This window comes from Meriones unguiculatus, chromosome 5, assembly GCF_030254825.1.
Source record: "Meriones unguiculatus strain TT.TT164.6M chromosome 5, Bangor_MerUng_6.1, whole genome shotgun sequence".
In the NCBI taxonomy this organism is placed as follows: Eukaryota; Metazoa; Chordata; class Mammalia; order Rodentia; family Muridae; genus Meriones; species Meriones unguiculatus.
In genome coordinates this window covers 108,840,505-109,810,021 of record NC_083353.1, presented here as the reverse complement: position 1 = coordinate 109,810,021, position 969,517 = coordinate 108,840,505, and the positions used below count along the sequence as shown (strand labels likewise).

Below are 969,517 nucleotides of genomic sequence, written 5' to 3'. Positions count from 1 at the left end.
AAAGCAGCAAGCATATCTGAGGTAAGATATACAGAGCCCTTTGTGTATGTGTGTCTCTTACTTGGGTTTCTATTGCCGTGATATAGGGCCTTCACCAAAAGCAACTTGTAGAGGAGAGGATTTAGTTCATCTTTCACTTCCAGGTAACAGTTCATCACTGAGGGAAGTCAGAGCAGAAACTCAAGGCAGGGCAGGGACCCGGAGGCAGGACCTAGAGAAGCCGTGGAGGAATGCTTGCCAGCTTACCTCCAGGTCCACCTGCTCAGGAGTGGCACCACCCACAATGGGCTGGGGCTTCCTACAGCAATCATTAGTCGAGAAGATTCCCTGCAGACTTTTCTACGGCTAATTCTGTTCTCTTGATCAAGATTATTTCCAAATAACCCGAGCTTGAGTCAAGTTGACATAAAACTAGCTAGCACCATGCTCAAGAGTGGTCTAAGCAGGATCATGTGGTAGCTTTATTTCTAGCCTTTTTAAAGGATTTCCAGAGTGGCTGCGCCTGTCTGCCCTCCTACCAGTGGTGAATAATTGTTTCCCTTTGCCCACATCCGTGCCAGCATTTGTTGTCTTTTCTTTTTGTGTCAGCCATTCTAACTAGGGTAAAATTTCCTCTCAGAGTAGTTTCCATTTACATTTCCCTGATGGCTAAGTATGTTAAACATTTATAAAAGTATTTCTCACCATATGCATTCCATCATTTGGGAACAGCTCTGTTTAGTTTCATGCCGCATTTTTTAATTGAGTTGTTTTTAGCTCTTTATATATTCTAGATACTAACTCTCTGTCAGATGCATAGCTGGTAAATATTTTTTTTTACCCATTCTGTAGGCTGTCTTCACTCAAATGATGGTTTCCTTTGATGTAAAGAGGCTTTTTGGTTTCATGAGGTTCCATTTATCACTTGTTGTTCTTAATGTATGTGCTACAGGGTCCTGTTCAGAAACTCATTTCCTGTGCCCCTCAGTTCAAGCATGTTTCCTAATTTCTCCTCTATCTAAGTTAGAACATCAGATCTTTTCTTGAGGCTGTGATAAACACAACGACCAAAAAGCAACTAGGGGAGGAAAGGGTTTATTTTGCGAACACTTCCACATCACAGTCCCTCATTGAAGGAAGTCAGGGCAGGAACCTGGAGGTGGTAACTGAATCAGAGGCCACAGGGGAATGCTGCTTACTGTCTTGCTCCCCATGGCTTGCTCAGCCTCCTTTCTTACTGACCACAGTGACTCGGGCCCTACCACATCAATAATTCCACAGGCCAGTCTGGTGGCCAGACTGGTGGTCATTTTCTCAACTGAGTATCCTTCTTCCTCTAACATGCCAGGTAGGAAGTACAAGGTCCTTGATTCATTTGGAGTTGTGTTTTAGTCAAGATGAGACATAAGGGTCTGGTTTAATTCTTCTATATGTAGCGATCCAGTTTGACCAGCCCTGTTTGTTGGAGTTTGTCTATTCTTCATTGTGTGTTGTTGGCCTCTTTGTCAGAGATCAGGTAACAGTAAGACTGTGTACTTATATGTGGCTCCTCCATTTTATTCTGTTGTCCAATGTGACTGTTTTATATCAGTGCCATGTTATTTTTATTACCGTAGCTCTGTAGTATAACTTGAAATATGTGCAGGAACAAAAATGGAGCAAAGATTGAGGGAATGGCCAAAAAGACTGACACTACTTGAGACCCATCCCATGGGAGAGAACCAACCCCTGACACTATTACTGTGACTCTGCTATGCTTGCAGACAGGAGCCTAGCATGATTCCTCTGATAGGCTTCACCCAGCATCTGATGGAAACAGATGCAGAGACTCACAGCTAAACATTAGACAGAGGTTGGGGAGTCCTAAGGAAGAGTTGGAAAAATGATTGACAGAGCCAGAGGACTCAAGGAATCTATAAGAAGACCTACAGAGTCAACTAATCGGGGCCCATGGGGGCCTCACAGAGGCAGAACCACCAACCAAAGAGCATGAATGGTCGGGTCCTAGGGACCCTGCACATATGTAGCAGGTACACAGCTTGGAGTTCATGTGGATTGCCCAACAACTGGAGCCCGGGCCCTTTCTGATTCTAATGTCTCCCTTTTGATCCTTTCCTCTAACTGGGCCGCCATGTCTGGCCTCAGCCAGAGAGGATGCACCTAGTTCTGTGTTAATGTGCCAGGTTGGTTTGGTACTCATGGAGGACCTCCTTTTCTCTGGAGAGAAGAAGAGGAGAGAATGGTGGAGAGGGGTGTGTGTGTGTGTGTGTGTGTGTGTGTCTGTGTGTCTGTGTGTCTGTGTGTCTGTGTGGCGAGACTGGAAGGAGAGGAGGGGGAGAGTCTGCAATCAGGATGTAAAGTGAATAAATAAATAAATAAATTAAAAAAAAGAAAGATGGGATAGTGATCCCTCCAACAGTTTTTGTTGTTGTTGTTTTGATCCTTTAGGAATGTTTTTGGCCATCTTTGTGTGTGTGTGTGTGTGTGTGTGTGTGTGTGTGTATGAAACAGAAAATTATTTTTCAGTCTTTGAAGAACTGAGTTAGAATTTTGTTGGGGATTGAATATGTAGATTTCTTTTGGTAGGATGACCATATTCATAATCCTACCAGTCCACAAAAAGGGAGGTCTTACCATGTTCTAGTATCATCCTCAATTTATTTTTTCAGTGTCTTAATGTTTTCACTATACAGGTCTCTTACCTCCTAGGATTGATTTATTTGAAATATTTTATTTGTGGCTACTGTGACTAGTATCATTCCTCTAATTTCTTTTTCAGTGTTCCTGTCGCTTATATACAGGAAGGCTACTGATTTTTCATGTTATTTGTGGTCCTTCTGTTTTGTTGAATGTATTTATCTGCTAAAGGAGTTTGGTGGTGGAGTCTTTAGAGACTTTGATATATAGACCAATATCATTTGCAAAAAGGACACTTTGCTTTTTTTTCATTTGTGTTCCCTCTGTTTTCATTTGGCTTAGCTGAAACTTCAAGCACTACATTAAACAGGAGGGGAGACTGGATATCCGTGTCTTTCCCAATTGTAGTGAAAATGTTCTGAGTTTTTTTTTTTTCTGTTTGCCATTTTCTGTATTTGTTATGTTAAGATATATCTCATTTATCCCTAGATTCTTCAGGATTTTTATGATGAAGGGAAGTTGGATTTTGTCAAAGGCCCCTTCTGTCTTTAATGAGATAGTTTTTATCCTTGATTCTTTTTATGTGGTGGATTGTATTTTTTTATTTATGCATATTGAACCATCTCTGTAATCCTAGGATGAAGACAACTTAATTATGGAATATAATTTTTTAAAACAAACCAACTCTTTGTTTCACTGAATCTTGTATTTTTGATTTCTATTTCATTAATTTCAGTCTTGATTTTGATTATTTCTTCCTATCTAGTTTTTTTTTTTTTTTGGTGGTGGGGAGATTGTTCTCTATTTTTGTATTTATATGCATCGTTAAGCTATTAATTTGAGATTTTGCAAGTGTTTTATGTGGGCATTTAGATCTATAAACCTTCCTCTCAGGACTGCTTTCACTGTGTCCCATAACTTTTTGATGTTGTGCTTTTATTTTATTTTCATTTACTTTAAGGAATTTAAAATTTTCCTTTTTGATTTTTTTCCTCGATCCCATTATTATTCAGTAACGTGTTGTTTAGTTTTCATAAGTTTGTGTGCTTTATGTAGCTCTTGTTGGTATTTAGCTTTATTGTATCATGGTCAGATAGAATGCACACTGTTTTTTCAATTTTCATATATCTGTTTAAACTTGTTCTGTGTCCTAATATGTAATCTATTTTGGAGAATGTTTCACGGGCTAATGAGAAGGATGTGTCTTCTTTGGTGTTTGGGTAGGATTTTCTGTAGGTATTCGGTTAGTCCACTTGATTTATGACATCATATAACTTCAGAGTTTCTCTGCCTATCATTTTTCTAGATGATCTGTCTATTGATGAGAGTGGGATATTGATATTAAAGTCACTCATTGTCCCTGTGTTGTGGTTAATATATGACTTTAGATCTAATAACATTTCCTTATGAAGTTAAGTGTTTTTCTACTTGGTGTGTATATATTTAGGGATGTAATATATTATTGGTGGGTTTTTCATTTAATGAGTTTGAAGCATCACTTCTTATATCTTCTGATTAGCTTTGGTCTAATCTCTATTTTATCAGCTAATATAATAACAATACCTGCCTTTTTTTTAAGAATACCTGTTTTATCTTTTTATCCTAAGGTTGTATCTATCATTGATATTGAAGTCTGTTTCTTGGAGGAAGCCAAAGGATGGTTCCTGTTTTCTAATCCAGTTTGGTAGTCTGTCTTTTACTGAAGAATTGAGACGTTTAATATTCAGAATTGTTATTAAAAGATGTATATTGATTGCTGTAATTTTGTTGGTTTTGTAGTATTTTCTCAAACCTCATTCAGTTACCTCTTCTAGCATGGTTTATTTGTTCTCTGAGCTCTTAGATTTAGTTTGATCTTGGCTAAAGGTTTGCTGTATATTGCCTTTCCTATGTTTAGGTAAGTGCCTTGCATCCCTGATCTCTCCAAGACTTAGACATGATAAGTATTGAATTTTGTCAAATGCTTTTTTGGAGTTTAAGGAAATGATCATGTGGGTTTTTTTCTTTCAGTTTGTTTATATGGTGGGCTACATTGATGGATTTCTGTATATTGAACCACTCCCACATGCCTGGGATGAAGCCTACTTGGTCATGGTGGATATCTTTGATGTGTTCTTGGATTTGGTTTGCAAGTATTTTATTGAGTACTTTCATATCAGCGTTCATAAGGGAAAACTGGTCTGAAGTTCTCTTTCTTTGTTAGGTCTTTGTGTGGTTTAGGTATCAAGGTGACTGTGGTCTCATAGAGTGAGTTTGGTAATGTTCCTTCCATTTCTATTTTGTGGAATAGTTTGAAGAGTATTAGTATTAGCTCTTCTTTGAAGGTCTGGTAGAATTCTGCACTGAAACCATCATGCCCTGGGCTTTTTTTGGATGGGAGTCTTTTGATGACAGCTTCTATTTCTTTAGGGGATAGGACTATTTAATTTGTTTACCTGATCTTGATTCAACTTTAGTAAGTGGAATCTATCAAAAAAAACTGTCCATTTCACATAGATTTTCAAATTTTGTGGTGTCTAGGCTTTTGAGGTAAGACCTAATTATTCTTTGGATTTCCTCAGTGTCTGTTGTTATGTCTCCCTTTTCATTTCTGATTTTTGTTAACTTGGATAGTGTCTCTCTGCCATTTAGTTAGTTTGGCTAAAGGTTTGTCTATCTTGTTGATTTTCTCAAAGAACCAGCTCTTGGTTTCATTGATTCTTTGAATTATTCTCTTTGTTTCTAATTTATTGATGCAAACCCTGAGTTTGATTATTTCCAGCTGTCTACCCCTCTTGGGTGTGAATGTACTTTTTTAATTTCATCACTTTACAGTCTGATACCAGCCCTCTCCCACCCCCAGTCCTACCCTCATGCCCCTCTCTCTCTCATTCCTCCCTCAGGGTGATAAGTCAAGTCCTGATGTGTAGAGTTTTCTTACAGAGTTCTTTTCTAATACTTTATTTTTATTAAAACCATCAACTGCCAATAGCTCCTCTGCCAAGGGCAGAGCCTCAGAGTTTCCTCCCTTACCTATGCTGGAATTTTGAGTGGTTTGATCCTGTGTGGTGACCACAGCTCCTGTTGGTTGATGTGCATAGATGTCATGTCCAGCGGTCAGCATCTCATTGTAATGGAAGTTTTGGTTTCTTTAAAAACTCAGCTAAGCTATGTAAATATATTTTTGTTTTAAACCCAAGGGTGGGATTTTAGTTTGGGATTTAGTTTGTCCACAGCTGATGATGGCCTCCTGTGGGGCATGGTTTTTGCCAGTTGGTAACAGCCTGCCTCATTCAGCATGGAGAGGGGCGTGATCTAGGATTCTGATGGATACAAATACGAGAACCCAGAAAGGTGGCAGTTTGGAGAGACCAGAGAGGTGGTGTTGTGGCTTGGAGGAGACAGATGGAGAGAAATACTTCGATGCAGCGGCTTGGAGGAGATTGTTTGTTGCATTTGCCATTGATGGAGATTGGTGTAGCCTCCAAAGAACCCATTGACCCTAAACAGCTGGGAGAAGTAAGGGGGTCTGTGGCTCCTCTTTCCACAAACCTTCTCTTGAAACTTACGGTTAAAGGGTTGGTGGAAGGGAGGTAGAGGTTTAAATATCACAAATAAAATAGAGTTTAAAAATGAGCACAAGATCGCATAGCTCTCCTCCCTGCCCGCCAGCTCTTTCGTACTTTCTGGTACTCTTCTGTGAGGTTCCCTGAACATTGGAAAGGGCATGGGTTGACTCATCTCAGTTACTTATACTCAGCACTTTTGACCAGTTATGTGTCTGCATTAATCACCGTGCGCTGCAAAAAGAAGCTTCTCTGACCAAAATTGAGAACAACGCATTCTATGAACAGAAACATAAATATTTAGAAGGCAGTTTGACAACATATACATATAACGAAACAACACTGTCTGCTCCAAACCCGCACCTTCATGGGTCTATGAGCATGGGCTTTTGGCCAGGTTTACAGTACCAAACATGACATCTTTTCTGTGGCGTGGGTCTCATAGCCAATCAGAAAGTGGTTGATTACCTCCACAACTTTCATGCCACGGTTGCAGAAGTGGGAGCAGCTTGGCAGGAAGATTGGTACTGTAGCATGCAGGGTTCAGTGCTGAATAAGATCACTGGTGTTTCTTCCACCCCGTTGCAGCCTGTATATAACACGTTTTGACAGTATGCAAGCTAACCAGTCGGGAGAGAACTTTCAGGTCAGTCAAAGTTGATTTCTCTATGCCCTACGTTCAAAGTGTGTGGTACTTTCAGCAATAGGGTATTACCTTATAGTTATTACGGATAACCAAGAGCAAAGGTAATTGCTTGTATTGCTTTCGATGCTTCTGAGGCCTCACTGACCAATAACTCATAGGATACATCCTGTGCCCGACACTGAGATTTTCACTTAATAACCAACATCAAGGAGCAGCCTTGTCTACCAATGTAGAGTAGCTCTGTTTTAACTCCTTTAAATATGTGTCTTATTTTTTATTGTTATTTAAAAATGTTTTAGCCCCAAATAGAATTATATCTCTTTCTCTCCTCCCTTTCCTTTCTCTATCCCTTCCCAGACACCCTCTCTCCAACTCTTCCCACACCCCTCAAACTGATAACCTCTTTTTCTTTGATCATTATTGTTACATATGTATGTGTATGTGCAAATGTATGTAAGCACAACATGCTAAGTCCACATCTGTTGTTTGTCTGTATATGGTTTAAGAGCTAACCATTCTGCACTGAGTAACCCATAAGAGAGTTCATCCCTGGGGGTAGCCAATTCTTCTTCCAGCAGTCGTTAGTTGACTAAAATTCTTTGTCTAGAAGTGGGACCCCACAAAAATTTCCCCCTTCCACTTTAGTATGTCCATTGGAATTTCCATAATTCTGGTCTGCTTTATGTAGCCATTTCACTTTTTTTTTTTAAAACTTAGTTTACAAACAAGAAGATTTCTGTAAGGCCTCATGTAGTTTTACATTTGACCACCCCACCTCCTCTCATTTCCTTTTATTCCCACTTAAACCTTTAATCCCGATAATTGCGTCACCCCAATTTCATGCCATTTTTGTTCTAAAAGCCCTTTAATTAATATTCCCTTGGGTTGGAAAAGCATAGGTTTTCATATAGTCTTTTTATGCACCTGTCGTTTTGGTTGAGCATTCTGTCACTCCATCATCGCCCCAACCCAACCTCTTTCATGCTTGAACCTTTCCCAATCTCACTGTTCTTCTTCTCTACTTCCTTCTACCTGTATTTTACTATCTCTCCCCACTCAATGCATCTGTCAGTCTCTCCCCACTGGCCTGTTTCTACTTTCCTGACTTCTACACTGGCTCCATTTTAAACACACAAAAGAAAAGATTTCAAACTAGGGTGTGAGAGATAACATTAGAGATTTTGTATTTCAGAGCCTGATGACACCACTCAGTATAATTTTTCCCTGATCCATTCATTTATAAATTTAATTTCTCTTTATAGATGAATAATATTCCATTGTATACTTGTACCAAATTGCCCTTATTCACTGATCAGTGGATGGGCATCTAGGCTGGTTCCATTTCCTAGCTTTTGTGAATAGAGCTACAATGAGCATGGGTGTCAAGTGTCTTTGCAGTAGTACAGAATTGTTTGGAATTTATGTCCAGGAGTAACACAGTTGGGTCAAATAGTAGTTCTTTTTCTAGTGTTTTTTGCTTTTGAGGACATTTCAGGCTAATTCCAAAGTGGCTCTGCTGGTTTGCACTATCATTATTTAAGGGTTTCTCCTTCCTCCACATCCACACCAGCGTCATTGTCTTTTGTATTCTGACTGGGATGAGCTGGAACAGTAGAGCAGTTTTAATTTCTATTTCTCTGATCGCTGAGGTTGTTGAGCATCTTAAAATGTATTTCATAGCTATTTGCATTTCTTCTTTGTAGAGTTTCTGTTCAGTCCCATAGCCCCCCACTCTCAACCCTTTTAAAGCTCAAGAACAATTACTAGTTTATTAGTTTAAAAAAGAACCTCCCCCAGGCAGGCATGTTATAAATCTCCAGAGTCTATTTGTTAAGTGGGTTTTTTTTTTTGCTGTTGTTGTCGGTGATGATCAGTTTTTTTGAGTTCTTTGTATATGCTAGTCACTAATTCCCTGTGAAATGCATAGCTAACAAAGATTTTGTCTTATTCTGTAGGAAAACTCTGCAATTAACAATTCACTTTGCAAAAGTCGCCTAGTCTCATGAGATCCCATTTGGTAACTGGTCTCACTTTCTCTGTTAGCTGGGGTCCTAGAAAACAGGTCTTAACCTGTTCTGTAAGTTGGAGACTACACCCCACTGTCCCCTCTAGCTGTTTCATTTTTCAGTACCAGGTTTTATGTGGAAGATCCACGTGGAGTTGAGTTTTGTGCAGGGTGAACGAGAAGCTTTCAGTTTCAGTTTTTTTGCGTATTTGGGTCCAGTTTTCCCAGCACTATTTATTGATGATACTACTTTTTCTCTAAGGAACGCTTTGGGCATCTTCATCATGTAAGGAGTTATATGGAATGTCTCTGGGTCCTCTTTTCTATTCCACTTATGTGAGTGTCTATTTTTGTGCCAGTACTATCCCATTTTTAACATAATAGCTCTGCAGTATGATTTGAAGTCAGAATGATACCTCATGCAATTATATGTAGCTGGCCTGGAACTCACTATAAGGACCAGGCTGGCCTCAAACTCACATAGACCAGCCTGCTTCTGCCTCCCTAATACTGGGATTGAAGACATGTGTCACCATTCCTGGCTTTGCTGTACTCTTTTCATTCTAGATTTCTTTGGCTATCTTTGTTTGGCTACATAAATTTTGAGATTTTTTCCCCCTTGCAATTGTGAAGAATGGTTATCGAATTTTGATTGAGATTTCACTGACTCTGCAGATTGCTTTTAGTGGGCTGGCTATTTTAACAAAGTTAATTCTTCCAGTACATGAACACGAAGGTCTTTCTGTCTTGTAGTGTCTTCCTCAATTTCTTTCTTCCATGTCTTCAAGTTTTCATTGTAGAAGACTTTTGTCTCTTTGGCTAGGTTTGTTCCAAAGCATTTTGTTTTTCTTGTGGCTTTTGTGAATGAAATTGTTTCTCTGATTTCTTTTCAGATGTTTGTATAACAAAGCTGCCGATTTGCATATGCTAATTTTGTATCCTGACATTTTGCTGAAAGTGTCTATTAGCTCTAAGAGTTGTTTTAAGATATTATTAAGATTTATATATTGTACGTGTATGAGTCTTTTGTCTGTGTGTGTGTGTGCATGGGTATGTACGCAAGCACGTGCGCACACGCATGTACCATGTGTGCATCCAAGTGCCCAAAGACGTCAGAAGAGGGCTTCTGATCCTGTGGGACTGGAGTTATAAATGGCTGTGAGGCACCATGTGGGTACTGGGAACTGAACCCAGGTCCTCTGCAAGAACAGTAAGTGCCCTTAACTGCCGATCAGACTCTCCAGCCTTCATAGGAAATTTTCGATTGAGTCTCTCAGGCCTCTTTTGTATAGAATCATATGATGTGCAAATAGGGATACTTTGAATCCATTAAAAAAAAAAAAAGATTTATTTATTATGTATACATTGTTGAGCCTGCACGTATGCCTGAACGCCAGAAGAGGGCACCAGATCTCATTATAGATGGTTGTGAGCCACCATGTGGTTGCTTGGAATTGAATTCAGGTCCTCTGGAAGAACAGCCAGTGCTCTAACCTCTGAGCCATCTCTCCAACTCCACCTTTGAATCCATTTTATTCCCTTCTCTCATCTATCGCTCTCACCATGTAGAGCAGGATTGCGGAGGGTGGACGTCTGGTCTTGCTCTTTATCTTACTGGGCATGTGTTGAGTTTTCCTCCATTTGGCATGGTGTTGTCTATAGGCTTGCAGTAGAAAACCTTTAATATGCTGAGCTCTGTTCCCGCCAGTCCTAGAATCTCCATGAAGTGATGCTGGAAATTGTCCAAGGCCTTTTCTACATCAATTGGGATGATTATATGACTTGTGTCTTTGAGTTTACTTATATAACAGATAGCAGTGTTTGTTTGTGTGTTTGTTTGTTTTTGAGACAGGGTTTCTCTGTGTAGCCTTAGCTGTCCTGGGACTCGCTCTGTAGACCAGGTTGGTCTCAAACTCACAGAAATATGACTGCCTCTGCCTTCCAAGTGCTGGGATTAAAGGCGAGCACCACCACCACCTGGCTATAAATAATATTGATTGATTTACACACAATGAACCTACACCATATCTCTGTAATAAAATCAACTTTTTTTAAATCGTGAATGATCTCCTTGATATGATTTTGATTTAATTTTGCTAGTATTTTATTGAGAATTTTTGTATTTTTGTTCATCAGGGAGATCAGTTTGCAATATTTATTTTCTGTTTTGCCTTTATTTGGTTTGGGTAATGGGCAAAACTGACTTTGTAAAGTGTTTGGAAGCCTTCCCTTCTTTTCTTTTCATGGCATAACTTAAGTAGTATTGGTTTTACTTCTTTGAAGTTCTGGTAGAATTTTGTAGTGAATCCATCTGGTCTTGGGGTTTTGGGGGTTTTTATAGTTGGAAGTTTTTTTTTTAAATTACTGTTTCAATCCCATTGCTGCATATGGACCTGTTTAGATAATTTACTTCTTCTTGGTTTAATTTTGGTATGTGATATGTATATAGAAATTTATCTGTTTCTTTTCAACATTCCAGCCTAGTGAAATGTTCTTGTGATTTTTTTTTTTTTGAATTTCATTGGAATCTATTGTAATGTTTCCCTTTATATGAATACGGAGCTTCTAAAACAGTAGGTTTCCATATGGCTTTTTTTTTTTTTTTAACATCCTTAGCGCTTACTTATCCCATCCTATCCTTCCACCCTACTCTTCCATCTTGGCCCAATTAAACCTCCTTTTCCATTGAGACAATTGGTATTCAGAGTTATTATTGAAAAATGTAATTCCTGTCATTTTGTTGATTTTATAGGTTTTTTTCCCTAGACCTCTATGGCTAATTATCCTAGTATTATTTATTTATCCCTGTGACATCTTTGCTGTGTTTATCCTTGTTTTCAGACCAAAGTATTACTTCCAGAACCCTCTAGATCTGGATTATGTGTCATTAAATTCCTTTAGTCTCTTTTTCTTTCTACTTCTATTTTAAGAGATAGTTTTGATGGGTATAATACTCTGGGTTGTCAGCTGTGATCTTTCAGGGCTTAGAATATATTTTTACAGAGCTTTCTGGCTTTGAAAGTTTCCATCAAATAATCAGGTGTTATTCTTATAAGGTTTGCATTTATAGGTGACTTGACATTTCTCTCTCATAACTTACAATGTTCATTCTTTATTCTGTGCTTTTAGTGTCTTAATTGTAATAGGTTGTGGAGAGTTTTTTTCCTGGTCCTCTCTACTTGGTATTCTGCATGCCTCTGTATCTAAATAGACATGTCTTTTCTCTGGTTTTGGGAAAATTTCTTCTGTGATTATACTGAAAATATTTTCTATGTCTTTAGTGTGGTATTCCCCTTCTTCTATGACCATAATACAAAGAATTTAAGTTTTTATGGTGTCCCAGAGCTCTTCCATATCTGTTCATGTTTTTAAAAATTAATCATTGACCTTTACTGGTTCAATTGCTCTGCTTTGCCATCTACCTCTGATACTTCGTTTTTCAAGATCTGTTCTATCAGTACAGTTTTCCACTGAGATTTTTATTTAGATTTATTGAGTTTTTCATATCCAGTATCATTTCAATTTGAGTTTTTTCCACTGGTGCTCTTTGTTGAATTCTACTTTCATATCTTGGGTTGACTTCCTCATTTTATTCAGCCTTTTCTTTTTGTTGTTCTCTTGTAGTATATTCACATCTTCAAGTTACTTGAATATTATAATCATTTTTATTTATGAGTTTTGTCTAGAATTTCTTCCAGACAAAGAAGGAAGAGCCATGTCTATAGGATTAGAAATTTTTGAAGAGGCAAAATTGTTGTGGCTTTTATGCTGGTTTTTTTTTTTTTTCCTGTGCCAGGACTTGAATATCTTGAGTGGTTGAGTATGTCTCTTTTTTTTTCTTTCATTCTCTTTCTTTCTTCTTCCTTCTTTCCTTTCTTTTAAAGTAACCCTTATCGTAGTTATATATAATGTTCAGGAGGAAAAGTTGTAAGAGGGTTCCAACGTTGTTTTTCTTTGTGGGATTGATATTTGAGGGATGTGAGTTTATCCTTAGACTCCTTTTAATAATCAACTACTGTTTGTGGTAACAGTCACTAGCCACAGCACACCAGCTGTTAGTCCTGTCCTCCGCCACCACTTTGATACCCTACCTTGAGTCAGCTCTGATCAACTGGAACATCATATGTGGTTTCGGACGGCCTAGAGAGGAACAGGAGTTACTTTAGCAGAATGGGGAACACATCTCCAAAGGAGCTAGATGTTCTATGGGGTAGGAAGGGGTATAAACTATCTCATGGTGTGGGGACCTCAGGTCTGTCCATCTGCTGGTGTGGAAAGAGGTGAGCCGGAGCTGGTGGCATGGGGACATGTGATCTTGGAGAAGTAGCGCACCTTGGCATATCAGGGAAGTGAAATCGTGGAGGTAGTTGGTGGCCTATGGAGTGGGAAGGAGAAGGTCCTATCTGGATGCAAGCGGACACAAAATGCCAGAGGATCAAGTGGGTTGGTGGTACAGAGAAGTAAAATTCTGGATAAGCCACTCATGAAGTCTGGTGGCCTTGGTGTGTAAGGAACCCGATAGCCACGCAGCTTAGGAAAGCTGGTTTTCACATTCATTCTTTATTTGTGTGTGTGTGCAACACACATGACACAGCAGGTACGTGGAGTCAGAGGAGAGCTTTCAGGAACTGGTTCTCTCTTTCCTTGATGTGGGTTTTGTGGACCAAACTCAGGTCATCTGGATTAGTGGTAAGAGTCCTTACCTACTGAGCTATCTCACTGGGCCAAGCTTGCTGTCCTTGCAACTTCCCTTGTTATTGCCTGATTTCACAATACTGACGTGTTCATCAATAACAGTAGAAGGCATTTGTGGTAGCAATCATTTCCCACCTCTAGACTCAAAAGATACAAGCACCTCTGAGGACAGAGATGATGGTAAAATAATCAGCAAGCGATGAAATCGCATGTAGTTCTAATATTCCTAAAGTAATTCTGTAATGGAAGTTTTTGTCTCTTTGTAAACTCAGTCATGCTATGTAAATACATTTTTGTTTTAATCCCAGGTGTGGGATTTTAGTTGGGCTTTAGTTCGTCCACAGCTGTTACTTGTCTCGTGGGGGCATGGCTTCTGCCAGCTGGTAACGCCTTCCTCGTGGGGCACGGAGAGGGGCGTGGTCCAGGACTCTGAGAGTAAATGGAGAGCCCAGAAAGAGACGGCGTAGCGTTCCATGTTGGCATGTGGCGTGTAGCACTTTGGAGAGACCAGAGACAGTGTGGCAGTTCGGAACAGACAGACGGAGAGAAACCTTCGGGGCACAGCAGCACGGAGGAGACTGTTTGCTAGCTGTGTCTGTGGTTGACAGAGATTGGTACAGAGCCCTAAAAGACCCATTGACCCTAAACAGCCAGGAGAAGTAAAAAGGTCTGTCCCCTCTCTCCTCACTAACCTTTTCTTTCCATGTAAGGGTTGGGAGGTTGGGAGAAAGGTTGAGCCCTAAACATCCCAAATAATGTAGTTTTTTTAAAAAAAGAGCGTCACATAATTCAGTCGATTTTAAGTTGATATAACTTAGTTTTTGTTCTGGCTCACAAAATTTCTGAAATTGTAAGTCTTCTCTCGCAAGCTAGGATAAACTTGTGCCAGCACATCACTGCTAGGAGGGTGGAATGCGGGGAAGCAGCTGAGATTGAACTGACGTACCCAGGGCATCACCAAGCATAGGCATGGTACACCTCATGGCTGATGTTATAGATCTCGTTTGGGTTTTCTATATTGAGTGTGATTTAACTGATTAGAGAAGAAAATGGTTCAGTTCGACTGAATGGGAGGAAACTTAACTTAGTCTGTAATAAATCTGATTTTTTAAAACAGCACTAAAATTTATGTTGGAATAGAACTGTCTTAGTAAAACAATAGAGATTTTTTTTCTTTACCATAATGTTGGGGTATGTTGGTTATTTTTCTTGTTGCTACAAAACATACACCCACACACCCACACACACAAGAAGAATTTATTCTGGCTTACAGTTAGAGGGGATACATTCCACCATGGTGGGAAAGGCAAGGCTGGTCATGTTGTGTGTCCAATCAGATGATGAGCAGAAAATGAGCAGGAATTGGGACCAGATTGTAAAATGGCAAGGTCCACCCCCACTAGAAGAAGTAATTACGTTCCACCTGTTTAAAGGTCCATCATCCTCCTGGGGACCAATTGTTCAGGCTAGTGGGGATTTCAAGGTTTCCTTCCTAACCTGGGTTTCCTACAAACAGGCAAACTAATGAATCCTCCCAAAGCTGTGGCTCCATCCCTGAATGTGGCCTGTTGATTCTGTTTTTATAGAGTTGGACCCTCCTTTAAATGCAGCCAACAGGGAGTAGGTGGCCTTCCTATTTACTGGTCAAATGGAAATCCTATGGGTGCTGTTGAGGGGAAGGGGGAACCAGGAGCCAAACTGTGGCTCTTAGTCAGCGTACATGAGTCTGTCTTCCAAGGCCCTAGGTGGTATGGGATGGAACCATTGGTGGCTGGGTACAGGAAAGGGGGAAATGGGGGTCGTGCTGGCTAAAGGTCAGAAATGGAATTCATTTGATTTTTCTCACAAACGTGTGTATGGTACCCATGATGTGCTAACTATTATTTGATAGGAAACATGTACCTTAGATGTGTTTAACATTTGCCATGAAATAGCATCTTTAAGGTGTCAGTGGTAGGATGGTTTTATGTTTTAATTTCTTTTCTTTTTTTTTTTTAATGTTCGATTTCTTTTTAAAAATCTGTAAAATGGTTTTCTTTGGGGTGTGTGTGTGTGTGTGTGTGTGTGTGTTCTTATGTGTATGAATACAGGTGTTTGCAGAGGTCAGAGGACAGCCTTGGGTGTCAATCCTCGCATTTCACTGTTTGAGAGTCTCTGTGTTTGCTGCTCTGTTTGCCAGGCCAGTGAGTTTGTCTGTGGACTTCCAGAATTCTTTTCTCTCTGCATCTCACCCCACCATCCGAGTGCTGGCATTACAGACACACACTACATCAGGCTATGTGGGTCCTGGGGATCTGAACTCAGGTCTTCACACTTGCAAAGCAAGCGTTTTCCCTCATGGCGCCATCTCCCTCCCATCCCATGCTTCTGCTTGTATCTTAATTCCTACACTTTCTGCAGAGGGAAGCCGCACCGTATGCACTCTCTCTCCCTACTGTTTACTGTTTCCTACTGTTTTCATCATGATGAAAACATGGAAAGAAATCTTTGCAATAGCATTGAATACAACATAGAAGGGGATAGGATTTTTTTCAAGGTCCTCCCCACAAAACACACCTTAAAAGATAAACAAAATACAGGACTAAGACCCCACCAGAAAATGCACTCAGAATAACTCCATAAATCAGGCCCTGACACTACCCAGATCGTTCAGCTGATACAATAATGAAGCTCACAGAGGTTAAACCGCCCAGGGTCACACGCCATTACCGGGGGCTGACTCGGGTGTCAGGGATCTTTGTCTTTTCACTATACCACGACGAGAGCCCCATCCTTAATGAATCTGCTCGGCGGAACAGGTTTCCTGAGGTGAGGATGAGAGGAGAAGGTTTGAGCACCAGGCACAGGTGGACGGCTGTCGGGCGCACAGAGTGTAACAGGAGAAGAAAACCGCAGGCTTCCTGGGCCTGGATGTGTGCTTGGCTGCAGCGGAGCGGTTGAGCAGGAAAGGAGGAAAGACAGAAGGCTGATTTGGTGGAGGGCCATGGAAGGAATAAAATTAGTCACTGTAGCTACAGAATAGAAGCCCTGAAACTACACAGAATCTACAGAGTCTCAGGGTGGGAGAGAACTTGAGTGCCATCTGCCTAATACATAAATTTGCTCTGCATATTGACAAGGTGGTGGCTCAGCCTCCTTGGATGTCCTTGGAAATGGAGAACTCATTAGCTCCTTTCCACAGATGGCACGACAGAAAATTCTTCCCTGCGTGGAACCTCCATTTGCCAACCGGTAATTTCTACTCTGGCCAGGGGTGGGTTCTTAGGCAACACAGGCCTTTCACAGAGCAGCTCCTGGGGCCAGATCACTGGAGACCTAGTTCACTAGTCAGCCTACAGGCACCCAGGGTACAGTTTTCTTCACACTAGCTACTGAAACAGCTAGTAGGGCTGGTTTTGTGTGCTTTGTGTCAGTGTCTTTGTCTAAGTGTATTTTTCAACATTAAGCATTGACTCTAGGCATGTAGTGCTATGGCCGAGCTATGTGCACAGCGCCACCCCTTTTCTGTTGTTTGTTTGTTTGTTTTTAATTAATATAGAAGTTTAGTTAATGTGACATTTTTAAAACATGAAAGCTCGAAATGACCTTGAACTCACTCTAAAGCCCAGGCAGACCTTACAGACGTGATTCTCCCACCCCAGCCCCCTCCTCCGAGAGTCTATGCCTCTGCCAGCAGACACAGTGTGTATACATTTTCTATGTCATTTCTGTGCTACAGTTGTGCAAGCTGAGGATCGGAGCTCACAGTCACCCAGAGACCTTGCGCTAGGTGCAGTCTGGACTTGAGTACAAGCAGGTTCTTCTTCTGGCTCTTTTGTGCTGCAACAATATAATTCTCAAGATTCGGTATTTTGCAAAGAACATAAATTTATCCTTACATCTCTGGAAGCCGAGAAGTCCAACCCTGAGCTGCTGTAGGCTGGGGTGGGCACAGTAAGTGCCATCACATCGCAGAAGGTGCTAGGGTAAGAGAGTGCAAGCCCACGCCTGACCATTTCTCACGGTGGCTTTAGTCCATCGGTGATGTCACTTTCAAGGCCTAAACATTCCATAGGCACATTTGGAGGATTAACTTTCCAGTGCATCAGTTCTTTGAGAAAGCATTCAGCCCATAGCGGGTACCTAAAAATAAAACGTTCGTTTCATCTAGCACAAAAAGAGGACGCTCTGGAAGGTTAGGGCTACCTAGTACTTGCAGCTTGTACAGCCCGCCTCTAAGAAGGGCTTTGTGTTGGCTTCATACTCTGATACCGCAGCCTGGAAATTCTTAGTATATTTTGAACGGGGAGCCCTGAATTTTCATTTTGCACTGAGACTCAAAATTATTACCTGTTCTTGGTCTACTGTGGAAAAGAAAAAGAAGAAAGCAATCAAGCTGACAAATAGCCCCTCTTTTGGCAGTGCGATGCGTCTAGTGTTCTGCAGGTTAGTACGTGTCTGAGTCATCTTTAAAACCCACGCCTCATCCAGTGGCTCCTACTCCTATCACCAAGGAATTCCTGGGATGGGGCGGCTGTAGGGTTAGAGCATGGAGCAGCAAGTGGTTTTTTTTTTTTTTTTTTTTTTTTGTATCGTCTGTACCATGGGGACAGGCTGAGTTCTGGCAAGAATACTTTCATATTTTTGCTTTTTTGTCACTTTCTTCTACTTTAACATCATGTCTCCTGTCAAATGAAATATATGGACACGGAATAGGAGTTAAGAGGCTAGGGTTTTCCCAGGAGGGGCCTCTGCCTGCAGAGTGGAAGATTCCTCATTGGCTTCTCTCTCTCTCTCTTTCTCTCTTTCTCTCTTCCTCTCTTCCTCTTCCTTCCCCTCCACCCTCCCTCCTCTCATTCCCCCTCCCTCTCACTAGAGGGTCTGCTGCTTCTAGAAATCCCCATAGACTCAGTTTGGTCAGTGTATTCTGCTCATGGCTGGCGAGTGCACACATCCACCCAGCCCTTCTTTGCACATCTAATGCTTGGCATCGCTCATGTAGGCTAGGTGTCACCTCGACTACAGATTCCTTCAAAGTGGCAGGGAGGTATCTGGATGGAGGTATCTTGGATGGAGCAGGGAACCTGGGTTTCTATCCTGGTTGGTCTTTACAGAGTGGACAAAGAGGCTGGAGTAGGCAGTGGCCAAGGCCTGCTGTTAGTATCCAGCACAGAGGTTTGTGAGGCTTTGTGGCAGAGAATGGAGAGACAGCTGAGTTTAGGTTTCCTTCTCTTGGCTCAAAGTAAACAGGCTCTCAATCGGTCAGGATGTGTTTGTTGAGGTCTTTTAATTTGCTACATTGTGAGCACTGTGTCGGAGTGATATGTGGTCTCTCCAGGCATCTGGGGGCTCATTATGAGGAAAGTGCACATGGGCTGATCTCCCAACTTTCACTTAGCCCCCATGGAATCCTCTTTGCCAGACAATATCTGCTTGGTTCAGGCATCTGTCCTTGATGTCCTTAGATGGGAGGGGGGAGTACAGACTCAGCTGCTGTAATAGTGGGCTAGTCACCTCCTTGTTGCTCTCATTGCCTGTGGGCCTGAGGTAATCAGTATGGAATGTTTGACTGATGCTGTTCTGAGGTTTTGGTCCCATTGTTCTGTGGCCAGTACTGAGGCAGCACATCACAGTGAAATTATGTGGTAGAGCTTCCTCTCTCGATGAGAAAGTAAAACAAAGAGGAAGGGGCTGGGATGCCATCAATGCTTTCAGGGTCGTACCCTGAAAATCTCTCACTACTCCCTTAAAGTGTTGCCCAAATGAGTCTTTCAGATCCAAGCCATAGCATCTAACCTATGTTCCCTGCATGTCTTCTGTGGCTGTATTAAAAAGAGGGGGTGGCATTTTGATGGGAAGAATTACTTCTTATTCAGATTCAGAGAGGAAAACTGACCTTCAGCCACATAGAAACATGTTCCATGGTTCCATGTTTCTTGCAACTTGTGGAAGAACTGATTTAAGAGGTATCTCATCACAGCCAAGACAGCGCCGTCTGATCTCTCTTTCCCTCCCAAGCCAACATCTGGTAAGCAACGTGTATTATTCAGGGAGGAGAAGAAGAGGAGGAAGAGGAAGTAAAGAGGAAGAGGAAGAAAGAAGAGGAAGAAGAAGGAAGAAGAAGAGGAGGAAGAGGAAGTAAAGAGGAAGAGGAAGAAAGAAGAGGAAGAAGAAGGAAGAAGAGGAGGAGGAAGAGGAGGAGGTGGAGGAGAAGGAAGAAAAGGAGGAAGAGGAGGAGGAATAGAGCATTGTTTATTAGATTGCCTTCCATAATTAAAAGCTGGATAATACAACATGGATGCCTTTCTTGCTGGAGAGCCAAAGAATCTACTAGCTTCTCAATCTAAGAAGCTGGAAGCTCTAAAAGAAGCAGGACAATGATGTAGTCTGGTCTGAGGCTAACAGCCCAAGAGCTCCCTGAACTGTTGCTAGCATCGCCCATGTGATGCTAGCTTTGTAGGCATGAAGAATGCAAGAACTACAGGGTCACGGAGAGTTCTACTTAGAAGGCCTAGGGAGTGTGACAGGAAATGTGTGGCAGGTTAGAATTCTTGCAGGTAGCCCCTAAGCAAGCAAATGTGTGACACTATGAGGATGAGGCCTAAACTGCAGTTGGAGACCTGTGGTGGTTTTAAGGAAAAATGCCCCGCATAGGTTCATGTATCTGAACACTTGGTTCCAGTTGATAGTGCAGTCAGGAAAGGTATTGAATGTTTAGAACATGGAGCCTTCCTGGAGAAAGTACATCACTGGGAGTCAGGTTTGGGAATGTATAGCCTTCCCCAGCTCCAGTTTGTTCTCTCTGCTTTTTGTTTATGGTTGAAGATGTGATCTGTCAGCCTTGTGCTCTGGCCATCTCCTGTCATGTCTCCATCACTATTATGGACTCTCCCCCTGGAACCGTAAGCCAAACAGAACTCTTTATTCCACAGATTGCTTTTGGTCATGGAGATTTATCACAGCAACAAAAAGTAACTGATACAAGACCCCAGGAAGCTAGAGATGCTGAGATCAAGGAGCATGTGCTGAGGAAGGCTATAGCTAGTGAGCAGAGTCAGGTCAGAAGCAAAGCATGTGGGCTGCAAGTGACAAGGCCACAGCGGCAAGGTGGCAAGGAGACCCACTCCTTTGGAGCTGATTCAACACCACCCTGTGGTTTGGATGGAGCTACGGGATTTACTGCTTGCTCTGCTGTGTTTGGGTCTTACGTTGGTCTGATTTTTCTTTACTATTCTCCAACTCATCCCTTGTGTGTGGGAATGCTTCTTCAGTGTCATTGAGTTGGCAGTATATAAACTGTTTTATGATTTTTCCTTTAAAAAAAAAAGACTCATAGATAAGAGTTTGCTTTGAGTCTCAAAATGTTTTGGAGTTGAACTTTCGAATAATACTAAAACTGTTGAGACTTTTGGAGATGGAAGTAGTTGGTTTTTGGTTGTACTCAGAATGGTCATGCTGTGCAGAATTATGACTTTGTTATTGTCTTTACTTGGAGATGAAGTATAGTATAAGGAGTTGTGTTTGGGTGTTGAGTAGCCACAGGACAGATTTATGACGGTTGACCTTGATTGCCAACTTGGACTGAGAAGAATTTAGGCAATTAGTGAACCCATCTCCAGGTGTCCCTGCACGGGTGTTTAGAGGGGCCTACCTGCGTGGTTTTAAATGTAGGCCGGGCCCCCAGTGAGGCACAGGAGGACGTCTGGAAGTCCAGGCATTCCTTCTCTGGTTCCTGACCACCACGAAGTGACCAGCCCCTCTGCTCGTGCTCCTGCTGCCGTTATGTTTAGCCTCACCTCAGAGTCAAAGTGACAGGGCTGAGGGGCTGTGGACTAAGGTCTCTGAGACCCTGAACCAGAATAGATGTTCTTCCTCTTAAGTCATTTCCTCAGGTAGTTGTCAGAGTAATGGAAAGTTTGACCAACACAGCAAGTGGCACAGATGCTGTATGTGTGAAGTATGTGTGACTATGGGGGTGAAGATCCCATACTCCTGCCATCTGCAGAATGGAGCAGCAGAGCTTCTTGTTGGAAACAGTCTAGTCTTAGTTTCCCAAAGTGGCTCTCTTTTGCTTTTTGTCTCCAAAGCTCTAAGTTTTGAGCTTTCCTTCCCTCTGTTTTATCCTTCTGGAATGCTATTCCATCTTGTGACTTATGACTCAAATGCTTTTCCTGCTCTGATCAGTCAAAGGTCTCCTCCTGGAGAGTAAGGTCTGCAAACATTTCCCTGAAATATGATGACTCCTGTTGACTTATCTCTATTGCCCAGCACTCAGCTTTATGTGTTGTTTTCTTTGCTCAGGTTATAAACTTCTGACTTCTTGGTCTAGGCCTTTATCAGTCACCTTCGCTGTGTGGGGCACTGTCCTGGGCACAGAACACACTTTCACTTCCTGGCCAGGCGAAGGGAGAAGGGAGAAGACGCAGACACTGGGAAACAATAGGAAAGAAAGTTACTTTTCTCATGGGTGCAGAAGCACAATTTTTCCAAGGGTTGAATCAACTGCTTGGGAAGGTAGGGAGATTTCACAGAGGAGCTGGCTTATTTTGTCAACCTCTAAGACAGCAGAGAGGGTAGGGGTAGTTGCTGGCCACATGGGTATGGAGGATGACCATTGGAAAGTCTGACCAAGGAGAGAGATGGTGGAATGTGAGTGTTGGTTGGGGAGGGGAGACGAAAGAAGAGGATGAACAGGGGTGAAACTAAAACGTGAGTTGGTAAGGATCTAGGTTCTGATAAAGCTTTAGATTATCTTCTGGGCAACAGGGATCTTCAAGAGTCCTTTAAGTGGTCCCATATTGTTTTAGAAGGATGATATCAGATTTGGAGTGATGGGGGTGGGGAGACAGGTGGTTAGTCAGACACGGTTCCTGTCAGATGTTGACAGTGGCCAAAGATGAGAGGTGAGGAGTGACCACTTAAGATGCCACCAAGACTATATCTTATTTGCTGGGATGAGGCTCTGGCTGATTTTTAACCATCACACATAAATGTATACTTTTGTGAACATTTTGTTTTTCGTGCAAATCCCTAGAAGTAGGTGACTGTTCGTTTGCAGGCTCATTTATTCAGACAGCCATGAGAGTTCACTGTGGGAGTTGCAAGCCTGTGCAGTGCTGGTCAGTCTAGTTGGTGGGCAGCAGCTGCTCACCAGGGGGGATATTTTGGGGTTCTGGAAGAACACAGTCAAAATGCACATCCTGCCATGTTTTAAAAGAGTGAACGCCTCAAAGGACACTTTTCTCTTGGTTGGTTTAAAAGAATGTCTAACTTTTTCTTGTCACTTCTCCAAGAAAGGCACCGTAGTATTTCATGAAATCCAATCTGTTATCTGTGTTGTTTACTGCTATTCATGGGCCAGTGATATGTACCTGGGGACATGTCATATGGAGAAGGGAAATACTTCCTGATATAGTATTCTTGTAGTGGAAAAGTGCTGTTTTCTTTGCATGGCACCTGCCACCCAAAGGATAGACAGGGGGGCTTGGAAGGATGTCTTCTCCTTCTTGCCTGGCATTGCCCAGATTACATAATTGTTTTTTAAGGTAATTGGTTCAGTTGCTGCATTGTAATCAGTCTTTCTTCTCTCCATCTCTCTCTGCCGTTCTCTCCCTCTATGTGTTTAGCTGCTTTGCTTTAGTTCGTAACTGCTTAACAGTCTATCTGCTGATTCTCTCAGCTTCCAGATACTGAAATAAATTTTCTTTATGTTAAGGCTGCTATTAATATATTCCTGTTTGTCTTCAGCTGAGTTATGAGTATCTCTCTGTCCAGAGCATTGCATCATGGCAATTGTGTAATCTTCTCCAGCACTGCAGTAGCTTCAGGGTAGAGAGGCCTGCAGAGTGAGAGGAGAGAACAGGGCGGGCTTGTGGACATTGAAAACAGAGACCCTTCCCTGTTCTCTCTAGAACAATCAAACAAACTAACTGGTTTCTTGGCCCTGATGTTCTTTATCTAAGATACTCCTTGGCCTCTATTAATTATGGAGATAATTTGAGGCACTGGCACAAAGTTTTGTGAAGAATTAGGTGGTCCTTCCTTGATGGTGTGTGATGAGCAGTCTATCACATTAACTTTAGAGACATGGAAAGCTGAGCAGCCTATCTCCAAAGAAGGTCCAAGTGGGCTTGTAACATGGAGCAGATAAGAGGGGTGACCAGTCCTGCGAAGATTTGGATGCTGAACATTTTTCCTTGTCCTCAGAGGGTCACCTATACATCTTACCTAGGACCTCACTTCTATCACTTAAATCTACCATCTGTCCAGTTTCTATGGGCAAAGCAATGGGGACAGTATCGGTCTTCCCAGTGTTAAAGGATGCCGTAGAAGCAGCATTGGAGGTGAAGGTTTTATTTTTAAAAGGAGTCTCAGAGAATCTGACTAAATAGTCAAGTATTTTCAGCTGTGTTCCAGAGAGCTCCAGGACTCTAGGACAGCAACTTGGGAAGCCTTCCATGAGGGAGGGAACCTTGCATCATGCCTCCTCCACTTAAAAAACATGTTAATGAAAAAAAATTCTCACAATATATTTTGGTCATGTTTTCTCCTCTTCCAATTCCTTCTAGGTTCTCCTCACCTCTCCACCACCCAACTTAATGTTCTTTTTTCATGCTTTTTCTTTCAAAACAACCAACCAACTAACTAATCAACTACCATCACCAACAACAACAAAAACCACACACACACACACACAAAAACAACAAAAACAAAAACAAAAATAAAAACAAACAAAATACCAACATGATAAAAAAAAAAGCCTAAACAAAACAATATGAAAAAAAATTCATAAAAATACATTGAGGTCATTTTATGTCAGCCAGTTCCTCCTAGGCATGGGTTTTGCCCTGAAGTGTGTTTGGTATCCCAGTCAGACTCCATTGGAGAAAACTGATTTTCCCTTTGCTAGCAGTTATTAATTGTGTCAATTATAGATCGTTTCTTGGTTAGGGAGGGGACTCAGTGTTTACTTCTCCCTTTCAGCCCTGGACTCTGTCTGGCTCAAACCTGTACTGGTCTTGTGCAGGCTGCCACAGTCTCTGTGAGTTTCCATGTCCTGTTGTATCTGGAAGAAGCTGTTTTGTAGTGGTCATCTATCATCTCTGACTCTTACAATCTTTCTGCTTCTTCTTCATGGATTCCTGAGGAGAGTTTTGATGAAGACATTCCATTTAAGACTGAGTGCTCCTAAGCCTCTCTCTCTCTCTGCACATCTTCCAGTTGTAGGTCACTGGGTTAATTCTAATCGAATGCAAGAAGAAGCTTCTCTGATGGAGGTTGAGTGATGTCTCCTCTACTTGGGGCCGAAACAGTGATGCACTTCATCTTTTTTGAGGCTTTGTGTTGAGTTTTGGCTATGGTCTGTCATTCTTCATTTTGTGCTACTACTCCTTGAAGAGCCTGGCTTCATGGCTCACACCTTTAATCTCAGCACTCTGGAAGCAGAGTTGGGTAGATCTCTATCGGCTCATGGCCAGCCTCATCTACAGAGAGTTACAGGACAGCCAGGGCCGCACAGACCCTGTCTCAAAAAATAAGTAGAAGAAAGAGAAGAAGGAGTATAAGGGGAAGGAGGAGGAGGAGGAGGAGGAGGAGGAGGAGGAGGAGGAGGAGGAGGAGGAGGAGGAGGAGGAGGAGGAGGTTCTAATTAGATAATTGGATTTTGTTGTCATGTTTTTGGCTCCTCTTTCTTCCCCAACTTCAGGATTGGTAAGGCAGTCATATTGATAGGACTCCATCCTGTCACAGATCTGCCCCCAGAATTTCAGATCAGTCACCTATTGTTCCTGAGAGTCTACTTATGCACCCCTCTGCCTGCCAGTTAGACCTCTCTTGCGCTCAGTCATCTGTGTCTACTCCCTGAGACAGAAGGGATGCCAGAGTCTGGAAGACTTACCCTCGAAAGACACCTGGCTTTGTGTGGAGGTTCTATGGTGACAGAGTGGCTCTCTCTTCATTGCTATCAACCGTGACAGTGGCCACACACTACAATGGAAGCTCTGTAGACATATGGGTCCACTGGGTCTTGGAAACAAGGTCACAATGCAGGTCACCAAAGCACTACATGTTTTGGGGATGTTGAAGAGTCTCCTTTGATAATGCGGAGAATGTTTGCTGCAAAAGATGTACACCCGAATGGGAAAGGACATATTTAAAAACAGGAACACTGGAGTCTGAATCAGGCCCAATAATCCCTCTTTTTTAGCATGCCCTTAACACTGAGGAATCCCAGCATTCTTCCTAAGAATAAGCTGCAGTCAATTTCTTCACATTTACATCTGTTAGAGGAATATTGTCAAGACAGACTCTTTTCAGCATAGTGTGTGTTTTAAAATTTTTCTTATAAACCAAGAGCTTCGTGAATAATTTCACCTACAGCATACTTCTAAGCCACCACTTTTCGGCTGTGTTGATCTTCTGACCCTCCCTGGGAAGTGATGATTCTGGTTTTCCCTATGTGCCCTGCCTGGGCTGTACTTGGTCTACATACAGACCCTATGTCCTGGATCTGCGGCACTAATAGAAGGTGTCTGTCTTGCTGGTTGGTTTATTTGTGGTCCTCTTCTAGAGTCCAGGCATAGCCCGCAGCAAGGCTGGGGAACAGGCCAGGACCTTAGCCAGGCGCCCGATGAGCAGGGGCATGTGACTACCACCCACAGGGCTGAAGGTTGAGCAATGCTATGGTTCCAGATTGAACGCAGGGAGCCTAAGTGAGGCAGAAAGAATCAAGCATATAGACCAGAGGGAGGCAGTGGAAGCTGGAGAGCCAGCCACAAGTGAGGTCATAAAGCAAAGGTCAGTTTTATCCTTTCTTCCAGGATTTTATCTTTCCTTCCTTGTGCCTGAGGGAATCCGCAGGCGAGCGAATGCTCCTGCCTCCGAGGAAAGACCACAATGAGGACCACAGTGGCTTAGACATTCTCAGAGCATACCCAGTGGGGGTTTGCTAAGAGATTGCTCCTGTTCTTGCTTGCTGTTTATCTGCCCATGACCATCTTTGAGTCTCACCAGCGAGAAAGACCATAACACTGCTCCTAACAATGGGATGTCTAGTTCCCTTCAGGCAGACTTCATCATGATCGATGTTATGGTCTCAGGTTAGTGTCCAGAGGCATTTATGCCTGGGAAATGGTGGCCCTGGTTCTGATAGTGAGCCATGACATTTCAGCACACAGAAAGAGTATGTGGACACCAATTTTGAAGTGGCTTAGTGGCTTCCCTTAGGGCCTTCTGATTTCTAAGTTTTTGTAGAGTTCTCCATATCCCGCACAGTCTTTTTAAAGATGCTTGAAGAATCCCAGCTTCCACAGGAACAGCTGGTTTTCAGGAGTGAGAGAGCAGCAGGGCTGTTTATAGTCAACCCTCCATGAGCATATGATGGTTATCTTTGCCGCTTCTCCATATTGGGACAAAAATGTAGTGCGCTCTTTCTCTGTGTGTGCTGTGTGCCCTGTGAAATGTGTGGCATGCATGCAGTGTGTGTGCGGCAAATGAGGCATACGTACACGGTGTGTGTGTATGCACGTGATATGGTATATAATGTCTATTTGCTGTGTGCGTGTGGAAAATGTGTGTGTGATGTATATGTGCTTGTGTGGTATGTATGTTGTGCATGCATTTGTGTGTGATGTGTGCATGTGCTATCGCTACATGCATGTGTGTGTGTGTGTGTGTGTGTGTGTGTGTGTGTGGTATACATGTTGTGTGTCACAGTAACTGGAGATGGGGACATGTTCTGGGTGTAACCTAGGGAAAATTCTTCAATTCCAAATACCCTCTATCTCTGCTTAAGTCATTTCCCTTTTAGATTTTACACATGTGCATACAGGGGTATGGTATGTCAGCCTCACTGTCAAAAACAAGCCCTAACATGGGCAGTAATTCCCGTGCCACCTGCTGATTTTTGAGTGACCCAGGGAATCTGGCACAGCCAGCCGGGAGGCTCACCTGAATGCTTAAAGAGACAAGTGTTAAGAAAGGCCTCTTTGGCTCTTGACAAAAGGATTTGAAGACAAATTAGCATCTGTCTTTGCCTCCATTGCATCTTATTGTCCCTGGAGTTGGAGTGAGGACAGTTGATGTTTCAGAATGACTGACAAGTGTAAAAGCTGGCTGGAAGCAGCAATGTTGTCAGGAGACTGTGTTTGTGGGTGTTCAGATGTGAATTAAACCAATCCATTACACTTGTTTGGTGTTCATTGGGGCTGCAATATTTTTTATGCAGAACCCAAGACACAGTTCAGTAGTGTTTATTAGCGACCTTGTCGTGTCCTCTGAGTTATGGGCGGGTGGCTCAGAACACTGGGGCTGGTGTAAATAACTGTGCCACTATTCCTTTCTCTTCTGTATCCCTGAGGTGATGCTGCCATCTCGGGCCTGGATTTTGAAGTAGAGGATGCGAATGTGGCATTTCACATCAGAAATATTTATAGAATTCAGTCTGATTGAACAATTTCTAAAGCCCTTGTGTTGGAAAGAATACAAGCCAGGAAGGGAGAATCTCTCACTCGATCAAGTACACCCCACGGGGCTTTAGATCTCTTCGCAGTGCTTTTTGGTGAAAAAGTAAGGTGAAAATAATCTGATTTTCTTTTCTTTCTATTTGTGTGTGTGTGTGTGTGTGTGTGTGTAGTATATGTATGCACATGTGCCTTGAGATGAATTTGTATATGAAGGTCAGAGGTTGACATTGGGTTTCTTCCTTGATCGTCCTCCACTGTTTTGAGACACGGTCTCCTGCTTTAACCTGGAGGATTACCGACTGTCTTGACTGGCTGCCCAGTAATCTTTGTGGATGTTCCCATATTTGCCTCCTGGTGCCGTAATTGCAGACCCAAATCACCACACTCAGCTTCTATGTGGTGTTTGGGGAGCTAACTCAAGGTACTCAGGCTTGCCTGTACAGCAGGCTCTTTGCTGACTGAGTCATTTCCCCAGCCTCCTCAAGCTGCTTTTAAACTGCAGAACGAGGGTGATAGTGTCTGGAGAACTCCACTGGTCAAGAGCATTCGTCTGGCTTGGTAATGCACCAACAGTGTCTATGAAGGAGTCTTGCTACCCGGATGTGGTTGGGCTCCCCACCCTCTTCGGAAATGGAGGGATGTGTGAGCAGGACCTCCCGGGGCTGGTCAGGCTGTTTCCAGCTGGATTCCCATTGCATAGCGGATGGTGCTGAGGTGGGAACAGGCACCACCACCTGCCTAAGTGACTCACTCACCCTGTAAGTGCCAACATGAAGGTTTGCACCAAAGGCTATGCTCCTTGTGTGTCTCTCTGGTATCTGGAAAAGAGAGGACAGTTTCTGAGTATGATGGCAGAGAGTCAATGAGAACCACAGGGAAGATGTCCAAGGATCAGACAATCATGAGCTGCTGCCAACATCTAGAGGTAGAAAGGCCAGGACTGGGGACAAGATGAGGGCGGCAGAAAAAAACTGGCATATTATAATAGGATGTCTTATATAGTATATATGTATTATATATCTATATATCTATATATCTATATCCTCCCTCCCCCTTTTTTACTTCAATGTAAACATACAAGTACAAAGGAATCAGTGTGATTTTTCTGGGCCAGTTTCTGATTAGTTGAAAATAACATTACCTATTTTTATTCAAGTCTTTCATTCACTCATTTACCTAACCAGTTATCAATGAAGTTTTCTCCAAGTGCTTCCTGTGCGTCAGGCTCTGGACATGCAGTGTTTGATGACAGTCTCTGTCCTCAAAAGACCCATGGGGTGCTGCTAGGATATGGCTCAGTAGCAGAGTGCTTGCCTAGCAAGTACCAGGTCCTGGCTTCTAATCTAAGCGCAGGGGGGTGGGGTGGGGGGAGGGGAGGAAGCTTTGAGTGTAAGAGCGGAGAGTCATGTAAGCAGGTGTTTTAAATTCTGTGCATAAACTTAATTTTCAAGGTGTAGGATGTGGGGAAAGTTAATCCAACTTTGGAGAAGATTTAAGGGCTAGCAATGTGTGCACGAAAAGATCTTTCTAGTGGGTGGAACCCGAGACCGTCAGGCTAAGAGAAATAAGCCATACTCAGGCAAATATCATGTTTGTTACATGCAAAAATACATATTTAAACACACAGACGCACATGCACATGACATGAAAGTATGAGGGGAGGGGGAAGGAAAGGGCCTAAGAGAGAGGGTGGTAGGGGAAGAATGACGTCTTCGATTTAGCTGTGATATCAAAGTGAAAGGGTGACGATGAACTGGAGGAATGACAGAGGACAGAGGTGACGACGAACAGGGTACAATGGTGTCTGTGTATGAAACTCATTGTTTTGCGTGCTAACTGGGAGGGAAAGCACGGTCCTCTCTGTGGATCCTGCTGGCAGGTGGAGGCTTCTCTGTGCTAGGGGTCAGAGTTTTCCTCTGCTACATCCTAGAGGCTGGTGGCTGTTCCCAGGCAATCTCTTGTTGCTTTAGTGACCAGCTTCAAAGTCCTGAGAAGGAGCTGTCTCTGAAATTTTCACCTGAACAGAGATATTCTGAATTTAAAAAAAAAAAAGAAGAAGAAGAAAAGAAAAAAGAATGGGGAAGCTGTTTCTTGACTCCTACTGTGTGCTAGGCTTTGCCATTGAAAACCGACGGGGGATGCTGCCTGCCTGTGTTCAGTAGAGCCCTTGAATCTGCCACAGTAGCTGCAGTCTGTTGTCCCAGGAGCTGGGAAGCAAAGCGTTGCAAGAGGTCCCTGGCTGGCGAGGACTAGACAGCTTCATTTTCTCTAAATCCTCCTCCAACCCCCAGAAGACCCGGCTCGGAGCCTCCCACTGCGGGTACCTTCCAATTTCAGCCACGCAGAGCCCGGTGGTCTCCTGCTCTCTCGCCAGAAGGGACTCACCTGAGTCCTAGTGGGGACACAACCAGATTTAACCTGGGATCCCCACAGCATATGCGCCTACCTACAGCCAGGTGTGATTATAGAAGCCGGGGTGCGGCAGGTGAGGGAAGTGCCTCATTGTTTTCCTTCCTCCAAGGCAGGACTGTACTTAAATCATCTCAGACAGATGGTTAACTGTCCTATTTTAACAGGGCTCCAGAGAGGAAGATTTCAAAATTCCCTGTGGCTGTCTGTTCTAGTATTTAATCATCTTTATTGCCAGTGAGTTCTGCATGCCCATTCTAAATATCTTTGGCTGTGATTTAAGCCCCCTTTTCTTGGGGGAGAGACACTATAGAACTTTGGCTTTAGGGGAAGAGGCGGATTCTGTTTTTTTAATTTTGCTGCTTTAGGAATCCTTCAGTTGAACATCCTTCGGAGTTTGTTTTCCGTGTTGGTAAACAGGATGGAGTTAGGATGCTCCCCAAGCACTCTTCTAGCTCCAGAAGCTGTGAGTTCTCAAATCAAGGTGCTGCGAGGCGGTTGTGTGCAATCAACTGTGTTGTGGAAGGAGCTGCTTGGCTGTGTAGAAAGCTTGTAGTTGAACTCTGAAGCAATGACACACAGTCCTCGTTCGTGAAGCCGTTCACCTGTGCGGACAGTAGAGCTACATAGAAGCGTGGACAGTGAGGGACAAGGGCACCCTACTCTAAGTCCTTCCAAAGTCACCTTGCAGTGCGCTGGTTGGCAGGATTAGGATGGCATGTTGGAAGGCGTTGCTCCCCACCCCCAGCTCCAGGGGACATCTGAGTAGCTGATTAGAGTTTATCCTCTCTGCCTCCCTGGCTATAAGAACAAATGCTGGAGGAAGGTAAACCCCACCACCATTACCTATCAGGGGATCTTTCAGTGGCCAGTCAACTCTGAACAAGGAGAAAGGAAGCAGGCCATAGAGGCATTGCTTGGCCTACAGATAGCAGGATTAGTACAGCAGGATTCCGGGTGCCCGGTGGAGGAAGCCATGCTAGAGACAGGCTCTCTCAGGAAGCAAGAGGGTGCTCAAGACAGTTAACCCCTTCCTGTTAGTCCTAAAACATTCTGGTATGTCTGTTGTGGGGACCAGGCTTTGCTGCGCACAGCACTTGTTCTTTGTTTAAGGGATGATGCTTGCTCATCCTGGGCAAGGTACCCCCCCCCCCCCACTTAAAGCTGCCAGAGCTCTGGGCCGTGTTGTAGGCAGAAACTACAAATGACCCACCCTGTCATGAGATAGGTTAATCTGTCAGTCATGGTATACTCTTACCTCCTCAAGCTCTTTAGAGGGAGAGAGGAGAAAGACCTTCTTGTTGAGTAGGCTGGTGAGGAATGTTAATCTCCTGCACATGGCAGCACAGGACAGTAGAATTCTACTGCCTGGGCCTGCTATCAATGACAGACATTCTCATGGTATTTCAGAGTCAGCTGGAGGTTATGGTACCTTTGACCCAACTTAGTCTTGAAACTGTTTGTTAAAAGGCATTGGGTTACACCAAAATGACCTTGGGCCTCTGGAGGTGCCATGAGGGAGAGGATTGATTCCAACCCAGATGTGGCTCTCCTGAGAAGGGGACAGAGTTCTCCACTGTATGTAGGGGTGACTACAGAACTGTACCAGGATGCCAGAAAAGATGGATCTACTTTAACTCCAGATTCCAATTATGCCTCCCCAGATGAACAGTACAATGTTTGGACTTCATGCTTGTTCCTGTCATCCCTGAACAGTTGGTTTTTCTTGCCCCCAGGACCAAGTGCCTGACAGCATATTTTTTTTTATTTTATTGAAGATAGATTTTTTCCATATAATGCATTCATATTATGACTTCTCCCCCCTCCTCCCAGTCTCTTCCAATCTCCCCTCCCATCCAGATCCACACCCTTTATCTGATAGAATATTTAAAGGGAAGGTCCAGAGTTTCAGAGGATTCAGTGCGTACAGGCTTGGCTCCTTGGATGGAGCATCTAGTAATGGTATCTTTCCAGAGGTAATTCATTGGCAAGAGTCCTCATGATCTACTCATCTCTGAAGATGCCAGCATGGACACACCTAATCCTCAGATATTTATTTTTTAAATATTAACATTGTGTGTAGAATGAAGCATAATCATATCTGCCTACCATTTAGACTTTCAACATTGTCCTCTCCCAACTTCATGTCATATTGTTACTATAACCCACCAAGTGTAATTAATGCTGCTTATGTGTGTATAGACGTGGGCATCTATTGGAGAATGAGAAACTCTATACATTAAGAAACAACAGCACAAATGATTCCTCCTCTTTCAGCAGGTATCAACTGCCAATAACCCCTCAGTAAGGAGTAGGGCCTAGAGAACACCTCCTCCATCTAGGCTAGAAATTTGGCTGGCTTGCTCATGTGCAGGCCTCATGCTGGTCACCCCAGCTGGTGCGGATGTTTGAGTGCAGTAGCCATGCCAAGCCTAGGCGTGTGCATTCCACAGCATTCTCTTCACCATCAGGATCTTACCTTCTTTCTGCCCCCTCTTCCAACATGTTCCCTGAACCTTGGTCATGGTAGGGTAGAGGTGTTGAGAAAAGTGTCCCATTTAAGACTGAACATTCTCATTCTCAGTGCTTTGATCTGTTACACATCCCAGCATTGACTGTTGCCCACTGCAAAAAGACTTCTAGACCGAGGTTGTGCTGCTTATATACTCATGAGTAGAGGCTATCTCCTGTGACACAGTTGACCTACCAAGGGCCATATCATTAAACAAACTTATTCTCCCCCCCTCCACAAACTATCAACCATAAGTAGCCCCTCAGATAGAAGTGTGAGGCTGTCATGAACCCATTCACTCTCTATGATGGAATTTTTTACTGGCTTGATCTTGTATTGGTCTTGTGCAGGCAACCACAACTGCTATGAGTTCATGAGTTGCATCAGTCTTGTCATATCCTGAAGACATCATTTCACTCTGGTTCTCTCCGACCTCTCTCCTGTGAGAGCCCCTGAACTTTAGGGGGTGTTGTGATATAGATGTCCAACTTCTGACTGAGCACTCCATAGACACTTGCTCTCTGTACTGAGTTTCTGCTATGTACTGTAAAGAGATACTTCTCTGATGAGGTCTGAGAGCTGCACCAATCTATGGGTATAAAGATATAAATTTAGAAGGCAGCTTGATACTTTGTGTCTGTTTAGCAAAATAATAATAGTTGGTTCTTCCATGGGGCCTATGAACTCCCTAAACCAGACATGCATTCCCTTCTGTGCGGGGTGATCCTTAAATCTAATGAGAAAGCATTGGTTACCCACATAACTATCATGCCACTATTGCACCCGTAGGCATGTCTTGTGAACCAATCTTTACTGTATCTCACAGGCATCACAGGTGGATAAGACTGTTCATGGCCTCCTTGTTTTCTCCAGCAGCCTGCATAGCACCTTTCAGTAAGATGAAAGTTAGTTATCCTAGAGGAAGCTTCCTGGTTATTACCAACTTGATTTCCCCATGTCCTGTGATAAAGTGTGTGGTAGCATTGGTAGCATTAGTAATTGGGTCTTACAATGGCGTTCTGGTGGGTGACAATGAGCAATGGCCATACCCTGTATTGTTTTGAGAGCCTCCAGGGCATCGCTTACTAATTCGAGGGGGGCGTATTTATCCCGTACCTAGCACTGAGGTTTTTTCTTTGGTAGCCTTTGGGCTCTGAGAGAAGCATTATCCCCTGTGCAGGGTAACCCTTATAAAGTGGTAAGTTACCGAACAGACTTTGCAAATCTCACTAGTGTTAATTATCCTTTCTCAGAGCTCATCCTCTACCCCATCTCATCAACCCCATCCATCTCCCCACTTAAATCTCCTTCACCACTGAGGAGACCATCAGTATTCAGGGTTATTATCGAACGATGAGTACTGATTCTTATCATTTTGTTGATTCTGTAGTATTTTCCTAGATTGATTTTCCTAGTATTGTTTGTTTATCCTTGTGACATCTTTGTTATGTTTATCCTTGTCTTCAGATAAACTATTCCTTCCAGTATCTTCTGTAAATCTGGCTTACTGGTCATGGATTCCCTTAGTCTTTTTCTATTGTGGAACAATTTTATTTTTCTTTCTATTTTAACAAATAGTTTTGCTGGCTATAATACTCCAGGTTGTCAGTTGTGGTCTTTGAGGCCTTGGAATATATCTTTCGAGACCCTTATGGCTTTAGAAGTTTCTGTCAACTAATCAGGTGTTACTCTCGTGGATTGCCTTTATAGGTGACTAGAGCTTTCTCTCTTGAAACCTTCATTGCCTGTTCTTTGGTTGTGTTTTTAATGTTTTAACTGTAATTTGCTGTGGAGAATTTTCTCTTCTGGTCCTCTCTATTTAGTGTTCTGCAGGCTTCTTTCATTAGGTTTGGAAAATTTTCTTGTAGGTCTTTTCATGTCTTTGATTGACTTCTTTATTTCATTCAGCTCTTGGCCTTGTGCTCTTGGTGCTGATTCATGCCTTCTTTGCATTGTTTGAACATAATTATAATTATTGTTTTAAATTCTTCATCTGAAAATTCTTCCAATTTGTTCTCATTAGGGGCCATTACTCTGGGATTAATAATTTCGGGGAAGGACATATTATCTTGGATTTTCTTACTGTTTTTGTTTCTATGCTAAGACTTGCACATCTGGTGCTAGTTGTTAATTGAGTTTTTCTGTCTTTCATTCACAATTTTTATTTTTAAGTTCAAATATCTTTTCTTCTTTGAGCGGAGGCATTTGCAATGTTCAGGAGAAGGCTAAGCTGCAGTAGAGTTGAGGGGTTTGTTTTCTTTTTGGCGTCGACGTTGAGGGCGAGAGGTCTGCCTCCACTGTTCACCCTGCGTCAGCTCTGGCTTTTTGTCTGCAGCTTCAGTGTGCACAGGGACCTGGGGAACCCCCAGTACTTGTGGGCTTTCCTCTGGGTCAGGTCAGGCTCCACCCTGGGTCTACAGCTTCCACTGTTGCTGCATGTGCCTGTGAGCTTCTATTTGAGCGAGACTACACTAACCCACTAGCACACAGAGTTTTCCTTCTAGGTAGATGTATGTGTGTGTGTGTGTGTGTGTGTGTGTGTGTGTGTGTGTGTGCAAAGGCAGTCTGTTGAGTGTAATCATTTTCTTGTAACCACCAACATTTTTCTTGTACTCTTTTCTCTCATCCATGTTTCCTTCTCACTCTACTTCTACAGATACCTCTTTCCCTTTGCTCTCTGTTGCTGTGGTAAGTGCCATGACCAAAGCCAACTTTTGGAAGAAAGGGTATTTGGTATATACATCTCTGTCACACATGATCCATCACTGGGAGGAGTTAAGCAGGAACTCAAGTAGGGTACAAACATGGAGTTAGGAACTGAAACGGAGGCTGTGCTGCTTACTGGCCTGCTCCTCATAGTTTTCTCAGCTTGCTTGCTTATATTATCCAGAACCACCTGGGACCACTTTCCCAGGAATGGCACTGCCCACAGTGAGCTGAGCCCTCCCATGTCAATCATCAATCAAAGATATGCCTCACAAGCTTGCCTACAGGCCAGTCTGATGAAGGCATTTTCTCCGTTGAGGTTTTTCTCTTTCCAGATGACCCTGACCTGTGTCAGGTTGATGAAAAACTAAGAAGCACACCTCTTCCTACCCCTCCCCCCAAAAAAACACAGACAGACAAATCACCACACAGACTTTCCACTCATTATGGTCCAAGCCCCTTGAGAGGATTGAAATCTACTGAGGTGTTGTGACTTAGAAACAGGAAGAGTTCTTTCTCGAAGGGACACTGTACTTTAAAATAGGATATTTAATGAGTCACTGTTTAACCTAAAGATTATATTTCCATTCATGGAATTTGAGTCACCATGATACTCTGATGGAGACTGTGGATACCTGAGGGGTACTGCGACTTTCCTCTTCATAGGTATGACATCGTGTGGGTAGCCACTTAACCCAACAACGTAACAGCAGACCTTCCCTGAAAGGGTGACCCAAACTTTTCAGCTCCGGAAGCCTCTCTGTCACCTGAAGTCAGTTCTGCTAGCTGCTTCCTGGGTAATTGCCTTTTTTTTTTTTTTTTTTTTTTTTAACTTCTGGTGATTCACTAAGCCATTTAAGATAGAAAGTTCATGGGGCTGAAGAGATGGCTAAGCAGTTTAGAGCACATCACGTACTGTTCTTGCGCAGGACCCGAGTTTAGTTCTCAGCGCCTATGTTGGGTGGCTTCTGACTACCCATCACCAGGGACTCTGACGCCTTCTCCTTGGCCCTGGAGCCAGCCACACTCATGTGCACATATCACCCCCCACAGGCATAATTTTCCAAAAAGATACAAACTTTGTTTTTTTTTGAAAAAAAAATAATTGATGTATTTAAGGCAAGTTTTTGACAAGCCGAAGAAATCACAGAATGAGAGGAGAATTTAGCCGAGATTCAGAACCTGTTCCTGAAGATGGCTGGACCCAGTTTAATACTGTGCTGGGTTTGTTCCTGACATCTTGAAGTCAGGATGCCTGCTCAAACAGCTGTAAGCATCTATTTCCAGTCTATGTCCAGTAGGGACAGGTCTGCCGTCTATGACATTTCTTTTTTTATTGTCTGATCTGATTTTTTTTTTTCTCATTCAAGTCATTTCCCAGAGGCTCAATCCACTTCCACAGCATCGTCCTGGCTGCTTGGGTCCAGGTGCTTAGCGGTACATTCCTCTGTGCGACTTTTGTCAAAACAGAGCTTATAAAAGACAGATGCAAGGAAAGGAAAATGGATAAAACCAGCTCTAAGTGTTATGAAAGTAAACACACATTTTGTGGGTAAGAAAAAAAGAAAAGGACAGAGGCCATGTTTGATGGGCTGAGGTTTCCTGCACACAGTGTGGGCCTCTTGGGAGCAAGAGAAGAGCCCAGGTGTCCATGCAGAGTCCCAGCCCTCCTGCTCCCTCCATCCCGTAAAGGCTCTGTTCAGCCAAGTAACTCACTGAACAATGATGAGAGGACAACCTCCTTTTGAACTAATCTCCCCGATAGCCTCCCAGAGAGATTTTTTAGGAACATTATCTACCAGCTCAAGGCCAGTCTTTCATGTACATACTTCTGTGAAGTGATTGAAGGAAGTAGGGCAGGTCTCTTGGTCCTCACATTTTTCCTTTTTTCAGCCCGAAATTGCACCTGCCACTTTGCATTAACTCTCTACCTCCTTCAGTGGCAAGGAAGTCGTCATTTATTCATTCATTCATTCATCATCCATCCATCCATCCATCCATCCATCCATCCATCCATCCAATGTTTATCAAGCACTTTCTACTTCAAAGGTAAGTAGATCAGGGTTCTTGTCCTTAGGCTGCTCAAAGTCTAGCTGGAGATACAGGAGAAGAATGGCCCTAGCAGTGTGACCAATGTTTCAGTAGTGGTAAGGTTATGGCTGTTTGAGTGCAGAGGAAAAGAAGTCTGAGCCGTGCCTTTTGGGCTGGTCTTAAATGGTAAGATATAAAGGATGGAAGTCGGCAGTTTGAGTGTGGGCAAGAAGAAGGAAGAAGTGATGAGTTTGGGCCTAGAGACTCCTGGGACACTGTGCTAGTGTTGGATGCCAGTTGTGCTCTGAGCACTTGTGAAGAACGGGGATGGAAGAGTCTCTCCACTTGGATACTGGTGGATGTATGGAGGAATCAGTCCTCCCCTCCCCTTCCCCCAAACAGCACCTCCCCAATCATCTTGCAAGCAGCGAGGGGTGGGGGTGGCCCCAGCTATTAACTTTCCCCATGTGACGGTGTACCAAGAGATCTTGAGGTTGGCCATAAATCTGTTTTGCTTTTACTGGTCATAATCTGGACATTTCAGAACTATGGAAGATGGTTCGAGGAAGGCCCACGTGCGATGGGAAATGATTTTAGCCCCATGTTCCCAAGCCTTGGCAGCATCAGTGAGCCTCAGGGGGATAGAGGGTGCTGATCTCTGTCTCAGAACACTGCCAGACTGGGCCCTTTGCCAGATACTTAGATGTGGAAGTGGGTACTAACCCGAGTATCCAGCCACACCCCTGGACTGATTTCAGAGTTTTAAAGGAAAATTTCAAGATCAAATGGTTACTTGGGCAAAATAATTGAAATTTAATTTGACTTTTTGAAAAATTTGGCAGAATTTGGTTGTGAAAGTGTCTCTCAGCAGTGGCCTGGGCACTGGGGAGGTGTCAGCAGTTGCCTGGGCACTAAGGAGATATCAAATACCCTTGATTTTTGTTTATGAAGATTGTTCCAAAGACTCTGCAAATAGTGAATTCTTTTGTTAAAAAAAACACAACTTGGTCATGTTTATGTGTGCGTATGTCTGTGCACATGTGCAGGGGAGTGTGTTTGTTCCACAGTGTGTGTGTGTGTGTGTGTGTGTGTGTGTGTGTGTGTGTGTGTGTAGGAGGGGCTCAGAGGACCAGTTGGCTCTCTCCTATCGTGTGGGTTCTGAAAGCAAATGCCTTTACCTGCTGAACTACCTTGCCAGCCCTGGCTTCTTTCTTTCTCTCTCTCTCTCTCTCTCTCTCTCTCTCTCTCTCTCTCTCTCTGTGTGTGTGTGGTGTGGTGTATGTACACATGCATGTATGGGGTGTGTGCTTGTGTGCTAGTGTGGAGGCCAGAGGAAGAGGTCAGGGGCTCTGCTTCATAATGCTCCATCACATTTCCTTGAGAAAAGGTCTCCCATTAAAGCTGCACTGGTGACCAGCAAGTTCCAGTGATCTTCTGCTTTACCCTCTTGATTTTTTCTATTTTTTTTTATTATTGGTTACATTTTATTAACTCTGTATCCCAGCTGTATCCTGCTTCCTCATTCCCTCCCAATCCCACCTTCTCTCCCTCATCTCCTCCCTGCCCCTTTCCAAGTCCACTGATTGGGGACAACCTTCTCCCCTTTCATCTGACCCTGTTTATCAGGTATCTTCAGGACTGGCTGCAAAGTCCTCCTCTGTGGCCTAGTAGAACTGCTCCTCCCTTGGGGTGGGGTGGGGAGGTCAAAGAGCCAGCCATTGAGTTCCTGTCAGAAACAGTCCCTGTTCCCCTTACTATGGGAAACCAATTGGTTACTGAGCTACCACGGCTACATCCGAGCAGAGGTTCTAGGTTATATCCATAACCTATGTCCTTTTTAGACTCAACTCTTTATGATGCTGGGGTTCCATCCAGCTTCAACCACAGGAAATCCAAAGCCTCCTCTCTGACTTAGAAGTAAAGCAGGGAGAAAGGTTGTGGACAGAGCGCTTAGGCATGGATGATGTCCCTCACCAACACGGGAGAAGTTCCAGGGGATTTGAAAAACCATCATCCTTCTGCTACCCTGAAAGATTCTTGGGACCATAGCTCTTGGGGAGGAATTTTGGCAGGGGAGTAGAGTTAGGAAGAGCGACAGTGAGAGCAAGAGCAAGAGACCAAGGTTTACATATAAAAGCAATCATCTATTGGAGTTAGAGAGGGGATGGCTCAGTGGTTAAGAGCAGTGGCTGCTTTTCCAGAGGACCTTGGTTCGAATCCCAGCAACTTCGTGGTGGTTAACAGTCATCTGCAACTCCAGTTTCATGTCATCCAATGCCTTGTCTGGCCTCTGTGGGTACTGCATAAAACGGAAACTGTTTTTTCCAGGAATAAAAACAAAAACAAAAAAAACCCAAACTGGAATACCTGCCCCACCTTGGCTACATGCCACAAACAGAGAAAGTGTGAAAAAAAGCTGCTACTATGCAAATGTGGAGTGTGGGGGCTGTGTAATGACCCATGAAGCCTCAGGAGACTAGGGCCCAGTGCTTTTGAGTACATGCTATTTCCCACCTCACTAACCCAGTCCCATTCTTGGGAGTGCCTCTCACTTTTCTTACTAAACCGGCTCTATTTCTAATATTTCTATTATATATAAAAAAAAGTCACCACTTGTTCTTTTTTTCTCAAAGGAAAAGAGGGCCAAACAAGAGGGCTGGACCTGTGGTGATGATTTTTAGGTGGGAGGAGGAACAATTACTAGCTGCTCTGAAAGACTGTCAGAGTCATTGAACATCTCATCTTTCTGGAAATAAACAACCCGCTACTTCGAGACTTTTCTCACCAAGCATTTTCATGCTAATATTTTATTTTGTACCCAAACCCTGTTCCTGGGAATTCCCCAGTTTATAGTTAAGGAGAATGATAGTAAAAATACAAGCCAGACAGCAATGGATACAAGCTTTGATGTGAGTGCTCATTCTACCGTGTGACCTTTGGTTTTTCCACCATAAACAAAAACAAGGCCCATTCAGATATGTCCAGTAGACCCCCACAGACTCAAAGAGTTTCATTGGCAGCTTGGAGGACTCAACCTTTGGAAGAGTAGACAGTGAATTTCCAGTGTTAGCTCTGTTTGGTCTTTCTGGATTGAAAACATATTCAAGAATGGAATGATTTTCTCATGATATAAAATATAAGCAACCCAGGGTTCAAGAGCTTCCCGGGAGTTCATGAGTGGCAGTACCCCGAGGATAATGAATTCTGTGTTTCTTGGTACTTTGTTCAGCAAAGATATCAAGGAGAGAAAAATCCTTGACATGGAGGTAAATTGCTTCGATTCATGTTGGGGATAGAAGAGAGAGTGAGAATGAGGAGCCAGAGGTGTTTGTGTCATAAGCACTCATTCACAGGTCAAGGTCTCAAGACTCAACTTTCTTCCTCCAGCTTGGCATCCTGGGGGGTTGTTCAGAGGCGGCATGAGCTGCAGCCTGCTGCTGGGTGTGGGCCGTCCAGGGTCTCAGCTGTGCCCTCCTTTCTCTCACTTTGTTTCTCGCTTTTGAGAGAAAGTACGTGCCCCGTCAGCCATTTTCAAGTTAGCATCTGAAATTCTTCATGACAAATGCAAATGATGCAATTTCTGGTGCTTTGACAGTTCCAGGTAAAACTATATAATTTGTCAAAATTTCCCCGTCAAATGTAAGCACCAGAGCCTACCTGTTATCCTTTGGTAGTAGTTTGAATGATAATGTCCTTCATAGGCTCAGACATTGGAGCACTTGGTCCTAAGTTGGTGGCACCATTTGGGAAGTTTTAGGAGGTCTTGATGGAGGAAATGTGTCACTGGGGACCCTCTTTGAAAGCACACAGCCCCACCCTATTTTCTATCTGTTCTTTCTGCTTAGTGCCTGCTGTTAAAGATGTGAAATCTCAGCCTCCTGTTCCTGTCTCTAAGCCTGTCACTTACTGCTATGCCTCCTCATAGTGATGGGCTCCTATTCCTCTCGAACCATACTCCAAATAAAACCTCACCCTCCTGCGTTGCTTTTGGTTATGGTGTTTCATAACCACAATAGAAAAGTAACTGATGTCCCTTTTATTATCTCTTCAAAAATACATAAAGCCCTACGTTTGGTAGTCAAGGGTGTTACATCATTTTCTTTTCTCCTTGGACATACACTCTGCTTCCTCCTTTTAGAATATCTTTCATTATGTGATGTATGTGTGTGTTCATGTGTCTAAGTGTGTGTGTATGTGTATTTATGTGTGTATGTGTATATAAACGTGTGTAAGTGCATGTGTGTATGTAGTTTGTATTCAAATAGTGTACAGCTACGTAGTATAATCCCTAATAAAATGTTACTTAGAAAAATCTTTCACTGACTGTAGAATCATACTGTATCAAAAAGAGATATAGAAGCTGAAATTAACTATTTTTCAGTGATCATAAAGCTTTCAGTTACAGTTTTTGTATTCAATATTTTTCAATTTTTTTACATTTAAAATTAAAATGTATACATTGATTAAAAGCATGTGTATATGTATTCAATGATCACAGCAATTAGCATCTCCATTTCCTTGAACATTTGTCATTTCCAAGTGTTGGAAACCTCTGAACTCTTCTGGTTATTTTGGGATATGTCATTAATTTTAGACTGTTAATTACATTACTGCTCTATAGCAGTAGAACAAATCCCATCTATCTACCCGCATCTTGGTACTTCTTATCTAACCTCTCCTTTCCTTCCTCCTCTCCCCTTTTTAATCTCCAGTGACCACTGTCTCATTACAGAAATTATTAATGTATAATTGAGCAAAACAATGCACTCACATTATGAGCTCTTAAAAGTAATTAGAATGATAACGGAAGCACACCTTTTGGCAAGATAGATAATTGGAAGAGCGTGGCGTCTGGTTTCAGAGGCTTTCTGGATCCCCACGAGTCAATGTTTCCCTGGTGCGTGTCCATCCACAGGGCAATATTGGTAAAAGGTGGCAACAGAGGGATGCCTCTGAGAGAAAGGAGAGGCAGCAAGTGGGCTCTGGCCTCCTCTGCTTGTCCTCTCCAGACTAAGACGGAGTACAGGGAAATGGTGAGTGTCTGGAAATGAATGCAACCTACATGGAGAGGGTAACTTGCGCACCAGCTTGAAGAGGTCTAAACCACCCATGCAGGCCCACTTGGGAGACTGGTGACATCTCTTGATTCTTTCACTTGAGAGAAGTTTGCACAAGCTACTTCACAGAAACAGGGACCTAAGTGTGTCTGTGTTGTCAGCAGATTTTAAGAGTAAACACATTAAAAAAAAACACCCTGTAGAATAATCAGTTATAATAGTTATTGGCATTAATTTACCTAAAACAAATAAGATTCATATGCTGAAAAAAATAGATGAATATTCTGTATGTGACACTATCAAGAGATCGTCAGGGTTACAGGTTGTCCTCGTCTGAGGAACGACGGAGGGACACTTCACTGATTGGAAAGGAAGTCAGCTTAACAAGGGTAACTTAGCACATGCTCACTGCATGCTGGTCACACATAGAGAGAGCTGTTGTTTTATTCCAGATGGCTGGTCAGAAAGGGCAATGATGACAATGGCTTCCGGATTCCTGGGGCGTCATGTAATAATTCTGACTTTTAAACCTTTTAATTTGAATTTTTATGTTTCTGAGAATTTTACATTTGAGTGCTTGAATATCATGTATGTGTTTTTAAGTAAGCCGATAAAATAATGTTTCCTTATGGCTTTTTCAAACATTCTTAGTGTTATTTATCTCTCTTTTTGTATTACCATCCTTTCCCTACCACAAATAATGCACCCCCCAATTTCCCATTCCTCCTATGGTGCTTGCATCTTACAATTATACTCTACACCCAGAAGCAGCTAGTGGGAGGCTCTTAAAGCCACCACAGGCTTCCAGATGGATGGATGCTTCTCCACTTTGTAGTTATACAGTTTGAATTTCATGGCAGAAGTAGTGAAAAAAAAAAAGCGCCAGTAAGATAGGAGTGCTCATGGTCACACGGACAAAAAAACTCCCATAGAAAAGTAAAATCCCTACCTGTTCCTCACCACTGTGGACTTTGACTCTAAAACAAAGCCGGAATCTTTCAGCAAAGCTGGCTTTCACCCAGGACTCAGTAGCTGGAGGAGAAGGAAGAGGATCAGGAGGAGCAGTGGCTCCCTGAAAAGAACGCACTAGTATTTTGGTGAGTGTGTATGCTGGCTTTACAGCATAAAAGCTGCTGCGTTGCCACCACCTTTCAAATTTCCCAGGAGACCTGTCGTAGACAGCTGTGACCTGGGGCTGCGTGAAGAAGATAATTCTGAAAAAGAAGGTTCCAGCAGCTAAGCTGAGCAGCGGAGTACAGCTGCTCTGATGTTGCTTCCAGGTTCCGGCCTCCGACAGAGCATGCTCTAGAGACCCTTGGCAGAAGAAAACAGCCTGATGACCCTTCTGACTCCTCCCTTCCTTCGCTCTCCTTACAGATCACTGTTATCCTGGTGTTAAGTGTACACGGACAATCCTATGAATTAGGAATTAAATAACAGGATGTCCTCCGAGAAGGCTGGTGTTACACTGTCCCCGTTACCTCCTTGCCCATGGCTCTCTGCCACCAGCAGAGCCACTGGCAACCTGGAGGGAGAAGGGCATAACAGTACATTTGGGCTTGAGACACTGGTCAGGGAATGTTTCAGGCTTTTGGTCTTATTGCTGTGACAAAATATCTGGCAAAGGCAATTTAAGGAAGGAAAGATTTACTTTGGTTCAGTTTGAGGGTACGGTCCATCATGGCGGGATGGGCACAGCAGTAGCAGGTTGAGGCAATCAGCCACAGAGTCAGCAGTCAGGAAGCAGGGAGAAATGATTTCCGCGCCTCTAGCCTTCTCCTTTTCATGCAGTCTTGGTCTCCAGCTTATGGAATGGTGAGGTCCACAGTTAAGGTGGGTCTTTTTCACACCGACTAACCTAATTTAATCAATCCCTCCAGGCACATAATCCAGGAGAGTTAGATCTTAGATGATTCTGTCAGTTTACAATGTGGACCTTCAAAGGGAATTTCGGTAGTGGTGTGGTAACTTGAGGGTAAGCGCTTGTCAGGTGGGCAGGACACCTCAGCTTCCGTCCTCCCCTGCAAGGCAATGGGTCCTAGGCGCCATGACTGCCATGAATCTGCCTACAAACCAGAGTGCCTGCTTGGTGGCCTGGCTACCATACCTGTGGGTTAGACAAGAAGAAAGATGAAGAAAAACTCACCTATTCCGCTAGCTCCCCAAGGGGGTTAATGGGAGTCCTTTGGTGGAACCCCTTACTGTCTTTTTCCTAGTTCAAGAATTCACATCCTTAAAAAAGGAGAACCATACATGATATGCTATTTTGGAACTTTTTTCCTTGTCACCAATATTTCTCTATCGCACTATTTATGTCAGTGGATTTTCACATGTTAATGTGTCCTCGTTCATATGTGGAGTGGCTAAGAGACAGGGGGAGGAAGCCAGACTGCTGGGAGCACTGAGGTTCAAACCCCACACTTGTAAAAACACAAGTGAACAGACTGCTCTGTTTTGCTTTCTCCCTACTGACACGGGATCAGAAGCACCTCACAGAGCTGTGCTAAGGAGCAAGGGACTTCACACACACACGAGACACAAATACTTTTGAATTATTATTATTATTTAACCAACATTTTGTTTTTAGATTTTTTTTCGGGTTTTCCCACTCACACTGCAATTAACTTTTTCACTGCCTACTTAATTGCTTCCAAAGGAAACATTTGTGGTCACAGAGTAGGATCTTATTCTGAGTAAGTCCTACATGAATAGACAGTGAGTGCCCATATGTACACAATGCTGTGTAGAGGAGAGAGCACAGATCCCTTTCTTAAGTCATGGTGTGTTGGGTGGGGATGGGGGCCGTCATGTGCACAGGTCCAATACTGTGTGGCAGGCCTGGCACAGGGAAAGACTCCGGGAGCAGCGGGAGAAGAGGAGACACTTGTAACGAGGGTCAAAGCTCTCAGGGAACGAGAGGCAGACTTGCTGCTTCTCCTCACCATAATTCTAAGTGGTCTCTGGTGGCTGGAGAACTCGCTACCTTGCAAAAGAACACCCAGCGCTTGGTCCAAAAGTTAGAAAGTGGAATATGGGCGTACTTTGAAGACCAAATATTTAGGAAATACCTTTTTTTGGAGGGGGGGGCGAGGGGAAGAAAACACATTAGCAGCTGAAAAAAGAAGTGAAAAATGAAAGTGCAGCAGCATGGAGGTTAACATTTGGCTGCTTAGAGGAAAATAGGTTGTCAGTCAAACCTATGACTCCAACACACAGGTGTTTGGTTCTCAGTGCAACAGCAATTTGTGAAGCATGTTTTTCAGTCAGCTCTTGCAGCTCTACCCCCTGCCGAGTCACCCTTGGTCACCCCCTCGGCAGAGAGCAAGATTATACAAGAAACGTAAACTTGGTGTCAGATGCTCCTGGACTAAGTCCCAGTTGGGTGCCCCAGGCCGTTGAATCTGAGTTTTAGTTTTCCCCATCTGTAAAACAGAGGCAATAATTCCTATCTTACGAAGTAGCAGCATGGAGTCTGCGAGGCAATGCCTATGGCGTATTGCTCCGTGGCTGGCGCAGAGTATGTGACGATATTAGCCATTACTCTTCTTGTGCCACAGGGTGCAAGGGGAATGCAAACCAATTTCATTATGGCTTTATACAGTGGGCTGCACTTGCCCTTGAAATGCAGTCCAATAATCTCCCCAAAAGGGACAGCGTAATTTCTAATATTCTTTCTCAGACTGGAGGTTGAAAGTTGAGCAACCCCATGCCAGGAGGGCAAGGATACACCCCTTGCAACAACAAACCATTGGATTACCACTGACACAGAATTGAGACGATAGAGTTCCATACCTTTGCAGGGGTGGCTTGCATTTTAATCTACTGCCCAAACCACCGCACAAAAGAAAATGAGGAGTGGTAAGGTTTTAGGTCTCGAAGCAGAGGCCAGGGAGGCATTTTGAGATGATGCAGTGAGTGGTGCTGCTGAAACTTTTGGGGCGTTCATTCGTTCGTTCGTTCGTTCGTTCATTCATTCACTCACTCACTCATTCACTCACTCAGCATGAATGTTTAAGGTACCTGCAACCTACTAGACACTGCTTTGTATACTGATGAGCAAAATGGAAAAGACATCTATCTGTCTTTGAAGAGAGAGAGAGAGAGACAGAGCGAGAGAGCGAGGGAGCAAGGTGAGAACTCCTGGTGGGGTTTTCAGGTTGCAGCGTTTACTCAGGGTTAGATCAAGATGGGTGAACTCTGAGAAAGGTCTCCGGGGAGGTGAAAGCGTCTTCTTTAGAAGGAACGCCGCGCTGCGGGGAGTAGGGACATCTAGAGCAGAGGAGGTTTTCGGGCAGGACGAGGGGATCGGTTCTGGGGTGCTTGGAGGAATAGCTAAGGGAAGCAGCAGGGAAGGGTGTGCCACTGTCACTGAGGTGACTGAGAGGCCACTGGAGGGTCTGGGTTAGAACAGGGCCGTTTTAAGTGGGTTGTTCCAACTGCTGTGAGGCGGGAAGGGTGACTGGAGAGCGAACCAGCTACTGCAGAGCTCGGGCTGCGGAACATTTCGCTCAGCCATGGAAGGTGGTGGCAGAAAAAGTGAGGGGAGGTAACACCGAACCCTGTCTAAGGTGAATTCTGCGACACACTGATGTGGGGCGCTGAGAGAAACCAAGTCAAGAAAACTCTAGGGTTCTCACAGGAGCCACTAGAGGAGTCGGCTGAGTTGGGGGAAGGCTGTGTGAGGAGCAGGTCTGGCTTCTCAAGTGGAGAGGCCAGGTTGGCTGGCATCTGGGTCAGAAGAAAGGACTTAACCCTGGCTTAACGCCCTGTAGAGAACAGGGTCATTGAGGGAACCTGGAGGCCGGGAGTGAGGAAGCCTAAGGGCTGCTGCCTGGCCCGGGCTTCCCAGTGGTAGGCCCTTCCAGAACGGGCTCACCAGCCCCACCTAGAGGGTCGAGCCTGCGGGAGGTGCCGTGCGTCTCAACTGTGACGGCGAGAGAAGCGCTTCCGAGCTCCCCGCCAGGGTGGCAGAAATAATTAAGAGAAGTAGGTAAGGATCCACCGGCAGAACACGTGCTCGCCTGCCCCCAAGGAGGGAGCAAACCTGGCCGCGTTAGTCTGTGCAGACATCTGGGCACCACCGCTGCCTTGCCCACGAGGCTCCGCCTCTTGGGCTCTTTCCCCTCTCCCCGCCCATCTGCCCATCCTCGCCTGTCTGTGTCACTTCTACAACCGCTCTGATCGTAACTGATCAACAGGATCACGGCTCATTTGGCTGTTCCGTTCAGTCGATTCACGTGAAAGAGGCCCCGGGAGTTGGGCGCACTGTATTCCTTGTTCCCCGGGATTCCCCTCCCAGGCCTTGCTGGCGTGGCGGGAGCCCACCCCCCCTCCCGCCCCCCAAAGGGACACGCGACGGCCTCCGGGGCTCGGGCGGGTGGGGGTCGGCAGGCCGAGGCCGGTCGCCCGGAAGGTGCGTCCGCGCCCGGGGCTCCCTCCGCGGGGGGCCGGGTCCGGCCAGCCAGGGGTCGCCGCCGCCGCCGCTGCTGCAGCCGGGCCCCGGTCCCCGCCGCGCGCCGCCGCCACATCTGGAAGCGTTCAGCGCGTCTGCTCCGGCGCGCCGGGCGGGCGGGCGGGCGCGGGCAGGGGCGGGCGCGGGCGCGGCGGGGCTGGAGGGAGGAGGGAGGCCGCGCCGCGCTCTCGCGCCCGGTGTCTCCCTCTCGCTGCCTCTGCAGAAACAGCTCCCTGCCAGAACGGCGCTCGGCGCGGCGGCGGCGGCGGCGGCGGCGCTCTCCCGCGGGCTCGCCCTCAGGTGTTCGCGGCTGCCGTCGCCCGAGGAACGAGGGGTCGGGGCCTCGCGGCGATCGCCCCGGGCGGGCCGGAGACGCCTCGGCCCCCTGGCGGCTCGGGGGTCCAGCGGGCGGCGCCGCGGGCCCGCCGCGCTCCCTCGCCTCGCCTTTGCGCCCCTTCTCGCTCTGCCTCTCCATCCATTATCCTCGTTCTTTTTTTTTTTTTCCTTCTTCTTCTTCCAACGGTGGAGCCGCCAGAGGTGCGGTGCTAAATTCTTGGAAGGGGCCCGGATGTACCGAGGATGCATTACCATCTCACGAAAGGAGGCGGTAGTGGAAAGCAGCAGTTTTTGGTGTTTGGTGCAATAATGGGGATCAGGTAATCGGCCGAAGGGAGCGAGAAACACTGCGGACCCACGGCTTCCCGGATTTGCGCGACAGCCGCCGGCCTCGGACGAGGGCTTCCTCCGGACCCGCTCGCGGCCGCGGCCGCATCCTCTTCCTCTTTGTGGCTTCTCCCCTTTCCCGAGCAGTTTTGGCTTTTTTTTTTTTTTTTTTTTTTATTTAATTAAAAAAAAAATTTTTTTTTTTTTGGCCCATGGTCAATGAAAACACGAGGATGTACGCTCCGGAGGAGAACCACCAAGGTAAGCGGGACCCCACCGCCGCCGCCGCCGCGCCCGGCTCGCCCGCGCTGCCCACGGCGGGTCCCCGCGGAGCGGCCCGCGCCGCGTGCGCGAGGGGCGCCGACGCCGCGCGCGGGAGCCCGCGGGAGCCGGAGCGGAAAATTCCCGCCCCTCCCCCCCGCGGCCGGGCTCTTCCTCGGGAGCATGTGGTTCCCATGAAATCCCGGGCGAGGGGGGAAAGTTCCCCCAAGTGTCGGCGCCGCCGGCCCGCCCGGATTGCTCGCCTGCCTCCTGCCTCCTGCCTCGAAAGCCGGCCGGCCGGGTCGGGCCGCGGGCGAGCTGGGGTGGGGTGGGGGGAGGAGGAGGAGGAGGAGGAGGAGGAGGAGGAGAGCGGCCGCTCCGGGGTCCCTCGCTCGGCCGGGGCGCGGCAGGGGACGCGCGCGCGCGCGCGCTCGCTCGCTCGCGCACCCCGCGGGGATCTGCCCCGCCAGCGGGTGGCCCCCCGGGCTGCCCCGCGTCCGCTCCCACCGGCGCCACTTCCCCCCGGGGCAGTGCGCTCCGGGTCGCCGGTGGGGGTGGGGGCGGGGGCCGCAGCTGTGTCTCTGCGCGCCTCCTCTCCTCTCCTCTCCTCTCTCCATCTCTTCTGCTCCGCGGCTCCTCAACGCCGCCCACCTCTCCTCTGCTGTTGACCCTGAGTGAGCCCACGCCGGGCGTGTTACTGCTCGCGCTCCAGTGTGGACTCGCACCTGAGGATGGAAGTGGTTGGGAGCCCGGCGATGTGTGGGCTCTGCTTTTCCATGTTTTCAGGGAATCGTGAAAGGGTGTGACTAGCTCTGAGGCTCCATACTCGTGTTCTCCAAGCGTCTCCATCCTGGGCATCAAGTGTCACCAGCTCCCCTCTGAGGGTGAAAGGCTTTCAGGCAACTCCCCACTTCTTGGAAACTTTCTCCCTCTCTTCCCTGGTCGCCATCAAGTATTATTTTTGACATTGCTCAGTGGTCGAGGTGAGGGAGCTGAAGTGTCCTGCAGTCTCAAGATGCCCTTTCTACGGGCTCTCTGCCCCTTTGGCTGTTCGCTTTCTCTTTTGCCCTCAGCAGCTGTCATTGCTCTGCCTCATGGTGTCCTCACTTGCCTTGCCAGGGCACTTCCTAGTGACTCTCCTGTAGAAGTAGTCTCCAGGCCCGGGACTGGTATCCAACCCCTTCCTCCTCCTGCCCTATTGGCACCATTTGGGGACAGGGCCTTTGCAGATTAAGGCCGGTCTTCCTCCATCCAGAAGCTGATTTGGGGCCAGCTATCTTTCTGCTTCCCATCTTGGGTGGCAGCGTTGGGATTTTGGCCTCCTCAAGAAGAGAGAGACTAGGTCTTTGATGTCGTTAGGGCAGCCTCTGTCTCCCTCATCCTTCCTCTGTCCTGGAATTCATTTCCTGGCTGATGGAGTTATGGGTTGATTAGGAGGAGAGAATGAGACACAAAAGAAAGGATGATGCTTTTGAAGAGTGGGGGGTGGGCTAGCTCTCCCATGCTCTGCCCATGTCCTCAGTCTAAGCAACTTGGCAGGGAAGAACTCTGCAGCCTTGTCCCAGCTCTTACTACCAGGGACAAGGCATCTTTGTAAAACAGGTATGCCCACAGTTGGCAAGGTCTCCCAGTAGTGAGGGAGAATGCCCATCTTAGCTTACTTCCTTACTCTGTTTCTTTTCTTTTGCCACTTTGCTCCCCACCATCATCCCCAAGCCCCTTCTTTTCAGGGAGCTGGCATTAAATGCAGGAGCAACAACCCTACAGGTTCTGGAGAGGAGGGTGTAGGGGGAAGGGGAGGGAGCAGTGGCCAGGAGCTCTACCTTTCCAGCAGGAAGCCAGCAAACACTATAGCAACGGGGATGCTACTCTCCCTCAGAGCTGCAGTGGTTACATAATTCACAGGAGCACTTTCGCCTCCATCCCTAGATGCGGCTCTTAGGTAAAAGAGCACCGGGGTCCTTGTCCCCCTCTGCCTCCCACCTCCCTTTCCTTGATTGGCTGTGCTTCTTTTGAGGAGGGCTGGGGGAGGTGGCAGAGGTGGGAAGGACAGACCTGGAGGAGTGTGAATATTTACAAGAAAGAAATATTGGCTTAGTAACTCATGGGCGATGAAACATAGTTGGGGGCTAGAGTTTCAGAAGGCAGAGAGAAGAGGAGCCAAATGATGACCTCAGAACAGCAGTGGTGACCAATCAGAACGGAGAACCAAATAAGTTGCCAGGTGGCTGTTTTCTCCTCTCCTGACTGGCTTGCAAGGATTGAATGCACATCCTTCCCACAGCTTTTCAGTGCTGTGTGTGCACCTGTGAGCCGAGGGGGCCGGCTGTGGAGGTCAGAGGCCAGTACCTTGAAGCAATTTGGAAGTTGCGGGAAGGAAGGGCTCTGTTGCCAGGCTCCAGGCTGGAGGTTACATCTCCAAGCCGTGACTCACTTCTGGTGCCCTATCAGCTCTGGTCCCATTCCAGCCTTCCGCTTTTCTGGGCCGATTATCCAATGTAGGTTCCAGCTAGCAAGCGAATTTCTTAATAGTCAACCATTTCACACAAAACATCAGAATGTCCCCTATCTCCTGGAGATGAGGCAGGGAGGAGGGGAAAACACAGTGTGCTTTTCTTTAGATTACTTAGCCCTACAGGAGAATAGTAATTATCATTTAAAATAAAATATTAACACATTGTTCACAGTCAGCTCTTTTCAAATGGTCTGAGAGCTGTGCGGCTAGCCCCTCAGCTTGTGAAGGTTAGAGGAAGGAAGGCTTGAATCAGTTACTCCATCTCTGCAAGTTGCCCGGAGGAAGCTGGAGAAAGGGGGCTTTTTTTTTCTCTCCTGAGTTCCAAATGCTGTTCCTAGGAATGGCTGGGTGCTTTTCAACATACCAACACGGCGTCAGAGAATCAGTGATTATTTATTTCCATGGGATACCTGCGATGATGATTAAACGTGTGCACACAGAGAGAATTAGGAAGTCACTGGAAACAGATCACACAGGGCTTAATGCACCTTACCCTGGGGCTTATGCAAAGGAATGTTGACTATACAGTGTCCTAAAATGGTGTGTGTGTGTATGTATGTGTGTGTACGTGTGTGTGTGTGTGTGTGTGTGTGTGTGTGTGTATGCGTGCGCACGCACGCATGTATGTGTTTGATCTCCTATTAAGTAGAGACCCATTCTGGGAGAGTGGATGCCACAAGGATAACTGTGCTTTGTCTACACAGTGGTGAGCCACTACTCTCCCCCACCCCATCCCCCAGCTATTTCTTAGAGTCTTGGAAATGATTTAGGATTCAACTCAAAACTGCGTTGGGTAGGCCCTTCTGTAAATAGTATATTCCAAGGGGATACCAAATGGAGGTACCAAATTGAGGCCTTGCTGGTCTTTGGATTCTACTTCCTAGTGTAAGTAGGAGCTCATTGCAGGGGCTTGAATGCATTATTGACTATCATACAGGAACAGGCTCTTTGGGACCAGCAGTAGCTCTGACATCTGCCTCCCCCAGTAGGTGGCGCTACAGGGCTTAAGAGTCAGGCCATGGTCTCCAGGGCCATGGAGATGGGAAAGACAAGGGGAAGGTGGAGAACCTGTTCCCTCAAGCCCTGGTGCAGAGGACCTTAAAGACCATCCCTGGTCTCCGTGGCACTGTTTACCAGAGGCCTTGTAGAAGGAAGGATGCCCTGGGTCCCTCCACCTTGGATTGTTTGGTTACATCGCACTTTCTTACCTCAAACTTCTGTTTACCTAGGATGTAGACAGTGTTGTACAGAGCCTGGTGGTCAGCTGAACACATCATGGCCGCGTGCTGATTTCCCTCATGATTTGAAAGGGTAGTCTGAAAACTAGTGGGCCCACTGTCCCCTTCAAACCTGAGGTGACCCGAAGATGCAGACATGTGGGGTTACAAAGTTCATCAGCAGCTCTACAGCAATAAGACATTTTCTCAACTTTGCTCAGGGGAGGACTAAGCCATGGGCACATTTCACTGTTGATTTCTGCCTCAGCCATTTCCTGCTCGGTGGTAGCAGGAAGGCCCTGGAGACCTCAGGAGGAAGTCCCTGAAGTTAATTCTGACATTAAGGGCTACCTTCCATCTCCTGATGCTTTCCTCCATCTTTCTGTTGCCCCTAGTCTTTGAGTTGTTATGGTGAGAACTGAGGAACCTGGCTAAGAAATCGTGGGAAAGGCTGGCGGTGCTTTCTTCCTTTTACAGTAATTCTGCCTGCCCGGTATTACAGCTGCGTGTGTGTGTTTGTGTTTGTGTGTGTGTGTTCAGGAACTACTGGTCAGCAGCCAGCATACCAGCTCTTTTCTTTCTGTCCCTCGAAGAATGGAGAAGATGAGTTTACTTCCTATACCCGCTGCAGAAAGCTCATGGCCCTGTTGGGGAAACATGGCTGAAGTCGTTAAGAGCCAGATGATTAGCAAAATAATAACAGTTTAGTCTGCTCTTAGAGTCTGTCTTCTCTGTTGCTTAAGTTAATACTGGGTACCGTAGAGGATAGCATAGCTGAATAAAAAAAAGAGAGAGAGAGAGAAAGCAAAATATCAGGTGCTAAATACTTAGCAACATGCTAAACATTCTGCTAATGAAATGACATTTGGAGTCATGGCTGTCAGCCATTAACATAATTTAGTAAACACTTGTTTACTGTTCCTTGAGGTTAGGTATCAGATAAAATAAGTCGTAGTGACAGGACAGTGACAGAATCCCTCAGGGAATAGGAGACGTCAGTGCCATTTCAAAGCCTGCTGCCTAGGCTTCAGCTGGGCCTCTTGGAGACAAACGGAGAGCGGACATGACGATCTTCGGAACTGAAACCTATGTGTTTGCTCACTAACTGGCTGAAGTTTGCCCATGCCTTGCTTTGGCTGATGCCGTGTAGATGCAGACCAGGGTCTACGCAGAACAGAACTGCTGCCACAGTTTGGAAACTCTTGGAGGTCGTCACTTGTCATGGCAACAAGTGACGTGGGAGACACTCTGTCTTGTCCTCTTTTCCTGAGGAACATGGGGCCTTGGGGTCATCCCAGGGCTTTGCTTGAGTTCCAGATGTGTGCTATGTGGGAGAGGGATCCCTGTAGGGTGACTGGGGGTCCAGGGTCGCCCCACAGAGTGCACAGTTGTGAAAAGACTGGCACTTTAGAAAGTCAAGGACCCAAATTATGACAGGAAGTGATGAGAGGCCCCGCTGAGCATGCTGTCTGCAGGAAGCCTGGGGAAGGTCACAGGGGCGGCAGTTACTGTTGCAGACTTGGACTCAACTTAAGAAGGAAGTTCAGGTTCTATAAGAAGGGAAGTTTGGATCCTGGCATCTGAGAGTCAAATGAAGGCTGGAAATAGAGCCCTTCTTTCCCAGGGAACTGAAGGAATAGTTAGGTTGGCTTTGGGCAGAGGATAAAGAAAGCAGGGGTTGACTAGCAAGGACTTGGCCCCTTTGTCTCTACCCGTCCCAAACCCCACGAAATCTACGTGATTCATTAACATCTAGTCTTATGGTGTGTGCCTGTGTGTGCGTGCATGCTTGTGTGTGTGTGTGTGTGTTCTCTGTGTGTACACAGGAGCAGGAAGTAAGATTTCTGTATTCATGTTCTTAGAAGGGCCTGTCAAACATGGAATGAATATGATATCTCTTTAGAATTGCCCTTCTAGGCTCAGTGTATTTGTTTGATAGGTAAAGGAGCCTAAGGAAAAATTCCCATTTTCATTTGAAAAAATAGAGGCTCTAAAAGAGTCATTTGGTCTGGATGTGATAGAAACCTGTCATGAGGCTCTGTTTCCTGCCTTTTTCCTGACCACTGTGATGGCGAGCTAAGCACCGGAGCCTGCTGTGTAGGGTTTGTGGGTGGGCTTTGTGCGATGAACCTCCCCACCTCTCCCTCTTCTTGGATCTCCTGCCTCCACTTAGATACTGATTTAAATTAATGTCTGAGCCATTAAATTTTAGGAACAGAGTTGAGAGAGGGGGGTGGGAGGTATCTATCATTGGAAAGGTTTAAAAATAATTCTTTAAACTGCAGAGTGAAAGTCCAATTGCGTCCACAGAAACATAGAATTTCATGATTTTGCGCCTCTTTTCCTGGAAGATGTGTCTTTAAGTTTTTGTTGTTGTTTTTGGGAACTTCCCTTCTGAACCAAGCACACTTGGTTTGGAGAAGTACAGAGCACCCTAGTTTGAGAAAGCAACATATTGAAACAATGTTGACAGCATCTCACAAGTGTTACTGGAGAACCGAGATACTCCAGAAATTTAAAGATGAAAAGATAAGAACAGACAAGAGACCGGGTTGGACTGGCTACACCTGACTTAACAAGGAAGAAGTGAAAAAAAAAAAAACAAAAAAAAACAAAAAACAACCCATCAAGATAGATCTGGTCTTTTGACACTGAGAGCTCTTCTTGACAACTGTGAGTCACTGTAGGTGACTTATCATCAAGATGCTGGGGCTCCATCTGTACTGCTATTCTAACCTGAGGGGCAAAACCTGGGGTAGGTGTGTGTGTGTGTGTGTGTGTGTGTGTGTGTGTGTGTGTGTGTTTGTTTGTTAGCTGATGTCAGTCATTATCCTACAGACAAGTACATGGTTCCTTTAGCTTCAGGTCCAAAGCTAAACGGTCCAGTCTTCTGATGCACAGGCTATGCATAGATAAAAGCGCAACAGATTCTTGATGCTCTGCTACCCCTTCCAGTGTTGAGTTCCTCAGCCGTCTTCACCACTGTCCGGGATGGAGGGACAGACAGCCTGGAAAGGAAGACTTTGCTTCAAAAATACCCCTTGCTTTTAGAAAATGGACCAACTTCTTTTCTTTTTTATTAAATGGTAAAAGTTCCGGGTTTTTGTAGACAAGGAGAGGAGATAGCTTCATGCGGTGCTTTGAAACACTTATCAAATAGGAAAGGGCTTAACTGTCCCATTTTAAGTTGCAGGATTAACTTTTTCATTTCCTAAAATAGAAAAAAAAGTCTCATCATCCAAAAGTATGCTGGGAAACTTTTGCACCTACTTTGTACCTTTCACGTCTAGCCTCTGGTCCCAGGGTCGGTTTTAATTTTTATGTAAAGGGGGGTGGGGGTGGGAATCCTTGTACTGAAGCAGTTAACCTTTTTATATTTTAATACAGGCCAGGAGTATTACCCAAGAGTTACTGAACACCTAGCATGTCCCAGGTAGAAGTCTTGGTGTGTCCTATGCTTGTGCTTATGGTAGCTGGCATTTGCTACTTTGTGGTTCTTCTTTCTTCCACCCTTTCAACCCCCTAACACTAGATAGGAGAGAAAAAAAGGATAAAGGGGAAAGGGGGTGACATTATCATTAGACTACTTCCTGCTGATTAGGGACATCCAGTTCCGTGGGACGAGTTTGATCTTCATAGTCAGGAGATCTAATTTCTTCTTCTCACTTCTTTGTGCGCAACTAACTGACAAACTACAACCAACCAACCCGAAACCCGCCCAACAATCCCCTTATAAATCGTACTAGCATTTATATATCCTCTGGAAAAACTCCTCAGAACTCCAGATAATCACGCAATGGCAGCAACTCTCTGCAGCTGGCAAACAGCGTCTCTCCTAGAGCAAATTACAGTCACCTGCTGTGACGCAGCCTCCCCTCCATTCCCACACCTGGGATTAAAATAAAAAGTCATTCCCGTAACATTTCTATGTTTTTTTTTTATTAGTTTATGTGTATGAATGTTTTGCCCACATGTGGCTCTATGCACTGCTTGTGTGTTTGGTGCTCGAGGAGGTGGTGATCCTCCATGTGGGTGCTGGGAATTGAACCTGGGTCCTTTAAGCAACAACTACAAGTGTTCTTAACCACTGAGCCAACTCCCCAAGCCCTCCTCTCTCTCCCCCCTCTCTCTCCCTCTCTCTCCCTCTCTTTCCCTCTCTCTCCCTCTCTCTCCCTCTCTCTCTCCCTCTCTCTCCCTCTCTCTCCCTCCCTCCCTCTCTCTCTCTCTCTCTCTGTGTGTGTTTAAAGAAGCCAAAAATTACAAAATTCTCCCTACAGTTCATCTTTACCTCGAGATGGGTATTCACAATGTTTCCCAGGAGGTTGAAAGCTCTGCCTTTTGGGATTTTAAAGTAGGACAGATAAAAATTGTCCTGTTCCTTCACCATTGTCAGTCAGCTGATGTGTCATCTGTATGGTCTGTTGGCTTTGCCCAAAGCCTGTGGGGAAGCAGGACATCGAGGAAGGGGAGTGTGTGAAGGAGCAAAGATGCTTACCTCTTGCCAGAAAGAGAGGGCTAGAGTCCCAGTACCTCCTGAAGGGGCACATTTCCAATGACCTGACATCCTCCCACCAGGCCCCGCCTCCGGAAGGGTTGGTACCTTTAGGTATGGCGGAAGGCTGGTAAGGAAGCCTTCAACCCCATGACCTTTGGGTACATTTCAGAGCAAAACAGTACCACTTAATGTGGGGGGAAGAACTGAAAGAAAAATCTGCTCCGCGCTTTGGGAAAACATCTGTAGCCTCATGGCGCTTCTGTGAAAGTGTTGAAGATGAAGAACTGAAGGGTGGGTCTTGTCGAACAGGGGCTATGGGACCTTCCTCTGGCCTCTCCTCTCTTCATCCCGTGTTCTGGCTAATGACTTAGTTGAGTTTCTGTCAGCCCCTTTTGAGTCCTTGAGCTCAGTTGGGGTTAGTTCTAAGCTCTGTGGAAGTGTGGTCTTGTTCCAGCCTGTTCTTGGATAGTTCTTGGTGACCCTCTGAGGAGACAGGCACCCTCTACTCTTAGCAGGCTTCTAGTGCATTCATTTGTCCTTGCCATGAACTCCCCAACATCATGCATTATATGTGTTTACTTCTTTAAATTTGCTTGTTTATTTGTTTACTTAAAACAGACTGGCATAGATTTGGTAGGTAGCTGAGGCTAGCCTTAAACTCCTAATCCTATATCTCCCAAGTGCTAGGATTACAGGCATCTGCCACTATACCTGGCCTTATTTATTTATTTATTTATTTATTTATATTTGTTTTTTTTGAGACAGGGTTTCTATGTGTAGCCTCGGCTGTCCTGGACTCGCTTTGTAGACCAGGGTGCCCTGGAACCCACAGAGATTCACCTGCCTCTGCCTCTCTGAGTGCGGGGATTACAGGAGCGCACCACCGTGCCCAGCAACTATTTATTTTTAAACAGCAGCTTTGTTGAGATGTCGTTCACATGGTATAACATATATTTACCTAATGTGGCTTTCAGAGTATTTAGAATTTTGAAATCATCTCTACTGTCCAGTCCCCAAAAAGCTTCATTGATCTCAAAAGGAAGCCCTGTACTTTCTGGCGGGCACAGTTCATTCCTCCTCCAGCCCTCAGCACCCAAGGACTTACTTTTGTTTATGTGGCTTTTTGTGCTCCATTGACAACAATAATAATTCACCATGTAAGTTATCCATGTACATAATACATGGTAATACATATAAATATTGGAATGTTTGTGATAATCTATGTTAAACATAGAATTAAAAGGAGACATGAAACTAGGTAGAGACCTAGGTCATTTTGGAGTGGAATTAACATATAAATAAAATCCCAGGATGGAAAAGGGAAATGGACACAAACTCTCAGCCCTAACCTAGGAGCTATTCCAATGTATATCTGCTAGGAAAGAAAAAAAAAATCCATCATTTTCAACGGAGTGTCCCTGGGTATAAAAACCATATGGGGAAGGTCCCAGGATTAGTTGAACAATGCAAAACAGACGTGTGTGTGTGTGTGTGTGTGTGTGTGTGTGTGTGTATGTGTGTGTGTATGTGTATGTATGTCTGTGTCTGTACTTTTGTTTTGCTTTGTTTTGGCTTAGGGTTTTTTGTTTGGTTGGTTTGGTTGGTTATATTGAGTTTTTTTTGGATGTTATTTAATTTTAATTTTAATTTTTTATTTTGAGAGAGAGAGAAGTTTGGTAGGTAGAGAAATGGGGAAGATCTGGAAGGAGTAGGAAGAGGTAAAAGAATTGGACCGAGATTTGTTGTATGAAAAAATTTAAGTAATAAAAAATAAAAAGTTGAAAAGAAACTGAAGCGGGCTTAAAATATTTTTATGTGTGTCAGAACCGCTAGGTGTGTGAGACTTGGGGATTGTGATGGTCTTTTAAAATCTGTACTATAAAATGTGCTGTTTTAAGTCTGTAACCCAAAATACTGACTATCTTCACAATGCTGTGCAGTCTTCACTATTCTGAACACCGTCATCACCTCCAGTAAAAACTACAGCCATTAGACACTCTGTCCCTAAGCCCTTTACCTGAGGACATTTAAGCAACTTTCTCTCTGTGTGAATTTGCCTGTTCTGGATGCTTCCTGGTACTTCTGGCTTAATTGCCTGGCAAAGTATCTTCAAGGTTCAGCCATGCTGTAGCATGTGCCAGACTCCCTATTCTTGTTCAGTGAATACTCTTTCATACGTCACCACAGCATCTTTATCTGCTCATCTGTTGGCTATTCAGTTGTTTCCACTTGTGGCTATTCCTGTAATTCTGTGCTGTAGGTTGGAACACAGGCACACATTTGATTGCCTTTGGGTCTAAATTGCAAATAATAACAATAATAATAATAATAATAATAATAGTGCTGGCCATTTCTTTATGGCCTTAGGGAGTCTCCCTGTGTCAGGAGTGAGGGTTCAGTGAGGCCACTGGGTGTCCAGCACTCGTATCCTGGACCCGACGTTAAGTACTTGACGGCTGAGCAGCTGCTTTCTGTTGAAGCAGAATTCTGCTTCTGTTGAATTCTGCCCCATTCCCAAAATAATGGAGATCTCACCTTGCCGCCAGCTCTCGCTTCCCTGCCCACTGGGCCCTGTAACTCAATAGGAAATGGGTATTGGCAAGACAAGGCTGTTTGATGTGTTTCTGCTCTCCTTCGGTCTCCGTGATTGTGTGCACCGGTGTTGGCTCAGGGGTGCCGAGTGGCCTGGTTGATGATGGTGTTCTGCCCCTAGCCACCATGCTGCCTTTGGGGAGAACAAATTCTCAGGGCTCTTATACGTGCATGTACGTACAGGTAAGAGCAGGGCAACCAAGAAGATGGGAAGCAGTCAGCCCTCCCCCTTTCTCTGTGTGTGTTCTGTGTAGCAGATCATGAAAGAGGAAGGCATAAACAGAGAACAAGGTTGACAGCCTAAGGCGAATGGTGGCGTGTGCTGTGGGACGATGGCCAAGTAAGTCTGAGAGCTGCTTTCCAAACCTGAGGTAATCATTAAATTGATCAACCATTACAATGATGAAAGGCAATTGTTTTACTTGAAAGTAATAATATAAGTGTTGTACTTCTGTGGGGTGCTGGACTTGGGTGATGAGGAAAGAAGGAAGTACTCATTGCTGCCTTGGCTGTGTCCCTGTGTGTAGAGACGTGTGAAGGCATGTGCATGTGATAGCATATTTAATGCTGGGGGCTCTGCCTTTACTTCCCTCCTGCTCCCAGGTACAGGTGTATCTGTTTCCCTTCAGAGTTGGAATGTGGTTGTGGTGTTACATGGGATTTTCCGGGTTGGTTGTTCTGGTTTTCCTTTCTGGCTTTACCAGATAGATATCCTGGGAAACCAAGTAGATTTCAGTGACTCAGACCTCATGTTTGGTCTACGCTGGGCAGGATCTGAAACTTCTGATTTTCAAATATTTAAAAGGCAGAAAGTTTGACCTGTGTCTAGCTGTCTGGAAGACTAGGAGATAAACCTTTTGAGAGTAAACTGCCTGTGAAATGTTTCTGAAAATGAGGTATCTCAGCCCAATCTTAAACAATTCTCCACACAGAATGGGATGGTTGGTCATTAACAGACGCCTACAGGGCCTCTGATTCTTGCAAGACAGTTTGTTTACAGTATTCTGGCTTCAAGGCCATAGGCCGTAGACGTCCTTTCTACTAACAGACATAAGACATCTGCCCCCACACACAGATTCTTCAGCTGTATGAAAATGCAGACGAGGCGCGATGTTACAAGAAGGTGAAGGTCTCTTAAAAAGCGTGCGATGGCATATAGTGGTAAACTGCCCTCTAAGTTCCCGTCTCTATCCCTATAGATTAGTGTGTCTCTCAGCCACAACCAGAAAAGCTTTTTTTGTTTAGGTATCTGGCAATTATAAGACCTGGTCAACCTGCAGAGAATAAGAGACTGCAGAGTGCTCAGCTCTGAATGTAACAACTGTATCATACCCCTGCCTCCCAGAGTCCAGGGATCATTGAGGAAAAGGGGTTGGGGGTGGGGCGCAACGATCGTAATAGCCAGAGGTAGCTGACATCCTCAGTGAAACAGCATTGCTAGACATGATGACACCGTTACACACATGAACTCACAACTGCTGGGACTGCAAGCGCAGGACCCACAGAGGTTCGAGCCAGCCCACATCCCAGCATGTTAGGAGGAAAGTCCTACCCGTAGCTGAGGAGCTAATAGTCAATTACAGCTGCTGAGGGGAGGGGAGAGTCACTTTCCTTCAAGGATTTGGTGCCTGTGAGGGTATCCATGCTTCATAGGATGGCCTTATACCAATGAGCATGTAGGCAGCACTAAGTAGACTCAATGGTAATAATAATAATAATAATAATAATAATAATAATAATGATGATAATAATAGTTGGGAGTGAAAAGTAGTGGGGGATAGAGTAGCCGATGGAGGGGAGGATTTGGGCAAAATGTATTATATGCATGTATGAGGCTTGCCCCTCAGGGCCCTCAGGAGGAGTGCTGGGTATGGGGGAGGGGATGGAACAGATGGAGTGCAGTCTGGGCCTGAGGAGAATGGAACAGGCAACAGACTTCTAGGGACATCCAGAGAAATCACTAAGGCTTCCCAAGTCCCCGAGAGAGCTGGCTTGTGCTGGAGGCCAGCGTTTCTAGAGAAAGGCTCCCCAGTGCTATGTGTCCAAGTGAGACAGGTGCTAGCCAGGCCAAATGGGCAGAAGATTCTGGCCCTTCTAAGAGACAGGGCACCTAGAATCAGTGTCTGGGAATGGGGATGTCTCTGGCCAGTTGAAGTGGCTGGTGGAGGGAAGGGTTATAGGACATCCAGTGCCGACAGAGGCTTGGGAGTTTGAGCTGTAGAGTCTGCCTCTGTTCTCACAGTCAGTCCCGTGGCGTTCTCTGAGTGAATGTGCAGGATAGGAAGGTTTTAATTGGGAAGCTTGGAATACAGGTTGACAAGCCCGGGCAGCAGGATGGATGGTTGCAGTTTCAGGAGGGTGAGTGTGTCGTTTGAATCATAGCAGTTCTCCAAGGGTCCATGTGTTAAAGGCTGCTCTCTGATGGTACTGTAGGGAGGAGGTAGTCCCTGTAAGAACCCTCCACACACACCAGTAAACCAAAACGAATGTTTCGTCCTTGCAGTTGGTTCTCTCGGGCATTTGTTCTTGGAACGGCCGCCTAGCTGTGTGCTCTGTGGAGGGCAGGATGTGTATATGAGTGTGTGTTTGTATGTGAGCACAGACACACAAAGATGAACTTCGTTGGCCTAACACTTTGGCCTCCCCAGCACCTACCAAGGTGGAGGGGCTTAGAGACCTGAGGCAGTGTTCAGTGTACAGATTGAAGGAAAGTGGTAGCTGGAGGACTGCTGGAGCAGAATGCCAGGCTACTTTCACATGGTGTCCAGCCATGTAGCAAACATGATGTCTTGGGAATATAGGCACGGATCTTGCTCTGCTAGCCTCAGTCACAGGAGTCCTGTGTGACAGGAGAGAATACTGTCCCAGCAAGGCCTACTGGAAGTGCCAACCTTAGGATCGTCCCCTGGAGACTACCCCTCTTCATCTTCTATCCTGGAGCTCCCATGTTCCCCATCTACATTGTCCTACCTTTCAGGCTGGAATATTGGCTCTCCAAGGGACCTGCTAGCCCATGTGACATTGAAGCCCCGTGATTTTATATCCTTATAATTATAGCAGAATATCAAATTCCTGAGAACAGAACATTTTATTGCTTTTTCTTTATCCTTACCACCTTATAACTCTGCAACCAAGATGTTATGACCATGGGAAAATCTCAGTTGGAGCCCTTAAGCTTTACAACACTTGCATTTTCCTGTAATTGAGAAAAATATGTCTGGAGTGTTTCCTGAAAAGGTTTGAGTTTTGGATGCCAAGGACAATATTAGAACTCTTTGGATGCCATGGAAATATATTCTGCTGGATGTTCCTGGGCTTCCTCTTGTTCAGGAGGGAGTTGGTGGTCAGGAGGTACCCCTAAGGTCCTGACTCTAGCTCTGAAATGTGTGCAGGGACCAAAATCATTAGTGGGTGGGAGGAGGTCTTTCCCAGAAGTAGTAAAAAGTGTGTGCTGATACCTCTGAGTTGGGGGAGCTGGTGCCTACACTGTCATCAAACTCTCTGCACGGTCCAGTGCCTCTGGCTTGGATGGAGGGCAGTTTTGTCCTCATATGATGGGACATGTTGATCACTCCAGAAGCCAATCCACATGTGTGGAGTGATGGACTATGTGAAAGAGGCACACAGCCCACCAGCCTCAGAGCCTGGCCGTTTCTCTGTCTTTCTTGGTAGGGAGGAGGCATACTTGTCTGACAGCCTCTCTTGGAAGTGGTGTGTCTTGACAGCCCTCCTAGGAGTTGCGTGGTCGCCGGGAGCTACCATCTCACCCTGTCTGGCTTCATCTGGGATTTTATTTGAAGAACTTAAGTGTTTTGGGATTGTTCTTTCTTTTCCTGACTCTGCCCGAGTTTACTTGGCTTGAAATGCCAAAAAGCATGTTGTCACAGTATAACCGTGTCTGGAATAAGGACATTTATGTTTAGAGGGACCTTCACTTCTGTTTTGGTCTTGTGGTCTTTTGGTATATTTGGTATTTTGGTTATTTGGTATTCTCTCTGTCAATAGTTCTGAATCCTCCTTGCCCTGCCTCCCATTAAGAACCTGCTTTTTTTTTTTTTTAACTCTATTTGAGGATGGCAAAAGGATGGGTTGAAATACAGGAAGAGAAAACCTTGTGCCTGCTTCCTTGTGTGTTGTCAGCTGCGTTGGGGAATTGTAAAATGGGCTCCGATGCCGAAAGAGTACTCCCGAGCTGAGTTTACACTGCGAGCAAATGTTTGGAGGCTGAGCAAGAAGAATGTAAAACATCCCTCTGTAGCTTGCAGAACAGTACCAGAGGGTTTGGAGCTTTAAAGATGTAGGACCCGCAGTTCCTCTGTCTCTCTCTCTCTCTCTCTCTCTCTCTCTCTCTCTCTCTCTCTCTCTCTCTCCCCCTTGTTCCTTTAAGACAAGGTCTCTTGCTGAACCAGAATCTCACCCTTTTGGCTAGACTGCTCTGCTTCTGCCTGTCTCTGCCCCACGATGCTCAGGTGACAGGCATATGCAGCCAGCCCACCCCCCACTGTTTACATGGGTGATGGAGATTCAAACTCAGTTTCTCAAGCTAGCGCAGCAAGCTTTTTACTCAAGGAGCCGTTTCCCTATTCCCCCGACTCATATTTCTGTGGCTTTGTATATGAAACTCCTGAGGGATGTTGATTCAGAGTTGCTTTGTCTTATATGCAGTAGTGGTGACTAAGAAATCACACCCACTTCTTAGAAAGTCGTAGCGAGGATGACTTCCTGCAGCTTGCATTTCTTCCTTCTAGATTTTTCTTCATAACACACACACACACTCATCCACACCCTTAATATATGAAGGTTTGTGTGTATGGAATATGTGTGTGTGGCTACCATGGAGCTCTATCCCCAGCAGGCTCCCTATCCCTCGTCTGTTTTTTGGAGACTGGATTGTTAGATTATGCAGGCTGGTTTTGAACTTGGAACTGGGTTCCTCATGTCTTAGCCTCCTTAGTAGCTGAGATTACGGATCTGCACCACCCAGCCCAGGGCTTCTTTACTCAGAGAATGGTTTAGACAGGTATAGAACTGTGTCAACAGTTATTCCACATCAATTTAAGGATATTCCTCTGTTTTCTAGGCCCTGTTATTTCCACGAACCATCTGCTGTCAGTGCTATTCTGAAAATTTAAAAGATACTGTCTTTGTCCTTATGCTAATGCAGTTTTATAGTGTTGTGTTAAATATGTAGGCTTTGTTGACAGCCTGCTTGGACTTGGCAAGCTATTTCAGTCTGCAAACTCATATTGTTCATCAACTCAGGAAAATTCTTACATTACCCATTTTTTTTTCTAGAAAATTATACATATTAGTGGGTAAAGTGCAATGGGTCAGCACCAGATATATCGTGTAATGTCTAAACTGGGTTCAGTCATTATCTTACCAAACATTACCTGCCCTTAGTTGAGTTTATTCTTCCAAAACTCTACTATTAAACTATAAGTTAGCCAGTTCTGGTGGTCATACCTGTAGTCCTAGGACTCTGGAGGGTGAGGCCAGCGTGGGTTGCATAGGCCTTCCTCAGAAACAACCCCTGCCCCTCAATCTGTACCCCAAATACACACACACACACACACACACACACACACACACAACCAAGAAAACAGTGTGTTTTGAGCATCTTTATTGTTTCTTTTTCTCTTACATGCTCTTTCATGTTCTATTTTTCACTGTCTCTTTTTTACAACTGATACCTTCTTCCTCTCTGTCTTCCAATTTACCAGGTTTTTTTTTTTTTTATTTCCACCTTTGAGGAAGTTTTTGTTTTCAGTGACACTTTGTTCCTAAAAGCTCCACTTTCACATTTTTTTTATATCGTATTTCTCCTTTGTGCTTTCATTTCATATTTCAGGTTTTAAATTCATATTCACATGCATTGGCAATGTTCTGTTTTGTGGGCTCTGGCTCTTGGGGAGCAGCTGTTCAGTCCATGGACATTTGTAGATTATGTGTCGTTTCCTTATGTGATATGAACGCACTGAGGAAATCCTACCTGCCCTGTGATTTCTGCCCCATAGAGTTCTGAGCACCTTGAATTGTGACTGTGTTGTGCTATTGCTGCTTTGCATTAGACCCAGTGGGAGTTTTGGTCTTTTCCCTTGTCTGGAAAGTGCTTTTACTGTTTAGTTCTTGAGTTGGAGTAAACTCACTGGTGCTGTCAGTTTCATCCAGAAGACACTTTCACACAGAACCCCAGTCAGCCTAGGGCAACATACGTCCAGAACAGTCTCATCTCAATCATTGGGACTCCTTTACAGTTAACGGCTCCGAGAGGCTGCTGGAATGGAGGTCCTACTTTTACCTTAGGCCCTGTCTGTGGCTTCAGATTTGGGTAGAGGAAAAAGACCAGGGCTGTCTTCCCCCATTCTGCTTCTTTCCTGTTCTAAAGCTTCCAGGCTTAGGGAGAGGGGAAGGACTTAGAGGAACCGAGCCAAAGTGTTTTCCCTTGGTGTGCTTTTGCCAGACACTGGCTGGCCACCATCTGGCGCTTTCTTAGGGCACCTTCGTGAGTTCTCCGAAGGCTCCTCCTGGACTCCTTGGCATTGCCGAGAACCCTGAAACGGTGATGGTGATGTGGTCTCTGCCAGACCTTGGTTCACTTCTGCAACCTCTTCTTGAGAGACAGCCTTCTTGGGAAAAAACACTTTCTAGTGGCTTGAGGCCAGCTGCTTTTGTATCATCCACTCAGTCTGGTGGAGGACACCATATTTAGTTAGAACTTGGAGTCAGGCTGCTTCCCATTGTTGGCCGTTCTCTGTGCTTTGCCAGACGCCCTGTGCAGAATTCTTGAGGTAGAAAATAGCCTCCATGTTGGTTTAGATGCGTCCTCCAGACTCAGCACATAAGACAGGGGTGCACCAGGAATATGCTCTGCTGTTACATTGGGAGGCTACAGGTTCTGTGGCTTGGAGGTGTCATGCAAGGCTTGAGAGGCCGGCCTCTTTATTGCATCCTAGCCCCTAAAGAGGTCCTCCTTGAGGCCCACATCCTTCACTTGGGTAGCGGGAGGGGAAGGCTGTCTGAGTCCCTCCTTCATGCTTGCTAGCTCCCATGTCTCTAGCTCTGGGCTTATATAGATAGACTACATGGCTGCTAGAGGGATAGTCTTAGGGCTGCTTCAGCTCTTCTTGTCCAGCAACAAAAAAATCTAGATCACGTCCCTGTTGTGTGAGGAGCATGTTATTGATACTTCTTAGATTTGGTACTCCAGCTAGGATTCTGAGATAGCAGGAGAAAGTCCAAGTTAATATCTGCCTGACAATATTTCCTGCTTTTCCTTGGGCAAGGCAGGCAGAGGCTTTAGACCCTTTTATTGAATAGAGGTTGCTTTAGACTCTGGGCTTTATGCCAGAGCTCAGTTCTGGCCCTATGCATTGTGGTCTCACAGCTACATCTCCTGTTTCATGTAGAGCCTGGTCCTTAGGTCGATGACCAACTCCATGCCCTGGCTTTCTCAGCTGCGTCGTTATAGCTCATCACTCAAGCTTTACCTTCTCGTCTCCTTCCTGGCACGGAAGAATTCCCTTTCCTTTGTGCTCAGCTCGCATTGCTCAGCATTTCTATTCATCAATGAAATAATAAATTCTCTGTTCCTTTCTGCCATGTGATTGATATGAGATGGACTGCCACAGTGTTAGGACGGGAAATTTGGATCCGTGTTCTGTAGGCCACTAGCAGTCCTTCTGTTTCCATTACAAAGATGTTGAGGAAACAGAAGACAGAGTGTGGGTATGCTTTGAAAACACCAATGCATTCATGGAGATGAGAGTATGGGAGCCACCTCACTCGGTTTGTTAAGCAGTTCTCCCAAAGACTGGAGGTATATAGAAAATTTGTGAGGAGAAACACAGAGACCAATGTGATGGGAGTTTTAGTAGTTCACTTCCTTGACTCTAGCTCAAACCCAGTGAGTTCCGGTCTGCCTGATAGAGAGTCCTTATTTATAGACTTTTAACCTTGTAGGTTATTAGCTCATTGTTGTTCTTTTCTAAATCATTTGCTATAAAAGGCACACATTATTAGATCTCCATTAAAATATGCACTTAGTACATTAGGTGTGTTCATCAGCTTTTTATTACTGTAACAAATATCTGAGATGATAAGCCTGTAAAGAAAAAAAGAGTTGTTTTGGTTATAGCCTGGGAAGTCTGAAGTTCAGCTGGTTCTGTGACTCATTGGCCCTGCTTCTTTTGGAGTCTTTAGTGATTTATCATATTAAAGCAAGAAAGCTCATGTTCATGGTCAGGAGAGAGAGGGGTGGGTGGAGGAGAAGAATTAAAGAAAGGGGGAAAAGAAGAGGCTGGGGGTCCCAGTATCCCCTTCAAGGGCATGTTTCTAATGACCTAAGATCTTTTACAAGGCCTTGTCTCAAAGTTTTCCTTACTCCATAACAGCACCAAGCTGAAGAAGATTTAAATGTTCCCTGTGGGGAACATTCCTGATCCAAGCTAACCTATAGCATTAGGTAGATTTTGCATGTCAGGTATAGAACATGTAACAGGCATATCAGGTTAACTTATTCTGTGGCTTCGCTAAGGGAACCAAAGTCAGGATATTCCAGCAGGTGTTAATTTTCAGTCATATGCTACCTGTCAATTTGATGAAGGTACACACAGGCCCTGGTGGAGGTATGTCGAGGCAGAATCAGTTTTGACAGTGAGCCATTGTGAGCCAGCAGCTACTAGACAGACGAAGCACCGGGCATATTGATGGGTGAAGTAGATGGGCATCTGCCACGCTAGAGCTGCGGGTGACTGGTGTCCCTTATTGTAGCCGCTTGGTCGGAAACGAGTGGGACTCTGCACTCGGAAGGTCCTGCAGGACTCAGGGCACCATTCTGATACCTCGAGCCTGTCAAGCACCACGTCTGCAAAGACTCAGTTTTGTGCTTTTGACGGTTTTGCAGCTTTTGTCATGGTAGGTGGGACACGGTGGGGGTGACGTTCTGGGGCGTTGAAAGTTACGTATGTGCTGATGGCATTCAGCCTTGCTTGTTAACTCTCCTGCCTGCATGCTTTTCACTTCACTCTCAGGAACCCAGGGCATTTGCCCTTTACCGCCGGGGGAGGGAGAAGGCCTTACAGTGGTGGGCTTCCTCCTCCTGGCAGTTCTGGGCGTGTCTTGGATGAGCTTGGCTGTCCCTGGAGGTCCACTGTGTAGGGAAGAGGAGACCTGTCCTTTTAAGGAAGTGGCTAAGACTCCACTGGGAAGGGCTGGGCCACCTGAGCCCCGCACAGAGGAAGGCTGGAATCATCTATTTATGTTTTCTATAAATTTACCATTTTATCTCCTCTCTGAAGTATTTGCATGTTCAGCCTTTTCTCTAATTGTGAAATGAAAGATTCTGTCTCCTAACCAGGAATTACTGGCATCAGCAAATAAGTTCAGGAAGGATTAATAATATGTAAAATCAAGTTGGGGATGATTCTCCCGAGGCAGGCTTTTCTAAGTAAGGCAGAAAAAATATCGAAGGTGACAAGTAAGTTTCAGATTTGTAACTGGCTATGGCTCCCTGGGCTGCTGTGTTGAAAGGGATTTAGAAGTGGTAGCAGGTCCACAGAAAAGCCCTCAGTGACTGATTAGTGATGTCTGCCAGACAGAGTAAAGATAACAAGTTCTGCCCATTGATTAGTGACATCAGACAGAGTGGTGGTAAGGCAAGACAGATAGCATGTCTACTATTTTGACTATTCCACACAGAGTATGAGGGGAGCTTTGTATAGTTGGTTGAGTAAGTCAAACAAGTAGCCAATTCGATTAAAGTAAAAATCAGTTGAAGTATGTTTGGTATGATGTAGAATAATAATAAAAACCTGCCTCTCTTACCTCTTATTCAGCTAGGTGATATATATAGACAGAGTTTTAAAGGTGAATTAAAGTCAAGAGCTTTTAGTACCTGGTGACAGTTATTTATAGTTTTAGTGTACTTTCTCAGTATTTTTCAGAATATCTCACATGTATTGCCTCACTCTATTCTCACTTGATCCTTGTGACAAGTTTTGTTTCTGGTGTGGGCAGGAGACATGCTCAGATAGCCTGACTTGCCATAGGTAGCACGGAACTCAGCAGCAGGTGACGATGACCCTGGTCTTCTTGCTTGCTAAGAAGTCCCAGGAACCTCCCTGGGGTCTCCTTGAGGGGTGGAAATTTCCATCCTGCTGGTGGTTGAGGTGCTCTCTCCAGGCAGGGCTGTATGCTGGTGCCGTGACTCAAAATAGCCGTCTATTCCCTGCTTACGAGGCTGCCCTTTTTATAGCAAACTGATGAGTTAGACCCTACTGCTTCGATAAAATACTTTGGGGTTTATAGGATGGAAATTTTTGCATGGAAATGAAATCAGCCCATAGCCACTCCTGCCTCGCAGCTAATGCTGTGAGTCACCCCTCACCGTCTCTGGCACCCGTGGGGGGCCTCTCTGTGGTCCACCTAGAGTGGCCTGAGTTTGGCCATATTTGGCTTTCTCCAGCGCTTAGCTTTGGAAGTGTCTTTCAACCTGCCAACACCCAAGTGTGACCCCAAGTGAGCCATGCATTTAAATGGCAAGACCTCGAAGAGAGCTCAAGTGGAGGCTGCCACTGACTTGGGGCCATTTACTTAACATAAAAAATAGCTCTCAGGGTGCAAGAGCCTTAATGCATTCCTTTGGTTCTAAACAGTTTGGAGTCATGTCAGCCAGCAGTTTCTCACTGCTCTCTCTAGCCTGGGCCTTCATTTAGATTTGTTTCTACAGCTGGGAGTCCTGATTGCAAGGCTTGGTGAGGGGTCATGCTCAAGAATAAGGTTCTTGAATCCCATCCTGCACTCCTTGTGTGTTGGGTAGCTGTTCATGGGGACGGACACAGCATGTGTCCTCAGCAACTCTTGGCTAAGTGTTTTACACCTTTCCTTATGTAATCCTCACCTCTGATTTATGGGCTGAGACCTACTGTTAGCCCCAGTTTACAAAGGAGAAACCTGTGGGTCTAAGAGCCTAAGTAATTTGCATTGGTAATATATTGAACAAACAGCAAGACTGGAATTTGACTGGGAGGGTCTGCTCTCTCTGATTATAGGCTTCCTCTTCTTGGATAGATTGTTGTTGAGCTTTGGGATTTTTTCCCCCCTTGGTGTTGTCATTTTTGCTTAACTGGACAGAAAAACCTGTATATACTATGGATCTGGAACTCTGTCTGGGAACTCTGTTAGGCATGAGTGCCCTCATCAAAATGATAGATTTATTCTGGTCCTACCCACGGATGTAGATCAGTCAGGCGGGGGCCCAGAGTTTTAGTCTCTCCATATCCCCAGGTTCCTTGGGAAGCCGTTGTGCTATGGTTTTTGCTAGAGCCTGCCTGCACCATGAATAGCCAGGGAATCCATTTTGGTGTAAACAGGGGTGGGTATATTTAGACACAGTCTCCAGAGACTGTCATATGTGTTTATCTGCATGCTCAGAGATCAAAGTCAGGGAGGGGTCAGGGAGAAAATGCTTGGGTTGACATCCAGTTGACCAATGGCTCTTTCTCAGGGACACAGGGCAGCCCTAGACACAGAGCCTATTTTAGGGTCTTTCTTTATCAGTTGGGAATTGTCACTGTCTGTTCTGCAAGCAGAAGCCTGGCCCGATCTGCCTTTCCTCACAGGAAGAAAAGATCATGCTGGCCAGCATGCTCTACCTTGCTGTCTTTCCCCAATACGCTCACTTGTTACAGCTCTACTTTCCTCTCTAGCCCAGCCACAGATGCAGCCTTCGGATTCACTGTCTAGTTTAGGGCAGAAACTTGAAGAGCAATGTCAAGAAGGTCTACTTTCATGGCTGGATGTTACATACGCTCAATGTTCTTGTTTTGAAGAGGACCTAATAGAAACCAACCGACCAACCAACCAACCAACCAAAAAACAGAACAAACAAACAAAAACATCCCTAGCTATCTCAGTGGCTGCATTGCTCATATGGAGCCAGCTGCTTGAAGGAAGCCCATTCCTTTCTCTCCCCTCTCCTCCTCCTTTCCCTTCTTTCATCAAGCAAAACATTGTCATGCATTAGACAATTTCCAAGATACAGAGAGTGGGTGCAAGGACCTCCCCAGTACCAGGTGTTACGTCTTATAGTCATTTGCTTCCAGCTTTTCTTTCAAGTTGGTTACCATTTATCCTGGAGTTAACTACATTCGTATTGGACAATTCAAACAATATGTGCTTTGTGTGACGTGACTCTTCACTGTTTGGAAGCTCAGGACACCTCCTGTGCTTTGCATGTGTAGTAACTTGTCTTTGGGGAGCGCCTGTGGTTCTGCTGTGCAGCTTCTCTGTGCACTGAAAAGGGCTTTGAAAAGTGGAGCTGGGATCAAATGCCCTTGAAACTAGGAGAGGGATGAAGCACCAGCTGGGGCAGGACAACCTGTCACAATCTGGATTAGGACTCAGCTGGGCCTCGGGTCCTTCTGGGCTGTGCTAGCAGCTGTGTCTTACGCTTAGTCAGAGTCCACCGTGTTATTCACTGGAGGGATGAATGGACAGTTGGAAAATTTAATTTAGGGACAACAGATAGCTGTGTGTGTGACTTTTTGAATGGTAGATTGCCGAGAGCTTCGGGTGTTGCGTTTAATTTGCATTATCAGCTGACCTAAGCAAGAGTTTGATATTGAGATATCTCGCGTATTAAAATGATACTGCTGTTTGGATGTTGCAATTGGTTGTAGATATCTATTGTCTGAACTTTTCCTTTTGCCTCTTCCGAGAGAAAGGGAGCCTTTAATATATGGCTAGACCATGGTATGTAGTGTTGTATTTTACAGTTTTAATTATTATGATTTTAGGAACAAGGAGAATAACACTGGCTACACTGGGCTGAGTTGAAATTTGGAAATAAAACAACCACATTTCCTTGCATATGTATGTGTGATTATATGCTAGGCCTTAATTGGGAATTTTGTGGGAGTTGTTTCACTTCATTCCAATAACAGTCCATGTTGTACGTATGTCCATATATATCTGAACATAGTAAAGACTAGACAAAAAAATAGCAAGTGCCAGTGGCCTGGTAATCATAGGGGTGTGGATCTGGATAGAGGGTACATGGCTCGAAACTTAGAGTTGGGTAAGGGTCATGGTTTCAGGCCTCTGAGGTTGGAGGGAAGGGAATGGAGACCTTGACAAAGGCCTGACCTTAACGAACTTCCTGGTTAAGAAGATGGGAAGAGAAAAGCTGTCTACTTCCCTAGCCTCATAGCCAGGATGCTTATTATCAGTGGCTTGCCAAATCACCCATAAGAAAGAGAAAGCCTAGGCTAATGGCAATTACAGGTGCAGAATGTGTGGGTACATCCCACACTTCGGTTGATATAGGATGGGTCGTAGGTTATGTGGCCTGCTGACACAGGCATGCTTGTGTAAAAACACTGTGATGTTTCACAGGGATGAAATCACCTGTTGTTGAGGTTCTCAGGACATGACTGGGCTTGTTCTTGGCAGGAAGCTTATGATAAACATTCAACACAACTAAATGTAGGCTGTTAATAGAAGATAAGGAAAATTTGGTATATGCATATTACCGTGGGCTGAATTATGGCTCTTCAAATTCCTGTGTAGGAACCCTAGCCCAGGTGTACAGGCATTTGGATATGGGTCCTTGGGAAGGTTATTAGGTTTGCATCAGACAACAAGGAGGAGATATTGTTTTGGTTCGTCTTCACCGTCAACTCGACTGGATTTTGAATCACCTGGGAGATGCCTATTTAAGGGTGAACCTGCCTTGAACATGGGCCCATGGTCTATAGTCTCAGAATGAATAAAAAGGAAAGAGGAGAAAGGCCAATGAGTACTGGCGGTCCCTGCTCATAAGAGCTTAGGCTCTTACGGTAAGATTGCTGTGCTCGTTAAAGGCACCAAAGAGCCAAGCACAGTGGATCAAAAAACAAACAGGTCTGTAGGGAAGGGAGTAGACAAGGATAGTAGGGAGCTGGAAGAGGCTGGGGAAGGAGAGTGTTTGGTATACTTTGTATACATGTGTGGAATCCTCTGAGAACAAGTTTAATAAAAAAAAAAAAAGAAAGAGAAAACAAAAAACTAAAAAGATTTGAAAAAGGATCCAGAGATGTATGCTTCTAGAACTGAACATACTGCAGTAAATAACCTAATGGTTGGGTTAAACATAGCAGAAGATAAAATCAGTGTATTAGAAGATAGATCTGAGGAAATAGCCGCCCCCCCCCACAAAAAAAAAAGCAAAGAGATAGAACGCTGATTTGTGGAAAAGCAACTGAAAGGATTTAAGGAGAGAGGGCAAAGATTCATGGTTTCTTTTCAGGGACTCATGAACAGTATTGGGAGTGATGTAAACACGTTACTTTAAAAGCTGATGCCAAAAATATTTCAAAATTTAGGAAAAGTACCAATTTTTAGATTTTATCAGTACACAGAATATGGAGTGGATAACAGTGTGGAAAACAACTCAAACCTTAAAGGGAGGTGATAATGAAGCAGCAGAGGAGGAGGTGGATTCTCTCCCTACAGGCAACAAACCTTCTCCACCACAGCAGAGGCAGTGGGGCAGGGCCATACATACTTAAAGTGCTCAAGTGAGTTTCAACCTTAAGTTTTGAACACAGTTAGCTTATCATTTATGAGTTAGGATGAAAAGACATTTTTTACATAAAGACCAAATGCAGGGCGTTTACTTCTCAACTGATGCATGTTGAAAGAGCTGCCAAGGGATGTGCTTTGATGCCTCGATCTTCTTTTAAAGAGGGGAGCATTTCAGAGTGTTTAAAAAAATAAGGTGGCTTAAATATGATCAGCAAGTTGGATGATGTGAGCTGGGCTGGGTACAAAGAGCAGAGCTGAGTGTATTCCAAGGTCTTGGTATTTTCCAGAGGGATAATGAGCTACTATTGAAAATATCTCATAATTCAAAAGAAACAAAACAAAACAGAATCTAGACACTGGCCTTTGGATACCGTCATCACCACCGGGGTAACAGCTAACTTGCCCTGAGTTCCCCCAGAGTGTAGGATGTCTCACTGATGTTATTTCACCTGGCCTCACAGCGACCATACAGAAAAGGCAAAGCCCTTCCTTTGAGAGGTAAGAAACAGAGCCCATTCGCCTTTGTACCCAGTGCTCAAACTAATGACCAGCAATGCAATGTGGTTTTTAAATGTGAGTGATCCAAGTGCATCGCCCAGGTCCTGAGTTGGTAGAATGATCATGTGGTGTTCTGATTCAAGCTAGTATAACTTCAAAGTGCCCCGCCCCCACCCCGCCATGCTCTTGGCAGGGTCCTGCCCTTCACTGTTCCTTTCTCTGGGCAAATGCCTTTCTGAAAAAAGTCAGACCTTGGCCTTGTACTCCTGTACGTGGAATGCCGAACTTTCCCCCTCACATTCTTGGGTGTGTGGAACTTGGTTGTGTTCAGATCCAGGGCTCTGATGTGCTGTGTGCTGTGTGGACCAGCTGCGGCTCCTCAGTCTTTGTTTTGAGGTGAACAGGCCTGGGCTTGCTGTCTCCTGAGTTTCTGTGTGGCACTCAGACATTCTCTCCAGCGTATCGTTGCTAGGAAATACAATAATGGTCATGATGCTGGATCATCTTCTCTCTTGCCGCCCGTACACACCTGCCTTTGCCATCTGCTAAGAATACCTCTGGCATCTTGACCCTGCCGTGCAGAGATGCTCTGCTGTAATCGAACCATGGCTATTAGTTTGGCTTTCTTTGGTGGAGAAACTATCAGTAACATAGATTCAGTGATGGGGGGAGGGCTTGCTAAAACCATAGACCTTGTTTTAGCCGTACACTGGAAAAGAGGTGCCAAGGGCATTCAGCTCTATTTTATACCCTAGATGTGTACATTATCTGTAAGTACACATACGAATGCTTATGTTATGTTCTCATACCTGTACATACTGAATTGGCTGGTTAAGTCTGTGAAAATAGTTTTCTGCTGTTTCTTGAGTTTTGCCCCTTGGGTTTGTTTAATCTATGTACTGTTTGGTTTTCTGAATTGCCAGTTAGTTTTAGGCTGAAAAGGTCACTGGGTGGGCCCAGGTGACCTGGTTTAGTTGCAGAATGAAAGGAGAGGCCCTGTTACTGGTTTCCTACGCCATCATTCCCCTGAGGATTTTTCTTAGTGCGTTTGGGCAGACCTGAGACCAAATTCACACCAGCAGGGCTTCTGATTTAAATCACCAGCACTAGCAGGCCCGGGGACAGATGGTGTGGTGAAGGCAAGCAAAGGCTCTTGGCTTGCTGCTAACGGAAGCCGTGGGCCTCTCCAATCTCTGCTTTCCCCACAACGTCCCTCTCTGAAAATTCCAGCGTCACCGTAGCAGCCCGTGCTGTGGGGGCCTGTGTGTTTGGTTATGTGGCGAGCACAGAGCTTTCTTACTTCCTGGAGGTGTGGTGGAGCATAGAGTTGTACCTTTCCTGGGAGACAGCTAAGGTGAATTGAAGTAGAAAAGTTGGAGAGCCGGGTCTCTGTTTTTACCCAACCAGCTACCTCTGATGCATTCTTGGCCCTTGGCTTTTCCAGTTGGAAATGATGCTATTTACAGCTTCCTTGTGAAGAGAACGTAGGGAGAGGCTGCAGGAGAAAGGCTTGGTAAACCCCAAGACAATACAGACACATGGCATTGTTCCTCCCAGTCCTCAGAGGATGGATTGTGGGAAGTTAATGGCTCTTAACTGTGCCATGTTTCAGTGCCAGGAACAGCCAAAGATGTCAATAACTATCCATTAATGATGAGGCAGGGAAGCTGTCTGACTGTGGAAGCCAGAGTTTTATAAATTAAGTGCGTGCACTCATTTGTCATTCACAGGGCAAATATTTATTGAGTATCTACTAACTGTTGGACCCTGGGAATACAGCCGTGAATAGGATAGGTGGCGCGGGGATGGCAGGGGGGTGGCACAGGGGTGAATGTCTCCTGTAGCCTTCCCTAGTTGGAAGCCATAGGTAGTTTTCATAAGAGTTAAATTTGCTCAGTTCTTCCTGTTGCTGGTTTCGCTCCCTGCTCTTTGGTGATAAAATGTCCACTGGGGCAATGATAATGATAGTAGATGACAGTTGATCTTTGAGAACTTCATAATGCAAGTAAGAAGACATGCTACTGGTCTTTGGAGTACTGAAGGTGAGGAGCTGCCTAGACTCCTTCCCAGTGAGGGCTTGGCCTTGGCTTGGAGTTATACACAGGGCATCTAGTTGGGGACCTCATTGTCTCCCAAAAGCAGTCAACTTTAAATAGCGTTTATCTTTAGAACATTCTTTCTTATCCTGAGTAGAAATCTGCCATCCTGTGATTTCTGCCCATCAGTGAGTTCTTCCTCCTCCATTTGGAGTGGATGGAAGCAATTGCTCCTTTAAAAAAAGCCGCACTTCATTTCCCCTCCTTCCTTCTTTTGTATGTGTATGCTATGTGTGCCTATGTGCTTGCATGGGGATGGGCACTCATTTGTATATGGTTTCACACGCACTTGGTGTATGTGGAGGCCAGGAGGTGGCCTGGATTGTTCCTTTTATTGCTTTCCACTGTGTTCATTGAGGCTGGAGTTCACCTGCTGTGGCAGGTCTGGGTAGCCAGCTTGCTCCAGGAATTCTCTGTCTCTGTTGTCTCTGCCCTGTGGGTGCTGGGGTTACTGGTGGGCCTCCATACTCAACTAGCTTTTACTTGGGTGTCATGGATATGAGTTCAGGCCAAGTGTGTCAAGCGCTTAACCCACTGAGCCATGTCCCTAGTCTCTCTACGCCCATTTTCCTGATTCCGTGTCCCTTTATTTATCCAGTCTCCTCCACGTCCCCATTCTCATGCGCAATTCACTGTTCACCCCCCTGCCTCTTCTCTCCTGGTACCCTTGGCTTGGCCAGTGCTCCTGTTGGAGGCTACTGCCTGTGAGGTGCCAGGCTTATGTGTGAGCTGTCTTGTGCCAAGAGCTCAGTCTGCTCTTTTTTTTTTTTTTTTCCTTTCTGATCTTTGAACACAAAATGAGGAAACAGATGAGCTGTACTGCTGACTCACTGAGTTAGAGTCTTCTAACCCTCAGAGTCCTTGTTGGATCCACGGCTACAGAGCTAGTATTCCTCCTACCCTCTGTTTGGACAGTGTGCATTTCTCATGCAAACACAGGCCTTGACAGTGTAAGCCCAGTCTCCTTCCTCTTATGGGTTTGGGCTGTGTTTTCAGCATGTTGAGCTCATTTGAATCCTGACTCAACCTTTTAGCATTAGCTGTTATGTTACTCCTAGATTTATTTGTGTCAACAGCACAGTTGACTTTTCCCCTGGAATATCTTAATTCAGTGTTAAAATAGTGAGAGCCAGCAGGAGCGCCCTTGGTTACATTAGTACAAACCTTCCGAGTTTCAGTGAGCCACGACTCAGCGCCTCATCACCCGTGCACAGCATCAGTCAATCTATGAATGTGTCATTTGTCACCAGTGTGCCTTGTGTCCACCAACTCCACATCTATCTTGCTGGTGCTGGCCATCCTGTGCCTGATGTCTTCTGCCCGGGGATGGCAGCTGTGCCCTTTGTTGAACTCTGGTGGCACGGTTAGGGCTTTTACTGTTTTAGCCCACGTATCTGTCTCCAGTTCAGATACTAGTTATTGATTAGCCTAGGATGTTTCTAATCAGTCTCTCCTCCCCTTGAAACCCCTTCTTTTGTGTCTGGAAATACTGCTTCATACTGCTATCATCAAGCTGGCCAAGCCAGGTTCCCAGGAGGCATTCTAAACACCTCTGTTTTCTTCTCATTGTACAGGTAGTATGGTCTTGTGTTAGAGGTTTCCCCACCTAATGCCGTATAAGTTTTCCTCAGGCTCTGCCTTATTATACCTACATAGCTGTTACAGCCTCTGGCTACAGAGTTTCCATTCTTGATCCTGCTTCCTCTACATGTTACAGACTATGTCATTAGAAAGCAAAAGCACACAACAGATCTTGTCATTAATACCAATGACACTAAGTGCTTTTCTGGCTTCTTGCCCACTGTCAACGACAGTGGGGCCTCTTATCACTAGGTAGTTCTGCCGACCTCGTGTCTTACTGTTTTCCCTACCAGCTCTACACTCTAAGTGTCCAGTTTGTAGGTAGGTCTAGGTAGGCAATATTGACTCATACCTTGGACATGCTGTTCTCTAAACTTGGGGACATCTTTCCACTCCATCTTCTCCTTCTTCTTTTTCTTTGCCATGCTTGTTGCTTCTCTTAGCACTCCTTTTCCAGTTCCAGACCACACTGGGTTCCCTTCATTCAGGTGTCTGTTAAATAGCTTGTTTCAAGGTAGAGTAACTGCTGCCTGTACTTCCTGTTGGTTGGAAGGTTTTGGAGCAGTGCAGCATCATGTTTATTATCCAGCAGAAGCTCTTAGCACATACTGAGCGCTCAGAATTTGAAAGGGCGCCTACCCTATTTTTTCCAATTAATCTAGACCGAGCGCTCATTAATTTCCCTTCCCAGCAATACAATATGAGGCTGTGCCTGTGTAAGCATTGTTTTACTGGCCTTGGCATCTAGTGGGAGAGGCAAAGAGGTACTTTGACATCTATTAGGCTTTACCCCTGTGGGCTTTGTAAAGCATCGACCTCACAAAGCTGCCCTTTCGCTGTAACTACTGTTTCCGTGTTTCTCTTGCCCTGTGCCAGTTAGGGAAGGCTATGAGCTATAACAAGCAGCCTTTAGATGTCATTAGCTTCACACAATAAATGGTTTGTTGTTTGTTTGTCTTTCAGTGTGTCACAGTCTGGGTGGGAATTCCCCATCTAGTGGCCTCTCCTACATGAAGACACAATCCCACCTGATTACCTTTGCTGTTCTTCCATCTTAGCTGTCCAGGGTCTTTCTTGCTGGCTAAGGTGTTGAGGGAGGGAAAGGACTGTAGGCGAGCAGATGCAGGGATGTGTGTGGGAGGGTCTGGGGCCCCACCTAGATGTCATAGAATCAACTCTTATATTTCATTAGCCAGGATTTTGACACACAGCCACATCCAGCTACTTAGGAAACTGGATACACGGGACAGTAGAAATCCTGAAACATGAATACGAAGAACACCAGTATCCTGCTGAGGCTGGCCTGGGGTTTTCTTGGTTGACTTTCAAGCTTCTTGTTTTTGTTCTTTCAACAGAGTTGCAATGCAAGCTCAGGACTCTGAGTGCCTGGAGTCAGTGAAAGGATTCTCCTCCATTGTGCCAGGACTTGGAACAGAGCGGGTTGTCATTCCAGCAGCACCCATGACAATGACAGGGGGTTCTAGGGACCTGATGGTCCCCTTGGTGACATGGGCAAAGCAAAAGGACTCTCAGGCTGGACTCCAAGGCTGTGGGTTTAGGCCTTTGCTCCTTGCTTCTGTTATGTTAAACCTTCTTCTTAGTTGGTGCCTACCTCCCCTTTGCTCACCTGACCCTGACTCCTGATCATCTCCCCTCTGCTTTGTCCACATCACAGAAGGACCCATTAGGCTCCTGGATTTGCATGTCGTGATCACGAGTGCTGCTGGAAAGACCAAACCTTCTGTTCCAAGTCCTGGCACAATGGAGGAGAATCCTTTCCCTTTGTCCAGCCCCACAGAGCCCTGGGTCTGGGCTTGAGTTCTGTGTTGAGATAACAATTCAGGAAGTAGAACTACAGTGAGAACTTTTGGGAAGCCAGAGGGATCACCCCCCCTTTTTTTTTTTTGTTCCCTGAAGACTACAAGTCTGAAGGACCTCTCTGATCCTTATGCGTGTGAGGGCTGTTGGCAGCGAGGAGGGAGAGCACCGGAAGCCATGTAAACTAGGGCAAACTAAAGCCACGAGTGAAGTTCAAGCATACCTTTCTTTGCAAGACTGCTTTGCTTGGTTCACCCTGGGAGCAAGTCAGTTAATCTCTCTGCCTCGGGCTTGTCATCTGTGACATGGCATAGTGATGCCCATCTCAGGAGATGTGACAGGGATCAAGTAGATGGACATATGTTCAGTTGTGGGAAGAGGTCTGGCCCATGGCAACTGTCGGTCAGCGTTGAGTGGCATTCTTAACAAGTGCCGCAGGAAGATGCCCTGTGTCCAGTGCTGCCTGCTGGGCAAGCAGCCTCTAGGTATTGCAAGGCTCCTGTGGGAATGAGAAGCAGGACCCTCCACTGTCCTCAGGTTGGCTGAACTGCTGGTGCTTTCCATTTGTGAGGGTTTAGCTGAGGTGTTTGTTGTGTGGAATCGCAGTGTGTGTGTAGGTTTCCTCAGTGTTTTCATGGTACTAGGAAGACCCAGGGCTGATGTCCTACCACGGTTAGTGAGTCAGGATGGTTTAAGTGCAGAGCCCGTTCTAGGCACACATTACTGCTTCTGGTAGAGTCTGCTGGGTGGAGATTTTGCACTTTAGAGTTGAGACAGCCTAGAAGTTTTCCTCATCCTTGTGAGACACCTTGCTTTAACCTCAGCTCCCATGATCTTGGCATTAACGTGATTAATGCAAATGAGGAAAACCGGCAAGGGCTGGAGGATGGTACGGTAAGGGCACATACAGTATGTCCCTGGCCACTCCTGGTCCTCCTTGCCTGGAATTAGCCATGGCCAGGGTTGGTGGTGAACTGAGTGGCCTTGTGGAGGAATAGGGTTTGTTAGAAGGAAGCAAAGGTCATACTCTTGGAAAATCGAATCAGCAGCCATGTATACAGCTGGGCACTAGTGTGAGGTACTTGGAGAGACACCCAGTGCCGGTACTGGAGGAGTAGCCGGTGGTTGTGGGAGATGAACAGGTGGTAGTATGTTTGGGCACAGAGGTTTGGGCACAGAGGTACAGGCACAGGGTCTGGTTGCACTGTCAGAGTCTTTGAGTCTTTGGTGCTGCCGGGCTGTATTTTCGGTCCAGAGATGTAACATAATTTTACTTTTTTTTTTTTTTTCTTCAGTAAATAGCATGTAGCATGAACTTTACCATCTGGATAGTTAAGTGTAAATAGTTTAGTAGTGTTAACATATTCACAGTGCTGTGAAAAACATCACCAGAACATTTTACTCTTGAAAACCTGAACTCTCTACGGTAGAACTCCTCTCCACTCTCTCCAGTCCCTGCCATGCCACTCGCTGTTTCTAAGAGGGCGACCCCTGCAGGCGTCTCGGTCTTGTCTTCTTGTGGCTAGCTTGTTTCACCGCCTGTCATGCCCTCAGACCATCTCTCAAGTGTGTGGTGTACGCATCCCATTGCTCTTAAGACAGAGCAATATTCCCTCCTGTGCATGTGATCACAGGCCGGGGCTTGCTCCTTTATTGACAGACAGTGGAATTATTTTCACCTCTTCGCTATCGTATGAGCACGGGACTGAAAAGATCTCCTTTGAGTCCCTGCTTTCAGTTCTGTTGGATTCCCATCCAGCAGTGTATTTGCTGGATCATAGGCGTTCTATTTTTATGGTTTTGAGGAACTGCCATATATTTTCCACAGCAGTTGTACCACTTCACATTCCCACCAACACTGCACAAGGGTTCCAACTTCTCTGTAGCCTCCCCAACACTTGTTTTCTGTCTTTTGATAACAGCAGCCACCTTAATGGGCACGAGGTAGTAGCTTACTGTAGAGTATTTCTTTGATATTTTGTGATCCTGGATATTTTTCTACCGTATTTTAAGAAGTGCCTTTTTTAGAAAACAAAACAAAATGAAACATTTTGGGGCCTGTGAAATGGCTTAGCAGATAAAGATGCCTGCCACCAAGCCTTTGGAACTAGTATGGTGGAAGGGAAGAACCAACTTATGCAAATTGTTCTCTGACCCCTCCCCCAACAAATAAATGAGTAAGTAAAATAAATAGTGGGGTTTTTTTTCAGTCATAGGGTGAGCCTAGGGTTCTCTGCATGCTCACATGTGTCTATTATTGAGCTTTGCTCTGTCTCCTTGGTCCATTTTAAATCAATACTGGGAGAGTCTACTTTCTGGTCCACATTTCATATTTTCTCAGACTCCAGGGATTGTTTACTGCAAGGCTGGCTGGCCCAGCTGTGCCCCAGCAGAAATGGAGAGTGAGTGCTTCCTGTTTGAAACTGAAGTTTGAGGCACTCATTTGCTCTGGCTGAAAAACCAGCATCTCTGGGAAACATGACTCCATCCTGCCCTGCTGCTTTTCAGTTTACAGATTTTACACAGAGAAGAGCGGGGTGTACCTTTTTCCCACTGCTGCTGTAACAAATTAGAGAAGACTCAGTTAATAGTACTGAGTTAGCGCCCTTCACTTCTGGAGGGCGGGTGTCTCACATGGGTCTGAAGACCTGAGGTCCCTCAGGATGCTGTGTGGTGAGTTCATTTCCCACCTTTTCTAGCATCTGGAAGGTGCTCTCTGTCTTTCTGATAGCCTAGCACTGTAGCATCCATTTCCTTTTCTCTGGATCCCTGGTAAGGATCTAGGTGCTAACCTCAGGTCCAGTTGGATAATCAGGACAGCACCTTGAGTGTTGACTTTTTTGGGCCTGGAAGGCCACACAGCAATGGGCCTTGGCTAGCTTAAGTCCATTTGGTAGCAAGGTTTCTAATTTTGTGCCTTCTATCCTCAGATTCCACCCTGGAGTGGCATTTATGGATCTAGAGTTCTGACCTTGAGTGTGGATTTTCCTTGGCCTAACTAGAGCCTACTGCAAGAGGATTGCTTTCTCTATACCAAGCATGGAGGGATGGTGGTGTGGGCAGGTGCTCTCTGGGTTCCCAGTTCTGCTATACTGAGTCTTCTCCAAGTCCCTAGCTTCCATTTCTCACCTGGTATCTTCATTATGCTTTCTCTTCTCAGCTCATGGAGCAGTGAAGCTGCGCAGAGCATGTTAAAAAAAAAGGAAGATGAGGCTTGGGAACATGGCTCCTGGGTACTAGTTAATTAAAAGGAAGACAGAGTGGTGAAAACCAAAGATGGCCAGGCAGCTCTCTGCTGCCTGCCCACTTCTTCCAGGTCGTTCAAGATCCTTGGGTCAGATGAACGAGACTGACATTACCCTGTGAGCTACATGTACTTGTGGGTTATGTGTGGTTTGTGCAGTGGCTTCTGGTTATGCCCCAGTTCATGGCTGATATGGCAGAATATCGTAAGGTGCTGACCAGATACAAGAGTGTCTCCCTGTGCCTTCGATGGTCTGTAATGAATTGTGTATGGGGCTTGGGATGGGCGGCTGCTCTAGGGCGGCTCTTGTAGCCTAGGGTGTGGCATTGAGGGGAAGAGCTCCTGAGATGATCTTTGCTCCATTTGGGGCAGGTGGTCTGACCCTGCTGTGCAGGGGCTCTGAGGGGTGGCTGGAGGGCAGCTGGCGTTCTGTAGTGTCCGGGAAGGAGAATGTGACTGCACGTTACCATTGCCAGCTTGGGCCGGTGATGCATAGACCAGCTGTCCTTCAGTAAGCAGGCACGAGCACCAGGTGTTCCCTATCCGATCCTCACTCTATCATGTTGTTCCATTTTACTGGAAAGGATGCTGAGGGTCTAAGAAGTCAAGTTAATTTAGGGGATATCGTGCCCTTGAAAAGTAGAGAGCTGAGACCCATAGTGAGTTGAGTCTGAGCAGATGCCCAACTCCCACATACTTCCTTACTGATGTCACCTGCAGCTCTGGAATTATTCCCTACCTGAGTCAGGGCTTTTGGATATGGGATATAGGGGTCAAGGATGAAGGGGAGGGAATTGTTGTCACTCACACACCATGCCACAGTCTGGAGAGGGGGATGGCCTCAAACTCTGGCACAGCCAAGTTGCAGAAATTCTGGCTGCCTGTAGCTAACTTTCAGGCCAATCTGGACTTGGCTGCTTTGGCTTCCTGTCCAAATTAAGCTACAGACTGAAAGAAAAATGTCCCTGGTTGGGCAGTCGTGTGTATGTGTGTGTGTGTGTGTGTGTGTGTGTGACTCTAGACATCTGGATAGGCGACTGTCTAGCTGTGGTCATTCCTTCCCAGTAGGTTGTGGCCCCCTGAGCAGGGACTGTTTTGTATAGCTACATCATCCTCAGTTTCTGCTGTGAGGGGACCCTGAGAGCCACACACCCATTTCTGGGTCCCTGACTCTGCACTTTGTACTGAGTCTACAGAGTGGGAGGGGACCAGGCTCTCCAGTAGGTTATACGTGACTAGGGGTGGGAACCCACAGACGCACAAGGTAGCCATGCAGAAGGCGTGACAGAGGCCATGAGCTACACAGCGGAGAGGAGCAGCACTCCGTGCCTCTACATCCTTCACTGGTGGCGTGTGTTTGTGTGTGTACATCTGCTGATGAAGACACCCACTCGAGAGTGAATCTGTGGTCACGGGAGGGCCCTGCCTCATTGGTCTCTTTCCTGAGTACGAAGGAGCTGCCCTGTCTTTCCCAAGGGGGTCCCTTTCCAAGGCTGAGTGGTTACTGCCCTGAAGTCTGTGGGTTGGGCCTCCTAGTTCCTCGGCATCACAGGAAAGTTGGACCAAACACTGACCAGCTTGACAATGAGCCCCAGTTACAGTTTCGTAAAGCACCCTGCGTTTCTGTGGTGGTGCTGAGGGTGCACTGGGGACCTCAGGAACCAAAGCTATATTGAGTCCTCTGTGCTTCATGCTAGGATTGGGGTTCCTTCGGGCACCTACTGTGCGCAGAATGGGTGGTCTTTAGTCTACTGCCTCCTGAGGAGGCTATCAGGGAGGCAGGCGATCGCCTGTCAGTGCCAGTGCCTTCTAAGCTTGGGTGGGTAGGGTATGGGTGTTGCTCTCCACTCTCAGGGAATCCTGCCTTTGAGATTGGAGAATACCCTAGGAAGAGCCTGCCTGACATAACAGAGACTTTGCAGTCAAGTTTATGTCAGCATTCAAGGAGGGACTTTAGGGGTGGGTGTGGGCGTGTAGGGGCCTCGGGATCCATCTGGAAAGCTGAGTCCTTTTGACAGCATGTTCCAAACAATAAATTCCTCTACCACCCACATAAGAATTTTAGAATCTGTGAGTGTCAAGAAACCATGCAGGACCTTAGAGATTATTTGGTGAATGTCTGTTTGCAGCTGAGGTAACAGCACATAGGAGGGAGGTGATCCTGTCCACGGTCAAATAGCTACTTACTAGGGGAGCAAAGATGAGCTCCAGGTATCCAGCTATGCTCAAAAATGGACTCAAGAGAGAATCCTCTCCAGGAAGTGGGGATGGCTGGAATTGTGTGCAACTAAGTGGGAATACGGATATGAGTTGCAGACATTGGACAAGACCATGTCTGAGTCTTCCCAGGCTTCTTTCCTAAATTTTCCTTCATTTTTGTAGCCCCAGGCCTTTGAAGTGTTTGTATTCAAAAAACAATGACCAACAGTGACACAGTGACTTCGGAAGATGCTGTGCCAGGCTAAGTGCTTATGATGTTTTTAAATGCTTGAGCAACATGGGGCTAGTGATTGCCTGTTCAGAACGGGCCCTTGAGGCTTTTATGACCATCATCTGTGTTTTTAACCACTAGGCAGACTACGTTTTCTTTGGGAAGGTAATTGCTGTTATCATTTGCCATCCAGTTCCCCTAAACCCAAGTATTTCCACATGCTTCTGTATTCTCTACAGTTTATTTGCTGTTCTCGTAGAACAAGACCGGATACACTTTGCCTTAAAGGTTATAACACTCTTGATTACCATTAGGACACTAAGGAGAGGAGCACAAACAAAGGGACAAAGTCACAGGTTGAAGAACTTTACAGATGGTTTACAGGCCCTGTTTCTGCTTTGTGAATTCCAATTGTTTTGAGATAAAGAGCAGTGATGCCTTTGGATCTCTACTTCCATGTTAAGAGTTGTTTTCTACACCTCTCCTCTCCTGCTGCCTTTTGACTTGGCCTTTAAAAACTATTGAAGTGGAGGAAGAGGCAGCGCTGGGCAGCACTGAGTAGAAGAACATTCTCCTTGGTGGTATGCATTACTTCAAGCCTTGGCTACACCCAAAGATGAAGGCACTGGACACTTCCTCTGTAGTAAAGGAAAAGGGAATGTTGGAGTAGAGGGACCCAGATATAACTGGGTTCAGAAAGTGTCAGAAAAATTTGAGCAGAAATAAGCGGGCATCTGGGAGCACAGGAAGGGTGGGAGAGATAGAGGTGGAGAGAGAGCACCCAGTATCCCAGAGTACATGGGACTGCCAGCGTGGGCTTCAGATACCAGAGAAGTTGGAGAACTGGTGACAGATAAGTCAACCCTTAGTCTGGGTCTCATTGGACAGGGCCACAGCTGTCTCTGTCTCGGTGTTCTGTCAGCAATGGCAATGACAGTAAGCCTTTTGACTTGCAGTTTGTCAGGATGTGGAACTGAAATGGCATTCCTTCATCCATCACTCCCTTTTGCATTTAGTGTGGATCAGCTCTGGGAGAGGTGCCAGAGGGGTAGAGGGTTGTACCGTGGTCTACCCTGAAGGTAGTGTTGGGCAAGACTGAAGCTGGGCAGGTACCCAGCTGAGGCTCTGACATCTGGTACTTAATGACACTTGAGATGTATTTAGGCAGGAGTCTGGTTTAACTCAGTTGTGAAGGCATGTTTGTGCATCTGCATGTATGATTTATTTGATATTTGAAAGTGATTTATAACCAAGATTCTTTGAATCCTTCTCTGGGCCTGTGTCACAGCTGAGAGCTCCTAGGAAGTGTTTTTTGAGGGCAGGGCCTGGGCTCCCTTCAGTACTGGTCCAGAATCTCTTGTCATTCCTGCTGGAAGGATGGCTTAGATGTGTTAGACTGCAAATCTGTACCTTCTTATTGAGTACTATGAGTTTATTGGGCTTACCTCCAGAGCATTGGTGAGGGCTACTAACAGGAGCTTGGATGACCTCGAAGAGTAAACTTGAGAGTCGGTACCCAGCATGGGTGATGGCTTTCCCACAGTTGCACAGATGGATACCCCCCCAATCCTTGTCATCCCCAGCCTATTTGCTCTAGTTCCTCCTTAAAAATTCCAAGAGTAATTAGGGCAGCAATTCAAACAACTGGTTAGGATGAGTATCTCGATTCTCAAGTGAAGGTCTGATGACCATTCCCATTCCCTCTTTCGCTGATGGAATGTCAGCAGTCCTGAGTCCATTTGTGATCTTTTGCAAGTGAGTACATCTTATCTGATGAAGATGGAGACAGTTTGATTTAGAGGATAGTCCTGTATGACATCCAAGAGTGGAATCCTGCTTTATCTGGCTTATTTCATGTATCACAATGCTTTCCTTCATGTTGAAGCATGTGTTAGAGTATTCTTTCTCCTTAGGGCTGAACAATATTCCAGCGTAGAATACATTTTGCTAACTGTTGATCCATTGGTGAGCACTTGTATTGTTTCTGTCTTTTGTCTCTTGAGAACAATGGTGCTGTGAACCCCAGTGTGCACATACCTGTTGGAGTATTTGAGTTTTTAATAATTTTGGGTGTGAGAGACATGTGACATCTGGCCCCGAGAGCTCTGGGGCCTGAGTGCTGAGACAGAGAACTTCTTATGATGTTTAGGGTTTCATTCTGAAGACTGGGAAGAGGGAAGCCGAGGAAGTGATTTGCAAGAGTGAGAACAGAACAGAAGGGAAGGCGCGCTGGGAGTAGCATTCAGAGTGCTGAGTCTTTGATCTTAGCAGCTGGGGAAAGTCTAGATCTAGACAGCTCTGTCTCAATATGGCGTTCATTGTTCACCTGTGGGTTTATTGCTGTTGTTTTTGTTGCCTTCCATTTTGTTGTTTGCCTGTTGGTGGAGGGTTTGGGGGTGAGGAAGACAAAAGGGTGTAACCATTGTAAATGACACTTTGCATATAGTATCATTATTAAATGTCCAGGGAGCATGAAGCAATAGGGAATGATGTTTTCTTCTTCCACCTTAGTGAGGAGGAGAGACATGCAGGAATAAGGCGAGCAGGCCTGTGTGACTCCGTTTCTGTACACGTGTTGATTTTCAGTGTGTGAATGTGAGGGGTAGCACCCCTCCTCAAATTGCCATGCAACCCCAATACTGGAACAATTTCAGTGCGTTTTCTCAATGGACTCGTTGGAAAGGAAGAAACAGTTCTGTGGGGTCTCTGCATCTTGTAGTTTCTGCTCTCAAACTGACACTTGATCTGTGAGTATGGAATGCAGCAATTTTAAGAACAGTTTTAATGGTTGCTTAAACTAAAGGATGGGTGTAGGGAAAATAAAAAGTAACAAAACACTTTTTATGGTTCTTTCTCTTCGTTGAAAGAAGGTAGTCTTTCTCTGTGTCCCGAGGCACTCTGTGTGGGTATTTGGAGCAGCTCATATTAATAGCTGTTGCTCTTTTAGGTAGAGCTTTCAGTTGACTGAGGCCCAGAGAAACGTCTGCTTACTTGGTACTTTATAGAATCAGGGGCCTGGGTGTGTGTTGTGTGATAAAACTCTGGGTGTGTGCAATACACACATCTACTCACCTCAGATGGGGAACCCACAACAGACAAAGTACATATACCACCAAAGCTCAGTTAGAAGAAACAATGAGTCTTGTTGGGGTTACTTACAGGAGTATGGGTGAGGGATTACCTGCAGGAGGGGAAACCACTCAAAGCCCACATGGGCATGGGTGGCAGCTCACGAAGCTGGGAACCTGGAGCACAGTTAAAGCCTGCAGGCAGCCAACAGTCCTGTCTAGGTACCTCAGGTCTAAAGCTCTTCTGGGTAGCGTGGCTAGTTTCTGGTCTGGTCTCAGAGTCCTTGCAGGTTTTCTCCTTTCAGAGTCTTCTCTACAGCTCAGCTTCCTTCTTTCTGAAGGGGACTCTAAGCTTTCATTGCTTATTCTGACAGGGTGGGTCCTAGGGAATCTGGTCAGTTCCAGAGCCTTCCTGGAGCTGATTTCGAGTTGTCTACCTTTCTAATTAAGGAACTTCCCACAGGATGGAATGCTTTAATCTTCAGGATAATGTCACATGGCAGTGTGGGAACCACATGGCTGTGTAGTTCTTGGAAAGCCACTTTCCCTCTCTGATGTTTGGTTCTGCTTGGACTTCTTCCAAATCTTGTGTGAGATAGGCAGTCCATTTGAGATCTGGTTCAACTAGGTCTCCTGACCGATGTAGGAGAGAGCTTCACTTGTGATGGGCGATCCTGCTCTTTTTTCTCAGAAGTTCATCAACGGGAGCAGAATTATCTCTGACCCTCATACAAAGAAAAAGGGAAGGCTCTAGCTTGTTTTCAGCTACTGTTCGATCCTGCTCACCTTCAGCCCACGTAGTTCTGTTCTGTACAGCCACTGCTGGAAATGCCGGGCTATGTGTGGTCTTTTTCTAGAGCCTTGGCTGCCGGCAGCACAAAGTCACTGGGAGTTCATGTAGAGGGGGCATGGAAATTCCCACGCCTCTCTGTGGTAGCAGGAGGTGTTTGCTAGGTGAGACTATGCCTTCCCTAGCGTGGCCTTTGACTAGTTTGGCTGTGGTAATTCTGGTGGTATCTGCAATTTATAAAACAAAATCAGATCTGTCCTCCCTTACCAAAGAATCATGAAAGGTACAGAATTTGGAAAATGCAGATAGAATGTGAAGGTTATAAGGGTTGAACTCTCGGGCATTCTGTCAGGGTTTCGCCAAGCTTTGGCGACACTGTCCCCAGACACCAGCTATACCAAAGACTTCCTGTTTGTCTGGCATCATGTCTACTCTCAGTCAGAGCCAATTACAATGCTTCCCTACCGAGTGAAGTGCTGACTTTCAATAGACTCACCGACCTCACTGAATTTAGGTGTGTCGTCACCAGGTGGTCGCTGTGAACAGCAGAAATGGGGATCTCCCTTGCCTCCGTGCTAGGGAAGGCATGGAGGAGTACTGTACCGTCACTGTGGTTTGCCCTCAGCGATTGAAGCCTGCGATGTAGCTTCATGCCTGCTGATGCTGGCCACCTTCTTGATGTGCTGTGCCGCGGAGAGGCAGTTTCTGTGGTGGTCTGAGAGGGTGTGTGGTGCCACCGGCAGGGCCGCCTTCTGGTCAGCGTGGCTTTGGAGATGCCTGGGGTCTCCACCTGCCTTCCCCACCCCTCTGCCTTTGGCAGGTCATCAGAAGAAGGGGCCCTATTTAAGGCAGCAGCTGATCTGCTGAGTTGGGGGGATGCTGCCAACATCCTTGCCCCTCGCTGTCCCTTTGTCACGGAACAGATGTGATGGCCGAGGTTGTGGGGCTGGTCTCGGAATCTCAAGGACGGGTCGGGTTGGAATGCCGGTTGGTGTGCTCAAGCAGTTCAGGTGCGCAGCTCCAAGGCCAACCCACGCAAGGGAGGCTTTCATTTCAACCACCCAGCTCGAGGGGCAGTACCAGGTTTCTATCTGTCTGTTGAGGAAAATTGTTCCATACTTAGCTTCCGAGTGTCAGACAGGTGAAGACAGTCACGGCCTTGTTGTCTGTCAGGGCTGAGAATCCGTCTGCTTTGATAGGTCTGACTGCAGGCAGTGGTTATTTCAAGATTGGAAAAGCCACGCAGCTATCACATTCAGGCCTGTTCTTGGTTGCTCCCCTTCCCCGCTTAGAACCAAGTGCTTTCTTACTGTCTTTCCTCCCTCACAACCCAGCCTTCCCTGAGTGCATGGTATGACTGTCAATGTGGTTGTCTCTGGACTCATGTGTCTACTTAGATGGTGATTAGTTGAGATGAAATAGAATTTAAAATGTACTTTCTCCATTGTACCAGAGACATTTCAGGTGCTCCACAGACGCATTTGTCTAGTAACTACCATATTGGATAGTCCAAAATGACATACCATTTTCACTACTGTAAATGTTATAATTGGACCTGGGGATGGTGGCTCATGCCTGTAATCCCAGCATTTGGGTAGCTGGGACAGGAGAATTGCTTTTAGTTTGAGGCCAGCTTGGGCTATACAGTGAGTTCAAGGCTCAGCCAGATCTATAGAGTGAGACTGTGTCTCAGAAACCAAAAAAAGCCCCAAACCCAAATAATAGCAACACAGCTGTGCTGCTGCATAGCATGTTGCTGTAGGCTGGCGTGTCTCGAGCTGCTGTGGCCATTTTAGAAAGGAAGGACTCAGGGCATAGGAAGTGGAGAACCTCAGAGTTAGCTGGAAGGGTTGGGTTGGGGAAGAAGGCCCTAGGATTGACATCCAAACAGCACTACAGAACAGGTCAAGGGAACTATGTTTGATTATGAAGTTGGGGAAGTGGCAGCCCTCAGTGCCCCTGGGATTAGGAAGCTGTTGGCAGGATCCTGAAGAACCACTGTACCAGTGAGCAGATTCCTGCCCCACCTGGTTCAGTTTTAGTTTGGGTCTTGGTTGTTCAAGTCTCAAAGCTGCATTAGGAATTCTGGCTTCAGGGAAATAGAGACTTGGCTTAGCTCTTTGCCTTTGTGTTCCAGGAAGGCAATAGAAGGGTTGGAAGAACAGCCAAGCCAGCCGTCTGCTTGTCACTCCATGCCACAGGGTGACCCTCTAAGGCCCCATGGATTCATCTATGGATAAGCTCCTCTGAGCTGGTGATGTGCAGAGTCTTGGGTTCTCCTGATTTCTAGTCACCATGTTTGCAATTGGTTCAAGACAGCACAGCTTATGTTTTAGGATGCTGCTGTGTTCTAAACAAAGGGAAACACAGGGCCTTTGTCACCGTGAGGGGTTGACATATGTAAAGTCCAGATAGGTGGCTGCAAAGGTCTTGGGTGACTCCTGGCCCGAAAGGAGGCTTCTGCTGTGTGCTCAGAGACTCGAGCGACCAGGACTGTGGCAGGACAGCCACTGCAGCTTTCTGCGGTGAGCCGCCTTCTGATCTTCAAGTCGCTAAGGTAGTCTTCAGGAGTCATCAACTCTATTTGTGACAGAAGGTACATGACCACAGAAGGAGTCTGTGCTGTTGAAGCCCATACCTTCTCCATGTTTGTAGCTCATTAGGGATCCTTCTATGCTGCTCAGGATCTGGGCATCTTTACTTAAGGGTGGCATGGAGAAAGGATGAGGTAGGAATACTGGGACCTATTGGTTGGGCTCTGCTTCCTTGGATCAGAGGATTATTTATTTATTTATTTATTTATCCTTTCATATATTACATCCAGACCACAGCTCCCCTCCCTCCTCTCCTCCAAGCGCCGCCCCCACCACTATCTCCCCTCTGCCCATCTACTCCTCCTCTGTTTTCCTTCAGAAAAGAGCAGGCCTTTCGAGGATATCAACCAAACATGGCATATCAAGTTGCAACAAGAGTAGGCAGTTCCCCTCATAATAAGGCTGGGTGAGGCAACCCAGTAGGAGGACAAGGGTTCCAAAATCAAGCAAAAACATTAGAGATAGCCCCTGCTCTCTCTGTTAGGAGTTCCACAAGAACACAAAGCTATACAACTATAACACAATATGCAGAGGGCCTAGGTTAGGCCCATGCAGGCTCCATGATAGTCAGGGAGCCCCTATGAGTCCAACTTATTGATTCTGTTGGTTTTGTTGTGGTGTTCTTGACATTTTTGGATCTTACAATCTTTCTTTCCCTTCTTCCACAGGGTTCACTGAGTTCTGCCTATTGTTTGGCTGTGGGTCTCTATCTGTTGCCATCAGTTGCTGGATGGAGTCTCTCTGATGGTGATCATAACAGACAAAATAATTTCTTTACTTTTTTTTTTTGTCAGGTGTGTTTGATTCTGTTCTAGGTCTCTGGGCCATCTGGCTTCTGGTTTGTGGACCTCCAGGCAATGTCAGGGGTGGGCTCCCTCTTGTGGCCTGGGTCTTAAGTTGGGCCAGACATTGGTTAGTCACTCGTACAATTTCTGTGCTACCTTTACCCCAGGGCATCATGCCAGCAGGACAAATTGTAGGTTGAGGGTTTTGTGGTTGGGTTGGTTTCCTAGTCCCTCTTGCTTGGTTATAGGGGATCAGAGGTTTTAAGGCAGAATTGTTTAAGACTGGGCCTGGAGTATGAAAAGGAATCACCAAGCAAAGAGCAAAGGGAAGAACATTCTAAGCACATGAAAATGCACTGCGTTTGACAGGAACTGGGCATGTTTGAGGTGTAAATGGAGGGTAGTAGCACATAATAAGCTCAGGGACGTTGGCTTGGGCCAGCACACACAGGTTTCAAGAAACATCACTGAAAGTTTGGGGTTGAAGACGATTGAAATAGGAAAACGACAGGGCCTGGTTTCGTATTTGTGTTTCCTAAAAAATCATTGTGACTGGTTGTGAGTGAGGCTTGGGCTGGAGATGTGAGATATTTCAGGGATTCCTGCAGCATTTCTGGGCAGGAAATGGATGGTGGCCTGGACTGGAGCAGTGGCATGGAAGGCAGATATCATTAGTCACCTCTCTTCCTTCAGAACTCCTCTCCTATCTGCTGAGTGAGCAGAAGGACTGAGTGCTTAAGGTATAGATAGGCAGACTTCACCAGGTAAACCTTTAATGTTTACCTGTGGCCTATCTTTGTGTCAGTTAGCTCTCTGTCTCTATGACACTGTACCAGAGGCCACAGCGTGTAAGAAGGAAGCATACTGTAACTCACAGTTTTACAAGATTCTGTCCATTGGCTTGTTGCGTTTGGGTCTGTGGGAGGCACTACATTATGGTCAGGGAGTATGGCTTCCACAGACCTTGCACATCATGGTAGTTGGGAAGCAAAAAGACAGGAAGCAAAAAGACAGGGTTGTAATATTCCCTCAAGGACATATCATCCCAGTGATCCAGGTTCCTTTCGTCAGATCCCACCTCTTGAAGGTTTGCCGCCTTTGTTTACATAGGGACGGAGTATGTGAGCCTTGAAGGGACTCTTATGATAAAGTGTGATGACATTCTTGCTAATAAGGACATCATCCTTATTACTGTCACAAGCAGTAGATGTTGAACATCTTCTTGGGTGGAGAATGAATTTAAAAACTTTCAGTTTCATCTCTGGATGTATTCCTGACTGGGAGGCATGCAGCACCAAGCTACACTTATGTTGATAGTGAAGCATGTGTCCTTTCCCTGACTGGGACTTCTCTCTGGGATTTTGTAGGGTGGGTGGCCTGAGACTAACGGTCTCTGCTGGGACCCTGCTTGTACCCTTGTCCTCTTGAGGAGAAGCAACAGCTGCGTGAAGAAGGCAAGGATGCTACTGTCCTTAAGCCACTGGGCAAATAGGAGTTGTTTTTCTCATGTCTGGAAGAGGCTGGTGCTGTGGAGGTCTTGCATGTTTCCATGTGGTCTGGTCTGCTGAGCTGCTGTTCTGAGGTTCTCCTGGGCATCAGAATATCAGGGGATAGAGCCTAGCAAGGCTGGAGCCAGATCAGACTTAGCCAGTGGCATTAGTTCAGCTGGCAGCCAGGAGGCAAAGCTTTGAATCAGCCTTATAATTTGAAAATTGGTTTTTGCATTGGGTGGTGATTTTGTGCTAATAACAACAATAAAAAAAAATTCCGAGAAACAATGTGGGCTGCTCTACCTTCATGGTGTTATTCTGGGTTCAGAATCCTTGCTACAGAAATGGCAGTTCCCCACTCCTGAGACCTATGGGTGGTTGTAGTTCTCATTGCAACTGTCCTTGAGGTATTCCTAGAACCTCAGGCCTGGATGGAGAAGTGATTTGGAGAAGTCAAGGTCACAGTGACCTTCAAGTATATTCTTCATGGAGACTGACCTTGGAGAATGCCCTTCTCTCTTTCATGCATGTGGACATTTGTGGTGGAAGTGTCCTTCTTTACTCAAAGGCTACAGCAGTATTCTAAGGTAGCTGTATCCATGTCCTCTGGAGAGGGAGAAGTTGACATTGTACTCCTCTGTACTCGCAGGCCCCTTAGCATGCTTTCTCCAGATGCTATGCTCCAGTGCTATGCTGTTGTTCAGGGAATGGGTCGAAATAGAAAGAAGGAACCCTATGGTGTGTGTGGGTGCTCAGGAGCCCACCCAAGTGGCCTGGACGTTGGAACTGCACCCCCTGACTCACTCAGGAAGTCCTTGCCTTATGCTCAAGGACCCCTTGATGGTTTTCACACTGGTGCTTCCGACCTTCCTCTCAAGAGTCACCCTGAAGCCCTCAAAGCCCTGTCCCTGCGTGGTGTGTGAACCGGCAGCTGATATGAGAGCAATGAAAGTGACGTGTTGACACGGATAGGGAACTGGGGTGTGCAAGGCTTACAGTAGGGGAGCGTGGCTGCTTTATAGAAGCAGGAGAAGATAAGTCCAGGAGCTCAGACAGTGTCCATTAAATTCTGTCAGTTCTTACAAAGTCAAGGCTGCGTGCCGCAGACACAGCAGAGCTGGGGAGAATGAAGTTCTGGCAAGCCAAGATGGGACACAGGGTCACTTTGGACTTGGTCACCCCAGTGTAAGAAAAAGAAACAGGGGTACTTTCCACTTTCAGTCACCAGAGGGTACCTTGGGAAGTCCCCGCATGTGTTAGTGTCGGAGACGCTGTTTATTAAACATAACCCAGAAGTCTAGGAGGAGGTGTGGATATGTCCATGTGCTTGTGTGCACACACATGTGCGTGTGTGTGGGGTGTTGAAGAGCTAAGGAGGGAGGAGTGTAGTCTGGCAGTTCACCACAAGCCGCGAGTGCAAAGGAAGCTTCCATTGTGTCATTTTGTGACCTTTAACGAGTCACATGCTCCTTTGTTTTCTTGGGCACGGAATGAAGACACTTATCTTGATGCTTAGGAGGGCAGCTCTGCTTCGGCTGCCTTGACTAATCTGACCCCAGGCTCTCAGTTTTGTGCTCTAGGGCCTTAATAAGAAAGCCTAAAGTTCCCGGCCTTCTTGGGGCCTTCCTTATACTCAGAATCTTTATATTAAGAGCAGGGTGAGTGGTGACAAGCGTGACGCAGGGACTTCTTGGTCTAGGAAAGGTCTGTTCATCACAAGCCTGATATTCTGGTAAATACACCGCGTCCCTGGGGTGCAGGAGCTGCCTGGAGCCACTGGGCAGAGGAAGGGGAGAGAGTGAGGGGAGAGCACGGTGAGAGGAGCAGGCCAGGGAAGTGGCTACACTGGAGACACTTTACCGGGATCTGTGTGAGGCTAAAGTCTTAGGCCACTGGTATCAAGACAACAGCTGTGCAGTTGGCTGCTGACGGCTGGTACCAAGAAGGCCTGATGCACTTGCCTTGATAGCCAATAGGTGATGATAAGTACCTAGCACCTGTGCATTCCTCACTCCTTCCCCCCTGTCCACGGTAGGCAATGATAATCTGTCATGGTGAGCTCTCCTCTTGTGGCCAGGAAGCTCCCAGAATCCATCCTTTCAGCAGTAGTTTGGATACTGATGTCCAAATTTATTGTCTGTTGCAGTTCTGATGGGGGAGGACATAGACTTTGGAAACCAGCAAGTGTGCTGAGCACTGTGCAAGCCTGTTGCTCGGGTCTTTTTGGATTACATGAGGCAGATAACGGAATCATCCTAACTGAGCCGTAGCTAAGTTATCGAAGTCACTTAGTCATCTCAGTGGAGAAAGAATGTGGCTTGGGGGAGGCTCTACCATGAGGTTCTGTCATCTGCCAATAGTGCCTCTCTAGGGCCATACCAGGGTGGTATTGGAGGGGGCATTCAATACCCAGATTACTTCACTGGACATGAGCTTACTGTAGCCCTCACTACATTATCTTTGCTATTGGAGCTTGAGTCAGAGTTTAGAGTTTCGCACTCTTCAGTGTGCCGTGTATTCGCACCATCAGTTCTGTGCTGGCATGACTTCTCGCTCATTCGCATTTCCTTCCTCCTAATTCCTGTATTTTAGCCTCAACCTCTTCCTTTCTTTCTTTAACCATTCTATCTAAATGAGTATTCTTTTGTGTCTCTTATAAATGCATATTCGAAGGCCCACACATTGTGTTAATTTCCCCTTTCCCTGTACTCTTTGTCACTAGCTCAGTGCTATGAAAGCACACTTCTCACGTCTTGTATGCCTAAGTCAGTGAGACCAGAGAAGAGAGTGCCGTGTTCAAGGTCATCCAGCTGACCTAGGTCAAGCAGGGCCTAGAATATACTCTGGCTGTAATTTGCATCATACATATTAGTGTTTTTGTATGTCACCTCCCAAGTTCCTGCAATAGCTTGAAAAAGTATGATTTTTTTGTTTGTTTTTCAGAAATTGTGTCTGGAATCCAAAATGTGTCCCCAGTGCTCCTATTTTCACCATAGTAACCGCTGTCTTTCTTTTTCTCCTTGCAGGTTCCAACTATGGGAGTCCACGCCCAGCTCATGCCAACATGAATGCCAATGCAGCTGCAGGGCTCGCCCCTGAGCACATCCCTACTCCAGGGGCAGCACTGTCCTGGCAGGCAGCCATCGATGCCGCCCGGCAGGCCAAGCTAATGGGCAGCGCTGGCAACGCAACCATCTCTACCGTCAGCTCCACACAGCGGAAGCGGCAGCAGTACGGGAAACCCAAGAAGCAGGGTGGCACAACTGCCACCCGGCCGCCCCGTGCCCTGCTCTGCCTGACCCTGAAGAACCCCATCCGGAGGGCGTGCATAAGCATTGTTGAATGGAAATATCCTTTATGGTCTGGGCTGGCCAAAGTGGTCCTTGGACCTGCACCTAGGGGCTGGCCCTCTGGGGCTTACCAGGCATAGGCTTGAGCTGGTGATTAAGGCTGTCTTATACTGACTGCTTCAGTGATGAAAGTTAGTATTCTAGACCTTTCCCAAGACTCCGTGAGTCACCATCTCATAGGACAAGGTCCCAGGGTTTGTTGTTATGACAAGCATCCTCGAACCAAACATCTGAAATCTGACTTCGTCTAAAACATTTATACTATCAACATGATGCACAAAAGGGAAAAATCATCCACTTGGTCTTATGTGACAGGTTGCAGTCAAAATGCAGGCACTGAAATTTGTGTCGTCTGTATGTGTAAGGTGTATACGGAACATACATGATTTCAAGTTCAGACTTGTTTTCCATCCCCAGGATTTCGGTGAATCTGCAGAGATCCCAAAATCCAGACAGATCTTAGGTATGAAACACTTTCAGTCCCAGGCACATGAGAGAAGGGATACTCAACCTGAGTATCCCTGAGAGAAAACTTGTGTGATCAGTGTGGAACATGAACTCCCATCGCAGCTACCTGGGACCTGCTTGTGTGGCTATTTGTTGTCATTGCACACTGCTTCGTAACTTTCCTTCCCGAGGCATGGTGTTGTGGTAGCTCACAGTCTGACCTCTTTCTAGTGTAACCGGGGCCACAAGATGCATGAGAACATAGTGGTCAGTGGCTCTAGCCCTTGGGTTAGGGCTTGGGAACAGGGCTTCTCAGACTGGGCTTTGCATTGGAATCACATGGAGGTTTTTTTTTTTTTTTTTTTTTTTATCAAATTCTAGTTGCCTCAGGTCCCACAAGTTCCCTGACATTCTACAGAGTTCTCAAGGCAAGGCTGTGGCACAGCCAAAACTTGAAGGTATCATCTATAATAATGTGTATCTGCTTTGAATACACAGAAAGTGGAGGGGCCTTTAGAAAATATGTCTTTGAAAGGCTGGACGGCCACCATGGACACACATGTGAGCAACATGGAGTTACATTGGATAGGAGATCAATACTCAGCCCTGACTCTCAGTAGGGATGGAATAAGCCACATCAAACTCTCCAGGTGATGGGTGGGTTGCTTGTGTGTATGTGCACGTGTGGCAGGGGAGGCAGGGGACAGTGCTAAAACACTTCAAGCTTGCCTCTCCGACGGGGAGAGACAGTGAGGACATTTGATGAGTGGACATTCATGGGGCCTGGCTCAGTCACCTTCCGGTGCCCCCTCCTGATAGGCCACCAGGCAGTGAGAATGGAACCTTGCAGCCTGGGCTGAGAGTCTCTGTCCTGAACAGGTTAGAAGAGAGAATTCGGTAGGAGGGCTGGAGGGATAGCTTTCTGAAATGCCCCAGGGCCACCTCAGACAGATTAGTACAAAGTGGTCTCAGAACTGACTCAGCCACCTACTTCCTGGGTCTGGGTCTTGTTCTAGCTGCTGACTTGATGTCTCCATGTACAGCACAGCCTCTGAGAGCTTCACTTTCCTCCATTAGCAGTAGAGGGTACTGTCTCTTTCTAGGTGCTTGGGGTGCAGTCATCACAGAGCTTGACAGGAAGGCTCTGGAGGAGTGCTAGATTTTGTCCTTGCTGTCACCTCCCTAACACGAAGCCCTGTCTCCATTGCCTTCTGCTCCTGGCCACTTCAGGGCAGTAAGCTGTAAAGGCTGAATGTATTGCTATCCTTGGGCTCTGGACCTGGCTCTGCTTTTTACCCTCTGGGGATCTTGGGCAGGTGTGATAATGGCCATGTTGGTCAGGCTTGCTCACAGGTCACCTTGTGACACCAAGACACATATAGACAATGGCACAGCTTAGGAAGCATCCTCAGTTCTGTCATGGGGCCTCTGGGGGTCCATCATGGAAGTAGTCATTCAGATTCCTCAACCACGTACATATCTCTGTGCTCTAGCCTAGCAAGCCTGTGGATCCAAGCCTGAAGGCTGGTGGCATGAGGTGAACATGGAACATAGTGGTCAGGAAATCTGGCCTGTTATGGGGTTTTGGGGTATTTCTTAGCTTCTCTGGGCCTCGGAGATTTGAACCAGGTAAATCTAGGATCTCTTCCTGACTCAAAGTTTGTTACTTCTATGAGAGTTCATTTAGTTCCTCTACCCTGCAATTTTCATCCATTCCTTTCCTCTTGTTAGCTTCTGTGCAGATTAGGTTTTTGTTGTTGTTGTTGTTGTTTTTGTTTGTTTTTTTTTTCAGTTTGGCACAAGCTCAGGTCATCTGGGAAAAGGGAACCTTAATTAAGAAAATGCCTCCATCAGATTTGACTGTAGGCAAGTCTGTGGAGCATTTTCCTGATTAGTGATTGATGTGGGAGGGCACGGTTCAGTGCCACCCTTGGGCAGGTAGTCCTGTGTTGTATAAGAAAGCAGTCTGAGCAAGCCAGTAAGCAGCATCTTCTGCAGTCTCTGCTTCAGTTCCTGCCTCCAGGTTCCTGGCCTGAGTTCCTGCCCTGACTTCCCTTCCTCCACAAGTTGCTCTTGGTCGTAGAGTTTTATTATAGCGATACGAAGCTAACTAGAAGAGGCTCTGTGCGTGAGGCTAGGAACATGGTTGTGGGAACACAGATTGGGACTTTCTGTGATATCTCTCTTGCTTTCAGTGGTGGGTGTGGTGTGGTCTCAGCAGATGAGTACCGTCACGTTAGCTTACTGCTCACTGTGTCCTGCCACTGTTCCCCTGAAGCGGCTGTGGAGAGAACTTTAGTTCTGGGCATGTGAGGCAAGCTCTGTTACGAGTGAGTGGACCCTGCATTGATGCTTTATACCCCAGGCCATCACCGTGTTCTATGCGGAGCTGAACTGGCAAGGGAAAGATGGACCCTACTTCTGAACCCAAAGTACACATCCTGTCTGGCTTTGGGGTGTCCTAAGCCCCAGGGAGGGGACCATTCTCACTTTGCTTTCAAAACCTGAAAAGCAAAATCTGTAGCTTTCCACGAAGGGCTACTTATTTAAAACCCCCTCCACTGCCCTCTCTTCCCAAGTAAGTTTGGGTCCATCAGTGACCATACATGAGCCATGTGGAAGTGGGGTCCTAGGAGGAGCCCTTCCTGGGGTAGACAGGGCTATTTACCCCAAGCCCACATGAGGGAAAATGAAATCAAATGTAATCTAAATAAATAAAAGAGGAGAAGAAGTATTTAGAAATCTGTGTTTACTCTGGCACGCGACTGGCCTTCACTGCTCTTGACATATTAGGAAAAAATTTTTGGCGGGGGTCCACCAGAAGCACTTGAAAGGCATATGTTTCTCTTCAAAATACAAGGGGCTTGGAATGCATTGTTTAAACAGAATTCTTACGAACCTTTGATTCATTTAAAAATATATAGATGCATGTTTGTTTCACTTGTGCTAACAGTGGGATTGATTTCCTTAACTCCTTTCTCAGACCATTTGAAATAATTATTTTACTGACTATTTTTGCCAATTGTGTGGCCTTAGCAATCTATATTCCCTTTCCAGAAGATGACTCCAACGCCACCAACTCCAACTTGGTAAGTCTTGAGCCTCTGCGTTTCTTACTACTTGTGAGATAACTGAATTTAGATGACATGGATTCAAAGTAGAAAGTGGGAGAGAAGTGAGATTTATGTTTGACAGGTGCCAAAGTCTGACACAGCTCAGATCTTCTGGGCCATTTTGCTTTTTATTCAAATTAGCACCTGCCTTATCACAGTCTACTTTCAGAAAGAATATTCCAATCAGGCAGCCGTGAGCTGTGTGTGCGTGTATGGGTGTGTGAGCAGTGGATCTTAAAGGCAGTGTGTGTTACAAAGTACTGCTTAAGCCTCGAGTGCAGGTGTTTGTTAGAGCGAGCATTCTTGGATCATCAGTTGTGAGTATTTTGAGTGCCATTGTTCCATTGTTAGGCTTTCCTAGCGTGATTATAGCATCCTGCATGATTGCATGATAAATAATTTCTAGGAAGCTTTTAGCAAAGTTTTCTTTTGTAGCCAAGAGGTATCATTGAGTTAAAACGGCTTTATTTTCTTGGGAAAGGTGGCTTTCCATTTGGATCGCAGAGAGGCCAACACTGGTAATTTGGGGTTAGTATTTGTCCATGGAAAAAGTGGAAAGCGAGCGTGTTTACTTTTGGCTGAGTGTGAAGTCATTGCAAATGCAAGGCCCTTGCTGGTCTGGGCATGTGAGGCAAGCTCTGGAATGTATTTGGCAGTGCTGGGGCTGCCTGGAGAGCTCCAGCAAAAGCCTGCAGAGAAATCTCGACTTTCTGCTACCCGACTTTCTCCTACCCATGCCAAGACCTTGGTAGTCTTCACGTGATTTTTCCCAAAGCGTGTTTGGTCATCGAGCCCACTGTCTTCCTCTGTCACCTATGCCTTCTAGCTAGATGAGATTGGACTCTCGGATGAGATTGGAGAAGTAGGAATGTTATGGGATTCTCCTTCTAGTAGTTGTGACTGCAACTGTGGCTGCTGATGCTGTCGGGGGGCGGGGGTTCCTTTCCTTTCGGAACCTTTGACATTTCCAAAGAGATAAAGTCTGTCAACTTGTGGGTCATGGCTCCTTGAGAGGGTTGCATATAAGATATCCTGCATATCAGGCATTTACATTACAGTTCACAACAGCAGCAAATTGATGAAGTAGGAATGAAATAATTTTGTGATGGGGGCATCATGACACGAAAAACTGTATTAAAGGGTCGAAGCATTAAAAAGGTTGAGAACCTCTGAGCACATTTTAGAGTTCTGTGATTTTTCCAGTTTTTGCAATTAGCTGCAGACCTAAAGTGGGGAAAGTGTTCTGTGTATTTGTGTATGGAGTGGGGTCCTTCTGTGTCCTTCTGGTTAGTGTGGGGCCATGTATTGGGGATAGCTTCCAAAGGTCCCGGAGTTAGGTACCAAGTACTGAATGATGGCATGCCTAGACCCAGTATGCAGGGTGTGTTTGCTGTAGTCTGTGTGGCCAATGGTGGTATGACCTTGTTTCTTAAAAATAAAGACATCTTACCCACGTCAAAACAGTATAAGCTAAGGTGTCATCCCAAAGCAGGAGCACCTTCCATGGATTCGAAGTGTTTGCCTCTCCTCTGCTGCCCTCCCTTGGAGCTCTGGTCCTGTCCCTTAACCTGAAGGAGCTTCAAGAGCAGCTCTAGTTAGACACAGAATTCATATCTGTTCTTAGGCCAGCAAGACCTAAAAGATGATAAAAAGGAGTCAATGTTGAACTTGTTCTTGAGTGGCTAGATGCAGGAGTTACTGGGGGCGGGGAGGATAGCAGTTTGTTTTCACCACACAATATTCTAAAACTAGAACTTACAATAAATTAAATTGAATACTCAATGATGGGTAGATTTTTATGGCAAGTAAACAAGTCCTTGATATCTCTGTGGCTTTAACCCCATTCTGTGCCCTTGGGATGGGGACAGGTAACCAACAGGATGGTGGTGAAGGTGGGATGGAGTTGAGGACCCTGCAGACCAAACCACCAAGCCCACAGCAGCGTGTGGCCAAGCGCTCTGCTGTGGAGACACTCTGGGAGTGCTCTGGCCTGGACCATGCTCTTCCTCCTCTAACACATCTTTCCTTGATATTTTCACCCTTCTTTCCCCTCCTGCTTTTGGCTTGTTTCTCTCCATAGACAGGAACGTTGCCAGCAAGTTGATCCTGGGTCTCTCATTTTCTTTCTCTCTCTCTCTCCTTGTTCTCATCTCTGTCCCCTAGCACAGAAGGAAAGCCTTTTCCTAAGGAAGTGACTCCTAGGACTTGCTTCTCCAGTTCTAGACCCTTCCAAACCTGGACGGTACTTCCTACAGTGGAGGCCCATGGGCCTCGCAGCTCCTCTCATGCCGCCTGTCTGGAACTTTTAATTACGCACAGACCGTGTGGATCCCTTTCCCATTCTCAGTCATTTGTTGACATTTTCTGTGCCTTGGTTTCTTCATCTGTAAAGTGGGAAGAATAGCCATAATAGTACCTGCCTCATAGGCTTGCGGTGGCTGTTAAAGGGGTCAGATTGGACCAGTTCTTAAGAGTGTGGAAGGATAAGGATTGGGCATCACCAATGGCAAGTGTTGCTACTATTGTTGTTATCATCACCGTCTTCCTCAGCCTCCCCAGATGAGTCTTCTGCCTAGACTCTCATGGCCGCTTTTCTCTGGCATCCTCTCTGCAGGTTCTTCTTTCAGTGCTACAGCTGGGGCTCATGTCATTTGGTAAACACTCGTACCAAGAGTCAGTTGTTGCATTTGGGATACCTCAGGAGACCGAGCCCATCACTGATAGGGAAATGTGGCATGGGTAAATGTCTTCATAATGAAAGGTCTTGGGAGAGGCTATTTCAAGGTTCAGATAGGTATTTGGAGCGGAGGCCCACATGTAAAGCCCTGTGGTCATACTTTTTATGGCATGTGTGAAGCCCTGTGGTCCTATGGTGCAGTACTGGTCTTGAGTGACTAAGAGCTAGGTGACAGGGGTCTCACCTCACGCCAACAGTTAACTGTAGTATGATGCCAGCGTTTAACTGCAGGCAATGAGGAGTCTTGAGTCTTTGAGAGCAGAAGAGATTTTTTTCGCAGTGTGAGCGAGATGGCTTAAATTGTGCCTTGGTGTTTGTAAAGGGGAGGACGGAATATTGCCTGGACTGGCTGACAGTGACAGTAGGCCCCGAGGCGGGGTGGTGGAATTAGGAGACAAACATTTGTGACTACGTGTATGCCGTGGTCTTGGGATGCTGATATGTGTGCCACATGTCATAAGCCAAAAGGACATCAGGAGAGTCACGTGGAAGGTACATGGGAGCCTGGCCCCGTGAGGATCTGTGTGGATGTGAATGGGGATAGCTGTGGGTGATGTGAGTCCTGGGAACTCCAGCTCAGGATGAGGAGGGAGACAAAGGAAAAAGGAGAAGAGGGAGATGAAGGGTTCACAGGACAGAGAGCCCAGCAACAGAGGACCCATATTAGGCTCTGTGAGTACTGCTGTTTGCAGAGTGGTGGAGGATGGTGAAGGTGAATCAGAAAAGGACCCCTGGAAAGTGAAATCCTTCAGGGGGGTCTTGTAGGCAAAGAAGGAGACATGAAATTAAGAAGTACTCAGTAGGGACTGGTTGGTGGTGGCCAGGCTTGTCATTACAGTGATCAGAGTCTGGTGACAAGAAGACAATGCTGAGAAGCAGAGGTGAACTTAGGCTACAAGAAGAAGTAGACATTAGTCTGAGTGTGTGCTTCCCCTGTCTTGAAATAGTGGATGTATCACAACTGCTCACTGAGGCTCCCTGGCCAAAGTAGTTCTCTGGAAAAATTATTTACTGTCCCTGAAACGAAGCATGTGAGTCCCAACCAACCAACCAACCAACCAACCAAGATTGTTTGTTTGTTTGTTTGTCGTAATAAAGAGTTACCATTTCAGGGTCCCTCAACAAAGGAGAGACAGAGATGTGTCTGAAACCGTGATTCTCAAACTCTCCTGGGGAGACACACGTCCCCCGACCTGCCCTGATTCTGTGAATCTGGAGTGGGGTCCATGGAGTCTGCGTTTTTTAAGAGTTTGCCCTACTGATTCAGAAGCAAGGGAGCCCATGCACTGCTCTCTGTGAACAGTGATCTAGAAAGTTCTCTATTGTACGAGTGGCTCCACCTTCAGCTCCCTACCCAGTCGGCTTCTGTCTACCCACAGCTCTCTCTGGGATCCAAACAGAAAGATGACACATGTCAGCTGCTGAGAGGTTTCCTACTCTGCTGAGTGCAAGAGCAGTCTATTCAGCAAAAGCGTGTTCACCCCAGTACAGAATTTGGAAACTCACATACATGCCCGCGCGAGCTCCTTCATTTCAAGTAAACTTACGTGTCACGTGCCGCATCTAGCCTACACTTTTGTACTCAGAGCATCTTAGTCCCCTCTTTTTGATACCAGTGAAGCGCAGCGAGGCTACCGTGGCCAGTGCCATTTCCTTCTTTACTAATCATCGTCCCGGTGTTGACCACGCCACCCACCATGAAGTGCTTCGTTTATAGCACAGCCACTGTGAGCCCGAACTGCCGACAGCTGTTACTCTGCAGGTACATTCTGTGGTACCTGGCGAACAGCTGCTGCCAGCCAAGAGAACCTATTGTGTGTGCAAAATGGCCAACTCTCTGTGAACCCTGAACTTCACAAAGACTTGGCTGGAGGTTGAAAGTCAAGAGGATGTGCTGGTGTTTGAATTTTTGTAGAGGACATGCACCACGTACTTTCTGAGCAAGTGCCAGGTTCTGAGTGTCATTAGGGAAGGAGGAAGAGCAAGAAGGAGAATGGTACGACGAGGCTCGCCCTTTTCTTCTCCAGAGTTTGGACTGACAAGCTTGGGACAGTACAGTCCCATGAACTATTGTAAAATCAGGGCGATGAGTTGCTTCCTAGCCTGATGTGAAGGTTAAATGCATAGGAAGCGAGCCTGGGAGGGACAGTCCTGCGGACTTCCGTCAGCTCAGGGGCTGGGTGTCTCCCTAATCTTGGGCAGCACTAGATTGAAGACTGGCCTGCATTTGGACTGCCCCAAGTTCTGAGGTTAGTGTGAGTCCTTCTGGTCAAGTCTGAGGAATGACTAACAATGCCTGCGTGGGACTCTCTGCACTCCTCTTTGTGATCTGCACTTGCTTCCATATCGAGTTTGCCAGAGAGTGAGCTGTCTTGCTTTGTGCTTGGATAGCTACAGCAGAGGCATGACAAATGAGTTTTAATGCTGCCATCTGTGTGTCATCCTAATTCGGCCGACGTAATTTGTAAGTACACGAGGCTGTGAGGTACATGCTGCCGAGCCATAGTAATGAGCCATACGACGCCTGCACCGCCTGCCTTTACATACCTCTTTATTCATACAGAGAAGCCTGCCTTTAGGTTAGAGACAGCCAATACACAGGAAAAGACTTTTTACAGAGCAAGGCCTCAAAAAACAAAACAAGACAAAAAACCGGGGAAGTGGGTGTGAGCAGAATCTGAATGGGGGCTTCCGTAAGACCTGTTGTTATGCCAGAGTCAGGACTCCAGGCACTGACCTGGGAGACATGCAGTGTGGCCTGAGGTCAAGCACTGACCTTCTGATGTGTCTTTTTTGGCAGAGAGAATGTAACACCTTAACTGCATCTCCTCCAGATGCCGGGGGATTTGCATATATTATTTATAATCCCCCGGTGACACATGGCAATTTTTATTTATTAGTCTCCTTAGAGTGGGATTGAGTTTGTCTTGCTCAAGCCTGGAGCCCAGTGACTGGCACCTGCCTGGCTCTTGATAAACGGTTGTTGAGTCAGTGACTGGGGAAATGACCGGATGCTGCCAGGCTTTGTTCTCTTTCTCTCTCTCACTGTCGATGAGGCAATGACAACCTGTAGCAGTAAAGAGACTTGGTGAACCAGTAGCAGAAAGAGAATTTGAACTAAAGCTGGAACAAAAATATAGCGCAGGCCCTTTGCTTCATTCTCTGTGAAAAATGCTTCAAAGATGAAACTGGGACAGTGTTAGCAGATACTTTGAAAAACCAAACCAAACTAAACCAAAACAAGATCAAGTTTGTTCCTTTTCAAAGGTAAATTCAATAAGTACATTTGAAGTTAAGCAAATTGTTCTAAGACTTCATGAGCCTACCTAAAACTTTGTGTGTGTAAGTATATGTGTGAGTGTGAACATGTGTGATCGTGTGTGTGTGTGTGTGTGTGTGTGTGTGTGTGTGTCTGTGTGGTGATGCTGGGACTTCTGCCGGATACAGGGACTTCTGCCGGATAGGCAAATGCTCTATACCTGAACGACAGTCCCGACCCCATCTCTGGCTTTTACACAATAGCAACAAATACAGCTAACAAATCTGTGTTATCAGAAATTTTGTGGTACTCATTGCTGGGTGCCACATGATACTAGGAAAATTGGGATCTCTTTTCAGGGTTTTTAGTCTCATTAATTAAAGAATGAGAATGACTCAGAAGGAAGACTGAAGACAATTTTATTAGAGTTTAAAAGCTTAAAAGTTTAAAACCACAGGCAAAGAAAGCTGTAAATTTTGGCAGCTCTCCAGAGGAGGGAGGTGGAGAGGAGGAAGAGAGAAAGCCATGACCTTTTGAGTTCCACGTGGAGGCTCAGCAAGCAGCCACATGGCAAAAGGGGGAGGGGGTTAGCTTTAGAGAAAGAGTAAGAAAGTTCCAAGTCTAGAGAAAGTAGACTTAAGCCGTCGTCGACAATGCCTGAAGAAAAAAAGGGACACAGAAAAGAAGAAAAAGGAAAAGATCTGAATTTAGACAGAAAAGAGGACAGACCTAACAGTGCCTCAAGGCAGCTTCATAGTGACTATGCAAGAGGCAGGAGGATCTTTATGAGTTCAAGGCCAGCCTGATCTACAGAGTTCATTCCAGGACAGCCAAGGCTACACAGAGAAACCCTGTCTTGAAAAACCCAAACCAACCAACCAACCAACCAACCAACCAACCAATCAAACAAGCAAACAAAACACAATGACTACACACAGAGCAAGGATTCTGGGAAGGAAAAGCGTGTTTTCTGATTAAAATAATAATTATTCCTCTCACTCCTTTTGATGAATCCGTTTTCCAGAGGGGGCGGTCTTAGCCAGGTCATTGAACAGTCAAACTGGATTAACCTTGTGTTTTGTTTGGCTTGCAAAGTTAGGTCTCCATTCAGGCCAGAGGCAGGCTCTACTCCCCTGCCAAAGAAGAAACAGCTTTCCCTCCTCGTGTCTCCAGTGCTACTGTGATGTTTTTGTGCGCAGTTGCTGTCCGATGTGCTTTTGGACACACGTGTATTTAGACACCATAGTGATGATATGGGCTAGTTATGACTATTACTCCATTTTGATTACACCACAGCTCAGAGAATATAAGCCGTTTGCCCATGGAAGGTTAGTAGCGTGAAATGATAATGGGGCATGTAGATGCTGTGTGTCTGCTGGTCTGCGTTCGTATCCACTGGGCCACGGTGTCTGTCTCCCTGTGGGTTCTGGATCTCCCCTCGCTGGACCAGGCAGGAGGTGGAAGCTTCTGTTGTCACTACAGCTTGAGGAGGAACGGGTTCCTTAGAAGGTTTCTTGGTGATTTTGTCCTGTTGAAGCGTGGATGTTTAAACCATAGCTTAGGTGCTTACCTAAAGGTTGGTGCATCAGAATAACAGAGCTGGGTTTGGGCTAGGACCCGGTAAGACAAAGGCAGGAAAAACCAGCAGGGAGCTGTAGATTTCTGTTTGACAGTATGGCAGGTCAAGCGGGATGGCAAGAGCCTCGGCAGATGTGTGGCTAATCAACCCTCAGGGCGCCTAGGTTATTGTTCGACTCGGTATTGGCACACTAAATATTTCAGAAGGAGCAGTCAGGTTTTGGTTTTCATTTGCCCATAGATAGAAGCACAGGAGGAGATGATTTAAAGTCTAAGATGATGACCCTTCTTGCTCTATTGTCATCCTTATTCATCTTTCATTCACCCTTGCTCATCCTTAGTCATTCTAGGGGAAATACTATATTAAGTTGAGTCCCCATGTAATGGAACTTTTTTCAGGTATCAAACTTATTGGAACTTACACTTATTTGAAGAAAGCCTTCTAGAATGTAAAATAGAAATCTCTGTATCCTTAAGAGAAGAATAGTGAATGTAATTTCATTCTCTTTGGGGGACTGCATCATCACCATCTAGACCTGCAGCAACACTGTGAAGCCACTGGGGGACAGAACAACTTGCAGCATGCCTTTGAAGTGTGTCATGGTGTAAAAGGTTCTGGGTCCACTGCTCCAGTACCCACCATCATCCCTTGCTGCTCCTCCCCGGTGGACATGGGAAGTCCATCACAGGGTCCTCACTAGCTATGTGCAAAGTAAAGGAGGGTAGATGTTGGTGGCCAGCTGACGTGTGAGTGGGACGTGTTAGCTCTGGGGATGCAGCGTTGGTTTTGGCTTCTCAGTGCCTTTTCCCCGTTACTCCCTCTGTTCCCGCTGGTTCCCGTGTGATTGAGGCTGCTGGATCCGTGCCTTCTGACAACTTTAATGTCAGCACTCGCACTGCTGGCACTGTTTTAAGTACACGACATGTGTTAACTCATTTAGTCTTTTCAACAACTCCATCAGACTTCTGTTATAATTACAATCGTCCCTTTACTGATTTATACTTTTACTGACATACACAGCGTGTGTACGTATTTCCCGTAGTCTCCCTCTTTTGAAGATGAGGGAGAGGCAGAGGGAAGCAAGATAGCTTGCCTGAGGTCACAGTAGTCTTGAGCTCCCATCTCCATAGATGGCCCCCGAGTCTGTACCCTTCAAGGTTGTGTGGCATGACCTCCTCGAGGTGTGGGAGGGAGGGAGTCTCCTTGGAAAAATTGGTGTTTTATTTGAGCCTGTGACTAGTGTGTGTACCATGCACAAGGTTATTTTCCATCTGGGGCACCAACAAAGCGGCTGTGGTTTCCATCAAGAGTGGAGCTCCTCAGGATGTGCTGAGTCTCTGACTATCCTAGGGTCCACCAGGGGAGGGAACAGATCATCCATTGGTTTCTGAGGATTGGGCTTGGCTTTGAAGCCCAACTTTCCCATGGACCAGTCAATCACACAGGGCTCTAGGCCTTTTCCTATGTAGAGAAGATGCTATGAGTTGGAGCAAGGGACCGACTTCCCGAGACAGGTTTACAGTCAGAGAGAGAGAGAGAGTTCTGAAAGCTGCGTGTGAGCTCCAGGCCTTCTTGGGACCTGTCAGTATGTGTGTGGTAGCAGGACTGGGAACATGAGGAAGGGGACTGCAAGGACATCTAGCTATTAGCACCCATCCTGGAGATATTCTCTCCCTGCCTTTCAAGGTATAAGAGGGCACCTCTACGGCTCTCTTATGCAGGAAGTCTTTGCTGGAGATGGTTAAGCAGCCCAGGTTCTGTAGAAATACCACAGAGCTGTAGCTAACAGGCTATGTGCTGGACAGAGAGGAAGGTGAACAAGCTGTTAGCACCCTAGGGTGTATTCTGCCTCTGACTACCAGTTAGGTCTTGTCACTATACTAGTAGCCTTGGACTTGAGAATTTTTTTTTTTTTTTTTTTTTTTGTTTTTTAGTTGTGTAGTACAGATACTAACTCACTGAGCTGTGGCAAGTCCAGTGAAAGGATGAGTAGGAATGCTGGGAAACATGCAAAAATGCCCCCCCAACGGTGCTCCTGTTAGAGAGACATGGATAGTCCGTCCATGGAATTTGCACTCTGTTTTTCTGGCACACTCCTCTGTGAGCCTTTTCCCTTAGCCTCAAGATAACGTAGAGATGGAAATGAAGTAAAAGTTAGGTTCCAAATTTAGTTTCTGACCTTTCTAAGATGGAGGCAGAGCGGTGTGGCTGTCACCTGCTTGCCGGAGAGCTGGCTGGACTGCTCCAGTTGGGAAGGTATTTTTGGTATGAGTTCAGGCGGGAGTGACTGTCTGTCACCCTGTGGCTGGAGGGCTCATCCAGTAGACTTCTTATTTATTCTGGATCCAGCTCAGTTTTCACCCAGTGCATCTGGACCAACCCACACTACACTCCAGGATAACTTCGTTTTTATCCTGATCCATCTGCAAAGACTATTTTCCAAGTCAAGTCACATTCCCAGGCTTGAGAGTGGGATCATAAATAGACCTTTCCGAGGGACACAGTTCAGCATCTGCTCTCAGGAAGTGTGAGCAGGGATCACATGGACACAGAACCAAGTGCGGTGCCTGGCAGCCGGTGGGAACCTCTGGAGTGACCGCCTAGCCTTGGCTGTGCTGCTGTTGGGACAGTGTGGACTGAGAGTGTGCTTCTCCAGGGAGATCAGGTCTGGTAGGTCTTTTTTAGCACCGCTGGTACTCAGTTCTGGAATCCTTCCTTGTTCTCTAACTTGCTGAGTGACATCAGGCTGGCACTTGCCTTCTGTTTGTCCAGAAGAGTATGGTTAAGTGGTTCTTCGATATTTTGGACATCTGTGCCCCCTTTTCTGATGAATAAGCCTGCTGACAAGATTGCCGGTATATCGCAGTACACATTGATTCAGACACTTATTGGCTGGCAGCTGTGTTCAAGGAATGTGCCGGGAATACAGAGTTGCACAAAGAAGGCTGGCCAACGTCACAGGGAGGTCTCTAGTTTCCTCTGGTCGCCACCCCAATAGCAGTCTTGGTTCTTATGCTCCTGAAAGAGGAGAACTCAGAAGAGACACAGTAGTGAGTAAGCAGCAAGAACAATTAGAGCAAGCAAGGACATACTCTTCAGGTAGAGTGGGCTGGTTTGAGCATCTATCCTAGCATGGTGCTTTTAACTCTCCTCCTCTTGCCCGGTCCCCTGTGCCTCTGTCAGCGTAGGCACTTCTAGGAAAAAAAAACTGTGTTTTTCTGGGAAGCCCATTTAATGCAGAATTGTAAGTAAATATATAAAGATGCAAGAATATGTTTAGGGGCTCAGGCACTGTTCGTATGGAAATGTTCAGCTGGGGAAATGGCAGTAGCACTCTGTGAATATTGCCCTGGCTAGGAGGTCTTGACATTGCTTTAATCTGACCTAGCTATTATGAACCATGATCACTCATTATCCCTTACATCCTGTTTTTGAGGCCTTGAGCTGGCCCATCTGAGGTTGACAGTCATCACTATTTTTATACCTTGACCATCATTCAGGCACCCACCCTCACATTCATATCTGGTTTTAGGATCTTGAGCAGGGCCACCTATTATTCTGTAGTCCTTTATTGGGAGGCCTGTTGGATAGTCCTCAGAGCTAACCTTGTGCCTAACACAGGAGTCATCTGTCCTTATGGAGCCTTGATCTGTGATGTTGCCAGAAACCCAGTAGGCAGAGTAGGAGACAAGATAAGCTCAGGACATCACAGACACCACAGAGAAGAAGGTAAAGGAGGCAGTGGGAGCTGAACTTACAGTGGGTAGGGGCAAGGCATGGAAAGGGCTCTCTGAGGAGATGTCACACAAACAGGAGCAGAGATAGAGGAATGAGAAGGGGCCAGATGGGCAACAACCTGTGGATAGTCCTGCATGCAGAGCGCATCTGGGGAAGGTGAGAGGCCATCACAGTGTTTGCTCTCCCGGAGTCAGGTAAAGGAGGACATGAGCTTGGGCAGAGGTACCTGGGCCCTGATGAGGAGTCTCGGGCTTGTTCCAGGGGAGGGGAAGGTGGTTAGTTAGCTGCCATCAGCCTCCAAAGTAGCGGTGTCCCAGTGGCATTGGAAGAAGCTTCAAAAACTGAGTGGCTGCAGGACACTTGGCTTTCCAGGAGAGTGCTTCTATGGCTGCCACTGGGCCTGAGGGGCTCTCATTGAGGGTACACCCTAAGGCCAAGCCTTCTAGAAGGGAAGACAGTGTTAGAGAACGTGCCTCAGTGGAGAGGGACATGGAGGTGAGCTCCCGGGACGAGATTTCCCATCTTCTGTACACTGGGTTTTGGTGACCTAGACCTTGTTCGCCTGATTAACTAGGGGACCTCCAGGTATCTGTGTGTGTCCAGAAGCCCCTGGTTGCCATCCATCTGGCTGAAGGGTGAGGGCATGCTTATGTCACACTCATTCTTTGGCATTTATAATTGTATAAATGAAAACTAGTTGTTTGAACTTCCAGAGTTGCTTTAGATTTAAAAATCACCTCTTTGTTATATCTATGGTCACAGCATACCTTTTTTACTTCAGGTTTATTCATTTGTTTTTCAGCATTCATTGGCCAGCTGTCACTTAATCATGCATCTGTTATGTTCTGGACCCTGGGCCAGTTATAAAAGATATAGTATCTAGTGGCCTGTGTGGTTCCCAGTCTTCTGAGCACAACTGGAGATTCACTCCCACTAGATGGGACGGTCAGTTATCACCAAGCATGTGGTTTGGTGGAAAGCATGCATTTTCCTGGCATTTCTCTTTCTTGTCTCAATTTGCTTAATGATCATTTCTTGCTAATGGTGCTTTGAGGAGTCTGGAGAGGTCCCAAATTGCAATGGAAAGTACGAACAGGAGCAGAAGTGCTGACCTGGCTGTGTGCCCCAGGGCAGGTCTCCCAACCCCTGAGCCTCAGTTTCCATCTGTTAGGGCTAATTACACCTACTTAACTACAGACTTCTGTGAGCAGCATTATCTTATCAGAGATAATGTTCTTAAAAGTGCTGTGAAATTTTGTGTAGCATCTTTCAAACAGTAGGCATTGTCATTTTCATTATTGAGTGCTACAAATTCAGCACCAGAGGTGGTGAAGAAAGAAGAGGCCAGAGTTATCACCATTGCTCCATCGCAGAGATATATTGGAATGTGTTTGATGGATGCGCCACGCAGGCAAAGGCCATGAATCAGCCATGGAAGAATTCATGGTCAGACAGGGAGGCAAGCAGTAGAAGGGGGGCCATGAATAAGGCATTGAGAATCTGTGGGTCTTTCTCGCTCCAACATTCCCTGCCTGTAGTCAGGAAAGGCTTTCCTCGGAAAGAGACACTTGAACTTAGCTGTCACTAACAGGAGAATAAGAACCCTCTTGGGACTATTATTAATCAAATGAATATTTATTGGGTAGCAAGCAGTGTGTGTATCAGGAGACACATTTTTTTTTTGCAAATACACTTCTTGGTTGGGGAGTCAAGTACTTCCTAAGAGAAGATAAGCACAGGTACAGTATTTCTTCTTGAGGACAGAGCATGGAAGTGCTAGGTGCTGTGGGAGCAAGAAGAGGCACCTTGTTTAGGCCTGAGATTTCATGCGAAAGGTGCCAAAGGCAGGGTGTCCCTCCAGAAGAGCCCTCTAGGCTTTGGCTGGTAGTTCCCCTTTCACTCATGGCCCATTCCTAGTAGGCCTGAAACACTTGCTTCCCATATTCAGGCCTTCCTGTCCACATGTTCAGTGGGAGGAGCACGAAGAAGGCAACTTTGCAGCCTCCCCACCATTCCCTTTGTTTTGTAGATGGGCTTTGTAGGGACTTGGCTGTGAATTTTAGAGGTTAGAGGTCCTGAGTCAGAGGTCCTGACTCATTCAGGGTACCCGTGTCAGGGTTTGTGACCCAAGCCAAGGCCAAGGGTGGGGGCAGGGAGAGCAAGAAAAAGACTGGGAACTGGAAGGGTGGAGAAGCTGTGTGCATCCTGAGATGGTTTAGAAAAAGGGGCACCTCACTGCCTGGACCCTCAGCAGGGCCCTCCTGTTACAGCAGGTTGGTCCTACTGAAGACGCTGCTCTGTCCCCATACCCCACCCTAGATCTGCAGAGCACAGGGCTTCAGGCTGAGGGCAGCCGTGGGAAATGACAGTGTGTAGCATGGCTTCGTGACAATCCCTGCAGTGCCGTGGCCTGCTTGTTTAGTGGTTTAGAGACTTCAAAAGGATCCATCTGACTTTCAGGAAGCCAGGCTGACTGGAGAGGAGGAGTTAGAGACAGCCCGCTGCTGAGGAGAGGAAAAGTGGATGTAAGTGCTGCCCTGTGAGCCAGGCTGGGGTGCCCTCCAGCTAGCCTGCTTCCGTGTGACTTTAATACAATGGAAGGATTACTGACAACGGCTTTAGGCAGCAAAATGCCGATTTCAGCTAAGCAGACACTTGGCTTTATTGGCACAGGGCCAATAAAGTATTTAGTCTTTCACTAACTACTTCCCAGGGGCTCAGACCATTTTTTTTTTTTTAATGTTATGAAACATGTTACCATCTATCAAACTTAGAATGGTGATGAGAAGAGATAACCTTATAACTGGAGAGTGGGGATGAGCCGGAGCAGCGGAAGCATGGGCCTCAGGACAACAGCGTGTAGAGAAAAGTGGGTGGAGGCGCTCTTTCAGCGTGGTCACTTCCTACCGTCTCCACCTTTATCAAGGCTGGTTTTGTGGTAATGAAATAGGCAGACTTCCCAGGTGAATCATCTGGGAAGTCTCTCCCGAGTGCTTGCTTTTCATGTTCTTTATCACTGCTCCTGGAATTAGCACCACCAGTGTGCAAAATCACACTGGAAAACAGTGTGCCTCGGCACAGGTGGCAAGGATTAGGATGAAGCCAAGAACAGGGATTTCCTGCAATGTCCGGGACCATGCTATTGTTTGTATGCTTATATGCACAAACAGACACAGTTAGGCACAGGCAGGCAGACAGGCGCGCATCCTTTCACACATTTATTCCTAACACCCCTGGAGTCCCGCAAATAAGGGATTCACTGAAAGGACAGGTACAGGGAGGTAGGGAACGGCCCACATGCATGGCTCTGCAGCAAAGAAATCAGCAGCCCCAAAGCAGAAATCTCTGATGCCTGTTTGTGACCTGAGCCTGAGAGATGGTCTGTGGAGGTGCTGTCAGCGCGTGTCATATTAAAATGCAGCATCGCCAAGGCCCGCCATGAAGATAGACTGATTTTAAGAGCCAGCCCATACATGGACAAAGAAACATCTGAACTTTTCTTCCAGCTGCTGCTCACATTATCATTTTGTGTATTTCACTAAACCCCCTCCAGAGCCAGTTCAGGCTCCTGACTTTGAGGAGTACTGTTACAGTCTTGGGTGACATGTCACATCTTCTCTTTAGCTCCCAATTACTTTTGGTTACACAAATATCACCCCTAGTAGACTTTTAGAATGTACAGTATTTGCCAGGAACCTTTTGGTTTGTAATTTTGTAGTCTTTAATCCTGGTAACAAGTTTGCAAGGGAGATGGTTTCAATTCTTATTCATCTAAGAAGCAATTCAGGCAGAGTGACCTCGCTGGGACCATGCAGCTAGGAGTCTGAGGAGCCAAGAATAGAACCAAGATTCTGCTATTCAAATCACACGGGGCTTATTCTCTCCACTGTAAGGAACTTTTTGTTTCCATGTCTACCACAGATAACGGAGTAAAAAGGGGTTGAAGAAGATGGATGGGTGTTTTGATGTCCGTGGCTGTAAGAGAAAGCAGGAACTGGATGTGCTATTATTGCACCAGTGACTTCTGACCCTGTGCACAACTCAAGGTGGCTTGCTGCTGTCCTGGGGTCCCTTGCTTTGCATCATGTTTGGGTCATCCTTAGCAGTTTCCTCCTCCTCTTCCTCCTCCTCCTCCTCCTCCTCCTCCTCCTCCTCCTCCTCCTCCTCCTCCTCCTTCTTTTCCTTCTTCTTTCTCCTCCTCCTTCTCCTCCTTCTTTTCCTTCTTCTTCCTTCTCACCTTCTTGTTTCCCTTCTGGTGATATTTTACACAGAATTCAGTTCTTCCTGAGATTGTTTGTATGGACTTTGGAAGTGATAGTTTAAGTTTGGGAAGATGTGGTCCTTTTGGCTGGAGGTCACTTGAGCAGCAGCAAAAAGCCTTACAAGGCAACGTTTGGGGAAGTGTGGGATTCCTCAGAAACCCGTTGAGCTTGCTTCATCTTAGGACTCACAGAGGATGCTTGGGTGTCTGAGATTGAGGGAGAAGGGATAGTTAAAGTGCCTTGAGGTTTTGTGCTTTATTCTCTTGACCCTGTAGAAATGCAGCCTGGTGCACATGTTCAGACCAATGATGAATCAGGCTGAGGATTCATCTACCCCAGGCTCAAAGCCAAAGGAATGAGAAAGACTTGGCAAAGTATCATGGGAAATGTCATGGTCCCTTCTGGACTCACTTAAAAAGCCCAAGACCCATTTACTTTTGATCTCAAGACATTTCTATTTATAGTGTTTTGGGAAGCTGGAGTCTAGGAAGATCCTGGCTGTAGCAATTGTCAGCTGCATACAACAGGCTTTGGCCCTTTTCAGGTTTTCACAGAGCTATAGCCTCAATCTTAAATGCTCCCTAATGCCCAGATAGAAAGGGCTGGGTCCTGGAGTGGTCCTTTTGGAAAGTATTGAGACTTCTTAGAAGTATGGCTCAGTGGGACATCATGAGGTCGTGTGAGTGTGCCCTTCAAGGGGGACAGTGAGGCTGAGGCTTTTTTTTTTTTTTAATGCGCTTTTGTTCTTTTATAAACTTATGCTACAACATGTTGCTGAACACATCCCAAAGTCATGGAGCGAACACGCCATGGGTCGGAACCTCCAAAATCCTGAGCGAAAGTGAACCCTCTGTCTTTTGTTCCTTAGTTATCTTCTACCGTTGGTTATAGTGACAGAGAACACAGACAGAAGGTCAGTTTTCCTGACTGCTAATGAACTCCATCATCAGAATGCTTGGATCAGGACTCCCTCTGAGAAGGGACGGTACCTGGGACATTTGGGAGGAAGATTTCCTTTAGTTCAGTGCAGGAAATGGGACCTGGCCATACGTGAGCCAGTCTTGAACAGAGAGAGGGCAGCTCTCCATGGCATGTGCCCAGGCTGGTGCAAATCCCAAAGCAGAGCTGCCAAGGAACCAGAGGCTGCTGAATGGAATGCCAGTGAGCCAGAGGTTCAAGAATGTGGACATCAGGCAGGGCTTAAAATTAAGCTGGCTTTGTGAGTAAGGGCAGGGAAGCAAGCAGGCAGCAAGGTAAAGACCCAGATGTGACCCAGTGACACAACGAGGAACAGAGTCTGCATAAGAGGCAGTCAGAGGTTCAGCAAGAAGCCATCTGGGCAGAAGCCTCCTGGGCGGTCATGTGCTCATGAACTCCGGGGTAGTCTCAGCCCTCAGAAAGGGGCTGGCAGTCTTGTTCAGCAGTGCGGCATCTTTCCATGTTTGTAAGGATGGAGCTCAGTCCTGGTTTGGATAGGGTGGGAGCTTGCAGGTTAAGGTAGGACAGGGTGGGCTGGAGTGCTAAAAGAGAAGCAGTGATTCTGATTCCTTTCTCTCCTTAGGAGATGAGGCTAATTTTACTTCCTCTAAATCCTAATGGGAAAGGCTTTGAGGGAAACTCTGGGATGGCTCACCTGAGTGCTTATTTAAATGGCTGGCATGCACCTTTAATCCTGATACTCGTGAGGCAGAGATAGGCAGGTCGCTGTGAGTTTGATCTACATAGTGAGTTTCGAGCCAGCCATGATTTCTATATTGTCTGTCTCAACACACACACACATACACACACACAACAAAACCCCCACAATGCAGTCATATCACCAACTTAAGTTTTCAGTTTCTTCTTTGAGGAGTGGAGGTGGCAACTATCTTTCCCTCTTGTTTCCTATTCTGTCAATCTCTTAAGACAGTATTTGCACAGAACAGCTTAAAGTACCGAACACTTGGGTAAGCACATCTTGGAAAGATGATGTGTAAGACTCAGTGAGAAATGCTACCTCTGGGCAGGTGCCAAGGGCCTCAGGGAAGCATGGCTTCTTACATCCTGTATGGTTCTTCTGGCTAGCTGTGCCAAATTTCGATAGTTATGGAGAGGATGAAAAATTCAAAGATTTTGTGAGTTCTGTAGAGCTCTTGTGCTCTATTCATACCAAAACTCCACCAGTATTGTGGGCTCCTTTGATCACAGCCAATCTCAGCTGTGGCAGAAATTGAAATTCATAGATAGTTCAGGCTAAGAAAAAAAAATGTATGGTAATAATCCAATTTAGTTTCTTGACTGTACAGAATGAGGAAATTGAGGCTAAGTTAAATTTTGCTGAAGTCCAAATTAAACTGAGGCCACATTTCCTATGATCAGTCTACTTTGTATTCACTGCTGGCTGACCAGTAGGGGCTAGAAAATGGAGTTTGGGATTTCTGACCACCATTTTTTTTTTTTTTTTTTTTTTTGCAGTTGAAAGCTACATTCATCACTTGAACCATTTGCATAGGCTTAGAGTAGCAGAACCCAAAATAGATTTTCCTCTTTCAGGAGCAGCTCTGCATAAAAGACTCCCTGGCTTTGGACTAGGTCCCTGTCACATCCCTTGCAGTAGCCAAACCAAGGGACCTGGCCAGGAAGCTGGGTACATCCCAGCCAGAGAACAAACACTTGTCATAGAATGAGTCCTGTAGTCAGGCAGAGAGCCAGGTTTGCAGAAGTGGCTTTGAATTGATGAAGAAGGGAGATTTGCACTTTGTCTCGACCTCCATCGTGAGACTGCTACAGCAAAGTAGAGATGACACCCGGGCACTATGGAAGGGCCATTAAGCTTATCTCCTTCTTCTCTAAATACATGACAAGTGAACCCTCTGAAAACAGAGGCGAGTGTGAGCAAAACAAAGAGAGCATACAGGATACAAGAAGACATGCTGCCCTCAGGCCCTTGGCACCCATCCAGAGGTAGCGTTCATCACTGGTTTTTGCTTTGCTGTACAGGGTATGGGCTAAAGTTTGGACAGAGAGCCATTTCAATGGCTTGTTATCTGTCAGCTCCCCTAACCTGTGCTGCCCAGCATTGTAGTATGAGATCTGAATGCAACAAGGGCTTGGCAACGCCTGAGTAACTTACACTGACCCTTCCTGAATACACTTTGAACCTAGTGTACTCAGCGCCCTGTTGCCTGTGAGAACTTAGTCTTCCCTTGTTAACTGTGGTGATGTCTGAAAATAGCATCAGATACATAGCTTTTCCAGAAACTCGTGTGCCTGTGGACCCTGTTATGGTACATGTGTCATGGTGGGGTTGTTCATGCAAAAGAACAGACTCTGCTTATTCAGAATCCGGTCTCTATAATCTTCCACAGTAACAGATATTTCAACTGAGCGCACGATTGTCTAGAATAAAATGCTGCAGTTCTTATCCTCCCTCGTAGCTGTATAACCAAGACCTACCTGGGGACAAATTATTAGGAGTGATATGCTTAGGTCCCTGGTTGTACCCTTGAAGGGAAGCCATGGGATGTTTTTATTCTTTCTTGCATGGGTGCAATAACACAGTGTGCTATGTCAGACCATATAGATTAAAGCAGCACCCTGGGGTGCACAGCACAGCATGGAAGGGACCCGGGACACTGACTATGGGTAGAGAGATTTCATGTATGTCTCCCATGTAAGACTAATTATTTTGGTCTCCGTCATCCACAATTTATAATCTAAGTTACTCATGACTTATTGGGAACTTTCACTTTAGAAAAACAAAACAAGATAGCAATTGGATAGGATGGTAAATTCAAGAGACACGGAAGACAGGAGAAGAGACCAGAGAATGGGAGCATCCTATTTCTAAGAAGCCCTCTTTTCTGGCCTCCACCCCATACACAGGACTTGCATGCCCTTAGGAAATACAGGTAGAGCCCACTGATATGGGTGTCCATGGATTCCTGTGTTGGATATTTTTTGGCTCGATTCTGTTGGAGATAACGTATGGTGACAAACACATCAAAATGGAACTAGAGGGTGAGGCATCAGCTAACCAGTGTTGGGTGGCTAGCAATGCATGAGCATGGAGGTAAGGTAGTAAGATGAACAGACTCGAGGGTTAGGAGAAGGTCTCAGATATGACCGACTTTAATCAGCCGTAGTGTCTAAGAGTCAGTGCAGTGGTTGCTTGGCTCCTCTAATTCTTGAGTCTGAAGTTGCTAAAAGAACCATTGCAATTTGTCTGACCTGGCCTTGTTCTATGAGAGCACTGACGGAGTTTCATGGAGACATTGTTCTTATGCAACATGTCCTCTTAGGATGGACGCCACCTTTTGTTGTTGTGCTAAGACATACATGTGGTAAGACTTGCTGTTTTAGCCATTTGAAGGTATGTATTTAATGGCGTTAATATGTGTGTGTGTGTGTGTGTGTATATGTATATACATATATATATGTATATACATACGCACACATATGTATGTATACTGTTGTATAACTATTACCAAATCCCATCTTTAAGCTGCTCATCTCGAAAAACAGAACTCTGGTACCCTTTAAGCAGTAGCGCCTCTCTACCTCAAACACCATTGGGCTTTCTGTATTTTTGAATGTGGTCTGCTAGGACCTCATATTAGAGAGTCATTCAGCCCTTTTGTGAACAGAGGTAGATGGATTCCTTGCTAGTAAGGAGGAGCCAGGGTCCGTGATGACTGGTATTGGGAGAAACTCAGACTGGAGGTCAGCATTTTCCTCCAGGGTAAGATGCAATAGTCTGGTGTCAAAATGCTGTCTGCCGCTTCATTTTTCCCTTTCATTACTTGGAGAGTGGCACACAGGCATAGATCCTGAATAAATTAACTGGTATATGCTTTGCAGGACATTGGGAGGTAGCAAAGAGCTGGAACGTTTGTGGACACCTGGGAGGCCTGGGCTTACTGTCTGAGGAAAGCTAAATGATGATGGCAGTGATGACCCTGTGACCTGCCAGGCCCTAGGTTAGTCACCTCCTCGGCAGCCCTTGGTACTGTCCTTGTTTCTTGTCCTGACTCTTCCTCTGCCCCGGGCTCCTAACATCCCATGTTGAAGTTCTTTTAAAAATCAAGAAGACAGTTAAGGCTTTGCCTCTCACTGCTGAGGTGTCCTCTGTCAGCTCTGCAGTAGGCTCTGTGTCCTGATGATGCATTTTTCTTCACTGGTGAGGCTGTCATCTTTGCTCATGGATGCCAGGAGCAAATGTCTGTATATAATGTTTGTTGGTGACATTATATACCCAAGCCTGGTGCCCACACACAGTCATATTGATGTGTGAGGACCTTGTTCTGCAGCCATGAGGTTTGTGTTCTGTGGCCGACAGTCCTGGGACTGGAGTGACTGGCCTGTAACCAGCAGAGGTTAGGGGGTCAGTATTTTTTGGGACTATTGAAATCATGGTACCATTCCTCCACAAAGGAGCCTTGAACTAGTTAATTTAATGACTTGTATAATTTTTGTTGTTGTTGTTGATTTTTTTGTAGTGCCAAGGGTTGAACCCAGTTGTGTGATAGCTGAGCACTTAGCACTGGGTCACACCCTAGATCTATGTATTAGAAAAATTAGAATTACCCTAATTCATCTTTTGTATTGTTTTTGAGGGTCTGCAATCAGTTTTCTCTCTCTCTCTCTTTCACAACCCCCCCCACATCATTTCGTAAGTGCCATTTACCTGTTTTGTTTTGTTTTGTTTGAGGCAGGATCTCTCATGGTCCTGTAGCTTTCAAAAGAAATAACATTAGCAGGCCAGCAATTCCCAGAGATCCCCCAGTCTTCTAAGCACTGGGATTCCAAGCGAGTGCTACTATATTGGGCTTTTTGCATGGGTGCTGGGTATCGAGCTCAGGCCTTCCTTTTGGAATGCAAGTACTTTACTGAATGTGCTGTCTTCCTGGTCCACATTCAAAGAGTTTTAATGACCGTTCTTCTTTTCACTGACCTTTGGTCTTCGTAAAACTGCCTAGAATGTGCCGTATCCGAATGCTGGGAGAAGAATGTGGCCATGTTGGGAGGAATTACCTACCAGATCCAGCATGTGCCATCTCCTTTCTCACAAAGATGGGCAGACGATGTCCAGACTAGTGTGGGCATGCCCTTGTTGGGGAATTGAGCCAGACTTACCTGGAAAGCCTTTTGGGGGACACTTCTTTCTTGCTCTGAAATGTGAAGTAGAAATAGAATTTTCTCTCTCAATCTTAGAGCAAATAATTTTCTTTTTTTTCACACATTTCCTCCATAGCTTCTCAGACCTTTCATTTTTATCATTAATGTTGTAAAGTGTTCTCCTTAACGTGGAAAATTCTAGAAGCTTACACATAACATTAATAATTCTGACTAACATAGTTAAGTGAAAGAAGACAAAGAGAATATGTTCAGAAGGATCCCATTATATCATGTGAAAAAAGGCAGAACTGCAAGGTCAGAAATGGTTAGCACATGCTTAAGAGATGGAGGGAGGAGGATTGCAAGTTCAAGGACTCCGTGGGCTACAAAGGGAATTCAATATCAGCCTAAGCAACTTAGTGAGCTAAAACCTAAAAGTACAAAATAAAAAAAAAACTTTAATAAGCAAATAAATAAATAAATAAAGTATAAAAAAGACTGGGGAAGCCAGGTGGTCATGAGCACACCTTTAATCCCAGGACTCAAAAGGCAGAGCCAGGCGGATCTCTGTAGTTTGAAGCCAGCCTGGTCTATAGAGCGAGTTCCAGAAAAGCCAGGGCTACACAGAGAAACCCTGCCTCAAAAAACAAAACAAGACAAAAAAAAAAAAAAAGACTAGCGATACAGTTTGGTGATAGTGTACTTGCATATCATTCAGGAGGCCCCAGTATTATTCCCAAATGGTTATAGCATAGGGTGGTGGCATTAGCAGGAAGGGAAAGTGTGTTGATGGGGGAGGACATACAGAAATAGGCTCATTAGATGCTGGCAATACTGTATTCCTGGATCTGGGTGGTTCTTTGATTGAGATTTCATTCCATCATTATTTACTAAACTGTAAAAATGTGTTTTATTTGTTGTTCTAAATGTATGGTACATTTTGTAGGAATATAACAAAGTGATTCATAAATCAGAAAAAAAAATTCCAGTACTTAAGAAATGCAGATAAATATATCATGCTGAATGGTCTTTCCCAAAACCACACTAGAATAATGGCACATAAATCTTTAAAAAATGCTTACGCCACAAAGAGAAAAATACAAGGAAAAGAAGACATTAGCAGCCATACTTTCACACACACACACACATATACACACACACATACACACACCTGCGCACGTAGGCACATACATGCACACACACACATTCTTTGCAGGGCTTGGTTTTCACTTGTTCACCTTTTCACTCGATGTTTACTTTTTGGTATCAGAAATATTCGTTTGTATTTTTATTGCGTGTTGCTTATGCGTCTGTTTGCATGAGTGTATGTGAGTGTGTGGGCACGCAGGCCATGGCAGCTGTGGAATGTAAAGGACAACTTGGACGTTGATTCTCTCCTTCCACCCCGTGGGTCTCAGGGACTGAACTCAGACTCAGTGTCAAGAATGCGTTCCCACTGCAGCCATCTGGACAATCCCCGAAGTATTCTTTGATAACATATTTTGCCTGAAAATTTTTATGTCATCATTTAACAACCAAACAACTGCCAACCACTGCTGTACAGGGAGCTGCTTTCTGCCGCATTTTGCAGAAGATTACTGATCTTCTAGTTTTTTGTTTCGACGGACTTCAGCTAAGTCAATTTGGCTTTTAGCACTCAGATTTTTCTACATGTAGTCATGCACACAGAAGTCCACAGGCCAGGCTGTGTGGAGGGAGTTGGCCTCCAGTGCCTCATTCAAATTGATGTTTGTGTCCATTTTACCCCACAACAATGCCTTCCTTGGCCACGATCACAAGGTTAGAGTTGAATCTTGAACTCACAGGAGAGTCTATTGCTTGCAGCAGCAGCAGAAAAAGATGGCAACGGTGTTTTGAGAGCTAGAGAGTCAATGGAAAACTAGACCTTGTGTATAGAAAGTAGCTGAACCCTAAGCTGCAAAGGGGGAAATTCAGATGTTTAAAATCACTCCTCCAAGCTTTGGTAATTAGTGTTATCAGGCAATTTTGGAAATGGTGATTAAAAATGGGGTTAAATTTTGGAGAATTGGTTTAAGAAATAGACAATAGGTACCCATCCCCCCCTTTTTTGCATCTAGTTTCTTTCTCTACTTTAGCTGGATACTGGAATGCTATTCTCCAGTGAGCATACAGCAGAAGCTCTCTGGCCTGGGCAGAATATGAGTGGAACCCTACAGTGGAACCCTTCCCTTTTCTAGCTGCTTTTTTTTCAGGTGTCTGAGTACCAACCTGTAACCTTCATGTAGAAGGTTTGAACCCCTCTTTGATCGCAGAAGCTCAGCCTGCAGAAGGAGTCCTCAGAGGCACAGACAGTTCAGCCCAACAAAGCTTTCCACAGTGAATTCCAGGAAATGAGTCTCACCTGTCATTCAGAATATTGTCCTAAGTCTTTGCTATTCTACTCTGAATACAAAGATCATTAAATACTAAAGAAAGCCTTTAAAGTGAAATCAGAAGGCAAAGTTAAATACCTTATTTAAAGCAGAATCTTAGGGAAGAAACTTGAAAATAAAAGTGAAATAGATATCTCTCTGAACTCCACATTTAGAAAGAAATGGAAGCTAATTGCTCTATTGAAGAAGCATTCAGAAAACATAAAAGATTTTTTTAAATAAAAAATATGATCACCAATGGCTATGAACGGTTGCAAATCAAAACTTAATAATCTCTAGGAAAGGTCAAAACAAAACCATAGATGGAAACTAGAAGAAAAAAAAAAAAAAAAACACATGACAATTAGACAACCAGAGTAAGAAGTCTCACATCTGAATGCTAGGAATTCCAGAATGGGATAAATGAAAAAAAAGAATGAACATCTCCTGGCTCAGAAAAACATGTGTTTCTTTGTTGAGTGGCTCCCTGTGTGTCCATAGTAATGAACATGCTAATATGATGCATGATTGCAGAGTCTCAGGAAAGAAGGGATAACTGTAACATTGTATCATGGTTAAAAGTAAGAAAAGTGTATTACAAAAGATTAGGAATCAACTGTATTCTACAGGAGCACGGGGTGGGGGTGGGGCTAGAAGAAAATAGAGCAATGTCCTAAAAATTCTGGAAGAAAATGATTTCTAGTTAAGAATTGTATACCCAACTGCACTATCACTCCATCAAGAAGGCAGAACAAAAGCATTCTCAGTTGTTACAAGTCTATAACAAATAATTACTTGGGGAATTATCCACAATGAAAGGTCAATCCTAGGCCAACATCGAGTTCAGGAAGTTAGGCTCCAGGCAAATAGATTCTGAAAAGAGAGTCTCTGTCACAGCAACAAAAACACAACACCCTGGCATGAAGTACTCATTCTCTAATCTGGGGAAGGATGGGAAGAGGTGGGGAAACCCCCTCAATTCTCACCTTACATGATGGAGAATAAGTGAAAACAAACAAACAAACAAACACCAAGAAGTATATTATTTTAAATATGGAGTTAAATGCCAAAAGAGATAGTTAAGGGGTAAAAAGAGATTTGTTAAGGAGGGGAAATGAGAGCGTGTAACAAAGATCTTTTCTTGTTGTTGTGACCAAGTGCTGGACAAGAAGCAACTAAGAGAGGAGGGACTGATTTTTGTCTCACAGTTTGAAGGAACAGTCCATCATGGCAGGGGAGGGATAACAGAGGAGGCAGGGCAGCGAAGGTGTGGAGCTCTGCTTATACTGAATCTGCAGTCAGGAAACAGAGGGAGAAATGCTGATGCTTGACTTATTTTCTCCTTCTTATATCATGCAGTACCTCAGCCCATGGGAGGCACAGCCTACATTGAGGGTTGATTTTCCCACCTCAGTTCAGCTTTCCTGGAGACACTCTCAGACATACCCAGAGATTTGCTTATGTTGTACCCCTAAGTGACAGTGAAGAGTAACAACTATGCAGGAGAACTCTAGTTCTTTCCGTTCTTTCCCTCCCTCCTTCCTCCTCCCCCGTCCTCCCCCATCCTCCTCCCTTGTCCTCCTTCTTGTAAGGAACCTTTCAGACCTATTTGACTTTTATGAGTCTGTCTTATACCAAACAACTGGAAAGAGCCGACAGGTTGTGGCTGATAAATGGCTATGTCCTTTGGAATTATTTTACATAAATCATCTATTCCACAAATCTTTTTTCCCTTTAATATATATTATGTACACTGTAGCAATTTCTTTTTCCTGTTTCCTGCTCTTTTCTTGTTTAATTGTGTGTGTGTGTGTGTGTGTGTGTACACATAATATGTCTGCAGGGGCCATAGGGGAATGTTGTGCGTCCTCACCTTATTCTCTTGAGACAGGGCTTCTCTCTGAACTGGGAACTTGCCTCCCCCCACCCCCATCTTTAGCTAGGCTGTGTAGCAAGCCTCAGTGACCTTCCTGCCTCTGTGCTGTTCCCAGTCTCCAGTCTGGGATCACACCCGAGCCTAGCTTTAGAGGAGGGCGCTGAGGATCTGAGCCAGGTGCTCTCATGCGTGCAGCAACTGCTCTTACCTGCTGAGCCATCTCCCCAGCTCTCCCTTTCTTTTTGTTGCTTCTTTTCTAGACCAACTTGCTAGTATCCCAAGTTTAAGAAACTACTGATTTTCTGTCCTGCACATTCTTAGCCTTTATATATTTTAATTTTTTAGTACTTATATATTTTATTTTATTTTACCATGTATTCATGCATATCATAATGTTTTGTGATAATTCATTTAATTGGTATTTAATATATAATGCATACGCAATGAAATTTTCTTGCTTTAAGTGTAAAGTTCAGTGACTTTTTAGTTTAGCAGCAGAATAGCAGAAGTCACTATAATCTGATTTTAAAACAGTTTATCACTCCAGCATAAGATTCTTTATTTTTCTATTTTATTAAATTTGTTCTTTGACATTTTTCATACATGTATAAGATGCATTTGAGTTATCAGCACTTCTGTCAACCACCCCTTCCCTCTACAAATCCCTTTCTCACATTCCTGCCTTTTGTGACCCATTGGGTTTACCCGGGGCCATCTGTATGATCATGAGTTTGGAACAATCTTTTGGAGCCTGTCGGGCTCCCCAGTGTGTATACAACAGAAGACCTTGACTCCCCATTTTCCAGAATGTATCTATAGCCAAGAGTTCAACAGGAAGTGATAGGGTCCCACGAGCTCCCTGTTCCCTGTCTGGGCCAGTCTTACTCAGGTCCAGGTCAGGTGACTGCCATTGCTCTGAGTTCAAGATTTCAACGGCTATATCATGCCCAGAGACGGCATTTCCCAGCCCTCTCCATGTTTTTTGAGTTTCACATTCCTTCTGACCCCTCTTCTGAGATGTTCCCTGAGCTTGAGAGGTGGTGGTGTAAATGTTTAATTCAGAGCTGAGCACTCAGCTCCCACATATTCTCCATTGACTCTGCAGGGCACTGTAGTTCTCTGCAAAGAGAGGCTTCTGTAATTGAGGCTGAGGCTGGCTCTTGTCTGTGGGTATGAACGCGGATATTTAGAAGGCATTTGGATACGTCAGTTTAGATGAACAATGGTTGTGCGTTCTCTGGTGGGGCCTGTCTCACACTCTCATTCTTCAGTTTCTGCTGCATGTGGCTGTAGCTCTAAGGTAAGGGATGGCAAGTCCCAGGTGTGCTAATCCTGTCAGGGGTGACACATCTTCCTTTTCTTTTAAGTATGGAGAAACACGTCCTGCCCCAAATCTTCCAGAAAGCACACAGCGTGGTTCATTGGCCAGGCATAGTGCTTCACATGTAGAAAATACCCATCAGATGAAGGAGCATGAACACACAATCCAGGACTGTTTTCTGCAAGTGGGCCAGCCATCCACTCTTCTGCAGCCTTACAGTGGTTCTGACATTAGGCAGAATGGGTTTCAAGGAGGGTTTTGCTTTCTGGGATGTAATTATTGAGACTTGATACTTGGAGTCTTGAAGGATATTTTGAATTTTAAGAAAGTACAAACGCCCCTGAGAGGAAACATCCTGCGTGTCATTATAATGATTTCCAATCCAGAGTCCTCACACCCCAGTGTCTCCTTAATGGGCAGGATGGTGGCTAGAGAACTCTTTAATATTTCAAGCCCCCTAAGTGGAAATTGCACTTTTATTCCAGATAAGGATGCAGAGAGTAACTGCAATGTCAAGTTCCTTTGCTTCCAGCTGAAAACGTGTCTTCCCATTTACTTGGCGTGGCAGTTCCAGTACAGCCCTGCCTATGCTGATGGGGTGCTTGGCTCAGTGGCCATCTATCTCTGGTGAATACAAGGACAGGGCAGCTCATCATCTTTAGTGGTTTATTTGGCTGACAGCATTTTGTGGATTGCATTGTTGATATGATGGTCCATGAAAAAGGGCCTTTGGGAGTGAATAGAAGTGGAAACTTGTAGGCTGTTCACCCAACCTTGTTAGATTACATACATGTCAGAGAAGGGGTGCAGAGATCAGGGGGTACAGATCAAGGGGTGCACAGGGCTGTATAGGAGCATCTAAGATCAGTTTCGTTGGCCTGATTTACATTTTGCTCAGGGTTAGCCTGGGGTTTTCAGTTTTCCCATACCTCTGTGTGCAGTCCAGATCCTGCTATGTAGCCTCCTGGCAGCAAAGATAAATGCTCCAGCAAGGCAAATGAACCCACAGGGAATTGGGGCCTCAAACCATGAAAAATGATGGAGATTATAGCCTACTTTTTTTTTCTTTGTAAAAGTCACTTGCACTTTTCTGGGACATTGCCTGCCCTGTAGAAAGATGTGTGAGAGTGCTGTTTGGGAGACAAAGGACTTTCTCTGGCGTCTGGTGGTTGAGCTTTTAAGCACTAACTGCAGCAAAAATGAAGCTGGAAACTGTGTGTGACTTTGTGGGCCATTTACCTCCTGGGAGGCAGAGAGCAGGGACTTGGAACTTAGGTTTTGTTGTTAATTATTAAATGAAGAAGTGCTCAATTAATACACCCAACCTCCAAGACCATTTGCAGCTTCTGCCGGGGGGCTTTGGTGCCCAGCTTTTTTTTTTTTCAGTTTGTTTGGTATGTTCTAATTCTGTTGCCAACCAGACTGTGAGATCATTGACTTCAGTTTATATACAAGCAACCCACAGTTTTCTGGTCTGAGAAACCAGGATAAAAATGTTTGGTAGGTTTTCTGTGAGTGTTAAGGGTTAAGGGGTTTGGTTGTAAATCTTCCCACCCCCCTGTCCCAGAGTTCTTGGGAACAGACCTTACTTTCAAAGAATAATATATAAGAAATACCTGAACAGAAGAGAAGTGGCCATGTTTCCTGTTCTTTGTGTCTTGAGACAGGGTCTTACTGTGCAGCCCTAGTTATCCTCGAACTTGCTGTTTTGACCAGGATAGCTTTAAAATCATAGGTCTGCTTGCCTCTTCCTTCTGGGTGCTGGGAAAGGCATGTGCCACCACACCAGTTGTTCACAAAGAGATATACCCACCACTTCTATGTTAGGCCACTCTGCCCTCTCCAGTGATTCCCAGCAAGCATGTATGGTGATAGCTCACCTTTTGGTCTAGCCTGGATGAAGACGCCTCTGGGGGGAAATGGTTCCTGCCCAGCTTGCTTTCCTCAAAGAGGCTGGAAGTGCGCCATTACAGAGGGAAACAACCCATTATTTCTTATTATCTACAAAAGAAAATCCAAACAAGACAGAAACGAGGGGAGGACCCATCTTTGAGGCCCCTTCCTGACCAGAAACGGGGGGAGGACTCATCTTTGAGGCCCCCTTCCTGACCTGCACAGTGAATATCCATGGGAGTGAAAAAGCAAGAGCTGCTCTCTCTGTACGGAGTCCTGGAGACAGGGTAGAAAGCAGGTGGCGGTCCCCACCCTCCATTAGTGTACAACAGAAGCCTGTGGGGGACCTCTCTTCTTACAGGAAAATTGGAGATAACACACAAAAGACTCCTAATATTCTGCCCTTTGAAGGTGTGTCCCAGAGGGCAGCCATTATTAGCCACGTGCCTTTGTCCACAGCACATGTGCAGTAAACAGGACCTTTGGTTAGATGGAAGGCCATTGTCTTTGTCCTCTTATGGCCCACTTTTATAGGAAAGCAACACAAAGCAATGGTCCTCATGTAGATCTCCATGAAGTGCAATGGTGGCTGGCAGCCACAGCCTCTGTATATGGAAGACATGGGCATGCCTCCCTTATTTAAAAACAGGATGGCTCAAATGTGTGTGATGTTTAAAACTGACAAGTTAAGTTTTCTCATAAGCCAAATGGAAGGCCTGTGTGGCTGGTTGGTGGAAGATCTCTTTCAGGAGAAAGGAATAAAAGGTGTCATGAGAACTAAAAAAAAGTAGATGGCCTGGGGGGCGGGGTGATGGTGTCTGGACCGCAATCCAGTGTTCCTTTGTTGTCACGCTGCTCTGATACAGTTGTTGACATCTTAAAAACAGTCGTGTTACCCTCCTCATCACTCCCTGATGGGAGTGATCACATCAGATGTAGCCTTTCCATTTTCAAGGTGGGAAGGAAAATGGCTTCTGGTTTGCGGTGAAGATACACAGAGAAAACAGGGTCCAGAAATATTTTAAAACATGGTCTAGGTGCCAGGGGAGTTTGCGGGAGCGTGTTGACCATGGCCAGCGCTGCCTTTCCTCCCCATTGCTTGGAGTTAGGTTAGTTTGTGAGGATTCTGGTGGCTCTGTATTACCCTTGGCCTCAGAGCACCCTAGTGGTGATGACGGCTTGTCACGGTCACGGCCCCAGTGCAAGCATGGGCTATTTGTGGCTGATCTCAAACATCACTGGCACCACCTTTGTCCACGGGTGGACCAAAGTGAAGTGACATCTCCCATATGTGGTGGATATCAAGAAGAACATCTTTCCCCCTGTGTTTGCCTGAGGAATTGGAAAAACAAACCATCTACTGCAATATTGGGTTCCATCAAGCTGCTTGGTTTTCATCCCATCCCTGCGACCTCTGTCTTGCTGCATGTCAGCTCTGCTTCTTTAAAAGACCCAGCTTCTGCCATAGAGGCTCGGTGGGTCTTCTGCTTCATCATCCACTTGGTTCTTTGGCAAAACTATACCAGCAGTAACCCTGCTTTCTTTGGATGATACTTTATAGGTAATTAATTTCTGGAAACCCAGGCCTTGCTTTTTTACCTAAGACCAGTCCCTTTCCTTTGACTGGCTAGATAGCCCTTGTTTGTGAAATGAAAGAGATAGCCTGGTGTGGTGCTGAATGCTTATAATCCCAGAGCTTAGGAGGCAGTGGCGTGTGGATCTTTCAGTCTGGGTCTAGCCTGGTCTCCACAGTGAGTGACGGTCCACCTGGAGCTACATAGTGATAACTGTGACAACAAGAAGAGAGAGGTGAACTGGGTGGTCTCTGGCTCCACTCCAAATTTAAATGCTAGAGCTGATTATAGATTATTTATAGATTAATATAGTTATAAATTCATCCGGGATCTTCCCTGTCCTTACCTCTATATGCGTCCGCACACGGCAGTCTGTTAGGCTGTGCTTGTCTTGTCATCTGCTACCATGACCTTGGCTTTATGGAACTTAAAAAAAAAACAAAAAACAGAAAAACCTGTCTTATCAGGGGGATGTCTCAGAAGATAGGAGGGAATGATTAATGCAGAGCCCGGGGAGTCAGACAAGCCCAGCGTTATGTTTTAAGCCCTACCACACAGTTGTGGCACCCTGACCATCTTTTTCTCCCCCTTTTTGCCAGACCTGGGGAGTTAACACCAGCCTCCTTAGACAAGGGCTAAGTGTGATAACATATGTAAGGTGCCCACACACGTAAGTGCTCATGGGTGGTCGCGGTAGTCATAATTATCACAACGGGAGGGAGGGGGCAAGAAGCACAGAGGTGTGTCTTCCAGTCCTCCTGTGGAAATTTCCGATTTGTGCAGTGTATTGTAAGACAATTTCAACAAGCAATTAATGATTTGAAGAAATCATTTCAGCTTCTAATAAGAACACGAGCATTGCTAATTGTGTACACGATAGCGTTTTTTTAATAGAGTTCCGTGATTTATGGAATCGGGAGAGATAAACGTGGATTGACTCTCAGGAGCCTCAGATTACTAGTGAGTGATGCAAACAGTTACTTGTGCTTCCTGCCAGCACAAATAAACCACACTCCAGCCCTGGCTTCTCAATCAAACAGAGAAAAAAATGGAACGGATTCTATGACGAGAAACTGTTTAAAGAGACACCGTGTTCTTCAGGTGTCTGCTAAGGAGGCATCGCCACTTTGCTCTCAAACAGGGTTGTCCTTACATGGCTGTCCCTAGACCAGTGGTTCTCAACCTGTGTGTCGAGACCCCTTTGCATGGGGTCACACATCAGCTGTCCTACATATCGGATATTTACATTATAGTTCGTAGCAGTAGCAAAATGACAGTTCTGAAGTAGCCATGAAATAAGTTTATGGTTGTGGGTCGCCACGACACGAGGAGCTGTATTAAAGGGTCACAGCACCAGGTAGGTTGAGAAACACTGCCCTAGAGCCTCTGCTTTGGACCACCCAAAGCCCTTCAGGCGTTGCCAGTGGAGGGCAGCTCAGTGGTAGAAGCGATTAGAGGAAGGAGAGTTTGAATGGGAGGCAGAAGTTTCTAACTTCTTTTGCTCTGAGATGTTGGCGATGTCACTAGATGTGATACCTTGACCCTGCCAGTTGAAATTAAGTGTTGGGAACAGGGTAGGCGTCACCTGGCTTCTGACACTTTCAGCGATCTTTTTCCATTTAAGTGAAAAAAAAATATGTTTGATGAGTGTTACCTTTTGGAGAACTTCTGGACAGATTCCAGTGTGTGTGTGTGTGTGTGTGTGTGTGTGTGTGTGTGTGTGCGCGCGCACCCAGAGTTCAAGTACTTAAAAGACTTCCAGTGCACAGTGTCCTCTTCGCACAGAGAGAATGGTCTGATGGAAGCTTTTTGTTGCTGATGGGTGAATTACCCTTGGGAGGACTTCTAGGTCTCCTGTCTTTTATTTCGAAAAGTGATGTTTATCATTGACTCTTAGAGTCAGAAAAGGATGGTAGAAGAAAATGAGCACCAGAGTTAAGAGTTTGGAGAGCAAGAAAACTGAATAAATTGGCCTCTAATCAGAGGATACATAGACAGTAAATAAAGAGCTTTTGGTAAAGCAGATCTGGGAACTTGGGGATGCTTCTCAGTTTGTAGAGTACTTGCCTAGCATTCACGAGGCTCCAGGTTCTGTCTCTAGCACCCCATAAACCTGCAATGATGGTGTTTGTAATGCCAGTTATCAGAGGATGGGAGCTGGAGGATTAGAGGTTCAAGCTTGTTTTTTAGCTAGAGATGGGGGGGGCAGGAAGTGGGGGAAGGAGGATAAGAGAGAGAGAGAGAAAGACAAGCCTATGTCTCAATCAATCAAACAAACCACTAACCAGGACAGGATGAAACTTGTAGGAATTGTCCTCTACCCAGCAATACTGTAAGTGCTCCAGTGATTTTAAAAACATTATTGTAATGACTTTATTATTTGATGTATGTGGATGTTTTGCCTGCATATATGTCTGTGTATCACACCCATTCCTGGTGCCTGTGGTGGCCAGAAGAGGGCGTGAGATCCCCTGGGATCTGGAATTACAGACCACTGTGTGTGCTGGGAATCAAACATCTATGGTCTGGAAGAGCAGCCTGTGCTTCTAACCACTGAGCCATCCATCCAGCCCCTGCAGCGATTTCCCCAGATACTCCATCTCTAGGAAATGTGTCCCACGGGCAGTCTGTGAGGCTGGCCAGTATTCTGCATTTTTGAGTGATGATCCTCTGCGCAAGAGCAGGGGGATGTCTGAAGTTCGATGTGGTCAGTCTTAGGGTGCTCACTTGTACTCTCTTGCAGGTGAGAGAAAGCGAGACCGAGCAGGCAGCGAGTGCTCAGCTTATGTTTACGTTGCTGATCAATTCTTCATTTGGCTTCAGGTGTCTTGGCTTTTCATGGTGGTTTGGCATATTGTTTCCTTCTAAAGTGCTTCTTTAGATTAGAATTGACATACTTATGGTATGTTAAAAAGGAAAGAAAAAAAAAACGCTGTTCTTGAGCTCTTTTTCTTTTACTCTTTCCCTCCTCTTTCCTTCCTTCTCCCTTCTACTCCTCTTTTTTTATTTTTTATTTTTTTGGCCTGGTATGATGGGCAAAGGAGTATACCAGTTATCAATCTTGAGAATAATCTTAACCATCAACCTTACCCAGTCTCTCTCTCTCTGCAGGGAGCAGAGGAGAACAGTACTGGAGATTAAACCCAGGGCCTTATACAGGCTGAACAAGCACCACACACTGAGCTACACCCCCAGCCCCGTCGCAGGTTGTCATGTGTAAAATGACAGTGATAAGAACGCTTTCCTCAGGGCTGTTAGGAAAATGAAGTGACTGAGCACGGTGCCTAAGAAGGCAACCAGTAAAACTTATACAGAGCTTACTAGACTATGGGCAGGGTCGGCGGGCTTTAGGAGCTGCTAATGAAGGAGTCAGATTCATCTTGGGAACAGGAGTGTGTATAGGAAAGATTAGTAGTGTATAGATGAGGTCAATAACTTTCTGATTTTGAGAGTCTGTAGGTTGTGAGCGGGTCTCTTCTCTCAAATGTCCACAGCCTCTTTGTCACAGTGTGGACCCATGCATTTCCAGCTGTGAGAACAGCGCAGAAGCACTAGCCCTATCAGTGATACTCAAACTTTAAATATCATTACTGGCTACTTCCTCCTTTCCTCCAACCTACATTTCCCATGACACCCATATACCCTGTGGTGTATAGTGATGTTATGAATAAAAGTGATCTACTCCCTGCTCTTAAGAAAACTGAAGAGATGTAGGAAGGTCACAAGGCATTTAAACAAGAGGCTCCTGGGTGATCGTCAACAGTGAAGTGGGATGGGAGAGCTGGTGCTGAGATGAGTAAGAAGTAGCCAGTGAGAGGACAGGGGGATCCCAGCAGCGGAAGCAGCTGCCTCGAGTGCAGAGGTGTGGATGACAAATCCTCTCTGCTCTCCCGCCTCTGAGTCATCTCAGGCTTGCTCTCCACTACCCAGTCTTGTGAGTGTGCGCTATGTTTTTTACATGTCTTAATGGTTTTGGATTATATTATGGACATTGTCAGTGATACATAGCAGAGCTAATGAATTCTGTTTTATTCCTCTGAAAAGCATTAATTTTTTATTTTAGCAGACACCTAATTTTACTGAATTGAAATCCCAAATCTGTGTACTTCACATACTTCACAGTGGGCAGAAGCTACAAAACGTTTAAAAATAATTCTACTTTCCTATCTAACTGTCTGTCTATCTATCTATCTATCTATCTATCTATCTATCTATCTATCTATCTATCTGTCGTGTGCGAGTGTGTGTGTATGTGTGTGCATGCTTAGCTCACACAAATGCCAACCCATGAGAGTGGAGGTCAGAGGACGGCCTGTGAGAGTCGGTTCTCTCCTTATACCATATGGCTTCTGAGGACCAAACTCATGCTTCAGGCTTGGTGGCAAAGGCCTTTACCATCCGGCCCATCTTTCCTGCCCCGAATTTGGCTAATCTTAGCTGTGTTGCTTGGAGAGTGCCTCTTCCATTTGCCTGTGGCTCAGGAGTCAGTCAGAAATGTGGATGCTGTTTCAATGCAGGATTTGAAGCACTCCTCTCTGATCCATGTTATCTCTTATTTTTCAGCTGCCCCACATTTTATCCATTGATTTTACAGGTTTCTGTGCAGTTTCAGGCTTTTCATAGAGTGCTAGCTGCTACCTTTTCTTGAGAAAAGAAAAATAAAAACTTTGAAACCTAGAAAACTTCCTCAGTGCTCTCCCAGGTTTTGCCTGAATTTGATTGCCCTTTGTCACAAATAAACAGGTATTTGTAATATATATGATCTAATACATATATATTTAACTGAGTAATAGTTACATGCAGTGGGTAGGTCAAGTGTAAGCTACTTCATCAAATAGGAAACAAAGCTCCCATAGGAATAGTTCAGAAACTGTAAGTGATTTTTGTGGTTGAAGGGGAACACGTGTGTATTACAGGGGGATGGGAAGGACATACAGCTTGGAGGAGGGTAGAGATCAGGTCATCCAGAGCCCCATGTGTTATACCGGCCGTCCTGAGTGTTATGATGAGGAGGTTAATCATAACAGTCAACCGATGAGAACTGAGTCCCAGAGTCTTTGCTTGGTAGCTGTCTGAAGGGTGAGTTAGAAGAGATGAAAAGATGGTTTCAGATTCATATATAAAGCAGAGTAGACATTTCTCCTCTGTATGCTGATAATTAATATCTGTTACGACTTGAATCACTTGGCTTTCCTGGAGCTTGGAGTTCTTGCGTGGCTGTCTTTTGCAGAGCCCAACACACAGTTCTTTCAGCCTAAACTTTAACTGATGCCATTAGTAAAAAGAAGGAAAGAAAGAAAGAAAGAAAGAAAGAAAGAAAGAAAGAAAGAAAGAAAGAAAGAAGTACCTGTTGGTGCTGTAATGGTTTGTGAATAAATTAAAGAAGTAGCCAAAAGACAACACATAGAGTTAGCAGCCTTTGCATTCACCAGGCTTTTGCTTCGTACTGTTGTCGTCACTATTGGTGTCTGATTGTGTCATGGCTACTATTGTCTGCTCCCCTTCTGTCCTACTGGAGGATGCGGCCCTGTCAGAACTTGGAATGCACAGTGGTGATTCCTTATACTAGGGTGTTGGAATTGGAGAAGGCAGGATGCACCCCCCTCTGGTCCCCTGGGGAACCTCAAGCAGTACTCCCGGCAGTAGGAAGGCATAGCCATTCATTGCTTCTGAACCAATAGCAAATTGTTGGCTCTGAGTCAATGGAAAAGTAGATTCACGCAGTTAGGAAGCCTTCGCAGGTGGTGTGTAGGCTTCCTGGATGGCAGAGAGCTTAGGCCTTGCCGAGGCAGAGGGTTGTAACACCCTGATAATCTATGTCCGTTGTTTGAGGGGAAGGATACCTTGGAGCCAGCAGTGTCTTTAACACTCTAGTCTCGCCTGGCTTGGTGGGAGTTCAGGTTTTGGGTGCTTACAGGGTTAGGATGCTGCCTTGGAGAGTAGCAGCTCATGCCTTCCCCGGTGGATGTGCGGGCAGCAACACAATCCCCTTGAGCTGCTGCTAACACACATGTAAGCCAAGGTTTTCTTCCTGGAAGGGCTTGGACCAGGGTGGTGACCTGTGAATTACCTTTTTGTGTTTTTATTCCCGCAAATGTCGTTTTTGTTTTTTTTTTTCCCGAGCTGACCGGGTGAGATATTACATGGCTCTAAAATGTATCTGTGATTGATAGACATCCAGTCTGACATAAGTACCGCGGTCCTGCTCTTTATAAGGCAACTGAGATGAAAGAGATAGGCTTTTTGTCCTTGGGAGGCCTGGGTGTAAGTGTCTGCTCTATGACTTCCTGCCCTGTGTACTGAGCTTAGAGACATGGTACACCTTCCCACGTTGGCCAATTTCTTAGATTTTGTGAAAATACCAAAGTACTTGAGATCACGCTTGTGGCTAGGATGTTGAAGTTCGACCACACCACACATTTGTTGACCTGTTGGTTCTGGAGGAACTGGACCTCTGCTTCTACTACCCTCTCTTTGATTGTCTTGGAGGTCTCTTCCAAGTTGATCTCTTGTTTCCTGCAGTCCCTGGCACTGAGAGCTCACGCGTATTCAGACGCTGCTTCCTGGCTTTACCTATTGACAACTTCCCATTATACTGGAAGAAAAGGAGCGAGGAAGCTCAGGCAGTGGCTCATGGTTTTCCATGTGTCCGAGTTCCTGGGGCAAGGGAGAGAGAGCCCGAAGAATGCAGGGGGGGAGGGGTTTCCAGGAAGTCTCCCATTCAGGCTTTTGTAGATTTGGGGCTTGCTTTCTTGTCCCTTTGTCTCAAGCACAAAGTGTGGATATTATGGTAGATGCTTAGGAAATGAAAGCCCAGGCCCTGCTGTGATTGGCAGTTAGGTCTGTGATTCTGCCATGACTTTTGTCTGTGCAACGCTGAATTGTTTCAGCATTCTTTGCAGCTTTGGATCTGGAATTTTTGCTCGGTCTTGTCCTTTTAAACGTGGTTTTAGGAAAAGGGTATCTTCTTCATATGGGGAGGGACAAGCCCCTAAGGAGAAACACCCACTTTAGAAAGAGAGCTTGAAACTGAAGCACAACTTACAGAGAGGACAGGACTGGCCGCCCCGCCTCATGTTCCATTAAGTAAGCCAAGCTTATTTCAGTGCTGGGTCTTGGCCCAGGATGGAGAGTATCCACTAATGAGGCAAGTGACTTCAAGAAGATCAAAATAATTAGTCAGTTTTCACTGCAAACATGAGTCACCATTTAAAGACATCATGTTCTGGTTGGAGAGCTAGGGGGTTGAGATAGAAGACTCCTGGCTCCTACTCCCCAGGGGTGCCAAGTGCCTCTGGGAAGCCTACTAGCTGTGGAGAATGGGGGCAGACTTGAGTTCTGCTCTGCCTGCCTCTAGCTTTTTCTCTTTCCAAATTCAACGGAAAGGAAGATGAGGGGCTTGGTACAACATGCATGGTCTGGGGGTTAGAACGGGTAGACCTGGATGCAGATGGGTAGTCTGGCATAGAGCAAGCTGGCAATGCTTGCCAGGCCCCTCTGGTTCTGGAGAGAGCTTGCCAGGCCTGCAGGAGCTTCCAGGGAGTGTATGACGGATTCTTTCTAGCCAGAGTGACACCAGGTTCAGTTTGGGGGACAGGGAGAAAGGCTGGGTACTCTCTGTGTCTTGGATGGTCTTATCTGCCAGGCAGAGATGCCCTTGGCCTCGGGGGCAAGTTCACATCACATATCTTTTCCCTGGCGATTCTCAAGTGGGTGAGTTGCCCTGGGTCTGGAAGATAAGTTGGCTTCTTCTCTGAAGGCTGGCTGGGTGTAGGGTGACCTGATAGGGTCGTAAGTTCTGCCCCTGTCTAGCCAAAGTCAGAGGTTGGGTCTGATGGAACAGAACCTACTTTAGAAGCATGGGACTTCTGTCCTCCTAACTCGTCCTTCGAGCCAGATGGCAAATGTGATGAACACAGCTGACAACACACCACTGCCACCGCTTGAACAAGCATGTGCTCTCCAAAGTATCCGGCCTGGGGGGGTGAGGAAAAAGTGTGCAGGATCTGCTAATAGAAAACCTCACCATGGGCCTGGCTGCCCTCTGTAACTCTCTTCAGTAGGTGACCACAGGAATATCACTTCAATTCCTTGACCTTTTCCTGCCCTCTCTCCTGTTTTTTTTTTTTTGTTTTTTTTTTCCCCTTTTCCCTGTGGATGTCTTTAGAACTCTCATTGCGACACAAGTGCCAGAAATGCAGCGGGGAGCAATATTGAGAAGGTGGAAGAAAAAGAGAAGTGAAGCAAACATGCTAATTAAACAAGACAACTTCAAATTTCCCTAAGTTTCCCAAAGAAGATAGTGTTATGAGTGGGACATAGCTAGGTCTGTGAGGACTAAAGGCCACATGGGAAAAAGGCCTCCCTAAGGGAGCTCTGTGTGGACTTGATGGGCCCGGGAGAAATCATCGTGTAGAGGAATTGCAGAGACAATGGCTCTCGGGTGAGCAGGACTAATGAGTAGGTGATCATAATGCTTTTGATTGCATTCAAGAGAGGAACTCTGGTTGTGTTGAGCCACAAAAATGTTGGGTTCATTTGCTAGTATTTAGCATCACCCTAACTGATGCCATGTGGATCACTGCATGTAATAATGCGGAAGATCTGAAGCAGATGTGGGACGTCAGCACTGAAGGGTAGATGCAATGTCGGCCTCCACACTGGAGCTGGTAGAATAGCCAAAGGGATGCTTGGTCTCCCCCCAAGCTTAATGTTGTAGTGATTTCAGCCCGACTAGCTATGAGCCAGAGGTCCTGTCGCATGGAATGTTAACTCCAAGCAGCATTTCCAGATCCTTGTCACCGGGAGCTCTTGGCCCCCTAATTAAGTAGTAATGTGCTTGTCCAATAAGTACCATATGGTTGCAATGAATCAAGACAGAATTATCTTAGCTGCAAAAATTAATATTAGTATCAATGACAGTAAAACTGAACTTTGTGTTTATTTTTTTTTCTTCTTGAGAGCTCAGAATGCAAGTATTAAAAATGAATGTCCAGATATTACACCAGTTTAACCTAACGGGTGAAGGGGTGCTCACAGAGAAGGCAGTGATATGGCTTAAGACTCAAGGAGGAGACTCAACTCCTTCCTCTTATTTTATCTTATGTCATTAAAACAAAAACAAAAAACACTTCAGCCATGTAAAGATAGCTGTTCTTTACTAGCAATAAATTGGGGTAGTGGCAGGATTAGGGAAACACACTTGCCAGTGCCACAGAGAGGTGTGGGACATAAATAAAAGACTAAAGGTGATTGTCTTGCACAGCCTTGACAAGAGGGGAGAAAGTCAGAATAGACTTGCACTAGTGAGCCTTTTCTGGAGGGGAGGGCTCAGTGGAAAGAGAAGGGTGGGGGTGGGGAGGGGAGGTAGCCTTTTTAGAGCCTCAGACTGGGCAGAGGAGGTGAGGGCAGAGCGGACAGGGAGAAGAGTCATCGGGGAGGAATGAACTGTGGGTGGCAGGGGCAGTTCCGGTTAAGAGACTGGCATTAATCCAGGAGAGAGCAGGATGTCACATGAGGGCTGAGAAGAGTGAGGTGATGCTGTCCAAGGGAAGGGTGGGGTGACAGGGCTCATGGGGGGGGGAAGGTAGGGTGATAATCTGCCCACGCAAAGAGGGTGACAATGACCAAGTGAAACGTGGGGTGATGGGTGCCCAAGGGAAGGATGGGGGTGACAGTTGCCCATGCGAGAGGGCATGGCAGGGTGTCTAGGTTAAAGGCTTGGTGACTTGCCCAAGGGAAGTTTGCCATGGGGACAGTGGGGGCCATTTTGTACAGGGTTCTTGCTTAGGAGTGACGACAGAAAGCACAGACATTCCATGCACCACTTTGCTCCTAAGGTGCTTCACACTGGACAGAGAGCCATGGCGACTTGGGCTTGCTCGCTGACACAGGCAGGTGAGTCTGTGTTGGGGCGTTAGAGGGCACTAGGAAAGAGCTGCCAGGCACAGACTTCCACACAGCTCCTGAGAAAGCCAAAGACAGTTTCCTCCATCCCTAGAGAGGTCCATCGCCAGAAAGATTTTTTTTTTTTTAATCCACCTGGTGTCTGTGATGGTGATCTTCCCGCTTCAGAGCTTGTGATGAAGGTGTTCATCTTCCTTATTTGAGATACTATTAGTAACGATATGGGAACAACAGGCATACACCCGCTGGCTCAGGTAAGCCAGGACCTGTGGTCACCCTGTTTATGACCTTGAGATGCATAGCACACCAGTGGCTTGCAAGCAGGAACTTGAAATGGACATTATATGCCAGATGCCTTCTGACAAGAGTGGGACTCCCTTCCTCCCTTCCTGAACAGTTTCCTTGTCAAAGGGCCAGCCATTCCTACCTGGTTAGGTTTGTGCCTCAGTTTCACAGCAGCACAGTTGTCTGTCTTCTGCAGCTGAGATGAAGGGCTGGCAGAGTGAGCACCGTGTCCACACTGGCTGTCAGCACAATTCTCCCAGGGACTTGCTAACTTGTGCTTTGTTTCCTCCTCTGGGAAGCAGGGGCAACAATACCTGCCTTTTAAGGGCCTGGAATTCAATGAAAGTTACCCAGACACTGCCCGAAACTCAACACCAGACATCAAAGGATGGCTTTAATACCTTCCATGCAAGTTCACAGATTTACAGCACAATTTATTTAGCTGTAGAATACCTTTCCGCGGTGGCAGGGGAATGGCCCAAGGGGAAGGAAGCAGATGGGAGCAATATGTGTCCTTACATGGGGAAAGAGGAGCAGGGTCCCAGAATCATAGAGAACTGGATCTCTTGGTACCTTCAGGCAGTTTAACTCCCAGGAGCCCAGAGCAGGTGGCCTTTCTTTAGGATGAAAAGCAGAGGGGCTTTCTTTCTCGTCTAATTATTAGCCAGGCCTGCCCCTGCTTAGCCTCCAAGATCAGATTAGATGGTGTGTGCTCAGGGTGGTGTGGAAACGGACCAGATGGGCTTTCTCCAAACCGAGGAGGAGATGCGCGGGGATTTAACCACGCTGGTAAGGTGGCTGGCCCCTTTGCTGCTAGAATCAGACCTCACCGAGAAATGACAGACACTGGCAGCTTTTCCACGTACTTTAAATACTGCCTTTACTTGGTTAAGTTGCACTGTCAGGTGGGAGCCATTTAGAACTGTTTCTGTAATGGAGGCTTTCCAGTATAATTAAAGAGCGGAGACTCACAGGTGCAGACTCCTGGGCTCCCCCACCTAGTCCAGCCCCAGTGATGAGCAACACTTGCCAACTTGGTTTTCAGTATTTCCCTCCAGATTGTTGTGTTTTTTTTTTTTACATTGAATATTTGAAATCCAAATTCAGCCATTATATAATTTCATCTGGTAAATACTTTAGTATGGATTGTTAACAGACAAACACTGTTCTTAAGATGTCTGTATTACTCCAGACAAAAATAACAGCCAAGATCCTTAATATCATTTGATACTTGGGCACATTTATTTTTTTCTTTTATTGAAAATATATTTTTTTCATATGGTATGTCCTGATTATGGTTTCTCTTCCCTCTACAATTCCCAGTTCCTCCCTCTCTCCCCTCCCACCCGGATTCAGCCCCTTTCTGTCTCATTAGAAAACAAACAGGCTTCTAGGAGATAATAATAAAATGAAATGAAATGAAATGAAACAAAAACAAACACACTGGAACAGGACAAAACAAACAGAAGGAAAAGAGCCTAAGAAAAAGCACAAGAAACAGATGTAGACACAGAACCACACATTGGCATACTCCGGAATCCCATAAAAATACAACTTTGGATGCTATAATATATACACAAAGGACCTGTAGGGTTAAAAACAAGAAAAAAAATTAAAGGAAGGCCCTTGTACAGCATCGTGAGACAGGGAACCTCCAAAGATGCCTTAGAGGACCTTTTGGTTGGACATCTACGATCAGGCATGCAGCCTCCCCTTAAGAGTGGTTTGTTTCCCCAATAGGATCCCCTTGGACAAAACTGAACTCTTTTTTGCAAGTGGTTATCAGTTGGAAATAGCTTCTGGGTTAGGGATGGGGGCGTGTGTTCACTTCTCCTTACAGCTGTAGGACCCCATCCAGTACAGCCCTGTCCAGGCCCTGTGCATGCTGCTTCTGTCTTTGTGAGCTCATATATGTACAGATCCTGTTGATTTAGAGGGCCTTGTTTCCTTGGTGTCCTCCCTCCTCTCTTGTTCTTACACTATTTCCGTCTCCTATTCTGCAGGGTTCCCTGAGCTCTGACAGAAGGGATTTGATGGAGACATCCCATTTGGGGCTGAGTGTTTCCAGGTCTTTCACTCTCTGCCTATGGTCTGGCTGTGGATTTCTGTATTTGTTCCCATCTACTGGAGGAGGAAGCTTCTCCGATGATAGCTGAGCAAGGCACCGATCTACGAGGGTAGCAGAATGTCATCAGGAGTCATTTTATTGCTACATTCTTTTAATAGAACAGTAGTATTTGGTTTTACCCTAGTTCTTGGACTATCTAGTCTCAGGTTCTTGGTCACCCAAGCAGCATTAGGTGTGAGTTCCATCCTGTGGAATGGGACTTAATGTTAAAGCAGATATTGGTTGGTTACTCCTACAAGCTTTGTACCACTATTGCTGTAGCATATCTTGCAGGCAGGATACCATTGTAGATCAAAGGATTTGCAGCTGGGTTGGATTAATGTTTACTTTGTTAATGGGCAGAGTACCTTCCTATACCAAAGACTCTAGCCCACACGGGTTAACACTCTAGGTAAGTACTAGTTCAATGAGCTTTGTAGGGGTTGTCTTCACCAATAAGGCCTTGCCATCAGTTTGTGGAGAGCAACATAGAGTCTTGTCATCAGCCTGGGCTGTTTGGGAATTTCTTTTAAACCCTTTGGCCAACAATTCAATTAGATATAACCCATTCCTGATACTGAAATCGTCATTGGTGACAAGAGATGTCCAGTTGGGGCTGTCTCCCCACTATTTGGCGATTTCACTTAGGTCACCTTCATTTATGTCTACGTTTTAGGAAATTTCTACTGTAGTAAGTACTACATACTACCCCTCTCACGGCTCTTAATTTTAGCTGTCTCTTCCTATATTTCCTTGCTTATTCCCCTCTTCTCTCCCCTCTTGATTCGATGTTCCCATCCTATTGTACCACCGTCTCCACATCAGTCCATAACTATCTACTCTAATTCCCTTTCCTAGGGAGATCTGTCTGTCCCCACCAGTCCCTGACTCTCTTCCTAACCTCTGTGTTTCTACAGACTGTTGCTCGCTTGTCACTGACTTAACAGATAATATCCACATATACCATATTTGTCTCTCTGGGTGTTAGTTACTTCACTCAGGATGATTTTTTTTCTACTTCCATCATTTACTTGCAAATTTCAGGCTCTCTCTTTTTTTTTTTTTTTGATGGATGAGTAGTATTCTGTTTTGTAAATGTAGAATATTTTCCTTATCTATTCATCTTTTGAGGGCCATCTAGGTTGTTTCCAGTTTCTGTCTATTATGAATTGGGCAGCAATGACCATGCTTGAGCAAGTGTCTCTGTGGTAGGATGAAGCATCCTTTGGGTTTATGGCTAAAAGTGATACTTCTTGAGGTACACTGGCTTCCATAGTGGCTGTACAAGTTTGTACTCCAGCGGTGGGTGATTGTCCCCTTGCTGCACATCCTCACCAGCATGAGCTGCCATTTCTTTTGTTGATCTTAGCTATTCTGATGGGTGTAAGATGAAATCTCAAAGTGGTTTTGATTTGCAGCTCCTCTTTTGGCTAAGAATGCTGAACATTTCTTCAAGTGTTTCTCAGCCATTTGAGTTTCATCTTTTTAAAACAAAAAGGGGGAACTGTAGAGAGCTGCGGAATGCTATGCCTTAAAGATGGAGCTGGTTTCTGCCTTCCACCTTCCCGATGGTGAGTGCTCTCTGTCATGAACAACTCCACATTTGGCTAAGGCCGAGGATCTGGCTTGCTTCCATGTATGTGGACCTATCTGCATTGCCCCCGTGGCACGCCTGGGTTGGCTACCCAGAGGCTATTTAAGCTGTGGGCTGGCTTTCCCCGGGGTCCGAGGATTGTTCAATGTTCCTGAGAATGTTTAGATCTGTACACCATTTTTTGAATTAGGTTGTTTGTTTTCTTGATACCTAGTTTTTGAGTTCTTTATATGTTTTGAATGTTAGCCCTCTGTTGGATGTGTAGTTGGTAAAAATCCTTTCCCATTCTATGGGCTGCTGCTTTGTCTGAATGGTAGTGTCCTTTGCTGTGCAGAGTTGAGCTAATGGTGTTCTGTTCAGAAAGTCTTTTCCTGTGCCAATGTTTTAAGGCTATTCCCAACTTTCTCTTCTATTGGGTGTAGTTTTCTGGTTTTAAGTTGGGGTCTTTGATACATTTGGAGTTGAGTTTTGTGTAGGGTAATATTTATGGATCTATTTAGAATCTTCTGCATGCAGCCACACAGTTTGACCAGCACCATTTGTTGAAAATATTGTCTTTTTTCCAGTGTGTATTTCTGGCCTTTTACCTTTTATCAAAAATCAAATGATCATAGGTGTGTGGATTTATGTCTGGGTCTTCAGTTTGGTTCCATTGATCAACATGTCTGTTTTTGTGCCAATACTATGCTGTTTTTATTATTATAGCTCTGTAGTACAGTTTGAAGTTAGGCATGGTAATACTGCCAACCATTCTTTTATTATTCGGGATTATTTTAGCAATACTGTTTTTTTTTTCTTTTTTTTTTCCTTCTGTTTTCATATGGAGCTGAAAACTGTTCTTTTAAGCTCTCCAAAGAATTTTGTTGGAATTTTGATGGGGATTGTATTGACTCTGTAGATTCCTTTAGGTAGGATGGTAAATTTTTTTTAATGTACTAATCCTACAGATCGTGAATACGGGGGATCTTTCTATCTGGTATCTTCTTCATTTTTTTCTTCAACATATTAGAGCTTTTATTATACCTCAAGATACTTTATATTGCTATTATGAAAGGTATTGTTTCCCTGATTTCTTTCTCAGTCCATTTGTCATTTGCGTATTAGATGGGTACTTTTTTTGTGAGTTAATTTTGTATCCTGCTACTTTGCTGAAAATGTTTATCAGTTGTAGGACTTTCCTAATGGAACTTTTAGGGACACTTATGTATACTAGTATATCATCTTTCAAAGATACGTTGACTTCTTTATTTTCAATTTTTATTCCCTTGAACCCCTATCTGTTATCTTATTGCTCTAGCTAAGACTTCAAGAACTATATTGAGTAGATATGGAGAGAGTGGACAACCTTGTTTTGTTCCTGATTTTAGTGGAACTGTTTTGAGTTTCTTTCCATTGAAATTGATGTTGGCTATGGGCTTGCTGTAGATTGCCTTTGTGATGTTTAGGTATTTCTGTTGTGTCCCTAGTCTCTCCAAAACTTTTACAATGAAGGAGTGTTGAATTTTGTCAAAGGCCCTTTCAGCATCTAGTGAGATAATCATGTGTCTTTTGTCTTCCAGTTTGTTTTTATGGTGGATTATGTTTATCGATTTACATATGTTGAACCATTCCTGCACCTCTGGGATGAAGCCTGCTTGATCATGTTGGTTAATATCTTTTTGATGCATTCTTGGATTCAGTTTGCAGGTATTTTATTGAGAAATTTGGTGTCTATGCTCATTAGGGATATTGGTTTGTAATTCTCTTTCTTTGTTGTATTTTATATGGTTTGGTAGCAAGGTAACTGTTGCCTCATAAAACAAAATGGGCAATGTTCCTTCTGTTTCTATTTTGTGGAATAATTTGAGAAGTATTGGCATTAACTCTTCTTTGAAAGTTTGGTAGAATTCTGTGCTGAAACCATATGGCCCTGGGCTTCTTTTGGGTAGGAGACTTTTAATTACTACTTCTATTTCACGTGGGGTTTATAAAACAGTTGAATTGCTTATCTAATCTTGACTTAACTATGGTAGGTGGTATGTATCAAGAAAATTATTGATTTCTTTTATATTTTCCAGTTTGTTGGAGTACAAGTTTTTAAAGTATGTCTTTATGATTCTTTGGATTGCCTCAATGTTTTTTTTTTTTTTTTTTGTATGCCCACTTTCATCTTTAATTTTGTTAATTTGGATCACCTCTTCACCTTCTAGTTAATTTGGATAAGGATTTGTCAATATATTTTATTTTCTCAAAGAACCAACACTTTATTCATATAAGTGTTTCTATTTTATTGATTAATTTGATTTATTGATTTGCTTATTGCCATCTGCTCCTTTTGCGTGTGATTTATTTTATTTTATTTTAAGAACTTTCAGGTGTACTGTTATGAGGTCTCTCTAATTTTTTTTATGTCACTTCTTAGAAATTTGCTTCTTAGAACAACCTCTATTGTGCCCTATAAGTTTGGGTATATTTTGTATTCATTGTCATTCTATTCGAGAATGTCCTTAATTTTTTTTTTTTTATTTATTTCTGTCTTGACTCATTTTTCATCCAGTTGCTTCAGTTTCCATGAGTTTGTTAGCTTTCCTCTCGTTGTTGGTACCCTGCTTTAATCCATGGTGCTCAGATAGGTTGTAGAGAGTTAGTTCAGTTTTCTTGTATCCACTGAGGCTTGGTTTGTGTCTGTACAAGTATGTGGTCAGTTTTGCAGAAAGTTTCATCGGCTGCTGAGAAGAAGATGTATTCTTTTGTGTTTGGATGAAATGCTCGGTAGGTAAGCGTGTTTTGTAACATATGTTAGCTCCAGCATTTCTATTTAGCTTTGGCAGGATGACCTATCTGTTGGTGAGAGCTGGGTATTGAAGTCTGCTGTCACTGAGTGAGGGTCAATAGGTGATTCAAGCTATAGCAGTGTCTCTTTTACAAACTTGAGTGCCCTTGTGGTTAGGGCATAAATGCTCAGAATTGAAACATTATCTTAGTGGATTTTTTCCCTTCATGTGTATGTAGTGTTCTTTGCAACTCTTTTGATTAGTTTTGGTTTGAAGTCTAATTTGTCAGGTATTAAAATGGCTACATCAGCTTGATTTTTTTTTTTTTAGGTCCAATTGCTTGGAATATCTTTTTTCATCCTTTTACTCCAGGTGATGTGTATCATTGAAGTTAAAGTGTGTTTTTTGGATGTAGCAGAAGGATGTATCCTGTTTTCACAATCCATTCTTTTAGTCCTTTAGTTTGAGAATGATACCACTGATATTGAGAGTTAAAGATGAGCAGTGTTTTTAATTCCTGTTATTATTAGTTTTTGCTCTCTTGCTCATATTTCTATCTCTCTTTCTCCCTTTTTCTTTGTGTGTGGGGGGGAACATTTCCTCTCTTCTGATTTACTGGTCCGGGATTATTTATTCTGTGTGTTTACTTGGCTGTGGTTAAGTTCCTCAGGTTGAAGTTTTTCTTCTAGAGCCTTATGTAGGGCTGGATTTGTAGACAGATACTGCTTAAATTTGATTTTATCATGGACTGTCTTTTTCCCCCTCTAATTATTGTGATAGAAAGTTTTTTTCTGGAAACAGTAATCTGGGCTGGCATCTGTGGTCTCTTAGAATTTGTAGAACATCTGTCCCGGCCCTTCTGGCTTTTACAGTCTCATTGAGAATTCATGTATTGTTCTAATAGGCTTAGTTATTCTAGTAGTAACCTTTACCTGTTACTTGGTCTTTTTCCCTTGCAGCTTTTAATATTTTTTCTTTGTTCTGTACATTTACTGTTTTGATTATTATGTGACAAGGGGAATTTCTTCTTGGTCAAGTCTATTTGGACCAGAATAGGCATCTTGTACCTTAATAGGCATCTCCTTCTTTAAGTTAGGGAAATATTCCTGTATGATTTTGTTGAAAATATTTTTTTTTATGTCTTTAACTTGGGTTTCTTCTCTTTTCCCTATTTCTATTATTTTCTAGATTTGGTCTTTTCACAGTGTTCCAGATTTCTTGCATGTTTTGTCCTAGGACTTTTTTAGATGTGACATTTTCTTTGACCAATGTATCTATTTTTTTCCATCATGTTTCCAATGCCTTATATTCTCTCTTATATCTCTTGTAGTATATTGATGAGGCTTGCCCACTCTTCTTCTGGTTCCTAAGATTTTCATTTTCAGATTTCTCTCAGTTTGGATTTTTTTTATATTGATTTTATTTCTACTTTCAGGTCTTGAAGTATTTGATTCGTTTCTTTCCATTGTTTGTTTTCAAAGATTTCTTTGTGGTGTTTATTAATTTTTTTTTCTTTAAGAACCTCTAGCATATCCACGAAGTCTATTTTAAGGTCCTTGGTTTGTGCTTCAGGTAAGGTACATTTCTCAGGGCCTTGTATAGCGGTGTTGCTGGGCTCTAGTGGAGACAGTGTCCTGGCTGTTAATGCTTATGATCTTGTGCTGGCATCTGGGGTTGGGATAACTATAATTCTAGGTACTGATATCTGGTTTTGTCTTTGTTGCGTGGGTGTTCAGTTCTGTTGCAGTCTTTGTGCTTAGGAGTGTATGATGGCTATGTGTTACCTGCTAAGGAATTCTGGGATCCTGCCAGGTTTGGCCACTGGGTATTCTGGGTAAAATGTGTTTCTAGGTATTGGTAGCTGACACTTATTCATGGTGGTGGGCTAGGGATGATGTGAGTGAAGGAAAGCAGAGTGTTTCACCAGGGTAAGTCTCCTGGAAATGGGGGTAAAGAGTGAGGAGAACCTACAACAGGTAATCCACTACAGATGTGGAGGTGACTGAGGGATTGGATCTGGAGGAGAGAAGGGAGAGTGAAGCTCCGAAGCTAACCCACCTGCTTTGCTGGCCTATTTGCTTCTCTGGATGCTCCAGTTGGGGGGTTCCTAGGGAATGCCTGCTAGAGTCCAGGGCTGGGATAACAGGATGAGTGGGGAGGAAGATTGGAGGAGAAGATCTGTGTGCTTTGCTGGAGATGGGGTCAGGGAGGAGGTGGTCTGCTCCAGAGCTGGGTGTGAGACTAGAGGATTAGATTGGATGAGAGGAGGGGGATGTAAAGATCTGCAGTTACTGGGCCTCCTTCTCTGTCCATTGTGGCCAGAGGTTTCCTGGGGAATGCCTTCTGGAGTTGAGGGCTATATTTAAATTTCTATTAAGAGTTTAGAACATCTCTCCCTCTCTCTCCCTTTGTGTGTGTGTACACACATATGTGCATGCTCATGTATATACACACACCACACAAACTTGTATTGAGCTACACTCCTACTCTTAAACATGTTTTGAGTGGCTGGAGAGATGGCTCAGTGGTTAAGAGCACTGTCTGCTCTTCCAAAGGCCCTGGTTTCAATTTCCAACACCCACATGGCAGCTCACAACTGTCTGTAATGCCCATTCCAACGGATCTGACACCTTCACACTAATGCACATTAAATAAAATTAAATAAATTATTTAAAAAACATGTTTTGATTGTTGCTTTGATTCAAGACCCCAAGAAAGTATGCATGTGATGTCTGGTTGTGTGCCTTGAAGGTCTCTCTGGATCTGTAATCATCCCCACCTCCTACTGGGAATGTCATTGGTTTGTTGAAGAAATTGGTTAGAATTGCTCACATCTTGATTTAGTTGGTTAGTTCTTCATTTTGTCATTTACTTTGTCCCTTTGTCTTATATTTTTTCTGCACCCAGAAGTTAGGTTCAGATGCTTTTGTTCTGAGGGATGGCATAGGGTGTGTGGTTGCTGCTGTGCTCTATTGGTTAACACTCTGTGACCAGAGTAGGCTCCAGAAAGTGAGGAGGACTGAAATAGTTGTCTGGACACAACAATAAATGAGCTGGTGAGCTGACAGCTGTTGAGGTTACCTGCATGGGACTTATGTAATACTTAACAGTTTTTCAACGTTTCTTCTAACTGTTTCAAGGAGGTGATACAGGCTGGTGAGGGCAAAAATGAGGTTAGAGTTGAAAACGAGGCTTTCTGCCAAATCAGGCTTCCCTCCTCGTCTCAGAGTACCTGGCAAGGGGCTGGAGTGGATTACTTGGCCTGGGAGGGACACTGCATCTAGCCAGAAGCTGGGGAGTGTTTCCCATCTGTGACCTCCCAAGAACACTTTTCAGTCTAGGCAGCCGCCTCAGCAGAGAGCCTTTTCACTGGTGAGAGTGTCTGGCCCCGTGGAGCATGTCATGACACAAAATTCTAGGTTGGAATCCCCCTTGCTCGGGAAGGTGGTGAATAGTGACGATGCCGCCACTTGTTCCTGCTTCTTTTATGTATGTCCATGTTTGTGCAACTTCTACCCGATTCAGTCCAGAGCGAGCTCCCGAAGGTCTCAGACTTAAGTGGCCATTCGTCCATACCGGGTCACGATTTAATTAGGTACCTTACCTGAAAAGCACCCCGAGCTATAAAGTGCGGATGAGCCATGCACCTTCTCCTTGACATCTGGGTGAGGCGGGCCCTCCCATTGAACTCGAAGAACACCTTTTAGTCTTGGCAGTCACCTCAGCATCCAGAGAGCCTTTCACCGGAGAACTTTTTCGCTGGTGAGAATTTATCTTTGCATGGACCTCCATCCCATCTCAGTCTGCTTGTAAATTTCTGGTGTTCAGCAGCCAGGAGAGGGCCTGCTACAAGCCTTGATGCCCTGTTCACAACCTGTTCTTCCTGTTATCTTCTCCTTTCTGGGCTTGTATATGAAACCAAAGCAACCAGAGAAAGGCACACTCACTCTTAACAGAAGAAGGGTTTTAGAAAGTAAAACATTAAACTCAGTCTAATTCAGGTAGAGTTTGCCTCAAAGAAAGCTTGCAAGCTCTTCTTGTCCGCTCCCTGGGTATATATTGTATATATTGTATAGATTCCTTTATGACCTCAGTCTCAGCAAGATGGATGTCTGTGAGGAAATCAGGACCAGAGGCTTAGCAAGAGTCTTAACTGTGAGCCTTATGGGGCCTGAGAGGAAAATGAAAAAACTAGAGGAACTGACTACCATAAACAGTCCTCATCAAGGAAGTTGTTTTTTTTTTTTTTGTTGGTTTTTTTTTGTGTTTTTTTTTTTTTTTTTTTTTTTTTTTTAATTTACAGTGGTATGAACATGATACTGACCTAACTGACCCTGACTCTAACCCTAACCTTGACCTTCCTTCTGATTTTCCTGCTCAGCCTGGCCTTACACTCCTTAGCTTATCTCCCTAGAGGCTGCAGGCATGCATTGCCCTTTTTTGTGACATTCAGACCGAGGTTTAAACATCTTTGAGGTTATCTAGCCCACTACCTTATGGAGTGCTTGGTCAGGAGTTGCTGGATTAAAGACTCTGGCTGTAATTATTGGATTGCCTTCTGTAATACTGGCTGAGAGACCACTGTAATAGACCTGAGACTACAAATTGGAAGAGCATCAGGAACAAGGTTGTCTAGAGGAAGGTATAGGGGTGACTATACTGAGAGTGGAGAATGAGCAGGGCCCTGGGATAGTCAGAGGTTCTGAATAGTGACTGCAGTGAGCATGAGTGGGCCACTAAGAAGAGTGTTTATTCTATATGCGTTACACTCCAGCCTTCGCTCTTAGAGTGCGCATAGCTTCCTGCCTTTGGCTTTAATCTCCAAACAATTGTGTCTACTGCAGCTAGACTCCCCAAGAGCTGGCCTCTTCTGTGTTCCTTGCTCCATCCTGCTTAGACTGAATCTTCTAGTTTGTCTTTGTCTGACAGAAGAAAGATAACAACTTCTTAACTTATTCTTTAGTGCCCCAAGCTTTATTCTCTATGTTATGTGGTTCAGGTAGATCCACTTGATGCCCCATGAACAGGTATTGCCAGACTAGTTTCTTAGTATCCATCATGAGGTTGAATGCATGGTAGGTGAGGGAAGAAGGGTAAAGACGTAACATTCACACAGTACCACATGGCCCTGAGACCTTCCCTGTGTCTGGTATCAGCAGAGGTCAGAGGACCAGGGCTGGGTAAGGAAGACACAAGGATGGAAGCTCCTTTTCTTGTTCCCTCTCAGAACCAGCGTCCACTAAGAACCAGGCAGAGCCTGGTCATCATGGGCTGAGGGGGCCCTTCTGCCTGTGAGGGAGTTGGATGTCCCTGTAGGATGAGTCACTGGAAGACGGAACCAGGGAGTGAGTCACTGGGAGGAGAAGCTTAGGATCTTCTCTGTGCAAAGATGTTTAGGTCTCACTAGGCCTCTTCTTACTGGTCTAATTTACATGAAAGTTGGGGTGTGTGATGTCTATGTATAACTTTTCAGGTCGATTTCAAAGTGCTCCCCTGGACTATCCAGAGTGCTACTTTCAAGAATATCCCCCAGATAGAGAGGCAGTTCAGCTGTAGTGAAGGGGGCCAGGGCCAGCTGTAGAGTCACAGACTGAGTTCCAACACAGCACTTCCCCCAACCAGCTGATGTGTCCCATGAGGTTGTCAAGTGAGATTGGGGACTTGCTTAATAAAGATATCTATGATGACCTACTGTGTGTGGCCAGTGCTGGGCGCAGAGCAAGTGTGATGACAGTTATGAAAGTCAGAGGACCAGCTTCTGGAAGCCAGAGAATATCTTTGCATCAGTTTCATTATCTATAACATGTGGAGCTGAAAACATATCATGTCAAAGAGGGAGGGAGCCTCAAGCCTTTGGTCCCTGGTCTTGTTCATGGAGCTACTAAGATCTTGGTTTGCCACAGATCATCACTGGAGTGATCACAGCAGAAGGGTGCAAAGCCGAGACACAGGAGAATGCTTGAGCCCCATGTATAAGATTCTAAGCCTTGTTGCCCAAATTCATGGCAGGAATATCAGTTTGGAGATGAGCACATAGAAAAACAAACAAAGGAATGCATGTTTTTATCTTATTCTTGTGATCAGTGCAGCTAAAATAGCCCAAGATGCATCTATAGAGGAATAGTGGCTAGATCAGAGGAAGAAAAGTAAGAGCAGTAATAGCCAATGTCTTGAAGCTGTCATAGGATAAGTGACAGATACATGTGGCATCATTTAATCACAGCTTGTTTTCATTCCTTACCACAGCCTATGGGGTAGATATGATTGTTTTTTTTTAACCATTCTATAGATGAGAAATGCATTGTAAAGGATGCATTTGAACATGCATCCAGGGCCCATGCTGAACAGCTGGGGATGCAGGCAAGAAGAAGCATTTCCAGAGCATCCTGCAGAGAGGGAGTAAGCTGAGCCTGAGTAATTGTTGGAGATGGAGAATTGGCCCATATAGGTTACATGTTAGTTCAGTGAAGGGCTGTTCAGAAATGGATCAGAGAGAGAGAGAGAGAGAGAGAGAGAGAGAGAGAGAGAGAAAGAGAGAGAGAGAGAGAGCGCTCACAAGTTTTCCATCCCTGAAAGCATTCAAATGATGGGTGGCTGCCTGAGATACCAAAGGGGAAACTTAATAGCTGGAAGCAATTAGCCAGATGATGTGTAAGTTTCTGTCTGGAAAAAAAAAAAAGAAATGGGGGTACCTGCCTTGTATCCACATAATCTTCCTTAATATCTCCAACAAGAAGCTCCCACCCCCATCCCCTCCATCCCCTTTTCCAGGCACCAGCCTTCCCATGCTGTTAGGTCCTGTCCTGGGCTCTTTGCTGATAGCATCCTTGCTTCTTCTATTAGGTCCTTCCCAATGTATTTTCATAACCTTTCCATCCTTGCTTCTTCTATTAGGTCCTTCCCAATGTCTTTTCATAACCTTTCTCCTTGTTGGGAATTCCCCTCTCCGATGCCACCTCAACTTGAAATTGGCTCATGTTTCTGGAGATTTTACAGTTTTGGCATATTAGTGAGGCACAGTGATGTCACTGGTGTCTTCTATTACCAAGGTCACAGAACTCGCGTTCATCCTGGGAAAATGGCATCTCCACTGAAGTTTCTATAGGGAGGAAGCCAGCCTAGCCCTTCTCTCCTCCACCCTGTATCTCGAGTTTTCCCAGACATCACTGTGGAGCAGAACATGCCAGGGGCTCATTTCTGTACCCTATTCTAAGGACTTTGGGAGGCACTGGTGATACAGTACAGAGGGCCTTGTGACTAAGATATATGAAGCCCTGTGCCAGCTTAGGAAACTACTTACCCAGAAGCCACAAACCCCAGCAGAGGGGGACTTGGGGGGATATTAAGGAAGTGGCTTCAAGGCAGGTACCCGTTTCTTTTTTCTTTTCTTTTCTTTTTTTTTTCCAGACAGAAACTTGCACATCATCTGGCTAATTCCTTCCTGCTATTAAATTTTCCTTTTAGGTTATGGGGAGGGACTGAATAGAACTGTAAGTGTCCCGCAAGTGAACCTGCCAGGTTGGGAGACATGCTCAAGTTACCTATGTGTTCTTCACCACACGGAAGTCAGAGTAGCTCAGTCGAAACACATCGGATCTACCTCGATGACCAAACCTCAGTCAGCTGCTCAGCACACATACTGTTGGCCGTTTCCCTCTGCGGCTTTGGGGCTGGCAGCAAACTATCACATGTTAATACTACCCAGCAACGTGAGAATGGATTGGGCCAGATTTCACTAACCTGAAAATGATGGAAGTGAAAAGTTTGAAGGGTGGTTTCTTCTAACTGTAGATTACTCTTGCCTCGTCACCAAGTTAAAGAATCCAGAGCTGCAGAGATGGCTTGGGGGTGAAGGGTGCTTACAGCTTTGCAGAGGACAGAGGCGTCGAGCATCTCACAAACCTTTGTCTCCAGCTCCAGGGGATTGGACATCTTCTAGCGTTCATGTATCTTTACTTTATCTGCTTCCCACATATACACATAATTAAAAATAAGTCTTTTCAAAATTACACTATGAATCCTAACTCTATTGAAGGGGACTATCTATGCAAAAAAGATCCCTGGTCCCATGTGTGAATGCATCTTTATAAAGAGAGTCCTCCAAGTTTCCATTTGTTCCTGTGGGTCTAGAAAATGAAATGATGTGGCCCCTTCTCCATGGCATCCCCAGGTTGGGACTCTAGCAAGCAGCTAGGGAAATAAAGGTGTGTCATCAGTTGTCCTCAGAGGTTCTTAGGGATGCTCAGTTGTAGCCCATGTGAAAAGTTGACCTGGAAGATGTTTCAACCTGTTTCTGATGAATGTTAAAACTGTTAATGAATGATGTCCTACTGAAAAAGAGGCAGAAAGAGAGATCCAGCCTGTGCCTGCTTTGAAAGCTTTTGTAATTTTCCTAATTGGCTCATTCCTTATCTGAAAGGAATGTCCTCTCCACTCTGTCCCCCCCACTGCCAGCTGCTCTTGATTTCCTGACATTGCAAATGCCAGAGCGGATGTAGCTTCTTTGAAGGATTTTTCAGGTGTGTGTGCGTGCCTGTGCGTGTGCGTGTGCGTGTGCGTGTGCGTGTGCGTGTGTGTGTGTGTGTGTGTGTAGCAGGCAAGAGCATCAGCTCCATGCCTGTAGCTTTTGTAGTTTGTCATCCCCCTTTCCTTACCAGGCTCTGGGGGGTCCACTGAAGGGGAGCACAGAGATTTCCAGCCATTTCTGGTCACTGTGAATGACTGCTCCCTAGTAGGCTCACATAAATTTGTCATCTTGCATTAAGACTCAAGGGTCTAGATTCCGTTGCTGTTTCTAGCCAGAGCTAAGTGTAGACCGCAGTGCCCTGAGACTGTAGTTTGCCTCTGCTATACCTGGAATATGGAAGAGTCAAGGCTTGCCTTGAGTACCTTTCAAAGTGTTGGTTTATTTCTGTGGCAAGCATTTTCTGCTTGTCCCCCAAGCACCGGGCACAGTTGTGGGCTCTGAGAGTCTGGTGGAAGCAAAGCTAAATCCTGCTCTTATGGAAGGAGAATAAAGTGACTTGGCGAAGCAAGCAAAGAACCTTGTCTTTAAGCCCATTCTGTCAGAAGCTCTGTGTCCTCGTTCCTCTCTGTTCTTTATCCCCCAGAGGATTCGTTACTATGAGGCTTTAAGTGACTCAAAGAACTAAATGTCTCCTTTCGCTGAGCGCCCACCTCTTAGCTGGGGTGTACTCTTCAGGAGAAGGAGCCTGAGCAGACTTCCCTGGGGAGCCTGACTCCAGCAGAAGCCTTGGGCTTTCAGGATAAGAGACTCATCTCTCCTGGGCCAGTGGTACTTATAACCAAACAGAACTTAGGTCATTTTATGTCTTGCCAAGCAGTAAATTCAAGTGTCACCATCTCAGCCACCTTCCAAGTTTCCTTCCACTTGAGCCCTCTGGCTTTGTCACTGATACCTTATTGGGTATAGCCCAAATTGTGCAAATGTGTGGCAGACAGGATAGAGCTAGGACAAGGAAGCCCACAGCATGTTGGGGGTCAGCCTCTCTGGCCTGTGGCATCTCTCCTATTTTCCTCTCCACTCTCCCTTCATTTCACGTAATAGCCTGGCTAAGTCCCTGAAGCTCTCTTGTGCATGGCCATGCATTGCTCTGTGGATGAGTTCTGTCTCCCCAGATCTGTACATTGGACCCTGATACTCAGAATGTGGCAACATTTGGGGAGAGGGTTTTGAAAGGTAATTAAGTTGCAGTGATGTTGCTAGGATTGGCTCTAACGCAATGTGATGAATGTCTCTAAGACAAGATGAGTCCAGGACAGAGATATGGGAAGACAGACTATGCAAGGATGTGCAGAGAAGACACCACTTCGAAAAGCCAAGGAGAGAAGCATCAGAGCTAGAAATTGACGACCCTGTCTATATCTTGGTCTCAGACCTTGATCCTCTGGGATGCAAGGAAATCTGTTCTGTGGACTGAAGCCATCGTTTGTCACAACTAGCCAGGATACTACCATAGGCCCTACTCGTGACCCGGGCAGTGCTTCTCTTCTCTTGTATCTATGATCTTGATCTAGTTGATTGCCAGCTCACTCCTTGAGATCTATCCTGGCTTCCCCCTGCAGCACTGGAAACTCTGGCCTTAATGAGAGGAATGTCCACAAATGCCTGTGGACTGATGGAAGTGACAGGCGACCAGTTGTTTCCTGAACATAGTCTGGCTTCCATTTGAAGCACTTGTCTTGACCCTGCTCCCAGGGAGCAGTGAACAAATTCATGTCCAACAGATGTTCCTAGTGTGTCCATGACTGGTTTCTGGGAGCTGCTGTTAAGGCCTTTCCTTCTTATGAGACAGCTGCCCAGCTAAGGACTGGTTAGAACTTGATGGTTGCAATCGAGTTTTCCCTTTCTGTCATGTGCTGAGCATTCAGCCTTACATGCTTTCCTCTGAGCCTTCTGGTTACAGCCTCAGATGCCTCATAGTCTAGAGGGAAAATTTGTCCCTATGTCCTAGACAGGGCAGGTAGATGAGGGTGGGGGCATGGGGAGAGCTGGTTGGTGGGCAAGGGGATCCAAGAGTAGCAACAGGTCATAGAGAGATGCCACTGTTGGAGAGAGTGCTTTTAGGTTGTCATTATGCCCTCTGCCCAAAGAACTTGGATCTTATTTATTTACTTATTTACTTATATCTGTGTATCTATGTATGTATCTATGTATCTATTTATCTTTGTGGTCACAGAGGATGAACCAAAGTCCTTGTATATGTTAGACAGGGACTCTACCACTGGGCCACATTCATAACTTCTAAACTTTTATTTTAAAGAAATGAAGAGAAGAAGAGAGCGCTCTGGGATTCTAGATATGAGAATCTAAAAGAAAGAGATGCTGGAGTTGGGACAGAGTCAGAGAGAAGAAACCTATGGGATCCATCTAGGTGATGGTGATAGGCAGATAAATAGGAGAGAAAGAACAGGAAGACAGATGGCCCGAGAGAAGAGAAGGGAGGAGAAGATGAAGAATGAGGAGGCAGGGAGCTCAAGAGCTGCAAAGTACATGACGCCTGGGAATGTTTTGTTACCTGTTCATACTTCTGCCCAGGGTTCTGTAATTTCAGATATCCATTGTTTGAGTGTATTCAGGATATAAATTAATACTATGATTCTCTGGTTCACTGCTGTGTGCCAGGCTTCATGCCAAGGCACAGAAAACCTTGACCTTTAATCCCATGACAGTACTGTATATGGCTTGCATTAGCCTCACTTCGTGAATTAAGGCTCAGAGTAGGTCACATGACTATCTGGGCACTGAACTAGGACTTTGTATTCAAGTCTGTGACCCCAGTGCTTCTTTGTTCTCTTCTTGGTACTATCCATGTTAGCATTAGGCCCTGTCATGCAAACCAGTTACAGGCATTCCTCAACATTGAGCACCCTGTACCCTGCCACTACTCTGTGCTGTTGCAGCTGCCAGCAGACCCACACACATAAACTGTTGGTACGCTTTTATTCTAGGTTGACGTTCTGTTTGTTGTTTTCAGAGCCTTTCCCAGGTGGTGTTTGCAGTCATCTTGCCACCCTTCTGTGAATGCATATTGTTCTCTGGGTCTTGTAGATGAGGAATTAGTGGCCTCAAGAGGTTAAGTGATAATTTAGGATTACTCTATGCACCGCCTAGATGGTGGGACTTGGATACAGCCCACTGTAACAGAGTTCCAGTCTAGCCTGTTTATCCTGTCCTTCTCTCTGAGAAAGACACCTTCTCCATGACAGCCACTTACCTTGGGTCAGAGGACTTGAGCTACACTGATGATCAGCATTTAGAGTGGCAAGTCAGCAAGGGATAGAGGGGACACACAGAACCTTCTCTCTTCCCTGGCAGAGTGACTGGACCAGAACTATATCTGTACCTTCCCCCGAGTTCCTACATGGTCTTCTCACAAAGTAGAAGGACAGTTCTCATAAGGGAGTGTGAGGCTGAAGTTTTTCAGTGCATGGATCAGTCCTCATAAGCCAGAGACTTGGGCAGGGCCAAGCCAGCCTATACTCTAGAGAATGGGAATGGGCAAATCCTAATAGGCAGAGATATGGCAGGGGCTCATTCCTCTGCTTTAAAGGATGGTGAGACACAATGATACCTTTCTTTTGCTCAGTGAGTTCCTCAAGCCTGAAACAGAGGAGGCTCCATGGCCCTTGCATGTTCTCCTGATCTCAGAGGCAACTCAAGTCTATGGCCCTAGATAGGGCTTGAGACGTTGTATCTACAGAACCTTGGCTTCAGTGGAAGGACCATAACAATTTGGGGCTGCTTCTCTTTCTAGCCTGGCTCAGGTCAGTAAAGAATGCCCGTCAGAGGAAATGGGTACCTAAAGAACAGGACGTCCTCCCACTCACACCTACAAAAACCCACCTTCTTATGGGTATGGATCCCACCCGAATATCCCACCTCGCTCCATGCTTGTTTTAGGCCTGTAAATGCCTACAGCCCTACAGCCTGTGATATTTACTACACCCTGTAACACAGCAAACGTATTACAACGCACCCACAGCCCGCATCAAAAGAATATGTTTACTGTAATGAAATTAGAAGGCATTGTTGTACTCTTTAGATGAATGAGCTTTGCGAAGAATAAATCACCCAATTTGGTCTTTCAACATAATCTCTGTGACATTGATCGATAACTCCGTGAGCGGAGCTGCATTTTCCTAGCTGACACAGTGTTTGTAGATACCAAGTTAAACATTCACTTTGGTTTTGCAGTGTTATATGTTACAGCCAGTCTAGTTTTGTTTTGCTTTCAGTTTTTAAGGGTTTCATAGGACAGCGAGAAGCTTGCTAATACTGGGGTTGAGCCTGTTGCACTAAGGGTTTCATCAGATGGATTAAATCTCGTCTGTTCTATCATTACTTCATATCTTCAGAGGAAGAAGTAAAAAGGTATTCAGTTTAAGTGACTGGATGCTCAGGTTCCAGTCTACGTTATGCCAGATTCACAGGTCTTACACGGTTTGATGTTTTATTTGTAACTCTCAAATGTGGCTGCCGTGGTTTAAATCGGAAATGTAACTCAGAGGCACATGTTGTGAGGACTTGGCTCAAGAACATAGGGTTAATTGGGAGGAAGCTGAGGTACGCCCTTGAAGAGGATATTGGGTGCCTGGCCTCCTTCTGTTTCCCTGCCTCCCAGGTACTGTAATGTAGCTTCTGCCACAATGTTCTGCTTCACTGCAGACCCAACCAAGCACAGGCTCTGAAACCATGAGTCCGAATAAAACTCCCTCCCCCCTTACGTTGTTGAGTGAAGGTGTTTCATGATAGCAGTGGAAAGCTGACTAAGGTAGAAGCACTCTCTTGCGTATTGTATGAATGCAACACCTGTCAATTAAAAAACCTATGGCCCGTGGCTGATGCAGGAAATAAATGGGTAGGACATCCGGCAGCCAGCAGGTATCCTGGGATAAAGCCAGGCCTGCGAGATTCAGCCAGCAAAATGTGAGGAAGATGGGTGAATGGTGCCTGAGCTCAGATAACCAGACATGTGACAGGATGTAGATTAGTATAATGGGTTATCTTAAGTTATGAGCTAATCAGAGAAGAGCCTAGCAATATGGCCTAGGTATTTGTATAATACTTAATGGGTCTCATGAGTCGTTATTCTGGGAGCTAAGGGATGGGATGAGAAACCACCCACAGCAGACTAACACAGAGGTATTCGGGGAGAACTATGGAAAATTGCAAAGAGATCACTTGCCTCAAATCCCTTAAAAGAAGGGTGAGTATAAATTCTCTGTGTGAGTTTATCAGATGGTTCAGATTTTTGGAAGAAAGGGTTAAATAAGGGGTGGTGGAAGGAAAGAGGATGGTTCTCCTTGAGCCTTGGCTCTGTCATGATGGAGGTGCAAGATTCTCCTTTGCCCCACAAAGGAGCCTAATTCAGCTACAATAAGGACAGAGCCCTATTTAGAGGGGATGAAACTGTTGAACACCACTGGTGACCACAGGCACAGGGGAAGGACTAATTTGGGATGAGAGCTTTATTAGAGCCTCCACAGCAGCAGTGTTCCTCTAGCAAATGCATTATTTCCAAAGGCCTCCACGCTCCTCTGCTCCCCTCCTGCTCATCCTCCTTGCCTAAATAGTTGTATTTCAGTTTCAAAATGGAAATGCCTATTTTCCATCCGATCAGTTGCTCTAAGGCGGAAACAGTATTATCCTTATCCTGAATGACTCCCACTTAAAACACCTAAGATGTCTTTTGTCACGTGGAAAAAGGAAACACGAGTGGATGACAGAGTCGAGTTGAGCCAACACAAGCTACTACTGTATTTTAAAAACATTAATGTAACAAACCCACAAAGCCCAAGCCTGGACTCAAGACTAGTTAAACCCTGGCTGGAGGGAATGAAAGGTTCGCAAAACGCAGCGGGCTGGGAATACGGGCCTTTCCCTTTCAGAACTACGGCCTCTCACCAAGCGGGCACACACTAAGTGGTAAACCTTACTTAGGAGCGCACTGCCTGGCGGGAGTTTCTGATGGCTTTCCGTCTTACAGTACTTCCAGGTCTTTTGTTTCAATCCGCTGGCAGTGTTTAAATGGCACATTTCACACAGAAGTACAATATTACTAATGTGGCAATAAGAAGTAAGACATTTTATGGTAATTCATTATGTTAAGAAAGATCCCCTTTCAAGTAAATTTGAAGGGCTTTCATTTACATCATCACATTTTTAGTGCGAAAGATGATCGTATTTCACTAATGAGAGTACATTCTGATGGAGTGTGCTCTTCCATTAATGGAATGACCTGAGAGACACTTTACCTGCACTAGACACCTGGGCTCAGAATCCCCGTGTGAGCATGCTCACTCCATTCAGGACCTCTGCTTATCTTGTTGGTGACTTGGGGTCACTGACTTCCCTGTAATAAATTGCCCAAAGTATTCTTACAGGTCTCTTTCGTCTTTCCTTCTGTTTCTTTAGATGCCACTCACTAGCAGGGCACTTAATGAACATGTCACTTCAGCAGGGGCTGTCACAAACTCGTGCTGTTTTATTTGAACTTTTCTTATGTCAGGTGAGTCACTGTGGCTGAGGCAAGCCAAATGTCCCTCTCCCCTACTGGTCCCTTCTCAGCGTAGGATAATTTTGCAGATGGATAGGAGTCCTTGAGTGTGAAGCAGCCTTTGAAAGCTAGACATGATCTTCTCGGCTTAGACAACACAGCCAGGATCCAACACCAGTCCACAAATAAGAAGCCATGAAGTCCCCATACAACAGTGACTTACATCCTGTGTGGGCTAGATCTTTCCACATGTCTAACTGAAGCATAGATTTCTCCAGAGGACACTGGCCTTGGGCTTTCTGTGGTGGATGGTTTTGTATTAATTTTTAAGTTATGGTGGCTTGTGTTGGCTCAGCTGGACTGTGTCATCCACTCTTGTTTCATTATCCGTGTGATGAAAGCATGTGCTGAGTGTTTCAGATGGAAAGCATGAGCATAAGGAAACAGGATAAGGGCAGTGCCACTACCTTCCTGGAGTAGGTGATCTGATGGGAAATAGGCACTTCTGGTTTGGAATTGACGTACAACTGCGGAGGCCAGGTGGATGGGCAGAAGATAAGAAGATAGCCACGAAAGCCTTGGGAAATAATGCATTAATCAGAGGAGCCTCTCTGCAGTAGCAAATATCCCCAATTGGTGGAGGCTTCACAGGACAACCCAGATGCATTATTGGGATGCCAGAGGGGTAACTCAGGGTTCAAGGCTCCTGCCTCGCAGTTGTGCTGTCTACTTGGGTCTCGACATCTTGCTCTGAATGCTCTTTGACAGATACAGAACAAGAAGGGGTGTGGAAAGTTGCAGCCAAGTTTTAGGGTACAGGCAGAGAACTGGTTCCTGGCTTCCTATGTCAGTGCACGGCACCTCTCTTCCAGGAGATTGAGATGGAGCCCAGCTGTGAGCCCAAGATGTTTGGTAGATATCAGCAGGGTATCTGCTGCAAGGAGCTGTTTACCCACCTGGGAAGGTCAGGAGAGGCTCAAGGCTACTGTGAATGCTGAGGGCTGAGCGGAGCTTACCTGTGGAAGAAGTAGGGTACTGCGTGCATGATGAGGGAGACTAGTGACACAAAGGAGGCAGGGATAGTTTGGGTTGTGCCTTCAGATGCCTTGGCCCTTTGTTTGTAATGGCACGACCTTGCCCTAAAGTAGAGTCTTGGAATCTACTTCAGTCCTGAGACCACATTCCTTCTTGAGATGAAGATGTTGTCTGGGAATGTGTCTTTCATGATCACTGCAAGTCCCACTAGGAGTCTCTGGCTATGCCCTCTTAGCCCTAGGTTAACCAGACATACACCCGACCCTTATTTTCACAGACCCTGTGACTTCCCTCTGTGTCCTCAATGGTTTGGTTCCTTTCTGTTCTTGGGTTGGTCCTTCTCCTGGATGTATCCCTCTTAAATATTTTTTATTAGCTCTTGGCTAATTTTATTTTGATCCTATTTATCCCTAAGTTTTCCCTTAACTCCTCCCAGATCCACTCCCTCCTCCCCACCTCTAACTTTGTGTCTCTTTTCTAAAAATTTAGTAGCCCATGGACTCTACTTTGTGGTGTTTGTACGTTTCTGGATGTGGGGTCACTTACTAGAGCACTGTCCAGCTGCCAGGGGCCATGCCCTTAAAGACAACATAGCTCTCCTCCCCCGGAGGCCATAAAGTGTTCATATCTCCCCAGTCAGGAGGATCATTTCCCCTCCCTGCTTGTTTGTTGACTGGTTTGATTTTGTGCGGGTCTTGTGTAGGCAACCACAGCTGCTGGGCGTTCATTAGTGCCAAGGTCCTGTCATGCCCAGAGGGCACGTTTTTGCTCCTGTCCTCTCCAAGCTCTGGCTTGTACACTCTTTCCTCCTCTTCTCCAGCACTGTTTCCTGGGCCTTGGGGATGGGGTGTGACATCAATGTCCCACTTGTGACTGAGCGTTCCACAGTCGTTTATTCCTTCCCCAGCCCCCGCAAATGCTTCTTATTAAAAATTTTGCAGTCTCTGACTCCTTCTTTTTTTTCTCTCTCTCTTCCCTCCTTCTCCCTTTCTCTGTGAGTGTTCTCATATACTGTCCCAAAGTGAACTCAGGGTTGCAGGGACTAGAAGAATTTGGGAGCTTTGCTGGTTTGAACTGACCAACAGCAGATGTTCCCTGTGGCTCTACTGCATTAGCCCACGTAGGAGCATCCATCCCCAGAGGCCTGCCCTGCCATGGAGGAGCCTCTGGGCCCACCATCCCCAACAGTCTTTTTCAGGATTTTCCCTTGCAGCCTTTCTTTCACACTGGAGGATCTGCAGATTCCATCACCAGAGAACATAGGAATGTTGTCCAAGCTAAGGTCTTTTGAGGACACGGAGGCCATTTTATTCCCAAGAGCGGACACTGACTAGGATTATCTTTTTGGTTCTTCTGGGATCAGGGAGAAAGTCTGTGGTTACTAAAATAGAGAGTGTGTTCTAATGCCTTTAAAATGAAAACAAATGTGTTTCCCTGAATGGAAGAGGTGAGCGTGCGTGCATGTGTGCGTGCGTGTGGTGCTGTGTTTACAATCACTGATAATAATAACAGCCAGCGTACAGTGACCACTCATCATTATGTGCCATGCACTGTGGCAGTTTCTACACACCTCTGTCATCTGGTTCATTCAGGTGGCACATGGTGAGGAGCAGGTCTTAGCCTCCTGTGTCCTCAGAGAGGTCACAGAATCTGCCCTGACCCATAGTTGGAGAGCAGAGCCATGGGGTGAATCCTAGGACCTCACCACATACCTCCTTTTAGAAGTAGCTACTCATAATTAGGAAATCCTACTTTCCAACCCATATACCAGTCAGAGTAAGGACCACCTGGCATTGTGCTGTGTCACTGCTGCCGGTGCTGACAAGTGTCTGGGCTTCAGTTTCTGCCGTGGTAAAGGGAGGTGGTTTAAAAAGTGCCCGCAGGCTTTTCTAGCTCTGCATCTATGATTCCGTGTCCCTATTAATTCAGAAATAGGTTTCTTTGGAAAAGATCATTGTCACAAGAAAAGCAAAACCTTTATTAAAATGCCATTAAAAAACTTAATGAGGTTAAGTGTACATTCCTGTGAGAACCTGGGGCAGGTGAGGGTGAGGGGACAGCATCCTCAAGAAAACACAGTCATGAATTTACTTGACCTTTTAGGAAGCCACAAGATAATACACCTTTGAGTCTGTGCCCTGCCCTGTGTGCTCGGGAGAGGAATGTCGAAGTCAGTGGGGGTTGGGGGGGGAAACGACTGTCTTCTCACTGGCAGAATCTGTATTGGGTCTGGGAAGAAACTCCAGTAACTACTATGTCTATGCTTAAACTTGATTTCTATATCACTGGAAAGACCCAGCCTTGGGAAAAAAGAGACTTTTTGGGCTGTGTGGTCCAGAGTCTTGGAGTATCTACTCTGAGGCCATGCCCAGCAAGTGTTCCTGCCGTATCTTCAGGGGCTTAGTCTTGGCGGAGCATGGCTTACCTGAGGAATGTCTAGCTTAGGAGGATATATTGGCTTCTCCCGATAACTCTGGCTTTAACAGTTTCGATGAAATTTGTCCCAAAACACTTTGTGCTTGAAATGGACAAGGCAGGTTGCTTTACTGCTGCATGCCTGGAGCAGGGATCTGGAACTTTCTGAAGGTTTGGAAAGCTCCTCTTGTCTCTCTCATTTGAGACCTTGTGATCTGATCTGCCAGATCACTCTTTTTTTTTTTTTTTTTTGGTCCTTCTGTTTGAGATAGAGTCTTTCCATGTTTCTTTGGCTGTCATAGAATGTATTATGTAGTCCAGGCTGGCCTGAAACCCACAGAGATCCACCTTCCTCTGCTTCCCAAGTGCTGGGATTAAAGGCGTGCACCACCACACCTGACTGCCAGCTCACTCTTAACAGTTAACAACCTTCTTAGCAAGAGAAGTGGCCTAGGATTCCTTGCTTCTTCTCAGGTTATATGGTGTGATAAAATTCAGTCAGGATTTCCAAGCTTTGGTGTGATGAAAATCTGAATGAGTTTGATTGCTAAGATATTTTGATATTTTCTTCTTTTTTTTTTTACACATAAAAGTAATTTATGTAGTCTTCAGCTTTTGAACTATTTTTTTCATTCATTATTAAGTTGATGCTTCTAACACAGAAATCTGTGACTGGCATTTAGTTTTCCAGGACGGCCTGCCTAGCTGTAACTCAGCTGAAACAGCCTATAGTTGCTATGAATCATACTGGAAGACAATATTTTTTTTTTGCAAATGAATAATGTGGAGTTGTAGCTACAGGCTTCCTCTGTGTCAAAACACCTTGAGAGGAAAGGCTGGCAGCAGCTCCACTGGAGGACAGGCACATCACTAGCAAAGGGTGAAGAGTTCACTAGTCCTCTGCTGCATGGATATGTGTATTATACACAGACATGCATATAATATACAGGCACATGTTATGAATACACGTATATATATGTGCACTATACATTACATGTACATACATAGAAAATAATACATATGTATGTGCATATATACATATATGCATATTATATACAGATGTGTCTGTATAGGTGTGTATAATTGTAATGTAATGCATATGCATACACATACATACATACATACATATTATATACAGATGTATCTGATGTTATATGTATGTATAACTATAATGTATATGTATATATACATAAATATACACATATATGCATATGTATATACATAGATGTATGTATATGTGTATGTGTAATATACATATATGTCTATGTATACATAAATGCACATTTATGCATATAAATATGTATGTGTAATATATGTATAATGTCTATGTACGCGTACATGTATATGTACTATGAAGAGGGAGGCCACTGTGGCTGTAGGGCTGGAGGTGTGAGCAGCCAGAGCTCCAAGATCTGTGTTCTGGAATTCAGGGCCTTGTGTACCCTAGGTTGGGTGCACTCTCGTGTCCTAGAAATGCTGCTCCCTGCCTGTTTCCACAGCACACCCATCTTGCTGTCAGCACGCTGCTGACAGCATGTGAAGGCCATCAGGATGTGTCTGGTCTCAAGCAGGCCAGGGCACGTAAGTCCTTTCCTTTCTACCCCGATTGGCTGGTCAGAAGCTGCTCAGCAAAGGCTATTTTGACACGTTGTAGGTTGGTAAGCCAATGCCCAGCACTGCTTCCACAGCCAGCCCTCCTCCAGGCACAGCTACCTCCTCCCTCCTCATCTGAGGTTAGGGGCTCAGCGTCAGAGACAGGAGCATGCAGTAGGGCGCCTCACTCTGCTCAGTTCTCATGTGAAGCATGCTGAAGACTAAATCCCCTGCAGCCTCACTGTCTCCATGGAGCCTAAGATGCCGCGCTTGAGGGTATATTTGTCTCCTCTGGATGAGTACCACATCCCCTGCCTCACCCTTCTGCCTCCCTGGACCTTGTGCCACTGGAAGCTCTCATGGGCCATTGAGAACATCCAATTAAACCCAGAGTGAGGTACAGCTGAAATCCAAATTATACCCCAGGAAATCTGTCACAGTGTGTGTTTCCCACTGAATTAAGACTCAGTGATATAATGTAATTGTTTATTATGTAATAAAAACCTATTATGGATAGCAATTTTTCAGTGACTAATTTAATTTTACTTATTAGTGTTCATTTAGGCCTCTGCTTATTATATGTTTGAGACAGGTACAGAAACCATTTGTTTTTGTTAAAACTTAGCAATTTGAAGTGTTTCAAGGCTGAGACCAGCTGTCTCCCCAAAACATTTTGATAAGTGAGATTTTCCTACATTTAAATCACTTACTGAATAGAGCAAGTGGGGTATGGTAAGTTTTGACCAGAAGCACCAAACTGAAATGAATTTTATTAATTTCTAAGTCCGAAAGGTTTGAGGATGCCTTTAAAAAATTAGCCCCTGTCAACATATCATGAAAACTAGTTCAGTTCAAGAAAGCCCATGTGGACTGGCTACATCCAGATCCTTCCTGAGCCAAGTGGCCAGTTCATTAGGAGTCAGTCCTTGACTTACCTTTAGTCAGTTTGATTCAGATTTACTTCTTCTTTAATGAAGTTTTATAAGCCCAAAGCTCTCATTTGGAAATGGACTTCCATTCTTGGAGGGACAGCCTCCGGGGTAATGGCTTGGCCAGGCTTGGAGAGTGCTGTGCCTCCTACCCAGGCTGTCAGCAGTGGAGGCAGGGGCAAAGCTGTCCTGGGAAGGCCAGCGCTCCAATGTGCACCTCTGTCCCCCGTGTTTCCATTTCACACCTGGCAGCATGGTCCCCGTTGGTAGGGCTGGTACTACCGCAGCACCTGTTGTCTTCCTGACACCTCTGCCGACCATGCTTCCTGAAGAGACGTGGCTTCTCAGGAGGCTGCTGTTCTGTGTGGCCAGGAGAGTTCCTTGTCTCCCTGGAGCCAGAGGCTTCCCCTTAGAGCTATTTAAACGTGTTCCCCAGCCTTAACGATGACTCGGCACTTAACAATTAATTACAGCTCCATGTATCAGAGAGTTGCCGCACACACGTGGGGGTGTGATCTCGGCATTGCAGGACGTTAATGAGCTTCTCTGCATTTCCAGACTGTAAAGGCTTGAACCAGGTTTGGGAGGGAAAGGCAAGTTCAGCAGCATCTCTGGTTTGTGACTGTATGCTTTCAGCCTAGGGTCTTCTAGGTTCTGCTAGGGTGAGGCAGGCACAAGTGGGAAGTGGGCAGGGCTGGGCCAGCGGTTCTGGGGTACTGAAGGGCATTGGGGAACATTTTGCAAAGCATTGTCACTAGTGGCTGCCAGGGGTGGCATTTATTGTCACAGGCTCCTGGAGGTGTGACAAGCTTTATAGTTTGTCATTGGTTTTTAAGAAATGTTTTCATGGTGAGGATGCGTTTTATTACTATTTCTTAATCCAGTGCTAGGATCGCTTTCCCCAATCTCTCTTCTATCCTATTTACCGTAGCACTCAAGAAGACTTTAATGGTTTAATTTACTTATTTTGTCCTTGTTGTCTTCAACCTCCATGAGTGCTATAGTCCAGCACCTAGTGCCTATAGAGAAGTAGGGTGAAGGTGAGTGAATGGGTGGCTCAGGCCTTCCCTTTGTTTGGTTAAAAAAAAAAAATCAAGTGCACATTCAAGCGGATATGTATCAGCATATCCACAACACAAGACTGGTGACACATTACAGAAACCTTCTGTAAATAGTCTGGCCCTTTTTATGTATGGTTTATAATTTTCACATTCAACCAACTGCAGATTGAAAAAAAATAGGAAAAATGTACAGGCATTTTTTTTTCTTGCCATTATTCCCCAAACTACAGTATGTCAACTATTTAGCTGTCGTCTGCATGGTGGCACATGCTTTAAGTCAGGCGGAGATGATTAAAGGTGCCTGTCAGTTTACGTGCAAAGGTGACAGGACCTGAGTGTCTCTGGAGTTTTGTACTGAGTGTGGTTTAGAAACCAGTTCCCCTTTAGATACTAAGGGGTGACAAATGTCATTCGATACCCTCACAGTGCTTGCCTCAGTTTGTGAGGAAGTAAATCCTCTAGTGGACATTCATGGGAGTGGCTAAAGCAGTGACAGGGGCCATTTTAGAGCAGTGATCACCACAGGTGAGTTTTTGGTTTTTTTTTTTTCCTACCAGGAACAAGTGTCAGAGTCTAGATGTGTTTTTGATGGTCAGCTTGGGTGGCAGATGTGCCAATAGCATCAATTAGGTAGAGGTCCCGATGCTGCTATCCACCCTGATCAGCACAGGGTGTCCCTTTGATGGAGATATATCTGTGGAGGGTGTGAAGTCCTGGAGACCAGGGCTGTGGCAGTGAAGGGACAAGACCCTTCCTCTTCCAAATCTTCATTCCTGTTAGGGAACTAGGATTAACAAACATGAAACAAATTTGACTGTGCCTGTTTTTCTTTTCTTCCCCTTCTTTTCTTTTCCATTCTCTTTCCTCCTCCCTTTTCTCTCTCCCCCTCACTCTCTTTCTCCACCACCTTCTTTTTTGTGTGTGATAGGAGCTCACTATGTAGCCCAGGCTAGCCTTGAACTCTCTATTTTTATAGCCAAAGGAATTCAGCCTTTATAGAAATACTTCGAACTTACTCATCTTTGATATAAATGTAGTATTTTTGCTACTTGTGAATCAGGTGAGTTGTGATGATGGCTTTACACATTCTCATTAGCACCGAGTCAATGTGTCAGGTATCAGCGAGTTATTATGAGAGGGGTTTCCAGGACTGGGTAGGCAGCAGGCAACTTTATCTGCACGGTCTTGTCTTTCTGTTTTGCCACCTTCTTCGGGAGGCTCGATTCTTGGGAGTCAGATGGCTGTGGTGTGACCAGTGACAGCAGAGAGGAACAGGAGGGGAAGTGATAGAATAGGAAGGAGCACATCTTTTCTTTGAGAGTCCTTTAAGGGTAGGAATCCTTTCCAAGTGTCCCACAAAAGACTGCACCACGTTTTATTTTCTAAGTGCCTACCATACACCTCTCTGGTGTGGACAATGGGTTTGTTTGCTTGGTCTGGTTGCATTAGAACTTATATCTCCAGTGCTGGGAAAGGATTTGACACCTGAATGCTCTCCGGGCCCTTCAGCAAGGGAGAATGTGTGAGTGCTTCATGGCAGGCATGCTTCCAGTGTTTTTCTTATTGGGGTGGGGGTGGAGCTCAGAGTACTGACTCAAAGCATTCTTTACATATGCAAGAAAGGGATGGGTTCCTTTATGAGTTGTAATTAGAGAAATGACAATGCTGACCTGGAGCCATGTGCCCCTCATTGATGAGGGTGATAAATTACATTGACTTATAGAGTTCTGGCGTTGACAGCCCTTAGTGACCTGCCAGCTCCATCTCAGGGACACAGGGAGCACAGACTACTGAGTGCCCTGTTCTGTGCCTTCTAGCCTGTCCCTGAAGCCTCCAGCATTCTTGGTGCTCATGGCTCTCACATCTGCTTCCACAGTCTCAGTTCCTTTCCCTCATTGTAATCAATGCTGGTGAGCACTTTGAAGTTTTTAGCTGAGCTAAACCCTGCACAAGAGCTAAACAACTTTATAGAGCAGTCATTTATAGCCCAGCATATTAGACAGCTCACATGTTAAGACCACTGAAAGACAGTTCCCACATTTACTAGCATGCCTGCCCGCCCTAGGAAAGCATCTCACCTGCCATGATCCTCGGAGCCTTCATTTAATTTGCAAGTGTTTTGTGTGTAAATTTCAAGCTTTGTTCCTCTGCCATCAACAGGGGCTGAGGCCCTGAGGATGCTTCAGGGGTCAGGTGTCAGCCCTGCAGCTGGTGATAAGACAACATGCTGTGGAATGCCTTGTGCCTGTTGTCAGGCCAGGAAAGCAGCTGGAAAGAGAATCATCCTGGAATCCTGGCGGCATTTCCTGGGACGTTAGAAAGTACCGTGATTTTCACCCTGGGGTTATGGGCACATGACCCTTGTCTGAAGTGAGCACATGCACTTGAACTACCAGGCCAAAGAAGCAGCAAGCTGGTGGCGTGGGAATGACACGGGGCTCTTTGTCCGGTTCCCAAGCTCATGCTGGGCTCCCAGTGCCACAGGCACAGGTGCAGGTTAAGTTGCAGGTGCAAACCCAGGTGCAGGTGCAGGTGCAGGTATGGACTTATTGCACTATTTCTCCCTTGGGGCGATGTTGAAGTATCACATCTGTAAGGCGGGCCTCTTCTGGGGTGTGATGTCTCTCAGCTGGGGAACTTTTAGGGTATAGTATCTCCCAGCTATGGAGTTCTGCTGGCCCTTCCCCTCAGTTCCAGACCCAGGTATCATGACAACCAGAAGTGGCCCCATTTGATTCTTGCCGTCTGCCGGGAGCCATACAGTTCCCATAGAGAATGCACGCCCTAGACGCAGAGCTAACTGAGTCATAGTTGTGGGGTCATGTGTTCGGCTGGCCTCCTTGCTTCCACCAATCCTCAGGAAACGGAAGTGGCACATGCTGGGAGCACATCCCCTTTGTGTTCATCCAGTTGCCAGAAGGCCCCGGCTTCCTCCAGGATGTTAGTGACATGGACTTGGGGTAAGATGCCTCTCTCTCCCTTCTCCCCACATGCTGTGGTGCCGTTGGATATGTAATTGGGAAACATTTCTGCACAAGGGAGCTTGCTAAACAGAACCCAGGAGGGTAGAATGGGGTGTTGTGACTCAAAGGGTCTGCTTCTTGTCAAACCTCAGGGCCAGAGCCCCAGGCTCAGTTCTGTAGTGCAGTGCAGGCTCTGTGACGTCCGCACAGCTGCCACTTCAAAGGGGGAGAAACAGGGTCGGGGAGGCTGGGCAGTTCCTTCAACATCAAATGGTGATTGCAAAACAATAATTTGGTGAGTTATGAATGAATCAGAAACAGACTGGTTGCATTTCTCCCAGAATGCTTATTTAAAACACACACATACACACACTCATACTTACACTCTGCCCCAAAGAACATTGGTTCCTTCCCAGGGGAGGGGATCTTAGCCACATGTTTTGGAAGATTCTAAAACTGGAGTGCTTCCCCACCCTGCAAAGCTTCCGGGCCTGCTGCCCTTCTCCCTTTCTGCCTGCCATTCCCTAAATAAATCCATTTCTTTTGGCCTTTGGAAGGAAAGGGTTAACACCACACAGCAGGATTATTGTGCGTTAGATTCAGAAGGTTCTTCATGCTGTGTACTAGGTGTCCTCTGTGTCCTCGAGAAGCTAGGTTCTTGGATTTCCACATGGGAGCCAGACCAGTAGAGAGGGCTTTGGGCAGTATCCGGCAGCCAAATTACAAAGAGGACGTAGACCGTCCAAGGTGTCTTCCTGCTCTGTGTCTTTCCAGCTAGGTACGTGCCCCTTCACAGGAAGGGGCTTTCCTCAGCTCCTGCTCTGCACGGCGCTCTCTATCTTGCTGTGTTGTGCTCTGGTCTCCCACTGTGCTTAGAACACTTTGCATCTGTGTTGTGTGTATGCTCGCCATCCCTGTAGACAGGGAACTATATGAGTCAGGATCATCCCAGTGTCCCTGGTTCTTAGCACAGTACTAGCAACTGATGCTAAGTGGACAACTGGTGGTTGTCTTGGGTGGTGTTTTTTTTTGTAACAGGAAGTAGGAAGCGGATTTGGTGCTCTCAGTCTGTTGAGACACCTGTGCTGGAACACTGTGGAACAGGTGGTCCATAAACAACAGAAGCTCGTTGCCCACAGTTTTGGATCCTGGGAAGTCTGAGATCAAGGTGCCGGATTTGAACTGTTTCTTGGATCACAGAGGCTGCGTCCTCATTGCGTCCTCACGTAAATGTGAAATGAGAGGACCTGTGTCCTTTCCTGTATGCAACAGACGGCCCCTGGAGAGGCCCGGCATCACTAGCTCTTCACTCTCTTCAAGGGACAGTTTCACCTTTCTAAGCTCCGTGACCTACTCTGATTAGTCCTGCCAATCATTATGTGGCCTACCTGGTCACTCCATCATTTTGTTATGGAAGTAAAGGTTTATCCTGCAACGTGTCTCCTACAGGTTGGTTTGAAGTACCCCAGATTCATATTTTATGTGCATCTCTTTGACTTAGGGTGATGCCTTTATTAGAAAAACTAAAATTATAGCCTCAAAGCTCATTAGAACTTTGTGAAGACATCCATCTCGAGTTACATTTCAAATATGCTGGTAAAACAAAAGAATCACTGTGGTGATCTGATATCTCCTGGCTTATTCCTGGGCTGCGGCTGATAGCAAAGAAGTCCTTCGCAGTGCTAGGGAGTCCTTGCTTCAAGGTCAGAAGGTTTGCAAAGCTGGCAAAGCAAGTACCTACCCTGCAACGTCTACAGCTTCTCTTCCCTTTTCTTCTGCCTGTTGCTTCTCCTAGGAAGAGCTTATCTCTTGGATCCTCATAAAAGACCAGTGAAACCAGTGGGAAGGATTTCACACATTAAACCGAGGGATTATCAAGTGCCTTCTGAGTCCTTTACATCCAGTGTGACCCTCCATGGGATGGCTTCTAGGAAGCTGCGCCACAGGCACCGTGCTTTATTACATTTGTTATGTCCTGTGTGTCACATTTCAGGAAACGCATTGTAAGTGGCTCTTGTTGATGCTTTAAGAAATGGTTTGAGATTGAAGAATAATGCTTTATTGTTTTTCCTATTTGAGAAAATAAAATAGGTCATTATCTCCCAGAACATCAGAAAAGGATGCTGTTGTGCCGTGTCCCCATCTTAAAAAAAAAAAAAAAAAAAAAGAGTAGTTCAGTTAGGGTGACAGGACAAACTTTCCCACATAGGAGCTTAACAAATTGCACAAGGTGATTAAATCAGGTGGACGGGGTTTTAGAGTAGACAGTGTTGTCTATTGATTTGTGAAATTAGGAAAAAAAATGATTGGAGGAGGGATTACCCAGGAGGATTTTATGGAGGGCACCAGCCCCTGGCAGACCTGGAGGCCTGGGTAGTGTAAGGTGCCATGGCTAGCTAATTTCCAGACCTTAGAAGTTTCTTCCAGCGAGTGTTCAGAAGTCCGTATATGCACCAGGTTCTGTTAAAACACCAGACTGGTAAGTAAAGGAACAGATACCACAGTAGGCTGCCTGCTCCCATTTCCTCTGTGTCTGCGCTGAATGAGGGAACACACTCTCACACGCACATGCACACAAAGGCAGGAAAGGTACAGCTTGCTGAAGGAGGGGATGGCTGGCTGGCTAAAGCACAGTTCAGTGGAGAGGAGAGGAGGGGAGGGGAGGAGAGGGAAGGGGAGAGGAGAGGAGAGGGAGAGGAGAGGGAGAGGAGAGGAGAGGGAGAGGAGAGGGAGAGGAGAGTCTGGTGTCCCGAGGGGCTTCCCTGCCTTTGGCTGCAGGACTTCATTGACTGACTGAGATAGTCTTGGGTAAGATATTGAGGTCCTATGTGATAAGGCCTGGGGCAGTGGTGGTCCTCTGGAACCCCTCCTCCCTCCAGGCAGGGGAACCTGACACTGAGGTTCTCCCACTTTCTCCAACCCCTCACCTCATTAGGAGAGATGCAGGTGAGAGGGGCAGGTGGCTGGGGGCCCTGGAGAGTTAGGGGAATGACTGTTTACCATCCAACGAAGGTGGCTTTTTAATGGCTGTGGCGCCGTAACTCTATACAGCAGCTACGATATGAGTCACATTGGCGCTCTGGTGTCAGCAGCTGAGTGAAGTTTAAGTGTTACCCACTTCCGTCCACCTGGAGAGGCCTGTAACCTGAACACGGTTACTAAGCCACACGCAACTGACCCCGGCCCTTGCTTACCAAACAGAAGGTGTGCACTGGACAGGGGCCAGCCACAGTGGACATCAGGCATTCTGTCACCTCTTCTTCTGAGGCCTTCTACTTCCCCAGTAAGTGACAAACAATGCCAATGTCTAAGACACACTGGCATTTATTTACATGTGCATGATCCTTCATGAAAACAATAATCAGCCATCTCCAAGCATCCCTCCTATCCATCTCTGTGGTTGGAAAGCAAACCAAAATGAAATAGACACCAGTGAGCCTCTCCACAGCAGGCCTGGGGCATGTGTGTTTGTAAGTTGTAGTAATAAGAAATTCACTGAGGGTGGCTGTCATGTGCCTGAGATTTGATGATTCTCAGAAGACAAATAGTTCCATGGTGTGTGTGTGTGTGTGTGTGTATGTGTGTGTGTGCGCGCGTGCGTGCGTGTGTGAAGCAGACTGGGGCCTCTCTGCAGACAGTGTGCCACTTTATACAGTTAGCAGCTGGCTTATGGTGGTTGTCAACTATACTTGTCACAACGCCCTGTTGGCAGTTGTTTGGCTAAGGGTAAAGACTGTACTTTAGAAACACAGAAAAGGAGGTGCGGTCTAAAATTACTGTCTTGAGCTTCGGAAAACCCATCTGAGAAAACTGTGTGGAAGGGTACGTGGTCTTCCAAAGGAGAATCCGATGGGCACAAAGCAAGTCAGGCTCTTTTATCGTCAGCCATCAGCTTCTTAAAAATTATTCGCACATTTCTTCAAAATAGCCATTTCTTTGTTTTCTTAAGAGCACAAATTTCTCACGTTCTCAAACCAAATTCCCAACTAAAACCAGAAGGTTTAAAGTCCAGTTATTTTAATTGACGCATACTCTTAAAATGTGTGTGTCTGCTAAGCCGCTTGTATTGGAGATGCAGCAAGTTACACTCCATAAAATACAGGAACACATGTTCAAGAGCAGAAGGGAGGGAAGAGGAGGGGGAGGAATGGCAGGGGAAGGAGGGCGCCAAAGAGGAAGAGGGGAGGGCAAGGAGAAGATGTAAATTTTACTTCAACCCGGAAATGGCAGATGCAGAGTAAGGAAACAACATTCTCTGTTCAGGAGGAGGAAGGCAGGGCAAGCAGGGTGCCTTGTCCTCCTGGGACCCGCAGTTTCAATGACTTTTTTAGGGTCACTGTGTCTGCTTTCATGGGAGCCTTGACTGGACATAGGACTGTATGATGTCATAGGGAGGGCAGGGTGGTCTGGGATTGATGTAATGACCTCAAGTAGTGACTGCTATTGTGGGAAGGTGGGGCGAGGGCTAGTTCCAATGGCTTTTTGAGTGACAACACTTTCTTTGAAAGTATTCAGGTGGTTTGCCTCGTCTCCCCTTTCCTGTGCAGAAGCTTGGGTTTGGTGGGTAACACCTCCACCCTGAAGCCTGGGAAATTGGTAGCAGGGTGTGTGTGTGTGTGTGTGTGTGTGTGTGTAACAAAAAAGGCTGCAAGTAGTGTTCAGCCAGGGTCACCTATGCTGGTGCTGGCATCTACCTTGTGTGCTAGGTGACCTGTGAGGAGAGTTAGGGTTGTGTTCGAGTCCTCACGATTCATTGGTCTAACGCATATTTCAGGTTTCAGCACATCACAGATGTGACACTTGGCATTGACTTCAGCCAGGTGCAACGAGTCCTTTGCATTTTAGCTTGTGGCTGTAACGGGGATTTTGTGCCATCAAGCTCCTGAACACCAAGGTGGGGGCTTCCTAAGGAGGGGCTTTCAGTCGGGGTGCATCTTAGCATAAACCATCCAAGAGAGGCCTTTTCTCTGGTCAGTGTCAGGCCTACTTTCCTGTGCTCTGTGGTCAAGGGGATGCCCTGTGGAAAGCCCAGGTGGGCCAGGGCAGGTGTTGGCACCATGAGGGACAGCCTCTATCAGCAAGCCCACGGCATCAGATCTCCCAGGACTTCTGCTCAAGGTTAGGGAGTTTGTGGTTGAGAAGATGCTACCCCCTTTCTGAGCATGTGATCACAGGGCGATGGCAGTGGCAGATTGATGGGTCAAGCCTGGGTACAGGGACCGTGAGCTTCGTGGTCACATGGCCTTGCCAGCAGAGGTCTGGAGTGTAGTCCTTGGTAGAGTGTCTTCTCTAGAGACAGGGCTACCAGTAGACCAGCTGGCTTCTCTGTATATTTGTGAAGCTGTGAGCAGCTATGAAGGCGTCTCACCGACAACAGTCTTAGCCATCTTTATAACGTAGCTAGTTGGGCTGCTTTCCACACCCCCAAGAGTGGGAGACTCAGAGGTGTGGTCTCACTTGGGGACCCTGTGAAATGGGCTTGCTCTCCCCAGTAGATTAGCTCCCTCCTTAACCTGCCAGTTTCTCTCCTACTTTTATTTGCACACACTTAGAGAACTTGGGATGATGCAGAACAGAGAACCAAAAAAATTCTCTTTTTCTCTGGGGTGTGATGGAATGAATTAAATTTCCTTCTTGCATGGATGTTAGTAGTCACTGCTTGTTTTTGCTTGGCACACCAGTGGTGATGGGGAGGAAGAACTGAGAGTGAGACTACAGGGAAAGATGGAAGGAAATTAAATGCTACGGCTAGCTTCACTCTGAGTACTGATTCACGTGCACACCTTCTGTCTACACTGGGCTAATGGTATGTTAGATTAGAGAAGCTAGGTAGATTCTGTGTATGAGGAGGTCTTCTTTCTAAAATTACTAGTAGAGGAATCATTGCCGCCCAAATACTGGATTTTAGTCCATCTGATTGTTTAACATATAACACAGCTATATACATGATAACTCACTGTTTGGGGCTACAAACCCGGGCAGGGAGTGGGACTGGGGTCTTAGCATGCAGAGCTTAGACTTTCAGAGAGAATTTCTTCTCTTGGGCCAGATGGCACTGTTGCCCATGTCTTGCTGTTCGTGCCTGCCGTGTTTGAATCTGGTGCCTCTCCCCTGCCCATTTCCTTCAATGTATTTATCATGATGTATCTGAAATGACACCAGACGCTGAGGCCAAAAAGGTGTCCAGCTAAATGCAGTTTCTGCCCTCTTGGAACCCAAGAGGTTGCTGGGAGGGACAGTGGACAGAAGTCACGCTGGGTCCTCGAGTCTTTGCTACCAAATCCAAACCAGAAGACTTAAGATAGGTGTGACTGTTCGTGTGCCCTGCCTTCTCCATTACTACAGCAGTAGCCTCTGGGTGGTAGTGCAGTTACAAAAGGAGCCACAAGCGTCTGATTCCACTGTTGCTTCTTGGACTCGGACCCATCTGACCATTTTTGGAGAGGAAAGGCGTGTGCTGGGGAGAAGAACGTTTGCCATTTCCCGCCTCTCAGAGTAGAGGAGTTGGTTGTCCGTGAGGTTAGCACCCCAGGCTGAGGGAGGAGGTGAGCCCTCTGGCTTTGCTCAGTGCTTTTGGGTGTGGCCTTTGCCTCTGTCAGGCTCTGTCCCTGTTTCAGATCTTCTTGCCCGAGCTGGATGCTGTCTGTCTTGTGTGCTCTGGGGTCAGGCCGCAGTGGGGGTGGCTGGGGAGAGGCTGGGTGGAGAGGAGGAGGCAAACTGGCTGCTAACCGTGGACATCTAGATGGGGAAGAAACAACAGCTTTATTTTTAGGCTTTGCTAATTCTCACTCTTCTAGTTCGCTGCTACCTGGCAACAGCTTACTGTCATGGCAACGCCAATGTTAATGAGTGAAGTCTCCTGTGTGTCTGCCCTACCCAGTGCTCTGTGACAGACACTCGGGTGCAGAACTATCTTTCTGGCCCTGCGGGGCTCAAAAGCCAGAGTCCCCACTCCTCCACAGGTCTCCCAGACCCTGTCTCAAAGGAAGGGAATGGAGTCATTGCCAACAAGGAGCCTGTGGCTCTGTTTACATGTCTCCATTTACTAATGCGCCCATAAGCCTCCTATACCCTACCTCCCAATAGCCCATGCCCTTCATATTCTTAAGTGGCAGCCATAGGCTCAAGAATAGGAACCAGTTTATCTTTCTGGGGTTCTGAGGTTATGCTGATTTTTAATGGCAGTTAGTCACGAGATGCCTGTGTCCTCTGGTGCTGCCATTGAAGAGATCGGAGCCCACCCCACTGTCCTGTCCCCTTTCCTGTTATCTCCTGTTCTTCACTGCTTTGCAGCACTCTTTGAGAAGGGGCCTCTTCCTGCTTCATTGTGCCTCAGTTTCTCACTGCATGTAGCAGTAATCAAAACTTTTGATGGCTCTTGTCTGTCCAGCAGGCCCCCTGTTTTTTATTTGTTTGTTTGCTTTCTATAAGTTCTGTGATGTGGGTGACTTGCTGGAATTTTGATCCTGTTTCCTCACTATAAAAGTGCTGAATTCCGAATCTTATCACATGACCTCCCCCAGGACAGAATGTGTCTGGTGCTCGAGGCAGGATCTAGTATAAAATCACCATTCCACGAGTATTAGCTCTTATTATGTCAGCTTATTACTTAATTTGCAGTCTAAGTCTGTGAACTAAATACTGTTATTATTCTGAATTACAAGGAAGGAAACCCTGGCAAAGAGTGGCTTAACACCCCCCAGGGTCACTGGGAAAGACGGACAGGACAGGACCCAGATCCTAGGTGTGTTCGTACCCCGCCATGTGGTACAGGAGGCCTCGTGGGCTCACATTCCAGCCCCCGGAGCTTCCCTCTTTCTGGAGGTGGCCTGAGGGCCTCAGGAGCATTCCTGATGCCTGTGTACTCTTTAGATTAAAGGTGCTATGCGAACATGGCGTGCTGCCACCATGACTAAGTGTTGCTTCCAGAGAGGTGTCTCCTAACTGTCACGACTGTCTTGAGGGTGATCCTGCAAGGCTCTGCAATGAGCCATGAGTTGGAGCGTCCTACTGCCACTGTTTCATAAGCTCAGCCCATTCCTTAGACCTGAGCTCTCTGGCTTTGCTGCTGTGTTGGCCAAGGAAGGTCTCTTGATACTTGGAGATGCCCACCATAGCTTTGCTTGCATTTTCTGTAGCATCTGAAGGTGGCACATTTCCATAGAATAAAATTTAACACACACACACACGGTATTTGATAAAATGCTGCCCTTCTCCCCTCACCTCAGCCTCTTGAGTGATCCCTGGAGATAAGCTTCTGAGGTGATCATATACACACTGATTCTTTTTCTCTTGTGCCCTACGTGTGTTCAAGCCCCCACAGTACTTGTCAGGGCATCTGTGGAAATGCTCCATGTTAATGCTCATTTTCGGCAGATGAAGCAAACGTTTTGTCACTCCTGGTAAAGGAGGTCAAGTACGCTAATCATCGTGAATAAGCTTAAGAAAGCCTGATGACTGGTTAGTAACAGGGAGTGGCTGTCGCCCCAACGATGTTAATATAGGATTCTTGCCGTCGCAGACAGTCTTTTAATTTCAGCTGTGTTTTTAAAATTAAAATTGAAGACGGTTTTTTTTTGAGAAGTTCATATATGCATATTGTGTTTACATAATTCCCACCTCTCCCTCTCTTCACCCCAACCCCTCCACATCTCCCTTTCCCCTTTCAAACTCATGACCTCTTCTTTGTTCATTTTTGTGACATATATATGTACATACATATATAAATACGGCCTGCTGAGTCCTTTCAGTGTTGTTCATGTGTGTGTCTAGGGCTGACCACTTAGAATTGGATAAGCTAGGAAGGGGCTCATCCCTATGGAAGACTAGTTCTTCCTGTCTTAGCAGCCACTAATTGCCTGTAGCTCTTCCTCTGGGTAAGGTCCTTATGAGATGTCCTCTACACTGGCCTGTCTCCAGGTGGTGTAGATAGGCCATTGCCCAGGTCTTGTTCAGGCAACCACATTTTTGAAATTTCATGGGTGCAGCTTCCCTGTCATAGACAGAAGATGCAATATTGTAGCACATGTTCTCGTTCTCCGGTTCTTACAGGCTTTCCACCCGCTCTGGTGCAGTGTTCTCTGAGCCTTAAGTGTAGAGATGGTATTGATCATCTATCAGTGGGGGTTGGGCACTCCACAGTCAGTTATTTTCTGTGTTTTGATCAGTTGGGGATCTCTGTGCTGGTTTCCATCTGCTGCAAAAAGAAGCTTCTTTAGTGAGGGGTGAGAGCTACATTTATCTGTAGATATGAAGTTAACTGTTTAGCGTGCAATTAGAGATAATGCCTCCGCTTTAGAGCAGTTCCTCCTCCAGGGTCTGTGATTGCTCCAGCCTGAGAGAGTTGACTAGGCTTTTAGCACCGGGCATGAATTCTGTCCTATCGAGCAGGCCTTCAGGCCAATAAGTAACAACTCTTGGTTACTTCCGAGATGTAAGTGCCTCTGCTGTACTCTCGGGCACATCTTGCTGTGCTGGCCGTTGCTGTGGTTCATGGGCTTTGTAGGTGGGTAGGAAGGTCGAGTGTTCCTCCATTGGCAGCACGCAGAGCACCGATGGACAGTCTGAGCTAGTGCTTGGGGAGGCGGCCTCCCAGGTAGCTCGTTCCAGCTCGATTCCTCTAACCCCTCTGTATATGGTGTGTAGTGTCTTCAGCAACGTGGTCTTATCTTCCAGTTCTGGGGATAATCAAGGGCAGTGGCAGTATCCTATATTATTTCGGGAGTCGCTGACTCCCCTGACAACTCAAGGAGAGGTTTCTGTTGTCTGTCAGTGGGGTTTTTGCTAGATAGTCTCTGCCTCTTAAGGAGAGATTATTACCTCCCCAAGTGTGTAACTTCAGTCATACTCTCTGTCTATTTATCTATCTGTGTATTGTACACATGTATTATATATATGCTGAGTAAACATAAAATAATATTTCACTGCCTTGAAAAACTAAGCTTAGTGCTGTTTATTCCTCCTCCTTCCTTTTCTCTCTGTAGTGCTCTCCCTTCACCTCCCCAGTTAAGCTCCTCTCTATTTTACCCCATTTCCCCTTTCGCAGCACTGGCGTGGCTCTGCAATCCTAAGTCAAAGGGCTTCTGTCTACCTGAAGATGCTATCCCCGTGTCCTCTTAGTAACACGGTGTGTTTCTTCTCATCGATAAACACACTCAAATTGTATCTCAAACACAGCCTGAGCTGTGACACAATGATCTTTTAAATTGATAAGTAGCACCTACCCTTCTGCATGGCTTGGTGTTAATCCTTGCGCACACAGTTCTGGTTAGTACCTGGTGTTTACTGGCACGTGGGGTTCACTTGAACTTTGTCTCTTTTGTTTCTGTACTGCTTTTATTTTTTAAACCTAGAGAATCATCAGAAATGTCTCACCCTGCCCAAGAGACACTGAAGAAGAAATGCAAGTAGCACCCGGACGCCTCCTTTTCCCTCTCTAACATGGCAGAAGGGTGAGCCCCTTGTGAGTGGGAAAGTGTGCAAAAGGGTGAGATTAAAAACTGGCCTACAGAGCTAGCTAGGGATTAGACCCATGATGGAATTCATGAGGCTAGAATTCATGAGGCCCTGGGTTCTGTCCCTAGTACCGTAAAGAGAGAAACAAAACAAAGCATGCTGGAAGCGGTCCAGGCCCAGGCCTTGCCACTCCTCTGAAGTGGATGCTCAGGAGGTGTTAGCGGAAGATGGGGAGGAACAAAGTTTGCTCAGATACATGTTTGAGGTTCAGAGACATGCTGGGGACACATTGGGCTGGGTTTCTTTATATCAGTAAGGGCGTTGATCTTCATCTCCCTTAAAACTTTCTCTTCCTCACCTTCGCTAGGAGTTTTTGTGTTTGTTGAGCCAACTAGAGTCTGGTCAGCAGGCATGGCACCAATCATCCTGCTATGCGGGTACTCACCAGTGTGACTGAGAGGCTGCAGGGAGAGCGCAGAGGTGGGTTTGCTCAGGCCTAGCCATTCACAGACAGACCGTGCGTCTGGGGTACAGGCATGCCCCCTCTTCCTCAGCGTGGCTCCATTACCTTCATCTACCTCTCTTTCCATGGAGCCACCCACACTCCCCCTGACAGCTCATGCTCTTTCTGTCTCTCCAACTCCTGCTGTGGTTCCTGTCCCCCAGCATTCCTGGATCCTCTGCTGTATGGCGAGTGTCATAATCCCCTTGTCTGTGTGGTTTCTATGTGTAACACTAAGATGCCTTCTAAGATGGGGAACCAGTCCCAGAGGGGAAAGTGAATGAATAGAAGCAGGCAGGCAGATCCTGCCATTGCCTCCCAAACTTCCACTTAAGTAGCTGGCCATCTTTCTAGGTGAGAATGGGGAGAGGCTGGGCATGGTGCTGCTGGGTGCAATGGGAAGGATGGTCACAGGTTTTTCTGCGCTGCAAGTGAGCCACGGACACAGCACCGTAGCTGCCACACTAGTCATTCTGTCCAGTTGTCTGGTTGTTCCTGCTGCCCCTACTGCCTTAAGGACTAAAGTAAAGTCACCTGAGGACTTAGTAGGCATAGACACTCTTGCTTATCGGCATGTTCCTTCCAAAAAATGCGCAGCTCCTGTTGCACGATAAGAGGCTTAGCTGAGGAGGCAGCTGCCAACCACTTTTTCAGCTTACATGTAGTCAGTGAGGCACTGGGGCAATTGTGTGGATATCAAAGCCTTCTGGGTTTTACCCTGAACAGGAGCAAGCTCACAGGCCAGAGGTTTCCTAGGGCCAAAGCCCAGGGAAGAAGGTTTGTAATAGTGGTCTTCACCCCTTTTATCAGTACAGTAGCCTTGTCAGCTTCTGAAAATAAAATACCCATTTTTGGAGGTTGGAGAGATGGCTCAGTGGATAAGAACTCTTATTGCCCTTGCAAAGAATCCAGGGTCAGTTCCCAACACCCATATGGCATTTCACAGCTGCCTGTTGTTGCAGCTCTCAGGGATCTGACGTCCTCTTTTGACCCCTGTGGGCTCCTACAGGCACACACATGCATATAAAATACATATATACATACCACAACACACACATACCTATTCATACATACATATACATAACACACACAGATATGTATATATACATAGATAGATAGATAGATAGATAGATAGATAGATAGATAGACACAATAGCCATTCCTTCTGCCTCCTAGAGGTATTTAACACAGAGGATACTGCAGAGCTATGGCCTCTGTGTGGTTTAGAAGCATTGGGGATGACTCTTTTGCCTAGCCAGAATGAGACTCACCCGTGTGGAAGTGTTGAGAAATAGAAGAGGAAGAAAAATGCCAACCTCACCCTCAGTGGGAACTTGTTCTGCTTGTCACACAGGGGACAGCAGAAGACATGCCCTGGTTCCAGTGTGCAGAAGCACTGTCTGGGAAACACACTGCAGCATTTTAAAAGCGTGGCCACTCAAAAGATGTTCGTACATTCATGTTCATAATAGCCCCAAAGTAGACGCAACCCAAGTTCCCATCAACAGATCAGCAGGGTCACAAAATGTGGTATAGAGACCCAATGGAAGGCTGTCCAGCCTCAAAAGGAGTAGCATGCTGACACGTGCTCCCACGGAGATGAACTTGAGGATATACGCTGAATGAAATAAGCCGATCACAAAAGGAGAGAAATGACTTCCCTTGCATGATGTCCCAGAAGAGGCAAAGCGGTGACAGAAGCTGAGTGGAGGCTGCCAACGAGGAACTGACGACCAGGGCTTCTCCTTCAGGGTTTTCTGCAGCAGGTGGTGATGAGGGGGGAGAGCAACATGAAATGTGTACTGAAGAGTGGGTGTTAACACCATGTGCATTTTAATGCAACTAATATTAATGTCAGGTTAGCAAGATTGACCTTATTTTAATATTTTAGAGAAAATTATCAATAAGAACATTTAATAATAAATTTTTTTTTGAGACAGGGTTTTTCCGTGTAGTCTTGACCATCATGGACTCACTTTGTAGATCAGGCTAGCCTCAAACTCCTAGAGATCCACTTTCTCCTGCCTGCCAAGTGCTGGGATTAAAGGCGTGCACCACCACTCCCAGCTAAAAAATCACGTCTTAGTGTTTAGACATGCTCGGTTTTCTCTGTGTGCGTGGAGGCACACACCTCAGATCTTGCTTTCCCTGGTGCTTGGAAGCTGGATTTTCACTTGAACCTGCCTTGCTCTCCTACTTGTTTCTTGCAGACTTTGCTGCAATATGGGAGGGATGTGTGAGGTGATTTGGGGGTCTTGATTTCTGCATCTACCTTAGATGTTAGAGACTCAGGTCCTTCTCAGCCCCCACAACCACCCTGCCCTGTTACCTTTGCTTCTCCATCAGCCAAGGTGCCCTTCAGGAATATGCAACAGACACTGGCAGAGAACTTCTGCAGCTGCGTTCCCACAGAAGATACAGCCATCTCCTAGACAGCATTCTTGTTCCTCATGGAAAGCAGCACCATCGTGCACCCACGCCTCTCTTGGGTGTGGATTGCCAGCAGGACAGAACTATGCTCTGTGGTCTGGGGTGGTGAGAAGATGGGGATGGCCACCTTGAAGACAGTGCAGTGTTACGGACAGACTTCTCAGGGTGCCTGCAGGCCTCACCAGAGCAGAGGAAGCCAGTAGGCCTCAGGGGCATGGAAGGAAGTCTCAAGTCCAGCCCATCTTTCTACCTGCCAAGTGCCACTGCCATGTCTAGCAGTGTTGGGAGGAAAATCAAGTTAGGTGGCCTTTTCCAAATACAATGATGTGTTTAATTTCTCTCTGGGAAGCAGTGTCTAGCTACTGTACCACATGAAATATGTTTAAGATCTGTTGTGTTAGAACAACTGAAAAAAAAAAAGAAGCGTGTGTGTGTGTGTGTGTGTGTGTGTGTGTGTGTGTGTGTAGTTTCCATGTCTACTGCAGTTTTCTCAGAGCGTTCAGGTTGTTTGAATTTAGTTTTCAGTTGTTCAGCATCTCCTTGCCAGGGGCCCACTGATCAGTGCCCAGCAACCAGCCTGCCCTCCCTCCCTCCCTCCCTCCCTCCCTCCCTCCCTCCCTCCTACTCTCTACCCCCTCCTCTGTGTCCATAGTCTAGCCTGAACAATCTCCTTTAGGAAAAGCAGATAGTGGATACAACGAGGGGAGTTGAGGGTGTTGGTTTGCTTGGTGTTGGGAAGAGAGGAACCTGCACACAGTAGATTCCGCACAGCTGAGGAAGCCTCAAGGAATCATTCTTCCTCAGACTGCTGCCTTATTGCTGACGATCAAAAGCCAGGTATGATCTTACTACCCCTCGCCTTTCAGGGATTAGGGGTTGCAGGCCATGTAAGACTTGGGTAAGGAGCCTGCCCAGCTGTCTCATTTCTGCATTGCGTTGCCTCTTTTAACTCCCGTTTCCTTCCCAACTCCACGATTTTGTAGAGTGACGTCAAAGTTCTTCCCTCTCCTGCCGTCGTTTTACCACTCAGAGCTCTTGCTGATGTAGAGACCCCCTGTATTGGTTGTCATTCTCATTGCCATGGCAGGACACCTGACAGAAGCAATGTAAGGAGGGAAGGGTTTGTCTTGGGTCACAGTTGCAAGGGCTTCAACGTGCCACAGCCCAGGAAATAAATGGACATGGGTACTGGTTATGTTGAGTCCATTCTCAGGAAGCAGAGCACTGAATGTCTGGTGCTCAGCTAGCTTCCTGATTTTCCACTTTTTAATCAGTCCAGGATCCCAGCCCTGGGGTTACCACATTCAGGGAAGGTCTCTTAACCTCAATTAATCTTCTCTGGATAGTCCCTCATAAATACACCCACGGGTATATCTCCTAGGTGACTCCAAATCCAGTCAGACTGACAGAAATGGTTACATCACGCCCACAAACAGGACTCTAACTACAGCTTGCAGCTCTTTCTTCTTTATCTGGCCAACTAAAAAATAATTGTGGGGTTTGGCCCCTGTTTAAAAAGAAATCCAGAATCAAGTGTTGCTAAGCATATCTCCCTTGAGGTATAAATGGAAAGGTCCCAATCTATGCTGTGTCCAGTTTCTTCTTGAGTAGCTGATGACTGCGACCCTACTGCTTAGCTTTGTCCCTGGGTGATGGCATAGATTAAGATGGGCTCTCCCTTAAATGACTAGGAGGGCTTCTCCATTGGAGTCCTTGGGAACTTCTCTCACACATATGCAAACTGTTGTATGTGAGGGGGTCTCCAGAGGTTATTTCTAAGACCCGTAGAGCGGTGTATTGTCTAGTGACTGGAGTCTGTTGACATGGGGAGGAAGAGCAAGGGAGCTGGCCCTGAATAGCATTCTGTGACCTTGGGTGAGCTCCCATATGTTGTGGCTGTCGTGAGAATCTAAACAGATAGATGTGCAGACAGAAAGCACCCTGCTTCTCAGGCATTGAATAAAGTGCAGTGCTGTATCCTGTACTCAGAGTCAGTCTAAGATGTGAGCCAGAGTCCAAAGACCTAGACACCACTCCCAAATTGATAGTGCAATTAGGTATGTTGAAATTCTGTGATCCTGATAACCTTTGATTTCCAAAGGAAAGGGCATTGCTGAGAGTGTTGTGAATTCTATGCATTAGTGCGTTGCTATGCCAGGTAGAGTGCTGGCCTAGCACAGGCAATTGGCACAGGCCTCGCCTCTGCTTGTTGTGGGATTGCAGGTGTGGCGCGGCTGATGGCGTCGAAAGGGCTGCATGCCCACCCTTATTCTGTCTGAAAGCTAAAGATGTGACTTACACGGTTTATATTTTTGTCTTCCCCCAGCCCTTAGGTGACATTTCAGTGTACAAATTGACAACATTCTGGTCGACAAATAATCCATATATTTTTGTCTCTTTGATACGTGTTGGCTCTTGAAATCCTGAGAAGTAGCTATACCGCCTATTCATAGTTGATCGACCCAGACAAATCATTCTTTTTCATACGAAAATAACTGAGATGATGTTCTTAGCCATTCGCAAATATGTTGTCATTTTTTCCCCATTCAAATGATAAGTTCTTCTTGTGGTATCTTTCTACAGGGCACAGCCCTTCCTGGGGCTGCTAACAGGAGCTTACTTCTTGGTATATAAGAATAGCAGTGTGAAGTTTGGTGGCATTCTTCTAGAACACTGATACAGGAAAGGCAGACAGAGGCTGATTGGGAGCCCAGTCGATGTAGGCTCCCTACTGCTTTCTTGTTTCTTGTCTTCCCCACTTGCTCCTGAAGGTGGTCAGCAATGTGGTTTACAGCCGACCTCATTTTAATATTATGATTGGTGAGGGCACTAGTGAAATGAGCTCTTTATTCCTGTCCATCCACCCACCCATCCATCCATCCATGCATGTGTCCATCCATGCATGCATCCATTTAACAAGTGTTGACCAGGAAGGCTGTGAACTGTGTTTCCAGCCTGTACTGGTGACACAGCAAGTGAGCAGGGCTTTACAGTCTCTCTCTGCCTGGGGAGGAGGGCAGAGAATAGAGATCTTGGCATAAGTAAATAAGAAATTTCGATGTTTTAATGAGTGACAGAATAACTTGGTAACTTAAAATGCTGGCCAGAAAAGTCCCTTCTGGGATTCGGAAGACAATCTTGCCAAAAAAAGAGAGAAAGGGCTTTTTCTGAGCGAAGGAACAGAAAGTACAGAGGTCCAGAGAGGCAGGACAGCCATGGTATGTGTCAGAAAGAGAGAAAATAAGCTACAGCAGGAATGAAGAACAACTCTTAATGTTGTCTACTGTAAGGGATAACTGGGGTGACAATGATTCACTGAATGCTCAAAACCGGCCAGTGAAGAGTATAGTACCCAGGGTGATAGGTACAGCCGTTGCCCTGATCTGACCATCACACACTGTATATATATGTCGAACTGTCACACTGAATCCACAAAACTACGTGCAATTACTGTGCCAGTTAAAAATAAAAATGTCTAACAAAAAAGGGGGAAGCAAGGACTGGAAGGCAGCATGCTGACTGGAGAGGGTAACAGGTGGCCACACTGGACGCAGGGAGAGGGGGGAGCATGGCAGGCAGGATGGTGGCCTGGTTACTGCTGCCGCCTTCATTGAGAGCTCATTCCGCCTGTGGCTTAGGAGGTGGGCTTGGCAGGGCCCTTGACAAGCCGTATGGGAGGCCAGCTGCTTGGGAGACATAGAGGCTGGCCCCAACTGCCAGTAGTGGATGTGGGGTAGATGGATGTAGACATAGCTTTTCCATCATGTGAAAGAAGACCGCTGCTCCGGAGGGAAGTTGCCAACACTCGCTGGTCTGGTCTGTGGTGCTTCCGAAGGCGTCCGGGTGCTGGGCAGTATGGCTGTTGGCCCAGGAGGAATGCCCCTGATGGGAGTGTGGATGGAGGGATTGTGGGTTGGACATTCTCACTCCCGGCTGATGGCAATAGATTGCATTTTAGTGTAGCTTGACCGCTTGACCATACATACAGAAGGGTGAACAATGTTCCATCCATTTGCTTCAGCAATTCTGTAGGATTTATGAAAATAATCCAGGGGGTTGGATTGAGGAGACAAAGGGAGAAATGATGTAACTATATTTTAATTTATCAAAAGTGAAAAAAAAAAATACCGGATTTCTCTCCTGGATTGCAAAAACACAACCAAACAACTACCAATCAGAGATTACCTGAAACTTCATTGACTGGGGTGTTTTGGAAGGCTTATTCATAACGGTACCACGTTTGGAACAATTTGGGTTTTTTTTTTTCTTCTATTTGTTAGTCCCTTGGGAACTGATGAAGTTAGGATGTACCCACGTGAAGGAATGCCGTGTCTCTTTCAGTGGCCATGCGGAAAGACGTGCAGCGGCATGGGAAGAGGCTCAATTGGATTGCTAAATGAGACAGTAGATTATAGAACGTTGATTAATGTGATCTGAATTTCAGGGCCCATATGGGTGTAGATGAGAAACACAATATTTTAGGGAGTCCAAAGGCTATGTGCTGGAGTTCAAGAAACAAAAGGACAGATTATTTTGTTCTCTATTCAGTCCTGCTACATGTCTACAATTTGAAAATTTGAAATAAAATGGAATAAAAGAGGAGGGGGTGGAAAGATAGGTCTGTGGTTGCGAGCACTGGCTGTTCTTCCCAAGAACTGGGATTTGATTCTGATACCTACACGGTGGCTCACAAACCATTTGTAACTCTAGTTCTGGGGACCCCAGCACTCTCTTCTGCCCTCCATAGACACGAGGCACACACATGATGCATACGCGTACACACAGGTAGAACACCCATGCACATTTTTAAAAAAAAGAAAGAAAAAAATGTGTTATTTAAAAAAAAAAATGTGATGGGTCCTTCCTACACCTAGAGGTGAATCTGAATGGGAGCCTGCATGGCCTGTTGCTTGACTGGGCTTCACAGGGAGCAGAGAGGGGTGCTGACAACTGAGGGAGGGTGAAGGAAACAGGCCCTGCTCTCCTTTTAAGGGGGGTGTTTGCTTTTAATGGGCCCTGGCTGTTGCAGTCCGCAAGGCCCTGACCTGAGAGTTTTAGCCGGACATGTGTAGAAATGTGAAGAGCTCATCTAAACAGGCACACGCTGTTTAGAACCTTGAGTTGTGCGATGCCAGGGACATCCTGCCTGCCTACAGGACCCAGCGCCCTGGACAGTATGTCCACATGAGGATGTCTAAAGGAAGAATCCTGCTCTAGCTGTGGAGAAATGAAACTGGGGCTGAGGCAGAAGACTTGGGCAGCCGGAGATTCCTGGGAAAAGGAAGACAGAACACCTTGCCTGGCCCACCTTTGCCATTTATTTTTCTGAGGAATCATTGCTCCAGTGAGGCGTAGAAAATACCTTCTAGCCCAGTTTCGGACAGCTGTAACCATGAGTGGGCCAAATACCTATTGGAAAGGGTCCTGGTGGTCCCCGGTGTCCTCTGACCCCGAGCAGGAACTGACTTGCCATTTGAACTTGCATCCTTATTGCTGCTGAGAAGGTGTCAGGTGTACAGTTCTGGCGAAGCGTTCATTGTCTCTCCTGAGATGCATGGCCCTCCCGACCCTCCTGTTGGTAGGTTGTCGAGAAGGATATTGACAAGGGTGGCACCGTCATTGACTGACACGCTCTCTGGGTGAGCGCCGTGTGCCCCCTGGTTTACATACATCACCTCTGTCAGTAGTAGCAATCTTGCAAGGCTGAGTATAGCCATGCCCATTCACATTTTTAGGAGGCAGGTTGTATCTTCGGGTTACAAAGCTGAACAGTCATAAATGGGGAGGGGGGGCTACATCCTTTTACCGCTAGGGCTTCTGCCCTAATCTCCTCTGCGTTCCTGTCTCTTACTAAAGCACTTCTCTAGCACTAGGGGCCCTTTGGACCTCACGGTATGACCGTGTGCCTAGTCTGTAGCAGCTGAAAACAAGGAAGGCCTGTCTCCTGCCCTCAGGAAACATACTTTTAATCGTTTAAGGTAAGGATCACTTCTCTGACATTACCATTTGGGTTACAGCTCGGGCTCCTGCTTGATGGCTGATTTCTTAGGGCCCACCCTCCGTGGCCCTGTCTCGTTCCCCTTCTGTAGATCCACTTCTTCAGGGTTCACAAACTGCAAGCTCTGGTGGCTACACATGATCTCTGTGAGAAAGTAGGATTTCCAGTTCTCCAACCATTGCTTCTCTGTGAACGAGTCACACGGCTACATCTGTGGTCTAGGGCTCATGCACCTGGCAAAGAATTTAGGCATCATTATCCAACGTTTTCTGAGACAGAAGCTCAGAACACATGTTCCCTCCTGTGCTCCCCTCTGTGTGGCCCCTCACCCCCCACCCCCAGCCCCCTGTATACTTGTCTTCCCATGGTGGACAAGCGATGGTCAGTCCCACTATGCTTTAGTGTCAAGGAAAGAATGGAGTGACAGCCCTTTGCCTTGTGTTAAAAGGTGGCTGAGTGCTTATATGGCCTCACCTTGACATCTTGGGCACTTGTATAGTTTTGCAGTCACTTTTGGATTAAGCAAGGATAACTTGGCTTCCTTTCTATAAGCATGCAGCTCAGAGCTGGGGATAATTAAATTATAAAGTGCCTTGGGGTGCAAAGATGGGAGGTCTGGTTTAGGCACCGCCCTGCCATTGCCAGTGTTGTCACAAGGGGGTGAAAATGTAATGTTTGCTTATTGCAAAGTGGTTTTCTGATGCTGGGTTGAGAGCAAAAGTATGTACTAGAGCCAACTGTAAGTGCTATTTTTCTTCTAGCACAATTTATAAAGTGCTTTTTTTTTTTTTTTTTTTTTTTTTTTTAATAAATCACACCCAAATTTTGCAGGACTGGAGAACTTGAATGTTTGGGGTTGTGGCTTTTTGGACTGAACGAATAAACATTAGCTTTCCAGAGTGAAGAGCACGAGCCTGTCCAGGCGCCATTTCTGATTTGCTTTCTGATCTCATGTGCGTCACTTCACCTCTGCTCCTTTGTTTCTCCATCTGCGAGATGCTGCTCGCTTTGCCAGGATATCTTCAACATGAATAAGATAATGTGTGGAGCCCTTTCATCTGCCGCATCATTAAAAAGCATTTATTCAGCACTTATATGCGTTACACAGGGAGAATGATAAAGGCTGGGATTCCTGCTTTGCCTACAGTACTATGTTCCAATGTCTTCTTTTAAAGGAAGCAACTAAGGAAGTAGTGAGCAATCATTCAAATGTTATGTTCCATGTTACACTAAAACTGACAGCATGAATTATTAACCAGAACTCATACTGAAAGGAATTTGCTCTTGTCAGAGAGTACACAGAGAAATTGCTTAGGAAGTTCTCATGTGTCCAGGACTAAGTCACACAGGGGCCTTGTTTCACACAAATGAAATTGCTAAATGTTACCCACGGAGGCATGAGCAAGGAGACCCTAGTGGAGGAGGAGAGAAGGGGAAAGCTTTTTGGAGAATTTGCCTGGGATCTTGGTGTTCTGGCTTCTGCCACTGGCTTAATCTCCTTCACTTCAACTGAGACTCAGGCAACAGTGGCTTAGGACTCGCTTTCATGAAAGAGCAGGCAGCAGATTTACTGGTCTTTATGGAGCTGTAGGACTTATTGAGAATGAGATCCAAATCAAGCTGGACCTGGATAAAACCCCAGAGAGCCAGGAAGACACAGATGCACCCACTGAGCTGTTGGAATGGCTTCCTTGTCAACAAGACACTTGAAAGTGGAGCCCCGGAGAGGAATTGAGATAACTGGAAGGGGAAAGATTCCCTTTTGCTCACAATTTGGGACGTGTCAGTCCGTAGTTAGTTGGTCCCGATTGCTTTGGACTTGTGGTAGACTTGGCAGGGGCATAAGGTAGAGGAAGATGCTTACCTTATGGCTAGGAGCTACACAGAGGAAAAGACCAGCATCCTACAGTCCTCTTTAAGGACCAGATATTTACAGCTGAATATGACTCACCTTTGATAACATTCCAGAAAAAATATATTCTTGTACCTCAGTGTCAAACTTGGGAACCTATCTAGTGACAGGGGTCATTTCCCATAGTCAAGTGGCTCAGCTATAGGCTTGCGATCAGAGACCTGAATTTGAATCCCAGCTTTACTTTTTTTCCAACTTTGGCCATGTCCCTTCACCTTCCTGGGTGTGCAGAATGATGCTAATGATGCTCTCCTCCAGAGGAGGTGGTGCACACACTCAGCTTGTGGTGAGCCACTTTTGTGGTCCTCTTCTCTCTCGCCCTCTTAAAGAGCCAAAGGACCCTCTCCCTAGAACCTTGTGATGGAGGCCAGTGAGCGACATGTGGGTAAGACATCCTGCTGGTGACTTTGCCATTTGCTCCACTAATGTCTAACAACATATGTTAAGTGTCAGTTTGGTTTTGGTGAGACATACAGGTTGACGCCCAGGTTGAGCATGCTAATCCAGGGCTCGAAATCTGGAAGGTTCTGAGGCCCTCACAATGCCACACGTGGAAAGTTGCTATAAAGCTCTGATCTAGATGCCCTGAAACATCTAATAAATAGATGTTAAGGAGTTTTTCTTTTTTTAAGTGGCAGGATTTTCTCTTTCTTAATAGATTTTAAAATAACAGGTATATCTTACAGTCAGTGAACATGGTTCCTTACTCTGCGTTACCTGCCCACTGTCCATGTGGCACACTGACATCTGGATAAAGGAACAGTAGAGGAAGAGTTTCTGGGTCTCTGGGAAACATTTACACAAGGAATAAAGGACCCTCAGTATTGCATTTTGGTGTAAGAGTTCAGGTGGCTCCTTTTCTCATCCTAAAAATGCCTTTGCAAATCTTTTTACAGGAGACTCTCCATCAATATATTCAAATTGGGCCTTCTATCATCTATCGATCTATCTGTCTGTCTATCTATCTATCATTTATTGTTTTGAGATAGGGTCTAACTATGTGGTTTTGCTTGGCCTGGAACTTGCTGTGTAGGTTAGGCTGGCCATGGACTCACAGAGATGCACCTGCCTATCCCTCTTGAGAGCTAAGATTAAAAGCATGTGCCCGTGCCCAGCCTAGGTTGGGCTTTCTTACAGACATTAATTCAATGCTAACTGTATCTCAGGTGTGGTGTTAATCACTTGGTATATAGAAACAGTTAACACAGTAACTCCATGAAGTAGATGCTTCTTATACGCTGATGAGGAAACCTAGGCTTGGGAGTTTTGCCCAGACCTTGAAGTCACGCCTGTTCTGCCGCAGTGTCTGTGATCTGAACTGCCCTCCCCAATTGGTTCATGACCAGCCTTAAGTCTGCAGAACGATCCTTGAATCCTCAAACGCCACAGCATGGGGTCAATGTGATTTGCAGCCTCGCTCACTGGAGAAGGCTATAGATTTTAGAAGAAGGGAAAAGAAGATCCTGGCTGTGTGCTGAGCCTCTGGTCTCTTTCTCCTTTCCCCTTCCCTCCAGCCGCCTCCTATCTTTTTTCCTCTGACACTGTCTGCATGGCCCCTTGGGTACAGGCAACTCTTGTTGATCCACTTTGCCCATCTGGCATTTTAATTCCCTTAAGACTTGACTCAGATATGCCCTAGTTGCCAGGAAAGAGGGGAGAGCACTTGATGGTCTGTTAGCTCATGTGGGGGCAAGTCAGCTTTTCCAGCAGAGAAGGAGGTGTTGGTTATGCACGAGGAATATTTTCCATGTTTTTAATTTACGAGGAGTGGTAGCAATATGTTAGTTATTTTCCAAATATGACTTTAAATTTTCTAAACCTGGAAAGCAAAGCAACTCTCCTGATAGGATGGTTCTGGATGCCTTTTCTTCCCAGGCCCCTTATTGTGTGACACCTCTGTTCTGCCATATAGTGAGTTGCTGGATAGAGAAACATCAGGGCCAGTGTCGCATGTCACACACACCACACCTACCCACACCAGCTCTCTCCCTGCAGAGAGTCCATCGCAGTTTGAAAACATTAAATAGGAAACTATGGAAAATAAGTAAACAGTTTATAAGCTTTACCTTTCATGGCATTCTGAGAAACACGACACAGTTTTGGGCTTGTCGTCTTATCCTATTTCCACCTGGGATGTGACTCTTCCTCACTCGGCATGCAGCACCTGCCCGGTAGTCAGTCAGCAGCCACCCCGATTACAAAGTCGCTACCCTGCTACCCTGATGTTGCACTGAGGGTGCCTAGAACATCTCATTCTACTCCACAGCTCCAAAGCGGAAGACTGCCGCTGCTGCCGGCAACACTATTTCGGTGTGTTGCTCCAGTGCTTCTGTGTTTACTCTTGATTTCTCTCCTATGCCTTCTCTGTAAATGTTCTTAGAGGAGAATCGGACCTGTAGAGTTCAGTACCGTGCAGGTTTTCTGATTCCCTCCAAATGTCTTGAAATATATCCTCCATGATAAGAGGGTGTGTGCTATGCCTCTGTGAATGTATGTGTCTTCATATCTTTATCTGCCTGTTGATGGATAACATACGCCCTGGAGACACAGATGATTGACAAGGACATGGCTTGTGATTAGCCACCTGGTAGTGTGCACAGTCAAGTGTCTACGTCAATTAGCATTCAGTGTTAAGTTACAAGGAATATAAGAACTGAGATGGTGCAATGACAGGAAGAAAAGGTTCAGGACCGCAACTTATCTTTTCCTTACTGGCTTACTTGACAAGTAGCCTGAGCTCTAAGTTGTAGCTTTTTTTTTTTTTTTGTCTTACAATAATTTTTTTTTTCACAGCCTCATTGAGAAGATTCATTAAGCATTCAGGGTGCCGTGTTCCTTACTATGCCTGTGTAGGAACACATACACATGTGCTTATGTATGTGGACAACACATTTATTGTCTTCTCGGGGTGCCATAGATAGGACAGCAGAGCAGCCCCAAATTCCTGCACAGGAGACTTGGGTTTCAGTGAAGAGAGACAGTAATACTCAAATAATAAGGCAGTTTGTTGGATGGGATCAATGATACGGAAGAAGGCAAGCAGGGGAATGTAGGTTGTGGTTGCTGGGGTCTTACATTTCAATAAAATGACAAGGGAACGCTACTCAGTGGGATGTTTGAGCATTGGCAGAGACCTGTGGGGTTGAGAGGTCTGCTGAGGTGGATCCTGAGGGGATTTATTGCAGGCAGAGGGAACTTTGAGAGCAAATGTGCAGAGGTAATATTCCTGGCAGGATGAGGACATCACATCAGAAGTGGTAGGAACAGGCTGTGGGTGGGATACGAGGCCACATGGAGCAGGAAGGGGTCATTGCGAGCTCATGAGTTCTCATTTGGAACAAGACAGGAAACCTGAGCTGAGGGGTGAGTGGCATGGTCTACTGTGTTATGAGGGTAACTGATATATGTGAGAGAGGTCGTGTGTGTGTGTGTGTGTGTGTGTGTGTGTGTGTGTGTGCAATAGTTCAGAGAACTCTGAGATAAGATGAGAAAATGAAATGTAATCATATTTGGTGTCAAGGCCAAATGTGAGTGGCCAGTAGGAGGAGGAAGAGGTTGGAGAAATATGGTTTGCATTGTGGGTTTGGCTTTTCCTTGTCCCTCTTCTGAACGGCTTCCCATTAGTGTGGGCTTGGAACATTACACAGGAAGTGAGGGGCTGTTGGGTTGCTTTACAGCCCAGGTTTCATGTCCAGATTGTGGCTGAACCTGGGAAAAGGCCTATTGCATTGGCACATGAGAGAAACAAGAGGGTATGCTGAGGACAAAGTGGGGCGGGGGCTTTCCCTCTGGCACCCATGGTGGTTCTCTGAGAGGTGTGTAGCCAGCATATGAAATCTCCATGACATTGATGAAAAGTCATGTGTGTGCCTGGCCCAGTTCCTCTGAAGAACCCATGACCCTGAAACCTCAGAGTTCCCGGCTTGGAGAACCTACTCACACAGTCCCTTGAACTTCAGCAGCCTTGAGACCAGCTCGTTCTCCACTGCTGATATGTTTTCTTCCTTTTGAAGGTCAGGGGGATGACTTTTCCTGAAGCAACATTTGCAACTAGATTTTTTTTTTGTGCACACATGTGTGCGTGCGTGCGTGCGTGCGTGTGTGTGTGTGTGTGTGTGTGTGTGTTTTCCACTGTTCACCAAAAAGCTACAAGAAGTTTATCCAAGACAAGGAAGGTTAATTCTGATGCAGTGCTTTTCTTGTGCAAGGCACTGAGCTTGATTTTGGTTGATTGCTTTACTCTTCAGAACAAGCCTGTAAGGTGGGTACATTTTTGTCCACATTTTTCAGTGAAACACAACAGAAGCTAAGGACCTTTCTTGACCTAGAAGTCTTCTGCTCTTAAGTGATGAGGTTCGCCTTCTTTCTTTCTTTCTTTCTTTCTTTCTTTCTTTCTTTCTTTCTTTCTTTCTTTCTTTCTTGCTCTTTCTCTCTCTCTTTTTTCCCTTCCTTCCTTCCTTCCTTCCTTCCTTCCTTCCTTCCTTCCTTCCTTCCTCCCTTCCTTCCTTCCTTTTTTTCTCTTTCTTCAAACCACTGCCTCTACTCCCTCTCCTGGCATAACAAGATATAATAAAGTATGGGCTAGGCATATCAAGGCTGGATGAGACAACCCAATAGGAAGGAGGAAGAAGGACTCAAGAGCAGCCAAAAGTCAAGATAGCCCCCACTCCCACAATCTGTCCCGCTTGCAAGATGCATTGGGGCCAATGGTGGCTCAGAACTTCTGGTACAGTGGCCAATCAATGACTGGTCTAGATTGAGGGCCATGGCATGAGAGGGAGCCCATGCCTGATACTGCCTAGATGGCCAGGATCCAGAAGCTGGATGGGTCAGACCTAGGGAAGCACCAGACATGACTGTCTCACACACACACACACACACACACACACACACACACACACACAGGCACACGCACACACACACACAAAAAAAAAGGTCAATGACTGATTCCTAATGATATTCTGCTATACTCACAGGATAAGTGCCTAGCCCAATAGTCACTGGAGAGACTTCCTCCAGCAGCTAATGGAAACAGATACAGAGGCTCATGGCCAAACATTAGGCTGAGCTCAGGAGACCTGCAGAAGAGGGGGAGGAAGGATTGTAGGAGCCAGAGGGGTCAAGTGGTGGGGCTATTAGGTGGCTGACTCAGAAGATTTACTTCCTTTTCCTGTGTCAACCTTGGAGCTTTTTCTTGTTTACCATGTGGAATTTTATAAAGAAGTTGGTTTTTTTTTTAATAATTTATTTGAATAAGCACAAAGTTTATGTGGTCAGAACAATGAAGAAAACTGATGTAAAACTTTTTCCACAAGTCCAGTGTGATACCTAGCCATTGCTGCTTCTTGTTTTATGTTGTTTATATTTGTGGACGTACAGATCATCATCCCCTTTCCCAAAGGGTGGAAACGCATTAATCCAGAGTCGTGTGCATCCATTTTTAATGTTCACCGTAGTGTCTAAGCCAATTCCTTCAACAGTAGATGCCTTGGAATGTCCAACTGTTTCTCAAGTTGGGTGGGTGTGTTGGGTAACCAGTTGTTAACCAAAGACTGCAAACAATGAAATGAAACATTTTAACGCTGGTGGGAATTACAAGATAGTTATAGAGTTGAATGCTGCTTTTGTGATTTTCAAAACTTTTCTACATGGTTCATCTTGTTTCATCTTTCAGCCAGTCCTTGTGAATGGATAGAGATCACATTATTCTCCCACTTAATTATGGAAAAAAAAACTGAGTTCAAAGTCAACAAGTGCACCACCTGAGGTAACAAATAGGGCCTTACTTTTGGTTTGGATGTGAAGTTAGAGCAGACACCTGAATGTATCTGATTTCTCAGTGCATAAGTGATATCAGTATGTGCTATGGTTGGGTGCAGAGCTTCGTCCCAGGGTCTAAGAATACTCACTCTTTCTTTCTGACAGCATGCAAACCATGGTGGTACCATGGACATGGTGGTACTTCCGGACATATGATTCCTTGACCAGTTACTTGTCCTTGGTATGATCAAGACTTTTCCAGAGGATGTACTATATCAATAAACATGCTCTTTCGTCAGCCTGACTTTTTTCACTTTTTTGTTGGAGTAATTTTAAAGTCACATGAAGATTATAAAATAGTTCAGCGTTCCTGCATTTCATCTTCAGCCTGTCTCCTATAAGATCAATGCCCTGCAGAACCATATTAAAATGATTAAAACCAAGAAGTTAATGGTGGCTTACCACTCTCTTATGTGAGTTCTCTAGGTTTTCCAGTTGCCTCTTTGTTTTCATCCACGACCCAATCCAGGATCTCACATTGCCTTTAGTCATTGCTCCTTGCTTCCCCTTCTTTCCTGGCCACTTCCCACTGGGGCCAAAGCTCTTTTCCTTTGTTTTCATGTTCTTGACTTTTGAAGATTGCAAATCCATTCCCTTATTTGTTGGTTTGGGTTTATTTCCTTACAATAGATCAAGGATATACATCTTTTACATACTGACCAGGTAGTTCTGGGCATTACAGAGGTGATGTGCCCTTCACGGTGTGTTCTGACAGTGGGAAAAGGATGCCTTTGTCTATGCTGTTGCTCTTTCTCAGGGACTGCTGGTATCTGGTGTCTTCCTTCCCCGTGATGCTGCTGTTTCTCATTTTTAGTGCACATCCTAGGGGAGAGAGCGCGAGGCTCCAAAAGTTTCCTGGCTCCTGTCAAGCTTTTGCATATGATTTTAGAATTCATCAGTGATTCTTGCCCGTAGCAGCTGTGGTCACTCGCCTGCTGATGGAGAGAAGTTTTCTGTTGTCTCCTTTCCTTCTGTTTTTTATGGACGAATCCTCTGATAGAAATAACTGTTGCTTCTTCCATCTCTTTCTATTTGGTCACTATTACTTTGTATCGCTACCGTGGTTATTTGTTTTATGCTGGGAGAGTGATTCAGTAAGGCTGGTTTTGCTCAGATTCTCATAGCCTTGCTCCTGAGAGCTCTACGCTGTGCTTTGACACCTGACAGTCCTTTTCTACTCTTTATTCGCAAGGTCCTCCAGGCACCTCGCGTTTGGCCTGCTCAGCCAGCCCGACAATCCACCGCTGCTCTAGAGCATCCCAGCTCCTTTCATTAGAGAGTGGCACTGGATGCCCTGTGCTTGCTGCCCTGTACGCTTGTCTTGTGTCAGTCCTTTCTTGGTGAGAGAAGCATTGACACGGGCATGGCTTTTTGTCATGTCCAGGATCAGTAATAGTTTGTGGCTTTCCTGTCTTTGTCTTGGTGACCGTTTACGTTCTGCCCTGTGGGTGGGTTCAAGTTGTGAATCAGCGCTGTTCTTTGTCCACGCATCCTCGCATCTTGGCTGAGGGCAGGCTGTACGCTAGGGGTCCTGATGTGAGCTTTCTTTACATTGGTGGTTAAAGTTTCACCCTCAGTTTGTAATACAGACTCTTCTGTGAAATCTGGACGATATTGCTCCTTTCCTTGGTCACTGCATATTTTGAGAAGTCACTTCAGATTGCTTAGCATTCCACAACTTTGAAGATTCAGGCAGAGGAGACCGGGTTAGTTCTGATGTCAGGTCCAGAAGCTGTTAGAATGCGAACCATAACACCCTGGATGCTACTGGAAACTTTTGGCTACAACTTGGTTTTGAAGTATGAGTTGACCTCTTTGTGCCTCTCGCAAAGAAGCTGGATGGATATATAGAGATAATATATAATATGTAACATATAATAATATATAATATATAATTTTTCCATATATATATATATATATATACACACATATATAGTTTTTTTACTTTGGAAACTGACCTTTGGGGTCTCTCTGCTCACACTAAGCAATGTGTAGACCACTGGTAGGGGAGAGCATGTGGACCCAGGACAGGCTCCCTTGTCAGTGTTACCTTCTCAGCCTCCTAGGCCCCAGGATGAGCTCTTCAGCAGCAGTGTAACCTCAGTGATCCTGGTCTGGCTTTCATCTATCCACTTCACATCTGGCTGGACCCGGTTCAGACTGGAGGGACTTCTGAGTGACGTCACCAAAGGTCATGTGAGTGTGTGCTGTCCTTGCTCCCACCGCTCCTGTTACCCATCAGATTCACCTGCACAGTGTTATTCTGGTGCTTTCCCTTGGTAGGCTAATGAGCATTGTCTTTAAATGTTTGAGTATAAATGGGTAGAGATTACTTTCCGAGCTCAGAACGGTGTGGCTTCCAGGGGCATCCTGCTGGGAGAACAATGTAGCCTTTTCAGATGAAGTAGTTGCCTGTAAGCCTCCGCTGCCTACTTTTCCTTCAGAGAGATGAGATGCTGAAAACACATGCTGAGACTGGTTCTCCTTCCTGTCCCTTCCTGGTAGCTGTTAAATTATATCTTTTGTGTCACTGAGCAAATATGTGTGTTCTCAGCATGCAAAAATGCACACATGGTACCGCCGCCCATGGCTACTAGGTGGAAGGAGCACCAGGCTGTGGTGAAGATGGTTGCTGTGCATCCGGCCATCAAAACTGGAGGATAAAAGGAATAGTTTGCATTCGCCTTGAAAGGGTAAGACCAGCCCCAGGCACCTGACGGTCTGTTAGATGTGCCAGAGAAATGGGCAATGCAGAGGTGAGCTCCTAACGAGGCTGTTGATGACTAGGGATCAAAGGTTAGAAATGGCTCTTTGGTGCCATTCTCAGTTCTCATGCTGATGAAATCATCTGTGTTTGTCTTTTAATATATGATATGCAGCCTAGAGAATAGCATTGTGTGTCCCTCCTGTTTGTAATGCACTTCTTGCCCTTGAGAATTTTAAATCAGTTGACCTATATAACCTAACTCATTTTAATTAAAAGTAACAGGCATTATAGATTGGCACAAGGCTGAGGACTGGGGCAGAAGCTCCCTTCCAAGAGCATTGATTCAGGCCAAACAATGGGAGCAGCAAAGAACTCTGGGAAAGAATCATACTAGTTGTCATAGAAACCCCCATACCCTTTTATGGCTGACAACCCTAGGAATGGAGCCTCTTGACATCATCTTTCTAGGGACCCGGTGGCAATTCCCTTCAGGGGAGCATTCCTCCAGCACTGTTCCCAAGCCCTCTAAACACCATCCTTCCCCTTCCTGCTATCTCTGTGTCAGATGCTCTAAGACGCCTCGGGGTAGGAATACGTACAAGGACATGGTACGCCATATAGTCTTGCTTTCTCCTTTCTGTTTTTCCTCCACAGCCCAGGATTTTAGTTCCACAGAAATTGATAATTAACTCAGTTGCTCTAACAAGCCAACATCTGGAGGTACCACGTCATAAAAGCCATATGGCCTTTATCCAGCCTGGAATTTTCTTCTTCTTCACACCCAGATTCGTAGCTGGTCACTGCCCTCACCTGGCATCATGGACAGAGTTGCCAAACATGGGAGCAGCTTGGGCTGGGCTGGTTTGGTTAATTCAGAAACCATTGGCTACTTATTCTTCCATTGCTGGCTTATTTTGAACTGTAAAAATTAAAACATAATTGTGTCATTTCATTCCTCCTCCTCCTCCTCCTCCCTCCAGCCCCTCTCAGGTTACTCTTCTTCTCCTTCTCAAATCTGTGGCCTCTTTTCTGTCATTACTGTTATGATAAATGGACTCAGCAGGCTGCATTTGTATGTTTATTTTCTTATATATTTTGACATTTTTTTTTGCGGTTCTGGTAGGGAAGGGAGGAATGAGTTCATCATGGAGAAATGATCATCCTTATTTATCTGAGCAGCGTTCCTAAGGTTTATTCAGGTGACGGGGTGAGGTATAGTGTTCTCTGGGGTATATCCGTGTGCCTCTTTGGGGACAGGGTCCTGGCAGGGTTATGTCAGAATCGTGATTAAATCTCACAAAGGAATTGTCTACCAGGTTCTATGGTTGTAGTCAGGTATAGAACCCACTTCTGATTCCTCCAGTCACTTTCTCTTAGCATCTGTCTTTCCGTTTATCTGCCTGCTGGATATCTGGCATTCTCAGAGTCAACCAACAATCAGTAGAATATACTTGAAAAAATATTTCATTTCTACTAAACATGCACAGACTTTGGTCATTTTTTCCCCTCCTGAACAGTATTGCATAACACCAATACACAATGTCAGATGTTATAAATGGATGATTTTAAATATATGGGATCATAGGAGTATGCAAATGAAGATGTTATGCCCTTTTTAAAAATAAGGGACTTAGGCACCTGTGGATTTAGATCCTTGAAGGATTCTAGGACTGTGCTTCCTCAGACACAGAGGACAGCTATAATGCTAACAAGATGGCTGACGCTTTTCTAAGTGCCTAGCATATAGGAGCTCCTCTTCTGCTCACAGGGACCCCGTGAAGCAGGTGATACTGTTTTACAGATAAGAATATTGAATTATTCAAGAGTCAATAATTTTGCATATCAGCAGTTGCCTTGTGAATGATGTCAGGCAATTTGGCCTTAGAAATCAGTCCTGCAGTATCAGAGTCATTTTTTTGCCAAGACCCTCCTAGCCCAGAAGCCTTTCAGGTGCGAATTCACAGTGTGACTTAAGACCTCCCAACCTCCTTGTTTGCGTGAATCATCTGGGGATTGTAGTAAGCTGTAGATCCTGAGTCAGCAGGGGTGCAGTGGAACCGAGACTCTCATTTCTGTTCAGGGCCCAGGTTTTGTCTAGTGTGGGGAAGAGGCGTTAGGTACCAAAGCAGAACATTTCATTGTGGGTTTCACTGTCAACACTGTCTGTGACCATGCTCTTAATAGTTGGTTGTTCGAGCAATAGAGTAATGCCAGTAAGGCTTTTATTAGAGAAGAGACCTGTGGTCGCAGAGGATAACCAGTTTTGGCTTGTAAACTCATTTTCTTAAGACTTCAATGCAAAAAAAAAAGCAGACAGCTTATCACACCACCGCTGCCTGCTTCCCGGCATCTTAACCAATACGGTGTTTTTTTTTGTAGTAGTTGTTTTCTTGGGTTTGACTTGGCACTTCTGGGCTCTTTTCAGTCTTTACTTCTTTTGAGTTACTCCATAAACAGTTCTCCCAAACACATCCTGACAGGGTACAAGAGATCAGATACAGTGGTAGATTCCATCACAAAGCAGAACTGCCATGGCAACTACTGGCTTTTGAATGTCCCAGCACCCCAAGCAGAGCTGATAGGGGAATTGAACCAGGTTCTTCTGGAAATGGAGGAGAGTTTTACACCCTGCCACACTATGCTGCTTGACCTTGCTGTGAGGCCTTCTACCCACTGAAGAGTCCACGCACACGAACTTTCTCCCTTGGGGTCCTGAAGCCGGCCTCCATAGACAGCCTTTCTGGCCCTCAGCCTCTAACGCCATGAGGATGCTGCAGTGCCTTGGGATCCTCTTGTTCTTCTGGTTTGAGTTCTGGTGGATCACCACTTCCGAGTCTTGCTGTGTTAATGTGTCGATATTTTGGTTCATCTGCTTATTGGTGGTGTGGGGCTTATGGCAAATGCAGTAGCTAGTGGGTCAAGGGTCACCAGACCATGCCCTGTGGCATTCTTGGGAGAATACTGATGCTAATGCGTGGAGTCAGAGAAGGTATGGCCTTTTGGATTTGTTGATGCAAGCAGCTCTCTAATCTGAGTGATGGCTCCTTTCTGCCCCCTTTTTTTTTTTCTGGTGGCCTCCCCTGCTAGGGGCCTGGTAATGTGGCTCGCTTTGTCTCTCCCGGTCGGATGATATCATCAGAGAAGCACTCTAGTCCTCTCCAGCAAGACCCGAAGATGACTAATGTTGGATGGAGCCAAGGAACAAGAACCCCAAGACCCAATGGCATGTAAATGTTGATTCTACGGCTGATCACTAGAAGGAATGACAGACTCAGTCTCATTAGCTGGTCACTTGATGCCTCTCAGACTCATTCCCATGGGAATGTGGCAGAGGGTTGTATTAAGCCTAAGAAAGCTCAAGCACTCTGTTCCCAGGGGTAAATATCTGACCTCCTTTGAGATGTCGCCAGCTGGGAAGGAAGGATGAGATCTCCTGCTGCCTGCGGAGCCCCATCTTTCATGATGTGTCTTTAAGAGAGGACCTGAACAAGAGCTAGGTGCAGCACCTTTAACCCCACCTCATTCTTCAGCTTCAAAGCATGCGTGCATTCAGGCACACGCGTGCATTCAGGCTAGCCAACAATACCGTTTTCCACAGCTAAGCAGAACATCTTTTGACAGACCACTAACAACAAATTGGCTGTCAGACTGAACTAAGACCAACAAAGCCTTCCTTTCCCCTCTCCATCTCTACTCTTACATATTTACCTCTGAACATCTCCACTGGTGTGGAGGTGGCGAGGATAGGCTGTAATATTCAGGACCTGAAGTAATGAATGCAGTTTTGACTGACCTTCCATGAGATCCTGCTGGCTCCATCGACTCTCTGTTCTAGCTGTCATCAAAGGGAGACAATCTTGTTTGGGATCAAGGCTTAAGCACTGGAAACTGGGAAGCCTGTTAATAAAGAATTTTTCTGCCAGAGTAACCTGTGTAAGAGTATATGGTGCAACGTAAAGCAGGTGGTCCCTGTGAATGGGGTGGCTTGATGATGAGCTGGTTGTGATGTGCTCCCCTTATAGAAACAGTGGTGCTGACCTATGTATGTATGGGATAAGCAAAAATGTCTTTTCTGAATTTAGAAGTAACTGGAACAGTACGGAAAGGCATCCTGTCTCCTCACCCGTGCCTTCTGGGTTTCTGAGCTTCAGCCACAGATGTTTCTCATAATGCTGTTACGTGATGGTTATGGTGAGGGTGACTGAAAGGTTTGGGAACTGGGGAGTTTGGTGAGAAATTCCACCAAGATCATGGGGCAGCTTCAGAGACGTTAGAAAGTCTGACTCCTTTCTGATGTAGAATCAACAAGTTGCTCCAGTGGGTCTTAGGCAGTCCAGGTAAAGCAGACAGGGTTTTGACCTTGAGCCATGAAGTGTCTTGTGTGAGGTCATTCTTTTGGAGGAGAAAGAGAGAGAGGGGGTCTGAATTACTTGGTCCTGTGGGTAGTTTAGCCACTTATGTCCAAGGATGGTTGTTGTTTTTTGTTTTTTTTTTAACCTCTCCACATACCTCTCCCTCCCACCCCCGTTTCTGTATACACGTGTATTTGTATGTGTGGATGTAAACCTGTACGTTCCATGGCATGAATGCGGCGGTCAGAGGGTAACTTTAGGTGTTGGTCTACACACCCCAACTTATTCGATACAAGGTCTACTGTAGTTTGCTGTTTTGTATGCCAGACTGCTGGCCCACTCTCTCTTCCAGGGACGCTCCTGTCCCTGCTTCTCGTACCACCCTGGAAGCACTGAATCGCAGGTGTGTGCTGCCATGCCTGGCTGCATGTGGATTCCGAGAATCTGGTCTCAGGTTCTCATGTTTGTAGCCCACTGAGCCACCTCCTCCGCCCTCGCGGACAGTCTTCTCAAGAAAAAGGGTTCTCCATCTCTTCTCAGTGAAGCTGGGTAGGAGGACTCCTGTTGTAAGCAGAGAGGAAGTAGAGCTATGAGAAAAATCTCCCTGGCTGTGGCTAAGATGGGGATTGATGACCCAGAGAAAATGGGAGCCCCTGGCTCTGGTTTGGGAAATCAGAACTTTTCATGTTGCCTCGCTGGGCTCCCTGGCTTGTTAAATGTCCTTGATCAGATTGCTTGGCCTGCGAGTGCTGTCCCCTCATCGGTGCATGGGAATAATGTGGGCAGAACGCTTGTTCTGGGATAACCCTAGTAAAGGCCGCACAGAAGAGAGCAGCAATCAAAACTGTAACCATCACCTTAAATTCAATATTGAAATGTATCTCTGTTGCCTTTGTCCATCTGGAATAGAGATGGGGAAGGCAGAGAGAATGGAGCTCTGTCATGCTGGTCACTGTAGCTCTTGAAAGTCTGGAAGTTCTAGGTTCTGTGGCAGGAGTGCCACTGTGGGTCCTCAAGTGGGCAGGAAGGGAGCTATGGGAAGAGGGGTATTGGACATCAGAGGGAATGCTGAAATATGAGGAAAGCTGTTGGGCGTTTCGGGGACAGTGACCTGCACAGCACCCAGTTGGTTGCCTCCACTGAGATACAGTGGCCTCTTTGTGTTTCAGAAGTTGCCAGAATGGCAAGCCAGGGTTGGAACAGCTCTAGCTTCCAGTCCCCAAGGCTTTCCTTCCTTTCATTTCACTTAATTATCTCTGAGAGACAGGTCTCACTATACAGCTCTCACTGTGGATGGCTGGCCTGGAACTCACCGAGATCTACCTGAGTCTGCCTCTGAGCGCTGAGGTGGAAGGCGGGTACTCCCCACCCCCTGATTCCATGAGTTTTAAATCCATGCTCATCTCTTCCTGAAGGGTCTCAGAAGCTGGGTTTCTGGAGAATGCTTAGTTCTAGTGTCCCTGATACCATGCATTTCTGGGCTCTTCTCACCAGCCACAGGCATTCTCGTTTCTCTCCGAGGAAGCTCAGGTCTCCTCTGGCACATCTTATTCTTCTAGGCCGTCTTCTTCCCTCTCCGTTTCAGCCTGTTCTTCTTCCCTTCCACCAGCCTCCTGCTTTTCTCCTGAATACTCCACCTCCTTTCCAATTTCAGCGGTATTCCCAGAGCAGGTTTTTGGGCTGCTTCACTGGCTCCTGTCCGGCTGTTTCCACAGAGGCTGGTTATGCAGGTGCCATTCACCACAGCTCAGCAACTGTGTCCATCTGTTTTCCTGGCTGGGGCCTTTGAGCATCTGCAGGGGTGGTGCAGGCTGACAGGGCTCAAACAAGGGGCAGGGAGGACATGGCCTGCAGTATGACCAGTAAGGCAAGCTGCCACTAGAGACTTGGTATACAGGGCCTGTGGCCTCCATGGATTGGGAAGAGATGGAAACCGTGGACAAAACTGAATCTGAGATGTTTGGGAAAGTGATTTGTGAAGAATTAAATTTTTTTCCTCAAATTGCTTTATTACTCACAGGGATTGTATCGGTCAACAGCAAGGGCTAAATTGCTGGATCAGTTAGAAAATATTGTTGCTGCTCAAGAATCGATGCTAACAGAATCCTTAGGATTCACAAATGGCCCAGATGATAATTCTTCAGAGATGCTGGAAACTGACATTGTGTTGCATGGTGGGCCTGGTCTACTGACTCAGACCCCCTGCTATTGTTTTCTTTCTCACAGGAATGACAAGGACAGGGTAGAAGTGGAAATTTTCTCCTTTGAAATAAAATAAAAAGAGAATACTATTAAGTGATGGGGAAGGATAAAATGTAGGCAAAAGGACAGGAGTCATGCATGATGATATAAAGCTATTTTTTAAAACTGTTACAATGTGGCGTCTGCGTGCGTACCTGTGTGTGCGCGTGCAGGTGGCCATTCTGACTGTATAGACTTTCACTGAGATGTATGGAGTTTGAGACTGGGCAAGTATTTGAGTGGTTTCCTTAAACCAGCTGCATGATGTTTTAATTTGTACATTAAAATAAAATGGTTTTAAAAATAAGTGACCTTAGCAATACGGGGGAGAGTAGGAATCTGATGACATCCATGTGTGTAGAGAAGTATCTTTCACTTTTCTGAGGTAGGCAGAAGCTAAACCAGCCATCCTTGTGGCCCAGACTTAGTGGCAGGCTTGCTTTGGACGTGCTGTGGACATCCTATACTACTGGGTAAATCCCATGCAGCTAGAACAGCTGCTTTAAAAAGCAATAGTCTCTTTCAATCTGTGGACAGCATCCAAGCTTGGCCCACTGTTCACCAGGCACCCTGCACCGAACTTACTAAATGGCTGATGTGATAGATATTGACCACTACACAAGATAACTTCTTCACCCTTTCCTGCCCCCATACCGTGGTACCGTGGGCCTTCCATGTTTGGCCTTCCACTTTGGCCATTTTCTTTGCCTTGTCCTTCATTCTACCAATAACACTCAGCCTACCTATCTCACACGCTTCAATTTCTCACCTCCCATGTTATGACCAACATGGTGTCCCTGCTGGCAATCATGGTGGCATTTTAATGGCTTATAGTAGATGTGTGTCTCAGTCTCCAGGAGACATAGCCAGTGTTTCTGAAATAATAATGCTCCAAAAGAGAGGCAGAGTGTGCCTGTCTAACCTGTGCTGTGTCCTTTGAACAGTGGGAGGTGATGTCGGTGGGAGAGGGAGCCCTTGCTCTGAAAGACTCCCAGTAGCTTTGCCTCTGACTTGATTTGTTCTAGAAGCTTGCCTCCCCCACATGTGAAAGAGCAAAGGTGCAGAGTGAAGAGAATGTTTGCCATGGACTCACTGGGCCTCAGGGTGGGCAAATTGGCTCTGCAGTCTTATTTATTGTGCCATTTCCCCCTCATAACAAATCTTTGAGGTAAAACCATTACTCCAACTTTTAAATATGAGAGAACAAAGGCTTATAATGAAGGAGGTTTGCCCGAAGTCTTATAAAAGATCTAAGGTTGAAGCTGTCCCAGGTCCTCATATTTCTGTGCTGTTATATTATTTATTTTTGCCTTTCTTCTTGCCTTTACCTACCACCCACACACTGACTCAAGGGAACAGGTGAGCAGGAGAGAGAATGCTTGTGGGGAGGATAGATACGTGATCAATCATCAAACATGAACAGCCTCGGAAAGTAGGTCAGAGGAAGGACAGAGCCCTCGCATCTGCTCGGATTCTGCAGCTACCCACTGACGGGAGAAGATGAACGAGTGGGACCTGGGGCTGCTTTGCTGGTTGAGTGTTGCTACCTAGGCTATGGATCACAGTAGCCTCCTGTGGTGAGCTCTGCTTTGGGACCCTGAGTGGCTCTTCCTGTATGTCCTCACGAATTGACATACATTATATATGAGACCCTAGTCAAAGACTGTAGGGCCACAGACCCTACACTTGGTTCTGCCGAAGGCCTCAGTTTCCTCATTTGTCAAGAAGAACAGTGACTTGCCTGTTCATATACAGGCCTGTATATGACTGCACAGTTGCTTGGCTTTCAGAGTGCTTTTATGTGAGCATAAAGGACCTCTGTGCAGTAGTGTTGAGAAGCATTGCTGCTGTTGATTTAAGATAAAAAAAGGTGAATTGACTTACACAAGGTCACATGGCTTGTAAAGGGTAGGGCTGACCTGGCATTTGGGTATTTTTGTCTGGATGGTTTCCTGTTCTGTTTGAGAATAGTATGGAAGGAAGTCTCCTGTTTGGGTGGGCTGTTAGTGCTTCGCAGGCCCTGGAGGAGTAAGGGATATTTGTATATAGCTATTGGTAACTAGTGACATGTCATACATTTGCTAAAGCTGTGAAAGGAGCTAAAGCTGTGCATATCTGATGTGATGGTCTTAAATTTCTAGCCATGTAGTCTCTGGAGGCAGGGACACAAAACAAGGCAGGTGTCATGGGGTGTTATGTAAGTAATTACTGAGCTGTTGAATCAAGAGGGTTCTGCCACCTCAGAGATAACCTTTCCCATGTCAAGAAAAGTTTCTCTCCCTCTCGTGTGTATCTCTTTCTCGTGTGTCTGTGTGTGTGTCTTTGCATGAGAAACACCACCCTCTCATGACCTCAAAAGGCTCCAGTCAAAGGTCTACCGAAGCAATGGGCAAATACTTCTTTTAGGCTAGGTTTACATTACACAATCCTGTGATGGCCAGTTCCTGGCTTCTGGCTCTTCTTTACAAAGCACTCAGTGAGCGCTCTCTGTCCCATGCTCAGTCCTAACTGGCTAAGGAGAAGAACGGATGCATGAAGAGCAGGCACTGTAATGCTGAGAATCCTGTGTGTCCTTCAAGGAGAAATTTCCTGCGGGTGGACCAGTGACCCAGGGGACCATCCCTTTCCCTGGTGAAATTGCTGGGCCCAGCCCTGTACCTCACACCCTACTTCTCAGGTTAGTGGCTCACAGGTAAGATGGTAATCCTGGAGTGTCACAGGAGCCAACAGATGCTATACACTGCCAGGTGACTTCTAAGCCAACTGAGAAATCACACAAGAAAGATAATTTCCACTGGAGGAGAAGGTGGACCTTCCTTTTCTCTGGAGGTGAGGCAGGCCAACTTAACCTCAGTGTGATCCAGAGATACGTCCAAAGGCTCAGTAGGGATAAACTCTGGATGAGAGCAATGTCTAATTACAGGCTGGAAAGAAGTGAGCCACAGGCTTGGCTGTAGCTTCCTGGCCAACTAAGGTACAATTGTGGTTCTGATGTTTACCAACTCTGGGACTTGAACAAGTGACATCAACCCTCAGTGTTGGTGTCACTGAAGTGAACACCATGACAGTACCACAGGCCTTGTGGGGCTGCTGGGAGAATGGACATTCTGGCTCAATGCCTCATGTCCAAAAAGACGTCAAGACATCTTGGCTCTAACTACTACTGTTATACTTGATTGACACCTAGATAGGCTAAGTAGTTATTGCATGTAATTCCTCGTGTGCTGAGGCAGCTAACCACAGAGAGGAAAAGACTCACACAGATGACCTGTTACAGCACAGGCCTGAGCATTATGGAGGCACCAACAGTAGGTTCCACATGTGCTTACTGAACTAGCCAGTTACCCTCCTTGTGAGAATACCCTCTCGTGGCTATGGTGAAAGGTGTGTGTGCTGTACTCAAAATAATCACTACTTTTTAATCTTTGATCTTGAAAGTTTCTCTCTCTCTCTCTCTCTCTCTCTCTCTCTCTCTCTCTCTCTCTCTCACCAGCCCAGGGCATTGGCTTTCCTGTCCTTGTGTTTTCTGGGAAAGACAGCATCTCTTTCTCTCTCTCTCCCTTCCTCTCTTTCGTGTGTGTGTGTGTGTGTGTGTGTGTGTGTGTGTGTGTGCGTGCATGCGCATATGGTCATGTACTCGTCACCTCAGTGGTTCTTGGGGAATGAAAGCTCACTCTTAAGTGGCCTCTGAGGAGCCTGGTCAAGCACCAGAACACATGTGACAGAGGAGTGCAAAACTGAATGGAGAAGATGGCTTATCTGATGGCCTCCCAAAGCTGCCATTTGGCACAGGGCAGACAGCTGCTGGCTAGCGGGGCTATGTGCAATGTTTCGGGGTAGTGAGGTGAAGAAGACACACTGACCTTGTTGGAGCCCCTAGTTTGGATGACACTTATTTGCTGTGAGGTAGGAAACGGCGTCAAGATTTCCAGCAGAAACACCCACGTCAGAGCCTCTAGGAAGGAGCCCGGTACCTTGGTGCGTATGTGGTGGCGCTGCTGCCCCTGAGGGTTTCCGTTACCAACCTTCCTGACGTGGATCCAGGTGAGTGTGACCAAGCCCGCCACTGGCCCTGTGTGAGTGAACACGTATAGGCTTCTGGTGGGTAGAAAAATAAATTGCTTTGTAACCAAAATTCCCTTTGGTTGTGTGTTGTGCTTCGACAAATAATGAGAAACAGCTGTCCTGGAGTACTACTGGGAATGGAATCTTCCTAGTCTCCATAAAGGGAAAACGCTTTGGGGATCAGAGCTAAGTCCAAGTGGGAGCCGGGCAGGAGGTGGAGCTTAGACGGGTGTCTGGCACCAGGGCTAATAGATCCTTGTCACTTCCATTTTCGGGTTTGGCATCTGTGAGGGAGAGCTAACAGCACCTGCCTCTTCCTGGGGCTCCACCCGGTGAAAGTTCACTCAGGCCGGTCCAAGTGACCAGCCAGGTCCATGGGTGTGGTGAGAAAGACTGTCTAATTTCATGTCGACGCTGCAGTTAGAATTTGTATCATTATTTGTGAAGTGTCTCCTGGAGTTCGGGAAGAGCCTGTATACCGTTAAATCAAGCCAGCTCGTTGCCTGCTGCCGTTACAGGGAGAACTAGAACCCCAATTAATAATGATGTCTTTCCACCAGAGATGGCTGCTTGTGTGGATGTGTTTATCCACAGGGGGCCTTATGGGGCTAACAGTGTGCAAATACTCACTGTGCCTGACACAGAAAGTCCAAAAAAGGCTTGGTTTGCACAGAGTGGCCTCTGTGATCTGGCTGCAGTCAAGGGCCTCTTCAAATCTTCAGCTCTGGTGCTATACACAAATCTCTCAGGTTTCAGGGCTGTCTGGAAGGAAGATAACGGAGGAGGGCAAGTCCTGAGTGGGAAGGAAGTGGAAAGGAGTTGGGAAAGGATTCTTGAGGAAGAAAAGGGCTTATTTGGATTATACATCCTGATCTTGGTCCCTCCTTGAGGCAGGAACTCAAGGCAGGATATGAGGCAGAAACAGCAGAGGAATGCTCATTACTGGCTTGTTCTTCATGGCTCACTCGGCCTGCTTTCTTATATAAGCCAGGACCACCTGCCCAGGGATGGCACTGCCCAAAGTGGATGGGGCTCTCCCAGATCAATCGTGAAGAAAGTAACCCATAGACATGTCGATTTGTTGGAGGGAATTTCTTAATCCCTCTTTCTGGGCAATAGATAACTGGCACATAGAGGGATTTACTGACTGGCCCACAAGCTTAGCCCCTTCTAGGACTCGCTTTTAAATTTAGTCACCCTCAAAGAAGAGCTCATAAGTTCCTGGGGCCTGCTCTGGCCCTGAAGGGAAAGTATGCAAGGTCCTGCCTTTTTCCAGGGTGAATGGCTTTAATTTTAGGCGAAATACCAGGTCCCTTGAAGTTGACCTAAGCCACTTCCATTTTTGAATTTGTTTGTAATAAAGCTTTATTCTGGGTTAATCTGTATGCTTCCTATGTATTATATATTAATGGATTCTGAACTTCAAAAGGACAAAAAGTATTATTTACTGGCCACTGCCCAGAGCACCAGACACTCTCCAGTTAGGCAATGACATTATTTCAGAAAAAGATAACATTATCTCTATAGCTTTCTCTTCTCTTCAAAACTACTGCTACATGCCTGACAGGAGGGCGTGGGGAGTCTCTGAAATCCACAGTAGGTCCTCAAAAGGTGCCCGTGCCCACCTCTCCCCTCCTGACTGTGTCTGTGTAAATAGTAGGTGTTCAGATATTTATTCTGAAGTCTAAACCATCCCTATCCAACTGCAGTTACAGCCGTTCCTTTTAGAATCAGCTTAGTGCACAGTAGGAAACTTGTCTCATGTGCTTGATCTATAGAGCCACTGAAAACATTCTGAAACCAGCAGGTGAGTCTATGGGCTGAGGGCAGGAGAAAATGGGTCAGGGAGAACAGGTCAAGGGGATTCTGACATGGCTATCTGTGCCATAAGGCACAGGATGATGAGCCCAAAGACATACCTGGGTTGACCCTCTCTGGGCATTCTCCGCATTGGCTGGGCTACATTTAGGATGAAGATGTTCAGGGACAGAAAGTCAGAGTTGTGGTCTGTGAACGCCGCTTCTCCTCTACAGCTCCAGGTGCCACACAGCTCTTCTATTCTAGAACTGGATTGGTCTCATGCTCCTTATTCCTGAGGACCTGCAGACATGCCTGCACTCCATGTGCCCCAGGTTGGTGGGCAGGAGAGGGCAGAGAGAACCCTGGTGAGACACAGGGCTCTTCTCAGGGGGCTGCTGAGGACTCGGGCTGAGGCTCATGGGTATGTTGCAAGCCTTTCTATTTCTTCCTTACACAACCTACTCTACTCCTGTTTTGATCTTGAGCTCCCTGTGAACTCTCACTAACTCTGTATTTTAAAAGAGATTTTATTTGTGTGTGTGTCTGTCTGTCTGTATACATGAGTGTGTGTACCTTTGGAAGCCAGAGACATCTGGTAACCCTGGAGCTGGAGTTTCAGGCTGTCGTGCACTGTTGATCACAGGTGCTGAAAAACTAACTTGGATCTTCCCAGAAGAGCAGCAGATGCTCTTACCACTGAGGCATCTCCCCAGTCCCAACCTTTTATTTCTGAATTACCTTTTAAGGCAGAAATGGAGATGGGGGGGGGGGCCTCAAGGAGCCAGCTTGAAGCTGTGTCTATTGTCTCCTTTGCCTCTTTCCCATATAAGCTGGGTTGAACTAGGGCCACTTGGCTCCTCACCTTCCACACTGATTGTCTGGAGTTAAGGCTCCCCCGACCTCCAGCTGTGATACCTGTCCCAGAGAGCCAGGGAAAATGAAAACTCCATTTCAACAACTGTCATTGGTGATTTGTTGTGGATGAGGGTTGAGGGATGGCTTGATGCTCTCGTCAGAGTCTCTGAGAAAGGAAGACACATGGAGGAAGCTTCTCTGTGTTCTGACCTGCCTCTCCCACTTTGAGGCTGTTGAGAGGAAGATGGTGCTGTCTCCTTTTCTTCAGAAGGGTGACAGTTGAGGAACAGTCTCTCTGAAGGGCTTAGCCTAGCCTGGCATCTCTCCTCTGAATAGCAAGAGGCCTATGTTGTGAGGCAGGGGGAGCACAGTTTTAAGTTACAGTGGTCCTGTTCACACCCCACAAATACCAACGAGCTTTAGCTGTGTCAGTGCAGAGGCTTGGATGCAGGGAGCTGGGATGTCCTTCCTGGCTGACATGCTGTGTGAGAAGTCAGCTTCCTTTCTGTTTGCCATCTGCAGAATGTGCAGGCAGGACCTGGATACAGACTGGTCTCATTGGAAGGCCTGGAAAGCATAGGAAGGAGTGGGGCCAGGCCTCACTCCTACAGGCTGCTGTAGGAATGAGGCCTACTGTGGGTCCTGTCACACCATGGGGGAAGGGGAGAGGCTCCCATCCTAGGGTCTCAGCCTGTTCATCATCATTCTTGTCCATTTTCACCTGCAGGAGGATGGCTGGCCCGGGGCTGTCAGGTTGGTGTGAGTACAGATGGTCTCCGGCAGAGTGAGAGGGAACCAAGAGGTCAGCCTTCTTGCTTAGACCTCTGAGCAGATGGGCTGAGGCAGCCTGGAAGGACACTTCCTAGTTACTACGTGACACTGTAGCCTTCAGAGGACCAGAGTATCACCTACATCACATCTGTTCTTTAAGAGAGGTTGGTATTTAGGATAAGCCAGAAACGCGAGTGCTGTGCTATTAAACAGAATCATCATGGCCTTGTCACTCAAGTTAGGGTCACACTTGTAGTTTGTCACTTGCATGTAGATCATGGGTGGAGGAGGAGAGAGGGAACACACATACGTCCCAGCCTACATTTATGGTTAAGTCGAGGAATTTTCTACCATCTCTGCAGTTCTTCCCTGTAACACTTGAGAGCTGGTCACCTCTCCATCATAGCAGAGGGTATTGTACGAGTGAAATACACAGAGCTGCCGGCTAAGCCCTCCTCCCAGGTCTCAGTTGGCGGAGCAGCGCTGTTCACACTCCTTTTCTGTTGTAGGCTGACCCCAAGCTTGTGCAGACTGGCCTTCAACTCTGATCCTGCTGCCTCTCCCTTCTGAGTGTTAGGATTACAGGCATGCACCACCAGCCCGGGGTTTACCCAGTAATGGGGATCACACCCAGAGGGTCACGAAGGGGAAACAAATCACTGTAGGAACTAAGCTCAATCTCCAGCCCGTAGTTTTTCCTATTCTAATGGCCTGGAGACAAAGGATGTGAACTTGCTGAATTAAAGCATGTGCTGAGTTTTTAATCACTTGTTTGGTTTCACGCCCCAGATACCACGCAGGCTTATTAAGTTGGTAACTAGATAGAGGTGAGGAGAAGATACGTCAGAGCAAGGGCTGAGGTGGAACCTTGGAGTATTGCCCTGAGGATGGTATAGCGAATACAGCGGCTCTTGGGCCTTTTGCTCACAAGACTCCTTTATGATTTCAACAATGGATGAAGACTCCATGGAGTTTTTAATACATATGGGCATTTCATTGTTCCGTTCACTGAAAATTAACTGACTAAAAATAATGAACTCGGCAGAGATAAACATAAATAATATGTTTAATGAAAACTATTTTCTGGAAAAAAAAAATCAGTGAGAAGGACCCTACTTTACCTTTTTGTCTGTTTCTTTAGAGCCCTGCTTGTTGCAAACAGTTGGATTCTTGTACTTACTGTCACTCAGTGTATTATAAGTAGCACATCAGGTAGCCTCTGTGAAAGGACATTTGTGAGGGCACTGGAGTAAAACGCACATAGTGTCTTAGAACCACCAGGAATCTTCACCGAGGAACAGCAGAGGTCACTGGGGCCCTCAGAGTCCTTGAATAAACTTTGAAGAACCACTGAGTTAAGCTGTTCCGAACCGTGTTTAGTATAACACTTTGCCTGTGGGAATCATTGAATAAGAAATTATTATAAATGTCACCATGAACTAGCAGAAATAATATTATGGGGAGTTCCTTACACATCACTGGGTCAGTCTCTACAAGGGTCCCCATAGACCCCATGAAGCTGCAGGTGCCCTTTGCAGCTTCTGTAGAGTGGACCTCCATCTCCTCCTGTAGCCAGTGGAAGCCCTGACAATCTTTTCATGGGTATCAGTTTAGAGCACTATTATAGACTATGTATCTGTGGGCTGATATGCAAATTATGTTAATTAGATGTCACATTGTCACCTTCCCTCCTAGGAAGCAAAAGGCTTGCCTCACTCTGCCATCATCTTGTCTCCTTGGTGTCTTTGAGAGGCAGAGATGTGGCACGGTCACTGGATAAGTCAGTGTGGGGACCTTCACGCTCAGATGTAAACTTTACCTGAGTGGCAGGGGGCAGCCAGAGAAGTGTCTTTGGATTGGCAGGGGTTTGCCCAGGATGACAGTGGGGAGCTTCGAGGCTCAGGAGAGACCAAGACCTGAGCCCGGAGCCCAGCAGAGTGCAGGACTTTGTCTTCCCACCAGGAGATCTGAAAGCCATATGACAGTCAGCTGGAACTCCTGGGCATCTTCCCCTTCTGTGGAGTCCAGAAGCCAAAATGCAGGCAATAGGCAGAAAGCTTCAGCAAGCTGCTGCGTTGGCATGTAGTTTGGAAGCCCTTTTCACTTAGCCCTCTATTAAACACCTGGTATGTTTTGAGTTCCAATCTGTTTCTTCCATCGTCTCCAACAGGGGAAAAAAAATAAAAGAACCTGGACCAGTGAGAGCAAGGTCTCGGCCTTTCCGTGTGGTAGGATGGTCTCTTCTTGGCGGTCATTGACCTGTGGTCATACATGGATGATAGGGGACAGAGAAGCAGCCCAGCAACCTGATGGGTCAGTAGCTGTTGCCGAGCAGAATAGTACCTGTGTCTGGCAGGGTCAGAGTCAGTCAGAACCGGAGGAAGCTAGGTAGCAGCCAAAAGCCAGCATGGTGCTTCACAGGTTTGAGGTAGGTTTATAGAAGGAGGGACGAATGCTTAATCCAGAAGTTAAGGATAACGAAGAGGAAAGCAAGCACATCAGGAAAAGAGGCCACAGTCCTGGAAGTTGATTCCAGCCCCACTTAAACGTGTTCTTTTTTTCTTTTTTTATTAAATTTTGCTCTTTATTTTATGTGTGTGAGTGTTTTGCTCATATGTATGTATGTATGTGCACCACATGTGTAGCTGGTGCCTGTGGAGATCAGAAGAGGGTGTCAAATCCCTGAAACTGGAGTTTGTTATTTGTGAGTTAAAGTTACTAGGATCCCAACCCAAGTCTTCTGCAGGAGCAGCAAGCTGTCTTACCTGCTGAGCCAACTCTCTAGCCACCATACTGTCTTTTCAACTGTTCTCAGAGTTCCTGTAGGTAGTGGGGACTACTGTCCACTCACCAAATATTTGGCAAGTAACTTGGAGGTGCTAACATTGTTGTATGCGTATGTCAAAAGCTACATCGGTGAACAGATCTAACAAAAAAAAAACGCTGCCTACTGGGAACGTGTCCTTTCCTGGAAGAAAATAAAGGAAGAGAGAGAAAAAAAATTAAAAAAATATAGTGTTAGATGAAGAGGGGGTAAATAAGTGGAAGAAAAGATGCAGACGATTCAGGATGAGGCTACAGTGTCAAATAGAAGGCAAAGAGAAAGTCCAGTTGAGAAGATGATACTGGACCAAACATCGAGGTGATTAAATACATTCTGTACATATCTGGGGAAAGGACACTCAAGGGCTGAGGAAACAGCAGGTGCCAAGTGAATGTGGGAAACAGGGAGGAGGCAGGTGTGGCTAGAGTCCTTTGAGATGGAATGAGGACAATGAGCGAGTGGAAAAAAAGAAACAACACTTGAGGTCTTGTAAGTCATTGGGATGAATGCGGCTTTTACTCCTGGTGAAATGCGAAGTTCATGGGGGCTTTGAGCAAAAGAGGGTCATAGTATGATTGCGTCTCAAAGAATAGTAAGCTCCTGAGGCTAGTAGACAGATAAAGCTCCAGGGGGACAGCCCAGGAGCGGTGACACATGCCCTTAGTCCCAGAACTCTGGAGGCAGAGGCAGAAGGATCTTAGTGATGTTTTCTGCTTTTGTTTCTTTGAGACAGGGTTTTACTATGTAGCCCCGACTGGTCTGGAACTTACTATGTAGAACAGATGGGCCATGAACTCCCAGCTAACAAGGACCACAGACAGTGTTCTACCCGACCCTCTCTTCTTTCTGTCCTGTGAGAGGATGTCATTTGTTCACCTAGAAGCTTCAAGATGTACAGCGAGTCGTGGGGCCCTTGTGCCTGTTTCAGGCTGACAGCCCTGGCTGAGGGCAAAGCTGTGTGGTCATATCTTTTCTGTGTGCACTCTGGATCTCCTCCACTTGAACTCTCTGCTTCTAGACGAATGGCAGACCTGAGGTTGCCTAGTCCCCTTGATAGTCCAGCTGCCTGGTGCACAAACATGGTTCATTCAACAGCATTTCCTCAAGAAGCGTATTTGGCTGCACTGTTGCCTGTGCCCTCCGTGTGTGTCGTTAGCTTTGCACCAAGCCTGTCTCTGTTCTCTCCCACACCTACTTTACACAGCTCTGAGTTGCTTCCCCTGGCATGTCCAAACCTCGTGCCAGTATATTGTTTGGAAATCCCTCTCTGCGGCTAGTAGTCCCAGACACCTCTTCCTTCAGCTTCTGGATTTCTCCTTAAAAGTTGGCCCTCAGGTGCCTTCCTTGTGGAACTGAGGTCATTCTTGCCCGCAAGTGACCCGGAGAATTAGGCAACAATAGCAGGGATTCCAAGACAGTGAGTCTGAAGATTGGTATCTCTGTTGGCGTGGTGGCATGAGGCCCTTGATCCCTCTGAGTGAGGGAGAGCCATACTGACCTGAACAGACATTAGGAGGGGACTGCTAATGAGGACCACTGTCTGGCTCTCTTGGTGAAGAGCTCCAACCTTGGCTCCCAACCAACAGAGCTGGGAACCAGCAAACTGGGGCACTAGGCTCATTCCTGTTTCAGACGCAAAGCCCAGGTCTTGGTATCTCTGAACCCATAGGTGCTTGGAGCTCCCCTCTACATCAAGGAAGGAAATTTTCCTCATCTTGTCTACATCTTGTTCCCCCTGCTTACACCTACTAGATAGTGGGGGAGGTAGAATGTTTGGAAGGGCCAGGGAGTCCTGTCCCCTGGTCTTCACAAGTAATCAAGCCTCCTTCATTCTGTGGTAGCTGGGCAGCAGATCTCCTTGGGAATCTCCTTTGCAGATAATGTCAGCTTTGATGTCACCTTGTCTCATCTGGAGGTGCCACAGTGCAGCCTCGGGGCAGTGATTTGAGCCCAGCCAGAAGTGAGAAGGGAGGCCTGAGCTTTGTAGAACTTGTAGGCTCTGGCTTTCGTCTCATTTGTTTTCTGAGCTACCCATGGTTCCCTCACCCCTACCGCTACTTCAGTCCTGTCTGCCCCCCAAAGGGACAAGTGGGTGGGCTTGGCCATGAGATTCTTCTGGTTCCCTGGGAGTTTCTAAAAGATCCCGTATTGTTTACCTTGGTTCTGTCCCCTCTCTGTCCCCTGCTCTGTGCAGTGATGGCATCAGAACCCCCACACTCTATCTGGCAGTGTGAGGAGTTAAAGGCCTCATCCTTGGGCTTCGTGGAGAGAGCAGCAGTTCTCTTGATCTGCTGTCAAAGAGCTCGAAAGCACAGGCAGCCAGGAGGAGTGGGCAGGGAGGAATGCCCAATGGTCAGTCCATCAGAGCCACGGTTCCTGGAGTGGCCTCCCTTTTCCCTTCCTTTGTTTTTGAAATGAGCCTCCTAGGCATGCTTTCTGGAGATGGTGTTGGGCTGCTGGTTGTAGGAGCATATGGCCTCATTATCCTGCACAGAGCCTGGGTTGGAGCATTAGCAATTGGCAGGGGTCCGGAGTCATTAAACTAGGTTACTGATCCAGGGGCACGGGGGCCTTGGGCACACTCCAACCTTTGACACCTGCTCTTGTTGTCCTCCTTCTCCCCTGTTCCACTTGTACTCCAGACACACTTGTCAGGTGGAGTTTGGGGCTTGAAGTCAGTGCTTGCCAGAGTTGGATGTTTTATGTCCCTTGCTCCTTTGTGGGAAGACTTATTGGGGTCAGAGAGAAGTGGGAGCCATTGTGGTCTTGTAGTGAAAATAGACTTGGCTGTGTTATGCTGAGTGAGAGGCCCTGGGCCTGGTTTCCTATGAGGCAGAAAGATAAAAACAAGATCCTCCCACTTCAACGAACATCATAAAGATCCAGTAAGACAACATGAGGCTCTTAAGAAAACCTTGAGTTACTATTAAAACCTGAGCATGAGGAGGCTGGGGGAGGGGGAAGGGCAAGGGCTTGTTGCTGGGAAGGTCTGGACCTGGGTCCCTCTTTCCCTACATGCTTCTCTGTTAGCCTGTCTTTGTGCATCCGTGTGCTGAGGGATAAAAAACAATGAGGACAGTTACTAAGAACCAAGAATGACAAGAACATCTATGAGTTTTGTATTCTTATTAGGGTCTGGAGCCGAGTTATTTTCCTTCTTGGGCCTTCCAGGGAATGAATGAGAATCTTCATACTATGTGGCTATATATATACTATATATATATCAGAAGTTCCAGTGGGCATTGTCTAGTGCTATGCTCTGAAGCCCGGCCTGTCAGCTGGCTCGTTGTGGGTACTCACAGGGAAGTATGGTGAAAATGGCCTGTGAGTTTGACTCACTTTCCTTCCCTCCATTCATTCCCACAGCAAGGACATTAGGTACAGGTGACAGGCGTCCACACCAAAGTTCTTGGGCCTCCGAAGAGGGCTTTTGAATGCTTGCACAGGCACCGCAATATACCCACAGGTATCTTGTGGGTGTACACGTGTTAAACACAGAGCTGAAGAAGTTTGCGGTAGTTTGAGCGTACCTGCAGTGTATCTGGGCCCAGCACACTGTTCAAGCATGGAACTCTCTGCTTGTATCATCATGCTGGTTCTCAAAACATTTTGGCTTTTGGAGCATCTCAGATTTCCAGGGTTTGTATTAGGGATGCTCGGCCTGTAGAACACATCTGTATCCCAGGCAGGGCTGGTACTTTCTGGTTCCATAAACCCATAGATTGAATAGTATAACCCCCTCCACACAGCCCACAGTCAGACAGTATGAAGCCCATTTTACAGATGAGAAACTGAGGCTCAGTTTGGGAGGGAAAGAAACAGAAGGAACGTGAAGTTCCTGTCTAGGCTTGGGACAGTGTCTAGGGGGAAGGATTTGAACCTAAAAGAGGAAACTTACTGTCCTGGAAATTGTTTGTCCCACTACAGGATCTGTAGAGAATGCTTGGAGCCTGTTCTGTCCCCTTCCCTCTCTCTTCCCTCCCCCTCTCACTGAAGAGGAGAAAGAGGAGGAGGAGGCCGAGGAGGAGGAGAGAGGGGCGGGGGCAGGAGGAAGGGGGCGGGGACAGGAGGAAGGGGGCAGGGTGCTTCTAACTTTGGGGTTCTTGCAGTGTGGCACTTCTGGGAGCACTGCCCCTTGTGATTTGGAGGAAGTCTCATGGTATGGCTGCCTTGTTTCTCTCACAGACTAGTCCTCTGGTCTCAGTTCACTGCCAAACATCTGACACTGTTCAGGACTGACTGCATGTAAAGTGAAGACAGGGTTTTTAAAACAGGCTTCTGTGCCCCCTCCCACATCCTTGTGTAAGAAGCAGGTTTGGGGGATCTTTAGTTTTCTTCTGGAGTAGTAGCCATATGGGCCTCCATGTCTGAACAGCCTATGTTTTCTAAGGACCAGGTTGTTTTCCTCTGTCAATGAACCTTGACTTGCTCTAAATTTTTTCAGTCAGATGGTTCCTGGACCCGGAGATGCTGGGAGGGGGTTGAATAGGAAGAGTCAAAGAGTCGGCTTTCAGGGATATTGCAGGGGTGAACAGAGACAGAGCCAAGAAGAGGCTGAGAAGCCTGGGGTTCCAGCAGGGCCCAACTTGACTCTGATCTCTCACTGACTGCCCCAGCAGCCTTGGTTCCAGAGGCTTATGTGAAATACCATCCTAGGCCTTGGAAAATGGTTTCCTTTTCAGAAAGGAAGCTTAGGGTGGCTGCAAAGAGGATGCATCTGGGTAGGCAGGGGATTATGTTCTCACCTTGTATTTGAGGTGTTTAGCAAAGGCTCCAAGAAGGGCTCTATTCAAGGAGTCTACTGGCTTGGGAAGGGTCCTCCCAGGCCTCTCTCTTCCTGTGAGTGTCCTGGGTAGTGGGCCAGTAGAGTCGTGGGCAGCTAGTAGAGGCGGCAGTGAGGACTTCCCGGGGCTGGAGGTTGCTAGGCAGTGAGGAGGTTTCCTAGGGAGACCGTGGATAGAAACACCATCTGCTAAAGATGATTTAGTTCCGGAAGAGGCAAGGGAAAGAACGGAATGGTCCTTGCTGTCCCACTCAATCGTACATTGTACATTCGTGCTGAGCGTTCTGGCCAAACTTCAGCTAAGCAAATCTGAGGGTCTTGTATGGCCTAAGTATTCCTGGACCTAGCCTTCTCTTGGCTAACCTGGTGGTGTGTGCCAAAAGCTCCTGTGCTGAGCAAGGGTGATAGGCATATGATTAAATACTTAGGCCTTATCAGAACACTGACAAAATGACTCCACCTCTGTTCAAGAAAGGGCGAACTATAAGAAAATGACTTCAATATGCAAAGCACATTCCGTGGATGGTGGAGGGAATGCTAATCCCAAATCAGGGAGGGAGCAGTGGGGATCAGGGTTTGATTTAAAGAGTAAGAAATCGGCGAGGCCAGCCCTGCTTCATGATGTCATCCACATGTGAGCCTCAAGAATCAGGTGGGCTGCTGGTGGCAGTGCTGTCTAAGTCCCTAGCCATGGCTGAGGGAAGAGCAATTCCAAGTTCCTGGCTTCTGGATTGGGAAGCACACGCAGCCCTCTGTGACAGAGGATGTGGTATACACATTTTGAGATGTGAGAGGTTTTTAGGGATGTGATGCCTTTTCAGGACTGGGTCAGTTACATAGTGCTTCCTACATAGACTCCTAACTAAATGTCACATTGAGCATCAAGTGTCCCATTGGTGTCACAATAAGAAGCATCACCTATACAGATGGCTCAGCTGAAAAATCAAAGGGCATCTTTGCAGAGAGGAAAGAAAACCCAAAGGCGGGCGCCAGCTGGCATGGACATCATCACCACCCCAAGGTCCAAAGGCACAAGGACAGAAAATCAGGTTTTTGGTATCTTGAGGGAGCAGGAAAGGAAGGAGGGACCATAAAGTGGAAACTTTGGTTGCTGCTTAGGACATAATGCCAAACTAGAGGCTGTCATGTCCTGTATAGCTTCTCATCGCTCAAATTCAGAGGCTGGAGTATCAGGGGACCCCACAGATGTAGATAGATCACAGGCTAAGGAGGAGAAAAGAGGCAAGTGGGGCCTAGCCTGCCAAGAGAATGCACTGGTTTATTTTAAACTCTTCTAGAAAGCGCATCCTAAGATGGAGTGCTCCCTGCGTTCTAATGATTCTATTCTCAAGCCTTGCATATGGACATGCAAAACATATTGAGCAAATTGTTGGGGCCTTGTAAAGGTCCCCACGATGTTCCTTCTCTGAGACAACAGCATTCTGAGGTCAAAGACAGAGTCACTACCAGTTATTATGACCCTCTCCATAGTCTTCTGTGGAGTCCAGAGATTCACAGTTGCCAGGGCCCAGGAGCTCTATGGCCTCAATGAAATGAGGTCCAAAATGATCATCTTGTCACATGCCCTGATTCTCCGGTGAAAGAAAAGGAGTGGTCCTGAGGAAATGAGGGAGGTTACACTTAAGGCTGATGAAGTGTTCTACACAGGAAGGTCATAGCTTTGCAACACCCGTGGCTGAGGACAGTGGGGGGCAAGGGCAGAAGGCTTGTGAGTGGACTGTCCTCCTCCTAAGGAGGGCCATGGATATGCAGGATCAGGTGGGGTTCTCTTTCATCCTGATGCCATGGCGTCTTGGGTTGTCACCGTGCAGACCTGCAGGGGTTCTCCAGGTGAAGCCCCAGTCCACTCAAGAGGAGCAGATGAAGTCATTAGTGTGTTTGAGAGAGTCACATTGCCAGTGAGTGGGGGTTGCTGGTGCTGGCGGAGTGAGAGCGAGAGCGCTGGCTTGGTGGCTCGTAGCCCTCTCTCCAGACTCTGGGTCACACTGTTCAGGATGGTGGCAGACACTGATCTTTTCTATGTCCCTTCCTCTTCCTGTCCTGCTGGGCTCCAGGACAGGAAAAGGAAGGGCCCATAGTGGGCTTTGTCATTCAGGAGATAGCTCCTCCTGCCATGCCAACCGGCACAGAAGGTCTGGGAGCATGGCATGTGGAATCCCCTTTATGTCTCACAGGGCCAGCTATGGGATCTTCAGGTTTTCCTCCACTTTTCCCCACTTTTGTACGAGATGGCAAAAAATAAACTTAAGTACAAGGTGTGGTGCCAAGACAGGTGTGTACCATTTTTTTTTTTTTTCATAAACAGATCCTGTCATGGGAAGGACACAGAGAAAATTCGTAAGTGCCAGGCCTGGCTCAGCCTCTTCATATCTGGCTGTAATTTATTCAACATCTAAGACCTTGATTTCTCAACCTACTGATAGTGAGAGGAGCAGTATCAGTAGGAGGGAACAGGGAGAGAGTTAAACAATCTTCAGTGTTGGGTACTGAAGACCTATGCTTCTTAAATAAATGTGCCATCTACATGCTTGCTCTTACTTCTCAGAGCATTCTGCTGGGAGAGTGTCCTCAGAGGACTCTGGAGAGATGAGACAATGGTGAGACCACCAAGGCAGCGAACATCCCCCAAGAGTCAAGTTGCTTCCTCTGTGTCTTCCTCCTTCATGGCAGTGTCTCACCATGCTATAGACCCTATTCTAAGCTGCACGCCCAGCCCCCACCCGATGAAGTCCTGAGGACCTCCAGCATCCATTCAGAAAACAGGATAATATCTGAAGCATTTCAACGAGAACAGCCCAAGATGCTCTCTTCATCTGTTCACTTGGAAGTGTCTGTCAGTGTTCCTAAGCTGCACCTGTGTCTTTGGGCAATAGGAGGCAGGCTGAGCTGGAGAAGGTGGATCCTTCTCTTCCAGCCACTGAGAGACAACCAAGGACACTCTCGATATTCCAGGCTTGCTCCTAAGCAGGATCTGGAAGTTGGTGGCCTCTCGGGTCAGCTTTGTAAGGCAGCAGTAGCTATGATGTCTCCCGGTAAACCCTACCAGCTGCAGATGCTGAATGCATGTTATTTGGATGCTCCCAGTGACTGTCCACCATTGACATTTGCCTAGTTTCTCTTTGATGGAGAAACTGAGGTTTTTAGAACTCTGGGATCTTGCCCAAAGCCATCTGACTAGGACCCCATGGAACTGGACCCATTTTACTCTAGGATATACTATTGTAGGGCATAAAGGCAGGTACTTTGCAGGGTGAGTGACAGTCACCTTGCTTAAAGGAGTCCCAGGAGATGGAGATAAGGATAGGCTGGCACAGTGGCCCCTAGGTGGTATGATGTACCCGCTCTGGCCCCAGTTCTAAGATCTGGGGATGAGATGGATGTTCTTGTCTGTAGACTGACTCTCAGACCAGTGCTTGGCTGGCACACTCTGCACCCTTCCTTCAGCATACACGGCCTCTTGATGGAGTGACAACTGTGATTCAGTGCTGGCACCAGTGGCAGCAGAGACGTGGTGAAATGGGAGAAAGGATTGTAATTATCTCTTAACACATCTCCACATTTCTCTGCTGTCAGGGTGGTTTTGTTTTCTGATTTATTTTGATCTCCTTGGAAATTAGTTGCTGCAGTGCACTGAGTATGTAATCCCTGTCCTGTGAGCTCGCAGCCATCGGCTCGATGTAAGCCCAGCAAAACATGGCTTTTCTTGCCTTTCCTTAGTTTATGTAAGGCTCTGTGTGTCCGTTGACTGCCTGTCTGCCCTGACTCCTCCTCATGCCTTGGTAGTCTTGTAGATCAGGCTTTCTGGAGAGCTTATTCCTGCGGTTAACGTACCATCTGAATTGTGTTGCTCTGAGCTGTCTCTCCTAGCCTCACTTTCTAGGTCCTCTCTCTTCCCCGCCCCCACTCCCGTCTCTCTGCAGGTATCCCTTCCTGTCATTCACCCGACAAGGACCTACCCACCCTGTTCTAGCTTGCAGCCTGGCATGCTAAGTTTTCCTAGGGAGATGAGAACAAATATCTTCCCTTCCCAGATGGGCAGTAGCAGTAGACAAAGTATGATTTCACCGAAGTCTAGCTTGGTGAGAATAGTGAATTTATTGAGCTTTCTTAAAAAGCACTGGTGAGTCGCATGGGCGACTCCAAAAACAGTGCATCACTGCAGAGTCACAAGCCCATCAGGATGAGGACCTCATGGAAGTTGAATTACAGCATCCTGCTTTCAATTAACCTTCAAAATCTGATTTGTCCTAGCATTTCCCAAGATCACTTGCAGCTGGTTAAGGGGACAAAGGCTAGAATTTTAAGGGCAGGTCTCAAGACTTTTCCATCTTCCATCTAGTAGGGAGTGTCAGTAGCTCCTACTATTACTATAGACTTGGGTATCATTGCATTTTTTTCTACTCTAGTTGCCATGGCTACTAGGACAAAATCCAAGACGGCATCTTCTTATGCCCGGAGGAAAAAGTACCACACAACACAGCCCCACACAGCCCCAGTTCTCACTGGGGACATGCCACAGCTGTATTTATGAGAAGCCTGGTTCCATGGAGCAGCATGGGGTCGACTCTGACAGCCTGCGCTCTACCCTCAGCGAGGACTACCCTCGAGAAGGTGGCAGTCTCGGGCTGTGTTACAGCCTTTCCCATCATCAGGCCAACATGAGGAGGAGCTCGCTTGCTGCAAGGGGGTCTCGGTGTAGAGAAGGGCATTTATCGCAGACCTTCTCTTGAGGGGTCACCCACAATGGATGCCCAGCAAAGCATGGTATTAGGAGCCAGAGGAAACTTCAGATGGCTACATTCCCGGAGTGGAAACTCAGGCCTGAAGGAGGAGGCAGGCGGTACTCAGGACACACAGTTGGCAGGCTCTCTGGGAAGGAACCCAGATCTCTGCTGCTACGAAACGGAGGGTGGGCTGCTCCCATGACTGTGAGTGTGGGTTGGGACTGAAGGTCTGCCCTTCCCTGAGATTCCCATTAAAAAAAAAATTGGCTTTTAAGAAGATCACAAACTAGCAAATATTTTTATTATAAAATATTTCTGTTGATCTGTGACTTTCCCTACCTATTTATTCCGGCTACTGAGGGCACCAATACAGCAAATAAATGATGCCACCCAAGTCTAGCTTGGTGAATCAGTGGGTTGAGTGAAGTTACTTAACGGGGCCTGGGAAGCCTAATGGCAAACTATACTACTTACTGGGCAGCTTCAGGGCAGCAACGTTTCTGAAGAGTCCCATTCCGGCAACTGTTTACCTCTAATAACCTCGGGGAGGTGAGGGGCCTCCTGAGGATGTCAGCAGCCTGTGAGCCTCTCCCTCAGGAGCGGGTACCAATGGGCCATGTCTACTGGATGGTCACTCTGATATAATAGACAGTGGCCAAGCCCATTCTGGAGGGAACAGCCACACTCCACTTGTCTTCTGGTAAGACCTTCAGCGGTGCAGTCAACACCTTGGATTGAGATCGTTGGGAGGAGACGGGGAGCCAGACCTCACCTGCCGTGCTTTTCCTGATTACCTGGGAGGACCCTTAGGCATCTGTCTAGGATCCTGAGAGGGATGTGATGAGGAGACTGTAGTCAGGGCAGGCCAATCTATGCCTCCATCTTGTAGCATGTGCTTATTTAACAGAATGACTAAAAGCGGAGACAGGTCCTGTGAAGCATGGGGCTCCCAACAGAGTCACTGCTGATTAAAGAACTATTTGGAGAGAGAAGAAATCCTCCCAGCATAAGAGAGGCAAGTGTAGCTGAGGTGTGCAGGGGTAGGAGCAGGGAGGAGTCAAAGGTTGTATGGAAACTAGGTGTTCAAATAAGAATGCTTAAGAACATAGGGACTAGTGAAAATCTCTATACTGTGGCTGCTCAGTGAAATTGTCCAGAGTCCTCAAACCCAACACCTCTGTATGGCTTAAGTTTTCAACACATCACAAGTCACTGGAAAATGACAGAATGGAACTTCCCTGTCAGGTACTATGCCCAGCATTAAGAGTGCTAGCACACAGTAAATAAAGTAATTATATATGTATATGTATGTGTATATGTTGTGTATGTATAGTATATGCATAAGTTGTATATGAATAGTATATGTTACCTATGTATGTGTAGATATGTAGAACATATGTTGTAATATGTATATATAATTTACGGAACGAATGAAGAGCCAACAGCACAGTGCAAGAGCTCTCAGAAGTGGGATCCTAGAAATGTAATAGGCCTGTAGGGATAAGGAACGCAAACCTTGGGGAAGAAGCTGTTGCCGTAGGGATCGGGCTGCGGGATAATCAGAGCTGAGAGTTAAGACTAGTCGGCTGCAGAGATGAAAGTGCAGAACTGGGTGGGGAGCAGTAACAGCAGCTCCGGGTCCAGTGTGGGCGTGCAGGTGGATGAGCGGACAGCAGTTGAGCAGTTCCATCAACAGTGGGGGACCTAGCTCAGCTGAGGTCCTAGAGAAAGTTGGGACTCTTCCCTTTGATCCTTAACACAGATACCAAATATCAGATGACATGTTGGTAGGGGTCCACCGCCATGATAGTGTTAGTGTCCACCGCTTAATGGGGGCCACATGAGGGAATTAAACGCTCTCTTGGTCTGGTCTGCATTCAAATCATTCCAATTGACGTATAAGGCAGAATTCCTTTTTGTGCCCAGGAAAAAGTCATTTATCAGTGTCGTGCTGCTCAGGTGGTGCTGGACCAATGGTGATGTTCACTTGTCCAGCCCAGTGCAGTCATCCTCCACCCTAGAATCTCTCAGGGCAAGGCACTGTCTGAACAAATGCTTCTGATATGGAGTGACTGTAGCCTGATCTCAGCAGGCCTCCAGCAGCCCCAGAAGCCCTGTCTGTGCAGCAACTTTAGGGGGAGGTCAGTATGAGCTTTGTCCCGTCCCCTGGTGAGGAGAACCGTGCCTGTAAGCGGGGCAGATGGAGAGGAGGAATATGAGGGCTCTCTGTACACAACGTGTCAGCCAGCTGTGCTGCCACCGGGTCCCTCCTATCTTGAAGGAACAGAGACACCGACCATCAGGCTGTGGCGAGTCTCAGTGGGTTTGGCTTCCTTCAGCTTGGTTGTTACTGTGAGACCCTTCTTCATGCTAAAGGATTTGAATAATTCGAGTCACATGACTCCTAAGTGTGGCCTTGGGATGGACCTGACAGCTTGAGATGCCACTGACAGCCAAGGTTCTTAATTTCTCTCCTGTTGCCTTTTCTGTACTCAGGCCTATTTTCTGTTGGTTGCCAGAACGTGGACACAGTTCCAAGTGTCACAGCCTCTGTCAAGCCAGGAAGGAGAAAGGAAGTAATAGTGTCAGTAACACCCCACCTTCTGTTTTCCCAGAAGCCCTGATAACACCGCCCGAACTTCAGTGTGCCCCAGAATCCCTTGGGAGGATAGGTATAGACAGAGCAGATCTACAACAGAGAGCCTGAAGCTCCACATTTTAACGGCGTGCAGAGAGCAAGTCAGTGCTGTCGGAAGCTGGGTCCTTTCGGGCAGCGAGGCGCAAAGCTTCACTTTCAGCTTGTGACCAGAATTCACTCCCAGAGTAACCCACAGCTGCGAAGGAGGAAGGGGGACGATGTAGCATGCCGCCTTCACCTTCGATAGCAGGGGAGCGAAAAGGAGAAAGCAGTAAGAGGGAAGTTCAGTAGCCAGTTGGTGTTAGCCACAGAAGGCCACTGCACAGGCACTGGGAGTCACAAAGGTAGCCTCAGAAGACTGAGGTTCCTCCTCTAGCCTGCCCCACCCAGCCCATGGCAAGGCAAGCCAGTCTACCTCAGGTGCTAACTGGAGCAGGGCTCTTACTTAGGGAATCTCATTAGCATCAGGCAGAGAGCCTGACTATTGGAGCAGGAAACCAATAGACATTGGCCACCAGCACATGGTCCTAAGACTGCCTTTCTTTCAGACTTTATGGAGATCCAGCTTGTCCAGGGAATCTGGTTAAAATGTAGATTTTTGGCTTATAAGATCCAGAATGGGGATGGGTCCAGGATGTCAGATCTGGAGCTCCCTCCTGACGGAGGAGGCTGGCGCCAATCCTGGCTCCTACTACAAATGGAAAGGTCCCAGGACATGAACAACCAGGACCTATTCTGGCAAGTGGGAAGGTGTTGTTAAGCATGCCTGCAGACTCTAGGCCCGGGCCTCATGGCTGGGAGTGGGGTGGGGATGACACCTCATACACCTGGCTCCCTCAGCAGTTGGTGCCCCAAAAGGAACATTCAGACAGAGGCCTACCAGGTAGTCTTTCCCAGCCTCCTTGGGGGCAGGGCTTCCAGAACAGGCTCTCAACCCCGGCCTTAGGGAATGTTGCCCGAGGGACCTAGAATCTATGCTCTTCAGCTGTTTGAGCTGTGATTGAGGGCAGCAAGCTTCACGGGGGGGGGGGGGGGCGGGCAGCAACAATGAAGTTTTAGGTAAACATTTGTCCTTATGGGGAGGGGGAGAACAGAATTCTCAAAAGCGGAATTTTTTTTTTTTTTTTTTAAATCAGGAACTGAGTTACTGGAATTTCTTCTGGATTAGAAGCCAAACAAAAAGTTTCTTGTGGTTTGAGTTACACAAGAGGCCGATGCCAAGATGGAATGAATGAGGAGAGCTGCCGAGAGAAGAGGCAGCAAGGGGGCATGAGGATCCTAAGGTGCTACAAGGAGCAGATGGGCACACTTGCCCGTTTGTCAGAATCTCAGGGAGAGACCTTTGCACCCATCTTCTTCCCAGGATCAAAAGGGGAAAAAAAGAAAATTGAAAAGAGCCTTTAGAGTGAGGCTTGCTCGTGTCAAACATGTACACATGCAAGCCATTATCATTTGTAAATGACCATAATTCAGGGCTTTGCACTCTAGGGGGTCCCGTTTTTATTTGCCTGCCTGCCTGCCTGTCTGAGCCGCATGCAGCCCTCAGCTCAACTTTTGCTTGAGTGTTAGTCTGCAGCTGGGCCATAATTAGCTTCCTTGGGTGATCCCCAAACTTAATTTTTGCCCGGCTGTGGCTTCTTCCTGGCTATCTTCCTTGTAGCCGAAGCAAGGTCTTCTGAGTCTTCCAGACTGTCCCCTGGTGGGAGCCCTCCTGTAGTGACAGGGCCTCGGGCTATTCAGAGACCTTATCTCCTGCCAGCCTGACTTCTCTCTAGGTCTCCTGCAAAGCAACAGCTAATTGCTGGCAGCAGCGTGCTTTCAGCTCTCATTTTCTCTCTCTGTCTCTGTCTCTCTGTCAGACTGCCTCTACCCTTCCAACCCAACTATATATGCATAAGCTTCACCATCCTAGAATAAGGGGGTCTAGGCTGGCTCAGACCCATCCAGTATCACCACAATGCCGGCCAAGATGGAGCCGCCGTGGGAAAACCACAGTGGGCAAATACAACACGGAAAGCTTTCTTGCCCCTCCCCCAAACCGATTGTAACCTTCACCAGCAAAGGCCGGTTGGACCCACTTCTGAAGGAAAGGTGGGGTGGTTCAGGCCCTGAGGCCCAAAGAAACCTTCACCATCTCTCTGTCAGCCTATGCTGGCAGCACATAAGGAGCTTCTTGGATGTCTCCTGGCAATTCCCTTCCCCAGGTGGCTTGACCCAGTTCTGGAGTGCAGTGGAATACCTAAAGCAGAGACTTCCACTGTCTGGCCGGGCCCCAGCTTCCTTTTCCCCGTTCTGCGTTTGGGATCTCTCATGTGTCATTATTTCTGCTTGCTTTCTTTTTCTTTTCTCTTTTTTGACCTGTTGCTTGTGTGTACCTTCAAGGCAGGTCTTTGCTGTACTATGAGGAGTGTTAACACATGAATTACCACAATGAGGGGAGGGTGTCAGTATTTTCCCACGGAGGATGGGGTGGTGCTTTGAAATTCAGAACTTCGTGTGTTTAAACCATCACCTTTTAGGGTTCCAGCAGCCCCATTGTATAACCAGAAGGCAGAGGCCTGCAGAGTCCTCAGTGTCTGGACTCTGGCTAGTGTTAGCATCTCCTCAGATGGATCCCCGCCAGAGGCTAGAGCAAAAAGGGACATTTACCAAGAACTGGGCCCTTGACATTTGTACTTAGCCATTTCTGTTTTTTTGCATGTCTTTTGTCCTCACGGAAAGCCTTGGGACCAGACTGGCGTGCCTGCCTTTGCCTTTAGAACTGGAGGCAGAGCTCACCCAGGCCAGCAGGATAGGCTGGCAGTTCGCATGGTGAGGGAGCAGGAAACAGGAACCTCCTGGTCTTCAGTAAAGATCAGGGGATGCCCTGCACTCTGGTACTACTAACAGAACAGAATTCTTCTGGAGACTGAACAGATGAGAAGATGCCAGAGCCCAATGCCAGATAGGAAGGACCCCCTGTGAGTCAAGACTCCACCAGTGATGTGGGGCTGTTGACATCACATTCTCTCTGGATTTAAGGAGGATATTGTCAGAAAGTGGCTGGAATTGTAGTAATGGGGTGCCACAGTCCTTGACCTAGGAGCGCCCTAGCTATTGGTGGGTGGCTAGGGAGCAATAGAGTTACCTAAGCCTTAGCGTCCCTGGAGCAGCTCTTTTCTAGAAGTATCGCCAGGGGTGGTCTTGGTTTCTTTCTGTGCTCTCACCAAAGGATATTCACAGCAGGCTAATGTATTTCTCTTTAGTTCCAGAAGAATGTTTCATGGCTGGCCTTTGCCAGAACAAAAGTTGATATGTATTCCCAAGAACTTGACAATCCCAGCAGGGCTTTGGGCAGATTTTCAAATCCTTGTTTTCTGGAGATAAAAATCCAAAGTTTGGGGGTAATGGTCACATAAGCAATTTGGATGCTGTATGGCTGACCCTCATATAGTGGTGGCACTAGGACACAGAAGCAGGAAGTGCCATAAGAACATCCGCCGGTTGGTGGCAACCCTCCTGCCTCAGTTTTTCCAGTTCCTACAGACACAGGTGCTGATGCCCTAGGTCAGTTGGTTTCCTGGTAGTTTTACCTTCTTTCTACCTTCTTCCCAAGGAATGTTCTAGGATGGGGAGCATCTGGGGATGGGTTTCTCTCTCACTTGACCTCCTCAGTGGAGAGAGAGGGGCAAGAACTGAGTCAACCCCTGATGTTATGAGTGTGTTCCAAGCCTGTGTGCTCTCATGGTTGCCACTGAGGTAGTTCCGCACAGAATACACTGGTGCAGAAACAGAGCAATAGAAATGGATGTGACTTGATTGTCCCTGGGATTTAGGAAGGCTGAGTCCAAAGGGCAACCATCCTGCGTAGCTGCTTTAGCCCACGTGGTCCTCCTTTGGTCTTACCCATGAAAAGCTTGGTGATCCTGGGCAGAGGGGTCCGGGTGCCATTGGCGGCCACCTATGCTTGTTCGTTTGTTTTGTTTTTACATTAATAGTTCTCATCTATGGTCAGGCACTATAACCATCCAGGCTCTTTAAAAAAGAATTTCCAGACCCTCTGTCTGTTTTGGTCTCAGGTCACCTGGCGGGTTTGTTGGACACTGGTTCTTGGTGCCTCTCTGGACATAGCCTGGCACTCTGCATTTCTAACCAGCTTGTGGTCAGGCTCAGCTCCTGGACTCACACCATGCTTAGAGAAATACTGCTGGGCTTCTGAGTTTCTTCCAGTTCCCCAAGTGATTCTAGTGACCACCTTCACTAAACACTGTCTCAAATCGCCATCTTCTCACATCATCTGGTTAGCGTTCACTGGCCATCTTGCTCAGGGTCCGTGTTGTGAGTGACAGGATCTCCAGAAGCTCCACTGGCCACTGAATTATCAAAGACCAACGGCAAGAATTAGGGCTTCGTTGAATTGAATGTCTTTAAGGACACACTCCCCTATGGGGAGATAAGCCTTGGGGATGGGGGCAGGCAGAGTGGTCAGGAGCCAAAACATCCCTGAAACGATAGCCTTCTATCTCTTGCTGTGTCTGGTGACAGACAGACTAGAGGGAGGGTGTGCGCCTCTGGAAAGAAGAACTCTCAGCAAGTGACATCTCTGTAGGAGAATGTGTCAGGCACTGTGCCTAGCGGTCATCCCGAGTTTTCTTGAGTGCCCCGCAGCTGTGTGGCTGGAGGCGGAAAGCCAGCCACCTCCAGAGGCGGCTTTGTTAGACAAAAATCAACATCGGAGCGATCCGAAACTCACTTCTTATGAAAATCTACATGACAGGGATAGAGAAGAACTGAAAAGTCTACTAAGTGTGTGCTTGCCTCATCGTTATTATCTTTGCTATCTTTAGACGTGTATGGAGTATATACGGTGTGCCTGCAGTGCTGGGCATCAAGGCTACAGCAGTGAGTCCCTGTTCTTTGGGAGATATCTGTGCTTTCAGCAGCTGTTGGCCTGGCCATCTGGGTGATGGTCGAAGGTACTCAAATACAAGAGATAACATTTTAGGGTTCTGAATAGTTAGCCAGGATACTCTGTTCACAAAGGAACAGCGCTCTCTCTCTCTTTCTCTTTCTCTCTCTCTCTCTCTCTGACACATATTTATGCTCACACTGAGCCCAAGTTATTCCTTAATGACTTTAAGTCAAGGCATATAGAATCACCAAATGTTTGCATTCAGAGGTTACCCGATCCACCCCTTTTGCTTTGAGAAGACACCAAATCTAGAGAGGGTCAGCCACAAATGTGTGGCTATATTTGTGTGGCCCCCAGCAGCAAGGCTTGATGCAAAGCAGCTCTTCCCATGACCCACTCAGTACTCCTCTGCCTTTTCTGCCACCTTAAGAGAAACGAAGCCGGCTCAGGGAATGTTTTTAGGTCCTCAGGACCAGGTGCCCTCACTCTGAAGAGTTAATATTGTAATTGGCCCAGCAGAGCAGAAGTCTGCAGGTGGGTAAGTGTGGACAGGCGGAGAAGCAGCAGCAGATGAGAGCCTTCTGGCCAGTGCCTGCTACCTCAGCAGATGTCATGGCAGTTGGGGACTTGGGGCTCACTGTGACCAAGGGAAAGGGAAGATACATTGGCGCTGTCCTCTGGATCTCCCAGGCGCATGCTTTTAGAGAGGGACTGGCTGACTTCTTCTGCAGGCTCCATGGTGGGGCATTCCCTGGGGAAGCCTTGAGGTCAGAATAAGAAAAGGCTGAAGAGGGACAGCCCTCTTTGCAACAAAGAGATGAGCTGTGCTGGGGCGTTTCCTTGCCTAACTATACAGACCAAGGAAGATGGCCGCAAGGCAGGATGAGAGGCTGTGGGAGCCTCGGTGGACTGTCAGTGACAGAGTTGCAGGTGCAGCTGACTCTACCAAGGAGACGTGCTCAGGGCTGCGCTCCTGGGATGGCTCCTTGGGGCGGTGTGCAGCGCTGACCTTTGCTGGTGCAGCTGCCCGTGCTACTGAGAAGTACTGCTGAGAAGTGCTCCAGGAACTGGCTGTGTAGGCATGCCTTGTTGACTGCTATAAGAGAGCCTTCTCTGGTGTGCGTAAATCAAGTTATTCAGGAAGAAAAAAAAAAGGATTTATAGCACGAGTGTTCTCTAGACTGGATACAAGCCCCCGGTATGACCAATTTGCCAATCATGCACATGGGACATTTACTCTCTGTGAATCCCATTTCCTTTGTGTTACGAGGTAGTAAAGAATGTATCAGAGTTGTTTCACGGATTTTGAAGTATCTGCAGCACCTAGGAGTATGTCTGGTACAGGAAGCCCATAAGTGATAGCTTTTATGAACATAAGAATATTTAGAAGTCCTTTCTTTGAAGTTAAAAAAAAAAGTTTGGAATAGAACTTATTTAGCAAGCAGTCTCAAAACCAGTACAGTAGCCTAGGATTCAACATGGAACCAGACAGGCCATTTTCAAGAGCTCACCTTGTAGCCTACACATAGAACTTGCGTGCGCCACCTACTGGTAGCCCCGTGGGACTGCAAGCTCCTTCCTGATCCTGGCATCCACACAGGCAGGATAAGGTTGGGGTGGAGAGATGAGGTCACTAGTGCAACCCTTTTGATTACGTGAAATGGGAGTTCATGTAAATAAGATGTTAGAGTCTGGAGACTTCGGTCTTGTGCTCTGTGTAATAAATTTTTGTCGAAACCTGTCACAGAAGCACCGTGCTGTGGAGAACACAAGGACTTGGCTGACTAAAGCTGGCCACAATGTCTGTGGCAGCGTTTCACGATCGCCCAGGCCGTTTCCTATCTACCTTCTTCTGTCCCAGAAGCAACAGGTGCTCCCGAGGCACTGATCATATACACCTGCATGGCGTCTATTCTCTACATGACGGTGATAAACAAGCTGAATGAAGAATGGCTCTAAAGTCTCCCTTCCCATTGCCCTGTGCTTCCTTCCATCTCCTCCCCCCTCCATCCTCACCTCTCCTCCCACACTTCCTCCCACTCTTCCTTTTTTTCTTCTTCTTCCCTCTCTTCCTTCTTCTCTCCCTCCACCCCCTTTCCGGGCTCCCTTACTTCTTCCACCCCTCTCTGCTCCTCCCTATTTCCCCATCCAGTCTTCCCTCCTTTTGTCTCTCACTCCTCTTCCATCATGTCTTCCAAGGACTATGACAGCCACCCCCAGAGACTCCTTCCCTTACATACATCTCCGCTAGGCAGCCTTTCATGGGTGCCCCTTGTGGGGTCTTCCCAGTCTGCTCTGCTCTGGGGGCCTTCTTAGAAAGCTGTTTCATACTCACATCCCCCCCATTCTCGTAACTTACTGTTAGCAGTCCTCCACCGCAGTAAATTTGTTCACATCATGTAATGCCCTTCTTCCCTTTGCCAACTTCTCAGCCCAGCATCCTTCCTGTGGTCTCACGGTCCTTATTATGCCTATCAAACCCTTGATTCTCTTCCTAGCAGAAGGGAATTCCTAGAATTCCCTAAAATCGTAACCATCCAATGAATGGCTGCTGATGGGGGTGATCCTGGCTCGGTTTGAGATATTGAATAGGTAGTAGAGGACCAGTGATACTAAGATAATTTATGGGCTCAATTTGACAGCAGTTCCTGCCATGTGCTCCTGACAGGTCAGTCACAATGCTAGACTCATTGTAACCACTATGTGATGGTCTGTGGCCACACATGGATTGGCATTGTCCATGATGCAGGTAACTGTGAAGTGACAAACCTTCCTGGGAACACACACCCTGACCTCTGCGCACGTGTCCTCTGCCAAGAGTGCCGGGTGACTTCATTTCTTTCTGATCATACTGCCTCCTTAGCCTTTTGATGGGGGGGACAGCCCTCGCTAAAGCCAGGAGAATGGAAGAGGTGTCACATGCCAGAGTGGCTGGGAAAATGAGGTTTCTCATCAGGTGTCATCAAAATGGATGATTTGTCCCCTGTGCCTTAAGGATGGGAAAATGAAAAGGGAGTGGAGAAGGGACGGTGACAGATGGGAAGTGAACACGAATGTTTGTCCATGCTAATGGAGTGGGGATGTGATAGGCACTCTGCTCTAATGGGCCCAAGGAACAGTCTCTCGGCCGTAAACCCAGAGGCAGGGAAAGCCAGAGCTCCTGGCTGCAGATGGTGGCTGGGGCATTGCCACAGCCGTCTACTTTCACCGCTTCCACAGGGAGGCCACAGATGGCAAGGTGCTTGATATTTAGGGAAAATTAGACTTGACGTTGGCCTCTGCCTCTTTGGGAAGTGCAAGACCATTTGTGTCACTGCCTCAAGACCTCTAGAAGGCTGGAGGAAAATTACTAGGGTCAAAATTGATGCAGGCCCAGCTTTCCTCTCCACCCCAAGATCAACCCCAAATTCCCTCAACGGAGACAACCCAGCCCCCATCTCCACAGAGCGCTTTGTTCCCACCCACCCCCCAGCCTAAAGTTCTTTATGACACTGCAGACCATGCAAATTTACTACCATAGAGGAGTCGGGAATGGGGTCAGGGGGTGCCAGGATGATGCTGAGCATAAAATAGTACAGAATTCCTGGGGTGGAAGGGTGTTCTGTGGTCCAACAGGAGGGAAGTGTTTCCAAGGAGTAGAACCTTCTCTTCTTTTGCCCCACTGCCTGCAACTCACCAGCATTGCTTCCCTCTGCACAGGTCCTTCCTAGTCCTCCAGGGAAAGAGAATATGTCCATTAATTTGTACCGGAAGCATTTCACCCCAGATCACGTTAAAAAAAAAAAACACCTGAAAATTAAGTGCTTGTCTTCATCACCATTTGGCCTTGGGAAAGATCCCTGTTTGTGGAGGATGAATGCCTACCACGAGGTGAAAGATGTCTGGATGGTAGAGAGGCAGGAACTTCATGGTAAACCCTGGCAGAGAATGTTTGGGAACATCCTTGCACGCTGTCCTCAGTTCTGGTGACATTTGCTTTCAAGAGACAGGATACATAGCATGTGGGACAAGAGACGGTCTGAAAAAAAGCAGCCTGGGTCAGAGGCATTGCTCGGTCCCAGCACTGTGTGGGCTTAGAGAGCTACTGGCTCTCAGATGCTGAGCAGAAGATACACAGTCCCTATAGAATCACAAGGCTGTCCTCGCTGAAGAGGCGCACTGGCTTCACTCTCTAGTGTTGTTACTGTGGTTGTTCTCTTAATTCTTCAGAGACGGTGGGGTGTCTGAGGGATTGTGCTGTAATCTTTTGCCCTCTAAAAGCATGCAGAGACGAGAGAGCGGCTTAAGGGGGGGGTTGTTTCTGACTCACCCACACGTGTCTCCTTCCCGCCATCAGGACATGCCCGTGACATTTATGAGTAACGTGACAGCCTATGAACATTCAGGGTGCGTCTTTGAGACTCTCGGCGCCTCTCTTCTTTGGAGTGTGAATAGGAACATGCATAAACATGTGCATGCATGTGTGTCATACGTATGAATGTTTTTAGTACCCTATGCATACGCCTGTGTGTATAATGTGTGTCCATCCGTGTCTGTGCCTAACCATTTGGAAACATACAGATGTGTGTGACGTTCTAACCTTTCCCAGGAAACACACACACGTTCACACAATACACACCTGGGAGGAAAGGAGGAACAGCCAAAAGGAGTTACACTTTCTATCTCATGACCTTAGCGGTTCTTTTCATCATGTTCCCCTTCCTGACTGATCAGTGAGTACAAGGGAAACAGAGTGGTTACAGACAGCCTGACATTCCTGTTCAAGTACTCAGATGTGTTGTGATGTTGGAGCTTAACTTCTCAAAATCTCCTTTTCCTCGTCTGAGGGAGACAGCCAACTCCTCTGCTGCTCATTGCGTTGTTGCAATGCTTAAATTAAGGGAAGCTTTGAAAAGACCTGGTCTGTGTCCAACAGGCGTAAGTTCCCAGAAAGGACCAGAGGCCCTTTAGCAAGAAGCAAATGGTTCATCCCACTATTAGAACCAGAGTTTAAAATTTAAGTATTTCTGAAATGAAAAAGGCTTCAATGACCAGTATTTTAACTTAGTCTTTTTTTTTTTTTTTTATCCTAGAATTGGGAAATGAAAAAGTAGAGTCTAAAAGCCTCAGACACACTGACATTGGTCAAGTGCCGTTTGCAGGCTCAGGATTGAGTTATGGTCACCACTGGTTTTTTTGTTTTGTTTTGTTTTTGTGGTCTAAAACACTCAGCTTTCTTTTTTGCACCACAGTTGACTCATCAATGAACCCCAGCACCCACTGTCCCTATGACTTTGTCCTCACATCAGCATGGGGATCAGCCACTTAAAGAACTCCTGTGGTCCGTTAGAAACCAGAGCAGGGGCTGTCTCTGACTCTGTCGCCTGCCTCTGGTTCCCTTTTCCTAACTGGGCTGCCTTGTCTAGCCTCGATAGGAGAAGATGTGCCCAGCCCTAGTACAAGGTGATATGCCAAGGTGGGTTGGTACATATGGGAGACCTCCCCTTCTCTGAGGAGAAAAAGGAGTGAGGGATGGAGAGAGGGGAGGTGTGAGAGAGGAACTGGGAGGAGAGGAAGGAGAGGAAGCTGTGGTTGGGATGTAAAGTAAACAGAATAATTAATGGGCGGAAAAAAAGAGATTCCTACCTGATATTTTCCAGTTTTTTTATTTGTTGTATTCTGCCTCTTACTGATAGCAAATAGGATTTGTACAACATATTATACTGTATATACAACTATTTTAGAAAAATACCCTTATTACTACACATTAAAATCTATTATTATCATTCCAAAACCAACCAACCAAACAAACAAAAAAGAATGAACCACTTTCCAGAGGCTTTCTGAGTCTTGGGGTGTGGGACTGTAAATCCTATTTTATGTACTTAACCTAAAGAAGCCAAGGCAAGCTAGTGGGGGCTTGAAGACTTTAGTGCTTTTAGTTTTGAGACTAGCTGGAGATGTCAAGCAGAGTCTGTGTACACTTTGTTTATGTGGGAAAGGACGCTTCAAAGTCTGAGATTGAATGTCCAGTGTCTTTCATCCTGAAGAGGACAGGGTTATGAGCTATGCAGTAGACTCGCTGTGAACCTTTGAAAGTACAAAACTTGTGACCAAGGGCCCACTTCTTTCTTTGTTCTGCTCACCTTCCACAAATACCACGGCTTTATTTCTTTTACTATCATCATCATCATCATCATCATCATCATCATCATCATCATCTGTTGCTTTTAAAAGTCCATGGAGAGATCCACAGCCAAACATTAAGTGCAGCTCAGGAAGTCTTGTGGAAGAAGGGAACAGAGGATTGAAAGAACTAGCAAGGTCAAAGACACCACAACAAAACCTGCAGCATCAACTAACCTGGGCCCATTGGGGCTCACAGAGACTGAACCATCAGCCAAAGAGATTGCATGGGACGGACTTACACACATGCAACAGATGTACAGCTTGGTCTTTGTGTGGATTTCTTAACAACTGGAGCAGGGGCTGTCTCTGACTCTGTTGCCTGCCTTTGGATTTCTTTTCCCTAACTGGGCTGCTGTGTCTAGCCTCAATACTGGAGATGCACCTAGTCTTTCTGCATCTTGATATACCAAGGCGGGGGGAGGGTGGTATCCTTTCTGAGGAGAAAGAGAGGGGGATTGGGAGAAAAGGATGGGAGAGGGTAGGACTGGGAGGAGAGAAAGGAGGGGAAGCTGTGATAAGGATATAAAGTAAATAAATAACTTAGTGAAGAAAAAGTCCTTGGAGTAGCCCTGATGTGCAGGCAGGGTCCAGTTCTACTGAGTTTATGGGAATTCAGCTCCTAGAGAGGGAGGAAAGAGGACAAGCATGCCAGCCAGCTGTTTCCTGTTGCCTACTGAGGTCATGTGCAGTGAGTGTTGACTGGAGACCCCAATGTCAGATGCAGGCATGACCTACTTCAGTGCTGTGGGCCATGGGCATTGATACAGAGTCCGGTCTCTGTGATATCCAATCACGCAGGGATCTTAGACAGGATTCCCGGACTCCACTCTGCGGTACAAATGAAGACAGTGGACCGCTGTCACTGGTGATAGAACTGCTAGTATATTAAAGCTTCCAAGAGAACCCGCAGATTCAGAAACCCAAGTGGGGAAGACACAATCTTCGTTTGCAGGTGAAGATGTTTTCCTATCTTTCCTTTCGGTCACTGAGTGGCTCTGAAGACCACGACGTCCATGCTGATGAGCGTTGGGAGCTGGACACAGTACACAGCCTTTTGTGCACTGGACTCTTTCATAAGTAGATGCCTCAGAAGTACTTGACTCACAAAAAAATGTCTCAAGAAGCAAAGGGGATAAGGTACACAGGTTGTTTTTATATCATTATTATATTACTATGATAGTCAAAGTGGACTCAAATAGAGTTGACAGGCTAGAGGAGGAACTTGCAGGATTTAAGAGTTGGAATAAGCAATTCTGGCCTTGAAGCATGAGTTATACCTAGAGGCAAGAGGTGGATAAATTGCTTTTTAACTTGAATTCGAACCAGAAACTTCCACAGGGATAGCTGGAGTAAGATTATAAGTGTCAGGCTGGAGACATATTCATTAGGAATAAAAGCCTTTCTTGAGAAAATAGCCAGGTCCTGATCTCCATCCTGACAAATCAGTTACTGTATATTTATTGAGTGCCTGCTGTTTACGCAGCTTTGAGCTACTGATGATAGGGGGCTTCATCTCTTTCCATCCTTGGAAGTCTGATCTGAAACACAATCAGTACCCTGAAGAAAGGAGGAGGAGGAGAGGGTGTGTAGATACGTGTTCCGTGTGTCACTGGGGTCATCCTGAGCTGAAGACATCAGAGATGGGAACTGAATGAACCCTGAAGGCAGCTAGAGAAGTCCTCTGGAGGGAGTATGGGTTACATAAATACAGAGACAGTGCTGGCCAAGGAAAGGTCTTAGACTGGGACAGGAGTAACAGCATTATGGGGAATAGTGAGCAGCCAGACCACCTGGTAAGGACAGTGTGGGTTACGGTCACCTTGAGGCTGCATAGACACTCTTTCTGGGCTATCTGGGTCTGTGGCTTCCTGTAAGCTGCCATGTCGCGTGAGTGTACACGTATGTTTGTTTTATGAGCAGGTTCCTACGTGGGTCTATTCAAGAGTCTGTGGTACCCAACATTCCCAAGAACAATACCTTGGGGAGGAGCTTAGATCTGGCAGCTGGGGTAGGGGATGGACGGTCAGGTGGCCTTCATCCTCTGCATCACCACCCAGACAGCAGTAAAACCTAAATGTCCAGCTCTGCATCCTGCTTTGCTACCTGTAGGTCTTTGGACCCTCAGTTGGTTTTAGAAACTAGATGGGCCTCACCCTTGGGTTTGATTATCAGGCAAGGTCTTCATTTGGGATTAGCAACCAATGGAGAAGGCACCACAGTTCCAAGTCCAGGATTTGCTCCAGCTCAGGAAATGGGCAAGTTCTTATGCTCCCAGGGGCCACAGGAAAGCTGCAACCCCGTCCCTCTCCAAGAGAGCCACAAAGATGCTCAAGTAGTTTGAAGATGGAGTCATGGGAAAGGGCCCACAAGCATCATCCTTATGGTGTCTCACCAAGGCACTGTGTTTCCCTCGGCAGCAGTACGCATTTGAGCCACTGCAGTAGAGGGTCCTGAAGAGCAAAGCAGAGTAGTTAATCATCTGCCCTGCACCCAGGAGGATGCAGGTCCTGCACACCAGTGAGCTCCCAGCCTGTCTTCAGCATGCCATGCGTGGGAGCCCCAAGTCCCAGGTCTGGTTTCACAATGCTCAATTGTTCATCAGCTGGAATTTAGGATGAGTGGGGTTGCTGTAGGAAGGCACTGCACTGGCATAAGTGAGTGAAGTGACTGGGGAACTGTGCAGAGATATTTCAGGTATTTTTCTGGGTCAATGACTCTACAAGTGGAGTATAATCCGATGGATTTATTAGGAAAATTTGAAAACTTTGGTCTACTCATGTGTTTTAGTTTTCCGACAAAAGATCCTGCTTTTGAGGCTACACAGTGTTCATGACTGACTAGTCCTAGTTCTTTTCTATTGCTGAGATAAACACTAGGACCAAAAGCAACCCTGGGCAAAGATGGCTTAGTTCATCTACAGCTTCAAAAGCCCAGCGGAAAGGGAAGTCAGGACAGGAACTCGAGTGGAAATACAGAGCAGTAACTGAAGCAGAGACAGACCGTGGAGAACGCTCTTACTGGGTTGTTGTCTCTGGCCTTCTCAGCCTGCTTTCTTAGACAGGCCAGGACTACCTGGGCTACCCATATCACTCAGCAGTTAAGATGCCCAACAGACATGCCCACAGGCCAATCTGATGGAGGCAGTTTCTCCGTTGCGATTCCTTCTTCCATGGTATGTCTGGGCTGCATCAAGTTGTCAGTAAGCCACCAGCACAGCTAGAGTTTATGAACTGAAGTCCAACCACCTCTGCACTGGGAGAATACACACTGCGGTTCTACTCTGCACCTTCAATTTAACTCTCACACCCTCCTTAGCTCTCTCCTGGTAATTCCTGATCGAAGAGCATTCAGGTGGAGAGTCCTGGTGTAGGTCTTAGAGGCTCAGGGCAACCCTGAGACTGCTCAGCCATTTCTCCTTTCTAATGGTCTCCTACCCGCCAGGGTTAGTCTACCCCCATGTTGAGAATCACATGAGCTCAAACATGCTCTTCATTTCCTCCCTCAATTACCTATTCCTAGAAGTTTCTCTCTAGTGGCCCTAGCCCATGTAAGCCTCAGGACACTTCTGCTTTGCTGCTGTGGCTGTTCCTCCTGTGCCTTTGACCTACCCTTAGCAAGCCTTTAGTAGGGTAGAGGTGGGGAGTGCATGCCCATAAGGAATGGCTACTTCCCTCCCTTGGCATGTCTACTTTTTCTTTAGAAGGGTTAAACACACCATTAGCTCCTTCCCCAGAATGTATCCAGACCTATTTTTAGTGCTTTGAACATGTTGACTCTTACATAAGATTCATTCAGTATCTATAAACTATTCAGTAAATATTCCCTCGTGAGAAGAATGGTATTTTGGTCTGTTTGGTTTCTCGGCCCTTTGCTTTTTAATTTAGGGTTGCCGGGCATAGCAGCTCTACCTTGGTGCTAAAATGTAGGCGAGGCGCTCTGGCTGGATTTTGGTACCCCCACAGAGGGTGTGGAACTCATTCCATCCCCAGGGGCTTCATAGATGTAGAAAAGCATCATAATGTATGGAGCGGCAGCCACAGACAAAGCCATGGAGCTGGTTCTTCCATGCCCCAAAGCAACAGGTGTGCTCCTGGAAACGCCACTGTGTGAGAACCATCTCCAAGAAATCCCTGTCTGGGTTTGACGACAGGCTGACCGCTCTTATCCTTATCCAGCCAAGGGATGGAGACAGGCATCTGGTGTGGGAATTTTGAGCATTCACCGATGAGACCTGCAGTCTGCCTAAGAGGTGACAAGCTTGAGTGTTGGGACCAACATTCTATTGCCTTGAGAATTAGTTCGTTGGGGCTGCTAGATCAATGAGTTAAAGACCACGTCACTTACCTGACGTTGGTTTTTCCACAGCTCTAGAGGCCAGAAGTCTAAGGCAGGATTGGTTTCTTCTCAGGCTTCTCTTGGCCTGCAAATGGCCATCTCTTTTGTTCTTCTATGTATCTGTCAATACCTAAGCCTCTCACACTGGTGAACACTAACGAACTAGGGACACTAGTGAAATGATAGACCTACCCTAATGACCTCATTTTAACTCAATTAACTCTTCATAAACCTTGCCTCTAGGTGTGGTCACGGCCTGTGGTGCTGGGGCTCTAGGATTTAAATGCAGGGCTTTCCTGCCCATAGTAGAAGCTCTCCATGTTTCTGTCTCCACACAGGTTAGGTGGCCATACCATGGAGAGGCAGCTGGGTCTCATTCTCACCTGTGGGCTGGAGGAGGCCTTGGAAACCAGTGTGGTTCCCCCCCAGGTTTGGGGAGTAAGTCACTCTGGGGAAAAGACAGGCCCTACTACCCCAACTTCCTACTTTTCCTGAGTGCTGGATAGAAGTTGAGGAGGCTTTCTGCAGAGCCGCTCCCCCCACCCCCAGGGCTAAGCAAGAAAGGTGAGGTGAAGGGGTGGTAGCTCAGCCTCCCTTACCGCCAGGGAGCAGGAGGGGGAGGCAGTTTGTCACTTCTGTCAGAGCTCTCTCGGAGTTCAGACAAGGACAGGTGAGAGATGTCTGTAAGGGATGTGAACTGTAGTGGGGAGCAGGAAGTGAACGGCTGGGTCTGCCGAGCTGCCAGCCAGGGTATGTCGATGCTTGTGATTGCATGAGTGGGTGTAGGAAATGGGGACGGAAGAAAGCTGAGAAGATGCTTGGAGAGTGACCTGGCCTGGCAGAGTCTGACACTACAGACCTCTCTGGACAAGCAGGTGGTTCCCTTGTAAAGTGGAAGTAGCACTAACAAAACCCGTGTTCAGTACATTAGCCCAGCACTGCTTGGAGATCCTGACTGCTGTTCTGGCCGCATATTGTCCCCAGTGCTGAACATCTCTACCCCACAGGCAGGACTCACAGAGCTGGGAGAGGTGATGCCATTTCTTGTGACGGAGGTTCTGGGAAGGCAGCTTCTACCTCCCTCTCCCCTTGTGAAGGGACAGAGGACAGGTTGAGTCTTAACCCCTCAGCAAGTTCCTGGAGGCCTCCCCGTACATTCAGCCATCTCTGAGAATGAGCTTTCTGCCCTGCACTGACTTCTAGTTCTAAAGACGCCCCATACCCTGAAATTCAGCATGAAGGTGAAGCACGTGGCTCAGGCAGGTAAGCCAAGCTAGAGAGGCAGCTATGCTACACCCAGGGGCCCTGGCTTTGCAGAGCCTTGTTCTCAAGTGGAACGGGCTGCTCTTCTCCAGGTGGACAGGTACCAAGTGGACACATGAAAGCTGGATCATGCTTGCAGGAAAAGTATCCCAGTGTCGGTGCCACTCTGAGCTATTCAGAGAATTGCTTGGCAGGGATACTTTAGGCGGCCTCCGAACAGCCATCTTTTTGGTCTCCTCCCCGCCACATGAGTGCACACACTGCAGAGATATGTCTCTATTCAATCTGGCCTTTTCTGTTGCCCTCAGCCCCTGCCTGTACCCAGCAGCTTGGAAGCAGCTCCGTGGCCACTTCATTAACATTATCCCTTTACCCAGGAGAAAACTGTGAGGCTCAGGGAGGTTTGGGGACTTGTCCCTGGCCATGAAGCAAAGGTTGCTTTGTTTCATGGTAGTGTGATACGGAGCTCACATCTCTCAGCTCTTGACAGATGCTCCCTTCCCAGATGACAGTGTGCCTTTTTACCCCCACCCTATTTCCAACTGGACATATGTTGTCCAGGCTCTCCCTCATCCCAACAGTTGCTCAGCTAGGCACACTGTGGAGATTCAGGCACAGCTCAGTCTCTGCCAGCCCATCTGCATCACGAATGAACATCCCCCTGACCTCTAGCAGGCACAACTAGGGATAAGGCAAATAACACAGATGTCTTTCTAGCATTCGTTATGCTGTGGGCACAGCTTTAGGCATGTTACTTATGCTAGCACATTTGTTCCTCGTATTGTCCTTCCCCGTTTTCCAATTGAAGAAGTCAAGGAACCAAGAGATTAAGGAAGTTTCTGAAAATTGTATTACCTTGGCCGAAGTAGCAATTTAAGGCTTGGGCCTAGGCAGTCTCATTCTAGGTCCACGTCCTTAATTGTTTGTATCTTTCGCTAAAGGACCCGCTGAGCCACTCATTGTCCGAATGCTGGGTGACGAGGATGTGGACGGGGCTGTAGACCTTCCGGAAGCTGTGGCTGTATTCTGTAGAGATGTGTTTCTTAACCTCCAGTCGTGGAAGTGGGCAGATACGACTCCCTTGTAGCCTGTGTGGTATCCTCAGGGATGGCAGTGGGCATCCTGGAAGGAGAACAAGACAGGGGGGTCTTCTGGTGCCACAGCAGTACCTGCAGACTCCGGGGACCCTGGGGAGTCCTCACGAAGAACTAGTTTGAGTCCCAGGATTTACATAGTTGAGAAAGTTAACTCCTGGTGACCGTTGATCCTATAGAACATTAAACTTAAATGAGGGAGACCCCCCTCCCAAATAATCATTTTGCTCTCCCTACCTCTAAACCCTCAATGCTCACTATTTCCCCACAGTCACATTCTCAGCGTACCTGAGCTATATATTGGTATGTCATAAATGGCCTCCCAGAGAATGTTGGGTAAATTTTACTTGCGAAAGGATCTTTTCCTCTAACAAACAAACAAAGAAAACAAAACAAACCACTTCTAGGCTTTAAGAAAAGGCTGACACTTCGATTTGCCTGCCACGGAACGCATCAAGGCCATTACTACACAGATGTCTCTTGGTAGCGTGGGGGGAGTGGTGTGGGGGGGGACGACACAAATCCAAGCTCGGTTCGTGAAGCGGAAGCGCTTTCCCTCATCTCCCATGCGGCGAAGAGGATTTTCAAGGTCTGTTGGCACTGCTGCAGTGATGGGCAACTAAATAGTGTCTCTTGACTGGTGGAGTGTCAGTGACTGGGTGGAGAGGAAATCTGGACTGCCCTGGCCACCCTGCACTCAGCTGAACCTAGGAGCCATCCTTCTGCTAGCAGCCCTTCACATCTGCCCTTGAGCGTCATGCCTTTTGTCTCCTCCCATCCTGGCAGTCTGGTCTGGATGCAGGTGGCCCAGAGGAAGCCCTTGTGCCTCGCAGAAGCTCTTCCACCTTTCTGCTTTACTCTAACCTCTTTCCTATATGCAGGTTCTTAGTACATTTGAGGGGGGGTGGGGGTGGGCAGGAATGATTTGATTGCTGAAAGAAAACTTCAAGCGGCTGATACAGCTTCGTTCCATCATTTGACAGTTGAGGCAAATTAAGGCTCCATGCTGCCCAAGGGCTTGTGCAGGACCTACAGCCTCTCAAAGCCGCAGTGCTAGAGTTTCGGCACAGATCTCTACCTCCCGACGTTTGTGGGGCTTTGGTCTACTGAGCTCTGCCTCTGCAGAGATGCTGTGCAGAGATTTGTGGCTCTGAACTTCCTTTGTAGCAGAAACATTCAGGGTTCTTCCTAAAAATCACGGAGCCATCCACCTCAAAGGACCAGAACCATATAGGATGGATTCAAGAACATCACCTGGAAAAGATCATTCATCGTTTAGTGGCTCTGAAATGACCGCTGCTGAAGCTGGAACCCTGCAGGGCTTTACCTGCCCTCTAGTGGATATGAACACACTGTTCATATAATCTGTTTTGCAGGACAAGAAGTGCAGACCCCTCTTGCTTTCACTCACTTTATGCAGCAAGCTCCAATTCCGAAAGACCAGTGCTGTCCGCTGTTGCAGACTTTAAAGAGTTAAGTCTGGAAACAGAAGCTCTGGAACTGCACAGACTGCTTAGAGTGGGTCTCTTTCCAGGGAAGAACCCCGTGTCTCCAAGGGTTAGCACTCATCTCAGGAGGCCTGTGAACCCACAGCCATGATGAGCACACCCTCTTGCCAGCCTTCTGTCCTGTGGCTTTCATGCAGTTTCTGTCTGGACTGCCCTTGGGAGAAGCTGGCATACCCAGGCTTTGTAATTATAGCAGCCACTGAACACTGCCTGCTAGAAAATGAGGCTGGAAACTCAGGCCCGTGGTTGCCCAAGTGGGCTAGAGAGAAGCTGGGCATTTTGCTTGTCAAGTACAGATGGCATGTGGCACAGTAGCATCATTCTGATGATCGTTAAAAATATTCATTTGGTTTCTGGCTATTCCACAAGTTCCTCACATATTTAGAATATTAATCCTTTGTGAGATATATGTTCTTTTGTGAGATATATGTTTTGTGAGAAATATTTTCTCTTATTTCACCGACTGACCTTTCTTGTTGTTGTTACAGTATAGAATCTTCTCTAGTCTGATGTAATCTTTCTTGTATATATTTCTTGCTTTTGTTTTCTTTAATTTTAGGGCTATTATCTAAAAGACCATTGCCAAGGCCAGTGACAATAATCCTTTTTCTTATGTTTTCTTCTAGTAGTTTTACAGCTTTTGTCTTACATTGAAGACTTTAATGTAAGTGTCTCATTTCATTCCCTTGTCTGTGGGTCTCCAGGCTCCCATGACCATTTCTCGAAGAGACTGCTTGTTCCACTCTTTGTGTGTTGTTGTTTCTGTCAGACATTAGCATACTGCTTTTCCTGTACTCTGTTCTGTCTCATGGTCTGTGTGTCTGCTATGCCAATACTATACTGTTTTGATGGTCATGGAGTTACATACATTTAAAAATCAAGAAGAATCCCTCCAACTTTGTTCTTCTTTTTAAAAATGTTTTGTCTATTTGTGCTAATAATCAGATTAAAAATGGGCTTGAGATAGTTAGTGTTAATTGTGAACTTAATGGAACCCAGAATCACTTTGGAGATGGGCTTCTGGGCATGGTTATGAGGATTATCTTGACTGTATTAATTGGTCTAGGAAAATCTGCTCACTGTGGGTGGTGTCATCCCCTAAATAGGGATAATGAACTATATAAAATGGGGAAAAATGGCTGAGCTCATGCATTTATCCCTCATTGCTTCTTTATCGTAGATAAAAGTGTGACCAGGTGCTTTAAGCTCCCATTGCCTCAACTTCCCTGCGATAGGGGCTGTACCATAAGCTGTGAGCCCAAATAACTTGTCTTCCTTAAGTTGATTTTCTTTTAGTGTGTTATCAAAGATACAGGAAAAGAAACTAAGACAGGCCTGAATGACCATTTTATACTAAGTATACAGACAGCCAACAGGAAGAGTGAAAGATGATCTCGATCAATAATCACTGCAGAAAGAGAAATCGCCATCGCATGGTGCCTCCATTTCATGCTTCCTAGGGTGTCTGTTTCCAAAACAATAAAAAACAAAAAGAAACAAAACTAACAAAAAAAACTACAAAAGCAAACATACACATAAAACCCTGAAAAGCTGTAACAAATGTTGTACAGTGTGTGGCAAATATAGAATGCTTGCACACTGCTAGAAATGTAAATTTGCACAGCCATTATGGAAAATACTACAGGAATGCATTTAAAAACTTAAATCCCACGTGACACAACAATACTACATCTGGGTACATAGCCAAAGGAAATTAAGACAGTATTTCCAAGAGTTGTCTCTGCTCCCATGTTCGCTGCAGCTCTAGACAAAATAGCCAAGGTCTGAGAATAGCACTGAGCCCATCAAGAAATGAATGGATGAAGAGGATGTGACTTTTATATATACATAGAATATTTATTATTAAGTTTTAAAGAAGCAAATACTGTCTTCTGTGACAACATGGGCAAACCTGGAGAAGACTGTGCTAAATGAAGTAAGCCAGGCACAAAAGTCAAACTCTGACATACTTGTATGTGAGCTCTAAAGATGCCTTGGAGAAGCATAGCATGGACCTTTGGCTACCAAGGAGGGGTTGCTGGTGGTAAGGGAAATGGGGAATATAGCAAAACAATATAGAGAGAACAGTTAAGACCCTTAGGCAGCTGCAGAGCATCGCGAGCTTCTGGCATTTCCTGCCTCTCTAGAGTCTCAGCAGGAGCCGTTCTAGAAACCCCAGTGCATCTGTGATTTGAGACCTGGTGACCTGGTAATCCATAAGGTCTGCATTCAACCCTTGCTGCTTGGTACCCAGAGCAATGTGTCTGTGTGGCTGCTCTGAGTGGAGTAACAGGAATATCGAGGCCCCTTCAGGGATGGCAGCCCTCCAGAGAAGCAGTAGTATCATTTTATGGGTTAAGAAACAGGCATCCGCCCAAGTCTGCTTAATAAGGGTGCCTGCCCTCTCTTCTCTCTGTTTCTTTAACCAGAAAGCAGGGTGGCAACCCTGTCCCCTCCCTCATTGTGAGAATGCAGAATTCTTGAAACATATCATCAACAAATGCAACTAGCTTTTTAATGAGTAGGAGGAAAATGACATTAGCACACAATGGGATTTTAATAGTTTTGATTTGTTCAGAGATGTTGTAAACCCTTCAGCATTGTTGAATCATTTGGAAATTTGACTTCCAGATGAACAAATGTAAAGGATTTTTTTCTACCAGCCCAGACTTCCTGAGATTTGAAAAGGGGAATGAATGTAGAGAGCCTGGGGTAGTGATATGCAGCTCTGTTCAAAGGCAGAAGAATGGAGAATGAGGCCTGAGGTCTTGCTGTTTACAGGATCTTTTCCTTCAGGTGATTCAAGGCTGTGTGAGGTATCGTGGGGTCCAGCAGGTTTGGGAGGTCACCCCTTCCATCTTGAGCAGAACTCAGGGCCGGGTCTGGAACACGATATAAAAGGTTTAGGAAATTGATCCTGGTTGTCGGTACAGTTATTATACTCTATTCTCCAGGTTCCTCTGCTTCACATCCAGGGCACCTGCCTTATTCGGGAGGCAGTTCAGCAGTTTGGCGGAGCTCATAGTTCCTTGTCTCTACCCTGAAGCGTAGCTAACTGTACCAAATAGCAAATTTGGGTTCTTTCAGCTAATGACTTCCAGATGCTGGAAGCAGTGGCCAGTGGAATTTTATTGCCCCAAACTGTGGTTCTGGGCCGCATACTTCTGACTTGAAGGTAATTTGGAATGTAAACATTGCAAGGCACGTACTAGAATTAATTAAAGCTGCCCTGTATTTTCTAGGCTCACAAGCCTACAGTAAACTGCCTGTATGAACACCAAGACAAGCAGAGCAACTGAGGGCTGTAAGAAACTTTGGTTGCCACTACTCCCCTCCTCACCTTTACCTTCCAAAACAACCTCATCACAGGACCTCAGCTGACCTCCTTGCCTAGGTAGTCACCAATCCCAGCCTAAGAAGAGGGGTTCCAAGATGTCCCCCTACCACAGCAAAGAGAGACAACACATAGGAAGCATGGCTGCTCATCATATGGAACCAATCACAGGCCCAGCGTGCTTTACAGACTTGCCAAAACCTTACTTAACGAGGAATGCAAATGCGCACATGGCAAGAGCAAGATTATCCATGGTGGGCATGGAAAGAAAACCATGGCATCTAGTACTTGGCTGATAAAACTAGGAATAGCTTCTGGAGGTAAATTTTAAGTTCACGATGGCATTCAGAAGTGACAGTGTGAGTGTGTTTAATGTCACTGAGCTGCAAACTTAAAAGTGGTTAATGTGGTGAATTTTAAGTTGCATATAGTTCACCTCCCAAACTAACAGGCAGAATGTTCAGGCAGTAAAGGTTCTTTAAGATTATATAAAAGATCAGAATCTCTAGAATAGTCTTCTCCTCCCATATACTGTAAGAGGGTGAAGCCGTGGCTCCCTGGGAACTGTTCTGCACAAGTGCCAGGCTATTTCAGGAACACGGGTGGAAGACACCTGAAAGCCACACCCTTAGGGCTGAACAACCATCCGCATGCCCCTGTGTCTTCACAGTAATGATGCTTAAGACAAGGAGCTCTAAGAAAGGCTGAGTAAATGGTGATGTAAAACCTTGTTAGTTTCCTGTCACTGTGACAAAACATCTGGAGCGAATGGCTTATTAAGAGAAAAGGTGCGAAGTTGAAGGATCTACTCCACTGTTTAGTAGTCCCATTGCTTGGGCCTCTGGCTTTCAAATAGCACATCTGAAGGATTTTGTGGCAGAGAAAAGGAATCATCTCATGAACTAGGAAACAAAGAGAAAAGGAGAAAAGATTGAGATCCCAGCATTCCTGTCAAAGTCAAGTCTCCAGTGACCCAACTCCCTCTTATTAATTCCCACCTTAAAGGTTCCATCTCAGTCAGTGTTCCATTGTTGCAAGGAGCACCATGCCAGAGGCAACACTTATAAAAGAAAGCATTTAATTTGGGGCTTGCTCATAGTTTTGAGGGTTTGTCCTTTTTCATGGTGGGGAGTGTGGCAGTATGGAGGCAGGGCCAGGAACAGTGGCTGAGCTCTGCATACTGATCCACAAGCAGAGAGAGAGAGAGAGAGAGAGAGAGAGAACCTTGGCTTGGCATAAGCTTTTGGATCCTCAAAGTATGTCACAGTGACATGCTTCCTCCAACAAGGCCACACCTCCTAATCCTTCTCAAATAGTGCCACTTTCTGGTAACTAAGTATTCAATTTAGATGAGCCTATGGGGGCCATTCTATTCAAACTACCATACCCTCTACTAGTCTCACTTTGAGGACTAAATCTCAACACATGGGCCTTTGGGGGACACTCCAGATAAAAATGTAATGATCCATACTGACCGTAGCTACCGCAGGGCACTGGAAGTCAGATGGCTTAGCTCAGCCCTGGAAGGAGAAAAGGGAGCCCATATTCTTTAGTGCTGCTGAGTTGGGTGTGTTGATGTGTGCACAAGTGCTAACTTTTCTGTTGATGGACCTAATTGCTGAAGATTTCCCCTTAGTAAGCAAGATTGTGTCTCCCGACTGCCGTTCTGCCTTCTAATGATATGCAGAATAAAGTGCCAATTCCTGTCCCCAGTGGTTCTTTCGCTGTTGTACAGTGACTCTGGTTCGGCCAGAACCTTCACTACTCCCTTCAGTTCCTCCAGACAAGGTTCATGTGAAGTTCATCCCAGGCCTCTCTTCTCAGCATCTTCTCTAGGTATATAGCAGGTTCTAGGATAGCCCAAAAGTAAAACACAACACAAAGAGCAGTCTGCTTAGAGAGGCGAAAGGAATCTGCTGTGTGCTCTGCCCTCTTATGCCTGATATTGATGTCCAAACATATCACTCTTGTCTTAAAAACAAACAAAAACAAAACCAAACCTTGTAACGATCTCAAGCCTCCAGTTGTTTTTACACGAATGACTTGATTAAGGAGTTTTGGCTCTGAAATTAAATAAATTTAACCTACAGCCAGAAGTTTGTCGCCAGCTTCACCGTGACTAGTTATGCTGGGATCAGGGTGTTTGCTGTTGAAGCTTGACTCCCGGAACCCTCCAGCACTCCTCCCCTCATTTTCACCTGAGTTACCATGTTCCACCTCCCATAGTTTGGAGGTAGTGCTGGACAGGATTGCACCAGGAGCCTGGTGACCCCCTTTGTTGTCACATAGTACCTAAAGACAGCTATTAACCCCAGTTACACCCACTCGTTTGTCCACCTTGTTTCCAGCTAACTGGACACGAGGTGGATAATTGGACTGTCATGGACAGTCTCTAGGGGCAGCGTGCATTGGGCAGCCAGTCCGTTCTGTGGTATGTGGTCCCTCGTGAAGACACTGGTTACCCTCTACATCACTGTTGTTGATGATCCAAATATCATATCTCCACCAAGAAACTTTGCCTCAAGCTATTCATAATACAGACTGGTGCCTTTGAGCTAGATTTCTCCCAGAGTCCCTGGCCGAGCTGGCATGTCTTTGGACAGAGAAATAAGGGCCTAGACCAGTTCTCCCTCTAAAGACCACTCTTGTAATCAGGGAAAAAAAAAAATGAACTATATGGCAGTTTGGGATGACACTTGGTTTTATTAGTCCCTTAGTACAGCAAGGAGTGTGTTCCCTGACTTGAAAGAAGTCAGGCTCTTTGTCTCCAATTATGAAAATGCACTGGCCGCCTCCTCCCTCAGGAGAAGGGCCTGATGGGAAGGACTACAGCACTCAAAGCTGAGGGAAGAACACTTTGGGCTGAAAAGGTTCTTACTGCTTTTTATCTCCTGGCACTTTTCAATTAAGGAGTCTCCTCTGAGATGATCTATCACCTCCCTGTCTGATAAGGAAATAATTACCATCAGAGCAGCTCCATTACCCATCTCGTGTTCTCCCCATGCTGTGGACAGTAGAGGAGAATCAATTGCTTCCCACTTACAGCCGCAGCTCTGTGAGCATGGGGTTCGCAGCTGTGGACGCCAACTTCCTGCAGGCTTCCCGATCTTTCGACTCCCTCCCCACCCCCACCTTTTTGGTACCAGAGTTTTGAATGGACGTTCTCGTGCATGCCAGGCAAGCATTCTACTGCTGAGATCTATCCCCATCTCTCTTTCCCCTCCTTCCATGCCTCCTCCCCTTCTGTCTCTTCCAGTGACAATGGTTGAAATCTTGTCAGTGTTGAAAATTCTTGCTGGTATGTCACCTGCCTCTGGCTGCTCCGAGGTGCTCAGCACCTCCTGAGACTGTAGCCCCTCTCTGACTCTTGTCCCCTGGCCTGGAAGTACTGTTGCTCTATTCAGCTAATATAGTACTATCTCAAACTATATTAGTACGGTCTGTGATGGGCAATAGTCCTTGTCAGCTTGACTGGATTTGGAATCGCCTAAGAGATACAGCCGTGAGTGTGTCTGGAGGGCATTTCTGGAGAGTATTAACTGAGGAGAAGGGGACCAGGCTGAAGTTGGGGCACTGTTCCGCGGGCTGCCATTGCACACCGACTATACGGGGGTCAGGGGAGAGAAAACCAGGTGGGCACTGCCGTTCCCCTCTCGCTATTCCCTGGCTGGTATCACACATCGAACTGCCTTTGTCGCCATGTCTTCCTCCCCAGCACAGATGCATTTCTCTGAAAAAAATAAATAAACCTCTAATCCCTTGGTTTTACTTATGTATTTGGTCACAATGATAAGAAAAGTAGCTAAAGCACTGTCCACCGTGATGAGGACAGAACAACCTTCTGAAGACAGAAAAGGGGCTGCTGTAAACACACCAAGCTCAACTCAGCAGCCTTAACTCTTGATACCTCCTGCCCTCTCTCTCTTTTGAAACAGGAAATCATAGATCCCTGGCTGTCCTCAAACTTGCTATGTGGTTCATGCTGGCCTTGAACTCCTGGTCCTCCTGCCTCCACTTCCCCAAGTGCTGGGATTCCTGGCATGTGATCCTTGACATTTTAACATACAGACTAAATTGTTGTCTCTGTTTTATATGTGAGGACATAGTGTTATGCTGGTATTCATCCTGTTACTCTTGGGTATCCCCCTTCCTTTCCCCATGAATGCCTTCTTCCCACTTAGTCCCCCAGTGGTTGTATTATTGGAGAAAATGGCACGCCTCTTCCAGTAACTGTTATTAATCATTAACTGCTTTTCCCACAAAGAAAAAAAATACATGAAGGACCACCCCACCCTTCAGCCCTGCCATCTTGCCTGTAGAAGAAAAGCAGAACTTGCAAGTTTCCATCTCTTGGCACCTCACCTGTAACTTTCCCATTAGCCCCCTAAGGACCCTTCATTCTAAAGGATGAGAGAGAAGGGGATGCATATCCTCCACCTTCTCCTTTACAGAGATCGGTCTCTGAACAGCAGAGGTTTAAAAGGGCAGGGGTGGCCTTTCCTCTGTGCCCAGAGGATTTGGGAAAGTGTACCCTGATGCTCCCCTGATGGAGAATACCTGCTTTCTATCCACCCTGATAACCAGGGAAGGAGAAATGAGTGCTTAAGACTAATTTTTTTTTTTTATGCATTCAGTCATGTTTATTTTCTCATGGCCAGTCTTCTTCAGTTAGACTGATAGGTGCCTGATAGGGAAACCGTGGCACAAACTTGTGGTTTGTTTTTTCTTCTGACAACTGGCCTTTCTTAGTTAGGAAGGATTGTCAACGAGCTCTTGCATCCCTTCAGGCTACAGTTACTTTTCGTTAAGGGAAAGAAAGGAAGATGGGCCTCTGCTCCCTGTGCCTCTAGCATGGAGCCTAAAGCCAATGGTTTCCCCAAGCTGTACATCCATCCTTCTCCATGGACCTGCAGAAAGAAGCTTGAAAGAGAAAGAAAAACTGTTGCTTGCATAAAGATCAGGGTCAAGTCTTTGTTTTAGGTGTGCAGATAGAGGTGATGGAGCAGACATGTCAGGTCATTAGGTTGGCGTTGCAATCAGTAGAACCATGATTCTCTCCATAAAAGAGAATCCATGTGGATTTTCCGTTAGATCTTCCAAAAATAAAGTGCTCCAAATCCCAGGAAAATCCCATTTTCATGGGTAAAAGAAGAGCAGAAGGGTCAATGTTGTTGCTTGGGTGTTGAGGTTCTCCTGGTCCTTCCATATTGAATGAACCTTCAGGATAACTACCACAGTGCAGAAGGCAGTTCACGGCTGAGACTGGAGCCATGGGCTGTGTCCCAGGTGGTTGCTAGTCCTAGAAAGAAAACCAGCTCTGGCCTGTTTGTTGTCCACCAATGTGGGGCAGACATCTAAAGCTGATCTATCCAAAGAGGTGGTAGGGCAGGGCAGTCAAGAACAGTTTAGTGTTAACATCTATATTTGGTGCCACTTAGCTGTACGTCCTTGGAGGGAGGGGTCCTGTGCTTCTCTGAGCTCCCCATTTCCTAATTCGTAAACTATGGCTAAGTGTATGTGTCCCACAAGGCTGTTCTGTGAGGAAATCCGTACATGTAACATGTGGTACAGGTGGTGAATGTTGAGAGCTCTTGACTATTCTCATGGAGGTGGGAGATGTTTGTGAGGCATCCGCTAAGTGTGGACATGGACCCAGACAGCACAGGCCGCCAAGACATCTGCTTTCTGCATTGTAGAAGTGTGCACACTTCAATTATGGCTGGCCATTGCTCAAGTGCTTGCTTTAGGGAAGTGTTGGTGGTCTCGAGTGAAGAGGTTTAACCTCAGGCTCAGGAGAGTAGCACGCGTGTGACCACCAGGCTTTAGAGACCTCATGGCCCAAAGTAATGCTCTTTCTCATTAGTCCACCAGCAGAAAGTAGTGTGCCTGCTATGTCAGAGACAGCCTTAGTGTACCCCATATAAATATGTGTACATGCATATACACATATGTTCTGTATGAGCTGGTATGCACTGGGAGAAAGTATATATGGACAGAAAGAGGGCCAGTGTCACAGGTGAGAAGGAAGCTATTGCCAGCCAATTGCCAACTTGATTTTGTGGGTTAAATGAGATTATCCAAGCCAAATGCCCAGAACAGTACTCAAAACTTAAAAGAGACTCATTTTTGCATCCATAAGATGACTGCCATTTAAAAACCAAAACCATCCAGGTAGTGATGCATACCTTTAATCCCAGCACACAGGAGGCAGAGGCAGGCAGATCTCTGAGTTGAAGGTCAGCCTGGTCTACACAGTGAGTTCCAGGACAGCCAAGGCTACACAGAGAAACCAAAATAATCAGTCAATTAATTAAAAAATAAAAACCAAAACCAAACAAGAAATAGAAAAAAAAAAAAGATGTCTAAGATGTAGGGAAATTGGATTCCTTGTGTATTTCTGGTGGAAATGGAAGATGGTATTGCTACTACAGGAAACAGTAAGGTGGATTTAAAAATAAAAAATAGAAATATGGATTTCTGTATATATCACTAAAATAGTAGAAAGTCTGGCATTTGAGAGATATTTGTATGCCGTTGATCACAGCAGCATCATTCACAACGTACTAAGGGTGGGAATGCTCCGTGTCCATAGAGAAGTAAATGGATGAGCAAAGCATTATGTACATACAGTCTGTTACTACAATAGGTACCAGTCAGACTTTAAAGAAAAATATGTCCCAAAGTAGGCCAGAACGTTCGTGGTATAATGAACATAAGAGATGCTAGGCTACATGTGCTAAGTACCCCAGAAGTCAAGATAATAATAGAGAACAACAGAATATTGTTGAGATAACAATAGAATAACCATTACTGGGGCTTAGAGGGGTAGAGGATGGTGAGTTTGTGTTTCACGAGGACAGAATCTTAGTTTCTTAAGGTAGGAGGATTCTGGAAGCTGGTTTTTATGATGTACGTAACTCTACCGAGCTTATATGCTTAAACGTGAGTACAGCAAGCAAATTTTATAAAGTGTATCACCATAGCTTAAAAAAAATACATAAAAGAACTCAGAAAAATAACTCTTTGCAGCAACTGAATCTAGTTAAGTCAAATAAATATCTTGATGTCTTAGTCCATTTTCTGTTTTAATCACAAAATACCTGAGCCTGGATAATGCATAAGTGAAAGCTACTAGCATATGGTTTAGGGAGGGGGGGGAGGAGAACCATAGGCTCTGAGAAGGGGACTGTGGGCATCATTTTTGATAGGAGTGCTTTGGGGAGGGAGATGGTGTGTTCTGAGACAGAAACAGAGAGAAAGGGCCCAACCTGCTTCTTAAAAAAGAAAGAAAGAAAGAATATGTGACGAGAACTCCCCAGGTTCCAATGAGATCTCTGTCAGCCCCTTCCAAAGGCAGAACACCTCATGACCCGGTTACCCCTCACCAGGCTCTGTCTCTTCAAGGGTCCACCACACCTCATGATGCCACACTGGGGACCAAGCTTCCACCGCGGGAACACGGAAGGACCAACCTCACACAAAACCACGGCAGAGGACGTGAGAACTGTGGTCCAGGGCTGTGCTAGGGGGACCTCCTGGTAATTAGGTTTGGGAAATTATGGAGGAGAGAAACCCAGGCCAGGGACAGTTGCCACCCCTAGGTCCCTTGCTCACTCAGACAGCGTGGAGGGATTGCAGGAGCACAGAGAATAGCACACATCCCTTTTGTTTTGTAATCAAATTGAAACAGCCCTGGGAGAGGCGATATCTCCGTGACTTCAACCCATCCTAAGGAATGAGTACTGACATCCTGTTTTAATTAGCAGAGAGCGGCTAGGGACACAGGCCTGAGGAAATGTATGTTCCTGCTCTGCTGTGCAGACACAGTGAGTGTGCGTGGCAGGGGCTCTGGGGTACAGCTCAGGGCCACGTGGGGCGGGGCCTGTGTCAATGGATAGAAGCCACTTAGAATAATTGGCCCATGGATGGGAAGGTACAGACTTGCTCTCTCCCGGCACTCTGGCTTGAGTGCGCAAGGTGTTAAGGGCTAATTTGCGGGGCCTTCGCCTGTCTTTACCCTTCCGGAGCCCATGGTGCTTTTGTTAGAACTGTGAAGTGTAATTACAGACCTGACAGGTGACAGGAACTCAGAAGAAACATCTTACTCTGTAGACACTTAAACAATGATTTTCAGCAAGGTGACAGTGGAGGACTCTTTCCTCCAGCACGTGGGACATTTGTGACGAGCACCAGCTCCTCGGGCACAGTCACTTCTCGGGCAAGCAACTTCTTTCTTAGAAGGTCGGAGGTAGATAGATACAAGGACACTGAGACCAATTGCCTTTATCCCTAGAGCGCGGGGCAGAACAAAGAGTGGTGTCACCTGCCGATCTCCCAACAGCCATCACTCAGCCCCTCCTCCGGGTCAAGCATGTGCTGGGGTTAGGCTGCACATGGGGCTCCTACCTCAAGGATCATCATTCAGTACAGGCTTTGCTGAGGAAGCAAAGGGAGGCAGGGAGGCCAATGGTGGCCTCTGAGGCTGAGAATGGAGTAATTCAGAACTGACTTCCTTTCGTGGCAGTAGGGTATTAAAGACATATCCTGGGGAGGTTAGACCCATGGCAGCTCAGATCATACCATGGAAGTTGCTAAGGCAACGGCTTGGGAACTGTCTGTCCCCTTGTCTGGCTGGGACATGCTACAGAACAAGGAGGGGACTGAGTAGACCTCACATGCCTACAAAAAGCTGGAGAGGACACAGCACAGCTCTGAAGACGTGAGGACTAGTCCTCAGAAAGCATCCCTATACCATACCCTGGCTTCCTGAGATGCCTTTGCCCCTGGCACACCACATATCATGTGCCTGACCTGGGTGGGGACAAGCCCAAGGGGATTCACAGGGTGGGAGGGCTTGAGGACACCAACTGGCCAGCCCCTTGGATATCTTCAAGTGCACTGCCAGGTAATCAGGGCCACGGCTGCCATTCTGTTCCCTCTGCATGCCCCTCCAGGCAGACCATCTTACCCTCCTCTACTGTTTGCTTTGATTCCTCTGTGCATTTTATCTTTCTTTTGGTTCTCTTGTGTGCCTCTATCAATGTTTGCCACACCTAGATAGAGAGTGCCCACAGAAGCCATGGGAGGAGGCTGGCTTACAGACCTGACTCCCTGGAGCTAGGCAGTTGTGAGCCACCAGATGAGGGGGTCCTGGTACCCAAACGCAGATCCTTCTCAGAAGAGCTGTAAGCACTCTTTGCCGCAGAGCCATCTCTCCAGCCCCTGTGCGTTTGAATTTGATTGGCTGTCTACAAGTGTTAGGGGCCTCAGGGACTGTACTGGGCTGAGGCAGGCCATGCTGGCCCTAAGAAGAAAGTCTGTAGGAGAGCCTGAGAGGAGAGGGCAGGACCTGTGACAAGGCTGGGACCTTGCTAATATTTCACAGGAGGTTCAGGTTACTTCCCAAGGCTGAGGAGGCCCCCATGAGCTTATGCTGGTCTTGACTCCAGCTCCCACTCCTGTAGTGCACAAGACTGGACCTACAGGTTTTGCTGGAGGCTGGCCTCTTTGCTCTCATGGGTTTTCTTTTTCTTTTCCTTTCTTTTCTTTTTATTTATTCCCTGCCAGAGGACAAGTCAGCTTGTTACTGATCTTTGGGCACTGGATTCCAGACTCCAGTTGTTCAGATCTTGGAGATCGGTTCTGCTACATCTGACGGTTAGGCTTGTTTATCCAGTGTGTGTGTGAGTATGTGTGTGCGTGTACATGAAACAGAAAAGGTAAAGCAGCAACCCAGATCTTGAGTCCTCATCCGTCAGGCAGCTGTGTGCGTCTTGCAAGCTGAGAAATGTACACAAATCATTAAATAGTAATTATCATAATTAGCAGGACGTGCAAATGATTAATCACCCTTGAGCCCAGCTCCTCCCCGTTTACCTTGTCGGTGGATTAGTGGATATTGTGGGGCTAGAGGGCCAGCTGTGGAAGAAGATGGTGCCTGGTTTCTTTGGGCTTCTTTATTCTAAGGCCATGCTCTTTCTCAGAAAAGGGGTAGCTGTTACATTCCCTGCGGCTGCCAGTTCCTGCTCCTCTGTCACCGTTTTAAGACTCAAGAGAAGTATTGTGTGCTATCAGCAGCTCAGGCGTAGCCATGGTAGGGCACACAGGGCCAAGGCTACCAGGGTCAGGAGCAGGCAAGCGCAGGCGTGCCTGGAAACCAGAGTCCGTCTGTACCCTGCTTCTCCCTCTCCATCCTGAGTGCTCATGAAACGTGAGAGCCCGCCCTGCCAGCTCCCCTGTAGCCCTCACCTTATGAAGGGCTTCAAGGGCAGGAGCATTGTGGCAGAAGGTGGTTTAAGGTCACGGATGGCTGGGGCTACAGCCTGTGAGCACATATTTACAGTTGCTATGATACTAGGATGGGGGGGGAGATTCTAACCTCCTCCCTTAGCCACAGGGCAGCCAGCCACTCAGGCTCCACCAGGCTGTGGTGTCACCTACAGCTATGACGGTCTTCCTATCCAGCAGCTGCTGCAGCCTCTTAAATCCTGTCTGTCTATCCGAGAGTCTCTTTCTGGCTTCCATGGGTACCGGGGAAGGAAGAAAATCTATGTAAACCTTGGCCCCACCTGTTCATCAGCTGTGGGTGGGCTCTGCTGTCTGTCTGTCTTCAGCAGGGACCGAGGCAGTGTCAGTTTTGGAGCTCCTTGCTAGAGAGTTGCAGTAGGCAGGGCCAGTTTCTCATCTCTACAGTGGAGACTGGGAACTTCTTGTAAGGCTGAGGGGATGGTGCAAGGCCTTGATGCCTAGCCCTATGCTGACACGGGTCAACAAGTTAACTGGTCCTGATGATGCAATATGTGACGAGCACCATCAGAGGGGGAGGGGGTGGGAGAATGGTAACAGACAAATAGACTAGTAAACAAACAGAACAATCCGAGGTAGCTTGTGTGCTGTGAAGACAGAAAAATAATGTGGCATTAGAGTCAAGGGCTCTTTGGCAAAGCGACATTTGCCATCTGCGACATGGATGAGCCTGAAGAACCACACCTATAGAGGTCTAGAAGAAGGGCTCCTTACACAGGGAGTGGTTTATGCAGAGGCCCTGGAGCAGGGGCGGGTAAAATGTGCTAGGTAGTAGGAGCTAGCCCTTTCTCAAAGGGAAAGTCAAGGTCTATATACATCCTGAAATGATCAAAATGGGTCCATCAGTACCTCACTGAGAGTGAGAGCTGGACTCCTCGGAGGACCCCTACACTGGCTGAATCCTTAGGGTGTTTTTGTGGGGGTTATTTTTCCTCCAGTGGACAAAGCTAATTTATTTATAGGACATTATTAAGAGATTAATTCAAAGGATTAGGGAAAAAAGGGCTCAGTGGTTAAAAGTGCTTATTCTTTTTTTTTTTTTTTTCCTCTTCTAGAGGACCTGAGTTCAGTTCCCAGGACCCAGTGTTAGATAGCTCACAATTGCTAGCACAACTGTGGCTTCAGGGGATTTGAAGCCATTCTCTACACTCTGTGAGCACCCAGACACATGTGACACACATATACACATAAATAGAAGTTTTTTAAAAATCAATTCAAGATTTTCTTCTGTGTGATGGCTTTGCCTTTCACCTGTGTGTAGATAATTTAACCTTTGCAAGTTAGCCATAGTGTGGTGGACCTGTTCTGATGATGAGCCAGCGGTAGCTCCTCAGACCCTTGGGTGGACCACTTTTCTGCAAGGTGGGTTCTTGGGCGGAACACGGGGGCTACGGCAGAGGTTTGTTATTGTTTGTTTGTTTTAACTGAAGTAGCAATAGTTTTCTTGACTGGAAGATAAAACATGACTGATGCCTGGGGTGGGGAAAGCGCCAACTCCAGGGACTATGAATCCTTCGCTCCACCTTGAGAAGTGCCTGGTAGCCAGGAAATAGGGATCACTTCCACCAATAGCGTCATGTTTATACTGAAGCCAGCCCTGTCAGAGCCACCAGATGAAGGGGGATGAGAGCAGGGAAACCAAATGAGGCCACATTCTGTGGCCTCACATCCCCTCCCCTTCCTTCCCCTTCTCCTCTTTTCCCCTCTATGTGGGTGCAAGAATAGGGGCACACCCGCACCCCTCTCCAGAGAGCGCCACAAATTCCCAGTTGCTGTTCCTTTTAAGCAGGCATGTTAACTTGTTTCAGTCTGGTAAGTTAGCTCTCCGTGTAAATGTGAAATTTAGAAGGTGATGGTTAAGCTTACAATCCATAAAAACGAAAAAAAAAAAAAAAAAGAAAACAAAAAACCAACAACCTCTCCAACAAAACATCAACCTTAATTGACAACAATATTTGGGAGGTGGCCTCTCCTTAGGGCCAGATAAATACGTGTTTGCCTTATTCAGCTTCGTTTTGGCAGGAACCATTGGGAAATGTAGTGGAATGGGAAAGTAATGACAGGCTTCAGGAAACAAAATGGGGTACCATGAACAGAGGTGGGGAGCACAGCCCCTCAGACTCTGATTGGACACAGCCCCAACCAGGGCAGACTCTCAATTGGCCTAAGCTACACCCCACTGTTCCCTCCCACTCTCTCACATCTCTGAACATTCTGCCCTGGACCTGTGACCTGGCAGGCCTCAAGAGGCCAGGCCTGGCACTGTCTATACCTTCTGTGAGAGACCTAGATGACTTAGCAGGTCCTCTTATGTCTTACCCCTGGGCTGTGGCAGAGCGTTTTTATAGGGGCTTTGGGAGCCAATGGATCACTTACATGGTGTCAGGGAGGACATGGTGTCAAGTCATTTTAGGGTTCCTGAGGTCTTCTTTAAGAGTATCTCTTGCACATGACATGGGTACGGAGGCCTTTGTGTCTCTCTGAACGGGACCCCACCTCCCTAGCAAAGCTGGCAGTGTGAGGTGCTGATGGTAAAGACAGTTTCAGCAGATCTGAGCTGCACTTCCCACTGCCAGGACAGCGCTGCCCTTGAGCTGGTGAGTGGGTTATGGAGTCCTCTGGATGTTTCCTGTTTGAGAGCAAGCCATCTGGCTCTCTAAGATCCTCATGTCCAGAATGTCCAGAAGATTGTCAAGCCTTCCCTTCAAGTCTGGAAATGTGAGTCATGCCCCAGCTCTGTGCCGTAAAAGTAGCTCTGTCAAGCCTGTTTCCTTCCCAGGAGGGGAAGCTGAGGGAGATGCCCAGGCACTTCCATGGACCCTGTCGAGGCAATGGCCTACAGGTGCCTGTCTGCCTTCTCTTTTCCCCTTGGAGGTAGTTAGAGCCTTCTGACCTTTCATTTGCAGCCCAGGAAAGGGCTTACCACATTGACTGCTGAAGAGCTTTGCCTGAGGGCATCGGATCAGGTGCCCAGTGGTTGTTCCATTTTCCCCAAGATCGTTCCCTGTTCACCTGAAGCTCAGCCAGCTACTCCTTCACCTTGTGGTCCCAGGAAAAGGCTCCCTGGGAAGCCTCTGCCTAGAAGCAGTTTGGCTGACCCTTAGGCAGCCAGATGCCTTTCTCCCTGTAAGCCTGGCCTCCAGAAGAGATTGGGCAGGATTCCTATAGGACTCTCCCGTTGTTAAAAATATGAAAAGGAAATCAACAAGTCTCCCTAAATCAATTTCCTGGCAGGCCTTCAAGGGGTGGGAGGTGTCAGGCATCTAGCCTTGCTCTCCACATGGTGGTCACGGGTAGGAGGACACTCAGTTGTTCACCAGACACCGTGATCATGTCTATAGCACTCACTCAGTCTTCCCTACCACCCTGCAAAGAAGGGAATTGCTGTCTCTAATTTTAGAAACGAGAACGAACGCTAAGGAGGTTCTATGACTGACCCAAAAGGTTGAGTCACACAGAAAAAAAAAAAAAAAACACCCCCGGGCTCCTTCCTCTCCCAGGAGAAGTCAGGCTGCCATTCTCTTGCAGATCGAGTGGTTCCCCAACTTAGTAGAGGGGGTACCCTGCTGCCCTCGGATAACAGGGTCTATTTTCCACAAATTTCATCAAGCAAGGGCCCTGCCTCCCAGCCTTCCATATGCTGTATGCTTTGAATATCAGCATCGTCCTTGGCAGCAGAAGGCACATTCTGCAGCCCACCTGGGCCTTTGGGCTTAGCTGCACTGATCAGTGCGCTGGAGTCACTGCCAGAAGCAAGACGTAGCGTGGTGCTTCATTGATCTCGGTGGTTCTTTTTACTCAGAATGGCTTGTGGCTTGAAGGTATCTGAGAGTTAATCTAGTCTAATGTCCTAACTAGGATGTTCCTCAGCAAACTACAGGAAGCTTTCTAAACATATCCATGAGCTGGGAGGCTCGGGACATAGTCCACATCTTCTCTATAGTGCTGGGACAGATACTCAACTTGTCTTCTGGTATTCATTCCCCACCCCACCCTCAACTACAAGGTGGTGATAGCTGTCTCGGACCACTAGTAGCTGATGATAAACCAGTAAGCTGGGAGCACTTGGTCTCTATAAACTGCCCAGAGCAGACAGTTTCTCTCCAGAGTTCCACATAAGAGGAAAGACATACACTTCCATTTTGTTTAGAACACAAGAAGGAAGTCCAGACCTACCCCTTGGGATTTAGGCACTGAGTGGGAGGTTCCTTATCCTTTTATGTTTTCAATAGTGTTATACATCCTCCCCAGTATCTATAATGCTGGCCCTTGCAAAGCCATGCAGAGAAGCGCACCATTAGACACATACAATTAATCAGCAAGTATTCATCCAAGTGATGGAGGTTCCTTATTTTCCTGGTAACTAGTCCTGGCTCTGAGTTATTTGTGATCCACTGTGCAGTGACAGTTTTTGACTGGATGGCCACCATGCTCCATCCCTTTCTAACAGACCCTGAGGCTGCCCGAAGCTCTGACAAGCATTGGTGTTGCTGGTTGAAGGATGACCAGGAAGGGATGGAGTCGGAGGTGATGCAATCAAGTAGTTGGAAGCAAGGTGATGAGATTGGAATGCCGTGTTATTATGGAAGATGAAAATTCAGTTTCCTTGTTATTAGTAGGTCTAAGTGGAAAATCGGCTCTGATGGCCTGGAAGCTCTCAAAGATGAAGTTACACTTCCCTTTGTCCTTCACTTATGGTGGGCGCTCTACATGTGGTACCTGTTCTTTACAGAGGGAAATTATGAGGCAACTTCAGCTGAAAGGGAAATGTCTCTTCCTCTCTTTCTGTGCTGGGAATAGAACCGGGGCCTTATGCATATTAGCTAGACAACTGTGCACTGAGCTAGCCTTTTGAGGATGGGTATTTTAAGAACAGCCCTCACTCTGCATCAAGGCAGATCTTAAGTTAGTCTTTGGATTATAGGCCTATACCACTAGGCTGAGCTCAGGGCAGTCATCTTAGATTGATCTAGAATCAAGACTGTTAGCTACTGTGTTGGTTGCATTCAGTAGAGGGTATTGGCTAGGATATCTTGTCTCCAATATAATCCCTGAACTTTGAAGGGTATTCTAAGCAACACGGTCTCTTACTGCTTCTCACCCTTGTCCATAGAATCTCCTAGGGAATACTTGGCTCCCATGGGTGGACAGTTTCTGTCTAGTAGACCTTTGGGCTGCAGCCTACCATAATTCTCAGGATAACGTCACGGCAGTCACTGGGAGAGTAGCATTCCCTCACTGTGCTTTTATCTTAGTTTGTTCAAAGTCACATAGTTCTGACTCCAGAATGGATGTTACAGTGAGCTGAAGGTGGGGATGGATGGAGGGAGCCAAGCCACACATGCAGCCCAGATTGTCAGACACCTGTGCTTTCCCATTGCTTCTGGGAAAGGCTTTTGGAATAAAACAATGTGAAGACTGGTTAATTGACGCTCCTCATGCCAGTGTGGGAATGAGGACATCCATATTACTTGATAAATAGGTTCTGGTGCAAGTTGGGTCCTGGATCAGCAAATTTGCCTACGGTCTGTTCTTGGAATATTTATTTACCATCGTGGTATGGATTGAAGCTGATGGCTAGACAGGGGCTTCACAGTGTCATCTTCCATTAGAAAGTCATTTTTAATGTTGTTGATGCATCTTTATTGGGCCATTGATCACCCGCAACATGCATTTTTGACAGCAGGGGTAAAACAAGATCACTTAGCCACCACGAAATGACTCAGAGCAAGTGACATGAAGAAGGGCTTGTCTGTATACGAGTCAGGTGAAATTAAGTGCCGTGTGTTGTCACCCTTGTTCTGTTTTTGCCTCTCTGGTTGATTTGTTCAGTGGCAACACCACCTTCTGAGCATTAACAGAGCTGGCTCTGATGGGAACTGGAGACCCCTGAGTGGCAGGGTGCCTCCCGGTCACTTGGTCAGCACTGAACATGCAGACACAGCCGTCCTTTGCTAGATGCTAACTACATATTCCTGATTCTTGGTCTTAAGACACTTTCCTTCCCAGAATCAGGTCCCTTTTCTGCATTTAATGTTGGAATTGCCTTTGAGAGGGATGGGTCAGCATCATGAGCAGGGTCTACTGTTTAGTTTTCAAACACAGAGCTCGGTAGCTGGATTAGGTAGTCTGTTTTAATAGTCTGTTGGCTGCATGCCATACTCAAGACCCAAGTGTAGACTGTGTGCATAAGGAGTGCTTCTTTCCTCTGTAGTGTCTGTCACCTGCTGCCACATTGTCACTGCACTGAAGCATCTTGCTGGGTTCACCGATAAACAGCTACGAGAAAGCCTGTCCTGTTACGTATGTTCCATGTCACTTCAGCTCACTTTAGAATCTTTAAGTGCCCTCCTGCCTCGAATAATATCAGTTCTTAAATGTATCGTTTTGGCAGTACTAAGCCAATTCTTCTGAACATCTGTGGATGAGGTATGCGTGTGTGATGGTGGGTGCATGGTAGAAACTGTTAAGTGTATGGAAAAGATACAGGTCCATGTGTAATTAATGAAACTTCTATCAAAGGGAAACAACATTGGAAGGGGGGGACAAGAACTAAAATAACAAAAAAGAGTGAAGGCTGTGATGTTGCCAACAAGTCTTTGTTGTGAGTTTTAGGTGGGCTTTGAGTGGGGTCTGCATAAGGGCCCAGGCTTTTTTACCAAACAGCTTCATTTAAACACCAAGAACTTACCCAGCATGGAGGGGATGATGGAATTTGTGTAGCATAAAAGCACAGGTAATAGGAAAGCAGGAGCTGCCCGAAGGACCTGCCTTTCTGTGGGAGATGTTCAGTGTGCAGGGCTGGAATGCATAGTCTGAGGGAAAGCATCTCATGTTTGCAAGTTTAAGCGTCCCACCGAAGAAACAGAGGGATGAGCATTAAAAGTTGCAAAGGTCCCTCAAATATAAGGGCTGACTTTCATTATACTCATTTTTGCACTAACTTTTATTTCAGACACTGTATGTGCTGAGACCCCTTAAACCTCTCTGATGTCCTGTGAGGAAGCTTCCGGTATTGTTCCCATACTACTGGTGGAAGAGCTGTGAGCTTGTATTTGTGTTTGAATACAGGGGCCAACACGTTTAGCTAGTATGTGATTTTTCTGACTCCCTAAGTTACATAAGATTAGGAGAGAATAGCAGTTTTACCCTGCAACCTTTATACAAACCATTTGGCCAGATGGAGATATCAAAAGCAATTTCTAAAAACAACAATGATAAATCAGTGATGAAGGGAAGGATTATATAATAAATGGTTCTAGGACAATCAGTTAGCACTTGAAAAAATATTAAAGAGGCTTAGATCTTCATCTCGTTCAGTTTCCCATAATATAGTAAGTTAATTAAGTAGATTAATGGGAAAAGAAGAAGAAAATAGGAGTATCAGATTTCTGCCTGGGATGGGACTTTAGATAGCTCCAAACAATAGAAGAAATTACAAATGTTGATGACGGTTTCCACTTCACGATGCTAGAAATATCTCCATCAGAAATAAAGGAGCAAACAGAAAATTTGTGAATGTGCTTATCACGAACATTACATTTTTCTTAATATTAAATTAATGTTAGTATAGAAATATGCCTAAAGCAATAAGAAATACAAAAGCTCTGGTAGATAAGTAGGCAAAGGAGCCATTCAGTATCCTAGCTGTAATTTTTACAATTCTAATTTTTTAAAAAAAAGTGCCACACTATTATTTCATTTGTACATCCACATTATATATACATGCATGCATGGGATTATGTGTGTAGGATTAAGGAGCAACTACACCTCAGTTGCCTCTGTTGGCTCTGCACTAACAGAAATCAAAATCAAAGCTCCCACAAGAGGACCTCTTGCACTATCTGCTCTGAGAAAGTCCCCGAGAAGGAGAAAAGAATTAAGATGTGACAAAGGACACAGAGGTCCTTTGTGAATGGTGTAGTGGTGTTAGGATGTCACCCACCCCTTGGCCACCATCCCATGGTTTCTGTCAGTATATGTTAAAACCAGCAGATGGTCTTTGAATGAGGAACATGATGTTTGTATAAATTATTGATATAGCTGAACAGTCACCTTTCAGTGGAGAAACTAGACAGCACCTTAACCAAAGGACTAAAGTTACCCTCCCAACTCCTGGGTACGCCAACACCACGCATCTCTTGATTTCACTCCTTGAGATGACCACAGTATCACTTCTGTGGTGGACTTGCCCCACCCAAACACACAATCTTCATCTAATTAGGAAGCAATATCGGGCAAATCCAAACTGAGAGACAGTTGGCAAATATCACATGTGTATCCTTTTCTAAACGCCATGTCCATGAAAGGCAGAGCCGAGGGAGCCATTGTATATTAAGGAAGGCTCTATATGCAACAGCTAAATGCAGTGCATGATCTTGGATGGATTCCTAGACTAGTTTTTATTTTTTTTTCTTTTGAGCTATAAAATATATGGAGTAAACTTTGAATTTTGCACCATAGATACCCTGTGGCATCCATGTCAGTTTTCTGATTTTGCTAATCACGTTGTTTGAGAATCCTGGCATGAAAGGGCATCATGTTTGGAACTCGGTCTCAGATGAGTCAGAAAATCTGTATGTGTTTATGTATGTATGTACAAGGTTGCATATGTATATCTGTCTGTCTTACAAAAAATGATGGAGCAAAAACTGAAAAAAAAAAAACAGTTGGGCAGTTGACTGGCATGGGATGCTTCACCATTCTTGCAACTTTTCTGTAATCTGTAAAACTTTTCTGTAAATGATTTCGAAATAAAACCAGAAAAATATAAGGACAAACAATGAAAGGATCAGGGTGTGACAGAGAGCTCCTGAAGACTGTCAACAGGATTGCTGTGGCCAGGCTTCTTTGGGAACACAGTTTGTCAGTTTGTGTTGGGAGATACCTTTAGCATCATTTCCATACAAGGAAAACGTAGAAGATTAGCTGCAGTGCTCCTTGAGAGAAGGTTTCTGATGTCACAGAGATGGCGTGGAGTGCAGCCTTCATGGGCCTTCATGGGTGGCAAGCACCGAAGAATCTCATTTATCACAGGCAGGTGAAGAAAATAGAACTGGAGAAAGAAAGGTTACACTAAGGCCACCGTGCCACTGCAGATGAAGCTGGGCTCCACAGTGCCACTGGGTAGCTCTGTCGCTTTCTCTGGCTAAAGTGTACACCCGAGATGACACAAAAAATTGTCTTCTTTGGTTCCAGGCTATGATCAGGCTCACCCACTGCTCTGGGTCAGGCGGGGGTGCCAGGTGACGGTGACAGGGACCATGCGTTGCAGTAAAACTGCTTACCTCATGGCCAGGACGACAAGGGAGTGGAAAGGGCTGTGGGAAGGGCTGGAGTCAAAAACGTGGCCCCAGTGACCCAACTCTTTCCATTAGGCCCTACCACCTGATGGTCCCACCACCCCTTCAGCAGCACAAAGCTGCAAACCAAGCCTCTCACAATGCCTTTGTGTGTTTTGAGGGTCAGGGGGACTCCCTGTGTATACCATAGCAGTGACTCTAAAACCTGTGCTCCTAATTGACCTGGCTCAGGAGAACAGTAGGTAAACTCGGGGTTTCCGCATTGTTCTCTGTCCCTGACTAGTCAACTTATATGTGTCATCCCTCCTGTCTTGAAAGACAAAGTCACCTCTAACAGGTTTTTCCTAGTTGTAAACTCTTTCCCCTTGGGTTGCCCCGCATCTACTGAAAAGGATGAACTCCCCCACTAGGCCACTCTTCCCATTCCACTACTCCTAGTCTACTTGATAATGAGGTGCCACTATGTTACCGTGATTTGGCACTTAGCAGCTCATAGTAATGGCACTCCAGGCCCCGAGATGAGCTAAAAGCAAGAGAATGTTTGCCAGGGGTTGACTCGGAAGGATACCATGTTGCTTCATTAATATGGCTCAACTCCCATCTGGTGGTCAGAGCAAATTCTCCAGGGAGGAATGGTGGGACAGTGAAGCAAGAATGAGCTTTGATACCCAGTAGGTCAGCATTTCATGTCTTCATAGCAGGTGAACCAAGCTCGGCAGTCCTAGTGTTTCAGCGACATGCCATGCCATTTCCCTTGAGCCCCGCTGGTCAGTGTGACTCTAACTACCTGTCATCACACCAAAGCCTTATCTTGGGCTGTGTTCTGTAAGTGGCCTGCGAGATCTGTGTCTTATAACTGAACGGTCTATACCACAGGCCTGCTGCTTTCACTGGCTGAAGACACTGGGGAGTAAACGCATTGTGAAAAATAAATAAATTGCTGTGCCCTTCCTATCAACAGCCGCTCCTTCCCTCTTGAAGACAGTCTCCAGGGATGATTTCTCTTTGGGTCATTTCCTCTGTGCTGAGCATGTTAGGCAAAGTGTCATCGGAAAAATGGGAAGTGGGAAGTTGTGCAATTGTATAGGTGACATTCCAAGTGTTCTGTGCTCCCACGAAACAGACCAGCCCTCTTCCTTCAAAGGAATCTCTTAGCTCCCTCTGTGGTTTGCAACTAAAGAGTAAAACATTGTGTGAAAGCCTGCAGGACCCCACAGCGTATAAGCACTTACCCTGAGTACAGCATTTCTCCAGAAGCCTTAGGGTGGCGATGTCTGCCTGTTTCACCTTAGCTTGTGCTGGGATCAAGGGAGGCACCACAAGTAAAGCCTCAGGGTAAGTTCTGAAGTACAGGTTCAGAATGAAGTAAGCTCTCAGAGTGTTAATAGAATGCAGAGGTGTGCAACCTCACCACAAGGATCGAGGTTACTCAAACATATATTTGTTAGTATTGAAAAGGTTACAAGTTTTTAACGTAGGAAGACCACAAAAGCCCTGAGAGAAAATATAATAACACACACACACACACACACACACACACACACACACACACGGGAAAGGACAGAGAGAGAGGGTGATCACTAAACATCCTCTTTGCTTTTTAGTGACAATTTTCCAAACTATTTTAAACCACATCGATTCTCAAGGGAGAAAGCGCCAGCAAAACATGGATGGAGAAGTTTTGCTTCCCCGCCACCGTGTGGAAATGCCCCTCTGCTAATGTGAGGTATAGAGTTTTCTAATAAAAATATCCAAGATGCATTAGAAATAATCATTCTGACTTTGTCCACTGATTTTCTGTGTGTTAGTCAGCTGCTTTGCTGACTTCTAGAGGGTTGGAGATGGTGTCACTAAATTTAAGGAAACGCGAACAAGGTCAGCTGTAGTCCCTCTTTGGTTTTTCTGTGATAGACAGGACAGTAGTCCTAATACAGAGCTGTGTTTGTCACTGTCCTATTTTGCCGCCCAGGTACATGACTCCTATTTTTAGCAGCTTTGTGGTATTGTGAATCCCAGACTTCAACCCCCAGTGAGTCAGAGGTCTGGCTGCCCAGAGATATGTGACTCAGATGACAAGAATAGTCCAATCACCAGGAGGTGAGGGTTTAAAGCAAAGCTTTTGTGCTTAGTGGAAAACATAAATGAAAACAGATGTTTAAATAGAAATCTATTGCCCTTCTGGGAAGGTTCTTTTCCCTCATCCCCAAAAGTTTTCATCTTCTTCCCAGGGAGGAACCTGAGTGGCTGGCCTAGAAATAGGGCCAATTCATTAGCCATTTCCTCCACCTCAGGAGCCTTCCTGGCAGCCCGAGGGAGAGATTTCTGGGTCACATCAGCATCAGGAACTAACAAAACAACCTCCTCTTGGTCAGAAATGGTAGGCCAAAGAAGCAGAGAGCAGATATGGAGGCAGACAAGGGACACGTGGAGATTTTATCTTGTTAGGGTTAAAAAACTGAAAGAATGGTAGGCTTCTCTGAAAGATGAGAACAAACAGGGTGATAGCTTCTAGATTGTATATCAGATAAGAAATGATCATCATTTATTTATCAATCTATCCACCTATCCAGATATCATCCAGTCCATCTAGCCAGATGGTTATCTTCCATCCACCTATTTATCCATCATAGGATAAATGCTCAGTCATCTCTTTTTCTAACTAGCTACCCATCACTCCATTCACCTACCAACCCACCAGCTATCCATCTGTCCATCTAACTATCCATCATCTCTTTATCTATATACTCATTTATTACCACCAACGTATCTATCACCATCTGAAGAGCCCCCATTTATTTACCACCTACATACCCACTCACCTATATTTTACTCTACCTATCTACCCACCACCCATCAATCAACCCTTTCAATCACCAACTAAAACATATTCACCTATAGCTTACTCATCCATTCCTCCACATTTACTCACCCACCTACCCACCCAATTCTCCACCCATCGATCCATCTGCCACACACACCCATTCAACCACCCACTCATCTATCTATTATCATTCATCTGTTATCTACACATCCATCCATCCGTCCATCCATCAATCCATTCATCTATCCATCTACTCACTCATCTATTAAAACATACATAAATATACTTGCTCATCCATATAGTCATCTATTATCTACACACCTATGTACCCATCCACCCATTCATTCACCAATCCATCCATCCATCCTTCCATCCATCCACCCACCCATCCATCCTCATCCATTTTTCGAATCATACACACCTCTAAAGTCTATTCATTCATCTCTCCAACATATCACATATATGGAAATCTGACTATACATTAAGCTCTTTGATCGGTAGATACTAGGGGACCAGCACCCATATCTGAGAAGCCTATGGAATGGTTGGAGGAAAACTGATAGGGAGGCAATCTTGCTACAGTATGCCTTCCAAGGTTAGAATTTCATGATTCCAGGTTGTCAATACTTGTGTGCTTAAAATACTTGTGTGCTCTAAGAGGCTCCACTCCCATTGATATAAATGAGCATTCAGGGTAAACCATAGATAAGCCTGAAGAGAGAAAGATGGGATCTTTTTTTTTTCCTTCTTCTTCTTCTTGAGGACCTTGTAGCCCTTTGTAATTCCCTCGATATGTCTTTTAGAGTTAAGGGCCACACCTGAGATAATGCTTTCTCTTAGTGTGGGATTGAGTAGTTTAGGGGGTCAATACTCCCTCCTCCAAGACTACCAGAGTGAAGATTCTTATCTGGAAGCTTCAGCAGTGGTGGTTTTAGCCGCTGTTTTGATTTTTCCAGTGTTCCATAAAAGCTCCTGAATCTCTTCCCTAAATAAAAAGTCATGTTTGGTATTTGGTAAAATGTTTGTAGCATAGTGTTCAACCAAGCAGAACTAAGCTACTGACAAAATACTGTCTCGGCCATTTAATAATAATAGCTAACATTTGTACAGCACTCTACAGTTTAACAAAGCACCTTTCACACACTCAGCCTCCTGAGCTCTTTGCAGCAGCCCATGGAGGCCCAAGGGCAGGTTATCATGGGTGACTTACCCATGATATTCGCTTCCCTGGGGAGCCCATTCTAGGATCAGAGAAGATGAGCGAGGTCACATGTGGACCCTAAGGCCAGAAACTGTCCATAGCCACCTTCTCTGAAGGCTTTGTTCCTCCCTCTGCGTCAGACCCAGCTTTGCTCTCTGTCTTTGGTTTACATACCCCACAGTGTCTCCCATGTGGCTAGCAGGTCAGACTTCTTTACTGTCGTCCTCCTGTTTTAAAGCTTAGAAGGACCTCTCTAGGATTAGGTCCAAGATCTCAGGAACCGTTGTCTTCTCCTTCTCAGCCTCCACAAGCACCAGCATTTTTCTCTTCTATGCGGCAGGATGGACTTGGTTGGACTTTCTTGGATCGTTGGATTGGTCAAATGCAATCAGGGAGAGAGGCTGATGGTTTTTTATGATGTACATGTGGCAAAGGGCAATTGATTAACAGCATCGCTCTTTGGAGCCAGTAAGTCAGAGCCTTGAAATTAATGAGATGTACATCTGGGAGCATCACGGTGAGCCAAGAATGAGGTTTACCAAGATGGACACTGGGGCCAGAAATAGCTTGACACAGATGCTAGAGGTGGGAAGGTATTTGCCTACAGGTTCTGGCTACGTGACTTTGGATGTATTGGAACTGAGCGAGTCCTTCATGAAGAAATGCCCCCAGTGCACCGCACGGCAGTTGGAAGAGCGGAAGTAGTCGCTTTTTTCCAAACTCTATGCTGACCTCGGATGGTTCCTCTATAGTGTTTGGAAAATCTCATCCTGTTGCCCCTGAGGATTGGGTGAGGGTTGAGGAGATAGGGTGTGGAGTGGAAAGAGGTAACGAGGGAAGGGAGAGGGGTGCAACTGTGCATGGACCAGAGCCTGGAAAGCATGAGAGTATCCCAGGGCTTGAAGGGTGCCCTGGAAGTGGGAGGGCACAGCAAGAAAAGGGAGGGGCCCCCTGCCCCATCTCTTTTTCCAGCTAATCGATCTTCTCCCCTCAATTCCCAAAACAAAGCTATCATCCTTAGACCTCAGAACCCTTTAACAGGCTTTATGGGCCAAACTGATAATCTTACTATGAATTACAAATTGCTTTGTGAGAAGAGACTTTCCTCCTCTAGATGTGGACAGTATTTCTTGTTTTAAGTTAAACAAGTTTCAAAGTCATAATTCTCCTTTCAGATATAATAATAGAAGTTTTGAAAAAATTAAAGAGTAAGAAAAATACCTCAAACCTCAGCAACATGATGTCTTTTTAAATTTTTATTTTTTAAAAAAAATACTGTTTATTTTATTGTGTAGATATTGTGCCTGTGTGTGTGTGTCTGTGCACAACTTGTGTGCAAGGTATCCTCGGAGGCTAGATGAAGGTATCAGATTTCCTGGAACTGGAGTTACAGATAGTTGAAAATAGCCATGTAGTTGTTGGGAATCAAATGTGGGTCCTTTAGAAGAGCAGCCTGTGCTCTTAACCACTGGGCCATCTCTCCAGCCCCACGGGCACGGCATGTCTTATAAAGTCATGTCCTTCTAGTCTATGCTAGTCAAGCGTTAAAACGTATACTTTTTTAAAATCCCTCTATGTATGAATACTATGCAGTGTGATTTTTTTTCTATAATGATGTACCATGAATGCCCTTCTTTACCATTAAATATAAATCTACAATGTTATTTTAATACTTGTGAAAATCAAATTATATGAAGGCACCATAATTAATGTAACCTATTTCCTGTTTTGAGACTATTCTGAGAGAGGACTGCTTTTAGTACTGTCAAGAGCATTGTTAAGAAAAACCTTTACTAATAACTTAGTAACATATATATATAGTTATATATAACAAGTAGCTTTATTCCATATACGCCTCTTCTTGAAGTTATGCTAAGTGCACTTTATAGACGGAGTGCTATGTTTTTTTCTTTGAGATATATATATATATATGTTTGTTTGTTTGTTTGTTTTTGTGCCCAAATCAAGATACGCCACTGGAGAATGTGAGCTCTGGTGCCCCACAGCCTGCCGGCTGGCTGTGTGTCACCCTCAGTGATCTGAAAAAGAAAAATGAACAAACAGGATTCCATACTGAAAAATGTTTTCTTATACAACACTTGCCCTTGAAAATTATGACTTGAGACCTTGCCATAAAGCCTCTGACGAGATCTGGCCGGGCCCTAGTTGGGGCATCCATGACTACCTTTAGCTTAAACAAACACAGACCCCATGCAGAGAAGACTTTAGAGAATTGACAGTTTTGTTGCTGCCTCATGGCCCTGCTTCCTCACTGTGCTTTGGACTTTTTTTTTTTTTGAGATAAAGATTTTTTTAATTATTATTATAATTTCTTACAATTTATTCAATTTGTATCCCAGCTGTGGCCCCCTCCCTTGTCTCCTTCTAACCCCACTTCCTCCTCCCCTATGCTCCTCCCCTATTCCACTGATAGGGGAGGTCCTCTCTTTCTAACTGACCCTAGCCTATCAGGTCTCATCAGGACTGGTTGCATAGTCTTCCTCTGTGGCCTGGCAAGGCTGCACCCCACCCCCCCACACACACACAGGGGGAGGTGATCAGAGAGCCAGCCACTGAGTTCATGCCAGAGACAGCCCCTCCTCCCCTTACTAGAGAACACCCATGGAGACTGAGCTACCTATGGGCTACATCTGAGCAGGGGGTCTAAGTTATATCCATGCATGGTCCTTGGTCAGAGTATCTGTCTAACCTGGGCCCAGATTTTTTGGCTGTGTTGGTCTCCTTGTGGAGCTCCTGTCCCCTCTGGGTCTTTCTATCTCCCCCTATTGAAGCAGGGGTGCTTTGGACTTTTAATGTGACACAAAAGAAGGAGATGCTTGTGGGATGCTGGTTGCATACATCTATGACCCCTGGGTGAGACCTGGATGTGCCAACCCTTCCTTTGTGACCTGGAACAGCCCCTTCTGGTCTCACTAGGTAGCATACAGCAGCAGGAGAGAGCTTGACACTGGCAGGGTCCTGAGTTCTGCCCTGCCACACCAGCCTTGTATCTCTGGCAAGTGACCTGCAAAAGAGGTGCAGTCTATCTCACATGGGGCTCCTGGGACTCAGATGCCATTTGAGAGCCCGGCCCAGAGCCGCTCGTGCCCTTTTTATTTGTTCAGACTAGGGGTTCCTGAGTCTACTCTGTGAGAACCTTGGTGGTTCTGCTTCATTATGGTTCTAACTCAGATCTGGGAGGGTCTGCCTTTCAAAGCATCAATTTTGGAGTCACTAAGGACTCTCAGCTTTCTCTAGATTTGCATTTTGCATCAATGGCCTCAGGGTTTGAGGCTCTTGTGGAAGAAGTGGCCTGCCCAGCGCTCCTTAGGGTGATGCTACGCGTGTTTCTTTAGTACATGTCTGTACTGTCTTCTTGCCTCCAAAGTTTTTGCCCAGTAGTTTAGAAAGTGGATTTTCTGAGCGTGAGTCTATTATCTGGCCTGTCACTTGACTCTCCCCCGCCCTCAACTGAAGTTCTAAACAGTGTGTGCCTATGCCGCGGGGCCTACGTTCAGGGTAGTTGCTTAAGGTAGTGTTAAGAAATTAGACTGGAAATAAATGCCTTTTGGTGGGCCAACCATTTAGTGTGGCCGTGCTGTCTCATTCACTCTTGTTTTATTCAGCCCTACATGACCCCTGACATCCTCGTTCCAGAAAAACTGCATTTAGCTCTTGCTGATATCCTGGGTAGAGAAGCATCTGTCTCACACTCTTCAGGCCAATTTCTGACTATCTTCCTGCTTCGTACATCAAGTTGTGATGGGCCCAGCCATTTATTTGGAAAGATCCCTCCCCCCCCCAACTATCTACTTATTCTCTAAATATTAAAGCAATAACTGGCTTATTAAATATCCACCATTTGAAAATAGTCATAGGGATCTTTGTTCTACTATCTATCATCTGATGGGGTGCTGCCTTCAATTGCTCACTTGAGCTTGCTGCCATATGACCCACTCCTAACTCATTCCACATCTCCCTCAGCAAGAGAACAGCATGCTGTGTCCATTTGGGACCACACACCAACACTTTTTCTTTGGCCTGCTCTGTGCTGTCACTTCTAAAGGGAGCTAATCCAGCCTCCAACCTGTCCTGAGCTCATTTCCAGCACTTTGTAATTCCATGGGGGAATTGTTTACCCATGGTTTTGTTCATTTGTCAATGGGATGATAATTATCACTGGATAATAACCAATAGTGTGAACATAGACTTTCTAAGCTCTGGAATATGAAAAGCACAGTGCCTGGCCCATCCGAGTACTGAACACACTTTAGAAATCAAATCTCAGGGTTCTTGGTTGGGCAGTGTCAGTTGCTGAAGGCCTTGGTCCCTAATGGGTTTGCTGGTTGGAGCACTTCCCTGTCTCCTTAAAGAAAGTGACTTTCCTGCAGTCTTTTGTGGTGGCACACAGGACTGCCATTATGAATACCAGTGCTCCTAGAATTCATGTGATGCCCTGTAAGATTGAATGTACAGTCCTTTGCTCAAATACAGGATGAGAGTGTTGTCCTTGTGAGCACCTGCATTTGGTTTTTATACTTTGCCTCTTTCTTGACTGTGAAGCTGAGGGTGCTAATTTCCAATTACATGTCTCATTGTGTTAACAGGCCTCTTTCAATAACATAGCACTTTCTGTATGCATCATTTCATTTACTCTTTCCATAAGTTCTGTTGAGTAAAAGAAGGAGGGGAAATAATAAAACAAGCAAACAAACAAAACAAAACAAAACAAACAAACAAAAAAGCTAAAACTCCAAGAGCCAAGCTATGTACTCAGAGGCCTCATTCCCAGGAATGTGTCCTGAGAACCAGGTTTTCTAGTTCTGTGCTGAGGATTCCTATGACAGGGTTCTTCTTCCTTCAACTGCTTACTTCCTTGGAGCTTGGTGCTGATGGTCTGCCATGAAGAACAGGGTGTAAGTGTCCCAGTGAAGGTCTAGAGTGTTAGAGGTTTCACGCATTGGCTTTGCTACCTCTTTATTTGGACTTCATGGACCTTTTTCTTCTTTTTTCTTATGTGTAAGCAAAACAGATGGGAATGAGGCTTAGCAAAAAAATAAATAAATAAATAAAACAAAACAACTAACAGATAAAACAAACACAAGATGCCCAATTAAATGTGAATTTCAGAGAACAAGTAATTTTAGTATATTTCATATGATATTTGGGACATATTTTATAATTTTTTTTCTGAACTCTGTATCTAGCTGGCGTTTTTATTTGAGGCTCCAATAAGGAACACTTTTGGCTCAACAAGCAGTCCAGAATTTTTGTAAATTTTTCCTTTAGGTGACTTGAGGGAGAGTGTGGGCTGGGACTGTGTTGGAGGATTGAAGAATCTGTCCTGCTAATTAAATAAAGGTTCCTGGAAAAGATGTGTCTTGAGCTGATTTACATGGCATTAGGTAGTTGGTTCTGTGACTAGCTAAAGAAGGAGCTATTAGTATAGTCACTACAGAGAACAGCATGGGGTTTTTCTAAAACAGTGAAAACAGACCTACCGCGTGATCCAGTATACTTCCTAGTATACCTTTTAAAGGAAATTAACCCAACACACCATTGATCATACCTTCTTGCCATGTCTATTTTGACACTATTCGCAATAGCTAAAATGAATAAAGGAAATTGTGCTCTGTATATGCAATGGAGCATTATTAAGCCATGGAGAAGGATAAAGTCCTGTCATCGGCAGCAAAATGATTGGAACCAGAGAACATTATTTTAAGTGAAATAAGCCAGATGAAGAAGGACAAGTACCACATATGTTCTTTGTCATAGGCAGAAGCTAAAACAAGGCAATTTAAAAGTAGAAGAGGAATTACTAGAGACCGAGGAGAGTGTATGGAGTGGTTGTGTATGCATGGAAATACACAACAAACTCTCTTAATTTGTTTTATTAATATGTATTAATGAAAACACATTGTAGGATGTTTTGAGCTATTTGTATGACAAAAGAAGCAGAAACAGAAAGGAGATTCTTCATAAGCGTGACAAGTTGGTGCTTTGCTAAGAGTGTGTCTCTTTGTGAACAGGGCAAAGTGTGTCTCCTGCCCCATGATGTGGATGTTGGAGGTAGGGAAGGCCATGCCCCTTCCCTCATGCTCAGGTGAATCTGAACACCTTGAGTTTCTCAAGTGGTACACTGCACTGGCTCTGCCTTGATCACACAGTCAGGTTACTAACTGCATCTTTTAGGAAGCTTCTTGAAATCTAAGAAATCATATTTCCCCTAGAAAGTCTTTGTGAGCTCCCCCAGTCATGCTCACAAGGCTGACTGTTCCCTGCTTTTAGGAGATGTGTCTGGGATGTCTCAGATGAAGGGAGTGCAGCGAACAAAGGTCTCAGGTGTGCAAGTGTCCCTCGCCCTGTTTTTCATGTGTCTGATGAATGAAGACTGCCCTGGGCCCTCTGACACCCTAGGAAGGTAGGAACATGCTCTAAGCCCTTGTCTGAGTTCCTGCATTATCTCTCATCTTTCTTGGAGAGGAGGTGGAATTATATCTTTAAAATCTACAAACCAAACAATGCCCTTTTAAAAAGTAGTTTCAACTCTTTTTATCAAGTGCTAATTATGCAACAGGTATATATGGATGGGCACAGTCTAAACTCCCTCCCTCAAGTGGCTCTGTAGCCACCCTAGGATGGAACACTCAGTTTTCCAACTTCTGCCTCATCTCAGGCAGATCTCCACGAACTCGCCCTAACGTTCCCCAGCTAATACTGGTTTTGAGACTTAGGAGCACCTCTCCCCTTTAAAAAAAAATGCAACCCTTTGTTACCTTTTTGGTCAAGACAGTGACTACAGCTGAGGGAAATTGATAGGGTCAATTCTAGCTTAAAGACTGTTAGGGTTATGTGCTGTGGCCCCAAGGGAGTAGCCTTGGGTTTTCTAAGCGTCACAACAGTATAGACGTAGATTCTAGCCTTTCCCAAATGTCTCTGGCCTAGAAATGATGCTAGGAGCCATGTAAGGTCAAGTTGTCTGGCTGTGAGCCCGTATATCTGGGTTTGAAAACTTTGCAGAGGAATTGCAAGCTCAATGACAACCAGGAGAAAACTGAGCAGGCCCCTTCTCATCAACATATGTGGGAGCTTCTGATGCTCAGTGAAGGCTCAGTGCCCAGGGGCAGGGTGAGGTGCTGTCTAAAGTATTTTGGAGGTCCCATAGGTTAAGGGGGAGTTTAGGGGAGCCTAGAGAGCAGGAGTGACATTCAGACACTTCACATTGTTGGGCATCGTTCCCACTGCAGGCGCAGGCTTGCTCTACCTGACTGCCAGGCCTTCACTCCTGAGGCACTGTATCCCAGGGAAGTTCTGGAGACCTAAAAGAAGGGCCAAGACATAGGAAGATTCTTGGGGAACCAGGACTTTGACTGGTCACCAACCTATTCTTAAATGTTTTGATAGTCAAAGGGCCATGAGCTTTATTCCGTGTGTTAACTCGGCCACCTTCACATGGAATTCTAGAGGGCAGAGTCTGCCAATAGCTGATGTCTTCTATATGAGTTAAAACGGACCATGCAACCTTGTTAAATAGCTTCCTTAATATCCTGGCTAACTGCCAAGGCATCCTGTGACAGTTTGCTTAATTTTGAAGACTGTGCAAATGGCTGACTTTCCCTGAAAGGTGACGGAGGCTGACTACCAGAAACAATTCCTTTCTAAGCAGAGATGTGGAGGTGATTGCCTTCTTGGCTTTTAGAGTGCACAACATCCCTGAAGCCAGAAGGAGGATGAACTTCATAGCATTCTCCTTTCTTTGATGGACTAAATTCCTAGCTAAGTTTAGGGGTTACAGAGGAAAAGAAGTACAAACCAACTTCCTAGCCCATCACCCTGCTCAGTGATATTAACTCCCCAAATAGTCGCTCTGGTGCATGTCTTAGTCTGGGAAGAATATTAGGATCTTAAGTGGCAGGAAGACAGAGGATTTGAATGTGTGCTTAAGATTCACAGCATGCTTGCCTTCTCTATCTCAAGGGGCACCAGGAAGGCCCAGGCTCTCTAAAAGCAGTCCTGTGTCCTGGCTCTCCTGTAGGGTAATGGCTACGGCCCAACCAGCCCTGGGAAAAGCCAAGGAAAACTGCTATCTGTATCATGGAGCTGTCTGTGTCTATAGAGAGAAACTATACTTCACCCCTTCCTCAAACCTGGAACAAGGTTCCATTTCACTCTATTTCACAGGTCTTGCCGTGGGGGGCTTTGGCACAGTGGCGTTAATACTTTAAAAAGTTGTAGTTTTAGCATGAGATAGTGTGCCAGAGGATTCTGCCAAAACTTATTCAGTTTTTCTGAAGCTGCATTGTATGTACGTTGGAGCATAGTTGCTGACCTTGCAAGCCTTGCAATGCCTTCCGCCATCTCCAGAATGATAAAGAATAGGTTTGCTAGTTTCATGGCAACTGAGGGGAAAACCTTAAACGGTAACATTTAGGAGTCAAATGTGATGTGGACAGAACCATTGGCTGCATGTGCCTTGTGGGAACCGTATACAAGCTTTACAAAGGTACACAGGAAACGATGCTCATGTGACAGTTGTTCAACTTTCTTTGGGGTGGCCATGCTTGTGTCACCACTCTTCTAAGTGCTAGTTCCATTTGAGTTCATTTCCTCCGGCCAGAGTAGTGTAGGACTCAAAGTTATCTGCTCTCTGCCGGCGAGAAGAGCCACCGCTCTTGCTTAGAATTATAACCCCTGCTTAGTCTATCTCCCGGTTTTATTTGTTCTCTTTCTGCTGGCACTGGCCAAGCCTTCTTATCGCCATGTCTTCAGAAGTGTCTCTGTTGGTAGGCACTGACTGTGAATGAGCAAATGAGAGCATCCTTCCTTGCCTCCCTATGCTATCATGACCTCATCCACCAGTGAGGAGGGAGTGAAATAGGCAGTCCACCTGCCAGATGGCTTCAGCTTTGCTCTTCAGCCAACATCAGCATGCTGAGCCCAAGTAGAGAATCCACTATATCATTTGTCCTGAAGACAGAGCCCTATTCCAGCTGTCAGGTTTATGCTTTCTGGGAGTGGATGGGACAGGACATCAGGAGCTGTGTATTTACCCATGGACTCTGTGAAAAGCTTTAAGGGAGGCTGTGAGAACAATGAGCCCAGGTCACCAAATCACTAAGTTTCGGGCCTCGGGCCTCTGTGACAGAAGTTCACTTGGAGACTCTCAGAAACCACGAAGCCCAGAGCTATGGGACTCTCATTTCAGCTCAGGATCTGGGAGCCCTGGAAAGACTGGTCTTCTGGAATCCCATGTCCAGGCCTTCCTCACATGACTATGCCCCATCTGTCTGGTTCAAGCCTGAGTTTGAGATACTACTATTGATTTGTCCAATGCCGTTGGCTCGTTTCTGTGGGAAGGAAAGTCTGCACCTTGAGAACAGAATGTGTCCTTCTCTCTCCCTGCTTCAGGAGGATGAACACATGGAAGGCCAGGGTCTTAGACCCCCCCAAAATAGCTGCTACTGAGGATCCAGAGCCCTGAAATAGGCACAGGGGTCTGAAATGTGAGGGCTTTGTCCCAGGGCTATTGGAAACAGCTTTTGCTGCCTGTTGGGGAAGCCAGTAGAAGCCAGGGGTTAAGAAAGGTTCATGGAGAAGCCGCATGTCCTAGAGACCACAGTGAGGTGACATTTGCTTTGAATGAGCCCTGTCTGTGTTCTTCTTCTCTCTTGTGAGAGTGGGAACATCCTGAACCATCTTCCAGGGCTGAATGGCCCTAGACAGGGAGGGTCTTGGAGTGGACACAGGATTTCCCCAGCAGCAGTAAGATTGCTGGCTTGCCATCTGAGGTAAGCCAGCATTCTGAGCCCTGGTCTCTGCAATCCGGACACTTTGATTTACAACGTGAGGGCCTTCTGGTGGTTTTTAGGCCACGGCTCCATCATACTGCTTCCCAGCAGCGTCATCACCTGGTGCAAACAAAGAAGTGATGGGCATCTTGAAGAATCCTTTTTTTTCTGTGGTCAGTTATCACAACTTATTTGTAGACCTGGATTAGGTCTACAAATAGATCCCGTGTGGGAATGGGCCTTTGGATCCTAGAGAACGAGGATTAGGAGTGGTCAGCCCAGGACAAGGAGGATGAATTAAGGCCTGGTTCTGCTTAGGAAGAATCCAGAGAATGTGTGGCATGATGTGTACAAGCTGCCTGCCATACTGCTTAAAGATTTATCCCTTAGGGACCCAGAATGTGGGGCTCCCTGGGGAAGGAGCTGGGAGTAGTGTCTTGAGGACAAGTGCCCTTCCAGGACCTGTGGAACCCTGGGAAAGTGGCTGCTGAATTTCCTCCTGCCTGGGCACCTCGGAATAAGTGGGCCATAGGTACAGCTCAGTGGTAGAACATCTGCTGAGCATGTGCTGGGCCTGTGCTCCTTCCATCCCCAGCACCAAAAAAAGAAAGAAAAAGAGATGGGATGTGGATAGATGTGACCCAGTAATGTCAGCATTCAGAGACCTGCAGAAAAACCTTTCTTTGAAGTTGACCCAGTTCCTAAATGGGTGGATAATGGAACATCTCCTGGAGCGAGGCATTACCTTCAGACTTAGCCTTTGGAGTTCAGTTAGCTCAGGACAAGCAAACGGCTGTCTTCAAATCCACACAAAATTGAAATGTGGTGGTCCCGGAAAAAGACGAGGTAACCTTCTCCAGCTCTTTCATCTCTCAGATAGGAAAACTGAGGCCTGCAGAGAGCGAGATGACACACTCGAGGCCACACTGCCATTCAGCCCCAGTGCCAAGACTAGAGTACAAATGAGAATGCTGCCAGGCTGAGGGCGTGGCCAGATAATGCCCCCTAGTCCTGCGGGAACGGCAGCCTGGTTTGAGAAGCTGTGGTCCTTGAAAGATACAGGACATAGTAGGAATCTGGGCTCATCTCTAGCTAAATGGGAGGTTTATGGTAGAGGGTTTGGTATCTGAAGGTGCTCCAGAATGGGGTCAAGTGTAATGATCTCTTTTTAAAGATAAGGTGGAGAATGGAAGGGTTTGTGTGCAATGGGTGTGATGTGCAAAGATAGGAGCTCCCATTTCTCTTCCCTGCTCACCTCCTGTCTGAGAGCCTCACTGTAGATGGGAAAGCTTGAACAACAGGAGGAGGAGGCTGTGGGAAAGCTCCCAACATCACACAGGTCTGATTTGCATCCCAGCTCTGAGCTTCAGCAGGCCTCTGGGTCCTTACCATAGGACAAGGATAGAAGGTGTCTTGGGTGCTGAGCCTCATGCAGAGCCTGGTACCAGCTCTCCTGGAAAGGCCTCTACCTGAGTTTGTGTACCAGAAAGTTCTGCTCTCTCACCAGGAACCTGCAAGTCTGATTCACTGGAAGAGAGAAGGGTAACTTTCCATAAACTCAGTGGTTCCAGAGAAGACCAGGGGAAGAAACGGAATAAAGAAAAGGAGGTGCACCCACATTTGCAAGATTTTAGAATTCCTTTTTGGGTCTTTGGATATGACATTCACCTTGGGAATTTGTGTTTCCACAGTAAGTGGCCTACCTCAGAAATGCTCGTAAAAAGCTTACCCCTTTCTCCTGATAACATCATTTCTGGTAGCTTAACACAGAATTCTTTATTGCTGCTTTTAAAAGCCTTCTTTTCTCATGCCATGTGAGGCTAGACACACACTTCATTTTGGTCTATTGAGGACCAAAGTCAAGAAGAGCCCCAGACTGGGCCTTTCCCAGCAGTGGGCTGTGGCAATATGACAAGTGATCTACTGAGAGTTCATTTCACTGCAGACACTGTGCTGTGTGCTCAGGAGGAAGGCCCTGGTGTTATCCCGGTTTACAGTCGAGAATGTTGAGGCTTCTGCAGGAGTCTTGTAACTTGCCAAATTCGTATAACTACTATTCAGTGGCAGAGGTGGAGGATGAACCAGGACATATGTGTCCCTAAGATCTATCTCATGGTACCTTTCAAGTCCAGGAAAGAAATATCAAGGAAGAACACTAGCTGTACCCTGGATGGTAGTAAGTAGCAGGGGAAGGGCTGGGTTGAATAGCCAGGTTTGTTTGGTTTTTTTTTTTGTTTTGTTTTGTTTTTTCCTGTGAACTGTAAAGCCCAAGTCCCTGTTTGTTGGACAGCTGGATGCCTCCTTAAATGGGTCACGTGCACTTTCTCAGGATCCATTCTCATTGGCCTGAATGAATCCCCAGTCTTCCTTAGCACAAAGTTACTGCTGAGCTTAACTCCCTTCGCCCTCCTCTTTCTTCTCTTGGTCCCACAGCCTGATAATCATTACACACTAGAGTCTTTTGAGTTGATAGGACGGTGACGTTCACTCACTCATTCTCCCTAACCCAGCAGTCCCTCTGTCATGTTGGCAGGACGGATGGGAACGTCCCAACATGACTGAGATGCTTCGTATGCCCGTATGGTTTTGCAGAAGTGTCAACCAAAGGCCACCTGACAGTGGCTCCAGCTCTTGGCTCGGCCCTGGTCTGTTCCCTCAAGAGCCATTTTGAAGGCAGAATGAAGCGTTTCACACGCTGCTCACCTGCGTCTCATCTCCAGGGTTGAGAGGGAGGACAGGCTGGGGCAGGGCTGCTTCCAGCAGTGCTTGCCCTTAGCGCCTCTGACAGCCATTCACCCAAGAATGCAATGGCCAAGTGCAATAGATGCAGTTCTCATTGGCCTGGCGGCCCAGGGACACGTGTCTTGCCGTATGACAGTTCCGCATCCCTTGAACTGTCCTTGTGACAGTACCCAGTGCCTCTCCACACATGTACTCAGGCCTGGAAAGGTTCCAACAAGGGGTGTGGCACAAGGAGACGTTCAAATCCCAGTCGGGGAAAGGCCTGAGAACAGGTAGTAGGATTTTCTATCTCACCAGGTTTTCTGTCCACTGAGGGAGGTCTGAGTAACTGCCCTGCTCCCTGGGACTTGACCCGGAAGTATATTGGCTCCAGTGCCTGCCTTTACTTTAGTGCAACACCATCTCCTTGTCTCCAGGGTCACACCTTCTCTAGTGGCTCCTGTTTCCTCTAAAGCAGTGTGGCAAGAAGGTAGACAGCAGACAGCCTGGGGTGTCACCCATTAGACACTGGCTTGATGTCCTATGTTTGGCACTTCAGTTTGGCACGAGATGCCCTGGGAAAATGCTGCCTGTGAAGCTGTTGTTCCCTCCCCCTGCCCCTTCTGCTCTGCTAACAAGACTTCCTTTCTACTTAAGAGTGTCAGGGGGTCAAAATAGTGGGGCCTCCATCGGCAGACCATCTGGAAATGCAGTTGCCCTGTAATTAAGTTGTTATGTTAGCAACGTCATAATCAATTACACAGAGTAAGACGCCTGGCTCTGATGTGTGCAGGTTTGCAGGAATATGGGATATAGCATGTGGTAGGGCGTGAGGTCCTGGGTGAGTTGTAGCTGGCAAATTCTGCCTTACTGCTGTTGTCCCCACCTTTGCTGGTGACGTTTTTACTTTTTTTTTTTATTTTTTTAATCAGTGAGGGGAGAGATTTGCTGCTCCTAAAGACCACCGAGCAGAATAAGCTGTGGGTGCCTATTGGAGTTTGAGGATGCTACGGACAGTGAGAGCTTGAATCACCTTGACCTACATTGTGCTTAGGATGCAAGCTCTGAAAGAGTCTCTCCGAACCTCATTGAGCCTTGCTGGCCTGGAAAGTGGCATACTGGTGTTCACAGAGAGTTTGTCGGAGCTTCAGGGTCAAATGAGACTTTTCAAGACAAATGAACTTTCGACTCAGAGAGCATACACAAGAGATAGATGGATTGTCACCCTGAAAGAAAAGGTGGATTGGGTTCTCCATCATGTGCAAGGCACTGTAGGAAGGGCTGCATCCGGGCAAGGCAGGCGGACAGAGTTTGCAGTGGTTTTCAACCTGTGGGTCACAACGCCCTGGGGGGTAGAACGTCCCTTTCACGGGGGTCGCATATAAGATATCCTGCATATTGGATATTTACATTATGATCCATAACCGTAGCAAAACGACAGTTAAGAAGTAGCAATGAAAATAAATTTTGCTTGGGGGTCACTACACCATGAGGAATGGTACTAAAGGGTTGCAGTGTTAGGAAGGTAGAGAAAGGCCGGTTTAGAGGAAGATGGAACTACTTAGGATACTAAGGGCTGCTTGTCCTAGCAAAGGTGGCTTCAAGCTTGGTCCTGTAGGTGGGCGGGACTCCAGAGACCTGTGGGGTAGGCAAGAACTTAGGCCCCACCCATCTCCTCTCTGGATGGGAGCTTCTAAAGCAGGGGTTAAAGAGGGAGAAAACTCCAAGGATTTGCTCTGATCAAGACCCTACCCAGAGTCCCAAGTCCATCTCCTCTGCCCTTTCTTGATTCAAGTGCCTCAGTGGTATTGGGGTTCAGGTAATATACACTGGGGGAGGGGGAGCTTTCTGGAGGAGGTGTGATATGTGATGAGAGAAGCTGAGGCCTGGGTCTGGAGATTTTTGTCTACAGTGTAGGCTATGTGGAAAGCAGCAGGGTGCCTGGCCCAGAGGGGCCTGAGGATGACAGATGGCTACTCCACTGGCTCTTATCAGGCTGTTGGTTTGGTGTTTTTCTATAGGCCACAGGGCCTATGGATGTGGTCACAAAGGAGGCATAAAATTCTAGTTGTGTTCTGGTGTGGCTCATCTGGCCACTGTGTTTACAGACTTTAGAGGAAAGAGTGTCTGGAGGGAGACACAGACACCAGTTAGGGGAGCTGGGAAAGATGGCTCCGAAGGAATTTGTGTCTCAGGGCCGCCCTCCAGTCACTGCTTAGGCTTGTGATGGACCGAAGGCTTCCTCTAGAAGAGCTGCTCATCAAGCCAGAGCCCGAGGGTAGTTACAATCATGGTGCCAACCCTGGGAAGGAGGGTATTGTTTTCAAAGGGGACCAAGCAGCCAGGATAGGGAAAACATCTTAAAGGTGTCTTTCTCCAACCCATTGACGCTCTCCTTCCTAACCCGCTCCCCAGAAACCAGGAGAAGACATTGCATTTAGCTGGACACTCAATAAACAGGGTGGAATTGAATTCATTTAGTTAAATTGAATCAAATTGAATAGAACCTAAGTTGCCCCACAGATCATTAGGCATATGCACCAATTACCCAGCAGAAGCATAGCTGTTCCTCTGCTTCCTATTAAGGACAGCACTGGGCCCAGCTCCAGCCTACCTGGTGGCCCAGAGCAGTAGATACAGGGGCTTAGGGACAAAGGGAACGACTGTAAAGGCCTATATAGGAAAGGGACTTGACTCTTCATTTGTCACACATCTCTGTGATCCAGAGAGTAGATCTCTGAGCTCACTACCACCAGAGGAGACAAGACTAATTGCAAATGCTCAATTCTCCTTTAAGGTCGATTGCAAAATGGAACTGTGTAGAATTGGTCCCAAGAGCAGCATGAGAGGCAAAGTGTCCCAGCATTCTTACCTGTGAGTGGACAAAGAATATGCTCACTGAGTGAGGCAGACAATGGCCAGGGTGCTTCTGCAGATCTGGGGCCCCCCCCGCCCTTCTGTCCCGAGGCTGGCAGGAGCAGAAGCCTGGTATGCCAGACATGCCTTGAGGGCACCCCCTTTGGGGAGCTCAGATGAAGGAGAAATATGTAGCAGAGAAGCAAATGACCTGTGCTTTGGCCGACCACTTCTACCCCAGGGCCAACCGTCTGACTCTGACCTGTGGGATTAGTGGCCTAATTTGCAAATGAGAAAAATCAGTTCTTATATAAGCAAGCAGGGGAGCTGGACTTGATTGTCCCCTGTGCCTTCCTCCAAATATGCGACGTGTTCTAGATGCGTCGTTTCCCTTCCAGCAGCGTTTCCACTCTGTAGACAAAGGCAAGGAAAAGTGTCTTGTTCCCAGACTTGGAACTCGTGCCTTGCCTGTCCTACAACACGGCTGCATCCTCTTCTTTGTCAACTCAAAAGTGTAGCATCTGCCTGCTTTGCGTCCTCCCCATATAGGTCTTGCTTTTCCTGACTGCCTTGCAACATACACAGTGAGTTCTAGGCTCTGTGTGTTTCTCTTGGACAGGATTAGAACTGGGCTTGCCTTCTTTTCAAGATTAGCTTTTCCGCTCCATCCAGAACAACCTGCCGTTCCCCAGCTGGACTCTCTAGTTGCCAGCACATCTAAAAGTACAAGTGTTACCTTGCCGTAAGGCAGCTGCTATTTCTATGTCCTGATGGAAATGAATACTAGAGAGTAGATCTACCCAGAAGCCGGGGGTGAGGGGGGGGTGGGGGGGTGGGGGTGGGGGGGTGTTGATGTGTTGTAGAGACAAATAAAATTGTTTCTTTTCATGACCCTAGTCAAGGTGTGTCTAATCCGGGGACCTGTTTCGTTCAGCCTTCCCCCCAAGTGTCAACTGTCTGAGGCACACAATTCCTTCTTTTTAAGGCGAGCAATCCCCTCTCCAGCTGTTCATTAATTAGTGGAGCAAGTGGCTAATCACAAAATTAACTGTTGGGCCAGGTCTTGTGTGAACCAAGGAGAGGAAAGTTCTCTGTCTACTTACTGCGTGTTTTAGTTGTTTCTAAAAAAAAAAAAAAAAAAAAAGAAATCACAACAAAACCCCAGACGTTTCCTGCTGCTGATTTAGCAGTCACGTGTGAAATGTTCATACCCAGCATTTCCTCCACTTGAGAAAAGATTACAGCAGGTGGTTCCAGGGGAAGAAGTGGTTCTTGCTTGTGTCCATTCCCCCCACCCCACCCCCCGCATTCATATTCAACTCACATTTTCTTTTTTTTGCCATGTGATTACATCATTTCTTTTCAGTCTCCTTCCATCCCTTTCCATCTGCTGGACCAAGAAACTGAGGCCTGGACTTACAGGCTTGCAGAAAGCATCGGCAATAGGAACCATTACCCAAATAAATCCCAATACCTGTAATCTTGGGCACCGATAACTAATACACGCCCATTTTGTTGGAAGACAGAAGTAGCCTACAAGAAGAGATTTGAAAGTGAAAGCTGCTAAGTGACAAAGTGCTGGCTCTCCTTGCCTTTCTCAAAGCTACACAATCCAAGTTGGCTGGAAGACAGTGGGTAACGTGAGGGTGACAGGACAGCCCACTGCCAGCCCACTGTTCTGTAAGCTGACCTCTAGCAAATGTTTAGAGTTCTAGGCCACATCATCTCACTCCCCCTACCCACTACCTCTTAACCCCTACCCCCCGCCCAGCAAAGCCCAGAATACCTCCATACTTGGTCATTGTCCCAGGTCACAGGAGGCTGCATCAGCCAGGCCAGGCTTCCTGCACCCCCCTTCAAATGTCTCCCCCTTTGATTTCCATTCCTCAGAGAAAATAAGTCTGTGGCTGCCACTGGACTACATTCTGTTTGTATTCAGCTGAGCACCTTGCTTTCCCTTTCCTTGCCACCTGCTTGACTGACTTCTCCTGATGTTCCCTTGAGAAGGGCCTTTTGCATCTCTTAAGAGTCTTTCAAAGTGCATTTTTGCTTAAGGTTAACTGAGGCCATTGTCACGGGGAGTCAGTGATGACCCACTGTCTCTCCTCCTGTTCCTTGTTCCTTGCCTTCATCTCCAGCTTGTCTATTCCCTTCCGTATTCTGTGCTCTCATTGGTTGGGTCCTGTGCCAGCTCACCCCAGTAGTCGCTCCTCAGCAATCCTGCCTGCTTTCTGATGGCCAGTGGGTAGACCTTCATGCTGGCAACTGTCCTTGTTGCCTAAGCAAGCACTCAGGAAAATTTGGGGGCTTGTTGCCATGGAGATGGTGGGGGTATCAACTAGTACCTTTCTCAGGCATTCTTTCTTATGCAACCTGCCCTCTTTCCTGGATTGCTGGGATGCTACGTGGAAGTTTCTTAAATTAATCCTGTCAAAATAGCTTTTGAGTTCTTTCAAAGCGGGACTTTTTTTCTTTTTCTTTTTTCTTTCTTTCTTTTTTTGTATATTGAGAGACACAGATTGTTCAACAGAAGAATTGAGAACAAAGAACTCAGGCCTGAAGAGAAGCTGGAGAGCGTTTAAAGGAAAAGGTGGAGATAGATGATTGACAGGTTAGAGAACAGGGCCTTGGATGAGAGGTCAAATAGATTGAGAAGGCTAACAGGTGACTAGAATGTCACTTCAGGCCTGAGAAGGGAGGGGCTCTATCAGCTGGATCCTGGCTCTGACATGGAGAGTGGCTTGAAGAAGGAGCAGGCTGTAGGGCTGAGGGAGGTTAGGTGAGTGAGGTCAGCGCTACACTGACAATGGCAATTGGTGTGTATGGTCTGGAGGATGGACCATGATTGGCATGCCTTCAGTTTTGAATGAGATAGCAAACATAAGTAAAAGAACAAATAGCAAGTAGCAGAAAAATAGTAAACCATTATCAAATCAGGACTCACAAATATCCAGCAGAAACTGACTGGGGAAGTTGAGTCAGTCAGTTGGAGTTCCACGTTGAATTTGCTCTCTATAGATAAGCTTCCCAATTCTCTTTTCCACCACAGACATTTTTATACCAAGACATAGACAATAGTAACTTTTGTTGGAAATAGTATGCCTTCTAGCTGCTGAAGGACATAATGTTTTTGATGCCCTTGGCCATTTGCCCTGTTTCCCTCTCACAGTCATAGACCCAGGCACCCAGCCTGAGACAGTACAGGCAAGTTTGGAGAAGACAAGGAAGGCTGTCCTTGCTCCCAGAGTCCTCTTTTAACAAGCTTAAACAGCACATAATAACTTACCTACACATGCAGATCAGATACACAGACACACATATGCACATACATACATACTATAACAACACTAGCATTTCCTGGAGCACACAGCAAAGTAGTTTCCCAGGTCTGGTGTGTTTACACATGCCTGTGGTCCCCCACTCAGGAGACTGAGACAGGACGATTGCAAAAGGCCTAAGAGTTCCAGCCTGAGAAAGAGTCTGCCTCTTTTTTTTTCAGAAGTCTGATTTAAGCTTCTGGCCCAGGCTTTCTAGATTTGAATTCCCATAAGAGAAGCCCAGTCCTCTCCCAAGAGACACATCTAAGTCAGTGAGAAATGCCAAGATTGGAACGTAAGGGTCCTCCCCAGGTCCTGGTATCAGACACTTAGGGTTAATCTTGTGAGTAGGGGAGCCCTTGAGAGGAGGGGCCTAGTGGGATGTTAGGTCACTGGATATTTCCTTGAAGGGACTGTGGACCTTGGCCTCTTCTTTCTCCATTTTGTTTCCTGTCCACCAGATGAGAAGTTTTGCATCGCCTCACACTTACCATGAGGTACTGTCTTGCTGTACAACCAAAAGATCCTGTACTAGAACATCCAAAAATGTGCCCCAACAAACCTTCCCTTTTGAGAGTTGATCATCTTCCATATTTGATGTAGTGCTAGGAAGCTCACTGGCGCAAGAGCCAAGGGGTTAGCTCTGTGAGAGAAGCACCTGCCTACATGCTTCTTGCTGCCCATCTCACACCTGGAAACATCTTCACCATCTGTAAACTCCTCCAAGAACCCAGTCTACAGGAGCCCCTTTGGCTCCATCACTGCAGTGCCCCTGTTAGCTTATTGGAATGTGCTCAAGATGGGCCAGAAGATCCCTGTGGCTCTAAGGAGTCTTTGTGTCTCTCCTTGACACAGGCACACAAAACTGCTGGGGAAAATACTCACTTGTGGGCAGTAACTTACCATAAAAGCACTGTGGAGTTTCAGATACTAAGGGTGGTCATTAGCACAAAGGGCTAGAGTTGAAAGAGCCTGGGAGTTGAGGGCTAGTGTCTCCTTAAGACCCGAGCAGGGGATTGGATTTTACCTTTCTAATTAAAATAGCTCTTTCCTCTGGAAACAAAGATGGCTGGAGCAGAGGCATCTTGTAAGTGCCACAGCTCAGCGTCTATGGCTAAAGAACTCCTTAAAGATCCCGAGGAGGAGAAAGTCAGTTTGGTGACATACTCGCGGTGGCTGGTTTAACCGTGCACATTTCCCGTCTTACATTACTTGTCTGGGAAAAGTTGGGATGGATGCGGAAGATGCCCTCGTGTACTCACTCTGGTTAACCTGACTTAGGTAGGAAACCTGCTGTCTACTGTATGGCTCCATGCAGGAGCTTTTTCATTACTGAGTGGCAGAAAGATGGCTTCCATACTTCAGCCTTGAGACAGTTCCCTGTATGCTTTGGTGTGTTTCATTTTGATCAGAGTACTGTGCAGGGGGACAATAAGAATGCGGAGATTACCCTGGCCTTGTTTGCATTTTTCCCAGCCTCTTATAGACCCCTGCAGCATTAAAGAGGAATAAAATCTCCAATGGCAATTATTAACTTTGCTTTGCAGCCACTGGGGACCAGGCTCATCCTGTTATTTGGGGGAAAAAAATTTAATTGTAGCACAAGAAAAATCCCTAGCTGTCTTCCTACCTGGCCCTTCCTTGCATGTGGAACCTTCTTGGATTACATTACTATTTAGATGAAAATACCAGCTTTTTCAGGCTCCTTCAAGCTTCCCCACCCATGAGAAACCTCTGCATGTATGTACACCCTAGAGTACATAGAGCAAGTGTTGTATGCCACAGTGTAAAGAGATGCTTAGAGAGGAGAGTCAGGATCCTGAAATTCAATAGCAGTGGTGTTGCAGCTGCACCCCAAGGCCTTTGAGCAGCTTTTCTTTGAGACACAGTAAAGTCTTGGTTACTTGTGGTTTCATTACTCAGTAAACTAATTCCTTCCACATCCTGTAGGTTTCATGGAGGATTCCTTAGCTGGTAAGAACCAAGGTAAAAGGCAAAGAGCTGCAACTGAATTCAGGGCCCATGCTTTAGAGTTAGACTAGGTGTGATTGATGTACAGCTCTGCCTCAAATTAGCCATGACCTCCATCAAACACAGCAGTCCTCTTGAATCTCAATGCATTCATTTGTAAATTAGAATAAAACTCTCTACCACACAGGCTGTTGTGGTTTGAATATGAAGTGAGCTTCATTGGCACATGTATTAAATTCTTGGTCTCCAGATGGTGGTGCTATTTGGGGAGGTTCTGGAAACTCTAGGGGGTGGAGCCTAGCAGGAGAAAGTAGGCCACCAGAGGCGGCCTTAGAAGGTTATATCCGGTCACTGCCTCACTTCTTTGCTTCTTGTCTGCCGGGAGATAAGCATCTTTGTTTGCCCCCAATTTCCTCTGCCATTTTCTGGCAAAGTACTTGGCATCCATGGACTGAATTCTCTAAAATCATAAGCTCAAATAAATCCTTCTTCTTTGAAGCTCCAGGCATTTTGGTCACAGCAATAACTATATACAGGATACTCAAAGTAGATGTCATATTTATAAGATATCTTGTTTACCTAGCACACAGTACGTGTTTCAAAGTAGTGGCTACATGCCTCTTTTTGTGGGGGTTATATATGTAAACATATAACAGCTTCCATTCTCCAGGACCTTCGCATGGGCTGGGAGTATCTTTAGGTCACTGGGACGGGGCCAGGCATAAAGTTATGTGCTGTCTGCTGCTATGGTGTAGGAAGGGTGGGGAGCAGGCAGATGCAGATGACTGAAGGGTCTCACTTATTAAGTCTGCTACTGGGATACAGCTCCCTTTCACTCCTCTGAATTCTGTTTTATTGTTCATTCTTTGACCCTGCTGAAGACTTCATCTGTGGCCCCGTGCAAGCTATTCTGGCCAGTCCTTGACATTTCGCTGAGATTATTTCAAGACTGTGCAGCTTTGGGGCTGCTCTGTTCTTCCGCAGTGTGCCTGTGCGTGCGTGCGTGTATTCTCCACATGGATTAGGAAGCAGAGACAGGCTTATATACTCTATGCCAAATATGTATGTAGTCAGGACTCAGTGTTATTGGAGAGAAAGCAGAACATCCCAGGTTAAGTTTTCTTTTTCTAGATTAGACCACTGGTCTGTGGTTTCAGGAGCAATGAGGCAGAAAGGGAGAGCCAGTGATGGGTAGCTGAGGTGCACCGGAGCTGGCCTACTCTGCCAGTGGCTACAACTCTGACCACCATAAGAATGCACCCCACTTCTTTGCTGTGGCCTGCATGGGAAGGGCTGGTCTCACCCTAAGGAGACCGGTAGCCAGAAGACTTCATACAGTCCTATTGGTGACTGCACCAGGCTGCCAGTCAGACACTGCAGAGGTCCATGGGTGATGAGGTGCCAGGCAGCCAGGACATACATCTCCTCTCATCAGGAGAGACGCTCCGTGTCTCACATGTTGTTCTGGCCTCGCTCCTTAGGCCCAAAGGCTGTGTTCTTTCCTTTGCTGGCTGTGTGGGAGCACTCTGTGAGGCTACAGACAGGATAGCCTGGTGTGTCCTTCCTGACAGGAGGCCTGCTGCTCTCCAAAAACACACCTGTGGAGTCTAAGAAGGTATTGGGGGAAAATTCAAAAGTCATGAGAACATTTCCCCTTCTGTTTCATCTCTACTTCCCTATGTTGATAGGTTTTCCTATTCTGGATTTTATACCTCACCTAAACACCACAGACCCTTCAGAGGAACTCACTAACCCCACACTAACAGAATCAGAGGCTGTGGTTACCTATCCAGCTGCAAACACCAGTTTTTCTGGTGATTTCTTCCCCAGTCTGCTCCAGCTCCCTCAGGAGGGGACCTTACATTCTGTTCGCCAAACCCTAGCAATGAGATTCTCTGCCCTCCCCTATGTTACAGAACTTTCTATAAATCTGCTCTTTCTCTCCTTTTGTGATAGTTTGTGTATAAGCAGAGACAGGGTGTGTGGGGGTGGGGAGTGGAGGAGGACAGTCCTGGGGGGGTCTTTTGCCTCACGGGGCTAGCTTTTCTGAAGTTCTTTTGGTGATAGTGGCCTTGTGTGCTGTGGTTCTGTTGGAAGCAGGGGTGTATGTGGCTGGAGGAAACAGTCTTGTGACCTCTGGAAGAGAGAAGGCTGAGAGTATTCACACAGTAATCCAGCCCTCTGTGTGGCAGTGAAGGTGTGTTTCAGGCCTGGAAGCTGTGATGTCAACACCATGGCTAATCTGCCATGTCTGGCTGTGACCTGGAGCCTGAATTGCTGCTCAGAGGACTGTGAGGCTGTCCTCAGGCACCCTACATGGTAATCAGGGTCTCCTGCCTCTGCAGTCTTCAATTCTAAATGAGAGATCAGGGTGAAAGGCAGCCCCCATTGCCCCTTTAGCTCTCTTTGATCTTACTTTCTCTCCCCTGCTGTGTGTGTGCACGCACGTGTGTGTGTGCATGTGTGTGTGTGTGTGTGTGTGTGTGTCTGTCTGTCTGTGGGTCCTCTCATGCAGGTTCACATGCGTGTGTGTGCATGAGTGCTGGATTCTCCAGTCTGGTTCTCATCTTGCTGTAGGAAGTCAGGGATTACAGATGTGGGCTACCATGTCTAGTAGGTTCCGAGGCTTCAACCCCATGCCCTCACTTGCACAGCACAGCACATTCTGTATACACTGGGCCATCTCTCCAGCCCCCATAGTCCCTGCCATCTTCAGTAATTGGTCTGATTGTCAGGTCTGTAGGAAATGTACAGAAGGATAAGGGAAAGGCTTATGATGTTAATGTAAAAGGGAAAGCACAGTCTTCCAGGCATTTCTGAGAGGTGCCACATAACTCAGGGCTGAGCAGTAGTGACGAAGGAGCTTGCTGTCCTGTTGGAAAGGTCCAGCTCCCACGGAACAGGTTGGGAGTGAGGCTTTGCACCACTGAAGTTTGTGCACTCACGTAACCCTCACACCTGAGTGCAGTAGCATGCTGCAGAGGCTTCACGGGAGAGATACTGGAGGAGTCTCTTGGGGTTTGTCCTTCTCTTGAAAGCTGAGCCTGCCATGTGTGTGGTGAGCCCGTAGTTCCCAGCAGAGGGCAGTTCAGAGAGCAGCTGTGACGCCAAGCCATGAGAGTGTGAGGACAGAGAGCTCCAGAGCACAGTGCTCTGCAGGCAGAGACTAGTGAGCGATATTGGGAGTGCCACAGGGCAGGGCAGTGAATTTAAGGAAAGGAGGACAGGAGTCCAATATGCATGAGAAAGGCATAGGCTGGAAGCAGGACAGCAAAGGCAGCTAGGTGAGTGCTAAACAGAGACAGCCATGGTACCTATTGATTTTAAAGAGTCCTGGGCCCTCTTGATCAGTTTTACACTAAACACTGAAAGATCCTTCTGGTGTTTTGTTGGGGTTCTGGAAGCACTCTGGTGAAATTACTGCACCGGTGTAGGGCCAGAGAAGGTAAAGAGTCTCTAGTTCTAAACCTGACTATTCTTGGAATAAATTCCTTAAAAGCCAGTGGTGATGGGCTGTGTGCATGCTCCAGAAGGAAGTCGATTTATTTGGCAATGTCTCGCGTTATCTAGTTTCTCTTTGGTGGCTGTGACCAGTGCTTACATCAAAGGACACCAAAGCCCAGGCTGATTTTAAGAAGGCATTCAAGGAAGAACACTGGTCATTATTTCTGGGGAGAAATGGGCTTGTAGTTGATTAACCGATTGGTAATCCATAGACAGAGTAAACAGTTCAGTGTGATGAGGCTCAGGCCTACTTATCACGTCTATCATTAGACTATAAAAATGAAGATTACTGAATTTGTTGAGGCTACAAATGGGAGAAATGATCAATGCCACAAATAGAAAAGAAATGTTTACAAAGTCTATTCTGCCTTCACACTTAACATGACAGGAAACCAAACATCCTTGATCTAAATATGTCAACAAGCTTGAAACTGGAAACCGCACTGCAGTTCAGCATCAGTGAAGGGATGCATTCTCTTTGAGGCTAAGCATGAGAGGTACATGTTTAGCCTGTGCGTCTCATGGCTGACATTGATAGCTTCCAAGACTGGACAAATAAGATGTGATTCACATAGGAAAATTCCATAAAGACACATTAGACTATGCAAAGTGTACTAAGCAAGGTTGGTTCTCTAAAGGAACAGAAATGATAGAATGAATATATATACATACATATATATACATACAAATATACACTCATATATATGTGGATTTATTAAATCCCATATATATGTACAGATATACATATATATGTATTTCTGTTCCTTTAGAAAAGTACATATTTAGAGAATATGTTCATTCTATCATTCTGTAGATAGATAGATAGATAGATAGATAGATAGATAGATAGATATAGATATAGATAAGGGGTTTATTAGAGCAGCTTACAGGCCTGAACAGTCCAACGATGGCTGTCTTCTGATGGAAAGGCCAAGAATCTGCTAGTTGTTTAGTCCATGAGACCAGTGCTGGAGTCGCAGAGATGTCTTAGAGAGCTGCCAGTTTTCAGTATCTATTGGAATCTCAAAGAAGTGGGCTATAACACGAGCAAAGGGGCTAACTTGGGAACAGGATAGATGAACTTGCCAGAAGAATGAGGGCAAGCAGGCTAAAAGCAAAATCTTCCTTTTTCCGTGTCTCTCCATGTGGGCTGCCACAGAAGGTGTGGCCCAAAATGAGAGTGGGTCTTCCACCTCAAAAAATCCACCAAGACAAATCTCTCACAGGTGTGCTCAGCTACTTGGGTTTTAGTTAATTCCAGGTGTGGTCAAGACTAGCCAGCACACAAGGTATCAGAAAATAAATCGCTTATGTATTCCCCAAGAGGCAGTGAATTGGTTAGTTTTTAATGGTTCAGGTGACTGAAATGAATCTAAACCAAGGTCCCTAAGGCAGTATAAACTAGGCAAACTGGTCCTAGAAGCCGTAAAAACAATATGGGCCATTACTATTACTTAGGCCTGCCCACCAAGAACTAGATGGTCAGATCTTGTTGCTAAAGACACACGTGCGTTGGTGGCAGGACAAAGAGAAAGCAAGCTGAAATGGAATTAGAAGCTTCCTCTCAGGTCTCTAGCTATCATAGTGCCGCAGATTGTTATGCAGGACACTAGGGGAGACAGGTCACCCACAGTCTTACCACCCAGTGGTGGACTGTGCATGCCATAATAGCTGCCAGGCAAGATATGCTCACTGGTATAATAGTGGCATGGCAGCTGTGGTGGTAACCCACAGCTTTCTGATTGGATTTGAGGTCTGTTCCGCAGGAGGAGATTCATGCTTGGAATTGTGAATGTAGCCCAAAGCCCATGGCTGGGGTGGTCATAGGTGGGGAACCTACTACTGTTATTTTAACAAATGAACGTGTCAAAATGCATTTTAAATATTTGTGTTCACATCCTTTTAATTTTGGTTAAAGAAGCTTTTTTTTTTTTTTTTTTTTTGTAACGGCAGAATGCTGTCAAATACTGTCTTCTGGATGTCCTAGCCACCAGGCTCTTAAATTACAGCCGTTGTGGTTCCCTGTACAAAACTAAACCTGTAAACAGTCCAGCATAGATGGGGAGAAGTGGACGAGGCCCTACTACTCCCTGAAGAGCTATTGGCAGCTGCTGCTGGGGCACGGGGAATCATTTTTGCAGTTTTCCAATGGTGTAGCCACTGATAAGTTGCCCACAGTCTAATAAATAGCCCCACGGTCATGCCCAAGCAAGCAGCCTGAATTAAATTCAGTGTATCATAGAAAAAAAATAAATATGAAAGTAGGAGATGAAGTTATTGGAGAAAATAAGAGGTCCAGAGGGAATGAGGTAAGGGTGGGGCAGTAAGAAGAATGTGGGGGAGGTGACGGGGTGCTTATGACCAAATAGTCGTGTAAAACTGTCATAAGTAAAAATGTATTTAAAAATTAGGTCAGCTCGAAGCCAGTAATAAATAGAGTTAGGCCATAACAAGCAAGAGAACAGGCAATCTGCAAATGAACCCTGCCTTTGCTGCTGTTGAATTTAGAATTGAACAAAATTTACTTAACCTTTGTGACCCTCATCAAGAAAGTATGACTTCTGTAAGCGTTGCACAGAAAGTTAAAAGCGCACAATAAATTATAACTTGATTCAACTCTATTAATACTATTAATAAAACAACTATGCTGAGGTTACAGAATATAAATTAGAGGGCTGGGGTATAACTCAGTGGCAAGAGTGCTTGCCTAGCATGTGAGCATGTGTGAGGCCTTGGATTCACTCCTTATTCCCAATCAGAATTTATTCTATAAAGTATCTTGAGAAATAATTAAATTATGTTAGAAACTATATATACCTGATTAATTAACAATGGCAAAGGGGTACAAAATGCTGGGAAATCAGGTTTTTACATTTATTTTAGCTTGCCTTGGTGCTGGAAGCCTGTAAGTTACAGCTCTGTTTTGAACTTTGCACATTTTTAAGTTTAGGCTGTGTGTACATTTAACAAGCATAAAGGTTAAAGATCAGGTTTCAACTTTCAGAAACCATCAAAAGCCCAAAATAGAGCAAGGTGTACTCTGTGAAACAAAAATGCAAAATAAATGCATGAAAACATCAGTAAGCATAGAAAAAACAGTAAAGTAGGGACCTAACAGGTTAACTATCGTGTAAGTAGATTAAGAGTGGGCATAGTAGTCTTCCTCAGGGAATTTAACAGTTAGTTGTCCCATAAGAAATGGCATCCCTGAAAGCGCACATACAAATAATATTCTCAAGACCAAGCAGGTTATATTTAGGAATGTGTGTATGTGTGTGTGTGTGTGTGTGTGTGTGTGTGTGTGCACGCATGCACATATGTATACATATAGGTATGTAACAACAATTAATGAAAAAAGAAGCTATGAACTTGGAAACAAGCAAGGAGGGATATATGGGAGACTTTGGTGTAGGGAAAGGGAAGGGAGAAATGATGTAATTATATTGTAATATCAAAAATAAAAGAATAAAAGAATTGAAGAATTATGTTAAAAATAAAATCCATCTATATTCTAAACAAGAGATATACTAAAACTAAAGTGATTTGGGGACTAGTGAGGAAATTATACAGAAAGTCCTAAAATTGAACTAATTATTTAGGAAATAGTTTAAGAATAGATTTGAGCCGGGCACACTGGTGCACACCTTTAATCCCAGCAGAGAGGGAGGCAGAGACAGGCAGATCTTTATGAGTTCAAGGCCAGCCTGGTCTATAAAGCAAGTTCAAGACAGTCAAGGCTAAACAGAGAAACCCTGTCTCAAAACCCCCAAAAAATATTTTAAAAAAAAGGAATAGATTTGATAAGTGTTTCAAGTGTTATCTCAGGAATGTCAGAAATAATAAAGAGAGCAACGAAATTGACAAGGAACCATAGTAACACACACTGAAGAGATAGTAAGATTAAGGGAATTATTGCTAGTGATTTTATATGCTAATAAATATTGAAACCTCGACTTTAGGTAAACAGATGAAGGTGCCAGGCAAGATGTGCCTATTGGTGAAATGCTGGCAAGACTATTCATGGGAGTAACCAGAAACAATGGTTTAGATTGGCCTGACTGGATATAAGACCTGCTCCACAGAAAGGGTTTTATACCTGGCACCGTAAACATGGTTGAAACAACCAGAAAGGGGTGCCAGGAAGAACAGGAGGATGGGATGATGCTGTGAAACGCTGTCCCCCGGACATGGTGCAGTGGTTGCCTGCACAAGACCTGTACAACATGAAGTCAGTTAAAATCTTCCAGCACGAAGAGGTAGGGCCCTGAAGTGCCACCCCTAGCCAAGGAGCTATTGGTTGATAGTCACTGGAAAAAGGGAAAGTCGCTTTTTTTAGGTCTGTGGCCATTGGTAGGTTCCCAATGCTCCACTGGATAAACACCCATCTGTATGGACAGCACGACTTGGACTCAGTGGGCTAACAATTTTTTTTTTCCAAAAAGGGAATTCATTTTAAGCCAAGAACAGAATTTTGGTCATGAAGCCCTGAAGGCATTCCCTTTAAAACCAAGATCAAGAAGGTTTGTGTATAACACCAGTGCTGATTGGTATTTTAAAAGATCTACAGGGATCCGGGAGAAAGGTGCCTGCTGTCAGGCTCAACATCCAGGGTTCAAGCCCCTGGGCCTCCATGCGTGCCATAGGATGCCCTCTCTGCCCTTTAAGTACATATGTATGTACATGTGTTCATACAAACATATAAGACCATACAAATGTCTAGAGGATATGGTGATGCAGGGATGGAAAGGAGGAGACAAAATTGTCAGTATTTGCAAACAGTGTAATTACAGTCCTAGAAAGTCTGACTGAAAATGGTCAGGATTAATGAAGGCACTCAGGAAGGTGCCTGTGTGTGATGTAAATATTTTCTAGCAATAATGTTTTAGTTATCCAAATTGCCCATTTAGAGAATAAAAAGGAATACAATTTCCACTTAGAGAAACTACAACATTTCACAACATCCTTAGATAAAATATTCTTAAACACACATGACTGCATGATGGTAATTTATCTAAAAGTCTGAGTAAAGAGAAACATATTTGTTCAGGAAAGATTGGACCTTAGGCAGGTGACGAATATTCCCAACTTCAATACAGGATATTCCCAATATCCTGTAACTAGAGAGTTCTAATCGGTAGCTTAGCATGTTTTGGTTGGTTGGTTGATTGAGGGTTTTTGCTTATTTTATCGGTTTCTGATTTTGGTGGGATATGGAAGAAGGGTAGTTGATAAAAAAAAAGTCGTAGAGTTTATGTGGAAGAATAAACAGACAGAATTTACCAAGGAAATCATGTAAATACCAAATTGAGGAATACGCCCAGTGAGGGGGTATTACTGGACAGAATGGCAGGGAAGAATGAACTTACAACACAGAAAATCGTAGCCAAAAACACATGAGGAGTGACAATCTCAAGTGTGAGCAAGTAAGTTCTTCAAAAGAAAGATGTCCGGTGCAACTCAGAGTGTAGCACAACTTTAAGAGCGGGAGACAGAGGCATCGGCGGCTGAGCTGTGTCACCCCAGGAGAGGCGAAATGCAGATGCGACATGCCAGCAGACAAGGTTGATCACCCTGACAGAACCAGTTTGAAATCACCCCCAGTTGATGTATGACACAAACAACTAATAAAACGTGACGTGAGAGTGCGTCTTTGGGGACACAAGTGGCTAGTGCAAAGCTGTGCTAAGGGAAGGGGCAGGGCCCATGCAGGCTTGGTGAGGAAAGGGTTCTGGGTTGAAAAACATCTGGGAAGAAAATCGCTTCTCATGCTGACCTGGTCCATTGACCCGAAGCAAATCACAGTCTCATTAAAGAGCTAAATGTAAAATGTATTGTAAATGCAAAAGCTGTGAGAATGGGGAGAGGAGGTTGAACTGGTTGCAGCGTTAGCAGGGTCTTTTAAACACAAAGCCAAGGATTGAGAGAAAGGTAAACATTCAGATAGAAAGCCTAAAATGGAAAATATGAAAATGCAAAAAAGTTACAGAAAAATATGAAAGGCAGAGTACCAAGTGGGAAGATACTCTTCCACACAGCGGAAGGCAGACGGTCAGTGCTGCTGTTCTGCCAAAGACCCTAGGAACAGTAAGAAAAACAAAGAAGTCCCGTTGTTTGGTGAGAGGCACAAACAGGTTTACCCACAAACAAAACAATAAATGAAAGACTCTGTTTTTCATGTATTAGATTGGCACTGATTTTTATTTTAATCCTTGTACAATAGCGAAAACTGTGATGAAGTAGGCTCTCATATACAATGGTCAAAACAGAGAAAACCTGCAGCCTCCAGGAAGTAGCTTATTAATAGGCGTCAAGGCTTTGACATGTTCCTACTCTTACCAGTCATTTTCCTTCTAGGAATCTGGGCTAAGAAACTAGATTGGTATTCTGTGTATAATGCTGTTCATAGCAGCTTTATGCATAACAGCCAAGAAAGAAAGAAAGAACTCAGTATCAGGAGAGGGTGTTTAAATCAATCAATAAATGTTATCATTCGTATGAGCTAATAAAAATGGTTTCAAAGCCGACAAGATGAAATGCTCATTTTATATTAATAGTAAAATGTAAAACATATGGAGTGCAGTCATAAAGTTTAAAAAGAAAATAATTATACAGAACATCATATTTTCAATTTGGCATGAGGATAAATTTAATGGTATGTGAATAAAAAAAAAATCCAGACCAGAACTAGGAGATAAATTTATCATTAGAAATGTAAAATTATATGCTCAAGCTCCAAAATAGAAGTAAGAGAGGACTTTAATTACAGCATTATTAAAAAGACTGGGAGGGGGGCTTGCTGCATGGGCCAGGTGATGTACTATAGCAGAAGAAGGTGTCCTTGAGGGCTGTTCCTGGTGTTGAGGGAGGGGCGGGGCATAGTCCCCATGTTCTGTGTGAGTCAGGTGTGGTGGGGATATTTTCCTCCAGTGGTCTTGTTTATCATAATCATTGTTTGTGTTGGTATTTAAAAAGATCTACAGGGATCCGAGAGACGGCAAGGAGGGGTCTGGTTGCAGAGGGGGAGCTAGTTTTCCTGGGTCGGCATTAAAGAGGCAGGTGCTCTGTATGGTGTAGTCAAGTGACCATCACGCAAAAGGCCGAGCTTGGAAGGTCCAGCAGCGTCATTGGGAAGGTGTGATGGCTGGCTTCACCAGGAAGAAACTGGACAGGAAGGTCTTAGCCTCTTCCACCTGTAAGAGTCTGTGATCCTAGCTGGTGGTTGAGCTGATACCCAAGTGGGTTGACGAAAGAGGAAGATATGGAGGGTTGCATAGATCGTGGAAGCCTGTTCGCCTCAACTCCCTTTTGCGCAGTAGTCATCTCCCAGGCTTGCTCACACAGACTGCTGGGCCTACCCCAGAGTTTCTGAGTCACAGGGCTGGAGGGAGATGCCTGGATTGCATTTTAAGTAAATTCTCTGATGCTGCGATTGCCTGAGGGGATCACATCTTCGGACCCACAGCTTCTTCAACAAATAAACATTTTCAAGTTTATACTAGCCCTTACTGGCCTAGAGAGCCCAGCAAGTCTGTGGCATCTGGGGACACACGCTGAAGGACCATTTTCTGTCTTGTCTCTGACTCCTGGAAGACATTATTGCATCATGTACATGGTGCTATAGGCTGTTGGGCTGCCCATTCTTCCCAGAGCCACTTTCCTGTCCTGACACCGGGGCAGTCCTACTACCAGGCCCAGTCCACTAGCACTGATCATTAGGGATGGGAACAGTGACCACCATTTTCCAGTATTTTAGCTGCTCTTAGATGGTCAGGAAACATGTTGCCACCAACGAGCACATGAAGGAACTAGAATCTTGCAGATCCTCCTGTCGTGGTGACCCCCAGCCACGAATTTATTTTGTTGCTACCTCATAAGTGTAACTTTGGTACCTTTATGAATCATAATGCAAATATCCGATAGGTGACCTCGAAGGGGTCATGACCCACAGGTTGAGGACCACTGGTCTAGAGCCTCAGGGTGGCTGCCTGCCTATCGGTGGCCTCTTTCTGCGATCTGGGAAGGAAGCCTTTCTCAGTGAAGAAGCTCGTTGTGGCTACAGTAGCTGTGCCATGATGTAGAAAGCCACAGCTAGGCCCCCAAAGCCTAGCTTAAGAGTGAGATCGTAATTCTCAGTGACTCTGAGGAATTTTAACGAAGATGCGTGGCCCCTGTGATCATCTCCATTCAAACGGAGCCTCATGTATTTGAGTTTTCGGCTAATTGGTTTAGGAAAATATCCATGTGCACACCCCCACAACTCCTGCTGCTCTCTTTCCCAGCTTATGGTGTAAAGTGTGAGCAGACTGTGTGCTTAACACACTTTGGAGTCTGTTGCTATGGTGCTGGGGAGGAATCTGGTTCTCATAGCAACATCGGGTTGACTTGGTATACCTCAGACCATTGGGCAAGGCAAAAAGTGGCTTATGTGATCCCCGTGTAGTTTGGGACTGCTGGCACATGGTGTATGGAAAAAGGTTCTGTTTTCCCACAGCCCTCCGCCCCTTGCTGCCTGCACTCCTCTCCCCAACGTCACACAAATAATCAGAGTCAAGGCATGCTCTCTTTTCTCAGCCAACCACAAGAGTTCGGTGTTGTCATCAGGTTAAGTTGACGTTAGAGTTATCCCTCCCCATTCCAAGGCCGATCCCTGTATGGGACTGTTGTCTAATCATATAGATCTGCCCACAGGCCTGGCCTATTCCTGGGAAATCCAGTCAGTTACAGAGGCCCAAGGTCTTGTGAGTGGGAACAGCTCCCTGATCAGGACCGGGAGGGCTAGGATCTCTTCATTCCGGAGGCTCCATAGCAATATCGTTACACTGCTGTGGCACCTGCCCTAGGAGAGGCCAGCTAGTCCAGTTTGCAGAAGCTTTTTAACTCACTGATGAAACAAACAAAGGGTCTATAGAGCTTTGGTGAAGGAAGAGCCGATGCTTTTCCTAGATGTTCAGTGCCTTACAGTGTCCCTTGTGGGGACAGCCATGACATCTCCTTCACCTTCCTCACAGCTCACCATTCCTTCATCCTACATATGTTCGCTGAGCATCTCCATCTCTGAAGCTGTATTCTGGACCCTCAGCATGAACGCACTCAAGACAAGGCTTCCTCTCTCCTGGTGCCTACATTCTAATGAGGGTAAACAGCCAATAAACCATGAGCAGAAGACATCAGGGATGGGGACATAAGATGGGGTGACATGTTAGAAAGAGGGGAGCCACAAGCTGGGATGGAATTGGAGAAAGAACACCTCAGGCAGCAGGTGAAGTCATGGCTCAGTGTTCCACACAGGGAGCAGTGGGATGAGGGTGGCGAGAGCAGGTCCAGGAGATATACCTGTAGCATCAGCCCAGCACAAGAGGAGATGAGTTCTAAGTAACCAGCATGCAACCACTGATAATATATAGAAGGGAAGCGAAGGAGTGGGGCTCATATTTGTGAAACTGGCCCACCTGTCTCATTTCCACTTAGGTTTTCCATTTGTGCTTGTGTTCTTCTTCTTCTTTTTTTTTTTTAATAACTGAATACTGGATGGTTATAAAGATTAGAGGACTGTTTAGCACAAGCTACGCTTTGCTCCATACCTGGTGAGCGCCTTCTTGCTTCACCACAACATGGCAAGGGACATGACATGGAGACACAAGGAAGAGTTTAAATCTTGAATGTTCCCTAAGGGCCCATGTCTTAAAGGGTCGTTCCAGTAACCTCTGGAGCTGTTGGAAGGTGATGGAATCTTAGAAGGTAGGGTCTAGAGAAGGAAGTTAGGTCACTGGGTCTTTGCCCCTGAAAGGGACTTGAGGATCCCAGCCCTTCCTTCCTTTCTCTCTCTCTCTGTCTCTCTCTCTCTCCTTTCTGGATGCCATGAGTTGAACAACTTTGCTCCTCCATTCACTTCCACCGTGGTGTACTACGTCATTGTGGGCCCAAGTAATGGGGCCAAGTAGCCATGGAAGGCGTGTCGCAAAATAAACCCTCCCTACCTGTAAATTGTTCATCTCAGGTATTTTGTTACAATGACAGTAAACCAATTTGCAAGCAGACCAAGTGTGTGTTAGTTTAGGCATCTCCTCTTCCTCCTCGCCTTCGTCATCCTCTTCCTCTTGTCTCCTTCTTTGACTCCTCTTCCTCCTCTTCTTATAAAGCCACCAGTTCAACAAAAAGGAGGCTCCTGCCCTATGGCCTCATCTAATCCTAACTACCTCCCACAAATGCCATCTCCAAACATGTCAACAACAGTTTCAGAGGCATTCAGAACCAGGCAGTACTGTGTCCCTTTTTATAAGCCATTTATTAGTTGATATTATATATATATATATTTGCATAAATACATAATTACTACCTGCAGAGTCTGTTTAGTGTTGCTTATATGTATATGACTTCAGGGATTAGGGGTCTCATCCCTGAGGAAGGGTAATTCTCCCCATTCTAGCTGTCCTTAGTTGCCTGCTGTTCTTTGTCTAGGGGTGGGATCCCCTTTTTACTTTAGCATATCTATCCAGGTTCTTGTTCTGTTCTCATTTAGGCAGCCATATTTGGGGGTGTCATGGGTGAAGCTTCCTCATCATTTCTCAAGAAATATGTGATAAGTTAGAGCCTAGTTATAAAAAAAGGAAGGAAGAGAAGGAAAAGCCATGTGCTGCCTGCCCCTTTGTGATGCATCGTTTTAACTGTCAATCCAACACAGCCTAGAATCACTCAGGAAAACAGTACTAATGATGAGTTATTTAGAACAGGTTGGCCTCTGGGCATGTCTGTGGGGATCATCTCATTGTTAACGGGAGTAAAAAGTCACTCTGGATGCAAGTGGTTTCACTGGCCACCCCGGCCTGTATGGCTAGAGGACAGGAGCTAAGTAGTGGCAGAGAGCAAGTAAGGATGAGTGTCTGTTCTGCTGCCTTAGCTTCCTGCCTAGACCACCCCGCAATGACAGAGCACGGTGTGAAACCGTGAGTTAAATGAACACTTCTCCCGACGATGCTTTCAGTTAGGGTGTGCTACCGCAGCAACAGAAGCAGGAGACCGTTTGTGAGTCACACCCATCTTGTTCTCGCTCAGTAAACGAAGTTCCACTTTCTTCTTCCGTAGTTGGATTTTTGTTACGTTGCCCTTCAAAGGGCATCGCAGTTCCCTTTTCGCAGGCTTACCTTACCTGTAGGTTATATCTCTTATCTGTTCCCTTGCCCCCTGCTGTGGCTCAGTGGCCACCAAGGAAAGCACGCCAGCTGAAACAGTACAGACAGGACAGCGCCTTTCTTCTCAGTCCTCTGCAAAGGTGCGGGTGCAGCTATGACATGCAAGAGTTTGGAGTCCTGCAGGGTCACGGACTCCAAACTCTACTTCACAGAAGATGAAGCTTAGCTGCCCAGGGGGCAATGTTTCTCCTTGGGCTGTGTCTTGCAGCTAGTGGGGTTGGCTGTCTGGTCCTGGCGCCCAGCTTCTGCCCTTTCTTTGTCTAGTGGTTTTTCCATATGTACTTTTATTTACAGTATTTGGTTGTTTTTTTTTTTTATTTTCTCTTCCTTTCCTGAGCAATCCGTTTTGCTCTCCACTGAGTCCTAGAGTCTTCTTCGGTATGCTATAATGGTCTAGTATTGGAATGTTGATTGCATCAGGTGGAAAATTTGGCCACTACATTAGAATATATTTCAGTTTTCATTGTGGTGGCAATTGCTGTCTTTACCTTTTCCACCTTTGTGGTGTTTGGGGCTCTTCTAGGTTTCCTGGGTTTCCTCTCAAATCTTGCTGATGTTCCCGTGACTGGGAGTACATGTTACTCTTTATTCTCGAGGCTGACGAGCTGGCAAGGCAGCCTGAACAGTCCTCTGGCACTTAGTATATCATAGCCTGTACCATGCTGCCTCCTGTGGGCCAGGCTATAGCGTGGAAATTTGGCTGGAGTCATTTTCCCATCTCTAGGTCTTGGCAACATGGTCAAGTCCTTCTGGTGCATGCCCAAGTCCCTCTGGTGAATTCTCCACTTTGTTGTAGAGAAATCCTCCCTCAGTTCAGAGAGCTCTATATTCCATTATAATTTAGAGGTCAGAGACTCTGATACCAGGCCCACCGCTGCAGGAATGATGGATGGCACATTGGGTGACAATAGGCCAGCTCCTGTTCCTAACAGCCCCGATGAAAGAGGTGGAGGCTAGACCACAGTCACCCAACTATTAGATGCCGCATTCTCTGGAAAGCTGGGTGGCACCACAGGAGGGTCTGCAGCAGGAGAATTCCAGGTTTGGCAATGTTCTCTGTGACCTGAGCAGCAGCCGTCATAGAGAGCTTCCACTGTCTGCCCATGCTCAATATGACACAGACAAATTTTTGTTTGCTTTGTTGTTTTGTTGCTTTGTAGCCCAGATGGGCTGCAACTTTTGATCTTCCTGCCTCCGGCTCCCGAGTGCTGGGAGTACCCGTTCTCACTACCACCCACCACATATAGCTTCCAACTCCGTACGTCCAGCGCTGCCCTGACTTTCAGGAAGGAAATGAACTGAGAGAATACAAAATTCATCCAGGGTCTATGGCCTCTGAAAGATTAAGCTGATCCCTTATCTGCTCCCCTTCCCACTGGACAGCACTCTGCTGTGGCTCAGTGACCACCAGGAAAGAGGACAGCTGGGACAGTGCAGGAGGGACAGCGCCTTGCCTCCCTGTGCTCCTCAGAGGGCGCCAGCAGAGCTAGGATGTGCAAGGTGCAGGCGATGCCCGGCTCAGCCACACAAGCCTGGCACGAGGTACAGGAGGTGCATTTTCTGGGTTCCCGTGCAGCTGTGAGCGAGTCTTTTTGTCACAAACTGGCTGAGCTTAGCTGCGTCACTGCAGAGCCAAAGGGCCAGACCTCAAGTCCTCGAGGTCACAGGCACTGACAGCTTCCTTAGACTTAACAGCTCTCCATGGGTGGCTGTGTGCTTCCTTTTGGAAGTGTTTCTGACTTACTGTGTATAGTTAATGTGAAACTGTCACTCTTGAGGTTTTTTGTTTTGTTTTTTTTTTCTTGGCTCCTGTTGCCTCCCTTTCCTTTCTGTACATTTTATCCTAAGGGTGCTTTTCATCATTGTCACTTGTTACTGATATGAGCCGAGCCTTCAGCCTGGTGTATTTAGATTGTAATATACCTACCTGGGGCAGAGATCTTCTCACAGTGATCGTCACTAGCTTGGTTTCTGTTGCCATAAGAAACACCATGACTAGAAGCGACGTGGGGAAGAAAGGGTTCACCTCATTTCACACTGTGCCATCCATCATATTGTTCTGCCCAGTTCGCGAACCCCAAAAGACCAGGAATAAACAGACTCTGCTGTAAATACATGAGGTTCTTTTTATTGTAAATTACAAGCTGCAGCTTGGGCCCGCACCCACCCCCCCCCCCCACCTCCGAAGCTGTGAGAGCCGAGCACCCTGTGCTCAGGTTAGTTGGGTGATTTAAAGATTCTGGTCCATCCCAGCATGCCCAAGGCAGGGGTGATTCCTGCCTGGCAAACATCTATTGGTCAAAATGCTACATTTTGAGTTGATTGGCTATAGGAAGGTCCCCAAACCATTAATGACCTGGTGTCCCTCCCTCGGGGAATGGGCCAGTTTCCTAGCAACTGTATCTCTAGTGGGTGGGGAAAGAATGCAGTGAGGCGGTCCTTCCCCTCAGGGAGTTACTGGACTTCTCCACCCACCTAGTTCAGGCCTTAATTAATAATAGCTGACTTTTAATCTTTTGGTCTCTCAATATCACCTATTATGTTTAACCAGGAAAGCCAAGACAGGAACTCAAGAAGGGAAGGAACCTAGAGGCTGGGGCTGAAGCAGAAACCATGGGGAGTGCTGCTTACTGGCGTTCTCACCACGACTTCCGCAGCCTGTTTTCATACACACCTCAGGATCAAAGAGAGGTGGTACCATCTACCATGGGCTGGGACGTGCTGTGTCAATCACTAATTACAAAAATGCCCCCACAAACTTGCCTGCAGCCTAATCTTAAATGGGGACATTTTCCCCATTGACAATCCTTTTCACCCGACGACCTTAGCTTGTGTCAAGTTGTCAGAAATCTAACCAGCCCATTGAAGCTGTAATGAACTAGATTCCCCTGGCCTCCGTGCTGGCCAGTGCTCAGTAGTGAGTCAGGATCAGTACACTGTAGAGACAGTGCTGGTGCAGGCAACCAGATCAAGAGGGGTGAAGCCAGGCGGCAGCCTAGGAGGACCATAGATCAAACTAACCTGAAGCTGTTAGAGGGGATCAGACAAACAAGCAGGCTAGAAGGGTGGAGACTCAGGCCCAGCAAGGGAGGCAAGGCAGTAAGACACTTACACTACCTGCCCCAGCAGCGGCTGGTTGATAAACGGCACAGGAAATGCAAGGATTGCTCACACAGAAGCAGCAGCTGAACTCACAGTCACAGCTGCCCCTTAGTCCCTGCTGTACCTTGGGGGAAGTGCTATCTGTGTGCCCGAAGAAAGCATATTACAGTAGAGGACACACTGCATCGGAAGTCCAGGGCAGAGCCCAGGTCTGGGACCTCCTTGTGACATGGAGCAAGCCTGAGTCCTATTTGGGAAAGCATTCGTGGTGAGGCTCATGGCAAAGTCTCTGTAAAATCATTGAATGACGCTTGTGGGAGCCCTGTGCTCGGGGATGGATAGAGTGGATATGGCCTGTCCATCTTTGTAACTGCAACCCACAGCACAGTGCAGGGATATACAGGGTTCTCAACCGACAGTCGGTGAGCTCAGTGGCTAGGCCAGGGAGAAGTAAATATACCAGGAAGTCTGGGTTGCTACTGAAGATCCTTGTCACTTCCTTCGAAAGAGTTGTCTTGCCCTTTTGTGACAGGCGGGGAGGCTCTGCTCTTTGGGTCAGACTAGGGAGCATTCCTGTCTCAGGAGTCCTCTGTGCTGTGGAAGCTGTGGAGGGCTTAGCTACTCACTCCAGGAGAACCCTGGCACTGAGCAGTAACCAGGATAGCATAGCTCTGGACTGGGCGAACAGTCCCTTTTATGGTTGGCTGAGTGTGTTCCTGGCTCCCCTTACTCGTGTCCACCGAGGACAGTCTTACCCCTAAGAGCAGAGTTGCCCAGGCTTGCCTGGCTGCAGATGGATGACAGTAATCACGGAGAGAGGATCTGGCCTTTTCCGAAGGGCCACCTGCTGCTGCCATTGTCACATTCTGTGCTCTGCCGCCATCCTCTGCGGGGGTGGAGCTGCATCTTGGCAGCCCTGGGCTAATAATTAGGGGTGGGGCAACTCCCCAGCTGGTGCGATCTTTGGGGAGGAGCCTGGAGGAGAAGGGAGGGCTGGGACCCAGCAAACAAAAGGAGGAATTAAATGGGCCGCCCTAGGAACCCATAGTTAGCATTTCAGCTCCAGCCATAGCTGTAGGTTCTAAGGCAGCAAGGCTTTCGTGAGTGCTCGGCCCCTCCCTCTCTGGGGTGCCTTCTGCTTCTCAGTTCCATTGTTTTCTGGAGATCTGGAAGCAGTCTCCCATGCTCCTGACACAGGGCACCGTACAGGCCGAGCTCAGGAGACCCAGGTTGGGCTTTTGGACAGTGTTGCGGGCTCCATATCATCAGCCTTCAAGGGCTGCTCTCGCGGATCACCGGCCATCGATGGCACCCTCGCAGGGAGAGATTTAGCGTTTCATTTACTCACTATCAGTGTCCTCCAAACCGTCCTTTCGGTTACGGGGCCACAGCCAGGAAATTCTGAGAAGCACCAGTGCTGTCGCCCCTGCGGCCGTGGACCCTGTGCGCAAAGGCAGTGTACCTCTGTGTGACTGACACCGCTCACTTAGAACCACAGTGCGTTTGCATTTATCCAAGCAGCTGACACTGCTCACTTACAGAAGCACAGCCTGTTGGTCCCGTTTTGCTGCTGAGTGAAATGAAGCTCACAGACATTTTGTGGCTTGCCCTGAGCCACACCAGCAGCGAGGACAAAGATGTGAAGTCATCTGTGACTCCCGGAGTCCTTTCTGGTCCTGCGTGCCATCCAAGAGCAGGGTAGAGGTTCCGCAGGTCACGTGGGGGTGTCCCCGCCATTCTTACCTAGGAGGGCAGGGTGAGAAGTAGTCCTGAGGGCTGCGAGTGAGCAGGTGTAATAGCTGAAGGATGTGGTGTGCATTCCAGTGGTCCCAGTGGCGGGGATATGGATGTATGCATGGGCTAGGTGCATGGCTTTGCAGAGCTCGTGTGTGCGTGCATGTGCATGCAAAGGCACACAGGCTTGCACACACACAAACACACACACACAGGCACAGCCCTTAGTAGATCATGGATGCTGTTGCTCTTCTTCAGGCTTCTGTGCCTTCCAGCACTAATGCTGGTGGAAGCGAGACACCACAACACAGCAAGACCCTGGTAAAGATGGAAGCACCAGGCCTCAGGAGTGAGCTCCCAAGGTCAAGACAGCCTCAGGAGCACAAGTTGGAAAAAAATAGAAGCAGCTTCCAAGGAGTTCTAAGTGTTCCCCAGACCACAGGGTCCTCTGTGAGGATGGGTTGAATGCCTGGACAGACAGCCTCTCTGGCCTCTTTAGTCTGCAGTCCTCACTTTTCTATCTGACTATCCCAAGGCTGAAGAATTCCTCTCACGAATCCGTCCTCAGGAAGTGGGTCCCTGCAGTGGTCCAGCCTAATAGACATTTAGGCCAGCTAATGAGTTAAGGGTCTTCCAAGGATGGGTTGGAGGAGCAACCTGCCATCTTTGGTCCTTAGGGACTTGGTGTCTATGGGGAATTTCAAAGTAATAATAAAACTGACAAAATGTGGGTTTTTTAAAAAAATTATCATCGCATCCTGCAAGTTCCAAATGCCATCAGCAATAAAAGATGCCTCTTCCTTGGGGTGGAAAGCCTCCCAAGCTGGGCATTGAGTACATTGTCCCTGTCCCTGGTCACTTGTGTGCTTGGCTTCTGCCATCTCTTATGGTTCTGTCCTCTTTTTCTCTTCTTTCCTTTTCTCTTTTATTTCTTTTCTGTTCTGTCTTTTTTCTCCTTTCTTTATTTTTTTTTTACAGGTCCCCATGGTATGTCTCATCTATCTTCCTGGCCAATTCCATGTTTACGACACATTTAATTTTCCTTTTTTGTAACCGTGTTTAGGAAACTACCCAGAGAATGGTAAAAAATAAAAAAAAATAAAAAAAAATAAAAAGCTGCGGGAGGGAAGGAGAACAAGTGAGAAAAACACTGTTTTCTTCTTTCTGTCGTTCCCTGATAAATGTCACCGAAATATTTCTATTCATTTTGTGTTTTGGTAAAGTGCTTTTTTTAAACCAAGGCCTAGATGGGGGCCTTCCTTGGCAGTGTCCCTTTAACAGCGCAGAGAGGACGGTATGGCAGAGCTGCGTGGGGCTGCAGAGGCTCATGTACTGTACAATTTTCTGGGTCCTGACTGATAAATTATCGTGCGTCTTCTGTGTATCTGACATGCAATACAATTTGTCCATGCCACGGTGATGATAGGCTGTCGTGGACTAATAATCACGAACCCTTTATTTAGCTCCCTCAGCCTCTTAGAGAAATCCTAAGTAACCATTTGCATCCCCTTATCAGTTTCCGCTTCTGCATTTTTGCCTAAGTAGAAACAGTTTTTTAACCTTGAAATTTTTACTCACCCAGGGCCTGGGCCTCAGAAGGAGATGTATTGGTGTTAAAGGGGTAAATGGATTGGGGAAGCCAGAGACAGCTCCAATTAAAAAAAAAAAAAATTTTTTTTGTTTGTTTTCCCCATAAGCTATAAGACTTCCCAGCTCTTAGATATGGTCTTGTCCAGTTCTCATTCCGTGGGTGAGAAGACCTGACCCCAAACTTAGAAATCAGCTGTTCAAGTTCCCATGGCAGGTATGTGGCAGAGACACGGGGAAGTGGCATTGAGCTAATCTTGCCTGTCACAGACAGATGACCGCAGTGTCAGGATGCCCTTGGGTTCCCTAGTCCCCACTGCCATCTGTAGCATGATTGAATCAGTTGCAGCACCCCCAGTGCTTGGGAGTCTCCTCGGGGCCTCCTTGCTGTCAGAGGTATTGGTAGTTGAACACGTGCTCTTGAAGCGAGAGAGCTGTCCCTGGGTCTGTGTGTGGTTCAGATCTGCTGCATGCAGAACAGAATCTGCCACTTTCGTGCTGCCTTCTGGACTTGTTCTTGCTGCGTTAACATGTAAAGCAGCTTGTTTCTCTATAGGCAGAATCCTTGTGATGTGAGCAACTGAAACCCAATATCCAGGCAATGGGGTTTGGTTTGGTTTGGTTTGGTTTGGTTTGGTTTGGTTTGGTTTGGTTTGGTTTGGTTGTAATGTATCCCATGCTAACTTTGCTTGATTCTCCCACCTACACCTTATAAATGCCAATGTTATGGGTATGTGCCACACTAGTCTGGTTTATGTGGTGCTGGGGATCAAACCCTGGGCCTCATGCATGCCACATCAGCATTCTGCCACGCCAGCCGCTAGACAATGGTCTGTTATAAATATAGCCTCTGAAGGATGGAGTGCTGATGAGAAGGCATGAGAGCATTTAATCTGTTTGGATGTGTCCCCATGGTGAGCGTCATTGTTCTCTCTCGGGTGACACTTGACTGAGTTTTTACCTCGGTTTAGAGCATTCTACTTCCTCTTATAAACTCGGCCCTTAATAGATTGGTGAGATGCTGCATGTTTCCTCCCTTTCCTCCCTGAAGAATGAATGCTCAAGGCATTTGAGGCGGCGTCCAATGTGGCATCCGGTTCCAAGGAGATGGCTGGAACACTTTGCATTTTCAGCACTCTGGTTCTTTCTGCTGGGAACTGAGGCACCCGGGGTAGTGTACACCCCAAGAAGCTCTCCCCAACAGCCTCGTCCTCTAGTCCTCAACCCCAAGCAGGGGTGCTACCTGTTCTAGACACGAGAAGAGCCCAGCTTCAGCAGACCTTATCCCGGCGCGTATCACAAAAGTCTGTTCTGGGCTGAAAGCTGGCACGAAAGAGCCCTGCCAGTGAGCAACATTAGAATTACAGACATAATAATACTAATTAACTTTCCCAGGCCTGTGCTCTCTGCATTTATTATTTGTAGAGAGACAAAGCCTTAAATAACAGGGCCAGCCTCTTTGGGAGCCCCACTTGGGGTAAGGACTGTCCTCATTACAGCGAGTGAGATGGATGGTGCTCTGAGACCGGGGCACAAATCGAGCAAAGCCTGCAGCAGGTGTAGCCTCCTTCTGAGCCTGGCCCGCAGCTTTCAACTGTCACCGTGCAGGGCAGGGATGGGGACTGAGGTGTGGGGCTGAAGAGAAACGATTTCTAGCGGCCTGGCCTCGCCTGAGGCTCAAGGCCTCAGTATGTGGCTCAGTGTGGGCTGCTGTGGACCCTCTACAGTGGTGCCCAGAGTGGCTCTACGTGACGTGAATGTTCCCCTGTTTTATCACTTATGAATAAAGAAAGGTGGGGAGGGGACGAAACCAACTGTTTTTGACCTGGGCATGCTTCAAAAAGTCCGTGAAGCTCCTGGAATTGTATGCATATGGAACTTGCTTCTGGCCACCTTCTCAGGGGCTAAACGTCCATTGCTAACTGCCGATTTCAGAGGGTCTTTGAACTCCTGGTTAAGGTCATAAATGAGATGATCCCTGAGGACCCATCATGATCTAACAGTTGATGACTTTAGAGCAGCGGTTTACAACCTGTGGGTGGTGATCCCTTTGGCAAACTCCAAAAAAAAAAAAAAAATTACAATTCATAACAGTAGCAAAAATACATAGGAAATACCAACAAGAATAATTTTCTGGTTGGGGTCACCACAACATGAGGAACTGTGTTAAAGGGTCACAGCATTAGGAAGGTTGAGAGCCACTGCTTCAGAGCCATCAAACCTGATGCTCTTTGCCAGCCGAGTCACACTCGGCAATGCGTTTGGGAAAGAGCCTTGGGTTAGAATCACCCTATAAATTATCTAGTGGGCCCGTCCCCTCAGTGTTCCTGACAGGCTTGCTGTAGCTTTCCTACCTCCTCAGCACCAGCTCTGAGAAGCCTTCCCAGGTTGTCTGCTACGTGACGTCTATCAGTTTGAGGATCATTTTCATTGTTGGGCAGCCTGGTTTGTGGTAGTGAGCGAAGATGGCCTCTGTAAGCTTGCTACCTGGGGGCTCAAGCTACCTACTGCTAGGATATACGTACAGAGCAGGACTTGCAGAACACGCAATCTTATTTTATGTTTTGATAACTATATTTCAATATAGTTTGCTTTTGTTGTGGTTCTTTATTTAAGTTGGTTTGGTTTGCATGTCTTTATTCCATTTAAAACATTCTGAGAAAGATTTGCAGTGTCCCCAAAAGGCTGAAGGGATCCAGATCACCTTGCTCTCTGTCAGTCCCTTGCGCACTTAGGCGCTGTTTACATTTCAATCACACAAGATCTTGTGGCTGGCAGGGATATCAGGGATCAGATCTAAGAGATGTGAGAGCTACCCTCGTGTGTGCTAAGTGTTTTGGGAAGTCGGATACCCCCAAATGGAAGTCAAACACCCTAAAAGGGAAGACTTAACTTGTCAAACTCTGGAGTTTTTTGCCCTGGGTACCCCTCTCTAACCAGATCATTGAGTAAGAGAATAACCCGCGGCCGTGGAAAGGAACTCAAATGAGCATGGGAATACGGACTTGGAACAGAGCTCTGCAAAAATCTGGAAGATCAGCTTATTTACTGGGCTCGCTTTCAGCAGCTGCTTTGAGTTCTCTAGGGAGAGGCCTGAGTTCTCCAGGCCACCAGCAGGTGACAGGGACGGTTTATCTTAGGGTTGGGTTCATGCACTCTAAAATCAGCAACCCCTGCATTCAACCAACTGTAAATCTCGTATGTGTTGTGAAGTTAGCGTTCTCATCATTAAATGAGGCGCCCTGCCTTTTTCAGCATGCCTGGGTAATCCCAAGTATCAAACGGATGAACTGTTGCTGCTGCCCAATGCAGACAGCCTCTGCAGTAGTTGGAAAATTCAGGAAGAAAAGGGGTGGTGGGATACAGCGGATCAGTCAGCTTGCTGTAGACATCATAAATACTGGAGATGATCAGCTAAGAAGTAGATTTCTACTGCTTTTAGAGCATGGGCTCTTGGCTCTCTCTGTTGCTTCTCCTGGTGCCAGCATGAGGTAGAGAAGACTTGCTCATCTCATTGCGGCCTAGAGACAAAGAGACCGGAAGGGGATGGAGTCCCAGCATTTCTTTCAAAGGAATGCTGCCAGTGACCTAATTTAATTATGCCAAGTCCCACCTGTCCTAGGTTTCACTGCTTCTCAGTAGCCCTACTGGGGGCCGAGTCTGCAGCACACATGGACCCAGGGAGAATGTGGGAGATACAAACAGCAGAAGATGGTGAGAGGAGCCGTGAAACTGAAATGTGGAGTGTCGGGGCGATGGTGAGTCAGAAGCATGGAGTTTCCCTTCTATCTGCTACTGCACCAGCTCCCCGGCTGACAAGAGCAGTAATGTGGAACAGCTCTGTGAGGGAGTGGGAGGACTATGCCCTTCCTCCTGAGTTCCCAAGCAATCACGTCTTCCTGTCTGGTGGAGTGAGGGGTCAGATGTGGCTCTGGAGTAAGCCTTGCCAGTTACAGATAGAGGGATGAAATCCCAGAGAGGGAGGAGGTGGAGCCAGGGAGGCAGTGTGGTAAGTTGGGGGGTTTCACTGTTTCATCATTGAAGATAAAGTTAATAATCATAATCATGGCAAGAAAGGGTTCCATGTCAGAGCCAGTCAAGGTGAGGAGCCTCTTTGGATGACTTCCTGGGAAAATGGAGACCCAGGCTTTGAAAACTGAAAGAAATAAAGCCTGCCAAAGTACCTTTTACCACAGTGGCTTTCTTTGTTTCTTTGTTTCTTTTTTTTTAAATTTTTTTTGTCAGTTTACTTATTTATTTTATTAATTACACTTTATTCACTTTGTATCCCCCCATAAGCTCCTCCCTCCTCCCCTCTCGATTCCATCCTCCCTCCTCCTTCTTCACACATGCCCCTCCCCAAGTCCCCTCATAGGGAAGGTCCTCCTCTCCTTCCTTCTGATCCTAGTCTATCAGATTACATCAGGAGTGGCTGCATTGTCATCTTCTGTGGCCTGGTAAGGCTGCTCCCCCGTCAGAGGGAGGTGATCAAAGAGCAGGCCAATCAGATTATGTCAGAGACAGTCCCTCTTCCCATTACTATGTAACCCACTTGGACACTACACTGCCATGGGCTACATCTGTGCAGGGGCACTAGGTTATCTCCATGAATAGTCCTTGATTGGAGTATGAGTCTCTGGGAAGACCCCTGTGTTCAAATTTCTGGTTCTGTTGCTCTCCTTGTGGAGTTCCTGTCCTTTTCAGATCTTACTATTTCCCACTTCGTACATAAGATTCCATGCACTCTGCCCAACAGTTGGCCATAAGTCTCAGCATCTGCTTTGATAGTCTTGCAGGGCAGAGCCTTTCAGAGGCCCTCCGTGGTGGGTTTCTAGCTTGTTTCCTGTTTTCTTCTTCTTCAGATGCCCTTCCTCTTTGCCTTTTGGGATGAGGATTGAGCATTTTAGTCAGGGTCATCTCTCTTGATTAGTTTCTTTAGATGTACAGATTTTAGTAGGTTTATCCTATATTACATGTCTATATGAGTGACTATGTACCGTGTGTGTCTTTCTGCTTCTGGGACAGCTCACTCAGGATGATCCTTTCCAGGTCCCACCATTTACCTGCAAATTTCATGATTTCCTCATTCACGGTGGCTTTCACGGAGCAGCCATACAGGATAACCCAATGGAGAATGGGCTCGGAGAAAGAGAGGGAGGAGCCAGTCCTGGATGCTTTTGGCTCAGCTTTCCCCTTTAGTCACTTGAGCAGAGCTGTTTAATGAGCAGCTTTCCACTTCCTGGCCCCGCTTCCTGCCAGAGGGGCTGATGAGCAGGGAAGTCACAGCTCCTTCAGAAGCTAAGATCTCAAGCAGTCACACAGTGACCGGGTCTCATGACAAGCAAGCTTTCTTGGCTCCACTGATCCCACATCACACAAGTTCACAGTCCCACCACGCTTCCTTCCAGCCAGCCTGACGTCTCTGCAGGTTTCTGCCCAGGCAATCACATGTCACTGTTTCTCTCAGAGTTCAAATGGTACCTATTCTTCATCTTTCTACTCTGTTCTCTGCGTTTGAGGAGTATACATTCTGAAAGGGGGTAGGGTGTAGATTTATCTCATTTAAAATGACATTTGTTTGGTCTTTTCTGTAGCATACTGAGAAAATATCCATCAGTGTGTGAGCTTTGGGTACAACTCAGCCCCATAGTTATTTAGAGAGGAAGGGGAAGGTTTTTAAAGGGAGACAGAGACAGACCATTAAGGCTAGCTAAAGTTTCTGGGGAGATAACATAGCCTCTTCAATGGAGAGATGTATGGCAGGAAAGAGGATGAGGGAAAGGCTGTGAGATGCAAGCAGAGGAAGCAGCTATCCTAAACACAGTTATCCTAAACTGGAGCCAGAAAGATCACATGGTCATTTCCCAAGAGCATTGTCACCAAATAGGAATGGTTAGTGACAAGATAAAAAGGAAGGCAGCCTTGTGAACCTGAAGAATAGAAATAATAAAGAAGTGGGGCTGTGGTGGCACACTCCTTTGAACCCAACACTCGGGAGGCAGAGGCAGGTCGACCTCTGTGAGTTTGAGGCCAGCCTGGTCTACAGAGCAAGTTCTAGGGCAAACAGAGAAATCCTGTTTCAAAAAACAAACAAACAGGAGTGATTCGGAAGCACAGAACTTAAGTTAACATCACCCAGTGTCACAATGAGCCAGGAAAGGTGTGGTTGCCTACCTTGGGAAATCCTATGGACCAAAGTTTTAAGTGGAACATTATCTTTTGCCAATCAGTTTTCCTTCCACCAGAAAAAAAAAATTACACGGCATTTGGGGAGGGGGGTGAGAAAGAGGAGTATAGAAGAGGGTTGAGAATGGTAGTTATGTTAGTATCGTCTGTTGTTATGATACAATTTGCATTTAAACTTGGTGAAAACCCATTAGCTGCCAAGAGGGAATAAGAAATCAATTTCCAAGAATATACAATTTCCTCTAGAGAAGTCTCAAAGCCAAAACACTAATTTACATGAAAAGCTGTAAGGAAAATAGTTGAAAAGTACATTCATAAGAATTTTACTACACTTACATAAATATAATACATGTGTCCTTAACAATTAGTCTTGGATTATCCTTGAAAAGTTCATAAAACCTTAAACAAAACTAGCCATCGTCTCAAGTTATTTTCTGGCTAAATACTTTCCACTATGAGATAATTTATGAGATAATTTTTCAATGAACTATGTCATCCTAAGGAAAACATGCAGTATCTTATAAATGAAATTATACTGCTCTAAAGTACTATTTGACAAGTAAACGATTCGGTAACCGTTTTCTTTTTTTAATCTTTTTTTCTTTATTTTAAAGTATTCTTTTGCTGTTTTTGTTGAGAATTTCCATGCACTTGTGAAGTGTGCTCTGATCACATTCACCCTCACTCCCCTCTCGAGCTTTCCCAGGATCCTCCCTTGTCTCCCTCCAAACTTCCCCACTGGTGTGGTTGGTGCTGCCCTTAGGTGGACTGGTGCGAGCCACCCCCAGGAGATGGGAGCCCTGCCAGGGCCAAATCCCTACAGAAAACTGCTCCCTGCCCCAGCAGCCACCAACCTGTCCCTCCACACAGGAATTTTGAGGGCCTTGATTTCGTGCAAGCCTTGCGTGGGAAACAGCAGCTGCCCTGAGTTCATGCGTGCAGTGGGCCTGCCGTGTCCAGAAAAACACTATTTTACACCTGCTAAATATTTTTTTCGAGAAAATACATGTTAGATAAGTATTTAAAAAGCACAAGAGCAGAAAGAGCTAAACGAACTCAAAGGCATGGGATGCAATTTACTTTTTACTGCTGTGTCCGATATGTGAAATAATCAAGCAATTCATTCGTACTGCATCTTTGCTTTTCTGTTTGTTCTCAGAGTGTTCGAAATATTTAAATCTAAAGAAAGCACATAGCAAGAAATAACAAAAATAAACAGCATGCAACTTTACAAACAACTTTACAAAAACCTCTGTGGACAGAGGTGTGCACACCAAGCCTGGCTTTTCGCAGAAAGGCACGATTCCAGCATGTGTCTGTGGGGTATCTGTTTGTACCCCAACCCTGTAAATGCTCCGAACCCTAAAGTACCTGCAGTGACTACACCACTGACTGGAGCCGATTGGTCCTTTTATTCACCGTTAGATCAAACAAATATACAGGCCCTTGTGTATATCAAAAGTATTAGGCCAGCAGCATGGACGTACACTTCTTTAATCCAAGCACTTAGGAGACCTAAACAGGAAGACCCCTCTGTGTTCCAAGTCAACCTGGTCTACATAACAAGTTCCAGGAAACCAGGGGTACATAGTAAGAAATCAAGGGGGAAAAAAAAGGTGCTATAACAAATATTTATAATTTGCATAAAAATTCCACATCCCCAGATTCGTCATCATTTCAAGATGAGGACAGTAAATTTCTAAGTGTTTACTGGCTCCACTCCCCTGATGCTAAACATGAACACCTCCTGAGAAATATAGAAATTTAAATAGAAGTAATGTAATCTGTCATAAATCATAAAAATAATTGTCATAAACTGTATCTGTGAGACAGCTCAGATGACATTCGACTATGTAAATTTTATAATGAACCAGGCAAAAGGCAGAAGAAGGCTGGTTAATGTCCTCCTGTTTCCCTGTTTCTTCACCTCTGTGGGTAGCCACAGTCCAGTTTCCTCCCAGGAACTGTGTTCCTCTCATGCTCTCTTCATATGACTCTCCACTTGTTGTATCAAGTTCAGCTATGGCTGCATCGAAATCTGCCTTGGCGAAGGAGGATTCTTTGTTTGAGGCGTTCAGAACCTGATGAAAAACCCCGCAGGGCCATGCCCAGTCTGACGGGATGTTGTGTTTCCTCTTTGCTGTTCCAAAAACTACGTAGTATGCTTTTTCCATCTGACCCACAATCCCTTTCTCTTCGGCACCAGCAGAAACCTCAGGCAGTCATGGTAGTTAGCAGGCTCCCTTTATTTTCCAGTAGCAACAATGGGGATCGAGAACTCTTCCAAAGAGACAGTTACGTTGTCACAAATACCTCCAAGCTCAGTCTCAAGTTAACTGTGTTCTTGAGCCATCTGTTGCTTTTTCTTGGCTCCTTCTATATTTTGTTCAGTACTTAAGATGGCTCTACAAAATTACCTCCAGGCTCCTACAGCATTTTTATAAGTATTAGATACTATGAATATAAACTGTTGCACACACTTGCATGTCATCCTTGCACAGGGCCACGCGTGTATCTGGGTCTTGTCCCAAATTTAGTATACGTGCTGCGGAACCAAGCATCGTTATTTTGTTTTGCTTCTTTTATGGTCCTCAGTTGTGCAGTTTTCCTTCCCTGAATAGAGTGAAGGGTAAGAGGAGAAGCCCGGGGAGGGTAAGGAGAATAAAAAGTCACCCTTGCCAACCGAAGCCTGACAGCAGCATTTCTGAGATCCCTGAATCTAGACTAGAACCCATCGCTAGGCTTAGCAAATCCCTTTCAGCTTGGGGAATCTGTTGCAGTCATGGTCACTGGAAAGGTATGCCTGCTTTTAGTGGGGCCTGCTTGGTACCTGCTTGGGAAGGGGCTGAAACTGTTCAGTTTTAGAGGCTGGGAACCAACTGCCTGGGCAAAGAAAGACGGAGACATAGTTCCATCCCAAGTGAAAGAAATTGCTCCCATCACCCAAAGACAGACACAAATGCAACGTTGATTCCAGGGCAAAGGAGCGAACTTCCCACCTGCAGCAGGGTGTTCACAGAGGAAGTTAAGAAAGAGGAAACAGGAAGGGAGAGGCAGGCGCTAAGGCAAGGGAACAGTCTCCAGGTGGAAGAGGATCCAGGGTTCTGCTGACTCTACGCTGGCTGCCCGCACTAGGCAGGGACAAGGCACTGCTCTCTTGGAGCGCCCCATCCTATTTCCCTGGCCCCTCTCTTAGCAAATGAACCTCACGGTTTATTTCAGAAGGGGTGTTGGAGGATGAGGCCTTCAGAAACCAATTTCCTCAATCGTCCCGATGGTCACCAACAGATAAATCGGTGTCTGCAGCCTTTCATTGTCCAACAGTGTGACTGTCTTCCCTCCCTTCTTTCCAGCCCTCCCTGGCATATCCAATTTATGCCCCAGACTTCCTTTACCTGCACAAATTGCTGCTGACTGGACTAGTCTCCCTGGCCCCTCAGTCAACCCAAATGTCACAGAAGCTAGGTCACTCTGCTAAAGCATATGCTGGATGAACTTGATGCTGTTTAAGACTCAAGTCCGTTGGCAACCTCAGCTGCCCATTTTATGGCCATACAACGTCTTCCTTCCTTCCTTCCTTCCTTCCTTCCTTCCTTCCTTCCTTCCTTTTTTTTCTTTTTCCCGAGACAGGGTTTCTTCATGTAGCCTTGGCTGTCCTAGACTCGCTTTGTAGACCAGGCTGGCCTCAAACTTATAGAGACCTGCCTGCCTCTGCCTCCCTGAGTGCTGGGGTTACAGGCATGTGCTGCCGTACCAGCTCTATACAACTTCTTGATGGTTCTTACACATCAGTGGTGCTGGCCCACGGTGCACATTTCAATCACCCGGGATCTTTTAAAAGTTACCAGTGCCTGTGTGTAACCTCTGGTGATCCCACATAGTGACAATGGGGTTAGGTCCCGGTGTGTAACATACAGCTGGAGCTAGACCAGAATGGCCTACGACAGCCAGTGATTAAAGTTTTGGAATTCATGCAAATGGGTTGTTAATTACAACCATTGTTAAAATTAAATTCTATAGCTTTCCCTTTGGCAGTGTATAGTAGGGAGATGGCAATGCAGGTTTCCAGGAAGAGGAAACTGGGTGCATCTCCAAAGCTGACCGGATGAAGTTCCCACACAGGAGCTAGCTGAAGATGGCTATAATGACGGGGACAGGAATTGTCCTCTTAGGCATGAGGACGTAGAAGGCTCTTGGTGAGATGGGGTTGGGAATGGATGGAGGTAGTCCAAAAGTGGTTTATTTTCCCTGAGAACCAAGTAGAGCTTGAGGGAGACCAAAGAGGTCTCTGTGTTGTTGCCCAGGTTACAAACACTGGGCCGGCCTGCTGTATGGAGAGATTGCTATGCTGTGCTGTGGTTTATGATGGAGGCTTCAGCCGAGGGTTAAAGGTTGTCGTGTCTGGGAAACTCTGAGGACTTGATGACTACATCCATGTAGATGGCCTGGTGATCCACAGTAGAGACTCCGTTCGCTACTATGCTAACACTGCACACGCAATGTCCTGCTCAGACAAGGTGTGCTGGGCATGAAAGTGTGCCCTGGGTCGCATTCAGTAAGACTGGCCTTAAGAAGCCCTTGCCAGGACATCATGGAAACCAATGATGAGATCCTGCCCACCACTCCATTTCAGAACAAAAGTCACAGCCTGCCTCAGGCAGTCCCTATAGCACAACTCGGTCTCCCTGGCAACTGTAGCTGGAGTTTGGGTCTTAACATGTAGAGACACTTTTCTACAGAGACGGAAAAATTATAGAAATGGATAGTCTAATAGACGATATTAAAAACAAAGGTAATGCTGTTCAAAAGTCATGACTCCCTAGTTGTTTCACTCTCTTCTATTATTGGCTGTGCTGTTAAGGTCGTTTACATCGATTTGACCCTGAAGGGTGGGATTATGACAGTGTGGTACTGCATCCCCCCTGACTCTGCCTCAGTATAGATCACTGGTAGCTTGAAGCCGACCACGGCAGAAATATTCACACCACGGGAACTGGAAAATGCTGCCTCTCATGCACATCTGCACATATGCATGTACCATGGGTGCACACACACACAAATACATGTGCGTGTATAGGAAACACGCACCAACTACAGAACAATCAAATCCATAGGCCTGGGTGGGGGGAGGTTGTTTATTGTTTTTAACTCCCCCTCCAGTTGATTCTAATGAATAGCCAGAGCCAAGAGGCCCCGCTAAGAATCTAGCTCCTGCCTTCTTCCCTTATCTCTTGGAAGCCTGTGCTTCCTCCTGTCCGGTGACCCGCAAGTACCTGTCGTGGCACCAGTGTATCACGTCGCTCTTGTGAATGTATTTTTTACTGTTCAACACATGGACTCTTCTGGCTGGAACCCTCGCAGCCTCCTTATCTGCACAGTAAGCTCCCGCTGATATTTCCAGGTTAACTAAACAACCTAGCCTCCAGGAAGCTCTGCCCACTGCCTACCTCTCCAGGAAGGCTTCCAGAGCGGGCGCATCCTACAGGTGACTACTCCCAACGCAGAAAGAATGGTTGAAAATCCCTTCGTGTGCCTGGAGCATCCTCCTGAGATAGGGGGAAACCAGCAAGTCTATGGAACCGAAATAAATCGATGATAGCCTTTGAAAGGTAAGGACAGCTGGCCTAGAGATTCAATCAAGGGTCAGGACAAGAGGGTCTTGAGAGCCATCTTCAGAAGTCTGCTCAGTATCCTCAGAGAAGTGAGGTGTAAGTCGGGGGGGGGGTGCCTTTCTCAGATCTAATAGAACTCACGCAGAACTGGACATGCGAACATACACATTAATCCTAGCACTTTGGAGCCGAAGGAAGCAGATTAGGCCAGCAAGGCCATATAACTTCAATTATAAGACGAAAAGGTCTAGAAAACAAGTCTGTAGAATGGCAACCATGGTTGATAAAAGGACGTACTTGAGATTTTCTGGAAATAAAAATCGCTTCTACAGTACACACTGAGGTAAAAACGCCATGAGTGGTGGATAGGAGAATTGGCTTGGTTGTGACAGTGGCTTCATGGTGTATATGATATCAAAACATCAAGATGCACAGCTCAGTCGTATGCAGTATTAATCAGACCTCCAAAAAGCTGGGGACATAAGCAGTATCATGGAGCATGATGGTTAGGAGAATCAAACTGCCTAAATGTTGAGTAAAGAGAGAGATTGCTAGCTTGCCCTCGTGAATGAAGGAGGATGACCTTTAGAAATGATCGGTGCCATATTTCATTTTATAACCCCCATGTTTAACCTGATAAGCACTTAGGATTGTCAAGAAATGTTTTCTGGCTTCGCCTCGTTTTGTTGATAAATGCCTCTGCAGAGAGCCTGCTAGCTGTCCACACATTGGGCCTTTGTTTTTCTTTTCATTGACAGATTTTAAAAAGAGAAAGCAAGCAAGCAAGCTTCCTGTCCCCAGCCCCTGGGAGGCAGTGCATTCTGCATTCATTCCCTGCTCTGGTGTCTCTGGCCTACCAACCATGCTCTCTTTAACTCTTCTGGGCCTGAGTCATTCTGTTCCTTCTGTCTTTTCTGGGCAAGCTCCAATTTGTGCCTAGTTCCTTCTTTTATTTTTCATTATCAGCATGAACAGAAAACTACCCGCATGCCTCTAATTCCCAGGCTGAGGAAGTTAAAATGGCTGACTTTTTAGAAAGGTCTCTCAAAAATACCTCTAGAAACATACACTTCTGGAAGCTGCTGTCTACAGAAAAAGAAGAAAGGTCATATGACCTTTCTGTACTTCCAGGCAGTTCTATTTTTAATCTATTTTTCATCAACGGATCTTCTTTAAAAAAATTTTTTTTCATAAAAGACTCCACAGACTCAAGCCTTATAACTAAGGCAACTATATAATTTATCACTTAAATGGGAGACTTGTAAGACTTAAATAGAGCCAGGTGCGGTGGCTCATGCCTGTAATCCCAGCAACTCAGGGAGACAGAGGAAGGCAGATCACTGTGAGTTCAAAGCCAGCCTGGTCTACAAAGTGAGTCCAGGACAGCCAAGGCTACACAGAGAAACCCTGTCTCAAAACAAACAAACAAACAAAGAAAAATAATTAAATAGAATACCAGTACAACTTACGTACCTAAGGTCCAGGCTGAGCTAGCTGAGACACAGGGTTACCCTTCATATGATTGGATGTGTTCTGGGACCCACAGAGCAGAGGGTCTCATTTGGCTGGTGTTCAACATTTGGGGATAATCACTGAGCACTCCCTGAGATCTCAGGGTGAGTTTTAGGAAACATTGATGAGTCGGTGTCCCCTTTCAGATATTTGAAGTTAAGGCAAAGGAGGGAATCAAAAAAAATAAGCCTGAGTTCAGCTTAATAAAAGATTTTCTTTTCTCAGGCTAATCGTGTTTGAGGAAACTTCTTCTTTTTTTTTTTTTTTTTTACCATGAAAAAGAAAAAAAAGCCGCTCTGAGTGACAGTGTACAGAATATGCCACTTTTTGCCACTACCCGTGTGTAAGCTGTTTAAGTTCAAATTCCTTAAAACTAAGTACACATTAAAATCCAGTTCTTCAGTAGTACCAGCCAGTGCCTATCAGGTGACTGGTAGCTTTCTGGCCAGTGGCTGCCAGACTGGGTAGCCCATATCTAGAGAACCTCCCCGGCCTCAAGGAGCTTTGCTCGGCCGCCTTAGTCCAAGACCCCAGAACAGTTCGTCCGTTTCCCAGTCCTCCTGCTTACCACTGCGCACGCCATCCTTGTTTGCAGCCTCAATTCTAAAGTGAAGCCCGCCAGAGGGTATTTTCAGAAGACTTCCCGGAGAACCCTAATCATCTTAAAGCCAACGTTTCCCCAGATTCTGCCTTAATAATAAAGCGTCCATGATGTGAAGCCAAGGAGGAAAAGAGAAGGAAATATACTAATTGTTCCTGACTGATACTTACTCACAGTCTTTTAATAGTTACTGCAGTAATTCTTTCCATTCGAGAATTAGCCTTCGTGCATCCGCATAACTTAATTTCTCTAAATTTTTTTTTTAAAGATATGTGTGTTCATTAGGAAAATTTGGAAATGTAGTTGAGTCTCTCCTAGGACTCTAAAGGGACCCTGCCCAGCTGGCTGGAAGCAGCACTGAAGCGGGTCTTGTCATCAGTAGAAAGAGAAGTATTCAGTTTCCCAGGACCTTGGATGTATCCATTTGCTGGTAGTACATTTCAGGGAGACCACTTGGTGGCCAACAGCATACTTCTCATTCCTTCCTAATCCAGCGTTCTCAATCATCCCTCACTAGGAATTTTTCTTTGGTGGTTTTATGTCTCCTAGATATTTATGTTTTTAAGAGTAATAATTTTGGGGTTGTGTCGCATTGTTCTTTATACAGATGATTTGAACTCAGGTTGGAGGAAGTGTCTAGCATCCACTGGAGCAGGCATTCGGCTCTAATATTCTGCCTCCGGCTTGGGTACCAGCCCTTACCTGTGAGCATGCTGGCTGAACGTGTTAGGGGTTGATTTATGGAAACATTCAGTACAATGTAGCAACTAGAAGGAGTTTCATAAGGGACACCTGGCCTTTGTTATCTCGCTTAGATTCTCGAGACAATCCACATTCTTAAGAATCTGTGACGTTGGTCAATCTCTACCTAAGCACTTTGGCATCGGAACACTGAAGTACGCGTTAGTCCCACCCTTCAGACACGGGTCAATACCTAGCTCTCAGCGGAAGCTCACCCCGGCATCGTCTCCTGAATTAGCAGCTCCTGCAGCACGGTGCCCTACTTCATAGTCGGAAGGTTTACGCTGCAACTTCAGCTTCCACAGAAGCCCAGGCTTATTGGGAGCAGCAAGGCCCACAAACACTTCAAAATCCAGCCTGGCTGAGGAAGCCTCTTTAAGTGAACGCTGGCTGAGACGAGGAGGGACCAGCATCATGGGGTGATTGCTAGCTCTGTCTAAGGACCATGGGCCTGTCTTCAGCTGGCCCGGCCCCTCTGTGTTTCCTCCAGAGAAAGCCATGTACCCATCAGTGGGCTTGTGTAACAGGAAAGACTGCTGGTGTCCTGCTTCTGTTTCTGCATGGCTATCAGCCAGCGGCATAATCTTGAGCACATTGTTAGTGGGAAGAGCTTTGGATTTCGGTAGCCCAGATTTCATCCCCACCCCTTACATGGTCCAGAGAAAACGACTGAGCTTCTACGAGCCTGTTTCTGGCTTGTATGAGAGGAGAGGAGGTAGCTCCTTCCTTCCCGGGGTTGTTACAGAATTCAGTGATGCTTGTCAAGTGCCTGAAAACAGATGCTCCGACAGTACTCAGTTCCCTGTTCTCTCATGTTTAAATCCTTTTGGGTACTGATTTTCTTGCCTACTAGGGCAGATGATTTAATGTTCTGTTGTCCACAGCCGTTTAGAGAACGGCTGCATCTCTGAATTTGACTGAGAAAGGAGACTGGGAGGAAAGCTACACAGTTCCCCAAGAATTCAAGGGCCAGGCAGTGGTAGTCCAGGTTGGAAGCCTGGGCCTTGCAGTCCAGCCTTAAAATCTCCTTGCTCCTAACAAGGCTGCTCTGGTCTGAACACAAGTGACACCACCGATCTCATGGGATAAGCCTGGGCTTGGCTGTGATAAATACCATATTAGAAGCTAAGGCCTATGAAAAAGTAATTGTGGCTAATAAAATAAAAAGTTCTCTGTTCTTGACGCTCAGGGAAGAGACAGGATAAATGTGAGCTACCCCATGGAGACCTCTAAACTGTAAACTTTTGATTTAAAGCTTATAAAAAGTCTCCTGCTGCCTAGAGAGATTAGCCATTTTTTCTCCTTGGCAATACTGATGTCATCCCATTTACTGGATGTGTGTATTGAAGAGTTTTCAGTACTGGGAAACCCCGGGTAGGGTTCCAGAGGGTTCTGTCCTGGAGTCCAGAGATGCCCTGCCAGGGAGCCCCACATAAAGGGCTGCAGAACTGGAGAAGGGCACATGCAGCAACCAACCGGCTGCCACTGGGGAGGAGAGGGAGGTAAAGGAGAAAAAGGACTTTGTAATTCACAAACCTCGAAGACAGCGGGAATCAGTGTGCCCTCAATGGACAGAGGTTGTAGTTACAATGAAGGCAAGATTTCTCTAGGGCGAGCTGTGTCTTCCGTGTGACCTGAAGCCTCCCCCGTATTCCTCACAGGGGAGGACCCCAGAGCACCTCCATGAGATTTGGGAAAGGTAGGCAACATGCGGGGCGCTGATTCCATTCTCTCGTCAGCATTTACATTTAGCACAGGCCTGAGCCACAGGCCGCTCTCCTGCCAGCGTCTGCTTCCCATTGAGAGCTCACTGTGTACGTGGCACACAGACCTCAATCTGGTGTTGGGCTCTTCTCTCTTCAGAGGCTAATTTGTCAAGGTCTGTGATGAGTTGATCCTGGTGGCTCAGTGGAGCCCAGGGACCTGCCTGGCCTTAGGAACTTCAGCAGTATAGAGCTGCGCAGTTGAAGGCATGTTAACGATATCTTCTCTACAGTTTTGTCCTTTGAGTCCTGCCTTGTACTTGAATTCATAGGGCCTCCAGGAAAGAGTGCTTTGTGGAAGTTCGAGCTACTTCCTGGGGTTCCTTCTGTCTTTGCTGAGCTGTGTATGGCTCAGTGGTGTGTGTCCGTGTTCCCAGTGTTCTAAAAGGGAGGTTGGCAGTCAGAAAGGCTGAGAAGCTTTACCCTGGGAAAGGCTGGAACATGGGCAGCTGAGTTATTCTTGCATGATATAACAGCAAACCCTCCAAGTCTGTTTTCTGGTCTAAATGGAGATGTGGATGTCTGTTTGAAAAGAAGAAGGATAATTTCTCTCTTTCTGTGGTTGGGGAACAGGAAGAACATTCAGGGGAACCTGTGGTTTGTATAGGCCTAGTGGGTTCTGCCCTGGGAAATATTCTGGGCTTGGAGTCAGCTGAACAGTGGCTTGCTTCCTAGGGTTCCTGGGCCTCTAGGAACAGCTCCCAAAACCCCTTTGAGCCCAATGAGTTGTTTCCACCAGGACTAGCCCTGTCACCACCTATTAAATTTTCTTAGGGACCTAACAGCCCCAGCGTCCTGCTGACCCAGAGTTCTGGCATGAACTGGGCCTCCCTGACTATTTAATGTTTCATTAGTGGTTTTCTGAAGGCACAAGGCCAAGCTTGGCTGAACCATCCCATTCAGGAGTGCAGGAACACTTAATAAAAAAGCAAAGTGTTGAAGGATCACCATCCCAGGAATCTGGTCACTTAGAAGTCCCAACTGGAGGCTACAGTGTCTCAGCCACCTTCTCAGTAGGTAGCTTTTGTGTCACACAGCTGTCTGGCCTGATGGTAGTTCATAACTATTTTGGTATCCATAAGTACGCTGGCTAGTTCTGTGCCAACTCCACACAGGCTAGAGTTATTTGAGAGATGGGAACACCTCCATTGAGAAAATGCCTCCAAAGTAAGATTGGTCTGGAGGCAAGCCTGTAGGGCATTTTCTTAATTAGTGATTGATGAGGGAGGGTCCAGCCCATTGTGGTTGGTGCCAACCCCTGAGCTGTTGGTCCTGGGTTCTATAAGAAAGCAGATTGAGCAAGCCAGGAGAGCAAAGCTAGTAAGAAGAACCCCTCCTGGGTCTCTACATCAGGTCCCTGCCTTGTTTGAGCTCCTGTCCTGACTTCCTTCAGTGATAAACAGTGATGTGAAAGCATAAGCCAAATAAATCTTTTCTTCCCCCGGCTTGCTTTTGGTCGTGGTGTTTTACCACAGCAATAGAAGCCCTAACTAGGACAGTGAGCCTCTTGGAATACCTGAGAGAAACTCTGGAGTCTCCCTAAAAAGGTGAAGGTACGCACATGCGTTTACCATTTAACTGTGGCCTTGAAACTGCAAGTCAGGCACAAGCCAGCTTCTAGGGTCAACAACGGATCTGGACTGAGAACCCAATGGATGCTAACCTATAGTTTCCTCCAGGCTCAAACATGGAGATGTAGAATGTTACCACCGAGAACAGCATGAGCAGGCTGTGTTTTCCTGCCTTTGGAGTTTATTTGTTTAGAATTCCTAGAAGTCTGTACCTTGTACCATGGGGATGTGTCACTACCCTCACTTAAGAGTGTTTGCGAGCCCAGCCGTAACCACAGTCACCTCATGGCAGCTGTGTAGAGACCAAGGCATTTTGAGTTTAGGGACAAATGAAGTTGGTTGCAGCAGGGCTCAGGAGTGATTTTGAGCTAGTGCCATTGGCAACAGCCTGGCATGGAAATGCTTCTCTCTACTGATTGACCCCCATGGCACCTGGCAAGTCTGGAGTCTGTAGTTCTGCATACAGGGAACTCAGGTGTACAAGGGTTCCTCATGAACAGGAGCTCAATGAACTAAGCAGTGAGTGTTGGTAGACACAGGAGTTGTTGAGCCACTGAGAGCAGAAACATGCCACTGTGTGGAGGTAGCATCATCGTTGGCAGGGGCTGCCCCACTGGGTTCAGAACTCAGGATTCATGAGGAGGGAAACACCTTAGATGAAAAGCAGCGTGAGAAGGTATGGCATCCAGTCATATGAACCATACGCCTCATCCTACAGGTATCCTAGGGGAGGCCTTGAAGTCTGGGGTCCAAAAGAGATAGTGTGATGGGTATCTTTAAACCTTTATGCATGCAGGAAGGCCTTGGGAGGGTGTACCATAGTGCATGTATGAAGGTCAGAGAAGACCCACAGGAATTGGTCCTCTCCTCCTGTCGTGTGGATTCTGAGTTGGTTGTCAGGCTTTTTGGCAAAGGTATGTACCTGTTGAGCCAACCAACTGTCCCCGTGGTGGTTAGTCCTGATTGGCAGCTGACTGGACTGAGAGTTCTCCAGGAGATCGTTAGTGATGTGCTGTATCACACTGTCCTCACCAGGATGGGCCCAAACCCCATAAGTCTATAGGGCAGGTGTGGTGAGGATGGATTCCTGTTTGTATCTTGGGAAGTTTCCTTTCTCCTTCAGCTACAACAGATAGTTTTAGTGGTAAAGTACTTGGTGTCTGGCGTGCAGCACTCCAGGATTTTCTGGCTTCTGAAGTTTCCATTGATAAGTCAACCGTTACTCTGATGGGCTCGGCTTTACCTGTGACTTGTGATTTTCCTCTTGCAGCTTTCAGTACCTTTGCTTTTTCTGTCTATTTATTGAGTTATTTCTAATGTGATGTGTGGAATTTTTGAGGGGTCCCTGTCTGTTTGGTGTTCTGTGTACTTCTTGTATCTGTAGGGGTTGTCTTTCCTTAGTTTGAGGAAGCTTTCTCTTATGATCAGCTTGAAACTCTGTTCTGTGCCGTCGGCTTGGAATTCTTCTATGCTTGTAATCCACAGATTTGCTATTTCATGGTGTCCCAGAGTTCCTGAAAATTGTATGTGTGTTTTTTTAAAAAAAATGTATCATTTGATTATGTGATCTAACCCCTCTATTTTTGCATCTTAATATTCCATCTCCTACTTGATCCATTTCACTGGTAAGACTTTTCCCTGAGTTTTCTAATTGAGTTATTCAGTTCTTAACTCCACCTTCATTTCAGTTGAGTTTTCTTTAGTATTTCTCTCTCTTTATTGAATTTTCAGTCTTCTCAAATATTGTATTGTCTTCCTTATTTCATTCATTCATATATGCATGTGTGTGTTTTCTTGAACTTCAATCAGGAGTTTATTCCTTTATTTTTTTTTAAGTTCATTCAGATGTTCGTTCATGTTTTTGTAAGCTTCTTGAACTGTTTGATCATGTTTATGATTGTTCTTTTAAATTCTGTGTCCCAAGGCTCATCGAGGTAATTACCATAGAACATTTCTGTGGGATAGTAGTCTTTGGGGAGGTACATATTTTCTTGACATCTCGTATGGCTTTTGTTTTTTCAGAGGGACCTGGGTATGTGGGTTTTCTTCATCAGCTGCGTGTCTAGTCTGAGATTCTAGTCTGCCTATGTTGAGTGGAAGATTGGTTCTGGTCTTGCTGTTGCCAGAGCGTGGCTGACTTCAGGGCAGGTAGGAAGGGTTTGGGGGTCAGCCCCTCCGATGCTAGGTGTTGGCTTTCACTGGAGACGCTGGTGTGGCTCCAAGCAAGAAGGTACATGAAGGTAGTGCCTAGCTGGCTCTCGGTGTTGAAAAGCAGCCCAAGGCAAGGGACTTAGGGTAGTTTCAAGGAGAGAGTATACAAGTAAATTCTGGCTGAGCTTGGGCATTGGAGGAACAGCCCGGGGCAAGAGCCAGGGCAGACTTATGGAGAGAGAGAGAGAGAGAGAGAGAGCGTACATTCTGGTTGTATTCTTGATTCTGCCTGCAGGGCCTAGGACAGACTCAAAAAAAAAAAAAAAAAAAAAAAAAAAAAAAAAAACGGTCACAGATTGGACTCATGGCTGTGCCTGGATACAGAGCAACAACTCTGGATATGGATTTGGGGGGACTCACCAAAACAGCATGCGCATGGGTGTGACTCCCAGCATCCTCTGGGGCTGGGAGTATCTTAAAGACTGTAGCAGCCAGCCATTCCTCCATCATCTGAGGAGCTGCCTGTCTCCAGGATCTGTTGAAGGACAGAGTGTGGAAATAAAGGAAACAGACAAGGGACAGGCTGTGAGTGAAAACGTCTTTGGGAAAAGAGAGGACTGAGGAGTGTCACTTCTGCTGCACATAGCAGGACTGTTGTGGGTAAGCCTGAGAGCGTTATCCGGAACCCAGAGGGAGGCCAGTTATATTACCTCAGGAACTGATTAGACTGGGGATTAAGCGCACTTGACATGGCCCTGACAGACACTGGGGGTAGGGAGCTGGGGACTATGGCAGTGCAGGGGACGGTGTCTTTGCTGGGAGTGACGCTTTCCCAGGTAGAGCCAGGCCTGCGCCCTGTCTGTGACGCTGTCGTGCCTTACCTGATGGCATTCCTTCCTGATCACTGGCCAGGCTCAACAGCCAAATCTTCACAGCAGTTGTTTGATCCCTCCCTAGCTTAAAAGCCCCAGAGCTTCCAGAACCTTCCATTTGCTTCAGAGATGATCATCAGTAAGCCCACATTACTGAGGGCAGACAAGGGCCAGAGGCAGGTCAGGGGCTGCTCAGGCCACTTGCCCTCTGGGTTCTCCACAGACCTCCAGGATCTACTCTGCGCCTCCCTGGTGTCTCCTCATCACTGGGCCAGTAATTCCAGGGATAGAACTCAGAAGTAAACATGGGGTCTGGAGAGGACAGGTTAGAGGACAGGTGAGTCTTGGGAGCCAAGAAGTATCTTCCATAGCCCTTGTATCAGCAGTGACTGGGGTGCTGTCTCAGGGCCAGGCTGCTGTCGCAGTCACAGACCTGCCTGAGCAGACAGCTTCTGTGTCTTTGGAGCCTTTCTTCACGGCTTCCTGTTTCGCTAAAGAGCTGCTGTGCAGCGTCCTCTGCTCCTAATTACTCAGAACAGGCTGTTCCTTGCAGTCTCAGCCCTGGCTTCCCTGTCTCATGGCTTTTTGGATTTAATGCCGGCATCTGTTTTTTAATGCACCAGGGGTTCGGTTCCCCACTTAGTCAGGGATTTAAGAGATTGAGATAGTCTTGTAGCTGTCACAGCCTATTAAAAACAAAACACCCAAAACGCCCTCCCTAAAGGTGACTTTCAAAGGTGGGGACAGGGGAGGGTTTGATCTGCTTTGAGTCTTTTTACCCAGGAGAGAGCTGAGGGTCAGCCACTTGGCCACCATAGAGTCTGAGAGTAGCCTCTCTCAGCTCCATCCTCCTCCTCCTGTGGAACAGGCTAACTCCCAGTGAGGCCTGCATCTCTGCAGACAGTAAAACAACCCACCAGTCTCAGGTGGCCCCTCTGCAGCAGGTGGTGTGTGGCCCATAACAGGTCTTTGCTCTCCCACATGATTAAAACCACGAGATCTGGAGTCACCAGGACTCGGTTTGAGGGTGGCTCCAGCACTCACTGTAGCTCTCTCCTGTTTGATTTGGCCTTGTTGAGCGTCGTGTCCTCATCTGGAATGCAGTAACCAGCAGAGGACCGCTGTGAAACTGAACAGCGCGCACAATGTGGATAAAGCCCTTGGCCCAGGTGTGGTCTCCTGTCACCTGGACTGGCTTGCGTTCTCCCATTCTGCACTCCACAGCCCTCTGCTCCCTCCTTAAACTCCTCCCTCTGGGTGTCTGCTCTTCCCTTCCCCCAGTTACCCGAGTGCCCAGGCTGGTCCTCTGACCTCAGCAACAGTGCCCCATCACTCAGGACCCAAGGCTGCCTGTGCATCCTTGTGAGTAAGTTTTAACTTCCAGAGCCTCACCTGCCACTTCTGTGAGAGGGGCCTAGTGCTCTCCAGCTCATGGTGCTGAGGTGGGGGATAAAGAAGCCAAACAAAGGAGCAGTCCCCTAACTCAGCCTCCAGAAGACAGTTCTGGGAGCCTTCTCAGCATCTGATCAGAGCAGTACACTGTTGGTGGTGGACCTGCCGACTAGCAGAAGGCAAAGTTGCAGTACTTGAACTTGTTACTTACCCCTATCTTAAGATCCTAAGTTTGGGGCTGCACCCCCGACCCGTTAATGAGGGGGGTAGGTGGGATGGTCTCCTCTGTGAGGCGGTGTGCGCACGGGCATTTGCATGTGTGTGCCTGCACGCATGCGTTTTCCATTCCCGCAAAGGGTATAACGCTTATTTTGCTTCGTTGTAAGGCTTCACTGAGTTAATGTCTACAAACAAGTATCAGCTTATGTGCCCGACATGATCACCCTGACTCTTTGCTAAATAAAAGTGCTCCAGGCTCTTTAGGTGAAGCCTCCTCTGTTTCTGGAGCTCCGAGGGGGTGGATGAATCAGGCATAGGGTGCTGAGTACAGTGTGACCGGCAGGGAGCACCACTCTGTAGGGGCAATTCTGTGCGCTACAGGTTGACGGGGCGCTCTGGTTGCTAGAGGCGGTAGCTTGGAGAGCAAGGCGGGGAAACAGCACAGACTGAGTGGATGTGGTAAGCAGAGGGTGGGAGATCTCAGGTCTCTCTCTGTCACTAGCAAGACACTCGCCCCCTCTGAGCCTCCATGTCATTTCTGCGCAGTGAGGATTGTAATGCCAACTTCCCCTATGAGGTTCCTTTACAGATCTTAAGGTGCTGATGGAGAGAAGCAGCTGTATACTGGCAAGGACTTTACTAGCCGCAGCAAGGTGTGCTCAGTTCTCTTGTTCGCTCGCTGAGAGCCACCCTGGGACAGGCTGCTGCCAGCAGAAGCCTCCTCGGTCCTGTCTCCCGGTCCCTGTCACAGGAAGGCTGAGCGCTGGGCCCACCAGAGCACCTCTCTTTGAGGCTCTTCCTGGAGAAGGGTCATGATTGTTGTCAGTGATAAGATCTGATGAACGATGGATTCATGAGTTGCCTTTCCCATGAGACTCCGCAAGGAGCGAGGCTTTCTTTGGGTTTTTGTTTTGAGGTAAGAGTTAAAAATGACATCCACATCCCCGGAAAACTTAGAATGCCATCATGAGGAGGGGAAGGAGCCGTCAGGATAGAGGCCTGGAGTGACAAGGGACAAGCTGCAGACTTCCCACGATTTCCCAGAGGTCAGCTCTTCCTCCAGAGTGAAGGCGAGTCAGCTCCAGCTCCGAAGACCCAGCCTGCGCTTGTTTCTGACGGCGGGTCTTTGCCTGATGGCTGGTTAGCACTGTGCTAACCACTGTGCTAACCCACCAGACGGGCCAGCTCTAGTGGAGGCGGTGGGTGAGATGCCGAGTGTGCAGACGGGTTCCGGAGACGGGACTGAAGGTACGCGTCTCCCACACTGCCGCGGCCTCTCTGCCTCTGAGGCTCAAGGTCTGGGCTGCCATCCCAAGGCTGCTTTTCCTTCTCTGACTTTTTTGTTTCTCTTTAATTAAACTTCCTTGATGAGGTGACGGCTTTCATCATTCTTGGCAGCTGCTGAGAGACAAGATAATTTATAGCTGTATTGGCACTATATGATTAAGGCGGCAGTGGTAAATAACAGATGAGGAGCTGACTCTGGCAATCTGAAGGGCCCTCCTCCGCCCCTCCCACCCCTGTCCCACAGATCCCAAGTGAGCTGCAGGTGGACTTCTGAGGCCGATGGCTTCTCAGGAACACCAGAACAGATACCCCCTCTTGCCCCCGCCATTAGGAAGCGGAGACAATTGCTTGTAGACACTGCCATGGCACTTGGACATTTGCAGTGTCCCAAAGATTCCTCCCAGCTGAGGGCTCAGTCCTTCCTTCCGGGCCATGGGAGAGGTTCCACATTTTCATGTGCCATTATTCAGGGCTCAATGAGGACAGGACGTTTCCCCTTCAATGAACAGGACTATGTTCAGGCCCCTGACAAAATCTGACCTTGGAAACGATTATTACATATATGCTTGGTGGTGGACAGTGCCTACCGAGTGGATCTACCGAGAGAAGCCACAAAGGCAGAATATGGGGAAACACGCTTCCAACATCCAGAAAGACAGGTAAGGTGGACCCCACCACCCCGACACGAATACTTCCTGGGAGAAGCACATAGCCCATGTTCCCTTGCTGCAGACTAACTTTCTGTGTGTCTCTCTTCCCTAGAGCTTCCCAGCCAAGTCACAAATGACCCACTTAGCAGGCATGGGGTGGCGAGCACCCAATGTATGCACTGTCATCACTTTTAAGGCAAGATTAGGGCAGAGAAGCAATGTGCAGTCCTGTTCCTTGGAGGAGAAATTCTCTCTCTGTAGAACCTCAGTTAGTGGCACTTGAACGTCCCAGCACAGACCCTGTCCCAGGCCTGGGACGTAAGATCTCAGGGCAAGCGTAGTGAATGGAGTAGGCTGTCTTCCTGAAGATGGAGTGGAAAAGACACAGAGACACGTGGTGCTTCTGGGAGATGCTTTGTTAGTATGGGGACAAACAGTGACCTGATGTTTCCACCGGACCACGTGTGGCTCTAATTTCATGGCTTTGCTTGGGGAAGGCCAAGCATCAGTGACTAGAGGGCTCAGGGAAAGAGCACTTTGGGACCTTTCAGGGAGATCCTGGCACAGTGCTAAGGACACAGATTTGATTGGGTGACCAGTCCATTTCTAATTGAGGAGCACCCTGCCTCAGCTCTCCCGTCTGACAAACGGCTTTCTGGATGATTCTTCGGAGGTGAACTGAGCTAGCTGCCATGTGATAAAGGAAGAAGAACTGGAGGACTAGATTGGCTCTACCGATGAGAGTCATTTTAATGTTTCGCCTTTGAGAACTATGGATTCATACAAAGTTTCAGAGAGGATAGAGAGACCTCTTACACCCTTTCCTTGATTTTCCCCAATGGAAACCTCTGACATAGATATGGTATAAGAGAAAGCCAGGAAACTGGCATTGGTGTGGGTGGGTGTGGGTGTGGGTATGGGTATGGGTGTGGTTGTGTCTCATTTAGTCTTCTATAGATTGTGAGCACTGCCACACAATCGTGATTTGAACTGTCCCATTGCTCTGGGGAACATGTTTGTGCCCCATCACTCATATTCACCCCTCTTCATCCCTAACCTACTGGCAGAGAGTAGTTTGTGATTCCTCTTTATAATTTTGTCATTTTTATTAATGTTGTGTAAATGGCTTTTTTTGCCTTCCCAAGGATTGTGGACCATTTTCCAGAACCCCATTTTTATTTCTATCTAGTATCTCTGTACACAGCCCCAAATATTATGTGTGTGTATTTTGTCATATTTATTGGCTTAGTGGTATGACTTTTCCCCACCCAGATGAAGTGCAGCTACTTTATCTCGCTTTAACCCTTTTCATTTATAATGCAATTCCCTTAGATATCTTCTCCACATGCATGAAAAACACATCAGAGTTGTGGCTTTTGCTTCAGTCATCACATGCGATTTAGAAAATTCAAGAGGGTATTTGTTGCATTTTTCTTTTGTGTGAGAGAATTACCCCCTTCCACTTAGGGAATTGTGCTATTCTTTTAGGCTAAGTCTGTGAGTGATAGATTCACTGAGTTTTCTGTCATCTATGTAAGCACTTTTGGCCTTATTTGTCCTTTATTTATGAAGATATTTCCACTGGATGCGGATGGTTCTTTTCATTTAGCACTTGAAAAATGTTGTGCCACTACCCCCTGACAGCCATCTTTTCTAATGAGGAGTCCGCTGACATTCATCTTGTTTTCTAGGTGAGGTGCTGTTTCCCTCACTTTGCCTTTAAGGCTCTTTCACTGGCTTTAATTATCAGGAGTTGGGTATGAGGTGTCCTGATGTAGATTTCTTTTGGGTTTACCCTGTGTCAAGGTACTCAGCTTCTTGCATGTATGAGTTTACGTCTCTCACAATCCTAAAATGTTGCTTGCCATTACTTATTTTAGTACTCTTCTTTCTCTCCCGGGACTAGGATTACCTTCGATCCTCCACTATAATCTCACCGTCTCTTGAACTCGGTTCACTTTTAAAGTCTGTTTTCCCTAGTTTTTTGGAGGGGGGGGTGGTTTTGTTTGTTTGTTTGTTTTTCCTGCTGCTATGATAAAACAACAAAATAGACCCAAGGGAGAAAGAGTCTGTTTAGCTCACAGTTCCAGCTTAGAGTCCACCTGGGCAGTCCCAGCAAGCAGAAGCCTGAGGCGATGGCCATGGATCTGCAGTCAGAAAGCTCGTGTGCTAATGTGCTCACTTTCCCATGTCCCCATCCACAGTTAAGATGGGTCTTCCCACATCAACTGATGCAATCTGCACAGCTCCTGTAAACACACCCAGGCCTCCCAGGCAGCTCCGAATTAACCCAATAACCCTAACCATCACACTTCACAGGGGTCTTTTCTATCATTCCACCTCCGTGTCCACAGATTCCTTTCTCTGCTTTGTCTACTTTCTCTCTGAGCCTGGTCTTTGCATCTTCCTGTGTTCTGTGTTGTTTCTTTTATTTTCTTGTTGTTGTTGTTGTTTGGCTTTGGTTCGAGACAGGATTTCTCTGTGTAGCCTTGGCTGTACTGGACTCAATTTGTAGCCCAGGCTGGCCTTGAACTCACAGAGATCTGCCTGCCTCTGCCTTCCAGAGTGCCAGGATTACAGGTATACATCACCAGGCCTGGCCTGTGTTGTTTCTTTCATCACTGAAACCTCCCATTTTCTTTTCGGTCACTTTCTATTTCTTTTCTGTTATCTCCCTGCTTTTCACTGGGTCATTGTTTTAAGTGTGCTATTATTTGTGTGTCAAAGTATTTTTATGATAACCGCTTGAGTTTATTCTTGCTAGGAAACTCTAAAACCTAGGTAGCTTCGTTTTAGAATCTGAGGATTGCCTTCTTCAGTCGGTAGACTCACAGTTTCCTGATTCCTTTTGTAATGGACAGTTGTTATTTAAATCTGGATAGTCTGGAATTTATGTATTCTTTTATCCTGGTTACTATTTTAAACCAGTTACAGCTGTTTCCTTTGGTTCTGACAGAGCAGGGAAGAATCACGTTCCCATCTTGTTATTGCCAGGTAGAGATGGAAGCCCACTTTCCCATTTGGCCTCTGCTCATATTCAGCAGGGGAAGGGTTCCACATTGCTGCCCTCCTTCACACTCACATTCCCATAGGCCTCTGTTGGCACCACCCTGAAATAAGACGGGGAAGTCCCACTGCTCCACAAAGCAGGGAAGCCTCATTGCCCCTGGGCATCAAGGAGAGCTTTAAACTCTCTTCAAGATAGAAGTTCTGTTTCCTTACTGGCACCAGGGGTGCTGGGATGCCTCATTACTACTCAGTGGGAAAGAACATCCTGGCTCCCTGCTAGCTTTGATCCCATCCTGCAAGAGGGCTTGGGTGCTTCATTAGCCTGGTTAGGTCAAAAGTCTAGAATACTCTACTCAGCCCATGCTGGGAGGGGGCAGGGAGTGGGGCCACTTAGTACATGGCAGGACTAGAATGCTGTTGTCTTAGCTTTTCTGTCTTAGTGTAAAAGTAGGTGAAGATATAGGGTATAGCTCAATGGTAGAGCAGCTGCCTAGCATGCATAAAGCCCCGGACTTAATTCTCAGTATCACCAAAATTTGTAAAAGTAACACTCAAAATAAGTCAAAGGACTTGAAGGGATCCCTTTCCAAAGAAAATGTATGAATGGCCAAGATGCAAACGGAAAGGCGCTCAATGAAGAGATGTCAATTAAAAACCACAGTGAAACATCACCTCACACCCATTAGGACAGCTACAACGAAAAGACAATAAGAGTGTTAAAGGTTATATGCAGAAGGCGGAGCTGCTGCTCATTACTAGTAAACGCGTGCAGGACTTTGGGCTCGGTGGAAAAGATACGTGTTTAAGATATATGTTTAGCACTGAAGATTCATGTTTAACACTGCCTACCACACAGGCACTTTTACTTCTAGGTGTGTATACTCAAAAGAACTATAAGTGGGTTGGGAAGATATATGCATACCTATGATCATAGCAGTGATGTTCACGGAATCCAAAAAGTAGACACAGTGCCCATCAGTACCACTGCTGGGTGTGGTACCATAAACAGACATGGTATATACAAACAGCACAGCATTATTTAGCCTTGAAAGGAAGGAGATTCCGGTGCCTGTTACAATATGGATGAATGAACCTTGGAAACATTGTGCCGAGTGAAACAAGCCAGTCAAAAATATTCAAAGAATGTGTGATTGTACTCAGAGGAGGTACCTTGAATATTTAACCTCATAGAGCCAGAAAGCAGCATAATGGCACCTAGGACCTGGAGACAGAGCTAATGGGGTGTTTTCATTTCAGAGGTCCCAAGCTTCAGCTTGAGATGAAGGCACTCTAAAGGTACATAATGACAATAGCATCACAATAATGAAAAATTATGTACTGTTACAGAACCTTCTAGACATGTAAACACGGTCAAAATAACAAATAGATTAGGTAGCCTTCAGTCACTGGACATGGTGCATGAGGTAGTGTATGAAGAGAAAGGTTTGTTTGGGCTCCTGGTTTCAGTCCATGGCTACCTGCCTCCACATTTCCGGTCTAATACATCATGGTGTGTTATGGTGGGGGAGCCTGGAAGAGGCCTGTTCACCCTGTGGCAGTCTGAAAGCAAAGAATGGTGGAAAGGAGAAAGGATGGCAATACCCCCTTCAAAGGCAGCCTTCCACTCCATGACGTGATGTTCTTAGACCCCACCCACTAAAACTCCCACAGCCTCCCAATAGCACCATGGGCAAGAGAACAAACCTTCAGTATGTGGGCCTTTGGGGAGCAGTCAAGATTCAAGCTGTAGAAGTACCAACAACCAAAAATGAAGAAACAATACAAAACTTCTAGATATAGAGGCACATACTATAATCCCTGTATTTGGAAGGTGGAGGCAGGAGGATCACAAATTTGAGCCTGAGCTACATGATGAGACTCTAGCTGGAAAAAAAAAATGGTGGGAGGAGAAGGAAAAGGAGAACAAGTCAAACCACTGCGGTGGCTTTTGTTATGTTTTATGACAATGTTTAATAAAATGTTTCTCTTGCGAGGTGTTCCCTTTCTTGAGTCTTTAACTGAGGAAAAGAAACTTTAATTGGACTTATCTTCTGTGGACTCCCTGTGTTTCTGGGATGATGGAGAACTCAGCATGGTACCGTTCCTCGGGGCCTGTGGCTCCGAGCCAGTCAGCTCTCTCGGCAGCTGTTGGAATTGGAGCCTCTCACTTGTATCTTTCTGTACTGGGAACAGAACCCAGTGCCTCGCCTGTGCTGGGCGAGTACTGTGCCTCTGAGCCACACCCCACCTGACTGGGATTTAGTTGCACGTAAGCGGAGACCGAGGAAAATATGTCCATGCATATTTCCAGAAGCAGTCTCTCCAGGCTGCTCTGTTCTCTATGAGGGATTCCGTTGCCATCATCTCCTCCTCCTCTTTCTTTGCTTAGTAGCAAAGTCTCATTCATTCTACTCTAGTGCAAAACTTAACACTTGGGAAAAAAAAAATCTGTTTTCATAGACAAGAGGTCCTACTGCTGAAGCCTTCTGTTAGCATATCGGGGACAGCAGTTGTAGCACGTTGTCATCCACCAAAATATGTCATTGCTGAGCATCTCTCTTGCCTATGTGTTAGTGATGCTGGCCCCAGGTGGCTTTAGCGTGTGCCCACTGGCCATCCTAAGCCAGTTTATCCTATTTACCCTGTCACATCTCTTCTTGACCTAAGCCTTAGTTTCCTCAGCTTCCGGTGACAGTCCCTCGCCTACCATATTGTCACATGTGGTCCAATGTGCTCGTTTCACTTCATCTGGTCTTCGTAGTGACTTCTGACTTTTAACAGTGCTCCTCAGATGACTCATTCCGGTGTCGCTGTGACGCGGAGGGCCCTGGTGGGATATTTGCGTTCAAGTCCTCTTTAGTGACAGGGCTCACTCCCAGGGCTGACTGTTCCTCGGAGCCTCCTCACGGAAGTGAGGATACATTGCTAGCTCACCTCTCTGGCCTCCTCCTGCAGACGCCCCTGCTCACAGACTGATCACCCTTAGTCAAGCTAGTGGCGGTCAGAGTGTGAGACTGAAACAGAGTTGTGACTGCTGTCTGTGCTGCCTAGAGGTAGCTCCTAATGGAAAGTCACCTACAGCGTGTGGTGGTGTGTGCAGTATTTTCATTAAGACTCCCATTTCGGGCCTCGTCCATACTTTCTAATTCTCTTTGGCAGTTGTGCTCAGAGACTCACAGATGTTATCAGCGAACTCTGGGTATGCTTCCTTTTGACGCTAGGTCCTTCATCTCGGGATTCCCTCCCCCCTTTTGCTGCTGCTTTTTGGGTCTTACACCCTCTTTCCTGACACCAACAAGGCATTTCACCCATGTTTCCGCCATGCCAAGCCCAACTTAGGCCAGCACTGGAAGGTCCTCAGACGAGCCGCACAGGATTACCGTCAGGGTGAGAACAGAAGGAAACAAGGCTTGAAAGGAAACCTGGTGACAGAGAAGGAGGTACAGGTGGGAGGGCAGGCATGGAGAGGCTTGAGCAGGGTGCTCTGGGAGGCCGGACTCTGAGCAGGAGGGGTTCCTGCTGGTGGTGCGGACCCTCCGGCATAGGCCACCAGGCCTCGACAGGCTGGCATCTTGCTGCTCTGAGACACTCTGGCTTGTGTTCATCTGCCAGTCAGATGGGGAGTATTATGCATTCTGTCTCTCCTGGACTCAGCCAGAGGGACGGGCTCACTCTCCAGAGCACTGTGGTCTGGCCAGTTACTTGGGTCCACGGATCACAGAGTCTTCATCCCCTCACTTGCTGCAGGGCGCGTGGTCAGAGCCCACCGCTCACATTCTGGAAGCGGACTCTGGCTGTGCTCCAAGCCCACTGTGTTTCACCCCGGGAATCACCGGAAGAGCTTTTCAAGACCCGGACCTCAGCGAGGAACTTAGTGCGCAACACAGCCCTTGTTTCTAAAGGGCCTTGATTTCTGTGAAGCCCTTTTTGCAAAGGACGCCAAAACCAAATGTTTAAAGTGAGCCAGCAAGAATACACCCGGAGTGAAAAGCGTCCAGACCGTGTCCATGTGAATGTGCATGCATGTGTGTGTAGTATGTGTGTGAGGGTTTATTAGTGAACATGTGTGAGTGTATGAGTGTATGCGGGTGAATACATGTGTGAGAGTGTATGTCTGTATGTGTTTAAGTGTTTGCATTAGTGTGCTTATATGAATAGTTACGTGTGTATGAGTGTAGGAATATGTGTGTGTGTGTGTGTGTGTGTTGTAAGTGACTGTGTCTATGTGAGAGAGAGTGTGTTTTCCAGGAGATGACCCCAGCTCTCAGGATAGTTCCTCTCCTTCATTTCTCCTTGTGACGTCTACTGTGGCATGGGTATTTTTTGTTCATCTTTCTCCTCCTACAGCACCTTGCAGGCAAGAGAAACAGTCCCTTCCCCATGCCTGCCATCATGACACCGTCAGGATGCCTCTCCAGGATCCCTAGATATGTGTGCTGTGTGTTTCTAACTTCCCTGAGCAAAGCCCGCCTCTTCCCAACCCCCTCAACTCCAGGGGACCCAGGAACAGCCACCACTTGGAAGAGGAAAGAGGGGAGTTAAAACACGCATGCCATTGCCTCTCCCGCCACCGGGCAGTGTGGCCAAGCAGTCATGTGGGCAACAGTTGACCTGAGTTGTTATAGGAAAATGATCAGATAACTCAACTCCCAGGAAGACCTGGAGCTGGGGACCTTTGGGGGTGAGGCTCTTGAGGGGCTGGGGCTGCAGATGAGTACTTGCTTTCCGGCATTACCATAGAAACCTTGTCCTCTCCAGGATCTTGGGTAGCCTGGTGGACTCTGAACACAGCCACTGAAAATACTGAAGAGACAGGGCATGGTACTGGTCATTTGCATGTATTTGCTCAACATCTCTGCGGCAGAGGCAGGCTGATCTTTGTGAGTTTGAGACCATCACAGTGTGCATAGTGAGGGTTCCAGGCCACCCAGGGCTACATAGTGAGACCCTGAGTCAAACAAACAAACAAACAAACAAACAAACAAATCCTGGAACACACAGTGAGACCCTGAGTCAAAACAAACGAATAAAATCTGTTCTGAGGAACAGAACAAGGGAAGATGCTTTTGTTTGCCTCCCTTCCCTCAGACCCCTTGCCCTGGGATACAGAAGTTTTCCTGGTGGTTGGATATGGGTCAAATGTTGCCAAGTTTTGGGCCTCTTGGACAAAGAATTGAAAGTGAGGGCTTATATGGATTCACAAAGAAACAAGATGATTTTTGGAGCGAAACGATAATACACCGTAAAGAGACACTGTCAAGACTGACAGGAGATCCTCAAGGAGTTTTTATGGATCTAAGGGAACAAGCACCTGGTTGCTAAGGGACGTACTTTGGATCATCCCTCATTTTGCTTGATAGATTATTTAATCATTTCTGCACTACTCACGTCCTTTCCCATAATGCACCTGCTTTTAATCAAATGGATGTCCGGTTATGCGTAGACGTAAGATGGGTGAGTAGAAGATTCTTCCTAAAAGGTTCCCAGGGGACACAGCATGCACCCAAAACTCATTCAGGCCAGATCCAATCCTTCTGTTCTTCACATTTGGATACACTGGGAACACGCCTGAATAGAAACTGTCTAAATTCAGTTGTGACCAGAGACGGGGGAACTTATAGGATTGTTGATAGGTGGGAAAATGTGTTGTCCAGTGCATGTGTGGGTTGGGGGGGGACACTATCCTGTGGATGCCACGCACGTTGTGTGGAGAGGGGCGTGTGCTCAGCACGTGTAGGTGAAGGGACCCGGATGCCGGATGCACTCTTACACAGGGACGTGTGCATAACCCGAAGCCAAATGGAGGCCCCAGGATACTAAACTGTTTGCTATGCTTCCGTGACTCGGCAGTCTCTGGAGGGGCCTTCTGGCTGCTTCAGGAACCACGTCTTCCTCCTCTCAAAACGTTGCCCTGGAAGTCCCCGAGCACACTGAAGTGAAATCTAGGGAGAATAAGAATGCAGAGCCCTTGAGGGTGGCGAGGGCATTGACCCAGTGAGAGACTCCTCTGGACCCTCTTTCACTGTCTCTCAGTCTACCCTCAACAGGAAAGCTTAGGCCAGGGAAGGAACTGCTGTGCCTGTTTTCCTTCGTCTGGGGTTGGGGAGAGGGTGATGGAAAAAAAGCCCGGAGCCATCTGGATCCCCAGTTGCCCCTGGGGCTCTCATTGGGAGCCAGAAAAAGTCTTTCCTAGGGACTAGAGCTGCCTTCTCCTTGCAGCGCGGCCCTGATCCATGCCGGAGGTGCCCATGCTGCTGCCTCAGTCTCCTCTTCAGTACTGATGGGTTCTGCAGGCCAGAGGCTCGTCCTAAAGAGCATGGCCCATGAAATGGCAGCCTGGCAGGCAGCCTCTCTTTCTGCAGGTTCTCCTTGGTCCTGCTGGAAGGTAGAAAATCAGTAAGCTCCTAAGACCTCAGAGGGTCCGTGCCTGTGACTCACTTCGTCTCTGAGCCAGGCTTTGTGGGTGCAAGGGTGTTTGGGTGGCTTTGAGCACCTGTGTGTGTCAACCTCAGCACTCGGCAGGGAGTGGGACAACGTAGACTGAACCCTGTAAATGATCTGTAAGTAAGAGTAGAAGGAGACAGCTGCCAGGAAATTGGGCTCCTGCCCTCCCTCTTGGTAATGTCCTGATAACATGGCATTCCCCATGTTATAAACCTTCTGTGCGTCGTTTTCTCTGTTTGGGTAGCAGTAGCCACTGCATGTCACCACATGCTAGACCACGTGCTTCTTATGTTTGGGGAATTATTCTAAAAATATATCACAAATATAGAATTTGCCTGCCCTCCCAGAGAGGTAGCAAATGAAACCAGGTCGTCTCCATCGAACGCCAGCCTGGCCCAGGTGTTACCCTCACGCCTTACCTAGGTACGAACATGGTTCCTTTGTGATCATTTACAGGTCTATACAGCTGGCTAGTCTCCTCACCAGCCGCTGCTTGCAAACACTGGCCTCACTGACGTTTGTCCTTGGACACTTAAGTGAGGTTGCTCAGCCGGGCCATCGGGGCAGAGGTTCTGTGAGCCTCATTCCTGATGAAGACCCGGAACATGCCCTGGAAAGTAGAACTTGGGAGGGTGCCGTGGAGGTCCCAAAGGACCATGGAGCAGGGTGGGTGCTGGTCTCTTCAAGGTACATGCTTAGGGGGTTCCTTACGGGACGTAAGTGTCCCATGTTCCATTCTTAGAGAACGGTCAGGCGCCGAGGTGTGCGACGGGCTTCTCAGACTGCTGTTTTGCTGAGGCCTGGCAGCAGGTGCAGCTGTGGTTGCTCACGCCCCGCTTTCCAGGAAAAAGAAACACGTGAACAGTGAGAGTCTGCTGTGAGACAAGCTCTGTAACTGCAAGTGTTTAAGCTGAGGGCCTGGCTGTGCCTTCTGCTCCGAAGCTTGGAAGAAAGAGCAGGGAGGTGCAGAAGAAAAGGGATTCAAATTCTGGCCCTACCCTGGCCTTTCGCCCAGTTCAGTCTGACCATTTTCAGCGCTCATAGAATGTTCAACAAATCATTCCGGCCAGAGAGTGGCTATCTGATGGACATGGAAAAGAGCTATTTAACGGGTGCCTGTAAAATGGATTTGATATGTTTTCAAGCCGCTGGGACCTGAAGGAAGGCCCTGGATTGGAGGTGCCAAGGAAGCGCTGCAGGGCTAAGTAGCAGGATGCACATCCAGGAAGGGGCGTAAGGCAGGTGGGCCGAGTTTTCTAAGTTACAGCTTGGAATTGATGAACAGGTGAAATCGATGGGATGAGCTAGCAGAAATATGACCAACAAATCAATGAGCTCTCGGATGGAGCTCAGTGTGCCCGTGACTCCCCAAACCCCAACTACACTCCAATTTCTCCCATGCCAGTGTTTGCTTCTGTGGAAAAGTGTGCTGAAATGGAAGGGTTAGTTTATTGCACTGACTTGCCAGCGAGGCTGCTGGAGCCCACTGACATGCCGCTCCAAAGCCCGTCGTCTTGAGACCGCTTGACCTACTACTGCCAAGTCTTCACGCTAAAAAGTTCTTAGCGGCTTCAGCTGGACGTCCTCTCCATCTTACCAACCGCACTGATTCTCCCTCAACTCCACACAGGTTCCCAGCGCTACCCAGCCTCTCCCAGCTCTGCGTTCACCATGTCCCCTCCATGTGGAACAGCTCCAGCCCCACCCCACCACCATGCTGTGTTAATCACGGGACCTGCTGTCCATTGAGGTCCACCCAAATGTGGGCCCTCCACGCATCTGTCCTCCCCACGCAGAGATGTACTTCCCTCCCTCTTCCCTAGGCACCGTTTTGTCTGCTCATTATTTGTGCATGTAAGTTTCTTCTACTGCTGGGCTATAAACGCCTCCAAAGACAAGACTCTTGAATTTTCAATTACCCTCCTCCTGCTTATCGCCTCACCTACAGCAGCATCTAGCATGGGGTAGTGACAAGAGAATGGGACTCAGAGTGAAGCCAGCTCCCACTCATATCCCAGCTCCATCCTGCACCAGCCACAGGGCCCGGGGGTAAATTTCCTGATTTGTCTGAGCTCCGATGTCCTTGTCAGTCAAATGGGGCCAGCACTGTCACCGGTGCCGTGAGAAGGATCTGATTTGCTTGTTTCCTTACTTGGCAGACGCTTGGCTACTCTGATCCTCCTGGCTTCTTGTCACTTTGAGTATTTCTCTTGAAAGGCTTACCACCTACAGCGTGGCCTCTCTTCAGGTCCTTCACAGTTCTGAGCTTTGGCAGGGAGCTTTACTGCGGCAATCTAAAGGTTATGTGTCATGAGGAAGGGCACCGTCTCCCCGGGATGAGCAGATTTTAATCAGTTGTATTTAGTGGGCAGCCTGTGGGTTTTGAGGGCTGAAGGAAGAGGCCTTGGGCAGGTCTGTACAGTACCTGGTGTCCTTGTGCATAGGCCAGGACCTCCCAGTCACTGGTCTTGGGAACTCCTGAGAACTGTCTTCTGAGATATGAATAGCTATTCTGAGATAAAACCCAGGATGTCCTAAGGCTTATACCCCAGTCCACTCCTCTGGACTACAACATGTGAATGAGCAGAGGCTCTGAGAAGTCCTATAGCAAGGACTCTTCTACCCCAGCCTAGTCTCTGAAATCCCAAAGCAAAGATGCCTTTTTATTTTCATGTAACTTGGTATTTCCCAAACGTATTTCACTTCTTAGTGAATGTGGGTCAACCTAAGCTACAGAGGTAACCTCTAGCCAGAGGGAGGTCCGGTATCAGGAATGACCCTGGTTTCCAGTCACAGACTTAACTTTCTCTCAGGCCAACTTATTTCTCAGAGACATCAGTGCAGTGGCCATTGCCTACAGTTGCCTCCTGGGCCTCTGGAGTCAGGTGTTGGCCAGGGCTGGGTTGAATCTGTGCCCACCAGGCCTTGGCCACAGAGCAGGAGGTGCTGCAGATTCAGAGATCACAGCTGAGTGTATCAATCGATCCTCCTGCCCAGCTGCAGCCCTCTGTTGGACAGGCCTCAGGGCATTGTGAATGTGGAGACTCAAACCCCAAGTGTCCATCATTGTTGCATTTTCTGCACTTTCTCTTCTGTTTTCCCTTCCTGGCTTTTTTACCTTTTTTTCTCCTTTGCGTTTTCAGATTTCCCCTGGATGTCTCACTTGTCTCTTTATCTTCTGTTCTGTTTCTTCTTCTTTTATAAGAGTTACACCCTTGTGGTCCCAGAGACACAACTCCACTTTGCTGTCCAGATTCCCAGTGTGTCCCGGGCACCCTCAGAGTGGACTTCTTTCCTGAATGTGATCATTATACTGGGACAGTCACCTTTCTTCCATGTGGAAAGGTACTCCAGTCCTCTCCAGCCCAGGGATAGGAAAATGAGCAGCAGCAGCAGCAGTGGCAGCTCTGATTTGGTAGCACGCTGCACAGTGGCCAGCAGGCCAGGGCATAACCCTGTGGCTCGGGGGCCCTTCGTCCGTCCTCCCTTCAGTAGTAGTCGATGCGGAGTGTTCTCAGTGTTGCTGGGACGCAGCCACCTTGCTAACAGTACTGCACAACCCCCGCCATCGCCGTGGTCCCCCCACCCCCCGCCTTTCTAGCCAACAGACCTCTCTTGCTTGTCTCAGCCTGCTGAGTCCCTGCAGACTTCTTCTCGGACCCCTTCACCCGCCACCTCTCCTGGCGATCTTAGTGACCTCCATGCCCACGATGACAGTGACCTTCCCTTCCCGACCTCTCAGAGGAGTGAGGGCCAGCTGACATGCAGAGGACCTGAGGGAAGGGGGGCATGCTCCTGTGCACGAGGAGCCCCAGCCCACCCCTTTTGTCCTTTTTGCCCTTTTGTCCTTTTGTGCACAGATTGGCTTTGAATGCCAGCTGAGCTTGTAACAGCTTACTGCTATTGCTGAGATGTCTCATTTGTTCTCTTGCTTAAAGCCCAGTTTTGTTTTGTTTTGTTTTGTTTTGTTTTGTTTTGCTGAGTCCAAGCTCAGTAAGAGCAGCACCTTTGGCTGCTTGTTCCCTCTCCTTTCTCTCAGTTATCACGGGGCCTGGGGCTGAGAAGATGTGACGCTCCCTTGGGGGGGGGGGGAAGACAGAGAAAAGACAGGATAAGATGTAAGAGTCACAAGTCCCAACCCTCGGTGCCTTTCTAACAGCCACACTAGCTAGCTTCTGCCACCTCCGCTGGGTAAGTGAGGAAGCTTAAGGCATGGTATTGGTGCAACTCGCCTGCATAGACCTGCTGACAAGGCGGGCCTGCAGTCTTTCTTTCTGCAAATAGGCTCTCGGTGGTATGACCTGATCCGTCTTAGCCTGGAGTCCTAATGGCAGACCAGGGTTGTCACTGTAGGAGGAGGGGGGTTATCGGGCACTTGGCACACACCGCAGAAGTCACCGTCATGTGTATGGTTTCATTATTGCCATCATGGCCCTTTGCAAGCGACTCAGAGGCAGAGAGCCTGGAGGCTGGATCCAAGTCCAGCCCCCTCTAGGACATTCCACTGCTGTCAGCTTCCTGCCACGGAGGCTCCTTTTGATGTACGGGAGCCTCTTCCTTTTGAAAACTTATGTCCATACGCACATCACACAAACATGTTTTTTAGCTGATTAGGGTGTTGCTGAGGTCATTTTACAGCACACTGGGCATGAAGCCCTCAGGCAGGAGTGTAACTCAAGCCTTTCTGATCTGGAACCAAATGGAACCTCCTTCAGGAGCGACCGTCTTTGTACCCAGTACTCTGCCCCTGTCAATCCTAGGCAGCGCTTTCCTGAGACAGTAAACTTCAAAGCCTAAACCACTCACTGTTGCTGACCTTGGCCTTCAGGCCCCCAGCGGAAGTGCTTTAAATACCAGCATCTGGGCCAGGGGTCGCCTCCCTGATTGCCTTTACAGTCCTGTGGTGGGCTTTTAAGATGATGCTCTCCTCCCAGTGAATGCCATCTCAGGGGCAGACCTGGCACTCTGCTCCCCAGGAGGTCAGCACTGGTGGCCTCTTCCGGCCTCTCACGACAAGGAGCCCTGAATTTCCATACCTCTGTCTTCATGGCATGTACCGTGGCTGTGAGATAGTCCATCACACGTGAAGGGGAAGGTGAGGGAACTCTTTATCAGAGATGTGCAGTGTACACTCCCTCCCAGGAGCCTAATTCAGTTACAAATCACTTCTCCTTGAGAGAGCCCTTGAAAAGGGAGAGGTGTCAGTGTCAAGGGCTCCGGGAATTGACGGGAGTTATTTTGAGCAGAAGACTTGTCAGTATACCCTGCCTTCCTGTAAACGGCCACCTTTCCTGCTTGCCGCTCGGGTTTCAAAACTGGCCAGAGAAGAATTGCTGAAAGAGCCTTTCTTCTGAGATACCCACACCTGGGAGGGCTAACCTGGGGCAGACTGGGAGGGCTAACCTGGGCATGCCAACTTGCAGATGGGGCTTCTGTGGGGACCAGGTCCTGTCCTCCTGGGACTTCCAGGCAGCAAAGAAGGAGATGCTGTAGTAACGATTATTTTCACCATCACTGCCTCTTTCCTGAGTGTCTGCTCCCCTGGCTTCCTAAAACAGTAGACCCTAATGTCAAGGAGGCTTTGCTGAAATACAATGGGCCCCTTGATTCTGGGGCCTCTTTTACGCTCCCCAATGTATTGTGTGTGGCTGATGCATGATGCTGGCATCTTCCTGCCTCTGGAAGGGGCTTTTCCCTGTTTCTAATGGTACAAAGACACATGTATGCTGATGTATGCTCCACTTGCATGGAGAGGGACTGCCAGGATTTGGTTTTACAAATTTGGAAGTGACTAACTCTTTAGAGCAGGTGCTGAGAAAACCTGGCCACGGTGGGGCTGGGAGGAGGCCAGGAAGTCCCCGGCAAACAAGCTCTGCACACATCACCTTTGCCCTCTTAGACCAGAATTTTGTGGAGGAGGCCAAGATTTGAGTACTGAGGTTGAGAGGGAAGGACTATGGGAAGGGAAGTAAACAGCTTCCGGGAGATGAGACCATTCCGGAAGGGCACAGGATCCCTCCACAGAGTAAAATGACTCACAAGGAGGCCTTATCCATGGAAGTTACCTCTGCCTTCAAGGAGCTGGTGCCCTGAGCAGCTGGCCAGCTGGGTAGCAGGGGTCTCGGAGGTTCATCCACCTGGTGCTGTAAAGCTTTGCCATTGGGCTCACCCTCTGCTTCCTCCAGCGGGAGCATGCCAATTACCTAGCTCCATCCACTTGGAAGGGACTTAGCAAAGGGATTCTCCACCTCCTGGGCCTTCATGGAAGCCTGCTCACAAATGCTCACAGCAAACCTAGTATAGGATTTGATGTCATAACATCAACCCTGGGCAGAGTTGAGGGGGGTGGGATCATGTATGTGATAGGAAATAAAAGCCAGTAGCCTGCTGGCCTGTGTTCCTCAGGGTTCGCTAAAGAAATAGAACTGACAGGATGGATATATTTGTATCTGTCAGTTGATCAATAGATATGGGAATCTATTAGATTGACTTACTGTAGGGGAAAGGCTGAGATTCTGTAGTTGGTCGGTCTGTGAAGGGCGGATGTCTCAGCAATGATCTGAAACTTGGAGGCTCGGAGGATTCCTGGAGAGCTGCTAGGCAGCAGATCTGGAATCACAGGAAAGTTGGCTTTGATACCGGTGAGGTAATGCAAGAGCAACAGGACAGGTGGACTTGCCAGGACAAGCGAGGGCAGTGTTCCCTTCTTTCACATCCTTTCATCAGAAGGTGCCGGCCAGATTTAGGGTGGGTCTTTCTTCAGATTAATGTAATCAAGAGAAATGCCACGGAGGAGCGCCCAGCAGCTTGGGTTCTGTTGTTCCCAGATGCAGTCAAGCTGACAACTGAGATTAGCCATTGCACCAACCATTCCACGTCCTTCCTCTCATCCCAGGCCTCCCAGGAATCACTGTCATGACCACCTACACTCCTTAGGGCACAAACAGGGGCGACGCAGCCTGGGATCCAAGACTGTCCAGGTGCCACATACTCTGCGTCTTTCTGTGTAGTTTGACTTGGAGGCTCAAAGAATAGTCCTTTCACTTAGTAAGGCCTCATGTTGTAGGCGCGCAGTGGTCCTCTGTTACTAATATTTGCAGTGGGAGGTGAGAGGGGGATTCTCAAAGGTGCACAATGCCTTGTTTCTGAAGAGATTGCAATGTCAGCTTCCTTGGAGAGAAGCAGCCAGTCAGACTTAGGGCAGGGGTGTGTCACAGATGTGTTCTAGCAGATGCTGGGGCCAGAGCTAACCTGTGAAAGTCTACTCCCTTACCACCCCCATGTTACCCACAGGCTCCAGCCTGGCCTGTGCTTGAGCCTTGCTCTAGATGTTTCCAAGCTTGTCCCACTGGGGGTCATTTTAGCTACAGCTTTGTGCTTCCATGTGTCAGGTTGATGTGGCTGGACAGAATTCCTTGTGCTAGGCAAAATGGGGAGAGTGAGTATCAGAAGACAAAAACCTAAAGAGCCACAAAGGGACGTGAGCTGAGAGATCCGCTATTCCAATTAGATATTCTTTCCCTCTCCCAAGAGGGCCTCTCTGCCCTCCTTCTGTGAAAAAAAAATTTTCCCCACTCAATTGCCACTGTTAATTTATGTGAGAGATTGGCCAAGGGAGGCACTGCCTGTCCTTTGCCCCAGCTGTGATGATGGAGGCAGGGGATGGAGGGATGATTGTCGACCTTTGGAGCTGGCGTCTTGATGAAGGGACACTCCTCCTCCCTGGGCTGTACTCTGCCTGATCACGGGCTCTTTTATCACACAGGGGCTGCTTGTCTCAGTCCTGAGTCAGGTGACCCGGACATCCCTGTAAGTGTGTCCTCTGAGTGAAGAACAAGATTGAAATTCATCCTGCTCGCAGGGGCTCTATAAGCGGGTTTCTGGAATGTTCTTAAGGACCTTGAAATCTTGTACCGTGACTTACTTCTGGGAAGACACCCTTGGCAGGCACCCTGCCGGGGAGCTGGGAGAACAGTTGGGGAAAGGTCCGGTCTGGGTTCTAATCCTGCCTCGCTCTCACTTTCTTCCAATGTCCTAATCTTTCCGAGCCTCATGTCTCTATCTGGAGAACACACAGCCATTTCCCACAGAAGCTGTGAGGACTAGGAATATTGATTCCACATTCGATGTCCTTTGTGTATTTCTGGATGTCCCCGTGGCTGCCCTGCCTTTCACCTCCTGCAGGAACTGAGCTTCCTGCAGTCAGGTCTTGTGGCTATGGTTTTAAATGGCTGTAAAAATAAGGTGGCCAATAAAGTTGAAGTCCACAGTGGTGGTAAGACTTGTCATGGCTGGTCCAGTAGCAGTGGGTTGCCATCTAAGACTCGTCATTAATACAGCTCTCATACTCCCGTAGAGCAAGAAAATTTAAAGCTAACCAAAAGGCATGTTGTAACTGAGTTTCTATGCTAAATGGTATCGCAGCTGTTTTTTACCAGATGACTTGCCCTGTTCCTTCAACAATTAGATAACCCCCGAAAACATTGTTTCATCGACAAGAAAACAAAAGGGCAAAAAGAAAGAAAGGCCCACAGGCAAGCTCAGTAGTATCCCGGTTGGTGGCACAGGCCTGAGATCCAAGCTATAAGAGAGTCCTAAGGCAGAAGGCTGGCAGGTTCTAAGCCTGCCTGGGAGACTTAGACTCTTCATCAAGGCGAAAAGTGGAGCAAAGGATGGGGAGAGCTCGGTCACGGTGCACTTGCCTGCTGTGCAGTCCTCAGTACCTGCACACAATGATAACTAAAAGGAAGTAAAGGCAATTTAAAAGAGCTGTGAGTGTATCCCAGAGTGTGTAGCTGAGATAAAGTGCGAGGTCGTAAGTCTCATCCCCAGTGACAAAAGTAAATGAGAAAGATACAAAGAAATCAGACGTAATAGTGGTCAGAACTTTCTGTACTTGGCATTTCAGACTGCTGGGTTAAGTCTCTTTATTTCAAAGAACCAATGGGATTCACCATAGGAAAGAGCTGTCTGAGGGGTCTCCAAGATGGAAGACAGCCATCAGGACAGACCAATAGTGTAGCCCAGAGGCTGAGAGCCACCACCACTATGGACATTTCTTATTCGTTGAGCACATTCCTTCCTTTGACATGATCGTGATGGTGATTCGTCATGGTGTGCGATAGCATGTGTGTGATAGCACGGAGAACCTGACAAGGAGCAGAGCTCCCTTCTCTGTTCCTCTGATGGTGAACCCTTCGTTTTTAAATCTTGACGTCTAGCAATAAAGTAGCTGTAGAAGTTCAGAATCAGAAATCTAAAGCAGCCTGTTTAATTGTTGGGAGAACAAAGATACCTCCTCCGTAAGGTATCTGAACACATTCATAACTGCTTGATTAAATAAACACACAACCCATCACTCCGCGTAAAGAAAGAGCTCAGAAAAGAAGGAGGGCAACAGAGTAGGCCTGTGTGGCTTTCCGGGGGGGAAGGCACTGGGCATCCCTGCCAGTGGGCTGAGAGGAGAGGACTTTGAGAGTTCTCTTCCTCTGCAGACCACCCATAAGCGAGAGGCATGCCTTCATCTCTTCTTACCCGGAGACTTTCGGGTCTTTCCCTTGGGTGGTTCCCCTCCCCCTGTATGGATGCTCCCAGCAAGCCTGTTTACAAATCAGGTTCATAGTACCTCTACCCTGTAGTCTTGGATGCTGACCATATTTTCTCCTTTGCCTACTTTACACATACATCCCCACACGACCGTTAGTAGCACTCCTCTTTCGTCTTCGAAAAGGTCCTCATTTGAATGTTAGATTGTGTGACTGGCCACGTATGATGCAGAGAACAGAAGAGCACGGACTTCCGTGTTGATGGATGGTGAGGAAGGAGTCTGATGTCCAGTCAGAGCTCAGCAAGTAAAGCAGAGAAGCTGGGTCAGCAGCTTCTCCCAGCTGAGCTGAGCACTGGACAGAAGTCAAGATGTTTGGGTTTCAGATCTAGCTTTGCTCCTTCTTTCATCTCAGCTTGGGTGAGTCATTGCCTCTGTCTGACATGGAGCCAGGTTGTAAGTCCCTCTCAATTCCATGATTCTAATCGAATCTTGCATCTTTATGGGAACTTGCGCTGGGTGACCCCTGAGCTCCAACCCCCACGATCCAGAAGGGTGTGAGCCTACGGTAGGCTGCAGAAGCCCTTTTGGCCGCAAAGCGGAGGTATGCTTTGGGACAGACGCCACCTGGCATTTACATAACACGCTTTACAGTTTACAAAGCACTTTTGTGCATGTAGACACAGTCACATGACTCAAGCTTTTGGTTATTCTCATTTTGCAGATACAATTAAAGCTAAAGAAGATTAAATTATATAACTTAGCTGCATGCCAGAAATGTACATTTGTCCTGATGCTGATAATCTGTGTGGTTTAAGCAAGTCGCTGTCATGTTGTAGCGACGCATGTTCCTCATCCCTGAGGCAGGAATGACATACTCATTTGCTTTGGGGTCAGGTGCTTGTTTGAGTTTCTAGGGGGTCAGGGGTCAGTGACAGATGGCTAGTTTTCACTTGTCAAATTGCTACAACCTGAGAAAAGTGCCATTTTAGAAAATGGTTTTAATCCCGTGTGTCTGTGTGCGAGCCTCCATGAGTCCGTGTGCCCTCTGTGTGTGCAGAAACCCGCCAAGGCCAGAACAGGGTATCAGATCCCTTCGAACAGGAATTACGGCTGTTGTGGGAACCAAACCCAGGCCCTCTAGAAGAACAAAGGGGCTCATAGTTCTGCCGTGAGGCCCCGGTGGAGTAATCCAGGCACTGTTCTGCGGACACTGGTTGAACTGAATGGCTGGTCGACAGGGGCGGTAGAGGGAGTCACGGTGGTAGTGAGCACATGGTAATCGGTAGACCCGGCAAGGACGTGGTCTCCTGCAGCTCCTCTTAGACACTGTGTCACCAGAACTATGGAACCTTCTCAGAAAGGTGTATGTGTTGACCAGTCACTAGCAGCCCTTCTTGTGGGGAACACAACAAAGATGATGTTTAAGGAAGTCCTCCTCACCTAAGGCCTTGCAATGAGTGTGCACCAGGGGCTCCAGTGTTAAGACTATGAGGTGGGAGGACCCCAAGTGGGGAGCACTTGCAGGAAGGCTTGAGATCACAGTGGTGATCTCAAGCATGTGTGTGCATGCTCCAAGGAGCTTATGGAACACCAGCCCCTTTGTCTTTTGACTCCTGACCACTGGAGGGGGGGCAGGGAATCGAGGTACCACATGCTCCCTGCCACCTACTTGTAGTACCTCACATGACAGGCTAAATGCAGTCTTGGTTAAGGTTTTATTGTTGTGAAAAGACACCATGATCACGGCAGCTCTTATGAAGGAAAACACTTCATTGGATGAAATGTTTTTCATTTCATTTCATTTACAGTTTCAGGTTTAGGCCATTATCATCATGGCGGGAGGCCTGGCGGCATGTAGGCAAACATAGTGCTGGAGAAGGAGCTGAGAGTTCTGCATCTTGATCTGAAGGCAGCAGAAGGAGACTGTGTGCCACACTGGGTGTAGCTTGAGCACAGGAGACATCAAAGCCTGCCTCTGTGGTGACACACTTCCTCTAACAAAGCCACACCTACTCCCACAAGGCCACACCTCCTAACGGTGCTATTTCCTATGGGCCAAACTTTCAAACACGGTAGTCTATGGGGGCCACACCTATTCAAACTACCACAACCTCTGAAACTGAATCAAAATGACCCTTTTCTCTTTATAAGTCAGGGAGCTCAGTTATTTCCTCATAGTGCTAAAAAGCTGTTAGTTGAAAAACTAAAACTTCTTCATCCCAGGTCATTCTGGTAACATCAGCAGCAAGGCCACTGTGCTTGGAGGCTGTGGTTGGGTGAGTGGACAAAGCTCATACTTGTCTCGTTCCCTCTCTCTTTCCTTCTTGGGCACCTCCGAATAAAATGTCCATGTTCCTTTGGTGACCCTTGCATAGTTTAAGGTTCCATCTAGTAAGAAGTTTCCCTCAGTCCCTCAGAGGCAAGGACCCACTCGTTGTCAGTGCCGCAGGCTGATACCACAGTGTTAATAAGCATCTCTATCATCGGAGTCTGCTCAGATTTTAGGCAATTTTTACAAGAGATATCTCAATTAGCTGAGTTCTGAGGGACTGGCTGCGCTATCCTTCCCTGGATGAAGGGTAAATATGAGATGGCCAAAGGAGACAGAAGGAATAGTTGGGAAAAGGAAAAGGCTAGAAGGCTCAAGAGGATGGGAAAGGAGATGTGGAAAGGAAGAGAAAGTAAAGCTATCCAGAGAAGAGAATGGGGTTGTCTTTATGAGAATGAGATTGACTCTTCAACATTTGCTGCCTTGCCTAAAAAGCACGTCAACTGAGTGGTGTCAAAGCACTGGGCGATGCAAAGTAGTGTGATGCTCCTGTGATGCTCCACAGAAAAAGGCTCATCCATGGATGGGGCAAGTCTCAGGTCATGCTGAGAGTAGAGCCCAGAGAGCATGTTCAGTCAGCACTGATGCCTGATGGAGTTCCAGAGCTCTGGGCCCCCCAGCTCACCTGCCTCTTCTGCTGGCTTGTGGAGAATCAAGGTCCAAGACAAGGAGGCAACCTCATGGTCATGGGGAGACGGAGCTGGCAGAGGTCATGGTTTGATAGCAGAGGGGCAGGGAGGGGAGAGTAACCATACCGATAAAGGGCCTTGGTAGTGTGAAAGTCTGGTACCCCCTGCTGGCTATTTGTAGTTACTCTGCACCCCAAGACAATGCAGGGGTCCTTACCTGGTTAACTGAGTAGGAAGGAGAGAATCCCAGCTAGAGTGAAGCATCAGAGTGCCCCTGCAATAGCCAGACCTACAGTCATCACGCTGATAGAAACCCCAACCCCAGAGCAACACACACACCATATAGTTACCTTTCCATGCTGCTCTGTTGCTGGAGAGTTATCGTGAGTGATGCCCCAGAGAAAGCTGAATAAATAAATGCATAGGATATTTAAACACCGTGTGAAAAAGGTACGGTCATAATTTTTTTAAAAAAATTTGGAAGCACAAAAGAATAACGATATATACCAGAAGCCATAGATAGCCTTGGTAATAGAACCTTGCTTCTTCTTCTTTTTCACGGTTTTTTTTTTTTTGTCTCAGAGTTTCTTTTAATTTTTATTAATTACACTTTATTCACTTTGTATCCCCCCTGTAGCTCCATCCCTCCTCCCTTCCCATTCTCACCCTCCCTCCCCCCTTTTCTACACATGCCTCTCCCCAAATCCACTGATGGGGGAAGTCCTCCTCTCCTTCCTTTTGATCCTAGTCTATCAGGTCTCATCAAGAGTGGCTGCATTGTCTTCCTCTGTGGCCTGGTATGGCTGTTCCTGCCTCAGGGGGAGGTGATCAAAGAGCAGGCCAATCAGTTCATGTCAGAGACAGTCCCTGTTCCTATTACAATGGAACCCACTTGGATATTGAACTGCCATGGGCTACATCTGTGCAGGGGTCATAGGTTATCTCCATGCATAGTCCTTGGTTGGCGTATCAGTCTCAGGAAAGACCCCTGTGCTCAGATTTTCTGGTTCTGTTGCTCTCCTTGTGGAGTTCCTGTCCTCTCCAGATCTTACTGTTTCCCACTTCCTTCATAAGATTCCCTGCACTCTGCCCAAAGGTTACCCATAAGTCTCAGAGTCCTCCTTCTTGATTAGTTTCTTTAGGTGTACAGATTTTAGTAGGTTTATCCTATATTATATGTAAGTGGATATTAGACATATAATATACTGAGTTTTCTTAATATGAAATGTATGATCATTACAAAACACAAGAACCACCCCACCCCCCCCACACACACACATGCACAGCCCAACAGGATCACCTGCTCAACTGAGGGTGCTGTCTGGGAAGGGATTGAGCTCAGGATGGAGGATGGAGGGAGAGCCAGCAGAACACCTGACCCTGACTTATTCTTGTCCACAGAAGAAAAGTAAGGCCAGGGGTGAGACTAGCAGGGCCTCTGCCTTTTTCCTCTACAGAGCAACCTCACCAGCCTGGCTTCCTCAGGCCTGCTTTAAATGGCTTTCTCTTTCTCAGCATTGGCTCAGCTCTCCTCATTTGCAATGCTAAGCTTTTTATCTGTCTTCCCCTCAAAGCTCTGTAGTTAACTTGAAAGACCTTAGTGAAGACTGAAAGGCCCTGGAAGGCTGCCTTAGCCAAGGCCAGTGCCTTGGGACAAATGGAAGGTCACAGGAATAAAAAGGGAGACGCTTCCAGAGAGTTCAAGAGATTCCTACCAGATCTGAGAAATCAAACAGTAAATTTGCAAGCGGTTTTACTTGCCTTGGGCTGGGGTGCTTCTCCCGTTTGCCTTAGGGTATTCACATGGGGGGGGGGACATGATTTTAGTTGTCAAACCGCCATAACCTAGGCTCATCTGGGAAAAGACATTCTTTTCCTCCCCCTTTTAAAAGATTTATTAATTCTTATTTATGCATATGGATACTTGGTCTGCATGTATGTCTGTGCAGCATATGTGTGCAATGCACAAGGAAGTCAGAAGAGGGGGTCAGGTTCTCTGGGACTGGAGTTACAGATGGTTGCAAACTGCCATGTGGGTGCTGGGAACTGAACCAGGATCCTCTTGAAAGCAGCCAGTGCTCTTAACTACTGAACCATCTAACTGTTACTAAAGTGTGTGTCTATCTATCTATCTATCTATCTATCTATCTATCTATCTATCTAATTTATGTACATAGGTATGAGCCTAAATGAGTTTATGTTCACAATGTGTGTGCAGGAGCCCAGAAGAGGGCATCAGATTACCAGGAAGTAAAGTTATAGATGATTGTGAACCATCACATAGGTGCTGGACACTAGACTCAAGTCCTCTGCAAGAACACTCTTAACCACTGAGCCTTCTCTCCAGCCCATAGAAAGAGTCTTAATGAAGAATCATTTGGCCTGTGATGACTGTCTTGATTGTTGATTGATGTGGGAAGATCCAGCCTAGGTGGCACTATTCCCTAGTCATCACTTTTGGGTCATCACTTACAAGACAGGAGAGAGCTGGTTGAAAGCAAGTGGGAGGCAAGGGTACACTTCCTTCTCTACTCCTGACTGCATATGTGATGTGACTATTCACTTAAGCTTCTGCCTTGACCTTCCTGAATGATGGGCTCTCCTGGAACCGTAACACAAGCAAACCTTTTCCTCCCCTACGTTGCTTCCGGTCAGGGTGTCTTCTCATAGCAGCTGAAAAGAAACTGAAAGAGTGAGCATTCCCCATGTTCTCAGACTCTTTTGTGGTGAGACCCAGACCTGGTGAAAAGCAGAGAAAGCAGAGTACTAGCAGAGACAGATGGGACACCAGGGAGAAGCAACCCAGAAGTCTATGCTCAGGTCTCTGTGAAGTTGCCAGATCTAGCCAATAAGAAAAAGAATACATCTTTATCCCTGCACAACTGGCAGGCAGGACAGATTTGGGGCCCAGGGTTTTGTGGGTGGGTTAGTGTGAACCTCCCTCCACTGGAAGTCCTGCCTGGCTACAGGATGCGGCCACATCAGTCTCAGAATTCCCCACTGCTAGGAGTCTCTGCTAGCTTCACCCCATATCTTCCCAGGAGCCTCCCCTATCCCAGGTGTCCAGTTTGTCCCAGAGATGCCCAACCCTAATTTCTGTTCTCTCTCCCAGTTCTCTGACCCACCCCCTCTGTCCCTTTACCTGATAACCCCCCCAGTACACATACTCTCTCCTCTCCATCCCAACTCTCACCCAGTTCCCTCTCTCCCCCTACTTTGAGAGAATGGCCAACCAATGACTGGCCCAACTTGAGACCTACCCCATGGGAGAGACTCAACCCCTGACACTATTAATGATACTCTGTTATCCCTGCAGACAGGAGACTAGCATAGCTGTCATCTGAGAGGCTTCATCCAACAGATAATAGAAACAGATGCAAAAACCCACAACCAAACATTAGGTAGAACTCAGGAAGTCTTGTGGAAGAGTTAGGGGAAAGATTGAGGGAGCTGGAGAGGTCAAGGACACCAATTAACCTGGGGCCATGGGGGCTCATAGAAACTGAGCCACCAACCAAAGAACATGCATGGACTGGTCCTAGGCCCCCCCTACACACATGAAGCTGATGGGCTGCTTGCTCCTCAACTGGGTCCCCTAACAATTGGAGCGGGGGCTGTGTATGACTTGGACTCTGTTGCTGGATCCTGTTCGCCTAGCAGGGCTGCCTTGTTTTGCCTCAGTGAAAGAGGAAGCACTTAGTCCTGATGGGACTTAATGTGCCAGGGTGGGTTGATACCCCGTGGGGGGTGGCTATAGGGGAAGTGGCTGAGAGGATGGGACTGGGAGGAGATGAGGGAGTGGGATTGGGATGGGGATGTAAAATGAACAAACAAATAAATTAATAAAAAGAAAAAAAAAGCATATCAATCCAGAGAAGTGGACTATGAATGTAAGACAAGCCTTTGCCCCTGAAAGACAGCAATCCATTTGAGAAAGCAACAACTAATGAACCATGTGACGTTAACAATATCAAATAAATTAGTAGCAAGAAATACCGTGAGGTATTTCAAAGACCAGGGAAGTGACATGGAACATTGAATCTTTAAGAATGGATAAAGCCTCAGGCTAGAAAAAGCAGGTATTATAGGCCTGAGACTGGGGTAGGGATAGTTTAGGTAAAGTGTTAGACACTAGAAAGCCCAACTTCTATTTGAAAGGGAAGGTGTAGAAGATCTATGTAAATTATGACTAGAAAGGTGGTGTCCCTCCTCTTCCATATATAATGGGTTTAAACAACTCTTTATTTAGCTCATATGTCTGTTGGTTGGTCATTGGGATTGGGCTCAGTTGTGTGGTCCTGTTGGTCATAGGATGGTGGCATAGGGTTCTTAGCTGTGAGTTGATGGGATGCTAGAGCTGGCCTAGGCTGGATTGGATGATTGTGTCTTTGTTTCTAAAGTCTAGCCGGCGCTTGTTCCTTGGAGAAACGCTCCAGAGTCTTGAAAGACCACGGCTTAGATGTTGTACACTGTACCTTCCACAGTGTTCTTTTGTCCATACAAATGACCAAGCCAACTCAGCTTAAAGAAGTGAGGGAATAAGTATTGACTCTTGATTCGAGTAGCCGTGTAGCCCAGGTTGACCTTGAACCCATACTCCTTGCCTCAGCCTCCACAGCGCTGGTATTAAAGGTGTGCACCACGGTACTCATCTTGCACTGTAGTTGTTTTTAACAGCTTCCATCGGTGGGTTGGTTGGATTGGATGCCAAAGGATCCTTCGTAGTAGAGACACGGGAAGGATATAGTCATCGAGCCAGAGAGCTCGGCTGCCTGTGGCCTGTGCCAGTTGCAGAGAAGGTTCATTGGTCTGTAGCAGGATAAGAAGAATAGAAAACGTGCAGAGTGCACATGTGTGTGGTGGTGACAGGGACAGTTGGTGGAGGCTGCCAGTGGTCCTTATTCAAGGATTATAGCTGTGATGGGTTTCTTTAACCATTTCTACTGGGCACAACAATGGGTTGGCAACCCTGTGTTTCGGGTACTTCTTTTGCTGTTTTATTGATCTCTGAAATCTTGACAAGAGCCTGGGAATTACTGGATTCCTGAAACCAAGGATTTCCAGAAATGAAAAATAACCTACTCTGGACTTGTGCAGCCAGGAAGAATGCCCAAGCTCTTCCTCAAAGCATCACTGGACTAGCATTTTGCGAGACATGTTTTTTTGGTTTTTGTTTGTGTTTGTTTTGTTTTGTTTTGTTTTGTATTAAGATTCTTTTAGGTTTTAAAGCACAATCATTTTATTTGGTGTAGGTTTACTTAATACATTCCTCAAAGACTGAGGTCCTATAGACACAAAGATCCAGGGTGAACTATTAGTTTTTATACTTCAGGCCCTGCCCATGGCTTTTCAGTGTCCAAGATGAAAGACACATTTGCAGGAACAGCCTGTCTTGAGTTCCTGACTTTCAAACTGAAAACCTGTTTTAACCCTACCTGAAGAAAACTCCCCTAACATTGTGCTTTGTTGGCACAACAGTTCTGCCCTGGGTATTTTAAGGCCCCATGATCAAAGCCTCATGTCTTTTCTAGCCTCTGTGCCATGTATTTCCCTTCATACTTATTCTTGGCCACATAAGAAAAAGCAAGTTCAAAGGTGAGACCCAGTAGGGCAGCAGACATCTCCTGAAGGGACAGGCCTGGAATTATCAGGCTGGTAGAAACCTCAGGCCACAGCAGGGACTAGTCTCAGACACAAACAGACACCACACACACACACACACACACACACACACACACACACACACGTATGTCCCTTTTCCACACCTTTTGTGGTGTTGCAGGCTTACTGTGTATGTCATGGAGAAAGCCTAAGAAAGGCACAGGATGTTTAAACACTGTGTGGAGCAGGCACGATCACAATCTTGAAACAAAACATACACACACAAAAGTAGATTAATCATACACCCTGGAATGATAGCCCTGGCAGTGGAACATTGTTCTTTCTTCCGCAGGGGATTTGTCACAGAACTTTCTTAATATGAAATGGACCATTGTCACTTTAAAAGTAAAGCCGTTAAACAGCTCTAGTGTCCGCATCTTGGTGAACTTATCTTCTGACCCTCACTTCTGTCACCTTTCCATTCTGTCCTTCCCACTGCTCAGTTCCTACCCCACATCCTCCAGGGAGCCACTGCCTGCTTCCCCCGCTGAGGCACCTACATGGTACTTAGTTTGTTCTTACTCCTTTCTTCCTTTCTTTTTCTGTGTTTGATGTGTGTCTGTAAGTGCCTGTGCCTGTCTGTATGAGAGGCACTTGTGTGCATAGAGAGGCCAAAGGACAACCTCTCACATCTGTTCTTGCTCCCACCTTGTTTCAGACAGGGTTGCTAGGTGCCATTTGATAGAACTCAAGCCTGTTGCTCACCCTTGGGTACCACGTACTACTCACCTAAGCCCATCTTAGGTCGTGGGTGGCGGTGCCATTCCTACCAAGACCTGAGACCTGAGCAGTGCCGTTAGCCTGGCAGTTCAGAGTTCAACGTGTGAACAGGGGCTGGGGCAGGCACCAACACTCAGAGAGTAGCAAGTAGTGTTCCTAACTTGCCATAGATCTGCTGTTACAATTCACTCTGAGTGATCAGGACGAAGCTTATTCCTAGTTAACTCATCTGCAGTGCCCACACACTTGCTTGTTCATCCCTAATCCAGTCCAGGGGAGCCAGGAAGGCGTGGGACCAATGCTAGACTGTCATGTATGTAAGCCTTGTTTGCTTTCCCCTTTCTTGCCTTACATGTAGGCAGCCTCAGTCTGTTCTTTCATCAGTACTTGCTGCTTGTATGTTCCTGGGTCTATAGTGGTCGCAGTGTATGTATGGGTGTCAGCCTCTAGGAGTACAGTCAGCCTTTCTGTGTGTTCCCCACAACCCTCTACATGAAGCTGGGCACGTGGAGCCTAGCCAGCGCAGGCCCCACCTCCCTGCCCTTGCTGGCTGCCAGCCTTCTGGTCAGCACAGGCTCTACCTAGATGTCCTTGCCAGTTGCTGCCCCTTCCTCCCCCAGCCTCTCCCCTGGAGGCCTCTTCTCACTGCTGATTCTGTCCACCCAGTGCTTCAGCCCCACACTGCCACTCTGTGGGCAGTCCTGTCTTCATACCCCACACGTGGAGTCCAGGGTGCTCTGCTCCAGAGCATTTTCCCTCCCGGGTGCCAAGGAGGGCCTCGGGTGGGGAATGCATATGAGAACGAGAGAAAGCCTGTGGCTGAAGGTACCCATGGAGATCGTTTACGTTCTTGAAGCTGGGGAGCTTGCCAGACATCATGATAGCCAAATCCCAAAGTCTCTGGCTCAACAGATCTTGGATGGAGGCCCAGAGGAGGTCTAGGTGTCTGAGAGAGCCAAGTTTAGGAGCTACTGATAAATCAGCCTTTTCATTTCATGGATGAGAAAAATCAGATCCCCAGAGGCTGGCGACCTCCCCCAGGTCACCAGGTGACATCAGTGAGACTAAAATTAGAACCCAGGGTCCTGACTCCCAGCACAGTGCTGTCACTGCTACAGCTTAGACATGGATTGCCTCGCCATTTTTTCAGCGAGAGCAGCAGTCAGAGGCCACATGGGATCCAGCAATTCAGTGAGCTCTGCCATGCTGTAAGGGTCAGAGCAGCACAGTCGGCCAGGCAGACCTGGCTTGCCATCCTGTAAAATGTGACTGTCAATTTGCCTCCCATTGGGGCAAAGATATGTATGTAAAGATATACGCAAAGCACTGGGCCCAGGACCTGGCAGGAAGAGTGAACCAGGGGCTAAGAGTCCCGAATGGCTGAGCCACCTCCTCACTATGACAGCGACCAAGGAAGCCGTGGCAAACAACACTTGAGTGGCCGTTCTCTTGCTTCATAATGAAGACCCTGAGACGCGGGGCTTGGAAAACATCATCGATGCAATACAGGAATCTCTAGCACATGGCTGTGGAGTTCCGTGTCCTAAGATTCCATCTTCACCCAGGAAGACAACCCAAAGCTTACCTCCCCTCTCCCTGCTAAAGTGCCTGAAGGAAGAGATCGCTAGTTGCTTTTACTAAACACCCCATTTTAGGGCAAGTCCCACAGTCTTCTGCTTTCTGTTTTATGTCACCATAATTGAACTGATCAGCAAGAAGAACAAGGCCCATTTTTACAGGGAAAACGAGACACCCACAGAAAGCCAAAATCATGACTGTTTACAGCTCACAAGAAACGCTTTTAAAATTAGACCTGCCTTCGGGATAGCCAGGCATCCATCTAGATCCACCAAGAGCCAGGCTCCTCTGTGGCCTGTAGGCCTGCTCTCCCAACTATTCCTGCCTTCTCCAGTCAACTGTCACTGTCCCATTCCTGGAACCCTGAAGTTGTCTGCCTAGTCAGTGGGGGGGCATCCGAATTTTGCTTTACCTATTTATCTTCCTAAAACACTTATTATTCGTCAGTCACATACTATCATCATCTCATCACTGTGCTCTCTCTCTCTCTCTCTCTCTCTCTCTCTCTCTCTCTCTCTCTCATCTCATCTCACTGAGATTTGAACATAGGGCCTCCACCACTGAGTTAGACCCTGAGCTCTTCACCACGGGTTGTAAACCAGGCGCAACGTCCTTAGTATAGAACTTGGACCCTGAGCTATCACTCAAAACCCGCTGTAATTCAAGCTTCTCTTCCTACCTAGTGTTCTTTACCACGTATTCTAGGTTACAATAAGTACGAAATATCCGTAGCTATTTCGTTGTCATGATCACCATTATGACATTTTCAGATATTCATAGATTTTTTTTCTTCCACCACACACTTCTACTGTTTTGTTCTATGGTGAAAACGAAGGCAAAAAAAAATGGCCTGCCTTTTGTGTCCCCTGGGGAACCTTATTGCCCACCTATGCATTTTCTCATGTGACTAAGACTCAGCTAGCTAACATCCCAGCTGAGCAAATCTACCCTGTCTGTCTCCCGTCCTGCACTTCTGGTGTCCACAGTGCTCATTGAAGCTCTGTCCATATGATCATTTGTCTGAATGACAATCTGTCCGCACCGTCCAGCTTCCTGTAGGCTGGGAGGCCACATGGGTAGAAGTAGCATCTTATACTCTTTAATCTGTACTTGATGTGTGATGTTTGTGCATGTTTATGGGGCGTGGTAAGGTAATTGTGAACATTACGTCTAGAAGGCATCATGATCAACTAGGTGTCATTAGCATTTTTATTTCCCCAAATGCTTTTACTTGGATAAGTCAGGATGCCTCAGTCTCTGCTCTTAGTGGTTGTATTCTGCATGGTTTTAACGACCATATTCTGCATGATTATGGACCACAGTCCCCGTGTTGTGCTGTACCAGAACTAGTTGCTGCTACACTGTTACGTGTTAGTGCCTATTTCCAGGCCGCACTTTCTGCCCCACCCCCAGTCTCTAGTGATCATTCTAGTCTTTTTTACAGGGCCAACCCTCTTGACATCCACATGTGAGTGAGGACATGGAGCACTTGTTGTTGCTCCATGTTGGCCTTTGTGTCTGTGCCTCTGGGATGGAGGGTTCCTGGTCCATGTTCTCCATACTGACAATGACAGGCTCCTTGTTTAATCCACATGGTGGGCCTGGAGAAGAGCTGCCTGAGATGGAGGCCATCTTTCACTGTGCCTGGAGTCACACACCAACTGCTGGGACAGGAAAGCACACTGTCCACTGAGAGGAGCTTCAGGCATGGGAGGAGGACCAGGACTGGGACTCGGTGACTATCGGTATCCTTCAGCCTCCATACTGTAGAGTCATGAATGTTCCTGGCCCTGCACAAAAAGCCTTGTGGGAACAGAAGGTGCTGTGATGTAGCTCTAGCCATTGGAGTACTCGGCTCCTAGAGTGAGCCCCTAGCTGCACTCAGAAAGCTTGTCATACAGGCTGTAGAACCAGATAGTAATATCCTGAATGAGCAGACAGACAAACTGGCCAAAGGCTGGGGTGAGCACAGGAGAAAGGAGGTTACCAGGCCTAGAGAAGGCAGAATTACTTACTCCTAGGGGGTGGGTACAGTTGGCCCCTAGGAAAGTGAGAGCCTCAGAAGCCAAGGGCCCTGTGGCCTTAGTGGGAGCAGGAAGAGAGAGAGGAAGCAAGCTGAAAGTTGAGAAGGCAATGCAGGTGGGGAAGGAAGAGAAGGAGAGCCTGATGGGTCAGGACTAGGGATCTTTGTTAAACAGTACAGCATTCGGTGTGAGGTTATGGGACATTCCTTGCTCAAATGTAACCTTCATTATTGAAGGTAAGAAAATACTCAGATAAGACGGGGGAGCATCAGGTCTGTGTCCCCTCATTCTTTGTCCCTGGGCGTCTGGTGGTGGGATAACTGAGGGCCACTGAGGCCACCACAGCTGCTTGGAGGACTGGAGTGTGAGTTTCAGCCTCCCGCAGTGTGTCCTCACTGTCAGTCCTAGGCGGCAGTGAGAGCTGAGCTTGGAGCTCTGCACGCTGCCCTCGGGGGACAGTCCGGGACAGTTACTGGAGACCTGGTGAGACCATGGTCTGAGATACTATTCTTGTGCCAGGCTCATGCACTCTTGCTTATCTCTGGTATGTGAGAATGAGCTGAATTTCAATGTGATGTGTGTGGAATAGAGTTGGAAAATGCGAGTCCAGGACAGCTTTCAGTGAGGACAGGCGTCTCAGTGAAGGAGCCCTAAACTAGGCTAGCATCAGAATTAACTCACTTCCTAGCAACTTTGGTTAGACCCAAGGTCTTCCCATCCTGTGTTCCCACCCTCGGCACACTGTTCCTGCCCTCACCCCGTACCCATCATGGTCCCAGTTGTGTCCCAGCCTTTCATACAAACATGAGCGTGACCAGCCCCAGAGCCTTTCTCTTTTGGGCATCAATCAGAAAACTTTCCTTTCTCCCACATTTGTTAGGTTGGGTCAGAAACCACAGTGGGGGTGACGAGGAAGGGGATCCCACGTGAAATGAGACCAATGGCTGGTTTGTAGCTAGCTGTGACACACAGGGTGGTGGGCTCAACCAGTTGTGGAAAGAGACCATGGGGTCGCTACAATAGCCGGGGTGGCCTCTGTAGTCCTAGGTCCAGATGTCATCCATGGAATATGAGTGTCCTGGGTTGGGGGGCTCTGAGTGTCACAGGGTTGCTCACACCGCTGGATGTCACACGGAAGCCAGTCATTCCACGTATCACCCTTAGAACCCCACAACATGTCCTCATTCTGACAAAAAGTGCTAGAGCCCTGGGGTAGTGGAGGAGCAAGCTGATGAGGTCCAGCTTTCTCTGTAAACCCCCAAAATGGAAAAAGAAATCAAATGTCGTCTCAGCCCTACCTCTAGTGTCATGCCTAATGCCGTGACAACCCTATAATGTGGCTTCTCATGTTGTGGGGGCCCCCCTCCCCAACCAAAAAATTATTTTCGTTGCTACTTCGTAACTGTTTTGCTACTGTTATGAGTTGTAATATAAATACCTGTGTTTTCTCGTGGTCTTAGGTGACCCCTATGAGAGGGGTCATGACCCACAGGTTGAGAACCGCTGTTCTACCCTCCCTGACGGACTTGCTCATGTAGTCTCAGAGACAGTTTGCACCCCTCGTGAAGAGTTGCCATTAGGATGAGGGCTGAAGAATCTGGCCTTAGACTATTGCTAGTTGCAGTGCAGGTGGAAGAAATGTTTCTACCATGGATGGGACAAAGATGGTGGCAATGACAGTGGTGGTGATGGCAGTGGTCACATAGGGTAGTGTGTTAGGGGTGATAGTGACAGTGATGGTGGAGTGATGGAGGTGGAGATGGAATAGATAATGGTGATAATGCATCATGACAGTGATGTGGCAATGGTGGCAATGTGATGGCAAGGAGGAAAAGGAAGAGGAGAAAAGTACTCATCTTTCTTTTCCCACACAGGACCATGAGACCCAACAAATAGATGAGAAGGTGCTTAGTGTGTGAGCTGAAGTTCTGCCCACTGAGCTCCCACTGTGGTAATGATTACGTGGTTATCAAACCTGCCGAAAACATGGCACCTCCACTCTTAAGACCTTCATCAGTCCCCTCATTCATACTGAGGGGCCACGGACTTCCACAGATACAGGGAATTGCACACAGCTATGGGCTGGGAGTCTGTGAAACTAGAATGCAACCCATTCCTGTGGATCAAAGGGCTGAGGAGAGAGATGCACATGGCAGTTCAGGATGCAGTTCAGGATGCATGGAACTGGGCAAAGAGAATCCAGAGGGAGCTGCTGTTTTGGCTTTGTGTGACTTTGATAATAGCAGATATGGGGCCTCATGCCTTTTGTTTTTGTTGCAGTACAGACAATCAAAAGAGGACCAGGAATATGCCAACACTTAGAGGGGAGGACAGCTGATGTGACCAAAGAGGAGACGAGACAGAGAGCAGGCAGTGTTGCTGACTGCTGCCCTCAGCCAAGACCCTAACGACAAAGGAAGGGCCAGGGCCTCAGGGAGGACCCTCAGATCCTTTAAAACAGAAATGACCGGTCCTCTCAGCAAAGCTATCTTGCACAGTTTCTATGTGCCAACAACCGAGAGCGCAGGTGTGCAAGAGAGCAGTTGCCACTCAGATTGACAGCTCTGATTTGTCATTCTCAAGGAGACCCAAGGGCATGTGTAATTATTCCCATTTCACTAGCAAAGAAGTGGGGCCTTAAACTATTTATGTAGCCTGTGCTTTGATCCCAGGTGTGTATGAATCCAGGGACAGTTCTTTCCTAACCCTTTGCCTTTCATGTAAATATACCTCCCAGCCACGGGTGACAAAGACACTTGCTTCTGCGCTATAGATGCTGTGTCCCTGGAGGGGAGAAGAACATAGAAACTACATGCATGATAAAGTGTGCTGGGATGACACTGTGTACAGAGGTTGCTGCCAGCCCAAGATGGATTCCTTCCACCTGCTGAGGCAAAGGAGGCGGTGGGGGCACTGAGCTAGAGCTCAGCATGAGAAGGAGGCTGCGGGGGATGAAGGAGGATGTAGAGATGGGAAAGGGGGATTTCGAAGTTAGCCCATTTGGTTTGGGTGTCATGAGCTTCTGGTTTGGCGGGAGCAATGAGTGGTGGTCAAAGATGTGGCCAGGTTGTGATGAATCCCTGGAGCCACCACACTCTGAAAGCTGGAATCACGTGAAGGACACAGGGGAGCTACTGAAGGCTTCTGAGCAGTGAAATTGCCTTGGGAGCCACAAGCCAGGCAATGAGCTGCTTTGGTTTCCAAATAATCAGGGATTGGGCCCAGGATGGCGGTGGCAGTGGGATGGGCAGAGAATGGTCCTGTTTTCCTGGCTAAGTGTTTGTCACTTTAAATAAAGGTAGGGAGAGAGATAGTAGAAGAGCTAAAGGCTTTGGCTGCAATCTCCCCCAATTTGGAAAACTACCCACCGGCTCACAGTCACTAAACCAATGCCAGTTGCCCCAGGTAACTGAGACCTATTGGCAATATTTGTTGCCTGTATCCCTGAGGAAAGCATCATCTCTTTTTCACATCTGAGATGAAAGAATTCCAGCAGAATCCTGTGAGATCAGTGGCCCTGGGTGGGGAGGTTGAGTGAGGAGGAGGAGGAGACTGGCCTGGGTGACAGCCAGGCCTCCTTTTGTGCACAGGTTGATGGTTCAAATGCTGGACAGCAAGCAGGAATGGAGGAGCCTGCTTCTTGGCTTAGGTTTACACTTAGAAAACTATGTGCTCCATGAGAGCACAGGCCCAAGGTAGGGTGGTGCTGGGAGTCAGAGAACAGGTCTTGTACCCGACACTCTGGTTTGAGCCTCCATGCTTCCCACTATTCCTGGGCACTGAAGCAAGACAGGCCCTTAGGGAAGGCGATGTCCATGAGGGAAACAGGTAAATCACTTCAGCTTTGCATAATAGGCGAGCATGGAGAAATAGATTGTGTAAGGCATGGGGGGGGTGTATAACCACTATAAAATCAGTGAAACTGACATACTACACTTGCTTGCCATCAATAAATAAATAGTCTTTTTCTTTTTTTAATTTAATTTTATTTTTTTATTATTAGTTACATTTGTCTTTTTCTTTTTTAAGGTTACGTTTACTCTTGGCACTTTGTGTGTTGTTGGCATCGTCTTCTTCTCCTTCTTTTTCCTTCTTCTCCTTCTTCTCCTCCTCCTCCTCTTGTCCTTTACAATAATGTCCCCAGAAGGCAAAACTGTTAGAAATACCACACGCTTTATAAATGAAGCTTCTGTAGGTGTGCCCTCAGATCTCCTCACTTTCAGTCTTTGAAATGTGGACTGTCCACCCACACCAGACAGGCTCCCAACCCAGGGATCTGAGCAATCCAGCCCCCTCAAGGTGGAACACAACCAGGTTTACTCCCTACCTCAGGACTTTAGGGCTGGGAAGCACTCAGAGTCCTAAAGAATGCTTCTTTTCCATTTTCACAGTGACAAAAATATACAGAATAAAACTTGTCCTCTGACCATGGGTAAGTGCCTGACTCAGTGGTATTAGGTACACCCCTATTTCCAAGAGCCATCATCACCCCAAGCTGAAATTCTACACTCATTAAGCACTGACTCACCTTCCTTCCCCAGCCCCTGGTCCTTTGACGTGCTTTCTGTCTCTGTGAATTCCCTAGAGTAGGTGTTTTACGTTAAGGCCAGACAACATTTGCTCTCTTGTGATTGGCTTCTTAAGAAACTTTGAATGTTTGCTGTAACGTATATAAGGGCTTCATTCCTTTTTACAGCTAGATAATAGTCCATCATGTACATTTTCAGTATTCTGTTTATTCCTTGCTCTGTGGATTGCAGAAAAGCTGCTTCTTGCTGCATTTCAGGCACCAGTGGGGACCCCAGATGAGGAGCTGGTTTCACTATAGGGTCTCTGTGTTCCACTTTGCTAACCGTGCTTGGAGGTGGCTCCTTATCTACTAATGGGCATAGTAACTCAGGGCTTCTTTCATTCAGTGCACAGTGAACAGCATCAGTTGCACTGTAGCTCATTATCTGGACCGGATGCTTGTTAGAGAATGGATATTAGACTCCAGAGAGCTTCTCTACCCTGGTAGTTCCCAAATAATTGAGACACAGAGACCTATTGTATTTATAAAAGCTTTAAAGCATAGCAACTGAGCAGATATTAACCCTGTAAGCCATTTTGCTATTTTCCAGCTACACACCTCATGTTGCTTGCCTTATTCATTCCATTCCGGGCTGCTTCTGTTCTATAAAGCAAGGACCTATGGCCACACGCTGATGGTTCATACTTCCTTATGGTCACTTCCTTCTCTGGCTTCCTTTCCTCCTGCTACATCTTCTGCTTCCCATCTCTTCTCCACCTGGCCTTGTGGTCCCTCTGAGACCCCGAGCCCCTGGAGCCCAAGCTCCACCTACTTCTCTTCTGCCCAGTTACAGGCTTCAGCAACTTTATTAACCAATCAACTTTAAATTAGATAGAACAAGTTTTATACAACAAAGACCTGTGTACCTGAGGATGTGCTTGTCTGGGCTGCAGCTGGATCTTGGGAGCCAGTAATTAACATTATAATACATAGCACCAACCCCCAACAGTTGCTCACCCAGATGGCCCCTTCTCTTCTGTCCGGAGAACAGTGGGAATGTGGGCCTTCATTCTTCCAGCTTCATATATTCCACAAGCCCATCAATGTCTTGAGAGAGCAGCCATGTGGCCTCAGAGCAGACCTCAGGAAAGATCTGTGACACAGAATGAATGCATAAGAGAAAAACCAGATAGCATGGAGCTAAGATGTTCTGCTTCTTGGTCTCTTGGCTGGAGAATAGACAGAAGGCTTTGCTTGGAGGCCAGGTTGAATGGTGCTGACGTTATGCAGAAATATGGATTATGGCATGCTGTGTGAAATGGGGTCATTGTGCTCATTGTCTGTGTACCTTGTACTGAGATGAAATTGTGCAACTGAGCTCATCAATTCTGCTTGGGGCAGACTTCTTGGCAGCTCTGATAAATACACTTACATAAATTTACATTGCTACCCACAGGCTCTCTGGGTGTGAGTTCTTAACTTTAGAAGGTGGTGTTCAATTCCTCCTAACTCTTTCAGTGTGCTACATAAGCACACATATGTGAATAGCCTGTCTGTTCCTCCGTGGCTGTCCCCATCCTAGGTGACTTACCTTGGGCATGGCTTCTGCTCATGTATGTGCTCCAAAACACAAAAAGAATAATAATTTCATTAATGGTAGATATCTTTCACTCCCTGGTAGCCACCTGACTTTAACTGGATCTGAGATTGCCATCCTCACTCACTGGATTTTGGAAAGAGTAGAGGAGGGGTTCCAAGCTATATATATATAAAACGGAGCAGTTTTCCTCTTCTGGATTACATCCTAGGCAGACACCAACATATTAAGTTGATGAAATTCTTCCAGACTGGCTGGTGAAAGGGAGGCCTGTCCTCTCAGACTGGCCCCCTGGACTCAATTCCCTTGGGTCAGGCCCCTTGGTAACAAGTATTGAGCTAGCACAGCCCTGATGACATTTAAGAGTCCTACTGCCACCGGCCTCCCCTGCCCTGTCTCTCTTTCTGCAGCCTGGGATGCTCAGGCCTAAGTGCAGCGATATGGATTTTCTTCTCATTTTACATGTTACAAAACAGCTCCAGACAAGTGAAGTGACTTGCCTAAAGACCACAAACCGCTCCGTGCCAGAATCAAAATTATTAGTTGATTATTACTATTGAAACATCACCGACTGTTCGCCCTTTGGGAGCCTACCATGTAACTGAGTGGGTAAGACATAAGTAAACTAAAGATAAATGGAAAATGAAGAAATTCATACATATCCTTGTCAAGTTCTATGGGTGTTTGGAAAATGTCATGCTCCTTAACATGGCTCTTTATTCTCAATTCTTTTGGCTATTTAAGACTTGAGTGCAACCACGGACCTCCATTGTCAGTAGATGAGCTAGGAAGTGGCCGGATAGAAAAGAAAGCGAGGGGACAATTGAAAAGAAAGGATGGGGAAAGTAGAAATGGGTTGCAAGAGAAAGTGGTAGGAAGAAGGGAGCCATTATGCTGCACCCAAGCAGGGAGGATCCACTGCTGTCAGAGGAACAGACAGGGTCCCCAGGAAGCCCAGAGAAGCTGCTTCCGTGTTAGAAGCTCCCACGGCCTGTCCCTCAGCCTCTGCTGCAGGTGCTCCTGCCTCCTCCACCCAGGACAGTGCAAACGGGAAATCTCCGTCTGCTCAAGTTACCTTCTGACATTTCTCAAGCCCCAGCATCACAGAAAGGGACGGGTCACATGTCAGGCTTACATCACATCCCCAGGGAGCTGTGTGCTGCCCAGAATCCAGACAGAAATGCAGCTCTCTGGTATCAAAACTGAGATATTGGGAGGGCTGGGAAAGATTCTATGTGTATGCAGGGCCCATAGGTGCCTGAGCACATGCAAGAATGGTCTCTGCTGAGCTTGCTTCTACCCACTCCCTGTGGGCCCTTAGAAGTTTCAGTGGCAGTTCAGCGTATGCTCGGAAGGGATCAAGCAGCTGGCAGGCTGCAAAGTTTGTTCAACACCCAAATCTCACAGGCTGTGCCACAGCTGGGTCCCGGGCTTATTGCTAAAAGGCAGCTAGCTGTCCCTTCTCTGGATTCTTGTCCCGACCTCCTTTTCCTGGTTCCTGGACCCTCTGCGTTTTGATATCATTTTATTATAATGAGCTCCTAAATAAAGACATCACAGCTAGAGCAAGGTTGCCTCGCAAATACTTGTTCAGTCGTAAGCTCTGTGCCTCTCTGTGAATAGGTATTCTGAGTCCATAGAGCTCTGCTTAGGGTTTATACTTTCACTGTCAATTACAGTTTTGTGGACTTATTCACAGAGGGGGACAAGGGGTGAGGCAGACTTAAAACAAGAAAAACAAGCTTTATGTCCTCTTTCATGACTTAATGTCCTTTGCCTGCATTCTGCCCTTCCTCATCACCTAGCCTTACCCTCTCTTGCCCTCCTTCTAAACATTACTCTACTCCCACACTTGCCACTGTTTCCCTCACTACAAATCCCTGGATGTCCCCAAATCCCCCATGTAAACCAGACTGGCTTAGAACTCCTCTGCCTCCCAAGTGCTGTGATTAAAGGTACTAAAGATATGAGCCCCTCTCAGTTCTATCTTGAATCTTTAGACAACTTACCACAAGGGGTCTGAATCTATTCTCTGAGAGTAAGTCAGGACCAGTGAGAAGGTTTCTGTGGTTCCCAGGAGAATGAGCTAAACAGACCTTTGGGCTGAGGGTCAGGAAGCCTTGGTTTCCATCCTCATATTTGTCTTGTTTCTCCCTGTCCTCAGTCTCCTCAGTGTCCTGGGGGAGGTATATATTAAGCTATATATATTAATCTATATGCCACTCTGTGACTTAAGCAAGGGTCCTATCACTGCTGCCAGAAGGTGCACCTGCTTCCTATCTTCCTCACTGGGTTGTATCATCCTCCAGACTCCCTGTCCCTAGTCCTGGGAGGCCTCAGTGAGTGCTGCCTGTTAACTGAATTCTGCACTGAGCCCTACCTCCACCTGTCTCATCACAGTGCCTCCAGCCCAGTCCACTAAGTCTGTGGCATTTGCATGGATCCCTCGTTCACTGTGGCCCCCAGTGTCCAGGTGCGTCCACAAAACTCCTACCTGTCTCGCTTCTGCCACCCTTCATGGGTCTGTTCTTAACACACCGGGTTAGAGCGGTTTGGATTTCCTCCTTGGCTCTGTCTTCTCCCTACCCACTTCAGCCTCTCTCCTCCTGGAATGTCTGGCCTCCAAGCCACAGAATTCACCTGGTGGTCCTCCAGTAGTCATGAAGGGCTGAGCAGAGTGGATGGATAAGCGACTGAGTGGATGGACATATGTTTGGGTATATGGATGGATAGATAATGAATGAGAGAGTGAACGGAGAGACGCTTGGATGTATGGATGGGCAGATAATGAATGGGTATCTGCACAGATGAATAGGTGGGTGAGTGGACAGAAAGGTACACGTATGTATGGTAGCTGGATATGTGAGTGGGCAAGTGAATGAAAACACAAAAGCAATGGAAATATTTATGAATATATGAAAACACACGGAGCCTAGTGGTACCTACCCAACTTGTGTCTATTCCTGTTGGTTTTCTTCTCATCACACCTCCAACTGAGTGGGATTCTGTGAAGGTTTGGGGGAGGATGGACAATAGGAATGGAGTTGTAGAGGACTGGAGGAGTATGAGTAAGAAAGGAGCTGTCATCTGGTGTTAAAATGCAGGTGCTGAAGCACCCTAGGGTAGAGGGCGGAGATGGCCTGAGTGGTGACAGCTTCTTCTCCACCATCCTCAGGTTATATAGTAGCGTTGTCTGTAACCTGCCTTTCCCCTCAAGAGGCAGGGCTCTGTGCTCACACAGCACCACTGGTAGAAAGATGTTGACGGTCCATGCACGGTAGATTGATCCTGCTCCCTAGATTACAGCCGTCACACCAGCAGGCCAATGCCCTGGTGCTAAAACCAGTAGGGAGTAAAGGACCTGAGGTGCTGATTAAACCTGACCCTTTCATTCCCTCCCCATTATCACTGGCTGCTTGAGGGCTTTGTCAGCACGTGGGTTGGGAGTTCTTAGATGTCAAAGGTGTATCAGACACCCCTAGAATTGCGTGGATCACTCATTCCTAGATACTATAGCCAGGTGCTCTACTTTAGCAGGTGTGGGCGGGGCCTAGAAGCTGTAATTTTTAACACTGAGACCCCAAATGTTTTGCCCAGGACTACTCACGGTGAGCGTGTCCCTGCATGTCTAGGGATGGGAAGAAGAGCAAGCAGCACTGGGCAGTTTCCCACTGGGCCCCAAGCCCCAGGCTCAAATTATCCCCCAACAGAAGGCCAGGTGGGAAGTGGCAGGCCATCAGGGACAGCGATCCTCTTTGGTATGTGGCTTGTATGTGTGTGTACCCCAAGGTCTTCCGTGAACACTCCTTGGCCTGGTAGAGGAGATGAAATGGGTAATAGGATCTTGAGCTATGTGCCTCCTGGAGGGTGTGACCTGGCCTGGCCTGCTTTGTGACATGAGATAGACCATCCCTGGTGTCTTATGGCTCCAGGAAGAGGCAGCCTGAGGCTCCTGCAAGGATGAGCGGTGGAGCATAAAGGCACCGAAGCAGTCTCCAGCAGGTGGTGCCACCAAGGCTCAGCACTTGGGTAGGAAGAAGGAAATGGTGGTCAAAGAGGAAAGGACCTTAGCACCAGGAGTTGCAGGGTCAGTGGGGTTAGGGTAAGATCTTCACAGTGAGCGCAGAGCTTTATTCTAGGTCTTAGGGGAGAAAAGGTAGGTCTGTCCCTTAAGAAGACATCAGGCTTTTGTATTCACCACCATGCACCTGCTCAGCTCCTCCTAGGTCCGTTTGTTCTGCTCCTCTAAAGAGTGTCTTTGCACAGAGAGCCATTTTCCCATGAAAGACATCTCGAATGTCCAGATCCACATATTGCCTCTGTTTGTCTGACACTCTCAATTTCTGTGGGGCAGTGTTTTTGCTTTTCATTTTGGGTATCAGCTGGTCTCTTCCCCAAACCCAGTCTGCCGCCCTTGGGGCTTGTTAATAGAATCATGGCACAATATTGCTAGGGTTCGGCTCAGCAGCCTCCGCTGTCCCGGTATTATTCTCCTGGAGATTAATACTGTATGAGTCCTCCCTTTAGAAACCACAACACAATGTTAGCTGGATAAATGAGACTTTGGGAGTGGAAGGAAGAGTGTGAATTTTTTTCATTACCTTAAATTACATTTTAACAAGGGCATTTGAAAACAACAACAACAAAAAATTCTTTACTCTCCGTGGGCTGGAGTGCTGCTTCAGCCGGCTACAGGTTTGCTTGGCTAGCTCTCCGGTTGTGTGTCCAGGCCCCCTTCACCTGTGCTCACCGTTGCCGGCCACAGCATTGCATTCTGGGAAGCGTAGCACTAGGCTGGTTCATCCCTGAGCAGACATCACAGTGTCCTCTCACAAGCGATGTCCTCTGTGGGCCTTGTTGGGGCCACACAGTCTGTGGCAGGCCGGATCCTTGCGCCGGGTGTGACGCCACCCGTGAACCCTGCTGCCCCTGAACTCCCAAATCCCTGAACGTAATGATTTATTTCTCTCTCTCTCTCTCCTCTGTTTTTGTTTCCTAGGAACGAGTGGAGTATCTCTTCCTCATAATTTTTACCGTGGAAGCATTTTTAAAAGTAATTGCCTACGGACTTCTCTTCCACCCCAACGCTTACCTCCGCAACGGCTGGAATTTACTAGATTTTATAATCGTGGTTGTAGGGTAAGTACGGAAGTCTTGTTCCTTTTCCTGGCCTTACCTACCCATGCCTCTCTCCCTCTGTAGTCCTACTTCTGATCTGATCTAACTGAACTTGCCTTCGGGCATGGTGAAAGGATCGGTTAAAAATCACTTTGAAGTCAGACTTTCTCCCAGGAGAGAAATTATTAATGAAGAGTACACACACTACATATCACACATATGTATACACATGCTCACATACAGTACTTATCACAAACACGTGCATACCATATCTCACACACACATCATATCACACACATGTACACTCACACTACATATCACACACACGTGTACGCACACATACACACACACACAAACACACATTCTTGAGTGTTCTTACTGAAATCATTATTCTGTTTGTAGGTGAGGAGAGCCTTATGTTTAAGAATTTTTATTTGCTCTTCAACCCACATCTGACCATTTTTCTGCTCTATCCCTGAGCCATTACATAGCCTGTCAGCACATGCCATTTGTGAGTTTGAGACATGCACTGTGCTGTGAGACTGTGTCCACAGAACACACACGCATACCTTCCCATCTCCATCCTCACCTCCAGAGTGGGCTCTGTGCTATGTCTCCAGAAAACCGGACTGTTCAAGATAATTGGGTGCAAAGGAATTCTCAGAGCCTGGGCTGGTGGATGCTCCCTTCCCCAAACATGCTACTCTGCAGTAGTGTGCTGGGAATTTAAGAACATGAAACTGAGAGCTCAGCCCTAAACAGAATGTCCCTTAACACACAGACACACACACCACCACTGCCACCACCACCATGGCTCAAGGACCGTTCTAGAAAAGGAGGAAGAAGGAATGCAAGAGGAGGAGTAGGAGGAGGACTTGTGCTGTGGAATAGCATCCTGAGGATGTGGCATGGCTGTAGCACTCATGAACCCAGGGCAGCTGTCATTACCTGCACAAGAACAAACCAACCAAAGTACTGGCATAGATGGGGCGGATGACCCCCAATCCCTGAGCCTTACTGAGGAACCGTTGGCAGCCAACTACTGCAGAGAGAGGGAGAGAGTTGTTCTTTTTGAAGGGTGTGGGCACTGGTAAGGTTTTCCAGTGGATGTCCCCACACTCCTGCATTGACGGGTAGTACTAACCAACTGGACTCAGTGGCTTATAAATAAAAAGACGTGGAGTTGGGAGGGAGATGTGGAGGGAGTATGAGGGAGCTGGATGGGTCAAGCAACAGCTAGAGGGTATAATCCTATTTGGTTGTATTTATCTATGAAATTCTCAAAGATAAAAATTAAAAAGATACAAAGACAAATAAATATTAAGTTAAAAAATATTAAGCTCCCATAAATATTAAGTTAAAAAAAAATTGGAAGCTGTGCTCTCTTTATCAAGAAGTTAGTAAGTTCTTCAGAGAAAAATAACCAGTTTCTCTCTTGACTAAAAGCCAGAAATGTCCTTGGGACACTCGGCAGAAGTGTCCATCCTTGTCAGAAGCCGATGCTAAGGAAAGCATTTGGGGAGCTCTGATCTCTGGTTCTTAAATGATGGTAGTATTGCTTCTTCAGGGAGGCAGAATGTAAAGAAGTAACGAAGGCCTCTTAGGAGAAAACTCCTCCTAGTCAAGAGAGTAAGTCTCAGGCATGAGTGGAGACTGAACATTCCAATTATCAGGTCTATCTCCTGGCCAAGGGACCCATCCCGGGGAGGCAGGCTCACCTTAAACCAGGCAAATGAAATCGGTGGAATGACTGATTCCTTGTATCGGGGGCCTAACTCAGCGTACCAAGTCAACTAAGTTACTAAGTTACTAAGTTACTAAGCTGGTGCTCCCGGCCCATTGCACGCAGTCTCTCACTACAAGACAGAATAGAAAATTAGAGCCACCTTCCTGCGTTTGAAGAAAGCGAGTGTTCAAATGTAAGGAGAGCAATTTGTGAGAAGCATTTACTCGGAGTCTTTTCTATCAAATACGTTGTCACTTGTGTTCTATGGCAAGGGATTTAAATATTTTTATCCTCCCCAACTTGCAAAACTTATGCAAAGGTTTCATCCCTCTCCCCACCCACAGGACAACCTTTGTTTGTACAAAAGCACTGCTACGTTCTTTATTAAAATGGCTGACCCCACCCCACTTCATTTCCTGTGCACCCATTCTTTTTAGCCTCCCCCCAACTCTCACCGAGCTCAGACCCCAGACATCTAGGAAAGATGCGGTCACCATCTGCGTTAGAATAACACCAAGTGCCCTTCCTGTTCTTGTCTCTCTGTACTTTGGTTTTCAGAGCTCACCCCCTTGACCACGACTAAAGTGTTGCCTTGTTCAGAACTCGAAAAAAATAAGGAGAAGTTAGTAACTTTCCAAAAGAGTCCCCATAAAATGCCTGTTGCTGACGGGCCTTCGTATATGAGTGAAGCATAATGTATTAGGACAGGGGATGGAATTCCAGCACGGTGTTTGAAATACTTGAATGTTTTGAGAAGGGAGCCTCTTTTGCAGCAGCTTCCTCCTAACCACAGGCCGGCCCCACCCCCACGCTGGTGCCATTGGAAGCCTGGCAATCACCTCCATTGCAGCCATTGTGCCGATTATGCTTCCTGAGCCTGCCAGGCTCCAGCGCCAAGCGCAGGGTCGGGAGGCTCTTATCCCAGGAGCTAAACTTTTTGAAACCTGGCATCTTTCTCAAGGTCTGCGTTTCCTGGGAACCCATTAAACAAGCAGAAGCGAGCCATTGCTTCTGGGCGCAGCGGAGGCTCTGTGACTTGCAGGGACCCTTTGCCTTAGGCAGACGCCACATTTCTTCTCACGCTTATACAAGGAGTTGAGTGCCACCAGATGCGCTCTGCCCATTCATGCCCTTGGATGGAACAAGTGGAGGCAAGACTAGCGCTTCAGCACTTTCCTTCCCTGGCACAGGAGGTAGTGTATCACTGACCAGCACGTCCATCTGTCCCTTGCTGGCCCCTGCTTCATCCCTTAGAATGTGGCTCCTTACTGCCACAACTTGGGCAGCTTTTCACCAGGTCTGCCCATATCACAAACCATTTCTGGGGTCTGGGCTGAGATGTGAAGTACACAGACTTGGGATTCTTTCAAATAACATTCGTTTGCCTTGTGGTCTATTAGGGCCATTGGTCTCACGTGAAGCCATACGGAGCAGCTAGATTCCCCTTGCCAGGGATATTAGCCCTGTGAGTTTCACATCAAGCCTAAAGCCTGGCTTGCGATCATTACTTCTCTCTAGCCATACCTTCTTTTAGCCCCTTTCCAGTAGAAAGTGGATTCTTCTTTGCCTCTCTACCTTCTGGGAAATCTTCCCTCCCAGAGCTTTCTTTGAAGCTAGTTCTGGGAAGGTCTCTTGGGACCTCCTACAAACCAGAGGGGAGTCTGACTACAGCCAAGTGCCCCTTTGTAGGTCTGATTGACATTCTGGTGGCATGAGATAAGAGGTATTTCATTCCCCAAAGAGGAGCAGCATCTTTGGTCTGGTGGAAAGAAGGGGTGACTGAGTGCATTTATAGAAGACGTCAGAGCTCTCTGGGTGAGCCTCCTGCTCCTGCACAACTCAAGAAATAAGGCCTCCTTAGTAGGTCCCCATTCAGGAGATTCTAGCCAGGCACAAAGCCTTCTGCTATATCTCCTGCTTGGGATGGTGGTACTATATCTCTAATTCTCGGGGATCTCTGCAGCCATGTTATCTTCGTCTCCAAAAATCTCTAATGCCTGGCTGTATTGTCATGCCTAGCATGTCCCAGCTGTTCAGGACAGCTGAACCAATCCTCCAGGCACCAGGAACACAGCTTTTAATCCAGGTACACTAGGTGGCCCCTGGCCAAGAACGTCTCCTACAACGTGGTTGAATTTTCTACCCCTCCCACGTTAAAAGCAGACCCCTACTCAAGCGTTCCACGCTGGGGGCAGGGGGCTAAGGAGAAGAAAGCCTTAGATGACTGCTCCCTCCACGGACTACTATTTTGTGAATGTCTTGTCCTCCCATGCGCACTGTGAACAAAATCTGGCTTGGATCTGGAATGTTGTTTGACCAACTTGCAAACCAGCCTCTGAGTCTTTGGGTTTCAGGGATCTAGGTTTCGGTGGGAAGAACTCTTCCTTGTGGACCCAGTCTCCTAATCCTGTCACCTTTCACCCAAGACCCAGGACATGTGAGTGCAACACACAAAGATATAGTTTACCCAGCTGAGGGAAAGAACTGGGAGACTTCAGACCTGGGCTGCCTGAGGCTAGAAAACCTTTTTCTCTTTGAGGCCTGTGAACTGGGTTTTTGTGAATGTTAGGTAAAACTTCTTTTAGCCAGAACCCTTACTCAAAGTCTTATCCCAAGGCACCCCAAGAAGTGTGTAGCCCAGAGCCTAGAGCGTTCAGCCCTGGCTCTGCTGTCAGAGCTGCCCCTGTTCTGAGGGTTTCTGTGAGAGATACTTTGAAAACTCTTTATCAAGCCCATGACCCTTCTGGCCTGGCCCTGCCTGGCTCTCGGCTTCTGCAAAGCTAAGCCTCCAGCTACACCTGTGCCCCTTCCCATGACTGGTTCCCTGGCATGTGACTCATCTAAGGAGCCTGTTGCTCAAGATGCAAGGTGTTCCTGACCACCACTTGAAAGCCTGTGATAGTGCGTCCACCAGCCTCACTGATGTGGACACATCACTGAGCACACTTTGTTGACAGTGACTGGTAGAGCCCTTCTAGTTATGAAGGACTTTCTCAGGCTGTTCTTCTCCCTATTTCTCTCCAATGATACCAAATACCTGGAATTCTGGGCCATCCCCAATTAGGTATCCTCCTGCCTCAGCCCTTCCCTTCGCCCCCTTACTGCTGAGACCACCCATTCCCCCACAGACACACCTACACCAGGCATCTGCAGGCATTGTCTGGAAAGGGCCAGCTGGTAGCAGTCAGCACGAGAGCTATGGAGTGTCTGTCCTCAGCGCTCAGGCCTGTCTGTACCAGGAAACTGGCAGTATGTAAATGAGAGCGTAGAACTTCATTTCTGTTAAACCTCATTTGCAAGCAGGTGGCCCACCCGTGCCCTGAACCCTCAGCTTTGTGTCTGATTGCCCCTTTCCCTCTCCAGCACACTGCCTCCCCATGGTCCCCGGAGGGCAGAGGTTTCACTCTTCTGCAGGTTGTGGAGAAGTTCCTGTCTGCTTTCAGATTATGTCTCCTTACTTTAAGCCCTTGTTTTGTTATATATGTCATCACACCCTTCACCCTCTCCCTGCTGCAACCCTCTGCTCACCTGTGACTCCCTCTTGCTTATACAAGAAGACATAGACCGCTCTGCTCCCACCATCGCGCCATTCACTTCTCAACTTCTGGCGACCATCTGTCCCAGGGATCCTGACCTCAGTCCTGTCTCAGTTGCCCCTCCCATGCCTACAGCTAGTTTCTCTCTCATGACTAATATAATACTACCTCTGCCATGTTCAAGTGTTACATTCTACATGCTGCTGCTAGCCACACCTCTCTCCAGCTTACTCCCTCAAACACCATGACTCCAGCAGCTCTTTCATCCTGCCACCTTCTGTCTCCCCCCTTTCCTCGCCCACTCATGTCATTTTCACCTGCCAATCAATTTAGGGCCGCTGTCCGTCATTACAGCCGCACTAGCTTGGCTTACTCATTCTTGTCCCTGTCTGAATTGTTAACCTGGAGAAAAACACCAGCCCAGATCCCATGAAACCTTGGTACCTGAACTCAGAAATACACAGAGCTGAGGACAGTTCTGCTTCCTCATCAACGTCAACTTGGCCTTTGGAGATACCCGACAGTCCTCTCTGGTGTCCCTACTCCTGTTTTCTCTTCACTTTCTTGGGTGATTCTTCTTCACTACCCTCTTCAAACTTCCGGTATACCTCTGCCTTCAGATTTCCAGCTGGTGCCCTGGAAAAGGAAGGCCTTTTCCAGGAAAAATACAAAGAGGAGGGGTCCTTCCTCGGTCTCCACACCACATCTTCTAATGTACCCACCCTGGGTCTCTGAGAGAAAAGCTGGAGTCCAACATGGCTTCTCCTCCCTCTCTACCGGAAGGTGTGCTACATTCATTCAGCTGGACGTTGCCCCACGTGGAGCTAGCATCCTGTCCTGCCTTCTGAAGGTCTCAAGTCCTCCCCGTTCCGCATTACCAAATGACTCCCCCCTCACGCAAAACTCTCAGGCCTCTCCCACTTTCTTTTGTCTCTGTTCAAATTTGCAAAAAGTTCCAGAGAGTTGCTCCATGCTCCGTGTGTATTCTTTGTTCATCTATGGCCTCCGCACCCGAAACTGAGGGGCGCTGTACACGCGAAACATACAACATCTTTCAAAGATTGAGTGTAAAACAAAGGATGACAAACATTTTGTTGCTTTTACTACATGTTGAGATGCTGTGTTTTGATGATGTTGGGCTGGGTAAAGTGCGTTTCCATAGTTAATTTCACCTCCTTTCACTTTGTGAGTGTGTCTACTGGAAAGCGGACTCACGTGGCTCACATCTGGGCTTGCTTGTGTTTCTTTGAGGCAAGGCTCTCCAGCCTCGCTGTCTCCAGCTTCTGCCACTTTCTCCTGGGCATCTCTGCTGGGCCTTCCCCCCTTACTCTACCAAATCAGATGTTTTCTAGATCTCAGTGGTCTTGGCTGGGCTAAATGAAGAGGTTAGTTGCCCATGCGTCTTCAGCTCTGGGCAGTGGACTGTGGCCATCTCACTTCCTACAGTCTTCATGGACCATCATCAGGTCTCCTGCCCGCAAACTGCTCCTCATTGGTCTCTTTCTTTGATTTTGTTCTCTGTCTGCCTCAACAGGGTTGGAGGACTCTACGATCGAGTCCTCTCACATACAGCGTCCACACAGGCCTCAAATGGTCCAACCCTAAATGCACTCCGTACAGAAAACAGTTTTGTCTCTGACCTAGACCTTCTTCTGACCTACAGACACTAGTCCAGATGGGAGGAAGGTGGTAGCAGAATGTGGGCATCTATACCACATCCCAACCTACTGATTGCTCTAGCCCAGGCTGTTGAAGTCACATCTTATCCCTGTCACCTCCCAACTCCCAGCTTGCCCAACAGCCAGTCCTACTAGCTCCAGCTTAAAAATAAATGCAGTATCGGTTGCTCACCATCTCCAATTTACCACCTGGCCTGAACCCCAGCCTCCCTCAGTGGGCCACTGCAGCAGCCTTCTCTGGCCCTGCCCACTGCAGGCACCATTGGCGTGAGTTAGTCTTCACTCAGACTGTGTCCCTGTCCTGCCCAGGGTTTCTGTGAGGGACCCTCTTTATCCAATCTCACCTTCCCTAACATGAGCCTTGCATGCCGAGGTAGGCGTGAATGCACTTCAGGAGAGGAACCTGGGCCACAGAAGGCTGACCCCTAGTTTTCTTTTCTCTGTCCTGTTTGTACTGGAAGTTTGTTGGCCCATAGGCATCTCACCATGCATCTTCCGGGATCACTGTCCCAGCTACTTCTCTGCCTGGAGTGGTCCCCAGACAGCTGCAGTGGCCACCCACTCACTTTCTTTGGGCCTCGTCCAAAAACATCACCAGAACTGAGTTCCTTTCGGAGATGCCCTATGGCCAGTCTTTTACCCTCGTCACTACAGACCCCTCCTCTTTCCAAGTACCATTCTCTGCCAGGTCTAGTTCCTTACAGCTCAGATCCCAACTGCCCCTTCGGATGTGTATATGTCTCTTTTGCTCCAACCTAAGTATCCAGCGCGCTGTCTGCACACAGTGGGCGCTTGTGTTTGTTGGAGAGGTGTGACCACAGATACATTGTCAGACGAGAGATCTGCCTGTTTCAGTGTTCTGTCTTCATGTGCTGGTGATCCTGTTTGAAGCTCTCCCACTGACCCCTCCAGCCCTTCATCCATTTGTTCAACATGTAGCTCCTTATGCAGTGGCAGTTAGGTACACAAGTGAGGCTGATTTCTAAGGCTATTTGTCTGTTCTCTGGAACAAGTCACACCGAGCTGATCATCAGGTCATCAGGATGGAGGAGTAGGGAGGGAACATATGCCTACAAGCACTCATGGCAGCCTCCTGGATTCCACATTGGTGATGACCGTACCCCAAGGACTATGACAGACTTCCCTGCTTTATCCCTGTGCCTTGACAGCTGTGTTAGGAGACCCTACTTCCACCAAATCAACACGCTCTGACAGCAAAGGGCTGCCCCCACCTCACTCGGCACTCTATGTGGAGTGTGCCCCCTCCCCGTACTCAGTAGAACTCCTGCTGTTGGAATATCAATTTGTCGCCTTTTGTGGGCCTCCAGTGGCCACACATGTGACAAACCCCAGCACTCTAGGCTATGCTCTTGGATTGGACCCCAGCCGAGCAAACAGCTGGGGTCCTGACGGCTCCTCTCTCCCCTCTCTTCTAGGCTTTTTAGTGCAATTTTAGAACAAGCAACCAAAGCTGATGGGGCCAATGCTCTAGGAGGAAAAGGAGCTGGATTCGATGTGAAGGCACTGAGGGCTTTCCGTGTGCTTCGTCCCCTGCGGCTGGTGTCTGGAGTCCCAAGTAAGTAAAGCCCCTGTCCCTCCTGACAGTGTCCTTTTCATAATTGACCTCCACTTCCTTTTGCTGAACTGCCAGGAGCACATCTCCAAGAAACCTGGTTTCTACGAATGGAAATTTTTCTTATAGACAAGTCTCAGGTTTTAAGAGTTCTGGTGCAAATGCACCAAACACATGGAGAAACCCAGAGAATATTTGCAGTAGTCATACAGCCAAAGAAAGACTGCATAGACAGGGACCCTCAGGCTATGTGTGCCTTGCATGCTAATGTAGGCAGGGAAACATTTACAGCAAAGGAGCCCGAGCCACAGAAGGCTAACCCCTAGTCTGCCTTAGCTCACAAGATTAATTCTGCTCTCTGTATGTTCCCCAAAGGATGTCAAGAAAGCATCAGTGGGAATTCTGAAAGCTCAGTTTTGCCCTTTCCCTCTTTTCATGCCCATGGGGCATCCTCAGCTGCATACAGAGACCTGATGCTGCCATCCAGAAACAGGTTTCTGTCAAGGAGTGGTTGCTGAGCTCTCTGAACTTGGTGTGGGGCTGTGGAGGCTTGCTGCCTTCCAGATATCAGCCTCATGAACACTCCCTCTCTCCCACTGTGGAGGTTCTGAGCCCAGGAGCTTCAGTACCTCTTGGCTGCAGCACATCCCTGGGGAAGCAACCTCATCTTGTTCAGTCTGTGAGTCTGGGAAGAACTCTGGCCTTGCTTGCTGAGTTGGATGTCTTGGCCATGTGACTTGTGTGGCTCCATGGCCAGAGGCAGGGCAACACTTTCCTCCGAGAAATAGCCCCTCCTATCTGCTCTGTTGCATTCTTGCTGCTTGATAACATCTTAGAATCTGCCTACTGGCATCCCCTTTCAGGATGTATGCAGAATGGTGGCGCAGGGGCAGAAAGGGGGATCTTAATTAACTAGCAGCAGAGTCAGGCTACATCAAGTCTCCCAACTATCCTTCCTGCCTTACCACACCATCCTTTAAAGACTTAAGGCTACCATTCTTGGCTGTCTTAGATTTTTGTATGTATCTCCTGTCTCTTCTGCTGCAGTAAAGGCCCTATAAAGCCCAGAGCTATGCCCAACCTCTGTTCAGTGATTAGATGTATGTCTAGACCAGGTTGGGGAACTTGCTGAGCATATGAAAGCAGGAGGTATTGTCTTGTTTAGGATTTCATTGCTGGGATAAAACAGCACGGCCAAAGCAACTTGGGGAGAAAAGGGTTTATTTTTAGCTTTCAACTCCTAGGTCGCAGTCTTATCTCTGAGGGGAGGTCAGGGCAGGAACCCAAGACAGGAACCTGGGGGCAGGAACTGGAGCAGAAGCCACCAGGAAGGGCTTACTGGCTTGCTCCACATGGCTTGTTCAGCCTGCTTTCGTATATAACTCAGGACCACCTGCTCACGGGTGGCACACCCCCGTGGGCCTTTCCCACATCAATCATTAGTCATGAAAATGCACTGAGATGTTTTTTTTTCCCAGGTGATTCTAGTTGATAAAACAGACCAGGATGGTGGCTGTTTGCTTTGCCCGGGGGGACTCCCTGAGCAGAGATTCTAGAGCATCACAGACTGAAAAGTGACATGGAGCCAAGCCTCATAAACACACTTACAACCGTTATTGTCTGCTTGGCCTCAGCCGTCTTGCATTATTTATGGTTTATATGATACCATATAACCGTTCCACTTTGGAGGCAGCAAGCCTCCAACACCAAGTTCCACTTTGGTAATGCCTAATGTCGTGAGTGTTCTTGATTATTCCTTCAGAACTCCATAGAGTGGTAGTGTGGGGGGGGGAGATGGGAGGGAGGAGTGACTTTCAGCACAACTCTAAAGGAGCTTATGATAGAACAACTGATGTGTGAGAGACAGGAACTATGGGTTAACTGACCCTAGACTTGTACCACAAAGTTACCATGGACAGGCTGATTCTCAGTCTACTGCTAAGGTGTGGGCCCTTACTACACGGTGAGCAAGCAACATCAGGGCTTATTGTCCTGGAGGACTGGGGCAGCCCAGGAGAAGAGCACACCATTCAGCTGTTGCAGCAAGAACAGGTAGTCCTGTTTACAACCTGCAAACAGACATGGTGACCCTGGTTCACAAGGCACAAGGGAGAGAATTAGCTGCAGCCTCTGGGCTGAGCAGCTCACTGAGACAGACACGACTCTACATGGTATCTCATCCCAGAGCCTCAGCTACAGCAGCAACCACTGCGCTGTCTTCATGGCAGAAGGAGCTAATCAGAGAACATAGCCTAGAGGCGCACCACACAGACCCAGGCTATGCTTGCAGGGAGCTCACCTCATAGCTACTTTCATTCCATTGGCCAAAGCAGCTCAAAAATGACGGGACAGAGTACAACCAGCCCTCCACACTGTGGCTCCTCATCAGAGATTTCAGGCAACTGCTGATTTGGTGAATCACAAATACATAAAGAATGGCTCTTCTCTGAGTTTCAAGAAAGGGCTTGACCTGTGCTTTTGTGCTTTCATAGTTTCTGTTCAGCTTTTGAAATGGTGAAAGGTGAGACCACAGAGAGCAAGTGCATTGGATTAACACTACCCCTTTCTCTCAGCCTTTAGCAAAACTCTTTGTCTAGTCAGAGTTTCTATTGCTGCAGTGAAACACCATGAACAAAAAGCAAGATGGGAAGGAGAGGATGTTTTGGTTTAGACTTTCATGTAGCTGTTCATCATTGAAAGAAGTCAGGACAGGAACTCAAACAGAGCAGTAACCTCAGGCAGGAACTGTTGCATAGGCCATGGAGAGGTGCTGCTTACTGGCCTTCTCAGCCTGTTTTTCTTATAGAACCAGGAGTGGCTGGGACCTCCTCCATCAATCACTAATTGAGAAAATGCCTTATATCAGATCTTGTGGAAGCATTTTCTCAGCGAGATTCCCTCCTTTCAGATAACTCTAGCTGGTGTCAAGTTGACATAAACTAGCCAGCACATGCCTCACGGTGTCTCCCCTCCACCTTGTCATCACTTCTTGTTCTCCCACTCTTTGCTATGTACACTCATCCAGGCTTTCTTCTCCCCTGCCAAGGCAGAATATCTCTTGTCAAGACCCCCTCTACAGTAGTGATTCCAGTGGCCTTTTCTCCAGGGCCATTGGCATATATCTCTCTGTGCACTAGCTAGTTCTGCAATAGCTGACCATCCCTTGTCCTTGAACCTCTCATCACTTGGGATCTGAGACATGTTTCACCCCTAGTCCTGCCCTGCTTCACTTGCTTTTCCTTCTTGCATTTCTTTGCTTGCTCCTCATCTTCCCCCTTGTAGCACTGGAGGGCTCCAGGGCAGTCTTTGTTCCTCTTCTCCATCTGCACTCATTCCCAGTTGGCCTGCATTATCCAGGTCCATAGCATCAAACACCACGTTCTTACGTTCTACGGATTCACTAAGCTCTAGACTCACACACCTGATTGTGCCTCCATTCCTCTCACTGGGTGTCCAGGGAGTGTTGTAAATGACCACACCACTCTCCAGCTTCCCACTCACTTCCCTTAGGAGATGTTAACACACCTTCTTCCAGCTTCTTCCACTCACGTGCCTGCCCACCTTCTCTAGACTCTGCATGTCTATATCAGCCCTATATCAGCCATTTCCCTCACTTTCTGGGCCCTATGCTGAATTACTGTCTTAATTGTCACACCTCACCTGGTACCTCTGCCATACTGAGTGTGTTTTTATTCATCCACCATCCATTATTTCTGGGGTTGCAGTTTAGAGTATGTCTGTTCACGGCCATATCTTTAGCTTCGACATCATTTCAGACCCTCACACCGAGTGCCGTACAGCATGGCGGCCAAGACTGCCTAGCTCCGCACACGCTGCTGATGCTGTGGGCCCTATATATGTGTATGCTGCATTCACCAGCCCAGTCTGAACCCTTCTGTGGCACTGGATCTCCATGGCAACTGTGTGAGCCATAGTAATAGAAGGATGTGAGATGTGATGTCTACGGTGCAAGTTTCTTAGAAAAACAAAGGTTAATGCTATGGCTTATTAAACTCGCTGCTCTAAACTGCGTGGGTGAGGGGCCCCAGCAGTTGCTGCTGTTTTTTTTAAATATATGTACTGAATGTCACTGGGTTCTCAATTGAAGATGATGCAGGGAAGAATGACTGTGAGAGTAAAGGACTGTGAGTCACCGACCAGCTTCTTCCAGACCTTTCTTTATGGGAGAAGTTGCTGGCCAAGATACAGACGTGAATCTATGTTAAGTGTGTTCTCAAAGGTTTTGTAGTAGGGGAAAAAATACTCATTAAAATGCTATGTAAAATAAAAACTAGAGATTCCAAAGAATGTTTAGGTGCAGAGCCAGGGGTGCTAGGATGAGTAAGCTTTGGGGATGCTTTGCTTCCAGGAAAAGGGACGGTAGATCAGAAAGCCTCCTTAGAGAAGGTAGAATTTGGAGTGGATCTCAATGGACAAACAAGAAGTGACATTTCAGGACACTGCAAAAACAAAGGACAGTGTGGTCCTGGAGGTGTACCCAGGAGGGACTGGGAGCTGATTGTAGTAAAAACCAGACTGGTTCACAATGGCGATGAAATTCCATGTAATTGAAAAGAGGTGGTTGCTTTGTAGAAACTTTTCCATAATAAAATTCCTCTCCTTGTGAGGTCTGTACCCTTTCAAAGAATGGAGTGCAAGGCATACATGATGTACGGAAGGATAAGCCATTCATAGCAAGAAACATGGCATAACATATGTGAGCAATGACTATTGAAAGCTGTGATGCAGGATCTACAGTGTATGTGCAGTGGAAACGCTTGCTTATGGAACAGTATGCACTGGTCCTTTCCACATAACCCTCATGTGTCCTTCTGGAGAAGACCTTCCAAGGGTATATCAAGTCAAGGAAGGCAGCAGATGGAAGTGTGACGTCATCTTGTAGGTTCACGAGGCCTTTGAAAAAACTTGGAGCAGCCGTGCTCTGCTGGAAAAAGGAGCTGAAGGACTGTCTCCATTCAAGAGGGGCACCAGCCATGCTCCCTCCCATGATCATATGGGAGCCAGCCACAACAGGCAATGGGAGACACTGGAGATGATGAACCTTGTAGTTTATGGTCTAAAGGTAGGGATGGACATAGAAGGACTTCTACGGTCACTCGCTATCTGTTTGGGTCACCAAGATAGACCAGCCCTAGCCAGCTCATAAATCCATGTGTGAACTAGCCCTACGCTCAGGAAGGAAGTAATGAGTACCTGGTGAGAAGCGAGCAGGAAGTAGACTGAGGTGGACACGGAGTACCATAGTTATAGACAAGTCTCCAGGCAGCTATTGCTGACCTCGGTCCTAATGAAGCTCCATAGACTACACTGTAGAAAATGATTAACTAGGCCTGTTACAAGGATGTCAGCACTCATGGTGGTTCTTGAACTGTAGGGAGGTTCATGAGCCCACCCAGGGCTGAGCCGGCAGACGCAGACGAAAGCAGCCTGGTGCAAGACATCAGAATTCCTTTTTCTCCTGTTGTTGGGAGAATGAGACTGTTAATTGTGGCTTAGATCTTAAAAGTTTCCCCAAACCTGTGTGCTAAAGGCTTGAGCTCTGGCCTGCAGCACTATTTGAAAATGGTAGCCCTTTAGGAGGTGGGGCCTGGCAGAAAGAAGTTAGGCTGCTGGAGCCAGGCCTCAAATGGGACAACACCATGAAGTGTCTAGGTTTCTTCCATCTTGCTCTTCCACCATGACGCACCGTGCTGCCCCAGACTCAAAATCCACAGGGCCAAGCAACCATGGGGCAAAACCTCTGAAGCCACCAGCCAAAATAAACATTACCACCTTAAGCTGACCATCTTGGGTGTTTTGTCATAGCAACAGAAAGTGACCAACAGAATCTCTAGCTTACTTTAACTTAATCTTTCTGCCACCGGGGCTAGAGCGATGGCTCAGTGGTTAAAAACACTTGTTGCTCTTGCAGAGGACCCGGGTTCAGTCCCCAGTACCCACCTGTTGTCTAACGACTATTCCTAATCCCATTCCATTGAATCCTATACCCTCTCTGATGTTCTCTGGTGCCAGGCCCTCCTGTGATGCACATACAGGCATGTAGGCAAAACAGCCATAGGTATGGAAGAGAATATATCTTAAGGAAAAATAATTAAGGTGCCTGCTACAAAAGTCAACAACTTATCTGTGTGCCCAGTTCCAAAGGTGAGGCATGCTTAGCCTGCAGCTGTCTGTGCCTATGATACCTAGTGCCCGCCTCAATCTGATCCCCGTTCACTTTTCCTCTTCTCTTCCTAGGGATTAGTGACCATAGGGTGGTCATCCGGATGAGCTAGTGCTCCTGGTGATCAGCCTGATGGGAATGTCTTCTGTTTCCACGCCCTCATGGTCTAGACCCTTGCTCCCAGACAGTATTCAAGAACCAAGGGTGTTCGCTTTCCAGTAGAGAGGAGGAGGGCTCAGCCTGCATAGGTCGTAGCAAACAGTGAGGTGTGCCTCCACTTCCCCTGCTCACAGCCAGCTTTGCAGCCCAGCCCAGTCTCCCTCCTCTACCCCTCATTCCCAGGAAACAGGGAGAGTAGCCACACCTCATCGCACTCGTTAACCTCCTGCCCTTCTTCCCAAGTCAGAATATCTAACTGGCAAGCACCATGGCTGTCTTGTCAACCAAATGTCCACTCTCTAAGTGGGAATGCTTTGGCTGGCAAATTCCAAGGCTCCCGATGGTATAGAGCTCTCTGGTGGCAGTAGACAGAACTCAGGTGCCTGCGCTGTCTGCGAGAGTCTGCCCAGGGAGTGTGGTGAGCCCTGTAAAGCCTGTGGAGCACACTAGGCCCCTAACACACATTTATGCAAGCATGGATGCACACACAGCACACTATTCTGTGTCTACCCCCTGGCAGAAGGCAGCCCAGGAAGGTTGTCCTCAAGGTACTCCAGAGGGCAGCTGTGAACAGCGTGGTTTTTCCACACTCCACACAGGCGGTTTCCCAGACAAGCTTCTGTGCACATCCTCTGGCCTGGTCTGTTTCAAGGAGCCCCATGAAGGTCCTGATGCTGGGTGGGTCTTGCCTACCAGAAGCAGAGAAGAATCATGGCCTCAAGGAGGAAGTGACGCTCCTTCTCGTGACCTGACTGTGGACACCCTTTCCTGTGCCCCACTCCTTCTGCTTAGCTGCAGCTAAGCAGCTCTCATGTTCTCCCTTCCAGATACCCCTGTGGCACAGCCAGACCACAGCTCTAGCCCTAGCTCTGCTGCCCACGTTTCTCTGTTTCCTGCTTGGCCTCAGTTTCTCACTCTACAAACTGACTAATCATGTGTGCACCATAGATAAAAACAAGCCCTTTCTTGGCAGAGCCCTGTTCCCTTCCAGAAACAAAGTCATTTAAGTCCACCCCTGGACAAGCCACACAGTGGTAAGAGAATACGTACCCAAGGTCACAAAGTCAGTGGATTCATCCGATGAGCTTCTCATGTTCTCACAGCTCTGGTGTCGTGGACTTTAATAAGAAATAAATAACAGTCTGTGACTACGCTGTAGAAATCCCATTATTTGGTAGAACAGGGTAAAAAAAAAAAAAAAATCCGTGACAGACTATGTGCCACCAGCAGCAAAGTTAAATGTCCTGTGGAGTACGGTCCTTGCCCAGTAATGAAAATGTACCTTTTCACTCTCAGACCAGGTAAGAGGAGATAAGAGGACACGGCCCATTCAAAGCAGTGTACAGCCTCAAGGTGAAGCTTTGGCGCTGAGATCTCGACTAGGTGATTAACTGGCCCAGTGGTCCAGGAAGCAGAGATATTACTTAGCCCTGATTTATAGGCAGGAAGGACTGCATCCAACGTTTCATCCTAAGGAATGCAAGGAGATGGGCACTGAAGAATACAGTCTAGAAGGACGCACAGGGCTACCGCACAGAGAGGACTGGCTGGAGAGAATGAGGTAGCTGATAGCCAAGGTGTGGGCACATTTGCATTTCAAGAAATCATGAACCCCTTAGGCTAAGGGGATGATGAGAAATGGCCCTATTACCACTTTGGGTTCAATGGTGAAATTGGTGTGTAGGTGTGCAGGGCGCAGATCTGTGCCTGCACTTTGTAAGCTACCTGACTTAGATTTGGCCAAGAGTCTTCAGCTTTCTTACCTGTGAAATAAGAGCACTAAGCTGTTCTAGCGTTAATTTCCTAAGCATGGTCATTCTGTATTTTGGAAATAGAGAAACAACAGTGGTCTCAGAATTCTTCCAGAGACCCTAATTTTAGAGTCCTGGTAGTCATTGGCAAGGTGTGACCTTGTGCAAATCCCTCCAGTCATTAGCTCCTGAAGTTATAGCAATTGGACAACTCAGAGGTGGCAAGTATGCCCATGTGATAAGTCAACACACATGATCAAGGCTGGGAAATATGCCATGTGATAAACCAGCAGGCATGATCAGAAGTAGGAAATATGCCATGTGATAAGTCAACAGGCATAATCAGAGCTGGGAGTGTATGCTACAATCCTAGGTTGGCAGGCATGATCAGAGGCATGATCTAGTGTGGCACTTAGTAAGTCAACAGACATGATTTAAGCTGCTTGTGAGCTGAGGACTGTGGCAGGTGGCATGCCATCTCAAAGGCCAGGTGAGATCCTTAAGCCTTCTAAACTACAGCTCCCTGACACAGCCAAATAGCAAGGTGGCTAGCCCTTAATTAGAACTAATGCTTAACAATAAAGTCCACTTAGACTTGTCAGTGACCCACACTAAGTTCTGAAAAGGAAATGGAAGAGAAAATGAAATGAAAATACAGGAGGTCAATGTTGCATGAAGTGATCAATGTGTAGAACATGAACTCCACACCTTTCTTCTGCTCATTTTTTCACACTAACTCATGCAGTTGCTAGCTAAATAGACAGCAGAAGCACTGCTTAGGACCACATGCCCAGAATCACGATGTACTGGCCACTCTACCCCAGTTTCTTAGTCCATAAGTTGGGTGCTAAAACTGTATCTATCTCCTGGAAGTTTGAGGATTCAACAAGTAAATGCTGGCAAGGCATTCAAGATTGTAGTCAGTACATTAGAAGCATCCTACCAATATGGCTGCCTGCATTCCTGTGACTTCGGCTTCCTGTCTTCTTACATTAGGAAAGCAGACTTTCTGTGTTTGACTTCTAAACAAGTACTCATGTCGTTCAGCTTTCTGTTGCTGTGACGGAAGCTGAGAAAATAAACTTCATATAAAGAGATCTCTTCATCGCACAGTTTCAGAGTCTGATCTGTGATTGGTTGGTGCTGTTGCTCTTGGGCCTGTGGAAGGTGGGCCATGATGGTGAGGTACATACAACAGGGTAAAATATGAGTTCATGACCAGGAAGTGAAAGAGAGAGAGAGATGAAAAGAGTAGAGCCTTACAGTCTTCCTCTAAGGCACACTGGTGACCCAATGGCTCCCACTAGGTCTCACCTCTGAGGCTTTCACCACCCCTCTGTAATGCCATCCCAGGGACCACACCTCTAACTCATGAGCCTTTGGGATACAGTCAAGGTCCAGACAGAACCAACTTTTCTGAAGTGCAAATTATAGTCCCTGAAACTAGCAGATCTTACCTGTGTAGCTGCAAATGTAGCAATCTTACAGTTTTACAGTAGTATAATTTCATCACAACCTCCTGTCCTGTTGATTATACATATTCTATAATCACACCCCATGATACTGCTTCACAGTAAACAGATGGCTAAAGTAAATTAGGGAAGAAATTGAAATGCAGTCTTTCACATGTGCCTGTTTACCTGAAGTTTCTGGGTCTCCTGTTATATAAGTGAGTTGTGACGTCACCAGATAGTGTTTTCAGCCTCACCCTCACCCTTATTTCTAGGATTTCACATTGACACACATTTGGGCATCGCATATTGTTCCATTTATCCTTAAAGCTTTGTTCAGTTTTTTTGTCCCAATTCTTTTTCGGTTTGTGTTCCACAGATTGGGTAATTTCTTTTATCATTCCATTACACTCGTTTTTGCTTGCTTGTCTGTCTGTTTCTTCTGCTGCTGTTTCTATCTTCATTGAGCTTACTTGGTGAATTTTTTTCAGTCTTCAGCTCAGTTGCTTTTTTAACTATATAGAGTTTTAATTTGGTTTCCTTGTATATTCCCACCTACTTACGGCATGCTTCTGTTCTTTATTTAACACAATACACTTGTTATTTCACTAGATATGTTTTTCTGTGCATGTACATGCACATAAGAACTATTTTGAAAATATTTGTCTCTTAAGTCTAATGTTTAAGCAGTCTCATTTTTGTTGAATATATTCACATTTTTCCCATTTCTTTGTGTATCTGGTGATTTTTATGTTCTGTGACCATAGCTAATATACCAACTAAGAGAAACTCTAGAATCTACTATCTTCCTAAGTTTTTTAATTCTTCAGCAAGCAGCTCAGTTTCTAAGCTTGTGTAGCCTTGGTTTTATGGTTTGATATAGACCAATTGAAAAACCAAGCCCCTCATCCTTCAAATCCTTCCATTTCCCCTTTGCACTTAGTTGGGGCCTGGTCTGAAGATTTGTCCCAGTGGATCTAAGTTCAGGGTACCATAGCATAATGTTCTTGCTCCTGAACTGGAGTTGAATGCTCAGATATTACTGAAGTGGTCAGCAGAGCTCTCCATAAGAGGACCAGAACTCCAGCCTTTTAATGCTTCTCTTCCCCATTCTTGACCCTCCACTGCCCCCTTCAGCACTGATTATAATATCTGTGGTGGCTCCATTCTGTCCTTACCCAAGTGGCTGCCATCTGATGCAACTGGATAGTTTCAGTTGGACATGTATAATTTTGTTCAAACGCACAACACACACACTTCTAAGGGCCATTATCTACTTCCCATCTCCTTGCTGATGTCCCACCAAAGCATTTCAGCTTCTCATTTGTTCTGATCCAACATCATCCTACTCAGCCAGCAGCAGGAAGTGGTCTGATGGACTCGGTGCTCAGGAAAGCATCCCCTGTCAGAGTCAAGACAACTGGGCTCACCTAAGTATTCAGGGATTCACTTTTATAGACATTGTGACCACTTCATAGAAACAGCTGCTTCATATTTTTGTTTAGCTTTGAAAATGTTTATGGCGAGATGGCTGGTTGGTACTTGGTACTCTGAAAAGTGTGGAAATTGAAGGATACTTAATTTTTAAATTATAAAAGTAATGATTTTCTCTGTTGACAGATACAAAACATTCTTATACATTATATGTTATATGTTGATTTTTCCCTCACATATTTATTGAGAATTTATTGTGTGTAAGGCAAACTAGTAGCTGGAGGATAGATAGAGTTGAATTTCTTTCTTAAGATATTTTTAAAATTATAATTCTGAAAGTTTGAGAACCAAAGAGGGATATCTCATAGACAGTGATGATCTGTCATCACTGTAAAGACACTGAAAGTCAATCCCAAAGGTTGTCTTAATTTGTTAATGGCAGAAGACAAAACAGTTTGATGTTTTTTTCACAAATCTAAAATACACATTTTAAATTATTATTATTATTACTATTATTATGGGTGTGTTATATAAGTACAGGGTTTATTTCTCCCACATGCATGTGTGAAGGCCAGTGGTTCATGTTGGAATATCTTTCCTTATTTACTTCTCAATCTTATTTTATGAATCAGGATCTCTTACTTAATCTGAAGCTCCCCATTGTTAGTGTTTGGTCTGGTGCTATGTATACAAATGCTAAATTCTTGGCTCCAAGATCTGGTTACAGTCCAGATGAGTGCTTTCTCCAGTTCACTGGCTGATGTAAACTTTGCTCCTCAGTTATCTCTGTTAGGTTAATAAAGTTGCTGATAGCCAACTACTGGGCAGAATGGAGGTAAGGGAATTCCTTTAATCTAAAATTCCTCTGAAACACTTAGACTGGCTGGCCAGCAATTCCTTAGGATCTGCCTCTCTCAGACATGCAGCACGTGAGTTACTGCAGTGTTCTACCACACCTGGCTTCTTCACAGGTTCTAGAGATCCAAACTCAGGTGCTCAAGTTGCACAGCAAGAACTTTACCTGTACTGTGCTGTCTTGCCAACCTAAAAATACATAGAGTTTTTTTATTATATGATTTTTTTTAAGTTTGTAGGGTTTCCCCTCTATGAAAATTACCAGTGGCAGAGTTTTTATTGATGTGTCTGTTGGGCCAGAATGAGGAAATGATGCACATTTTGTTTAAACTGCAGGGGAGAATGAATAGATGGTTCAGGGTCATCATGAGTGGTTCTTAATTTCACAGCATCTGAGAACAGGAAAGAGAAACTTGTGAGTTACTTGGATAGGAAAGTATTTGTTAGACAAATGGGTAGAAAGATGTAAAAGGCTATGTTGGTGACTCAATTTCTTAACTCTGTAGTGAGTGATTTTCCACCAAACCTATGGGGAAATTCATCATTTTCCCAAAAAGATGTACTTTCTTTGCATTTTTTTAGAAAAGAGTAAGACCTGCAATGAGTGCAACCAGACTATCTTGCATGTCCTCTTGTCTAATCTTACCATTAGATGATTACTCTGCATATAGCCAATCTCCAGGAATGTCATTTCAAGAGTAGCCAAGGTGTGGCCATGGGAGAACCTTCTAGACTCTGTACATGCGTTCAGAGGCCCGATTCTCTAGTTCTGGGAGTGAAGTCTGCAGGAAAACAGTGAGGAGACTTCCCCCACGTGATGTCGCTCTTCAGAAGGGCAGGCTACTTTTGTTTTTGGAAGTGTCAGGTGAGGGCTGAGGTAATTTGGATCAACTGTCCCAATGAAGACAGCATTTGATATGCTAGGAAAATATTCTAAGTTGTATAACACTAGGAAAAGATGTTTGACAGTAACAAACATAAAACGTCTCTGGAGAAATACAACACCATCAAAGCTGTCAAATTATTTTGAAAAGCAGTTTTGTGAAAATAAGGTCTAACAAAAGATAAAAAAAAATAGCTAGGTACATAGGGAAGCAAAATAAATAAATGAAAATGAGCCACAACTCTAGACAATAGAAAGAGATGCATGGGAGACCCAGGTACTGATATTATTCAGCTCTAGGATATGGAGTCTTGTTTACTGCATTTGAAGACATCAAAGACAAGGTCAGTAGTTTCCCAGAGAACCAGAAGATATGGAAACAACTAGATGTGAAAGTGAAAAATACAAAAGCTAAAAAAAAAAAAAAAAAAAAAAATTTATTTTTTTCAAAGTAAATGTTGACACAGCTGAAAACAGAATTATTGAGCTGTAGAGAGAAACAGAAAAAAGAAGGCCAAGATTCAACAAGAATCAAAAACCGAAAAATCCAGAAAAGCTAAAGAATTTTATTAAATGTTTCTCTGACATTACTCATTATTGTATGATTAATTACGTGTTATTGTCAATTCAGTGACTTTTGGGACGTAATGGGGGACATTGAGAAAAGGATATAGAGTGTCTACAGATCTAGGCATGGTCTGTGTCTCTCCCCAAGAGGCAGTTGACTGGTTGTTTGTTTGGCCTGTAAGTCACACAGTACAACGCCTTCACTTTCTGTGGTTTTTTTTTTTTAAGGAGAATAAGAGACAGTAGGAACTGATGCTTCTGAGCCCCTGGAAGTTGTCCAAAGGGGTCTCCTTCTACTCTGTCAGAAAGATGCAGTTTGCAAGCAGCAGAAGGAGGGAAAGGATGGAGCCCTGGGGTGCAGAGACTTCTGGTGGCTTGGAGTTGTCGTGGGAAATGTGCTGTTAAGAGGTATGAGGCCTCACTGGGAACCAGAGGACAGAGCTCATCATCTGGCAGGGCACAGTGTCGGTGGGGTTTACATGACTTTCATTTGTCGTTTTGGCTCGGATAGTTGCTAAGGAGTGTGAGTTTCAAAGCCTTGGCTTTTGACTTCAGCTCTACCATTAGGCAGATATATAGACTTGGGCAAGTTATTTGTTACATCCAGACCTTGGTTCATTCTTATTTAGGAGAGCTGTGGGAAAAAGCAGTGGAATGATATACATGATATTCTACCACAATGACTAGCATGTGCCAGATCTTCAGGAAGTATAGATAACTTTGGATCACCTTTTCTCCATCCTTCCATATTCAGTTTTCTTCTGATACAGGTAATTCTTTTATGTCCTTTTCTCTGGGCCTTTATTTCTAATCCAGATTGCCAATATGAAAATATAAAAGTCCACTAAAGGTGAACACTTTAGCGACCCTTAATATTTTTAAGCCATTTAGAAGATGAATCACCACCATCTTTTCCAAGGACACAGCTGTCTCTTAGTGTTCATCAAATCTCTGTTGCGTACAGAAATGCATTTGACCAAAAGGATTAAACTGAAAATAAATGAACGTGGACATTTAAATGACAATATGCAAAAATCCTAAGATGTGAGACTCCGGGAAACTCTGCAGGCAAGAGCTTCTCCCCCTGCAACGTAAGGCTATTCTAGAAAGAGAATACACTCGCATCCCTAAGCTCAATATATTCAACAAAGAGCTATTTTCCTCCCTTCCTAGCTTCAGACCTATTTTCTTTCAAAAGCCATTAGGCTTAAGAGACTATTAAAAAGTGTCTGTTGTCCCATTAGCAAAAGGAAATCACAGACTTCAATTCTGGAGATTCATCCTGTCTCGAATTTCCAACGAGTACAAACAGGTTCCTATAGCTGAGAAGCAAGTATGAGTCAGTAACCGTGACCTGTGGTGCCTGTGACTCGGGCATCCACCGGTGCTGGTAGCTGTTGTGTTTAGACACTGGGTGAGCGACAACTTTGGGATGAGGACCTGGAGTTGGCTAGTGAGTTAGGGTCAGAGATTGTTGATATCATCAGTCCCTCAGAAGGATGCTGTTGGCTCACAAAGCTTATCAGGCTTCCCAATAGCGTGACCCCTGCTGGTTTTAATGGATTGGCGAAGGTGTCACACAGAAGGTCTGACACTTTGACCCCTACCCTAGCTCATCTTTGCTTCCCCTTGTTGGCTCTCTACCCTTCACCACTCTTCTGTCTGGCCAGGGATGCCAGCCATAGGCACTATTTTAGAAAGCTTGCCTCCTAGCTTCCAGTTGGGTCCAGTGGAGGGAGAAGCACGTGGGAACTCAATAGGAGGGAAGAGGGTACTTTGGGGAATTTTGTATTCCCAGATCCTTGAGAAGTATCACGTCTTTGCCCTGTCACCAGGGAACCTCAGACACCTCTCAGGATGTGATTACGTCTTCCCCTAGGACATTACTCTGCCTGTGGTCCTTTCACCCTTTACCTACATAGAAAAAGGAGCACCAGGAATGATCCCCATCTAAGTGTGCTGCCTGTTTCTTGCTGGCACCTACTGTCCTGAGATTTAAGCCCTTCTGAAAAAGATACTTTCAGTGTTTACTGTGTATAAATCCCATAGAAGAGGGTGTGGTAGCTGTCATCAGGTGGAAAACTAATGCAGGTTTCTAGACTAGGCCATGATACCATGGAAGCAACATTTACGGATTAATCATGTGTGAGGGTGCAGAATGAGTTGGGGCATAAAGTAACTAGAGAGAATGTCCTGTGTCCCAGTCCAAGCAAGAGACAGGAAGAAAAACAGTTGCGGCAGTGGAAACTGGCAATGACAGACATTGTGTTTAAAAAGCAGCTATAAGTGACTGCACATTTCCATCTTTATGGGGACCGGTTTTAAGAAGATGGACTCATATATTAGGTCCACTAATATAGGATGGTAGGAGAAACATGACTTAAAAGTTAGAAGAAAAGGCAAAGAAAATGTGTAGATTTTGACTTGGCTTGAACTATTTTTAAATATTTGGCCATATTTACCTCTTCAAAAGACAAAAGAATCCAGCTTTGGGTTCTTTCTTTCTTTCTTTTGTTCTTTCCTTCCCATCAAGACCAGTTTATGTTTTCCAAACACTTTTTACTATGGGACCTGTCCTGGATATGGTCAATCTACCAAGGGTCATACTCTTAAAAGAAACTCTTCTCATTGCTTTGAAAACACTGCTAGTTAGAGTCTTTCAGATGCGCTCAGTAGACTCCTGTCATACGTTCAATGCACATCCCATCTGTCTTTCTAAACGAGGATTGATCATCTTGCCCCATACCCCCCAAGGGAGGAGTAGTCCTGTTAGGCCACAGAGGAGGACTTTGCAGCCATTCCTGAAGATACCTGATAAAACAGGATCGGATCAATGGGGAGGAGGTCCCCCCCATCAGTGGACTTGGAAAGGGGCACGGTGGAGATGAGGGAGGGAGGGAGGGAGTGGGAGGGAATGAGGGATCGGGACATGGCTGGGATACAGAGTTAATAAAATGTAACTGATTAAAAAAATAAAAATAAAAAAAAATAAAAAAAAAGATATAAATGCATGCAAAACTGAAAAAAAAAAAAAAAAGAAACTCTTCTCTCCAGTAGCTATTAAATGCCAATAGCTCCTTAGCTAGTGGTGGGACTTCATGCTCACCTCCCCCTCTCTATGTTGATATTTTTATCTGACTTAAATGTGAGCAAATCTTGTGCATACTGTCATAACTACTATGAGTTTATATGTGCTTCTGTGTCCAGCAAACACTGTTTATATTAATCTACTGTCTTTGGCTCTTACAATCTTTCTTCTCCCTCTTCTGTGAAGATGTCTGATCCTTGGAAGGATGTGACATAGACATCACATTTAGGGCTAAGTATTCCACAGTCTCTTATTCCCTGCATATTGACCAGTTGTGGGTCTCTGTGCTCTGTGTTTGTCACCATCTACTCCAAGAAGAAACTTCTCTAATGAGGTTTGAGAGACCCACCAATCTTTAGGTATAGTGGTAAGCCATTAGGAATTGGCTTTTTAAAATATGTTCATTTAGCAGAATAATAGTAGTACATTCTTTCTGAAACCTATAACTTGTCTACCCACAGGATTTTTTTTTTTAAACTATAACAGGGGGGCCAGGTATGAATTCCATCTTGTGAATCAGGCCTTGAATCCAATCAGAAAGTGACGACTGACCCACTTTACTGCCACCCAGTGGGCGTATCTCTTGAGGACTGGGAGTATACAGGGCATTTCCAGCACGGCGAACGCTAGCCAGTAGGAATGAGGCTTCCAGGTCAAGACCCACTTGGTTTCTCCATGTTTTATGACTCAAGTTTATGGTATCTGTAGCAATAAGAGGTTCCTGCCATCAAAATCTGGAAGGCAACCAAGAACAATGGCAATAAAATATATGGTTTGGGGGTCTATGAGACTCCACACAGGCATACAATTTAAAAAAGTAAATCTCATTTCTGGTTTTAAGGTTTTTATTTTTTAGCATATGGGGTCTTGCTGGGGTATTGTCTCCTGTCATGGGTTAAGTCCATTTAAACTTTTTAATACACGTGTATGTTTTAGGAAGCTGCTACCGCAATAGGCAAGTCTTTGGCTATAAGGATTGTTTTTATTTGAGTATTTCATGTTGAGTACCTGTATTTGTATCATCTCCACTTGGGTATAATTCTTAGGATCCATAGCTAGCTGGCTTTGCAAGCAGTTGGCTGGCCACATACCTGTCTTCCTTTCTAGCTGGAAACTTTGTGTGGCCAGGCCTGAATCTTTGCGCTTCTGATATAATCTGCACTCAAAACTGTGCTGAAAGGGGGGAGTAAAGTAGAAAAGTTAATTATTTAGGTCAAACAGAATTAAAGCTACAAGTGTGGAGGAGACAGGATGAGAAGAACTTTTTAAGAGAAGGTTTAATCATGAACAAGTAGGCAAGGAAACGGTGGTGGAGGCTTAGGCCTAGGCTGGCTGGTGAGAGGTGATAGCCCTGAGCATGATGACAAGGCAGGAGTGATAATGGTAGAGGCCACTGCCAGAAAAAAAAATACATTAAGCATCTCATGCCTTTCATACTGTAGTGATGGACACAGGCATTGGTCTCATCCGTAACCTTGCTGAATGGCTTTTATTGCTCCTGGAAGTAGCGACCCCAGTGCCCTTCACTTATGCTCCTGGAATGTACGATATAGAAATATGTCTTCCTGTGTCATCCTCTGTAGTACTCATATGTTCAAAAATAAGTAAAAAAAAACAAACACAAAAAACCATAATAAGCAAGTCTATAGTATAGTCAGGCTATCGGTGTGTTTTTCAGTATCCAGCATGGACATTTCATGCCTCACTAATGACAAATTCCTGAAAGTGTGCTATTGCTAGAATCAACTCCTACCTACCGCATCATTGAAACTGCTTTATTTAGAACATCCCAGGAGGGCTGTGGATGCAGTTGCTATGGGTCCCGGCTGACCAAGTACTCCAGGGCTGTGCCTTGCAAAGTAGAGGCTGGACCAGCAAGTAGCATTGGTGTCTGTGGGAACTTGGTTAGAAATGCAAACTCAGAATTGTCTTCTGTTCCCAGTGCCACCATCCATTAGCTCTGACTCACTGGACTCAGACTCTTCACTATTGCAGAGGTGCAGAATCTCAGTGATTCCCCATCAGTTTGGCAGTGACCGACAGTGGGACACTCGCCAGTGTGCCCTGGAAGCAGGTCACTTCCCCTCTCTGTATCACTTTTTCAGCTATGGTTTATAGCATCTGGTTCTCCGAGCTGTGACCAGAAGGAAATAGGACAAATGAAGTAGAATGATTTCAGCTGCACCTCAGCTGGGGCGTCCTCAGAATAAGAATTATGGGATGGCAGGGCTTTCATGCGTCAGTAGACTCCTTTCACCCTTGTGAAAGGCCTCCCCCCAAGGCCTTTCACAAGAGCTGAGTCAGTGAGTGTCCCTGAGGACAGTGAGCACACTGCCCCATGCCACCTGAACACAGGTATGTTCTTGGACAGGCTCTGTTTGTTCCTGGATACTTCCTAGTTGATCCTACTTCCATCGTGCGGTCGTACCAAAATAATTATCCCCACCATCCTCAAAACAGCAACTTAAGTCATGGGAAAATCATTGATAGCAGCAAGCCCTCGCCCCCAATGTTCTCATGTCGTCCCACGAGTCTTCTCTGCTGATGTAATACTTTCGGTGTTTTGAATGATCACAGCGCTGGCTGGTGCGCTTGCTGACCCCTGGGCTGCCGTGCCTTTGCTTTCTGCACACCCGCCGTGCTTAGGTTTATTTCAATCTATGAGTTCTGCTACACGCCTGAAAACAAAGATGAGAAGACGTGCTGAGACTCCAGCAGCTCTGGAGAGGGCAGGTGGAGAAGCAGTGTCCACTGAAACAGGGAGGCTGGAAGCCAGGGACCTCCAGATGGCCGGGCATGCTGCTGGAGTGTAAGGAGAAACTAGGAACCATAGAAGCCAAAACAGCAAAGGAGGGGCTGAACCTCGATCTGTAAAGGACGGTCTAGCTAGCACACTTTCCAAAGTGGCGCGTTTCAGTGTGTCCTTTGATCAGAGCGATCCAAGCGCTGCATAAGGGCAGGGAAGGCAGGTGAGTTGGAAGGCTGGTTAACTGAATGTCTGAGAGGACAGTGAAGCAGGAAGCAGGAGTGATAGAGGGACTCAAGGGCTGAAGTCCCATAAACATTCACGAAAAGCTGACTGGCGTTATCTGTGTGAGGGTCAGACAATGAGCTACAGTACCTCCCCCAACTACCTTTTCCAGTTTCTCTTTCATAAGTATTTTCTGTTTTCTCTGTAATTAGCACGTACTATTTATATAGTAGAATAATTTGTGCATATCTATTAATAGTTCAAAGCCAAGCTAGCAGAGTTTGGAAACCGGTTGGTGGGAGAGTGTCCCTCGTGGGCCGGTGCTCAGGGCGGCGGTATGTCCACCAAAGAAGGTAGGGGCAGAAGAAACAGAGCGTGCAGCATTGGCATTGCTGGTGGCTCAGTGTAGCCAGGGACCGCTATGACTTGTGGTTGGTATCTTCCTAGCCTGTTGATGCCCTGTGGTTCCTGCAGTCACCTGTCCGTCCTCCACCAACTATAGACTCCGTTCCTGTATAACCCGGCCCTGTGCTTCGGCCACACACTTCTCTTGCTTTCAGCGAATGTTTACCAAGTCCTCGGGGGGATAAGCTTCACAGACAGGCCCTGGTGATGAGAAGATCGGGCACAGTCTATCATCACAAAAGGCCACCTAACTGGGAAGGCGGATATAAACGCTTTTAAATCCCTTTAATACACATACAACTTTAAAACGTACAATTCAAACGGGATGTTACCAGGGAAAGCGAGAAGGCACGTAGCAGAGGAAATGACTCTGGTCATGGGTTTGGAGGGGAGAAGCTTGGGCTGAGAGCTGAAGAAGTAGGGCTGGAGAAAATACAGATGAGGCATTCTGGGAGGAAGGAACGGTCCCTGTGGATGCGCAGTGGGGTAGGGATATAGCCTCGCCATCCTTAACGATACTGTATCTGAGAAATGAACACTAGGTGACGCGTGCACACCGCCGCACCCCTCTGGACGTCAGAGAGCAACTTGTGAGTATCCGTTCTCTTCTCCCACCGTGTGACTCCCAGGGATCAGACTCTGGCAGTGCAGTCAAAACATCAGGCAGTCTCTCTCACAGCCATCCACGCTCGTCTTTAAATATTACATACAGGGTCCATAGCTATCTGTCATGCTTTGATTGTCATAGGAAGCACCACAGCCGTGAGTGATCCATGTCTTGGGCAGTGATGTTATGACAGTCATAAGGTCAGTCAGCAGCAGGCACCTTTAGCTCCATTATAATCCCCTGGTACCGAATGTTCTGAGCCCAGGCCTGAGGGAGCTCTCAATCTAAGAAAAATGCTGGTTTGATTGGAGAGAGGGATAGGGCTGGGACTGTGGGGAGAGGGGGATGGGATGGGCCCTACAGTGCTTTGCAGGTCACTGAGAAACCCTGGTCCCTCTCCTAAGAGGCACCAAAGGTTTCAGAGCGGCTCTCTGGGTGGCCTGTCTGGTGTCAGTTCAGATCACAGCTCCTCCTAAGTCTGTCCCGACTGTTTCTTGGCACTGTTTCTCTGCTGGTACTAGACGCCCGATACCTCCCCGGTGGCCTGGCAGCCAGATATGGAGCTCCCAGCCTCTGGGGGGTGGGGCACTTCGAAGGCTCCTCGGCACCTATCAGCTTCTTCTGAGAGTTGCTTTGGAACGCAACTTTCTTCATGGCTTAGGAGACTTTAACACTAATGTGTGTACAACTTGCTAATTAATGGAGTCATTTGGATCTGAAAACATCTTGCTCTAATGGGAGCCGGTAAAGTGCTCCCATTAATTCACAGGTAAAATTATTCCAGCTTTCTTTTTTTATTTATTTTTTTTCCCTTTTCCCCAGCTCGGCTTAATAGCCGAGGAGAGTTCTTCTAATTAGCCTCGTGGAAACCACTGGCCACAGCTCAGAGCTGTGAGTGCTTCAGAGCTTAGAAATGTGGCCAGATGTGGTTATCCAGGAAACGGGGCCACAGATAAGTGCAGAAAGAAAGTACAGAACAGAAAGACCTTGGTGCCAGAGAGGATAGGTAGGGAGAAGGTGACAGGTCCGGTGAAGACTCCATAAAATGAGCCACCCCGGCGTGGGACTTGTAGACAGTTTTGCTCTTCTCCTGTATATGTTCTGGAGGGCTCCAAGGGATGATATTCTGCCTGGCTATCTTCACCCCGTTCACCCAGCATGTGGACACCTAGTTTACGAGCTGCTCACAGAAACTGCCCTAGGCTTCAGGGTGAACTGTCATTATCACCTGAACTCGCTACAGCAGCCCCTGCCTGGTGTCAGTCCTAGTGAGCATCCTTAGTGCAATCACTGAATACCCATCCTTCTCCCCCATGGCAGAGCAGAACAAGCCTGCTAACTCGGCAGCATCCCGATAAGATGAGTGTCCCCCACAGGGCTGTCCGTTCACTTCTTTTCCTCCCAGTGATCTCTGGGTACTTTTCGTTCTTTCTTGGTGATAAGTACAGGACAAAGTTTCTGCTCTAACTGCCTTCATGAGTGTTGCTTCATATATTTGGGTCAGTGTCCTCTAATCTGCAGAACTTTAAGCTGGAAGCCCATGCTGTTGAATAAGAAGCCCCTCTCTATGGCATGTTTGAGGTGTGACATTCAGATGGTGCATCTGTCCCCTGGTGGGATTGTGCAGTACCAGGTTTACTGCTAAAAGGTGCCTTTAGAGCTACACTCTTGGCCCTAATACGTGGTTCTCAGACCTGCTTGTAAGGTAGTTTCCCCACTGGAAACTGCACCCTCCTGGATTCCTTTCCACAAGGCTGCTCTGCTTCCGAGCAGGTGAGCTGACGGTTGGCTCTAGAAATCCACCCCAGAGAAGCCCGAGAGATGACTAAGTCCTGTGTGGCTGTGGGTAGTCACAGTGAGTTCTCATTGTGCTGAGCTCCGCTCTAGGAGAAAGCACACGAGGGTGTCTCTGAGACGGGCGATATGAAATCCTGATAGTTACGGATGAACACAACATGTTCTCCCCATTAGAAGAACGGCGGCTGCCGATCCTTTTATTTGGAGGCGCCTCCAGGACAGGTTTGGAGTCAAGCCAACCTGAATTTAGGCTCTTGCTCTGTCACTCATTGGCTGTGACCTTGAGCCTCCCTTTCCTCGTCTAAAACTTGGGACTCAGCACCCCCACTGAAGCCATTAAGAAGATTGCAGGAGGTCGTGTTAGCGTGGTACCTAAGGCAGCAGAGGAGGAGGCAGAGGTTCCGTTGCTGCCACTGTTGCTGATCTTGTCGCGCAGGTCTCCAGGTGGTCCTGAACTCCATCATCAAGGCCATGGTGCCTCTGCTGCACATCGCCCTGCTTGTGCTCTTCGTCATCATCATTTACGCCATTATTGGCCTGGAGCTCTTTATGGGAAAGATGCACAAGACCTGCTACAACCAGGAAGGCATAATAGGTAAGAGGGGTTGGGGGGCTCCGCGGAGCAAGTACCAGGAGGCTGTTGCCCCCCTCATAGTTGATTTCCCCTGGAGTGGATGTGCTGCGGCCACCGGCACTACAGAACTGAACGGGGCATTCAGCTCCTCACACTTCAGACCACGACGACACGAAAGGCCGGGGTTGGCATTCTTTCCCTCTGGTTTTCAGTCTCCGCTTTCACTGCTGCAGATGTCTGTTCGAACAGCAGGCATAAGCTTCGTCGAGGGTTGCCGTGCCATTGGAGAAGCGGGATCAAGCAGCCATCTTTCATCGGTTTCTCTCACGCTTGACGCAGATTCTGTGAGCTGCCACTGCTAACTGATGAGCGTGTGTGTCCAGCAGCCCACTGAAGTGGCTCAGCATCCAGGCCCTTCGGGAAGTCTGCACCACCCTCCCCCATCACCACCCGCCCTTCTACCCTCTTAGAGTTGCCCCTCATTCCTTTGCAGTTACTGTTGTCTTCTTCATTCAAAGGCAGAACCCCAAGGTCCCTCCCTATCCAAGAACAGATGAAGAGGCTGCCGTTGACTACCCCTTGCCACCCGCTCAGCTTCATGTCTCAACCATCAATCCTGCCTCTTTGTGTTCCCTCCATAAATCAATGAATCTGGCAGGTAGTGCTGGCCAGTTAAGCACTTTCTTAGTGGCTTGCAGGGGCTAGAGAGGTGACTCAGCGGTGAAGAACGCCTAGTCTTTTAGAAGACCCAGCACCCACCTGGCAGCCCACAACCTTCTATAACTCCAGTTCCTGGGGGTCATACACCTCTTCTGCCCCCCAAGGGCACCAGGAACTCCAATGGTACACAGACAGACATGGGAGCAAAACATACAACTGCATAAAGTAAGGGAAAAGAACACATTAACCTTTCTTTTTCTTAAAAAAAAAAAAAAAAGAAACAGAAACTGATAAGGTTTTTAACAGACTTATAACATATATATATATATATATATATATATATATATATATATACCTATGTATATACAAACATACATTGGTAAACAATCCCCGTTCCAAAGCTAAATTATATTATTTCATTTTTTTTTAAAATCAGACATGTTGTTATCATTTGGGCATTATTGAGGAAAGTGGAGAGCCTATGTCAGGAGCACTAACATGGAAGCTTTGTTCTTCCCATGTAGCCCAAGCTGCAAGTTAGGTCTGGTGGGTGATGGTGGCACCAATCCTTACGACAGAGTGAGATGAAAAACTCATACCCAGAAGCCAGCATCACTACCTGGTATGCAGAAGGTGCTGTGGCTTGGTGGACTAATGGGACTTCTGCAAGGTGGCTCGGTCATAGTCACAAGGTCACAGCAAGACTAACAAGGCCTATAAATCTACATTAACAGAGTCATCTTATTTTTACTTTTTTTAAAAAAATATGCTTAAGATAAATTATTCACTCTCAAAATTTTTCAAATTATTTGAGTTGTAACTGCGGAAACTTGGGTGACAATTTAAAATGTTATCTGATACATAATTTTTAATAGGAAGAGCAAGTTCTTGCCTTCATGTAAAAACCTGAGACATTCAACCTTGCTTAAAGAATACCAGACAATATAATGACCACTGTCTCCCTTTAATTCAGATCCTTCCCCTTTCTCGGTTGATCTGTCGCTAACAGCAAACCAGTAACTTACCCAATTGGTCTGTAGCTAACCCTAACCCTGAACCAGTGACTTATGTTAATGGTTACAGCTCCTTAAGAAGTGACTATAACAATTTATGTAGTTATCAAGCGACCCACTGGACCCGGACTCCCTATCACAGAAGTACAGAATCTCAACAACTCTCCATCAGTTTGGCAGTGACTGATAGCGGGACACTCACCAATGAAATAGGGAAAATTTCTGTCATAGAACCAAAGACAGCAACCATGCCATCAAATATTGGTGCACCACAAAGCCACGGGGAGCTGCTTAAAACTGTTAGTCATCTCTGTCATCTTAAAGGGAACATGGCAGAAGTATGTCTTCTCCTGCCGGTGCGGGTCCTGCAAAGCTGTGAGCAAAATGCAGCCTTGAATAACTGCTATAGTCACAGGGTGGCCTCAAATGACTAGAAAATGGTGAGTATTACAGACAAAGAAAACAAGATAGTGATCTCTTCCTAGGGTACAGACTGAGGCCCTGTGAAAAGCCATCACCAGCACCAAAGACCTTCTTTGTCTGCCCTTAGGAAGACTTGACTCAACTTTTGAAGGGGTCAACTGAAAGTCATACTGGCCTAGATAGTAAACAGCGCCAGGAGACTCACCTGAGCTACCTCACGCATCCTCTCACGGTACCATCATTTTTGTGATGGGTTTTTATCTCTGTCCAGCAACTTCAGAGGCCAGTTAGTCTCCTGGATGGAAACCAAATGAGCCAGGGTATCAGGCAATGATGGCAATTTCCCTCAGAAAGCTACCATGAGGCTCCAGTGGGAGCCAGGGCCACCATTGGGAAAGAAACCAGAGATTCCTGGCTGCTGCAGCCTTACTTCTGGAACAATGCAGTTGAATTGCCCACCATCCTTCCTCCTCACGCTGTCTGCCCACAGCCCACAGTCTTGTAGATTCTCCCGAAAGAACAGGCATTGGGCTCCCAGGGGTTAGTATCCCCAGGGATCTGGTCACATTCATAGCCGTAGGCTAGAAAGAAGTCCAAAACACCCCTTCAAAGACAGCATCAGCGTGTGTCAGAGTTTTGTAGAACCTTTGAAAATGTTTTTGTGAGTTTGTTTTGTTGTTGTTCAGATTTTAGACTTCAATGAACATATTTTCTGCCACCCTTAGATTTCCCAAAAGGCTCAGTGAGTCTCTGTTAGGATTTTATCTTCCTTTTAAACTCGGACATTCTTTCACAGTCTGAATTTTATATTCTTCTAAACTTTCTAGCCCATGTTTCTCATAAGATCCCTGCAAGGAAGCTTTGACCTGCCTGGGAGCTGGTGTTCTACCTTTAGGCTGCTCTCTCTGTGTCCAGTGTTCAATGGTGATTGTCTCAAAAGAGACGGTTTTCTCCCAATCTCTTGGGCAACTGCAAGGCCCCCTCCTGGTTGCTCAGCAGATCCATTGCCATATGCCGATAGCTTTTGTTTCTGGGTGTCCCATCTGTCCAGTGGATCTGGAGCCAGGGCATTCAGTAGCTCTTCCCCGGCACGGTAATTACCCCTGAGACTGGCACAGAATTGGTTGGCTAAACCTAGCAATGAAATCACTACCATTCTATTTTGTCCTTCAAGTTGAGACCTAAAAATGAATTGCTGTTGTCTTGGTGGTTTTTCTTTCCTTGGAACCCTGCTGACAGCTCCCCCAGGATTCCATTTTTTGCTGAAGTTGAGTCCATTTCTAAAATCTCCTTTATTTTACCAAAGACTTAATTTGATCTTTCCACACTGACTACTCTCTTCAATTCTGTTTTGAAACGCACAGCCCACGTGGCTTTATTTTTCCCGCCTCACATTCCTGTGTTCCTCTCCTAGGACCTTATGACCCTGCAGAAGAAAGCCAGCACAACTTTATGGTTAAGCCATACTTTTCTTGCCCTGGGGTGTATGTCACTGGGACCTGCTGATCTGTATGTTCACATTTTTCAAGTGTTCCTTTTTATAGATAACTATTTTTACTGGATCATCGCTGCTTCTTAATTGTTCTGTGATTTTTTTTTTATTATTGTTCAGGGAAGATTTAAAATAGCACAGCAGCCCTTGAGCCCATGCATGAGCTTCCCGAAGCTCACGCCCTTGCTCCCTTTATCCACGAGATATAGATCACTGCCCCTGCCATTTTCTTCCAATATATATTTGTAAATTCTCCAAATATGTTTTCCTCCCTGTGAGAGCACTCAGAGCTGGCTTTGGCAGCAACCCCTACCACTCCCACATTCCCTTTTTCTACTGTTTTAGGAACCAGTGTGCAGGGCAGACTGTCAGCCTAGGATCCACATTGTGAATAGATAACTGGCATCTTTATGCTACAAATAAACACAAGAGAAATGCAGGTTTCACTTTATCTTTTTATGTCTCCTCCCCACCCCCAACTCTAGAAAGCTGGTTCCAGAGTAAGAAAGGAATTAACGATCTATTTGGTCTTGTTTTCCTCATTCCTCAACTCTCATTTTTTAGGTGCTCTGCTTTTCTATTTTTAATGTATTATTTAGGTTAGAAAATAACTTTCATTTCTCTTCTTTCAACAGCATTAAATCCACATCTCTAACGATTTGACAATTTTAAAAGTTGTAACTAGGGGCAGTTCAGTTTAGCTACCTTAACATGTAGCCACCGGAAGCCAGACTTTGGACAAGGAAATGGTATGGATACTTGGTACCCTCCAATAGCTCAGAGATTAGGAATGTTGGCCTGTCCCCGTGGTCACTGAATATAGCACCGGGCAGAGAACAATCCAGGAATCAGCTTTATTCTGAGTAGCCCAAGCCTGGGAAGGAGTGAGATGTCTTTCATCTGGAGAATGGATAAACATACAATGAAACACACTGTCCAGCAATACAAAGGATCAGAGCGGACTAAAGCGCAGCAGTGTGCTTGAACTCAGAAGCACTGTGCTTAAAGAACGATGAAGAAGGAATGGGCACACAAAGAGCCTCTTCTTCTGTGACTTTATCCGTGCAAAACTTAAAGGAAAGGCGAGCTATGAAGACAGAAAACAAACCAGCTTGTTGGGAGTTAGGGGCAGAAGCAAGAATGGACTACAAACAAAGACAAAGGGGCTGGTTGGGGGTGACACAGGGGAGGAAGTGATAGGTGTCACTGCTGTCCCCAAGAAGATACTGACATACACCTTCCACCACAGCACTCACCTCCATCCTCCTTAGAGTCCTGTCACAGTCAAGAGTTAACATTTCTCTGCCTCTCTTTTTTTTCTTGAGAGTAAACAGTTTCAATTAGAAGCCACAGACACCAACAGCCATCTAGCCTGTCATCTTCCATAAAGAGCCTGTGTCCCATGGGCAAAATAGTCATTCTGTGATGGTTTGGATCCTTATAAAAGAAGAGAAGATTCCGGGCATCTTATTATCTCTAAATGAAGAACCTCTCTCTGGAGTTGTGTTTTCGCAGTTGTCAGAGGCAATTGTTTGTTCAAACTCAGGTCTTCTGTTTGTTATTGCCACTACTCTCTATAGCAGCAAGATAAAAGCCCTCACAGATTCTGAATTCCTTACTTTGTCTTTATTTTCCAGAACAACGTACACTTGAAATGGATGCATCATTATCGCTTTCTGACGTGATGCCATGCTATGACAGGATGGACAATACCTTAGTGTCTGAAATACCTTAGTGTTTGTGGTTAAAACGCAGAGTGCACAGCATTTGGTTGAAAATACACACCGACGTCAGTGTGCCCCTGAAATGAAAGTCTGGTCTCTTATGTTTTTAGTCCCCATGTGAGGGCACTAACTGAAATGTGTGCAATTGCTGCTGTGGTGACTCGTCGGCCTTCTCCCGTTATTTTTCTCTCTAATGTCTTTTCTTTATTCTCTGCCCATCGTTATCCCTCCCCCCCCCCGCCCTTCTTCTTCTGTCTCATATTTCCTTGGCGGTGGAGATGTACCAGCAGAAGAGGACCCTTCCCCTTGTGCTTTGGAGACAGGCCACGGGCGACAGTGTCAGAACGGGACCGTGTGCAAGCCCGGGTGGGATGGGCCCAAGCATGGCATCACCAACTTCGACAACTTCGCCTTCGCTATGCTGACAGTGTTCCAGTGCATCACCATGGAGGGCTGGACAGATGTGCTGTACTGGGTATGCCGATGGGGTACTCAGAGGGTGGGCGAAGGGAGGGCCAGAGACCTCGCCTCACATCTCGTCTTCCTCTCCGTGATATCGGGTCGCACGTACCCACGTAAGCTGAGGAGGTGGTTGATGAATGTCTTTGATTAGTTCCAGGGCTTTCCTGAGGAACAAAGCGTAATGTGGCCATGTCCACAAGGTCTACCCCAACCTGAGTGATGGTCACCCTTAACTTGCCAACCACCGTATGGACCATGGCTGTGCAGCCGATGCTATGCAGATGAGCTGGGCTACACACATAGCTGGGCTCAACCCAGCTCCTCTTCCTGTTCTATAATTCTTTCTGCTCTTAACCTTTTCCTGTCTCTTACCTAGAAGGGAGCTATAGGCAGAATTCCTAGAGAAAAGTCGGAGCTGATCTGAAAGGAGACACCATAAAGAAAATTGATTTTGTGTAGAATTGTGCAGCCTGTGGCATGCTGCTATATTCTAACTCTCATGTTAGTCTTGACATTTTAGACTCCATCCAAGTCTCTCTCAGTGTCAGCCAGAGGCCCTGCTTCTTGTAGGATGCACATTTAGAAATACCACACTTTGAATACAGTATATTTCTACAGTATGTTTCTTTTAACTTTAAAAATGCCCCTCACAAGATCCAGCTGTCCATCACTGTTTTGCCACCTTTGAGTTCTTGAAGTGCCAGTAAATACACATACCATATTTGAGCTATCTTCATTCTGGCAAAGCCAAATCCATTATCTGGAGGAAAAAAAAACCCACAGAAAATATCATCTCTGTGGTATTCTCCACTTCAGCATGAAAAATGACTTGCCAGAATCCAGTGTTGCTCTTCAGAATTTGGGCGAATAAAGCATGCTGCCAGTCTTGAAAATACCATCATCCCCAAGTTTCTCAAATAGCCCAATCCATTTAGTCCTGGTGAAAACAGCTAAGAGGCTGTGTGCTCCTGTCTGCAAACTAGAACAGGAAGAGTGAGAGGGAAGCAGAGGAATGTCCCGTGCGCAATTGCCAGAAAGAAAAGCAAGGCCAAGAGAAGTGCTGAGTTCTCCCAGAATCCAAGCAGCTTTGTGCTGCACAGAGAGGTGGCTTCCCACTGTTTTCCAGGTGTGCCATCTCCTGTAAACGCAAAGCCTTTCCCTCCCCAGCCTTGACATCCTGTTAGCATGCCAGAGCCCAGGCTGCTGGGAAGCTTGCACCTCTCTCTAAGTGACTACTTGCAGCTTGCCTGTACCTTGTTTCCAGCAAACATTCACTGAGTGTCCTTGTGAGCTAGCGTGCTCTGGGCACTGAGGATTTGGTAACGGGGTAAGATCCAGTTCAGCCAAAGAAGCTCTGTCTTAGAATACGTGAGACTCTGAGCTGAGCAGCACCAAGGGCTATCATCTTGACGTGCTGTCACCGGACAACACTGAATGTCATCCATCCCTACCTCAAACTAAAACGAAACACCGGGACACATTTTCAGGCTTGATCTCGATGAGAACCTGGCCTTGTGTAATTTGAAAGGCAATGAGAAGGAAGTTGGATTTTCTATAGTTGGGCAAATGTTTCTATTTAGTAGAGCAGGTCAACTTCCTAGGTGGCCCTGACTCTTCCTTCTCCTTTGCATGAAGGACCATTTACTGTCTGTCCTGATGAGCCATGGACAGAAAGGTCTCTCTGAAATAGGCAGTTTCCACCCATAGGCCATGGTCCACATGACTGTGGGGGTGCTGGGCCCCATAGTCTCATCCTGGGACTCCTGGCGCATGCCTTCAGTCGCTGTGGGAAAGCTGGCTGTAGCATCACATTGAGGGCAGGTGCAAGCATGGGAGGATAAGTATAATTTACTTTGCTGATGGCCCTGGTGTGCTTTTCTGATCTTCCTTTATCACTCCCTCCCTCTCCCTCACTGCAAGTCATCGATACCATACCAGCCAGATGTGACCCCAAGATGCTGTCACAGTGACAGCCAGAGTGGGGACTGTGGAGAAGCACACAGCAGTAACTACCAATTTTCAGCAGCTGTGTTGTACCTTTTCTCCTGGGGGTTGGGGGGGAGCTCAGGCTGGGGACAGAAAAAAATTATCAGAGGTGAAGGCGCTCCAGGATCTGGGGATGTTTTTCACTTTGACATTCCCGGGATCTTTCTAAAATGATTGTACGTGTGCATATGTTAGTTGTGTGTGTGTGTGCATGCACGTGTGCACACACATGCACACATGTGCATACACACACACTCACATACAAACTGGGACTGTGCTTTCTGGTGGTTATTCATGATAGACGCACCTCCTAGCTCAGTGTTCCTGCCGTCAGGCAATTCCTCTAATTACTTTGACCTTTCTATGGCCGTTTCATTTTCTATTCTCTTTCTCTCCCTTCCTTTCTTTCCCTCAGGCAATCCTCCTTCCCAAACCCTAGGCTTGTATCACTAACCCAGAGATTCAAATATCAAAATGTTTTGGCATCAAGCATGGTGCTTTCTAAGTATAAGAGACCACCTCAGAGCTGCCTCCAGTGGTCCCTGGTTAGAAATTTAGTGTTCATAGAGGAAGTCCTCCAAGCTGTTGTGATGCAAGTTTCAGTTTGAAGCCCTAAAAATAGGACCAGCTGAATCTCCACAGTGCTCCCAGGATATTGCTAGATTTGAACCAGTCTGAAGTTAGTTCCCAGGGAATGAAGGATATGGGTCTTCCCCTCAGAGGAATGCATTTTCCTTCAAACATGAACTACAAGTCTAGAGGGCCCCAGAGAGGAGCAGTGATGACTCCTCTATGTAGGAATGAATGCAACCCCAAGCTGGGTTCATTTTAAACATTCAAACACATACGTAGAAGTTTCTAGAGAAAAGAAACTAAACCAAAACTCAGCCTTCCATGGAGATTCTTCAGGAGATGACTCTTTAAACCAAAGCCTCTCCATATGCTCCAAGAATGCTCAAGTGCCAGAAGAAGAACAACAAGAACAAGAACAAGAAGAATCAACAAGAGAAAGAACAATCTAGGGTCAAACAACACCCATAGGTTCTCTGATCTTTTTTCAGATGTGAGATTTCTTTAACCTTTGAACCAAATAGCTGCCTGACACAGAGAATCTGCTACCTAAACAGTATCATGCAGGATTATAAACAGAGTACTGAAGAGAATTAGCATCTCAAAGCCTTCATCTACTTGCTCACTCATTCATTCGTCTATCCATTCAGCCATTCAGTTTCACGTCATTCGTTTTACTAATATTAGATGAATTCTTGCAGTTCAACAATTCAGTTTAACAAATATTTATCGAGCATTTCTTATGTTCCCAGAAGCAGGGATAGCATTGGGTGAGGGACAGAGAGGAATAAGACCTGCCTTCCAGGAGTTCAGAATATAAGGCATGCCATATTTACAAAGGGGTGGAGCTCCCTGGTAGAATGGCAGGGTTGCCCAGGAAATAGACCACTCTGGAGGGCATGGGAATTTTGGTCCTGAGGATAGACAAGGAGCCAGAGGACAGATGCTTCTGTCTTGGAAAAGTATAAGACAGCTTTGAATGTTGAAGTAAAGTGTGTTTTAGTGTCTTAGCAAGGCCAAGAAAGCACTCGGGCACCGAGAGCACTCTTGCTCACTGTCTGCTGGCTGTGGGCTACAATCTCGGGCACCATCTAGCACTGTCTATCTGCAGCAGCTCTTCCAGCTGTGAGCCAGCTGTTCCCAACATGGTGCTCAGGCTAGGATGTCACTCTCTCTCTGCTCATATCCTCCCCCACGAGGTCGGGACACAAGTCCGTCTGCTCTCTGAGGTCGATTGGATGCACGCAGTTTGATTTGCTGGCTTGCCTGCTCTTGTTGTCTTCTCCTACCTGAATGATCCTCTTCCTGTTTCCACTGCCTGGGGGATTTTCAACAAAGAATGAGTAGGTGCATGGGGCTGGGGCAGGATTCAACTTGCTTTTTATTCTGTGACCCATGTGGTGGGCATTCATGTTTCGGGCAACATGGGTCATCAAGAGCTATATCCCTGAGAACACTCGCTCACACTAGAGACACTGAATAGAAAGCACCATGGGTTTTATAACTCGCACCTGCCCTTGGTGGGAAATGGCCTCTCTTGCTACTTGTGGAAACCATCTAGTCTCTAGATCCACAGACCTTGTGATGAGAAAGAGAGGGTACACATAGTGTGAAAATCCATGGATATCAGCCTGGATCAGAGAGGCCTTGGGAAGGTCATGGTGGAAATATGACACACACCCCCATCCCCATTCCCTGAGAAAGTTAGTGGTGGATTTGAAGGTACAAGGTAGGGATCCTTTTACCCAGTTACATGCTACTTTGGGAAATGTCTTTGGTATTTTTCTTTTTATTATTCCCGTTGTTCAGTGTTGGTTAAATAGGAAGGCTCTGTGTTTGTTTCAGAAAAAAAGGAAGATCCAACATAGTTTCAGGTCTGGGGTCCTCAGCACTGCTGACTTAAGGCACGAGGTTGACAGCAAGCTGGGTCCCTTCCTGATGAGGCTTTATTATTCTTTTCTGCTGAGTAGATCTGTTCCCCAGAGTGGAGATAGAAGTCTCACCACTCCAGCATCGCCCTGCTAAAAGAGGCTGCCTCCACTGTGTGCTCTCCGCCCAGTCTGCCCAGAGAGCAGGTGGCTTAGAAGAAGAGGGAACAACAAAGGGGTACTTTCTTTGCAGACTGAAGAATCTCCCTCAGATGGCTGTCTGCTCAGGCATGGTGGGCTAAGACTCCCGAGAAATGCTCCCAACCTCTCACCTGCCTTGAACCCCTAAAACACCTATGGAGTCAAGGAAGAGATCAAAGCAGAGATACGGGATGAGGTGTGGAAACTCTGAGTTTCCTCTTTACGGCCCTGGCTTCCTGTGGACCACCCTCTTCAGATCTCTAGCTCTAGCCACTGTAGTCCTTGATGAAGCTAAGCTTGTGTGACCCAGAGGAAAAGACCCCCAGGCTACTCAAGAACCTCACAGTACCTTTAAGGCCAAAGGGCTTGTGTGGCCTGGAGGACTGTTTGGGGGGAAGGAATCCTTTCGAAGGAAGGTAGAGAAGGCCACTAGCCCTGCCTAAGACTCCCTGCCTGCCCAGGCTCTGGAGGCAACTCTGCTCTGTGAGACCCAGCTGGGGAGAGCATGTCAGCACCTGCTGGAGCCGCTGCCCATACCCCAGGGGACAAGTAAAGGCACACTGCTCACAACAGCCCAGGTTACCTTCTGTCCTTTGGGGTTGACATAGACCAAGTCAGAAAAGTTTTAAGAGTAGGTTGGTGACACCAAAGCTGGATGTGGGCTCCGGGGAGGGTGTGGGGGGACACACTCCTGGATAGTGCCCAGAGTTCTTTCTGTCTGCCTGTTTGCTGGTTACAGTCTATCGTCCTCACCAGTTTTTCCCCGGCCCTTCCCGCTCTCCCTACACACCACAGAAGCGCTCAGAGCAGTGGTTCTCAACCTTCCTAATGCTGCGACCCTTTAACACAGTTCCTCGTGTTACGGCGAAATCATTTCCATTGCTACTTCATAACCATAACTTCGCCGCTGTCGTGAATTGTAATGTAAAACCACGTGTTTTCACGTGCCCTTAGGCAACCCCTGTGAAAGGGTTGTTCAATCCCCAAAGGGGTTGTGACCCACAGGTTGAGAGCCACTGGCTTAGAGGAAAAGCCGCAGCCCCGCTTCTGATCCCTGTTAACCAGTAATTGAAGAAGGAAAGCCGGAAAGATACTCATAGCCTAAGGCCCGGGTCTTCCTAGAGTCCCCTCCTTGCCAGGTGCCTAGCACTCCAGCTGTGGTTGCCTCCCACCTAGTTCCTTCCCTACAGTCTCAAGTCCAAGGCTATACCCACGTCTTGCCCCTCCCACAGAAGCACTCGGTGATGTTGTGTGGATGTTGTGTGGGCAGGCAAAAGGCCCGCCCCGTGCTACAGCGGCCTGCGCAGGCCCTGGCACGGCAAAGCCACGTGGTTTGGTACACACCTCCCTTGCGTTTCTCTCCCTGGTCCCATTTCATCTTTCCTTCTTGTGCCGGCTGCTTTTGCTTTCCTCCTCCCGGCATGAAGGCATGCTGAACTTCCAGTTGTACCTGGTTTCCTTTGCACTCTTGGCTGGGCAGATTCCTCCTGGTCAAGGAAGGGCCCTGGGAACAGAATCTGCATAAAGACTGACTGCCCTACCTCCGCTAACCACTGCTGCTTGGCTGGGTATTCCTCTCTTCCCTTCCCTCCTGTTCTATGGCCAGGAAGGCTTTACAGTGGTCTACATGGTTCTAACAAGGGTCAAGTCCTTGGTGGAAAACAAACAAACAAACAAACAAAACAAAACAAAACCTACTGCTACCACAGGGCTATTTGGACCCTGGACTTTCTTCCTGCTCCATAGCGCCCTCTGCTGTCAGTGACTCTAGTGTGCAAAGTCCACACAACCCTGTCTCACAGGGCCATTGCTTCCTCAGCCTCACCCAGCAGTCTTCTCTACTTCCTGCTCCTAAGGTGACAGGTAGGGAACCCGCACAGTTATAAAGCGATAAATGCCATGGAAGAACAGACCAAGGGGCGTGGGGTTGGGGATGCTCGAGAAACTCTCAAACTGAATCGCACTGCAGCGTGGAGCTAGGTGGGGAGCTCTTCCTCGCTGACCCAGTTCAAGCCAGCAAGCTTGAACTCGAGTTTTACACACGGTTTCTAACTATAAGACAGACAGCCATTCGGAGCAGCAGGTCTCTGAGTGCTCCTCCATCTTTAGCCCCATCACATAGAGAACAACACGTCTGTAACCCAAACGAGGACCAACAGTAGAAATCACGTTGCGGCAGCAGTTACCCGATTTCCTTATTCCTTAGGACGATCACTTGGGGTGACAGTGACTATAATCATAAATGCAGACGCGTGAATTACACTGAACACCTAGGAGACAAGACCCCGAACCTGCTTTCGCTGCTTGTCCCCAATTGTCCCAGCATTGGCCATCTTGGGGCCCCATGAAGTGGAGATGCGCAATCGTGCCCCCCCCCCACATAACACTTAGTAGCATTTAGACAATGACACAGATCAAGGGTCCACAAGCTCTGCCATGTACCCCCACATCCAGCCAACCTGTGGTGCTTGCAGAAGCGGATTGATGGAACCACCCCCAGAGCTCCGGGGTGAGACGCAGTGTGGCATTTCTAAATGTGAGCACCTAATGGTGTCGGTGCCTGAAGCCACACTTTGAGAATGGCCAACGGGAGTCAGTCAGGAGGCTGGTAGCCCAGGAATCTAGAGTTTCATCAGCTTGGTTCATCAAATACAACCTTGGGGCTCATTTTTAGTAAACCAGAGGTAACATGTGTTTAATGCTTGGAAAACATCAGAAGAAAGGATCTGAGGCTCTGGATCGGAACTGTTTCCTTCTTGATAGAAACACTGTCCTGGGACCTGTCTTCACACCCCTGCCTGCCGGAAATGTAGGGTTGTCTGACAACCACTTCCAGGAGCTGTAGGGGGAGGATGGGAGTCAGTGGACAGGAATCCCTCACAAGATGCTCCCAGCAAACACTCACAGCCCTGTGGGGCCAGTTTTGGCTCCCGTTGCCTCCAGTTCCTGCAGGGGCCTGTGGCTTGCTACAGAGTGTCCCCGCCAGTCCACCAGCTACAGGCTCCGTGCCTCTTCCATCTAGGCTGTGGTGTCAGGGACAAGGCCTTCTCTGACACACAAGGCAGGGGGAGTACCACCTTTCCTCGCCCATTTGCTTGTGACGCACTGAGGTCAAGCTCTCTACCGCCCAGACTCCGGGAAGGAAGACCACTTTCTCATGTGATGTAAGCTTCGGTCTCCAGCCCTGCCAGTATGGCTGGCCCTCTTCACAGCCCAAGGTCAGCCCGCCTCAGGGTACATCTTAAGATTTAATGGTCACAAATGAACCAAATGAGCTAAGCCCACTCCAGGATGGAAACAAAACAAACAAAAAATAAAATAAAATAGACAAATGTTTTGTGAGGTGATCCACCTTTCTAGACAAATGAGTAGGAAAAACACTAGGGAACTATTTCTTTTCCAGAAAATAAGACAGCAGGAAGAGTTAGGCAAGATCTCCCACCCAAACCCCAGAGACCCTGATAGCTTGGGTCAAGGTTTTCGAGAAGGATTTTGAGTAGGGACGAAGCCCAAGATGGAGGCAGCTTCTGATCCACTTAACTAAAACCAGCCCCTTTGCCTCTTGTGGATCTGTTCGCACTCCCTACCTGTCTGTCTTGCCCTCCACTTTGCTTGTTCTGTCCTAACTCTCCTTCATCTTTCCAGATGCAAGACGCTATGGGCTATGAGTTGCCCTGGGTGTATTTTGTCAGTCTGGTCATCTTTGGATCCTTTTTCGTTCTAAATCTGGTTCTCGGTGTTTTGAGCGGGTAAGCTGACCATTTCTGTGTCCTCTTTACCATGCAGCCGAGCAAGGTCCCAGGTTCCACTGCGTTCAATGCACAATCCTCAGAGACAAGACCCTACCAGGCCCAGGAAAACGGGGAAAAAAAAAAAATTCCATGCAAGCACAGATTCTGACCATTGGCTGCCCAGGCAGTTTAGCCTGAGCTGCACCATGAGGATCCCGGGTCCCACGCTGCTCAGCTCAGCGTTGGGGAGCCGGTGGCTGGCGCTTGGCCGTGCTCGGTTGCTGTGTGTGCCTGACTAACTATCATTCCATTCTTCCAGGTCAATGATGCCGTAGGAAGGGACTGGCCTTGGATCTATTTTGTTACACTAATCATCATAGGGTCATTTTTTGTACTTAACTTGGTTCTCGGTGTTCTTAGCGGGTAAGCAGGACCAAGGAAATGGTCTTGATTTTTCCATTCATTTGTATTTCATTCTCTCTGCTATTCCTGGCACTCTTCTGTTTCTGGCTCTGATGAACCTGGGATAAAGGGTCACTCAGGAGCCTTGAAGTGAAGGTCCTTGGCCTGACTGTGAGGAGGGTCAGATGGATGGGAGTTAAGTCATAGGTGTGGGTGACAGACCTTGAAGAAGGGACACCCATTCCCACCCCTGCCCCACCACACACTCTTAAGATCTTCCCAGAGCCCCACTAGCTACCCAAGAAGGCAGGCAGCTTACCCTTGTGCCCACCTCACTCAGCCTGGGGAGCAGTGCAGTAAGAGCCTTGAGCGGGAAGAACCTCCCAGCAGGAATGCGAAAGAAGGTTGGCACGCACACGCAACACTCACAGTGCCCTTGGAGGTAAACGCTGGCCTGATCTCACGAGCCAGCTATCATCTGCAGGCAAATAATGCAGGTTTCAAACCACATTTGTGGAGTAAACAGGCCAGACAAAGGAGAATTCGGCTTAAAATACGAGTAGGAATGGGAGGAGAGCTCAGTGGCAGAGTACTTGCCTAGCTAGCACGTACATGCCCTGTTTCCCATCCCAGCACTGTCAAAAGCAAAGACAGCCAAAAGTCTGTGACGTGTGTGTCTCTGTGCGGGTACACATACATATCTATGCAAACAACTACAGGCTGAAAGTCTAATTCTCATTTCAAGGCCAAGCAGTCCATCACTGATGCTTACCTTTCTGAATGCAGGAGACACCTAAGTGTTTAAAGCCACAGGTTCTTATGGGGCTATAGATAAGGCATCATTTATCTTCTTTTAAATCTGTCTAGATGGCCACAAATATAAGTCTACCTGTTTTCATCCCATGGTAAGATGCAGTTTGAAGCAGAAGAATGGCTCCTGGCTGGGGTTTCAAGACCCCAAGGATGTCTATCTTCTTATCATGGAGACCTGGGGTGTTTCCTCAGCCACTTATTTTTCACTAGCTCATGCCAGCCATGCCAAGACCTGATACCTAAATGCTCCTGGTGACCCTCTGGGCCTCTAATGGGGGAACCCACCTACTGTCTTTGTTAAAGAGGGTGGTCAGGGATCTGTTTCTGCTCTGCTTGGACAGACCAGCTGCTTTCATAGTCTTCCCAGGTACCTAGGGACTTCCTGCTGGGGGCAGGTCAGGAAGAAGGAAGGAGGCACTATCAGTGCAGACTTGGTGGGGCTCTGCCTCCCACCATGGCCAGGGCATGGGGTTCAGTCTGGAATGGGGTAAAGAAAAGAACATAATTCCTCCTTATCCCTCTTATGACCCTGGATGGCATCTTGCCTTTTGCCAGGGTGAGCCCACATAGGAGAGCAGGGTGAAGGGGAGTTGGAGTAATATATGATGCTCCTAGTTAGCTGCCTGGAGGTGGCAGGGTTTGTTTCTGTCTTCCAACACAAGAAAATGGCCCCTTGTTTATACACGAGTCTCACAGACAGTGCTGGAAAAAAAAAATCAAACTCATTATCTCCTTTCAAGACAGAAATTTGGCTGTTCCTAGCTCTGTATTTGCTGGGTGCAAGATATCTGGCAACCTCATCCTTTTCCCATGTCAAAAAGAATTATGAAGATAACATCCACTCATAGGTGGCTGTCATAGAATGAACAGGAATGTCTGTGTAGAATTAGCACAAGGACTAGTGTGCAGTCCATGCTCAGCAGCAGTGCTGAAGCTGCACTGACTACTTGGACTTTTAAAGATGAGTAACACAAGCTAAGGGATGTCACTTTTCCGGCAATCAGCAGACCTAAACCTAGAGCCTTAGTTTGGCTCCTGTTTGCTTATCACTGCCCGCTGGATCTATGCTGAATGAGCTTGGTTGTAGCAAAGCCCAGTGCTCTAAGCCAAACATAGATAGATAGATAGATAGATAGATAGATAGATAGATAGATAGATAGATAGATAGATAGATAGATAGATAGATAGATATCAGCTTCAGTTTCCTTTTCTCCCCTCAGATGTTAGGAACCAAATCTTAGCATGTAAAATTCCTGTAAGAACCCAGTAATGGAGATTGAGTACTAGACTCCAGAGGCCCCTTCTTCACCCACAGCCATTGCCACCCCTATCTCCCAGAGCCAGAGCCAACCCGCTGGTGTCGAGTCAGAGAGGCTGAAGGAGTAGCTGCTGATGCTGTCAGAAAGGTCATTTTGAAACCACACCTTGGTAGATCAAATGTGGATAGATTGCATAATCCACAATTTTGACCCTTGAATGGTTTTCAGAACATTTAATTGGTATGGGACAGGAGTATAGAGGCTCTTTAACCTCTGCACATGTGGACCAGAATTCGTTTGGTCTGTTCTGGAGCCTTCTAGCACCTGAACATTCTCAAAGTTACAGCATGCTTCTGGAAGCTCCAGAAACATCAATGGACCCTCTGCCCAGCCATGGAGGTATCTGCAAGCAGCTGTCTACACTTCTGGCTTTTTGTCAAGGGCCAGTTATTATTAAATGTATTGCCTCTAACCTGCTCGGTGACAAATCCAGAAACAAGTTCCAGTTGATTGACCACACCGGTGATGGTCTGAAATTGGCATCCTGATTTATCAGGACAACAGTGTAATTGTTAACCACAGTATTGGAGACGGACCCAATACTCATCAGCTAGACCTCAATTAGACCAACCATACAGAATATTCAGAAAGTCTTAGAACCCGTGAAATGCACTATCCCAAGGACAGCATCAGCGGTCTTCCCCATACCCTGTCATGGCCTAGGCTCTGCATATCTCGTATGTTCGTTTATTCAGTGCTCATGACAGCTCCATGAACTGGATGCTACTCGTGTTTCCATTTCACAGACAAAAAGAATAAGATTTAGATGAGGAAGCTGCAACTTTGAGAATGTTCAGGTGTCATACATCTAGAAGGCTTCATTCTGATGAGGTTGCACAGAACACGCAGTGTGAAAAACATGCAGCTCTTGGACTCTTGTCAAAAGTCGTCCCATGTTAATGCAGTGATCCGCACACCCACCCAATGCAAGACACAGGTCTGGCATCGGTACAGGCAACAATTGGATTAGAATTGCTTTTTCCTCCAGAAATTCCAGCCCCCAACCTATTAGAATCAAAACAGTGACTGGGAGACTTTCGAAATTGCATCTGAAGCTGTGGGTAACTGTCCCATCCCTTTCCATACCAGGAGACAGGAGTATCTTCTTGCCTAAAAAGGCTGAGGCCCTGACGGGTGGGAGAGTGACAGCCTGAAAATACATCCGGGACATGATGGATGGACTGTTAAAACAGAACATCCAGACCCAGAAGGAGGCCGCTGCATGCCCTAGCAGGAAAAGGAGAGGTGGCCACACAGAGTTGATGCTCATCGTTCAGTGGATGTGTTCTGCCAAATCACAATGCACCGGTGAACACCAGGCCACCAATGCAAAGTACATCGTTAGATTCCTGCTCACGAGTACCTGGTCACATTGGCAACCAACGTAAACATAGCTCTATGTGTGTTTCTGCACATGAGTTATTTAGTAGCTAGCACCCATTTGTTAACATTAGACCCACAGCACCAGCACTGTAACCCATGCCTGAGTGAGCTTAATGAAACACACGTGTTCTCCATTAGACACGTGACAGTGTTCTCCGTGGAGCTAGGCTTGGGGCTGTTTAAACAGTGGAATCTCTAACAACAAGCCCAAAATTACAACAATAAAAATGGCACTAAATAGACCATAAATAAAGACATTTGCTTATGTTATGAGAACTGAGCTGGGGAGAGCACTTCACTTTTTCTGACCTTAGCAGGAAGCATGTAACATGTTTTGGTTTTCTTTTTCTTTCTTTCTTTTTCTTTTTTTTTTTTTTTTTTTTTGCCATTACATGCATATCCATATATGAATGTTGTTTAAAGTGCCATTAGTATTGATTTGGGAGTTGCAAACAGATTTTAGCAAACCCAGAAATAGAAGAGTTATTATTTATCTGCTCAGTATTTATCTGCCAGTACCCGATGGTCAGAGTGAGCAGTCCCACCCCACACCCTGTTGTGTGCTCTCTGTAAGTGAGCATCGGCCACCCCTTCTCCCATATTGTATCTTGGCCATTGCTAGTGACAGAAGCACTCCCGCCCACCTTGTGACAAATCCCAACAGTAGTCTGTGGTTGTCTTGCTGGCTCTGACCCCTGAGCTGGGCACACCCTGTCAGGCTGGAATTGCATTAGCTCAGTCTACAGAACAGGCACATGGTGGGGGATGTCCAGGAGAGGAAAGCACAGCAGGGGCTGCCCCCTGGGTATCACCACCATGTGCAGCCCGGAGTCCCTGTGGCTGCGTCCCTGCCCGTTGGGCTATCAAAGCCCCCCATGTTGCCTCGGTGCCCAGGCCACATCTGCCGCCCTTCTGCCACAGTGTGCAGGAGCAAAAAACGGGCAAGTCCCATAGAATCTTGCAGGTATCCTCTTCCTCTTTGTTCCCTGTGACTGTTTAGTTTTCCTACAGATCTGGAGGTTCAGACAGCGAGTTCCCACCTCCTAATGGCAGCTGAATCCCGGGACTGCTCTAGCTCTGTAAGGAGGATGGTGGGCGTGTTATAACCAGAGCTTGAGCTCTTAGAAATTATCCAGGAGAGCTAAAGGTCTTTCTTAGCAACTTTACCCCTTTGAAACTCACTCAAACCCACTCCAGGAGAAAGGGGCAAAAAAAAAAAAGGCATAAAAGGCATATGGGTGTAGGCAGAGAGATTGCAGGAGAGGGTCCTGGGATGCATTTCTTACGTTTATTTACATAAGGAGAGAGGTGCACTGTGGATCTATTGTCTTTAGGGAGTAAGGTCAAGGCGGGGGCGGGGGACAGCTTCACCATATATAAGATAAGAAGGCAAGGGGGAGGAAGACTGGCATCTTTCCATGTCCACCCCAACAACAAAAGCAGGATGAGCCAGTTCCTACCTTCACTGTGATCTCTCAATCCAGTGACTCTTCCCTGGCATCCAGCTTCCTGGGAAGGAAATAAAAGTACCCACTGGTTGGCAGGAAGCCCACGAAATAGCAAGTTCAATCCAATTATAATTGGACTCAATCAGATTTGGGAAGAAAATTCCATCCAAACCAGAGCATCGTTAAGGAGGTACTTGAGAGCCCCAATTCTCCCAATTCAAATATTCCCTAGGCTCCTCCCAGCCCTCAACCCCATTTCACCACAATGGTGATTGCTGAACCCTGAGCTCTGCTGAATACCACAAACACTAGTCGGGTGGTATGTGGCAACAGAGCCCCCCACATATGACGCTGGCCTCACCTGAGCCTTTTGTCCTCCGGGGTTTGTTGGTGACATGACTCTCCCCAAGCTTCCTTGTCCTCTAGAGCGCTGAGCTTTGCACAGAAGTCCTGTTGAGTTGGTTTCCACAGCCTGCTTTCCTGAATCAGGTGCTTCCTGAGAACAGACACAGGAGCCATGGCCCAGGGATTACTCAAGACACCAGAGAATTAACATGCATTCCCCACCAACAACCCCATAGTGGCCAAAGGGTGGGGGGCGAGGGGGGTAGACAGGCAGGGGCTCAGACCTGCATCAGCAGCTAAGAACTAGCTCATCTGTTGTTGCCTCTGCTCCAAGCCTTATCCTTTCGTAAAGTGAGTTCATAGTTAGAAAAAAAAAAAAAAAAAAAAGGACCACATCACAGACAATCAAGAACTTCCTGTAAGTCCCTGCAAACTACAATGTCTGCTGACTATTGCTTTAAACTGCTACACTGGCTTTAATGTCATCTTCATTTTACATATTTTTCTATCCTGGACAGATTGCATTAACCCAAAAGGCAGGCCCCAGGGCATTTTCTTGTGTTTGGAATCCTTATAGGTATCCGTGTGGTTCAAACTCCCTCCAGGCATGCTAAGAACAGTAGAGGGGATTGTAGCCATAGGAACCTAGATTGAGATCAAAGCTGCTGGGGGGGGGGGAACGCTAGACAATGGGAGATATTGGTAAATATTTGCCATTCTTCTGTGGGGAAATACTCTTATCAATTGCCCTGGCTGGTTTTCATGATGTAAATATTCCAAATTTGGCTCTTATCATATTATCTAAGGAGACATCACTGAAACCAGAGTTGGGAGGAAAAAGCATTACTGGCTCTGAGACCCCAGTGCAATTAAGTGGTCTCTATCATCACTGGGTCCTAATAATCTGTGTCATTTGAAGGTGCTTTGTCGTTTCTCTTAAAAGGTGTCACCTATTCCCGGGTGACACACGTTTCCTTGCTGTAAAGGGCCATTAGAATGACTATTTGGAGAGAGGTGTCCCTGTCTTTGGAGAATAGCTGTTATTCACAGGCAAAGCCTGTTATGATCCAGAAAGTGAGTGAAGCGCCCTCATCCCCTTAGATTTTCCTGGCCTGTGCCACGAGTATGCTCTCACTGCTCCCCTTTCTTGTGAGAGTGAAGACAGAACTGGGTGATGGAGATAGCTGTCTCTAGAAAAGGGGTGACTTGGGCAGGGTTCTCCCCACAAAGCAATTAACAGCTGCCTTGTCTCCCCTTCTCTCTATCTTTCCTCCTGGCTGATCCTTGCGCACTGCCCTGCCCACTCCCCAACCCCTCGCACCAGAGAGTTTTCCAAAGAGAGGGAGAAGGCCAAAGCCCGGGGGGATTTCCAGAAGCTTCGAGAGAAGCAGCAGCTGGAAGAAGATCTCAAAGGCTACCTGGACTGGATCACGCAGGCAGAAGACATCGACCCCGAGAACGAGGACGAGGGCATGGACGAGGAGAAGCCCCGCAACAGTGAGCAGCCATGTCCTTTCTCTTTGACTGGGGTCTGGGGTGGGAAGAGCAGTGAGCGAGCAGATGTTCCACACCAACCTTTCTTTCTAGCCCAGAGCTGATGATTCCGGGGAACATTCTTCTCAATGGTTACTGTCAGTTGCTACTCCTAGGCGTCAGTCAGACGGGGGAACCAGTGCCACTAGTGTGGAAGACCTCACATCCCATTTAGAAGTTTCGACCTGAAAACAGGTCGAAAACAGGTTGGGTTTGTGCTAAAGTGAGAAAGACCTGCCTCTCCTGTGGGCTCTTAAGGCAGGGGCAAGAACCCTGCTGTTTCTCTTTGGGAGCAGTTTCCACTAGCCAGCTGCTTGGAAAGCTGTGTCCCTGAGCAGGATTCTCTCCACACTGGCAGAAGCCTTCCGGGTCCCCCTCAGATTTCTCTACAGAAATCAACATTTCTCATTGAGTAGGTAAGTTATAGTCAAGGATCTGAGGAAATGCTTCTGGAAACATTGGAGGAAATGCAGAGGACTTCCACAGAATCCATTTAGATAAAGACACGGACACAGAGCCAAATCACTTCCTCTGGGCTTTCTTGTGGCAGATTGCCAGAAAGCCTACAACCAGGATTAAAAAAAAAAAAAAAAAAAAAAAACTGGGACCAACAGGTGACTGTAAATGTTTAAGATAACAAATCACGGAAAGTAAAACTTTAATCTGATTCACTCAGTAGCTTTCGAAGCGGGACCCTTCCACTAGTGGCAGCAGCTGAAACATAGTAGAAATGCAAAGACTTGGGCTCCTGCCCAAACCCTCTAACTAAGGAGCCTGAGGGTGAGTTAGCCAAAGGTTGTGATGCTTGGTAAGTCTTAGAAGCTTCGGGTTAGCTCTCATGAATGTGTTTCCTGTGACCTTGATCTTTGTGGATCTAATATTCCTCCTGTTCTGTGCTCAGCTTTTGTCTTGCATCTTACATGTTTCCATAGTTGCATTTCTGTCCTTTCAAGCAGCATGATTTAAAAACAGACAGATTTTCCTCAGACATTGGGCGCCCAGAACACAGAGCCATTTGGGTGAGGACAGCAAGGCAGAGTCTGCCTCTCAACAGGGAGGGACTCAGAAAGAGGTTCTGCCAGCATGAGAATAGGTGGAGAAAGACAGTAATCGGTACTAGCAGACTCTGCTCTCTCTGCTCCAAAGACTGGCGCAATAAATCTATCAACTGCTCCCTTCCTGAGAGCCCTGCTCAAGGTACAAAGACAAAATTAAAACACATAAACAGCGAGGGATTGGTAACGATGTAATTTAATAACCCAAGGAAGCCTTCACGCTCCGCTAAGTAGTTTTGCAAACTGGAAGATGCGGCCTTTGCTAGAGTATTACAATGAGCAATGATACCGCCGAGGGTTTTTCTGGAAAACTGCATGGCGGCTTCTGTTACATTGTTGATGGAACTGCAGGGTAGTTGATTACTTGGTGGCATTTGAGTGGAATTGGAAAAAAGTGACTTGGCCTGTGAGTCACAGAGGAGCTCACAGGGCGTAAATGTCTTGGCTCTCTTCCTGCCTTTGCTCAGAATTAATCATGATAAACACTTTGTTAGAATGCGTCCTATAGAAATGGATAATATTTGCTACGTGTTTCAAAGCCAGTTGCTCTTCACAGAAGTGCATCATTATGTTGTTCCCTGTTAAATTAAGAACTTCCAAGAATGCAGGCTGCTCTTCCATCTTGTCCCTTCTACCAATGAGTTCCAAAGAGAGTTCCCAGCATGGAGCATACCTTGCTATTGGAGCAGATTCTAATGACAGGCGAGCCCAGTACCTGTTCATTGCCAAGGTTTCCTGAAGCCAAAACATTGGCAGGGTTTGACTTCAGAGACTCACCTCTCCCACATACTGTTTTCTTATGGCTGGAGGAACATTTGGAGATTGCGTCTTGTCCCTGGCCAGCCCTATCCTAGGATGACTGGAGTGGGGTTCTAGATCCTACATAAATGAAAATGTTGGAGGAAAGGGAGGGTGGGTCACGGGGGCAACGAGCCAAAGAAGCAAGAAATGGAAGTAGTTAACCATGATGAAGGGGATTGTGGGACTCAAGAACAGAGCTGAAATGAGTTCACAGGATTCCCAGTAAATGTGGAGTGGATGTGATTTGATTATGAACTTCAAGGAAGACCTCGCAGAGAGAAGGCTCTAGTTTACTCATGGGTGGATACAGAGATGAGCTGGATTCTATGTTTATATACAGTTTGCTGTTTATATATATTTACTTGCAGAAAAGGCAATTCTGTGGCTTGGAAACCATGTCCTTCTCTTTAGGACTTCCTGATTTGACCTTTGAAACAAATACATTGGGAGAAATCCTTGTGATTTAGTTAGTGTAGCTCTAGTTTTTGAAACGTCTAAAAGATTACACTGCGGGATTTTTTGTTGTTGTTCAGCTCAGAAACAAAGTTGTGTGTGTGTGTGTGTGTGTGTGTGTGTGTGTGTGTGTGTGTGTGTGAAATAAAGTGCAGGAAACTGTGTGTGCATGATAAACAAGAAACTGTGCGTGTGTGTACGCGCACATGAGTGAAAAGTGTATTCCTGTGTGTGGATGTATGCATACACCTTTACATGCATATGAAGAACAGGGGTCAACCTCAAACATCATCCATTAGGACCCACCCACCTTGTTTTCTTGGACAGGGTCTTTCACTGGGACCCAAGGCTAGCTGATCCAGATGGTTAGCCCGAAAGCTGTAGGGAATCGGCCTGTCTCCACTTCCTCGTCACTAGGATTACAAGCACTTGCTGAACAAGCACTTTACCAACTGAGCTGGTGCCCCAACTAGCATCCCTATCGGCACAGACCAGGGGCCCCTAGTGCAAGTCACTTGGAGGCAATGCTGGTGGCACTGGGGGGACAACTCAGAGACACATCTTACTGCAGTAGCTGAGCAAACCTGACAGGAGCCATCAGTCAACTCTCCTAAGAGAAGATACAAAGCCAATGAAAGGTGGAAGAATTAGAAGTTGGAAGATAACAGAGAGAAAGCATTTAGTCGGGAGGCTTTCCCTTAAAAGATGAGAGAAAATTAAGAAAACTACATCTAAACAGTTAACTCTATATAAACAGACTCTGGTTATTCTTACCAGCCAGCCAGCCATAAGTGAAAGGTCAATTCTCTCGGGCACTGTTGTTGGCACTGATGATAAAGCAATGAACAAAGTGGTGAAAACTCCCTGCCTTTCTAGAGGTTCTGTTCTAGTGGAGGGGTAGAGAATAGTCTAAAATTATGTCAGTGGTGACTATCAAGAGGTGGCGGTGTCAGATGAAGTGGTCATGCCATACTCCTCTGAGAAGGTAGTATCTAAATAAAGATCTGACAGTAAAACAGAATGCACAGCTATTTGGGAAGGGATCATTCCAGGGAGAGGGAAGGGTGACGTTAAAGGAAGGAGCATGGCTGGTGTGTCTGAGAACAGAAAAGAGCCCCCCGTGCAGTTGGGTTTCAGGGGCAGAGGTGAGGCAGGAAGTGGTGGAGAGGAGTACCATGGGGAACTGGGAGAAGATCCTGTGATTTGTTGACGTGGGAACCTGGATCTGAGCTGAAACTAAGCCAAGTAGCCACTGGAGCTTTTGAGAAGGGATGACTCAGGTATGCATTTAACAGCATCCCCGTGGCCACCATGTGCGGAATGAGATAGAGGCCTCCAGGGCAGGGGCTAGCAGAGAGGGGACTCCCTGGAGATGATGGTGACTTATCTTGGCAATAATGGAGGCTATAAGGTCAGAATTCAACATGACATCATTTGCTCAAAGATAAAATGTGGGACATGAGAAAGAAAAGTCAAGAATATTCCAAGTCAATGTAAGAATGGAATTGCCATTTTGCTGATATAAGGAAAACAGCCACATAGAGTAAGGATGAAGAAAAGCAACTCCGACCTTTAGGTTTAAAATGCCTATGCAATGTGCAGAGGAAATGTTGAGTTAGTGACTGGCAGTAACTGAGTTTAAGAGAAAACTTTGACACTGAGCTGCAATTTGGGGGGTCATCAGCATAGAGAAGGTACTGAAACACATTTGTCTGAGTGAAGCCACTAAGGAGAGAGCTTCTAGAGATGAAGTAAAACCAGGAACTGATACCAAGGTTTGGAAACTGGCTGATTGAAAAAGAACCAGCCCCAAAGATTTCCGAAGTGAGACCAGAGGACTAGCAAGAAACCAGAGGGAGAATGTCAATGCCACTGGAAGACCAGTGGGGTGAGGGTGGAAATGTTGGCCAAAGCCTAAGGGTCAGTCATTCTCATTCCTCAGTTCTTGGGTTCTTAGTCTTCCTAGGATGGCCTTAAGCATGATAGAAGGCATCTTCTTCAGCTGGCATGCTTTAGCTGCCAGAGATCTAAGGCCTCATGACTTCATAATGCCATAGAGGAGAGGAAGAGACTCATACAGTTAATACAATGTACCTGTGGCCCAAACAAGACCATATCTTGATCCCATTGTGTCCCCATTCATCGCCATGGCAGCTCCAGGCCTTGCCACAGCAACTGCTTATAGATAGCCTTGACAAAGGAGGAAATGATAGATACTCAAGAGCCGCCCCAAGACCACGCAAGGAAAGACACAAGAGAGGGATGTGTGCAGCTGCCATGTGAGGCAGCTGTGTTGCCTCCAAGTTCCTCTTCTCTCTGGTAAAGACTAGAACAACAATGAGATCTCACCCACTGGCTGCCTCTAGCCTTCCTCTAGACTTCAGTGAACACCCCTTTCCAATGTAACCACTGAAGACTATTGCTGTTGCATATAGCTTGTTATCGTTGGTGGAGATGCCCTGCTGTAAGGGCACAGTCCATTTTCCAGGTCCAATCTCTATTCTGATAGAAGGCATAGAGGGGAAAGCCAGATATAAAGAGATGAGGAACGAGGAATATTGCTCAGCAGGTGCAGGTACTTGCTGTGCACACCTGACAACCAGTGTTCTGTCTCTGAACCCCACATAATGGAAGGAGGAAAGCAATTCCACAAAGTTGTCCTCTGACCTTCATTCATGGTGTGTCTCATGCACCCCTTTCCATATGCACACAAATAAACACAGTTCTTAAAAAGAGAGTTGTGAAAAATGTCTTCTCTTTAAGACATAAAAAGGAGCATCTGTTAAGTATCTACTCATATTGGAATTTCTTTCTTGGTCAGACTGAGCCTTCTGAAACTAACTGTAAGACATATATTTGTTTAGATGAGCAGGTAAAGATGTGTGGACTTACAGTAGAACCAAACACGGATCTTCTACACAGATAAGGGAGATTAAATATTTGTACAAGTGATAGTTGGTAATGTGACTCTGTAGAGTCATTTTGCAATCATCATTAACCAACAGAACCATATGCCTGCTGTGTGCCCTGCAGGACTCAGAATAATGCATTATTGAAATACAGAAACTTGAGGGCCTAGGAGAGCTGCAGGTTGCCCACAGAGGCCCATGTGGCTTGCAAGCATAATCGGAAGATCATTGCTTTACATTAGGTATGTGTCAAGGACATGCACATAGTTATTTGATCTTGGAACAATTTTTTTTAAATCAGTACAGTCAACGTTTCCCTGGATCTAGCTTATGTCCAGGGCTAGTCCCATGTCTTTACCAGTGAGAGAGGTCCTTGAAGGATTTCAGGAGACATACCACTGCCGTTGCTTTCCTTGGTTCTCTTTACTAAGCACTCTGAAGTAAACAGGCTCTAGAAGCCACCCTTCCAGGAGACAGAGGTCATCAAGCTAGCAATTCTACTGAGAGCTCTAAGGCCTGAAAAGTTGCCTTCAGAATTAGGTAATGAAATGGCAGCCCCAGGTGAGAAACCACTTCCTGGACTAATTATTAGAGAGAGAAGTTAGCCTTCTAATGCTGAGTCTCAAACTCTGACAGTTTGTGGATGGGCTCTGGTGAGGTCACTAGGATAGGCCAAAACTAAAGAATCTGTCCAGATACCCTGCGAGGGGGAAATGTAAGTCAAAGTTTTAGCCTTCTCCTCCACCATGAGTAAACAGGCATTTGCTGCAGTTTAGACTCATCTTGTAGTCAGTCAATTCCCCAGTCTGAAAGAAACTCTTCTGCCACAGATCTGCAGGACTCACAAGTAGATAGGCTATTTGGGAGACGGGACATGGGTTGACACGGTGGCTCACTTAGGCCAGGCCAGCTTTGAACTCCTGATCCTCCTGCTTCCTAAGCACAGAGATTACACGCATGTGCCACCATGCCCAACTTAGATAAACTTTGATAAGGTTAACTATCTATCATTTCAAAAAAAAACCCATATATTTGAATTCTGACAGTTTTCTTTGTTTTGGGTTATTTTACACAGACACAGATACAGAGAGACAGAGAGAAAGGAGAGAGAGAAATGTTCAGATTTTTTTTAAAGTTTCTTGACATGGGACTTCTTGCTGCCCCTTAAATCATTTGCTAAAACTAAGTCATCAAGGGCATTGCACAGCCACTGTAGTCATGATCTCAGCAATGCGCTTGTCTACCCTGGACCTGTCTATATGTAGCCAGTCATGATTTGGGGCAAGGTTCTTGGGGCTCCACCCATTCCCTGCTGAATGATTAGCCACTGATGGACCCTGGGCAGTGGGTGTTGTTCTATTCCACTGTGTACCCACTAGTGAGCCCACCAGGGTCCATTGGATCATGCCATACCCATGGCCTCTCAGAGGAGAGCCCTAGTTGACTTCAGGGGATCACAAACCAAAAAGCCATGAACACAGGAAAGGAACTGTGGGAGATGAGGGTTGACAGGTTCAGGAGGGAGAAAAGAGAAGTTGGGGAGTGAGAGTATTCAGAATACATTACAAACTGTTGTCAAATAACAAATTTAAGTAATAATAATAGAAGAAAGGTAGTCATCGAGATAGAGTTTAACTAACCTGGCCCAGGTCTCACTCTGAGGACTTCCACGTGCAGAAATCTAGCACCTCGTGCAGTAGGCCAGGAAGTTAATACAACCACCTTGCTTTGCTGCTGGCCCTTTGCTTAGGAGTAATAGGGCTAGAACAGTCCTCAGTTGCTTACTCTTAAAGTAAAGAGACATGTTTCCGTGCTAGTCAGGCTGGCACTATGAGGAAAGCTTTTGAAATCTCTCTTCTGTCCCAGAGTAGACATCACCAGGTCCCACTTATCTTATAGACAACTCACGTGATTCATGAGATGTGATTGTGGTGCCCAGCTGTTATGTTAACAGTCCCCTAAGACTCTCTCTCATGTACACGCACACACACACAGGCACACATCAGACACGGGACAAGAAACCAAGGGTTCATCTTTCCCCAGGTGGGTCATTAGCGTTTCCCTGTGTTTGTTAGTGTTCACTGAGGTCAGCTGGATCCAACTAGAGAAGAAGGTTGTGTTATCTTCTGTGCCCAGCAGAGGCAGCCGGCGGACAGATGGTAGATGTGAAAGTCAGTTGGGGGCAGAGGGTCCCTGCGGCCAGGTCCCCGGCTTACTCTGCAGTTCTGCACGGATAAGGAAGTTAGGGGTCGGCCGCTATTGATGAGGCAGTGTGCCCATGGGGTTTTTTCCCTCAGGGAGATCCCGTGCTCTGCTGAAAACTGCAGCACTTTGTGCCGAGCCTGTAGAGGGTGTAAAATCATTTATACCTACCTGGGACTTTCACAGTCCCTTCACTTGTCCTGTGAGTTCAGCGTCCTCCTCCATTGATAAGGGAGTTGAGAATATAGAAATGCTAAAATATCCCTCATCCTGGGGAGGTGCTTCCCAGGTCTTACCCCTCACTGAAGAGCTGTCGGCGTTTGAAAGTTGCTGAGTGCAAATCATTCTTTTCCTAGTGTGCAGCCGTGGGTAGGTTTCCCACGTTACAGTGGATGGCCCCACCCAAGTACACACATGGGCAACACTGGACTTAATGGGTTATCCAAGAATAAGACATGCAATTGAGAGGGAAACGTATTGGCGGAATTTAGAGCAGGGGAAATGGTGGATAGATATGTTCATGTTTTGTTATATACAAGTATAAGAATTTCAAGAATAAATAAAAATTACATATACAGTGTATATATTTACCAGTCATATATACATATACATATCTTCATCTTCTAACAGGATGCCCCAACATTGTGTTGGAGTAAAACTAGTAGGAGGCTGAGGAAACCGAAAGGTTGTCCCTTCAGGCCCCACTCAATAATTGATCTAAAACTTGCCTCTCCATACTCCCTTGGTGGTACAGTGAGGGAAAGAGCACCTGTTTAAAAAAAAAAAAACCCTTCTAGCTCTGGTGATCTGCTCCCATGCTCTTGGGTAATATATATTAGCTTTAGCCTTCGGTGTCTGGGTCAGACTTGGAGTGGTCATTCTAGTCTACCAGACTCCTGAGACATTCAGAAATTCTAAAATCCTGCCATCCCTAGACTTCTGGAATTACATGGGGTCTCTGCATGACAGTCTATACCCCCAAAAGCCAACTCCTTCCTTCTTCCAAAGACCCAGTACACACCCTGACTTCTCTGCATGAAAAGTTAAAAGGTTCCCATTTAGCTTTAAACCTACCTCTCCTCTCCTGCTGTTCTTAGCATCTTTGCTTACTGCCCCCTCTACAAAACACACACACACACACACACACACACACACACACACACACACACCTCAGTAGACTACTACACAGCACTTCCTAAATGTGCCTGTGTCTGTTTGCTTATCTGATCCATGTGCTGAGCTATCCATTTTTAGAAGCAGCACCTCCGTAGGCCCAGAACTAGCAAACAGCCTGGAGGGGCATGGGTGGACAGTAAATACTGGTTGAAGGAGGAAGGGAGAAAAGTAGGAAATAAGAGTAAGGCCCTGGGACTGTCTTGTCAGATCTGAAAGCCGAGTAGGCGCTATTTGGTCCAGCTGAGAATATATAATGAATCAGATATATAAATTAATTTTTCATCTTCCAGGCTTTATCTGGCAGCCTTTCATTTACACTTCTCTGGGAGGGCAAGACTATTCCATAATGTTTGCCTTCACGCACTTCTCTTTTTCCCTTTCTTCTCCAAATATGTGAAGGTTTGAGTACTGGAAATAGCTCTCACTTTTTGCTTTGTCTCAGTGACACCAGATAGCCTGCCAGGAATAGCAGTCAGCAAATGGTTAAGAGACTAGTGAGGATAAATTTCCCGTGGCTTCTTTGTATCCAGAACACTGAAGACATTTAAGGCTCGAAAGGCTGGTCCAGCTTCCTTCAAAGGGCACGGAAGTCTGATTCCATCCACTGTGTGGCCTAATGCTCATTTCATTCACTGGCTTGCAAAGGAGATTGATTTATGGAGTAAGTGTAACCACCAGCTGAGACATAATGAGAGCTCTACTATACCTCCTGGATGGAGTGGAAAGCAACCATTTTGGTAATAAATAGAGAACAGCATCTAATTTGCAAATTCCTCTTTCCGTAGCTAAGTTTAATCTGATCAGTGAGACTGAAGGGAATTGTTGATAACCAAAAATTATTTTCCATGTCTTAATCTGGCCAGGAAACTTCACTCCTAATGGAAATGGCATATGGCTCTGGCAATAGTTGGGAATGACATTTATCATTAGACTAACCCAATTGCTGCATACTGAAAAATACGTTTAGACTATAATCTACTTAAAACCAAACTGGAGCTGAAGTCATGCGTTGCCCTGTTCCTGGTTCATAGAATCTAAATCTCTTTCTAGTTAAAACACAGAAATCTGTGAGAGCAGTCTTCCAAGATGTCAGCTTGACCTCACTGAGTAGCTGGCAAAGCCAGATGGCCCACAGTGGGACCCAGATGGTGACCACAAATAATGGTTCTTGACATGATAGAGATCAGGCTGAAAGAGCAGAACACCATCTCTGGCACAGCCATGGCTCAGCTTAAGGTTAAAAAAACAAGACTCCAAGCCCAGTGTGGTGGCACGTTTGGGAGGCTGAGATAGGAGGACTGGGAGTTTGAAGCTATAGACAGACCTGGTTTCAAAAGGAAAAAAAAAAAAAAAATCAAGAGGCACAATAGAGAATCTGAGAAGCCCTCTTCTTCCTGCTGTGCTTACATCTTCGTGTTAGCCAGGGTTTGAGACTTTTCGCAGTCTTCTCAAAAGGCTGTAAGCATGTCTGAAGGAGACCATGCCATGGGTGTTTCTGTTAGCACACAACAGAAACTTCCCGAATATTTTATGTTGAGAAGACAGCAGGAATGAGTGCATTTGAGAACCACCCAGAGGACAGGCAACCGCAGTGATTCTTAGGAGCGACCCCAACACATCTTTTATTGCCACTAAGGGCTTAGATTGCTGCTACCTTTTGAGACAGGAGATATGTGACCCTGCGATTCTGTATGCCATCCTTCATTTTGTTTTGGCCTTGCCCGAGAGACATAGTGTCCAGTGTTGTTTTTTTTAGTATTATGTCTGACAGCCATGATTAATTAAACTCCAGATCTTAGTTGTGCCATCTTTAATCCACACCAAACCCTCCCAGAGTGATGGGATCATCTCTTCATTTTCAGAAGGAAAGGTCAGGTTTAGATCATTTGCTTGAGAATGGATGATTGCTTAACAGGTGGCACACACCAGCTCTCCCAGAGGTGTATGCCCTTGGACCTAAAGTCCATTCTCTGCATCCCTTGCTGGGTGAGACAGAGCCAGGAGGCCCAGGGGAAGTCCTAGAAAACAGGTCAGGAGTTCTGATTCTGGTCTTGACTTCAATATGAATTAGCTCAGTGTCCTCAGACAACCCTTTTCTCCCCTCCCTGAGCCTCAGTTTCTTGCTCTGTAAAGGAACACACAGAACAGCTCAGGATTTCTGTACGTCTTTGGGCTTTCCAACCCTCATAACGACCACTCTGGTGCTGTCCATCTCTTTGAGTCCCCTGTTCCAGAATGAGTGTGTGGTTGGCCCTGGGAGGAGACAGTGCTAATTTATAGAGGATCAATGTCTCCTTCCTGACTAGGTGTCAGGTGGCTGCAAAGAGGAAAGAGCCTAGAGCACCTCTCTTCATCTTTAGCTGAGGTCTGTAACTCTGTAACGTCCCTGTGTTGGTCTGAGGTGCTGTGGGCGGACACTGTTGATGGCACTGTTAATGATCTTTGCATGGTTAATTACTCACTCTAATCTACTTCTCTCTGCCTTCTCATCTGCCTCTTGCTTCTACTGGCACTTATACTTTTGAAAACAGATCTCCTGCCTTTCCCCCATTGGTCGGTTGCCCCAGTGGCCCTCGGAAGCACTAGGCTGTTACAGTACCACACCTTAGGGAAGTTCCTGAGGTTGCTGCTGCAGCTTCATGTTCCTGCTGCAGTTAGAGAGTGCTAGGCCAGCCCCTCCTCCTCCCCTTCCCACCGTTGTCCAGTTGGTCTCTCTACGCCTGACCGCTCCCATCTTTCCCCCTTTCAGCCAGTTATCCATACAGTTATTACTCCCACAATGCAAGAGTACACGGCAACGGAGCTGACCAAATTTGCCCATAGAGCTGCTATTAGCATCTGTATGCCCCACTGTCCACAGACTGGCCCTCCCCTCCCTTCTTTGAAGAGTCTTTTGTAATCCCACCCACCATGACCAGGACTCCATCCTGGTGTGGCTTTGGTCTCAGACACAGACCTCTGGCTCCAAAGGTTCTCTGCATCTTGTCTTCCCCCTTGGCTCCAAGCTGCCGACATGGAGCCTGTGACAGAGCCATCAAATAAGGGACTTCTCCTTCAGTGACCTGGGCACATGCAGGACCCTTACTCTTTTCCTGGTTAGAAAAAAAAAAAAAAAAAAAAAAAAAACCCTATTCATCAAATATACACAGGCACTAAGAGAAGATTTGGCACAACATCTACCTGGCTTCAAACTCCTGGGTAGCTGCTTGCTTTGAAAAAATGATTGCATTTTAAGGCTCAGTTTCCCCATCTATAAGATGGGCCCCTGTAAGACCTCACTCGTGGTATTCTCAGTTCATACATGTGAAACATGAAATAGCATACAGCACATACTCAAAAAGTGAACAGTTAGGATTAAGAGAGAAGCTACCACATTATACACTGCTGAGTGACACTGCCTAAACTAGACATGGGAAATGACATGAGCTAGCCCTGAGCCTAACTGGAAAGGGAACAGGGACACACGTCTTTTCTCTTTTCTTTCACATCATGCCAGATGGGTGACACGTGCTGCTAAGCCCGGGTAAGCAGAAGAACCTAGGAAGAACGTTGTGCTTGAAGTAATTGGCTTCACAGAGGAGCCCTACAAAAAGGGGCCATGCTACCTGCGTGCAGAGGCTCTGTGTCACATCCCTTTGGGCTGCAGATGAGCTGTGTCTGGACCTGTCACTTCTGATGAAGGCAGGCATTATGGGAAAGGAAAGGAGAGGTGCACGCCCACATTCAGCCGCTTTCAGTCTGCTACAGCTGAACTCCCTTCCCGCCTCCTCCTGTTCCAGCCGCCCTCCCGCAGCCCCAGTGCCATCAGGGTGGAAAGGAATTTTCTGCTTGGAAGGCTGGATGCTTATAACCTGCCGGCGTCACAGCAACCCTGGTTTTCTTAGGGTTGTAGTTGGCAGACCCAGGGCAGCCACTGAGACCTCTTCCCAGTTAGCCGCAGCACTAATTATTATGATGACGGTGTTCCACACCTGCGTTGTGCCTTTCTTTAATAAATAAGACCTCTTTGTTTGGACGCTTAATATTCAATCTTGTTTTGTGTTTACCTTGTTGGCTTGAGATCAGCCTGGTGTTAATTGCCTATGCGGCGGAAGTGAAGCTGGCCTGGGCTGACAGAAAGTGGTTGGGAAGGTTCTGGAAGTAGTAACACTTTTTCCCATGACCGTCCTACTTAGACAGGCTGCTGTCACCCAGAATCCCTTGGCTTGTCTCTTCTCTCTCACCGCCTCCACCCTCTTTCTCTGTAACCTTGGGTTCTTCCTAGCCACGCTTTCCTTAGAAAGCCTTTCATTAGTCGTCTAGATGAATCTACCCACGTAAGAGATGAAGGGCATGGGATGTCAGCTTGTCGTTAAATGCCTCAGTACCCCAGAGCTGTGTAGTGTCCATGGCCAGAGGTGCCTCGATGTGTCCCAGACTCATGACACTGGGGGATGGCAGATCCTGATTTCAAGTGGGGCACAAGCCGGCACAGTGAGAGCGCTCTGGCTATGTGTTTGCTTTGCCAGTCACGGAAGCATGGTGAACCCGAGTGCCTATTCTTCTGCTAAAGAAAAGACCATCCCGTGGAATATGCCACCATTCCTCCCAAGAGCCCCTACAGTAGCATCCACAGCCAGGACATCCGCGTCTCTCCCGGCCGGGCTGTGCAGCCCTGCACCGTACTGAGCCGCCACGTATCTTCACAGTGTGGACATGGGCAGGCCAGTTATCTGATATGGCGATAAGCCCTGGACTCATTCTCTGCCACGCGCCGGCTTTCCCCTCAGGCACTTATCTTCCACTGGATTGTCACTGGGGATTAATGTCCTTGCCTGGCCCGCTAGAGGCACATCTGTCAGGTCCTCACAGAGAGTGCTTTTTAGACAGGTGGTTTAAAGAGGTTTTGATAAAGATAGAGTCAGGGTTCAAGAAAGCTGGGCAGGGCATTCAGAGCATCAGAGCAGCACCATAAAGTAGCAGCAGGGGAGATGTTTCTATAGGCCTGAAGGTACAAAAGAGAGAGAGGTTCCTAGAGGCAGAGAGCTTCTGTGTGGGGAAGGCAGTGTGGCCAGACCCATGGCTGTCGGTATCAAGATGCAGCCACTGTGCCCTGCCCAGAAGCAGCAGATGGTAACTGAGCACCATCTTCTCTGGTCTATCCACAGACTCTTGCTAGTGCTTCCCACCGGCCAGCCTCAGAAAAAGACCCTTTGATGTGATCAATAAAGGTTTACAAAGGGCATCATGAGGGATGCACAGACAGCATACAGGGGAAACCTGACAATGGTGATAGTCCAAAACATCGCTGCTGTGGTTCAATAGAATCCGAGTATGAGTTCAGGAAGTTCAAGATTAAGTCCCTAGGCATGAGAAAGTATGGGTTTACTCAAGGAGACAAATCTAACACTTGGGAAAGAAGAAACTTTTTTAAAAAATGATTTAAAAATTAGTTGGTAATACTAGGGAGTGTTTATGACAGTTACCATTTCACAAAGTTCTTTTTTGGAAAATCTTGTTTTGCCATAGCAAAAGATCTTTGAGTAAATCATATCATGATCTTTCTGTAGAGGAGGAAGTGTGAGTTCAGAAAAAAAGTTGAACAACTTACCTAAAGTCATGTGATTCGTAGAGGATGGGACAAAAACTGACATCTAGATTTTTACTTAGTTTCATAGGTGACACAAGTGCCCCAGAAGATGAGCAGGAAAGACTCTGGGTGATGGGTGGTTCTAGAAGCCACCAGGGGATAGAACTGGGCTTCCAAGAATGAATGAGTGGATAGGGGATCAGCACTGCCTGTGACAGTCCAACCAGACAGTGTCTGTGGCTTTGCAAGGCCCAGCAGTGTCCATTACAGGTCTTCAGCTCTGCTCTCTAAAGCGAAGTGACCAATAAAGTGACCTCCTGAAGTGACCATCAGGAGACTGCTACTGCCGAGACCCAGTAAAACTTCATTCACAGGTATGAGTGGCAGGCTAGACTTACTTGGCTTTCAAAGAGCATTTTGAAGACCTACAGGATAAGTGGTGAAGGGCCCAGACCCTCCCAGGAGAAGGGACAGATGCTATATAATGCCAAGTGGACAGAAGCCCAGCGTAGCTATCAAGAAATGGTGAGACAGCTCAGATCACCTGGAGAATTCTTCAGGAAGGATGGAAATGGGTCACAGAGCAGCCTAGGCTGCCTAGCAAAGTACTGCTGAGTTAACTGATGGAAATGGATCGTTTCCCTGATCCTGGAGACTAGAAGCTGAGATCAAGGTGTAGGCTGGGCTGCCTCCTCAGAGGCTGTGAGGAAGGGTCCCATGGTAGGCGTCTCTCCTTGGCTTGTAAGTATTGTCTTCACCTTGTATCTTTCTATGATCTCTCTTCTGTCTCTATCCACAGGCTTTTGTTTTATTTGGTTGAAGGTGTGTTAGATTAGGTGCTGGCCCTGGTGAGCTCATTTTAAAGACCTTGTCTCCCCAAAACGGTCAACTCTAGTTAAGAGGGCTTTCAACATTGGAATGTGGGTTTCTAGGGGGCGTAACTCAACCCATAACAGATGAGATAGCCAAGTTAAAGTGAGTAGAGTCTGTAAGGCAGGGCACTAGGAATCCTTTTATTTGCTAGCCATACTGTCAACAGAACTTTGAGGAAGTAAGTGATAGATATACCATTTTTAATATAAAAATGTAGTAAAATTGGCATCTGGCCAAATAAATGACAAACCTCCACATAGGGGTGGATGGGCCTGAGCCATTACAGCCCTATAGGCTGGTGCCAAGAGTCACCCTGGGACTCCTGCCAACATTGTGCCTCCTGGGGAAATTCACGGCGGTGTCCAAACACCTCCAGTCACTGCCAGTAACTGTGTTGGTGTGGTAACCCTTTCTCAACGGGGAAGGTTACAACCAGCAGGTGAGCGCTCTTGAGTTTTGGTAAGGGCCTAACAACTACATTGCAAAGCGAAGAGAAGACCTTTGTTTGCAAGTCTCATGAGAAGGTGGCCCTCCCTGCTTATGTCATAGGAGAACCTTAGAAAACTCCCTCACCTTGGACAAAGTCAGAGATGTTTAGGGGACCGAAAGGTTTCAGAATTCAGTGTATGTCATCTTTCTCCCAAATCCAATTCATATCCTCTGCTGCTTCTTAGGTGGTGTGAATATATACTAGGCCAGCTCAGATGTCTTATATGTGACTGTTTTTTTGCCTGTACATCTTCCAAGCCTTGAGGTTGGGGAAGAAGAAAGAAAAGAAAGGAACTCCCCAAATAAGGTCTTTTCATTTCCTTTGCTAAGTGACCACATTGACATTTTCCTTTACCAAAACAAAAGTTACTGTGACTCTCAAACCTTTGTCAAACCCCTTCCCAATAGTTTTATTTTTCGCTCATGTGGATTCATTTGTCCATCTTTCAATGTCCATCTTCCCATGTTGATGTTGTGGTGACTGAACAAGATCCAGTCGCTATCTAAGGGGAACACGGGTATCAATTCGCTGGCACAGTCTGGATCAGCTCTGCCACTGGGGGCTTTGTTTCATGAGGATCTGTCCAGAAGCAAGATCCTCTGCTTTTATGGGGAGTTGGCTTCCTGAAGAGGAGGTCCATGATCTGTAAGCCTCCCTGTTGACCACAGCTTCAGAAAGGTTGCCAGATGAGCTGTGCCACCATACTTCAAAGACATCACGTGGTGTCTCATGGTCGAGTCCCAGCAGTGCTGTGGATAAGATTTCTGAGGTTTTAAAAGCCCAAACACGCTAGGGAACACCAGTCTTGAGCAACATCTTATATCCAATATACCTCCCCTGAGGTATATTATTGTGCAGTCTCCACATTATCTCATGGGAAAATTATATGTGGAGATTATTGTAATTTATTACAATTTCCACGGCATCTGCTCGGTTGTTCTCCAAGTGAGCTGAGAGACAATAGCTGTGAACCTCTCCTGAGACTAGAAACAGACTACCAAGTACCATTCAAGCAAGAGTGGCCCCTGAGAGTAGATGTTTAGAGGGACGGGGGTTAGAACAGACTAACTCAAGGCTGAAATGAGCTGTTGGCAAGATATTGCCTGAGTGGGCATGATAGCTCTTAGCTAGCTGGGAGGCTGAAGAAGGATTCTTTAAGCTCAGGAGCTCAGGCATCCTGACAGTATCATAGGACCTCATGTGTTAAATAAAAAAGAAAGAACAGAAGCTATCCAACTCATTTTAGCCATTGCTGCTAAGAGTGATGCCAACCGTCACTTACAATGACAACTGTGGATGGTTTTCTTAAGAAATCTTTATTTTTTTTGTTTTGTTTTGTTTTGGAAGCTTCTTCCCAAAAATCCCAGAGATCCATGTTTGGTGAGAGCTCCTGTTAGCAGCAAAACCAGATAATGAGCTTCATCTCTAAGCTGTATTCTTTAGCATCTTCTTTCAAAATGGCTTCAGGTTGGGCTGGGGAGATGGCCCAGACAGTGTGTGCCATGCAAGCATGAGGACCTGAGCCTGAGCCCCAGCACCTGCACCAAAAGTGGGCGTGGCAATGACCGCTGGTGGTCCTAGTGCTGGCAAGATAGAGACAAATGGACACCTGGGGCTTGCTCGCCAGCCATCCTAGCCAAATTAGCAAAGTCCAGGTCCCAGTAGACACTTGAGATTGACCTCTGACCTCCATCTACACACAGCTATAACAGCACACACATAAACAGGTACCCACACCAATACATTACACAGACACACACAGTATTTTACAGAGAGTATGTCCTTACCTAGTCTGGAGAGGCACAGACAATCACATTGGAGTGGGGTATCCTCTGGCCCCTGAGTTCCTCCCCAAGTTTCAGCCAACCGTCTTAGCAGAGTAACCATAGCTGCACAAGCTTTCCAGCTCACCGTTGGGGGAAGTGTCTCACAATTGTGATTTTTGACCTGAAAAAAAAAATGCTCCCTGGAAGTTTCCCTTAAGGCAGCCACTGTCACCCTCTTGTGTGACTCCATAAGTCACAGTTTTGTGTGATCCTTTACTGGCAGGAACACAGGCTTTGCTCTAAGCTGTTTTTTTGTCTTTGTTTTTTATTTTTTTTAAGCTGTTTTATTCTCCCTTGTGGAATAAACTATCATAAATGCTCCTTTCTGGTGAGGGATGATCATTTCAGCTAGGAACCTTTAAGATGTGACTTGACCCACAGAAAAGATTGAATGGAGATCATGCAGGCCACGCAGGAAACCGAGCCAGAGCTTCTGCCAAATCCCGTCATGAGCATCCAGCCCCAGTCACATCTGATTACATCTGAACACACACATATTCATCAAGATCTTCTTATGGCCTTTATCATACAGTTGTTTCTGAAACCGAATAAGATGTGACACTCCGTGTCAAGCCAAACGCTGGCTAATGCTGCTATTTGACAGGCCTTTGAGCTTTGAGCAACAGACCGCAATCCTCGTATCCCCACCCCCACTGCAGGAGCCTGTGGAGGCTTGGCCACAGGCAGCCTTCTGTTTCCTTTTCACACCCCCACTAAAAGCATGGTCCTCGTGGGGCTCTCCTCGCTCTCGCTCTCGCTTTGACTCTTGTTCTTGCTCTACAATATAGCTCTCTAAAAGGGAAATGGGGGCCAGCTCGCTTCTAGTGCCTGATTCAGGTAAGGAGGGATTTTTAGAGGAAAGAGAAGCTCCTACACTGATCTGAGAGTCGCTGTTTATTCTGCACTGTGTGTTGCAGATGAGTGTTTTGAAGACCAGTGACATGGAACTTACTGTATGTTGGCGATAAGTTTGGTCCCTTTTTAAGAGGAGTTCAGACTTCGGAAACCCCACTAACAAGAAATATGATCCCTGCTAACAAGAATAGAGACTGAGTTTCAGGACACTAGGATGAAAGATGCTCCCTTCACAGCCTCCCTAGTGAACTGGGGGCACTTGCCTGTTCCTCATCAGAGTTTATATTTCCTTGTAGGACTGTCTGGTAGCTTCCTACCTCCATCCACCGCCACTCTTCATTAGTAAACTGTGATCAGTACAAGCCCATCACTTATCTCCAACAGCTGCCTCTGTGGCTTCAGAGAGGCACACATGTAAGAGTGTTACCAAGAGAAACAGCCTTCCTGAGGAGTTAGCTAAAGCATTGGCTCTCAGGACCTCAGGGCCTAGCGTAACAGAAAATGTCCTGTTCTCAGGTACTGGAAGATCCTTCACTCTTTCCCTTAGCAACTTCCTCTTCAGTTAAGCCCAGACTCAGGAGCTCAAGGTTTTCTGTGCATGGGAGACTTAACTCTGATGTAAAGAAGATTCCAAAGACAGCTTAGTTATTCTGTAATTAAACCAGACTCCCAGGTTATTCCTCTTCAAAAGAAGACAGAGTGTGAAGTATACTGTATATGAATTACATACATAGTGCATACAAAAATAAAACAAAGTAACCATCTGTGAAATCCAAAGTAAAGCAGATGCATAGGTGCTTTGGATGTAACCAAGACTGGGGCATTGGGTAGCGCCTTACTGAACGAAGCATAATGACTGAGCTAGGTAAGGGGGCAGAGGGGCAAGTAGATCAGTAGGCAAGGGACGTCATCCAGGGATAAGTGGGAAGGAAGCCCTGGAGCCCACTGGAGCCCATTTATGGTCCCTGTAAGGGAAAAGCTAAGCCACCTAGCCAGTGGGAGGCACTAGCTTGTCTACCTAAATCTGCCAAGGGACAATCCCCTCCCCCCAACACACACACACACACGCACACACACACACACACACACACACACAGAAGGACACACACACACACACAGAAGGAACAGCCTTCTGGGAAGCCTCCTCCCCAGGTCTCCAACTACATATGCCAGTATAGTTGGGAGCCTCTTTTAGTGACCGCCATTTGTCATTTGTTTTATGTTAATTCGTGTGATTTAAGGGTTTCCTCGTACATCTTGGTTTATGTTTTTCATTGTTTTAGTTAATTTTTTGGAGATAAAGGTGTTCTATGTAAGAACTGGGGTTTTTTGTTTTTGGTTTTGTTTTTGTTTTTGCTTGTGCTGATCGCATGTTCTCTGTTGATGTCTTGTCCCTGATCTTGACACTGGCCATCTTGTCTGTGAAAGGAAGCGTTCCAGCGGGCTTGCTTGATCAGAAGAAAGGGAAGTTTGCTTGGTTTAGTCACTCTACAGAAACCCATGGTAATGTCTCTTATGTTTTATGTGTGTAAATGTGTGTTGGGTGTGTTGGTCCATACAGATTGCCTAGGAGAATGTTTCTCTTGATGTCTAGTGCGTGTATGTGTGTGTGTGTGTGGAAGACCACTGCAAAGAGCCACAAGCATGACAACCAGCACCAACTGTTCCCTGATAGAAGATGGAGTCATTCCTTTGGTTAGTGACAGCCAAAATCAAAGTCACTGTAAAGGCAAAATTAGTACTGGTACTGAAAGTGCCTAGACATTAGAAGATACACTTACTCTTAAGGCCCAGACCACTTCTTTCTAATTTTGGTGTCTTTCAGAATCTAGCAGCACCACTTTCATACCACTTCACACACAGTCAAGGGGTTCTCTGAGAGCTAAAGTCGAGTGGCTTTCTACATATGGCTCAGCCCTTCCAAGAATGAGATCTGGAGAGTTAAAAGGGCTGAGTCAGAGTTGGCTAAAGATAAAAGAACTGAAAGGCAGAGTGCTCCTCACTTTTACAGCTTCTTGTTTAATATGGCTTGTCCACAACTCCTAGAAAACTTTGAAGGTTCCCGTTCCCAGTTCCCAATGCTAAACCACCTCAAATGACTAGTCCCACCCTCAGACCTGAGGCTATGATGTGAATGTCAATGCTGTAAAACCGAGCGACATTCCCAGGCCATGTGATTGTGTGTCCAGAATCTGGCCCAGCTTCCCAGTCGTTGACTTACCCCAGATGTAGAGAAGAGACTAGGTCAGTACTGAAACAGTCAAGGTGAGCATGGGACAGGGACAATGCCCAGTCACTAGTTCTTTCTAGGCATAGTATGGGACCTTGACCATCATACCCATTCTCTCAAGCCTCACTTTCCTTTCCTGTGACCTAAGGAGACGTGTTAGAGCTGGGTAATTTCTACAGTCTCATCCAGCCCTTAACATCCATAAGATGTCTGGACTCTTTTTCCTCAATATATTTGAGAAAGAGTCCTAAGTCAAAGAGAACTGCTCCATGGGACAGTCAAAATGTAGTAAGCCATGAGTTTTCTATCTGTGGCATCCATGTTCTTGAAAGGAGCCTCTTCCCATCCACCTGACTTGTTTTAAACCAAAAGAAAAGAAACTGAGAAAAGTCTACATCCATCAACATAACTAGTGAAAGTCCTCCTCTGGGCTGTGGTAGTCCATGGAGATGAATCACTCATGTCACATTCCTAGTTGTTGTAGATGCTGTGGACACTGAGGACTGGTGATTTTTTCTTTTTTTTTTTACCAGATGGGGTCTATTCTGGAAGGATTGCTGATTCAGATTGCTTGAAAGAAGTATTGATAAAACCAAAAGATTCCCTGGGAGTTGTGGTACCCAGCACTAATCTCAGCACTCGGGTCAGGCTGAGGCAGGGGGATTGCAAATTTGAGGCCAGTTTGAAGTATATCAAGGCCCTATCTTTTTAAGTAAAAATATGAGGATTCGCATTACATTAAAAGGATGACAGCAGCTCTGAAGAATTTTTTGAGCTAAACTTTAATTTCATAGAATAGATAATATACTAAAAGAAATGATCCCCTCAAAGCCACCATGCCGTGTCTAGGATAGAAAACCCCCTTCTGGAAATCTAGACTGCTGCTGCCTTGGAGTAAGACACTGGTCATTGCTTGGGCAGATTGGCTCCTGGAGAATCAGGTAGCTTGTGTCTCTGTTTACATGAAAGTGTCGGGACTTCTGGGAAGGGGGATGGTATCTCGCAGCTCTCCATGAGCCACATATAAGCATGATTTGGGGAATCCTGTAACTAGACACCCCCATTCCTTGTGTCCACCATGTTGTGTGAGGCTCAACACTTGGGTTTGGTGGTGACCTCAAGCCGACCACATCAGGTATGGTCGTACGGGTCATTGTTTTATGACACAGTATGCACTTCAGGAAATAAAAATGTGCCTAGGTCCATCAAGAAATTTGTGTAGCAAAAGAGCCCTATCTGCAAAGAAGCTACTACACTCCAGTCTTGGGGGTAGAGCTGATAGGAGAAAGAAAGAAGGTGTCAAAGTCATATGAGATCCTCTCTCTCTATGGTCAGTGAGATACAAATGGAAAACTTCCACAGCCTTTCTGAGGCTACAGAGTTGAGGGCAGAGGACGGGTGCGACCTTCCATCTTACCCAGAGTGCCCTGAAAGGTACATGGCCTGATCACCAGAGTCGCTCCTACATTCCTACTCATATGCACCATCCTGGCAGCTGACTTGTCCAGCCTGACGAGGACAGTGACAGGCCCCAGCTCCCACAGAGAGGCCAGCAGATGGTGCCCAGCCAGGCCTGGGCTAGGATGGAATACCATGCACTAATGCTCTTCCCCTCTCTTTCTCCCCCTACCCTCAACTGCCTTTCACGCCTCCTTCGCTCACAGTGAGCATGCCCACGAGTGAGACCGAGTCCGTCAACACTGAAAATGTGGCTGGAGGTGACATCGAGGGCGAAAACTGTGGAGCCAGGCTTGCGTGAGTACCCATGGCAAACTCAGCATTGAGTTCTTCCTGGGGTGTGGCCCGCGAAGCCGGCTCAAGGAGTCGAGTGGCATGGCTCCTCACGGTGGGGGCAGAATCAGAACCTTGGTTGACAACCTGTGCCCTGAGTGGAGAGAAAAGAGACCTAGGGTAAAGCATGGCCTCATACTTGGTGGTGGGCTCTTCAGATTAAACCCCATCTTCAGCACTTCTGCGGGTGCTGCCAAACGAAGATGCCCGAGCCCCTCTCACCCCACCAGAGAAGTACAGAAGGTAGAGGTGCTCTGATGTTCTTAAAATTCCCTTTCTTTTTTTTCTGTTTTTTACGTTTTAAAACTTCTCTATTTATCACAATTTATTCACTTGTATCCCAGCTGTAGCCCCCTGCCTCATCCCCTCCCAATCCCACCCTCCCTTCCTTATCTACCCCATGCCCCTTTTCCAGTCCACTGATGGGGAGGTCCTCCTCCCCTTCCATCTGACCCTAGCCTATCAGGTCTCATCAGGACTGGCTGCATTATCTTCCTCTGTGGCCTGTTAAGGCTGCTCCCCACTCAGGGGGAGGTGATCAAAGAGCCAGCCACTGAGTTCATGTCAGAGACAGCCTCTGTTCCCCTTACTAGGGAACCAACTTGGATACTGAGCTGCCATGGGCTACAGCTGTGCAGGGGTTCTAGGTTATCTCCATGAATGGTCCTTGGTTGGAGTATCAGTCTCAGAAAAGACCCCTGGGCCCAGATTGTTTGGTTCTGTTGCTCTCCTTGTGGCGCTCCAGTCCCCTCCAGGTCTTTCTGTCACCCCATTTTTTCATAAGATTCCCTGCACCCTGCCCGAAGTTTGGCTATGAGTCTCAGCGTTGAGAGCCAGTAGATTAGGGTCCCTGATGCAACATTCCCACCCTTTCCATCCTGGCAAACATTTTCTCAGAGAAATCACCAGCTAAGAAACTACACTGCCAGATTGATGATGATCTTGGTCCTGTGCAGCTCTGACCTGCCCTTCTAATGAAGGGGAGCACATGCCTGGTGTACCACCTAGAATGTCCTTAACGCTGGGCAGTGGTTCTCAACCTTCCTAACACTATGACCCTTTAATAGAGTTCCCCATGTATGGTGACCCCCAACCATAGAATTAGTTCATTGCTACTTCATAACTGTAATTTTGATACCGTCATAAATCGCAGCGTAAATATATGTGATGCAGGAACTCTGGTGTGCAACAACCCGCAATGGGATCGCAGCCCGCAGGTTGAGAGCCACTGGCCTAGGTGGCAGCAGTCCTTCCAACTGAGCCCTCCTCCCGCTCCCTGGTTCCCGAGAGCTGGCTTTGACCTGGGACTTAGGCAGATAGGAGAGCACAGGAGCTGCTGTCCGTGGGAGCAGTTCACATACGGATTATCGCAGTCTTGAACACAGAATCAAGTCATCCATGTCAATGACGCTCACTCCCCCTAAACAAAGGGGGAAACTGTTTCATTACTAAAAATGGCAAAAACCGATTTGATTACAAGTGTCACAGAAAGCAGAGCCTGGGGAGTTCAAAGGGTATGCCATGAGGTAGCCACGTCTAAGCTTCACTCTGGGAGGCAATGACTGCTTTTCCTATGACCATGGGCTTGGCAGCTGTAACCTTGCCTTGGCCACTGGAAGGAACTGCGAGCAGAAAGCTCTGAGTAGGATTAGCCCAAATAAAATGTGTCTCCAAATGCTGCATGGGTAGCACCTCCCCCTGTAGCCTGGGTTGCTGATGTGCTGACCGCTCACAGCAGTAGCTGCGAGCGAGCCAAAAGAGGGAGGTGAGCAAGGCTGAGGAGCAGAGCGCAGCGCCGCAGTCGGGTTCCAGGGGACACAGGGCCGTGGGCATCGCTCTCTCTGACAGTGGCACCAGGGAGCCTGCGCTGCAGATTTCTCAGCATTGTTGAGAAGCGATTATTGTCAACGTGTTGTTAAAATACGGTGCTAATTACGTTTGTAAGCAGTGCTCCCAGCCTTTCTCCTTCTTCCTTGCTCTTGGAACTGGACAGAATAAACCCTTGAGTTTCTAGAGGCATCCCCAGATAGCCATGATCAGGGCAGGCATATGCGACTCTTCTAGTCCATAAGCTCTAGGCCTTTCTGCTTGCTAGACATCAAGGACTGGGAATTTGGAGAAAAGATCATCAAGGTCATTACATGGCCCAAGGTATAAACCAGGAGGGGCCGGGGAGCTGGCGCCAGGAACTCACTGAACAGTACATTTTAGGAATGCATGATGATGCTGTGTTGGAAAGCAAACACAATTATCCCCTGTGGAGGGAAACTGGCATCCGCTAGCCTATCTGTCACTTCCTGGGAGGACGTGCTCTACTGGCTTCAGGAGTTATCCAGAAATGGTTGTTCTTATTCCTATGCATAGCCAGCTTGATGCACAGCTACCCTGATTGCAAACGGTACAATTGCTCTGCCAGAATATGAATACGCACCTCATCCACCGCTCTCTTTCCCCATTTCCCGAGAAGACGGCCGCCGCTCTTCCTATCAATCAGTAAATTGGCTTGAGAAGAGAAGCGGGCTGAGGGCCGAATGAGAGATCATTGTCTTACATCTTTGAGTTAAAAGTCCCGACTTCAGAATGAGGACCACACGTAAGGAGAAAGCTGGGATAAAGAGGTTTCCTGGGTGGTAGCGGGATGTGGAGAGAAAGAGCTGCAATGTTATACAATGCAGTGACAGGGGAGGAGATAAAGGAATGACTCGCCAAAATTTGATAAGAGAAATTGGAACAAGTCTGAAGCAAAATTTAAAGAGGGAGTCTGGCATGAGGAACATACAGGTACAATGTGAAGTCAACAGCAGGCTGAGGAGCTCTGACATCCAGTTCTGAGCAGAGGTAGAGACTGGCATTCTAGGCCATGGACAAGGTGATAGGACACAGTTTGCTCAGAGAGGGCTAGGAAGCAGGAGACCAGGACCAGCCCTTGGGGAAACTCTCACCCGGAAGAAAAAGAAGCAAACAAACAGGCAGTTATACTGGGAGATGTGGGAGGGAGATGTCAGGGAAGTCCTCTCTGTGCGAATCTTCATGGCAGTACACAGCCTGAGCTGGGTGGGAGAGAGAGTAGTCATCCAATAAAGTGACCAGGAAGTGTAGAAGAGGCCCTAGAGACCCGGGTGTTATGACGCATAAGTAAATGGCAGAGAGTCCTGGTTTGAATTAGAAGGCTAAAGAAAAAATAATTCTTCAAAGGATTAAAATCGAAGCTGGAAGCTAAGAATGAGTATAAGCACTAAGTGCCAAGGGGCAGCGTGTGTGAGGGACCGTGGCTCGGCTGGCAGGGCACAGGCTGGCAGGCTCCAACAGCAAGCTTGGTCCTTGCTCTAGGAGTGTAAGAGGTTCCTGAAGGGTTTTAAGAACACAGAGTTTGTGTGAAGAGGTTGGCTTGACCAGTCTTGAACTCTTGAGGGATCCCTTTGGCATTAGGGACACTAGAGAAGAGGGTGACACACTGACGAAGAAGCCTGTGGCTGCTCAGGCATGGGGTGATGGTGGCCTCGGGTTGAGTTGTGATGTGGGGGCAGAAAGAGTGGGTCAGCTCTCTACTCTAAGGAGTTGGGGGAAGTATACTGGCTTTGGGAACCAGGCTCAGTAAGGGAAGTGGATATGTGCCAGTGCAGGCCATCTCTGAGGCCGTGCAAAAGGAAAGAGGAAGAGGCTAGGGAAAGGAGGAGGTGCCATGGCAACAAAGGGGTGACTTTCACTAGTCTGCAAGGCACTTAGAAGCCAGTGAAAACAAAGAGGCTAAAGAAACTGCAGAGGAACTGAGCATAGGAAGTAGAAGTAGAGTTCCTCTGCCTGGGAAAATGAAAGGTAGCTGACGTCAGAAGCAGTGGTCAGGCCTGCGTGCGACCTCAGCCAGGCTCCTTCCTCTCAAGAAAGGGACAGGATGGACCATTGGTTCCAGCAGGAGCCAAGGCTGGAAACCACCTTCCGAGGCTACTTCCAAGGGCACCACCCCCATCCGTTTGACATACGTGGCTCCGTGTGAGATCACAAATGAATAAGGCATTCAGCAGCTTGAGAAATCACACACCGGAGACCCATGTTGACATGAAGGATTCCTTACAGCTCTGCGGGCCTGTGGTTCTGTAAAGAGTGAGGCGTCAGAAGCACATTGGTCAGTGGTGGGAAGCATTCTAAGGCCCATTGTCTTTGGCAGGGTGATAGTGGGTGTTACAGAAATGTGATGGATAGCCTGGGAGATACAGGTGGGGAAAGGAGGATTGCTAGGTGTGCGGCCCTGGCCATTCTGGAGACTGACACTGCCGATGTGAACTTGGCATCTTTCAAATGTGTTTTTGGTACTTTTTTTTTAACAACCAAAAAGCACTAAAAAGACAATTAGGTGAATCTAGATGTTAGCCACAGTGGCCCAGCTAAAGACCGAGTGGGCAATCTGTCTTACTCAAGGTCCACAGGGGCATCACTGAGGACCAAGCTGAGCACTAGAAGTCAAGCCTGTCATTTGCTTAGGGGCCTTGGAAGAGGCAGGATGAGAGAGAGGATCCACTACAGGCAAAGTCTAGGTTTCAGGAAGGAGGTTTAGGCTAGAAATGGGGAGCAGCTGGGCTCGGCATCCGATAGCTGGAGTCTTGTTCAGCGGGGACAAGGTCCAGGATGTGTCCCCTCTCGTGGTAACAGCTAGGGTTGTGACCAAGCTGTGCAGTTAGAGAAGGTATGTCAGCAAATCTGTGTGACTGTGCTAAAGGCAAAATGGGGACAATTCGGGAAACAACTCTTTGCCACAGCAGGTAGTAAGTGAACGGCACTTATTACTCAAAGGAGGGAGAAGCTGAAAGTATAAACAGCTCTTAAGGAGTTCAAACATTTGCCAAATAATGATAAATACAAAGCAAGTGACTAAGAGGAAGATGCTTTGGGGGCTGTCTTTAACTTTGGGAGGGAAATTCTTGGTCTTCCAGGTTGGTCCTAGAGGTCCAGGTGAGTGCCTGAGAATAAATAGACTTCAGTCCCTGCCCAGGGGTGTATTCGGAGGTTTCATGTTCTGGCTGGTTATTAACTTCCTCCACTTCCTTGTTCTTAACAAATCCACTTGAGACACGAAGCAAGGAAGGCTTTCCACATGAATATGAATGGTGGAAAAAAATCAAGAAACTTCTGAGCAAACTTCTCATGCCCACTGGGTTTGGTTACACTGGAGGCTAGTGCTGTTTTTGGTACTCTACAGTCTGCACAGATTTCAGACATCAGTAGGAGGCAGACATGCAAAGGCGCTCAGTGCTCTCCGGATCCTTTCTCCACAGTGGGAACAGCTATCCAAACACTGAGTCTGTTTCTACTGCCAGGACACAAGGGGCTATGAGCAGTAGTAGCCTTCTATTTCATGACGTAAGTCCTGCAGCTAACTGCTCCTGCATCTAGGGAGCACCGAGGAGTCAAAGTGTTTAATCGTACACAAAGTTACAAGCCCATCTAGGACCATCTCGAATGGCATTGCTCCTCTCCTATGTGCAAGTACTGAGTACTGCTGTGAGGGCTGAGGAAGTGTGCTTATATTAAAAACAGATGAGTGTATTGGATACAGAGACCTTAATGTCATGCTCACTGGCTCCTGCTAGGGACAAGAAGCCTTCCTCATGTGAGGTGTACATGGTTAGATATCAAGACTTGGAGCCAAAGAGGTAGGAGACTCATGAACTGGCTCCTTTGGCCCAGAGTGTGCAAGGACACCAAACAATGGCCACACATGAACAAGGAAGAATATTCACTCAGCTCCCATCTCCCCTTGTCCCACAATCACAGATTCATTTCCTTAAGAGAAACCCCAAGTTCCTCGGTGGGGGCTGGGGGAGGTTGTCGAAGATCTGACTTTTACATTTGGCTTAACTGGACTGAAAGTAAGGGTGGCATTTGCGGGAGGCAAAGGGTCTGAGAGACCACGGAGACTCTGCAAGAAAACCTGGAGCCAACCAGATATTCTTAGAGATCCCTGAGCTCAGCATATCCTTGCCACAGAGAGTAACCTGTGTGGCTGTCTCTATTTAGCAGCTAGCAAACATTTATCCCCCCCAACACTCCCCTCCCATTAAACAGTGGCTTTAGATAAAAGATGCTGCCCCAGGCTCTAGGTTGCTCTCCCACATGCTTGGTTAACATGTGATTAAATGCTGCAGCCTAGCAGGCAATCTTGGGGGTGGAAAAGGTTGTTAGTTAACAGTTCCGAGCAATAAATGCATTTGGCTCAGTGTCTCAGTGCCCGGGAGATATAATTATCTCATGCACGATGGCTTTGCCACCTGTCACATCTTTGGTTTTTTTTTTTTTTTTTTTTTTTTTTTACATAAAAGTAACAAGAAGGGTTGATGTTTTCTTGTTAAGTGACATAGCTTGCTTTTTTTGTTTTTTTGTTTTTGTTTTTTGCGTGACTGGGACAACATGGCTTCAAGCAGTCACCTCCCAAAATCCCTACAAGGCTGTCTCTCTGATCATTGTCATTTCTCATTTGGATTCTTTTCTTTGAGGCCATGTTTGGTTTTTTTTTTTTTTATTTAAATTTATTGTGTTTGAGAATTTCATACATGAGTGCTGTATTTACATCATTCCTCCCCGTCTGCTTTCAACACCTACCATATCCCCCTACTCCTCTCAACTTCATGACCTGTCTTTAATTATTGTTGATACATATTTATAAGCATATAACCTGCTGAGTTCATTTAGTGTTGTTCACATGTAATGTGGTTAGGGCTGACGGCTTGGTGTTGGACAATCTGTCGGGGACCTTGTTCCCGGAAAAGACGGATTTTCTCTCTCTTATATCTGTCTGTAGGAGTAGGGCTTTCTGAGATTTTCCCCATTCCCACTGGCATATCAGCGGTGCTGTCATTTTGCAGGTCTTGTCCATGGCCATTTGAGCAGTTTCGCTCAACCTGCTATTTCTGCCCCTATTCACCTTTCTCTTAGCTTCTAAGTTAATCGGGCATGTACCTTCAAACGTGTTTTCCCCAAAATGTTTTGTCTCAATTGCTTACATTCTCCTTCCCTTTCTCCCCTCCTCCTCCCCTCCCTTCCTCCCTCCACCCTCTGTCCTCCCTCCCTTTTCTGTACTTCTCACTAACACGTCTCTCTCTTGGCCTCTTTCCACCTCCTAACTCTGTGTAGCTTTCCTGAAATCTGTCCTGGATGACCTGGACAGTCTCAAAGCCTCCCTGAAGGTGTCACCTTTCTGGACCCTTCCCGTGGAATGGTCCTTCAAGGAAGCTGTCTTTGGGGAGCCCTTCCTCCAGGACTACACCCAACTTTATGCATACACCGTTCCTTTAGAACCCAAGGTTCTTTGTCCTGATCTAGTGATCAGCTCTGAGGCGGGGAAGTGATGGCCCTTTGCATTCCAGCTGGCTCGTGTGGCTTGTGTGCGCTAATCCCGCTCTGGGAAGACGCTGGCAGTCTGTTGGTAAGGTCAGCACTGCGAGCTTTCAGTTGGTGAGGTCCTCCTGTCTGCCAGAGAGGCTTTCCATCTGCCATGGCTTTTCTCAAGGGGAACTGTTCTTAGGCCTTCATGCAGTTTGTGGGCAGGTACCGATCCTCTCAGGACTGTGTGCTCCCCCTCTTCAGTGAGGATCACCCACGTTTAGAAGATACTAGATTTGTAGGCGTCAGCTGGGCCAGCCACATCCAAATATACAAAGTGTTCTCTCTATGGCATTATAACCCACCCCCCAAGTCCTTCCAGCGCCCACACATAGTCCTGGGGAGCACCAAATTCCCCTGGGATGGCTAAGTGCTCTTGATGTGGAAGAAAGTAGGTTCGTTGTCTTTGCTAATATTTTCTTTTACTCTTTCAGGCACTGGATCTCCAAGTCCAAGTTCAGGTGAGTAAGATGCGAGCAACTCGTCTTCCCTTCTGCCCCTCCAGCCTAATCCCCAGCTACTGCATCCAGTGACCAAGGTAATTCCTACCAGCTTGGATCCTTTCTAGGGTATAACTGCTTCCTATTGTATGGGGCTTCACAGTTTGGTCAAGAGCACTCACTCAAGGGTTGAGACTTGGATCCTCTTGGGTAGGCTCCGAGTGCTTAGAACTGTGCCTACCTCCTGTATAAGATAAAAGTTGGTTAAAATAAACCTGTGAACATTTGTTACTACTTGGCATGCTTCACAACTTTGAGGATTACAGGCAGAATGTAGATTCAGTCCGTGCTTTGAGACGATGTCAGAAGCTTCCAGAACACCCACCCTGGGACCCGCCTTTGCCTTTACCTTCTGTACGTCTGCGCAAACACTTTCTTCCACCACTTGCAGCTCTTTGCAGGTTCCCAAATGTTCTCGACCCTTTGGCACATGAAGATTTTTGTGTGTGTGTGTGAGCCATGCCCTCGGGCCTAAATCACCATCTATGTCTCTATCTGGAAAAGTCAAGCAGCACAAAGGTTATGGCATCCACGGCACCCTCTGCACACTCCCAGGGAGACTGAATGCCTTCATTCTCCTTGCCTACATGCTTTGTCATGCCCTTGTCCTAGCACTCACCATAGTGTACTCTAGCTATTGGCTGGAAAACCTGCGGCCTCCATTGAACTTTGTCTGCACACAGAGTCTGCTAAATGCTTTCCTAGCCGCCCCATGGTTGACTCTGCGAGCTCCCTGGATGCTTGACTGATTGTAAATGTAGAATGGGAATGCAAATTTAATTCTATAGGCCTTACATCAAAACGCATTAGCCATTTATTTTTCATAACATACTCTTGCCTCCCTCGCCTCATCTCGTATGTAGTGGAGAAGTAGCTGGCTCGTAATAAGGATTTAATAACGTGGATGGATGGATGGATGGATGGATGGATGGATGGATGGATGGATGGATTAACTGGTCTTAGTGAGACAATAGACTTGACAGACATTCAAACAAAATGTCATATTTGACAAGTATGTGTTACCCTGAACAGTTCCACAACCCCCACATAGTAATAGTAGAGAGATTAAAAATTACAGTGAAAATATTTCCCAAATTCTATTCTTGCTACATGCAAATGAGGGAATCATAGATGAATGAATGGATAAACACAATCTGGAGACTTGTGGAGAAGATCCTATACTTAGTAGATAGATATTCATGAGTTTGCAGGAGACTCTAAACCTTCCTTTTGAATTGGGTAATCTATAGTGTCACATTTGTCATTGAAAAATTATAATCTTTTGACCCTTGGGCCTCTGTCCACTCCGTGTCTCCCAGCCACAGGGCTCTAATTGTGCTTACTTTGGTGGGGGAGAGTGTTCCTCTCTCTGCACTTCCAGTTCAAGAGAAGCACGGAAATGACCTTGTACTCACAGACGGCTTCTTTTCAGTGGGTTGGCACGGTCATTAGAAATACCTGTAGACAAGCCTCCAGGCTTAGAGAAACCCAGAGTCACAGCTCAGGAAGAGCCTCAGCCAGCCTGGAGGGAAAATCCCGGCTGCTGTACCGAACTTGCTTCTGTAGGTTATTCTAACGGCGCCCTGTTGTCAAGGAAGTACAAAGAAACAGCAGGAAATGAAGCCTTCACGTTTAAAGCAGTATAAGTAAAGCATTGTCATTGCAACCCAACTGGAACTAATGTAACACATTTTAGTGATGTGTCTTGCGTTCTTTCTGCCCCAAGACTTCGCAACTTAGATGTGCCTTACATTTACTGTATATCCTAGTTTGGATTGGCCACACGTCGCTGGTGGCTGCCACTCAGACAAGGGGACCCTAGAAGTTCTGAGCAATATCACAAGCAGCTGGCTTGCCTAGATCCTTCAGCCCACTGATGGTGTGTGTGTCTGTTTAGGGAATAGCTGAGGCTGGTAATGGATTGAAAATGCTAGCAAAATTATCAACATTTCCCAAATAGTTCTCTCAGTTGGGGAAACAATCTAATAATGACAGTAATAGAATTTGAGCTTCAAATTGGCCTATTTTAGGTACAAGACTGGATGATACAAAGTCGTAGTTAATGTCGAAAGACTGGTTTAACAGAGCTTACGGGGGGGGGGGGGAAATGAGACCAATTAGATGATACTTGGGTATTTTGATAATTCAGGCTTTCATGTACAGGAAAATAAAGACTTGGCTACATTTGAGGCTCACTATGCGTCACTGATCGAGAGAACTATTCGAGTTTTTCTGAGAAAACTATGCAGAACTCGGAGCAAACCTTACAGGGTTCCAGAATTTGAGGACCGTCAGGCCTAGTCTTCAGCAGAAATTGCCTCCCACATCACTGCCTTTCTGCTCTGCCAAACAACCAGGTGCAAACCTGAGTTCCCCCAGTAGCTAATAGCCCATTTTTAGGCTACTTACTCATGAAGGATTAAATTTGGTGATTGTTCTCTGCTGTTTGTTCCAGCTGCTAGACAGGCTGCTGTGTCCACTGTTTTCATGTCTCAGGCCTATCAGCATTTGCGTCCTGAGAAAACCAGCTTAGGAGCAGTGTCCCTCCCATGCTCCCACCCTCCTTCCCGAGGCTCAGGGTTTTAAGCCTTGCCTTTTTCAGGGAGTCAGCCCTGGGCCATGTCTCTGTGGCTCACACAAGCCTGTAAGCCAGCATCTTACTGTGTGAGATGAACTGCGCTTAATGCCACGGGTCTGAAACAAAGTTAGGAGGCGTAGTCTCCTGCTTCTTGTTGGATCTGATTATCTCATTAAGGAGTCAGGAGCCATACATTCAAAGTTAACCGATAGTACCAGGCAATGGAAGACCTCTACTGCAGAAACCTCCCTGGATGCCTCCATGGCTACCTAAGATGGGATCTAGGGACACTATTGCACAGTCCTCCCCCGTGCGAGAAGCATGTTCACCGACTGCTCAGTGACCTGGCTGAGATTTGCGCCAACAAGGACTGTATCTGTTAATGTCATTAACTGTTGCTGTCTTACCTTGTCCATAGGGAACGCTAAATAAGCGTTTCTTGACTGCACAAACAAAATGCGTAATGTAGACAGCCTTTGCGGGGACACCAAGGCTAGAGAGCAGTACATCTACTGCAGAGAAGCTGGGCTTTGAATTGAGCCGTAAGGATGGGCAGGACCTAGAAGATGGCAATAGAAGGCGGAAGCCTTCCTAGTTGGCAGAGTGTTCTGTTTTGGGGGGAAAAGGTGGGGGGTACAAAGGCCTGTGCTGGGGGTGGGGGAATGAAGATAAGATAAGCCAAGGGAGGGAGAGCAGAGCCCAGTACAGACAATTAAGTACGGTAGATACATTCACCTCCATCCTTCTCCCCCACCCCATCTTCCACCCCTGTTGGGGTACTTCTAGAGTAAATGACTTCCAGCTAATGCAAAGAGAACGTGAAGAGCAGGCAAATTTCTCCTCCCTGTCTCATCATTTAATTTCTATATCCTCCATGCCTATGTAAACATACAAATAAATTTACCCATTCTAATAAACTATTACATTTATTATATAGTAGGAAGTGTTGCCAGGAAACCAGCTGTCAAGCAAAACTATATTTGAAGAGTGGGAGATGTACAATTATCTTTAAATACTTTCCCTGGATAGTAATTACTCCCATCCCCACCACAACCCAAATCCATGTGACTCTCCAAGGCTGCCTCTGTGCAGTAGCAGCCACATTTAACAGAGCTGGCAGAGAGCAGTTCCGGACCTGTGTGATGGGCCTGACTTTACAAAAAAAAAAAAAAAAAAAAAAAAAAGCCATGTTCACTTTCACGACTTCTAAACTTAAGATAAATGGCCTTGGTCAAATTCTCAGTATTAAACTGACTCCAAGTCAGTTTCTACCTTCTCTAGTTAAGAGTGTCCTTGCTCGCTTCGTAGTCTGCATCAGCACTTGCTGCAGTACGGGACTGTCTCGGTTTTGAAAACGCATCTTTGCGACTGACATGTTTTTAAAACTATCCTATCCCATTAGTAATCGGAATCATAAGAAGAGGTAGGGGCGTGCCCTGACGACACAGGACCTTGCAGTGTCAGGTTCTGGCGAGCACAGGGGGCCGCCTCTCGTCACAGCTGCCTGGGACTCTCTGTCCTGGCCACCTGCCCTTCCTCACATAGCTCCCTGCCCTCACCCTTGCACGTGGCCTGGCTAGATGTTTCAGGTATCTCAAAGCGCACCGGCAGACTAATGTCTGACCGTGTGGCGTCTCTTCTGCGCACAGCGAATTCCTCAAAGCACCAGCTCAGCTAAGTGTCCTCTGCAAAGTTGGGACATCCAGTGAAAGATGGATCCAGCCAGAACACAGAGATTAATCTGTCTTTCAACTTGCAGGCCCAAACTCAACCCCCCTCCCCATAGTCCTCAGGGAAGAATTCAAGTTCTAAGATACCCCCTGGGCTCTTCCATTCCCACTGTAGGATTCAGTTAAGTCCTGGTAACAGGCTTCTCCACGGAACAATAGGTAGAAAAATTACACAGGTGAAGCCACGCTATCCCAAAAGGCAACGTGACTACGTGGAGGGAACCATCTATATAGACATCTATCTCCCTGGGACCACAAAACACAATCTGCCCTTTGTGTGGAGCTGCTGGTGTTGAAAGGGTCTCCCTTAAGGAGCAGAGAGCTGAGTCAGAGGACAGGATATGGAATGTAGAAGGCCTGTGCCCTGCATCTGGCATGCTTGCATTGGTGCTGTGTGACCCTGAAAGCCATCCACGGTTTTCAACTGATGCTGCTCCAGTGCAGGGGAAATGACTAACGCGTCTATGATTTTCTCTGGCCAGAAGACCTCAGATATGGACTCCTGACATAGACTTATTCAGAATGTTAGACTGCAGTTCAATTTTATCACCTTCTACTTTATTGCAAAATAGAATATATATATCATATATCTATATATATCATATATCACATAGATATATGATATATATAGATATATGATATATAGATATAGATATAGATATATATAGATATAGATATATTTCCTGGCCCAGGACAACACACACACACACACACACACACACACACACCTAAGGCTTTTCTTCGGGTATTTCTCACTTCTTACTTTGAATCATTCTATATTTTCATTCTGTTCCTTTTCTCAGTGCCGATCATGGCCTATCAGACAGCTGTTCCATCCACTTCCGGGCTGCGGAGTGAGGTTTGCAGGTCTCTGCTGCAAGCAGGTCTTAGATGCTTGCTTAGGGGCCTAGACTAGAAAAGTCAAATAGAAGTTATCACATGAAAGTACAGACACCTGTGACTGTCACACCAGGGTACTGTCTCAGTCCCTCCTGCCTCCTTTGCCTGACCCCCAGTAGGGGCTCCGCATGCCTCATCTTTCTGCACACACCTGAGCCAGGTTCCAAGGCAAATGCCCTGCCCTTCTTCCAGCCACCCTCCGTTCCCAGAGAACCCATCTCTCGCTTAGAGGGTGCAGGAAGATAGCCATTTTGATCCTGCATCCCCTTTGTACCCTTCCCTCATCTTGAAGCCCAGTCTCCCATTGACTTTGCTTCCACATCTGCTGTGTCCTCAGTGTCCTTTGGGCCACTAATATTTTTTTTAAGCTAAAGCTGTCCTTTTTGTTCCACCCTGATCTAGAAGCTCACTGTGTGTTTCGGTCCGGTGGTGACTGGTTTTCTAAAATAGAGTCTGCTTGTGCATTTCTTCCTCTGGTGGGTCTCGGCCTGGCTGTCCGCGGCCCAGCTCTCCAAGCTTCTCCATCACTTTCAGGCAGCTGTTAAACACAGAAGTCCCCAGCATAGCTGTGTGTTGTGAAACAGTGAAACCCTCTAGCACAGTCATAAAATGCAACTGTTTGCTTAGGATCATCCAACTTAATGGTTCTCAGCCCTAATTACACATAGAGCAAGCTGGGGGGGGGGGGCTTTAAGAAGTACCAGCGCTATCTTTTGAGCATTTGAATGTACCTAGCACCCAGTTAATCAGTCTGAAATCAGGTTGATTTAGGGGTGGGGTGGCCGGGTGGTTGTTAAAGCTATGTTCTATGCGTGGCCACACTTGAAAACCACTGCAGAGTCCTTGACCAACTGTGCTGAAAACTGCTATGTTTGCTGCAAATTAGTTGTTTCTCTAGTGTCAGGGACACTAAAGGCTTTATTCATAGTAACCATTTACCAGTTCTGTCCCTGACACTAGAGCAACAACTAATTCCCCCCCACACACACACCCTACTTGCCACACTATTTCTGATATGCCATTAAAATAAATTAAAAATAGTTGGAAACTCCTTTTTCTTTCAGTGCTGGAGATTGTGACCAAGACTTATACATGCTTGGCTTTACTATTGAGTTGGGTCCCCAGCCGAGAACATAAAAACAATCCCACTGGTTCGGTCACTTCAACATCATGCCGGATGGCTTATAAGGCATTTTAGCCATGTTCACAATGTGTTAGCTGCGCAGTTAGCCCTGCTGTTGTTGCCAACCAAAGCTTAGAGACGGACAGTGGGTATACCCGAGGCCAACAGTGGAGCCCGGTTAGCTTGGTAGAGATCTGATCACTCCGCCACCAGGTTGTGTAGGAGGGCCAAGCCAGTGACAGACAGGTGAGATGCCAGTCACATGGTGTGCTTTGGGTTGACAGAAGTCCTGATCGCCCAGACAACCCTGTCTTTCCCCGCTGCCCTTTTCCAGCCGCTACTGGCGCAGGTGGAACAGGTTCTGCAGGAGGAAGTGCCGCGCGGCCGTTAAATCCGACATCTTCTACTGGCTCGTGATCTTCCTGGTGTTCCTCAACACGCTCACCATTGCTTCCGAGCATTACAACCAGCCCCACTGGCTCACAGAAGTGCAAGGTGAGCAGCCCCTGGCTTTTTCCTAGTCACTCTTGCTAACTCAGCTCTGAGTTCCGGGGAGGCTGACGGGAAAGCAGCCAGAGCCGGTGCTTCTTGGCTCGTGCCGTGCTGGACCTGGAAGCTTGCAAACCCCATATTAAAATTTAGGCCCTTGTCCTAAACACATGTGGCCCTTCACATGCTTGAGGGGACTCTCACCACCACCACTGACCCCTTACACACACACACACACAGACACACACATCATAGTCACCATTGAGTTCCAGTAGCAGGACAGGAGCTGTTTGTTGCTTATCTGGCTATTAGAGCCCCTCAGCTGCCAACTTTGCAGAAGCAATTTTCAATTCCTCTGACCTCACTATAGCTCCAGGTAGCTCTACCCAGACCATTAGAAGATAGACAAGAAGCGGACAGAGCCTGGACAAGGGACAGTATCCCCATGGCTAGTTAAGCCTCCTTGTCCCACCTTGAGCCCTCTGAAGACATCTAGGACCCATGCCTAGGCATCTCCTCTAGGGAGTGAAGTGGATTTGGCTCAAGTTACGGGGCCCCTGGAAGGAGGCAGTCTAGTACTAACAAGATCCAGTGCAGGGAGCCTGGTCCCAAGCTCTGACTACTTGCCTAGATGGGTTACTGGCCCCTCTCTGAATCTCCTGTCCCATATCCAAAGACTGGGTTTAATAAAAAACAATGCCAAGCCTCCCAAATTCCTGTGGGGATGAAGTAGGGCAGCATAGGCTAAACATCTAATGGGTGCTGGACACTCAGCTCATGTTTCTGATGATGGAAATTGGACCAGATTGTTCTTTCAGGAGTAGCTGGAAGGGGTCTCATGGGAAGGATGGGGGAGGTGGGAGAGGGGAAGGAGGGAGGGTGGGAGAGAGGAAGGAATAGGTTTTTTTTTTCTCCAGCTATGACAGTGACTGTCTTTTTATTTTTTTTCCTCCCCTTTCTCTTTGCTCTTCTCGGTTCCTTGCTTGAATGTCCACTCTTCTCCTACACTCACCAGACACAGCCAATAAGGCCCTCCTGGCCCTTTTCACTGCGGAAATGCTTCTGAAGATGTACAGCCTGGGTCTGCAGGCCTACTTTGTATCCCTCTTCAACCGCTTTGACTGTTTCATCGTGTGTGGGGGCATCCTGGAGACCATCCTGGTGGAGACCAAGATCATGTCACCCCTGGGCATCTCTGTGCTGAGATGTGTGCGGTTGCTCAGGATCTTCAAGATCACCAGGTGTGTGGCTCCTCTTTTCCCTTTGGGCATGGGATGGGACTCAGGAGAAGCCTTCCGGAAGGCCAGAGAGGATGAGCCTGGATGAGGGAAGAGCTGCAGTTTCTGGAATGGTCTAGCCTCTGATCCTATGCCGCATGGGGAGTCATGGTTCATTTTGGTGATGTGCCGCTCAGAAATGCCATTGGCTGTGAACTGTTGTCGCTTAACTTGGCTGTATTTATTCTGCTGTGTTACTAGATAGCCCAGAAGTAACCAGCCCAGTGGCTTTGAGAAAGCATTGGGGATCCAGTCTCCTCTTATTGTTGGCTTGACCAATATTGATGTTGATTTAACTGTAGGGTCTCGAGATGGCTTCTGGACAGTAAGGTATTCTAGACCAGAAGAAAGGGGCCTTAGTCAGCTTCTTTGCTCCTCCAAATCACAGGAATACCTATGGTTAGAGATGCCATTCGAAAGCAAACAGGACAGGGAAATAGCAAGTGTGAGGGAGGACATGGAAGACTGGGACCCTAGTCCCAGTCTTGGTGTGTATCCATTACTTTTCTCAATCCTGTGACCAGATATCTGAAAAGAGCAGCTTAAATAATGGAGGCTTTGTTCTGGCTCTGTCTTTAGAACATTTTCATCATTCTCCAAAGAAACTGCATGCACATTTCTCTCCAACCACTGACCCCATGCTAGGCCTAGGTAGCCCGCCCTCATTGTTTAGATTTGTCTATTGTGTGACAGACAGCCTGAGAAAGAGATCAAGAAAACAATAGCTTATTGTGGACGTGCCTTATGAAAATAATAATGGAAAGTATGGTCATTTGAGTCCAGCTTCTTTCATTTAGCTTAGTATCTTCAAGTTACATCCAGGTTTTAGCATGGATTAGAACTTCTCACCTATTCTTGGTGAATAATATTCCTTTACATGGTTAGCTCACATCATTAGAATATCAATGATGGGCCTTGATCCATGGCCACTTTATAGTGCTTTTGTGAATATTTGTGTCCAAGTTTTTCCAGAGATGTATAACTCTTTTCTTTGGAATATATATAGGAATGCAACCCCTGGGTTATTCGGTTAAACTCTTGAACATTGTGGGAAATGATAAAATTGGTTTTTAAAGAGACAAGGCCATTTTGCATTCTCACCAGAGATACACAATTTAAGGGCTCCGGTTTTACCACTACTCATACCAATTGTTCTCTGTTTTTGTGTTTGTTTGTTTGTTTGTTTGGTACACTTCTTGGTTTGTTTGGGGTCTTTTTCATATTGCTTTCTTCAATGGCAAATGGTAGCTTACATATTTATGAAGCACAGTGTAACGTTCCAATATGTATATGCGACACATAATGATCAGATGATGGCAAGTAGCACACCGTCTTACTTTAAATACTTACATCTTTCTGCTGCCAACGTTCAGATCCTCTCTACTAAATACCTTGAAATGTTCAGTTCACTGTTGTTGGCAGCTGCTGCTCTGCTGTGCATTAGAAGCGCTAAAGGTTGCTGTATTTTCCACTACTGCACTGTTATCCATCCCCCCGCTTCACCTTCTCCACCCTGGCTCGTCTCTAACTGCCCTGTTCTTTCCGTCTTTGAGATCAGTGTTTTAGGCCCCTACCTACACATGAACCACGGGGCACTTGACTTCTATGCCTGACTCAGTCCAATATCCTCCGGCTCCCTCCACAAGACCCAAAGTGACAGAATTCTATTCTTTCTTATTGCGGCTATTGCTTCCAATAAAAGAAAGACAATTGGCTGGAAAAAAAACATCTGAGGACCTCCAACCCTACGATCATCATTTTGTAAAAGCCTTTGAGATACCTATCTGGTTCTCAGTGTGATACATGTTGTGTAAAGTGGGCTGTTGTCGACTCACAGAAACATCCTTAGGGCCAGCTGGAGGAAGTCTTCTGATTCTTCTCCAGATAGAAGCCCCCAGATCCCTTAGGAACCTGCATTCTGGGTAGTCCTTGGAAACAGGAGCATTAAACCCCTCACTCAGATTGTGTTAGGAAACAAGGATGGAGACTGGTGCCCCCGGGTCAAGGACAAGTGTGTCACAACTCACACAGGTGTTCCTCCGAATGAGTCACCAGGCCCTAGGAAGCATCCTAGCTGGCACTATTCTTGTTACAACTCTCTGGGCAGCCATGTGAATGCAGAGTGTTGCTGAGACTCCAGTGAGCGGCACTTGAATTAAGTTCAGTGCTGGTGACCAGAGGCTCTTGTTTTCAATCCAGTCAGTGTCGTCACTGTCATTAGGAAAGGACAGTGAGGTCATGAGACTTCAAGTGTGGACCGGCAATTCTGGGATTGTGAAAGGCAGAGCCCTCAGGGGGCTCCCTAAGGATTTCAGCAGCTCAAGAACCACAGCCACTGCTCACAGTGAACATTTAAAAAAAAACTTCCTCAATGTGTGGCTAGTGGCAAGACATTGTGAGGTATTCTCCAAGAGACTGGAGAAGGAGAAATAGTTTTACTTAATGGAAGGACAGCGCACAGTTGCCCCACCTCCAAGCTTGGAAGGCAGGATCACAGTGCCCACACACAGCCATATTCTCTGCATTTCACGCCTCAGGTTGCATGGGAGCAGGCTTGCAGGAAGCAGGTGTCTCCCTGGCAGTCAGCTCTCTGTACAAAGAACCTGTCTTTCACCACCTCGCCACCATTTGCTTGTGTATATTTGAATGCGTACACATTTCCAGATGGACTGAAGAAGTAACCTCCAGCTAGACCGTGGAATTATTCTGCTTAGGGAATTTTTGAGGCCTGAAAATTCTGTTAGCTCTTCTTGCGTGGGGGCTGTGGGATGCCCTGTGGTCAAGCCGAATTTAGAAAGGCTGTTTCTTGTCAATATTTTCACAGTAAGAATACACAAAATAGTTTTAAAAAAAAATCAATGGACAGTTTCCTCAAGATGTTATAACAATATCTAGCAGTGAAGTTCCTTTTCTAAACATATAAAGCTTGGGGGAAGGGGGGAAGCCCAGATCTCAAGCATGGGATGTGTGAAAATTATTTAAGAGGCAGTGAAAACTTGAAAGTTAAAAAATAGTGTTCATCAGACCCAGGAAATACAGATAGAGTCAGCAACCATGTAACAAGAGGCAGGCTGAAAACAATCCTTTAGGCCCCATCTCAGGACTCAAACAGCAAGATGGGCTCACTGTGGTCCAGACGATGTGCTGAGAGATGGACCTGCCTTTTGCTACCTAAGCAGTGCGACCTTGGGCTTGGCTGTCTTTACCTCGGTCATCTCATCTGTAACAGACCCTGGTCTCATCCTCCTTTAGTTAATTGCGAGGCTGAGCTGATCTGAGGGTTAGCGGGGACTACCCCGTCCTAACCCACTGCACTCCAGCGCATGTTGGCCTCTGTTATTACTAATATTTCACTGCCTTTGTTACAAACCAGAATACACCAGGAGTCTCCTGCTTCTCCTCTATAGCTGCCTCCTGGGCTCTCAAGTGTGCCATTAGGCTGACTTAGGAAGACACATTCACCCTAAATCAGGACCGCATATGGCAGCGGTTCTCAACCTGTGGGTCATGACCCCACCGGCAACCATCCAGCTCCAAATATATATATATATATATATATATATATATATATATATATATATATATATATATATATATATTTACATTATGATTCATAGCAAAATTACAATTATGAAACATCAATGAAAACAATTTGTGGTTGGGGGCGGTGGGTCACCACAGCGTGAGGTCACAGCATCAGGAAGGTTGAGAACCACTGACATATGGTCTGCCCAAAGCCCAGCGTTGATTGCCACCCTCAGATCCTCCAGGTTGTAGAGGACCTCCAGGCTCACTCAGAGTCTGGCTCACCCCCTCCCAAGCCTCCCAGCCTACACTCCTGCCTTCTAGAGATCTCTGCTCAGGAGCCCACCAAGGCCACCCATGAACAGGGATCCCATGTTTGTCAAGTTCCCAGGCAGGAGTCCGTGGAGAGGATTCTCAGACCCGAGAGCCACGTGCCCTCCTCTGCAAAAAGGGAGGTTGCCCCCTGGCCTGGTACCAGTCACTGTAGGAGCTTCAGGTGATGCTGTGCAAGTCACTTGGATGCGCCTCTTCTCAAACCCTGACATGTCTATGATTTTAGGCGCAAGTTAGGTAATGCTGGGCAACTCTGGTCCAGAAGCTAAGAAGCGACCCCCTACAGTCATCCTGAGGCCAAGACCAGGAAGTCTTGGCATCTTGACCAAGTTATATTCTCTCTGCAAGATGGAGAGGACGTACGCGGGTTCTGGCAGGAAATGTGCTCTGGTCCCAAATGTCTTAGCCCCTCACCAAGACAGTCTAGAATTCCTTATGGCTCCTTCTGACCAACCACGTGTCACTTTATACTCCTGTCATACGAATACCCCCCAGGAGCTGCTGCATCCTCAGGGACCAGGCTCAAGTTCACTGCAGTTTGGGTCCAAGGACACCCACTGTGGGGTCCCTGTGGCAGACCCAGGGCCAGATGCTCATTCCTTCCTGATCTGTTCTTTTATCGCAAAGCACCAATAATATACAAACTTACCGTGTGAAATTCCACCTAGAAACACTCTCCCAGCCATAAATAACTTGCCACCAAAACCCAGGGAATAATTTCCACCCCCTTGGCATAAGAATGGATGGGAGAGGAGGTATCTTTAGTGGAGACCCTCTCTGGAACAGAGAAATAGGATAGAGTACTGCAAAGCAACTCGGCAGCTAGCCCTATTGTTTCCAAGACTGTTTATTTATAGCAAGCTCCGGGATGTTCAGCACCGGGATGAAGGGAAAGGGCTGGCCCCAAGCCCTTTGAAGCAAAATATTTCTGAACTGAAACAAGAGGATTCTACAGAGCCCCAAATGCCGAAACAGATGTACAGAGGGAAAGGAGATGCTGGCAAAGTGTCCCCGAACAGTGGGTTGTGATTCAACCCAGGAGGCCGAGGAAAAATGTAGCAATGAAGAATGGATGGTCAGTGAGGGGAAAAAAACTGAAGAAGGCTGGTGTGTCAGAGGGGAGAGAAGAGGGGAGGGTTTAGGTAGAAGGGAACTCGACCAGGTCAGACTCACTCAAGTGTACCGCAGTTCAGGAGCAAACAGTGACCTGGGTGGATAAGGACAGGTAGCCACACATTGGCAAGGGTGGTGCAGCAGAACACGAATGCCCAGTGATGGGGCAGAGGTCCTGGCGGTCCCCACTGTGCTGAGTGGGGACCACTGTTCTGACCACAGATGTTTAGGTCTCCCAGGTTCTCCATGAGGTCTGCAGCTGGAGACCTTAGCATTTGTTCTCCAAAGTTCTCTTTCTTGGTGTGTGAGTCCGTAGTTCCTGGTTTTGATCAGTTAGGGTAACAGTTTCTATCTATGTCATTAAACCTTCTGGCTTGCCACCAGCCAGCTTCCTGAAAAGGTCAGTGGTTCTGGAGACGGGCTCTCGTTCTGTATTCAGCAGTAAGAACCTTAAGATCAAGAGAGTTTGCAGGCCTGAGGGCAGTCACCCTGCATTGTCGAGGCTGCTGACTCGCAGCCTCACCAATATTGTCCATGGTGGAACTCGCCAGCCCATGCACCACTGTCAGCTGTGGCACGCTGGGCTCGGACAGACTGCTTTCTTACCTCACAACCACACTAGTGTTCTTTAAAAAAAAAATCACATTTTAATACAATGTTTATTAATTCTTTGAGAACTTCTTACATGTATCAAATGTGTTTGGATCATAATCACATCCCACTCCTTCCTCTAACTCCTCCCAGATCCACTTCCCAACTCCTCCCCACGCCCAACTACGTGTCCTTCCACCCTAACCTCTGCTCCCACCTCACAACATGGGCACATAAACAAACACAGACCATTACCTGTCCCTCAGGCACGTACAGATGTGTTAGCTTTATAGTAAAGTTCATTCATTCAACAAAACACTCGTCGATCACCTTCTGTGGGCCAAGCAAAGTTAAGAGAATAGGGAACCAAACAGCACATGAGACTCCCCTTCCCTGTGGACCTCAGTTCTGATAGCAGAAAAAGGAAATGCTAAGCAAAGAAACAGATGTTTGCCTGGTGGTGATGTTCCTTCTTAAAACAGAACGGTTCATCAAGTACTTGCTGTGCGAGCCTGACCACATGAATTCAACCCCCAGAACCCCTTGTAGAGATAGAGTAGGTTGACTCCAGATGTTGTCCTCTGACATCCACATGTGTTCTGTGGTATACCCCTCTCTCTCTCTCTCTCTCTCTCTCTCACACACACACACACACACACACACACACACCACATCACACCACCCAATAAGAATAAATTCTAAGAGATAATGTAGAACAAGCTGCTAAAGTAGAGGTCAGGGAAGTTGCCCTGGGATCACAGGCAAAGGACCTAAAGGCGGCACCCTATACCAAATTCAGAGAGAGAGCTGGGTAGGCCACTGGTGGAAACAAGGGCCTGTGCGGCAGAGTGTCTGCAAGTGGGAGGCTGGAGTGGATGAGGGAGGGAGAGCATAGGAACCAGGCCAGAGGTCATGGGGTTCCGGCTTTCCCACCAGGCAGCAGCATGGTGGGGGTTGCATGTGGCTCCTACTCTAAAAGGACTCTTGCTGCTCTCATATGGAGAATTGCCAGGGAGCCCGAGGCAAGGCAGAGAGCAAGTAGGTAGGAGGCTGTCCCAGAAACCCCAGCAAGAGAACCTGCGGTCTAGGCCTAGGTGATGGAGGCAGTGGGAGTGGCCTACGTCCGGATTTGTTTTGAAGATAAAGGCCTGGGATTTGCTACTGTGGGGTAAGTCACATGCAGGTTGATCCTGCTGTTCTTATTTCCTGACATGGGAATGAGGGTAGGCAGAAAACCTCCCAACTCAAGATGTGGTATGCTCTCCTCACTACCACCTGAAGCTCAGATTTCCCAAGATGGCTTCTGGGGTCAGAGCTGCAAGGTGGGGTGGGGAATACAGAAAAGGTTTTCGCTTTAACTAGTGCTACTCCTTGGCCAGCCCCTTGCTCTCCACCTGGCTCTCAGCGGAGCTCAGCTTTGCCCCAGGTTTCGATCCTTTACCCTAGGCTCTACTTCTCTAGAACTTCAGGCCTCAGGAGACCCTGGGTCAGGAAACATTCTCTATCCTGCCTTGTTTCTCCTGCTCTTCACCTGGTCTCTGTAGTGACTTGAGTCTCTAAAGTCCGGAGCTTCTGTGGCTGACTCCCCTGAATGTCCCCGTGGCTCCCAGATACAGCTGAACCGCAGCTCAAGCCCGGTATGCTATTTCCCTCACTGCTGTGTACTTCATGGAGAGTAAGATCCGACTTCCCGTGACAGTCAGACTCGGTCTACGTGCAGACACTCTCGTCCTTTTGTAACTGGAACATTCGAGATGCTCTAAAGTTGCTGGTTTCTAGATGCCGGTTTGTTGACCAACTCCACATTGGCGGCTTGTGAATTGCCCAAGCCCCGGTGTCAGAGAGTGTGACCTCATGGTTCCTGTGGGACCTGAGAAGAAGCATTTAGGACATGGTGAAGTGGGCATCCTTTGATCTCCAGCAGGTTTGGAGAAGCTGTTTGAAGTGTAGTCGGGAAAGGCCTTCTGAGCCCAAGTCTTTCTTAACTTCTTGCATGAAGTAGGTCAACACCAGCTCTGGCCTATAGGAAGTCCAAGGGGGCTGTCACACATCAGGGTTGTTCAGAGCAACCCAATCAGCATAGAAGGACTGACCCCAAAGTACTGCAAGACTGAGGAAAGTGAGGGACATGTTAGGGCTACAAACAGCTCAATTTGGGGGGTGATTTGCTGGTGGGGGAGTGGTCCGGAGGGGCAGTCGAGTCAATTGGATCCTGTAATTTGATTCAGAAAAAAGGAATGAGTTTATGGGTTAGGATGAAAGCTTCTTCATCCTTGCCACAGCAGAACTGGGATCTTAAGACAGTATCAAAGAGTCAGGTGTATCCTCAGAGCCAGAGACTGACTGTAGCACCCTGCATGCCATTATCATGGTTTTATTTCTGTAGTTTACTGCCAAAAAAAAAAAACAAGGATTACTTTATGGTAATTGCCATGGACAAAACTCAAAATGCCCACGGTCACGTGAAGTTGAAATCAATAATCTGGGTTGTGGTAGGGAGCCCTGCTACCAGCAGGAGTAACATTGCTGGGCTCTTGAAGATGTCCTTACACCCTGTGATCACTGAACTAAAAACCGTAAACCCAGTTTACAGTTCCTCTAGAGGGCTTTTGCCTGGAGCTGTCCCCCAACAGACTGATGGGTGAGTTGTAATGCAAAATTATCAGGATCCTGTAGGTTCTTATCAAAACTAAACATATCTGGGCCCAGGTGCAGGGTCAGAATTTCCAAAGGAATGACTTTTATAAACCAAACATCCTGCCAGGGAAGCTGGGGCCATCGGTAAGCTCTGCCCACTCTCTTTGCCCTACCACCCCAGTTAGCTGCTGCTGGCGTTTTTGGAGAGGGGAATGTGTTTTCTCTGTTAAAAACCAGAAGTGTTCATGGTAATTATAAACGTAAATTAGCTGTGTGCCAGACAGCATACTGGGCACTGCTTTAAGGAGAGGGAGGGTATGATCTTCCAGGCTTCCTTAATGATGTGCACACTCCTGTTATCTCCATTTTTTTTCCAGACAGGAAGGCAGGAAATGGGGGAGCTAAATAACTTATCCAAGGGCACCAGCAGCTGGCAGAGAGGCTGGGAACGTCTGGCTCCCGAGCCCTCTCTCTTTATTGTTGCCTCTGACTGGTGCTAAACTTACAGCTCCACGCCCGAACTGTGAGTCCAGTCCACACCATTCCCCAAACCCAGAAATGGGAGCTAGCAGGGACCGGAGCTGTGTGTGTTGAACTAGGAGGGGCACGCAGGTGAGGGCTGATGGAGGGTAACAGAGGAGAGGCGGCTGAACTCCCTGTCCATCCCCAGGTACTGGAACTCCCTGAGCAACCTGGTGGCCTCCCTGCTGAACTCGGTGCGCTCCATCGCCTCCCTGCTGCTGCTCCTCTTCCTCTTCATCATCATCTTCTCCCTCCTGGGCATGCAGCTGTTTGGAGGGAAGTTCAACTTCGATGAAATGCAGACACGAAGGAGCACGTTTGATAACTTCCCGCAGTCTCTCCTCACCGTGTTTCAGGTAGGGGCTGCTGCCATTCTCACCGGGAGGGTCATTCAGTAGTGAGGTTGGAGGTGGGCAAGAAGAAGCCTGGGAAAGGTGGGATGGGGAGAGCAGTACCCCTTCACCAGGCACGATGGCAGCCTAGATCAGCCCGGGAAGGTCTTTCTTTCTATTGTTTCTTGTCTCTCGGCCTTCCACGGAGCTGCACAGGTGGATAGAATAATGATAAAACAAATTGATCAGTTTAAAAATGTTTGTGTGGCCCTGGCATCCATTAGCCAAAACAAAACAAAAAACCTGGTTAAGATGTGGAGGACCTGTGTTTAATTGCTAGCATCCTTGCTGCTGGAAGAATTACAGAACTACTTTCATGGATGTTTTGGCATAGGACAGAGCTGGAATAGCACGTCTTTGAGATTAAAAGTAGAGTTATTCATAGATAAAAGGGAACAGGTGTGCATACTGCTAAGATCTTAATGGTGGTGCCAAATGATTGTGTTCAATAGATGTGGGTATAACCCGTCGCTGTCTTCATGATCATAGTCACCTAATACTGCCACCCAGGGAATGAATGGTGGCTAGCTCTTATACTATATGTGAAGAGCAATAAAATGTGTTGACCACAAGGCCTTTTTATTTGCTGGTGGCCATGCATTTTGTCTGGGGATAGGAGTGAACTTGCCCAAGCCTGTAGTTCCTATGAATAACCGGGAGCCAGAACAAGGAAGAAAAGTAGAGATGAGATTTGGGACATTTCTGTTAACACAGTGGGGCAGGGCAGGGTAGGGCAGGGGAGTTTGGGGGTTTGCTGTTGGTCTAACGCTGTGTCCCTTATTGGTGGGAATGTGTCATTCAGATCCTGACCGGGGAGGACTGGAATTCGGTGATGTATGATGGGATCATGGCTTATGGCGGCCCCTCTTTTCCAGGGATGTTAGTCTGTATTTACTTCATCATCCTCTTCATCTGTGGAAATTGTATCCTTTGCTGCTGATGCTGCCCCACCCCTGCTGCCCCACTCGGCCTTTAGTGCAGTGCCATGCGTGTGCTGCAAGGCCCTGGCTGGGGACCTGTGCTGTGACTTCCCATCCACAGGCTAGCTGGGCAAGACCGCTCTTGGAAGGAAGTGTGGCCTGGCCTAGAACCAGTCCAGCCATGGTGTGGGTCTGGGTGAGGGCTGTGCTGGGACACAGGAGACACATTCCTGAACTGGGTCACCCCTTTCTAGGAGGTGTGCTCTGGTCATAGTCTAGGTGAATGAGGCCCCCAAGCACTGTGGTCTATGTAACCAAACTTACACAGACTAGGATGCAATATGTCTGGAGGTGCGTGTCTTGGCCACTCTGGAGCTATGGTACCTACTCAGATCTCCAACCTGTGCCTTGACCAGTTTCCTCTCTTTGAAGTTCTTTGTGGGGCTGAAGTCATAGGCAGAGCTTCACAAGTTCCCAAGTGGACCCCAGGGACTCCAGCCTTAGGCTTTTCTTCCCTCCCACTGGTTGAGCCTGTGCATGTGGAATCCAGAGTGGGGTCATAAAAGAGAAACATGTCTAGCCCAAAACATGAGTGAAGTTCCTAAGACTCTGCCACCTGCAGACAAAATTGGCATTCTGTCATCTGGGTAGCCTCTGGCACATCAAAGGCCTTCTTCCTCAGTGTGGCTGCAGTGTAAGACAGGCCGGAGCATCCCTATCCAATAAAGAACTACCTGGACCCTTTTAAGTGGCTATGGGTTGTGTTAGGTAGAAAACCACATGCGGATGTCATGTACAGAGTTATTAAAGGTTTGTATAAAGTTGATGTCAAAGTATGTGTAAAAGATGTATACGAAACAAATGTATTTTGGGCCCTATCCCCAAGATAAATCCCGCCATGCATATACCAAAATTCGTAAAATACATTGAAATCCAGAATACTTCTTGCTCCGAGCATTCTGATAAGAGATTCTGGGCTTGCCATATAAAAATAGGAAGTCCTGCTTAAAGGGTGTCTGGGAGTTGGCTGTTAAAATACAGACAAGGCCCCTCCTATGTTCCAGGCTCCAAGGGGCAAAAGGTCAGTAGTCTTCTAGAACAGACCACATTTCGTTGGAGTTTTAGTTGTGTGTAGGAAGTGATATGAATTTATGAGTGCCCAGGACTGGGTATGGGGTTTCCACCTATGTTTTCTTGGTTCTGTGGTTTTTCTGAATCATAGTGTTTCTGCTGGTGGAAAAGCAGGGCATGGCAGCATGGAAGAGACAGGCAGACGACTGATTCCGTAGAGAAGTCTCAGGTCTGGCCAGCTCTAGTCAGACCCTCTAAGGGTGTTGTATATAGAGGCTCACATTAAAAGCTGACAGAGAGTCCAAGCCATCTCTTTGGTGCCCTGTTACGATGACTGGGTCTGAAGAGCAATTTGCTAGGCATGGTGCTGCCTATCCTGTTGGTCAGAGCCAGACACGTCAGTGGTCAAATCAATAATGAAATCTAGTAACAAAAGAGCAAGGCGGAGCCTGATGCTTCAGACCTGCCCTGCTCTTGTCTGCAAGGCCAGCCTGGTCTCAACCACTTAGAAAACTCTAAACAGGAAGCAGAATGATGGGAAATGGGGAGAAGGTACATGGCTGGCCTCCTAACCCCTCAAAGAGGCTCTCTCCTGGGGAACCCTTACTTCTGCATGCTTAAACTATCCCTGTTCCCAGTGGCCATTATGCTTCCCAAAACCAAGGGTCGTTTTCTTTAAGAATGGACACAAACAGATATCCTACTGAATGTGTTCTTGGCCATTGCGGTGGACAACCTGGCTGACGCTGAGAGCCTGACCTCTGCCCAAAAGGAAGAAGAAGAAGAGAAGGAGAGAAAGAAGCTAGCCAGGTAACCCTCTAAGCTTAGAAGGCCATGCCCACCGGGGGGAGAAAGGGCTGGTGCTCAGCTTGTGGACATCCTGGCTGACATGGACGGGAGTGAGACTTCTATAGTAATTTGGCATCTGCAGCTCCTAGTTATCACTGTATAGTCTCTGCAAAGATGTGGCATTCCCCCACCAGTGCAGGAAATGAGGACCCATCCTTTGGGGAGAAAAACCATGGGAACACACACAGGAGGAGGGGTGGCGAGGAGGCCGCCTTCAGAAGAAAACCCACCTCCAGCTCAGAAAACAATGTTTTCTCACCACTTTTGTACCATTGAGATGGTAGGGAGACGATGTAAGGTTCTACATTCCATCCCATAATTATCTAGCGAGGACTGTCATACGCCGTGCTTCTGCTGAACACCGAGAAGAGCTCCTCTACAACCCAATCCTAAGTGAGACCCAGAATCCTCTGATTTAAAAGGAGGAGCAGCTAAGGATCTGAACGAGGTCAGATGTGTGCCAGAGAGAGCCAGGGAGCCTCAGTCCTATGGAGGAGCGGAGCTGCAAGTGGGATGCGTCCCAGAGAAAAGACAATCTGTGGAGACACAGGGCTGATATTGCTGCCCCCCCCCCCGAAGACCACAAAGCAGTTCCTGTCTACATTGTCCACTATCATTCCAGTAAACATCCATTTCTGGGTTTTTTTCCTGCTGACCGGCCAGGACTGCCAGCCCAGAAAAGAAACAGGAGGTGATGGAGAAGCCAGCCGTGGAGGAGACCAAAGAGGAGAAAATTGAGCTGAAGTCCATTACTGCAGATGGAGAGTCGCCGCCCACTACCAAGGTGAGGGGCTTCTTTAGGAGTTCAGAGGCTATCAATAAGGGGGTGGGGCACATTGTCTTCCTGCTCTTTACCTGAAGGAAGTGGAAACAAGGAACAGGTGAGGGGAGAAGAGAGTGATAGATGGAATTGGGAGGGAAGAAAATATCTGCCTTTTCTGTTATTCTGAGGGGAGCTACAAGGCATAGGGGCAAAGATGCATTTTTTTTTTTAAAGCTCAATCTCAGACTACGATATAATTCTAAGGCTCCTCTGAGCCCAAGAACCCTAGCATACATCTAACTGAATTCTTCTTCCTTCTTTTGGTTGCCTAGATCAACATGGATGACCTCCAGCCCAGTGAAAATGAGGATAAGAGTCCACATTCCAACCCAGACACTGCAGGTACCATTACACTACCTGACCCTAAGACTGAAAGGCTGTGGGAACAGACTCAGCTATAGGGGAGGAGCCAAGCACTGGGGACCCTGGGACTAGTTTCCTCCAAAAGAACCTTCCCCACTAAAGCATCTTGTATCTGGATTTAAGTATTACCAGTTGCCAGGTGAGGGAAATACTCGTCCTGGTTTCCTAATAATAATATTAAGAGAGATGATACCATATTTGAGGAAGGGTTTTTAAATTATAATTACTTTGACTTATTCTCTTTTAAATTACTGTTTTATTGTTTTTAAGAGGGGGTTTAGTTCCCCCATCTGTGGTAGTACACTGATATGGACTATGTATAGGGAGTTAGGGTAGCTAACATTTCCATCATGCTAAACATATTAATTTTTTTATATTAGCTTGTGATAGTTATACATATTTATGGAACCCAGAAAGATATACTTACCCATGTTTGTGGTATACGCTGACCAAATTAGGTCAATGTATATCAGGAATATTCTATATTCCTGTCTTCGGAGACTTTGAGCATCTCATATCTAGTTCTTCATAAAATAAGTACTAGGGTACTGTGAGGTCCTGTCCCATCCCTACTCTGCTGTGGACACTAGAACCCATTCCTCTGCCCAAGTGTCAGTGGCTGCTTACTCAACCTTCCTCTACCCTAAGAGGCTCTTGTCCTTTTCTACTTGTAATCTTCTTTCACTCAAAAAAAGAACATTTTGCTAAAAAGTTTATTAATTTTTTATGTGTATTAGTGTTTTGGCTGCATGTGTATCTATGCACTGTGTTCATGCCTCGTGCCTAGAGAGACCAAACGAAGCCATTGGATCCCCTAGAACTGGAGTGACAGATGGTTGTGAGCTACCATGTAGGTGTTGGAACTTGAACTTGGGTCCTCTGGAAAAGCAGCCAGTGCTTGTAACCTCTGAGCCATCTTTCCAGCCACACCCAAGAAATTTTCATGTCACTTCAAGTATATAGATATATAAAATAAGTATACAAATTAACTATTTTCTAATAGTAATAACTTTCATGAAGAGCTTCATCATAAAATAATTCCATATACATATAATTTTATGAGCTATTGAAGACTAATGCAAATGTTCATACTAATGAGATGGAGAGATGTATTTTTATGTAAAGAAACAAACCTTGCCTGAATATTTGATGCTGCAGGGCATAGAGCATCTTCAACACTTTTCATGATTGATCAATATTTCTATAATTCTCAATAATAAGAATACTACTTCACACAAAACTCAGTATTAAACACTAGACCTATGTTTAGGACCAGATGTAGAAAATTGTTAGAAATGTCATCCTAATCCCAAGCTCAAAATTCATTTAATAATTTTTTTAATGACACTCAAGTCAGCAACTCAAACGGCAGTTTTTAAAATCCGGCATCCCAACACGTGAGAATCCAAAGATAATTTGATTCTTGCACTAGAGGAAGGATGATAGTAAGAGAGTACCCGTTTCCCACAATCAAACCAGTATGTATCTGCAACAGCACAAGATTCTGAATATGTTTGATAGTCTGTGACGGTTTTCTGTCTGAATTGCGCCGTCCCACGCACCGTTTGCCTGCACAGCGTGGGGTGGTAGCACAGGCAGTGGGCGTGCAGGCTGGGTGTTAGAACCTCGGCTGCAGGCTCGTGAGCGGTGTGACACATGAGCAAGGGCTGCCGGAGACATCCCTGATTCGCCTCATCTTTGCTTTTGAATCCTGTTTTGGCAATTGCGCATCCATAAACCTTTCGCCATGGGCAGAGTTTTTTATAACTCCCATCTTCAGTTCCAAGACCTCTTATGGGGCCGTGACCCACAGTTTAAGGAGCTGTGCTCTTATGCCACTGTTGTGTTTAAGCTTTCATTATGCCATGCGTGCTGCTAGCACTGTCAACTTATATATTTTATTAGTATAACATATGTTGCTGCATTATGCTCACCTAATAACAGTCAATCCAAAATCCATCTTGTCATTACTCAGGAGGCATTGCTCACTATGAGGACAGCTGCCATCACAGATGTCCCATTTGTGGCTCCATAAAATGCTTTCAGGTCTCTCGTTTGCAAAAGAAATGCTTGCTGACTAGAGTCTGTGCATCTCTCTGATGCGTAACTTGACAGGCTGTCTCCTCTCAGATGGTTTTAAGGTCAGAGGCCCTGGCTCTTCCTCCACAGTATACGTGTCCCAGCTTCTGGAAGCCCCATGCCAGCATGAGCCTTAGGCTTGCTTCTTCAAGCTACCAATTTGTCACAAACTCCAAGCTTGAAGTCAACACATAGAAAATGACTGGATTTTAATGACCTTTTTTTCTCCAAACAGGTTAGACTGCATTGGACCGGTAACCCAGGGAGGTAGCCAAGAGCCATGTTTTTAAGCAAAGCTATGTTTCCTCCACTGGTTCTCTTTTGGGTCTGCAAATATGGGATAGGCCTCCTCCCTGGAAGGTCCTTTTCTCTTCTCCCTACACTCCCTTCTCACTGCAGGAAAAGTAGGAATTGGTGTCTGTAGCTCACATATAATGAAGAGGAGAGGGTGGCCACGGTTTGATGTCTTAAAACCCTGAAGGGTTTATGTGGAAGGCTGCATAGAAATTTAAAGGCTTGCTAGAAACAGTGGCTCAATGCAATGGAAAGATTTTTGTCTAGGTCCCCAATAAAGAAATTCTATTCTAAAATGATGTTTTTGAGATAATTGGGAGAAAATTGAATATGGACTAGGAACTAAATTATTTTAAGTAGATTCTTCTTAATCATGTTAGTATAATAATGCGGTGATTCTGTTTCTAAACTACTACAGTGTTTATGTCTAGAGTCTGAAGTGTTTAGAAGTTGCTTTTAAAACATTTCAATGGTCTCTTAAAGTGAGAGGAGAAAAGATAAGTGAAACTAGAGCAGCCAAATGTTAGTAGATATTGAAAGCAGACATAGAGAGCCACTCTACAAGTCTCTCAACTCCTGTGTATAGTTTTCAAAGTTTAAATAAAATTACAGTAAAAAGAGCATACCACTGTTGGCTCCAAGAGGAACCCGCCCCAAGCTGCTGTGACCTGGAGAATGCAGCCCCAGGTACACTGTGGGGGGCCAGTCTAGGTTGGAGTCTTTTCGCACACATACTCAGCCCAAGCCAAGCTTGAACCCCCACTTCTGCGTGTCAGGGGGATGGCAAACCTCCTATGTCTGTGGCAACAATCTTGAGCTGTACTGTTCTAAGTAGAATATAGAATGATGCCTTCTTTAGCCTCTTGTACACACTTGCCTCCATTTTTCTCGTTCTTGTACCCTTTAATTTTTTTTCTGTTGGTCAGCTCCCTGGCGTTGATGAAATACCAGAGATAGTGACTCCGCAAGGATGAAAGGCTGAATCACTCAGAGTCAGAGGCCGAAGTCCATGGTCCTTTGGCGGAGTCACATGGGCCTTTGGCAAGGTGACATAGGTCAAGTATCAGGGTGTGTAGTTACTTTGCTTATAAAAGTACGGAAGTTTAATCGTCATCAAGACCAAGGGCTCCTGGGCTGGGCTGTGGCTCAGCTTAGGTAGAATGCTTGTCTGTGATCATGAAGCCCTGGGTCCGATCCACAGATCACATGGGTACCACGTAAAATAGATGTGGTCACACATGCAAATAACCCCAGCACTTGGGGATGGGGGAGGGGAGGAGTGTCACTCCTTAAAGCCTGAGTACTCAGGACACTGGGGTGAAGGCTACTCTCAAAAGTATGTTTTCTGGAAAAATGCAGGCGGGGTTCTAGCTTATATATTGCCTTCTGGTTACTCTTACCTCCCTACCCTCTGCTATTTTCCTCCCACACCTGTTAGTCCACTCGCCTTTTCCCCTACAAGTTCCTTTCTTAGATCCACTGCACTGACGTTCTTGTTGACTCTGCAGAGAAGGCAACGAAGGGAAACTCAAAGAGAGGGGGCATTATCCTAGCCTGAAGCACACAGTATTACAACTTCCTGGGATCTAAGAATAACCACACATTGGATGCCTTAAAATAAAGCCAGACACTTAAAGCCTGACATCAGATTGTTAGAGCTGTTCTCATTATGCTTGCTCTATGACAAATCCTTGCTTGCCTCTTAATTCCTCGTGGTAGCCAGAAGAACTCATCTTGTAGACCAACCATGCCAATCTCTACCACTGTCTTTCCTCACATGGCCTTCTAACTTATGTGCGCCTTTAATATGTTCTTATAAGAGCAGTTATCATTAGAGGTATGGCCCAACAGGGTCCATCATAATTAATTACATAGGCAAAGACCCTGTTTCTAAGGTCATACTCTGGAATTCTGGGTGTGCGTGGAGAATGCTAGCCAACTCGCTGAAGTTACTGGCCGGGAAATAATTGGGTTTGAGCAGATAGTTTGTTAGAAATTCAGATCAGGCAAGGATGAGACTGAGAGAGATGTTGAACACTAATTTCATATGCTCAGCGTCTGTCCTGTGGGTAGAGACGGCAGTGTGAGAGCTGACGCTTTCACGGCTTCAGCTGCATGCCAGACATGGGTTCTGAAATATCCGTGCACTATTACTATTATTTCATCATAGGAAAAGCTGAGCTCAAGGAGCCCAAATGCAAGAGCCATGTTCAGAAGGAAACAGGGTTGTGATTTAGACGGAGGCATTTTCTAGGGCTTCCATGTCCCTGCTCCCTTTCCCAGGCTGTGTGTGTCCAAGAATATCTGAGCAGGAGCACGCACAGTGCCTTCTCCCATAGACGCTGTGAGGCAAGCTAAGCAGGAACTGTTCAACTTTAATTCTCCAAAACTGCGGCCGCCGCCAGAAGAGCAAGGGAGGGCCTTCATCCCATGTCAGTTTCTAACTAACGTCAGGATGGAAGATCTCTTTTCATTGCTTGAGCTCTACCGTCCCTGCCTTGTTTTTGTTGTTGTTGCTTTGAAAAATCGTGGGAAAACACAGGGATTTTGGAGTATAATTTGTTAAGTTTTTTTTTTTTAAATAAATTTTAGTTAAATTTGTTCTTTGACAACTTTATGCATGTATATAGTATGTGGCACATTCTGGCTACTCTTACGGCGCCCCCACCTCTTCTGCGTCCCCTCCACCCTGTCATCCATACCCACTTCCCCACATTCACATCTTCTGTTTGGCTCCACGACTCACTGAGTTGAACCAGCGCTGTCTACATGACTGTGGAATTGGGACTGTCCATGGCAGTCTGGTGGGCTCTTTGATAGGTATACAGCTGAAGTCAATAACCTCCCCTACCCAGAATCCATCGGATCCAGTAGTTCACCATGAGTCTCTCCACATCCACGATGGACTAATGGTAGGCCCAGCAGAGGCAACCCCAGCTGCTGTGGGATCCTGCTTGCCACGGCTGTCAGACCCAGAAGATGGCGTTCTGCAGCTCCAACTCCTGTTTTCAGACTCACGCATTTCTTCCAGCCCTTCTTTTGTCATGTTCCCTGAGGCTTAAATTTAAATGTCCTATTTAGGGCTGAGCACACAACTGTCACTTATTCTTAGCACCTACAGCAACCAAGAGTGTCTGCATTTACTACCAGCCATTGCAATTGAAAGGTTCTCTGATCGCAACTGAAAGTAGCACTTGTCTGTGGGTATAAGAATAAATATTTAGAAGGCGGTTTGTGGCTGTGTCAATTCAGCCACAAAGCAATCATAAGTTTCCTCTTTTGATCGATGGGAGTTTCTAGAGCAGACTCCTCTGTAAGTTATTTCACATGTCAGCTAAGCCATCCCCTTTTCTCAGCTGCATCTAGAATGAATAGGTGACACCTGGTAAATGCCTGGGCTCACCCACCCTGTTCTCTAGCACTGTTCAGAGTTAACCAATCATCTGGTTTTTGGGTTTGATTTGGTTTGGTTTTCTGCCTCAGTAGTAGGGGATTTCCCAGCATACGGGATTTTCAGTTTTAAAACCAGAAGAGATTAACAAATATGGACATACTGTCCATCCTACCTACATCCTCCAGTACTATATACTTCCAGCAACGTCTCTCTCTAACAGAGGTGACCTCTGATAGCCCCAGGAGGTGGGGCAGAATATCCGCCTGGATTGTCACCCTGTAGCTCAGAGACCCCAGGGATGTCTTGATCCCGAAGTAGGATGGCGCAGAGGTGAGAGTGAGCTTTGGAGTTGTTGAGAATGGACCCTTTCTCTTCCTTGCAGGGGAAGAAGATGAGGAGGAGCCTGAGATGCCTGTGGGGCCACGCCCCCGGCCCCTGTCTGAGCTGCACCTTAAGGAAAAGGCAGTGCCCATGCCGGAAGCCAGCGCGTTTTTCATCTTCAGCCCAAACAACAGGTGGGTAAGGATGGCGGGGGATGAGAAGTCTGCTTCCGCCTGGATCCGAATGCCTGTAGCCAACCTACAGAAGCCTGGGTGCTCCTAGATCCCCACAACTTACATGGAGACAGTCTGTTCTGGTTTTAAATTGAGAGGGTCCTGGGTTGTAAATCAGATGGGCTGCAGTTACTTCCCTCCCCAAGTTTGAATTGTGAAGTATTCCTGTCAGCCAGCGGTTGCCTTGCCTTTCACACGTCACTGAATCCATTTACCCTAAGATACTTAGGCTAAGCAGTACCGGCTAGAAAGACTGAGGGGACAGGCCCCTGAGGCCCGGGTAGTACCCCATCTTTCCTGACGCGTCTGTCCTCTTCCTCCCTCCCACACAGGTTCCGCCTGCAGTGCCACCGCATTGTCAACGACACGATCTTCACCAACCTCATCCTCTTCTTCATTCTGCTCAGCAGCATCTCTCTGGCTGCTGAGGACCCCGTCCAGCACACCTCCTTCAGGAACCATGTATGCACTCTATTTGTCCTCTGCACCCTGTCCTTCTGAGAGTGGAGCGGGCCCACAGCTTGTGCTGCTGACTCCGTTGCTCAGTGAGGAGGCCTGCTCTGAACCTCATGATCGGTAGACAGTGACGGTTCCCTTAAGAGATTAGGATTTTGATAGAAAACCCAGCTTCGGAGTTTTCACTAAGCAAGTGAGCATGTGCCCAGATGCATTTGGCTGGTTGATAATGGACAGGGGTCAGGCATCTTGTTGCCTGTGGATGTTCCCCAGGAAACTCAAGATGCCTATAAGTCAGCCATGTGGCCACTGGTTTCAAGGCCTGCTCCCATTTCCTCTGACCAAGAAAAACCATTGGCGATTAGGTGTCAGTGGTAAGGCTGACATTCTCAGAAAGAGTACTGTGATAATCTTCAATAGAGTAAATCTGTTTGGAGCTTCAAAAGGCTCTGGTGATCAATATTAAATACTAAAATAGGAATCGATATGCCTCAAAACCCCAAAGCCTTATTAAATCTCAGCCACACAGACATGAAGAAAAGAGCCACTGCTCCGAAGCTGCATCCATAATAAACAAAGTTCTCGGCTCTGGGATCCTGCCGGCCCCAGGCTGTCTTGCTGAGGTCAGCAGGAGTGGCCTCAGCCATGGTCCATTTCCTAAGATGGACTCAAGTATCGATGCTATAAGCTTGTCCTCAGCCTGGGCTGACCTGGAGGACTTCCTTCCTAGGTCCCAAGGCCATGACAGCAGTATAAATGTCCTCCTCTGACACAGGATGCCACATCCATGTGAGAGCTGAGCATCTGAGTAGCCATGAAAACAACAAACCCATTCTCTGCTCTTTTGCCCAACAACCCATGGTGTATTCTGGATTTGCAAGTAAATTGGGTTGATGTGAGAAGCATCCAAACAGATGCTGCTTAGACCCTGTTCCTGCTGAGGCCTGCCCTGGAAGCTCCCCGCCCCGACCTGCAGACATCACACGGGGCCAGAGCCTCCTATGCTAGCCCTGAGTGGGAGCCAGTGTCTCTCCTACTTGTCTCACTGTCTCCATGTAGAAAGGCTCTGGGGGTTGGGGGAGGAACACCTTGTTTTGAAGTGCTTTTCCTTTTCTGGTGAACATCCACTGACCTCCCCTCCCCCCCGCTTGTGTCTGCCCTCCCTCCCCCATCCTATTTGTTTTTGTTTTGCAGATTCTGTTTTATTTTGACATTGTTTTCACTACCATTTTCACCATTGAAATTGCTCTGAAGGTAACACCCCATCTCCCTCTCTCTTCCTTCCTCTCTCTGCCAGTCCCAGCTCTCTGCTGCTGTCTGTCTTGTTGCTAACACATGCTCCTGTTGGTGTTGGGTGCACTCTCAGAGCCACTAATCCAATTCTGCTTATTTTTCAGATCCTAGGCAATGCAGACTATGTCTTCACTAGTATCTTTACATTAGAAATTATCCTTAAGGTAATGCCCCCTGAGCCACGTGTCTCTGTCTTTCTGTGTCTCTGCTCTGTCTGGCTGACTCTTCTGTTTCCTTCACTCTCTGACTCTTGTGTCCTCACCTCATGCTGTCCCTTTGCCCCAGCTCAGATGCCAGAAGAAGGGACCTGACCCACCACACCGCTCCCTTCGGCTCACTAAGCAGCAGTTCTAGGCCTAGGAGAGTCACACACAGGCTGTGTCACCGTGGGTGCTGTCCCGTTGCCGGCTGAGCATGGTGGCAGTTTGGATGCACCTTCTCCAATCAGCTGGTGGTTGAGCCCTCCTTGAAATTCTCTCTCCCTCCTCCAGCAGAGAGGAAATGCCCCACACGCTCTAGAAAGGCAACACCTCTGGAGCATGAAGGAGTCACTTTGGCCCCTCTCTTCGGAGGCTTAATCATCAACACCTGTCTCAGAACCAAGGCAGTCATAAGGGCTAAGCAGAAGTGGGGGCCTTGTGACAGTAATGGTGGGCCGGAGGCAGGATGGGGAGCCAGCATCCCAACGGGATTATACAGCCAACGACTAGAGATTATCTCTAAGCCTCTGTAACCTGGAAATCGGCAGCTCCCGTGAAAGGTCTCATTACAGGTTGTCACATATATGTCTGTACCTGTAAATTGATATGTGGCCTTGGCGGTCCACCTGGGCTATACAACCTTGGGTAATGTTGGCTTCCCTCTGAGCAATGGGGAGATTTTCGCCCTTGCACAGAACAGAAGGATCATAGTCCCTGAACACACAGGTTTTAGTGTAAGCATCGTCCTGGGACACTTGCCTAGGACACCCTCTCCCAAAAAGCTCAGGCCTCTCTTCAGATCATTCTTTAGGTAGATACAAGCTGATGTCCAGTCTGAGTGTGCACCAGTACCAGCTACAGACCTTTCTTTTTCCTGACAAAACCCTCATATCATGCCCAGCTTTTTAGTGGGCTTGACATTTCTGTCTCATCCAGATAAAAACTTGAGTTGAGCAGTTTCTGTATGCCTCCTGGGATGTCCTTAGACCTCAGAGGCTCAGGTGTGCTGGACCCTAGCTTCCCTTGCTCGCCAACTGCATGGCTCAGATTTTTCTTTCCTGCTCAGAGAGAGTAGAAAGGTGACAGAGTCCCTTTCCGTGGTGAGCTGCTTTGCTGTTGCACCCTGGACTCAAGGTTCACAAGCAGGTACTAGGAGATCTTTCCCAGGACAAGAAAATCTCTGAGGCCCAGTTCTCAGGACCCCATGCCGAGCTTCGCTTGAGGATTTCAATGGTGCTTTCTCCTTAGGATTGCCATGCAATCGGAAATGAGAGTCTCTGCAAGCATTGCCATGGCAAGCCCTTCCCTCTCACCATACTTCTTCCTTCTTCTGCTTCCAGTCTCTCTTATGCTCACTGTGCTTCTGAATACCCCTCCCAGCATTCCCCCCACTTCCCACGCCTCCCACACCTGGGTTTGCCTGCCCATCTGGGAGGCCCTGTATCATGCCAAGGCACTGGCTATGAGGGTGCCCAGAGCCTCAGTTGCTGTAAGGGACTGTTGAAGGGTCTGGGGCCATTTGTCTTTAAAAGGTCAGGACAGGTAGGAGCACACTAGTTAGTCTAAATAAGGAACAGAACTGTTCCACAGAAGGAAAGCAGACTCAGGACCACCTATGGTAATGACAAATGTGAGGAGATGGTTTCTCCCTAGAGATACACCTTGAGAAATGTGGTTGTCTGGGATTGGATGGTAGGAGACAGTTTCCGCTCCTGCTCGAAGAAATTTGAAGTTTGTGTCTCATTCTATTCCTTTCTCAGTAGATGGGTGCTTAGTCCCAGGCCTTTCCTGATAAATAGCTTAAAACTTCCAGGAAGCAGGGAGCAGCTGGGTGATAGTCAGTAGCACAGGGTAGAAGAAAACCAGTTGTATAGGTGCCTGGACCTGGCTTTTTCTGGCGCCATGAATGCACATAGTCTTCAAATGAATGTTCTCTCTTCTAGATATCTACTTGCCCTTTCTCGTAACCATTCTTACTCTGATCTTGCCAGGGCACATGTCCATTGCTCCCACCCAACATTCTCATGCTTTCTGAAGGGCTGGTCTACTTCTGGGGTCGTGGACAAAACAAGTCCAAAGTCAAGAGACAGAACTGTGCTATGAGCCACTCTGTCCCCCTGTCCAAAACTTTATGGTGAATATGAACTGTGGCAGCCACTTAATTCCACTTTCTGGGGTCTAGGTCCTCACAGAAACATAGGGCAGTGAGCCCTCCAGATTGTAGAGATGGGAGAGATCTATAGCCATATTACCCCTTTTATGTAATCTCCCCACTTCTAAAAACTGCTGCACAACACAGCTTCCCAAGTCCCCTGCGATCTCCTGCTGCAGGAGATAAATGGAAAGAATTAGGTCGCGAGAGCTATTTTTGCCAATTTCCCCATGTTGGCTTTTGTATTGGTCGTTGGGTGTACCACCCTGGACACGCTCTGATTCCAAAGAGAAAATCTGGACTCCAGATGACCAGGAAACTTCTCTTGGTCTCTCAACCATCAGTTCCAAATTTTTTCTTGGGCAGAAGCTTCATGACCCATAGCCTTATCCAGGCTCATCCTGGGTAGCTAGGGACCTTTACTTCCTTCATCAAAGTGCGACTATACAGAGTACAGAGTTTGTTACAAGCAACATTAGCACAGGAGGCGACGTTAGTCAGACCCCATAACAATAACCGTCACCTTACATGTTCTTGTTTTGAACATTTTTTCAGAGAATGTTCTCTTTGCTTTGCTGTCTGACCCTCGCAGAAACACGAAATATCACGCCTGCTTTATAGATAAGGACATATTCTTCCTTTGTACGGGGAAGAATATAACTTTCAAACCCAAGTTATAGTGAGAGAACACATCTCTGGGGCTTGCCACGTGCAGGGGCGTGTCCTAAGTGCTTTATGTATAATTGTTCCACTGATGCTCACAATCCATGGGCCAAGTGTTGCCCTTATCCCAATGTGCAGAGGCGGGAAATGAGTCACAGAAGAGTTAATTTTTCACATGAAGCACATGAAAGGTAGTAGTGTTGGGATCTGAGTCGAGGTCATCTGCTTCAGAGCCTGTATTGTGTACCTCTGTACCACCTTGCCCCCTCTGGACATAGCTCCTCCTCTAGATATAGTCTAGAAGGCAGACAGTAGCACTGAGCCTATACATTTCACAGAGAGCTTCAGCACCACTGAGACCAAGGCATAAAGAGAGGCTAAGGACGGTTATTGGGTCAACTCAGAGGACTCCAAAGGAAGCTGAGCAGTTTGCCTAAGACAGAGATTTTCTAGGGTGTGGGATTCTTTCAGTGGTGGAGCCAATTACGTCCTGGAGAAATCAGGATGTTTGGACACCCACCTGGGTATGTCTCATCCTTCCCTTGATGCCTAGGGTCTCAGCTGGCCCTGAGGGTAAACCGTGGAAAGGAGGTGCCCACATAGAGAAAACATAACCTATGATGAAGCAGCAAAGGGCCCTGAGGGCTGGAGCCACGTTGGCCTGGGCCCAAAAAACAGAGGAATGTTAGAGAATGTTAGAGGAGCATGATGGTGCCAATCTGAAAGGGCTTTGGGTTGAAGAACCTGACACGTGTCCAGAGCTGGGGAAGTTCTTTGGTGGTTGAATGGATGGCTACGGAGTTTCTTGGCACTGCATCACCTTCAGTCCTTCCTGCTATCCCTGTGCAGTGCTTGGGCTCTCCCCCTGGGTCGCTGACGCTGTAGGCAGGAAAGCATGGTGTCTGGCTGTTGCCGCTGAGGCCTAGGCAGGTCACTCACTCCTGTTCTCCGCCTCCCTGCAGATGACTGCTTACGGGGCCTTCCTGCACAAAGGCTCTTTCTGCCGAAACTACTTCAACATCCTGGACCTGCTGGTGGTTAGCGTGTCCCTCATCTCCTTTGGCATCCAGTGAGTCCCTCTGCCCAAGATGGGGGCAGGCAACTAGGAACGGGTGTCAAAGAAGTCAGCCAAGTCCTGGGGAGCCTCCCTTCTGGACTCTCACCCTGTGACTGTGATTGGAAGAGGGTGTGGTCTGAAGTAGGCCACAATGTTCGTTTTGATTCCTCCTCCTTTCCTTCCTCCCCTCCCTCCTCTTCCTTCCCTTTCTTCCCCCGCAACCCCTACTTGTGGTGCTTGGGATTGAGCACAGGGGCCTAACTTGCTACTCAAGTGCTCTATACCACTAAACAGCTTTTTAGTTGGCATAGGTCACACTAAGTTGCCAGAGCTGACCTTGAACTTATGACTCTCCTGAATATCTGTGTTTATGCCTATAAACCACCAAGCCCTATTTAATTTCTTTTATCTATCTCTTCCACGGTCTGATCCTTGGAGTATATTGCTCACAACAATTTGTTTAAATGTCTAGACTCTTGTCATGGCAGGGACCAGCTATCATAAACATTATAATGAACATTATAAAGAAACAGAGAGCTGTGTTACCGTCCTCTCCCGAGGTTTCTCTCACTGTGCGTAAGGCCATAGGCTGCCCGACAGCTGCCCAAACATGCCATTGCTGTGACCTACCCTGGCCCAGCTCAGCCTCTTTCCCTAATTTCCACCTCTGTTCTCAGTCAAAGCACACATACGCACACGCAGAGGAGATGTGCAGGATGAGGGTGGGGAGTACTGATTTTTAGTCTTAGCTGCACAGAGGAACCTGCTGGGTGAGTTATAAAGAATCCACTCCTGGAGGTTTTGATGGGCAATACAGGTATGAGCTGTAAAACTCTGTAGTTCAATTCACTCTAAAGTCAAGTTGCAGACCTTGCTCGGGTTTTTAAAAGAAATTTGACTTTGAGTTTCTGCCTCTTTTTAACAGCTATGCTTATTAATCCTCCACTCTGAATTTTAAAACATTTTCACATATCTATTCTTCCACAGTGCACACACACACACACACACACACACACACACACACACACACCTACCTCTAAGGTAGGCAAGGCACATGTTATTATAAAATTTGGTGTTTAGGACATTAGATGATTCCTCCAAGGTTATACCAGTGACAGAGAAAGGCTTGCATCCCAAGTGTCTTGGGTCTCCCTTCCCAAGGTTGGTTCATGGTTAGCCTTTATAGTGAAATGGGTGCCATGAGAATGAAAGCCTATTCTTTGCTTATCAATTATGTTACCCCGAATTCCTCTCTGGGCGCCTAGACATCCAGACTCTCACCTCAGCACTACCACAAGCCACTGTTTCACTTTGACCCAATAATTCCTCTCAGTTGTGTTTTGATTTTTGTTTTGTTTGTCCCCATCCATCTTTTAAATTTTGTCCATTGTGATGCAGTATGAACTGCCTGCCTCCCAGGGATGCTACGGAAACAGTGATAGATAGGAACGTCCTTTATGTCTTTGGAAATAAAGATCCATGAACCAGAGAAATTGAATTTCTGTGCTAGCTTTCTCTTGACATAGGAAGAATAAAAATCGGCACTAGCTTCCACATCAGACCCTTTTTTTGATCCCAAGGCAAGTTCGAGTCCTCTTGTCAAGCTGGGGAATGTACTCTAATTAGCACCTTGGGTCAGAGCACACTGCAAAGGCTGCTCAACAGCTGAACGTGGCTAAAGAGTTCCACTCGGTTGGGACAGACAGAAACCATCTAGCCACCTTGCTGAGGGCTTATGGGAGCACCTGTTATCACTCCTTCACAGAAAGGAGCAAGAGGCCGAGGCTCCCAGTTGTTCTGGCATGACCTTGGCATTCCATGTTTCTTGGGACACAACTTTTCCTTTGAAGGTTTTTCTTGGAAGACCACTGTTTCTTGGAAGTCCGAGCATGTCCTGAACCATGGTAGAATTTATATATTGTAGCAGGCAATGACTTGGGCATTGTGTTTGGACATATTTCAGAATCCCTTCCACATACCTGCCACCTCCCACCACAGGCCTAAAGTTCACCATTGTACACTTAGTATGTGCTGTAGTGATGCTTTGGGCAGGCAAGATAGCAAACACGCCATTTTACTTAGACACTCATCATATGTCCTGTGTCCCTGCTACCGAATGTCCATAAATCCTCCCTCAATCCCTGAAACAATCCTTCAAGTTAATCACTGCCTCATCTTCCAGATGAAAAACTATGGCACAGGAAATTAAGTAGTGTGTTCTGAGTGATTCGGCTTGTAGGTAATAGCAGTGGGGACAGAATCCAGGTCTGGCTTGCTTTCACTGTCCTTTTTTGACACTGTCGATACCTCTTAAGTCACATACTGTATTGCTGATGACTTGGCTTTTGTGTTGCATCCCTACCCACTCCAGTGTTGGGGATCAAAAGAGGGGCCTCAAGCAGCCAGGCAAGCCTTCACCCTGAGCTGTAGCCCCCCTTCTCCATTTGTGTCTTTCACAAGGAGGCCCTAGGTTCTTAGTGATTAGTGAAAGAAGTTCTCAGTCCTAAGACAGATTCTACTTTTTTTTTAGTTTGTCTAAGATGCCTAGACAGCATTGCCACATGTCATTCTCTGCTCTAACACAGTCTTGCCAACTTACCACCCGCCCTGTCTCTCTCCCAGGTCCAGCGCAATCAACGTTGTGAAGATTTTACGAGTGCTGCGAGTCCTCAGGCCCCTCAGGGCCATCAACAGGGCCAAGGGGCTAAAGGTGAACTAAGGAGGTCTGGGTGGGCAGCCAGTAAACATTAGTGGAAGCTATGTTGAAGGGTAGGCCACAGGACATACAGATAAGCGTCTACCATGTTAGAGTCAGCCTCTTAACCAAAATGTTTCATAGGGTAGGCCTTAATACCGCAGGTGATGAGTCAATCTCTGAATTACCTGAATCTTGGTAAGGTGAACATTGAGGCTGGGGTCCCTAATGTTTGCAAAGAATTTTACTGACTTAACAGAGACAGAGAAGGGCCAAGATACTAGGAAGTTGTTGGTCCTACCTGGTCAGGATCTAGAGTTTATATAGCATTGACTGGTTCTCCCAACTGGTCCCTACCTGTCGACAGAGCAGTTAAGGGATAGGCTCCAATGAGTGACCTGCTGGGCAATTGAATTTCCCTCATCTGTTTCTTACCTGGCTCAACAAAGAGATGTCCCAAGGCACACGCAGTACTCTTCCACGTAGCTAACATTCAAATAGGTAGGAGTCACGCAAGGGAGAAGCTGTTTTTTAATTAACCATCACATTGTTTAGTCTTCCAAGCCCTTGTCAAAGCAATAGACAAATAAATGAATAACAAAAGCAAAACAAACAAAAAAAAAAACCCAAATTTTTCCTTAAAAGAATAAGATGTAGTGTATTTTGGAGCTGAATGAGTAGTTATAATCTGGGTGTTTCAAACATCATGGTTTTGTTGTTGTTTAATGGCTTGTTTGTTTATTATTTTAATTGACATGCAGCATAACAGCTTTTCTCCATGCCGAATATTCATACTTCATTCTGATTATCTTGCCTTCCCTCACTTCTCCCCCACCAGGACCTGCCCCACTTCTCTGTTGTATATCTTTGTCCTCAGTGTTTCCTATTCCACTTTCCCATCTCATGTAACACTATCCTCCCAACCCCTGCCTTGGAGGCTCTTTTTTTCCCATTTCTTGTTTTATGGTGAGTACTCACATTTGCTCCCACCTAAATACACACACTTAATTAAAAGTGAGAGAACTTGCAACTATTGTCTTTGTACGCCTGGGTCATCTCGCATAATAGTGTTCTCCAACTCCATTCATTTTCTTACAAATTTCATTAACTTTTCTTTACCACTGAAAACAGTTCCACTGCCTACATGTACCACGTTTTCACTATCTGCTCATCTGCAAAGTCCATGTTTTCCTGTGGTGCTGGTTGTTTTCTTTTGAAAATGTTACCTGTGTCTACAGTGCATCTCAGTCCTATCTAGCTCCTACCCACCACCCCCGGCCGGCATCTCCCATCTCCTTCCCAACTTCTTGTCTTCTTCTTAGAAAAACTCACAAACTGAGTCCAAATGTGCATGGCACGGGGTGGGGGCAGTAATCTGTTGGGGAATTGGCACCCTAACACTAGGCAGCCTCCACCCTTCAAAGAAAAATGGCTCCCCATCTCTCAGAAGCCATCAGCTGTCTTTAGCTCTTCAGCTGGAATCAGGGATCAGGAGTCCTTCCTCTTCCATACTGGAATTCTTAACTCTCTTGATAAAACTAGTGGGATTCATAAGGCTTCTTCATATATCCTTAATTTTGTTTAAGCCACTCAGTACCTCTGATTTTCCCAACTTCCATGCTCCCATCTCCATGTAAACCTTTAACTCTCAGTATCTTCCATGATCGCATTCTTTCATATGTGTTCTATTCTCCAATTTTATTATGCTTTCTTTGGTTGCAAGGGCAGAGTTCCCATGTGGCTTCCTCACACCCACTTCATTTCCCTGTCCCTTGTTTCCACAGCCCCATCACTATAATACCTGTCTCCCTTCTCTACTTTCATCTATTCTCCTATAATCTATTTCCTCTTCCTAAGGGCCTTTCCCATCCACTACCCTATTACTAGTTTCTGGACTTCCACATCTACTTCAGGATGAGTACACAAAATGCAATTAGTAACAACCAACATGTAAGAGAAAATATGCAATTTTTTTTCCTAAGTAGGGGTTACCTCATTTAATATAATAGTTTCTGGATCCATCTGTTTCTCTACAAATTTCATTATTTCATTTTCTCGACAATGTATGTGTTTCTTTCACAAAGATGTATCTTAGTTAGGGTTCTGGTGTAGCGGTGAGCACCATGACCAAAGGCAACTTGAGGAGGAAAGAGTTTACTACCGTTCATTTAGTCCATCATGAAGAGAAGCTGGGGTAGGAACCCCAGGCAGGCACTGAAGCAGAAACCACGGAGAGGTACTGCCTACTGTTCTTTGTGGCTTTCTCAGCCTCTTTTCTTCAACTGAGGACTGCCTGTTCAGGGATGGCACCACCCCACTGGGCTTTGCCCTCCCACATCAATCGTCAATCAAGAAAACATCCCATACACTTGCCTACAGAAATCTGATGGAAACATTTTCTCAGTTGAGGTTCCTCTTCCCAGATAACCCTATCTTGTGTCACGTTAACAAACTACCCAGGACACTTGGCCCCTTCTTAATTTGGTACACAGACATATCACCATTAGGCCATAAAGTTTTCCTTCTTGTTTGTCCCCAAGATGTCATGCTGATATTAATATCATAACGTAAGACACAGTTTAGCTTTATGAGATATACCCATGGCCTTTGGAAATTCTGGCACTTAAAAGTCCAAAATATCTTTAAAAGATCCAATGTTTCTTTAAAAGTTCCGTCTTTTAACTGTGGGCTCCTATAAGACTCAAACTCAATTAGATACCTTCATATTCCAAAAGGGAAGAACCAAGTAACAGTCACAACCAAATAAAAGCAAAACTAAAATTAAGCAGTGCAAAAAGTTCAGTGCTTGACATGTGGGCCTCACGCAGGATCTTCTGAGCTCCAAAGGGTCTGGACAGCTTTGCTTCTCCGGCACACCTCTCAGGCTTAGGCTGGTCATCCCATGGCACTGCTGTCTCTGGTACGCCAGGGTTCCCACTGCAACACTCTTACCAATGGCCTCTCCAGATTTCTCCTCAGGGCCTATAACCCTTCTTCCTAGTGCCAACCCTCCACTGTTCTCCATGACCCCTTCTTGCCTTCAAAACCAGTACCACCGTCAGCAGCCAGCCTCAGAAGTAACATTAGTAACATCTTTGGACCACAGCTTCTGTGTGCCGACCCTGAGAAAATACTCACAGAAGATTCACCTCAGTGATGCTGGTCTCTTTGTAATCACTGCTAATGTCTCAGCTCCAGAGAACCAGCATTGGTTGTCCCACCAAAACAAAGGCTCCACTTTAATGGTGCTTGCTAATCACGGCTGATTCATTGGCTCCATCTGCCTAGATCACAGGTTCCTAATTCAAAATATCATGCAAACATCCCTGGTAGTCTTCTCTTTCCTTTGAAGCATCATGAGCCAGGCCTCCATCACCTGCATCTCTTTCAGCATTCCTGTCATCCAAGCTCCTATAACAGCCCAGGAAAGCTATGAGCACTGAATGGTTTTTCCAGCCCAAAGTTTCAAAGTCCTTCTATAATCATCCTGAAAACAACATGGTCATGTCTGTCACAGAGAAAGTCCATGAACCTGGTTTAAGTTTTTGTCCGAGTTAGGTTCCTTTTGCTTTGATAAACACTATGACTGTATTAATCAGGGCTCTTTAAAGGAACAGGAGTGGTAGAATTAAGTATACGGGATTTATTAGAGTACCGTATGGACTATGGCCCAAATAGTCCAACAATAGCTGTCTTACGATGTGAAGGCTGAGGAATCTGTAACTTTTCAGTCCAGGAGAGTGAACGTTTCAGCAGTCTCACTCTTCTGCTGGAGTCCCAGGGAAGTCCTAGAGGGCTGCTGGTTTTCGTTCTACATTGGATCCCTAAAGAAGCAGGTTCTACCACCAGGAAAGGAATGCCACAGGAAAAAGATAGATGAGCTTGCAGGTGGGGAGAGAGACACAGAGAAAGAGAGGATGCAGGCAAAAAGTAAAAGTCTCCTTTTCCTCGTCCTTTTAAGTAGGCTGCCACCAGAAGATGTGGCCTAGTTTTAGAGGAGGTATTCCCACTTCAAATGATGCAATCAAGAAAATCCTTCATAGGTACGCCCAGCTACTTGGGTTTTAATTGATTCCAGATATAGTCAAGTTGACAACCCAGATTAGCTATCACAATGACCAGAAACAACTTGGAGACAAAAAAAAAAAAAAAAAAAAAAAAAAAAAAAAAAAAAGGTTTACTTCTGCTTACATAATGGAAGGAAGGCAGGGCAGGAACCAGAAGGCAGGAACCGAGACAGATGCCATGGATGGTGCTGTTCACTGGCTTGCTTTTCATGGTTGCTTGGTCTGCTTTCTTATACAACTCAGGGCTATCTGCCCAGAGTGGCACTGCCCTCAGTGGTCAGAGCCATTCCACATAAACCACAAATCCCACATTATAGGCAACCTGATGGAAGTATTTTCTTCGTTGAGGTTCACCTTTCCAGATAAGTCTAGCTTCGGTCAAGTTGGGGAAAACAAAAACAAAACCAAAAACAAACAAACAAAAAACAACAACAAACAGGACGAGATGGTTCATTGATTTGTTTGATCTTAATGGGACACCCAATATTTATTTTATAAAGAGACAGTGAATGCTTTCCAAAATGGGTCAGAAGGCCTTAGGTTTCAGATAGCCGACAACAATGTCATAGGCTAAGGAAGCAAAAGCTTTAGTTTTTTTAATAGCTCGTGTAACATGTTCCCTTACCCACCAGTCTAGAAGACTGAAGATCACAGGCAGGAGGATGGAATTTTGTACAATAGGTCAAACTTTTAAAAAATAGATTTAAATGTTCTCATCTGAAATAAGTTTTTAAGTAGTTATATTGTGATTTAAATAAGTAGTTATTATGTGATTTAACAGGCATGTCTCCAAGTAGGAATATTTTTTTTCAGATAATTTTTTTTAAAATAATTTCTCCTACTATTGAGGCAGTGGCCAACCAGGTAAAGAAGGTTTTACTCCATCGGCAAACACATACTCTTAACATTTTAGCATCTGGGTGAAATCGAATCACCAAGTTTTAAATAGTTTAGTTGATAAAGGGGTAAAATAGAATATCCTTGTTCTCTGGAATTTTTCTTTTTTAATTCTACTCAGGCATGAGTTTTATCTCAGGGTATTGAATTTTGACCTTAAGAGTTTTTAATAACCTTTCATTACAGCCAATTTAGTCATACCGTTGTCATCTCTTTTTTAAGTTTTAAGCTTTACAACCTTTATTGAAAATATTTCAATAATATTTTTATTAATTCTTTGAGAATCTCATGCAGTATATTTTGTTCCTATTCATCCCCACTCCTCTTATTCCTCCAAGATTCACCCCATCTCCCTGTCCAGCCAACTTCATGCCCTGTTTGTTTGTTTGTTTGTTTGTTCGCTTGTTTTAACCCACTGAGTCAAATTTGTGCCACCCAAATACTCTTGGGTGTGAGGCCATCTCCTGGATTGTAGTTGATTTACAAAAGTTACACCCTTAAAGAAAATGGACTCTCCTCCCAATAGCTATCAATTGCCAGTAGTTCCTCGTGTAGAGGTAGGACTTTGTGCTAACCCCTCTCCTCCATGCTGGAGTCTTTCTTGCTTGATCTTGTTCAGATCTTGGGTGTATTGTCACAACTGTTATGATTTAATATGTGGAAACTTCCCTGTTACACCCTTAAAACAGTTTGGTTGCAGTCATCCACTGCCCCTCACTCTTACAATCTTTCTGCCCACTCTTCTAGGGTCATCCCTGAGCCTTGGAAGAAGGGCATAGGAACAGGAATAATTAAATGGGGTAGGGGATAGATTGGTGGGGTAAGGATACGTTGGCGGGGTAGGAAAGGGATAACTAACACTGATAGCCTTTTGAGAGAGTCATATGGAAACCTACCACTGTGGAAGAGTCCTAAAATATATAATATACGCATATAAAAATAGTTTAAATGGAGTTACCCAACAGAGGTAGGAACGGTGCCCTTATTAGACCTCACAGCATAGCAAATAAAGAGTCCAGTACTAGGAATGGACTCAGTGACCGGTGTGGTCCCATAAAACCCCAAATATCACAGACTATTGTAATTATTCCTGGCTACCATCTAGAACTTGATGGTAAGACCCTACTGTTGGAGGTACCATATACTGGAGTCATAGAACATAGAGAAATCAAGCTGACCTGAACCTATAAGGTAATGACTGTCCTGGCAGGATTAGCCCATTGGTGCAAATAGTGGCATGAATGTCACTGAAATAACCAGCCAAACAAAAACAAAACATCTCTTCACCCTTGTCCTTTGCACAGATAGAAACACTACTAGTTTCTCAGTGTTGATGTGTGTAATCTAACACCCCCTGATTATTAGGTAAGTCCTTTAGGAAAACAGCAACAAATGCCCACCTTTCACCCACGGCTAAGAATGCCATCAGGAGGCATCAACGGCCTATGATAGAGATTTCCCTACTTAGTTAGCTACAAACCACCTATTTGGTGTTTTCTACCAGTGTACTTGAATATGCCTCGATTTATATGAAAATGTCAAAGAAAACACAAGCACTTGAAACATAAAACATGCACAGTTCTGGAGATATTTTCTCAACAAACTTAAATTATTGTTAAGGATTTAAGTCTCATTATAGTAAGCATTTAGGTATCGTCTCTGCTTAAAAACAATGGCTTGTCTTTTAGGTCTACATGGCAACTGGAAAGAGAATCAAAGCAGGCATTTTGTCTGTATCTTTTTTATCACCTTTACTTTTGGTCATCTGTTTACCTTTATAGTAAAGATTTTAATCACTTAACTAGTATTTTATTTAAAGTATTTCTCCTTTTTTTTTTCTTCTTCTGTATTTTCTCCTTCTGTAAACCAGAAGGCACAGTCAGTTATTGCTCCAAGTACAATATCAAGAAAAATTATATTTATGTTGTAAATCTTGATGTCATTGTCTGTCTTTAAGTAGGTTTATCAGTTTTCAAAAAATGACAGGTTGCTTTTTGTTTGTTTGTTTGTTTGTTTAGTTTCATAGTTTTAGTGTCGTATTTTATCTAGGCTTGGCTAGATAAGGACCTTGAAATTTCGTTGTTTTTTTTTCCGAGAGTCAGTAACAGTTACAAATAATCTTTAAAGTACTCACATTTACATACATACATATAAGTCTTAAAGCTAACTATATGGCAAACATAGTGCTTGATACCTTCTTGAAAGATATATCAAGGAAGCGGCCACAGACTTTGGTGTTCAGTTCTTTTCAGGACACGAAGTGACACATAAAGAATATTGTGTAAAAATAATTACCATGAACAGACACGACACAACCATAATGAGCTTTTTAGTAGCAACCAGGTAGAAAACTTGCATCTCAAAGATACAGAGCTTCACTTGAACACTGAGAAGGGCCTGGTGAAGGCAAAAGATAGTGAATAATTATGTATTACTTAGGCTAACGGGGGTAAGCCTGTAGAGGAATTTTAATACAGAACGTGGATGTTCTGGCAAGATATCACATCCAAAAACCTTCTAGGTCTGTATGATTTGGCTGGCCAGAGATCACATCCAAAAAGCTAGACCTGTGTGATCAGCTGAAATACAAACACACCTTTAATCCAGGAGACAAAGGCAAACAGATCTCTCAGTTCAAGGCTAGCCTGGTATAGAGCAGGTTTCAGGTAAAGAAAAGCTTAGGTCCAGGTATGGTGGTACACGTCTTTACTCCCAAACAATGAAGGTAAAGTTAGTTTGTAGAAGGAAACACCCCTCTTTCAAAGTGATGTCTAATTGAGTGGCAAAAAAGGTGATGAATCAGAGAAAGATTTGACAGAATAGGATATGCCCACTCTCAGAAGAGAGAAGAAAGGGAAGCTACTTAGAGGCAATGAAGAAAAAGAGACACACAGTTTTTACAGGGATAGTAATAGAGAGATAGGTTACACAGAGAGAAGACCAAATGAGCCAGAGAATGAGAAGGAACCAGAAGATTAGAGCAGATGGTTTGAGTTAGTTTGAGGCCAAGCAGAGAATTCGGAGGCCGAGAGAAAAGTCAGATTGAATAAGTTAGCTGGGAGAGGAGTTTGAGCCAGAACAGCTGAATTGAACCAGCCAGCCCAGTGCTCAGCAAGAACAAGAAAGGCTGCACTTATTAAGCAATAAGTCACAGAGTCTGAAAACATTCTAAGCTTAGGTTAGATTGTATGAAGGATGGAAGCTTCTAGGACTAGGTCTGGGTTAGAAGACAAAAGCAGTAAGCCTCCCGAGACAACAGTTGTAACAGGTGAATAAAAGTTACTTTTACATAAGCCAGTTAGTGTTCGTAAGAGATGTTCAAATGAGAAGGGATAGTTTTGTTTATTGAATTTTTCATATGAAATTCTGACACAAATGTGTAAGAGAGATGATCTGGGCAGTGACCCTGGGCATTTAGAAAGAGCTTTGCATCAAATCAAAGGGACAGGAAGCTAGATAGGAGAGTGAAAAGTCATAGGAGGAAGCCAGAGCAGGAGGTGAGACTTGGCTGGTGGTTGCAAGTATAGAAAAACCATAATGTGCCATTAAGTAAACAAGTTCTGATCTTGAAGTGAGTATAAAGGTCTCAGGGGTAAGTCAGGAAATATAGGATTTGACTGTCAGCTGTTAGGAGAAGGAAAATTTGTCATCCTGGAGAAGCTAAAGTCTGTCTTCCTCAGATCAGAAATTCTGGCCAGGAAAGAAAAGCTCAGGCACAGATGATAACATTTTAGCCACATGCTCTGTGTCCTTGTACTCTGAAGAAGAGTAGACAGCCCAAAGGGGTGTGTCTAAGGGGATCAGGTGAGCATTTCCCACGGTAACACCTATGGTGTCTTAGCATTTTTCCCTCTGGCTGTGATAAAATAAATACTCTGACAGAGGAGACCAAGGCAGGAATCATTTACTTCGGTTCACAGTTCGAGAGCACAGTACAGAAAGGCAGCAAAGTCAACCAGCAGGAGCTTGAAGAAGCTGGTACATCGCAGTAAGAGGCTAGAGTGAAGAACGCTCGCACTCGGCTTGCTTTCTTGTGTTCATGCAGCCCAGGACCCCAGCCCAGGCCGTGCTGCTGCCCACATTTTGCTGTAGGGCTTCACACCTCAACTAACCCAATCAACAGAACCTCTCACAGGCATGCCCAGAAGTGTGCCTGAAAGATGTCTCCTAGGCTGTTCCAGATCCTGTCAAGTTAGAACTAACATTAACCATCTTTCTAGAGAAGAGAAAAGAAATGGTTCTGAGGAATGAGAAGGACAGGATAAGGCAAACGAAGGGCACACCTTCACCAGTACCCCAAGGAGAGGCATAAGCCCTTGCTGGTCAAAGGAGACCAGAGAGGGGAGTCAAGAAGACTCCATCCCTGAAGAGGCTCTCGGTGCTGTCTGAGACAAGGTGAAGGAGCGGGTAGACGCTGCAGTTGGGCACACCAAGTGAGAGATGTAAAGGAACTTCCCATCTGAAACAATCAAATCCTTCTCTCCCACTGACAGGGTCAGTCTTCCCACCAAATTTCCCCCTTTTAACTTACAGTGTTGCTAAAGGGTAATCACCAGCAGCCAGGAGGTCCATTGAGGTCTGGTAGCATGCAGAGTATAGAGAAAGAATATTGAGGAGATTTAAGGGGGGTATCCCAGGAGATTCCCAGAACAAAAAGAAAAAGCAGATCCTAACCCTCACAGGCTATAGTGGACTGTCCGTTCTTCCAGCCTTCACGATCCACTGAAGCCTTAGTTGTGGTCCATTTATTGTAAATGTAAAATAAGGCCTTCCACAAGGAGCCAAAAGGGACTGATGCAGAACATCCAGAATCACACACCCTGTAGGCCCTTGGATATCAGTGAAGAGCAGCCCCAGCCAGAGATCTTCAGTTGTTCATGGGATCAGCCAGACATTATAAGCTCGAGAGTGAAAAGGGACCAAGGAAAGCAAACAAGGGGCCTCTGCTTAGGCCACCACAATGTTAGGTGGAAACCACAGCCAAGATCACAATGCTGAGTTTTCCACCAGGACTGCATAAGCAAAGAATTGTATTCATTCTCTATAGGCTGAGAAAGGCCACTAAGGAGGATGTTGGCTCTCTCTGCCAGGGGCCAGGATTTATGCAGGGATGGTAAAGTTAGTGATTTGTTTCTAGAAGGGCAGTTACAGGACTGGCTCCAGGGAGTGGTGTTCAAGGCAGTTAAATTTCCCTTGTTTGTTCCTTACCTGGCCTAGCAAACAGATGTCACAAGGCACACTGTAGTACTCTTCCATGTAGGTAAGAGTCACAGGTAGGGTTAGGGCAAGGGAGAAGCCATTTTGAGTTAATGTTGTTTGGTCTTTTCACCTCTCAGGGAGGAGTGTAGAAGGACTTGTATCTTCGTTATCACCCAGAGTCCATGCAGCTCTTTGCATTCCATGAGTGCCATCACTGTGGCTCCAGAAGGCTTTCCTAGCCTCCGGGAGCCTGGTTTCTACCACCTGCCTGCGCTGGGTTTGGAGGGGCCCAGGGATTGGTTCAAGGCTGCTTAGGTTGAAACCTTATCCCCTCCCCATTTCCTCTTCGTATCGCAGCACGTGGTTCAGTGTGTGTTCGTTGCCATCCGGACCATCGGGAACATTGTCATTGTCACCACTCTGCTGCAGTTCATGTTCGCCTGCATTGGAGTTCAGCTTTTCAAGGTAACGTCCTTCCTTCTCCCCCTCTCATCAGCATTCCCAGGGAAGGGAGGCAACAGATCCGAGAGGAGACAGCAGTCTGAGTCGGGTGTACCAAACAATGTAACCTGTGATCACAACCTACTTGAGCTTTCCGGACCAAGAAAGTAGAGGGGTATGGGCTCTGCCTCTCCCAGCAAAAGGCCTCTGCTTCTCTGCTGTGTCCCTTCGGTTAGCTGCCCTTCTTTCCAGATGTCCTTCATCCTCCGGTACCTGTGTCTCAGTTCTTGGTTTAAAGTCCACAGCAGTTACTAGCAACGGCGCCATGTCCATGCTATACCACCCAGGCCGAGGCCAGGGGCCTGACTGGTTTCTTCTCTCCTGCCTCCATCTCTTTAGTTTTTCTGTTCTCTCTTCTGAAGCACTCTTTCTCTGCCTTCCACCCCCAGTGTATAAATTCCTACCGATTTCCTCCCATAAACTTCCTCCAGGCCCAGCTCCCCTCCCTTCTTCCTCTCAAGACCTTCGTGGAGAGCAGAGCCGTCAGAGGTTGGCGCTCCCTGCCCTTGAATCTGTCAGCTCCAACTGTGAACCATGCCCCCTGTGTCTGGACTGTGTTCATCACCCCCGCTATCCCCAAAGCTTGAACTTAGGCCTGTGCTACAGACATGCTCACTGATCATCTTCGGCCGAACCCATCCCTTGAGGAGCACCTCTGATCCCTTCATTCTTCTCTTCTAGGGAAAGCTCTATACCTGTTCTGATAGTTCCAAACAGACAGAGGCAGAATGCAAGTGAGTATAAGCTAGCAGGCTCCCAGAGCCAGGGCTAGTTAATTCAGGGGAGGCTGGTGGCTTGAGGGGTAAAGTCTGTTCTCAGATCCACCCTATTACCTGACACATGTTTGTATCACCTGACATGTGACTTTATCCCTTCCTCCATGTTCTATCCACCGACTCTTCTGATGGCTGGAACGGTTCAGTTGCATCCCACCCAGCATGCTGGGAATCATTGGTGGCGGAGATGTGGGATACCCCATGATTCCCTCTTCCTCTTCTTCTCTCAGGGGTAACTATATCACATACAAAGACGGAGAGGTTGACCATCCCATTATCCAGCCTCGAAGCTGGGAGAATAGCAAGTTTGACTTTGACAATGTTCTGGCAGCCATGATGGCCCTGTTCACCGTCTCCACCTTTGAGGGGTGGCCAGAGTGAGTATGAACCCCAACACTCACAACCCTGACGTTAGAGGGTCGAGACACTGGCTTGTTAACTCCCTGAATTCTTCCCAGAGGTCAGACTTCTGTTGTCCCCAGGCAGTGAGATTATTTCAGGAACTCCTGTGATTTCTACAGAAGCTTAGACTTTCAGCTGGGCATGGAGAAGCACACCTTTAATCCCAGCACCGGGGAGACAAAGGCAGGTAGATCTCCGAGACAGGTGGAGCTCTGTGAATCTGAGGTCAGCCTAGTCGGGGTAGTGAGCTCCAAGGCATCCAAAGCTACACAGTGAGACCCTGTCTCAAAAACAAAAACAAAACAAAACAAAAACAAACAAAAAACAACAGACACTTAAACTATTGGGGCAGAGGGTGCTGGGCGGTTCACTGAGGACCTTGTGTATGTTATACAAGCTCCGTGCCACTCAGGACACCTGACACGTTTTCAAAAACCCAACCAAAAATGGATACATTTTGAACTCTTTTTCCAAAGCTCCTTGTGGGTCACAAGACTAGGAGTCTCTGCCATTGCATTTCTGGCATTTCAATGTCAAGCGCAGAGAGAATTTCTCTGGTGTGAACCTTTGATCATTGCATAGGTGCCATTTACCACCCCTCCTCCATGTGTAGCTTGACAAGGATGAAGGTAGATGAGAGGCGTCTGTCCGTTTAGACTCCCTGCCATTCTCCCCGGAAAAAAGCCTCGTCTACACTGACAGTGTCAAATAAGGAAGACGAAAGCCAGGGACCCAGTCCCTCTGCAGATGTGATACTTTCCCCACAGACCAGCTCATCAGCCTTCCCACAGCACCGCTGGTAGCATGCAGTTGTCCCTGTGGTGCTCTCTGGATCTTGGTTTAAACATCTGTGTCCCCATACAGTGCATGAACGGGATTTGCCGTGTATGAGTGATCCTCAGAGAATAGCCATATACGAGGTGATTACAAAGGAAGAGGAGGAAATCATCCTGGCCCTGTGAAAAACAAGCTTAACTGGTCCCCGAGCCCAGACTGAAATGAGTGACAGACTTATGGATAGATATACATGAGCATAACCTAAACCACTATGGCTGGTGTGAATTACCCGAGATCGTGTTATTTTTATTTTGTCTAAATGAATTTTTCCCCCTCAGATTTACTTTGTGTTTGGCCTCACCTCTTTCGGAGGATGCCAATTTACAAAGCTGTTTCAATATTTACCCGATCTTTCCGTATTTGAAATTTACGTCAGTGATGAATGTTGCAGTTCAATAGCTCCTGACAGTTTCAAAACACTGTGCATAGATTGTATCAGCTGCCCTGTGAGACAGGAAAGGAGGGAATTATCATTTCCACTTGACAATTGCGGACTCGGTGCCAAAGAGATTCAGTGGTCTGCCTGGATGGGATTTGAGTCCAGCCCCTCTGGCCCCAGCCTGGAGCTGTTTCCTTTGGTTGCAGGGGTCCCTGGGAGCAGGGGTGCCATCATGTCATGGAGGTGACACTGCCCCTCCAGTTCACTCTGTGAGCCTGTCTCCTCCTGCAGGCTGCTGTACCGCTCCATCGACTCCCACACAGAAGACAAGGGCCCCATCTACAACTACCGAGTGGAGATCTCCATCTTCTTCATCATCTACATCATCATCATCGCCTTCTTCATGATGAACATCTTCGTGGGTTTCGTCATTGTCACCTTCCAGGAGCAGGGGGAACAAGAGTATAAGAACTGTGAGCTGGACAAGAACCAGGTAGCTTTCTGGGAAGGAGAGGGAGGAAGCAAGGCCCATGTAAGGCAGGGCAGAAAGTGGCTTTCCAAGACCCACTCGGAAGGGAGACCAGGGCTTTTGGAGAGACGTGTGTGGAAACCAAGGTCCTCCGTTCTGTTCTCCAGCAGAACAGGGTGTTTGCTCCAAATCCCTGCAGCAGAAATAGGGATCCCGCATTTCTCAGCCGTGATAGACAGCAAATCCTTGAAAATCCCAAGTCTTGAAAATGTGTTCAGTCAGAAAATATTTGCTAAGATTCCATTTAGCAGCACCTTGCTTCAGGCAATGTGGAAGAAGAAATGTATGTCGTACCTACAAATTGGTAAGTTATACTGTGGCAGAGGATGTTGGCGCCACTGACAAAGGAGAAAGAAACGAGGAGAATGGGTCAGAGAGGGGGCTAGGGTGGGCTAGAGAACAGTTTTAGGAAACCACTTAGATGGCTTCTCAAGCAAAACAGGGTTCTGAGCAGAGGGTATGAGAAGAGAGTCCCAAGGGGGAGTGACACAGTGACAGCAAGGGCTAGAATCTACTCCATTAGCTTATGGGAAAGGGCTAGCAACTCCCTGGGTGAGTAATGTGCTGTTAGGGGTGGACATCAGTGTGACACTCAAAGTCAGTTCCCTTTGCACTCTCAATGGAACCCGTGTGGAAACATGTTCTTAATAAAGCCAGCCCGTGAGGACACAGTCGGTATGCCCAGCTCAATACATGCGTGGAGAGCTGGAGCCTTTGTGGGGTTTGATGTCCACTACTTAGGTTTAGATTCAGTATTTAAGCTACTGTGTAGACTTAGTGTTGAAAGACAGACAAGGAGGGAAGCCAATCGGGAAGTGTAGATGAGGCATGTAGAGAGCCTGACATAGTGTCAGTTAATTGTAGTAAAGATGGAAAAGTAAGGGATGCGATTGGCAAGGCTCGGAGATTAGGCATGACGGCCAAGGGCCAAGCAGGCTGAAGTGGCTTTCTGCCTCCTGATTTAGGGATTTGGGTGCTGAGCATAGAGGTGGGCTGACATTTTCTGTATTCCCAAGATTCTAATTAGAACAAGAATTTCTCTCCGGACCTGTGTCTTCTCATCTTGTAGATGCTAGAGAGTGAAGAAAGATTTAAGATAGAAAAACAAATTAGGCAAAAGACACCCCACGAAGGATCTGTGGTGTGGGACATAACCAGTGAGACTAGCTAGAAACTAACCAGTATTTATCAGGCACCAAGCACTCGCTGAGCGACTCATCAGTCATTACCAGTTGGAGAAAAGGAGCTGAGCTCCTTGCTTGCAATCTAGGGAAGATTCGATGGAAAGGGCCCTTGTCCCTGATAAGGGATATCAGAAAAATCAAAAGCATATTACCTGCCAAGAACCCCTTCCCAGGCTGTGGTTTCACGTACGTCCTACCTTTTATTGTCACACACCCTTTCTCTTCCCTACTCTTTCTCTGAGTACCTTAACGTCTTCATTCCTTTCAGAGACAATGTGTGGAATATGCCCTTAAAGCCCGACCCTTGCGAAGGTATATCCCCAAGAACCAACACCAGTACAAAGTGTGGTACGTGGTCAACTCTACCTACTTCGAGTACCTGATGTTCGTCCTTATCCTGCTCAACACCATCTGCTTGGCCATGCAGGTCAGTCTATGGCGAGGCTAACCTCGGGAAAATGCCGAGGAAGGATGGAGTAGAAGGAGTTGCAAGGCCAGATCAAGTGGCCATCTGCCTGCCGCTGGGAAAGTCAGAGAGACAGAATAGTGGGGGAAATGGAGGAGTCCCATCTCAGGGATGAGGTTCCCCTGAAAACTTACAAAAGGATCCCTGGGGCCCTGAATTGATAACAGAGAGTAGAGGGGATAAGGAACCAAGAGTCACCATCCCAAGGAGTGTGGGAGTAGGTTTAACACCCCACTACAGGGAGGTCAGGGCTCGCGCCAGAAATCCCCAGAAGTCATCATGGAATCATCAGGAACTCAGATCTCTGCCCCCAACCCCAATAAGAGGTGGTAGGAAAGGTAAGAGCTTGTGGCATCTCCAGACTCCACCTGACTGCCCCAGGTGTGGTGGGAAGCTTTCTGAGGCCGGCTTAAGGAAGATCTCTGTGGAAATGGGAGCATCTACAAAGGTTGGACAAAGGTGATAAAGAGCCGGAGGCCTTCGGCCTTAGGTTCATGGTCTTCCCCTTCCCTCCACTTAGCATTATGGTCAGAGCTGCCTCTTCAAAATCGCCATGAACATACTCAACATGCTTTTCACTGGCCTCTTCACGGTGGAGATGATCCTGAAGCTCATTGCCTTCAAACCCAAGGTAGGCCTCTGAGAAAAAGCTGCTCGGTGGGATGAGGGTGGTTATGTGTCCACTGGGTGGGGAGGTGAAGGGAAGAACATACAGGTGAAGGGCGGTCCCTTCTCTGAAGAGTGTCCTAAAAGCTACCGTGGCCAAGAAGGGGAACCAGGCCAACTCCTTGAAACATAACCTTAGCCCATAATCTTGTCCAGGACTGGGACTCACAGGAAGCAGATTCCTCCATGAGCTGAGCTATGGTCTCTCTATGAACTTTCTCCTTTCATTTCCCACAACCTGGCAAGCCAAACCTCTTCTGGCCCAGCCCTGCAGATCTAGGTCCCTGACTTATCCCTCTGCCGTTTCATTTGCCATGCAGAACAAGCGCTTCTGAGAAGTCCAGGCTGAGCCATGTTTGCTCAGGGCCCAGGGCTCCATGCCAGAGGCACCCCCTCAAGGACATTGCCATTGCTTGCTTTGTCCTCCAGCACAGGAAGAGCAGTTGCCCGCAGATTTCCTCATGTCAGTTCTTAAAAGCTGATGAGGGTAGTCGGCCTCATCAGCTCCACAGGTAACACCAGAGCAGGCTAGTGGAAGTAATGCCCACTGTGCTTGGCCTTCATAGACAGGCCAGAATCCCTGACATCCACTGGCCTGGGACTGAGGGCTACTTCAGAGGGCAGCTGAAGCAGCAATGCAGTAGGCAGTGTGGCTGCCTTAACACTTCCTGGAGAGTGGTGAAAAGGACGCTGGGGTATCATACTTAGAGGCTTGAAACATTAACCCATTTTCCAAGCCTCCCGTCCCCTCCCCTCACCAGCTTTAACGGATGCAACACAGAACAGCCAGAGGCAAAATGACAAGTCTCCAACTATGTCACGTTTAGATTTTTGACTTGTCCCTGCATTAACTTGTTGTGGGGTTCCTCCTTGGCTGCTAGTATCCCTGCTGTAGAGAAGAAGGGATCGACATACCCAGATCAACTACACAAGTATTAAGAGAGCGAGCTGGGGTGTTCTCTGTCAAATGCAGCTGTTCACAAGCATGCTTCCAGGGCATGCTTTTCAGAAAGAGTGGCGACAACACTTGAGTCACTCAAAGAGGGCATAAGAAATTCGTGAACTGCATCGTCCTTTCAACTACAGGACACCTAGGGATCTTGAAGACTCTTCACAGACTCCTAATAAACCTCATTTGGTGCGATGGTGATAATGGTGTTTCCATGCCTTCAAGAAGGAAGTATGCTCTCTATAACGTTTCTTTCCAAGTTCACACCCATTAGGGGGTAAATTGTGTCCTAGCCTGGAGAAGACCACCAAATTGTTGTGGCTACCTTCTGCACAGGCATTGCTACCCACATGTCGCCCTATTCCAGGTTCCCTGCCTGAGACTATAGAAGTGTCACACCTAGCATCCTGAGCCAGGCCAGGAGAGCAGGATTGCAGGGCTTCAGCCTCACTTTTCAACCTCTCGGGAAGTTGTCATCACGTTTACTATATTTAGTCTTCAGTCTCCCCACACTGGACTCCCGTGTGTTCCTTGTGTCTGAGGCGATCTCCAGAGCCTGCAGTGGACTTTCTGAACTATGTCTCACTAACATAAGCATAAGCCCAAGCCGCCTGCTCTGGGCAGCCCAGTGAGATTGACACCCTCAGGGACATCTTTCGGGGACCTTGGCCAGAAACACACATTTGCTATATCCAACAGATGGAGGAGCAAACCAGTTCATAAGACATAACCAATTGGGTTTTCTATTTCTTCGATATCTGATTTTTCTGGCATGAGGAGACAGGATAAAATATGAGAGTTCCCCCCCACCCCAGGTACACAAGAGGGCCATCTCACACAGCCAGAGAATGGCAAGGGGATCTCTTCTAGGAATTCCTCAAAGGAAACCCCAACAATAGAAGAGTGAAGGCTATTAGTATGGGTGACCAGAGACAATCGACTAGTTTATTGAGAAGGAGATGATTTTCTGGAGGTTACACCCTCCCCCAATAGCACCACTCTGGGGACCAAGCTTTTAACACATGGTCCTTTGATGGACACTTAACATCCGATTGGCATTACCCATGGCCAGTAATATAGCATCTGGGGATGTCCCTGATTAGATTGTCCCTGCCATATCCTGCTCATATCTGATTGGCTGATGGGTTGATCTATCAGTTTGGCTGTGCTTCTTGCTTCTATTTTTCTCTACAGCTGATTGAAGCTGGTGGTCTTTTTTCGTTCACATCTGTTTTCCTCACTACTCTGTGTAAAATGAGTTTACTCAAGAAAATCTCTGCCCTGAATCCGACTGCTCAACTCCATAAATCCATGCTTTGTTCACACACACACAAAAAATTCATAAAACTATGAGATGTTAATATAAATAAACGAGTTTGAAGACCTTCTGCCTCCAAATACAGCCTGGATGATGCAGAGGTAAAATAAGGAAAAGGAGAGGTGACTTAAATGCCGAAGGAGTTCTGTCCTTACACGTAGGGAAAACAGGCTAAAGAAACCTTGATCCTTGATCCTGCATGAGTGTGCAGGTACAAGTTGGGGAAAAGGTTTGGTTGGGATGGTTAAAGTGTGATTAAATGGTTCTTTAGTTAGATTATATGCCTATCGTGACCAGAGGTATATCAATAATTACAGAAAAATTAAGATGACTCTTACGATAAACGCTGAAAAAAATGCCCAGTGTATAAAAAACAAATATAACAAATAGAAAATGTAACCTTTATAGCAATGGTTAAACAAAAACAGTAACCTAAGAGATGTGCAGTTACAATTCCAAAGGGACCCTATCCCCAGCAAGAAAATCAGAAGAGCGGGAGCCACACAGCAGACCAGGGGCCTTGTTAGGATAAGTCTTGACATTCAAGGTTTCTGCCTACGTTGGCAGCTCTGACCTGACCGGAGGGCAGCACAGGGCCTGGTGGAGCATGGTGGAGCCGCAAGACATTCCACTCTTAGCAAAGGGACTGAGTGCGGGGGAGGGGGGGTGATAATGTTGTCACTAAATGCAACAAAACAACAAACCCAGGGCTGCACATTGTCCCCAGAACAATAGGTCTAAGATGCCAGGGGTATTCATGATGGAAGGCTTTTAACCTCTCTTCTTCCATGATGTTCTAAGTAGGACTGCTAATCCTGATACTCACTATACCCTCCATGGCTAGAGGCATCCGTGGGGGGGCTGTAGTCTTCTGGGAAGCCTTTGGGGCACTGAGTAGGAGACTTGGGAACTAGCATGTTGGTTACTTAGTAAGGAGTAGCCTAAGGAGTAGGACGAGCTGCCTGCCAGAGCCAGCTGGAAACACGGCACTAGAGTGTGGTGTCAGCATCGTGCTGATATCATCTGATGGTGAATCAGCTGTGAGGATGAAGACAGGGAATGAAGGATGGCTCAGAGCTTTCCGGTGTGTCCCTCAGGGACTGGACTGGTGCAAGGATTCATTGAAATTGAGGAGAGCAGGGAAAGGCCAGCCTGAAGGGGATCTGGAGTTGTATTGGGTTTTTAAAAAGCTATTAAAATCGGGAACAGGCAGTCTGGACCGGAGACCTATTTTAGGAGTGAGTACTACGTACAGCCCTCCTAAGTGGAAGCTCCAAGAGAGCTGCCCTGGAGTCTCCTCATCCCAGAGAAGGTGTGGGTGGTGAGCTAACAGGTGGGACACTGGAGAGAAGGAAGTGGGTGGAGACGATGTGGAGGCTAAGAGCTGGCCAAAACAGGAGATCAGAAAGAAGCACCTCGTCTCAGGCTGAAACGCTCTGTGGGTAAAGCCAGCTACAGAGAAGAAGGGGCAGATGATCCGAGAGCCCAGAGCCTGCTTGAGGAGACCCTAGCTGTGCAAGCCCACACACTAGTCCCCCTCTGGGAGCGGTACCCAGAACTGTCTTTCTTCATAGCCACGTTGACCTAGAAAGTTCAATTTAAACGACTTCAGGAGTAAGTAAAAATATTTTCTTTTAAAGCTTGCACAGAAACTTAGCCATCCTTTTTTAGGCTAATGGTCTTGAATCCCTTCTAGGCCTACAAGCCCCCATTTCACGATAAATATTCTGTAATGCCTTTTTAATTCCCAGACATTCGACATAAAATGTCAAAACTACAAGATCTCTTAGTCATAAGGTCTAATAATCTCTTAGCCATAAGAGAAAGAGGTTGTGTATAGTTAAGAGATGCCTTCCCTACAGAAGTTGAAAACCTTAGATAAAAACTAAAGTTGCAACGGGCCAGTTTTATTTGTGCGTGGTACCTACACACGTGTCTTTCGGGAGTCCTGTGGCTGCAACACACTTAAGGCACAGCTGCCCCTCACAGCAGGGTATTTGGTGTCCTTGTCCCCTGCCCACTAAATCTGGAAAACTGGCTTTGCCTCTGGAACCCTCTCTGCAGCTCTGCCTTGGGTTCACAGTGCCCTCTGGAGGCCAATGCGTGTAACAGAGAGCAAGGTGGAACTTGTACAGCCTCTTAACTGAATTCAGTTGAAGTCTGCTCACCTGGGCTACTAAGAATCACGGCGTCCTTTGCTGCCAGTGGAACCCAGGGGCACACAGACTCGCCACACGTGCTACTTAAAGGAATAGAAACAGAAAAGTGGAGGAAGGAAGGCACTAGGCACGACATGTCACAACCCCTTCCATGCCTCCTGGCCTCATTAGGGGAACGCAGGGGCCTGTGGGTGTACAGCCAGCCCCTGCTTGCTGTTTAGCAGCTGATTGGTAAGGAGGCTTTCCCCTGATTATTGTTTATTTGTCGTGTGCCCACGGACACCTGATGTGCACAGTGCCCAGCAGACGGGCACAAATGGGCTCATCAGGAGGGGCCTCCTCGCCACAGCTCCTGTACCCAGAGATTTGCATATTGTTGTAACATTGTGACAGGTTTCTTTCCGGCATGGTGCTTTTACCATGAATGATAAAAAAATAATTACATGACTTACATAAAGCCTTCGTGTGGGAAGGGAGGTATTAGCTATTACATTTAATTACTTAATGTGGAAACGTATTCACACTGTGTAAAAGCCCAGTGGGAAAGTACACTGTGGCTGCCTGTCTCTCATCCTGCTGCTGGAAAAGAAACTGAATGCATGAGAAGAGGGATTCCCAAGCCTATAGAGTGCTGAGGCATGAATTCAACCCACGCAAAGCAGTGGCCCTGGCTGCGTGGCCGCCAAGGACCAGCTCCTCTTGGGCAAGAAGAGCCTTCTGTGAAACAGGGGCCACCAGGAACCAAGGCAGTAATGGCAGCAACAATGAGCTTTGAGCGCCTTCTCAGAGCCAGACTTCCCATTACTCCCCATGCATGACACCGCGCAAACTTCACATGCCGGCAAAGGCACGCGCACTTATTGCCATGTCCCACGTAAGTAAGCCGAGGCACAGAGAGGTCAGACAGCTTGCTCTCAAGACTGGTCTCTTGAGAGTGAAAGCAGCCCATCCCACCGTGCCGTTTGTGTCTTATTACCAAGGTGGTTGCAGGTGGCTGGATCTAATGACCTCCATTGAATTGTGCCTTTGAAGTCAGGCCCTGGGACCAGAGGGGTGATAGGATGGGCCAGGAAAAGATGACGCCAAGCAGGACAGAGGGGTCTTGTCTGGGTTTTGATGGCTTCCCCAGAGCCTGTGCCATCGCACTGTTTAGAGAGCTGCGGCAGGACCAAGCTGTTTCCCCTTTGGGAAGGGCAGCCCGCTAGGGCTTGTTGGACCCACTCCGATTGCTGCCGGATCCTCTCGTTCACGGGCTGGAGGGTGCGCTTGAACCTGAAGTTCTTCACTGTGCCTCCCTCCAGGGGTACAGCCTTCAGCACCCTCATCTGAGAGGAGTCTTTTGCATAAATCTGTTTATTTATTCCAGCATGAGTGGGGAGAAGCAGCAAAGGGATCCTCCAGCCCACTCTCGTGCAACTAGGGCAGAAATAGCTCCCGAGTCCCGCCCCACCCCCAAAGGAGCTTAGCCCATAGTCCCCAGTTCCATCTGTTCCAGTGGGTTAGTTTCAGCTCCGTGGACTCCAGCCTTTAACGGTTTGGGTTCGTGGTAGCCCCCATCATGTGTGATGAGATAAATGAATTAATGCCTTCAATTTTTTCCGATGCAACTCCAGATCAGGTGTCTATGAAAAGCACACATTCCCAGGTCTATGTATTCCTCCAGCCATCCTGGAGGTACCCCATCACTGTCCTAGGAAGGGCTTCTTCAGGGCAAGGACCCAGCCCTGGCCTGCTCTTGCCAACTGTCCTGCAGTAACCAGCTTTCTGTGTGGGAAGCTGTCCAGAGCTTCTGAATTAGCACACCACAGGATGAGCCTGATGGGAAGGCAGAAATCCTCACTGCCTCGCAGACGGTAGGCCATGAGCAGCTGTGTGCTCTGTTATGCCTTCTCCATTAGGCGCCACTAATCTCCATGATTAGTTATATCTAAGTGGCACCCTAATGTAATACGATTTATATTATCTCTGCTTGGTGTCAGTTAACCATTGATTCCGTGATATTCCGTAAGATCAGCCCTTCACAGACCCAATGAGGCTTTGCCACAGCCACTGCTGTTTCTGTCTGGATTCAGCATCTCTTCTTTATTATCTCTTTTTCTCTCTCTCTCTCTCTCTCTTCCTCCTTTCTTTTTTTTCTTTCTTTCTTTCTCATCCTTTCCCTCTTCTCAGTATTCCTATTTCCTACCATCTGTGTATTTTATGTCTCCTCAATTCTGCACTGTCTCCCCTTTCCTGTGGCCTTTTTCGCCAACACCATCTCCATCTCTTGCTTTTCACATAATTTCGGTGTTTGCTAAATATTTTTGTCATCTCCATTCTATGGCATCGAGTCTTCCCTCACCTGTGTTTTTGTTTGTCTTTTATGGTTTTGTTTTAGCTTTTTGCCTCTCTGTGTCAGCAGTCTCACATCTAGCCCCAGCTCAGATCTCCCATAGCTTCCCCTATGCACTGTGGCCTGGGAAGGAACAGCCCTGGACCAGTGCCTCAGAATAGACTGAAAGTGTATCTCCTTCCATATCAGGTACCAGGAAGGTCCTGGCTTCCTCATCGTTTCTTTGCTTGGCTTTGCCAAACCCATATAAGGTAGATGATGAAGGTAGACAGGAAGGAACACAGAATGGAAAAAAAAATAATAGCAAATAATAGAAAGGACATACTTTTTAACCTTAAAATACCCGTGAATGAGTAACATAACCCTGGTGTACCAATGAAAATGCATACAGAGGTTTTTGTGGCTTCCTATGATCTGTTGTGAGAGTTGTGCTCCTCTGACAGAGGAGGCTTCCGGTCTGGGCAGAGGGGAAACAGAACACAGAGTTCTGTATTGGAGGGGGTGTACCCTAACCTCTCCCACAGTGATCTTACTCTCTGTATCAGAGATGGAAGCCATCCCACCTGGTAGCCCAGCACTGTTCTCCACAAGCCTTCAAGCCCAGGGAAGACCACGTCTACCCTGGCTTGAACAGTTGCTTTCTAAGAAGCTGGCAGTGAACTATCTATATGAACTTGAGCCTAATAACATGAAGCCATGACAGCCTGCACTCTGTCACAATGTTGACAGTGCCTGCCTGACTGAACCACTGAACCAAGAGCATCTCAAGACTAGTGACCAGATGGTGAGCAGAAAGGGCCTTGGCAAGCCCAAGAACCTTCGGCTTCTTCACTCCCAGTCTGCATATTTTGCTTCTAGATGCCTACTTCTGATTTTCCCTTTGCTCAGCCCCACATGGGCACTCACATGGGCCTGTGAGTGCTACTTTGCAGTGAGGCAGGCAAGTTATATCTAGCTAATGATGACCATAGCTAATACAAATTTAGAGTTCCCCCAGTTTACGTGCGGGTCTAAGTCCCCTGTGTGTATGGTATCTTGTAAACCTTAGCTTAAGACTATGGTCAGCCCCATTCTCTACATAGGAAAACAGATGCAGAGAGTGTAAGTGATTTGCCCACTCCTGATGCTATTGTTTGGATCTTGACTCTATTGAGATGCAGTTGGACGTTTCGAAGTAGGGCCCCAGTAGGAGGAAGTTGGGTCCTTAGAGGAGTGTCTTTGAAGTGTTTTCCTTTGCTTGGCCACCATGAGATGGTCAGACCTATTCACCCACTGTGCGCTGTCTCACCAGAGACCCAAAGCAGCAGAAACAATGCCATGAACCAAAACCATGAGCCAAAAATCAACTTTCTCTCTCACTGATTCCCACATGTACATTGTCATGGTAATAAGACACTGACAGAGAGTTGCCCGGTTAGCAAGTGGCAGGATAGGATTGAAACCCACTGTCTCCAGAGGCCACACTGTCAGGACCATTGCCTCTGTCAACACAGTAGGACTCTCATGACATCTCTGAATCGAGGTAGAGCTGACCCAAAAGAGAAGAAAATACAAAATCCCTGTGCATGTGAAATAGATAGCATGGAGCCTTTGTAGTCATTTTTCCTTCCCAAAGATTCTTTTCTGAAGCAGACGTTAATTGTCTGTCCATTACTTCGCCTAGTGAGAAGAGGTTAAACATCGATGATCAGACTCTGGCAATGGATGCCACGACCAACCTTCCCTGGCTAGGCCAGAGGGGAGGCCCCCTAGTCTAATCTCATCACAAGATGCTGGCAATTCGAAAGGGGAGTCCACTCTGCATGTGGGATGTTTCAGGTGGCAAGAGAAAGCTTCTAGCCATACACGCACCATCTTTTCTGCAAGCACCACCTTCCCTGGCTCTGAGGGGTTGGGCAGTCAGAGGTTTGGTTTGCCATTTCTAAGACAGCCAGCACAATAGCCTCTATTTTCCCACTATAGGGAACCCACTCACCAGTGAAAAGATTGGTGGCCACTCTAAGCTAGTCTTAGTCAAACTGACCTTATAAGAGAAGAAGTTTGAGTCCACCACCTTCCTCTCTGTTTTACTCCCAAGCCCCATTGCTCATGGAAAAAAAAAAAAATAGGTATGCGTGCATATGAAAGAAAAGACCTGACTCACGCCAGAGCTTATAGAAGAAATACTCTTTGAGGCTCTATCTCATATAAGGACTTGGCCAGGTGTCTCCCTTGGACAACCTATTCATTACCAAATTGGTGGGCTTTGCTTCCGGTGATGGTTCTTGAAAGAATGGGAAGAATGAAAAAAGGGGAGGGGAGGAATAGAGATTTGGAAGCTGGATCTGAAGCCATCCTCAAGGTCCAGAACTAATGGGCCAAGGGGAAGAGGGATGGGAATATGGGTCAATGGGTCAGGGTGAAAGCTGCCTCTTAAAGGGACTGTCCAGCCTCGGAGTTGCTCTGACCCCTCTGCGCTCCAGATGTGCATGTGTCTGCCAGGACTCGGTCTACCGGAGCCTTTGGCAACAAGGGAAGTAGTTGGTTTCTGTACCCAGTGGTTTCCACGAGGTAATTTGCCAGAGGGCAAAGTCTATCAAAAGCTCCAGCGACACAGTCTGGAACAGGAGGCATGATTGATCCCAAACAGGCCTAGCCAGTCCAGTGGTGCAGCTATGGCCAGGGTTGGGTGACGGCTGAGGATCATTTCTTTCTCTTGCACCTAAGAAAAAAAATAAGTCCAAGAGAATTGGCAAGCGGAGATGCACAGCTGGAGGTTGACAGAGTCCCTTTAAATCTCAGCCCCTTCCCCTGCTGCGTGCTAGCAGACTAACGGTGTGTAGCTGCTTTTGGCCATGTAGCCTGCTTTTTGCTTTCTTCCTTCTCTCTCCTCCCTCAGAGGCGTTGCGGACCACCGCCCATTTACTGATCTGTTTCAGGTCTTCGGTGGACAGAGATCCCAGCTCTCCCCTTCCTTGTGTGACTTCTGAGACACCCCCCCCCCCCGCCCTCCTTTTCCTCCTGTTCCATGCTGCGTACCCCACTAACGTTTGCTCACCACGTTTTCTAGGTTGGCGCTGAACATCCTGCGGCCTCACGTTTGGTCCTGTTTCTCTCCCTTCTCTTCTTTGACCTCTCTTCAATTTTCCTTCCGAATAGCTCTCCTCCCGAACAAACAGCTCACGTTTATAGATAGTCCCCAGCATTTTCCAAGATCCCGTTTCTAAAGCACACACATATGTAGGGTACATTTGGGAGATTCACTCCTACTCCCCACCCCCCTCCCTTTCTACCCTGAGTGGTATATTAAAAACTGTTTGGTTTTGTTTGTTTGTTTCTGCTTAGAGCATGAGATGTAACTGGAAGAGCTAAGTCCCTGCCTTCTCTCAATACCCAGGGCATTGCTCCAGGGAACCAGCAATAGAACCCTGGCCCAGGCTGACCCTAGTCTGACCTGTAACCTGAACAGCCTCCGCCCCAGTCTGGCTGCCCAAAGCCTCCTGGGACAACGTTGATTTTCTTTGGGCAGAAATGCCTGGGAACTTACAGTCCTCTTCCCTTGTGGCCTGACCTCCTCTTCTAAGAATAATAGCCCCAGGGCAGCCTGTCATGTAGTTTACTCTAGAAGGAGATGGCTGGGAAGCCAGGCTACTTAGGGAGCTGGACAGAGCCAGGAGGATGGTACAGCATAGGCTCGGCTCCTGTGCGTAAAAAGTGCAAAAGAGGGCTGGCAGCCTTTGAGAAAGCAAAGAGCCAAGTTGCTCCTTGAGCACTCTCCCAGCTCCCAAAGCCTCTTGCCAAACTCCAGACACCGGTGAGAGCTTTCCCTGGAAAACAAAAGGAGCAAATGTCATCGTTAAAGAAGACAGCTCTCCTTCCACCAAGGGCTGTGTGACTGTACTGCTCTTGGGGAGTCCCCAGGCTGTGGCTCTATGCTCTGAGACATGGCCCTTTAAGTTGCCTCACCTCTCAGAACCTGAAAATGCCACCTGCTCTGTGTAAGGCAGCTGCCTACCCAGCAGTCCCCAGCCCTCAGGGCATTCTGGACATCTGGCCACAGAGTTGTCCACATACTTCAAAAGTACTTCAGGAGGTCATCTGTTGATTCTCATCCCTTTCCTTTTCTGAGTAAGTGGAAAGTCGATGAAACCCAGGCAACAGTAGTAAAGTTGGGACCCTAGTCTTTCCCTCTCCTCTCCAAGCCTCTGCTGCCTTTATCCCCTTTCTAAGAAGGCAGTAGCCCTGCCCACCAACCATTCCCACCTCCCCACACCTGTGCCCAGGGAAGTCGATGAGAACGCCCCTCACTTTAGCAGCATTTTCATCTTCCTGAGACTTTATATCAAGGAGCCTGGCACGGTACTTAAGAGACAGCACTGAGGATACTGTCGAGAGAGGCTTCCGAGACCCAGAGATACTTCTATCCTGTTAGGAAAGCCTTTGCAAGGCAGGCTTGCCCTGAGATGTATGGCCACATCCTGTACAGGAAAGAGGCTAACCCTGATTCCACCTACGCAGAGTCCAGCCTACTGTGGACACTGCTTGAGTGGTTCGGTCTTTTGGTTATCTCTGAGCTTTGATTCCAGTCCAATCAACCAAAAGGCACCAGCCCCTGACTTCTCTCCCTCCTGATAGGTCCTTCTAAGAGAGAAAACTGAGGGTATAGGTCATATAGTATATGCTTATATATAATGTACCATACATGATAGACTATACCATACCATACCATACCATAGGAGATGACACATAAAGAGTAGAGTCCAGCCACGCCCTATGCCACTGTGTCTCATTCACACTCCCTAAACCCTTGGCTGCTTCTCTCCTGAGGAAGTAGAAGGGTCCTCTGCGGAGGAGGCGGAGAAGATGTGGACCATGTGAACCATGAAAGGGAGGTCAGGAAGGCTGACCTGAATACCCCGTTACTCCTAACCCAACCCAGGCTCCAGGCTTCTGGCCAGACGCTGACGTTTGGAACTCCCAACCACACTCAAGTGCCAGGACAGTGATTCTAATGGTGATGTTGCTCTGTTCTTGTCTGTCTAATATTCCTTTTTAATCCCCATCCTGCCTGCCCCTCCCTCATGTAGGGTTACTTTAGTGATCCCTGGAATGTTTTTGACTTCCTCATCGTGATTGGGAGCATAATTGATGTCATTCTCAGTGAAACTAATGTGAGTATCACTCTGCCCTCCCCGAGGACCCTAGTCCTTCCACCACTTCCGCCTCTTCCACTTTCTCTTTCTCTCTCACTCACTCTTCGTTTACCTCTTTTTATTTTTTTTTTTTAATTTCTGATTTTTTTTTTTTTTTTTACCCACCTCCAGTCATGCTTTTTATTGAACCTGCCGTCGTCTTGTGGGGGAAAAAAAGCAGAAATCTGTTCTCCTTTTTTTCCCACTTGTCCTGGCTACGCTGGGCCCAAGGGCGCAGAGCTGAGCGGAGGGAACAGGCTGCACATTGGTCGGGCCAGCACTGGCTGCCTTCCTTCCGGGTGGCTGTCTGTCGCCCACCCACCTCGGAACTAACCTAGCTTTTGTCAGGCCTCTCCATCCTGCGAAAACCAGGTTGCTCAGGTTTGAGCCGCCACAACTGTAGAGCGGTAAGAGTATCTAATATACCCACGTAACCTCTTTCTTTTCTCATTTTTTTTCTCTTCTCTCCTTTCTTTCATGCCTCTTTTTTTTTTTTTTCATTTTCCCCTCCTCCCTTTGTTTTTGTTTTCTCCTCCTTTGTTGGTTTGTCCCCTTCTCTCTTTCCTGGCTTTCCCGCCCCATGCAGCACTATTTCTGTGATGCATGGAATACATTTGACGCCTTGATTGTTGTGGGTAGCATTGTTGATATAGCAATCACCGAGGTACACGTAAGTACATGGCGTCTGTGACCCAGCTCACCCCGCCTGCTCTAACATCCGTTTGTTTCTCCCCGCTTTATTTTTTGTCTTTCATTTTTTTACTTCCTGTGCCCCACCTCCTTATTCTTTGTTTTATTTTTTTTTAATCTGTTTAAATTGGTTCAAATGTTTGTTGTTTTTTTTTTTTTCCTTGTTGCTTTGTTTGGAGATTTCTTTTTAATTTTTTTTTTTTTTTTTTTTATCTTTGGAACGCACTAAGACTTCCTTTTTAAGTGTTGGTTGCTGCATCTTTTTTCTCTCTCCCTTTATAATCAGCCTGGCATGACTCACACTGTATAGGAGGGTGCAGCTATGTGAATTATGGAGTGAGAAAATGTAGGGTTCTTTACAACTTCTGGAAAACCACTGGAGTTGGGGCCCAGACCTTTTCTAACCCAAAACTTCATCCCCAGACACCACCTCTTCCCCTGTTGGTTTTCTATCCCTATTACCTCCTAAATCGGTGTGCTCTCAAAACAAAACCCAGAGCTGAGGCTAGGAATTCGCCTGTGTTGTCAGCCATGGCCTCCTCTCTCCCGAGAACTACCTGATTGTCTTCACATTGAACAGACGGTGTCTGCTTTGACTAGACATCAGTAGCCCATGCTGGACACTTTGAGAGAGAAATGTACGGGACATATTCGGGATCTGTGTGTCCTCCCTTCTCTAGAAACAGTGAAGAGCCTGGTAGCCAGGTGATTTGCTGAGGGCCTTGTCGGGTGGATTCTGTCTTCCCATGCCATAGAAACAGGATCCGTGTAAGAGCCTCATACCCATGTGAACTCACCGTAGAGAGTGGACTGTGCACCCACCTGCCCTCCCCTTGCCCTTCCTAACCTGCCCCTGGCTCACAGGCCTCAGGCAGGGCCCACAGTCACAGCCATGTCACCCTCTCCTCCCCAGAGCTGCCTCCTTCTATACAGTTCTTGCACATGTCTTCTTGTTACTGGCATGTTTAAGTATCCTCTCTTTATCTATAAGCAAGTCCTCTTGCAGTCAGTCCTTAACATGTATTGTTTAGTTTTTGTCATTATTTTTCCATGAGAGACTTGAAAATGTTTGCATAAACCTTTGATGGACAGAACCACTGAATAAGAACACAGAGGACCCAATTCTGGGATTTGATCTTAGACATCTGGGGTCCCCTTTCTGCCCTCCACACATCCCACCCACTCCACGCAGCCTGGCTCGTTCCTAAGACTTTGAACTGACATGTTCTCTTGCTTATTTGATTCTCCTCTGTGTAGCCACGGACTTAGGAAGGAGGATTTTACATTCTCCATACATCCCTTCTTTTGACCCCTTGCCTTTTGCATATTCCCTTGCTTATCCTACAGCTCCAGCCTCAACTGCCCCTCTGTCTCTGAGACCTTAAGTGTGTCTTCGTGTCAGTATGGGTGTATGGGTGTGGGTGCGTGGGTGACTGTGTGCACCCATACACATGCATAGAAACCCTTAGGCTTGACTCCTTCCAATTAGTTAGTTAATAACAAAGGCAGTCTTCCACAACGGCCACTAACCTCCTTTCTGGGTAGATTCCTAGCATGCAGTCTGTGTGGACCCTAAGTTATATTACTGCTGTTACTTAAGTCTCGAAGTTAAAGGCCAGACTCTACACTTAGTGCCTGTGCCATGCACTGCGCTGCCCTGAGGGTCCTGCAGGGAGAGCAGCGAAAGGAAAGACGAGGCAGACGCTCTGCCACCTGTCTGTAGGCAGTAGCGCAGGCTCATGCAGAGATCAGCGCAGAGATCTTCACAGTGGGAAAACACGGGGAAGGACAGCAGGCTGCTTCCCATGGTGGCATTGCAGTCCTAGGCGTTCCTCTGTGGTTCTTTTACAGCTGTCATCCCACCATGACATCTCTATTTCTGTATACAGTTTTCTATGTAAAATGTGTGCTCACGTAACAGTGCCTATCCAAAAGCCCAGTGTCAACTGCAAAGATCTAGGAAGTAAAAAAACTACAGCACCCAAGCAAATCACCTCCTCTCAAAGCCCCTGCCTCTAACTAGACCATTTCCTTGGCATGCCCGTAACTTATAGCACGCACGCACCAAGAATGTCCCTTTCCTCAGCTGCTGTTATTTAGACTTGGGGAGGTGACCAGCAGGTGCAGCCATCAGAGGAAGTGCAAGCCATCAACAACCACATGACGAGTTTGGCAGGCCTGTGGCCACGCATGCTGTCAGCAGCCAGTGGGACAACAGCCAGTAGGGCAGCAGCAAGATAAGAAAGAACACCCTACTCACATGGATCTGCCTTTAGGTGATGAGCTGCTACAAGGCCAGTGCCAGAATTTTTGTAGGGTCCCATAGGAAAATCCAGGAGCTCTGCATCCCTACATCCTGCCCCAGGCCTTCCCAGATTTCTCTTCACACATACTATCATCACAGGCACAGACTCCCACACACATGTTTTATCCAGAAGCTATCCATGATGGCTATTTACCTGTAAGCCAGCACCTCAGGCTTCTCTGGGACATGGCTATTGCCCTCTCACCAAGTCTCTTATTCACTGTCAAGTCCTTACATGTATTTTTCATGTTTAAATCCATCTACCTTTCTTTCTTGGCTTTCCCAGGTGAGTGCCCCTCCCTCGCAGGAAATGTACATTTCATCTATTCTGGGGAGCCAGAACCCCCTCATCTCTGCATGCTCACAGTCTCCTTCTGTGGGTAGACCCTTCTTCGGTCCCCTGGGATATATCTGTGTCCAAAAGGCCCTACATTTGAGGGTTTGCATTCTAGCAAGGAGGCTACAGAGAATAAGTAGGTACAGAGAATAAGGACAAGGGGGTTCAGAGAGGGCTGATCAGGGGCACCTGGCATGAACGGGTGGGGACTGTTATCTTCAGAGCCACTTGCTGTTTCCATCCCTCTTTATCCTAAATTTGAATTCTGAAGATTCAGAACGGTGTCCTCCTAACAGCTGCAGGATACTGTCTCCAAGCGCCCCTCCAAGGCCTCCACTCTGCCTTGTAAGGCTCCCTCAGACCCAGGCCTCTGCTCTGCTCCCGAGTAGCTCACCTTGTCCAAATCAGCCCCGTTCTTCCTTTGTGAGCCCTGTGGGGTCCATGTGTGCTGTTACTCCACTCTTGTGGAGCCTGGCTTCTTCTCTAGGGCAGGGGTATGAAATCAAACCTTCTAGAAAGGTCCCATGGTTGTCCGTGGACATTCTGATAGCCTCCTCCCAGAGTGCTCCCTGATATCCTAAACGGGAATCAGTTTGAGGATGTGACCAACAGCTTTCCTGAGCACTTTTTCACGGTGCCTCTGAAAGGATTTTGAACCATAGAAAGCTCTAGAAGACCTCATTTCCTACATTATAGGTGTGGAGAGATAATATTTGTTATTTTCTTGGGATTCCCAGGACCTCAGTGTACTCACCTCTATCTGGGCTAGCATGTGGCTCAGGTGGGCACTGTACAGAGAGAGGGACAAGAGAGACCACTCCAGGGAGGGCTGCAGGCCCTGGGATAGTCCTGGGGAAAGAAGGCCAACCCTTGGGACCTTCTAGGCAAGTTCAGGAGAAGAAGTGTGGAAGAATTACTAGATGCAAGGTGTTGGCCACATAAATGACCAGAGCAGGAAAATAAACTAAGAACTGGCGGCATTTGCTGTTACCTTGGCTGGTTAGGAAGAAGAAGGAAAAGGGACACCATGAGACCTAGTCCTTGACCATGTCAGCAGCCATCAGGACAACTATATGACTCATGTGATTGAATAGAGACCTGAGGAACCCCACACACACATATGAAATCTTGGCCCAGGCCAAGCAAGCAAGCTGTCCAAAGTCTTATTCATCAATCAGCTCTTCCACTCCCACAGAGCTGCAGCCATGCACTGAGATGGTGTCAGCGTAGCATCACTGAAAGTAGGGGTTTGTGGCTTCTGTCACTGTGAGGCCCTCCTCTGGTGCCTTCCCGCCACCGACCTACACAGAACTGTTACCAACTTCCCTATACTGATGCTAAGCCAAGCAATGCTGGATACCCTTGGAATGTTCACACAGAGCATTTGTGTGAGGCAGGGGCACAGAGGCAGGGGTAGGAGAGAGACTCTAGGGAGAGCAGGAACAGAGATGGAATGCACACCACATCCACTGGCCAAATCAACAGGGGCGAGAGACAAGGAGAGACAACAAGAGAAAAAGGACACAGGGGTAGAGTACAGGGTAGGAGGGCTGGGTCAGTTTCAGGAAAGGATGAGTTACGCTGCTATTTCCAGGTCCCCCTCTCCATCATTCCTGGTGCTGCCTTTCTCCAGCAGCATCTTTCCACCCCAAGGCCACAGGCATGACTTCCAGTTACCAATGGCTTCCTAGTGGCTCCCTGATGATGAAGCCTGTTGGCTCCTTCCCAAATTCCATTTCCTTCCTACAGTAGAGGAAGGCCTGGGCATGGAGACCCCTGCTTGCTGTGTGTCCATCCCTACAAATGTGAGGAACTCACAAAGCAGCAAACAAGGCAGACAAGACCATGGGCTTAAACAGCATAGCTTGGGACACCATGGACATCCAATATCAGTAGCTCCAGCCCCCCTATATAGCACACCAAAGAGTTTTCACCGTAGCTAGGAAAACACTGAAGACCTGGATGATCATATGAGGTTGTCTATGGAACACCATCCACCCTGCCCAGGCTTCTTCCCACACAGAGCTCACGGGGTAATTATGTCCTGACTCTGTTGTGAATTGGGCTTCTGAGACCATGCGAGCACAGTGTGTGAGGAATGCTAAGGCGACACGACCTCAGCCAAACAAAGCTTCCTGGGTAGTGTGGATTTAAGGCTCAAAAAATACTTAGCCCAGGAGTTTCTCGGCTTTCTTTGCAAAGTTGTCATTACCTGGGCTGGGGAGCCTACGACATAGGTCTCAGAGAGCCCTCATCCCAAGCTGCTCTGAAATATTGTCTCCTGCTATGAAGAAAAGACCTAAGGACTATGAAGTCAGGGCATGATACCAAAACAACAAAGGACCAAAGAAGTATCAAACCTAAGCCTAAATTTCGAAGTAAAATATAACATAAGTAGATGATACCTTAATGTAAGCAACAAAAGGTTCAGTTTAAAAAGCATCAGGAGAGAAGATGACCACGGTGAATGAATCTTTAAAACCCTCTGCTGAGGGAGTCCCCAGTATCCAAGTGGTAAAATAAAACACTTTTATTTCTTTGTGATGACTAGAGGCTGAGTTCATGGAGCCAGCTGAGCTGGCGAATTTTCTAAATTGCCTCCATTTTTGGTCTTATTTAAGATGAGACTGAGTCAGAAGTTCTTTAATTGCTTATCCAAGGTCCTTGGAAGTGATGGGGAGCTGTGGTGACACTATGGTGAACCTAGGAGCAAAGCAACAACCCAGAACAACCTCACAACAGAACCCCTGACATGTCCACAGAGAAGATTTGCCTCTGTGTGGCTCTCCCATTCCACTGCTGAGTCCCCAGAGACATGGCACTCTATCTAGTAATCCAAGAGTAAAGGCCCTGGACCAACCAGGGTTGGGGTGGGGATGGGATAAAAACATACACTAAGAAACAGAGGCTTACACATTATGGCAGCTGTCTCATGCCAGTGGAAGAGGGGCTTGGGTGCTTAGAGAAGAAATATCATGAGCATTTGAGTGTGCATGTCTGTGTGTGTGTGTGTGAGAGAGAGAGAGAGAGAGAGAGAGAGAGAGAGAGAGAGAGAGAGAGTCTGTCTGTGTATGAGTGTGTATGTCTGTTCATCTGTTGCTGTTTTGTATCAACCCAGTAGCCAAATCCTACTGACCCATTCCCTCCAGACATGCAGACTGACCAGGCAGCTGGCAATCAGAATAGAAGCTCACATAGACTGTGTGCTATAATGACTAGAGAAGGAAGGCCCTACTGTCCTCTTCCACTTGCTCTCTTCCATCCCCTAAACAATCAAAACCAATTCTCTATGGGAATGTTTTTTTTTTAAAAAAATCAATTGCTAAGAAATATGTCACCAAGAAGTGTTTTCAGACTTCAAGAAAATATCTAACTATGAACAGTTCTTTCCTTCAAAAATCCCATTACTTGTTTCATCTGAAGGTGAAGGCCTAGGCCACAGCACCAAAGGGTGAAATCAGTCAGGGATGATTGCTGTAGCAAGAGCCCAGGGTTGGGGTATCTCCCTAGGGAAATTAGGAGAGGAAGGGCTAGGATGTGCTCCTGTGAGCTCCTGCCACCAAACAAGTTCAGCACTCTAGCCCAGGAAAACAACTTCTTGGGGTACTGTTGACATTATCCCAAAATATGTACAAGGCCTTTAGAACTAAAAAGCAGGTCCGCATACTTTCATGTCAGTAGCCAAGGCCCTGAACTGAGCTCCAGGCAAGGCCCTGTCCAGCCAGAGCCTAATCTTTTAGAGAAAGCACTTTCTGGTGAGGGTCGATGACCACCTCCTTAGATCTTCTAGTCACAATCAAAATTTAGTCTTCTCTGACCTGAAGGGCTGCCACCCTGAAGCGCCTTTGCTTAACTGTGTGTGGACAATGATGGACACATGTAACCCAGGGTTTGTCCTTCAGCCTGCACTTCATAGAGCAGGTAGAGAGTGGGGATCCCAAAAGGTTAGCTTGAAACGGGCTAACTGAAAATGAAAGTTGAGCTCCATCCACAAACCTGAAAGACACCCCACCCCCCTTCCTCCTCTGTATTGAGGCTGAGTTGTTTCACTCCTAGCCAGAGGTGGTCACTGAATAGGATAGGAGAACCTGGCGGGTCCTTGTTGGCCATGTGGCCCAGCGACCCACAGCCCATGCTCTCACTGGTGTTCCTCACCCTGCCAGGCCCACGCTTGTGTACTTCTTTCACTTGTTTCCTTATGCCCTTTCCTACTGCTGTGTTGTTCCTCTGTTAGCCAAGACCTAGAGTACCAGGCTCTTCGTTGGAGACTCATTACAGCTTATCTCTGTCTGCCTTTCTTTAAAGCCAGCTGAACATACCCAATGCTCTCCCTCTATGGTAAGAAAAACCCTCCGGAACACATTCCCAGCTTCTGTGCCCCCCGCCCCCCCGCCTCCAGCCACCCACTTCTTATCCACCCCAACTTCCGGAGCCCTGGGAGCCCAGCCCAGCTCCCATTGCATGTGGCCACCGTGTCCATTGTGTGCCTTACCTGCCTGTGCTCACGTGAGCTGTGCAAGGGTGTGTGTATAGTGGTTTTCCTCAACCTCCCCAAGCTTCCTCCGGGTGGTGAGTCACCATGACCCGCTGGGAGAGAACTGGACCCGAGCTATTTCCTGTTAAACGTCCCAAGGACTGTGTCTCAGCTAAGGTGGGAATCCGTGAAAGATGCTTCTGGGAACTGTGATGAGAGCTCCCGGGAGAAGACGGAAGCGGGGACAGGGTCCAGCTCGAAGCAAAGGCAGTCCTACTCGGTTCAGTGATGACTAGCCTCCCCGGAGCTTTGTGTGGAAGGCTGTGTGAGAGGCACACGCTGGGATTTGCTATGGCACGAGGGTTGGCCCTCCAGTCTCTCTACTGTGGCCCTGAGCCTTAGTCTTATGTCTTTCCAACTTCCCCAAGTTCATTACATTTGCACTAGAGTCATTGTTCTGTAACACATGGGAAGCAGGAAAGCAAACCAAACCACTCCCAATGGAGGAGCGTACAGGGCTGAGTGGTAGAGGTACCACACCATGTGACCATGATGTCTCCTTGGAATGGCTTCCCCTAAAAGCTCCATCACTCCTTCCAAACCAGGCTGATGACTCACAAAACCCTAAAGGCCAGATTGAGAGTTGTAGTAATGATCCCCAGTGCAGCCTACCTGGCAGAAAGGCTGCCTAAGACATGTTTTTGGTTTTTGTCTTTTAACCCATCAGACCTAGAAGATGTCCCAGTGACAGCAGCTTTACAAATGATTAACATCCGCAGCTGAAGTCTCCCACTTCAGTTTGTCCTGTTGGTTTTGGCTTTGATTTGTTTTGGTTATTTTTTTTTCTCCTCTGGGACATAGTAGAACTGACACATAATAAAAAGACCTGAGCTCCTTATATGCTTCTCTGAGGAGCAAACCTCCTTCTAAGGACAGAAAATAGAACTTAGGGGAGGCAAACAGATGCAGGGGCTAAAGGAGCCAAAGATGTCCTGGGTAGGACCAGCATTGCTGGCCTTACACATCCCCAGCACCTATGAGGCTGTCTGCTGCCGGGCAGGGCTAGCGTCTTCATGGCAATTGGAATGGCTCCAGTTTTAAAACATAAGAAATGTTTTTGACTCTCGTCCTATAGGGAGAGGTCTGAAAACCAGGACTCTCTGGCTTGCTTTCTTCAGAGCCCTCCTCTATGGAGGGTGGAGCTGATCTGAAAAATCTGCCCCAAACTATCCTGCCTCCTTTGGGAGTGAGGGTCATTGACCTGGAGGTTGAATAGCTCATCGGTCCAGCCTATTACCCTTTGAATATTCCTAAAGTTCATTGCATTGAGCCCTCCAGATAGAATTGAGATCAAGCCATCCAGAAGGATGGTCCAGAAGGCCGTAGAGGAAGACTGGAATTTATGGAACCCTGACGTTTAGCACTAAGGAATATTTCAGGGTACAGGTAGGCATGGTGCTGTGAGAGAGGGCCTGGTCTAGACACACTGTCAAGTACAGCAAGAGGGACAGGATGGGGTGGGACAGCTTAAGACCCCTCCTTCGAGGGGTGCCTGGGATGGGAACCGTAACAGGAAATTCTAAGGTCCTTTCTCTCCCAGTGGGGCTGCCAGCGGGGCTGGGCAGGCTGCACTAGCTTCAGGGAAGGCGGAAGGGCCCCCACCAGCTCTCAGAGCTTTGGAACACAGCCAGCTGTTCATGCGAGCAGGAGGGCTAAGCATATAGTCAGTTCTTGCTCTCAGGTATGGGGGCAAAAAGTGACAGCTGTGTCCCCAGAGACCTAGCTAGGCATGTGTCTGTATCTTCAAGCTCCTTCAGACTAAGAAGCCAGTCATGAACCTTTGGCCAGAGATTCCCAGCAGCCTGGGAATTCTAATCCCTTCTCAGCTCCAACAATCTCAATGCTGCCTCCATCTTTCTCTCTTTCTCTCTGTCCAAGACCATGCAGCAGGTACCCCAGCCATTCCATAGTACCAGGCTCGACCTTTTCTGGGACTCAGAGCACAGGATGCCTCTCCTGCCTTGTCTTGCTGGTTTCGTCAGTCCTTCTAGACTATGGACCTCTAGGGAAAGTCACAGCCTCTGAGGCCCTGAGAGGGCAGCAACTCCAGAGCCTGTAATGAGGCATATGACTGTGGCTCTCCCCTAGTAACACAGCAGCCCACTACCACCATTTCCCAACAGCCATTTGGGACAGGACCATGGGAAGTAGAAAGTGAGGACAGAGAGAAATGAGACTTGAGTGGGCAGGGCATGCTTAGAGGCAATTTCAGACAGCTGGGAGGGAACAACACCTTCCTGCCTCCTGATAGAGCTGAGTTTCACTCACATGGCAGAACTCCCAACTGAGAAGATAGCTTTCTCCCACCACGGGAGGACAGGGGCCACTTCGGCTGTAGCTCTGGGCCCAGATTCCAAAGCTTGTGATATCTGAAAAACTGGGAATTACGGGAAAGAGGAGGATAGAAAAACAAAGTCATGGAATAGAGGCTGTGTCTTAGCAGAGACCTTGGGGATGGGCTGCCAACCTAGAAAGAAAGGCACAGGCCTCTCCCCTCAGAAGTGGGGAGTTGGGGCCTAAGAGTCTAGTGCAGCTGACCCCACCCTGGCCTGCCTCCTCTCAACCAATGGCTGTTTCTCAGAGGATCCCCTCCTGCCCCGCCTTCTTGCTGTGTTAACTGCACCCCCCCTATTGCCAACGGGTTCTAGAGTGCAGAGGAGAACTCCCGCATCTCCATCACCTTCTTCCGCCTCTTCCGGGTCATGCGCCTGGTGAAGCTGCTGAGCCGTGGGGAAGGCATCCGGACCCTGCTGTGGACCTTCATCAAGTCATTCCAGGTAGCCATGCCACCTCCCCCTTTGTAGAGCTGGTAGAGACACAAACTCCACTGCTCCTGAGAAGTGGAATGCCCTGGTGTTCCACCGTCACTTTCCCTAGCCCTTACACCACCCCCACCCCCAACAGCAGGAGCAGACCAGGAAATAAACAGCTCCAGCCCAGCCCAGCATAGGGGCCGAGGGATGGCTGTGTCAGTGTGACAGCAGGGTGATAGTACCTGGCTTTCCATGTTCTGAAGGGACTGTGGATGAGAGCAGACCTGAGATTCCAAAACGGAGGGCCTAACACATCCCAAAGAATTTACTGGAAAAGGGGGCTTATACGGCCAGTTCTGAGGAGTGCTTCGTTTATGTAAAGTTCATGAGAAACGAAGCTGTTAGGGCACGTGGACTCCTGGGAGGTAGAAATTTCCAACTGTGCTTCCCAGGCACCATGAAAGCCAGCTTCTCGCCCCACACATCCGCTCTTAGAATGCCCTCGACCCTGCATCTAGGGCTCTGTGTTCCCTGCCCTGGACAGTTCGAGCTCAAATAGGGCACGGAGTATGTCTCTATCCAGATGTGCTCAAAGTTGCAATTGTACCTAGAAGACGGTTGCCTTCTGGTCCCCTGCCTACCCTGTTTGGAGTCCCCTTCCAAACTCTCAGCTCTGGGGACAATGCCACCCAAAGCTCTCTGATGGATGACGGAGAGGTCCAGCCCAGGTACACACAGCGCCAGTGTTCTTCCGGCCATGTACCGACCACTCTGCTGGCCCCTTGACACCTAGTGAGAACTGGGGTCTCCCTACCCAAGACCCTTCTCAGGTCAAGGTGAAGGGAGTTTCTAAGGATTTGGATCCTTGGCCCTAATGGAATCAAGACAGAAGGCTGATCCTGCCTTGGCCCCTGAGACACGCCCACAGTTCCTCGTCTTGGGGAGCGGCTGGGGTGACCTTGAAGAATGGGACTTGCTCGGGGAGCCGAAAAGCCCTCCGTTTATTAAAACGTTGTGCGATCTCTCAGTGCCATCTAGTGGTGTGTGGGCGACGTATTTCCTAAGCCAGAAAGCCAGGTTCCTATGCTCCCACAAAAGGCTTTGAGGGCCACGTGCCCCCTAGAAAGTGGCCATGGCCCTGTTTACAGGGCACACTGGATGACTGAAATGTATGGAACCAATAATGTAATAGCTACTGTGTTGTGTACATTGTATATGTTGAAATACTGCCTAGTTGACAAACCTTAAACCATTTAAATGTCACACCCCCTGCCAGGTAAGCTTTATCAGTCCTCCTCATTCAGATCAGGAAAGGGGTCCGGAAAAGCTACATCATATGCCCAAGCTCCAGAGCTGGGGAGTGGAGGGAGCAAGATGTGAGCCCATGATTTTTTTTTTTTTTTTTTTTTTTTTTTTTTTTTACATTTCTCCTTATTAGATGGTTCCATGACAATAGCGCTGACTGCTCGTTTCTACGAAAATAATTGGATAAAGCTGGAGTATAAGCTGCCTCCTCCACACTTTTCCCTGGTGGCTACACTTGTCTTGTTGTGTAACTTTCATCACCCACTCCTTCTTTGTGCAAATATCTAGCTGTAGTCTGAGGAGGGCTGCTCCTTTGATTGTTCTCAACAAACACCACGGTGCTACTTCCATTACTCTGAAGCCTGCTTTTAGAACCAAACTATAGCCTGGGACCAGGGCTCAGTGGTAAAAGCCCTCAACTACATTCCCAAAAGATAGATCATTAGATAGATGATAGATGGATGGATGGATAGATAGATAGATAGATAGTTAGATAGATAGATAGATAGATAGATAGATAGATAGATAGATAGATAGATAGGCAGACTCCTGGGAAGCCAGAGCTCTCAGGTTCTCTCCTTGGTGCTCAGTCCCCCTAAGCCAAACAGCAGCTGACTGCTATGGAACTGGGAATGCAATGCTTTCTGGGCAAGGATCCTGCTGACCTGTACCCCTGGGTCTCATGGCCACTCTGTGCTTCCTTCTAGGCCCTGCCCTATGTGGCCCTTTTGATCGTGATGCTCTTCTTTATCTATGCGGTGATTGGGATGCAGGTATGAGAGACTCTGCCTCCTTGGTCTCCTCTGAGCCCCAAGAACTATAGTCCTTCCCCTTTCTTCCATCTTTTCTGACTTTTGTTCCTGCCTGTCACTCAACGTCCAAAGAGCTGGAACTTACCCCAATAAGATGGGGCATAGGTAAGGGGCAGGAGTCAGCACAGGATGGGGCTGTTCTGCAGTGGGGAAACCACTTATAAATCAAGGCGTGGGCCTCAGGAGAGAGCAGCCTCTTCTGAGAGACAGCAGGAAGTGGGCGTGTCCCACCAGCATCCTCTGCTTTGTCCACATCCGATGTGCCTGATTTGAGGCGGGAAGAAAAGAGAAAGTGCTGCCTATCATACATACAGTCCTTTTCTGGAGCCTCCTTCCAGGGGCCTGCTGCACTTTCTCTGTTCCCTCACCCAGAGTTCTCCTACCCCTTCAGGACTCCAGAGGAGTCTTTCCAGGTTCTATAAGGCAGCACCACCCCAGCCAAGCCTGTACACTAACAGAGAGCTTCCCTTAGCAGCTCCCTGTATGAAATCTCTAAAACTCTCTGCAGGAAGGGAGGGAGGGAAAGGCTGCCTTAACATCAGATACAAGGAGACAGCTTTGGCAGCTTCCTGGATAAACATACCTTCAGAGGGCCAGAGGAAAATGCAAGCAGGCCCCCGACATCAGAACGAATTAAGCTTGTCCAAGCTCTGAACCACCCATTCCATATCACTGCAAAATCCAAGAATCAGCCGTGTGTTTGGGTACCTGGAGATGCAAAGGAGAGAATGCCCTGGTTCCTACATTGATCTCTGCATCCGCTAACCACCCCCAGCCCCAGCTTTCCATGAACTGAGGGGCCTTCCCTGAGAGCTGAGGGCACATTTCCTCCTAAAGTTATTCATGCTGGAGCTGGAGTCCAGGATCCTGGGACAGCAGGTGCCTGCTAGGTCCCGTCATAGACTGCTTAGCCAGCTCATCCCAGAGTTACTGGGACCAGAGAGGCTGTTAGACAGTGGCTGGAGAGGAGCATGCTGTCCTTCTCTGGTCCCTGAATCCCTCTTTCTCCAGGTGTTTGGGAAGATCGCCCTGAATGACACCACAGAGATCAATCGGAACAACAACTTCCAGACTTTTCCCCAGGCCGTGTTGCTGCTCTTCAGGTGGGTGTCGGGTGATGGGAGTGCACGCACAGGCGCACACACACACACACACACACACACACACTTCCAGGGCCACTGCTCTTCAGCTGGGTCTCAGGTGACATCGAACACCTACAGGATGCTAGCCCATCCCTGGGAAAGCCAAGCGAACAGAAATGGGATGGCCTCTTCTGCCCTCCTGGCCAGGAGGTCTAATCTACACCAACTTCCCATGTGCAGCCAGAAGGCACCATACACATGTCCTGGGTTTCCTCTGCCCCAGCCACTGGGGAGTCGAAGTTAAACAACGAAAGCACTGTGGCTTGGCATCCAACCAGGCACGTAGAAGCAAGCCTCAACCCACTGACCTTGAGCGACATACCGACCTTCACTGAAAATCTGTTTACCAAACCATCCTTTAGACACGTTACTCCTTAGAAATGTGCCGGCACAGGTGTGGCTGAGAAGGTGGTTTTCTTACACAGCCCTGAGTTCGCCTCCTATACAACCATCTTTCTCCCTTGGCTCGCCATCATCTCCGTATCCGCTTCCATCTTTTTCTCACCTTTCTGCTTTGCGTGGTGTCGCACTCTACGACTCCATCTAGTCCCGGGCTGGTAGGTGAAACTCTCTCTCTTGTCTCCGAAGCAAACGCTTGCCAGGTCCTTGAGGCCTTTTTCCCAGAGCATATGGGGGAGAAAACCTGCCAGGTGGTGCTACTTCCACCATTTCCTAACAGAATCTGGCCCCATGCCCTAGTTTATTGCTGCTCAAAATACACTTATCAACATGATGGGTGCCCTAAGTAACAGCCTGGCCTCACTGCCTCCCAGACCACACACACCATCAGAACACAGAGCTGTCTGTTGTGAGCTGCTATTTAACAACGGCAATCTCATGCCACACTTCAATGCGGGAGATGGTGGCGGACCCCAGACTGCCTCGCGGCTGGTCTCTCCCATTTTTCTAAAGTTCTTAATGGCAGAAAATATCTTCTCAAAGAGCAAACACCCAACGCTGCGAAAGGCGGAAAAGAAAAAGATGAGATAGTGCTACTAGGGGAACTAGAAGTATTGAGGAACTTCTAAATGGAAGGAAGTAGACGGGGTTCAGTTCACAAAAGAATGAGACTTGAGAATGGCACGCCTCCAGACAGTCTGAGACCGTGGAGGGTGGGCGAGCAACCTGGGGCGTCTCCAAGCTGAGCATCTACAGATACAAGGGACAGGCAAGATCCAGGCCACCACTGTCCTCTGGGACCTGCTTTCTGAGGAAGCTCTACTCTGCTCAACAGCATTGAATGTCACATTCCAGGGCTTTGGGGTCTGGGAGACCCAGGAGAGCACGCCCTCTCAGGACACCTACCCTCAGGGAGAAACTATCCACATGGCCCCTCAGCACATCTGTGATCTCCAGAGAGCTTCTGTGATGAGGACTTTACTCAGCTGGGTACTCAGTCATAAAGAGCAACTGACAATAAGCCCAAAGGTCATCAGGGAGAAGAGGTGTCTGTGTCACGCTCAAGTCACAAATAAACACACAGGAAGGACAAAAGGAAGGAGCAGATCCAAACGATTTGACATTAAATGCAATTCACATTGTTAGAGTAACTAAAGACTGTAAGGCTTCTGTTAAATTAGAAGAAATAGTGGCAGCAGCCATTGCGAAACAAAAAGAAGGAAGAGAAAATACAAATGTTAAATGTTTTTATTTTCCTTTCTAAGTGTTTTTTTTTAAGATTCGTTTATTTATTTTATATATGTGAGTGCTTCTGCATGCCAGAAGATGACATCGGATCCCAGTATAGACAGTTGTGAGCCACCATGCTGTTGCTAGGAATTGAACTCAGAACCTCTGGAAGAGCAGACAGTACTCTTAACCGCTGAGCCATCTCTCCAGCCTCCCTTCTAACTTTTTTTTTTAATAGATGCAATGTATAGTTGAAAGGATACAGATAAAAATGTTTTGATGAGCTGAAAGGTCAACTGGGGTTCGCTTACTATATAGCTGAAGTACAATGCAAAAGAAATGATGAAATAAAGATTAAGACAAAGAGAGAATAGAGATAGAAAAATTCCACCATCTGATAGAAATTCCAGACTAATAGACAAAATGAAGAGAGTAAAACAACGGCTGATCAAATAATTAAAAAAAAAAAAGTAAGCTTTCAGAGTTAAATGGCCTACTAAGTGCAGCATAGGTTAGCAGGCAAATCTTTAACCCACCAAAAGTACCAGCGCATGCCTGTGCACTCAGAACTCAAAAGGCTGGAGCAGGAGGACCATGAGGCCTAAGCTCATTTGAGTTATAAGATAAGACCCTTTCTCAATCTTATCTCCAAATATCTGTAACTGTTTATTTATGATTACTTCTTAGAATGCCACCAATTAAAAAAGAAAAAAGAAACTTAAAGGTTTTCAAAGTGCAAAAACTGTAAAACATTGAAGGGAAATCCTTCTAAGCTGGTTTTGTTGTTGTTGTTTTATTTTTTGGTTTTGTTTGTTTTTGTGCTTTGAGGCTAGCTACACAAAGACACTACAAAAAAAGGAAGCTATAGACAATACCCCTAATTGACATAAATACAAAAAATCCTCAACAAAATACTAGCAGACTTAATTGAACAATACAGTAAAAGTATCACTCAACGTGTACAGGTGGGATTTAAACCGGGGAGGCAAGTGTGGTCCCCCATATGCAAATCATGAAGTGCAAGCCCACACATGATCAGAAAGAGGAACATGAGCCATGTGCCATCTCAGGAGCTAAGAGTCACTGTGTGACTCCTCTGTAGGCCTAGGAGTAAAGTAGCATAGACGTAATCATGTGTTAATATTGAAAGTCAGCGACCAGATACAAAGAAATTGTGTACATTTCAAAGCAGGGGAGGGCGCGTGGGTATGTAGCTCAGTGCGCAGTGCTCGTCTGACAAACCCAAGGCCCTGGGTTGGGTTCCGAGCACTCCCTGGAAGCAAACCACTAGATCAAAATACTGGACAAAGGACACTTCAGTGGTTTATCAAAAGGAAGGGTAAAAGTGGTACTTAAATAAATAAAAATAGGAGAATGAAAGGAAAGAAGGTAATACAAAGATATTAAAATTATAAGCTTGTTGAATGTTTCCATTAAAAACCAAGCATTAGGACCAGCAAAATGGCTCAGTGGGTGAAGGTGCTTGCTGCCAAGACTGACAAGTTTGGCCCCCAGGAATACAGAGTAGAAGGGGAACACCAACTCCTGCAGGCTGTTCTTTGACCACCACACATTTGCTGTGAATAATTTTTATTTTTTTAAATAAAGATCAGGCATGACACACACATAGAGAAATTTCACAGTGAAACCTATTCATTTGAATGAATAATTACAAATTTTAATGATTGATGCTCTAGAATTCCAGCTCTAGCTTATCTGTAATAGACTTAGTGAAACAAAATGACCCAGAGAGAGTGAAGATAGAGGTGGGAAGTGGCAGTTCCGGAAGGACTTGCCACGTATATGCAGCGGTCACAGCATCAGCGGAAGTAAAATTCCAGGTAAGAAGCGTTAGACAAAGCAAAGAGGGGTATTTGGTACAAACAAAAAGTTTAATAAACCAATAATATATGATCATTACAAACAATACAAGCTTAATAGTATTGTTTGGAAATACATATGGTAATAAGACACAAGGAGAAAGTAAATACATAGAAAATTAGTGGATATACAGTTCCTAAAAATAATAGTTTGGCACAGGTAAAAGACAATCTAAACAACACATTTAAGAGGTGTCGTCTATAGATCTGCCCTCAATAAACGGCAAATACACACATTCCATTTGAGCATTCAGAACCATACACAAAAATAGCCACAGTTTAGGTCATGAGAAACTTAATAAGTTCTAAAACTTCTTCAACATTAATACAGCAAAGCTAGAAATTATACACCGAAATGGCCCCTTGAAGAACCATCCACTTAAAATATTAATATTAAATCTCTCCACTAATCAGCCTTAACTTGAGGTTACAACTCCTCAGGAATGGGGGCAGGAACATGACTTGTCAACGCCAAAAAAAATGAGAGCCCAAGTGTCTTTATTTGGGAGATTATACTTAATAAACAGATGGGCAAGTGAACCGTCAAAATAATCCCAAGTTATGAAGGAATTCACTCGTGAAAATAAAAGTATGCATTGCCAAAATAAAAAACAAAAGCAGATTTTAGGAATAGTCCTTAGAAGTTGACTTTGAAATACCAATAAGTAAATATGCATTTATGAACTATAACCACTAATAAACACCAAGCGTGAAAGTGTAGGGTAATTATGGATGTGGAAATGATTGTTGGAATGGTGGGTGAATTCCATGCCTCGTTTTTGCTTCATCTCTGAGATAATCGGTGACTTCAGGGATGAAGCTGTACCCCTTTCTGACCACTGGCTGCCAGAAAACCTTTAAGGTGGACAGTGAACACAAGCTTTGGACCTGCTACAAGAAGTGTGGGGCACGAAGTGGCCTCTGGCACCTGGGTGAAGCTGGGAGGCTTTGTGGGCTGAATGAATGTAGGAAGGGCACAGAGAAGCAGGCTGTGTTTCTGCGCTGAGGAGTGGACCCTCCCGTTAGGGACCAATGTGTCCTGGAGAGACGCTATGCAGACCTTACCGCAGGCTGCCTTGCATCTTCGCATTTGGTGGTTTGGGGGTTGGAAGGGGTGTGTACACAAGGATATTCCTTGTGTCCAGTGCCAGTGTTTCTCATTGCCTGGGTCCCCCAAAGCTGGCAGGACCCACAGACATTTCAATCCCTTATAGATTATATTTACTCATGTTTTGTGAAAAGGTCCACATATGAAGAATATAAGATACACAGGACCAGGACACACAGCACTCCAAATCCAGCCTCCCTCAGGTGTCCTGCGACACAAACACTGGCATGTTGCTCTGTGGAAAAATGATATACAAAACAGAAACAACAACAACAACAAAAAAAAAAAAAACGGCAAGAGGCCAAGATGCACTAAATGTGAATAAGGCCAAGTAAGCCACGAATCAGCTGCTAAGTAATAGTTAGTCTCCCTGAGACCATCCATCATTCACTACTGCTGACCAAAGCCAGTCAAAACGAGAGTTTTCAAAATAAGCGAAGACATTTAAAAAGCAAACAAACAATAATAACAAAAAGTTCAACAACGAAAACAGAAAGGAAGTACTACGAACTAATTTATATCATTCTGTTTAGAGATCTAAATGTAGTAGGTGCTTATCATCATCATCATCATCACCATCACCATCATCATCATCATCATCTACCTATCCCTGCCTGGCATGGAACTCGCTGTGTAAATCAGGCTGGCCTCAAACGTACAGAGATCCACCTGCCTCTGCCTCTGCCTCTGTCTCCAGGGTGCTGAGATTAAATGTTTGTGCCACCACGCCCAGCTGAAGGGCCTGCTTTTATCTAGGACAATATGAAGTACAAAATTTTTATTAAGAAAGAAGTCTTTGCACATATTACTTGGTACACAGAATATTTGGGCAGCAATAAATTAATCTTAATAGTTTCTTTTTCCTTAAGAAAAAAAAATGAAATATTAACCGGGAAAGCATTGATAAATTAAGAAACTACAAATTTAGAGAACAAATTATTTTTTGAAAAAAAAAAATTTTCCACAAGCTTAGTTTTCTGGACTGCCACTCATCACATTAATCAACGTGAGCACGGCCATTTAGTTCAGACTTATCAGGGGGAGCAGCTTTCCCTGCAAGGTGCAGATTAGTGCTAATTCTAACGCCGAAATGCTCCCAATAAATGAGCAGCATTAGCTACAATAGACATTGAAAAGGTTGTCAAAATCACAGCCTTTTGCAAGGCCCACGCTGCTGTGTTTTCATCAGCGATCGAGGAATAAATCATTTCTAGTCACACAAACTCTCAGTCACAGAAAGAGGCAGGAAGCTCCCTACTCAGCCTAGAAGATGAATGAGTACCGATTTTTAAAAACAGAAGCGAGAAGTCGTAAACACTAAATTGTGGGGTGCTGCCATTTGAAGACGAAGGCTGATCCGAGTGTAGAAGATGCAGGCAAGTCAATATTACAAGAGTGGGTAGGGCCAGCGAGGTGGGAGGGCCGCCAAGAATATCAGCAGTGACATAACCAGTTAGCAGATACAATAGACAAGATGCTGTGCTATCACTGTTATGGTGAGTATTCTGTTGAAAGTTCTATCCAGTGCAACAGTGTAAGAAAGATGGGCTGGGGCGATGGCTCCGTTGAATGTATTACAGTTAAATAAAGCAAGAGACAAGCCGTATACTAGAAGGAGACATTTTAGTGCATGTAACTTAAAGAAATTATTGTGAAAATATACCAAGGACCCCTAGAATGAACACGAATATACATAGCCCAGGAGCCAAATGAGCAAAACTATGAACACGTAGTCAAGAGGAGGCAGAAATCAAAACCCTCAACCTACTAATCATTTTAAAGCCAATTGTTTTAGAAAGGTATTTATTTTATTTATTTTCCAGACAGGGCCGCGTGTCAGCCAGGCTGGCCTAGAAAAGCCAAATTGAAATAACTAGCTGTGAGATGGCATTCCACACAGTCCTCTGAGGGACATTCTTTAAACTTCTCTACCACCAAGAGCTGATGTGTCTGCAATGACACTGATGACACTAGTCCAAGCCAGACAAGTTCTACCTGGTGAAAACGAAGCTAGGAACTGTCTCCACCTGGCAGCTCTAGCCCCAAGACATGGACCTGCATGCTTACTTCACTGTTAACTGTGACAGCAAATATAACTTTTCTGAAAAACCCACTCCCTTAACAAGGGCAGATTTTTTTTTTTTAATGTATTCATGGCGGGTATTCCTGTGTAGCAGTGAAAATGAACTACAGCTAAAATAGGCCTACGTAGCTGCATCTAAAAAGTTCACACAGATGAAAGAACAAGTTGTTCAAAAATTTAACTGTGTGTCTAAAGTTTTAAGACATTCAAAACAGCGGTTCATATTTCCATATTGAATGAACATGATCAGCGGGTCAATGAAAACCAGATGCTCAGTTCCTTTCAGCAAATCCCTAAGCAAGGCTTTGGGAGCCTTGCCTGCGTGGGCACGCGTGGCCGGCTGAGGTTGGACTCTCTCTCCTCTCTTGTGTAGGTGTGCCACCGGGGAGGCCTGGCAGGATATCATGCTGGCCTGTATGCCAGGCAAGAAGTGCGCCCCAGAGTCTGAGCCCAGCAACAGCACGGAAGGGGAGACCCCCTGCGGCAGCAGCTTTGCCGTCTTCTACTTCATCAGCTTCTACATGCTCTGTGCCTTCCTGGTAAGCTCAAGGGGGACTCAACGGCACAGAGATGGCCACAGCTTCGGGGCAGTGTGGGGTCAGGGCAGTCTTAGCAAAAGAGCTGTCCTGGGAAGACTGAGTTAGTAGACATGAGAAGGGCTAGAAGCCTTGGCCCAGAGCACTTCAGCCAGATTCCTCGACCATTCGTCCCTCTTGTCATGGTAGCATTGTTCTAGAAGACAGAGATGTGTGGAAAAGCATCATGAACTTGTATGCCTCAGAGACTGTGCTCAAGAGTGAGGGAAAGACGACCAGACAGGGCCCCTCTCTGTCCCTGGCAACTTGGTAGAAAGGAAGCTGTTCTGTCTACATGTAGGGTTCATGCCTCGCAAAGCTCAAGGGAACATTGTAGAGTTCAAGGCCAAGGGACCCAAATTCTAGCAGCTGGCATCCTAAATGCTAGCATATTGCTGATACCTAGAAACATTGGCGTCCAGCTGGCCAGGGCACTGGCTGCTAACATGGGCTTTGGCAGCAGATGTGGAAGGGCCTTGACAAACGCCTTATTGTACCAACTGTTCCCTGCAGATCATCAACCTCTTCGTAGCTGTTATCATGGACAACTTTGACTACCTGACAAGGGATTGGTCAATCCTTGGTCCCCATCATCTGGATGAATTCAAGAGAATATGGGCCGAGTATGACCCTGAAGCCAAGTAAGTTTCCAGCGGGAAATCCTGGCTCCCTTCGCTGAGAGAGGGGGTGAGTGGTCTGTAGAAAAGGTCCACAAGGGGTCAACATTGGTTATACTAACTGAGAACACTGAAATATATCAGACCCAGAGTGAAGGATCTAGGGCTAGCAAGATGACGCCAAGTACCATTCACTGAGCTCGGGAACATATCGTTGAATGGAAGAATAAATGATTCTAGTGTCAAACATGATTCTAGCCAAACATGGCGGTGCACGCCTTTAATCCCAGTACTTGGGAGGCAGAGGCAGGAGGATCTCTATGAACTTGAGGCCAGCCTGATCCAGGACAAAGCAAGTCCAGGACAGCCAGAGCTTGTTACACAGAGAAATTCAACAAAACAAAAAAATAAAATAAAATAAAATAACAAATTCTAGTGTCAGAAAAACTAGTAATACATCCGGTCACTTAGGGACACTTCAGCTCCAGCTTGGCCTCAGGTTTGTGGAAACTCTTATTTACCTATCTCTGTTAATTAACCATCCCTAAATGCCTTTCTGCCAAATGGCTTGAGTGACAAAAACACACTGGGATTTCCATAAGGTATTACTAGTGTGCCTTATGCCTGGAGCATAGCGCTGACAGACCTCTTTGTAGGTTTGTGGTTCTGTTACGTGTCTCACACTGCTCAGAGCTTGAAGGCAGCCCTGTGGGGAGTGCTCCTGCATCGGGCCCCATCCCAGCATGTGTGTCCTGGCCTTCTGACTGCCCTCCCTTCTCACCTTCTCCAGGGGTCGGATCAAACACTTGGATGTGGTGACCCTCCTCCGTCGAATTCAGCCTCCTTTGGGTTTTGGGAAGTTGTGTCCCCACCGTGTGGCCTGCAAAGTAAGAAATGACAGTTCCTGTGGGGGCAGAGAGGGGAATGTGAGAGGTTTGCCTTTGTGATTATTAAGGGATTGAAGATATTTTGGGTATTTAAAGAGACAGATGAGAGCCAGGTTCTATTTTAAGGCCCCTTCCAGATCTAAATTCCCAAGGCCTTAAAAGAACAAGTCACAATGAATGTCTTGTGCCCTAGTGTGGGAAATAGATATCCTATATGAATAAAGGCTTTATTTAGGCCATCAGGCTGCACCACTCAGGCATCCAGATGACCTCGGGTGATGGGTTAGGAATTCTTATACATAAAATCGGAGAACCGTCAGAGAGGCCACAAGCGATCTATCTCATCACCAAAATGCAAACTTTACCCAAACAAGGGTCTGCTGTTTTTACGAAACTCCTAAGTGAATCAATGACCCGAAAATGGCTGGAACAAGCACACTTAGCTTTGATAAACAGCCTCTGATTGGACTTTCGGGCAAGGACCCTTAAACCTGCTAGAGATCCTGCCACATGGCCAGTAACTGCTAAGGACTGTCCCCTCATTCAATGAGCATTCCTCCTCCCCCCTCGCCATTCCGTGTCTTCAGTGGGAGTCCTGATGAGCTCAGAAAGAGCTGGGGCAAATAGTAACGGAGAGTTGAGCCCTGGGGAGGAACAAACACAAATGGCCGAGTAATTGAACTTCCTGGATAATCCATTCATGGAAAACAGAGTTTAAGAAGCATGGAACCTTTATGCGTGCTCTGTGGAAGCCATATTTCCCTCATCAGTACCCCCACTTTATTCCAAAAAGAACTTCAGGAGATTTCCAAGGGTCCAGAAAACATGAGGAAAAGGAGGCTCCTGTCAAGCTGCTTTCTCTTGCTGTGACAAATACCTGAGTTGCTCAACCTGTAGGGAAAAAAAAAAAAAAAAAAAAGGAAAATTTCTTTTGGCTCACAGTTTTGGAGACTTTGGTCTGTGATCGCTTGGGCCTATGCACTGGGTCTGCGGCAGCTCTAGGACACTCCAGTTGGAGTGTTTGGAAGAGGCCCGTTGACTGCAGAGCCTCTTTATCTCAGGAGCAGAGAGGGAGAAAGAGAAAAGGGCCTAGATCCTAAAATACCGTCCTCAAGGTCACGGCTTCCTGTAACTACTTACTTACCTAAGTACTTACTTCCTGAAGTACTTAGGTTTGGGACTGAGCCTTTAGGAGGTGGCCTTTGGGTGACACTGAGGATTCAAGCTGTGAGACGTACAAATCAAATGTAAGAACAAGCAACCAACAAAAAAACTAAAGTGTGTAGGTCATGACCTCCAGATTAGCCTGATAGGACTGGGAGCTTCCTAGGAGTCTAAGAGACTCCAAATGGTGCATTCACTCAGGGAAAATACAACCCTTGGCAAAACATCCACAGGAAGACCCCATGTGGTCTTAAGGATGACCTCACCGCCATCATGGTAGGCATCGTACTGCTCTTTCTCAGTACTGCTGTGTGCTGCTGGCTCACCAAGGGAGCAGGATGCCAAGGGAGCGAGGGTACCCTTCGTCTCCACAGAGCCTTCCCACAGTCCTCTTCGTGGGAGTGCGGATAATTCTGTCTGGCAGGCAGGTGGTCCTTAGGAAATGCCTGGCACACGGCTGCTCTTGCTGCTTCTAGGTAGCACAACTGTATCTGTAGGACTGAGCCCAGAGCTGGAAAGAACCCTCTGTGGAAGCAAGGGTCTTAACGATAGGGAGGTGTAAGAATATTTACCACAAAGCCCAGTGTCTTCCCGGGAACACTTTGAAGACACTGTGGTGACCCCATGCGTCCCACTCCCGGCAGCACCCATCCAAGTTTCTGGGGACCTCCCAACCTTCCTGCCACAGTGGTTGTACGGAGCCTCTAAGAACTTCCTGCCCTTGTCTTTGACTCAGCCTCCTTTCCCTCCAGCGCCTGGTGTCCATGAACATGCCTCTGAACAGCGATGGGACAGTCATGTTCAACGCTACGCTCTTTGCCCTAGTCAGGACAGCCTTGAGGATCAAAACAGAAGGTAATGGCTCTTGTGGACCACCGGTAGGAGGATGCCTAGCAAGGTCCAGCATCCCCACCAGAAAGATGCTCCTCCTGCCTGCACGGCATCAGTGTGGAATAACACTGCGACTCCCCAAGAGATGCAGCGCACTGACATTTTCTCTCATTCCTGTGTGCCCCCTTTGCCATAGCTTATTTATTTCGGACTTCTCTTTTCCGTCAAACCCTAGAAGTCACCCCAGTAACCTCCTGAAGACTGAGGGTTTAGTGCAAAATACCTAAGAGGTGGTTGTTACACAGAGAAGAACCAAGCCCCATCCAATGGCCTTGTATTAGGGGCAGGCGTGTCTCCCAAACATTTGGTTCTCCTTTAAAATTAAAAGGACCTAGTATGCTACGCTACACAGACTGTGCCCCCTCAGACAGGAGTGGGCTTACAATAGTGGGCCCTTCTAGTTTGCCAAGAGCTGCCCTGTGGGTTAGAAGCAGCTCTGGTGAAGGCATCTGTCTTCCATCCCACTGATAACTTCTTTGAACTGCTCTGGGATAGACACACCCCAAAAGCTGCTGCTGCTCCCCAAGACACCCTGCTTAAGTGTCTCTTAAGAGTATGGTCAAAGCCCATGCAGTGGCTCACGCCTGTGATCCCAGCACTCAGGGAGGTAGAGGCAGGTGGATCTATGTGAGTTTGAGGCCAGCCTGGTCTACAAAGGGAGCCCAGGACAGCCAAGGCTACACAGAGAAACCCTTCTCAAAAAAACAAAAACAAACAAACAAAAAAAAAAGAATATGGCCAAAGAACGAAAGCATCAAAATTGTGAGCTATAGCTGAACACCAGCTGAAGCTCTGAACCCACATGTCCAAGGAGGGGGAGGGGGGGCTGGAAACCTGCATTTACAGCTAGCTGCAAAGACGCCTCCTGTATGACCTAGAGGTTGGCCTCACGGGTACAGCCTGAGAGCCCCGGCTTTAAGCCGGTGTCGCCGATGCAGTGGGGGCGCACTGAGCATCACACGGCATGTGCGTAAGTCCTTACCACCTTGCTTCAGTTTCCATAGTGCGAAATAATGAAAGGAGGTGGCATCCAGCATCTAGTTCTCTGGGTCACCCAGAGAGATGCCTTCTTCAGCTGTGCTCAGAACGTGAGGGAACCAAGAACCAATCCTGTAAGATACAGGTCAGGATAATGATCCAAGCTTTAAAGGATTAAATTTAAAAAAAAAAAAAAGGGTCAAATTCTTAAACTAAAAAGAAAGCAAAAGTAAGAGAAAAAAGGGGGGAGTCGCAAAAACTTCAGCCTGAGGTGGGTATAAATAGGCCTGTTGCTAAAGAGAGAATTTAATACTCACCTAATGCACGTGTGTATATAACAGAAAGAGCTGGAAGGCTGTCTGGTGATATATTCATATCGAATTATCACCAAGTAGTGTGTACCCACATGTGTCGAGCAGGGATCAGCTCTGATCTCTCCAAATTTTCTACATTGACTATTGTTTCCCTTCAGTTCTGAGGGAAGGGTTTCCTTTTCCGGAGAGAAAAGGACAGAATGATTGCTAGAAGGAATGTGCTGTGATACTTAAAGCTTGATGTGAATTAATAATGTAGGCTTTGGCTCCAGGAAGGAATAAAAAGCATCCGTGCGTAAAAGCCAAGATTTATCGGTGCTGAAGATGCGCCACCTAGGCAAACCGATGTCAGTGACATGATGCTCGTGCCTGCGGGCAACACTGAGGGGCTGCCAGATACTCGGTCACAAGATAACCAGGAACTCCTGAGGAGAGAGGCCAGCCAGTGGGACAGACAGTTAATTAGGAATTAAAGAAAAACGCTTAAACGTTCTCGGGATAGTCACCAAGGGCATGTAATACCCCGGGACTCAAGGCCGAGCTTCAGCCAAAACAGGCCTTCTATGAACTTACTATATAAGACTGGGAACCATCACCCCACTCAGAGAAGAAATAGGAGGAAATGCCACATTTGTAAAGATAAGATAGAGCAGTCTTCACTCCCCTTTCAGGCATTTGTTAGTGTAAGTAACTAGAAAGAAATTAACGTGTACCTTGAGAACCAGAACCCTTATCCCAAGCCAGGTGTCAAGCTGAACAAGATTTTCTCTTGGAACACTGAAGAACACTGGAAGAAGATATTTAAAGATATTTAAAAGAGGGCTTGGAGTATAGCTCAGTGGTAGAGCCAGTGCCTAGCGCACACAGGGCCCAAGGTTCAGGTCCCAGCCCTGAAAACTGAACAATAAAAATAAATTTACATGGTATGAAAGAATAATGGGGGAAGTTCCACCATTATATGGGTCACCCAGAGAGATGCCTTTGTTACAGAAATAAAAGCCTAAAGATATATATATATATATATATGAAGGAGCCCTTAGGAGATACATTTGTTCCTTAGGTCTGACTAAATGATCACACACTCCATTCCTCTTGTGAGAGGAACAACCGCCCAACGTAAGGTGTTGGCAGGCTGGTTCATCCCAGCAGTCTGGGGAAGAATGGATTCCATGTCTCTCTCTCTCTCTCTCTCTCTCTCTCTCTCTCTCTCTCTCTCTCTCTAACTTCAGGAGGTCTCAAGTACCTGGCTCCATCCCTCAGTCCCTCCTGCCTCTTCACAGTATGACCTAGCCTCTATGTGTGGTTCTCTCTTCTTGCTCTAAGGGCACCAGTCACATAGGATGTGTGATCTGCCCTAACGCAGAGTGACTTCACTAGCTACCTTTGTGACCCTGTTTCTAGATAAGTTCACATTCCAACGTTTAAGGGAGACATGAGTTTGGGGGTATTGGTTTTTTTTTCAACCCAATACTAAAGAAGAGTTCATCTGCAAATGTTTTAGTCGGGATTCTTTGACTTCGGATGTCAGAAACCGCCGAGTCCGGAATGGTGGTGCAGACCTGTAATCCCAGCATTTGAAAGCCTGAGGGAGAAGGATCATGAGTTTGAGGCAAACCATGGATACATAATAAGCTCTTATTTCAGAAAACAAACACAAAAGAAGCCGTGAACCACCTTCAGTGAAGGGATCTGAGGGGCTGTTGGGATGCCCAGGAGGTGTTCTGGCTTCAGCTGCAGTTTGAATTTGATGCTCAAAGCGCTCAGGAGCCATCGCTGACTCCTCATGGCTGCCTCTGCTCGCTCCCACATACCAATCCAGAGCTGGGTCTGGACCTAGGTGGTCTGACCCCAGAGCTCACACTGTTTGCAGTCGCCTCCCATGTAATAAATGTAGCTGTCAGCCATATCCTCTTTCCATTGCTCTGCAGCAAACCCCATAAACTTTATGGCTTCAGACAACACCCAGTTATCAGCGCACAGGTCTATCAGAAGTCCAGCCATGGGGAAGTGGGGTGCTGTGCTCAGGGGCTCCCAAGACCAAACTCAGTACCACTGATGAGGCCGTGCTCCCTCCTGGAGACTCGGGAGGATGCTATCTCCAAGCTCATTTGGGTTGTGACTGGAATTCTCCCACTACTGTTGTTATGTGCACTCCACTTCCCCACTAGCTGCCTGTCAGCTGAGAGCTGAGGTTGTCTTGGCACCTAGAGACTGCTACCTTTCCTCAGTACACTGTATTATTTCATGCAGACCTCTCAGAGCCATGGGTCCTACTTACCCTTCTCCTTCCAGCCAGAGAAGGCACTAGACCTCTTTTACAATAGCCTTTTCACTAAATATACAATGAACAAAGTATAGTTCATATACGTATAAGTTCTAGACGTTTAATGGGCTCCTGTGATTAGGTCATAGGCATCATTTCCCTCTGGTCAAGTCATAGGTGCTGTGTGACGTAATCTAATCAGGAATACCAAGTATCAATACCCTCCCTCCAAGATGTACATGGCGCATGCACACTGGTAGTGAGGGAGGGTATCATTGGAAGGGCCCTAGGACCCTACTTAGCATGTCTCCTCTTACAATTGCTTTTTAGCTCTGCTTCTCCACCGGTATGAGGCTAGAGTCCCAGGCAGCATGCATCTAACAAAGCCTGTTCTACCAGTGCAGAGAGGAAGTCCAAACTACCAGAGCATAGGCCTTCTGGTGTCTCTACCTCCGCTGTTAGATTTCTCCACTTCCTTCCCTCGGGGACTCAGCAGAGATTCTATGTGGCCTCTGTTGCACATGGATGTGTGAAAAGTGGACCGTCTTTCCTTCAAAATGTCTTCATTTCCTGCAGCAGCCTAAGGAGGTCATTATGAAATGTCACAGTCAGGATCAGCCTTGATGCTGTCCTGCACCTCACAGGGCGGGACGGGACAGGATGGGACAGGACCGGACGGAACTTTGGACTGACTTACAATGAAGTAAGAAAGGAAGAAGAACTGACATTGGACAGGGCAAAAAAGGAAAGTAGCAAGGGAAGAAAATGAGTAAAAAAAAAAAAAAAAAAAAAAAAAAAGACAAAGATGGGGTATGGAAGGAACTAGAAAATAGCAAGATTGGAGAGCAGAACAGGAAGGGATTGTGCTGAATCGAGGTGACTTGTGGGGCCGAGGCCACCATTCACGGCTTCCCGGTGCATCCAGAGCGTATGTTCAGCGTGCACTTCCTTCCATCAGGGAACCTAGAACAAGCCAATGAGGAGCTGCGGGCCATCATCAAGAAAATCTGGAAGAGGACCAGCATGAAGCTGTTGGACCAGGTGGTGCCCCCCGCGGGTGGTAAGTGTTGCCTGAACTTCCAGAGACACACTACTGACCCAGCCTGTGGGGTTTCTCAGCTGTGCCATCATTAGCAGGGCAGACACAGCCCTTGAGACGTTCATGCTTGAGCCCTACCGTGCCTCTGGACCGTTCTATTCTGGACCCTTCTTTGTGATGTCCTGCACAAGCTTGGATGCAAACTCTCGGGTTAGAAATCTGCCGTAACCCCACATTCACATATGGGAACAGGCAAGCCCTTCCGTGCTTATGGGCTTGGCAGAACTTTCTCGGAAACTCTACAATATATGGATATATATTCACCACAGGCCATTGGACTAATGCACTAGAGTTGCTCTCGAGCTCTGGAAGGAAACTTGCCTGATCATCACATCTTTTTAAAAGCTCATTCCCCCACCCCCACCCCCCAGAGTAGCATTTCTCATGGCTGCCAAGCCACAGGACCCTTTTCATCTCAAGTACTTCATACCACCCCTACTAGGATCCCAAGTCAAAATCGTAGGTAACCTGCCTGGGCTTGTAATTTCCGCAGCACTAGCAGAATTCTTTGCCGTAAGGTGAGTTGAAAGCAAATGCCTTCGCTGTGCACATGCTCAGCACACCTATATGAAAAGCTGTAATAACTGATGGAGTGCTCGCGGGCTAACGCTTAGAGTGAGTAACTGTTGAAAGGACACAAGACGATGAGAATACTGTCAACACTTTCATTTGTCAGGTGTGTTTTATTAACATGTTAGCTGAGCCCACACATTCCAGAAGCCTCTTTAAGAGGTGATACTTCCTGTTCGAGACCCACTTCCGAAAGGGGAAGCAAGGTGGGCTGGGAGCTACCACGCGCCACCTAATACTTTGCTGCATCGCTCTTTTTACTGCCCGCAGCATCTTTATGGAGGTCACTCCCACACAGATGGGAGTCCCTCCAGACACTGATGTTCTTAGAAGCTATGCAGTTTCGCGGTGAGTTCAGTGTAGACTCAGGCATCCAACTTGGGCCCGAGGGAACCTAGGACGCCCAAGTTCATTCCCCATTTCCCTCATTAGGGATCTCCAGGGTTTTTCCTGCCCCATGGTAAGCCCAGAACTTCTGTAGAGTTGGCTCCTCTCAAGGAACCGTGAAGACCAGGAAGGCCATCACACATCCTGAGGCTCAGCCCAACCATCCGTCCCTCTCACACAGGAGACAAGATGAAGGGGCCACTTGCTGGGCAGGAAGCATTCCCCTGGGGGCTTACAGCTTCCTTGCCATTTAACTCCTAAGATTAAGACTGTATCATGTGTGGTCTTGAACACCGAGCCTAGCAAGGAAGGACCCATGTCTAGCCAGTCTAGCTGGTTGGAAGGGAAATCACTTTCCAGCACCAGCTCCTCTCACCCCACTAGAATTTTGTTGGCAATTAGGAGACCGGTCATTTGATGGGAAGTGGAATCAAACAGGACTTAGCAACATCCATTCAGGAGGGGGAAAGAAGTAAGGTGGGAAGTAACCTTGACAATATCCTACCTTTTCTGCAGAGGAAAAAATGAAAACAAGCAACCAAATAGACAGCCAGGTTCAGACAGGAGCATATGCTTCTGGTCTTAGCTACTTAGGAGGGAATGGGTCACTTGATCCCAGGAACTGGAGGCCGCCTGGACAAGAGAGGGAGAACTTACCTTAATTAGAAAGGGGGACAAGAACATGCCTACCTGTTTCTAGAAAAGTACTCAAGAAATTAATGATGTGATGAGCAGCCAAGAGGTAGTGAGCAAGCAGTCAGGGGTGTGGTGACTTTTCATCATACGCCTTTTTTACATGCTTTCTCTTGAACTAAAAAAAAAGAAAAAAATTAAAGCTAATATGCTAAAGAAGTGTTAAATGCTGAAAAAAAAAATGAAGGAGGTCTGGTGGAATCACTCATCCTGTTCTCCTCTCCATGCATGTGCCTTAGATGATGAGGTCACAGTAGGCAAGTTTTACGCCACCTTCCTGATCCAAGAGTACTTCCGAAAATTCAAGAAGCGAAAAGAGCAAGGGCTGGTGGGCAAGCCGTCACAGAGGAACGCACTGTCTCTGCAGGTGAGGGGCTGGAAGGGGGTGCCCACAGTCAGAGGTCCTGGTCACCTCCCCCTAACGCTAGCCAGGGTCCAAGTCTTGATAGCTACCTAGAAGCCAGGTCCTGTCACAAGAATACTTAAGAGCAATGTAAACCTTCCCAAAGGTGAGAAGGTAATGTGGCCCTCCCCCCTTGCATTCTTGCCTGCATGTTTCCCTCAACCGGCCTGCTGGCTTTCTTTTCCCAGCCAACAGTCCTCTTAAGCACCTCTGCTCCTGAGACAGCCCCTGGTTCTTGCTGCTCCTGTAATATGCCTTCATTGCTCCTAGATAGATGAAGAGTTCCTTCTAATCTAGGGTGATGGGGAGTGGGGAGGGTTGTCCATGGGAGCCCGTCTCCTGGCGTGGAGGCCCGGCTGCCTGGCAGAGAAGCAGAGAGGCAGAGGCTTGGGGAGGGGCAACAAGGTCCCAGACGACTAAAGATCAGTAGAAAAGACCTAGGTTGTCACATGTCCTTCTGGGTTCTAGGCTGGCTTACGCACGTTGCATGACATTGGTCCTGAGATCCGGCGTGCCATCTCTGGGGACCTGACGGCTGAAGAGGAGTTGGACAAGGCTATGAAGGAGGCTGTGTCTGCTGCCTCCGAAGATGACATCTTCAGGGTAAGTGCCATGCCTGGTATTCTTCACGAAGTTCAATTTGGAGCGCCAGTGTGCTAAATTGGTGCTTTGTCTGGTCTCCCTGAGGAGAGCCACACTCTATTTCATCAGCCATCTCCTGACTCTCTGCCTCCTTCCCAAGCTAACTCCATGACACAGCAGCTCAAAACATGACCCAGCCCTCAGAGGACAGGAGGAACCTGTTTCTCTAAAGAAGTGTTCTTGGAGAAGTTTCTCATCAGAAGGTGTGGAGCACCATCTAATCGGAAACTTCCCCATTAGAACTTCTCCGTCCAAAGGTGTGGAGCAAGGGCTGGCCACGTCTAATTTGAAAACCTGTTTTATTCGCCAATATTTGAATATCTGGCATATCTAAATAAAAACAACAACAACAACAATAACAACAAAACAAAACAAAAAAACCTCCTGGCTTTTCTTGAAGGAAAAAAAAAATCAGGTTAAGTGGCCACTTTAGGTGTGGGCTCTCGTGTGGCAGCTAGGCAAACATCGGTTGCCCTGTTAATATAGAGCATGTGCTATCCAGATCACAGTGGGACCCTCCGGGCCTCTTCCTCTTTCCCTGGGGTAATATTAATGCAGTGGGGAAAATCACACACTTCTGTGCCATAAGACTGCAGTCTCCCATCTTGCTTCCTCGCTTCTACTTCTGGCCAATCCCAATTTCCAGGTCTGGCTCCCAGCACATAGGGAACCAAACCCAGCCCACCCTGCTATACCCAGCCTTGGAACCTCATCCTTTCTGGCATCACTGAAATATCCATCAGTGAATGGCCTCAGAGATACAGAACACCACCTTTACAAGACCCTAGATGCCAAGACCAGTCACCAGAACCCAAGGATTAGACAAACCTTGCGAACCACTACACCCCACCCTCACCCCTCGCTCTTGGACAAAGAAAGAATATTGGAGAAAAACACTTGTTCCTGCCTTCAAATCTCAAAGAATCCCCTGCAGGAAAGGAAGCCTTGACATGAGTGACACAGTAAACTCTTCACTCTTAGTTTCAATTTGACCAATACAGCTCCTAGCTCCATGAGCCAATTGTAGTTCCACCAAAGCAATCTGGTTCACATCTTCCGTTCCTTCTCCCCAGCCTTAAGCACTCACACAAAGCTCCCCCAAGCTAACCAGCTGGCTTCTAAGCAGCCACCTCACACTTGCCCTTCAACCCCAACCTCGGTCTCCAGTGCTCCTCTGGAAACAAACTTCCAGGGTAGTTTCTAGACCAGAGACCTCCTGCCTGCCCAGGCACAGGAGGGAATTCCTGTCCTGGCACTTTGGGTGAATGATGGAACCTCGCACATCTAATTCCCTCCCTCTACCATGTGTCCAGAGTGTGTGCCTTTCTGCACACACTTTCTGTTGACTTCCTGTGGCCTGTGCTTCTTAACCCACTGCCATCCAAGGAGAGGGGGAGGGGGTGAGAGAAGGGAGTAGAGAGAGAAAGATGATGGAGAAGGCTTCTCCACCTACCCCTCTCTCTTGTCTACAGAGGGCAGGAGGCCTGTTTGGCAACCATGTCACCTACTACCAAAGTGACAGCCGGAGCAACTTTCCTCAGACCTTCACGACCCAGCGCCCACTGCACATCAACAAGACGGGAAACAACCAAGGTGACACCGAGTCACCGTCCCACGAGAAGCTGGTGGACTCTACTTTCACCCCCAGCAGCTACTCCTCCACGGGCTCCAATGCTAACATCAACAACGCCAACAACACCGCCCTGGGCCGCTTCCCCCACCCCACTGGCTACTCAAGCACCGTCAGCACTGTGGAGGGCCATGGGCCTCCCTTGTCCCCCGCTGTCCGGGTACACGAGGCAGCATGGAAGCTCAGCTCTAAGAGGTAAGCAGGAGGGTGGACCTGGGGTGAGGGTTCACACACTCTACCCAGACTGACACCAGGAAAGACAGGCTTAGGCCCCTCGGCCTTCTGCTCAGCCTTCAAGCTCCAGCAGCTAGCTACCCACAGCTGCTCCTGCTCACACATGGCGATCCCAGTGAAGGCAACTCTGTTCTGTTTCTCAGATGACTTCTATCCTCCCTCCTCAACATGTTGACCTGGGATCCTCCAAGATGTGTGGCTTGGGCCTGTGCAACAAAACCAGCCTTTGCCCTTTCCCGAATCCCTGAGGCTGGCCTATCATCCAGTTGCCATTGGGCTGGGTATCCACTTTTATAGCACTATTGCAGAATGGCTCCTGGGACCTTCCAAGTCTTCCACCTCCTGGCTCACCCCTTTTCCCCCACTGCCTTGTGCTATAGGATACACCACTATGAAATGCAGGTGTGGCGGGCACTGTAACTGCTCTAGGCTGTGAGTTAGCATGACGGGCTTCTGCAGGTCCCACTCTCTGCTTCATCAACTGTAGGCTTCCTGAGCCGGGGTGGGAGAGGACACATCCTTCCCATCTTGTCACATTGCCTTTAACTAGCGGCCCTTCCAGCCCTAGCAGGTCACACAGATCCCCCAAGTCCATAGGTTCTTGGTGAGACTGCCCTGTTTTTGCTCCCTCTGGCCCAGAACATCATCAAGAACCTCAAGCATTGTTTCTGAATCCCAAGCGGCCTGATCTGCTATTCAAGGAGCAACGTTCTTGCTCGCTGGTTTTCACACGGTCCCATTTCCAAGTGGCTACATGCAAGTCCCCACGGCCCGTACACTTGAACCGCTGATTCCAGACACATTGCCATGGCATCCACCCTACCTACTGTCTACACTGGGACACTCGCTGCTTTAATCCCCCCACAGCAGTGCTGGCTGAGCCCTTGGACCCACGACTCTACACACAGGCCACCAGACCCTCCCACCACCTTCGAGGATTCAGTCCTAGTGCTAGCTTTTCCCTTCAATGCCTTGTGAAAACCTCTCACTTTTCTTTTTTAAACTTTTATTTAAGTTTTTTTTTCTTTCACAGTTCCACACACATACATATTTTAATCATATTCATCCCCCAGTACCCTGTCTTGTCTCCTTCCAAGTCCCACTGGTTTCCCTCCTACCTCCGTGCCTTTCTTTTTTATGTGGCCCACCGAGTTTAATTAGGGCTGCTTGGATAAGCATGGGTGGAAGGTTGCACCGCTGAAGACACTAATTCTCCTCTCTGAGCTAATATCTCCTCTCAGAAGGGTGGAGTCTCCTGAGCCCCGCCCGCTCCGCGGTGACCCTGTCTTCTAAGACTGTGGCAAACAGTGTTTTCACAAGGCTCCTCCAACCCTCCAGCTTCCGCTTCCTGAATGTTCCCCAAGCCTCAGAAAGGGTGATGCAGATGTCTTGTTTGAAAAGTAGCATCTCTGACCAAGGCTGAGAGGAACAGTAATCCATGGATACAAATGCAAACATTTAGGAGGCATTTTGACAGTATATCTATGTAGTAAAACAACAGTAGGTTCCCACAGACCTGGGGCCCTGACACGCTGGGTCCCCGAGAAGAGAGCTGCAGGGAAGTACTGAGGCACACATGGACCGGAAGAGGAAGAGTACCTGACCACAACTTGGGAACAAACGATTAGATGGGCAGGGAGGCCCTGTCCCAGAAGGGACAGTATTCTCCTCAAAGGCACAGCCAGGTGTGGCAGGTTCTCTCAGGACGCGCCCAGGCTCAGCACAGACTCGGGCTTATTCTGTCTGCTTAGACAAGCCCCCTGTATGAAGTTTCTCCTCTGCGCCTTCCCTTCAGGGTCAGAACAAAGATGTCCTGAATATGATTCCGGGACTTGTCAGTTGCCTCAAGCGGCCACCTACAGGCTCTGCTGTCCACAGCTGCTAGCCTGTGCCACCTTGCATTGACCACACAGTCCAGGACTCTGCTTCAAAGTCAAGTCTTCCCTCACATCTGTCTTCTTGCATGTTGAAGTTTGTGTAGGGATACATGTGCTCGTGTGTGCACGTGTACAGAGGCCAGGGATCAGATGTCTTCCACGGAGACAAGATCTCTCACTGAGCCTGGAGCTCACCAACTCAGCTAGCTGTTCCCAGCTTCTCCTTGTGGGTACTAAGGACCGGACTCTGGTCCTCAAGCTTGTGTAATGTGACAGTCACTTCACTAACTAAGCCCCTGTGTCAGGCAGGGGATGTGTCACTCTAGTGCTATGGAGGAGGAAACTGAGGCACAGGTTGAGCTAAAGGTCTTGATCCAAAGGGTAAATGAGTTGTGGGCAGACTTCAGAGACCTCCTTGAATCTCCCACACAGAGCCTTGACATAGCCTGAAGGATCTATAGCTCTGTGGCTTCACCGGAAGCTGTAGTGGGACTCTGTGTGTGTGTGTGTGTGTGTGTGTGTGTGTGTGTGTCTGTGTGTGTGGTGTCTCTGTGTGTGCTCAGTTTCATCTTACTTGCTGAGGAAGAGCAGGAGGGCTCGCAGATCCTGACACCTTTCCCCACCCTCGGATGCTACAGGGGCCACTCCCGTGCAAGCCAGGGGGCCACCGTGAGTCAGGAGATGTTTCCAGATGAGACCTGCAGTGTGAGGATGGGGGAAGACGCTGAGTACTGCAGTGAGCCCAGCCTGCTCTCCACAGATATGTAAGTCTCCTCCCTGCCTAGGCCACCCTAAGTGTAGGAGGGGACAGGGGACTCCGGAGCTGAGATCCCTCCTCACAATGGCATAGCAGTCACACCTGCCCGGGATTCCCTCTGCAGCTTGTGTTGTCTCACAGCAGGACACTTCCAGGAAACCTTTTAAATACCGCGTCTTAAACTTTGGGACTGTGATCAAGTCGTAGGTGTTATTTTCTAGTGTGAGTCAGTGTACATGTTGACTGATGGCTTAAATAAACCCGTTACAGAACAGCTCCTTTTAAGGCTGCCCTGTGAAGCATAGCTGCCACACCTGGGGACGCTAGTTCAGTCCTCTTGGGAATACTTCGCTCCCATCTAGGTCCACTGGGAGGCTGTAGTGTCCATCTGATTAGAAGAACGGGTTCTCTGAAGAGCTGGAGTGGCATATATTTTGTGAATAACTAGAAAAGAGGGCCTCAAAGGTGCCAACCCACAAAGTCCTACAAAAAGATGGGGGCCTCCGTTACATACTGTGCATGCCTGATGAGTATCAGTCAGTGGACTTGACTGTTTACGGAAATAGACATAACTAACTAGACTTAGTCATTACACATTATCTACGTGTGCCAAATGGTCACACCGTACCTCGTAAGTCTGCAGTTAAATCAATGATAATTGTTACAAATAGATAAAATGGAAGGACGACAGAAGATGTTGGATATATCAGATAAGTTAATGTTGTTTATGAAGTATATGTGTAAGTATATGCCTCTCTAGGCTCCTCGTGGGATATTTATGACTATTACAGAAACCCTTCACTTGCCTGAAGGTGCTTCAGTACGCACCAAGTTCTTGGGCCCTTAAAGTTAAAAAAAAAAAAAAAAAAAAAAAAAGCCCAAGATGGAAAGATTCTTATTGAATACTTGCCTGACTCCAAATAAGCCACCTTTGAAACCCAGAGATTTTATTAACTAATTAGGAAGCTAAGAGATCAGAAGAGGGAGAAAATGTGGACCTTTCTAGCCAGCTACCCACAGTATGGTAGCAGGGCCAAGGGACATGCAGAGCAAGCCCAGCAGTGGGGTAGCTGAAGCTGTGTGCCACGCCAAGCAGAAGCCGGGTCTGTCTGCAAGAGTGAGGACAGCCAAGTAAGACGAAAATGTAATAGGGATGATTGTCTAGTTGGGAACAGAAGCAAGGCCTGGCAGTGTAAGAATATGAGATTCTCAGGTCCCAAACTCCCCTAGATACATTGTCAGAATCACTGTGCTTGGCTGCAGCGGTGGATCCAAAAGAAACAGGCAGTACAGTGTTAGCCTTCAAGATGTAAAGAGCTCTGCGAGCGCAGCTCAGGGGTAGAATGCTTGCCTGGCATGATCCTAGTCCTGGGTTCAATCCTCAGCTCTGCAAGAGAACTAATAATAATAATAATAATAATAATAATAATAATAAACTTAACCAAAGGTTATCATTGGCAGCACAGTCTGTGATCCAGTCTATATCACCGAAGGCTGGAGCACAGCTGTGCTTCTCAAACTGAAGACTGGCCAGCAGAGGGTCATGAAGTTACTTCGGTGGGTGATGGCCAAGAGTCTTTGAAAAAAAGATTGCCAACGAAAGTAGCACAGAAATAATCAGAGAGTAGTGCATGCAGTTAGGGGAATGTCTCGTATGGCGAGGTACGCCTGTGGTACCGTGGGTTTGTATAACATAGTTCTCTCTGTGGTGCCCCATCAAAAAGGTTGGAAGTCATCAACTAGATGCCCTGAGGTCTGCCACTGCCAGGCTTTCTGCCAACTAGATGATTGCATGGCCACTACAGGCAGTGGCTTGTGTGCTCTTAATGGTGAAGAGATAGCCAGGCAGGGGAGAATTGGAGGGATCGGGGATGTTGTGGTAGCATTGAGAATGGACATAGTGAGCAGCACAGACCTATAAAGATGGACATCCAGGGTACTTCTAAGAGAATGTTATATGGACCTAGAATTCTTTTCCCAGCTTTCTCTATGCCCAAGAGAGCCTCCACTGGCTGAGATCAGAAACGCAAGGAAGGCTCTGGGCTAGGATAGGAGCTCATTGAGCACTTGCCAGTCATGCATGAGGCTTTGAATTCCAATCTTCACCCCAGGGGGAAATACAAACAAGAAGATCAACTGCAAGGCTCTGCACAGCATATGTATCATGAGCTGTGACCCCCACACTCCCAACAAGCAGGCCTGTGAATCAACGACAATGCCTGAGAGCAGACACGGGTTTCTTAGCATACCTGCTGCGTGCTCCCCCACACCTACAGTGCAGGCATACAGATGGGCTGTGCCTTAACTAAGGAAAATGAAAACTGCTTCCTGGGGCTAGCAGCTGTCCTGACGGGGGCCACCTCTGAGCCTTCGGGAACAGCACTAAGGGTTCTCTGTTCCAGACTCTCCTACCAGGACGATGAAAACCGACAACTGACATCTCCAGAGGAGGACAAGAGGGAGCTCCGGCAGTCTCCAAAGAGGGGTTTCCTTCGCTCGGCCTCTCTAGGTAAACTCATACCTCCATCTGCAGGCGTGGGCAAGTAGTCACCTCCAAGATGGCAATGGTCAGACACCAAGTGACAGCTGAGACACTGTTAGGGCCACACTTAGGCTGCCTCTAGAGATGGCCTGGTAGGCACTCGGAGTGACAAGATTGCTCAGACTTGGTTGGAAGAGGGCACAGACATCGGTTACTCAGATGCCTCAGAGACAAGCGGAGGCATAAAAAAGAGCTTGGGGCCCGTGGCACCAACCTTTGAAGCTCACCATAGAGGGGGCCTCTTTCAGCCAACTGGAATAAACATCCGAGACAGTCAGCTTAAAAACCAGAAAGGCTAGTCTGAGCTCACAGCGTCGGAAGCTCGGCTCATTGCATTTCCGCCTGTGGCTAGGTAGCACATCATGACGGGAAACGCGTCCTTTGCCTCCTGGCCTGGAATATTAAGGAGGGAAAGAGACCAGTGTCCCACAATCTCTTTTAAAGACACATACATCCCCATGGTAGAAAACCTCCCACGAGGCTCCACCTTTTAAATATTCAGCCAACCCTTCAATTGTACCAAACTGGGGACTACGGCTTTAATACACGGCCCTTGGTAGACACTGCGGATCCAGACCCTAGCCGGGCCATCACGGGTCAGTGCCGTCACCTGTGCCCTCATTCTGGTTCTCTGGCTACTTTTGCAGGTCGAAGGGCCTCCTTCCATCTGGAGTGTCTAAAGCGACAAAAGGATCAAGGAGGAGACATCTCTCAGAAGACAGCCTTGCCCTTGCATCTGGTCCATCATCAGGTATTGGCACCTGTGGGCAGGCCACAAGCCACACCTCCGTGGGGTGATAGCAGACCCCTCTGTCTTCCCTTCTCAGACCTCTGTACATTTGCCCCCGGGTAGGGCCATCCACTTCTCTGCACATACCACAGACTGCGATGCTGAAAGGCAGGTCCCCATGAGACCCTGGTACGGATCCCTCTCCTGATTCTAGCTGGAAGCTTCAGGGCTCAGGAGCTTTCTCCTTACAGTGCACAAATACCCACCCCCTGTGTGCTGCCTGATGCTGCTGCAAAAGCACCACACTGGAGCAGAGATAGTATACCTAGGGTTTGATGGGACCCCAAACCTGAACTTCAGAGCAGTCTGTCCACTGCCATGCAGAAATGATGGCAGCCCGTGCCAACAACATGGTTGAGAATAGGGAATGCTGGGCGAGGTGGCCTTGTCTGAAATCACAGCAAATTCACGGGACTAAGACAAGAGGACGGGGAGTTTTGGACTAGGCTGGACTTCGGGGGTGGGGGTGGGAGTGGGGAATAGTCTCCAAGGAGATAAGACCTGGGAGACTCACTGTATAAAATCCATCCCAGCACAGCACAGCCGAGACAGTAAAAACATTGGTATCGCACTCTCAGTATCTGAGAACATGTAGAAACTTCAAGCATATTACCCTCGACAAATCGAGGGGGAGGCCCCACCTGAGCTCCCAATTTATCTTTTTAATTACAAACTCTCTTTGGGGCCTATTTGTCATCGTGTGTGTGTGTGTGTGTGTGTGTGTGTGTGTGTCTGTCTGTCTGTCTGTCTGTGTGGCGCGCACGCACATGCCCGTGCCCACGTGCTTTTCTGTGTGTGCACATGTATGCATGTGTGCATATGTGCACACATGTGTGGACACATGCACACATACATGTTTTCTAAACTGTTATCACTTCAGCTCCAAGGCCAAAGCACGGCCTAAATAGGGATTCTCGTCAACTCTCCAACATAATGAACATAGCTTTATGCTTCCCTTAGATTTCCAAGTACCCAGACGCCGGGGACCCTCCCAAGCGGGGGGAGAGGAAAGAGAAGCAGGATGTGGGGGCACTATGGGTGCTATTTATAAAGGTCGCTCTGGGCTGGTTTGCCGGTCTGTCTTCGTGCTCACAGGTGGGGAACTAGGTTTCCCTGTCTGTCTTTCTGCCACATCCAACCTGCCCTCTCTGTCTTCCAGAGATGGACCCCCCCACCACACAATGTCATTCTTTTCAACAAACATTTCACGTCTGAGTAGGGGACACTCACTGCTGAGAGAGTCCCAGGGACCGGGGGAATGCAGATTTTCGAGAGCATTTGGGGACAGAAGGCAGACGCGGAGATCATTTAATCAGGATGCAGTCTCGTATTAAAAGGAGCTCAGAACACACTTTGCGTGACGGGCTGTGAAAGTGAAAACATTGACTCCTGGGTTTGCCCAGGTCTCTCTGACGGCCACTGTGCCTCAAAGGCCTTACTCCTAGTAACTCCTGTTTCTTGTGTCCACAGGCATTGGCAGTGGCAGGCTTGAGCCCCCTCCTGCAGAGAAGCCATTCTCCTACCACATTCCCCAGGCCATGCCCCACACCCCCTGTCACTCCAGGCAGCCGGGGCAGGCCCCTACAGCCCATCCCCACCCTACGGCTGGAGGGGGCCGAGTCCAGCGAGAAACTCAACAGCAGCTTCCCATCCATCCACTGCAGCTCCTGGTCAGAGGAGAGCCCGGCCTGTAGTGGGGGCAGCAGCATGGCCCGGAGAGCCCGGCCTGTCTCCCTCATGGTGCCCAGCCAGGCTGGAGCTCCGGGGAGACAGTTCCACGGCAGCGCCAGCAGCCTGGTAGAGGCGGTAAGTGAATTCAAGCCCCTGGGGAGAGGGGGGACCCAGAAAGCAAGAGACTTTGGTGCAGAGGAGGAGGCCTGGCTCTTTCCTAAGTAGATTGTGTATCGCGTGTGTAAACTGGGGAAATGCTGAAGGAGGCCTGGCCTGCAGAAAATTACGACCATGACCATACCAGACAATGGCCACTGGGTGTGAGGCAGAAAGAGAAAGTGGGGGCCAGTGAACCCTAAGGAAAGCCCTGCTGCCTCCCAGTGTTCACACCTGCTGGGGCTTGTTCCTACACAGAGGGCCAGGGTTCACTGTGCCCAACTCTGACAGCTCAGTAGAACACCCCAGAGCTTTGGAAGCTTGCCAAGGGAAACTGACGTTTTCATGGTTTCCAGTGATTCCAATGCATGAGTGGCATTAGAGTCCAAGGCGAAATTTTTTTCTTCTCTCTCTCTCTCTCTCCTGAGCTTCCGTTTCCTCCTTGAGAGAGATTTTAATGTCACAGTCCTCTGCCCGTGAGGAACATTACTCCAACCTTAGCATTACATTTTAGGGTACTTTGGCAAACTGAAACAGCCCAAAAGGAGGGTGGCATGGTCGGTCCTTAGAAACCATCTCCTAGGAGAACTGGAGGAGGGAAGGCTTGCCAGCCAAGCTCACCCCAGTGGGAGGTCTGTCTGTAAAGGAGTCAGCCGCCAGCCCCGGACCTGTCAAGCAGAGGCTGCCTCTGTGGTGGGCGCAGATGGACCTGAGAGCTAGAGTTGGGTCAAGCAGCCTCTGGGCCTTGCCAGCTCCGAAACACTAGTTCTTCGCTTGAGCCTGGTTGTCCTCTATTCATCTCAGACATCTCTGAGACTCTTCCTGGGTGCAGAGGCTGTAGGTGGAGGGAGGCATTGGGAAAATGGGTTTCAGCTCCCATGAGCTCCCACTGTGGTGGTGAGGACAGATAAAGAGTAAGCATGCTGTGGCCAGAACAGGCAGGGTGCCTGAAAAATAATCAAGCGGGAGCGATGCAGGCAGAGGAGAAGGAGGAAAAGGAAGAGGACGAGGAAAGAGTTGTGGAAGAAAAAGACTCTGCCATGTTCTTCTACCCATTGGCTCAGAGATATAATAACGTTCCCTGTAAAACTAGTCACTCCGGCAGCAGGCAGGAAGAGTGAACACAGGATGGTCATCCACAGCCCTCCCAAACAAAAGCAGAGCACACGCCCCACACAGGGAGCCCTGGAAAGGCAGACAGACAGCCAGGGGAGGGGGCTGGTGGCTAACACTCGCCAAAGGAAAGTGAAGGCTTCTTGGATAGGGCAACATGAAAGATGTGTTGGGGGCCAAAGAGGAGAAAGAAAAGAAAGGACGGACTAAGATCTGCCTGTGCAAAAGCGGAGCAGAGCCCGAGGGCCCTCTGCAGGTTTCTCCTGATAGGGTGTAGTGCTTGAATCCTCCCGCCTAAACCCCTCTCCTCTGATCTGTGCCTGCCCACTTCTTTGGTACATGCTCCATCTCCACTTCCCTGTGTCACTCTCAGCACGCAAATACAGACACACCACCATGCATGCACACACACGCACGCATATACACATCATACACACATGCCCAGGTAGGTGTACGTCTGTACACACGGATGTTCTGCTTTGAAGCTGCCCGAATAACCCAGCCTGCGACTGCATCTTCCGGGAGCGAGCGTGGAACTCCAGTGACCACGCCCCCTTTCTGTCTCCCCCCCCCCCTTTCAGGTCTTGATTTCCGAAGGACTGGGACAGTTTGCCCAAGATCCCAAGTTCATCGAGGTCACCACCCAGGAGCTGGCTGACGCCTGCGACATGACAATAGAGGAGATGGAGAATGCCGCAGACAACATCCTCAGCGGGGGCGCCCAGCAGAGCCCCAACGGCACCCTCTTACCTTTTGTGAACTGCAGGGACCCGGGGCAGGACAGGGCTGCGGTCCCAGAGGACGAGAGCTGCGCATACGCCCTGGGGCGAGGCCGGAGCGAGGAGGCGCTCCCGGACAGCAGGGCCTACGTCAGCAACCTGTAGTCCTCGGGGCCGGCGAGACGCGGGTGTTTTTGGGTTTTTTTGTTTTGTTTTGTTTTGTTTTTTTGTTTTTTATTCGTTTCAATGTTCCTAATGGGTTCGTTTCAGAAGTGCCTCACTGTTCTCGTGACCTGGAGGTAACCGGAACAGCGTCTCCATTCACTGCTGTCGGGACAAGCCTCAGAGCTGGGCGGTGTGCGGAGTCGGCTTTTCAGGGGAGAGAAGGCCAAGGCCGCGGTGCGGGGCTCCAGCACCTCCCCGCGGCAGCACCGCCCAAAGGACCCCACCCCCCTGAGCGAAAGGGTGTTTTCCCCCCTTGCTTGTATAAACAGACATTTGCACTCGTTCTGTCTGAGCCTGGCCGTCTCTGTGGAGCAGGGCCCCAGGGATCTATGGCGGGAACGGGCCAGCGCCCCCTGCAGGGGCCGGGGAGGCGGCTGCAAGGTTCCCAGCGCTGCAGGTCTGGGCCCTTCAGGATCCTTCCCCTGCAGGAGCCGGGATGCAGGTGGCGGGAGCCGGCGCAGACCACACTGCAGGCCCTCGGCTAGCCCGGCCGGGGGCGCAGGGGCTGCCCAGTGCTCTGGGTTTCATGCTTTGGTGGTTCCCGTCAGCATGTTGATGCGGTTTTCCTGGGTTGTTGGTCTCTTTATTATTGTTTGTCATGCTTTCCCCACAGGGAGGGGAGGAAGAAGAGCGTTTACAACTGCGCAGCCTCACTCACTGTTTCCACATTTGCGTATTTAAGTCGGATTTGGTTTTTTATTTGTTTTTAACCGGTGCGGTTCCCCCAACCACCATCCACGGAGCGAGGGTTCAGTAGCACCTTAGGGGGTTTTTACCTGCTCTGTGTCTGCCCATTAACGTGTTACAATTTCCTTAAGAGCAACTTTTTTCTTTCTTTCTTTCTGGTGTGGTCGATCATCACAAATCCGCAGGTTAACCAGCAATCGGATGAGGTGTTGTGCGCCTGGGCGGTTGAGTTGGGCTCCTTTCTATGCTGGGCGTACGGGTAGGTTCAGGAGAGAAGAAATATGGGCATCTTTGTGTCACACTTGTGTCCATAGTGGGTCGTCTGTGCGTACGTGCGCCCACGTGTGTGTGCGCAATCCACCCCACTCTCACCCCTATCCCACCCCACCCCTCACCCCTCCATCCCCCCCGCACAAAAGTCCATAGATCCCGGTTTGGGTTTGACTGCAGGGAGTTCTGAATCTGGGGCTATTCGAAAGCAAAAAAACAAAACAGAAAAAAAAAAAAAATCACTGTCTCTGCTTCTGCTTCTGAAACGAGAATCGGTAACTGCATTTTCTGTCCCACGAGATATGCAAAAGCAATGCAATAATATCCATTTTAAAATACGATTGTGAGTTGTGTCCGCATTAAAAGTCTATTTTAAAAAAAAAAAACACGAAATTTAAGGGAAAAACTCAAGAAGACATTTTGCTTCGATATATTCTGTGTAATGTTTTATTGCATTGATGATGTTTCTGTTGAAGAAACTGTTATACTTGAATTCAGGTCAGTTTCAGTATTTTTCAAATATTTTTTTAAAACTGAATTGCAATTGTGCCAAGCAAATATAATGACTTAAGTTTTGTTTCAAAATCCACTTCTTGTATATTTTGCTGCATGTAAAGTAAATCATTTTGTATTTGGAGTGTGACAAGCTTTACCTTCGAGCTCTTAAGTGCTTTTTCTATATGTGGTCGGGGGAAGAGATGGTTTTTCTTTAGTTTGAGAAGTGGACAAAGATCTGCAATGTAAGTCCTCACTCTGCTCTCCGCAGGCAGGTCTGGGAGGTACCGTTTGGCATACCTTGTGTTTTGGTTCCGTAATCCCTCAGTCTTTCCAAAACACGGTGGTAAGACTGTCCATGCCGCATCTTGCTTTGTGAGATCAGGACATGTTTCATCCAGGTCTTCACTTGCTGCCTTCTGCTGTTCTCTGTGGATACTGATCCAAAATGCTCCAGCATCCTGTGCATCTCAACTGAGAGGATGAGGTGACCTCAGATGTCAGCCGGGGGCAGTGGTGGGACAGGTTGACCTTTGATAAATGATTTACCCAAACACAAAGAGCCATAGTTGAGGCTGGAGAATAGTGACTGGATGGAACTGTAGTCCTACAGAAGCTACACATCCTTTCCTTCTTCTGAAGCAGGAAGGCGGAAAAGCCGGGCATCTTGACTAGAATCTCACAGGGCTGAAAGGAACAGATGTGTGGGGCTTTTGTTTAGGCTCCTTTGGATCTGCCATCAGCAACCCTTATAATTAGTGCCAGATCCTTCGATTGTGTCTTAATAAGAATGGTTGAACAAGAAGGGCTTTGGGGAAAATAAGACTCAACCATTCACCCAGAATTTACCTATGGGGTATCTTCCATTCCCAGTGTCCTTCAAGCCTTTTTTTTTGGGGGGGGGGAGAGTATGTGAGAATCTACTAGAAATTCCAGCAGGGATGTCCCTCAGTGAAGATGAATCTGCTCTCTTATAGGCTGTTTCATGAAAATGTAGAGAAAGGCTCCTAATGTTTGCAGGTTAACCAGTCTAGAAACAGCATTTCTCCTTGGATTTCCATGTGCTGTATCCTTATGTATCCTTTGTAGCACCCATGAGGGTTTCTAGAGATAATGATGAGATAGCATCCTTTGTCTTATTTCTACAAGGTTCTGTGGCCGTGTTGATGAGACTTGAGTGTTGAGCCCTTCTGACTGGCTGTCTGGTTCTCATATACATCTGACCCCTATGCAAATATGATGTTTGGTTGATCCTACACACAAGCATCCTTACTCTGCTTACTCGGTCTCCTCTAGCTACCTTCTGCTTTCCTTTAGATTCATTGATTTGCACTGCCAGAGTCCATTGACAAGTGGCATAAGCTACAGGCTGAGTTCCTGCAGCTCCTGCCAGGACTCTGCCCGTTGTGGTTCCCCAACCCATCCTCCCTAGACCAGTCCTACCCACTGGCTGCCTTGTTCTTTATGGCCAAGAAGACCAGAGTAGCCTTTCACTCATACTTGACACCCTGCAAGAACGGCATCATCAGGGACAATGGGCCCCTTACCCTTGGTTACCCTTTAAAACTTGGCTTCATGACCACCTGAATAAGACTGACACCAGGACAGCGGGGCACAGGGCATAGGAAAGCCTGTGAACATCTACACCAGACTAGCTCCTCTCCTCTCAGTGTGGACTCTTCCCAGTGACTGTTTTGAACATAATTCTCAAAGCTTCTGCAATCCTGACAGTCCCTGAATAGCAGAGGGATTAGCCCAAAGCTGGGGACCAAAGGGACATGAAGAGGTGCTCTCACCTGTCCTATGACTAGCTCTGTGTCTTTTTGTTTCCGATCTTTCCATGTGTGTGGCCATAGTGTACAAAGTCCAGTTAAGTTCCTTCCTGCCTGGTCCTCATTCACGTCTCCAGGTTAAAAGAGAGAGACTTTGGTTAGGCCTTGTTTGAACTATAAGATTTTCCTCTATTAGTTGTGGTTCCCACCTTCTTACCCTGACTAGAAATCCAAGGCCCAACTGTGTCTTTTATCCTCCTCTGGCACATTGGTTGCAAATTCTGGGTACTTGTACAAAGAGATGATTTGTGTTCCTTTCTCAGTCTTCTCAACCATCTAGAGCTCCAGACAAACCCAGCTGAACACAGCAGGCTGCCCTTCCTTTGCTGAAGTCAGCACATTTCTGGAAGACCCTGGAAGTCAATAGAAGGAAGGTGGCTGCTGTGTAGACGCCAAGTGACACACTCCTACTGCTCTTAAATGCAGGCCAAGAGAGCAAGCATCCAGGTCAAGGATGGAGTAAAATCTGCTAGTCAGGGTTTTTAGCCTGGTCATACCACTTTTCAAATGTGTCCAAGGATGGCCCCTCCTTCCTGGGACCCACCTTGGGGGGCTGAAATGTTCTCATTCAGTAGCTAGAATGGAGCAAGGAACTGAGGAAGGAGTGTCTGGATTTCAGAAGAGATACCCAGAGCCCAGGGAAGTTGGAAATGGCTGTTAAGTGTTCTGGCTGATTCTGTTCTTCTACGGAGCCCTGGCTCTGAAGCAGGTCTTAGCCCAGAGAAAAGTAGAGGGGTATAGGGATGAGGAAAGGGCATGTCTTGATCTCCTCTGTGTCATCGTATGGAAAGCAGCTCCTTGTCTGGTCACCTTGATGACAGCCCCAGCAAAGACTGATGGCTCCATAATCTGCCTAGAAGTTATGGGGAAAAAAAAATTCTACCCTAGGTGTTTTTCTATCCAAATTAGCCTAGCTAGAGAGCTGTGGTCCTTACCCGGCCACAGATGCCCCTCCACTGCATCTGCCAAAGAATTTGCCAATGGAAAGTAGTTGGGGGAGCTTGGGTCCCACTCACCAAAGTCCATGCTCTGCAGCAGCTGCCATGGACACAGGCATCCTGAAAGGCTGTGAGGGGGAAAGCATCTTGCTTATGACGTCAGTAACAGCCTTTCACCTCCCTAAGCCTTTCACCGTTCTTCCTCCTCTCTTTCTCCTCTCTTCTTCCTCCCCTTCTCTTTTTACCTTTCCTCCTCCTCTTCTTCCTCTACAAGCCCAGTGAAATAAACAGAGGTGAAAGGAGCCCTTTGCCGATTCTTACAGTGTTTTGTGTGCCATATTGTCACCTTGTCAGGGAGACAGTTGAAACACACATACACTTACAAGGCACAGTGATGTGGTGATGGCCACAGAGTGATTTTTTTTTTTTCTTCAGAAGGGGATGGCTGTGATAGGCACGTTTAACCTGTTCAACCTGTGGCTGTGTATCCCAGAACAGCGATGAATGTGGCCCAGCACGTTTAGCAATGATGTCGTATTATAACAGACATCTTTGAAGAGGGACATGTGGGAAAAACTAGGACAATTTCCACAGGTAGAAATGGTATCAGTATTCTTCACCTACAGTGAGGAAATGCTATCACTCTTGAACTCACCCTTTCCCTCCAACCATCTTAAGAGGTTTGATCCGCATAATATATGATAAAAACCCTGGTCTTCTTGGTATGTTAGGAAAACCTGTTAACCTGACTCTAAAAGGGAGCTGGAGAATATAGCTGGACATATCAAGCATTGCAGACCAATCTGATACTGTGAGTACGGTCTGAATTGAGGTTTTTGTGTTACATTTCTCATAGGTCTTCGGAAGACAAGGCCAGGTAAAACACAATGAAAATGTAAATGTCATCTGACCAGAACCAAACTGTCTCAGATGCTCACTGCTTTAGAGGTGTAAACTCCTTATCCCCATGGGAAATCCTGTGTACTCCAGTTCTTCAGAATCTAAATTATGATGCTATAAAGTCTACAGAATAAGTGATGCACCATATACTCCAGCAGAAATGAGGCAATGGTTGCAAACTTGCCACCTAAAAATTTCCTTCTGCACCACTTAGAAGGGTCATTACAGAGACAGTTTGGGAAAGCAGAGGGTATAGGGATCGGGAAAGTTTTTTTTCTTCCCCCTCCCCCTTTTTTTTGGAGCAATGTGAAGGTACTGGGGGTTGAACCAAGGGCCTTGTGCATGCTAGGCAAATGCTTTAGCTTTTATTTTGAGATGCTCTCTGCCTCCTAGGACTTCCCAGCATGGAGAACTACATGAAAGTGAAAAGCAGGGGAGAACCATTGGGAATTGAGGACAGATGACTTGTAATCGAGCAGTCCCTGCAGAGGACCCCTTAGAAGGCGGTGGCGTGACCCACAAGCTACATGCACCTTTCTGTTCTGCACACAGCATACATCCACAGCTCCGTCCTGTCCCTTCGACTCAAAATCCACCTCTCAGCTTTGCTACCAGAACACATACCAATCTATCCTACCCTGCTTGGACACATGCTATTGGCCCACTGCCCTGAGCACAGCATGGATGACACAGAAACAACTGGGTTTAACACACCTCTGTGATGACAGCAGTTAAGAACGACCTGTGGGAAAAGAAAGTCATTGAGAAATAGGGTGGCGGGTCCCCAGGAGTGAGCGCTGCGATGTCTGCTACCCTCATAATACTGCCACTCTACATAAACCTGCCAGTGTTATTAAGGGAAACTTCCCTCCAGGTAAAGGGTCCATATGAAGCCTCTCCCTCCCACACTCTCCATTGTCTCTACTCGGCCCGCTCTTATGTCCCCAAGAAAACCTGTGCCACGTGCCGCGCCTGTTCCCAGAGAGGCATGGAGAGATGAACAGGCTTCTGTGCCACTCATACACACCTGCCCACCCCACACCTGCACCTCCAGGCTCCACGACACCACAGTCTGACTACTGTAAACACTGTTGTACAGTTTGTAATCATCAACTAATCCTGTTGTCAAAGGCCCTGCCTGCTGCGCCTTCTCCCCCCTCGAGCAAGGCCAGGGAATCTAGAAGGGAGAGCCTTCAAGGAGAGCTTCAGGGTCCATCTCTGTGTGAGACGTTACTGTATATTCCTGTAAGATTGCATTTTTATCTAAGGAATGATGTTATTTAAAAAACAAACAAAAACGCAAAAAAGAATTGCAAATAAATTTCTTAACAATGTCGATCTTGGTTTAATCAGTATCTACCCCTCTTCCACACCTGGCCTCTTCTCCTGTTCCCTACAGGTCACAGAAATAGATTTAACCCTCCATATTTCACTCGAATTGGATCCTTCAAAGTGGGGACAAGAAAGAGGGTGTGACTCCACCATAGTCCCTAACGTCATGATTGCAATTGGTCTCATTGTTTCGATCTTCTGCACATGAGAGGGTCAACCGAGATGGTCAGAGGCGAACAAGGAGGCAACATACGAAAAATGAAATGGTTAGGCCTGAAAACAGAAGCACTGTCCCCTAAATAACTGATTTGGGATAAAGGGGGAGGGGACATAGAAAGAAAGGCACTGGGGAGATAAAGTAAGATTCAAACTACTTTGCAAGCAATCAAATGCAAGGTTCTGTGGTTACCATGACTTAAACTGGCTCAGACAAGGCTTCCAGAATAATCCTCATGAAAAACAGAATTGTTGCAGGGGTTCCACAAAGGCGGGAGAATCTGCTCACGAACCTGTCCCCTGCCCAGTGAATGACTGCTCTTCTGGACTCTGGGCCCTTGTAACTCCTCAGGAGCTCTGGATCCTGTAGGAATGCCTGAACAGCCATTTACCTTAACTTTGGCAAGTTCAGCCACATGCCCAGCCCAGCCCACCACCAACTGAACCAGACCAGCTTCATCCCAAGCAACTAGCCTGGAGCCTGTGGGGTCCAAAGCAGATGGAAAAGCAAATCTTCCTAAAAAAACTCAAAGCTCTGTGCTCGGCAGAGACTGCTGCTTCTCGTCACAGAAGAGCAAACACAGAAGAGGGAGTCTCTATTGCAGCTGCTTTCCCATCCAACTGAAGTGACTTCCTGTATTTAAAGGGCCAGGACCCTTTTCCACACTCTTTCTATTTTTTTCTCCTTTTGGAAACTAGCCACTAACAATTAAGGCATCCAAAAGTAACCATTTAGATGGAGAGCATTAGAAAGTGACTGCCCGTATCCAGGGAACAATCAGCCTCAGAAAAGATGCAAGAAAGCCTAATTTTCTACATCACACCCCTCAGAACAGATTCTGAGCTTACACTCTTTCCTATAGGCTAACACTGTAATCCCAGCACTCAGGGATACTAAGGCAGTAGGGTGACTATCAGTTTGAGGCTAGCTTGGCATACAATAGTCAATTCCAGGCCAGCCTGAGCTACAGGGAAAACTTGCCACAAAACAAAAAAACAAGTAGCAGGGGGGAAACCCACCAAGCATATCAGAGCCCACAAAGAAAGAGTAAGCCATAAAAAAATGTGGAGGAAGGACATCTGATTTACCCACAAATAAAAATGTGGTGAAAACAGTTACCACATTTTTAGATTCAACGTTGATTTTGCAATAAGAAATCACAAAACATACCAGAAAGACGCAACTATGACTTATTCAAAATTAAAAAAAAAAAAAAGTCCACAGGCCATCTCTGACTAAGACCTGGAAAAACTACTAAACAACATATACTCTCTTTCAAAATAACAATTGTTTGTTTTGGGAGGCAGGGCACACAGCCTCATGGCACACATGTGAAGGTCAGAGAACTCCTCTCAGGAACCAGTTCTCTCCCTCTAGAGATCTAACTTTCTTGATGTTTTCAGAACCAAAAAAAAAGTCAAGAAAATGGTATACAAATGCAATGGCTAGTTTGTGATCCTAGTACAGCAACTAGAGAGAAGAGAGCTCCAGGGGCTTGCTGATCAGCTAGTCTAACTGGTGGGTCAGACCCAAGGTCACTGAGAGAACCTGTTCCAAAGATTAAAGTGCCAAGAAGATAAGGGAAGGAAAAGGAAAGAAAAACAAAAGACAAAGCTTGGCCAAGGTGGTGGCACACGCTTTTAATCCCAGCAGATGGGAGGCAGAGTGAGTCCAGGATAGCCAGGACTACACAGAGAAACCCTGTCTCAAAACCCGATCCTCCACTCAAAAAAATTAAAGTGAAGATTGATAGATGAAGAAACCTAACTTCAACCTTTGACTTTCTCATACTCATGCACAATGCACCCATGCTCATGAGCACACATTTGTACAAACACAAATAGAGGGTGCTATATGACATAGAAAAATGAGCAGCAGATTAACAGTAGTCAGACCTAAAGAATAATTGTTTAAAAATTAAATGAACCAAACTTTTCAATTCAAAGGTAGGAACTGGCAGAATAGTTTGGGTTTTTTTTTAGAAACAAGCCAACTGTATACTGTCTCACTGAAGTCACTTAAAAAGCTTAAGCCTTAAAGATCCAGTCTTAAGGGGAGAAATCGCAAGATTATCTCAATAGATGAGGAGTATGCTTTTGACAGTTCAACATGTCTATGATAAAGGTCTTGGAGAAATTAAAAATAGGCAGAACATACCTGAGAACAATAGAGGCTGTATATGGTAAGTCTACCAACATTATAGTAAGATGGGAAAGCAGAGAGCAAGGGTACCTACTCTCTACCTATTTAGTAGAGTTCATGAAGTATTAGGCCAAGCAACAAGACAAAAGATATAAAAAGGATAAAACTGGGAGAGGAAGGAGTTGAATTTTCCTTATTTGCAAAACATATGATTATATACTTAAAAGACTCCACAGACTCCACCAGAAATCTTCTAGTTTCAGTAAATTTGCAGAATATTGAGCTGACATGCAAAACTCAAGAGCATTCACATATATGGAAAAAAAATAAAAATAAAAAACCATTCCAGCCACCAGGCACAGTGATGCAGGCCTTTGAGCCCAGCCCTAGGAGCAGGAGGCAAACCTGGTCTACAGAGTGAGTTCCAGGACAGCCAATGCTACTCAGAGGGCCATGCACACACACCTCCAAAAGAAGAGAGAAAAACATTCCACTTACAATAGCCTCTGGCAAAAAAAAAAAAAAAAGCACCAAGGAATAATCCTCATGGCTGCCATGTAAATCCTGGTAAAATAAAGCCTTGAAAAGAGAAATTAAAGAAGATACTAGATAATGAAAGAGACCTTACATGCTCATAAAACTAGCAGACTTTAAACTGTGAAAATGGCTACACTACCAAAAGTGATTTGTAAATTCAGTGAAATTGCCATTAAAATCACAATGACGTCTTTTACAGAAATTGGAAGAATAATCCAAGACTTCATATGGAAACACAGAAGACCACAAATAGCCAAAGCAATCTTCAGAAGAAAGAACACAGTTGGGCGGTGATGGCACATCCTTTAACCCCAGTACTCAGGAGGCAGAGGCAAGTGGATCTCTGACTTCAAAGTCAGCCTGGTCTATGTTGTGACTCCCAGGACAGCCAAGGCTACATAGAGAGACTTTGTTTCATAAATAAATAAATAAATAAATAAATAAATAAATAAAGCCATTCAAGAAATGGTGCCAGGAAAACTGGGTATCCACCTGCAGAAAAATGAAGTTGGATCCTTTCACAAAATCTGAAACCGCTAAAAACAAACAAATAAACAAATAAGTAAATAAATACCCATAGGTAATACACTCAGAAAAAAAAAAAAGGGGGGCGTAGGCAGGGATTTTCTGAACAAGATTCTACAGAGTAGGAAATAGCCCCAAGAGCTGAGGGTTGGGATCACATGAAATAAAAGGTTTCTGCATAGCAAAGGGAACTATGAGCAGACTAAATGGATAGTCCATTCAGAGAGAAAAATCTTTTTCAGACAGGAGGTTAATATTTAAAACATGCAAGGAAAATTATAAAGATTTCGATGAAGTGGATGGATCTGGAAAGGATGATGTTAATTTTCCGAAAAGAACAAATAACTCCCCCCCCCATGTCATCTCTACGAAGGTCCTAGCCTACAGTGTCTGTTATCCGTGTGTAAGGGGTGTGAGTGCAGGCGTAGGATATGGAACTAGTACGGAGAATGTGCAAGGGGAAAGAGAGGTCTTGAAGAGAGCGTGCAATGGGGAAATGTGTTACACAAAAGCAGGAAGGAGGCTGTGGAGATGTGTGATCAAGGGGGCTGAAGGGACTGAGGGAGACAGGAAACAAGTTTTGTTTTAAAATGTTACAATGAAACCTACAATCATGTATACTAACTTTAAATTTTTAAGCTAGGCATGGTGCTCACACCTTTAATCCCAGCCCTCGGGAGGCAGAAGTAGACAGATCTTTGTGGGTTCAAGGCCAGTCTGGTCTACATAGTGAGTTCCAGGACACCCAGAGCTACAGACAGAGAGCCTGTCTCAAACAAAAAGAAAAAAAGAAAAGAAAGAAAGAGGAATAAAATGAAACCAAACAAGAAAGCAAAAGGAAAAAAAAAAGATGATAAATGAAGTCAAACTATGTTTCTCTGAGGACATATGTAAAATTTAAAAACCTTTACATAAACTGGAAAGAATTACAAGGGAGATAAGAGGTAAATCTGATCAAATGCATTATATGCATGTATCAAAATTTCAAAAATTTAGTCAAAGTATTATGTTATTAAAGATAAAGAAACCACGTTGATATAATAAAAAACCTTGTACACACACACCCCCCAACACCACAAATTCAATGGTGAAAGATGAACGTTTTTCTTTAAGATCAGGATCAAGTCAAGGATACCCTCTTCTGCCATGTCTATTCAAAACAGGACTGGAAACTCCAGGCAGAGCAAGGAGGCAAGGAATAGATACAAGGCGTCAAGTAGGAAACTGATATAAAACCATCTGTTTTCACCCAAGGGAAATGTAGGAAACCTGAAAGATTCTGCACACAAGGAAAGCCAGACTAATAAATGAGTTTATCAAAATAGCAGAAAGCAAAGAACACACAAAACTCCATTGCATTTCTTTGTTTTTGTTTTGTTTTGTTTTTTGTTTTTTTGGTGTTGTGAGTAGAAAACTCCACGCTTTGTAAATACCAGGCAAGTGCTGGACTGCTGGGCTACATCCCTGCATTCGTTACATTTCCACACACTAACAGCGAGCAATATGGAAATGAAATTATGAAAACAGTTCCATCTATGATAGTACTGTCAAAAAGAATGAAATACTTGGGAATTAATTTAACCAAGGAGGTTAAAATAAAACTCATACAAGAGAAACTACAAAGTATTTCCAAATGGGAAAAAAAAAAAAGAAGAAACACATTTCATATTCACGAATGAGATGTCAAAACTACTCAGGGCAGTCATAAGACTCCGCACAGTTCCAATCAAACTCTCAATCACGCTTCCTGCCAAAACAGAAAACCCACTCTGAAATTCACAGAAAACCACCAAGGAATCCAACTATTCAGAACCATCTTGAAAAATAAGAGCAAAGCTGGAGCCTTATGCTTGCTCATTTCAAAACTTAGAAAGCAGTAAGGTTGTAGAATAACAGGTTAAACACAGACGTATGGACCAATGGGTGGGTAGAGATTCCAGAGATAATCCTTCATGCACATGGTAGGTCATCTTTGATGAGGACTGAAGACCATCCGTTGCGCATCAGTATCTTCAACTGACAGGTCTTAGGAAATCAGATGTCCGTGTGTAAAATAATGAAGTTATATTCTTACCTAATGCGCCATATGAAAACTGAATGAAGAGCATAAATGAAAGAGCTAAAAATTATAAAATATTTTAGAAGTAAATATGGAGAAACAATTATGACATAGGATTAGGCAATGGTTCTTTTTGATGTGATAACAAAGGAACAGATCACAAAATTTAAAAACAGGCTAGTAATCTGACTTCAAGAAATCTTAAAACAAATGTGTCTCACTATGGTGGGGCTTGTGTCTGTAATTCTAGCATTCAGAAGGCCGCAATAGCAGGATTCCAAGCTCGAGGCCAGGCAGGAATACACGTGAGACCTTGCCTAAAAAAAAAGAAAAATTAAGAGGATGCCTAGAGAGTTGAAGAAAATATTTATAAATCATATATTTGATAAGTGATTAATAAACCAGGTAGTGGTGGTACATGCCTTTAATCCCAGCACTCCGGAGGCAGAGGCAAGTGGGTCTCTGTGAGTTTGAGGCCAGCCTGGTCTACAGAGCAAGTTCTAGTGAGGGCTACACAGGGAAACCCTCTCTCAAAACAACCCCTCCCCCAAAAAAGGGAAAAAATAAAGGAGAAAAAAAGATAAGTAATATTCAGAACATGGATAGAGTTAATATTCAACAAACAAAAACCAAATAAGTGATAAAAGTTATGAAAAGTTGGCAAAGAACTTGGGAAAATTTTTTTCCAAATGTGTGCGTTTCTAATGAGCACAAAAGATATTCAAAATCGCTAATCATTTTTTGAAAAGGCAACCTAAAGCCACCCATTAAGATGATTAGGAGGAGGAAAGTGTCGCCTGGGATGCAGAGAAACCATGACGCACGTGTGCTGTTAAAGAGAACGTGGACCGGTGCAACCGCAGTGGAAATGACAGTGGAAAATGAGCCATCAAACATAGGATTGTTGTGTGACCAACTGATTAGAAGCAGGTTCTCTGTTATTCATCATGTCCAAAACAGGGAGCAATCTAAGTGCCCATCAACAGAGAAACAGAAGCATAAGTCCAGTGCCTGCATCAAGCATCACATTTTCTGACCGTACAGAGAAAGGCCATTCTCACGGAGGCTGCAGAAGAGAAGATTGCTGAGGCTATGAGGCTAAGTGTAGTAATTGCCATAAGACATCCTGTATGGTGCCCCTTATCTGCTGTGCATCATGTAGCTAAAAATCAGACACAGAAGACGATGGTCGAAGGAGCTGAAGGAAAGGCAAGGGGAGGATTTCTGTTTGACAGGCATACAGGTTTGGTGTTGTGAGAGGTGGGATTTCTAGACAAGACCCCTGGTGATGGTTGCTTAAGACTACGAGTTCAATGTATTGATGCTGTTGAACTGGCTCAGAACTGTTGCAGAGGTCAATCTGATGCTGTGGATATTTTCCCACAGTGTATCTGTCAAGAAATATATGTGAAATAACTTGAACATAGTTATGAAAATGGAAGAAACCATCCGTTCTCCCTATTGATGACAGAGATAATTTGGGGAAATGCAGGTATCAGCCAATGGCCCTCTCTCCTCCTCCTGAGCCTTCCCAGTCTTCCCCACTGCCAGGACCTGACCTCGGTCACATGGAGTTCCAGGGTTGAAGAAAGCAGCAGGGGATGGACTTTGTCTAAATTCGCTGCTTGCCTCGGCAAGAGCTAAGCTCGCCAGGCCCAGGCCCCAGCCTATAGGATCACCACGTATTGATAGAGGACCTGTAAGTAAGTCAGCTGTAAGTAGTTGCAAGTTGCTGGTCACCCTTCAAATACTAAAGTCTTTAAGTTGTATTTTTAATTGACTAGAATAGGGTCCATGAAACGACTCTGTTGTGTTTTGTTCTGTGTGCTCTCCTGAGTGGAGTAACGAGAGAAGGAAAACTCATGGCTCAAGTTAAGTGTAAGTGTGGAAGCATGTCCCCAAAGTAAAGGTCATCCCCTTGTGTGTAGGGCCACTCTTTGGCCATAGAATGGTGTTGGACATTTACATCTAGTCTGGCCTTCAGCTACTTGTTCCTGCATGACCTCCGCTTCTGCCCATTTCTCCCCACATCCCCCAACAAGATATGGTTACTGACCTGAGTGATAGGAGTGTCCCCTGCTAGTTAGGCCACAGTCACTATTGGGCTGAACTGCTGTGTAGCAATCAGTGAATGTATATGGCATATGAAATTCTTCCATCACGTTCAATCCCTCCCTCCATATAGTCAGCTGAAACAAGTATTCCCTCCAGATATGTAACCCCATCCCGCATTTTTTTTCCTCCTATTATTAGCATATGGCTTCTCTCCTATGGGCCTATGGTGAATGAGCTCAGCAGCATCTCCATATGGTCCTCCTCACAGGCACATGTGCTCAAGAACCGAGGCTGTGAGGAGTGGCAAAGCAGAAGACCGTGGGCCACAGGCAGGCTCCACTCCAGCCTTCACAGAACTCTATCCTGTATATTATTAGACAATATCTCAAAATTAAACGAGGCTTACGTTTACAATTGGCCCCAATTGCACGTACATCATTTCCCGTGGAACCCCACAGGGAGAAGAGGAAGGCAAGGCTCTTACTCTTTTGAGAAGCTTCAATGTTAGCAAGATCCTATGTAATCCCAGCAGCTGGGTCGACGCTAAGCCCAGGTGTCTCCGTGAAACCCACTGACACGCTATATAACATGATGCTGGAGTCAGAAAACGTTTTAACACCGTTATATGTGAGTATCTGTGTGGCATGGTTCTGGATACCCAATAAGCAGCTCCTCCTGTAGCTGACACATACAGTTGTAACATATGTGTCTCCTTCATTTAGCATAAGGTATTAGTCTCAAAACCTGGCTCCTGAAGCACCTAGCCAAACAACATGTGATTCTTGATTAAAGCACAGATTCCAAACTGTTGTGTGACAGGCTTTTCTTGCAGAGGCACAACACACACACACACACACACACACACACACACACACCCCTATTCATATGCATAGTTCCTTGGTGGCATCAGACCAGAAGAAACTTTTGGCCCCAAAGGAATGCAGCCTGAGGAAGATGGAGAGTAGGCTAATGAGCATTTGGCAGTTAGAAGCCTCCCTTCCCTCTGCTTTTGTCCCATGAAGCCATGTATTCACATGACTTACAGTCTGTCTTTTCTAAATAATTCAGACCTCTTCACACCTTTCCCTTCACTGTCCAAAGCTTTCCCTCCACGCTTGGATTACAGTTGAGTCTGTGCCACCGTGTGTGAGCTGATGCTGTCTACTTCTCTGACTTTCAGACCTCATTTTCACGTTCCCTGCCCCACCTGCCTCCAGCTACACACCAAATTTATTCACTCGTACCATTTGTCAATTAATTTTTCTCTCAGCTCCAAATGTACCATTTTACCTTGCTTCACGATGCTAGAGCTTGGTCCCATAAATAGGTCGTCCCTGTCGGTCAGCTTGCTCTCAGTAGCAGTGTTGTCAGTGGAAGTCAAGGAAAGAAAACTGCAGGGCTGTTTCAGAGCACTGTGACTTCCCTTCCACCTTGGGAGGGCCTTGGGTGTCATGACCTGAACCAGCAGGACTAAGAGTCCTGAATGCTGAGGTATTGAGTGGAAGGATGAGGTATGAGAAATAGAGAAGACAAAAACAATTACTGGGACCAAGAGGTCTTGACATAATCTTACGTTTGCCAAGCACGTTTATTAAGAAGTACAGCATCATACATGCTATTTGCATGGGAAAACAGGCAAGGTCAAAAAAGAGCTAAGTCAGACAATGTTGGCAAAGAGACCCAGATATTACCCCCCTCACAGCTGCCTAAGGACTGATAACCACAGTCCAGGGGGAGTCAGGTCCCCAGAAACCACAACCTCGACTCCCATGAGGAGGCACCGGCTCCAGCCCTAGAATGGCCTTGCCAAACCCATTTCTGGACAAGGATACAGGACTAAAGTTTTCTTTGTCCTTTCATCAGGGCCTCTGAGAAAGCCTTGGGTTGGAGTGGTGAACCACAATGTTAGGGTCCCGGTTATGGTCAGCCCAGTGTCTCCAACTGCCTAGTTCCGGCCAGTTGCATTTTTTTTCAGCATCTCTCTTACACCCAGCTCTGGCCTACGCTCCCAGGCAGGATGTGTGAAGGACCCTTCACAGCTCCAGTTTCCATCTCAAGTCTCTTTGCCCCAGAGGCAAGAGCTGAATTTTGCATTTACTGCCTCTGATTTGGTAGCTCAGACCTTTTCTACTTACAATTCTTTATATTAAAAAAAAAAAAAATGTGTTCAAATTTCTAGTGTGCTTTCTATTTCCATATTGGTTCCTGACACAGTTAGCAGTCAGAACAGTCTATGGAGACAGGCTCTCAGTAACAGGAGTTAAGAATGTTCAACTGTCAGTGTGTTCAGGTTTGAGAGCACTGCTGAGGTTCTTGAACTGGGAAAGTGCATGTTGACCTGACATACATTCCACTCTAAGTGACTAAATCACCACCTGTACCTGGTTTTGATAAATCGCTAACTGCAGCAGTTCCCTGGGGATTCCAAGAGCTGCCTGGTTGCTATGGTAATGGTGCCACAACAAGCCTGCAGCATGTAACTGAATTTCCTGAGTGCAGTGTAGCACTTCAAGAAATAAAAAGAAACACTCGAGTTTACAGTATGAGAACCAGAGGGCTCCATGGCAGCATGAATAGAATCTCACTTCTGGTCACCACAAGGCCACTATTGTTGAAAATCAAACACAGAATCAACAGTGCACGTGGCTGGATCTAGTAGCAGTTGAATTCATGACCTTTGCAAGGTTTTCATACAGATGCAAGATAGGGTTTTGATTGGGAAAAAAATGAGACTCTGATAACTGAGATTGAGAAACCTGGCCTCCCTTTCCTGCAAAATGCTCTGGTAATTTCTGGGACAGAAGCCTAGGAAAACATCCCCCACCCCATAATTATTTTCTGTTGCCCTAACCTGCAGCTTGAATCAAACCTCCGTGTACTTCAAAACCTCAGGTGCACAGTGTGGCCGAGGAGGACACATTTTAATTGGTAAAATTATTGCAAAACATTTTAAAATATGTAGTTGCAGAAATCTAAAGAAAGCGGGTATGATTCTAAAGGAGGGAGCCCAATGAGAGTGAGAGAGAACACTATATCACAGCCAACTCATGTATATGGAGTGCTAACTAGAGATTCCAGGTCATAAACTATCGGCTGGGTATGCCTGAAACTTGGACTAATTGCCTTTCATTCAGTGTGGATAGGATGCCAGAGTCTTCATGGCATGTGGAAGAAGATCTTCAGACATTTAGAAAGAGGAAAACAGCCAAGGATACACAGAGAAACCCTGTCTTGAAAAACAAGAAAGAAAGAAAGAAAGAAAGAAAGAAAGAAAGAAAGAAAGAAAGAAAGAAAGAAAGAAAGAAAGAAAGAAAGAAAGAAAGAAAGACAGAAAGGAAAGAAGGAAGGAAGGAAGGAAGGAAGGAAGGAAGGAAGGAAGGAAGGAAGGAAAGAAGGAAGGAAGGAAGGAAGGAGGAGGAGGAAGGAAGGAAGGAAGGAGGAGGAGAAAGGAAGGAAGGAAGGAAGGAAGGAAGGAAGGAAGGAAGGGAGAAAGAAAGAGAGAGAGAGAGAAAGAAAGAAAGAGAGAGAAGGAAACCTTATTTATCCAGGCCACATCCCCCGAGAAATTCTAGCAGGCTCTCTTCACCAAGGTATTGAAAGGCACACAAATTAATGAACACCCGAAGCTTTTAGGAGTCTGTAGCTACTTTCTTAGTATCAGCACTGGAAAATTATAAGCGTAAGTGTAAAGATGCAACCCCAGTAAATTTAGAGAGACCCTGTCCTCCCAGAATACCCAGCTGTGCACGAGAGAGAACACCAAAACTTACAGGACTAAATTAACAGATCACAATATTTAAGAAATAAGCAAAAAGTCACAAAACACCCCAGTCTTAAAAAAAATATCATTAACTGGGTGTTGTAACCTGCTAAACCTGCTTACACTGCATAGCCCCTCTGTTGAGATCTACTTTAGTTCTTCACATAACTGTGGTTCCTCTGTTAGCTCCTGTTGCCGCCTTTAGCATATCAGAAGCCATTTTTGCCTCCAAGTCTCCACTTTGATTATAAGATGAAATTAAGTTCAAGTTCTCAGGCCCTATGTGCCTGAGCAGGATACAAAGCAATAGTTCAATACTTGCTGTTTAGAATAAAACAATAGATAATAAGTGCATTGAGTTAAAGATCTCAACATCCTGCTGTGGTCCTTACTCCCAGAAAGCTGGAAAAGCCCCAAGAGCTCCCCTACCCTAAAATCCCAGCCAATCAGTCTGGCTACCTAGATAAGATATACTTGGAACAAAACTGATTATGTTTAGCTAGTCAAAATGATGTAATGCTGCCCTCTCTCACTTCCTACACCTGGTTACCTGGTTATGGTTTTTTTGTATTAAAAAAACAAAAACAAAAACAAAAACAACAACAAAAAAAACCTGTCTTAGAAACATACCAGCTTCATAGTCTGGCCCCTGAGTCCAAATTATGCCCCTGACTGGTCAGTTTTTGTTCAGCGTTCCATAAACTTCCATCAATCTGAGTCTGGTATACGAGCAGTCAATGTGTGGCTATTCTGAACCCATGACAATGGGTTGGAGAGATGGCTCAGTGGTCAAGATCTCTGGTTCCTCTTCCATGAGGCCTGGGTTTGATTCCTAACACCCACTTACTAACTCACAAACACCTGTAACTCCAATTCCAGGGATTCAACATCCTCTTTTGGCCTCTGCAGGCACCAGGCTCACATGTGTTGCTTAGACATATATTCAGGCAAAACATCCATACATACAGAAATTAAAAATAGAATTAAATCATTAACACTGAAAAATTACATAGGAAAATCTGTGAGGAAAAAAATATAAAAAAAAATCTGATGGAAAATAAAATGAAATAAATTGCTCTGAATATTAATAAAGGAAAAGGCATCAAATGAAATTATATTTTAGCAAAGAGAAAGAAAAATAACTACAAATAGGGGAAAGATTTAATGAAAACAATTACAAGAGAATTCATCAATTGATTTAAGGTCTAAGAGAAAGGACTACATTGCAGTGAAATTTAATGCAAATGAAAGTAACTTGTGTTGAATTTGAGTAGACAAATTACATTTAAAAGCTAGCTACAGGACACTTTGAGAGGATGCTTTACTAGCTGATACTCCAGTTTGCTCTCTGTTGCTGTTGAAGATTTGATTGTTACTGTGTCCTTCTTCTTCCCTCTCAGTATGCAAAAAAAAAAAAAAAGTTGTTTTTTTTTTTTTTTTTTAAACAGGAGCCCATAGTTAAGAGGCTTTGGATTTTTATAGAGATCTTGGACATCTAAGTATTGACATTTTTAACGACTGTGAGACTTTTTTAAAAAATGGAGTGTGTTGTATATTGTCATGTTAGATCCTAGTGACAATAAATGAAACGGATTAGCGTCAAGTGATGTTTTCATGTCAAAGCTGACAGAGGACTGCATGTCACAGTTTTTGCCAACGTGACACCGACCTAGAAATAGACAGATAGAGAAAATCTCAGTTGAGGAATTACCTCCACCAGACTGGACTGTGGGCATGCCTGTGAGGACATTGACTTGCTTGTTGGTTGATGTGGGAGGGCACAGACCAACACAAGCGGTGCCACCCCTGGACAGATGGTCCTGGGTTATGTAAGAAAGCAGGCTGAGCAAGCCTGAGGACCAAGCCAGTAAGCAGCGCTCCTCCACCACCTCTGCTTCAGTTCCTGCCTCCGGGTTCCTGCCTCGAGTTCCTCCTATGGCTTCCCTAGATAATGGACTCCAACCTGTAAGCTAAATAGACCCTTTCCTCCCAAGTCGTACTTGGCCAGAGTGTTTCATCATAGCATCAAAAACCGTAACCCTAAACAGAAACACAGCATAACAAATACCATATCTAAAAAAAAAAAATAAGCACCGCTTTTAAAGGTCAAACAAATAAATTATATTTCATTTAAAGTCAGGAAAGACAAGCTTGACAACTATTCTAATGAATGCACAAAAATAAGTAAGCACAAACAATGATAATTTTAATTTGTTTAAGTAGTATCTTAGTTTATTAAGAAAGGACACTAAGTAAATCACATATATAGCTGAAGAATTCGTGAAACTATTATTCTTAAATCATACAGCTGTTCACTTAGAAAATCCAAGACCGTTCTAAGAATTACCACCAAAATTCTTAATTTATAACGGGATATAGATAAAAGCTAAAATTGGCGAAATTAATAGCTTTATTCACACTAGGGAAATTTACCAGAAAAAGCAATCAAGGGCTGTTGAGGTGGGTCAGCGGGTAAAGGCACTTGCTGCTAAGCCTGATGATCTGAGTCTACAAAATAAAGAAACAACTTTAATAAAAATGAAGAGCCCCATCAACAATGGTATACAACATCTAGAAGAAATTTAAGTATGAAAACACAAATCAAGGTCTTAGCAAATAGAAAAATACACTGCTCCTGGATAATAAGACCTGATGGTTTGAAAAAAAAAAAAAAAACCACAAAAAAACTATGCTTTGGGGACAATGGGTGTAGCTGAGTTGTAGAGTGCTTGTTCTGGGTTTCTTCCCCAACACAGCAGAAACTGGGCACAGAAATGCACACCTAGCACTGGGGAGGTAGAGGGAGGAGGATCACAAGGTCATTCAAGGTCATTCTCAGTTACATAGCTAGTTAGAAAGCCAGCCTGGGGTGGGAGACCCTTTCTAATAACAACAAAAGGTGATGATTGTACTTCAATGCACATCTAATGAATAGCAAACTAGTCTATTATTTGAGCCCAGCTTTTGGGAATTTCATACTGTACTGTATTACATCATTTTCACCTCATCTTCCTCTCTCCAGTTCCTCCCATGTCCCTCTCACGCTCTTTCAAATTCATGACCTTGTCTACTTTATTGTTTATTATTATTGAGCTCATTTGGTGTTCTTTGTATTTAGGGCTGACTACCTGAGATTAGATACGCCGTCAGGGTTTGATTCTCCCTCTCTCAGCAGCCGTTCATTGCCTGCAGCCGGGGCCTCGTGGAACTTCCCCTACCACATTGACATATCTATTGGTGTCGTCCATATGCAGCTCTTGTCTAGACCACCTTGAGGAGATTTTACGGGTGCAACTTCCCTCTCATATCCGGAAGACACCAGCAGCGGTTTGCTGGTCCTCCTGTTCTAGTAATCATTCTACCCTGTCTTCTATGGTGTTCTCTGAGACTAAAGTGTAGGGGCTTTGTTGTAGATGTATCAGTGTTATTTCTAGCTTAAATTTAAATTTACATTTGAGATTAATATTTTGTGTGTATGACTGTCTAGTTTGCTTGGATGTCTTACACTACGTATGTGCAGCACCCATGAAAGGCAGAAGAGAGCAAAAGATCCTCTCAAACCGGTATTATAGACCAAGGCTAGTGGCTGCTGGGAACTGAATCCAGGTCCTCTGGAAGAGCAATCAGCGAGCCAGCTCTCCAACCACTTCTACCTGCATTCCAAATACTTACCCTCATACCCACAGATGGGCATTAACTCTCACACACACACCCAAAAGAAGCTTCTTTTGCAGCAGATGGAGGTTATTACAGAGATCCACAACTGGTCAAAATGCAGAGGACAACCGGCTGATAGTGAGAGATCCAGAGCAAAGCCCAGAGAAGTGTGATAGAGTGACAGAAGGCAGGAGCAGGGTTTACACCACAACCCCAACATTCCAAGGCAGAGGCAGAAGAATCATTAAGGTTCAAGGCCCCCTAAGGCTAGACCCTCTCTTTCTCTCTCTCAAACACACACGGAAAAAAAAGATAACTAGTAATAGAACTTATTTCAATTTTTATCACCAAAAAAAATTGGAAATCCACAATAGTCAAATCGTTCCAAACAGAGTAGAGCAGGTAAAACAGATCCACACAGTGCAGTAGCAGAATTCCTGGAAAGAAGCTGTGACCAGAAGAACTGACTGATCAGAACTACATGGGTGGAAAGTGCCATATATTGCAAGTCCAGAGCCAAATTATACTGAGCCATCTTGTTCTCCTGCGCGTGGGACCTAGCTTCTTTATTACTCTTAGGTAAAATCTTCAGAGTGGTCAGTCAGACTCATAGCTTCCATCAACCAAAAGGGGTAAGAAATGCATCAAATGCCGTCTGAGGAGTGTTAACAAAAACCCCTGCCTGCCTTATATAGCCACCAATGTATTTCAGAAGCATGTCGATTTGTTGTTGTCTCTGTACTTCTTAAAACTGGAACATGGAATGGAATCTGCGGTAACCTGGATCTGTGTTCCTTGGGTCATATATTTGGCTCCAAAATAAATGGCACTTTATACTCTTTGAGGTGAGCTGTGTTTTTAAATTGATAAAATTTATTAACAGTTTAAAACATCAGAGTAGATACCTTCACCAGGAAAACTGTTTACTAAAAATTATTTTTTCCAAGTAAACCAAAAACTTTAAGGTCACATTGTTCTATTCAGGTCCCAAATGAAGACAAAGGCTTGTTTTTTTTTTGTTTGTTTGTTTGTTTTGTTTTTCCTAAAGACGTATTTGTCTTATGTATGTGAGTGCTCTATATCCATATACACCTGTATGCCAGAAGGGGGCAGTAGATCTCATTATAGATGGTTGTGAACCACCATGTGGTTGCTGAGAATTGAACTCAGGACCTCTGGACAAGCAGACAGTGCTCTTAAACGCTGAGCCACCTCTCCAGCCTGACAACGTATTCTTTACTTTCCATCAGCTTGTGTAATTCATACAGACTCTTTAGATTACGAAACACAACCGTTTATTTCACTAATTCCCAAACGGATTGCCTTGACAACACCTCTACAATCCGTTTCCCACGCCACAATTCCATTTCTGCTGTCTGTAGTTTTCGTTCACGTTTGGATTGTGGCCCAGGTCGAGTTGAAGGAGTCGCCAGCCTAGAGGCCAACAGGTTTGCATCCCAATGACCTTATAACTGCCGCCGAAATACAAGGCAAAGCTAAGCAAGGAAGCGACCCTCCAGCTGTCCTGGAAGGTTCTGGGCCTGTCTGCCAGGCACCCGCAAAGCCTGCAGTCCTGGAGAGCTGCTGGGTCGGGCTGGGTCCCCGCCGCTGGGGAAGAGACCGTCCACCCAGGGCTAAACCCGTTCTGCAGCGCCTGGACCTCCTTGAGCGGCAGACGGGGCGGGGCCTAGCTGTGCGCACGCGTGCTGGGCACCGTTTGCTGCCGGGCCTTTGTGAGCATGCGCGGGGACTAGAAGGCGCGGGTTGCTAGTTTGCAGGTCTTTGCGCTTTAAAAACCCGCGGCGCCATGCAACGTCCCTCCCGTTGGGATTCCGTGCTTTTCAGGCCGTGCTAGGGGCTGCGTTGTGGAGACAGCCGACGCCACGCCGGGGAGAAGGTGCCTGTGAGGGCCGGACTGTCTGCCATGAAGAAGATTTTTGGCTTCAGGAGTAAGGGCCCATCGCCGATAGGCCCCTCAGTCCGCCCGCGGAACAGCTGCGTGGGCTTTGGGCGTGAGAGTGCTAGTGGCTCCCTCGTGCCCAGGTACCACAGTCATGACAAGGATATGGGCAAGATCCACAAGGCTGCAAGCGTGGGTGATGTAGCCAAAGTGCAGCATATCCTTATCCTTGGGAAAAGTGGCGTGAACGAGAGAGACAAGAAGGACAGGTAATCCACGGGGCCCGCGTGCTGGGAGGGCGGGATCTGTCTGCTGGGGGAGCGCGCACCTTGTCTGGCTCTGGAGCTGGAAGTCAGGGCCAAAGTCCGGCTTTCACTGAGGAAGCTCGGCTTTTCCCACCTTGCTCTTGGATGCCTAAACCTTAGTGGGATCTAGAGTCAGGCTTTGCATGAGCAGCAAAGACAGCAACATAAACCCCTTTATCAGTTTTACATAAACCAATTAAGAACATCAGCGTTTTAACAGTTTTCACTTTCTGCTTTTGATTTTGTGATGACGCTTAGGGGGAAAAAAAAAACACCTTTCTGAAGTATCAAAACATACTATTAGTTTTCACAGAACAGTCATTTACCAGCGGCCAAAGAGATTTAGCAGTGAGTAGGGCAGAATGGAAAAGCAAGAAGTACCCAATCAAATATGTGTAAGAATTTAGGAATTGATCCTGGTAACACCCCTATTAGTGAAACATGACATTTATGGATGAAATGCTTGTCAACTTGTTTGGAGAAAACTAGCTACATTTTTATGTCAGGAAAATAAATTCCTGACAGAATACAATTTAAACATTTTAAAAACATAATGAGAAAAGTACCAAAACAAGTAGACTGAGAATAATTGCAAAACCACTATGCGTGTGTGTGTTTGTGTTTGTCTGTCTGTCTGTGGGTGTGCATGCCTGTGTATGTGTATTTGTGACTGAATGCAGGTCTGTGGTATGTGCTCAGGATATAGTCTATCGTTGAGCATTTTAAACACCTGAAATGAAGCCTTCTCAAGACCAAACTAAACAAAAGCTAAGGATAAAGCGACTGCATACTTGCAAAGTATTCACAATGCATATATGTGACTATCACGTGAAAAACATCTTTATCTTATAGAGAATTATATAAGTCTATGCGGAAAAACTTGAACTCTGAACTCTTGATTTATTTACTTAGTCGTTTCTGTATTGTTGCTTGAGGATCAAACACACAGCCTTGCATATGCCAGGCAAGACCTCTGGGACTGAGCTGGATCAATCAGTCCCTGAACTCTTAATTTAATTTCATAAAATGGTTTTTTTTTTTTTTTTTTTTGTACACTCACAAGATCTATGGACATTAGAAAAAATATTTTGTGTCCTTAGTAGGAGCCGGAAAGTAAGTTAAGAAAGAAGTGAAATGCTACTTTGCCGAGACACAATGTATGAGGATGAGTGCTATTATTCCTGCTGAAGCTTGTGTTGCTTAGGGCCTTCCAGGAGACACGTTGGTAGTAAGTGGTCTATACCATGCTTTAAACGTGTATATGTCTCCAAAATAGGCTTGGGAAACAATGAGGCAATTTCTCTTTCATGGTACTGCTTAAAACAGCTGTGTTAATCCCAGCCCTTGGGAGGCAGAGGCAGGTGGATCTCTATGAGTTTGAGGCCAGCCTCGTCTACAGAGCGAGTTCCAGGACAGCCAGGACTACACAGAGAAACCCTATCTCTGACTTTATCCCCCTTCCAAAAAAAAAAAGCAGTTTATTAAGGAGACAGAGAATGTGTTTTATAAATAAATTGGAGTGCGTCGTCCATGAAATGGAATTTAAGACCACTGAAGGCAGTGCTCTGGATTAACATGGAAAGATAGTAAAAGATAGTACATCAAATAAGGAGAGGTCAGTTTGATTATAGATATACACAAATAGAGTATGGTCTGTCTTAGCCATAGTATATTATAAAATGTGATAAAATATAGTAAAGTAACTTTCTTCAAACATTCCCATACACCTCTCCTTGCTCTATTAAAATTCACGGCCTTGTAATCAGTCTCTGATATTATTCTGTATCTATTGGTGATACTTTCCACTATGGATTTTATTTAATTCGTTGTCAGCTTTGCATGATTTATAATCTGTGCTGTTGATTTTCTTTCAGCTCCTGAATTATTGACTTATTTCATTTATCTGCTCCTTTGAATCGTCATTAAGATCATCCATTGTTTTAAATACTAGACTTCTGAGTTCTTTTTCTGGCATTTCAGCCACCGAGTTTCGTGATTTGGTAAACTTGTAGAGTAGGCATTGCCTTTTCTCTTCATGTTGTCTGTGGTTTTTTTTTTAGATTGCAGTTTGAACATCTGCTGTGATGCATGTCTGTTCTAGTTTTGTTTGAGAGTCTTGGTGAGCAGCCTTCTCTTGAGGGCTCAGTCCCACGTACCACTCAGTAAGATACAAACCACCACCACAGCTCACCAAAACAACATCAACTCTATTTTAGCCGGCATTGAATTGAGCTGAAGAAGCCTGTTCTGCCAAGACCCAATTGTCAGTCTCAGTATGCTGTATACCGAAGGCAGGGCCACCAGCCTCTGGCCTTCACAGCCCTTGCTCACTGCTGCCTTCGCTCGTCAGTGTGTCGTGCGAAAACCTCTCCCACTTCATGCTTATCCCCTGTGGCTGTCTGCTACCCAGACCCTGTGGCTTGATGTCCCCAGGCTTCCTGAGTTGTTATTGCTTCTTTTTTTCACTTACCTGGAGTAGCCCAGTCTCAAATAATCGGTCCCCACTCAAGATGGTACCTGGCTGTATCACTCAAAGGAATGGGAAGCAACAAAATGGACTTTGTTTTTCCTTCAGTGCTGTCCTGTCACCCTGGAGGAATCATTGTCATATACCTGCCACACACACACACACACACACACACACACACACACACACACACGGTTGTTCTTTCAAGAATGTACTGTTGCTAGAAAAAAATATATATCTATCTATCTGTTTGGAAAGAAGAGGCATTGCATGCTATTCAGTGTTTTCATAACATGAAATGTTTTTAGATGATGCTCTGTAATTTACTGAAACGCGCTCTTCTGCTCTTCTTTTCACAGGACTGCTCTGCATCTTGCCTGCGCTTACGGCCACCCAGAAGTGGTGACTCTCTTAGTGGAGAGAAAGTGTGAGCTGGACGCCCGTGACAGTGAGAACAGCACAGCTCTCATTAAGGTACCAGCAGTTCAAACCGAGATGCCTTTGATTTAAAGATGTGTTTGACTTGAATTCCTAAACCGATTGTCCATTCCTTGACGTAATGGCGACAGGCTGTGCAGTGCCAGGAAGAAGAGTGCGCGGCCATTCTGCTGGAGCACGGTGCTGATCCAAACCTAACGGACAGCAGCGGCAACACTGCCCTGCACTACGCGGTTCTCAGCGAGAACACGTCCATCGCAGCCAAACTGCTCACACACAGTGCAAATATGGAAGCCAAAAACAAGGTATAACAGCAACTGTACTTGTAAAATAGCCGGAGCACATTTGACAGTGCCATATTGTGATGGTCATCCTTGTCACCACGATTGGACTGAGAAAACACACTTCTGTGTATTTTTGTAAGAATATTTTCAGGAATGCCCCGTTCATTAAGACTCTGGATCCAATCAGTTTTTTAACCCATCGGTGTAATCTAAGTTTGAACGTAATTGCCCCTTAGAGATACTCTTGTTGGGATAAAAATAATACACACATCAGTGTCAGAAACTCACCGATTAAACCATTGCCTTCCTTTCTTTTTATTGCATTTGTTTATTTATTTGTAGGGGTAGGAGGTGTATTTGTGCCACAGGAGCATGTGGAGACCAGAGGAAAACTTTAGGGAGTTGCTTATTTTTCTACCTTATGGGCCTCAGGGTTGAACTCAGGTTGACAGGCTTAGCAGTAAGAACCTTTACCTGCTGGCCCATCTCGCTCCCCGGCCCCCTCCCAACTGCATTTTAAATTATTTTCTTTTATGCTTTTAGAAAAATTAGACGTTTTAAGGGCTAGAGAGAGGGCTCAGTGGTTATGAGCTCTTATTGCCTTACCAAGGACCTGAGTTCTGTTCGCAGCACCCACGTGGTGATTCACAATCGTCCATCACTCCTATTTCAGGGAACCAACAGCTTATTCCTTGTCTTTCACTACTTTTGCATTTAGATTGTTCTTTTTTCTACGACTGTGAAGTGCATCATTAGGGTATTAATTTGAGAGCTCTGTTGTTTTTAATGTAAGCACTTACAGCTATAAATGTTCCTCTCAGAACCTCCTTCAGTTTATCCCAGAGGTTCTGGTGAGATATGCTTTCTTTTTCATGTGATTCTAGGAACTTAAAGTTGTCTTCCCGATTTCTCCGATCTTCAGAAATTTGCGTAGTTTCTTCGCTTTTTATTTCACTATGGTAATACAAGAAATTTTTTTGTTTCCTTTTTTATATGTTATACTTCATTTGTGGTCGAGAGTGTGGTATGTTTTGGAGAAGTTTGCGTGGGCTGCTGAGAAGAATATGTGCTCCATATCTGTTGTAGGAAGTATTCTGTGGAGATCACTTGAGTGCATTTAATCTGTGGTGTAGAAGCTTGGGAGTTTTCTTGAATTTTAGTTTGAGTGACCTATCTAAAGAGAGAGAGGAGGGTATTGAAGTCACTCGCTATTTTTGTATCAGAATCTGGCCTTAATGTCCATTGTAATTTTGTTAGCTTTTCTGTGATCAGGTTACTGTTCATTCTTTTATTTATTGTCTCTAAATTTTATGCATTTGCTGTTCTGTTGTTTTGGACATGATAGCTGTCCTCTGTGCCTCTCGTGAAATTTGGGAGTCCATTTTCTCTTCACCGTGGGATCAGGTCAGCAGGCTTGCACAGCAAATCCTTTTTTTTTTTTAACCCACTGAGCCATCTTGCCAGCCTCCTGTAAGGGGTATTTTATAGTGGTGGCTTGCTTGTCATGAATTGCCTTAGTGTGTGCAGTCCTGAAAGGTTCTTATTCTCAATCAGTCAGAAATGATATAGCGGAAGGGTTGGCAGTTACTTTCAGGGCTTGAAATAAATTGTCCCCGACGTGCGTACAACTCTCCTGGCTGTCAGATTGCTGATGAGAGATCTGATGTATCTGCGTTTCGGAGTCAGTTGATGTTTTTTACATACAGTTGTGTTGTGGCATCTCGACTGTTCTGTGTCACCGGGCGGGTCTTCTCTCATACCGTTGATGCCTCTTGTTTTGGGATGTAGCTTTCTTAGATTTGTGACTTCTGTTGTAATAATTTCATTGACCAAATTCCCCTTGCCACCAATGTTTGTCTCAGCACCTGTGTCTGTTCCACTGTATTTTAAGCATACATTTGTATTGGTGATTTATATTTTCCCTGAAAGTAAAAAAAACAAACAAAACAAAACCAGAAACACCCAAGTCTCAACTAAAACGATGCCAGAGTAAAACGAAATGTGAAACACTAGACGTGAACAGGTGTCCAGGGTCTTCATAAGCAAGAGTAACCTTCCTCCTGCGCTTTCCACCAGAGACAGCAAGCCGTCATAGTGTAAGGGAACACCCACAGGCCATCTAATAATAAGCAGTGGGTGGCCATCTGCGTCTGTGCCCTTTAAGTCAGTGCCCATTTCCTTAGTGACTTGCTTGAAGCAGGAGTGTCTGACACGGGGTCCTGGGATTCCGGCATAATCGATAGAGGAAAAGCAGCGAGTCCGCATAGCCATAGCCTTGAGGGAACTTCCATACCCTTACAAAGCTATTGGAATGCATTTCTCTGAAACTCACTCCTTCAGTTTTAACGTTTGCCACAAAAAGTCACTTCAGCTAAAGATTGAATAGAGTTGGAAATCTCCTTTCTTCGCTGACATGTCCGCTTGTTAAATGGGTGTGATGGCGGAATCTGCTGGGGAGTGGCACTTCCGGAAAAGTCAATACCTTTTGGTGTTTACATCAAGAAGCCCTCTCTGGAGATGGTAATTTTGCTCATTAATTCTATAGGATACTTAAATTTTTTAGTTTCGTTCGAGCTACTTAAAGGAAAGTCAGCATCGCCCGCCTTCGGCAGATGCTTGGCTGGGTGGGTCGCAGCTACACAATTCCAGAGTGTAGCTCTGTTGTGAAGTCAGTAATTTGTGAATGACAGGTTGCTTCTGATGCCTTACAGGATGACCTCACACCTATGTTACTTGCTGTAAAGGAAAATAAGCAGCATATCGTGGAATTTTTAGTAAAGAAGAAAGCAAGCATTCATGTAACTGATAAGCTTGGCAGGTATAGTAGTTTGTTCTTTCAAACCTTGCGTGTGAGAGTGCTCGCTGCGTGCTTAAATCCCTAACACGCGTGTGAAAGCCAGGCATGGCTGCGCATGCTCACAACCCAAGGGGTGGGGAGTGGAGGGAAGGGGGTCCCAGGGGCCTGCTTGCCAGGGGAATTTCAGAGTCAGTAGAGAGGTTGTCACAAAACAAAAAGTGGAGTGCGCCCGAGGAAGACGCCCACTGTCGTCCTCTGGCCTCTGCAGGTCCTGCACATGTACACACACACACCAACCCACCACACACCAGCAAAACCTGCTGTTAGAGCGTATGGACAACCCCTCAGAAATATAAATTAAGAGTAACTTAATTATTGAGATCCGTTGAAAACATCAATCCCTGCATCAGTCAGGGAGGCAAGCGGTTCTTCAGACTGGGCAGCACAGCCTGTAGCTGGTTCACAGTCCCTTCTGCTAATGAGTGATGTTTATAACCTATGATCTTATATCAGCATGCCGATTTCACATTATTTCTGTGAGCCCTTACTTTGCTTTTTGACTCAACATTGAATTCTTACATTTTTCTGTAACATTTTAAACCTGCCTTATATGCTTTTCCTTTGAACAGACTGTACTGAGCCTAAGTAGAGGTCACAAATCATCTGTCATTCCACTCTTTGCTTTAAATTACTTCTGTGAAGAATGTTGGGGTTAAGTTGCCAAGTGTCTGGTCAACATTACTGTATGCTCTTCACTTTTTTTTTCTCATTTAGTTTCTAATATTCTAATGTATTTTTTAAAATTAGCTTGAGCAGAAGGAAAGGGATAACCTTAAATGGATAATCTTTTCCTTTAATGAAAATAAGCCATTGGTGGATAATCATGGGACAAGGGATTGTTTGAGATTCACATATTACCAAGCTTAACGCCTGGCTTCCTCATATGAAAAGGATCTATGTCCTTTGGACTGTACCGGGGTTGGGATGCTCGGTGGGTAAGAGCACTTGCTGTGAAAGAGGAGCATCTCCAGCCCTGTGTAAATATCAAGGCCAGGCTGTGTCTGTCTGTAATCCTAGCCTGGAGCAGGCAGAGACAGGCAGAACCTGGAGGCTTGCTGGCCAGCCTGCCTAGCCAAAAGGTTGTGGCTAAGCAGCCAAAAACACTTCTGGTTTGGTGAAAAAGCCTGTTTTAAAGGAGTATGGTGGACAGTGATGAACCAGGAGCTCACCTTTTGGCCAGCAAGCTCTCAGGATCTGCCTTAGCTTTTCAATGTACTTAAAGTTTGGATTGGTAAAGGAGGCTTTTCAGCACACATCTCTTAATCAAAGATGATGATACCCCTTCAAGACCTAGGTCTCAACCATGTGTAAGAGAGCAATTTGTTAGGGATAAATGTAGAAATTAAGCAGTATTTAAAAAGAGACCCTACTGGTTCAGAGTTTGACTAGAGAGATAAGGAATAGTGCCCAAGCCAAGTTTTGTTGTTGTTGTTGTTTTGTGTTCTTTATGTTTTCTACCTTTGGTGTGATTGATTAGTTCAGCCATAGTAAGCAGTTAGCTAGTTTAATGAGACATTTACCAAACCATTTAGTTTCACATTACTACGTAGGTGATTGGTCTCAAATAGCCACAGAGAACTGAACCGCAACTATCAAGGTAAGCCTCAGTATTTTGTGACTGCTGCAGCACTATCAGAACCTGTGAACGCACGGCCATGTAGATTCTGCTTGGAACGCCAACGTAGCCTAGCATGCATTTATAGCTTCTCTGTGGGTCTTCACAGGAACTTGGTAACCAAAAGCACTAAAATCCATAATTTTTGAAAAGGGAAATTCTCATCCTAAGAGAAATGTGCTGTCCAAGAGCAAACTGTTGCCTGAAGAGCTGGGGCCCTGTGCTGAGGACCGCTAGTCTAGCTAAATCGACTGCCTTCAGTTCATCACCCTTTCACCGATGATTTTCCGTAATTAGACGCACACTCAAAAGCTTGAAGAGCTTCCACATTTGAATCGAATGGGATATGATCCTGATGTTAGCCCTGATTTTGTCTGTAATACTGTTACGAATTTATTAATATATTTGATTTTTTCCTTATCAAAATTAAAAAATAGTAATTTTTGTCATTTTTTTTAACATAGCAACAGGCAAATATTTGAATATGATGGGAAGAGACTAAAAAGTTCTGAAAATAGCAATCCAGGTAAGATTCTTCATGAAGAATCACTTTTTGGGCCTTCCCTGGGTAACCATGTAAGGTGAAGAACGTTTTGTTCACAGGAGTAACATAAAACAAAAATCATTATGTAAGTGACATTTGTACACTTTTCTTTATTTCTTAGTCTAGAGTTGAGGGTTATTTATTTCCTCCATCCACAGTACAGCAAATTGTGTTTAGCAGAAGAATGGATTTTACAGTAATTAGATTACATTTAATAAGAGAATGTTATTTTAGTTGTTTGAATTACTAATAAAGTAATGCAACTACAAGTAGGTACGATGTTTTTCCAATAATTTTTATCAGTTTCTTCCCTATGTTTAGAAATAGAATTGTTCTGTGTATTTTCAGAGTCTTCATTTTAGGAGAGGATACCATATTGTTCCTTTAGTCTTTTAATATTAGGCTTACTAAATATTTTTTTCAATCTGTAACATCTTGTATGTTTGAGAGAGAGAGAGAGAGAGAGAGAGAGAGAGAGAGAGAGAGAGAGAGTGTGTGTGTGTGTGTGTGTGTACGCCCACACTGGGAATGGAACCTGGGGACTAGTACATGCTAGGCAAGTGTTCTATTGTGGGTCTAAGGCCTACCCACCTTTAGCTTTTAGGGAAGTTTTAGGTTCACAGAAAAGTAATAGAAGGAAAAATTTTTCCCACCCAAACACAATATAGAGCCACTACCTGACTAGTGGATAGTGGATCTACCTGATAAAATTGTTAATCCAGCCAGGTGGTGGTGGCACATGCCTTTAATACCAGCAGAGGCAGGCAGATCTCTGTGAGTTCAAGGCCATCCTGGTCTACCAGAATGGTTTCCAGGACAGCTAGGGCTACACAGAGAAACCCTTCTCAAAAAAATAAAATTACTAACCGTAGGTTGACACATCATTGTTACGGTAACGAGTCTAGCATAGAAGACACGTCACTCTCAGTCTTGTAAGTTCTGTGGCTTTTAGCCAGTGTATGACTTGTGTTTACCACTGTAGTAGTATGATCAGAATAATTTCACTGTCCTAGCTGTTCGCTGGCTCCACGTAGTTTTGTCTCCCCGACCCCCACCTCCTGGCAGCCACTGTTCTTTTCACTGCCTTTTGAGTTTTACTTCTTCCTGCATAGTCATGTAATTGGAGCACGACAGTGAGTAGGTTTCCTTCCCAGTGTTTGAAACATTTAGTTCCATACCAGGGTAACTGAACACTGTCACTTAAGGTATCATTGCTTCCATCACACCCCCAGGCCCGTCACCGTAGCCCAGCCCATTCTGTTCTGTCGTGTTTTGTAGGGCAGGTGGTCTACCACTGAACAAGCCTCAGACTTGGCAGGAGTAGCATCAAGGGAAATGCCCAGACACTGATGAGTTTGTTTAATGCATACCTTGCATGAAATGTAAAAGAGGTCTTTTGGTTTTTTTGGTTGTTTTGTTTTGTTTTGTTTTTTTGTTTTTTTAACCAGGGAAAGCCAACTGTTGTCACATTCTGAAAGCTTGGGTTAGTAGTCTCTTTTTGTTTTTGTTTTTGTTTTGAGGCAGGGTTTTCCTGTATAACCTTGGCTGTCTTTGAACTTACTCTGTAGACTTTGGCTATCCTGGAACTCACAGAGATCCGCCTGTCTCTCCTGGGTTTAAAGGCCTGCACTACCACTGCCTGGCCAGTAGTGTTATTTTTACACATTAAAAACAACAACAAACAGATACTTTCTGGAAATGTCATAGTACCTGGATTGTGCTTGTTTGTGATAGGGTCTTATATTGTCAACTAAAAACCTGGGAGAACCATATTGTATCATAACAAAATAATTGTACTCCTGTAATCATTCCCAGTGCTGTTAGTCCAGAAAAATGCTGAGAATGATATGAATTCTGCCAATTATGCTGTCCACTGTCAGTCTGATAGCGTTCATTTAAGACTGGTCATAGTACTGGCCTTTCCTTTAGGTATCAAATTTTTATAAATTCTGTTCCTTCTTAGATTGATAAACACAAAGAAGGGAGACGGGCATTCTTAATGGACTAGTTACATATCAGTAGTATTATTAATATTCATTCTAGGAGAGCTTCTAGGTTTGGTACCAAAAAGAGAGCAATAATAATAGTAACATATCATTCTTTTACATTGTTCTGTTGTTGATTTAAAATGTACTTTACATTTTTTTTAACAGCGGATAACGGTTCTGAAGACGACTCTTTAAGCAGGTGGGTAGGAATGAGCTGTTAACCGGTTAGAGAACAGAGGAAAGAGACTGGGATTTGTTAGGGTTCTGCTCTGAGCTGGGTAACTGTTTTGTGGTGTGATTAACGTTTGTTATCTTAACAGTAGTCACGAGCTTTGCAAAGTATCTGCTATGGTAAACCAGCCTACCTACCTACCTTCCTGCTTTCCTTCCTACTCATTAGACAGCAGTCACTCAGAAAGGTTAATTAATTAGCCTGGGATCCCATAATTCACTGGTACCTGGTTTGACTCTCAGACTGTTCTTTTTTTAAAGGCTTATTCGTAATAAAATTTTAAAAATTATTATTTTATGTTTATGAGTGTTTTGCCTGTATAGATCAAAAGGGGCCTGCGCAGAACCAGGATCAAGACCTAAGACATGTCAATTTAGAAAGTCAAATTCAGTTGTGTTAACTGTGATTTAAAGTCTTCTTGAAAAGTACTTACATTCCTAGAGTTTGCACTAATTTTTTTGACAGTTGAAGTGGCAAGCTGTCCCTTGTATTAATCATCAAAGATCTTCGGGGAAATCTTACCCAGCTATGGCTGTAGAACAGACATTCCAAACCAGGCAAGTTCTGGAGAGGAACCATTTGACTAGAAGGAAGAATAGTATTCAGAATAAGTTATATTATATTTGGATCCATTTACAGGATTTTTTATATTATTTTACTTATTTGAAACGGGGTCTCATATAGTCCAACTTTGGCCTCAAACTTCCTATGTAGTCAGGGATGTCTTTCAACTTCTGATTCTCCTGCCTCCATCTCCCTAGTGCTGGGCTTATAGGCATGAACTACCATGCCCAGTTTTATGCCATGCTGGGGACTGGACACAGGACTCTGCATGCTGGGCAAGCACTTTGTCAGTCGTCTGTCCTAGAGGATGTTTTAAATTGGTTTTTCAACTTACAGAGAGAGAGAGAATGAGCAAGCATGTTTTTATGTGTGGGCTATTGCTCTTCAGCTGTACTCATTGAGGCAGCAGCTCTGAATTAAACCCAGAAATTGCCCATATGCCTGGTCCTGCGGGCCAGCTTGCTCTGGGATCCTGCTTCCACCTTCTAAGGCTGGAATTGAAGGAGGGGCTACACATTTCTCTGGCACTTATGTGGGTATCTAGGGATTCCGGTTCTGGTCATCACACTTGCATAATGAGTACCTTTAACCGCTGCATCATCTCCCTGTTCACATCTTATTTTTTTTAACCCTTTTTTAACGTGTATTTAGTTTTCTTGTTTCACATTTTCTTTCTGTCAGCCAAGTATCCCTGATACTCTTTAGACAAAGCGAAAAGCACTAGAATTTCAGAATCTTAAGGAAACTTAGGAGGTGTCTGCTGAACAGTGTTAAACTAGTTTGAGCTGCTGGGTAGTCCTTCAGCAGACAGGGACGTGGCTGCACATCTACCATCACCCAGTTCACAGGAGAGGTGCGCTTGTCTGTGCCGTCAGGCGTCCCCTCGTCTCTGCCTCTTTTCAGACCAGTGACGCCCTTGTGGGTGGGCAACAGGAGGGCTGGCCAGAAGCACGCTCAACCACAGGCTTCTGGGTGGCTGACAGGTGATGGAGACGTCATTCATAGGATAGAGTTGCTGCTCGCTGTCCTTTGAGGCCATCCTTGTTGGATCTGTGCCTTCATAAGCTGAAAGTATAAAGGTTGAAAATGGTCATTGAGCCCTGCAGAAGAGGGTTCTGGGAGTGGAATCCTATAGCAATGACAATATTTAGGTAGTTCATAGGGAAGTAAAAGGTATACTGTCAGGGTTCCTTTTAATGGCTTTCAAGGGATTCATATTTTATGTGTATTTATGTAAGACACAGCCTATTTAGGGAAAATAATTGGATTTTTATGGTTTTTAATGTTTTAATCCCTAGGAAATGTATTGCCAACAGCAATGGTTTTTACTTAAGTATACTTAAATTTAATTTTCAAACTTTATTTTATGGCATTCCTGTACTGTTTTAATTTTCTACTGGAAGCCATAAGGTCTTACTACATAGCCCTCCCTGGCCTGTAATATTCCCGGAAATCAGACTGACCTTCAGCTTGTGGCAGTCTTAGCCACTTTGTGATTGTAGGCATGTGCCATCAGACCTGGCTTGTGTGGTCTTAATAGGTCATCTACAGGCTGAGGACCACAAGCTGCCTTTCCTTAGTCCCCTGCTGAGTCTTTGAGCAGTGTAGACAGTGTAGAGCAGACAGTCTGTCCCGTGCTTTAGGTTATCAGTCTCTTCACTCTGGAGGCAAAAGTGATAGCAGGTATCAATAAGATTTCAGCACAGCCTTTAGCACAGGCAGTTTTTGAAACCAAATCATTCATAGGCTCTGATATATTGACTTTTACAGTTTAGTACGGAATGAGTCCTGAGTATTTCAGAGTAGAAGTGGAGGCAGAAAGAGGCAACTAAAAGCTTTTTGCAAAGAGGTCAGATGTTAATCACATCAACCAAGAAACGTTTTTGTGCTGACAGCTGATGTGTTCCTAGTTTTCTTTTACACACTCGGCTTACAGTTTTTGTTGGATGTTGTTCTAAGGTCTTCTGACACGCCTGATCCTGCTGACTCCTGGCCCACATCAGATGAGGATGACTATAATTTTGATGCCAAGGTAAAATGCAGTTTTGTGAAAATAATGGGTTTGCTTTGAAATTTGTTTTGCTGAGTGTTTGCGCTTAAAAACATTGTTTTGTATGTGGAATATTGACCAGAGAAAAATGAATGATGACTAACTGAATTACTTTTTTTTGTTTTTGGTGACTATCAGAGACTGATTGTTCCTTGGGGAGGTAGAGGCGGGGAAGGTGAATAAGCTGGAAAATCCACAGTGACAGGAAAATTCCTACAATACAGAAAATGTAAGATTGGGCCAAAAATTACTTCAACAAATAAACATTATTGCCACTATTATACCCAAATTAATCTCTGATAGGCCCAGCTAGTACAGTAAATCCTGGACTCTCCATGGTGCCTTAAGCTTCAAAACTGTAAGCATGCAGCATGCAGTTTCTGTTTCTCTCTTTTTCTTGGGCACCACTTGATGTGATACAGTTTTCAAGTGAGCTTTCTCTTTACTTCTGTCCTTGGTCTGCATGTAAAGTACCATAATATCAGAAAATATAAAAATATGCAAGTTTAAATCTGGCTATTATGGTCTGTGCTGAAAGGGTTTTCCCATGTTATTCCCTCCAGGTACTTACAGGAGCTGTAGACCCAAAGCTTGGGTGTTCTGCCCAAACAAAGTCCACTGAATTTCTAGAAACATGGCTTCCCTTTATGTTTCCTTTTAATGTAAACTTGGGCGCATTATGTTCAGGAAATGTTGCATATAGAAACATACTCACCTTTATATTCCTTTTGATGATTACATGTAAACTCGCGTGAGCTACACCTAGGAAATGTCATGTTAAAAAGACAAAACCGACAGATTAGAGAAGATTCATGAGAAGGAGGACACCAGTTTCTGTCTACAGTCCTGAAACTGTGGGTTTAGAGTATGAACGAGATTCAAAGACCTAAACCTTATTGGGTTAAATAATACACATTTGAAGCTATGTATTACCCATAGAATTCTGATTAGCAAATCTTCCTCCAAATAGGAAATGAGTAGAACATTGCTTTTCTCAATGTCTTCTCTTTCTAGCAATGATGTTACATCTCTCAGGTGATGGTAGATCACCATGATTAACTGATTAAGCATTACTTACAGTACAGAATTAAACTTGGTTATATTAATGTTTTCAAAATGTAACTACAAATCATTAAGGATGTACTATGAATCACAGCTCTCGTACTTCTTTACAAATCCTAGACTTAAATGTTACGCTGGTTAGTTTTATGTCAACTCGACACAAGTTAGAGTCATCTGAAAGGAGGAAACCTCACTTGAAAAAATGCCTCCATAATATCCAGCTGTAGGGCATTTTCTTAATTACTGTTTTGATAGGGGACCGCCCAGCCTATTGTGAATGGTGCCATCCCTGGGCTGGTGGTCCTAGGAGCAAGCCAGTAAGCCGCTCCCCTCCATGGTCTCTGCACCAGCTCCTGCCCCCAGGTTCCTGCCCTGCTTGAGCTCCTGTCCTGACTTCCTTTAATGACGAACTGTGATGTGGAAGTGTAAACCAAATAAGCCCTTTTTCCCCCAAGTTTCTTTGGTCATGGTATTTGATCAGAGCAATAGTAACCCTAACTCAGACAGGTTTTTCTCCTTTCTTCTTCACTTAAACTCATTCAGTATTTTTCCTCTCTCTTCTTCACTCTTTCTGTCCCTCCCTTAACTTTTCAATTTGACTTATTCTCAGCCTAAACTTTTCTTCAAGATACATGTTATGTGTCTTCAGTGTCTTCTGGTTTTGTTTTGTTTTTGTTTTTTTTCTCTATTGTTGGCATATTTACTCTCATCCTTCTCTTTAGGCCCTATGTGTGCCTTCATCAGTCTTTGCCCCCAACATTTATTCTTTTTCTCCTCTCTTTCTTAGAAAGAGCTAAATGTATATAATAATTGGCATTTTGCTTTTGGGCACAGAGAATAGACTAACTTACACTGTTTGCAGTTTCAACCCATGAACTACAGAAAATAAGCTCTTACAGTTTTTTCTTTTAGAAAAAAATAATTCATGCAAATATAGGTCATGGGATGGATATGTTCAAAGTATTTTAAATTTCTTTAAATGTTAGTGTTTTCAGAAGTACTCTAAATTGTGACTAAATGTCTGTTCTAGGTTCTTTTATTAAAATAATACACTAAATGATATCATAAAATTTTCCTAAGAATTAGGTATAAGGAAAGTAAAAATGTGATAATACTCCTCTTCCATAATCCTCATGCATTGGAAGTATGTGGATTAGCCAATGGCGGGATTAAGATTTGAATCTTCTCTGAAGGATTAGAACCATGCTCTTTCTGTTAGATCAGACAGTAAGCATGAATATAATCTTTATTTTATTATTGTATGCTATTTTCAAAATTATTTTTGTTTTTCTAGAGTGTCCCCAAAATTAACTTAACAGAGCTGTGGACAGCAGCTCAGCAGTCCAGGAAAAACCGTAAGTCGTTTAAAGATGGCCTATTCTTACGCTGTTCATTGATTTAAAACTAAGTTTTTCATGTGTTTTTCTGTTGTTTTTGTTTTTGTTTGGTAATAGAAACAAAATGTGGCTTTGAGCAACTAGAAAATAGAATTATGTTTGACAATAGTAATTCCAACAGTGAAAATGAAGATGCAGTTGAAATTGGACCTGGAACGTCAGCCAAAGTCCAGACCCCCTCTCCACCCTGTCAGTCACCTGACCCAATGGTATGTAAATTCTCCTATCCTTAAAACGCAGAAATCCCTTTTGATTAGATCCCCCACCCAGAAAGAGGGGTCCTTTCTCAATATTGGATCATATTCTATTTTTACTGTACGTACGTATGCATGTAGGCCAGAGGCATCAGACGCCCTGGAACTGGAATTACAAATGGTTCTGAGCCGTGGGTGAGAATTGCAGTTGTGTCCTCTGTAAACAGCAGGTGCCCTTAACTGCTGAGCTGTCTTCCCAGCCCCGCCCTCTGAATGCCTTTTAGGTCCCCTTCCATCTTACACTGAAGGCGTTAACCTTCATCTTACTGACTGCGATCTGCTGTCACCTGTTTTCACCAGACAGTAAATAGCACCCTGTAAACTGCACTGAAATGTTGAAGTTGGGTATTTTCTCCTCCGTAGGAAGGAGGAACTGAGCCAGCAAGTGGAAGAGAAGAAAATGGTACTGATGTTATTGAAAGCGCTTCACCAGAGCAACAAAATCATGAAAATTTAACCTGTGCTGATGGTTGGCACAAAAATAATAAAAGCGGTGAGTTAGTGAATACTTACATTTTCTATGCTTAAATACTGTTAGGGAAAAAAAAATGGTGTCTAGATCCAAAAGCAATATCTGTTTTTTTCTAAATATTTTTTTCTGTTACTCTTTCTTGTTGCTAGCAATTCTTTCTGAAACTGTTTCAACCTACCAAAATTCATTTTTGCCATTACCTTTATTGTAGTTTTATAAATGTAGATAAACATGCAAACATTTAAAATTCAGTAATAACTGTTCTCATTAATGTGTGTTGTGACTCTTACAGAAATGATGTCTGCGTTGGGATTAGGAGAAGACGAGGATGAGGACTCACCTTGGGATTCTGAGGTACTGACAAAACATAAATGGAGCTGCTTTCTTTCTCACCTGCGTGTGCTTTGAAGGGACTGCTTCCTCACATTTCAGCCTGTAGATAACAGTTACACACCAAATGCTGTTCGTAGCACAATTCTGCTAGTTTGTGGATTCATTTAAAGATGTAGAAGTCAGAGGAACCACTTTGGATTAAGTTTAAGTAAAAATTAAAAAGTCATTTCAACCTGTGACCTGAAAGATTCTGTGCTGGATGTGGTGTGCGCAAGCCCTGTGGGATTCAGAGGGAAAGCGTGCACTGTAATTTTAACTCCTGAAACCAGAAAAGATAACAAGTGAGACTTGAAAGTCTGGATTGTAAAGTAGAAATCTGCGAGGGATGTATTAGAAGCAAAGAATGACTGTAACTATGAGGATCTGTAGCAACTTTGTTTAAATTTGTTATAACTTAATTTCTTCTTTAATAGACTTACATCATTTTCAGAAGTGAAATGCATTGAGTACCTGTGTAGGATCTGTTCATCCATAATGATGATCTGTTTTAATGACACCACCATAGAAAGAGTTGGGAATGGCATGGAAGTGTAGCAGCTATGCACACTGGAGCCACTACAGTCAAAAGACATGCTTACACTAGGCTCTGGCATTTTGTATTTATAGAATTTTGAGTGAAATTAGCCTATCTGAACATCAGCGACTCTGTTGTGCCATAAAGATGTGATGCACAAGTGTGGTGAGAAGATAAAAGCATTTTATGAGGTATAAAACGTGTCTACAAATATGGGGCAGCACGACCCTAGTGCACTTCAAAACGAAACGTGAGGGCAGTAGAGAAGTCATGTCAAGAAAAGAATGGGAAGGTGGAAGGAGCACGCAGATTTTTCAGTTTGGAAGTGATAAGTTTCAAAAACCACCGATGGAGATAACCTAGAAGAATGCAGTGATTCAGTGCGTGCAGCGTTTCTAATGCGATCTCAAGTGCTTTGCCCCTGAGTCAGTTCTGTCTGAGGCAGGTGGACGCTGTTACAGCTGAGGGCTCAGTGTCAGTGTAATGATCGGAAGAGCAGACAGCTTCCTGTAAGTCAGTCTAACCTCTTCATACAAAGGAAGCAGGAGGGAGCTTGGATTTCAGACTGAGAGGAGGTAGTGTTGTTAGGGTTCGTCCTGAGAATGGCATTTAAACTCCCAACTGAAGGATGAAAGCAGAGCCAGCCCATGAGAGTAGAGAACGTTCCAAAGAACAGTGAGTCACATCGATGCATCATTTTGCACTGAATGTCCTGAGATGATTCAGAAGCACAAAGTTGAATATTCATTTATATATGCATAATATAGTATAGGCAAAATAATTCCCTAGCACATTTCAAACACTTAAACATTTTTACATCCTTTCTTGTCAAAGCTTGCTGCAAGTTTTGGAAGTTCTTTTTTGGTTGGAAGGGATCACATTCTGCATTTGATGTCTGTGGGCTTTTATTTATACAAACAGAAAAGGTTTCTTTACCATTTTATTCAACCATTTTTGCTGGCATAAAAGTCTTACACAACATTACTTAGATTTTTCTAAGCCTTAGTTTACCTGAATATAGCAACTTCTGTAACGCACTGTGTGTAATCACTGTGACACACTCTGAAGTTTCTTATTTCTTTCCGGCCACGCCAGGTTTCTTGTTCTGACTTTAAATGTTTCATGCTGTATTAAAACAAGTGAGCTTACAAGAATTTTTTAATATGTCTGTTTTTTTTTCGTTCTCTTACATTGCACGAAGAATGAGAAGCAGCGTTAAGTGTCCTGAGCTCAGTTGCTTGCTGAAACATGAAAGTAAATTAACTTTTTTAATGACTACCTTCCTCTGACCTTCCATTCTTACCTTCATAGTTGGTAACCAGACGAAGAACAGTGATGGGTTTGATCTGGAGAGCACATACAATCTCCTTTATTGACATGTTTCCTTTCAGTGCATGCGTGTCTTATTTTTCTAACAGTGTTTAAACAGGAATTTGAAATATCTTCTTAGGAAACAATTAAGACACCCTTCTGTAACTCCTTTTGACATCTGCTTCAACAGAGCATCTCTGAGAGTGTTTCACTGAAAGGTGTAGGTCATTTATCTGGAGCTGCAGATCAAGCAGGAAAACATGGACAAATAGAAGGTAAGAACTGTTTTCTGTTCAAAAATCATTTGACATGTTTATTTAGAATATATGGCAGATGTCTACTTAGAATACAGTATGTTTTTAGCTAAGGACAAACACTCAGTTAAGTGCATAGTTAGTAGAAAAAGTAAGCAGTGCTAAATTGTGTGTGAATTACCAAGGTTCAGCAGCAGAGGATGCTGGGAGGGTTACCAACAGCTATACTACAGTACTTGTTCATTTGAAGCTGTTCCGAGGTTTGGGGGAAGGGCACTAAAGGTAAGTGGCAGTAGGCACAGCGGACATGTGAAGGGCAAGAAGAGGGTGCATATCGTGGTGGGTGGGAAATACAGTAATTCTGTAGACAGGAAGAACACAGCAGACATACGGGAAGAATACGAAGGAAGCCTCAGTACCCAATGCGGGAGGAGCAGAGTGAGCTCCGCTCCTCTCTGGCTGTTGAGAAGACCTGGGTCAGAGTGCCTCGCCACACAGAGCTCTTGTCATTTCCCATAGACAGACAAGCACCGTGTATTAGTTATTCTTGTCACCTGACCACATGACTGACATGATACAGTTAGGGATTATTTGGTTGTACAGCTTACGAAGGGGTACAGTTTTTCCTCAGGTGGCTGGTCATAGTGTCTGAAGTTAGGAAGTAGAGAATGGGCAGGAAGAAGACATTAAAACCTCAGGACTGCTCAGGACCCTTGTCCCCTAGCAAATTTCCACCTCCTAAAGCTTTTACAACCTTCAGAAACAGCGCCACCAGCTGGGGACCAAGAGTAACCCATTAGCTGTGAACCATCTCATTGTAGCCTCATGTTCATATGAATGTGTAACTTGTCCTCTAAAATACTGCCGCTTCACAGAGAAATTTCCCATAGGCCAAAACAATAGAACAAAGATATTAGTGAGACCGGTTTAAAGAGTGCAGGAAAGCTACATCTTGACAAAAGTCCAGTAGAAGGATGAGCTCTGCCCTATCTCTGGGGTATGACAGGAACCTGAAGTTAGCATCTAAGTCCTTTGAGCAGTAGCAATTTGGAATTAGCCTCATTACAGAGCGTTTTCTCTAACTTAATGAATCATATTGCTAGTTCAAAACAACCATACAACCCTTACCTCCAAAGAAATAGAACAGTATTCTGGAGCCAAAGTAGGTTTGTTGATGACTTGTTCATATTCCAGTGTGATAACAGTTTCATGGATTATTTTTTATACCAACAGAACAAAACAATCGTAAATCAACATGCTTTAAAAATACATGATAGAAGCTGGCTTTTTTTTTTCTCCTGTGTTTGCTGTGCAAGCATGAGGACCTGCATTTAACTCCCTAAAACCCACATTAATAAAATTACACCTCACCCAAAGGGGGGAACAGGTGGCATTTTCTTGTAATGTAGGACAGGGGGGCAAAGACAAATCAGCATTCCACTAGCCAGCCAAAACCACCAAGAATCAATAACTCTCTCTGTCTCTGTCTCCCTCTCCCTTTTTTTCTCTCACACACACACCCCCCCCATAATAAATGAGTAGAGACATTAGAGAAATGGGTTGCAGGAGAGCAGTGATGTCTCTGCTTTAGGCATCAGATGATTATTGGAGATAAGATTCTTAGCCTTTGAGTTGGTGGGAGCTAAGGGGTCATTGGCAACCTTGTGGAATGTTTAACATAGGTGTGGCTATTTTTTTTTTTTCTGTAAACTTCAAGTCATACTTCTCTACGTTGACCAAAGACTCAGTCAGATCCTAGGATGGGATTTGAATGGCTATTAAGAGTGCTAAACATAATAACAAGATAATTTGGTTCTGAACCTATAACTTCCCAAGTCTCTACAGTCAGTTCTGTTTCAGCCACTGGAGTCTTTACCACAAACATGGCTTTTATTTTTTTATTTTTTCCTGAGAATATTAGTTCACAATTCTCCCAGTTGGCCAAGCATCTATTTTCTGCAATCAAAAGCCAATTGTGCTTTTATGTCCTGTGGTCCTGGACATATCGTAGAATCTGATAAAGATGAGGATGAGCAGCAGAGAAGCATCTTTAGGAGAATAGTGGGTAGAGTCATAGAGAAGAAATCCTGAGTCATATCAGGTCTGCTAGCCGTTCTGATCTGAGTTTGATTTAGTTATTAATTTTCCCTCTATATCTTACAAAACACATCCCTGTAACATACAAGTATAATAGGAATATTATCCCTAAAGTTAAAGAAATCAAAACTAGAATATGGAGTGAAAAGGTAAAGGCTGGGGGTAAAGAAATAGGCATTTTTAAACTAATAATAATTTTTTTATTTAATTTAATTTTTTATTATTAGTTACATTTTATTAACTGTATAAAACTAATAATAATTAAAAAAACACACACACACACTCTCTTTGACAAGCTCCACGGTATTCCCCTCTTGTACCCGTAGTCATTTGTACTCTGTAAGCTTTTGCTTGAAGTTCATAGTGTTTGAAATGATTCATTATTCTGTGTTTTCTCCTGGCCACTTTGAATCCAGAGACTTAACCTCCTGTGGGTTGACTGGTTCTAATTTTAAAAAAGATTGGTCTAAATCTGATTACTGTTATTCCTTCTGTAGAGATTTATTTAATATATGGGCGTGTGTGTTATATAAATAAATATATTTATTTAATATTTAAATATATTAAATAATATATTTAATATTTAAATATATTAAATAAATATATTTATTTAATATATGGGCGTGTGTGTGTGCCTGTGAGAGTTTATGTGTACCGCGTATGGACTGAGTTCACACTGAGGCCAGAAGAGGATACTGGATCCCTTGGAACTGTACCAGGTGGTTGTGAGCTGCTATGTGGGTGCTGAAAATCAAAACAGTCCTCCGAAAGAGGAGCAAGTGCTCTTAACTGCTAAGTCATCCCTCCGGCCTCATACAATTATTTGGACGTAATTATTTCATCTTGCCTATTATCTTGATACTATGCCACATTTTATTTTGAGTAATCAGGTGGAAAGGCAGGTTGTAGAAGAAAGCAAATAACAGAATAGTTTGACTTTTAATTTTCTTTTAACAAAATTGTCGATTTTTGTTTTAGATATTACTGACAGAAGAGATCAGACATTAAGATTTTGTAGATTTTATAGATATAGCCAAATCTTATTTTATAAGTCTAGAGGGAAATAAATGGCATATCAACAGGAGTCCCTTTGAAATGTCTACTTTCTTCTCCTTGGTGAAATAGAAATACTACTTAATTTTTAAAGTATAAATTATAGTAAATAAGGTAAAAATTCTTGTTTGAAGATAATGACAGGTAGAATCTTTAAACTTTGTTCAGGTAATATAGGATGTCTAAGTAAGTAGACAGTCACAACAAAACTATGGTTAGTGGAAGGGCATAATGTCTTCATTGGTGGCCTTAATAAAGCCAAAATTAGCCTTTTTGTTAGTTAGGAATATAGCAGTGAAAAAATTTAATACCTAAATGTTTAGTTACTTAAGGAACATTAAAAGTAACAAAGTTGGGCTGGAGAGGTGGCTCAGAGGTTAAGAATACTGGTTGTTCTTCCAAAGGTCCTGAGTTCAATTCCCAGCAACCACATGGTAGCTCACAACCATCTATAATGAGGTCTGGTGCCCTCTTCTGGTACACAGGCACACATGTAGGCAGAACAGTGTATAAATAATAAATAAATAAGTTTTTTTTTTAATGAGATGATTTTGCTGGAAGGGTTTTGAGCTGAGTTACTTGAGGTAGTCATTGTAGCTGAAATTGTCACCCAGCTTTCCTAAAGTCCATGTGGATGTGGTTTTAGAGGCTGACATAAGTTGGAGTTGAGAAAGATAGATTTAAGAGCCTGTTTAACAAATGGCATTGAGAAAACTGGGTATCTACTTGCAGAAGAACGAAATTAGATTCTAGTCTCCTTGTACAAAAATCATTTTGAAATGGATATCCAAGACCTTAAAATAAAACATGAAGTGCTGAAATTTTTAGAAGGAAACAAAAGGGAAGCCAGACATGATAGCACACGCCTTTAATCCCAGTACTCAGAGGCAGGGACAGAGGCAGGCGGATCCGAGAGTTCCAGGCCACTCTGGTTCACATGGTGAGTTCCAGAACAGTCCGGGCTACTTAGTGAGACCTTCTTTTTATAAACAAGCTAAACCCATCCAAGCAAAGAAACAAAAACAGGAAATACGTTTTAAGACATTGGAGTAGAGCAGTTTCTGAGCAGAACTTTAATAGCACGGGAGTGAGCCCCAAATACCAACAGAGGGACAGCAGGAAGTCAGAGTTTCTGCAGAGCACATGAATATATAAACAGAGCAAGCAGACAGCCCTTAGAATGCGGAAATAATTCTCAGTGGAATTTTCCCTACTCTAATGTTGTCCACTGTTCAGGATCTGAAGGCTTTATCCAGTGAGAAAACATCCACATTTAGCATTTGAATAAAACTGAATCACTGAATCCTAAATGACACAGTCAGCACATGTAAGCCAGTTTTCTATAAATGTTACTCAGAGCAGATCAGTATTTTAATATCTTACTGTTACTACTAGAGGGTCTGGTTCCATGTTGTATCAACACACTGAATTTTGACCTTAGGAATTTTGTATTTTATGTACATTGGTGTCTGCCTGCATCTGTGTCTGTGAGGGTGCCAGGTCCCTTGGAACTGGAGTTACAGACAGTTGTGAACTGTCATGTGAACCCAGGCCCTCTGGAAGAGCAGCCAGTGCTCTTAACTGCTAAGCCATCTCTCCAACCCCGGCCTTATTAATTTTTAATAACCTTTAATTATAGCCAACTTAGTTGTTAGAGCCATCACGTATTTTTGAGTTTTAACTTTTCACAACTGTTTTAAGGGCAATCTTTAGCATTCTAGTTGTTTTTTTTTTGTTGTTGTTGTTGTTTTTTTTTTTTTTTTGTTTTTGTTTTTGTTTTTACCTTTGGCAGGTATATTATTGTATCACATGAAATCTTTTCACATTTAAAGCATTTTTTTCTGAACCTTCCTTACCTCCCCAGAAAATCATATCTATAACTTTTACATCCCTTTTTCTTACTGATAGTTCTTTAGTCTTTTTGTTTTTACATAGTTAGAAAATATTTCTCATTATATTCTAAGTAAAACCCAAGAAGTTGTATATGAAACACAGGAAATGTGTCTCTTGTGTTCTGAGTATGTGGGAGTCATAAATACTGACTGAGCATGCTTCCAGTTAGGAAGTTCAAAAGGATGGAGAAGTAGGAATTGTAATCCCGAGTTACTGATGAATACAAAGGAAAGATGTTATTGGAATAATCCATAGAAAACATGTAAAATGGAAGTAAGGTCTGTGAAGATCTAGAGATCACTTTTGAAAAGAATAGTAAGTTTTGAGGACGGGAGGAGGAAGGAAGAAGCCAGGTGCTGTTGGAGCTGACGCGAAGGGGATGCTAGGGAATCCGAGGCAGCATCAGTACCCCGGCAGTCATGCTGGGTTATTGCCTTACGTGTTCCTAGAATTAGGAAGTGGTGTTAGAATTTGATTTACTACAGCCACACAGACCCAGGTCTCATTAACACATTATTCACATCAGATTAAGTAAATATGGAAACCTTTGCTGTTTTTTAAGACAGCCAATTTTCTGATGAAATAGTTTCATGAAAATCTTATTTAAAAACCAACATAGTTAACAGCTAAACCAGACATTTTAATACACATTTTATAAAATGTTTTTTCAGTTTTTCAAGACAAGGTTTCTCTGTGTAGCCCTCTGGCTGTCCTGGACTCACTTTGTAGACCAGGCTGGCTCCAAACTCACAGAGATCCACCTGCCTCTGCCTCACTGAGTGCTGGGATTACAGGCGTGTGCCACTGCGCCCAGCAAACCAATCTGATATTAAAGCAAAGCATTATGGTTGGTTTCTTAATTGTTATTTTAAATAAATATTAAACTGATTTTGAAATAAAAGTTAATTAATATCTATGGTTCTAGTATCTGAAAAACCAGTTTACTTTTTCCTCTTTGATAATCATTTAATATTAAAAACATGTACATTATTTCTTAGATGTGACTTATATACCTTCTTGCATGAGTGGATCAAGAAACTTTAAGATGGCTAAACTAGAGGAGTCAAGAAATGTAGGCATTCCAGTAGCCCACATGGGTATGGAGAAAACCTGGTATTTTTATTAACTATTATTCTACAAGTGTATATCCTATCTAATCAATTTAGAAAATCTTTCTTGTGAGAAGTGAATTGTACGTTCATCTGAACTATTATTCCTTCTTTGTACTTTCTAAATTATGGGGCAAATTGAAGAACATGATAAATGCTTGTAGTATAATGTAATAAACCATTCTGGTATGCTGCATTAAGGACACGCTTTTCCAATGGTCTCTCCAGCTAACCTTCACAGTCATAACTTGTTCCTCTAACTAACGATCGTGTTTCTGTCTGCTCATCAGCATGTTTACATTGGCAAATACATAACGTTTCTATTTTAGTCACTGTCATTGGAAACACCTCACTTTGAGTCCTAACTGCATGTTCTTGTCAGATTTACTCTCTTGTTTTTCATGAGGGGGGTGGCAGAGCTGGTCATTTTCAAATGTAGCATGAAGGTTCAACTCCATAGTAACTGCATAAATAGATGGTTGGTTTACTGTATTTATATGTAATTAATTATACATTTCCCTTTTGCTTTGTAGAGGCCCACAGGAAATATCCAGCCATGGAGGTATGGTAATATTTTCATTGTGAGTTTTAACTACACGTTATATGGAATATACATTCGATAAATACTGTTTTCAAACCCTTCCAGCCTACCAGCAAAAGGATGGATCCTGTTCCGAACAAAACAGTAGGAATGAAGGATGTACAAACTCTGGAGGAAGGTACATATTGGAAACGCTCGGTCTTCTGATGCCCAAGCAGCTCTCACTCCCAGTTTCCTTGGAAAGATTTTAAATAAATAATGCAGCATTGGCGTTGGTGTCTGTCAGTGGTGAGGAAGCAGGAACATGGTTTCACAGGGACCCCCTTGGAAGCCGGAGCAGTTGCCTTAATTGCTTAGGGCCTTCAACTTTGCCAAACTCTGCATTTGTGGCTCTGACACAGAAAAGAGTTTTAGGACTAGTCAGGATGAAGCAGAATTGATGTTTTTACTTTAAATAGAAAGAAAGACACTCCAGGAATGGGAAAAAAAAAAGAAAAAAAAAAAGTGTGCCTGAGCATGGGTTTGCATGTCCCATTGAGCCACAGTTTATTGTATTTTATTTTTAATTTAGTTATTCACTTTACATCTCAATTGTAGGCCCCTCCCTCGTTTCCTCCTGTTTCCTCTCTATCCCTCTTTAACTCCCCTTTCCCCCCCTCCCCTACCCCTTAGAAAAGGGGAGAGACTCCCCTCCCGCACACCCACCCAGCACATCCAGCCTCATCAGGCCTGTGTGCCTCCTCTTTCACATTGTTCTGGAAGGCAGACACCAGGGTGAAGCAATCAAAAGGCATGCAACAGAGACCGTGTCAGAGACGGCCCCCATTTCCTTTTTGGTAACCCAAATGGAGGCTAAGCTGCCCACTGGGCACATATGTGTGGAAGGTCTTGGTCTAGTCCATGCCTGGTCCTTGGTGCTTCAGTCCCCACAAGCCCCTTCTGGGCCCTGGTGAATTGGGTCTGTTGGTCTTGTGGAGCTCCTGTCCCCTCCAAGTTGGTCTAGAGTACTTCTGCACACCTCATGATAATATAGATAGGATTTCAAATATGTTGTTAACACTGTAAATAAATAAATTCCCTTAACTTAAGATCTGAGGCAAAAACTTCAAATAAACACAAGCTATTTAAATAATTCAGGTAGTTCTTTTTCCTATTTTATTTGACTCCTTTTGAAATGAAAGTCTTAATTCTTAAGAACTAAAATTTGCCATTTCTTTATTAAATGGAGTTTTGTTCTATTCTATGCACAGATGTTATGTCCTCAGTATGTCTGGAAGCATTCCCTCAGTCCAGCTCTACATCTCCTTATTGCTGTCGTCTTCTGCTAAGTTATCAGTTCATTCATTGACGCTCACACTCAGCCTCCCCATGGCACTTAGCGGCCTGTGGTCAGGGCGGATAGGATCATGAAGCACGCCTTACATTGTTAATGTCCATACATCTGACAGTTGCCTAAAAAACTTGCATACACTGACTTCTGCCCAGCTTTCAAGTTTTGACTCTTTCTTCTGTCTCCTTCCTGTGTTTCTGACATTACTAAATTGTTGGTAATGTCCTCTCAGAGTCCCATTTGGTACCACTCTCACACCTCTGCCTTCAGGAACTGATCCATTTCTGCCCCTTTTCCTGGCTAACCTAATGGTTTACCTTTAGAAAAGCCACCCCTGATAACCTTTTGTTAAACGCTTTTGACCCCCAAGCCTAGCACCTAGTAGGAACACAAGAACTAGTTCTCAAGGAAAACAAATTAAATGTTTATCTGTAGACGTTTTTTTTAAATTGTCCTGCCTAGTGCAGGAGCAAAAAAAATAGTCATGTCAAGGGAAAGATTAGCTCAAGTGGCCAAGAAGACAGCCCAAAAAAGCAACACCTGCTAATCAAGAGAAAGACAACTATACCCAGAGCTCTGGAAGAGACTAGACTTGAGTCTTAAAGTAAAAGAATTCATCAGAATAGTGGGTTGGGAGCATTTCTGATGTAATCCAGTGTTCAGCAATAAAGGGTGTAAGAAGCAACAGTAGTTTCAGAAGCCAGAGTCTCTGTTAGGAGACAGAATTGTTACGCTGTGAGCGTACGTGTCACTGGTATTTTAATGCTCCTCCTCGGGATGTATTTATGTTGAGTGAATTTGTGCATGAGTCATTGGGATTTTATATGTGATGAATTTGGTTCCAGAGAGCATCTCTGAAGGATTCGTTGAAGTTTTGGAAAATTAGTATTTTTTTAAGGTGTTAAATATTTAGCTTTGTAGCTAATGATTAAGTTTAACTTAAACTCTTGGATGAAAAAGCAAATTATTATTTGATTTTCTATGTTTATAAAGATATATCTAGCAAAGAAGTTTATTTTAACCGAATATGTGCATTTGACTACAGAGCCAGACCTAGAAATTGTGTCAGGAGAAGAGCAGAAAAGGCTGAGCAGCAGTGAAGACAGCCAGCAGAAGGTACGTGAAAGCTTGATTCCTGGCTTAGTGTGTGCTCTGCTGTCGTAGTGTGGCATGTTGGGTGTGTGTCATTCACATTAGCCTGATAGGTCCAGTAGCTTATAATTTAATATTTAATTTTAAAACAGGTTTTATTTTTAATTACATGTGTAAGTGTGTGGGCAAGTGCATATGTGTGCGGGTGCCCGCAGAGGCCAGAAGAGGGTGTAGGAACCCTTGGGGCTGGAGTCATGAGCAATTCTGACCTCAGCAGCGTGCTGAGAACCAAACTCGGGTCTTCTGCAAGAGCAGTGTGTGCTCTTAACTACTGAACCGTATCTCCACCCCCTAATACTTCATTTTAAAAGTACTTTAATTAGTTATAAAATTTAAAATAGAGCTAGGGACATTCCTCTTTGGAGAAGAGTGCCTGCTGTGTAAGAATCTACAGACTGAGTTCAAATCCCCAACACTCATGTGAAAAAGCCCAACGTTACCTGTGTGTCGGTTACCCCAGCACGGAAGGGTAGAGATGGCAGATGCTGGGAGCTCAGTAGCCAGCACCAGAATGGCTAGCTTCAGCTTCAGGGAAAGACCTTGTGTCAGTGAAATAAGTCAGAGAACTAAGAGCAGGACACCCAACATTTTCCTCTGTCCTGAGGATCACACACGTACACATTTATGTAAACACAGGTGCATTCACATACATGCGTCGTTCACTCTGCCCTTAGGGTCCCCCCAAAAAACCTTAAACTGTTCTCAGAACCAGCACATAAAGTAATCTCGACTGCCTGTTAAGAGAATTGTAGCTCTGGAGCAAGGCCTGTGGTATTGGTGTGTATGCATTAACCTTCTGACTTTGTTTCATCATCAGAAACTGGTAAATAGGCTAAATGGTTTTATCCACCATCTTTATCAAGTAAGAGACTGTATTAGAACTGGACTTAACAGAAATGAAGACACTGTCATGGTTTATCATTGGAACTGATACTGTTCTTCTTTCTGATTGGTGTTTATTGACCTTAACACTTAATAAATTTGTCTCCTCTCCATTTAGTGATCTTTAGAAAAAACTTTTAGTGTACTCTTCGATGTATGAGGAGCTAAGCCTCTGTAACACTCAGAACAAAACAAAACAACCCTCTAGTTTGTATTTAGTATGTGTAGCACATAAACACAGTGCAGACAGGAGACACCTTAAGTCTGCTGGTTCACAGCATCCTATTTGAGAATGACGTGAGTTAGCTCTTTACTTAGAGTCCAGTGGCTTAGAAATACCTAAAATATTTTTACTGGTGAAATGTCAACTCTTTCCTAATTTTTATTTGTGTGTACTCTTTGTTTATTTAAAAATATACACAGCCTGGGCGCTGTGGTGCATGTCTGCCTCAGGAAAGCAGAGGCAGGCAGATCTCTGTGAGTTCGAGGCCAGCCTGATCTACAAAGCGAGTCCAGGACAGCCAAGGCTATACGGAGAAACCTTGTCTTGAAATAAACAACAGAAAGAACTCTTGAGAATAAAATTCTGCATTTTAATAAAATTCTCTATCTCAATATGCAAAACATAATGTCTCAAATATGGAGACATGGTTAAACTGTCAAGTGATAAAAATCAGTGAAAACTAAGAACTTTTAAAAAAAGACTTTCCTTCTCATTGAATAATGGCATTTTTTAAAGACTTAACGTTTATATTCCATGTGGCTGTGTCTGGGTATGGACGGACACACACTAAGTGCATGCCTGGTGCCTACAGAGCTCAGGAGAGCACATCGGATTCCCTGGAGCAAGAGTTACAGATGACTATGAGCCGCCGCATGGGTGCTGGGAACCAAATAAGGACTCTTAACCACCAAGCCGTCTCTTTAGCATTCTTACAAAAAGGTCTTTTTTTGAAAAACGAGTTAGCCTTCTGTCCACCTTTCATTAAAGGCTGAAGAAAACAGAAAGTGCAAGAATAATGAAGCAGAAATGTCAGGAAATCTATACAAGGTTGCTGCTGACAATGATGATTATGGATTACATCAACAGAGTGGAAAAGCTGGTAACCAGCAGTTTCCTCTAAAGGGGAGTGAAGGACATGAGAGGTAAGATTTTGGCAATAGTTAACATTGTATAGTTGTTACTGTCCCACGAGACCAGGTCTGATTTGGATTACTCTCCATTGTTAAATAAATGTCGTGCATGAACTAGACACATTCAGCCTTATAGGACTGTCAGAAAAACATAAAAGGATATTTTTCCAGTGATATTAATTAATATTTTATTAATAAAAAACAAGATTGGCAAAAGTAAAGGCATTCTCATGTACTGTTAACAAGTGAAAATTGTAAATACTCTTTGCAAATAGTTTAGTAGCATTTGTCATAATTTGAAATACGTAGCCATCTGTAACCTAACAGCTAACAGCTTCAGGCCTGGATTAGATCCTTCTGAAATAGGAAAACATGACTTATTAACACTTAGGTGCATACATATGTTAAGGATATTTGTATATTGTGTTACACATGATAGGTAAATAATGTATGTTAAGGATATGTTAATATGTTTTACATACTTACCTAAATATGTTACATGTGTACATTTTTAAATATGACTGTTAGTATTGTTGTATCTTAAAGTTGTTTTGATGGGCATGCCTTTATGCGACGTGACCTTTCTACAGCTTTCTTTATTCTGCGTTTTTAATGTTTTGACTGTAGTGTGTTGGAGGGTTTTGTTTGTTTGTTTTTCTCATCTTGTTTTATCAAGTTCTGTGGGCTTCTTGTACTTGGATGGTCATGCCTTTTTCTAGGCTTGGGAAATTTTCTCTTCTATCTTCACTGTATTCTCTTTCTTCTATAGATGCCCATAATTTGAAGGTTAGTTCTTTTCATGGTGTCCTAAAGTGCATTCACATTCTTTTTTCTCATTGACCTTTACTGAGTAATTTAATTCCCCTGCTTTGTCTCTAGTCCTGACTGTATTCCACAGGACCCTTCAGTTGGCAAGCCTTTCCACTGAGGCGTCACTTGGCCCGTTGATTTTTTTCACTTCTAGCACCTCCTCAGTTTGGCATTTCTCCAGAAATTCTATCTCTTTACTTTGTTCTATTTTCATATCTTCAGTTAACATCTGTGTTAGTTAAGGTGTCTATTTCTGTGAAGAGACACCATGACCAAGGCAGCTCTTACAAAGGAGAACATTTAATTAGGGCTGGCTTGCCCTAATTTCAGAGTTTGCCCTAGTTTCAGAGGTTTAGTCCATTCTCATCATGGCAGGAAGCATGGGAGCATGCAGCAGACATGGTGCTGGAGAAGGAGCTGAGGCTCTACATCTTGATCAGCTGGCAGCAGGAGTCTGTGTGCCACACTGGGCGTAGCTTGAGCATAGAGCCCTCAAGGCCACCTCCACTGTGACACACGTCCTCCAGCAAGGCCACACCTCCTAATAGTGTCACTACCTATGGCCAAGCATTCAAACACATGAGTCTAGGGGTCCATACATATTCAAACCACCACAACCTCTGTATTCTCTTCAAGTCTTCTCTCTCCTTCCCCCCCCAGGGGGGGTATTCCTGTCCTCTGAGTTTTTTGAACACAGTTATAACCATTCTTTTGAGTTTTGTGTCTAAATGATCCTCTGGGTCACTCTCACTGGTGTTCATTGCTGTGGAACTACTGATTTGGGGAGCACACGTCTGGGTTTTTTTATGTTCCTTTCTGTGCTGGAACTTACCCACCCACAGTAACTTGTGTCTCAGTAACTTGTTTGCTCAGCTCGCCCTTCCTCTTTCAGTGTGTCCAGTGCTCTGGAGAGGGCTGGGTTGTAAGATGGTTAACACTTGGTTTGTTCTGTGGAACTTGTATTGGTGGCTGCAGGTTTGAGCTCCCTGCGGTTTTCATAAACGGGCTTTATCCAACAGATCCCCTTGCTGGTCCTCCTTCTGCTGCCTTCTAGTGTGCCTCTCCAGTGTGCTTCCTCTACCTTGAGTAAACTCTGGCCAGTGAGCACTTGGGGAGGAGATTCCAGGGAGCTGGGTGTGTCCTCAGGTGGCCCGTGGAGTCAGGGTTGGGGAGTAGGGGTGGAGCAGAGCCCATCTGAGAATACGTACAGTGTGGGAAGGAACAGGCCGAGTTTGAGGGGTGGAGTTGAAAAATCCTGGAGGAGCCACAGGGTCTGGCAGTAATTAGCCTGACATCCCAGAGGAAGCCAAATTGTATAGAGTGCCATGGGATGCTTGCCTGTGGCTCAGGGACGGAAGTCAGAGGAGATGGACTCCTGTGTAGAGGGGGAGGACCAGAGCCCCATGAGCAGTGAGGGAGGTCACAAAAGAGAGAGGTGGAGCAGCTATGGGGTAGGATGAGCAGGGCCTACGGGGCAGGATGAGCAGGGCCTACGGGGCCATGCAGCAGAGGAAAGTCCTGGAGGATCCCGGTGGGCCTGGGGAGTAGAAGGAGCAGGCCCCCCGTGCGGTGGACTGCCAGGGAGGCCGGTGGGGTCGGAAGCAGCACCTGCTAGCAGCAAGGTGAGGGGTCCCCTATCTGTGTTTATTCTGTAAAAAGTAATCTCTGTTGCCCGTTGGCCCATTCAGCTCTAAGCATTTTTATTGTATTTGTTCACTTGTTTGTTTCCTTGTGTTTGTGCACACGCACAACATTTAAAAACAAAACTAAAAATGTGGCACAGAGCTGCGTGTTGCTCCTGTCTAACCGTCATTGTAGGCCGAGCGCTCCAGCGTCAGAGCGCAGTGTTCGAGTTAGTTACACTAACCTTTTGCTGTTTGCCTGTTTTACACCTTTTATGTTCCTGCAAAGCACTTACTCTTCTGTGCTTACTGTATTCTGTTCTGTAAGAAAAACGGTTTCTGCTGCTTTTATTTCCCAGTGGTGTTAACTCTTTTGAAAAACTTCCCTTATACTCAGGTAAAGCTTCTCCCATATCAGCTCTGAATACATCACACTTGCTGTCGTTGTATATTTATTCATTTGCTGAGCATGTATTTAGCTAGTGCTTAATTAACTTTTGGCCGCAGTAAGATGGGAAAAAGTCAGAATTTCTCCATAATTACTTTTCTTTAATTGTCGTTAGAATTATTTTTAAAACACTGTATTTTTTTAATGGATTGTTTTAAAATAGTGTTCCTGCCTTGCTTATGAAGGAAGCAGAGAAGAAGGGAAATGAAAAATGGGTATTCAAAGAATCTGTTCCGAAGCCAATGATTGAGAAAGCCAGCTTGCCGGCCAGTGGGTCGCTGCGAATGCAGGATGGTTCCAGTTTAAGTGACACAGACCCAAGCGAATTGAGGTAAACATGAGTTCTTTGTTCCCTGTGGAGGAACATTAGCCGTGACTGCTTAGCTGTGGGAATAAAACAGAACATTGTAGTCTCTAAGCGAAGAACTAACCTGTGTCGTTTGCTGAAAGGGGAAGACAGCAAGGCACTTGAACAAGTGCAGTTCCAAGAAAGGGTCACCATAGAAGTCTGACTGCAAGGAGTTGCATAGACAACTCCTCACTCATTTTTATGCTGGGAATGGTAATAGAAAAGTGCACAGCAGTTGAAGAATATGTGAGTTAAGAATCTTCTTTAAAAGAAGTGTTTAGAATATGTTTGCATCACGTTGGGAATGACCCAGCAGGAAAGTGTGTGTTTAGTGTGATTTGGTTTATATGTCTAAGTTACCAAAACTTGACATTTTTGAGGCAAGTGTGGTGGTACATGTTTTAAATTCCAGTACTCAGGAGGCAGAGGCAGGCAGATTTCTGATTGAGCCAGCCTGGTCTACAGATGGAGTTCCAAAACAGCAAGAGTTACACAGAGAAACCCTGTCTCAAAAAACAGACAAAAAAAGATTCACTATTAAAATTTTATGTGTACGGGTATTTGCCTGCGTGTATATCTAAAACCGTGTGCATGCAGTGCCTACAGAGACGAGAAGGTATTGGATCTTCTGGAACTGGAGTTATAAATGGTTGTGAGCAGCCATGTTGGTGCTGGGAGCTGAACCCAGGTCCTCTGCACAAGCAAGAAATGCTCTTAGCCACTAAGCCATTTCTCAGACCCACTTACTTAAATTTTTATGGTGATAACATCACTCACTGTTCATTCTGAATAGGTTGAGAAATGGAATATATAAATATGAATGAAACATGAAAACACTGTCCTACAAGTTAAACCGTCATAGACATTTTAAATTTAGTTAAATAAAAAAGTATAAAATGATTCCTTGTAGCGGATGTTATTATGTGTATCATGCTCAGTATCTGCTGAATGTATGTCTAAACAACTGAATAGATTAATGATGCCTGTTTCTTTAGGACAAATTAGCTCATAGAAAGCAATTTTCCAAAATTGTGGAGGTTTAAAGTCTTTATTTAGAAAATGTTTGCAAGATTCAGAAATTGATTACGAATAGAAGTAGAATAATAATGAGGAATCATTTGCTACTGTGTCACTGAAAAACTTGAAAATAGATAGGATTGTTTTCACACTATGTAGCATGTTCCTGGCTATGCTGGCCCTGCCGCTGATCAGCTGTGGGGTCTAGGGCAAATTACCTGGCTTTTCTTTGTCTCACTTCTTTGTCAAGTACCTACCAAATCTTAGCCTGTCTTGCAGAATTGTGAGGACTGCAATGAGGTTCGCATAGTCCTTACAGTAATGCACAGTAATTGCAGGCCCAGGAAAAGCTAAGTCCTGTCATAAATAAAAATAATGATTCCAAACCAGATGTGGTAATTTATGCTTATAATTCAATACTTAGAAGGCTGAGGCAGGAAGATCATTGTGAGTTCAAGGCCAGCTGGGACTATATAGCAAATTCTAGGCTACAGAGTTAGACCTTATCTCAAAAACAAACAAAATGGTTTCCTGGGACTTCTGAAACACTTTCCAGATAGCACTTTCCACAAAACTTTGTTTTTGTTTTTGTTTTTTTTTTTATTGCAAATGATAGTAACAGCAATAATAGAGGTCAGCAATATGGCATAGAAGGTGAAAAACCTTGCCACCAAGCCTGAGGACCTGCTCTCCCAGAACACACAGCCAAAGGAGAGGAGCAGCTTATAAACATTGTTCTCTGACCTCCTCACTTGCACTATAACGCACAGGTGTTCTCTCTCTCTCAAAAGAAATGTGAAAGACTTCTGATGGTATTATTTATTTATTTGTACCAAATAAAGCAAGTGATGTGTTTTTCTTTTTTCTTTGATCATCAGAACTTTGATCTAAGTTTAATTGTTTCTGGCCTGGGGATGTGGGTCAGTTGGTAGAGTGCCCGTCTATAATATACACATCCCTGTATTTGATTGCCAGCAGCCCATGGTGGGCCTTGGTGGCACACATTTAACACCCCAACATTGGTAGTTAAGGCAAGAGGGCATCCTCAACTAAATAATATATATATGTATGTTTTAATTCCTTCTTATGATAATAATTATTTTATTTTATCTCTTACTCTGTTTACAACTAAGACTCCTTATAGGAAATTATTATATTTTAAATAGTATGTAAACTTCAACAGTAAGAAAAATAAAATTCAAATGTGGAGGTTTTGTATAAAAGTCAATAATCTTAGATATTCTTTGTATTTTACATTTTAGTCGTAAAGGATTTTTATGGATTTGTGTTTTTTGTTTTCTTTTTTTTTAGGCCCACAAAGAAAACATCTAATAAAAACAAGGTAATGTTAAAAAAATTAAAAAATGGTGTTTTGTTTTATACTATATTATGAGGTAGTATTATAAAATATGAGTTAAAAGATATAAAAGATAACATGAAAGAAGAGGACCTTGTCATAGAAAGACATGGGAAAGAAAGAAACACTAGCTGTTGATAAAGGCTTTCTTCTGACTACAGTAAGTTCTCCTAGGAAGTACCTCTTTCTGCTTATATGCAGCATTATTTCATGTATAATGTAAATGTTGGGGAAACAGCTTCAAATAGTGTGTATTTTATAGGTCAGTAGACAACCATCTGCTGTGGACAACCTTGATGACTTAACTGAGTCGTCTGAAACAGCATCCGAGGACTGTGAGGTCCAGTGCCCTGATTATGAGAACGTTCTGTGTGAAGTCGAACACCTCAGAACAGAGTGTAAAGGTATGATCATTGTACAAAAGGAAGGCCTCTCTGCCTGTCGTAGTATTTGCACATTTATTATTGACCGTAGAACACTGATGGTGGACGGTACAGGCCACATCAGAAATATACTTTACCTTAAAATAGTATGTGAGCTATTACCTACTGTCGGCCACAGCACTGTAGTGGTCCTCGCTGGACTTTTCTTAGTGGGACTGACGCATCGAGTCTTTTTGTTCATCTTGCTTTTCCTCTGTGCCTGACTGTCACCTGGTGAGGCTAGTTTTATGACAACTTGACACAAGCTAGAGACATGGGAGAGGAGGGAGCCTCAGTTGAGAACACGCCACCGTGAGATCCGGCTGTAGGCAGCCCTATAGGGCATTTACTTAATTGTAGGTGATGGAGAGGGCCCATCCCATTGGGTAGTACGAACACAGGGCTGGTGGTCCTGTGTTGAGCAAGTCATGATAAGCAAGCAACTGAGCAGCACCCCTCTATGGCCTCCGCATCAGCTCATTCTTCCAGATTTCTCCCGTTTTCCTTCCTGTCCTAATTTCCCTCAATGATGAACAGTGATGTGGAAGCATAAACTATAAATAAACCCTTTCCTCCCCAGGTTGCTTTGGCCATAGTGTTTCATCAAACCAATGGTAACCCTATGATACTTGGTCTCTGCTAGAATACTGGAAAACTATTTCCCCTGCTAACCTACCTCCTGCAAACATGGTTTCTTTTTTAACTGCAGTTACATAGTTGTAAACCTTCAGATTTGATCATACTAACCTTTCGCTGCAAGGTTAAATTGCTCAATCCTTTGCTTTCCCTGCATTTTCTGTGTCCTGGTTATCCGAGGAGTTTGCTCTTGCTGTAGGATGTTTTGTCTTACATAGCTTCAGCAAGGCATGTTGATATATAAAGAGTAATTTGGTTAGTTTCAACATATGTATTAAACACATATTTAATCACCATAATCAAGGCAGTTAACAAACCTATCACAGAAGCCTCTTCATTTCTCCATGCTCCTTATTAAGAAGTTGACAGATTGTTCCCCAGCATGTCTCTGTTCTGTTTTCCCATCCATGGGATAGGAGAGATCCAGTCAGTGTCTCTGACTTCACAAACGCTGATTATCATTATTTTAAATCTTTACCTGTTCTAATAGGAGTATATTATTCCTTTCATTACGGTCTTAATGTACATTATTTTCCATGTATTTGTTTTCCTTTGCTATGTCTTTCATGAACTTCTTTCTGATTTGTATCTATTATCTTGTAAATTGTGTTTGTCCAGCCTAAGCAGAATAGATATTCTTGGCATGTGGGAGCTATGAATGAGATTTCATCTAATCTTTTCGGATGTTTTATCCCTGGTTCATGTAGTTTCTTCCTATCCCTGCATTGTTTAGGACTTGGCTGAGTATTCCAGGGCCCGCTACAGACCTGCTGTGCTGCTGTCTCCTCACTGGTCTGTGATCTCAAGCTATCTTTGTTTATCAGACTCTGAACTTAATCACCTCAACTCAGCAAGTCTAGGCAGCTCAACTTCAGTTCTTCCTTTGTGCGGCAGGAGAGTCAGAGATCTGGGACATTCATAAACTTCATTTACTCCCCATCTATTAAAGATCATTGTCTTGAGATATTTTACCTGTGTTCATTCTATGTTACCTGTGTTCAGTCAACACCATTTCTATGGTGTTGGTCAGTTTCAACATAGCTCCATGGCTGTTACCTCAGCTTGGCTCAAAGCAGAGTGAAATGGAGGTTCATTAAATACTTCTTGTTTTCTATTTTAAATCTAACATAGAACATTTAGCTGAGTTTAGCTTAATTTGTTTAAGATGAAGAACTCCACTTCTATGCAGTTTCCTAAGAAAAAAACCCCATGTACATAAATTCCTTATATTCTTGTTAAGCTGAAGAAGAGCAAGGGTCTCACACGTGTTATTTGCAGAGCTTGCTGTAATGTGTTTCACATTGTAAGCCCTTAGGATATATTTCTTCAGCATGTAAGGAAGTGAGTATAGTTATGAAGCCTCTTTTAATGTGCACACTTACTTTGTTTCTTATTTTCTCCAATTCAGATATCGTTAGTCTGTTGAAAATCCGGGATGCCATTTATTCATACAAAAGATTAATAGAATTTAAAAAAAGCCACTGTGAGCTACTTACAGGAAAGCTTAAAAGAATGGAAATTAAGCTTAAAGGATTGCAGAAGGAAGTTTCAGAAACCAAAGAAGTGAAGTCACAGTTAGAGCATGAAAAGGTAGAATGGGAGCAAGAACTCTCCAGTTTGAGGTAAGCTGTCGTAGTTTTATGTTATTTACTAATTTTTAATGTTCTGTTACATTCACTTATTTAAATACGAGTGTGCTTATTTATACATGGAGTGTGCTCCATATTTGACGTATTTGGAGCAATTGCTTTGGCACGTGTGTGGAAGTGATAACTTGGGAGAGTTGGTCTCCTTCTGCCGTGGGGATCCCAGAGATCCAACTCAAGTAGTTGGGCTCAGAGCAGGCACTGAGCCATTTCTCAGCCATGATAGCTGAGCGTGGAAGGCATGTGTCCACTGATTACCCTACACAAATGAACTTGAATTTTGGCCTTCGTCCACTTTTGTCAAGGAGTTTTGCAAGAAAGAAAATTTCTTAGTCTTCTGAAATGTGAAATTTTTGTAAATAATATAGTGAATTTAACTATGAATTATTCTAAAATTCTCCCAATCATATTTTTAATGTCTGTATAAAAGCATCTGTAAAAAGCCTCAGTATTTAAATGTTTACATTAGAATACTGGTTGTTTTATATATAATTATTTACTTTAAAAAATTTATTATATAATGTGAACACATGAGCTCATCACGGCAACCTCATGATCTCTTTATAGTATTTACATAGAAATCACAGAGAGAAGGAAGGAGAATTAATATGTCATTAAGTATCATTAAGATTGTGTTTATCTGTAGATAACTTAATTCTGTCAGTCTATGAGCATCGAGAGTCTTTCTACCTTCTAGCATCTTCAGTATCTGAAACTTTTCACTGTGGACATCTTTCACCTTTAGATTACTTTTATTCCAACAATTTCTTGCTCAGGAAGTTTGTTGCTGGTATGTGGGTAGTCTGCTGGCTTTTACATGATGATTATTATATATAGCTACTTTGTTCTAAGTTTGCATCAGGAATAAAGGTTTGTTGAGTTTCTCCTTTGGCTACCCCAGACCCTGCTGCCACACAGGACCAACACCAAACACAATGTCATTCAGATCTTGGCCTCCTTCTTCCATGACGACTCCAGATCCCTGGACCCTGCTACACAAATTGCTAGTAGGGGCCTTCCCTCCTCTCGCAGCTACCCTAAGGCCCCAACACCTTCCCAGGTACTCCCAGCCCTTCCTGTCACACAAGGCTCCAGCATTGGCCTACTCTCCTCTTCCCTCAGCCACTCCAAATACTCAGCCTTCCCAGAACCCCCTCCACGTATGTTTCCAGAAAGGGCCTTTCTTCCTCCTTTCTGATATCCACACCCTACTGCCACCCCAGGACCTATGCCACGTACATTGCCGTTAAGGTACCTTTTTCCTTTTATCATCCCTTGACCTACCTCAAACTCCTGTCCCCTCCAGGGCTCCCTCCATATACTCTCTCTCCCTTAGCCCCCCCTAGCCCTGCTGAATTCCAAGGGCCTGTGCCTTACTCAGCTGCCAGTAAGGCCTGCTCTCCCCTTGGGAGCATCCCGACGCCTCCTCCCAGGACTCCAGTCACCCGTGTTGCAGAGTCCTAATTCGCTTTGCATTTTTCACCCTCTCCTTACTTTTTCACTCTAAACCCACTGTCCTGAGGCACCTACCACTTGCCTTGCAGGACTTTATCCCTTATTTGGTAGACTGATTCCTAACCTTCCATCCCCTAGAATCTTGCTTAAGGTCTCTTGTACCTTACTTAACTCTGTCATTGTGATGTGTGCTAAGTACCCCACAAGACCAGAGGCCTCAACCCCGCCTACTGAAATCAAACCACTGCACATCACGACCCTCCTGGAGCCTCCACCAGCCTCCCCAGTACAAGGCCACATCTCTGCCCCTCCAGCTGTCATAACCCTGCTCTCGCAGTCAGCACCTCCCTAGAGCACCCACCCAGTGGTCAAGAGCCCACAACCACATGGGCCTTCAAGACCCAGTTCTCCCAGTCTCAGGATCCATTACAGAATGCCCGCATGCTCCCAGATCATAGGACACATACTCTTTATTTTCTACTCCCCAAATGTCAGGTCCAGATTTGTGTTGAGGTTCTTGATCCATTTGGAATTGAGAGAGAAAGATCTATTTTTTTTCTGCATGTAGGCATCAAATTTGACCATCACCGTTTGTTGACAATGGTGTTATTTCTTCATTGTGTATTTTGACATCTCTGTAAAAAGTCAGGTAGCTGTAAGAGTATGGGCTTGTGTCTGGGTCCTCATTTCTATGGTGTTGGTCAGTGTGTCTGTCTACCATGGCTCTGTAGAACAGTGCTACCTCCAGGATTGCTTTTAGTATTAAGGCTTGTTTGGCTACTCAGGGTCTTTCATGTTTTCATGTGAGCAGTTTCCATTTCTATGAATTGCAGTGGAATTTGGAGAGGTTGCAATGAATCTTTGGATTGCTTCTGGTAGGGTGATTATTTTCCAGTATCAGTCTTTTCACTGTCTGAGATCTTGTTGAATTTCCTTCAAGGTCTTTGTTGTACAAATCTTTCACTTTTGTGGCGAAATTTAGTCTTTCTGTTTAGGCTATTGTGAATGGGTTTGTTTCCCTGACTTGTCATTGTTGTATAAGAAAGGGACTTGTGTCTGTGTGCTAATTTTGTGTTTTGCTGCTTCAGTGAGTGTGTTTTTGAGCTGTAGGAATTCCCTGGTGCCGTCTTAGAGTCTTTAATGACCAGTATACTGTCTGTAAGTTCGTCCTTCGCTATTTGTACCCTCATCTTCCTCTCCAGTAAGTTATCCTAGCTGAGACTTCAAGCACTGTATTGAATCTGGATGGAGGATGGACATCTTCCTGATTTTAGTGGAAAAGCTTCAGCTTTCTCTTTGTTTGGCATGTGAGTTGTGGGCTTGATATGCATTGCCTTTGTGTGTTGAGATATGTCCTCTGTATTCCTAGATTCCCCAGGACTTTTATCAGAAAGGATGTTAGAGCTTTTTCAAAGGCCTGTTCTGCATGCAGGTACTGAGGTGAGGTTAGTGGTTATACTTACTGATTTACGTATGTCAAAACATCCCTAAATCTCTGGGATGAAGCCGGTTTAATTGTGGGAAAGGATTTTTTAGTTTGATTTGCATGTCTTAATGAGAATTTTTGCATCCATGTTCATCTGATAGATTGATGTATACGTTTTCGTTTTGGTTGTTTACCTGATTTAGGTATCAGTGTACTGCTAGTTTCATAAAAACAATTTTGAAAGCATCTTTCCTTTTCTGAGTTACAGAATCAGTTGAGGAGCATCAGTTTTAGTGTTTTAAAGCTGTGTACAGTTCTGCAGTAGATTGATCTGGACCTAGGTTTAGTTGCTGTTTCGGTCTCATTGCTTGTGGTAGATCTGTTTACACGTTCAAATCTCTTTCTTTTGACGTTGGTATGTCATTACCTTATAAAATCATCTTTTTATTAATTTTTCAATTAAATGGAATAAATATTTTTGAAAGTATATATTTATATCCCTCTGGATTCTGTTGGTGTCTGTTTTGAAATATCCATTTTTGGCTCTTAATTTTGTTAATTTGGCTATTTGTTGCTGTTGTTAGCTTGGCTAAGGCTTTGGTGTGTGTGTTACATGGAACATTGGAAGGTGCTGTCATAAACTGCAAGTACTTTAGGGAGGCCAGAAATGTTTCATAAAGAGAAAATTCTACACTTGGTGCATGATGTAAACTTTGTAACTAACACCTTTTAAACAATACTAACTTTAAATTATCTGTTTTGAGTAACTACAACTGTGTAAAAAGATAATTTCCCTTTTTAAAAAGGGCAAATGTATTTAATTTTATGAGTATGGGCGTTCTGTGCACATGTGCCCAGCACCTACAGAGGCCAGAGCGGGGCACCAGATCCCCTAGAACTGTTGCTGTAGCCCGTTGTAAGCCACCCTGCCGATGTTGGGAACTGAACTGGGGTCCTGGAAGTGCTCTAGCCACTGATCCATCTCTCTATCCCTATAAAGGATAATTTTCAACTCGTAACTTTACTGAATGAGTTCAAAATTCCTTTTCAGTGGTACTTACCAGACTTCTAGAAACTTGCTAATTAAAATTTTTCTTCATCCTTATTTTCACTGAGGGCATTTGGGCTTTAGAAGAGATTAAGGTGAAAAATTAAACTCATGAGTCATTAAAAGGAGACATGATTTAACAACAGAGAAATTGTATTAGGACAGTACATCACCATCTTGAGGTCCAGATCACAAAGTGAATTTCAAAATAAACATATTTAACTTCAGATTTGCACTGAAACAAGAGGAAGAGAAGAGGAGAAGTGCGGATCAGCTTTCTGAAAAAACAACGGAGCAGCTTAGAAGAAAAGACGAGCAGTATCAGAATGAGGTTGAAGTGAGGCAGCAGCTTGAAGTCTCTCTCAGAACACTGGATATGGAGCTGAAGACAGTAAGAAATCACCTGAACCAGGTACAGTAATCTTGGTAAATGTTTTATTTGTTGAACTTTTAATGATACTTTAGTTACATAGGTATACTTATGAACACATATATCACGTATATATCTCCATGTGCCACTTAATGAAGACATTATTATGCAAATGTCATGAGCATGTCAGGCATCAGCCTCATCACTAGTTGATGCAATTGTATATGGCTGCCAGAATATATACAATCCATTGTTGACTGATGGCCCCTTGTGCCAAAAATAAATTTCAGCATTGGTAGCTGAAATTATTTATTGTGGCTCTTGGAAACAGCTGAGTACTTCATATATCTTTTCTGAGTGAAGTAATAGATTACTCTGGAAAATAAAGTTAGTTTGGCTCTCTTAAAAGTACTGCCGGGCGCTGTGGTACACTTCTGTAATCCCAGCACTCAGAAGCAAAGGCAGTCAGATCTCTGTGAGTTTGAGGTCAGACTGATCTTCAAAGCAAGTCCAGACAAGTAGGGCTGGGCTACACAGAGAAACACTGTCTTTAAAAAAATGTACAGGTTAACTGACTTTGAAACTGTTAACAAACTGTCATTTACAATACTCTTTTCACCTGTAAGAAGTGTTTTTGCTTTTTAAGCAGTTCAACTATAATATGCAGTACAAATTTGAGTGTTTTATGTGGGATAGAGTTCCTCATGTTTTCATCAACTGTTTCTAGTTTTTTTAATGTTCTAGTCTTAAATAAGCTTTTAGATACCCTGTCCACAATGGGCACAAGAGTAAAAGACTGAAAACTTCATGACTGTATCTTTAGGTTTTAGAGGAGCGAAATGAGACGCAGATGCAGCTTTCCCGAGAACAGAATGCCAGAATGTTGCAAGATGGGATTCTTGCAAACCACCTTTGTAAACAAAAGGAGATAGAAATGGCACAGAAGAAAATGACTTCGGAGGTATTTTCTTTAGTTTTAAAAGATGTGTGTATTTATTTGTTTACATGCTTTCAGAACCAGCCTTATTCATCTTAGAAAATATGGAGGATTTTTGGACCATATGTGTGTATACATAATATACCTCTTTCTGGAGAAGGTGGCAGAAGCTTACTCCCACTGTCTAAAGTAGCGTAAAGGAGTAAGTGCTTTGGTGAAGGCAGACTAGCCGCAGGGGAAGGGGACCTGGGAATTCTGAAGCTTTATTTTTATAAAATTGTGTTTGTTTCTCAGTTTCTCTCTTTATCACCCAGATGATTGAGACTATTATATTATTTGTTAGACAAGCTTTACAGCACAATCTTGAGTAGTTTGTTCTTAACCCTCTTTGTTAGTCTGACTCCTCTTTGCCTAAAACGCTGATATACTTGATTTTTAGGGTTTTCCCTGCTCCGGCTGTTCCTTCTACATGTCTCCTGAACTTCTGCCCTTGGTTCAATCTCTACTTCTCTCTCCTAACTCCTCATCCCCTAGAGGGCAGGAAGTCCAGCCCTGTTCTCTCTCCTGTTCAGGGATTGGCTGTAAACCAGTTGGGCATATCGAGGGACAGTTGGGGAAGAGTGTTCATACAACACTGAGACAGGAGATTCTCTGAACAAGGATTGCAGTCATTCATGGGGTAGGGAAATCAGCATTTGAAGTACACGATAACCTTATGCTACATGTTACATTTTTTTTTTCACGCACGCGCCTACATGTTACATTTTTAATCTCTTCTTTTCAGAATAGTGACTAGTTTACTCATTAGTGCAAACATACTTATTTGTATAATGCTTACTTTAACGTTTATCAAGAAATGTAGTTCCTATGACAGATGACAGAGTAAAAAAAGTGTTAGAAAAACTTCCTGGAAAAAAAGAATTAAAAGAACATTGGGGAATTTCTTTTGTACAAATGAAAAAACTAAGGCTCATACTATGGATTGGATATTTACATTACATATTAAAGTATAAGCCTATTTTTGTATATGTGTGGCATGTCTCTGTGTTCATGTCTGGGTCACGTGCGTGCATGCATATAGAGGTTGGTGACAGGTGTCTCTTTGGTCACTGCACACTTCACGTATTGATGCAGAGACTCTCTGAACCTACTTGGCTAGTCCACCTAGCCGGCTTGCCGCAGGAGGGCTGCCGCGTGCCCCAGCACTTACGTGGACAGCTGGGGACTGTGCTCTGGTCCTCACGTGCACTAAGCCGTCTCCTGATGTAAAATGTGAGCAAATTTAGTAATCTTGGACTTTGTGCCTTAAGCCTATTGTAAGTCAGAGAAAGGCTATTCCAGTGCTGTTTCTTAAAAAGTAATTCTCTCTTAATTTCATAAAGTCATGGTCTTCGATTGCATTTATGAATTTTGGGGAATTTATATCCGTAAGCTCAGAAATTAGATTTTTTTCAGTTGCTTATATGTATTTCAGCTCTTGGATTGTAGAACTGTACATGCTGTTCTTGCATCCCATAAGAAATTGTGACATTTCATAGAGTGCTAGGTAAATGTCTCTCTCCTTACTTAGGTTTCTGTTAGTCATGAAAAAGAAAAAGACCTATTGCATAAAAATCAGAGACTGCAGGATGAAATTGCCATGTTAAGCCTGGAAATGGACACAATAAAAAACCATAGCCAGGAAAAAGAAAAGAAGTATCTTGAGGATCTTAAGACTGCAAATGAAAAGAATGATAAGCTCCAAAGCATGATAAAGCTGAATGAAGAAACATTTACAAAAACAATATTCCAATATAATGGACAGCTTAATAATCTTAAAACTGAGAATACGATGCTGACTTCTAAGCTGGAGAATGAAAAACAAAATAAAGAAAGATTGGAAACAGACATTGAGTCATTCCGATCTAGACTGGCTTCTGCTATGCACGATCATGCTGAAATTCAGACATCAAAAAGAGACTTAGAAGTTGCTTTCCAGAGAGCAAGAGACGAGTGGTTTCGACTGAAAGACAAGATGAATTTTGACATGTCTAACCTCAGAGATAACAATGAGATTCTCTCTCAACAACTTTCTAAAACCGAAAGAAAATTGAATAGCTTAGAAATTGAATTTCATCACACAAAAGATGCGCTCAGAGAAAAGACTTTGGTTTTGAAGCGTGTACAAAAAGACCTCAGCGACACACAGTGCCAGATGAAGGAAGTGGAGCACATGTATCAAGATGAGCAAGGGAAGGTGAGCAAATACATGGGCAAGCAAGAGTCCATAGAGGAGAGGCTGGCTCAGCTCCAGAGTGAGAACATGCTGCTCCGGCAGCAGTTAGACGACGCCTCCAACAGAGCTGAGAGCAAAGACAGGACGATAGTCAGCATCCAAGACCAGCTCCATGACACACTAAACAAATTCCAAGCTGAGAGCCGGAAGCAGAGTCTGAGGCTAGAAGACAGAAATAAGGAGCTAATCAGCGAGTGCAGCCAATTAAAAGAAAGAGTGTGTCAGTACGAAAATGAGAAAGCAGAAAGAGAAGTAAGTAGCAGAAAAGAGACGTATAGTTTAAACTTTTGCTTATTTTTATCTTCCGTATATGGGTGTGTGCCTGTGTGTGTGTGTGTGTGTGTGTGTGTGTGTGTGTGTGTGTGTGCGTGCGCGCGCCCTGTGCATGCCTAGTACTTACAGAGGCCAGGTGAGGGTATCAGATCCCTTGGAGTGGGAATTACAGATGGTCATGACCCTCCCTGTAGGCACTAGGAATTGAACCCAAGTTTGATTCTTTGGACATGAGTCAGTGCCCTTAACCATTTAGCCCTCTCTCCAACCCCAAGAAAGATAAATATTATCAAAACATTCCAAAGGGAAATTCAAAATACTGTTCTTTGGTACTAAGTGTTGAACCTAGCTGAATATGAAACTGTATTGGCTCTGCCCAAAGCTGGGAAGAATCCTTTGGTGCTTGACCAAAGGCTGAAAACAGAAGGCCGGGCACAGAAACACAAGGACCTCATGGTCATACATATAATACAGAACCTTAAAAAGCTGAATCCTTTAAAGCCCCAAAGTACAAAAGTAGCTTCCAGAGCTGGGGGTGAGAAGGAGGGAGGAGTGACAGGAGGCAGTCAGTTGGTGGGTGCTCAGTTACACTTAAGAGCAGGAAATGGGGAGCTGCTGAACAATAGTATCCTGCATATTTCAAACAGCTAGAAGAAAGGGTTTCACCAAGAAGAAATGGTGAATGCTTGACGCCATAACTGACTTAAGACCTAGATAATGTGCGCACGCACCAGAACATGTGGTGCCTTGCTAAAATGTACACTTCTATGTTTTTACATGCCAGTTGAAAGATGACATTTTAGAATGTGAGTAAATTAAAATATATAACGAGGTTTCACAGTGTAGAATTTATGCCCACCAGCCTCACTGACATGCGCTACTTGATGCAGTGATATTCTTCAGAGCGTGTGGAAGAGTTAAATGGCTTTAATACACATTGTAATGTGTTTTATAGAATCAGTAATAGATATATCTTCTCAGGTAGTTCTAAGGCAACTTCAGCAGGAGCTGGCTGATACCCTAAAAAAGCAGGCAATGTCCGAGGCGTCACTGGAGGTTTCCTCCCGTTACCGCAACAATCTAGAAGACGAGGCGCAAGAACTAAAGAAGAGATTAGGTCAGCTCAGAAGTCAGGTATGTATGAATTTAATGTCAGCTACTCATCTATAGCTTCTTAAATAATACAGTTTTAAGATAGTTTCAGTAGACAGCTCTCTTCATACTTTTATTGTAATTTGCTGTTACCTTTCTAGTGAACTTATTACTTAAACTACATTTTTTTTATTCTACCATTTTATCCTTTGACTTAAAAAAAAAAATGCATTCTTGTGAGGGAACAGGCTGGGCATGCTGCCTCATCCCAGTGGAGGTCTGAGGACAACTTGTGGGGTCTTTTCTCTCCTTCCATCGTGCGACCTCTAAAGATCTAGCTTATATCATCAGGTTTGGCCACAGGTGCCTTCCGACCCCAAGAGCCATCTCACTGGCTCCACTTTTTTCTTATAATTTCATATGTCTTTCTCTAAAATATTTATCCTTGGTCAAATTAAGAGCTATGTATCATTCCTCAGAAGTATTTTTATTGCAATTGAAGCAAAGTAGGTTAAACCAGAGATGATGTTTGTGGAAAGTTTCAGAAAATCGGCTTACTTCTTACCCTCAGTTTTGTGAGTAGATACAACATCTTTCAAATTTATCTAATGAATTTCAGAGTAACTTGTACAGAAATGCCATACGTTGCTCAAAAATACAGATGTTATCCAGGTGTGGTAGCACACCTGTGATGTCAGCTACTTGGGAGACTGAGGCAAGAATTTGAGGCCAGCCTGAAAAACTTCTAAAAGGGCCGACGAGTATGCTCTGCAGTTTTTGCCTTGAATGTGTAAGTCCTTATGCTCAGTCCCTTGTTCCAGGAACAAACAAAAAGCAAATGCTTTAGGGTAACTTAAAACCTGTCTCCAAAGCTAGGCAGCTAGGCATTTCTATCATTTAGAAATATAAGTGTATGGAAATTTAGATTATCTTTAGTATTCCTATCTAAAACAGAATGAGAAACAGTATCTAGATTCTGCCATCCGTGTGTGTGTGTGTGTGTTTTAGAACCTCTATACGTCTAGAACCTCCGAGTGGTCTAGAAGTAGCTGCATGAAGCAGGCTGTCCTCTAGTTTGCAGCCATCTCCTTCCTTCCTCCTTTCAAGTGCTGGGTTTAGCAGGTCCCAGCCCACCTGGCTTGCAAAATGTTAACAATGCTGTTTAGCTATCATGAACATAATGCAGAGCTCACCATTCAGAGTAAAATATCAGCATCCCAGCATATTCACAGACTTGTATAGTCACCGTCACAGTCAAGTCAGAGCATTGTCATCATCGTGAATAAACCATGAGTCTCAAAGTTGTCAACCCCTAGTCCTTCTACCTTCCCTAGACCTAACAATCTATCTTATGTGTATATATAATTTCTTTTTCCTGAGCATTTTATATCACACAATATTTACTCCTTGTAAACAGCTCTGTTCTCTCAGCATGCTGCTGTCAGTCCCTATTATCTGCCTGTTGCTGGAATATGCTGTTGCTTTACTCCCTCCATCAGTTGGCAGGTGTTAGGTTGCTTTACTTCTTGACTGTTATTAATGCTGCTGTGGAGTAATTGGCCATTTATTATGCTGCCATTTCCCTGCAGTGAGGTTATATCGCTTGCCACTGTACCATCAGGACGTCTTCACTCATGCAGCCTCTTTTTTAAGGCGTGGTCTAATGTATTCTAGGGTGGCTTCAACCTGTGACATAGTGAGGGTGACTTTGAACTTCTGACCCTCAGGCTTCTACCTCCTAAATGCTAGTTATAGACAAATGTTAGCATGCCTGGTTTATGTATTGCTGAGGCTCAAACCTGGGATTTCATGGATACCAGACAAGCGCTTTTCCAACTCAGTTATATACATAGCCCCTATACTAAGGCTCTTGTTCTAAATGTATTTTAAGGAATTACATGAGAAATGGAAAGCACATAATCTAAAAGAGGAGAAATGGTCTGTCGGACCTTTCTTTTTCTTACTATGTGTAAAAAGAAAGAAAGAAAGAAAGAAACTGCATTTATCTTCTTTCATTATGTACCCAGAGTTGGAACCTCTAAGTCTATAAGGTTGGCCAACTGCAAAGCTCTGTCTACAGCCTTTCTGATATTCCATACTGCAAAATCTTCATGTACCATTAAAGAACTGGCTAAAGCAACCCAACACACTTTTGGGGAGCCTCAGTTTGTCAGTAGAGACCCGTATCTTTAGCCTCTGGTTGTCATGCCATTTACCACTCCAGGAAACACTGCGTGCCCTGCACTGTATGATCCTTGCCAGCTGAGTAGTATGGAGAAAAATGAAGCTAAAAAGTGTTCCACACGGACAAAGCTGCTGGTGGTTAATGAAATTTCTGTCAGTTGCAGGAAGCAGTAGGGATATAGTATGGGCTTCAGTCTCCCTATACGTGCAACATTCCATTGCATAATCGGACACAGTTTGCATAGAGAGCCTCTTCTCTGGTTACCATAGCACCCACCTAAAATCTCGCTCCCTGCCATGTATGCTTCAAGTACTTTATTTATATTCCCTAATTAATCTTCTCAGTTCGTTGATGTGGGTATGATTGTTTCTATTTTGCAGATGAGTAAAGTAAGAGACAGAAAGTTTATTTGCTTAGAACCTTTATAACTAGCTACTGGTGGAGACAGGCTTTGGACCCAGGCATTCTGGCTCTCAGGTGCATATACCTCCACTGAAACTATTTCATAGGACAACCAGCTATCATTAAAATATTGTGTTCATCATAACTGGCAGAGCTATGGTAATTTAGATGTGTAGACACATGATAAACAAATGTGCATAAGAAATTTTAAAATCACAATTGACAAAATGGTGGTTGGAATACAGAAATACAAGTGCTTACTAAAAGAAATTCCCACTAGTCAGTTGTGGTACATACCTTCAGTGCCAGAACTCGGAAGGTGGATGGGCAGATGGATCTCTGAACTCGAGGCCAGACTAGTCTGCAGAGTAAGTTCCCCGGCCTGGTCTCAGAAAGAAAAGGAAGATGGAAGGAAGGAAGAAAGGAAGGAGGAAGGAAATTCTCTTTTTTCTTGGTTGCACCAGTGTTGTCAATTTGGACAGTTGAAGACTTTCCTGCTTTGTTGGCTGAGCAAGCCAGACAGTAGTAGATTCTGATTTACAAACAGGACTGTTAGTTGCAGAGCAGACAGCAGTAAACATTTCTGTAAAGGGCTAGGTAATAGTATAGTTTCTGAGAGCATAAGGTCCCTGTTGGAACAACTCAGTTAAATTTGCTTTCCCTGCAGAGAAGCGCATATAAACATGCAGATCAGGGGTGTCCCCATGTTCCTGGAAAATCACAGCACAAGAATGAGGTGTGCCGATTTTGATTAGCTTACTAGTAAAGATTTATTTTATTCTTCCTTCCAGCTGCAAGAAACGCAAGATCAGCACAGAGAGGCTGCACAGCATGCCGGGAGGATGCAGGAGCACCTACAAAAGTACGGTTTAAACAGCGTGACTCCAGTGTCCGTAAAGCAAACGTGTCGGTTATGATGGCAGTCTCTCGGAAGCCAGGGCAGAATCTTACTGTGTTTCTTGAAGCACATACCTTTGAATAGGAATGCAGTTAGGAGTGTAGCCTGTGTATGAAGAGCTGGGTTTGAGTCCTGATGCACAAAGCACAGCTAGAGAACGTATAGTTACCAAGTCATCGGCTCTTCAGACCTTTAAGAATTTGTGTAATGACTTGGTTGATTATCAGGAATTATGTGACATTTTAAAAGTTGCTTTGTAAATATAATTATCAAAATGTAATTCTAGGCTTGAACTTGAAAATTCCGAGTTCAAAATTACAGTAAAAAAGCAATCAGAGAAAATTGAGCAACTTCAGGAAAACCTGTCAAGTGTGAATTTGGTAAGTGGTCCTCTTCCTGGATTCTTTCATGGGAGAGGGAGGGTCCCCCCTTACTTGTGCTGTGGGGACACGGTGGGCAGTCCTCTGCAGTAGCACTACAGTGGCCAGGCAGTCCTCTGCAGCAATACTGCAGGAACACGGCAGGCAGTCCACTGTAGTGATACTGTGGGAACACAGTGGCAATGTACAAAGTCTCAGTATTGTGTTCTTGCTTGCTCTGTGTGTACTGCTTGCTCCTCACAGTACAAGAGAAGTTGTCTGAGTTCCTAAAAAGTGCTGTGACAGTCTGATACTGTATACGTGGCACATCTTGTTTGCAGTTCGCCCGCTGGTGGGCTTGTGAGTTCCCTTTGTCTCTTTGTAATGTTCCTATGGACATTGGGCAGATTCGCCCTTCTAGTGCTTTACAGTAAATTTAAACGCAAAGAAATTTAAGGTATTTGACATAGATCTCTGAAATTTTCTAGTAATCAAAGCCTTTCACTGACTTTTGAGAATGAATTACTTATAATTCTTATTTATCCAGAATTGATAGTAAATCATGATCCAGGGAGCTATGTTTTCCACTTTAGAGCTAACGAGAAAAGGTCACAAGATAGGGACATTGGACACTAAATCAGTGAGAGTTGGTCTCACTGCTGAGGAAGCCCCAAAGCTCACTGTGTGGTCCATCCCCAAAGCACATTACCAGGCCGTCCAGAACATTTATGTTGATTACTCTTCCCTGTGGCCCATGTAGCCTTAAGGAGTAGTCTTTTATCTAGATTTTATATAAACTATTCAATTTTATAAACACACTTTTCCTAACATGATAAAGTGTTGGTAAGGAATCTTCTATAAATGAGACTGTAGCAAGATGTCCTGCTATGTAGGAGTCTTAAAGAGAATTCAGTTTTACATTTTGTGTTTGGTTTGTTTTGATTTTTGAGATAGGATCTCAGTATATAGCCCTGGCTGTCCTGGAACTCACTATGTAAACCAGGCTGACCTTGAACTCACAAAGATCCATCTACTCTGCCTCTCGAGTGCTAAAATTAAAGGTGTGTGTACCGCGCCTGGTTTATGCTTTCTTTGATGGAAGGAGAGATGCCCTGTCCTGGGTGTGGAGGTCAGAAGACAACCTACTGGCGGTAGTTGTCTCCTTCCATCCTGTGGGTTCCAGGCATCAAACTCAGAACAGCAGTTTGTCAGAACAGCAGTCACCTTTACCCACTGGGCCACCTCACTGCCCCTGGGCATTTTATAGCAGAGCCTCAAACCCGTTAAGCGTATTCGAGAGTGATGACAGATTTTCCTGTGGCAGTCTAAGAAAATGTTAAGAATTAAGACTATGCAATATTTGAAAGTCTTCTTTGTGAATTGAAAGTTTAATAAGGAGCCAGGCACTGTGGTTTATACCTATAACCCCAGCATTTGGGAGACTGGTAGTAGAAGGTTGCTGAGAGTTTAGGGCCACCTGGGGCTGCACAGTCAGTTGCAGGCTAGCCTGGGGCAACAGTTGATCTCTGAAAAACTGAAAGCCAAACAAACAAAGCCTAGGTGCTTCCAGGAGAGATCAGGCAGCTCTGTCTTGCCACCAAGCCTGGCCTAAGTTGATCCCTGGAGCATATGTGGTAAAAAAGAGAGCACTAACTCCCGAAAGGAGTCCTCTAATACAGGGGTGCATGCACACAAGAGCACACACACACAGACACATGCATGTCAGTGCACCCCCACACACACAAAACACTCCGCACAGACACACAAGAGGAATAATTTCTTAATAAAGTAAAAATAAAAATTATTTTCTTTAAAAATTATTTTCAAAGTCTGAAGAGGATAAGGAAAAACTGAAGAAACTTACTGAGTTGAAAGACTCTCTGGAACATACTTTGGATCAAGAACAGAAGAAAAACAGTGAGTTAGAAAAAGAGCTGACAGAGTAAGTCTTCCAGTCTTCTCAGCCGTTCTTAATTTATACAAATTCATCTCTATCTACATTTTCATAATTAAGTTACTTTAAAATTTACTTCAGAAACTTACAAGACTAAAAGCTTTTGATTGCTAAAATAATGCATTTACTCTTTAAAGTTTTTTAAGACAATGACAATTCCTTTGTCGTATGATGTCATCTGAACTCTTCAACAACTTTGAAGATGCAAGAGCACCTACAAAAGTACGCTTTAAACAGCTGACTCCAGGGTTTGATCACTTCCTTCCTTTGTAGTGCCCTTCACCGTTTAGACATTTTGATATCTCAAAAACCTATTTGTGGTTTTCTTTAATTATATCATAAATTTTCTTTATATAACTTATATTTATATTTTCTTATAAATATTTTCTTAACTTATATTTTCTTTATATAACTTATATTTTCTTTCTCTCTCCTTAGTGACTGTTTTATCATGGGGATAAACTGTTGTTCTATAAGCATTTCCCATGTGTGCATGAGGTTTACATGATATTGTACTTCTACATTAAAATTTTTAAATGCACACACACACACACACACACACACACATTGGTATTGGTGCTAGAATCTAGAGAGAAGGAGGGTCCCTCACTCCAGTTGGCCAAATGGTGAAAAGAGTAGTGAACAGAAGACAGGAATTTGTTGAGTAAACTCTTGCAGGAAAGAACTGGTTACCCTGCAGTCCAGGTACTGATAAGAGCGTCAGGGTTATTTAGAGAAGGCATGGGGGATGGGAGAGAAATAAGCGTGGTCAGAATGGAATCCAGTTTCTCTTTTGCTTAGGCCCTTGGAGACTCTTATCAGTGAAGTGAATGTTGTCTAGAGATAGCTCCAACTGTTGTCACAATATATTTGGAGATAATGCCTACTATTCCTAGAATGCAGGGTCACTACAGTGAATCAGAAGTCACGAGGTGAGTCAGAGAAATGGTCAAGTCTGAAAGGGAGGATAGACTTGGGTCCCTAGGGCTTAGAGAAATAATGAGATTTCCAGCACCACACCAGGGGCCTGGAACATGAGACTGTAAAAATTGGCTATTTGATAATCTTAGTTATTTTGTCCCTGAACATCCTTAAAATATCTTAATACTCATATCTTTGTGTCTTTAGACTTAAAGAAGGAGGATTACCAGGTAGCTGTAGGTAAATGACTAACCTGTCTTCAGATTTGAACAAGAACGTGATCTACATTTCAGGGTCCTAAAAGGGGTTAAGAATGAAGGCCAAACTTTTCTCTGCTTTGAGTTTCCTATTGGACAGCCATTGACCTAAATGAAAAGGCAGGGCTTTTGATAAAATTAAAGTCTAAATCTCTGCTATGGTATCTGTAGAATATACCCTGCAGAGAGCAAAATCCATAGATTCTCAGGTCCCTGAAATAAAACAGTGTACTATTTGCATTTAACCTCTTCCCAACCTCCAATATACTGTCTTTCCTCTCTAAATTACTCAAAATTCCAAATATACTGTACATGTTAATTAAGTAATTGTTACACTATGTTGTTTAGAGAATAATGGTGAGGAAAAGGATGTGTATGTGTTCAGTGTAAATGCAGTTTTTTTCTTCTTTACTATTTTCAGTGCAAAGTTAGTTGAATTCTTAGATATGGAACCCACAAGTAGAGAGCTAACTGTGTATATCTCATGCTTACAGACATATACATGTGACGTGGGCATTGTGTTTCTGTCACTAGTCTTCCCCTACCCCCTTATTGGGAATAGATTGTCTTCTCCTACAGTGTTTCCTGATTATGGTTTCCCCTCTGTCTACTCCTCCCAGTTCCTTTCCATCTCCCCTCCCACCCGGGTCCACTCCCTTTTTGTCTCTCATTAGAAAAGAGCAGGCTTCCAAGAGATAACAACAAAATAAAATGTAATAAAACAAAGGCTATCCCATCCTTGGACTAGAGTTCAAGAGAAGGCACAAGAATCAGAGACCCATTACACATTTAAGAGTCCCATAAAAATACTAAACTGAAAGCTATAATATTTATGCAGAGGACTTGGTACAGGTCTTATGCTTGCTGCTTCCGACTCTATGTCACCATTTAAAGTGGAATATTTCCTGTGTTCGCAGCCCTGTCATGACAGCTTTTCTCTTGGTTCCTGAGATTCTGAGTTTTCTTTGTGATTCTAATCGATTTTTTATTACTATTTGACAGTCTTGTGTGCATCGTTTGTGTGGGAAGATGGGGGAGGAGTGCTAGAGGTGAAACCCAGAGCCTTGCATATGCTCCACTAGAATTCTATCACTGAGTGACATGTGCACCAGCCCTGTGCTCTGGAGGCAGTTTTACATCTTTTGGATTTTGCAGATGTTTCTATCAAGACTTCCAGATTTCTTCTCTCTTTAAGTCTTCATACACTATTTTTTTTCCTTTCATTTCCTAAGAAGTTTTGTATTGTTTTCCCCACCACTCAAACTGCAAAGATTTGCTTCCCTTTTTCTGCTTTGGATAATCTCCGTGATGCTCTTGGGTTTGGGTGCTAAGCGTTCACTTTCTGCCACACCCTCAGTGCTAAGTTATCTGTGCCTGTCTTCTAGAAAAGGGCCAAAAGGCAACAGTACTCAAAGTACTCAAAGGTCTTCTCCTTATTTACTGATACCCGGGTTACAGCCAATAGCCAAGAGTGTTTTTTACATATGTGTGTGTGTGTGTGTGTGTGTATATATATATATATATATATATATATATATATATATATATATGGATACAAATAATTACAGGTATTCTGTACATGGTCACAATATTAGCTCTCTCTCCCACACATAGCATACATTTTTATTCATATTATTTACCTAAGCTTTTAATTGCATTAGAATGCTTTTAGATTTTAGGTATGCAAATGAAAGAGGGTCATTAATTTATAAATTTCTTGTTTTGTTTGTTTTTTTCAAGACAAGGTCTCTCTGTGTAGCCATGGCTGTCCTGGAACTTGTTCTGTAGACTAGGCTAGCCTCAAACTCAGAGAGATCTACCTGTCTTTACCTCCAAGTGCTGGGATTAAAAGTGTATGTTCTATGTTACCATCTCAGAAAATTTACCTCTTTTATATGTTAGAACTTAATATCTGTTTAAGTAATTATAGTATCTATTTAAGTAACTAAATGTAGTCTTTAAAGTCTTCATTCTGTGCTTTTTTTTTTTTTGCAGATTTAAGGAACTCTTAAAAATGACCGAAAAAGAATTGAATGAACATGAAAACAGAGAACTTAATCTCCATCAAGATATAAAAAACAGTCAATTTGAAATGGATATCCCAGTTAATATGCTAATAAGAAAGGTAATTTTTAATCAGTTTTGGAACCAAAACTAACTTAATTTTTTTTTTAAACTTTTATTAATTACACTTTATTCATTTTGTATCCCCCCATACGCCCCTCCCTCCTCCCCTCCCGGTCCCACCCTCCCTCCCCCTTTCTGCATGCATGCATGCCCCTCCCCAAGTCCACTGATAGGGGAGGTCCTCCTCTCCTTCTTTCTGATCTTAGTCTATCAGTTCTCATCAGAAGTGGCTGCATTGTCAGGGTTCTAGGTTATCTCCATGAATAGTCCTTGGTTGGAGTATGAGTCTCTGGGAAGTTCCCTGTGTTCAAATTTTCTTGTTCTGTTGCTGTCCTTGTGGAGTTCCTGTCCTCTCCAGCTCTTACTATTTCCCACTTCTTACATAAAATTCCATTCACTCTGCCTGTCAGTTGGCCATCAGGCTCAGTATCTGCTTTCACAGTCTGCATGGCAGAGGCTTTCAGAGGCCCTCGGTGGCAGGTTCCTAGGTTGTTTCCTGTTTTCTTCTTCTGGCTTTCAGAGGCCCTCTGTAGCAGGTTCCTAGGTAAATCTCTGGATACATTGAAGTTTATTGTTTTATAGACTTGATGTCAATGAAAATTGTGTTATTTTGTATTAGAAGGTCATGCTATCGATTCTTACATCTTGAACTCAGGCTGTACTCTATCATTATATGGTCCTAAATCATGAATAACATGTCTTTTTATTTATTCATTGGGAGCAGTTTGGGGATATAGTTAGCATATTCCGTGGTATAATCATAGAATGTTGTGATCCCCTCCACTTCAGAATATCTCTGCTACCCTCAAGTAAGGTCCTTTACCTACCATGTGTCTCCTTCTCTGCACAGCCTTAGCGATCTGCCGAGTTTGTTTCTGCATCTCAGTTCTGGCGTCACACAGTATGTGTTCTGGCTTCTTTGACTCAACACTCTGTCCAGGGTCTGTCTGTGTTGTAGCAAGCACCCATGCATATGCCGAGTGCGTCCTTCCGTATGCTAGAACTCACGTTATGTTTAGCTACCACTTGCTGCTTCCACTTTGGTCAGGCATTAGTAACATTGCTATGGACAAGTATAGCTTGCATCCATTTTCGTTTTCCTTGAGCACTCAGGGACCACAGACTTGTGTGGAAACCGCTAGACGTGAGCAGCTGCCACTGCCAGTGTCCTTTCAAAGTGGCTGCACCGTGTACCCAGCACTGTTGAGTTGACGGTTTCTCCGTAGCTTTTAGAACGCTTGTTTTCTATCGTTTTGTTGTTGTGTTTTTTTTTCCCTTCTTCTTCTTTTTCTTCTTTTCTTGGGAAAATAAGAATTTCCAACCTAATGATGTGAAGTGGCACTTGGTCATGGCTTTCCTTTGCGTTTTCCTAAGAGTAATGGGATGGCATTGAACATGTTTTTTTCATATGATTATTAGTCATACATGTGTCTCCTCTGGAACAATGCCTGTTTCCTTCCCTCATGGATTATCTTTCTGAACTGTTTCTTGTTGCTGTTTTAAGAAGCCTTTATATATCTTAGATATAAGCTCTTACTAGATATAGGATGTTCAAGTACTTACTGCTATCTTGGCAACATGCATTTTTTATTCCTTCATGGTGTCAAACAGGAATGTTGATAAAGTCCATTTAACCTATTTCTTTCCTTTAATAGCATGTCTAAGAAACTTACCAGTCACTAGGACTTATACCTATTTTTTGGGTAAGAATTTTATAGTTTTATTATGTTTAGCTGTTCTGCTTTGAGTTACTGTTTTCCAAGGCTCATCGGGTCAGTTCATTTCTCCACCACCATCGGGTCAGTTCATTTCTCCACCACTTGACATCATCTGGATGATGTGAAGGTGGAGACCAGTACTTAGGACTTCATTCTCATGGCGACTAGTTGAAGCTGACCTTTGGAGCTTTATGAGGGGCAGTCAGCTCTGCCACCTCTGTAACTAAAGTAATTAATTCTACTGAAATCCCACCTAATTAGTGTTCAGTATGTATTGTATTTTGTTCCAAAAGAGAGTGACCCATGTTGATAAATTTATACTGCAAGATATCACTGCTCCTCACCAGGAGTCACTAAAGTTGCTAGTGACTGAATAACTCAGTATATGCTGCCAGGGTCCAACCCCAGGTGAGGTCAGGGCCTGAAGCAGGTGGATGCAAGAGCATCGAGGGAGGAATCAGACACGGGACACCTGTTAGTTTTAAGAGCGAGGGACAGAGAGGAAGCACACCTAGGTAGGGCTTGACCTACTGTGACAGCCTATCTCTTACAAGCTTTACTTATGCACAAAATCATTTACTAAAGAACTTCAGTACTGATTACAAAACTTTTTAGGGCACATTTTTTCTGAATTCTTCTTTGATTACATAAACATATTAAAGTAAAAAAAAATAAAGTGAGCAAACAGCAAATTTTGTAAGAACTAAGAGTTAGCATGATAAAATCAGTTTTCTTTTAACTCAATGTCTTTTTCCTTAGGATTTGTGTTGCAGAACCTTGTGGTTACAGAAATGCTACGCCAGATGACTCTATTTGAATTTGATTCTGTTTAAGTTTGGCACAGAGTTAATAGGTCAGAACTTATTTCCTACCACCTGTTATATCAAGTCTGTCTTTCCTACAGAAGCCCCGTCTCTCAGTCCCCTTTTTAATTCTTCCTTCCTTCCTCTGTTTTTCTTTTATATTTGACATGGGATCACCATCTCTTCCTTTGATTCTTAAAATACCATCCAGCCTTTCTAGCAGCGCACAAATGTTGATTAAGCAAAAGCAGTCTGTTCTTTCTTTTTCTACAATATCAGAAAAGTCCTCTCTGACAGGTCTGTTCAGGAAGGCAGGCAGTTCTCTGAGACAGAATGTTTTCTGTGTCTTTGTTATGAAACCTTGTTTCAGTATGATCCCTGTCTTCCTTACAATCCTGTAAAGGCTAGAAGAACATCAGGATTCCTAAAACTGCTTGCTTTGCCTTCAGGATGGTACCAAGGTTTATCATTAATTGTATCATCAAAATCTTTTCCTGTTACACTAGTTCTGTGTTTCTGAGGCTGGACATGTGTAGGAAGAGTAACATGAAAACTTAATGATTCAATTACAGTTTGTCAGCTCCTACAATTTCCATAAGTATTTCTCTTTTAATTTTTTTCAGATCTTTTGTCTCATGCTTACTAATACCACTTATGAATGATCTAAATGTGTATAAGTCGGGTCTATGAAAGACTCACTTCTCCTCACAGCTGATTCTCCCAGGGAGCTACCATTAGTTTTTTTTCTTTTTAACACTGGCCTTTATAAGAATTGTTACATTTTCCCAGCTTTAGCCTCTGGTGAAGGGCCTTTAAGGAATACAAATATTAAAAAAAAAAAAACGTAAGTTGTGTAGTAAATTTCTCCCAAGGTCAATGAAGGGTCTCCCTAGCACTAGAACTTTGTCAAACAGCACCTTGGTGATACTTGGAATCACCAATATTCTTAAAACTTCTCCAGAAATTGTGGAGCATGAAGATGGGGAAAATGGTTACAGATTTTTATTTGGTTAAATATTTTGAGACAGGATTTCTCTACATAGCCCTGGTTATCCTAGATTGGGCTTTGAAATCACAGAGATCTGCCTACACCTCTGCCTCTCAAGTGAGTTCTGGATTAAGGAAGTGTACTACCATGCAGATTTTCCAAAATGACTAAGAGTCATTTTGAGAAGGAAAGATAGGAGACATCCGCATAAAAACAAATCTAACATGAGTATGCTGGTATGTAACAAAATAATGATCATAAAATGTATGTTTTGTGACTTTTGCTACTTTTGGCTTTAATTTTCTGAGTAACTAGAAACCTCATTATGAGCCAGGTGTGGTGGCACATACCTTTTATCCCAGCACTCCGGAGGCAGAGGCAGGTGGATCTCTGTGAGTTTGAGGCCAGCCTGGTCTCCAGTGTGAGTTTCCAGGAGATCCAAGGCTACACAGAGAAACCTTGTCTTGGGCGGAGGGGTCAGGGGGAGAGAAAGAAAAAGAACTATTGCAGGTTATATTTAATTGCAAATGAGCTTAAGTAAAATTTGTGGTTGGTTTTATGCTGCACTGTTCTCATCCTTCTTCATTACCAAACCGTAGCATTTTATTTCTGCAGATTGACGATCTTACATCAAAACTGGAAACTGCATCTTCAAAATGTCTACAACTTGGTAAAAAAAATCAGTCTCTTCAGCAGGAATTACTATTGATGAAAACTATACAAAAGAAGTGTGGGAAACTAGAGAAGAATAAGAAGAAATTGGAGCAGGAACTAGTAAACCTCAGAAGTCACATGGAAAACAACATGGTGGAGCACTGTGAAGTGCAGCAATATAAGCGGGAGGTGGAAGAGCGGGCGAGGCAGGACTTGGTGGAAAAGTTAAAACAGGTCAATCTCTTCTTGCAGGTTCGTTGGTTTCTGTGCTGCACTGCAGTTCATCTCACGGCACGTGATGCTCTGGGTGTTCACACGGAGGGTGGCCTCTAGTTCCCTAGAGTTTCAGGGAGAAGAGGATGTGCTTATCCTGTGCTTGAGTGTTCATTATTATAGCTCAGCTGATCCTTCAATGGAGAATCATACGACTTTCAAAGCAAGTTTGCCTAAAATGAGGTTGCTCGAAGGAAAACAAATTGACATATGAAATATACCAAACTCTTGTTCTTAAGTCATCTAGTTCAGGCTTTAAGTTTTGAGCTTCTTCTATTGTTCTTTGAATTGCCAGATGACTGTGTCCTAACATGCGAGTCATTCCGAGCTGGGGGTGCACTGTAGTCGTAACGTGTCCATTTATGCACCAGGCCCTGGATTTGATTCCCAGGACTAAGACAAACAACAGAGGATGAAGATCAGTCTTCTGTTCACATTTTAATCCCAGTATGAGCATCAGTCTTCACGTATTTGATTCAGAACAAATGAATAATAATAACTTGGGCTATAGTTAACTTCTAAAGTGACTTGTTTCAATTTGCCGTAGGCACAGGCAGCATCTCAGGAAAACTTGGAGCAGTTAAGAGAGAGCAGTAACGCTTCAGCGAGAAGTCAGCTGGAGCTCAGGATTAAAGACCTGGAATCCCAGCTCTCCAAAATGAAAGCTCAGGAAGACTTTGATAAAATAGAACTAGAAAAATATAAGCAACTCTACCAAGAAGAATTCAGAGTCAGAAAATCGTTGTCAAGTAAACTGAACAAGTAAGTCCTAACATTGAATCTCAGAGAGTAAACTCACTGCCTTATCCCTACAGCGTCATTTTCAGTGAGACTAGGAGGCTGTGAACGATGACTAGGCAACACAGGCTTGGAAATAATGTAACTGACCCTCAAAATGTAACTTGGGATAGCTTATGTTCTTTTTTGTCAGTCTGTCTTAGTTAATATGATTTGCTAAGCTTTCAGGTAGATAATTTTGAAGCCTTATAGTAAGACAGTTATGTTGTTATAAAATTGCTTATACAGAACTATTAAGAGGTTTGGTTGTATTTAGTTTGGTTTGTTTTGCTTTGGGAAGATAACTCAGTCCCAGGGGTCAGGTACTGCTGACCCTCCTCTGGGCACTCTCAGCATTTGCTATCTTAACTCTCTTTGATTGTCATCTTTAGTATTTCCATTAGCTGTTCCTATAAGCAAACAATAAGCAGCAGGCTTCCTGGCCTGTGTAAAGATGAGTAGGTGATACAGGGAAACGTTAACATGGAACAGAAGTGTCAGCACAGCTAACGCTCCCGGCTGTGGTTCTGAGTTATTCCTTGGTATCAGCTGCTTCATTTGTCCTGAGTAATGGGAGAGAATGCTTAGAACTCCTTATGAGGGAAGTTCCGACCGATATCCATTCAGGGAGGGAAGCGTGTTAATTATACACAGTGTCTTGTCTGCTCTAGTGAAGCAAATCAATAGTCATCTCCCAGTCATCACTTAATACAAGTGTTGTTGATGGCACCCTCGGGCAGCTGGGAGGCAGGGCCTTTCGGGAGGCAACATGGACATCATCTCAACAAGCATGTTTCTCCCTTCTACTTTGCTGGAATTTCATTTAAGATTTCCACTAGAGGCCACGGTTGGGGGTGGGGGCCCACACGCCTTTAATCCTATTACTTGGGAGGCAGAAGCAGGTGGACCTCTTGAGTTTGAGGCCGGCCTTATCTACAGACTAAATTCCAGGATAGCCAAGGCAGAGAAACCCTGTCTCAAAAAAACAAAACAATAACAACAAATAAAACAGCACTCCCCCCCACACACACACACAAAAAAGGATTCCCTCTAGAAAAACCCGCACTTGTTAGAATAATTTTAAACCCGTAGTAATCAGTTGTTCGGCTCTGACAGGTTTTCCAGGCTCAGTCGCCGTTGAGTTGCAATCCCGTGTGCTCACGTAGCAGCTTCTTAACCGGCCGTGACTACAGGGCCCACTGGGACTGTGGAGGCGCTAAGCATTTGCCTTTTGTGCTCTCCACAGGACCAGCGAGAGGCTGGAGGAGGCCAGCACCAGGCTCCTCCTGGAGGAGCAGCAGAACAGATCCCTGCTGAGCTCCCTCAGTACAAGGCCCGTTGTAGCCTGCCCTTGCGTTGGAGATCCGCATAATGGTTTACCATTCAACAGAACTTTTCTTCCACGAGAAAACATAGTGATTCCTGCCTCCAGCCTCCAGCCGTCAAATAGAAGAATGGAAATCTACCTGACCAAGGCTAGTCTATTTCTTTTTTCCTTTGGGTTTCAAGTTTCTAATAAAATTCTCACTTTTCATTTAATGCATGGTACTGAGTTGCTGGCCTGTGCGTACTCCTGGCATTGTAATTAATGCTAGTGGAGAAAAATCACTCACGTTCCTAGGGTTCTCAGCGCGGTGGGTGCTCAGTGTCACTGCTTCAGTGAATGGACTAAACCAGTACACTTCTTTAACAGCTAATGCTTAAGTTACATTTTGGGAAAGTAAACATGGCTGTGACTAAAAGTACAGTTTGAGATGCTATGGCACACCTAATGACAGGTTCCCTGCAGCATCCTACGTTCTCTATTCCAATGACAAGACAATGGCTGACTTCCAAATACGTGCATGTAGATCTTTATAATTTAAAGGAATCTGATACAAATACTACTTATCACTTAGGTAAATGTGTAACGTTGTATAAGATTAATTTCCAAGTTAAAGTCCTTGACTTTCTTAAATATTCAACTCATTTCAGATGCATCAGGAGCTGGAGAAAAGTATAAATAGAGAACTTAAAGAAGGTATGTGTCAAAATTTATGAATTAAGCTTAGATTGACTAATTTCTGAAGCAAATTATAAATAATAAATTACATTGTTTGATAAATAGATTTTATATTAAGCATTGTCATACAGTAAAGTAAAGATGTGAAGTTATTTCTCTCAGAGTTCAATTCAGCAAATATTTTATTTGAGAATTTGATATATAAGTACACCGTATCAGCATCATTTCCACCTCTTTCCCCTCTAACTCCACCATGTCCTCCCTCCCCACCCCTCACAGTCATGACCGCTCGCATATGCAGCCTGGAGGCTGTCAGTGCCACCCTTTCTTCCCTGTACTCAGGACTAACCATCCTCGAAGTGACTGCTCCTCCCTCTCAGCAGCCACTGACTGCCTGTAGCGCTTCATCTCAGGATAGGGTTGTCTTAGGTAGGGTTTCTGTTGCCGTGATAAAGACCATGACCAAAAGCAACCTGGGGAGGAAAGGGCTTATTTCTCACTTCCAACACTGAGGGAGGTCAAGTCAGTAGCCCAGAGTCAGAAACGGAAGCAGAAGCCATGGAGGAGGGCTGCTTGCTGACTTGCTGCTCCTGGCTTGCTCGTCCTTCTTTCTCACATAACTCAGAGCCGCTTGCTCGGGATTGGCACCACACACAGTGAGTGGGGCCCTCCCACATCAGTCCTTAGTCAAGAAAGTACCCTACTGACTTGCCCACAGGCCATCTGATACAGGCATGTTTTTTTCCATTGAAGTTCCCTCTTCCAAGATAAATTGTGTCAATTTGACAAACAAAACAAATAAACACGTGTGGGCTTTATGGATTTTTCTTCCATCCTTTTTCCTCCAGTAGGCATGCCAACTGATGGGGATGGGGTCTTTGCAGGTATTGTGGAGGTAACTGTATTGTTGGGAGTTCACAGATACAGCATCTTTATTCTGCCCAGAAGACATTATATCACAACAGACATCAGGTCCTTGGGCTTTACCTTCTGTCTGCCTTCTATTCAGTGGTATTTCCTGAGTGCTGGGTGTAGGGGTTATGATATAGATGTTATGTTTGGGGATAGGCACCACATAGCCACTTATCCTGGCATTTTAATCAGTTGTGAGTCTCTGTAATGGCCTCCATGTGTTGCTGCAAAGAGAGGCTTCTTTGATGGCAGATGAGAGTTCCGTATCTAAGGATATAACAAATTAGAAGGCACTTGGAAACTAACTGCAATAACATAGTAGCAGTGGCTTCTCCGCTGAGGTCTGAGACCTGGCCAGCCACAGGTTCGTGGCTGAGTTTACAATACCAGGCATGAACCCCTCCAGTTGAGTGGGCTTTAGCTTCGATTACACACTGGTGGTTACCCCCAAGATACAGGCGTCACTGCTACACCGTCTAGTACCTCATCTGTCCAGTTGTTGTGGTTCTGGGGCTTCACAGCCAGCTAGGGACAACTTTCTCCCTTGGCAGCTTGTATGCTTCTGACACTGGCCTCAGGAGGAGGCTTTCTGGTCAGATCCAGCTTGATTCGCCTTAGTCCTTTAGCCTAAGTGTTCGGTATCTTCCGTGACTCGGGCTTACCTTCAACCTCCAAGAAGGAACTAAAGGCTACATCAGTGATCTACATTGTTTCGGGAATCACCGGGACTACCCTGACCAACCATTCAAAGGGAAGTTTTTCTTGTCTGTTGCTGGAGTTTTGTTAATCTATGGTTCTTGTAAGGAGCATTGTTTGCTAAGTGGTGTGACTTCCTTTTTACACACACATACTACACACCACACCACACTTGAGGCTATATCAAACAACCTTGGTGTTTGCCCCTCCTCCCTCCCTCTCCTTCTGTATTGCCTTCTTCCTTCTCCCCAGGTAGAGCCCCCTCCCCTGATATTCTATCTCCCACTTCCTATGACATGCATCGTGCTATTCTTCTCTCAACCTCACTCATTCCAGCCTGTGGTCCCTCTATACTGTCCTGGGTTTTAGTTCCATTTTATGAAAACTCTTTTCAGATCCATAGCCTATTTTAATTGGATTATTGGTTTTCTTGATTCTTTGGTATTTTTATATTCTGATTATCCTCTATCAGCTGTCTACTAAGAGTCTTTCCCATTCTATAGGTTTCCAGTGCTGTATGGAAGCCTTTAACTTTAGCCCATTTTGTCAGTTGTTACTGAGCAAATTGAATCCTATTCAGAAAGTCCTTTCCTGCTTGTATGTATCTTAAAGGAACTGCCTATATTTCTTCCAGTAGTTTTAGGTGTTACCTTGAAGTCTTTTACCCATTTGGAATTCATGTGTGGGGTCATAGCAAAGACTCTATTTTCATTCTACGTGTGGGCATCCAGTTTCCCAGAACCATTTGTTAAAGGGGTTTCTTTCCTCCAGTGTGTAGTTTTAGAGTCTTGTCAAACCTCAGGCACCTATAAACATGTGGTCTTAAGACTTGGTTCCGGCAACCTTCTGCTGAACTAGTCTACATGCTTACTTGTGTGCTGCCGCCATTCCGTTTTCAGTACTATGGCTCTGTGAGGTAGCCTGTACATGAGTGCTGGGAAGGGACCATATCATCTCATCTTGTCCTTCCTGTGCTTGTTATAGAGGGTTTGTACATGTTTGTTGAATAAATGAGTCATCCCAGATACTTTGATATTCATAATGACAAGCAAGCACATACCCCGTGAGTGAGCAAGGTAAATTTACTTATAGTGTGCACTGCAGCTGCACATACAATTACCATTTATTTTCAAGTCTCTACTGGCTTGTGCTTGGTTAACACTGATGTCTTTCTTTCCAGCTGCTGCTGAGCTTGAATCTGAATTCTGCAAAATTTCTCCCCTTGGATCTGCTACTAAAACAGGTCAAGATCTACTCTCAGAAGCATCACAAGAATATATAGACATTTTAAAGAAAAAATACACGATCTGCTGAATATAAAAAGAATAAACCAAAAGAGAGAGAAAGCTGGATGCACTAGCACACGCCTGTAATCCCAGCACTCAGGGAGGCAGAGGCAGGCAGATCTCTGTGAGTTTGCGGCCAGTCTAGTCTACAAAGCGAGTCCAGGACAGCCAGGCTGTACAAAGAAACCCTGTCTGGAAAAACCAAAAAAAAGAAAAAAGTGAAAGAAAAGGCAAGCAAGTAGAAGTGGGACTGTTGGGGAGAAGGCCCAAAGGAAGAGAAGACCAGAGAAGCTAGAGGGCCATGCACTGTGTGTGTATCTTAAATGTCTCAATGGAATGGGTGTGGCATGTCTATGACCCCGCCACTTTTGAAGCAGAACCAGGTAGAGACCAAGGACGGCCAGGGCTACGTGTCTCACACAGAAAAAGAAAGTCATAATGAAACCTACTATTTTGTATGAATAATATACATTAATGTATATGAGCTAAAATATAACGTATTTGTTAGACTGTTTATATGTTTTAATTGTTTCTTATTAAGTGTATGACTTGAAAACACAAGTAAAAAACTTTTCTGTCATGTATTAGAAAATTAATATATTTATCTGTGGTTTTAAGCATATTTTACAAGTATTACTAAGCCAGTATTACCCAGTTTCACATACGAAAACACCCAGAAGACAGTTGTTTTAACACCAGGTTCTCATGAATACTTTGGTGGGATGAAATATCATCATTCCCATTTATGCTTTTCTATTTTTATCACTGTAGGGGCCAAAAGCTTTAGCCAGACATTTTAACTTTAAGCACTGATTTGTAGTTCTTGATGCTATGGAAAAGCACAATTACCTAGGGCTTTCCACCTGTTCTGTTTATCCATTTGCTTATTCATCTTTGATGTTTTTTTTTTTTTAAGTCTTAAAATTAGACAAAAGTTCACAGAATTCTGCCCCCTTACTCTGAACCATTTGAGAGAGTCTTGCTGCCATCTGCCATCATCCTAGACTATTTTAGTATTTTTTGTAATTAGCACCATAGGTGACTGTAGTGTTACCTTGTCATCAGAAGTCTAACACTAATAGATCCTGGTGTTTAATCTTCAGCTTCCTTTCCAGTTTGGCTCCTTACCTACCATGTCCTTTAACGAAAACTGATCCCATTCAGACTGATGGGTTCCAGTTACTTGCATTTCTTAGACTCCTTCAGTCTGGAACATTGCTCAGTCTTCCTGGACTTTCATGACCTTAAATCTTCAAGGAAGAATTCATGTGGCATGTCCCTGAAATTGAATTTTCTGTTTCACTGTGATTAAATCATACATCTTTTTGGCAAGAGTATTACAGAAGTAAGTCTTCTCGTTTCTCTTTTATGTGATCTATACTTAGATTTTCTCTATTATGATACTGATATTGATTGATAGAGCAATTTTCTGCTGTGTTTTCTTCTATGTATTTACTTTTCATTTTGTAATAACTGTTTTGTAGGTAATTTGTGACTGTAAATATCTGTTTCTTATCAAACTTACAAAACATTTATTTACTAGTGTTTTGTGGATTAATGCTTCTTCATTTTATTTAATGAGATATAAGTTGTTGATAACAATTATTTTTATAATTTAATAAATTAAATTTTTAAGAATTTCATACATGAGTGCTGTATTTACATCATTTCCATCCTTTTCTTTTTTCCTTCAACTCCTATGTCCCTCCCAACTCCCTCTCAAATTCATGACCTCTTTGTTTTTATATGTATATATCACCCTATTGTATTATTCCTATGTACATGTGTTCAGGAGCTTGTAAATGTTCTATTGCTATGTACATGTGTTCAAGAGCTCATAAATGTTCTGTTTTTATAATTGGACCACTATTGAAAAATTTTTAAGAATTATACAAAAAAATCTTGGTTATTACTATTCTCTCTAAATGCAAACATTTCTTTTTAATCTTTCTCTTATCTTCCTCCTTCAAAATAAATGCAAAGAAAGAGATCTAAGAAGAGTATTTTCCCCTTGTGAATTGTAGACATGACACATATTTATCTCTCAATACACACCTCCTAAAAATAAAGAGCTGTCATTATGTGCCTGTAGCAGAACAATCAGGAAGTTCAATATAATTTCTGTGCCACTTTCCCTTAAGGTTAACAGTTATCTCAATGTGTCCTTTTTGTAGTCAGAGAGCTCAAAATAGAATTTTGTGCCCACCTTCTCTCTATGCTGGGATTTTTGTCTAGCTTGAGCTTGCAAAGTCTTGGTAGCATGCTGACACAGTTGCCCTATATTGTTAGAAAAACACTTTCCTTGGTGCTATCCACCATCTCTGTCTCTTACAGTCTCTGACCCTCTGAAGTTCACTGCCCCACTTAGCTTTAGCACTTCACAACCCAGGATTACCTCACATTGACCAGTTTGAGGGGTTCTGGGTTAATTGCCATCTACCACAAAAAGAAGCCTCCCTGGGGAAGGTTTTCCTGTAGACCTATCACCTGTCTGGCACAGGTCCTTGGCCCCTTTAATAGTCCAGGTATGGTTCCATCTCATGAAGTGGTCCTTAGATCTAAGCAGAAAGCGATTGGTTACTCAAATAGCATCTGTGCCAGTATTGCAGTGAGCCTATCCTGCCAGACCAGTCATTGTTGTCATTACTTCTCTCTGGTGGCATACATAGCAGTTTCTGGCACCTAGAGAGAGAGTCATTAGGGATGTATCTTGCAGATGAATACCTACTTGATTTCTTCAATTTCAGGGCTTCAAATATGTGGTGTCTGCAGCAACAGAACTGAACTGTCAAGTTCTGGAGGACAGGCAAAAGAATATTGGCAGTAGGCTGTAATGGTTGAGGTCTATGTGACCCATTGGCCAACAGCTCAAAAAGAGGAGAGCCCTTATAACCCAAACCTTTCTTGTCCTAGATAGATTATTTGCTAGCGTTTTAGGAAGTGCCTACAGTAGTGGGCTTTTTCAAAAGCCTTAGTGTTAGTCCCCCTCCTCATGTTGTAGCATCTACCTGTTCTAGTCCCACTCCAATTTAGCACTTGCTTTTCTATTATTCCCCTTTCTAACACTGTTCTATCTTTATTCCTTAAAGACCCCTCCCCGTAAATGGCCCCTTACTAAATTCTTAGCCTCTGTGGGTATTTCAAATGATACACACACGTCAGAAGATTCGAAGCTAACATCCACCAATAAGAAAAAACACGGCCTTTTGTCTTTTGGTGTCTGAGTTGCCTTCCTCAAAATGATTGTTTCTGGCTTCACCCCTTAACAACTGCATTTTAACAGCTGACTAACATTTTGTTCTGTAAATAGACCAATTTTCATGATCTGTTGATGGACATCTGGGCTTTTACCATTTCCTGGCTATCGTTAATGGAGCAGAAATTTAGAAGGATGAGCAGTTATCTCTGTAGTAAGATACAGAAGCCTTTGGGTATATGTCCAAATGGTATATCTAGGTCATATATTCCAGCTTTTTGAGAAACCTCCACACTTACTGATATTTCCATAATGGTTATTAGTAGTTTATACTTCTAGCAACAGTGATTATAAGTGCCTCCTTTCCCCTGTATACATGCCAGCATTGATCTTTTTTTTTCTCCGTCTTAGCCATTCTGACTACGAGATGAAATTCCAAGTATTTCCCTGAATGTTGAGAATGTTGAACACTTTAAAAAATATAAATATTTTTTATTCTCAGCCCCTTCTCAGTAAACAGTGTTCCTCCATGACCTCTTCTTCAGTTCCTGCCTCTGGGTTCCTGCCTTGAGTTCCTGCCCTGACTTCCCTTTATGAAGGACTATGAACTGTAAGGTGATATAAACCCTTTCCTCCCCAGGGTGCTTTTGGCTGTGGCATTTTGTCACAGCAATAGAAACATCCAAAACAAGCCCTGAGGTTATAGTCACGTATGGTGTCTGGCTTTTCACATGGGTGCTTGACACTTAGGTCCTTGTGTTTTTGCAGCAGTCACTTTATATCTCAGCCATCGCCTTGGCCTAGTTCTTTTATACTTCTAAATAGTATCTGGGGAAGCATGGATCCACTTCAAATAGATCAGAAAATGCCGGGAGCCAAAGCTATCTACTGAAGACAAAGCTATCTACTGAAGCCTAAGTCAATTAATGAGTCAAAGCTATCTAGTGGAGACAAAAGGTGTTTGCAAGGCCAAAGCCAAATAGTGAGCAAAGGTCATTTAGTGGAGACCTAAAGCTATTTAGTGAAAGTTATCTAGGACCCTAACTCATGGGTGAGAGACTGTGAGGACATCCCTTTGTTAGAGCATCCGTGAGAAAACATCCCTATGGTATCTTGCAGGCACCCTATTTAACACATGAAAGCACTCTTCCTGTCTCCTGCAGCAGCTAATTACCTTCCCCCTTTCCTGCCTTCTCCCTATATAAGTTGGGCAAAAATTTCTAATAAATGAAGCCTTGATCAAACAAACAGACTTGGCTTCCTTCCTTGCGCTTCTCATCCCCCCCCCCCCCCCATTCCTTCCATTCTCCTCCCTTAGGAATCCACGTTCAAGCCCCGCTGGTCCGGGCAAGAAAAGCTATGCTTGAAAACAGTAATAGCAATTTGGTCAGGGAGTCTCCTCTGGAAACAGTGGGCCCAAGGACTCCTTTCAACTTGAGGCCTTCTCAGGTTGTTTGGAATATGATCTGGTGTGAGATGTCTTCACCGTGCGGACTTTTAACAGCCACGTGAACCTGTGTCAGGCTATTTACTGCTTTAGCATGGGGGTTGGAACTGAGGGCTAAAATTCCAGTCATTGAGAAGTTTTAGTTCAAGAGTACTCATTTAGTTGGCCTTGACATTTTTAATTAATTAACCTACCGATCTAATGTTTCCATTAATGTATTTAGGTGTCCTGACTTGTGACTTCTTTTAGAGGGATGGATCAGAGGTTAAGAGCACTGGGTGCTCTTCCAGAGGTCCAGGGTTCAGGTCCTAGTGCCAAGTTTTGTCTCAAAACTGATCCCAACTCTAGTTCCAGGGGATCAGATACCCCTTTCTGGCCTCATCATTCATGACACACAAGTGGTGCACAGACATACATGCAGACAAAACACCCATACACATAAAATAAAATATCTCCATGATGCAGCCTCCATGTTGGAATATGAATTTGGAGTAACCTAAATTTGTGTTCCAGAACCATGGTCACTATATTCGGTTCCAAAATAAAGTTTCTCTTATCCCCTTATGTTTGTGTGTCAGCAATACCTTTGCCTTGACTCTTACAGGCTGTTTGTTCCCATGGTACCATTGTTTCTTAAGTTGGCCTTTTAAGGCCCAATGGGTGAGCCTGGCTTCTTACAGCTGCCAGAGCTCAGCCTTTGATCCTAAAAAATCTGGATATATATGTGTGTGTGTGTGTGTGTGTATGTATATATGTTTGTGTATATGTATATATGTATGTTTGTATATGTGTATATATGTACACGTTTTGTGTGTATTAATATTAATTTTCTTATGAAAGATTTATTATTTCCATTTTTCTAAAGTTAGCACAAACTAACTTTATCGACAGGGACATACACAAGTTGTTTCTGTTAATTTCTCACGTTTCGTGTTATCATTTACATAGTTTTAAAAGCCAGCAACCGGTGACATCTTTGGATGTCCAACTCACTTGGCTCCAAGCACTTACGCTTACAACCTCAGACAGCCTTCTGCCTTCCTCCCTAGGGGGCCCATGGCTAGCTCGACCGTCCCCTTAAAGACCAGGCCCGCGGGAAAGCGGCGCAGCGCTCATCCGTGAGGCCCTCAGCCACCGACTTCCTAACTCAACCCAAGATGGAGCTGCCGCAGAGGCTTCTGGAGAGCGTAGTCGGCCGCGGAGGGTCGTCTGGCGCATGGGCAGAGTTGGTCGCCGGGGAAGTTTTTGTCCTTCGCCAGGATGGGGCCCAGTGCAGGGGGGGTGGGGGGACCCTGAGCGCCCCGGCATCCCGGCATCTCGGAGCCTGGGGCCCTCCGATTGCACCGGGCGAGCGCGGCATCCCTTGGGGCGGCGGTGGGCGTGGTGGAGGGTGTGGCCGGGTGGCGGTGGGCGGGGCGGAGGAGGAGAGAGGAGGGCAGGGGAGGCCGGCCTGAGCCACCGCCTGCGTGACGTGGCGTCCACTCGCCCAGGGTGCCCACTACGTCTGCATCCGCCCGCTTCTCAGCCTTCTGCAGCGGAGGACGCGGGATCCCCCGACGCCGCTGTCACCCAGGTGAGGCTCGCCCTGGGCGCCCGGGGCTCGCAGGCGTACAGAGCGCGGAGGAAGCTGCGAGGCGAGATGCTTCCTCCACTACCAGGGCCCGGTCCATGCTTTCCTCTGGCCCCTCAGCCCGGTTCCCAGGGAGCATTTGGTTTACCCAGTACCTGCGGCGGCCTTAATCCTCTATTGTCTCACTCTGCTGCCTTTCCCGCTGCAGCCCTGGCTGCGGGTCCTCTCCGCGCGCCTGGCGCCCGAGAACAAAGCGGTGAAGCACGTTTGACCAGACCCGGGCTCTTCGATTTCTAAAAATCCTTGATTCTCCTCTTGATCCCTTGGTGTGAGATTTTAATTGAAGCTCTCTCCTCGTATCCCTCACCCAGCCTTTGTTAGACTGCCGAACCGTTACTTGGAAGCACAGCACTACTTTTAAAAATAACTTCTAGTGTTAAAGCTTACTGAGACGCTGAGATTCGTATACACCCTCCAAGGGAACAGAAATGAGACGGACTGGGTGGTTGGGGGTGGGAGGTGGGGGTTCTGGCCGTTTAGCTCCTGACTAGTTTGGAGCTGTTGAGCCTCCCGCCTCAGCCTCCACAATGCTGGATTTACAGGTGTGAGCCACCATGTTTAGCAGAGACAGATGTTTTTCGTTTACATTCTCGGCTTTGAAGGCGATTTTCTAAACCTGAGGATTGGCCCATTTGTATACATTAGGCATTTTGTGAGCACCCGGTTGGCTGGGTTTGAGCATTTGGTTTCTTTAACTCTATACATAATGTGCCTGTTTAGAAAATATGGTACTGAAACTGTTGTCTCACTAATTAATAACCTGTTTTTTGTTTTTGTTTTTGAAACAAGGTCTCACTATGTAGTACAAGCTTGCCTACCTCTCGCTCTGTAGCTTAAGATGTCCTTGATCTTGCTGCTATCCTCCTGCCTCAGCCTTTACAGTGCTGAGGCTAAAGGTGTGCATCACCACATCTGGCTTCAAATTGGTATTTTTGAAGGGTAGATTTTTTTCCAAAACTAGATTTGGGAGCCACGTCAACGTTCATTAAGATGTAATAACATTTCACCCCGGAGTCAACCTGTTTTGAGACGATTGTCAATTACAGAGATCTAGATTTGCTGTGTGTCTGTGTCAAGATTTGGCTGAAGGCTGCATGGTTTCACGACTATCCAATTCCTTTCATTTTAAAGCTAACGGTATAGAAACTAAGTTTTTATGCTAGTAGCAGCCGCAGCAACAGAAACAGAAACAAAATGTAGCATATGTAAGCGAGAAATGTATCAAATGTAAAGTTCCTGGAGAAGTGTTTCCTTTTCCTTTTTTGCTTTGAGAAAATGTAATTTAGGGAGAAGAAATGTCTCCTGTTTGAAAGCTTTGAAACGACTTTCTAACTTTTGGGGTTGTAATATTAACAGAAAAACAGTGTTATCGCCAACATAAACACTTAAGGTTCCCTGCTTACATATGTTATAGCATCACCCCTTTGAAAGTGATCCATTATTTTGTGTTTAAGGGTTCATTTCTTTTGTGTTAGTCTCTAAGCAGACACAAACTTTTCAAACAGACAGTGGAAATGTTTCGATTTAGTAAAAGAAGAGTGTCTCATGCTCATTGAGGTTATGTGAGAAGTACCTGTAGATAGGCTGGTGTTACTTCATCATGGGTCAAAAGGGCAGCGTCTCAGTATATAGTCCTAAAATGTTGTATGGAAATTTCTCACAGGAGACCCGGAGCTGTGGCATATGACTTCTAAAGGGTAGAAGCCCCTTCTAAAAACACAGCGGAAAATGAACAAGTTCAAGGTGAGTAGCTTACTTTGTTTAACTCCGTGAGTGTACACGTACATTCAATAAGGTTTTTGGAAAGAGAATCTGTGGGGTTGGAGAGTTGACTCAGTAGCTATGAGCGGTTGTTGCTTTTACAGAGGACCCAGGTTTGATTCCCAGCATTCCCGTGGTGTCTCCAAACCATCCAGTAACTTAACCGTAAATCTTAAAAAAAAAAGGAAAACCTCTGTATTAAACTAGGAAACTGACTGCTTTAAGAGCATCTTCAGGGTTGGATAAAACAGTAGCTCTCAAAGTATGGTCTGAAGAGCGCCAGGTGCCCTCCAGACCCTTTCAATGGATTCTGTCCCATCAAAGGTCATATTATCAATGTGCAAATTGTATTTGTACTGATGGTACACAAGCCGTGATCGATCCGTGAGTGTCCTGCATGGCTTGAAACAATGAGCGTGATGGCAGGGAGCAGCTGAGGGAAGCCTGCACAGGCTGAGCAGCAGAAGCTGTGAGTTGTGTTTATGTATGAAATGGATTGTTGTAGGTTAGGGGTACATATTACCATGCAGTGTTTTCCTATGAGATGTATTTCAAAGGGAGTAAAGTTTTTTTTTCCTGTTTCCTTGCTGAGATTTCATCTCAGATACACTATTTGTGAAATATTTCTGTCACAGTAAAATCAGTCAGCATTCTGCTCTGAACTGAGACTGATTGTTTAGAGCTGTGGTTCTCAACCTTCTTCGTGTTGTGACCCTTTAGTAGAGATCCTTGTGTTGTGATGACCCTCCAACCATAAAATAATTTCCTTGGGCTGGAGAGATGGCTCTGAAGTTAAGAGCACTGGCTGCTCTTCCAAAGGTCCTGAGTTCAATTCCCAGCAACCAAATGGTGGCTCACAACCATCTATAATAAGGTTTGGTGCCCTCTTCTGACATGCAGGTGTTACATGTAGGCAAACCACTATATACTTAATAAAAATAAAAAATTAAAAAAAAATAATTTCCTTTGCTACTTTATAACTACAGTTTTGCTACTGTTATGGATCGTAATGTAAGTATTTCTGTTTTCTGATGGTGTTAGGCGACCCCTGTGAAAGGGTCATTTGATACTCTCCCAAGGGGTCATAGCCACTGCTTAGGACATAATATAACTTTGGTTCATATTTAACTTTCAACATAGGATGAAAGTAAAGAACTTGCAAAAAAAAATATGACAGTGACACCAAATTTATTATCATTGGATTTTTGCAAAGAGCTAAGTAAAAGACTTCTCATTTCCTTAAGCGTATTCTTAATGGAACAATAAAAACTATTACATTTGATAATTAAAAGGTAATGAGAACACACTTATAATATTGATAATGGCCCAGATTCCCTATCATATTTTACATTCACCTTCATTCTTCATGCTACTGTAAAAATTACTGATTTGTTAACCCTTGACCCTTAAGTGCACATCTTTTGAACATTTTCTGTGCTGACATGAGATGTTCATATGAGGCCCTTCTGCTAATCCTGACCTGTGACAATTGGAACCCTAGAACAAGTACTTGCGAGATTTATTTGTTTAGTTAGTTAGTTAGTTAGTTTTGTTTTGTTTTTTGATTTTTGTTTTTCTAGACAGGGTTTCTCTGTGTAACCCTGGCTGTCCTGAACTCACTTTGTAGACCAGGTTGGCCTCAAACTTACAGAGATCCACCTGCCTCTGCGTCTCCAAGTACTGGGATTACAGGTGTGTGCCACCATGCCCAGCTCACTTCAGTGATTTTTTATGCAAATAAATATATTGACAGTTTTTCATGGCATATCTTTTATGTTTGAAAGAACTGGCAGAAAAACTGTGGTTATTCAAAGAATTAACAAAGTTTCACTGTGTAGCACTGGCTGGCCTGGAACTCACAGAGCTCCTCCTGCCTCTGTCTCCAAAGTGCTGAGACTAAAGGCGTGTGCCACCACATGCCCAGCAACAAACTTTTTTTTTAATGAAGTAAGTCTGTCACTTCCAAGAAAAACAAACAAACAAAAACAAAAAACCTGTTACTATTTTTTTTTGCTAATATTAAAATTTGATTAATGTGAAAATTAGAACTTGGGAAATCTTATGATCTCCATAATGAACATGACAACTTCTTATATAAAAACGTTTCTGGTTAGGTCACTAATGATGCTAACAAATATGATTTTAAAGATAAATGTAAAATTCATCAGTATTTGACTTGTGTTTCTGATTATGTTCAGAGGTGTAGTCAAGCAAAGAAGTGAAAAACAGATTGTGTGTTTATCAGGGAACACTGTTCTCAAAGGTAATAATCGGGGGGACTCCTGAATTTAGTAAGAGGAAGCTAATTGGAAATCAAGAACGCCGTTGCAAAACCATAGCACTTCAGCCAGAAGAAATGAGAGATAATTCATTTTGGCACCAAATATGCATGACTGTGGCCTAGGAACGCAAACTCATGTGCCATGTCCCAATTTGTTAGCAGTTTCGTGAAGTTTTTGTAGTAACAGAAGAAAGTCATTAATCAAGGTGCCTTAAAAATGCATTCTTGAAAGCATCAGGTTGGCAGGTTAAGGTGAAGAAGGGAAATCTGCAACAGGCCTCAAATACTATCTGATGACTTTGTTGGTCTTTGTCTTGTACATTCCAAAAGGAGTTAACAAGGAGGGATGTTAGGTGAAACACAGAGGAGGGATATGAATGGCTATGAAGAAGGCTGAAGGTGGACAAAGGGCATTTGGCTTTGGACTTGTAATGTCCCAGGGCTCCATAGTTACAGATACAGTCAGTCAACTTTTTCACATCAGCACAGCCTTTTCCTGAGCTCTTCAGTTCTTAGTTCTCCCTGCCAGTTAAGCATCACCTTTTGTGTGTTGTGGAGGGCAGGTATTGTTTGATTTCCAAAATGGTAGAATGACTCTTTCCTAGGAAAGCAGGTCCTCAGTAGACAGGGATGCAATCTTCAAGAGAGAGAAATAGTGGTTAAAGGCAATCCCTGGATCAAATCCACTGTCCATCATGATCTCGATCTGACTGTTTTTTCCCCCCTCTCTGCCTCTCAGAACATTTACTAGGGACATAAAACAGGAATATTATACCTAAACTTAAAGTGATCGTGAACACAGTATGGCCATGTTAGGTTACAAATCCTTTAGCTGCTCCTCCCCCCCTAACCCCCAAGAAATCAAGACAGTCTATTCTTTACACAATGCACAAAAATATCTCCCCAACAAAAGGGAAATGGACTCAGAGTCCCACCCCTAGCCAAGGAAGTGTCTGCAATTGATACCCGCTGGGAGAGGGAAAATCAGTGTTCTCCAATAGAGTGTTACTAGGTATATCACCCACAGTCCAGGGTAGGCCCCACGTGAGTAGTTGGCCACCACAAAACTAACACCAAATCATGTTTTTTGCATGATTTTTTTTGGGGGGGGGTTGGTTTAGTATTTTTTTGTCATAATGATTTTCTTTCTTTTTTGTTTTGTTTTGTTTTCATTAGAGGAGGAGAGAGAGTGTGTGTATGTGTGTGAGAGAGAGACAGAGACAGACAGAGAGAAAGACAGACAGACACACAGAGAGAGAGAACAAACCTCAGGTTGGGTGGGTAAGGAGGTGAGAAGTATCCAGAAGTTAGAAGACCAGAAATAATATAACCAACATAGTACTATGTGATAAAAAATTTTTAATTAAAAAAGTCCAATGAAAAAGATAAACATTCTGAAATGATTTCAGGAGATGCCACAAGCATCATTGTGCTTTAAGGTTTCATGCACGTGTACGCTGCCTGTGGGATGTGTTCCCGTCCCTCTTTTCCTTCCCTTACGTTAGTCCTCTTTGTCGTCTGCGCAGTTTCACGTTTACCCTTGTGTCATACGTACGTGTGTGGTTTTATGTGTCTGTGTGATCCAGGGGCCTCAAAGGAGTGAAAACACACTGTCTGTCATTCTGAGAATGGCGTGACCTGGTGTGTCTGCTGTTTGGAAGTCACCATGACCTCCCTGCTCCTTGAGGCGGGAACCCCACTGCTTACAGCTGCCACGTTCTCTTTATCCATTCCTCTGTTCTTGGACACCTAGGTTAGTTCTACAACTTAGCTGTTACGAACAGTTCTCCATTGTGCCTTGATGTGCAAACATCTTCATGATGTGTTGATTTAGGTTTTAATTTCTTATTTTATAGTCAGAAAGGGAAAGGGGATTCCAGTGGGAATTGTAGCGTTACTTCTCACTAGTAAAATATGACTATTTAATATTTTTATAATACTGGCTAGCTATACTGTAGCATACCTTAAATGCCATTTAATCAAGAAATATGGGCCCTTAAGAGATGTGGGCATCATGAATGTTTTTGCCATTTGGTGCTGATTGTTCTTGGGAACCTGGATCTTTGGATATCCTTGCAAGAGTTGGAATTACTTTGAGAGAGAAGTCTCAGTATGTCAGAGAGCTTTTCCAACCCTTTAATTTGTTGTATAGCAACATTTAAATTTTTTTTAATCCTTTGAGAATTAATTCAATATGTTTTGATCATGTTCAGTCCCAAGTCCTCCCAGATCTGCCTCTACTTCCCTGTGCGCCCAACTTTGTATCTTCATTTAAAAAAAAAAATTAAATCCAACATACTTTGATATATGTCACCTTCCCCTGGAGCCAGTCTGCCTGCAAGGAGCCACATCCTTAGAAAATGTTCTTTCTGTGCTGGCAGCTATCAGTTGTCAGCTAAGGGTGGAGACTTCATCCACACACACACCCCCCACACACACACACACTCTCCTTTCCCATCTCCCTCCCCACCCCATGCTGGAATTTCATCTGGCATGAGCTCAAACTGGTCTTGCTGTCCTAACAGCTGTGAATTCCTTTGTGCAGCTGCCTCAAAATGCCATGTAATTGTGGTTTTTATCCACAGCCTCTGGCACTACAACGTCTCCACCGGTCCCTGAGTATTGGAAAGAATGGGTGTAATACACCTTTGCCAATTTAGCCTACTTGGCGCCTCCTGTTTGGGGTCTACTGCAGTCTCCTGTTCTCCACACCTGGCCCAGTTGTGGGTCTGTGTTAACCAATCGACCTCAGAAAGCAGCTGCTCTGATGAGGGCTGAGAGATGCCTTACTGCGCAGTGATTAAACACTTAGGGGGTAGTTTCTTACATTCATTTAGCAGAATAATCGCCGTTCGTTCTTCCCGAGGACCTAGCCAGCAGCTGTTTTTGGTTCGGTTAATAGTACCAGGAATGAGTTCTATGTTGTGAAGCAGGCCTTAGAGCTTATGGGTTGGTTTCTCCCCGTAACATTTGCGCTGCTATGTACCAGTTGGCGTATCTTGCCAGCAGAGTCAGTACTGGGGCTGAGTAAGATGGCTGGTGATTTTGCCTTGTGCATAGATCCTTCCAGCACTATGAAAGCTAGCCAGTAAGGGTGCAGCTTCCGGGTTGGTACCAGCTTGACTTCTCCATGTTGCGTGACATACATATATATAAACATAACAGCTCAAAAAGTCTGGTGCTCACGCTGGGGTCGGCTACCCAGAGGCTATTTAAGCTGTGGGCTGGCTTTCCCCAGGGTCAGAAGATTGTTCAAAGTTCCTGAATAAACTGCATTGAGAAGAAAAAAAAAATCCCTCTTTATGGGGCTATGAGCAAGAAAAAAAAAAAAAAAGTCTGGTGCTAAGATTTATATTTGATAGCTCAGTGTATCTAGGAGAGAAGTTGGACCCCATTACAGAATGACTCCATTTAAACTCATTTTATACATGATTTATATGTACATATTTTAGGAAGCTTCTATAGTAGTTTTACATGTTGCTTTTCTTTCTTTCTCTTTTTTTTCTTTTTCTTTCTTTCTTCCTTCCTTCTTTCTTTCTCTCTCTCTCTTTCTCCCTCCCTCTCTTTCTTTCTCTCTTCCTTTTTTCTTTCTTTCTTTCTCTCTCTTTCTCTCTTTACTCTTTCTTTCTCTCTCTCTTTCTCTCTTTCTCTCTTTTCTCTTTCTTTCTCTTTCTCTTTCTTTCTCTCTTTCTTTCTTTCTTTTCCAAGACAGTGTTTCTCTGTGTAGCCTTGGCTGCCCTGGACTCACTTTGTAGACCAGGTTGGCCTCAGACTCACAGAGATCCTCCAGCCTCTGCCTCCCAAAGTACTGGGATTACAAGCATGCATATTGTTTTTCAAAGGCTCTCTAGCCTGCCTTCCATTTCCCCATCCAACTTATATCTAATTGTTCCTGTTCCATTATTCTTCTTCATACCACTTGTGTTCTAGTCTCCTTTTCTTGAACCCCCCCCCCATGGCCTATACTAGTTTCTTGCTTTCTATGTAATTTAAACACGTATCTAAAGAGTTAAAGTTAACATGCACATATGAGAGAAACATGTGACATTTTTCTTCTTTTTCTTTTTTTTTTTTGGTGAGGGTTACTTTCAGCTCTATTTATTTGTCATCAAATGTCTTTCTTTGTTAACAGCTGAATAATATTCCATTGTGTATATGTACCACATTTTCACTTTCCGCTCATCACTTGATGGATATTGAGGCTGTTTCCATTTGCTGGCTCTTGTGAATACAACAGCAGTGAGCACGGATAAGCAAGTATCTCTGTAGTAAGATACAGAATCCTTTGGGTATGTGCCCAAGAATGACCTAGCTAGAACACATAATAGGTATGGTTTTAGCTTTTTGATGCACCTCCACACTGATTTCCAGAGTGGCTTCCTCGGTTTCCACTCCAACTGCGAGTGAATAAGCCTTCCCTTTTCCACATACCCATTCTAGTATTTGTTTCTTTGATCTTAGCCATTTTATCTAGGACAAGATGAAATCTCAAAGTACTTTTAATTTGTTTTTTGTTTTTTTTTTTGTACTTTTAATTTTTTTTTTGTACTTTTAATTTGTGTTTCCCTGATGGCTAAGGATGATGAACATTTAAAAAAACAAAAAAAGGTATTTCTCAGCCATTTGAATTTTATCTTTTAAGAATTCTTTGTTCTGTGCCTCCTTTCAAAAATTGGGTTGTTTGTTTTCTTGGTAATTAGGATTTTTTTTTTTTTAGTTCTTTGTATATTCTTTACACTAACTGTCTGTCAGATGGAGGCTTCCTCTTTGCTTGGATGGTGTTATTCTTTGCTGTACAAAAGCTTTTTAGTTTCTTGTAGCTCCATTTGTCATTTGTTAGTCTTAAAGTTTGGGCTACCAGAGTCCTGTGCCTCTAAGTTGAGGCATACTCCATACTTTCTCTTTAATGAGACTTAGGTCTTATGTTGGGGTCCTTGGTCCATTTGGAGTTGAGTTTGTGCAAGGTGAGAGATAAGGATATAGTTTTCATTCTTTTCTGTGTGGCCATCCGGTTTCTGTTAGTTATAGCACCATCTGTGCTTTCTCTCTAGGGTGGTGTTTGAAGGGCGATACTGAGAGCAGACATCTTTGTTTTTCCCCCTTTACCTTAAGGGGAAAGAATTCAGTCATTCACTGACTGTAACAGTGGGTGTAGATCATGTAGAAACACCTTTGATCAAATTAAGGAATTCCCTCACGTGGCAGCTTGCTGTCACCACAGCAAATGCCCTGTCAGCTTACAAGGAGAAATGGATTGTTTTGGCTTATGGCTTCAGAGGTTCCAGTCTATGACCAGTCGGCTCCACCATGCCTAAAAGGGGACCAGGGTTCCATGGTGCTCTTTAGTGGCACACACTCAGTGACATGAATCTAACTAGACCCTCAACAGATCCTGTCAGGTTCCTGATGAGCCTTTAACCACGTGGACTTTTGAAGGACGCTTATAAGTCAAACATGGTGCCTTCTTCCCCAAGTTTGTACCATTGACATTTTTCATAATGGACAGACCTTTGGAGATGAGGGTGTCCCTTTCCTTTTTTCAGTTTGTGGTGACAGGTAATGAGTTACGCCGACACTAGAATGCTGAGCCAGGGTTGCCGTGCCAGGACACTGTCAGCTTTATAGATTCTGTATTCAGCCTGCTCAGATTCTTTAGTGAATTCTATGTTGCTTGTTTTTAAATTTTTAAGAAGTATCAGGTTTCATGTGGTCATTTTGGAACAAAAATTGTTAGGTTGATTCCCCTCTTCCCTGTTCTCCCCCCATCCGCGTGACCTCCCCACTTTGCACCCCTCCTCATGGCTCCCTTTCTGCTTTCAGGTTGTGTATGTCCTTTCTAAACACTTTCTCTCCATCCCTTCGTCTCTTTTTTAGCTTTGGGGTCTACACCTGCACTCATCTCACGTACAGATGTGTAAGCTGTGAGCTAATGTGTTAAGCCTGTAATAACACACACACACACACACACCACACTGGCCAAAACAAACTTGAAGAGGAAAGGGTTTATTTGGCTTACACCTCTATGCCACAATCCGGCATTGAGGGAAGTCAGCACAGGAGCTCAAGCAGGAACCTGGAGGAAGATCGGAACAGAGGTCGCAGAAGAACACAGCTTACTGGCCCATTCTTTCTTGCCTGCTCAGTTTGCTTTCTTATATACCCTAGGACCACCCTCCCAGGGATTTTTAGAAATATATAACTTGCTTTGCTAACAGAAGAACTGGCTTTTGAACCAACGCTTGAGCAATATTCTCAGCCTCCATCATAATGAAATCAACTCTTACTGTGATTCGGTCAGGAAGAAAACAAATTCCTAGACCCAGGAAGATATCTTAGTTGGCAAAGCATTAGCCAGGCCAACTATGAGGATGTGAATTTGATCCTGTGTAAGAAGCTGGGTATGTTAACAACTTTTCTGTTGCTATGATAAAACAGCATGACCAAAAGAAACCATGGGAGAGTTTATTTTGGCTTATGGTTCCAGAGGAGTAAGAGTCCATCACAGCAGGGAGTCCATCACAGCGGGGAGGTGTATCAATAAACGGCATCCACGGTGGCAGAAGCAGGAGGCTGGCAGTCCGCACTGTCGGACACAAGCATGCAGCAGAGAGTGAACTGGGAGTAGATGAGGCTGTATGACCCCAGAGCCCGCCCCTCATTCCATGCTTCCTTCGGGAGTACGGCAACACCAAAAGCTCCCCAAGGTGGGAGCCAAGTTCAGGGAAGCTCAGGTCCAAGTGAGAGATCCTACCTCAAAAACCAAACCAAAGCAAAAACCCAAAGCCAAACACGTAGACACATGCGTACACGGACTTTCATGGACACACAGACCTGCATGTAATCTCTCTCAGAAGAAGTCACTGAGCAGTCATGTGATACTAACATGACAACAAAGCACAAGGCAAGGGTGCTTACTCTTCAACTGATGGGAACGATCCCCAAACAAAGACAGGGAAATCTTGATATAATTCTTTCACATAAAATAATTGTGATAGGAAAGAACCTCAAAAAAACAGAAACTAGAGCTTATGGTAAAAATGGAAAAATAAGTGGATTAACTCAGGGGAAAAATAACAGAACAGAAAATGACCAAGATTTAAAAAAAAAAAAAAGATTAGAATACAACACACCCAAGGGAGCAGAGTCATGAAAGAAATGACAATGCATGATGCAATGCATGATAGGAGACAAGTGACAAGAACCAAGTCACCCCAAGCAAAGTGACAAGGATGCATCAGAGTCAGAAAAGCAGGTGAATAAAGTGGAGTCCCTAAGCAACAGCACCACACAGCCAAAGAGACTATGATTTCAGAAATCAGCAGATAACTCAGTCTATGTACTCTAAAGGCCCCCTTTGTGCCTCAGAGAGGTAACTGCCAGTCTTACTTAAAAGTTAGGGAGAGTCCTCTAGTTTACAAGGGAAATGTCCAACTCACCTGGTAATAAGAGATAAATAAAAGAGGCTTAATTTCTTTGTTGTTAGTAGTTCTCAATTCCATGTGCAATTTTATTAGCATTTATGAGAAAACACAGTACAGGTTGGTTAGGTAAAGTCCCAGCAACCACCGGGAGGAGATGGGGAACACCAGGTCTTAGGTCAGGTGTAGAACAAATAGCATATTTAGAAAGGAAGAGTGGAAGCAGGCTAGTGAATTGAGGAAAGAACCCCCAAACTAAAGGGACACCCTTCCTAATTTCAGTAAACAAACACATAAAGCAGAAATAGTAGGACATGTTTTCAAGAAATCAAGGAAACTGAAAACCTAAGAATGCATGTGCAGCGAGGCACGGTGACGTGCCCAGGAGACGGGAGCAGGGGAACTCTGTGTTTCATGCCAGGCTGCTGTATATAAATGTAATCCTTCTTGTACCTTCCCCGTTTCCCACCCCCAAAGAAGAATGCATGTGCACCAAATTGTTTCTTAAATGAAATACTACAATTTAGATCTCGTGGAGTATAAATACAGCAAGTTTAACAGGGAATTTTATAGACTTAATGTGTTTCTTTCAACAAAATGAAAGAAACTGCAGTTGGGCCTGGTGACGTCCGTTTGTAATCCCTTTATCCAAAAGTTTGAAACGGGAGGATGACAAACATGAGGCCGTTTAGAACGATCCTGTCTCAACCAATTAGAAAAAAAAAGTCATGAAAACTCTAGCTCCTACCAAACCACGTAGGCGCTACAGGACCTGTTCTCATTTTCCTCCCAGGGGTTTATTCCGTCTAACTGATTTAAAAAGTGGGACTGTGCAGATGGCTCAGTCAGGAGAGTGTGTCTGTGCAAGCTTGAGAGCCTGAGCCTGGATCTCCAGCACCCATGTAAAAAGCTGCGTGTAGCTGGATGTAATTCAGGGCTGGGGAGGCAGAGACGCGAGGATCTCTTTCTTTGCATTCTGTTGTCCGCCTTCGTGAATTAAGTAACTCAGCCCTATGAGCTGTTTTCATTCTGCATCATTCCCATTTTCCTAAAGTTGCTGTTCCCCATTTGTCCACCCCACTGCCAAACGTGAACTTATTTCTAGCTTATATTAGATGGTTTGACCACATAATAATATATAACAGCTTTCCCACAATGCAAATAACTGTTACCATCTGAACTCCTTGTGTCTTGAACAAACTTCTGCCAGAGCATCTGCTACACATACTGTCATTAAAATGTTATATCTTTTCTTCCTTGTCAAAAGATAAGTCTCTTGACAAAATGTGCAATTGCTTTATTATAGCTGGCCAGAGTGAATATCACGAGGCTACTCCGAGCTAGTTTCATGTGTTAGCTTTTTCTTTTTTTCTCTTTTGTCCTGGGGTTAAACTCAGGGCCTTGCAAATGCTCTGCTGTTGGTCTGGCTCCCAACCTCGCAGCCTTCCTGAAGTCGCTTCAAACTGAATTGAAATTGTCGTTTCAGGGACCCGTGACATTAAGGGACGTTACCATTGAATTCAGCAAGGCAGAATGGAAGCTACTGACCCCTGCTCAGAAGTCTCTGTACAAAGATGTAATGTTGGAGAACTACCGTCACCTGGTCTCCGTGGGTGAGAAAAATTTCCTCGTATGTAACGCCCAGTAGTTTCCATTTCTGCTCCCATTTGCTGGAACTCTACACAGGTCTATATAAACTCTATAAAGGTCTCCATAAAGGCAAGTGACCCAAAGTTAATCTGTTTGGGAATACCAGAAAAAAACATGTGTGTTCTCACCTCTTCATTTAAAGAATACATTTTTGAAGCACACGTGGGATTGCACCTCTCTTCCAAGGGATTTATGTCATTTCCTTTCTCTTTATCATTACTAGGTTATCGTGTGGTTAAGCCAAGTGTGATCTCCAAGTTGAAGAAAGGAAAAGAGCAGGAGCCGTGGATATTAGAATTTCTACATCGCAACCGTGGTAAGGGAAAAACCATGTTGCATGTGGGCCTTTGAAATACCTGTGGAGAATGCCTTTTAAAACAGGAGTCATCCTGAATTCCCTGTAGTTTCAGAAATGATTGAAGATGCTCTCTTCCTGGGTTTAAATCCTAAATCACACCAATTTTTCTTCTCTCCACCTAAACCCCTGTTTTGTTACACATTCTTAAACCAGGTTTACCTCTCTGTCCTCTGTGGAAAATAGGATTCCTATGCTATCTTGCCTCAGATTCCTATCTTTTGTTTTCAAGTTTCCAATTATCCCGTACTAATGGAGCATGCGACCACAAACCTTAAAAATATTTTCACATGCTGTCTCTCATCTTTTTCCTATTAACAACAAAATACCTGTTACTCTTCACATCAATTTTAACTTCCTGTTAAGCTTTGAATTCTGATTCTAAATCATTGTGTTGCTTGTAGTCATATTATTTTAATAGACCCGACATTTCTGTCTGGGTTTGTTCTTAGCATGAAGCGCCTCATGTCATTTGTAGTGCTATGACCAGGGGTCTCCTGCCTCATCCCTCTGACTTGTGTGTAATGCTTGATATACACTGCTTGTTCGTTAGATATTTGTTGAAAGAATGAATGTTTAATAACAAGAGATACTGCCTGCCTTCTGCTTTATTATAAACCCTTCAAGGGCTACCCCCTCTTAAAACTACATAATGCATTTTCACGTTGAAAACTGACTTCTTCAATATCATTATCCTACCTGTTGTCATATTTTGTTTTCTTACTCCTCTTTTTCTTAGAGTTACAAAAACCTGAGACTGGACCTCAGGTTGACCTTCCACACATCTCCCTTTGTTCTCTGTGGAATAATTTTTAGAGAGCTGTAGTAAGTTGGAAGAAGAGATACAGCAGCTAAAATGTGAAAACAGAACTCATGACTTGTGTTGAACCATGGGTAAATAGTGCTTTAGAAATACAGGATGTGATGGTCAGGGTAACATCAGGATTGGAAATCTCTGGTGTGACAACTAGGAAATTATTCCACTCTATAGATAGCTTTTTCCCTGATTGTGTGTGTGTCTGTCCTTCCTTTCGAGTGTATGTGTTCCTAGACGCTCATGTTCAGGTGAAAATTCAATGGAAAGGAAATGCCTAAACCACAGGGATGTTCCTCTACCCATGAGGAAATTGATGTTCTGAGACATTCACCTGCTATCGACACTGCTCTGGACAGATGAAGAGGTTGATGAGCTTGTGCTCTGCTAACTAGTAACCCTAGTCCATCTGCACTTTGATTTGTGGTTTCAGTTAGCCATGGTCGACCACAGTCAAAGACAGTAGATGGAAAATTCCGGAAGTCTGCAGTTCATAAAACTTAAACCACCTGCTGTTCCGACCCTGTGGTGTAATCTTGCGCTGTTCTTCACTAACAGAAATAATCTTTTTCTCTGCTATGGCCCCACTATATGTGCTGCTTGCATTACTTAGTGGCCATCTTGGTTTTCAGATCAATTGTTGAAAGGCCGTGGTTCCCATGCTCAAGTAATTCTTATTTTACTTATCAACAGTCGCAAAGCATAGGAGTAGCGATCCTGGAAATTCAGCTATGCCAAAATGAAACCTTAAGGCACTTCTTTTTACTAACGGGGAAGGAAGTATCATAGGGAATTATGCATAGGGAAAAACATTGGATAGTGCAGGCCTATCCGTGGCTTCAGGCCTCCACTAGGGAACTGTTAAACGGTAATCTATGTTTGTAGGTGGGAAGACCTGTATGTGAATCCATTAGTTCCTTCATCCCGGTGCTCTTGAGTATGGCTATAAACAGCTACCTCAAATTCTGCCTTCACGTCCCTGCAGTGAGGGACTCTAAGCCTGAACTGCAAACCGAATAAGGCCTGTCCTTTTAAAGCTCTTTGAAGCCAGCGTTTGGTACTTTCTGGATTCTTCTTTCTTCACGCTTCCCCACCCCCTTTCTTTTTCCCTTTTAAGCCCCTAACACTAAATAGGAGAGAAAGAAGGGTAGAGAGTGAAGTTATCGTTAGACTACTCCCTGCTCGTGAGAGGCATTGAGCTCCTAACCAGAAAAAATAGTGGGCAACTGTGTTCAGGAAATGGGGGTGTGCATACATGTGGACGTGGGGATGGGGAACAAGGGGAGTGAATGCATGAATGCCTGTGGCTCAGCTAGCTTTCCCTGTTGTTTCACAGTTCAAGTCCTGAACCCAGGCAGCAGTGCCTCTCGCTTTTAGGCTACTTGTCCAGACATCCACTAACATACTCGAGACACACCCACGGGGTTGACAGATCTAGATGATCCCTACTTAAGAGTCTCTAGATTAACAGAGAAAACAAATGGTATAGAGGAAAACTTCATTTGAGAGTACTTCTGTCAAGACAGCCTTGCCTGAAGACTAAGACTCAATTGTTAATCACGATGGTTTGTAATAAAAGAAAATGAAAATCTTGATTTCTTTGCAGACAAGCAGCGGAATGTTCGTGACCCCAAAGCCAAACCCCAGGAACCCCAGGCTGGAACCTCAAGGCAAGTTTAATAATATGTAATATGTAGAATAGAAGCTTTGGGAAGAAGAATGGTCTTGTTTGAAATGCTTTAGGTGGACAATTGTTAGTGAATATGAAATGAGGAATGCCTTCCTGAGGGGCTAGATGTGGGATCAAGAGAGTCAGACTTCGTGTTTTTTTTTTTTCTTTCTTCTGAACTGTGCACTAACGGAGGCTTCATTACAAAAAGCACAGTCTAGCCATTAAGAAACCCTGAGACAGGAATTCAGTAGGAGCCTCATTCTGCCCAGTGTGGATCAGTGTTCACAGGGGAGAAGCCCTGTGAACCTGACAAACAGGATTACCAAAGTCACCGTCAGAGTTATCCAGAGAAAGCACAACATCGAAAAAGCTCTGAAAGTCCTACTAACGGATTTGGAACTTTCTCTCTAGGAAAGGAGAACTCACAAAACGCCGGAAAACCCCCGCCCAGCACGAAAGCTACGACTGTAGCGAGTGTGGAAAGTCCTTCTGCAAGAAGTCGGCCCTCACGGCGCACCAGGAGACACACACCAAGAAGTCCTATGAGTGCGAGAAATGCGGGCAGTCTTTCTATAAGAGCGAGGACCTCACGGTCCACCAGAAAGTCCACACCAGAAAGAAGACCTACCCGTGTAAAGAGTGCAACAAAATCTTCTACCACCTGTCCTCTCTCACTAGACATTTGAGAATCCACGCAGGGGAGAAACCCTATGAATGTAGCCAGTGTGATAAGTCTTTCTACCAGAAGCCACACCTCACGGAGCATCAGAAAACACACACGGGGGAGAAGCCCTTTGAGTGTAAGGAGTGCGGGAAGTTCTTCTACGTGAAGGCCTATCTCCTGGTGCACCAGAAGACACACACGGGGGAGAAGCCTTTCCAGTGCAAGGAGTGCAAAAAGTTCTTTTCTCAAAAGTCACACCTCACAGTCCACCAGAGAACGCACACGGGGGAGAAGCCCTACAAGTGCAAGGAGTGCGGGAAGCTCTTCTCTAGGAACTCACACCTCAAAACGCACCAGAGAACTCACACGGGGGAGAAGCCTTACAAATGCAAGGAGTGTGGCAACCGCTTCTACCAGAAGTCAGCCCTCACCGTGCACCAGCGAACGCACACGGGGGAGAAGCCCTTCGAGTGCAGCAAGTGCGGGAAGACCTTCTACTACAAGTCCGACCTCACCAAGCACGAGAGGAAGCACACCGGGGAGAAGCCCTACGCGTGCGCCGAGTGTGGCAAGTGCTTCTCCGTCAACTCAGTGCTCCGATTACACGAGAGGACGCACACGGGGGAGAAGCCCTACGAGTGCGAGGTGTGTGGGAAGTCCTTCTCTCAGAAGTCGCACTTCGTCATCCACGAGCGGAAGCACACGGGGGAGAAGCCCTACAAGTGCCAGGAGTGCGGGGAAACCTACATCCAGAAGTCACAGCTCACGGCGCATCAGAAGACACACGCCAAGAAAGGGAAAGCCAGCAAGTAGGGCGGGTCCAGGAACGCGTGTTTTCTGCTCTGGTCCACACAGGAGGAAAACCTTCCAAGTAGTGAGGAAAAACTGTCAGCCATGTTTTTCTGGGTTTTGTTTTTTTGTTTGTTTTTGCTTTTTCTGTATAGAAACATCAGCAAATGCACAGAAAGAAATTTTGCGATGTCATTAGGGAGAACTTTATAGTATGGTTGACTTTCATAAGTGTCAGGTGGCAGAAACTGTGAACACTGTAAAACATGAAGGAAACCGTTTCTTTCAGAAGTTACCGTGTAGATGCCATATAGAAATAACTCCGGGCAGAACTCCAGTAATTAAGCGAATTTCCAGAAGCTTCCATCATAGCGCGGCACATAGCACACCACCCATTCAGTCCACCGTGAGGAATTCTCATGCGTGTCTCTTCACAGTTGGACTCATCTTAAAAATATGAGAGAAATAGCACATAGATGCAGCAGGCACAGAAGCCTTGTCAAGAACGCACCCATCACTGAATGTTACTCATATTAATACTTTAATCATACCTACATAGGTATTTGAAATATCTTCACACTATTAATCATGTTGCCAGGGTCCAAGGTTGTTTTTTTACTTCCTAGAGAAACAAACCAACCAACCCAAACCAGAAACCAATAAATATCCCATATATCAAAGCTATTGAAAGAGCAACAATAAGAAAAGAAACATCATTAAACAAAGAAGTCTTTTAATAGGCAGGATGTAGGTGTGCGTGTTTGTGTGTATCTACAAAACACATTTCTAAATGTGTGGTTTGCACCTGGAACCCACTGTGGTTGTTCCTGAGCGCAGCAGCTGTAATTGACAGTGATTCTCACTGGCAGGATTGTTACTGTAGCTGTGTTGGTGTATACTTTAAATGCATAAACCGTCTTTTCACCTCTCTCCTTGTGCTTACAAATGGGGTCAGCCACTGTTCCTAAATGGACCCCTCAAAAGAAACAATGTTTTTGTAATTTTTTCGGCTGTACTGTGAGCGGCTGGACTCTGGGTCGGGGATGCCTTTGAGCAGCCGCTGCCCCTGCGGCAGCAGTATTCACTTTTCTTGTTGCAGATGTGCAGCAGTGGTGTCTGTGTTTGTGTTGCGTATGAAAAACACCTCATGGTTTTTCCTTCCTGTTCTTGGTAGCAGAGGCAACGTGGCCACTGGCTGAAAGTGAGACTTTTGGCCCCCCACTTCCTTGACCCAGATCCCAGCATGCCATGGGACTCCACTGTGCCTAAGCTTCTTTCTCCGTGACAGTAATGATAGAAACATCCTAAAATTACCTTGAGGTTGAAATATGTTCCTATTTTAAAACTCTTAGAACAGTGTGTGTGAAACATAAGAACTCAGCGTTAGGTATTACTTCCGTTAATTTTCATTCCCTGACTCACACAGTGAAAAGGTTGGGAACAGTATTTATCTCCCACCTTGTTGCTGTTAGTGCCTTGACTTTATTTGGCTGTGTATCTCCCCGTGGTGGCTCGGGAGCAGATCCTGAGTAGGCAAGGCCTGGGGTTGGTGCCCTGTAGTCCGTCGGCCAGATCCATAGCCCATTTTTTTATAGCCTGTAAGCTGAGATTAGTTTTATATTACTTAATTATTGCAAAAGTTAAGTATTTTGTGAGACATGAAGGTTGTAGGAAACAAAACTTCAGTGTCTACAAACGGAGCAGTTTGAGAACACTAATACAAACCCGTTCATTTGCGTTCTGCCGGTGGCTGCCTTGGCGCTGCGCTGGCAGAGGGAAGAGCAGACCACGCGGCCAGTAGAGCCTAAGACTGTGATGACTCAGCACTTTACCACATGGGTTTCTGTTACTCCGAGCTGCCCACACTGCAGCCAGTCCTGAGCCCACTCTTACAGATGTTCTGTTTGCCAAACATGGTACAGCAGTGTGTGTGGGGGGGTGACTTCTGTGAAGTATGTTTGTTTTGTGCATTGTATTTCTATGTGGAAAGAGCCTAGGCTTAGAAGTGTTTTTCCCAAAGAAATGTGTTGTTGCTGTTTTTTTTTTTTTTTTTTTTACTTAATGGTTACAACGTCAAAACAAATCTCCTGATGAAATGTAACGCGTATGTGAAAGAAACATTGCCTCAATTAAATGGAATTGAATTTTCAATTGCTCTTTCCCCGTGATGTCTGGTTATTTTCTTCCAAGTCAGTGACTAATTTTTCTTGTGTCATTTATAATTTTCTGTCTCATAGTAACATGCCGTCTCTATTATTAGTGCGTGTTTGTGTGTGTGTGTATGTATGTGGGGGACGGGCACAGGGGCACAGGCATGTCCTGGCTCCATGTGGAGATGATTGCTTCCAGATGTCTGCTCTCTGCGTCCTTCCACTGTGGTTCTGGAGATCACAGTCGGCCATCAGGCTCGCGTGCAGCAAATGCCTTTAGATGCTGAGCCATCTCACCAGCCCCCAATCTGTGCAATGTTTAACTAATATAATGTAAGCACAAAACATAATGCCTGACTCTGGTTATATGAACTATAAAAATGTTCCTGTATTTCACACGGATGATCCTTGACCTAGAGTGTTTTGAGTTGGCACAGTGCCCATTGGACAGTAACCATCCTTCAAATGTTAAAGCTTTAGCTCTTCCCAGGTAAATGATGAGAATGTGATATTCTTCCTCCCCTTCAAACCAGACACTTTCTCAGGCATTGTCTCAAGCCATAAATGAGTAGCCATAAAACCAGATCAAAGACAAGTGTAAAGATGTGGACAATGATTCATCAGGTATACTTTAGCCAGAGCCACACTAGCCTGTGACAGCGCCATGCTTCCGAAAGCCTGGCCTAGCTTTCTTTCATTCTGACCCGGCTTTGGAAATTAACAGATTGGCTAAAGCCTTGGTCTAGTGTTATGGTTTTTTTTTTACACTAAAACTCAACCATTCTCTCAACACTGTTGTTTAAAAAAAACAAAACAAAAAAACCACCCATCCTCTATTCCCACACACTTTGTGTCGTTTGAGCTTTGTTAGCAATTTACAAATACACTTGTTAGTGTGATGGTCAAAGACTCAGTGCCCCTCTGTTTCTAAGAGGGCGAGTCCTATCCTTCAATCTGACCTGGCCTGTGAGTGCTTGGCTCAGGGGAATGAAGTCTACCCGCCAGGGCTGCCCTTCTAGAAACTTCAGCAACCTCCACTATCCTTGCTCTTGGTGTTTTGTCACAGCAATCAAAAACTAAGGCAGCTTGCCTCCTAAAAACTTTCAAACAACGTGCTAGAGAGATGGCTCCGTGTTTAAGAGCACTTGTTGCTCTTCCACAGGACCAGGATTCAGTTCCCTGAATTCACATGGTGGATCACGGCTGTCTGTAACTCTGGTTCCAGGAGACCCGCTGTCCTCTTCTGACCTCTGCAGACACCAAGCACACTCATGGGGCACAGACATACATGCAGGGAAAACACATACACATAAAATAAATCTAATAAAAAAATTCAAACTGGGCATGGTGGTAGACTCCTTGAATCCCAGCACTTAGGAGGCAGAGGCAGGCGGACCTCTGAGTTCCAGGCCAGTCTGGTTTACAAAGCAGGATAGCTAGATAGCTATGGCTCTGTTAGAGAAACCCTGTCTCAAAAAAAAAAAAAAAAAAAAAAAGCAACCTAAACAAACAAACAAAAAATTCAAACAAGCAGAGTGTGGTGCCTACATAGCAAATTCCAGGCCAGCCAGATCTACTCAGTGTCTTAAAAAAAGAACTCTGCCTTCAAGCCTACTTTTATCTCTGCTCCTATTCTCCCCCTTTCCTTCATTTCTGCATACCAGGTGCTACTAGCTTGAAATTCCAAACCTAATCGAATTCTCTCTCAGAATCTGATCTGGCAGATGAGCCTCCTCCCTATCAAATTCTCTCAAGGTTTCTCCTCTTTCTCTATGTTGTACCCCCTTTTCTTTTAGCCCACCTAATCACTTATCCTTGGCCCCAAAGCACCCCTCTAAAACATATCTCTTATTCTCATCTTTCCTCTCTTTCTGGCCCTCCAATCTTCCTACTGCTGCCTTCTTTCTCTCCCTCATCCTTTACCTAATCCCTCTTCCTCAACCCCAAAGGCCACCCCAGGACCTTATCCTTCACCCCTGCCCTTGCCTGTAATGCTCCTCTTGTACAGGTGCCTTATCCCACCAGCAAGCTTGTCCATGACCTCCATTTTGTGTGTGCACTACTGGAACCATTCCAAAGTTCCATCTTCCCTTCATTGACCACTTGGATCCTAATGACCACACATACTTTGCCTGTATAACCCTAGCAAGCCTAGCTCTGCCTCCCAATCAACTGATCAGAATTACGCACTCTGCATCCATCCTTCCAAAAGTCACATTTAATGAAATGTCCACACCCTACCTTAATATATCTCTCTGGTCCAAAGTAAATCATTAGGTTTCAGATCTCATTCTTACCACAGGTATCAGAGTTAGGGGAGGGTCTTATGGATTGTATTTTTACTGCCCAGGGACTAGTCATAGAACTCACAACGAACTGCATTAACCTACAGACTTTTGATAATACAGGAACATAAAATTGTCACATAATAGCTATAATCTAGAACTGTTGGACTCTAGATTTGCCGCCCACTGCTCAAATGGTAGGTATGCTAAAGTAAAAACGTGTTGCCTTTCGTCTTAGCATTTTGTTGCTGTGAAGAGACTCTGTGACCAAAGCAACTCCTGTAAAGGAAAACATTTAACTGGGGCTGGCCTGTAGTTTTAGAGGTGTAGCCCATTTCCATCATGGCAGGAAGCATGGGAGCATGCAGCAGACATGGTGCTGGAGAAGGAGCTGAGGGTTCTACATCTTGATCTGCAGGCAGCCAGGAGGAGACTGTGTTCCACACTGGGCGAACTTGAGCATAGCAGACCTCAAAGCCTATAGTGACAAACAAGGCCACGCCTACTCCGACAAGGCCACACCTCCTCATAGTGCCACTCTCCACAGGCCAAGCATTCAAACACATGAGCCTATGGGGGCCATTCCTATTCAAACCACCACAGCTTATATCAACAAATCTTCACAACCACAATAAAATCTCTGAAACATCAAGCAGGCCAGTGATTTTTTTGAGAACAAGGAACAGAAAGAGGACTTATATTCATCATGAGGTTTGAAGTAACTGGCTGATCATATATTGCCCAAGTTACTTTCCTTTCAGGGACTATTTACATTCATCTTTCTGTTTCTTCCATTTGATCTATGCCTTTTTTGGGAGAAGGGTTGGTTGTTTTTTCAAGACAGGGTTTCTCTGTGAAGCTTTGGATGTCCAGAAATTCTGTTGACCAGGCTGGCTTCAAACTCACAAAGATCTGCCTGCCTCTGCCTCTCAAGTGCTAACATTAAAGGTATACAACACCATTTTTAACCTACATGTCAAGTTCATTTCTTCTGCTGTTCAACAGTTCCATCTCCAGATGATGCTTTGCAAGTCTTTCAATCATCAAAACCTCCAGTTCTTGCCGGGCGTGGTAATCCCCGAACCCTGGGATTGCAGAGGCAGGAAATCTCTGTGAATTTGAGACCAGCCTGGTCTACAAAGTGAGTCCAGGACAGACAAAGCTACAAAGAGAAACCCTGACTCAAAAAAACCAATCCAAACCAAAAAAAGTTCCAGTTCTTTTAAAACTTCTTGGACCAGGAATGTAGATCTTCTATAAAGGCTCCCCATGAGTATGATTCTATTTTCGTGGCACTCCATGAAGCACCTGCCATAGCAAAAACAACAACAACAAATATTGGTAAGGTCTGCTCAGCAACCATGTTAATCTCACAGAAGCTGCCAGAGAGCAGAGCTCACCAGCTCTCTGAGAGTAGGTCTGTTGCTGCCAAGGGTAGAAGGGTACCGCTGAGAAATTAGAAAGGGATGAGGCCCTTGTCTGGGAATTTCCACGGTGGTTCAGAGAGTGTCCCCCAGAAGAAAACAGGGGTTTGTCTCTGGATAAACCATGAAAGTGAGCTTACGTACGTATTTGTGGCTAGTCAAGATTAACCTCATTCCAGCAAGGCACTTTGAACTAACGCAGCCACTCAGTCATGTTAAACTGAACTGCTTTCTTGCCTCCTATGAATTGAAACTCTCCTGGTCAATGTGATTGCAAAGACACCCACAACCAACCACCAAGGTCATGGGTGAGGTCTTACTGACATGAGAAAGTGTTTCCAGAAAAACCCTGGAAAAGCTTTTAGTCATTGCACATCCAGAAATATTTCACTGTTGCCAAATATTTTATGATTTCCCTAAGTTCTACGGAACCACACAGACACACAGAGATTTCTAACGTGGTTTGGTAAACACACATTTTTTACCTCTATCTGCTGAGAAGTTTAGATATACTTATACCCCAGAAGTGAGCACAGTAACAGAGCTAAGACATCAAAGTCTCTAATAATAGGTATTATTTCCCAGGGTCCTCAAGAAATGGCTGGTTCTAGGGCCAAGTAGTGGAAATTCAGGTTGCGCCTGTACCATCTTGTCGTATCAGAAAGTCAGGAAATGCTTTTCGAGAGTGATAGGAATATATTAGAAGTTTCTGAGAGCTCCCAATGTCCAACGTTTGAATACTGAGGATCAGAATAATATACTATTGTTAGATCGTATTAAGAAATAAAAAGTGTAAGAAGGAAAGGCCCTGACCTAAAACACTGAATAACAACAACATGATCCAAATGATGATCCAAAATGATGGTTGGTATATTTTAAAAAGCCAAATTCAGAATCTACGTTAAAACCATATTGCATTAATTTGGAATTCTGGGAAAGGTAAAACCACCATACGTAGAACAAATCAACCTAAGGGGGGGGGTTGGGTAAGGGGGAAGTAGATAGAATAATAATAACTGAGAACAAAATAAACACTAATATCCTTACTAATGTAAGTAACATTGGATAAACAAATGGGAGCAAGGAAATATTTCCTCTCAAATATATCAGGGCTGGAAGACTAAGACAGGATTGAGAAATGATTATGAACTGGCAGGGACTAAGAAGACTTGTTCCTGGAGCAAAAAAAGAAAAAAAAGTGGGAAAGAGGAAATTTGAATAAATCCTGTAGTTTAGTTCTTTTCCTGTTAAATGTTCCTCAGAGACACCATCCGCTAACATGAGCTAAATGTGAGGGAAAGCTAACTTAATCTGTTTTTATTTCTTTATTTTTTAAGACTTGAGTCTCGTATAGCCCAGGTGAGCCTTGAACTAGCTGTGTATCTGAAAATGACTTAACTCTTGCTCTTCCTGGAGACTGGAAGTCTGGCTCAGCGGGGACAGCTATCCTTTTGACGCTGTTTAGCACTAGGCTGGTGGCTTGTCTCTCTCCTTAATCCAGAGAATCCCCACGTGGACGCTAGATGTCCTTTCCGTTTAGATTACTTCCCAGGGTTTTAGATAAATTTGCTTCACATTCGTAAATTATCTGATTTAATTAACATATTCCATAATGTCCCCCTCACATCTCCTCTACTGTTTCCATATCTAGTTTCCCTTCTCCCTCAGCCTTTTCTTCCCCATATGCTCCTACCTATCCATATAAATAAATACGCAGATGCATATAACCTGCCGGGTCCCCTCCAGTGTCGCCTGCGTGTATATGTTTCTGGAGCTGACCCCTTGGTATCAGTCGTGGGGCTCATCTCTGGGGCAAGACTAATTTTTGCTCTCTCAGCAGCTGTTAATCGCCCGTAACTCTTCATCTCGGGATGACAGGGAAACAACTATGCCTAAGTCTTAAAAACCTAGCCAACAGCACACGGCCGATGAGGTCTTAGATCTTATAGAACACGCTACAGCCGCTTTCCTAAATCAGTGTAATTCCTAACTGCATTCCAAACATTCCAAACTCTTATCAGTATACCCACAGGTAAGTATGGATCTCATCCATTGTCAAAGAAGCTTTTTTTTTTTTTTTTTTTTTTTTTGCACTTAAAGGTTCAGGCAACATTGCAGAAGACCTGGCGGAGATTTTAAAAGCCAGAGGACCTGAAGTCTGATACGAAATTGTGCAAGGACGGGGAAGCCACGCCCATGAAATCTCAACAACAGGACCAAGTCCTGGACAATTCCAACACCGGTTGACATTCCAACATAAATTTAAGCACGTCTTTCCTTCGTTTTGAGCGTAGGGAATATACTGATTTGATTCCCTAACTTCCAGGGTACTGACAGAATGCTGCCTCTCCATAGGAGTAATAAAGATTCAAAAACTGGTGTAACCAGAAAGCCCCATCCTGAGAAATGAGTCTGACAAGGCTGTGTTTGCACTGTAAACGCCTTAAATCCTCACGGAGGCCCTGGTTTCTCTATAGAGGCTTTCAACAGCATTATTTTACAACAGAGGGTTGGGACAAGAGCTGACTCGGCTCTGCAGGCAACAATCCTTCCAACCCTGGATGCGGGGACCCCTCTCCCTACACAGATGGGCGCACCGCCCCTTCCTCTGCGCATGCGCACGCTGCAGTCCTGCTCCTGGTCCTCCGCTGGCCTCACGTCCCTCCTGGGAAACAATCCTGGCCTCGGCGCTGCGGGAGCGGCGGGTGAGCCACAGACGGCGGCAAGGGCGGAGGGTTCTGAGGGCTCGGGGCCATCCGGGCCGCTGTGGGCATCGAGCGAGGAGCAGCGGCGGCCCGGTCTGGGGACGCGCCGGGGTGCGTTCGGACTCCGGCTAGCGTGGTCCGGATGCTCGTCCCGCACCTCTGCAGAGCCAGGCTAGGACGGCCGGCTCGTGCCACGCATGCGCGTTTTGTGCTCTGGGCGGGGAAGGTGCGGGGTTGGAAGGAGTGAGGGGTTGACGTACGCGTGGCGTGAGCGTGACGCTGTGACGCGCGCTCTCTCTGGCTGTTGTGGCCAGATGCTGGGATGTTGTTGGTGGCGAGCGGGCAAGCCAGATCCCGAGTGAATGAATTACTGTGACAGAATAGCCCGGGCGAGATTCGGTTACTTTTTCTGCGCAGTGTGACTGTTAGGAATACTTGCGGCGTTTTGTTTTGTTTTGGTTTTTATTTCTTGTTTTTTAATTTTTTTAATCTTCTACTACTTCTTGTGCGGGGAATACCCTGCGAGGGTGGCAGGGAGCCCACCTTGTTGCGGGCCTTTGGACTGGTCCCTAGGGCGCAGTGCTTTGGAGTGGACGAGGCAAGTGGTTAGCTAGCCACCAAGCCTCCTGCCCCTTCTTCCACTCCCGCCCCAGGATCCCAGTTCTGAATTTGATACTCGCTCATGTGTTTTGTGTCTCCTGAAACCATGGAAGACTGTGCGCCCGCCGAGAGTCTGGGACAAGTTTAAGGAGAGAGAGGTGAGCTGGAGCTGAGAGAGATGGGTGCACCCAGGCTGCACAGGGAATGCCGTTTCTTTGGAAAACCGTTAGGGATGAAATGCTCACCGGTCTGGAATTGCTACCGCCGTCCTAAGCATCTCATCCATCTCTCCTACCTTGGTGACTACTGAGGGGCGGGCTCTTAGATACTGAATCATCCAATGGTGGCACGTAGGGAGGTGCTGAGGGCTGGGCTTCTCTGGCCGTGTGTCCACCGGAGAGTAGTGTACCTGGGTCCTGAGAATCTGAAGAACATCTTGCAGGTTTTTAGTGACACAACCAAGGCCTGCGGATGGTGGTACGTTTTGTCACTTTTAGGGTAAAGTTTCTTGTCAAACGGAAGTTTTGAGAATTGTAAGCAAACAAGCAACTTAGACTGTAAGCAAGCACATTTTGAAGTTTTTATTTTGCCTTAAACCTCCCCCCCACCACCACGCACACACCCCGGCTCTTTTCTCAAGTTTTCTTGAATTCTCTGACCTCAGGGGATTAGTAGTATTAAATAAACACTCTGTCCCGATTTCCCCATCCCTTCCCCCTTGATTATGAGTCTGGACAAATCCATAGCATTTCCTCCTTTAGATTATGATTGGTTGAATTAAAAAGATCGTCTCGTCTTTTTAATTTTCCTGTAAGTTGGGTGGTAATGAGAAACAAGCGTTTGCATTCGTTCCGTGAAAAGTATCAAAACTCGGCTTATGCTGGTGCCACACCTGAAGAAGGAAACACCTTGCTTGGAGCCGCAGAAGCAGGTGAGTCCCGGAACCGCAGGGCAGGCCAGGTCACTCCTGACGCGATTCTTCCTTCTCCCTCAGCTCTCCCTCTACCCAGAGCGGAAAATGAACAAACCCCAGGTGAGTTTTTGGCTTATTTATTCCTGTTTTGTTTTAAGAATTTTTTTTTTCAAATAAATAAATAAATAAAACCAGGCAAAATTTTTTCAGCCACGGTAAAAATCTGAATTAGGGCCAGCATCAGATAGAGGCTTTCTGAGCCTATAGAAGGATTCGGTCCCGAAAATGTCTCTGTGTTTTCTGGTAGTCACACTGAGGTGAATGTCATGTTCGTTAAGAGCAGACCTAGCAGGACCTGTGTCTGTCAGGGGTCAGTCTCTGCTGAGTGCATCGTCAAAGCAGCAATCCCAAGTGTTTAGCCAGCTCATCTGTGTGTCTAGGGAAGTCTGCATGTGGGCAGCTTGTGTTTATGCATTTCTCACTTCCAGTCAACTTAAAAAATAAGACCACATTCCCTCACCACCATTCACCCGAATCAGATCCAGAAAGGGCCACCAAGTCACCTTCGAGACGGTGAGTGTTCTTGTCCTTGCCCTTTTGTAACTGTCAGCAGCGTTTGTTAGTTTTGACAGTGGACTGTTTTAAAGTTTTTTTTTTTAAATGTTTTTCATGCAATGTATTTTTATCATATTCTTTCCTCCCTCAACTCCTTCTAGATTCTCCTCACCCAACCTCATGTTCTTTCTCCCCTGGAAAAAAAAATCAAGAAAAACAACAACAACAACAAAAAAAAAAAATTCAAAAATCCAGACAGACTAAAACATACCAAAACAAAAAGTACACACACACACACACACACACACACACACACACACACAATTTGAAAGTGCTTTCTGTTGTTGGAGCATCATGCTCTAGAGTCTTCATTCCTGACGGATTTCTCACCAAGCCTTATGAAGGCGTCTTTTCTTTTTGTCCCAGACATTGCTTTCATCCTTGATCCTCTGTTCTTTGTTTTGCTGATGGGTCTTCTGTGTCCTGTGTTTTTTTTCTTAATGTTTTTGAATTAGTAATATACTAACATTTAGAATAGTATGTTCTAATAAAAATTTAAAAATCTGAGCCAGGGGGAGAAACTGATAGGAAAGATGCAAGAAGTATGTATTCCTTTGCACTCCACACTTTCTGTTTCCTGTAGGTGTGGTGATATGTATCCTCTTCAGACATTTTCACTGAGCATGAAGAAGATCCTATGAATAATTATGCTAGCTCACACATTTTGGGACAACTCCAGATATAAATGTGCAGTCAGTCTAGCACAGTTACTCATTTTTTACTCATGGCTACTTAAATAGTCTATAGTGTTTATTCAATTAAAAAATGCGCTTGACTATTTAGATCCCCTTCCTTTTTTATTCATGAACCTGATTTCAGGGCTTCTCAAACTCAGATGCACCTGTGAATCTGAAGCATCATTTTGACGTGAATTCTGAGACAGTAGATGGAGATGGAGCCCTGAATCTTTCTCCTTGCTGCCTTCCTTTTCTCTACCATTCTTTCCTCTCTCCCTCCCTTCTCTTCCTCTCTCTCTCTCCTCTCTTTTTCTGCTTTCCCTTGAAGATTAAATCCAGGGCCTTGAATACAATGAACAGTGCTCTGCTCTGGTACACCCCAGCTGCTCAGTTTTTAAGGCAGGGTCTTACTATGTAGCCTAGACTGGCCCCTAAGTTATGACCTGGCTCTACTGTCCAAATGCTGGGAATGACATGGACCACAAACCCAGCTGGATTCTGAATTTCTGCAGTCAGATGCTTCACCACAGAGCTGTGCCCTCTGAATTCTGAATTTCTAATAAGTTCACAACAGAATCTTGGTCTGCCATTCTAGGGACCACCTTTTGAGGAACAATATTTTCCATTCATCTTTTTTTCATTTCACAGCATGTCCAAGAGGTTTCTCTGACAATGTCTGGATTATTGCTGTTGTGTGTGCTTCTCTCTCTTTGTGTCTCTCTGTCTCTCTCTCTCCCTCTTATCCTCTGTCCCATTTGGACAGTTGGATATCCAACTGTCCAATATCCGAGTTTATTAAACTACTTTTGTTCTAGCCAGTTGGTGGTAGCACACGCCTTTAATCCCAGTACGCAGAAGGCAGGGGCAGGTGGATCTCTGAGTTTGAGGCTAACCTGGTCTTAGAGAATGAGTTCTAGGACAGCCAGGGCTGCACATAAGAAACCCTGTCTTGAAAAACCAAAACCAGCCAACCAGCAAAACAAACAAAAGAAACTCCAAACCAAAACTACTGTTACTCTTTCACAGAATAACATGTTGAAACCATGTTTTGAAAGAGTAACCGGTGTGAACACATGTATGTGCACTAGTGTGCCTCATGTTATTCATGTAAGTGTGTTCACAGATTCCCAGAATTTGATCAGCCTCTTGGGACTCAGTCCTCTTGGAGTGAGGATTTATAATCTCATTGGCGGCACATGAGAATGTTTGTCTTTCCACAGTTTTTCCTGTGGACTATGTGGTTAAGTTTTTGGGCTTGGAGTTCTGTGAGTAAAAAGTGGTGTCTCAGTACAGCTCCTACTGTACTTTCCTTTGCTCTGAGTGAAGTTCTTTATGTGTGTCTGATAGTGTTATCTTTGGGTTACCATTGCTGTGGTCAAACACCACGACCAAAGGAAGTTGAAGAAGGAAGGGTTTATTTGACTTATACTTCCAGATCATAGTCTATCACTGAAGGAAGTGAGGACAGGAACTTAAGCAGGGCAGGAACCTGAAGGCAGGAGCTGATAACAGAGGCCCGGAGGGGTGCTGCTTGCTAGTTCACTCTCATGGCTTGCTCAGCCTGCTTTCTTATATACCCCAGGACCACCAGCCCAGGGATGGCACCACCCACAATGACCTGTCTTCCGGGCTTCCTTACAGGCCCATCTTATGGAGGCATTTTCTCAGTTGGCATTCTCTTCTGTCAGATGATTCTAGCCTGCGTCAAGGTGACATAAAATTAGGCAGCACAGGTGTCTGTTTACTTCCTGCAGGTCATTCTGTGTTTTCAGCCTGCCTTTTTCATACATTTTTGGTTTTGGTAATGCTCCTCCATCACTCCTTCTCTCCAGCGTTCTATTCCTGTTTAAACCTTTCGTCCCCAGAATTTCTTTCTTCCGTTTCATAGAGCATGTGCCCTCCCATCCCTACCTTCTTCGATGTCTCTTTCCCTTCTATTTCCACCAAGCCACCTTTCTCACATCCAGGTCTATCTACACACATCAATTTAAGGATCCACATAGAAGAACTTGAAGCTGAGATCCATACAAAAGAGAGAGCATTTGGCTTTTCACATTGTGGACCTGGATTATCTCAGTGCAATATTTTTCAGTTTCACCAATCTTTCCACAAATGCTATAATTATATTTTTATTTACAGCCGAATAAAATTCCATTCTGTGTATGTAACTACATTTTCATTGCCTGTTCGTTAGTTGGTTGTCATTTAAATTTTTACCCCATTTTGAATAGAACAGTGAACCAAAATGTGGAACTATCTCAATGAACCAGAATGTGTAAATATCTCTACAATAGGACTTAAAATCCCTTAGGTGTATGGTCACACGTGGTGTGGCTGGGTCAATGGAGTTCTACTTTTAGGAGTTTTTTTATTTTATTATTATTTTTTTAATCCCAAGACTTATCTTCAAAGTGGCTGTCTTATTTCCACTCTGCTCACGGTGTGTAAGGAAGGGTTACCCTTTCCCTAAACCCAGGCCAGCATTTGTTATCATTTGTCTTCTTGATGATTGCCATTCTGACTGGGTTACAGTGGAATCTTCATCTCCCTGGTGGCTAAGGATGTTTACTAGAGATTTATATTCTTTTTTGAACTCTGTTCCAGTGCTACATACATCTTTTAGTTGGGTCATTTCTTGATGTTTAGTTTTTCTAGTTCCTTGTATATTCTAGATGCCACTTCTCTGTCAGAGGTGCAGACCCAGGAGAGTGATCGGATTAGATCGCAGGTCAGGCTCACAGTGGTCAGGAAGTTAGTTCCGAATCTCCCAGCAGCTCCAGCAGAAGCTGTGGACGCAGGGAGGGGACAGCCCCTGAGCTGACTACCATTCAAGTTGCAGCCTATGGGATCTATTCCTAGTCCTTCCTGGGGGATGGTGTGGTGTCCAGTCCCTATTCAGGGGTGAGTACACTGTGAAAACAGTTACCTCTCATCTTGGCAATCATCGCCTCTAAGGACCAGCATTAGAGACTACACAGGGGTTAATAACAAGTGCGTTCTGTACTAATGTGTAATTGTTTGTGAGTGTAGGGAAAGAGAACCTGAGAAAGGAGTAGAAAACGGTTCAAAGGCCTTTGGCCTGCTATCTTAACTTACTCTGCAACCCAAACGTATCAATCACACCCCTCACAGATCTGTTGAATTCTCTTGTCCTTTCATTTTCTTCTGAATTTCCTCTGTTTCATTGAAGATATTAGTCACAATTTATTTTGAAGTTCATGCTTATTTCAATAACTGAGTCACCCATAGATCTGCTTATTTTGCCTAGTTTGTCTCTTGTTCACTATTGGGTCACATACCAGGAAACTATTTACTGTGTTTAATAAAACGACCGTACTTAAAAAAAAAATCCACAAGACTCCAGAAAATGATCTCCTCAAGCAGACAGAGTTCATCCTGTTCCGTGGATGTTAAGACTCAGGGCAAGCACTTTAGTCAGCCATGCACTTTTTCTAGTGGGAGACTGTCTCTTGTTTAGCAATATAATTTTGCTAACAATTTCAAGTTGTAGTTCCTAATAAAAAGTGAAGCCCACTGCCAATGTCCATTTATTAAACACACACACACACACACACACACACACACATATTCTCCTCACCAGCTCCTCTGAGAGTAGTAACTCAGTTTTTGCTTGCCTCAGCAGTATTCGGAGCAACTAAAACACTCCCAGACCTTTAGCAGAATCTCAGTTTATTCAAGATGTTTTATTTTCTTTTATTCTCTACAGTGTAGCTAAAGGAGTTGTGTGTGTCCTATTTATTTATTTTTTTTTCAGTAAGCTCTAAAGAAAATGGTTCTGCTAAATCTCTATATTGCCCAGTCCTAATGACTTCATACAGAAAAAAGAATACTTTGTTACAGGAGCAAGTGTCATTCAAGGATGTGTGTGTGGATTTCACCAAGGAAGAGTGGTATTTGCTGGACCCTGCTCAGAAAGTGCTTTACAGGGATGTGATCCTGGAGAACTATAGCAACTTTGTCTCAGTAGGTAAGGGTTTATTCTCAGTGTGGCTACTGGCCACACACATTTCCAGAGTTGGGAGGGAATGCTTGTAATTTGCAATTTGAGGCTTAAGATTTGAAGGTCTGAAGCAACTGATCCCTTTTTGCTGTGACAATGGTACATTCTCACCTCTGCAGAATGCTAAGGACCTTCCTGAACCATGGCTGAAGTTGGATCTTTCTTCTTCATTTTTTTTTTTTCAGTTCACAAAGCTAAGCTATTGAGAATGCATCCTCTGCTATTTTGTCTTAACAGGGTATTGTGTTGCTAAGCCAGAAGTGATCTTCAAGATAGAGCAAGGAGAAGATCCCTGGATACCAGAAAATGGATTCCAATGCAATCCAGGTACAGTAGTACATTCATTGGCCAGGGAAAGTAACCTTGTGGCATTTGGCAATTTAGGTTACCTGTGTGTGTGTGTGTGTGTGTGTATGAGGCCTAATATATATATATATATATATATATATATATATATGAAATTCCTATTTTATCGCAAATCTTTGGAAATGGCAGAGAACAGTGTCCCACATCTTGTTGTCTGAATGACTCCTCCATCTGCCTCTCTTCCATAGTCACTTTTTCTTTTGCTTTGACATGTTGGAGTGATATATTTTTACCTATAAATTCAAAGTCAGTTGGCTTTATCTTAGACATTTTTTTTCTGTTAATCTCTATTTATTTTTAAAAACTATGAACCTTGTGTCTGTTTCCTTTGGATACCTCCCATTATCTAGCATACATATGCCACGTAACAGATGTGTAATAGTGAACATTACTGTGATGCAGCCACGGAAGTTAAGAGAGTTACACCAGTTGTTATAGAATATATGCTACAGTGAACAGCACAGACATGTAGATACAGTTCTCTGCTTTTAGATATACTTGAGTACATACATATTTGTGTATATACACAGAGGTGGGTGGTGGTGAGTATGATGAAGAGAGCTCCCAGAGGGGAAGGGAAACTAAAGAGTGATGATGTATGCTGTTTGGCAAAGAGGTCAGAGAAAACAAATGAGGCTTGTGAGATACACACACACACACACACACACATATACACTTTTTTGTTGTTTTTTGAGACAGGGGTTTTTCTGTGTATTCCTGCCTTTCCTGGAACTCACTGTGTGGGCTAGGCTGGCCTCAAACTCAGAGATACACCTGTCTCTGACTCCAAGTGCTGGAATTAAAGGTATGTGCCACCATGCCCAGCCAATAATTTATTTATTTTTATTATGTACGTTGGCATTTTGCCTGCATGTATGTCTGTGTGAGAGTGTCAGATCCCTGGAACAGGAGTTACAGACAGTTGTGAGCTGCCATGTGGTTGCTGTGGACTGGACCCAGGTCCTCTGGAAGAGCAGCCAGTGCTCTTAACTGCTGAGCTATCTCTCCAGCCCATGTATATATAATGTCTTAATGGAGTAAGAATAAACTATGTGGACTGAAATTATTCTAGATAGAACTTGAGGTACCAGGCCTCTACACAGCTTTATTCTGTTTGAACAATAGCAGAGTGTTGCTGGGAAGTGGTAAGTATGGGCAAGACTGATGAGAATGGTGTTGTGAGTTGTATCCATGCTTCGTGGAAGATACATCAGGTTCATCTTGATCAATGCAAGAAGCCCTATGTTGAGTTAATGTAGATCAGACGGAATCATCAGAGTTTGTTTCAGCTTCAAAGGATTTACCTGGCTTGTGCACTAGTTGGGGTGGTGTTCAGTAGGTGGACATGAGCTATGAAAAGGCACCAGCTAAGAAACTGCTGTGCACTCCAGAAGAAAGGGTAGTAGCCAAGACCATACAAGAGACTGAAAAGCACTGGGTTTGTACAGACCTCTTGAGAGCAGGTTTTGAACAGAGATTGCTATTGGATGAGGATAAAAGAGGAGTTCAACATGACTTGAATTCTTTATCTCAAGTAACTAGACAAGTTAAGAAGCTGTTGAGGTAGAGAAAATTCAGAACAAATATGATTGGGAAAGGATTATTACAGATTCGGTTTTAGAAGTTGGAGGTAACTGTTCAAATCTAGCCTGGGGTTCACTTTAAGGTTGGAGTTATCCGGGAATGGAATGCCAGCTGGGCTGGAACCAGATGTAGCTATTTGAAGACATCGATTTAGATGGTGTTATGGTGTGGGATTAGACAGAATTTAGAGCTGAGATAGACAGACTTCTTTGTTTAAAAAAAAAAAAAAAACAAAAAAAACAGTAAATATGTTCAGTGTAGTGTCATGGAGAGTCCTGGTTGTTGCTGCGGTTACTGCTCTTCTGTCTTCTTCTGCTTGGTCCATAACCCCTTTTTGTCCTCCCCTCATCCCTATTGCTTTTTCTACTGTTTCTCTTGAAAGAAAGAAAGAAACCTTTTAATTGTAAGGAATTGCCTCATGCTGTAGTTTTCCAGACCCCTTTCTAGGGTTTGGCTTTGTGTCAGCCAGCGCAATTTTGGGTCGATAACATCTTCATAAAGTTATTAAGTCCATCCATTAGAGGAGATATAGAAGGAACAATCTGTATTATACAAAGCCCAAGATTGTTGGCATATTCTTTTCATCTATTTTATTGGGTTCTTATATTTCAACCTCTCTACCAAACCTTATACCACCCTAAGCCCATCCAACCCCCCAACACTAGGTAGGAGAGAAAGGTTAGAGGGGAAATGGGGCGTGGACCTCTCTATAGGCTACTTTATGCTGATTTAGGGACCTTGGGTTCTTTGGGGCAAGTCAAAGTTCATTAGGTTACTCAGCAGCAGGATGAACCAGCAGCAGCTGGCGAGGGGGCGTGCAGCAGCCGGGGAGCAGCAGCAGCCTCCTCCTTCTCCTCCTCCTCTTCCTCCTTCTCCTTCTCTTCCTCATTTTCCTCCTTCTCTTCCTCCTCCTCCCCTTCCTCCTTCTCCCGTTCCTCCTCCTCTTCTCCTTCCTCCTTCCTCATTCTCCCTCCTTCTCCCTCCTCCTCCCTCCTTTTCCCTCCTCACTCCTCTCTGGGCTCTGACATTTACACTCTCTCAGGAGTCCTCAGAATTCCAAACATACACTATCTGTAGCTGGCAAAAATCCTGCCCCTGCCAGTGTACAAGGCAAATCAGAGTTAGCTGCTGTGGACAACGTGAAGCAGCCCCATATCCCACACCTGGTGTTAAAACCAAAACGTAGTCACATAACAAAGTGGGTTTTTAAATAAACCACAGTTATCACTACCCAAGATTCCACTTCTGAGGAATCAAGTATAGTCCAACTTTACCATCTTACTAGTTCCTCTGAGTGGCAGCCATTTGTGTCAGCTCTTACGGCTTTCATCTTACTTGTGCTTACTTTCCAAATCCTGGCACCTGTTCATGAGGTTACTTTCCACTGATCACACTCAAAAGCAGACTTCTATGTTCTCTTCACTCCTGTCATTGTTGCTTTCTTTCCTTTTTTTTCTTCCCCTTTTCCACATGAAACATCCAGTTTTTCTTTCCCTAGCCCATAGAAATAAATAAGTCTTCTGCCACTGACGATTACATGGTTCTGTTCCACCTGTCTTTTAATTTCATTTTGTTTTCTAGACTTTATAATAAGCCTCATAATTTGTGTCTTAGTTAAGGTTACTGTGGCTGTGATAAAACACCATGATCAAAAACAGCTTGGAGAGGAAAAGGTTTATTTGGTTTACATATCCTGAGTCACAGGCTATTGAGAAAAGCCAAGGCAGGAACTCAAACCAGGTGGAAACCTGGTGGCAGGGAGGCAATGAAGGGGTGCTCCCATGGTTTGTTCAGCCTGTTCTCTTATAGAACCTAGGACCACCAGCCCAGGGATGGTACCACCAGCCCAGAGATGGTACCATCTACCATAGGCTGGGCCCTTCCCCATCAGGAGTTAGAAAATGCCCTCCAGGACTGCCTACAGTGGGACCTGATGGAGGCAATTTCCCAGTTGAGTTTTTCCCTCATCAGACGACTGTAGCCATGTCAAGTGGACATAAAACTAGCCAGCAAACTCGTTTTGTGCTTGAAATATGTTTATAGTCTCTCCTTTGTCTAAGTTTTCATTTCCTTTTCATCTTTCCCCCCAAAGGCAACAGTACTGCATCCATGAAGTGTTTAGACACTGCGTGCCTACCATATCCGTCAGTGTTTTGAGTTTTGACGTTTATAATGTTTTAAATAGTATAACCAGTTCCCCATCCCTGCTATCACAGCATCCTATTTGTGTCTTCTCTTCAAACCAGGATGGTAAAGAAAACATGTTGGATTCAGTTTGTACCAGGAAACCGAGTTTAAAACAAAAGTACTAACCTTGAGAATGTCTGTAAAAGTTCACATCCATCAGATGTGTTAGGGCCCTTTAGCTTCCCAGGTCCTTCCTCTGCTTTGTGGGGGGCCTTTTCCCCCATGTGCCTGCTGTCTCTGTGTGTTTCCTCACTCTTATAAAAGCCTTAAAACAAAACAAAACAAAACAAAAAAAACAAAGACAAGTATTAAATTCACAAGGTGTGCTGATTTTTTTTTCTCATTTATAGAAAGGAAATGGAAAGTAGATGACCTATTAGAGCACAACCAGGAAAATAAAGATGAACATTTTTGGCCACTCGTGTTCACCAACAAGACTGTACATCTACAGAGTGGCGGAAACACAAGGAAAACTGCCAGTCTAGACATGGACCCTGTTTCTTCAAGAAGTTTTCTGCTCAAAATATGTGACTCCTGTGAAATGAATTTGAAGAATATCTCAAGTATAATTATCAGTAAAAAGAACTATTCCAGAAAGAAGCTTAATGAGTTTAATATGTGTGAGAGGCCAATCTCTGATAGCAGGCACGAGAAAATTCCTGTGGGAGCAAAATCATACAGATATGATGAGAAAAGAGATGTCCTCAGCCTTTGCCAGGATCTCCCTCAGCCCATTTCTGATCAGCCTTTTGAGTGCAACGGAAATGGACAAGGCTTCCATGGGGAAGAGGCCCTTTGTAGAAATCAGAACTCCCAGCTCGGGGAGACTCTCTATAAGCACACTGACTGTGGAAGGACTTTCACTGACAGTTTGAAGCTCAGTGTGTCTCAGAAAACTCATGTGCACATGGACCCACAGGAGTGCAGTGTTTGTAGGAAGTCCTTTTACGTGGACTTGCAGTTTGGACATCAGAGAGTTCTCTCAGGAAACGATCCTTATGAGCGCAGTGAGTATGAGAAAATCTTCTGTGACCATTCAGCTTTCGTTGCTCATCAGGAAGCTTACAGGAGAAAGATTGCCCAAGAGTATAAAGTGAGTAACAAAACCTGGGGAAAGCCGGCTCTCTTTAAACATCAGATAATACAGATTGGGGGGAAACCCTATGAATACATTGAAAACGGGAAAAATTTTAGCAAAAAGTCACATCCCACCCAGTCCCGGAGAGCCCACTTGGGAGAAAAAACCTTTGAGTGTGGCGAGTGTGGTAAAATGTTTTGGGAGAAATCAAACCTTACCCAACATCAGCGAACACACACAGGAGAAAAACCGTACGAGTGCAGGGAGTGCGGGAAAGCCTTTTGCCAGAAACCACACCTCACCAACCATCAGCGAACACACACGGGAGAAAAGCCCTATGAATGCAAGCAGTGTGGGAAAACGTTCTGTGTCAAGTCGAACCTTACCGAACATCAGCGAACACACACGGGGGAGAAGCCCTACGAGTGTAACGCCTGTAGAAAATCCTTCTGCCATAGGTCAGCCCTAACTGTCCATCAGAGAACGCACACGGGGGAGAAGCCATTTATATGCAGTGAATGTGGGAAGTCATTTTGTGTGAAGTCAAACCTGATTGTGCATCAAAGAACTCACACCGGGGAGAAACCCTATAAATGTAATGAGTGTGGGAAAACCTTCTGTGAGAAGTCGGCTCTCACTAAACACCAGAGAACTCACACGGGGGAGAAGCCCTATCACTGTAACGTGTGTGGGAAGACTTTCAGTCAGAGGTCAGTGCTCACCAAGCATCAGAGGATTCACGCCAGGGTGAAAGCTCTTTCCACGTCCTGAATGTCCAGCCTTCATATGCCCGGCAAGTCAGTTGTACAGTTTTAAAAGTGAGCTTAGAGCCTGCCAAAGAATACCACAGAGTACTAGAAAATGCCATTTTGTTGAAATGCATGAACGCTTTCAAGAAAGTAAAAACTTTCATTAGAAAGATTGTATTGAAGGGAAATTATTCGTATAAATAATACGGTAAAAAAAAATCTATAGATTTCAATTGTGTAATGTCTTCCAAATGTGTTTATTTAAAGTTTGTATTTTCAATATATAAAGGGTAATACTAATTTCACTGGCATTCATAGGAAAATACGGAACTTAAAAATGAGCGGCAGTAGCATTAAACATGTATGTAAGAAACACCTGATGTTTATAGATCTTGTGTGAGTATGTGACAGTAACAGAAATTTAGGAAGCACTTGTTTTGTGTACTGGAACCCAGTAAAGATGTGAGGAAGAAATATGAACCCTTAGTTTAATAACAATTGTTATATACTGTTCCTACTAGATACCACCAGTGTCTTTAGGTTGGTAGGGTTGTGTATGTTTATGAACATATGTGTGAATGTGGGTCTATATGTATGTTTTATGTGAATATATTTGTATGCATGTATCTGTACACAAATGGTGATGTCATAAGGGCAGCTCATACCAACTTACAAAACTTCAGGAATTTTGTGAATCTGTTGTTTAAAACTACGTGAAGTTAACAGTTAAATTATCTTGAGAAACGGAAATAAATACCACTCGTCATTCATAATAATTAGCTGTATTCTGCTCTTGTCTTTGCTGTGTGCCATTGGTGTGCATGTTGAGAGTGTTGTAGAATGGTGTGCTACTGCAACTCTCTTTCAGACTCCACCACATACCTCTCATTGTTGGTAGCTTGGGCTTAGAATGTTTACACTGTGGAAAAGGATTGTTGGTTTTTGTTTTTGTTTTTGTTTTTTTCCCAGAGAATCTGTATGTATATAAACTGTATGGCAGATTTAAAATATTAACTACCCGTCTTTGTGTTTCATAAAACAAGTAAGTGGCTATGACCATCATCACCAAACTGCCTTTATAGTAATGAAGCCAAAAGATGGTTTATTGAGCCTTTTATTACCTCAGAATTGTCCAGTTCTAAAAATTACCAGTCTCTTGATAGCCTGGCTAGTATATGCTTCAGATGACATTATTTTACATACAAAAAAACATTCTCACAAAAACATATTCACTACTCTGGACTGTGAATAAGTATGGCCATTATTACCAAAGTACTCATTTGGTGAAGAAATCAAACAGTATGCTTCTGAGAGTTTTTCTTAGCTACCTCTGTGTCAATTATATAAATGCTGTTAATAGAAATGGTATTTACATGCCGTAAATACTTAACATTAGCTTACCAGTGGTAAACTATTTACCATTAGTTGTAAATAGCAATACTACAGTCTAAAAATTAAAAAAATGCTAGTGTCTATTAAAATGTTCATTTTATACTTTTGGTATTCCATCGTGTATCTATTCAGGCATGATTACATGTAACAGTAGCTTTGTGTAATTCAGTAATTATATAATTGTATTTAAAACAAGAGACTAACGTATAGTGTCTTTACCTCCTTTGTTCTATTCCCAGTACCTCCTGGAAACACACTAACCAGTAGTTTAAGAGATGCTGTTCACCTTTCCTGAGCTGATTTTTATCTCTTTGTTCCTCTGTAGTGGGAGTTTTGGTTTCTTTAAACACTCAGTTATGTTATGTAAACATGTTTTTGTTTTATCCCAGGTGTGGGATATAGGGTTGCTTTAGATTGTCCACAGCAGCAAACTATTTGCCTCATTGGGGCTCTGAGAGGGGCATGATTTTTGCCAGCTGTGGATTGTTTAATTCTGGGTTCTCTGAGAGGGATAAATACCAGAGCCCAGAAAGAGAGGTGGCTCGAAGGAATAAGATGGATGCTGCTCCTAGTTACTGCTGGTGGAGTTTGACGAGAAGAAGTTGGAGACAGCCTGAAATGAAGATTGGACTTGCCCCAAGAACCCCAACGACTTTAGCCAGCAGGAAGTATGTATCTAAAGAGAACTCTGCCCCATCTACCCATTAACCTTTCTCTCCTACCTGGTGTTGGGGTGTTGAAAGGATTGGAGTGGAGAAGGGAGAGATATAAGAACCCCAATAAGATGAAGTTGAAAACATACCTACATCCCTCCTCAGAGAGTTTGGGGGGAATAAATCCAGCTCAGTCAAAGCTAATCATAGGAACTCCCTTCTGGCAGCTCTGTTGAGGTTAGAGAATGCTATGTAACAATGGATTAGTTCTCAATGATGAAGGTGTGGTAATGTGAGAGGGCATAAGAGGCATGAAAAGAGATCATACCCTTTTGTATGCACTTACTTACATCGGCATATAATGCTGGCATATAGTTTGTGGTCTGGGAGGGCAGCGGCCAGAAGATGACTGTGCACACAGTGAAAAAGCTGACCCAGATAATGGTGTCACGGAACTGTTTAGCTCTCTGCAAATACTTTTTGTAGACTTCTGGGACTACGTATTATTTTCAACAGCACCTGTTTCCTGTTTATTATTAGGACTGCCTGGTACTTAGAGCTAAAGGCTTTCCAGTTGATAACAGATCACTTTTCCAGGTGCTAACATTCAGTACAGAGGTTTGTGGGAAGACTTCCTTGTAACAGTTTGATGCAGGGATGGATGCTTTTTAAAGCCATAATTCTTTCTGGTGGAAAATAGAATCCCTCAAGAAAAAATATTTTAATGGTAGACTTACTCCAGTAATGTGGTCTAGAGATGTTGAAACACAGAGAGACTAATGCCTGCAGGTAGCCATTTTCATTCTGACAAGGATGTAAGCTGGATTTCCACACCCACAAGCTGCTGTCGTTGACGAAATACTTATGGCACCAAATTCCTAGTACCCTGTTTTGAAGAACCCAGCCAGGTGCATCTGCAGGTGAGCCCAGAGAAGGGTGGAGGGAGACACTGGGGAGCAAAAATGTGGAATAAGCAGCTTAGGAGTTTTCATTTCTGTAAATTCCCAAACCATTAGTATTGGAAATAAAGTTATTATACTAATTGAAACATATTTTCTGTGTTGTGCTTTATATGAATAAAATTTGCTATGAGTAAATTTCCTTTGAAAATGAGTTCTATAGCAGATATGCCTATCTTTGACATGTTTAAATCGGGCATTATGTTAAATTGCATTATTTACAATGTATCTCTGTGATGTTCCTTGTTACATGTGAAGTAGGGACCTCTGCTTTTCCCCCTATAAATTAGTTGACATGTCTCTGAACTTTTTTAACCAGTCCACTCCTTTTCTTACTTATTAGCTATGGCATTATATTTTAAACATCAAGTTGTGGCTATTGCTTTAATATGCTGAATGCAACTCTTTAACATCTTTGTCCCTGTATGTTTTCTTTTACTGTGTGATAAAATAACAAGAAGCAACTAGGGTAGGAAAAGGGTTTATTTGTCTCACATACCAGTTATAGTCTAAGGGAAGTCAGATCAGGAAATTGAGGCAGGAAATAAAGCAGAAGCCAATGTAAGAGGAGCACTGACTAGTGGCTTGCTTTCTTATATACTCCAGGGCCACGTGTCCAGGGTTGGCAACACTCACAGTGGTCTGGGTCCTCCCACATCAACTATCAACCAAGAAAATGCTCCACGTACTTCCCTACAGACCAGTTTGATGGAGGCATTTTATCAAGTTGACCAACACCGCCCGCTCACCCACAAATAATTAGTCCATTAGTAACAGATCCTATCCAGGTGATCACAGAGTAGGGCCTTATCCCAACTGGAAGCGTTTGAGTGATCGTTTGTTCCAAAACAAGCCAGTTGGAACTCACCGTAGATGGCTTTCAGTGCTCTTGGTGGATAAGTTTATGGCATTCCAAGAGTTGTGTCAAAAACAAACACAAAAACATTTGTACTGTAGTCTATTCAAAGTCAGCTCTGCACACATAAGGTACATTTGCAAAGGATGTGGTGATTTTAAATGCATAAAAAATCAAAATAGGAAAAGTTATCAGAAGGATAGCTCGATCTTAGGAAAAACAAATGGGCCTCATTAAAAAGGCTTCATTGAAGGATGAGAAAACACTGGTAACCTCAACCCATTAATAGCAGGTCATTTTGGAAACCCACATTCTCCAGTAGACAGAATATCTGGATGAAATATAAACACAAAGATCAGAATTAAATGGCATGCTAATCAACTGGACTTAATGGACATCTACAGAATATTCCACTGAAACACCAAAGAATATGCATTCTATTGAGCAGAAAATGGAAGCTTCTTCAAATTGGACATTATGGAACACAAAATAAAGTTTAACAAATTCATAAAAGTTGAAAAACTTCACGTATCCTGTATGACCACAGTGCAATAACACTTAAATTTGACAGCAAACAAATCTCTAGTAAGTACAAAACCTTGTGAACACTAAACAGTTCTCCATTGAATGGTGAATGGGCTAAAAAGGAAATTAAGAAATAAATTTGTGGAATTAAATGAAAATAACAAAATCTCTGGGACACACTAAAAGCACTTCTGCAAGGGAAATTTATAGCTCAAAGTGCCTACATTAAGAATCCAGAAAATGAACAAGTAAATGAGTCAATGATGCAACTTAAGAAATTTGAAAGAAAAAAGAACAAACCAAACCAAATCCTGTAGACAGCAAGACCAATAATGAGAATCAGAGCAGAGCCATGTGCGGTGGCACACATCTTTAATCCCAGCACTTGAAAGGCAGAGGCAGGCAGATCTCTTGAGTTTGAGGAAAGCCCAGTCCACGTAGAGGAATCTAGGCCAGCCAGGGTTACATAGTGAGAGCTTATTTTAAAATGAAAAATTAATGAATAGAAAACAATACAAAGAATTACCAATTCTAAGAGCTGGTTCTTTAAGAAGGTAAATAAGATCAACAGAACTTTGTCCCAACTACCAAGAGAGAGAGAGAACCCAAATTAACAATCAGAAATGAATAGGAAAACATTACAACATATACCAAAGAAATGCATATTATAAGCAAATACTATAAAAAACTTGTACTCAGTTAAGTTGGAACCTATAAAAGAAATGGACAAATTTCTAGGTCCATCCAGACCACCAAAGTTAAACCAAGAAGTGATCAACAACCTGAGCAGACCCAGAGAACAAGGAGACTGAAACAGCAATGAAAGACCTGCTGACTGAAAGAATCCCAGGCCTAGATGGTCTCATAGTAGAACTCTCTGGGAAGATCTATAGCTAATACTTAACTACCTTATTCAAAAATCAGAACTAGGAGAACTCCAAATTCCTTGTGAAGCCAGTATTACTCTTAATACCTAAACTAGGAGAAGACACAACCAATAGGAAAACTTAAGGCCAATATCCCTGAAGAACATAAATTTAAAAATCTTCAGTAAAATATTTGCAAGCAGAATACTGGTATATAACAAAAAGAGCAAGTTGCTTTTATCCCAGATTGTCAACATTCATGTAATAAGTGAACCTACAAAATCACATGGTAATCTCAATAGATGCAGAAAAAGCCTTTGATAAAACCCAACATGCCTTCATGATTAAAGTCTTAGAGAATAGTACTAGAGTGGAAATACTACAACATAATAAAGGCTATAGATGAGAAATCCACAGCCAAAATCACCCTACGTGGTGTGTGTGTGTGGAGGGGGGAATGTGAAGCAATCTCATTAAAATCAGAAGTGAGACAGGACTGTCCTCTATCCCCACTTCTTTTCAATATTGTACTTGAAACACTAGCTGCAAGACGAGAAGAAAAGTAAAGGCATGCAAATAGGAAAAGAAAAATCAACTTCTCCTTATTTACAGACATGGTACACAGAAGAGTTCCCAAAAATTCTAAAAACTAGAAAAGTTCCAGAAATAGTCAACAATTGCAGCAAATTGTTGGGTTACAATCAACTTAGAAAAATCAATAACCTTTCTACATACCAACAACAGAAATGCAGAGAAAGAGATCATGGATACTCTACTATTCACAACAGCCTCAAAGAATTTGCAATGCGGTCTTTTCTGTAAGTACTTCCTGCAGAAATTGGGGCATTGTTGTGGGGTGAGCAGGAAGGCCGGGATAATGGTTGCTGAATGATGGTCAAATGACAGGAGAGAGGAGTACAGACCTTACAAACTGTAAATTACTAAACCTTTGATTTTGTTTCATAATTTCTATATAAACCTTTACAGTTGTTTTGTATTGATAGTAAGTAAAAAGTTCAAAATTGGGGAGTTTGAGGCAACCTCAATCTGTCTTGCCCCATTATTTGAAGTAAGAGCTATGTTTTGCATGGACATGTTATTTGGTGGAAACCTGAATCTGTATTCTCGGGCTGCAGTCACTCATATTTGATGTAAGAATAACCGATTTCTTTTTCTCTTTGAGATGAGGGCTGAGTTTTGAGTCTGGCATAGCTGTAGAAAATTGTTGGGTTCTGGGTAGAAGCAGAGAAAACTCACTTCAGATATAGAAGCTTAAAATGAAAGCTTTATTTTCTGAGCTTAGGGAGGTAGCCAGTTCAGGATCTGAACTGCATCCTCCAAGGGAGATTCTACAACATTTTTAAAGGATGGGAACACAAAAGGGGGAGTAGGAGGCCCTGTAGCATCGTCAAGGGGTTAAGCAAGGGACTTTCCATCAACCAGGATAGGAGTAGGTTCTGGGCCTGGGAACATGAATTTATTTGACCCTGCCAGCAAGCTGGAGAAGTTGTCCTTGAGGTGTTTGGACTCAGACAACTGTTTTCTTACAAGCTGTCCCAGAAGATATCTAGACTCAGACAATTGTTTCTTTATAATAGAAGATGTTCAACTATCAGGAAGTGCCCAATTCCCCTAGGAGCTGGGACCCTGAATTTAGCTTCTCCCTGTGATTAAATGGAGCCTGAAAACAAAATGCTAGTACTTAGAATAAGTTTCTTTTGCTCGTTCCCAACAAAAATAACTGGGACTTGGGATTTGAGGGCTTTTTCTCAGCTGGAACTGAACGGATTCCTGGAAACGCAAGGCTGGGCAGAAAGAAAACGGCAAGCAAAAACGTCTCTTGAGAAAAAGCCTTGTCAAGGAGCACACAAAAACACGGTTTGTCCCTGCCGTCGGCCCGTCGGCCCTGGCACAAGAGGGCAGCCGAGAGCTGAAGAATCTAAGGACTCAGAGCTGGCATCTGTAATAATGAACGAAAGGACCCCAAACAGAGTGGTAGGATTCAGTTTTCAAGTCGGGACTGACGGGGACTCAGGGGCTCTTCCGGCTTTCCTCCAGGACTCAAATAAGCCGGCCAGGCCACAGGGCCGCGCGGATCCTCGCGACGCGCGCAGCACCCTCTTGCCGGAGTTGTGCAGTCAGGTCGTTGTAGGTGAGGAACCAGATAACGACCGGAGAAAGAACAGGTCCACCGGACTGAGGGGCAGCGGCGAACAAACCTGCAATCCCTCAGCCAATCTTCCTACTTCCGGCTTTCCCCTGGAAAAAGTAGTCCGTCCCCGGGTCTCTTCCTCTCCAGGTTCTGGTTTCCCTACGACGGGCGAGTGCGAAGGACAACTTCCGTTTCCGGTGTCGTGGTCGCGGACCGAGCAGTTGCTGCCGTGAGCCTGAGCGTCCCCGTGGCCGACCGCTGTCTGTCGGGTTCCGGGGGAGGTCTGTCCTCGAGCCTCCCGACAGGCTGCTCCCAAGCGCGTCTGGCCTGGCAGGCAAGTTTCCTAACTGCCGGAGAGGGGCTCCGTGGAGGGCGGGGGAGTGGGTTCGTGCAGTGCCCGACCCTGAGTAGCGGGGATGATGCCTCCATCAGGGAGGGACTAACCAGCTCTGTTGGGTGTGCTTTTCTCAGGTGTGTGTGTATCTGTGTGTGGCGGGTGTGTGCTTCCACCGATTACTGCGAGACGGGTTCTGTTATGTTCGTTTTCGTTTAAATTAAAAAGTCCCTTCGTTGATTAATTCAGTGAGTGGCTAGGCCTGAGTCGTCCAGCATAGTTAGGCACGTGTGGCTGTGTAAGTTTAAAGTTAATGAAAATTTAAGATTGTTTTTCAGTTTCCCAAGGTACGTTTGAAATTCTCTGTATCCACGTGTGCAGTTAACAGAATTGGGAACCATGGAGTATATTTCTGTCGTTACAAAAATGAATACTGCCGATAGCTTTAAGATACATTAAAACATAACAAAAAGGGAAAATGTTGGTGCCGCTGACTCTTCTACTTTATTACATAAGAAAGAGAAATTAATTTGAAGATAATGGCTAAGCATTTTCTACCTCTATTCGGAGAACAAATACATCATCATTTCATAAATAAGTAAATGAAAGTTACTGCCCCCCAAACCCTCATGTTGTCCTGATTGTAATCTATTCCTTCCACCATGCCACCCTGTTTCATGTAGGTTAAGACTTGTAGTTGATCGATAGCCACCATGGAGGCCAAGGATCATAAGAAACACAGAAAGAAGCACAGTGGGCCTAAAGCTGAGAAGAAAAAGAAACGGCATCTGCAGAATCTACAGCTTGGAGATGAAGAGGATGCCAGGAAGAGAAATCCCAAAGCCTTTGCAGTTCAGTCTGCTGTGCGGATGGCTCGTTCCTTTCACAGGTAAGTTTAGCTGGGGTTATCGGTTCTTTCATTTTGCTAATTAGTAGTAGCTTCTCACAGGTGACACTTGGCCTTGGGGGGGGTTTAATTCAGGTCTGGAAGGCTGCTTTTCCTAAAATGTCAGAACTCTTTGCCAAAGACAAATTTGCCTCCAACATCTGCCCTTTTTTTTTTTCTTTAATCCATCCTTTTTTTTCCTTTCTTTTTTTTTTTCTTTTCCTTGACCAAGAGGAAAGAATTTCTAAAATATAGTTGTCAGAAATTTCTTAAACTTTAAATACCTCTATGGCAATAAGGGAGCTGGTGGTGCGCCTCCTCCCCCCCTTTTAGTTTTCATTTAATGTAAACTAGTAGAAAGCTGTAGTTAAAGTCAAACGCTCCCATTTATGATGTGTTTGATTATTGACTTTATTTCTTGGTCACCTGTTTTATCTTTACTGAAGAGTAATTTTTGGATGGGAGGGATAGGTGTTACCAATTAAATTAAAGTTAATTGCATCCATGTTATATGTTATCTGTAACATCTGTACTTTAAAAAGATCTTTTGTGTTTTAGAAGTAAACTTTTTGTTTTGCTTTTTTAAACTAATAGGACTCAGGATTTAAAGACAAAAAAGCATCACATCCCGGTGGTTGACAGAACTCCACTGGAGCCGCCACCCATAGTGGTAGTGGTGATGGGGCCTCCAAAAGTTGGGAAGAGCACTTTGATCCGGTGCCTCATTCGGAATTTCACCAGACAGAAGTTGACTGAGATCAGAGGCCCTGTGACAATTGTGTCAGGTAGGGAGCACTGCCATAGACTGGTGTGGCAACTGCTGCCCGAGGGATTGTGAAAGTATAGTCGTGACGCTGTTACGTCCTGTGACCACATGTGCTCTCTCTGGGTTGTCTGTAACTCTGAAGGTAACTTTTCAGCTGTAACAGGGTAGGTGTACACCCCCTTAGTCTGACCGCTTGCTTGGCTTTGCCAAGTGTGCTTCTTGGGAAGGTTTAGCTGGTCCAGTCAGTTAGCGCCCGTGTTCTGCACATGTTCGCTTTCCTTCTCAAAGCTGCTCTTAGGAGAATTTGTGTAATTCCCTTAGGAGAATTTTTTTTTTTAATTATTTTTTTTTTAAGATTTATTTATTATTTATTTATATAGTGTTCTGCTTGCATGTGTGCCTGCAGGCCAGAAGAGGGCACCAGATCTCATTATAGGTGGTTGTGAGCCACCATGTGGTTGCTGGGGATAGAACTCAGGACCTTTGGAAGCACAGCCAGCGCTCTTAACCTCTGAGCCATCTCTCAGCACCCCCTTAGGAGAATTTTGTTTGTTTCTGTTTTTGAGTCAGGGTCTCTCTGTGGCTGTGGTTCTCCTGGAACTTGCTATATAGACCAGGCTGAACTCGCAGAGATGCACTCAGGAGTCTTTGGCTCCAGTGTGCTGGGATTAGGATTTGTGTATTTAAGTGAGGAAAAATGAAGCAAATTCTCTAAATGGTGATGATAGAAACTGAAGTGCCTTGTTACATTCGTGATGGAGTAGGGTATTTTTTTTTTTTTTTTTTATCTTTGGGGTATCCTTGATCATTACATTTTAATAGGGAAAGCTATTGTGTCATGACGTTCTGGTTTGTTAGGTTTGAGGATAGTTTTACTTATAGTAATAGTATAGGAATATATGACTATTCCATGAACATTCTGTTATATTAGGTTTGATGATATTTTTAGCCATATTAAGAGTATAGGAAAATTTGATGGAGATAAGAGAGTGGCCTGTGGCTCAGCAGGATCACGGTCATTATGAACCCTGTCTAGAATTGTACCTTTTAAAATATCTTTATCTGGGTGCAGTTGGTATATTTTAAAACTAAAGAGAGACCAGTGCAAAGAAATCAGGATGGAATTGATACTATGTTAACAGCTTTCTGTAAATTTAGCTCACATAATCACCAATGTGCTCATTCAGGTATTATGTGTACTTTACCTATAATGAAATTGAGCCTCCTATCAGGTAAATTGACAGTTTGGGCCATAAAAATAAATAATCACTTTCCTGTAAAGATACCTGGTGTTTTACTAGATACAGTTAAAAACATAATCATTGTAGAGTTAATGGATAGGGCATTTTCAAGATTTTTAGAAGAACTATTTTTTTGTATTTACAGGTAAAAAGCGCAGACTTACCATTATTGAATGTGGGTGTGACATCAATGTAATGATTGATCTAGCTAAAGTAGCAGATCTGGTAAGTCAATAGGGTGGCCTGGGTTCCCAGTGCATTGTCACCAATGTGCTCATTCAGGTATTATGTACACTTTACCGATGATGAAATTGAGGCTCCTGTCCGTTAGGTAATTTGTTTTGAGATGAGCCATTTATTTTTCTTTCTTTGTTTTGAGACAAGATTTCTCTGTGTGGTTCTGGCTATCCTGGAACTCACTCTGTAGACCAGGCTGGCCTGCCTCTGCCTTCCAAATGCTGGGATTAAAGGTGTGTACCATACGTGGCTAAGCCCTTTATTCTTAATGAGCCAGAATCTCCATTTCTTTTTCTTTTTAAAGTGTAAGTTTTTATTAGGATCAAAGGTATGCACCACCATCCCTGGTGTCTTTATATTTATTTAGTTATTTATTGGACCCACTGTTTAATTCTGGCTGCGTATATGAGTTGGGTTATTTACTGGGACACTGGCAATTTATCACTGACTCCCTTCCCCAGCATCCATTAGCTGCTTGTAGCCTCAGTGTAGGGTAGAACCCCATGCCTGAGGGAATGGTGGTGGGCTGTCTTGTCCAGGTAACCACAGAAGCAGTGAGTTCTTGAGTGCAGTCTTCCCAGCTTCTAACTTTTCACCCTGTCTTCTGTAGTGTTCTTGACCGTGGAGAGGGTGATAGAGTGATATAGTTGACCTATTTAGAGCCAAGCATGCCACAGTTGCTGTGAGCAGCCGTGCATCTGTGTTAACTGCCACTCATTGCAAAAAGGATCTCTGCCAAAGGCCTGGAGTCAGACTAATCCAGTCCTTTTTTTTTTTTTTTTTTTTTTTAATTGCTTATACCGGGTATCTCTGTGAGCTCTGAGTGCTGGCCTACATCTCGTTATATATACCAAGCTAGCCTCAAATTACATGCCTGCCTCCCAGGTGCTGGGATTAACTCTGCATCACCATACCTTGCCAAACATAACTGTTTAGAAGGCAGTCTGACACTGGACACTGCGCCCTTTTAAAAAGACACCAGTAGTAGATTTTCCTTGAGAGCTTGTGACCTTCCAGCCACAGGCTCTTGACCAGGTTTACAGTGGTAGGTATGAGTTCTGTGGAACAGGCCTCAAATTCATTCAAAAAACGGTTGGTTACCTCCACAATGGTCATTTGAATGGTGAACATAACTTGCCTGGCAGGTCGTCATTGTTGTAGTTCATGGGGTTCATGGCTGGGTGAGATCATTAATGAGCCCCCCTCCACACCGCATCTTGTATATTCCGTAAAATTTCCATTCTTAGTGATTAAGAGAGGGTGACGTGATCAGGGCTCAACAGACAGTCTATGTAGTACTAATCAGAAGAAAAAGCCTGAATTGAGTTTTGGAACTCGTGGTGTTCATTACTTACTTTTTTAGCTGTCTCATAACCTGTTATGACAGGATAACAGAATTGTGGTGTGTGTGTGTAAGATTTATTTGTTTTATTTTATGTATGTGAGTGGTTTGTTTGCATGTGAGTCTGCACCATGTGAATGCCTGGAGCCTACAGAGGTGAGAAGAGGTGCTTGGATCTTCTGGCACTGGAGTTACAGATGGGTCTGAGCTGCTCTGTTGTTGCTGGGGATTGAACCTGGGTCCTCTGCAAGAAGAAGTGCTCTGTTGAGCCGTCTCTTTAGCCCCATCAAGCTGTGCTGATTTCAAGTCTATATGTTTTTAAATTGGGGGGTCATTTAAGTGTTACTCTTAGTACAAAGTAGTATAAGCTTGCTAAACCTGGTGTTATAAATGACTGAAGTACTAATGATTTTGTAACCTTGAGAGCATGAGTTCTAGTGGAGATACCTTTTGTGGTGTTCTTTTGAATATTTAAGAAAGCATGTGAGTGGCTTAATTAATTTGACCTATGGGCCATAACTTTCTGATTCTTGTTTTGAGTGGAGTATTTTCACGGCTTCTGTGAGAAATTGTGTTCTGTTTTTAGGTGCTAATGCTTATAGATGCCAGCTTTGGGTTTGAAATGGAGACATTTGAATTTCTAAACATTTGTCAAGTACACGGCTTTCCTAAAATTATGGGAGTTCTCACCCATCTAGACTCCTTCAAGCATAACAAGCAACTCAAGAAGACAAAGAAACGGTTAAAGCACAGGTTCTGGACAGAAGTCTACCCGGTAAGAAGCAAAGTATCATTGGGTCCTGTCACTTTTAATCATTTAAAGTAGCCAGAATGACGAGCTATTCACAAAATCTCTAGGGTTTCTCTGTGTGCATGTGTTTCTAGTCCTTGGCCTGTTTCCTCCCATGGTCTTTGTTGGTGCTTCTTGGTGTATGTTGTTTGCTTCTGCACACATACATGAGGCAGTGTCCACTGTCGGGTGTGGTTTGATGCTTCAGAAGGTTCTGCTTGTCAGGGACCAGGACCTGTACTTTCTTTTTCTCATGCTGCTGTGGCCAGTTGGTCACAAAGTCCTTTTTCTGCTCAGGAATCTTAGTGCCTTCTCCACAGATGCCAGTGTTTACCTGAGAGAAGTGTGCTTTGTGAGGCTCACACATGACAAGACCTGAGGAGGGCTGCCAGCTTTGAAAATGCCAAGACAGTGGCCTGTAATGTCCCTGATTTTTACAGTATTGACATGTGTTTAATTAACATTCACTTTCACTTTTTTAGGGTGCCAAGTTGTTCTATCTTTCTGGAATGGTACATGGAGAGTATCAGAACCAAGAGATTCACAACCTGGGCCGATTTATTACAGTTATGAAGTTCAGGCCTCTCACATGGCAAACTTCTCATCCTTACATCCTGGCAGACAGGTAAAATACAAGTGTGAATTTCTTTTCCTCCTGGTGTGTCTATTTCTTTTTAACTTTTTCAAGAATTGAGAAAGATCAGTGCCTGTTGGGTGCAGTCACTAGAAGATGCAATGCTTTCTAGAGTGAATAATTATGAAATATATACAGTGAGGGTAAGGGCTGGGCATGCTCAGTGCAGAGAGGGTTTGCACAAAGCCTCCGGCATTGTTTCTTGTCTTTACTTTTTTCTTTATCTGTTATTTTGTTTGTTTTTTCAACACAAGAGTTTTTCTGTAGAGCCCTGGCTGACCTGGAACTTGCTCCATAGATCAGGCTGGCCTTGAATTCAGAGATCCGCCTGCCTCTTGTCTCCCTGGTGCTGGGATTAAAAGTGTGTATTACCAGTGCCTGGCTTTTTTTTTTTTTTTAATAAACCAAATAACAGAAAAATGGGAAGATTTTGAAGCTTCAGTGATGGTGTCCTTGGGCACCAGTCAGTCACCTGTATTACTTTTGTTTTTCTTCATGTTTTCTCAGCTTATAATACCCTTCTTTAGAGGAATCTAAGCTAACTGAAACACCTCAGCCAGCAGGTTACTCTTAACTCTTACATAAAGAGTTTTTCTAAACATGTTCTCTGTTTTTCCTGGACACAATAAAGATATCATTTCCCTTAGAAGTGCCTTGTGGAATGCATTATCATAGAGCCAGTTGGAGGCAGTCATGTTTCTGCTGCTGTCCTTCGGAAGATAGTGGACCATGCTTCATTATTACTGTATTTTGTAGTTTTCTAAATGATGTGCTTAAGGAGCAAGACTTGTTTTCATGGTACTTGAGATTAAACTCCAGGCCTCATGTGCCGGGCAGTGTTGGACACTGAGCTGTGCTCCCAGCCCACAAATAAGACTTGTCAGGATACCAAAGAAGTATAAGTACTTCTTATGCTCCTTCCTGCCACGTGATTGTATTTTACTTTTCTAGGATGGAAGACTTGACAAACCCTGAGGATATCCGCACAAACAGCAAGTGTGACCGGAAGGTGTCTCTTTATGGTTATTTACGAGGAGCCTACCTGAAAAGTAACAGTCAGATTCACATGCCAGGTATTCTCTTATATAAAGCACGCTGTATTTATTGACCTCTTGCAATGGTTCTTTCCTCTGAAACAGTAAAGAATTGCCAAACAAGGCAGAGCCATATTATGGAGGTTTAAAAAATAACTCAGCTGTGTATCATCTGTCCAGAGTGCTGAGTGAACGCAGTATTGTCTAGCTGGCAAGGTCCACGTCGTAGTAGTGCCTTTCCCATGTCCTGCCTCAAGCCTTCACATGCAGGAATGTTTTTTCCAACAGTTGACACTTGTGTTTTGAATGCTTGGCTTCTTGTCAAGTTGCTTCCTGGGTTCTGTCTTCCAGGCGTAGGAGATTTTGTCACCAGCGATGTCAGTTTTCTCCCAGATCCCTGTGCTCTTCCAGAGCAGCAAAAGAAGCGCTGTTTGAATGAGAAGGAGAAGCTGGTTTACGCCCCTCTCTCTGGAGTTGGGGGTGTGCTGTATGACAAGGATGCTGTCTATGTGGACCTTGGTGGCAGCCATGGCTTCCAGGCGATGGTAACAATTGGTCTCTTTCCTAAGTTTTTATGTCATACTCTCCAGATTTGAAGTCCCCAGTTGTTGGCACCTTTGTCAGCAGGACATCTGTCCTGCTCATCTTTCTAGAAAAGTCTAGAATGCTCTTACTGTGGTTTTTCTTTTTTTCTGAGACAGAGTTTCTATGTAACCTTGGCTGGTGTGTTATGTGTGCATGTGTGTATAATTGGTGTTATTTTTATACTTTTTAATTTACAACTTCTAAAAATCAAAATTAATTAAATTACATTCCTCTTTCCCTTTCCAACCCCTTCCCTGCCCCTAATAGATAGCCTCTTTTTCTTTGGTTATTATTATTGTAAATATATTCATGTATGTAAATATATAAATATAACTGAGTCCATTTGATGGTGTTTGTATGAATTTCAGGGCTAACTTTGTATTGGATAGTTTATTAAGGAACTCATCCCTTGGGAAGACTAATTCTCTCAGCAGTCATTAGTTGCCTGTAGTTTTCCCTTACCACAATAGCATGTCTGTCGGTGTTGCCATTGTTCAAGTCTTGTTTAGGCAGCCATTTTGTTGTGGTATCAGGGCTGTAGCTTCCCTGTCATTTCTAGGAGACAAAAATCTCAACCACAGACCTGGTACTCTGGCTCTTAGAATCTTCCTGTCCCCCTTAGTTGTGTTATAGATGCACCTGTTGGGAATGGGCTCTCTCTAATCTGTTGATCTGTGCATTGTGGCCAGTTATGGTTTTCTGTAATGGTCTCTTTGATATGAAGAGAAGCTCCAGTGATGAGAGGTGATAGCTGCACTTATCTCTGGGATAAGGATACATTTTAGAATGCAATTGGGAATTTTGCTGATCTAATAAATTGGTGGTAATACATCCTTTAAGATCCATGACTTCACTAGCCCCTAGTTGGTTAGCTTGCCAGTACCAGGTGTGGTTTCCTTGCTATTGAACGGGCCTTCAGTCCAGTTAGACAGCTGTTAGTTAGTGCCCAGATAGAAGTGCCAGTATTACACCCTAGGAGCATCTTGTCACACTGGTTATGGTTGTGGTTCACAGGCATCACAGCTGGGTAGGACTATGCATTGCTTCCTTCTCTTGACTTGCTTAGTGTTAGCTGTACTATGAAAGGTAGACCTCAGGAAGGAGCGTTCACGAAGGAGCTTTCAGATCGGATCCAGCTTGAATCTTCTGAGTTCAGTGTTCTAAATATGTGGTGTCTTCAGCAGTACTCACTTACCTTCAGCCTCTGAGATACAACCAAGGGCAAGCAGCGGACTCCTCTGACCAACTATTCAAGTGGAAGTTTCTCATGCTGGGGGTTGGGTTTTTGGTAGATAATCTATGGCTCCTGCGAAGAGCAGTGTCAGGCTAATTAGCATACTTCTTTAAGGTCTGTGTGTGTGTGAGAGGTAAGATTTGTACACATGTACTTGATGTATTATGAATAATTTTAGGTAAATATAAAATAATGATTTCTTGGGGCTTTATTAAACATCCTGTGTTATTTGTCCTCCTCCTTGTTGAACTTTTTATTTTCTTGGTTACAGCCAGGTGTGTGTAAGTGTAAGAAGTTTGGGATATTTTTATTGTTTTGGAAGTATGTATTTGACAGTTTTATATATGAGTATGTATATTTTGATCATTGTCACCCCAGTTACCTTTTCATTCCCTCACACTCCTACTGGACGCCTTCTCAGTCCGCCCTCCTTCTTTCATGCCTTTTTAAACTTACTCTTTGACTAGTTCCAACGTGTGTGTGTGTATGTGTGTGATGGATTTTAGCAGTTTTCACACTTGCTTCCCTCCCTTCCTCTCCCTTTTTGTTTTCTGACACTCTTCTCAGCATGCCTTTTTCATGACCTCTGAGTTTAATTAGATTTATGTGCATGAGAATAGGCTTGGAGTGAGTTACTGGCTGTAGACTGCCCACATCCATGTAGTTAAGAGTGCTTCCTCCTCTTCTAGAGGACCTGGGACCTCTCAGGCACCCTTACAGTGGTTACAGCTAACTATTACTCCAGTTTTGGGGGGTTGGGAGGAGTGATGCCCTCTTCTGGCCTCTACAGGCAAACAGGCATGCAGGTTGTGCACAGATGAGTATGTGCAAGCAAAACACCCTTACACATTAGGGGGAAAGAAAAGATTCCCCCCTCTCGGCAGCCATTAACTGCCAGTTGCTCCTCAGGGAGGGATGGGACCTCATGAACCCATTTCCAGCCCTAGTGAGAATGTTGACAGGTTCCAGCTTCTGCAGATCAGCACAGTGCTGTCAGTTCGTGAGAACAGTGGCTGTGCCCTGAGCAGAGGACAGTGTGACACAGATTGTTCTTGTTCTTCAGCTCTTATTTTCTGTCTACCCTGTATTCTTCAGTGTTCCCTGAGCCTTGGGAGTGATGGGGACTTAAGATTTTTGTTAGTTTTTTGAAATGTAATCTTGCTGGGTTGAAATAGTTCTTGTCTACAGTTTTGAGACCTGGAGTTGTCCTAGCTGAGTGGTTAGGTTAGACTGAACTTAAGAGGTGCTTACATTGTTTAGGATCAAGTTTAAGCAGTATAAGAATTTTCTTCTTTTTTTTCTGACACAATGAGAAAGGGTTTTAGAACTGTAAGGTAATTTTTAAAAATAATTATTATTTGTGTGTGTGTGTGTGTGTGTGTTCAGGTGGCCTCAGAGGCAGAGATGCAGATCTGTGTGGTGCTGGATTACAAGCATCTGTGAGTGCCCAGTGTGGGTGCTGTGCTGGGAACTGAACTCTCAGCCTTCTGCACGAGCAGCTGTAGCTGCTGAGCCGTCTTTGGCCTATGTTTAGGGTCATTTTGAGAAGTGATGAAACCTGTTTGTCTCCAGAATCCTTTTGCTTTCCTCACATGTACATTTTCCTGGCTTTGACAGGAGGAAACAGGCCCTACACATGAGCTGGTCCAGAGTCTCATCTCCACCCATGCCAGTATTGATGCTAAGATGGCTTCAAGCAGAGTGACACTTTTTTCTGATTCCAAACCTCTGGGGTCAGAAGATATAGATAATCAAGGGTAAGTCTACCGTTTTTCTAAGGTTTTTTTTTTGTTTGTTTATTTGTTTGTTTGTTTGTTTTTTAATTTTAAACATTTTTTTGTGTGTGCATGTGTGCATACATACAAACTTGTTAGAGTTGGTTCTCTACTTAGCATGTCAGCTCCAGGAATCAAGCTCAGAGGCTTGGTGGCAAGCTTTTTTACCCAATGACCCTTTTTATGGCTCTTTCCTAATTTTTAATTTTAAAAAGTTAAAGTAAAATATTATCTATTCTACATCACAGTTTTATTTTGATGGGATTTGACTCCAGGTTTTTTGTTTGGTGAGCAAAATTCTGGAGTAGTGTCTAGCTGTTTATTCACGTTCTGTCCAAAGGCACATGCCTTGTCTCTGAAAGTCTTCTATACTTTTTTTTTTTTCTTTTTAAATCACCGTGGTAGATTCTAACATGGCTCATTTTTCAGCCTGGAATAGGAGTTTATGTACTTCTGTACCATTGTACTTGGTGGGTACTTTGCTTAACATTGATTTTTGTTCTACTCGTGCTTCATAATCATTCTGAAACTGATAGACTGTGTACAGTATAGTTTATTATACTGTGCATTACTGCTTAACATGGTAACTTGAGAGATTAAAAGAGTTCACATGAGGGTCACTATTCCCAGGACTTGAGAGCTTATTTAGTGGTCAAGAGCACTTCCTATTTCTGCAGAGAACTTGGGTTCACTGTCCAGCATTCACATCTGTTGCCTCCCAAATGCCTGTAACTCCAGTTCCAGGAGTTACATCCTCTGACTGCATTGGCCACCTACATGCTCATACATATAAACTCTGTAGGCACACAAATGCATACACATAATAAACAACATAATTTTTTGTCTATGCATTTTTTATGTGGTCATTGTTTTATTATTTGTGTTTCTGACTTAGGAACTGTCTTTAGGTTTTTTATAATTGATGGCTTCATAGTTTTTTATTCACTAACACTGAATAGCTTTGTTTAGTTTTAATTTTATCCCATAGCTTTACCATCTTGATGAATCTGTACCAATTAATGGAACCCAGGTCTTCTGTAAGATCAGTGAGTGCTCTGAACTGCTGAGGCATCATCCTCAGCCCGTGTCATCATCCTCTACAAACGCAGCAACACCCAGAAGATGAGTCAGCCAACCACAGAGCACTTTCAGAACTCTGGCCAGCTGCCTTTCCTAAACAGAGAACTTTTTCTTCCTGCTTGATTTTTATATCACTGTCCACTCTGGATTTTGGTTTTATTTTGTTGTTATCATCCCTTACTGTCATTTTTCTTTACATTGTCCCATATTTGACCTCAGTGTGGAGTCTCCTGGGTATTCTAAGCACATTCCCATTCATCTGTGAGCATGAGCATAGTATTTTCTGATACAACACGGTGACCAAAGCTTACATTGTGCTTTAGACCTGGATTTGTTTTGAAGATGTGCTAAATACTAACTTTTCTTTTGAGTAGATTTCTAAATGTAAACTGTTTGTCTAACAAAAGCCTCCTTGTTCTCTTTATTAGTATTTTGCAAGTGTGTCATTAGGGAACTGTGTGAGTTTGCTTATTAATTATTTAAGTGTTAGGCATCATTTTTCTTTTTTTGGTTTGTAGAAGCAGGGTTTCTTTGTGTAGCCCTGGCTGTCCTGGACTCACTTTGTAGACCAGCCAGCCTCAAACTCACAGAGCTCCCTCTGCCTCTGCCTTCCTGAGTACTGGGAATACAGGCATGCACCTTCATGCCTGGCTCTGTCATCATTTTTCTGTGCTGTCATTTTGGGAATATAATGGTGCTGTTTGTTTAGTAAATGCTAAGGCACAAACCCAACTCTGCACAGGCCGGGCCAGGTTCTACCAACAAACTCTTTACTCTGCGCCCAGGCAGGACTAGAACCTTGTACCCTCCCTTTTCTTTGCAAAGTGGTTGACATTTCTAGATTAGCCACTTACTTACAATTTGAATTGGTTTTTATTTATTTGAAATACAGGCTGTGCATGCCCAAAGAGGAAAAGCAAGTGGATGTGAAAACTGGCCGAGTGCGTCGGAAAGCCATTTTTGGAGACACAGAAGAGGAATCTGGAGATGAAGAGAGTGAAGATGATGAAGAAATGTCTGAAGATGACAGGATGGAAAATGGCTCTAGTGATGATGAAGCAGAGGAGGAGGAGGAAGAAGAAGGTACTGAAGCCAGGAGCTGTGAACACATGACTGTTAGGAGAAGTAAACGACCAAAACTTGAGGAGCAGGAAGAAGACAGTGAAGTGGATTTGCCAGCATTCGCTGACAGTGATGATGATCTGGAGAGGAGCTCGGGGGGAGAGGAGGAGGCGGAGGAGGCAGATGAAAGCAGTGAAGATGGTGACTCCACTGCAGGAGAGAGGGACATTGGGGAGCCCAAGTCTGTTGGAGGAGACAGTGGGGCAGGACTGTCCATAGCCCCTCAGTGGAGGGATCATCTGGATGTAGAGAAGCCTTCCCCGGTGAGGAAAGCAGTCCTCACCACTTCTGATTCTGGGCACTGTACGGCTGAGGAGGCATTTCCCTCTGAAGATGAGTCTGAAGAATCAGAGCTCAGTTCAGAGGAAGAAGACACAGAGCGCAGAGAGGTTGTTAGGGGAAAGCGTGTGAATCCTCAGGAACTTGAGTCAGAGAACATGGTTGACGAGAGCAGTGACATTGAAAACCTACTCAAAGAGGAAGAAGAGCACAAGGAGGAAAATAGCAGCTCTATAGAAACTACAGGTAAATACTAGCAGAAATGCCATGCATCCTTAAACTGCGTTAGTGCCTCATAAATTTGGGACTTAAACGATTATTATTAATAGAATGTTTACAGTTTTGAGTCTGCTCTTTGGGTTTGTTAACTACTTAAATATGTCATGAATATGTTTTCAAATGAGTGAATTTTAGAGTGTGAGGCAGAGGGCAGTGAGCAGGTGTAACTGGGTGTTGGTCTTTTAGGTGCCCTCAAGTGGAAGGAAGACCTTTCCAGGAAGGCAGCAGAGGCCTTTTTGAGGCAGCAACAAGCAACTCCAAATCTTCGAAAGCTGATTTATGGCACAGGTAAAGAGCTCAAAATGTTTTAGGTTCTTTAATTACTTTCTGAAAAGGAACTGAAGTCATTGATATATAGATTGGGATTATACTTTAGACATTCATTATTCCTGGCTATCAGCTTTTTATATATTTACCAGACATTTTAAAAACAGATCTTAAAAATTTTATTTACTTACTGTGTGTGTGTGGGCGCATACACACATTTGTGATGTGGAGGTTAGAGGACAAATGTGTAGAGTTGGTTCGTTCTTTCCACCTTTGTATGGGTTTTCAGGATTCAACTCAGATAACCAGGCTTGCATGCTAAGCACCCTTACCTGCTGAGCCTTTCATTGGCCTTTGCAGATGTTTATAATCATGTCACAAGAACCATATATTGATTTTATAACATATTGCTCGATTGTTTTGAAATTTTTGATGAGAAGATTGTCCATTATGTCATTTTATAAAGTCCTCCATGAGACCTTTTTTTTGTTTGCATGTTTAATGTTAGAAACATTTCTGCCTATGAAAGGCCCTCCCCACTCCCCTTTATGAGAATGAAAGCCTCGTGTTTTCTTTGCCCATGTTTGCTAATTTTTATGATTTGTTAATCTTGTTTATAGGTTCTTTTTGGGAAAAATGCAGAAATAAGTTGCCTCTCGATAAGAAAATTGAAGAGTGATCTGATTTTCATTTAGATTTTGTCTCCAGACATTTAGTGATGGGAAGTTCTAAGGAAACTTTGCATAGAAGATCTTTCTTAAGATCTTTTCCTTTAAATACCTTCCATTCCCCAGCCTCCAGTATTTTCACTCCTCTATGGTCTCTGCTGCTGCTTTGCAAGGAGCTAGCTCTTCCAGTCACATTCAGTGGTTGCTTTTTGGAGATTTGGCCTTTTGGTTCTTGGTGGGTGAGTGGCCAGGGGTACAATATGTCTATAATGGGCAGAATTCTAAAGTTCCTTGGATTCTAAGATGTGTGCTTTAACTAGTTCAGGGCAATGAGTACTCTAGTATTGAAGTGTGTGTTCTCGTCTTTCTCTTACGATGGTCTCTTTAGTGACAGAGGATAATGAAGATGAAGATGGAGACACTGTAGAAGAGCTTGGAGGACTGTTTCGTGTGAGCCAGCCAGATCGAGTGTGCAAGCACAAGGCAGACTCTCTGGATTGCTCCCGATTCCTTGTGGAGGCCCCTCATGATTGGGATTTAGAGGAGGTAATGCTAAGTGGTCTGTTCTCGTTGGGAAGAACTGGCTGGATGTCTATCAGTGGCTTCGTGCTTACCTACCATCGGAACGCCTGGACTCAGTCCCTAGCGCCCCTCACCTCCTTCACACATGCAGGGAAATCATTAAAGAATTACTGTAGAAGAACATTTTCTGACTTCAGTATTGCATATTTGTCACTGGCTTCTTGTTTCTATCACAGATCATGTCTCCATATCAGAATGTTTGCTGCACACAAGCAGTAACAAATCTGAATTTAACTGAACTCTGAACTTGTGGCAGGAAGGAAAGCAGATGTCAGCTACTGATGTGAAAGCATTGCTGCCTCTTTTTTTTTTTTTTTTAAGCTAAGGGTTGTGTTGGCTCTCTGGGATCTTTTTTGGTTCCATGTGACTCTTAAGATTTTACTTCTCTTTCTGTGAAAAATGTGGTAGTTATTTCCATTGGTATTGCGTTGAATTTGTAAATAACTTTTGGTAGGATGGTCATTTTCATCATATTAATTCTACCAATTCTTGAACAAGTGATATCTTTTCACTTTCTAGTCTCTTTCTTCAGAGATTTGAGGTTTTCATTGTAGAGGTCTTTTGCCTCCTTGGTTAAATTTATTCCAAGACATTTTATTGTCTTTGATGCTATGGCTAATGGGCGTGTGGCCATGTCTTTGTCAGTTGGTGTATACAAAGACTTTTTTTTTTTTTTGTAAGTTGATTTTTTTTTAAACTGCCATTTTGCTGAAATTGTTGATTGTTCTAGAAGTTTTTGGTGGAATTTCTGGGATCTCATGTATAATAATATCATTTGCAAATAAGGATGGTTTACCTTCTTTTTTTATTTGTGTCCTTTTAATGGCCTACTCTTGCCTTAACTGCTCCGTGCTCTAACCATGGAGGGGTTATAGTGAGCAGCTCTGTCTCAGTCCTGACTTTAATGGAATTGCTTCAAGGATAGTGTTGGTTGTGGGTTTGTCTTATATTGCCTTTATTATGTTGCGATGTCTTCCCTCCAGTCCGATTATCTCTAGACTTCTATCATGGAAGTATGTTGGATTTTGTCATAGGCCTTTTCTTCATTTATTGAGATGATTGTGTGTGTGTGTGTCTTTAAGACTATACAGTTTTACTTACTGACTTAATGTGTGTTGAATCTTACCTACATTTCTGTGATAAAGCCAACCTACATGGTGCATGATCTTGAGACATGCTTTATTTGGTTTGCTAGTATCTTATTGAGTTTTGCTTCTATGTTCCTCAGGGGTATTGGTCTGTAGTTTTGTTGTTTTTGCCTTGTTTTGATATTTAGAATAATACTCGTTTCCTAGAATGAGTTTGGGAGTGATCCTTCTGTTTCTGTTTTTGTAGAACTTAAGATTGGTCAGTAAGGATTGGTTATAGTTTTTCTTTGAAACTCTAGTAGAAGTCTGCTGTGACTCCATCTGGACTTATTCGCTGGAAGGCTTTTCATTACCCCTGCTTCTCCGTCTTTGTTATGGGTCTCTTTAGGTTATTCACCTCCTCTCAATTTAACTCTGGTTCTTTGAATGAATCAAGAAAGTCATTCATTTCTTTCAGGCTTTCCAACTTAATGGAGCACAGGTTTTTTGGGGGGTTATATTTTTGTTTGTTTTGTTTTTCCGAGACAGGGTTTCTTCATGTCGCCCTGGCTGTCCTGGCCTCACTTTGTAGACCAGGCGGGAGCATGAACCGCTGTCGCCTAGCAGGAGTACAGGTTTTAAAGGATTCCCTTAAAATATTATGAACTTCTTTGTTGTCTGTTGTAATGTTTTGGTGCTTATCTCTAATTTTATTAATTTGGCTCTCCTTTTTCTTTGCTTTAGTAGTTGGGCCAAAGATCTGTTAACCTTGCTTATCTTCTCAGCAACCAGCCTTAGAATCATTACTTGTTTGTGGTGTTTTCCTTGTTTCCATTTCATTAATTGCTGTTTTGATTTTTTTATTATTTCTTGCCTGCCATCTGCCAGGTTGGAGTTTGTTTTGTCTTTTTTATTTTTTTCAGGTTCTTGGTTCCTATCATTAAGTCATTTACTTGTGCTCCTTCTGATGGACAGGCACTTAGAGCTCTAATTGTCCCTCTTAGAACTGCTTGAATGTGTCCCTGAGGTTTTGTTGTGTTGTTTTCTCATTTTCACTTAGTTTCATGAACATTTTTATTTCTTTCTTGACTTCTTTGACCTATTTATCATGCAGGAATGAGTTGTTTAATTTACATGAATTTAGCATCTCTGTAGTTACTGGCGTTTTGTTTGCTGTCGATTTTAAGTTTTATTGCATACTGTTAGGTGGGATACATGGAATCATTTCAGTTTTTATGTCTATTAAGGTTTGTTTTGTGACCCAGCATGTGATCTGTTTTAGAAAAGCCTCCCTGTGCTGAGTAGAGTGTGTTTGTCATATTCCTGTAGATTTCTTTGATGTCCTTTAATTATGGGATTTCTCTCTCTCTTTTGTGTGTTAGAGAAAGTGGGGTGTTGAAATTGCCTACAATTACTAGGTTTGTGTTAATCTGTGTGTTTTCTTCCTTTATTTGATTTTAAAAGTATATTTTATGTGTATAGATGTTTTGTCTGCGTGTACGTCTGTATGAGTATCACATTCATGGAGGCGAGAGGTATCAGACCTCGTGGGACTGGAGTTACAGACAGTTGTGAGCACAATATGTGTGCTGGGAATTGAACTCAGGTCTAGAAGACCAGCCAGTGCTCTGAACCACTGCTGCTGAGCCAAATGGGGTGCAGCAGTGTTTGGGGCATGTGATACTTTCCTGATTAATTGATCCCTTGATTAGAATAAAGTGCCTTCTTTATCTCTTCTGATTAGTTTCAGTTCAATATCTGTTTTATGAGCTATTAGGATGGCGATGCCTATTTGCTTCTTGATCCCATTTTCTTGGAATACTTTTTTCTGTCTTTTCACTTTTCAAAGCGATGCCTGTCTTTAAAGGTAAGACAAGTTTCTTATAGTTAATAGGTGGATTTTGTTTCTGAATATGTTGAGCTAGCCTGAGTCTTTTGGTTGGAGAGTTCAGGCTATGAATATAGTTATAATTAAAAAGGTGTGTGTAACTTCCAGTCAGTTGGTTGCTTTTTTTCCCATGCTAATTTTGTTCTTAGTTGTACTTTGTATTTCATTTGAGTTTAGCTTTGTTTTCTTCCTAGAGTCTCTTGGCTATATTTATTCCTCTCTTCAGTTTGGAGTGTTGCTTCCAGTATTCTGCTTAGCGTTTTTTTGTTTGTTTGTTTGTTGTTGGTTTTTTTGTTGTTGTTGTTGGAAATGAAACTTTTTGTTTTTGTTTATTGAAATGGGGTTTCTCTCTGTAGCTTTGACTGTCCTCTACTCACTTTGTAGACCAGGCTGGCCATGAACTCACAGAGATCTGCCTGCCTCTGCCTCCCTGAATGCTGGGATTATAGGTGTGCACCCCCACGTCTGGCTAGAAGTGAGGTGTTTTAGGCTGTTTGGATCATGGAAAGCTTGTCTTTCTTCTTAACTATGGCGGATAGTTGGATGATTTCAGTAGTCTGCTAGTCGTGTTTAGTGCATTGCTCCAAGAGCAAAGTTTCTATTGAGAAATCAGGTGTTACTGATAGATTTTCCTCTATATGAATCTTGTAGTTTTTTTCTCTTGCAGCTTCCAGTGTTTTTTGTTCGTTCTGTAGCCTTAGTCTTTTGATTATGATATGCTGTGGGCTATTTCTTTTCTGGCCTTTTGGTGTTCCTGTGTGCTTTCTGTATCTGTATGGTTATGTTTTTCCCTAATTTGGGGAAATAATCCTTCTATGGTTTAGTTGAAGATCTGGTCTCAGCCATTCATCTGGGCTTCTCTTCTGTCATTTATGCCTGTAATTAGAAGATTTGGTCTTTTGATAGTATCCCACATTTCCTGAGTGTTCCTTTCCTGTGCTTTAATATTATTTCATATTCTTTGCTTCTTTCATCCAGATCCTCTGCCTTATCTTTGAGTTCTGACATGCTATCTTTGCTTGATTCAGTCCACTTGCCTGGCTTTCCCTTCATTTTTCTAATCAGGATATTGAGTTTTTGGTGGTTGGTTTTTTTTTTTTGTTTTTTTTTTAATTCCATCTTCATTTCAGCTTGTATTCACATCAGTGTTTCTCTTTATTGAATTCAGCTTTCAAACTGATTTATCTTCATCATTTCATTCACCCATTTATTTGTATTTTCTTAGATATCACTCAGGTGTTTCTTGTTACCCTTGTGGAGTTTAATGAAATGTTTGTTCACACCTTCTTTAAAGTTCTATGATGTGCTTTTAAATGCTGTGTCCTGGGGTTCATCTAGGTAGTTCTCATTAGAGAACATTTCTGTAGGACCTCTGAGTTTGATGGGAAACATGCTGTCATGGCTATTCATGTTATTTTTTGTTTTAGTCATTTTACCTGGGCATGGGGACTTCTTTCTTTGGTTGCATATCTGAAAGTGATAGTCTGGCCTGCCATAGATTTGGCCAGTACAGATATATGACCCGAGTTAGGTCATAAATCAGTGCATGAGCTATGTGATTGGACCAGGGGCTTGATGGAAAGATCTCACAGGAAAGGAATGTCCTACCAGTCAAAGATGGCTCTTGAAGAAAGCAGGTTTGAAGGGCATGGACTGGAGCTGGGCCCATGGATGTGGAGATAGTAACAGTTTGGGAGGGAATGGGAAAGGGAAGAAGCCACTTACTCAGCAGTGGTGTCTCAAGAACAAAGAGGGTTTGTGGGCCTTGGCCTTGAACTAGCCTTTGTGATTGCAGGAGGAGGGCATGGGTGGTGCTGTCTTAATTAGGGTATCTATTGCTGGGATAGAACACATTAATCAAAAGCAGCTTGGGTAAGAAAGTTTGTTTCTCCTTATTGTTCGGTCTGTGATCCGGAGAAATCAGGGCAGGAAGTGATGCAGAGGCTGTGGAGGAGAGCTGCCTCGTGGCTTGCTCAGCCTTCTTATACTAAGCAGACACCAGCCCAGGGCTGACTCCAACACAGTGAGCTGGGCCCTCCCAAGTCAGTTATCAGTCTAGAAAATGCATCACTAGCTTTGCCCATAGGCTAACCTAATAAGGGCGTTTTCTCAGTGAGGCTCCCCCTTCCCAATGACTTGTGTCAAGTCTGCACAGAACTAGTCTGCGCAGGTGGCAAAGGGAAGAACAGACTTAACAGGCAGACTTCACTTAACAGGCGGTTCCCAAATGAAGAGGTTTCGGGTCTGGGATTAGGCTTGTTCTTGCAGGAGGCTGCTGGTTAGCAGAAGGGCAGGAAAGGGGAAGAATAATTTTCCTAGGAAAGGTGGGTTGTTTAGCCACCTTTTTATTGTCCGTATACCATGCGGTTAGATCATATCCACTCTGCGCTGCCTCTCCTCAATTTCATGTTCTTTATTTATATCTTTAAATACATTCTTCCTAGACAATTAGCCCCTGCTTATTCTGAAGGAATAAAATTAGAGAAATCATGTAACTGCTTATCTCATTGATCTGTGTTAATGTAGAAAACTGTATTAGAACAGTTAGTTGCTGTTGATAAGATTAGAGAAAACAAGTTTTTCCTTTATATATTCTTCATTCTTGCAATTTTTCATTCCTACCAGAAGTGTCTATGAGTTTTGTTCATTAATATCTTCACTAAGAGTTATCTTTTATTGTAGCCCCACTAGAAGGTATGAAATGTGTCACGTTATGATGTTGATTTGCATTTTCTAAGTGGTTAGTGCTGCCAAGAATCATTTCAGGTGATTGCTGTCTTTTTGTCTATATACCTGTTCATATCATTTTTAAAATTTTAGACATTCAGTTGTAACAGTTGCTTATGTATTTTGAGAATTTGTCCCTTATCAGTTTGATTATTCTGGGTACATATTCCTTCTACACATGATTTGCAGATATTTTTCTACTGTGCTGTAGAAATTATTTCATATACTTACATGGAATGAATGTACCCACAAAAGTGTGTGTTTACTTTCTTAATAATTTTTGGAGACATTCTCTGTGTTGTCTAAGCTGACCTAGAACTCACTGTGTAGCCTAGGCTGAGCTTGAGTATTCTCCTGTCTCAGCACCTGGATGCTAGAATTATAGGTGTGTGCCACCAGGTCCAGCTTGAGGTGTCCTGAGAAATAGAGGCAAATTATTGTCTGCTGTCATTTCTCAAAAATAGTTGTTTTGTGTAAATGAACTAAGTGCTGATTTTTCTGTGTAAGGTTATGAACAGTATCAGAGATTGCTTTGTGACTGGGAAGTGGGAAGCTGATAAAGATGCAGCCAAGGTCCTAGCAGAAGATGGTGAGTAAGGGTCGCATATTTGCTTTGTATGTTTGAGTGTGCACATGCCTCTAGAATCATATAGACAGCATTAGGTGTCATTTTTTTGGTGATGTTCCTCAGATATTGACTGCCCATTTGTTTATTTATTTATTTTTAGACCTGGTCTTTTATTTCCCTGAACTTAGTGTGGTAGGCTGGCCGCTCAGCCGTATCCAGGGATCCACCTGCCTAACCGGGATTGCAGGCAGCCTGGCTTTTGTTTACATGGATTCCAAGGAGAGGACTTAGGTCTTTGAACTTGCAAGTATAAGCACTTTACCAACAGCCGTTCTCCTACCCTTCATATTTTCCTTAATATATTACAGTCAGGTTGAAAGTTGGTCAGTTGTGAATGCTTTGGGGAATTGACAGGTAACACCCTATTTTCTCCCCTTGGCTAAACAATTTGCTATTTGCTGTATAGGGACTTTAAAGGAAAGTGAGAAACCTCCTATAGATTTTGTTAGAAACAGAAATTGTGAGTTTGTGTGTAGGGGAGTTTTCCTTAACATTTTTGTTTTAGTGAAAGTAATAGTCATGGAAAATTTAAAGTAAAAGGTACATACCAAGAGCAGGAAAATTGAAAAGTACATATAATATTGAAATTCTAGTACATGTAATTGACCTGTTAACATTTGCGATTTCTCCTCATTTAAAACTGTGTGTATATATGAAGTTTATTTGTTGTCTTAGGGTGTCCTCTGCTATGATAAAACACCTTGACCATAAACAGCTTGAGGAGGAAAGGGTTAATTTCAGCTTACAGCTTATAGTTCATCATCTAGGGAAGTCAGGACAGGAACTCAAGGCAGGAACCTGGGGACAGGAGCTGATGCAGAGGCCATGGAGGGGTGCTGCTCACTAACTTGCTCAGCCTGCTTTATGAGAGCACCCAGGACCACCTGCCTAGAAGTGGCACCAGCCACAGCGAACTGGGCTGCCCCACAGCAGTCATCGATCAAGAACATGCTCCATGGGCTTGCCTACAGAGTAATCTAGTGGGTGATCTAGTTTTTTCTCAGTTGAGATTTCTGCCCTCTCTAAAATGACTCTGGCTCGTGTCAAGTTGTCATAAAACTAGCCAGGAAACATGTAATTATACTTTAAGAATGTATCGTTACTTTGCTTGGATGGCTTTGTTTTTATGTTCTGGAAACCATATCTCTTAAGCAGTTTTGTACTTTGTCCATGTCACAGAGCACTGTTACATAGAAAATTCAAGGCTATTGTGGGCGACTCAGGAAGACCATGCCTCCTAATGGAGAAGGCCTGGAATGCATCTTAGTGATAGAGCGGCCACTGAACGTATGCCAAGGCTTTGAGCTCATTCCCAGTAACGCCCCCCAACACACACACTCACTCACTGGCGCAAGATTTTCAGATAACTCTTGGGTCACCTTTTGTGGTTCACAATTACCTTTTTTCCCTGAAGATCATTTTATTTGTATGCTCATCAGCAGGGCGACTTAGTATCTAGTTTATTGTTTTCATTCTGTTGAGTACTATATATAAACGTTGGCTGGGGCTTAAGTTTTATTTAAATTTGTTTGGTAAATTTATTTTTTACATGTACAAATGTTTTGTCTGCATGTATGTATGTGCACTATGTGCCCCTGAAGGCCAGAAGAGTGTGTCAGGTGCGCTGGAACTAGTGTTATAGAATGCTGTAATGGCCCCTGGAAACATAGTAAAGCTCCTCCATGACTAGCATGTATGTGGAGGATAGACATAGCCTGCAGGAGTTTGTGGGTCCAGGGCTTTGATCTCAGGTCCTCAGGCTTGGCAGCAGGCACCTCTACTCACTGAGCCATGTCACCAGCCCTGTTATATTTTATTTATTTATTTATTTTAGTGTGTAAATTTCCAACACAGTTCTAGTTTTATGTTTATGTTTTGCAATTTTTATTACAAGTAGGAGCTTCCTATCTGTTCTGCGACTATATCTTTAATAACAGTAAATGTCACCCTCCCAAAGGCATTTTTAACTTGCCTATTTTAAGAGGACTGCCTGTAACTGAACCCAGAGCTCCAAAAATGAACAAATAGATGAATTATTGAACTCTTCGTATGAGCTCAGCCTTGTTTTGGGCCCTAATTTTATTCCAGGTTCTATACTTAGATAGTCTTCGCTTTCCCCACAGCGTAGTTCACGATGTGTTGGCTTCTCTCAGACACTTTAAATGGGCTGTTATCAGGCTGTGTCTTTTCACTTAGTCTTTGAAATGGTGGGTCAGAGTTGTACCTTTAAGGCTACGCTTGTGGCTCTCACACAGTATCCATTACTTAAACATAAAAGATGGCCCTTGGCTAAGTGGATTTCTTGGGTCCATTTACTTTTTCTAAGCAAATAATGATTTATTTATTTATTTATTTATTTTTGGTGAAGTTATGTAGGTTTAAGATGTGTGGCACTCATAGTGATGGAAACAGCACAGACGATATTTGGAATGTAGGGCAGGGTGGGCAGTGCTGTTGTCACAGAACAAAATCTAAATGCTTTTTTTCAGAGGAACTCTATGGTGACTTTGAAGACCTAGAAACAGGGGACGTGCACAAGGGAAAACCAGGCCCGGATACTCAGGTATGGCTTTGATGTGGCCTTTGCTAGCTTGATCCAGTCAGTATGTCTTGAGAGATTGAGAAATGTAGATCTTGACTTTACTGTCAGATGGATAGCTACCTTCCTAAAGAGTGGCAACAGAGGAATGGTTCATTTGTACAGCTTATGAATAATCCCTCCCTCTCTGCTGTAGTTGTTTACCAAGTTCATGCTTTCATTTGTCTTTCTTTTGCCATCATCCAGTGATGAAATTTAAAAGTCATAAACAATTGCTTACTCTTCCTGATAGTACTTTGAACAGTGTCTTGGAGCATCTAGCTAGAAGACACTTGCTATTTCATGCATCTGGCACACCCCGCCAGCTGAAGGAGTGACAGTGGGTGCAGTGCTGTGCGCTGTCTCCTGGAGCAGCCTGAAGTCTGTTTGTTTTATGGGGATCATAACAAAGAATTTTGTAGGTCATACTCATCTGCTGTGTTTGTTTAAAGAAAGTTTCCATAAGCTTTTCCATACTTTTTATTCCGGAAATTTAGAGTGAAGACATAGAAGAAGAAGTTAAGGAAGAAACTGACCCAAGTGAGGAGGAAAACGCTAAGAAAAAGCATCTGAATAAGAAGAGAAAGTTGAAGGAGCTGTTTGATGCAGAGTACGATGAAGGAGAAAGCACGTATTTCGATGATCTTAAGGGTGAAATGCAGAGACAAGCGCAGGTAAGAAAGCAGTTCTTGACTCCCTGCTGACCTGTTTTCCTTTGAGCACCAGGTTGAAATCATGTGATGGGATTCTTTAGACCTGAGTTGCTTTTTCTGTCTCACCAGGAAAGGCTCGGTATCACTTTTGTATCAAGCACCTATGCACAGGAAGCAGTAGTGATTGAGACAGGGTCTCTACTTCTGAGGAGCTCCTGCATGTGAGACGGGATAGAAAGACAGAAAAGTTAAGGGACTATGGGAAGAACAGGACGTTATCCTGGGATCTAGTTTATATTTTGTAGTGAGAGTAAAGAAACATCACCACAATTGATGTTAAAAAACCAACCACCCAACCTCAAACTCTGTTTATTTATTTAAATGTGTTAGCACACCCCTCTGAACTCATGTCTAAATCTAAACAGTGCATCACATAAAAACCTTCTTACCATTTCATTTACAAAGGAAAGATGTCTCCCTCTCTGTGCGTGAATGAGCGCACCTGTGTGCACAGCAGAAGGAGAACATCTGCGTGTTCTGTTATCTCTGCGGTAGTCCTTCGGCACAGCCTCTTTCTGAACTCTTCTCGAAGCCGTGCCCCCAAGTCCCAGCAACCCTCCCATGTCTGCCCTTCACAGAGCTGAGATTGTGGTCATGCGTGGCCATGCCCGACTGCTGTGTGTGTTCCTCGGGCCTACACAGCAGTCACTCTTGCTCCCAAGCCCGTGGAAGAAGGTTCTTTAAGATGAGTAAGTGAACCAGCTCCTAATATTTTCACTTAACTAAACATTAATTTTAAGCTTGATACCTTGTAAATTATATTCTTTTTGAAAAAAAAAAATGTAACTTACAAAGATGCAAAAAGTTATCTGCCATTATAAAAACAGCTAAATATGATTCACTCTCAAGACATCCACACCCCTGAACTGTGGCTGCCAACTCTGTTTCTGTTCTAAATAGCTAAATGAACTCAGTAACTTAAGCTCTCTGTAATTGCCCTGAAGTTCGTTTCTGTGGCATAGTGAAGGGCCTGGCTTACCTAAGTGGAGGTCCCTTAAAAGGAAAGGCTTTTTGTAGTGGTGCTGGACTGCATCTCTCAGCACTGACATATTGATTTGATACAGTACAAGTGTTAAGTTCAAATTCTGAAAACTTCTTACTGCTTTGAAGGAGTAGCTGATTGTTGGCCTGTGTGTGTGGCTTCTGTGCACACAGTTCTTTCCAGAGATGTTTTGACACATCTTGGTTGGTGTCCAGAAGGGTATTACATGTAAAGTCAGATGCAGATTGGATTAGAATGTGTGCAGAAGGAAGGTAGTGGGGGTATTCCTGCCTGAGGACGCTGGAAGTAGTGATTTCACCCAGAAGCAGGTACAGAGCTGTACCTGGACTTCGTGGAGAGCTGGTTGTACTTTGTTGTGGAAACACTGAGAATTCCTTTGAATTTGAAAATGTGGTTGGCAAGCTTTGCTCAGTCTAGACCTTCTAATCAGAGAAGTGTCTCCTCTGCTCATCGTAGCACATACTAAGGTTGGAAGGATAGCGATTAACCTGGCTCCCATGTGAAGACATGTCTCCTGAGTAGTCAGAACTATTGTGGAACTTTTTTGGATTCATCAGCTCCGAACAATGACACAGAGACTTACTAATATTTGTGAAAACTGAGGCAGTATAGCGGGGCAGACTCTCAGCCAGCTCATACAAATTAACCCCAGCTGTTCCTGCCCTTGGGATTATGGATAAAAGATAGTCAATTTAGGAGGATTAAGAGGGGTGGCATTGGGTGGAGGCTGGGAGATGTATGAGAATGTTGAGACAGTGTAAATGAAATATCTGCCCAGCACAAGGAAAATAAGGCAATTATAAGTCTAACAGGTGTCTGTGTCTCATTGTTTGTGAAAGTGGGGTAAATAATACCGCCGTGATTATCTTAGGACTAATAATGAACATTTTTTAGCCCAACAGCCATTTTTAATGTTTACTACAACAGTGGTAGGTGAAAGCGGCTTTAGCGAGGACACGTGGAGTTTTGGTCAAACAGAAGCAGAGAAATGGAGGGAGCAATAGTCGGTGAAGAAAGAGGATTCAAGAAGGTTTTGAAAAGATGAGAAAGTAACAGAAGGAAGATGTTTTGGAGCCAGAGGTTTGCCGTTGTGGAGTTGTGGTGAAGCCATAGGTGCTCCTGCGCTGCTTAGTGCCATGTCACTGCCACTCCACGCACAGTGTGCTGAAGACTGTCGGCTAAATGTTGCTTAATTTATGGCCTAGCGTGTTGGTGTACAACTGTAGTTCATGCCCTTAGAAGACTGAGATAGGAAGATGGGAAGCTCTAGGCAAGCCTGCGCTACATGAATCTTCTGTCCCAATTTTTTTTTCTACCAGATAGTTACTTATCCTTAACCCACAGTGCGGAGCTATGATAAAAGGTAGTATGTGGGTATAAACGCCAGAATACAGCTGACGAGAAGCAGAAATAGCCGTCAGCTAAGAGTGAGGATAAGGGAGAATGTATTATTGGCTGTTCAAAGACAAATGATGAGCAGAGAAAAATGATTGATGAGAGTCAGGAGAGTTAGGGTATAGCCTAGGCACCAATGCTGAGCAGCATTCATGGATCTCTTTAAAGTTAGTGGCTGTGACTTGGAGCAACAAGAAACAGTACATATCTTAAAGTATAGGGCGAAGTGGATATAACTTTTTCTTAAAATAAAACCTAAGTTGTTGTCTTCATGGTTCCTTTGAATTTTTAATAAAAATTTAATCTTAAAGTTGAGTAAGAATATTGGTATGATAGGCTTATTGTGCCTCTATTTTGTCCTCTTATCTCATCTGTAGCTTAACCAGGCTGAATTTGAAGATCAAGAAGATGAAACCAGAGTTCAGTATGAGGGTTTTCGACCTGGAATGTATGTCCGAATTGAGATCGAAAACATGCCCTGTGAATTCGTGCAGAACTTTGACCCACACTACCCAATTATTCTGGGTGGTTTGGGCAATAGTGAGGGCACTGTGGGGTGTGTGCAGGTAGGTGCCCTTTGCTGTGTGCTTGGAGACGGGTTATATGGATGTACACTTCGTTTTATTGAATGTTTATGTCTCCAGATGCGCCTCAAGAAACATCGTTGGTATAAGAAAATCCTCAAGTCTCGAGACCCAATTATTTTTTCTGTAGGATGGAGGAGGTTTCAGACCATCCCACTGTATTATATTGAAGACCACAATGGCAGACAGAGGCTTCTAAAATACACCCCACAGCACATGCATTGCGGAGCAACTTTTTGGGGTAAGTCGTGATCATACCAATTACCTTATAAAAGCAGTTTATACCACTTAGGTTGTACCATTATAGTTTTGTTCTTTTCCTCTCATGAAACCCCAGCTTTTCTTTGAGAAAAGGAGTTGGAGTAAAATACGTGGTTTACTATTCTTTCTTTTCTGTTTTCTTTAAGGTCCTATCACCCCACAAGGAACTGGATTTTTGGCAATACAGTCTGTCAGTGGTGTAATGGTAAATGTCAAAGATGCATTTTTATCAATTATGCAAATTAACTAGAGAATATGTGCTGTATTCATGAAGCAGTGTTGAAAACCAACTATTTTTAATATATAATACTCAGTTTCTCCTTGCTTTGTATCTTCCTGTATCTTTTTCCTCCCACTCTTCCTTTCTTTTTTCTTCTTTCCTTTCTTCCTTCCTTCCTCTTTCTTTTTCTTCCTCCCTTGCTTCTGCCCTCCTTCCCTCCCTTTCTCTGTTGCAAAGTCTTGCTATGTAGCTCAGGCTGGCGGAGAACTCAAAAGTCTTCCTGCCTCAGCCATCTGAATGTCAGGATTCCTGGTATACATTGCCCTGTCTGGCTTTTGTAAGTAGAGTGTGGGAGTCAGGAGAGAGGGAAAATTAGAATGGCACCAGTGACATTATATGTTTTTGTGCCTTGTTTGGACTTATTTAAAAAACATTTAATCAACTTAAAACAAAGGAAAGGCAAATTCACTGTATCTTCGGTATTACACTGCATTTTGTTGGAACCATCATAACCCTCTGGACATGATGCTGTCCCTTAGTAGTGCAGTGTATCTTCACACAGAGTATCTTCACAGAGTAGGACAGAGTATCTTCACAGCTGTCTTTCACTGGGCAGAACAAGCTTTGTTCATTGACTGTACCCAACACCCAAGAAAAAAGAATGTTAGTCTACCTAAAAAGGTCCAGAATCTCATTTTTAAATGTTGCGACTAAATTTGCCTTTCCTTTGTTTTGAGTTGATTGTTGTTGGTAAAACTGTTACCATAAAATCACTCTAAAAGAGAATGTTCAAGTCAGCAGCAGTGGCTTAGCACACTTAGTACACAGTCCTGGTTCACAGCCAGGGAGGTGGAAGCAGGGAGGTGAGAGTTCTAGGCCATCCTCTGCCACATAGTTGGTGAGCCTGGGCTGTATTAAACCCTTTCTCAAGCAGACAAAACTACAAGTAAGTACTTAGTAAGAAAGTAAATGAATTCTGTCTTTTGTACCTAACTATAAGTAAAAGGAGTTTTCGCATTATTATAGCATCACAGAGAATTGTAATTTTTCTTTTCCTCTTATTCCTATTTTCAAATTTTGATGGTTCCTTTTAGCCTGAATTTCGGATCGCTGCCACTGGAGTTGTCCTTGACCTGGATAAATCCATAAAAATTGTGAAGAAGTTAAAGCTAACTGGTTTTCCTTTTAAAATATTCAAGAATACTTCATTTATTAAGGTCTGTATATCTGTGTATCCATATGTTATAAATGTATGTATTGTTAAAGAAATAGTAGAAGATCCTTATTTACCTGAAATGTTTAAAGATAGTGTTTCCAGTGTGGATCTTCAGGTTTTGAAATGTTTGTAATGGGGTATCTTTGTGATAGAAACTTAGTTTCTACTACAAGTAATTGATACATTAGCCACAAACATGAAGGTCCTGTCATACAGTGTTCCAAGTGTGCCTTTGTTTTGGCTAGAAATCATCAAATGCGGTTAGAGAGCAGATTTTCTTGTAGTTATAAAGTACAGGTTTAAAGTATTTAGAAAAGTGTTTGAAATCTTGACATTTGCTATTTTTGTTTTCTTTATATTGATTTGTCCTGTACTTAAAGTCAGTGATTCTCAGTAACTGTAGCTATGATCTTTCTATGAGACTGCCCCAGAGCCAAGACACACTCATCTACTGAGTTTTCTTATTTGAAACTATGTTAATAAGGGGGGAAAAAATCCTAAATTTGTCTAATTGTTCAGTAGAAAATAGATAAAGCAGTTTGCAACAAACAGCAAGATTTCAGCAGACTGTACAGTTTGAAAGTTTGTTTTGGAAAGGAGCCTCCATTAGAAACGCAAAGTTAAGATCCTAAGAACTGGAGCTCATGATAGGTGGAGGCAGGACTCATTAAAAAGTGCTTGATGTTAGTCATTTCACTTATAATGAACTGGTTTTTGTTTTTAACCAGTGCTGTAAGTGATAATGTGTGCATATGAGTATTTTTATTTCATTGCCTGCAGGGAATGTTTAATTCTGCCTTGGAAGTAGCCAAATTTGAAGGTGCTGTCATTCGAACTGTCAGTGGAATACGGGGACAGATCAAGAAAGCACTCCGGGCTCCAGAAGGAGCATTCCGAGCCAGCTTTGAGGACAAGTTGCTAATGAGTGGTAAGAATCCTTTGTGGTGTGTGCAGGACACTGTCTCGCCGTTCATTAGTGTGTCTAGCTGGTGTTGATTAGAGTGCGATTTCATACAGAGGCCAGTCAGCTCCAGTTCTGTCCTGCTGGCATACTCACATTGTGTTTGTACCTGCTGGGCTCACTTACACCCAGATCTTTGTGATATTAACAGTAGTTTAATTGGTTAAGTTCTTCCAATACTGTTTAACCAGGTAGAGGTGCTGGGCTGAGCTGGGGGTACACGTGTCTTGTTTGAAATGGATGCAAATCCTTTAACCTCTTCTTCCAGATATTGTTTTCATGCGAACTTGGTATCCTGTCTCCATTCCGGCCTTCTATAATCCAGTAACATCTTTGTTGAAACCAGTGGGTGAGAAAGACACCTGGTCAGGAATGCGGACAACACATCAACTGAGACTCGCCCATGGTATCAAATTAAAGCCAAACAAAGATTCTCTGTATAAGGTAAAGAGCACGTGTGTCTGTGTTTCTGGACAGCATCACATAGGTGCTTTATTTGTAATATTTGTAGTTTTGTGGTGCTAGGGACCAAACCTATGTTAAGCAAGTGTTCTGCCTCTGAGCCAGCCCTCCACGCCTGCAATGTCTTATTTATATGACTTGAATTTTCGAGGATAAAGTCTGGTGCTAAATTTGATTTGAACAATTGTATATTTATTTCCTGTTTGGGGAAAGGAACACAGAAAAATGGTGTCAGTGGTTTTCTCAGAATTGGAAATGAAATTAAAACATTTTGTAAAGTCGTAGTGTTATGTTGAGGATTACTAGTGACATTGTGATATACCTAGGGATTTGGTGAGGTGGTTACATACTGTGAGTGAAGCAGGTGAGCATTTTCCCCCTCTAGCTCAAAAATCTGCTCTATGAAAATCCCAGATACAAAACACTTCTATAAACCATGGTTCTCATGTTATCACATCTCTTCTCTAGGTCCATCTCTGCTGTGTATTGTCACATTCATCCTGCGTTTCTGTCGTTTTGAATCTTTTGACCTCCTTCTCCCTATTTCCCATTACTCATTTTTGGTTTTCTCTGGAGAGATGCTTATCCAGGGACTTTGCCTGTTACTAGGACAAGTTGTTTTGGAGAGGCTTAAGGGGATTGGAGCCGGGCTTCACACATTGATGCAAGCAATGCTAGGGTGAGCTGGTTCTCTGCTGTGATGGCTTTTAGTGTGTGATTTGCTTGTGAGAGTACTTTTTTGTTTTATTTTGTTTTTGAGACAGGGTTTCTCTCTGTAGCCTTGGCTGTCCTGGAACTTTGTAGACCAGGCTGGCCTCAAGCTCACAGTGATCTACCTGCCTCTGCCTCCAGAGTGCTGGGATTAAAGCCTGGCTTGTGAGTCTTGTTTTTACTTGTGTTGGTTACTAACCAACCCCTTTTACAGATAGGCAGCTCACAAATTTTTTTCTAATTAGTGTTTGCCTTTGCTTTTTCTTGACTATTCTGTTTGTAGTGCAGGAGCTTTTTATGTTAGGCTGATTTCTCTTGGGGTTTGGGGGTTTGGTGTGATATCTGCCATTGTGGTGGTTAGTTTTGTCAGCTTCGCACAATCTCAGAACCACCTGGGAAGAGAGTCTAGAGAACTGTCTAGGTCAAGTTGGCCTGTGGGACTTGTCTTGATTATGCTAATTGAGGTTGGAAGACCTGCCGGCTGTGGGTCTCAGGACAGGAGATGGACAGGAGATCCTGATGTGTATAAAAGTGGAATAAGCCAGCTGAACCCTGGAAATACCCCTTTGCTCTCTGCTTTTGACTGGGTAGTGGCTCTTTGAGGTTTCTACCACCTTGTCAGCCCCACAGTAATTCGTGAGCCAAACAAACTTTCCATAGTGGTTTTCGTTTGTTTGTTTGTTTTAAATCACAGTAACAGGAAAAAAGTCACATTAATTGATTCACATCTCTTTAACTGTCCTTGCATTCTAGGAACAAATCATACACGTAGTCTTGTAAATTCTTTTTAGTTTTGGATTCCATTTTCTCTAACACTTTTGATTATTCATGTCAGTGTGCATCATAGATGTTGTCCTTGTTTTCTTTTGCTGTTGTGAAGAGATCTGTAGCAGGCATGATCATAACACCTCTGTGTTTTGATGTAGATCTCGGAGTATATGCCCATGAGTGGTATAGCTGGCTCATATATGTGCAAGACCAGTTTTTTCACTTTTTGAGAAAATTCCACACGGATTTCCATAATGGCTGAACAGTTTACATTTTGTCATCAGTAAACAAATCTTCCTCTTTCTACACACTCGCCATTGTTTATTGTTATTTGTTATCATGGTGATAGCATTGTCAGGGGGGTGATTATGGAATATCAGTACTTTTAATTTGCATTTCCCAGTTGGCTATGGATGTTAAACAGTTTGTTAACCACTGTTTTTCTCCTTTTAAGAAGTCTGTATTCGCTTCTTTTCATTGAAGAGGGCACTTGTTTTCCTATTTAGTTTTTTTGGAGTTCTTTCTCAGTCACCTGCCAGATGGGTAGCTGGCAAAGATTTTCTTCCGTTCTGTAGCCTGTCTTTTCACTTGGTTAACAGTTTTCTTTGAATTTCGTAAGGTCCCATTTGTCAGGTCCTGGTCTTGTGTCCTGAGTGACTTGCCTGTGCCAGTGTGTTGAAGATCCACCTGCTGTTTCCCTTTACCTGCCTCAGAGTTTCAGGTGTTAGGTCAAGAGCTTTGCTGTCCTTCTTATTTGTAGCACGTGTATGTGTTTGAGTATGTATATATGAGGGGTACACAGATATATCACAGATATGTCATCATAGTCAGTTGTACCTTTATCATTCATATCTTTGCCTCTTTTTGTTTGTTTTTTTGTTTTTTGAGGCAGGGTGTCTCTGTGTAGTTTTGTCGCTTTGTAGACCAGGCTGTTTTCAAACTCAAAAAGAGATCTGCCTGCCTCTGCCTCCCAGAGTGCTGAAATTATAGGCATGTGCCACCATGGCTGACTATCTTTGCCTTTTTATGTGTATGGTGTTTTGCCTGCATGTATGCCTGTGCACCATGTGTGTGACTGACTGGTGCCTGCAGAGGACAGAAGAGGGCACTGGAGTTCTGAATGGTTGTAGTGTTGGGAACTGAACCTGGATGTTCTGGAAGAGTAGCAAGTTGTACTTACCCAATGACCCATCTCTCCAGCCTCTCTTGTAACAGTTTTTGACTTAACCTGTTTTCCCTGATGTAAGCAGATAAAAGAAAATATGGGTGCTGTAGACAGCTGTTTGGAATGCAGCGATTAATGTAATTGAAAGGGCTCAGGTGTTGGTACACAATGTATTAATGGCTTCAATAATCAGGTCTTTGAGTAGAATCCTATAAGAAATGGTATTCCAGTTAGTGTGAGGCTGCCAGTAACTAGGGAAGATGGTATAAATGGGAGAGTTTTTATTGTTTCCTATTTTCTAATGTCTTGTTCATTGTTTAGGCTGTAGATAATGGATCCAGAGCATATAAAGAGTGTGGGCTTTGTCAGTTTTGTGTTAACTGTTGGTATTGGATATCTTCTTCTATCTCTTTACTTGTAACTTAGATGTCCTTGACTTCAAACTCTATCTCTGGTAGGCAGCATGTAATAGCATCTGTATTTTAGAGAACTCATTTAGCTGTATAAGTGAGGTGAAATTTTATTTCTGCCATTCTGTTAATTGCTTTTTAATTCTTCTTTTTGTTTCAGAAATTCATGTTTCTTCCTTTTCTGGGTACTTGGAATGTTCCAAAGTGAGATAGGCATAGTGTGGGCTCCACTTTGCACATGTACTGGGTTTCAGTGTAGGATCCCTTGTATGCTCTAATCTGCAGGCTCCGTTATTTATTTAACTCATTGCTATGACCAAATACCTGAGAAGAAGTAACTTAGGGAGGGGAGGATTGTATTGTCGGACTTTAAAAAACTCTTTTATTTACGTTTCTGGTATCTTTTCTCCCTACTCCACCCCAACCCCTTTCAACACCCCAACACCAGGAAGGAGAGAGAAAGGGTTAGTGGGAGAGGGGATGCAGTTCTTCTTCAGCTGCTTCTTGCCAGTTAGGGTCATCAGGTTCCTGGAGCCAGTCCATTCTTCATTTCAGGAGATCTCCAACTTCTTGTCTCACAGCAGCAACCAGGAGCAGCAAGGGGAAGCAGGAGCAGCTTTGTTCTTTCTCTTGCCTCTTCTCTCTATCCTCTGACATATATTTTCTCTCTAGAGTCCTTAGATTTTAACTGCAGTTGACAAAGAGCCCCTCTCAGAGCCCACAAGAGGCAGATAGTCTGCTGCTGGTGACCATCTGAATCAGCCCCACATCCCACACCTGGGATCAAAACAGAAACATGTTTATATCCACGAAAGGGTTGGGTTTTGCTCACATTTTAAAAAGAGATGGAATTCATCATGCTGGGGGAGACATGGCAAGAGATGGCTAGGCACATGCCATCCACAGTAAGGAAGCAGAGTGATGGAGAGCCAGAGCAGGCTAGCGACCCTCAGGACCTGCATCCAGAGATCCTTTTCAGTGAGGCTCTGCCTCCTCTTTAGAGAAAATTGTTTCTGAGTTCTTTAAATCTTTAACCAAAACTTTAGAAGGTACCGTGGGTGATATCTTTAGAGAGAAAATAGAAACGCTGCAGAAATGTTCTCCACATACTTGTTTTTGACTTTTGGCTTGTCTCTACTGTTTTCAGTAATTTCTGGAGTGGTTGATTATCTAGATCATGCAATGTCATTGGACATAGAAATCAGTGTATGGCTTATGTGTAATGTGCTGGTTAAATCTTATTTTGCCATCAGTCCATCAGAATCAGAGCTAAACTTTGGCTGCTGAGGAAGAGAGGTTGATAGTCAGAATGAGAAACTGGACTGTTCCACTAGAGGTGAACCCAAATTCAAAACCCAAATTCTCTGCTGAGGTGAACTTTGAGTCTGTTCTTGTGCTCTGGAGAAGACCCATAGCTCCACTCTCTTTAAGCAGGCTCAGTTATTGGACCTGTAAATGTAATGTGTGTGCTCTTTCTGTTTTGCCTGGCTGAGTAGGTTCCTACTGAAGCTGTCTACATTGAATGGGTGATTTGAATCCTGATTCCTGGTAGTTGGTAGATGCTAGTGTGACTGAGTTTGTACAACAGTTAATCTGTGAGAAGATCTTATATAATAGTTTAAGTACATATAGTTTATACTTTAAATATGTGATATTCTGTTTTATTTTGTTTCTTTTCAGCCGATCCTGAGACAAAAGAAACATTTTAATTCACTGCACATTCCGAAAGCCTTACAGAAGGCTCTGCCATTTAAGAACAAGCCCAAGAACCAAGCAAAGGCAGGCAAAGTGCCACGGGACAGGCAGAGACCAGCCGTCATACGTGAACCTCATGAGAGGAAGGTACTGTCCACAAGTGACTTTTTGCATTTAGTTATGACAGTAGTGCTTTCAGCAGTATACTTGTCATTTCTCCTGTATTCTGAAAAGCATAGGCCAGACTTATGCAGGGCCCTTGAACTGGAAGTTGGATTCCTCCAACCAGAGGCTATTTAGTATCCTGAGTTAGTCATAGTCCACCTGTCTGGGAAACCACTTTGCTAGGTGTATATGGTTCCATACACTGATAAATGTAGGTGGTTTTATCATAAAGGTAAAATGCATGCATAACCTCCATTCCCATGCAAGTTGTGATGAAGCTTCACTAAATTTCCACTTTTGATTAAATCTCATTTGATACCGCGAGCCATGTGGTGAGGTGCTGACATGTAGGTGCAGGTAGGCTCAGACTGGCTCGTGCTCACCATTTTGTCTTGTCAGGTCCTGGCTCTGCTAGATGCCCTGAGCACAATACACAGGCAGAAAATGAAAAAGGCCAAAGAACAGAGACACCTGCACAACAAGGAGCACGTGAAGATAAAGCAGAAGGAGGAAGAGGAGAAGCTGAAGCGGCAGAAGGACCTAAGGAAGAAGCTCTTCCGGATCCAGGGTCAGAAGGAAAAGCGAAGTCAGAAGTCCAGTCTGAGAGGAGCTGAGGACAGCTGAAGTATCTCCAGAATGGAGGGACCGTCTTCCAGAGCTGGGCCATGATGGCTTCAGAGCGGCAAGTCAGGGTGAGAGCCTGCGGAGACTGGGCATGTGCTCCAGCTGTGCCTTGAGGAACTGTGGGAAGATTGCTGGTGCGCTCTTCTTGTTTTGCCTAGCTGAGTAGGCATGTGAACAAGCATGTGTGCTTGTTCACGGTGTGCAGTGAGACAGGGTTCATGGAAGGGTAACTAAGAGTTTTGTGAATTAACTCATTGCTTCTCTCTGTCTCACTTTATTTTGTGCTATAAAAGTATTAAACTATTTTCCCATTAATTTCAGCCTAGAGATTTATTTGGAGGTGAATACATGGCAGCATGCTTCTAATGAACTGCTTATTTTATCATCTTCCTGAGTTTTCCCAGGAGGAAAAATATTAAATCAAACTTTTGGATTGTGTGTGAAGGGTGCATTATTGTAGCTGCCTTTTGTTTCTCTCTCTGTTTTGTTTTTTTTTTTTTTGTCTCCTTAGTCTTTGGTCACTGTTCCTAGTGTTTTTTTTTGTTTGTTTGTTTTGTTTTTTGTTGTTTTGTTTTTTCTTATTTCATATATTTCATGGGTTAGTACAATAGCTAGGTAAAGTGGGTACTTTTTGATTTGATTTGGTTTAGTTTGGTTTTGGTGTTTTGAGACAAGGTCTCCCTATGTAGTTCTGGTTGTCCTGGAACTCACCACTCTGTAGAACAGGCTGGCCTTGAACTCACCTCACAGAGATCCCCCTGCCTATTCATCCTGAGAGCTGAGATTTAAAGGTGTGTGCCACCATGCTTGACCTATGGTAATTGCTTTTAAAAGCTTTAAACCAGGGCATTGTCCTGGTTTAGATGATCCTCACGGCATCACACTTGACTAGCTATATTGGTTTGTAATTGAAGTTATTAATATAACCAGATCAGGTATATATGTATGTTGAATACATTGTTGATTGTATATTGGTGTATCACATCACCATAGATTCATACAGGGTAAACTCAGCTCAGTTTTTCCTACTGTTAATAGTTTTCAGGTATCACAGTCCATTGATTTTTATTCTTGATTTGCTCCAGCTTTATTTGCACTTTGTGTATGTGTCTGTGAAAAATATGGAACACTTAGCAGTCCCCCCAAAGTTCAGTTGTTTCCTTTCCTTCATTGTACCCTTTTCCTGGGAAAAGGCCATAGGCCCCTCTGGGAACTTGCCTTCTATGATCTGAATGTTGGTACCCCCCTTAGAATTCATATTTTGAACGCTAGCCCCATTTCAAGAGCATTAATAGGCAGGGCTCTTAAGTGAGTAATGACATTATGAAGGTCTTCCACTCACAAATGAGATTGAACATTGTTTTTCTCCTTCAGAATATGAGTGTGTGCAGCAAGCAATATCATCTGTTAAGCCAAGGATAAGCTTTCTTCAGCCCAAATGTGCTTAGAATTCCCCATCTACAGACCCAAAAGAAAGACATTCCATTATTTATAAGTTACAAGTCTCAAATAGTTTACCATAAGAGGGATAGACTAAGAGGTCCCTCATTCAAAGGAGTCTCAGTGTATGGAGTTGCTGTGGAACTTCTGGTTTTATTATCAGGTTGCACTTACATTTGCTCAAAAGAATTTGTACTAATTCAAAAGACCCACAATGTCACTGTAGCCTACCAGTCAAAGCCAGTTCTCATGAAGGCTGAGTGATCAATAAGCTTGAGTTCAGATTTGGCCCTCAGCAAGGAAGCCCAAGTGCTGGTTATTTTCTTAGATCCAAATGTGAAATTAGAATAGACAGCACCTGGGAAACCTCAGAATTTCCACATTGGCTTGTGTTTTTCTTCTTGTAATTGATCTGACAAGAACAACTTGAAGGATTCCACTTGTGGCTGGAGGGTACAGTCCATCACTGCAGGGAAGAGGCAGCAGGGGGAGGGGGTTAGAACAAGGAATTAAACTCTTTATTTTCCCCCGCCTTTCATACAAATGTTTAACACAGTCCACACACACTCAGTCAGACCTTCACACAAAGGCTGCTGCATTCTCAGATTGAATAACAGGCCCATCCCTCTTTGTTTTGGTGCTTATTCTTTTTAGACTGGGAGGTCACACCCCAATGGAGAAAAAGAGTCACTACTTTTCCTTAGAATAAAAACCAAGTACACTTCCTGTGTTTCTATGTTGGCTCTCCTGAGCACAGCCAAGACTAAAGCTTGCCCATGTCCAGACTCTTCAGCTCAAATAGTGGCTTAGATTTTTCAAACACCTTAAACACCTCTACCTCCCTTTCAACCCCCCCGACCTTACATAGGGAATCTCCTCCTTCAGCTACTTCCTGCTGATTAGGGTCATTGGATTCCTTGGTGATATACCAGTCTCAGTTGTCAGGATACCAACAGTCCAGTCAAACAGAAAAGCAGCAAACCACAGCAGCAGCAGCAAGCAGCAGCAGTGGTACCTCAGCAAAAGGGCCTAGATTCTACCCGAACAGCATGAGTTCGCAGAAGTGGCAAAACTCCACCAAAGCAACACGAAGTTTTCAGTGTTTCTTCGAAAATCAGCAAAGCAATTTGAATCATTGCGAAGTGTATCATGCAAAAAAAGTCTCACTGTGGGCTTCTATCTATCCCTTCTCAGAATCCACACAAGGATGTTTTCCAGCTCACAAAAACCACGCCCCTAGCACAAGGCAGTTTCCAGCTGACAAGGATCACATACCTTTTCACGGGGTCTGTTTTCTGTGGGGGAGGGGGCTTGGTGGGGAACATTACCACATCCACACTTAGGACCAAAACAAAAACAACAATCACATGACACAACTGAGTTTCCAGAGAAACCAGAAACTTCCTCTTCAGTGGCCACTCGCTTCATGACCCTGAAGTTACCTCCGCTGCCGTCAACAGACACAGCAACTGAGTCACAGCTTCTCACCTAGCTCATCTCTAATTCCTTGTCTACAGGGGTCTGGAGTGCTCGCCTTAGCGGAATGGATGGAAGCTTTTCTAGAAGCTAACACTTTAGTCCGTTCTGATTGAATGCATTATAAAGATATTCGAAAAGGCAGCATGCCTTGATGTGATGGGGGAAAGGGCGGGGCTTCATCAATGCCAGCCGGAGTCTGCAAAGACCCAGCCTGACCCTTTCTCCGCACGGCCTTGTCCTTGTCTGCTCATACCCAGTGGGGGCCATTATACGTACCTTCTTCAGTGTTTCCAACCTTGCAGTTGAATGCCTAACACCAACTACTCACTTCACACATTTTTACTTTAACAGTGATAGTCTTAGAGTTTCCGTGATAAAACAGGCAACTTGGGGAGGAAAGGGGCTTTTTTTCACCTTAGGATTTGTAGTCCACCGTTCAGGAAGGGCAGGGCAGGAACCTGGAGACGGGAACTGATCCAGAGGCCGTGGAGGAGTGCTGCTTACATAATGGCTTGCTCAGCCTGCCCTAATACAACTTATCACTTGCCCACTTGGCACCACGCCTCTGTGGAGTGAGGCTTCCTACATCCATCCTTAATCAGGGCAGACTTGCCTACTGTCTTAGGATTTCTGCTGCTGTAACCACCACCACCGAAAGGCAAGTTGGGGAGGAAAGGGGCTTATTTGGCTCATGCTTCAATATTGATGTCCATTATTGAAGGAAGTCAAGACAGGACAGTCAGCTGCTGATGCAGAGATGGAGGGGAGCTGCTTACTGCTTTGCTTCCCACGGCGTGCTCAGACTGCTTTCTTACAGAACCCAGGACCACCAGCCCAGGGATGGTACCACCCACAACGCTCTGGGCCCTTTCCCATCGCTAAGAAAATGCCTACAGCCAGATCTTACAGAGGCATTTTCTCAGTTAATGGTCCCTCCTTTCTAGCTCATGTGTCAAGCTGACATAAGCACAGCCAGCACACTTACACAACAGTCTGAGAAACAAGCTGCCCACAGAACCAATCCCCTGCCCTGCATGCAGAGGCCCAGTAGGGGCCTGGCCAGCTCTAGGCCTGGCATGCTAACCAGCTCTGTTGTGGTTCTCTGTTCTCAGATAGCTTGTGCTAAGCTGACAGGAAGCTAGGCAGCACAGTGACACTTCTTGGGGTACCCATAGGAAGATAGGAAGTGAGCTAACTTTGTCCCCAGAACACAATCTAAGCCCTCACCGTTTTCAGGAGCATTTTAACAGCTGCTCTCCTCTTCCCACCTTCTTCTATAGCCCTAGCACCTGGCTCTGTTCTGTCCCCACTTGCCCTGCCACTGCTTTAGATTCACTTTTACTTGGGAGTTCTGTGCCCTGGCCACAGCTCGAGGTCTGTCTGTCCCTGCCCATTCTTTTAACTTTATTTACATCTGTCAGCTCAACAGCACTGCACCGGAAGGCTGGCCTAGGGAGGTGCCTTCTGTAGCTCTGCTGCAGTGACCAGGCGACTGGGAGCGAAGCTGTTGACTGTTCCCTTGGGTTAGCTTTCCTGACCTGGAGCTGGCCAGACACCCGCCCTACGCCCTACTCCTCTCTCCCCCAGCCTCCCCCCACCCCCCCTCTCCGCATGCAGGGCAGCGAGGCACACTGAGGATCGTCGATTTTCATATAATTAGCAGAACCAGGGAGGGATACGCCGTGGCTCTGAAGTCCGCCCTTGTGGCCGGAACCAGCGTCGATTCCACGTGTCCGGGAACGAGTGGGAGGGAAGGAGTGGATGTGTGTACAGCTGCATGCGAGCACCTGCAAGTGTGCGCGTCCAACACGCAGGCGAGACAGCTGTAAACGCACGTGCTCACACGCGCTCACACGTGGCTAGAGGACTCCGAGGCCTTTCTTTCCCGTTAGATCCCAGGGGGTTAAGAAAGAGGCACGAGTCCCCTTCCCCGGCATCTTGATGTGAGATTATCAGCAGCTGCAGAGAGAGAGGCCGCGTGCTGCTCTCTGGGGCCCGGTTAAGAACCCCGCCCCCCACCTCCCCATCAGAGCCTCTTCCTTGGGAGTGACGCGGCGGCCACGAGGTGGCGCCATAGGCAAGCCCTGGAAGAGGAAGGCCAGCCTGCCGGGGCCTCCGCATCAGACGCCCCCTCACACTGAAGGCTGATGGTTGCGGCCAGCCGGGATGCTGACCCAGGCATACGGTGAGCCCTGACCACAAGAATAACCGCTAGACAGGACACTTAGGATTATTTAGGGTTTATATCCCCAGGGCTGACTACAGCGCGTGAGTTCTCTCCTCTTATCTAGAACTTTGCATGCTTGTTTGCTGTCTAAGAAAGAAGGGTATTATTTAAAACATCCAGGGTTGAGCTAAAAGTACAGAAGAGTTTTGATTTTGCCAGTCAGTAGCTCTGTGACTTTGGACACATCTTTGGAGTCTATTGCATACATTCGTTCACGTAAAATCAATTTTTTTTAGAATAAATGTAAACGAGTAAGCAGGAGGTATAAGGTGCACCCCCGCCTGTGGGAACGCACGTGTGTGTTTATATCTCTCTGCACGTGTGTGTGTGACTGTGAGTGTCCTGGTTAGTCATGTTACCTTGACATCAGCTAGAGTCATTTGGGAAGAGGGACACTCAATTGAAAAAAAAAAAAAGCCCCCTTGTCTACCTGTAGACAAGGCTGTGGTGCGTGTTCTTGATTAACCATTGGTGTGGGTTGGCCCAGCTTGCAGGGGCCGGTGCTTCCCCCGAGCTTAGGAAAGCAGGCCGAGAAAGCCACGAGGAACAAGCCGGTGCTCCTCCATGGCTTCTGCTTCGGCTCCTGTCCTGCTCCAGGTCTGGCTTCTGTGACGGCCTCAGATGTGGAGATGTGAGCGAAATCAACACTCTCCTCCCCAAGCTGCTTTTGGTCATGGTGTTTTATCACAGCCATAGGATTCTCTAAGTTGTGTGCCTGCACACAAGGCTGGGAGGGAGGGCGAGTTGGGAGGAAGTATGCTGAAGTTGGCAGAGAGCATAGATGTGTTGCTAAGGGAGAAGCCGCTGCCTAGATGCCTCCTAAGGGTCGTGTTTGGGGGTGTAAGGATTTATTTATAGCCAGAAGAGAGACACTAGGTTTCTTTCTCTACTTGAGGGGAGGGAGAGGGAAGCAGCCACTGCAGAAGTTCACCCTGGAACGAGAGCGCACGATCATTGCCCATGTTCTGGCCCAAGGCATCCGTTCCTAAGACAGGAGGCCCTATCGCTGGGGTTAGTGATGGTGACGCACGAAGTCACGCCTCTGTGCGAGGCCTTAAAATAAACTCCAGGTGGATTACATTTTTAAGCGAGATGAACAGATGTGTAAATAAATAAGGAAGGTCATAGTTCAGCCGTACGGCGCCTGCTTGGCAAACGTCAGGCCCTGCATTCAATCCTTAGTGCAATTTAAGGTAGTTGCTTTGGGCCAATCACAGGAAGCAGCGGGAGGGACACTGGAAGCGTGGGCTGCTCAGGGCCTAAGGACCCAGTAGAGCCTGTAGGGCTGGGGTGTGGGGGTGTGCTACCCTCTGTGCTGAGGAGGCTGAGGAGAGTTCCTGAACCAGGGAAGGGAAATGCGTAGGTGAAGCAGCAACTGGTACCCTGCCCTGGACACAAAGAGCTAGCCACCACATTGGTCTGGGGAAGGGAAAATAGGCCTAGACCTTCAAGGCAACAAGGACCTGCCAGTTGGTCAAGAATTCCAGGGGTCCCAGGAGGTAGGAAAACCCACTGGAACGCAGCATGAACTAGCAGAGCCACAATGGTTCCAGCTCAGGCCCAGATCAGGTCTGTTGAGGCCCCCCAGGAAGCTGACCTCATGAACGTTAGCGGGCATCCAGTCTGCCATGTCTGTATGCGTCCTTGTATCGTCACCAATATGTTCTTTTGTTACAGTTGATGCCTAGGATTAGACATAGGTTCCTGGGAACTTTCAAGGGAAAAAAAAGTGTTCTTAGCGGAGAAACTTAGAAACACTGGCACAGGATATACGTGGGTGTATCCCCTGGTCTTTTGTGGATTGGGTTAGTAGGAGCGCAGTTTCAAGTATTCTGAGACTGTAAAGGGAAAAGATTTCCTTCTGGGCTAAGAAAGTTCAGGTGCCTCCTGTCATCTGTTGGAGCGTTTTTTTGTCCTAGGCAAGGCATGACTTCCATGCCCTTTTGTTTTAAACCTCGGCGCATCCCTAATGTTGCATAGTTAAAGAAGCTGAGCAGCCTTCTTCAGTTGGACAGAGGATAAAGAGAAGGTGCTGGATCAGTGGCCCTCAACCTTCCTAACGCTGCGACCCTTTCATACGGTTCCTCGTGTGTGGTGACCCCCAACCATCAAATTATTCCATTGCTACTTCATAACTGTAATCTTGCTACTGTTATGGATTGTAATGTAAAGAGCTGATATGCAGGATCTGTTATGTGACCCCGTGTGTGTGTGTGTGTCTCCATCCATAGCGCGAGAATCCCTATGGTAAAAAGAGCTCTTCCTAAACAGAGTGAATACAGCGGAGCAGGAGCCCTTGCAGGTAACTCCGGAGCCTGCCCTCTACGGCCCGGTAGCCTCCCAAGGCACCCCCTGATCTGCCCGGGAGACGTTCTCACCAGGGGCCCTGGCTTGCCAAGTGTTTTCATCTACTCTGGGAGGAAAAGGTCCTGGGCCACAGGACCAGCACTGCCTCCTGGCTCGTGTGCCCCTTCAGTCCGGGTGAGGCAGTGAGACTCCCAGCAAAGCCTCCCTCCTGCTGCGATTGGGCCTGGTGACCCCCGTTCCTCCGCCATGTGGAAGCAGCAGCCTTTCCAGAAGCCGCCCGCTCCAGGGGGATTTGATTAGGTCCTGGTGGTGTGACCTTGTTAATGCAATCAGGAAGTTTTCTCAAGACTTCAGCTGCCTTGCTGGCAGCCTGGCCGGCTCCCAGGGCGTGCACGCTTCTCCATGCTCACAGCTTTTCTCTAGACAGGAAGGGCCCGGCGCCCCCAGGGACCAGCTGGATACAAGATGGGAAGAGTCCAGATCAACTCCACCAGCCATGCTTGTCTGTCCACCTCTTCTCTTTGGCTCCGGTTTTATTCGGAATGATTGAGCTTCATTCGTTTAGAAACAGGACAACAACAAGCACACACACAAAACAAAACAAAACAAACAAGCAAGCAAAAAAAACCAAAAAAACTAGAAAAACACTGAGCAAAGAAAATCAGCGGTCATTTTCTATTAAAGTTAGGTCCTTAATGGAACACTTTAAGAGAAGAGACTTGGGAAGTGTCCAGAAACTCTCTCCATTAGGATAATGAGTTGTAATCAGACTCCGAGGATTGTGTTAATTTCCAGGATTTCTCGCCAGGATCATCCGGGGCTTCAACAGGCATCCAAAGCAGGTAGGAGCTGGTGGACTGAACAGGAGCATTCCAGGGGATGAAGGAGGGGCACCTGCTTCTCAAGTTTCCCCGACTAGGTCAGCTCCCTGACTGGCTTTAGAAATGACGGCTTCATTTGCAGCGAAAAGCACAGGGACAAGGGGTCGTGCACTCAGCTGCCGGTGTGAGCTCGGCTTTCCCAGCAAGAGTGAGGGAAGCTGGGCCACAAAGGGACGAAAGCATATCCTTCAGGCACTGGCAGCACCATAGGGAGCACGCAGAGGGACCTTGAAGACAGAAGATGCTTCTCCTTCTGCATCCTTGTGGCTGTTGTAGCCATTTGGGCACAGTGTTCCTCTCCCTAGTGGGGCTGGGCAGTAAAGCCAGGGCCTCTTTACTCCCTGTTCCAAATGGGTGTTTCCCTGTGGGTTCCTATGAGCAAGGCAAAGACAAGGGGATGCCTATTGGGGTCCCCTGGTTCCTGCAGGCCTTCTTGGAGCATAGGTCCACTGGCTCCAGTATTTACATACCCTCTGAAAAGTCTCCAGAATTCCAGAAACTCTCTGCAACTGGCAAAACCATGCCTCTGCTAGAACGTGAGGCAAATTATAGTCAGCTTCTGCGAAGCAGCCCCATATCCCCACACCTGGGACTAAAATGAAAACATTCTAATAACATTGCTGTGGGTTTTGTTGTTTTGTTTTGTTTTTGTTTTTGTTTTTGTTTTTTTTAAGAAACCAAAGTTCTAAACTTCTCTCTGCTTGCCACTGGACTCCTAGATTGATCCTGTCTCTTATGCTCCGTCACCCCTGGTAACTGGAGGATAATTTAGCTCCAGGAGGCTAAATTACCCTGGGTGACCTGCCACTGATGACCAGTCCCAGGAGACACAGAAAACATGGATCCTTCACTCTAAGAGGAAAAGGAGGTGTTGGTTAAGGACAGAGCGGGCACCTTTGAGATCTGTGTTCCAGCCAGGCCTCTGGTTCACAGGGAGTTTTCAAGGCTGGCGACTCTTCCTTGTTTTGCTACCTGCCTGTGTCCTTTTGTGTCTCAGCACAGAATCCCGACCTCTGGGCAGGCAGCAGACATCACCACCGGCTCTTCGCCAGGGCAGGGAAGCTGCTGTTTTCATTTCTTGCCACACTCCTTCCCCCTGTCTGTGCCCACCACGGGATGAAAGCTAACACAACTGAACCAGCAGTTGTGACTGTGACGTCTATACACTTCTGACAAAACTCAAGCTTGAGTTAGCTACTAAGTGATGAAATGTGTCAGAGGACCAGGACCTAACATGGTGTTCTGAGCATGCTAAGATGAAACTAAGTCACATAAAGGATGTATCTTCAGGATCTTCCTGAGAGCCAGCAACAGTAATACACCCTGATAGGGCTGGGTAGCATCAGCTCTTCTCAACAGATGAGGCTAGCTTCTGGCCATGGATTTCCTTTTCGCTTTGGCCTCCAGGAAACTCAGTATCATTTTAGGCTGACAGCAGATTTGTTCCATTTGGCTGTTTCTCTGGCATAGCCCCTGCTCTGTGTTGGCTTTTCATCAGAGGAGACTTTCGTTCAGTCTTTGCACTTCATGATCGACAATTGCAGGACATCCTTTCTGGAAGGAGGCTGGACAGAAGCAATGAGTAAACATGGCTGTTAGGATGTCTCAGTGCGTAATGCCCCTTACCACCAAACAGGTTAGTCTGACTCCTGGCATTCACATAGGAGTTGGAAATATCCAGCTTCTACAAGTTGGCCTTTGACTCTCACATGTGCACCATTATGTACATGCTTGCATGCTTGCACGCACACATACACACACACACACACACTTCAACATCAATAAAACAGAAAATAGATTTTAGTATAATGAGTCGATGATAGGTTGTGGCAGTGTCTCTGGAGAGACTGTGGGTCATGGTAATTCTGAAGGGAGAGGGGCAACGGTCCTGTTTCTCATAAACAGGTGTATCTTCTTGGCACCCTCACTCAGATTGGGAGGCTGCCCTTGGTGCTGTCTGGCCTGGATGGGAGCGGTCTTTGGGGCAGGTCTCAGGCATTTGTGGTCAGTGCCTGGATATGCCACTCGGTGCTCAATTCTCATTCTGGCTGCTTTCTCCCAGAAACAAAAAGAGCTTGGGGGACCAGCACCGTGCGGTGCCAAAGTCAGCAGCCTTTGCCTCCTGGTTGAACCAAAGGACCATCTCAGCCAAGGATGGGAGGAGTGGAGGGGAGGGGTGTCATACAGCTGCAGAGTCCGAAAAGGGGTGGGACGGGGTTCCTGGACCCTTCGGCAGCCAATGGAGACCCCCTTGGTTCCCTAAAACATCTCACCTGCCGTGTCCTCCTCCCTCTGCATTGTCCCATCAGCTTATTTCCCTCTGTCACGCTCCCTCTGATGTTGTACCTGCCCTGTCTCCTCCACCAATCCTTCCTCCCAGCAGCTGTGAGTTTGCTGTGGGCCTGGATCACAGATTCACAGTCGGTGGTGGTGGTGCCTGTTTGGCACGTGGTAGGGTCTTACCCAGATTTCTACAAAGCCTTCTGGACTTCCCTAGACGGCTGATTAGGAGGGTTGTGGGTAGGAAGAGACCAGAGGTGGCCTGCTGCTGGCCCTGCAGCTGCAGAGCCTGGTATGCCTTAGGAAGGTGACCCTCTCTCTTCTCTCTCTCTCTCTCTCTCTCTCTCTCTCTCTCTCTCTCTCTCTCGATCTCCCTCTCTCCTTGACTCTAGCCTGCTTTATGCATGAGTCACCAACTGGAAGGTACCTGCATTTGTTTAACAGTCTCCCTCCTGCTCAGGCCCAGATCACTGCCACCAGCCTGTCCTTCCTTCTCCCCCACCCCCACCCCCGGGGCTAAGTGAGGGGGTGGGTGCAGAGCGCTTCCCAATAAAGCACTTTCACTTCATCATGTTTAAAAAAAAAGTCTCAGTGGATGCAATTGGAAAAATTTACTGGCTTGTCAGAATGGCCATTGCTCATCAGACGAGAGAGAGGAAAAGCAAAGGTCATCAATTCATGGGCAGTGTCTCAGGAAGAGATTAAATCATTTAGAGACATGTCCTTAAGAAATCATTGAGGCCTGGTGCTGCTGTCTTCCTCAGCCTTCTCATAAAAAAAATCCAGGCTCCCAAATGTGAAGTGAGGTGGATGCAGGGTGTGTGTGTGTGTGTGTGTGAAACTCATGTGCCTCCAAGTAAGTACCAATGTGATATAGTTACATAAAGTAACCATCATCGACTAGCTGTGACTAGCATGTTTGGCTTGGTTATGCTTGTGCTATGTGGTGAACTGGCACAACTCACCCAGATAAAGAAGGGTATGCATACATATAAACCCTTCACTGCAGGGGTCCGGCAGACATGGGAGGGTCCCTAAGGATGTTGCCTCTCTCAGGACTGAGCACACCCAGCTCGGAGATGTCCTTGTTTGTGTCAGAAGACAACGGAGCCAAAGAGTGCGCTGAGCATGAGTTTCCCTGGAGAGCCTGTGGCCAGGGGCTGGGAGCTTTGAAGCTACTGACCCTGGGTTAAAATCTCATGTTCTCTCTCAATAGTTGTCGATGTCCACTCGGCCCTGTGAGCCAGGAATACGTGGCGCTGTGCCTGGCGGCCAGGGCGCATGTCTTGGTCCTTAGTGGACCTGACATAGAGGTGTCTGTCCAGTCTCAGCAGCTAACATGGTCAAGGCAGGTGAGACCAAGCATGAAGGGTAGTGACAAGGTGCTTGACTGTGCCGTCAGCACTGGCCCATGTGACCCCTGGGTTCACCAGGATTCTGAATGTGTCTGTGAGGGGTTTCAGCAAGGCCCCCACAGTCTGCTGAGGGCCTCCTTAGGGAAGAGGGATGGGGATTCTCTCCCATCCTGCCCATCTGGGTCACAGCATGGCTCTTCTGCCTAGGGATGGAGATTTATGACATGAGCTGTCCTGGTGCTGAACCCGCATCACCTCCTGTCACGGGTCTCCAGCCTGCAGGCCATCAGCTCTGGAACTTCTCTGCCTCTGTCACTATGTGAGAAACGCCCATAATACAAGTTTTAAGACATGTCCACATCTCCTAGTGGCTCTGTTCCTCTCGGGAACTCTGACTAGTATAGCTGTGATGATGGCCAACCATGCCCAGTCAGAGAGAAAGCAAAACAGGAAAAAAAAAAAAGTCTCTGACATCTTTGGACTGGAATAAGAAACCCATGGGTGCACGCATCTCTCCTTTTCATTCCTCCCATAAATGCTGACCACCAAGGTCTAGTATGGGCAAGGCCGTGCTGGCCTTCCTGGGTTCATGTTCTCGGGAGAGGCAGGTCATGATGGCAGGCAAGTGAGAAAGTGCAGAAAGGGTAATGGCTATGGCTTGGGCCAAAAGAGGCCACCCCTTACCTGGGTGGCCTGGGCACGACCCTGACCATATCGTTTCCGCCCACCTCACCTCCCTTGGCTCAGCAAGTCCATAGAACAGAAGAGATCTAGAGAGGCACCAGTCCCCGCTGGAAGCCTCCCCCCCCCCCCCCCGCAGTCAGGGCAGCAAGCGTAGCGGGGCAGACGCTGCATCCCTGGCTTGTTTCTATCTCCTATGATGCCATGAAAGCCCAGGACAAGAGGCTACCTGTTCTACCTGAGTGCCTCCTAACGTGGTGGCTGAAGGACCGACAACAGGGTCTAGAGTCACGGCATGTGCTTACCTCCTGCAGGCGTGAAGAGCCCCGGTTCGGACTGTCACCTCCATTCAAATTTGTCATCAGCATGGCTAGGCACAGAACAGAGGACAAGTTCCCTCGGATGGACACTTTGGACGGGAGAGCTCTCCCGTAGACGTACTGTGGCCTCAGCTTCCCTCCTGGAGCGAGGTCACCAAGGGGTGTGTGTTCCCTAGAGAAGCAAGTGGCCTTTCATCCACTCGGTGTCCATCACATAAGATCCCTACAGGGTGCCTGGTCACCTCATACTCAGGGATTCAGAGCCAATCCTTCAGGGCTTCTCTCCTGTCCTTGCCTCTCCCTGGGCCTGTGGGCAGGTAGACATTGTACAGGTCCCTCTCTGAGCCTCTTTTTCATGCTTTCCCTGCACCAAGAGAGAAACAGTGTGTGGTTGGAAACATAGCAAGCCGACCTTTCATGCTTACTAGAAGTCTGAGTGCAGATCTTTCTGGGATGTGAACACCAAAGGGGTAGGAGATGCAGCCATCAGCTGGATGGAGACACAAGCATCAACTCCACAGCCCCTCCTCTAGTACAAGACAAGCTTACTGTAGAGGTGAGCAGGGAGGGACATTAACACATAGAAAGTACATAGCAAAATTTTGGAAGGTTCAACAGGCCCTGTAAGTGAGACTTGGAATGGGTGGGTTCCTCTCTGGGGGCAAAATGGACTGTCCATCCTCAGAAGGCAACAATGTACACAGACCAGGGACACAGGGATGTGACTTGTCTCTCTATTGGGACTATCCTCATTTTAGTATTGAAAGTGCCATGATTAACCCCGGATTAACCATGGGTTCTAGGTTCCCTGTGTGAAAGATGGGGTGTTGTTGGTTTGGTGCTGCTGTGAAGTCAAAGGGTAAATACTGGCCCCCACAATCTGGTTGCTATCTGCATTCTCAAGTACACTGAATGATATTGTGTAAACTCTGTTCCCTTATTATCACTGATTGGCTAATAATGAAAGGCTGGAGCCTGTAGCTGGGCAGCATGGAGATAGGCGGAGCTTCAGTTCCCAGACTCGAGGTCTCAGGTAGGGACCAAGAGGCCAGGAAGAAGGGAGGGAGAGGGAGAGAAGGAAGAGGATAGAGAAAGAGGACATGGCCCAGTGGAGAAGATCCAGCCCAGACAGGACGACTTATTGACAAGGAACTTGGGGGGAATGTAGCTGGGAGGTAGCCAGACTGGTTTAAAGTCTCTGTCTCAATTATTGGGGGAGATAGCTGGGTCATAGAATAGCCCTCTAGAGGAAAATAAATATTACAACAGGGTATAGCATAAGAAAAAGAAGCCAGGAGCACAGGTAATACTCAGAGAGCAACAAGCATGTTCATAACCTGATGGAGTGAACAACACGGTAGGATCTGCCTTGGGGAAGATCATGCTTCAAGAAGACTCTTGGAAGCAGGGGGAAGAGAAGATCCTTGGAGGTTGAGGGATGTAGGGCCCATCCAAGAACATCTGTGCTATGCAAGCTGGACCTGGAGGCAAGTCCAGCTTTATGGAGTGGGTGGGTGGAGCCCCTTTATCGCAGGGAGCTGGCCTGCTGTGTCTGAGATTCAGGTGAACGGAGGGGACAGCATCTGGATAGGACTGAAATACGCAGGACGCAAGGCTGCAGGCACAAGGATCAATGGGTCCCAGTGAGCTGGTCAGCAAATGTTATGACTCCTCTGGGAATGCCCGGAGGCAAGAAGAGCCAGGGCTGCAACAAAGAGGGGTTGACAGAACCAGAGGCTAGCTGGGGAACTGGGTCAGGGACAGTCACCGGGGGGTTGAGAGTGGCAGCAGCCTGAGATCCAAGCACTCAGGACGAAGAAATAGAAGATCCTCAGAGCACGCCGGCCAGCTAGACTGGCTAGGATGGATGAGCTCTGCGCTCAGCTAGGGACCACGCCCCAGGAAATAAAAATGGAGAGCGATTGAGGAAGACACCAGGCATCAACTTCAGACACTCACGTGTGCATACACATGCCACACATCCTACACGCACACGTACCCACGTTCATGTGAACACACATACACACGTGCACAGCTCACATATATGCACAAAGGAAAACAAAGCTCCCGAGAGCAAGTAAGTTGGGGAAGAGTGGAACACACCAAGCCCGAAGAATCCTCTGGGCAGTGACTCAGCACTGGGCAGGCTAGCCCAGGAGCAGCTCTGCACAGAAGTTTGCTGCTGCGATAGAAGGGCCAGGCCAGGGAGGAACGTGGGACGAAGAGAAACTTCATTTCCTTCTCTTCTGCCTCTTGACCTTTCCTCTCCTGTTCTTCCTCCTCTTTCTCATTTTTTTTTTCAGGAAGAAGACATTTAAGCAATAATATGCCATCGAGGGAAATAGAGAAGAAAAAGAACTGATGGGGTCTGGTGGGAGGGTCTCTTAGCTCACGGGACGGTGGGCCTTTGGAGGACCAACAGACGCTGTGTTAGCTCCCTGGTGATGCCAATCACTGTTTGTGTGTGCATGTGAGCTCTGCAGTTGTATGTGAGTTGGTGGGTGTGTGCATATGGGTGAACCTCTCTGTGTGTGCATGTAAGTATGGCTATGTGTTCAAGTGTGTGTGTGAGAGAGAGAGAGAGAGAGGGAGAGAGAGAGCGCGCAGTTGGACTGGTGAAGCTTCAGTGGATCGCAGCATGCACAAGGGACAGATGGGCAGCGAGAGATAGAGAAGAACAAGGTGCCAGAGAGAGCCCCTAGAGAGTGTGTGTTGGACAGAGGCTCAGGGTCAGAAGAGTACTGAGAGGTCATGAGAGGCACAGGGCGTGGTGGAAGCTACGGGGAGAGGGGATGTTCCATTTTGGATAGTTGGAAGGTTCTGGTGCTAGAGGCAATAGTGAACTACCGGCATGGCTAGCAACCTCTCCTGACCCAGTGCACGAAATACTTGGGTCAAGGGGAGCCCAGAAACAATGGAAGATGATGTGGATGCTTTGGGATAAAGAAGGGGGTGTCCCGGGCTACTGAGAGCACGAAGGACATGGGAGGAAGATTCAGAGATGCCTCTTAGTTGTCCTTCGCCGCGCCAGCGCTTAGCGAACCCTAAGGACACCAGCCTCTGAGAACAGAGAGACAGAGACTGCCTTTGTAGCAGGAAATTCAGACATGACACAAGGTCCAAACACATGTGTCTGGCCATCAGCTTATGCTGTGGCCTACAGGTGGAGGCACTGGGGGCAGCGTCCATTTGCTGACATTTTCCGGGGTCAGCTTTGGCCCGGGGTGCTAGTGGTGCGCATGGAGCCACCGAGTGAGTGAGAGTTTCCCATCCAAGCCACGTCTTCCAGAGAAGCAGCATAAGCAGTAACACTGGGCAGTGGTGCTTGCACAGACAGAGTGGCTGATGTCCCCAAGGGAGTCATCCAAGGTCACAATGCCAAATAAGCCAGAGCCCTGTGACAGAAGAGTCTCAGCGCAGTCTAAGCCACAGGAGACAGCTGTATCGGGAACTTACAACAAATGACTAAAGTCCTCAGAGGACTTTTCTCATAGGGAGGATGTGGGAGGAAATGTGGAATGTGGAAATTAATTGTTTAATTTATTTATTACTTCGTGTGTATTGTTTTCTGGTCCTCTCTCTATTTGCTGTTCTGTGGCTGAATGAGTGTGTAATTTCTTAGTGAGATTTTCTTCTTCAATTCTATTGATATCTAGTCTGTTCCAGGTACTTGGGAGTCTTTTTTTTTTTTTTTTCTGTGACTTAAATCCATAGATTCATCTTTTCATGGTGTCCCAAAGCTCCTGTGTTTTCCTTTCATCTGTTTTTTTTTTTTAAATTACCAGTTTCTTTGATTGGACAGGCTAGCTCCTCTACTTTGTCTTCAAGTCCTGATGTTCTGCCTTTTCTTGATCCACTCTGCTTGGAAGATTTTTCCGCTGAGTTTCTTTTTTTTTTTTTTAATTGGATTATTGAGATTTTCATCTCCATCTTCATGTCACCTTGAGTTTTCTTCAGTGCTTCTCTTTAGTGAATTCACTTTTTAAATCCTGGTTGCCTTTGCTATTTAATTCAGCCATCCATGTTTTCTTTATACCCATCCTCTTTAAGTTCATTCGGGGTTTTTTGTCATCTTTAAACTCGTTGAATTATTCAATCATCATTGTAATTGTTCTTTTACTTGATTTTTTGGGGGAAGGACGGGGTCTCGATATGTAGCCCTGGTTGACTTGGGCAACTCTCTCAGCCTCTGAAGTGATGGATTGAAGATGTGTGTAGCCAGACCTAGCCCATAATTGTTCTTTCAAACTCTGTTTTCTGAGATTCATTTTGGTAACTTCCACGAAGAACATTTTTTAAGAGACTGGTGGGTCTTATGGGAGGGCATATTGATTTGGTCTTTCATTTATTTGTGGTTTTGCCATGGGACCTGGGTATGGGCACTTAGCTGTGTGTCTGATATGAGTTTATCATCCACCTCCTATATCGGGAGGGAGATTGGTCCTGTTTTTGCTACCACCCAAACTCGGGTTGATTTAATATTAGGTATGGAAGTATATAGTTAAATTCCTCAGATGCTCAGTGTTTATTTCATATTTTAGAGACTGTAGTAATTTCAGCTCAGCTTGTCAATAAGGTCTCAGTGGCAGCGCGTGTGATGGCTTGGGTAAGGTCCTGGGACAAGGTTTGGGGGCTGGGAGGGCAGGGGGTAACATATCTGAGACTCTCCAAAAAGCTTCATAGATGCCTGCTAGTACAAGGTTCAGAGTGAGGGACTAAAAGGACTCACCCCAAAAGCTAACAAGTATGTCTCTTTTCTTCTGTCAGCATGGGAAGGTGACATGTGGCAGGAAACTGAGGCAATTCACCCAGGAAGCTTCAGAGTGTGGAATTTCGCTGGGCTTGCACTGGGGAAGGGCAGCACATAGTGAGGGACTGAGTGGACTCATCCAGAAAGCCCAGATGGAAGCCTTGTATAGCTGTCCTCTGAGAGGCTCTGCCCAGCAACAGATTGAAACAGATGCTGAAACTCACAGCCAAACGTTGGGTGGAGCGCAGGGAGCCTTGTGGAAGAGTAGGGGGAAGGACCCAGAAGGGGACAGGATCTCCACAAGAAGACCAACACAGCCAACTAATCTGGACCCAGGGAGCTTGTAGAAACTGAGGCACCAACCAAGGAGCATGCATAGACTGGACCTAGATTCCCTACACATATTTCCCCGATGGGCAGCTTGGTCTTCATGTGGGTTCCCTAGTAAGGGGAGCAGGGGCTGTCTCTGAAATGGACTCTGTTGCATGCTATTCAATCACTTCCCCCTGGTGGGGCTGCCTTGCCAGGCCCCTGTGGAAGAGGATGTGCTCATTCCTGATGCCAGGATTCCACTTGATATGTTGGGGTGGATTAGTGGGAGTGGGTTCCCCTTTTCTGAGGGTAGGGAAGGGGAGTAGAGAAAGAGGAAGGGAAGATGGGACTGGGAAGACAGGAGGAACGGGGCTACAATTGGGTTGTAAAGTGAATAACTACCTAAATAAATTTTGAAAATAGTTATCTGAGTGTTTTAACTCATTGATCTTGTCTTCAAGTCCTGATACTTTGCCTCTACTTGGTCAATTTTATTGGTAAAACTTTCCACTGTTTTTTATTTGATTAACCTTTTTTGTTTTTAAAGTTTCAAAATTTTTAAGCATTTCTCTTTATTTAATTTCCTTTTCCTAGCCTGTATCGACCTCCTTTATTCCAGTTCCCTATTTGCACTCTCTTTGCATTCATTTAGAAGTTTATTCACAGCTTCTTTGATTTGATTGCATGTCTCTCTATAATTTTTTTTTTCAAATTATTTGTCACATATTTTATCCAATTCATACCTCAAATATCAAACTGGTGATTTTCAGAGGAGCCGTTGAAAGGCTTCAGCTTTGTGGTTCCAGGAGGACACTAAGACAGATTGTCCTTTGGGGTAAGAGATTTGTTAGAAGTTATTAATTCCACGGACAGACAGGCAGGCAGGAAGGCAGAAGAATGGCAGGGGGCTCTGAGGAATGTTCAGGCCCACGTGGCAAAGCAGGAGCAGTCTTTCCCTAACGGTTTCACAGGAAAGTGAGGTGCTATACCGTGAAATCGAAGAGAAGTCCGAAGTATGCGCTGAAGTCTCAGGTTTCTGAGTGGTGGTGGTGGTGGTTTGTGGTGTGTGTGTGTGTGTGTGTGTGTGGCGGGGTGAGTCTGTTAGCCTGGGGCCTGTGTGCAGAGTCAGCTATGAAGGTGGAGGTGGGAGGGACACAGCCACAGATGGATATGGTATGAGTAGTTAATGGCTGATCTTGATTCTAGCAGTCATGTTTTCTTGACTTCTTATGGTGCACGCGGGCGTGGTCATGTGCGCCCGCCTTCGGGACGCTTGGCATCAGCTGTTCCTGCTTTCTGAGTGTTCTGGATGGACCTGCTTTTGTGTGTCTCGGATTTGGAGAGCCCACCACAGCGAGCGTTTCATTTACCTCTGCAAATAGTTCTCCTGCCGGGGCTCAGGCTGCCTGTGTCCAGTCTTCGCTTGGGTTTGCTTGCTCCAGGGTTTCAGCTCAGGGCAGCTCCCATAGGGTGTCCTGTGGGTCTGTGATTCTCTCGGTCTCTTGCTCTTAGTGGGTGGGGAAGGGCTTTGGGATGTGATTGTGCAGCATTTTCTGTTCTTTCCAGATGAATGGTTTGATTTCAGACTTTCATTACAGATCTGCGCCCTCCTTGCTCTGGGGTAATAGACAGTGTCAGAGAACAGCAGCAGTGGATTATTTCCTAACATCTGCTCCATGCAGCTCGATGCTCTCTGTCTGCAATTCCACGTCTTGCAATTACCCTCATGGTGTGGAACACCAGGGCTTCTATGCATGTCCAGGAAGGCTAGGTGTGGTCCTAGCCTTGGTGTGGTCCCGCCAACTCCTGACTCAGCACTGTCTGAGCATCAACCTGATTCCTGATACCAAGTGATCTAATTTGCAATATTATTTATAACAAATGTACTATCTCTTAGAAATTATACCAATAGCAAAATTAGCCCATTTTTATGTTGACAAGCTATGTATATTTTAAATAGATCAAGGCTGAGAAATCATGCAAAGGTATCTCTACATGCATACAGATGCTAAAATTACTAGGTTTGCCTAGCAACATGTGGTACAGAGATAACTTTGAGCACTTATTAAAGCACATCTTCTGATTCAGTCACCCTTTAGACGTGGTATTGGTTTATACTATATTGTAGAACCTAATGGAATAGGCCTTTTTATTAAACAGTAAGTCACCATATATATATAATATCCTCAGAGTCTCTGGTGGTAAGGATTATATTTCCTGTAACTTTCATTTAAAAACCCAAAGAAATTTAACTTAACAATCTGATAAACGGACAAATCTATTTTCTATGTATCATGGCCTTACCAAAAGTCTTATATTTATCATGAAACCACAGTAATAGCCTAACAAAAGTTTAATTTATATTATTTAGAAATATGTTTATCAAAATAGACCACCATTTCGGATGTTAGCTAGCTTTGTAAATTCTGTAACACAATTTTTTTTCTTCCTGTTTTTCTTATTGACGGTTTCACTCTACCATGCAGGAAGCGTGCCATTACCATTTCCGTTAGTTAGCTCTTACATAGACCTGTAGCCACCCCAACTAGCTTTCCTTTTAGCCTTGGTTTTCTTTTGCATGTTAGCTAGCTTAGCATTTGAAGGAGGAAAGAGGAGAAGAAAACAGATGCAAAAGCATTATCTCTTGCGTAGCCCAAAAAGCTCCTAAAGGCGCTCCGTGTTTGTTCACACATGCCAGCCACTCATACTAACTTCGAAAGGGCATGCCGACCACCTTGGTTTTCAGCGCACAATGAATTTAAAAGAAAGAAATGTCAAACAGGAGTGGCCAGGAATCTCTTACTCAGGCATCCTTAGGCACTCTGGGGGCTGAGACTGATTTTGCCTCGTTACTGTCTTGAATTTGTAAGGGACTAGTCGGTTACAGCCCCACCAGGAGGTATGTTAAAAGGTGGTAGTTTCACCGTCATCATACACATCACAGCAGAGAATTACTTAGCACCCTTTCCTCATCAGGGATGGCTGTATAGAACCTGATGGCACCCCAACCTTTCCTGTCACACAGCAAAGGCCCCAAATGAAAGAGCTTCCTGATTGACAGAGCCTGTTCTGCAAATGGTGTAGTAGCCCAAATAGCACAGCAGGGAACCAGAAAGCCAGTCACCAAACGACTGAGGAGCAAGCAAAACGTGAGCTACATTGGTGAGGAAGACACTCCCCAAGGGTTAGCCTGCATCAAGAATCCAAAATAAAGTTCAACTACTTGTTTTTGTACATCACAAAGCACAGAGAAAGGAAGGAAGGAAGGAAGGAAGGAAGGAAGGAAGGAAGGAAGGAAGGAAGGAAGGAAGGAAGGGAAAGAAAGAAAAGAAAGAAAAGAAAGAAAAAGAAAAAAGGAAAAAAAATCAGCTCTTCCCAGCTGAAGTGGATAGAGGAAAATCAGTTACTGAATCTCTCTCTCTCCCTCTCCCTCTCCCTCTCCCTCTCCCTCTCCCTCTCCCTCTCCCTCTCCCTCTCCCTCCCTCCCCCTGTTCAGGGTCAGCTTGCTGTGAAAGGCAGACTAGCAGACACTCCAAAACTGTGTCTTTTGTTCCATCTGGGTCAACATATTGTTACCCAACTTGGCTCAAAAACGTCACCCCAAGCAGCCAAGTTTGGCCAATTAAAGTCAATTAAAACTGCTGAATTAGTCAAAGGTGGAAAAGAAGATTTATTCAACGTGGCCACAACTGGGGAAAGAATTAAGAGGGCAATGACCTCCACCGTCCCATCCCGAGAGTCCCAGAGTGATATCAGCCTAACGAGAGGGCCAGGGCCGGGTACATCTAAGCAGTCCAGTCACCTCTCGGTCCGGTCCACTGTCAATCACCACTGCCTGAGCCTAAGTTCCATCCTGTAAGGTAGTCCAGCAACCTGTTAAAACCCCACGGATCTGTTTCTGGAAGACAGGTTCCTTCTCTGTCTGTCTCCAATCCTTAGCATTTTTCTTCTTCCAATGTGAGGTCCTTGGGGGAAATTTCTCTTCCTCAGGATCCATTGTTGTAGTCTGATAGCTAAAGTGTTTCTGTAGAGTATGGTCATCTCTTGCAGGCGGGTTCAGCGGTAGGCTATTTCAGATGCCTCTTGTCTTGTTTCTAGCCCCCTGGCTGCTGTGAGCATTTCCTTCGAACACCAAATAGCTTGTGAGTCTTGAGCTGGAGTGCCTGTCTGGGCTTTAAGATTAACAAGGAAGGCTGGGCACGGTGGCGCATGCCTTTAATTCCAGCACTTGAGAGGTGGATCTCTCTGAGTTCCACGCCAGCCTGGCTTACATGGTGAGACCCTGTCTCACAAAGCTTAACAAGACTGACAGGGTTCATCTCTGACAACCTATGCCAAAGGTCCCTAGTCAGTGTTCTTTTGCTCCCTCCCCCTTTCCCTCTCTTCTTCTTATCCTTTCTCTCCTCCCTCTTTTCCTCACTCTTTCTTTCTCTGTGTCCCTTTCTCCCTCCCTCCTTCTCTGACTCATTAGAGAAAAAAAATTACGAACATCACAATTGTTCCCAAGAATTTCATCCTGTCTCTTAAAAACAAGGACATTCACTTATGCAAACTAATATAATTATCTAACTTCACATCAACTTTTTGACAGTGCCGGGCAGTCCAGGCCAGTTCTGTAGGATGGAATGTGTTTTATTTCAGTTTGATGTTCTTTCATGATTAGATTTAGGGTGCACACTTAGGTGACACTATGTCTTTCTTAAGGAAATAATTGACACTGACTTGTCCTGTTATGTGTTATTAACCGTCAGTCGAACAAGGTAGTATCTGCCAGAGTTTTCCACGATGCAGGCATCTTTTTTCCACTTTAAGATTTATAAATAATCTCTATTACTTATCTACTTCCTAATTTTCTTCATTTAATGGTTTGAACATCCATTGATGGTGAAGCAATTACTATAAGTCATTACGAAAGATTTGCTGCAGGTTCCTTCCTTAAATGTCCTTCAGAAAAAAGTGTGCCTGTGTATATGATAAGAGCGGTAGTACCCTGCTCCTTAAACTGTGAGTCATGACCCCAAGCAGATGTCATAACGGAATGTGGGGTGTGATGACTAAAACTGTGTAAAACCTGTCGACGGGAAAGGATTCTGTAATGTGAAGCTGCTGAAAAAGAATTCAGAATCAATCAAACCCATCATGAATCTACAAGGCTTTTGGCTACTCATCCTTGATCCATCGGTCAGCTTCTCAACACATGGGTGATCTGTACCGTGAATGCCATGAAGTGCTAACGAATGACTCAAGACTATTGTATGTCATGAACAGCAGGGATTTGTTTGTTTGTTTTTGTTTTTTGAGACGGGGCCTTTCTGTGTAATGCTGGCTGTCCTGGACCTTACTATGTAGACCAGGCTGGCCTTGAACTCGGGAATGTGTCTCTGCCTCCTGAGCGCTAGGATTAAAGGTGTGTGCCACCACACCTGACTTCAAATTACAGTTTCTTATTATGTGTATTGGCTACTTTTCTGTTGCTGTGATAAAAACAAACAAACAAACACCAGACTGAAAGCAACTTATGAAAGAGAGAGTTTATTTTGGCTTATGGTTCTAGAGGGAGAGTCCATGATGATGGGGATGGCATGCAAGCAGACAGTAAGCACAGGAAGCTGACAGATCACATTTGCAACAGCAACAAGAAGCCTTGAGAGAGTGTATTCCAGAGGTAGGGCAAGGCTGTAAACTCTCAAAGCCTACTTCCGGTGATGTGCTTCCTCTAGCAGGGCTGAATCATCTCTCCAGTTACTGTTATATTACCAGCTATAGGACAAGTGTTCAAATACCTGAGCCAATTAAGGATGTTTCTTTTTCATAGGCTCATGGCCATGTTATATGCAAAGGTATCTTAACTCAACATCAGAAGTCCCCATTGTCTTTCACAGTCTCAACACTATTTATATAGACTCCCTCTGACTTCTGCTGAAATATGTTCTACCAGCTATAAGAAAATAGGTTTCTTTTGGCTCATGGTTCTGATCAAAGTCAAGAGACTTGATGATGACAGGCTTCCAAGATGGTACAAGGACCACATGAAGAGAGACAAGGAGTATGGACAATTCCTGGCCAAAGTGGCTCTTACAGAAAACCCATTCTCGACCCACAGACCTGCTGATCTGTTAAATGAATGGCTCGTTCCACTCACAAGGAGACACCAGTCACCTCCTAGAGGTCCCATCTGATCCCATTTCTCAGTATCTTGTAGTGAGGATCGATTTTTGACATGAAGTTTTGTCTAGGGGACCAACCCTATATGAAGCAATCCCTGGGCACCCCTAGCCAGTCAAACTGATGCCTAAAATTAATCATCATAGTGCATTTCTCTCATCCCATTTTGCATTCTGCCGTGTTCCCAAGGAAGCCTTGGCTCAGTTGAATTGGGTCTGGCACCTAGAAATGGGTCTGGACCCTGGTTGAGTTCCTTGCTCCAAGCACATCTGTCTCTAGGCTCTTTCTAGAGACAGAGAAAAGGGAGTTTTGTCTACCTATTAAATTAGGAGTTTATCATATAAGCTAATTCTGATGCAACATCACACAATTCTTCTCTTTGCTCTACTCTGCTTTTTTTTTTTTTTTTTTTTTTTTTGCTTTCTTCAAGATAGAATTACTCAATTCTAATACACACATACACAGACACACAGGGACAGACACACAAATAAATAATTTAAAGGAAGTAAGAAATTCGAAGACTCCTTCTGCAGCAAGTCACTGACACAGCTGTGCTCTTTTGCAAGACCACCTTCTCAGATACGGCTAGATGCAGCAGGATCCAACCCTGGGAAGGGTGAAAGGAAGTTGGCTACGCTGTTCTGATGTGTGGGGAGGAAGGTTGTAAACCTTCTCCAATGCTTCCCTCAGACCTCCGAGCTACGCTTCGACCTCTTGTGATGCTACAGGCATGCTGTCCTTGAGGAGTATCACTTCCTGTGTGGTTTCTTTTGTTCTCCTCTGGGTACCCTGCTCTAGTTAGTGTGGTAGAGATCCAGAGGGCTGTGGCTCTGCCCAGCGGTAATTCTCAGTGCTGCAATCCTGGCATGGTTCACTTATAGGCCTTGTCCCTCGAAGGAAAATAACTAACTGTTGACTATCGTGACCATTTGCTTTCACCAAGTATCAGTGCGGATGCACCTAATCTGCTGTTTTACCTGAAGCTCTGTTTGTCAACTCTTGAGGCCACTTCCTGCTTGTGGGGTTCTGTTAAAAAAATGTGTTGCCAATATCTGTTCTGAAGCCTTTCTACTCTGCGTTGCTTTAGCGCTTTCAGCCCTTGTGGTTGAAATTAAGGTCTTTGATCCACTTTGAATTGATTTTTGCTCAGGGTGAGAAATACTGATGTAATTTCATTTTTCTGCGGCCTGATACCTAGTTTTGCAGCCACCACTGATTGAAAAGTCTGTCTTTCCCCCCCTCCCTGTACATGTTTTTGACACTTTTATTTAAAAATTAGATGTCCAGACTGTGTGGCTTTGTCTGTGGGTCTTCCTTTATGTCCCACTGGTCTGCCTGTCTGTTTTTGTGCCACTGTCACACTTTTTATCACTCCTGATCTACCATGTAGTTTGTGGCCAGGTAATGAGATGACTCTTGGCTAATCCTTTGCTTAGAATCGTTTTGTCTATCTATGCTTTTTTTTAATGTTTGCTTGTAAATTTTAGGATCCCTCCTCTCCACCCCTCCCCGATTCTGTGAGGACTCTCATTGTAATTAAAAATATTTACGTTTTATTCTTTTGTTAGTTGCCTCGGAAAGAGAGACTCACATCAGAACTTACTGCCAAGTAGGGATATAAAAAATTGTAGCTTTTGCTTAGCCCTTTGGAAGACTATAACAGAGTTAAAGCAAGCCGTGTTCGCTCCAGCCGGGCCTCAGCCTGATCTCTCTGCTCAGGCACAGACTGGAAACTGACTTCACACCACAGCCAGCCCACTTCATCCAGATCTTCAGTCCCTTATGTGTTTGTTTGACTCTCTTACTTGATCTTTGAACTTCACACACACACACACACACACACACACACACACACACACACACACCTCAATTCTGAAATTTTTCTCTTGCATTTCCGATCTCACAATCATCTTTCTTTGTTTCCAGGCCTGAGAAGCAGGCATCTTGTGGGTTGTGGTGAGTGCTGTCTTGTGGTTTTGTTTCTTTTTTTCTTTGTTGTGTTTTGAGCATCTGTTGGGAAGCACGTGTCTCTGGGTTTGTAGCTTTTGCTCATTATTCCGAGTTTTAAAATTTGCGTTTTGAACATAATTACTTATAGAATTTCTACTTCTATTTCTTCCCCCTCTAATTCTACCTCTGAGCCCCCCATTTCCTCCCAGTTTTACAGCCTCTTCTTCAATTATTCCTGTTGCATATTTGTGTGTGTGTATACACACACATATAACACACACACACACACACACACAGAGTCCTAACAGAGGGCTCCTGAGACCCGTCCCTGTGCCTTGTATCAGGGCTGTCCTGTCTCCGGGAATCTGCCCTCTTTTGGTGCTGCTGCTATTGCGTTCTCCAAATTCACACACCTCATCTTTCCCTCCTCTTAGATACTTCATATTTATGCTTTTGTAGTCTTTCACGGATTCCTGAAGCTTTTTCCGTGGGCTCTCTTTTTTGGATAAACTCTCTTTATTCTTGCTTTTTTCTTAGTTTGACCCTCTCCTTGACTGGCTCACGCTGAGGCAGCCTCTAGTCTTCCCTCTTCCCAGAACTGTGTCCAGTCGTTGTCCATCCGAATTTGGAATGCGTTCCTCCAAGCCCTCCTTTCTTTTAAAGTGTCTGTTGCCAGATGCTGCGGACCTGGGGGTCTGTCATCACGCAGCTCCATGGTTCTCTCTTGCCCCTTTCAATGTACCATCTTTGGTCTGTGTATTTAGCAGGTCAGCAATACAACGGCCGAGGGAGGTTCCTTTCCAGTCTTGTTTGTTTGGTGCCTTCTAGATGCCTTCTGTGCTGGGAATAGCATCTCTTTCCTTGATTTTCCAGAAACTGAAGTCATAACCTTGCTGAAACTGTTTTTTGTGCCTTTTGAATGCAATTTTTTCCCCCAATGGCCATGATTTTTAGATTTTTTTTTTAATGGTGTGCTATATATCTTGAAAGTAGCCTTTGTTATAAATTTACCTTTGTCCTTGTTTGAATGTCATGCTTCGTCCCTTGTGTCCTCATGTCAGCTATTGTGGCTTCTTTTCCTTACAGCTTTTTTATTTGCCTTATTGTGTTTTTTCATTTCCCGTGTTTCACCTTGGTTTTTCTGCAATACTTTCATCTCTTTGTTGAATTCCTCTTTTAACTTGCATTGACCTTCTTAATTCATTCAGCTGTTTGTGTTCACCTGGAATTCATTCAGGAGCTTATCCTCTTTGATATCTTTGCATATACTTGCAATCATTCTTCTGAGTTCTCCACATTTTCTAATCTATTTACATTTTATTTTAAATAATATTACTATTATTTATTACTGTGGGATCCATAATTTTTGGAGCAGCCATGGTGACTTGATATTTCATGTTTCTTTTTACCATTGTGGGATTTACGCATGTGGTTATTTCTTTGCTTGGGTTTTATTTTATCAGTTTATCCTTCCAGTGGAAGTATTCACAATGCTCCAGTGAGGCCAGGTTTTGGTTGAGTTGGAATTTGTGGCTCAGAAGTGAGGTCTTCAGTTCAGGTGCTAAGATGATATCTGTGTGTTGACTGCACGTGGTGGTTTCAATAGTTTGGCCCCCATTGAGTCATGTGTTTAAATGCTTGGCCCATAGGGAGTGGCACTATGAGGAGGTGTGCCCTCTTTGAAGTAGATGTGGCCTTGTTGGGGAAAGTGTGTCACTATGGGTGCAGGCTTTGAGGTCTCTTGTACTCAAGCTCCTCCTCATGTGGAAAACAATCTCCTTTTAGCTGCCTTCAGATCAAGATATGGAACTCTTGGTTTTTCCAGCACCATGTCTGTCTGCATGCTTCCCTTCATGATGATAATGGACGAACCCTCTGAAACTGTAAGGCAGTCCCGGTTAAATGTTTTCTTTTATCAAAGTCGCCATGGTCATGGTGTCTCTTCACAGAAACAACCCTAACTAAGACAGAAATGGGTGCCAGGGATTGGGGTGCTGCTGTGATAGGCCTGAACGTGCTTTTGTTTGATGAATATGGATCTGGGGACTTTGGAAAGCAATGGAATGCTGTAAGTGGGGCTGGCTGGGCCATGCTAGTAGAAACACAAATACAGTGGTTCTGAGGGTGATTTGAACTGTGGGGCCTGGCCCGAGAGGTTTCAGAGAAGAATTTTAGTGTGTTGCCTAGAAATCATTCTTGAGATAATTTGGTGAAGAATATGGCTGCTTTTTACCCTTGTTGAAAGATTTTCCCTAAAGCTAAGGTGAAGAGATTTAGACTAATTGTGTTGGCAAAGGAAATCTTAAAACATCCTAGTATAGACTCTGTCCCATGGTTCACTCTTACAAAGAGCATTTTGATCAAACATAGCAAGCTAGGAAAGGAAAAATACAAAATGGATGGGTTAAGGATTAAAGGAGCACCAGGAAGTAGAGTAGAGGTAAATTCTGTGTTCAAGGAGATGCACAGATTAAAGACATTAAGTAGAATTAAGGGAGTGGTGACCTCAAGGCAGAATCCCACCCAGCTAAGCTTTCATTTTGTGAAAAGGATGTTCCCAAGGGACATTGCCATCTATTCTAAATTTACAGTGCGCTTACAGTTGTATGAGGGATTGTTCTCCATGCTAGGTATTATGACCTGGTTTTTTTTATTTTCATTTTACCATAAAGAGATATGATTGTGTGTCAGGTTGACAAGGGGTGGATTGTGTTGGCTATTCTCTGTTGTCAGCTTGACTCTATCTGGAATGAACTACAATCCAGAAGTGGAGGGCATACCTGTAATCTCGATCTCGAGGCAGGAAGACAATGTGTCTTTAATTCAGATATTCAGTGGCCATACTTAATGAAAATCTATAATGAAAAGGAATTAAAGAAAAGACTAGGTTTATGTGTGATGGTACACACTTTTAAATCCAGCACTCAGGAGACAGAGGCATGCAGATCTCTGAGTTCAAGGGCAGCCTGGTCTACAGAGAAAGTTCCAGAACAGTAAAGCTTAGGCAGTGAATGAAACCATTGAAAACAGAAAGCTTGTGAAGATGTAAATGAACAAGAGGGCCATGTTCCAGCTTCAGTAAGCAGCAGAACTTGGCAGCTTTGGCCATGTGGTTCTGGCTTTAGAGTCAAGGATGGAATTTTTCTCTGAGATTAAAGAAGGCCTCTGAGGCCAGGATTGTGGCAGGGGTGTCCCTTTATGGAAGCCTAGAGAGGCCGTTGTGTGAAGCTATGAAATTGTGGCCTGGATTGCCTTGGAGACCCCAAGAGATTAGAGTTGCCAAAGCCATAGGATACCTGTCTGCCCAAGAGAAAGAAGTGTGCTGCAGAAAACAAAGCTAAAAGGAGTTGGAGAGCTGAAGAGCATTTTGACATTATACATGGCAATGCCCAGCTTGATCTTAGTCTTGCTTTGGTCTATTTTTTTTTTTTACGGTGCTTTCTTCTCTACATTTTGGAACAGTAATGTATATCCTGTACCATTATTATATTGTAAGTATGCTATCTGTTTTTTTTTTTCTTTTTTTGATTTTGTAGGGGATTACAGTTAAGAGATTGGATGAATTTCAGAAGTTTGAAAATTGGACTTTTACTATGGGGTCTTTTGAAGTTGGATTAAATGCATTTTGAATTATATTATGGCTACAAGCCTGTGGTGGCCAGGGAGTGAATGCATGTGGTGGTTTGAATAGGTTTGGGCCTTATGGATTTATGTGTTTGAATGCTTGGCCCAGAGGGAGTGGCACTATTAGGTGGTGTGGCCTTGTTGAAGTAGGTGTGGCCTTGTTGGGGGAATTGTGTCACTGTCGGGGCAGGCTTTGAGGTCTCCTATGCTCAGACTCTGTCCAGTGTGAAAAAGATGCTTTTGGATCAAGATGTGGAAGCCTCCAGCACCACGTCTGCCTGCAGACGCTTCCCTCTGTGATGAGAATGGACTAAACCTCTGAAACTGTGAGCCAGCCCAATTGGATGTTTTATGTTCTGGAGTTGCCTTGGTCATGGCGTCTCTTCACAGCAATAAAACCCTGACTAAGACACTGCAGGAGCAGCCACAGCCGCTGTATGCCCGCTGCATGCCCGCTGCATGCCCGCTGTGCCGATGTCAGATGAGCCAATAACAGCATGGCAACTCGAACTTCAGGGAGTGCTGAGGGGCAAATAAGGGTTGCACGGCATTTAGGAGGATTTAGCTGACTGAGGGTTAGAGTATGAGAATGAGGATGTAGGTTAATATATCAAGTCCAAAAAATCAAGATGGTGGAAGTAGCTGGAAGGGAAAATTGTGCCACTGTTATTGTCTATAGAGTTTAGTGATTCTTAAAGTGGTGGAAGGTTAAGAACAGTTAAGAATATTAAAAAAAAAAATCAATTTTTTTGGGGGGAAGCAAGAAGGGGGAAATGCAGGAATAAGAGGAGAAGTATATCAGTTGTGTGTTGAGAATAGTAGTCTACGTGGAGAAACATCCAGAATAATCCTAAAACCTAATGGAAAACAAAGGAGGGGATAATTATTTGTAATGATCTACAGTAGAGAGATGGGATGACGGGTCTGTCAAATCCTTTTTAGTTCTTTCCAATCTGATTAATGGCCACTGCCCCTTCTGCAACCATCCGTGGAAAGGCAGTAATTTTCTTGTGTGACCTACAGCCGTTTCTCCTAAACTGAGGTGGCCTGTCATCCCGAGTGGCCTTCGCAACGCCATCTCAGTGTTCGGCATTACGCGTTCTGTCCCCAGCTGTTGCAGTTCTTAACGACAGATATGTAGCGTTTGGGATTCAATAGCCACCACACATATATTTGCTTTATTAGTTAATTCAGCAGTCTGAGAAGTGCCTTTCTTTTATGCCACTTTTCCTACACATTTTCCACATTCCCCAGAGGGGATGATTGCTCACCAAAGGCGGCACCTGGCTGCCTCCTCTTGGCTGCTCAGGATTTCCTGGAGAGTGACTCCTTCTCTGTAGAATGACTGGGAATGGTCTGCCAAGTGCATTGACAGCTCATTTGTGCCAACACCACACATTCTCTGGCATGACTTACGCCTTCAGATTTTGCAGGGCCGTTTCTGAGAGCCATTTCTGAGAGAGCCAACGCCATCAGACAAGTCTGTCAGGTACCTTCAGAAAGTCATCCTTGCCCGAGGAGCTCAGGCAGAAGTGCCGGGGGAGACTTCCCCTGACCCCAGTAGAAGGTACTGAAGTCGTCTGGAGCTGCAGCCCTGTCACCTCCTCTGCAGCCCCCGCCTAGGTGGTTAGCATTCTCCAGACTCTCATGGGCATAGTGAGGAGGATGTGGCAAGGCTGTCTGGCTCCTGGGAAATGTGCCTATAGAGGAAGAGCATGCAAGGGCTTTCAGGTCCCCAAGGTAGGTCTCCTCTGTGACCTGCCTGAGGAGCATCTCCTTCTCCAACTCTGGGGACCTTTGCCTTCAAGGTGTGATGGCTCAGCGCAGTGCAGGGGTTTTTCTGACAGATGCCCTGGGAAGCCATACCCATAATCCCTGGCTAGGTCTCCATACACCCTTCTGGGAAGGTATATTCTTTGTCTTCTGAAAAAGAACCACTCTCCTTTGGTCTACCATCTCTAACTCTCTCAACATGTTAATCCGTCTCAAGAGAAAGAAAGTCGTTATATAATGAATGGGAACATGAACACTGGGGATGAGTTGGGAAGCCAAGAGTGATTTGGAACCTCCAGCCTGTTTCGCAGGACGCTCAACCTGTCTTCACTGCTTCCTGTGTTCCCCGCTGAGATCCTTCCAAGTACCCAGCAGTCAGTGGGCCCTTCACTTTCCACCCCCACACGCAGCTTCTCCATTTTCAGAGTCTAACAGCCTCACATGCCCGCTGGCCCGGCTCACTGGTTTTATGTTACAAATGAAACTAGGAAGGTTGTAAACACAAGCGCAGCCAGTATGCACAGATACATTAAGTAAAATAGAAAAGTTCCTGCTTCCATTGTGCTCTGTGAACACCAGCTTCCATTTTCGGAAATAGGTACTATTTAGTGGCAGCTTGGGTGATAGTCCTTGTGTGTGTGTGTGTGTGTGTGTGTGTGTGTGTGTGTGTGTGTGTGAACCTGAAAGCATGCGAGTGCACACAGTAAGCAGCAAGCAGTGATTTTGCCCAGGGCGCCTCCCGAAGCACCTTTCTCTGGAGAATCATCCTTGGCAGTTATTCACAAATGTCCTGCTGGATGCGGTAGCTCCCCGCAGGGACCACCCTTCGCCAGTGACAACATAATACAGGTGCAGCCTGGCTGCTTGGCTTCTAGCGGGCAGCAGCTCTGTGGTGCCATTGATAGCCAGCGCTCTCCAGGCAGAGTCCTCTCCTAGACACTCACCCTACCTTTCTCCTCCTGCTTGCCCGAGTCCTTCACAGGTCTGCCTGCAAATTTTTTTTTTCCCACATGACAATGTACTACAGGCTCTGAAAATAAGTCTACTTAAATTTTGATAGCATCAGGATTCTCTCTGGAATTGATCAATAGCCCCACTAATGAAATTGAGCTCACTCATTCATTAAACAGACAGTTCCCTAAGATCCCCCTGCTTGCCAGGTACTGTTTTAAGCCCTCGGGTTGTCTTTAACTTTTTTTCTCTTAGAAAAAAAAAAAAAAGAAAAAAAAACAGAAATATTTTTAAAGCATATTCAAGCATTTGTGTAAGTGGTTTTGGAGGATAGATTCTTGGAGATGAAATCATGGGTCAGAGAGAAACTGCATTTACAGTTTTAATGGGTCCTTTAAAAGGAAATGTTCCTGCTTGAACTGGAGCCAAGGCTCCTTGCTGTGTATCTCCCCTTCTCTTCCTGCTCTTCCTCCCTTGCCTCCCCTAAAGGCTTCTCACCTGCCAAGTGCATTCTGGGAAGCACTATCCATGCATCTTTCTTCCTGTTTCCTCTGATACTTGGCGTGCAGGGGCTCCTCTCCCGTCTTCTCTTGTGTAATCCAGAGCAGAACTGGACAAGGACAGTGACTAAGGGATCCGAAAAGGAGATGTCCTAGACGAAGGACACAGGACTCAGAGAGCAAGTGACCCACACTGCCGTTGAAATGATTCCCTGGAAGTTCATGTGTTGGAAACTGGTCCCTAAGGCAGCCAGGCCGAGTAGTTCGTGGTTACGGTGGCACGACACTTAGAAATGGTTTCATCCATTCGTGGGATAATGGATTGGCAGGTTATCACAGGAATGGCTTTGTCACACAAGGAGCTTTCTTTGTCGTGCTTCTCTGCCTCTCCATGCCTTCTGCCGGGTCATGATGCAGCAGGAGGCCCCAGGTGACACGGAGCAGATGCAGGCCTTTGGACTTAGTCACTAGGATCATGAGGTATACACACGTGCACCCTTTAGAAAAACTTTTATCTTTACTTGTTTACTTCCTGCGTGTGTGCATACGTATGTACATGCCCATGCACGGAGGGGAATGAGTTCTCTTCTCCCACCGTGTGTATTGTGAGAGTAGAATTTAGGTGGCCAGGCATGGCCCCAAGCACCATTACCTGCTGAGCCATCTTACTGCCCTTGCATTTTGTTTGTTTGTTTGTTTCAGTTTTATAAATGTCACTATATTAAAAAAAAAAACCATTGCAAATAAATAGGACACTCTATAAAATAGACAGAGACATCTACTTTTCCAGACCCATTTGTCAAAGCTCCTACCAACAATATTTTACTGGCTGCCTCAGAATTGTTTCAGATTCAGGGTCCAAAAGTTGTTTTGTGTTCTTGCCTGCAAACTTGTTTTTCCAGTTTCCCATAATCCACGCCAGGAGAGTAATCGATAACTCTTCATCTCCAGCTTTCCCTCCCTCCCTTCCTGGCTGTACTTTGGACCCCTCCATGCCATCTCTTCTTTGGCTTTCCTTTGCCGCTATCCCAGTCTAGTCCTGGTCTGGCTTCGCCACCTTTGAGGGGCTTGCTACCCTGCAGACAGTCCATCCCTTGTTATACAGTGGCATGAGAGTGTATTCCGAAGCTTGCGTGTCCACATCCCTTCTGGGCTCACACACCCAGGCATTCAGAGAGGGGAGCCAAGTGCTTCAGGGTGATGCAGGCTCACTCAGGCTCTCCCACCCAGGGCCTCTTGGGTCTTTAGACAGTAGGACTAGAACCATCTACATGCTTCATGTTTCTCCCTGCTATCTACCACAGCTCAGACCTTTCCTGTGAAGCCTCCCCAACTTCATGGAACCTCCTCTCTTGGTCCCTTGGGCAGTGTAGCCTCAGGCTCAGTGGATGTAGGATACAGAAGAAATGACTGTTTGTCTGAGAGGGGTACCAGTCACGTGTGGTAGAAATGGGAGAGGGAAGAAAGGTGAGCTACCAGGGCTGCTGGTCACCAGACAGGTCCCTGTGCCGTCTGTCTTTAGGTTCTTCATCAGTAAATGACATTTGGCAGACAGACCATTTTTATGAACTTTTTGTTCTTTTCTTGAATGACTTCAGTGGGTTTGTGTTTGCCCTCTTGAGTGCCTGTAGTGATGTCTCATTGCACAGGAAGTGTTTGTGGATGTGTAATACGTGAAGGCGTGAGATCCTATGCATGCCATTTCTGCTGTGACGGGACCATTTGATTTTACTTCCCTGGAGAATTGTTTTAACAAGAGTCATTGTTGGCAACTGTGTGTGTTGGTAGACAATTTGGAAAGAGGTTTAATAAGAGGCACAGGAGAATCTAAACTTATATGATTTGCTTTTATTTATTAAATTTCTGAAGAAATAATTAAAGATACATACTAAAGTTTAGCTTTGGGCTGGCAAGACAGCTCAGCCAAGGCTGCTGACTTGAGTTCAATCCCTGGAACCCCCATGGTATAAGGAGAGAACTAACTCCTGCAGATTGTCTGACTTGGTGCCATGCACATGCATGGACACACATGCACATACACACTAAAAATAAAAAAAGTGTAACCAGCAAAAGGTTTAGCTTTGTTAGGGATGTTTGTAATAGAAAGAATTAAAACAACCTGTATCCAACAATAAGGGATTGGTTAAATAAATGTTAGCACTTAGAGCCTTTGGAATTCTGGGTAGCTATTAATTATTATTAAAGAATATTTTTAAGGATTTCTTTTATTTTTATCTATCTTTTTATTTAAGATGTATGCGGGTACGCGTGGAAGCTGTCAAATCCCCCGGAGCTGGAGTTACAGGTAGTGGTGACCTTATGCATGTGCTGGGAACTGAATTGAGTCCTCTGGATGATCAGTAAGCACTCTTAACTGTTGAGCCATCTCTCCAGTCTCTGAAATGTATGTATGTATGTATATGTATACACATGGTTATGTTTGGCTTGTTTTGAGACAAGGTTTCTCCTGTAGTTCTGGCTGTCTTGGAACTCACTCTGTAGAACTGGCTGGCCTTGAATTCACAGAGCTCCATCTACCTCTGCCTTCAAAGTACTGGGATTAAAGGCATGCACCACCACATATAAAGCATATTTTTTAATGTGGATGAAGGGAGTCAAAACAAGTAATTGAATGAAGTCAGGTCATTAAAAAGCATGAATTTTATGAAGACATATTAGAATAAAAATGTATACATATCTTATCTAGCAAGATCTTGCTACTCAAAGTGCATTTTTTTTTTCATGGAGTTTACCTAGAACCCCTGCACAGAGGTAGCCCATGGTAGCTCAGTGTCCAAGTGAGTTCTCTAGTAAGGGGAACAGGGACTGTCTCTGACATGAACTGATTGGCCTGTTCTTTGATCACCTCCCCCTCAGGAGGGTGCAGCCTTACCATGCCACAGGGGAAGACAATGCAGCCACTCCTGATGAGACTAGGGTCAGATGAAAGGGGAGGAGGAACTCCCTATCAGTGGACTGGGAGAGGGGCATAGATGGAGAAGAGGGAAGGAAGGTGAGATTTGGAGGGAAAGAGGGAGGGAGCTACAGGTGGGATACAAAGTGAATGAACTGTAATTAATAAAAATAAAATTAAAAAACAAAACAAAAATAACAAAGTGTGGTCTCTGGACCAGCAGCATTTTGCATCACCTTGAAATTCATCAGAAATGCAAAATACAAATTGGGCATTACATACTGAGAATCCTTGAGCTCAGGAAGACAGTGAGTTTGAGGTCAGCCTAGACTATATAGCAAAACTATCTCTCTTCCTCCCTCTCTCTCTTCCCCCTCCCCCGTGCTTCTCTCTCTCTCTCTCTCTCTCTCTCTGTGTGTGTGTGTGTGTGTGAAGGAAATGGATTCTTGCTCACTGGGCAGTCCATTGTGGTACAGGTCCACTCAATGCAAGTTCTGTATGTAGAACTACATGGGGTTTTCATATCTCGTTTTTATTCATTTGTTGAGGTCAACATATATATATATTATTGCCATGGCAAAAAAAGATATTTTATGTAAAATGCATAGATATGTTTGGTCATCAAAACCTTCTTGGCAGAAGACAGCAGGCATGAGAGGGCCAGGCCCATTCTGGTGCTCACGCAAAGCCTTGTTCCTCGTCCATGTGCCCTTTAGTACTACAAGGTAGTAGTTGGGTCACAACGTGACATTTTCAGAAGCACCACTGTTTTGAAAGGGCTGTTGCCTTTCCCAGGTAGGACATGTGGCAGGTGGCCACAGGAGTCGGCCATAGCGAAGCTTCCTCGCTGGGCATGGAGAAGCCCTCTTCCCAGCCTTCCCACCCTTGCTGCGTGGTCTTCCCATTAAGATTCAGGCTGGCTTGGCAGATTAGATCATTTTGCTTCCAGTAAGTGAGCCGGCTACTTAAGCATTCTCTAGCATCCTCAGTGCCAGACACATTTCTCAATCCTCTTTTGCTGGTCAGCCAAGGCCAGGGACAGAGTGCTTCTACCTACCTTATGTCAGTCCGCCAGGCTGTAGCAGGTGGTCCTGCTAGGAGGCTCCCATCCTCAACTCCGGATGCCCACAAGACTGTCTGCTCATGGCCTGACTGATACCTGGCCGAAGCCCCACCCAGGGGGCAGAGCAGCGGCCGCTGGAATGCAGCCTTCCAGTTCATCTCCCCATATGTGTACATGAGTATGCAGCCATTGGTGGCTCTGAGTAGGTGTATTTCCTGGCGGTAGGTGATGCACTCTGACCTTGTCATCCACATGGACAAAAGCACAAACCATGCCCTGATCTGAAAATACTTGCTGAGGGAGTGAAGTTGACATGATGAGGGGGGAGGGGTGACCTTGGTTCTCATAAGAGGTCAGCACGCAGCGATGGAATTGGAGTGAGGGCGCATGCCAGGGGAGCACCAAAGCAGAGAGCCTAGACCCCGGGCTGTTTGGAGACTGAGTGACAGCCAGGCTGCAGCCCTCTGTGAGGCATGGTGTGGGTAGTTGGCCGGGCTGGAGTAAGCTTTGGAGAGCTCACTCGCACACACAGCTGGACCTGTATCTGGAAAGGGAGGGTGGAAGAAAGGCAGGCAGTGGATACCGCATTACTCGTCTGGGGGTTAAAAGGCAGGTCCAAGAAGGCACGATGATAAAAGGAATGTGATAGCTGAGCAAGAGATCCACTCAAGAGAGATTCAAGGCTGTGGAGCTTCCGGAAGTCTTTTGTCTCATTCACCTGAGCTAGAAACCCAGCGGGGCTGTCAGTTCGTGAAGGGGCAATGGGCTGCTCATCCGTTCATCCAGTACATGTAATCTGGAGGTCAGGGCAGCTAAAGGATGCCGTGGAAGGCGGGACAACTATGGACGGGTGATAGTGGTTGGTCCTCAGGCCACCAGAGCCTGCTCCATGCCAACGGCTGTTGGGATGCCAGTGAGGTGGGTGGTCAAACAAGGAGTGAAGCCTGATAACTGTCAGGGTAATAAATTCTTACTAGGGTTGATGGCGGGGGAGCCGGCTTTGTGGTGCAGGGTGGGAGCTGTCCTCATGTTTTGAGGTATTCGGGGTTGAAGCTTCTGTGACCTTTCCTCTGTAACCCTGGGCCACTATGGTCCTAAGGCTATGTAGCCCATTCTGTAGCCCACTGAGCCTCTTGTATAGCCAAGTAGATCTTGAAGTCTTGATCCTCACTGCCTCACCTTTTCAAGTGCTATGGATCACAGGTGTGCACCTCCATGCCCTTCTTGGATGCTAATCTTGAGCCACTTCTCTCCAAGAGGGTAAAAAGACCTGCTGGCTCCCGATCTCTGCTCTTCTCTCCTTCCCGACTAGGTGCAACCCTGGTCCCAGGCCCTTTAACTCACTGTTGCACCCAGGATCCTGGTCCACAGTTGGCCAGTTCTCCATTTCTAGAGGCCGAGAAGACCAAGCTTATGAGGTGAGAGTACAGGTTGGTGAGCGAGCAAGAGGTGTGTGTGTGTGTGTGGCCCCAGAGAGTGGACTCCAGTGATTAGTGGCTAGAGTGAGCCTAGACATTGCCTCTGTCGGGAGCCAGGGCCTGTGCCAGAGCATGCGACAGGACCACTGTGAAGCAGTCAGCGTCCAGTTTTTCCTACTGATGTTCTCTGAGAGCTCAACTCTACTCACAATCAGCTAGGTTTCCTGAGAGTTGCCCCTTTCTGGTATGATGCCTGCCTTCAGTGGCCTCCCACTTTGTCCTTGGGTCTTAATCCTCTTGCAGAGTTGTCATAGTTCTCACGTGCTATCCCAAAGGGTGTGGTGACTGCTGTTTGCAGTTTGGGGTGACATAAGGAAAAGCACCCTAGGTCAGGGGTCTCTGACCAGGCCTGGGTGTGCAGCTGAGCTTGGTCACTTGGTCAGCAGGCTTTGCATTCAGAACCACCATGGACCGAGATCCAGCTCTTCCCTGCAGGAGTATGAAGGTGACCAGCCGACCTCAGATAGACACCTGTAGACACCTGACACAAAAGTAGTCCAAGGTCCCTGTGGGGCCCCCATAGACTCCTGTCTATAGATGAAAACGTAGAACTCTCAGCTCCTCTTCCAGTACCATGTCTGCCTGCAGGCCGCCATGCTTCCCACCACGATGATAATGGACTAAACCTCTGAACCTGTAAGCCAGCCCCAGTTAGATGTTTTCCTTATAAGAGTGTCCATGGTCATGGTAACTCTTCACAGCAATAAAACCTAACGAAGACAGCCACTGTTTTGGTCCCACATGCTGCCCTGCCCAGAGCACCCACAGGAGGAGGTGGCTGTGTGCACAATGTCCCTTCAGCATGGGGATGGAGTTGCAGCCTCAGACAGCTGCATGGGGTTTGTCCCTTCTGTGCTAGCCAGATTTCAGTGTGAGCCTTCCTGGCACCGTCCCCATTTTTGACACCATTGTCACCGCCCCCACCTTGGGAGCTGTTTGAACTTCTCATACCCTCCACCTACAGGGTCTGGTGATATCATCCACTGGTGTCACCAGCTGAGGAGAAATTGAAGAGGCTTTCATGTTCCCCTCCCTGCATCAGGCCTAATGCCCAGATACCTCTGCTTCCCCACTGCTCTCTCTGTAGGGTTGGTGGCAGCCGAGGAGAGAGCCGACAGGGAGCCTCCCAAACACCCGAGTTGGACCCAGTCTGAGGCCACAGGTGGAAGTTCGGACTCTGGCCTCAGCCAAGGCAGCGATTGACAGATGTCTCTGAGGAGAGTTGGCTGTCACATGCCGTCCCCACACGTGGGCCTCGGCAGGCAGATGTGGCCTCCACCTGTCTCCTTGTTGAACTCGGGGCAGATTACGCACTGTGTGCTACAAACACCAGCTGAACCACTAAGGGACAGCATGTCCAGTTGGGTGTCATCATGCATGGGAGACCCTCCCTCCCTCGTGAACCTCTGCATTTCTCTGTGCAGAGAACACAAGCAGACACAAAGCCCCAAGGCGCACCAGAAGCATGCGTGCTGATTTACATTGTAAGGGAACGGGAAAGGAGGATTTCACTTCTTCTAGAAGGTCCAAGTTCCCAACAAAAATATATTCATATATTCAGTAGGTAATTAAAGTACAATAAATTAAAAAGAAGTAATGTGTGGAAACGATTCTATTAAAAAAAAATAAGGACTCTAGGTCTGGAGAAATGGCTTAAAGAACATGTTTGTTCTTGAAGAGGACCCAGTGCCTATCCTGGGAAGCTCACATGCCCCTGAAACTCCAGCTCCAGAGGCTCCAATGCTCTTCTGGCCTCTGTGGGGACTGAACTCACATGCAACCTCCCCTCACCCCTGCCACAGACAATTGAAAAGATATTAAACATAAATAAGTAATTAGAGTCCTGCGGTACCAAAACTATATAGAAAGTCCAGAGACTTAAAAAAAAAAATCAAACAAATAACTAACTACAGGCCTCTGATAAAATGACTTTATTGAGCTTGTAATCTCTGAGCACGAAAATGGTCTTTAATCTTCTGTTGTGGCTCCTGGGAGGGACCTCAGTGAACAGAGGGGCTCCTGACCCCACAGGGGGAGAAGGATAAAGCTTTCAAGGGTATCTCTGAGCAAAAACAAACCAAGCATCAAAAAGACTGCCAGGAATAGAAAGGGGAATGGGCAGGAAGGGAAGAGGTGGTCCCTAAAGACCCCATAGGTGAGTACTGGTGCTGCCCAGCCATCCTACCCAAGGATGGTGGTCTAGGGCCTGACAGAGGTCTAGTTTTGGCTCGCACCATGCTGCTCACTGACACATTGCCCTCCCATACATCTATAAAGGATGCAGGCTGGAGCTCTATTGAAATGAACCTCCCACCCTGCCCTGGAACTTCAGGATCCCTGGGACACAACTCTGTTTCCTTCCAAGACTCCGTGGCCCTGCAGCCAGCCCTCTGTCGTCCAACTCAGCCCTTCATCCAGGGCAATAGGTGTGCAGGGAGCATCTATCAGATGAGAGGAAACTTGAGAAGCCGAGTGTGATAGATACAGCCTATTAGGCCCCTGCCATTGGATCCTTGGAAAGCCCAGTCTTGGAGGGTAGAGGGGAAGGCTATGTCTTTCCTCCAGGGACCTGGAAATTATAGCTGGTGATAAAGCTGCTGTTTGTCCTAATTAGCAGCCTTAATACCTCATGCAAGCCATTAACAGGCTGGTGCATAGATACACATCTTTAGATGTAATTAGTAATGTCGTTAGCCTAATCCATAATCAATACCTGGGTAATTGCTTCCTAGGGTTTATATTTAGTCCTTGGGGTCGTGGCGTTATGAGCAACGTCCATCTGCAGCCGTTCTAATGGATGTATACAGGTTACTGACAGTCGGGCTCATCAGGGAGGCCAGAAGGGTTCCATGGTGGCTCACAGAGCGGGTGTTGGTTTCCCAGCTACCTGGCCGTCGGAGGCTTGAACATGGCTCATCCAGAACTGCAGCTCTAGAACAAGAGGGCCACTTCAGAAACTAGGTCAAAGGGTGGCCCTGGGACCTGGGGGACTCCAGACCACAGGCACCATCCCCTTTGCCTATCACCTCTCTGCCAGAAGAATGTGAAGAGGCTACACATTCTGGAGAATGGTACCCAGACTAAAGATGCTGAACATTTAGGTTATCACATCACATCACATCACATTCTATTCTTCTACGTGCCTTCCCTTGTTGCCACTTAGGCTTGCCGGGAAGGCTGCAGTTGAACCCAGTGTTTTCCTCTCTGACAGTGCTGGTGGCTCAAGGTCAGGCTAGAGTGACAGAAGAGGAGCCTGTGGACAGCTATCTTATGAATGGGCTCCCATCTGACTGTGATTGGAATGAATACCAAGCTTCCGCTTCCAGGAACGTCTCTAGCAAAAAAGATCTGGGCTGAGAAGGTCTGGGCTGGAATGCTCTGAGGGCTAGCCATAAATCTCTCCCCAAAATGATGATGCATAAGCTAATTGCTCTGGAGGCACCCTGCTCACCCCTTGGAGCCAACATGTCATTCTGCATCCTCCCCGCTCCGCCATTCTCTGGGAACAGGGCCAAAGAGGGGTGGATGGAAGTTGGCAAAGTCACCATGAAGGAAAACATTTTAATTCATTTAATTACGAGACTCTCAGAAATCCATGCTCTGTTTCTCCTTGGGCTGGTTAAAGAAAATGAGAAGTGGCTTGTTCCTGCCCCCACCTTCCCCTTAGCCAACGAGGCTCTAAAATGTGTGGGGTGTGGGCAGCATGGAGCCACGCACAGGCAGAAACAATAGCCTGGCAGACACAGCGCGAGTCCGCCCACCGCTGGCGTAGGAGACTTCTCCCATGCAGTTCCCACTGTGTGTGTGTGTGTGTGTGTGTGTGTGTGTGTGTGTGTGTGTGTGTTTTCCTTCCATATGAAGAGTTCCCAAGGGATCTACCTTTGTGGCACACTAAACTTTGTACTTTCTTCCTCCCTCCCCCTCAGCACAGACGTGACATCAAGGTTGTAACAATGTGAAACTTGTAGGTAACTGCCAGCCTTTCCCGAGCACTCACAAGGTCGGTACCATCTAGTCCATTGTCCTGCAACACAGACGCAGAAGGCCCAGTGTCTATATGCTGGGCTCTGCTCTGGCCCCTGAAAGTGTATATACAGTAGCTATCACTAGAAGCTTACATCTCTTCAAGGCGATCACTGAGTGAAGACAAATGTATCAAATGGTGAAAAGGAACATACACAAAGTATCCGTCATCGCCTGGCCTGGGGCACCCAGCCCCCAAGGAAGACAGAGAGCTTGTTTCATTCTTTCCCATGGCAAGCAGGAATCAGGTAGCTGTGAGCCTTGGGCAGGAAATCCTCCGAATGGTGCCTTTCGATGTTAGTGATTAGCTGCTGCGTTTTGGTGGCTGCAGTGGACCGACAGCCAGGAGGCTTCTTAAAGACTCTGCCAGGGATGTAGAGGGCTCTGGGCACTGGTACCCTAAGCCTGGATGGCAGGATCTTTCTTCTTGCTTGGGTAGCAGTGAAAGTCAGAGTGAGTGATGCAGGGGCAGGACGGCAGCCCTGAGTGGCCCCTGATTTTTATCACCAATCCCTAGAGGAGGTTGGGGAAGGCAGGAGTTGGGACCTTGCTAATCCGTGTGTGGAGGGCACAATCTGTTTTTCCCAGAAGAGGGAGGCTCTCGTCTCTGTCCAGTGGGTACTACTGTGTCCACTAGCAGGGAGTTTCAGCGGCTTCCCTGCTTCTCCGAGCCTCTTGACCAGCTTGGACTCCGACTCCAAATAGGCACTATCCCAGGAAAGAGGCCCCAGCAACCAGCTAGCTCTGGCTACTGCAGACAGGACAGAAGATGGCTGCCAGCAGTGTCCCAGGCGCAGTAGCCAGTGATAAATGCACGTCCACGTGTTCTTGCCGTAGCCCTTCACTGGGCCTGAGCAGCATCCACAGTACCCATCTTGCCCCACAGCCCTGCGCGGAAAGCAATAGTCACACAAACATACTAAACACCCTCTGAGGATGCGTGCTATGAAGAATATATAACAAATGACGGGAATGCCAGTGACTGGGGCTGGTGGGGGAGGGGCAACGTGCAAGCATGGCTGGCCGATAGGGCAGCCCCTGTGCTGAGAATCCAGATCTGCAAATAGATGTCCAGAGCAAAGGGCCTGTGGCAGGAGCAAGTTCGGAGAGGTCTGGGCAGGAGGAGGATGGCATGCGGCAGAACTGAGCAACCCAGAAAAATGAAATGGTCAGCGAAACACATGGCCTTGGTTTAGGCTCTCTTATAAATCCAGGAAAGCAGGGTTTGCATAAGGGTTAATGTGGGTGCTACATTTAGAAGCATTGGCTGGTGGGGGCGGGGGATGCTGGATGCCAGGCTGAAGAGGCAGAATCTCTTGGAGGAGACAGGCATTCGAGCAGGCCTGTGGCCCACTGTTCTTGCTCATCTGTATGCCCTAGCTTTACCCGAGTGTCAACCTCTGTAAGGTTCACGCTGTATCCCACCTGTGGGGGAGAGAGGTTACAGTGAATGATTGGTTAATGGAAATGGGTTTCCCTGTGGCAAGATGAAAAGGTTTTGGAACTAGACAGAGTGAATGTCCCAAATGCCATTAGCCTTGCACTTTAAAATATTTAAAATAATGAAGTTTGGGACATATGTATTTTTGTGACAATAAGAAAAACGTAAGTTCAGTGTCTTTTTAGGATAAAACTTTCTAGAACTATAAGAAGAGAAGAAAATTTCCTCATCAGGCCCATCCCTGCCTCTCCTATTTAGCATCATGCTAGCAATTCTAGACTGTGCAATTTTAGCACACACACATAAGGAAATAAAAAGCATTCCTGTTGGGAAAGGAAAATAAAATAAAATTGCCTCTGTTTGTTGATGACTGTTCACATTAAAAATAAATGTAAGAAGGGCTAGGAATGCATCTGCAAAGTGCTTGCTATGCGCACATAAGGCCCCAAGCTTGATCCCCCGAACCCACATAAAAGGCTGTGCATGGTGACACATGTTTATAATCACAGGACTGGGAAGATGGAGACTGGGAAAGTGGATCCATTGGGCTTACTGGCCACCAGAATAGCCCAAGAAATAATTTCCAGGACAGTGATGGACCCTGTTTCAAAGACACAAGCTGAGAGGCACCTGAAGAGTAACACCTAAAATCGCCCTCTGGACATGAGCATGTGTACCTACACATACACACGTGCACAAAACCCTAAGGACTCTGAAAAAAAATACTTCTTGTAACTTATGAGTTCAACCAGGTAGGACACAAGATAAGGATAATGAAAACTGTAAGAAGTACACAAACTCATGGACACTAAACAACATACCACTGACTGATAACTGAGTCGCCAAGGAAATCATGAAGGTGGGTAAAAATCTGAGAACTGAATAAAAGTGAAAAGGCGACATCCCCAAATCTGGGATACGAAGAAGACAGTCCTCAGAGGAAAATCCACAGTACAAGTGTCTACATAAAAAAGATTGGAGGGTCTCTAATCAATAACTTAATGATGCACCCGAAGACCTTGGGAAAATAAGAACAAACAACACCCCCAACAGGAGGTTGGAAGAGATAATTAAAATCAGGGCTGAAATTAATGACACAATGTAAAAATACAAAGAACCAATGAGGCGAAGAGCTGGTTCTTTGGCAAAGTGAACAAGACTGGTAAACCTTTTAGCCAAATTAACCAAAAGAAAGAAATAAATAATAAATAGGCATGAAAAAGCAGAGGCTATGGCAGATACTAATGAAATTCAGAAAATACTAAGGACATCTGTTAAAAACCTCTACTCCATCAGGTTGGAAAATCTGAAAGAAATGAATGAATTTCTAGATGCACCCAACATACCAAAAATTAAACCAGAATGAAGTCAGTGGCTTAAAACATTCATAACCAGCAGTAATTGAAGCAGTAATAAAACACTTTTTAACTGAAAATAAACCCAGGGCAAGGCAGAGTCAATGCAGAGTTTACCAGCAGCTCAGAAATGACGCAGCACTGATACTCCTCAGTTTTTTTTTTTTTTTTGCATCAAACCAAAAAGGAAGGGAGACTTTCACACCCTTTTTACGAATCCAATATTATTTTGATATGAAAACCAAATAAAAAACAACAAAGAAGAAAAGTACAGGCCAACCTTTCTGATGTACATAGATAAAAAACATTTCTCAATCAAATGTAGGCAGACTGAATCCAAAGTTATATAAAAAAGATGATCAACTTAGCATCATTCTAGAAATGTGGGTGTGATTCAACATACGTATATGAATAAATGTTATACACCACACAAATAGACTCAAATATAGAAATCATTTCATTAAGCAGAAAAGGCATCTCACAAAATCTAACATACCTTTGGTAAAAGTCATGGATAGAATTGTGGATGGACTTGAACATTAAAATACTACACATGACAAACCTATAGTCAATATCATTCTAAGTGGATAAAAACTCCAAAGCATTAATAAGATCAGGAACAAGACAAAAGTGTTCATTCTGTCCACTCCTATTCAACATATTGCTTGAAGTCTTACCTAGAGCAGTAAGATAAGAGAAGGAAATAAAAGTAATACAGGTAGAAAAAGAAGTCAAGGTGTCACTATTTGCTGATGGTATGATTCTATATGTAAGAGACATATCCTTAAAGACTTTTTGATATAAATATATATAATAATTATATATAAGTATATATGTGTGATTTATATATAAATTTTATTTATAAATATAATTATTATTTATAGAGTCTGTCATTATTTTGTTTATGAATTTAGAGACATTTACATATGCGTGATCATAGTCAGCTGTTCTAATAGCTAGAAATTTTAATCAACCTACATATCCAACAACAGATGAATGGCTAACAAAAAATATGTTGTCCATTAATACAATGGAATATTACTCATCTATAGAAAAACAAGTTCATGAAATTTTAAGGTGAATTGATGAAACTGGAAGGAAATTATGATCTCAGACACAGATTCTATAGGGGCCGCTATGAAGGAAATGAGTTGAGAGAGAGCGTAAGGGAGGGTGAGTTTTTGAGTTGCAGGTGCGGGGGTGGGGATGAAGTGGGGGGGCGGAGCATAATATGTTAAAGGTAATATGAAGTAGAGAGATGGAGTACTGGGTGTGGAAAGGCTTAAACAGGGAGGGTCACAAGAGGATGTGGGAAATCCAAGGGGCATTTAACCTAAAGAAAGGGTGTATGAAAAAAAATATGTGGAAATCTATCTTGCAGCTCAATTAAAATTTAATTAGAGGGACAGCAGAGTACAGGTGTTATGAGAGAAGAGAGGGAGATACTGGTGCTTATCTATTTAAATATTAGAAATGGAGGCAGAGGGGATGGGAGGGAGAAGGGTAGTGGTTGGGTAAACCCAAACTAAGGATGAAAAAAGTCTAATGGAAGCCCACTAGTTAGCAAGTTAATTTTAAAAGGCATGTATTTTTTTTTAAGAGTTAGTGTTGTTCTCAGTAAATATCGGTAATTAAATAAAAATTCTGGTGCAAATCATGGGCTGCCTCCCTAGAAATTATTGGTCAGGGAAACCCCATCCTCTTGGTCTCCAAAACCTCTTAGGCTATTTCCATTGTTCTGAGTAAGATCCTATTGCTAGAGACACGTTGGGTGCAGGCCACAGAGAAGCCAATCTCAAAAACGCAACAAAGCTTCCTTCCTCCGCTTAGCATTTATACCGCGTAGGTGCAATGCAGGCTAGGAAAGAAAGTTCCTAATGATTTTATCCAGTGCTTAAGCTGCATGCTACAAGACTAACCTGACCGTCAGGGTGCAGCCATCAAGTGCAATAGTGGTTAAGACCACTACGGGAATAACCAACCACTTCCCGGATAGGTCTGAGGCCTGATGCACAGGAAGGAAATTCATCCCTGGTACTATGCACCTGCTCAAAAGCCTTTGGCTGGGGAGTTCATCCTCCCTAGGGCAGAACCAGCTGTTGTTTCTTTGCTAAATGTTCATAATTGTCAGATTTCCTTCTAAATGCTTAGGTTTACACTTACAGACTCTGGCTATCCCAACCTTGCCTGAAGAAGTTTCTCTGTGTAAGACAGAAACTCATAACTTTCCAAAGGGCTGAAAATAAGGGACTGAGTGCACGGACTGAAACAGGACATATCAGCTCCCCTACACACCCTCTCCAGGAAGGGGGGAGAGGCACTGTGAAATGCTGTCTTCTGCTGTTTGATTCATGAACTCACAGCAGCTGTGGCCACCTTCACAGAACCTGAACAAGATGAAACCAGGCAGAATTTCTGCCTAGGTTAGGTGCCAGGAGCCAGCCCCATCGATGGCCAGGTCCCACAGAGGACATAAGGAGGAGTGGGTCAGGCACAGTGGTCAGAGGCATCTTGCAGCCTGACTGACAGTCAAGATGCTTCATTTATAAAGGACTCAGTAGGCAGGGATAGATGTGTGCTGTTCCAAAACAGATCATAATATTTTTGTCCCCTTACATGTGTTTTAGCTTCCTCTTGGTTATAAATTTATTCATCATTGATAAACCATGACAGAACAGAGTTATCACAATCATTTTTCCTCATCAACCTTCAGACCAACTTTTTCTAGAGGCATATTTTGCCAAAGCATGACAGCCGTTTCTCAGGCTGGTGGTAGCTCTTGTAGTTTCAAGGACACTAGACAGGAAAAAATAATCTCCAAGCCAGCCTGGGCAGATTGTCATGTCCCAAGCAGTGTATTATCAACTTCCAATGGTCAGAGTGCCAATTATCATGGGGTACAAGCAAAGACTTCAGGCCTATTATTATAAAAATTTTAAAAAAAAAGCAAGAAAGAAAGAAAAGAAAGGAAAGGAAAAAGAAAATCCCAACCATTTGATTTTACCAATGAAGACTCAGGAGCCAGATGCTACGGTGAAAATCTGCTAAGTCAGAGAGGCAGAGAAAGCACCAGCTGAACCTCTTACATCCCAGAAGGAATAAAAAAAACAAAGAGCCAAAATCTTGCTAGCTCAGCCGACAGCCCTGGAGGAAAAGTCCTGCTAGCTTACCCAACAGCTTAGGAGGAAAAAAACCAAAGAGTTAAAAGCCCAAGAGCCAGAGAGCTAAAGCTAACAGCCAAGGAGCTGAAGAGCACAAGAGCTAAAGAGCCGTCTTCTCTCCACACTGTCTTACCTACCCTTCTCTTAAAGTCGCTCCTTCCTGTTAATCCTGTCAGCTGGTTACTTGCTCTGCCTCTTGACCTAGGATTAACTTTTTTAAGTCCTTTGTACAGAAAGCTCTAGGATTAAAGGCATATGTTAGGACTGAGCTACACCATAATCACCTGTTTACAATAAACAAAAAGTTCCTGGATTAAGGTGTGTGTTAGGGCTGACCCACACCAAACAAAAGACAGGTTTTTACCGCTCACAACCTTGAGGTTCACAATGGGATCAAATATCCTGCAACACAGGCCAAAGCTGCTGCGGTTATTTATTCAACTTCTGGTATAATACAATGTTTATATTTTATATATTTGTAGAATTTATTTATGTCTAATCTTGGGATTCATTTGTTCCTTGGTCATACAACACCACAGTGGCCCTGGATGAGTTAACTTTTCTAAGAAAAGGGGGGGCTTTTAATATTTTATTTCATTCTTTGCCAACACTATAAGCTCCTGTGTATGACAGAGATAACTCCAACCAATCTAACGTTTTTGCTGTATCTTTCCCTGGAGGGGCGTATCATATGCGGGCCTCAATATTATATGTCATGTAATCACCTGAGCATGTGATAGAAAGATTATTTATTTATTTATCCGAGACAGGGCTTATCTGTGTAGCCCTGGCTGTCCTGGACTCTTTGTAGACCAGGCTGGCCTCAAACTCACAGCAATCTGCCTGCCTCTGCCTCCCTGAGTGCTGGGATTAAAGGCATGAGCCGCCACGCCCAGCTTTAGAAAGAGACTTCTAATCTGATAAACTGCCAACTCCTCTAGCCCACCAAATCTTGTTTATCTTTTTAAGTTTACTTTATTATGATTATCTTGTTCCTAAGTAAGTTCAGGAGCAGATATTTCAAGAGTATCTTTGAGTCAGAGCCCCATAAGGAGGTCTCTGGCATCTCTGTTTGAGTCACAACCTTCAGGAAGACCTTCAAATAGGGTCAGATAAGGATATCTCCCCTGAAAGTGGGAGAGGTAGTATGTCCAGGACTTTCCTGGGGAGGCTTAGAACTCCCAGTACTCCTGGGAGAAGGCATAAATGATTCATGGGAAATTCCCCATCAATCCAATATCCCCAAGTTGTACAAACATTAAAAGCCACCCAAGCATGCAAAACATGGAGTTCAAGACCGAAAATGAAAGATGGCATGATGGTGATTGGATCATGCAGCTCAGCTCTGCTGGGTCTTTGTCAAACAGCTGTGCTGCTGTGTGACTTCTGCTGGTCCCGGTAGACGGGGCTGTGCCAGGTAGGGGAGAAACGCTGGAGGCCCCACCCTTAGTGAAGAGCTATTGGCAGTTGATAGCTCCTGGGGAGCGGATAATCATTCTTACTTGAGGGTGTGGCTATTGCTCCAGTGGACAGCCCCAAAGCCATGCACATATGGGCAGGGCTTATGAGACTTAGTGGATTATTTAAAATGGATTGAGAGAGAGAGAGAAAGAGAGAGAGAGAGAGGACATGAAGTTGGGAGGGGAACATGTTGAGAACAAATTCAGGGAGAGTTGGAGAAAGAAAATAAGGGGTAAATATGATCATATTTTATTATATACGGGCACAACATTCTCAAAACTTAAAATTTTTAAATTAAAAAAATAATTTATTTGTTGTCATTTAATTCTAGTTTTTTATAATTATACCTTTTCTCTGCCACCTCTAATAAATTTTTATTTTTGAAATTAAAACGTAATTACAACATTCTCCCCCTTATTATTTCTCCCTTTAGCCCTTCCCATGCACTCCTATCCCCTTGGTCTGTCTCAAATTCAGCGTCTCTATTTCTTTAATTGTTGTTACACACACTTCTAAGTATATGCATGCAACCTGTTCATTCCGCGTTATGTCCCTCGAATGGATAGGATTTCAAGCCATGAGTGCTTGGCCTTAGATAACCAATTTGTGGAGTATTCCCTCGGGAAGACTCTTTCTCCCCGTCTCAGCATTCCTTAGGGGGTTGTAGGTCTTTGTCTAAGGTAGAGATTTCTAGATATATCCTCTTTCCATGTTAGTGTGGCAGTTGGTGTTGGTCTTATTCAGGTCTTGTTTAGGCAACAATTATGGAACTACATAGGTGCAGCTTCTCTGGCATTTCTGAAAGATACAACCTCATAGCATACTTCCTGTCCCTCTGGCTCTTACAATCTTTCTGCTCCCTTTTCTGCTATTGATTCCTGAATCTTAGGTGCGGAAATTGTGTTGTTGATGTACTAACTGGGATTGGGCACCACATGGTCACTTTGCTCTCTGTATTTGGATCAATTGTAGTTTTCTGAAATGGTCTCCATCTATTGCAAGGAGACATTTCTTTGGTAAGGAATGAGTATATTTTTGAGTACATATTTTTGAGTATAAGGATAATTATTTATAATGTAGTTCGAAATTATGCTAGTTTAGTTAAGTGGGTTTTGTAGGTTTCCTTCTAATGCCCCTGACTTTACTAAGCCCAGGTAGTTGGCTGGGTTTCCAGTAACAGGCATAATCTCCATCTTGTTGAATGGGCTGTAAGTCCAACTAGAGAGCTAATGGTTACCACCGATGTGTGCATGCCACTGTTGCACTTTTAGGGATATCATGCCCTGATGGTCCTTGTTTTAGCTAATAGGCATCATAACAGTGTAGGGCCGTTGGTCACTTCCCTCCTTTAGAAGCCTGCATGGCACCATCTGGTATCACCAAAGACCGCAATGCAAAACCTAAAACATGGAGACTGACAGAAGAAAACATAGACAGTACCTACAGGATATGGGTGTAGGAAAGACCTTTCTGAACAGAACTCCATTTGTCCAGAAGTTGAAGCCAACAATTGACAAGTGGGGAATCATAAAACTAAGAGGTTATTTTGCAGAGCTAAAGAAACAATCAATCAAATGAAGAGGAAGCCCACATAATGGGAAAGAATTTTTGCCAGCTATATATCTGACAGTTTTAATATCCAGAATATATTAAAGAACTAGAGAGGAAGGGAGAGAGACAGAGAGAGAGAGACCCAAACAACCAATTCAAAAAAATGGGCTATAGATCTGAACAGAATTCTTTCCCAAAGGAAGAAAAAAAAATAGCTAAAAACCATTTCAAAAATGTTCATTGTTCCTAGAAGTTAGGAAAACGCAAATCAAGAAAAACCTCAGGAGTCTGATCTCACCCCAGTCAGAATGACAAAGGTCAGCAGAAGAACCACAGCAACTGCTAAGATGGTGTGAGGAAAGAGGGACGCCCGTTCAGTGATGGAGGATTGCAGACCCATCCAGTCACTCTAGGAAACCAGCGCGGAGAATTCTCGTAAGAGTGAAAATAAGTCTACTATGTGATCCAGTACATGCCCAGAGGTCTTGATATATCCTACCCCACCAATGCGTGTTCAGCCATGGTCACTGTCGCTTTAGTCACAGCAGCTAGAAAATGGAAACAACCTAAATCTTCTTCAGCTGTCGAATGGATTCTGAAAACATGGCGCCCCTACGCTCTGGAATACTATTCTGCCGCAAAGAAAAAGAAAACCATAGAATTTGCAGATAGATGGATTTAACTAGAAAATATCATATTGAGTAAGGCAACCCAGGCCCCAAAAGGCAAATGTCACCATATTTTTTTTTCTCATCTGCAATTCCTAGATCCAAATCTTCAGATGGGGTTGTGTAACTGGAATAAACACGGAAACCAGAAGAACAAAAAGAGACCATGAGGACTACAGGGGTGGGGGTGAGGGGGCAGCAGGTCTAGTAAATTCTTAGGTAACTAAAAGCAATGCAAAAGAAAAACTCCAGGATCTATCGGTAGGCTCTGTACGGCGGGAATAGCATTGCTGTTCTCGGGCCCTGAAACTGCCCATACCTCTACCCTCCCACTTCAGATCTCCCCATCTATTTATCGATGTATTTGTTTATTCATCTGTCCATCATCTGTCTGTCATCACCTATTGTGGCTCTCTTAAAAAATTCTCCCCTAGGACCGAAGAGACGGTTCAGCCAGTAATGTGCTTGCCATGCAAATATGGCCTGAGTCTGATTTCCGCCTTGCATCTTTGGTTAGGAATCGGAGTGTGAACAGAAAGGGGACCCCACTATGAAAACTCGAAGCCCATCCTTAGTGATCCACTGTCTCCGGTAAGGCTCCACTTCCTCAAGGTTCCATGACCTTCCCCAACAGCATCACCAGCTAGGGACCAAATGTTTAAACACTTGAGCTTATGGGGAACATTTCACACTCCAATCACAATAGAGGGCCTGCCTGAAAGCTTATTGTCAGAAACAGTAGCCACATGTGCAAGGAAAGAAAACTGAAAGCAGGAAATACTGAGGGTAGAGGTGTGGAACCAGTGTAATGGACCTTGTAGGATTTCTGACAGCACAGTAAGACCATTACATTGGGATAAATTCTCTTTAAGACTTACATAGTCTAAGTAGTAGGTTCCTCCCCAACTCCCCCCCGGGCTGTGGAATGGATGATGTAAAAGTTGCTCTATATATCTAGAGCTCTCAGAATGACAATTTAAAAAATATTATACACATCAAACTTATAAAAGAGTACAAGCTGGGGCGGGAGGGTTCATGCCTAGAATCCTAGCACTCAGAAGGTTGCGGTAGGAGGACCTTAAGTTCAAGGCCAGCCTCGGCTACATAGTGACACCCGGATATAAAACAAGTACAGTAGTGAGAAAAACTCATGGGCTGGCTGTAGCTCAGTAGCTCAGTGGTAAAGCTCATGTAGAGCTAATACAGTCCTCATCACAGGGAAGGGTTTGTCTTTCATCTTCTAAGTATCCTAGGGCATCCTTGATCTCGTGGGCTAGGGCTAGAATGCTGCATGGGCCCTGGGGTTCTGATCATGGGGTTCATTGCCTGTCTCCTCTGGACTGAAGTCCAGGGCAGGTGGTTGCCCTTGGCGCTGTTTGGAGGAGACAGATTTATTTCCAGCTTACTCTTGATGTTTAGTTTGGCACGGTCAGGGTCTTCTGCAGAAATCTGGGCTGTTCATGGGCCAGGACTTCTGTCCACTGTCCATCAGGAAGTCATGAAACTCAGGATTCAAGTTCAACTCTTCTGTCAAGCTCCCTCACTCTAACAGATCTTGGCTTGCGCTTCAGGGTTTCAATAGCCTCTTCCTTTTTCCTAAATCTTTAATGCACTTTAGAAAATTAATTCTGTATTTTGTCCAGGTTTTCAGTTATGTTCAACCCACCCACAGTATCATTTAAAAAAAATTTTGGAATGACCTATTTTTTAAGCTTCCGAATTAGGTAATTTAAACAATCATGCAGTGAGTATTTGAAAAATCTGTCTTGTTCCAGGTTAGTGACCTCTCGACCTTCTTACTCCGTACCCACTGCCAACTCCGCTGGTAACTCCTGGTTCTTCCGGTTACCGTCACTGTGACAGTGGCCTTGTTGGGACATAAAGTCCTGAAGTCCTCTGTAGGATATGCCTTATGGGGCCTGTGGATCTGTTTTGGTGGATCACCATGAGTTTAGTACAGACCCCTGCAAGCCCACTCCCTAGCACTAAAACCTGAATCGCACATTTAAGCCCAATTCCGTGGCTTAAAGAAATCGGGCCATATCCCTCTACACTTGTCTCTGGGACGGAGTTAAGAAGCCATCTGTGCTGTGGCCTGACAGCTGCCCTTGGCTGATGGTCCTAGCCAGTCCCAGGCTCTTCTATGTTCCTTGTCATGTATACTATGCTGAACTGAGTCACAAGATGTGAACCTTCCCACCAGCCCTAAAATGTAAGCATTCAGACCTTTCCTTTGTTCTGAGAATTTGTCTGAGACTTTTCAAGGAGACCAACTGGGAATTTGGTCCTGTGATGAAGACCAAATTCTAAAGAGGCTCACTCTGGCCTCCCCCACCATTTTTTTTTCCTGGCAGTTGTTCCTCTTTCCTCTCTCTCTCTCTCTCTCTCTCTCTCTCTCTCTCTCTCTCTCTCTCTATTTCTCTGCTGTCTCGGTCTCATCTCTCCTTTTCACTCTGTTTTTGTTTTTTGTTTTGTTTTGTTGTTGTTGTTTTTGAGACAAGGGTCTGTGGCTAGCCTGGAACTCACTATGTTGTCCAGGCTGGCCTCAAACTCTTAGAGATCCATGTGTGTTCTAGGATCAAAGGCATGGGCTACTCCTGCTTATTCTTACTGTTAATGAAGCTTTAAAGGGAATCCTCTCAAACTGAAGAGAATTGTTGTAGTTTCCCCTTGGGACTGACTGGTGCTCTACCATCTTTTATAACTCCAAGCTCATGAAGAAGGCTTCAGCTGGTAGATCTGGGGTAATAGGGCCTGGCATAGACCGATCCACTCGTGTGTGAATGTTCTGCCAGGAACCAGCTTGCCTGTGTCACACACGCTGAGGCGTGAGTAAGGGCTGCCGGAGAAGGAGTCAGAGGTGGCTCCTCTGAGTTCTCAGCTCCTGCCAGGCTCCTCTGGACTTCGGCAGAGACTCTAGCTGAGGAGAGAGCTCTCTGGCAGACATCTCCGCATGTCGACCCTCCAGAACATTGTTTTTTGCAGCGCTGACGTGGTCAAGTCAATTCTTGTAGCCTCTCCAACTCCTTTGCCAGGAGGGGAGCCGCCCAGGCCAGGACCTCTCTCACCAGCACACCAAGTCCCCGTAGGTAAGGGAGAAATCAGAGGCCACAACTGCCCACTACTCCCTGTCCTAAGCAGCCCTTTTGGCCTGGCTGAGATCATGCAGGGGACTCCAGGACAGAGACCTGGAGCAGAAGCAGTCACGTGTGCTTCGGTAACATGAACGTTTGCAGGTCCCAGAGGAGAAGAAGACAGCATGTGGTGAGCAGGCCTTCCTGAATCAGCCCCAGACTGTCCACTGTGGCCTCAGCCCACACACCGCTGAGCCTCCCTAGCTGGGACCTCGGCCACTCTTGACCAGCATGCCCAATGGCTCCTCCTAAAAACGGCTCTGAGAAGCAATTGCTAGCATTTTTTTTTTCCAGAGCTAATGGTTGTTGGCTGTATCAGAAGCACACTCAGCTTGTCTTGGGGCCTGGCCATCCACACACACAGGAGGGACCAAGCCCACAGAGGCAACGGCTCAGTGGGGCAGCCGAGAACATCTGTCCCAGAGCTTCACAGGCACCTTGTCAGCATGCCTTTCTGTTGATGTAACATTTGCCCTCTGACCGTTTGCACTGTCCTGACAATGTATTATCACAGAGCCCTCCCAATCTAGGGCATTCAGAAGTGAGCCATGTGGAGGGTGATGCTTCCAGAGCTGGCACCAGGGCATCTTGGGAAAGATCCTGACACAACCCCGTGATAGAATGTCACTCATAGGAAGTGACACCAGCCCTGGGAGCCCAGTGCCTAGAGCCAGGAGGCCGCATCTGAGTCCTGGCCTGTCTTTTGCAATGACTCCCTCTGGGCCACCATTTTTCTGTTTGGGAACGAGAAGAAGCAATTAGTGCCTAGGTTATGACAATCATGGTTATGCCGTGTCATCGTCATTTCTAGGGTGTCTCTAAAACTCCCGCAGCTGGGCTGCACTTCCCAACATGTTCCTCTGCCAATCCCACCCAGCCTGGAGATGCGGCTACCAGGAGTCTGGCTTTCTGTGGGCTCCTGAGAGGTAGCAGTGGGAGAGAGGAAGAGTTTGTTAGCCTCCCAGGATGCACAGGCTCTCATGTATGCCTCCTCTCCTGGCTTGCATCAGCCTGGGCTCTAGCATAGGCCGGGTCACCATCTCTACACAGTTAAGAAATCCAGAGAAAAGGAGAAGGCAGATTTAGGCTGGTTCTCCTCAGCCCTTAGCCCTGCTTTTGTTGTCCTGATTTGCCAACCTAAAGTAGGTCAGCTGGAGCCTCAAGCCAAAGCCTGCACTCTGCCAGGTGGGAAGCACAGCTGTTTCCACAGCCTTTGGGTACTCAGGGCCCAAGCGTCCCCATAGCCTGTCTCTGCCTAGCCATCAACACCAGACCCTGCTCAGTGTTGATCCGGGCTCCTTCCTCAGGGAGCCGTGTTTCCTCCTGAGCCCATCACGGAGTCACAGGAGCCGTAGGTTAGGACCTCTCCCCTGTTCCCTGCAGGACCCTGCTCTGTGTGGGTATTTCTGTTCCTGACCCTTTGCCAGGCTTCTCACCTTCCAAGACTGGACCTGAGACAATGGAGAAAAGTAAGATGAAGGCATGGGGCCAGGAAGTAGCTGAAGCTGCTGCTTCAGGATGGAGACCAGGAGTTGAGTCCCCAAAAGGAGGTCCAAGAGGTAAAAAAAAATTTGCAGGAGATCCATTGGACAGATGGGGGGGATTCCCATCTCTGGCCGAATCCTGTCCAAGTCCTGGGCTCTGTGTCCAAAAACAAATGTGGAAGGAGCAAAGGTTTCCTAGGGACAGCAGCTGCAGCTGGGTATCCGATGTGCTGGTTCTGGGCAGGCTGGGAGAGAGATGATGTCATGCTGCTATGGTCTCCAGTTCAGAGAAGCCTGCTGCGGGCCCCAGCTGGATCCATGAGCGGCTTCTCTTGTAGAAGTCCAGGACTCCCAGCCCTCCAGGAAGCGTTCTTTCCCCTGTAGACAGCCTTCCTGGCTCCCCAGCAGCCATAATGGCAGCTTCCCAGGGCCTCCAGCTGGCATGTGACAGGATACAGATCCTGTCACATGCCTGCACCGGCCACCTGCACCGGCCACCAGTGCTGGACAGACACAAGCATGGCTACACACCAGAAGCTCTCCCGTACTCAGGGAACAAAACACACCGAAGGCTGGCCCCAGAGTTGACTGCAGTTGGGGGACGTATTGGGAGCCAGGGAGGATCAGCCAACTCAGTCCCTTAAATACTGAGGATCCGTCACTTGTCTAAGCAGCTTCAGTATCGCTGAACACAGACGCAGGACGCACAGGGCTTGCAGCAAGCTCATCAAGGATCTATAATGCACAGGCTCTTTACAGTGCTCTTGTGCAATGTAAAACCATGGATGTTCTGTCACCATGACTGACTTGGAGAGTCAACTCACCTGGCACCAGACCTCGCCCACGAACCACATCGCCGTGCCAGAGATCCTTTAAGAAAAAAAAAAAAATTATTTTCACGTAACTGTGTAAGATCCATACAAACATACAAAACTGTAAGAAATGGTGAGGAGACCTTATGTGCCCTTTGCCTGATTTTCCTCATTGCTGACACCCTAAGAAGAAAAGAAGAGAAAAGGTGCAGAGCTGTATCCCAACCGGCACCCTGAGGTTGGCAGAGTGGAGACACAGGACATTCCTGTGGCAGCCATAGACTGTGGTAACCTCAATGAATCACTTCTCTATTGAGCAGTTTTGTCATTTCAAGAACGTTATATAAATGGAATTATCGGGTTGTGTAACCTTTTGGCAGGGGCTTCCCAACCCCCACACAGGGCAGGTCCCTGGAGCTCTACCGGAGTTGCTCCGTGTCTCCACAGTGGATTCTTTCTCGAGGCTGAGAAGGGTTCCTTGGAGTGGATACGCCATGGGTCTTTAACCCTTCATCAATTTTGTTTTAAGTCCCATTTTCAGTGATTACAAAGAAACAGCCATGCTTCTGTGCACAGTTTTTGTGTGAGTATGACACACAAAAACTCTATTTCTCTGAGATGATTTCTGAGGAAGGCAGGTGCTGGGTGGTTCGGTTGCTCTGTATTTCCTACCTTACACCCCAGCAGCAGGGTCTGAGGGCTGCAGCGTTTCCGCGTCCTGTAGACACTTGGTGTTCTCGCTGTCTTCCAGATTTAACAGGTGATGTCTCAATTCGATTCCAAGTTTCATCTTGACTTGGACAAGGAGGATGAAAGTGTGTGTGTGTGTGTGTGTGTGTGTGTGAGAGAGAGAGAGAGAGAGAAAGAGAGAGAATTTCTAAACCATACACACTCTTATGGAAAGTGTCTACATCATTCATTCATCCATTTACTGATTAGATTATTACTCCTTTTGCAGCCAAGTTTTGAGAATTCCTTATTCTAAGCACAAAACAAACCCTTGCCAGATACAAAGTGTGCAGAGATTTTTAACCTGCGTAGTTTGTCTTTCATTAGCTTAAGGTGATGTTTCACTGAGCAAATGGTTGTGTTTTGAGGCAGTTTAGTTAGTTGCTGTGTCGTTTCCCATTTATATTATACTCGTTTTGAGTCAATTTGGGATACGAGTTGTATGACATCCTTATTCTTGGTGCAAACCCACCTTCCACTGAATTAACTTCAAGCTCTCAAAAGTTAGTGGGGTCCAGTTGTGAGTCTGCTTCTTGGCTGTCAGTCGGCCTGTCTGCTCCTGTCAAATTCCACAGTCTCAATTCACAGCCTCTCATAGGTAGAGAGAGGCCATCCATTTATCTTCCCATGCAGGGGCTGCCTTTGCTGTTCTAAGCCCTGTGCCTTTTCATGCGAATTTTATGGGGAAATAGGCTTGTCCGTGTCCACATTTAACACACAGAGGAATCATCACCTTTACGATGCTGAGTCCTGGACAAGTTTTGTCAAGTTATCATGGAAGGATTCTGTTGTTGGCGCAGTAATTGTAGACTGTGCATTTCTAATCTGCTCCTTACACATTCATTGCTGGCATATAGGAATGGGATTGATTTGTGCATGATGCCAGTTTGATAATCTCATACTTTGGCTCCACGAGGGTTTTCTCGTGTTTTATTTAATTAATTTTACATCCTAAGCACAGTTTCCTTTCCTTTCCTTCCTCCCCCCTCCCTTCTTCCTTCCCACCATCCACTCCTCCTCTGTCTGCCGCCATGGCAGATGCACGCAAGAAAGCCCTTTGCCCACACACAGTCCTCCCATGGTCCAGCCAAGGCGTATCAAGCTGAAGTAAGCCTAGGTAGCTCCTCTCCTATTGCAGCGATACAGAGGCAACCCAGTAGGAGGAAAAGGGTTCCAAAGGCAGAGTCTGGGACAGGACCTGCTGCCATGTTAGGAGCCCCACAGGAAGACCAAGCTACACAACTGTAACATATGTTCAGAGGGCCTGGGTCAGTCCCATGCAGGCTCCCTGATTGGTGGTTCAGCCCCTATGGGCCCAGGTTAGTTGATTCCCTGGGTTTTCTTGTGGTGTCCTCCACCCCTCAGGCTCCTCCTTGGGAGATCCTCTTCTTCAGCAAGACCCCCCAAGCTCTGCCTAATGATTTATCTGTGGGTCTCTGCATCTGTTTCCATCAGTTGCTGGGTGAAGCCTCTTTGATGATGATTGGACTAAACATACCAATCTATGAGTACAGCAGAATATCACTAAAAATCATTTTGTTATTGACTTTTTTTTTTTTTTGGCCATTTATGTTTGGTTCTATTATGGGTCTCTGGGCTATCCAGCCTCTGGTTCCTGTCCCTCCCAGGAGTGTCAGGGGTGGGCTTCCTTTTATGGTGTGGGGTCTCAGGCTGGACCAGTCACGGGCTGGCCACTCCCACAGTTTCTGGACCCACCTTTACCCCAGCACATCTTGTAGTCAAGTTAAACTGTAGACTGAAGGTTTCCAAAATGGCTCTAAGAGTTTTTATGCAGGTTTTTCTTTTATGTACAATTTTCTACAAACTGTTTATCATCTGCAAATGTGGACAGTTTCTTTCCGCCCTGCGTGCTTGTTATTTTGTTATTTTGTCTTATTGTAGTGGCTTGGACCTCTACTGTCATATTGAAGAAGTGACTGCAGATTGCTCTCCTGAGTCCCAGTCCCAGAGAGAAGTCAGATCATCACAAAGCACAATGATAGTTACAGGCTTTGCATAGATGATTGCCATGAGATTGAGGGAATTCTCCTCTGCTGCTAGTTTCCTGAGAATTTCACCTATGAATGAGTGTTTCTGCTTTAACTAGTATCGTGATCTGAGTTGGGTTTTTAATTTTTTTTTATTCCAACCTATTGTGGGTCATATTACACGGGTTAATTGTGTAATATTGGTCAGCTTTGGATGCCTGTGATAAATTCCAAGTGGTTAGAGTATATAATCCCTATTATACACTGCTGACTTTGTCTTACTAATATTTAATTGATGATTTTCACGTTTAAGCTCGTGAGAGAAATTGCCTGAAGCTTTCTTTTTTGTACATGCTATCGGGCTTTGTCAGGCCTGTAAGACAAACTAAGAAACATTCTTCATCTTCTAGTTCTAGATTTTGTAATATGGTGTTAATTCTTCATAAATGGATGATAGAAACCCCCAGTAAATCCTGTAGGGCCTGCTGGAGATTTCTTCTCAAGTCCAGGTTCAGTTTCTTTCATTGTAAAGGACCCTTTGTCCCACACGGAAAACTATTCAAGTCATGAAGCAGGTATGTAGATCACACTGGTTAGGTTTTGGTTGTTCATGGTCTTTGAAGAATTGGCCCATTTATTTTACACTGTCAAATTCCTATCATAAAACAAAACAGTTTGTTTTCTTCCATTCCTTCTTTTAAATGGCTGCAGGGTCCTCAATGACAGCTGTTTTATTCCTAGTGTTGACTGCGTCTCCTCTCATCCGTTAATTTAAGGAATTAGACTGCTGCTTCATTGGTTTTGTTGTTATCTTCTGTTGAGAATTCCACGGGCTCCCGCTCTTTATTGGTACCTTAACTTTACTTTGCTTTGAGTTTGCCTTTCTTCTCCTTTTCCAATGTTTCTTGGGGGGAGGGGCGGTAATTGTGTTATTGGGTTCCAGTGTGAGCATTTAGTGCTATACATCCTGAGATGTGGGGTTTTCTGTTTGTTGTTTGTTTGTTTTGTGGGTGCACGTGTGTGTGTGTGTGTGTGTGTGTGCACGTGTGCATATGTGTGTGTCAGACAGGAAAGGTTCAGTGAGGCACTCTGAACAGAGATGGGCTTGGGGGCAGATGGTTAGGATTCATCTGTGCACCCGGCAGCCTGATCCACAGCTTAGTTGTTTCAGCTCTCAGAGTTCTCTCATGCAGAAATTGAGATGCCATCCAGCCTTAGGGATTTCAGGGATAGTTGAGGCTTTATACCTCAAAGCAGAGTTCCCTCTTAGGGCATCAGACCCTTAGCAAACAGCCTTTACCCTTCATCCCATTTTTTTTTTAAAGTTCCAATTGTTTGAGTCTGTGATCAACTTTAAAATAAGTTATTTTGCATGATTATAAAATCACTACATTTTAACCGAGTTAAATTTGAAAAAAAAAAAAAAAACACCCCATAAAATGGCTGGGGAGATTTTTCAGTGGTGAAAGTGCTTACATCTCAAGCGTTGGGACCTGAGCTCAGACCTACCGGAAAGCCAGGCATGACTGCATACATCTGTAACTGCAGCATTGGGGGCAAAGAGGCGGTGGGGCTTGCTGGACAGCTGGTCTGACTGAAGCAGCAAGCTCCCAGCTCAGTGAGATACACTGTCTCCAAAACCATGGTGGAAAATGACAGAACACACACTGTGTCTACCTGTAGCCTCTGTGTACACACAAGTGTAATGTACACACACACAATGGAGAGACAGACAGACAGACAGACAGGGAGAGAAAGCTTTCCACCAGGTCCTAAACCCGGCTGGACTTAACAGATATCCTCCAGGCTTCTTAGATGTTAATTTATTTGTGTATAATAAAATGCACAAATGGATTGGGAACTGTTGCTTTCACTTTACATTATTTCAAGAATATCTTTGTATGATTAGTTTGTTGAAATATTATCTTAACACATGTAGCTATGTAATAATTCTGACATATGCATTCAAGTTTATTTTAAACCTTAGTCATTATAAATTAAGTTGTATGAAAAAAAATCCATACATAAGGGCATGGCAACATCTTTGATTGATTCTTTAGAATAAATTCCTAGAAGAGGGATTTTGTGCCAAACATTATGATCATTTTAAAAATTCCTTCACTAGAAAAGTTTATTCCCCAATCTACTTTTAGATTCCCTATATACCTCTGTGTGAAATGATCAGTTTTGTTGGGTTTTGGTTTTGGAGTCACTAATGTAGCCCAGGATGGCATCAAACTTCTAATCTTCCTGCTTCGGTCTTTTGCATGATAGGATTACAGGTAAACTGCTTTTTGTTTTATTTGCCATTTTTATGGAAGCTTTGTGTTCTATTGTTGTGATTTGTTTCCTTGTTGGATTTTTGACTCATAATTCCCAAGTGTGACAATCTCATTTTTTTTCCTTCCTGGTGGTTTCAAGAATCCTTTTTTTTTTTTTTTTTGGAATTATCCCACAGGAAGAAGGCTGATTGGAGACTTTTTAGTTCCCTGGTCACCTGCCCTGTCAACACTAAGATGGAGTGTTTGGGTGTTTGGCCCTTTAGGAAAGCTTTTTTTTTTTTCTTACCACAACCTTTGCCCATGAGTCTTTCCCTCCCCAGCTGCAACCTGACCTTTAAAAACATCCTTTTCATCAGCAGAAGTGGCCCAGAGGCCGCCCATGCACCCTTCCTCTTGGTCATGAGGAAATTCCACTTCCAAGAGAGCTCTGCCATCTGTGCTCTTCCCAGCTCGGGAGAGGGTAAAGCAGAAAGCAGTTTTCGTGAGCCAGCGCTGTAAAAACCGCCTTGCTGCATGATCTGGGTCTCCTGGTCTCATAGGTTCTAAGCTTGGCGTCTTTCTGTCACATGACTGCTTCAGCTCCCAGGTGTGTTCACCATCTTCTTACTGAAGTCTAAGCAAAGGCAATGGTCTTCCAGCCCATCAGTTCAAAGTTTCCTTTGAACTGACCCTAGGCCCTTTGTTTACTTTCTCCTCTTCCTCCTTCTCTTTAAATCAGTTTCACCATGATTTTACCACCAGAAAGGCTGCCCTCTCCAGTTTGCTTTCCATCCCATGCTTTCTCTGGGGACATGGAACTTTGACTGCTCTGGAATGCACCTGGCTGTGCCTATTACAGGTGAAGTACTCCCATTCTCCTCCTCCCCACCAATCATGAACACACCAAGGCCCACTTAGAGAAAGATCTTTCTCCTTTCTTTTGGCATTTGCTGATCTTCCTCTGTGTGGGAGGTTCTAGCTCCCCGGGGAAGCAGGACAGAAGGACCAGGAAACTAAGAGGCACCAAGTGGCTCTACGTGGCATTTACATGGCATTCGAGGTGGCATCGGCCTTCCCGGTGATGCTGGGGATTAAATGGGGACCCGTTCCTCTGCAGGCAGGTGAAGTGAAGCCCTGGGCGTGATCTCCTTTCTCTTGAGCCTGGCAGCATCTAGAATCTTCAGCAAAAAGGAACTAAATGCTGGCTCTAAGGCAGCCAGAGCTGGGTCACAGGCCCCCAGCCTCTGAACATCTGGTGTGAGTGAGGACCCCAGACAGGAAGCTGCTCTCTGTTCCTCCTTTGGGACTTTCATCAAAATTGTGCTAGACCGGGGCGGAGTGGGGGTGGCAGGGAATGGTGGAACCGGCAGGCAATGGCCCCGGAGGCCGAGGTGCTGGGGGGCGGATGTGATTCTTCTTAAGATGTCATCTAAAGCTCCCAAAGTAAATTAGGAAGCACTCTCCATCTTGATTAGGGGGACACAATTAGGCAGACAAGGAGCCCTTAACCCTGTAGAGTTAGCCAATGACACCTACTTTGACCGAAGGTTACCTCCCCCGAGTCACTGCTGTCACAGAGCTTGCCCTGTTGGCAGCTCCTCCCCGGAGCGTTCCTGCTCTGGTTCCAACCCCTCAGCAAGGGGCCTCTTCCGGGAGGGGTGGGGGCTGGGCCCCCCCAAGCACCAGCAAAGAAGAGGCAGCTATCTTGTGTCTGGCATCTGAGCGAGATGGAGAGATCCATCAAGTACAATTAGGTGAACAGCTCCTTCCTGTTCTGTTTAGCTGACTAATTCAATAGGAGCCAAAGCAGAGGCCTGGGCAGGGCGAGGCACTCTCAAATCAAATGAAGGCCAGCTTCTGAAGCCTGCATGGCCGGCATTAACATGCTGGTTTCCGCTCAGGCCCAGACTCGGAAGTCAAGCTAGGGCCACTCCCTGCCCCCATCCTCCGTCCCCTGCCATCCACCCCTTAGAGCCACCCAGAGCCATGCCGCACCATTCCTGCCTCCTCTCTACAAACCCTGTCAGACCTCAGGGATGCTTTCCCTGGGTGGATGGAGACTAATATAATTGGCAGGGCGCAGAAAGCACCCTAGTCTCCATCCAGGCCTTCCTTAATACAAGACCACCCACAGCAGTTTCCTGTCTCACAGCTGTTTGGTCCTCATATGAGCGGGTGCCCTTGCTCTGAGGGAACAGCATTGCTGGGGCAGTTGAAGAGGCAGGTGGAACTCAACAGAGCGGGCTCTTCTGGGTAGGCATATGGAGGGGCCCTGGGCATATCTTCCAAGTGCATGGGGAAGGAAGAAGGGAGAATCAGTGTTCTCTCTCATGGGAGGGTGTGCCCCAAACATCCCCTACGACCCTCAGTAACCCGCCTGGAAAGTTTTTTTTTTCTTTTGTTGTTTGCTTTCTTTTTAAAATGTGTATGTCCACGTGGCTGAATATGTGTGTGTGTGTGTGTGTGTGTGTGTGTGTGTGTGTGTGCAGGTGTTTCTGGAGGCCAGGGGAGGACATCAGATCTCCTGGAGCTAGAGTTACAGGTGGTCGTGGGCTGCTCCAGGTGAGGGCTGGGAACAGAACTCTGGCTCTCCCGAAGAGCACTGCGCCATCCCTGCAGCCCCTTTTTTGTCGTTACACGGAGAGATCTGTCTCCTCTTGACGTCTTCACCCATGTGTGTAATGATTTGTGCTTATGCTTATCCCCTGACCCACTCTTGACTCCTCCCGTCAGCTAGACCCCTTCCTCTTCCCACACAGCCTCCGTGCACTTTCATGTCTTTTAAAAATCTAGACTCTGCATATGAGAGAGAACATGACTAAGCCAAACCTCTCCCTCCCCAAGGCTGTGATGGCTTTAAGAACAAAGTCCTGAGCAGGAGCTCAAGTCTGCAAGACCAGGAGGGTCAAGATGAGAGCTGTTAAGAGTTAGTAAGGATGAGACACTGCAAAGCTTCTAAACCGACTCATGGATGTTGTATAGGTCATTCGAATCAGTGTTTGCCCGGTAACTTTTCCTCTCCCGCTGCTGTCAGGAGCGTTTTCTGGGAAGAAGGCCTGGCTCAACCTTAGGGACGGCCTGGTCATCTCCTCACATAGGAAGACCATGGTCAGGGGGCCCCAGGGGCCAGCAGTGCGTACAACCCATGCAAACCCGCGACCTCGCTTGTTCCATTGTAATAATTTAATACTTGTGTACTTAGGAGAAATAGGTCTTTGGGCATCATCCATTAAAGTGGTGAGCTCAGGCTAGTACAGTTGTCTACCATGTTCAGGGCTTGATCCTCAACATTTATAGTGGAGGTGAACTTTCTTTCTCTCTTTCTCTCTTTCTCTCTCTCTCTCTCTCTCTCTCTCTTTCTCTCTCTTTCTTTCCCTTCCTTCCTTCCTTCCTTCCTTCCTTCCTTCCTTCCTTCCTTCCTTTTTTTCTTGTCTGCTTTGGTTTTTATTCCAAGGAATATGAGTGATACATTTCAGAAGGTACTGAAATATGTGAAATTCGAAGAAAAGTAAACAGCTATGGCCAATAGTCTCTTTGTCCCTGGGTGACTGCTGTCGACATTTCTTGTAGGTACTTCCAGAAAATCATCTATGAGGACTCAATGCCTATGCAAGCAGTACCTCTTTACCTGTGTCCCTTCACCATACTGCAGATTCAAGTCTTTTCTGACACGTCTGGGTGGTTGGATGGCCTCTGAGCACTGGGGTGTTGGGTGGTAGTGGCCTGTCTTCCCACTGATCAACGCTGAGGCTGTGGCCAAACATTGGCCCTTAAAGGCAATGTTATATGACATTTTGCATGAAAAATAGTATGAGTATGCCTTTCAAATACATTTCTAGTGACAACACCTAAAAGAGTCAGGTAAAGCCAACTGAGCCAAAGGATCCCTTCTGAAAGGGCTCGTGCCAAGTTGCTTTAGGAGATAGTTCCACGTTTGCCAAAAGAGTCCACTATTATCAACAAAATCAGATTAAAAAGTATCTCATCCTATTTTGCATTTACAATAGTTAACCCGTTTTTTTCTAAGGTGTCTTTTCCTCACTGGTGCGTAAGAACTCTAGGTCAGTTTAGGAGACAGGGTCTACGGTTTCATTTGTGCTATAAATATTTCCCTCCAATGGGTTGTTTGCTCTACTGTGCTAAAGCTTTTAAATGTTTATTTAAACAAGAAAGGTCTCCCCCTTTAAAAAAATTGTGCTTACTTCTAGTAATTTTATGGTTTCATATTTATGCTTAAATTGCCTCTGTGTCTGGTATTGATTTCGAAGAAAGAAGCTTTATTCTATCAAAAAGAACCTTGCTTTTTCATATGGCCGATCTGCTAATACCGCTATTTATTGAATTGTCTATCATCGCCCCGATGCCGCTGTGTCTCCTTCTGAAGCTACATTTGCAAGCTGGTGTTAGACCCTGTCCTGTCAGTTCTCAAGTTACAGAATCTGCTTTAATGTCGTGGTGCCAGGCCTTTACTGCCCTTCAATAGCAGCGCCAAACTGTCTTCACGTGGGTCCTGCACATCCGCGATTGTGGCTGTTGTGGACGGGATCTTCATCCCAGTACCTCTTCACTGAGTCAGTTTGCGTGGTCTTTGTGTGTTACTCGCGTCGGTAATGACGCCATAGAGCTCTCATACTTTTAGCAGATTCTGTTGGGTTTACTTGGCAGCCAGTCTCACATCTGTATATGGGGATCATGCTGTCTTCCTGTCTTCTCTGCCCTGTTCCTTGATCTTAATTAGTTGCCTTCAAGACAATATCAGATCACAGTGAGAGTCCCGGCCCTAGTCTTCTGGCTCCGTGCTCACACAGATCTGTGATCCAATTGCCTTTGGGTTGATACACACTTGATTGCATCTCCATCCATTCTCCTTCTCACTAGGGTGGAAGGCTATTCAATTAAGTCTGGGTTTTGTTTTTTTTTGTTTTTGTTTTTTTTTTAAGACTATATTAAAGCTATGTCTTCCATTCCTCAGAAGTTGTTTTTTTTTATTTATTTTTTTGTCATTTCTATATTTCTAGAAAGCCTTTCTTCTTAATCTAACTACATGTGTGTGTAATGTTGGGGACACATTCTTAGAAATGTACCATTATCGTTACGTGTATTTATTACGCGGCCGCCATAGGGTGCATTTACATAAGACTAGATGAGGCGGGTTAGTTATTCAAGGTGGCATTTTTTACTACATCAAGAGATGCAGGAAGCATAAGAAGTGTAAGTCTGCTCCTGGTATCTTTCTGTGCCACAGTAAGCATTTTGATAGATGAGAGCATGCTAAAAATGGTATACTTTTATCATGGATATCATATATATTGTGCTAAATCAAAAACAGCAGGAAATAGCTCACCCCTCTTTGGGAATGGCGTCCAGTGAGAAAACATAGGACTAAGCTTACCCTGCTCTGGCTCAGGCTATGGCAATGAATCCTTGAGCACTGCTTATTTCTTCCAATGGTCAGAAAGGACTTCTGCAAGGAAAGGCTTCTTTCTAGGGACGTAGTCCCAGGAGCAACTTTGGTGTGGACAGAGGGCTTTCTTGAGTGCACCTGCCATGGTGACAGGCAGGTATTAACATGGCTATTGGTGGTTCTGAGCCTATGTTCGTAGGAAGGCTGAGAAAGCTCGGATAGGCCTTCCATGGCATTCTGAAGCTAAGTCCTGAGCAAGTCAAGAGAAACGTGTCACCTCGGCCTAGGGGAGACTGTGGGAGCCTGGGTGTCAGGGAAGCTACCTGTATTATGCTGTATTCCCTGAGGGGACAGACATGGGGCATGTGGTCAGGTGGCTGCCCTCGCTGGTCAAATGGCCTTGTGGGAGATAAAAAAAATGTAGTAAAGTAAGGAGGTAGGCTGCAGAGTACAAGGTGCTCAGGAACACGGGTGCTTGCATGGGAGGGTCCAGCCCTCTGAGGCGACGCTGACCAATAGCCTGCCAGCCACAGGAGTGATCTTACCCTTCCTAGTGCCACTTCTTAAAGAACAATCTATACACCTAAAGAAACTAATCAAGAGGGAGGACTCTTGCTAAAAGGCTCAAGCCCTATCCAGAAAAGCAAAGAGGATGGACATCAGAAGAAAGAGAAAAGAGGGAACAAGTCAGGAGCCTGACACAGAGGACCTCTGAAAGGCTCTGCCCTGCAGCCTGTCAATGCAGATGCTGAGACTTATGGGCAACCCTTGGGCAAAGTGCAGGGAATCTTAGGAAAGAAGTGGGAAACAGTAAGATCTGGAGAGGACAGGAACTCCACAAGGAGAGCAACAGAACCAAAAAATCTGAGCACAGGGGTCTTTCCTGAGACTGATACTCCAACCAAGGACTATGCATGGAGATAACCTAAGACCCCTGCACAGATGTAGCCCATGGCAGTTCAGTATCCAAGTGGGTTCCATTGTAATAGGAACAGGGACTGTCTCTGACATGAACTGATTGGCCTGCTCTTTAATTACCTCCCCCTGAGGGGGAAACAGCATTACCAGGCCACAGAAGAAGACAATGCAGCCACTCCTGATGAGACCTAATTGACTAGGATCAGAAGGAAGGAAAAGAAGTCCTCCCCTATCAGTGGACTTGGGGAGGGGCATGCATGCAGAGGGCGGAGGAAGGGACGGATTGGGATGGGAGGAAGAAGGGAACCACAGGGGGGATACAAAGTGAATAAAGTGTAATTAATAAAGAATAATAAAAAAAAAAGGCCAGAGCAGGTGCCACTGACTTTAATGATGCGTTTTACTTAAGCTACTATGCCAAAACATCATTTGGAAATCACAAAATCAATACAAATCTAATTGAGTTCTTCACATCCTTTCTTACAAAGCCTTCAAACTCTAAGATATATTTTGCACTGCCAAGTCTGTCTCATGTGGTATCAGCACATCTCAAAAGCATCCGCTACAGGTGACCTGTGGCTGTTTGTGTGTTGGGCAACAGGGCCCTAGAGGTGTGTGATCACGACTCCAAGGCCAGGAGGCTAGGCAAGAATGTGGAGATTGGTGTTGATAAAGACAGTCCACTAGTCACAGGCGTTCAGCCCAGGGCTAATGTATACCTATATATCATACACACACACGGCATATATACCAACACATGTCATATCAGGATCACATACCTCACACATGTACGCATACATGCATAGCACGTAGCATGCACATAAACAAATTGTACAAATATTCTTTAAACACAACACACACCTGTACCATGTGACACATGAAACATACACCACATACTTGGGCACCACCACTTACATACCCCACTCACTTCACACATGCACACATAGACGTATATACACACATACACACAGCACCTTCCACACACGCATACCGTAGATTCATAGACATAGAAACACACACATCAGCCACCACATACATTATGCCACGCACATCGTTAATACTAACAATTTGCATATACCACGTACCTATACACACTGCACAAGTATGCACATCACACCTCACCTCCACATCCCATTCTATGCCATACCCGCACACAGACGAATGCTCCGCATATCACATCACACACACACATATACACACACACACACACACACAACCCACTTTCCATACTTCATCCTCACACATACATAGAGCACACATACAGCACATGAACATGTGCTCCGACCTTCACACACGTGTACAACCACACATATGTAGCCGTCATATCAATACACATACAGGTACACATAAGCACAAACAACCCGCGCAACATATACCACATGTATCACATGCTACTCTACACAGGCAGCACCACACATCTCGCACATGCTACAGCATACATACACGTACCTCAAGCATGTACACATCACACATGTGTGACTCATCACACCGCAACTCGTACCTGCAAATGTATCGCAAGCAGCCCAATCTATGTTCACAGAGATTTTGTCACAGGCAGGAGGCAGGTTGTAGCTGGGGAGGGGCAGGAGGGGTGGGGTGGGGTGGAGGGGCGGGGGGGCTGCTCTCCTCTGGGTCCCTGCGTGAGAGGCTGCAGGCAGCAGCAGGCAGCACATAGAGGTGGGTCCAGAGGAGGCACTTTAGTGCCTGCAATGGTTTAGGGCTGAAGTGTCCCCCGAAGACTCGCGTTGAAAGCTCGGCTCCCGGCGCAGCGGTGTTCAGAAGTGATTAGACCGTAAGGGCTGTGATCTCATCCGTCTATTGATGGGTTCATAATTGAGTGAACTATTAGGAGGCGGTGGAACTCACAGAGGGTGGGGCCGTAGGAAGGAGGTCACTGGTGGCATGCCCCTGTGGTGGTGGTTTTCCTAGCCCGCCCCTTCCTCTTTCCCTCCTTTCCTCTCTCCTCCCTGCCCTTTCTCTCTCCTTCCCTTCTTGCCTCCTCCTGTCTCTCCTTCCCTCCTCCCCCTTCACTGTCTTCCCCTACCCCATTCTATCCATCCTCCCCCGTCTCTCCCTCCCATTACTCCATCACATCATTTCATCAAGTTTGGCCTCGTATCAGGCCCAGAACCACAGTGCTAAATCACTGCAACCCCAAACCTTGGAGGCTGTAAGCCAAGAAAGCGTTGCTTCCTTTCAGTCATTTGTCTTACACATTTTGTGACAGCAACACAAAGTCTGGCTGACTGAGCGCTCATGGGTTGGTGATGGAGGTCAGTGGTGGCCTTCATTCTTTCTCAGGCTCAGGTGAGAGCCGCCCCATCAGGCTCCGGCTGCTACACCTAAACAGGATTGAGGTGAGCAGAGGCTACCACGTGGAGCTGGCTTCCTGGGGCTTCAGGATCAACCGGAAGAGAGACCCCCAAGCCCACTCTTGATGACTAGAATCATTCCTGAGCCCCAAAGTCAGACGCTGTGGCCTCTGTGGCTCTCTCTGCCTTGCAGCTCAACTGTATGAGAGCCTGGAGCCTAACCTTCACTCTCATGAACGGAGTGAGTGCCTGATGTGAGGGTTTGGCCTGGTGTACCCCAACAGGGGCATCCTACAATTGGCCCCTGGATGCTACCCACTGTGAGCCTGGGCTCTACAGGCTGGTGGATTGGAGGGGGGAGGGCCTTGTCTCCATGCAGGGCTCCAACCTCCCACCCAATTGCCCCGGGTCAACTCTAAGCAAGATGAAATGCCCCTGGGATTCCTGACAGCATTTGCCCTGGAGCATAGCAAAATGAAGGCCCGGGTAATCAAACAGACCATCAGTCACGGAGCCCTGAGAGCTCCAAGCATACACACACACACACACACACACACACACACACACACACGCGCGCGCGCGCGCGCGCGCGCGCGCGTATTCCTTCAGTCAGCATAAGCCTGTGGGAGCCCAAGAGCAGAGGCTCCAGAGGGGAATGGGGAGTGTAGCTGAAGGCATGGCTAGGAAAGGATTCTCCTACCATGAAACAATGTACAGGCTTCTCTCCCAGGTCCCCAGATCCTCCCCCAGAAGGGGACTGGGACTGTCAGAACCAACATTTGCACTAAAGCCAGAGAAAAAGACCAGCAAGCCAGGAGCTGGAGAGACTTGTGCCTGGGCCAGAAGGGATGATTTGTCATTTTCCAAGTACAGGAACCAGGTTTGGTTATGCTGCAAAACCAAGCAGAAACCATCAGGATGCTCCTATAGTGCAGGATGAAAGGTGTGGCTTCCTCATTCCATGGGCCATCCTCAGATCCACTATATGACCCTGGCGGCACCTGTCGTGCCCATCAGGGGCATAGCAGAGACCCTGAGAAGGTCTGGCAAGTCACCCTAGAGGGAGCTGAGGAGTTCGGGGGTGCACATCTGCTCTCACTGTTCATACCCATCGGCAGGGCCGCGGCCCCACAGCCCTGCAAACCCACAGGCCCACAGTCTCACTGCTTTCAAGAAGGACCACCAACCTTAACCGGCAGGGCCACAGACACACTCCTCCTGTGAATGCAGTGAGGCCACTTTGACCAGGCTGCCCACGCAGGCTGCCGCCCAGGAGGGGATCCACAATATTGATTAACTTTCGCTTTGGGGACACAGTGTGGGCAGATGAGAAATTCCCAGTGGCTTGATGGTCAGGGTCTTCGTTCCCACATACAACAACGAAGAGAAGAGGATCCCCCACACACACACACACCTACCACCTGCCAGGGGTCTCCATGTCCAGAGTCCTGTGAAGGGATAACTGGTAGGACTTGTTACTCACCATGATCACTTGTTCCAGGCAGGGATAGATCAGGGTTAACGAAGTTCTCTTGGTGTCCTACTCTACTGGGAGAGACATTTTGCTCACAATTTGGCGGCCAACTCCTCAGGCTGCTGGAAAGTAAGACTGATCCGCAGGAATGTACCCCTGAGAAGCAAAGCATGTTGGGAAAATTCTTCAGGTAAGACACAAGGGACTGACTGTGTCACCTGTTCATAGGATGTCCAGGGAAGGCCAGGTCAGCAGCTGGGGATAAGGCTGCATCTTTTCTATGGCTGTGAAGAGATGCATTTAATTGGGGCTTGCTTAACATTCAAGAGGTTTCGTCCATTGTCATGGCGGGAAGCATGGCGGCACAGCAGACATGGTGCTGGAGAGGTAGCTGAGCACTCACAGGCAGCAGGAAGAGAGGGAGAGACACTGGGCTTGAGCATTTTTAAACCCCAAAGCCCACCCCCAGCGACACATTTCCTCCAACAAGGCCACACCTCCGAATACCTGTCAAGGCCACACCTCCTAATACCTAATAAACTCCCTACTGGCCAAGCATTCAAATCCATGAGCCTTTGGGGGCTATTTTTATTCAAACCACCACAGGTCTGAGAGCCAGGGTTTACTCCATTGCACTGCTTCGGGATCTTAGACACGCCTTTTAGCAGTCTTTCACCTCAGTCTCCCTCATCCATGGCATGGGGGTGATAATGGGCAAGGAGGGAATCATTTGTTTGAGAAACGTATGTGGTAAGAAACAGTATGGTTTCCACTAATGCTCTGTGTGCTGAAGGCTCGGCCATGAGCCTGTGGCCCACTGGGAAGATGCTGGGTCAGTGGGGCATTGCTTCCTAGCCAGCACAGAGTGAACAGGTTTCCTTTGCTACTCACTATAGGCCCAAAGCGACAAGATCAAGTAATCCGGGACTAAGACATCTGAAACTGTGAGCCAGAACAAACCTTCCTCCCCCTTAAGCTGTCTCCCACGGCCATGGAGAGCTGACTGACAATGTGCTTTGCAGACTCTCTAGTTATCAAAAGTGTCCAAGGGAAGACGAAGCTTTCAGCTCTGTTCCTCAGAAGACTCCAAGAGACACTCTGGTGACCCTGCTAGGGTCAGGCTTTAGGAGAGAAATTTTACTTCCTGAACATGGAGTCAGAGAACCAGAAATGTGGATTGGAGGCCAGCGCCAGACACTTGAACAAAGCGTCCATTGGATGTGGCCTTGCTCTCTGTCCTCACGGAGCCCCTTGTCTTGTGTGACAGAGCACTGCCAGTGTGGAGAGACGTGCAAAATCCATTCCTCTCTTCCACCAGGCATAGCTTGTGCTGGGTGATCACCCAACATTGCATTATACCTTGAAATGGAACGTGCCCTCACAGACCCATTGGAATACTGGTCCCCAATAGCATGGGCAGTTTGAGGCAGTTGTAGAACCTTTAGGAAGTAGGGCCTAAATGGAGGGAGCAAGTCAGTAAGGGACACATTAAGGGTTAAAGGCTGAAGACAGAGTGGACAAAGATAATGTGACTGGAGCCATTAGAGAGAAACCCACCCATAGCAACATGACTGGAGGGCGAGACTCCACCTGTCAAAGGCTGCAGGGCATAAAACTGAAAGTCCATTTGAAAACATCCATTTGTCAGAAAATGCCTGAAAAAATAAAGCCTCCATGGTGCCCTCCTGGGAAACAGACACCCAAGCAGGTGTTTCCCCAGCTTCAGTCTTGAAGGTATACGGTGGCTGATGTAACTGTGGTTCAAGGGATTCAGGCAACATCGGGAGCGGGCAGGGGTATGTGGGGCCATCGTTCACACACTGCCGATTTTGCATACAGTTCCAGTGCAACGCAGGCTTAGAACCAAGGTTTCAAAGAGCTCTGAGGCCAGGTAATGTGTGACAGGGTTGGGTTTCCTTCGGGGAAGTTCTGAAAGGCCATTGCATGAAGGCTTAGTTGCAGCGGAGATTCCAGGGTATTGGAGATGGCGAGAACATGCCAAGGAAAACTGCATACGCCAAGAGGGGCCAGGACCAGAGGGCGGTCATGTCCACTGCAGGTTCCAGAGAAGAAGGGATGTGGCTAGCCAAGCCCACTAGAACCCAGATGATGCCACCAACAAGCCTCAGAGGCTGGACACGGAGCTGTAGGGGTTGGTTGGTTGCCCTGCTGGGTCTTGGCCTTGATTTGATCTGGTCTTTCCTTGCTATGACGCCATTTCTCACTTTGGGGATGGGCCTGAGTCTTGCAAGACTTTTAATTGTAATTGCGACTGTAAGACTAAGATGAGTCGAATGTGTCTTGCATTGTGGTCACAAACGTGGGGACCCGTGCTTGGGTGTTCTTGTTTGGATATGAAGAGTCCTCACAGGCTCATGTGTTTGGACGTTGGCTCCCAGTTGGTAAAGCTGCTTGGAGGAACTTGTGTAACTTACGGAGCGGTAGCACCTACCTGGAGGAGATAAGTGAACCACTTGTTGGGGTGTCTTGGTGCTCTATAGCCTAGTCCCACTTCCTTGCCCAGTGTCTTTGCTTCAAACCGAGCCATTCTCTTTTAGGTTTGTCCTTGCCAGTTTGGTCACAGTGCTAAGGAAAGTAATTCATAATTCAGCTAGAGTGACGATCATTTGCTCTGAACGTCTAACATGCCACTCCAAATTGAATCTCACATTTTAGGAGCTCTGTGGTTGGCCGTGAACATGGCCATCCCTCACTCCTTCTCCTTGCTCTGTCTGCACTCTCAGGAGGGGCCCAGGGCACAGGTGAGTGAACTTACTGTCGCTCTCTTAAAAAGCCCAGGCTTAGGAGGCATCCATGGTCCCTGTGCACGGCAGCAAAATAACCTGCTGAGTCTGAGGCCAGCTGTGATGAGAGTACCGGGGTGCGTGAGTTTTCAGAATACAATTCTCTCCCCCCCACACACACACACACTTACCTGTTTCAGCAGCATTTTATAAATCCAAAATGGTGCTATGTGGGGAATGTAAGCCTTTTGGAGGCCCATAGGAAATGGCGAGTGAAGCGTCAGCGACCTCTGTGACTCCTGGAAAGGCCCTGATCCACTGCACACAGTGTTGATCCACTAGAGACTCCTAGCACACTAGCGAGGTCTCAAAATGGATCCGAGGCCGGGACAGTGACTGCTTCCCCCTTCTTTACAGAAGTCTCCTAAGGTGACCTCTCCCTCACCTCCCACATTTCCTTATAGTGGCACCAGCCTGACTGACTGTCACTGGTGCTTGAGACTAGCATGGGATGGCCGTTCAGTCATTTACAGGCCGTTTCACTAGATGATAAAGTTAGAACTGCACGTTTATGTCCGGTCTCTGGAGTCTGATTCTCAGGATTCTGTGTGGGCTCCGTCGCCACTCACTCCCCTTCCCTCAGTTCCTGATCCCCACAGTGCGGGACTCTGCTTCCTTTAAGATGTTTTATTACTTTAAGCATTTAAAAAGCCTTCTCGTTGCTCACTTAATGAAGAGCTCTACATTTTTCTCTAAAGGAAACTTAATGTTACACTAACACTGTTCTACAAATTTCGCTGTTATTTTCCTGTTCCCCAGTGCTGAACAGTTTCTGGATTTCTATCGGTTTTAGTTATTTCAGAGTCTACGAATATATTTTATATTTATATGTATTATGTATTATATATTTATGTATTATTATATTTATACATCAGTGTAAATATATTTCAGAGAATTTGTAAGTATAAATATCTCCAAGAATACTTTTATGTAAGTAAGCCTTTGCAATTTTTAAATAACATTTTATTTTATGGAGTGTTTTGCCCGCATGTATGTCTGTGTGTATGCCTGGTAACCAAGGAGGCCAGAAGAGGGCACTGAGTGCCCTGGAAGTTGAATTACTGATGGCTGCGAGCCCCCATGTGAGTGCTGGGAGCTGAACTGGGGTCCTCTGCAGGAGCTGCCCATGTTCTCCATCACCTCTTCAGCCCTGTTAGTCCTTCTTAATAGTTGATCCCCAGTGACTGCACGTCGGAAGGGGAACATGGACGTCATGAGATTTCCTTTCTTTTTACTTACTGTTTGTAATTGCTGTGCTTCGGTGACGTTTTAAAGCTTTCACCGAAGCGACAAATGTATTAGTTTCTTCTTCTGTCACAGAATGTATACGAGCGTGGCCAGTGAGTTTTATTGGCAAACGAACCTGCAGCATCCCGCTTTATCTCCTCCTAGCGCTTTCTGCCCTGCGTTCTCTGTGTCTGCTGCTAGTGCCCGGTGCTAGCTTTCTTGAGGTTTTGCCCTAAGAGTCTCCTGCGATTTGGGTTTGTGTACCTCTGTGACATCCACTTCTCCCCAGAGGACTCAAATCCTGTTCTGTGACAGGAACGCTGACTGAGAAAAATGCTGAAGTGTGATCACTCCTGTTCACACAACACACACACTCACGTGCGCACTTACACGTGCTAACCCATACGTATGCACGAAATGTGCATCTGTGCACGCGCCACATGAACTTACCATGAATGCGCTCATGCACATCTCTCTCCACCCCCCCTCCCGCCCGCTACACACCCTCCAAACAGTTTTAATTAATAGATTTCCTTGTGAAAACAGATAGACACAGCTCCTACTAAGGCGTTATGTAACCGAGGAGGTGACACGTGCGAGCCTGGGTTAGCGAGTGACATGGTAGCGCCTTCTCTTGAGGGCCTCTGCTTTTCTTCACTAATGTGGGGGGGAGGGGAGTATATTGAGGGCACTTCCTGCTGAGTAGCCTCTTCTTGCAGCCCTGAGAGGAAGTGCTCCCTGGGGCTTTGTCAAAGGATGTTAACTGCCTGGGGGTGGGAGAACAATAGTCTGTCTTCCCCTCAGCTCCATCCAGAAGAGGCCAGGCCTTAGGGGCAAATGAAAGTCTAGGGCTCTCCGGCCAGCCACATGCCAGGACACCCAGTTCTGTCTCGCAGGTGTCAAACTGGCAATTTAATTAGATAAAAACTGAACAGTCAGCAACCTGACATCATAGTTCCTGGAAACTGAATTGTGGCCATAACTCCAGATGCTCATTACGTCCTTCAGGAGTTTAAATTTTTTTTTAAAGAAAATTCATGGTCTTTCAGTATCCTGTGCTTCATTTGGTTACCTCCGGAGAGTGGCTGTCCTGGGCCGGCCCTACCTGGTGGTTAGCAGCCCCTCCCCCACATCACTGTGGTCCCACCAGTAATTAAGCTTGTTAAGGGATGGGTGGGAAGCTTCAGTATCAGTAATTCAATCTCCCTGTTTACTGATCTCTGCCATTAGCAGAGTTGAAAGCAAAATGTTTTAATTAAAAAGATTGGCAATAAGTTGGTGTAATGCCATAATTTGCACAGGACCCCTTCTAGAAAATGACTTTTCGCCCTGTCTTGGTTGCTATGACAACTAATGGAGGGTGATTGTTCTTGCATGAGAAGCAACGCTTGGAGAGGACAGAGAGTGAGGAGAGAGGCTCCACAGGAGACAGAGCCCAGAAGTGGGAAGGCCAGCCCTCTGGTAAGCTCCAAAAGGGTCTTTTCGGGCAAAGGAGAAGGAAAAAGCATCTCACTGTTGTTGCTTTGGCTTGAAGAGTCCATATCCCAGTCCCCTGCCAGATGAGCAGTGTCTTGCCAAGGCTGCAATAGGACACACCAGTCCAGTTCAGCCTGCAGAGGGTAAAAGCCAGCAGCCAGTACATCTGAATGCTCCTGGGAGTCCCCTGCCTCCAAGCAGGGCAGGGTGGGGGGGAGAAAGCCTATTGAGTTCTCAGGTAAGCCTTGCCTGGCAGGGTGAAGGAATGACATGTTTTGGGATCCGTTATTTTACTCAATGGGTGGGGCACTAGATTGGGGGAGGGGGAGCAGATTGGGGAGCCACACATACCCGTGGGCTCTTTCAAATGGTCCGAAGACTGGACAGAATGAAGGCCAGGTTTGATGGGAGGACCCTGAGCACCAACATTCATTCGCTGTGTGCCTTTTATGGTAGCAGAAAATAGTAATCTGGTATAAATAGGCCAGGAAGGAGCTCCTGGAACTTTGTTTCTTTATCTGTAAAATAGGATTGAAGATGTCTTTCTCTGGAGGCTCCTCCTAGGAAGGATGGTGATCCCTTGGCTAGGGTATGTGTTCTGCAGCTTGGCCGCTGGCAGGCATCGGGGAGTATGAGGAGCGCCGTCAGCTCCAGTTGGCCAGCCAACCCAGCACTCTGCTTGCCACAGGATAAGCACACTGGCCCCAAAAGAACAGGATGCAAATCAGCAGAAGACACATCTGTCATGCCTGGCGAGATGGACAGGCTCTGTCCAACAAAGCAGAGTAGGGCTGGGGACCCTCATCAGAACAAACACGGAACTGTGGAAGGACACAGGGTGTGGCCCTGGATTCTAACACAGCAGCCAGTGCCTGTGGATCGTGCCCAAGGTCTCCGTGGCTACCAGCCCAGGCAGACCTTCTGGGCCCCAGCTCAGTGTTGTAGAAACTCGGGGTCTCACTATCCATGCTCTGCTCAGCCCACCAGGGCAGGGGAATCCACTCTGGATCCAGATTAGACCACCATCTCTACCTGTAGCCAAGATGGGAGAGGTCATGACACCAGGTAGCACTCAGAGAAGGTGACCCAAGGGCAGAAGCTGGGCGGTTCTGGATGGTGTGACCAAGTGTGGGGTCTAACAATAAGAGGAGACACGTAAAAGCAATGACCCTGAGGAGGGAGCATTGACCCTGGTCTGTTTGGGAAGTCCCCAGGGGTGGTACACAGGGAAGGCGTCCCACCAGCTCCCAGATCAGTACTGGACAGCAGGGACTTAGCCGGTGCTGTCCCCTTCCTGGGCAGAGTGGGGGTGGGGGCAGGCTGCTGGTGAGAGAATGGCTCTTTGGAGCTGGTAGGTCAGGAAGCCCTGCTTGGCGCCTGAGGGCCTGTCTGACCGAGCTGAGCCTGCTCCTTATCAGCAGTCGGGGAGTGATCGATCATGCTGTGCCGGGCTGGTGTGGAAGGACAATAAAACAGATATTGACCGTGATCCTAATCTAGTGTGCATGCGCCTCTGAGGCCCACGGAGTGCAGTGCACTGAATTATGGGGCCAGAGACAAGTGGAGGCAAGCACACTCTGAGCAGGGGGAAGATAAGAAGATGTCATGCGGGATCTGATTTACTGTAACTGGCATTCTGAACATCCCTATTCGCTAAGTGGGGCGGGGCACAGAGATGAAGGAGATAGAGTCCAGCAGTGTCTGGCTGATGGGCACACACAGACACCTCACTCTGTAGAACCCAGAAGGAACGGGAGGGGGGATATATGTCCTTGGTTCCTCTGGCAGAGGACAGGAAGGGCAGGAAGCTACTACAGGAAGCATCGGGTCTGGCCAAGATGTAGTAGAGCCAGGTCTCCAATTCAGGGTTACAGCAGATGGGCCCCCAAGGGAAAAGGTTCCCTTTACCCCACTCCTTTGTATCTCTTTCCCCCCTTAACCAGGAGCCATCAAATCTTGACTCTGTCTCCATCTCACCCTCCTACTCAGATGGTCCCTACACTGGCCAGTGTGACATTTGGTTGGTGACTCTGCCTCCCTCCTCAGGCTTCATCTTCCACTGGCCTGTCTCACGCGAGAGCTGCATACCTCAAAGCAGCTGGTCTTCTACAGAGCTGGGTGATCACGGCAATGGAAATCAACTTGAATGGTGCACATTTTCTTGGCTACCGTAAAGACTGGGTGAAGAAGGAATGAACGTGTGTCTTTAGGAGAGCATTTATTTAACGTGAGTCTTGTTACTGTCATTAGCATTGAGTGACTTGATCTGGATGGGGCGATGCAGTCAGAGAGGGAAGATGGAGCAGGATTTCAAGGATGAGAAGAAGACTCAGCCACACTTGGACCAGAACATGACTTGAACAGGGTCCCTTTCCCCCATTTTCTCAAGATCTTTCCAGCCATTCCTATCCGAGCAGTGTCTGTGCTCATCTTGCCTCATCTCTCTTGACTGTGGCTTAGCCTGTGGCAAAGGACTAGTTGGGACAACAGGAATAGCACAGTCTAGGCCTTGGGAATCCCCATTTATGCTCAAGTCACATGTGCCAGCCTGGTTTCTCCTAAGCCAGGTCCGGATTGAATTCGGCTCTGGCTTCCCAGCACCAATCTCCCAAATCCTGGGGCCTGTCTCTGTAGAGGGTAATTGTAGGAAGTAATTCTATTTGAGGAGCAATTGCTCCAGGAGTATGATGTATGCTAGAGGCTAATGGATCCAGTGTTCTTGCATACCAAGGACACATTACCGCCAAACACAAGGTGTTCCCGAGAAAGGTCTCATTACCCACAAGGCTTTGCCCTCCCCGAGCTATTAGCAGCTAAACTGAGACCATGAGCAGTGTGTGTGGGGGTGTGTGTGTGTGAAGGATGGCTCCTCCACTTGGTTCCTTCCAGGCCAAGACACACTGGAGCCTAGGGAAGCATTTTTCACCCCATGCCATCTTGGGTCTGAGGTTAATGTGTTCTGGTGGACAGAGGAGAACAGTACAGGTTATTCTAGGGGCCAGGGCCAGGAGTATTTATATCCTCTCCAGGCCTGGAAACTTCAAGATCTCAGCCGTGGTGTCTCAGCCATGGTGCCTGCTGCTCTGTGGAAGCCCTTCCCTGCATCTTGCAACAACCACGCTTGTGCTCCTGAGAGGATCTCCCTTCACGCCTACACCTTGAGCCCGGCCTCGGCCTGGGCCTTCCACAGCACCTCTCATGTCCCCTAGGGGTCTCTGCTTCTTTTGACTGCAACTCATCCGGCATGGGAGCTTCCCTGGGGCTGAAGAATAACGCACACAGGATCAGAATGTGGCCCCCAGCAGCCTGTGACTCACACCGGAGACTGCCCCTGTGCCACCTGCCCAACCGTCTCCTTTCCCCATCTGACTGAAGACCGTTGAGGGCACTGCTTTGTGCTGTTTGCATCTGCGGAGCTGTGGTGTTAAACTAACTACCACAGCTGGCAGGGGGCAGGGGGCTTCAACAACAAGCCCATCTCATGGTTCTAGGCCTGGAAGTTCAAAATAAAGGTGTCAGCACTGTGACGTTCTGGTGTGTGCTCTTCCTGATGGATAGAGAAGCTGTCTTCCACGGCATCTTCACATGGTAGAGAGGGATAGTCTTCCTTACGTCTCTTCTTCTAGGGGCTCTAACTCCACCCCGGAGGCCTCCACAGCTCGTGAGCTAATTGCATGCTCCCGATACTGTTACACCAGGGATTTGGGCTTCAACCTAAAATCTGAAGGTATCATAATTAGTTGGCTCATAGCGCTGGCTCTGAGCACAGTCCCAAGGGCTGCCCCACCGAGGGACATCTCAGCAGTATAGACCTCTGAGGAGAAGCAGGCAGGGAAAGGAATCCCTTGAGTCGTGGCTTGCCCTCGCTAACGTCATGGGATTAGAGATTAGAGAGAGGCCAGTGGAGTGAGGACAAGAAAGGAGAGCAAGATTTGGCTAGAGAGGTGGCCCAAAAGGAGAAATGGTCGGTCACGTGGCCTCTAACAGAAGCATCATCATGGCCCTTCAGAGAAGACAGACAACTCTTATTATGGCTGAAACAGCATAGGCCCTTGTATAGGTTAGGCCACAAAGGACAGAGAAATGAGGAACAGTCAGGTTTTCTGGGTATTTGGAGGCACAGGCCACAGATCTGCTAGTGCATGGCTGTGAGAGACAGAAAAGCCTGTGCCCATGTAGGTGCCAAGACTCATGGGTAAGAAACTGGAAAGACAGCGTTGCTGTCAGTGGGGTGTGCAGTGTGCATTTTGGGGAGGGAGACAGACAGGTGCCTTTTGCTTACCTACTGGATGTCTACTGTAAAAACATCCATGCCTTGGCAGCAAATCTGAGCCCCTAAATCATGTTTCTGACCTCCTTACAAGGTCAGTGTGGCACAGTCACATGGCAGGGTCTCATGTGCCACACTTTGGAGGCACCAAGTCAAAAATGCACAATCTCTTAGTGTTACGGACATTTTCCCTGAACTGGCTATTTCCTGTCTCCTGTCCAGAAAGAGGCAAAGTCCATACTACTGTTTAGCCCTATGCCTTGTGGCCCTTCCGCTGGCGCCTAGGTAGTGCGGGGTCAGTCTGAGGGTCACTACCCCACATACCTGCTCCTACCTCCCATCTGGCACATCAAAGCTTTCTGGTCCAGGAAGCTGCTGCATGCCTTCCTCAGAACCAGTCTCATAAGGGATGGGAGCTCTGCTCCCCACCATGCTTGGAGGATGTCTCATCTCATCCAGCCCCCAGCCGGTAGATTAATTTATTACATCTATTTTCCACCTTTGAATCAAGATTTGTTAAATTCTTTTATCCTCTTAATGATCTATAATATACCTTTCCATTTCCTGATCAGAGGATGAGACTCTAATAACCTCCTGACTGTGTGTGGGCAGGATTGGAGGGATAGCTCAGAAATCTCGCAGCCACAGAAGCCACTCACTCAACCACAGAAGCCACACAGCCACAGAAACCACTCACTCAGCCACAGAAGTCACACAGCCACAGAAGCCACTCACTCAGCCACAGAAGCCACTCAGCCACAAAAGCCACTCAGCCACAGAAGCCACTCAGCCACAGAAGCCACTCACTCAGCCACAGAAGCCACTCACTCAGCCACAGAAGCCACTCATTCAGCCACAGAAGCCACACAGCCACAGAAGCCACTCACTCCGCCACAGAAGCCACTCACTCAGCCACAGAAGCCACTCACTCAGCCACAGAAGCCACACAGCCACAGAAGCCACACAGCCACAGAAACCACTCAGCCACAGAAACCACTCACTCAGCCACAGAAGCTACACAGCCACAGAAGCCATGCAGCCACAGAAACCACTCACTCAGCCACAGAAGCCACACAGCCACAGAAACCACTCAGCCACAGAAACCACTCACTCAGCCACAGAAGCCACTCACTCAGCCACAGAAGCCACACAGCCACAGAAGCCACTCACTCAGCCACAGAAGCCACTCAGCCACAGAAGTCACACAGCCACAGAAGCCACTCATTCAGCCACAGAAGCCACACAGCCACAGAAGCCACACAGCCACAGAAACCACTCAGCCACAGAAACTACTCACTCAGCCACAGAAGCCACACAGCCACAGAAACCACTCACTCAGCCACAGAAGCCACACAGCCACAGAAACCACTCAGCCACAGAAACCACTCACTCAGCCACAGAAGCCACACAGCCACAGAAGCCACGCAGCCACAGATACCATTCCTCAAAGAGATTTCGTTAACTAGTTCTCAGGCAGGTCAGTACTCACAGTGCTCCATGTGAAGCTGAAAATGAATGACGAATGCGCCACCACTTTGTAGTACTATGTCCACTGTGGAGACTATTACTCATTAGTCACTTTTTACCATGGATCTCCCATGTGGCTGCCCCACACAAGCCATCCACAGGTCCCAGCCCAAACAAGAGAATTCTTCATCATCTACACAAGAGAAGTTATGCAGCTTACCACCCTTGCTGTTTTCTTCCTTTTTGAAATGGGTCCTGTGTGATCTCTGAGTACGGATGAAATGAGGTGACTGGAGTTCCCCCAGCCGAACCTCTTACAAGCTGGTCAGGAGGGCAGAGCTTAGGATCCTATTTCCAGGCTAGGGATGTGCAGCCCCAGGCCTGTGGCCTCCCACCTCACAGGTCCCTTGAGAAGATCACCTGGGTTCCTAGGATGAAAACACCTCACCAGAAAGTCGGAGAGCATAGCAGTCAGCAACACACAGACCCCATGAGGAGCCCCAAAGCCTCCCAGATCTACACCATGTACTCAGATGGTAGCCATGTTGCCTCAGTTTCCCAGCATCCAATAGTGCCTATCAAGGCCAACAGCCCAAACTAAGAAATGCCCAGAGTATGCGCCCCGGTTTTTTTTTTTCCCCTGACAGCGTGACACTTGCTTTGGGGTACAAATTCCTCGTGCTCCTGTTGTAATGCAGCACTGCTACCCATTTGGGCCACTCAGGCCTCTTTACTCTCCTGACCCAAAGCTCCTCTGTAGCCCCTCTCCTGGCTTCTTTGAGCTGGGCCTTTGGGGTAGGCTGTAGAGAAGGACAGAGGTGGGAGGACACGCTACATACAGAGAGGCCGGCACTTTGCTTCTGTGAACCAAGAGTAGAGCCCCAAGGAGAATGAAGCTTAATTCAGAAGGAAACCTGAGGGCTGAAGGGAACCCCGAACACAGAGGGTCCCCCCAAGGGGTGCCCATCACTCCCTTGTCACCATCAAACACCACACGATGCATTCTGGACCTTTAGCCGTGCTCCCTTGAGCTCGCCTCCCTCACCCCTGCCTCGACCTGAGCCTTTTAAGCAAATAAGCAATGTAATTATTGATCTGTAAAAGAAAAGGAATTAATACGGCCGCCCACATCCTTTGAACATAAGAGTATTTAACAATGAACTCTGCTTAAACTTCATAAAAGCCTCTTCAGCAAATCAGCGCACAAGTATTGATCTGGGAGTCCGCCTGTGATTCCCAGCTGTCTGCCTCGCCCACTGAAGACCATTAGTTTGCCTTGTTGGATGCTCCCCTCGGTATTTGTAGCCAGCTCCTGCCCGCCCCCACCCCCACCCTGGGATGCTTTCTGCTTCTTAGTGGGGGCTGAGCTACCCGGTTTTGCTGAGCCTCCCTTTTCCTGGAGTCCAAGGTATTGACTGGACTTAGATGCATACAGGCAGGTAGGTGCTCTCAGCCTGGGTTCCCTAGCTCCCATCATTGCAGCATTTCAGGCCACTCAGGCTGCCTAGGCCATCTGGCCACCCAACTTTTCACAGTGGTCCACCTCTAATGCTCCTAGGGGATGGGCATTCCCTGCCCTACCTTGCGGTGAACCAAACCATCTGCCCTCCTGAGTTTCTCACGGTGAGGGCCAGGTCCCAGAATCCAAGTGGATGGTTTGAGCAACTTCCTCTTCATGGGCCTGGCACTATCCACAGTGTGTGAGATGGGCCAGCTGTATAGGGTCTAAGGCTGGGTGGGTCTCTAAAAAGCTTTACCCGGAAACTTCAGGAGACCAAAGTATCCAACAGAGCATTTGTTCTGTTTTCCGAGCACATCCATTGGCCCTGGCCCGGCTTTCACCCTTTCCTCCTTCCTAACAGCTTGGGACCCACCATGCAGCCCACCGGTCTTTCTGAACGCGTGCTCACAGTTAGTAACTTTGTCTTGTCTCACTGGAGAGGAGCAGAGGTCACTTTTAAGCCAGGTCAGTCCTTCCAGAGCAGAGCTCTCAGCTCACCGTCGGTAGCTCGGGGCCTTCTTGTACAGCAGCGGCTATACCCCATGGCCTCCTCAGAGTGTGCTCCCAGCTTTTAGCTTTGCAACCGTCCCCTCTCATCACGATGCTGTCTCCAAAAGAGATTCAGACTTGGACCTTTAAGACCCTGCCATCCCTGCAGTGAAATAAGTCTAAGAAGGTCCCAGTCCAGGCTCTCAGAACTGCTCAATACCTGACAATGATTGACCCCAGATGTCCTAGGAAGTAGACCTAATGTCATCTACACACAGCCCACGCACATCAGCCACATATCACCACACCCTGTGACTCTGAGCTGGACCCCAGATCACGCCTATCTGTCATGGCCCCACCAGCACTCTCTTTTTCTTCTCTGCTCTCCCTCGCCTTCCCTCTCTTTGCTGCTTCGCCTCCACACCTGTCTTTGCTTTCTGGTTTCTATCTTCCGCTTTGTGTGTCCCTTTCTCTGTGTCTTTCTTTCTTCTGCTAACGTTGATTGCCCTCCTGTCTTATCTGATCTGGTCTCGCAATGACCCATGTCTGGCATCTCCTGGACCAAGATGAGTAATGTTCACATCCAGGTCTCAAGAGGGCCCTCATGTGGGGACACACATCTGTAGCAGGTAGCGACCACTCCAGGCTTGTCTTGGGGGCACTCCTGAGGTTGGCATCACTACTTCAGGGACCGGGGTGCTCTTGGCAGGGCGGACCAGTAGACAGCCCCAGAGCATGGGGGCAGCTACCCCTCCTGGCCTTGCACTGGACCATGATTTGGAATCCACCTTGTTGGAATAAAAGGAAGAAGCCATTGTCCAGGAGACCACTTAAGAACCAGAGGACCAGCGGGATGCCAATTCTCTCTGATCTACTGGCTGCTGTTTGTGAGAGCAGCAGGTAATATTTGTGGGATGCCAATGGAACACAGAAGGGTTCCAGTTGCACCTCCTCTTGGTTAGCCACTAGCCCCCAAAGATGTTACCGTTTGTGAGACAAGGGTGAGACTTTAAGATAATGTCCTTCCACAGTGCAGGGACAGCAACCGCGGGTCAGAGCCTAAGCTCCATCTGACCTGTATCCACAGGACAACCCCAGGCAAGCCAGACAGAGGCATGCGTACCATAAGGAAGGAAGGTGCCGGGTCCTGGTGCATCCTGTGTGGCTCGTCATCTGGAGCCTTCAGGCCAGCCCAGCGGCCTTTAAAGTCTCTTCAGATGCTGGTTGAGCTAGAAGGACAGGGAAACCTCCCAGAAGAGACAAGGCCTTAGATTTCACCAGAAGGAATCTGAGGTGGGGCCTTCTGAGGAGCCCACTGGCAAGGGCGACCAGAGGAAGACCGTTAAGGGTAGAAGAGACACCTCGGTACACAATGTTCCCCTCAGGCCTCCCCTGAGGCGAGACAAACCCTTTCAGGGCGGAGAGAGTTCCAGGAAAGCTTTGAAAACAAATGATTCCCACCCTCCTTAGGGGTGGTCTAGGTGTACTGGGGTTCTGTATGTCAAGATGTCTTCCATGACTACCTGAGCCCTTGTCCTTCCTCTGAGGAATATCTTGTACAGGCACAGGCCCTTAGCCCAGAGAGGCTCGGCTCTCCCTACCAGGAAGCACCCTGGTCTACAGACTTAGAGCCCGTCAACACTGGCTGTTGGAAAAGGTCACCTCCTCTTCCTGACCTTTCTTTTTCCCTGCTGCACAGAGATCAAAGGACATCTCACTGGTGGCAGTTCCTGTTATCGCCCCTAATGGATGTGGCCCATTAGCACAGGGGTTAGAGGAGAGGCAGCAGAGGGACAGAGAACCTCAGATCTGAGCCTCAGAAGGATAGAAGGCAGGAGGGAGGGACCGGAAAAGCCAACCCCATCCCAGTGATAGAGGAGGGCTAAGGGTGCTCAGACCTAGTGCTGATGGATATGCCCTTCTGAGGGTGCCCAAGAGCCATCCTACATGAAGAGGATGTGAAGGACAGCCATAGGAGAGGTGAGGTCCTCTCTGAACTCTGAGAGCTCTGGAGCCTGCTGTTCTGAGCTTTGAGATCCCCACCTCCATCCCGTGGCAGGTCCGCAGGCCAGGCATCAGAGGCACAGCTCTACTCTGAAGCTGGACCACCAGGCTGTCAACAGGGGATGGGTAAGAAGAAACGTGCCCTGTGCCCCAGCCCTGCGAAATGAACCTGTTACCTGGTCCTTGGCAGGACGCTGTAATTACGCTGCGGAAGTTCCAGCTAACGATGCAGAGTGGACTAGCTCACCTCCTGGAATTCAGCCAGGCCTCAGGACACCGACTGTGCTCAGCAGCCCCACTGACTCCGTGCCGGAGACGCTGGAGAAATGACATTCCCACCCATGATTGCTCATAGCTCCGTGAGACCCACAGCCAGGACCAGCCCGTCATCTGATCAGGGAGGAAAGCCAGACTAGGCTAGCCTATGATTAAGGGGGCTAGCCTGGTCCAGCTGGAAACAAGTCATTCCCCACGATCAGGCCCCTTAAGGTTTGGGAATCTTACAATCGCCAGGGCCAGCCCCCACCCAGTCTGGCTGCTCCCCTGAGGGGACCTGGCTTTGTGTTCTGGAAGCTTCTGTCTGTCGGCTTCCAGCCAACCCCCTCCACTCCCGCCACCCGAGTCAAACCACCAGTAATTCACTTTAATGAAATATGGAGACACTTTTATTGATGATGATCCTATCTGGAGACAGGAGAGCAACAGTGAGACTGTACCTTCCATGGGCCGGGCCAAGGGCCAGTCCTTTTCACAGACCCCTGGGGACCCTCTGAGAGACAGTGCTGATGGAAATCGGGCGGTGATCTGGTGTGTCCCCATGCCACAGATAGAGGCAGGGCAGGAGCTAGTCTCTGAGTCTCTTGAGTCCAGCAAGTTAGAGTTCCCCAGGGATCCTGCATTACAGGCAGGTGGATGGGCTGTGACCCTCCCCTAAATTAGGGCCAGATCAAGCTGAGAAATGATGAAGCCAGGGAATAAGACAACTACTCTGGGCTGTGGCAGGAGACAGGGGACCAGTCATCCCTTGCAGGAAGACTGTGTGTCCTGTCTACACCAGCAAAAAACTGCTGAGATGCAGGGGGCCTTCCACATTCTGATTTCATTCCATTGCCTGTTGGGGATTCTGATACCAGCACCATTTTCTCTGAGTGAGACTCTCAGAGCTTCTCCCAAAATGGCCGACACAGGGAGGGCAGATACAAGTCCATGAAGAAGAAGGAACCTCCCCCCATCCCCCTGCAATTCCTGTCCTTGCCCTCAGTCAGGTCTGAGCCATCACTACCATACCTGGCCAGCCTAGCCATGGCAAGAGCCAGAAACCTGCAAGTAGAAGCTAGATCTTCTAAGAGGACCTAGATGTTGTCACCTCCCGATAAACAGCCATATCTTCTTTTGTCCAAACAGGCCATGGTAAAGGCAAATAGAGTCTTGGGGGATGTGATCAGCCAAGATGTGGGTACTGAGTGAGCTAAAGCCTGTAGGCCAATGTGTCTGTGAGGACTTAGGCAGTGGTGCCCTAGTGGGAGGGTCGAGGTGCCAGGCAGGGGTGATGCCATGAGGCGACGCAGACTGTGGCGGATTGACTGTGAAGCAGGGGTGGAAGAGACATGACGGGCAGGAGCAGGAATGAAGGGACAGGACCACATTTGCCTGTTGCAGTGAAACACAGCTGTCCTTTACTCCCCGGAGCACTTGGCTGAAGTAGCCTCTGACAAGCTCACCCACGAGCTACATACACTTCCTAGAACAACGTAGTCGGAGTCTTCTCACCCGTGGATCTCCGTGGACCCCTCCGGTCCTCCCCAGGGTACCTATTGATCTGCTAAGCCAAGCTAGTAGGGTCTCTGAGAACGGAGCCCAGAGGTGTGGCTGCCTGTAAGCAAGAATTGCTGATGCTCTCCATCAGCAGACTACCTCATGCAATATGTAACATCGCATTAGCCTCTGCTCCAGGCGTGGACAGGGCCATAGCCCTGGAGCTTGATGGCCCCTGAAAGAGGCCGGGAGTGCTCCAGAATGCTGGGCCCGGGGCAGGAGGCCTGGGCTCTGTGGCAGAGCCTGCAGGCCCTGCCCTTCTCACTACAGCTCCATTTCCTTCACCTGTGGAACAAGATGGGTACCATTGTTACGCTCCCCCAAACAGTCTCTGAGGTAGGTGCTAAAAATCCTCATGCAACCCACACATTCACTATCCAGACGAGTCCATAGAATCTTTCTCAACAGCTATAATCATGCTGCCTGGATAGGTGAGCAAAGTCAATGTAATTTGCCATTCTCTGTGTTATGGCCTCTTTCACGCAATCCCCCGGGATAGTTCTTGGGGAGGGGGGTCCATGCCCACCTCCTGATGCTCCCAGACCCTGCACTGACATGTGTCCAGTGCCTGATACAAAAGGGACAGAAATGTTCTGAAGAGAGAGTGGCTCTGTGACTAGCCACATGGTCCTGCTTATATACCAGCACACAGGCCAGAGGGGGACCAAGCACTGTGCGCTCTGCTCAGACCCCCTGCTGAGGGAGGTGAGGGCTAGAAGAATCTTTCTCGCTTCAGGTTTTCTAAGGAGATCTTCCGGAACCCACATCTCCTGCCTGCGGGAAGCTCTTAAGTCCTGAGGGATGGATAAAGATGGTCCAGTCCAGAGCCAGAAATGAGCCACAACTACCACTCTTCCTCCCAAAGCTCTTCTCAGATTTCCACTGTGGCCTGAGGAGCGGCCCCAGACTGGGTGTCACTGCTTTTGCCTGCATTGGAGTCATCACCGTCAGGCCAGGAAGTGGCTTTGTGTTCAAGCTCTGCTGTTTGCTTAAGGAGGTAAGGTGTGTTTGTGTGTGTGTGTGTGTGTGTGTGTGTGTGTGTGTGTGTGTGTTTTCACTTCGCCTCTTTAAGCTTCAATGACACCATCTGGCAAATGACATGTGATATAGATGTGACAGTAGCTGGGGAAACTCACAGGTGCGTGTCAGAGATACCCAAGATCCTGGCACTGGATATAAGCAGAGAGAGAGCTCTGGAGTGGAGGCTCAGATCCACTCCTCAAGACCACACTTGTAGAAGCTGGGGAGGTTGCTCAGTGGATGAAGTATTCACCTTATAAGTGGAAAGACGAGGATTCAGATTCTCAGCACCCACACAAATGCCTGGTAGGCAGGGTGGCCGGTCTGTAATTCCTGGATTCTGAAAACACAGAGAGGGTATCACCGGAACCCGATGGCATCAGCGAGCTCTGGGTTAATTAATGAATATCGTAGAGAGTGATCGAAGAAGACTCCTGGGTCAGCCTCAGGCCTCCACACACATGTGACCATGCATATACAGGAGATTGTGGGGAGGGGTATGAAGGGAGGCTAGGAGGTGGGGGGGACTGAAATCAGGAGGTAAACTGGAGAAATATATAAATTTAAAAAAGAAAGACACGCTTACAGCACTGGCCGGGTGTGGGGGTGCAGGTGTGAGGGTAACCAGGGCTTTCTGGCTGCCAACTTAGTTCCAGGTTGAGAGAGAGAGAGACTCTGCCTCAAAGGAATAAGGCAGAATGACAGAGGACACCTGATGTCCCTCTCTGGCTTCTTAGCACACACAGGTACACATACCACACACACAGACACACACAACTGCACAGTGGATTCTGTTTTGTCAGTGCTGTGTACTGGAGGCTCTGGAAACACAGACACACACACACTTCAGAAAAGCTGTAAGCAAAATACGACCTTATTTTAAACACCTGGCTACGCTTACGGGACATTTCTGCAGACAGAATCGAAGAGCAAGAAAGAGCAGGTGTAAATATGTTCAGTGACAAGTATCATGAAGTACCCACCTTGCTGAAGAGTGTGGGGGGTCATTACATTGCTGTCCTTTCTAGGAACACACTGCCCTTAACATTAAAACCCAACCAAGATTTTAATATAAAATATAATATTTGCATTTGACCCAGGATCACTCTTCTGTGCACTCGCATCTGTGCACCCGTCACCGTGTGAATCGGATCTAAACAGTTGCATGGTTGCAGGAGTTCTGATCTGAACAGTTGCATGGCTGCAGACACGGTAACGAGAAACAGGTCTACTCAGGATGCGGAATTTCCCCTGGCACTCCAGCTCCGCCCTGAGAGCTCTTTGAAGGCGACGAAAGATGATCTTCAGGTTCACAGTGAACTGCAAGAAGCCTCAGGCAGCAAAGCCATCCTAAAAGGACAACAAAGTCCTCACTTCAGAAGTTATTACAAAGTTACAGCCTTCAACAGTGCATGGCTGGCATCGGGATAGGCCTATAAACCGATGGTATAAAACTAAGAGTCTGGTTTACGGTCAATTGATTTTGGCAAAGAGGATAACCACTTGGTGGGGAAAGAACAATCTGGAACACATGGTGCTGGGACAACACCATTTCCAGACACAGAAGGTGGAGCTGAGCCCCTGCCTTACACACCATGCAATGCAAAAATTGACTCAAGGTGCTGGAGAGATGGCTCAGCAGTTAAAAGTACACACCACTCTTGCGAAGGACCTGAGTTCAGTTCCCAGCAAGCCGCTTGTCTGCCATGCAGTAGCATGGGCAAGGGAGAGATGACCTCACTACATCCTTGTCCCTCGCCACCTTTGGCAGGCAGGAGAAGTGTTCCTGCCCCTCACTGGCTGCAACATTCAGGAAACTGGCCCCGCACCTCACCTGGACAGAACGATAGAGCTGACATGGGTGCTGGTGAGCCAGCCCCTTGGATGTGAGAGCAGGAGAGCTGGCTCTGCCCCTGGCTGGCTGTGGCATTGGGTGAGCTAACCCAGGCAGTACTGGAGAGCTTGCCTTGGTGGCATGGGGGCAGGAGAGCTGGTGGCTTGACCAACTCAGCTACCACCTAGGCCCGATTCAGGGCTCTGAGTTGGCCTACCCCATCTACCCCATTGATGCACTGTTGGAAGGCATGAAGAGGCTTATCATGCAGATCCAAAGCTGCAGGATCTCCATGACACAGAGCAATAACAGGATATCTCAGAAGAGTCCTGGCGAGGATCCAGTATTGGCAGTGTAGCAGAAGCCGGAGGCCTCGTACCAAACTAACAAGTCACTGCAATGAACATTTGCGAGTAAAGAAGTGTGGACGGAGGCGTACTCTGTGACACACTACAGCCTCTACCATGATATTTTTCTTTCTTTGGATGGGGAAGTTGCAAAGGCAGAGGAGGGTCGGTAGGAAGGGACAGGGAGAAGAGCAGGATTGCGGTGCATGATGTGAAATTCACAAAGAATCAATAAAAAGTTAAAAATTTAAAAGGTCAAGCAAATATAACAGCAACCCACGGGGCGGGCAGGGGGGGGGAAGAGAATGCTTGTGAGTTACATTCCTGATAATGATTTTATATTCAATGTATAAGAACTTCTAAATTTCAGGAATAAGAGACCAGCACAATCTAAAAACAGGACAAAGATTTCAAAAGCTCTTTTTTCTGAAGATGATATACAAATGCCGATGAGCACAAGAAAACACACTCAGCAGTATTAGTCTTTAGAGCAGCATAGTCACAGCCACCATGAGGTCACTTCACACCAAAGAGGACGGCTGTGATTAAAAAAAAGAAAAAAAGATGATGATGATGATTCCTGGAGGAAATATGGAAAAGTATTTGCCTATTGCTCATGAGAATTTAAAATGATGCAACTTCTATATAAAATAGTTTGTCTATTTCACAAAAAAGTATAAAGGCACCAATACGACCCAGCAACTCAAAGTCCATGGCATATACACAAAAGAACTGAAAGAAGAGACTCAAAAAAAAAAAAAAAAGGTATGCCAAATTTTACATCAGCATCACACACAAAATCAAAAGGTAAAATCAGCCAAGTTTCCACCAACAAGTGGAGAAATAAACAAAACATGGTGGACACATACAGTAGAATATTATTCAACCATGGAAATGACTGACATATGCCCACAACACAGACTAACCTTGGACACATGCTAATGAAATAAGGCAGGCATAAATCTTAAGTATAAATCTTAAGTAATTCTATCACACGAAATACCCCAAACAGACAAATGTATCATACGAAGTATCTAAAGCAGACAAAGTAGGTTAGAGGCTACCAAAGGCTAGAATTGGAATACAAGGACTTAAGAGTTATGAAGCTTTTATTCGGAGAGATGAAAAAAAATTGAAAACAAGTAGCAGAAAGAATTGTAATTATGATTGTAACTAATGTCATTGGATCACATATTTGAAAATGGTTAAAATGGCATTTATGGTTGCATATATTTCTCTGTAACAAGACAAGGAAGTTGGAGGAACATGGTAATCAAAGAAGCTGGCAAATCTTCAACACACTTTGGTAAAGCTGCTATTCAGAGACGAATGATGATAAACCCACCGCTGTGTGAGCAAGGACAGGCTGATGTGCCAAAGAGCAGGGGCAGATGTTTATAATTTCTGGTTGAGGAGCAGGGCAGAGAGGCCAGCTCTATCGACAGACAAGAGATGTGTGTCCCAGTGTGCACGCTGAAGGTCTCAGAGCCTCCCATTGAAGTCATAGAATACAACACACAGCATCTATGTCCGTTTCCTGTACCTGAATCAACCATCTACTGAGACTTTGGTCACCTAAGTCAACAGAACAATTTCTGAGTCCAAAAGACAGAAACCAAGACTTGGAGGAAACCAAGCTGTGCTCCCCAGAGGTGGCCACTTTGCTCCTCTTCCAGCTTCTGTGGCTGCCCTAACACTCAATGCAATGACTACCTCACTTATGTGCGTGCCCGGCACTTCACAGCCGTCTCCCCTGTGGAGGTCTGGGTCCACACTCCTCTGCTTTTCTTCCAAGGACACAAGTAATGACGTGAGAGTCCCCTGATAACTCATGATAAGGTCCTTCCGCAGGCTCCTTTGATTGCATCTCCAGCCACACTGTGTAGAATTTGCATGGGGAATGCTACATGAATGTCCTGAGGAAGAGGATGTAGGTGGACTTTGGAGGTCACTGTTGGCCTACACCACCCATTGCCATCAGGAGAAATGAGCATAAATAGAGCCACTGCTCTGAGGGAACACAGGAAGGGAGAGAAAGGGGGATTCCTAGCAGGACACAAGATTGAGTATCAGGAGCAAATCTTGGCCATCAGCTTCCTGAACAGACCCCCAGACTGGACACAAAAGCAAACTCCAGTTAGAGGTGTTTAGCAAGAGTCACATGCTTAGCAAGTGTTTGGCAGGAAGGCCAAAGGCAAGAGGGTGGGTTTAAAAGCCACAGAAGTGGTTCTAGGAACATGTTGGCTTAGCTGTGTTAGGCCCCAGACCAAATGGGCTTTTTAGATAAAGTTATTGGCTATTAGATGGCAACATGGAGAAAGTCTTAAATGAAGTCAGAGATGTGACCTGGCTTCACACCGAAAAAGGTATTTCCCCAAAGCTGCTGAGCCCCACAGGGCTGGCTTCTTGGTTCATTATCCCAGGTATCATCCCAGAAGCACTGGCAGGCACTGTGTGCTTGGAAAATTGGGAGCTCCCCAAAGCATGTTCACAGGGACTCCGTAAATGGTGCAGGAATGGCAGCAGGAATTGCCATGGACTTAGCCATGTTGGAAGAATGATGTAAAGGCAGCCATTGCAGTGGGCTGGGACTATGTAACAAGCTAGCTCATGTACAGAAAATGGTGGCATGGCTGCAAAGATATATGAGTGAGTCAGGGAGAGACAGGAAGGGCTGACTTTTAGGGTCAGGGAGAAACAGTGACCAGAATCTGGCTTGCTTTAGTGTCCTGGGCTGGCAGAACCCTGTTGCTTTCTGCGGGACCCCAGAGGCCTAAGCTGGGAAAGAAGTGAACTTGCTAGTCCTTGAAGCCAGAGCATTATGAAAAGCACATGGAATGAGATCTTTAGCACAGCCTGCTGCAAGCCAGGCCTTCCCTGCCAGGGACGCTCCTTGGTCCCACAGTCTGTCTATCCAGTGAGTCCCAGTGCACGAGAATTCCTCACCCTACCCACAGCCACACTGCCCACTGTGGTAAGAAGCCTCCTAGGCCCACGATCCATACCCCCAGCTCCCTCTCTCCTCAACCATACATACTCCCATCCCACCCCCAACACCAGAATTTTGAACTCCGTCCCCCAAATCTCAGCATGTATTAAACCTATTTTTGTGTTTAAGAGCCAGTATTGATTTTTGGAGGGAGCCATTTTTAGGCTGTCTGAAGGCCATTCTATCTGGGTTCTTGTACTGAGTCCAGAGTCATGACGGGGATCACTCAGTGAGGGCTTAAGGAGCATTTCTCTTTCAAACCTACCTAGCCACCCCCTGACTGCCTTTTCTGGGCATCCTCCCCTCCCCAAACCAGCACCTGTAAGATTTGGTAAGAGACACAGTCTTCCCTGGGTAAGAAAAGGGCATTCTCTCACACTTCCTGCAGCTCACTCTAGACTTTTCCAAGGAATTTAGGCTGACCAGACACTCCAAGGGCTCCAGAAACCTCCATGAGTGAGCTAAAGTGGAAGAAATCACATAAGTCCCACAGGGGAAAGGAGGACAGGTGATATGATGGTGAGGAAATGCCCCAGATCCTGATCATCTCTGAATGGCTGTGGGACCCTGAACAGCTAACCCCTTCCAGGTACAGAGTCCTGGTCTGACCATAGCTTACTGACGGAACCCACCTGAAGAGGGACTTTCTGTTGCTTGCATTAACTGGTGCCAGTCCCATAAGTATGCGACACTGGTCACTGTTACAACGTATATAAAGCTTCTGCGATGTATGAGGAACATGCCCTGGGGACTTACTGTTGAGGGGCTCCATCGAGGCCTGTAGTCCTGTCTATGTCTCCAAGGACCCCCTGGACCCTAGTGGTGGAAACCGGAGTACCCTGAGCTTCTAGCAGGGGACCTCAGAGCCTGTGATGGTTAAGTCTGTGTATCAGTTTGACTGGTCTGCACAGTGCCTGAGTGTTTGGATGGCTCACTGAGGCTGTCTCTGCGTGAGTTGAACAGACTGTTCTCGATGATGCACTTGGGCCTCATGTGTTTAAGTAGAAGCCTTAAGTTGAACAAAAGCAGAGAGAACTGTTTCTGTCCTCTGCCTTAGTGTGAGACACAGGTGTTTTCTGACCTTTGGTTCCGAAGTTGAAAAAGGGATCGTCCTGGGTCTCAAGTCCTCCACCCTTCACATTGGCACTTACTCCGTCAGTTCTCCAGGGTCTCTTGTTCGTTGTATATCTTGGGACTTCTCAAGCTCCAGACTGATGTGAACAAGACTCTTTATAATAAATCTCCAGATAGGTGGACTGACACGTGTGTGTGTGTGTGTGTGTGTGTGTGTGTGTGTGTGTGTATTTTGGTTCTGTTCCTATGGATAATTTTAATACAGAAGCCAACTGTAGAGGGTGCCTAAGGTTCATTACAGTAGTGTGGTGGTGGTCTGAATGAAAATATCCCACATAGGCCCATAGGACGTGGCACCGTTAGGAGACAGGGCCTTGTTGGAGTAGGTGTGGATTTGTTGGAGGAAGTGTGTCACTGTGGGTAGGCTTTGAGATCTCAGATGCTCAAGCCAGGCCCAGTCTCTCTCTCTCTTCCTGCTGCCTGCAGAGCCAGATGCAGAACTCTTAGCTACCTCTCCAGCACCATGGCTGCCTGCTTGCTGCCATGTTTCCTGCCATGACAACAATTTGGACTAAAACTCTGAAACTGTAAGCCATCCCCAATTAAATCCTTTCCTTTATAAGAGTTGCCGTGGTCATGGTGTCTCTTCACAGCCATAGAAACCCCAACTAAGATGACCAGGAAGAATCTGCAATTCCTCTGCTACCAGGAAGAACCCTTCATGTAGAGCACAATGGACCTACCACCTTCACTGGCCATGCCAGGGTCCATAAGGTCATCAGTGGCCATGTGCAGAGGGGACAGACCCTGTGGCCTGTGCTTCTGTGAAGAGGCATGATCTAAGCAGTTGGGGTGACTTAGACACTGAAGCAGCTGTGGTCCGGGTAAGCTCCTCCCTGTGGCATAAGAGAGGGGGCCCTTCCTCCTGGGCTTGAGGTACCCCATGCAGGCTCTGAAACATAGCAAACAACAGAGAGTCTTAGCTTGTAGGAGAGAGGCCCAAGCAGGTATCTGACTTTCACAGGAGGCTGGGCTTGTCTTGGCCATTGACAACAAATCTGTGCTTGGTCCATTACTGGGAAGCCTAAAGCCTGATGGCATGCCAGCAGGCTTCTGGCCAGACCCCATATCTGTCTTTAAAAAAATCATCATCTGGAAGTAGAAGGCCCCACAGGATGAGCTTCTGGAACAATGGCTTTGAAGCTTTAGTATCTCTGGAGTCCTCAGGATGCCCAGCATTGCAAGACCAAGCCTACATCCATGTCTTAAGACACAGCTTGGCCACTAGCATCATGGAAACCTATTCTCAGACACCTTTCAATAACCTAGTCAGGACTAACATCCCTGTCCCATGATAGCTAATCCAAAAACTAAACTCTAGGGCTGCTGCCTGGTCCTGGGCTCAAGGAGGGGACTGGATAAACCACTGGTGCAGGGTCAGGGTGGCTTATGTTGAATGGTACTCACGTGAACTGAACTGGTCTCCCAAGAGTACCCCCCAACACACACAGTCTGTGACCAGGAAGGTGCCTGGCAAGCTCAGATGGAAAGAGAAGGGTGACATAGGAATGTAGCCGAAATAGGACAGAAGGGGTACTCCAGAGGGGATGACAGTGAGCTTGTGGACAAGCTGGGTCCCCCACAGAGGTAGAGACTGTGTGGTTATCCTGGCATGGGTGAAGATGGGTGGCCTCTGAAAAAGGAGCATGGTCAGGAGTGCCCACCCTGTATAACAGCACAGTATGAATCTATGAGGCAGCTGTCATGGCGGCCACTGAAGTGACCCTAGAGGCACGCTTTTGTCTCAGAGCAGCTGGGGGAATGGATGCAAAAGGGCTAGCTGAGACCGTATAAAGAGGCTGATGCCTCCCCACACCTATGGGGCATCTAGATGGTTAAGAGGCTTCCTGGTGTCTCGGGGCAAGTCGGGATGTGTGAGCTTCTGGCACCGCTCCACAGATCTTTCCAGGCATGGTCTCAATGCGCTAGACCCCACTGCAAACAACCCAGACAGGCCCTTCAAGGTCAAGCATTGTGGAATGTCACTCCTAAGGAGACTTGGAGCACAGAGGGTAGAAGAGAAGGCAGAGTAAGAGGCAGGGGTGATGGCTCATGCCTGCCCAGTCCAGGGCATATAGAGGAAGACAAGACTGGCTCTGGATGTCCTTCCTGACGTTTTATTCAAGGAGAAAGAAGTCCTGCCAGCCTAACCTTCCTCTGACGAGAGCAATGTGGCCCGGGGAAACCTCCCAGGACCCCCACGGTCTGAGATGAAGTCCCTAGAGACCAACTCCTGCTCACTGTCCATACTATTGAAAAGCAAGATAATGTCAATTCCAAGACTGGTGGCCTTTCATACTGGCACTCAGACTTGACCCCAAGAATGGGGACATTGCCTTCAATAGGCTCCTGTGCCGTGAATCCATGTGTCCATCTTCTCCAGTCTGGGTTGTCATCTTGAGTACACGGAGGTAGCAACACAGACTAGCCACGCCCGAGAACAGCATTTTCCCGGCTTAGGCAAGACAGGCCTCAGCAGCCAAGACCCTAGAAGCTCAGATATCTGAATCTTCCCCTAGGCTTCTTAGTCCACACTTAGGCTTCACTGGGCCTCAGTGAGAGCATTCAGCTCCCTCTCTCTGTGAGAAGGCCATGGAAAGTCTCACTTCACATTTCTACAGGAGTGAGTCCCCGTGTGCCACAGCAAAGTAGGCCCAGGGGTTTTCTGGGAGATCCCTGGGGAGCCTCTATCTCCCTGACCCAAGTGGGCCACCCAGGAAGCAGTGTATGTCCTTGAGTTGCTGTCTGTTAGGGCTGCTTTGGGGTCAGGAAAGGGTGTTTGTTAGCTGGCGTGCAGTGGTCAGCTGGTAACTGTGAGAGGCACGTGGGCCCTGGGCAGATGAGACATAGGGGAACCATCTCCTGCCTAGGTCAGATGTCTCCTGGAATAGCTGGTGTGTCCTGCATCACTCCTCTAAGGTTCATGGGTTTCCAGGAAATCTGGGGATTTGGGTCCTCTGGGATTCTGACTCTGATCTTTCAGCCGCATTGTCTCTCGGACCCGTTCCGTAATGAGTTCATGTCTGTCAGGAGCGTCAGGCCCAGCTCTGAGCTCAGGTCTTCCAGTTGGATGGATCATATCTCAGACTTTCCAAAGAATGTTGGTGATTGGTGGGAGGATCAATAAAGCTTCCAGTTAAACTTGACAGATAGAACAGGTCATATAATTTTGCTATCTGCGCTTCCCAACAAGATGGCCACAATTAAATACAGAGGTCTGAAACCCACAAGAAAAAGTAGCCACACATTGAGTAATGATTTTCCATCAACAGAAATGACAGTGGTTGCCTAAGATTATAATGGAGCTGAAAAGTCTTGATCTGTGGTGACATTTTAATCATTAATGTCATAGCACAACATATAAGTCACACAACTCTGGTGATGCTGATAAAAAAAAAAAAAAGCCCTTTGTGCTGCCAGTTGCATGAAAGTGTTATAGGCCCCCAGACTTTAACATAAGTGACTCCATGATGGAAGTACCATTCAGGCCATAAAACTCAGCAAATAGGTAATACTACCTGTCAACATGAGAACAAAGCTCTGACTCGTCAAACTCCGTAGTTCTGGAAAAGTCCCTAAATGTACTAACATTGCCTGTTGGTTTCTGTAGTTTCACTTCTAGCTAACTAATCTTTGCTAACTGAAATGTGTTAACCAGAGATGTGGTCTTTTTGCTTAAGAAGTTCAACCTGAGAAAGGCTCAGGACAACACGGGGGTCTTAAGCACCCAGTATAGTTACCGGCCAGCTAATAAAGACTTCCTGTTGGCTTGAACCCGTGTCTGAGAAGTCTTCCAGGGGACACTGCACAACTAAAGCACAGAGCAGGGCTGTGTGTGCAGCTCAATGGGAGGACGTGTCCCTAGCGTGTGTGCGGCCATGAGCTCAATCTCTAGAACCTCGTACACAAAGCACAGCACGTATAATCGTGCCCAGCGTGTAATAATTAATGATAACAGCAAATAACTATGTTCCTGGCTATGTTTTCACTCTCTGTTATTATTTTCATGTGTACATCTGTCTACGTATAAAAGCTGTGATGAACAATGCATATCATTATGCTGGCAGTTTTTCACACTGCACGCTTGCTGGGTTTTTGTTAAGTGCATACTTAAATTTTTTTTTTCATTTTTTTTCCTCTGTATTTCACGTGGGAGAGGGTTCATGCCATGGTGTATGTATAGAGGTCAGAGGACAGCTTGTGAAAGTCTGTTCTCTTGTTCTACGCGATCGTGCCGGGATGGAACTCAGGTTGTCAGCCTTGATGGCAGGTCCCTTTGCTCGCTGTTTATGATTGCTTTAATCTCTTACCGTTTTGTTCATCATAGCGGGGCTGGACTAGGCGATATATAGGCCACATTGAATCTATATCACAGAGCCTAGATGTGCAGTGGAGGAGGTTACACTAGTTTCATAGAGGTATACCTTAAACCAACACATTTTATCAAAATGTGCCCCATTGTTCACGCTAGTTTTTGCTAAGACCCTGTCGCTAAGACACGCGGGTGGCAGGACATGGAGAAATCAAGGTGGGACTGACCGGAAATTTTTCGTTTTGCTGGCTAGCTCTCATAGTCCTGGAAGGTGCCCTAAAGGCTGCTGGGAAGGGGAGTCATCAGACTCTAACCCACTTGTGAACCCTGGGAACTTTAATACTGACTGGCATGGCAAGATATGCCTGTGGATACATCAGTGGCATAGATGTCATGGCGGTAACTAACCACTTTATGTTTAGACTTAAAACCCTGTTCCACAGGAAGAAACATAGGTTGGCATTGCAAATCTGACCATGAATCTATGATTGAGGAGCCCACATGCCCCAGGGGTCAACCTGTTATTATTAACATTAATATTATTGCCAAATTGACATAGCGCCAAGCTGCAGCCTAAATGTATATGCCTCTACTCACAGATTAGCGTAGCTCCCAGATCCCATGAGGGAAGTTTGTTCGTGCAGTAGGTGGTGGTTGTGAACACATAAGCTCACAGCTGGCCAAGCGCAGAGGATAAGTGGCGGTGGCGAATGCGGAGCACTCAGCGCAAGCATGACATCTACGTCACAGCCTCTTCTCAAGACGTAGGAACAATCACAGAAGGAGGGGCAGAGAGCTCTTAAGAGCCAGAGGTCAGGGAGGAGCAGAGGAAACACATCTTCTTCAGGACAGGCTAGGGCTTCATTCACGAACCCAGAGTCACTGTGATCGCCTGCGCAAGGCCCGCACATTGCCAAGTCAGTCAGCTTCTTAGCATGGAAGGGAGAGGTGAGCATGAGCCCCACCCATAACTGAGGAGTTGCAGACAGTGAATATGTTCTGGTGGAGAAAGAGTCAGGTTTTTGTTTTGTTTTGCTTTGTTTTTTAAGAGTGTGGTTTGTGGTGGGCTGATACAGCCAACATAAATTGAAGTCTATGGGTTATTAGTTTTTTGAAAGAAAGAAAATGAGGTTGAGGTGTGTAGGGAGGCGGGGCAAGTCTGGGATGAGTTAAGGGGAAAAGCTGGGGATGAATACGATCAAAATACATTGTATGAACTTCTCACAGAATACGATATTTCTAAAGAAGAAGTCCATTACGCGTTAATGAGTGTAACGATCCACCAAGAAGATAAAAATTGTAAAAATACGCAAACGAAATGTCACTGCTCCTAATTTCATAAAATAAGCACTAATGGACATAAAAGGTCAAACAGGTCCTGAAGCAATTACAGTTGGTGATTCCAATATCTGACTCTCATCTCTAGATAGATAGGCCATCAAAACTAAAAATCAATAACAGCAACAACTCTCCAGGGTGAAACTATATTGGAGATTAAATAGACTTACCAGACATATAAGATTGTTGTGCACACACTCTCCTCTCTACCCCATGTGGCTAATACAAACCACATTCTATGCCACAAATCTAGTTTTAAAAAGTGAGATAGAATCAGGAGAATTTCTTATATCCTATAAGATCATAGTAAAATAAACTAGAGGCCAGTAATGAGAAAAACTGTAGAAACTATAGAAACATGAAGACTGACCAAATGCTTTCTTGAATGATAAGTGTGTTATTTAAAGAAAACCAGGGAGGAAAACTTAAAATTCCTAGAATCAAATGAAAGAAACGCAGCATATCAGAACTTTAGGGATACAGCTAAAGCAATCCTAAGAGGAAAATGTTTAGCTATGGGGGCTTATATTAAAAAAATCAGGAAGAATGGCCAATTGCATACAATTAAACTTGACCTTATTATAAGTAGGAAAGGTCTCAAATAAGTAACCTAACGTTATAATTCAAAGTTCTAGAAAATAACAATCTATTCTAGTTTGAATGTAAAATGTACTCCACAGGCTCATATATTTGAACTTAATCCCGCATTGTGGCGCTGTATGGGAAGGTTGTAGAACCTGAAAGAAGTGAGTCACTGAAGCCAGGGCTAAAGGCCGTGTAGCTCGGCCTCACTTCCTGTTCACTCTATGCTTCCTGTTCCTGAGCGCAGCTACAATGTGACCAGGCATCCTCCTGTTCTGGACACTATGCTTTTCCCACCTGCTGCCATGTCTTCTCCACCGTCATGGAATATATTCCCCCTAGAACTGCAAACAACAATAAATCTTTCACCTCTTTTGTCAGGGTATTTTATCACAGCAGTGAAAAAAGCAACTAAGACACCATCTAAACCCCAACTCAATAGATGGCAAGAAATAATCAAAATCAGAAATTGATGAAATAGAGAATCGAAGACAAATACATGGACTCAATCAAAGAGTTGACACCTTGAAAAATAAAAATAAAAACGGGCTGCCGATCCCCTAGTGAAACTAACCAATAGAAAAAGAGAAGATCGAAACTAACAAAATTACAGATTAAACAGGGAGGTTGTTACAGATTTGAATGAAATCCATAGGATCAGGAGGAAATACTTTGAAAAGTTATATTCTCCAAACCTGGAAAATCGAGAGTAAAATGATAAGTTCTTGTACATGTATGACCTATCCTATGAAACAGGGTTCCAGAGGAACAAAACTGATAAAAATGTATACACACCAGCAAGGAAGATTGACTAGGTTGGTTACATATACCTATCTAGTACATGAGAGATGACCCCCTGCACACAAGAGACGCTGCTCTGGACTGGGAGCTGGATGCCTCAGCAGTCTCTAGTTGGCACAGTTGGCCTGAAGATTCCTGGAGTCAATGACATCTAGTCCACACTGGAAGGCCAAAACCAAGCTGGGGTCTGCTCACCAGAAGATGGCAGAGTAGCAACAGCAACAACAAGAGGTCCTGGGTCGGGAAGAATGAAGGCAGGTCGGTGGGCAGCACTGTTTTCTTCTTGGACCTCCTCTGCGCTGCCCATGGGAAGGTGCGGGAGATCTTCAGGCATGTTTTCCTTGACTCACTCAGTCGATCCTTTTTAGAACATTCTTCCCAGACACGCTCAGAGTGTTGTCTTCTAGATGACTCCATCTCCCATCAACTTGACGGACAAGATTAACCACCACACCTACCATGAAACCAACTAGAAGTTATAGACAATTTAAATGGGACCGTAACAGTCAACGAGGTTGAGGCAGCAATGAGGTCTCCCCACACAGAAAAGCCAGGATCCGATGGGTTTGTGAGTTCTACAAACCCTTCACGAAAAGCCATGCCAGTGCTCTTCAAACTCTTCCCTCAACAGAAAGGGAAGGAGCACTACCCAGGTCTCTCTATAAAGTCTCTCTATAAAGTCAGCCTTACCTCGATACCAAATTAGGAAGAGAACACAACAAAAATAAAATTGTACACCAACGTCCTTTGTAAACACAAAAGCTAAAATTAGGGAAACCTGAATTTTAACCCACCCACCACACACTCTCTCATTAAGTAGAACAAATATTGTGACCGAGTTAGTTTGATTTTAGGGAAGCATGGCTGGTTCAATATATGCAAACAAATAAGTGTAATATAACACACAAATATACTTAAGAACAGAAATCGCAGGCTCATCTTAATGGATGCAGAAAAAGCCCGTGATGAAGTTTATCATCTTTTCATAACACAAGCCCCAGAGAAATTAGGAGCATAAAAATAAACTTTTTTGTGGGGAGGAGTGCTGGGAAATGTGGTCTTCTGGACATCACATGACTATCATGTATGAATGCGCAGCCGCAGGACGTGAACAACATCAAAGCGGCAAAGATTGATTTTTGACTGGGGAGGTGCTCTCAGGCCCTGTCTCTCACGGAGGAGCTTTTGCAGTTGATAGCCGGCTGGAGGAGGAAGAGTCCTTTAATGAAGGCCTGGCCACTCGTAGATTTTCCACGCTTCATTGGATGACTCCACTCCCATGCCGCACTAACTGGACTTAGTGGGGAAGGAGGAGGAAGTGGGGAAAAAGACAGGAACTTGTAAGGGAGGTGTGTGGAAAGAACATGAGGGGAGGTGGAAGGGAAAATAGTGGGTGAGTATTATTTTATTTCGTTGTATACATGCATGAAATTTTTAAGAATTTATTTTTAATTTCTGGCTATTATGAATAGAGCATCAAAGAACATGGTTGAGCAAATGTTCTTGGGATGAAATGTTTTAGGATGAAGCATCATATGCCCAAGAGTGGTATAGTTGGATCTTGAGGCACATCAGTTCCCATCTTTCTGAGGAACAGCCATACTGATTTTCCCCTTACTCCACATCCTCACCAGCATGAGCTGTCACTTGTGTTATTGATCTTAGCCATTCTGACAGGCCTAAGATGGACTCTCAAAGTAGTTTTGGTTTGCATTTCCCTGATGGCTAAAGATGCTGAACATTTCTCTTTTTTAATTAATTAATTTTTTTATTCACTTTACATCCTGCTTGTAGCCCCATCCCTCCTCCCCTCCCAGCCTCACCCTTCCTCCCTTCTCCATCCCCTTGCCTATTCCTCAGAAAAGAAGAGCTCCCTTCCCTGTCCATCCTAGCTCATCAAGTTGCATCAGGACTGAGCATGTCTTCTTCCCCTGTGGCCTGGTATAGCAGTCCTGCCAGGGGGAAGTGATAAAAAAGCTAGCAAGTGAGTCCTTGTCTGATGCAGTCCCCCCTTTCCTTACTAGGGGACCCACATGACGCCTAAGCTGTTACATCTTTGTAGGGGGCCTAGGTCCAGTCCATGCATGGTCCTTGGTTGGTGCTTCAGTCTCAGCAGTCCCCTCTGGTTGGATCTGTTAGTTGGATCTGTTGGTCTTCTTGTGGAACTCATGTCACCCTCAGGTCCTTTTCTCTTTCCTCCCACTTTTCCACACTGCTCCCTAAACATCGCCCGATGTTTGGCTGTAAGTCTCAGCATCTGTTTTGAGGTGCTGCTGGGTAGAGTCTCTCAGAGGACAGCTCTGTCAGGCTCCTTACTGCAAGCTTAGCAGAGTATCTTTCATAGTGTCAGGGGTTGGCGCTCTCCCATGGGGTGGGTCTCTGGTTGGGCCGGGCATTGGTTGGACAGTCCCTCAATCTCTGTTCCCTCTGGTCTAGCTCTATCTCTGCCCATCTTATAGGCAGAGTAAGTTTGGAGTTGAAGTTTTGTGGGTGGGTTGGAGTTCCCCTCTCTCTGCTGAACATTTCTTTAAGTGTTTCTCAGCCATTTGAATTTCCTCTATTGAGAATTATCTATTTAGACCTGTACCCCATTTTTAAATTGTATTATTTTATTTTTCGATATCTAGTTTCCTGAGTTCTTTGTGTATTTTGGATATTAGTTCTCTTTCAGATGTAGGGTTGGTTAAAAAAAAAAAACTTTCCCCATTCTACAGGCCGCTGCTTTGTCCAAATGACTGTGTTCTTTGCCTTACAGAATCTTCTCATAGTTTCATGAGGTCCCATTTATTAATTGTTGATCTTAGTGCCTGTGCTGTCAGTATTCTACTCAAAAAGTCATCTCCTGTGCCAGTGTGTTCAAGGCTATTCCCCACTTTCTCTTCTATCAAGTTTAGCCTATCTAGTTTTACGTTGAGATCTTTGATGCATCTGGGGTTTTGTGCAGGATGAAAAGCATTGCATTCCAGAGACTTGGAGTAAGACCAAATACTACTGGTATTAAAAAGTGGGGGGGAGTGATAAAATGATTCCTAATGATAGTCTGCTATGCTCATAGATCAGGGCCTTATTCAGCCATCAGAGAAGCTTCCTCCTGCAGCAGATACAAACACAAAGACCCACAGCCAGGTCTCTCTCTGTGTGTGTGAGAGTGTATGTGTTACACACACACACACACATAAACAGAGACATACATAGACAGAGACATCTTGGAACACAGAGTTCTAAATGTGATATCTTTCTCCCTTCACAGCTTATTGAATCTCACAGAATAGGAGGCAGAGTGTAAGAAAAAGATGGAGAACAAGGCCCTCTAAATCAACTGAGCAAAGCTCATATGAACTCACAGAGACTGAAGCAGCCAGCACAGGGCCTGCCCGGGTCTGCACCACAGTCCCTGCACATATAAAAGCTTTTAGCTTAGTATTCTGATGGGACTTCTGAGTGTGTGCATGAGTGCATCTCTGATTTTTGTGTCTTCTCTTGCATTTTTCCCCCCTCTGTTGGTTTGCCTTGTCCAACTTCAATGTGATGATTTTTGTTTTATCTTATTGTATTTTATCTTGTTATGTTTGTTGATATCTCTTAGAAGCCTGGTCTTTTTAAATGAGAAACAGAAAGGGAGTGTATCTGGATGGGAAGGAAAGTGGGGAAGCCTGAAAGGAATATATATATATATATATATATATATATATATATATATATATATATATACATATACATATACATATATATATATATGGAAGGAAACTGTAATCAAGATACATTGTATGAGAAAATAATAAATTTTCAATAAAAGAGGGGAAATAATTTATTTTTAAGAATAAAAATGTATATAACTCCGATGGAATTTTATTCACCCATTAAAAAAAAGTGAAATAATGATATTTGCAAAAAATGGAGAGAAATGGAAATCATCGTGTTAAATGAAATACACTGTATCCAGAAATAAAAATACTGTTTTCTTTCATCTAGATTTAAAGTTACATAAATGTGTGTATAGTGTATGTCTATGTGCCTTGAGGTTGTGGGTCAAGATGTGGCTCTCAGTTGTTCCTTCACTCTGCCATCATGGACTCTAACCCTCTGAAACTGTAAGCCAGTTAAAGGTTTTATTTTACAAGTGGCCTCGATCATTACAGCAACAGAAAAGTAACTAAGGCAATGACCTAAAGCAACTTGGGGAGGGAAGGCTTTATCCGGCTTATAGGGTCCATCATCAAGAGAAGTCAGGGAAGAAGCCTGAGGTGGGAACCTGGAGGCAGGAAGTAAGGTAGAGACTCTCAAGGAACACTGTATAAGGACTCGTTGCTCCCGGCTTGCTCAGCTAGCTGTCTAATAGCAGCCAGGCCCACCTGTGTAAAGATGATCAATTAGTGATCAAGAAAATGCCCCGCAGACACACCCACAGGACGATCTGATGGAGCAGATTCCTCAGTGAGGTTCCCTCTTCCCAGGTATGTCAAGTGACAGCAAAACTAACCACGGCACCCCTTTAAAAAGAAGCTATACCCTGTTACGGCCTTGATGGTCGCCTCACATCCAGTTCGCGCTCTGATTTCTGGGTGCAGTGGGTAATGCCGTCGCCCAGCCTCCTGCTCTAGCCACCTGGTGCTGTGCCCCTTCCACTATTATGGACTCTCCCTTGGGAATCAGAAGCCAAAATAGGTGTTCTTACCACAGCAACGAGAAGTGTTTTGTCTTTACCATTGAAAATGTCATTATATGGCCGTTTGTTTTTCCACTCGTGGAGTTTTATCACAGCAACACGGTGAAGGCAAACATGGAGGGCAGACCGGAGTGGGGTAACCAAGAGAGTGAGTCAGCTATGGCCAGGACACCTGAGAGTGAGACTGCCAACCACAGAAAATAACCTCTGCCCCTGCCACCTCCAGGCAACCTACAAGGGAGCACCGTACTGTGGAACTGGGTGTTCCACTGGCATACACATCCATTTAAAGCCTTGACACGGATGGCCGTCCCCTCTGCAAAAACATGCTGGTTTGATTTATCTGAGACTAACAATCTTTCCACCCGCCTGTGAAGACTGATACAAAGGATAAACCCCAGTCAGACCAACAAGAAAAAAATAAAGAAAACAATGCATTCGTTGTTTACTGTTACTGCCTGTTTTAAAACTTTTTAGTTGTTTTAGGTTTTTTTTTTCCTAAATTTCTGATGTTTAAGTTCCTGTTTAAAGTTTGGAAGGTTAATTAAACTACTGTGTCTTTACTTCTGTTTTAAGAGATAAGAATTTCAAGGCAGCACCTGACTTCCTACAGCTATGAAAACCCCCTGTTCCACAAAGCTGCCAGTCTCTGCACAAACTCTCACATCTCCCCTCCATACACTTTCCCTATCACTCATACTTTACCATGTCTTTCCCCATATAGTCCCTATACCTCTACTTAAATATTGATTTTTTTTAGAGTCATAGCTCCAAAAATATATTTATAAAATGCACTTCTACAAACCTGCACTTCAATGCCATGGTCTCTGAATCATAAAAAGGAGCAAAAATGAAGTGTGTAAATGTTTCCTACAGTAAGTGAATGTTGAGATTGCTGGTAAATTACTAGGACAAACTACAGACATCTTCCCCATAAATAGCAGCAAGAAATTCAGTTTCTAGTGATGAGCCCTCTGTTAGGATGTGCAAGAAACAAAACAAACAAATTGAAGGGCAGGGAAGGGGCAAAAGTTAAGATCCTCCCATTAGATGCACAAAACACATTAAGGAAACATAAACTAGGAGGCATCACCACACTGAGACACATCCCCGACCTACGACTTTAATAATGGAAACCAAATCAAGTAGACAGCAAAAATGACAGAGAGAGAGAGAGAGAAAAAAAAAAAAAGAAGTCACAGTCCAACTTTTAAAAGGATCAAGTCCATATAGAAGAATCAAATAATTATATGAACAAACGGTCTCAATTAGGGTGTCTGTTGCTGTGAAAAATACTTCGACCAAGCTCTCAAGTCACACTCCATTCCTGAAGGAAGTCAGGGCAGAATTCAAGGCAGGAACTTGGAAGCAAGAACTGACTGAACAGTGATGGAGGACTTCTGTTTACTGGCTTTTCTCCCCAAGGTCTGCTCAGCCTACTTCCTTATCCTACCCAAGATCATCTACCCAGAAGTGGCATGGCTCACAACAGACTGTGCCCTCTCACAGTAATAATCAACCAAAAAACAAAACAACAACAACAACAAAAATGCCCCACAAACTTACCTACAGGAGGCATTTTCTCAGCTGAGATTCTTTCTTCCCAGATTTATCTAGGTTTGTGTCAAGGTGACAAAAACAAGCAAGCAAGCAAGCAAACAAACAAGAAACAACAACCAAAAACCACTAAAAAAAAAAAATCAATTCAATACCTAGACATTAAAGTTACCAAGTGAACAAAGAAGTAACTTGGAGAAGTTTTTAAACTATGGAGGAAAAATTCAGTAAAGAAAAACACTGAAAAAGAACCAAATAAAAAATCTGGAAATTAAAGAAATAATCAAATAAAAACAGATCAGAAATCATCACCAACAGACAAAATCAGCAGAAGAATTAAGTTCAGGGTTAAAGGACAAACACAACAATACCACAGTTCAGACATATATGAAGGGAAAGCTAACAAGCCAATGCTTCCAAGATGCCCAGAATACATGTAAGAGACCAAACTTTAGCATTCATGGAGAAAAGAAAAAAAAGATATGGGATAAAGTCAACAAGTAATTCAATAAAATTATAGGAAAAAAAATGTCCCTAAACTTGGAGAAAGAAATAGCATCAAACAAGACAGACATTTAGAATCCCAAATAAGAATGGCTAGAGGAGATCCTCTCCATGACATGTTATAATCAAGATGTCGAAGATACAAACGAAAGAAAACAACACACAAAAATGCTGCAAGGGAAAGTATGCCGACTCAGGAAGGTGGTAATTTCACAATAACAGCAGGCCTCCCATCAGCACCTGGGAAAGTTCAGAAAGCATGAAACAACATACTTCAGTTCCTGGAGATAAATAGCTGCCAACCAAGAAGGTTGTAACTAGCAAGATCGGTCCTAAAGAGCGATGGAGAAATGGGGACATCTGAAGGGAACACAAACAAGGACAATTAATTATAATCAAGCCAACTCTGAAAAAATTATTAAAGGAAATGGAGGAAAAAGACAGTTTCGTCCATGAGAGTTCAAGAAAGAACACACTACATGAGAGGAGCACATGGTTCATGAAAGCAGAAAACAGGGTGCCAGGGGTGGAGGGATGAAGGAAGGATTGAGTGACGGGGTAGATGGGGGAGAATCAACAGCACCAACAAAAAGAAAATTACATTCAGAAATATCTAATAAGCCTTAATATGTTGAATGGCATTTTTATTAAAAATTTGTAATTTTTTTAAAAAATATCAAAGACTGTTACACATGTACACAAAGTATCCTGATGAAATCCGTTGTTCTGTGTAATTAATGTATGCTAAAAAGAATGAAGCTGTGCCAATATACAAGGCTTTAAAGCAAACTTTGTTACTAGAGATGAATGGAGACACTGAGGTGGGGCTCACATAGTCCAGACTGGCCTTGAACTCTGTCCCTGTCTCTCAAGTCTAAGATACGTGCTTGCTCTATCACATCCAGGTCATGTGCAGCTGAGAACCAGAAATTCATGCATGCTGGGCAGGCACTCTGTCAGTGAATTACATCCCAATCCCCTTAAAGAGACATCTTATAATGCTGAAGAGTTTATTAACTAAAAAGACATAGTCATTGTAACACAGAGCTAAAATATAACTCCAAAGAAGATCAGTGAGGGGTAAATAGACGAGTTAACTGTTATACGTAATATGAATTGTCTTCAGTATTCAACTTTGAAATCTGAGAGTTGGCCAAGTAGGGAACCACTGGAATTTCCAAACATGGCTGGTGTTGGGAGACTGTCTCTACCTCTGGAGCATACTCTTCTGCTTCAGGAGCAACAGAAAACATTTTTACAACGGTGCTGTGCTGGTACTAGGGAGAAAAAAAATAGCAGTTACCACAAGAAAGCTCGGAGGAGATGGTGAGAAGAGGTGGTTTTCTGAGTGTCACTGAGGCTTTGCTTCATGACAGCACTTCATGGTGGTTAAATGATGTATTTCCTTTACTGTAACCACGATACGCATCTTGTCCTCTTTAAGCTCTGTTCAATTACATAAAGTTTATGAACTGAAGAGCTACAAGGAGGAGCTATTAAGAGGTATGGGGACACTTCGGGAAGTGATGAATTTGTTCCTCGTGTTTAGTGCGGCGATGATTTCAGGTGTGTGTATATAGGTCAAAACAGGAAGCGTATTAAGTAGAGACAGCGGGCATTAGGTAGGTTCCCTATAGGAACAGGAATGATAGAATGCAGCACTATTGTACAAGGATATCTACCAAAATGGCCTAGACAACAGAGGCTGGGTTCTCCAACATGGCTTCCTACATGCTGGGGTGGCTGACAACCCAGCAGCTGCTCGGTCCTGGAACCTGAATGTTCAGGAGTCCCAATCTGGCTCTGAAGACTCGAAAGAGTCCTCAAGGGCCACTGGGCTTCAGTCCAAGCTGGAAGGTAGAAGAGGCTGGAGTCTGTCGATGTGAAGGATGGCGATGGTGTCAGCAGCAGCAACAGCAGCAGCAGCAATAAACATCCACCAGCAATAAGAGACAGCAGGCAAGCAAGCAACGCTGCCTTTTCCCTGTACTTCTTTATATCTGTCTATGGAGACCTTCTCTCCTCCATTAATCCTTCCTAGAAATGCCCTCGCAGAACCCCCCATCCCATGGCAGGTGTTGACTTCAGACAGTGTCAAGTTCATAATCAAGATCAGTCACCAAACTGTACTGTAAGAATACACCCAACTTTCAAATAATGGGTAGAACAGTTATGCCAAAAAAAAAAAAAAATAAATCATGAAATGTTAGACTCGAGAAATCATGTAAACCAATCAGGCTTAGCAAATGCACACAGAGGTTCCCACCCAACAGCTCTTTAATTTCTTCCTTTCTCCGATGCACCTTGAACAGTCTCCAGGATAGGCTACTTGTTAGGCCTTAAGACAAATTTCTGTAAAATTTCGAAAGTTAAAATCATACAGAATATTCTTCCCCAACCACAGTGGAACAGAATTAGAAATTGGTAACTTGTGGAAGATGCAGAATTTATGAAACTCAAACAACACACCCCTAAAACTGCTCTACGTTGGGTAGATTTGAGTGAATCTCGTATAGTTTTCATGTGCTAAAAACTTGGAAGGTGCTGTGATCCCTGAGATTTGAGGGGGGGCAGTGCCAGGTGACCAAACCTAAGGAACACTGCTCTCATGAAGACAGAACCAGTGGGTGTAGCTTCCCTGTCATTAGGAATTATGCTGATTTAATAAAGTGCTTATAGCAGCATCTTCTCTAAGATCTCAAAGTTTCCCAAACTAGTGAGGTCATACAGGAAAGATTTCTGCGTGTCCAGGTTTCTCAAAGTCCTTTTCAAAGTCCCAGTTTTTCCTATTTGGCATCCTTGTCTGTGATGGTTTGAGTGAAAATGGCCTCCATAGCCCCACAGAGAGTGGAGGTGTGGCCTTGTTATAGGAAGTGTGTCACTGGGAGGTGGGCTTTAAGGTCTCAGATGCTCAAGCCAGGCCCCGTGTCTCTCTCTTCCTGCTGCCACCATGTCTGCCAGTATGCCACCATGCTTCTAGCCATAAAGATAATGTACTAAACCTGTGAACTGTAAGCCAGCCCTAATTAAATGTTTTTCTTTATAAGAGTTGCTGTGGTCATGGTGCCTCACCACAGAAACCCTTCATAGAAAGACATGGTTTTCCCTGAAGAACAGGTATCCATATTTTCCTAGCTGTATAGTCTCAGTATCTGCCTGTGGCACCAGAGGCCAGTTACAGTCATCAAATGGGTCAAAACATTTGCCAGATCCACCCTGATAACATGCTCAAGGCTGCAAGACAGTGAGAAACTCTAGAGTGAGGGCAAGGGTAAGTGCAGGGGCAGGGGATGAGTACTTCTGTAAGAGTCTTAGTGTGGGGCCCTGCCCAGGGTGTCTGGGGATCTCAGGCCCCTGCTACACTGGTGGGCCTGTTTCCTGTCCACTTAACAGGAGAGGATCTGAGCAGGCTCTGAACAGAGGAGTCTCAAGAACTACAGTGAGGGAGGTGGGGGGGGCAGGGAGAGAGGTACTCAGGGCCCACCAGGGGATCCAAGAACAACATGGGAAACCTGGCCCCCAAGCCAAAGCTGGCTGTCATCACCACTCCACCGTACTGGCCCTAGGACAGTTAATCACTGCGGTAGTCCAGGGAGAAAGCATGGAAGATCCCTATTACAAAGATGATGGTTGGAAGCAGCCTCCTCTGTGGCCACGAGATAGGACAAGTGAGGATTCATACACGAGGCATTTAGATCCAGGCCCTGCTGTGCTGCCCAGGAAATCTGAGTTTCCTCACTCCATGCCACCAGCTTCCCTGCCTGTCCCAAACTCTCTGTCACCCTGCCAGCCCAGCCCAGCAGTGTTTTCACTGTCAGGGGAGTTGTAGGAGTGTCCCCAACACCGTGTGTGTGTGTGTGTGTGTGTGTGTGTGTGTGTGTGTGTGTGTGTGTGCTCGTGTATCTCACAGACAGGGATCCTCCTCCTCCTCCTCCTCCTCCTCCTCCTCCTCTTCTCTCTCTCTTTTCTTTTTTTTCGAGACAGGGTCTCTCTGCGTAGCCTTGGCTGTCCTGCACTCACTTTGTAGACCAGGCTGGCCTCTAACTCATAGAGATCCGCCTGTCTCTGCCTCCCCGAGTGTGGGATTATAGGCGTGCGCCTGGCTTTATTTCTGTTTTTCAAGACAGGGTTTCTCTGTGTAGCCTTGGCTGTCCTGGAACTTTGTGGACCAGGCAGGCTTCAGACTCACCTGCCTCCACCCCCCCTACGATTGAAGGCATGCACCACTGCACCCAGCTACACGTCTGATCTCTTGTAGGGATGGCAGCAAGCCACATCACACAGCATCCGGGCCAATCAGCAGAACTGACCCTGCCTGCCCGCCATCCTCCCACCCTCAGCCCTGACTATTTCCTGCTGTGTCCGTGAGGCTTTTCATCACTATGGTCAGAGATGGCTGAGAAAAACAGTTGCAAGAAGGAAGAATTTACTTTAGGTCACGGTTTTAAATGTCCCAACCCATCATGTGGGGAAGCTTCTTGCACGTGTCGCTCTGGAGGCAGAGAGGGAGAGCGTAAGGGCGGTGGGCTCTCTGCTTCCCCTTTCATCCCACGGGAGGCTCTAGCCTAGAGAGCCCAGATAGTGTTGCCCATTTTCCCTAATCCTCTCTGGGAATGCTTTCACAGTCACACAGGGATAAGTTTTAATGATCTCACAGGCTCTTCTTGGTTTAATCAAGTTATCAATCGTGATGAAGCACTTAGGGAATTAGGGAGTTGACTCAGTTGGCAAAGGGCCTCCCACTCAAGCATGAGGCCTTGAGTTCCGATCCCCAGCACCTGTGCTGAAAATCCACACATGGCAGTGTGTATCTGTCACCCTGTGTTGCGTAGGTGGGTCCAGAGGGTCATTGGTGGGCTCGCCTAGTCTTATTTATGAGCTGCGGGTCTGATGGGAAAACCTGCCTCAAAAAGTGAAGATGGAGGACAATCGGGGAAAAGATAAGCAACAGTGGCCAAGACCCTGGGGTCAGAGAGACGCCTGGCTGGGCACGCTCTTCCCATTGAGAAGTGACAAGGCAGGGTCCTTGAAGTGAGCAGGCCCCTCTGAAATGTGAGCTGGGAGCTAAATGAGCCAAGGAAACCATGTCAGCATTAGAGGGGCTATGTTCCAAAAGAGGTGACATCCAGCCTGAAAGCCCTGAGGTGAGATGGAGCTGACATAGCCTCAGGGCTGAGAGGCAGCCTGCAGTGGTGGTTTAGGGAGCGACCAGGACACAAAGGAGTTGGGGGCAGGTCAAGGCAGGCCCCCGGGGTTCCAGCAGTGGATCTGGAGTTTAGTTTTGGCTGCAAGGAAGAGTTTTAATGCCAATGGTGACATCGCCAGGTCGCACCCAATGAAGCTTTGTGAGTGGCTGCCACTGGGCATGCAGGTGGAGACCAGGGAGCATGGTGATGATGTGATCCAGGCCCCGAGGGGGCAGAGAAGAGAGAAGCCTAGAAACCCACGGTGGCTCCGAACTCACAGCTGTGTTAGCCTCCTGACACCAGGACAAAAATGCCTGCGATGAGTGCCTTACAAGGAGAGAAGGCTTGCTATGGCTCTCGGAGCTGGAGGCGAAGCCTGTGATCAGCTGGCTCCATGACTTTGAGCTTCTGCTGATTGCAGCCAATTTCTTTCTTACTTGCCAAGATGAGAGAGAGAGAGAGAGAGAGAGAGAGAGAGAAAGGACGGAATTAGGGTTGGAAAGGCCAATTTGAGGGTTTATCCCTATGGACCAAGGGGCCTCCCCCTCAGCCTCACCTCTCAAAGGTTTATCACCTCCGGGCGGCACCACTCTGGAGATCAAGCCTCCAACACATGGGCCTTTGGGAGTAGTCAGCATCCAAGCGATGGACCAGAACCGAGAGTCCTGGTGAGTGCGTGGCTCCGGTTGTCCCTGGCCTGAACAGTGAGGTGGCTGGGCGTGTCAGTTACTGGCACTGGTACAACTGGGGAAAAGACAAGGAGAGGGTCTGAAGACCCCTTAATGTGTGGGGCTTCTGCAACTCAGAGCCCTCCTGGGTACTGCTTTCTTCTATGTCCAGCCCTCTGATGAGGCTAAATGTGTTAATTATTTATTGCTGCACGCAAGCATTGCTATTTTCGGGTTTGTTTATTTATACATTGTTTATCCCTCAAGTTGAATTGATAGTTTGCTGAAGAATCCCTTATACCTAAAAAGTTTACTGAGGCAAAGTAGATGTTCAATCAATATTTGTGGATGGATGGATGGATGGATGGATGGATGGACAGAGAAAAATGCAAAATGTAAGCTGGGCATCACAGCTCATGCCCAGGTGATGGCTGGCATTGGCAGGATCTAGAATAAACTAAGAGGCACACCTCTGACAAGCCTGTGAGGGGTTGTCTGGGTGAGGTTCACCGAGGTAGGAAGACCCACCAAACTGTGGACAGACTGTTGCATTGCCTGGGCCCTGACCGGCACAGAAAGGAGAGCGTGAGTTGAACACTAACGTTCACTGCTCTCTTCCTGACTTTCAGATACAAAATGACCACCCGCCTCAAACTCCTGCCACCATGACTTCACCACAGACTGAGCCAAAATACATCATCTTCACATAAATAGTCACCAGACTATTTCATCACAGTAAAAGGAAAAATAACAAATGCACCTATAACCCCAGCAGCAGGAAGGTTGCAGCCGGGGGACTGTTATGAGTTTGACCATCTTGGATAATAGAGTGAGATCTTGTCTCAGAAACTAATTAAAAAATACAAATCAAAGGCAGATGGGTAGATTGAAAAAAATTAATGAATGGCAGGAAAATTGATGAATGAATACTACATGGATGATTGGTACTATGGAAGTTCATACATTGAGGCCCTGGGTCTCAATATGATTTTGTTTAGAGATAAACACTTGGGCCAGGGTAATTAAGGTTAAGTGCTACCACACTGATGGATTTGATAACTCATTATGTCCTTATAAGAAGAGAAACAGAAACCAGGGAGCTTTCTCTTCACACATGAACAAAAAAAAGAGACCATGTTAGGACCCAGAGAGAGGACAGCCATATGCAACAGAAGAAGAGAGCCTTCACCAGAAACCTCATTATCACCCTGACTTGCACTTCCAGGAGTATAACCAATCAATGTCTGGAAATTCAAGCAAAATAACCTGGTAGGGTGGCTGTGTAGAGAGGTGGGCAGATGAGTAATGGATAAATGACAGGTGGGTGGATGGTGAGTGTATGAATGGCTTGAGGAACGGATAATGAATGGGTGAGTAGATGCATGAATAAATGTATGCTAGGCTGGTGGAAGAGCAAATGGGAAATTATGTTGTTGATATAAACATAGTTTTGTTTTAATCCCAGGTGTGGGATGTGAGACTGATTTAGATGGTCCACAGCACCAAACTCTTTGCCTCATTCAGGCTCTGAGAGGAGCTCTTTGCCAGCTGCAGATAGTTTAAACCCGAGGACTCTGAGAGAGAATAAATGCCAGAGCCCAGAGAATGTGGAGGAGCTCCAAGAAGTAAAAAGGCTGCTGTTGCTTCCCCCCTACAGCTTCTGTTACTGTTGACGCAGTGAGACAAGAAGTTGGAGATCTCCTGAGATGAGGATTGGACTGGCTCCAAAGAACCTAACGACCCTAACCAGCAGGAAGCAGCTAAGAGAACTGCACTCATACTCCCACTAACCCTTTCTCTCCTCTACCTGGTGTTGGGGCGTTGGTGTTGGGGGTGGAGCAGGGAGAAAGAGATAGAAGAAATAAATGAGTTTTTTAAAAAAGTATGCCAACAAGGCTGATGGCTGGAAATATGGTAGTAGATGATTGAAGAGTGGAAAAATATATGGTCAATACACTAGACCTCCTGAGGACTTCTACTTACTGCTTTGGGCTCAATAGCTTGGTAGCAGTTCTCCATGGAAGCAGCGAGAATGTTTGACTCCATCTGTGACTTGTAGTTCCATGTTCCCGGGGCACTGTTGAAGTTCTGTCTCCCAGGGATCGCTGGGCACTGAGCCGGGAGTGTGTATGTCTTCCTTCTTTGAAGGAAGGTCCAAGCAGTATCGGTTTCCAGGTGGGAAAGGATGAAGCACAGGGTCCTGAGTTCCGCTTCCCTCGATAAAGTCTGACCCAGGAACGAGATCGGTACCACAGGATTTCTGATGCCCAGCAGCATCTGGGCTTTCCAGGGAGAGTAGAACTACAGTGACTAGCTGTCTTGGAAACTGATTTCCTGGCTTTTTGGCTTTCTACTACATAGCCCCAACCTGGAACCAAAGGGTTCCTTTGGGACAATGTTCAAGTTTGCAAAGGGAAGCCTGATTAAAGTTTCACCAGGACTCACACACAAGCATTTGAGACCCCTTGGAGAAACCTTTCGGAGCTCTGCGGAGGAACTGAAGCAGAGGTAAGAGGAGGGGAAGTCTGGTCCGAGGAGCTGGTGGGCCATTTCCACCACCACCTACTTAGCCTTTAATCATCCACTGTCACATCGACGACGGGAGACACCAGAGGGGCCATCCTCCTCCTCCTCCTCCTCCTCCTCCTCCTCCTCCTCCTCCTCCTCCTCCTCCTCCTGGAATTCTGTATCCAGTCGATGAGTGAAGAAAACGCAGGCAGAGCCCTGGGCTAGAAGAGACAGGGAGTCAGAAGCAACAGGTTTGGGGCAGGAATAAACCATTTGTAGCCATAACTGCAGCAACCCCAGCCCTACCCCAGAGCATTACACGCTCCACTCTGCACAGCTTGAGGGCCCTTCAAGGATATCTGAGGCTTCGTGGAAAAAGTCCCCTTTTCTTCTGCAACCTTTTGTGTCTCAGGGTTTTCAGGCCTGTTTACTCATGATCAAGAAAAATTAAGATTTATGTCATCAGCGTGAATTTCACCATTCATTTCTATTTTGCCTGGTATCGGTTTTAATTACAAAACCAAGAAAGTTCAGTTTGCATGTAGAGTCGCCGATGTTTTTGTAATTCATCCACACATTTGTACATACTTTACATCAGAACATTGCAAACCCTTCAGAGAACTAACTCACCTGAGGAATTTTCGTTTTGGGGGGGCCTGAGTACTCCACCAGCTCTCTTGATTTGGGAGAGCTGAGTCTGGACCTTTATGTTCTGGCTGTCCCTTCCCCCACAGCCCCTAGGGGGAGGGAGAGTCTCAGGAGAGGAGCAGCCCCCACCCCCAGGGCTGGCTCCAGCGTGCCAAGGACCCCTCCCCAACAAAAGGCTGACCTTCCCTTCTACACAATTGATTTTCAGTTGACCTCTGCCTTCCATTTTACACTTCAGTGCTTCTGCGCCCTGTAAACCTCTTTGAACAGGAGCTTAGACACCCAACAAAGCCAGCAGGGGCACAGGGTCACAGGGCTGGACCCCTTCCTGTCCTGTCTACAGAGTCCTCAGCCTTCAGCATCACAATCCTCTCTCTTCTCTTCTTTGTAAATGATACAAATTGCAATGCCACGACAATAAAGACGCACTTTGTAAGCATTATGTTTTGAGACTAGTCTCAAACTACAAAAAAGCCATTCAGGAACAATGCAAAAAAAAAATTTATACGCATTTTGCTTAGATTCGGCAGCTGGTAACAAGATAAGGGCACTGTCTTATGGGGGCTCAGTATAATACTCAAAACCAGGACATTAAAAAGCTTGTGTATTATTTGTGTGTGTGTTGTGGGGAGGGGGGGGAGAGAAAGGAGTACAGTACCTGCAGGGGCCAGAAGAGGGCACTGGGTCCCTTGGAACTGGAGGTAAGGTGAGCGTCCTGACATGGGTGCTAGGAACTGAACTCATGTCACGCAAGAAAAGCAATATACTCTCTGAACCACTGAGCTATCTCTCCACCCCCCAAACCAAGAAACTTAAAGATGTGACAGCACCGTTTCTAAATATTCAATCTCTATTTCTATTCCTCCCGTTGTCCCAGTATGGTCCTTTGTAGCATTTATCTTGTTGTTATTGTTTGGCTGGTTTCTTAATATAAAAATCCAACTTGGAACCTTATCGGTCTGTAACCTGTGTCCAGTGGCTCTTCGTTAGGACATTTTCAGAAGAGAAAGCATGACCGCAGTACTGTGAGTGGACAGCTGTCGGCTGCTCTCCCTCCATGCTGTCACACGCGTACACATGCCTGCCATGGACCTATGAGTGCACAAATACATGTGTGGGCACAAGCACATACCGTTAGAAGTGCGCGTGCACACACGAGCCCTCAGAGTCTGAGGAACTGCCAGCTTGTGGCTAGAAAGCAGCAGGGCTCAACAGTACTGCCACGCTCAGCTCTGGGTGGCCCCAGGCAGCCTCCCTGGCACCTACAGGCCACCGACGTCCTCATCTGAAATACGGAAGAACCTATCATTATCTATTACCTTTCCCACTCACGTCAGATTTGACGTTTTAAAAACCCTTTCTTTGGGGTTGGGGCTGTAGCTCAGTGGTAGAGAGTACTTAGCACACACACAGCCGTAGGCTCAAATCAGGGCACCAAAAAAAATGTTTTTGTTGTTTTGTTTTGGAATGTACCAGTTATTCAGTACACTGAAGCTACCAGCCCCCTTGCTGTCTCTTTATTCCGTTCCCAGGAAAAGCACTGAGGCCAGACTGCCATCTGACCCACACGATCAGCCCTTCCTGTTCCTTACAGCCTCGTGAGGCTGGGAGTCAATTCCTGCCCCCAGCAAAAGGGTTCCTGTTCAAGCACCGCCCCTTCCTCCCAGACTCTGCCTGGTTTCCTGTACTCACTCACTTAGGGATTCCATGAGGGTGAGCCTCACCTATCAACAGGCATATCACCAGTACATGGGACTTCAAGCCACCCTGACTAGCAGGCTTTTCTCAGTGATGATTCAGTGAGGACTAGGCTCCCTCAAAACAAGCACTTTCCCTCCCAGCTTGCAAGAGGCTTTAATTCACCCTGGAGGGCCTCTGCTGGGTTTGACAGACTTGTGTCTTTTCCCCCCCGTCCATACGCATTTTAGGCCAACCTCATTCTAAAGGCAGTTGTAGCTGTTTATGAAAAATAAACTACTGGAATGTGAGCTTATGGGGCCCTCATAGTACCTACAAAACGTCCCTGGCCCCTGGAGGTCGGTGCTAGCTTACATCACACCTAACCCTGCTGCCCATTCCTCTGGAGCCTGTCTTTCCAGGGAAGACGGGAGAGCCAAGTAGGGGTTCTGCTTGCCAGCTCTGATAGCAGAGGCAGCGGGGTACCTCACAGATGGCTCCCTTGGGTTCTTAACGCTCTTTTGTTTACAAGCCCATCCTGTCTTCCCTGTGTCAGAGACAAAACAAACAAACAAACAAACAAAGTCAAGAAAACAGCTCCCCAGCATTTTTCCTTCCCTGTTCACCCCATAGCTGTGAGCTCAGCCCCCTGTGACCATGGGACACCTGGAGTTTGTGCTGGCTCTGTGGGTCTACTGAGTCACCCCTTCACAAAGAAGCCCGTCATTCATTGGCATCTACCCGAGGCCTCTCCCACTGTGCTAGCTTTCTCCCAAATGTTCCTACGTGGCCAGGGGAAGCACCTGAAAGGTAGTCCACCACCCAAGGCCACTCTGAGGGGGGCTAGGTCCCAGCCAGTCCTTTACTCACAGCCACATATTCTAGAGCGAGGACACAAAGCAGCACAGCAACCAAGAACGACCGTCTCTGGACAGACCTTGGGCTGGAAGGGAGCCCTCCAGGCCAACCACCAGTGTCCAGATGTTCTTTGTCCCAGATGTTCACTTGCTTGCAGCTATGCAGGGACTTCAGAGCTCTAAGGCAGGGGTGGGGGACCATATCCAGAACCACGAGGGGAAAACAGCTGCTGAAGGAGGTCTGATCTGGGGCTATATCTGTGACGTAGGCTACAGAGCCCACATGAGGGGCTGGCAGGGAGCAAGGGATGTTCGGGAATAGTGTTCACAGCCTTGAGAGTTTTTAAATTGTTCATCCTTTTATGTGATGTTGTTTGTGCATATCTCAGGGCAATCTGGCCAGTTATGCTTTTATGATGCATCTGTTCGAGGCCGAATCCCTCCTTAAGTAAATATACATGTTGCTTGCATACATGACCACATGGATGTCTGTTGATGCCTAAACATAAATCGTACCACCCAGTGTTATCAGAAACTCCTCTCCACAGTGATCAAGGTCAGAATGGGACTCCTGATTTTGCCACTCTCCGGGAGCAGCCTGCTTCCCAAGAACCCCAGGAAACGGCTGCAGGCAGGCAAGCTCATCAGGATAGATACGTATCCTGATCAGAACTGACGTGGGATGTCAGTACCAAAGGCACGGGATGCCACTCTTCCCTACGTGCTTCTGCCCCGTCCCCTTCATCCAGCTTAGTACATCACCTAGACCAGCCATTTAGCCAGCCATTCATACCACTGACCCACCTATCTCTCCCCTCACTCACTCACTCACTGACTCCCCCATCATTCAGTCACTCGCCTGTGCATCCATTTGTCCAGTACCCATCTGTACAGACCTCTAGGCATGTCTGTGTGGGGGTCTCCAGAAAGGTTGAACTAAGGTAGGACAATCTGCTTCAGATGTGGGGGGCAACATCTCACAGGCTGGGGTCCCAGGCTGAATAAAAGCAAGAAAGCAAGCGATGGTGCCCCAACGTTCACCCGTCTCCTTCCTGACTGTGCGTACAGTATGCCCAGCTGCCATAGCTTACAGCATTCTCACCGCTATCCATTTCCCCCAGTAGACTGTACTCTTTGTTAAATGCGTTCTCTAATTTACTTTCGTCAAGTATTTTGTGACAGCAATGAGAAAAAGAACTAATATATCATCTATGCACCCACCCGTCTCTCAGTCTGTCCATCTTCCACTGACCTACCCTGTCACTCCTCCACTACCCGCCACCCACTCATCCATCTGTCCTCCCAGGAACCTCCCCAGAGCAGCTTGTATGGCTCCAGAGTCCCCAGCCCCAAACTCACTGCTGCTGCCCATGGCTACGTAAGCCTGTCCACATCTGGGATACTGGGACCAACAGCTCAATGGAGATCAGAGGGCCCCGGAAGACATCGTCACCCTCCTGATCCATGATGCCCTTCCCACTCTCTGTCTTCCTGGTGGGAGGTATGCCCTGGCCCGTGAGCCGAGGTGCCCAATGCAGCTGGGGGCATGGCCTTGGTGAGTGGACCTGCCAGAGGCTGAGGCTGTTTGTGACACAGAGATACCCTACTTCTTAGTGTAGAATGAGGACAAGGCAGAGCTGCTGCTCTCCTGAAGGTGGGCACTACAGGTGGAGGGCTCCTTAATGGTCTCCTGGTGTTGGCTCTACTGATGGATGAGAAGGAGACAGCACAGTGATGGTAGCAAGACTCCTAGCTAGCAGAATATGAAAGTCCGAGCTGCCCTAAGAACTGGAGTCAGGAGGGGGTGGGACTAGAAAATGCTTATCTCTGGCCCACCACGGGATCCCCAGCAGCAGTCTAGAGACCAGAGGCCTCGGAGAGATCTGAAGTTAGGGCATCTGGGCTTGGCTGTGCACACTCCAGGGCAGTGGCAAAGGGCAACACTCTAAGATGCTGCAGGCACTCTTTCAGGGAGGAGGGGGGTGTGGCAACTCAGACCTAGTCATGGCTAGGTAAGTTTGTGAGTGAACCCCAACATCAAGTCCTCTGTTTTAGGTATTGGATGGGCTGTAGCCTGCCCATGTCCAATACCACTTATCTCTGGGGGGGGGGGTTATTTTATTTATTTAGGATTTTAAAGATAGGGTCTTGCAATTCAGGCCAGGGTGGCCTGTATCTCACAATCTTCCCCCTTCAGCCCCCCAAAGGCTAGGATTATGTGCATGACAAAACCCTTAAGCACCCTTTTAAAGTAGTTTTTCCTCAATCCTCCTTCCATAAGAAAGATGTTTAAACATTTTGTTCCAACTATTAAAGGAAGAAGAGAGCAATATAACAAACACCTGTGTTCCACATACCCACCTAATTGGTAAATGTTGACATCTCGTGATCTCTAAACTATAGAAGCTTTACGTTCATGTAAAAGCAATAAAACATATACAGATCATGTTCCCTCCTGACTTGGAAGTCACGTGATCTCCCGCCCCCTGGGAAGCAGAGCCTGGCACAGCCCAGCAGCCTATTCGCAGTTTGTGCTTTCACATCTCACTGCACATAATCTCATATATGTGTGAGTGTGTGGGGGCACACCCAGGGGGCACTGTCTCTGAACACCTTGTCTCGCGCTTGCCACATACATATGTGTGTGTGTTAGCACATGTAGATCTAGTCTACCTGTGATAGCCCGTCCACATGGATCCTGACCCAGAAGTATCTTACAGTTTATTCATCTGCTCCTCAGGGACTCCCGACTTCGCGCCATAACAAATGAGACCAGGAGGCTCGTCCCTCTGACCTGAGCTTCCTCGCCGCTGTATGAAAGGGTCTGGCTCCAGTGGAGTTTCAGCAGCTCCAGGGACGTACTTTCAAAGTCACACATCTCCAGGCTTTGCTTCTGCAAGTGATCGGATTAACGTACTCTTGTTCCCAGGCCTGTGTGTCCGCCCTGCTCTCCATGTACTCATTTGGGCACTATGAGACATGATTTGTTTCCTAAACTGATGGGCCTAGAAACTGTACCTCATAGATTTAGTTTGTAATTTCTATGACTAATGATGCTGATTTCATGTTTTACAAACATGTATTTAGTGAGCGGAGGAAGTGACAGGACATGTGGACATCAGAGGACATCTTGTAGAGTCGGTCCTGCCACTGCCACGTGGGACCCAGCGATCAAACTAAGGTCCTTTGGTTTGGCAGCAAGTACTTTCCTCACTGAGCCCTCTCCCAGGCCACTGATTTCATGTACTTTATCGACCATTCAAATTACCTTTTCAGTGATTTGTTTGTTTTTATCCTTTACTCACATTTCCTATAGACTGCATTTTTTCCCATTGATTTTAGCATCACTGATCTTCCATTTTGCTCACGCAGAATAAGCCTTATCTCCTCATTGATTGCTCTGCTGCCCAAACACTACGTATAGATTGCACCTCCTAAGGTGCATGAATTCCCCGAAGTGCAAAAGCCCACATCACTTACTCAGGCCAGGACATGAAATTCTATGCACCCCCACCCCTGCTCCCAATGTACTCTCGGGCTCCCTGACCATGACGAAGGCCCAGCCCACAAGAGAGTGTCACCTAGCATCTTCCCTTACTTCACCAGGACCACACCTTCACAGTTGTGGAACATTAGTCTATGTACATACAGTTTGTGTCATTTGCTAGTTTAGCCAACCCTTGGTATTGAGGTGGATGTGTTCCAGGACCCCATGTAGATGCTAAGATCCTTGGATATGCAAGTCTCCCTACAAACCAATGCAGCACTGAGTGTCACTGAGGCACAACCCTCCCATGCCCTTTAAGCTGCCTCTGCATCTGTCAGTAAATGCTGTAAATATAGTTGCCGTGCTGTACTGTTTAGGTACTAATGACAAGGAACGAGTCTGTGCATGGTCAGGACAGACGCAGCTCCACCCCCTTGACATGCTGATTCTGAGAATGAACACGGAGGACTGAACTGTGTCGCGTGGGTTTTGGACCTAACATTATGGAGGAGGATGTTCTAGGGCCCTCTTCGTTTTCACTGATTGAGCTGTATTTGCAGCGATGGGTTCCGAAATAACATTTTTAAATATCAGTTTATTGTTAATCCTTCAGTTGGGTTAGGATAACAAAAAGCAGCAAAGAACCGAGGGTCTCGGGAAGATTCTGGGTAGTTCCCAACCCTGCGGCTGGCCACAATGAGGTGCCCTGGGAGCAAGCCTGAATTTCTTCTGGGTGTGAGATGGACTCCCCAGCCTCTCTGCCTGTGGCTAGAGTACTCCAGAATGGCTCTCTGGGGACACAATAGCTGTTGTGAACCTCTCATCGAAGTGCCGGGGGGGTCCCCAGGTACTTGAGAAGCACCAGGCTCGCAGAGCTTCAGACTTTACCTCCATAAGCGACTTTCATCACAGAGTTTCTCAATTCTTTACATGAATCTTCAAGAATGATATAAGTAAAAATGCTCCAAACAGGAGACTTCGGCCTCTGTCTCCCACGGGACTCACTGGAAAGCGGTTCAGCATTAGTGGGGCATCTACCGTGTGCCCGTCTCACTCCTGTCTCCAAGCTCATGGCTTCCATGGATGTTGCTTCCCTATTGTAAGTCTTTCATGGGTGATATCCTGGCTATCCCGCTCAGGACACCACCAACAGAATCCTGTAGGAGGAGAAGGTCAGAATAGGAGCAAAGGATCTAGATAGAAAATGAGGACCCTGGGGCTCGTCCACACATAAAAGAAGCTCTTCCTACAGGTTTTGTACTTCGTCCCTCATGCCCTGGTATATCTAAACAGAATCTGAGATTCTAACCTCATGATGAGCTCTACGGCAAGCTAACCCAGTTTGGGCAGGGAAGAGGATGGAGACTCAGTCACACTCTTGTCATTTGTGACCATCAGTTTTAAACTGTCAACTTGACACAAGCTAGGATCACCTAGGAACAGAGTTTCAAGAGTTGTCCCAAATGGGGGCTTGCTTTGATTATGTTAATTGATGTGGGAACACCCAGCCCTCTGTGGCATCATTCCCTAGGCAGGGGACTCAGAACTAGGAAGAGCACCAAGCCCCTGAAGCATGCACACATTCATTCTCTCTCAGTTCAGGACTGTAGGTAGGATATAATCAGCTATCTCAAGAGCCCGATACGGCTACCTTCTTGAAACATTGAACTATAACTTGACATTGTGAGCAAATTAAACTATTTCTCCCTCAAGGTGATTTTTGTTGGGATGCCTTATCACAGCAACTGAAATGAAACCAGCGCATAATTCATCCTACAGAGTAAGCTTAAAGGGGTGGCAATAGTGAGGGATCTGAAGCACCTGCTCAGCTTCCAGAGAACCCTCCGGCCTCCCGCACGCTTGCGCCCTCTGCCTCCCTGGACAGGAGAAGCTCTAGGATAGAAGGCCTGTTTCTCAGGTGGATGATAACAATGGCCCAGGCCTGAGCACAGCTCAGAACAGTCCTTAGCGTTGTCTCTGACTCTTGCTTCCGGGTAGGCTCCCCTGACCACAGGACTTAATCAGCCAGGAAAGAGAATGCCATCCCATGAAGGTTTCCTACCTGTCCAAGATCCCTCCAAAGAGTGGATGAGTCTTCAGTACACTGGGAGTGTACAGGATGTGGCTGCCAGCTAAGGCACCTCAGTGAAGAGAGGTTGTTCATGGCTGCTGGCACCTGCCTTTCCCTTAGCTCCTGCCCGCCCCATGCACGGCTGAACTTGTGGTCCCCTCCCACTCATCTGTCCCTGCCACATGAGTTGCTTCCTGCTCTTCAGTGGCACCACCTCTGAGCTCACTCTGGGTAGCCCTACCCCGAGTACTTGCCGTACATTTCATTCCATACTGTTATACCAAGTACTTAGAAAATACTTAAAAAAAAAAAAAAGAGAAAATCTCTCACTTGGGCCCGTAAGTAACTAAAAGTAGGATTGAAAAGCTTAGCATGTTATTTTTTTTAATGTCTATTTTACTTTGGGTCACTTTTTTACCTTTGGTGTAGAGGTGGTAGTAACTCAAGGAATTTCTACCCCAACGCCGATGACGCCTAACCTACCTCACACACAAAGAAAAAAATGAGGTATCTTGCCTTCAGCTTTTACAATGTCTTGTTTCAGATGTCCAAACACTGCCTAAAGGTCATTGTCCTAAACCTGCAATAAGCTTGGATCCTGAGGACAGCAGAGAGTCTTGGGACAGACACCAGTGCCCGACTCAGACGAGGGCAAATATTCATGATGATGAGGCTGCGTCCTAGACTCTAGCAATCATGAAAGCCAACATAGTCCCTTAAGAACTAAGGACTTCTTCAGACTATGCTGCAGAACCGGAACTGAGACAGTAATGAACTAGACCACGCCTTGGCTCAGACTGGCTCGTTACGGAGACATTTTGCCTCCTACTTCAATCAGTCCTCTAATGAGGCTCTTGTCTGTATCTTAAAGATGAACCTGGAGTCACTGGACTTCTTTGTTCTTCTTCCAAATCTCCACATTGATTAAATCTCCCTCTCAACTCTTTGCTATGGCTCCTGTCTTTTATTGGTTCCTGGGACCGCAGCTGTGCTACTGTGCTGATGGCTTAGGAGTTTTTGCCCTAAAACTCCAGTTTCACCATGAAAAGGGCACCTCTCCCCAATGCTTTTACTGTCAAGTGTGCCTGAGACCCTACAGTAGTCAAACTGTAGTTAGGGCCAGGACTCTAAAGGTTGACCCTTGGAGTTCCCACAACACGAAGGCAGCCCATGATACTGTCTCTTTAACAGCAGAGCAAATCCTGGTAATCTCCACGTAGATCTCAAGGTCCCTGGCGATGAGCTGCACAGCCACATACACACATCTGCAGGAACCTCCACCTTCCCCGGGCTCCTGGGAGCTAATTACATCATAGGAAACTGTAGGGCGAATCTCACATCATCCTGAATGTCCCTAGTGGAGGGGCTGAGACAGAGCCCATGTGGCAGGGCTACAGGCAAGGCTCAGCTGCTGCAGTTATTCACCACAGCTGGAGGACAGCCAGGTATCATGGGCAGCTGGCCCAGGGATGAGCCATTCTGTAAAGTGATTCTGAGCAGAGGCCTTTAGTGGGAGCTGCTTCTCCACTCAGATCCCTGGCCTGGGGCATGAGGCTTCCAGGATTTGGCATGGTGAACATCAGCACTGTAACTCTCATGGTGATTGGCAGAATGCCCTGAGTGTAGAGGCACAGAGCACAGGAAGTGTCCATGACCTTAAATATCAGCCAGCCTGCTGAGTGAGATGAGGTGAAGTACCAAACCAATGATACAAACCATGTGACCGAGAACACAAAGCAATATCCTCCAAACTCAAACGTTTTTATCCTGAGGAGATGCTCCTTAAGAGTCATGAAGTTCCAGCTTGAAATATTCCCTCCAGGTCATTAAGGCTTAAAAACTAAATAAGTCTCAGCAAGTCCCTGAAGCTTACAAGATTCACAAGATCGTTCCTTCGCTCAAAGTTATATAAGCAATAAGGACTGCTGGGAAAAGAGGAGCTCCTCTGACCTGTTGAGCTGCCTGCAAGTTATGCAGAGAGTTCCCGGATTGTAGCTTTCATCAATCACTCATTGCCCGTGCCGTGGTGGGCTTTTCAGTGACGTGTTGCCTTTGAGTTGTTCATACTCCTGTAAGTAACTCTTCGCCAATACTCTTACAAGGATCTCCAGCGTACTCATTGGCTCACTGAGGTGGACTTGGGTAGAATCATGTCCTTGGTCTGTTGTCAGTGTCCTGTCTAGTGTGAGATGTCTGTTCACATCTCCCTAGGAAAAGTCTCACACACCGTCAACCACAGGGCAGGAGAAAGGACCATTCCTCCAGAGAAACCTTTCTAGGGGAAGGACATTTACGCTGAGGCTGAGAGAGAACAAGACAAGTGAGGAGACAGGGATCAGGAGAGCCCAAGGCAGGAGAGGACTGCAGGAGAGGCAGACAGGGCCACAAGGAGGACCTGCTGGATGCAGCCACTTGCAGATGTAGTACTGTCCACTTTTCTGAGTGTCAACTCATTTTTTTTTTAAGTAACTTCTTCTCATTCTTTCCATCTCTTTTTCTTTTGGATGCTGGCAAAAGCTTGGGCATGCTTTCCCCGATGCTTTGGGTCTTCTCACTTCTTCCCAGAAGCCACCCCCCCTAATTCCCCATCCCTGTTTCTGCCATGTGGCTGCTCCCAAACCTCCACTACTGAGCCTGCCTGCTTTCTGGAAACCATGGCTGCCTTCTGCCTTTCCATCTCCCTCCTCCCTGGCAGTTGCCTGAGATTTACAGCTTGCCTCCTCTGTTGTTTCTTCTCAAACTCTAATAAAATTGTCCTTAATCTTAAAAAAAAAAAAAAAAAAAAAAAAAAAGGAAGTGATGCCTAGGCCACCCCTAGGAATGGAGGCTTCTGCGTGCAGGAAGTTGTAGGAAGGTTTGTATGGAAAGGGGCAGGGCAGGGGCAGCCTGCCACATGGCTAAAGTAGAAAGAACAAAGAACAGTTCAAGAGCGGTGGAGGTAGACAGAGGTGGAGGGGGCCCCAAGGAGAAAGGGCTGACAGGGTTTCTGAGCTGTGGGAGAGAGACCTGCTGGGCTGGGGGAGCCAGGTGACAACAGGGCCTGAGGGAGCTGAAGGAGGGCAGCAGACAGTTGCAGTGTGTGCTAAATGAGGAGAAAGGCAACTCAGGATGGGTCCTCACGGGCGTCAGCGGTGCTGGACTGGTTCAGAAAATGAGATAATTCCCGGTGAAGCCCTTCATCAGGACTGAAACCATGAAGTGTTGGGCTCTCTGTCTTTCAGGCACCTGTCCCCCCTGTTCCTATGCCTTCTCCAGCCAGCTGCTCACACCCAGGGGTATTCCAGACTGGTCTGGCTATGTTTTAAGACTTTGGTGAGGAGACACCTCGTCTTAACCAGGACTACCACTCCTACACCCACAAGCAGAGCACCTCGGAGAAGAAATGGTTGAGCCTCGTTTGAGCTCTGTGGAATCAGGGCACCTTACAAACTGCTCAATTATTGCTGAGTCCTCATGGGTTCTGTGACCCAATCAGGAGCCACTCAGGCCTCAGCCACACCCACGGGGCAGGGCAGGACCCATTGCCTGTACTTCCAGGGGGCAATGGAGATTTTCCAAAGCCCTCTTCCCTCAGAATCGTCTCTGTGCTCTCTGCTTAAAGTTCAGGCTCCACCCTTGGGCAACCCGAAGAAGTGGTCTCTCTCTCCAGGCTCTAGATCTGCAACCCCAGGTTGGAAAGCTCTAACCCAGGTATGTGTCTTTGGGGGCCTCATCCCTCCTCTGTGGAGAGTTCCCCAGACCTCACCTATGGGGACAGAGGCATGACTCCTCAGGCACACTGAGATGTGCTTCAAATCTGCCACTCTGCAGATCACTTAGCCAGCCTCTCCCCTGTTCCAGAGATTTCTGTGGTCCCTCCGTATGGAAAAAAACCTGAGAATAGAAGGGCAAGGCAGGCTGCTTATCTTTGTTGCATGCGTCTCTCCCCTATCTGACATTCCCTAGGGATCCCGTTGCCCTCACCCTCTGGAAAGAGGTGGGGTGATTCTGGGTGGTTTCAGCCTCCTAGGTCTGTAGACATGGAAAACATTCAGCCCTCTCATGGCAAGACATGGTGCTGAGAAATCCTGTCAGCAGTCAGTCTCAGCACAAGCCTTGTGCCAATTAAATGGAGATACCCTCTGTGTATTGCTGGTGAAAGCCAGAGTGGGGATGGGGGAGGGAGGAGGAGTTACAGGGGTGTTTACACAGACGTGCAAGGATACTGCTTGAACCCATCAATTTACCTCCATGCATATGCCAGGCCTGTGGTGAGATTTAATTAAGGCCAAATCAGCCACAATCTTTGGCTTTTCATGCTGAAGCTAAGCAAGTATGGCATGCTGAGTTGGCCTTTCTTTTCTCCAAGACTGCCCAGTTAGGTACCCTCTCTACTTCCGTGTTCCCGAGCCCTCTGCTTGCCAGGCCCGATTCCAGAACCTGCTGCTTGACAGGCGCTGCAAAGAAATGAAGATGCCTGGCTGGCTGCCCCGGGAGGTTCAAGGTACACGGCATGCTCCCTGGAGTATCCGTGTAAGATGCTATGTCTCCTCAGCACAGCAGCCAGTAACAGGACCTGGGTTCTCTATAGGTCACTCTGTATAGGACTGGGTACCCAATCCCCAAGTGATGTGATGGTGATCCCGTGGTCTTGTCCTGGAAATGAGGTAAGTGTAGAAAGTGAATTCCCAGAAGAGCTGTGAGGGCCAAGAGAGGTGAACACAGTCACCCTTCTTCAGAAAAGCATACATGATGGCTAGAGGAGGTGAGCAGGCCACCTAACCCCTCAGAGGACCCTCTGTAAGGGTCAAGTGGTGTGAGCATAGCCATTCTCCTCCAGAAGACCATGGGAAAGCAGAGAACGAATACCTCTGGTGAGTCTGGCTGAAGAGACTTAAGGAAGGGTGTAGCTAAGATGGATCCAGAACAATAATGAAGATTGTCAGTTCAAAATGGCATCTCTCCACAACCATTCACCTCACAGCCGTCAGGGTGCAGAAGCTGATATAACGGGGATGAAAGGGCTCCAAACACCAGAGCCACGACAGATTAACACCCAGGCAAGTCTCCAGAGCCCAAGCATCCTGAGCCTCTATGTCAGAGCTGAAGCTCCAGGAGGGGCCGGGGAGCTGGCATCAACTTACCCTCTACCTTGTCCCTCAAGACCTACTTCAGAACCAACTAGAGACCTCGAGAGTCCCTGCAACTGGGGTTAGGAGTAGCCAGAGTCTCCGCATCTGGTGAAGCAGTGTGGCTGCCCACCTTTCTTTTCAGGACAAACTAAGAAAGAAGCCATCTTTGCTGGCTTGCCACATTCTTGCTTGCGTTCTGCACAGGCTCTCCACACTACCACTGGCTCCTGCTGACATCCCTGCTCTACAGCCCTGGGGCCCAGAGGCAGAGGGCCTAAGCTCCAGGCAAACATCCTGCTGTTTCCCAAGGATATTTTCTTTAATAAAAGGCTGTGGAAATGTCAGCCAGTCTAAACAAATAGCAAGTTTTATGGAGCAAGAACAGCCTGCACACAAACCCGGAGGTGACTTCGGGGGGAAAAAAAATCATATCAGAGAGCAAGCACAGAACTCTCTTGGTACGGGAGCATTTAGGGTCATCATGATTGAACCAGTGATACAGGGACCCCAGGAAGGAAGGAGACGTACCCTCGATCTGGACGTAGCGTGGCTGTCCCGGGTCTCTCAGCGACGATCTTAGCTACTCTTCTGTTGTGACAAAACACCAAAACCAAGGCATCTTAGAGAAGAGAGAATTTATCGGGGCTTACAGTTCCAGAGGTTGGTTCACGACCTCCATGGCACGGAGACTGGCAACAGGCAGGCAGGCAGGCATGGTACTGAAGCTGCAGCCGAGAGCATACATCTTGACCCACAGGTATGAGGCAGAGAGAGCTAACTGGAATGGCATGGGCTTTTGAAACCTCAAAGGCTGGCCCCCGTTGATATATGACCTTCAGTAAGGCCACAGCTTCCCAAACAGTTCCGTCAACTGGAGACCAAGTATTCAGACACAAGAGCCTATGGGAGCTATTCTAACACAAACCGCCACAGACTGAAGTGACATCAGATAACGGTTCCCTCCTGAAGACCTTCAGGCAGAGGAACAAAGTGGGTGGATGGCAGTGGACACCTCCTGGACAGCCTACCACACGCCCCTCACAGGCCGATGTTCTTAGAGGTCAAAGTTTCGTTTTATATTCTCGGTGTTAGGGAGGTCCCAACCCCAGACTTGGGTCTGAGGGACTTGCTGAGCCTAGCAGTAGGGGAGTACTTGTTCCCTCATGCCTAGCTATGGTCCGGGGTCTTGCTAGATTTAGGGGTAGGGGTTGAGACTCACGGGGCAGATAGGCCTGAGGATCTAGGTACCTGGACCCATCAAAGTTTGGAATTCAAAAGCAGTAGGCCATAAGCACTTACACTCCTCCTGGGTGGCACAGATCCAGTTGTAGCCATGATCAGAGTGTGGGTAAGAAGAAATAGGTAGGTCATTGGCATGGGTCCTTCAGAATATATTGTCTCTAGGCCCTGCCTATCCTGCCCTCAGCCTCCTACCTGCCCCAGGACAAGTAGCCTCTGCAGCCTACATCTGCCATCGTGATGGCTTGCCTCCATCTAAGCCCAGAGCCACAGTGCCCTGTGACCACAGGCCAAAACCATGGACCAAAATATCCCTTCCTTAAGTTGTCCTACTAGATATTGAGGTCACAGCAGTAAAAAGTCATCAACACGGTAAGTCAGCCAGGAACTAGGACCAAAGCCAATGTCGAACTCTACAGCAGGGCCTCCGTGAATACCGGAGAGAGGCTAAAAGGGCAGGGTAGAGTCCTTGTCAGGTGTCCGAATGACCAGAAACCCATGGAAGGAAGCAGTGATGAATGGGGATCAGAGGCTAGGTCAGATGAAGACAATTTTCTGCCTGGGTCTCTCTTACTCAAGAGGGCCATCCTTGACAACTAGCCAACATGCCATGAGGAAGCCCAGGGCTCCTGGAGAAAAACATCATAGTATGCATTCCCCAATCTGCAAGAGTAGATCGAACAGAGGCAGTCGATCCCCACCCCATACAGCCCCACGTGAAGTCTCAGGAGCAAAATCCGCTCTGTTGGTCAGACTTTACTGGGGCAGGACTCCTAGTGTCAAGAGGCAACAGAATCGGTATTTTGGGCCTGCTTTCCTTGCCTGATCCTCAAGCTGAGAGTTGAGCAATGCAGAGTTGAGCTACCATGCCATCCTCTTCCTGTCAGATTCTCATCTGGCAGAGCCACTACCCTGAGGGACACGGGGCCCACGGGGCCTTTCATCCCATCCGACCTGAGGCCTCAGGCGAGGCTAGACCCAGAAGCTAGAATGCCTGTCCCCCTGGAGTCCCATCTGCTCACGGTGCACACGAGAAACACATTCAAGGCACATGAGAAACCTGTGTGTTTAGGACTCACTTTTCACACAAGGATAGGGCTCCGGAATCTGCTGAGTCCCTTGTCTCCTGTGTCCCCACTTGACCTTGGAATAGGCATCCCGGGGAATGATTTAAAAGCCCTTATTCTCCATTCCTCCCCAGTGGCCCACATCTGTCTGCCCACCCGCCACTGGGACGGCAGTAGTTCTCAGCCACAGCCACCCCTATCAATCAATATTTTTAATTACTTTTACATGATTGACTAATAAAATTCTCCACTGCCTAATTGATTTTTTTTGATGGGGAGATGAAATTTTTTCTCTCTCACTTAAATGGCAAGTTGTATTTCTTTTGGTCATTTTAGGAGAAGAAAAATGGGAGAGAGCAGGAATAAGGAGAGACCCAGAGGTCAAGAAGATTATAGGCCCAAACTGAGATAAATCAATAGGCAGCCCCAATCACCAGGGCACCCAAAAGGTCCTCCTATGCTGGATCACCACGCTGGCCAGAGGGACACTGGACACTGGCCCTGTAAGCAGCGAGTGCAAGGCTTTGCTAACGTGTTTTTCAGCGTGAACTGCAGAGTGTCCTTTACATTTTATGCATTTATTCATTTACTGCCGTGCTTGAGGATCAAACCGGAGCCCCACACATGCTAGGTCCATGCCCTATCCCCAATTATGTATTCTCATCTCTTTCCTTTCTTTTCAAATATAATCACCGAGTTTCAAATTGTTAAAGCGGTTCATTTATTGCCTGCAATTTGAGAAAGGCAGGCAAATCTAATTAAGCAAAAAGAGAGCTTGCCATAGGCCGTGTTATCAGTGAGCTGAGGCCACACTGAGTCTGGTTTCACTGCCAGTCAGCCACTGTCTCCTAACAGCCACATTTTCTACTCTGTCACTGCCCTGGTGCCTAAAGCAGACTGGCACAAGAAACCTTCAGTCCCTTTCTTTCATTCGAAGAAGTGACTCAGTCCCCAGCAATATGAAAAAGTGGGTTCCAGTGAAAATGTAGAGTAAGAGAAATAGGATCTTAATATTTATTATGGGGGAAAACTGGACACGTGGACGAGAAAAAGAGCAATATAATGAACTCCCATGTCTCATGTCTCATCACCAACAACCACCAGTATCTATAGCCTCATCAGTCTTCACCACTGCTCAGCTGATATAGCTCCACTTAGAGACAAAAGCTACCACATGCACTGCTCAGAGGCACAGCATGCGTCTGCTGTGCAGGCAGCCCCGAGCTGGTGACACAGCAACACACACACAGGTTTGCACATATTCTTCCGAAACTGAACAAAAGACAACGAAGTGAGAACGGAAAGCTTCTTCGCCTAGAGTTTGGTACAACACAGGAGACAGGCACCGCCATTGTCTGTGCTTTGCAGGGACTTTGAGGCAGGAGGGGTGAGGCGGGGTGACATCTTTATAGTAGACAGAGGGGGGTCTCTGGTATGCCCTGGGGAGACTGGAGGCAGATGGCTGGAAACAAGGGTATGTGAGGAACTGTAGGACATGGGGAGAGGGCTAGGGCATTTGTCATTGACTGAGGTCTGGCCATTTGGGGTCAATCAGTAAACAGGTTAGTGTTCTGATCCCGGAGTTGTCGCTAGAGCCAGAAGGCTGGCTTCCTGGATGGCTTACAACATGGGTTGTTTACAATAAAAGTTTGTTGTCCTGGGCTGGTTGCTTCTGATGATGGATCAGAGTCTATTCCTCCTGCCCCCTGTTTTTCGAGACAGGGTTTCTCTGTATAGCCCTAGCTATCCCGGAACTCACTCTATAGACCAGGCTTGCCTCAAACACACAAGAGATGCACCTGCCTCTGCCTCCAGAGTACTGGGGCTAAAGGCGTGCACCACCACCGTCCAGTCTTTCTATGCCAATCGGTACCTGTAGAGTCAGCAGATGAGCAGATTCAGCTGTATGGTGGTGATGACTGGGTACCACTGTGTAAAACACGGTATTTAAGTTGTTTTTAATTGCTAAAACAGCTCGGCAAGTCGGTAGGCAGTCTGTAAATATTGGTTGAATGAAAAGAGGAAATGAGAATGAATGAGGGAGGAAATTTAAATCTCAGACCCAGATGACCGCAGCATGGGAGAAAGCTGCAAAGGAGGAGTGTGGAAGCTTGACAAGATAATGTCATCATTTCTAGCAGAAGTGGATGCAGCCACTAAGTAGATTTCTTGAGAGAAAAAACAGGGCAAACATTTGAACTCCGAATTGAAGAATAACTTCCAAAAAAAAATAAAATAAAATAAAATAAAACAGGCTTGGCAGCTTTCAGTAATGCAATAACATAAACAGTTTAATCAATTTATTTGGATTTGTTTGAGGGAGAACTCAGCACAGCTTTGGCACTGTTCAAGGTGTTGGGGGGGGGGGTGGACCACGTGAACAGACAAAAATTTCCTACCTCCATAGGAGGTATATACCCTGTGAGAAAACCAGAAATAATCAATACCAAATAAATATGTGATAGATTAGCTGGTATTAGATGTTTTAGAAACAAAGCAGAGAGGGAACAAGCAAGTCCTGAAGGCGGTTTGTAGTTTTAAACTGAGTGATTAAGGAGCCGCCCTTGTCCGTGCAGAGCTGAAGAATATGGGAAAGCAAATGATGCGGATGAAAGGAAAATGAATCCCAGCCAGAAAACGCGGGAAGCTCAAGCAGTCTGCAGCGAGGGCGTGGCTGGTACAGTAAGCCAGCCAATGTGGCTGATGTAGAGTGAACTGGGGTCGGAGGCAGGACGCGAAGCCAGAGAGGAATCCCAGGTGACAGTTTGTGGATAGGTTGATGAACAGGGATGCAAATTCCTGAATAGAGCACTTGCAAATCAAATTCAAGAATATGTCCAAAAGATCATTCACTGTGATCAAGTTGGCTTCGCTACGGGGATTCAGGGATGGTTCAACATAAGTAAATGAATAATCATAATTCACCACATAAATGAACGCAAGGATGAAGTCATGTGGTAATTTCAAACTGCTGCATAGGAAGGCCTTTAACAACAATCAGACAATCTTTATGGTAAAAGAGAGACTATGAGTGAAGGATACATATCTTAATATAATAGAAAGTGGTACCTCATGGAATTACAAAGGCCTCCATACCACAGAGCCAACTATTAACTTTAGGGGTACCCAGAAGAATGGAGGATAGAAGGGAGCTGGGGAGATGGCTCTGCAGTTAAGAGCACTGGCCACTCTTCCAAAGGACCTAGGTTCAATTCCCAGCATGGCAGCTCATAACTGTCTATAGCTCCAGTTCCAAGGGATCTGACAGTCTCCCACAAACACATAAGCAGGCAAAACACCAATGCACGTAAAATTAAAAGAAAAAGAAAATCCTATCAGAATGGAGGAAAAAAAAATCTTTGCTAGCTATATATCTGACAGAGGATTAGTGTCTAAAATATACAAAGAACCAAAAACAAAACAAAACAAAAAAAACCAAAACGAAACAAAACAAAAAACAAAAACAAAAACCCTAAACATCAAGAAAACAGACAACTTGACAAAAAAACTGGCTACAGGAACTAAACAGAGTTCTCAAAAGAGATGTAAATAGCTAAGAAATATTTCAAAAACTGTTCATCATCCTTAACTATCAGGGAAATACAGATTAAAACTATGTTGAGGCTCCACCTTACCCCAGTCAAAATGATTAAGGGGGGAAAAATGACAGCAAATGCTGGTGAGGGTGTGGAAAAAGGAGAAACCTTGTCACTGTTGTCAAGAGTGAAACGTGGTACAGTCACCATAAAGACCACTCTTTGTCATACACAAAATGTAGCTCATCCCTGTGCAAAGCTGATCTCTTCACACTAGCAAGGACACAGGAACAGCCTAGACGCCCATCAACTGATAAATTGATAAGTAAAATATAGAATTTTATTCAACTATTAAAAAGTTTAATTGTTCAGGCAAATGAATGAACTGGAAAACAGGCTGAGTGAGGTACCTAGACCCAGAGCGATGCATGCTGCATGTTGTCATCCATAGGTGGATCTCTGTGTTTAACTTGGAGTATTTACAGGAGCCAAGAAAGTAGAAAGAGGATGTTGTGGGGAAAGGAAAGACTTAAAGTGGGAGGATACTACAAAATAGGTGTTATGAAAGGGAAAGGAGAAATAAGGAGGGACATTTAAGCAGGGAGAGGGATAGGGGTAAGGCAGAGAAGTGGGAAGGCAATAACACTGAGAATGTTTAAAAAAAGAACGTATTAAAACCTATTTTATAAGCCATGTGTGAGCATTCATATAACAGAGCTTAACTGATATCACACTGTATAGGGATGACATTCCCTGCAGAAGCCATAGGGTTGTCAAATAAAAAGCTCAGTGTCAGGTGTGAGACACTGTAGTGGCTGTTTTGGATTCTTTAAAAACTCAATTATGTTATTGTTTTAGTATCAATGCATGTTTCTGTTTTAATCGCAAGTGTGGGATATGGAGCTGCTGCAGATCGTCCACAGCAGCAGACTATTTGCCTTGTGTGGGCTCTGAGACGGGCATAACCTTTGCCAGCTGCGGGTAGTTTAGTTCTGGGCACTCTGGAGAGCGAATAGATGTCAGAGCTCAGAGAGGTGATGGCACATGATAGAAAGGAAGAAGGCTCCTGCTGCTCTCCCCTGCTGCTCCTGGTTGCTGTTGATGAAGTTTGAGAAGAAGTTGAAGATATCCTGGTTACGAAGACTGGACCCGTCCTAAGGAACAACATCCCTAAACAGCAAGAAGTAGCCTAAGGGGCCTTTGCCCCTTTTCCTACTAACCTTCCTTCTCTCCTACTTGGTATTGGAAGGGACTTGGGTGGAGAAGGGAAGTAGAGGCATAAGAAATCCCAATAAAATAGATTTTTCAAAAAAGACATGCCAACAAGATACCTCCCTTGGAGTTGTCGGTCATAGGTGTTTTGGAGACTCCCAAAATAATACAGACTCTTATCATTGCTCTTGGTTGTGGACTAGAATTTGATGATAAGATCCTGTTGCTGAAGACACTATTCACTTTAGTCACTGGAGAGGAAAAATCTAAATTGTATTGATCAGGAAGCTTCCTCCATGCTGGCTAGCTTTCACGGTACCTGAAGTATCTTTGTAGGCTGCCAGAGGGAAAAAAGTCACCAGGAACCTTACTCAGCTATAAACCCTCTGTGCTAGAATAATGGCTGTTATGGCAAGATATGCCCATGGGTATAATAGTGGAGCAAGTGTTATAAGGGTGATCAACCACTTTTTTATTTGATTTAGATACGGTTCCACAGGAAGAAAAACTTGCCTAGCGCTGCAAATCTAGCCAAGAACCCTTGGCTGGGGAGTTCACAGACTCTAGGAATAATCCCACTATTATTATTTTTCTAAATTAACATATGTCAAACGACCCTCTAGATTCATATCCATACATCCACAGACTCACGAAGCTCTCAGATCTTATTGGAAGAGTGAATTTAGAAAGTAAATATCTGTGGTGTGCTCAACCACAAATGGAACACCCACATCCCACTCCGTTATTCCAAAGCCCAATAACATCGAGAGCAGAAAGATTTTAAGAACCAGGGATTGGACAGGGCCAGAGTAAGACGTTGACTCTGTACACAACAGGGCCACTGCACTCATGAACTCAGAGGAGCCGTGGTCGCCTAAACAAGGTCTGCACTAGATGAAGCCAGTCGGCACTCCTGATAGAGTAAAGCTCATGAGCACCTGCCTGTGATTGAGCAGCTGCTGATAGTTGGTGGCAGCTGGAATGAAGAGTACCAGTTTCCTTTAAGCTCTTGGTAAGCCGACCATTCTCCAGTGGATGGTCCCATATCTATCAGAATACAGTAGCACACACTGTCCTGGTTTGAGTATAAAGAAGAAAGCATGAAGTTGGAAGAGTGGCAGTGATTGTGATCGAAATGCATTGCATTCGCGTATGAAATTCTCCAAGACTTAATAAAATAAATTAAAAATTTTTTTTTAACTTCTAATCTTAATGTTTTTTGAAAATGTCACAGAATATATTTTGGTAACAGTCTTTCCATTCCCCCAACTACTCCCAGATCCCCTCCAAAACACACAAACACACACACACATGCACACACTTTCCTACTCACCCAACTTTGTTTTCTTCCTTGCTCTTTAAAAAAAAAAAAATCCAAGATGACAACAACAAAAGCACAGACAGGCAGGCAGGCAGACAAAAGTGGAGTCTGATTTGTGTTAGCCAACTACTCTTTTTTTTTAATACTCTTTTTATTAATTACAGTTTATTCACTTTGTATCCCACCTGTAGCCCCCTCTCTAATCCCCTCCCAACCCCACCCTCCCTCTCCTTCTCCTATGCCCTTCCCCCAGTCCACTGATAGAGGAGGTCCTCCTCCCCTTCTGTCTGTCCCTAGCCTCATCAGGACTGTCTGCATTGTCTTCCTCTGTGGCCTGGTAAGGCTGCTCTCCCCTCAGGTGGAGGTGATCAAAGAGCCAGCCCATGAGTTCATGTCAGAGACAGTCCCTGTTCCCCTTACTAGGGTACCCACTTGGACACTGAGCTACCATGGGCTACTTCTTTGCAGGGGTTCTAAGTTATCTACATGCATGGTCCTTGGTTGGGTTATCAGTCTCAGAAAAGACCCCTGTGCCCAGAATTTTTGGTTCTGTTGCTCTCCTTGTAGAGCTCCTGTTCCCTTCAGGTCTTTCATCTCCCCCTTCTTCCATAAGATTCCCTGCACTCTGCAAAAAGTTTGGCTATGAATCTTAGCATATGTTTTGATACCCTACTGGGTAGAGTCTTTCAGAAGCCCTCTGTGATAGGCTCCTCTCCTGTTCCCTGTTTTCTCCCTCTTCTGATGTCCATCTCAGCCAACTACTCTTGAGCATAGGGCCTGTCTAGGAGTTTTGTTGATATACGGTGTCACTCCATTGAAGAAAACTGATTTTTTCTCCCTCTCTTAGAAGCTAACAACTGCAAAGTTTCTTTTTTAAATTTTTATTTATTTAATCACTTTACAGCCTGATCCCAGCCCCCTCCCTCCTCTCCTCCCAGTCCCACCCTCATGAACCTCTCTCCCTACTCCCCCCTCCTTCCCAGAAAAGGGGAGGCCCTCAAGGGGTGTCAGCCCAACTTTGCACCTCAGGTCGCAGGTGGACTAGGCACATCCCCTCCCACTGAGGCCTGACAAAGCATCCCAGCTAGGGAAAAGGGATCCAGGGGCAGGCAACAGAGTCAGAGACAGCCCCTACTCCCATTGTCAGGGGACCCATATGTTCACTAAGCTGCACATCTGCTACATACGTGTAGGGGGTCTAGGTCCAGCCCATGCATGCTCTTTGTTTGGTGGTTCAGTCTCTGTGTTCCCCCATGGACTCAGGTAGGTTTACTATGTAGGTCCTTGACCCCTCCAGCTCCCTCTATCCTTCCTCCCACTCTTCTAAAAAACTCCCCAAGCTTGGGTCTAGCGTTTGGCTGGGTCTCTGCATCTGTTTTTATTTGCTGCTGGATGAGGCCTCTCAGAAGACAGCTATGCTAGGCTCCTATCTTTAAGCATTAGCAGTATCATTAACAATGACTTGGGTTGGCTCTCATCCTGTGGGGTGGGCCTCAAGCTGGGCCAGCCATGATTTGCCATTCTCTCAATCTCTACTCCCACCTTAATCCCTACACTTCCTGTAGACAAGACAAATTTTGGGTTGGAAGTTTTATGGGTGGGTTGGTGTCCCCCTCCCTCCACCAGAAGTCCCGCCTGGCTACAGGAGGTGGCGACTCCAGGCTCCTTAACCCCCCGCTGCTAGGAGTCTCATCTAGGGTCACTCCTAAGAGCCTCCCCTGTAGCAGAGATGCCCCCCTACTGATTTCTGTTCTCTTTCCCAGTCATCCCCACACCGGATCCCCGCCTCCGTTACCCTCCCCACCCTTTTCTGAGTAAGATTCAGGTATCCTCCCTTGGGTCTTCCTTGGCTTCTTTGGGTCTATGGAAGAAGACTGTAGCATGTTTATCCTGTACTTTATGGCTACTCTTTACTCATAAGTGAGTACATAGCACGGGTCTTGAGATGGCTCCGCTGTGAAAGGCAGGGCACGCAGCTTCTTGACTAGCGGTGGGAATTTGGGCCTACTTCTCCACTTCAATGCTTGGATTTTTGTGTGCTTGCACCAGTGCAGGTCCTGTGCATACCATCACAGCATGATAGTTGCCTTGGAGTCATCCACCACCTCAAGCTCTGACAATCTTTCACCTCCTCCTTCACATACCTTAACCGGAGGTATGCGATAAAGATATCCTGTGATTTTGGATTATTAAGGATAGATACTCCACTATTTGCACATTGCCCACCTGTGGGTCTCTGTGTTAATTACCATCTACTGCAAGAAGAAGCTTCTTGAGGGTTGAGCGATGCACTGACCTATGGGTACAGAAGTATGTCATTAGGAGCTGTTTTATTGCTATGATCGCTTGGCAGAATAATAGTAGTGGCTCTCCCCCTAGATCCATGACCTATCTATCTGCATACCGTTAGCCTCATTAACAATATCAGGTGTGGGCTCTAGCTCATGGAGCAGACCTTAAATTCCATCAAAAAGTCGTTGGTGATTCCTGTAATATTTAGGCCACAATTGCACCACCTGGCATATCTTGAAGGCAGGTCACCACTGGACCTCACAGGGTTCATAGGTGGATGAGATTGACCTTCCCCCTCTGGTAGCATGTATAGCATCTTCCAGCACTACAAATCCTACTCAGTAGGGATGAAGCTTGCAGCTGAGCACCAGCTCAGTTTCTCCATGTTCAATGCAGTGTCTTCAGCAACAGAGTCTTACTGCTGCGGGTGGCGGGTAACCAATAGCATCAGGAATAGCCTGTAATGTTTGGGGAGGGTAAAATCTATGGTTTTTCAAACGTCTTTTAAAAAATGTAACTTAGTCCTCACACTGGGGGTGTTTATTTGGTGGTATATGATGTGTAGCCGTGGTACTGCCTCCTCCATTATGTGGTAACTCCATTTAAACTCCTTTTTATATGTGCCTACTTTAGGAAGCTTCCAAAAAGAAAAGAGAAAAATATTCAACTAGGTGCCGGGTACAGTGGCACATTCCTGTAATGCCAGCATTCAGGGAGGAAGAGACAGGCGGATCTCTGTGAGTTCAGGGCCTGTCTGGCCTACAAAGCAAGTCCAGGACAGACAAGGCTGCACAGAGAAACCCTGTCTCAGAAAGGAAAGAAGAAGGAAGGAAGGAAGGAAGGAAGGAAGGAAGGAAGGAAGGAAGGAAGGAAGGAAGGAAGGAAGGAAGGAAGGTACTCAAGGGGGTAAAAGTTGTACATTTCCCATATTTGGAAGAGATGTCAGCATGTAGGCTCAAGACACTGAGTAAACAGTAAGCAGAATAAAATCAGATAAATACATGTCAAGACACACTGAAATTAAATTGATGAAATATGAAGACAGAGGAAAACTCATAAAAAAGCAGCAAGACAGAAATTACCCTTCAATGACAACAGATTTTTCTTTGGAATTATGTGCCAGAGAAGCGGTACAGTGTTTTTCAAACCTTGAAAGTAAAAATTTGTCAAGTTAAAATTGGTACCCAAAGATACTCAGTGTAACCATCTTTCTTATCTTCATCCTTACTTGAAGGAAAATTAGGAGAATCTGTTGCTCAGTACTATGCTAAAAAACAAATGGCTGGAAGAATTTCTCCAAGCAGAAAGGGAACAATAAGCCTCATATCAGGAAGGAAAGAATAAAGTAAGAAAAAGAAAAGGGAATTATAACCATTTTTCTTTTCCTCCTGGTTTTACTAAATCTGATTTGACGATTAGAACAAAACTCTAACACTGATTGTGCCCGGCATTTGAGAGGAAATATTAAGACAATTACATTGCATTAAAAAAAAAAAAAAAAAAAAGAGCTAAGATTTCCAAACCGGAAACCATTCAACTTCCTTATACTATGCCCCACCTAATGGTTCCACTACCTCCCAGCACCATCACAGGCTGCCAGTCTTCAACACATGGGCCTTGTCAGGGAAGGTCCCAATCACAGCAAGAGCTATGATGAAAGTGGACGTTAAAGCCCCAGAGATGTCAGGATTAGAATAGCTAAACTCAGCACCCCCAAATGCAGAGGAGGATGTAGAAATGCTGGGTTGCTCATACATTGTCAGCTGGGCTGGAAAATGGCTAAGTAACTCTGCAGAATAGTTTGATAGTTACATTTAAAAAATTAAGGGGGATATATATATATATATACATTCTGCCACACTCATTAAGCACTGGCATGACCAGGCTTGCACACTGACACTGCTTAGAATAATCTACTCAACACAAACAACAACAACATTAAAACCCACCACGGCATCTACCATACACCATCTCCTGCTAAGGATATGTTGAAAATGATGTGTCACATTCAAGAGCATGAATTATTAAGAGATAAGAAACAATTTATAGAAAGTGCATATAATCTTGTCTTTTATATTTAAAAATAAAATATGTGTGGCACATAGGTGGGTGTGTTTACACAGACAACCTTACGTTCTATAAGCATGTCACTATATGGGGGAAAGCCTTGGCAGATGCATTCAGGTCTTTTAATGTCATTTTTCTGAGTTGTTTGGGGTGGGTTAGGGAGAGGGTTATGATATAGAGTTTGAAAATATCAAAACAAAAAATTACAGTTTTATTTTATATGCTTTCTGTTTTCCTAATGTTAGTTTCCCCCCTTTTTTGAAAATAGATTATTTTCTTATACAATATATCCTGGTGACAGTTTCTCTTTCCTCTTCTCCTCCTCCCTACATCCCCTCCCATCCAGATTCTCTTTCCTTCTGTCTCTCATTAGAAAAAGAACAGGCTTCTAAGAGATAACAACAAAACATAACAAAATAAAATGTAATAAGATAAAACAAATAAGTAATAAGATACCACGTTGTTGGAAAAGAGCTCAAAAGAAAGCACAAGCATCAGAGACCGGCTTGTTCACACACTCAGAAGTCCCATAAAAATGACAAACTTGAAGCCATAGTATAGGCAGAGGACCATGCAGGCCCTGTGGTTGCTGCTTTAGTTTCTGTGAGTTCATCTGAGCATTCCTCAGATGATTTAGAGGGCCTTGTTCGTCCTCCATCCCCTCTGGCCCTTACATTCTTCCTGCCTCCTTTTCTGCGGGGTTCCAATCTCTGAGGGTGGGGTGGCTATAATGGAGACATCCCATTTAGAGCTGAATGTCCTAAGTGGTGTGGCTCTCTCTCTCTCTGCTTCCTCCCTCCCTCCTTCTATCTCCCCCTCCCCCATCTCTCTTCTGTCCCCCCTCCCGTGTAATGTCTGGTGGTTGTTCTCTGTGTTCGTTCCTGTCTGCCACAGGAGGAAGCTTCTCTGATGACGGCTGAATAAGGCACTGATCTATGAGAATAGCAAAATATCATTAGGAGTCATTTTATCTCTACTTTTTTTAAACCAATAGTATTTGGGTTTACTCTAGGTCTCTGAACTATCTAGTCTCAGGCTCTTGGCTCAACTATTCAGTGTAGGGTATGGATTCCATCTCATGGAGTAGACCTTAAGTCAAATCAGATGTTGGTTGGTTTCTCCCACAAGCGTTGTGCCCTAGCATTGTGTTCTACCATTGTCCTAGCATATTCTGCAGGCAGGACAGGTTGCAGTTCAGAGGTTTTGTGTTTGGGTTGGTGTTTACATTTCTCTTTTGGTAGCCTGCAGAGAACCTTCCCTTACCAAAGACACTAGAACATAGGGGTGAAGGTTCTATCTACATAGACACCAGTTCAACCCCTCCATTTTCAAGGAGTTGTGTGGGTGTTGTCTTCATCAATGGGGCCTTGCTGCCAGTTTCTGGAGAGCAACATACTGTCTTGACCGCAACCTGGGTTGTTTGGAGATTTCTATGAGACCCCCTTTGGCCAAAAACACAATTGGATCTAACCCAGTCCCAGTACTGGAAGCTTCATATGGTGACAAGAGATGGCCAGTTGCCACTCTGTCTCCCCCATCACTTGGAGACTTCATTTTCATACCACCCCCCAAATGCCCCTCAATTCCCTCTCCCTCCTCACCTGATCTTCCTGTTCCAGTCCCCTGTCCTCAGTCCACCCACAAAATTTATTCTATTTCCCCTTCCCAGGGAGATCCAAGTGTCATTGTTTTGTCCCTTTTCTATACCTAACCTCTCTGGGTCTAAAGATTATAGCTTGGTTGCCATTTACTCAACAGCAAATACTGTCATATAAGCAAATAAATACTATATTTATCTTTCTGGGTCTGGGTTAACTAACCCAGAATGATTTTTTTTTCTATTTGAAAATTGCATAACAGCTGTCTACTTCCTCTATAAATTTTTTTAAAATAAGAAGAGATAATAAGTCAAAAGAGGCAACCAACTCACCCAGCTCACACAATTACCTAGTTCTGTTGAAACACTAAAGTAGTATTAAATGTGAAAAAAAAAAAAAAGGGAGGTGTACATCAGAAACAGGTAAGTCCCACTTCATAATGAAGCAAAACCTGAAGGCAGAGCGTGTTTTGGCCGTGTTCACCAGAGATGTCCTGAGCAGATGTAATAGTGATTTGCCTATGGTCCCTGCTGTCCAGGTAGCCTGCAGGGTCCTCCTAACCTCTCACAATCACTCTCTGCTTTTATCCTGGCTTCCCGAGTGGTCCATGGGGGATGGTGGGGGAGAGTGTGATAGCCATGAACTGCATCCCCAACTCCTCCATGACTCATTTCCAACATAAATAAGGCGTCCACCATGGTTTTAACAGTAAGAGCAGACAAGTAATTATACCAAGTGCACAGGGCAGTGTTTGGAGGCTTACTTTCTGTAGTAGCAGCCAGCATACTGTCTTCTTGTCTCAGGATATAATGGGAATGAAGCCAGGGTTTCCCTTGCCTGTCTGAAGCTGGCAGACAATTTGCTGTGGTGGGATGCCTCGGCGGGGAACGCTTTCAGCTGCAAGAGTTCCAAGGAAAGCAGCTTCAACAAAGAAGTCTTTGCTGCCGTCCATCTCAGGGCCTGCACGCGAGCAGACCATAGGCAGCCGTAGGACTGGAGCCTGCAGTTCGGCCAGTCAGAGCATCCTCTCAGAAAGTACTCTTGCGTCTGGTCTGCCTCGTACTTGCCGTGTGGGCGACCCAGCTCCTGCTACCATCACATCCACCTTCAATGCAGGAAGAAAAGACATGGGCACCTGGAAATACCAGCTATATTTGGTTCTTTGTCAAGAGACTGGGCCTTCCCAAAATCTCTCAGCGAACTGGCAGCTAACTATTAGATCTTGTTTACCGAATTTGTATAATTTGCCTACAGTCGATTTAAGACAAGCTAGGAATATGGACACCCCTTGGCTTCCATAGTGCAGATTGCAAGGCAAAGGAGATTGGGAACACTGCTGTGGAGCGCGCTCCTATTTTCTTTATCCCATTAAGAAAATCTGTGTGGCTGGTAGTCTTATGAGCTGGGGGCGATGGGGAGGTAATTAAGTTCTCCTAACACTTCTCAGCCCTCAGTCCATCAATATGCTCCTGCTCACTCCTTGGGAGGGGGTCCATCCATAAAGAAACCCACCTGCTGAGAAGCCGTTAGGGATCGGAACAGCCAGCTGTGGGGCCGGCTGGGCATTCACGCTTCACGGCAGCAAGCCTAATAGCCATGCAGCCCAAATGAGAGGACGGGAGATTCAACATCCAGTTGTCTCCCTGTCAGCCCTGCTCATAGCTGCCCGCTGAGGTTGGTAGAAGTTGCTTGAGGCCACCAGACTGCTCATTTCCTCCTGGGTCATTCAACCTGTTCTCCATCTTCTCTGCCCCCTCCCCCCCGGGAGCCCTGGGTGGGCCGCTCGAGATCAGGGGCCCAGAGAGTGTAGCCACTGCCTTCTTTCACATCCGCCAGGCAGCTGAGCTGATGGTATCTAGTTCCTGAGACCCTGCAGTGAACTCAGATCCCAGATAGCCTCTCTTGATAACAGCCTGGCCCTTTTTCATCTCTTAACAAACATCAAAATCTGGCCGAGGCTCAAACTTGTGGCTGGGGACCAACTCCTGGCTCAAAATCTGGGCTGCTTTCCTGAAGCAACGTGATCTGCAGTGAATGGTCAGAGAGAAGAGCAGAGCAAGTTCAGTGCCCACACGAGGTCCTGGGGCTCCTGGGTAAACTGAGGATACAGACCGGAAGCCTCTGCTCTCTTCTGTTCAGGGATGTGCCCAGGTCTGGCTAGCGTTTGACAGGCACTCCTCATGCATGGCATTTCCGACATGGCACATGTTGCATGCCGTCCTCAACCTTCAGGAAGGGTAGTTCATTTTTCCCAAGTTCGTAGAAAATGTCCCTTTAACATGTTTGTGTCAGTGGAGAAAACAACGCCTTTCCTGGGAGGCACAAAGGAAAAAGAAGAGAGGAAGAACATTCACTCTGCCCAGATGTTCAGGCCTGGATGCTCTGGATTCTCCCAGCCATAACAAGTCAGGCATTGTCCTTGGCCTCATGGGACACTGTTCCAGTTTTGCCCCCTCAGTTCTGTACTCTGGGTGTCCTCCCGTCCCATAAATTCTTTCTTTCAGCCTTCAAAGATGCTGCTATTCCCCATCTTTGAAACACTAGGTACTTGGCTGTCTCTTCCCTTCAGCTACACCTCATTTTGTCTCTCCTCTTGATGGTACAATGGCTCCAAATATGAGAGTCTGTGTGTTTGGGTTCAGCCCTTGCACCTTCGGCAAGGCTCCATCATACCCCCAGAGCATCCGATTTGCACCTGAATCTATGATGGCCGGCACTTGTCAACAGTTAGTCCTCTTTTTTGAGTTAACATCCCCCCCCCTGAATTCTAGGTACCAAGCCCCTCACCGTCCTTCTCCCTTCTGGCATCTACTCATGTCTTCCCCTTAGCTTCCCTTTAGCCACAGTCTAAAAACTCCAGGTTTTCTGCTTCCTTGTCTTCTACCTCAAGGCTAAATAGGCTTCCGGGGCTTTCCTGCGAACCCCAATATCCAGGACTTCCCTAAACCTGCCTGCCATCACTTTCTCCTTTGTTGTAAAATGGCCCTCTTCTTTCACACCCCTGTGGTCTATTTTTAAGGTAAATCTCATATCTCTGCCACTTCCACTGCTACCCACTCCCCACTTGGCCAGCCCGGATGTCTGAACTGTGCCTGTGCCCAGACTCTTCAAGATTCCAACTTCAAGGTGAAGGACAAATGCTAATGTTCCTCTCCTTCTTCCTCTCCCTTATTCATCCCTCTTTCCAGCCACCCTGGTCTCCTCAGCTCTCTCCAAAATGCATCTCCAAATCAAATATGCCCCATGGCCCCATGGTTCCCTCTCTCCCTTATTCAATCATCTTTCCAAATAACCCATCTCTGCCACTCTCTCAAACTGCAAATAACCCATCTCTGCCACTCTCTCAAACTGCAAATAACCCATCTCTGCCACTCTCTCAAACTGCAATCCAACACTGGGATTCTCTAGCTTCCTTTCATAGGTTATCCATTACTGGGTAACAAAAACAGAAAACAAACAAAACTTAGGTACTTACGATATTTATTATTCCGATTTCCATGGGGCAACAAATCTGGGCCTAACTTAGCTGCTCCTCTGGTCAAGGTAAACTTTGGCCACCAGGACCCATCAATTGTAAATATGGCATGGACAAGTGGGAAGCCAATATAAGCATGCACAAGGAGGAATACAAAAAATTGCCAAGAGGGCCTGGGGAGGTGGATCAGCGGGTAAAAAGTGCTGGCGCAGCCAGCATGAGGATGACCAGCATGGGCACTCAGCACTCACGTAATCCCTCCACAAGTGTACACGCCTGTAACCTCAGCGCTGGAGCCAAAACAGTGAGCTCAAGACCAACCACAGAGAGACCCTGTCTCAAAAACAAGGTGGAGAGTAATCAAGGAAGACATCTAGGGTTGACCTTTGACCCCCACCTATGCTTGCATAGACATGTACACCCATACAAACCGATTCACATACCATATCACACCCTACACAGAGAGAGAGAGAGAGAGAGAGAGAGAGAGAGAGAGAGAGAGAGAGAGAAAGAGAGAGAGAGAGAAGAGGGGGAGGAGGAGGAAGAAGAGAATTAGAAGATGTCAGGACTTAGGGAGATTTTGCCTAAACCAATCTGGCAGGGTATTACTAAAGACAGGCCTCAGTGATCCAATATCACTTGGGAGATGACCGAAGGTGACAAACCCAATTAGACCTCAAGATTGGAGAGTTTTATTGCCCAGACTGTGTCACATAAGAAAGTACCGAAGGTCTAGGAAAAGTCTGAGCAGGCTGCCTAAAATTTGGCCAAGCAGAGAAGATAGTCATCTTCAAAGAGGACAGGAACATATTGTTCCAGGGCTGGGATGGCCAGTCATTGTACAAGGTGGCAGGGTGCAGGCAGAGAATGAGGTAGCAGGCATCTCTTGTCACTAAATGAGGCTTCCAGTACTGGGGCTGGCTTACATTCAATTGTGTTGTTGGGCCCCCAGGTAGGTTCTACTAAATGAGCATGTACTGCTTTGAGCCATCTTAGGGCTGAGCTCTGGAATGTGATGCTTATGAGGCAAGGTGAGGTAAGGAGAGACTCAGTAAGTGGGCCAAAGAAGGGATGCTCGTGCAAGGGGAAGGCCAGGGAGAGTGATGGGAGTGCTGTGAGATGCCTAGGACCCATGCCTTCCAAAAGCCTCCCAGGCACAGGACTTCAGAGTGAAGGAGTGAAGAAGTTGGTCCTTGCCTGTCTTTAAAGGCCTTGGAGAGAGGGGAGTGCCTCCCAAGGGTCAAACCCATGGTGTCCACCACGTAGACAGTGGTAAGAAAGGTCATCCAGACACGAGGATGCACCACCCACTTGCTGGGGTCCTCACAATGCCTACTCTGGCCTCAGTGCCAGGTCCCCAAGTCCTGGCCAGTCATAGGTCAGTCTCCATCCTGAGAATGGTCAGGATCACAGAAAGACCTCACCCCTGTGACCATGGGGTCCTAACCAAGGGTCCCTCAAGAACCTAGCACCTCCTAGAAAAAGCAAGGCCCCTTGAACGCACATCCCTGAGCCCTCGTCCTTTAACATGCCTTACAGTGAGGAGGGAGCCATTTTTATGGCAGGGGAGGCAACAGCCTCAGGTGGACGCACTGGGTGTTACCAAAAGAAGAGGAGGACCCAGGTCCGGCTCTTCCCCATCACTTCTGTATACCGACTAGTGCCCTTCCTCCATAGGCTTGTTCCTCCTTGTTGAGACTGGAGGGAACCTAGATCAGGGAGTTCTGCCAATTCCACAGGCATGGAAGACCATGATGAACGATCAGACCGTGTTTAACCCCAGCTAAGCGTCCTGGCTAATGGACCAATCATTCAGGTTGCCCTGATGAAGGTGGGCTCAAAGCCCTGTGGGGTGAGTGGCCAAGCCCAGCCCAGACATCCCTCTCCATGTGTCCTTGATCAGGGTGTCTGCCCTGATGACATCACCTCGCGCTAGCGAGGCTATTACTCACAGAATTACTCTCTTAGGCAGCTTGATAAGATTTATAAAATGCCCCAGGCATGACGAATCCTCCTTGTGAGTGGGTCATTTCCTGAAGGAGACCCCAGGGATGGTTCATGGCATAGACGGAAGAGTGCTGGCATTGCAAGCAATTGGTGCTTGAGATATTTGTAATTGTTTTCTGTGAATGGCCTGCAGGTCAAAGAGAACACTGATGTCTCTGTGAATGATTTGTACACACTTGAGTGAAATGTGGAGTTATTTTGAAAGACTTTGTCTCTAATGCCTAGCAGATATTTGGGACCAAGCCCTTGGAGACTCCTTGAAGAGATCCCTAGCCCATACATGATATGATAGATGGCAGTTTCTAAAAATGACTGAAATGGACTGTTTTTCTTTGTTTGAGGCCGAGCCAGCCTTTCTGGCTGCCATAATGGCTGTGGAAACTCCTGAGGTCATGTCTCAGAAGGTAATATGTTTTGTTTTTTAATAATATCCTTAGGTTAATTGAATTTTAGTTAAATTCTCTTTTACCTTTTTTTGACAGTTTTATACATGCATTTAATTACTTTAGTTGTTTTTAAACCCCACCATTGTCCTCACTCATCTTCCACTGAAAACCTTCTTCTTCTTCTTCTTCTTCTTCTTCTTCTTCTGCTGCTGCTGCTGCTGCTGCTGCTGCTGCTGCTTCTCAGATTTGTGTGTGTGTCACTGAGTTTGATTAGAATTGACACATGTACATGGGTGGGAGATTATTTACAGGAACACAGGCAACTTACCAGTGAATATACCAATGAAGAAAGTGGCAGCCCATGTCCAGCAACCATTAACTGTTAGTCATGAGGAAATGTTAATGTGTCAGTTTTGTGTGGGTCTTTAGTGATAACCACAATGGCAGCACACTTCCCCACTCTTCAGCTTTCTCTGCCCCATCTTCCTAGTTATTCTCTGAGCCTTGGAGGAGGCTATAGAGTTGTCTCATGTAGGGCTCAGCACTCCACCAAGATAACATGCTTCTGATTGCCACGTTCTAAGAAAGCGCAGAGCCTCCTGGAGAGTCCAGGCAGTGTCCAGTGAAGGTTCCAGTTGATGGCCAGCACCAAACACTAGTTATCAGATACCAGCCATGTGAGAAGGATTCCAATGCTTCAAGCCCCAGATATCAAGCCACCAGCTCTAAGCAAGGTGAAGCCTAGAACAGTCAAACAACCCTTATGAGTGATGCCAAATTGCCCATCCTTCAGCAAAGGAAACCCTGGTGCTATTTTCAGGCAGTCCTCCTGGGGATGATTTGATATGAAGCAATAAACGGACAGAGCAATGCCCTTGGGTGAATTCAGGCTTCACTGAGGGTCCAACGCTTAGACATAACTGTGAGTAAATCCTGGGTGGACTCAGGGCTAGATCCTGATAGTATCTCTGGCTCTGCATTCTGATGAGCTCAGACTGGTCACAGTGGCTTCTGGATCTCTGGGAAGGACTCTGGGAGGAAATGTAAGTTCCGCATTTACAGTAAGAAGAGCCCAGTCAGTGGCTGTGGTATTGGGAGGGGATATGCTACATATGAAGTGCTCCGACTGGCGTTTTCTGTTTAATGACAAATGTCTTCACGGCAGCAGAAAGCTATGAATTCACGTCCAGAATCACATATCTCCAAGGAGAGACAATGAAGTCAAAGTTACACCCAGGCAAGGAGAAGTGAGATTCCCAGAGCCTTCTCCATCTGAGGGTAGCATGCACACATCCCAAACCTGATTCCATCAAGTTACTCCTGCAAACGGAAGTGTGTGTGGTTGTTAGGGATGAACGGACCCACCCCGCACTGCAAAATATCCAGCCGTATCTACAAGGCACATGGCCATCAGCACAGGTTCTGCTGTGACTGACTGACCACTGTGCCTAAGAATGAATTGTACCTAAACATTTGTAGTATCAATGGCAACATAGTAATCCATAATAATCCAACTATGGACCCAGTTAACCCTATTTCGTTTTTCTTAGTCAGATATTTCATTGTCTTTACTTTAGAAGTTTTGGATTTTTTTTTTTAAAGTGTCCCTCAAATGGAATTCTCTTTGAAAGATTTAAAAATAGGCATGAGCAAGTATTTATCTTTTGCATTTTATGGTCAGGTGCTCATAGAATTTCTAGGCTGATAGGATAAGGCTGTGGTAAGCAGAAAATATACACACATACACACACACACACACACACACATAAAAAATCAGAGTTAGATGATGGAGGAATGGCACGGGGCAGGCTAGCAAGCAAATGCTCTGGGGCAGCCTTACCAGGCCACAGAGGAAGACAATGCAGACAGTCCTAATGAGACATGATAGACTAGGGTCAGATGGAAGGGGAGGAGGACCTCCCCTATCAGTGGACTGGGAAAGGGGTACGGGAGGAGATGAAGGAGGGAGGGCTGGATTGGGAGGGAATAAAGGAGGGGGCTACAGCCATACAAGGTGAATAAATTGTAATAAATTAAAAAAAAGAAATCCAATCAGCAGTTCAGAACAAACCAACAAACTGTCAAACAAATCAATAGGGCCTCCTGGACCCAGAAAGAACTAAAAAACAGTCATCCAAGGAAGCAGCAGGACGATCAGGCATAAGGAGCCATGCTGATAACTGATCCCGGGGCTGATAAAGAAGACTACTGCAGTGAAAGTGACCATCCTGGGGGAAAGGGGCACTTACCCTGAATTGCCAAATTGTTGATGCAACCACCCTCACACCAAAGGGGATAAGATCATTTATTCTGAACCAAGTTTGAGACTATGGCCTGAAAACCCAGATTTGAGACACCCCAAATGACAAGTTCCTTATAGATACAGGACAAGTACAGTGATAGCTCGGTGCATGAGCTGAACATATCCGTGGGAGAAGCTGGGTGAGTTACAAAGCTGGGGAATCTTTGCTACAGGTCTCATACGTTGTCTGATGACCTTCTTCACTTTTGAACTGGTAGATGTTGGGGAGTCTGACTAAAATTCATTCAAAGTGTTTATCCAGTCATAAAAGGGAGATTTGGTCAGGTACTGCGGCGGGCAGTAATCAGACGCTGTTAAAGGGAGTAAACATCACCTTGGCTAATTCTGGCTCTCAGCTTTGCCACATCCAGCCCTCCACACTGAGGAAGCTGGAGCAGTCAGCCGGCAGAATCTGCAACATAAGCATGGCTTTCTTAACTCCAATTTAGAAAAATAAGTCAAGAGAAAGAAATAAAGGGATTTGAGGAGAGAAATAAACCAAATTACTGATATTTGAAAATGGTACAATTCTATACTTTAAAGGCTCAATTAGAAAGCTCTTAGGAATGATAAACACCTTCAGCAAAAATGGCAAAAAACAAAGCCAGCATATAAAAATCAACACTTTTTCTCTGTATCAATAATGAACCAGCCAGGAAAGAAATCAGGGGGAAATCTCTTTCAGAACAGCCAAACAAACAAACAAAACCACCTAAGAATAAACCCTCTCATCTATCCCATCCAAGGAGGTGAAAGACTGCTACACATGAGAAATTTAAAGCACTTAGGGAAGAAAGTAGAGAGTACAGAAGATGAAAGGACCACCAATGATCACGGATTAGCAGAACTAATATTGTGAAAATAATCTGTATTACTGAAAGCAATATATGGAGTCAACATAAAATGTCCATTAAAAATCAACATTTTCACAGAATTAGAAAAAACAACACAAAGTTCATTTGTAAAAATTCCAAAAATCCAAATATTCATAATCAGAAAGAGCTGTAGTTTTCACAATTTTGGTTCTCAAATTCTACTACAAAGCTATAGTAACCAAAACAGCATGATGATGGCACAGAAACAGGAGCAAAATGATATATACTTGTAATTTAAGCATCACAGTGAAACCCATCCATTACTTTGTGCACTAACTAAAAGAAAAAAAAAACAACAAACAACTAAAAGCCTGATCCTCCATATAACACCTTGCTCTGTAGGAGTTATGCGTGGGGGCGTCATGATCAGAGACTTGAGGACTGATAGGACATTCCCTAGGTCTGTCTATACAGGAGCAGTGGTGTTGAGAGTGGGAGGGAAGACCTGCTGTACATGGCAAAAAGCTGGCACCTCTGCGCTTCAGGTATGGCTGAAGGAAGAGGATCCATAGCAGAGCCTGGACCCTGGAGCCGAGGACGGACACCTATGCCCACCTATGCCCCTCCCCCTGCTTCAGTGTAACCCTTACTACCGAGGATCACGGGGAATCCCACCCTGGTCCTGCCCCGCAGGACAACCAGCGTCACCCCTGCTCTGCTGTGAGGTGCACCTGCTTGTGAGCTGGAGCCCAACCTTAAGCTCCTTTTACCGGAGAAGGAGAGGCTGAGAAGCATCCCAGAGCCGGGTCAGGGAAGGCAGGGACTCATCCGTGTGCAGCCTGGTCTGGGTGCAGGCGATTAGGACTCCGCTGCAGCTCAAGCAAGCTTCGTCACAGCCAGCATGTTTAGGTGATGGAAGAACTAAGTGCCTGATCTGATGATCATACGTGTACTGATACATATACAACAACACTTTGTCAATAAATAAGACTGCACAGGCAGATCTGAGTGGAGGCCTGCTCTGACCCCAGGTCCTGTAGGAAGGCTGTCTGTACCAGGCAGCCCTGGGCGGCCTGGCCTGGGTGCCTCCCACAGCCTCTGGAAAGGCTTATCAAGGAGGTTCACCAGGCCAGGGCACCTGTGGTCTTCAACCAGAGCTCTCCAGAGAGGCGGAAGTGAGGGCAGGGATTAGATAGGACCACCGCTCCCACTGGCCTCTGAGCAGAATGCCTGTCCCTTCTGTCCCAACCTGGGAGGCAGGCCCAGCTGGCCCCATTTCTCATCCCTATCGATTATTGTGGCAGAAGCCCTACGAGCAGAATGTAAATCAGCGTCCCTGGGGTATTTAACCAAGGAGGGTTAGTTGGAGGTGGCGTCCCTGATAAGTCCCTCATCTGATGTTTTTATATTAATTCCTATAGCAGCCAGATTAATTTTTATTCCACTGACTGTTATCTCTTCTTCATTGACTAGGAGACATTTCTCAGAAGTGCGTATCTCAATGAGTATCAGTCATTTAATGGGGTGCTGCCCCTGGCTGCGAGGTTTTCATTAAAGAATGAACACTCCTTTGATCCAAAGGCTTGAGGTCTTTGGAAATAACAATGCGCAGGGCAGTCACCACTGTCACTGTCGCAGTCATCGCCACCTGTGGGGGAAAGGTGGAAGCTGCCTAGGAACCCAAATCCATGGGTGCAGGGTGCCCTTCCCCCCACCTCCTCCTCCCCCCTCTGTTTCACCCTTGCCGAATCTGAGTCATCACAGAAGACTCAAGTGACCAAGTGACCACTTAGCAGAGGGACCCCACCCACATCCCAGAGATGGACATATGGTCACCAGCCCTTTGCTTTGCTCTAGATACCTTCTCACATCTCCATAGATCCGCAACCCTTCCTTTGAAAACATGGTGAAAATGTCGCCATAGCCTTTTGAAGGCAAAAGGAATTCACGAGCCAGAAACCCCCTTAAGTCCAGCACTGTACGTAGCCACAGATCACAGGCTCAGATCACGAAGATGATTTGCATCTTGGCTGGTGCGGCACAGCACTAGGCTGGGAAGTGTCGAGGAACCTGGGTCTGGGTCTGGGTCTGGGTAGGTAAGTGGGGAACTGGTAGAGCTCCGGCAAGTACGGGTGCCTACAGGTGCCTGCGGAGGGCAAGGCAGGTAGGTTTGGGGAGCCTAGCTGCAGCCAGGGCTGTAAACACCAAGTCAGAGGGGTGGAAGCTGAAACCAACGATGCTGCAGGGGCAGGGGACGCTTGGCATTGCAGGGATAGCTGGCGGGCCTGACACAAGGGAGCCACACTTCCCTCTCCTGTCTTCCCTTGCGTTACAGCGGTTGGATCCCAAATGCCTGTGACAAGGGCAGACCCTCTCCCATCTGATATTTGCAGACCAGCCCTCCACTAGCTTGAGAGGACAAGCAGTATGGACCAAGCAAGTGTGGTAGTTTGGATGAGAAATATTCTCCACAGGCTCAACTATGTGAGCCCTTGGCCCCCAGTTGTTTGGTGCTGTTGAGGGAGGTCATGAAGCCTTGCTGGAGAATGCATTTCGCTGGAGGTAGGCTTTCAGAGTTTATAGCCTCAGCCCACTTCCATTTTTTTCTCTTTTTTTCACTCTTTCTCTACTTCCAGTGTGCTGAGGAAAATGTGGTCCAGCAGCTTCCTGCTCCTGCAGCTATGCCTGCCGCCTGCTGCCATGCCTTCTCTACTGTTGTGGGCTCTCCCTCAGGAGCTAATAAATGCTTCCTTCTATAAGGAAGGGGGCTGCTTCAGATAGTCAGCATCAGCCACCTAGGATTTGCCTCGTGCTCTGGCAGAAGTGTGATTTTGCCAGCTTCAGACAGTTCAGTGTGTGTCATTTGGAATTCTGGGAAGTCTTGAGGGGGTTTAATAAATGAGAGAGCCTCAAGAGGGGCTGTGATGGGTGCTGCTTCCTCCTTCTCTTTCTCTTTCTTCTTCTCCTCCTCCTCCTTCTTTTCCTCCTCCTCCTCCTCCTCCTCCTGCTGCTGCTGCTGGTGGTGGTGGTTGCTGGTTCCTGGTTGCTGCTGTGGTGGTGGTCTGTTTTGTTTTATTAAGTGGTCATGAGCAAGACAAGAAGACATTGAATATCCTGATGTGTTGTACGTAACAATTAATATTTACTATTGAGATATCTTCTGGTAAAGCTGCTGTTAATCCTAAACAGCTGTATACTCAAATCACCACACAGAGACTGGGATTTATTTAATTAACCTAGAGCACAATGCTGGGCAACAGTTGTTCCATCCTAAACTTCCAAGCCCACATAGTTTCTACCATTCAGATTTCCCACATTACACTTGCTTTTTGTGATAAATTAGGTCCAGTCCATCTCTCCACGTCGTTCCAAGACCCTTCTCCCCTGCCTCTGTTCTCCCAGCCTCTGCCCTTCTCCCTCCTCTGCCTTCCACCTTCTGTCCTCTGGCTCCTCCCTCTCTTCCTGCTTCCTTTCCCTGGTTCAACATTGTGGCTAGTTGCTTTATTTTGGCATGTTTACACAAAGTTGAGACAGGTGATGCTTAGAAATAGTATCACAATGCAAAGGTCCAGATTGAAACCAGAGTGGGTGAGAGAAATCAGCATTTGAATGAACAAGGGTAAAGTGTATACATTCCAAAAGAACATGATATCAACACTTATGGCAAAAATCAAACTTGCCCCAAGGAACTAGTCACCCCTAATCAGCAGGAAGTAGTGTAACAATAACGATGCTCCCTTTCCCCTCTAACTTCCCTTCTCTCCTACCTTAGGGTTCGAAGGATGGAGGAGAGTAAGGAACTCACAAAGCAGCAGGCTACCATGGGACACTGGGCATATGCCTTCGATGGGAGATACTGAGACACCCACCATCAGGTGAGAGTGGCCTCCTTTGTCACACACCTGCTGCTGTGATGTTCTTCCTCACTGTAGGTCCCAAAGCAGCGGGGGCCCACCACAGACCGTAGCTTCTGAAACCATGAGCCAAAGTAGAACTTTCAGGTATTTCAGGGATTTTGCAAATAGCAGAGAAAGCAGACTAACACACCTGAGCTCGTGCTTCAGCGACCTCCCCTGTAAAACAGAGACCCTGTCACCGCTCGGAGGTGCCTCCCTCCTGGCTGGGTCAGAGGCTTCATGCAGTTTGTATGGTCTCCCAGCCCAGGCTGCTGCCTTTTCTAGAGGACGCGATTCCCAAAGATTTACCTCTCAGAATGAGCTCACTCTGCTCTTGCAGAGTCAGACATGCGTAATTAGACCCCAGGCCTTTGGGTTTTGGAGAATGTTGATAAATGACAAACGAGAGCAAGTAAGCAAGCCACGTACCCTCCCCAAGGCTGTGTATGAGCTCCAACAGAGCAGCCCATTCTCTCAACCCGCACACTATTCCTAAAAGTCCAGAAGATGGATGCATTGCTTAGAGAGCTGTTTCCAAGACACAGTTGGGGATGAGGTGTTGCTGTGAATAGTGTCTAAAGAGCCAGCTGCATTCATGGGTTCGAATTCTGCAAGGAAGTCCATGACAAGGTGGGGTCAGTGAGGAACAAGGCAGACCTGAGGATAGGGAGAGCCAGGTCTGGTTAAGTTCCAGCCCTTCAGCATCCACCATCCCATCTATTTCCCCCAAAAGCCAGATGGTTGGTCGAAATGATGTCATTAATGAATAATCTCTGGAGATCCTCTGTGGGGAGTGGAAGACTGGGGCAGAGTGTGGACCTGAGGTAGCCCTTGAGAGCTAGGCTGGGGGCAGCAAAATACCCACAGAGATGGAAAACCGGGGACAGGTTTTTCTCAGTTCCAACTGCTGGAGATGCTGAAAACATGGCTTCCGGTATAAGAGAACACACCTTATACCGGAAGATGAGCTTTGTGAAGCTCCTCGCTGCCGTCAACATGGAGTCTCTGAATAAATGGTCCCCTAGTCCTCAGGAAGGGGTCCCAGGAAATAGTAGCAGAACATTTGACCTTCTCTCCTGCTCCTCACCAATGACCTGCTAAGAGCCCCCACTTCCGTCCTCCCCCAACACATCCCTGGGCTTCCCTCTCCTCTCACACTCCCACCTGTATGTTCTCTGTCAGGCAGATCCTGGGGCCATGGCGCCCCACCTCCTTCCGGGCTCTATCATATTCACTGTGCTGCAAGACAAATTTGATAGGAACCTTGATAGAAAGCGGCTACCGCACAGGTCACCTGGTGGTTCTTTCTTTGGTGTTTGAGAAAATGTAATCTTGGATGCAACTCAGAAAGAGTACCTTCCCCCTTATGCATGGCCCCCGTCGTGGAGGGCCTTCAGAGAGCAGAACGATATGGGAGGGTGTAACCAGCCCCATGTGTATCTTACCTAAGCTGGGGAGAAGGCAGCTCAGGACCTGACAGAGCCCAGGATGGGCAGGTAGAGGCCCATGTCTAAGCCACAGCAGCAACTTCCAGACATGATTGCATCTGACCTTCTCCTTGAGTCTCCTGTCTCTGGCGCAGGGCCCATGGTGAGCTCAGCTCCTTCGTACTTCTGGGCTTCGTTATGGAGAAGTTTGTAAAGTGTCCAATCTCAGAAAATTGCCAACTTCTGGAATCATCGGGAGGGCCTGCATCCTTTGTGTAGAGCCCTTTTCATCCCTGGTGACCACTGTCCAGCCTCCTCTCTGGGGATTCAGTAGGCTGGGAAGGGGAGCTTCCTTGAGCCAGGAAGATACTTCCAGCCTTCTAACTCGGGTTTCCAAGAGACCTCCCAGCCTAGTCCTGCTGGCCTGAAGCACTGAGGCCTCCAGAACCTTCCTGAACATTCCTCAGTTGAGCAATCCCAGCCCAAGCCAAATCTCAAGGGAACCTGGAGCGGGCAGGCCCCTCCTCTCTCTGAGGTGGCTCTGAAAGTTTAAAGGGCTAGGGGAAGAGCATTCCTGAGCTTTTTAGAGTCTCCACAAAACACTTCCTGATGTTTGCCTGACACTAAAAACCTATTAAAGTCATAAACTTCTCCTGCAGAAGGCTTCTCAAAAATGTATTTATCTAAAGGGCATCTGTGTTTGGTCTCTTAACACGAATGCTCCAAATGTCGGGCCCCAGGTGATTTATTTGGAGCGCTTTGTTCTCTCTCTGCTCCAGCTCTTTCAGCTTCAGGCCCTGGTGGCTTGGCCCCTTGCTCCTTCCGCTGATGTTCATGCTTCGATCTTCTCTTAGGGGCAGCGCAGAGGAAGAGGGGCACAGAGGAGCGCGTGAGCAGAGGATGGGGCGGGGGCTGCTGCTACAGAGGTTGCTCACAGAGCCCACCTGCCAGCCTGGTCACATTCCTCCAGGTCCAGCCAAGTTAGCCTCTCCACCAAGAATGCCAGTCACACTTAGATGCGGGACCATTAGCTATGAGTCCGTATTAGGTTCCCAACTACATCAACAAGCTACGGACACCACAACATGCAAAGGGAGGCTGGAGAATGTGCACAGCAATGAACGATCGTGGCATGTGAAACACTGAGGATCAGGTGCCCACGGTCGTTCCAAGACTGCCTCCCAGGGACTGCAGATCAGCCCAGCACTTTCAGACCAGGCTGCTTCATGGGGCCTCATGCAGTCAACACAGGGTATCTGGGCAATGAACAGTTGGACCTAGAGAGGAAGAATAGACAGATGGGGGAGCGGGGTCAGTGCTGTGGAGCCCCTGGTAAGTCTGAGCACTGAGGGGACAGAAGAGCTTTCCTGGGAGGGCAGGAGGGCTAAGATCCCAGCTTTGGTGAGCAGGCCTTTAGGCCCCAGGCTTCAGCACAGAGTCCCCTGACAATCCTTCATTACAGCATCTTAATATGCATGAACTCATCAGCCCCTGCGCAAAGAGGCCCTGGAGAGCAGGCCCTGCCTGCACTATGTCTGCTGGCAGTGGGAGAGGTTTCGGGAGGCCTGGGAGGCTGGGGACTCTGCCTGGAGGGAAACAGTGAGTAGATGCCTGGAGTGTACTCCCGTGATGCTAGCCTTCTCTCTGGGGCTTTGGCATCTTCAAGCTACGAGAAAGTGAGTCCACAGAGCCAAAGCTGCCAGGGCAGCCTGTCGGAGCCACTACAGCGCTCCGCAGCACTATGCTGCTTCTCTGTCACTCCACCGGCAGAGATCCGTCCTTCCTTCCTCCAGGAATGTGAGGGGAGAGGCTGAGAAGGTGCTTTGTGGTTTTTGTTTTGTTTTAGAGCCGTGCCATCTGATAAGCATGCTAGCCGCACATGGCTATTCAACCTCACATCATTTTCAACTCAACACAGCCGATGCGGTTCTTCTGTCCCTTCTTGGCCACAGTTCGAAGGCGCAGGAAGCACGGAGGGGAAAGCAGCCATCGCGGCTCCACCATGTTTCATTGGACAATGCTCTTTCAGGCTCTAGGTGAGATTGGCCACTTCTGGTGAGCAGGGAGGGCAGCGTCTGCTCTAGGGGAGAGATTGGTGGCATGATCGGAAGCCCCGAGCAGACCTCCCTGCAAGTAGAGCTGGTGCAGAGAGGTAGGTGATGAATGGGAGCTCCCGAGGTGCATCTGTGGCTGGCTTCACAGCTGAATCGCAGAGGAACCTAGAGGTTGTAGGCCAGTCAAGACAGTCCCTGGTCCTGTCTACAAACAAAGGGCTAGGAGTCACAGGGGGCTACGAACTGCTTGGACCATGTCCCCTTGACCAGCACCCCTGACTGGCTTTCGGCACTCCTGCCTCTGGCTCATGCCTGTTACCATGTGTGTGGCAGGCAGGCAGGCAGGCAGGCAGGCAGGCAGTGACCGTGTCAGTGCCCACAGACCTGAGCTGACTGTGGACAAACTTTCCCACACCTAGAACTGCAGCCCAAAGAGATGCTGGGCAAAGGCATCCCGCAGAGGCCATTACAGGGCATTAAGTCAATGGACTTCCTATTTGTCAACGGTCCAAAAACACAGCAGGTGTTTTCCACTCTGAAGGCAGAAACTCTCTCAGAGGCCAGAGAGAATGCTGGAGACTCCAAAGAGTGGGAACAAAGGTTGCAGAGGGGAAGATTCGAGTGGTCCTGTCCCCTCCAGGCAGTGTGGAACCTCCTGGAAGGAAGTCCACTGGTGTTTACACCTCCTGGTGTCTACCAGGGAGCAGTGAACCCCAGCTCTGGCCTCTTTGCCCAAAGTCAGTTACCCCAGATCCATGGCCTGACAGCCATCTTCCTGTGGTCCTTGCCACATGCTTACATGCCAAGGAGCATGTGTCTGCCAGCTCAGGGGATGTCATGAGAAATAGCATGAAGGGAGGATATTTGTTTTCTTCACTGCGGTGTCTCTGTTTTTAGAAATAGCACCTCACATATTGTACCCAGTAAATAAATGCATTTTTTTAAGGTCAAGTGGAAAATGTACAGACTGGGTGAAATATAGTTCCACACTGCCCGCAGGACGAACTGAGACCCCTGCCCTTGTCCATCCTAAGAGACCTAGCCAGTGCTGCCAGGTCTAGGCTGTGCTTGGGGACTTGTGACTCCTGAAGACCCCAGGGTCAGGTTCCTGGTCCTGAACTGAACTTTTCGACATCTCTAGAAACTCCCACACCATGGTCCTAGAGGATACAACTCGATCTCTGTTTTCTCCAGTTTATCACAGTAGGGTCCATGATAGGATAAGACAAATACTCAGGACATTAGCAACCTGAGTGGGACATTAAGACCACTGAATCCTGCTAAATGGCCTTTTCCTTCTGCCTCAGCATCCTGGCACAGAGTCAGCGTCTCTGGAGGCCCTAGCATAGAACCCTTGTCTCTACCGTCTATCACTATCACCCAGTCTCTCTCTCTCTCTCTCTCTCTCTCTCACACACACACACACACACACACACACATACACACACTGCCACTGCACTATAGACCAAATCTAGAAGCATCATCCATCTTTCCTGAAGGTTTAGCTATTTTAGCCTGAAACTTGAGAAGTTGGAGACAGATAGATTTTGCTATGATAAAGGTAAGCTTAATTTTTCATTTACCTCCAGCTAATAACTGACTGAAATAGGCCCTCCTTTGCTTCCAGAAGCCAAGAGTAAGGAAAATGCTTCCTGGTGACAGGATAATTTGTCAGAAAGTTATGAGTGAGTTCAGCAGCGCTGTATAGGAAGTGTATATTGAACAATATGACACACTGGCTTCTAATTGCTTCTTTCTTTCTGATCAATAATACATGTTTTCAAAAAGCCTTCTGTTTGCATTTACACAATGGACGGTAACTACTGCAAAGGATCCATTAAGACCTATTTTAAAAAGTGCATTCTTAAAAAAAGTTGTCTAAATCTGCATTACAAGGCAGATTATGAAACTGCCTTGGGAGACGTTTTTCTAAGAGGCATTCAGGCCGTTTCTGCGGGGCTTGCCAACTATGCTCACTGTCCTCTCCATGGCTTGCTTAGGAGCCAGAAAGCTTTCTCTACTGCTCTACATGATACATGGAGACACAGTCGAGCCCGAGGCCTCCACAGCGGCCGGCTATGGCCCCCACCATGACACAGGATGAGCAAACGCCCCGGAGCTCAGGTAGGCGCAGTCATGAATCCACCTACCACTCTTGAAACTCCACTGAAGAGTCTGAAGCAGCAAGGGGTGGGCTCTGGGGTTCTGGGGCTCTTTTCCTTCCAACACACCTGTGGGTTAGGAGGCCTGGCACCTATGGCCAAGCCAGGAGGCTGCAGAACAGGGGTTAGCTCTGGCAGGCCATGCTTGCATTTGATACAATGGGGCTCTTACCTGGGCAGGTGGAAAACCAGAAGCAGAGGAAAGCAGACAGTTTGTAGGAGAGGCCATCAGGCATCATATGCTACCTTAGCAATAGCTTCTGATATCTTTGTCTTTTATACTTCCATAGGTGATGGGAATAGGCGTAGTAACAAGGACGGCTCAGAGGGACTATGGTGGTCCCTGACTGTGGGCTCTCTCTCAGGGAACACAGGGAGAAGGGACGGCTTCCTGAGAGGCCCCAGACTTGAGACAGAGAACAGCCTAAAAGATGAAGAAAAGCACCCCTGTCCACTGAGCCCATCCATATACTACTGCTGAAGCTCAAAACAACACTGCTGGGTGGTTGTCTCCACAGACCAGTGTTACAGAAGAAATTTCTGGAAGGTATCAATCGATGTAGTCAGCCTGGTTCTTAGACTGGGTGAAAAGAATGAGAGAGAATTTCTCCAGAGGAAAAGGGGCTGCAGGAGGAAAAGGGGAGGGTCGACGGGGTGGGGGGAGAAACTAACTCGGAAGACCCCCACAGGAAAAGCTGGAGGAAAACTCGGGCAAGAACCAAAGACAAGGCAGTCATGTGAAGGTAGGCTCTGTCCAGGTCTGGGGCTCAGGTAGGTAGGTCTGTCCCTGTTGCTTGCCTTCATGAGGCAGGGCCTCAGGCTTCCTCTGGTATCTAGTCAGGCCCCAAGAAGGTACAAGAGGAGTATCTTCTCACAGACAGGCATCTTCAATGGGTGCTGAGGCAGGTGGACTGGCAGGATCCCAGAGGCGATAAGGCACATCCTTTGAGGCCATATCCTGCCAGCCCAAGCCACATAGCTTGTGAATATGCTAATGACATGTTTGATGAGGAGGCACACCTACTTGCCTCCACCATTTGTGGCCTCAGAGGTAGCCGTTGGCCATGTTTTTTGTTTTTTTGTTTTAGCTCCCTGGAGGGCAGCCAACAGCAGGTAGGGAGGCACACCATGGAGAAGCAATAGGCCCACCCCCACTCACCCTAACACCCCATCGGAGTAGCAGAGGGGGTAAAGTGCCCCCCTCAGGGTTGCAGACTCTGTGTTTCCATCTATGTGTCACACTGCCTGCAGGAGAAGAGCTCGTGTCCACTCTGGGGACCTAGCCTTCCTGTGCTTCCCAGTCTGGGCTGTACTTCTGGATGCCTCTCTGAGGACCCCAAATGCCACGTACCTGGCCCTGCATTGAGCTTTCTTGATACTTCCGGGCATCCCTAGACCTATATCTCCATACTCCTAGGGCACCTTTCCCAGTGTCCCATCCAGAAGTAGCCCTTTTCTACCGGAGCAAGCCTGGGATCCGTGTCGATGCTGAACCTGGCCTCCACCCTCTCGTCTTCGGGTTGTGTTTTGGGGACAGACCCAAGGGGCCTTCCATACTCAGAGGCCACCTACAACCTTTACAGTCCCGCTTTCTGCAAGGACACCATGTGAGCAGCCTACCCGTTAACTCCTTGAGACCATCAGTCGGCCTCCCCTGGGCAGGAGACAAAACAGGCTGGGGGAGGTAGAGCGGCATAGCTGCTAACATCCAAACTCAAGTTAAATCCACTCCAGAGCAGCAGCCCGTACCACAAGCTCTTGGGGAGAGTCTTCTTTAGAGTATGTATGAGTAGTGGCTCGGTCGCAGAGCATTTGCCTAGCACACTAGAGGCTCTGGGTTCAATCCCCAGTGTCATTATTTCTTAAAGAAAGAATAAAGCGTCTCTGTGGGTGAAGTTAGCACCTACCAGACTGTGCCCGACCCTAGCTCCCAGAGCACCAATGACCTTCAGTGGGGGAAGGGCAGGGTCAAGTTCTGGGGGAACCCTGGCAAGACAGCGGTTATGATTTCCTGAGCATGTACCCGGTGCTGTCACTGAGTTCCATGTACACATATGCTCCTTTAAAAAGGGGGGGGGTTAAGTCCTTTCTCTGAGAGGAAGAGGTTTATAGCCTGGGGTGGAGGGTGGGTGGGGAATGAGGCTCAGAGTAAGAAGATTAGGAAGAGTAGAGCCTCACACAGACCCTCCTTTCATACAGGCAAAAAGAAAGGAGCAAAGGATGGGGCTTCCTAAGTGACCTCTGAGGGTGGCCTCAGACCTGCCTTAGGGACAGGGAGGTAGCCACCTTTTCCACTCCCCTAGAGGAAGCTCCCTCCTACTGGGCTCAGACTCTGAACACTGAGTTAATATCTTAGACCCAGGTAGAGCTAAGTTTGGACCTTCCACGGGGCCCTCAATGCCAGCAGCTCCAGGACTTCCCTAAGATCTAGGTGCTGATGTCCCTGTCCCACTCGCTGGGCTTACACAGGGAGGGAGAGCTATGCACTCAAGTATGTAGCTATCCATGCATCTGGACACTGGTGCGTTCGTGTATATGGGGTTTACACAAGAGTCCACTCAGGGGCTTCTGAGGAGAGGGAAATGTCCTCACCAAGGTATCCGGACACTCAAGGGTGCAAAGGCTTGTGGAGCAGACAGGAGGGTGTTCTTGCCTGGGTGCTCAGAATGGCCAGAGGGAGTCCGTTCCAGTGTGGTGTCAGTGAGGGAAGTATGAGGGGGAAGCTGACTGGGAGAGTGGGCCAGATTCTCTTCTCTCTCCGCACTCTGTTGGAAAACAGCCACAGGAACCTGTTTGTAGCCAAAAAGTAGCTTCCCTTGCATCTTCTGAGACAGGTCCCTTCCGTAGGCACAGACCTAAGGGATAGCTCGGGGATCGGGTGTATTAGCAACCCTGTGACTAACTCCAGCTCCGCAGACCCAAAAGCCAGTGGTCTCCAGGCACCTCTCCGGGGCTGGACGGCTAGTGGTCTGGATACCCCCCTTCCAGCAGGCAGGCTCTGAATAACATCTCAGCTGGCCCGGCCCCAAGTCAGCCTATGTCTTGGCAGCTTCTGCTCCTGCCTGTGAGGGTGACTTCACTTTGACTTCATATCTGCAGAGTGATGTACACATTGCTTATTCAAGCCCTGAGCTCAGCCAGGCAGGAGGGTGGGGCTCTGCGTACTGCAAAAGGGGAGGGGCTCAGGCTCAGGTTCCGAGACCCGGTTTGTTCACCCCGAGGTCCCACAGGCGTCTGTTTTCCTTTCCTTCCACTATCAGGTGCAAGCCTGGCTTCAAATAGCAGCTGGGAGTGGGGAGAGCTGGGCTTTCCCCACAGAGATCTAGAGCCTACATCTGACCTTCCATTTCCCGTCCAGAGGCTCCCCACCCATATCGTGGGTAAATATATTTAGGCACATTGGTGGGAGGGGGCGGTTAGAGCCTTCTGGCAAACTTCTCTGTTTTCACCGTCCCCACCACAGCCCTGTAGCAGCAACCTCTTCTAATTGCACCAGGCTACACCAGCAGGTCTCTTTGAAAGATGCGCAGTTAGCCAGTTTCCTGGTCCCATTGGTCGTACCGGTCCCAGCCATCACAAACAAACCCAACAGGAACCCCCACCCTCTCCACCACAGGATAGATTTGTACACGGGAAGCAGGCTCTCTGGCTCTCTTTCTCCTGGTCGGGGCTCCTCCCCTATTCCCGCCTCTAGCCCCAGAAGAGGCCGCCGGCTCCAAATGCACTTCCCCCTGATAAATGGCGGAGGATGCTCTCCGCGTCCAGAGGCCGGGAGGGACAGCAGTCTAGCGTCTGGTCTCTTTGAGAGTGTAGGGAACAGCTAGCCCAAACCCCTGAATCTTCTGCGTTGCTCTTTCTGGGCGGCGGGAAAGAACAAACGCAGAAACAGCAAGCAGGCGCCCAGGGTGAGAAAGTGGCTTCGCCAGCTAGACGATCATGGACCCAGGCTACCTTTAGCCGACCCGCAACCCGCGCCACAAGCCGTGGGCGCCCAGCTCCGAAACCGCCCTCTCGCCAGGGAGGAAAGAGCAGTTCCCGAAGCGGCCGGGCGCAGCCCCACCTTGCCCCAGGCGGGTACCTGGAGCCCCGCCCCTCCACACACACCACACACACACCCGCACCCCTGGTCCCGCCCCTCCCGGGGCCCCTCCCTCTGCTCCCTGCCCTGCCCCAGTCCGCTCCCCGGGGCGCAGGCAGCGCAGGTCTCCTCCAACGTCAGTACCGCCAGCGGAGCCCGTGCAGGAGGCTGCGGGGAGCGGCTCGTGGGAGTCCGCAGCTGGGATCCGCGCCCGGACGCAGGGCGCCCGCAGTGCCCGCTGCGCCCGGGCTGGCATGGGGAGGCCGGGCTGAGCGCTGCACCCCACCGCCCACAGACCCGCCCGCTCTTCGGCCGCGGCTCGCGCGCGCACGGGCGATGGCGAAGGCGACGTCCGGCGGCGCCGCGGGGCTGGGGCTGAAGCTGTTTCTGCTGCTGCCGCTGCTGGGCGAAGGTGAGTCGTGCGGGACGGCGGGGACGGCGGCGGCCGGGGAGAAGTTAAGCACCGCGGACCGAGCCGGGGGGCCGATGCGCGCATGGGCGCGCTTACCTTGGCTGGCGTCTCCGGGCCTGGGAACCCGGTTGGCTGCGGTGAGCTGCTGCGCCCCGGAGCGCTCCGGCCGCCGGCTGGGCGGGGCTCGGCCCGCGCCCTGGTCCCTGTTCCTACCAGAACCGCAGCCGCGTATCGGAAGCTGCTCGCGCCTCCAGCCGAGGAGGTCTCCCGTGCCCGGACGAAGCAGACAGATCTAGTCGCCTTTCGGGGAGCAGCTGCGAGCGGACGGGTTAGGGAAGCCCTGGGGAGCCCGCGACTTGCGCCAGCGCTTGAAGACCGCTGCTGCTCCCTGGTTTTTCTTTTCGCCTTTCACTCCCGCACTCTCCGGGGCTCTGCTCTTCTGGCTGAAGGGTGCTGGGGCTCTTGAGTAACGGTTATTTTTTTTTCCCCTGGTGTGTTTTTGCCGCCCTGGTTTCTAAAAACCTAAAAGCCAGTGTTTTTCCGGCGTTCTCATCGCCTGAGAGTACAGCATGGTCTGAGCCCTGCCTGGCAACTGGGAGTCCTGTGCCCCTCTCTCTCTCTGTTCGGCGGGAGCGCCTGAAAGTGTGGCTTTTGGAGGCTTACTAGGGTCCAGATAGGGTTCAGGGATGACGTTTATAGGGCGCTTTGGCACGGCCACTCTGGAGTCCAGTGCAGTGATATGCTACCAGCATCCTTCGTACATAGGAATTCCTTCTTAGGTGTGGCCTTTCAAAGGCTGGTCACTGCCCTCACTCTTATACCCTGAGCAAATGAGCCCTAAGGATGCAGGGTGTTGACCCGTTCGGCTACACATTTTAGTGTCCTTCCAGCCTACCCTAACTTGGTTCCCTCTGGAAATGCATATATATTACTAAGTTTGCCTCTGACATCAGAACGGAGCCCAGCCAGGCCACCCTCTTCCCGTTCCTTACAACGGGCTTTCTCTCTTTGCAACCTTTGAAAACAGAAATGGCTGTGATCACTTGGCCTCTAGCTCCAAGTCTTGTGAAGACTGGGCTCACAGACCAGCCCTGGGCTGCCTTTATGGACACCACAGAGAGGGTATATGCTAAAGACCTTCCTGTTCCTAAGGAAAGAAAATAGATTGAAGAGTCTGATCCTAGGTGCTGGGGCCACAGTGCTGCCGCGGGGGTCATAGGCATGAGGCCATGTAACAAAATATAGAACTTCTCCCGTGTCTTTGGGTTTAAACTTAAGAGTCACAGGTGTGTAGTCGGGGTGAACTAGGAAAACGTGCTGGGCAACTTCCCTGAATCCTCCTAGCCTTGAATTCAGTGTCTTCCCCACCCCCCTTTTCAGGGACCCAGCTCAAGGGTCTGGCCTGTGGCATTAGGCAGAGACAGTGCTTTCTATGTGAGACCTCTGGCCCGTAGAATCAGGTGGCCACAGACAGCTTATAGAATCCAGGGACTATGAGCCCCTGTCTTAGACCCACCGGTTTCTGGATGGCCAAGAAACCGTGATAAAGGTACAGAGAAGGCAGTGGCCTCGCACCCAGGAAGAAGAAATTGTTTATTGTTTGTTTGAGAAGCTCTCTAGCGCAGACTTCAGAGTAGCAGTTGTGACACTCATGGGCTCGACTGCCACTAGAGAGCTCGGGTGCGGTTCCTCATCCTAGGAGGACAGGGCGCAGTGTGGCCTCCGTCGCCCTCTTGTGGATACAGAGTTCTAGCGGCTGGACTTGCTGACCACGGTCTGACCACGGTTTTGGAGTGAGTGGGTCTGAAGAGGTGAGGGAGGGAACCTTGCTCCTGAGACTGACACATAACTCTCATTTCAAGTTATCATCAAGACATGCTCCTCCCCCCTTTCCCATGAGCTCATCATTCTCAGGAAAGCTGTAGGTACGTATGTACTCCCAGTGGCCTGGATCCCTAATCACCCCCCTTCAAAGATCCCACAGTACTGTGCCACACGCTTGCTCCTATCCTCACGACTGTTGGGCTCAGGGTCCTGGAACGAGAGGTGACAACCTTCTGTAAGTTGTTAAATACTTCCGGAGGTTCCACTGCTCACTAGAATTACAACCTGACTGTGTGGAGGAGGATGCTAAATCTCCACATCGAGGTCTCCCCTACTTGGACACGCCCCCTCCCCCAAACAATGCGGCAAGACTCTTGTCCCGCATCTTCTTGGCTTGGCATCTTGATTAGCACCTCTAGCTGCACGAACCAAAAGATCTGGCGCCATGTCATGGGGGGGGGGGGTCCCTTTCTCGATAGCCCTTCCATGAGTGTGAGGGGACCGTACTTGGTCTACAGCAGCAGGAGCAACCTTGGGGCCTGGGGCACACAACTTCACCTCTTTGTTCCTTCCCTCACTGAGCTGTCGATCCTGGAAACTTGTCCCGATTCTCCAGGCTCGCCTGGACCCCTCAGTGGCTCTTCCCTCCAGCTGCTGAGCGTCAGCACCCATTCTCAGGGCTGGGCCAGCCGGGGGCTCCTGAGGGTGGGGTCTGAGAGCAGACAGAAAATGAGGGAGTGACTGAGCCCATTCACTAGATTGCCTTTATTTTGCAGAATTGCTTTAGGAATGGGCTAAGTAAATCACTGTTTCCTTGGTGGTGTGAAGAAAATGGCATTCGTTCACCTAATGGGGTACTAATGGCCTCTTAGCCAGGGGAGGAGAAAACTAATTAAAAATTATAGGATCTGTTGAAATGGACCCGGGGATAGGAAGGGAAAGGGTAGCTGGAAGCTGCTGCCTCCCTCAGGATCTTCTTCTCCACAGCCTAGCAGAGGACTCCATTGGTCCCCTTTCCAGCCGACACAACAAGAGCAACCCCTGCCCTGTTGGGTTTGTGGTCTTCTTTTCCCATTTTACAGGTGAACAAACCGAGGCTCTCCCAATCTGCAGATTGGCCAGGTCCAGGACTCTTGTTGTTAACAAGGCCAGTAGAGCTTGGTACCAGTAGTCATGACGAGGGGCCTGGGAGAAGAAAATGCCCCTGGCTGTCATACCACAAGTCACTCACACATATGCTGGGGAGAAACAGACTGGACCAGATCTAAGAGTGGTCATGTGACACATAGCACCACCCAGACAGGAGGCCCTGGCCTCTCTGGGTCTGAGCAGAGGTCTCGGCGAGATTTTTTTTTTTCCCTCTTACTGGCTGGTTGACAGCGGGAGTCTCATGGGCTAGGAATGAATGCTGGGCTAGGCCTGGAGCTGTGTTGAAGCCCCGCTGTCCTGAAGAGGGAGCCCAAGTGCTCCAGGCGTGGTAAGAAAGCATGTTAGTGTGTAGCCAGAAGGCTGCTAGGGACAGGACACTCAAGGCTTGTCCTTTTGCACAGTGTGCAGCTGAGGCACCTGGTGTCGTAGCCATGGTGCTGTGCTGGGGGAGGGGTACAGCTGTGTACCCTGCTCCACGTGGAATCCACTTCCTTGGGGCTGATAAAAGAAAACGCCCACTGCGTGCCCAGAAAAAAAAAAAAAAGCAAAGTTGGCGAGGAATCCAGCCTCCACTCGCTAATTCTTTCCTTCTAGCTGAGTGGCTGTAATTGCACTACGGAGGGTTGTGCTGTGTACGTGTGTGTGTGTGGGGGGTGCTTCTGGGGTAAGGGCTGAGGCCTACTTGGCTGATGATCTCTTACCTCAGTCCTCTTCGGTCAGCACTGTGCCTTCCTCCCTTCCCCGTTATTTTTTTTTTCTCATATGAATGACTTGATAGTACTAATCAAGCAGCCTTGAGTGTTGCTTTGCAAGGAGGAACTAACAGCAGAAGACACACACTTAGTAGTTTTGAACACGGAGAGAGGTGAGCGGCTGGCAGCAAGACAAGGTGACAAGGACTGGAGGACTGGGCATCCTGACAGGGAGCCCTGGGCATGGGCCACAGAGGAGGTGCTGTCAGTGAGGGCCCCTGTCTGTCTGGTCTGTGTTCTCTGTGCCCTCTGTTATGGGGTGTTTCATCCTAGGAAGCTGTGTGTTGGTGCAGCCAACTCCAGGCTGTCCCCTCTCATAAGAGCAGCCATGGCCTGTGTCCTGGGAATCAGGAGAGGCTGTGCCTCCTTCAGCAGGACTCCAACCCCTCTCAGAGGTCACAGATCCTTTCCTGACAGGTTCCAAGACCCTAAAGAGCTCTTGTAGGTGGCTTCGTCCTCCTTTCTTTCCCTAGCTGCTGCCTTCCCCGTCACCCACCTAACGGCTCTCCACAGCTGTGTGAGGGGCCTTCAGGGACCATCCCCCTCTGCCCGAGACTATCTGCCGATCTGATAGACCCCTGAGCCATCCTGTGAAACCCTGACCTAGTCGGATGGGGTGAGAAGAGGCAGCAGAGTGCTGTTGTATCCTGCCAGCTCCTGGTGCCTCTGAGAAGGTGGCTGGTGAGACTTTGAGGGCTGCCATGGAGGCACACCACCTGGGCTCCGGGGAGAGCAGGTGGCCTGCCGCAAGCAAACACTTGTGTTTGCTTTTTGCCTCCTGGTAGCTCCACTAAGCGGAGCGGCCCAGATGCTACGGCAGGTTGACTGTTTGCCTGACCAGGTGTGTGCTGGCAGCGGAGTCTCTTCTCCTTGGTGTCATTGGTACCCAGTGGGCTCTGCAGCAAGAGGGGCCAGTGCCCAGATCTCGGCAGATGGAGCCCCTTCTTCCAGACTCAGGAGCTAGCAGATGCCCTTTCCTGTGCTCCCAAGTCTTCCCTCCTCTGTGACCAAGTGCTGGTGGCTGTCTTCTTCAGGGCTGTCTGAGGGGCAAGTGTGACCCTGGAGCAGGAGACAAGGGATGCTTCTTCCTCTCTGCCCCTCTACCCTTACCCGGAGGCATATACAGCATGGTGGAAGTCGGGAATCCATTCCAGCCCACCTTCAAGCAGCGAATGGTTCTGGGAGCCACCCTCCTCCCAGGCAGGACAGGTTTACTGTCTCTTGGAAGTGTGCTCTTGCCCCACTGAGGGCTCCACCTGGCCTGTGACTCAGCACCGTGGTCAGCTGGAGGTCACCTTAGCAAAAGACTGATCCAGGAGGTCCACAGCCACAGTGCCTTAGAAAGTCTGGACTGAGGTGCATTTCAAATGTTTTCTTCCCTACGCAGGCCAGCCTTTGTTTACGGTCCTGGGCAACAGATGCCAGCCAAGTCTCCCATGGCTTAACCTAGGTGCTCTACCTGTGCCTTGCTTTTTATGGCTAACTCAGGACCTTATCTCTAAGGATGACACAGAGTGAAAGAGATGACTCTAGCCTGCGCCAAATTGACAAGCAAACAAAACTAAACTGACCAGCTCAGACACTGTCGCTAGCTTTTCCAAGTGGGCCTCTCTGCCCGTTTTCCTGGGTGGTGCTACAGGGGCCTGTGCTGGGCCCAACAGCTGTGGGTAACTATTTTTAAGAGAAAAGTCAAGTGGCATTTAGGCTACCTCAGGATGTCCAGATGGCGCCTCTGTAGTTCCATCACATCCTCATAACCAAAGGATATCATATACCCATTAAACATTGCTCCCCATGCTCCAAGCTCTTGCCTCTGGGTACCACCAAGTCAGCTTCTATTGCTAAGATTTGCCTAATCTGGGCATTTCCTGTAAACAGTGCAATGCTTGTAGTAGTTTGCATTAGAGCTTGTCTTCATTGTAGCACAAGTCAGGGTGCCCGTTCTTCAAGAGTGAATAACATTCCTTTTGTTTGGATACATTGCATTTTTGTATCCATTCTCTCGATCTGGAGGTAGGCTTTTTTTTTTTTTTTTTATTGTGAACAATGTTTCCGCCATGGCCTCTGGACCTGGCTGTTTGTAAGACTTGTTTTCAGTTTTCCTAGCAGTGAAATTGCTTCGGGCTTTGGTCTTCGAGCAGCTGTTGATCTGCTCTGTCCCCGGGCATCGTCAGTTTCAGCAACTGTGTGCAAAGGTTACATTTTACCCATATCCTCTCCAACTCTTACTAGTTCCTGTTGTTGTTTTTACATTCTAGCCTTCCCAGTGGGCTCTATGTGGTATTTCATTGTGGTTTTGGTTTTGAGTTTCCCCTAAAGATTAGTGACTAGACGGGCATCTATTTACACACTCACTGGCCAGTTGTACGCATTACTGGACAAGAGTCTTTTTAGAGCCTTTGACCATTGTTGGTATTAAATTTTACTTTGATAATTCATATGTGTATCTAGTGATTTCTGTTCACCAACTGACCCCAGTCACCACAAACCTCCACAGGTTCCTTTCCCATATTCTTGTTTGTGTGTGTGTGTGTGTGTGTGTGTGTGTGTGATGCAGTGATTTTTAACCAAGATCTTCTGTGAGGCCATGGGTTTGGAAACTACCCATTGGAGCTTGTGGGCTTAACCACAGGAACCTATCAGTAGCCAGTAATTATTCAACAGAGAGGGCCAGGGTTCCTCGAGCCCACTGCATGGTTGGCTGTTTGACATGTAGGGCTTGTGCAGTCCCAGTGTGGGCATGTGCAGCTGCAGTGAGATGCTGTTTGCAACAATTGTGTCATACCTTGAGGATAACGTTCCTGGGCCCTTCTCCTTTTCTTCCAGCTCTTAACATTCTTCGTGTTCCCTCTTCCACAGTGTTCCCTGAACCTTGGAGATTGTAATATAAATAATCTTACTCAGGGTTGAATACCTTTGGCCATTTTTAAATTGGGTGGCTTTGACCTGTCATCCCTGCCAGGCTTGGCTGAGAAGTCTCTTGAGAAGACATTGATGTCCTTGTATGGATGGACGCTGAGTCTCCGCTGCCCACTGAGTGTGTGCATTTCTCAGGAGACTGGAGCTTTTGAGCATGTCACAATGAGAACACAACGTTGCAGAAACAAAGGTATCCCAGCAGGAGAAGCAGACGCCTGGAACCTTACTGGGAAAGGGGAAGATGGTAGAGAGCATGACCCACCCCACACCCAACAAGGGAACTGGCAGCCTGGAAAGCCAGGGCTGCCCCTCTCACTCTGCCTCTATCTAGACTAAAAATAACTGGGCAGATTGGTCTAAGTTGATTACAGTAATTGCTACTGTGATGTCATGCTGCCAGCAAGAGCTGTGTTGCAGGGCCAGTGGCCTATGCAGAGGCAGTGGCCTCCCTTCTGCATTCCTGCTTGGGGTTTCGACCACAGATTCCAAGGTCCAGGTACGAGTGATGGGCGTCCATCACTGCCCTGTTCTGCCTTACTAGAGACCCCGGGATTCCAGTGTGTGGCTCTGGGTCCTTCTGGAGCCAGAAATGGCTCCCGTGAGGTTCCCAGCTTCTGTCCCTCCACTCTCCTCCAGAGCAGATGCTTGGGACTTCTTTATCTGCCGCCCCGTCTTAGTCGGGATTTCTACTGCTGTGATGAAACACCAGGAAACGAAAAAGGTTGGGGAGGAGAGAGTTTATTCAGCTTAACACTTCGATATCATAGTCCATCATTGGAGGAAGTCCTGACAGGAACTCAAGCGGGGCTGGAACCTGGAGGCAGGAGCTGATGCAGAGGCCATGGAGGGTGCTGCTTACTGACTTGCTTCCCATGGCTTGCTCAGCCTGCTTTTCTTACAGAACCCAGGACCACCAGTCCAGGGGATGGCACCACCCATAGTGAGCTAGGCCCTCCCCCATCAATTACTAACTAAGAAAATGCCTTACAGGTGGATCTCATGGAGGCATTTTCTCAACTTAGGCTCCTTCCTCTCTGATGACTATGGCTTGGGTCAGGTTGACACACAAAAACAGCCAGTGCACACCCCCATCCCAAGAAGAGGTGCACATGGAAACAGAAAACGCTCCCTGACTATAGCCTCTACCATCCGACATGTTCAGTGGGACAGGGACCTTGTGGCCCTGAGAGGAGGACTCTACGATACTCAGCCAAAGCTCCTATGTCTAGTGAGTTGGAGTCATGAGAGCCTAACATGGGCTTCTGTGCCTGTGGTTTCCCTTTCCATGTAGGAATCCCTGGTGGGATGGGACACACGCGCGCGCATGCACACACACACACGCATGCACACACACACACACACACACACACACACACACCCCTCCAAGCAAACTCCGCCTGGACTCACCTTCCTGAGCCCTCACTTTGTTTTGGGACTCCTGCCCTGACTTCATCCCACTGAAATATTAAAGAGCCAGTTATTAAATGCCAAGGAAATGTGTAGGAGCATCCGCCTTTTGGAGGAGAAACTGGGAAGACGTGGGTGGATCTCTACAGTGGCATTTTTCAGGCTGGTACGACAGCTGCCATATAACTGGATGGCCCTTGATCCTGGGACTCTGTGACCTCGTTTCCCAAAAGCACTATATGAACAGCTGTCACTGGACAAAGGAGCCTGGGCCAGACTCTGGCTGAGTCCTAAATCACTCTGTATGGCCTGGGGCCATTTTCTCTCTTGGTTTATTGCTCAATGAGACAGAAATCGTAATATCCATTAAGTATTTGGATGTGCTTAAAACAGCACTGTGGAAATCCCACTGCTGAATATTGAACGGGTGTTGGGATGGAGTGTCAAAAAGGAGCTTCTGAGGTGTGTGGGGTGGTCACTCAGCACGGGGGACATTTTCTGAGTCACAGTGCTCTGCTGGCTATGTGGGGACAGCTGCACAGTTGGGAGTCGTCAGGGTCAAAGCCAATAGAGCCTCCTCGGCCCAGCTGCAAGAGCAGCAGTCAGTTAACTGGGGCTGCAAAGTGCTAGAGAGAGCCCTGGAGCCAAAGGGGCCTGGTCACTCACACATGCTCATCCACAAGCCACTTGGGTGGCCAGGCCTTGCTCTAGGAAAGAAATTAATTGTAACCTAATTGGCAGTTTCCTTTGAATAGAAGCCGGAAGGAACTGCCAGCAAGGCTCACCATTAAGTCAGCAGCAGCTGGGAAGTCACATTTGGGTGAGAGCGTCCCTCATCTCATCGAGGCCACTGCAGCTGGTCTGGGTGGGCATGGTAATGCAGGTGCTAGCTGCAGTGCATTCTGGGTAAAGCCTGGTGCCCACGTTCCTTGGAGAAGAAGTGCCCCGTCTAGCTCTGGGGTCTGGCCAGCCCCAGTGCCCAGTTGATCCCTAGCCTCAGCTTTGCAGTAGATCCTCACCCAACCCAAAGGAGAGTGCTGTGAGACTTGGAGGGCTCAGCACTGGGAGCCGACTAACATGAGAGATAACGCGAGAGATGATTCCTACAGCACCAGCTTGGAAGATGGGACATGTGAGTCCCATGCGTGGATGTGCAGGGAAACCAGAGTCTATGAGGCCAGGAGCAGCCCCATCCCCCATACCGTGACTCCTCTTCTGTCAAGCCGCTCTTCCAGGCTACAGCCACCCTACTGTGGAGGCCCAGTAAGACGGGTGACCAAGGAGATGCCACACAGAGTCCTATGCTCTACACCAGTGGGGGTCCAGACTTGAAGCTGTGGTGGACTCTGAACCGTGGGTCTGGAGGTGATGCTAATGGTTGTAGGAAAAAGATGGATGTGATGGTTATGATTATGATGGTGGTTACGGTTCTCGTGGTGGTGGTAGGTGATGGAGATACAGGTGTGGGGATGGAGATGCTAGGAATGGCAGCGGGCAGCTGCTGTTCTTAGAACTTCATGTCCATCCACTAAATTATGCTCCCAACCACCTTACGGAGAGGAAGGGCTTAATCTCCTTGGGAGCCAAGACAAAGAATGTAAAGTCCTTGCCCAAGCCAGTGCCCCACCCTACCAGACACGGCGCACTTTGTCACCCCAGATTTGGTTCCTGGTCTTTGCCTAGAATCTGCAAGCTGATTCAACCTGTCATTTCTGGCAGGCGTTCTGAGGTGGTGATCTCTTAGCCCCAAGAAGCTATACTTCTTGCTGGCATCTGCCTCTCCTGGCTCTCTCTTTCCTGAACTTACCGTCTTCTTCAGTCCTCTCTGCCTTCCAGGCCAGGCTGCCCCTGTCCTGGCTGATGCTGTCTCCTGTTCCGTGCTCCCTAGGAAAACCTCCCTGGCCTCCATCTGTGGCTCAGATAAGCAGCTTAGGTCTGTGTCGTCTTCTTGTTGCTGGGAATAAATGCCTGACAAGCGCTGAGCCACGTCTCCAGCAAATGGCGTTTGTCCTGGTGAGGGTTAGTATCGCTATGATGAAACACCATGACCAAAATGCACAGTTCTGCATCGGACTCCATCACTGAATGTGAAGTCAGGGCAGGAACCTGGGGGCAGGAGCTGATGCAGAGCCCCTGGGAGGGGTGCTGCTTCCTGGCTTGCTCCTGATGGCTTGTTCACTCTGCTCTCTGAGAGAACCCAGGACCTCCAGCCCAGGGATGGTGCCCACAACGGGCTGGGCCCTCCCCCCATCAATCACTATTTTAAAAAAATGCTCTACAGGCTTGCCTCCAGCCTGATCTTATGGAGGCATTTCCTCAATGGATGTTGCCTCCTCTCAGATGACTGTTGTTGGTTCGTCCTGACATAAAAGCGACCAGCACAGGATCAGAATCTTTCTCATTTTAAATTAAGGCTGAATGACCTGTGTGCCCATCCGCGGGCAGTAGCGCTGCATCTCCCTTTGGCTGTTGTGATTAATGCTGCCGTGAAAAGGATGCGTAAAGCTCTAGGATTTAAGTTCCTTGGCATGATTCTGAGACAAAGCTTCTGGATCCCATGGGGTGTCTGTGTTAAGTAGTTTGAGAGGCCCGCATGTTTTCTGTAGCACCTGTACCATCTCAAATTCTGACCAACGGGGTGAGCACAAGGCTTCGTAAGAGCTCTTCCTATTTAAAACACTGTCATGAAAGTTATCGGACATAGACAAAAATCAGCAGTACAACCCAATCTGAAACCCACTGAGAATCCCATTGTGCCTGACTGCTTCCGCTGGACCGGATGTGTGTGAGACCCACCTGGGAAGCCATGGGTAGCAATGCTCCATCCCTTTTCATTGCTGCCATGGGATTCTGTGGTACAGACGTGCCAATCTGCATATCCGAATACCCACTGAAGGACATCCGTGTTTCCTGATCTTGGTTGCCATGAGTAATTCCTCCATTTTAATATTAGGTTAGTGGATGGATTGGATGGGCGGTTCAAGTTCTGCTGGATAATTGGAGTGGACTTGCTGGGTCATGTGTAAGGGCATAGCGTGATAACGATCGGTTGCGTTTTTACACAGTGCTCTCTTGGCTGCTGGTGACAGCTGCCTGCCCTGCTTGTCTGGCAGTATCCCGTATCTTGGAAATGTCCTCTGGTTCCAGGTGGTTTGTTGAACTCCCTGACGAGCCCCTGGATCATGTACGATCCCCGGGGCTTCTCACACGTGGGTGGCTCAGAACTGTTTTGCATCTGTTTTGTACTTTCTCTCCCTTTCCCTTCTTTTTCTTTCTTTGCTTTAATGTGGTGCGACTATCAGTCATGTTTAGCTGTGTTCACGTTCTTCGGACTAGAGGTGAGAAATTCCTGCCAAGATTAGGATTTTAAATGAATTTCTGTTGTTTATTTATTTCGCCCACGAAGAAGCTGTTTCTCCCACCCCCGCTCACACCCTCGTGTCTCCTGCAGCCCCGCTGGGCCTGTACTTCTCAAGGGATGCTTACTGGGAGAGACTGTATGTGGACCAGCCAGCTGGCACACCGCTGCTCTATGTCCATGCCCTCCGGGATGCCCCTGGGGAAGTACCCAGCTTCCGTTTGGGCCAGCACCTCTATGGCGTGTACCGCACACGGCTGCAGGAGAATGACTGGATCCGGATCCATGAGGACACTGGCCTTCTCTACCTCAACCAGAGCCTGGACCACAGTTCCTGGGAACAGCTCAGCATCCGCAGTAAGCGAACAGTCTGCCCCCCCCACCTCGCTGACACTCTCCCCCCCCCCCACACACACCTTGGTCCAGCCCTCAGCTGTCCTCATCTCAGCTGCCAGTCTGAAGCCTGCGATGGCTGCTATGGACAAGGGTGTAAGGCCCAAGGTGAAGGCAACTGCTTTGTAGCCAGGCTAATGAGGGACCCACATGACTTTGGGGGCATTAATTACTTCCCGACCTCCTGAGGCTGTTGGGAGTTGGGAGAACCATACAAATGACTTGGCACACACACGATGTGTGTGTGTGAAGCAGAGTGTTTGCAGTGGGGAGATAAGGGTGTGCAGATTGTGAGAGAGATTCGGAGGGGCTGGAAAAACCCCAGGGGGTTAACTTAGCTAGTGATCCAGAACTTGCTAAAGAGTTCCAGCTAGCAGGGAGCATGTCCTCTCCGCCTGCAGCAGGCTGGCTGAGCTGTCCAGGAGGCAGGCAGAGCAATAGATACGTAGGCCACAGCACAGCACTAAGGCTGGACCTGCATTCAGGGCCACATAAGGATGCTAACCAACCGTGGTGGGGTGATCTAAGTGGCTTATGTGGCTTGAGGTGGTGATGGTATGTACCTGGTAGCTCACACCTCCCAGAACCCCCTCTGAGGCAAGGCCACACTCATCCTTAAGGTCCTATCCACACGTAAGAGGCAGCGTAGGATACTGTGAATACAGAGTGAGCTCCATCGCCAGAATGTATAGACTAACTGATCTGTTGGACAGGCACAGCCAGGATGGTAAGCCAGGAAGGCACCCAAGATGGGCAGTTCCCTGACAATCTAGTTGACCAGTGGTTCTCAACCTGTGAGTCGCAACCCCACAGCGATATATATCAGATTATGATTATACGTCGTAATTCATACATTATGGTTCATAACAGCGGCCACGTTAGAGTTACGAAGTAACAATGAAATAATTTTATGGCTGGGGATTTCCATAACGCGATTAAAGGGCTGCAGCATCCAGGATGCTGAGAACCATTGGTGTAGACAGTTCCTGGAGGAAGTGCTCTGAGGTGCGCTTTGGTCTGCATGTGCCTTCTTTCCTTCTGTCTTCCTCCTGAGCCCTGGTGGGAAACTGAGGAATGAGAGCCCCTTGGTGGAGAGGGCCGGGGTGGGTGGAATGTGCTGTGATAGTTCCCTGAGGACCTACACCACTCATATTTACATGCTGCCTTCTCAGGTTAGAAGAGAATCAACACAGCGATTCGGACAGTCTGCTCAGAGGACATTAGCTGCGGTGGTATCACAGTAATCCCATGTAGGCTGAGGAAAAGCAGCTGGGCCTGAGGGGGAGGCCCAGGGAAATGCCTGCCTCAGCCAAAGCCTATCCCTTGCTAGACTAGGTGATGCCTCATTGACAGAACTTAACTGAAAAGTCTTTCTCTGCATGTTGGTGAAGTCTGCATGGGTGTGTCTATGGGGAAAGCAGTTGATGGTTGGTGGACAGGGAGTACAGCTGGCCAGGAGCCTGCAGGAGCCTACACCATGAGGTCACCCACCTGGAAGGGACAAGGGAACACTAGCTCCAGGCCTGAGCACTTCTTTCGGGAGAGAGATCGTTTGAACAGAAACCTGAACGACAAGAGAGGCAGATAGGAGGGCTGCTCCTCTCCAGGCCTCCCCACCTGGAGAGGTGGGCAGGAAGCAGCCGAGGCTTGTGCACCACAGTGGACCCTGGCATTCCTGCCCATCCTCTTCCCTCTTCACCTGAAAAGTGGCTGTCTCCTTTTCTCCCCACAGACGGTGGCTTCCCCTTGCTCACCATCTTCCTCCGGGTCTTCCTGGGGTCCACAACCCAGCGAGAGGGCGAATGCCATTGGCCAGGCTGTGCCCGTGTGTACTTCTCCTTCATCAATGACTCCTTCCCAGCTTGTAGCTCCCTCACATCCCAGGACCTCTGCATCCCTGAGACAGGACTGTCGTTCCGAATCAAGGAGAACAGGCCCCCTGGCACCTTCTACCAGTTTAACCTGTTGCCTGTGAAGTTCCTTTGCCCCGACATCAAGGTGGAATACAGGCTCTTGGAAGGTGAGTTCCAGCCTCGTGGGACTGTTCCTTTGTCCTGCTACACAGCAGACATAGTGCTGCAAGCCCTTAAGGTGAGCCACATGTCCGTTCTGCCCATTTAACACTCCAGAAATATCTTTTGGGTGTCTGTCATCATCCCGAATACTGCTGAAGGAGGTTAGGAAACAGGCCGCCACCTTACATGCCTGAAGCCTCTGGTCACCTCGAGGACAGAGATAGAGCCTGTAAGTGTGTCAGGGAAACTGGATGGTTTCCGGAAGGAGTGAGGAGCAAAGAAAAGCTGAGAGAACAGAAAGGTAGGGGCCACTGAACAAGATGGGTTGGTGCCAGATGGCTCTAGCCGCAGAAGGCTCCAGCGTATGCCTCTTTGTGGTTGGAATGCCGTTCACCACTGGAAGGACCAGAGGCCAACAGGGACAGGCTAAGTTCCGTTCGGGAACGTTTCAGAGTTTTGTTCCCTGGAGCACGGAGAGCTGTAGAAGGCAAGGCGGGGAAGGTATGAGAAGTCTCCACTTGGCATCTGAAAGGCTTAGTTGGACTCCTGTGTTGGTATGGTTTAGGATCAGGCTAGTATCTGGTGGAGTTATGGGAATAATAGGTACCAGGGGAGACCCCCAAGTGGAAGGATGGGCTGGCATGAGGCTGGAATCGGCATGAGAGTCGGGGAACTTCCTGGCGTGCTCTCCAGGATTCTTGGAATCTTGTGGATTCTTCCTGAGCTAGACGTGGGGTGTTGAACCCAGTTTGAAGGCTTCAGCTAGTATCAGCAAGCACGGCAGACCTTGCCTGGGGAGCTGGCCCTTTCGGACAAGTGGACCTGCACCCTTTGACATCCTGTCTGCTATAGAAGAAATGGACCAGTCCCGGATCACACACCCAGGGGTATACAGCAGGAATGCAGGCCTCACATCCAGAAATACCAGTTTTAATGTCAGTCATACCCCAGATGTCCAGTATTTGTTTTCAAGGTGAACTGGGCTGTTTCTCACGTTGTCTAAAAATGAGCAGATATTACATCTGTGGTTTAAAAAAAACAAAAACAAAAAACACTGACATTCGTAAACCAGCTAGTACCTGGAGCTGACCCTCTGCCTATAGCCTCTGCCTTCCTGGACCCCCCTCCCTGACCCCCAGCCGCAGAGACCTGACCCTGTGTCACCACTTGTCTGTCCATCTGCATGAGTAATGGCTCCAGCCACAACCAAAAGTAGAAAACACAGACTTCCAGCAGCCTACATTTGGAGAAATGAATGCCATCCCCCACGGAGGCAGAGAGGGACAGACAGCCACCAGGGTGCCGGAAGCCTCACTGTGTAGTCCTCCTCCCGTTCTGCCAAGCACTCTGGGTAGAATCATAAAGAAGACAAGCCACACTCTACCTCCCCCACCCAGCGGTCATGCGGGATTCCCTTCTGCTTGGTGACAGGGGAGAATCTGCCCTTCCACTGCAACCGGAACATGGAGGTGAGCACTCGCTGGGCCCTGGACCGGGAGCTTCAGGAGAAGTACGTGCTGGAGGCAGAGTGCATTGTGAACACGAGTGCCAAGGAAGAGAAGGTGACTGTATCCTTCCCAGTGACCGTGTATGATGAGGACGACTCGGCGCCCACCTTCTCCGGAGGTGTGGATACTGCCAGCGCTGTGGTGGAGTTCAAGCGGAAGGAGGTTTGTCTGTGTCCTTGCTTGGCTGTCTGTCCTGTCTGGGCCTTCTCGGTGTTTGTCTCCGTCGGCAGTCTGTCCTCTGTTGAGCTGTTCTGCTCGCCATCCAGTCACGTGGCTCTCTACTTGTCCTTTTTGTCTGGTCCATTTGGCTGACTGCCAGCCAGATAGCCAGCCGTAAACTGGGCTCTTGACTGAAGCCCTGAACCTGGGTTGCTTAGTTTGTGTCTAATCAGGCCAAGGGCCCCAGGGAGAGCATCGGGGAGAACATTCTGGCTCGCCTGACCTGGCAAGCAGGGAGGTACTTCCTTCTGCTGGCAGCCGGGCAACCTGTCACAAGAGCATCTCTGAGGCAGTCAGGAGCCAGGGGATAATTCTGAGATGTCCTCACCCATGCTGCTCTGGACCAGCCTAGGCGGCGTGCTACTGCCACCTGCTGGGCATCAGGCCGCTCTGCAGCCTGCTCCTGGGCTCAGTAGGAAGGAAGTTTTTTTTTCCCCCCTCTGGGGAACCAGGTACAGGCTTCCCAGGGAGTCAAAGTAGGTAGGGAAACATCGGATTGCACAACCTTAGAGTGACCCCAGCTTGCCCTGTGGCTTTAAGGGCTTGCAGCTCTCACTGAGGTCTCGAGGGCAAACAGTCGATTCTGAGCATCCAGGACTGGTTCTGACAACACGTACTTGCTTTGGTTCTGGGCTGTGCTGGGTCATTTGGTCTTCTGACTATCCCTGTGCTAACTGGCTCTAACTGGCACTCTCTGCTACCTGCAGGGCACTGTGGTGGCCACTCTGCAAGTGTTTGACGCAGACGTGGTGCCGGCGTCGGGGGAGCTGGTGAGACGGTACACGAGCACACTACTCTCAGGGGACTCCTGGGCCCAGCAGGCCTTCCGGGTGGAGCACACACCCAATGAGACCACGGCCCAGGCCAACAACAACTCCGTGCGGGCAACCATGCACAATTACAGTAAGGAGCCAACAGTCACAGAGCTTGAGGACACTCGGGACAGGCCACATGCAGCACGCGAAAACCACGTAGACTGCGCACGCGTTCCATGCGTGCCAAAACAGATGGCCATCCTGGGCCACACCTAGTCTCCGCATACAAATACCATGCAAACACCCTGCACGCTAGCACGCTTATATGTGCTACTTCTACACACCCCAGAGCTCTAGCTCAGTAGAGTGTCTCAGCTTTTAAATACCCGTATTGTAAGACTGCTCACCAGGCCTGCTGTCGGGGCACATATTTGAAAGTTGTGTGTGTGTGTGTGTGTTCAGGGCTGTATGTTGATGTGTGTGTGCGGTGTGTGGCGTAGGGCCAGATCTTGGAGCCTGGTGACTGGTTTCGTCTCCTTGTGCGCCCGCCTGCAGAGCTGGTTCTCAACCGCAGCCTCCCCATCTCGGAGAGCCGAGTCCTGCAGCTGGCGGTCCTGGTCAACGACTCCGATTTCCAGGGGCCGGGGACGGGTGTCCTCCTCCTCCATTTCAACGTGTCTGTGCTGCCTGTCACCCTGAGCCTACCCAGCGCCTACTCCTTCCCCGTGGCTAGAAGGGCTCGCCGTTACGCCCAGGTGAGCCTTGGCCCACGGCGTGGCTTGAGATTGGAGGGCCCCAAGACTGCAGGCAGAACTGCGTGTGGGTAGCACCTCCTCCCTCCCCCACTCAGCGGAGAGGTAGCATGGGTGGGGCCTCGGAAGGGTCCAAGCTGGATTCTTGAGGTAAAGGTCCAGTAGATGGCTCCTGAGCCAGGCGTACCCAGAAGGGGTCCCATTCCGGGAACCCCTAAAGAGACCTCTTGACCTCAAGGGGGACAGGTGACAGCATTGCAAATCACACAGCCAGGGCACAGTGCTCTAACAGTCTGGAGACACGCACAGGGATTGTGGCTGTCACGTCTGACTCCCAGTGGTGTGGCTATTGGTGCCCTGAAGCCAAAGGCCGGCCAGGAAGGTGGGCTCGTAGGTTCTGAGGCTGTAGAACGCTGTGCATTGAGAAAGGCTGCTTGAGGACCATGTTAGTCTACCCAAGAACCCTCTCTAGCTGCTGGCTAAGGGATAGCGGTGCCATCCTCCTCCTCCTCCTCCTCCTCCTGCTCCTCTTCTTCCTCTCCTTCCTCCCCACCCCCTGCAGATCGGGAAAGTCTGTGTGGAAAACTGCCAGGAGTTCAGCGGCGTCAACATCCAGTATAAGCTGCAGCCCTCCAACACCAACTGCAGTGCTCTGGGCATGGTCACCTCCACCGAGGACACCTCAGGGACCGTATTTGTAAACGACACGGAGGCCCTGCGGCAACCTGAATGCACCGAGCTTCAGTACACGGTGGTAGCCACTGACCGGCAGACCCGCAGGCAGGCCCAGGCTCCGTTGCTCGTCACAGTGGAGGGGACATGTGAGTGTCAGGCCCTGTGCACGGGTGGGACATTATGGATGATCACAGAGAACACGTGTGTGTTGTGTCTCTGAAACTCTGGTGTGACCATCATCCCGTGTGTCCTATGTTTTGTCTTTATCCTGCTTCTGACTCTGGTTCCTCAATCCCCACCCCACCCCGCCTTTTTTGTTTGATTTGGTTTGGTTTGGTTTTTCAAGAAAGGGTTTATCTGTGTAGCCTTGGCTGTCCTGGACTCTCTTGGTATACCAGGCTGGCCTTGAACTCAAGAGATCCACCTGCCTCTGCCTCCCAGAGTGCTGGGATTACAGGCATGTGCCCTCAACCCCTTTCATCCAGTCCTCTCTAGTTAGCCTGAAACCCTTGAAGCCTCGCCCTGGAGGCAGCGGAACTATTGTTACACTCTTTATCAATGCGGGCAGTCTGGAGACGGGGTGCACACCAGCCCTATGACCCTCTCTTGTCCATCACTCGCAGCCATTGCTGAAGAAGTGGGCTGCCCCAGGTCCTGCGCAGTCAACAAGAGACGACCTGAGTGTGAGGAGTGTGGTGGCCTCGGCTCTCCAACAGGCAGATGCGAGTGGCGTCAGGGAGATGGCAAAGGTAGGCCCAGGAGCTGCCGGAGTGGGGGCGGGGTGGTACTGCCTGCCGTCAGGAATGACGATGGTCACTTGAGGGTTCCTCCGAGGTCTGCCGGTCCCCATAATGAGCTCTCCCAATCCTTGTCTCCTGAACCTTGTCCTTCTTGTGGAACCAGTGCCAGCAGAGAAGGCAGGGCATGGGGTCACAGGGGCTTTGCCACCTTGAAACCAGAGGCTCCTCGGCTGGATTCACTCTGGGTTGGTTTGGAAGGGTCTATACTAGAGCCGGGATGTACAGGGGGCAGAGTGGTCCTCCAGAAAACCTCAGCCAGGAGGTGTGTCTGCCCCACTGTGGGTGGGCGTAGCACTCTCAGGCTCCCATTGGCAATATAGCTTTGACAGGTCCTTGTCTTTAAGCGGCCTCCTTAGAGGAAGGCTGTCAACGTTGGGGACCCCTTCTTGTCTCGTCATTCCTCAGGCGGTATATGAGGTCTATACGGGGTCACTCCACCTGTTCCGTCATCCCCGTCTCTCGAGAGAGACAGGGTTGACCGGGGGACCCTGACAGCCAGACCGTGATGGGAGGTGCCATGTAGGGTAACAGCCTGCTGTGTGCTCCATCACAGGGATCACCAGGAACTTCTCCACCTGCTCCCCCAGCACCAGGACCTGCCCTGACGGCCACTGTGACGCCGTGGAGAGCCGGGATATCAACATTTGCCCCCAGGACTGTCTCCGTAAGCCCACGCTCAGGCCCATGGGGTGCATTTTGTCAGTGTACAGGGAAGGGCGGAGGCAAGGGAGCTAGCGGCAGAGATCGTGGGAACCCTAGCACCCACCTGCACATAGTCTGGAGCCACATTTGCCCGTTGGATGCCTCAAGCTAGGCTGGGGTATTGCATCACAGCCATGCACAAGCTTCGTTTGCGTGGGGCCAACGGCTCATCCTCAGCACCGAAGAAGGATCAGTGGGTAATACAAAGTTCAGCCAAGCAGGATGTGTCAAGCCACCCCTCCTGACATCTCATTTAAACGGTTGCTGTGTCCCTCAAGACTGGGCTCTTGTAGCCTGGCCTAGCTGTCCTTGGCTGACTCTGAGCTGCAGTCCCTGTTCTGCTGGCTCGGGGCCCGCCTTCCCTTTGGTCTGTTTCCACCATCTTTACTGTTACCGGGGGCTAGCCGTGGGTGATGCCTTCTGGTACCTCAGTGGTGACTGGACAGTCTTGCTTCCCCCTACTTCCACAGCCAGTGTGGAGGGACAGTGTGTTAAACGCCCTGTCCAGTTGAAAGGGCTTCTCAGCCCTCACTTGTCCTGAGCTCCTGACACCAAGCTGCAAAGGCCAGTCACAGTCTGAGGACTCTGAGGTGTCGGGCCACACCAGGAGACTGACCAGGCTGCCTGTGTCCTCAGGTGGCAGCATTGTTGGGGGCCACGAGCGAGGGGAGCTCCGGGGGATCAAAGCCGGCTATGGCATCTGCAACTGCTTCCCAGATGAGAAGAAGTGTTTCTGCGAGCCCGAGGACAGCCAGGGTAAGGAGTGCCCCAAACAGGCCTCCCCAAACCCTCAAGGGAGGTTAGAGAACGTTGGTGAGGTCCGGAAGCTCCATCCCTGGTGATGGAGGTTAGTCAGGCCCCGGGAAGCTCCTCCCATCTCTCTGGGCCCTTACCCATTGGTGCAACCACAAATGGGGGTCAGAGTCCCTGTGAAACATTTCCTAGCCACAAGTTCTCAGTGACAGACGGTCAGAAAAGCAGTTCTACCAAGTAACTTGGTCAGACGACTCCCTGGACAGGCCCTTGCTGGGCCTCAGGCATGGTGGACTTCTCCCGGTATTGGGTCACTTTAGGGCCCTCTGTCCAGAGCCTTTGATCCTTTCTTCTCTCTTCCCACCGTTTTATAACGGCCATTCAGACGTTTGCGACCGGAAAACAGTATGGCTGGTGTTGCCAGCACACCGCCTCTGCCAGCTGACCCAGGCAGGGTGTTCAGGCAGTGCACCCTGAGAGGGGGGTGAGCAGTGGTCTAGGAGAGGCAGCACAGCAGTACCTGTGCCCGCCCGGTTGGTCAGGGGCATCTCACGACGTCACGGTGGTGCAGACCCTGCCCGGCTGCTGAGACCTGTCACTGCCCCGCCACAGGCCCATTGTGTGGTGAGCTGTGCCGCACCGTGATCATACCTGCCGTCGTCCTCTTCTCCCTCATCATCATCTTTGTCTTCCTGGCCACGTTCTTCATCCACTGCTACCACAAGCACGCGCACAAGCCGCCCATTGCTTCGGCGGAAATGACCTTCTGCCGGCCAGCTCAGGGCTTTCCCATCAGTTACTCCTCCTCAGGCACTCGCCGGCCTTCACTGGATTCCATGGAGAACCAGGTCTCTGTGGACGCTTTCAAGATCCCGGTAGGTGGACCGTGTTGGAAGCTATTCGGCCACACGGGCTTTCTTTACTGCTTGGGGTACCCACAGGTGGTCGATAGGGCATTGCTTGCATCTCTTGCGTCGGAGGGCCAAGAGCAGGGGGATCCCTGCCCTCATACAGTCACCTTCCAGTGGGAAGCTGGTCTGTGAAGGCGTTGTCTAGGAAGGAAGTGACAGGTACTGATTTGGATGGGACTAGGCTGGCATCTGAGAGGTAGGTCTTGTCCCAGGGAGAGTGAGCTTGGCCCCACCTAGCAGGGGAGGTGTGAGCAGAAGCCCCAAGGGATGGGAGCAGTGAGTCCTACACACACGCACACACACGCACAGGCCAAGTGTTCTATCTCAGAGTAGAAACAGTGAAAGAGGCCCCTGTTGGACAGCATTTCAACAGGCTACTCTTATTGAGAAGCAGGGTGACGGCGGAGGCAGGGAGGAGTGGAGGGTGTGGGGATCACGACGACGTGCTGGTCTAGACTCCAAGGCAGCAGCCACGTACACGGTACATCCCCCAGCCTGGAGGCAGGAGGCACTGAGGCCCCAGAGGAAAGCCCCAGCCATGTACCTTTCCGTGGGTGCTGCTGCTCAGAGTCACGCGACTGTGGAAACCCCCCGGCCCTGGTCATGTCTTCCCGGGGCACCTTCAGGTAGACCTGCCCCTTCAGCATCCTGCTCTCGTCTGTCCGGGATTCGGAAGCCAGGGTACTCTGGGTACAGCTGGGGACGTTGTTCGGAGACAAGGGGTACGAACAGAGTAAGCCCCTGTGGAGGGGCTATGATGCAGACACCTGTGGGGTCACGCAGTGGCCACGGGCCCTCTGCAGTCTCTTGTTTCAGACTGGGAAGTGGCCTTAGGTGGCTGGGAAGTCCCGCTTCCCCGAGGGCCTATGCGAGTGACACCCAGCCCTCCTCCCCTCCGTCAGGGCCAAAGAAGCCCATCGTACAGCCACTGCTGTCTCCTAGTGTGTGGTCCCTGTTCGTGGCAGTAGCTGGGATCCACCACAGGCTTCCAGAATAGGCCACCAGAGCTCTCCTTCACCCAGATAGCACAGCGCGGCTGCTATGCCGTCCTGAGGGCCCGGAGGGTACAGACACACTACTCTGACCTGTCTCCTCCAGAGTTAGCCTGGTACCCTCCAGCTGTACCCACTAGCTCCAAACATAAGCCCCGCGACTCAACCACGCAGCCCCGATTTCTCTGACGTAAACCATGGAGAATTGGGTACTATGGCCTATTCCCGTAATCCCAGCACTTGGGAAGATGGAGCAAGAAGATCACAAGTTCGTGACTAGGTTGAAACAAACAAAACAGTAAGGATACGGGTTTTCTTAGGTTTTTTTAAAGGAGCAGGTTTGTACCGTTTTTCACAAGCTTATTAGTATAGTCTGGTCTAGGCAGGAGGGCTGTGACACTAGGGATGTCCATGCCTTCTTCACACTCGGGAAGCTTCAGAAAATACCAAGATTACTCAGGAGCTTGCTAGAATGTGACTGTGTACTCAAAGGAGACTTCTCTCCACATCCCATGTATGGCCACATGTCCTTACTGGGCCATCTTTGTGGTTGAGGAAGCCCGAAAGAGCCTTGTAACCAGAGGTGTGAGGTCAAACTCAAGGACACATGGGGTGATGGGCACCCAGTGTGGTGCTAGCGCCACGGGGTCGACTCCTTACAGGATTGTACTTGGCGGGCGGGAGTCTAGGAATTTACCCAGAATGGCCGTGATGAGGCTTGATATGTGCAAGGGGTTTGAGTGGGATGCCGGGAGGGCAAGGTGCCAGCCAGAGGTAGGGTATAACAAAGTGGGGTGCACAGGACAGGCCACGAGAGGGGCATCTGCCTCACACTCGAGGTGAGCGTTTCCCCGGGAGTCAGAGGTGCCTCTCTTTAGCAGGCAGCCACACAGGGAGGTTGCTCTGAATGCTTCCACTGTGGGGGAATTCTGGGCTGAGAAGCATTCTGGGCTGCAGGTGCCCATTTAGTCCTTTAGGAGTCCGTGGGTGTGGGGGGGTCATAGAAGACTTGGATCTGGGCTGCTGTCTAGTCAGGCCCCAGCTGGCCTTGAGGGCAAGAACTTGAGCCTAACTGGTCCCAGGTTATTTGTGGCAGCGGGGGTCGGGGTGAGTCAAGAATTGAGTCTAGGCCCTTTTCCTGGAGACTCCTGTCTGTCCTGGCCGTGGTGTTCCCAGTGGGTGAGCTGTGAGATGGCCAGTGTGGTTTGGGAGATGACCAGCTCTGCATGCTGGCCCTTGCCACCGCAAGGTGAGGGGTTAGTATTTAATGGCCTTGCCTTCTTGGTCAACTTTACCCCTCACACTTTTCTCCCTGCTCTGCTAATGACCCGTCTCTACCCCAATACAGGAGGATCCAAAGTGGGAATTTCCACGAAAGAACTTGGTTCTGGGCAAAACGCTGGGAGAAGGCGAGTTTGGAAAAGTAGTCAAGGCCACAGCCTTCCGTCTGAAAGGCCGGGCAGGATACACCACAGTGGCTGTGAAAATGCTGAAAGGTATCTCCAGGGGCTGCATGTGTGGGTGGCTGCAGCCCTGCTTCCGTGAGATTCCCCTGCAGAGCCTCATTGCTGTTCTGTGGTAGCTGCAGTCTGAGCACCCCCACCCCCAGACATGCAGCCAGTGTTGCTGAAGAGGGACAGTGAGGGTCTTGCCCTAGTGGAAGATGCTGGGTACCACTTCTGCACCATGCCAGGAAAGAGCCCAGGGTTTTAAAAAGTTTCAAAGCCCTTTGGGGTTGGATTGAACTGATAGTTGCCAGCATCCCAATTCATTTCTCTCATCTGGAAGGCCACTGGGTCCTAGTAAAAATTGTCCCCCATCCCAACAATCCCTGAGCCTTCTCTGTCCCCATGACCAGTTATGTCCTGGGTCTGGCTCTCATGTGCATTCATACCTTTCTTATACAGGGCATGTGACTCTAGCCAGAGGCCGTGGCTATCCTGGGTGGGCAGCCCTCGTTAGGGTCATGTTTGTGACCTGAGGGCCCTGTGGCAGCCAGACTGTGTGGCTGGTGCATAGCTCAGTTCTAGAGCTGTGGCCAGGGACTACGGTCGAGAGTGCTGCTGGTACCTCACCAGCCCCTCACACCAGCTTTAACCTTCAGATTGTTGGTCTACATAGGCCTATATCCCACCTGTGGCCTACAACCCTATCTCCCAGCTATATGAAGGCTATGGCCTTCATCCCAGGCCAGTAAATACCAGAGGCAGCCAGGACCAGTGGAGGCAGGTCCTGGATCTCTGAGTTTGAGGCCAGACTGGTCTACAAAGCAAGTCCAGGACAGCCAAAGGCTACACAGAGAAACTCCGTCTCAAGAAAGAAAGAAAAAAGAAAAAGGAAAGGAGAGAAAAAATTTAAATACCAGAGGCAACAGTGTGTCACTGCTGGCTAAGGAACCAGGACAAGTACTTGGCTACATGTCTGATACTTTGTGTACCTTTGTATTCAACTACCTGTGAGAACTAGAGCCAGCCCTGGCTGCCCTCAGGATGTGTGTTCATTTGACTGCTGAAATCCGGTCATCTTCACAGTCTATCAGAGCCAGTTAGGCATTCAAAAGCAGTATGGGATCTGCCTCATTCGGGAAATGTGCAAGCCTACTGTGCACTGTGCTGCAACGTGCTAATGCTGCCCGCCCTCTGGTGCATCGTGCAGGATCCCACAGTGACTGAGCACAAGCTCCAAGCACACAAGGAGAAGAGAGGCCACAGGACTCTTAACCCGGTGTCGGACAAATAGTAGCACGGGAGATCTGGGCCCCGTGTAGGGCGCTCACCTTCCTCAGCACCTGTCTCTCTAAGCAGGTGTGTGGGACAGAGGCAGGATCTCTTTCTTTCCGGAAAGACTAAAAGAATGGAGAGTCTCTGTAGGTTTCTCCCTGTTGAACACAAGCAGCTAAAGAGACGTGCTGCCATATACACAGTGACCCTGGAGACGTAGAAGTTGGCCTGTTGGCTCTTATCCCAGGGGTGCAGGAAGCCACCATTGGCCAACACCGAGGACTGTGAGGAGCCCTAACTAGCTGGGTGCTGAGGGCCTTCATGTGTCTGTGTGTCTGTGAGGAAGATGGCAGCCTGGTCCTTAATCAGTGTGGTCACAGGATCCCAAGGGCAATGGCAAACCCCATTTCCACATGCTGTGTTTCAGAAAATGCCTCCCAGAGTGAATTGCGAGACCTGCTTTCTGAGTTCAACCTCCTGAAGCAAGTCAACCATCCACACGTCATCAAGCTGTATGGGGCCTGCAGCCAGGACGGTAAGGCTAGCCAGAGGATAGGGTGGGTGGGCAAGTGCCAGCGCCCCAGGCCGGGAGCCCTCTTCGGCCCTCTGCTGTCCTTTTCCCACTCTGCTTAGTTCTCCTTCCTGGAGAGGCTTCCACTCTTACAGTAAGAATATCTGCGTCTGCTAGCTGAGCAGATTGATGTTGGGAGCACTCCTCGGGCCTGATGAGCCCAGGTCGGTAGCTAGCATCAGCATCCACGGTAGGGAGCTCTGAGGATGAGAACAGTGCCTCCTGGGGACCTACAGAATAACGAATATGCTGTTACCCACAGACAATCCCCAGACCCAGCCCTGCAGGGAAGGAGCATTGTCACCTTCTCAGATAAGGACAAGGGAGATAGACCTGTTTGTCTGTCAGTCTCTTTCTCTCCTCTCTCCACTCTCTCTCTCTCCTTTCTCAGACATAGGCCTGAATGTAGCCCCTAAGAGTTGTTGAGGGAGATGGACTGGTTCCAAGCTAGTCTGGGGCCAATATTGGGCTATGAGATTTGCACAGGCCTTCCTGCCTCCATTGGTTTTCCCTCTCCGGCGTACAGGACCACTACAGAGTCAAGGATGGAAAGAGGTGTGAAGTCCTAGTGTAGGGTGTGGTAGATGACAGGGTAAGGCTGAGAACAGTACTGGCTCACTCAGGAGAAGGCCTTCCCTGTACCTAAAAGGGAATTGGTGTTCACATGGCCAGTGTGGGCCAGGAGCGAGTTGGCCTTCCATAGCTTCCTGATCCATAGTCTTGACTGCTGCTTGCCCAGAGCAGGTCTCTGCCTGTCCACTTGCTCGTTGGGGTGACAGAGCCTGCAACCTCCCTTACCCAGGCTGGCCTGACCCCATGCCCAGGGCTGCCTCTCTCTGTCCCCAGGGCCACTTCTTCTCATTGTGGAGTATGCCAAGTACGGCTGCCTGCGGGGTTTCCTCCGTGACAGCCGCAAGATTGGGCCTGGCTACGTGGGCAGTGGAGGCAGCCGCAATTCCGGTTCCCTGGACCACCCAGATGAACGGGTGCTGACCATGGGTGACCTCATCTCCTTCGCCTGGCAGATCTCAAGGGGTATGCAGTACTTGGCTGAGATGAAGGTGAGAGCCACAGACACTGCTCTGGTCCTGGTGCCCATCCCAGCCCCTGCCTTAACCATGGCAGGTCTGAGGGTTCCTGCTGCTTTTCTTTCCACAGCTAGTCCATCGGGACTTAGCTGCCAGGAACATTTTGGTGGCTGAAGGACGGAAGATGAAGATTTCCGACTTTGGGCTGTCCCGAGACGTTTATGAAGAAGATTCGTATGTGAAGAAAAGCAAGGTACCTGGTCACCAGTGTGCTAGCGAGTTTCCAGGAGGGGCAGTGAGCTGACAGAATGATTGGAAAGTGGAAATCTGTCCCCATTCTGGGTCCCCGGGACCCCAGTCAGACTCTTGTAGATGATCTTCCTGGAGGGCCTTTCTTGGGGCTTTTAGTCCCTTTCCAAGACCTCCCAACACCGTAGAACAAGACTCCACAGTTTCTCTCAGCTCTATAGAATAAGACCACTGTTGGCTGTGTAACTGTTCTTTGGCACCTGAGGGTGAAGTAGAGTAGAGGGGAGCATGGTGGTCCTTGATTTGTTGCTTTACCTACAAGTCTCACTGGGAGTTGGGTAAAACTGGGTCCAGAGATGCACCTCAAGAGTCCTGAGATCCAAGTCCAAGCAATACACGGACGTCTGTGACTCACTCACTCACTGTGACTCAGCCTGTTCCCATGGTAACTGCCTTGCCTTGTCACCTGGCCTCTGTTCTCCTGAAGCGCCCATGTGACAGTATAGGCAGGAAAAGCTCACGGGAGTGCTCAGGGTCCCGATGAGGAGGCAGCACACACCCAGCTTCATCTGCTTCAGCTTTGCTGTAAGGGTTAGAGGTCCTTTGTGTGGCCACAGGTTATGAGTGCTGTGTGTGTGTTTGTTCCGGGGTTGCTGTGGTAATAGCAGATCTCAGAACTGCATAAAGGAAGTGGAAGGGCTTGCTGTGCCACAAGGCAGAGGGTGTGACCGAGGCTTCCTGTGTGCAGGCACACTCACACACATGCATATGTGCACATACCTTCCAGGGAGGCCTGCTGTCACAGTTGAGGTATACAGCTGTGGCTTTCAGGGGCTTTGACAGCCTCCAAGGGCACAGGCTGCAGGCTCCACAGACAGAACTCTGAGGGGCACAGTCACACATCACTAAGGGAATAAGCACAAGGAAACACGTTCAAGCAAATAGAAATAACTGTGAATGTGTGCTTTGAAAAAAAAAAACGGTAAGTTCTTGTCAGGTGTGGTGGTGCACGCCTTTAATCTCAGCACTTGGGAGGTAGAGGCAGACAGATCTCTGAACTCTAGGCCAGCCTGCTCTACAAAGCAAGACCAGGATAGCCAGAGATACACAGAGAAATCCTGTCTCAAAAAAAAGAAAGAAAATCTCATTGAGCTATCCGGCGCAAATGGTGAAGATAAGGGACAAGACATAGTCAAGCTGTTCATTCTGTTGTTAGAAAGGATTTGCTAGAACAGAAGCCAGCACTGCTCCCGGGTGGGGGAGGGGATACTCATTCTGAGATTCTGGAAGAACTCAGAGAAGGAAAATCCAGCTTTGCTATGCAGACACTTCCACCCCCACCCCTACCCCCACCCCGAGGTTTCTCAGATGAGCCTTGATGATGGCCCACAAGAATGGAAAATGGGTGTTGTTTTCCTGCATGCATGTGTTCTTAGGATGCTGGAAAGAAAGTTATCTTGCAGGGCAAGTTCTTGGTTCTGCACTGGAGAGCACTGGTCTGCCCCACCCACGGTGCCTCAGAGCCCTGGCAACCCAACCATAGGTGGATTTCTTCTTGGCTGTGGCACGTGAAAGGTTGTCCTCTGTGGCTGTGGGTGGTTACCCTGACTCCCAGTAAACACCAACAGAGTCAAAGGTTCTGGCTGGAGCTATGGCCTCTTCAAGATTGTGCACAGTTGGTCTGTCCCTGAGACATAGTACCCCCTGTTCCCTCCAGAGCTGGGACTAAAGGGGCATGGCTGACTACCTTGGTTACAGAGCTTAGAGCCGTATTGATGCCTGTTTCTACCACCTCTAGGGCCGGATTCCTGTCAAATGGATGGCAATCGAGTCCCTTTTTGATCACATCTATACCACTCAAAGTGATGTGTAAGTGGCCGTCCAGGGGTGGGTGATTTGGATCATGATGCCTTTCTCTTCAGCTTGGCCAGGGAACACTGCTGGTTCCAAATACCTGTCTTCAATATTAGTCATCCAGAGGGAGCCCAGGCTAAGAGGTTAGCAGCTGTTCTTTCAGCAAATGGCTGGGGCCAGGCAGCGGTTCTGCCAGCCCAGTGGAATGTGGAGAATTGGGGTAGGGATGGGGCAGCCGTAGCCCGCTTCCTGCCCATTACCTTCCACACCTCCATCCTCTTCTGGGTAGGACCAGCAACCAGCTCCTCTTCCATGAGTGCTGGAAGAGATATGACTCAGGGCATCCCGTGATACTTACCTGCCCACAGGTGGGCTCATGGTCTCTGCTACTGGTAGCCTTCTATGAGTTTGTGGACTAGTATATCCCAAACTTCTTAAAGATGGGAGTCATACTTGCTCCAAGACAGATGAAGAGATGTGATAGTTAAGGACGTAGACCTTTGGGGTCCACCAAGGAGGCTTCAGGGGCCAGAAAGCTGCTTAGTGGTTCCTGTCCTCACCACAGGTGGTCCTTTGGGGTACTGCTGTGGGAGATTGTGACCCTGGGAGGCAACCCCTACCCTGGAATTCCTCCTGAACGGCTCTTCAACCTTCTGAAGACGGGCCACAGGATGGAGAGGCCGGACAATTGCAGCGCGGAAATGTGAGTGGGATTAATACCCCGGGCCCTGGATGGGAATAAAAACAGACATCCGTTCTCTTCTCATTCTCAAGAAGGCTGGCGCCACCCACCCTGAACAAGCTGGGTAATGGGGATTGACAAGGCAGAGGCCAGATAGCCATCAACAGGCTTGAGGTAGATGCTGGGCTTGCTGGCCCAGGGGCCTGGTGGGCTTCCTAGAAACTTCTGAGTTGATGACACTGGCAAGAGCCCAAGGCCTCCTTCAAGATGTATGGGAGGACATGTGCTCAGGAGGTATAAGGTACAGCAGATGGGGGCAGACACAGCCCCAGCCCAGAGTGCCAGAGCCCCAAAGCCGTTACACCAGACAGCTATAGCTAATCAGATGGTCCAGAGACCAGGTGAAAAGAGAGAGGGAGAAAGGGGTGGATAATTGGACCAGGTACCCCAGTACATCCCTGCCACCATCAGTACCTAGCTGAGAGCAAGGTTAGGCATGCCAGTGTGGGAAGATGACTCCTTGAGTAGCATGGCTGGCCCTCAGCCACCCGGCATAACAGCTATATCACGGCTACAGATGCCTCGGCCACGCCCAGCTCCTGGGGAAGCAGAGTTTTGGATGGAGATAAGACTGGTAGCCATATAACCTTGGATTTTAAATTCTTGAGCTTTCCGTAGAGGTACGTAACGGAATCTAGTCACACCTACCCCCGTTTCCAACCTCCAGCTCCCCAACACCCCTGCATCCTGTTCCCCTCCCAATTTCGTGTCCCGTATTTAGGGTGTTAGGGCATCCGATGGCACGTGGGCATTTTACCAGTGGCCACACCCTCTGAAGAGAATCATTCTCCCTCCCACCGCAACTATCCACTGACAGTAGCGAGGGCAGCTATCCAGTGGCCCCTCAGGGATGGGGTCTAGAGGGCATCTACCCTATCTGTGCCAGAGTTTTGGCCATCCTGCGCTTACCCGTCACGGGCAGGTAAGCACAGCTGCTGCTGTGACTTCATGACTGGGACAGCCGTGTCGTAACCGGAAGACAGGGCCGCACAGCACTGCTCCCTGTTCTCTGGACATTACATTCATTCTGCCTCCTCTTCCGTGCTGTTCCCTGAACCTTGGTTGGGAGAGTAGACATTGAGCGGGGAGGTGAGGGAGGGGATTGTGTGTTTGTGTCTGTGTCCGAGTGTACCCTGTTTAGGGCCAAGCACTAACTGAGTGCGGTTTCTTAGCTTGGCACTTTGACCAGTTATGCGTGCCTCTTTTGACCGCTACCCACTGCAGATAAGAAGCTTCTCTGACCGAGGCAGAGCCCAGGTCCGTGGGTATAAATATGAATACTTTGACAGCATGATCCACCTTAGGGCCTAGGACCGCTACAGTCAGGGACTTTTGACTTGGATTACAGCACCAGGCTTGCGTTTTGCTCACATTCAGTCAGGAAGTTGTGATAACCAGACACTGTGTTTGTTTACACCCCTAAGAGCCTTCAGTCAGTTCCTCCTTTTCACCCATTCTAAGGACTTTACTTCCTACTCAGCCACCAGAGTAAGGGCACAGCCTAAACGCTGTTAACTCCTGTTGGTCTAAGGAATGAACAGTGAGTCCCTCTGGAGAGAATATGTCAGCAGCCTGCCCCTCAGTCTAGCTCTGAGGCTCAGAGTTGCAAATGGTTTAGAAACAACCTAGAGAGAGGAGGCATCGGCCTGTAGAGCCACCCTGGGTGTGGCGGGCCTGCTAGGGCGTCACCACCTGCCTTTGCTTCCGACCAGGTACCGCCTGATGCTGCAGTGCTGGAAGCAGGAGCCAGACAAGAGGCCAGTGTTCGCTGACATCAGCAAGGAGCTGGAGAAGATGATGGTGAAGAGCAGAGTGAGTCCCCGAGTCACTGCCAACGGCTCACCTAGGAGTGGGAGTGTGTGTTTCCACTGCAAGGCCAGAGGGGATGGCTGTGCTTTCCCCAGGGCAGGCAGAGGATGAAAACCTGCCCTCCCCCAAGCCAGTCAGTCCTCTAGGGCCCTCCAATAATGGAGACATCTTGGTTTCTAGCTTGTATTCAGGCAGGAGGTCTTCTTCACAGGCAAGTACTGGAGAATATTTCAGAACCAAAGAAGAGCCTGTACCATACTGGAATGGAGTATCAGAACGTAGAATTGAAGCCCGTGCCCTAAATGCATAAGCTCTGAGGTACCTGATGGGCAGTGACTAGGATTGGAACCCTGGCACCACGATTGTGAGCATCCCGTCAAGGGCATCATGCCATTAGCACATGTGGCCTACAGGAATAGGAGTCTTCTGAATTTTAAGAAGTTCATGTTGTCTCCCGTAGATGCCCAGAGCCTAGTGTCAGCCAAACAAAACACTTGAAAATAGCCGGCCTCTGTGCCTTGGTGAGACGGTTGAATAATCTTCACCAAATATTTAACGAGCAGCTGTTTGCACTGGATGCTAGGGAGACAGGTAAACATGACCAAACAGCCGTCCTCAGTCACACCTACCTCCATAGAAACCTTGTCTTCATCCTTCAGATTGGAATTCCTTCGGATTCCAAAAGAGCACACAATCTAGGCTCCCAGGGATAAAATGCAGCAGTTTGTGTTGGAGAGATGGCTTAGTTGGTAAGAGCATTAGTACAATCGTGAGGACCCAAGTTCAAATCCCAGCATCTGTATAGAAGGCCAAGTGTGGCCAGTGCTGTGAAGGACAAGGACAAAAACAGATTTCTGGTACTTGCTGAGAACCAGCTATAAATGCGGTGGCAGACCCTGTCGAAAGGGACCAAGGTAATGAGGGGCAGAGCAGGATGTTATCAGGTGTCACACATTCACACGTGCACAGTCTCACACATACAATTTTTTTTAAAGCAGTTTTGTTGTTTTCTTTTCTTTCCTTGAAAATGATTTTTTTCATACAGTATATTCTGATTATGTTTTCCCCTCCCTGTATTCCTCCCCGTTAGTTCCTCTCCAGCTCCCCTCCCATCCAGACTTACCTCCTTTCTGTCTCTCATCAGAAAACAAATCCGCATCTAAGGGATAATAATAAACTGAAATAAAATGTAATAAGATGGAACAAAAACAGGCCAGACTAGGACAGGAGCCAAGTCAGAAGGAAAAGAGCCAAAGAAAAAGCACAAGAAACAGCTATAGACAGAGACAAAATTGTTCACACACTCAAGAGTCCCATTAACAACACAAAACAGGAAATATATGTATTTATGAATATATATATTTCTATATAAATATATTTCAGAATATATATACATATATATTCTGTATGTGTTCTGGATATTCTGAATGTAACCCATTCCCAGTAGTAGAAACTTGGTTTGGTGACAAAAGATGTCCAGTTGCAGCTCTTGTGTACCTTAGTATTTGGCAATTTCCTTTAAATTGCCTTCATATAGATACAGACAGGAAGCTTTTATTGTGTTAGGTTTCTATACTACCCCTTTAGTGGCTCTTAATTTTAGCTGTCTCTCCCTGTATTTTTCCCCTCCCCCTTCTTCTTGTTCCAGCCATAAGCATTCTATTTCCCCTTCCTAGGGAGACCTGTCTGTCCCCACCCCAGAATCCCTATACCTAACATCTGTGCTTCTGTGGATTGTAGCTTGGTTATTAGTGACTTAACAGCCACCATCTACATAGAAGTAAACGTGTGCCATATTTGTCTTTCTGGGTCTGGATTACCTAATTCAGAATGGTTTTTCTTCTAGTTCAATCCATTTAGCTGAGAATTTCATGTTGTTGTTTTTTTAATGGCTGAGGAATATTTTATTATGCAAATGTACCACTTATTTTTCCCATCCATTCATCTATTGAAGGACGTTTGGGTTGTCTCCGATTTCTGGCTATTATGAGTAGAGCAGCACGAACATGGTTGAGCAGGTGTCTGTGTTGAAGGAAGTAAAGTTCTTTGTGTACATGCCCAGGAGTGGTTTAGCTGGATCTTTAGGTAGATCAGTTCCCATCTTCCGGAGGAACTTCCCACAACTTTGCACTTCAGTCAGTGAAGGGCGAGTTCCCCGTATTCCACACCCTCACCAGCATGAGCTGTCGTTTGTGATCTTAGCCATTATGACAGGTGTAAGATGAAATCTCAGAGTAGTTTTGATCTGTATTTCACTGTGGACTACAGGGTGCTGAACATTTCCCTCAGCTATTTGAATTTTCATCTTCTGAAAATGTTCTGTCTAGCTCTGTACCCCCTTTCTTAATTGGGTTGTTTCTTGATATCCAGGGTATTTTTAGTATCTTACATATGCTGTGTATTAGCACTTTATCAGATGTGTAGTTGGTAAAAATCTTGTTCCCATTTTGTAGGCTGGTACTTTGTGAGTGACATTGTCCTTTGCTCTTCAGAAGCTTCTCGGTTTCATCCCCTTTGTTAAGTATCTATCAGTCTTGGTGCCTGAGCTAATGGTGCTGCGTTAGGGAAGTATTTTCTAAATGGGTCCAAAAGAGAAAGTGAATATCCAGGTTAACAAAATTAGAGATGAAAAGGGGAACATAACAACAGACACCGGGGAAATCTAGGAATTGTAATGACATACTCCACCAAATTGGAAAATCTAAAATAAATGGATAATTTTCTCAATATGTGCCACATGCCGAAGTTACATCAAGATAAGATAAATGACTTAAATAGACCCGAGACCCCTCGTGAAATAGAAGCAGTCATTAAAAGTCTCCCAACCAAAAAAAGGCCCAGGGCCAGACGGTATTAGCACATAATTCTACTAGAATTAATGCCAATACTCCTCAAATAATTCTACAAAATATAAACAGAGTGAGCATTTCCCAGTTTATTTTATGAGGCCACAGTTACCGTGATAACTAACGCAGATAAAGACTCAACAAAGAGCCAGAACCACAGACCAGTTTCCCTTCTAAGCATAGGTGCAGGATTTCTCACTAAAACACTTGCAAACTGAATCCAAAAAGAACGTCCACCGTGGCAAGTAAGTTCATCTCGTAAATCCAGAGATGGTTCAGCATGGGTAAACGGGTAGATGTAACCCACCATATAAACAAACTGAAAGACAAAAGCCACGTGATCAACTCACTAGATGCAGAAAAGACCTTTGACAAAATCCTCAACACCTTTTCATGATAAAAGCCCTGGAGAGATTATGGGTAGGGACATAGCTCAACAGAAGAAAGGAAGTTTACAGCAAGCCCATAGCCAGCATCAGCTGAAGTAGAGAGAAACTCAAAAGCATTTTCACTATAATCAGATTATCAACTCTCCATATCTTTTCAGTATAGTATGCAAGGAGCAATAAGACAACTGAAGGAGACCAGAAGGATTCAGATGGGAAAGGAAGAAGCCAAAGTATTTATTTATTTGTTTGTTTGTTTGTTCATTCAAAGTCCTGGCTGTCCTGGACTCACGTTGTAGATCAGGCTGGCCTTGAACTCACAGAGATCAGCCTGCCTGAGTGCTGGGATTACAGGTGCCACCATGCCCAGCTCAAAGTATCTTTATTTGCAGATGGTATGATAGTATACATAAGTGACCAAAAAAAAAAAGAAAAAAATACCACCAGAAAACTCTTAAAACTGCTAACTCTTACAACACTTGAAGCAAAGTAGCTGGATGCAAAGTTAATTCACAAAAAAATCAGTAGTTCTCCTACATACAAATGACAAATGGACTAAGAAAGAAGTCGTGGAAATAACACCTTTCACAATAGCCTCAAATAATATAAAACCTTTCGGGGTAACTCTAGCCAAGCAGTAAAAAATGGGTACAATAAAGAAAATGTTGAAGAAAATTAATATAGTAAAAATGGCCATCCTACCAAAAGCAATCTACAGATTCAATGTGGTACCCATCAGAATAACAGCACAGTTCTTCATGATCTTGAAAAGACAATTTTTGGCTTCGTATGAAACACACACAAATAAATAAAAAGAGTGAAGCAATCCAGGTCAATAAAAGAACTGAGAGAGGTATCACAATCCCCTATTTCAAGTTGTACTACAAAATTACAGTGCGGTATTAGCACAAAAATGGACCTGTTGATCAGTAGAATCAAACTGAAGAGCCGACATAAATCCACACACCTACGGACACCTAATTTTCGGGGAAGAATCCAGAAGTTCACTTAAAAGAGACAGAAACTTCAACACACGGTGCTGGTCAAGCTGGATGGCTGCGTGTAGAGGAATCCAGACAAATCCGTGCTTCATCACCCTGCACGAAACTCCGCTCCAAACATACCGAAGACCCTCAACGTAACATTGATAACCGAGTCTGTCAGAAGAGAAAGTGGGGAATAGCCTTGAATGCACTGACACAGTTTTGTTGTTTCTTGAGAGATCTGTGGCGCAGGGCTGCTGTCCTGAGAGGAAGTGACAACAGGTGCCAAATTGGCAGTGATGAGAACCAGCTAGGACACCACTGGCGCTGGCTCCGTAGTTACGTGGAGTAGCTTAGGTAGCGGGCACCCGCCATTTCTTGTGCGCGGCGAGCTGAAAGCCGTATCTGTGCCCTGGCGTCCTCTGAGGACAGCGAGAGGTCCTGGGAGGGAAGCTGGAAAGCAGCCGTTGGGCTGAACCTCGGCACACCGTACTTCAGCAAGAGTAGTGTGGCCAAGGCCGAAGAATACACAAAGAAGCCAACTCCCCAGCACTCTGCTCCTGGCTGGATTAAGAAGCCCCAGTGCCATCCTCCTGGATGGAGGCCTGTGGCCTTACAGAGACGCCGAGAGACAGGGCAGGGTAGGAATACAGCCAAAACCTCTGCCCCCTGAGCATTAAGGGGCCGTGAGAATGTCTAGGAGTGGCCCAGGGTCAAAGGTGATTGGCCACCTCTCTCTCTCTCTCTCTCTTGTAGGACTACTTGGACCTGGCTGCATCCACTCCTTCCGACTCACTGCTCTATGATGACGGCCTCTCGGAGGAGGAGACGCCCCTGGTGGACTGTAACACTGCTCCCCTCCCGCGCTCCCTCCCTTCCACATGGATTGAAAACAAACTCTATGGTAGAATTTCACATGCATTTACTAGATTCTAAGCAACGCTGTCCTCTCTGCACCATCCCAACTCTCTGTAATGCTTTCTAAGAGTGTTGTCTGACCCCAACGAAACCAAAGCCTATTCTGAACCCCTTTCTTTGTAAATATCTAACTTGGCATCCAGTTTACATTCAGGCATTTTGCAGCTATGTCTTTCTAAAAGGATGTGAAAATAAGTGTCATTACCACGCGGCCCAGCAACTAAAGATGACACAGGAGAAGCGGATGATAGCAGAATTCTCAGGGGACATTGGGAAGCAACTCAACAGTACTTTTGACTTCGTTACTTAGTTAAATTTGCCTGACGGGGGAGGATAGTGGGGGGGGGAGATTAAATTTAGCAAAGGGAAGCTGGCATCCCAGTATGCAGTGAAAACCTAGCTAGGGCACATTCAGGCCGCTCCTAGGCTGGTGTGTGCCTCGCCAAAGCCTGCCAAATTTCCGCTTCCAGCTACTTGTCCACCGCCGTGCAGTGTGGGGCAGCAGGAAGACCATGTGGGCCCTGGGCAGACACCAGACTGTTGCTTTCACATCCTTTGCGCCCTACCCCCCCCCCCCCATTAACGATGTTGTCACTTACGAAGCCAGTGCTAAACACTGAGCCAATGCTTTCTGAAAGAACATAGTCTGTGGTGCTGTGGCCTTGCAATGGACAGTAAATACGGTTCTTGCCAAAACTCCTTCTTTGTCTTGGATTAAATACTTGAAATTTTTTCCGCTTCCTAACTTCATCATTGATCCTTTTTTTTTTTGAAGTCTTGGGAATCCCGAGCACTTTCAAGCTCAGGTAGGTGCTTTTGTGCATGCTTCCTGAGGTCACAGGTCCTCACTGGCTTTGGGTGTAGTACCAACAGTGCTGCAGGGCGGCCTGTGTGCCCTCTGTGGGAAAGGAAGCCTTCCTCCTCCGCTTTAGCTGGGATGACAGATCAGTAGCCTCTCTACCTTAGAGAAGCCTGTAGGCCAGCCGTTTCCTGATGCTTTACACTGCCCTAGGAAAACAAAGTTAAGCGGGTGACCAGATCTGTTTCAGATTTGAGACTCTATAAAGTCACAGACGTTGAGATTGGGAGTGTCTGCTAAATTGCCTTTACCAGGAGCAAGTGGTAACTGCCCAAAGCAGAGCAGTGTTTTGGAAACCTGGGATGCAAAAAAAAAAAAACCATTAACGTAATTGGCCCAGAGGAGTGCAAGTTGGTTTAACCGTCAAAGGGAGTTTTGCCAAGGCCTTACTGTCTGCACATGAAGTTTGAGTTCTTCAGTGCAGAACAAATTATCTGTTTTCATTTTTAGGCATGTCAGACCCGAACTGGCCTGGAGAGAGTCCTGTACCACTCACGAGAGCCGATGGCACTAGCACTGGGTTTCCAAGATATGCAAATGATAGTGTATATGCTAACTGGATGGTTTCACCCTCAGCGGCAAAATTAATGGACACATTTGATAGTTAACATTTCTTTGTGAACGGTAATGGACTCCCAAGGGGGGAAGAAACACACCAAGAGCAACAAGCCCACCGGCCCCTTGGCGCACATCACACTGGCCAAGACCAGCCCCAGGGGGTAGACTTGATCAATGTAGTTTGTTTCAGTGGCTTCCAAAGTGGTTTTACTTCCAGTAGCTCCCTTCCTCCTGGTGGTCCTTTCTTCTAGCGCTCCTCCACAAGGTGGGTGCTCCGAGTCTTCTGGGTAGATTCCTATTCCCCTTAATTGGGTAGCACCTCCTTTGGTCTCTGTGTTCACATGTGTGGAGTCTGCCATTCACAACTTGTATGAGAAATTGTATCTGACTGTTTGATTTTTTCTGGTTGATATAAAAAAAAAAAAAAAGCCTACCACACACAAAAAGGGTCTCAACATGAAGCACACATACAAACAACGTAAGTTGAAAAACCTGGCCAGAATGACCTGTCCTTGTTTAGTATGAGAGCCCAGTAAGGGCTTGGGTAGTTGCATCCAAAGCCCACCAGGGCTGGAGGGGAGAAAGGAGCCTAAAGATGGGCCTCAGCTCAGCATATGACACCCTCAATACAGATTTTTGTTTTGTTTTGTTTTGTTTTGTTTTAAACCATACAGCCTTTTCTTAGAGAAATGTTTCGTTTCTGTCCTGGTTAAACGGCTCTTAGATTTAGCACAATGGAGAGAATTTGGCGTTGCCCTCGCTAAGTGTGAGGCAGCTGGAAAGACGGGGCCCCACAAGATGCATCTTCCCTGTTGAGCCCTCTGCGTTAATCTCACACGTTCAACGCCGAGTGACCACTACCCGCTGACCAGAACAGGATGAAGAAGGGGGACGTTTGGAGTGACGTGGCCTTTGGGCCCAGAGTTGCTGACACTTAGAGGCCTTGAGCCACCAATGCTGGCCCCCACAAAGAGTGCACCCCTCCTCTGCGCTGGGGACAGGTGGGTCTATCTTCCTTTTAACTGGTAACTCACGCCCAAAGGGAAGGACAGTTTAGCTAGTTGTGTTAGAAGCTGCCCTGGTAACGACTGAGGTGAGAGAACAGTTTTGGCTCTTATAGAGCTCGTGTGAAAGGCACATGGATCAGCTCTTCCTGTTCGTCGTTGATGCTGCTATGGCACGTGTTTTGGTTTCTTCCGTTCTGTCCATGACTCACGTGAGGTTCCTGTCTTTTCTGTACTGATGGTTTGCAGCCACAGACACCCCACACTCCTCCAAGGCTCTAGCAAGATGGCTCTTAGCAGTCTTGGCAGCTCTTTGGCTGTCTCTGGACTGTCACTTCCCAGGAAGAGGTCACATTACCAAAACACTGCCTGGTCTCCAGACTTAAAGCACTGTGATAGGACTTTTAAATAGATGTAGCAAAATATATTTTATGGGCATTTCACGAACACAGTAAAATTGTGACTATTTATGTGGGTGAGAATGCTCTGATAAGTATTACCAGATAGAGCCTTATGGAGTCTGTGTAATATTTGTGTACACACACAGCCAGACGAGACAGAAAGATGAAAAATGCTTATTTAGGCATATACTTATGGCTTTAGTTTAGGCCATTTTTTTTCCAGATACACTGTGATAAGTTTTTTTTAAATATAAATATCTCTGGTCATGGGACCCTTTTTGTTTTTCAGATGTGCTGAATGATAGTTTTCTTAAATGCAAAAGTAAGGGTAAACTCAGATCATTCAACATGCCTACATTATAAGTGAATTGCTACAGCAGGCTAGCTCCGAAGAGCTGGAGAGTCTGAATAGCTAGCCCATCTGTGGGGAATTAACACATAATTAGTAACCACTTGTCAGTCTGTTCTTGCGATATAACAGTACCCATACTTGTCAGAGTACCCATACTTGTCAGCACTGTCAAGACAGATTCCTCATCTACATATATGCAGAAATTACCACGTAATGAATATTACTATTAAGTCGCAATCTGTCAACCATTAAAGTTTGTAAGATCCATTTAAGAAAGGATTAAACCATACTGTGTTGATTTGTTTTTTTGTAATCAAGGTGACTAAGGAAATAATTGCAGTTGTGTAAATAAAATGATGAATCAAAAAATGTGTCAAATTCTTGCCTCCTCCTGGTTGCAAAAAAAAAAAAAAAAAAAACAGGTTGATGACTTCGAAATGTGTCTATACGTAAATAAAATGTCACCGGAAATCTGTTGTGGTAATCACGGGAGAGCAGTAGAGATGAAGGACGGATGGCTCTTGGTGGTGTTACTGATGTGTCTTACATCAAGTGGTAAGTGACCTAACCCTGTGATTCTAGGATTTCCTCCGTGTAGTCAGGGATTTCCTCCCTGCAGGTGACCTTCCTTAGAGCAAAGCAGTGGCCAGTGTCGAAATTCGTTGTCCTCTGGCACTCTCTGTTCTTAATTTCCGGAAACCACAGTAATAATCTCCGGGTTATTAAAGTTTTTAAATCCTCATAGATCAAACATTCTCGGCCACTCACAGAGCTGCGCGTACCAACTACTTGAAGCGTTTGTTTTGGCCTTGGTGTTTGGGATCCCAGGAGCTCAAGCCACCCAGTGGCAAACTGGACTAGTTGCTAGGGCCAGTGTGTGGTCTGTGACCGTGTTGAGTGCCCAGTGCTAGGAGCCTGAGTCCTTTCCAGTGCTTGCACGTGTGTACTCGCAGACTTTGCACGTGTAAGCCGGCAACTGCCTCACCCTTCATGGCCAAACCCCAGGCCGTTCTGCCAGCGTTTGTTTTCTCCTACTCCGGTCTGAGCCACAGAAGCTGGAAAGAAAGTGCTAAAGCTTCAGGGGTGCCTTGGGGAGGTGTTTGACATTAGTAGGTTGGAAACAGCTGGTGTCTTTCCAACAGCATGCCTTCCTCTCGAGTCCTCCCACGTGGCCAGCTTATTTGGGTGGAGAACTAGGTGAACACATCAGAGAACAGGTCCTAGATAAATGTTCCATGTGTAAAAGAATTAAAGGGGAAGTGTATTTCCTACTGTAGAAAGAAAGCATTTCCCTTTGGGCAGAATGGAGGGCCACCTCTCTCCTGCAAGCCCGCATAGCATATTCAGCTTTGCCTGGGCTGGTTGGAAAGGCTTCGGACCTCTCTACCTCTGTGACTATGAACAGTAAACTGAGAGGCAGTACGTGAGGAGCAGGGATTTTGGGGCCCCACTCTCCAGTGTGCAGATTGGCCATCCTGGCCTCTGCCCCAGCCCACTCAGAAAGTGGTGTGTGATTGCAGCAACCTAAGTTTCTTAAGATTTCCCACTTGACTGGGGTGCTAGGAGTCACAGTGAGGAACATCCTGGGTAAGATGAGAAGCCACATTTTGTGTATACAGAATGATTAGTTGGGCACATTGTCATGCCCTGTAGCAAGGCCAGGGACCCCCTTGAGGATAAACTTCCAGTGTTGGCCGAAACAAATATGGGGAACATTTAAAAATAAATTACAATCTATCTTAGGATGGCATGGTGTGTTATAGCAAGTGACAGGACAAGATGTTTTTGCATCTGTGAGGACATGTCAAGTTACAAGACCTGGCCAGTGAGACCTCTCAGCAGAAGCGCAGGCGTTGGGAGACTTGACGGGGGCACATCTTGCTGGGGTGACATTGCAAGGAATGGAGTAAGGAGGGGGCCCACAGCCTGAGACCAGTCTAACCACTATGACCTCACTTGTCTCAGAAAAAGAAAAAAAGAAAAAAGAAAGAAAAAGGTTTGTTGTAGTTATAGCATCCTTTAATAGCAATAGAATCCATAACTAAGACAGAATTTGGTACCAGAAGTGGGGTATTACTATGATAGGCTAGATCTTGTTTTTGTTCAGAGAACTATGGAACACTTCGGCACTTTGAACTAGAAAAGTGGTTGGACATTTTAAACGGGCCTTAATGGGCCATCCTAGTAGGAGCATAGAAG

The 969,517-nt window shown here is 46.2% G+C and overlaps 6 protein-coding genes and 1 long non-coding RNA gene across 13 annotated transcripts; 6 read left to right on the top strand and 1 right to left on the bottom strand.

The window, feature by feature from the left end:
- The first annotated feature begins 101,604 nt into the window (after positions 1-101,604).
- On the top strand, positions 101,605-585,587 carry Cacna1c (calcium voltage-gated channel subunit alpha1 C). 5 transcript variants are annotated; one of them, XM_060384021.1, is made up of 44 exons: positions 101,605-101,704; positions 388,614-388,753; positions 397,110-397,249; positions 419,835-419,993; positions 425,563-425,759; positions 434,017-434,120; positions 441,137-441,309; positions 463,449-463,539; positions 471,384-471,410; positions 478,115-478,275; positions 479,285-479,510; positions 488,416-488,623; positions 489,462-489,582; positions 491,346-491,460; positions 492,163-492,283; positions 492,595-492,664; positions 498,835-498,967; positions 499,339-499,468; positions 500,860-500,919; positions 504,733-504,839; positions 507,450-507,537; positions 518,043-518,150; positions 518,868-518,920; positions 519,193-519,339; positions 520,872-521,073; positions 522,562-522,720; positions 523,280-523,390; positions 535,250-535,333; positions 545,869-545,997; positions 547,986-548,051; positions 549,102-549,193; positions 556,306-556,471; positions 557,021-557,148; positions 557,915-558,011; positions 559,928-560,030; positions 564,580-564,681; positions 566,610-566,737; positions 567,242-567,376; positions 568,888-569,240; positions 571,795-571,920; positions 574,316-574,422; positions 575,103-575,206; positions 576,716-577,051; positions 578,767-585,587. In XM_060384021.1, the coding sequence occupies exons 4-44, from the start codon at positions 419,870-419,872 to the stop codon at positions 579,067-579,069; spliced, it is 5,595 nt and encodes a 1,864-aa protein (XP_060240004.1). In that variant the 5' UTR covers positions 101,605-101,704; positions 388,614-388,753; positions 397,110-397,249; positions 419,835-419,869; the 3' UTR covers positions 579,070-585,587. The 5 variants fall into 5 exon arrangements, with proteins under 5 accessions (XP_060240004.1, XP_060239999.1, XP_060240000.1 ...); XM_060384016.1 differs by lacking the exons at positions 101,605-101,704; positions 388,614-388,753; positions 535,250-535,333 and adding exons at positions 460,983-461,057; positions 535,941-536,024; positions 542,992-543,024 and having other exon boundaries at positions 397,123-397,249; XM_060384017.1 differs by lacking the exons at positions 101,605-101,704; positions 388,614-388,753 and adding exons at positions 460,983-461,057; positions 542,992-543,024 and having other exon boundaries at positions 397,123-397,249.
- Positions 254,806-265,648, bottom strand: LOC132654268 (uncharacterized). Its single transcript, XR_009591927.1, has 3 exons — positions 265,485-265,648; positions 263,678-263,897; positions 254,806-255,156 (listed from the first exon to the last, which is right to left on the bottom strand). It is a non-coding gene; the product is annotated as an uncharacterized LOC132654268 (long non-coding RNA).
- Positions 585,588-602,284: 16,697 nt separating the features above from the next.
- On the top strand, positions 602,285-670,664 carry LOC110565213 (ankyrin repeat domain-containing protein 26-like). 2 transcript variants are annotated; one of them, XM_060384022.1, is made up of 34 exons: positions 602,285-602,704; positions 605,567-605,681; positions 605,777-605,950; positions 608,641-608,747; positions 610,866-610,927; positions 613,099-613,132; positions 615,689-615,761; positions 618,136-618,196; positions 618,296-618,447; positions 618,856-618,985; positions 619,257-619,318; positions 621,373-621,457; positions 627,478-627,576; positions 628,122-628,150; positions 628,235-628,307; positions 630,505-630,575; positions 632,485-632,639; positions 635,671-635,838; positions 638,185-638,215; positions 638,493-638,634; positions 640,697-640,910; positions 645,092-645,275; positions 646,057-646,194; positions 647,741-648,697; positions 649,700-649,852; positions 653,189-653,259; positions 653,582-653,675; positions 655,484-655,596; positions 658,782-658,911; positions 663,038-663,328; positions 663,897-664,111; positions 665,373-665,601; positions 666,101-666,146; positions 668,917-670,664. In XM_060384022.1, the coding sequence occupies exons 1-34, from the start codon at positions 602,460-602,462 to the stop codon at positions 669,048-669,050; spliced, it is 5,037 nt and encodes a 1,678-aa protein (XP_060240005.1). In that variant the 5' UTR covers positions 602,285-602,459; the 3' UTR covers positions 669,051-670,664. The 2 variants fall into 2 exon arrangements, with proteins under 2 accessions (XP_060240005.1, XP_060240006.1); XM_060384023.1 differs by lacking the exon at positions 627,478-627,576.
- Positions 670,665-675,096: 4,432 nt separating this feature from the next.
- Znf25 (zinc finger protein 25) lies at positions 675,097-694,850 on the top strand. Its single transcript, XM_021663041.2, has 6 exons — positions 675,097-675,238; positions 676,959-677,038; positions 688,242-688,368; positions 688,629-688,721; positions 691,181-691,244; positions 691,658-694,850. The coding sequence occupies exons 2-6, from the start codon at positions 677,024-677,026 to the stop codon at positions 692,721-692,723; spliced, it is 1,365 nt and encodes a 454-aa protein (XP_021518716.1). The 5' UTR covers positions 675,097-675,238; positions 676,959-677,023; the 3' UTR covers positions 692,724-694,850.
- Positions 694,851-701,183: 6,333 nt separating this feature from the next.
- On the top strand, positions 701,184-714,829 carry Znf248 (zinc finger protein 248). Of its 2 annotated transcripts, XM_021663040.2 has the most exons (6): positions 701,214-701,263; positions 701,917-702,021; positions 702,858-702,896; positions 707,930-708,056; positions 708,327-708,416; positions 712,577-714,829. In XM_021663040.2, the coding sequence occupies exons 3-6, from the start codon at positions 702,882-702,884 to the stop codon at positions 714,073-714,075; spliced, it is 1,731 nt and encodes a 576-aa protein (XP_021518715.1). In that variant the 5' UTR covers positions 701,214-701,263; positions 701,917-702,021; positions 702,858-702,881; the 3' UTR covers positions 714,076-714,829. The 2 variants fall into 2 exon arrangements, with proteins under 2 accessions (XP_060239998.1, XP_021518715.1); XM_060384015.1 differs by lacking the exon at positions 701,917-702,021 and having other exon boundaries at positions 701,184-701,263.
- Positions 714,830-721,637: 6,808 nt separating this feature from the next.
- On the top strand, positions 721,638-758,147 carry Bms1 (BMS1 ribosome biogenesis factor). Its single transcript, XM_021663037.2, has 23 exons — positions 721,638-721,790; positions 722,474-722,679; positions 723,271-723,461; positions 724,829-724,908; positions 726,849-727,037; positions 727,535-727,677; positions 728,638-728,759; positions 729,072-729,265; positions 732,157-732,296; positions 734,287-735,041; positions 735,261-735,362; positions 736,398-736,555; positions 742,781-742,862; positions 745,391-745,464; positions 745,977-746,153; positions 748,968-749,156; positions 749,235-749,415; positions 749,582-749,640; positions 750,750-750,872; positions 751,652-751,799; positions 752,101-752,276; positions 757,029-757,190; positions 757,608-758,147. Exons 2-23 carry the CDS (start codon positions 722,504-722,506, stop codon positions 757,830-757,832), a joined length of 3,846 nt encoding a protein of 1,281 aa, XP_021518712.1. The 5' UTR covers positions 721,638-721,790; positions 722,474-722,503; the 3' UTR covers positions 757,833-758,147.
- A 169,325-nt stretch (positions 758,148-927,472) lies between these two features.
- Positions 927,473-967,665, top strand: Ret (ret proto-oncogene). Its single transcript, XM_021652720.2, has 20 exons — positions 927,473-928,154; positions 939,657-939,920; positions 941,689-941,976; positions 943,403-943,641; positions 944,406-944,601; positions 945,009-945,208; positions 945,768-946,026; positions 946,504-946,629; positions 947,234-947,344; positions 948,019-948,138; positions 948,748-949,010; positions 951,387-951,534; positions 953,186-953,293; positions 954,176-954,390; positions 954,488-954,610; positions 956,405-956,475; positions 957,026-957,163; positions 958,915-959,014; positions 963,983-964,130; positions 965,454-967,665. The coding sequence occupies exons 1-20, from the start codon at positions 928,079-928,081 to the stop codon at positions 965,609-965,611; spliced, it is 3,351 nt and encodes a 1,116-aa protein (XP_021508395.1). The 5' UTR covers positions 927,473-928,078; the 3' UTR covers positions 965,612-967,665.
- The last annotated feature ends 1,852 nt before the right edge of the window (positions 967,666-969,517 follow it).

Bases quoted from the DNA above. Each gene is read 5' to 3' on its own strand.
- LOC110565213 (XM_060384022.1), top strand. From the start codon at position 602,460: ATGAAGAAGATTTTTGGCTTCAGGAGTAAGGGCCCATCGCCGATAGGC. The intron at 628,308-630,504 runs GTACATATTGGA...ATTTGACTACAG, and splicing joins TGTACAAACTCTGGAGGAAG to AGCCAGACCTAGAAATTGTG. The intron at 640,911-645,091 runs GTAAGCTGTCGT...ATTTAACTTCAG, and splicing joins CAAGAACTCTCCAGTTTGAG to ATTTGCACTGAAACAAGAGG.
- Ret (XM_021652720.2), top strand. From the start codon at position 928,079: ATGGCGAAGGCGACGTCCGGCGGCGCCGCGGGGCTGGGGCTGAAGCTG. The intron at 941,977-943,402 runs GTGAGTTCCAGC...GCTTGGTGACAG, and splicing joins GGAATACAGGCTCTTGGAAG to GGGAGAATCTGCCCTTCCAC. The intron at 954,611-956,404 runs GTACCTGGTCAC...TACCACCTCTAG, and splicing joins CGTATGTGAAGAAAAGCAAG to GGCCGGATTCCTGTCAAATG.
- Bms1 (XM_021663037.2), top strand. From the start codon at position 722,504: ATGGAGGCCAAGGATCATAAGAAACACAGAAAGAAGCACAGTGGGCCT. The intron at 729,266-732,156 runs GTAACAATTGGT...TGGCTTTGACAG, and splicing joins GCCATGGCTTCCAGGCGATG to GAGGAAACAGGCCCTACACA. The intron at 746,154-748,967 runs GTAAGAAAGCAG...TCTCATCTGTAG, and splicing joins AAATGCAGAGACAAGCGCAG to CTTAACCAGGCTGAATTTGA.
- Znf248 (XM_060384015.1), top strand. The intron at 708,057-708,326 runs GTAAGGGTTTAT...TTGTCTTAACAG, and splicing joins TAGCAACTTTGTCTCAGTAG to GGTATTGTGTTGCTAAGCCA. The intron at 708,417-712,576 runs GTACAGTAGTAC...TCTCATTTATAG, and splicing joins TGGATTCCAATGCAATCCAG to AAAGGAAATGGAAAGTAGAT.
- Cacna1c (XM_060384016.1), top strand. From the start codon at position 419,870: ATGGTGCCTCTGCTGCACATCGCCCTGCTTGTGCTCTTCGTCATCATC. The intron at 488,624-489,461 runs GTAGGGGCTGCT...TGTGTCATTCAG, and splicing joins CTCTCCTCACCGTGTTTCAG to ATCCTGACCGGGGAGGACTG. The intron at 575,207-576,715 runs GTATTGGCACCT...TTGTGTCCACAG, and splicing joins TGCATCTGGTCCATCATCAG to GCATTGGCAGTGGCAGGCTT.
- Znf25 (XM_021663041.2), top strand. The intron at 688,369-688,628 runs GTGAGAAAAATT...TATCATTACTAG, and splicing joins CCGTCACCTGGTCTCCGTGG to GTTATCGTGTGGTTAAGCCA. The intron at 691,245-691,657 runs GCAAGTTTAATA...CTTTCTCTCTAG, and splicing joins CCCCAGGCTGGAACCTCAAG to GAAAGGAGAACTCACAAAAC.